Here is a 1,137,666-nt window from a genome sequence, read left to right as displayed (position 1 = left end):
GTGCGGACACTGAAGGAACTGTATGGTTTTAACCGCGGGGCCCTCGTGCGGCCCGTAGCCATAATCCCTCCAGTGACCTGGGAATAAGGAGTATAAAAGCCTGATTCGATGTGAGCGTCAGGCGAGTGACAAAGTGGCCGCTGGAAATGGCGCTCTGTGCGTGTCAGCCGGTGGCGTTGGACTGCCCTGGCCACCCGGCGTTCCCATCATGAGCATTGTCCAGGAGTGGTTACACAGCTCATTTTGATACAGTTCCAAACTGGTAGCAAGTGACTTTGCTGTTCCCCACTCGTCCTAAAGTAATAAGTACATTGTCACTTGTATCCTGTGGAAACCTGTATCAAAATCCTTTACCTGTTTTTGGTAACTGCTGGGCTAGTGCTACTGACTACTATCTCAGGTCCCCCAGCCTGGTGGCCTGCCAGAACTGTGCTTACCAAAGCAGAATTACGTGGAAGATTGCTGTAGTTCAAGCGGAGTATATGTTCACAACACCCTATGAAATGAAGCTTTTTGGAGGTAGTAACTATCAAATCCAGAGCAGGTTAAATTTTCTACTATTACAGAATTGGAATAATTTATTTGCAATGACTGGATCTACAAATAGTTATGCCTGGTGAGTGTATTTTTGAAACTTGTCCTGACAAGCAGTGGAAAAAGGCTGTATTTGCAGTCCGGCTTTGTTGCAATCCTGTTAGGTATCATAAACTGAGCAGGTTGGTTGGTACTTCGTTGGGATAGCTGCTAGGAAAACTTCAATTGCTCCAGGAATCAGTGTTGATTATTTACTTTGCTGTAGTCTTCCATGTGAGTCAGGGTTCGTACTATACCTTAAAAAAACCTGTCTGTTGTCTAGATGACTTCTGACCATTTTATAACCTCCATACATTTTGTAAGAGTTTCTCCCCTCTTTCCTGCGAGATGGACATGGACATTTTTTCTTCTGTTGTGTTCAAATAAGGTGATGGTGAATGACGGGTCCTTTCTGAGATGAGAACCCTTTTGCAGTCTGGTAACCTTTGGCACAAAACATACACTAGTGAATGGTGCAGCACTTGAGAGTGATTCCCTGCCAAGAACTATAGAAAATAGGTTTACCAGCTGAAAATTTCCAAGTTCTTCCTCAGTGTAGTCTGCATACAGTACTCTCGAATTTTTTCTATTGTGTGGTTAAGACAGGAGGTAATGAGAGCTTCTTAAGGTATACTGTAGGGCACAAAAACCTGCACTAGTTCTAGTGGTTTTATGAGGGAGTATGAGAACTGCCAAAGAGATCAGCTCAAAGGAACTATTTTCAGATGTGTTGTACACTAGGCTATATTCTGCCCTCAGTGTGTGCACCTGTTTCCCATTGGCCTTTATGGAAGTCTGTGTACTCATCAAAAGAGGAGAATACATTTGAATATTGGTTAAGATCATAATGGATTCCTTTTGTATGGATTATGTTAGCATTACTAGCCAAAAATATCATAGGGTAAATAAGGAGACAGAAAGTGTGCACTTTTTTCCTGCTGCAACTGTTAGCTCTAACAGTTAAATTTTAATATTTTCACATTGTTATGAGATTAGTAGAGTCACTGAATCACAGCATCAGTCAGATCTATTTCATAAAGACTGGTGCCATGGAGTCATTTTACTGAAAACAGAAATGGATAGAATTTGTTTCTTTTCTGGTTCCTTAATAAGAAACTTGCTGATATGATGGAAGAAGCTCTGAAAAATTACTTGCATTCAGAGCGCAGTTAAACTATAAAGCAAACACATAAGCATCAATTTTTCATATAAAAATTTTCTCCGTATACCTCCTACTTCTTAGCTTAAATCTTTACTTTTAACATGAGTTGCAAGGCAGTAGATAGTTGAAAATGCATTTATTACTAGCAGAAGCCAAGCTCTGTATTTACACCATATTTACGAAACACTTGAGCAGAAAGGAGATGGCAAAGTGAATCACCTGTAGCAATTACTGTTACAGTAACAGTGATGTTTAAACTTTACATAATTTGGAATGTTTGTAAGGGGTAGTTCGGTGCATCTTGCAATACCTTTTATGCAAGCAAACTTATATTTTGAAAGTCTGGTTGTCTGTCAGTGAAGACTGTTGCAACTAAACTGTATTTGAATTTGATTCAGATTTTTGTTCCATTTCAAATATGTTAAAATCAATCAATGAGAACCTGCAAAATTACTGTGCATTGCTATGAAAAAAAATAACAGAAAAAGTTTTAAATTCAAACCATGTAAATAAACATGATTTGAATAGCTAAACTCATGTACTTGTTAATTTAAGACTAGTTTAATGCTTTATACTCCAAACAAACAATATCTCCTCTTACTTATTTATGGATAGGTTTTCTAGGCAAACACATTATATGGTGTTAACCTGTTTGTTGATTGTTTTTTAAAACAGGATTAATTTTTTTCTTTCTGCTTTGCTTGAACTAAATTTGGCCACATTAATATCCCATTTGACAAATGTTTATGTTTTCTTGTGAAATAGTTTGACCTATGCAAGTAGTTTATTTTTAAAAATAACACATTTTGAACAAAAGTAATCTGTTTAGGTTTGAATGGTACATTCATGGTACATAATTCAATGCCCTCGACTACATTAGTGCATATGTATTGAAACAGAAAAAGAGACAAAACTGCAAAAGGCCTTGTAAATGGAATATATATATGTGTGTGTGTGTGAATTTGTATAGACCTAAGTAAGTGTACATGTTTGCCATGACACATGGTTTTGAGAATCAAGAAATCCAAACTTTTCTTCAATAAATGCTTTTAACCATAGGTGTCATCACCACAGGTCTTGATGGCTGTTGGTGTTCACCTTTCCATTGAGTCAAATCTGTCATTTCTGTCAAAAAAAGTTTTACGAGGTATGAGCCTACTTGTCTTAGAGACAACAGTTTGTGGTTTTGTTTAGTTAGATTTGCTACTGGAATCTCTTCTATCTGGGTATTTTTAACCAGAGATTAGATAGAAAGCAGATTGGACTAGATCTCTGATATCCTTCCCAAGTCTGTTCCTAGAGTGCTTTGACCAACAGATGTAAATCTTCTCATGGAACACCTTGTTGAATAGCAATCTGGACTCTTAGACAGCTCTAGTATTTTATAATTGAAGTTTGACACTCTGCAAAAAATAATTTCAAAAAAATTCAATCCTTCTTCCAGGAAAAACTCATAAAATTTAAATTTAATTTCATTAGAATATTAACTATAGTTTTATAGTTGGGACTTGCATTTATTTTACAGTAAATAGAACATGTTCAGATATTCTTCTGGAACAAATCTACACATACAATTTGGTAGTTTTTGCTCTGCATTACATATACAAAGCACAGTCTAATCTGTTAAATTTAATTTTTTTACAGCAATATTGCAAGAAATAAACGGCATTATTTTTGTTAGTATTGTGTATGCTGTTAATGCTTGCAAGCTCCAACACATTCACAGATCTGTTTGTAGGAGCAAAATGTATTTACAGTTGGTTTTAAAGTCAGTGGAAGTATGTTATATTTAAGGAATACTGTCATTAATCAGGAAAATTATTTTTAATTTCATATAGTTATATAGAATTGTATCTTTTCTTGCTATTCATTCTAGTAAAGATGGTTGCAATTCAGGAATGAGGTAAAACATCCATTCTATATGCTTAATTCATTGTATGTGTCCACAGACAATTACTGCTCAGCTGTTGTGATATATTTTTGTCAACAATTAAGAGTCCAAGAGGAAGTAAAAAATGTGGATCAATGCGATTTTATAGTTTTCTGGTTTTCATTTTTATATTTAGTAATAAATCTTGCATTTTGTAGCATTTTTTTCTCTGAGAGAAAAAAGCTTGTGGCTAGTACATAAAACAATTCATCTTAAAAGGACTGTTTCTTCACCCCTTGTCCTTGCTCTGAATTGTGGGGTCAAGTGACTTAAGTCATATCTTTTTCACCTTGTTGTCATCGGAGGAAAAGTGGTGTTTTGCCCTGGGTAGTTTGTGTCTCTGGTTACTAGGTTACAAACATATCTTTATTTTTTCTTAGTCTCAGTTGCTTAATGTGTCAAATTAACCATCCTGATTTCAACAGCACTATTCCTTACTGCTAAAGCTATGTGATTTGATATTTGAAAGGAAGCCTTTTGAATGGAAGGCACCATATATAATTTGGAGTGTTATTAAAATCATAGCTGCGTGAAATAGTTCATAACTTCCTTCCCAGAAAGGAAATCAACATCTGAATCATACCAAATTGTGATTTCTGGGCTCTTCTTCCTGCCACATTTCAGAAGCTGACAGAGTTACCCTTCTGACATAGGTATAAAGTAAAGGTGGCAAATACTATGCAGAGTTTTACAGGAGTTAACCCAAAATCAGTCACAGATATTCAATTGCTGGTTAAAAATTGCCCTTCCATCTCTTAGTCCATCTCTGATTGATTCAGAAGAATATACAAGTTTTCTTAAATATCAAACAGTATGTAGAAGTAAGCATTTTAAACGACTGCAAACTAAATTTGTGAAGTTAAAACATGACCTCCATAGAGTGGAAATTTTTATGGGCCATTGTTTGAACTCCTGATATGTACTAAAGCAAATTTCATATTTATTTCCATTGAGAAGGCAAATTACTTTTCATAGAAAAGGATCAAAAGCATCAGAGTGGATATGGTATGTTAATAATAGGAGGTAGGACAGTGAGGGTAGAAGAACTGATGCGACACTTATGGTTCAAAGAATTCAGCACTTTTCATTTATGCTGGAAAAAATGTAAATTATGTCACCCTCGCCTCCTAGTGCAAAGTTATCAGACAGACAATCACTAAGTGACATTAAAATGGCTGGAATGTTATTTACTTCTATTTATTTCTTTTGGAAATCTTGCAATATCTTACTGCAAATGAAACAAAAATCCACAAAAATGAAATAAAGATTTGTCTGTAGTTACAATGCTGGATTACTGTTCTATCTCAAAGCTAATTGAAATCCAAGATGTTTGTATCAAAGCTGTAATGAGACACTGACAAATACCTTTCTGCCCCAGTGGAAATGTAATCTTTCTATTGAACATTTTGTCCTGGTAAATTCCATCTGCACTAGGCACAGGCATTTTGCATTTGAATCAAGAAGGTCACTCCTTTGGATCAGATGATATAGTGTACACTCCACTTGCCTTTAGATGAAATTGATCCTTTACTGCATTGAACATAAGACTGTGCATTTTTTACACCTAGTTATCTTATTGTTTCATCTAAATGAATTTGGGATGCTAACACTACCACCCCTTTTTGATCTTTGCACGTATCAGTGAGACAATTCTCTGAAAAGCCTTATTCCTTAGACAGGAATACTTTGAAAATATTCAGTTGCCTTTCTTTGCTAAATAAACCAGAATAAAATCACAGTGTTTCATTTATTGATAGAATTGACTATTTCATAACATTTTCCTCACTTTTGCAGCAGTAAAACAATAGTTCTATGTATAATTACTCAAGTTTGAGTAATCTTAGTATCGAGTAACTGAACTACGTATTCAACATTGTGGTTGTTTTACTCATAAATAATGCCATTGACTTCAGTGAAGAGAGGCACCATAAAACTGAATGGCAGTTGCACTGTGTTCACTCTTCAGTGTTAAAACTTTCATTACCTTTGGAAATGTGACCTTTTTTTTTTTTAATATAAAAGAAATGGTACTGAGTGTAGGTACAAAAGTGTGTAGATTATTTGTACAAAAACAAAGGGAAGAAATCTCTAGCTATGGAAGGAATAATGTAAAATGCATAAATAGCAGCTAGGTCTCTGCAGATATGAACCTGTTCTTATTTAAATCAATGGAAATGTCACTGCTGACTGCAGTAAAGGCTGCATCAAGACCTCAGCTCTTTCTGAAAATCAATTAGATGCGTTTCATGCCTTTGAAAATCTTTCTCTAAATTACAGATGGAAACCAATCAATTAGGTCTTAGAGTTCATTTTATTAAAATAAATCCCACAATATTTTGTAAAATGAAAGGAAATGCTTAAATTTACTGGCTTTTTATTTATCCAGAAAGATTAAGTAATATCTCTGATTGTCAAACCACCTTGTTTTATTTGCTAGAACATGTAGAACTCAGCAGAATGCTAATGTGACTCTGTGTATTTTGAATTGTTTCTGCACTGTGAAGAACAGTGCTGGTACTAGGAAGTTGAGCAATGAGAAATTGCTGTCAGGGCTTTGACTAAAATTCATTTTAAACAGACTTTTTGTGTGATACTGTAGCAATTGAAAATTCTGATTCAGTATCTGCTAAGAAAATGTTGGAAATGCTTTTAGAATTTTCTTAACCAACTAAAGTTCAGTAATAGTAGATACCAAAAATATAATTATTAAGGAAGATTAAGCAGTATTTAGTATAAGAAGACTGTGGCTTGTTCTGATTTGCATTTATTTTGAATCTTTCATTGTTCACAGGAGGTCCAGTGATGGCTGAACAGTGCATGACACAAGGTGGCAGGTGGTACAGCATAAGGTTTGCATAAAGCTAACTTTTCTACCATCTTCCTCTGCTGTCTTTCAGATGCAATAACCTGTTTCCTTAACTGCATTATTGTTATATGTATATGTATCTATATGACCATGAGGTCATAAAATGTTGTGTGCTTCACTGTGCTCTATTTACCTAGAGAACAGCATATTCTTTTGAATCTTAGCTAGTTAGACTGCTTTTATAGATTCAAAATTACAACATTAACATCTGTTTTGTGTTTTGTAAGTTGTAACTTAGCTGTATTTTACTTGAGATATTAGACAATATATTTATTATTATAATTATTACATTAACTAAAACTATGTAATGTAGGTAATATATCAATACATGCATGTAGTATGTGTGTTAACTTATGCGTAGTTCTTATAGTAAGGGTATTGAGGTTATTATTAATTTTATTTAATAAATTCAGGTAGCGAGTCAAGTCAAAAGATGCTCCAAATACCTTATAGCTGTTATAAAACCAGAGAGAAGATATTCAAAACAAAAAAAAAATTGAAAGTGGTGTTTGAGGTGCTATTATATCTTATGTACTTATAATTAGGAGGGAAAAATTAAAAAAAAAAAAAGAATGAAAATAAGGTGTTACTGTGTTTGGTAAGTATTTAGTAAAACCAACTGTATCTGTATATACTTGAAAGTCTGATCCCCAAAAACTGCTGAGTGGTTCTCTTCAAACTAAAAATGGAAAAAATGTGACTTGTTAGCCTGACAACAAGCATGATAAGCATTGGCCTAGAGATAATGGCTTTGAAAATTTCATTTAACCTAATGAGAAGAAGGTCATAAAAGAAAATTGCCATTTCAACCAAATAAGTGTAATAATATCAGCTAATGCAGAAACACATTCTGGGAAGAAAGAATAAGCATTGCAAAGCCTGGTATGGCCAGTATGGAATACAGAAATGTATGCAAGTGAGTAAGCATCAAATGAAGGATTATCCCTACTTGTGGAGAATCCATTCCAGCAAGAAATTGAACCATGGGCTGCTGCATCTGAAATTTGTAGGACTCCCTAGAGAGCTAAAAGGGACTCTGCAGGTTCTGTCATCAGTATGCCAAAGATCTGCACTGTACTGTAGTGCACAAAGGTAAGTGTTCCCCAGATTTCCATTTTTAAGGGACTTCTTTCAGAATACAAATCAAACCTTGGTGTTCTGAGTTTTTAAAGGCACAGCAAGGTTCTGTTTGCTGTTGTTTTGCATGTGAATGCAAGAAAGTTCTCATTAAGGTTCTAAAATTGGAGCAAAAATGTTGTTACCTTCTAAAATAGCTTGAAAGGTAAATAGAATGCTACCAGATGTGCAGGCTAACCACAGAAAAAGAGAAAGGATAAGCATTTAAAGAGAAATATTTTATTCATATTTAGCTTGAAGTGGAAAGAGACTGTGCCAAGCAAATAACACAAAGACAACCAGATGTGCAGAACTAGGTGACAGGAGACTGGAGAAGTGTGCAGGATGAAACTTCTGAGGCTGCTGAATAAAGATGTTAGGTATGAATTAGAACTGGTTTTCTACTGACGGATCTGCCAAAATGATGATGCTAGAATATACTGATGCAGGAACATCCTACATATATTGCATATATCAAACAACTTCCAGAACACTGTGCTAGACCACACGACTATCTTTTACTTGGATGCCTGTTTTGCTTGGAAAAGGATTACATTATGAGACTCTGTCTCCGACCTCGAGAGGTAATGCGATCTGTAGAATCAATACTACAAAAGACTTCACAATTTTACTGGATTTTTTAAACTTTGTGTTTTGTATTTTTCCTGCCATGCATTCAGATGGAGGGCTTACTACAGTGTGTTAGACTTCTCATATCGTAAGGAAACCTGTGATACAATTTTTTTATTTTATTTTAGAAACACAGTGACTCTGTTCTCTCTTAAAGAAACACTGTTCACTGATTCATTCTGCAAGCTTTCTTAACTCGATTTTGATTTGATCCTGTGTACAGCTGCATAAAGACAGTGGATTAGGGTTTATCATACACAAAACTATTCTGAAGAATCAAGAGATTTTAGCAAAATATGCCAGCAACCAGAACTGTGCAGCCAAGTCCAGTTAAGAAATGGTTAAATACCTTTTGTTACCCTTGAATAAAAAATACTGTTGTAAAACTGACAACGACAGCTAAGAAACATAAGCATATATTGAAGTCAATGAAAACTAATTGGATGAGCTCTCTGACATCAAATCCAGTGTGGTTTGGTTGTATATCTGGAAAGGAAGCTTCATGTTTATGAAAACTAGATTTCAAGGGACATTGTAACAAATTGAAGCACAGCTCTGCCAGTGCTTCTTGACCCAGCGAAACATAAGAGATTTTTAATTTTGTTTATTCTGTAATGAATGGCTGCAGGTATGTAATAACACTGTAATAAACAGCATTGACTTGTGGAATGTTAAGCACACTTTGTAGGTAAGATTTTTCATTATTTCAAGCAAAGAAGAAGTATTCATAATTTTATCTTTTGGTGGATTTACAAATACTTCTACTGCAGAAATGTAGGCTTTCCTCTTAGACCTTCAGTGATAGAGCTCAGCTGAAGTCAATACTTTGGATGTTTTCTGCTGTCCTCTCTTCTCATTATGTTTGTATTACTGACATAAATAGGGGCTCTAGTAAGGAACAAGGAATTTGCTGTACAATGAACTATACAAATAAAAAAGAAAAAAAAGATTGTTCTTCGCTGGCACATCCTATAATCCAAGTATAAAATAGGTTGGACAGAGGTAGACAGCTTAGTCTCAAGCTTAGTATTTAAAAAATCCAAGATGGTATTGGCTGGTATGATAGACAGTGAATTCAGTGTATCAGTGAAGCACTGTCAGATTTTGGTAAGCATGCATCATAGAACAAGACAGTTTTAAGGGAACAGCTCTGGAGAGCTGGCAAGACTGGATCCTAATAGCTTAGACAGCTAAGAAGACTTCTGTTTTTCTGCATGAAATCCAGTTTGCACATATATTTTTTTTTCAGATTTTATAGAAAAGCACTATGTTTGTAGCTAGTTTTCACTGATAGGGTGTATGTATAGTTGCATACACTGTTGCCTTTTCTTTGGCACTTTCTCCTTTCCTCTCAGAAGGTCTCTTCTGGTTATATTGCTGTTAATCATGGCCAGTTGGTTGCTTTTAAAAAATCTTATTGGACAGGTTTCTGTGTTGGGTCAAAATAGGATATGATGTTTTGTCTTTCTAATCAATCTGATGAACCATGTTCATAATGTCACCTCCCTGACTTGTGGTACAAGTGTGGAAAAGAATTGAGGTAAAGAAGTGCTGTTAGCTGCTGGTAGTTTTGTCCCACTCCTGTGCTTAACCGTACAAATGAATGAAATGACCAAAAGAACTACTGGAAAGAAGGTGACCTGTTACTCTGTTGGGACAGTCAGTTTTATTCCAAATCTTTACAAAACTAGAAATACTTTATTCTTCAGATGAAATGATGGAAATTTATCGGAGCACATATATTCCAAAGAAGTCCTAAAGCCACCTTTATCATGTATTGGAGAGTTTTATATTGTATTCTGTAGGAATAAATGTGAACTTGCTCTGTCTCTGCATTGAGCCTGCTGACCCTGTTGGAACACAATGAACATAGTAACAGTTTGAGCTAGCAGTGACAAGCCCAAGGTTGGGCTATTAAAGTTGATTATAGCTCCGTGTAAGGGTGTAAAGTGATGCTCTGTCTAGTCAACTTTGTGGGGTAGGTTCTTTCATTTTGGGTGGAAGGATGAACAGTCTACCTGCTTGATATGCAGACTCCACATTTAGCTTCATAGAAAAGATAACGAGTCATAATTATGAATATCTATATAGAAGGAAAACATCTAGTAGTAGAGGATCCTTTAGTTACTAGATAAAAGCATAAAATCCAATGATCAAAAGTCGAAGGTAGAGAAATTTAATATATTAATTATGTACTTCAAAAAATTTATTAATTATAGTTTGGAACAGTGTATCTAGGGTAAGAGGAATATTCTATCTATTCTATCTAAATTCTTTAATTGTCATTTTTTCTGTATGCTTATGCACAATTTCTGAACTGCTATGGGAGTTACTGACTGAGACCTACAACTTTTTATTTGTAGGAGATCAGAATAGTTCACAGAGGCTGGACTTTACACTCTCTGATCTTCCTGGTAAGACTTCTCGCCCTGAATTTCATCATTAGAAATCTCATTAGCCAACTGTAGGAAATAGAGAGGGGAGAAATAACAATAACTTCTTGTTCCCCACATGCTCTCCTCCCCATGTAAGAGAAATTAATGTCAAATGCAACATAGCAGGAGATAGTAAAAAAATTAGAGGTTTTGAAACAAGGAAACTCTATGTCAACACTCCACTCTAAAAGCAGGGGAGCAAAATGTAAAACCCTAAACCAAGTCTCAATTTGCCATGATTTGCAAAGGAAATAAATTCTTCTCGAAGGTAGATAATGAGTACACCATAGCCCTCATGGTAATACTGGAGTTATGAATCAGGTTATTAGGTTTATCTTCCAATTAATTCTGTGTTCAGGGGAGTTGCAATAGAATGGTGGATTCACTGAGACTTTGGGTGCTCAAATAAACTTCTAAACTCCAGGAAGCTTGTCCATATACTCCAAATTTAAGGCTTTGCTAGAACTCCTATTCAAGTAACACTGATATTAGAGGTAATCTTTAGCAAATGAGAACATACTGAGCAATTATTATCAGTGGCCCTAAGATGACACTTTTTTTCAAGAAATGCCATTTGAGGATTTGCAGATGATAATTGAGTATCTCAAATATTTTCTAGCAGCAAAACCAGCACTGCAAGAGGCATGACTTAATTTAAAGGATCAGTTATTCTTAATAATTGAATTTCATGAGATAATCATAAATGTATAATCAACAAAATGCAAAACCATAAAATCTGTCATTGTAGTTAGAAAATCTGATTTAAATGTCAGAATAAATGTTGCTTGTGTAACTGATCAAATGAAAAGGGAATAAAATTAATTCTTACCCTTTTTTCTGTTAGATACATCTAGTTCAGGAACTCCAGAATATTTACCTCAATAATATTTTGCTATCTTCCAGTTATTGAATTTAAACTTTTATACCAAGTAGATAATATTTATATTTTGTTCAATTATGGTATTTAATTTTATTTATTAGGTATCTAGTATTAGAAAAAATACTAAAATAAATTAAATCACCTGTTAATAATTACATTTGAAAACCTACACCCTCTCAGTGCCAAAATCCCATTAATTGCCTTCTGCCCTCAGGATTTATTGTGTGCTTACTGTGGAGTCTTGCCTGGCTTGTGAAGTTCCCTACATTTTGATGCAAACTTTTTGCAGTATCTCAAAAAATTGCATTTTCCATCAGCACTGTAGGTTAACAGAAGTCAGTTGTTGGCCAACTGGCTGTAAATTATTTCAAGTTGCACAAGTCTGCCTTATAAGCAAAAATCTTTACCTATTTAAATGTTCAGAGAATGTAATTAAAAACTGAAGAATGTGCAAAAGACTATACAGACAATGAATTGCTAAAATAATTGTAATGATGCACAGTTCTACAGTCACCCTTTTTTTCTCTCTGCTGAAGGACCCTGTGTAGAAGGCAAATCTCTGCCTGACAGATTCTGATAAGAGTTTTTGATAATTACACTTACGTCACAAGGTGCACTATGTCAGTTCTGCATAAAAACAGTACATTGCTTCCATTATAGTTGGACATTTGCATTAAACCACAAATAGTTTCCTTGCTTATCTTTGTTCCTGGCTTGAGACCAGTAGTTTTCTTGCCTTTTATTAGTTGCAGCATAATCTAAAATAGAGGATGAATAAAATAATTGACCAAGAATATAGCTTCCGATATTATTGTCTATGTGCCCCACTCTGTCTTTCCCTTTTCTGTCTCTCCCTAGGGGAAAGCAGTTTTCTTCCTTATGCTAAATCCAGTTCCTATCCACAGCAATCATGTAAATCTTGGCATCAGTCTCACAGCAGAATAGAAAGTCAAATCAGCAGGAAGCTTCCACATGAGAGCAACAGGCAGCTCCAGGAGAAAATAAAAAAACCTACAAGAAAAAAAATCTTTTCAAACTCTTCCATTTATTTTCTTTCAAAAATAAGAGTTCTACTCATTAGAAACCCTCAGGTTTTCTTGTATTTTTGAAGATAATATGCCTTCAAAGAATAACAATTCATTATTCAGCCAGCCTTTCAATGCCTTTTCTTTCAAAGCTTCTTTCTGAATAAACAGATCTATAAAGAGAACAAATTGAAGTTTTTCCTAGTGTTTTACATAGAGACTACACAAGCTGTCTTCTCTCAAAATGAGTCAGACCTGAAATTACAAAGTAACCAAAAATTGTTGGATGTAGCTGGTGGAATTAATTTTATGTATTTTACATACAGACTGGCTTTAAAGCCATAAAATATATTTAATTGAAAATTCAAAATGTTAGATCAAAACCCCAAGGTATTCTTTATTATTATTATTTGATTAGGGATGTTTCAGGTGTTTAGAGATAGGCAAAGGAAGACTAATTAAAATACAAATAACTATCATAAACATGGTGACAACATAATAAGGCTAAAAGTAGGGTTTGTGATATAATTTGCATTTGTACATATTGTACTGATGTACAAGATGTCTTTGTATCCAGTTATTACATTCCACAAGAGTTTACTTTAGAGTGAATTAGTCCTTTAAGGCATTAGGAGGAATTGTCTTACTCAGACTAAACTGAGTTACCCTCCCCAAGATGAGACATTGATTACCCAGGTTTTAAACCAGAGGAAACATACCCAGAAATATAAAGATTTTGTTGCTAGAGCAGAGATTCAGGGAATATGAAGATAGGAGTAAAATGTCCTCAGAAGAACTGGAGAAAGGAGTTTGGGATAAGAAGGAAATGTTAATTAGTGAATGGAGCACATGTAACTCAGTGGCTTGGAAAGAATAATGTTAGTAAGTGCAAATTAATACAGTTTGTAGGAAAATGTGGAGAAATGTCTGAACTGTCACAGGATTGTAGTCACCGCTTCACTTAGGAAGAAGACCAAGGCAGTGCTGTGGCAAGCTCAGACCATGTGTAGGTTCCTTGATAGAGTTTCCTATAGTTAGTACCTGAATAACAATTGAAAATAAAAAAAGAGGATCAAACATAGTACACAAGACTCCATGATGACTGACATAGGCTTACAAAGGAAGAAATCAAAAGAAGCACTCCGTGTGATTCTGTGCCAGAATATTTGACTTCATATTAAAAGCAGGTGCAAATGGAGTACAGATACAGTCAGAAACTGGAGTAACAGAGAACTCTCCTGTCCCTGAAGTCAACTAAAAGCTCTCGAAGCAATTCTTACTTAAAGATACTTTTTTTTCCAAGTGAAGTAACTGTGGAGGGGATTTGAACAGTTGTTGAATGTGGGAGTTGCTGACCACCTGTATTGCCTGTGAATTTTCTTTCATTTATTTGAGGAGAGCAGTGCTTAGGTCCATATGCAAACTTTTTCACTCAAATAGTACTTGTGGTTATACAGTTACAGTCCCATGAATAGACAAATTGGTCCTAGGCTTTTGCAGTGCCATCATCAGGGTTCCGCTGCTTGGTGGCAGGGAAGAGTTCATCCAAATCCATCTATAACAGTGCCTTCTTTTCAGAGCTGCAGTCTTTTACGCCAGCCACCAGCTGCATAATTGTCAGTACAGACCAAAGAGCTAGGAAAACTTCTACTGCAGCATTTTAAAATCTGCTGCAGTTCTGGTTTGCTAGGCCCTTGCAACTTCTGCTTACAGTATGCAATAAAGTGAGGACAAAATTTATCTCTGATTTTACATTGCTGCAGATTTTAAAAAAAGCATACCTTTCTACATGGAAATGGATATTTCCTGCTGCTAGTCTTACTAGGTATGGAGACTTGTGAAATGATGGTATCATTCAGTATAATTGTAAATGCAGAAAAAAAAAGTGCTTTATTGTTGTTGAGTAACTGTCTGGCAAATATCATTGTTCACTCCAGGCACTCATCTGTTATTTGTAGATTATAGCTAAAATGTAATTTTTAGGCTTTTTAAGCAAGGTATTTCCATAAAACAATATGAACAGAAGAAGTAGTTATAAATGGAGAAGCCACTGTCTGTCTACAGCAAATACTTCATGAAGACTGATCTATCCAGTTCAGAGTACAGGCAAGAAGATTGCTGTCAGGGTGCAATGAAGAATGGCCGGGAGCAGGGCAGGCACAAATTGCAGGAAATGGCAACCAGGTTCAGCTGCTGAGGCAGGTTGACAGATAGGCTGGAAAGTCATTCCACAGGTCTTAACCCGACCTACTGAGGGCCAGAGTCTTGTGGTCACTAGGCAGGTCCAGGGTGATGGGGTCAGGCAGAAATGAGGCTAGGAAGTCAGGTCCAAGAGGATGCAGGCAAGCACTGAGAACAGCCAGGTGGATCTGGATTAGAGCCCTTGGACTCAGGAGCAGGAGTATGGGGTTTGAAGCTCCCAGGTGAGGCTGGTCAGGGCCATTAAAAGCTATCTGTTACTGTGTTCAGGGTCATTATTATCCATTGGCAGTCTTGCATTTGGAACAGACTAAAATGATTAGAGAGGCTGTACCATACTGAACTTTTTTCCAAATTCCTCATTACAGATACAGTAATCACAGCAATGAACAGTCATGTAAATTTTCTTGTATTTTTAATCCCACTCTCTACATCTGATCAGAAACAGGAGCCAGACAGTATTAGTGCTCCCATTGCTGCAGTGATGTACGAGCTATTCCTTAACTGCAACAGCAATTGCTGTTTTTAACAAAAAGATCAAGCACTCAAGCTGAATTGCTAGGGTATTTTAAACTAGTATTTCTACCAGATTCAATAGTCATAACAATAATGAGAGTAATTAATGTTCAGAATTACATGAATTTTTCCACTTTGTTGACCTAAACATGAATAGCAAGCTTCGTGAAAAACCGCAGTGCCTTGTCTACATCAGTACTAGTTAGCCATAGGAGACAAAATTACTTCTAGTGTAGACTGAGAGAATGGGTAAGCAAGGAAGATCAAGCAGTATCACTAGCATACCATGTAAAAAATAGCTTTCAGTAGTACTGAAACTAGTCCGTTCAGTGGAATAGATCAGAAAACATCATCAGAAAACAAGCCAGTATCCACAAAGAGAGTAGATTAAGAACAGAAGCTGTTAGCATGTATCAGACAGCAGAAGTGTTCTTTTTCGTTATTTGAAATTGGCACTCATGTTCCCCTTTTCAGGATCAATTTTTAATTTTTTTAAGCTGCAAGGTCAAATGGTAAAAGTACTGGAAGTTCCTGGTTTTTTTCTGATTCTTGCTACTCTCATATCTTGTATATGAACTTATCCCTAAACTTTCGTGCTTTTCTGTTCTCGTTGTTGTGTCTTTTAACCAAGCTTGTATTTGCACAAAAGTTACAAACAGAAGTTTAAGAGCTCTGAGGTAGAGCACAATAAAGAACAATTTCCAACATCAGGAATGAAGAAATACTGTATTCCAAGTGGACCCTTTAAAAGAACAGAGAAGTGGATATATAAGTTCTGACATGACTGTGTGGTTTATGTCTACTAACCTTGTAATTTTGTTTTGAGGCAGACAACTCATCATATTTTATCATCTAAAAGCAAGGCTGGTCTAGCATCTGCTAAAGGCCGTTTTGGTAGTGCTTGCCACCTAGTGGATTACTGCTTGTACACACATATGAGAAGGATCATCTGCCACAAAAATATTTGACCATTACGCTATTAATCACACTAATATTTAATTATGTCCTGCAGAATTTGAGTACTACTCAATGGAATTTTCTTTTGTTGGAATGAAATGCTTGTGAAAATTGAACTAGAAATTGCAAACATTTTCAAAACTTCTATCCATTTTCTGATAGCTGTATTTGTGACTATGACATGACTTGGAGACCAGCAAAATATGGAATTTGAGAGCCAATGAGTAATGAGTGTACATGGCCATGGATTCACCTGTAAACTCAAGCCCCACGCTAACATATGTTGGCTGGTGCTCTATGATGAGAACATTTGGTGAACATAAATGAGCTCGCTGAAATTTATATCTATTGTTTCTGCTTCTTCTGTAAGAGTTAGCTGGGGCCCTGTCATTTTTTTAGGTTTCTGGTATGTATACAGTAGTAACTGGATTTTCTCAGCTTTACCTCTTCTGTTCTCTTACCTGAATTGCCTGGAATGGTTGTCATCCGTTTTGTTGACCTGGACCTGAATTTCTACCTGACTAATAGTTCACCCTTCATTACTGCCCACTAGTCTTAGAGAGGTCACAAGAGTTGTTCATACCATAACACAATGCAAAAATCTGTATTGTAAGTTACCAGGGTTCCATCAACCACTTACAAAAACCACTTTTCCACACAAATGTAGTCCTCATGCCAAAATTTTAGTCCCCTCTTTCAACTTTGAATACAATTGAGCTTTTACTGAATTTTTTAATAATCAAAATATTTTAAAAACATGGACTATTTTATCAGAATTTTCCCCAACACATCCAGCCTACAGGCAACAGTTAAGGGAAGTTATCAGTTAAGGGAATTGTCAGGTTTGAATGCAACAGTCTGCTACACTAATGTTTGTAATAGTATTTTTTCTTATTCCATGATGATGACAATGTTGGAAAATTTTAGCCAACAGCCATATGGTATTCACAAATAATCAATTTATGCTTTACACTTTCAGAAGAATTTCCAATTAAACTTACTAAACTCAAGAACATACCTTAATTCTTAGCTGTTACCGATACATTCATATAGATGATTTTACTTTTATAGCATTTTATGATCATTAACCTATTCATGGGTAACTTGATAGGCAGATGTTAAATTGGGTCAGAAGATTCCATGGGGTCTGTGCTTAGTCTGGCTGTTACTTATCTGAGGGTATATGGATCTCATAGTGCATTGTATTACCATTATATATCAGAATTCACGATCTTCCCGTATTTGCTACAGCATTCTTATGACAGGATAGTTTTGGTTTGTTTTTTTCCTCCCTCTAACAACTGCTATGAGGAATTTCTGTCATGATCAGAAGATGAAATACAAATTGTTTATACAGTGAATTCCTTCATTTTCCGCCGTATACTGATTATATTTCTAAGACTACAAAGGATATAAATGTCATCAAAAAGATCATAATAAATAGTTGAAATTAAGACATATTTTAAGAAACTTTGTACAACTGTCCTCCTGTTTTCAAAAAGTAATTTAGGAATAATTTGATCTTTATCCAAATTTAGAAAGTTATATTTTAGTACCATAAGAAAAATCTGTACTCAGTAGTATCATAAGCTCAAAAAATCATTTTTATTAACATATAAAAAAAGAATAAGGAAAACAGACATTGTAATTAAATATTCTCTCTCATCTACTAATAAGTACCTTGGATAATAAAATAATTTTTAAAATTCTTTTGAACAGTTAGAAACAGAGGAAGGAATTTTCTGAAATAAAAGCGAAAGAAAGAGACTTCTGAAATAGAAAATATTTGGCAATATCTTTTAGTCACTCAATAAAATATCCATGTAAACAAGTAATTCATATTTACAATATCATATGCAATATTCTTGGTTACATGTAGTAAGAAGTACACATGTAATTACATTCAATTTTAAAACCAAATTTGCACCATCATTTCTCAGTTTCATTAATGTTGGGAAAAAAAGTCTTCTGCTTCTGTGCATAGTACTGCATGACAGCATGTAAAGATAGTATTTTTTTTCCCAGGCCTCTTAAAAAGATAGCAGATTCAATGTTAGGTTTTGTAACTTCCTGTTTTTCTGTAAGAATCCAAACCTGGAATGTAAGTTCTACAATCATGTTCCTGTAAAAACGACCACGTAGATGATTTCCAAACATGCAGAAAAATACTGATGAAAAAGCTAGAGTTCTACCTCCCATTTGTATCTTTGAAAATACACTTTTTTATTTCCTATGTTACTATCGTATTTATGTTACTCATAAATACAGGTAAGAAAATTTGCATGAAAGGAAAGTTAACGGAAGGCCACTTTGAGAAGTAGGTTTAGGACTATTACTCTCCAAATACTTATGTATTTTTATTTAGCACTTGAACTAACCTCATTTTTTGCAAGGATACTTAGAGGTCTTTCTAGTCAGTTTAGAATTAAGCCAAAAGTCTACAGTATGTTTTGTCAGTTTTAAATTGCACTCACCAAGACTGATCAAGGTTCAGGAGCGCACAGCTACTGCATCTCATGGGGACCTTCCAAAGACCAGCAGCCAGAATCCCACCGTTCATGCACATGAGATAGCACTGATTATAAATTCCCCAAATGGAATCTTCCAGCTTCCACTGAGTTTCTACCATCATGTGTAACCTCTAAGTTTAAAAACAAAATTATGTTCTGTGAGGCTCCCCTCAAAAGGTTGCTAATCCTTGATTTTGAGAATAGAGAAGTAAAGAAATGCCATCATTCTTTTTTCAAGTATCATTCCCCTTGAACAGTACATGGAATACAATGGAAAACAGAGGGCATACTGGTTATTATAGCTTAACTTTAACAGTATATAGAACCAGTCACCTAGAAGCTGTTCATTTCAATACGTTCAACTCAGTGCTGTAACAAAAGAAGTCATAGATTTTGTGTTCTTTTCCAGTACACTGTACAGTTAGTTTCTTCCAGAACAATCCCTAGGCAACTGACTACCTTCCATACAAACATGTGCTTTTATTATGTGACCTAGTACTATGCAAGAATTGAGGGAGCTCATTTTCTCAGGTGGATGAGACAGAGTAACAGGCCAGTGCATAACAATTTCAAATGCTGTTGGCCTGTGTGAGTGCAGTATAGAAAGCTGCATAGTAAATTACTACAAGTGAGCTCATTTATTCACTTCCCCTGTCAGGCTTCACTGTTTGATTCACTGCATATAGTGGGACTGGAGGAATGCTCACACAATAGTTTAGTAGTTTAGTTTAGTATTCCTTCTGTCATACCTGAATTGTACATTAAACGTAGATAATTTTCTACAGTGAAAAAATATACCAATGTGAGGTTGGTCCCAGTCATCCTCAACAAGTGAAAACATAGAACTCTGGGATGTAGTCCTGGAGTCCCGAATGGTACAGCAGAAAAGTTTTTCAAGTATTTTACTATGCTAGCTTTCTGTACTGAATTCACCAAATAATAAAATATTATTACAAATCAAATCACAGGAACTGAGGTGCTTCTTGTCAGAGAAGACTTAGAGTAACTCTTGTCCAAAATAGTTTGTGAACTACAAAAATGGTGTATTTGTTGAAGGGTAATGTATTAAAATGTTTTTAAAAGCTGAAGAAGATAAAAATTTATGTAGTATTTAAAAAATAGGAAATTACATGCTGTCTGAAACTATGTATATTCCAACATGAACAGTGGTAAATTTAGATTTCTAGTGGGCTCTGAAGCTTTTACAAGAGATTATAATAGAATGGTTCATCGTTTTGGACATGTGCAGTCCAAATAATCTACTAAAATTATTCTTCTATAGTAGTAGAAGTATAAATATTGTTTGTATCTGTGAAATTAATGAATGAGCATAATACATTAATACTTTAATTATTAGAAAGAGCTATAAAAGTAAAGTGCCAGTAGGGACTCTTCGTTACTTAGAGAAAATGGCATTATTTAACACTGTAATTTCAAATTAAAAAGTCATAGAGTTTATATAGATTGCTTATAGACTAAAGCATGTCTTCATGCGTATGAAAATAATGCTTTTGATGTCAGGTGTGAAGATACCCAAACTGGCTTTCAGTTAACAGGTAGCATTTTATTAAAACAGCAAAGCTCACCTGTGTCTTAGAGAAAGCATTTCTCACTTCAAGCTTATTTTTTTTTCTGTGAGACTGATAGGAGATTTTTCTGGTTTCTAACCTCCTAATTTGTAGTCTAGTACCACAAATCAACAGAACTGTGCAATCAAATAAAGGTAGTAAAATGCTGCCTCTGGGATAAAAGGAAGACTTAAACTAAGTGTTAATTTTTTCTAAGTGTGTTTCTATAGCTTTTCAAATAAAACAAATTCTGCATTTGGATGTCGTTAAATTTCCTTAGATTTCAGTAATAATTGCACATAATTCAAAGCCAAATGTTGTCTGCATACAATATATTTGGTAGAATTTGTTAAAAAGTCAACAAATACATTCTGATTTTAAAAAAATAAAACCAAAAAACCCCAGAAGGTTCTAAGGGAAACATAACATTTTATGAAGATATCAAGCAAACATTTAATTTCCTTATTTTTTAATTAAAAATTTTAGAATAAACATTTTATGGAGCAACTCTGTAAAGTGCTGAATGACCTCAAATCCCATAGAACATAGCAGCTGGTGAGGGGGTTAATCAGCTAGAGAAATCAGAGCTTTAAAAAAGTGAAAACTACCAGGAAATTCATGTGTGACAAACTAAATTATTCTGTTTGGTATACTTCATGTCTGATTCATAACCTGAAAAATCACTCAAGAGCAAAATCTAGTTTGAATCTTGTTAAATTTTTCATGACTATTAGAGATATAAGCATTAAATTAAGAAGTGAGATGGAAAACAGTTTCCGATTATGTGATTTTCCCATTATGTGATGTCATTCATGCTCTTGTTTTTTAAATGAGGACTAGGCATGGACCAATATATGTTTGGGACTTAGAGGAATTTAAATCCCTATGCAGAAAACTTGAGTATTTTTCAGCAAGCCATACTAAAAATGAACCCCCAACCTACTTATATATCAATGTCACTAAATTAGAAGGACCCTCACCAGGGGAAATTTGGCAGTATAATAGTACTTTTATTCTGTGTATTTTCTTACATAGTTGATCTTTGTCCTGCTTCATCAAAATTGATGTTTTGTTTTCTGGCTGCTTCAGTATTGATCCTCAGATCAGATTTATCTGCATTACTACTGTTTGTCATTGTGGATTCCACTTGTGTGCCTTCAGGAGTCGCTACATTGAGCCTCAGAATTTTAGCATTCTCTGCTGGGGGGCGCTTCCAATGGGGCCTGCTTGCCATCCATAAAACAAGTGAACCAAATATGACAAGCAAAAGACCAAGACAGTTGACCAAAGTTGCTTCTGGTGGGGATGCACTGTATGCAGGATTTTTCCTTTGAAAGGGAAAAAGAAAGAAAAGGTCAGAAAAGATTGTTTTAAAAACAATCCTGGTCTAAAAGCAGCAGTCTCCTACTAGGTAGGTCATTTTAATACAAACAAAACAGTGTCCCAACACTGGATGCTTATTATTCTGGGCAAATGGAAGTATAGTTTACAATGAATAACCTTAATAAACAAGTGGAAACAAATACTTACAATGAAAATATAAGCTTTTCTGTGATTCCCATGAGAGCTGTTGCAATCACGGTTGCAAAGATGGTAAGACCCGAATAAATATGTATTGGCATGAGAACTACTCGAAGGTGAACTGGAGCAAAAGGGAGCAGAAACACAGCGAAACCCAAGAGAAGCTAAAACCAAAACAGATTTATAGTTAAAGCTAGATGGAAAACAAACTGCACTTCTCAAGCAGAATAAAAATAATCATAAAAATTCCATTCTGAGATATATTCAGGTAAAAATTTGAAAAGAATTGGCATTTCTATTTTTGAATGTGTTTCCTGTCAAAACCAAAACAAAATTCTGGATTAGCACTTGGGAAGCAGACATTCAATATTTTATAAATCATCCTACTTAATATCAGTGTCCAAACTTACTGATAATGCTAAAACTCCAGCCAAACTAAGTTTTCAGTGTCACTAATTCGCTAGTATAGTAAAGGTGTGAGGAGCTGCACTTTTACAGTCTCTTCAAGTCCTGTTCTCTGCTCCTGTTACAGATTTGCACATAAAGGAACATCAGAAGGCAGTCTAACCTTCTGACTTAAATGGATTAAATAATTTTACCTTGTAACAATTTCAGTTAAATTCAAGTGCCTATCTTTAGAAGGAGAATGGTCTCTCAAGATATCAATCACATGGCATTTACAGAGTGAAGACATGTATGGGTGGCATCAAGTTATTCAGGGGACATTAGTCCTCCCATTAGCACTAATTTTGTGATGGAAAATAACCCATCATGTCCCATGGTTGCAGTCACAGGCTTGCCCAGTCATATTGAGGTTGCATCCTGTCTTTAGTTTGTTCTACTGTTACTTGCCCCTGCTCATTTTACATTACAATAATGCTAATTCTCTGCCAAGAGGAGCAGTTTAAAGCATGCCCTGGAACATCTATCAGAGTTTTGCTGATTCAGGAAAACTGGTTAGCCAGTAGTAGCTCATTCAGATGTGTCAGATCCTTTACATCTCTACTGCTCCCTGATGCACTTGTTCTGCTGATTAACAAAAGTCTTGAGGCCAAGAAGTGACTACTTAAATTTATGATAGCTGGAAAAAGAAAAAAAAAAAAAGAAAAGCTGTTGCTTCATTGAAGACTTCCTTAATAAATGCTCTAACTATATTTAAATATGCTGCCAACAAACCAAATAACTTGCTGTAAGTTCAGGAGTTAACAGAGCTTAGAATCACACTATTGTGTAACTGTATTGTAAATTAATGGCCGTTATCCCAGCAAATAAATAAAATATGCTTAAAAATGCATTTTTCTTCAGAGTCAGTGATCCGGTATTTGTACGTTTACATGCTAATTTGCCAAATCAGAGTGTAAAATGGCTATCCCAGTAGTTACAATGTACTTGTGAGAGCCTATTGTGCCTGAATTACTCAAAACTTTCTTCAAATTTACAACCTGTTTATAAATACAGTTAGATTCTGACCTGGAGAGAATAAAATATAACAGCAGTCAGCCCAATCCAGCTGTGCAGACTGTACATGTTAGGAATGTTCTTGGCATTGTGGAATTCAAACACAGCTACCATAGAAACAATTGCAAGAATCATAGCTATGGTATTTAATCCAGCATGTATGAACTTCATTAAGAGTTTGCTGCACTTCCAGGTCCAGGGCAATCTGTACACAATAATAGCTGAAGAAAGAAGAGAAACAAAATTTTATGCCTTATAGGGTAACTTCTCTCAGATGTTAATAATTATGCATAATTCACATAGTTACATTGTAAATTACAGTAAAATCCAACCTTTAATCTTCTCAAAATGTCTATTGAAAGGCTTTTTCTCATACACATAGCATAGCACATTCTAAATATACAACTGAGGCTTAAATATAGCTTTTAAGGGATTTTTTCGTGATTAAAAAACACTCCCAGAAACTTAAATGTGTTTCAAAAAAAAAAACCAAAACAAACCAGTAAACAACTTGATATCATATTTTCCTCAGTCATTAAATTGATCTAACAGGGATTTGGCATAGGATTTTGATTTTTCTGCTACTAGTCAGATTGGAGCAATATAGCCTGATTCTTATGTTGAGAAGATAATTTGTTGAGAAAGTGTGTAGAATTATTTTATAATATTTATTGTCTTTGCCAACTTTGGATAATGCTATTCTCTAATTGCATAGATACTTATATGACTGTCTATTGCATTGATATCAATAGGAGTACTTGGAATGGGAAAATGCTCTTCAGCATAAGGGAATCATAATCTGACACTTAAGAGACAAAAGCATTTGACAAATACAAGTCTTCCACCACTGTTAGATGAATGTAGGGAAGTTTTGCCTATACTTGAATTAATAACTCTAGCAGACAGTATTTTGTCCAGTCTGAACAAAACAATAATATCCATTGATCTAACTGCGGATGGTCCATAAGAATAACTTAACCTAGAGCTGCTCCTTGCCAAGTTTTCTCCAAGATCCTCACTGCCCCTATCCTGCCACAACTGTCCCCTGTCTGTCATATGACCCAGGTGCTTTCCACAGGGGACACAAACAGACCAGATTAGATCACTGAAGCTCCAGGTACATCTGATTACAAACTAGGTAGTAATTCTGAATGTGTGACAGCACATAAGTATATTCAGATAACAGGGGACAAATATTTATGAGGACAACTGATAATTTAACCAATAAAGACTAATGCCCCCATCTATAATGTCTTGCCCAAGCAAAAAGTCTGAGCTCCACTCAGTGACTCATCACATCCTAATTTAAGGCTTCTGCTTATGAAATTACAGTGAAAATTTTATATATAATTAGGTATAATAAAACAAAGGAATAATAATTTATATAGGTTTTTTTAAAAAAAACCTGTTCCAACCATTAAGAAATAGAAAAGTATTATCTGATAAATGCAAAAATTAGAAATTTACTTAATTGATTCTCATGCGCCTTATTCATTACTTCTCCGTAACCCTTGCATTTTAGGCAAAAAGCATCGATTATGGAAAATAAATAAAATATTCTCTCTGCATGTTCTGATGAATAGTAGTAATAAATTACAAATTCTTTCCAAGTTCTGTTCACACTTTTTTTAAACTTGGATGCATTTCAATAAATACAGTACTACACTAAGTAATTCACAAAGAAAACAGTTTACAAGTCAGATTTCCATACTATGATCAGATTTTAAATCAATGTATGCTCTTACATACTGTGTGAAAATATAATACTGGAATGAAGGCGTTCCTTAGAATATTTAAATATATACAGCACTTCGGTTGTTCTTGCCTTTCTACTATAAAAAGCAACAGTAGTAAATCCTACAAAATCAGGAAGATAGAAACCTTGTTTTTAAAATGGTTTGACTGTCTTAAAGCAATCTATTACATAAATATGATTCAGCACACCAAGCTTATCACCTCCAACAGTTCCCCAAAGTGACATTACGTGATAATGTTGGAATCACAGAATCCTAGAATCACTGAGGTTAGAAAATACCTCTCAGATAATCGAGTTTGACCATTAACCTATCACTGCCACGTCCACACTAAACCATGTCTTGAGCACCACATTTACATGTTTTTTGAACACTTCCAGGGACAGTGATTCCATCACTTTTCTGTTTCAATACCTGACCACCGTTTCAGTGAAGAAATTTTTGCAAGTATCCAATCTTAACCTCCCCTGGTGCAACTGGAGGCCATTTCCTCTTGTTCTATCACTTATTACTTGGGAGATGAGATCAATCGCCACTTGCTACAACCTCCTTTCAGGCAGTTGTAGAGAATGATAAGGGCCCCCTGAGCCTCCTTTTCTCCCATCTAAACAACTCCAGCTCTCCCAGCTGCTCCTCACAGGACTTGTGCTCCACGCCCTTCACCAGCTTCGTTTCCCTTCTCTGGACACACTCCAGCACCTCAGTGTCTATTTTGTACTGAAGGACCGAGAACTGGACACAAAATTTGAAGTGCAGCCTCACCAGTACCAAGTACGGGGGAAGAATGACTTCCCTGGTCCTGCTGGCCACACTATTTCTGATACAGGCCAAGATTTTGTTGGTCTTGGCCACCTGGGCACACACCGGCTCATGTTCAGCTGTCTGCCAGTAATATCCTGCATGAGACTATTATTAATCAACTTGGTACTAATGATAATGACTCCTGATTTTGTAAAGCAGATGTATCAAAAGGCCCCAAACAGGCCACAACGTCCCATGAGGATATTCCAGTAAATCTTCCCTACCATATGTCCCACAGTACTGTCAATAACTTATTCAAAGTACAGCAGAGTACTGGACTCTGTATGAAGAAAACTTGATGAGCATAGGTCCTGGTCTCAGTTTTCAGTCTTTGATCTCAGAGGGTCAAGGGTTTTTTTCTTGTTATCTAGCTGATGTAACTTCCAAAATCACTATCAAAATCCTTAGTCACTTGTCCACAGTCTCAGATCTCTGGGCCTTGAACTTTCTAAACTGCTTCCCATAAACATTACAATCGGAAACCAAAGAATAACAGACTAATGGTTTGGCCAGTTGTTAATACCATCCATTACCATGTTACATGCCACAGCCCAGGACATATGCATGAGGTTACAGTTTGGTTTAATCCTCTTTCTTTTTTGTGTGAAGTTACACCTTGCAACTTCAGCAGAATTATTACTGTGAAAAGACAGTTCCATTTCCCTATCACCACTTCTGTGTGCTTCTCCCTGCCTTTCTCATAACTGGTGCTTTTCTGACCTGCAGGAAGAAAGAAGACAATCTGGGGAACAAAGGGGAGAGAAGGAAGATTCACCTTTCAGTGGTACAAACTCTTAAAAACTTACTCAGATGTGATGTTTAATTTCTTGTCAAGACTAAAACAGCCCGGGTTAAAAGCACATACCCAGTTAGAATGTTTAGCGGTGACATGGTAAAGCAGCCTTGTGAAGAATTTTATCAAGGTAGAGCGTCTCTAGTACTGTTAAGAGATTTCACAGCCTAGGCACCCTAGACTGAGCTTTTTGACTCAGATCTTACTCCGGTTTTGAACTATGATTTTAAAACACATCACATAAGGCACAGTTTTCTTGCAATATCTTTATATGGCATGGGACATCTGTCCTTTAACAAATGTACAGGGCAAAATTCTAGAGTTAGCTTCCTAGTATTTCTGGCATGCGCTTCACATGTTGTAGGGAAGTGTGATGGATTGCTTATGAGATGCCTTCCACCTTAGAAGGTACACAGAATGGCTCTGTGAGTGCACTGGGGCTGCACTGCACAGCACCTCACAGCTGTCAGAAAGGAACGTTCCTCTTCCCTCCTCCTGTTTTCCTCTTCTGTCCCTTCTTGGCTGATCCTGTTGTTTACTTCTGGGAAGTTCTGAATGCCCACAAGGTTCTTTGGAAATAACTTCAACACCAGAATGGAGAAATGCTGATTTATGATTTCAAAGGGACTCAATTAAGCGCATCAAGAGAGTGGCGTCTTCAAAAGTTGCCTGTGATGAGACCCTTACAGGTCACCAGTAATTTACCCTTCCAGTTCTTGAGAATTCTGCAGCTCCTTGGATGTTAGGAACTCCAGCATTTATCTGTTTTTCCTTTGAAGAAATATTTTATGTTTGAAGCAAAAGTAATCGCATGTCAGATAACTCAGAGAAAGCTTTATCTGTTATTTCAAGATGAAAGACTATGCTTACTTTAAAATAGATTTGCACTCCTTCTCTTTGCTCTTGCACATTGTCCATCATCTCCCTTCTCCCATCTGTGGTCGTTCAGAGACCCTTTGTGCAAGTGATTCAGCTTTCTATTTGAGAAAGAAAGGTACTTGGGGTGGGTGTGGGGGTGTATTTGATAATTTTCTGCTAGTTGAGTTAATTCAGTTTATGCATCTGACAGTGGCTGGAGCTGGCACAAACAAATGGGTAGGAAGGTGAAGTCTGAGTCAAGAAGAAAGCTGAAAGGAGAAGTAGAGGAAAAAAGTAGAAGTATTTGAAGTATTTCAGACATGGTGAGCTGTTAGACTGTCTCACCCACTTAGATAATTTAATCCAAACAAATGAAATTTAATTGATTCTGTAACACCACATGGTGATGTGGCTGACCTGGATTTTTTCTTCTCTTTTCTGTGTAATCTCTCTTAGTTAACATGCATGTCATATTCCTTTATTGATATACTGCTGCTGTTAGACTACAGCTTCATGTTTTAAGCCTGTTTAAAATACAGTTTATAGGATATTTATGAATCATATATGAGAGGAATATTAATTTTCCAAGCACCTTCCAAGATTTATAGTCAACTTACAACTTTATTGTATAGAACTTACATATGACTTCTAAGCAGTAGAAGTCTGATCTGAGGGTGGGAGACAAAGACTACCCCACCCTGCTTGTTCTGACTCACTCTTTATTCAATCTTCCACAACCCCAAAAGCCACCATGCTGCTCCTCAGTCTGCAACAGAGATTTTTACATCTCTGTAGAAAAAAAAATGTTCTTTTATTAGGTGAGTAATTGGAAATTCTTAAAAATAATTTATACCACATTATATCTTGATGGGTTTCTTAATTAGTCCTTTGAGAGAGAACCAAACATTATCATTTGCAGGTCAAACACAAACCATGATGAAAATACACCTTTGAAGCATGCCCTGAGTCTACAGACACTGCAACATTTGCACATGTAAATGAGACAGATTTCCTCATTTACTTATTTAACACATTTTATCACACTACTATTCCTTCAAGCTCTTCTTAAAACTCACTTTTTCCCCATGTTTTTTTCTTACTATTTTCCAAAATGCTGCTGTACTAATATACACACAGAGTTTTATTGCCTATGTTTTTCCTGCCTTAAGTATAGGAAATCTCGAGGACAATTACTGTGCACTGACAGTGTTTTGTCAGGTATAATTTACCAATAGATGCTGATCCACAAATAATAAGTATTAATATTAACATGCCTACAGCTTTGCCATTTGATTGACAAGATATATACAACACTTTTATTGGGGCACATCTACTTCCCAGTATGCTCATTGTATTATAGTCATCCCTTCTACTCCCTACAGACCAACAACACAACATTTCCATCCTTTGTATAGGCTAATAAACTCAAGAAACAACTGGTTTAGTTATTATTTAAAGTCCTCTACAAAAATTTAACCAAGCTTTTTTAGGTACACCTTTCTACTTTCAACTACTTAAAGACTGATTTTTCTTGTATGTGTCCAAAGAGATATCTGATTTCCCAGTCTCATCCAATTTGCTTTGAATTCAGTGGCAGACTTCTGTCAGCCAAATTTGAATCAGGTTCACAGTGGTATCTTATGTGTTGATATTTCATCTGATTTACTACAATGCTCATTCAGTCTCCAACTGTGCTTTTCCTATTATGTAATAGGATTTCCTGCCTAAATGATGCTCTCTTTTTAGTGAATTCCTTGTATATGTGTGGTTTCTTAGCGATGGTAAACTTCCATTTACTTTACTTATGTCCTTACCTATACAGGGCTTGAGGCAACCTCCTTTCTCTATGACACAGGTAAAAAACTGAGTTTCAGAGGAAAAAAAAAAAAGAAAATACATAGGAAAAAGCTGCAGAAAACCTCTCCCTATTTTCTTTGTAAGTTCTATGCATGTATAAAAAACCAGTATGTTGAGCACATTAAGTAGTATTGATCTTAGTGAAGTCAACAGGTGGTTTTCATTGCTTATTTATAGCATGGAATTACACTTCCTATTGAGCAATATTATGTAAAACAACTTCAAAATGTGGTTTATTGCTCAATAGTAGTTTGCAGCTTGAAGCTACAAGAAGGCTGAGAACAGCCCCACTCCCACTGGAAAACAAAATCTTACAGTGTATGTTCAAATCACAACATTCCCTTCACAGCCAGAACTAGACAGCCTTCGGCATCTTCCAGCCTTTTGACTGGTTGGAAGTGTAATGGGAAAATGTTAGTCCACAGCTGAATTCTGTGGAATCCAAAGTTCATACACTCTTAAAAAAAATCACTTTAAAAAAAAAAAAGGAAATAAAAAGAAGCAACCCTGTATCTTAGTATTTGTATGTTATTATGTTATTTAAGCAACAGAACAAATGATTAATTTAAGAGATATACTTTACAAAACAATTAATGCTAAGTCTAGGCTGAAGAACTGCATTTTAATAGTGCTTATGGTGCTACATTTTCTCTGGCAAAAACCCCGTTCCTGGATCAGGCTTCTGTGGTACTGAATTTCCTTTCTCCTCTTGGGACATGGAAGAGAGCCAAAAGAAAAACTTTCCTAGGGCAGCATTTCTGGCATTTCGATTTTCAACTTGCATAAATTCCAGCTGCGTAGGAAAAACACACCTCGCAAGCCTTACTCAAAATCCACGGCAATCCCCAGGCCAGAATAAACAAGTGCTTGCAGAAAAAACCCCGAAAAAACCCAAACCCCATATGTAGCAATTTTGGCTTATTACAAGGAACTCTTTGTCCCTTTTCCGGGAGTGCTGGCTTTCCTAAACCGCGGACCGACTGCTGCGCTCCCGCTGTCACCCGCTACCGGCCGCGGGCCGCGCCGGCGGCTCCGCCCGGAGCCTCCCGCGCCCCGCCGCCCCGGCCCCAGGCAGCCCCGGCTCCCCCGCAGCCCCGCGCCACCCGCTCCGTGCCGACCCGGGCCCCCGACGCACCGATGCCCTGGATGAAGACGAAGCCCGTGATGACGAGGACGGGGTGCCAGTTGAATTCCCCCTGGCTGCCGTCCCAGCTCAACCCCTCGCGGTAGTGGAAAACCCAGACGAGGGAGAGGATGACCGACACGAACCCAACCAGCAGCGTCGAGGCGAGCAGCGCCAAGAATCGCCCGTAGTCCTCCATCTTTCGAGCCCCGTGCGCGGCAGCGAGCGCCGCGAAGGAGGGGCGAGCCGGCGGCCGGGCGGGGTCGGGCTCGGGCGCGGGCTCGGGCCCGGCGGGGACGGGACGGGCGCAGCAGGGGCGGGAGCAGGGCGGCAGCGGGGCGGCACTCCGTGCCCCTCACCCTGCGGTCTCCGAGCGTCCCGTCGCCTTCAGAACTCCGCTTTAGGAAAGAATTTTCTGTGGCAGCCTGTCCCCTGCCATGGTGGCAGCCCCAATGCGCTCTCCCCCCGGCAGCCGAGGAAGGGAGCTGATGGTCGCGGGCTTTGTGCGAGAGGCTCTTGTGGAGGTTGGGGAGTTCACAGACCCGACATAAAGATAAGCCACCACAGCCATAAGCACTTAGAGATAACGCAGGAGCGCTGCTATGGTGAAACGCATACAGAAAATGCAGAGAAGGAGGAGCGCGCTTAAAGACACTGATGTACTGTACCTGGAGCATAGTCCTGCCATCATGATCTCCCCCTTCCCACTGGTTTAATTGAGTGCTGCAAATATAGAACAGATACTAACCAGTTTCATATGTGGAGTCTGGCCTAAGTAGGCAGGAGGATGTGGACTTTGTTCTGTTGAATAGCACAAATGTATCAAATATCCACTAGCAAAGAAAGGGAATGCGTTAAAATTTAGACAATTCCAATAGGTATGGAAAGGCCCATTGCAGGGAAGTTAGAGAGGAAAACAGAGGGAAATAAAAGAGAATTGCAAAAGAGACAATAGGCAACCTGCCAAAAATATAACATGATAGATTAGACCAGTTTGGTCAAATAATGCAGTTACTTTTTGCTTTGGTGTCATTCACCTGGCTCTGAAGCCTGTCAGATGTAGTAGGAGGATATGTCCAAACATATATTCAACACTACTTTTCTGGTATTTGATTAGCTTATTTTTAAAATATATGTAGTGTTGAATTGCATATGAATTAGAAGTTCATTAACTGATTGAGTGAAAAAAATACTATTTACTCTGGCTAACATTTGAGCTCTCTGGTATCTCACACTTGTATTGAGGCCTAGAAAGTGAAAGGAAATAGTTTTATGAAACTTAAAATAGTTCCAGCAGAATACTGCCGATTCAAACACCATACTGACTAAAGTGTTGGAAATATCTACATAGACACAGGAAGACCAAGCCAGATTAGAGAGGGATGCAAATATATTTCTTCATTATTCTCTTTAATCTCCTAAAAATAGATGCTGACATTTTAAAGAAAAGCTTGACTTGAACATCACTTGTATAAAGATATTTAACTTTAATTTGCATGGATTTGTTGTGACCTGCCCTCAGGATTTAACTGGTTGCTCATTCTACTCACAATGGTAACTAGAACACTGAAATAGTTAAATTTCACGAGTCACAGCATCTAACAGAAGATCTAAGCCTTGAATCATCTGATGAATGCACTTGTGCATAAACTTGCAAGGGTGCCAGGTTGTCATTAGCTTATGAGGCACACAGGTCATCTCAATATTATGGTCATTAAAATTTTACTAAGTTTTCTATTGATTCTTAAATGAAAGTTTTCTGTGCAAACCAGCATATAATAAAGCCGTAGATCTGCCTGCTTATGCACAAAAAATATCATGTGCGTTAAACAGAATAGTGTTTCTACTTGATCAAATTGGGGATATTTTTACCTGTAAAAATATCTTTTCCTCTACTCATCCAGAATCCTTTCTTCATTGTCTTTTAAACAACCTTATAATCTTTGATGTCTTTAAAAAAAACTTAGTATTTCCTTAAAGAGTATTGTAAAACCTTCATATTTATGTTGAAATGTTACAGATTCCAAAGCATCAGTTTCATGGTACATATTAGTTCCATATGGGGAATTTCAAAATTTTTACATGAAATTCCATAAGAAAGGATTCACAGGCCCCAAAATGTGTCCATTCTTTCCAGTTACATGGGGTGGTCTAATAAAATTGCTTTTGTCTCTGTAAAGCCTAAAAACTGACATAAATACTTATTTTAGTTTACCTCCTATGAACTTAAATTTCCCAATTGCAAAATGCTTCCAGTTCCCACTGATTTTAACAAGCTTTGATTACATCCAGTATCCCAACAGCCCCATTTAGGAATCTTCTACTCAAGCAGATTTTACTTAACCTAAAACTATATCTCTTGGAAGACTTTCATGAATTCCTATAGCTCAAACTGGTTTACCCTGTTAAAGCAGCAAATAACAAGAGCAAACACAAAATTTTATTGAACTGAAAAGGAAGCCTAGTTTTACCAAATAATCGATGAACAATTTTTTTAAAAAAAATAGAATGAAGACATTCTAAAGCTTAGAGATTGTTAAATAAACCAAACCAGAGCAAAGTGCAAAATAAATTGTTAGACAAAGTGAAATGTTCTGTATGGAACATCTGTAAAGCAGAAGAGATTTCAGGCAGCACCATTAGTAACTCTGGCCTGTACTTCTCCACGTTTCCTGTTCTTCCACCTCTTCTTGCCCACCTGCTGCAAATGTCAGATTGGTACAGAATCAGAAGCAATCCTTAGCACAGCTATGATGTCCGAGTGGATTTCATGTTTACCTGGGGGTGGGAACTCAACATGATACAGCTGACTGCTGAGGGCTGAATGACGCACTTTATAATTTGTTTGGAAAATAAACTTCCACTGGCATAAAAATGAACTATCCTGTATGGGGCTTTCAAGTCTCTTGGATCAATGAACACCTGCTTTTGTTAACCATTACTGTGGATAGCTTCTACAGCAGTTCATAATCTCTATTCTTTTCCAGAGCCTCTGTCTCCTAGAGACAATGGTATTTTTCCATACATTACCAACTCTATCAGTGTGTGTTCCCTCTTAGCAGTTCTGTTGGGACATGATCTAACATGCACTTCTTTCTTTGGTTTGCTGCATTGTCAGATGTAGGATAATATGACAGCTGGTGAGGGGTCAGTAGCTCTGACCGAGGAAGCTGTGACCGGTCCGGAGAGATGGTCCCAAAAAGAGACTGTCTTCCCGAGGCCGGTGTCTTCCCTCAGCTGCTGGGCTAGGAGGGCCCGTGCAGAAGCTGGTCAGCTCTTTAGTGATTGTCAGCTCGTGATTCCAGCTCAGCTCTGCAGGGCAGCCTCCAGGCCAGACCAGGGAGAGAGATGAGAGGCTCGTGTAGCTGTTCCACATGAGGCAGCTTTGTTAGTTCGGCAAAGGGGAGGCCAGGGACGAGCTGCTCTCTGCCCTCACAGGGGCAGGGCGCTGGCTCTTACAGGGATGCAGGGGGTGGGTGTCAGAGGGTAAAGGCCAATGGGCTACAAAGGATCTGCATAGGGTCTCCCAGAGGATTCTGGGTTTGTCTTCTTCTCGCCTTAACTGCAAAGTGGTTGCCTTTCCAGGGGAGTTCTGCTGGGATGTTTGCTCAATCTCCTTATCTCAGCAGACGTCCCTCCAGGGCGGGGGCTGGGCATACCCCACAACAACCTATCAGTAAAATGGGTTTCCTGATAAAAAAGGAGCTAGGTACTGCCTATAAGAAGTGAAGAAAAGTTTTATCTTCTCTGTCTTACTTTAATTAATCTAATGCATTAATTCACATTTAATATCAATTTGATACTACACAACAGTACACCCCTACCAGCAACAGTGACTAAAAATGCTTGCATATAAAATCTCCTGGAGAAGTAAAGTACTATCTTTTTTTCTGGGGGATGAGTTTTGTTTAGAAATTTAACTTGAAGTAAAAGCAGTTGATTCAGATGGGCTGCCACCAAGCATGCAGGTATTTGTATTTGGTTTAGATACAGTTATTTTAAATAGTGTAAAAACTACTGGTTTGTGGTCAGCATCTTCCTCCTATTTAAACAGAAGTTTATTTTTAGAATTTTCTGGGTCTCTGCATAGGTACAGAAGGCAACTCACAGCTTGAAAAGCACAAACCATAAGCATTTAATAATTCTGATTCTTTGGTGTGTTCCAGGCTGTAAGTAGGGTGCCAAGACACTCAGAAGTGTTCAGGGCTAGTCATTTGGGATTCTCTATTCTTAAGTAGCTTTCAAGGTGTTTTAAAGTCAATAGAAACCTCTTTGTTTCTGAATGAAAATGTCTACGTGGGACCTGCCAGGATGGAACATCTGCCCTTATATGTAATGCAGCAACACAGTGTGCATTTAGAGTGATAGAACTTCTTGCACAAGACTCAATCTTCATCAAAGTTTGGGCTGCCTTTTGGTCATTAAAAATTACTGCATTTTTGTTTTTTAAAAAGATACTAATGTACATTTATAGATTTAACAGACTATCACTTCATAAGTCTGCCATAGCTTAAAAATAAGCCACGAGGAAGCACAGTAAACTCCTGAAAGCTATGGCTTGTCTTGATGAACAATACTTGCATTATTTAATAAAAGATGAAGTTTAAATATCTTTCTCTGAGAGGAACTACTTCAAAAAGCAAACAGCAATGAGAGAAAAAATTATCATAAGTATCTGCTTAAAAGTTGGGTCTTCTGTCTTAAGAATACAGCTTCATATTAGTTTTTATCTTCATATATTACTTACATAGTTATAAAATAGCAGGTAATGGACAGATGTTCTTTCCTGGACCCAGAGTGATAACTTACAGAAGATAGGGTGGAAGTTGGGTGTTGCTGCAACCCTTTTTTTCTACTGTTGTTTCATTATCTTCTTAAATGTCCTTATTGTGTTGTTTTTTTCTTTCCACAATTGTAATTAACTTTTTCTTTTGCATTACACTTTCTTTAAAAACTCACAATAGAAAAATTTTATCATTCTTCTAGAGCTCTTCTCTATTGCATCACTAGAATGATCCATACTTAATTAGTAAAGCCTGGAGCAAAAAGAAGTATTTGCATTTAGAATTGCCATGCTTATGATGACAGTGATAGCAGTGAGTTCTGTTTTGATGAGCTATTCTCCTGAGCCCAGCTTTGGCTTGCATTTGAAAAAACTTTATCACTGTGAAGTCTAGAGCCTGTGTTTTGTTGTTGTGAGTGTTTTTTAATTTAAAATGAAAGCTTTCATTCTGCAGATTCTGAATATACCACATAGCATTCCAATGTATCTGCACACAAGTTGTAAGGGTGAACAGCTGGGAGCTTTGGCTCACACTGCACAACTCCTGATCCTTAACAGAGTCAGGCAGAGAACTGCTTGGTTATCTATCTATCTGTAAAAACATATAAAAAGATATATTAAAAAGACAGTAAAATACATAATTTATTAATATTTCTCTTTAAACCAAAACATACACAACCAGAAAACCTGAGTGATTTTATTTCTCACACAAAACCAAGAGAAGGATTTTGTCTAAGTGGTTTAATGGGAACACTACAATTTTCATACTACATACAAAATTTATCCTAGATAGTTTTACATACTTGGATTAATTAACAGTTTGTATTAGAGTTGCATAGGTAAAACTATGTAAGACAGATCACAGCAAATGGTAGATAATAAGTAAGTCCACATCTTTCTTCTTGATATCCAGTATTTCAATCCTATTGCTGAAGAGAAGCAATAAATGCTGCATCTAGCATTAATGATGAACTGGTAAATACATGAAAAGCCATGAGGAACTACAGGCAAGTGTACAGTGTCACAAAGAAAAAAAGAAACAAAACCTTATGTAGTAGTATAAAATGTTAAGATTAAATCCAGCAAGAAAAACAGGAGTTGACTACTTCATATGTATGGAGTCCTTAAATAGCATCCAAAAGTTTGTAGCTGGTGTTTATGGCTTAAATATATACAAAAGTTCTCCCTCCTTTTTTTACAAAACACTTTCTGTTTTTTTTCATAGCGTTAAGGATCATCATCTTTTGCAGTATCATTAAATAGCATCCAAAAGTCTCTGTAGCTGGTGCTTATGGCTTAAATATATACAAAAGTTCTCCCTCCTTTTTTTTTCAAAACACTTTCTGTTTTTTTTCATAGCATTAAGGATCATCATCTTTTGCAGTATTACAGACCATTTGATAAACATGACAACTGAATCTCCTGTTAGGCTTCTGTTCTATATGTAATACGAGGTCTTTGTCAAAGTAAACTTCATGACTGTAAGTCTGAAATGAGAAAAAAAAAAAAAGGATTGCAGTCTCTATTTCCACAACTTGCTAAGATCCATATCATTTTCCGCAAGGAACAAAAAATATTTAACACCAGTGAACTCCATGATCAGGCAGAAATTTTGTGTGGATACACAGAGATTACTCTTCCAGATAAAGGACAGAATTTTAAAACTTTGAGAGGTTTCTCACATCCCTATTTCAGGAATCTAATTTCAGAGCATCCGATTTAAAGATCACAAGTTGCCTATGCAGTCAATGATAAAAGAGGTGCGAAGGTGCTGAAAATTTCAGACCATATTAGTTGGATGTCCACCTAAACTTGGACTGTATGAACAGCCCATTCCATCTTCCCAAATATATACATAGTGAGGTCCATGCTTCATTCAATGCATGAGTAGTTCAAGTTAAACTAGGGAGACTATTTACAAGTTGCAAAGTTAATCTGATGTAAATAGCCACAGAATGAGTATTTAAGTTGATAAATACTTCAGAAATACATTAAGGACAACCCTTACCCCCAAACAAATCAACCAATGAAAAAAAACCACAATTTCAAATAAAGGAGATTTGCAGGTAAATTAACTACTGTCTGATGGAGCAGTTACAATTTTAGAGTTGTGATTATTATTTTATACAAATCTCATCCCTTCGCAACACTACTTCTATATCTGCTTGAAATGTGAAAAGTGGTACGTAAATGAGTGTGGGGAAGAGACAGTGGGAACAAAAGACAAGAATTTTCCTCACCACATCCCAGGACTCCTTTAATGGAATACTCTTAAGTAGAATCCCATGTTCATTACAATGAAAGTCAAGGTGAGCTCTTCCATCAGCTCCTATCTGAGTAACTGCCACAGTGGATAATAAATCCAATTCATCTTCATAGTCCACAATTTTGAATGTCTTAGGAAAAACAAAACCTCAAGATTACAAATCAAACATAAATTCACATTCCTCTCTACCTAAATTGTAGAGCTCTTTTTTCTTTCAGGTGAAAGCAGAATTGGGCAAATTCTAGTACTTATCTTCTGAAAGAAAACTTTGGGAGCTCGATACCCAACAGGCATTTTTCCCAACATGAGCTGTCAGGGTATTTCAGCAAAATTCCTTAAGTAGGAGAAAAGAAGTGATGTTCAGAAAAATCCTAATGTGCAAGTACATGTATTTAATATGTAACATACAGGAAATACAAAATAAGTACTTCTGGAGAGGCTGAAGAAATGTATTTATTTATATGTATTTATTGAAGCAGAGTCATTAAGAGACAGTGTAGCTGTAAACCATCATTGGTTTTGAGTGAACGGGTACATTAGAGTAATTCCATTTACCTGAATATCTCTATGTTCTATTCAGATCTCTCTCTTGCTCCACAGATTATATGTCATTGAAGAACTGAGACCCAAACGGGAAGATTGTGAACTATCTTAATTGCCTTTATCTCACTGTGACATGCTCTTTAAATTCAAGCCAGTCTTTCTTCCATAATGTAAAAACATTTACTGGAATCACAAGTAAAGTGTAACAGCAGGAAAGAAAAATAGTGTGCAATTATTTTTATTATGGTTAAAAGAAAAAGTGAATGGAGATATACTGCAGACCCTTATGGGTTATACTGGACTGTGCTGTATTTTTACCATAGTAAAATCTATTTCCTCAGAATAAAGAATAGGAGAGACTGCCAGAAACTGATGAATTTTACCTGTTGTGCTTATGTCAATTACAGATCCAGCTCTAGATGGAGCTAAAAAATATTTTTCATAACCTTTTAAGACTCAAGGGGTGTTTTCATTCTCAAGAAGCAGTTACTTAAAGGAAAAGTGTTAAATACCTTATCCTACAATCCAATCAAAGTAACTGGGAGAGAAAAAGAAAGTTTAGAGATACTATAAAAAAGACAAGAGGATCCTAAAGCAGAGGAAAAGAAGAAGTTCCTTTCATTTCGTAAAATGCTTTATAAGGAACGTTCAAAGTAGACATTTAAATAAAGAAAAGAGTAATGGTTTGACACATTCACGTATCTTTTCTGTGCCACTGAAGGCACATGGAGTTATGGTATCATGGGGCATAATATCAGTTCTTGAAAGAAAAAGAAAATTCAAAGCTCAAATGTCAACCAAGGAGAAAAGATGATAAACAGCATGTGAAGCAATTAGAAGAAGACAAAGAGAAGAAGAATAAAGAACTCAAAGATACACACAGCTAATGGTTACACCCACCGCACCTGAAACAAGAAGGGCTTTTGGCTAGCTAAACAGTGAAATAATCCATGAAGTGCTCTTACTACATCAGTTACCTCTTGTTCTGGGTCATCATCCAGCGAGGTAAAACGCTTTTTCACCACTCGACCAGAAGCTGTTACAGTAACAGTGTTGTTCACCTTTGGAGAAACATACAAAAAGTGTCTCTAGACTTCAGAACAATTTAGTTTCTATTGATTTGACAACGTATCTGTTTCATATATTTTGTTTTCTGACCTTGTTTTACTCAATAGCTATGCATAGCCCTGGTGCTGCTGTTTTCCTTAGGAGTTCATGAACTTGGTGACTTTAGTTGAGATATTATTGCTGTTTACTCATATTTAGAGGTGTCCCACAGAGGTGGCAAAGGTTCTCAGCTACCATAATTTTTTGAACAGAAGTGACTAGAACCAAGATGCTAGAATGAGAATTATGACTGCTAAATCACCACCAATTTTTTTCCTAAACTCTTACTTCCAGAAGATGGGGAAAGTAGCATCTTAAACCACCATGGGTGCTTCCACTGGGCTTCATTAACACCGAAAATATTTAAAAAAAAGGTTATCAGTGTCTTAATAGAAGTCAAAAGGAATAAGCACAGCACAGGCAGCAGTAGAACTCGGTATGTCAAGTTATTAGATGACTTGGTGTTTAGTTTTTTAATTCAATGCAAGTTTTGTTCTTGAGTTTGTGTAGATTTTTAATACACAAACCTTTTTTCCTGCAAAAGCTTCAAAATTAGTATCACAGATTCGCAGACATTTTACAGTATTCAAATTATAAAAATTTGCTTTTAGATAAGACATAACTTGTCTGCTCAATCAAAATGACAGTTCCAGGCACTACCTAGAATTGTTTTCATGTGTGCTCTTTAACCTTTTTGACATTAGATTGTCTTTGTGATTCTGTATCGTAAAGGACTTTGTGAAACAACTGAGGTGATTTAAGAGCTCAGTTCTACCAGTAGTTTTAAACATCCTCTCACGCTTGATTCCACCTTTCTGCACTCTTCTGATTCACTGATGATTCAATCCTGTTCTGCTCCAGTTCAGCAAAACAAGCAAGCAGGAAAGTACTCACGTTTTCTGTCAGGTTATTATTCTGTTATTTTAGTGCCAAGGGTTAGATGAATGCCAGACTTGTCACGAGAGAGTGACAGGTGTGGATGGCCAGGAAAAGGAATGGACTTTTGGAAGCAGTGTATTGTCTTTGTTGGCTTATGAAGACTTACCCCTAAGTTATGAGAGACTTGAAACATTTCTAGCATTTGTATGCTCTACTTACCTGAGCACCAGAGATGCACACAATTATCACTTGGTGGCACCTTCATTTGAAGGAAATCTGTCACCATCTTTTAAGTATGTTTTATATCCATGATACATGTTTACACTGCACACCATAAAGAATGCTGAAAACTAAAGAAAAGACTGGAGGTTTCAGAAATCTATCCTGAAAGTGTTAATTGTTTTCAAAATTCTTTTCATACTACTTAAAGTCCAATGAAGACAGAGAAATGTCTTTCAATAAACCTTGAATAAAGCCCATCAAACACAGTGATTACTCAGATATGCAAACCCCCTGTGTATAGCTCAAAACTACACATTGTGGTCTCAGACACTAAACTCACACAGTTTTCTCTGTTGGCTACAATTGTAAAATCTTCTGCAATCTCCATTTGATCTGCATGATTTTTAACTTCCTTAAGCTTTAAGACTCTACAAAAGAAACAGAAATTATAAAGTAAGTAAATGTCTTGGGGTGACTTTATGACTTACTGACTTTATTTAGTCAATGTATTCTAATCTGCTTACTGCAACATTTCTATATAATTTTTAAAAATCTATATTAAAACATTGTAAATAAATAAAATGAAAATTAATTATTTTTGTAATTTATGGTTACCAGTGAAATCTTGACACAGTGGTCCTTGAATATTTTTCATATCAAAATCTAAACTGTGGCCTCTAGTGCCCACATTCATCACACAGAAGTCTTCAGATGTTTCTAGAAGAACTTTTGATTCTGACAAATTAATAGATTTTACAATTTCTATGGTCTGATGAGTTTTTGGGCCTGCAAATTGTCAAAGTACTGAATTTATTGCAGTTATGCAACTTCTTCTGTAATGAAAACAAGATTTGAGTAAAAAAGGCTCATACTTTATCAAGTTTGGTCCCACGTGGATTATTCTACCTGACATATCTGGATGGAAATATATCCAGTCAGGTTCAAGTGAACAGCATTTCATATCCTGTATGCCATTTTTTGCCTGAAGAAGAAAAAGAAAGCTTAGAATATTAGTATTTTGAAAGTCTCACAGATCTAATTAAAGAGGAAATACTGAGCTCCTCACTATATACCTCTGGAGGTTTTTAAGTATTGCTCCTAACCATGACCAGAAAGGATGGCGGTGGAACAATAATAAAAACAACAACAATAATAATAAAAAGACTCAGTTCCAATTCTCAAGATATTCGGTGGAGCAGTTTCGAGATTTTTAATATGCAATAAGCAATAACCTTGTACCTTAGCTATGTATCATCCTATCTCTCCTGAAACTAAGCAAAATGAAGATTTAACTGAAACTGTGCAAACGCTTCAATAATTCCCACTATTCGAGTATCCAAGACATGGGACGTGTCAACATATGTGACAAACATTAGCACAGAGTTCTACTTCAGCTTCACACCTCAGGCTTAGCCTCTTTTGTGCAAATTATTTGTGGAGCATGTAAGCCTGGAATACCTTGTGATTTCAGCAATCAAATGCAAGCCAGTCAAAATCTCGGGATTTTGGCAGTGGCTTTCTGTTGTTAAATTTAGCTGACATCGATCATTCAAATTGCCAAATATATGAACCCACATAGAAAAAAACAGATGAGAAAGGATTCTACAAGTCCATTTGAATCAAAATTGATCTTCAGCTACAGTTGTGAAACATCAGTTTTGAAAATAAGACAGGAGGGAAATAACTGGTTTGATCAGGCAAGCAAAAGAGATAAGGACATTTACAAATGAGACTTATTTAGTCAAGAAACTCTGAACAGACCTAGAAGTTGCTTGAAATACAGAATGATCTTCAGGTCAATTCCAGATTCAAAATAAAAGCTGAGAGGGAGAGCTCACACAAAATAGTATTCATATGATGAATAGTACATAAACAAAAATAATTAGGAACAGATTAAACTAAGTAATAAAACCTTTCTAGGGACAAAAAGGGATTAAACTGAGCAATCAAATCTTTTTAAGGAGAGAGAGAAGGTACAAGTCAAAGATAAACTACAAACATCAAGGACATTTACTCTGCAATTTCTTAAAATTTAAAATAATTCTTTAGTCAGCATTTAGTAGGCTGACTAGTCAGAAGTGTTAGGATGTTACCATGTAACCAAGGAAACAGGTAATGAGACTTAACTTTTAAGTCATGAATACAGTGCTGTGTAGCTCTGACAGCGCTACTGTTTGTATTGGAATGAAAGAAATATGAGAAGCAGTACTAATTCAGAAGAAACTATTTTACACATGACTCCATGGGATAGCTAATTTGATACTGGAGTGATCCCTGTGTAAGCTCTACACTGCTAAACAAAGGTATTATTACCTACTCAGAATAAGAGATGAAGACAAACATAATACACATTAATTTCAGAGAAGCTGCTTTCTGAATATATTACCAAAGCATTGTCTTTCAGAGAACAAATATGGAAGACTCCTTTATGTTTTTTCTTGTTAGGTGTGATGATATAATGCCAAGGGTAACCTCCAATTTGAAATGCATTCTCCAGAGAAGATGCTTCAAATAGCAAAGGTGGGGTATCTGCAAATATTCGGTAATGTTAACACCATTAGTAGCAGAACAGTCATAATTCCATTGATCCTTACAATTCTAAATTCCAATAAAGCTACAAATTCTTCAGAACTTTTGAAGATTGGTGGAAACACATTGGCTGTGAACTCTTTTCCAGCACCAGCTATGCTACCTCACCTAGCATCCGGGTGCACATCTGCACTGTTCCCTCTGGAGGGTTACTGCCTTCTTAGATCTTGATGCTGAACTACTTTTCTAGTACCTTTGATTTACAAGCAAAGACACAGCAAATAATTAAAATTATCTGACTGAGAAAGGATGTACACATGAACAGATCGAAGACCATATCAAAATGGTCACTATTGTCTTGGGAAAAACAGTGATAAATAACTGGAAACAGCAAGCAGCAATCTCAACTGAATTAAATGCAGGAGGATAGAATACGCAGATTCTGCTTTCTCCTTTTGTGTAATACAACAAAATAGTGTGGACCACAATGGATGCAATCTGTAGCTGAGTTCATAAAAATCAATCAAAATATAAAAATTTTTGCAATTAATGGCAAAAGGTATCTAGTTTTCCTTTCAGTTCAGTTGGGATAAATTATAGAGATGTACTAGGCCATTCTTACAAGTCTTCTGTTTACTAAATGAGAGGCATTTTGAATGAAATGGACTGCACAGAACTTTACAACTTCTGCCAACTAGGTAAATCAAAGCAATTTCTACAGCTGCTATAACTGAATCAACTTTAGAGTGAAGATCAGCTCTTTCTAACAGAGAAAAGCTGGGAAAAAATTGACAAAATGTGGAGAAAATCTGCAGTTACAAGGGGAATTTAGACAGGCAGAACACAAAAACCCAAACTGAACTAGTGCAAGGAGAACAAGGTTCTTATTTGGACTTTGGGTCCCAAACGTCTTATCCAAATTTTGACTTGTTCTTATCCTGCTTAGTGTAGATAATTATCCTAGCTGCCAATGGTGCTGTCACATGACATCAGATACTATGTGCTTCTCTCCTCTTCCTTTGTTCATGTTTCCATCTACTTAGCCATTTAGATTGAATGGAATTAGTTCAATGCCAATGGAAATGAAGTCTTTCCTAAGCTGGAAAGTGACTATGTTCTATTTGCCTTTTGGAGTGACGCATAGGAAATGGGTGATTCTGTGCAAGATATAACAAACTACAGGTTATAAAAAACTCATGGATCTGCTGGAAATGTAGAGAATGTTGAAGATGGAAGCATAAGCAAAGGACCTACTGATACTAAAATCAGTCAGAAAATGAAAAATGACTTAAGAAAGTTTGCTAACATTTTACCCAAACAACTTTTTAAATAAAGCATATATATCAAGGTCCCTCAAAAATTCTGGTAGATGAACTAAATGATACAATTAAATGTATCTCAATAGTATATCAATACTGAGTAGTAGAGCCTACTTATAAAATACGCCTTTCCTTTTATGTTCATTTGGCAAAGATTTGCAAGATCATAGCCACCTAAACCACTGTGATAATGTGATTCTGCTGCCTCAACTCCCTCTTTCCTGCTGTATGTCACTTGCTCTGGTTGCTTAACACCTCCTGTTTTATTGTTTGCAAGTCCTTTCCCAAGTCTTGCCAGTTTTCAATCTCCAATTGAGCTTCTTTGTTCACTTACTTTAAACTCTGCAGACTCATCTAAACTCATCATAAGTTGTTCCTGGCAGCACTAACAAGTGTTTGTTCTAAATGCAAATAAAACCAAAGAAACAAGAACAGGAAAAGGTTTCTACAAGGTATCCTTCTCCTTGCTTTTTTCCTGAAATTACTATATCATCTAACAATAAATCAAACTACAGTTTTAAGTTCTGGACCGTTCAGAAAATCACACACTGTGACCAAAATCAATTCCTCACCAGTTAAGAGCTGTAGCATAGTACATAGTAGCCTGTATGTTTCGATCTCTCTACACTTCCTTTCGGGTACCTCACACCATGGAAACAGTACTGTAATAATGGCCATCCCTTCAGGCAATTTCTGTAGGGAGGCTAGGACTAAGTAAGAAGGAAAACGACACAGTTCAATTATAGTAAATACAAGCCTGCACTCTGAAACTGTTAGGATCTTGCTCACTGAAGCATTTGCCCGTCTCATTCTTGAAAGAAAACAACTCAGAAATGCAACTATTCTTTCAAGAAGGAAACCACAGGAATGCAACTATTTGCAAAAAGCAACCACGAAAAATGTATGTCATGGGTTCAAAACTTCCTAACCACAAATTCCTGAATGTGATTAAAGATCAAAAATGTTTTCTCCAGTCCACGGTTTTAAATCTCAAAACTAAAAACTACAATGATCTATAAGCCATGAGATCAAATTGTCCTATTAAAGTTCCCACAGCAGGCTTTCCACAGGTCCCTGACGTTAAATGGTGGTTTCACAGATCGAGATGGAGAGAAAAATGGGGAAAGAACCTGAGAGATCAAATATAGCAGCCTATTACTTTGTTTTGCTAAAATATTGCATTATAACTTCACTATGTAAGTCTGTATTTTATCTTTGTGTACTCCCTCATTTTTATATAAATATGGATTGATGTGTCACTTGTTATCTGACACTGAAAAAAAAAAAGCATATTTTATGTGGACAATCACCTGTAAAAAACGTTTAATACAGAAGCATTTTAAATTAAATAAATAAATACATGCATTCTTTGATATTTGTGAAACCAACCTTTTAAATTTTTTTTTTAGATGCCTCAAGTGTGAACTTGTGAGAATGTATTTTTAAAGTAAGAAAAGAAATTTCGAAGAAAGTCTCAGGCTTTGCTCATTCATTAAGATTCTTAGCACCAAATTCTAATCTCAAGTATACCAACAGAAGCCACTGTTTCATTTTAGAGAAAGAAGTCATTAAGTAACACAGAACATTTATAAGTTAATGATTTGAGGCATTAGAATTGTTTTTAATAATTTGTTCTCTTCTCAGGAATTCATTTTACTGAAACTGGCACATTTCTGACAACCTAGAATATCAAAATGCAAGTCAGACAAATTTTATTCAGTCTCTTTGAATTTCCTCTGCAAGCTGGAGTAAATGTTCTCACATCTTCTGCTTACATACCATATACTGTTTCTGGGTGCTACTAACAGCTATCCTAGTCCTTCCTGTTTCTTAAGAACAGTTGCATCTCAGAAATAAAGAAAGGGGCTTCCATTTCATGCACTGCTTATAAAGTTTTTCAGATAGCTTAGTTGCTCTAATAGTTTTCTTGGTGTGTCTTATATAATTATTACTGTAATTAGAAGTAAAGCAAAGCGCATTTTACTATAATGTAAATCCAGAAATACAGCTACAGCACAACATGAGCACAGTAATTTTAGTATTTTTCCTTAGTGTGAAATAAGTCACAATTAATCCATAAAAGCCACCAGTCAAGCCAATACAAAGATCATAATTACCTGTTATTTTAATGTTACATGGAAGACCAAATGGATACTTTCCTACAACTCCCACCTGACCATTCCAGTTGAATTCTTGTCCCAAATCAAATGGTTGTTCCATGAACTAAAATAACACAGAACAATTTAGCTTTACAGATGCATATTTATTTGCTTTGTAGTTTTACTGCTCTATTACTACTGCATTCTTTATCTTTGTTAGATACTGCTTGAGGTCTTATTTTTGAATTAGTTTGATTTTTGACTGGAAGGATATAAACTCACAAGTCTCACTGCAGTTCTGTTTGAGATCAAACTTCCCCATGCCCACCAGTTCCTGGCCTTAACAATCATCTATAACTACAGTATACGTGTGTAAAGAGGAGCACATCTGGTCTAACATTTACATAACTCCTCAGAAGTGCCTGTCTGACCCTGTATCTCTTATGTTTTGCCAACTGTAACTGTTGCAAGTAATTTTTCTAATAGTGTATCCATTTGTATCTTCTGACCATAAATTCGGGCAGGAACCTATCCTTTGACCCATGCCCCATGTACTTATGTAGCATACACAAATATTTATGACTTTTTACCCAAAAATAGCATGGACTGTATGAAAACTCTTTTGTTTCATTACCTGTTCCAAAATGGCCTTGAAGTTATAGAGCCTGACCAGACCCATGCTATACATTACAATCAGGATTCCATTAGAAACAGCAACATCTGTCACACTATTACCAAAAATCTGGAATAAAATAAAGCAAAAAATATTCTATTAGAGAAGAAATAATTGAGAGAAAACACAAATAACTGACATTATGTCCTTGATTTTGCAATTGCTTTATTTTTTTTTATTCTGACCAATCTCTACGATCAGTCTTTAAATTCATGAAGTTTTCTGTAACTCATCTCTTCTGCTGAGTTTCTTTAATCCGTTGCACTGCAGTAACACCTGAGGTTAGATTAGTCATATTCTGCAAGCAGATTCATGCTCTAATACATTCTCAGTTTATCTTCATATCATGCTACCCAGTTATTATCATACATGAATAGATTATATTATCCAGCATCCCACAGGAATGTTAGCAAAACTAGCAACTCAATCCAAAAGTCCTGATTTCAGATCTTCTGTTCTTTCTTCACCACCAGGGTAAAATACTAGTCTAATCACAACTCTATGGCTGCGTACAGCTGTACTAAAACTTCATTATCCAGCTGTCACAGAGTACAGGATTCTCTCTGAATCCAAATTAGACATATACATGAGAAGCTGACTTTTCCTTTTTAATAATTATGCACTATTCATTTGTGCTACTGCTTAACACATCACTGAGCAAACCCCACAAATGAATTCTTCATATTTAATTAATAGCAACATGTGAAGTTCATTGGGTTTTTTTAATAGATATGCTTGGAAATGTAGTTTTCTTTAATCTGACTTACTATGTAAAAAAGCAATTAAACCAGTTAAAACAGGCTCAAAACCAATAAAAAATAAAGAAACCCAGAAACTGTAAGACACCTACACCTTAACACTACCTACAATTTTGTGATCTGTTCAGTTATGAAAGATACATTCACTTCTGAGACTTCACCTTTTACTTCATTTTACAGCTCTTTCTCAATACATTTGTTAGCTTAGGTCTCTGTGTCTTTCAGACACAAACTCTAATAATCTTCCAACCCTCAAGTCTCCTTTCTATCCTTAAGACCTCAGCGACTCTGAACTCAGAATTTATTGTGGTACACCATCTCAGTAAAGCTGATGCATGAGGTGCATTCTGCAGTCTTAAACAGTAACACTAACCCTAACTCCAATCTAACAGTCACATTCCTCTGATCTGCGGCAGGTCTGGCATTGCCTTCACTGGTTGCATCTCCTGCTGGGTGATTCTCACATCTAAAATGCTGCCCTTCCATTATAGTTTAACAATTTCTCTGATGAGTACTTGGTACAGACCCAGCTGAAGAAGTGCTCTTTCAGATGTTCCGCCTACTATGACCATGATGAATTTGGCATGCCATTCCTAACCAAACTGAGAATACCTTTGATACTGGTAACATTTTTTCCAGTCCCAAATACTAATTTTGAACAGAACAATACACAGTACCCCCAAACTTTCATGGGCCCAAATGAAAAAGTTTAACCCCATGCCTTCACTTGTCAGGCCCAATTTCAATTATAGCCTCAACCCAACCTAGCACCAGCTAAAACTCCAGCTTATAGCTCTGGACCTTAAAAGACACTGTACCTCACAGAACCTAAAAGACAGAGTTTGCATGTTTGTACTCTTTCATGTGTAAGTTGTATCCAGAGCTTTCTTGACTTAAAATCAAACAGTAATAATTGCAATCTGGCTCAAAGTTTCTTCCTAAGTATATGCACTTACTTACAGGTCAGAAACTGAACTCAGGTTGTTTGTTCTTGACTGGTAAAGCAAGACATATTTACTTCTGTCATTCAATAACAGTGATAATAAAAGTTTGAAACATTTGTAACTGCATATAGACTTGATAGACAGTTACTAGGACTGGGTCAGAGGCACATCTATCTTTCTTTAAGGAGGTGAAAAGAAGTGTACAAACACTTTAGGATTTCCTAATTCTTATGATTGTTCTAAGAAAAGGCTAAAGTCCTTCCACATGTCAAAGAGCAACCCAGTAACAGAATCTATTTGTATCTTCTCTTCTGGTCATTAGAATTAAGAATATTTGCCCCAATGCCCCTATCAGACACAAGAACACTGCTGCTAATTAATGTTTCAATTGCTTTTACAAGCTGTAAGTATGACTTCTGAAATTCTGAAATAAGTGTCTAAACTACAGCTGTCATAGAACTACATTACAGATCACATGTTATTAGAAAAATTAACTTACCTTTTTGTTTATTTCCAGCATTCCAATGAATGAAAGAGGCAAAACTTGGAATACAGCAAGATAAAACAATACAGTCTGCTGGATTCCTGCCTGGGAAGGAACAATACTGAATATAGTTATTAAAGGTAAGACAACTTTTATCTTCTACCATAATAACAAAGTATAATGTCCCCATCTTTGTGCTTGTAAATTTTTTTGATCAATGTTGTAAAAATGACAGTTTTTTGACAAACTTACCTGCCGTGCTGCTGCAGGGAGCTTATTCTGAGCTGACTTTACAATCATTACCTCTTGAGGAGTATCCCAGCTCAGATACCTATTTGTGACAAGAAAGGCCTATCTTAATGACATAAAAACTATTTATTAATAAATATATTATTTCACATAAGATATAGTCAACCATAACTAAGCCAATGCCTGTGCCCAGGCAAACTTCAGTATTTGATTTGGAAGAGGTGCTCAAGATGTTTGCTCTTTGCAATGATGTAAAATCCATGGAACTAGGAATGGCTTATTTCATACAGGATTGTGAGAAATAGTTGGAAAGCATGAACATTCACTATCTTAATTTTTCTCCTTCCCTTCATAATCACACTTTCTTATCCTTCAGCCTAAAGAAAATAATTTCTTCTGAAAACTGAAAAAAAGAAGCAGTTTACCAGAAAAGTAACTGCTCTGCTTTAAAATCTACCCTATGGAGAAGAATCTTTGCAAATTAAAAACATCTCAGACTTTGAGCATATTGTTTGTATGTTTGATCAGGTTTGTTTTTCAGCTTTTAAAGTCCTCTCTTGGTATGTTGCTATTGCAATACTAAAGGCTGTAAAGTTGTCAGAGAAAAGCAAATAGTACGCTAGGTTTTGTGGAACTTGATACCAAATTTGACCCCATAATACTTAAGTTGGTGAAATTCTTCTACAGGTAAGAGCATGCAGGAACACTACTCCAGGTAATGTTCTAGATTAACAAATCTGTTGTCAGCCATAGGATAGTACTAAAATAAACACAATTCCCCTTCTCCTCTATAGTACTAATCACTGTTAATTATATAAAGCTCTCCTTCTCCACTATACTACTAATGACTGCTAATGATATAAAGCCTAGTTGTTGTGTAATACCTGAAGAATTTACAACAGGAACCAGCAAGATATACTTTTTCCAGTACTTCTCCACTATCAGCAGAGAGACGTAGAAGCCAGTTCTGCACTGTCAAGACTATCAGGGAAGCTTTGTAATCTGATGGACTCGGTAGCATTTCCCCCTACATAAAAAAAGGCTATTAGAAAAAAGTTTGTATCAGGAGGATACATAACATTTTGACACAGTCAGAAGAACACAAAAGTAAATACACATTCCTCAAAAACTGAAGGAGGAAAGCTGCCTGCTAATCAGATCAGTATCTCTAAGCTCATGTCCATGCCAAATAATCACCTATCACATAAATAGTCTGCTGTCACATTTTTTGCAAGACAGTTACCTTTTCTAGAAAAGACAGCCTTTAAAACATCCTTGCCTTGTGAAAAATTAACTGCTTATTGATCTAATTGATACCAATCTTGAAGATAAAGTTCTTTAAGTATTTCAAAATGAGACATTCAGTAGTAACTGCTACAAATGGCATTTACACTGCTTTATTTTTAGGTACCTCATGGATAGGGCTATATTTCTAAGCTCTGTGGACACTGGGTGAAGGAGAGAAATTATGTAATTATTAGTTAGAAACAATAGAACAGTTTTTGGGCATGGTTGCTTCAATAGGCCTCCAGTGTATCTGCTTTTTGGTTTTTTTAATGTCAACAGATCTGGAGAAAACTAAAACTCCCAGCTACTGTCCTAGAATTTATTTTGTAAGGAATTAAGAATTAATTGCATAAGCATAAAAGCACTGGTTTTAAAATTTTCCATGAAAGCTTACAAAAAAAGCATTTGAATGCACTACTGAGAAATACAGAGAAGTATACCTCTAAATGTTCAGTTAATATAAATAAGGCACATGTTGCAAACCTTTAATGACTTAACTCCCTAAAAACATTGAGAAAATGGTTTGGAAGGAAAGAGCACTCCATTCTAAATGTTTCACCAAAATATATTAATTTAGTATTTTGCATAACAATGCTCCAGTAAAAAGCAATCTTACCAGTGGGCATTCCAATAATAAAGCATCTTCTATTTTTTCAGACTTGGCACACTTTGACTTTTGATAAAGTATTCTTGGCTCTTGTGCAATGCTAGAGGAAAATGATTGCTAATCATTAGTCTATTTTATAGACCACTTTCTATCCACAAGTCATTTCATACAGTTTTATAAATCCTGCCTTCTCCTTAGGCCGGTCAGAAAAATTTGTAAATATACCTTTGTAAATATACCTGAAATTGCTCTCAAAATAAGGCCTAATAAGCAATAGTTAATATAATGTAATATTTAAAAGCTAAACTTCTCTAAATCTTTTGGTCTGGTTGCTTTTTTTTTGTTTGTTTTTAGTTTTGGGTTTACTTTTAGTTTGGTTTATTTTTCTTTTAAGTAACAATAGTAACATTCTTGCGCTAGTGATATACATTAAGAAGAAAGCACATTTCAAAAACTAATGATCATCCTGGAACCTTCCCCTCAAGTTCTTCCAATGTTGCCGTTCATAACAAAGGTGTGGCGTCATGTTCAGATACTTTAAAAAAAACCTCTACTAACTAAAAGAAAAGCTTTGTACTGTGCACAGTTTTGCCCTCTGGGAGAAGATGAGACAAAGAAAAACCTGAAAGATGTTAGACAGGTTAACCCAGTACTGAAAACATTCATACAATGTAGGAAAAAAAGCAGATTTAGATCTCAGCTGTGGGTTATAGATTAATTTAATTAACTCTTAGTGGTTTACACTGACAGAGTAGTTTGTCTTTTATGTATCATATGACACTATCTCAAAACTGCTCTGCCCACAACTTCCTCAGCAATGCAGTTCTCCAAGTCCATGCTACTTCCCTCACAGTAGGGACAGGCAAGGACAAGGGCTGGTGGACACAGATTTCCTGTCCTCTACCCTACCATGTCCTGCCTCCTAACCTGTGTATCTGCAACTGGTCATGGAACAGGAGAATACATTAGATCAGAGAACTAATCTGCAAAATACATTAGCAAAAACTAGCACATACTGCGGGCTGTACTTTTACATGAAGAATAATTTACCTATTTTATACAGAATTTACGTAGTACCAAGCTTGTTACATAGGCTGATTCTGTGACACACTCTTTAGTACAGTGCTAGTTACCAGACTACAAAGAACTACTATTCATTTGGCTTTTTAGTGCAAGACTAGAAAACGGTGGTAATCTTCCATTCCTGCTCTGAAAGCTGAGGTTATACAGCACCAGAAAGATCAGGCTTTCTTTTACCAAAGTAGGTGTCACATTAAGATACAGCGACATCTAAATGTAATTCAAAGACTGTAAACCAAAGATTTATGCACCTGGGTTTTTTTTTGTTCCTAAGAAAACTCCACTCAATTCATGGCAGCTATTTGTATGAGTAAAGTTAGCAATGTAACACAGAATCAGTCTCAAAACTGTAAGTCAGTACCTTACAATTGTAAATTTATTACCTGGTAATACAGCATTGGTAATTGTCCATGTAAATTCTTCCTCTTTCATACGCAATAGGAGATGCAGAATGAGTTGTCCAGACATTCTTGAATTTAGTACTTTCCTGAAACAGAATCGTTTTAACAGTGATGGCTGTTTGTAACAAACTTTGCTTCTGAAAAATATTTTATTTGGCTCCTGCAACTTAATAATTCACATTAATTGAAACTTTACAGCCAAATACACAAGGAAGAATCTTATTTGGTTTTTATAAATAAAATTACCAGACCTTTTTAAAGAAAATTTTGTCTTGTTTAAAAACCAAGTTAAAAGATTTTTAATTAGCTATAATGGACAGCAGGGGTAAGGAATATTTTGTCATTAACTTGCCTGCATTAAAACTGGCTACTAACCTTCCATGGTGACTTTTGAAATCAAGGACTCAACTCCCCAGAATATAAATATGCACAGAATTCTTTTATATGTAATTAATTGGATTTATTAAATACGTAATTCCATTCTGCTGGTGGTGTTCGGTGTGAAAGACAGAAAAATGTATTTACTGTTATTTGCAATAAGCACCCAAAACGTTGATGAAATAGACTGCTCACATTAAAGTTTCTTCCATGCATTTAAGATATCAGGAGCTCTATACCATTAACAAAGGTACCAGTATTAGAAAAAAAAAGTGTAAGTCAGACATACTTATTTTCATTTCAGTAAACCTTGCATGCCTATTGATCTAGTTACATAAGCAAATACTTCAGATGACTTCCAATAAATGTATTTTCAGTGTAAGATAATTGCCAATTCACTTCCACAGTCTTTTCCAATGTATTTCTATCAACTACTGTATGGAAGCAGTAATTGTTTTAAAACTGTTTTTAAAAAAGGGTTCAGTTTATAATTGGTTTAATTCCTATTTATTCTGTAACATTAGTTTCACTAAGAACTGGGGTTACATTTACCTGAAAATCTCTGCTGATTATCTTATTGTGCAAAATTCCTTTCAAATTTAACATGAAACACTAAGACTTTAACATTAGTATTAAATATGAAGCCATCTTAGGGAAATAGGTGATATAGAATCTCATAAAAGCTTATTTCTAACACAATTATTAGATATACAAGTGCCTCTGCAGTTTTTGCCCAGCACAATCCTCTCTACATTTCTAGGCCCGAGCCTTGTGAAATAAATTTAACTATTACTAACTGTCTTCGTCAAAACTGCACCTTTTTTTCCCCCAAACTTGTTCTCCAGCGTGACCGGGGACTTCTCGAACACCAGAGGACTGATACTCAGCCCCCTCGACTGAGAGCCCGTACCCTCAGGGATGCAGCCAGCGCCGAAACGCAGCCCATTACCTGACACATTATCTTTCTGAGGAGTCCCAGGTTCTTCCTGTGGGCGACACCAGCATCCCTGGCATAGAAGCCGTGGGCCCTGCGGCTGAGGAGGCGGCACACGTTGTGCACCCCGCACGCCCGGGGGGCGGCCTTGCCCCCGCCGGCGGCCGCCTGCGGGCATATTCCCGGCCCGCGGGCCGGGATCGCCTTTCTCCCTCGCTCCAGGCTCGCTCTCGGCGGGGCGTGCAGCCTTGCAGGGCCAGGCCCGCGCCGGCTTTCTCTCAAACCCCCGCCCTGCCCGGCGAGAGGTGAAGCGAAGCGGGTAAAGGCCCGAACGGCCCCTTGCTCCTTGACTGCCGAGCGAGGCAAACCGAGGCCTGCCGACGGTACTCCACGCCTGCACTTCCCCCGCCACCACAGCGCCGGTTTCCGCAGACGCCAGGCGGGGACAGCCCTGCGCCCGCCGCCTCCCCCGCGGCTCGCCGGGTACTGTAGTTTTTCGCGAGAGGAATCGCGCGGCGCGCCCGGACTTCACCTCCCGCCGCGCTCCGCGGAGGGCCGCCGCCGCTCCCGGGCGGGCCGGGCCGGCTGAGGCGGCCGCGTGGTGCCCGCGGGTGGCGGGCGGAGCGGGGTCGCTCTCCTCCGGGGGAGGGCTGCGGCGTTGGGGCTGATAAGGCGCTGCTCGGAGGACCGGGCAGGAGCAGGCGCTACGCAGGGGCTTGGTGAGAACCGCCGGCAGCGGCCGCCCGCCGGTACCCGCGGAGCCGCCGGCGCACCGGGAGTTCTGCCCCCGCCGGGCTCCCCGCCGACCCTGCTCTGAAGGATGCGGGCGCTCGGCATGTGGGACGTGCAGATGGAAGCATTTTACCGGTTGTTTTTTAAAATAATGGCAGGAAAGTTTTTTTAGTGGTAACTAGTTAAGGAGAAGTGGGAACTAGTATATTCTTTCTTTTAAAATGTTCCTGCTGTAGAGCACAGTCCTCGGGGTTGGGCGCGGGGCACTCCCGGGGGTGAACGCCCGAGCTGGCACCTGCGAGCCTGGGGCACCGGCCGCGAGCCTTTTTGGGTACGGCCGTGTGGGATTGAGTGTACCTGGATCTGGGGGGACGGTTAAGGGATTTGTTGAAAGCTTTTTAAAACTCCAAGGTCAACAGAAACTTTTTAAAACGTGTAACACTTCATTTTTGTATTTTTAGAGCTACCTCCCAAATGTTGTCGCAGTCATCAATCGCTACTTGCCGGCAGAGCAACTGAAGGCTGTAGACAGATTTGTTTCTCTTCCTTGCCAGAAACCAAGCGACCAAATGGGGTAATCAAAAGTTGCTGATCTTTTGTGTGCCCATATCTGTTCTTCAGGATCTGAGCGGAACCTTGAATCATCACTAATACTTTAAGAATAGAGAAAGTCCTTTAAGTTTCTGCTGCTTTGCAGCTATTTCGTGAAGGTAGCTAAACACAAACTCGATTGTTGCAGTTGCTCCTTCAAAGAGCTGATTAGAGGAGTAAGTGGAGCTTACTGTGCGGTGGATTAGCAACATCGCCAGTGACTTCAGAGCTGGTAAGGCAAAGTCCACGTGGACATCCAGAGTCCTGCAAGAATGTAAATGGATGAGGTTCTTGAATATAAATTGTAGACAAGTAGTAAAACTCATGTTGCCCTATGCCAATTCTCATAATCTTTAATAAAAAAACCCATAGTTTGTGTTGAGACAAATCATCTTTTGTTAGGCAATACAGTTAAATATTCAGCATTTTGTAGTTAATCTGGTTAAAAACAGTTTAAGTGAATGCATTTGGAGGTTTAGATGTATCTTCACTGGGCAAGTATATATGTATGCATACACGTAAAGTCTCAACAGCTCTTTTTTTTCCTTTCCCTCCTTCCTGTGTAAGTAGCAGCCAGCAGAGGGTGTGCAGGGTAACGAGGAACCCTTCTTTGATTATTCAAGTAAATATTTCCAGTAAATCAGCAGGGTTTATCTCCCCTTCTCTCCCTCTACCATTGCATAAACTCTTTCCTCTTTGCTCGACTATTTTTAACAGGCTACCTCGCAGCTTGTGGAAGAACAGGCACTTCTCTCTCAGCACGTCTATGTGATTAAAATTATATCTGGTGGGGCAGGTTTGTTTGTTTTTATCTGCTTTGCTTTTCAACTAATTTTAACTTTGTTGTCTCTATAGGAATCAGAATAAATCAAAATAATTTTTCTTTTGTTTTTCTTTTCCCCTGGGAGGCAGTGCTCTGCAGCAGTTTTACTGAGGTTGCTGTATGCTCACAGGGAGGTCTGCATCATTCCCAGTGCACGAGAAAGAAAAGCAGTTGAAATTTTTATATCTGCTGAGTTTGAAAAATTGTGAAATACCCTGTTGTTTCAAATGTGCAAAATTTTTTGGATGTATATAATTGAAAAACTAATTATGAAGCCCCAAGAGGGCATGATTAGTCATTTGGCCAAATAGAATAAAGCACTCAGTTAATGAATGAGTCTGGTTGACAGTGAAGTCACCCCCACCTCCACCCAGATTGGAAATATTAAGAAATATTAATATGTATGTAGTTTAAAAATAACCACTGGTAATTTGTAGTTATATCTTCTGTGTCACCATTATCTTGAAATTTTTTTTCCTTTATGTCCCTGATTGCCACTTGCATCTGTTTTGTGTAAGGTGTTTTGAGTTTTGGTAGTGTTTGGTGGTGATAATACAGATTAGGAAGGCTTTACAGGAGAGCATTGGGAATTAATGGTCAAATATTGTCTAGATAAGCTTCTAGGTACCAAGCAGAAGTAATTGTATGAAGTTAATAGTTTTCAAAATACTTTTCTGTCTAGGAGTGTCACAAAAACTGCACATACTATTCCTAATATAGGCTATATTTTTCTTTATAAGAGAGACTCTACAAGTAGGTTTAATGATTGGAGATGGAAGAAGTTGTTAGATTTGTAGTTGGAGATCAGTCAAATGTCAAAATATTTTCATCCAGTAAATACATAAAATTAGGTTCTTGGACAAAAGTAACAGGTTATTTCTATTCTTTTTGTTTTGTTTTTTTTTCCTCTGACATCCCTCTCAGAACTGATGCTTTTAAAGAATTTTACTCATCAGTTAAGTGGTTTACATATGTTTTGGGGTGTAATTCACTGTTAGAAATCTTAGAGCAGTTCTTTTCTCCTGTATCTAATTTTTCTTCTGTGGGTGTGACTGCTCAGGGTTTTAAAGCCTACATCAATTAATTTAATGCCAACATCAGGTCTGGCTAGCAGTGGATGTATGTACGTTCTTCTGCATATTCACCTGCATAAAGCTGTACTAAAGATGCTGTGTTAGCTTGTTTGCGGAGGGAAGGGGTTTTAAGGCTGTTTCTTAAAATTTCTCAATTAAACTGAGGACCTGATCTGTACTTGTAACAGTGACAAAATTGTAAAGTGTAAAAGGCAGTGCTCCACAGAGAAATTAAGACTTCCATGTTGCTCTTCAACATGGTTATCAAGTGCATTGTTTCTTTGAAAGTTTTTTTCTGAAAAATAGTTATGCTGCCACAAAATTTAGTAATTTTTAATGTAATTCAGTTTTATGTTAATTTCCTTAAAGATGAAAGTTGAATTGTTTTGATTAATAATCAAACTTAAAATATTCCTGACTGTGACTCTGAACAAGGAAAGAACTCCTAATTCTTTTAGACAACATTTCTTGCTGTCATAACTTCAGGGTATGATCATCTTACCTGATAACAAGAAAGGGTGTTTGCCTGTTTCATTAACAAACTTCAGCTGAACAATTGAGCAATGACTCGCTTCAGAAAATCTGATTTAGGCTTACAAGTGATCTAATGCTTTTTGAACTTTTAGTAGCCCTGTTGCCCACTAATCTCGTGATCTGTGGATCACGTTTAACTCTCAGGGATATACATGCATGTCTCAAGGGAGTTCCTTCACATTTAGCATTGAATGCAGCAGTAAACTTCCTCACCTACCCTACTTACTTTGCATTTTCAGAATTTATCCACTGAAATTGTTCAATTATCACTCAAAGGCTCACTTTTTCAAAGAAGGAGTTGCATATCTGGATTTTACTGATGTAAGATCATCTTAGTCATCTGACTATAGTTCCCATCTGCGCATCTTTTCATGTTCTTATTGAGATATTTAGAAAGCCAAGAAAAATTATGTGACTAGCCTAGCAGCTGAATCATTGTGTTTTATGGTGAATATCAATGCTGGCACAGGAAATGCAAGATACTAACTCAGGTCTTTTCAAATGACAGAGGGAGGAAGAGGATTTGTAAACAGTTTGCAATGTAATAATGGAATCTTTGTCCAAGCATTTCTGTAATTTAGTAATAATAATTTTCGATTGTGGTTTGGGGTTTTGGAGGACTTTCTATTTGTTTTTATTTTCAAGAATTTTATTTTTCATTGCCTTTATGTAAATTACACGTTTTGCAGAAATTGTCATGATATCTTAATTTTCATGTCTCATAATTATTATTTCATTATATCCCATATATGTTAATAATTATAGATTATATTATGAAAAATGCATACATATTTTCAAATAAAAACCATGAACAACTTGTAGTAATTGAAGTATAAATTGGAATTGTTTTAGCTGCTGAGCCACATTTTTTTAAAAAAGCCATAATAAACTCATTAACATTAGAAGAAGTTTTGATTTCTTTAATAGGCCTAAATGTTACATTTTCACTGTATGGCAGTGCTTCCATGTCTCGGTAACATTGCAGTCTCAACAGCCAAAATTAACAGTGGTTTTATTTGGCATTGTCAGCCATAAGGCAAGCTCCATTTTATTTAATCTTTGACAAATAAAAAGAAATTTTAATCTTTTTTCCTTTTTTTTCTCCTTTAGGCTTCAAATGAATAAACAATGCCTTTTTTAAAGCATGACTCATTCAAAAGTACATGTTAAATGAGGAATTGTTCATTTAATTAAAGTGATTCCTTTGCCAGTCTTTGTATTGATGTGTACAGATTAACAATTTTCAATTCACAGTACAAGACTTGTCAACTAGTACTGTTTTCCTTGAGATAAAAATCTTTGTTTTGCAATCAATTTGCACAGAATGTTTTCTAGTAGTGTTTTGTGCCTGTTCTTTTGTAACTACGTTTTGTGTTTCCAGTGCATTAAATTTGTCTGTGTGGTTTTTACAGAAGCAGCATTGGGGAAAAAAAAAAAAAAGAGGAAAAAGGCGGGAAAAATAGGACTTAGAATAATTTTTAAAGTCATGCAGAGCATTTAAGGAAAAAAGAACAAAAGCCCATTAGGATAAAAGTAGCAGGAAGGGTATTTCATTTTACTCGTCTCATAGAAAGCCTACATAAACAATATGCAAAAAACCCCACCAAAAATGCTGGCACTAGCTGCACACACTTGTTAACTTTTATAGATCCTTTATGAAGATATTCCAAATAAGGTAAAATATAGCAATATAAGACAAAATAATACATGTAATAGAAAAATCTGAATCACTTTATGATTTGCATTAGTAGAAGTTAACATGTATAACCATTAGATTTCAAAGACAGCATTGAACAGGGATCTGGAGAATACATGGCAGAAATTTTGGAAAGCTTTATGTGCATTATGTTTACACTTAAAGAAAGATAATATAATTTCCTATTTAAAAGCATAAAACCACAGTCACAGTTCCATTTGAAGAAAATGAGTGGGGTGAAAAATGTCAATTTTGCTGACAGTATGTCCCCACTAGAAGAAGTGGTTTCTTTACTGATCATTTCTTGCTTGCGTTCATACAATATCAAACTTGGGTTATTGTTTTACTGCGTACTTCTTTTCTTTTGCCTGCCTGATAGGACTTTGAAATGATACCAAATAATTTACCTTTCAACTGGTTTCATTCCAGTAGCCTACTTTGGGATTATTTGGGCTTTCAGCACACTGAAGGGGTGTTGGCATTTTCTAAAAAGCATTTGAATTGATATTTTAGTAAATCATTTTGGTAAATCTGATACCAGTTCTTGATTATTTGACCAGTCTCTCATGTAAGTGACATAAATAATTAGGTTACTACAAAACTGTAATTTGAGTTAAATGTGTTTTCAGGTCTCTCAACACAATAAACTTCCTTACAAGGCTTTCTGCTTTATATCTGAGGAAAAGCAAGATGCAACACAGGCACCAAAGTAGTAGACGACCAGCGGTTCCACTTGGATCACGGATTTTAACTGATCCTTCTAAGGTCTTTGAGCATAACATGTGGTAAGATGTTTCTTCAAGGCTGATTTTCATATAATTTTGTATACTGTTTACTCCGACGAATGATGGTGTGGGTGTATAAAACAAGGTACTGCCAGAACAGACACGTGAAGGTAGCACTAGAGGAAACTTGAGACTGTCAGAAGTAATCTGACAGTTACGAGCTCTCAGTGATTCGCGTTAAAAGCTGCCAAGCAAATAGTTAGTCAAGGAGTGAAAGGCAAAATATTGTTATAGATCAGTAATCAATTAGGAGATAGAAAATGTAGAGATAAGATAGTTCATGTTATTTATAACAGCAGAAAGTTGCTAGTTACGTACAATAACATTGCATGCTGGCACCCTAGTCTAAAACTGACATCATTTTGGAAGGTACGTGTAAATTACTCATATTCTTCTAAAGGTGTACTGAAGATGTTACAGATAATTCAACAGAAATTTTCACACACTGTGCAATTATCAAAAAAAGTAAATTGAATTTTAACATAAAGATGTAATAGCAGAGAAAACATCAATGTGTACATGCTGACAAGAATAAGAATTGCCCTGATTTGCAACATCTCCATCTCTAAAAGGTATTTTTGTGGTTAATGGATACTCAGAAAAGAGTGAGATTCAACACAGTGGGAAAAATTATATTGAAAAGCCTAAGATTTTTGACTGTGGAATGGAGATGAACACAAAACAGCAAGTGATATAGGAAGTGTTAGAAGGATAGAAGAATATCTAAATTTGTTTAGGAAGTAGAATATCTGGTCTCCCAAATATCTATCTACCTGAGATATTTGGGAGACCAGAAATTTCTATTCCTATAGTTCATAATAAACCCAAGGAATATTTGTTGAGAAGTGGTAAATTTAGAAGCTATACAAAAAATTACTTCTTACAAAATGTTAAATGTATTTTTGAATTCTGTCACCATTTTTGAAAGCAAAGGTTTAACAAAATTAGGAAAAGGATTGGATGTGGCTAACAATAACCAATGGGTAACATAACATAGGAGTAACATGACGCATTTCAGGACTTAAGCTTGCTTCATAGAAGTAATCTGCAATTTTACTTTTACTTTCCTCAGAGGTGTCCTCTGCTGTCAGCTGTCAGAGAAGCTACAAGACAAGCATTTGTTCTGAAATGAAGTTTCAGCTTGCCAGGGCTTTTAAAATTACTAATTTTTTTATAATCTGTTTTATTGGTCCACTTTGCTTTTTAATCTAAATTATTTCAAAATATTCTCTATATCAAATTCTGATGAAGAAAATGTCTTAAGAATATGATACAGAAGATTGTCTTCTGGTTAATAAAGTAGTATATTTGTTACTCTTTTTAGTCTCTAAATTTGGGCTTAACTCATTAGTTAAGATACACAACCAGATCTGTCAGCTGTTAGTGTTTTCTAAACTAGATGTCCCCAAGCTGTGGTCTCCAGCACTTATCACTTTAAGGCCAAATTTGGAGTTAGCTATTCTTCTTGGTCAAAAAAGCTGGAAGGTGGCTGATTATTGTGTTAAGAGTGTAAAGTTTGTCTCTGTATTTCATAAATCTATATGCAGTGTAGTTCTGGAGCATCTTCCAGGCTCAGTGCTTCCTGCTATGTGGATGAATCCTTTACATGTGTAAATGCTGATTCAAATGTAGGCTATATAAGCAAGGTAGGCAAAGATTTTAAGAAAAAGGCCACCCTTTTTCTGTAACATTTTTTCTTGATGAAACTCAGTTAATTCATTTGTTTTATAATTTCCTTCAAAAAATTGATCATGTGTAGCTTCAGTTTTTCCTGCTAGCCTTTGAAGACAGTCTAATACAAAGTTATCAAACTTTGATGCAGGTGGTTGGGATGGATTGTGAAGATGGAAGTGAAAGAAACAGGGTTGTTCAGGAAGTGGATCTTCAGATGAATCCATGTAGCTCAGATGGGAAAACAGGTGAAATTGAATTGAAGCAGAAGTCCATGGATGTTGTGATGGTCTTGATAAATCAAGAACCTGGCTATGATGTGGGGTAGGTCCTTGTTTCTGAATCTCACTGAACTGGCAGGGTTCTCATTAGGGACATAAGGAGAATTAGGATGAGTGGTGGTAGTGCTAAATAGATTATACAGGGTGACCATAAGATACTCATCTCCTCTAGCACTGATGTATGATGTCCTTTTGTTTTCCACTCATCATCTTTGGTAGTTCATACAGTGGCATTCTTTTTGTGTGAATTGGCAGAGAGACAAGAGCTACTACCATTGCTGCTAGAAATACTAAGTAAATTAAATTTGGGAACTAATGCTTTAGATGTTTGTTGTGGTGCTTTTCTGTCGTTTTGGGAGAGAAATAATGAATGATGCTAGACATTGGAGCAAAAAATGCCTGCTTCTATTCAGGTCAGTAATTGACAGAGTTTTCACATTATCCCAGAGATAATTAAACCCTGTGTTAGCAAACAAGTTAGTGGAAAAGGACTAAGTTGAATAAGCAGAACTGAAAGCAGCATTGTTTGATCTCATATCAGGCCTGCTCATGTTAACAGTTCCTGGTGTGGTTAAAATGGATAGCTTGCTTTGCTGCTCTAAGTGTTCAGCTTAAAACAATTCTGTATTTAAACACTTCTGTGCTTAGAATTCTTATGTGTCTTGTGTTCCTACCAGCTTGTATTGCTGAAGGAGCTGCCTCATTTGAAGCATCCAAACTATGTAAATAGTTTGTGGGAGAGCTACACAATGTCCCTTCTTTTGTAGATTTTGATCAAGAAGTGCTGCAGCAGTATTGTTACTTGGGATCTACCATATAGAAATTTCTACAAAAGTGCCAAAAGGTGCTCTATGACTTTCCAAGGAGGGGAAAAAAAAGGCGTTTAATGAAGATGGAGGGCTTCAGGCACCTTTAGTATTGTGTGTTGAGCCCCTAAGGGCTCTGACAGACATGCAATGATGGATTAAAATTGATCAGCTAAAGATTACACCGCAGCAAGTCATCTGTCAGAAGGGCTGCCTGTGTATTATTGCCATCTGAATAGTCCTTGGTTTCAGCTTGCTGGAATAGGCAAGGTCAATACTGGTGATAGCGGTGAGGGAAGCAAGTCTTTCCAAGAGGATGTCTGCCTAGTAATGCTTCGGTCATTTGGTTTTATTCTGCTGCAGTGTGTCTGTCAGAGCCATGACACTGCACAGGAACATTTGGTATATGAACAAATACAGGAAGGGGAGAGGCAACCTGCTGGGGACAATAATGAGAAATATTTCAGTAGAGAGGCGGAAATCAAGTCTGAGGCAAGCAGACAAATATATACCAATTAGTCTCCCACAATTAACAAAAGAGGAACAGTGAAGGTCTAAGAATTAAATTACCTATATGTCACCATGTACGGAAAAGGAAGATGCTCATTAGCTTTTAGAGACAATCAACTCTTTTCAAGTTGGCACCTTCTTCCTTTTCCCATAGTAACCAACGGAATTTTAGTAATGGGCTTTCAGTTAGTCGATTTCAGTAGGATTAGGATCTAATAGATGACTTGAATTATATTATCTAATTTAATCTGTTCAGACCGGAGAATTTGGAGGGACAGCTGACTGGCTTTTGAAAACATCCTGCAGCACATTTTTGGGCACCCCCCATTGTCTGATCCAAACCCAGAATCTGCAGGGAAGGCAGTTTAGTCATCAGGGTCAGATCTGGGCTTGGTTCTGTGACCATGGATTAACATAACATTTAGGTAACCACACAAATATAGATGGCATTGACTTTGGAAACATTGCAGCACTGCTTGACTTTTCTTACAAATGTCTCATTCAGGTTTTTTTAAAATGTTACCTATCTCTATTCCTCAGAAAAGTAAAATCCTGTTAATCAATTCCACCTGTTCCAGTTGAATAGGTGGATTATGCTTCCTGTTTCAGAAACAGCTGATTTCTTTGCTAGTCCTTAGTTCCCATCATAAGCACTATTAATGTGAGATGTTTCTTGCATTAGGGTGTTTGTTGGTAGGTCTGTTATTGTATTCAGCTAAATACAGTTCTAATGGGATACTCAAAATACATGCCTGTAAACACACTGAATTTGCAAGATATATGTAATCCAGTTATTAAGAAAAGAAATACATTCTACTTCAGTCTCTTTGCAGTTGGGACATCTTAATCACTTGACTTTTACCTAATTAGTAATTAATTTTCATCTATCATACACTGAAACTTAGGTTTTAACTGTCAGTCTCGTTGTGGTCATTTGCTTGCACTCAAAATATAAAAAAAAAGTATTTGAGACAGTGTCGCTAATTCATGACTGTTTTTCCTGGGAAAAAAATATTGTGAAAAACCCTACTGAAAAGCTGGGTCTTCAACTGCCTTCTGCAGGGACCACATGCAATGGTCACAAGAAGAAGAGGAGAATGCCAAGAAAAAAGCAACAGAGAACTCCCTTGTGAAAGTTCAATCAGAAGACCAAGGTAACAAATATTGAATGGTATAAAAATTCTTGTTTTAATGCTCTTTATTAAAACATTTGAAGATGCTGTAGAATTCAGGAAGACCCTTCTTATTTCTTTCTCTTGTCTAAATTTTTTGATTAGTTTTTGGGGTTTTTTTCCCTTTGTTGCCTCAAAAGATCTCAAAGTGTGTTTTTCTAACAATATAGTTACTTATTTGAACAATTTTGCAGTTGGAGTGGCAGTAGGCTCTATGTAAACAAGTACATCAGTATGGTGCAGTTGTTCTGAACCCTTTCACAGTCCTTCAGAATACAACTCCTACTACACAAGGCTTTTACAGGATCAAAGGGAATGAGTTTGCATTCAGCTAGGGTACTAGGGATGAAGATTCCCATGTACAATATTCAAATGCTTTTTAGGGATTTGTGGACTATTTAGAGAGCTTGTGTTTGTACATTGCACCATATTTCAGTTAACTGCCATGAAAGTTGCAGTGGTCCCAGCTGGTCCCAGCTTGCTGTCTGCCAGGCTGAACTGGGAGTGCTTCAGCAATCAATGTGTTCACTTTGTGTGGAGGGTGTTCCAATACATCCTGCACAGTCTGCTCTGTATGGGATTAAGGAGTTTTGTGCCTGTCTTCAGAAAGGAAATTTAGTGTGTTCTGGATTTCTGAAGAGTGATAGCTCTAGGTTCAAACTGGCAAACTAAACCATAGACTAAACTCTAGGATAGTTATGAATGCTAAAGCTGGAATATCAACTTGATAGTAGCATAGAAGACTGGATTCTTAATTTGTTGTTCTGTTTGAAAGATATTCTGAAAGGAGTTACTTGGATGTCCTGTGCCTCAGTTTACGTAGCCTGTTGTGAATCTGTCAGATAATGTCATTGTGATCCTACGCCTTGATGTAATTAAGGTACCTGTTGGCGTTTATTTGAATTACTTGAGAACGTGCCTTGCATTGTGTGCCCTTCACCACTTTGAATACTCTGGGATTGTCAGCCTGCCTTTCTCTGTTACCTCTCACACATTCTTTATCTACATGCAGGAGTACAATGTTTGTTTTTCAAAAATTACATCTAATATCTTCATTTGATCTGTATAAAAAGCTGAAAAAGAGCTCGTAATTGAAAAGTAAGCTGTGTGACCATGTGGCTCATGGAACCTTTCATTCTTTCTCTACAATCAATTACAAGTTAGTTTGTGTTGGTGAGAAATGGAATAATCAGTCATTTGTCTATTGCCAAGAAATGCAAGAATCCAAGGACATCTCCTATGAATGCCCCTCTGTTTAGAACTTGAATAGGTGAGCATTGGTGATAGTGCTCCTTCAGAAAGCTTCAGCTTCATTCTGCAAGTGGAAGTACATTTTGGCCTATTTGTGTAAACAATGAACTAGACCAAGGCTAATGAGCAGATTATACTGGGGCCTTGAAAAATACAGTAAGGAGAAAAAAGACAAGACAGACTTCAACAATACTATTATATTACTAAAGTAGAATAGTCCTGGTGAGCCTTTTTAAAGCAAGAGAAGTTAAACCGAATGAACTCATGATACTACCTTTAGGAATTTGATTTACTTATTAGCATGTGCAATTTTGTCTCAGGCATGCTTGCTAGCATTGGAAGATTCTGTTATGGAGAAAAATTGATTGATAAAGTAAAGTTGTTTTGGCGGGGGAGGGCTGGGGTTTTTTTTGTCTTGGAAGTTTATCTGTTTTTTAGTTATGTAATTTTTACATGCTTTGGCAAATTTAGTGGGTAGGCTAATTAAATACACAAAATGAAACAAAAATTTGATAATACTGCATACATGTTATTACACAGAGGTGCAGGAATGACCACTGCAACAATGCAGAGTAAAGTGTTCCTTCATTTGAACCCGTGTCATTCCTTACTAATACAATTTGAAAGGCTGACTTTAGGTACTGCTTTCCTTCAGAAAACTGGATGTGAATTTAAGTACAAGGGTTCTGAGCAGACTTGTAGGAAAGTGGTGGCTACAGCAAGGGGTGATAATAATTTGAGAACCTTTTGAGTAGAAGGGTTTCTGTTTTTTATACTGAAACTGAGCAGTCTATAAATGTGCAACTTAAACTATTGAAATCTGATATATATATGACCTCAATCAACTCTGAACTTATAAAACAGGTCTGTACAATTACAATTACATGGCTGGGTCTTGCCCTTTAATAATACAACTGGATATATTAAATGTTAATTTTAAAACATTATGCAGATTTCTAGGACAAGGCATTCTGCCACCTCCTTACCACTTCCCACTGCCTGTCTGTGCCTCTAATGATAATTCTCAGCCTTGTTTATCTCTGAAAAGCTGTAGTGATTTAGGAAATAATATGTTAAGATTTAAAGAGAGTAGTAGGAGAAGTGCACCATGCATTTACTCTGTGCATTTATATTAAAAGAATTAATGTGTTGGTGTGAGTGAGAACAAAATAAGAAAGGCAACACATTATATGAGGTACACTTTTGCAGCAAGAGATGTCAGGGGTAGCAAGATAATTCTGCAAATGCTTTGGAAATAAGGGGGGAAAAGCAAGAAAAAAGGTTTGGTTTGGTACTTAGGAGGGATAAGGAAGGGAAAACCATCAACAAAAGAGACATTGAAAAGCTGTAATTCTTATCTTTTTATCAGCCTTCCTTTGAAAGGGTTAGCTAGCTCCAGTCCAGTGGCTAGCACACTTAGTGCTAGTGAGAAGGAGGAAAGATTTTGTTCTTGAACTGAGAAAGAACAGGTTACAAAGTACATCCATAGAGTACATGGATGACTGGAAAAGCAGAAAAGAGAATATTTGCTTTTTTAAAAAGGGAGGTGGGAAAAAAGAAGAGTCAGATAATTAATTTCAGTTCCTGGGAAAATACTGGAAGAGTACATCCAGAACTTGCAGACATTGGGTTCAGAAGAACAAAGGAGATGAATACTGGCCAACAATCATTTTTTTCAAGAATAAATCATGTAAAATCAAGCTAATTTCCTTATTGGAGAAGGTTACAAGCCCTGGGGATAAGGGAAAAGCAGCAGATGTCCTGAAGTTTATCCTTAGTCAGGCTTCTGACTTGCTTTACTTGACATTTTCATAAGCAAGTTAGGCAAGCAAGAGCTAATGAAACTGCTTTTGGGTGAATGAATGCCTACAGAGATCCTTTCAGAAGGGAAAGGATTTGTGCTGGGCAGAGGAGTGTTTTATTCTGTGTCCAGTTCTGCTTGGTATTTTCATTAGTGACCTCAGGAAACAGGAGACTTGAAGATGATGTTAAGGGAAGAGATGTTTCAAGTATGATGAAGGACAGAATTAAGATTTGGAAAGATCTGGACAAACAGTGGAAAAAAATAATCTGAAATATATAAATTTGCTAAAAATAAGTGCAGATTTCTTTGCTTCAGAAGAATCCATTGAAAAAACCTAGATTCTGGAACAATTGGTTTGGTAGTCATTTTGCAGAGGAAGATTGGAGAGTTGTGGTGAATCACTAGCTGAATCAGCAGTGTCATACTGTTGCAAAATGGCAAGCTGGGAGTTATAAACAGGATTACAACCTGTAAGCCTCATAAAATACTCCTTTTGCTCTGCACTGATAATGCCTTTGCCAGAATACAGCACCCAAAAGTAGTAAATCAATTGGAGAGAATCTAGAGAAGAAAAATTGAAATTATCAGAAGTCTAAAAATCAAAAAGAATAGAGTTAGGTTTAGACAATCTAGAAAAGAGGTTGTTTATGGAGACATAGTAAAATACTTCAAATATGTAAATAGGTGTTGCAAAGAGAAAAGAGAGTAGTAATCTTTGCTTTATCTGCTTGGTCCCTAGCTGGGACAAGAATTGCTGGACCTAATTGCAAGATGGAAGTTTCTAGTTAGGTAGTGGAAAAGGTTTCCAACTGCATTGAAAATTAAGGACTGTGATATATTACTGAAGAAAGTTGTATGTGCAAAGTGGTATTTTAAGAATAAGTTGGACAGATCTTTGTGGAGAAGGGGTATGAACTCCCTGACTGCGTGAAATCCCTTTCAGTCCCACTCTTTGACATTCTAACACTCAGTTAGAATGTTTTGTGAATTAGAAGTTAACACAAAGGTCTACTGTAAGACTCTGACGTGTTTTGAAAGTAAGAAAGCCAGTATGTTCCTTCTGCATTGGTGAATGGTTAAGCGTGAATTACTGTCTATTTGCTATGCAGTAGCGTTTGTCAGTCCAGTTCACAGAACTGGAATTTTGTTTTAAGAGGTGATGAGGTACCAACAAATTTGCAGTTGGTTATGGAATTTCATAAAGCATGACATAATTTCAATTTAATATTTCTTAAATAAGTGAAAAGATGCATTGCTTTTTTTATTTGAGCCATGAAAGCTTGTCTAAGGAACTTCAGATTGCTTATTTTGGTGGTGCTGTTCTATGATGTCACTAAATTTTTTTAAAAATGCAGTAAGCCTGTCTACCTCTTCCTAAGCGACATAAAATCTGATTAAACCTTCATAGGAGTTATTTTGAGCACAAGTTAAGACAAGACAGAAAATCCATATGTTTTAATTTAAATGTACAATGTGTGGAATTATGGATTTTTAAACTGTATATTGAGGTCCAAATTATATGTTGCTTTAGAGTATATTCTAGCTGAGCTCATATTCACCAAGGTTTTGTTCTGTTTTAATTTCAGATAAATATGAGAAAGAAGCCAGTAAATATTGGAATGAATTTTACAAGACCCATAAAAATAGCTTTTTCAAGGATCGCAATTGGCTGTTTCTGGAGTTTCCAGAAATTCTTCCAGAAAAAAGGAGACATGAGTTCAAAATAGAAAAAATATCTTCAGAACACACAAAAATAAATAATAACAACAGTTTTTCATTTGAAAATGAAATGCTTAAAGAAGGAGAGAAATACTGGAGGAAAAATTATGGAGGTGGTTCTACTGCTGGACAAGGATGTGTATATAATGAAAATCAAGCAAAGGCTCTTACAGACAATCCTCAAGGTAAAAACTGTGGAGAAGAACTTGGCAAGCTAGAATCCTTCCCTGGTTGTGATGCCACGTACCGAATATTAGAGGTAATGCACTGCAAATGTTCTACCCATCATATACAGCTCCACTTAATTGCTCAAAAATCTGATAAAGACCCTTACTAAGTATCAAGAAAGGAAGCCTTTGGAATTTTACATACTACATTCATTTATGGCAGAAACTTTCAGAGAAACCTAGGATCTGTACTTGGTTTTCCCTTTAAAGTTTCTCCCAAATCAGAATAGGGCTAGATTGTCAGATTCCATTTTCATTGAAAGTCAGGTTTCTCATTTCCTAAGGAAAGGTGTGTGTTTAAGTGCTTTGTCTAAAAGTGCAAGTACTTGCTGCATTCCTGCCAAATGGACAAGAATATTGCATTTTCTTATGCAGTTTGAGAGATGGATTTTCTCTTAATTTTAGAAGGACATTGGGGAGAAATGGGATGATATAAATGAATCGTGAATGAGCTCGTGGTATGAGCTGTTTATACCTTTTCTGTCCAACATAGACTTGAAGTCTAATGGGTCCTACCTGCCAACTAATTTAAGACAAAAAAAAACAAAAAAAGGTTTTATTTGCTCATTTATTTCAACTTTATCTTTCTCTTCTGATTTTAGGTTGGTTGTGGAGCTGGAAACAGTGTCTTTCCTATTTTGAAAGTTTTATGGTATGTAATGTTGGATTTCCAAATATGAATGTTGTATTCACATCTTCATTTTCACCAAATGTTGGTGCTGGATCAGTGCTGCAGGAAGTGTTGAGTGAACCATTTTACAGCCCTAAAATTTTTACTGTGTCAGACCACAGATAATGTTGGCAGCATCAGTATAGGATACTCCTCAAATTGCTCCACCCTGGTCTTGGGGGGTCATATTTGCTGACAAAGTTTGTCTTCAGGTGCATTCAGGCTTATTTTTTTGTAGTTAATCTCAGGCAGATGAAAGAGTCTCTTGTTTTATGTATCACAGTAAAGCAACCAGGTATCTCTTCAAAAGGCTAAAATCAGAGACCATAGATAATGGCATGTGATCTACTGGAAAAAAGTTCTGTTGTTTCTGAATTGGCTGGTATATTTGTCACATTACTTCAGGTTTTAGTGTCAAGGCACAAGTCCTGTATCACATTACTTAATTCATTGAAACATCTTAATCCATTTAGCTTCCAGTTTTAGAAAAATCTGTTATGACAGCTTGTCCTCCCATCCATGTAGGCAGGAAGGTTTTATAGAAAAGGCTATGTATGTATCAAGGGTTGAAATAGATTTATTTTTATTCATGCCTTTAAGAGCTTGAGAACAACACAATTCATTATTCTATCAATGAATTTTGATTGCTAGTATCACACCTATACAAAAATACTCCATTTTGCAGATATGGAAACGCAGCAGGAGGAATTGAGTGATGCACCAGGGTCATACATGAAACCTCTAAGTGTTAGCAATGCATCTTCATCCCACAGCAAATGCTTTGCTTTAGACAGCATGTAGTGAAAGGAGAGCCTGGTTTCATATGAAAACTTTGAAAGGAACACTATATAGAAAAAGATACCATGTGGCTGTATTGAAAAGGATGAGACAAACTTCTGTGTTTTCCTCACAGGAGGCATTAGTCATAGATTGGCATTTCTGATAATTAAGACTCTACTCATAAGGTATTTTTCCTGGAGATCTCTATTCTTATGTAAATCCTTCACTCAATCATGTTGGTTGATACATTGAACAGCTTGCTGGTTTGTCTTGTATATGACCTAATGGAAAGATCTCTTATCTCTTAGCAGGCTTGGCTTTATATAACAGTTGGTTTTACTCTGAATTCAGTAATATAAAATTTTCCATTTTGGCAATTATATGCATATAAAATAATATATTTATATGCATATAATTATATGCATGTAAAAACAAGCCAGTGTTAAGCAAGGGTACCCTGGCTACAAAAGAAAATTTCACTTAGCTTAATAATGTAACTTTTAAACCTCTTCCCCCTCCCTCCCTTAAAATTTAAGTTAGTGCTTTTGAATACAGCATGTCATGAAAACACCATCCACATCAAGCCATGTCTTTGTCTTAAGTGGATTTTCTACATATTCTGCTCTAAAAAAATAAAAAAACCCCAATATTCTAACAAGTCTATTAGGTAATCAGCTTAACCTTTCCCAAGGGACTGGCTGGGTCCGAAGCCTGGCTGCTTGTCCTCGTTCATAATAAATATGTAAATTCATCAATTCTCATGGTGGGCACAGAGCTGATAAAAGTTTTACTCAGCAGCAAGTATGGAATATATTTTGTTCCAGAAGCATTCTCCTGTTGAGCCCTCAGAAGTCACTAACTTAGATGTGTGTGTATACTGTGAGATGTTATAGGCACTGGCAGAGTTTATTGATTCCCTTCTAAAGAAGCCATCTATGCAAAATCACAAATATATTTTTAATTAATTAAATTTATCATGAGTTGATCATGAGGTCATCTCTCAGTGGATTTTGAGTAGCTTTCTCAGTTTATCTTAAATGAATTTTTCAGAGGTGAAAAAACTTCTCCCTAGAATTACTAGTATCTGATGAATGGTACAAGGAAATTCGCAGGCTTAGTCTTGGATAGGGAGGGAAGACGAAGAGGGGAGTGCTAGAAGAAATTCTTCATTCTATCTAGAAAACAGGAGATAATGGAGGACAATAACCAATAATGCTTAATCAAATGAAAAGAACAGCAAGGTGATACATGGAAACCGAAACTTCTACAGAACTGGATGACTTTTGCAACACCCCATCCCTGCCCAAATCATATTGCTAATTAAAGTGCATGCATGGGCTAATAATGCAGTGCTCCTGTAAGAAAATGCGACCTATTAATGTGCATTTATGCATTACAGCACCAGGACATTGTCATCAGTTCTGACAGCCCTCTGTGACCTTTTTTTTTTCCTTTTGCCTCCTCCCTGACAAGGCTATAATTCTTTTTATACTAACTGCCTGTTGGTGTTCTTATTAATTTGTCTGCCCTATTGGTTCATTACAACCTATGTGGCTTTCCATGTGCTAGACATCAATAAAGCATGCTTGATCAAACCTGTGGTGAACCCCAGAGGACCCTCTGAAGTTTCATGAACACTGATGTAGACTTTCATCTTTTACATTAATAATTTTTTAACTGATGTTGGTTTTGTTTTCTTAGCAATACACCTGGAACCTTTCTATACTGTTGTGATTTTGCTTCAGGAGCAGTGGAGCTGGTAAAGGTAATTCATGCACTCGCTTTAGAGTACCTTACAAGCCGGTAATTCAGGAGGCTGCCAGGAAGCCATCTTCATGAAAAAGAATGTGATGGCTTTGACAACTTTTAACTGAAGTTTTCAGTATTCCAAAGAACAAAGTCATACTGTATGCAGAGTGGAATGAATACCATCAGTGAGCTTGCTGCTCAGCTTGAGTAAGATACCGGACAGAATAGGCTTTTATATGAGATGTTTTACAATGCAGAATAATTGAAGAAAAAATGTTTCTTGAGTCAGAGTAAACGTATTAACTACTACTGTTCTCTCTGTGCCTCTTTTCATCTTTTTCCTGACAGTCACATTCGTCCTACAATTCAGCCTGGTGTTCTGCCTTTGTTCATGATGTGTGTGATGATGCTTTACCCTATCCTTTTCCAGATGAGATCCTGGATGTCATTCTCCTTGTCTTTGTGCTCTCTACTATTCATCCTGACAGGTAAATGAAGACTAAAGGGCAAAGAAAACGGGTTAAATCTCTTTTTTAACTGGAGATTTTCAATAAAAGCAAAAGAAGATGATGAATCTTTGTTATTTAATAAGCTACAATATATATAAACCAAGGTATTTTAAATGCTGTTTACCCTTTTCAGGCTTCAGGAGAAAAGCTGGTCAGGCTAATTATAATTAGTGAGTCTCCAGCCTCCATCAAAATACAAGGGGTATATTGTAACTAAGTACACCTCTATTAGAAGTGACAGATTCAAAAAAAAATTGCAAATTAAAAAACCAGACTGACACTCATGATTTAACACCTTACAGTATGTTGATATAGACTTAGATTGCTGATTTAGCCACATTCAAATGCTTACATGCAGGCCTTTTAAACTAGAATGCGTCCAGAATTTTGTAACTTGTTTGGATTAAGAACATTTGATCTAATTTTCATGTATGGTGTTATGCTGAGTACTGTTAGCCTTTGCTAATGCCTCTCAATGTCTGATGAACCAAATTTTATGACTGTTAAGGTTGGCTCATTGTGAAAATGCCCTTTTTTAATGGGAAAAATGTAAAACAGGGCATGTAAGTTTAACTTCTTGGCTCTAACTAGGTTATATGAAGGGCAAGACATGCTGTTTGTGTGATAATACATTTATAACTTTAAGAATGTCATTAAAATGGGCTTGACATACAGAACAGTATTTGCCCAAGTCTGAGAACTGTTTTCCTGCTACTAGTGATTAGCTTCATACAGAAAAACCTTCCCTGTAAAGGATATTTCTCCTTTCTTTTTATTCAGAGATGAGCACAAGTCACAAAAAGCCAGGGTCCAGGTTTCAAAAACAATTCAAGCAGGAGACTTCAGATCTCCATAACTCTCGTGATGCTGCCAGAAAGAAATTGGACAATAGTGGTTCATTCAATCACTTTGCCTGTAGAAGCAGTAATCAGATGTTCTGTCAGAATTCCTGTGTATCTTTTCCTATTAGTCTTTTAAGAATACATTTGAGGGCCTTTGTGGTTGGTTTTCTTTTTTGTTGTTTGTTTGTTTGTGGGGTCTTTCTGTCATTGTTGGTTTTTGGTTTTCTGTTTGGGTTGTTTTTTTCTTCCCCCAGGGCTGACATGGATGCTTTTGTGTACATGTGTGTGTATACACACATGAGGATTTTCATGTAATTATCTGTGTTGTGAGACCTGCTTTCCAAAGATGTGTTAGTCATCACTGCTATCTCATAGAATTAAAATGACTGCATAAAAGAAAATGTGATCCAGATTCATCTTACTCAGTATACATTTTTCCTGGAAACTTTGAAAGTGGGAAATGAAAAAGAAAACCAAGGGAATCATGATGCAGAACTTACGTGCTTTGAAAAGATGGAAAATATATGTGAGAGGGACACATTTATATTCAGAAAATTGTTACTTAGTAATTTCTCTCTAGGCTGTTGTGTTTAGTTTTTGATAATTGCTACTCTGGTAGTCAGTTTTTAACACGGTTCAATTTTGCTGGAAGGCACCTCTAAAATTTGGTTGCAGAATTCAAAGTATTAAACTTTCTTCAAGCTGTGTAATTAATGTCTTCTAGTTTGCTGGATGGGATTTCTCAAAGCAGTTTCACTTTTTGTGCGCATACACTTCTTCTGTGTGTGCAAAACTTCTGTTTATATAGGCAGAGTGTGTAATTCTGTGCACAACTACCTGTATTGAAGAGTCTCTTATTCTTGGGTGGCGCTGCCTTTTTGGTCTGTGGCACCAAATTGCTTGCTTATGTTTGCAAACTTCACCAGTATCCCATCTATTTTCTAAGGATGCAAGGGGTTGTAAATAGGTTGGCTAAGCTACTGAAACCTGGAGGAATGTTGTTATTTCGAGACTATGGAAGATACGATACAGCTCAACTTCGCTTTAAAAAAGGTAATTTCTGGATGTTTTTGTTGTTCACTGTTCATTTAGCTCTTTCTGGGAAAAAAAGTGACATGTCCTTTTTCGTTACTGCTCTAATTTCTTAGGTCATTGCTTGTCAGAAAATTTTTATGTAAGAGGAGATGGAACCAGAGTATATTTCTTTACCAAAGGTATGGAATGTTTTAGTTTCATAGAAAGGGTTGAGTGTTTTTCAATGTGTTTTGGATTGTGAAAGCTCATCTTAAAACATAAATTTAAAGAAGGTTTTATTGGCTTTTTTTAATTCTCTGCTTTTAAAAAGCCCAAAGCTAACTGTTGTAAGGAAATAATTTCCTTTGTGTGCACACTTGTTGCATTTGGGGTCCTGCAAGATTGCTTACAGACATCACTGGAAATTTCTCTTTAAGTATCCGGTGTCTAATTGTATGCTCAAATTTTATTATTTAAACATGCACATGATTTCTCTCTTAAAATTGAGATAAACATGCTTGGAAGGAGAGTCTGTAGCTATATATGGCATAAGAGTCTGGATTGTCATTTGTCAGGTGAAATAGCTTTATCTTGATAACACAGGAACAGTGACCAAATGGCATGCATTTGTTTACTCAACTATGGCATATTGAACACTGTAAAGAAAGGGTATCTATGGATCCTATGAGTAATGACTAATGTGGTTTGAGCCTCAACATAACCATTTTTACTGCAATGTAAATCAAGAGCTGTAAAAATGAATTTCTAAAAAAAGCCTTCTTACAGGCAGTGTCCTTTATCTTTCAAATTGCAAAACAGATTTACTTCCATCTTTGGTTGAACTACAGGTTGGCAATTATTACATTCTACAAATGACTTTTTTTTTTTTATTTGCAATAATTCTTCATATGAAAAAATAGATGAGGTATGGAACATGTTCAACTTGGCTGGATTAACTGAAGTACAGAATTTAGTTGATCGGCGATTACAAGTAAACAGAAAGAAAAAAGTGAAAATGCAGCGAGTTTGGATACAGAGCAAGTTCCAGAAGCCGTTGCTATCTCTGCATTATCCTGAAGAAACCACCTAAAGGCACCCTTGTAAATAATTGTACTCCAGAAATGTGGTACAGAAATGAACTCCAGAAACTGAAGCAAATTTAAGTACGTATATTTCCCGTAAATGTTGTCTTAGCCACTGAAAAGTATAAAAAAGTTCAATAAATATATTGAACTGAAAACATTTTTCTGACTTTCTTTGTAAATATGTGTGAGAAAAATCTCCAGGGGAAAAGGCCATTTCTGACTTCTGCTTTATTTGTAATAATCTTTCATAACTGTGACCAGGCACTGTTTTACTCCTTTGAATATGAATAGTCAGTAAGTACCAAGTATATACCTCATTCCTGTTGAAATTCACAGTATGTAAAAAGTTTTAGTCTGGAGCATAGTTGTTTCAGAGATTTAGAATATCTGTTCTCACTATTACTACACTGTGTTAATTTCTGAGTCATGTCCTTTTCAACCACTGTGGGTCTTGCAACTGTATTTCCTCTTTGGAGGGAAATTTCTTGATGTGTAAATAATGAAGACAAAAATCTTTTTCTGATTTGCATGTAAGCTAATGTTTCACACTAGCTGCATGTGCTATATATACATATCAGATTACTCAGTGATTGGTGTCCTCCACTGTGACTGACTTACTATGCTGAAGTCTCCACATTTCATCTACATGCTCATAAGGAACATGCCAAATTCACGTACAATACATTATATTTAAAGTGCTCTAGGTTATAAGCTGAACATGTTTCTTGTAGAAAAGAATTAATGAAATGCCAAAACAGTGCCGAAACCAAATAGTTAATACTTGTCTGGATAAATACAAACATTATTTTTATGGTATGTTAGATATGCTAGAGGGAGGAGCAAAAACAGTAGTCCAGAGTACATTTTATTAGTATTGTTATGGGGTAATATAATCACACTAGAATGGTAATCTACCTGGCAGCTGAGATATTTTTGTTATTTACAGAAATAAGTTGCTTTCTTAGGGATTGGATATTAGAAAGAAAATGCAATGTTTTTTATTGGCTGGGTGGGGATACAGTAAAGGACAGGAGTACACTAGTACTTCAAGTTCTTTTAAGAAGGAAACTGAAATGCAAACATTGTTTTCAAATGTAGAACATGATCCTGAGGCTGTTGAGCTGGGATTTAAAGATACCACTATGCCACTTTGCTATTTAAATATAATTTTAAATCACTTAGCTACAAGGAGGAGAGATCAAGAAACAGGTGAATGAATAAAATAAATCTCTTATTTCAACAACGGTAGGGGATGCATGTAGTCCATAGCATGTAGTTTTGAGTGTCATTAATACAGTGACACTCAAAGTCTCTTTTCTTGCTTTTGTTTTGGTCTGAAGGGTAAATGTGTCCCAGCTGACAGCCCAGCCTGTTGGGTTTTTTTGCAATCTGTTAGTTGCCAAGCTAAGGAAGACTGATGGTCTTCTAGGAAGAAAACCCATGAATGAGTGATCTAAATTGGGATGCCAAGTAGCTTCATTCCCTTTAACCCAGATGTGTTTCAAGAATGAGGTGTAATAAGGGGTCTGATCCTGCATTTTTGATATATTTGAAACTCCCATTACAGGAAGATACTGTTAATGAATTAAGAGGCTTAGGAACCTTTGGTTAGCAATGGCATTATTGTAACCTGCAATAAAACTCTTGTGGTATAAATCAAAATTTAAAACACAGCTGTGTTTCTTAAAACTGTAAGAGATTGTAGCATCCTCATGAAAAATATAAATAAATATCTCCTTATATTTTAAATATGTTGCTACTCTGTTTTATTAATTGTGACTTTTGAATATACATAGCTCTTAGCTAGCACAAATCATTTTCACTTGTAGAATTTTCCAGGGGAGTGATGATGATAAGTTCTTGAGCGTCATGCAGTGTTATTCATGTGTGTGACATAAAATTTTCCATATGTAGAGGCTAATGTAATGTTTGCTTTGGCACTCACAAAGATCTATTGATTCTGGCAGGATATGAATGTGCTATGTTGTTTGTTTAACAAAAGTGTGACATCACAAAAAAACAAACCCTGAATTTTGAATGGCCTTAAGCAAAATCGGCTGTTTCTCTTCCACAATTTGCAGCATAAGTATTGACTGCCTCTTTTAGAATAATGGTGCCTGACTTAGAGGTAATAAGATCAGTTACTATTTTAAGTGTAGAATATCCACTGTCTGAACAGTTGTAAGATTCAAAGAAGGGGATATGGAAAAAGGCATCATTCCCATTAAGAACTTTTGAGTCTGAGTAGCACTTTCTGTATTTTGACTTCATGACATTTCAGTTTTCAAAAAGCTTAATCAAAGACGTATTTTTAAAATGCTTCCAAATTATCTGCATTAGGCAAGTAGGACTACTGAAATAAAAGAAGAAAAAGAGATGGAGACATATATAGGAAAGGCAGTTTAAAACTGCTTATTGTTAATTAATTTCTGGATGAAATAAAAATTAGTTTATTAATATAGAAAAAGGCATTTAAGTTTCACTTTTGACATATGAAGTTAATTCTTTAATCAGATGTATACGTAAAATTAATTTATACACATTCTACAAATACAAAACATTTTAATTTGTAATTGCAAATTTTCTTTAAGTTTTTGTGGAGTCTTTTTGATTGTTTCAGCGTGCCTTCCTAATGGCAATTAGAGAAAGGTAGTCTTGTTAGAATTGAGCTTTGGCTTCATTGGCTTTGGCTTGCTTTATGAGTACTGTGTATTTTTTGCCCAGCTCCACTGGTATTGCATGACGTTTATGTACAGGGACACTTGACCATGGTACTTACTGGTTTAGACCTTCCTTAGTTTTTAAGCAAATGTGAGACAGTTAAAAAGTAAAGAAAGTGACCAAGCTTTTTTCCAACACTAATTTTGAGGTATCTAGTCAATAACAATTGGCTCATATTAAAAAAATGTTGTCTTTTTCCCAGCAGAACCAAGGCAGGTGCTTGTGTGGTATTCACAAATCCACCAAATGTGAAGAGGACAGTCAAAATGCAGGCCTGATGAGGAGTGTCATCATACTGAGTAGGAACTCTCACAACACTAGGGAAAAGTTTATTGTCTTGGAAACTGTGCAGCTAATCTCCTGATTCTGCTGGTTAATAATGAATAAAAATTTATAACAAACAACCCCAGAATTTGTATTAAACACTGGTGGAAATCACTTAACATAAATTTTGCTACTTCGTTTTCATTTGTGGTGTAAACTTTATTCACTGTTCCAGTGTGCTCTTTGATCTGTTGACCTATGGTTTGCTTCCTCTTTTTCCTGTGTGTAGTGGACAACTAAGCAGTTTCCCCAGGAGCTATATATACATATATTTGCAGTAAAGTTTGCTGGCTGAGTTATTGTTAGGATCGAAAAAAGAGTTTTATTTCCTTCTGTACACATTGCTTTTTCTTTTTGTGTGAATGCAGTGAGTTGTATAGATGCTAAATTACAGTGGTATTGGCTTTAATTTTAAATCATTTTAAGTCAAGTGTCAGAGAATCATAGAATGGTTTGGGTTGGAAGGAACCTTAAAGATCATCTAGTTTCAAGCCATCTGCTGCAGGCAGGGACACCTTCCACTAGACCAGGTTGCTCAAAGCACCATCCAGCCTGTCCTTGAATATGGGTATGATGTCTATGATATATGACATCATTTATAAACCATTTCTTCTCCATAGAGCATCTTCATAATGGGTGGTTGAACAACCTTGAAAATAAAACATGTATACATATTGCAAAAATATTAAACACTGCTATTGTTAATAATACAGGTCACTTTGCCTTTCAGTGTATGTAAACTTCTCTCCACATTTGGAACAGTGATTGGACATGAAGATTTTTTTACCTCAGTTATATACCAGTTCCCCTTCTCTTAAGAATCATCCAGAATCTGGACAAGCGTTAAGTCTCCTCTATGCAGTTACGCTTTTTATGTAGTCAGTAAGAACTACATGAGTTGCCATGGGCATCTTAGCAGGTTCCTTGTTTTAGCTGTGTCTCCTGGCATACAGGAGGCCTGGACTGGGCTTTGAGCTGAGAAGGAAACTTCTCCATTGAGAGACCATCCTTCACCCTTGGCTAGTACTGAACAACTAAAAGGAGAACTTGCCTGATTTGAAAGGAAGAGCCATCCATGCAGGAGAGGAGAAAAATGAAGATGCATCTCAAAGGCAGGTGAGAGAGGGAGTGACTGTTTCCTCTGGAAACTAGGGTAAGAAGGAAGCTTGGATAAACTGACCAAGAAAAATGAGATGCGGAACAGGCAACTGAGGAACAGAACACTGTGGGCATGGTTTATAGAGAAGATTTGTCACAGGATACAGTGTGGCAGGGTGAGGACCTTGGGCCTAGAAATGAATGAGATGAAGTAGTGGAGGCGGGAAGAGAAAGGGGACTGTTCATCACAAAAATAGGGTGAAATCTGGGTAAACAAAGATGTCGGTATAAGGTTTGGAGGCAGAAAGACCTATCATCGAAGTTTTCATTCTCCCAAGTGGTAATGTATTTTCACGTCTTAGCAGAATATTACAGTATTTCTTTCATCCATATGTGCACAATGTATTTCAATATATTAAAAAGATGGAATGTTTAATTTGTTGTAGTTTGTGTGTGCTATGCACATGTTTTCAACAGTGCAGGCAAGTGTACGATACACCTGCTTTTGCTTTCTCCTTAGGGAACAATGTTTTTACCTTCTTTCAAGTAGAACCCTATTGTGACAGAAGCTACATTCCTAACCTCCTGGGAAGCAAATACCAGAGAATAACAGAAGTGTCTGTATCCTGATTGTGTTCAATCAAGGTAGAACAATTAAATTTACTTCATGTGTTCTGATGATGTCCCATTTAAATCTGGACGATATATGCAGATTATCACCACGAAGAGCCTCTGAATATCAGTTTCTGTTATGCTTGCATCTGTTCAACAGAACTTAAATGAATTTATATAAACTAGAAATAAAGCTTAAAGAAAAATAGCATAATAGGCTTCATCTGGGATTACAGCAATTTAGAGAAGGAATATGTTTTGTTATTTTAAAACACTTATGGTTGCAAAGGAGCTCTTATCCAAGAAGCTGAAAACTTAGCTTATTTGAGGTATAATGTATGTCAAGAATATTAAAGCTAATATCCATGTTCTGAAGCTTTGTATACTTAATGTTAGCCAAAGATACCTTATCAATTGTTGCTGTGAAAAAGGAGTTAGCAACAAGATAGTCTCATTTTCAGAGGGCATTTTATTGATCAGGTTGCTACAATTTTGAAGGGAGCTTGAAAGATTAAGAAAGCAAGTGAATTAGCTTAATAAGGCTAAAAGCCACAGATGACATATAGAATTTAATAAATAATTAGATTAAGAATAATCTAGGCATTCCTGTGTTTTGATACTAAACTAAATTTTAAGTTCATTTAAAAAACAGACTTGATGTATGCTGCTATACAACAATTATAAAAACAACCAAAATGTTAAAATTTTTAAGCATGATGTAAAAATAGAATGCTCTACAGCTACTGCATAAATCCAGTCTAGTGTTCTCTGTAGTGTGTCCTGTTCAGCTAGAAGAAAAAGATGCAGTAAAAATAGTGACATTTTTTCATGTCTCTAGGAATTTTCATATGAAGACAGCTCAGGGAATTGAATGATAGACAATGAGAGAATGGCATATAATGTTATGTTTTAGTATTTAGAGGGTCTGATTTATATCTTTACATGATACAAAAAGCAAGGTAAATTAGTCAAGTTGGCAGGCAGCAAACCTTCATTGTATATATTTATGACCATGACCTATAAAAACAAGGAATCACAATGTTCACAAGGCTAAAATGTTGGTGAGTTACCAAAAACTGATTGTGTTAGATTTTTCCATTTTCATTTTTATATGTGTGAAAGGGGAATTTTGCATATTTACTGTTCAAGATTTTTTAATGCTTCCAATTTAAAAAAAACAAAGAAACAACAATCCTAAAACCTTTCTCATTACCTTTTGTAAGATCCTAACATTGCTCAACATTCAGCTCAACAGTAGAGCTGAAGAATATGCCTGAATACAAAATGGGTCTAGTAGACACAGTTACCGAATTAAGAAAAGATAGTGGGGGAAAAGGTAGAAAAATAGAGAACATACTAATTGGCATGACAACATGTAGTCCTGTAGCAATCACACAGCACTTTGTATTTTATATAGCATGACAAATGCAGTACAGTTCCTGAGAGAGCGGGAGAGAGACAACCGTAAGACACTTCCCTGTCACTTACAACCGTAAACTGGCACGTGTACAAGCTAAAAGCCAAAGAATGAAAGCAATTGGTTTGCTATAAGAGTTACAATTGATTAATTATGCTTGGGTGAGACTGCCTCTTTTGGAGGGTTTCATTGCAAAGCCAACACTAATTTTTTCTTTCTTTAGTGGGCACACTATAGCTTCCATTTCCTTCTGAGGTAACAAGTGCTCTTTAATGGAGGAGTGCATCTTTGAACTTGAATAAAAGGGTTGTTGTGCAGCGTAGGATTTAGCAGATGGGCTTAGAGAACCCAAAGCTACCGCTAGACTTGTATTTTACATTAGGAAAAGCTTTGCCATTTTAAATGTCTCTGTTTGCTACGTTCCCTACTAAGCACAGTAGTCAGGTGTCGTTCTGAGGAATCGGGCAGCTTAGCTTCCAGTGACATTGATTACACTCAACAGGGAGAGCATGAGAAAGAGTAGTGGGTGAAGTGAAAAGGCAATGCGAGGCATTTCAGGGAAGAGATTTGCACTCTAGCACTTGCATGTGGGCGATAATCTCTCAGAGAAACAGTTCTTACTCTGAAGTGGAGCAGAGCTGAATCTTCTGTGCTCACTTCAGGTTTAATCTCCATCCCTGCAAACTACCAGTGCAGCCTGTAGTTAAACATGCATTTACTTAAAATGAGAGGAGAATAACAGTAGCGAGAAGCTGCATCTTTAGCATGGAGCTGTGATTTCGCAGAGAGACTCTGGCATGTTAATCCCTGGCATAAACGGGTGCAATTCTCAATGACAATGCTAAGCCTGTTTACACATGGGCTGAGCTAAACCCCAGGATGACAGACAATGCTGTTCAAAATCATTCATTTAATCCTTTTGAATTTTTGTGATCTAACAACCAGAGATGTTTGTATTAAGAAAAGATGATATGAAAAAGCCATGACAGTCACTGACCATTACTTTCTTGACATACAAATTATGACAAACATAGTCATTATCTTATTTTAGATAAACATTCTGTCTTTTTATTCAAGAGTGAATATTATAAAGAGTGAATTGAATAAATCCTCAGTGATAGTTACCAAACTCTGAAATAAGATCTGCTTTTAAAATCAGAAACAGTCTGAGCTAGCTTATACAAAGAAAGAAGAACAAAATCCTCCTGGTAGTAAGTCTGCATTTTGTTTTACTGAAGTTTATGAGGAATCAATATAATCAGCAAGAACCTTTGGTTTAGTTTCTGTTTCTTTTACATTATTTTAATAGCAAAAGAAAGCAGATGGAAAAGGAGGCTGCATGGTACACAGTCTACAAAACATGCAAGTATTATTATATCACAAGATATTTAAGCTTGTAAGATATACAAGATACTAAACCACTCTCTTTTTCTTGCATCAGTTGGCTTGAGGCAGAGTATCAGAAACAGTAAATATTTATTGTACTTTGAAACAATGTTAGTAAAAGGCCTCAGGGTTAAATCTGAAAGAAAAAACTAATCTTTGAATCTTTGATCCAAATTTTCTGACATCTTTTATGTCAGTTTAAATCCAGAAGACTCTTAAAGTCTATAGAGCTTCTTCAAGATACTGACTAGCTGCTCACAACTGGAATCCAAGTTAATTGGTGCCTGTTTTGGTTTTGGTTGGGGTAGAGTTAATTTTCTTCACAGTGGTTGGTATGGTGCTGTTTTAGATTTGTGCTAAAAACAGATTGGTAATATAGAGATGTTTTTGTTATTGCTGAGCTGTGCTTGCACAGTGTCAAGGAATTTTCTGCTTCTTGTACTGCTTTGCCAGTGAGAAGGCTGGGGTGGGGTTGCACAAGGATTTGGGAGGGGTCACAGGACAGCTGACACCAACTGACCAAAGGGATGTTACAGACCATACAGTGTCATGCTCAGCATATAAATCTGGGGAAAAAAGGAGGAAGGAGAGGACATTTGGAGATACGGTGTTTGTCTTCCCAAGTCACTGTTACGTGTGGTGGAGCCCTGGCTGTCCTGGAGATGGCTGAACACCTGCTGGGCCATGGGAGGTGGTGAATGAATTAATTTTTTAGCTTTGCCTGTGTGCACAGCTTTTGCTTTACCTATTGCACTGTCTTTATTTCAACCCATGAGTTCTCTTACCCTCCCGATTCTCTCCCCCACCCCACCAGAGGGAAGTGAGCGAGCGGCTTGGTGGTTCTTAGTTGCTGGCTGGGGTTAATCCATGACAGGGCCTAATACTAGTTGTAAAGATAAAATTGCAAACACCGAAGTACAAAAATACTTTGTTCACTACTCTTACTTTGTTTAAGGGCTGAAATTTGGTTTGCTCACATATGTGTTTATGTTTTTGTGTAGGATATTCAGAATATTTTGTCCTACAACATTCTGTAGTCGGTAATAAGTTTTATGAAACTTAATAACCAATCAGATAAGCATGATTGATTAAGATAAGTGATTTATAATAAAATCCTTAAGACACGTTTGTTGTTTTTCTCTCACATACTTGAGAAAGTTCCTGTAAGAAAGTATGCCTATTCTTAAACTTAAAAGACCTTTGAAGTCCAAAATAACAAAGTTTGTGAAGATAGGAAAAAAAACCAATAAGGGAAAAAATGTTTTTTTTTAATGCATTGTCAGAAAGTGAAAATGCATATTTATGTTTTCCTATGTTTTTACATTTCATAGACATTGTGTTATTTCATTACCAAAAGACTTTGCATAATGTGATTCTAAGGAAATACCAGTAAAGTAAATGCCAGTACAAAATATAATCTAAACTTATATATGCTTTGGGCTTCTATTTTTTTCCGATTGTTCATTCTCCTATTTCTAAATTAGTCAATCAGATTAAAAAAGAAAGCAAACATACACTCTTTGGAAGTCACAGATAGTTGAAGGTAATGCAGGCAAATATTAGCTAAGTGTTTTTTCCAGTGGATTTTCCTTTCTTATGTGAGATCAAGAATAAGGCAGTCTTATCTGGTGTGTTACCAGCAATTTTTTTTTAGTAGAGGTATGCTGTATGTATGCTTCTGATAATTCATGTAATTTTTATATTCTTGTTTCCAGCTACACTACTTTCTGATTTATCTTAATAAAGCTTTTAGGGATTCTCAAGTGGAGTGTAAGTAAGTATTACTTACATATTTTAAGTATATGTTATCTAAGTATTACTGTTTGTATTCATAAAGTGAATAAATAAGAAGTTTGACATAAACATGTATGTGTAACCATGTGTAACTACATGAACAATGACAACTTCATGCCCAGCTTGTGTGGTGAGATCAGCAATGAACGTGCAAACTTTCCCCTAGGTAGCCTAGAGCAACCTTTTCTATCTCTCGAGAGAGTTTCAGTACTTCTTCTTTTAAAAACAAAACAAAACCACAACAAAACAGTTATTGCCAAAGATAAGCCTAATGGGCTTAGATTATATATATACATACATGTACATTTGTATATGTGTATGTATAAAAATAAAATGAGAGCCTAGAGAACATCAGCAGGCTGGGAGGTAGAGAAATGGAAATTGGCTGGCATCCAATTAAAGAAAGGTCCAGGCATGAGAAAAAAGGAATTCTTTAAATAGGCATTTAACGTAAGGTAAGAGAGAAAGATTGTTTGCTTAGAAGTTTTTCCTAAAACAAATGGTAGTATGGAATGAGAAGTTAAAGAAAAGCTAATAAGGGTCTTTCTATTCTTAATCTGCAAAAGTATACAAGCCATAACTTTCATGTTTGGACTTTTTAGGCACTTTTATGCAAGGGGCCTGCTGGGGATCCACATTCTTCTGCAGTCAGTATGGATGCTGAGTCATCAGGAAAGCTGGCTATTTGGTTTTTGGTTTCTAAATATAGAGGTGAACATTTAAAGCCCTAATCTGGGAACAGTGGACACTCGTATGCAGCTTTGGTGACATGAATGATTTCATTCTTAATAGGCTTGTATCAGAACCAAAGCTGTGCTTGTATTACACATACTCCTGAAAAACTGTGGTTTCCATGACAAAAAATTAATTAAAATTTAAAAATTATTAAAAGAAATATAGAAGAACAACGAGTTTCAGTCTTTGATAATCATCAGAACCCTCTCATAAAAGCTTGTGTATCTTTGCTATATGCAGAGGAGGTGGAACAAGTAGACTTCGGGGGAGGGAACATAACAGCAACCTAAATTAAGGAAGGAAGCTTAGGTTAAGCCTTAGAAGGGGTGAATTTTGCCTCTTTGATTGGGTTTTAGCTATTGTGTTCAGGGAATAAGGAGTGTGAGTTTGTGGGGGTCTGCCTGAAAATTGTCAGTTCGATGAATTATATTATCAGAGATTTATACTAGCATCACCTTTGCAGTTGCTGTACTATACTAACATTAGTACATAGGTTGGTATGGAGTTTTTTATTTCTGATGAAGTTCTGCACACTTGGTTTTTTTATTTGTATGGAAACTTTGCTAAAGTAGGACCTTTGATATTCAAAGTGCTGTGACAGAATCAGAACAGGCATTTTCACTTTCACTTAAGACGAATTTGTATAATTCAGTATTATATAGTAGGACCTCATTCTTGTTAAAGCAAGGTTTTACACTGGTGGTTCAGTGGTTTATTTTGACAGCAATTTGTGCCTCCTGCATAGATCCTAGCTGAAGAGGTACTTGCTGAATGCTTTGCCACCTGAAAATGTGGGGCAGGGAGGGAGAAATCTTGCCTGGTCAGCAATAATGTCAGTTTGGCTAAGCACGTACACTGCCAGCAGCGGCGTCGCGCCTCTGGCAGGGCAGACCTCAGCCACTGACTCACCCCTGGCTCTCTCTGCACAAATCTCTGCTCTCTGCAGAGCATGTGCAGCACAGGTGCCATCTCCCCATCCAGCTACCAAGGTCTTCCAGGAAAGCGAGTTCTTGAACAAGCTGTGAGGTCCCATGGGTATTGTTCTGGCAGGCCAGGTATGGCCCAGGGGCACTCCAGTGCCTGGCTCTGCTTTGAGTAAAGCACATGCTTCATTATTTAGATTGCTTACAGTCAAGTAGGTAAAACTCCTTGTAACTCTGAATTAAGGCAAGAATATCTAATAAGTGGATGGCAGCAGAGGAAAGACTGTTTTGAGGAAAAATACTTTTTTTCTTTAAACCTTGTGTCAAACTTTCATCCTGAGTATGCACAGTATGTTTCAAGAGCCATTTTTTGTAGGTGAAATAGCTGGGAATGGAACTCTTTAACAGGATGTAAAAAACCTGTAGCTGTGTTAAGTGACAAAGCTCTGGCCATCGCATCCAACATGCAGTGCTTTTGTACAGTGGCAATTCAGGTGCAGCTGATTCATCCGTCAAAAAAACAACCGTTACCTTACTGTAAGATGTGAGCTTCAAAATGAGGCTGTGCCCTCATTTTCTGTGAGAACTTGAAACATGCAAAGTTTGAGGTTTTAAAAATGAGTCGGCCATGTGTGAGTTTTAAAGCCACAACAAATTAGGAGCTCATTAAAATTTGAAAATAGTTGAATTTTATCAGTTTCCTTCCAGCTGGTGTAAGACTAGGACAGATGATTTTACAAAAAAAGGCGGTTTCTTGACAATATTATAGCAGCATGATGAGAAGAATCTTTTTTTGATTGAACTAGGGCAGAGGACTCTTCTAACACTTGTGCTACAAGGTCTGGCCCTAGCCATAAACATCTTGTCTGTTGCTCTCATGGAGTTTCTCAGCAGCATGTAGGTGGAGTCAAGGTCTCTGGACTCCAGAAGATAAATGCCTAAGATGTGACCTACAAGTGTATTTCTGCTGCCTGTGGTAGATATAAAGAAACCACAAAAGTCCAAATTGATTTTTCCAATAGTAGAAAAATCAGGAAATGTTTATTATCCAACCCACTTCCTAACATGTTCTTTGGGGAACATTGAATCCTTCTTTCAATTATGCATGATATGCTGAAGGTATTAATTTGGGACTTAATTACTGGTTTTTATTATAATTATTTTGGGTGCTGTCTTTCCACAGACTGAAAACCATGATACATCTCTTTTTCATAATTTCACTTTTTGCTGTTACTTGTCTATTTTCTACCTACAACATTTGAAATACTAGTGATTTTTTGCGTGCTACCATTAATATATAACAGATGAGGCGTTGATACAATTGAAAAAATACAGAATACAGGTGAGATGAGACAGAGATATGGAATGAATTATTGATTGTCTAAAATATAGCCACAATTCCAGCTGAAACTCTTAACATTGTGTGACCAGATATTATGTCTCATTTGAATCTTATGTGAAAAAATTTCCATTTTGCATGGAAAATGCAAAATATTTACTGTATTTACAAAACTGCTCGTGCTTCTTTCTCCAGTTTCACTCATCCCTGTTAATTCTGACAATGCTGCCATATGACTTGTGGTGAAATTAAATTAAAAAAATAAAAAAAAGCAAGTTGGGCGTAGAAAATACACTTGTGAATTTCTCAAATGAATGTGCCTTGCCACAAAGGGCCCACAGCAGCTTATTGGCCCGTGACTATCATTATACACAAATATTGTCCCTCTTGTGAGAACACTTCTAGTATGACACTTACGGTATAATATGACATGTTTTCTTTCATGTGATTCCTAGGGTGACTCTGCCTCAAATTTGATACAACAAATATTGTTCTGACCCTCAGGAACCAAGTAAAAGTTCCACCACAGAGTTCACTTCAGACAAGCTCTCATTGTAAAGAAATTTCATAGTCAGATCTAGAACTACTTTGCATACCTATTCAGGGATCTGTTGACACTTTGATGAGTGTAATATCAAGAGTTGTTCTGGGATATTCTTGATATTTTTGATTTTATACTTCCAGATAGAAAAATGTAGAATCTTTTCCCAAAATGAAAAGGAAAGAAAAAATGCTGCAATTTGAGTATATCTGTACATTGCTGTGTTGTCAGACCTGTTTTTTAAATTAGTTTTTAAGTTTTTCTAAGAAGTGCTTTAAAAAAATACTGATACTGGTGTTCAGCAGTCACAAAACAGAAGCAGTCCCATACAGAAAAGGCCCATAACAGAAGCAGCAGAATGACTTAATATGAAAAATTTTTTAAAAGGAAACTAAGGTATTCTGCATTCTCATTTATTAGACAGGGAGAGAGAACTGAAGAGTAACCTTTAAGGAACTCAAATTGCACCTGAATAATTTGCATTTAGAAAGGATGTTCCTTTCGTGTTCAATTGGTTTATTGAATCTGTGCTAGATTCCTGTAAATGCTACGCAGGTTTTGCATCTCCAGTATTTTGCCTAAATGAAAGACTAACCTTTGGAATCTGGCTTGCCTATATTACATTTATGTTTAGTCTAATAGAGGTGAAGAAAGCCATTGAACTGAGTGGCACAAATTCTCTTGGTCCTTTAGAAGCAGCTTTAACAACAATCTCACTTGGATGTTCAGTGACAGGAATTAACATTATTCCTATACATAGGAACATCCTTCTACTTGAAACAGCCTTCACAAATTCATGTTTCAGTAATCTACAAGGGCAGAGTGTGGTGCTGAAGGAGGAAAAGCTGAATATACTTTTCATTCCTGTGAGGAATTAAAAAGAAGGCAAGTGCTTTGAGTGGTGAGCAAGTCTGCCTTCATTTTGATTCTACTGGTCTGCCATAAAGAAACTTGAAACAATGCTTATTTTACTGAAGAAAAATATTTTGAAAATTATTATCTTAAGGAGCTGTGGGGTTGGTGTGAATGTGGACCGAGGTAATTTTGTTCCTTTAGTATGCAGTATATGTTGACAGTAAATTTTTCCTGCATACAGTGGTTATAAGAAGCTTTGCCTTGGGGGTTACACAAAAAACTGTATTAGAAGTATAAGAGAAATCTTGCCTTGTATGTGGAACTTCTTAGTAATACACTTATTTCAGTCTCCTTCTGTTTCAGCATTTGTGTGTAGATCTCTCAGGTATCTTGTACAGTCTTTATGGACAAGGTAGTATATTTAACAAGGTGCCTGAGACTTGTAATATTTTGGAATTTGTTTGTGATTTTTATGCAAAAGCAAAATCATCTTGAAATCAGACAGGAATCTAATTAGAGAATTGCACTCAGGAAGTGCTTTGTGGAAAAATACCCAAATTGGTAATGGGGATTAGGTATTTCATATTCTATCTAAGATACCCAGCATTAGACACATCAGATTGTAAATAGCATTTTTGAGTTTATTCCTAGCAATAAGTACTTCTTTGTATTAACGCAGGGTGATAGTTTGGTTCTGACCCTAAAAAGCAAGAAAAAGCTAGTATCTTTGTGGCATTGCACTCACACTCTGTTTAGGGGAACTTAGCAGTAACAGTGCAATTGCTCTTTCACCTGGAGTCTGGGATGTCCTGAGTTATTCTGAATGTGTGCTAGCCTCAGTTATTGGTGCCCTGGTCCCCAGATGGATTTTTTTCTTTCACTTCTCTGCACCATTCCTTGTCAAAAAGGTTACTCTTACCCTTTACCACATGAAGGTAGAAGGGCTAGAGTTTGGAATGAGAGTACTGAAAAGTGAAAGCTTCTATAAAAGAGGAATCATAACTTTTTTCAAAAAAATCCCTATGTAATCTTTGCTTTCATATTGTTGAATCCCACGGCAAGAAACTATCCAGTAAACAGTTTGCCATTGCTAAACATCAGGACCAAATAACAAGATCCATGGATAAGATAACCACCATAATAAAGGTTGACTAAAGCTGTATATAAACAAAGGCTTCTCAGACAACCTGGATATTTTGTATGTGTCCCATCAGCAAAAAAAGGCATGGCGTGGCTGCAATCCTTGAGTTCAGTACAGCTGCTAAGCTGTAATTGGTTATGAAGCTGTATGAGAAATTATCCCATCCTGGTGAATAATCATCTCATCTCACTCATTGTTAACTCATTGCTTGCTCATGGTTGGGTTAGAGTGAGAGTGATATGGTAGCATGCACAGCAGTAAGTTTGGCACCTAAGACTTGCAGCTAAGACAGAAGAGTGCTGTGTATTCTCAGAGATGGAGGATACAGCCCACCTGTCTTCTGTTCTTTGCTCTACCTGTTCAAAGAATAATAAATTGGTATCAGTATTCTGCTCTATTTTCTCTAGGCACTCCAAGAATGAGATTTGGCGTACTTAAGAGATATACTAAAGCTCAGAAATAAAACATAGGTCATCTAGAACAATGGATCCTTCCTCAGTAAGAGCAAAGCTTGACCATGACAGTTTTCTTTAGAAACAATTTACCTCTGTCTCAGAAACTACCAGTAAGGAACATAAGTATCCATATTTGTGTGCATGTGTGTGTAAAGCAAAATAAAAGTTCCAAAACAAAGCAAGTTGACTTGCTTCTTCCCATGTCCACATAGAATCAGAATCATAGAACTACATAGATAGCAATTGTGTTGCTTTATGCATGCCTGAGGTGTGATCAGGAAACTATAGAAATACACAAAAAATAGAATGAGAAAAAGAAACTAATGTGCAGAAATGTCTTGCTGCTATTTTGTTTGCCTCTAAATGCTGTTGTAAAATAAATAAGTATGTGCAATTGACCATCTATTATCCTTTATCCATAAGGATCTAAAACCTCAATTTGGAACAAGTTTTACAGCGCACTTCATAACTTCTTTGGATTTTTTAAAACTTTTTAATAACTTGGCATATGAATTTATGAGTGTACTGTGGTACCGTCATCAAAAAGAAGATCAAAATAGTGACTAGAATAAGTGAAAAGGAGATAGAACTGGCACAAAATCTGTATGGAACAAAGAAGTTACCTTTATTATTCAAAGTACAACTCCTGTTGGGAACTTGCGTAGATATCATATAAATCATGATGGAATAGGTCCTCTAATGAAGGACCATTATGATGGGAAGCAGGTAGTCTCCATTGGAAATGAAAAGCTAGGCACAATTATACTGGTTGTTAGCGTGCAAGCAGCTAAAAGAGCCCTGTATGTTATTAGGCACTTGCCCTTACTACCTGAAGTGGAATTGTCTGATAGGAAAATTGGGTGGGACTTTCCATGGAAAAAAATGCAAATTGTGTACGAAGTTGTCTGTATGAGTCTTATGACTGATTTTAGTGGCTTAAGGTAAAGTTTTCTTGGCAATGAAAGAAGTATTTTGGCTCTTCCTGAGGTCTGTAAGCTTTATTAAGCACATGCATGACAAGTAATCTGATAGCAAACTGTTTTCTTTGCCTCCCTAGGACCCTTAAACGTTGACTGAATCCCTTCATCTGAGACAGGCATTGCTTTCACTGTTGTTTCTATGACAGATGAATGTGAATGGTGAATCTATCTTTGGAAAGCAGATGATGAGATGCATTGTCTTTTAGTGGTCAAGTCTGATAGACATCCTTATTTATGTGTCAGTATTGAGTCTTATAAAAGATTTTTTCAAAAGTGAAAATAAGTTTTCCTGAGAGAGAAAGATAAGAAATAAAGGATTAGTATATCTCTCCATACAATAACTGCTACTGTGAAATTCTAGCCCTTTTTCTAATGCTAGGTTAAAAGTTGGAACTTGTTAAAGGCCTATGATTCTAATGAGAGATTTGCTCCTGACTTCGGGATGATCACAGTTTTACTCCTATGGTGCAGCTGGGCTTTCCTAGGAAAGCTAATGTATAAAATACAGCCTCTGCCAGCACATCATCAATGCAACATGATGGGAAGAAGGTAACACTGAATGACATCCATAGCCAATAATAGCTGCTGTGAGCATCCTGTCAATCAGTGTATTAATGTTAGTTACCAGCTTGATTAATGACATGGAAACACTTGCTCTTTCTCTGAATAGTGTCTGAGTGCCTCCTGCCAGAGCAATGGAGATCACCTTCTGCTGAGCTTATACATATATGCAGGAATAGAGCCATTATGGGTGTTTCAGTGCATTGTGTAATATCCTCTTCCAAATTAAGGAGGCTCTGAGATATCATTTAGTTTATCCCTGCCTGTATTTGTTTGCACACTTAAAATTGGCTGACTCTCAGACCAAGTGGTGCCTTGTAGCTTTAAACTCAGCAGTGGCTGTAGTCTGTGTTAGGGAATTTTTCTGTCTCTATAAAAGACAAACCAAGACTCATACTAAAGATGGCCCTGGAATTTCTTTGCAATGATCCTCCCTGAGAAACTTCAAGTCTCTTGATTGCAAATAGGAAATGCTTGAAGAAATGTGTGTATATGACAGAGTGAGCTTGAGAAGGCAAGAAAAGGATTTCATTGAATAATTTCCAAAAAATAAAGTGAAAAAGAATTATTTATATCAAACCAGAAGGAAACAGAGCAGTAGCATGCGGGGATAGAGTCCTTTTACTGTCTGAAAGTACTGAAAGTTTTACTCAAGGCTGGGCAAAGTTCTGCATTGTGGTATTAGATGTCAACATCCTGAGATACTCAGCTTGGCACAGTGACACCACTCCATTGCCTCATTTCATGCTAGTATGTTTCAGGCTGTGTGCTGAATATGTCCAGAACTTGGCTTTTTATTCTGTGTGCAATAGATTAAATTTTCCTATTTTGACAGGTAATATCTTTAGCAGTGTGCTCTGAAATGCCTTAGGAATTCAAGCTGTCCCTTAATCAATGCTGCAGACAATGCAGTTTTGTTTTTTTTTCTCTAATGTATGAACTATGACAGTAGATTCATCCTGGCATACATCTGTCAGACCAGACTGAAAGCATTCAGTTAGCATTACCAGCACAGGGCCAGCAAATAGGAGACAATCTAAAAAAGGGGGATTGAAATATAACATAGCTGGGAAATATAAGATATCTCAAAATAAGATCATAATGGAGGATATAAATTGCACAGGAATCCAGACAGCAACAGGACATCCTCAAAATATGCTACAGTATCTGCATACTGATACTGACTTTTACAAATATGCAACAAATTGGGATTGTTTGTGAAATGAACAGCTATGGGTCAAGATGTAACATAACAGAAAAAACAACTTTGCAAATATAAATATTTATTATTAGTGGACAGTAACTGCTTCCTACTAAAATTGGCAAGAATTATAAACCCTTTTAGTACTTATTGGAGGATTAGAAGGCTGATGAGAGAGTGTAGCAAAAAAAAATCTTGTGCCTTCTAGAAAAATCAGCAAAGCTAACATTGCCAGACCATAATGGAGAATACTCCAGTGTACTGAGAGCTACTGGGCTGCAGATCCACCACTAAAAATCTCCGGTGCTTGATGCTGAACCAAGAAAAGAAAAATACAAAATGAAAAATCCTGCATTGGCTGAAGGACATGCAGAATTCTTTCCCATCTGTACTTTTGGTGATTGTTAATACTTGTGTGAAACACTGCTGGACTGCCATAGAGCAAATTACAAGCAAGAGATGAATGTGTCTGGTTTGATCTTTGAGCTTCTTTGATATGATGCAGGTAAGAGTTAATGTCATCTCTACATATTGTGGCATGTTTAACATCTGCTGTTCCTTTCTGGGTTTGTTTGCAGTTTCAGTCCTTAGCTTATGACCTTTCCTTTTTTTAATTTAGCCATTGATTACAGCCCAGAACATGTGATTCATTTGAACTGCAAAATCCCTGTTTCTTATGGTACTAATAAGCATTGTGCCGACTGAAAGCTGTAGCAGAAGAGAAAGGGAGGAGGCCTAACAGGCTTGACACTGTCTTTTGTCGGTGTTGCAGCAAGGGGAGAAGGAAATATGTATAGGAATTGTCTTATCATCATGCACACATACACATGTACATAAGCTTTTTTTATTTGTTTATCTAATCTCTTGGATGCTTTTTCAATGCCTGTCTTAACCCTTTGTTCTTGAAGTAAGCAAGGAAAAACTATATGACAGGCATTTAATTTTTTTCTTTCTCAAGAGCAGCTAGTGTCCCTTGTGCTGAGAAGAAAATGGGACTGTGTGGAAAGCTAAATTTCAATTAACACATCAAAGGGCAGTTTGTGGTGTTTTGCCTATAGCTAGGGTTTAACTGAGTTGCAGGACTCTGGGAATTTTGTGTTTTCCTATAGGCTCACTTACTGCATTCTTACCTCTCCTACTTTTCTGCTCTTCCTCTGCTTCTCTGAAGGGGACAAATGAAAGCAGTATAATCTTGTTGAATATGGTTCTTGCTGATGAATTAGATGAACAGCTGCTGCGAACAGTCTAGGAATACAATTTGGTGAAAAAAAGAGATGAGATCCAAACAAATTCCCTTATTATGCCATTCATTCTATATGCAGAATTATACCAGATTGGTGGAAAAACGGGAGGGCCTAAAATTCAATTTCACTTGAAGCTGGTGTAAAAAGAAGCAATTCTACATACATTGCAGCCACAAAAACATATATTTATAAGCACAGGCTTTTGCTTTGTAGGTAGAAACTGCACAGCTGTATACATTTGATTTTCTACATGCATAAGAACTTATTTTACAGGCACAACTATTGTACTTTCTTCTCAGTATTTCCTGAACAGTTATGCTAATTCTTACATTATGTAGTTCATATCTTTTCTTTGTGCTTTAAACCAGGTTGGGAAGGGGGAGAAAACCCTACATTTTGGCATGCAGGACAATCAAAAATCCAATCCAGAAAATGGAGAAGTCATTGGTGTGTCAGTGTTCCTGCAATATCCTGAATGTGCACATTTTTGCATTGTAAAAATCCAGCATGCAATTGTGTGTTAAGATTGGAAATTAAAGCTAATCTCCTCAGTTGCCTTATGAATGTTATACACAAAATGAAGCAATAGCATTTTGCCTTTTTGTCTTGCTACTTTAGTGAATTCTTTCACAGTTGTTTTTCACCTAGCAGAGTCTGGGAAATACACAAAGAATTAAACACACCGTCTACAGAAATGGGAGAGCCAAATGGAAGAGAATTACATTGATCTTGGATCAATTAACATTTAGCGTAGTTCTAACAATTCACATATTTTGGAAAGGTTGATGGGGATCTTGGTAATCTAGGCCTGCTAAAGCCTTTGGCCACACATCCATATTTTGAACCAGATGTCTGTGGTTTACTGACTTGTTTCCTTTCATCCCACTGCAGGCCAGTAGTAGGAGCTGGATTCTTTTCTCGGTTGGTGGGTTTAAAACAAATTGAAAGCTTCTTATGCTACGTACATTTTGTAAACGAAAAGCTTGGTCTGAAAATATAACCATTTTAGAGTTTTAGGCAAGTAATTTTAAAGAATTTAAAATGTTATTCTGGAACAAAATTTTTTTCATGCTTAGAAAATTGGAAGAGGCCTTCCTGGTAGATACAAAAAATGGAAAAACAAATATGTAGTTTTTAAAATTGACTCTTAGAAATAATCTAAAAGTTTAACAGTACTCATGAAGACTTCAACATAAATGATATTTTGGTTTCTTTAAAAGGGATCACATTAGTTCTCAGGATGGAAGTGTCACGAGATCAATTGTAACTATACCTTGACACTCTGTGCCTCTATGCATGTGCATAGCTTGATATTATCTAAGTATCAGTAACAGTGATACCTAAAGCTACCGAGGGTAAACACAGGTTTCTGATGACAGCATCTTAAGTACAGGAGAAAAGCTCCTGTGTGGTTATGTTTATAATACCATCATATCCCCAATGCTGACAGAGCTTCATTGACAGTTCTCCTATGAGCTGTTTTTCTGTATTTCATGTATCACTTCTCTTTCTTGATGAAAATCATTGATATTTCTTCACTTTAAATAAAGACACCACGAATTAACATCATAATAACTTTTAGTAGCCTGGTTATTTTAAAGGAATTCAAAATCTCAGTTTGACTTCTTAATGGTTGTAAAAGGTATGTTTTGGACAATAGAACTGTATTTTAACAAATAATGTAATTAATAAAGTATAACTCTTTGATACATGTATGTTTAAAAAATGTTAAAGCTAGTTTGTTTTTTTGGGGTTTTGTTCTGAATGATTTTTTATTTTATGTGGAGGTTTGCTATACTTTACTAAGCCCTTGGGTCCCCAGTTGTAACAGTTGTACTGCTTAATCTGTAGCAGCCAAGTTAAATGAAACAGGTTCTCCAGTCATGAAATCATTACGGGGGGGAAAAAAAAGGAGGTCCAGTCCATCCCTGTTGTGGCAGGAAGTGGGTAACTAGGTCATCCCTGACAGATGTTTGTATAGGCTGCTGTTAAAAACCACAAATGAAGGGGATTCCACAACCTCATAAATTTATTCCACCTAATTTAGACTTTAGGTTGAAAGGATTTTTTTTGCTGTAGTTTCATTTTTTACATCTAGTCTACTCCGATGCAAATTAAGCAATTACTTGTTTTAATTCAGGTGTGTACAAAGATCTGTTGACCATGACTTTCTGTATGCAACCTTTTATGCATTTTCCTCCCAGTCTTCTTTTTCTGAGAAAGCCAAGCCTCATTTCTTCAACCTTTCCTTGTAAGTCATATTCTCAAAATATCATTCTTGTTGATTTCATTTCAACTTCATCCAAATTGTTGAAATTGTTCTTGGAGTGCATTGCCCAAAATTGCACAGAATGCTCCAGCTGAGACCTCAGCAGCACTGAAGATTGCAAGATAATTAGGTCCTGCATCTCACATGCTGCACACTTCCTACTACATCTTGGAATGTGAAATGCCTTTCTGCAACATCATCATGCTGACTCATATTTAGTTTGAAATCCACTTGAACCTTCCTAGCCTTCTTTGCAATCCTGTTGCCTTGTTAAAGCATCCTCAGGTTATATTAATATATGGTGTTTTATTTTTGTCAATTTCCCTCTGTCTAGTACGAGTTTATTGCAGTTGTACTGTTTCTCACATAATCTAAATATTTTGCATTCTGATCTGCTTTCCTGTGTTTGCAACCCCCTTCCAGACTTTTTGCAAATGATACAAGTTTACTCCCTTTCCTGTTTTCCAAACTGTTCAATGAAAAATTGAAGAGCATAGGACGGATGAGAAGTCCCTGAAGGATGTTGCTGCCATTCTGCCCTACTCTGTCAGGGAACCATTAAATAAATACTTTTTGGGAGAAATACTTCATAACTTGTGTATCAACAATTACTTGAATTTGTCTACACCATTTTTTGTATTGCAGGCAAAATTAGAGAGGACATAACTAAAGGCTTTTTTAAAGTACAGATACCCCATTTACTGCTTCCTTCTTGTTCAACAGGCCTGCTGCCCTTTCTAAGAAGGAAATTGGAGAGGTTTGACACAGTAATGATTCTAAGATTACATTTTAAAATCTTACTACATAATTGTTTTCTATCATATTGTTATCTTCATGCCTGTACACTAACTGCCTAATAACCTCTGACAGTAGCTCTCAGAGATGCATGGTTATTTATGAAAGTTAGGCCAATGCAATTTTTTTTCCTAAGACAGGCATTATTTTCCTCATTTCTAGTCTTCTAGGACCTCCCTTGCACTTCATGAATTTTCAAAAAAACCCAAACCAAAACAAAAACCTCTCCACAACACCCTCCCCTGCTCCCATCCCAGAATCATCATACAGAGATTATTTTATCTTTTAAGTGCTCCAGGGTAATTTTTAGCACATTTTCCTGTGGACACACAGTTTATATGATCCCACATATGACCAGTCAGAACACACCATGCCTTTTGAACTTGTTGCTCACTCTCCAACTGAACGGGACTGAGTAGTTGTGATCTCAGAGATACCACATTTCTACAGATTTTGTGAAAATAAGCAGGTAAATAGAGAGTTTTCCATGGCAACAAGGAATTCAGTGTAAATGAAACCCTGATATCAGGCATTGGAAAACTCACAGAAGAATGTTATGAATATTTCAGCTGTAAACTTCAGTCATACTTTTTCCTCTGGGCTAATGCAAACAGGAGACACAGGGCTACAGGGATGCTGGCTTTATCCACTGCTTTCTGAACTACATGTTTAAGTCAGCAGGATTGGAAACTGGCATTCCTTAATATTGCTTAACACATTCCTTCCCTTTTCTGGTCCATGTGTCTTAGACATTTCTTAAAATTAATTGCTTTGCATGTCTGACACTAAGATATTTTGTAGACACATTCGGCAAATAAGAGCACTGAATATACGTCTTCTCTGTGTCACATTATTTGCTATCTTTACTTAGATACTGGATTTGAACTTTTCTTTGTCTCCCTTAGTTTGTGTGTGTGTAACCTTTTATTGGCTTTTAGGTCCTTTCCTAGATTAACTCATTTATCCTCTTAGCCTTCACCGTTTGTTCCTTGTGTGAGTTTACTATTCCTTTAAACCCATTTTTAGTCATTGGTTCTCGTTTTCACTCTTTTGCATGATTGCTTCCTGTTTTTTAGTTAACCAAATAGCTCCTGGTGAAGCCTTGCTGCTCTCTTTCAGTGCTTACTTTACATCAGGGTAGTCTGCTCTTGTGCCTTTAATACACTTCTTTCAGTAACTGATGTATCTCCTATGCTCTATTTCCTTATTAATTTCTTCCGAAAGATCTACCCACCCATTCAATCCGTAAGCCAAGAAAAATCCACTTTTGGTAGCCCATACTCTTTCTGTCACTCTATGCTTTCTTTGGCATCATTAATTTTATTGTTTTGTGATCAGTTTCGTGTTTATATCTTCCACCTTTTTCTCATTAGGAAGTATTAACTGATGAGCTAACTATGCAAAATAGCCTTTTCTCTCTTATCCCCTCAACTGTCTGAAATCTCAGTACTCTGAAAGAAAGGTTGCTCCAAATCTGCTGACTATGGGGCTGTTATCTTTTTTTGGATCTATGCTTGGACAGAACAAGGGATAGGACACTGAACTGAGTGGCTGTCAGAACAGTTGGAGAAAAGCAGCTCCCCTATTCCCAGCACAGGGGGCATTGCAGAATGATGCAGCAGACCAGCTCACCTAGAGCTGGAAGGGAACAGAGGCAGAGAATTTGTAATTAGAATACTGTTATTTTAGTATATAATATTTAATCATCTTCCAGGCTTAATGTTGATGTTTTGTGGCCAAACAAAGAAGGCCTTATTCAACAATTACAAAAAACCCTGAACCCCTTAAACTGGTAAGACTCTTGCCTGAAAAAAACATCAAGACACGCCCCATTGCTATTGGAAACCACATACAGGCATGGCTCTCTGCAAACACTGTCTGCCTCTCATGGCTTAAAATCAAAGGCAACAAAATAAGCTCCAGGCAAGACAGATACTTCAGGAAAGAAGATATAAGGTGTAAAGAGTGAGACAGAACTATGAAAGATGTGTGGAAAAGCATGAGCTTAAAAAAAACATGGAGAGGAAGCCTGACAGATAAGAGGGGCCTGTTTACCTGAGAGCAGCATTGTAAAAGGAATAGTCTGAGTGTAGGAAAAATTGCAGGGAAGAGCAGACAAGTAGATTGCAAGGGACATGGGAAGAAAAGTAATATAATAAAATGAAAACAGACAGGTGGGGAAAAAAAGTGAGTGTAGCATCCATCAAGATGATTTCTTTTATTTCTTCATTGGGGAACATTTAAAACCAAATTATTTTTTATTAAAATGACTTAAACAAGAAGATTGTAAAACTCTCCTTGATTCTGACTAGAATGTAGCTAACAATCAAAGTAGCTAGAGTTGAAGTCAAAAGGAACATTTCTATGGCAAAAACCCCCCACAAATTCCATTAAATTTTTGTGTTTGGTTTGACAGGAAGCTGTTTGCGGGCTTCATGGAGATTTGGAGCAAAAATCATTACAGCAGAGGTGGATCACTGGATCAGACTAATGGTGATGATATTAAAGGTATAATAAATGCTGTTTATGACAATCACATAGATTATAAAAATAGATTTGTGTTTACATAGTGTTTGTGTCTATTTCTTAAATGTAAGCTTAATGTGATAACATTGTTTTCCTTTTAGCCTCTCTGCATCTTGATATGCTGGTAGGGAAGATACTCTTGTATATTATTTATGTAAGGTTTTGTTACCTTTCAACTCAGAGTTGCCAGCAATATTAATACCAATATTAAAAATATTATAAAGCATGTAGTGCAGTATATGGCTCAAGGAGACAGCTCTAATTCAGTGAGCCTCAAAATTGATTTAATGGAGATCAAAATCACGTTTTCCTATAAAAGTGTTATTGCACTAAACCAGTTTTAGAAAACTTTAACTAAACTTTAAAATTAATGTTAGTACAATTGCAACATTTCTATTTGCTCATAAATAGAAATGCTTTGTGAGAAACAGGTGCAGAAGCTGTTCCAATCTGAGACGGCGTTCTATCACAGCAATGCACTTGCTGTCACAGTCACATGGCATTTTACCTTGTGCCAAAACTGCATTCTGAGTCTTCTGACCTACAGAACACAGACTGGGAGATACTAGTCATTATTCCAACCCAGACTGGCCAGGAGCTTGTTGGTCTGATACAGGGAGGGTCCATACATGTGCTCAGTTGCGTTAGGAGAAGGAAGGACAGAGTGTTTGAGCTACAAACTTCCAGCATTCACCAAGACAGAAGACAGTACTTTTTTCTATTATGTTTTCACAGCATATTACATTACATCTAACCTAGAAATGTCATAAATACTTAATTTTGATGATGAAATAATTTAGGCATTTTCTACACAAGCTGCTGCACCAGTGTGTCTATTTAGTTGTAAGATTATTTTTCTACTATGTTAGTTAAATCAGATTGGCTGCTGGTGTTGGCATAGTTATAGGATGTGTGTAGGTCTTTCTACATATGGGATAGGTGAATACATGTGGATACATATTTTTATGTATAAAATTCATAAATATTGGCAAATATACAGTGAGGCATACTGTAATAGCTTATGCTTTAAGAAATACCAGTACGGGTCTATTACCCAGTGCCAGGCTGACAGGGAACTAACAAAGAATTTGAAATTTCTGTTTCACTGGCATTACAAATAATTGAGGGGATAAACCAAAGGATACTAAGTCTTGGTTGCTCTACTGTCTTGCACCAAGTCCAAGATGATGGAAGAAAGTTATAGGCAAAACAGATGCCAAAAGCATCAGAAGTAAAGACCCTAATGCTATCTGAGTCCTAACGTTTCCCTGATTTGTAGCTGATAGAGACTGATTTCAGTTTGGAAGCATATAGTTTACTACTTTTCCAAGGATATTGTAATTTCTCATAACTCTTGACTTTCATTCCTAAAAGTACCAGCCTGCTAAATCAAGTTCCTCTTCTATCTCTACTTCTTCCAATAATCTCGTGAATTTGAGGCCTTTCTTCTAATTACTGATTTAATTTTAAAACGGTCTTATTTGGGACCTATTTGTAAACATACATTATTCATATAATCAGTTACCTGGTGTGGTCAGTTGCTACGCCTTGGTATTGCAGTATCTGCTGCTTGCATGAAACCTAAGCCAGCTAATAGCAAATTGACTTTGGTGGGAAAAAGAGAAGTAAGATATATGCAGTTATTAAGAGCATGTATTATTTGATATTATTAGATACATATCTTTCATGAAGACACCAAACTGTATTTGGTGCCTGTGAACAGTGAAGGTGAAGGTCTCAGAATAGGGAAGAAACTGCCATGTCTCTGTAACTGGTCCCACAATCATAGCATATTCTTCCTTGAGAACATCTGGGATAAACTCTGGATTTTATGTGTCATGTTTGAAATTATGTCTCTTTGTTCTCTAAAGGATGTATGTGAAAAATTTTTAATTGACATTTGACCTGAGTGCACAGTAATCTTTATAGATGCAATGTAGATGTCTCAAAAACTCACTCCTGCTGTAGTCTTCCTTATTGTCGCTATTCAGACCGTTAATACTTTTCTTTAAGTACCTTCCTTTGCTATCTGCCAGTTAACTTCTCTTACTTCCTAGAGATTGGGAACTTACTGTGATAAAATTTTCTTGCACAGATAATTCCAGTGACAAAGTTGAAAGCTCTTACCGTTTTCAGGTTTTTCAGGATTTTTGTTGCTTTTTTATCTTTGGAATAAGTAAAATTCCTTATGCTTTTCTGTTCTTCAACCATCCTCAATGAGAGAGTTACTACTGTGATAAACCTTGCTAACTTTCATTTGACACATGAGAAAAACAGCACACAGGCTTTTCACTCCTCTCTGTTCTGATCTGAATTTTGAGGTCCTCTTCCTTAGGAATTAGCAAAACTAAACGAATTGTCTGGGGCTTCACCTGGAATCAAATTTTCCCATGTAGGTAGGTGTGTGGCACCTTATTCATTGTCATCCGGTACAATCCCACTGAAAGTTGATTTCTGTGTATCTACTATCTCAAGTTATGCCTGATGTTGATGGCATGCAGTGTTCACATAAGAAACCTTGATAGTTGGCTATCCTGTTCCTAAAAACTAGAAGGAAAGATTTAATATTTATTATATTTTTGAAAAAGAGTAATACTCAGTACTATTTGAGTTGGATTTAGTTTTTAACATTTTGGGCAGGTGATGCTGACTGCTCACGACTGTGAGAGAAAGACCATCTCTCTGGCCACTGGATCATAAAGTTTTATTGCAAAATAAAGACAGGAAATTCAAGGAAAAGCATTATGTACATTTACAATGTTATTTGATAAGTATTTTGAAATTTGAAATTTCTGAAAGGTACTAACGAAGGTGTTCTCTCCTGCCATGGTACTATTAAATTGGTAACACTGAAGCAATGTGGCTTTACAAATAAAGGGGTACATTAAAATCAGTGTCAGGTCTAACTCACTAAGAAGAAAGTAGGTTTTCTGTAAACTAAAGATGGGAAATATACCCAGCTCCATGTATTCTTGAAGTTATATAGGTTTGTCTCATCTGGAGATGACCTGTATAGTTCACACTCTGCTTTCAGTCTCTACATCAACAACTCATTAAACCAAGAGATACAGCTCTGCTATGCTACAAAATGCAGACTCAACCCATATTTTTCAGCAGCTACTGTGTGCTCTGCTGGGAAGTTCTGCAGTACATGCCCACTTACTCCTGGTCCCTCAATGAGGTGTTGTCACATTATGAGATGGCAAAGATATGATTATTTTTCATAGTGTTAATGTTTGAAAATAGACAAAAAAAAGACACTTCAGCATTTTTACAATAGTTAAACTGCATGTCTGATCGAAGTAATAAATGGGATCTTCTTCATTGTGTCCCGTTCCTCTAATCAAAGCAAGTAATGATTTATTTAAACAAGAAGTCTCAACTATGTCAGTGGAATGATTTGTAGGCAACAGTTTCAAAGCAAAACTGGCAGAAAGAATGCTTGCTTATGTATGGTTTTGTAAGGATAGCAGGGGTTAGTATTAAGTGGATGCAAAGGGCTATAAACAAAGAGACAATTTCTTTCACTTACTACTTTTTACTTGGCAGATTTTAAAAGCAGCATGCTGCAGCAGGATATATTCAACAGGAAACGAGGTGCATGTTCACTTATGCTATCATATGGATTGTGGAATTACGAATACTTTTTAGTTTTAACCTGGCAAGAATATTCTATGCCAGCTGCTAAGTATTAATATTGCAGTCAGAGTGAACTAGCACTGTTTTACTTCATGCCCCAGTACTGGAAATTTCCTGATGTGACTTGCTTAGGTAAAGTCAGAGAAGTCTTTAGGATCAAGTCCTTAGAAGCAAGTCCTTGTTGAAATATCAGATCACTTCTCTCTGAAAAAAAAAAGAAAAAAGAAAAAAGAAAAAAAAGAGTACAGCTGTTACTAAATATATGTCCTGGAACAGACTTGTTTAGCAAGTAAACATACTAATTTTTACTTTAAGTTAATACCAAATTGCAAGGAAATTTGCAGCTATGCTGTATACTTGTGGGAGGTGAAGATCTTAGATAATTTGACAGATGTCACTTTAAAAGGAAGAGACAGAATTAGTAATATGTGAGTTGTGCACAGAGCTGCAATCCAACATTAGTAATCTATTCCTGTCATTCTCAAATAGAGGGGAAAGTAGGTTAGTAGATGGCCAGGATGTCTCCACACTGCAACCACAAAATAAGCGCCATGCCTGAGTGGTGAATATATTCTTCATATACACAAAATGCAATATATCTGCAACCCGTGATTTTTTGTTAAGTAATCAAAGTCATCGTTATCCTTAAGTTGCATTGGTAAATTAAAAGGCTTTGAATGACTTTCCATATATCTCACATTCCCAGTCATGATTATGTTAATTTTAAAGAAGGAAAAACTGAAAAATTCGGCTAAGTTTGCACTTTAGTCTCTAAACTCAAGGCAATTTAGAAATTTGCCAGGTCGGCGTTGGTGCCCAGCTGGGAACCCCAGCCTGGTGGTTGAAGCGGGTGAGGTGGTGGGCCTGGTACATGGCTACTGCTCGACTTCCAGTTCATCCGATGGGAGCTCCCGCTCCGCAGCGAAGCAGGTTGCGACTAGCGGCCAAAACCTTCTCCCTCGGGGCATCAGCTTCTCCCGAGTAGCCCCGAGTCTCTGCTGCCACACAGTCCTGTCCGGGAAAAGAAGAACACTGAGAAGCAGCAGGCGCCCCAGAGCGCCCGGAGATGCTGCCAAAACAAGGTTCACCTGGACCGCGCCGGGAAGAGCCCGCTCAGCCCCACCGCTGCCGCCCGCATTCCCGCAGCAGCGGGCTGGGCTCGCCCCGCGCGGCCGCACGCCGGGGAGGTGCCGGGCGGCGCGGCTCCGGCCCCGGCCGCTGCAGCCGCGCGTACCGTCTCCGCCGCCGCTCCCGCCCCCGCCGCCCCGCCCCGACACCACCATGGCCGTGGCGGCGGGGCGCGGGGGAAGGCGCGGCGGTCGGTGCGGGGGCACGGGCGGACCGTGCCGCCGAGGAAACCGGGACGGAGGGGAGCGCCGCGGCCTCAGGGGAGCCCCCTCCGGCTGGGCCGGGGCGGCCAACGGAGGGCCGCCCGCGGCGCGGAAGGTGCGCGCTTGGGCAAGGGCGGGAGGCAGCGCCGCGGAACGGGCGTGCACGGGTAGGGAGGTCAGCCGGCGGGCGGCTGCGGGCCAGCCCGGGGCAGGAGGCGGGAGCGGCCGGCGCCCTCGGGCCGCGCGGCGCGGTGGGGCTGGGGGCAGGTGCGTGCGCGGCTGGCGCCGCTCCCGCTGGCCGCCCCTGGGCGGCTCCGGCTCGGCGGGGCTCGGCTGGGCGCCGGCGGAGCGCGGCGCTCGCTCGGCTCGCGATCGTGTTTGCGCATGACCCCTCCCCGCCTGCGCCCTCCCCTCCCCTCCCCGGCGGCAGCGGCGGCGGCAGCGGGGAAGGTTGGCCTCAGACACAGGCGGCTGCTCGGCGGCGGCGACGCAGTGCAGAGGTGCGGGCAGGTTGCGCTGGCCCCGCGCCCCGTCTCTCCCGCGCCCCGCCTGCCTCCGGAGCTCGCTCCCTGCCGGCGGCCTCCCCGCGCCGGTGTCGGGCCGGCCCCCCGGCCATGAGCGCGGCGCTGGGTGTCCCCCCGCCGCGCCGCCTTCCCCGCCGCCCCCGGCGGCTGCCGGGCTCCAGGAAAGTAGCTTGATGAGTGTCCAAAGTAGCAGTGGAAGTTTGGAGGGGCCGCCATCTTGGTCCCGGCTCTCCACGTCCCCACCGAGCCTGCAGGGCTGCTCCGCGGCGGCGGCGGCCTCCCAGCTGCACGGCGCGCCGCTCGGCAAGTCGCCCAAGGAAGGTAACCAGCGCGCCGCGGGGCTGCGCGGGGGGCCCGGCCCTTGGGGAGGGGCCCAACCGCCGCCGCCGGAGGCCGGTCCCGGGCTGCCGGGGAGCGGTGGCGGGAGAGGCCGGTGCCCCCGGCGGCGGCGCGGGGTCAGCGCTGGGCCCGGTGGCGGTGAGCGGAGCCTCGGGCGCTGGGCGAGAGGGGCCCCGCCGCCCCCGCCCGCTCGTCAGTGCGGCGGCGCCTCGTTGTTCCCCCCGCTCCGGGCCGCGGAGGGGGACCCTCCGTGCTCCCTCCGTCCCCGGGCCGTCCGCCTGCCGCAGCCGCTCGCGTCTCCTCGGGCGGCCGCTCGCTGCGTCCTCCCCGAAATAGGCTCCCCTCCGTCAGCGGCTAAGTAGAAGTGTTGCGCTGGAGGATGCAGCCGCTGTTGCTGGAGGGAGTTGGGCACTTTTGGCATCATGGAGGTGGGAAGGAGAGGGGCCGACACCGGAGGTTCGTCCCCGTGGGGAAAGCGCCCTCGGGGGCGGCCGGTTTTGCGGCCAGAAGTGACAGGGCGCCTTGCGGCCGCCACGGAATGACTGCAACTTTCTCCTGTCCTCCATCACGCCTTCGATGATAATATTTTTCTCCTCCCTCCCCTGCTCCTCCCCTCTTGTGTTACACCGACAGCGACAGCAGGGTGTTGTGGGTGTTTGCAGGGAATATCTGTATGAAGGTTATGAGCAAACAAGTCCCTTCGCTGTTCCCTTTCGGGTATTGTCTGCTTTTCCTCCTTGTGTTGAAATGTGTTGCCACAAGATGTAGCAGTTATACAGCAAGTGAGTTGCTCGGCGCTTTTAGCTAAAATAACTACTTGCTGAACGCCGGTTAGTGGCGGAGGAGAACTTTTATGCACAGATACTTGCATACCGAGCAGTTGTATAATTTTAATTGATTTGCCCCAGTTTAATGAATACTACGTAGCATTTCTTGTAGCATCTGCAAAACGTCATCGCCCAAACAGGAAACTTGCTAACTTAAAATAGAAATAGTTGCGAAGATGGGGACTCTTTGTTTTTTAGGTCTTCCTGTAGTTGCTTGCTTGCTTTTTGGGTTTTCTTGGTGTGTTTTTTTTTTTTTTTTTTTTTTTTTTTTTTTTTTTTTTTTTTTTTGGGTTGATAAGCAATGTTAGGGGCTTGGTAACAGGGATTCGACATCCTGAAAATGTATAACACAGTCCGGTTTCTCCATTTTCCACACCAGTAGTTGTCAGACTTGTATCACTCTGTGTCACTTTTGCACACGCTCCTGCAGGTAGATGGACGTGAAATGCTCTAGAAAATACCTGGGAAGGAATTACGGTACATGTTAAAGATGCTGAGTAAAGTGGCAGGCATTTTGTGCTCATCTTCTCTGGGAAGCCAAAGCTGTTAGAAAAATGACAATCACCAGCCAAATTCGTAGTTTTAAGTTTACTGAGAGTAGGTTTCTTCAGTGTTGCAACTCTTGTTACGAATATGCATGCATGTAATATCTATAGGCAGGATATTTTTGGGTGTATTTCAAATACCTGCTATACAAGCTTGAAATGATTATTGCAGCATAAATTATGTATCTTTATTTTAACAAAAAATGGTGGTCTTTGAGTACCTCCACTGAGACAAGAAAAATATTTTTTGTGAAACTCATTTTTAATATGATGATGATGCTTTTTACATTTTTTTCTTACAACTCATGCTGTTGGATTTTTCTGGATACTGTAATTTGCATCCTCTAATACAGATTATGGTGTTAAAAGTAATCAAAACCTTGGTGTTTGCCTGGTACTATAACGTATTGTATTTGCATGGTGTTCCCGGGTTGCATTTAATTGTATGTCCTCACTAGGTAGCTCTCTTTGAAAATGAGCATAAGCTGCCATGCTTGGGTTTATGTTTTGCATTCATGCTTATGAGATGTTATCAACACATCTTACTTTATGTATATACATTTTACAATGAAGTATTTTGCCGGAAATCAGTAGGCCCTGGAATATAAATACATCGGTATATTCATAGACATTGGCTTATATATGTGAAAGATTGATCCTAGATCGAACTAATAAGCATGCTGTATTTGCAGTGTAGTGTGTTTATAGGAGCCTGTGCCGTCATCAATTCTAAACTTGTGATACCTTGTGCTGTTAACGGAGGTTGTGAGTTTTGGAGCAATGCACAGGGCTGCTGGCCCATATACTGGATCACAGCTGCATCACTGCTGATGCCAATTTTGAGTGGGTAATATTTACCGATACAGCTCATTTGGCGCTTGTGCAGAGCTTCTTTCCCAGCCTGGCCTTCGTGTTTGTGGATTAAAATCCCTTTGGTTGGCTCCTGTGAGAGTTATGTCCCTGTTGCCTTTGGAAGTACAGGCCTTCACAGAGTGTACTGCATGTGCCGTGGTTGATCTGACCTCACCTCTGAAGGTCTGGTATCAGCTCTCATGTCTCACATGGGCATTTGAACATTCTCGTTTATTAAGAGCAGAAGCCTGCAACAACCTTTAGGAAGTTCTAAAAATATTTTCTGAATCTCTAATAGGAAAAAAGCAAAAAAGAAAAGCTCTGGTATATATAACTATTGCACAAACTCATTTTTAAAAAAATGGCAATACCTTGTCAGTATCAAAAGAGACTACTTGGAAAATACAGGTGAAAATAACATTTTTTAAAAAATTTTATTCTTTTAAAATGTGCTGCAACATTGCAGCAACATTTTCCATTGGATGTTATCTTCTGTATCTTGATCTGGAGTGGCCTCATGGCTTTGCTGTATTGATTTGAATTTATGTTTTGAGGTTTTGAAATGAAAAGACTGGGATGGACTTGAGTATGGTTGCACCTGCACATTTCTACTGTATAAGAACTATCTCTTGTTTGCATTTTAGTGTAGCTTGTAAATGTATTTAATTCTGTCCGTTGTTTTATATACCCATAACTTACATGTGGTATATGTGGTCACTTAAGAGCCTTGCAGTAGATGTTATCAGGAATTTAGGAGTACTGTTATGCGGTATTATTTTACATACTGTATGTGTGATTGTATGACTGAATCGTGTGCCACAGCTCACATAATTGCAGTCACACAATTTCCTGTTTGAAGTTTCTTGACTTCTTGACAGTTGCTTTATGTGCGTAACTAAAAATACTGAAGCGCATACCTGCAAAGTGCTGTTTGGTAAATGGAGAACGACAAGGCAGAGAGTCAGAAGAGATTCCATACATTGCCTTGGGTTGGAAGGGACTTTAAAGATCATCTAGTTCCAACCCCCTGCCATGGGCAAGGACACCTCCCACTAGACCAGGTTGCTCAAAGCCCCATTCAGCTTGGCCTTGAACACTTCCAGGGATACAGTAGGCCCAGCTCCACAACTGCAAGAGGGTCAACCTGTTCCAGAGTCTCACCACCCTCAAAATAAATCATTTATTCCTAATATCTAATCTAAGTCTACTTGGTATCAGTTTAAAGCCACTGTCCCTTGTCCTGTCCCTTCATGCCCTTGTAAAAAGTCTGTCTAGCTTTCTTATAGGGCCCCCTTTTAGGTACTGGAGGGTGCTGTATGGTCTGCCTGGAGCTTCGCCAGGCTGAACAACCCCAACTCTCTCAGCCTGTTTTCATAGCAGAGATGCTCCAGCCCTCTGATCATCTTTGTGGCCTTTGTCTGGGTTCTTGCAGCAGGTCCATGTCCTTATGTTGAGGCCCCTGAGCTGAACACTGCTCTCCAGGTGGGGTCTCAGCAGAGTGGAGTAGAGGGGCAGAATCCCCTCCTGTCACATTCTAGACACGCTGCTTTTGGTGCAGCCCAGGATATGGTTGGCTCACTGGGCAGTGCTATAGTGTCTGGTGATTAAGCATGATGCTTTGTAAGTTATTTTTTGTCTGTGCTGTTGGCTTTCAATACTCTGCTAAAAGCAAAATAGAATGCCAAATAGAGCTTTGAATTAACACCACGGGAATGCAAATTTCGGTTTTCAGATTTGAGTCCAAATTAATATATGATGGCAAAATAGTAAATAAACTTATGCCTTGTATTTGACAGTCTTTGAAAAGTTATGTTGTATGGGTAGCAAATTTTGTTGGTAACTTTTTTCCTAGAATTTGATAAATATGTATAATTTGTATTTATTGTTACCTAAAATGTGATGGTAGTTGTTGTATACCTTTGTAGCACAAAGGTACAGTTTATTTCTTCCTTAAGTTTCCAGTCTAGAAAATGCTTCTAGATGCCACGTTGTATCTGTATGCTACGTACAATATATTAGTCCATGAACACAAAAGCAACCTGAATCGTATTAAAACTTCCAGAGTTGTTGTTTTCTGTTGTTTGCTTGTAGTGTAAAACCTCAGCTACTTTATTTGCTTTTACAGTAAGTTCTCATTAAGTTTGTTGATTTTTATAATTCAACTGTAAAAATTTTATGGATTTGGGCAGTTTATATGGGGGCAGGGAAGAACAGGAACACTTTTTATATTTAAAAATGATGGCATATTTCTACTCAGAATGAGCACAGCAATCATAAGAGGTTATTTAGGCTGGCTGTAGCATGAGCAGGTGTTGTCTGATATTAATGTTGTGCCAGTGATACACACAAATTCTAGCTTGTGATATTATTGCTGGTTTTGTTGAAGATGTGATTCTCATAGTAATCTGATGCTTATGCCAAATGCTTAGGAGATCTTGTAGCATGTCCAAATGAGAAAGGGAAAAGGAAACCTTTTTTAGTACAGATCCTTGTTAGAATCTGGTTTTCTAAAAGGCGAGTGCTGTAGCAAATAGAGTAAATTAGTCCTTGGCCAACTGTTTTGTTTTAATTCTGTTTTATTCTGCCTGGAATGGAATTTCCTATTAACCTATTCCATTTTAAATGAAGAGAGAATCAATATAAGGACAGCATGTTTTTATTTATTATCTCTGTTCAAATAAAAAGCTTGTTATTTTTCTCATTCTTTTTTTTCCCTGTTTGTTTTTTTCTGGTTTGCTTTTTCTTTCAGCAGGTAATTTTTTTTCTCCACCAAGCTGAAGTAAACTTGCTTGTTAGTAATAACTGTGGTCTGCAGTTAGTCCTTACATTTCTTTGGGTTTTCTTAGAGCCTGATAATCCTAAATGGTTGCAAAATATTGTTGTGACTCCTGGGAAACACTACCATATATGTGTGCATCATGATCAAAGTTAGTTCTATAGAATTTTGCTACCTTAAGAATTGAGATTATGGAAATATGACAGTCTTAAATAATCCTTTATGCTTTTTGTATTCTTGGTATAAGGTTGCGTTTTGAAGTAGTACTTGCTCCCAATCCATTTACTCTCATACTAAATTTTTTGCTTCCATGCTGAGCTTTTTTACACAAGAAAAAAATGTTGAAGTTAGTAAACAGTGTTTATGCAGTAGAATATTTCCCGAGCTGTAGCTAAAAAGCGCAAAAGGACACAAGTGGGAGGAAGAAAAGCCTTATGAACTTCTTTCTGTTTGGCTTGGTGTGTTTCAGCTGTAAAAGAGGAAAAGGGAAATTTGGTTTGCCAAATTGCTCTGAGTGGATATATGAAGGTGGGTAGAGGAAGTAGAGTGGTCAGGGTTTCTGTTGAGAATGCCAGTACTTCAGTTGTGATCATTGGAGAGCAGTTAAACAGAAGCTGGCCACCATAATATAACCCAGTTTTTCAGGTGTTGCAAGTGGAAAACTTCTACTAGTTGCTGAAAATAACAAGGAACAAGTACTGCACTTCATGTGCAGTACTTAAGGACAAAGTTCACTAGCAGTAGGGAAGTGTTAGTGAGCATCAGAAGGTATTTTGGATCCTACATTTCCCGTCATCTTGACTCCATCCTTAGTGAGATGCTTTGTTTAGGATAGGAAGTAAGGGTCTGCTTCCTTCCCAGGCACCTTTCTTTCATTCCTGAGCAGAGTGCTGGGGTATAGCAGCAGAAAAATCTTGGCACCTAGGCTTTCCCTGGGGAGGATGTGGTAGGTGGCAGGAACATGACTGCTTGTAAGCCTTAATCCACCTCAATCTTAGTCCTGGAAGAAGGGAGCAGAAGGTCTTAAGTGAAGTTGGATGTGCTGAAGATGCTGGGGGAAGACTGGGACTCTGCAACCCTTTGGGATGGGTCCATGCTGGAGGGATTGACTGAAATCTGAGTGACTGTATTATTAATTTTAATCATGACTTAAATCAGTGAGCAGGAAACCCTGATTAAATAATTGTTTTTAATTTTATTTTGCATTTGTGCTTAATTATTTTTCCTAAAGAAAAGTTGATTCTAATTGGTCTAATTTGGTCATACCTCTTTTTAGGCAGGAGGGGACACATCTACATGCATTTATTTAAGGAGTTATGCAGCTTAGATTCTTAATGTTTAAGAAACATAATTCCCTGTGCTTTAGACAGCTTTTAGCTAACTTAGTTAAATAAAATGAATTCTAATTGTGCATGTACATAATAAGAAACAAATATATCCAAATGTGCTTTGCATTTAAAACAGATAAAGGAGAATTAGCTGTAGTTTGTGAAATGAGTCAATTACTTCTGGTCACCATGCCTTACGAGATTTGGAGTTAATAGATCAAATCTAGTCACCAGTCCTTCTTGTCCATCATTTGGAAGAGAAAGCCAGGCATTCCTGCTTTCCAACTTGTTGGTTGCTCTTTTGCAGTTCTGAGTGAACCAACTGTTGAAGTGGTTGAACAAATGAAAGTGGCCGAAGCAGTTGCTGGTGAGAGCTGATCAAGTGCTTCAAAACTCCAATTCAGGCAGCTCACCCACAGCTTCCAGTGATGTGATGGTCTAGCTGCCAGCAGAGCATTAAAGTTTATAATGTTTGAATCAATTTTTCTCTTTTATGAATTTAATAGATCATAAACTTATTGCTCCAAGCTTTGATTAAGCATTTGGTGCTGAAGCGTGTTTTTAAAATACACAAATAAGAAAAAATGCCTGCCTTGTGCTCAGTAGTTTTATCTGGAGAGACTCTGAAGCTGACAACTGTCCTCCAAGGATTTAGAGGGGAAACTAGGGATTGTTGAGTGACTACACAATTGTGACAGGAATCTGATCACTTTGGAGTGGGAAAGTTAATTTACTGGAGCCTTTATGTGAAATTGGAAGTCACGGAGAAGGTTGGTATTCCCTGGGTCCACCTCTGCTTGCTGAGAGGTGGCAGCAGGAGCATTAAGCAATGTATCTTGCCTCATCGTATCTGCAGTTTTAAATAGGTTGAAACTTAAGGCTGCAGTGCTTTCTTTATAATGCCCTTAAGAACAAAGGACTCTGAACTTCAGATTTTAGGAGATGGGGATGGTGGTAATAAACTCCAGAGTGCCTTTTACAGGAAGTGAAGCCTGACCATAATTATTTGGGGGATTGAGGAGTACTAGATTCTGTTTCTATGGACTTCTAATAGATCTATACCTGTAAGAGAAAAATAACAGGTTTTTTTGAGGAATAAAGGAAATCCTGCTGCTTTTAGAAAAATTACTGTATGATGTCACATACACCCAGCATTTTAGCTATTCACTTTTGTAACTACCTTGAACTGAAAGCATACAGATACTTCAAGCTCTGTCTTGCATCTGTAACTTTTGATGGCTTGCATTTTTTTTTTTCTTTGTAAGTAAACAAACTTCTGAACTATATGCTGAAGAGCGAGAAATTGGAAAGTAATCTTACAATAAATACACGAGTTTCATAAGTCGTGCAAGTCTGAAACAGTATAATTTAAATCCTGGTCTTCCCTCTGTGGGTCTGTGATGCTCTTGAGATGATGTAGATTGAACAACAGAGGTGTTTCCCATTTCCATTCTCCACCGTGGAACTCTTCGGCCTCTTGGTTCTATGGAGACAAACTCAGATGATGCTACAAGTAGGATTTGTAATACCGCTTTTTTTCACTCCTGTGACTTAGACAAATCCGACCTGTACACTGCATAGCTGTATTTGGTAAATATTGGGGTTTTTTTTCTAGTTAATGCTATGTTCTCATAGGTTCCACAGTTTTGTCCTAAATTTTGCAACAGTACTTTAGCCAATTTTTTTATTGTGTGTCCTAATACCCTCTTGCTAACTACTTTGCCCCTCAAGGATGTTACAGCCTTTGTTATTTCTTAGGTTATTCTTAGTAAAAGTGATGAGAAAAGTAGTGTCCTTTAAGAAGTTGGTATTTTCATTATAAAGCAATTGAAAATAAAATCCACACATTATTAATAATAATAATCCCTTTAACATCAGTAGAATACTCAAGAGTGGTGGTGGTCTAGGGGATGTGATTATCTTCATAAAGTAAGTTTTTACGTTTTAACTGTGATAGCAGTGATTATAAAGACTGGTTTTATCAGTATTACTAGGGGTTTTGGTTGGTTTTTTTCAGGGTTTTTTTGGCAATTCAGTTATTCCTTGAGCTGGCGGCTGTTTGGGAGTGGTTGGTGTGTCTTTGATACATGTTTTAGAAACTTCCTGACTATTACATTAATGTCATGATGTAGTTTCAGTAGTTTTATTCATGGTACTAAGCTTTGGTAAGACGCTCTCTTGTAAGCTTTCTACAAGCTTCAGCTTTGAATAAAGTGGAGTAATTCTTGTTATAGTACCTGTGTTCTTAGTCTTATGAAGGTTCACTATGAGGAGTGGGATTTTAATATTTTAAAGCTACTGTAGGATTCAATTAGAAGTAATTCTTGAAGATGCAGGTTTGGAATTTTTAAAGGAGATTAAAAAAGCACTTTTTGCTGTGTATGTTATGGCCTCAATATGTAGTTGTTTTTTTGAAGTTTATTGCTTATTTAATTTACTTATACAATCAGATTGCATATTGCCTCTTTGTAATTAAACTATATTATTAAATGATTGTGATACAAGTAATGCCTAAGAGGAGTTATACCAGTATTCAAACTGAAAAGCAAATATCATGTTGGTCTTCCTTGTTAGGTGGTACTTTGTATTCTGCATCCGTACATGATTTTTTCCACTTGCTTGCTTGATACATGCTGCCATATCCAGAACATGCAAGGGGTTACTATTAAGGAAGCGGCAGTTTTATATGTCCTGAATGTACACATTTTTCTATATACACAAACCACTGTCTCAGTGGAACTGTTTAATCATTAGGAATACTAATGTTTCTGTTAGGACCCTGAATTTCACAAAGCAGTCTCATAAACAAGCTAAACTTACATAAAGATTTCAGCTGCTTTTTAGTAAAAATGTTCTAAATTCCTGTTGTTTATTATTACATACCTCTTAAGAACTTGTGTCATTTTTTCAAATATGTAATTTTGTTAAACCCGATGATGGTTGCAGATGGTACAAAGTTTGGCATCCGGATTAATCATGCTAGTTTTGCCATATCATGAGTTTTAGTTTTTGGTATTGCTGTTTGCTTTCAAACAGAAGAACAGAAAGTGTAAAGTTCACAACAGCCTGGTTGTGCATTAGATGATACATTAATACTGTATTTCTTGTATTTGCTCCCTATTTGTTATACTTGCAACATATATCATAATCTGGGTATGACATACTGAAGCTATGACAATGAAATAATCTCCAGTAAATTACCTTAGTAGTGATAGGGTTTGGGTTTTTTCCCCCCCATGTTGTGTGATTGCTACTTGACCTGATTTGTTCTCTTGGCTAAATCACAACATGCTGTTCTCTGAGCCTTTCACTTGTTTTTTTTCTTCCAGAGAAGTGCAAACAACAGGCATCAGTCTCTGCCAGCGTCTGACACCACCTTCCTGCTGTTTCCTTTAAATCTTTCTCTTCGAGTTTGTTCAAAAAAAAAAAAGGGACATTTTTACTGCTATTTTGACTTTTTTTGTATATTGTTCTTGTGGCTTTGAAATCCCATCTTTCTAAGGGAAGCAAGCAAGCAATGAGGCAGTAATACCAGTGACTATCAGAAGTTGTAGAATTTGGCAGTGTGCCACCATCCCTGTTGACCCCGGGTGGGATGTGTGCTCTCTCCTACAGCACCAGGTCACTCAGCCTGCCTTCTCCCACTGCCAGTTTTGCTTCCTGACTGATGCTGGGCCGCAAGGCTCCAGTACCGTCCTGCTTCTCTGCTTTCCCTGTGCTTCTCTAAGCACTGGTCCTTCTCCTCAGTTTTTATTTGTGTGCACTGTTGATATTGCTGGCGGGAGGGCAGTCTTTAGATACAGGGAGTGGGGGTCAGTGCAGTAGGAGAGGAACCTTCTGGATGTTCAACCTCCCGTGCTCACCTGGAGGTGAGCTCAGTGACAAGGATGTACCCAGGAGTCTTCTCCCATGTCCCACAGCAGATCACCGTGCAGGAGCTCTCCTGCTCTAGTGCTGGCAGCGAGGGTGAGTGTTTTATGCAGTTAGGATTTCGCAGCCACGAGCACCTGTGTCTAGAAAGACTGGAGAGGAATGGTGGTTTATCTGAGGTGTCAAAGTTCTCACTGACCACCAGTTACCACTTGAGAAAAGATGGAATCCAGTTTTAAGGTTGTTGTGGATAACAGTTCAAATGAGAGTTTTTTTGGGAAGTAACAGATTCTGTTAGTATTTTTTCAGTCGTTAATGAAATTGCTCATGCTTTTTTAGGTTTAAGTTAAGGTGGGTTGTTACAAATGCATTTTGTTACATCCATTGAGTCATAGAATTTATTGGGTTTGTTGTATCAATGATCCAAAGATAGTGAGTGGAAGAGCTTATTTCTGAAAAATAACCCATTTTTAGTGGAGTTTTCTCATTTGGTAAATAATCTTGTTAGCACCTAGTACTCGCAGAACAGTATTTTGTTGTGTGAAAGCAGTAGATGAAAGCAGTGAATGAGTGTTTCAGGTAACTACCAAAATAGGTAGCATGACTAACTATTAGGGATGGAAAGGGCTTCATTAGAGACTAAAGTGATTTTATTTTAACAGTTAGACCCAAACCTGCCCAGTGTACTCAGTCATTTGTGTTGATATTTGCTACCTTGTATTTAGAAATTTTCCTGTGGTTAGACTTTATCACATGTTAATATTTACTGTGGCTATGCCGGAGCTGAAAGGGATGTGGCTGCCAGCTCTGGGAGCGTGTGGTGTGTGTTGGCCCTTCTGGCGGTGGTAGCTCCTGCTGGGCACAGGCAGGTCGAGGAAGGCAGCCTCCAGCTCAGCCTGTTTGTTCTTCGGGAAACTGCTGTTGGTGAAACTTTCTCCTTACTGATGGTTTTTTTTTCAGTTGGCTGTGACTACTGCTTAAGTTTCAGCCATGCTTTTGTCACTGAGATAGTGCTGAAGCAGCAGGCTGGGGTCAGGAATGAGGTGCATGTGGTAGATATCCCTGTGCACCTGGAGACTCGTCAGTGCCTTTACCGTGTTTAACTGTAAGGCACAGGACTCGTTTGTATTTTCTTACTGATGGAGGTAAGCCTCGTCTGGTTCTGGGTCCTCTCTAAGTCCATCATATGTTTGGTGATAGATGTATTCATTTTAAAGCATTTTCCATGAGGTTAGCTGGTGCTTAGTTACCCCAAAGTGGATCAGTTGTGTGATCTGTGCACCAGATAAAAGATATCCCGATTTGTCAGATGTTGGTAAGGTGTGCTGCTGCCTCCCGGTAGCGTGGTCTGTTCTATCTCTATCAAATTGGCTGCAGGAACTAGGCTCCACAAAGCCCACTTTAACCATCCAAGGGGTTTCATGGTACTCCCCTGCCTCTGGTGTGAGCTATTTTAAGGAGGAATCCTGCTTTATCTCCTGTCAGATGGGGAGGAGAGGTTGGATCACACTTGGTTTTGCTAAAATTATGCCTGCAGTGGTCCACAGAAGACAGTGTAACATCCTTAGCCCTTAAGAATAAAAGGGCAGTAGTACTATGAGTGTTCAGGTGCTTCTACGTGGTGCATGATGATAGTTACAGATAAGCATTTTTACTGGTATCTTGAATTATGTTTTGAACATATACCTGAAAATATTATTTTGTTTCTCAGGTTGTGATATCAAAGAATTATAACTCTGCTCTTTCCTAATTTCTGGTTGCCCCTAGGGATTTAACTGCATTTACGTTTTGAAGTTTTATTCATGTCATTGCAGACTGTTCGCTTAGCCAGCAAGATGGGCAGTTCTTAGGAAGGGACCGAGTTGAAAGGGATGAAAGTCCCTTCTTTTTTTTTTCTTCTAAAACTTGAATGAAAGTGATAGTATAGCAGAAAAGAAAGCTGGTTTAAAATTAGATGATGAGCTTTGGATAGGAGAAATGGCTGTAATGCAAATTTCTTTAATGATAATGCTGAGCAACACTAAAACTGAATTTTTGACAGATGATTACATAGGATGTTTCTTTGTGTGTGAACTGAGTTGGTTTTAAATTTTAAAAATGTTCAGTACTTGAAGTTGCAACTGAATTCAGAGTATACTCTTGGTATCAACAGGCTTTGTAGCTGTCCTGTAAGAAGAATGAGTAAAAAGCTTGAAATATTTCCCCCCGTAGCCTTAAACTTAATTTTTTTTATTGATCCGTGTGTCATTTCATATAAGTCTCTTTTTTTTTTTCTCTATCTGTAGAATGGGAACAATGCTGCAAGGTCCCAGAAAAATGTAGGTGTAGTCATTAACATGTCAGCTCTGTGTGTGTGTAATTTGTCAAGCCGTGTTCTGAGAGTCTCCTCCCTACAAGGGACTTTCAGGAAATGAGTTTTCCCCTGTTCAGTGAAACTTGGATTGGTTGAGATGTAAATTAAAACAAAACACCAACCAACCAAGGTTTGGTTCCAACCTGGAGGAACGGTAGGTAGTTGCCAAATTCTCTGAGCACCACCTAGAAAGGGTACCTCCAAGAGAAAACAGTGAGCCATCTCACAGGTAGCATAGCCTGCTCAGCAGAGGGGACAGGATCCCTGTTGCACGAGCTGTGTGGTGGTTTGTGGTGAATCTTGTGATTCTGCAGTCTAAATATATTAATACATGCTATGTTATTTTTGTTTCAGTTTTTTGTAGTTTCTATGCTGTGTGGGCCATACAGGTATTTTGAAAAAGGAGGAAATTGATGATGTTACTGGAGGTTAATACCTTTTTCTTAAAATGGTGTAGTACAAAAGCAAAAATATTTCATGTATCTTGTAATTACAGTTAGTAGTGAATTTACTGTCAAGTTTAATCTTAGAAGTGTAATGAACTTTTTTCATGTTGGATGTTAAAACTGTATGGAGGCTGATGTTCTAGTTGATCACATTGTAATAAGTGAAATAGATGAATATATTTGGAAAGACCTATGATTTTCTTTTTTAAAGTTTCTTATTTATAACATGTTCCTCGCCATGTAACAGCAAGAACAATATAGATTAAGAGTTACATACTGTGGTCAGTAGTTTGTCCTGTGTGCTCCAGGGAGCAGAGCACTTGCCCTGAGGGTCAGTGGGCTGCCTGTACTCGGGAGATTTTGAAGATCATGAGGGTAGAAATGGCAGTAGGAGCTACAGAAGTAAGGAGATTAGAAAGTTCAGGGAATTAACAACTGAAATACACTTCTATTGACACAAATGCAGCTTTCAAATACTAAATGACTGATATTGTAACTCAGAAAAATAAATTTGTTCCATTCAATTGTTGAGGGGTTTTGGCCTGCCTGTCTACCTTATGGGTAAGTTCAAAAAAATTTATTTGTGGAAAAGCTGCACATCTTGTATTTCTTCCTCCATAGTTTACTTTTTCTGAGGAGGGTGACAACCAAAAGCCCTATGGGAAAGAGACATTGCTTGCTCTGTTCCTGCTCGATAGGTGACCTCTGCTTTTAACTTCCTTTCCACTCCTCCTTCAGATAGCAGAAGCTACTGTTTATTTTTGATATGTACAAAAGGCCTGTGCCATTTTAAATTCTTGCAGAACAGCCATTTTGTGGACTAGTGTGTTTAGAGCTCTCGATTTGCTTCCTTATAACTGAATGCTGCAAATAAAATTTGCTGTACTTTCTGGTATTTCTCTAGGTAAATGTTTCTTCTTCAGGACTGCTCCTGGCTTTTAGTCCTTCTCAGCATAGAAATAAATGGAGGGATGAAATGTAGTGAGCCTTTTGTTCAGAGTGGGATGCATTTGAGACTATCACAAAACTGGTGTTATCTTGTGACCTGTTAGTCTGCATCTCCAACAAGTGACCCATGAACTTGCAGTGTGCTTCTCCTGCTTGCTGCCTCTTCCCCAAGGGGACAGGGAGCGTCTGGTTTTGCAGCAAATGAAGCTGAAATGGGCAAATTCTGCTGCTCTTTCTGTTTGGATACCTTTTACAGAGTTGCCTGGAAGCAAGAGTAATTGCTGCACATTTCTCTACATAGATGAAGAGGGAGATGTAGAGATAGGCAGGCAGCACGTCACCTGCATATGTGCAGCCCAGGCTGTTAGTTTTTATCTCTCTTGACATAATGTTGTGTTCGAGGCAGATGTTTGCTACGTAGACAGGCAGTCTTTTAGTGTTCTGCCACAGATGTCTTGTATAACTTTGGCCAAGACAGTAGGTACTTTCTGTAAAATAAATAGGTTTTTCTTACGTTATAGGGGGATTGTAAGCATAAACGTGTCTGTGTATTGTATATCTGTTTATTGTAGCATGAGTAGTACCGTGTAATACATCAACATTGATACTACTCTATAGGACAGTAGCAAGGAGTTGTTTTACTTTTGATTGACAAAGGCAACCCAAAGGGGTGCCATTATATTTTCTTTCAACTTCTAACTTTGTAGCATACAGTCATAAAGCAATGTATTTAGTGCCAGAACACTGATTTTAACTCTGAAGAAAGGTTACTGCTTTTGACCTTATAACTGTGTAATAAATCTTCCCTTTCCAGAAGAAAGCTACGTGGAACCTAGATAGGATTGTTTAAGGCTTTTTGAGAGATTTTAGAGATGTTAGGATCACATTTATGCATGCACAGTCTATTGTGGTCAGAGATGGCAAGAAACATGAGGTGGATGTGTTAGTTGGCTATCCAGTTGCTGCCAGAACTGACAGTTGTCTGGAGCAAAACTTTATTAAAAGCACTTTAAAAGAGGGCTTTGTATCTCTGATTATTCTGTCACTGTAGCAGACGTTCAAATCAGATGCTGTCATTAAAAGCAAGTTTTACTGAAGATGCATTTATTTTTTAGTATATATTTGTTCTAAATGCTTAGAGCAGTACTTTAGATGGTGAGAGTCAACTAGTCAATAAACCTGGTCTCTGGTATCACTTTCTTTAGCAGTGAAGAGTGCAAAATGGTCAGTGAGGACTGTGTTAACAAATCTGTTTGTTTTTTTGGAACATTCTGGCTCTGGCAGTTTGCTATTAAGTGGTAGAGGTAGGTGGTGTTGAAAAACCACCAGTATCCTTCTGCCAAATCAGAACGTGCTCCTCGCTTACTCTTGGCAGTTCAGGATAAGAGAACAGTTGCAAGTGAGGAATCCAGACCTTTTAAAAAAGCAAGTAAATGTGACACTTGGGATTATATAGCATCAAGTTTCAGAGGAATGAATACCATTTCTTGTAGTGAACATGTTCAGGATATCGCCTGTGTAGTTTGTATATGTTCAGAGTGTTGACTTGTCAGGCTCGTTCTGCATGTGGTATTCTAGCCAACAACTTGAAATATCTGGTTTTAGCAAATTTTTTATTATTTAAATTCCAAATTGTATGAGTTCAGAGTAAGTCTTATAAATTAGGGCATTTCCAGAAGGGATATTATTCACTGTTGTTACTTTCCCTTGGTGTATTTTTTGTAGTGGCTTTTCTGTGTTATTGATATAGGAGGGCTTTCGTGATGGGGAAAGATATTGCAGATTGGGATTTTGAGATAGGAAGTACACACTGATGTTGCCTAACTCAATTCTGTTTATAAGAGCCTAAAAGGGATTACTGGACATGGAGAGGGATTTTGGATGTGGGGAATTATTCTTCCAAGTGGGCTGTTCTTCAGTGGGGCATAGCATGTGTTTCTGTTACAGTGCCCATGAACTGATCTATTGAAGTCAGTAGTTAAGGTGTGCAAAGGAGAGGAGAGAATACAGTGATACCAGTCTTCAAAATGTAGCTTCCTAAGTGTCGTTGATCTATTAGTAATACAGAAATACAGAATCATCAAGGTTGGAAAAGACCTTCAAGGTCATCCAGTCCAACAATTAGCCTAGCACTATCATTGAAACCATTATATATCACCCAGATCCAGACACCTCTTAAACACCTCCAGGGCTGGTGCATCCACCACCTCCTTGTGCAAGTTATTCCAGTGCCTGACCACCCTAACAGTGAAAAAAACCTTTCTAATGTTTAATCTGAATTTCCCCTGTCTCAGCTTAAGGCCATTTCCTTGGGTCCTCTCACTGCAGGCACCGTCGAAGAGACCGGCCCACCTCACTACAGCCTCCCTTGAGGAGGTTGTAGAGAGCGATGAGGTCCCTCATGAGCTTCCTTGAGACTTAAACAACTCGCTCAGCCATTCCACATAGCACATGTTTTCTACACCTTTCCCAAGCCTTGGTGCCGTTACTGGATGTGCTCCAGCACCTCAATGTCCTTTTTAAAGTTAGGGGCCCAGAACTGAACACAGTATTCAAGGTGTGGCCTCACAATTGCTGAGTACCGGGGGAAATACACTACATGTTCTTTCAATTGTTCTTTTTCCCTTCATTCCCTTCATTCATCACATTAAGCATTATTCAACAGACTCAGGAAGGACCTTGTCGTGGTTCTGTTGCTCATAGCAGTATTTGCTATGCTAACGCTTCCTGTACACAATGAACATGGAGTTATAGTGAAAGTCTGGGAAATGGATAGATAGATACCACATTGAATGTTCTGTGCTATATCTTATCTTCTCTTTATTAGTTATTTCATACTTGCCAACTCCTATCACTAACACAAAAAACCCCCACACTGCAAAAATAATGGCATAATAATTTCTGGGACAAGATGAGAAAAGTTTGATTGCTGAAGAATTCCTTCAGGAAAAGCCAGCAAAATGAAAAATCTGGCTAAAAACTGACCTATTATATGTTTTTGCATGCCAAATAAAACTAAATGTTGATTCATTTTCTGAATAATGAACAAAATTGAAATGAGATAGCATACCATTGTTACAATGAGTATTGCAAGAAAACTTAAGTAGTTTTCAGGCCATCAGCACCGTTAATTTAGACTTCAGTCTTGAAAGCTGTTGTAGACATACAGGTTACCATTTTTTATGTTAGGATGTAATTTTTAAAGGTGCTCAGTCACTTGTTGCTTTTTTTTTTCCTTTTCAGGTCTTTCTATTACTTACATTACTGTTGGTCTTTCTTGGGTACTGTGCTGTACCTCAAACAGGTTGTATTTACACCTGTGCAGTTGTTCGTGGAACCGAAGGAAAGTGCAATTTCTTGTATGCAATGCAATAGGGGAAATACTGTCACTCAGAAATTTCTGAGAGTTCTGCATTGCTTCAGGAGGCCCAAGCATTACTCTTGAGCCAGGTGCGGCTTTCAGGCAATTCAGTTGTACTTTCAGGGGATAGGACTGGTAGAGGGACTAGTCAGAAACAAGGCATTGCTGGATTGCCTAGGACATAGTTGCATGTCCAGTTACAATAGAACAGACCCTGGGGATCTATTGTCCTCTCCGTTGTATGAATCACTTGCTCCCTGAGCTCTGAATGACCCACTCTGAGCTACCATCCTTGTGGCATATACCCACTTGCATGAGTATATGTTGTTGGTCTGTTGCCAAATTCAAGCATTGGTAGGCAACTTGTAAATTCATCTCTGCCTCTGCTGCCCACAGCCATCTGACGAGACACATAATCCTCAAGAGATCCCTAGAATACAGCACCTAGCTGAAGGCTGGGAGAATTAAACGTTCTTAAATTGTTACCCACAAATGTCTCCTAGCTGGTCTGGAGTTGGCCCAAGTGCTTTATTCATAAGTCTTTCTTCAAGGTGTTGGCAGGGGTTCCCTCAGGAACATATTTCTCCATAATTCACTTCTCTTTTCCAGGTTGTTGGCCACGAAATTGAAATCCAAAAACTGGCAGCACAGACATGAAGTCTAAAGATCATTACGATTTTTTTTAACGTTAAAGAATTGATTTCTGTTGTAGAATGATTTGCAGAAAATTACTTATCTATCCAGCAGCCAGAGTTTTCTTTATTTTAGATCAAATTTCTGGACTGTTGAACTGTTGGGACAAGTGAAATAAACAACATTCAAGAGCTACAGTAATTTAAAAAAATTTCCAAAAGGAAACAGACTGCTGCATCTTGGGGAGAGAAGGGACATGGAATATTTTCCTGTTCTTTGGGCACCAGAAGAATTAATTTTGATTAACCCAGCAATGTATCCAAAATGCATTTCATTGTCAACTTTTTAGTTAATGGGAAATTGCTTGGAAGTTATTGTGTTAGGGGTTTTTTTTCTCCACATCAGATAAACCTTTAATTCTCTGCTTAGTATTTTAATAAGTTTTCATCCAGCAATTATAAAACTGTAATCAGCAGATATAAATTTATAATATTTGTCAAAAACTGCTGTCTTTTTGGGTTCATAGTAAAGATCTTTATTTTTCTCATACTTTCAGTTTTACCACAGTTGTGCTTTTTCAGGCCAAAATTTGGCAGTTAGATTATTCCCCTCCCACAGGTTTTATGTCGACCAAAGCCTGATCTGTCCGCTAATTATCTGTCTTTACTCCTCAGCCTCCCATCAGCAGTAGTTACCTCTTGCATGCCCGCATTCCTCTGCCTGTTCTTTTGGACAGTCTTTCTCATTTTAAGAGGATCAGTTTGGGGAATAAAAACTCGCTTTAGATTAATAAGAAAAGCCTGTTAAGTTCACCTAGGCACCTTAGCAATGGTAGGGGGGTGTCTGCTGTGTTACGTGCTTCAGTCTTCACTGATGCTGAGAAATACTGCATTTTCACTGTGCTTTAAAATGACTCTTGATTAATTAAATGGATTCTGTTTTTTCCTTACTCTGGGCTTAGATATGTCTCTCTGTCATTAGGATTTTCTTACCTTTTACAATCTTTTTGAACAGCTAGTTTTGCTAGAACATCAGGATATATTTTTGTCCTTTCCTGTTTCATCTACTGCTACTGTTAGCTTCAGATACAGCGAAAGTTTTCAACTTGAATGTAGTACCCTGAAGTTTTTCATGTTACCTGTTGTTTGGAGGTAGTAGCTACACAGTCTTCCATAAAAGAAGTTAATCTTGTTCATTGGGAAGTCAGTGTTTTTAAGCATTTCTAAACTCCCAGTTAAACTTGGTCATGAGTGATCTGTGGCTGTTTGTTAAGTATTTTGGATGAGCTGTAACCTTGGGGCATTGGTAAGTAGTGTCCTCTAGGCTTTGGTTATGTAGCTATTGTCGGGACATAAATATAGTTCTGGGATTTTATTTTATTTGCTTCGCTTTAAATCTCAGAGATTGTCTGTTGCTCTCTGCCCTACTGACTGCTGATTTCGATTGAGTGGGACCTTCTTGACTTCAGGATTGTGATTCACTTTGGATGATGATGTACTTCAAAGCCTTCTGCTAAGAGTGGGCTGTATTTTTGCTGTTACCTTGAAATGGAACTCTTCTCAAATTAAAACTGCTTGGCTTTATGCCATTGTACTAGCATCTCAACTTGATTTCTTAGCACATTAGTCATTTTCAAGGCTGTTTTCAATTCTGTTCTCTGTGATTCCCAAAACACACAGTGGAAGAGAGACTATTCAAGACATGGTTTTGCAATACAGGTCAACTTTGTGACTTTTTGTATTTTGTTTTATTAATTTCTCAACCTCACTGCCCAAATGTTCTATTTTAAAGTGAACAGGTGTCATTTTTTCCAATTTAGAAATCAAGATTTGCATTCACTCCATACAGTTTGATATTGTAATGTATTCTGGTTTACCATGCTTTTTGCCTTGGTCAGACTTGTGTTTTAGTGCTTCCTCTATTCCTCGACTGACAACTTGTTCTGGGTTACTTTATTCTCTATTGGCATTTATAAGGCACTGAAAGTATAATCTGGAAGACACCTGGATCAATGTTTACCTAACTACATAATCGTTTATTATCAAATAGTTTGTTTTCTTGGAGGCAGAAATATTAACTTCATTACCATATTTTCCTGGAAATGAAAAAGTCCTTGCCAGTTGGTTCTGCAGTAAGGAAAACCCAGAATTTCAGAAAGCTAGGGAAGAAGAAAGAAGTTGCATAGTTCGGTTGGTTTGGTTTTGGTCTGGGTTGGTTTTTTTTCCCAAATGAAACAAGAGAAGAACTCAATTAAAAGGAAATACATGTGGATGCAGATACATATCTTCATGTGAAGAAAATGTGAAGAATGAAAAGTAGTTGTGTGGCCTCATTTTTGAGAGACTGCTTAAGGGTTTAAAAATCTGGGTTTAGTAATTTTCTGTAGTCTGTTCTGCATTTGGTATTTTAAAGCTTTCCTTTTACCTGCTGGTAAACGTGTATGCTAGAATGGCAACAGCTATCATACTCAATTGTTTTGAAGTTAAATTATTGGAGCATCAACATGGTAGGATAAATACATGTTTAGGATATTCCAAGTTGAAATTAACAGTTACTTAAGGACTTCAAGGATTGCATTGCAGTGCTGTTAAACAGTGGTTTCCATACTTGGAATGGTTACCATGTTTCAGGTCTGGTTTGATGCCTTTAATGGAATCTTGATGAAAAAACAGAAAAGGTTGTGGGGGCAAAAAGACCCCTACTTTCCAGGCTGCTTTTCCTGCTAGTGGAAATGTGTATACTGCCCCCCTGCCGCCTTTTTTGCCCCTTGCCCTTTTAGATGGATATTAGAATTACTGTTCTAAAGGATGCTACTGCCATTGAGGAAGACTACATGGTGCCAATATTATCAATGTTAATGTCAAATTTTCCTAAAAATATACTGGGCATAACTCTCATACTGTGTGTGTTGTCATAAAATCTGGGTGCCTACTAGGAGCACATCAGGAAATTCAATTTACATTTGGGCTATTGTTGAACTGTCTTTTTCTATTCAACAGATAAAGTCTCTGTGTTGAAGTATTTTGCTTTGGCATTAAAAGCTATATGCATATAAATGCCTTAAGGAAACCGGACCAAACTAGTTTGGCTTTCACTTAAGTGAAAGGTGGTTTGTGCTGGCCTTAAATCCAGGAGAAGGGGGCCTCCGTCTAATGTGGAGAGTTGTTCTAAGAAGAATCTGGCTTCTGCATAATGAACTTTATCTTCATTGTAGAAAGCTGACAATGTGTGAAGCTGTTGATCTTCATTTCAAAGCGGTAATTGATTGCCAGATAACAAGAGTCAATTCAGGGTAATAAGAGAGTCAAAGATAAATCCTGAGTTGTAGTACAAGAGTATCGAAGAAGATGCAGTTTTAGAAGGTAAAGAATAATTGCAGCTGCAATTCTCTGCTAAACTTTTTCTCCTAAAAGATCAGTTTTATTGAGACCTGAGAAGTATTTGGTTATACAAGTGGATCATTTACAAGTATTTTTGTATTTGGGGGTGTGGAGCCTTGGGGTAGAGGTATAGTTGGACTTCATTGTTTTTTGGTCACTGGTTCTGAAGTGTTCTAACTACCGTGGAGAATCCTTTGAATGTTTACATCTCTGTTTTGCTAAGGCAGACTACGGTATAATTGATCATACCAAATGCCATGAAAAAGCTTGCAGATTGCTTCTCTGACTTATAACTTTGAATTTCGACATACCCCATTGCTAAAGAAATTCTCAGAGGAATTTGGAGTACTTTTTAAAAAAGTTCCTGCTAAAAGTGTCCCTTTCAGGACAAGGTATCTATATATTTTATACTAGTTTTTAGAGGGGAGGCTCTCTATGGGTGTGATAAATTAATGTGGAGGATACCACCACTCTCCAAAAATACAAAAACGGGAAAGTGTTGGTAATTAAAAAAAAACCCAGAAAACTATCAGAAGAAGTATTCAGAGTCTGTAGTGGTTACAACAAATAAAGAAGCATAGTTTTTTAGGAATCCTCTGTGAATTTCAGGTAACCTTCCAAGGCCTTCTTTGGAAGGTAGTAGAAGTTTTCAATGGCAGTGCGTGGTAGCAATGCCAGTCTTTCCTTTAGCATCGTGGTAAATATGCTGTAAGTACTTGTGTAATGTGATTGAATGTCCCTTCAATTAGTGAGTTGGCTTTCAGGTGTGGGAATGACTTAGTTCAAATAAGAAGTCTGGGTATATTTTCAGGTCTGTAAGTTATATCAGTCTTGTTGGTAGCAAGGCATTCTGTGAGCAGGAGAATTTATAAAGTCTAATGTTTTAAAAAAATTGTATGTCCCTTACCTTTAATATGTAATTTCTATAATTAAAAAAAAATTGTCCCTCACATGAAATGCCTTAAAGCTGACAGTACCTTTAAAAGTAGGTACTTGTGCTGAGAATGGAAGGATTGTACAGAGCTACTTCTTTTTGATAAAACAGCTGTGTGTTTGGATGTGAATGGTGTATTTTAAATTACAACACGAATGAGGAAGGTAGTTTTTGGGATCCTTCCTGGGATTTCTCTCTGTTGAAAGAAGGTTTGAATCCAGCTTTTCTGTCTTGTCCTTCAAATCACAAAGTAGCGGAGTGCGTGTTGCTTTTTGGTTTTGAGTATTTAACAATAATAAAACCCAAACCAAAATAAAACCCCCTAATATAATAGCAAAAAACCACTTCAACAGAAATAGTGAAGAGAATGCAGTGCGTTCATTGGTGTGTGTAGGCTCCAAAATCTGAGCAGAAGAAAAAGGGGTGTATTTTATCTGTGCTGTGGATTGCCCCTTTACCTGCTATGTCAGCATTCTGACCAGTGACTTAACCCAGGGATGCTGCTCTTTTAGTGTGTTAGTATCTAGACACGGTACATGAGACCTGCAGTACTTCAGATGAGCCTTAGCTATATCCACAGTGATTATTGCTTTCCCACATTTCATAAAACAAACAGTCTAAGGTATGGTGGTATCTATTTCTGTAATGTACACGTGGCTTTACATCAGTAATTTTAAGTGATTGCTGAACTTTTGTGGGCAGTGACTATCAAATAGGCTAATAAATCAAAATACTGCTAGACCTGCTTCATTAAACGGTTTATTTGGTAAACTGAAATGCTTGTTTTTAGACTGACATACACTTTGAAACTTCTACTGTTACACAGCAAAATAATAATAAACTTTCCTGACAAATCTGTTGTGATTAATTTCTTACACTTTTTCAGAGCAATACTTTCCCATTAAGATATAGATTACATACATCATACATACTAGGAAAGAGTTGCTGAACAAATCTGCTTTAAAAAAAATACATATATATCTCCTTACTACACAGTCCATAAATGTAAGAAATATTTTTTGTGCATATGAGAAGTGTTCAATTTGTTACAGAAACCCTTGAAAGCAGTGTACAAGTACAACTTAGGAAGCAAGAGTTTAAAGAGGATTCCCAATTGTTCTGCACTCAGCATACAGTACATACACAAGCAGTTTTTAACCCAGAGAGTTTACAATCTAAAGGATGTAGAAATTGGAGAAATTTTTACTAGGCAAGTTCAGAGGCATCATTACAACTGCAGAGAAGGCAGCTGCAGTTTCAAGCTGTGTAATTCCCCAGCCTTGTTGGAAAAGAGTCCTTCAGCTGTATATATGGCTGTGTTTGGGTGTAGTAACAAAATGTGGTATCTCCAACCTGCCACTCGCTGTTTGATTTTTCAAAAGAAGACTCTGCCACACATTTCCTGAATGTTTCCTTATCAGCTGTTTATGTCTTGGTGTGATTTTCTTCCATCAGAGGAGGTCCGTTACCAGTTCCCATGGTAAATGAGAGCTGGCACCACACTTGCCATCATCTGCCTTCCTGTAGAAGCAGGAGCAACTTGAATTAGCCAAATAGCAGAAACAGTACTTCCCCTACCAGAGGGGCTAGCTCCATGGCCAGGAGTGGCCAAAATGTCAGGAACAGAAAGATCTGTCTAGGGCTTGAATGCTGAAGATTTTGAGATACTCAAGAGCCCTATAAGAAAGTGTCTTTTGACTTACTAATAGCGAGGGAAAAGCTATGTTGGTGAATTGGTTAGAATGTTTAGCTGATGGGTAGAGGTTTATAGCAGCAGTTAAACTTTGCAAACTAGTTTTCACAAAAACAGAATTCCAAAAGCTTTTTTTCATGGCACTATTCCTTTCTGAACTGCTGTGTTGTCCTGTGGGACTAAAAAGCACCAACTTGTTGTGTCTTAGTTGGAAAAAATTGAGGCTATTTTACTGTGTGGTACTTGGAGGATGTGCTATTACAATAGTGCATAAAGACTTCAACATGAAATATCTTATTTAAAATAAAGCAACTGAAATATTTCCAATTGAAGATAAACTGAATGTTCAAGTAGTTGAAAAGATAAAAATGCAGAATGCAGTTTGTGTAAATACGGAAGACTTATTTGTCTACATCATCTTTCAGACTCATTAAACAGCCGTAAGTGATTTAAATACAAATTAGGAAGCTGCACATCATGTTGCAGCCTACTCATGTAGGCTGAGCTCATCAGAAACTCCTTTTGTTCCTCCATTTCCTTCCACCTTATTTTCCTTGCCGATGCCAGCAGCACTGCTTAACCCTATTTACAGGGCTCTGTCAAAGCCATCACTTCTGCAAGGGTCTCTGTTAGTCTTGGTTCCCTTTTTATTGCTGATCCTGCTCCTTCTGTCTGATCTCTGGACCTCCATATAACACTGCATTCCTTTGCATGTGTTGAGGACTGTGATCTACCTTCTGATTTTCCTTTTGTTTCCCCCTGTAATTCCTGCTTGTTGATCTTTGACATTGATAGTCTAACATTTAAATAACACAGAAAACAAGAGCATTGCAGAATGCATTGCAGAATTGGGAGGTTTTATGCTGGAAAATACTTTCTTCCTGTCAGCTAGTTTTTAATCTATAAATAATTGCCTGGTTGGCGTATTGCATACTGCAGACTCTGTGTCTTACATGCCTCTAACAGGTTCTAGTTTTCAACCAGAGTTGACAAGGCTATTCTGATATGCAGAACTTTCCATGAAATTTTTGCAATTCCTTGAGTGCTTTGGTTATTAGGTAACAGATGGTGAGTCATTGTCAAGTTGAGGGTACAAATCTTTCCTTTGCATAGGCCAGCGGTATGTTTGGCTTGTTTGTAAAATATTCCACTGCAAATATTAGGAAATGTAATTAACTTACATCTGTATTTTTTAGGAGCAATGGATGAACTTCATAGCCTGGACCCAAGAAGACAAGAATTGTTAGAGGCAAGATTCACAGGAGTAGTAAGTGGCAGCACTGGGAGTACTGGAAGTGGCAGTGTTGGAGCTAAAGTAAGTCCTAAAAGCAGTCATTCAGATCTGCCATCTTTGACATACTAATTTATCTCACACCATCTCATTTTCATATTGTCCATGTGATTTACTTATAAAAGCATTGGGTTGAAAGAGGCTCTCAGAAAAATCCTTCTTAGTTTGTTATTTTGCTTTGAGATCGGGAACCTTTCTGTGACGTGGACATTGAGTTGTTCTTAAAAACACCGAAGAATGAGCTCATACAGGGTCTTCTGTGGTTTTGCTGTAGTGCGCATGTGATCAGAGATGGAAGATTTTCACAATATTTAGGTGGAGTTGTCCCTGCTGCAGATGAGCATCTACTTACAGTTCAGCTTGAAATAGACACAGAGAGATTGTTTTTAAGGTTAAACTTTTTTGAAGATTAATACCTATAGATAAACAAATTATTTCAACATTTTCAGACATTTATATCAATTTCTCTTACTTTCATTGTAGACTTCCTGTCCTTTAGTACCTAAGCCAGGATGCAACACTTGGGGAAGAACCTTATGAACACTGAATAATTACCTTCCATGTTTTGTGTATTACCCTTCAGTTAATACATCTGCAGTATAAATTTGTTGCGTATTCTATGTTGCATAGCTTCAGCTTCCAAGACTGATTTCTGCAATACTATTGCCTAGGCAGAAGTACTCCATTTTGTATTTGTGCATTTGAATGTTTGTTCTGCATCAAGTATAGTCCTTAATAACTGATACTAAAAAGGTGTAATACTAATTTTTTTAGGCACGTTTCCCTCATGACTAAATTACTTCTGAATTCTGTTTCCAAAGTGTTTGCAGTGTCCTCATATTTTAACTGCTTTACACAAACTTGTAGTATTTGTAGCTTCCTATGCTGTATTTTAGTTACTGGTATAGACAGAACAAAATACTTCCTGATAGCAGACATTGATGAAATTTCTGAAGACATGTGTGATATTGATGACTATTAACAAACTACACAGAATTGAAATTATTGTATAGTGATCTTGCATCATATCTTAATTGCTTTGGAAAGTGACATGAAGATAACTGTCAGAAAGCTGTAAAAAGGTGACATACTTGTTACTACCATTTAAACCAAGAAGTGAGTTAAATAGTCAGGGGAAGAAATGAGGTTGGACTGACACAGTGAAGTTGATTTACTGTTTAATTATCTTCTCATTATGATTGTTAAATTGTATATTTGCCATATTTATGCTTGAAATTAAACACAATAATTCTGGTCCATCTTTGTTTATTTATTCCTTGGGTTCTCTAGTACTGCTTACTTCCCTAATTAATTAACTCATTTTAATAGCTCAGGTAGCTGCTTATCATTAAAATTACTATTTATCCTTTTTTGTTACTAGATCTGTACTTTTAGCTTCGTTTAACTTTTAGCTTTTGATAAAACTGTTTTGGTCCCTTGCTTTATTGCAGATTTCCCTCCTCATAATCTGTCTACTGTTGTCTGTGTAATACATTTTTTTTTAAAGGCATTATCAAGTTTCTTGGGGTTCCTCTTCTTTAAACTTTGATTCTCTGTGAGTCACTGCTTACCATTTCCATACATCTGTTCAAATCTTTTTCTTGTTGTCTGTTGTTCAGCTGATTTCAGCTGTTAGCCAAATTACATTCCACTTTCACATTCTCAGTTTGTTCATCCAAGTTAGCCAGAAAAAGAAATTTAAAATAACTAATTTCCTTTTTCACTCTGTCATGGAAAAAATACGTTTCTTGTTCCTGATGCATTCCAAGATCTGTATCTCATCCAGTTGGTTTCCAAATGGATATCTAGGTGAAGTGGGTTTTTTGAATACTATCAAGATGCTTTGATAAATGTTTGCAGAAGGTACTATTACCACTGTTTTCTGATAGATGCAGCTCCTCATCTAAGACAATGTTGTTCTTACCTTCTAGTCCTGTGATTTGTTACACCATCAGTAAAATGACAATTATATCAGTTTTGTTTGTATTTCTTTTATCTGTAACCGTTCAGTATATCGATGCGGGTAACATAAAGTGTAGTAGCTGATCTGGGCTGTGTTTGGAGAAAAACACATTTTAAAAATACAGTCTTTAGTCTTGGTGGGAGATGTTCAGAAAGGCTTATCTGATTCTTGTTAAAAAAACTGATAAAACCTTTTTGGTCTGATGTACAGAGGTAACTGGGAAAATGTGAGGTATAAATATAATATCCCTTGGTCTGCCTTCACTTTGAAGGCCAAAATGAGAAACTTCTTTGTATACAAACCCAAATCCCCACGTGCCAGATTATCATTTTCCTAAACTAGCAAGACCATACAGAGCTTGCAACTGCACTTAATGCTTATTTTTTGAAATATTCTAGGTCATTATATTCTTCTAGTAATTAAATTGAAATGGACTCTTATTTATTTGGAATACTCTTTTGAAAGGTTACCCTTATCAACTGTTTTGCTGAAGAGTTTTGGAATTTCTGGGGGGAAAAAGCCCATCATGTTCAAGCATTTTTAGTAAGCAAGGTTGGAAATAACAAAAGTAGGTTATTGAGATTGTCTTAGCTGACTCCGATGACCAGATACTGACACAGTGCAAGGAAGAACTATATATGGGCATTTCTGTACTGGAGACTGCCCTGGGGGTGAAAATATGCATGGAAATTTTGTGTGTTTAATTAACATTTCTCTGGAAATTTTAATTCGGAGATGATCTAGTTATTCAGAAGATGTCACAGATGAGTATTGTCCTGCAAACTGATACAGGGCTGGAATTTAATGCTCGGGTGCAAACTGCTTTGGAACTAGTTTCACTTCAAAGTATTTGTTCTGCCTTCCTGTATAGAAGAGACCAGTCCATCAGTATAAGATTTTTGGTGGGTTTTTTTTTAATAAAGGGACACTCAGTTGATGATGACTTACTAAAATGTCCTTGTGCCATGCTGTGTTCAAAAGATCTCTGAATAAATCAGTCTTAGTAAATTTATTAATAAATTTTGTAATTTGGGACTATTTCACTATTTGGGTTTTTTTTGTTGATGGTGGTTTTTTTTCTTCCCTCACTCCTGTAAATTTATTGCTTTGTAGGAAATAATTTGTTTTAAGAAGGTAGAATAATACTGTCAATAGGTTTTAATTTTCTCCAAGACAGACTGGACTGTTGCAAAGATTATTTTTAAAATCTATTCCATGACAGAAAATTAAAACCTATTTTCATTAAAACCTCTTTTTCTTCCAAAATTGAAGAATTTTAGTAGTCCCCAGCACTTTCTTCATTGGTTTTGAATGTGCTAGGGTCTTACTTGGCTTAAAAGCAGTAGAAATTCAGAATTTACTGTGCCCTGTCAAAATACCTGCCTCTCAAGCTTCTTATCCCCCTTGCAAGTCACAAGTGCTCTCTAGTCAATCAGTTTTTCCATGTGAGCATGAAATGACTGTTACTTGTTGTAACTGAGAGTGATAATAGTGGATTATGTTTTATAATTCTGTGTGTAATGTTGGGTATTTTATTTGTCTTGGTAGGCCTCCACAAATAACGAGAGTTCAAATCACAGCTTTGGAAGCTTGGGATCTTTAAGTGATAAAGAATCAGAGGTAAGTATATGGGGCAGATTCATTATTACCTCAGAATTTTAATGCTAACAAGTAATTTTTTTTTATTCTACTTTGATACCTTATTTTGTATAGAAGGTTTTAAAGTAAAATGCAGACAACTCAGATAGATAGGGAAGAGCATAAATTACTGAAAGACATCATCTTGGAAGAGGAGCCATGACTGGAAGAAGCCAGTTTCTTTGGATTTTTGGTCATGAAACTAGCTGCTTCTCCTTCTCTATTTATGTAGTCATGGTCTGAGGATACATACAGCTTTTGGAGCTGAAAATGCTTAAATAGTTTGCTGTCTTTTGTTTCATAAGTGGTAAGTGTTTCATCAGCACAGATGACTTTGACTGGTCTTTGGATGAATCCCTGAAAGTACTCTAGAAACTCGTTTACCATGTTTTCTTCTAGAATACGGATTTATGCCAAGGACAGACAGTAGCCATCATCTTTATTTGTAAAAGCTGCAGTTGTCCCTGTGTATTTTTTTACCTGAATCCAGTTTGTAATCCAAAAAAAGGATTCATGCTTTTATTAGGTTTTAATGTGCAGAGCTCAGACTTCCCTTGAGTAGAATATTTTCCTCAGTGATGAGCACTGACATAGTTGCAGTAGTGCTACAGTTATATTGTAGTATAAATAAATACTCTTAGAATTTACTTATTTTGGAGTTGGTGAGTCCCTCTGACAGTTTTGCCTCTGTGTGTCGCAGACTGTGTGGACAAGGTTATACCCATTGTAACCAAGGGTGGATTTCTAGCCTGGGCTGGACCCTGTGTGACAGTGTGTCATGCTGGAGAGACAGTTGTTTGGAATGTGCTGTTGACGTTATTTTCACATGTCAGAGCTTTGCTTTGGGGCCTAATTGTTCATTTGCTCAGTCACTACAAGATGCTTTTTACTGGGCTGCCCAGCAAGTAAATTTAATTGGTTCCCAAAGCTGATACCTTACAAATAAAAGTTCTGTATGTGTGCTTTGTTTTTCTCGTTGAAAAAATCTCTGCTATGTTTTTTTTCCCCCCTCACCTTTTCCAGCTGGATTATGCATTCAGCTGCATAGACTATTTTCTTAACCAGAAGATTCTGTCTGTCTGTTGTTTTTATTCATGGCTTTCCCTAGAAATAATCGGGGCAGTGATGCAGTTCTGAAGTAGGTGTGGGAATAGAAATGTGCTGCAGTGGCCTGAAGGCTATGATGCATTATTGCACTTCCTTGACAGAAAAACATGTCTATGAGTAGTTGAGTGATCTCAGAACACTGACTATATGTGTAATAAGTTTCCAGTGTAGGAAAATGTTATGTTACAGTTGTATGCATGAGATACAGAGGCAAAGCTTTTCCAAGGTGTCAGAGTTTGAAAGTCTCTGCACAGTGTTTTAACCTCAAGCCATGCTTCTGGGTAGGGATAATATTTTTTCTTTTAAATATTCTAAGACTTGTATTCTAAAATAGAAATAGACTTATTTTTCAGAAATGTCCCTGCACAGAAGTCCAGCGCTCCGTTGCACAGTGAAAGATGAGTCTTAATGACATTGAGTAGTGAAATACAATTTCTGGACTCTTTTTCAGAAGTTGTTAGTAGTATTCACTTAAATTATAATTGTAATAGCAAGTATGTTAATAAATTTTTACAGTTCTTAAAACTACATCTGATTATTTATATGCTAAAGTACCATAAAAAGTAAGCTGTAGATCTTAGTATTGCAAAAAGGTTGTGGAATTGTTTTGTTAGTTTTTGTTTGTTTTAATAGTGTGACCTTGAAGGTTTCATAGTAATAGTGGTGGTAGTGTGGAAATAAGATGACTTGCTCATTGGGAAGCAGTGCCGTCATTTGATGTTGAGAGAGCACTGTTGTATTATAATAGGTTTTGGGAGTAAAAAAAAAAAGCAGACATGCCAATCTCAGAATCATTGAAATTAATTTCTAGCAAGAATGTAAATTTCTGATCAAACCGTGATGATACGTTCATGTCATTACTCTGTGCTTTCATCATGAAGTGGCACATTAAAAAACTATGAATGTGAAGAGAAGACTCAGGGGAAGCACAGTGAAATTGAGGGGAAAACTAGGATCAAGACCAAGATGTATGAGGCTGTGCTAATATGCCAGGCTGTGTGTGACTTTAATATAACTTTAAGGTTATCCAATGCTAGATTGTAAAACTTTTATCTTGCTTATGAAATAGTAAGATTTTAATCTAAATCTTGGCTATATGTAAATACTTTGGAAGCTACAGAAAATAGCTTCAGTCTTCATTTACCAGGAGGATACTCCCCAGCCCCATTAGTCTTCAGTTTCTTGTAATTCATATGACTCCATTCATTAGGAAGGATTTTGGAGTACATTTTCTAGTGATTGATGTGTGCTGTACATTATCATGTGAATTTTGTGCTTAGAAAAGGGGAACATGACCTTGTTGAGTAACCTCATTAATAACCTCATTAGTGTGCTAGTACTTTCTAGTTTGGAAGGTTAAATTAAACACTGAAAGAAATCAGAAGAGCTTAAGGAAATAGACACTTATGAATTATTTGAGTTTTAAAACTATAAACCTCTTTAAATGGCTGCTTTTTAAATACAAGCCACAGCAGCTGGGAACTAGTTTTGGTGGGGGAAATCTTATGTGTTTTGTCATTAATTAGCTTTTAAAAGGTGTTTTGGGTTTGTTTTTTTTGGTCTTTTGTTGGTTTGGTTTGGTTTTTTGGGGGTTTTTTTTGTTCAGTTTTGTTTGGGTTTTTTGTTGTTTTTGTCTTGGGGATTTTTTTTCCTTTTTGTTTTTTTTTGCTTGATATGGTAGGTAAAAATGATTGCATTAGAATTTAACTGCAAAATTAAAAGTTGGAAAACAAGAATAACTTGAAAATGTTTGGTTAAGTAGTTTCAATTTAGTTTGTGGAAAGATAGCTTAATGTTACCTATTTAACTGGCAATAATTCCAAATTATTAAAGTAAAACTTCTAAGCTATGTTTTCTGCTTTTAGAATCAATAGTCTTGAGATAACTTCATTTCCAGGAATCTGTGTTATGTAGTTTGCTAATGTATGATAGCACTGTAAAAGATGCAGATATCAGTTGGATGAGTTTATTTAAAATAAAATACATTTAATTTGAACTTAGTTTATAGCCTGGTAATACAACAGTTACAGTTGTAAAACTTCCAAAGATATTTTTGTGAAGCTCCACACAGTGTCAGAACACATAAAAAATACATGGTATCAGTAAGGAAGACCTTTCTTGTCTTGCTGGTTCTTTTTTAGACTAATAATTGTCTAGGGATCACAGGTAGCTTAAAGTGGTTCTTGCCAACATAAATACTGTTGGGTATTTGTAGTAAATTTATATTTGAGCATATCCACATAAAGATTTTGGAATTGAAATGTCCTTGAAATGATTTTTTGATGGTTGAAATTTGAATGTTGGTATAATATGCTGCATTAAGAAAGCATACTAGGAGCACCAAATGACAGATACAATAAAATGATAAAAAGATGGTATCATGAGAAAATGAAGCATCTTGTCACTGATCTCAAGTTTAGTCTAAGCAATTAGGGACCTTTGATTTATTGGTAAAATAGTACTGGTAGAATAGTTCATGTAATGTCTCCTATGCTTTCTCCAGTTATGTGTGAGGCACCACGAAGAATACCCAAAGAGCTGCAATGTGCTCTCCTTGAGCAAGAGCAACTTGTATCATTTAACTTTAATAGGGGAGACTTAACTGGTTTGAATCCTCAGATCAAAGAGGAGCAAATACAATTTAGAGATGCTTCTGATCACAGCCCTTTCTTGTTGTACATGCTGACTGTAATTTCTAGGTAACTGTATAGAAAAATTTATTCCAGAAATATTAACAGATTTGTATTTTTTCACTTACCATTGATGCTTTTCTTTTTTTTTCTTGAGATAAAAGTATATGAGGAGGACAACACTTTCCAAGTGGATAGATATTAACATTTTGAGCAATTTTTGCTTTTTTTTCCCTCTTTTTCTATCTTTTTAATTCTCAGCAGATTCTGGAAATCTGTACAGTTTTTATTAGTTTGGAAATATCTTTTGCACTTCTGAAAAAGTGTAACATTATTAGCTTCCTATTGAAGCACTAGTACTTTGTGTTTATGCTACAGCAGTTTGTAGAAAACACCATCAATAATCAGATTATTTCACTTAAGTATTAAGCTTTAAAACACCCACACTAAAATACAGAGATCTTGATAAAATACAGACATAAATGAAACAAAATTGGGTGTTCATAAACCCTGGAATGGATGAAAAGAAGTAATTGCTTAACAATTAATATGTAGAATTGCCTTTTGGGAACTAATTTAAGAACTACCTTCCTCTTTCTTAAATATCTCTTCTAGCTTACAGTTACCTGATTGACCAGAGATCATATTATCTAGTTTAACTATGATCTGAAATTACACCCCTGCTGAATTGTGAAATCATGTTTTATGGATGAGGATTTAAATTTATTTCACAATAATATAGCAATAATATAAATAAATAGAGCTTATGTTGCGTCATGTTCTTTTTGTTGTTTGTAGACTCCAGAGAAGAAACAGTCAGAACCTTCCAGAGGAAGAAAAAGAAAAGCAGACACTCAGAGTGAAAGCAGCCAAGGTAAACTAAAATATAAATTGACTAGGTAGTGATTGCATGTAACGCAGTTTTGACTGTTAGCCTTACAAATTCTCTAGTTTTGCTTATGTAAGATGGGTGTTACGTTTTGGATGATAGTTTCGTATTCTTCTCACCCTCCCATTTGTCACTGGAAGGGATGGGCAAGTAAAATGTGAACTGGACTGGTAATTACCCAAAAGAATCATTAGCTACTGCATGTGTAACTCACAGCTATGATACAACTCTGTAATCTTTTTAAGAATTACAGCAACTCTTCTCATGCAAAATACCTTGTGGTTTGAATTTCTTTTTAGTAGATAAGGGGAAAAAGGGATTACCAATTACAATATCTGATGCTTGTTTTACAGGTATATATAAAAATTGAGTTTTATTCTTCCTTTTCTATGAAAGATTGTAGTTGTCTAGAGGGGTGGGGAAATAATGACGAGACTGATTTCTAATTTAATATTTACAAAGTTTAGTTTTTGTCATTCCTCTCTTTAAGTGACTTTTGAGCAAGGACTGGTGGAAATTTAACCTCAAGACAAAAATTCGTCAGAAGGGGAGCGGAAATAGTTCTGATAACATCTGTATCAGCTTTATTTCTCATTCTAACTGAGCTAGAAAATGTCACTTCAGATATATATCAATGTGCTCAATATCTGGAAGTCTTCGTGATGCAGCATGCTATTAGTAGAAGAATTATGTAGTTTGACTAAAATTAATTTCTTTGTGTTACTTTGTAGACACCTGCTTTGTTCAAAGAACCTGAATGAAATTTCGCATTTTCATTGTTTTAGTAGCTTATCCTTCCTGTTACTAATGAGTGTTGAAATTAGAGATGATGGAAATTTTCGGAACTTTTTAATACAGAAAACACGATTATAATGTCTTATAATTACTGTTTTACTGTCAGCAGCAGTGAAACTGAATAGTCTGCACTGCAATATTCTCAAGGAGCTGGCCTAAGAAGCTGCAGCCTCTTGGAGTGGTACAGTATAGTCAAAGCACAGCAAATAATTCACTTCTATTGTATTGGAAAAAAGAAACAAGAAATCAATCTCTTGTATATTGCATACCCAGGATATTGACTATGTAAATTAATCTATAAATGTTGAAGAAAAGGATTGTTTAGAACATAGAAGTAATTGGAACGTGGGATAAATCAGTGTAAATCTATTCATAATTGGCTGTGCCAAAATAATTTGACATATTTCTTCAGTGCAGAGTTCTGTAACATGACATCAAATTGATTTTTCTATACTGAAAAGGAATGCAGTCTGTCTCATTTATCTGAATGAAAGCAGATTTTAATTTGATAAAGTGATATGTAAGAATTAAGCATGAAGACAAATCACTAGCAGAATTACTGGGTAGGTAAAGAATTGGCTGGAGGGAAGTAGCAGTGATACGTACTGGGTAACTACTGGAGAAGTTGGCTGTGTGCTGTTCTAGGTCTTGGAATTATTCTATCTAAAGTTTACTGTTAAAAGTCTTGACAAAAAAAGGGCTGCCAAATGTTTCTGGTTTTTTGTGTTACTTCTTAGTGACACAGCATTATGCAGCAGTGTCAGTACGGTGGAATATTGGGATAGAGAGAATTCATCAGGGCTGAAACAACAGAAAAGCTTGAAAATCTTTGCTAAAAAGTAGAAATTGAATTTATGGATCGATGCATAATGATCTCCTAATGTATTGCAAAAATTTCTTTCTATAAAGTAAAAAGCTTTGAAGAGTAGTCCGTTTCCAAGATGTCTCCTAACAGGTAGTCTGACTTACACAGGAGAAAAACAGTCTTAAGATTTATTGGTCATCTCAGGGCCGAACAGAAGAAAGCATTTGTGCATTGGATAAGGTATAGGTGCGATCTCTGGAATGCCACATACGGGGCAGGTCCTCGTGTTGAGGCAATACAATTCACGTTAGTTCTTCTAAAGTCTCAATACATTTGAGATGAATTCTAATCTCATTCGCTGGTGTTTTGTTTCCCTCATTAACACTGTGAGTTACCCAGTTCATAATCAGGTTAAGAGGACTGGAAATACTTGTCATCCTCTATGCTCTCACTGTTACTGGCATTTAGGAGAATCCTTGGGCAGAACATTTGGGCATAATAACTCACCCAGAGTATATAATGTTAGTAGACTTGGTTAATTTGATACTTCAGAAGTGGGTGAACTTTGAGATAGTGCTTGAAAAGGGGAGGGACTTAGAGCTAAAGGTTTGATCTGTAGGATGAGAGATGAGTTTCCTGTTATTTAGAAGAGATCTAGGGTTTCTTCTGAGTCTGCTCTAAACTGGTTTAGGAATTGAGGGTGACTTAATATCTGATTTCTCAATGAATAGAATATGAAAATCCCTTTGTTTTGGTCAATCCCTTAATTACCTACATAGGGACATCACGTATTGCCGCATGAAAGAAAACCAATTAACAAGTGGTAAGATTTCGCTATAATTATAGGTAAAAATGTAAGATACCTCTACAAGTAATTTATTTAACCAGTTCTAATGTATTACTGTGTTTATTGTAGGAAAGAATATTGGGGGACGTGGTCACAAGATTAGTGACTATTTTGAGGTAAGAATTTTGTAAATTTTACTTTGGTTTTAAAATTTCCTTTTAAAATATCCTTTTAGCTTTTTTTGCATGCTACAACATTTTTGGTTGTAATGGACAGGCCTCTTGAGAGATTACTTCTTTTTTCTCTACGTAAGCTTCTGACTATTAAACCTTGAAGTAGAGATGCAGTCATCTCTTGGTGGAACCTGAACTAAAATACAAAACCCATTATCTTTCACACTTTTCTTTAACAGCTAAAGGCTGCACTAATAAAAGTAATACAATCTGATTTACAAATCCTGTGTACAGATGAGCTGTATCATTCAGTAGATATATATATATATAATGTATTTTGAGAAGTTTGACTAATTGGATGGCCATATCTGCTCTACAGTACCAAGGTGGAAACGGCTCAAGTCCAGTGCGAGGCGTACCTCCTGCAATCCGCTCTCCTCAGAATTCACATTCCACTCCTTCTTCTGTAAGTCTGTCAACTTCCTAACTGCTGGAGATAGTTTTATAGTCTAAAAATAGCAAAATCAAAAATAATCTGTATTCAAGGGGAGAGTTTTGAAAGGAATGACTCCTGAGAAAGAGTTCATTCTTCCAACAGGAAAAAAAAAATCAAATTAAGTATTAAAACTAAATTTTTCTATTAACACTGGGTCATTTTTTCTTAAATCTCTTTTTATATACAAAGTAGTTACGTAAAATGTTCAATAAATATTAAAATGTTGTAATGACATGTATTCATAGGCCTCACACAAAAAAGGAGAGGTTTTTTGTTACTTATAAGGAAACTTGAACTCCTAACTTGGGACTTTAAAAGCTCAGTTTTTGATAAATAGTAATTTTTTTTTAATAGTTGATACCTAATCTGCCTTTAAAATTCTCTTTGTTGGTCGTGCTAATTCATTTTTTTCCTTCTCATAAACACAGTTTTGATGCTCAGCATACCAGCATGGTATTCTAAATGGCCAAACAACTTTTGCCAGTTACAGAAAGGATTTGTTTTCTTTGGTGGTAGACCTCAGCTTTTATTCCATGTGCATTTAACTTCAGGCATCCTCTTGGTCTTGCCAACAATATGGAGTGTAATACAGATTGTGGAATTTGTCTTGAGAAAGGTCTCATTCACACAAACCAGGTTCATTAACAGGATTTGTGTTCTGATCTGCACTAGCTTCCCCTCTCTGGTTCTCCCACGAGAGCTAAACACTCCAAAAATAACTCACATTATTCTTGAGTTGTGAAAGCTCAGAATCAGAAAAATAAGTCTATGTACGACTGACATGACCTTATGTCAGGCTTGTATTGTCTTAAATCTTTCAGTCTGTTTCCCAAAAGTGACAATCTTAGTTTTCTTAGAGAATATATTGCATCTTTCCTGAACTGCAAGTGATATGTAATGCCATACTGGTAGCTCTCAATGCAGTGCTCCAAGTAGTAGCCTGTGTAAGAAAAATACCTTGTTTCTCTATTCTTTGTGATGTTCCTGCCAAGAGTTGTAACAAGGCTATGCTCATAATTAAATATTACAGCTGTATCTAAAATACTTTGCTTTCATGCCTTTCAGGTTCGACAGAATAGTCCTTCTCCTACTTCATTAGCTTTCGGGGACCACCCTCTCACACAACCAAAGCAGTTATCTATTAAGATTACTCAGGTAACTTTTTGAGTAGAGCTATCCTATATCACTTCAGACTGCAGGAAAAAAAAAGGTAGTTATGTTTATTTCTTTCTCTTTTAACTTCTTCTAAACTCTTAAAGGCTTTCAAAAGCTTTGCTTTTTAAAATTGCCAAAGCATTTTTTCTGTTAAGTTCAGCAGCTCATAGTTTAAATATCTATGGTGAGTTTTGAATTCAGCAGTTGCTTGGCTCCCAGCATTGCACTTCATGGTTACATAGATGACCATGTCATTGGTAGGTTTTGCTCAAGATTTTAGCTGTTGTGTGATTTTAGAAGTAGAGGCTGCTCTTTCAGGCAGTATTTGAATTGACAGCTGCCATTGTCATACTGCATTTAAAATCCGACATTGAAGAAGAAAAATGAGATGGCAGTCAAAGTGATCAACACACAGCTCTGACGTGACTTTTAAAAGCTGAAAGCAACTGTTCCATTCTCTCTGCTGTTTCTGGCGTGATCTGTTCTCTTGCACGTGTTAGTCAGAAAAGGTTGCTTCATCTGTTGACCAATACTGAAAAATTAATTAGTTGACATTTACGTTCTTGCCCTGTTTTTTATGCTTTTTTATGAACAATAACTTCTCAGTTGGTGATGAAATATTTTAATATTGTTAATGGTTTGTCCCAACTGTTCACAGTTGTCCTCATGAAGAGGGAAAGCAGTTTTTCATTAGAACATGTCATGACACTTCCAAAACACCTGAAAATAAGATTTGCTGATCTTGTTGAATGTTTTAAAGTAGTTTATTTCTCTTCCTAACAAACATGAGAAGACTGATGCTGTAGTTGTTAAAGGAAAAAATAAATATTTCAAAATATTCTTTGTAGACTGATCTCACAATGCTGAAATTAGCTGCACTAGAAAGTAATAAAAATCAAGACTTGGAAAAGAAAGAAGGTCGTATAGATGACTTACTCAGGGTAAGTGTTGGACATGGGGTAAAGTTATTTATTCAGAACAACAGACTGAATATGAGGCAGATATTTTAGATTTTTTAAAAGTTACCTAAATTAAAAGGTATAACAAGTTTTTAATTTTTGTAGTTTTTTTCTTAAATTTAATAAGTCTATATAATGAAATGTATAAGGTGGTTTTTTCAGCTTCTGTACTACAACTTGTTAATGATTAAATATGTTAGTAGACTTACAAAGGTGCAAGGAAAGCTAATGCGGTTTGCAGGCAGTTGATTAATTCCTTGAATTCATATTATAATTCACCTGATGGGTGGTTTTGGGGGTTTTTTTGGTTCTAATTGTGAATAGCCCTTATCAGTGGAACAACTGTTGGTGTTTTCAGAATGGAGGTGATTGTGACAGAAATAATTACAGGCAATGAATAACTACTTTTAAAAAGAAAACTATGCTATACTGTGCTCTAAGACATGTTTTCAGAAAAAAATCTTAATGCTTATGCTCTTGAAGGAAGCATTGGAGAGGTGATAAGTAGAAATATGAAATATGAAACAAACTTGTATTTAGAAGTTTGTTTAGTGTTTGTATGTGTACATACATATGCACAATACATAAAAATATTAACCCATGCAGTCATATACTATGAAATTTTATATGTAGACTGTTTTAGCACATGTTCAACAGTATGGGATAGACAACCCTAAATTTTCTTTTAAAATTTTATTTTAATAAAAATAATATTGTTGTGGGATTTTTAAGGTAATAAGTTAAATATAATTGGAGCAAAGGAAATTTGTTAAACTTCCTACTCAGATAATTGAAACTTTTATCATTGTAAATTTTTGCTTTCTTTTAAATTGAAGATGTCAGGATTCACATGACTTCAGAAATCATATATAAAATTTAAACTTTCTCTTTAAATGAAAGTCAAGCCCTCAGTGGAGATCTGAACAAGAGATTGGTACAGAGCTTTTATATATTCTCTATATGCTGAATGCTCTGTAATACAGAATGCAGGACAATGTAAAGGAAATAAGAGAAGCTAGGCATGCTTCTGCAGATTGGGATAAATTTGTGAAATAAAATCTTTCTTTAGATAAATAGATGTGTTTATGTGTGTTCCTTACTTTAGTCATGTAAAAGTAGATGTACTTATTTTCTGTGACAGCTGATTTAAAAAACAGTGTTTCAGTGTACCTCTTCATATTTTGTGTGTATTTATTAGGCTAATTGTGATCTTAGAAGACAAATAGATGAACAACAAAAACTACTTGAAAAATACAAAGAAAGGTTAAACAAATGTATTTCAATGAGCAAGAAGCTTCTAATTGAAAAGGTACGTTTACTGATCTTAAAATCTATGTGATACAAGGTGGGACATTGCAGTAAAACTCCATTATGATTCCTCATTTTCACTTCAACTTTTTCACATTAGTTGCTTGAGATTGAAACTTCATATCCATGATCTCTATCTGGTGGTATTTTTATAAACCTGAATAAGCTACATAAAATGTTTAGCCTTTTTGAGATTTGTGGAAAACGTAGCTTTTTTAATTTAAGGATTTACCCATTGTAAGGAATTCAAGATATAGCAAAGCATAAAAGTTAAGAAATTAGTATATGGTGTATTTTCTGGACAAATTGTAAGATCACAGTGGATAAAAGAATTTTTAAACAATCTATTGTGGAGAGGAGATGGATAATATTTCTTTGTGAGACACTTAAGTGGCTAAGGTATTTTTTGATGTAAAATGATAAAATGCCATGTTAGCTCTGAATTATTGGAAAAAAGGAGATGAAGATGACTGCCTTCATACTATTAAATGAAAGATTTTTTTTTTTAATTTCATGCCCATTATATTTAAACTAGCAGTAATTTATTAGAAGACAAGGATACCCTGTTTCTCTCCCTCTTCTTTAAAATAGCCTCATCTAAAAAAAGAATCTTAAAAAGTTAATAGAAAATCATGTTATTACAAATCCGGATACAAAAAATTTTAAGATAAACAGCCCAAGTGCCTTCCCTAGTGCTAGCTGCTGGATGCTGCTGTCATATACAATGGCAAAAAGTGAGCCATTGGAGGATTAGGGGGAGTTTCCTCACTAGCATGTCATAAATAAATTATTGCAGATCTTTTTAAGTTCCAGCATGAGGGGTATGCCAGGAAAAGATGCATCAGATCTGTTTGGCATGATAGTAGATGGGTACCTTCAGACTGAGAATACCACAAGGGATGTTTCTTGTGAAAGGCCCTTCTTCAGTCTGTTTGCAAAAAGATCCTTAATTCTGACAACTTCTCATTCTGTGTGTGTGTGATTTTGGACCACAGACATTTCTTATGAAGCAAGCATTTGTAACAATTAAAGAGGTTTCCTTGCATTAGGTGTTCACAGTGCTCTTTCCTCTCTGAAGAGACTAGGCAGACTCAGTTGTCACATCCCAAGGATGCTTCTGGTAGCAGTGCTGGTTCTGAGAAGGGCATCTGCTTCTGTCACTGCAAGTGAATATCTGATTGCAGTTAAGCCTGCCCACAGTGTGTTCCCACATACAGGTCCCTGCCCCAAGTCACTTTGGTACACGTAGTAACACAGATGCTCTGTTTCCAGGAAATAAGTTTCCAGGCTAAGTATAGTAGGTGCATTCTTTATGATATCTAAGTTGGCTCCTGTGTTGTAGTAGACATGTACAGATAGAATCTTAATTATATCCTCTGTGATGCTGATACTCTTATCAGTTTTTCTGTATTTACAAATAAAGTGGTTTTTTAATGACGAAGAGTAGCAAACTTTGTGGGAAAACTGAGCCAAACTCAGGTTCTTTTTTTTCTGCATAAATCATCCTCTAGTACTCATTCTGACAACTGCAGATGCTTGAGTTCTGTAGAAATTAAAATAAATCGAGTAAATACTACAAGATATTTTCATTTACTCTACTCTTATCCTTGCCTTAAAAGGCTGTTGGAGGAAGAAAAACCCTGAGTGTTTTACTGACTTTTTGAACACTTTCGTGTTACTAAATATGAAATTTTTTTTGTTGTTTTCTTAGAGCACACAGGAGAAGCTGGCAAGCAGAGAGAAGAGCATGCAAGACAGATTACGCCTGGGGCATTTTACAACAGTTCGTCATGGTGCTTCATTTACTGAACAGTGGACAGATGGCTTTGCATTTCAAAATCTTGTGAAGTTAGTCAATGCTATGTTCTTAAAATTCTCACTAATTGTTACTTCCCTCTAGTGGATTTTTTTATTACTAATGTTCTAGGATTGAAGCAGGTTTTCATATGTTGTAGTTTGCTTTGCCTTTTGAAAACTGAGAATAGAGTATAGAACTCCATTAGTCAGCTGAGGGAATGTTAAGGTTTTGTGTCTTTAAAAACCAGTTTGGTTTCACTTTGTTGTAACTATCTTTCGAAAAGCATGAATATAGTAAATAAGCAGCACATAATTATTGAACTCAGCTGATGGAAAGAGCTATAAAACTAAATCAGTGATTTTTCAGGAAGCTAACCATGTATCATTGGTAGTCATTGGCACAGATGAGGTCTGTGAAGTTCTCACTGGTCACATAGGTGCTACCTGCACATCCTCATGGCAGCAGCTTTGTCAGGCATCCTGCTCTTTAGTGCTGTGAAGGAGCAGTGAAGAATCTGGCAGCCTCAGATGGAGTGTAGTGCAAGTGGATGGGGGAGAACAACCACCTGGAAAAGAGCTGCCATAGCAGTTCTTTCAGCAGAGACAGGGCCAAGGAAAAGGACTTCGCAAGACTGTCAGAGATGGTGGTAAAATAATTATGCAGTGCTTCCAAAGGTGTTCTTTGGTAATGAGTCTGATTCACTGGAGATACACGTATATAGATAGACGGATACATATATTTTTAAAAGTAATTCACCAAGATTGTGGTTTTTGAAGGGCAGTATTTAGTCTTAGCATTGTGGGATTGCCTAGGACACTGTTTTTCTCAACAGTCTTAAAAACAGGCTGTAGATATGCTTTGCATAAAAGCTGTAATTGTAATCCTTTGCCATATAACCAAACTGATGATTTATTTGGGAACGGCCAGATCACATTCCGTATTTGGCCTATTAAAAATCAGGTACTCTCTGTTGATGCTGTCAGGGGGCATTATTTATGGTATAAAAGAAGGTATCCACCGTCATCAGATTTTTTTTTCTTCTTTTTCTAGTGCAGAAGTCATGCATAACACTTTCAAAAACAAAACAAAAAACCCTAAAACAAACATGCACAAAACCCCAAAACAACAAAAACCATAAAACCCCAACCAAACAAAACACCCTGAAACGACCCTATATTTAAAAAGTAAATTGTGCCATAACTTGAGCAAAATTTTTCCACCTCATGAAGAACACTGGTATTCTTTCTCCTAGGAGCTATTTTCACATGTACAGTAAGTTTTCTAAAATTTCTAAATGCCTTAGCAGTTAAAAAGATAGTTCTTCAAAAAATGCAAATTGATGAAACTTTAATAAAGCTTTTTTTGGGGTTTGCAGGCAGCAAGAGTGGGTGAATCAACAAAGGGAAGACATTGAAAGGCAAAGAAAGCTCCTGGCCAAGCGAAAGCCTCCAACTACAAATAATTCTCAGGCACCATCTGCCAATTCTGAACCCAAGCAGAGGAAAAATAAAGCTGTGAATGGGGCAGAAAACGATCCCTTTGTTAGACCCAATTTACCACAGCTGTAAGTTTAACATTTCAATCAGTCTTTTACATAAATTCTCAGATATTGTCTCTGTGTGTTCTATTCAAATAACAGCATAAAAAGACACTCGGTATATTCAGCAGCTATATTCTCACTAACAACTTGCTGATGTTAGGGAAATTTGCACCACTGTCTATGAAGTTGTTGTACAATTGCACAATTTATTTTTGGTAAAGTCACCAGAGAAGGGCCCATTCTGGGGTTAGGCAATGTTCCTTACGTTATCCTGATCTAGAAGTGTTCTTATCCTGGCTTCTTAGTCTTGTAATGTCGCTGATACCAAGTGAACTTTTCTTTATCCACATTGGTTTAAGAGCTCCTCCTTTAGACAGAGATTTTTTTTTTCCATATAACAGTATTTAGTTGACAAAAAAGCTTCTTTCAGCCTTTAGTATTTGAAGACATGTCTTAAAACAAATGGAACGAATATCTTTTTCCCCTTCTGAATGCTACATCCCAAGATCAACTGTCAGAATTACTGATCTCATTTCACATATTGACAGTGTTGAAATTTTTTGTCATTGAAACATAAAAATTGTGATTTATTATAGAACTCTCTTTTTTTCTGGGGACATTTTTTTCCTGCAGACAGAAAGGCACACAAAGATGTGTTCTTGACATTTAATTTGAATATTTTATGAAATTGCTGCTTCATGGTATTAGTTACTGCCCTTGCTGCTAAGAGGCTGCAGCTGATAGTATATCTGTTCCTAGTTTATTTTTAAGCAAATAATTAGGGTTAAAAAGACTAGCAGATTAATCTGTGTTACTTTGCAGAAGTAAGCTACCTGTGTTGAGCATGGTCACCTGTCACTTCTCGTGTAGAGACAGTAATTTATACCTCTGGGGATGGAGGGTATATAAATTGCTCTGGTTAGATCTGCAAAATACATACATTTGGACCATCCCTTTGAAGACAGCTGCGTGTGTTTTGCATAATGCATCATTCTTAAAATTCACATTGTGAAGTTGTTGTGCTGTGACAAAAATATGAAAATACAGTAGTAAGGCAATGTAAGCAAATCTTGGTTAGCATTACTTGTGTTTTGGTAGAGAGCTGAAGAGTCATTGCTCATTGTGACTTTTTAGTAATGCTTAGTGCCTGTGTTTCTTCTCAGACCATAATTAATACTTCTGAATAGTACAGTAAATATTGCTGTGATGTTAAAAATACCTGTGTGTTTGAATGTAATCCCTCCTGTTACTAAAAGTAACATTTAAGTAATGGAAAATGTCTGAAAATTTACAGAAATTTTTATTTGCTAGCTTTTGGCTCGTTATATTCCCATTATCTTATTGCTGCTTTGAGAGATGACAAAATATAAATTTGGGGAAAAATACAGACAACGTTCTAATTTTTAAGTAGGACAAGATGAATTCCTGGTAATAAACTTCAGAATATTTTCTGGTGTTACATGGTGTAAAATAATTTCCAATTTACTAAAGACCACAAATTTTCATTTCATCTGACTTAACCAGTTACATGTTAAATGACACATGAAAATGCATGCTTGTTATGGAATCACCAGGAGAACAATCAAAATTGTCCTTTTGTATCTAACGCTAGCATGAATGTAAGCAGTTATTGAATCAAAACTGTTTTGCCTTTAAGTATCATAGTTTGATCATTGTATAATCTAGATATGAGATTACTTGCCTGTATCGTAAGCTTATAAATTTTGTTTCAGATCTTTGAGAAGATCTGTAATGCATCCTGAGATCACAGAATCATTTAGCCACATCATGCTTTTAGGCCTTTACTTGAAAGGGTTTTTTTGTATTTAGGATTTGCTATAACTTTGTCTAGTAGTAGTATGTGTTGACTCCTTTCTGCTTCTCAGTAGAGAATTAAATGTTTTGTGTATCTTGGGAAAACATTAATTGTGCACTTCCATTTTAGAGTAAATTTATCATGTGCTCTATGTGATTCTCTCCTATTAGATGATGCTTATCACTGTTTCTGCATTACTTTGGCAGTAATGATCTTAATTAGTGTAGTCAAATGGAAAAGGTTCTGTTTATATGAGGCATGAGGAAATGCAGAGCTGCTTGAGATTAGTGAACTAAACCAGTAGTGAATCAGTACAACATACATGCAAGTGATTGGGCAGGTCTATTTTAAACATGCAAACAACTTGCTAGGAGTTATTGCCAACAGCTGTCTTTACCACTTCATTGTTTGCTTTAAGAAATATCTCCAGCTTCTGCTATTGACAAGACAAAATGATCTGTAGCTTTGTAACAATCAGTAGTATTGAAGCTTTTTCTGCAAACAGGTGTCAACTATTTTGAAGCAGACTGAAGGTGTTGCCTGAGGCATTCTTAATAAGAGCATTATTTTAGTTTATCTGAATATACTATCGTCTCTGATAGGAATGTAAAAGCAGAATTTTGCTCAGAAGTTATTGGTATAAAAGTGGCCAGCTTGCCAGTGTCTTTTGAATGAATGGTGGCTTGGTGTTTCAAGTAACGTGGAACAGATGAGTCTAAACACTGTTCTGGTTTTCCATCATTCTTTCCCTTTTTGTGGCCTAAGCCAAAACTAAAAAGTAGTTACAATTTTGAGAGTTTTCTTTTGTACTGATGAAACTAATTTTATTAGTCTTATGTGAAACAAATAAATTGAAATGTATTTAAAGAAAAAATATTTATTTGAAGTAGAGGTTGCCGCCTTAGCCCTGGAAAAAAATCTGTTTGAAAACTCTATTCCAAGTTTTTTGGAGGCATGAGAGAGGATTCTGTGAGATTATAATGCTAGTTCCCACTTTTTGGAAGCAGCTCTTCTTTCACAAGACAATTACTTCTAGGAGCAATGTTTTATTTGGTTTAGATGGTGAAATCCTTCCTCTGCAGCTTCAGCCATTTCAGTTGTATTCACTTCCCAGTCACCTCTTCAAGTGCTTCCCAGTTCCTCCATGGTAGCCTGTATGCATCCTTGTCCCTGCATGCAATTTGGATTAGGATAGCAGAGAGAGCTGGCTGGGTTTGTTACTGTGGCTGAACAAATGCATCATTCAGTAGGAGCATTCTGTTCTGTATGGAACAAATAAAAATATTTTCAGGAACTTTTTCAGGCTGAAGTGCCAACACTGTGTCCAGGCATTACTGGATAAGTAAAGACAGCTCCTTTCCTGAGGCAATCTCTTTCTAAGGCAAACATGGAAACAATGGGTGAAAAGACGTCATGAAAGTTTTTTACTTGGTTGAAGTTTGTTTGTCCTTGTAGAAATTTGGGGAACTGGAGTGAGAATAAGCTTGGACCACAAGAGAAGAGCTTCAGAAATTGTAGCCAGAAAACTTGTATTGGATGTGTATATGACTGTCTGGAAGCATGGCTGCATTCTGTTGTGCCTGTATATCCAGGATGATTTTCCAGCTGGGAAGAGGTGGGAGGAGAGATGCTTATAAATGTACCAGGCGTTATCATGGTGAAAACCAAGGAACACATGGCTAGTTTGGGTTTTTTGTCTTGTCTGTACCCACTAGTAAAAGAATTTTGATCATAGAAACAGGTTTTGTCTGAACTTGTGGGGAAGAAGTAAAAAGAAGACTGGTTATGTCTACCCATGCATATTGTGTCAACAACCTTTGAAATTTGGTTGTGAAAACATAGGAGTCTGAAAGGCCTATTTTTGCTAATTAAAAAAAAAAAGTTTGAATTGGTAGTAGTCAAGCCTTTCGGGCCAGGAAAGCTATCCAGCAATAGGTAAAAGTAGCACATCCTGGTCCTACATGTCACAGGAGAATTAGGCTACATGCACAGAATATGTCCAGCGCATTTTGGGGAATTTCAGGAATCCTTTGCATGTGTTTCAGAGTTTATTTGGCTGCAGACAGTTAAAATACAGCATTCATTGTACAGTAATTTTGTGCAGAGATGATCATAGTCAGGAGCAGACTGTTGCCGCATTAATTCATGCAGCCTGTTCCCAGCTGCCCTTCTTCCCCAGTGCTCCTCAGATTAGCCCCACCCGGCCTGACTATCCAGCTTAAGATGGCAGCAGCTTTGTTCCTGGTTGACGTCCCTACCCTGTGCTCCTCAACCTTTCTCCTTCCATGTCTGCTGAGACCTGTGTGTCTCAGGTGATGGAGGAGCAACCCCTTCTGCAGGAAACCATGGTGTCTAGTAGGTGCTTTTGGTGGTGCTCTGAGCAACCAGATCAGTAGGTGGCATCCCTGCCCATGACAGGAGGGTTGGAGCTAGATGATCTTTAAGGTCCCTTCCAACCCAGACATTGTGTGATTCTGTAATTCTGTTTTCAGAAGGTGCCTCCAGCATGCCACTACCCTGCAAAAGGTGTGGTGGTGAGTGGATGCAGGTGGAAAGTGGTGGGCTGATGGGGAGCAGTCTCTAGGCTGGTAGGATGTTTTCAGACTGTGCAGTGGGCTGGTGGCCTACAGCCAGAAAACAGACAATATGCACGCTGTTATTGGCTTACTGCTGTTTGTGTGTGCTGTTTTAATACAGAGTACACTATATTTTTAGATAAAAACTAATAATCTCCTAAAAAAAGGTGTTACCAAGTATGAGAGAGTAAAGTTTTGTTTTTCAGAAGTAAATGAACAAAATCCAAAGTGACTATATCTGTATACAGCTCTGTGTTTTATATGCCTTCCTCCAAAATGTGGTGGTCAGTAATGACAGTTTTAGATTCCTGTGAAACATGCTGTGCTTCTAATAGAGTTAGATTTGTAAGGAAATAGAAAAATGGAAAACAATCATTTATTGGGTTATAGCACAGAAACATGGAAAGAGTGACTTTGAATGTTAATGTTTTCAGTATGACGTCCATGTTGTGCTCTGTGCCCAAGAGGGCTATTTCAGGACTTTTTGAAAGGCGATACTTACTAGAGCTGTCTAGGCACTTTGTTACAACTCCTTGTGGACACTTCGGGTTTTATAAAAAGGACCAGATTTTCTATATAATGTTAGTTTTTAAGGGGATCTGTGGTTTTAGGACTCTCAGTGTTCACTGAAAGTTCTGGTAGGTCATGTCATAAACTTCATATTTTGAGTGTGTTTTACTGGTGGTTCAGCTTTGCAAAGCCACCTAAATACTTACTCTTCTTCCTGAGAAAGACAGACTTTACTATCTGTATTTCTGGAAATGCACAAACCTGTGATTTCTACTGTAGACAAGAATCTGGAAACAATATTCAACCTTGTACACATTGGCATTGATCCTGTCTTTTTTTAACTGAGAACTTAATCCATATTAGAGTAGTTCTGTGTTTTAATAGAAGTATTGAAAAAGTATCAGGCATATTGTTGTGAGTTGTCTAGCATGGTCTTGTTGATCTCTTTGGTAGTGGTAGCAGATGTATTACAGCTGGAATTGGAGCATTTGTTTCTTACATTTCTTGATGTTGCTTGGACTGTACAAAGTCCAAGTGCATTGCCAGCTTTCCTAGCTATTGAGACACCCCATTTCACATTTGCTTTGATACCTCTTCTTTTAAGATGTAGCATACATTGTCTAAACCCAGAGGAGATTCTACTAGGAAAAGAATATAAATGTTAGGCCCCAAAATCTGGGGGTAAGAGACCTTTTGCCTTTCTTGGAGAGGCAAATTTCCTCCCTCCATTGCCTTCAGAGTGTTTGGGGATGTCTATTGACTGTAATACAAGAGTGCTCTGAATTCCAGTAAGGAAAAAAAGATGCAGGGTAACTCTGTATGACATGTCTTAAAAGAAGCGATTGCTTCCCTCTCAGATTCTGACAGGATGTGATGATGGGTGCTTTTGTCGCCTGAGTGTTTTCTATATGTTACAGACCCAGAAGGCTGATAAAATAACTATAGTCTTGTGAGGCTGTTTCCAATTTCTTGAAAATTTAGGTGCTCTGGTCAAAAAAACCCTCAGTAATTTCACTGAGATTTGGTTGAATCAGTTTTCTGTCCTGGTCAAATCAGAAAATGGGCCGGAAAATTCAGTGTTTAGGAATGGAAAGGGCTCTATGAAAGCTTCAGAACCACTAGATTTTATCTGAAAAAGATGCACTCCTTTATCAACAACTTTTAAGATGCAATAAAAATACAGGTGTTAGAACTCTGAAAAGTGTGGTGAACTTGAAGTTTAAAAGGGAGGAAGAAATCTTACAGTCTATTAGATTTCTGCAAGGCTTATTGAAATTGCTTGGCATTTGTTGTAAGAAAAATCTGAATTAGTGTCCCTCACCTCTGGGAAAAACTACTGGTGATTCTCAAGATATTCTAGTCTTCAGACTTGAAATATAAGCAGCATATATAGCCTTCTAACCACCTTGGTCTAACCACCACCTTCTAACCACTCTATCTTCCCAGCTGATAGTTGAACCCACAGAAATACGGACTTTGTGAGAACGTATTATACTATGAATTTTAGCTTTGTATCATGCAAGAAAGTATTAGGTCTAGGCAAAACAATAAAAAGTGTAATTTTTATTTCTTTTGTAGGGATTTGTGTGAACCCTTTCAAGGAGGCCATACCTCTTTCTCCTTCCCCATCCCCTATTTCTCTTCCTCATATGTGCATGATTCCTTATCTGGAACTTAATTGTCTTGGGTTTATTTTTTGGGTGGTTTGTCTTTTTTGTTTATCAGATGGATACTGCATGCAGCCAGTTTGCAGGTTTTTTGTTACTAATCTGTGCAAACAGTCTAGATTTTCTGGATGGTAACTGACTTTATGTCCAAGCAAGTCTATAGACAGTGAGGGACCACTGAATTATTTGTAGCCAGAAATTGTTGAGAAAACAAAGATGAAAAGAGAACAAGCAAGAGAGTCACGTGTGAATTCAAAGGTGAATTTGTGGTTTCATGCAAAATGTAGTGCTAGTGAACTTGAAATGTATGGTTTGCACTCCCTTCTGTAAATCACAGCTCAGAAATCCCATGTTATCAATCTTGTCTAATTTCTGAATGCGTTAGAGTTGAGAACCAAGCAGTGGAGTAGCATCAGCTAAGAACTGGGATGGTGATACGATTCAAGATGCAACTAGGTAATTAACAGGCTATCTGGAAGAACAGAAATGGCTCTGTGGGAGAGGCAGTTAATACTGCAGAATACCAGACACAGGCTATTCTGTAAGTATGTTTTGACCCTGAAATGACAAATCCAAAATGTTCAGATGGTTCAAAAATGTACTTCTAGTGGCAGTAAATAGATACTGGATATACTGTAGTTTTTAAGTAAAAATGCTATTGTTTTGTTTGCCACCGTATAAAAGCTATAATTACATGATTGTTTCATTTTTCAGTTTGACTCTAGCAGAGTACCATGAACAGGAAGAAATTTTCAAACTTCGATTAGGACATCTCAAAAAGGTATGTTTTTTCAATTACAACCAAACCCATAAAAGTGAGTACTATCAAAATAAACAGCTTGTTGAGAGCTGATTAAAAAACCTAATACTAAAATTGCTGTACTACTTAATGCCTAGTAGTGGCGCTCCTTTTGTTTCTGTTTGTGCAACTTTCCATAAACACTGGGATTACAGGGAAGCAGTAGTGAGTTCCTCCAGTGAAACACTGTACTAGTTCCTTAAATCCTTCTAAGAGTGCTAACAGTGATGATGCCATCAATCCTGCTCTTCCCCTTCTACTTTCTGAGCTCTCTCCTGAGAGCTCAGTGAGCCAACCAAGTTTGATGTATGGGCTTTTTATGTTTGTTTTTTGGCCTTTAAAAAGGTCCAATTCACAAGCATTGCATTTCTGAATTAATATAACATTTTCATCATCTGCAGTATTCACTTAAGTTGTTATCAGCGTATTACCTATCACAAGAGAATATAATTTTCCTACTTCTATGGAAAATCTTTTCTCTGTGTCTTAAATTATTTTGCAGTCAGATATCTTACTCTAGTCTCTGACTTTTGAAAAAAACTTCTTGCTTGAAGCCTATTATTCTAATAAATCTGTGTAGTGAGATAGTTATTACATGAAGAAACTATTGCTCATTTAAGCAAAGATTTTGAGGAGTAACCTCAAAAATAAAAAAGGAATGGCAGTTGATGCAGACAGAAATACCTCAACAAAATTTAAAGAAAAGTACTTCTGTCTACTGAGTAGTAGTTCCCAAGTTGAGTCAAAACAGGTCATAGTGTTTTTTCCCTTGAAATGTTGCAAGAGTCTTTTTCAGGCCTGTTCCCTTCAAATGTACAAGCCACCTGTTATAAATCCTGCTATAATAATCTGAACTGGGCCCCGTGAGAAAGCTGCAGCTGTTTCTAAAGAATATGACAGGAAAGTACTTGAATCTGTAGTAGGAAATCTGCATATAATTTGCTGGCACTAGTGAAGTAGACTGCCAACATAGTTCTTCATTGTTAATGGTTTAGAAGCTCCAGCTTCACATGAAATTCTATTGGGAAATTCTGTAGGGGTTTTTTCCATACTTTAACTTTATGGAAGTCTAATGGAAATTTCAAATGATGGATGAAATTATGTTACATGGTTATTTAATATTGGAATTTTGGTTTCACCTTGAGCATCAATGCTGGAGTACTTTGCAAAAGAAGGAAATTCCTTGACTAAATGCCAGAGAGGAAACAAATGTTATTCTTAGCAAATCATATTTGAGTATATCTGAAAAAAATAATAAAAATACATTCTTACATTATAATTCTTATGTCTGATACAAATTTTGTCATTAACTAGGAAAACCAATTTTGTTACCTTCATTTTACATGGTTGTATTTCTTCCCTGTGCTGCTTCTCCTTTTACTTTTTTTTTTTCTTCCTTCCTTCAGCATATGCTGTTTTGCTGACTGCTCCTCTTCCTTTTCACTCTTGAGATGCTTTCCTGGTGTTCTTATTTTTGGTGCCCTGTACATGCTGCCACCACCAGTTTTCTTTTCCTACTGCTACCCAGGAAATTCTTTTCCAGCTAGTTGCTTTGGTCCTGGAGAGAGGCTCTTGTTTTCTCACTTCCTTTTATATAGCAGTGACCTGAGGCAGCTAAGCTGGTTCATTCTTGCTTAAAGGTATTCACAGCCTGAGTGTCCTAAATAACAGCTGGAAACAATGCAACCAGCCAATTCTCTTTGGACTAACATTGGCCTATGAACCACATTTTGAGAACCACTGAATTGCATAATATATGAACAAAAAGGTCCAAAAGAGGCATAACTGATGATTTTTTTTTTTGTTAGCCTTTGGGAAGAACATCGACAATTGTGTGTATAAGTGTGTGGCCTTTTGTGAGGGCAGAAGGACTAAAATTCTTTATAAAGGACTACTGGGTTATGAGGAACTGCCTATCATTTCAGGGTATTTAACAGAAAACTGCAGGGATGCATCTAAATATAGAAAAAAGAGTTTAATATTATATAAACAGGAAAAAACCCAACTCTTGGCATTGTCTTTTAGGAAGAATAAATGGTCCACCCAGGTCTGCTCGCAGATTAGTGCTACTTAGTCCAGCTTTTAAATTACTAGGAATTTGATTTTCATTTTCTGGGTGGAGGTTCATCTCATGTTTTGGGATGAGAAGAGTCTTCCGTAGCTTATGGGGATGGTTCAGAATATCCACTGAAATCATCTAGTCCAGACTCCTCCATTCATTGGATATGTAGTCATTTAATATGTGTTTTAGATCATACAAATACAGTTGTTGTTTCAGGATACAGGTTTATGAAAATACTAACTTTATGGCATTTTCTCTCTACCTTGCTGACTTCTGCCTCCATCCCCTTGTGCCATGGCTTGATGCCCTGTTGCTTTTACCAGCACCACTAGGTTGTACAGTCAGAGAATAAACTGGAGAACTGATCTAGCTTCTTTCAAAAAACAAATACGTGTTTTTTTATGATGCTAGTTTCTTTTTTTCTTTTCTTTCTCCTGTTTGTTTTTTTTTTTTCTCTTCAAGAAAAGATTGATTAGTATACCAGTTTGATATACCATGTGGCTGTGCAAAAGGCTGTGCCAAGATAACAAGAGATGATGAGGGGTGCTGCTACTAAAAAAAAAAAAAGTATCAGATGCCAGGCCTGCTTTTTCTTTTTTAGCTAAAATAATTCCATAATTATGAGCTTTCTGATACGGACTAATTTTGTCTCCCCTTTCTTCAAATTTTCAAGCTCTAGAGGCACTAACTCTGAAATAATATAACCCTGTCTAGAGTATCTTTCAATGAGTATGTGTTTCAGTTTGAGTATAGATATATAGGTTTCCACAAATTAGGCATCATGAATTCTTCACAATTTTAGAGGACCTGAATAAATAATTATTTCATTGTTTCCTAATGCATAGCATAAAGATGAGATAAATTTAAGCGCTGAAATTAAAGAATGTGCTCCTACCTGACACGCTTCTTTTGAAGTTGCACTTAAAATCTTATGCAATACACATTCTTCATTTGTAATTTTAATAAGACACAAATGGAAAAATCTATTCAAATTAGATTGGTTTTGGTGGCTTGTATCAGCACCTTAAGAATGTTTCTGCTGTAATGATGTGCTCTTTTATTCTTTTACTTGATTTGCACTTCAGCCTTAAAATATTTTAAATGTCTTTTCATAATCTGTTGGTTTGTACAGAATCTATAATTGCCCATATCTCAGTTTTTTCTTTTTTTGTACATCAATTTCAGAGCGCTTCCCACATAATTTATCTCCTTGGCTGAGGTACAAAACCCAGCTGCCTCTCATTTCAAATAGCATCCCTACAGTGCAGAACAAAACCATGAACATCCCATTACCTGTGGGTTCGTGAACAGAAAAATTTCTTGAAACAGGCTTTTGCCTTATCCTTCTGAATTTTTCTGGCTTTAACAGAAAAGTAGTGCTTTCTTCTAGTTCAGCAGGGTTTTGTAATGTAATGTTCCTCCATCACCACTAGTATTGATGCAGGGGTAAAAATACCCTTTTCAAATGGGAAGTAAATGAGCTTTTATATTTCCTTCTTTTCATTTGCAGGAGGAAGCTGAAATACAAGCAGAACTTGAACGTTTGGAAAGAGTTAGAAATCTTCACATAAGAGAACTGAAAAGAATAAATAATGAAGATAATTCACAGTAAGAGTCTTTACTGTCTTAATTTTGCATGTCTGTTTTTAAAGCAATTCTCTAATACCACATTTTACCTGCAGAAGAGAGACTTGCTCATAATTTCTTTTTGGTTCTCTATGTTTATATATGTATTTTAAACACCAATTTATTTACAAGTTTCTTACAATTTGGTAAATTGATTAATTTTTTTGTTGAATATGCAAGAAATAACATACCTACACTGCTTATAGTGAAGAGCTGAAACTTGCTTGACCATATTACTAAGCTAAAAAAAATACTTGTGAGACAACTTAATGCAATTCACTTAGCTGACAATAATGCAAGAAAATGGCTGGGAGGTTTGATGCACCAGCAGCAATTTTGTGCTGCACTTAAAATTAGTTTTGTGTTTGCAGCACTGTGGTTTCATTCCTACTAGGTATAGGTACCTAGCAGGAAAAAGCCTTATGTTGCTACTTTGTATTTCACCTTGAATGGCAGTGTATCACAATGTTAAATTGCTAATAATATGAACTGTTACTGTGTAGTTTTGAAAGTAGTAATTACATAACTTTAAAAGCTAAATCTGTTTTCCATGATGACAAATACACTACAGTTTTACCAACGCTTCTAGCTGGCACTGTTGCTTGAAAGGAACTGGTTCTACCTCTCCCTGGCTACTTAGCCCTGTTTTCTTTCACATGCTTGCATTTCTTTCCTGAACTGTTGCTGGAAATTGATCCAAATTAAAACCAGCTACTGTGGTTTATTTTTCTGGATTAATTTTAATCCAGAATCAATTTCCTGGTCTAGTTCTTTGCCCCAGCTGCAAAAATGTCTATTCTGCCATGAGGGGAGAGGGCAGTGCAAGGGTGGAATGAGCCAGGGGGAAAGGACATGGTGGGACTGGACTTCTCGCTTTCTGCACTAGGAAATGTTCATGAAACAGTAGTCTTAAGCCTTCAGGACTTTATTTTTTACTTTTTAGATACAATAGAATTATGCATACACTACTAAGGGTTTTAAACATTAAAAGAAAAATATGTGAAATTGTGCCTAACTGTTCTGATGGTACCTACCATGCAGTAATACAGAAATTTTTTGTTACCATGTAGTTTTAGTGCTAATTGATATCTAAATTAGTGTCGTGGTTTGGATATGAAGAATAATGGGTGTTGATACTTACATACTGATGGCAGAGTATTTTCTTTTTAAAAATATATAATATGTTTTAAAATTAAAAAATATAATATTATTTTAAAATAAATGTCCTACAACAAATAAACAAGCAGGTTAAATGACAATCTTTTCTAATCTTCAGTTGTTTGCATTAGAACAGGTTTAGATTTTTTTTTAAAAAAGGATCCTTCAACAATAAGGAATAAATGGCACAAAAAATTGACAGGCTTTGACTGTGAAAATCCTACATATGTGGGGCAAAGAATGCCCAAATTACAGTCACAATTGAAAACAGTTACAGGACATGGACAAGCAGAATAGTGCAGCTTCACTACTCATTGTCTGCAGTCAATGCTGACACATTTTATGGTACAGAATGAAAAGCTTTAAACTGTATTCATGTTTTTGTGGTAGTTTAGACAAGTATTTACCAAGTGGCCAAGCCACAGCTTATAGTCATCATGTAGAAGAGAAAAGCAATGGAGAAGTGATTTAGGTCTGTAGCCCCTGCTATCTTTCCTAGCATGTCCTGGCAATGTAGCTGTTTGGTAAGGGAGGGGATTCTCAGGCAAAGCAGCTGTTGCATTCTGACTCAAATCCTGTTGGGATTTCCGCTTCCAGCTGTGGTGTAAAGCAAATCCATTTTCTAGCAACAAGTCCATCTACCCATGGGTAAACTTGTATGTCTACAACTGCACTGGAATAATGGGACAAGTTGAGAGTGCAGGTTAGGGCTTCCTTGTCTGGCTTTGGAGCCCATGTGATGTTGGGGTGCAGGTTCTGAGCCATGGAGAGCCACACAGGGTAGCAAAAGCAGTGAAGAGGGAAGGTGGTAAGATTCACAAGGTTGGCCCTACTGGAGGTACACACGTGAAAAATACGAATCTAAATTTGTTGAGTGTAGTTTTCAAGAATTGGGCTACTGGTCACATGACATCAACTGCCTAATGATTTTGCCTCTAAATTTGTTATTTGTTTTACACTGAATGTATTAATTACTGTTTATGGTTTCTTTAAAAAATATTTAGCATTGAAATATGTATCTTCTTAGTGAATGAAAAAGAAAGTTTTATTTCTAAAAGGGGCTTAGCAAGCAAGAAATAGGCATCTGCTCTTAAATACTTGACTACCTATGACCATACTTCCAGAACTCTAGAGAATATGGAAGGATGGGATGAGCTATTGGCAGACTGGCCCTGAACCCTTCTTTAAAGTTTTCTATGGAATATAAGTGGCAGCTTGCCTTAGATTCATGAATATAGCTGTCTCGTCATTTTACTAAAAATGTGATGAATATTCACATCCCTTCCCTCTGATTGTATGGAAGAATGTATTTTGTCTTCTGTATATTTCAGGAAAGAGAGCATGGTCCTTTTTCTTGGTCTGGCAGCATCATTTTGTATTAGGAAGAAGTGTTTTTGCTTTGCATTTGCTTAGAGTAAGCACAGATAGTTATTTCGTGTGTTTTCTTTCTATTTGTTTTAACTTAGTGTTATATAAAATCCATTTTGTTAAAAAGAGGCAGTAATATACAACATATCTGGTCATGTTTTGTGTGAATTAGAAGAATGTCCTTGTTGTTTGATCCAGAAAGATGAATTGTGAGACTTCTCTAAAATTTGGCACAACAAAGAGAGACGCATGTACCACATGTTTAAATTTAAGCATGCTTTTCTTATCCTCAAAAAAAATAGAGAAAAATAACTAAATGTTTGCCAGGATTGACTGTTTTGATGACAGTGTTGTGGTAGTATTTGTAAACAGTCAAAAGTTACTAAAATTGGTCATGTTGTACAGCTATGCCATAAGATCTCTTGTGGTGTAATGTTGTTCAGCATACTATATGTTGTTTCTAAAAAGAAAACTCCATTGGATGAGTAATACTAAGAGATTTACATTTTAGATGCTACTTGTATACGTTAAACAGAATAAACTTTTTTTCCTTTCAAGATTTAAAGATCACCCCACGTTGAATGAACGGTATTTGTTACTCCATTTACTTGGCCGAGGTGGCTTCAGTGAAGTATACAAGGTAGAGTTTGTTGAGTCTGATAAATCTGATTTTTGAGCCATGTACATTTAATTTTGGGGGACAAAAGTGGATCTAATTAAGTAGAAGGATTGCAATGGGTAGATCAAACTTCGATTAACCTGTGGAGGGGAGGTAGCATGACAGGAGCCTTGTCAATAGACTTGTGAATTACATGCCAGCTTCTTTTTTTCACTTTATTGGGTGTTATTTTTATCACCTTTGGTTATAACTTTCCCATATTCATGCATTTCTTTTTTAGGCTTTTGATCTTTATGAACAAAGATATGCTGCTGTGAAAATTCACCAGCTTAACAAAAGCTGGAGGGATGAAAAGAAAGAAAACTACCACAAGTAAATATTAATGACTTACGCTTCATATGTTAAGCTTAATAGCATTTTGTTGACTGTAGAAGGTTAACGTATCCATCTTCTTTTAGACATGCCTGCAGAGAGTATAGAATACACAAAGAACTGGATCACCCCCGGATAGTTAAACTATATGACTACTTCTCCCTGGATACAGATACGTAAGTAGAACTTGGCAAGGATTTTAGTGCTGTATAGTAGATAAATAGAAATGAAGAGTATTTGAACGAAAATAATGTATGTTCTTGCTTTCAGCCAAAACATTTTAAAAAACCCCACACTAGTTGCAGAATTCTGTCTGCTAAATATTACAGGCCTTCTATAAGGTGATGAAGAGAGTGTTTTGCAAAGCCTGACTAGCGTCAAAAGGCTGCCATACCTTAGACAAGTTTCCAAGACTAAATGACAGCAGGAGCATTACTAGCCTAGGTGTAGCCCCTGGTGACTGGGCTGCACCTCTTTGCATGAAATTGTGTCGCATCTTAAGGGATAGTTAAGGTATTTTGATTTTGAGAAATGTGTCTACTGTAAATAAAGAGGCTTTTTAAAATGTCTGATCAATATGGATGCAGTCTCTCTTTTAGTGAGTATGAATGTTCTAATTTATGTCAGTTTTCATAAGCTAATAGTTCCACCATGTGTTCTATTAACTATTTCGTTCATTTAGTTTGATATTCAAGCAAGCCATTCTTAAAACTTGTCAGAATGAAACTAGGTTGTAGTGTGTTTCTGCTTGTGCAGTATGATACATTCTTTAATTTTGCCTCTCTAAATTCTACCCTAGGTTTTGCACGGTGTTAGAATACTGTGAAGGCAATGACTTGGATTTCTATCTCAAGCAACATAAGTTGATGTCAGAGAAAGAAGCTAGGTCCATTGTAATGCAAATAGTAAATGCACTACGGTATCTCAATGAGATCAAGCCCCCTATTATACACTATGATCTTAAACCAGGTAAGTGAGAAATGTTACGACTGAAAATGTAATTTATTTTTTATCCTTTATTTTGTTTGTAATTCGTGCCTGAAAATGCCAGAATTATCTTCTGTGTGTTAGGATTATTGTAAACAACTGGAAAAAGTATGTACTTTCCTTTGGAATTCCATTGCCAGAATCATCTGCCTTTTCTGTGGAAAATCTTTGTTACAACTTTTCTATTTTGCATTATTTTGATTTGAATTTGTAGGAAAAAATCATATAGCTAATAGGTACATGCATTGGTAGTTAGCAGTATAAACAGATAAGATCATTAGTAGACTCAGTGTTTTCTGGTAATTGTGGAATGCCTATGTCTAAATAATTTTTCCCATATGTTTTTTTTAACCTGTAAATATGTAATCAATCACTTTCAGCATCTCAGCATAAGCACTCCAAAACAGGACTTTACAGAGAGTTTTCTTTATAATGAATAATAAATATTTTTAGAAACAATATTTGTCTTTATTCCACGTCCTTTGTTTTACCACCTTGCATGAATGATGCTTGTATTCTTCATGTGCTTTAATCTGCTACACTCCAAGTGTGGGTTTTATAAAGTAATTCTTGGTGCTAGGCTGTTTGCTTTCCACTCTGTAATAAACTATTCATATAGGTTTCTCTTGTCTTATGAAATTGTACAGAATGTATTCTTAGTCTCATTAGTTTTTGTTCTCAGAGGAACTTCATCAAATCATTTTTATATCAAGAAATTATTGTACAACTTTAACACATGGAGTAAGATTTGTAGGATTTCAGCAATTTCTTGGCACAATTTTGTGGCATATGCAAACCATGAAAACTGTAGTGTAGGATTTTTTCTGCCAGAAAAATAATGAAACTTCATTGTAACTAGTATACTGCTGCATTCTGGTGTTTCCTCTCTCCATGTTGGTGTTTCTTTGCTGACCAGCCAGCTCCCAGCTGAGAGAGCCATTTCAGATCATGATGGTAGCTGTGAGAGTTCCTGAAACTGCACAGAAACTTGTCATAGTCAAGTTACTCTAGACTTGAGGATGTAAAGATGATGTAAATGTATCTCTGTTGGTTTAAGCATGGTGGTAATAACACCAAGGTTGTGGGTTTGGTCATGGGTCCCTTTTAACCCAGACTGTTTTATGATTTTGGTTCTATAAAATTGTCACCCCTCATGAAGTTAGATGTTCTTGAAAATTGAACCTGGTTTTGAAAATCATGAATTCTGTTAGCTTTTTTTAAAGTAATTTTCTTTTTTTTTTCTTCTCTGAATAGGTAATATCCTTCTTGTAGATGGAACAGCATGTGGAGAAATAAAAATTACTGATTTTGGTCTGTCCAAAATAATGGATGATGATAGCTATGGGGTGGATGGAATGGATTTAACTTCACAGGGAGCAGGAACTTACTGGTAAGGCCTGGTTTGATTTTGCTGTTTAGACTTTGGATCATTGTTCAAATTTCGTAAATGCTGTCTTATAAAGCCAATTTGGAGAGACAACTAGGACTAAAAATATTAACATGGATTACAAACAAAGGTGTTTGTCCAGTACTGTGATGCTGGTATTCCCAAACATTAGAAGAATAACTTAGCAAGTAAAATAAGAGTGTGTGTGTTATTTATTTCTTTATCTCTTTCTTTATATGTGTATATATATATATATTTATAAATAAATAAATATGGAGGTGATCACTGCGATTTAGAAACATGGTTTCCTCTGAAGAAGCAGATATTTAATCTTTGGCTGCTGGTGGTTGAAGACATTTGACAGAGCTGTGATGATTAAGTGTGGGTGCTTAGTACTTGAAAATTGTAGGACAGGGATTACCAACAGGTAATGTCCTTAGGACAAAAGACTATTCACTCTTCCTTCCTAAAGGTTAATGACAGCTCAGCGGCTGTGATTTACTTTTTGTGTGCACTTGCATGCTTGTCCAAAACACTGGAGTTTTAGAGCTGCCAAAGCATAGGAATGACAATAAATATTTCATTGCTTACAGAAAATCTGTTTTTAGAATTTGGTCTCTAAAGATGCAGGTTCTTCATGGCACAGTAACTATTTGAGCCTGGGTATGTGCTGGCTTATGTCAGGGTGGGTGGATTAGAAATCCTGTGTTGGCCAGGTTGTTACAAGTCATTTCCTCACAGAGAAGCCAGTGTCATTCCCATTTGCTTTGCACCTCCTCCTGTATTCAGGAGTTGCATGTAATAAAGTTTTTGCCTTTTCCTTCAGAGATTTTAGAAAAGGAAGCACATCTACTTCCACAAATGCCACTGTGCACATGCTGTGAAAAAACGATTACTCAAGTTGAAACATTTTAGAAGTGTTAGGGTTTTGCTACCCTTTTTAATGCTTTACCTATTTAAATGTTTTCTTTTAGGAATATATATCAGAAAAATTTTGGCCTTTGGATTTCATCTGGAATGCCTCAGGCACTAGTGGTGCTGCAAACTTAAGAGTAAAAAAGGATCTGTAATCGTTACAGATTCATGATGAATCTCTGCATTTCTAATTTGTACTTTCTCTGAGCCCAAAATCTTCATTAGGGAGGGTAATACTTAGAGTGAGTTTGAGGTTGGGAATGAGTCTGTTCAAAGTACATTGCACAAACTGTCAGCAGCATAGCCCTGGAAGGGATTTCCTCAGTGACTGGGTCCAGTTACCTGCCTTCCCAGGCAGTTAGGTTATATAATCTCTTTTATAAACTTCTAGATGTTTATATTAAATTTAGTTAGTGTTTTGGCCCCAGTAATCTGATTTGAAGTGTCTTCTGTAACCTCAGTTCTCTGATCATTAGAAACTTAATCCTCTAATTTAGAGACTATATTTATTTGTGGCCAGTTTATACTTGTTTGTTCCTGTGCCAACATTGTCCTCCCTCAAGTAGGTTGTGGCCCCTTCCTAGTACTTGCTCCTTGGTGTTTTCAGAGCCTTCACTTTTTTTTCCCCTGAAATGTAGGCTCTTCATTCTTCAGATCATTTTAGTAACCTTCTTTGCATTTGTATCACTTTAAGATCACTTGTCTTGATTGTTGTAATCAGAATTGTAGACAAGTATTCCGGAAGAGAGTTTGTGATACTGTTTAAAATTATTTCATTTTCATCTCATTTTTCTGCCTATTTCCATTTCTACAAATATTTCTTCAAAGTTTCTACTTAAGTCTTACACACTGTTGACGAAAGAGTGCCTGTTCTTTAGTTGCCCTAATAGATTTTTTGCCTTTTTCAATTTTAAATATTACAGTCAATAATACTTGACTGCACTTAATACATTTGGAAGGTTTTGTTTGCTTTGTAAAGGAAGTTCCATTTCACCAGTTATTCTGTAATTCAGGAATGGCATGGGAACTTCCTCAACTTTCATTAAGTAAAGTTCTCTTTCTGCAGAATATAGGGACAGAAATAACAATCGCCTTTGTCTATCATATATACCCCTCTGGGTAATGTTGCCATTTTTATTAAAAATTTGGGTAAAGGGCCTGTAAGCCATATCTGCTTTTTTTTTTGATTTCTAACCAGGCCTTACTGAAAAATGCCCTATTTGGCTTTCATCTTTTCTTTTCTTTGATAGATGGCTATGGTTCATATTTAACCTGGGGTCCCAATTAAAAAAAAAAAAAAGTGATAATTGGCTGTTTCGGTAAAAAAAGTTTGTGTATGTGCTTGTGTGAACTAGGCCCCTCTATTTGACTAACTGTACAAAAGCTGCATTGTCAGTTTTGATGGGTTGCAGGATGTTGGAATGCAGATTGTAGGGCAGCTGTACAGTCGAAGCTCAGGGATGTGTAGCTGAAGTGTTTGTACAGTTTGACAATTGACCGCGTTCTAGTGATGCCATACTTAGAGAATGAAATATATGTTTTGTTTTCCAGGTACTTGCCTCCAGAGTGTTTTGTAGTTGGCAAAGAGCCACCAAAGATTTCTAATAAGGTTGACGTGTGGTCAGTTGGAGTAATCTTTTTCCAATGCCTTTATGGTAGAAAGGTAAGGAAAAGATTTGAGATCTAAAGAGTTTTAGTGCAGGTGCCTGTTCTCAGTAGACTGTGAATTGCATTTGTAAAAACATGAATCTGCATGGAAAATTACTTGTGTTACTTTTTTGTGGTGTACATTGATTTTTGCAAAAAAATTAGAAAATCTTGCCTGTAACTTTTTTATTTGCAGAAGGGTTGACAGTTTGTATTAACACTGCAACAACATACTGTAGCATAAATATTTATGAAATCAAAGTAGTTGGATAAATCTCCTGAAAAAAATAATGTGCTTATTTTGCAGCCATTTGGCCACAATCAATCACAGCAAGATATCTTACAAGAAAATACAATATTAAAAGCCACAGAAGTTCAATTCCCTGTCAAACCTGTTGTAAGCAATGAAGCCAAGGTAACTTTTAATATAATCTCTGAGTAAAACATTCATCTTAAAGGATTCAGCTGTAAAATTGTTGTTAAGCCAAGAGTGCTGTGGGACATAATAACCAAGTATGTAAAAAAACATAATTGAGAACTAATATTGGGATGTTTTTATTTAAGCAACCTTATTCTGGGGCTTCTCAAAATCATGTACTTCAAAGCAAAACTACATATATATATATATATATTCCAGAAATTTGCAAGTGGTTTTAAAGTAGGCCACCTCAAAAATTGTCTGCTTTGCTTTTTCCCAGAGGACCTTATGTGTCTCATTCAGGCTGTCTCAGTAGAAGTTCTTGTGAAGTGCTGCTGCTAACAGTAACAAGCTCTTTCTGAAAATAGTGAATGTTCTTCTCTGCAGCCTTATTGGCTGGAAGAACTATTTGACTACCAGGTACCTGAAGGATATGACCAGTAATACTCTGCCCCTTGAAAAGTCAAAGTCTGTGTGTATTAACTTAATGCTGAGTTTAGAAACATGAATTTTTAAGATTAAGAATCTAGAAGATATTTTGATGCTGATTCAGGAAATGAAACTGCCAAAATAGTTGATCTGCCACAAAGGGGTTGATGGCATTGTGTACTGTATTTAAAAATCTTAGTAATATCAAATTCCTCTACACAAACTGTCTATTCAGAAACAGATTAAGGTTGTTTCCCAAATGATTACTACTGTGAGCATCTGAAACACAAATCCAATTCTGTGAAAGTGGGAGAAAATGTTTCATGTTATTTGCTTGTAAAAACTCTCCCAACTTTTGAAAAATATATTCATGACCAGTAGAATGCTTATTGAAGTTCCAGCAACTAATTAAATATACTTAGATTTGGGACACAAGATGCCAAAAATTTAGGAATGTTAAGATTCAGCTTCTAAAGATTAAATGGAAAGGAAACCTATTTTTAGAGGCAGTAACTTCCCAAGAAAATAAGTCTTTTGGGCACATAAACCTGCTTTTACAAGTGGTGGTGTATTTCTGTTCATTAAAGTTTCTAAAAGTAGTGTTAGTGAGAGAGTTGCAGTTAAGGTTATGAAAAACTGGTTGAAGAATTGTAGTTAGTATTGGGGTTTTTTTTTGTGGTTGAGGTTTTTGTTTGCTGTTCTTTATTTTTTTCACCCTCATTTGAAAACACTATCCCTTGAAAGCAGTTGACAGATACCCATCATGTAACTGATAACATTACATACTAAGAGTTTATATCTGTGTCTTTTAACTTTGCATTTCTTTGTCATTAGTAGTTTGTATATAGAGGATGTTAGGAAAGAGTACATAGTTCAGCACAGAGAATTGGCAACTTCTTGCATTCTCTGTGTATTTGCATGCTCTGTTTGTTTGAAAGACTAAAATAAACTTCCAGTATTCTCCACTCATATTAACCATTGTCATGTTAGCTTTCAGAGAGAGGGAGAAATTATTCTCTGGTGGAAATGCTATAAAACAATTTTAGACTAACTTCTTAATGCAGACCATTTACAATGACTGTGTAGAATCCAAATTGTTTTTCAGATTTATAGGCTTGGCAGTTGGAAAAGAACAGCTTGTAAACTGAAATTCTGATTTGGAAAACACAGAGATTAAATAAATATGGAACCTCAAATGACATTGTTAGTTAGTTTTCAGACTGTAACTGTCCTTTGATTCTCCTCACTGTTTCCTGTTTTGTGCACTGGTCTCCTTTGCTTCACACTAGTGTGGCTACAGTGCCACAAAACTGTGAAGTATTTTAAAAACATTTTACACACAAAGTGTTACTCTGAGGTTCTTGCAAATAACTGTTTACAGTTCATTTGTTTTGAAGGCTTTATTGTGAAGAATTTTATTAAAATATGTAATATCCAAGAACATGTGAATATATACTAACATATGTGCATGATTATTATATTGTACCTTGTTAATGCTGGATATGTAAATGATAGAAGTAAATTCTAGCATGATTCTTTGGAACTTGTATCACAGATTTTCTCCTTTAATCTCCAGTTTTTAATTGGAGCAAAGAACAAACAGCTGAAGAGATTTATCAAAGGAGATATATGTAATTCTTTTAAATTAAGTTCTAAATTAAGTAATGATGTACTAATCAGTTCTGTAGCAATAATAGGGAATTTTTATCATTAAGTGTTGAAGCCCAGGCTCTCAGGAGACCAAATGTTCTGTGTGCTAGACATAAGACTTGACAGAAACTTTCAGCACAAAATGATTGGCATACACAGGATGGACCTAAACGTAGGGATGACATAGTGACTCAAGAACAGTTGTGAATTTAGCTACTGAGTTTTTCAATTGATTCAACAATTTTAAGCAGGTGTGATTGAGTTTTTCATGGGAAGAGAGTTTCAGCAAGGTAGTGGTTTCCTAAATATTCTCTTGCTTATTGAGCACAGCAACCATCATTGTCAATTTCATGGTTTGCTATACCCTGTCATGGCACATGTGGAAATGCCTGTTTTCAGAGTCAGCTAAAGCACTGAAATTCTGTCCCTACATCATCCACCTATTCTTCCCCACTGAACTCAATGGTTTTAGAAGCTCATTAGAGAAAGTAGAAAGGTCTTGTTTTTCAATCCTCTGACACTTCCTGCTGGTTTTTATTAGTCTGTTCAGGCATAACACATGCAGAAATCTAATTGGTTGAGGTGCTAATGTTTTACTTGTAAATATAGTTCCTAAACATGGAAATGCATATTTGAAGTATATTGAAGATATATATATATATTGAAGATAATTTGAAACCAATAAATTTGCTGATTTTTTTCTTTCTGCCATGATGTTACATTTTTTCAGTGGGCTCAGCAGTAAAATGTTACATTGTCATTTGAATTGAATTATTTAAGAACAAGAATTTATTTAAAAGCTAGTTTATTCAAGAGGCCTTGCCTATTTGCCTGAAAGCAGATGTAAGTATTTGGAATGTTATTGTAACTTCCTACATTTCTTTTCTAGGCCTTTATCAGACGCTGTTTAGCATACCGAAAAGAGGATAGATTTGATGTCCACCAGCTGGCTAATGATCCTTATCTTCTCCCTCATATGAGGAGATCAAATTCTTCAGGAAACTTGCATATGACTGGCCTAGCAGCATCCCCTACACCACCTACTTCAAGCATTATTTCGTACTGAAATTTCTCCAGCTGAGGAATGGGTTGATACCTTTGTTTAGTTTCCAGATACAGACTTGAGCTTGAAACCATTTGAGTGTTTTTACACAGGACAAGTTTGATAACTGTGTTTTCAGACTGAAGTCCTCCTACATAGTGTCATTTGTATGATTGGAATGGATCATGGACTGTGAATAAATGTACCCTTCTGAGAAACACCGTTAAAGTTTGAAGGATGAAGGATGACACTTCCTGTTACAAACTAGCAGGTATACTGTGTTTAAGACTGAAGAAAAGGTTTTTAGTTTTTTCTGGGGAACATTGTAAATAATCTTTTTAATACTTTAAAGTACATTGGTGGATACTGGAAAGTTCTAACATGAAGGGTAGTTTTTCATTATTTAAATAAAAAAGGGTAGTGAGCAAATTTGAAAACACAGGAAAAATTTTGTGCCTGGTTATAAACTAAATGAACTGCCATCTTTCCAAGACATTGATCTTTTGAAACCAAAGTAAGGAGTGTGAGACAGTGAAAGATAATGTTCAGCATCAGATTTCTCTAATAAAATTGGAGTATTTCATTTGGCTACTCAGGCTTGTACCTCCAAAATTGTGGTAGTGTTTCACTGAATTTAGATTGGAAGGGTGATATAGAATTCCTGGTACTTTTTTCTGAAATAGATTGCTAATTTTGAAATCCATTCAGTTTTTAAAAAATACTATACTTGCTGTGGTATTGAAACTTGTGAAACCTTCCAGGCTTCTAATAAAAGCAAGCAACAATATGAAACCAAATGCAAGCAGGTCATGTATAATGTTCTATGCAGGAATAATGATAAATTCCCTTCTAGCTCTATTGTAAATTGTTGTACAGATGTCACATTTTCAGTTAAATTTCAGCAATTTATTCCTGTACAAATGTTTAAAGTATGGCTTTTTCTAATTGGATATTGTATTTTTTTTAAGTCTCCCTCAAGGCGCTTTTAATTGTTGCTAAATGATGTTGCTTTTACTTTTACAAGAGTCAGATGACCTCCTTAAGGTGCGAGTCAACTGTACGAGAGATTGAGAATAGGCAATTTGTTAACAATCAAGGCATGTGAAGCAGATCTGTGTTGGCAATATACAGTACAGTTCTTTAAGTCAGTTTATTGCGTTCTCATCCTGCAGAGCGCATTGATAATAGATGTAGAAGTTGCTCATGGTTATTCTCCATTTCTGGAAGTTCCTATCAACAAGGAAATGTTTCTTGTGGCTTGTACAGGTATTTTAAAATGTGAAACATTTTCTAACTGCCTTGTATGGTAGAAACTTATTTTTCAGAACAGTGTATCTCTCTCCTGTTCACTATTCTTTTTAATATCCCATTCTTGATGCTGAATACCTATATGTAATTTTGTCCATGTTGCAGAAAGAGGAGGCTGTATTACCACAGGTTTTCATTTAGTATTGTACAGTTAAACTGTTGCTCTTGTTTCTGATGTTGCAAGCCATTTTGTTTTCATTGTATATAAAGAAATGTTAACTGTCTCTTTAAGATGCTGCTGAAATTGTAGAGAATGTAGCCAAAACAGTAATAAACAACGGCAGTTGAAATTTCAAGGTTTTCATTGTTTTTACATTTCAGCATAAGGCAAATCACATAACCATATCACTGATTAACATGAAAATATTTGAAGCAAACTCTTCTTAATTACAAACAAAAGGCCAGTAATACAATAATTAATTTAAGTAACATTGGAGTTGAAAGGGGAAGATTCCATGAAACTTAAAACATCTGTCATGATGAGGTAACCAAAACTTCATTTCATTGAACAGATGTCACAGAAAGAACTCGTAAGTGTTTCAGTGGTCCTTCTTTAAATATTGAGCTGTGGAATAAGATTAGCTCATAGAATTATTAGAAAACTAGACACAAACAGAATACTGGGACTCTGTCCTTTCCACTCTCTACAGCACAAGACCAAGTACAGAGTTCAAGAAGAATGTGCTATAGCTGTAAGTTCACATTAGATTTCATTCCTCCTTATTCTGCATGTTGATAATGGAAATTGAATTGATGGTTTTACCACACAAAAATATGTAGAATAATGTTAACTGTGTTTTTATTTATTTGAAATATGTTATGGTTACCCCTAGTAATGGTAAGTTAGGCAGTATATTAGAGATCTACTTAAGTACCTGAGAAATTTACAGCTACCTGAAAGAGGAGATCTATGTACAGACTTGTTTTTCCTATGGTTAGGATCTGGGAATAGACTGTTGTGGCTGAATACAGGACATTTAATTCAGCATTACAAGTATATGTTTCTGAAACTTAAACACTCACTTTAAAAGTGCTTCATACAGGAATTATTTGAAAGAAATAGCTTTCTCATCTCATCTTTTGAATCAAAGTTGCAAGATTTTTACCCAATAACACAGTTGTGTTTGTGTTAACATCTTGTAGTACTGTTAATGAAAACTTTGTATCCCCAAGTGGACTAATTCTGTGGTCACAAGAAGACTTCTGAGTTGTGTGTTTGGTGGCTGCTACTCAGCAGGTTTGTACTTTTGGGATAGAAGTACCCTTGAGGCTGAGTTTAGGTCCCTGAATTATGCTGCTGGTGGAGTGCTGATCTACTTCTAGGTAATTCATGTGTCAGGTGTGCAGTCTGTATTTCATACCCGTTTTACTAACTTCACCATGTGTCATCCATCACTCAGTCTCCCAAGCTTTCTCCTGATTTAACAGCAGGTAGACAAAAGAAATGAAGTTAAACATCATCATGCAGTTCTTAACAAATCTTGGAAATAAAAGGCTTCCTTTAAATTCATAAACACTTTAAATGTCTGCACTGGAAGATTGTAGAATACTACATTACTGTATAATAATAATAAAAAAAACCCCTTTACATATGAATTAAGTGAGTGTAAGAGAAGTTACGGACTTTTAACTGAATGTAGTGCTACATCCTTGCAGCCAGAGTTAACATTGGGTGGCTTGTTCCAGCAAAACAATCGTGTTTTGGCACTATTTCACTTATATTAGCACTGAATTTATCCAGATTTCACTCTGGAGCATTGGACACTTTGAACTTGGTCTACGCCAGTTGATAGATACAATTTCGTGGAGGCCGGTCAATATTTTGACTTTCTGAAAAGTGCTTTTGATGCTCGTGGAAAGTCGGGAAATGCATCATGGCAGTAGCAGGCACCAGAACGAGCGCGGCCCGGGGAGCTCCGCGCTGCTGCGACCCGCGTGGCAGCCTAGGCAGGTGACTGCGTGTTTTAAAATCAGCAACCCCGAAAAAGAAAGCATGTTTTGGAATTTAAAGCATCCTGCGTGTTCCTGCTCCAGCTTTGGTGTCTTCCCGAACGTGTGAAAACCACGGGTCTAAGGTGGGGCCACCAGCCCGGCCGGGCCTCTCTTTCCCCATCCCACAGCTCCCGCCCGTCAGGCAGGACACGGCACATCCAGCCTGGGGACGGGATGCAGGTCCCCCACAGCGCTGCTGCTTCGGCCTTGCTCCGGACTGCGGCCCAGCGGGGCCTCGGCTGGGCAGGTGCAGCACCGCCCCCGCAGCCACCTTGGGTAGGGGAGTGGTTCGGCGAGGGAAGGGAGCTGCTGGGGAGGTGAGAAGTGTCTCTGGATCGTTTTTTATTCTTCAAAGAGCCTCAGGACTTGGTGCTCTTCTCCAGAAGTGGGATAATGCATTGGGAAGGGAGACTGGGGAGCCTGGCCTGGTGGGGTAGGGACCTGGGCGGTGTATCAGGACAGGGAAGCCTCAAAATTTGGAGACACTGTGGTTAGAGTGTCTCGATATCAATGTCTAAAATACTTGAGTCTCATAATTGCTATTGCATTTTTTAAAAAAATATTTTTTCTCCATATCAGCCACAGCCAGAGTGAGGACTCTGGTTTCATAGCTGAGGGGCGCCAGGCAGCACAGACTGATGGTGTTTCCCCTGCACAGCCCCACACTCCCTGAGCCAGCCAGCGCAGCGTGTCCGTCTGCCGCCCCATCACGGGGACCAGGGCACAGTCGTGTCCCAGCATGAGCCTGCCATGGGCTTCAGGGTGTGAATACCCTTCCTGAGGCCTGCACCATACCTGGCTCCAGGTAGCCGTGGACTGTAGAGTTGAGGATGGTGTTGCCTTTGTAGGAAAGGTAAGACTGCACATTTTTCAGAGAAATAATGAATGATCCAGCAATCTCATGTCTTTGTGATCACAGATTGGTGAAAGGAGTCTAATGAGATACAAAGAGCTCCCTGGACCACCATTCTGGGGGTCTGGTGTTACATACCTGCCACCTGAGGCCAGTGTGTTTCCAAGCACCCCTTCCAAAAACAAAGCAGGTTTTACTTGGTCCTCAATGCTTACTAGGCAAGGATCCCTGAAAAACTCTCTAGCCTCTTCCAATACCAAGTTTGGCTCAAGTTTACTTATATCCTGACAAATTTATCCACCTTGTTCTTAAAGATGCCTATCAGTGGAGGCTGCATTACATATCCAAGTGATCTATTCTAGCTTTTCCTAGCATCCAGTCTTTCTTACTGCTCTTTAAGCCTATTATTTCCGGTCCTGTGGCATGAAAAAGTTTCCTGCCACGCATAATATGTGAGCCTTGCTTTCTGTATGGCCACCATGTATTTAATTTTGAACTTCATGCGTATCTTTTGGAATTAAGATTATTATCCTCTGAACAAGTGAGGTTCTTGCAATAATATTTTCAGATACTCAACTCAGAATGCTTGGGAAACTCTTGCAGTTGGAGAAATTAGATTTTTCTTTTTTGCTCTAAGTAACTGAGTCACCTTGCAATCTTTTCACTGTGCTATGTTTCCCAGGCCAGTAAAATTCTGGGTATAAGTCAAGGAAAAATGCTTTCCCTAGAAAGCTCCTTTTGTATCTAGTGCCTCAAGAGCTAATTGTGTGTCATTAAGAAATTACAGGATGTTTAAATTTCAGAATCCCCTGGTACAAATCTATGGCTATCTTTTTCTCTACACCATTAAAACACTTAAAGGGACTTTCTCTGTAAACAGTGGAGGAGATCAAAGCCACATTTGCTATGTCCTCTGAAGACGTGCTGCTATCAGACCTGCAGGTCAGCCAGCAAAGTGAAATGTTTTCTTGCTCTTTTGTGAAAGCTATGCCATGGTATTTATTTAGCAGAGCACAACTCTGCAGACCAGTGGAACAAGTGTTTCCTGGGAAGAGAATGCCATGGCCATGGCCCTGAGCCCCTGGCCCATTAGTGTTTCTGTAGTTTTGCAGTTGACAAGCAGTCCCTGGACATCACCCTTGTGTTTGCTGTTACTCTTGGGTAACCTGTTTACCCAGCAGGTATATGCAAGGTTTAAATCAGTTTTGCAGGTGGCCTGGAGTTGTGGCTTCCTGTTATTTGTACTATTGATGTCCAGGGAGGTTGTGCAATTGCACCCTTCTCTAAAACTAGAAGGACAGTTCTTAGCAGAGTTATTGTCTTCAGTAAGGTCTGGGAGCAGCTACAGCTCAAAGAGTCATAAGCAATATCCAGCATTTCAGTGCTTAGAAGTATCTGTCAGAACCTTACTGAATCAATATCCTAGTTTATTTTGATATTGGAATACTGAAATATTTATAGTTCAGGAGAGAAGACACTTTCAAACCAGCTTCTTCTAAATATTGTTCACTAATAGAGGACTAAGATAGTTTAAAGTATCAGTGGTATGTGGCTTTGTAAAAGGCAGTGTATTATGTTCAATACATTGGCTGTATGTACAACCATGGGGTTATTTTTTTATGGTTCTAGTTGAAGGGATAAAAGTGCCACACACATCTACAAGTCAATGGCTTTTATGTAATATATACAAATATTGTATTTCACTTTGTAGTACGCTTAGGTAGAATCTGGCAGTATGTGTCTCCTATTGCCCAAATGAATTTTAACTTAAATTTATATATTGTCTGCACACCTTTCACTGCAATGGAATAGTTGGAACTGGGGCTTGTAGAGAAAGAGATCCTGTGATAGTTTAATATGTATCTTCCAGCCCCCAGACACTGGCCTTGCAACTTCTAGAACAGCTGGTGGTGTGTCCAGCAGTGCTCCAGTATGTCACCATGCAGCCATGGTACATGATGTGTGGAGGATGCTCTCCTGAAATGTGCAGTGGTTAACAATTGGATGGATAGCAAAGATGCCTGTAAGAATCAGTGTAATAGCAGGGTGATGTGTGCAGGGCCTTGAAAAACACTATTTTAATACACAGAAATGTATTTTGCAGCATGAGCTCTTTCCTGTTCATATCCTACTAATGCTTCCAGAAAAGAGCTGTCAAAATACAAGACAAGGGAGAGACGATTTCTTGTGTTTTGTGTCTTAACTTGTTGGGACACTCATGGCTTTAGCAGGCCTGGAATGAAAGCTGGAAATGGGAACTGATTATCTGTTAGCATTGGCAAAAGCTTTGCAGGAAAGAACACCAAGAACTGCATTCCTTTGTGCATTTGTGAGCAGACCCAGTAGATCTTCACTTGCCTTTATTGGTAGAACAGCAGTTTCCACTAAAACTGATAGAACTAGCAAAGATTTAAAGGACTCAGAGAAGTAGAACATGCCCCATGCTCCCAGAATTCTGCCATTTACCCTCCTCTGCCTTTGGGCTGAGTATGGCAGAGGAACACGATTTGCCAAATAGCCACATACGGGGGCTGCCCTAGAGAGGTGGGGCAGCTTCTTTCATTCCCCTAGATTTGTCCCTATAAAAAGCCACATGAAGAGTTACTGCACAGCTTTGTATATTTGTATAATGTAAAACTTCCTTCATGACAGACGTAATCATCCTAACTGCTGCACAAATGGTTTGTTTCAGTCTTGCAGCTGTGGCTCACTGGCTGCTGGCAGAGCTCTCATCACTGATTTCAGCACCAGAATACCTTTCCTGCATGCCCTTCTATTGCAAAGACAGGTAAGTAACGTGTTACCTGCTGGGTAAACAGGTTACCCAAGAGTAACAGCAAACACAAGGGTGATGTCCAGGGACTGCTTGTCAACTGCAAAACTACAGAAACACTAATGGGCCAGGGGCTCAGGGCCATGGCCATGGCATTCTCTTCCCAGGAAACTACACTTGCCCATAGTGGATTTGGAGCATCTTGTTTCAGTGGTTAGATGTCAATTCATACACATTTATATGAGACCACAAAATCCTCATGCTGCTTGTAGGGTTACGTAAGGATGTATCAGGTGCTGAACTGATCTCATAGTCTTCTTAGAGCTGTCAGGATAGTTTTATTACTGAGACCAAACACATTCCAATCTAACAAATTAGCATATCCTAAAGGTTATTCTCCTATTACCCAATTAATAAAACCTTTACAGATAAAATAGAAGAATTACTCCTCTGTCATCCTTTATCATCTGTCAGGATTCCTGGGTTTTTAATGACCCTCATCCTTTTCCACTTATATTAATACTTTAATATATTGCTAAAATGAAAATCTTAATATGTAGGTAGTACATTCAACAAAACACGGTCCTAATGGTGAAAACTGTAGAGATTGGTGGTTTTTCTCCTTATCTCAGAGACCACTGAGAGGAGTTCAGCTGAATTACACTGAGATAGCTTTTTCTATTTGGGGGCATGTTTTGATGGGTTCTGTTAACATGAGGCAGCAATGTGAAGGTCTCTTTTCCTTTTCCTTTTTTTTTCTTTTTCTCCTTTCAGGTTTTGCAAAAGATTACTTAGGTTGCAAAGAATTTTGCTAGTTTTGTGCTAAGGAGCAGGACAGGTGAGCACAGAGATCATGGGGAAAAGCCAGTATGAGCCATTCCTATTTGAAACTGGGGAAAAACGACCAGGAGTCAGCTGGGCAAGGCTCCAGATGGATGGTGTGACTGAAATAACACTTCAGCTGTACTCATTTAGATAACTTGATGTGTGTCCAGAACACTTTCAGACTCAGCCACTATGCACTGGGGGGATAGAAGGTGAATTGCTATAATGGCTAGTGGCAAAGTTGTGTTTCATATTTAGATATCCAGAAAGCAAACCCAGGACACAAGGGGAAAATTAGTGCTGCCTGACCCATCACAACTTTATTAGCAGCACTTTGGTGCTTATAAATGAGCCTCTGTTTAAAATCAGGGAGGTACATCAAAACTCAGCTTGCCACTGGAGATGTGCCTCAGACATAGTGTCAGCAGCAGCCCAGGAAAGGAAGCACCCAGTTTCCCAGTGCTCACTAGATGGCAAAGCAAGGTGCTCTATTCAGACTGCTGAACATCTGCTTTACCTGTCTGCACCACATTGGCATGACACAGAGCATGGGCGTGGCAATATCAGAGCAGCAGATGCCTGTAACTGAACAGTCAAGACTGCCTGTCCCTCTGGGATGTTGGACCAAGGCTTCTCTGTCTTCAGCAGGCAGAGGATTTAAATACTAATGACACTAATTTTCCTAGAAACTGGCATGGGGTATTGGAATTCAGTAGCATTTGGCTGTATTTGGATAGCAATTGACTCAACAAATACTAAGAGAAATGTGTTTCTCTTATAGGTTATGTAAAACGGGAAGGAATACGTTGTAACAAACAGTGAAGGAAAACTTACTGCTTGTGCCGGTTTGGACAAACCTGGAGGAAAATATCCTCTGGCAGAAGGCAGGTTACAACCAGCCCTCCCCCACCAGGTTTGGGAAAAAAAAATTTTTCCTCGGAGGAAAGTGAAAGAGATAAAGACTATTTATTTAACAAACACAGAGGAAATGGATAATAATGCTAAACAATAAAACCTCTTGCTGTGGAGAGAAACCTGGGAAAATTTCAGAGTCCTTCTGTAGGTGTGGTCTCTCTCCTCCTCCTCGGAGCTGGGTCGGTGTGGGCCCACCTCCAGGGCCTCGGTGGAAAATTCTCCAGATGTGTTCTGATGTTGAAACAGTCCAGAAGAGAAGAAGGGAAAAAAATCCAAAGTCCCAGGAAAACAAAGTTCAACTTTCTGTCTCCTGACGAAAGCTGGCTGGAAAGCAAGCAGGGTGCTTCCTCTGCTCTTGCTACCGCAGCAGAGGAGTGTGTATCTGTGTCCTTGAACAACTGCTTTGAAAAGTTCACTCGGTTTTTTCCCTCTCCCCCCTCTCAGGTTCAGTTTAAAAGCACAGAAAAGGCACAAAATTAATTTCTGGGCATAGAGCAGCGATAGGGGATACAACATCATAAAGTCAGTCCAAGACACTAGACTAGACTTTGTAGAATCCATCTGACTTGAAGCAGGAGTCTTGAAATAAAAATCAAAGCCTCTGGAGTGAAGCTTTACTTCTGCTTGGAGTTCACAGTAGTATTGAGATGTGTCTAGGAAAAGGATCTCTGAAAAAACTTAACTCCAACAAGGCTAAATTTTGTCTTCTCAACTTTTGTATTAAGCCCTAGGCCCTTATTGGGAAACTTTGGACTTTTAGGTGCTCAAATACTAAAACGATGAATCTATGAAATGCATTGATTGATGTCCATAGTTGGAAGCGTGACTGACAAAATATATTTATAATTGCTGGAAATGTAATTCAGCTCTTCTCTTTGCTCTGGACTTCACTCTTATTACTGCCATTCTTGTAATTTGAAATGACACAATCTAAACTCAGAAGCCTTTAAAAGTATTACTTTGTAGTGTTCAAGTCACACATTTCCTTGTGATGGTCACTGCTTAAGATTTCTAACATTATTTATAGGATATTGTGCTGATAAAGGTGAATTAAGGATAGGAGGTAGATCTAAATTAATTTGGTGAAAGTAATTGTGGTAGCTACTACTACTGCAAGGGAATTTTTTCACGTAAGAAATTATAATGTAATAGTTACTAATCCAAATAGCATGGCACTTCTGTTTTAGGGCAATTAAATATCCTTTTACCATTGAAGATTTTGTTGTATTTTTGACCTGAAACAAATATTTAGTGTAAAAGTTATCTGAGTGCTTCACATAAATTGATTCCATTACAGTGTAGTTGTACATTAGAAGTTTCTTTCTTAATAACTAAAAATATTGTTTGGCATTCTTTTGTGTGTCTGGACAGCAAAATTCTATTTCATGGCTGCTAGACTAAAGTCACAAATATGGTGTGAGAGCTTTGGTGCTCTTGGTCCAGGGTTTAACACCACCCTGTTTAACTGGAGTTAACTAGCTGGAGATGCGGGTTGTGCAGTCAATGTAGGCAAGCCCAGGGTTCACCCCTGAGCCCTTTGCACCCACAGCCTCCCTCCTTCAGCTTCAGGCCAAGGAGCACCCAGCTGTGTGCTAGGTCTCCTCAGCTGGCAGGCATGGGGGAAAAGGCAGCCCTCTTTTTAGGCTGGGTTACCCCTCAGCCAGGACTGAGAGCTGACCCGGGCCGCAGGCAGCCACTCGAGCGCAGGCACAGTGCCAGGAAATGGGGGTGAGCACTGGGGGGCGTGGGGAGCAGGGGGAGGGACACTTCGCAAAATGGCAGCGTCTTAGCTTGGAGCAGGAAGAGTCTTCCCTTTCAAGTCAGGCTGTGCTCCTCTCAAGCCCCTGGAGGAGGAAGGGCTTCCCAAGAGGCAGGCTTACCCCCACAGCTGGGCTCTGGCTCGCTGGCTTTCCCTCAGGAGGAGCACCTCTCCTAATGGGGACAGTTGGCTCTCTATCCTAGCAGTATTCTCAAATTTTCAGTGTGTGGACATCTTGCCGGAGATGCACACATGACTTCCTTCTCCAGGCATGAGAGTCCAACCAAAATTTCCAAGAAATAACAATCACAGCAGTGACCAAAGAGATGTGGGTGCTTACCAGCATATAAGCCATCAGTGCCATTTCTGCCTCATTGTCTCCAGGGGGTAGGAGTTACAAAAACCTACCATCTTTTTTAAGCATTCCCTGACTAAACTAATGCAGGAAGAACTTGGTGTTCTAATTATTCCATATCGCTGAGTTACTAAAGTGTAGCTCCTCTACATCCTGCATGAATTCAAGCATCTTAAGTTCAAATCTAATACTCCATCTGTGTTCATTATCCTTTGGACACCCAAAGCTGAGGTGACACTGAGCATCAAATGCCTTTGCACTCTGTGACTAAGCAATGACATCTCTTCTTCGCAGATACATACCAATCCAGGATGCAAGTGTAAAATGCTTTCATAAGTGCAATAAACTTTAGTTTTGAGGGCAGTAAAATTCTCAATAGTTTTTATATGTGGTTCAGTTAAAAAATAGTATTTCTGAGTCAAACAAAACCACTGATAAAGGATTAGCAAATACTGAAGCCGTGGTAGGCAGCATGTTTGCACTCTGTGCTTTTAGAAATGCTGATGATGTTTTCAAATCTTTGTCTTTTTAGATGGAGCTTCTTAACACTGAATTTTTAACCAGACCTAAAAGGAAAACAGGTGTTTGCTTCTTTCCTCCCTGCCCCATTCCTTCGAGAATTGTCTGGTGCAGAAGTGCTTGTTTAAACCCCACCTTTCTCAAACTGAAGACATGCTCATTGATGTTTTGGACAGTTACTCTGCACATGGACTAAGAGTAGGCTTCTTCTCAGTGAGCCAAGATCTGTCTTTGGGGGCCTTTTCTTCAGGGAGTAAGGGAGTGGGTCTCCTCTCTTCCTCAGCTTGAGCCTCTTGGTAGAAGTCACAGATTTATGTTGCAATGCTAGGTTTAGTTTAGCAAGCTGCAGCTTTCCCGGAGAGCATAGCAGGGCTGCTTAGGGCAGGACAGCCATTCTCTGCCCTCCCATAGTCCTTTCGGACTTCCCTGAGCTCCTGCTCTGGTTAGCTGGGCTCTGAAACACAGTGAACAGCAAAGGAGGTGAGAAGGGTCCCTCCCTGAGGGTTTCAGAGGACCTTTAATGGTTACATCTTTTCCCGGCAACCCCCAAAGACAAAGCCCTTGTGCTCCGGGCACAGGGGGGTTTTGTCAGGGGCTCAGGGGCGGTACATGGGCGGAGTTGGGGTACAGGAACCAATAGGGAGAATCCGAGGGAGCGGCCAGGGCTAGGGGCAGGGGAAAGCAGGGGTGGGGGGCGGGAACAATATGGGATCAGAAAAGCCGGGGGTAAACGGATCACCACAGATTTAGGGTGGCTTTCTAGAATCTTGCTGAAATCTGCTAGTAATTGGACTGAGCCAAGTAGTTAGAAATAATATTTGTTACCAGGTTAGTAGTAATAAACTGGTCAAGCCATTAAAGTGAATCCCAGAGAGATATGGATTGGGTCAAGTGCTTGACCATGACTGGGAAGGTAAGACACAAATTCCTGCAAACTTGGTTTTGCATTTAAAGAGATAGACAGACAGAACATACACACATTAATGCATACACACAAGTTGTACAGGAGCAGACCTAAGCATGTTTTGTCTCAAACATTCTGAGTATTGCTACAGGAAAGGTGATAAGTGGTGATGGTCCTGCAGACCCCTGCAGAGGTGGGGCAGCACTGTTCTGAGCCAGCTCCCTGCCTGCCCTGAGACTTGTGCTCAGTGTCCTATCCCCCAGCTCACTTCCTGGAGAAGGGCTGACTCTGCATTTGCAAACAAAACAGTGCCGAAAACCTAGTTTACGTAAGAGTCATGCACCAGGTTAACTGTAAAAGGATTGGCCCCCACTCTCCCTCTTTTTCCTGGCTTCCTCTTTCACTCTCGACAATCCGTGCAGCAGGACCAACACGGGATCTAAGGACTGATGATATTCTTTGTTTTCTTCCGTTGCTTTTCCTGGGCAAAGCACAGCTATCACATTCTACTCTGTAATCTGTACTGGAGTTTATTGTGGGAGTGGGGAGCTTCTGGAGGTGTGTTGTGCCTTGTGTGACAACACCTGTGATGATTGCTGTGGGAATTGAGAACTTACTGAAGTGTACAAAACAAAGGGCTTGATAGCCAACACCTTTGGGGAAGTGTATTGTAAGAGTTTAAGGGGTTTTTAGCCAGTACCTTTTTAGTCTAAATAGGGGCTGGTTGCTACAGTTACGGCAACTGTACAATAAAACCATAAATGTTCCTGACACCTGGTATGGTGTCTTTGTTCAGCCTGATGAGAATTTATAACAAACATCATGATGGATCATGACAACAAGCATATGGAAAATATAGTGCCTCTGCTTTGTTGAGACTATAGAAACCCAGGCACTCACTTCACGTGTACACACAGCCCCAGTACAGGAAGCTGAGAAGTCATGAGACCTCTGGACTCTCACAGCAGTGTAAATATCAAACACAAGCCATTGCTTATCCAACATTTTTCACTTGTAAGTGGTGAAGTGTCAGCATCTTTTCTATTTATGACTCAAGCAGACAGGTCCTTAAAACTGTTGATCTCATAGGAGAGAGGAGTACTAGATATGAAGAGGATTACAACAGGGGAAGCAAACACTTGCCCTTGTGAATTTGTATGAACTATATTTAGAATTTAAATCCAAGCATAATTAAACAGTGCTAATGAGACAGAGGGACTTATCTTCATTTGGTGTATAATTGGTATCACTGATTTCCTCATTCAGTTTTTCCTAGTTTTAAAGCCTTCTTGTTCCAGTGAGATTGGATGGTAAAAGCTACCCTGTGGAGAGAAAGTATGTGGCCTGGAGTTAAATTCAGTTGGAAGCCTTTTAAGGGATGCTGCTTTCTTGATAGCATCGATAACTGACAGCAAAGACACCTGTGAATGTGTAGCCAACAGTCGAGCAAGGCAATCTTCTTGCGGTGTACCCTTGAAAAATGCACACAATTTTATAAAGACCATAATGGGGAAGAAAAGTTCACCCTTTCCAGCAAGGGAAACAAAATACAGTAAGAGTTTTAATAGTTGGAGGTATGTAACTCACCACTATTAACTGAAGTTTGACTTTCATCTCAGTAATATGCTCCAACTCATCCAGGAATGTGAAGCTTGCATAGAACTTTTGGTGACACTTTATGGTGGGCACACTGCAGCAGGTCTGGGTGGAAGATGGTAATGATCTTACCCAACTTAAGTAGCTCTGAGCCCATAACCAGAGCAGCAGCCTCTGTTACAGCTGTGTGCCAATAGCTGATTATATTGCTGAGCAAAGGACAACAGCTACCTGCAGCTGCAGGGACTGGACATTTTTTTTTACCTAGTCAAAGCCAGTGAAGAAGTGGCTGCAATAGGCAAAGTCAAGTTACCAAAGTTCCATTTTTGCTTTGCAGTTTTGTCTTTGGTTGGATTCAGGCTCCTTTTAATTATGCCTCAAATGGATACAATTTTTTTTTTTTTAGGGTTTAATCCACATCCATTGTTCCAAACTGCAGCAAAATCAGCTATTTCCTAAGGGATAGCACAAAAATGACTATGCCTGTACATTTCAGTGCTGCCATGCATACCAGGGTGCTTGTGCTTTATCGGCTGACAGGGGTGCTCAGAAGCACGGGACTTTGCTGTGCCTCACATCCTAGCGGGAGTGCTTGCAGCCAGCTGGAAACTGTTCTCAGTGACTGCCTGTAAAGAGTCTCCAAACCCTCTTCCCTCCAAAGTGACCACCACTAACCAAATGCCTGTTCACCCACTGAGCCAAACCAGTTCAAAGAGGAGCACTACAGTGTCTGTGAGTAAGCTCTGCTGGATAGGAAGAGGATAGAGTGAGATGAATCCCACAAAAACAGCAAATGTTTTTCATCATAGTCCAGTAATTCAGCACAGACTTATTCTTTGGGTTGCTGAACCCAAGACTTTGTTTTGTCCTTTTCTGGAAGGGGATTTGAACACTTCCCTGCTAAGACAGCTGTGCAGATTAATCTGAGACATAGGAATTGTTACGAGCATTTGGTCTCAATTTCCCTTTGCTCAGTTTCACTGGACCACTCTGACCATGTCACCCTCTGTAAATACCCCTCTCTCTTTTGGAGGCTGTCTCTTTTGACCACTTAGAGCCTTGTTGCTGTTCCGTAAGGTGTGATTTGCAGCTGTATTTCCTGTTCATCATTGCCTATCTAGGCTATTCAGTCAGCCCTCTGGCTACTTACTGATAGTCAACAATACTGTGTTTAACTTTCCAGGGGAACAGATCATTTTAGAAGTTGTTCTGCACCCCAAAAATACCTTCATCTACTTATATATTTCACAGAATGGCATGTCTGCTCTTGCTGCTTTTTCACAGTAACAGTCCAAGTGTTCAAGCTCTTAACACTGCCTTGTGGTTGAACAGCAATGAGAAACACCATTGGTAACCAGAACTGAGAGCAGCACCAAGTAGAACTGCTCCACTTGTGAGCAATCCAGAGCCACAAACACTTGTCCATCAAGTTCTGCTGAAAAGATGCCCTTTTTCAAAAGCAGGATTTCTTTCTGACTGAGCTGTGTAACAGAGATCCTGACTGTCTACAGCCATGAAAAATCCCATAACTCTCAAAGTGTCAGAGACTGGAGTCTTAAAAAAATTTAAAAGTCTTATCACTGCTTTCTGCTGCCTTAAACATAATTTGCAATTATATTCCTTTTTAACCATCTTAGCTTAACTGCTGGGAAGTCCCACTGTCAGGATTAAACAGATGTTTTATTTCCTGCCAAAGGTGGGTGAAATAATAATCACCAGCTCTGCCTCATTGGCTGCCAGGTGGTCTGGAAAGGCGCCATATGCCCAGCACTCAGACTGCTGCAGACAGGAGGCTGGGGGCACTATTTATTATTTGCCTAATCAATTTAAATACTGTCTTTCTTTCAGAAAGCACATTTCTAGTCTTTATAAGGAGATATGTACAGGACTCATCAAGCAACCTCTTCTAGTGAAGTGCATCTTCTATTTAAACGGCCAATATTCTGCTTGCACAGCATATGGGGCTAGAAGCAAAGACCTTGCACTTGGAGCTGCGCTGTGCTCATGAGCTGCTCTCAGCATCACAATCAGTTGTAGAGGTTGTTCAAGTTCAACCCAAATAACAACAGTTTTCTCTTAATACTTTTGAAGAATTCTCCTTGAAGAGAGCGTGGTGCCTCTCCTCCAGCACGCAGACAGTGTGGGTGGAGCAAGCTGCTTGTTGCTGACCTGCCTCTGGAAAACTGCTGCTGGGCCTTCACAGTGATGGCATGTGGTGTCTCAGGTGGCAGGCGCAGGGCAGTGTCTCTCTCCCACTGGCAGACTTGTGATCCTCTCTCAGGCCAGCCCACGTCTTCCACAGAAGCTGCAGGGCCCTGTGGTGAGCACAGGCTGGGGCTGGATGGGTGGTGACCAGAGCGTGCAGAGCATGCCAGGCATTGGATGTGGGTGGCAACTTCTGCTCCTTTCTTGGGAGGTCCAAGAAGAAGCAGCTGAAAATGCATGGGCACTCCTTGCATGAGGATGGGAAATGAGGAGTCCTCGGCAAGAGGCGACAGTAGGACCCCTCTGCTCCATGGAGGAGCCAAGCAGAGTTCCAAATGCAGTGAGTAGTGAGAAGACAGCCATCTGGCTTCTGTCCTTTAACAGCTCTCTTTCACCATCTCTCTTCCTGTACACCACAAGAAATCTCCGTGTTTTTGGCAACCCCTTGTAGCCTTTCTGAATCATACTGCAAGGTCCCATCTACAAATGACAGGTAGAGTAAGGTGAAGAGAGAAAAAGGGGAGGAAGATGATATAGTGGACAAGAATCTGAGAGGCCTTCAGGCCTTATCTTGAAATATTACCTCGGTAGCACTGGTTATGGCAGCAACCACCAAGGCAGCAAGTCCTTCAGAGCAGGAGCTAGCAATGTACTTATTGAAGGAGGGTGTTGCGTTGCCAGAGGCAGAAGTTTGTGGACTGACAAGTAGGCACTGTGAAGACAGGAGTAAAGGCTGACGTAAGTACTTCTGCAGATTGATGAGGGACTTGGGAGCAGACTATACTGACCTCCAGCAGTGCGTGTCTGCAGGTAAGGATGCACGAGCACGCTTCTGCATGAGTGACATATGGCAGTTTCCAAGGAGTGTTTGAAAAACATTTGGTTCAGTTCCTCGCAGTTCTTAATATTTTACCCTGAATTCCTCCAAGTCTTCCTGTTCCTTTATGATGTGTACTTTTAGGCTAAAAATATTCAGAAGCACAATGCAAATCCATAAGTACATTATTTTTGTTAGTTTTAGTAGTTAGGAATGAAAACAGTCAAGAACTGGGTTGGGAACAGTAAGTTCCTTTTCATTATTAAACAGTTAGTGCCCAGACTACAAGTGTGGTTTTGGGTTGTGGGGCTTTTTTGTGTACTCTCTGAAGAGGTGTTACTGGTAAGATGGGTAAGAAGCCTGTTTCAAATAAAAATGAAGCTTTGAAACAAAGGTAATTGTTTCACAAATTCAGTCATTTCTGGTACATGGCATGTTATTTGGCAATACAGAGACTTCCAATTGCTTTCTTTTTTTTAGAAGTTGTAGTTGCTCTCTTTAAGGATTTACCCAAGTACTGTTTGTATCTACAAAAACATCTCCTATTGTCAGACTTCTTAGTAAAGCAGTGTCACTGCCTGGGACCACACTTTTTCTGTTCCCTGTTTCACGTGAAGAGAGATTTACCTGAGGGCATGAGCAGTATTGTGAAGTAGCTTTTCATATCTTTTCTTACAGTTTTAGCTTTCAGCATCATAGTTGATAATACTTGACCGATCCCTAGTAACTTAGTTAACACTGAGCTGCTGTTTGCAAAAATTGCAACTTTTGTGTACAAGTTCTCATGTTTCTTAAAGAAGTTGCACTATTCCTCTGAGCCAGCTTCAGTTCCCAGATTCTTTCTTTCAGGTATGTAAGCACTGCTTGATGGTATGTGCACAGCTCCAAGCCCATGCAATGGGTATTTAGAAATGCCTGGATGAGATTTAAAATCTTCAGTTTAAGGGTGAGATGGCAGCAAAATGGTCACTGCTAAGTCTTAGCTATTGAAGTGGCTGTCTGCTCTCTCTGTACAGTACCAAGAACTGGAAACTCTTTCTATTATATCTGAGAATGTAGTGGGCTCTGCTGAAGATTGGCTATTTGTGTCTATAATTCATTTTAGGAGCAAGATCACTGAAATGAACTGTTTGTTCCTGAAAGCTGGCAGCAGAGGATGTTGGCAGATGAACTCTGAGGGCTGGAAAGAGATGTGTTCAGGAAGCAGGACCTGGGCAGCACTATAATGTCCTTTCTGCACATCAGAACATCCAGACGAATCGACCCTCAGTGAGTCCCATTTCATCCAGTGCCCCTCATCAAACACAAAGCTCACAGCTCTGCATTGCTTTTGTTAATACTATAGTCATCCACTGCAGGCTTTTCTTACATAACTAGCAAGCCTGTGTTGACTATGGGTTTTGCAGCCTGAGTTCACTCATGTTTCCTATGTTTTAGCTTCTGTTGGGGTTTCATAGCTCACCTAACCTGCAAGGGCCATGAACAAAGTATGTGAATATGCAACCACTTGCTGGCAGAGCAAATAGCTCTCAGACAAGAGGATTGTTACTAAAAGGTTGTTTTGTTGGCAGAATAGGCTTTCCTGGTTGCTCAAGATGAACCTGACCTCTGTGGCTGCTGAAGCTCTCTCTTGTGGGTGAGCTGAGCAACGCTGGAATGCAGCTTTTAAGATGGATTAACGGTGAACCTAACAAAGGAAACAGTTCAGAGAGAGTAAAATTTTACATGCACAGCTAAGGATGAAACCTGACTTTTGATCCTATAGGACAGAAGTTCCAAGGCTGAGAACATGATTATTTGATAGGGTCACAGTCATCTTGTCAGTGCAGAGTCATGTTTGCAGCCTCCTCCTAGGGCAGAATTCTTACTTTCCAGGTGCAAGAAGGGCAGTGGAGAGGCAGGTGTGTGGCCAGTGGACAGAGCCTGCACTCTCCTGCTGTGAGTAAAGTAAAAAAAATGTGTACACCACCTCACCCTTTCCTCCCAAAGCAGGTCCCCATGTGCCAGGTTCTGGTCTTTGAACTCGTAAGTCTTGATGCAGTTTTACAGGCACAAACCCAGAACTTTGTTACTAAACCTCCAGCTGAAATCATGTGCACAGGCTGTTCTAAGAAATACCAGTCATCCACCCAAGTAAAATTCTGAACTGCTAACTGCATGCTAGCCTAAGGATAAACATGAATTGAGGTTTCAGGAAAAGGATGTATTTGTTCCTGGCTCAGCTCACTAGCTCTCTAGCCACCATGTGCAAATCTCTTAGGTATTCCATAAAATGGCAGATTGCTGTCCTTTAACTCTTTTGCCACGGCTGCAGGGCAGAAGTGCTGGAGATTCACATGAGCTAAATGAAGTTTTCTGTTTGAGGCCATGGATTTGGTTTTGGTTTATTTTGAGATTAGTTCTTGCACTTTAAGTGTTTAGCTTTAAAACTGTGCTATGGCAGGTGTCAGCTCTGTTACACCACAGCTAAAAAAACCAGTTTCTCTGCAGCTATTACAGGGAAATCACTTTGAAGATTTTAGTTTTCTGACCTACACAGGTTTTTACTACAAGACACTGTGCTGGACTGCACAAATATACATTAAGCCTTGGTACTACCATGAAGAATGGTACAGAGGAGGATTACAAGCATGGATTATGAATTACAGACACTTAAAAATGAAGAAGCACTTCTGCAGTCTGATTCTTGCCTACCATGACAGGATTCAAATCTAAAATGAAACAGATTCTAGGTGTCTAAGTCCAAGTGAAGAACCAAAAAATCTGAGATTGGTGCCAGTGAGGCATCCCTGTTACAGAGTGATTGTGAACACTTATTTGACAAGTACAGACAAATCCTGTGTATAATCAAGGAAGACACAGTGCCATGATCCAACATCCCTGATTCTTATCCTGCCCCCTTCAACTTAATTCCATAATCAGCATTTACATCACGGAGAGGTTGGAACTATTATCCAGGCCTTTCCTTCAGCATTACAGTTTCTCAAACAAGTCCCTGCCTGTAAGGATCTGCTTTCTTCAAAACTTTCACCCAGTCCCATGGTTAGTTTAACTTAAGTCAGCAAACTGCCAACAAAACTCTGAAACTTAGAAATAGCTTAAGCTCAGCCCATTTCTGCCTTCAGATCACTTGGTTTTACAGTTCCCAAGCACCATCATTCTGCATCCAGCTGGCATCCATTTGACTACAGTTGCTGCTGGTGGGGGGGCAGGAACCAACCACCCTCGTAGCTGAGTCTAGCCTGTAAATTCAGCCAAAAGAAACTAGTGCACGCCATCTCGTGGCCCTGCACAGCTATTTCCCGGGAATGAATGGAGCTCCAATTGCGACAAGGTTTGATGTGGACAGGATTTAAAAGATGGCTGTCAGACGCTCAGACACAGCCCCACCATCTGACCCCCCCATAGCTATGAAACGTTCATCATTAGTGCTTTGTCCACACTCCTGCCCTGACCTTGCAGCCTGAGCAGCTGTTTCCTGGAGCAGCAGTAGCACAGCATTAAACTGCAAAAGGCGCATCTTCAGCACATGCTCACATGGCTGTTCAGGCAACCCTGCCCTTACAACAAATCCAGGGTGCCAGTGAACACAGCCCCCAGACCAGCCTTTGGTGGAGCAGGAAATTACCATATTCATTTTAGAGTAGGTCATACACATGTAAATCATTTTTAATTACATGCAAGGTTGGGGATGTTCATGGTACATCTGTCATCTGCCGTCAGGACTTGTTAAAGAACTCCATGTGTCAATGTTTTAAATAAAGCTAATGTGCCTGTTCATAACTGTTCATTAACGGCTGACTACATGAACTCATGAAAACAAGGTTACACCAAGGGATTGACAGCTGATGTATCTTAGGTTCCTATTCCTCCTTACTCTCTCTTTTTTTGGTGGGAAAACCAAATCATTACGAGACCCTTGCCAGAAGTGATTAAGGTACAATTTCATCCCATTGCGTTGAGGGAATTTAAAGAAGGGGGACAGAGTACTATAATATGACTTCAAGGCTTGTGTTTTCATTTTAAGTAGTAAGCATTCAACTTCACAATGTTTATGACTTCTCAGCCGAGAGATTATAGCTTAAATCTGCACCACTGAATCATCTCCAAATATGAAGTCGCATTATCTTCAGCAGAATTGCTGATGGTAACACTGCTTTACTTCCACTGCTCTCGTAGCTATCAAAAGGCTGGACATATAGTCAGCAACAAGGGACTTAAAATAGCTAACAGAGTGCAAAACTTCAGACTAAGCATCTTCTTTTGTTTGCTACTAGAGACAACTGCACAAGACCTATGAAAGTTTACAGCTTGCTGTTGGAAAGTATAGCATCATGCCAGAGAACACTGTGCCATACTGCAAGAACAAAAACATCGACCCAAGGACTCTAGTTCAAAACATCTGATTACAACCAGCAGTTGCTCTAAATGTGGTTTGTGACAAACATATCTTTACTCTTCTTGCATTGAAAGTGTGTAACAAAGTTGCAGGAAAGGCTGTTAGACCTGTGAAGCTCAATGAAGCTTGATACCAACATACTTTCTCTGTTAGAGGAAAGAAAAGAGGGAACATCCTTCTTCTCATGTCAAGGTTTAATTCTGAGGTATACGACACTGGATTTACAAAGGTAAATAAAAATACATTCTGAGAAACAGCAAGTGCCCTACTTAGCAAGGCAGAGGGATTTCACACTCCAAGTGGCTGAGAAAAGAAACCGCTCACAGTATGAAAAAGTATTGGGGGTCTGTCTTTGACACAGGCTTTTGCCATGACAGATGATGAGGAATGGGTGGCAGAGAAAAGACAAATACTTAGGTGATAAAGATGAGACAGGACAACAGGTACTAGATAAGGCTTCCACTTGAACAAATTATTTGAGACATTATTACTATGATCAGAAGTCAGATGCAACTACTATTCCAAACACCGATCAGGCAAACTACATTGCCAAAATTAATTACACAGCTGTTGAGACAGACTTCATCTTGAGCCTGCTGAAGATATGGGTAAGTTTGCATATGCTTGTAGCAACCACATATAAATGAAATCCCAGTAATACAGAAGGACTGGAGTGGTACAGAAGAGTTTTCCACATCAACTGTACCTGACACCAAGAGCAAAGGCTATCATCCAGAGTACAGTGTACATAAGAGTTTCTATAAGTGTATCATATACAGTTAATCTACAATTTTCATCCTAAATAAGAATTTAAAAAGCCAAGTATGAATCATATGCAGGCAGATTTAATGACTCATTGCTGCCATGGATTTAACCACGAGTGCTGATCCTGCCTGCCATTAAGATGTCTGGCGTTCCCACTTGGACCTATTCCTCTGGAAGGGAGCCCTTTCACAGATCTGTGCTAGAGGGAGCCGAGCTAAAACCAGCTAAATGAGACTTAAAGAATTAAACAAAAAAAAAAGTGCTATTTTGTCACACAAAGAATAAAATTCCAGGAATTTATTGCTATATGTATGCTTAATCCATTAATTCATCTTACAGTAGTCATGAAGTGCCAAATTGTGTGCTACATTTAACATTCCATGTATTCCCTTCCAAATGCCATTTTACAGTGGGCGCATGAAACAACGCAGCAGGGGTCACAAAACATGGCTTGAGCATCTCTCAAGAGCTTAAAGACAAAGATTCGTGTACAAGCTGAATAACAACATGTCAGTTAACAGGTCACTCAGCAATTTTAACAGAAATATCTTTAGGTGGAAGTTTTGCAGCGTTAAAATTCACAACTCAGACTAAACATTCTCATCCCCACTGTAGAAACAAGATACTTGCAAAGAACAAGAACTATGGTATGTAAATGTCACACGCAAGACCCGCTTCATTTCTATCAGAAGCAAAAACTGCTAATTATAAGCAAGGACAAGCCTAGCAGGGTAAGGCTGTCAGCCTATATTAAAAACATATACCTCAGAGTTTGGCAGTGGAACTCTATTTACCACCTTGACTTTTTTTTGGTAACATACAAGTTCTCCTCCTCCCCCCCACACTTTATAAATCCCCTGATATTTTTATTATACCTCCATATTATTTACAGGACTTCTAAAGATTAAGTACAAACTAGTATGAAATTAATGATAGCTTGCTTTTCAAATATGTATCCCATGGCTAAATAAATACCAAGCCAATCCAACAGAGTGATCCAACAGAGTTATGATTCAGAAGCTTGTGTATCTGTGATTCCAGTTGTTTTCTCATTAGCTGTGGAGGATTCATTTGATCTGTCAACAATAGTTGCCCTGGAAGCTGGAGTAGCACTATCCAAGGTGAGTGTAGAGGTCTCCTCTACATTTTCAGTAGTGCCAGGGTTGACAGAAAAGCTTCCAGCTTGAGTAATAGAGGGAAGCAAATCTGTAGGCACTGTAGATGCCTCTGTAACCAAAGGAAGCACAGGAACACATTTGGGTGGCATTGATAGAGGCGTTATTCCCATTAGATGCAGAGGCGGCAAGGGGGGAAGGGGTTGCAAACCTAAAAAGAAAAGAGGGGGAAAAAAAAGCAGTGAGCTGCTGCACACCACAGCTCAAATGGTAATTGTGCAGCAGGCTCATTTCAAGCCTGATACTTCTCAGATTTCAGAACTGAAGAATCAGAGTAAACTCAAGGTTGCTTGTACCTCCCCAGAGGACTAGGTATTTAATGCATTAATACTGATGATTAGGTTTTCTGGCCTTCACTGGAACTGCCAGAAACAAGAAGTAACAAAAACCACATTCCATATAAGCTTCCAATATCTTTTTGCTTGCTCCATGTACACCTTCAGCAGTTTTGTTGAATTCAAAACTGTAAATCTAATATTAGTTCATAATTCTGGCATTCAGTTCAGGGAGCTTCGATCTTCTCATCTAGCTTACAAGGAAACACTTCATATTTTCTTTTACCCATAAATAAAATACTTTGACTTTTGGCACAATCTCTTCTGAGCTATAAATCAGGTAATAGAAAATGAAACATCTAAATACAGACAAAGGTTTAGAATTAGTTTATTTAAAGCCATATTCCTTGTCTATCTGATCTGGGCACTAACATCCACTGCCATCTCAAGCAAACATTTATCCCCTTCAGGACTCCCCCATATAGGTGCCAATTAGAGTGTCAAGGTTAACTCTAATTACAGTGTTTCAGTTTGCAGAAGCACATACCAGGCTGTATGATTTCTGGAGCAATCTGTGGTGCAGGTAAATTAAGTTTGGACAGATCAGTCAGGTTAGGAAGCCCTGCTGGTAATGGCATCAGACCTAAGAGAAGAGTGGAAAAGTTACAGCTGAAAACTTAAAACTGTCTTTTTCTAACTGTTTCTTAGATCTTGTTGATATAAAGTAAGTTTTAAATTATCTTGATTATAATTTTTATATGGAAGTTGCACAGTGGGAACAGATACCTAGTGCAGGGAGTCTGGACTAACAAATACATAATCCCAAACCTTTCAGATTTTTCTGAGGAAAGAAGACTCTTATTTCAGGATTAGAAAGTTTACATTCCAAGTTCAGCTTTCAACAAAGGTAGTTGTTTCACCACAGCACTATACCATAATTTCTCCATTCCCAATTGGAGTGGCAAACAATAATAATAGGATTAAATACACAGTTTTCCCTGATCCCTAATATTGATTACTCTATTATTAGTCTTTTCTACTTAGTTCATGACTAGAGTTAAAAATGTATGTCAAAAGGCAGGACAAAGGAACTTTCAAAGTCAGGAAGGACTGAAAGTAGAAGAGAAACATACGATGAATGCAACACATGCCCTGCCATCATTGTTTGCTATGGAGCATCCTTCTGCTTCATTTCTGGGACAAGGGCTCTATTCTAAGTACTTTGTGTTTAGTTCAGAAAAGGCTAATTCAGAAATAAACTGTTGATACTACAGTATTAAGACAGAGGGGAGAAAAGTCTTAAAGCAAGGCCACTGCATAGAGATTTTGATTAAAACCCAGCCATCTTTACTTACCCATGAATTCATTAGCCACGAAGGCTGACATAATCTGACTCAAAGAGCTTTCAGGTAAGCTATATGCAACTTTGTTTTGAATTTTTTTTTATATCTGAAAGAAGCTGAACTTCATATAAATTCACTCAAATTTTAAATCTCCAGTATATTTAGTAAGAACAATTTCACTAGTATGTCCAAGCAAATTGCAAGAAATATTCTAATTTGCTTTCAAAAAAGCAATGATACTATTCAGAGAAAAAGCTGAATGGAAAACTTGTATTTGCAGAGTTTAGGGAAGGGGTGGATTAGGTGGCTGGGGAAGAAAAGGACAATAATATTTTTCTGCCTAGAGAAAATAGAAAACTACTAACAAGTTCAGTTTCTGTGAGAGTTCTCTGCCCTTATTTGCATGCACTGAGCTCTACTACACATCTCTCCCATGTTAGAGACCCTCCAAGCATTATGTAATGGACACATCTTTATCTACTTGTCTCATAACAAGCAAAACATAAAATACAACTCCTTCAGTGTTTTGGAAGGTACAACTGAGTCCTGTACCAGCATACCAATGCCAAAGCCAAATCCTATACAATCCTTATTTTACCCCCCATGACTACTTCTGTTTGAAATGATCATTATTAAAAGGAAACAACCACATTGCAGAAAGACTTTTACTTGTATTATACCAGTTTAAATTCCAATATAATTCAGAAACACTAACTGCAACATAAATTCTATATTGTTAGCCCTGTATTTATACTAGGAATAGTGATCAAGATGATCTATATCATTATGATGCCTGAAGTGGCCACCTAAAAACAGAGACTAGACAAAAATAAGGGAATAAAGGCAGGTATTTATTTGAAGGGCCTTCAGAGGTTCACCCTGGGGAGTCCAGAGGCTACTGCCAGGATGGACCCCAAGATGGACCGCAGGTCATGAGTTCTTCACACTTTTATGTTTGGTTCATTTGCATAGCAGGGTTAATTCTCCAAGTAAAGCTTCAATTAATGATGTAATTTCCCCAAGCTTGCCCCCCCTTTTAGAGGCTTTTGGTTTGTACTTTTGGGGCCTAGGATGGTCTGAGTGTCCTCGGAGAGGAGGCCTGGAGAGGCTTTGTTATGTGTAACCAGCACGAGAGAGCAGAAATTAACAGGCAACAAGGAACTTCAGAGTTACACACTAGGCAGTACAGGATTTGAAAAATATGAAAGTTGAAACCTAAGGCATCATTCCCTCGCTACGGGTTTCCTAAAATGTTGCAAGCAAAACCTTCCTGAGAAATCCTGAATACTGCATCCACTGTGCAGGGGGCCCTAAAAGGTAAACATTGTAAACTATGTTGCCACGTCACTCCTGTGTGCCACAGACATGCTGTGAACATGCTCCAAGAAAATAATTCTTCACATTGTATAGGCTGTATAGAGAGAGATCTTACATGAAATGCATAATGTATGAAGTATGAAATAATAAAATCAATGGAAAAACCAGCTCCCTTCTCTTGCTCCCCTAAGATTTTTGTTTCCGAAATGTTTTAAGAAATTTTACCGACTCACCTGGTAATGTAGTTGCTGGGTTAACTGGTGGCACAGAGGTAAGGGACTGACTGACTTGTGGTGGTAATAATGGAACTGTTGGAACACCTGGTGGAGTACACAGGGAAACAACATTGATTTTAAGCATACAACACTTCATCTTCTTTCCCTAAGCAGTACAAATAAATAATTGCTTACAGGAAAATTACTATTTGCCTTAACTATAAAATGCTGATAAGAAAAAATGGTATTCTAAGTAATACACATGGTATTTTTAACAGAAGTTGTTTGTAATTATTTTGTGAGCAAGTAAGGCACAAATCCAGTACTTTAGCCTTTGTTGTTGAGAAAGTTTAAAAGAAAATTTTATTTTCTCTTCTGCCTTCTATTAAATTAATTAGAAATATCTGTGAGAACAAAAAAGTCAGAAAAGCCATGCATTTCAGGTCAATTACTTGCCAATACCAACCTGTGCTGAGAACATTACTGACAGTAGTTGAAGGTGAGCTAATAGAAAGTCCTGAAAGACTCTGCTCAAGGCCTGCTGACCCAGGAGGGAGGGTGGCTGAGGGATTAACTGATGATAGCTGAACCTTATTGAAAGAGAAAGGAAAGTTACATCATTAGGATTTGTTTCCACATGAACCAATAGAAGCAGAAAAGCAATATATAACATCATCATCCATTTTTACGAAGCTGAAGGAGGGACCACAACTTACCTCTGTGAAACCGTCTTTGAGGGGACTGAGAGATGCACTAGGCAACTGTCCTGGGAGAGAAATTTTCTTTCCCTCTTCAAATGGGCGAGTAGGTATCCTGTGCAAATATCCATAACCAATGCCACATCCTAGGCTTTTAAAATACGAAGATTTATAAGTCAGACAAGTGCCTTTACAGCTACAGACTATAGCAAGCAACGCACGAACAACTCAAGACAGCAACAAGTTTCAAGGTAAATTCTGTACAACCTTCCTCTCCCGCCCCCATGTTGCCTCATTTTCTATGGAGAAATAAACAGTACAAAACAACTGAAAGGAAATTCTATAGCTTTAGCAATAAATATTCAGCACAAAATAAAATTCATTCTTATTTAAACCAAGCAGCTGTACCAGGTATACAGCTTGGAATTCAACTCAGTTGTTACTTGCAGTGCTGTGCTCTGGCTACTCACAGTATTTCAAGGATATACCACAAGCTAACAACGATTTGGAATTTAATGCAGAAAGCAACCATTGCACTTTATGCACTTCTGTAGTAGCTAATTTACTGATTTGCACCCCTCTCATTAGTAAGTGCATCTGAATTTCAAGTGAATATATAATTTATTAGAGCAGAAACACTTTTGATGTAACAACACTCTTTCCCTGTCTTTGTAGAAAACTTAAGCCCAGCAGCTTTCAGGCTGGTGCTACAAGAAAGTTGTCCCATTCCCCTGTAAAACATTATCTCCTTACCTGCCTTCTCCACCCCAGGCAGAATTTGGAGTAATCACCACTTCCCGACAATTATCTGTGTCTGTGTTGTACACATAAAGTTTTAATGGCTTTGCTTCGTGTGTTTCAATCAGGGAAAAGAGATCTTCAGACTGCAAAAAGACGAAAATGAGTAAGGGCCTTCTTGTCATTGGATCAGTCATTCTAGTCCTGACTTTCTGTAATAGACTCTGGTAACAGCCACATGTTGCAGTGCTGCTGTTTTATCACAAAGCCAACTTTAAAATGTGTTTTGCTAGCACAACTCAGAAGATGTGGCACAACCCAGATTTCAAATCTGCTATTCAAAATATTGATATTACAGTACAAAAAAGTTTGTATCTGACTTCATGAAGACATTTAAGAACCATTCTTATTTCCAGGATTGCATTTAAGAAAAGGCACCATGACAGAGCTCCTCCCTCTTTGTATCTGATTTCCATTCACACTGAACAGAAACAGAGCCAGGGATGTTTCAAACTGCCCTGGTACAATTGGGTTTTAGGTTTTTTTTAAAAAACCATTGTTTTTATATACTTACCTCATTCATGACAGTATCTGCTCCAATGATATAGTCACTGTGAGGTCTAAGTCCAGCTAATGCAGCAGGAGAATTTGGCTCCACTTCCTAGTTTTAAGATGGAAAGTTACAAACCACTATGTAACTATCAGGGTGTAGCAGAACAGATAGATAGGCACTTCACACAAGCTCTGAGTCAGACAAACTGGTCAAGTTTTCAACACAGTAGAGTAATGAACTAATTAAACAGTGGCTCTATGGCAGTCCCTTTCCATATGGTTCTGGTGTTGTACCAAATACAGTATCTGAGTATTGTACAAACCCATTCATTTAAATATAACACTTGATAATATACTCACAAATACACATTTCTAGTTCAAAAGTCTTCGCAAACCCAAAATCTATGAAAACCAGTTTGACCAATGAGACCAGTTTGATCTCATGACTTGTTAGCTACATCCTATGCAAGTTACTTTTCAACAGTAAGATAGAAATAGTAAGCAATAATCAGAATACTTCCAAGTCCATACGTACCAAGACGTGCCAGACATTTTCATTAGCCCCATCAAAGCTGCAGAAGCGAATGCTCACTCCCAGCAGGCCCTGCCCACCCCACATGTTGCTGGGGGTTACTGATGTTTCTCTCAGTTCCAGTGTTTTGCTGCTGTACACAAGCATTTTTACAGGTTTTTCAACATTTGCTTTCAACAGGTCCTTGAGAGTGTCATTGTCTTTATTCTGTGAATGTTTAAGCAAGAGCTTGGGTTAGTGTTTAACAGAACAAGCGTTCTGTTCTACAGCAACACTTGTATTTCAGAGGTGCTACAAACACCCTGCATTACCAGAACATGTATTAACAGCTGCTTTGTAACAAGTTTCCAGTCCCTTCACAATTCTAGAATACAACTCTTGCAAAACCCTGGGATTTCACAGTAACAGGTCATACTTTCCAAAAATGGAAACACTTCAATTGAATCTGTAGTAAGATGCACCTTGCAGCTTTTCAGTGGTTTTCTCAAATCCTGGCATACTGGTGGAAGAGCTTCCCACAGCTGGTTTTTTCCACTGCTATGATAGTCTGTTGTTTGACTACAGTTCTGCTTGAAAGCTCCCCCCATGCCTCCTGCCCAACTAACAGCTCTGACAGCAGCTTTTTCCCTCAGCCTGTTTTGACTGCATGAAGTTTGTGAGTTCTCATGGAAGCAGACAGAACCAGGAGGGCACCAGTATAAGCCATGAGGGGTGGATCAGCAGGCAATCCTGTATTGGTGCAGATGTCTGCAGAGAGCATGTCTGTCTGCATCCTGATCTCCAGCTAAACTCGATAGAATTGTAACTACAGAGTGAAGGAAATCAATTTCTGATGCAGTTTGCCTTGCTCATTTTAAACTAAGGAGCAATATTTTATATACATTTAAATAAAACAAACCCATCGGTTTGCCTATAAATATCAGATTCTCAGCACATTGTTTATATTAAAAGTTATAAAATAACAACACACTTACCAATCTTGAACCATTAATGGACACGATAAAATCAAAGAATGGCTCTAATCCAGCTCTATGCCCTGGTGAGTTTTCTTGTACCTAACAAAGTTAAACAAGAATTTAGTAAAAGTGTTCCAATGCTGATTCATAGATTAGAATTATATTTCTGCTTGTGCCAACTGTAGTTCTAGAAGCTATTAATGTTTGTATGTATTATTTTAAAATATTCAAATATAATCATATAATCTTTAGAACCAAAAAATCCCTCACTTAAACCCCCCCCCACCCCCCGAGATTTCAAAAGAATTAGTAATTTATAAATTGAGGAATGACACAGCAGTAGCCACTCCCTGGGAAAAGCACTGCTTAGCAGTTGCAGCAGGTAAATTGCAAGTATTTGTTTCAAGAAAGGAGATTATGGTGAAAGGACAAGGTTAATGAATTCTGACAAGGTGGGTTAAAAAGTACTACTTTTCCACAGTAGTACCAACATTGGACCTTACTTTTTATCTTATGCTTACTAAAGGAATAGAAAAGTCACATCTGTAAGCACAAGTTGTTATCTCATGATTAAACATCACCTGGTGACATTCTTGAGACACAGAGGGCATCTGTACAACCAGTGATTTCATTAACATAACTTCAAGTTGCAAGAAAAGAGACATGCAATTTTGCAGCCATGGCAGCTCAAATAATTCAACCACTCCATTAAGACAAGGCCTAAGTTTTGGATACGCACTACTCCCAGAAGCTAAAAGCATACTTTTAATTCCAAATGGAGTAACCGAGAGACATTTTGCCAATGTTTTTTCACTACTGCTTGGATTGCTGACAACAAAAAGTAACTCAAATATGGCTGTCAGATTTTTCCTACAGCTTTTTAGCAAAGACTATCTTTTTCTGTGTGGAAGCTGATTCATTCTACCCACTGGCTTTTTCTTTTATGTACTACAATCACCTTCCAAAAAGATCTAAAAAGCATTACCCTTTACAGTGTGGTTTCTTATATTACATGTTATTCCACCTGACAGAAGTGGGACAAATGTATTTAATTGTTCAATACTGGCCTGATTCTGCAGGAATTGAGTTTTCTTAGTATGACTTATCTAGAACAAAATATTGTAATATGGAATTTAAAAAGTGCTTGATTACTACTAAAACTGTTCCTCTGAAATTTTATTTATCTCTGCCCAACATGTTCACAAAATCAGATCTTGGAAAAAACTCAGATTACTTGTTCGTAGCTTTCTGTAACAGATGCCCAAACTGTAGAACATTAGTCACATAACCTGAATCTGGAATTAGTAATTCCAGAGTCACATCACACTCACATTTGTCCAAGATTTGTAAAGCAGCAAAGAAGTATGAAACCAACAATATCCCAAAGTAGTAAGAATCACTGAGGCAACAATAACATCTCCAAAGTCCACGTTTATAATTTCTAACTAGAACTTGAAGTGTGTCTGTAGAAGTGTCTCTTCAAGATGCCTGGATACTCCTTGGAAATAACTTTCTACAGCTGGGGTACATATATTCTCCCTCTTAGCCAAGTATTAAGTGTATGGAACCACATTTCCCAATCACCAAATATCCTGCAGTCCCTCTAACTAGATCCAAACTACAGCCCCCATGTTACTTAATCTGTCTGTTCAAGATGCCTCTCACTGAGAACAATCAGAGATCAGACACCAAACTGTGCACCAGGTAATAAGGTACAAGTACAAGCTAAGCTGTGTGGAGCAGACCCACTGACTCCAGCTGCACAGAAACTTCCAGGCACATTGTGGATGTGGATTTGGCATTTGTGGACTGTTTCTAGAGCTCATTTAACTGTAGATATTAAAACTTTCAATAAAGTAGGGCTATCTGAGAACAGCCTTCACAAACAGAAATTTTAGCTTAGGAGAAAAGCTGCAGAGAGGCTAAAATTCACTACATAACTTATTCTTCCCAAATGTAGAAAGCATTTACTACACAGAACACTTGAGACCTCCCTGCCAAAGAGAGGTTAAAGAGTTTCATGAAAGGAGAATTTAAAAACTCTGCTTTCCTATGGACGTGATCCATAATGGTATTCTCAGGCTTGCAGTTTCTCTTGTAATCAAGTTATTCAAAACATCCTTTCCTCTTACGTGCTTTTTTTGAGCAGCAAATGTAGGATGAGCTTACGCTGTTTGTTGTTCTTCCCTCAGTTTAGAGAAGTGACACAAAAATACTCTAATAGCCTCTCTCTCTCTCTTATTCCACCACCTATTGCATAGGTCATAGAGGAACTTACAGTTTGTGTTTTTAATGAACCTGACATACAGGCTTTATACCAAAATTAAATCTGCGGATGGTTTCAGAACTTACTAGAAACAACAGTTTTAAAGACGTGTTAGTTAAACCTCAGCATTAAAAATCAATAAATCCAGCAAAGTGGTACATTTATTCTGATAACACATCAGATTTTTGGGACTGGATGTATGTCATGGCCTTGAAATTATGAAAGGCCAGATTTCATCTCATTCAGAGATTTTCCTCCATTTCTAAATTAACTTCTTTGAAATAAAAAACCAAACCATACCAAAACCACAACAACCCTGAATCCTGACACAATAACCCTCCTCAATAACCTCCAAGAGATTATATCCTGAACACTGTGAGCCAAGAGTGGCCAGTATTCAATAGAGCAACTTTTTGAAATAAGATGGCATACCTACAATAAATGAGAATTACCTATCTTCAGCATCTATCAATGTCAAGCTTATTGACACCTGGGATGTATAAATAATTTACTTAGAATACCAAGTCTGTGTTCTGACTCCAACTGGTGAAGGGACTGAGAGAGTTTTCAAGTTCTAAACTTTTAGTTTGCAGAAAGTATCTGCAGATGTAGAACTCCTTGCCCCAAACCCATCACAATCCTGAACATCTCTGCATGGTTTGTTTCTAAGTGGGCATGTAAAAACCACCAGGAAGCTGTATGTAAAAGAAATCAAGCCCTTATAGTTGCATCAATCATACAAGCACCTCAGAAGCAAGTAGCTGCATCCCATTTTGTCATGCTGCCATGCACAGGTCGTCACAAAAAGTTTCCTATTTCCCTGGCCTAACTTCCATGGCATGTTTATACCTGGGAGTCCCAGAAATGCCAACCAGAAATTCTGAGTCCATGCCACATGAAAAGTCTCCTCCTTAAAGAAGTGATAAACTCAGCCCTGCACAACAATCGCACTGACCCCATACAGTTTTTGTCACACCATCTTACTTTCAGTCACTATGTGCCCAATTCATCACCACCACACAGTGCCAAATGCACAATACAGCTCTCTGCTCCAAGCTCTTTGGCCATGATTCTCTTCCAGGAGACACAGCAACAAAGGATAACCAGGGACCTTAGAAAATACAAGGACACAAATTATTCTACCACTATTAAGGATGGAAATAATAAAGATTCCTTGGATATGTACATAAGCTCTGTGCCTCCTGAGCAATCTGGCTTTATGCAGCTTTGCTGTGGGCCCCAAGTAGGTATTTAGTAACTTGCCTTTGTAATTGAATAATTGTTGAGAAATAATCAAGTAATATCATTTACAACAGATGCTACTGCAGGCAAGATACCTCTCAAAGATTCTCTCAAAGCCAGCTGTTATTTCAGACATAAAAGTTACAGACCCCTCTGGGTAAATGCCATGATTTTCTAACAACAAACAGTGGCACAGAAAATGCAAAGAAGCTGTGGAAATGCAAGGCCAGAGCTTTTTAAGAGCACATGAAGAAAACCTCTATCAAGAATGCTGAGTATCAGAGAGCAGAAAAGGGCCTTACACATTGCTGCAGGGTTTCAGTATCTCACCAAGATGTGAGCAGGGCTGCTGAGTACATAGATTACACATTGATTTCACTTTTAATTCACTGTCAAGAATTGAACAGGAAAAAGGATTCAAGGTCAATACACTAATTTTAATTTGCAGTACCGAAAAGACTTAACTGGTAAATGCATGAAGTTTTTCCTTGCTGAACACTGTTCCCAGCACTATCATTCTATGCCTGCACAGAATATATTGTACATTACACATTTTAAGAAGCCTGCTCAACAGCACAGTGGTCACAAATCGAAGACCCAAGAGAGCAGTGCAACTGCAAATGGAATTAGGCACTGAAACCTGGACTTTCAGAGGCAGATGAAGGCTCTGACCACTTCTGAAAGCCAGCTACCTTATACTCCTTTTTAAACTTTCAGAAGCTTAGCTTCAAGCATTAAATACACAACTTCCAAGGCCTTCTTTTTTCCCCACATAAGAAACACTTCCCAGTATTCTACTTTATTAGCAAAGAAATGTTGAAAGGTTTTTTCATAGTTCTTCCACCCACACCATAACTGGCAGTAAAATTTCATTATGTATCATGTACAAGCAATTCCTGTTAGATCTGACAGAATCTATTTTATTTCTGTCAGCTATTTTAACACATTACATTGTATAACTGAATTGAATTTCTTGATGAAACACCCAGTTTTCAAGAGAAAAAGCTTTGTAAGTTTTTGGTAAGAAAACAGATTCTATCTATGTAGCATAACCTTTTATTTTAGCACAGAGAATTTAACTCAAGCTTTTAAAATGTGAACCTCCCTTAAAAAGTAAGTCATCACTTCATGCAACACGTTTGTATCACTATTACAACAAACCAAAGCACTCAAACAAGAGTGAGAAAATCTAAACTTTGGGCACTGCTGCTCAGTATCTTTTAGGGAGAACACCACATAACATGGTAGCATACACATTTCTCACAGATAAGAATTCTTACGTAGAATCTCACAACAACTGACGTTGGAAAAGACCTCTATGATCATCAAATCCAACCACTAACCCAACACTGTCAAGTTCACCATTAAATCTAAGCCAAAGGCCACATCTATGTGTGTTTTGAATGCTTTCAGGGATGCTGATTAAACCACTTCCCTGGGCAGCCTATTACAATACCTGACCATCCTTTCGATGAAGAAAGTTTTCCTCAAATCCAGTCTCTGAATCTCTCCTGGTGCAACTTGAGGCTCTTTCCTCTTGTTCTGTCACTTGTTAATTGAAGAAGAGGCTGAGCCCCACTTCGCTACACCTTCCCCTCACGGAGTTGTAAGAGTGATGAGATCTCCCCTGAGCTCCTCTTCTCCAGGCTAAACACCCCCAGCTCCCTCAGCTGCTCCTCACAGGACTTGTGCTCCAGAGCTTCTCTGGACACAGTCCAGCACCTCAACGTTGCTCCTGAACTGAGGGGCCCAGAACTGGACACAGCACTCAAGGGGTGACCTCACCAGTGCTGAGTACAGGGGGACAGTCATTGCCCTTGTTCTGCTGGCCACACCATCCTGATACAGACCAGGATGCCACTGGCCTTCTTGGCTATCTGGGCACGTTGGCTTGTGTTCAGCTGCTGTCAACCAGCATCCCCCAGGACCTTTTCCACGGGGCCACTTTGCAGCCACTCTGCCCCCAGCCATGGGGATGTTGTGACATCATCTGTTAGCTGAAGAACTGTCACGTCATTACATCAGCCTGGGCACACCACAGCAGTTTCACACCGCTGAACAAGAAAATTACTCAGAATCTTCCTTCATTCTGTTTTGAAGAGGAGAAACAAATGCATACTGAGCAATACACAGAGTCAGCCAGTTGGTCTAATCAGCCACACACCTTATGTTAAAGGAAACTTATGGAGAAAAATTACTTCAAATGACTTATCACTAGGTCTACTTATGAGGAGATCTGGACAACAGAACACTTGGCAACCTTTTCTCCCTCTTACCAAAAATATAAAAAATCCCAACATTTTAATGTCTAGAACCCCAACAATGCAACGCAGTGAGCAACTTCTGCTGTCAATTATGCGCATGATTAAATTCTTTTCCTTTGACAGCACTTCAGTCCTGGAGTGTTCCTATTTCCTGTTACTACTGCACTGGTGATAAAGCTCACAATGCAAGCAATGTTGCACTGAGTATCAGCAGAAGCAGCCAAAAGAATTAAGTCATCTGCAAATACTACATCAAAAATTAATGATGGTAGTGCTCACTTTCTGCATATATTTCTGTTCCTGTTTGAAGTGAGCAAAGAAAGAGACTTTTTACTAGTTTTGTGGGGAGGCAGCATGTACAGTCTAAAAGTCTCACTGTGAAAAACCTGTAACTTGCAACAGTCTGCTTATCCCTCTGGCAACTTGTGCTTGGCTCCTGCAGTTACTCTGAACAGTGTAAACTCTTTGTTTCACGGCCATTTAACACATATTTTTCTTTTATCTGCCTTACCCAAACAAATTCTTCCAGTAATTGAAAAAAAATGCTGACATTTCTCTAATTTTCCCACATGTAATGAAATCTTTAAAACAACCACTTTACATTATTTACAGAAGTTTGGTGTTATCAAAGAAATCTGGTCTTACTCAGATCTGTAACATTGGAAGACTACTGCTGTTTTCCTTCTACCATTCTCATTTAGCTCATTAAAGTACTGAGCTCAGAAAAAAACATACTTGAGAGTAAATTAGAGCAAAACAGCAGTGTTGCTTGACCTCAAGTTCTACTAAAGGTCAATCCATGCACACAGAGCATTTATGCAGAGCTCCTCTAACAGTGCGAGCCCAAAGCTATCTGGAACAAACTTAATACAGAATAGCAACTGGAAAATTAAACTTGGAAAAACTACAGAGAGAAACTCTAGTCACATTCATGTATGCCGCATGCATTTCAATAAAAACATCCCAAATTATAACTGTTAGGCTGGGATCATGATGCAGTTTAAGATGCCTGTCCATAGACAGAGAATAATCACTCATTATTGTGGCATCTCAAGATATCAGTAAGAAGATAAGGCAGTGAAAATCAGATATATCAGTCTGTTTAAGACAGCAGGCAGGTCCTTTCCTGCATTATATAAATAAAAATATCCTCTTGGAAATCAACTTCTTTAATGTGCACCTCTCAATTACATTTACAAAGACTGGTAATCAAACACTGCCACTTCGGGTCATAGCAAAAACATTACAACAAAAAAGTGCCTAAATGAAAACATAAGGTGCCAGATCCAAGCCAGATTACAAGAAAAAATGAGTAGATTCTACTTCATAAAAGAGATGAATCTCAATTTATTAACATGCTTTAATCAAACAGTATGAACTCATAAATCTGATATAACTGATACTCTAACTGCAAAGTACATACTGGTTTTACAAGTCTCCAAAGTAAAAAGTTAATGAAATTTACACTGTACTATGATAAAAAAAAGAAAAAAAGTCTGCCAGTTTTACCAACCTGCAGAATAGTTTTTGTGAGGGAAAAGGAGAAGACAAAGTGGACTGACATAAACTAGTAACACTGGACTCTTATATACCATTGATATTAAAAGGGAGGAAAAAAAACCACTGTGACTTTAGTCTATATATAAATTTTAACAGAATGTTTGGATTTGATCAGAACATCAGTATTTGCTTCTCAAAAGCAGAGAACTGATCCAAAAGGATACGATTCCAACAAACACAGCGGCCCAGCACGGTACCCAGAGTGAAGGCACTCACACTCCGGCTACGAGGCAGAGGCACTGTGATGTGGGCAGGGCTATGAGTGACTCCAGCAATGTCCCTGTACCCCAGATTCCACAGCACGACCTGGGAACCATTCTGCTCACTGAAAACAAGACACATACTAAAGAAAGGCTTTCAAAAGGCTGGTCACAAAACCTAAAAAACGCAGCCTAATAAGGTATTTTGTATTTCGCATACAGAACCAAAGTTTAGTGGCCACAACGCGAACAAAACCAATGTAACCACGAAAAATAGTACTTTCACTGGAGTTGCAGTCCTCAGTTGTGCTGCCTGTCATGTGAACACCTTGATCCGACACCCCTGAGCTACTGCGGAGGGGCAGCAGCTACAGTCCAATCCATGATGCAGCGACCAAGACAAGCCCGACGCGTTATCCCGGGCGCACCTGAGCGCAGCCCAGACTCGCGCGGGCTGCGGTGTGAACAGCGTCTGCTGGAGGAGAGGCCGCCTCGCCCTCAAAGGCTGCCCAAACCCAGCATCGCCTCCCATGCGCCAGCCTGCCGGCCTGGTCATACTGAGGCACAACCCGGCGGCACGACCCGGCCCAGGGAATTGTCTATTCTGGACCAATTCTTCCTCCAGACTTCCCAAATCCGGCAGCGGCAGTGCGGGCCCGGCGCATCTCACCGCTCCCGCGAGCCGCGGCGGAGCCCCCGGCGGCCCCGCTGCCCGAGCGCCTCCCCGGGGCCGAGCGGGGAGCCCGGCGGGGCCGCCCCGGGAGCCCCCGGGCCGCTCCAGCGCCTCCCCACAGCGGGACAGGCCCCGGGCCCACGGGCCGCTGCCGGGCTAAGTCCCCGGGACGCCCGGACGGGCCGCGCCGCCCTTACCCGCAGGACGTGGTAGCCCTCGGTGCCGCCGCCGGGGATGTCGATGCTCTGCGAGGCGCCCATGGCCGCGAACGCGCCGCGACGGGGACGTGGCACCGCGCGCTGCCCCCGCCCGGCGCCAGGCGGGGCCCTACGGCGGCCGCGAGGGGCCACGGCCTCGGTCTCGTGTCTGGCGCCCTCTCGCCCCCTGGCGGCCGAGGGCGGCGGTGCCACTGCGGGGCGGGGGCGCCCGACGGTGCTAGACAGGAAGAGTTAATTAGTTTATTAGTGTTAGCTATATTAATGGGATATAGTAAGTATGCGCACAGAACATAAAGGTAGCAGGTCATATCTTATGCTGCCTTCTCTACTCCCACAGCTCTCTGGAGCTCCGAGCGCCACTCCCCCTGCGAGGCAGAGCCCGTAGCGGCTGCGGGGCGGCGCCGGGAGCGCCTGAAACCGTCTGGGAGCTGGAGCTGGAGCGGGAGGAGCAGTGCACTGGTACAGAACGGATCGGGGCGAGAAATGCTGCCCAGAGACCGGATTTTGGACTAACCCGGGCATGCACCGCCCGCAAACTTCAGCGCGACAGCGGCGCAGAGCTGGCTGCCGACGCTGTGGTGACACGGCGCGGCAGAGCCCCGCTCGTGCGGGGAGAGCCGCTGGCTGCTGGAACGCACCCCGCGGCCAGCAATAAAATCCTGCCCTGAGCCAGCGGGGTGCCTCGGTGCAGCTGGAGAAGGCGGACGGTGGGTTATCAGGAAGCACTATGGATCTCAGGCTCACATCATCCCTCTCCGAGAGTTCTTTGTTCCTGGAAGGCTTTTTCACAGCCCGTGCAAACCGGCGCGTCCTGGTTCCGATCCCGCAGACCTCCAGAGAGGTGACCTCTTTAAGGAATGATGCTGTCACCGGTCTTTTAGTGATGCAGAAATACTATTTATTAGTGAACTGCAACACAGTGTTAAAGAGCCTTAATGTTGCACGGAAAGGATATCCAGATTAGCATACTTCACTTCTTTCGGACTCATTTCCCTCTGTATTATCACAGTGCTATCTGTCATATTTTCTGCTTAGTATTATTAAAAGCCTCTATGCACTGTGCTTGGGATTTACCCCAGTGCTACCTGCAGAGACGACCAACCCCTTTCCACCCTTGACCACCTCACTGTGCTCAGCTGTTTCCACTGGAGCAGACAGACAGTGTTTCTCCGGGCACTCTAGTCAGGCATGGCCAGTTCTGGACTCCATCTGCACACCAGTTCAGGCGTGTTTACCTCCCTATATAGTGTCTCTCCTCATCAGTACAAGAAGAAATCAACTCTAGGATATTGAGGTTGCAATGTAAAGTACGAAGGCAAAATGAATAATACATAAATAAGCTATACCTTTCAAGATTTTCTGTGCTCTTAATACAGTATGAGAAATTTGTTACTGTGAGCTGCTAAAGTAAGTAAAAAAGCTATACCAGTTTAGGCAAATTTCATGCCACATTCTGCCAAATTTCTGTCAACATTCCATTTATATTCAGGAGGGAAATCCCAGCCATGTTCCTTTCTTTCTTGTTATCAGAGGTTCATATAGACAATAGTATAACACAGTGTGATCCAGGGACAGTCACTGTGATTCACCACCCTTTATCCAAAGCTTCCTAAAAGATCCATAGCTGATAGCAAACTACCATCCACTGTCATTCTTTTGCTCTCTTCTGGAGCATAGTGGCTCCTGTATGATACGTCTTTTTATGCTTCCAGGTAGGTGCTGTCAATTTTGTGGGTTGTTTGTAAGGTTTTGTGTGGCCATGAGGCAAATGCTAGCCCGATGTTGTCCTCCTGGCTGACTGGCTTTCTGATGCCAGCCCATCCTTTGTTGAAAACTGACCCATGGGTAAACATCTTCATCTGGTGAAGGCTTCTCTAGGGTATATTAAATTTCATTGCCTTGCCTTTGGTCTGGAAGACCTTTGAATGACTGTGTTAAGAAAAAACCCCACATCTCAAGCCACTCTCCAATGGTTTGCTTCCCTCCCTGGCCAAAGTCCCATAAATTCCAGAGCATTTTTAGACCACGCAGTAAATTACAGTGACAATTCTGTTTTCCGAGAAATTATGAAGAAGTAAGTTGCTTTGGTGCCAATAAACCTTCCATTATTGGCAGGCACTTTCTACTCAAAGTATATGTTGGGTCAGATATAATAATTGTTAATGTGCTTCATTGAAGGTATTAAAGCCTGGCTTCAGCATGTTGCACACCTTATCCTTAAAAAGCTATCTCTCAGTAGACACAGCAAAATAGACACTGCAAAATACTTATTAGAAGCCCCTTCCCATGTCATTAAAAACTGTAAAGAAGAGAACTGAACTTTGCTTTCTTTGAAAAATAAAAAAAAGGTGATTATCCCAAACTTTATGCTTCTGCCCACCAACACCAGGACCAAAAAGAGTAACAGTGTTTTGCCATTAAAAAGTTGCCGCTTTGATGAATATGCATTTGAAAATCTGTGATATGAATACTAGCCTTTCACACACTTCCATCTGGCCTTTAGACATGTAAACAACTTTAAAACTGGGATTGGCCAAATTACACAGTGCTGATTTTATGAACCTAACTTCTAATTATCCAGTTGCCAGCAGTAGCAAAGCCAAACCCACCACATAAAAACTTAAAAGTGAAAAACCCCCATGTCTTTGGCAGTAACACTTCTGTGGCTGAATTCTGCTCCTGTGACCATTGAGAGGTGTGTGAGGGGCTGAGGAAGAGCACTCTGGCAATTCGCAGCAGCTATTGCATCCAACTGTTTGTGAAAGGAAATACAAATTATATATATTCTGACTGCAATTGCAGGAGTGAAGTGTTATCAAAGGAGGAATGCCCTTCATATTTCCTAAGGGTGCTAGTGGTGAAACAAAGGAACAGATTTTGCAGCTCCTTGAGTATGCTCAGACATTACACCCTCTGAGACCCAGTCAGTACCATTGCACCAGTAGTCAGTCTGCCTTATTCTCACAGCAACAAAGAAATTCCATTTCCCTCTTCCTCAGGAGATCTGTAAAAGTTCCATGCCTGCATGTGATGAACTGAAAAATAGGCAGCCATATTTTGTTCTAACCATCCACTAAGAAAAAAATAACTCTATCCCAGCCAAATCAGGACAATTGCTCCAGTCAACCCCTCCGAGAAATCTGAACCTGGCCCCTCACTGCAGACATAAACTACATACATCACTGCATCACTGAAATTCTTTTTAAGAACTTTTGCCTTACCACAGTATCTCAGCTTTCCATCAAAGTGCTGTCACCCTTTCTGGGCTAGTTCCACCTCAGCAAAGAAAGATGTTATCTGCAGTTTTCCATCAATTCCCATTAAGGGCTGAACTGAAACACCAGGTTTATTTGAAGAAACATCTTTGAATTTGGTCCAATGTTCTATGGCAAAAGACTAGTCTGCAAAAAAACTCAAATGAACTTTAGAACCCTCTTAGATAAAAAAACCCCAAATCTTACCTAAGAAATAGGAAACAAGATTGCCTTAAAGTATCACTTAAGACCTAATGACAACAAACCCCATTTGCAGAAATTAACTAACAAATATAACCTACCTGTTCTTTTACGTTTGTATCTCAGCAGCTGCATTTCAAAAGTCATTAAAGTTAATGAGCTGTGCTTTATGGTAGAATCATGAAAACTTAATTGGAATAATTAGTTGTGAGATAGCAAGTGCACCTTCCTGGCTAACAACATGTCATTGTTTGATAAGAATAATAATGAATTTAATAAATAAAGCGGGGCCCTTCTAATATGTTAATAAAATAATGAAGTAGAAGCCACACGTGAAAATGATGAATTATTAGTTTGGAGACTGCACACAATTGTCTGAGGAAGATGGATGGGGAAGTGGCCTTCTTGAAACTGTCAGCTACATCTGCTGGCTAAAATCCAGCTTGCAATAGATGAAGCAGCCACGCTGACCTTTGCAGAGGATGTGGTGCAAATGCTTCCAGCGGGGCCAGCATCCTTCTGCAGAGCAGGGTGTGCAGTGGATGAAGAAAAGCAACTGCGCTTTCTTTTCCCCTCCTTTAACCCTTCTGTATTAATTGGTGCTGGGCAAACAGGAATGAAAATGGACAGAAACCCAGGCATGTGTGGAAGGAAGGGAGCTTCAGGGAACAAATCAGTCTATTTGACCCAAATCACTTAGAGGCTAAGACAGGCAGAAAATTATGATTTATTGCAGAAATGGTCTTAAGCTCAAACACAGACATGCACACCACAACAAAAGCTTCTGAGGCATTATTAAGAATCAGTAAATAGAATAATTTTAATTAATGGGTGCCTTTAAAATTAAGTGAATACTGCCGGAGTTATAGGAAGGCCTACAGTAATAAAAGGGATTGTCCCAGTAAGCAAACACTGAAGGAAGGCTATAGTTTCAGGTGGAAATAGAGCAGCAGTGTGCAGAGACTAAGAAGAAGATGGGTCATAAGATAGCTCTTAGTTTTATCCTCTAATCAATATATGACCTCATTCGTTTCTGCTCTTAATGTATTGCCCAATATGAGGAATTGCAGTTCAGAATATCTACTTGTTGACTTCAGTCCCAGCAGAGCAGGACTGGGGTTGGTAGGAGCCATAAAGAATCTGATGTATGTCTAAGATCAACTCATATGTTAGCAGTGCCCAAGGAGATTTTATCACCTTTGCAAGCACACAGAGAACAACCTCCGGCTATTTGGAAGGCATCCACCTGGCTGTGCACCCACAATACTTTGAACTTCTCATTAACAGAAGGCCTAAAGCACAGCGCCTTCAGCTCTACAAAAACAAAAAGGTAGCTCTAACTCGCACAAATGGCTGGTAAAAGCCTGCTGACACAGAGAAGCCATACACCCATCCGTTGGCTGCAGGAGTACTCACACACACTCTCCACAGTTTTAGACTGTGGAGACTAGGAGCTGTAGGTGCTTTGGAACTGAGGCAATCTAAGAAGAAATAAGTAAGGTAGCAATGGTCAGCATACGTGCAAATGTCAGGGGGTGTGAGACTGAACGTGTTCTTGACCTGCTGCTGGCAACAGCTGTGAAAAGATCAGACCATGTGTGAATGTAAAGAGAAATTAACAGCGAAGCACTTTGAATGGAAGCCAAGCATTAGTGAGCCTCCGACCAAACAAGCCCCTGAAACTCTGCAGGTTATGGTTAAACACTACGGTCTGATGCTCTAAAAGTTAAGTACAGAAATAATGTGGGGCTATTGTAAAGCTGGTTTCATGGTCATTAGTTGCTACGCAGCTAAACAGGGAATGAAATGCAAGGGAGGACGGCACTAACTGGACAAGTTGCTCTTAGGCATAATTTTCCCAGTGAGAATGCTGTGGGGCTGGTTCTTCCCTGGTGCTCCACAAGGCACCAAAGACCATGTCAATCTCCAGGAGCCTAGTCTTGACCACTTGACATTTTTTAACTATAAACATCTATCAATTTCCTTTGCATTGTGGCTGATTTACACTAATGCATAGGGGAGGGGAAGCAGTTTCACAGAGAATTAGGACTTGTATCCAGCAAGGAAGGAGCTGGAGCTCGTAAGCCTTCAGTTGAAAACTGTAAATGGTACTATTGCAACACACAGCAATTTCCTTCTGCAGTGGGAGGGAAGGGCCATAATGTCTCAGGACCAGCCCTAGAATACAGCATCTCTGTAAGGGGAGCGCTCTGTGGCAGATAGCTGCCAGAATTGCTCTCTGCTTTTTCCCCAGAGCTCCCAGCATGGGCACGTGTTAGAGCTGTAGTCAGTGTTGTCATGCTCTGGTTATTATCAGGAACAGCTCCTCTGGCTGCTGTAATTTGCACCGAGGACTGCAGATGCCATCAACGGATCAGAGAATTGTAAAGCTAATCTACAGCTCCCTTCTCCAAGTCAGTTGAGACCAGAATCAAGGCTTTTGTTTTAGAAACCAGAAACTCAGCAAAACTGATTTGTGGAGGTTCTATTAATAGGACACAGGAAATTACCTAAAGCCTTCATTCTTTAGGTCATAGAAGTGATTGACTTGAATGTAATGCAGTTAAACTCTGCCTGTCTTCCCCAAGCTGCTGAAGACCCAGTAGCTCTGAGTTAGACACTGGTAAGTAGTTTTCACACAAAGCTGAGAGGCACAGCTTTGACTATTACAGATATTACAGCCATAGGTTTCTGACAGAATGGCTTTTAATACAATTTTTACTTGCCACGGGGTTTTCATCTGAGACTTTAAGACTGATTAAGCTCAAAAACAGACATCATCTGCTTCTATAAAGCTTTGAAAATATGTGCCTGAATATTGGAATGAGCTTAGTAAAATCAATGTCCTCGCTTGTCTGCCTCCATAATTCCTTTAAACTTGCGGTCCTTACTCTAGTTTGTTGTCCCATTTCATATAGACTTCAGACCCCAAATTCTCGCCTTAAGCATAGCATTAAGAATTTTTACTGAGTGTACAATGAAGAGGCGGCATAATAGAGGAGAATAACCTTTAAATAGATGCAGTCACAGCAAAAGATGCATGGTTAGGAGAGAGAGAGAGAACAGAGTTTATGACAAATGCCAGAATGTTTCAAAGATTCACTTGATTATTAATCAGGAAATAACACAATGTACGTGAAATCACTGCTAAAAAAGAAAATAAATCTCTTTAAACTATATTGAGCTGAAAATAGGGTTCATGATAGAAACACAGATAGAATCTTAATTATAGAAGCAATTGCACAGACTAAGGTTCTGGCCACCCAATTTAGGAATTACAATGCAAGTATTTAAGAGGCTTAATATGCCTGCTACTATTCAGCTGCAGATAGCAGCTGGCTTTGGGAGTACTGCAGCGAGGGATGTTGCGAAGAAGGGTTCATAATGAAGGATTAATGAAGTAATTTCCAACCAATTCATTACATGATGCTTACATGCGTTGTCAGTCATTTTTGACCCAAGTAGTTAGCCTAAAATCTTATACTAAGAGATTTTGTTGATAGTCAAGGATTTGCTGCTGCACTCCTTTTTATTAACCAAGGGTGTGTTAAATCCTGTTTTTTAAAATTCAACAAATCAAATGAGAAATTTTTTTGCTCACAGAGTCCATTCTGCAGTGTCTTGCGTTTTCAGTACTTTGTATAGTGATGTGTGCTATTTCAGCTTTAGTTCTATAAAACTCTATCTCCATAAAGCTTTAAATTATTTTATCATGAATTTAAAAGCCAGCTCTACATTTTGCTTTATCTACAGTTTCTCTAGAACCCTTTATCTAAAGTTCAGACTGAAACATTAATGAGAGATGCTGATCTGTGTAAAAAAACCAAGCCAAAACAAAAAATTTACTTCAGAGTTTCCCAACTGAAATTTTACAGTTTAAGATAAAAGAGCAATAAGACAGGAAAGCAAATATACACCTTGACAGTACTATCAAACTGCCAGAGTCTGCTGAGGAATGTTTAGAACAGCTGTTGATGAAGACTCTTTTAGAAGAAAGCAATACTGGAGAAGGTCTTACACTAAAATCCTCCTGTATTTAAAAATGGGTCCTATATTAAATCCTTTAGTGTCCTTTCCTTAACAGTGTCCCATTTATTGAACCTGACACAAAGGTCCTTCTTGGAAAAAAGTCCAGACCTTTTCTATAGGCTCTACAGAGTTATTGCAAACACGTTGAACATTAAAAAGAGAAATTACTCTTGGCTTGACAGATTTGACCAGGCAGAAGTGCCAAATATAATTCTTGAATATCAGGGATAAAAGAAATCCATTATGGTTTCATCCACAGTATTTGATTTTATAGCCTTGGCCTTCGTAGATTTGGTTGTCAGAGTACAGGTGCAGTTCTAAAAGCTGTAAGAAACAGAAACCGCTTTCGGACCAAGGCACAGTTACAAGAGAGTTGCCTCTCCCAGAAGCCCTGTCATTATCTTCTGTACCCCTAAATCCAGAACAGGGACCTTCTGAAACCAGGCAGTCTATAAACACTGTCTTATGCTACACATGTGCTATTACTGGGCTACTACTCTTTTGGCTAACCTGCACCATGTGAAGAGGGTGAGAGAAGAAGAAATACAAAGGTCCCAGAAGGTTCCTCTTTACAGAAAGAAGGAATAAAACTATCAGAGGGAATTTGAGATGAACAGGACAAATACTGCACTCAGACTCTGACACAGGGATGATCTGACCCCACAGGCTATACACGTTCACAATACTCCTCTTTCCTGCCACAGAGCTCCAGCTCTCTGGACAGCCCTCCTAAGTGCATTCTTTAGTCACAGAAGGGCACATTCCTCCGTCTTCTGGACAGCTACAAACTAAACACCATTAGCCTCTTTCCAGCCATGCTCGAAACAATACATTGCTAGCTCAGAGAAAGCTCAATCTGCTTTAGCCTCAGGAAAAGACCTTTTAGTCTCTAGCTTTTATTTTTGAATTGTTTTCATCCTGACATGTTCTATGAAAGGTTCCACAATTATGCATTTCTTAAGTTATTTTTAATCCCCCCTTCAGAAAAAAACCCCAACAAAACCCCCCCAAAAAACCAACATTCAACTCCCTGTCCTTTATCTTTTCTTGCCCTGAGGAGTCTTTTGTGATTTATTTTCTTCTGCCTCCATAGCTGATAACTTCTTTTCCTGCAAGTCTTAAAGAGAAGGATTCTATCTTCCACAACAAGGGAATTTATTTTTTGAGCTTCTTCTGTTATTTATCACATCCCTGTGAAAGCAGGAGGCCTCTCCTGGGTCCTTGTGAACATTATTTATTTCAAGATTATGTTTGGGAGCTTGAATACGATAAAACAAACTGGTAATGTAATATATGCCATGGGAGTGGCAATCCTCAAATAATGACCTTAAAATCCTAGGAAGAATAATACTGGGTAGAATAATTCTGTAGGTGGAGTTTGTTAAAGCCAGATGACTGTTCTCTTAATGAGCTCTTGCAGGAGGGAGAAAATAAAATTGATTAAGAAGAGAGAAAAAACCTAGGATATAATCAGATCCTATAAGCCTAGTCAGAAAGCAGTGTCAACCCAATGCAGCAACCTACCTTTCTCCAAAAAAAAAACCTTGGCATTTCTGTCCTCCCACATGTACTAATGAGAGCAGCTAGAAGCTGGAGCTTAGGTTAATCCTTCCTTTACTGACTATATGAGTGCTCTTGGCACCATTCCAAAGAGAAAATGCTAAAGGACTTCCTGGGTGAATTAGTAAAACCAATGAGTTTTAGCAGGAGAAAAAGTGCCAGAAGTAATTTTCACAGCTACCTAGATATGTTAAACTAAGTTAAATAACAGTATATGACAAGAATAACTGTCCCTGGACTAGCATCTGTTTGACCCGGTATCCATTTCACTGCAGGCAGATGGAGCTTTTCCTGCTTTCTGCAGTGTCCCGAAGGCAGCAGCTGAGGATGTCACCCATGTGTTGAGCTTAAAAATCAAATGAGCGGTTTGTCATCTGAAATCACTGCACTGAAAGCCAAATGACACAGAACAGCAATGTTTTTCCTTGCTGCTGACAAGAAAGATTCAATGGCCCTTGCTAATGCCACCTGATCAGATTAATTTCTCAGCAAGCACAAAGTTTGGGAAACAAGAACTGGTGGGCCCAGCTGGATGCACTGGAATATCTTTTATTTATTTTGAGATGGGATTTGCAGTTGTCAGTGCAATTGACAGGACTGGTGATATAGTACCACTTGGAAAGGCTCAGCCAGTTTCTGGAGCTGCCCCTTTATTCCTGCTGTCACTGATGCCTCTTCTACCTGTTCTGGATAGACCACTACCAGAGCTAAGGGGTTTAAGTCCTGCAATACCGCCTTAAATGCATGCACCAGCTTTTATGCTATAATACACTGTGAAGAGTGTGGTGTTATTCACAAAAATGATTGAACCTTGCTTCCTTCTGACTTATGGGGTAGCGTTAGAGTGTGACATTAGAGAGAAGTGATGTACAAAGCATTAGCTAGGACTTCCAAGGATGTTTCTGGAAGGTTCTTTATTTGTTTTCAGGGACAGACATCACCTCCCAAGTGTATTTCTTTGAGCGTCTTTTCTTGGTATGGTGTCAGATTCGGTGAACTGTGGGATGTTATATGGGGCTTTTAACTCCCAGCACAAACCTGGCTGTTGTCCTGGGCCCAGACACTGCTGGAACAGGGATTTGGGCCAAGAAGCTGCTAAGGAAAACAACATCAAGGATAGGAAGAGTTAAACGGCTGAAGAAAATTTAGAACAGATGATCATATGAAATTTTTCCGATTAAGTCAGGATGAAGGGGAAAAATTGCAGTCACCATAAAGAGACTAACAAACAGAAGAACAGAGGAAATTGCTGCGGCCAAGAAACGAGCAGAGGAAAGGCAGTTTACCCACTGGTTTTGATGGAAGCCACAGAACTGCTTAGAAAAGGAACGTAAGATTGCTGCAAGAGCCAGAAATTGCAGGCTAAGGCCGAGATCCAGCAGGAGCTGGAAGAGGCACAGGCTCACAGCCAGAGGCCTACCTCCAGGCAATTCTCAGGTCCAGATCTTGAGGTGAGACCTGTCCTCACCTATACACCTGTGTGCTCAGTTTGGCTCCCCTGGCCTTCTCTCCAGCTACTGCTTCTCTTCAGTGACTACTAAAAGCCCAGTGGGAAACAGGAGATCTACTGGCTGGGGACAACTGACACAAGCTTTAGAGTGGTATTTTTTCATATATCAAAGGCAGTGGGTCTATTTCCAACGTCTCCATTTTGTGCAAGTCCATTTTGTCTTTTAAAATATACAAAGTAAGATTTTTAGGGAGTTTCTAGCTCGTTTCTTCTAGCTTGTTTTATCTCCTTGTACCCTCCCTGGTAAAACTGGCTACTCCCTTTTGCTCAATCTTTTAAATGTCCCTTACACAGAGACTTAGCTGGGAAAATGTGAACTGGAAAGTAGCAATTTTAAAGTCTGATGAGTGCAAAATGCAGCCAGAATGCAAAATTACACAGACATTTTGGAACGGTGATTCTTATTTGTTACAGTTGTTTCTTCCTTTTTTTTTTTTTTTTTTAAATACAAAACTCACTACCTAACTCTGTCATAATGGGAAACAGATATCGGAGTGCTTTTAAATTAATTACTGTAATATGGGTAACAGTTAAGATATCCCACTCAGTTAAAAAGCAAACAAACAAAAGAAAAACACATGTTAGTTTCTAGTTGCCTTAAAAAGCTAAGACTGCAAATTATTTAGTGCAAAGTGTTAGCAAAGCTGTTGAAACAGATCAAAACACAACTACTTTAAGAACACCAACACGATTTAAGAAGACTGTCTTAGTCAATACCAGTCATTCATGAAGAAGTCCAAGCACATCAGGCACAGAGGACCCCATCTCCTACCTCTTTAATATTTTCTCTGTTTTTAGGGAGATCCCTGACTCTGTATAATAGTTTTCTAATGGTTAACACTCATCAAAAAGATTAAGATGATTGTGGGGAATGATTTTATTTCTCCATTGCAAATACACAGTACAAGTCTATCACCTGTGAGACATTTCCGACGTTTAGTATTATACTTGTTGAGGCCAAATAAATATAAATGATGAATAGATCTAAATCTTGAAATTTGATTCTTCTATGTCTGGAAAGGAGATGAAAATAGTCTCCTTTTACACTGGATCTCTGCTTGTTGGTTAGGGTTGGGGGATTTTTGTTTGTTTGTTGGGTTTTGTTTTATTTTCTGTAGGTCTCTAGATTTGAAGGTAGTTTAGATTTTATGACTTTACTAGTCAGGTCTTCCTCCTAACTGCAAGTGGAATAATCTACTCCCACTTCCAGGTGTAGCAGGTTCGGTTTGTAACTGGGCAGAAACACCAATTTACTGTAGGGGTTTGATCCAAAATACTCATTACTATTTACCTTCTGTGAGATAAGAATTAGGAGAAAAACAAAGCAGGAACAAAACTTGAAAGAATATTAAGAAGTTTATTAACAGACCTAAAAGAGGGAAAAACAAACAAAAGAAATTGTACCACACCTTCAGAACTCTTCTCCTCCCCCCACCTTTCTCCCTTCTCCCACTGAAAACGTAAAAAGACAACCCTTGAGATGTTCAGTCTGTTTACCACTTCCATAATAACCTTGTTCAGTCCATTTAGGAAGAGGAGTCTCTCTTGCCCATGCTATGAAAACATCACAACGAGACAGCCGCCCAGGTTGGTTCTCTGCTCGCATGTGAGTCCCTTCCCCCCAGCTTGCAGCTTTTTCCACAACGGCTTTCGAGGGTCCACTCTTGAATTACTGGGGTACAATTTTAAGGTTGAGCCGTTCAGAAACAAAAGGTTCTCTTCACCCATCTCTGGGAGCATTTCATCTCTAAGAACAGAGGCCCTTTCCTTCCCTGGGAGCAAAGGGTCCTCCTCATATTCATCTCTAGGACTATCTCTGGGAGCATCTCTAGGAACTGAGGTCTTCCCATTTCCATGTGGAGTAAGAGTCCTCATCGCTTCCACCTCTCCCTGTTAAAACTTCTCATCAAATTACAGCTGCTTCAGCATCTGCCTATCTCAGCACAGGTGCTTTTGCTCACAAGTACAAGTTGAACACTCCACCCCCCATATCTTCGTGAAATTACAGCGGGTACTCTGATATATCATAGCTTTACAACAGAATTTCAGCTTTAAGCATCTCCTCTTTCTCCTCCCTCAGGTTTTCAGCTCTTCACAGCACTAAAAGGGTTAATCTCACCTCGGCCTTGCAGCTGGAATTTCGCTTATCACTGTTGGTCACATGATCTTTGCCGGACAGCAAGGCAGCTTCAGCTGAATCTTGGCCACAGTGGAGCAGGGGAGCCGGGCCGCTCCATCCGCACACAGCAGGGCTGTGGGGAGGTTCCGTGGGTGGAACAGGGCCCATCGGCTCCAGGATGGCCGTGGCTCCCGTACAGGGCCCTGCAGCCACCTGTCCCAGTGCCGGAAACAAGAGAGGGAGCTCTGATTGGGGTTTGTCTATTCTTAAGTGTGGATCACAGAGGTGGTCAGAATTTAAGTGGCTTAAAAAATTGTCCATATTCAAACTGGCCAGCTGATAGGTTCTGTCAGGTCATAGAGGAGCTGTAAGCACCCCTTTGCAAGAACATCACTTCCGAGACTGTGCTTGGCTAACCCATGACACCAGGTATGTGCTTAGGCTTCACCATCACATACAGAGGGAAAATAGGAGACACCAGATATCAGATTCATTCTCATTCTTCATCCTTAGAGATATTAAAAAGAAATCTGGACATGATCCTGAATAGGGGACTTGGACAAGATAACCAGAGTATTCACAGAGGAATTACAGTGCCCACCATTCTTATACCATTACGTGCAGTTGTGCAGCTGTACCACAACAGCAGCAAAGTTTGGCAGGTTAAAGTTGTTGGAGGTTCAGCCATGAAATATGACCCTGAAATTGTAGCTGGAAACCGAGGTGCAGGCTGACAAAAGGGATGTAGAGCATCTCTTTTGATCACCCTGATCTTATTTTTCCCTAAACTACTTTTTTCTTCTACTATAGTCACATCCCTTTTAGAACCAGGGCAGTACACCTGGTTCTAGTTCATTCAGTTTCACCTTAATTTTCCTTTGTGCAACTGCACTAAAATTCAGTAGCATTACACAAGGGTCAGTCACTTTTTTTTTATATTAAGTTCTAAACTACCTCCTTATTTATGCTGTTAGGTCTTGATCTGTTGAAGAGCCATCAAAACAGATTACAACATAACCACATAAATTAGGAATGTCATTTGCCAATGGTTTCCTGTTTTGTTGTTGTTGTTTTTAAATAGGAAACCAACTAAATCCTAGGAATTACAGTCAGCTGCAAAACAATTGCAACCATTACTGAACCAGCTAAAAGCAGTTCAACGCTGTATCTTATAAAATATTACCAAGTCCAGAGACCTACAAATAAAACAGGCTCATAAAACTAACTACAATTATAATGTGGCTTATAGAGCATGGATAAATACAAAAGAAATGATAAAAATCTTCAATTGATAAGGTAGTTTAAAAGCTATTTGTAGGATGTAGTGTATAACAAGAAAGCAAAACCAAAATATGCCAGGTAAAATATTTCTAACATTTTATATACTTTTATATGTATGTTTTAGATTTATTATTTTATATTGTTTTCTTTGTTTCTTATATAATAACTTATCAAGATATTTGGGTTGATGCAAAGATATACATCCAGTTCTCCATGAGAAGATTCTCCATAACTTGGTATATAAAAGCTTTTCAAACAGTAATTGATTTATTAAAAAAAATAGCCAAAGTCTGAGTGTGACTTGGTTTTAGTGGACAAGAACCTACCAGATCACACCTTTCATTCACAACTAGACATAAAAGCCTGATTTTACAGTAATAGGGAAATGGGCCTCAATTTCTCTAAATCCTTGGTATTCTTTGTTGTAATTGCTGAACAGCTGCTCAGATTGCTGAATCTGCATTTCAGAGAGCACATCACACTGAAAGCACATAGAGATAGAATAATCTGTTAGCTCAAATTACTTGCTTCTACAAGTCTGTTTCTATGCAGTCTATTTTTCACTGTGTAACTTTGCCCTTTGCCATTTCAAATTATTTTAGTAATGAAACTTGTGTTATTTAGCCTAGGAAACCAACATGTAATTTGACAGATATCAACACTTTTAGAAAATTACCCTGACTTAACATAGATAAATATAAGTAAACAAAGTGGGTAGAAGAAAGCTTTACCTCTCTACACAACTCCTATTAGTACCCTTTCCTGAGTGAAGTAAATGGTAAAAAAGGTTTCTAGTGCCTATGGACGTAATGAAAAAATACTACTGCCAGAAAAACCTTATGCATTTAAAATTATATAAGTAAGTATATACTAAGTATACCAGTTAGGACTGGTAGATATTCATCTATTTCTATGTATTCCTACAAAATAACATACTCTGTGCTGGTGTCTATTTCAAACCATATGCAATGGGCATCACTTAAGTGGTATCAAATTATTTCTTGGCTTCTTCTGATGTTTTACCACTTTGTAAATTATTCAGCCAGAAGTGTGCTCTACGTTTCCTTTTTGCCTGCAGGGCAACTTTACTATTTTGAAATTAGCCCTGTGTGACTGGTGTACTGGTCCTCTTTCCCTTTTCATTTGTACCCAAGAAACCCTGGTGTTTTGTTTTCTTGTGTTAGAACAACCTCACGATCTGGTCTTCCATTCAAAGATGGGCATGAAAGACTGGTTTGGCAGCCTGGCACGGGAGCTCTCCTTGTAAACTCTCTGTCCTCTATACACACGTTTGAAAGGATCTATTGATCCGTTCATTGGAAGGAAGAGAAATGCGGAATGCTGGGAAGACAGATAATATATAAAACATTATTTACTTCTAAAATTTTGTGGATGTCCTGTACTTGAAGAATAATTTGTTGTTACAAGCCTAGAGGTGTACGCTTTTATATGAATTGTGCCTTTTTAGAAATTATCTAGATAGATAGATGAATTAGTAGCTCACTACATAAACACTAAGCTGAGGACATGGTCCCAAGTAAGGGCCCTATGTTTGTTGAAGCTCTTTTAACTAAATGTATTTGCTAAAAGATGAGAGGGGAAGAGGCCATGCACATTTTTCTGAGAATCCAGCCAAGTCTCTCTAGTATAATCCAATGATTTCACTTCCTTCTTTTGACCACTTTGCCAACTTAATGGAGACAGCTCTGGTCTGAGCTACAGAATAAATGAGAGAGTATTCAAACTCCCCTGAGAACCTCTATTCCACCTCTGGCCTGCTTCCAGTACAGCAGTAATTGTACAATTATAGCAGCATTATATATAGAAAATTAACATGAGTTCTTAAGTCGTTCAACAACAGCTAAGCATAATTATTTACACTGCAGTCAGAATTTCTGAGAGGAAAAAAACTCCAGGCTTTTAGGGAAGGAAAATTGTACCAATTACTGGCCTAGTATCCCTTTTTAAAGTAATATTGATGTATTTGAAAAGAAGAATTTTTTTGGAACTTCTTTACCCTGCAACACGAGCTCTAGTGCTGCAATCATTCTGCACGCACTCACTTCAGGAAGCAGAGGGAGCTGTCTGATGGCAGTTACAGTTCTCACTGCCAGGGAGCCAGGTCACAATTACCAATCTGGGATTTAACATCCTATCTTCCAAAAAGACAGGCCTCTTGATATGCTTGGGAAGACAGAAGAAGACGCATTGCATTATACTGTAAGATAAAGCTGGTATTTAATTTATACCTACAGGATAATTACATTTGCTATGACTGTGTAAAAACAGTAACAGCTACTCACTGATATGGGGTATTTACAGCAGGGAAGCTAAACTTGATTCTTTTGTAGTGGGAAAAAACCCCACACCTCTTCTTGAAAAATATGTAGATTAATTGAAGAGCCACGATGATCAAAACAGTATGAAGAAATATAGTACCCCTGAAACATAACACAGTCAGGTACAAGTAATATACTTTTAAAGTGTAACCCAGGTAAGTGAACACACCAAATTATTGTAGCAGCATATCTACTTAAATTAAAATGATGAGTTATTAAGAGTCACGGTTACAATGAATTAATAAAAGTCTTTTTTTCCCACAAATAGGAAATCCTGCTGTAATCAAAACAACTGTGGTTCTTTGGTGCAACACGGTTAAACCCAGCATATGGAGATCTCATCCCACTGCCCAGTGAAGCTGTACTCCTTGAGATGATCAAGAGCTGTGCTAGTGTGTTTAGTGATGGCCAGTGCTGTGCATGTGGCAGGAGAGTGAATCACCTAAAGGAGACAGTCAATAACGGCCTTGTCTTCAGAGGGTGCTCACAGCCAGGCAATGCAACAAGGAACCATAAAAATCTTCAAACTAATGGAAATAAAGACTTTATCTAGTGGTAAGACTGGCTGTATGCCCACAAGAACAAATGTTAGTCTTACCCTGCAGGCAACCTTCCCAAAAGTAAAGGAAGAAGCTTAATTGAGATTAATGGCCTTTTTTGCTGAGGCCCACGGGAAGTCCTGACAAGGCAGTACATTAAACTGTGAATGTAATTTATAATATACGCAATCTTTAGAAGATATAAATAGCATATGACACTGAATGAGAAATGTCTTATGCCTTTCTCACTTCGCTTTTTCACCTTTTGAGTTTAAAGCTAGCATTCACGTTTCTATTTTTTGGAAGGCCAACATGCCTGCTTTATACACCAGCATAATTGTCACTTAATGATGTCACACCAAGCAGACACTGCTTCAAACCAGCTTACATTGTGGTCACAGATGATAGACTTCTGTAAATCTAAGCAAAAGTAATTGTACTTACATTTTTTGATTTTGCTTGTAGTGACTTTTTTTCTAGGTTTCTAGGTTAAACTTAAACTTAGTTTTTCTCTGTTTCCTATCACCTGCATTGATCTTATGTATTTGTGCTCACACAGTCATGACACAACACCTTTCCACAAAAAACAAGGCCAAAAATTTTCATACAGTAATTCCTGCATCAAACCAACTGTTCTTAGTTAAACCAGATTGGTATCCTGTTAAAAAGTATGTAATTTGAGAATTTCACATGATAGAGATTTAATCATTTATATAAATATCCAACACACACGCATACTTTCAAAAGTAAGGGAAAATAATTTACTATTTCCTTCCCTATACACTTGCTTAATATTATACTTCAACTGTCCTGAAAAGTCCTACACAAAACAGTCATTATCATGCAAAACCTGATTTTTTCTGATACTTACTGAGTATGTAAAGGCATGAACATGTTCTTCTCATTTATACCAAGAAATATAAATACACTCGCAAATATGCGTATCTATTATACAATCCGAAATAATTACATTCAGATGCTGAACAGAGTACCTTATAAATAGCAGAAATAACTCAAGATCTGTAATATTTTATCTTCAGATTTTTCTTTTGTCATCACTACTAAACAATGTTCCATTTTTCCTCAGTAGATAGATCTACTAAAGCAGAGAACCAGAACTTTTCTCTTTTTTAAACAGGTCTACTTAAAATCATCTCCTTCCATCTTACCTTCTCTTCTAACCAAAACTTTAATTGCAAAAGTCTGATTCTTTCAAATGTTCTAATGACGCACAAATCCTTCTGTGTTTTGCAGCCGTCCTTTCTTTTATTCTTTGTTTTTGGACAAAGCTTGCATCTTCTCATTTCCTCTTCACTTAGTTGCTATTCTTGAGTGAACAGTACTCTCAATTCATGTATCATCACCCTCAGCATAACTGGCACAACTTGCAAATCAGAAAATACTACAGAAGAAATTCAGGCAGGTGTAATTCTGTTGACCACAGAGAGCTGTACTAATTACAAACAGTCTTGTTGTGGTCCTAACATTTTACTGAAGAGTCTGTGCATAAGCTGAATATTCTTTAACACTCACACCATACAATCATCTTCCATAATTTTTATTGCTTTACATTATGGCATTTGTATGCTACACTAACTGACTTAATAAGTTTCTTTGCATGTATTTTTCTCATGACTAGTTTGCTTCATAAAATATTTAATTTGGAAATAAAACTGTTCTTAAAAAAACTCATCCTACTTGAAAGACGTTCATCCTACCCTAAAGCAATCAAAACCAAATTCCCTATATACTGTTAAAATCAATGACAGTTCTATGGATAATGCATAGAGCAGCAATTAATCAGAATTTGTCTAGATCATGAAAAAGAGAATTTTACACTTTTATGAATTCAAAATGTACTCTTATTTTTCAATATATTTGGTATTTAAAAAAACCCCTAAAATTATTTTATCCCCCACAAGAGAATGGTGGGTTACCCCAAAATATGGTCTAGAATCCAAGATTTTAAAGCACATTTTTCGTATTATACACAGTACTAATGTCTCCGCAATCTTGTCCAAACTGACCAAGGTTCTGTGCTTGTGGTTCTTCCTCAGTCTCGGTTGGTACAAGCTCACATTCAATCCACAATTAAAATTACATAGTTGCCTTAGCATTTGCCTTACTATTTTTAACGTGAGGGATAATGTTGCATGGGTTTTGTCTCGTATTCTTAGGAAAACAAAAGATCTCACAAAAATTATATAAGACAAATTAGGCATTTTAAAGACCAACTTTTATTGAAAAATTAAAACTGCATTGCGTAACTTCTTTATAACTTCAACATTTCTTAAACCACAAAACAGAGATTCTGTTTAGAAAATCTCTTCATATTTATCACCATTCAAAAAACAGATTATGAGCTAACTCCATGATGATTTTAAAATTCTGGATTATTCCCAAGGCCCCTGTTTCTGGCTGTCTGCCATGAATTGTATAATCCATGTTCTCTAAAAATTACCTTTAGTAACACAATCAGAATTTTTCTCGTTCAAAATCAACAGCTGCTCTTAATTTTTATCCAGTGGTCAGTCTTTTCCAAATAAATTATATCAGTTAATAAGCACTGCAGCTACCTGTTCAGCTAAGATCTTGCCTATTGTTTAATTGATTTGAATTCACCCATGCAAAGTTACAGCGATTGTCCATGTGATTTTAAAGGCAAAATTGCTACCTTAGACTATGTTTTAAACCTCAGAAAAACAAAGTTGCTCACCTGGAATTAAAACATTTTTCATTAGTCAATACTCCTGTATATCCATACATCCTAATCTCTCACAGTCAATAGTATATGGATTAAAAAGAATGAAAGTTCCAGATAAGCATTAGTCTGAGAAGCTGTGGCATATTTCTCAGATGGAAATGACCTAATAAGAAAATAGATGAATTTTCTCACGAATGACTATAACTGCTCAGTTAAAATCAGCTAACCAAGTCAGAAATTGATATGAGCATGGTGCCTGTTAAATGCAGTATATGTAATAGGAAAACACCCCAGAATCTGATATTAGAATTAAAAGCTTTGCAAAAATCTGATTGCGGTCATCTCTGTCAAGACACAACACTGCAGAAAAGCAAGATAAATGCAGAGGGTAGGAAGATAAATTTAAGCCCTCTGTCTTTAGAGACAATACCTATGCATTAACTGTCTCGCTTCCAAAACAAGTAGGAGGAGCTCCATTGTTCCCACCTAGCTGCAAACCATCAATGGCAATAGGAAGAACTTCTGATGCTTTTGACCTTCAAAACACAAGATACTCCATTAAATGAAGAAGCAGAAATTTTAGTGAGCAAAACATTGTATACGCACCGAAGAGCTCTAGATCTGTTTCTCACTACGCCACAGAACTGTCAGGGGCTTGCTGCACAAATGCCAGTAAGCTGTATTATGGTCTTTCCTACAGCTTCATGATCAGGATGAAGATGATTCTCCTCACCTAGTTTATATGCTTCAAGGAAATTTAACTTCTCTGATACATTATTATTAGAATATTGAGATGGAAATCTGGATACAAGGTTTACAAGGTTAAAGTACTAAGGTTAGAGGATTGAGGGATAGTTAGAGCTTTAGTAATACTGTTACTGACAAGGGAGGTGGAGGAAACCAGCAATTCCGACCTGAGAATTGGTGGAAATAAAAGAACCATGGTGCTTGGGTGAAAGACATAAAATCCTCTAGTGAAGCTAAGTCCCCAGTTATATACCTTTGGATTAATTATATTAGTTCATATTGTTTCTCATAAACAAAAGACTGACAGAAATTTTTCAGTCTTCCGTAGCTGCCCTCTGAATAAAGTAAAACTGACTGAGACCAGATTTCAGACAGAAGTCTGATATAAAAATGTGACATCTGCTTCTTCAAAACAAACTTCTTTCTGTACTCTTAGAACATCTATCAATGAGAGGTCTTCTAGTTTTGATGAATAGCTGGTATCTATAAAGAATGGCATTTAATATTACATAAGTTAGTACTGAAATCAATGTTCATGCCAACTACTTCTGTACTGCAGGCCTCAGGTCACACACCATGGATGTTTACATCAGGAAATTCAAGTATTGAATACATAGTAATACTATAGGGTTATAATTAAGGAAGACAGGTTTAAGATCAAGAAAGCAAGAAACCAACTAGACTGTTCTGAGGAAAAAAATCTAATGAAAGAAATACTGTATTGGTAAGATTACTAGGGGGTTTAATGATATAAAGTAACAATGCAGATCTATTTTGAAAGTCATACTCATGAATCTAAAGGTCAGTGACAAAGTTACAAAAATTTTTAGATTCAGCTCAACTTGAGGAAAATATTTTACAGAAGGTTATGAAAGAGGAATAAGCAAGAGTGCTATGAAAAGCTGGAAAGGCTGTGCTATACAATATAGCATTTACCGTAACTGCGTCTTTCTTTTCCCTGTACTAACACAGCCAAAAACGTGAGACATCATCCTCAAAAGACAACCAGTGGGACCTGCAGGATGGAAATCTCTCTTGCCTGTAGGTGTCCTTCCACACGACTGACAGGGGCCAGAGAGACTGCAAAAACTGCACAGCATGACTGTATTTCACTGAAAATGTCTAAAATAATTCAGTTTTATTACTGAGGTGGAGGGGCGGGAAAAAAAGCAATTAATTACTGACTTGCACAGAATCATGTATGAAAACACTTGAAATTAGCATATTTCATTTATCACCATGACACTAACTCAGTGAACAGAGGATTATTGAATCTCCATTTTGTTCCACTATTCTGTTTCCAGTATGGACTTTTCCACTCAGTAGTGTTGATTATCTAATGATTAAAATTGATCAAGCTGCAGATGAATCTGGTACCTATCCTCTGAAAAGCCTAACCAGTTGAAACTATTGGGACAAGCCAGCTGTATTAAAGGATACTGAGATTACTTTTGGTTTTATTTATTTTATAAGCTCCAAACAGATAGTGAATTCCATTTCACTAAAAGAATGATGCTGGTTAAAACTCCCACAGAATTTAGTTAAAATGGTCACAGAGGTCAGTCCTGAAATAAAACTCAAAACCAGGGGTCTTGGTTAGCAATTAATATTCACTAGAAAAGCATTCAGAATACTGAACAGACAGTCTGACATTACAACAAATAAAACTGAAACTTCTAATAATTCTAATAGATTAAAGGGATCTCATAATTTCATAGTCTATACACAATGTTAGAATTCCTTATCTTCAGTAAAATTATCTGTAAGTTATTACTTTAAGGGCACCAGGATTTAAATGAAAGTGTCAACTAATATTTTCATATTTTTTCTTTGGCTCACAAAGACACTAAAATACCATAAACATTATTTAGAACTTCAATAATATATAAATAGGTTACATTACAAACAGAAGAAAATACAAGACAACTCTTCAGCATGGTAAATCTCTGCATATAAATAAGCAAATATTTCAGATACCTACAATTCAACAGTTATCTTGCTGTAAAACTATTACATTAAATCCTTTTACACAAAGTCATTTAACAATAATATACACAATCTACACAAATTAACCTCTAAAAATACAGCAATAATATACCTGTTACAATGATTCTGCTACTGTCATCCCCTGATTTAACACTAAAGGGCAAGTACAACTATTTTACTCAAAGGTGCTCTTACAGATTTTTTTTGTATGTGAGAAAAGCACCAACAATAAGATCTAATACTGTTATACATTTTCTTTAGCTCCTAAGAATCTACATTTTAGAAATGTTTCTATATGTCTATTTCTGTCTGGCAGAAAAACTTGTAGCACATTATCCACATCAAAGTTGTTGAAAGAAAAGTTAATTTTCTTAAAGTGGAAAACATGCTGTGGCTTAGATCTAAGTTTATAACCACTTTATATATATATATGTATATATATATATATGTATGTATGTATATAATTATATATATTTATTTATACTGTACATATATACTGTGTAGAGTTCTTAATTTGCTATTTTAATACTTATTAATTTTCTGCTGTCTACAATAAACAAGGCCAATGTAAGAGTCAATAGTACTTCAAGATAATACATTTTCCCTCAATAATATGATCTACCAATACATATATATTTCAGTAGCCTATAGTTGTTTTGTTTAAGGATGTCTTAGGAGGTTGGAACTTACAGAAAGAGAATTTCCTTAAAATGTGTTCTGCAGAACTGGGTAAAAAAATAGCCAGTGCTGGAAAACAGTGAATTAGAGAAACAAATAATTCAATCACTACAGCTCCTGCCCCAATCTCTCAATTTCCTCAATGAGAAAGTCAATGTCAGACTTAGTAGCTGCTGGGTTTGAGATGACCATTCGGAAGAAGTTGACTTTATCACCCTGAGGCTGATATCCAACCATGGTGGTACCTGACTCCATCATCAATGCCTTGATTTTTGGTGCCACCTTTACCATTAGGAAAAAAAAAGAGAGAGAGAGAGAGAGAGAAAGAGAGAAGAAGAAATTATTCTTTCCTTGTATGCCACAGCATTTCTTAATTTGGAAAAAATAAATTGACAGGCACTTGTTTTTCCATAACAAGCAAAAGCTTGAAAAACTAAATATGTAGGATTGGCTGTTTAAAGGAAAATTGACAACAATAATATCCGTCTTTTTGATTTACAGATTAATAGCATCTTAGAGTATTCACTATGTAGTAGTTTTATATATTAAATGCATATCTCATTTCTTTGTGCTGAAGATTTTGTCACAATTAAACATTTTCTGCTTCTGTATAAAAGTCCACTCCAGACCTTTTTGTGGGTAATGGATGTTTTCCTTGAGAATATTACATATTCTCAAAGCAATTTGTATGTGGGGACAACAATGGAAATTTTTCAACAAGATCTGTGTCATAAAGAATATTTTTTGTTAGCATAAGCCATGGAAACCTTCCAGTGGTTTTGCAGTATTGTGCATTTATGACAGTCTCCCTTCCTTGGTTTAATTTACAAGGAATAATGTTCTGACAGTCTTAATCTTTGGTATTGACTAAGCCCAGTTTTTCCATTCAGACCTTCATCCTCCTGCTCTACTCTCTGCCAGGCAAGGTCAGATGTCTGGCTCTGTTACTGTTTCATAGAATGCTTTATGATGTCCTTTAACATTTAACAGGGTCAAATCAAATATTTCGTCCCTCTTGCTGTTTCTTACCTCTATCTTCCTCTATTCTCTCTTTTTTTGGCAATTTCTTTATTTAACATGGGACTGGCTTGACCCAGGAATTTCTATTCTCTTCTATTCTCTTTCTCCATTGTGATGCAGTCATAAAATCCTCTACAAAATCTCCCAAATTTGCCCATTCTTCTCCTTTCCCTAACACACACTCACACACACACAAAAGAGCAATTACTTTTGACACCTATAAAATCATTCTTTTGTCTCTTGAATTTATTTTGTTCCACTTCTGTCTAAAACACTACTACAAAATTGATGTATTTTTCTTCTCTCGAGTCCTAAGTAACATAATATCTTTTCTGGTGATGCTTCTATGATGTCTTAACTTCCCTCTTCCCACTTCAAATAAATTTATCCCAAAGTCCTCCAAAGGGTATTCATTTTCACTGAAATGCATTCATGCATTGGCATTTAAAATCAAAATAAATACCTGAGAAGGAACTTAGAGGTTTTCACATCCTTTACCTGTCCAAGCATTTTTAAATAATTACCCTTCTGTTTCTCTTGCTGATAAGCTGTCCTACCCAAAGAAGACTGCAAGTCTGTAGGCCTAGCTACTTTCTGAAGGCTTCTAACACTTGTAAGCACAAAAGTGATCCAAACCAAAGGATAACTGAATATGTTCTGAATCTGGTTCCATAGGGAAAACATTACTACAGCATCAATATAAATAGAAGACAAAAGTGAACAAATATCAAGGTCACAAAAAGCAATGGAGAACTGATGTCTCCGAATTTGGAATATGTGTCAACACATAGATATATTATTTTAATGAATAATAAATTTTGAGTTGGAAGAGTAGACTATCTTTTTACATTTAACCAAAAATACTTACCCTGTGCAACTTTTCTCTTCTCTCATCAGAGTCTGGCATGCCCCTGAGACTTGGAGGAATATACCAAAAACATACATTTGTATGCTCTGGCTGCAAAAAGAACCAAACATACACATCAATTAAAAAACCAATACAGATCAGTCCCACACTAAATACTAGTCTGTAACATATTTTATCACAGACATGAAAGACAAAATATAGTATTAACTTTCCTAGTCCTGCATGTTAAATAGAAAGAAATGGATTGCAGTACTGCTGCTTGCCTCTGCTGCCTTAGCTTCCCTATACATTGTCCCATTTACAATATTTAGGGCGTTAATGAAGTGCAAATGCTTGCACCTTTTTGCAGTTTCATGAGTAACGGTTTTTCAGGATCACAGCAAGGGCAACCCAATTTTCCTTTTCATAGTAAATGGAGAAATGAAGTTTATACTATCACCCAAATGTTTATGTAGTGGCACTAGCAACAGAATATGCAGCCAAAATAGCAGATTCTCAGTTATGTACGTAATAATCTCAGCATGAGTAGGTTGAGTTAAGGTAATCTTCATGCCCTAAACTGAGAAGGTCTCTGCAGAAGAGGAGGAGATAAATCTGACATTTATGGTACAAAACCACATGTATTTGACAAAAAAACTGCCCAGATGCCAATAGTCATGTAGTTCTTTAGAAAATCAGAGCAGTTTTGCATAGCTGTCTTGAAGAACTGTGACAAGCATGAAGACAGATTTGGGTCATACATATGTGAAATCAAACTTACCTCCCCTTCAAAAACCATCTCAAATTCTTCTCTGTTTTTTATTTTAGTATAGAGATATTCTGCCAGCTCCAGGCATTTATTGATCTGATTTTCAAATCCTACTGTACCCTGTTTTAATAAGAAAGTAAGTATTAATTAGATGGTAATTTTTTTCTGCTCCAATGCAATCACCTTTTCAGACAGGTTTCACTCTTAAATATTTTCAGGCAGAAAACATTTAGCGGTATTATTTCTTGCAACTTAAAAGTAGCATTAATCAACACTAAAAAAGTGGATAAAGATGGCTGAATTGTAAGTCACTATTTGGTTTTGTCTCATTTTAAGAGAACTTATTATGAAAATAACAAGCGCTTTCACTATTTTTAGTATATTATTTTAGGTCTATTGTGTTTTTTTCCAGTTTCCAAAAATATTATGGATATTAAGTCTTGGCTTCACAGCTGCTGCTGAAACACCAGAAACTTGGAATGGGAACTCACTTGAAAGGATAAGAATTGGGAAGTAAAAGCCTGCAATATGTTTACTAGAAGTCGCTTGCTTACCCACTGATATCTTGTCAAGATCATAATCCCAGAAAAAGTATATGAATGTTGATAATAAATAGCTGGGGTTTTTTTAAGTACACTTTGCACATGAATGAAAAAGCAAGTATTTTCTCCCAAAGTGAAAATTGTTTTATGATTTTGGAGTCTATCATTAGATTTAATATCAATTTTATATAAAAAATTAGGCTGTGGACGGGTTACCCAACTGAATTCCCATTTTGCCAGCAGAAGAGCAAGAATAATAGTAATGAGATGACTGCAGATAAAGCAATAAAAATGAAATGTGTTTTCTTGACTACATAAACCCTCATCTTGTGAACATGTAAGCCTGGACATAAACCCATGCTTAATTTCAGCCATTCAGGCATACCAGAGTAGTACCAGGCAATCAGCTGTGGAATTGTCACTTGGGCAAAGCTTCCTAGGAAAAGGCTTTGTTTTCCAAGTTACTTATAAAATCTATGCATTGAAATATAATGATCAAAGGACCCTTGTAAGTAATCAAGGCTACTCTGCTGCTACTAAAAGTAGCATACTTTTCATAAAATACATATGCAAGTGTAGAGCATCACAGCAAGAGACCATTTTGGTACCCTGCCCTCAATGGTTTTTCTTCAGGACTCATCTAGTGACTTAAACTTTTCTTCTAATTGGCATCTGAATTTACTGACAGTTAGCACTGTTCTACAATTCACATAGATCTTCTCTGAGTTAATACGTGGATACTTGTGTGTTTAGAGATTGTAATTACACAAACATTTATGTTAAAATATTCTATTACATGACACTTAGAAATTAAATAAATTAATTTCTGGTTTTTGAGCTAAACTCTTGTTATTTACCTTTGCTTTCCACATCAACCAGAATTTAAAAATGTCCACATGTCGACCACACTGTATTGCTTTATCTCCAGTGTCATAGGAGACATCATACTGTTTGTCTGGCTGGAAGAGATAGCCTGCACACATTTGATTGCAGCCTTGAAGGATACCCTATAATGAAAAACACATACACTTGTATGACTTACCTGGCATATGTGCATTGAGAAAATGTATACATTAATAATGTATAAAAATGTATTTCAAACATGTACAGAAGAAATGTTCTTTGATGGGACATGTTACACTGACCTTGTTTTGTAAACCTGAGCCACAAAATTAAGTTCATAACCTAAGGTGGTTCTCTTAGAAGTCTCTGAGTAGTCATATGGTCTTACAGACACAAACACACTCCCCCTGAGAAAACAGCCTCAGATTAATTTGGATACTTATTTTGTGATATTAGCTTTACCCACTTCAATTTGTAAGGCCCATGTTCTTAATGCTTAAATTTCTGATTTGTTAAATTACACACTAGAATGAAGCTGTGGTCTCTCAGTGCAACAGATGGCGACACAAAATGAAGTGAAAAAACTTAATTGAAGGTTTAAACTTTGTATGTTGTTCAGCTTTATGACACAACACTAGTGATAAGTGTAAGCACAAATGACATAAACTAGACATTTTTTGCTCATAAATAAATATGGTTTACAGACCAATAGAAATCTATGGACTACTGGTTAAAATGTCTGGTGGAAACACAGGAGAAAATTCCTGTATGTTACGCAGCAGTCTAACACATGACATTTCTAAAACAGTTTGCATTTCCTTTACAGCTTATTTGGGTTTTTTGCAAGAAACTTGAAGACACCAGTGTGTCTGATAAATACAAAAACACCTATCAAAGTTCTCATATAGAGATAAAAAAACTCTTGCCAAAATCCTGCGATAGTTGGCACAATAAGCATATATGCCACTAAACAAAGGCTCGTGCTTCCCTCCGATAGATGCATTTTACAAAGGGAAATAAATGCTGCAGTCCTAAATACAGAGATGGATCAACTGGAAGAGCAACGGCAGACCTAGGGCTGCAACTTACAACACTTCCATCCCAGTTCTATACACAGGGATTACTTCTTCAACTAAGCGCTTCTAGTAGCAATTGGCATACAAGAGATTAGTAGATGATATCATTAGTTCTATCCACAGATGATACGACTTTCATTTTTATAATTTAATAAAAATTTGTATTGCTTAGAAGAAACAAGACACTAGTTTTGCTTTCATTGATGACAACAAAGAATCTAGATGACAGCCCCAAAAATACAGAGTCATAATAAAAGCAGCATGTTTTCTTTTCAACAGAACTGAGAAACTTCTAAACCACTGTGTAAGGTGAAAAACTTGCTTCTTATTTAAGCAGTTTAGACTGTGACCAAGTACTAAGACTGAGGGTGTATGTTCGGTATATCATAGAAACAATGGGGCAGGTGCTCCAATGAAGTACATTAGCATGGCTCTATTGTTGTTATTAGAATATGCACAGATCCAACAGGTGAGGATCTCACCCGTGTTGTCTACAACTTTAACAAAAAATGCCAAAAACCCCAGGACAGATAAAACAACTTCCAAAACACAGTGTAAATCCACACAATTATTCCTTCCAAAAGAAGTTTTGAAATTAAACATATTTTGCATTACCCTCTTAAAATTAGGGCTTGATATTTACTATTTTTTTTAACGTTTAATTATTAAATATAAGGCAGACCTTCTCCCGGACAAGTATGGCAGAACATTGTAACAACACTCCCATCATCTTGTGTGGATTCCAAGTGACTGAGTTGGCTCTGCAAAAAAATTACACATTCAGATAGGTCTGGAAAACAGAAACTTAATCTGAAGCAGTCACCTTCATTTTCTGCTTTCAGCTGGAAATATATGGAGTTTTGACTATGATGATATCACTATGGATATTATTACTGTCTTAAGTGTCTTCTTTCCCAGCTATGCGGTCCAGGAAAGGAATGTTTTTCGTGTTAACATTGCAATGTCAGATTTGTGATTAGTTTATATTATTACTAATACCAGCTAATTAGTATCAGACTGATTAGCTGATACAGTAACATCATCCCCAGAAGAGTCCTCTTCTAGAAATAGCACTAATAAAAATAACAAAACCAGTTCGATATGTTCTATCAATTCAAGGTACTGACTGGGAAAGCAAATTTCAGAGAATTAAGGGACTAATGTGGGTTGTGGGAGAATAGAGTTCTTTACTAAACAGCTGCTGGAAAAATAGAAAGGAAATGAAGATCCTCTGCATGCTTACCTGCTTTCCCAGTTAGAGCCACAGCCCTTGCTTTTCAAGCCCATGGACTGTTAAAAGGCTCTAAAGCTTTACATCATATCCTACCATTCTGTCTGTAGAGCTTAAAACTTCTTACATATAAACACAAGTGAATGCACAAGATCACCTGATTTACAAGTCAAACAGATGTTCTGTATTTTAACATACTATCCTAGACAGTTTAATGGTGACAGTGAAATAAATGTGCCAACATTTCACATCCATTGACCTTTTCACCCTAAGTAATTAATTACCAAATGTCCCCTTGATTCACTGCGTGTTCCAGAGAAGCAAAGTGCATAATTGTATTTCACAGACTATGCATGTGTTTTTGCAATGTGGTTGAAAGAAAATTAAAAGATATTTCCTCCTCTTCTACACCCTGCTCTCAGAGGACACGGACACAGCCACAGTTTCTCTGTTCTGAGCAACACAGTGATGTCTTCACCCCAGTCTGAGGACCACTGATTTCTAGATACAATTCCTGTGTGTGCTAGGTTAGACTGTAGCAGCCCTCAGCCGAAAGAGAGCAGCCTGTGCTGTACCTGGGGAGCTAAAATCGGCTGCTTATGCAGTGGAAACCAGCAGATAAATAGTTCAGACTTAAGAGGCTTAGTTTTTCTTATAGAAAAACTGCACTAATAGTTCAGATGGAGCAGTCAGGAAAAAGGCATTTATATAACAACTTACTTCCTTTTTAAAACACCATGCCTTCAGTTAAGCACATTCATTTAACTTTCAGGGTTTCAAACAGAGGCAATTTAAAGTCATTCCTTACAAGGAGCATTGGGTTTATTTTAACATGAAGCTGTCACTCTCTCCTCAGTGCAGCCACCCAGCCAGAGGCTATCCTACCACAGGCAATCCCAGCTCTGTACCATGGCACCATGCCAGTCCTCCATGGCAGTGTCTCTGAGCAAGCCAAGTACGACCTGAGTGTTAGCAACAGACCCCAGCTGGGGCCGGTGACAGGCAATTACACAGTACACGTGGGCCTCATCCCATGTTTGAAGATCTGTATAGCTGACTAGGAAAGAAATAATTTCATGCTTCATGGCCTGTTGCTTTCTATATTTGCTTAAAATTGTGGCCTTAATTAGCACCTCTGGGTTGACCTCAGGTCAAAAGGGGTGTGCCAAACTCCTGTGACCAAACCTCTGTAGCTTAACAAAATTATTTTGCAATGCTGACTTAATACTAGATATGTTGCTATGAGTCACAAGCAACTTGGACTGGGCAAAGGTTGATAGCATTCTGCTACTTCAAAGTACCTCACGCCACACACTGACGTCCCTGTGACAGAAGGGTCCATGTGGTTTTGCTGCCAGTCCTTCCATACACTATCCTTGATCTTGTACTTATTCTTCACTTACTGTATGACATGACCAAACCTAGGATAGTTTGTTTTCCCTAAGGAAGAGCATTGCTTACTGTACTCATTTTACACCTTTACACGGTGCCCATATTCAGCATGGCTGATTCAAGGAAGCAATTTGGTGCTAATTTAAAAGCACATGGGTAGAGCTTGCTTCAAATATTTTTTGCTTCCCTGATGGCTGATATCCGCAATGATGGAGAAGATCTAAAGTTAAGTTTCTGATTCTTCATTGCTTTTCTGATTTGTTTCAGATGGGCACCATTTTATGGTAGAGCGCTCTCAGAGGACATCTAGAGACAAACACACCCATGGGATTATAAATATAGCATCTTGTACAGACTTGTCATCGTTGGATATGGGAACAACTGGGCCAAAGACTATGCCTGGAATGACTCCTGAGTCGAAATTGTAAGGACCAGTGGGAGGGTCACACTTTCACTCTGCCGTCACTACTAACACAAATGCTTTGCCTCTTTAAATTTGGCTGTATCAAAGGCTGGCTCCTGGTCTCAGTGGGCATCTTCGTAACCTGGCTTATGCACCTGGGGCCACACACATGCTCTTTTCTACAGACTTCACTCTGACCTCTACAAGAGCTTCCAGCTTGTTTCATGTTATCCCCACATGGCACCTACACACATGCCCCTGTGCCCTGAGACACCTCTGAGACAGATGAGCATCTGTGACCCTTTCTGGCCTCTCTGTAAATAACTTCACTCTTCTCCCTAGTACAGCAGAAGTGTAGCAGCTCTGTCTATCATAGTCCTTTCCAGACTTACAGGTACTGAAACTTGCCCCTGAAAATTGCTGCTAATTCAGCCTCTACCTCCTCTCTGTTCTATGCACCTATCTATTTTTGTGTGTGTGTTTATATATAAATAAGAGCAATATAAGACTAAGCATATATATATGTTCCATTTACAGAACACTCATGAACATGTACTCTTTATTTTCTGGAAGCACTGCATACGTTTTAGGAGAGAACCTCTACAAATTCCCACTGTGGGTATTCATGCTCACTTTCCCTGGATCCCTCATTTATCACTGCTATTCTCAAAGCCCTACATTTCAGAGATTGTCTAGCTCCCACACTTCATTTTTCTTCTTCAAATCCTTCTCCATCCATTCCCAGACTTATGATCCTTTCAAAGCTATGCATAGAACAATTTCCCTTCCTTTTTGCCGAGTAATATCCTTGTCTTTCTTCAAATTTCCTGAAAACTTCCTCTCACTCAATGGTACATCACTGATTTCTTCTGTAGTATTGTTTCGATCTCTCTAGTCTGAACCTTTACCATCTGTCTTGCTATTGTTTAATTTAGTGTTTAACCTCCTTAATGTAGCAAAGTAATATTTTCATAAATTTTTGAAGTGTCGTGTACCTTATGAAAGTACTTGAATAAAAGTATTACAAATAAGCACTGTGTAGTACCTTTCTATTCCATTCAATTTATGACGGTGCTTTCGGGACATTAAGAGTCCACCTCCCCAGGCAGCCTGGAGGAGACAGAAAAAAGAAAAGAGTCATTTCTTTGAAAAAGCTCAACAGATTTTAGTTAACTCAGGATCTAGTAATAAGTATTTTAATTCAAGGAAAAACGTGTGTAAACTAAGATCCTCTTTTGCCTGAATAGCAGCACTTTTTTAGTTACTTACATCTACATGGAGCCAGAGGTTGTATTTTTCACATATATCTGCAATCTCCTGTATTGGATCAAAGGCTCCATATACTGTCGTGCCTGCAGTTGCATTTACAAAAAGAGGAACGTATCCCTACAATAAAAATTAAAATATTAAATATAAATTGAAAACACTTTCAGAAAAAAAAAGGAAAAAAAAAGAAAAGTAAAATAATTCCAGAAACTTTATCTCATTTTCTAACCTAAAAATGCTTTTCTTCCCATGTGAAAGGCACACACAAGCAACATTAGAAACTAACTAATCATATACATGGTAAGAACAAACTCTTTTTATTTTCTTTATTTTCTTGTAACTTCACAAAATTAACTGGTTAGAAGAAAAATAATATTATTTTGTCTGATCTCTTTCAGTGAGGAGATTCAATGTAGTAGAGGATGAGCAATAGTCAAGTAAATTTGGGACTTTTACAGCAGTATAAACAAAAATTAATTAAATGTGATTTGTAAGCTGCAATTTGAAGGCTTGAAATTGTTCCTTTAGTCTTTACCTACAAATTAACAGAACAAAGTACAACAAAGCAGTCTAAAACAACAGCAATAAATGAGGAATTATCAGATCAAAGAGAGACAATTTTGAACTAGATGAAATACATGTGAACTGCTATTTCATAGAGTGCCCAAATATAAAGAAGTTAAGAAATTTTTTTTAAAAAAAATCTTGATTGCTCTTTGGTTGTTTTATACAAAATCCGTGGGTTTTTCCATTGCATTGATTCAAGAAATAGCAATTAATGCCTAAAAATTAAGCTTACTGCCTATATTTAACAAATATACATGCTACCTACATGAAATCTATAGGATTTTTTAAGGGTTCTATACAATTTTTTATGGCTTTGGCCAAACTTAAAAGTTTAGATAGAAGTAGCTTTGATTTTATGTTTTCATGCTTTTTTCCACGTATTTCCAAGCAGGAAGTTTTTTTAAAAGTTGTGCAGTACAATTGTCTTCAAGAGTTTAAAATATTTTTCTTTGAAACAGAAAATGGGAATCTTACCAATACATATAGATAATTCTGTAAACAATACATGAATGTATATTTAAGCATGTAAAAACACTGTTGTTATATTTATATCATTATAATGTTCTCTTTAATGTCAACACTCAGATTTCAAAGGAAGAATCAATTTTACTAAGCCAAGCATTTAAGCACTAATTCTTAAAACCACAAACCTTTTCTTTTGCTTCCAGAATTTTTGCCTCCAAATCAGCTGGTATTATTTTGCCTCTGTAATTATCGCAGAAACAGAAAGACAAAGCAAATTAAAGAATGTATATGGAAATAATAGCTGCAGTTGAAATAATTTAATAGGATTTTCTCAACAGGCCATTAGCAACTTGACACACTACATTGAATCAGTCCTTAAACACAATAAAACAAATTTAACAGATGAACACATTTAATCTATCAAAACTTTAGTATTCATCCTACCTTTCATTGCATTTTATCAAAATAACATTGTCTGTTCCAAATCCAAGCGCAGCTCCAGCTTTCTTTATTGAGTAGTGACTCTGCAGCAAACATATGAATGTGAAATGAAGTGGTTGTTTAATGAGGAAGCATTTTCACTACATATATCAGTAAATTAAGAATTAGCAGTGTATTAAGCTCACATGCTCTGAGGTAAAGAGAACCAGTTTAGGGATCGCAGCCATGCCTTTGGTTTTAACTTCAGGGAAATACTTGTAGCGTGCAGCCATTATGCTGTACATGTTGGAGATTGCTCCTCCTGTGAATGAATACATAAATGAATAATAAAATAGTGATAATGAAAAAAAATATGTATTATACCAAAGACATACAAGTTTCATTTGCATAATGCAGTGAAAGTGGCAGCGAACTATGAGAAAATATTTCTCTGAAATGCACAGGCATCTGTCTAAACAGCATAGGACAGACTCTCTAGAAAGCCAGAGTGATAACCAGAATTTCCTAAATGCCATCTCTTTCACTTTCTATCATTTTGTAACACATTCCTAAAAAGTTCAGCTTTCATTATGCTACTTTTCCATGGTAACCTCTTGTTAGCAAGAACAACAGGAATTTATTAACTTGTCTGAGACTGAAGAAATGTCACATATTGGGTGGATTTATCTCATCTTACTGTAGACATAGAAGTAGATGCTTAAGTGTAGATTTCTACATCTGAGCTACTTCTTCTAAACTCCCTCACAGTCAATTATGGGAAAGAGGAACTTCACAGGCTATGATTTAGCTAATCTATTTTGACACTTACTTTTGAAGAATTTGAATTGAGGGAAAGCACCTATTTCTCTTGGTTTGCTGCTAAAAAGACCCTGAGCTAAAAATTAACTCAGTTCTTTGGTGCAGACCTCAAGCTTTAATAAGATCAATCTCACCTGTCTAGGACAACCTCTTCCCCTAAAGTTTTTTCATTGACAAGAACACAGAAAGACCTGTATTTTTCTAGCAGATAGGACTTGAGAGCAAGCAAGTGTGCACTTTTTGTGGGCTGCTCCAAAAGGAGGTGGTGTTGTCCTTTATGGTCTGTAACAGGATGGTGTTCCCTCACGCCAAATCCAGAAGAGTTCTGCTGGGGACCCACATTGTCCACATGTTGGCCAAGGACCTTCACGTGGTTTATCATCAGTCATTTCTGTCACTGCTCATTGCCTTTATGTTACTTGCATGGGAAGACACTTTGTCTTGGTCTTTACACTGGAATCATACTTGTGAATCCAATCAGATTACATCCCAGATAATGTGTCCCAGAAAGTGACAGACAATCACAACCTTTTCCTGACAGTAAGCCCAAATCCTCACTGAGCACCAAAGAAATCAGTACATGATTTTCAACAACTTTTAGTCAACAGAAGCTGTAGTTGCTCAGCACCTCCAGAAATGAGCACAAATGAGGTGTTTAAATGCCTAACTATGCACCAGAGCCCGTAGTCAAGTTTTAAATGCTGACCAGCCACAGTACATAGCCATACACAAAGATAATTTTTCATCCCAGGTTTTCTGTGGGATGTTTAAACAAAGCATTCCTACTTCTAAATATCTGACTCCTTGCTTTGTGTTGCAGATAGTGTGAATATTTAGACACAGCCTATGTTTATTTTAACTTTTGAAGTTTTAGTCAAACCACCAAAACAGAGAAGAAAAACTCACCAGGTGAGAATATTCCATCACCATCTTTATTTGACCATCCAATAATCTCCCTCATCTTTCGGAGTGTTATTTGTTCCATGAGGACAAAAACAGGGGCAATTTCATAGGTAAACCTGCATGGATAAAGCAACGTAAAGAAACGAAATCAGATACAGATTCTAAAAACACATAAATTCCCAGTCTGTGATTCTTTGTTAAAATACTCAAGGTTTCTAGAAGTTTTCCTGTAAATTGAGGTTCTGATCCTGAACCTTTACCCAAGCAAAAATCCTTGGGAAGACAGTATTGGAAATATTGGTGAATAAACCCTGCAGTATTAGTTATTTTCAGCTTTCTATATAGTGGATGTAAGACATAATATTCACCATCATAGCACTGCTGACTTCTGCACAATATTGTCCTGTAAAACAATTGTTGCCGAAAGTGCCAATTCCACACTTGTGGAATAACATACTCCTAAATTCTTGTGAAAACAGTGAACTTCACTGAGCTAAACAAAACCATAATTAGAAGTATTGAGCTAGGGTTTCAAAGTCTAAATATAATTAATTATGTGGATTTATTCTGTTGAGGATCTCCAAGGACAACTTACTTCTACAATACAATGTGATCAATAACTGTCAAGAGTAATTACAAATGATGATTTCCTAATTACCAATTACCAAAACCAAGTCAGCAGTCAGCTATTGTATCCACTTCATGAGGGCAAAAAACATTGCATATCCTGGCATGCCCTGATGTCAGCGTCAGATACGTGGATGGAAACTGACAACCATACAACTATTTTTGGTGATCAAGGTACATGGATAAATTACTGCTGCTGTAAACAAACTCTGCTTGTTGTGCTTGGGGAGAAAAAATAAGTAAGGGGGAAAAGGAAGCAGAGAGAAATGAAAAATTCAACCTGTGATTTCCAAAGGAATCTATATGAGTATGACATTCTGACACTTTGGATTTGACTGATGTCCTCCACTTGAATAATTTCATTAAAACATATGTGTTGTCTCTCTAATACTAAAAGGATATTTTGAGAAGAGGTACAGCAAACTTGAACGAGACATGATACTAAGAAGGGAACAAGTGTCTGAAAAAACTTGTCTTTTATTTACAGCTACAGTGGTTACTTATGCTGTTAACATTTTCTTCAGACTTTTATGTGTCCTTAGTCCATCAGAGAAACACCACCATCATTTTTAAAACATTCCCTTAAGATTAAAAATTTGTAACTTGTTTAGTTACTGTGATTGATATTTTCAGAAGCCAAAATACTACTTATTTTGCTTTTATTATCATTTGAACTGCCAGAGACAGTTGAACACTGGTCTGTAGTTTGCTTGCTGCCAGTATTTACAAATAGACAAAATTAATACACCAGCATCTGCTAACAGTGTTTTGGGCTTGCTTTGTTTTTAAGCACGGCAAGTCTAGAATATATTCCAGTCTTTATTTAGGCAGAATGATCAACTGAAGTCAACAGAAACTCAGCAGTGTATAGATCACTGTAGCTCAATACCAGGTACATTGAAGTCAACGTGATTCTTTTTTCCCCACCAGCTTAGACACATTTTGAGTTTTGTCCTGAGACATTACACACTGAATTTTTAATATATTTAAACACAAAGAAAATAGTACTTATTTATTCTATTCTGAAGTTGTTTTCTGAGTCTCCAAAAACTGACAAGAAATAAAAGACAGCAGATGTTTATAAATTACAAAGCCAGTGCAGCTATATTAGATGATGGCTATGATTTTACAAATCATATCTTGCTAAAGGTCACTCCACCTTACTTGTTTTAAACTTAAATTATTTTGAAAAATTCAGTAAGACCAAAAAAATATGTTCGGCTTAAAAGGAACCATCCAACTTCAAATCAATCTCCTAATAAAAAAATTCTGATAAGATTTTTCCTATAGTTACAACCTTTACAGGCATTTCTGTGAATTAACTAGAACAGTCATGAGTATCAGCTCTTTACTAACAGAATTTACTAACAGGTCTTTTTGGTAGAAGTCAGTGCTGGCTTAATTCTGCTCTCACCTAAAGGACAAATCACTTTATCAAACCAAATCACTCTAGATACCTATTCTCCCTTTTGTCAGTATGTAAAAAGCAGTCTGAGAATAAACACAGAGCATTTTACAGCAATTTTCTATTCATAAGCGTATCTGCATAATGCTGAAAACACCAATATATTCTCTTGTCTCAGCTAACAGCAGGCATAAACAGAACTTCCAGATAATATTTATTTTTAAACTCAGTTGGCTGCTGCATGATGAGAGAATGCCCTGTACTACAGATCTCTAGAACTGGATGAATAATGAAATTCTGAAATTTCCATGCTGAAGGTCTCATGACTAGTGATTGAGCTATGAATAGCACATTGATACATTATTTCCAAGTCAATGTGGGAAGCTTATTATGTTTAATTTTATATATTATCTTCACAGTGACATTTAAGTAATATTTCCTAATGATAATTTAAAATTTTAAGAGAGTACAGATGTTTTGATTACTCAAAACTCATCTGCAAAAGAGAACACATATTTTTAATTGTTCATAAATATTTCAAGTATTGTTTATCTATAGAAAAGAAAAAATGGCAAATGGAAAACATTCCCTACCATGATCCAGTGTTACTGTTGCTTGTGTGTTATGTGCTTATGTAGCTGTAATAGGTTAGAACAGTTTCTAGGTAAAGGTCAAAACCTGTTCTTGTATGCTGGAACACTGCTCAAAACAAATAATATGTTCCCCAGATCTCGCAGAGGACATCTGGCTATTTTGAATAACCTTCTCTGACAGTCCTTTGAATCATATTTCACAAACATCTTGCTTTAACCTTACTTGCAATTACTGTGTTATTTGAAAGCACACTATGTTGATTTTGGTTTGCTGAAAAAAAAGCACATTAAGCCTCATACTAACAAATAGATGCTACATTTTCATGCTCACAGAGAAGTATTTTCAATATATGTTCTTTTTTAAAGCAAAAATGGATCAGAAACTAGCTATTTAACAACTTACTTTCAAAAACACCAAAGGAAAACATCAATTTAAAAGAGAGTTACTCTTTGAGGAGTGAATAAATGAGGACAATGTTATTAAGGAGGATGGCAATGTTTCTTAATCCTGCCACAGTCTGCCACAGAGCTGAATTCTTTTATGTCCTATCAGATATGTGTAATTTCACTGATTACAAAAGGATAGCTAAACTGGGATAACTAAGTTAGTCAAAAGGGCTTGGAAAAAGTGACACTGAAGTACTTGTTGCAGAGAAAAAACCTTAAAGCAAAGGTGTTTTTAGAAATGTGATCAGAACTGTTTTCACTTTTAATTGTGCTGCTAAAAAGGTACTTTGAAGCACTTTAAAGCACTTTAAAGCACTTTGCAATGCTTGTTTAACAATTAAAATATATATTGCTGCATTTTCTTCTCGATCAGCTTTTAAACCTAAATGCCTCCTACAAATTTTTAGCAAGCAGAGAATTAATTGAGATGATTATTACAAAGAAAAGGCTGGTTTTGGCTGGAGCACCTTAGGTATTTATTTTATTTTATTGCTAATGTCACAAAACAGGCACAGCTCCTAATCTACATAGAGCTGCTAGTAAGCAGCTATATTTAATGAACCATATACTCACAGATAGGCCAGAGAAAATATTGTTCATTTTCCAACCTGCAGATGCATTTCCTATGTCATGACAATTAGCAACTAACTACCCAAAAGAGAAGTAGCTTTACAGCTAAAACACATTCAGTACAGGACTAAAAGAGAGCAGTCCTCCTGCTGGATATTTGGACTCCGATCACATTTTTTAACATAGAGAAATCAAAATATTTTAAAAAACTGACTAGAAGGTTTGGGGGTTTTTGATGGTTTTTGTTGTTGTTGTTGGTTTGGGGTTTCTTGTTGTTTCTCTGTGTGTTTTTGTTTAGTGTTGTTGTTTTGGGGTTTTTTCACTAATTGCACTCTCTTGCAAAATTTCATTGTAATACCTTATGCTGACATTTAGCTTTCATTAACTTTAAGGTCAAGAAAAACTAGGAAAAGTTTCTTATTTGATGCATTCAGATATTAAATTTTACTTTTTTATACTTCAATTTATTTACTTACACACTTTATTCATCTTAGACTAATTCCTTCATTATCATAAAATTATTTTTCAGTGTTACATTTTTAATCATTTTGAAGCTACCCAGAAGCCACTTCTTTACTAGCACATGAACAGAAGGTATTGCCTCAAGCCTGCTATCTCTGAAGTCAACAGGAGAGAAGACAATAAATTTTTCCGTATCTTGTGTTCTAGTGTTAACCTGTGGCTAGCTGGAGAATTGCTCCGTCTAGAGACAAAGCTCTAAAAAAAAAGAAAAATATAAAGAAGATTGGTCCAAAAGAAGAAAAATAATTTCATGTTATTATATTAGAATAATTATGTTTTACTTACCATGTCCTCTCAGATATTTGCATTTCTATTTATAAGAAATGTAAAACTGTTCAGTTTTATGTAAGTATTTTCACTGTATTACTGACACATTAACAAAGACATGAGACACTTTTCTGGAAAATGTAGCATTCATCAGTTAAAAATGAAAATTATTCGTGTCTGTGACAATACAAATCTACCACGATACATGGCAGCCTGTATAAGCACCAGTCACAGACACTGGTGAAAGACACTGCTTACATGTTTGTATTAGCAGTCGATGTCAGCCACTCCCCAGCCAAGCCAATAATGTCCAGTCCTGTGGACAGCTGATTGAAAAAGCGAGGATGACCTGAAAAGAGAATTGAGAGCACCTTAGAACAAGCTTTACTGGTATCTCTCAGGTTTCAATTTTAAACCATCCACCTTTTCTGACACACATGACACATTTGCACTCAGAACACTTACAGCAAAGTTTTCAAAGCAAGTCCTTCTTGTGGGGAGACCGATAGCCAACATTCACGGATGTCTTATTACAAACTTGAAAAACTACTTTGGATGGGAGCTTCTGTATGGAATAATTTGCGTTTAAATTTAAAAGAGAACCTCAGAGCCAACTGAGCCTGTAAAACACCTCCGGGACCTGTTCAAGGGCTCGGGCTAGCCCATCTCCAGAGCCCCCTTCCGACTTCGGTCGTGCTGTAAACTCGGGCGAGGAGTACACGGTGGGGGACACAGCCTTGGCAGTAACAACCTCCAGGTACTGGGGCCATTTGCATTTGAAAGGAGAAAGAGGAAGGCTCAGGTGCTTGAACTGGAGCTGCAGGACCGATAGAGGGGTGCGGAGGAGCCAGTGTCTTCCCGAGCTACAAGGACGCGGGAGAGACGTTTCGCGTGGTCTCGCCGGGAATGTCCCAGCGCGGTACGACGCGCTGCAGCAGAGGGAGAGGCCCCCCACCCCCACTAGAGCGCCTCGGCTCGGGCCCTTTCCCCACTTGGTTTATAAGCTAGGATACACCTCCTTAAACAGAGTCTGCTATTGAACCGAAATAAATCACATTTCTGTATTTCAGCCGAAGTTGCTTTGACGACTTTCATAAGCAATAATCCCGTCTACTTTTCTAGCATGAAGAGAAGAAAACTGAGAGCAACTGATAACAGGCGTTGAGGGGAGGTGGGAGGTGTCATGATTTAGCCCTCTCTGGGAAAGGACACGCAGACAGCACGCTGGGGACAGCCCAGCCCTATACGGGAGGTCAGCTCTCAACGCCTGGGGGGACCCTGTCACGTCGGATTCTGTTCAACACTGGGAACATCAGCATATTTTGACATGAAGAAAGAAACGCGATTCTGCCCCGAGCGATGTCATCAGAAATCTTTCGGAGGCGTGAGCCTGCCGGCGTTGCCACATCGCGACACTTCCTGAGGAGGATGCGCCACACCCGGGCTGCTCCCGCCCGGGGAACCCACGGCTCGGGGCTAGAGCCCAGAAATACCACCATGGCTTAGCTGTTTGTTTTACGAATCAGCACTTCTGTCCCTTTCCAGGACACACGGACTGGGAAGTTATCTTAAGCGACATTTCACTGACCTCCCATCGCTGCTAATGAGCCCGCGGTCCCCTAAGGCTGGGCTGCAGATTCAGACCCAGTGACTTTGAAGGGAGCTTCGCCTTGAGAGAGAATGCGAGCCCCAGCAACCCGCAGGAGAATGCGTGTCCTAGGCAGTCAGACGATCCGAGCTTTATAGCTGCACCATATACCGCTTTGAACAGAGCTTGTGTCTAGTCAGATACCTGCCTCTCACGTCTCGGGGACAGGTCCTGCTGGTCCCACAGAAGCTCCAGGGGAGGTCGGGGTGAGGGGAGGAGATTGCTCGACGTACCGGCACGATGAATAGCGGAGTAATGGTGCAAGCACACAGAGCGCAGCCACTCTGACTTAGCTTCTGGCCAACAACCCATGCGTCTGGGAGTGAAACACGCTCCCCTTTGATTAAGAGTACAAAAATCAAAGTATGCTCCTGACTCCCCTGAATCAATCAAACCACCAAGCAAATGGGGAAAAGGACCAAACGCTACCGGCCACATCTGTTGTCAAGATTTCGCTCCTTGAATGCACTGTGTTGGGTCTTCACGGCTGCAAAACTAACCACAGCAGAAAGCTGCGGCCCGTCCTTGAGGAGCCATGGCTCGCAGCTGCCCAGCCAGAGACCGCCGGGAAACAGCCTCCCTATCTGAGCTCCCGCCGCTCCAGCTCTGCGGGGAGACCGCCGCCCGCTGCGGTGGAGCCGAGCCGAGCCGAGCCGAGCCGAGCCGAGCCGAGCCGAGCCGAGCCGAGCCGAGCCGAGCCGAGCCGAGCCGAAGAGGGCAGCCGGCCGAGCAGAGCTCGGCAGCCCTGAAACGCTGGAGCAAGGCCGGGGAGGGGAAACTCGGGGCGCTCCGTTAACCGCTCCAGTTCCTAACCTGCTTGGGTGTGTGCAGCAGTCAGGGCTAGTTGCCAGCCGAGATTTCCGTGGATACAACGTAAAACATTTCAGGCCAAATAGCCTGAAAAAGCATTGACCTTGCTCTAGAGCCTGGCTACAGCTCACCCAGTAAAAGAAGTGATTACAAACCGGGATTTCTGTCTGATTCAGAAGGATCTGGACGGGCAGGGCTCCTGGGTAATGGGCTGAAATCCACAGGGTTCCTTTATTGATGATTCCTAGGATTTCAGTCTCTTTTTCATTAAACGTTTGATGAACATAAAAAAGAAAAATTGCAAATTCTGTGTCATTTATGCCCTAATTTACCTAATGATATTGCTCCCCGGAGATACAGACAGCTCGCATTTCATCAAGTGAAAAAGATTACGTCTTAAAAACTTGTTTCTGTGCTCTATAAACAGCACTGAGCCCTACCCGGCGGGGACGGATGGTCATCAATAACTGAAGTTTCTGAGCAGAGACATTTCCAGCGCCCGAAGCCAGCCCTGGAGCCGAGCCTGCAGGGAGGCACAGGCACGGGCGTAGAGAGGGTGTGGGCTTGTCTCCGTGGGCTCTCTTCACCGTGAGTCTGAGAAAAGCCCCAGGAGGGACTCGCCACAGAGTAGTGTGCAAAAACCTACCTGTCCTCACTCCATATTTCAGTGTGTCCCGACAATCCACCAGAATCTGCTCCAGGGACTCAGGGTTGTCCGAAAGTTCCAGGTTGAAGCCCTCCATGCCCTCCAGGAGCTGGTGCGGGTGGTGGAAGTCCAGCACTTTGGTGGATCTGTCAAAAGTCTTCCTCACGTAGTTGAGGAGGATGTCCACAACCTCCAGCAGGAACTGCATGGTCTGCTCCTCACCATTCTTGGAGGGCAACAAATCTGTGGGGCAAACCAGCTGTCAGCGCTTGTTTTGGGAGAGAGAAGAGATGAACCAGCCTCGGCTGCCCGCAGCGCTCCAAGGACCTGGAAGCCGCGGCCCCAGTGCTGCCCGGTTGCAGCGGGGTAGGCTCCCGGTCCCCCTCGCCCCGTGGGGAAGGGCGAGCCTAGGTCGCCCACGGCAACAGCAGAGGTGCCTCCAACACGCCCCGGGCCCAGAGCACGCCCTGCAACGCTAAGGCTATGCGGTGCTAGGCACTTGCCTCCTGTGGGCCAAAAGTACCCGAAATCCGCACCTGCCCTTACCTTGCAACGTCCCCACCTCCGCCCCCCAAAGGGATTGATTTCCCTTTCCCACTCCTCTTGCAATGGCCCCGTACCAGCATCACAGGCTGCTTCATTACTATTTTACTAAGGAGGACAAAAATATAAAATTATTCTCCTCCCAGATGCTGGATCTGGAGTAACCCCTGGAACCGCTGAAGCTGAGCTGCAGAGGATCAGCCCAAAGTACATAAAACTGCATTTCAGGAAGCCTGCATACATCACCAGTGCAGCTCCCGAAAAGCACAGGCACGGAGCTACCTTCAAAAATAGCCAAGGAAAAGCACAGTCTGAACGTGGCTGCACTTCCAGGGGAGATGAGGGCAAGATTACTAAGGGACATGCCTGAGCTGGAGCAAGGAGAAACTGTAAAGTGTTTACCTCTGGCATACAAATTGGAAAAGTCTGTCTCGGTGCGCCGGAACCTGGATTCCTTCTCACTGTTCTCGCATGCCAGCAGGCTCTTGGAGGACTGCCTTTCCTTGAGAGAGCTGACGATCCGGCCTTTGTCTTCCAGGCTGTTGGTCCTTTGCAGGAACCCTACATTATTATTGCAAGGTGCACAGGTCAGAGTTTTCTCACTTCCCAACATGTTTAGAAATATCAAAAGCAGCTCCCTAGACAACAGTTAAAAGTGGTGTTGGCTCTAGATCTGACTAATGAGGTCGGGAATAAGGGTATTTATGGGGATTATTTGCCTCCAGGAGGGAGAGTTCAAAATGCCATCAACAGCAAAAACGCAGCCATGCAAAAAACAAAATTTCGTCATTTAGTGCAGTGGTAAATTCTTATTAAGTCGATCAGACAGATTCCACTTCAGTAATCAGCCACTGGAAGAGAGTTCAGGATGAGTCAATGCTATTTCAGCCTGCAGGCGAAGTTTATGGACCTAGCAGACAGGGGCAATGATGTATGATTAAAATCAGGGCCATTTTCAGTTCTCCTCGTGGTGCTCTCACACATGCACAAAAGGCATGAGAACAAGCAGCCATTCTGGAGCAGCCGTCCTGAGAGTGCTAGAGCTCTGAGTACACCAGTAGCACTCATATAACCCCACCTTCTATTACCAGCAAGTACTGATGCGGATTTTCCACCTGAAAAGATGCTTTGATGCTAACAGTAATCATCCCCGGAGGTTTTAGTAGCTCCGCTCTCACCAGAAACGCATCTTTGGCGCCCAGAACCCGAACACAACTGCCGCTGTTATATGCCGCGGCAATAATAAACCCACTCACCCCAAGAATTATGGGGGCGGGAGCCACGCAGAGACCGCGGCGAGTAATGAGATCTGTCTACTTTAACAAGGCAGGGAGAACAATTAATTTTCTGGATTCGATCTATTAAATCTATGATGCCCACTAAAACACGCATAGTGTTGGGCTTTTCGTCATTGAGGAAAGCATCGGAGTTTGACCTTCCAGGTTACAGCGAGCGTGCCTGTATGTTTGGAAGAGGCACTACGGCGGCGCCGGTCTCCTTTATTCTTTCTTTTCTTTTAAAGCAAGCAACAATCAAAACCGAGGCTCGTCGCGGCTGGGGATATCCGCCAGAAAGGAGGGCTTAGCAGGCAGGAAAAACAACGTCCTGAATTCGCTCACCCACGTCCCCCGATGCCGCTTCTGTCCGGCGCCTTCCGCTTTCCAGCCATGTGTCCCTGCTCCCCGGAGCCGTGACAGCGGACCGGGACTGTGGGCGACTCCCATCGGGCGCCCACCGCCGGCCCATAGGGGACCCCTGCACCTTGGGTAGGAGTAGGGGCTGAATCTCGGGGAGCAATAGGGAGCGACAGTGAGCTGCTGGGCCGATGGCTCCCTGTGCCTCGGACCTTGCTGCCAGCCAGGCAGTCAGGAAAGAGCTACCGAAACGGAGCACTCGGCTCTCAGCCCCTTCTGCATCAGTCGGGCACCCAATGCGAGTCTCCAGGAGGGTCGCTCACAGGTAAGTTCGTCGGAGCCATACTTTCAGTGAACACTTCACGTTTTGCCTTTTAATTCTGATCTTCTACTGATTAGTCTTTTTCTGTGATGCTTTTACGAATGAAACAAAGACTATTTAAGGGAAACTCTCTTCGTGCATAGGAGTAGCCGTCCACATACATATATATATATAGTTACGTTGTTACTGCTTCTAATGGCTCTTGCAGCGATCATTAGCTCCTGCAACAGCTAGTGCTATTAGGAGGAGCAGCTGATATCGAAGCAGGTGCAGTGTAAACTGAATTATGAATCCTCTTTTACAAGGTCCTGAGGCTTCATTTTGCCTTTTTTCCCTCCATCTGTCTTTTTTTTTTTAGGTTCTCAGTGGCAGTGCCACTTAGAGCCTAAAAAAGTGGGACGAGTTCCGTGAGAAGAGACGTCTGCTCCGCTTCCCTCAAGAGTCGTGCTCCTCGCACAACAGGCGCTCTCCTCGAGGTGCAGACACGCATTCCTTAGAGGCTGGGAAAGGAGGGAGCACAGCTTCAGCAGCAGAGAAAGGCTGCAGTTGCCTCCAGTTAACTCTTATCGGGCTCAGTGTGGCCGTGGCTTTGCTAAAGGGTCTGACCTAACTAGACGCTGCGGGCAGGGAGCTCAGCCCTTGCCCGAACGACTCCGCGGCTGTTCTTCCCCGCGGAGGCTCCCCGGCCCCTTTATCATGTCCCGAAGCCGGCGGCGGGGATCAGCTGGGGCTCGAAGCGACTGCGCATGGGGCCTGTCAGTCGGCGCCTCGTGGGGCTCGCGGGGCTGCGCGGCCGCGCTGGGGAGGCTCGAGGGCGGAGATTAGAGGACAAAAAAAGCCTGTAGGCAGGATCTCGCTGTCGCCCGACATCAGCTCATCCAGCTATAGATAACGTGCCCTTCGCCCAAGTCCCTCGGCCACGGCAGTGTCTCGTGGACCTGGAGACTCCGTATAAGGGGGAGCCTGGGGGGCAGGGACAGCCCGCGCTCTGGAGCCGCTGGACCGTCTCGTTTCCCGAGGGAGGGTATGGGACGTTCCCCAGCGCCGTCCCGGGCTACAGAGAAGCGTAACAGCCGGCCTTCGAGGACTCCTTCCGCGCCCGGGGAGTAGAGCATGACTGTAGCCGACCTTTCATCTGTGTCCTACGTGAAAATTGAGGCCGGTGTAGTAGAGTTCCAGCAAGTAGCAGAGAATGAAATAGCGTCCAGGCTGCTTCTCCTGGAGAAGCAGACAGAGCAGCCTTTCTCAGCAGTAGGTCCGTCCCGCAGGTGCATTTTCATCGATGCACTTTGAGACACCAAGTTTTCAAAAGCCGATTAACACCAGACTGGCGAGGGAGTCCCTCGGTGCGCAACGTGACCACAAATTCAGCGTGATTTCACATCAGGCCTCGCACAAAGGCAGGTGTGTGTGTCCCCCTCGGCCTCGCAGCCCTGGGGGGACACTCAGCTTCCGAGGCGGGGACAGACCTGCCGGGTCCCGGCGCGCACCGCAGCCGTCGGGGGATGCACGTCGGAGGCAGCTGCAGGAGATCCTGGTCCCTCCCCGCGGTCGGGGTGTTTAGCACCACCTACGTGACTTGGCAGCATAGATCCCACGGACTCCGGAGACGAGCCGAGTTTCTAACATACATGGGCTGCTTTTGAAACCTCACTCTTCCGCGTTGATCACTGGGCTTGGAATCATCATCTGGCGGCCAAACGGCTGAAGATTCACCTGAGCAATTTTACTACGTTGAGCACTTCCACTGATGCCAAGCAAATGTCCACAGGATCAGTCCCAGCAATAACAACTGCCAGGGTGGGAATGAAAGGTATAGCATACAAATCCAGACACAGGGGGAATCTGCCCGTATTTTGCCCGCTGTGACTGTTCATTAAACCGCTTTAAAATAGGGGTGTGGGGGTGTTTTTTTGTGTTTGGGTGGTTTTTTGTGGTTTGTTTTGTTTTGTTTTTGGGGTTTGGTTTTTTTTTTTTTTTTTTTTTTTTTTTTTTTTGGGTTTTTTAAGTGGATATGTGCAGAGACGAAGAGCGGGGGGGGGGGGAGGTGTGGGGTGGGGAGGGGGTAGTGGTGGTGGCAGCAGCAGCAGCTCCCTTTTCAGGCGGGGGCTTTCAACCAGAAAAGGAAACAAAGCTAATCCTTAAATCGGTCAGTTATTTGAGAAGAAATTACATACATCTTGGATACGTAATTATTATAAATGTCAAACACATAATATACAACCCAGATGGAAGAACCAACTCATTGTTCAAGACCTGCCTTTTCTCTGAGGTCAACCCTTATTTGAAGTTTGCATTCAAAATTAATCGACTTCAGTGTGATATGCACAGTAGGAACAATTCCAAGGCGCCTTTGTGACTATACAATATTTAGGGTCCAGAATAATGTCTTGCGAAAGGTAAGGACAAGGAGATATCATCTGCAACAGTCAAACGTCAACTCGTTTAGCATGTGTAATTAGAATTCTTGGCAACCTTAATACTCCATTCTGTTTACCATAGGCAACCTTCCCTGCATGTCTTTGTGAAGGTGTTCGATTCAAATAGGAGGGCTCATACAAGCAAAAACAGTGGTCGCGATCAAATCCGAGCATTCCAAACTGGCGTCACTCACTATTCAGAGTATATTTTTCATGTAAAACAGGAAAGAGCCAATCAAGGAAAACTGAGCACCAAACCACAATTAAAAATACAGCTTGTCTTGAACTCCCTTCACAAAGCCTTCACTAAGCTTTCTTATGCCTTTTTCAAATCCAAAATGGTGGGATATTTCATTTTCAGCGTATTTGATCTCATTGAGAGAAGCTGCACTGTCCCTCTCTAACCCCGGTAGTCTAGCAACACGGAACAAGCCTAACAGCGCGTTACTTTATCAGTTCTGCTTGCCGGGCTAAATTAAAATGATGGTGAAAATGTCCATCGCTCCAGCCACTGAGGGGACTGGTAGGGAAATGGTCCATTAAACCCAGATCAGGAGCTATTTATAGAACTAAGCGACTACTCGTTAATGTCGCCAGCGGCTACCAGTGAAATCTCTCACAGACACAGGGCTAAACATTTGCACCCTGATTCTTTTCCTGTTCAAACTTCCAGATGACAAAACGTTTAGTGAATGAACTTCGACTCAAGCAAGCAGGGAAAGAGGTTTAAATGTTCCTTTGCATTGAAAAAAAGGTTCGTTTCTCCCAAGACGTATATCCCATCTCCCCAAAAGAGACAGAGGGGAAAAGGGGAAATAATTTCTATGCGTAGGGGGTATGGGCTAAACTGAATGATTCTCTCCATCACAATATGAAGATTTGACTGTTAGTCTCTGAAAGCGAAGACGCTACTTAGAAATCTAGAGAAGGAAGACAGCTTGTTATCTGCAAATGAATCTCTTGCTATAACGTTGCGATCTGATTGTGCATTTGTTTCCCTTCTGCATTTCATGTGCCTGCGCGCTGACTGGCTGCCAGCGCTATCTTACCAGCACAGCAAGCTGACGAATTGCTCTTTAATAAGGCTCTCGTTAATCTTTTTTCCCCAGGAGATCCGTATTTTCTAGTCAGATAAGGTTGAAAAATTTCAGACAGTGAGAGGCGGCGAACTGGCCCCTCGCCCCCCGTTCTTCCTTCCCGCCGGCTCCTGCACTTTCTTCGCCCGGAGCGCCCGGCGCCTGCAACCCCCGTGTGTGGCAGGAGGGGCAGCGGGACCGCAGCCCTCCGCTCTCCGGCGGACAAAACCTCGGCCACCGCCAGCCCAAGGGAGGCACAGCGGCGGGGCCGGGGCCGCCGAGCCTCCCTGCGGCCGGCAGGGGGCGCCCGAGGCGGGGCCGGGCTCGGGGGCGCTCGGCCGGTGCTGCCCCGCCGGGGCGGCCGCGTAGTCACGCGTGGGTGTGTGGGGTGTCGTACGGGGAGGCACGGCCGCACTTACCGCATATCTTCAGCCCGATCTTCCTGGTGCACCCGTGAGCCACACCGCACCACGAGTCGTAAGCTGGAAGAGAGAGCAGATTTGTTCCCCTGGGGCGGCGGGGCTGTCCGGCCGCCGCGCCCCACCCCGGTCACCCCCGCACGGCTCCATCGCCGTGAGAAATGGCTGATTCCGAGCCCGGCGGCGCTGGGCGCGGGCAGCTGAGGCTCGGATGACACCGAGGTGACATGCTGGCCTGCCCAGAGGAGAGGGGAAGGCACCCGGGACCCGACATCTCATCGTTTACTGGCGGGGCTCCAGGGAAGTAGCAGCTTAAAATAAAGTGGCGTGAAATGGGGTCACAAAAGAGTTCAGGAATTAATTGGGTGAAAAATAGTATTTGACTAGATGATCGGACTCGCATCACCGAACCTCGGACGGATTGACGGGCTGCCGACGGCCCTCCTAGGACCGCACCCCAGAGGGAGCAGGCTGCTTCCCAGCCCCTGGAGTCGTGGCTCGGGAACGCCCCGGTCGGCCCGGACTGAGCCCACGGGAAGCGGGGAACGAAGCCCAGGACCGAGGTTGGAGGGTGCACCAACCGCGGCGCCGGGCACTGCCGGGCCTCTCCGGTCCGTCGCCCGCGGCAAGGGGCAGCCAGAAATCCGGCAGCGATGGACCCCGGAGGGCGACCGGGGGAGAGGGAGCGCTGACCTGGCGTTGGGGCATGAGGGGAGAAGATTTCAGAGGAACCGGGACGAGGACGGCTCACCCGAGCACGGAGGACAGCGGCCCGACTCTCGGGGAGGGGGAAGCGGCACGGTGCTCCCGACCGGGCGGAGGAGCCCTCTCGGCAGGGACGCTGAGAGTGCCCGGGGGCGGGGAGCCTGTGTGGGCAGGGCGGGGTGCTGCTGCCAGAGGTTATCTTAGTTTTAGCCGTGTTGCAAATTAATTCGATTTCTGCGTGTGACACCTCAGTCGAAGGCAGCAGTGCCTGTCACGCGCGCCTGAAACAAGACCCAGTGCTGCCGTTCGCCCCCTCCCCCGTTTTTTTTTTCCAGTTTCAGAATAATGACAATAATGACTCCGATGCTCATGCCTCGTAGCTCTTTCAGGGTAAAAGCTATTACCCGCTCTGCTGTCCCTGACAACCGTTCATTTCTTACTGTTATTCGCTCTTTGTCTCCCATCTTTATAGCATCTAGCCTCTTTTTAAAATTATTATTGTCTTTTTTTCTGTAGGCGACGGTCTGAACTGCCTGGGAGGGCTATAAACTGATTCTCTATCCACCTGCAGCAGCCTTTGCTTCCCACTCACACCTCAATAACTCAAGGCGAATTCAGAGCAATTAGGAATATAACGCTTTGAAAAGCTGCAATTAGCATCCAAATTTCGCTTGATTACAGGCTTCAGCGTAGGCTGAAAGGAAGCTGCAGCATTAGCATTTATAAAATGTAGCGGGGAGACATCCGCTTTAATATCCTGGTGTAACTTCGCCCTTTAACGGATTCATTTTCTCCACACCCCTTCCAACATCCCGATTTTTTATCCATCTGGGAGGTCAGTTTATTGTCTATATCTCTCAAAGGCGGCTGTAAGATAAAGACAGCGTTGGCCACTAAGGTGGGCTTTTCCTCACAGCGTTTTACTCGCCATGGACCGACCTCTCCTGTTCCCAGTACGAAGATGGTTTCTTTGTGTAGAGCACTTTCCGCACTTTGCTTAATGGCGCGGAACAGGGCTTCACAGATGCATAATTTCGTTTCGAAACTCGTTTTTTTGAGCCTAAGTGGAGAAAGCCTCCAAAACACTTAAAACGAAGAAAATATTAAAACCTACTTGTGGGTCGCAAATTAGGTGGGGTGGGGTCCGGAGCATCGTTGGAGGACGAGGGAGCGGAGGAAGCCATCCTTTCAGAAAAGCCCCGGTCCTCGGAGCTCGTATTTTCTCGATATTCCTCTGAGTGGTGGGCAGCAAGGAATTTGCTGGAAGGAAGAACAGGCGGGTTTAGTAGTCTAGTCTCCTGGAGCACCGCACCGGAGTCCCGTCCAGACGCCAGCGGGCGGCAGCCGCTCAGGTCCCGGGGCGGCGGGAGGACAGGCAGGAGCCAGCCGAACCGGGAAAATGCCTCAACACACTGAAGAGAAAAATCTTCCCTTCGCTAGATTCCAGGGCGCTACCCCCCGCGCCTGAATGACGGATTTAGCAGAGCATGAAGACTACAGCAATTATATCGGTGGCCACTGAGCAGGGCAGTTACACGTCTCGCATCAAATGGAGACCAGCGTGCAAAGCGGGCTTCGAAATCACCAGCCCGAATGACCTACAATCCCAAACAGAGCCCGCTTCTCGGCTTTACCACGTCAGGCTAAGCATTCAGGAAAGACTGACAGACAAAACCCCGCCACCACAAAGGTGCGTTTTGCCCAGGTCCAATGACAAGCGCCACATACATGTGTATTTGCACACACATGTTTCAGCAAATCTGGGCCAGTATGTGCTCCGGCACTAACCAGCGATCGCCCGTGCCCATGGTCGCTTTAGTGGTGCAAATGGCAGGAGAAGCATGTCTGTCTGGGGAAAGAAAGGTGTAGGAGCAGCCCTCGCTCCTCGCCAGATGTTCAGCTCTTTCCTGGCGGACACGGCGTTCCGATAAGCAATACAGGGTCGCTGATCGAGAATTGCCGGGTCAGTGCCCAGATCGTCTCTTTGCCCCCACGGCTACCTGCGATTTATTTTCTTCCCCTTGTAAAGAAAATGAAGGTCGCGGTAACGAAAGAACGCTTTCTTTGTTAGCGGCTTTTTTCAAAACGGTAGCTACCGATTCATTTCCACTGCTGAGTGGATTTACACCCGCGTGTAAACGCAACGGATTAACGATTTCAATGGAAAACAGGTATTTAATTTTTTTAAGACGAAAAAGAAAACAGACACAAGCAGAAGAGATTTTCTAGACAATGCCTGCAAGTGAAGTAACAGGTTAGCACTATGTCTAGGGCGCTAGCTGTATCAAAAATCCCATTATTTCTCCGTACGTACGACAGCGACCAAAACCGATTTTAGGGGGAAAAATTGCTCCAGAGGTTCCCAAAGGCTTGAAAAAATAGGATGCTGTTTAGAGGACACTTACCGAGGGGGCGAGCAGACACTCTTATTGCCGTAGTCCAGGCAGGCAGGGCGACTCTAGCCTGGGAGCGACCCGCCGCTTATAAACTCTGCCAGAAACGACGTCGGAATACCAATCGCGCAGCGGAATTTAATGCGAGATGACCTTTTTTTCCAGAAGTGCTCAGATTTGCTTTTTTAAAATCGTGAATCGCCGGTTGATCTGCTTCGACGCAGGCATGAGTCACAGGACTGCCGCCACCCCCTCCGCGCCGCTCCGCACGGGGGCTGGGGACCGCTGGGGCGGCCGGCTGGGGCGGGAAGGGCGGCCCACCGGCCCCGGCTGCCGCCGCTGGTCTGCTTCGTCCCGGGGCGGTGGGGCTGACTCCCGCGGCGGGCGGGGCTGTCCAGCCGCGGCAGGGGCGGCACCCCAGGCAGGCGGTTCTGCCGTGCGAGCCCCTCGTTGAGCCCCTCGTGCGGATGGAGCCAGAGGCTTTCCCTAGACAGCACCGGCCCGACCCGAGGTCGCCAGCTGTGCTAATAGGCACCGCACACATCGGCGCACCGTTGAGGGGACGGGGCCGAACTCCCGCCCCGGCCGTCCCTGCGGCCCCGGCCCTCCCCTGAGCATGGTGCGGGACACGAATGAGCCAGGCGGGGTCCGTGGAATTGTATATTAGCAACAACCCTTGTCCCCCCTCTTCGCCGTGCCGAAGGTCGGATGTGACCCACTGGCTCAGCCCGCGGTTCCCGCGGCTCGTCCCGCTCCTCCCCGCCAGAGGGTGGCAGAGGCACGGGTACCGCTGCAGGGAAACACCTGGATGCCTGTGACTTGCCCTCAGGGTTGCCATTAGATTACGATTTTATACCAGACATCCCTTTGCTAAAACCAGAAACATTAAGACAGCAGTTTTTTGTACCCCTGACAACCCCATGTCTGCGTTACTTGATCCCACACCCCGAGTATGCTTAGCCAACATTTTGTGGTGGCGACCGCGGTGCTGTATTTCAGCACACCACAGTAGCTACGCAGATGCCTAAACCAAACCCTTCTCAAAAAGATGTCACGTAAGGGGCTGGCAGGAATTCGCAATGAGATGAGAGGAGGGAGATCAGCCCGATGGAGCCAAAGAATTTCATCCTGTGCAGGATATGTTGGGCAGCGCAAGGAGCAGCAGGGCTGTGTCCTTTTTGAAGGACTCGAGGGAAAAGCAAAAACTTACAATCCCGTTTTGTAAAGGAAACCGGCCGACTGACAGCATTAAGTAGCCAAGACGATTGCTTTGTCGAGCACACCTCCTCTCTAGGAACTGGACGTGTAACGAAAACACCGACAGCACAAAGGCTAGTTTTTAAACACGCCTTTACAGACATTAATGGCCCTAGGTGACATGACCTTTTCTCATATCTAGGCTATCATTTTAAACGTGATTTCAACCAATCGAGCAAAACATTTGCTTAGTGCAGAGTGTGAGAAATAATAATATAACTGTAGCTATTTGTCTTTATAAACGTAAACAAACGTTCAAAGGAAGTCATGGCAGGATTGCAGTACAAAGAGTCAACGAAAGACCATGTGAAGAACCCTTAAGCCATCAGTCACTGTGAGGCGAGACCCGGGCAGGTGAATGCCCGGCAGCCACACAGCGTGTGCGCTTATCCTTCCCTGATGGCTTTCCAGAAGTGCGTGTGTCTGGAGTAAACAGACACGGTTTAACATAAATATTTACATCCTCGTAGAATCTGAGGCCCGCGAGGGGAAGGAGCCAGACAATGAAGGCCAGCGAGCCTTCCGCGGCACGTTGGAAATACGATTCTTTCCAGCACCTCGATGGCGCGGCGCTCCCGGCTCGCCATTCCGGTCAGCACCGCGGACAGCGCCCGCTCCGGCCCGGCCCGCGCTGCCCCGGGCAGGGTGAGCGGCACCGTCGGGGGGCGCGGGCAGCGGGTGTGCGGAGCCCCTCGCTCCCTCCCGGCCGTGCAAGAGGATGCCGAAGGCGAACCCCAGCGAGCCCGGCCCCGCTCCCCGCCTCACAGCCCCTCTGGGTGGCGCTGTCTCTCAAGCCCAGACGCTCCGCAAAGCCCTGCGCAGAGCCGCCCGGCCGCGGCTGCGGCTGCTCCGAGCCCGGGCTCACCACGATCTATTCGTCCCGGCCCCGGCGGCGACAAGGGGAAAGCAGCAAACCCTGGGGCTCTGCGGGTCCCCCGCTCGCTCATCTACAGCGTGGCTGCACAACACGCCTGGAAACGCTTGCTAACTCTCATTTGCAACGGACCTGCTTGAAAATGCGACCTAAACCCGAACCGCTCCAGCTCAGCGGCTTCATTCAGAACTCGCCACACCAACTGAAATCTTTGAAACACCTTTGCCAGGTGCACACGCCCAGGCCAGGGCACTCAGAGATGTGCCGCTCCCACCGAGAGAGTTCAAAGTCTTCCCCTCCAGCTGTCCTGTTCAACCAGTCTGCTATTTTCTCCTCGCATGTGACTTCCCTGAGGCTACTGCTCGAGTGCACCCTAGGCACAGGTTACAGAGAATCTCTTTGCAGTTGGGGACCCAGAAGACTTGGGTTTTGCTTTGAATCCAGATGTTTACTGAGGATGTGAAACACACAGGAAAAACCACTGATGCAAGGTATCAGCAAGGCAGTAGGATGAAGATACATAATTCCCTTAGCTGAAGCTTGTAAGCAGCACATCAGTTAGAACTCACTTTAAAAAGCCAAACCATGGAGTATTTATGGAATTCACTTCCATCCACAAAGACTACTCAATTATTACATAGTTTTTATAGCTGTGGACATAGAAACAATGACTGTCAAGCAGAAAAAGAATTTTTACTACTTGTGTTGCAGCCTGTAGGTTTGAAAAGTCACTGTGTTTGGAGCTGCATACAATATTTTAAGAGCTATGAGTGCCTCCTGCCTACACTGTGAGGAGGTCACAATGTAACTACATGCCAATAGAAAGGCAAATAGAAAAAAGTCCCTGCGCCGTAACGTTTTTGTTTCTTCATATTCTGAACTAAAGTCGCATTATATATGCATTTATCTGCAGGCAGGGCAGTAGATTTGACTTCTGGTGATTATTATTGTGGAGAGTTTCCTCCATTAATATTCCGTGTTGCCTTTTAATTGCCATTTTGTGTGGATTATGAATCTTTTAGCATGCTGGGATTAGGCAAACTCTTTCCTTGAAACTTCAATATAGTATACAATGCTAAGTACACAGAACACTTGTGATGTTTCTGAACTTGTGGGTTTGTCTTTTTGTCTTTGCAGTCTGTGATTTTTTTTTTTTAAGTAACACAGCTATAATAATTTTTAATCCAGTACATTATTACAAAATATATTTATTGCATCCAGTATCTCTTTTCCTACCATTTCTGGTATACAAATATGTCTCATTTACCTGTATCTTAGATCGAATGGAATAATTTAAATAAATTTCCTTAACTCTTGACACAGAAAAATGGGAAAATTGTTCAAAACTAAGTGTTTCAGAACTTTTCTGGCTATCATCTTCAGTGCTTAAAAACACAGATAAATAAATTACTGTATATCTGCAACAACAACAAAAAAAAATGAATATGCCAAGAGAAAAAAAAAAACCAAATTAGTGCTTTGATTATTTGGCCCTGTCCAGAAAATTCTACTAATAGAAATTTGGTGAAGACTGTGGATTTATACTCCTACTCTACAGATAACTTTGGCTGTTTTCTGTCACTTGACAAAAATTAATTGAAGAGGAATGATACATTTGCTTTGGGTTTTATGAACAGTCAATAACTGATGTACCCAACTGGCACATACTTAAGGATCATGTGCATCACTCAAATTTCAAAGACAGCTCAAGATGAACTGCCAGACAGAAAATTCAGCACTGCTGTGATGAAGGGCATTTAGAAAAGTCTAATCTGAAGCACACTGTTTTACATACTTGTGGCTTCTTGTTTCAGGATGTCCCCTCCCTGATCCATGCTGGCATGTCTTGTTGTCCGTTTTGATCTGCTTCATCTGAAAAACATTCCAAAGAACAACCCACAATCCCAAAACAATAGCAGTGGCAAATGCCAACTCTCAATACCCCCAAGTAAACATGGAAAGAAGCAAAGAATCCCCTTACTTTCAAACTGTAACAAAATATCTAGATGGATTTTTAAAAATTACTTAAGTTAGGTAACTGTGATTGTAGCCTGAAAAAAATAACAAAAGGGATAGTATAGCCAGTATGTCTACCAGTTTAAGAGATTGCAATTTTACCCTGCATCTGAAAGGAAATTTATTTCCCACCTCCCCCAGTAGCCCTGTAGAGCCAAGACAGCTAATGCCTGGATATAGTTCCCCTTATGATATGTTATTATAATTGTTGCATCTCACTGAATTATATCTTTTTATCCCATAGGAGGGCATCCGTTTACAATGAGAACCTTCAGCATTTTCAGCAATGCTGCTGCAGGAGATCATACAGTTTGACTCTTCAATCTTAGAACAAATTTGGAGAGCTGGACTCTGGGATTTTTTAACATATGATTGTTTAAATTAAGCATATTTCATAAATACTCCTCAGGAAACAAGAAGCATGGGCTTTTCTGCTACTTTTGAAAAAAAAGTTTAAAAAAGTAAAAAAACACTTCTCAAATCATAACTCAGTTTCAGGTATGGGCTTTTGAAAGTCTCAAAAGTTTTTGGGATCATTAAGAGTTGTGAGTTTAGCTAGGCGCTTTTTTGTTGTTGTTTTGGGTTTTCTTTGTTTTGTTTTTTGTTTGTTTAGTTTTGTTTTTTCCCCTTTTTCTCCTCTTTCCTCTGTACTGGATACGTAAGGTTTTGCCTTGACAAGTGTTAGTTTGCCCCGGATAGCTATCAGTACTAGCGAAGTAGCAGACTTTCTGCAGCACCACATTTGAAACCCTTCCTTCTTCTGGTTTCTTTTTAGCTAAAATATTACAGAAATGGAAATAAAAATCGTTTCCAAAATGAAAAGTTAAGGGCACCTGATTGAAATACAAGGGGTTTAAGCAAAACAGCAATACCTACATTTTTTAACACAGTGCAATCAAAGCACAGAAACACAAACAGGAAGGTATGAACAGCTACAAAGATGGACAATTGGCACATGGTACTCGGAAAAGTACAGTGATTGTGCTTGTCCACCAAGATATGAGTTTGTCCACCAGAGAAAACAGATGGGCAGGTAAGAAAAAAAAATCTCTTCTCTGTGTTAGACTGAGTAGTTCATATTCCCTATTCTGAGTGGATTTCATTAGCATTCTTAAAACTAACAGATTCCTATTTGGGGGTAACAGAAGAGTGCATGAGCTTTAAGAAAAGCCATCAGCTGTTACACAAGCTTCTCTATTCATTAGGAATATGGAAGATTATGAAAACATTGAGGGGCATTTTTAAGGAAAAAAAACACTTCTCCCAGATCAAGAGAGAGGTGATTCAAATTGAAGACATCTCCCAACCAGAAAAATCAGATTAGAGTTGACTTGTTACAGACACATATTCCAATCTATTTATATAATAAAATCTCATAGTTTACTTCGTCCCTTCAAAACTTCTCTGCAAGCACACACTTACCTAATGCTCTCGACTCCTCTTGATGGTATTCTGATAGTTGCACTTGAAGAAGACAACCACAGGAAAAAAGAGAGCTGCTGTCATCTGGGACAGCATTAGCAACTCAGCACTAGAACAGGAGACAGAACTTAGCCATGTTATCTTTAACAGTTCAGCCACAACAAAGATTTTTAAAGTTAAAACACATGAGATAAAGAGCAGCACTGCTCTGAGCAGTGAATCAAGCATAACCTCTCTCTTCATAGTCTTAAGGGATACTTAACGTTTGCTAGGGTTTAAGGGAACTGTCTGGGAAGGGATTCAAGAGAGTCCAATAGATAATGCTCTGGTTTCCAATAGCTCTGTTCTCCCCAGGACAGGTAACAAGGTTACTTACTTCCCTCTCCAGCTACAGAGAGAACACCAACTTGGGACTTCACTTCTCAGCACTCTTCTACCAGTCATCTTTTTTTCTTCAGAGATTAGTAATCTGTTTAAACAAATAACTCCACCGAAAGTAACATGAGCTAGCAAAAATGCTGAAAGATTTGTCAGATATCCACACTCAAGCTAGTCAGGAATGCCAGCCAATGTATATCCAAACTTCTAAAAATATTTTAATTTATTATCTATTTCTTTCAGCATTGTAACAGGGTTCACTTAGTCCTCACCATGTGGACACCAACTGATTTGAGGTAATACGTATGGCAGGCATCCCACATAGATGTCTGCATTAAAAATGACAAAGATATTAGTACAAAATGTAAACCATCTTGAGTTTATAGATATGATCTATTCTTGAGATACTCTACTAAAGGGGAATCTGACTCTCAAGAGCATATCTGAATCATTTTCAAGTTTTAATGCCAGTCCAGAAAAATAAGTATATTTATAAAGTAGGAAGGACTCCCAGCCTATGGTTTTTCCCTGTCACTATTTAAAAGCATTCATATGAATTCACTTAGTTCTTCAGCACATTGCTTTCTCTTAGAAAAAATTCAAATTCAAAAACAAGCAATAGGAGATGAATGATGTGGACACTAAAATGAATATTAGTAATTCAGGAATCACAGCCTCAAAGAGGTTGATCATTTTAATTCCTTTCAATTTAAGTGAGAAGGGAGGTGCTCCACTTCTCTCCGGAAAGCAGCTGGTTTACTTTTCTCTTATCCATGTCTAGAAAATAATCTTTTGTCCTTTCTACAGCCTTGATGTGTCCAGAGAAACAATTGAATATCTGTGGTAAATTTACTTAAGGAGTCTCAATCTTATAATCTCTTCATGCAGACCAGCTCCTCAGGAGTGTAAATTCAAACCTTCCCAGTTGATTATGAATATTTCACATCACAGTGGCAACTACTACTGTAGTTCTTGCCATCTCCGTCTGTAAATTTTATAAATGTTAACAATAAGTTAATGTTAAATTGGTACAAGTCACAATCTTATCAGTTATGTAGATTTTCTGATCAATTTTACAACTGGCACTTTTTCAACAGTGCTATTTGGTTTATCTCCAAACCTGGACAAGAGACTGTCATTGAAGCTATATATCTTTACAAAGATGTCAGGCAAGGCTTTTCAGCTAAAATACTCTTAAGAGCTGTATCATTAATGTCAAGACTATAAAAATCACAACAATTTTCAGCAAGCGGTGTTTTAATTTTAAGACAGCATTTCTGCCACTCAAAACTACATCATCGTTTTGCAGATTACAGAGTTTTATAAAATCATGCTGGTTTCCCTTGTTCAAGTGGTGCAAAGGAATGTATCAAGTCCAATACTAAAATATTGTTTTGCTCAAGTGATGATCTGTGTCACAGTTTCCATGTAACTTATTGCTCCAGCAGGAAAATACTATATCAATTACTTCTGCATACATCAAGTTTACATGTGTCATCAAGTTAGAAAACAAGGTAATTTTTACAGGTGTAAGTTCGAAAATATTGCAAGTACTACAAAAATTCTAAGATCTGATATTAATTTTAGTAAAGAATACTGAAATTTCTAATAATAATTATGATTAAACAGTGTACTTCAACACTTTATGTTGATCGTTGGAGAATCAAAATCATCAATTGAAATACCATACTATCTCCACACTAATTTTCTTCAGACTTTTCTTCATCATTACAATTTGGACAGCTAGGGTTTTATCTTTTTGTTTTATTATTGCTGCTTTCATCACTTGCTTCAGCATCATCTTCACTATCCCCACTGATGAATTTCTGTGCTGCTTCTGCCATAAAAACACACACAGCTCAACATAGCTCTTAAATCAGCACAGCTGGTCACCAGAAAATCACTCGTTTATGGGAGAAAGTTTGGATGAATTACGCCACCAAGCCACCTTGTTGTTCCTGTTTCCTGTAGCTACACAGTGGCAAGAGAATGGAAGGTTCCCTCTCTCTCTACCCCTTGCCCCACGTATCTTTATATCCTAAACTGATACAGGACTAGGAAGACTTGATCACAAATGAGCAGTGTAAGCTATAGTGAATATGTGAGAGAAGAAAATACACAACTAAGCCAGGTTTGGGAGTATCCAAAGATGGATCGAGCTGATATTTGTAATGTCTTCCTTCTCATTACTTCTTTCTCATATTACAGAAGTCAAAGGGACTTCTTGATGTTAACATCCTTCAGACTAACATCCCATTTCATAATAAACATGGCTAACATTTTGGCACAATTCAATTGCCATGATCACAGGTAGCATCTCAGAGCACCATCAGAGGTCATTTTGTGAGTAAGGACCAGTTTAAAATCGATTTACTTTACTAATTTTTACATATTTTCTGCTGAAAGTTTCCTGCTCAAGTGCTAAAAGAGTTTTCTTGAGCATTCCTCTTCCACGTCAGTGCAGGGTGAGCTTTTTTGAGGTGAGGTTTTTATTGATTATTTGGATTATGTTAGTTGATATTATATTGAGACAGTTGATGTGAACTCACATGGTCTACTTGTTCTGAATTTAGAAGACTGTTTCTAAATTTTTAGGATTTCTGACTTTTTTCTTTCTCTCTTAATATACTGTAAAATGAATACTTGCAATTGAACATTAACAAATGGAGAATGTTTACTTTGACATTTTATAGACCAAGGCAGAATATTTAAGACATAGAAACCTCAGACATTATAGAAGTATTTTCTCAGTTTCTGGCTTTCAAAATACAAAGTCAGGTTCCTGGTCATACAATAATTCTCAATGTGAAAAGCAAGACTGTCCATACAATAAATATTGTAGTTGCAATTCTCAAACTTACAGACCACCTTTCCTTCAAGAAGTGGAAAAAACCTGCTTGAGCTCAGTATTTTCTGGTTCATAGATCAGAACTGCAGGCTGACAACATAATATATTACAAACATGTATGACATGATGACAAAATAAACAGCAAAGAACACCCCAGAGATAAGTCTGCCTCTTCTGGTTCATGAAAGTGTAAGTCATGTAAAGCAATGAAAAACCTTACAAGTACACAGATCAGAAATGGATGTTCACCGCCTGAAGAACATCAAGCTTACTGTTACCACGCATACTCTTGCGTAGCACCATATTTTGAGTAATTGTCTGCAGTGCAAAAAAAAAAAAAACCAAGTTAATGGCATCAATAATTTTAGGATCAGGATAGAAAGCTGAAAAATTACATTTAAGAGCAATAAGATGATAAAGATCTTAAATAAAGATCACATTTATGATAGAATGATTACATCAATTAAGAAAAACAGACACAGAAAATTTAGACACCTGAATTTAAGGTTAAACCAGAGAGAAACCCCGAAATAGCAAAACATGAAAAACCTGTATTATTTTGCATACCACTTGCACATATGCACTATAAAGTGAGCAAAACCAAACTCAAAAATCTTACATAGAAGAATAATTCTGAAGGTGAAAACTGCTCTAATTGCACCCTTCAAGGTTCTGTTAGACAATGGCTGTGCAATTGTAATTTTTCACAAGCTAATACAAATTTCACTGGTTTTGTTATAGCAAAGTGCCAGTATTTTGGGTTTTGCCATTCTACCTCCCCTTATCCATCTTCCATCTCTACTGCATTTTCTACAAAAACCAACTGCAGTAGTTGAAATGGAGGTTTCCTTCCGCATCCTAAAAAGCAATGCATGCAGGAGCTTTTGACCAGATAATGAACAGGGAGCCAGGAGAAATCAGCTGAAGTCACTTGGAGGCAACAACAGCAACAGAGATCAAAGAATAAAAGCCAACTGCTCATTTAACTGACAGCAGTCAGGCAGGCAAGAGAGAAACCATTATAACACTAATAATCATGTATTTAGGGCCTCCAAAGTTGTGCTGCTTGGCAAACATAGCAAAATATATAAATATATTTCTTGTCAGGAGTTGTCACTGGGAAATCATAGGAGTAACTGACACAATGTAGCATGGATATTTTTCACCATAAGCCAAAATCACATGTAAATCTAGGTCTGGGAATGAAAGGCTGTCTAAACAACATGGTCTAGTGGAAGGTGTCCCTGCCCGTGGGGGGGGGGGTTGGAACTAGATGATCTTTAAGGTCCCTCCCAACCCAAACTATCCTATGATTCTATATTATTCCACAATTCATACACCTCTTTTCAAATTATCAAAATTTCAGTCAGCATTTACTATGCATACAAGTGCAGAAATTCTAGAAATTAGGTCTCAGTACACTGTCTGTATTGAAATTGCCCTTACACTGTGTCTCCCAAGGAGGAGCAGAACCTTGTAATGAAGCAGCATTCTGATGCACTGAAAAAAACAAGAGATACACATACATGACTTGAAGATCAGAAGAACAAAAAGCCACATAGTACCTGGTTTATATTTGACATGCCCATAGGTTTCTCTTAGCCTTATAAGAATTTTAGCTCTAGTGCTTAAATTTTCCAAGTTGTAAAGACAATATAATTCAGAAGTCCGCACACATTAATGCCCTTGATGTGCTTTCTGTTGTTGCTGGGGCACAGAATTATCTCTGGAGAAACACTTTCACAAAAGTTTTTTCAACTACTGTTTGTAATTGTCATGGATTTACACATTCTACACCAAACAAAACCATGTTACATTATTTATCTATACGTTCACCTATAATTAGAATAGAAATATAAAAAAAGATTAAAGGACAAGTTACAGAACATGAAGATGTTGAGTTCCCATAATGTAGCTTACCCACTACTATGTTTTATTTGATCTAAATTACAATGGTGCCAAGTGAACCACAGGTTAAACAGTTCATCCATGCATTTCCAGTCTTTCAAAATTAATTGGGTGACAAATCGTTGTATTATTGAGCTCTAATTGCTTAAAAAAGCATGTAATAGATCAGCTGCAAAACCAAAGACATTAACATGGTACTGCTTGAACTGCCACTTCCGAAAAGCAAATTCAAAACAGTTGTTTCACATTTTGGTTCACCTGATGCAATTTCATTCCTCAACTCAAATATTTCTTTGACTTGAAGCTCTATGGTGAAATTTTTTAAAGTTCCACTTCAAATATACACTATCAAATTGTTCAACCCCTTGCTTTGTTCAGTTTCCCCAATTAAGTAATGAGTATTTTAAAGCAAATAGTATTATAAAAATTAGCAATTGTTAAATAATTTACCTTTTGGCCCATAAATACATAATTCTTCATTTTGTTTGTCTGCTTCCAAAATAGAGACAGTAACTTTAAAAAGCATTAATTTTCTATTCATGGTATTAGTAAATTCCTGAGGTAATGAAAATTTTCACAAGTTTCAACACAAATCCACACAAGGATATAACCTGAAACTTTGGAATTACTTAATCTACTGCATGAATATGCAAAGCAATGGAATTGAAAACATCATTCAATTAATCTATTGCCACAAAGGAGGTGTATATTAGGTTCTGGACGGAGCTGAAGTTTACCTTCTTGGTCTCTGTCCTTTTTAAACAACTGTATCTAACAGAAAATGAAATGACAAAACAAAAGACCAACTATGTCTTTTTATTTACAGCAGACTATCAGAATTTGTCTGAACAGACATTCAACACCAGAACAAACAGAATACCCTTTTTCTTTTCTTTTTTAAAAGTCTTGGGACAGCACCTTTTTACTTCTCTTCAGTTACTGAAACAATTCATATTGATTTAAACAAAAAAAAAATTCAACAAACAAAAAACCAGTGAGGACTTTAATAGGGTTTCCTGCAAGTTCTATAGGTGGGCTCCTTCTCTGGGGTCTCCATCACTGTTAGAAGTCATCTATCCAGCACAGTACTGATATACAGCTCATGATCTACCTGATTATGTAAACACCCACAGTTTGTTCTTACATCCTTTTGAGATCACTAAAACTTACATGTGTTCTTAAATGAATTTCTCTGGGGATTCTTTAGTAAGCAAACCACATGAATACAACAATTATGCTCTTTAGCATTTAAGAGTTGCTAGAATTTATGATTATAATTTTTGACAGCCTTGATTTTCCACTGTTATTAAACCCTCATCACTACAGATTGATTTTGCAGTCCTAGTGGATCACCACAACAAAGCAATATGGAAGAAACATATAGAGATTTAAAAAATGTGTCTAATGTCTACTCTGTCATTAGAGAAACAAAAGATTAAGCTTCTATTTTTAATGACCACACATCTTACTCTAGAGTAATTTAAAAATCTTATTTGGTACATCTTATTAAAATAATGTTTAAAATTTACCAGCTATTCCACCACTTTCATACAACAGGTACCTTGGCCTATCCCTTGGATAACAGAAATTAAAAAACCTACCTGGGCGTGAACAAGCAGGATACAGCCCCTCCTGATTCACTGAGGTGTTGGTGGCATTCAAAGAGAGCAAGTGGGAATGAGATAGCGCTAGAAAAAGAGTGAAGCTGTAAGCCATGCAGCCCCTTTTCCTCTGTCTAGTAGATGCCAAACCATGTAATTAGGAAGGGTTATTTGACATTATATGACTGTACAATGGTGAAGTGCTTCAGCATGAGGAGCAGCAACAGTATCTAGAATTGTACATCCAGAAAGGAGTGTGAGTTCAGAGATGTATTGCACTTTCACAAGCACCTAACTAAAAGCTCCCTATAGTAGCTGCAAAAAACTACATTTTTTCGTCAACTGTCGCTACAGCATGACCTCCATAACTACCTAAAATCAAAGTACAAAATTTGAATGCAGAAGTTGAAATAAAAAAAGCTTAAAATTTGACACATCCCAAAAATTATGCCCAGTGCAGTAAGTACCATACTTAACCTACTTTGCCCTTCAGAATGTGCACTATTTATTATAATTCTAACTTAGTCCACTGGGTGGATTGCTCCTTTTTTATCCACTAGGCTCAATCAAATCAGTGCAATAGAAGAACTGCTGATGCATGAAATGATAGGTCAATGTAACCTTGTCATGGAGTAATAGCCCCCCAAATCACAGTAAACAAATACAACAATTCATTTTATTTCCTGTAGGTATTAGGCAAGGCATAAACTATCAAAATCTAAGGCAGGAACATTTTAACTGCAAATATAATATATTGCTCCATACTACTATACAAAAACCTCATTTAACTAACATCTTAACACACAAAATGGAGGAAAAGCTTTTACAACTAAATGGTTGTTGCAGTCACACTACCATCTACCACTGGACTTTCCCAAATCAGTATAACCAATGGCCTTCATACAATGAAGGCTTTCTAAAAAGTTTTGTCATCAGGAGGTGTCTTTCTTTTCTTGCTTTGTCAATTACAGATGTCCCTGGAGTAAGTTCATCAAAACAACTGGCACAGTACATTTAGCGTAATTTTTACACATAAACATTCTCGTTTGCTATTTTTATCTTTCATTTTAGTTAGTTTACCACACTAAAGTTAGCATTGCATTCTTGGAGATTCCATGTACTTAAAAAGAGATTTGTCTATGAGATGATTCATGATCATATAAGAAAATACTTTAGAAGGTAAGTGTAAAGGTAGCAAAAATTGAACTACGACTGTAGTAGTCAATTGCTAAGATATCATCCTATAAAACATATTGGAAACATTAATGCATGATATTATTCTTAAGAGCATAAGATGTTCTATACGGACCTCTGCTGTGCATTGCTATTAATACAAAATCTTTTTTTAGAATAAATTACATATATGTTTGTGTAAGCATATACACATTTATAGAGACTGTGATTGGTAAATACAACTTACAGAAGCTTACAAGGCTGGTGGTGTGTGTAATTTGCAGCGTACATGCTCATAATGGTTTTATGTAGCAACAGTAAAATGTAATGTAAACAAAATTTAAATGGTATTTAAACTGGAGTCTGCAATCTTGAACGGTTTGTTGTATGTGACAACTGTATAGAGAACAAATTACATGTACTACTGAGAATCTAATGTGTGCTGAACTTCTAAGATGGGTGAGTTTTATTTTCTTTCCTAAAACATCCTCAGGAAAAAGTGTTCAACTTTACAAACAAACACAGAGAAATTATTTTAAATGTTAGGGATCAGTGAATGGGAAGAAAAATACATTACTATTTTATGTGAGACAATAAATGTTTAAAATGCATGGTTTAACATTAAAAAATAGTGCAAAGTAATTTTAAAGTCTGAAATATAGTATTATTGTTATACATTTAACATGAGAACGAAGTGTTGGAATGAGGTCTTGAAAAGATGTAATTTTTTATTTGGGACATGAGTGGGAACATATGTGTTATCATGATAGATATCTCAAGTAGAGTACTCTTGTCAGAGCAATTTTCCAGCAAGGGGACATGTCAGCTACATTATAAACCCCACATACTACACTACAATGCCATTATTAATTTTAAGCAGGGTCTGCCTGGCCATACAAAAGACAAGTTACAAATATTAATAGTATTTCTTAAAAACCTGATTAAAAAGTCAAAATAAAATCATTAGATACTAAAATGCGTTACTGATGCTATCATAGCAAACACACTTTCCAACATTTTAATAATAGACTTGGAAATTAGAAACTTTTACTAAAAATACTGCAACATTACTTATAGTCACAGTTACTTCATAAGAAAATACAACTGGACTGATCACTTCTGGCATTCCAAAATCCTGAAAAATAAAATTAAACATAAAGAAATAATTTTAAAACAAGTTTCACAACCATATCCACATAAAAACTAGTAGAGATCTAAAGGCTCCTATAAACAGAATCAGCTGTTTTTCCTTTAATCTTAGGCTGAAAGGGTCTGTGACACAGTAGCCATATGCCAAAAAAACCCCCCTAAGAACATTAAACAAAAAGATCTGCAACTTCTCTGGTCAGTCTTAAGGATACATTCATTTTTTTGTATAGCATACAAATTAGAAGTTCAGAAGCTCAATAACAAAAAGCAGAATTCCTGAACACACAGTAGTTGTTCATCCTTAAAAGCAACAGACCAATGTCTCCCTGCTCTCCTTGCCAGTACTGGCATTTATAAATACTTTCCCTTTGCTGCTCTCTCACTTTGAAGCAGCTAAAGCAAGCTGTATTTTGTTGCTGGGTTTTGACCTCCCCTTACAGAAGGCACACAGCTGTCAGGAAAGCATGATGTTTTATGTTTGAATTCCACTGCAGGGCCAGACCCTGCTCCCTTAAAAGTCAGAGAAAATCATTCCTTTAAGTTAATGAGGAGCAGAAAGAGGTCTTGAGTAGCAAGTTTCTTCAGTACTGTGTGTATTTATAGAATCATAGAGAGGTTTGGATTGGAAGGAACATTAAAGATTATCTAGTTCCAAAACCTCTGCCATTAGCAGGGACACCTTCCCCTTGACCAGGTAGTTCAAAGCTCCCTCCCAGCCTGGCCTTGAACACTTCCAGGGATGGGGCATCCACAACTCCTCTGGGCAATCTCTTCCAGTGCCTGACCACCCTCACAGCAAAGAATATATACCTAATATCGGATCTAAACCTACCCTCTTTTAGTTTGAACCTATTACCCCTTGTCTTGTCCCTCCTTGCCCTTGCAAGAAGTCCCTCTTCAACTCTCTTGTAGGCCCCTTTGGGTACTGGAAGGTGCTCTGAGTTCTCCCTTGGAGCCTTCTCTTCTCCAGGCTGAACAGCCCCAACAGCAGTCTCAGCCTTTCCTCATGGGAGAGATGTTCCAGCCCTCTCATGGTCTTTGTGGCCTCCTCTGAACTCGCTCCAAAAGTTCACATCATTCTTATGTTGGAAGCCCACAGCTGGACACAGTGCTCCAGGCGGAGAGTAAAGGGGATTTCAGTGGGGTGAAATGACTTGCAGAAAACAATGCAACTACCTGGGGAAGCGGCTGAAATTCATATACCTCATCAACACCCCAGATGTGAGCCCACCTACTCTTCTGACAACAGAGAGAAGAGGCCAGAGAAATAACCATGGCAGCACTGCATAGGTGATTAGTAGACTTCTTTATGCAACTCTGCCTATACTTAAGAGTTGCTCCACATACTACAAGCCCCAAGAGCTGGCAGCAACACCACACAGCTGCTGCTTCTACCCTTGCCTTATTCTCACCTGCTTTTACTTCTTGTAACTTGGCCACTGATGAGATTCAGTGTTCCCTCCTGCTCCTCCAGATGGGTTATTTTACAGTCAACTCATACTAGCTAGATGGGCTAATTCAAGAGCAGGAACAAAAAAGTCAGATGAAGGGAAGAAAAAAAGATGACCAAGAACTATTTAAGCTCATCTAAGTAGCACAGAGTCCCAACACTGAACCATGCCTCTTGCAACAAATAATCATCATCTGAAACACTCAGGAAACTCGACAGATCTTGTTCATTGTATTGGGAAAAAAAAAAAAAAAAAAAGTATGTCAGACAACAATAATGTATTACAAAACTTATCCTGAGAAAAATAAAGTAGCAGAAGGGCTATCACCTTTAAGATGTTAACATCTTAAACACTTTCATCTTTTTGTATGATGTAATAAAGGGAAAAAATAGAAGTCAAGACTGCTTGTCTAATCACATTTTATATTTTAAATGAAATCAGGCTTCGTGTTATACAGGCATATAACAAAAAGGTTTGGAAAGCCATAAAACCATGTATTTCAACACACTCCTTTAACTCCAAAGTCCACTACTGAGAGGAAAGTTTCTCTGGACTTCACATAACCTGCTTCAGAGACAGGGACATTCTACAGCCCAGGGACAAGCTGTGAGGACAGAGCTCTGAGTGGAAATGCTGTTGCACATCTGACCCTCAGAAGAAATGAACTATAACAATGCCAAAGCTTATCCCACTGCAGTGAAAGATGAAAAGGACACATTACAGAAATAAAAGCTAGGAGTCTTGAGGGCCATGTACATTTAAAACAAAACAAAACAAAAAAAATCAAACAAAACCCAAACCGATCAACCAAACAAAACCCAAAAAATCCAAACCAAAAAGAAAAACAAGCCTAAAACACCAAAAGCCACTATAGCAAAACCTTTAGGTATTCTGGACCTACGATTCTGTGAAATTAGTTCCAAGTTCTCGCAAAAAAGCCTGAAATACGTTCAGTGTTCCAGTCGGGTTTATTTCCTCAAGTCCCCTCAGCTACCACGCGTCCCACAGCGGAACGGCACCCGCCCAGCAGGGCGGGCCCACCTGCTCAGCACCGGCGGCACCGCCGTCCTGACCCCAACCCCGTGCGCCGACAGCCTGCGGGAGCCGCCCCCCGCGGGGGCACAGCGCGGCCGGGCCCGGGCGCTGCCCTGCCGGCACTGCCGCCGTCCCGCCCCCGCCCCTGCCGGCATCTCCTGCAGCGAGGCCGCGGCTGCCGTCGCCTGGCGCGGGGAGCGGGCCGGGGGGGCCGGTGTCCCGCGGCTGCTCCGGGCGGGAAGGGCCCGCTGGGGTCAGAGGGGCGGCCCTGCGAGCCGCTGCAGCCCGCGGCTGCGACTGGGGCTATGCACCGAAGGAGCGCGATGCGAGACCGCGTGGGTGGGAACGGCCTGGAGAATGGGGTTCTGCGCCGTTCGTCAGTTTTAAGGGGCATTCAGGCAACATTGAAACGGTTATAAAGTCATCATGGCTGCTCAAACAACTCTCAGAGGATGTTGAGACCCACGAAGTGTAAATCCAGTCATAAAGGAATGGGACAAATCTGTGATGGATCGGCCTATCTGTGATTACTAAACACAACAAACAAAACGCGATTCCAGCTCAGGAAGTTTCTGAAGCACTGTTCCCCAGAAGCTGAGAGGCTGCGCCAAGGGGAATATCTGTTTTATATATGCCTTGTTTTTAATCCACTTTCCTTAAGCATCTGTTACTGGAAAACAGGCTCCTAGGTTAAACAGACCTTTGGTCTGGCTCATGATGGTTGTGCATCTCCATTATGTTTACCATTTCCCCTGAGAAAACCATTTCAAGCATCTCCATCACTGTTTGCCAAAGGAAGCTGCATGTAGCAGGGGCTCTTCCTGCATTCTGGGACTTTGTAATGATTATGTGGTTGGCTCCAGGGGCATGTGCAGTTCTGCAGCTTCCTTATGGCCTTAAACACATGCTCCCCCAAAGGCCCCAAAATGATTTTAAACAGATGTAGCTGAGATACTGTTAGGTCTTCCCTGAGAGCATTACAGAGGAGCAGGTAAAATACTCTGATCCCAGAAACGTGAATCAGAGCCCCTCAAAGAAGTTAGGAAAAAGCTGAGACTTGGTGGAGAGGTACTAATAAGAGCCTAATTACTGATGCCTGAGAGCTGAAGGTGAGAAGATGTGACCCTAACCACACTCTTCTGTTGTCACAAAAACTTAGGGGCATTAGCTGTGTCATCTGGCATGCCACCTATCCCTGGGCAGGTATTCAGGGCTGATTCAATCATTTTGTGAACCTTTTCAGCTGAAACGTTGCTTATTGCAGTCTAGTTCAAAGTGAATTTCTAATGAATTACTTTAATTGAAAATAAGCTTGGTAAAAGTCAAAATGTGAAAAAGTGTGACTTTACATACACAAATGTTAGAATTTATTTGTAGAATTCACATTGTAAAAATCCTTGGTATTAATCATCATTAATATAGCTCTAAATGCATCTCACACTAACAGGCATTAGCGATATATTCAGATTATTTGGTTAGGATTAATAGAGGATTGGCTTTCTGATCAGCAATCAAAAAGATGCTGCAGCTTTCTAAAAACAAGTACCCCTTTGTGTCAGCCAAGCTGCTGAAGACAAATATTTTGCTTTTAAAAATTCTTATTTTAAGTCTGGATTTTAACTGGTGCATGAGAAACCTCTATACATGGAAAGGGAGAAGAGAAAGTCAGGTCAGCCATAGTTTGTCTCTGACTGACATAAGACTTCATGGCTTAACCAATGAGAAGAACATCTCCTGCAGGCAAGAACTCAGATGGGACTATTTTATGCTTTTGATTTACCTTTTTGAATAAATGATGATAGAGAAAAGTGGTTATCACTACAAAAAAGTGCTGCGGAATCAGCAGCAAGTCAAGAGATTTGGCTGCTTTGCTTGAGGTTTTTCATGTGGCATTGAGATGGTAGGAACTTGGTCATTTCTGCAGCAAGATTTCATGAGAGACTGTGCTTACTGCTTTTGAGATCAAGAGCAAAACATTCAGGACATGTTAAGGATGGTATATTATATAGTCTATCAGTTTTAAAGGGGTGAGGCACACCTGTAATTGGAGGTAATCTTGGTTGAATCATTGGATCTTAGAGTCTGTTTTTGAAAATGTGCTTTGTTGTATGCTGTGCTTTTCTCTTACACCTTTTAAATAGGAAAGAATGTTTTCTGAACTGAAAGAACAAATAATTAACACATAGGTGGCATATGCTCCACAGGTAGAGGCTCTGCTGTGATCTAATGGTGTAGCCTTGGGAGCAGGATAAGGACTGCAGCATCCCAAGAAGGACTTGTTCAGAGAGGAACAACTCCTGACCCAGAGGCAATGGGTAATTGCAGCTGTCCCCATGAAGGGTAAAGCTCCTGTTGTCCAAGTACCCAGCCAGCTCAGGGAAAACCGCCATGTCCCTGTGCATCACACCTGCTCTGGGATGGCCCATGCCCCTGTAGGCCACACAAATACTGCAGGTCTTTCTGGACCTTGTGCAGAGAAAGTAAATTCCATGTGCTCACACTCTATGCTGTCTTGTAGATCTGTACAAGAACCACAGGGAATCTAAACCTACATCATCATTCTAATTGTTTTTACCATCATCTAAGTTTTTAATCTTTGATAGTGTGTGTATCTTAATTAGGAGCTGGTTCTCAAGTGTATTGAAAAGCAACCAAACAAACCAAATAATTGTGTAATTCTAATACATCATTCTGAGTATTCAAAACATCTAATTGCTGTAGCTAATTAAAAACAGGCTTGAACTTACCCTCCTCCTTGTCCTTTCTTGAACATGCTCTCTAAGCGTCAGAGGTTCTAACATGTAGATCAGAATCTAGATCTCAGTATTATATCTGATGCTTGACACCCATTTTAAATTAAGTCTGGGATGAATAAATGCATATAATAAAAAGACAAAGGAGATTCTATTGTACTTAGGCACTTTATAAGGAATTATTTTAATGTAACATACTATTCTGCTTTACTGGTTTAATATTTAATATTTCTTAGCAGATTAAAACTGTGGTTCTAATGAGAAAAATAATTGAATGATACATCTAGAAGGTAATTCCCACATTTAAGTCTCAGTGATTTCAGTACTTTGCAATCACTTTATTTAGCTTAGGAAACTTTCATCTTCCTGTGTAATGAGGCACAATGATTTAGGGTTTTGTGGACAGGGGAGAGAGCAAACCCCTTGAATGCAGTGTAACAGCTGCATGGTGAAACACCCTGCAGAAAACTTTGGGGCTGTACTACAAACTCTCCTGAGTTGTGTAAGGGAACTGGGGAAACTGAAGCAGCTAGAGGCTTCTAAAAATTCTTGGGCCTTATGCTTCCTCTCTTCATGCAGGATGTGAAGGGAACTAGGATTCCTTGCTAGTGTTGATAGTTGTGAGGGCAAGCAAAAGTAGCCCATGAAAAGGAAAGTTAGTCTGTCTGCTTTGTTTTCTCCCTCACCCTCCTCCTTGACAGAAGCATAATGATCTTCAGATCCTTGAAGGTCTTTTCCCCCTATTGTGGGAAAAAACGTTTAACAAGCCCTTCCTCTTATGAGAAAAAACCACTTCCCTGTAGACTGCCAGGATGTGCTGAGTATGTTTAGTGTTGCTTTTTATATATTCACGATCCCATTGGGGTAGCAGAGTTCCAGTTCCAGTGTTCACATGCAGTTCTAAAGTGTTACAGAGAACATACTTCCCCTAAAAAGATTGCTCACAGTTTTCTCTCTCAGTAACCTAAGTATTCAACCACCAAACATAGCTTTGATTACAGTACTTTGCAAGTAGCTTCTCAGTGTCATTCTACAATTTATGTAAGCATTTTATTAAGAAACTCAGACATAGCCTTAGGCCTCATGTAGGCTCATAAGAAGATTTGGTTAATATTTGGGAAAACATAAAAGTGTAATCTTTGCCTGCTTAAAACTCTTTCAGCTCTTTCAGAGCAAATTAATAGCAAGAAGTCAGTGGAGCCACACTGCTGAAGGGTCAGGTAATGCTGCAAAGAATGGGCTTCCTATGTTAGTCTACTAAGGTACACAAGCAATGTTTTAGAACATGTAAAGCAAGCAGATGTCAAGTGTTTGGCTGTTCTTTGAAGAATTAAACAAGGGTAAAGCACCATGACTATTCCTGCCCAGAAGAAAAGCTAATTATTTAGATGTGAGGGGAAGAAATGAAGCCATTTTCACCCTCCTTTGGGATTAACATATGATAGCTGAGACCACCTGATATTCTCAGGCTGTATTATCTTTCCTGTCTAATCTCTAATGAGTGAGCAGTGTGCATTTTCCTTTCTCTTCTTCACATGTGGATTCTAGACCCGTGGAAAGGGTGAATGTGGCAGTGTGACTGACATCTCCTTTCCATACAGATGAGAAATCTGCATGTGGAGATCACAGGCACACCATCTGATCCTGAAAAAAGCATGTGGGATATGACCCCAAGTGAAGATAGGGCTTTGGCTAATAAAGTTTCTTTTAACCTGCTTTATAATTAGAGCCTGTTTTGAAAATGTGCTCTGTGATGTCTGGTTCATGTTAAAAAGGAAAACGAAAAATGTTTTCAAGTAGTATACAGGGTGATACTGGAACATTTTTCAAACAGCCCAGTACTATTATAAGAACAGGGACTTGCAAATAATAGGAATATATTGTTTTTGCAGACAACCCTGCCTTTTAAAAATGCAAGAATATTTACACGAGTATACACTATTGCTTCTGATAAAGCTATTGACTTTGGTATTTGCAAACAGATACATTTAAATTGTGAAAAGTATCAGTTTAGGCATTTGAATATTATTTTTAATTTTTAATAGCAGTATCCTAAAAAACAAGTGGGTTTATTTTTCATTTTCCCCCTTGTGGTTCATCATTCCTTCATAGTAAATGCTATGGTGATGTAATACTCAGTTCAGGACATGTCAGTCACTGTCATGGTAAATGTCTATAATTCAGTGGCAACAGAAAACTATAAATGTAAAAAAGGTTGCATTTTGTGATGGGACAGGTTGACAGGAAGAAAAAATTAGGATGTTGCCTAAAGTGAGTTACTTGCTCAATATTGGCATTAATGGCCATAAAAGCCAAGACCAATACTCCAGAGAAGGTGGACTAAGATGAACTGCCTTAGTACAAGGCTCATTTAAAAGTGCCTTGATAACTATGTGCACAGAGATATAAATTTACTCTATTTATGAACTTCTGAGTTGTCTGCTAAAATCACTGAATATCACTGAACAGTAAAAGGTATCTTCCATCCAAGAGTTTCAAGACAGGAGCACTGTAGAATCTGAATCTATACAGACTGTAAAAGGCCTCTGCACCGTTAAAGAGTGCACTTAAATTGTTCAGTGGATAGCAAGTCAGTTCATACCTCAGTACAAACTTGCCACTTCTTCAAAAGGTCCTGGCCACTAACTTCAGTATATTGCAGCACAGGATGCACCCCACAGCCACCTGAAGAGGAGATGAAGACCTACTACATACCTACATGGTCCTACATGCCCTTGAGTGGTCATCCATAACCTTTCTCAGGAGCACACAGGCTTTGTATACAGCCCCAGGTCGGCTCCTGCTGACATGGCTAAGCAATGATGTAATCACCAGGCCTGGGTCAGGGACACGATGGGATTTTGTGTGTCCTTAAGTAAATGTGTAACACAAAAGATGTTAAGGGAAGATGAGAAGAAAAACAGCATCGATGCCCTCCAGGTTAAAGGCCAAATCTCACTATCCATAATCTTCCACTGACTTGTCACAGTCAGAAGGTCAAAATACATGCTTGTTTTCTTTGTTTTTCATTATCCATACTGAAACACCTACATGACTTCAAATCAGTTGGGAGTAAATATTAACAGGGAATAAAACCCATAAAGTTATTTAAAAGACCCTTTAAATTACATGCACTTCTGCTTTCTCTGCTCAAGACTATTGCTTCAATCAGCCTAGGGCCATGGATCCTTCTTCTCTACACTGCATATTAACACTTACCTGACAAGGGTGAGCCTTGCTGGTTGCTGTACATTTCCAGGTCCTCAGTGGCTTGGACAATATCTAAATGCAAAGTTATTGAAGATATCTGCTTGGCAAGCCCTTTGAAGGAAAAATCAGTAGCTTTGAAGATTTAGGGATCCTTTTGGTAAGTATTTTAAAAAAGTTTGGCAGGAAAATCTAATAGGTCTTTGAGCTGATTCTATCATGTGCCAGAGTGACAGACCCCACATCTTTACCACAGGATTCACAAGAATCTCGTAAAAAGTGTGAAATAACTCAAAAAAAGGTAACATAGAAAAAAAAGATTCTCTGGCAAACTGTAAAATCTGATAACAAAATGGACATTATACTTTTGTTTCTTACTGCTCAATATGAGAATAGGCTGACAAGATCTATGAAATATTACAGGCTAATTTAAAAGTGCCTCAGTAATTGTACAACTACTTGCACAGAGATATAAATTTGTCCGATTCATGAACCTGAGTGGTCTCCTGGGTCATTCAATATCACTGAATAGCAAAGGGTATCTTTCATCTAAGAGTTTCAAGACAGCAGCATTTTATATTCCCTATTTCTTCAGTATTCAGGACTAATACTAGATATGTGAATTTACAAACTGAAATAGTTAAGTTTTAGTTCCTTTAAAATGCAGTCTCTCAAAATCTGCAAAAAATTGAAGATTAAACATTTCTTTCAAAAATTGCACCCTTAATTTAATATGGAAGGAAGAATTACACTATGATAGTTTTAGGAAGGACATCTCCCAATATAGTTTTTAAAAAAACTTTATCTTACTTCTTCTATAATAGTAGTTGAGGAGGTAGGAAACATACTTTTATAAATTTGTTGGATCATTGCAATGAAAATCTGGTCAGTTGGGACCAAAAGGTCAATTCTGCAACCTTCTCCCAGGTGAAAGTCTTATTTTATTCGGCCTTTGACTAAAAATAATTTGATTAACAACACATAAAAAACCCCTAAACTGTCTGAAGAACAATGTTGATTACTTGTGGGGTTTTTTTTATGTTCTCTGCTTAAAGTTTGTCCAAGTGTGAAAATCACTTTTCAACACAGATAACAGACCAAATCCCAAGTTTTTTAACCATATCCCATTTTTTTTGTTGAGATGAATTTATTTGAATTAACTACCAGATGAATTGGTTTATATGATATGTCTATTATATCAATGACATTTAAATTTTTAAATTAGGAAATGAATTGACCTTGAGTAGCATATGTACTCAAAATTTATAATTAAGAAGAATATTAATCATTTAATTTTATAAAATGAACAGCTGTTCTAGTTGATTGGAAACAGCTAAAAGTATAAAATGTATTTTGTGAATGCAAAATTAAAAGTTAATTTTATTATGGAGTGCAATTTGCCAACTAGAAATAAATTCTTGAGATGTAAGCAATATATTTTTGTAATGCTCTACCTATACATCAGAAAGGTCACATGTATATTTAAATGCCATATTACTAAAAAAGTTTAATGATTTCAATTGACAAGCTATCATATGATTTAGCAATTTACAGATGCGTATGAAACAGCTATGATGCATATACACCTCCTTTTCCCTATGAACTACTTAAAAGCTTTACAGAGAAGTAGTTTTATTAGGTATCTTTTAATATTATAAACTGTTAGTTTCACTTACCTAAGTAAGTGTCCTAAGTCCCTAATTTTGTGCCTTTTTTTTTTGGTGTGTGTATGTGCTGTTCTTACAGATTAATATTTTCATTGGCATTTGATATTATGGGTTTTCACTTAAATACGTCTCTCTCTCATGACAGGCTTCTAACTAATTTTGACTTTGTGTATTTTAACCCATGCACTTTCAACCTTTAATGCAGACATTACACATATATACAAGGTGCACAGGCTACAACATGACACTTTTTTTTTTAATCAGATACCACCACCTCCTTGACATGGTGCTGACACTGCCTGGGGTGATGGTCTTTCGCTTAAAACCTGAATACTTGCAGGCTCATACTTAAGTGAGTGGTAAAACTTTCTGTATTTCAGTACAAGCTGTGTCTTGTGGAATGAATAAGAACCCAAAATAGTCTGCTAGACGAGACAACATAGATGCTTGGCAAATTCAGCATGTCTTCAAACTGGAGAAAAATCTTTCTGTAATGGTCCAGCTTAGAAATCACCACATCTACCATTATCGGGCTAATTTCTGCTAGTTACATCTGCTCTAAGAGGAGCGGGTCTCTAGTTCTTAGTCAGGCTAAACTTGCACCAGAAACCACCTAAGACATTGCTTCAGCTCACTCTAATACTTCATTTTGGCACTTACTCAGTGAAAGGCCTTGGCCATGTGGGAATTATTCTATCCTGTAAGAGACCTTTCCTACTCTGGGATACTGTTGTTTCTCCTGTACTGCTACCAACAAAAGCACTTCCCACGGCTCTCAATTTTAAGTAGTTTTGATCCATACACAGAATTGAAAGACTATGTAGTGAAACAAACTCTCTTTTAAAGCAATCTGAAATCCTCTAACTCTACATTCTTAACATAACTTAGTATCAAAGAAAGGAAGCAGATTGACACTGTGTGCCATGAAACATTTGAAAAAGCAGAAACCTTGTTATTCCTGATGAAATATTTAAATCCTACATCAGTAGTAAATGGGATGCACTTTTGTCTCAAAGACTTTTTTGAGACTTAAGGACTTCTGGATCAGGTCCACCAGTTATTTCCTGCCTTGCTGTCACTCAATCTGGAACACTAAAGATGTCTTCTACTTAGTATCATTCAAACACACACTTCTGATGTCTATATCTTTGGCAAAGGAATGCTAACTAATGAAGCTAAACATATTCCTCTCAAGGTTTTCTATAACAGGGCAGTTTATAGAAAATTCTTCAGTAGAAGACAACTGCTTGGTTATTAATTTAGTAACTTGACCCTAAGAATGTGGTGTGGGAAATTAATTCAGAATAATAAATACTAAAATATTGTTAAGGAGCTGTACCATGGTAACTGTCCATTAACTTCTCATTATTTCAGATATGAGGGCTCTCATGGTATTGTCTCATCTCATTATTCCCTGAGAGGATAGATTCTTGGCAGTATTTGACATACATACAAATACATTAGTTTTACATGTCCTGTCATTACAAACATTTATCGAGCTGTGTTTTTTGTTGATTCAGAAGTCCATGACAAAGTGTATCTCTATCAACATGGTTGTGCCAAAGCTTGCTTGACAACTGCCACCACAGGATCTCACCTGAAGCTGAACAGTTCCAGATTAATCCCTGGTGAAGTTTTGAAGGCACTTTTTATTTCACTGTCTCGTCATTAGGTAATCAGAAAATAAAGCTGATGTCATAAAAATATAAGGAGCAAATAACATATTCTCAGTGTTAGAATGCAAAATTCAGCAAATTATTGATCAGGTTGCTCAGTTTGTTTGGCTACATAGATTTCAATTTTAATAAAAGAGAACTTGCTGCAGTAACAAAGGTTATTATTTTAAAAGAAATATGCCTAAACTCATACTTACATGGTGCCCAGTGAGAGATAAGGAATCCTACAGGCTGTCACCATCTACCAGGTACTTTTAAACACAGTTTTGTGACAAGTATCTTCCCCTCTGCAGGACAGTGACTGCCACTTTGTTGTACTGGCAGGGTAACAAGGATCTCAGCCCCTAAATTCTGCAGTTTTACAGAAGGTTAACATACGGGAAGCACGTTTGGGCTCTGCTGTGCCAGAGACAACTTAAGCTGGGAACGGGTGTTTGTGGCTGGCCCTGTGGCCTGGACCTCTCTGAGCAGGGGCATCACTAACACTGACTGCTGCCCACTTCTGCACAAATACATATCCCAGTCTGTAGAACTTGACCTGTATGTTCATTCCCAGTATTGGCACCCTGCATTTATCTTTCTTCTCTCAGCTTAATGTGTAGGAAACAAAATATTGAAAATAATTTTAAAAACCCAACAACCCAAACCCAAGGCCAACCCACCAACCAAAGCCAACAGGCACACCCGTCTGCAGCAGCTCCCGGGATTTTAAAGGTGTTTACCATGAGCAGCTCTCAGGTCACCGTGCGCTGAGCTCCGCTCGGCCGCCGCGATGGAGCCGGACCCGGCCCGCCGCCTCAGCGGGAAATGGCGGGAAGGCGGCGGCCGCGCGCGGGGCACCCGGAGAAGGATCAAATGAGACCGACGCGGCGGGACCGTCCCTGCTGACCCCTTTGTGAACGTGTTTATTTCACGCTGCGGTCGCGGGTCGCTTTACAGAAACATCTCATGCTGGACCCCGCGCGGGGTCGAAGACGGAGGGAAACACGTGTATTCAAACGTACCTATTAAATAACCTGTACACAAAACTTCAGTCTGTTACCCTGAAAGCACCGAGGGCCGAGCCCCAGCACGGCCACACCGACGCTGCCACCTCACCCCCGGGTGTCTGTAAGCCTCGACCCCCGCGGCCGGACCGATCCGGCCCCGCTCTTGCCCCACCGCCCGGGGCCTCCCCTCAGCCACGCTCCAGGCCAGGCGCCTGCCCCGGGACGGCCCCGGAGCCCTATGAGCGTCCAGTCCCGGGCCTGGGGATCCGCGAAGGCCGCCCCCAGCCGGCATCTGCTCGCCGTGCCCGGCGAGTGTCCGAGAGCTGGCCGCCCTCTCCCCGCCGCCGCCGCCGCCCTGCCCCCGGCGGCGAAACGCCCCCAGCCCGGGTCCCGCCGCGGCGCGGCGCGGCTCGGCTCGGCCCGCGGAGGCAGCAGCCGCCGGCGGTCCCGGCGGTCACAGGTCGCGGCTGTCCTCCCGCTTGACGCCGTCCGCCGCCGCCTTCAGCTTCTTGTTCTGGTGGGTCTTGACATGCTTGGCCAGGTGGTCGCTGCGCATGAAGCGCTTCCCGCACTCAGGGCAGACGAAGCGCTTCTCGCCCGTGTGAGTCCGCAGGTGCCGCTGCAGCTCGTCGGAGCGGGTGAAGCTCTTTCCGCAGAAGAGCCAGTTGCAGACGAAGGGCCGCTCGCCCGTGTGCCAGCGCAGGTGCGCCTTCAGGTGCGAGGTCTTGCCGTACACCTTGCCGCAGCCGGGGATGTGGCAGATGTGCTGCTTCTTCTTGCCCGGCTCCGCCTCAGGGGCGCTGCCCGCGGCCGACTGGCAGTTGGGGCAGCGGCAGCGGCGGCACCTCCTGGCCGTGGCCGCCAGGGGAGACTTGGTCTGCAGCAGGGCGGCGATCTGTGTCTGGTACTGAGCGAAGTCCGAGTGCCCCAGCACCAAGCTCCGCGGCAGCGCCGCCGCCGCGGGGAAGCGGTGGCCGCAGCCTCCCGGAGCGCTGGCCTGCTGGATGCTCCACCAGGGGATGTCCTCGGGCGGCGGGTTGGGCGACAGCTGCCGGCAGGGCTGGGCGGGCGGAAGCAGGTTGGAGTAGCCGGGCGGCAGGGCGGCCTGGGCGGCGTAGGGGACGTAGGCGGGCGGGCAGCTGGACGGCAGGGCGGCCATGGAGGAGGGCAGCATCTTGACGGGGGAGAACTCGTAGGGGTAGGAGGGGTCCGCTGGTGGGGTGAGGGGCAGTTCGTGCGAACCCCCGAAGGAGGGCTGCAGGTGGTTCTTCTGAGGGGTCAGCCCCAAGCTGGGATGCGGCGGCGGCAGCCCTCCCGGGGAGTGCGCTGGCATCTCGCCGCTCCACGGGTGGAAGATCCTGGAGGGGGATCCCAGCGTCGGGTCGTAGGAGACCGGCAGGAAATCCGAGGGCGCTGCGCCCGGCTGCCCGATCCGGCTACAAGTAGCGGCCAGAAGAGCCAGGGGCGAGTGTTTGGCCAAGTCTGGGGAGGCGCTGGGGGTGCGGTCCTGCGCAGAAACGGGAGGGAGGGGAGGAGGGAAGAAAGCGCGTTACTCGCCGCTCGCCGACACCGGCCCGCGAGAAACTTCCCGCGCCGCTGCCCGTGCGCGGCCAGGGCCGCCCCGCCGCTCCCCGCACGGCCGGTAAACTTTCCGAAAACAATGCGCACCCAGGGGGCAGGACGGACCCGGCCCCCCCGCCCCGCCCAGAGACCGGTCCCGCCTGCGGCCAGCACCGCCGGCCCCGCCGCCGCTCCTGGGTCAGGGAAGCAGCCGCTGTGGGCAGGAGGGCATCCCCAGCGCCCCCCACACCTCTTGCCACGGAGCACTGCCTGGAGTTAGTGATGGGCTGCTGGCGGGAGACGGAAGTTACCGGCCCGAGAAGCCCGAGCCCGGCCTCCTACCACCGCGGGGGTCCCCACCTACCTCTCCGGGCTGCCCGCCGGGTAAAGCCCCGGGAGGGAGGCGGCTGACACCAGCTGCCCCCGCGCAATGCGGCTCACAGCCGCAGGACTCGGCGCATCCCGACCTACACCGGGCGGGGGTACTGACCTGGAGGAAAGCCTGGAGGGAGTCGTTCCGGAGGACAGCCACCGCGGCCATGACTACTGCGCCCAGGGCGAAGGGAAGGCGCCGGGGCACTGCCGAGGCATGAGGACGCCGAGGGGAAGACGAGAAGCTGCCCAGTTTCCTTCTCTCTCCCCCTCTCTCTCCCTTTCCTTCTGATCTCTTCGCCTCCGTGCGCGTCCCACCCCCCTCGCGCTGCGCGATCTCCGCGGACTGTCTGACTGCGCCAGGATCACCTCCAAGAATTTGATAAGGACTTTGCTGGGCCGCCAACCAGTCAGAGGGAAGATTTATGGCTTTGAAGTTTGCCGCTACCCAATCATCAAAGAATAGCGGCTCTTTCAGAAGCGAAAGCAAATCCTTTGAATCCACAAAGCTCCTATGGTGTGTTTGTTGGTCTGGATAAAAGAACTGATTATTAGGGGGGATGGGAAGGGAGGAGATAAAGGCGGGACAATTAATGAAGTAATCACTATGTGGGAAATGTATATACACAAATAATTGGATTTTCTTGATCAAAGGACCCCTTACCGCCTAGAGACCCTCGCGTTGGATGTGCAAGACACTGGATCCCCCCTCCTTTTTTTTTTTTTTTTTTGCAATTAAATTTGTGGCAGAGTCCTAAAGTGACAACGCGTCTTTGTTATCGCTCGAGAAATCTGCCTCCGGATTCCTCTGATAGTGTTTAATGACTCAAAGTAACAGAGCACAGCGAGTTCACCTGATCGGGGCTGGTCGATCCCAGCCGTAAAACTTCCCTGGAGTAATTGTCGGTGGTTCCTCCCCGCTCCCTCCCTCCGCCCGCCCTTCCCCCGAGGCTGAGGGGTATGCCCTCAATATGACTCCGCAAATAACCGTGCATTTTCTCTTCTGGTAGTTGGAGTTTCACATCGCTCAGCCGGCATTGCCCCCTTGTTACCGGGAGCCCCCGCCTGGCGCGGGGCCAGGCCAGGCGCCCAGCCGGGGCCGGGGAGGAGTGGCGGGCTGCCACCGGCAGCAAGCGCTCTCTCAGACAGACACACCGAGAAACCGGGTAGCCGGGAAGCAGGAGGGAAAAGTTTCCTTTTCCCTAGAGGGAGCCGGGTGTAAAAGACATAATTTCTTTAAATGAAGACCGGAGTCTCTCTTGGCGGGCCTGCCGAGCCGGCCTGTCTTGCGCAGGAGGGAGTGCAGGTCTGGGCGGCTCCTCGGGAGCACGAACGCTGCTACCGGGTCTCTGCCTCACCCGTTCACTCACCTCCTGCCCCAAAGCCAAGGTCGGCCCCGAGCGCTTTGTTACCTCACCCCGCACCTTTCGGCCTCTGTCTATACATGCCTATACCCGTGTGTGTATGAAGGATCTAACCTGCTTTGCGTTCGACCATGTGTGGCTATTGACCCTCTAACCAGCACCAGGCACATCTGGGTCACAGCTTGCCGCCATCGCCGGCTGCTGAGCTCAGTGGGCTGCAGAGCTGGCGGGACCCCTCGCATGTGCCGCCCAGCGAGGGGCAGGCGGGGCCCCGCGCTTCTCCGTGGGCCCGCTCAGCTCCGCGCTCCGCCGGGGGCCCTGGAAACGCTCTCCTCTCCTCCCCGCTTCCCCATCTGCTCCGAGGCCATCGCAAACGCCGGCCTGTTTGGCCAGGTACCAAACCAGGACGTTCATCTCCGTCTTGAGGAGGTGGGGGTGCTCTTTCGGGCAGATGCTGGCTGGCTCTGGTCCTCCGGAGCTGTTTGCACAGGTAACTCGATCCTCTCCGCAGTCGCTGGCTTCAATTGTATTCGCACCGCCACTGAAGTCTCTTTAAACGCCAGCACACAGAGATCTTTATCTGCCTTTCCTGTGGAAACAATCACTGTCCGCTCAAAGACTTTCAAGAGTTGTAGGGCTTGAATTAGATCGGTTTCTTTGAAGGGATTAAAGTGCCAAGTCCTCTCCCACGGCTCCATATTGAATCCTGGGGAGAAATAAAAGCTCGACCCCGTGTAACACTACGCAGCAGCCATATCAAGCTCTTCCCATGTGCCAGGTAACCGTTTCACCAGGTCGGCAACAGGGAGACAAGGGTCTCCCATCCAGCGCTTTTACCATGCCCTGATGCATCGAGGCAAGGCTCGCCGCTGCTGCAGGACCCCGCGGCCTGGCGGCAGCCCCCGCCAGGGCGTGAGGTTGTGGGCGATAGGATTCCCCATCCGCCTGCAAGGGTGCAAGGCTCACGGGGTCCGGCACCTCCATCCACCACACACGAACACCTCCCAGTACCGCCGATGCGCGATCCGCCGGGGGCCGCGCCGCGTCCACACGGGACATGGCGGCAAACAGGGAACCACAGCGAGCCCCGGCCGACAGCGCGGCCGGGAGGGCGCGCACACAGGCATAGCCCCGCACACCCCGCCCGCAGCCGTCGGGTGCCCCCCGCTCACTGCCAAGCTCCAGCCGCGCCACTAGAGCCGCATCGGGACAGGAGCGCACTTGTTGTCCCCTCGAGTCTAAGCTGTAGCCAGGGCAGCAGGAGCCGAGGCGGAACCCCGACGTGGGGAGCCCGACCCGCAACTCTGCTCCCTGGAGGAGCAATAACCCGCCAACCAAGCGAAACGGCGGCGCTCGCACTTGCGTTGTCCCTAAACCTCTGTATCCCCAAACTTATGTCAAACCTAGACACCAGCGAGATGCCCGATTTAACGCCTACCTCGATTTTTGTTAATTCGCTTAACCTACTAACTGCCAGAAGACTATTCAGAACAATGTTTCTAAACGAAATGAGAGCGGATAGGTAGCTCAGGAGACACTGAACACACCGAGGTTCCCTCCATTCTCTAAAGTACGGTATTTTCCCAGATATCTCGACGAACCAAAACGATTTGACAAGTTACAAAAGAGTTAGGGGAAAGCTGGATAAGTTTCTATACAGCTGCCACACTACAAATGCTATAAATCTGCATCCAAGAAAGCACATTACTTAAAAATCGAGAATAAATGCTCATTTCTGGAAGAAACCATGGGCTGAAAAATGAAACGTTGCAGTCATAATTTTCTGTACAAATAATTAGTGTTCAAACTTAGAGCACTTGAGTCTCCTGAAATGTATTCTTAATGAAGTGATGTTCAGAGCTATCATTAAAAATGCAGGGCTGGAAGATCAAAGTACAATATTTATTTTAGAAATTTGTTTCAGTTATCAGGAGATACAGGTATCAAGGCCAAGTGTCAATTCAGTTACACAAAGCACTATTTCCATGAGAAATGGGCTGCCGCTACATCCCAGTGTAAAGCAAAGGGACACCAGAGATGCGCCGCAGCGCGGGAGGCGGTGCGGCGCCGGCGGGGGGGCGCGGAGTGCTCCCGGCGGCGCAGCCGGGCCAGGGGCCACTCGGAGAGCAGCGCTGAAGAGCACAGCCCTGCGGAGAGCTTTGGCCCGCAGACCAAGGGGGCCGGTCCCGACCGGCGGGGCTATAGGGGCCGGAGAGGCACTTGGGCGTACTGAGGAGGCAGCGGCAGCGCCATCAGCGCCGGGGGCAGCACGGCGGCCGGGATACAAAGAGCCGGAGCCTGAATTGCTGCAGCCACAGGGCTGAGGAGCAAGGGGCACGGTTCTCACAGCCCCGCTGTCTCCATGGGACCCTGCCTGCTACGGCGGGCGGCGAGACTCCTACCACCCCCGGGGTCAGAGGGGCTCAGCCTGCGCTGGGCTGGATGGCTACTGTCGATTTAAACACAGTGAATGTAAATAACAATCACCATTTCTGAGATAGGTGTTTTAAAATTCAGGATTTTTCAAATTCAGGTATCACAGAGTGGCTGTGCCACCTTGTAGGGCTCTGCGGACCTTGGTTTGAATGCAGGTAGCAGAGAAAAAAAATACTTGGGAATAGCAGCTGCTTGCATACCAGTGGTACCCTCCATGGTTTCTGCTGTGCCTCTGACTTCTGGGCCTCAAGTACCTCATCCTGGAGCCCACTCCAAAACCTGTCCCAGTGACGGCTCACACTGCCACAGCCAAGTCCTCTCATGACATTCACAGTCCCGCCAAAGACATTTGCAGTCACCTGCCATGACCCCCCCCAAGGCCTTCTTGTGATGACCCCAGTTCCTCAGCTCTTCCAGTGTAGCCATGAACAACCCTGAAAGCCTGGATGGGCTCTGGCCACCTGCCTGTCCATAACTTGGGATTCTTGGGTTGCTTTCAATGAAATACTGTTCTTTAGCAATTGTGACAAAGAATCAGAAATAGAATAATTTTTAAGTGAACAGCTGCATTAAGCAATTAATGCATTCAGCCAAGCCACCTAGTCAAGTTGCCCATGAAAGGTGACAAAATCTAAACCTGAAAAGGATTTAATAAACTTGCTCCAGAAGGCAGTGTCTTCACACCATCCATCATTCTGTCTGGTTTAAAGATGTACTAACAGAAACCACCCATTCACAACAGCAAGAAGTTTCACCAGAAGGTAAATGACCCTACGTATACAGCTTCAAGCACGTGTGGATACACTACCAACAGTTCTGAGTTATATCCCATTAATACCATTTTTATTTACTTCAGCATATTCACATTTTTACAGTAGGCAACATGACTGGCATAAGAAGAGGAATCACCAGTTCACACAGCATAATTTGAACATCAGTAGATGAAAATAAAAAGAAACATTAAAAACTGCTATGGTATCTCCTGCTTTTTTCTGTGCATAAGGGAAAAACACAAAATCCCAGACAAGATCAGCACATGTAAAGGCATATTTAGGATTTAAAGTCTTGTCTCAACATTTCCCAGTCTAGGTGTGGATTTGACGAAGATTGATAGAGGATTTCTGAAAGCTGAGCTGCCCTTTATGAAAAGTAGAACAGGTTTTATGCCTCACAAAGTTTTACTACCTGTTTTCAAAGGTTTAAATATCTTAATGTATTCATCTTCTGCTCTGTTCTTGGCTGGCCCTTTGTGACTCTTCCTCCTGTCTTGGGGAACATTGGTGAACATTTTTGGATATACTTCCTTCCCTTGCTTCCATCCTTTAAAAAAGAATCAGACTCTTAATCATAACAATATTGAAAGTGTTATTCTTGGCTCTACTCGGAATGCCTGGGACACTTTAGTTCAAAATGATAATTTCAAATTCTCTGGGAATGCCTTTCTGCCTCAGGCACACATGGCTGCATTTTTGTCACAACTCTAATAGCTAGAAATGGACTTCTACAAAACGGAAAGCAAGCCAAGACTTGGGTGAGCAGCTGAAAAGGATCTGCAGCCTGCTTGTCCTCTCATTTGGGGAAACGTTAGGTAAAAAAAGCCTCTGTATTTTTGATGGAATGCATTTGTTTGGGGAAGACAGGATGGGAACTTTTAATTTTATGACCACAGATACATATAGCTATTCATGTTTTTTGCATTGCAATTATTCAGCATAGAATGAAAAGGTAATTAAATTATTTGCTTCCTCTTAACTACAGAGAGCATATTATCTAAAAATTGGGTCTCATGATAATTAATTTTAGTTACTTAGTGTATTTATTGACAAATTAAACAGCTGTGTTTATACTGTGTTAGAACTGGAAACAGTGCAAAGTTTATCCAGAAAGATCATTGTTTAATCTACACATAAATATTGGATGATCATATGCCTGCCACATTGCTATTGATTTGGCTGAATGGATTAATCCAACACTGTAAAAATACACCTGTTACTTAATGAACTCATGCTGTAATTCTAGAACATTTTGGTACAGAAAATATTAAGTATTTTCCAATGGCAGTATTTTTCAATATTTCAAGAATCACTTTTGAAATAACCCATTCTTCAAGGACTACTGAACAAGAATGTACAATAATGTGCATAATCTTAATTATAAAAGCAAGAGCTCTATACAAACTCTTCAGCAACTCCCCTTTAGTTGGGGATAAAAACAGAGATATGAAGAAAAAGCCCAATAATTGGATTGTGAGGGTCAAAACAGGGACACAGATATGGTACATGACTGGCATTGGAGGTGTCTCAGGTAAGAGATACTGTCTTCACACTGTGGGAGAGAATCTGAAGACCCTCTCTGTATAAAGCTTTTAAGGTAGGTTTTTCCAGTAATACACACATATTAGTGAAAGGCAGTCTATAAACTATGACATAGGTGAATGTCCTCAACAGGGGGAGAATTTTTGAAAGGGACCTAGAAAAACTAAATTTCTAAATTGAGAGGTTTTTTTTAAATGCCACTCTTCTTAACTGCCACCAGAGGCTCAGTATCCCATGAAAGATTGGGGAAGACTTCAATTGCAATTCTTATTTCTCCCTAGCTGAACACTGCTCTCATAGATGGGCAGAAAAGTCTTTTCAGGAAAGCAGTGTACAGTATGTTTCAGTGTCATTTCATAAATTGATGCCTTAAGTGGTGCAGAATAATACATAAATAGTCAAATGCATAAATTACATTAACTACCCAAATATAAATTTGCCTCCCTCAAATTCTGAAAATAAAAACACCATCAATAAAATTATTTCAAATGTAAATACACAATATTTGTATTATGCTTTCCATCCTCACAGAACTATAAAAAGGTGAAGTCGTTCTCAGCATATCCTTACACACTAGAGTCAGCTTCCTTCCCCTTCTTTACAAGAGGAATAACCCTTGCCATACACACAACTGCTCCAGGCTTGAAAAGAGGAGCTCCTTACCTCAGTTCTGCACATAGATTACCAGGCTGCTCCTCACCAAACACTTAAACAACTTACCCTAGCTCAGCTGAAACTTCAGGAGTACTGGTTGAGGTATGTATCTCCTGCTGGCCAGCTGGCCATGCCAAATCAAAGCAAACAACCCTAATCTGGGAATAAATCACATTTCACTTCACTCTTCAATCAGCCCCTATTGCTCAGGGACAAACAACTTGACCAGCTGTTTGAGAACCCAGGATGAGAAGAGGAGAAAGGATATTCTCCTCAAAGACGAGGGTGTCAGCATGGCCATGACTAGTGAACCAGTCTAATGAACAGTATAGTTTTTCTCACACTTCTGGAACCTCTGAGACAGAGGGAGAAAAAGAGAAGATCTTCAAATGGTTAAGTTTTTTGGCTTCTCTCTCTTAGTAAATCTCACATTCCTATTTCCTATATATGAAGAAAGCTTGCATATTCTACTAGCACTGAGCTGAGAGAATCACATATTACATATGAAAGAGAGAAGAGTCCATGGCAAAGGACAGATACTGCAACCAAGTTGAAATGTATTAGTCTAAATTACCTAATTCTTATGCTTGGAAATAAGAACAAGACTATGATGGCATTGGAGTGCTGGCACTCCAATGCCCAAATGATATAGAAATCTGTGACTAAAAACTGAGTGCTTCTTAGGAGGTCACACTAAAGCACAAAGAACTATTTTCCAAATGTTTTGTCTTAAAAAAGAAAGCTTGGAGAAAAATCCAAATGCCAAGTCATGCAATTTCGTCGGTGTCATCAGACTAACGTTATAAAATGCTGTGATTCTTATCAATGCACAAGAGTATGGGGCTGAAAAATAATAGTCTATCAAGATTCTTACAGAAGGGAGTGGAATAGATGCCCAGAAAAACTAAACTGGGCTCATGATTTACTACTTTTTTCTACTTCCATTGCTACACATGCTAAGTGTACTTGGCACATGGAGTGATTCAGAAAGAAGCTGCTCTATAATGCCAGTGATTCTCTTTAATGAGATACAGTTATCAGTTGAATTATGAATTTTTGCTGCCTGTTCTTATTAAGGGTAAGGTAATTTGCATTCTAGAAGTAAGACTGTTTACAAGAGAACATAGTAATCAAAATCCCTCTAAATCAAGTTTTACAAATGTACACAGTGAAGCTAGAGGTAGTTCTATCAATGTGCATAGCTTTATTCATTAAACTCTACTGCAAAGACTCAAGAGAAAGTGTTACATCTCCAGTTTTATCTAGTCTTCCAAATTAGTATCGCATTCCTGTATCTCAGGAATTTAATATGGGAAGAGACAAAATGAACTTTCTGCTTGAGCCTTCTGATACCCTGGTGACCTCCTCCTCCTGGGAGATCCTATGCTGTTAATTTAGATACCATATGCCTCACTGGTCATCAATTCAATTGCTGCTCTCTGTGTTATAGCCTTCACAGGGATTTTATCACACTGCCCATAAAATGAATCACTTCCTCTGCCTACTGTTGTTCTACCAGTCAGACAAGCCCCAGATGATCAGTATTTTCTTATAAATATAAATAGCACAATCTAGTCAGCTTTGTTCTTTCTTTTGGTATATACTTCTCAGCTATCATTTATACACTATTTGCAGTGCTCCAAGTAAAGCATCAACAACTGGAAAACAGCAGAGGAGGAATGCAGGAAAACGGAAACAGAGCTATACAGACTCTGAATTAACACTACTGGTCAGGTGTCTGAATGTAAGCCAGCATTTTGGGAGGGGTCTGAAGCAAAAGCCTAACCATCCAGGTGGACAGAAAAGGTAATCTCCAAGCAGACAGCACGCCAGCACCAAGACTGACTGGAGGAGCTAAGAATGAGCATGGAATTACACATGTTAATTCTGGGGACACTGATTAGGAGAATACCAAGATGAATGGAGCAGCTCAGCCTGAGCAATTGATTGAAGCTGTTTTCATCTCTGTGGGGTGTTCTTTAACATTTCACTCTATGCAGCCATATACAGCCACCTCTGACACTCAACTCATACATACATTCAACCTAGATAAGGCATGGAAACTTTGTTTCCACTTCCCCGTTCTCTCCTGACACTAGCCAGAAAAGCAATTATTCTTCATGGTTTCCCTTTCTTCTTTTTGTAAACTTCTGTCAACTTACCAAGTTTACCAGTGACAGGATATGTAAGAATACACCAGACAGATGTGGGAGGAATATTCAGGATATTTTTCTGAGTAACAGGAGTGCAGCTGCAGAGATGGGTGGAAATACAGAAATGGGATCAACAAGCAAAATCTTGTGACAGTCCTGAGTAAGAAGGTGGTAAAACTGCAGTGAGTGTACTGGGAGGAACTTTAGTCACATTGAGCACATCATCTTTAAAGCATTTATCTTCACAACTCCTCTATAAAGAAGTACTATGTTATTATTGCTTTTTAATCAAAGGCGACACAGGTGATCACGTACCTTGTTCTATGTCATATATTAACCCTACTGAAGAGCAGGGAGTTGGACTGATGAGCAGAGGCACACAACTTGGGACCAAACAATATGATGTTCCACCTAATTTCCCTTGCAAAATCCAAACTCTTTTCTACAGCCCTCCCATCCCCCTGATTTCATGTCAGTCTCTTCTGACACTTGCACACTCTTTTAGCGACTTCTGAATTATGAGCCATTGTTGATCTTTCAGACAGAGTAAAGACAGAGTAAAACCCAGATAATCTTGGGCATGCAGAGGGGCAGCAATGAGACTGTGGAGGCAATGAGGAGACAAACATAAAGCCTATGCAAATAAAGCAATAAGCCAGTGCCTATATTTTTACTCCTCCTGCTGGACAGTGATTAGAGCATATGATAAGTAAAAAAGCAGAGCCCAACACACTTGCTTTACAAAGACAAAATACACATTAGGTGGGCTGTACTTAATAACCAGATGTGCTTCTGTAACTCTAACACTGAACATACTGAGCAGAAATAAATAGATACTTGCTTACTTTTACAGCCCATCCTTTCTCTGTTTTAGCAAACTCTTCACTACAGGATTCTGTCCAAGCCGCTAGTTTCCCTTGCCAATTCATCAAAACAACCACTCTCAGTGGTGATGACCTCCCTGCAGACAGATCTGCAAGCTTTGCTCCTGAAACAGCTTTGGGAATTAAGTAACGCTATCATCTGTATTTCCTTGAGCTCACACATGGGAATAGTTAGAAGAGCCAATTTTCCTCCACCTCAAGTAGACCCTCTTTCTATGCCAGTTTTCTCCTCCCCTCAGTCAGTGTTCCACCAGCTTTTTCCAGTGAATACTTCTACAGCTGTATATGATCCAACATAGTGAATCTGATGCTCTGCAAATACATGAGGCACAAACACACTATATTGCTGGATCAGCTAAGTTTTGGGACACTGTTTTTTTCCCTTACCAGCATCTTGTTGATCCATGTTTGGCTGGTTCCCTCTAACAATCTTACAGGCATTATTTATGAGGTAACTGGCATGTTCACATAACAGAAGTCTGGAGGGTACAAAAGAGGAATAGAAGTTTGGGGTATTTTTCGTTCTTGACCATTCAGAAGAATTTAGAGGATGTGGACAATTATTTCTGTCTAACCCTTGTTCAGCACCCTTCCTTGATGTCCTAAGTTTCAATCCAGGTTTTGCTGTTGTCCTTTATCAATATACACTCATATATAAAGAGCTAAATGAAGACTTACAGGATATTGAGAACAAGTTTGTATTCCTGCCTCTCAAGAGTGTATGTGAGCTATTGGTAAACACATTTTCCAGCTACTGATTAATTATTTTGTCAAAACGAAAAGCAGTGTGATTTTAATGAAAGTACCCAGGTTTAGTCTGGCTGGGCAGGCAGATTACGTATTTAATTGTAAATGGGCTGTAAACATCTGAGATCTTTACATACGGAGAAAATAATAGTATCTATATTTAGATATTTGAGAGAAGCAAGGGTTTTTACACGATTGATCTGGAAAAATCAAAGTGATATGTTTTGATCTCTGGGTATTTTTCTGATATCTCTTGCTCTGTTTAATTTGAAGGTGAAAACTTAAATATATTTTAGAGATATCCATCTCTGTGCAGTTTGTCTAAAGAAGGAAATAATTTCTTGCAATGTAATGAACCCCAGCGAAAGGGGAAAGGTTCTTTTTAGACTACATCATTCCCACAATGAAGAAAAGATAGAAAACGATCTCCTCAGATGAAGGATTATCACTATTTTTGCTTCAATATGCTTATAAAAATGATGGATAAATCAAAGAAAAGATATTTACATCACACCATCTAGTAGCATATTTATAAAGAGACACCTGGAGAAACTTTTGCTAATAATATATACTATATATCACCTACTTATGATTTTTATCACCTGCTTCTTAGTCTAACTTTTTGAAGTTAAAACTGCTAAATTTCTAGCATGCTGAACAATTACTCTTTTTGAAAATTATTAATTCCAGAATTTTTTTTTCTTGTGCTGATATTTTCTGTAAACTTATGACAGGGAAGACTTTTTCCAAAGCTTACAGTAAGATGTAAGACAATGATTATAAAATAATAATTTAAAAACCTGAGACTGATGAAGTACTGCAGGCCTAGAAAAAACAAGAAAAAAGATGTTTTACTTCGAACCATCAAAAATTGAAGATTTTTTTTTTTTGGTGATCTTTGAATGGGGAACCAGATCTCAAGATACAGATTGTATTACAGAAACTTCCTATTGTAGAAAAGGTAGGAATTTTACACCTGGAACATTTTATTTGCCTTTACTTTTGTAATTCAAATTACTAGCCATTTGTAATTTTGTTCTAAACAAATCTATTCGTAGTTGCAGTAATTATAACAACTTGCCTTCTCAAGAAGCTTCCAAAGGATCTTAAAGTGGTTTTCTACTATAGATGTTACATACATTTTAAGACAGTCTGCAAGATGATTTAATGCTTTATTACTGTATATGATGAGAATAATCTTCAAAATTTACTAAAGGTTGCCTCTACCATGAGGCCTCTATCATGCCTTTTTTCTTCCTGTCTCAAGTAGCTTCCTCTCTTTTCTTCTAAGTCTCTCTCATAGAAGTTTTCTACTCCATTGTCCCCAAGTCCATTAATTCCCTTATGAAAGACCATTAATACTTCTCTCTTCTTGTCCATCCTTTGAAAGTCCTCTTCCAAGTGTCACCCAGAAATTGGATACAACAGAGATTAGCACTGTAGGAAGCCACAGGATGAAACAAGAAAGCTTTGCCCTCTCAGAAATAACAAATTATGTGCTCTCCATTTGGTTCTGTGCAGCAGTTGGAAGAAGCAGTGAAGCTGGCACCCTGTCACTGCACTGTGGCAAAGACAATGAAGAATCTGCCTCTAATTCTTTTAACACAAAGGAAGACAGAGAGAAAAACCATGACCATGTTTCCTGCATGTTGTGGCTGAGCAGAAGAAATGGCAACAGAAATTTCAGTAGGAAATACTGAAATTTCCCAAGAAAATACCTAATAGTCCTCAGAGTATTGTCCATAGCTCAAAAATACCTTAAAAGAAAGAAAATAGCCTTTAATTCAGTGAAATCAATATCTGTCATAAACACTATATTTCCTTTGAAAGTTTTTATCACTTCTAGCCTGTCAGCAACATTTTCAAGTACTGTGTGTATGTACTTCTCTTAGAATCAAAGGAAAGAAATTCTTATATTCTCAGAACTTCCATGTGCAAATTAAAAAAAGAATTTTAAAAAGTAAGCTATAAATGGAACAGTGATTGGAATTTCTTTCTGAAAGCACTGTATTGAGTTACTAATGAGTTTCTAAATAGAGAAAACTCTTTCAAATTGCTTATATCCAGTGATTTGATGACAGGTGTGCTCACCTTCTTCAATTGTACTGTTGCACAGGGAGCACAGAATGCTGTCCTTTTTGCCTCCTGTTTTCTCCATTATTTGCAGATATACTCTAAAAATCATTGGGAGTTTCCAGCTTAAGTGTAAAAAACATGCAGATCTAGGTTCAACAGAGGTAATCATCTCTAACAATCTCAGCAAACACAACACAGCTGACAGCTGAATGTTACCAATAGGGCCTCAGAAGCAGGGCTTAACAATCTTGTTTAAGATCACACGTTCTCCACCAACACTTGAGCCACTGAAGAATGCCCATTAGCTCCTATAAAAGCAAAATTGGTAGGGCTTTGTGTTTCGGTGGAGAGCCTGAAAGGCACACACAAGCAGACACACACCAACACATTGGAGAATAGTATAAATTCGTCCATTTAAATAATTTGCACTCTTTTCTTCCTCTTGATAATATGAAATCATGCTTTGTTTCAGTTAAAAACGTATTTTTTCTCTACATTTAATCATGTTCATATTTCTTTTTGTTTAGTTCCCACTAGTCTCTTTACATAGGATTCAGTATGATTTTATATTGTGAAGAAAAAAATATTCTGTAGCTAGAGTTGTTTTGTCCCACTCTTGTTTAATCTTTTGTTTGATGCATGGAAAGATGCTAACCTTTTTGTACTATCTTAACCGTAGTGATCCAGGAGTAAAGCAAATGAGATTTAGTAGATATGTTTCTGTTGTCATTATTAAACTTCATATGCTTTGCTATGTAGGCAACATGTTTTATTTCTCTTAACCTGAAAGAGGTTTCTGTCTTATTGTTGCAATTTATTAAGGGCAAACAATCTAGGGCTTATAATAGGCCTGTAGGCAGAACAAAGCCCTTGTCAAATGGAAGGGTTGGCTGCTCAGCTGGGTAGCATGTAAATGTGCAAAAAGAACTGTTCTGCTCAAAGACACTAGACATGCTTTTTAAATAAAACATCTCATATAATTGAGAGTTGCCATTTAAGTGTTGTGTTGGAAATGTTAATTAAAAAAAATTAATTTAACTGAAGAAATACAGTTGCAGTGAATTTTTTTTTAAACTTTCTCAATAAATAAAATCCCACATATCACTAAGGCTTTTATTAGAGGCTCAACATAGTATGTTTCTCAAAGAGCAGTTTATTGTCATTTTATAACACTGTGTTATTCAAGTTCAATCACTGCTGTACTCACCTAGGCAGACTGTGTAAACCTAATCTTATCCAAAAGGTCTTTTTTGTTTTAAATATAGGAGATCACCCTGCCTGTTTCTTTAACATAGTATCATGTCTCAAAAAGTAAGACAGTCTCTCATTCTACAGTTCATTTAAAATTTCTCATTATGTGCCTCTTTGTAAGAGTTGAAATTAAAATGACAGATAAAGATAACAACATAATAGGCATTTTTTTAATGCACTGGTCCACTTGGGCACAGGCAGTTCTTTTTTTCTCTTCTGCTGAAATATATAATCAGGACAGTATCATCAATTAGCTTTTTCACTTTAACTTTTCATAATGTTTCCAGACTTCTCTATTTGGCAAAGACAATTGGGACAGATTTCTTTATTTTTTCCTCTGGCCTAAAACTCAAAACCCCCCACTTCCCAAACTGTTACCACTGAAGAGTTTATTAAATGGCTGAAAAAGACAGCTGGTCCCACCATCTGTTAAAAATTTTCAGGGGCCAAATGAAACAGGTTACACCTTTAGCCATGCCAAGTCTTCCGATACCCCCTCCCTCTCACAGCCTGTGGAGGGCTAATCTGAATTTCACGCTCTGATTTTGCTATTGCTAATGTCTGAGCTTCTTATGTGTGCTTCTTGTAGTTGCTTATATTAGTTCTCTAGCAGTATCAAAAGCTCCCCTCTCCTTTCAACCTAGCTCATTTGCAATCAACGGAATCCTGGGTCTATAGTCTCCTTTACAATAAGATACTGTACCTTGAAGGAAACCCACAGAGAACCTAATATCTGACTTTTTTGGAGTAACAGAGAAAACCAGGAGTATGTTTCTGTTGTTTTGCAGCCACTTTTCTATAAATGCTAATGGAAGTAATTCAGATGTGCCAACAAAGACAGAATCTGCAACACACTGCAGGTGTGAAGGGGCTGAAACAAAAGGGATGCTAACCCTAATGGTATTTCTTGTCATTAACAATTCTTTGATGTTCATACTCGAGGCTCTCTTTTATCTTGCAGTTTTTCAGCCATCTTTGTTAACATGCAGTGCAACTAAATCTTTTTTTCCTTAACCTTTAAAGACATCTGCAAAATGTTTATGCTAAGTTAGTTTCCATAGCATCTATCTGTAACACACATTGAAGTAAAACGAGATAAAGCATGCAAGGTTATTATTAAAACATCAGTAAGTTCCTATCATTAAGTGAAAGGAGCAGATCAATAAAAAGAAGCTCTTAATGTTACTTTAATAAGGATGAGTTTCTTGTAACAGGACTGGGGATTAACTTCAGTGTAACAGAAGCAGTGTTTATAATATAGTGGCTATGTTGATAAGAACCAGTTTGTTTTATTTCTACTCATTAAAAAAAGAATTAAAAAAATCTGTAAGTTCCCACATTAAAAAAACATTTAAAAAACCAATATAATATATTTTAAAACATTCTAATTTTCCAGAAGGGATTTCTCTACCACTAAGTGCGCAGTGGCATTCAGTCAAGGAGCTGTAGGTGGAGATTGTCCACATCCATCTGTCTTTCCATAAGTTACAGATGGAAAAACACCGTTGTCTTTTAAAATGTTCAACTCAGTAGGATGACAGTAAAATGAAATGAATAACCAAAGCACACAAGATGCCAATCTGAGCTACTGCACAGCACTACTAACAAACCCAGCGTTTTGCTCTCATCCCATCGGTCACGTCCTGTTAGATCACATCCCATTTTATCACAGTCTGTTGCATGATCGTTGCTGCATGCTGGAATGTTAAATGAGCAACATAATCAATCAATACCAATTTCAAATTGGAACTCAGCTGTAAATCTGTACTGAGTTGAAGATGCTAGAGATTGTAATACAAGTTATCAAAAGTTACAGTTTTACGAAACCTCCCATTCTGTTTTTCTTTCAAAACTTCATTTCTAACAGGTCAATTTAATAAAATAAATGAAGTCTGTGCCTGCATTATGTACAGCACTTACCTTTGAATTCGGATGTAAACTTCCATCAAACTAATCCTACAGAACAAGAACTGAGTGCTCATTCATAGGGTAATAGGAATTACAAAACGACAAGTTTCTGTTTCAAAGATTTTGCGATCTCACTAAGTGCCATTTTGTCATAGAAGTCTTTACATAATCTCTCCAGTTGCATAACTGTGCTACTTTGTTGCTTATAACAGGGAGCAGCAGCAAAACCAAAAATCACTAAACCATGTCACACAATTTTGTGGAAGTACCTCCTTTCCTTACCCATTGCTAAGGGCCCCAATGTAGCCGTTCCATCTCACCATTTCTCAGCTGTACTGTGAAGCTATACTCCAGCACCCAGCTTTCTGAGGATCACTTCCACCAGAACCTCAAGATTCTACTATCTCTGTCCTGGCCTCAGCCATCTCCACCAGCGCATTAGACAGCATGGGGCTCCCAGTCCTACTATTCCAGTTTTAGATAGGTCTTCATCAGAGACTTGCCATGATCAGTAGCACAACAATTTTTGGAAACAGCTGTGACAGGCCGGCCTGCCTCCCAGCACTGAACTCCAGCCCAGTGGATGACATCCAATCTTTGTTGTAGTGATATTACTTTCACTTAGAGATTGAAATGAGATTCTCACTGGTAATGGGTCAGAAACTGAGGTTTGGATCTTTTGCAGAAAAAAGCACACAAGTTGATCTACCTATTTGCCATCTCCAATTGGCAACTGTATTAAAAAATCCTAGTTAAATTATTGAAAAAATAATATCTCTCTGCAATTTAATTAAAAAATAAGCCTGCCAAACAAAAGCAAGAGATTTATCTATTACTGGTGTGATCAATAATATGTAATCTGGTTTCTGGAAACATTACTCCAAGATATGCTTTTCACTTATCTGCTCCTATGTCCTTCAGCATCACAGTATGAGTACTACAATAAACAGTTCCATGATAACACAATGTATATATTTACTGTTCTGGCTGACCTTGGATTTATACATGTAATAAAATAATATCAAATAATTCTTGACAAATCTATTAAGATGAGTTAGGCATCAGCCTGTGCATTTAAAGACACAGTGCTCTATTATTATGAATTGTCAATGTTCTCCCTTCTCTGTTCCAGTGCCCATCACAAATGAGACACAAAGCCTCTCACTTTCTGTAATCTTTAGCCCTGACCTAGAGGGCTGCTCCCCAGCCTTTGGTTTTCACAGCATCCTGTGTTACTTTTGTCAGTTTGGGAGTACTGCTTTGTTGTCAAGCAGAAACAGTTTCTGTTAAGTATGCATTCTGCTACAACTCCTCCTAGGGTGAGTACTGTTACAGAAAAGGTGTGTTATCAAAATGTATTTCTAGTGTTAACAACAAAACTGACATTACTTCTCATATTTTGTTGTCAGAGCTAAAAGCAGGATGGATAAGTTTAGTATGTGCCATGTCTCGTGCATATATTGGTACTAAAACCACTTACCCATGTCTCATAGGAGGATACTTTTGTGCCATATGGCTTTATTTTCAATTGTATGCACTATATTTATCTGGTTAACCTGAAGACATTTAAAAATTTCAGAGTTTGGCTGTCTCTCAAAACTCCCCTTCTGTTTTGAGACAATCAAAAAAGGAATGAGAAATAAGAGTATGGTAGCTTGAGTTATTTATTTCATTGGTAACTATTTTACAACAAAAAAGCAATATTCCTATATAATTACAAATCTTAGAACAGGCAGGTATAAACATTAAATTATAATGTTTTTTAAAGGTGAAATTTTAAAATTTGGACTTAAATCTTATTTTCACATCAATTTTTATATGGTGTAAAATAGGTAGTAGTACCACCCCGTTTTATATCATTTATAGCCACATTTTCTAAGCTTCTAAGTAACAACAAATCCTTGGATAGCCTGATAGGGGCCACTTAAAAGACCTTCAGTGCACAAAAGCCCTTTCCACAACTCTTACAGTGTATGGGTGAGGAAGGTCACATTGAGGGCAAATTTAAGATGGCTGCAATTTACTCCTGTTCTAAGGCCCCTTTATGTTACTAAAGTGATGTAAATGTTTAAGTCAGAAGCACATTTAAAATTACCAAATGAAAGGGGCTAATCTCCAAAAGCTCCCTGCCCGATTTTTTTTTTTGGCACAGAGACAAGTTTTTAAGCTGTCATAACCAAAAGGCAGAAATCGTCCTTAGCAAGAACCAGTTTCTAGTGCCATTAAGGTCTACAGAAGAAATCTGCTAAAATCCCTTGTTGAGCTTCATCCTTTTCTCTTCTATCAGCTGAAAACTGTTTAATATATTACACACTGTCTAAGAAATTTTCTTCTACCTAACAGGATTTAAACTCTTTACTTTTATAAAATATTAAGAATAGGATACGTTATGAACTATTAAGCAAAATACATTAACATTTCAGGATAATATACATGAAAGGAAATAAATCAGAACAATGCCTCAATGGTATCAAAGCCAAATGAGAAAATCTAAGCAATTCACACTGATACGCTTCCACTGACCAGGATCATCACACTGACATGCCTCCTGTACTCCTTTTCACACACGAATCAATCAACCCAAACACACACTTCTACCAATATGATAACAGAATTTCAACTCTTTGGTCAGTCATAATGTGACTACATGGCTCTACAGCAAGACTTTTAATAATTGAAAAGCATATATGTGCTCTAAAATCAGGATGAGAGAAGACTACCTCACAGGGTCATCTGCTGAGGATGAAGTGAAAACAAACAAGGAAAGGGGGTAAGTTAGGAAAGAATAAAATATACAGACTGACTTTGTGCACAGTGTTTAGCTAAGAAGCAGCAAGAATGAAACCATACTACTCAACAGCAGCTTTTAGGTAGTAAATTCAGTATTAAAGTATTAGTGACACTAACTAATTTGAAAAAATATAGTAGATGTAGATAGTGGCATTGCATATAACAAGGAAAATATTGTATTCTACCCTTTCCATGCAATTAAAGACTGCTTAAAATCTCTTTGAAGTCCATTTCTGATGGCTGAGATTGATATGAGCTTAACAATTGGAAGAAGTGAAAGGAAGAAACCTAAGGGATGTACTTAGAGAGTTTTTGCATTTTGCCTGTGCTTTATTCTTTATTGCTCTGAAGCTGCTCTTGTTAACTTGGGCCCCCATTCAGCAAAGCACTTAATCACGTGCCAAAATTTCATTGATTTCAATGGGACTAGGCTTTGGCTTAAGTGCCTCACTGAATTATATATTATTTTTCACTTTCCCTTACTTCTTTATGAACTTAACTACTGAGAGTAATGTATCACTCAGTGCAAGGTAAACTGCTGGTTTTTAGGCAGGTGACATAATACCTATCTGGAAACCCCACCGCCATTTAACTAAAACAAATTATAAACTCTTAACTATGAATAATGGTGTGAATTGCAGTAACAATAAAACTTTATTTTCCCAAACAGTTTTCAAAAAGGAAGGAACCAGAAAGAATCAATATTGCTAGGACTCTGTGTGATCTATGCCAATAGAAGAGTAGAGCAAGTAATTTGACTGTTTAAAAATACTGTTATTTTCCATCCAGATATGTTACAAATTAACATATATAACAAATTTATACATTGCATAGGAAAAGTGACATAATTTTGATGAGTTATCATAACAAATACTCACTCTTGTTGCATTTTGACAAAATGTAAAGAAACTGATCTGTACCCATGCATTCATATTAGTTGCCATTTCTATTTGTGCTGCATTTTTTAATGCCATTAATTCATCTGCAGCTATTCACCAAATCTCTGTTGTTTAAGGAGTTCCTAAATTTCAAAGGCTCTTAAGTGCCTGTAAAGTACACCTACCCAAATGTACATCACAGGAGAATGAGGAGTGAACTGAAAGACTTCAGTGTCTGTCAGGATTACAGCTTCCAGTTTCAACCTTCTCTCACATTTTGGGTGAAGAATGACTGAAGAATTTTTCTTCCTGGAATCCTTCACTCATCCTCATCTGCCCAGCCTAACAATTTCTGTGTTTGTTAGGAGAAACAAAGCTTTTGTGGAACTATCTATTTCATTACTTTTTCTTCTTTTGAACCCTATTCTGGTTTACGGTTATCCTGACTGCACTTGGGTTTCATTTCTCATGCCATCTTTCCTTGTCCTGTGGTCAAAAAACCGATGCCAGGGAACATTGATAGTAAGAAATTATGTAGCTTAAGAAACAGGTGTGAGATGCATCTCCAGTAGGAAGAAGATCTATCAGCACAGATCAGGGTAAACTCATTGGAGCAGAGATAAAAACAAGGATCATAACTAGGTCTGTAAAATACATGGTCAGATTTAATCACTATGGTTTTTCAAAAAAGAAAAAATGAATCATTTTGAGCAAATGTGTAAGGCAGTAAATGAAAAAATTTTATTTCCAAAAGTTTTTGACAAGAGCTTGTCTGGAAAAGAAGCAAAGAATGGTCACAGATCAAAATTGTGTCTCTGAACCAGAAATAAAAAAGTAAGGTGAAATAGTTTGTTTCTGCCATGGAAACAGTAAGTGGCAAAGAATCTCAGTATTCCATAGAAAGTCACGCACAGTTTCATTAAGGATTTTCAAAGAAAGTGAAAAGCAAGTAGAGAAATTTGCAGGTGACTTTTTTCCCCTCTGCCACGTACAAGAGGGCTGTGGAAATGCAGGAGTCACTGGAGCCCAGAGATACAGTTTAAGGAATAAATTAAATATTTGCATGGATAACAAGAATAACTAGTCATAATGATGGTTTCAGTCACAAGGACTATATGAAGCAGTGTGTGAAACGTTAGCCTTAAAACTGTTTTACTTCTTACATTTGAAGTAATTCCTCAAGTTAGACTTACAGTAAACTAATACTTTGTAAGAAAACTACTTGCAAGGTGAACTGAGACACAATTATATTTTAGATTATTTTACTCTGTACATTTTTCTAGTGTTAAAAGTCATACACAGCAGAGAATGTTATAAAGGACAATGTTTAATATCAGTCTAATGAAATACAAACCATTTTCACTATGACCCCAAATTAAAATTTTTAGTACAGTGTTCTTTTAATCTAGTTCAGTTTCTTGATCTTACTTTTCACACAGCTCTACCACCGGTTGTGCCAGCACAACAGAAGGAATGGCACAGGGTGGGAACAGCAGCCAGGGGAGGGGGAAGCAGGAAAGAAGGGGTCAGAATTGGATAAACTAATCTTGCTGCTAAAGAAATGTGTCCATTATCAACATCAACACATCCAGGTAGTGCTGCTCCCCTTTACTGGAATTGTTTATAGAAATACAGCTAAATGTGACAGTGTACAGCTGCCAACCCAGGTCCAAATCAGTGAACTAAAGTAACTAGCTAACATGGTATTTTTAACATATTATATAAACACACAGTAACAAAGTTAACTGGAAGAGATCATCAGCAGAAAAATACTCTTACCAGTATTAGTCAATAGAATAAGTGAGGTTCAGCTTTGAGCAAAAGACACATCTCTTGAAGAAGGAGGAGATGGTGAGCTGAGAAAATCATCATCTTCAGGGGTAGATTCAACAGCTGACAATGATTCGTAATACTCATCCTCTCCATCCAGTACTTTGATTTGGCTTAAAAGTAAACAAACAACACTCCTTAAGTTAAAATTTAACTCTGTCAATATCTTCAGAAATAGAAACTATTCTGTGGATGTAAAAATGCAAATCCCTAGTATAAGAATGGAAAAAAAAAAAAGATAGGATGATTTGATGAGCAAGATACAGCTTTTATACATATTTCAAGTGCTATTACATTTTATGATTATATTCTGAATGGTTCTGAGGATCAGTGAAATGCAATCTCACTTTTCAGTTTGGGAGTATAGAATGATAGAAAAACTATTTGCATCAAATAGGCATTTAATTTGAGCAATATGGCTTTTTTGTCTGTATATGTTCCACAACTAGGATATGATTTTGGTATCATATTTCAGATGATGGCTTGCTGTGAATGTGAGCCAAAGACTACATCATCAATTTTTGGGAAAAGCCCTATTGACAGCAAGGGGCTTTCATTTTTTTGCGATGTATGATGAGCAGTCCCATGTTAGTGTTTTTATTCCCAGAATACAAACTTTTTTAAACTAGGAGAGGGAGAGAAAAAAACCCCAAATCTTGCACAGTCATGCAAAATTTTGGGCTTTAACCTTGACTCAAAGACGTTCTGTTCATACAGTTGCACTCAGAAGATTAATAAAAAGCAGAGGAAACAATACAGAAAGTCCTGGTAAATTTTTGGACTAAATGTGTCTGCAAGAACAAGCATCCATCAGTTCTCTCCAGTCTATGTGATCAGGCAGGGAAATATTTTGGCAATTGTATAGGAGCCAGCCTAGTTTTTTCTACCTATACCAGGTGGTAACTGCTCATGTAACAATGAGAATTGACTCAGTTCAACAGAGAAGGTGCAACTCCCTTTTGTGCCGAGTGGCCTCTCTGTCAGCTCCTCACGTGTGCTCCCCCAGGAAGGCAGAGGCCCATTGCAAGTGTGCTGCTGCGGCGATGGCAGGGCTTCTGGACAGGTTCTAGGTCACACACCTTCAGTACCAACACTCTTCACTTGGCACATTTCACTAGTGGTAAACACACTTAAAAATATGAAGAATGCTGGTGTTTTGTTTGGTAGTAATAGTACACAGAGAGACCTGGGGAGCATTTTTTGTAAGAATCAGTTCTAGTGTCTGCAGACAGCAGTACATGCAAGTTTTACATTTGCTTCTGCAGAAAATGTCCAATATCAATGCACAGAAATATGTTAGTTGTTTATTTTTAGAAACCTCTCTAGAAAGTTTTGCATATTCTGTAATATCACAAAGGACTTCTTCTGTTTACAGTTGCTTAGAACTAAGAAGATAGATATTTACCCAAGTTTTCTTGGCTTCCTCTTGCTCCCTTGATATTCTAGAGTTCCCTGTGGAGAGGGCCAAGAACACACAGTCAAAGCAAAGCAGCAAGTCGTTAATTTTTAATTCAAAGTGATTTTGTGTTGAATGCAAGCAGATGCTGATAATATCAGAAGTCACAGCATAATTTTTTTGATCAAAGGGCTCAAGTGAGCCTGATGAAGCATGCATCTTGCTCGTCTTTGATAAACCACATCAATTATTCACCGTGAAGGCAGACATCCTGACATGAAAGCAACAGATAAAGAGCATAAGCACATGTTCAAGACGAGAGCAGAAGAACGTGGGGGTGGGGCTGGAGGGGCTGAAACAGGTATTAATAACAGAATTATTAACTGGAAACAAAGCCAGTAAAACAGCTTTATTGCCACTTTGAACTCACATTTAACTGGTTATAGTACATGTTGTCCTCAGGGCTATTCAGCATTTTGGGCTGCTGACATCGTCGACGAGGTGTTCTCAGCTTCTGTTCAAGACAGTTTTCTGAACCTACAGTAAGATAACACAATTTAGTTTTAAGCTGTGCCAGGTGCTGTGAATGTCTTAACACATTTTAGTCTCTAAACAGTCTTTTCTTCTGTCCTATTTGGTCCTGGATTTATTAGCAAGTCTGTTCTATCCAAAGTAAGCAAACAGAAATTTGGGAGTCTTTGTTTTCTCTTTTGAACTTAGTTCAAATGCAAGTTTTTATGCAGAACTTGATTTTCACTTTTAAACATTTTTTATTCTTCCATATATCTATATCACACAGTTCCTTATTCCTTTCACACTTTATCTTAATATCTTCTGTTATCTAAGCAGGAAATGAGGTATATTGTGACTAGCTAAGGACGTATAATTCAGCAGCAACAAAATAGTTTTTCTACAGTAGACAGTAATAAAGTCTCTTGACTGATGAGACTTAGTCTATTATCATCATTTTCATTATATAAAAAGGCTACCTTCTTGACATGGCTCTCTGTTTAATCAGATTAACCAAACGAGTTTGGAATTACACTTTCTTCATATAATTTGTGATGTGCTGTAAAGTAACAGTTGCTTAAAGTCATCTGGAAAGCAGAATTTAAAGATGAAGGAAATATTTCAGATGGGTTTCTGAAAAGAACTAACAGCTTGCTAATTTTTTTTTTTTTTTTTTTTTTTTTTTTTTTTTTTAGTATTAAGGAGAAAAGACATTATGGTGTGCCGTACTCTATTTTACCAGGTATTTTCCATGGTACATACTTTGGATTACAGGATAACTATTTTCAGGATACATAAATTACTAAAAAATTACTGTAGGGGGTAACGAAAGGTAATTTACTTTTCAAATGATTCTTCCAATGCCTTTGACTTTTCTCATATCTCCCTGTTGAAAATTATTTTAGTGACAGTATGAATAAAAACAGGGTTTGGCAGCACCAAAGGAAAAATATACATCTTACACATTTGCATTCCATACTGCACAAGGAAATAGCTCCTATACAAAAGGCCAGCACAAAGATCAAGTAGCATGAGTTCCTTCAAACACTTCAAAACTCCAGTTAATATGGCTTTTGCAGATGCAGGGTTCTAATCTCACAAATCCATTGACAAGATCTAGCCTTAAGGAGCAGGTAACATTACAAAGGAAGTTTATTATGCACTCAGGCTTACAGTTTGTACCTGCAGTCTGGATGAGGTAGAGGAGATGTTTGAACTTTGGCCTTTTCAGCCAAAAGACTGACTTTTTCTAAGAGATTTTCTTCCTTTCACTGTCTTTCTCCCTCTCAACAATAAAATTTTAAAGATAATAATTTCCTCTCAGTGTGCAACTGCAATGTCTGCATGGGAGAGGAGCACTTGTTCATTCCATCACAACACCTGGGAGGGATGGTGGTTAAATGACCACCAGGGAATTGACTGCAGAGCTGGGTCTAAAATTCAAACTCGATTTTATAGAGAAAGGTTATATTTATCCATTAAAACAAAAAAAGTGTAAAATAATACACTCATGCTGCCTGCTAATTTAATACCCAATGCTTCAATACTTCATACTTTCAAGTTAAGTAAACCTTTATATTTTTGCTAAAGAGATTGTGATGGCTGAGCCAGAATCTTTGCTACTTGGGTGTATTGTATACAACCAGACAAGGCAGAAGCTGTACCAGAAAACAATTCTGAGGAAATTGGGTGCCCAAATAATATCTGTTTCTTTGAAAATTTTTTTCACTATGATTTAGATAGGATGTAAGTGCAATTTTGTTCTCTCTGAAGTCTGAAAATGTTGTGGAAGACCTGTCATAACTACATTCTAGCTTCTCTCTGCTCTGAAAGTTACTCAAATTGATCTTAGAGCTTTCTTTCTCAGGACAGCAGGGTCTGCAATTATTGCAAGCAATGTTTTCAGTTGCAAGGCCATTTGAGCTTTTTCTTACAGCAAGATAGTTTTTGAATACCTTTCAATGAAGTTTTCTTTATGCTAGAAAGAGGCTGGTACGAAATCAGGTCCTCACTGTTTTGCGTCATTTCACATATCTCTCTGCAGCTTGTAAAAATACAGCACACAAATACTTAGAAATTTTTAAACAGTACAATAATGTGATGGAGTGTTCTTTTTTCCTTTCCCCTAAGTGCTCTTGAGGCCTTCACATTTTTTTTTTCAAAACACACATATATATAGGTTGGTTTTTTTTAATGTCTTTTATTCATTAGGATTCTGAGTCACTAATATTTTGCTCTACCTTTTTATCCTGACACTTAATTATTTCTGTGTATCCTACGGGTGGTCTGCAGCTTGTATTCTCCAAAGGAAATACCCTTTCAGTGGGCCCATTTGTCTTAGTTGCACACTACATGAACAGTACAAAATCTGGTAACATTTATCATAAACTACCATATCTGGAGAAAATGGTATTAACATGTGCTCAACACTCAGCAGTTGCATAGGCATTTTAAATGCTGTTCTAAAATATTTTGCTTTGATGACAAACTTAAAGCCACCAATAAGAAAAAAGTCACTTGTAATTTAATAGCAATAGTAGCAGCACCAGTATCATTAACAAGGTATTGTCTATACTGCACAGAAATTGTGCCAAGTGCCTCTGGCACATCCAGGCTCCTTAGTTTGCTACAAATTTAGAGACCAGATGAGCGAGTGTGAGCACATGCACTTTCTTCAGGTTGTCCTTCAGCATCACTTTTTAAGAAAGAGATATGACCCCCTTTTGTCTGCAAGAAAACCTTTTCTTGTAACTGAGCAGAGAAACTCGTGAAGCTACAATTTCTTATTTGATAAATCCTTTACTGCAGTGCAGAAATAACAGAGAGTAGGCACAATGCTTTCTGCGAAGTGCACTATGTCAGCTGATCGAAGTGTAGAGTAGCTGAGGTTCTGGGCATCCTCCTCTCGCTTGAGCCCAGAGCGGCTGACACACGTGCGTGAGCAGGCTCATGTGGATGTTTCCCTAAAGACACCACTAAATTGATGTTGCTTACAGTGAAGGGAAATAGAAACTGGCTAATGGATCAAGCGGTTGGAATAGGAAGTATTTGTAAGTAAAGAAATGGATGGAGTTTCTGTTTAGTCCTCTATTACCACTACTGGTTTTCCTTTTTATTTCTCTGATACATAAGAGCCCAAGCCAGAAAACCAGAACCTTGCAGAGCTTGGACAGATTAAAAAGATATCTTTTTTCAACTAAATGCAAAGTCGAACATCTGAGATACATTTTTATGAACTGGGAATTGTATAGTTGGAAAGCAGTGTCTCCAGGAGAGACTTGGAAACTACAGATATTCAGCTGAATATGAAATAGACTGGATGCAAAGAAGAGAGGACTACTCAACAGAAACAGGAAAACAGTTTTATTGTTGTGTACAGAATTGTTTTAAAGTGGATGCAATAAAGGGCAGAATGTTTTGAGAACAGGAACGATTTGAAATCTGGAAAATCTGCCATATGGTGAGAAATATATGAAAACTGTTCTACTTCATTTTTTCAAAAGAAGGTTAAGAGGTTATTTGAAGCAAGTGTAAACCCCTATATAGAAAGTGGAGGGTTTTTCACATTTGAAAACAAAAGTCTAGACTAACTAATGGTCAGAAGCAGAAGAAAATTCTAGACCAGAAATACAGCACATACTGAAAGTAATCAATCAGGAGAAAAAATATTTAGCAGTATGATGGAAACTCGGGTTGAGATTAGAAGCTTTTAGAAAAGGCATGTTTTGACTTAAGCTAAAAACCATTGAAGATGTGACACAGATCACGTCTAGCTTAACAGGAATTAATTTCTCTAATGTAATTTTTTATCAGAACTCTCAGTCTGCAGAAGATCTGTATTGATCTTTTAAATTCTGGGATATAGTTTCTGAATTTCCACATGATTCTTCTTTGTTTTCTTATGGCTGAAATGGAAATATTTTTCTTCAATTAGCCATCATACTCATTATACTGACACTTTTAACAATATCTCTTGGCTTGGGGATGATTAGCAGATTTCTTATGCCTTATCTTATTTAGAAGATTTTTCTGTTTAAAAATCCATCATTTCCATAAATTGCAAAGGACTCTTTCAGAAATGTACAAACTGCCAAGCCATAAGATTTAACAAAAGACTTCAAAGTGCTCTTTAGCACTGACGCAAGTACTTTTGCATCTAAGATTTGGGCCCTGACCAATACTTTCAAAACAGTAGTGGCCAAAATGTATTTTTTTAGTGACTTCCCATGGGGCAGATGACTTCACTTGATATTCAGTGAAAATCTCATCTTAGATGTCCTTATTGTCTTGATTATCTTAGTATTGAAAGCATGGGTACCAGGCGCTGGGCAGGCATGTCAGAGGAACAGAATCATCAGATTTTGCTAGCTGAAATGAAATTAGGGTCTCCATAAACTCCTCATCTAAACTCTTGCTTCAAAAACCTCTTGATGCTGATAATCTTGCTAATTTTTCCAATATGGAGAATTCTGCACGGAAATGGTGAGGAAGCAGCTTAACTGCATTTGGAACTTGTAAAATAAACTGACGTGAATCAGATTGTTTTAAGGGTGGTGCAGCACACGTGGGGCTCTAAAAACTGGTTGACATCTTACTTTTTCTGCAAGGAATGCACACAAAGGTTCTTTGCCAGTGTGGCAATGCCCCAAAGAGGCTGTGTTGCCAATTCCCTTGCTGAGGGGACTTCATCCATCACAACTGATCGAAGAGTGGAGCTGAGTACACTCATTTTCCTTCTGAAGCCATTTACCCAAAGAAGGTTTGGGAGGGGTTAGTCTTGGCTCTTTTACTGCTATAGGTGAACACAAACTGAGTATCACAGGAAGGCTAGCTTTTTCCTAATTACTCAAACAAGGAGATTTAGAGGACGAGAAGGGGCAGTTTGTTAAAGGAAAGGTAATGGGGCCATTTAGGGGATCATATATATTATTAACGGAGTAAGCAAATAAAGTAGAGAAATCAGTACGACCAAGAAAAATAGTAAGCATGCAGCTGATTTCCAATCTATAATATCAGATGAAACATGAAAGTGCAACCCTTAATTATAAGCAAATATTAGCACAGACTCATGGGATCTCATCATAACATCTCAAGGTCTACATTCATGAAAATTTAAGCAATGTTTAAAATCATGTTAATTTGTTCTTTGTTTGTTTCTTTTCCTGCCAGTCTAATTTATTCCAAAAGACTTTGGTTCTCAAGCCTGGATATATTGATCATGCCTATGTAAAGCATTGTAATAGCCTGGGGAGAAGACTTTTGTGGAAAAAATTGTCTTTGTTCTCCTTTGATAATTTATATGTATTTTGATGTTTTCAAGTTTCCAGTTTTGAATCATTGTTCAAGGCATCAAGTTAACTTCACTTTTCCTCTTGAAGTCTTAGGCAAATGCAGAAATGACCTCACAGACAATGATAATATACTTCCTCCTCCTGGACTGGATGCTAGTGGATAATTACGTGCAGCATGTTGACTTCAAGGAACAACTACATTTTCTTGTGTGCTTTGCAAGTCTGTTCAAGGAGAGGACTCAAGGGGCTAATGATTGTGGTCCCACTCATATCAGTGTTAAATGGGACTGACTGAACATCACTTACACAGTAAATACTACTGCAAATTAACTAGACTTCATGATTTTCATTATTTCAGCTTTATTTTAAATAAGAGCCATCTACAAAGGGCACACAATGCTGTTTGGCTATGATTATTCATACAAATGTATTTTCCTTCCTTTTCCATTCCCATGATTCTCCACCATATGCACAAATTTGTATCATACCTTAAGTATAAAGCAGGAGTAAAGTGCAAAATGGGAGTAAAATGAAAAATGTGCCTGGAAAGCAGAGTGAATACTCAAGCAGTTAGTCCCCACTGAGCTCCTGCTGCGTCTGCCTGCCATACTCAATCTGGTTAGTGCAGAACTATCCTGCATATCCCTGTACTAAACTGCAGTCAGTGTGACTTTAGTATGAGTACACATGAAGAGATACCTGGCCCACATCACAGGGTATTTGTACACTGCTTGTTAATGCTACCGACTATAAAAGTATCAGAAACAAGGACAGGATAGCAGGTCTAATAGGCTTCACTGAACACATACTGTAGAATAATCTGTAGCTTCATTTGGAAATAATGAAGTTATTGTGTCTATGCTACATACTATAAATTCAATTATATTATGGTAGTTCTGCAAAAATGCTGGAGGCTGATAGAAAATAAACACACTGTCTCTGTAAAATTTTAATCTCAGTACAGGCAAAACCACACCAAGAGACAACAACACAGGGTAGGAGAGAATAAAGAGCAAGACTCCTTGGTGACTTGAGTAATAAGGTATGTCTTCATTATGTTCTTTTCCCTTCTAAGGTTAGTAAGAGAGAAAAGAGAAAACCATAGGAAGGAGGAAAAAGGAAAAAAAATAAACTATTAAGTAAGGTACTGAGAAACTAAGGAAAAGAAGAAAAGGGAATAAAAACCATTAATAGTGAAGCATTTGAACCTATGTTCTGGCATCAGAGGATTAAATTAATCTAGTAACATAAGGAGCCTGGAGGCATATTGACATAATACTATTAACAATTGTAATTGTCTCCAGAATACTTCATGCTTACCTACCAGTAGCTTCAGACCTCTGCAAATGTTCAATAATGCCATCTATTCTGTTGATATAATGAGATCTAGTGTGATGGGAACCATTCCTGCCACCAAATTCCCTTGGTGCCTTTCTGTACATAAGAGTGTCCAGGAATATTTATAGGAGCTGGCACTCTTCATGCTGCTAGTGACAAGCAAGCATGGAAAGAACAATAAATCAGATGTGCTTTGAGGAGTTACAAGACCTCAGCCCTTGCTAACTCACAAAATACCTTACTGAATCTTCACGTAAGTGTTGCTAATGGAAAGTAGATGCTAACTACTTAAAAAAAAATATTAATGCTTAGGAAGAGTGATTAATCCTTAGCAACTCCAGTGTACTTAAAGCTCTTACCTGGATTCATTACGTAAAAATAATATATTAGATTGAATCATTTTCAGTGTCAAGTGCTTTGTAGTTGTCATGGGTTAGCAAAGCATAGTCGCGGAAGTGTTCTATAGCTCAAATGCAGTTACCAGACTGACTAAACACACAGAATCTGAAGTAAAAAATCCTATAGAAAGATATAAAATAAAACAAAACCAAGCTTCATGATCACCTTGGATCCCCCACACAACTGTGGTGAAGTAGAATTCTGTTTATTCAGATGGAGTGTGCTCATAGTGCCAAGAGCCATAGACTGCTAGGGAAATTAATGTAGCCTCTTTGATGTCATGTGCATCCCAGAATCTGTAACACACTGCTGAAACTGTGAGGATAGCCTTTTGTTTATAACCCTAAACAGAACCATTTGAATACACACACTGAAAGTGCTTGTAACAGAAGCAATGCATTTTCTTCTACCCAGTGATTCATTACGTACAGCTTCATTTTGGATACTGCAGTTTTATGCAAAGCCATATGCTTTAGATTATAAAGCACACTAAGCAAATCATAAGTTTTTCAAGATGGTATGTAAAGGCTGGTTTTGCATCTGTTTGTTGCCAACGACCCAGATGACACTGTAATTAGAACAACAAATATTTTATGTGAAATCAATCATTTAGCTGTCTCTGAACCCTAAGACAATGGCTTTTAGATACACTTTGTTGGGAAACAAGATCCATAAATAGTTAGAATCTTGGCTTTTGCCATTTTTTTCTTTCCAACACAGTTCTGATCCTTCAGTATTTGTCAGTTCTTTCAGTTTCTGTTGTGAGTGATTTGACTGCAGAGGAAAAAGGCAGAGATTAAACAAAGCATACCAAAGAACTAAACTGTCAGTGGCTAACATGGGTAAGATTCAAACCTGTCAACAAACAGCACGCTTCTACAAGTATGGTCCTTAGGATATCTTCCCATATGTTAAATATACAGGAGCCCTTATATGCCCTGCACATAATAACATCTAATAGTGGGTTCCAAAGGTGTGGCAATTAGTCAAAGTCCAAGAGGTTTACACAGATACAACTGTAACTTCAGGGAAAAAATAATTCATGCTAAACTATCTGAATGGCAGAAACCACTTCTGAACAATGCAGAAAACTTAACTGATCATTATTTTTCTTTCCCTCCCACCCATGGTGGTTGTGGAAGATGCTTTTTGGTTAATTCATAAAATCATAGAATGGCCTGGGTAGAAAGGAACATTAAAGATCATCTACTTTCAACCCCCCTGACATGGGCAGGGACATCTACCACTAGACTAGGTTGCTCAGAGCTCCATCCAACCTGGCCTTCAACACTTCCAGGGATGGGGCATCTACAACTTCTCTGGGTAACCTATTCCAGTGCTGCACCAGCCTCAGAGTAAAGAATTTCTTCCTAGTATCTAATCTAAATCTACTTTCTTTCAGTTTGAAGACATTCCCTTTGTCCTGACACTACAATCCCTGGTGAAAAGTTTCTCTCCATCTTTCCTTTGAGCCCCTTTTTTAGGTACTGGAAGGCTGCAATTAGCTCATCCTGAAGCTGCTTCTTCTCCAGGCTGAACAATCCCAATTGTCTCATCCTTTCTTAATTGGAGTGGTGCTCCATCCCTATAATCAACTTGGTGGCCCTCATCTGAACTTGCTCCAACAAGTGCTTTCCCGTGCTTGGAAACCCAGAGCTGGAGGCAGCACTCTAGGTGGGGTCTCACCAGAGCAGAGTAGAGGGGCAGAATCACCTCCCATGATCTGCTGGCCACTGCTTAGGATGCATGATACAGTTGGCTTGTGATGTTTTCAGAAGAGACAGTTACTGATGAAAACCAGGTCATCTCAGGTATGCTGGAATTACTACATCCCACAGCCTATTTCCTAGTTCTAGACAAGCTGGTTAATACAATAGCCACCAGGTGATAAAAAATATCTATCTCACATTATCATGTGACATAAGTGATGTCTCTCTCACTGAGCAATGCTGTATGATCAATACAAGTTAATGAAGAACTTCACAGAAGAAAAGCCTACCGAGAGCAATTAAATATGAAGAGATCACTTCCAGATTGAGACATCCCTGAGCCACAAACCATGTTTGGCTGGAGAGTGTTCTGGGCAAATATCTCTGCTTGCCCTACTTTTTTACTATACCCTAGGCTTTTCCTCTTGGTTACTGTGAGAGAGAGAGAATTAGGATAAATAGATTTGGATGGGACTGGAAATGTTTTTTTTATGTGTGGGTGGGTTTTTCTGTTTGTGTGTTGTTGTTGTTCTTGGTTGGTTGGTTGGTGGTTTTTTTTGGTGTAAGGTTGCTAATATTCAAACAACCAGGAAAGAGATCAACTTTAAATAAATAAATTCAAGCAGAACAAATCCCTAAGAGGCACCTGAAATGGAGGCTGAGGTAACTTCTCACAAGGCAAATATCAGTATCTTCACTGTAGATATTTCAAAATCAACTTTACCTGTTTATGGCAGGAAGGTTGTATTACACTTGCCTCTTTGTTAGCAGTGCACCAGATCAACCTGAGCTTCTGGAAGGCTGAAGTTGAAATTCCATGCAAAGATGAATACAAAGGAGAGCTAGTCATTCTTCAGTTTTCTGGACATGCCCCATTTTCCCTTCTCCATGAGTTTTTATCTGAGGTACTAGCCCTAAAGTAGAAACACTGGGACACCTACACAGGCATCATGCACTTAGAGGCTTGCCATGATGCAAGCTTGTCTCATCAGCATTATGCCATGGTTGGGACTCAGACTGCTGCTGCTGTTTATTTATTTAGTGAAGTTAAGGAAAAGAGGATTAGAAAGGATCTCGAGTGAATATTTTGTCCTTCCCTGTCTTCCAAAGTAAAACCATGCACCATGTTGGAGGTATGAGAAATTTTCAAAAAGGCTCAGAAACAAAAGATATCAAAAAAATTCTCGCAAACACAACATCAACAATGGAGCAACTCATGATACTTCTGCACAGTAAGATGGCAGCTATTCCTTCAAAGAATTAGGATGATGATTTAGTCAATATGATTAAATAAATAGCTTTGGCAATTTTAAAGTACAAATCCTAAATAACATGACAGTATCATCAATTTTAGAGAGAGTCTCCAAAACACATTTGGAGCTATTAATACACAAGTTTTCAAACTGCAGATTGTGGATCCTAAGAGCTACATCTTGTGCTAATATGCTTCAGAAAATTCACTGGACACTTGGCACTAGTTCATCTTGTGGATGCTAGCTATGAAAAGCAAAGCATATGGGGAAAAAGATGAAACAAACATGAAAAGTAAACAGTGAGATTAACTTTTAAAAACAGTCAAAACATTCAGTGCATTAAAGAAGAGTAACAAATCACAAATACCTTTCTAATACTGCTTCTCTGCAGAGCCAACTACTGAATTTGCCAAAAATGCATCATACAACTGTGGAGAGTTAGTCTGTGCGATCAAAAGTAGGGCAGGAGGCAATCTGTAAGTTCACACTCTATTAAGATGTGGTTCATAATGGCCTGTGTTTCAGAGTTGCTGTTGTAGCATATAGCCTGGATACATTTAAAGGTAATCCCTCACCTTCTTCCAAACTGTAATAATAGCATTTTTATCCCATGCCCTCAGAGATTAAGCCACTTGATTGACTTTGAATTCTGGACACACAGGAAATTTGTATTAATTTAGCATAATGATGAAGCGCAATAAAGGCTCTGTGGAACCACAACAGCATGGTCTCTAAGGTTTTGTTCATTACAGAAACACAATTTGCATATCTAAAGGCTTGAAACCATGGGTCCATATTGATACAACTAGTATCTCAAATTTGAGTGTAGCAGATTCAGCATGTATTTCAAAGAATAAACGGTAGAAGCCCAAGATAAAACTCTCAGTAGATTTCTTCATTAAGAAAGAAGGTCTTTTTCTGAATTCAAGGTAGTTGGTAGCAGTAACTTTTAAAGGACGTATTAAAGAAAGCTTGACCGAAGCTTGTAAAAATACCACTAGTTAGATATTTGCTTCCTGGTGTTGCTACAGTACTTCGGTCTGACACTGGTAAATATTGCAAGTAAAGGAGGTATCCTGGCTAGATAAAGGAAACTAATGCTGCTGACCTATGTTCTACAGCAATCCATTTCTTTAAGGGGTTGTTAAGTGCTACTGGGACCCACAGTGATAGTCCGGAAGTGATCTACAGATCAGATTCAGGCCCCTAAATTCTGGAGGAACATTTTGAAAGAGAAACTGAAGAAGCATAAGCAAACTATTCAGTCAGTGACAGATTTTGAAAAATAAGCAGGAGTAGAAAAAACCTTCAGGCTTTAAAGATGTCTGTTAACCTGTGAAAGAGCATCTAGGTTTGTTTTTTGTACTCCTTCCAAATCCAAATCACAACCTTTTATTGACAACTTACACTATGAATCTAGTGGAAGAATGCTAGACAAAAATAAGGGCTCATCACTTTCAGTGGTGCAGCTCCTTGTCTTTCACCCTGAAGTAGTAGATGGGAGTGTCCAGTAACAGCAAAGTAAATTCAGAAAATGTAGAAGAGACGTTTAAAGAAAAGTGAGGGAGGTCTGCAAAGAATTCCAGCCCTGGGATCTCAGTAATAATATAGAAATTTTAAGCTCTGTATTTCATGGTACTTAGCAACACCACATGCAGTAAGAGTTTGGGGAGTGCAAAGCACACAGAATATGTTAAATTTTCATCCAGCCTTTCCTAAATGATTCTAAAGAAAATTTTGGTGAAGATTTCAGCTCATGGGGGCAGAAGAAGATATACACATATGTGCATATATATAAATAAAGTAAGTTGACCTTCTGGTATTATAGTGACTTGCTTATGTGACAGTATTTTACTTTGTTCTAAAATCACTGTTCTTGACAGGGCACAGCTTGCACTAGTATATCAGCTCACTGTATTATATTCCCCTCAGATCACAATCTTTTTACTTTGAGGGTCACTTATTTTAAAGTGGTAAATGCTACAGAATTAGTTAGGTTCTTTATTTCTCTCATAAATTCATGACTAATTCAAGCGACTTTCATGACATTTTATTCCTCAGAACTTGATAAACCCTTCTTTACCAAAATGAGCATTGATTTCTGGGTTCAAACTGAGGCACTGGAAAGGCTGATTTTTAAACCATTACAGCTTACCCCTTCTGGAAAATCAGGCTCCTCCATTGTGTGCTACTGCAGGTATGCAGAATTTCTTGTCACTCCAGAAAATACAGGTTAAGTGATTTCTGGAATTTCTTTGTGGAGTTGGATATGTTTTCCACCTCCTAATTACTACAGCTATTTGAATTTTTTTCAACCCCTTTCTTACAAGTCTATACTAGATTCTTGGCTGGTATTGAATAGTGCATCCCTACAGAATAGCTTGTGATTTAACAACATCAAAATCTATTTGTGTCCTAATTCTGTACTTGGGTCTGTGGGTATTGCAGAGTATGCAAAGTCTGAATTAACACTTTATTAATTACCGTGCACTAATCCCTTGTGTGAATGACCTACAAAGGACCCCACAGAGCTACAACATGAACAAACCGGTGCATTGCAAGTGAACCTCTTGCCACAGAATGCCACTTTTGATTTCTCTCTTTTGGACAGCCAGGAAGTATGGCCATATTAACATAACTCTCTTCCATAACATATCCTACTTCTCAGTAGGACTAATTAGCTTAGGCACAGCACTGCACTCATCCAGCTATATTGCCTCTGGGGTCTGATTCACATCTAGCTTGAGTAGCTTTGCAAAGCCCTGGCATGCATTGAGTTGCTATATCATAAATTTCTATTATGGCTTATTCTACACTAACTTTCCCATGGAGACAAACCCTAAAAATCAGCTTTACTGCTGTGAACAGATTCATCAAAGTCTCTTACTGAAGCAATGCCATAATAACAATAATGAAAATATCCTGGCCCCAGTAGGAAGGCTCATACCCTGAAAACGCTAACATGGGTGCACACCTTCCCTACTAGAACTAGCTCCTCTGAAGCCAGCCCCAACACTAAGCATATGAATAAAAGGGAAAAATTGGAAAATATCAGAAAAACACATGATATTAACATGGCTTAGAGAAATAAGATTAAAATGAAAATGTGTAACAGAATTTTAACTCCTCTGTTTTGAAAGGACTATCTTAATTATTCCCATTAATAAAGGGCACTGTGAAGTAAAAGGCTATGAGCAGAGAGAAATATGCATTTCTCTTCACTTGTATAAGATAAAATAAATTTTTAAAGTTCATCACTCAGTCTATCTACACAATACTCAAATTAATTCACGAAGCAGTTATAATTCAGAGATAATTGAGAGGCATATACTTTCTACCAACACACAGTAATATGTTAAGAGTACTCAAAGCTAACCTTTGATGAAAAATTCTTATGCTAGATTCTTCAATAAAATAAACATAAGAATAACTTGTGCTTTCATGGAGAGTATCAATCAACATGTAGCTGCTCATCATTGTCTAAGTTAAATGAATATGAGACTGTTGGATGACAAAAGCAAATTGAAGATAATTAGCAAGATTTATATTTTCAAATAATGTACAAACCACATCAATTACTTCAAAGAGACCCATAAGACCATGAGTTTTGAAAAATATTTAAATTATAATATATAAAAAAGGAAAGAAACATGACTTGTGGACCCTAAGTTACAGTTCACTGTTTGCTTTCACAAGGTAGAGCAGCAAAAAATTATCTCCCTCTTGTCACACATTTCATTTTTGATTAGGTTATTTTGCATTACTAGTAACTTCAAAATGAAGACACAAAAATATGAGGTGCCAAAGGTATTTTTTCTTCTCTGAAGATGAAAATTAATAGAAGAAAACTATCTACAACACCACATACAGGAAAACAAGATTTTCAGTTTTTACTGCAAACACTCGTTCATGCCAGCAGTCTACATGAAGTCAATGTGTTATCCCACTGCATAATGATGGATCATGTGAGGCCTTATAAGATGGGACCAGTAGTCTTTAAAATATGGTATTTTTAGTGTTTTATCCCTTTTACTTACTCCCAACCAATAACACATATTTGTCTAAAACAAATTACTGTTCTTTCACCATTTTGTCAGCATTGTTCACAATATTATATATACAGAACTGTAAATCCTTATTTTTATTCGTAAAATACATAGGAGAGGTCAACTACACTTTTTTGCATTCTGAAATTCAATCCCTGCTACTAGGACTTGATCTGGAAAGTTTGTGCAGAGATACAAAATATATTAGATAGCTGCTTTGGCATGTGAAGTCTTAGCTTTACATATCTTGGGTATTTATTTTTCAGAGAAAAAGGACCCCAGTTACTAGGTTTCAACATAAAGCCTTGCAGAGTAGGATGTGGCAGGTTGGCTACACAGCTGCTGTGTGGCCTGTGATGAGGAGGTGCCTGTACTATCTGACAGTGCCAGCAAAGAGCTAATGTCTTCATTACACTCGTCCTTTTTTATCTTTCCTCCATGGCTGCAGACAGCCAGGACTAGGATAACAGTTTGAACATACACAGAATGTGAGGGATGAATTTTCCAGTTATCTCTGCTGAAGTATTAAATTCAGACGTCTTATGATGACATTCTAAACATTATCATTATTTATTTCACTGCAGCTCAACACACAGAAAGGAAGAGATAGTAAATCATACTATGAAGAGCTCCATGATATATTGCTCCTCTTATACAAGAAACAGCAGTAGCTTGTGCCACTATTCAAGAAAGACTTGAGTGCCCAAACACTGGCTGTGAACCTGGGGTCACCAAAAGAAGGCTGAGCTCATCAGAGTTCATCCTTGCAATGACACATCAAGATAGCAGAGGGTCCAAGGGGACCAAGGAGCTGAGAGAGCACAGCTGATTTACCTTTTCTAGTTTTGCTTCTGGAATGAAAATACTCAGAAGCAAATGTTTCATGTCCTGTCATGTATCACACCACAAAAGAGGCAGCAAAGTTTGTCCTTCATGTAGAAACAAAAGGACAAAACCAAAAATCCTGCCTGCAACTGTGTTTTTCTTATCCTTTTAAAGAATTTATGGCAAACCTGTGAATAAGAAGTGCTCTGCAGCTGCCAAGTGTAATGGCACCCAGATATATTTCTAACATCTAACAAAAACAGAACTATGGCAATTGAACTTAGAACATCAGAAAAACATGCTTATTGTCCATACTCAATGAGGGAAAAAGTCAATGACATCACAAGAACCGCCTATGTTTTGGATTCTGTTTGTTTCTTTTGATGGTATCAAAAAGTCTGTTCTAGATTACTGGCATTTGCAGATGAGAAACTACAGAAGTAGCACACAAAATCAATAAAATGATCTCACTACACTTGCCAATGTACATAAGGGGTTTTACCTTTAAAAATAGCCTAGTATTTAGTTGTGTAAGTTCCAAATGGTGTTTAATGGGTGAAAAAGCCTAAAGATTTCTGAAAGGTGCTCCTACTTTTTGGCCATTAGCATTCTGCAGCTGGATAATTTAAATCTTCTTTCAGTTCTGGGTACTCAAGATCACAGTCCTCTTTACTTCTAAAGGGCAGGAACTTCCACCAATGTGGAAGAGAAGAATCCCAATAAAACCCATAAAGCACAGCCATTGATGAGCCCAATTCAGAAAGTGCCATGATCAGACAACTGTAGAGTGTCTAACCTGAGTTAGAAGTTAATGAGGCTTCTTTTTTATCAATTTGTTCCCTCATTAATACTGGAATTTTAGGGCAACAGAAACTTTCATTTTTTGAATTCAGGTCATATTAACTAACAGTTTCAGCTAAAATAACATGAAAAAACTTCAGAGATGTTGAAAGAATTCATTCTGGCATCTCAAAAAACAAAACATTTTGATTTTGTCACAAGGGGACTCCTTTCCCAAAAACAGAGGAGGTAGTGCTGCCACCCCTGATATCCAAAAACTCAGTGATTAGGCCATGTTCTTAGGTTGTGAAAGATGTAGCTTCAAGCACCTCCTTTAAGTGATTTGGTACAGGGACCTGAACCCAAACATCGTGCTTCTCAGGAGAGTTGCCTAACTGCTGGGTTAGAAAATATTCTTAGGTAGGTTTCTCTCAGCCTCATGTGTTGAAAGTGTCCCACTTTACATAAAGTAGTTAAATATTCATTGAAACAGAGATTGAAAGCCAGGTGCCGGCCCCCTTTTTCTCTGACTGCTCAAATTACCAGGATCTCAAGTCATTCACATGCTCTCTGTTTCTGTGGCCTACTTACTATTTAACGTACATTCCACTGATGGGAGAAAGGGGAGGAGAAAACGCTTTCTTCTCTGAAATTCTGTATCGGCCTTGGGCATAGCCCAGACCAGTGAGAATATGGGTCAGTGAAAATTTTGAGCCCTACCTTTGGAAGGACAGTAGTATGGAAGGTAAGGAATGATCACTTTCTAACACATAGAGTAGATAAAAATAAAGTAGTTTAATGACAAGAAATAGTATTATTTAAAGGAGAAAGAAGTGAGACATCTGCATCTATTTGTATCCAATGTTTATCCCTATTGGCACAATTAATAAAAGCTATGCATAAATCACACAAAGTTCATTAAACTCACTGGCTCAGGCTGCTGACTAATTGGTAAATACACACTCAATAAAAATGTAAAATGTATGCCAACTCCACATTGTAAAACTGTTTTCTAGTTAAGAAGTCTCTGCTTCTCTGTGGCTTTTCTAACAGAGCTTGATTTTCACAGTTATTGATCTTAGGGAAACAATAATGCCCAGAACAGTGCACAAAGGCCCTAAAACAGGAAAACAAAAAGCACCTCTATCATGCTTACAGAGATCAAGGAGTTTACTGTCTTATGCCTAGGGCAATCTTCTAACACACCCATGAATCTAAGGTCTGCTAATGCCTGCTCTGTACAATTCAACAGACTATTTTAGGCACTTCAGCTCTTTTATGAATGTGGCCTTCAGCACTTTCTTCTGCAATGTTGCCTTCAAGTAGTCCAACTTGAAGGTATCACTGCCCAGCAAAACTTTGAATCTTCTAAATCTATCAATTCTGATAAATTAAAGGTCTGGGAACTATCTAGGCCTGCGCAGACAAGCAACTGGACACTACCAGAATTAGACACAAACAAAAATTAGGTATAAAAACCAGGAGAAGTGTGAGAGTGGCTGAGGCTGGAGAAGGTCACAGATGACCATCTCCATCATTTGGACAGGATAAAGAAATTCTGCTACACAGAACATCCTCCTTTTCAGAAGAGGCCTGCATCCAGCCAACCACAGATTTTTATAGATAGGGAGCTCATCAAAAGGCTTTAATGCTTACAATACCTGTGCAAAAATCCACAGAAAGCCCTATTTGAAGAGTCTCTTGCTGCCACCACTGAAGACTCTGATTGTGGACAGCCTTCCTGACATCAAACAAACCCAGATGTTGAGAGGCCTTGGGAGCTAGCCCACTGCTTTGTCTGGGTCTGACCTCAAGTTTTCTGTATTTACATTTTTTCAAAAACATGATTTAGAACAGATGTCACTGGACACCAGAGCTCTTCTCCAAGGCTGGAGTAGAAAATCACAGGAAAAGAAGGAGATACAGACCAGCTCAATTTACATTACATGAGCATATTGATCTGCATAGCAAAGAGAGGGCAGAATCCACACATCTCTAATTTTAGTTTAATTAGACTCACAATCAAACATCAGTGCTGGTTTCCCTCTATTAAGGGTCAAGCAAAATGCTTGGTTTGATTTTGGACATCTTTATAAACAAGTGGAATACTTTGGTTTAGGGGTGGTTTAGGACCACCTCTGCTTGTATTCTCTATTTTCTTCCATTGACTTTGGCAGTGCCTGAACAACATATTAAAAGCACTTGCCTCAAACCACACTTGTGGTGTGCATGTTTGAAACAAAGCATGAAATAATGTTGAAAAACAGTATTATGAAACTGATACAGATTTAATAGTGGCTAAATGAAAGAAATGGGAAAATGAAACCCCCTTCTTCTCCAGACAATGTGTGGTGAAATAATCTGTTTGCAATGGAGGGAAAAAGCTCAAAAAGAAACATTTGGAAACAATACAATGACATATGGTCCCATATGTTGGATCTATAATGCTTCCTAATTCCTCCAGGGTAAAATTCACCCTTCTCCTGAACAAATTCCAAGTAACTGAGATTTGCCTGTGTGGACTGAAGGAAGAACTAGAATCTTCCCTCCATACACAGACAAGAGAAGACTATGAAGCAGCTTCACTGCAGTTGCCATTGTACCTGTGGCTTGAATCAGCACTACTAATGTTTTTTGATCCTTTTCTTGGTAATCATAATTGCTGATCCATAGGCTCATCCTCATCTCTTCTCCTTGGTTGAGTCTGCTCAGGGCATGCTTTCCCTGTAGGGTCCTCCATGGTAAAGAAGGCATGTGCTCAGCTTTCTGAATCATACTAGGACAGCAGTATAGCTGGAGTTGCTTTAAAGTTCTAGATATAGCAAGCTGCGTGTTGGTGTTGATAAGGCATCCTCAGGCCACTTATGCTCTACAGCAATTTTTGGCGATGCCTTTACAGCCCTTAGGTTTTTGAGATACAGGATTTCCACTCATAATTCCTGGTCCTATGCTGTTCACCAGTCCCTGGATGCAGGAGTGAAAGAGGAAAAAGCCTGGAAAATCTGGCAGTAGGTTTTATCCTCTTAGTGAGCAGATTTTGTAAGTGTGCTGAACACAAGTGGTGAAACATCTATCCAGCAATGAAAGCATCTCATATCCAAATGCTCTAAATTAAACTGTGATATAATAATTATTATTGGAATTTTGTAATATTTTGGGTGGCTGCATTACTTGGGATTGAAGCACAGGTAACTGCCTAGGTGAACAAATTACTGGAGGTAGTTAAGCAGTCACAGTTCTGTTGACCCCTCACAGGTCTAGAAAGCCGGGCTACCTAGAGCTAAGGTACTCAGTCAGTTTTCATCACTGACCCACATGGATGTAACATTGCACAACAATACCTCTGCACATGAAAGGAAAACTTTTCTCACAACCCTTATTCTTATACTCCTTATTGATGGGTTGTTCCAAACTTCAGATGCTCCAAAGATGGAATATCAATATATCTATTTGCCTGGTCATTAAAGTGAAGCTCCATACCCATTTTATAGGTCATTTAAGCTGTTTATTAATTAGCTTAACTTTTGCCATCTCTAGTCTGCTTCAGGTGCTAGTAAGTAGCTGTTTTTGTTGATCTATTTTGTTTGTATACAAATAGTTTTGAAATTATATGTTATTAAATGTTATGCATTAGTATTCTTGTTCATATTTTTTAAAAATTTGTGTTGAATACCACACCACCCCCAGCCTGCTAGGAAGAGACATCTTTGCATTTTGTTTTTTTGTTTTACCCAGTTGTGTTGGTAATAACAGGAATTACCTGTGAACATTGGAGGGAGTAACACTGCAGCAATTGGCATTCATTTCCACTGAAAAATGCCCCATGAAATGATCTCTAGATTTTTCAGTTCAGCTGAAGTCCATCAACAGAGAGGGGTACTCAAAAGGTATATTCATGACTGGTATCAGAGAAAGATAAAAAATTGTAGCAGATATGAAACGAGATCAATCAAGTCACTAAAAAAAGTTCATTTAGCAGAAATCCTGCTGTGAAATGGGAATAAAGGCAGAAAAGCCTTTGTCCCTGTATTGGCTTTGCACTACCTGTTTTTTTGTACCAGGGAGGCCACAGAGGTGGCTCCTGTGAGAAACTCCTGGAAGCTTCTACCATGTTCAGCAGAGCCAATCTCTGATGGCTCTGAAGGTGGTCATGCTGCTGGAACACAGTTTTGGCTTCTACTCAGAGAAGAGAAGGAGGTGAGAACATGTGAGGAAAAACAACATGGTGACTCCAAGGTCAGTGGAAAAGGAGAGAGAGGAGGTGCCAGGTGCCAGAGCCAAGATGCCTTTGCAGGCTGTGGTGAAGACCATGGTGAAGCAGGTTGTCCCTCTGCAGCCCATGGGTCCACAGGGGATGCAGAGATCCACCCACAGCCCGTGGGGGAGGTGCCCATGCTGGAGCAGGTGGATGCCTGGAGGAGGCTGTGATCCAGTGGAAGACCCAGTGGAGAGAGAGGACCCCTGCTTCCAGGCCGGAGCAGCCTGTCCTTGGAGGACTGCACCCTGTGGAAGAGAGACCCATGGCACAGACTGTGTGCCCATGGGTTGTGTGTTGTGTTGCACAGGTGCAGTGTGGAGAGTGGGCCCACACCGGCAAAGTTCACGGAGAACTGTCTCCCATGGGAGGGACCCCACAGCCTCACAGGGGAAGGACTCCTCTCCTGGAGCAGTGGAAGAGAATCTTGGTGATGAACTGACCAAACCCCCGCGCCCAGTCTCCCTGTGCTGTTGGTGGGAAGGAGGGAGGGGCTGGGGAGAAAAGGTGTTTTAAGGGCTTATTTTACTTCTCATTATCCTCCTCTGATTCTGTTACCAGTAAATTCACTTTGTAACTTTAAGTTAAGTCTGTTTTGCCCTTGAAGTGTTTCTCCCAGTCCTTATTTCAACTTATGAAGCCTTCGCTAATTTTTTTTTCTTTCTCTCCTCTGCTCAGCTGTGGCAGGGGATGGTGAGCAAGTGACTCTCATGGGTGCCTGGCACTGGGCCAGTGTCAAACCACGACAGTCCCCAGTTTGGTTGGTCAAGGGAATTAGGCAATATGCTAAAATAAGATCAAAATTTTTTATTTAATTTCTCTTTAACTATGATTAAATAAAGCACAGGCTTATTATTTCCTGCATTCCTCAAAGATACCTTTGTTCTTCACTTTGTAAGTCAAAGCTTGCATTAAGAAAATTTTCTAGGGAATCATAGCATAGTTAGGGTTGGAAGCGACCTTGTAGATTATCTAGTTCTAACCCCTCTGCCATGGGCAGTGACACCTTCCTCTATATCAGGTTGCTCAAAGCCCCATCCAACCTGGCCTTGACCAGTTCCATGGATATGGCATCCACAGCTTCTCTGGGAATGCTGATATTCTTAAGCATTTCATCCCCCACAAACCAATAAACCTAAACATACACAGAGGCATCTGGCAGTGCCTAGGCACAAGATGAGGAGACTGAAGAAATTGCAGGCTGCTTCTCTGACCTGCTCTGTAAACTGGCAGCATGAGACATCTAGGAAAGACATCTTCCAGCATCAGACACCAGCTGCAATATCCTGTCCATGTAGCAGGATAGCACCTGAACCGCAGGAACACTTCAATACTTCAACATTCAAAACCTCTTTTATGCTCAGAGATTTGTGAAAAGTGTCTCAGACTATGGTTTGCACCCATTGACTTCTACAAAAGATGAGTAATACTTGTATCGCACACATAGCTACCATTTAGATGTCACAGTCTTCTGGAAGTCTTTTTTCTCAAAGGCAGAAAAATCCACATGTGTCTGTACTGAAAACCCTGGCTTCAGGAAAGGTGCAAAAATGGCCAATAAAATGACAGTGTGTCCTGCAAACGATCTGGCTGAGTACGGAAAAAATGCCTGTGTCAAGTACGGCTTTGAATGAGTTTCTGTTCTTGAGTATTATCTGAGTTGACTGAGATGCTGCTTTGCTACCTTAGCGACCCAGCTGCCCAGCTCAATAGTGCTGTTCCAATGACACTGATCCACAGCAAATACTAGAGCCTAGCATTCACACCTGTAAACATGAGGTGTTACGCAACCCAGGCTGACAGAAGGAATTTTTACTACACAGAGGTGTTGGAGCTGTTGGGAGACTGTCCTTGTCTTGCAATTAGATTGGAAACCATAGACCTAAGGAAAGACAGGCACCATCCTAGGGAAGTAGTATGTGCTCTAGGATTAGAGCACATACTACTATCTTTTCAATCCAGCTCTACTTATTTGGGCTCATCTCTAAGTAGAAGTCCACCAGAATATATTTTTTTTCTGGAATACAGCTGTAAAGCTATCATAAACACAGAGGGGGATATGATGAGGATGAGGGCTTCAGATCTCTTGAGTCCCCCCACTAAAAGAAGCAGAGACCTTTTAAATTCATAGGCAGGGATTAGGAAGTACTTGACTTTGTTTCTCCAGCTGGAGGACAGGAATAAGAATTATCCAGACAAAAACTACAAAAGACAAGGAAGGATGTAAAGAAATCATTTAGGTTCAGAACCACAATAAACTCCAAGAATAAACTTCTGCCCAGTAGATTTCTAGAGGGCACTAAGCTAACCTTAATGCTGATCCAAGATGAGTTTTATTATTTGATAGATACAGAGCCAACAGTACATCCTAAAGATATATACACAGGTACTACACACACTACAGGAATGAAAAGTCTTCCCTCTTTGGGAAATCATCCTGTCTTGAAGGGAAAAGATGATTATCCCTCTTCCAATCACCACTACTTGCTCTTCCCCAGCTTTCAAAAGGGCATGGCTACTAGAAACCATTTCAAAAACTAAACCAAGATGGGGCTGAGGAGGGAATGGTATGGGGAGAGAAGGATATACCTACCTGTATATTTATTTCCAAAACTATTCATTGTGCCACTTGTTTACTTCTCTTTGGTTCTTGTCTCTGCATGTCAAAGTGCTTACCAAAAAACTCGGTTTATTTGGTGTCTACAACACCTCTGTCAGAATGTGAATTGGCATCAGCAGTGTGTCAGCCTGTGCCAGTGACGAGTGATGCCAGTCAGTCTCCCCCCACTGTAATGCTTGCATTACATTTTTGTTTAAAAAAATGGGAACTTGACACTATCTGCATTAGCCCATCACCAATACTCGGATAGTCATCTCTCTTCTCCTTTAATATTTGGAAATACTTAAAGAGTTTCAGGAAAATATTTTCATGGAATGTTTGATGTAAAAAATGCTCCAAGGCAGATAGATTTTTCCAGTTAACATTTCAAAATTGCTTCAAGACTGAATGAACCATGTGATGATATACTTCTATGTTTTAATTTTCCAGCTGGAAAATTAAAATTTATTCAATATTTAAAAGGCCTTTTACAAAATACACAGAAACTATTAAAAACAGTACCTGGGCTATTCTGCAGGAAAGGGAACAGAAAAAAAACGCACCTGGGATACAAGGCTCTGTAGCCACTCAGCAGTCCACAAAACAACTTCAGTGAGTTTAACCACATCCTTCCTTCCCAGGGAGGCCATGACTCAGAAGGCACAGAGCCAATGCACTCTTGCCAGATATTTGAAATGACAAATGGGAAAAAAAGCATTAACTCACCCAAGACAAAACTCAGCTTCTTCTAGATGGACTGGGGCTGGTACTTTTGTGAAATCATTCTTAGACTGACTGCAAAGAAGTGGCACAGTGTGCAATTACTGCATCTACCTACTATTTCCTGGAAGAGGACAAGTATATGGGTCTATATCCCCACTCATCATCTGTTGGACTGGCTAAACTGGCTTTACACACATGCAGCTGGGAATGTTTTACAGCACTCTCCTTCACATTCTTTCTCTAGTGACTGCATTTTTCCTTTTACATCAAATTGCCTCTTGCACTGAGTGGGCAGTTCCTTGACAACTTTGCTCCATGCAACAACTGGTACTTGCTTGATGTACCATTTTCTTTAGAATGGAGTAGCACTTTCAAAGTGGACAAAAGGTTGCAGAAGAGTTGTGATTTGTTGATCTGCTGACAAAAAAATTTTGTCCTGACCACTCTGATCTGGCCAAAGGGAACAGCAGCCACAGTGGAGGTTTATGCAATCTGCAGAGTATCTTACTGCCTTCTACAGTAGAATTACTGCCATCTTTAAGCAGAAAATAGTCCACTGATCAGAGCCCATTTTCTCAGCCCATGGAGGGCAAGATTTGCTGGATAGTGATGACTACTTGCTGTAGTTACTACAGAAACACGTAAGAACCATAGACCTAGAGGAAAGAATTACAGTTTGAACAGTGCACAAGACTAAAAAAGATTCACCATTTTAGACTTTTCTCTCCACTCTGGCAGGCTTAGCTGTGTCACAGACAGCTTTGGTGTACACATATTCTTCAAGGCACAAATGAAGAAAAATCACTCCAGTTATTCACAGGTCTTTTTCAGCCTGCTACAGCAAATGATGAAATTTATTTTTTCACTTACTAGACTCTGCAGTACCAGCAAAACTTGTTATAAGCTCTCTCTGTTTATTTTTTTCAGATTTCAAAGGAAACTTTTCACTGCAAGCTAACTAACTCCTCTGTTAAAAGTGTATCCTCTATCTTTTAATATTTATAATGAAGACTTAATGGAGAACAGTCTTAGAAATAACAAAGATCTAAATGTATCTCCATAATACATACACAGGTCTAGCTATGGCTGACTTGTCTGTGTGGAGTGTTGGCACTGCACTAAAGCTTCTGATTCTAGTGGAACCAGAGCCAGTTCTTCTGAGTACTTGCTACTCTGCCAGGAGCACAGATCCCAAGGTACTTTCACCTACAAATTCCGTAACAGTGAAAGACAAGTTTAGTCTAGCCCAAAGACATGGCAAACTTATGACTCATCTTGACCACTCTTGTCTAAAGGTTTCTTCAAAGAAGATGACATTTTCTTCACCACTGCTACAATCTGCACAGAAGACCTGATCAAAATCCAACAGGGTTCCCATGAATTAGCTATTTTACAGCCTAGACATGTATGCTTAGGCAAGTTAGAAAACACTGGTATTTCAGCTTCTTGGATAATGAAAGGGAATTTCCATAGTAAAAGCTGGTAGTAAAGCTGACGGTAGTTTTCAGTTTTAGAATCACATGAGATACTTGGAAAGAAAGGGACACTCCAGTGATACTGTGAAGTGCCATGCAAACAAAATTTGGCCTAGCACATGAACTCAGTCTCAGTTAGAATCTGGGCTAGAAAAAAAATTCTTAATTTCTTTAAGAATCAGATCTTAACTTTGCAGTGACTTCTTTTTCATCTGCATGCAAGATTTTAAAAATAGGACTGGTGTTTCCTTTAATTAGTATTTGATACAGTATTAATATTCCTATTTATCTTTTACATGCCATATGGATTAAATTCTCATTACTTTTGATCTTAATACTTTTAAAATATGTAAATCAGCAGACAGACACCCTCTTTAAAGCAGTGTTTGCACACCACATCTATTATTGCCTTGGGCAAAAGGAAAATATCTGCATTGCTAAAATTCCAGAATTGTAAGGAAATCTTGAAATATCAGATATTAAACTGATCAATCTAGATGAATTATATAATGACCACGTAAACTGCAGTTGTTTAGATTCAGCTGTACCTAAAATTGACATTAAAAGTGGCCAAAAGCCATTAAAGAACATGCACTTAAAAGGGATCAATTAAGTTAATTTCTGGAAGGAGAACAATGTTTTCACAGGTTGAACTAATTTCAGATGCAGTGCCTTAGAAGAACACTATAGTTTTTTTAAAAACTCACCTTTAATGTCAGATATTAAAAACACAATTATTTGTTTTCAAGTTTACAGAAGATACTGTTATCTTAATTAATCTACTCGTTTTCCAACACCATAGCACACTGCTGACGAATAGAATTGCATTTGCATGTATTTCAACTTGTCTGAACGTTATGGTTAAGCAGAAAGGAGAAACCTACGGGACTTATCAATACAGGAAAAGGGCAAAGAGGATACATGGGACTGGCATCTGCCCACACTGTATTTAATCTCCGATGACATGGGAAGCATTTGGATTTAGTGTTGAATGAATATGGTTCATGAATGTATTAGTCTGAAAACAAAAGTCTATCCAATCCTTTTACATTTGATCTTCCTATAATATGTAATATTTTTAGCTAGCCCTGTCAAATTTCTCTGCCTACATTATACTGCTAAGTGTATGCCGAGAGTTAGCAGAATAAATTAAGCAAATGTAGTTGTGGAAACCAGTACTCAGTACTACCATGCTCTGACTGAGAGGTGGAGGGAGGATGCTGTGCAGCTGCAACCACATTGCATGCCCCAGAGCATGTGTGCAGTGCTTGCGTAAGCTATCCATTTCCTACCTTTCAGCCCTGAAAAATCTGTGCCTGTTGAGAAATACATGAAAATTACTGTTCTGGTTGGAAAAAAAAATATTGCTCCTCAGTATCACAAAAGCCATTTTTGGGGAAATTGGGCACAGCAGGGTCCATTTATTTCCTCTTATTTTTATTTATTTCTTATCTCATCCAAAATCCACTGGGACCTTCTCCACTGTCTTGACTAAGTTCTGAGTACAGACCAGAAACCTGACAGCATGATGTATTTTCAGCACTTCACCTTTATTTTGGTTATTTTAGGAATCTACAGGACAAAATACTGGTGTTTATTCAAATGCATCTAAGAGCATACATCACTCCTCCTTAAACTGAACCATGAGACCTTGTTTGGCAGGGTTCATTCCAAACGAAAACCTGAGCCTGAGCTCTTTAATCCTATGGTACAATGGTTGTGTATAAACCATGACTTCCCTGCATGCACACCAAGCAGAAGGTCCATCGCAGTGAAGGCAATGAAAGTTACAAAAAAAAAAAAAAAAAATTTGGCCCTTGTTCTGAACAACAGTTTAGGGTAAGGCATAGTCTATACCAGCAAATGCTACTAACACAGTTATTTCTTGACATCACTGGGATTGGTAAAAGTCCTCAGCCAGAAATACTGTTGGCTTTTTGACCAGAGCAACCCAATCCATTTGGCAAACTGCTTTAAGAACTTCTTTCTTTGATGATGTGTCTCTCCAGAAGGGAAGTTTGTTGTCATACATCTGCAGTACAGTTACAGTTTCAAAGTCTTCTAACTACAGATACAGTCTAACTTGCCAGTTCAGTGCAGGCTTTTTTTTCAGACGCCATCTTGCATAAGACCACACTAAAAATACAACATTCTTCACATAAATCTGCAGGCCATAGTCATACACATACACCAAAAAGAAGGCACACCAGTGTCCTTAAATTTGCAGGAATCTGATAAGTACCACAAATATTATTTTGAAATTCTGGTGCAACTAAATTAAAATGTTTTCTCACAGTTACTTGCAAAGGCATAATTAGTAAGGTATTAGTAATCTAAGCAGCCACTGTATATCCCCAACTGTGTTTAGAGTAACTAGGTAACAGAATGTCTTAGAAGCAATTTAAATTTCCCCTTTAAGTGTCTTAATGACACTGTAGGGGACAATGCAGCAGTAAGTTATTGCAGTTTAAATGCTTTATGTACTTAAATCACAATTATTGCTCATTACTATTTCACAACAGAGATGTATCTTATCTTTGTCTTAAACAAGAAACATATCAAACAGGAAAGTCTGTTCACAGCCATGCTATACTGTCTATACTGTTCAACACATTTACTTTTCAAGTTGCACTATAAATATCTAATTCTAAGCAGTTACTTAGAATTCAGATTTCCATCTGTTTTTTTGAAATTGAATAGTCTTACTTAGGCAATGATTGCCACAATGCTTAACAAGATGTGTGGATAACCACTGCTACACCTTGAAGTATTGGGACCTTTGTAATCAACCTCTGCTTCTGACTGCTGCATTTGTTATATGCAGAACAAGGAGATGGTGCACACAAGCCTGTGAAATTCTATGTTAATAAAGCAAGGATCTCTTGGCTACTGAACTCACAGCTCTGTTCTCTAGTTAGTTCACAAGTATTTCATATCAAAGGGATGCAAATGTGAAGGTTTAGAAATAAAGGAGTAGCTCTTTCAAATTTGAAGCTAAATAAAAAATCTGACAAGCAATACCATTAGCAATCTGTATCACTTTTACTTTCTTGAAACTTAAGCACAACACTACACAGTGGGACTCAACTTCACTTTCACCTCTGCTCCAGGTAGCAGACTTACTTTGCTCAATGATATAGCATCTACAGAAACTGTATTACAGTATTTCTCAGAAGTGACCCTATTAAAATAAATTCAAACAGCTATTACAAGCAAAACTTTCCTCACCTTCCATTTTTTTTCATCACTAGGATGTGGAAACCTTCTGCCTCCTTCACTGCAATCCCATGATACGTGGCACATTCACATGAATATAACCTTGGAATTCCATTGGAAACAGATTCACGCTGAAGCCAACCACTTCCTCATCTCCTTTGTAAAATTATATATACCCACACTGAACCAGAGGGTATAGTGATAGAATATAAATTACTTTCATGGGCCATACAAGAGAGAGGATAGTTCTCAAAAGTGCTCAACCTCCTAAAACAGGCCACACATTCACATGACAATAAGCCACAATCAGGATATTGTGTTAACCAAATCTATTGTTTTCAAACAGCCAAATTGTTTTCCACTAATGATGACTTCTTTTGCTGCGCCCCAGTAAAAGATTCTTGTTTCAGTTCTAGATCACTCCTGACAAGTCAGCTGGGAACATGCAGAACACAATGTACAACAGATTCCAGCACACTGCTGCCTTCCTGCTCTGAGCTTTGTCATCAGCTCACATGAAAACAGGCACAGGCCCATACCACCAAAGCTTGTTTTGCTCAGTTTGTTTTTGTTTCAAAAGATCCTTCAGGGGAAACAATCTGGTCAAAAATCCAGCCCCAATTCAAAATGTTTATATAAAACACACTTAGGGCTCAAATCTGTGGGAGCAATACTTTAAAAAGCTTGTGTTTTTTGTTTCTGATTTGCTGTTCTTACTCAATGTTCTGGTATTGGTATGAACAAAGCCAGACAAAACCCCAAGCATTAGTTTAACAAATGTAATCCAGATACAATGGGCTAGATTTACAGACCAGCCATGCTTATTCATGGTGTAGCATAAAGATGCATGATGATGCTGAGCATAATAGGCCCAATTTACAGTTGCCCTGAGGTCTCTTTACAGAAGAACACCCCTAGCATAGAGGGCCTGTTCACTGAATGCAGAGCCAGCTGTTTCTTTGTTCCTACTTGTTCCAGGATAGGAATCATTGCAAGGCAGGGCAGCACAAACCTGAACAAAAGCCACTAAGATAAAGGGCTGCAGTTCTCGAGAAATAATCTTTCTCCCATACTTTCTAATCTTTCCCATTTTCAGCTGATGGTGAACTGGAGCAACCTCTGCAGATATGGGGACGTCTTCCTCTGCTATACCTTTTCAGAGGTTATGAGAGGCATTTGTCCTGCATCAACCCAGAACCCGCAATTTTCCAGTTGGCTTGCAAAGGAAATGGTAGACACAACTCTAACTCTTTTACAGTTAGACTCTGCTTTCTTATAGATCATATGTACCTTCTGAGTTTGGCTTTTTCTGACTACAGTGAATGCAACTACAAATCTAAAGGCAGATAATGGTGTTCTTATCACTGGGATTTCTTATTTGGAGAATTTATTTGACAATATTGAGGGAATATGTATGTCATCTGCCACTAATTTTATTTTTTAACAGAGCATAAGCAAGAACACAAAGTAAGTTTTTTTCCCAGTAAGTTTTTTTTGGTATTCTTTCTTCACTAGCAACAGGTTTTAACCAGAGACCAGTCTGGGATACACTTACTCATTCAGCAAAAAGGGATAAAAGATCTTGATAACACAACTGGTGAAGGCTGACCTTAAATATTGATCCTAAATTGTGTGTCAACTTGAAGAATAAATCTGGTCCTGGTTCTCAGAAGCAACTATCAATACAGCTGAAAGCTGTTACTTTTAAAGAATTATGTCCAGAAAGCAAGGCACATCTTGTTCTGCTGTGGATGACTCTGCATAATCATAAGGCCTCAAGAAGCCAACACAAGAAGCTCTAGAAAACTGTGAACTTGATTTACAGCTCTTGCCAAGATTCCAGTACATTGGAAAAGTGGATAAGATGCAGAAAGCCATAGAATCATAGAAAGGCTTGGGCTGGAAGGGATCTTAAAGATCACCTAGTTACAATCCCCTGCCATGGGCAGGGATGTCACCCACTAGACCAGATTGCTCAGGGCCCCATGCAACCTGATCTTGAACACTTCCAGAGATGGGACACCCAAAACTTCTCTGGGCAGACTGTTCAGTGCCTCACCACACTGTGAGTAAAGAACTTCTTCCTAACTTCTAATCCAAATCTGTCCTCTTTTAGTTTAAAATGGTTCCCCCTTATCCTGTTGCTACCTGCCTGTGCAAAAAGTCACTCTCCCTCTTTTTCACAAGCCCCCTTAAAGTACTGGAAGGCTGAAATGAGGTTTCCCTGAAGCCTTCTCTTTTCAGGATGAATAACTCCAGCTCTCTCAGACTGTCTTAACAGAAGAGGCGCTCCAGCCTTCTCACCATCTTTATGGCCACCTATGGACCCACTCCAGCATGTCCACGTCTTTCTTGTGCTGAGGACCCCAGAGCTGAACACAGCACCCCAAGTGGGGTCTCATGAGAGCAGAGTAGAAGAGGAAAATCCCCTCTCTTGACCTGCTGGCCACTCCTCTTCTGATGGAGTCATGCCTTCTGGGCTGCAAGCACACACTGTTGGCTGACGTCCAACTCTTCATCCATGAGAACCCTCAAGTTCTTCTCATAGTTTAAGAGTCATAAAGTCATAGATTAATGAATTTAGGCCTGACATTAAACATCACTAAATTTAAAAATGTAAAGCTTTTGCTTAGGTCCAACATTGAATATGGAGATGGACACAAACTGAGGAAGAAAAATTAACATTAGGAAATAAAACTGAAAATGTCTTCAGGTCTTTTCTGCAAAGACAAAAACATCATGGTTGTATGGCTGAAAGGGATGGGATAGTGAAATACAGAAAGTAAGACTGTAAGTCCTAGAAATCCAGGGGGGTAATCTCAATTCCTCCTGTCTCAGTTAACTTCTGGAATCTTGTTTTAAAGCTGAATGAATTGTGTAACTCACTGTGCTATCTGGAGTATTGTGTTTTACCTTGTCTCTTCTCCTGATGTGACATTAGGTATTTACATCCTTTGTTATCTTTTTTTGTTTGGTTGGTTGGTTTGTTTGGTTTGGATAGCTTCCAAAGTTCACAAATAGAAAATAAAAAAGGGTCACTGAAGAAAAGGTTGTTATTATGCAGGGGAAAATTTCCCTTATTTCATTTGGTCTCTTCTTTATTTTCAAAGATTTTGGACCAATTAATGCTCTACCCTTTCAGAGACACAGGCTTCCTAAGCATAACAAAAAAGTATGTTGCAAATAATGATATAAAGTGTTGCAAACTAAGGATACACTACTATGGGCACTACTGCAAAGGAAATTGTTCAGTAAGTATCGCTGTTCAAAAAGATTTTACCTATTAAAACAGAGCATGAACTATAACTCTCCTTTCAAATGCTCTAAAGCAAGAATTACACTTTTCCCTGAAAAATCTGAACAACTAGATATGAGCAAAGCAATGCTACAGAAAGCAGCAGGACATTTCACTGCTATGGCTATCAAGCCTTCTGTTGTTATTGACATGGAATAGCATCTTTTTTGTTTTTCAGCTCATCCACTTCATTCTCCTTTCTCTATCATGCTTGTCTGCACAGGTTTTCTTCTTTGATGGCATATTCCTTCTGCACTCCACTTCCAGCTTGTTTTTAATTCCATGATGTTTGTCCATGTCTGTCACACATTTTCCCTACATGTGAAGTTCTGCATGGTTTAATCTACCATGGTCAGCATTTTCTGCCTTACTGTTAAAATCTCTTTCAAAAAAAGATTAGGTTGTTTCCTCTTTTTCTCCTTTTTTTCTTTTTCTTGCAAGTCACAACACAAATTACTACAATTCCACAAACAAATTACAGAATTTAAGCAGAAAACTGGCAGATACTTTCTGACTCTGTATGTTTATTTTGTGGGTGGGACAAGAAGAGGGAGTTCTGTGAATTAACAGTGATTTTCTTCAATACATGTCAATGATTAGCTTGTGTGGCATACTACTACCATGTAGGCAATCTCTGATTTTGAAAGTTTTAGGTTGTAAGTTGTTTATGATGATGAAAGACAATAATGAAAATCCTACTTCATTTACAATGCCCTAAGACATGTCTGCCTGTGGCTGTCTGATGACTATGTTCTTCCCAGGGAATGTTTTAAAGTAGACTATGGTTTACAAATAAGAGTATCTAAATATAGTCACGCAAAATTTCATTTTTCTAAAGCAGTTAAGCTCCTTTGGATATGAAGCTGAGGAATTCACCCTTCTTGGGCCCTAAATCAATGATCAAAAGGCACAAAGCATGAGCCTGAATACGCAGACAGAAAACTGATATATACTATAGACTTGAACTAACAGCTGCTCTGAATACCATTGCAAGGGGCAAATCTTTGTGAGGAGATTAAGAACTTCCAATTTATCAGTTTCTTATGAATGAAAAATTAATTGGAAGCACATGGACAACAAGAGATGAAAGAAATTGATATCACTTTTACTCAAAGTCTGATGAGCAAAAGATGAGGGGTTAGCCCAAACTGGAATCTTGTTCCTGTGCCCTTTTGGGACATTAGGCAAGACAATATGCAGACCTGGACTTCATATATATTTACCTGTCTCTGAAAACAAATCAACAGGTCAAAGATTTTTGCTACACAAGTATCTCTTTTACCAATTTTTAACTACAGCACCTAGCTGTTCTTAATTTTTGAAACTACACCCATCTATGCTGCTACTAAAATTAGCTCAATTTTTTTTTAGAGCTTCAGCAAACTTGGTTGTTGTTTTTTTTCAAATAAGCCCCTTAAAACCGACAAGCTTGCTGTTATTCATTTGATAGTCATGCTCTTTATTGTAACTAAGAATATGCTGTAAAGAACAGCATTAAAAGAATGTAGAAAAAACAATTGCACCACTTTGCTGCAGGGCATTTTTGGTGTTTGCAAATCCCAGTACTCCAAAAGGAGGCTGGAACAATGTAATATTTTTTCCTTATTTTGAATGTAACTTTTGTGTGTGTGCAGGAGGCAACATAAGCACACTGGTGAGACAGAGTCCCAAGAATAGCACTACACTCACAAAGCCACAAAGAATCGAAGACGTTCCTCCTAGCTGATAAGGACAAAAACAAGCTGCAAATGAAGGTAAAGAGCTGGTATAGCTTTCCAACTTTTTAATACTAGGCAACCACATTGTCTATATTTGATTCCCAACAAAATGTAAGACAGTCAGATGAAGACAGACAGTCAGACACGTTAAAAATGACCAAGTCTTTAGGGGTATTCCTGCTGCTATTCAGCTTGTTAGTTATGTCTGCATTCTCCCTCTCAGACTTAGCCTGGTAGGGCAGACCAACCTGACAAGCGAGAGGCAATAGTGATTACATAGTTGTGCTTATTGCCTTCTCACACTGTTCGTTACCTATGTATAAGGCAGGACAAACCTTTAAGACAAAGAACAGGTACTAAGATATTTTTAGGAAAAGAAATATTAGAATTCATAAGACTCTTCTTTTATATATGTTGTGTTACGACTAAGATATGCTTGTTGCCTGTCGGACCACAGAGGAAAGCAGCTTCTCTTTTTCCCACTGGCAGCAGTAACAATACTTCCTGTGGTTTTGGTACTCTGACCTCCCCTTGGGGGAAAGGTGTTATAAGCAGGGAAGGTGTGGGTGTGGCATTATTGTTCTGCTGTACTGCTAACACTTGAGCACAACAACTTCTTCCAGTAATTCTCTCCATAGGCAAGGAAGATCCTCAAGAAAGATTATCCTTTCCTGGGGTCAGAAGGGAGCTCTGCAAGCTTAAAATTACCACAACAAGCTAGTATTGGCTATCGCTATATTCAACCTAATCATTAGAATCATCTGAGGTTATCCATGAGAGAACTGAAATATAAAATACTTCTAGTGAATAGAGAGAAGTAATGATAGACAGCCAAGTAATACAATCATTGTCATGAGCAGGGCTAATGAATAAGTCATGTAAGGCAATTTCTTTTCACCCAAATACCTCATATTCAGTTCATGATTTAGTGAATGGAATACCTATTTATCAAACTGTATCTATTAGTAACTTGTAGTATCTACATTTTTACATATGTGGTTGCAAACACATTTTGTCCTCAGTATCTATCCTTTACTTGTCAGAGATATTTTGATTTTTTTTTTTTGTTTGCATTGATCAACCATGAAAATTATATACCATGGCTTAGGTTTCTATTAAGCTGTATATGATTTTTGGTAGCTAATCACAATCCACTAGAATAATAACTCAAACTTAGAACAGACAAAAAAAATCCAAACCCATACAAAGTACATAAGAAATTAATTTGTTATGGTACTTTCTGAACTATCCCACATAACTCATAGAACATTCCACAACATCACATTAATTGTTACTGCTTTTACCAGCATGTTAACTCTTCACAGAATCTATGAAGAACTGTAAAAATAATTTGTGAAAGCATACAGCATCTTCTAGAAAGAAAGACCTGAAATCCAGCTATTACTACTCAGCTGTGGGGAATTCATCAGAGTGAATTCAGATTTTTAAATACCAGCAAAAAAAGAAAAATTATTTGGTAACATACAGTTAGCAGATTAAATCATAGCTCTATAAAAGCAAACTATTAACTGTCTTAGCCTTTTTCTTACAAAATAACCAGAAATAAAGAAATGATCTAAAGTTTTCTGATGTGAGACAAAGTTAAAAAATTCTGCAATTTGAAAAAAAAAATTGTGAAAATATTATTAGAGTTATTTTCGCTTTGTATGCACTCTCAAAGCTCTGTACCTACTGTACTTTAACAAAGTTTACTTAGATAAAATGGTGCATTTTTTTTAGAAGCAGAAGAGTAATGAATTAGGAACCACACTATATGCCAGAGTACATCAGTCATCTGAGATATGCTGCTGGTTCAGAGCACCAGTAACTGGAAAAATGACAAAAATAAGGCTGATACAGAATACTTGAAAGAATTTTCAAACAATAACACCAGGACAGTGAAGTGCTGCATGATGAAAACTTAACTACCAACAAAGATCTAGCAAAAAGAAGTGTTCAAACAAACCTGTATGTTGTGGATAGAAAATGAAGACAAAGAGCAGGTGAGTAGCAGCTTGGATAAGAAAGACAGGGAGGAGAAACTGAACTCCTATTAAAATCTGCAGGCTTTTGGCACAGCATTATCATATATTTATTATTCAACTTCATTAAATTTCTTGGATTTCTTACTATGTTTTTTGATATTTCAATGAGAGAGTTCTGCAGTCTATTTTTATTGCAGTGCAGTCATTACAAGCTGAATTGTGACTTGTTTTATATAGAACAAGTACTAGGTTGCCTCTGGAGAACCCTACTGCAATTTATCTGTGCAGTTTACTTGCATCTTATTTTATCTCTCACCTCTGATACTAATCAGTCATGGCTGCAGGTCAAATCTTTTTGCATTGGAAGTAATCACAATAACCAATCCAGAAGTAAACCAGCCTATAATGAAATTCACTGCCTAGGGCTAAACATAGAGCTAACATGTGTTTAACAAATCAAAGCTTGTATTTATCACTTGCCACTGTTTGTGTCTTTGACTGTTGGAGGGAAAAAAAACAATTAAGAAGCTGTGCAGCAAAGAAAAATTTATGAGCAGTCCAATTTCTTTTCAGATTTGTTGGTCTGATACTTCGGCAAAATGCAGTCTGCCACTACAGAGTAGCAAAAGATTTAACAGAAACCATCGACGGGTGAATCAGTTCAGAACGCAAACATCATCACTGCAAGTCTCAGCTGAAAAATTTACATAAGGCTGAGAGAAGTGCAACCAATGTCACTTCTGTTTGCAGTTATTTTCCAAATTCACACTGAATTATATGGTAAAGAACTGAAATCCTTAAAATGAGGTACTGTTTCTCACCCTAATGGCTAGTGAAGCTAAAAGGCTTCTGTACAGTTCCAGAAAGCAAAAATTCAGGTTTTCCATAGGATGGGAGGCAATATTTCCTCCTGGGGGCTCCTGCAGGGTCCCACCACATGCAATGCAGTGCTCAGTACCAGGCTTACCAAATGCATCCATCTGCGTAAGTATGCAGCCTTGCAAACCTAGAAAGGTGATTATCCTTTCCTATAATGATAGAAACAGAATCAACTAGGTTGGAAAAAACCTCTGAGATCATTGAGTCCAACCTATGACTGAATACCACCTTGTCAACTAGACCATGGTACTGAGTGTCACGTTCAGTCTTTCCTTAAACACCTCCAGGGACTGTGACTCCACCACCTCCCTGGGCAGTCCACTCCAATGTTTAATCACCCTTTCTGTGAAGAAATTCTTCTTAATGTCCAACCTAAACCTTCCCTGACACAGCTTAAAACTATGACCTCTTGTCCTGTTGCTGGTTGCCTGTGAGAAGAGGCTGACCACCACCCAGCTAAAACCTCCCTCCAGAGAGTTGTAGAGAACAATAAGGTCCCCCCGAGCCTCCTCTTCTCCAGGCTAAACACCCCCAGCTCCCTCAGCTGCTCCTCACAGGACTTGTGCTCCACACCCTTCACCAGCTTCCTTGCCCTTCTCTGGACACAGTCCAGCACCTCAACATCCCTCCTGAACTGAGGGGCCCACAACTGGACACAGCACTCAAGGGGTGACCTCACTGGTGCTGAGTACAGGGGGACAGTCATTGTCCTGGCCCTGCTGGCCACACTATTCCTGATACAGACCAGGATGCCACTGGCCTTCTTGGCTATCTGGGCACACACTGGCTCATGTTCAGTTGCTGTTGACCTGCACCACCAGGTCCTTTCCCACTGGGCCACTTTCCAGCCACTCTGCCCCCAGCCTGTAGCACTGCATGGGGCTGTTGTGGCCAACATGCAGGATCCAGCACTTGGTTATGTTGAACCTTGTGCTGTTGGTCTGGCTCACTGATCCAACCTGTCCAGGTCCCTCTGCAGGGCTTTCCTACCCTCCAACAGATCAACACTCTGACTAAACTTGGTGTTGTCTGCAAATTTGCTCATGGTAGACTCCATCCCCTCATCTTGATCACCAATAATGATATTAAGCAGGACTGGACCCAACACTGATCCCTGGGGGACACCACTAGTGATGGACACAAACTGGATGCAGCACCATTCTCCACCACTCTCTGAGCCTGGCCATCTAGACAGTTCTTAACAACAATGATTGCTTTGAGACATAGCTTTATTACCAGCTTATTTTCTCAAGAGACATCCTAAAAAATAATTTTCTTATGGTGATTTCTACTTATACATTTGCAAGATAAAATGAATGATCTGGAAACATGATTTCCATTTACTGAGCCCAAAGCATTTATGACAGGTGTGATCAGTAATCCAGTGATACTCTTTTAGGAAAAAATAAAAAGAAGCTACTCTTTCTCCTGCACATGCCCAGTCAGATTTTGGTTCAAAAGCCACAGAACACTAGCAGGATCTTTTCACTGGAAATTCATTATACAACATCCCACATCAGCAAGTCCTCTGCTGGAGCCTCCAGCTGCAACATGGCTAACAGTAATTAGTCTGTTAAAGTGTGGTATTGAGTAGGAGAATACTATGGAGATCTCACAGGCCTCACACACAGCTACAGCATGCTCAGTACAATCAGATCATACTATGTAACACTATCTTGGTCCTTTTAGAGTTTCTTGTAACAGTCAAACTGTCCTGTGATCATGCTATTTTATTTGCAGAACCAACTCAAACCTGCCCCACTCAAGAAAATCCCCTGAAACAAACCCAAATCTTCTGCCCCAACCCCTCCCCAGCCCCATATATGTAGAAAATTTTTCATGTCCATTTTTTATACCCAAGAGACCAAATTCTGCTTGCTGTTATGATTTTACTGACTACAGTCAAATTTTTCATGATTTATATTCCCTCAGTGTAAGATTAGTCTCAGTGGAGGGCTTAAAAATGATGAAATGAAACTCCTGTTTAAACAACCAAAAATTATTCTTAATAGGTTACAAATTCTTTGCCTTAAATTCCTGAATGATAGGATTCTGAAATTAATGGCATTCATGTGTCAGTGACACCTGCCAGTGACAATTAGTCTAAAGTCCATGTGATATTTCACACTACATCATGTAGCAGAGGTTTTGCTTTTACTTAGAAAAGGCAGTTTGTTATAATGAAATCGAACAGGAAGCTGAGTTACACAAACAGCTGAACGGCTTGGATTGATCTCTCTCTACTTGCAGAAAGTGAAATGACATCTTTGGTTACAAGGCACCCAGATCTTGATACCATGTTTTGTGTGAGATACTGCCTGTTCTTTACTATAACACCTATTACAGTCATGCTGGGATATTGACTTTCTGTGAATCCAAGAATAAAAAGTGCCCCCATTTCCAAATCACTACTTATTATTGCTTTGCCATAGCTGTTAACTTTTTCAAAAAATGTAAAAATAGGAATTAAATGAGAACAAAGTTAAAACTACTACAATGTTAAACTACCATGTAGTGTAACATACTTCTCTGTATTTAAGCACCTTTCACTTGCAAGTGGCAAGACATTGAGTCAAGACTGTACTCTAGATCGAGGCAGTTTAAAGTATTTTCAATAACAAAGTCTGGCCCAAAGAAAATTGTACTCTGAAGCAAAGATCAAACATCCAAGCCACCTATTCTCTTTGGCTTGGGTATTTTAACATGATTATGCTTGTTAGCATTAAAATTGGACCACTTCTTTAAAACTGGAGTTAAGTACTAACTTCTAATGAAGTCATCATTATTTTAAATTTCCTGTTTATGGTGATGAACTTGTAAATATCATCTGTGTGATGATAACCACAGAGTAACATTTTGGAAATAATATCTCCCATGCCCACGATGCCCCTACTAAAACTTGCCCAGGTGGGCAGTAGCCTTCCTCCCCATCAAGCAGTAACTTCACATATTTAATTATCTACTTGTCCTTCATCAGTACAAAACCCCATGACTTCATATGTTTCTCCAAACCCAATACAGCTACATTTACCAAATCCCATTTTTTGATTGGTTTACCAGAAAAGAAGAGAAAAAATGATCAACATAAAAAAATACATATTGCAAGAAAAACATTAAAAATGGGTCAGTGACTAATAGGACTCCAGCTTGAAACATGCCAAGCCCTAATTTCCACTAGTTTTGAGAATATAGAAGACTAAGAATCTAAAATTAAAAGTTATACTGAAAAGGACTATTCAGAACCTCAGACTGTGGCTACAGACACTGAAGACTGTATACTTCCAGATCTCACAGAATCCTGGCAAATTTCTGTACCTCTTACAAAGTTTCAGCATTGCAGTGTGAGGTGCAAGGCATAAACTGAACATATCCATAAGTCATATTATTCTCCCATAAGAGAATCTCCACAGCCAGAGACTCTCTATGTATTTTCTCACTTGTTCAAAATGTCTGTGCTAAGCATAAAAAATTATGTCATAGTTTGGCCAATGAAGAGATGCTATTAGCTTTCCTTTTGCAAACATATTTCCTTTGCATCTCAGAAAATTTGTCACATTTACCTTTGAAGCAAACTTACATTGGTCAATTCCCTATGAAGCACTCACTTTTCATTAATAATTTCAAACATTCTCACTATCTATCTCACCTAAGGGAATACCACTACTTGGTCTCTGGAGATTATATTATTTTGATTCCTTCAGTACTACTTTATTGTGACTAGAATAATTAACTTCTGGCTTAATTGTTAGTAATGATGGGACTCTGCCCAGGCACTGTGTCACAGCAGAGACACTGGAGGGAATTCTTGGCATTGTTACTGGTCCTGCCCCACTGCTCTGGCAGAGTGCAGGGCAATGTCTGTGCAGCATAAAACCAGCCCCTGTGACTCTATACAACCATAGCACATGCATGCACTTGCTGTGCACGCAATTTGGCCATACTGCTCAGTCTTTCTATGACCCAGTGACAAGGCTTGGGATGTGAAAAAGAGGCTTTTGTTTCTGTATTAATTACCGAGTACAGTCTTCGCATGATTTTTGTAGAAATTTCCTTGTCTATTCTTCCTTTGCCAATCTGCTATTAAGAACAGGCAGCCTGTGCTATTAGACACCTGGATAACAAGATGTGAGTGAATAGTCTGCTTGATTAATACAAAAATATGCAAACTCATATCAACCATTTTTCCCTTTTGTGCTCTGTCTCCTCTTGACTGCACCAGAGCCTCACCTACCAAGGCCTCAAGACAAATAAGCAGCCTGTCCATCCTTTTGTGCTTAAGCATGCACACAGACTTGCTCCTTAAGCAAACAGCAACACTGCTTCACAGCTGGGCCATGGACCAGTGCAGAAACCTGTCACATTCCCTTCCCCATTGGCCTCTGTATTTCAGGTCCAAGCACCACCAAGATGATAGACTACTGCTGTCTGTAATGTAACTTACAGAGAATTAAAAATCAGTCTTTAACATTGCAGAATAATGTTTCACTATGAAAAATAAGTCTTTGCATTGTTTGGACCACCCAGTAGGCAGCTTTTTTAGTGTGAGTAACAGCTTATGTAGTATCACCTTGCATTGTAAAGCACACATTTTTATATAGGCTTTCTTATTCCAAAAATGTATTTCCTATTTCACTTGGTTTTCAAAATAGGTGTAAGAATACCATCTGCTTAAAAGTACATTTCCTACATTAAGGCTGAATACAGACTGAGCACCAGGTGAAAGCATCTGCATCTCTGAATGCAAGCCGTGCTTTTAAAAGCACCCAAAGAAATTATTATTCTTCGCCAGGTTTACTTCCTTAATAGTTACTCATTGAAGTGTGATTTATATGATCATCTATCTGAGTATTTTCATGCTTAACTAGGAAATTCCTTACTTCTTTGCATTTGCATGCTTATTCATTTAAACATAGATGTTTCTTCAGTAGTTCAGATCCATGTTGCATTAATCTCCTCTTCAAATTTTATTCTTCTATCATTTCACATTTTTTGAAGACTCTCTAAATTACTGGGTAATGGCTCTAAATCATACTTGCTAAGGGTGTAATTCTGCCAGTTTTACTCTAATTGTTTTACCTCAGACACAAGGTCTTTGATTTTAAGGAGACCAGTTGCAGGTAACATACAATATCCAGTGAGAGTAAAGAAGATGGATTTGGGCCCTGACTGCTTCCCTCAAGAGGATTTACTGCAATGAAGATATTTTTGTTTGACAGGTTTATTGTTTAACATGTAATAATTTAAGATAGTAATGCAAACTTCCCCTGCAGTCCCACACTATAGATTCGAAACCCATATGGACTGAAATGCATGAAGAGGGAATAATGGATTTCTCAATCTGCTCTGTTTACATACTATTCCTTTTAGCATGGAAAGCACATTATGCCTGTGGAAAAGAGGAAGAACATTGAATTTGCATTATTTGCCGCAGCAAAATGATCTCCCTATAAATATCTATCTTCTTACCTTTCATTGTAAATTGTTTTACTGAACTCTGTAAAATTTAAACACATAAATTGCAGGATTAGGGCTTAATTATTCAGGTAAATGTTTGTAGATTTATGAGATGAAAAGTGTCCCATTAAATAACTAAACAGTAATGTTAATTAACAGCACAACATCATAAACAACTAATTTTCAGCATTAACCTGGAAATTAATTTAATATCATATACATTTTGGCTCTGGTTACAGATATCACATTATCAACCTACTTAGTTTTAAATTGTGAAAGTTATTTTCCAGTACAGTAATAAAATCTGTATTCATGGATTTGCAAAGACAGGATGATTATAATACTAGAGAAAAGTATTCTAATAGGTAATGATTCCTGGAATATCCAAAGATAAACCAGGTAAAACTCAAAAAATGTCAAAATGTTTTACTTCAGGTTTTTAAACTCTTGCTGAACATGGCAAAAATAACATAACAGCAAATAAAATTTAAAAATGCACTGCATAGATTGTAGAATTATTGTAGACGTTCCTGTGTTGCTGACTGAATCTTTGCGTGTGTGAACAAACTAGTTGCCTTTCATTCTGCCAAAAATGAGAGATTTCATTACTGTGTTTGACTTCTGAGGTTGGAAGGCAAAGGAAAACTGAAGCTCTTGAAGGCAGATTTGATTTAATTAAAAGGGTATTTCAAGATTAGTAATGACATTTTTAATAGAAGGTGTATTTTTAAAATAATTTTATTTTTGCCTCTGTAATACAGATACTTAAGGGTTTTTTCATATTTCCAGGGTGAAAATGTGTAGAAGAAAGTTTTTCCTTTATGTTTCCTGCCTTTCAAGGGATTGTGAAAAGATCTCATCAATATATAAAGCAAGTTACATGCTGACAACGTAGCTTATATCAGTAAACAAAATATCTCTGCTACTTTACTATATTTCTTACCTCCTTTTTTATGGGATCTCAAGAGACTTGACAACTGATGGTCTGCAACTGTCTGGGATTGGCTAACTGATTGTGAATCGCTCATTTCAAATGAACATTTTAGAATAAACGGAGAAGCAGAAATCTCATCCAAATTACTCTGGAATAAAGAATGCTGGTTTAGGCACATAAGAAATGTATTGATTCCACTTGGTCATGATAACTTACAGCTGTGATCTCATAGAGAGCAACTTGTTATTTTCCAAGACTCTCTGAAACATCTAATGCTAGATTTAACTTACACAAGACTCTTGTGGCTTTCAGCAACACCAACTTAGCACCCATGTCACAAACATTTGTTTACTTTTTCCCATTTAACTTATTCATCCCCTTTCCTCATGCAGTTAAATCATAGCATGCACTGTATGCTGATTTCCTCTCATAGTTAATTTGTATCTTTAGAAAAAAGCTATAGGAAGGTATTAATCTGCTTAACATTTCTAAGTACATCATCCAAGGGATTTTGTTTTTTTAATCTTACATATGCTCAGCAGAGTTACTGGCAAAAACTGTACATTTTCTCCATTTCATCCTTTCAACATCAAATGGTAAGCAGCAAAAATTGGATCAGACTTCAAAGACTATGCTGTGCTCCAAGTCACAGAGCGACTCCTCCATTTCACATATTGAATTCGAGCAGGATATCAAAGTGCTACCAAAGAACCTCAGGTCCTTACTAAAAAAGAGTCTCTAACAGCTGTAGAAAGTGAAGTGCACAGACAAATCACCTCAGGGAGCAGCTAGCATTTATTCTCAGCAGCAAATTTCCAGCCTTTTGATTCTCTTATTCACTGTACCTCCCTGTCTCTCTACAGAACTAAAGTTCTTAGCAAGCAGGCTTTTGTCTCAAAGACTTCAAAACATCACTAACGGTTTCATGTTCAGGTGACTATGCCAAGCAGCCACAAACACATTGCAGAACTGTGGACTCAGGAATTTGAAGTTATAATGTGATGTTGTTTTAGAATATAAACTTAGTAGTACCTTTTTAGTTTGTTTGTCAAGAAAATCAGGCACCACGGGAGAAGACTGGTTACTGGTTTGCTGCCTAAAAGCAAAGAAAAATAAAAAATTTATCTTAAATATTGTAATTTCTTCACCCTTATAAAACGTTTACTGGCATACACACTTCTTTTGTTGATTTTCCCTTTTCCCCCTCCCCCAATTTCTAAATATGCACATACAATCAATTCAGAAAAACCAGACCAGTCCCATTTCCTCTTATAAGAAAGTGCATGCTGTTAAACACAGCAACAGGTTATGAGCAATGAATTTTTCATTAAAAAGTTGTGGGTCTGTGCAGATGTGTAAAATGAGTTTATCAGAATTCAATGAAATTGAAATAATGTATTAATTTGCTAAGATTTTACATTAAAATTTTTTCCCAGGGCTATGAAAAGCTGTTTCCACAGAATTCATACTTAGACACTCAAAATTTGACGAATGAGGAAGAAGTGAAACATGTGTTCTCCTAAAGCCATTTGGGTTAAGCACAGAGCAAGAAGTAAGATGTCTTAGATTCTTTGTCTAGATCTGTTACTATTTCACCATCACACTATGTCACCATAAAAATATTAAAGGCCAACTCCTACTTCGTTAATGCTGATTAAAGCAACATAAAAACCTTCTGCAGGCCATGATCCTTGTTGTCAGGCCTTTGAAGTCAACGGATTTCTTCCACAGTAAAGTCCACCCAGAGAGAACTTGTTTCAGAATCTTCAGCTATGCAATACCAAAAAAAATGCTACCAATTTAATTTAGTAGATTAAAAAAAATGAGGTTCACAGATATTATGTGGTATGCTCATAGTCCTCAAATTGGAATTAAACCCAAAACTTTCTGATTGTCAGAACAGAATGAAGCTTTCAGGAACATGGTAAACATTCATCTTTTTTGTAACATTGCAATTTCATGACTGAACTTTGGATTTGCACATCAGATAAGAGGAATTTAAGTTTCCCTTTATTCTTTGACATGAAGAAAGAGAAGAAAAACATTCTGCTAAGTTGAATTTAAACTTGTGTTTTCCTTGGAGGAAATGAAGGGATTAATTTCAGAAACGCATTATCATTTAGTACTGGCATACTTCTTAAACTGAAAAGTATAACATATGTCTAGGACTGTATTTGACACTGCATTTGTGCATATACCATATTATCTGTAAAGTTCTTTATTACTATTTATCTTGTATATATATTATTTAGATAATCATTTATTCGGTGGGACTGTTAGATAACTCGCCACTTTTCCCCAAAATTTCCTCAAGCATTTGTTGAGATAATGCATTCCCCCTTTCCCCAGTATTTCTGAAAAGAAATCAAATACAAGGTAAAAATTATGAATAACCCTCAAATATCACTGTGGTGGATGTCAAAATCAAAATTTGCTGTCAGATCAGTATGTTGCAAATGGCCTACAATGACAAAACCAGACTGAATCATCACATACATTTAAATATTCAGATTTTGCAGTGGTTTGGATTTGGATCTAAATTTGCAGCAGGAAAATAATCTCTATCTTCTACTAAAAAAATACAGAACTTTGCCACTATACAAGGCTAGAACCTTGTATAATTCTTTAAAGCACAAAGGTAAAAATCAGCAACTTGCCTTTTGTACAGCTTAAGCTAGCAAAAATCAGCCTCTGGAATTTGGAAGCCCTTCAACTCTATGTCAGGATCCCAGTGATGCCGTGGTTATGATTAAAACAATCCTAAATTGTGTTTTTGCTGCAAGGGAGTCCATCCTTGCACAGAATGTACTGTTGCTACTAGAATTATGTACTTGATTACTAGCTGTTACTCATTAGCTTTTCATTGCATTTTCTTGCCCCATCCTGTTAAGAAGGGGAATGACAGAATGGCTTGGTGGCCACCTGGCAGCCAGCCAAGGTCAACCCACCATGATGTCAAACTGGCAGGGAAAACACTTCTGAAAACATGGTATCAACTGCAGATCTGGGTTCATGTGCCTGGTTTCAGTCAGGCAACTCAACAATTTGCTGCTGGCTGTTCAGCTACTGAGCTATAATGCGCCTCAGTCTTCACATACAGGCTGTCTATAAATCACTCAATTAGCAAGAAACATTGGAAAAAAGAGAGAAACATTGATTCTTAAGGTCTGTCTGCACATCTGTATAGTGTATAGACTCACTATACTTAGCATTGAAAGCAGTTGAACCATAGCAACATAAATCTAGTAATGGAGATTATCTTATGCTGGAGAAAAAATATCTAGTTTTGGAGTTACTCTGGCCATTATAAGTAATGGCACTTTTACTTTCATTATTTAAATGCTTTTGAAAATGTTAGAAACACTACTAGATGTTCTTCTAGAAATAATACAGCTCATTTTGCAAAAGTAATATTTTACAGAACAGAACAAATTCAATCCTTCCAGTGTGGGTAGATGAAAAATGCCAAAGGGGTGGGAAGGAGGGAAAAACCAGATGACGCTGGAAAACTGTGCCCAAATTCCCATTTACACCTTTAAAAATCTTGAGTATTTAAACTTATGAACTGTAAAGCAATTAGAAGCTCACATGACACCAGAATCAGGCCCATGGATTCTACTGCATGCCACAAGGATTGCAGGCTTCCTATTTCCATCACAAGCAATAATCTTAATGTTTGCTATGATTAAAAATAGGAAAGTGAAGCTATTAAAGGAAACCAGAATGTCTTTATACCAGCTTTTCTTTTGGAAAGAAATGAAAATTCATATTCAAAAGATGACTTATACAAGAAATTGCAATGTGATCTTGACAGAAACTGAAATCATCCAAGGAGAAGGTATGGGAAAGGTGTAGGGAATAAATCACCAGGACCCAATGGCATTCTTCTGAAGATCCTGAAAAAAATAGGTTTAAAATGTAGAGATGTGACCCCTTCAATCAGCTCTCCATGAAGAATAGAAATGCATTCACTTAGTTATTATTTTTCTTTTCCTTTTAATCAAAAGAATTCATGGAGGGTTTTGTTATTGATTGAGAGTAAACCTCACTTTAGTGAGAGGTGGGCTGCAGATCAAGTCAAAGAAACCAGAGCAAAAATAGAAGAGCTTTTATACAGAAGAGGAGAATTCACATGAAACCAATTTCTGAGTGAATTTGTGCTCATGTGACTGAAATCATGTTTAATTTCTACTCTCAGTGATACACAGGATGCTGTGGTTATGTGCTAATCCACCAGTGCCCATATAGGTAAATCCACTTTGCATGCTATTTCAGTGGACTTCCAGCTGTAGCAAACCATTGAGAAATGAACCTCATTCATTTTTCAGGCACAGCAATGCCATTGCAAGTAAAGCAGACACATGGAGAATTCCTCTAGATTGATTTCTATACTTACTCCCCATACTGATGCAGCAATAGCTGGTGGCACTACGATGCTATAAAAGCTCACTTGCAATGCCAAACCCACTGGCACAGATATGTTACAGTTCAAGAAGTCACTGTGCATTTGAAAATCATTAAAAAAACCTTGACAATTCATCTAAGTCAATCCAATTTTCAGACAAAAATCAGCTACACCTACTTTTCCTCCCCCCCCCCCCCCCCCCCATATATTTGCTTGACCTGATTTTTAAAACCTACAGTGATGGAGCTGTCAAAACTTCCCAAGGTAGCCTACACAGGGTTTAATTCAGCTTACCATCAATTAGCTTGATGTCTAACCTAACATTGTTGTGCTGCAATGCAAGCCCATTATTTCTCTCTTGATTCTCAACAGAGAACAGTTTGTTCATTTTCTCTTCACATCAGCCTTTCATGATAGGAGAAATGATACCATATGACCCTTAGTTTTCATCTCCCTTAGAGGTCTTCCTTTATCATGGTTTATAAAGATATGCGATCATTTTTGTTGCCAAAGAACCTGCTAATTTTCTTCAAGGGCAGTCTCCAATATACTACCTTAAGTCTTGACAGTGATGAGAAAATGTTATGATGCACATGTGAGTTGAATGTATCCTCACTGCTGGTACCCAATGTAAACTTTGGAGCATTACTGAATTTCATATTGTGGTTCATTACATTTCATGTAACTGTTTCTAATTCAAATCCTACCCTCTCAAGCTCTTGTACCATCACTCACTTAGTACTGATACAAATTGAGTAATCAGATCCTGTTTCATCAGTTGAGCCATTAGTGAGCAGAAACAGACCCATTTCTAGAATTTGACTTTCACATGCACACTTCCTGTAGAACAAAGAAATGCTGATAATTATTCTTTGTCTATAATTTTTCAAACATCTAAGTTGGTGTGCCTGTGTAGCTTTGTACAGACTCTATTATACAATCTTGATTATGTAAGGCTCATGTGAATGTCAAGAATTTTACTAAAAAGAATGTTCCTTGACAACCTAAGCTGACCAAAGCCTGAACATGATACCAAATAGCTAAAAAGAGAAAGATATAAGGAAAAAAAATTCCAATGAACTCAGTTCAAGAGTGTGAACAGGTGTGATGTCAGGTATCTTCTACCATGCATCCTTAACACACAGAGCTCCAACGGAGCTCTGGGATACTGACTGACACACAGTTATAGTCACAGACCTAACTGATGTGTAACAAAGTCACTGTGTGGAAACAATGCTTTCTGCTATACAACACAGTATAAAGGCACTGATCATATACATGTAGCTAACTTGTATTGTGGTATTTAGCAGTCAGTGAGCTACAGTACAGTGAGATAGAGGAAAAAAATTAACAATACAGTAATTATTTTCCAGGGGAAGTATCAGATCAGTATTACTTAACACAATTTTCATTTGGGAAGGAAATGGAAAAGGAGACGATGGTGGAACATGCAGGCTACAGATACTTCAGTGGTGCTCTAAAGGGATTTGAAGATATTTGAGAATGACAGCTCTGTCTGAACAAGAAGATGAACAAGGCAGCGTAGATTAAGGTCCTTAGTCATAGAACTGTAGATTATCCTGCTAAGCAAGAACATTTATGAAAAATACATTCACTAGATATCTGTCAATCTAACAAATTCAAATCACATTATGTTTTAGAAAATTACTTCTCCCTTCTCCATAAATTGTTCCTAATTAGCTCAAAAGATTCCTAATACTAACTTGGAATTTTATCTATGCTATTGCAAAATGCAGCATTTTTTGTTTCTGCAGTGATCAACTGCAAAATGGAAGCAGATGTTAAGGTTGGTGTCTTTGCTCTCCTTGTGAGAGAGGAGACCCCATCATACTCCTCCCTGCTCTGCTGCCTATTCAACTCTATACGGAATGGTAAATCTGCTATTCAGCTGTTGTAAAAATGGCTCAGAAAGGTTTTCACTTTCCTCATTTGAACCATGTTTAACTCAGGTGTTGATCATGTTTGCCTTTAAAATAACTGCCCCTTTTAAGGTTTGATTGTGATTCAGTTCCCTAATGCCACACAGGCCTGCAGGTTCCTCTCAGTGGCTGATGACGTCAAGAAAAAGCTTGGCAAGTGTCTCATACACACATGGGTTTTGGAGAATAATTCAAACTTAGTGTCAGCTTCCCAGGTGCACAATTATTCCCAGGATCCTGTTTCAGTAGGAGTCACAGACATTTCCACAGCTTTGTGGAACTGAATAGAAAAACATTTTTTCAACGAGACAAAGCCACTTCCCTGCTAATATTTACATAATCTATTTCTATTCCAATCAGAGATATTTGCCAACTGTCAATGCATCCGTAGTTACCTGTGACATCAGCTTTGCATTTGACTTGATTACCAAGTCAAGCATATAAATGCATGAAACATTTTAACATGTAATGCTAAATGAACAACTGTGTGCATGTAATTAGTAACCCATGTAATTTATTAGCTTCAGTTCACTTATGTCCTGCATTCACTGACTGAAGAGTATGAACTAGGTGTAGAGATTCAATTTCTTCTACGGAATTATTTTTTTTTAAAGTGCTCATTTCTTATGAACACTTCAAAATTCATGACTTCGTAAAACTGAGTACTTTATATATAACACCATAATGTAGCTTTTAAACAGATCTTTTAAAAAGCATCAGGTTGTCATACATTTAAATGCAAAGTTATAGTCCTCTGCATACAACAGAACTGTGTGTAATTTTGCCTTCTGATCCCAAGTACCTTTACGCTCATTTCTCATTTTTCAAAACTACCAGTTAGGAAAAAAAAGAAAAAAAAAGAAACAAAAATAAAAGAAATTACAAGAAATGAAAGAAAATGAAGAGAAAATAGTATTTTATTATTCTATACTTTAGTTCCATAATGTGTGAAGCCACAGAGAGGCTGCCTTCACTAGGGTCAGATTACCAGCTACTATGTCAAGCATCTGCACTATTATTCAGCAACCTTTCTGTTTCCTGCAAGTTTCCTCTATGACTGCAACAGCCATGTGCTTAAAACAACAGTACACCTACATGAAAAAGTGATGCTTGATTTATGGGAACTAAGTTACCGGATTAAGCCCCATTACCTGTGAAATGCTTACATTTTCAAGTCTTGCTGAAACTACTGGAACCTGAGGCCATTGCTGTGAAATTTATGGGATTAGGCAAATAATCTGCAGTATTTGTTTGGGTTAAATTGAGAGCTGCCAGCAGTAATGGCAGTTTCCCAACTCCAGGCAAAAGAAGAACTCATTTATGTATCTGACTGTACACTGCAACCAGGACTGGGTGCAAGACTTGAGTTGCCAATGTATTTTACATGGGCATCTTCAGGTCAGATATCTAAATGCATTTAGACAATGATTTCAGTGTAAGTTTGGTGGCTAAATATATTTAAAGGTTGTATATATGTGCTTCATAGAGCCCAAATTCAGCTCAACAGTAACTGAACCATAAAATTTTTGTGAGCCTCAAGAGATGTACAATTAGGCCAAGTTGTACCAAATCCAAATATATTTGTTTGGTGAGGAACAAAGAATTTCAGAGATAGTTTAATGCAAAAATGGAAGAAAACCATTCCTATATATGAAATAAATGACCAAAAAAGTTTAAAGAGGCTCTGTGCCTCCAAATAAGTCCAGATGAAAAAGTCTATTTACATTGTAAGTAATTATAATTCTGGATGCCAAAGAAAACTGACAGTAGAGATCTTACTAGCTCTTGCTTTCAACCATCACTGCAGACTGGAGAACAAATGAACACATGATCACCAATAGTCTTAATGAGATCACAAGATATCCACCCCTTAAAGACTGAAGAAACAGAAGGCGCTGCATGCACATGAAGGGAATCATAAATAAGGATTCTCATTCCCCAGTGAGCAGTCAAGCAACCCCAAATCAGATCTATGATGGTAAAATGCAGTGGGCTTGCTTTTTACCCTGAAAATCATCACCAAAACCGTTTATTTACTTATTTATTTAGTCCTTGTCCAATGGCCTGAACCTTTTTTTTTGCTAAAACAGAATACTTTATTCAAGGAAAATATTCTGGAGCACTATTAACCTGCAAGAATGTAGGTGGTTACACCTGAACGAAGTCCTATAATAATGCTCTAGAGCATGTAGCAGAGTTAGCATGGAAGTTAACAAAACCCAATGCTATGAGCATACACGGAAAAAGAAATCATCATTAACTTCTCCATAATGGTTTCAGCAGGAAAGATCTCATAACTCTCCATCACTGTAACTAATAAAAGGGATTAGTCCTGCAAATGCAGCCACCTGTCCTAGAACACTGTTGGTGACTCAGACATAACAGATCCTTTTTGCCTCTCATACCCAGGGAAGTGTCAGGGGAAGATCTGTCTGGAGTGAATCCATTGCTTAAAGGGATAAAATACCTTTTCTCTTCAAAAAGGAGAGCATCACTATGGTTTACAGCATTCCTTGGCTTTCTGTCAGTGACTTGTCCATCTGCTCTTGACAGCTCTTTTCCCTGTCTCATTGCTGGTCTACATGGAGCTTTACAGGCACAGAAGGGTAACTTTCTACTCTTGGACATTTAATAACATACACTGCACTCAATTCTGAAATGATGAGCACTTGCAATTCTGTCTGCAATCTACAGTATTCTGGGTACCTACACGAAGTACACAAAAACAGGACAGCAACCCAGAGCAAACAGCACCTTTCCACTAACTGGGAGATTACTGAGATGACTAAGCTGGAGGGGGAACTTGCTTGACTAAAGGTGGTCATCCTCAGAATGCAGCAGATTTTCTAAGAGCTGGCTGAATCATGATGACAAACCTGCTCCTTTCAGATCTTACTGTGGTGGAAACCACTTTTATTAAAGAATAGATAGCAAAGGATTCAACTTACCAGTCTTCTTCACAGCCAAAATCTGAAGTAGAGCAGCTGCTTGTAAGCTGAGCATCTGCGACACGCTCAGTGCTGTTTTTCAATCTTGTGTAGTTTTTACGAACAATATATCCCCTAAAAGCTAAAAAACATAGTTATGAATCAGAAAGACTCTGCAGAAACTGAAATGCAGACTGGCATCTGGCACTGCAGCACAGACCTGAATGTCCCCATCTTTTACTGAATTAGTGCACAAGAACACTTAGCACCTCACACGAGAAACTCAAATGTTGCAATGTTACCAACACCTGGAAATTCTACAGGACCTTAAACTCTCACTGTTGATCACTTGGCACAGCCCAGGCAAGGAAAACAGGCCTCAAAAACATGCCTAATTTAAAGAGGAAACCAACTCAGAATGTATTAAAATAAAATCACTCCCAAAACAACTTCTTTGATCACAACTTCCCTTTGAGCCAGTCATGTTTTACAGAATCAGAAGCTTTACTTTCTTTTATTGTGGGATAGTGGGGTGAAGAGCCAGATATATTCCGTTACAGCTAGAAAAATTCTTAATGTCTTCTCCTATTTTTTCAATTAACTGTAACCATAATAAAACATTTAAAACACCTCTCATAAAAACAGGAGGAATTTAGAGAGATTAGAATTTATACCATTCCTAAAAAAAAAGCAGAACAAAATAATCACAAAAAATACTACATTAAGTAGGAAGCATATAGTAGAATGAAATGGTAAAGAAAATTATGATTAGTAATTATGATTAGTATGGATTTATTTCCATCAACTGTCTTTGGGTTTGGGTACCTGAATACCATAATTATTTCCATAGTTTTATCTTGAATTTTTTACACCTGTGAGCAGTAAGAAAGCTCAAGCACAAACCACAGATAGCAATACATACTGCACTTAGGACAAAGGACTAAAAAGGTTGCAATATACACTTAAACTCACAAAATTTTAAATTTTATTTTTGTAGCATTTATTTCAAGCATTATTTTAGGTAGAAATACCCATGGAGAGAAAGAACTGAATAATGAAAAAAGTAAATACAGTATCAGTGCCATTGTTTCAGTGTCCAATAAGCAGTTGCTGAATAAGAAGACTGAGGGTTGTGAGAGAAAGGAGCTGTTTTCTAGTTCAGCAGGACTGCAGTTTAAGCAGTGAGACAGTATGTAAAAGAATATTGGAACTAAGCTGAGGAAATATGATTTTTGAAAAAATAAGTTTCATGTCTAGGAAAAGCTTTCAAGTACGTGAAATGCATACAAACCAGAGTAATTCTGAAGACTAAATACCCAAAGGAGAAGAGCAGCCCCTCCCATTGGGGTCCAGGTTTACACACTACAATGGAAAATAGGATAGACACAGAAATAAGGTCTAGGGCAACTTCATGTAGGATCAGGGTCATGATAACATCGTAGATTACCAAAAGAAGTCAGGAGGTAGGATAAATAATGAACAAATTGAGGAACAGAGAAATTGATCAGAAGATTGACAAGATTCCTCTGTATCTCACACTTCTGATTTTTATGAAAGCACTGAGGTTTCTGGGATAAGAAGCAACAAAAATTGCCTTTTAATGAGAGGTTATGAAAATAAACAACCATTCACTTTACAGAATGCATGACAGAAGTTTGACCTGCTGAGGTGTTGAACCAAATACAGAGCTCAGGTATCGTGAGGCCTGAGGAACTTTCCTCCCTTAATAATCAGACTAGGAAAGTCTGCCTGTCTGGCAGAGATGAGGCAAGCTCTCACTTGTCCCATGTGAAGCTTCCAACCCTTAACTATCCCCTAACTGACCAGACAAGGATCCTACTCTGCTATCTGCAGCAGAGACAGCTGGCCAGCAGTCACCTCTCTGCAGCTGAAACATGCTGAGTGTCAGTCGGTGGACTACTATAAAGAAGCACTGAAACAAATGAACTAATAAGATAAACTTCAGTTTTATCCTTAGTAGTTTCTCAGCTTTTAATAATTCTTTGCACGCGTGTGTCTATAAAATTAACCCTGATACATGCTGTGATTTTATATTTAAAAATTGTTTTTCTTTTTCTCGGAGACTCTTATTAATGTCAGTACAACCATTTTGGTCTTTCCCCCATTCACTACGTAAAAACCTGATACATCTGATTTAACAAACACAGTTTTTGCCCTATCTTCTGTTTTCATAGGTACTTTCAAAATCAACTCCTCTTCAACACAACCTTCCCACAAGATGGTTTCTAACTTTCTTCTAAATTACCTTGCATCTGAAAGGTAAATTGTTGTATGTTTCCTACTTTTGACTCCTGGGACAACTGAAGTGCAGGATAAACAAACTTCTTTAAGTCTCTGGAAGCTTCATCAAGCACTAGTAGGACTGCATCTTTTCAACATTTATTAACAGGATCTACAATGTTTCAAAAGAAATGCATATGCAGAGAATTCTACTGGGGGAGTCTGAGAGGCTGGGAAGCTGCTCCATCACAGCAATTTGCATTACTGACTGGTGCTGGTTTTGACACTAAGCACTTGGCTCAAAGAGTGTGAAATTAGCAGACTCATGTTGCTACTGCTCCACGAACAATCACTGCATCATTGAAGAAGAATGATTACCAGCTGTCACCTCATTTTCACCTTATTCAGTCTATATTCCAAACTTTTCAGCAACAGTAGCTTTAACCCTCATCTTTACACAGCCAAAGATGACAGGATCTGAAAAGCAACATAGGAACTGAACTTAATTTTAACACTTCTATTAGTAACTTCGTGTTAAATGCTTTATGTGCCACAAATTAGGAAATGAATTTTTACTTCTTTTACTGATAATTTCTCACACAAAGAGAGTTTTCTGTCAGCTTCAGCACCTAGAAAACCAAGAATCTATTTACCTCAGGGAGTCTGAAATTCGGCATCTTGCAGTTATAAACTTTTAAGGTCTAAATATAAGGCAGTATACATTACACACAATACTGCACAATTCCAGATAGGAAAAGTCCAGGCATTTTCCTTCTGATTCCCACAGGAAATATATAATTACAGAGCAAATTGTGAAGCACAGTGTAAAAAGATCAAAGCTAAACAATCACAGGTCTATAAGAGAACTATAAAGAAAGGAGATAAAGTAGTTTTAAAACAGTAGAAGGATTAATTCTCAGTCATTAAAAAAAAATCATGTGAAGCAGACTTTTACCACACAGACACAATTTTATTCTATAACATCACCTAAAATAGCTTATAACAGCAACTCAGAAGAGAAAGCTCCTGCTTGCTTAAGAGAAGGCAGTTGATTTGCTAGGAACAGCACATCACTTTCTTAATTTGTCTAGTTAAAAGAGCATTCAGCAGCTTAACAGCATCTGAGAGAAATTAGAACCCATGAATCTGATTATTCATTCCATGCCAAATTAATTCTAATGAGCAGTAGAAGGCACAGAGTCACATCCTTTGCTGGGTGCCATGAACACATCCCCTCTTTCACCTCTCTACATGGGTATTGGGTGATGCCTGTTTAATAGCAGAAAAAAACTCTTAAGTTCTCCAGCAGAAGCATTATGAGAAGGAAGTAATGATTTCCCTTGTACAAGCAGTAACTATCAGCAACAAACAGTGACTATTAGCAAGACTCACTAAGGCTGTCATCAGGTCTGGTGTTACTGATGCAAATCAACACCTGGACATAGAGCTCACAGAATCACAGAATATGTTGACTTGGAAGGGACCAACAAGGATCATCCAGTCCAACTCCCAGGACCATCCCCAAGAGTCACATCATGTGCCTGAGAGCATTGCCCAAACACTTCTTTAACTATGTCAGGCTTGGTGCTGTAACCACCACATATCAGAGTCTCTGATCTTGAGATTTGGTCAAATAAAAAGGTGAATATGACTATGAAACTCTGGCAATATCAGCAAGGAAAAGGAAGATATTTTATCGTACATTGTCCCTTCCTGATTTTAGCATCAAATCTAGTAATAACAGTCTCCATTTATTCTCCTCAAATTCAGAAGAGAAAACCAGACATTTGAACATTGACGGAGTTTAGCTCAGAGACAGGGACAGAATATAAATCCCCATGCTTTAATACTGTAAGGCCTTCTCACTTTTCTAAAATGCTCCCTGCATATGAGCATGGTTACTAGAGACATACTAAACATGAATTACTGGATGTGCTAAGCTAGTACAGAACACAGTGAGATGGGAGAATAAAGTTAACCAAAGCTGTGCAGCCTATTCAAACTAGTCTGGTTTACCCTGACTGTGAAATTAAGATAATATGATAAATCAGATCAGCTGTCACTAGGAGAAACATGTCCTCAATTTTTTTTACACTGATAATGTAGTTAAAAGAAAGAGAACTACTAAAATAAAAAAGGAAAATGGATCTGCTATTTAGGTGTCATTTTCAAGAAAATTTTTAAGACTACACTTTTAGATATATTTATCAAGTGCTTAGAAGTTTTTGGAACATTTAACTCATGTAATTCTTAGACCTATACAATGGTATTAGCTGAGAACATGTACACATACACATACATAGTGATACAAATAGATGAATAAATATAGGAATAAATATTCAAAAAATACTTCCTTGTCTTCTACTGAAATAAACATTCTATTTTTGCTGCTAAAGTCCCAAATGTAACACTTTTATTAAAAGCTTACATTCATATAAATGTAAACCAGTAAATTGCAGCTGTTCTCTGTCCCTCTTTTTTTTAATTAAAATGGAGTAAATTTTGCCAGAAGCACATGTCAGAGATATGTGAGCAACACTGCACCAGCAGAAGTTATAGAGAGAAAGCAATTTACAAGGGGATGCTTCCTTCTGAACATCCATCACTTTTTATTTAAGGAAAAGAGCCCAAATCTTGAGTTCTTGATAAAGAATTTTCTAATACAATATGACATATGGTGAGTGTGCGAGCACGTGTTGGAGGAGGAGATATGTGGCTCAATGGATTAGTCATTTGCCTTTCACCTCTGGAAGCATAGTTAAACTCAGTCTTGACCAGAGCTGCACAGTATATTCCAGATGGCTAAAGTGGGCCTAATTAAAATGAATTCAGTGATGTCACCTCAGATCTAAATGAATTGCATGCACCACTCATTTGGCATTTTGGCAACGTCAGTTCACAAATAAAATAACCAGATTTAAATCCTCCCTTAAGCCTTTTGGGACAAGTCACATTGCATGGAAATACATGCTATCATAACTAGAAAACATATTTTCATAATTGTATTATCTGTTGCTTTAAATTCTAATTAATTCATTATTCTAAAACAAATAAACATTTAATGAGACTTTCATGTGAGGTAAATCAATGAAGCAACATTTCAGCCAGATGATTCAATGGATATACACTGATTTAAACCAGCTGTGAATCTGGCAAAATAATTTTTAAAAGTCTTTGACAATATATTTTCCTCTTATGTAGATGTGAATCAAAACACTATAAATTCCAATTACAAAGAAATACTCAGAAGTGCAAAGTATTGTCAACTCAAACACTTAACACAAAATCTTCCTTTACAATTTGTCTCTGAGTTAAAAATTAGCATTTTCTAACCTTCACAGCTTGAGAAAGCGCGACTGGAAGTAGGAGGAAAGACCTTGTGTACCCTGTGTACCATTTTAGCCATGAGTCTAATAACAACTCTGTCTTTTGAGAACATGAGATGTAGATATGCTGAAGTAGGGTAGCTTTTTCTTCCCCATTTAATTTAAATTCACTAATACTTTCTTTCCTAGCGAGCATTTACCCCCATCTGAAATAATGACTTTTTTCTTGTAATATAATACACTCAGGAATTTTATCTTCATGTATATTGTGAGGGTTGGTTTTTTTCTAAGTTTGTTTTTTCTTCCAACATTTCTTCAATGGATAGTGAACTGCTGGGCCCACAGAGATCTCCAGACCACCAGCTCATGTATTTGAAAGGCATCTGTTTATTTTTAAAATGCAAATGCAGCCTACCTCAAAGACTGACTCGCAAGAAATGAACAATCTGAACAAGTCAAGAGGTTTCCAATCAGGAGCTGTGTTCCTCCTTTATATCAGGCTATGATCACTTGCTGTCAAAACCACTTAAACAATATCCTGGAACCTGAATGAAGTCCCCCCACAATTAAAATGAGCAAGATAATCCTGCAAGAATTATTCAGGCAAATCATTTTTCACACAGTTTAAAGTAATGATAAGGTCATTTACAAAAGAAATCAGCGCCTTTGAAATGCTGACTTGTAGACAGAGGACTGCCTGGAGGAGGGCCATAGATAACAGTGAAGACTGGCCTCCTAGCACTACCCTTGCAGTCTTTGGAACTGATTCTGATGAGGAGAAGGCCCAATAAGGTTAATACCCCTACTTTGATCTCTGTCAAAGCGTACCAGCAAGAATTAATTTACATTTCAGATGAAAAAGGTTGACAGCATGAAAAGGCATCTTGTTTCTGGTATGTGAATGTGCTGTAATAGATCGGGAATTCTGAAAGGAAGTTCTGAGGAAGCTAAAGGGATAAGCTGAGCGGCTGCTTTTATTGGGAAAGAGATGAAAGGAAAACAAATTTCAATATGTGCTGTTCTGTAGAAACATGTAAGCCAAATGCTTCCTAAATTCCAAGGCCTGCTTGAGCGGGGCAGGGGGGAGGGAAAAGAGAGGGAAGTACATAGAGTTTAATTATATGGTTTTCCTAATGTGAGTGACGAATGCAAACAATTTATCTCACTGCCTGAAATGGCTGATTTAAAAAAAAATACAAAGGTGATCATACTCCATTTTACTAGAAAGCTGCCTTGAACTACCTTCACACTGTAAGATGTGCAGTGAAGGGAGAGATTTAGAGTAGCTTTTGTCTCCGTGTCACTAGGCACTTGGACTGTGTAATGTAATGTAAACAACACAAAGACTGTCAGTGTATTTTAAAACCTGGAAAATGGCCATGATTAGCAAGCATAAGTTTTGATTTGAAACACAGAATAATTAGCACATTGAGAAGAGAAAACCTACACATGAAATATTTTCAAATAAGAAGTCCTAGATATAGGTTTCCAAAGGTAAACAGAAAAGTGTTGAGGATTATTATTATTATATTATTATTAGTCCCATTCTACTAGAGTACCAAAGACAGGAGGAGTAGCCAGCCTAATTAATACTAAGGTTTACTGTGTCACCCTTAACCCTGTAGTCCTAATGTTTATCCACCCAGGCTGATCACTGTAACAGTCAAGTGCCAGGTTACAAAGGAAAACACTGTGTGTGTTGGAGGGAAGAGTACTAACAACATTCCTCCAGCATTAGGTCCAGAGGGCTCAACAGTGTCCAAATTCACTCCCACTGCCTCTGCTGTGCCATGCTCTACACAGCATCTAAAAGATGTCAGGAAACAACAGAGCTCTGAATCTCTCCCATGTGTGCTAACAGCAGAATAGATCAGTAGCTTTCTCTAAAGAGGTAAAAATCTGTCGGGATAAAACTCTAAGGCAGAACGTCCCCTGCAGTCTCCAAGTGATAATGCTACACACAAGCTTCCTACTGCACCTGAGATAACTCTCACCTTAAGGAGCTGATAATAGTGAGACTGTCATGGGTTAAGTTTCCTTTCTTCAGCAAAAGGCTGTTGTAATCAAAGACCAGGTATGTATATACCTTTAAAGGTAGCAAATACTCCAGGAAATAGTGGCAGGGGGATATGTTAAGACCTACTCTCTGTGCTATCATGAAAACAACCGAAAATGACAACACAAAGGAGAGGAAGAATGGGAGAGAGTACTTGTGCAATCCTTCAGTGCTTGGTGCTAACGGGAGAAAAATTTCTTCCATTTATTAAAATATACAGCATTTAACCCTAGAGCTTCATGATTTTACATAACAGTATGCATGCAAAGCTACAAATTATTATTTGATCCTACTGATATTCTGTTCCTTTCTGTAACTAAAATGGTATTCTGTTTTCTGTTGAAAGTCAGAGCGATGCTTAATTTCAGAGTAGCAAACTTAGACAACATGAATGAATTTACTGGGAATGGTTTGAGAACAAGTAAAAGAATATCACAACAGATATTTTTCATTCTGATTTCAGACTATAAGATACAGAACAAGGGGTGACAAATATTAAGGAATTGTAGCAGGGGAAGCTGGTAGAGGCGGTATCTTGGTTTATCTGTAAACACATTTTCTACAACTCATTTTTTATCAGTCACAGTCTTTGAACCTGGAGTTGGACAGAGAAGGTGTACTGCACTGCATCATACAGAGGCTGCTTCATTATTGGCAGCATCTGAAAACGCCATTGAGTTCACAGCATTCACAGCACTGGTTCTTAGATTTCTGTGCCATATGGTACTCTGCTCTCTACTAGAGACCTACGAAGCCCTATGGGCCTGTTCCTCCAATAATCTCTTTAAAGTTTATTCAAATTCATATTGATATGGCTGCATAGGAGTCTGGCAGAGTGTCAAAAGATTGGTCAAAGCTGGTAAACCCAGCAAGCAGTCAAAACAAAAACCTGGCCGCCTGCCATGATCAGTGCTCAACACAAAGACAGAGAAATGCATGTCCAGTGTCTCCCATCCACAGTTTTAGCCAAGAATTAACTTAACAGCTTTTAATTATTATATTTTGCTTTCAGAGAAGTGCTTATAAAAGGTCCAAAGTGCCTGATACCTGTCACGGATGTCATTTGACACTGAAGCAAAAATAATCAGAAATAATGTTTTTGATAGCTTTTGTTTGGACTTTACTGTTTTGGGGTTTTTTGGCTATAAACACTGACACACACAAAATCACCCACAGAAAAATAGGTGTTGGCAACTGAAATACTGTTTTAATTACCTGCTTGAATATGTATAGCAGCATCAGTTCTTCTGTTCCTTATTTCCTTATACTTCCTGCGAGCTTCATATCCTCTCCAGGCTAAAAATACAAAACCATGTGCTGGAAATCACATCTATTTAAGGAAGTGCTACAGAGTCTACAGAGTCAGAGATGTGCTGAAACTTTCATTTCTCCTGCCATAACTACTTCAGCCCCCACCCCCAATAGCTCTTCCCCACCCACCCACATGTTGAACTCTGGGTTCATGACTGCAATATTCACATCCTCACAACTTCAAACACCACTTCACTCATTCAAATTTTAATTGTTGCCATGTGCTCACTGATGTCCTAACCCAAAAGACAAAGGTGCGTGATCATTCTTGCTCACACAGTTCCCCAAATCACTACAAGGAAACCTGCTAAATTACTGATAATCAGCCTCTCAGGCCCATCTTATGATGTATGTCTGGAATTCTGATATACGGGCAGGGACATGTGCTACTGCATTTCAATTATGTGCTGCATGTTATTATAGACATACCTAACAATATTTTCATTTTGTGCACAGGCATCACATTCAAAATGCTAAAATATTTAAATAAAGACATTATCAAATACTAAGATGACACTTTGGAAGTAAATCAGTAATATCTGCATCAATGAGCTGAAGAGAAAACACCTCCAGTCATTCAGATTTCATAATAAACCATAATGAATGAATAAACAATGTACATGCAATTTAAGTGATTGAAAATACAAAGACACTCAGTGAAATAGGGAATATGAGCATTTACCTGACTGTATAGTAATAGCACTATTTTCTCTTTTATCTTTGACTTTCTTGTACCTCCTTGCTCCGAGCCATCCCTTGATATAGGCTTGCATGACCACCACCCTTCCTATAACTTCTCGCAGGAACAAATTTAACTGCTCTATATGGTAATACTTTAGAAAAACCTGTAACGGAACAACAACAAAACAAAAAAATCTGTATTACAATCAGTATTATAACCTCTTGTATTCTGCCTTTTCATTAGTCTTACAGCAGCCTATTCAAGAGTATCATTGCTGAGAAAACTAGAAAAATACTTGATTGTAGATATCATAATCTTGTGAATTAACTATAAGCTCTCAGTGTGCTTCTGGAACTTTGATCCACTGATTATAATCATCCCATTGCTAACTCTGACATTAACTTAGTTGGTTAGAACATGTTGCTAATAACACCAAGGTTGGGGTTCAATCCCTGTATGGCCCATTCACTTAGGAGTTGGACTTGATGATCCTTGTGAGTCCCCTCCAACTCAGAATATTCTGTGATCCTGTGAAAATGAATCCCATATTAACCCCCTTTACAAAGCAAATTGGACGGTGGGATATTTTCAACAATTCTGAAAGACAACCTTTCTTGTCAGCGGAAAGACAAATCCTAGGTTGAATTTGGTTTTAGACATAATATTATCTAAAAGCATTCTCCCTCAGGAGGCAAATGCTATGGGTGCTCACATACATTTTATCTGGGTCTTGGGCAAGAAAATTCTTGCTGGTTTTCTTTTGTGTAATGTAAAACAACTCAAAGTACTGTGCAACATCCTTTCTAAAGAAGTCTTCACTCCATTTTAAACCATCAACAAAGGCTTTTGACAGAGCGAGAAGGAGCTTACCTGAAACTCCATGAATGGATAATGGTACCAACCAGGCTCACAGGATGGGCCAAATTGTGACATTTCAGCCATGTCATTATTAAGAGCATGGGGAACTTCAGGTAGTCACTGCAACAGCAGGAACTGACAGATGCAGTGTCCTTATCACGGCAGCCACAAGCTGAATGCACTTTCGGGAGGTACCCAATGCACCCCCTCCTCTTGCAGCACTAACTCAGCTGACTTGGGAGGGCACCTCCATAACCTGGGAAGCTAACTGGAGCCAATTCCTTGCTCTTTTGTTCATTCATATAGTACTTTTTGAACCACTATTAGGCATGATTTGTAGAAGTATACTATCCTTGAGAAAATGTTAGCACCCTCTACCTTGGTTTTCCCAAGAATCCAGTTGTCTAGTTTAGATTTCTCCAAAATGGCAAGACAGTTTTCTCTGCTACCAAGGGGAGTCTCGTGTGCCTTGAACGCAAGGTAGTAATACCTGTAGAATGACAAAGAAAGAATTGAATTGACAATCAATATGTATTTCCACTGTTTTTCTCTATCTCTGAGCTTTATCTCTATAATTAATAGGTCAAATTCTCCCATAAATCATGACACAGATGTCATGAACAGATATTTGAACATATAAATGATTAGGATAAACAATTAACTGGAATGATTTTATTTTATAAATTTTGTAAGTCTGGAGCAGACCCATACTTAAACAAATTGTCTTTTATTTTGTCCATGTTCCCTTGCAAAGAACAGCTCCTAACACTTACATTAAATAACATATTGCTAATGAAAAAGGAATGCAAACATGTTTCAACTGAATTAAGAACCAATCCCTTCCTACCTGTAAAGCCATTATGCATTAATGAAGACTGGTTTTGCAGTATTTAAGCAAACCTACTTGCAATTCTGTTAAGTAATAGCAAGAACATGTGCCAGTTAGTTTATAAATTTAAGGTTATTTTAGCACAAGTACACTGTTAGATGGTAGCAACTGTCACCTCAGCTCTCATTTACTAACTGCCATGTGTTGTCTTGGTATTAAGTTATACTTCTAAAAGTGCTGCTCTTACATTGTGATTGAGAGGAAGCGGCAGGTTGAGCAAACCACTGTACTAATTATTAGCATGGGGAAGCAAACCATCAGATATTCTTCAAAACATGAAGAAAAGAACGTGATCAGTGAATCTCAAAGACAGATTCCTCTGTAGCCACATAGAGTCAAGAAAATACCCCAACTTATACTGAAGAAAACATGGAGAAGCAATTAGAAAATTTAGAATTCTGCAAGACTTTCCTTTTTTTTTTTTTAAATCAGGAGAATATGATTTTTAAATATCCAGTTAATCTCTAGATATTAGCTCCAGTTGTCACAAGAAAGAAAAAAGAACCACTAAAATAGTCAACAATGATCAAACAGGAACAAAATGACATCTGAAGTGAGAAGCACTGGACTAAGTTCTGGACCAGACACAGATATTCACCAACTGGAGACATTGCTGACTGAATAATGATAGGAGATTATGTATTACTGAGTTATTTTTAATGCAGTGACTTTCTCAACAATGTGATACTGCAAATTCTTTAGCCCAGTCTTTCAAAACACCAACTCATGCCTTTTAGTAGGTTTGAAGACACACCGTGTATTTAAAAGAAAAAAGTACATTTCCTCCACCTTATTACTGAAGTTAATTATGTCAGTTTTTACAAAACAAACTGCACTGAGTTGCACTAAAGAAACTCAGATTTAAAATATAGGTATCACAAATGATTTGTGACAGCATACAATTTCAACAGGTAGTTGACAGAGACATGGGGGAAGTTACACTAATAGTAAATTGCTGTTCAGATAGGTTAGTTACATATATATGGAAGGCAGGAAGGCAGGCAGGAAGGAAGGAAGGAAGGAAGGAAGGAAGGAAGAATTCAAATGAGTGACACTGGTTGTTCATGTATCTTTTAAGGTATGTTATTGATGGGAATTTTAAAACCACAAAACAGTTTTTAGATAGCACTGATGCAATAAAATATTCAAGGGAAATCTCATAATTTTTTAATCTATCTCATCATTGACATTCCACTTACTGAAAAATTGACTTATTTGTGACAAATATCTGAGTAAAAAGTATTTTGAGCTGTGTGGTTTACCTGCCTGACTGTACCATTTTGTTTATGACAAACAAGTCAAGTGTAGTATTATTTATCAAGTGTAGTACCCTCTCCAACAGCTTCTCTTTCATGATCTAGAATGTAGTTGCCTTGGTGCTCCGAAAAAACCCATAAATAAAACAATGGTTATTTTTTATAAAAAATCCTACTTTAACCAATGTTTTTATAAATTTAAATTTATCTATAGTCTAAGAAAGCAAGCTATTCAGAACAACAAGAACTTTACAAAGCATAGGAATACCTACAGTTTCTGTATGTAAACATATTGTCTCCCAATATTTATTAAAAACTTCCTCTAAATGGCGATTTTCCAAACATTTTGATTGAACTAACCAATGCACGGAAGACACCTGTACCCAGTTAAATATACTTGCTGTTGCTTTTTTTTTGTGTCTTTAAATCACAGAATATTATGAATTGGAAGGGACCCACAGGGATCATCAAGTCCAACTTGTGGCCTTGCACAGGACATCCCCAAGAGTCAGACCATGTGCCCAAAACCATTGGCAAATACTTCCTGAACTCTGTCCAGTTTGGTGCTGTGACTACTTTCATGGGGAGCCTCTTCCAGTGCCCAGCCACCCTCTGGGTAAAGAACCTTTTCTTGATATCCAACCTAAACCTCCCCTGACACAACTTTAGGCCATTCCCTCATCAAAAGTAAGGCAAAAATTACTGTACTCATCAGAAATAAGGACTACCAATATGAGACTGGCTATTTATTTTTGATTATTTCTTCTCCAGAACTCCTTTTGTAGTGTGCATTCTGCACTGTAAAAGGTCTCTAGATTTGTGTTCCAAAGCTCAAATCCATGTGTTTTGTGGGTATATTCAAGTAAACACTTTGGTTTAGTTTTCATGACTGAATCACTTAACTACAGATGCCCAAGTAGTTTGACATGATGTGCTCAGGATAATTGTACGGCAGCACAGCATGTGCCACACAGAGTCATCCAATTGTTCTATCTAATTTTAAATCTTTGTACAGCAATGGACCCTATGGAAAATTTTGGAGGAAGGTAAAATGTTCCACCTTAATGTATCTGGTGAAATCATAAAAACATTGTACATGGTGAAATGGTAGAGAATATGCCTGAAAACAAGCTTTAGGGTATATACAACTACAACTGTTCATTTTGATTTACTGGTCTAATTTCATGTCTGTCCTACTTATGTAAATCTATTGTGCAGACATAGGTCACAGAGTTACCTCTACTTGCGACGCATCACCAAAAAACCTGAAACTTATTTTCTGAAAAGTAGGGCTAGAAATCACATTTTCTTTCATATGAGATAAAAATTTCACAACTCTACCCTTTTATTTCCATATTTGCACTTGTTATTTCAGCATGAAATGTGGCAGTCAGGAATATTTCAGTGTTCTTCTACATTAAAACAATACTTCTATTGCTATTTTTAAAAATATAGTTTATGGTGCTTCCTGTGCTATTTCATAAACATGCACATATTTGTGCAAAAGTATATTATTTTCCTGGGTTATACATCCTGCTTGAAAATTTCCTACACATGGCACACATTCATCTACATGTTTCCTAAAAATACTTGACTAATCACATTTCAGTAGCAGTAAGACTAAGTAAGAGAAAAGTAATTTCCCCTCAGAAGAACTGATTTCTCAAACCTGATGAAAGTCTGGAATTCTGTATTTCTTAACTAGTGGTTTTTACTCTGCAATACATACTATCCTTCATGGATGTGAATACTATTTCAGAAAAAAATACATTAAAATGGGGATTAACTGTACTTACTAGTCATTAGAAATAAACCAACATTTTTTAGAAGTTGAATTTAACCTCAGACTGCAAAGCTAGGACATGGAGAAGTACGGTTAAATGCTAAAGACATCAAAGTATCCTAAGATACGGAAAACTTCAGAGAGATGCTATACATTAACTATCTGTTTAGAGACCAGGCATCTTAGTGTTGGTGGTTTCAGATTAAATAGACTGATTGTAAACAAATGGTTCAATTTCCCACCCCTCCCTAAAGGCTAAACGCTTGAACTATTCAATAAAATGCATTTAAACAGCACCATTAACTACTATACCAGTGTCTCTTACTGAAGTTCCCTTCACATTCCAGAGTTAAAGGCTGCATCAATTCTACATAACTAACTCAAAACAGTAATGGTTAACCCTTTTTCTCTTTAAAACAAATCTTTGTACTAAAATATAATGGCCTGAGGTGGATAATGATAATGATACGTGAAAAGCATGAGGTGCAAAATCCCTTTCTAGCCAGACCACAAGCAATAGTAGGAAGATTCTCAACATCACAAAACCATTTGTTCCTTCTCAGCCCTGGAACTGGAAAGTTTTAAAAAATTACACTTTTTTAAGGACTAGAAGAGTTGTAAAATAACTTCTAAAAATCTGTAACTTGTATTGGTTGTATTTCACCTCTTTCAGAAACTTTCAAATCTGAATTCACAAAAATAATTACATTTGACTCTATATTAAGAGTATAAATTAAAAAAAGTAAATAAAAATTATACAACATCTAACATACTCTTGAAACTCAGTAACAGATACCTAGCACTTACACTGTAAATCATCAGACAAATATAGAATCACAGAAATACTCTCAGAAAAGCACAATTTGGTCCAGTCTGCATATATTATCCATAAGCAGCTAGCAGACTTTCCACTCCTAAACTTTTCCTATCATCTCCATCCTGCAACCATTTACCAGTGTTCTGTGAATGAGAAAAGTCTAGGAAGTGTATATGGAAGGTACAGTGGTTTGCCATATTTTAAGTGTATGGGAACATTCTACAGATCTGGTGAAATCTTAAAACCACTGAAACAAATAAACATTTCCATGGATAACAGTAAAATCAAGGTATCATGCAATGTTAAAATTTTATTTCCAGAAATCACTTATGAACTCTGGTATAGTGCAGGTTTACTGTTAAAAGTAGGCTTGCATTAAAAATGCATCATTTAAAAAGAAAGAATTCTTTCTATATAGCAAATCTCTTGACTTCTAATTTAATTCAGTGCTTCCCTGATTTTGCATAATAAGCAAGTGTATCACAACTGAATTAAAAAGAAGAAAGCTCTTACTAGTTTATATGTTTTACAGGATTTTGTAATGCTTGACCAGTTTTTATTCTTAGCTCCACTCAATGCAAAATGTGACGTATTAAGGTCAATGAGGCTTTATATGATCATGAGAAACGTAACACTGGTGGTTCAGAAACTGTGTATACCAGGTGTACTAACAGTGACCTTATGCAAATTTGCCCTGTGAGATTGAAAAAGCAGAACCAGCCTCACTGGGATCACTGTTACAGTAATAGCACTCATGAGTGCATGATCTGAGTAACATCATCTGACTACTGTGGAATAGGTGATGCTTATAGTAAAAGTTTATCCCGCATCTTAATGCAGTACAAGAAACTGTAATGCCTACCATAAACAGGCAGGGAAGAAAAAAGACAATCCTTAAATGAAACTTATGTAAAAGTTCCCAACACATTCCTATGAGCCTATGAGTTGTTACAAGTATGACAGCATTTAGTACCATTAGCCTACCAAGTCCCTTATCCTTCAACTCACTGTACAGTATATGCCCATCAAAGAAGGGTATGTGGTGAGGACACACCTGCATACCACATCATGTCATGTGAAGCTCCAAGGGCCCAGGCACTCAGCAAGTGTTCCATCCAGTGGGACCTTCAGTGCAGGTCCCCACTAGAAAGCACACCTCCCTTACCTGGCATGCAGTGCATGGTCATCGCGTGACCCCACATTCCAGGCACACCTGGTTGACTGATCGAGTTAATAACCTGCATCTAAAATCTGAGATTCCAGCCTGAAAGGGGGGCCATGTTGCTTCACAGCAAACCTAAGACAGATGCATGATGTCATGGGATGCAAGACAGGGTGAAGGGAGACAAACTGTCTAAGACCTGGCAGGGATACAGTGTTTACGGGGACTGCAGATTACATTTTCCCACTTTAACTAAAAGAATATGTATATTTAGATACATAAAACAGATGATAACACATGTGGCTGAAGAAACATTGTGTGAATGAGTCCTCTCCTCACCATCTGTTTTTTAACCCAATAAACTACATCCAGGTTTGCAAATAATCTGCTCTACATGAAAACAGAAGACAGTAAAGAGTAACATTAGACAGAGCTTTATCTTTTGTTTACCTCCCACCTGATAAACTCTGAATGGGTCTGTTCCCTGCCTTTGATTGTTTTGTCCTCATATTTCCTGCTAAGAGTTTACAAAACAGCATTATTGAACAGGCAGATAAGAAGCACACCTATTTGTTTAATAACATCAAGGGAGAAAAAATGCTGGCTCATCCATTTTGTTGTTCAGTTGCTCAAAAGGATCAAAATACCAATTAACTTGCTGGCTTAAAAAATCTTTGATATCCTTACATTTACTGACATTTTGAAACTCTGCTTCATACTTGCCTAATGTCTTTTTGATTATGAACAAAGAAGTGCCAATCTGTTTAGCATTTGACCTGTTTTCTCAAACATTTTTATGTATTCAACTACTTAGCTCCTAAAAACACTTGACTAGTCGTAGCTGTAGGTTGAAGAAAAATGTTTCTTGTTTCACTGATAGCTTTTTAAAGCATTGTTTGATTTCATTTGCAAGCGCAAAAGAGAATAGAATTTTTTTTTAAATAAAGCATGAGCTGAACAAAGGAGCAAGAACATCCCCTTTCCTGCCCCCACTTATATTCTGAACTCAAAGAATTCTTCTTTGCTGTTATGGAAATTGCTAAATCTACTCCCCTCTCCTTTCCTTTTTGAGTTGACTTTCTTTCCTTAACAAATTACATCAAGTTAGACTAAAAACTTGGGGAGTAATTGACAAGATGTTAACCACAACTTGCTCTTATCTGCAGGAATGGAAAATTACAGTCAGTGCTGTTTTTATTACCATTACTTTTCAAGTTTGTACTCAAATTCAGCGTATTTTTGAACAAAAAGGATCTCCTGATAAGAGAAGGCTTAATTTCCTCTCAATTTACACTAATTTCCATGGAGCTAATCTTAGTTCACTTACGTGTAAATTGAATAAAACTTAAGGTTAATAATTCTGCTTTCAGCCTCTTCAGGATGTTGCAAAGATATGTTTATGATCACAAAAATTAATCTGTTAAATGTGCTTTAGAATGGTGTGACCTTACTAAAATTAGTCATATAACACAAAAAAAAGTCAGTAAAGATCATGTCTGAAAATTAAATTGCCTTGATGGACAAACAAACACATTAGTTATCCTTCCTGGGTTATATAATCTGTAGTGTTTTCCTATTACATATTCATTTGGTGTACTAATATATTATAAATCAGAAAAGTTAACAATTTTTCAGAATTAATTGATTAAGCTCTGGTTTATCATTCAAGATGTCTAAATGCATGGACTGCAGATTTCCAAGCCCAAGGGACTGGTTTACAAGCATAAACCTATGCCATCTCTGCATTTTAGAAAGGACTGTGAAACTGTTTTCCCTTTAGCATCATATTACAGAATCATAGAATATGCTGAGTTGGAAGGGACCCACAAGGATCATAAGGTCCAGCTCATGGCCCTCCTGAGCACCATCCCCAAGAGTCACACCATGTGCCTGAGAGCATTGTCCAAGTGCTTCTTGAACTCGGTCAGGCTTGGTGCTGTGACCACTTCCATGGGGAGCCTGTCCCAGTACCTGACCACCCTCTGGGTAAAGAACCTTTTCCTGATACCCAACTTCAGCTTCCCCTGGCACAACTTCAGGCCGTTCCCTCGGGTCCTGTCACTGGTCACCACAGAGAAGAGATCAGTGCTGCTCCTCCTCTTCCCCTCACAAGGAAGCTGTAACTGCAGTGAGGTCTCCCCTCGGTCTCCTCTTCTCCAGGCTGAAAGACCAAGCGGCCTCAGCCGCTCCTCATACGGCTCCCCCTCAAGGCCCTTCACCATCTTCGTTGTGATTCTTTGGACGCTTCTCTATAGTTTATTACCTTACACTGTGGTACCCAAAAGTGCCCCCAGCACTCGAGGTGAGGCCGCCCCAGTGCAGAGCAGAGCAGGACAACCCCTCCCTTGCCTGGCTGGCGATGCTGTGCCTGGTGCCCCCAGGACACGGCTGACCCTCCTGGCTGCCAGGGCACTGCTGACTCATGTCCAACTCACCACTGACCAGGACCCCCAGGTCCCTCTCTGTGGCACTGCTCTCCAGCATTCCCCATACATTCTGTCTGTACATGCAGGGGTGCCCAATCCCAGGTGCAGAACCTGGCACTTCCCTTGCTGAACTTTACACGGTTGGTGGCTGCCCAGCCCTCTAATCTGCTGAGGTCTCTCTGCAGGGTCTCCCTGCCTTTGAGGGAGTCAACAGCTCCTCCCAGTTTTGCATCATCTGTGAACTTGCTTAGTATCACTTCCAGCCTGCATCCAAGCCATTTATGAGGACGTTGAGGAGCACAGGGCTGAGGATGGAACCCTGTGGAACCCTATTAGTGACTGGACACCAGTCTGAGGTCACCCCATTCATTATAACCTTTTGTGCCCAAATTGTGAACCAGTTACTCACCCACTGCATGACGTGTTTATCCAGCTGTGTACTGGACATTTTGTCCAGAAGGATACTGTGAGAGACAGTATCAACAACTTCACTGAAATCCAAAAAGATTACATCAACTGGCTTCCCTTGGTCAGGTAGGTGGGTTACTTTGTCATAAAAGGAAATCAGGTTTGATAAGCAGGACTTTCCTCTCATGAAGCTGTGCTGGCTGTGACCAATGACTGCATTGTCTTTCAGGTGTTTTTCAGTACATTCCAGAATAATCTTGTCCCTAACTTTACCAGGCACTGAAGTGAGACTAATGACTTGCTTTCAGTAGATTCATTAATTCTATATTGTCTGGATGAGCCACCTCCAGTTCAAAAAATATCACAACATGGTTGCTTTAACTATTCACTACTTGTTTGTACTATTACCTAAATGGTTAATGGTAGTGCTTCTGCTCATTGTTGAATTACCAATCCTACACACTGAAAACCAGTAAATACTACACAAGCCCACATTTAAAATATAGAGAAAACCATAATTATCATATAGTCATATTGCCATCATAAAGATGATAGCATTTCCTGAATCAGATTTATAACTTTTTAAGATTGAGAATATGTATTAAAGCCAGTAAGAGTAGCTATGAGAAGGGTTAGGGTGAACAGAGATCTGATTATAATTCATGACATCTATAGATAAATGACTCTGCAAAGCTAAATCTGAAGCTTTTATATCAGTTCATTCTTAAACATGTGCACATTCTTCATATGATGGCTGAAGGTTACTGACCTTCCAAAATCCTTGAATTATCTGAGGAGGATGCATAATTTCCACTTGTTGCCTCTAAAGAGGGAACTACGGGGACAGGCTTGCTACTTGTGCTCTCTCTTGGTTTCACACTGACTGGTCTCCATTAGAGATCAGATATTGTCTGTAGTTTTTATCTCTGGAAGTCTCTGCCCTCATTAGAGATTCAGACCACACACCTATGAACAATGTTTGTAGGACTTTCTGTACCTAAAGATAGTATATACCTTACTGAATGGAATATTAGCAAAACAGCCCTATTACACAAGTCTTACCTTTTTACAAACTCTTCAAAAAGGATGCGATGAGAATACCCTTTCTGACGTATTTTGACAGTTTCCAGAATTCCAGTATATCGTAGCTGCAGCAGAACTCTCTCATGAGAAAACATCAGTGCTTCACGATCATCATTAGGTTTAATGCAGCGGATAAAGTGAGGCTGTCCAACAACCATTTTGGATAAAAGATCCATGAGGGAATACTAGTGAGGAAAATTAAAAAGATGCACACACTTGACAAAAAACTGCAATGTAAATACTTAAGCAGGAGATACATATTTGTAAACAGTTTGTAATGCTTGATTATATTTTAATCTGTAATGTTAATCTCCATTGCCTTTTTATTAATTTTTAAGATTTCAGCTGAAATGTGGAACCTATTAAAAATTTTTAGTTGGAAAAAAAAATTTAAATATTCTGAATCTTCTTACACCTTTCTCTTCATATCTCCTTTTATCACATTTCCATAGTTGAGCAAGGTCCATTAAAAAAAAAAAAAAAGTCCTAACTATAGTTCTACTGTAGACAGATTTGACTGATCAAACATCCCCAATAGAAACACAAACTTTACTGTGAAACAATTACTGAAATTCACAGCAAATCATGGGGAAAAGGTTGCAAGAAGTCGTAAGTTCAGTGCTCTGTCCACAGAGAACACTAGATGTATCTTTCACATTTCAAGTACATCTCTGTTACATTCACTTTTCACTGAGAATATAAACTGCACAGTCTCCCCAGAAATCTGTTGAACTGCTATATTATTATGACTATTCATAAAGTTCTTAGCATCTAACATAAATCTTCCCACTGAAATGTAGGTCCATTACTTTGTTTCCTATCCACCCTGGATACAGAAAACAATTTACTCCATTGCATTTTAAACTAAAATGAAAAATGTTTGATCAGATCATATGTATCTTTTTTTCCATTGATTCCTCCAAATACTGGTACTTCTGCTCTATACTCACATCATTAAGCTGTTGTATGATAAGTATGTGTTACCAACTATGTTCAATCTCATATACCCATATGTGTGTCAAAACCACGTACAATTCCAAGCTGATTATCATCACCTTGCTGCAGGTTGCATGTGTATTATGGTGTACTTCCACATTCACTCCCCCATTACTTTTTTTTTCCTTTTTACAGTTCCTACTGAGCTGGCATTTGTGTGCAAGAACACTCTAAGTGCACACCTGCATGACAAGTCTGAATGTGTGTCCTTGTACTCTCCGCACTGGGGCAACATCTCAGTATACACCAGCTTCCTCTATGCCCTTCCTTACACTATTTTACAAAACAAATTGAACAGGTACTCCTACATAGCAGGAAGCTTTGACTCACACTGGCTAGCACAACTTCGTGAACTTCCCTATTCTGATGGCACAAGTGCAGCCCAAGAGCCAGCTGCTGAAAACTTTTCCACTTTGCAATGACTGCAAGAAAAAACCAGTAACCAAGAGTCTTGGACAATGCTGCACTGCTTGGACTAGCACTTTTTTAACTCCCAAGCTTCCAGTTCCAACGTTCTCGATGCCCTTTCCTTGCCTGTTTGATTTAAACACACATGCAGAATATGCATTACCTCTGACAGGATTGCTACCAATAAAACGTCAATCCGTATGATTTATAACAGCACTTCCAAAAGATGGATTTACTTATTAGCACAAATGAAAAATCTTAATCTTTAAAGGTATGTATGCCTCAGCTTGCGAAAAAATATGAAGACCTTAGTGATAACATCTATTTTATTTGCACAAAATTAGTGTTCTGTTTATAACAAGACCTGTTCTAGACCTCTAGCATTGTAGATGGAAAATAGTCTAGGATCTAGATTCTGTTATCAACATACTCTGTGAAATTGTAAAAATACAAGTATGAGAAAACAAAGAGATAAGAAGCAAAAAGAAGTTTATGAATCTACAAAAGCCTCGTGACAGAATAAAAAAATTCTCCTATATTTCTCTTTGATCTAACAACCCCACAAATATTTTAGCTATATCTATTGTTCTTATTATCAAAATGCTTCTTTTCATTTTAATTTTTGTACCCTAAAATAGGAAGCCATAGTTTGCCGCTTCATGTTAGTTGTTTCCTCAGGATGCCGCATAACTTCCATTGTGTCAACCTGGAAGACAAAACTCTGATGTTAGGATTGTTCCAGAAACACTGCAGACCCACCCCACCTTGCCCATGAAAGCTGGGTTCAGTTTTTGTTACAGTCATTCCTTCAGGCGTGAGTACTTCAGAATAGTTTGTGAGAGATAGCAAGGCCAGCTTCCAACAGATACAGGACACACACTGATTTTGGAGAGATGTGTAAGCATTCTGAATTTTTTTTGATAGTGCAAGAGCGCTCCAGACTTATGACAGTATAACACTCAGCCAATGAAACAGCTGTCAGGTTGCAATACCTTAGGAACTGATTTCTAAAAAGTTTTCCTATTATTGCCACTACAATGAACTCCAACAGGCCAGGAAATAAATTGAACAGCCTCATTTTGCTCACATATGGAAAAATTATTGTAGGATAATGAGTGGCAAACAAAGTCGGTAGTCTCACAACGTATAAGTCTGCTCCTTTCTCCTGCTATGGTTACTATTAATTATTTTGTATTGCCATTTTGATGCCAAGAATTTCAGCAATCCTGTTGAACTGCCATAGCCTACCACTTTTTCAGCATTGCAGGAGAGTTATTTTTAGAGGACATACATGGACAATGAACATACTGCTCCTTGCAGGTTTTAGTTATATTGTTAGTACAGCTGTTCTTATCAAAATGAAACCAGAATTTATGAATGAGTGTAACTGTGGTTACCCATAACAAGCAGATTGTGTTGCTGCATTACAGCTCAACAAAATTAAAGAAAATTAACCAGCATCCTGTTTTCATGGAGCATTAACAGCATTTTAGCATTCACTTGCTTTGTGGCAGTTTACCATCTGCTCTGACCAGGTGGCATTTGTATAAACCAGATAATGCTCTTGTCAGCACCTGTGCTACACTTCCCAGACTTTGCTCCATACAATCACTTCCAACACTCACTGACTTAAGAACACACTTCTGAACACTAAAATAATTGCTGAAAGATTACAGTTCTCAAGAAAGTAACTAAGCCTCTTACCTTCAGGAGATATTTAGGAGACTGCATGCAAAATATAAAGGAAATGAAGCACTAAGTAATAATAGATCAAAAAAATGGATTTCATGTTGGGGAAGAAATCAAAAGAAAACTAGTGAGGTCAAGATTCAGAACACAGATGGCACCAATGCAGACAGAGCTCAATAAAGGTGACCATAAAAATTTTAGTATGCTTTTGTAATCTGTGATGTTCTGGCCCAGAGTGGTATACATGCATTGGTACACATCTCAAACAAACACACGAAAAAAAGAAATAAAAAATAATAAAAAAAGAGAGATGCAGTTTGTTAACAGAACACTCTATAATATATTCCAGGAAAAACGCCTTATCAGCCCAGGTAACATCAAACATCTTATGAAGTTATCTGACAAAGTAAATATCAATGACCTAATCAAAACAGCAGGCATGTCCATGGGGAAGGATATGGGAATATTTCAAGATTATCTTGGCAAGACACCTAGTTTCTGAGGATTGTTATCTAAATCTCTAGTAAATGTCAGGTAGAAGACAAAAGCCGTAACAGCGAACACTGACAGTAAGTTCAGAATAACTGGTATATTTAATACTAAAAGACACACAATTTAATTATAAATGACATCAAATCAAGAACAAAAGCAAATAGTTTGAGGACTGATCTGAGCCCAAACGCCAATGAATTTGAGGTTCTAAATAGGAGTCTTCTGTGTCTAGAAAAGCAGAGACACAGTGATATTGTTGTTGGAGATTGAGCACTCACAACCTCTCATATCTCAAATATCTGCTGGTCAATAAAGGGCGTGTCATCTCCTTTTTACAGCTACTTATTTCCACCAGACCTGTAGAATCTTACCATCTTGGGACTGCCACAGTATCAAACAGGGTTTACAACAGGCTGCTGAATTCAAAAGAGTTTTCTTTTAGTTTGAGTTTTTTTCATGGGGGGAAAGGGAATGAATGCACAGAAAGACTCACAGAGGAGATGTAAAACACTTTTTCTCAGAAAACTAGGCTAAAAGCAGTATTGTTAGATTTCTTTTCCTATGAATGAAGTTGTAAATTCAGATCTGTGCAATATGTAAGAACTAGAATTAGTTTCCAAATCTTTTTGACAAGAAATATTTGAAGTTTTCATTAGAAAAATTCTGATAGACCCTGCAGCTAGGGTGATTTTCTTGTAAGACTTTTTAGAAGTTTTGTCTCTCATAAATTTACAACATCGCTTGTCTATGAAGCCACAAAATGTTATAGTAGGGCAACAACCTCATGTACAACAGACAAAAGTCTTTCTCACAACTGGCTTGCTAGAAAATGACCGAACATAATAAGAATGTCATGATATAAGAATAAGAATGCCATGATATCTTGTATTTTAAATCACTAGCTACTCTTTTTAAACAAAAATGAAGATATTTCAACTGTTAAGTCACACTTTTACATGACAGCTGTAGTGATTTACAATGTGAATTTATATAATTACAACTGTAATGGAAAACAGCCTGACCTACAAAAGTCAAACTGTTTCATCACTAAAAAGATCATTTCTAATAGTTTTGAAACAATATTAAAAGAACAATTTATGACATCATGTCGCCTTATGAAGTCACTCAAAATGATGACTTTCCACATATTGACCTGCTGCTGGCATGGTATGAAATACTGTAAAAACAAAAATATGTTAAGCAAAAAACCCTCTTAAATTAAATAATGATAAAAAATTTCCAAACTTCCAAACAAAATCATTACATTTGGATTTTTTAAAACAAATTTTAAAATAATTTAAAATACGTTTCCTGAAGTTCTTTTAATTAGGTGCTTTATAAAAGTCTAAGAAATAGTGATTTATCTAGAAAGTATTTAAATTAACATTTTCTGAATAGTGTTGCACTTACACGTCTTTTCTTTCAGCTCCTTTTAAAATGTACTCCTTTTAAAGAGTACTTATTAACTTATTCTGTTTAGTAAAGCTCTAGAAGCAAACTGCTTTATTACATTCCTGCTGTATCAATAAAATGCGTGCTTAGAAAGCTTGGGCTGAATACAGCTGGATGTGGAAGAAAATGTGTATGTAACACAAGAAAATTGGAAAGGCCAGCCTTCAGCACCAAAAGTATTTACACCAGACAGGAAATAATAGTCTGAAATCCACATCTGTATTTGCAGGTACAGTGAAGGATACAGACATCTGGATGACATAAATAACCACACTGATGTTTGAGCATGAGCTCCAAATACCAGAAGATAATAAGAAGAAATAGAAAACCCAGAACATAAAATTTTGTAGACTTTCGAACAGTTGCTGTTACCACACTTGTTTTTAAAATTTATTACTGTTTGCTTTGAAGGCAAAAAACCCAAAACCCCAAACCTTAAATACGCTAATTCTAACAAGCACTACTTAGGAAGTAGGGAAGGGGTGTTCATGCCATCAGCTTCAAGGGACAAGAGGCTTCCTCACAAATTAAGTGTACTCAGTTGTAATCCTACTAATTGCCATAAAATTATCCCATCTTGCAGTTAGGCCACATACTTTCATGGCAAAATTCAGCAGCATTTAAATTCTACAGTTCTTTTTAGAGAATAGTGATTTTGATGAGTCATTCTTTTCCAGTTATCTACCAGTCACAAATATTTCCTGTTTTTTCACTTCAAAGTTAAATAAAAAAAAAATAGATTTTTTTTTGTAAATTTTATTTTGCCTTTTATACTGTTAAATACACTATTGAAATTTTACCAAGTAAGACCTCTTTCTAGGTCAAAATTGTCAGAGGAAAACCTTGACCCCATTGAAACAAAGAGGACTATTGACATCAATGTAACTGAGATTTCAGTCCAAAGGTTTAAAGATTAATCAGTAGTAAATTGATTCTTCACTGAATTCTGTAATAAGTTCATCATTAAAACTGGAAACCATACTCCAAGACAAGGTGTATGTTACTGATAGTAAAAGAAGGCTCTTACTTGGTAAGAACCTTGCTATATACCCACATCAGCTAAGTATTGTGTACACAGTCTCACTAATATCTTATAAACAACTGCCTGTCTTCAAAGGGAACACTACTAACCTTGATACGCCCAGCACTGAGCTGCGGAGGCAAAGACCGAGATGCTGCTGTCACTCTGGCTCTTGCTTGTGCCAAATTACCTGTTCAAAAAGAAAGAAATTTATACTGCACAAACTATTCAAAAAGCTTAGAAGGGAAAAATTTGTATGGTGTAAAATCAGTCTGTACAATAGTACTAAAAATAGCAGACACCATCACACTTCTTCCACACCCCTCTCATTACCAATTGTGCCTGCAGAGCATTCAGCACGGGCATGACAGAGTGCAGTGTTGATTTAGAGGGGAGGAAAAAGTCAGTGATAAGGTGGTATGCCACTGACCTTAGCTACTGAGCTGATGAAAACAACGACAGCACAGAGGCATACAGCTCAATCACTAGTAATCAATTTCTCTGTGACCCATTGAGAGATTTCAGAGAGCAAAAAGACTACAGAAACAATCCTGTTTCTATGAAATCACGTGGATACTCAAGCATTAAGACAGTATCTTAAACTCAAAAACAAATGAGAGAGATGAGAAAATGATAAGACTGCATCATTTTTTGAACTTTTGACATACAATCCTCAATCTTATAGTAACTCAGGGTTTTTAAAGACTGACTCAATTTCGCAGGCAAAAATACATTGTGGTGTCAAGCAAAAGACTGGTGCCTTTTTTAAAATGTAAAGTATGATGTGTCCTAAACTTTTTCTTCTGTACTTGTAGAAAGCCAAAGTCATCACAAAATAGCTTTTCAAAATAAAGGCTAGGAGAAGAGAGAGGAAGTGATATCGGACTTGCATATGCAAGACACTCTGTATATTTCAAGTTTTAGCAAGTCTAGCACAAGATGTCCAAATGTTTTCTCTGGCTATATCTTCAGAGGCTAAACTGTGATTAATAGCATTGAAAGAACCCTTTGAAGCAGGATTGGTGACATCAAAGCCCTAATCCATGGGTGGCAGGATTTTTATAATGAGTGGGAAGCATTTTAACACATTTCAAAGGATTTACAGCATGAATAAACAATAGGCCTCTGCAGATGTACCACACACCTTTCAGAACCAGAACACATAAATAAGTGTCTATTTTAATTTAAATGTAAATAAAGTGTTAACACTTCTTTCAGATGCTAAATGACTTGTTTGCATCAACTCCAATGTTTAGCTGTTTGCTTTACAGAAAGGGAATAACTCTAAACAGTCTTCAGAGTTTTGCTAAACTATGTATTACATAACTAGTAAGGAGGCATGATTGGAAAAACGAAAACCAAGAACATGAAATCGCTGGTAAAGAAAACCAATCACTGGTAATAATTCCCTAAGAGAGCAGAGAAAACCCAGTGTCCACTGTAACACTGAAAGGAACTTTTGCTCTTACCTTCCTCTGAAAAAGAAAAATACGAAACCCCTGAAAACAACCTGTGGGCCAGCACTCAAACACAGCTTTCTTCATTTGAACATTGTGAATTAATTTAAAGAAGTATTTATCTTTTAAGCTGCTGGCACTGGTATTGACACAATGCTGCAAAACTGGCATGTCATTTGCAGATCTAACATCATATGTTACCTGCCAGTCTAAATCACGGTCCAGAACAAGCAGTTTCCACTATTCTGGAAACTGCTTTGGCTGTTATACTGTGTGTGTTAATGAGAACCACAACTGTTTGGGAAATCTTGAATATCTATGTACATACATGGCACATATTGTAAATACATGTATCTCTCCAAGTTAAAACGAGGACTTTAATGAACAAGTAGATGGTGAAATAATTTTTCTCCTAGTTGCAATTTTGCTATTTTTGTATGTTAGAAATTACTCTTATGGGCCTTTTTTGGCTAAAATAGCTTGGAAAGGTTGGTTTTGGCTAGGTTTCAGATTAGCAAGTCTAAAGCTTGAAAGCCTTGCACTGAAGAACTGGCAACACAACATGTGATAAAAGAGGGGAGTTGGGAGAAGAAATGACTTTGAATCAGACTGTTTAAAATTACTAAAATTTTGTTGTATTTTTTAACAACTTAAAAAACTGTAATAATCAAATAAAATTTAGAATGGTTCTACAGCTGCTCAAGGTTCACCACACTCACTGCTGGCATTAGGTTTCTAGGGTTCATCATTAATACCCTGGAGGTTTCCTTTAGTTTTCACGCAAAACTAAAACTAAACATTTCTGATCTGGTAAGCCAAGCAAATAAACAAACCTTTCCATTAATCAAAAATCTTTAATGATTTCACAAACAAAAAAACCACCAAGGTGTTCAGGTCCCACTTAAAAAAAGAAACACTTTACCTATCATGCCTTTGTTCAGCAATTACTTCCTTCTAGGAATGGATTCTTACCAGAGCTTATTTCATGTGTCAGATGAATTCCTATGTAATTACTTGTAGCGTTAGATTGAATCCATGGAAAAAATATTACTAGGATTTTCTTTTTCAGCTGAAACACAAAATGATGCTTCAACAAAAGTTTCTGAATTACTCATCTCATGTAGCTCATGCTGAGGAAAAATAACTATCAATCTTTAACATGTCTCAGCCATTAAAATTAATGAACAGAATAAATGTGGTTTGAAAGTTAGTCTATGTAATAAGGAATGTTTCACCCAGGGTTAGCATGGTGTTCACAGGCAGTAAAATTTGGTACCTATCCCTGCATTTGATTTTCATTTACAAGGTAACTTACACCTTAACACATCAAAAATAATTAAATGTTATTCCACTTTGTGAAAAGCATCAATATTTGAAGAACAAATGCTTTCAGATAATAACATCACCAGCTTGAACTGCCATGGGTTCCTTGAAAGGTTAAACTGGTTAAAGGTTGAAAGATTGCATTGCACCTTTCAGAAGTCTAGCTTCATGCTAATTATATGGTCAAAACTTTAGAGAAAATACAAATGATATCCCTGTAGACCAAATGCTACCTACATTTAATCCAAGTCCATAAAATGGACCAATTAAGTGATACTAAACCCTCTCAAAATTGTCTTAGGTTTTGGGGTTTTTTCTGAGGGAGGGGAGAGAAGCTAATGGTTAAAGTTAGGACTAATCTTTTAAACATGTACATGTTTAATTTTACTCACATGCACTTCAGTTCAATGGGATTGCTCATCTGAACAATTAAGGCTCCTACCTATGCGTCTGGATCAGAGACTAAGGTCTCTGGGATTCATTGTGCCAGTGAAGGAGTCAGTCAGAGCTAATGTTTCTCTTTTTTTCCTCAGTTCAATGAAGTTGAGAATGACTTTAATGCTTTGAGAAGTTTCAGTCATTAAAGTTTGTGAAATTCTCTTAGAATTTCCAATGGAAAAAGAAGTAGCAGCACAAAATTATGCACTCACTGGCTAAGCTCAGGGTCAGTGCTCAGCAAACCTCCCTTTGACTTGAATCTGTTTAGAAGATCTCACATCTCTGCAAACATATTCTTCACTGATGCCTCATTTCAGCTAGGTGAGAAAGACCACATTATCAAAGAACTGCATCTCATCTATTATGCAAAGCCAGGCAGGAGAAGTTTTGTAAGTATTTACATCACACACGAAGAAGAAATGTGGTTTTGTTTTTTCAAGCTGGACTTAGGAAGTGGTCTCCAGATCTCAAAAAGGACTAGTCAGCATTCCTGGCTTCTCATTTGCATCCCTGGTAGTTACTCACTGTGTGATCTGGCTGAATTAATTATTTGTCCAGCTGTTGACTTTATGTACTAATTAGGAAAAGTACACTCTCTGGCTGGATGTTCTGACGTTAACTATGGTTTGTCTGTGCTTCATTTATTCTTAGGTGATGGGTTCTGTAAGGAGTATCAAGCAAATATTAGCAATATCAGCACTGTATTTATAACCTCATTTTGGTTATGTCTGCAATAGATCATTCCTCCCAAAGTAAGAGCATGCCAGGTAAGAAATACATTAAGCTTTGATAGAACATCCAGTTTGTGAAGAGCAAATGACTTACAGAGAAAAAGCCTAATGACAATGTCACCTTACTGTACATGTCGTACCAGGGATATTACTATTATATAGAGGGTAAATACAGGCTCTTTCCTTATCCTCATATGTTTTATTAATTTCTTTCATGCTTCTGGTTCAGATAAAGAGGGGTTACTTCAAACACCATGTAGATACAGTATAATATGGTCAGAAATGCTACAATGCATTCACATTTCATTGACATGACTTCTAATCACAGCTAAGCACTCACACTCCAGAAGAGGTACAGGGCCAGACAATGTCTTTGACATGCACAGATTCTTCTCTGTCTTTCCTTTCAGTACATTTTATCGAGCCGAAGGAAGTCGACTGCTTATCTCTGTAATGCATTTTCATCTACTGTAAGACTAAGCTTTTAGCTCAACTACAAATGAATACATGTACTTTTTTTATTGGGTACTAATTTGAATCTGGTCACTGACTATCAAAACTCTATTCTTTTGAGTTATTGAAGTCCTTTAAGCTAATCTTGTGCAATAAAAAAGCTAAGAATCCAATTTTATCACATACTACACATTTTACACAAGAATGTATTTATAAAAATACTGTCTGTTGAGCACAACTATCAATACAGATAGACCTCAACTACTGCTTCTTCTGGAAGGAGAATTACTTTACTTTCTATTAAAAATAAAACCAAGAAATAGTATTTCCAAAATCAGATACATATTACCAAACAGAATCTGATCAACATAAAACCTTAGTAATAGTGAAGCCCACCTGGGAATAATCTAATTATGAATATTTGCTTCAGAAGCAAAAATATGCATGTTTTTGGCCCAGATTATTTTAAATGAAAAATTCATGCCATAGTGAACTGAGGAATTCTGACACTGACTCTCTATTAGATTAAGGATTTCTTTAGTCTTTTTGGCCTGAAGTAGACATCAATCATATTTACAGATACTTAAAAGCTTTACATTGCTAGACTGGGATTGGAGAACCTGAGTATAAGTTCAGTGCTGTTATGCTTTCTACTGCACACATTGCAGACACTTCAGTGGTCACTTCCTGCATTAGAAGGCACACACTGGCAAACACACAGCATCACGTCTACAGCAACAAATAAAACTTCACTTGTAAGCATCATCACTGCTATGTTTAAGTATTGTTTTAACACAGTAGGTTAGTTGGCTTCTTGTAGAATGGAAGGCAACTAAGACACTGACAGCAGCTGAGATGAAATGAAGGTCAAACTGCCTACAGTACTCTACACATATCTATGATGAATGCATGATGACAGTAAGAAAAATCTTAACTTTTATCCTTACCTACTAAAGAAGAACAAATTATGGTACTAATTAAGCTAGTTAGTGGTAGTGCCCAAGATATTTTTCTAACACAATCTCAAGTACTAATTGCTGCTTTAAGCAACATGCCCAACTTTCAAGCTAAATTGAATCAAATGTATAGTCATCTACTCGATTGGGAGTATGTTCACTGAAACACAGACCTTTCCTGAAGTATCATGGGCACAGTATGTGGTCACAGGATATACAAGCAAACCTTATGTGATTCTCATAGTCCTGTGACATGAGCAAACTTACAGACAGTAGGCAAAACACATATGGTATAGCCTGATAACATGATAAAGAGGTTCCTGGGCACAGGCCAAGGGATGATCACGTGGTTCTGGAAAACAGAGTGGCAGAGCAGGGAGTAGATTGCTATCTGGCCACAGCCAGGAGGGCATAGGTTGGGCATCTCTGTCCAAACACAGGATTAATGATAGGAGTGGCACACTAAGTGCAGTGAGTGCTGACTACCTGAAGCTGCATCTAGACAAAAATGAAATACATTTTAAAAGTTTGGAAAAAACAAAGTTCTTGTATAAACAATACTGCAATTTTCTGCTGCTTGATGTTCACCATTTTCTTTAGTCAGGTCTAGTTGCAGTTTAGCCTGACTAGTTGGAGACCTGACCAACTGGCTGGCTGAAGAGAGGCTGGTCACAGCCTGATCCAGTCAGGCTTTCAGCTGCTGTATTACAGAACAAATTGGCTTGGCTTTTTATGATTTATATGTTGTCAGAAGACATGGGCCATTTCTTTCAGATATGGTCCTTAGTAATTTCCTTCCACATCTCTTGCAATGCATGGTTTGATGCTGTTGTATGTAATCAGCTCAGTACAACAAAAATTGAATTCTTGGCGGAACAGCAGACAGGACAGAACACTGCTGCTGTCAGGAGAGTACCTCACCATCAGTACAAGGTTTTCTGCTGCCCCAGCAGATTGCCCTGGTACCTGTACCACACCGGTAACTGAGATTAGAAGAAAACTACAGAGGTGAATTTTCTTTGAAACTTCATTATTGAGGAATTCTTCACTGATTTTAAGCATTGGTCAAAATAACCTTGTTTTACTTACATCTACTCAGGCTGGACAAGTTTATTTCTTCTTCCAGAGGTATGTGGAAGAATAGTTCTAAAAGCATACACAGGTTGGATATATGGTTATCCTACATTCTCATTCAGCTCTAGTCTCCCTCATTGTTTTATGTAATTGACATACTTTCTCTTGCATGTTATGTAAGAAATTTTTTCCCCCAAAATGTATATCCTTTATCCAGAAAAGTAAAAGTATGATTATAAAGAACATGGTAGCTATCTCATTGTTCTATCTATTAAGCTTCATAGTGCTCAGTTAAGCTTGAGGCCAAAGTAAGTTTCTACAACAGTGAATAAACAGGAAATCAGGAGAAGTCAAGAACTGTGATTTCTAGCCCTTTGCTTGTATTTCCAGAGTATGTTCATTCTGCATACAATGTTTAAAAATTTTATAGTATATATTCCATCACTCAGGACCTGCTGCTGAAGCTGCTCCATACATACACAGTCAAAATCCCACTAAAGCCAGTGAAGACTCCCAATGAATTCAGTGGCAAAAATTCAGGTATAAAGATGCAACTGAAAGCACATGGAAAAAAATGATGGAACATTTTCTCTGACCTCACTATGACTATCACTCTCCCCAGTCATCAAGAACCTAAGGCTAGACAGGCTGAAAAACGGTACCAAAACCAAGTTTCGAAAGTTTGAAGTTTTGAAACTTCAAGGCAAGAACTGACTTTTAAAAGTCTTAATTTAAGATGAAACAAGGTTACAGAACTTTATGAAAGTCCCAGACCTTACCATTTTTGAAATCTAGGCATTAATGATTTTGACAACTAATTTAATCAAGTCTCAAAGGCTTCTCAACTGAACCATTGCTCCCCTGGATGTCAGCACTTCTGTATATAATCACAGTTGGCATAAAATCAGTTACTTTTGTAGTAAAGCAAATCATTAATTATATTTTTATCTCCACTTCTAATGAAATAAATACCCATTCATACAAATACCCACAAACACATTTTCTGTCTTTGTCACACACTGTAACCTGCTATCCAGGCAGCTCAATTAACTACTCTTGCATCAAGACAAGTCAGGCTGGAATAAGGAAGACAAAGTCAAATAATAATAAATAATGTTGGTTCAGTAAAGTACTGGCCTTTGCAGCTTGTTGTAAGGCGAAGGAATAAAAAAAAAGATAAAAGTACAAAATCTTAGTAAGACTGTACAAAATACTCTGAAATTAATATACAAAATCTAGCATAGACTCAGAGATTTATTTTCCACCCACTACATTCATCCTTTAGATATATTAATCCCTTAATGCAATTATTTTGAAAGAGAGGGAAATATAAGCACGTTTTTGCAAAGGACACACCAAAAAACATTATGGATGTTCATATGAGTAAGATTATCTGAATATTCAACAAAGTTATCTGCTCTCAAAACTCACTAGCAAATTTAAGAATAATTGCTCTTCTAGGATTTAATCTTGAGAGCTACTGAATGCTTCCAATGACATACTGAGCATCTTTGACACAGTTTGACCTTACAGCACAGAGTGCCTGTAGAAACTGTCAAGTAAACTACTCATTAAAACAACAGTATAATGTTCTCTGAATATTTCTCTATTTAAATTCTGTATATGGTGCACAGTGAAATCCCACAGGCTTCTAGTTGATATTAAAAACTAGCATCTTTTATGTGACGTTTCTTTTGTTTCCTCAATATGAATTTAATTAGTTTACAGTGCAGTGTTAAGATTAATTACTATTCACTACTGTGAAATCATGCTCATTATAGGATTGAGAAGTTAGGCCAGAAACATGAAAATTGGGAAAGGTATCTGCTCTCTTCTGATAAAAAGGCAAAGAAAAATTATTCTCAAGATTTGTTCTAAAGAGAATGGTCTATTATAAATCAAATCAGTAAATTAATAAAGATCTATTCTTGAACTTGTCCACTTCTACTTTTATTAGAGTTCAATTTGCAAGCACTTGGAGACAAAAACAATCTATGTCCTGTTATTCATTTTCAGTACAATATAATCTGTAAAGTCTCAGATTAAAAGCAGTGTAATTCTGTTTGGGCAACACCCTTTACCAAACATAATTGTGGTAAATGTAACTTGACAACACTCAGCTGTTGTGCTTACTGCCATGTGCAATTCCAGAGATTCATTGACACTATTTATAGGGAGTTATTCTCAACAGCAAATAATTGTTATACTTTATATAAAGCTTTAGCAAGACTGAGACCTTAACTTTGATCTGATAGATGGTTCTGTTTCTAGATGAGTTCCATTTTTAGGACTATTTTAGAGCATTTTTTGGATCCTACTGCTAGCAAGCATTATAATACAAGTATCCGTACTGCATTTGTCCTATGATGCAAAACCTTAGGGTATGAAGAAAAATAAACACTGAACTGTAAAATGCTCAAGTGAGAAGCTCAAAAAAGTAATCCATCACTCTACCTCCCAAGCTCAGTTAAGCTACAATTAATTTAGTTTACTGATGTCCCACATCTGCAACCCAGTAAAGTTCATGACTGTTGCGGTGCACAGCTGTGGTTTAAAGCCTCTCTTTGCATACAACTCACTGGCAGCAGAGCAAAAACTATTTTTGTGTGTTTAATATACAGCTTCCATTAACTTTACTGAAAGTCTTACACAACATAATTTTGATTCATTTTTAAGCAAAGATACTGTAATTACAATGACTTTGTTTCCAATTCATTTGACTTAAGAGCGCCTGATCTCCTAAAGGTGAAAATACTAACACAAAAGTACCATTACAAAAAGATTTTATTGTGGAATAAATCAGTAAAATTAAAATGTATTTGAACCTTTGGTTCTATTGTGATGTATGGAATTAAGAGGAAAAAACCACACTAAACCCAAATGGAAACATGTTATATTTCAGTGAATGAAACACACCAAACCAAGAGACCTACCACTACTTATTGCTAGAGTAAGGGCCTGTGCTCAATAGGAGTGCACAGTGACAGACATGACAGCTCAAACCACGGTTCTACTGAAAACAATGGCAAAGCACCTATGATTTTGACTTGCCAAGATTACACTCCATGTATGCCCAGCAGTACCTGTTCATGGGACTGAAATGCAGGAAAATCTCTTTCCTTTGGTTTCTGACTCATCATGAGGAATCACATGCTATCACAGTTACAGACAAGTTAATACTGGTGATAGTAATCTTGTCGCCAAGAAGTGGTGAAAAGCAGTTCTCTGAAGCGATATTGCAAAAGGTCCTAGTTCTTTTGTTCTTTTGTGTGTATAAAGGTAGCTTGAAACATTTTTTTCACATTCTCTCTTAGTTGTTTGTTTTGGTATGGTAAACAGACATACACTGTTTATAATTACTTTTCATCTGAGGGCCATAAGCAAGGTTAGAGACTCAAAGGCAGAAAGAACACAGACTAAAACTCAATACTGAGGAGGGGAAATGACCTTTAGACAGATGAATTATAAATAACTGGTGTCTGGAAAAAAATTCTACTTTGGACAAAAAAAATTACCTTGTTAAAACATGACTAACCAAAACCTTCATCCCAGTTGTGAACACTTTCACTCCAACTCTCTTTGACAGATTATGCTTAAATATATAGGCACCACAAACAAGGAGTGCTTATTAGCAATGATATATTGATACTCCATTGCCCTAATGCGTGAGCAATACCCAACGCTACTAAAATTACTAGACATGATGTTGCTGTAGTGGTACTCAGATTTGTACTTCTTCTATGTAGCCAAGCACAGCCCCTATTGATCCTCAGAGCAAGGATAAGGATGTGTCTCAGCATCTCTACTCTTCTGGTGGGAAGGCTGGAGGATTTCCCTTTCCCTCCCTGCAGGAGACAACTCTCTCCCCTATCTCAAGTAAGGACCTAAGGCAGAGCAGAGAGACCCTGATAGAAGTTCTGAAGGTCTGTGAGTCATGGCAAGGGCAAAAGTCTGCAAAGACTGTGTTTCAAGAGTAGAAAACCTTGTTGTGATGCAGCTTTCCTAAGAAGATAAAAACCCTGCAGTCTCAAAAACCCCCAGGGGTGCTTTGCTCAAGCAATCCAACAGTACCACCCCTTATAGGTGAGGCTGCAAAAAATTCTTGAATATCAGGACAGTGAGTCAAGTGCTCTGACTCCTCAGTGGTGAATGTATCAAGGCTGTCCTGATTTTTCCAACCAAAATCCTCTATTCTTACAAGGGGACTCCATTTTCCAGATCACATGATTCCTTTTCTCTCTGATGCTTTAGCAGCAACAGTGATAAACTAAGACCAGAGACAACCAGGAATACATTCTATCTAAACGGGAACATGTATATGCAACTAAAGTAGTGGCAGTACAAGAAGCTGCGTCTTTAGAAAAAAAGTGACAGATATGGAAGCAACTGGGAGAACTGTTAGATTAAATCAGAGTACATTCATACAATTTTGAACTTAAAGGTCCCTAGAAAGTGCAGATTTCAAAACACGCCGAATGTGACTAAGTTTCCACTGAAAGATGACAAAACAAGCTGTATTATATAAAACAATTATATAAACAATTTGTTCCAGAATGTTTAAGTTCCAATGTCTCATATGAGTAGTTGCATACTCTACTAATGATAATTTACTATTACAAATGTATATTTAATGTCCTGCTGTTAATTTCTGGCCCTTTAAATTGCATGGACCGCTACCGTGAAATAGAAGCATTTGTTAAGAGGGGATAAGTGTATTTGATAAATTACAGGGATTAACATGATCTTAAATTAGTAAAAGTATTTAGCTTTTTAGTATTTATTTTCTTGATGCTGCTCAGTTTTGGACAGTGGAAGATATGACAGTTATATAAATATACTTCAAACAGAGGATCATCTCAGGGTGGGAAAGGCATCTTTTTGTTCTTTTTGGTATTTAAAGAACTACATTTTCAGTCTCGTCAGACACACGATTACAGTCTCGCATTCCCTCTCGCTTCTGGGATAGCACCACCCAGTGGCTGCAACGCGTATGGGAGAGCGCTGCTTGGCAAAACCCACCTACACTGCACATTCCAGAGATAGTTGCAAGCAGATGTGAGAATGTGCTGTCACTCATTTTCAAACAAAACACCACACACAGAAGGCCCATTTCAAGTCAGGGTTACCTGGAAAGATGCAATATGTCTCCCATGTAAATTATTAACTTTTGCACCAGTCAGTAACTGACCAAAAGCTGGAGAAAATTGTACTCAGATCATGAATCTTAATCTGTATTTTTTCTGGTTTGCTTTAGGAATGAAGCACATGTTGAGTGGAGGGAAGAAGGCTAAGAAACAGGGACAGAGTACAATGGGACGTATACACACTCACTATTCTTTTGTTTACAAAGGCATCTTTGTAGAAAGTTAAGAGAATAGCATTATCTTTCTTCACTGAGCAGAGATGAAGCAGCATTGCCAGCAGTGCCTTCTGTTCTCAGCCAAACCTTTCATTTATCTTGCAAGCTGCCAAAACTAAACCTGGCAACAATCTGAGTTTAGAACACAGAGGCCCCAACACAGGATGTGAATGCCAATTATATCAGACAGCTGGAAAAAAAGAGCAAAATCACAAAGGCTTTTCAAAAATAAAAATGACATAAGGGCTTTAAGCTATTCTTACAACACCATGCACAGATGCATATGCACAATAATTTTTTTTATCAGGATGTCCTGTACCAACTTGACAAATACAGACAAGTTGTGTGCTCTTCACAGAAAGGTAAATGGAGGGAGAAAGCATTCAATTAATGTAAATAGGAAACAAGGAAGGAATGTAAGAGACCTAAAAAAATAGGTAAAATATACCAGCACGGTAACTATACATTAACTGCAATGAGAAGTATCTCTTACTGAACCTTCTATGCATCTTAGGCAAAATACTCAAGTTGAGTGCTGCTGCTACTGAAAATATCTCTGTAAGGCCAGAAAAAGATGAGTTTGCATGAAGGCATCAGCCTTCTGACTTAAAAATAGCAATTAAAAAAAAGTATAATATTTACAATAATTTGGCCTGATAAGTGGAACAAAGCACCTAATCGGTTTCGTTCTGACAATAGCTCCAAGGTATAAAACAGCTTATAAAGAGGGTGTGGAGGTACATTTGACCATGTGTGAGCTTTCTTGCTTGCTTTTCTTGATCATAATCTCTTTCATCAATTTAACACAGACTCAAATGTAGAGTAGTAGTAAACAGAAAGATTCGTTCCTGACTTGGGCACAAACCAATCCTCCATCATAAACTATATTCCCCTCCATCTAAACTCATTATAGCTGAATGGAGAAGCAGATTCCTCATTGGATCCTCACCTCTCAGGGACCTCTAAAAGTGTAATTTGAAGGGGGGTAGTCAAAAGCCTTCCAATTACATGAAAAATTGCACTGTAACAGGAATCTATCCTCTGTAGTATATAAACAGATATTATGATATCAATTTTACATGTGCAAAAAAAGCTCCGATATAATTTTTTCTCCAGATGTTCTTTTTCTACACAGAAATATCAAGAGAGGTTAAATGCATAACCAGATGCTACAACTGGGATACTGACAGTCCAGAAATTCAAGGCAGAGAGCTGCTACACAGGCACAGAATTGCATCTACAGCCTATGTACAATAAGCCTACACAGCACTATCTAATGCATCTACCAAGTATTTCCACCCAAACATACAAACTCATCTGCATATGTCAGCTCACAATAATTTTTCAATCTAGTACAATCCATTGTATTTACATTTGGTATTACATATTTTTCTTATTCATTACAAAATAATGCTTCAAGAGTGTAGAAAGTATTGAGAGAAGTACTCATCTGCTGGCTTGTTTGCATGGATACTGCAGAACTATCATTTGCATATGGCACTGGCATTCTGGCATCTATCCATGGAGTAATCAAACTTCATCTTGCTGTTTTATTTAGCTACAGATCTGGCAGTTTCATGTAAGTCAAAGTCAACAAGCTTTAAGTCAGCCTTAAGTTAGCCTATTAGTATATGGCTTTTACAATTTGTAAGAAACTATGTATTACATCAGTGCCTCTAAATAGATGGATATTACCTGCGAAACACCTTGATCTACCATCACATGATTTATGAACTGTAAGCCATGGTACACAAGAATATCAACTGTGTACTGATCTTAGCAAAGCACTAAGAACTAGAAACTCCCGTATTTTTATCCTGCCCTGAGAATGAACTCTTGCCCTACCCATCTGATAATCTCCCTTTCTCTGCAGTCAGGGAAGAATCTTGCTGCACAAGATTCATGAAAGGAAATGAAATCTTGAAATCAAAGAATAAAGTGTAACAAACATTCTGGAAAGGAAATATGATAAAAACAAATGCAACTGAAAAAAAAAAAAGAGAATTTGGAAATGGAGTGAATACAACGAAATGGATTGGGATTAAATGAGGTGCAATGAATAGGACTGAAACTTGCCTAAATTATACTTATTGAAATCCTGAAATCAGGGAACAAAGTTCCCTGAAATTGATGAAATGAAATGCTAAAAAAAAAAGGAGAGAATTCTGAAGCAAAGTGAAAACAATAAAATGGCATGGGATGACATGAAGTGCAGGGAAATGAACCAAACCTTGCCAAATTGATCTTTATTGAAATCGCAAGATTTCATTTCCTTTTGAAAGGAAATGAAATCTTGAAATCAGAGAATAAAGTATAACAAACACTCTGGAAAGGAGATGTGACAAAATCCTTGAAAAACAAATTGTTCAGAATCAAGTAAGAGTTTGAGAAGAACAGGTAGCTGAAGAAGTTACAATGTTAGCAAAGCTGTGCAGAAAGTACCTGTTTTTGTTAATGGGCTAGAGAACAGCTGCTGAAGAAGTTTGTTCTCTGAAGTTCGCAACACCACCACTATGTCAGCAGGAAGAGTGTCTCTGTTCTTCTCAAGGAATGCAGAGGCATCATATAATACCTAGTGTGGGAAAGCAGAATGAGAAAATTTTGACGCAATGGATTACCCAAAAGCTACTATGTTCTTTAAAATGTGAACAGTCAGGATTGACCAAGCAGACCAGCTAGGGTCTACATGCAAATGAATTATCTGCAAAAGACTTAAAAGTGAACTACAACAGTGTGTTCAGAATGTAAATTGGCTATACAGAGTACCTATATTCATAGAATGCCATTGTATATCAAACTGGGTTAAATGGCTTAAATCCTGTTGTGCTATGGTTTGCCATGTCAAACTATTCTATGCATGACGCAACATAACAGAGATATTTCATTAAAGCTTAAGTTGATTATTTACGTGCAGTGTAAGAAATGGTTCTCAGGTGGTCACTTTCTATTGGTTGTCTGCATCAAACCTGTGATCTATAAACAGACCTGCTGGAGGAACAGGAGTAAGTTGGACACATTGTAGTACATTAAAACAGCTTCTCATGGCACTGAAAATCATATTAGGAAAACAAAACATTCCTCTATTTCAATTATCCTGTTTTGATTAGAAATTAATGCCTGGGTATTTGTATTAATATAATAATCAGTTATTTTTGCCTTTTGCTTAATTGCAATAATTTTCTAGAGCTGTTTTATTATCACTAGCAATATTCCTCTCTAGCCCAATTTCCCTGGAGTACATTCATTTACACAGAAACTGAATGTTCTCCTACAATAGAGAACTGGCCAGTAGTGTTTTTATTATTTTGCCATGTGGGTACAAAGAACTAACTAAACCTGTGTGCATTTTAATAGTTATCCTTAACAAGACAGAAAACCTGACAGAATTTACTAGAATATATCTTAAAATTTTGGAGTCTTATAATGATCCAGAGATGAGACTTCATCGATAACTATATAAAACATGGCTATTTTGATTTTGTCTATAAACAAATATTTGGGCCTGAAATTGCAAGCAAAGCTCACGTGATGGTGAAAGCCAGACTGTTACTCCCCATATAAAACAATACGTGAATGTGAACCTCTGAGAACAAAAGAAGTTAGGTGTTAAAAAGTACAAGAAAACATCTCTACTAGCAAGTCCCAGTCTTTCCAATGCACTCTATAGGATTTTAAGTTCTGTTACAGATACTGGTTTACATTGCTTTCTATGCATATACTTTACATAACATTCTCACACAGAACTACTGGGGCATTCATGTGCTGTTACCAAGCATGTAGCCTGCTCTGGCTCCAGAGAGTTGCTCCTTTGAAATGACTGTAGTACTGGCATCTCTGAGGCCAGATTTCTTGCAGGCAAAAGATGCTTACTGTCTACACTATTTGTGTAAGAGCCCTAAGGATAGGCTCCAAAATGGACTGCTACACATGAAAATTTCATTGCAGAGTGTATGGTGTATGTTTGCATAAACTTTATCATTTTTTCTATTAAAATGAGGATAAAACCCATAAAGCAGAAACTCTGGCTAAAAGCAAATAATGACCATGCCACTGTTATTTGAACCAAATAAAAATCACATGACCTTACCTTTCCAGCATAGTGCTGAATACCAAATGACAGTTCCACTCCTTTTGGTCTCCAAAAGTATTTGCATCGTAAGTTATCTTCAAATTTATCTAGACATTGAGAAAAGACATTGATTTAAGTGACAGAGGGATAACTATAATCCTCATCCTAATCAGTTTGCTAAATTGCTGCTCAAGAAGTCAGAACTGCTACAAACACATACTATCAGATTGCTCAGAAATACCAAGCTGTCACACCTGAATGGAACAGTTCATTTTAAACTAGTCCAGTAAGACTCTCTTTCAAACACCACTGTTTGTGGATGCCTTTGTCCATGGAAAAATTTTAAGTAAGAAGATCCAATGAGAAGATGTGAGAAGATTTCTCATATTTTCCAACTAATTTACTTATGTATATGCAAGGTTTGCAAGGTATTTTAGCTACGTACACTCAGAACTGTGCATATATCACACTCACTTAAATGCCTATTATTGGTATTTTCTCTATTTCTCTTATTTGCATTTTTCTTCCTTTCTGCATTCATTTAGCTTTGTGCATCACGTTTTAAGGATATGTTACTGTGTTCAGTCTGGAACTGTCTCTCATATACCTTTGTACTGCTACAGAAAAGAAGAAGCTTCTCTATAAAACCTCTTCTGAGGAGACTTTCTGTTTCCTGTGATTACCCCTAAAGAGCTGTCAGAAAAAGAAACACCAGTTTCTAAGAAAAATGTCTTCTATGCCCTGTGGTATTTAATATTTTGTAATGAAATTAGTGCTATGTGTCCAACACTGAGGGCCCAGGTAGCAATTCCTGCCTGCTGAGCCAAGGAAACAGCCCTGGAAGGGAGCAGGATCCAAAGGAACCCATGTTAATGAGAATTAGTGTTTATACTGTAAAACTTGCTATTATACTAATTTACCTGAACAAGCAACTAGAGACCTGAGACCAGAAACAATTGATAAAATTCTCTGTCATGCTGTGTACATCAGAAAATAATATCAAAATGCTTTTTTTAAATGTTAGAATCCATTAATATTTTGTGTTAGGTTTTTCTTTCTATTACCACTTAATTGAGCTTGTATTTAAAGCAACAATAACTAAATTTGGAATTTCTGGGGGCTGGGACAGAGTGGAATTAATGACTGTCTGGCACACCTGAACAGGGCAAAATACGCCACTTTGCTGTTTGCTTGAGGGATCTTGCTGTGCTGTGTACAGATCAGCAGTAAGGCCAATCAGCACTGGACCAGGGAAAGTGCCTCTGGAAGTAGAAGTTCAATATTCAGTATTTACTGATTTATGCAACCCACAGGGAGGCAGACAACTTTAGTGCACAAAGGAGGAGTGTTGGAGGTTAGTATTTTTCCTTTTTTTTTTTTACTTTCTCTCAGGGAATTTTGTCCCATCTGTGACCTAGGAGATAATAAGGACTGGTACTTAAGAGATACAAAAGAAGTGGCCAAGGTAGGGGGAAGGGTGCAGTGGGCTACTCTCTTACCTGAGGGGTTTTCTATTGGGAAGGGCAAAGATACCACGAGACTTTAGTTGGGGGCTGAGGGGCTCGGCTCAGCTCCTAGCTCTCTCTCGCTCCTGGGATCAGAGGGAGAGACCACCAGTCTGTAGTTGCTGTGAGAAAAATTCGCTGCCACCGTGGAGCTCCATCTTTTTACTGTGTTTTTTACTGCGTCTACTGTGAGTGAGGCTTTGCTCATAGGAGCAGCTGGTGAACTGACACCTTATGGAACACCCTGCCTCACTGGAAAAGGCCCTCACCATCAACTCCGGTGCCTCAGGGGAAAACTCGGGACCCCAACCTCCCTCCCCCTTCCTGGAGGGCGTGTCTCCCTGGCTGCGTGCTGCAGTGACCCAGCCCTGCTGTTGTCTGCCACTGCCTTGGGCTTTTTCACTACACTCTAACCCAAAACCCTGTGTCTGCCCGGCCACCCCTGGCTCCTGCTAAGGCTGTGAAGTTTTCTGTTACATTGTGTTTGCTGCCCCAGAGTGTGCCTGCCTCTGCCATTCCAGCCGCTGCTCCGAGGTCCCTGCTGCAGCCCATTTCACCACCCAGCCCGCCCGCCATTACCACGTGAGGGAGACGCGGCACCACAGCGCCCCCTGCCGGCGCGGGGGAACCATGGCAGGCGCCCTGCCCGGCCGGGAGCCAGCAGCGCCCCTGCCGGCTGTGAGCGGAACTGCCTGAAGGGGACCGGGCCCGCGGCCCAGGGAGGCTGGCACTGGGTTTGTGGTTCTGCTTGTTCTTGCTGCCGTTGTTGTTGTGTGTTTGCCTTGTTACACATATATATGTATGTATACATTTACATGTGTATATATACATAAATAAAGAACTGTTAATTCTTTTCCCATATCTTTGCCTGAAGCCCTTAATTTCAAAGTTATAATAATAATTCAGAGAGAAAGAGGTAATATTTTCCATTTCAAAGGAGGTTCCTGCCTTCCGTGGCAGACACCTGTCTTTCAAACCAAGACAAGGAGCAGAATGAAACTATAGTACTCATTCTATCTGTGACGTGAATTCCAGTTTCAGCTCAACCTAGCAGTAGTGAAAAACCTTGTACATGCATTGTGCAATTTAACTGGAAACTGTTATTTTTCTCTAACAGTTTGAGTCTCTGCGGCACATTCCACTGAAGGAAATGGAACTCTGTTTCATATCACAGGGAAAAATGCAGCTCTAGTAAATAAACGCAAGACAACAGCTTTAAATGTGGCATGCGCTGCATATTTTAAGATTGGCACCAAGATTTGTTAAAATGTATGTAAAATATGTATGAAGACAGGGAAATACTCAGCCAGATGGCACACCAGAAATAACACACACTTCCTATTTATGACGAGATAATCTGAAGTGAAGCAGTATTTTCTAATTAGATAAACGTGGGCCTAGGAACCTGGGAGATCTAAATTTTACTTTCAACACTAATGCTACCCATGGGGTGGTCCTAGATACAAGATTCTACCATGTCTCAGCCTTCCCTTCAGTAAATGGGGATAAGTACTGCCTGGTCTATCCCACATACATGTACAAGACACAGGATATTTCCTTGTAATCTTGGAAAAACAATAAGCCCTTGCCACCTGATACTTAAGACAACTTTTCCAATTTGAAAAGGATAGAAAACACGTAAGCAGAGAAAAATGATGAAGCACAATGAAAAATATACTTGAATGTCAAATGAAATGACACAAACTCAGGACAACTGTGCTAGGAAAACTTGAATAAAGATGACATTGCATCCTCTTACAATATATTTGTCATTTCCCAGACCTTTCCCAGAGTTTTGCTTGCACATACCAACTAAAGTTAGGTCTGTTGCCTGAGGAAATCGACTTTCTTCATCTAGCAGAGAGAGGAGACCCATGGGTTTCTGAAGGAACATATCTAAAAGTGGACGGTTGTCCTCATACTCCACTGTAGCAGCATCAATTCCCTCACTCTGATATTCCATCTACAAAAGTCACCAGCACAGTTTTAATATTGAACCAGTAAAAGCAACATCATCATTAGGGCATTTATGGTGCACACCAATGCTCTATAGGCCCCAACAAAATCATTTACAAAACTTCAACAGAAAGATGTAATTATCTCACATTTAAATCACATACCCATTTTATAGAGTACTCCTGAATATGATTATGGTGTAGGATGGTTAATTCAGCTAGACCTTAACAGAGCTGAATTTACCTGCTCCAGTGCAAAGATATGTTGATTGAAATAAAACTGGATCTGTTCATTAGCAATATTTATGCACAGCTGTTCAAAAGAATTTCTTGCGAAGTTCTCAAATCCAAATATGTCTAGTATCCCAACATTCATCCCACTTTCAGCATTGCTGCATGTGAAAATACAAACAAAATTCATTATGGGCAACACCAAGTTAAAATAAAAATAAACATGGTAACTAAGATTGCATAACTGATTCACTCTGCTACAAAAAAAAAGGAGGAAAAGTATGTCTGAACCTAAGACAACTTGTGCATTTGTTTAGCATTGTTAAGACTTTTGTTTTCCATTTGCTTACCAATTTTCACAAAGAAGGCAGGAAAACCATAGGTACAAAGTAACAGACACATAGTGCTAGTGAAACAAGGGGTTTCAGTAGGCAGATCCCAAATAAAATCTACTGTCTGCTCCTCCAGGCAGACAAAAGGTGTCAAGGTTTAATGGTATGTTTTTGCTACACTCATTCAGAAGGGTAATTACCAAGTCTGCAGCTGCTACAAGCTGGACTGTTAGAAGTCCATGGGCTAACTCAAGTACACTCATACCACAGTCACCACCAGAACTGCATGAAATGGATGAGAATATGTCTATATGACATAGCAAAGTAGCAAGTAGACATCTCAGATCAGAGGCATTTTCACAGCACCTGAGAGGTTCTCTTGTTTCTAAAATCTCTACAGCTTCTTCAAAAGATCAAACCAGCCAGATCAGTGCCTGGCAATGAAATCATAAGGATGCACAGTATAATGTTTCTGTAGTTATTAAAAAAAAAAAATCACATCTCAAGTAGCAGCACAATAATAATAATCTGAAGTCTGCATTTATTACTTCCTTACAAACGCAGGGGGACTGTTAACGACTGTGAATACATACTGAAGTTTTTCAGCGTCCTTCTGTATGATTTCATGTTCACTACATAGGAAGCATCTTTTAAAAAAAATTGTACAGCACTTCAACCACCCAATTTCCATTGACTTCAGTAGCTAAATTCTATTCAGCTCTTCGAAAATGATGGGGTTAATGTCCTGGAAACAGGATTCAGTATCACAGCATGAAAGCCATTTTGAAGCCTTAGCCAAAATAAACACAGCACTCTTTCTGCAAAATCACAATATACAAATGGATGAGCCCATCAGACATATGCACAGTAAGTACACGATTCAGTGATGTGTAACTTGCCATATATTTTTATCTGGCTGAAGCAGTGTATTAATACGATTTACAATCCAGCTGAAGAGCCGCCCATAAAGTGCTTTAGACATGGCATCTCGCACGTCCGCTGCTTTGTCCACGGTGTTTGTTCGGATAATAGTCTCCCCCCGTGTTACAACACAGTGGGAGGTTAGGGCCTCTTGAAGTTCTTCTGACCCAATGCTTAGTAATGCAGCAGCTAAAAGACAGTGGAAAAAGGCACACAACTGTGATTATGCAGTGGAAATCACCAGCATTGACCAACTGCTACCATGAGCTAGAGACTACCACAAATAGAGCCAAATTGCATTTACAGAACTGACAATGTTAAAGAGTATATACCATTATCTAAGGCTTCTGGGTCAGGAACCTCACTTTTATCTGTTTGGTGTTGTGAAGAAATAGCAGCAAACTCAATATTTCCAGTATTTAAGATTCCAGTCAGTATTCTGTACACTGAGTACACTTCCTGTAAAAGAAGACAAGAAGCACTTTGAAGGAATTCAGTTAGATACATCATATTTAGGCTATGAAAGAAAAACATGGGCATTGGAATTGCTATTAAAGCTTGTAGCTTTCTCTGAGACCAAGTTCTACAAGTTCAAGTAAGCTTCTATTTACACAAGAAATGGTGCAACAGAATTGCCTGAGTACTAACTGGGACCTCAGGCTGGTCTTGCCTTCTGAGTGTGTGGTTACGCTTTCACAGTTCAATTCTGTCATAACAAGAGATTTTGTGGCTTACAAAATTTTGTACATCCACAAAGCCAAAGGGTAGTACTTGGAGCTGGTTTTCATAAAGAAGGTCAATAATGGTTTAGCAACTGAATATCTTACCTCATCAGTAAATCCTATAATTCTAAAACAATGCTGAATCGCTTCAAATTGTCTTCCATAGGAATCTTTAGTAACAATATCATGCATTACTCTTCCAGTTTCATTATCAATATATCTAAATAGAGTGGGAGAAAGAAAGCATCACACTACCACATGTCAATACAAGCTCCAGTGACTTAAATGCAAATACCTCAGTAACTGGACGGAACATTTATCTCAATAACTTCCAATTATATAGTTTGATGCTAATTCATAAGAAGTTTTTGTTTCTGTTGCATTAACATCTGCTTATTCTTTGTTAATGTCTATTAATGTTACCAACATTTCATACACATCCCCTCACCCAGCAGAGATCAGATGCACCCAAAGCACAAACACCAATTAAAAACCTCCAAAGCATATTCTGGGTTCTTCCTGAACCTGAAATAGTATGGTAAGAAATCATAAGGTGGGTTGCCTGCATTTGGAAGTATGACAAAACATCAACATAATGAGCTTGGTTCTTCCTCTTACTCTTTTAATAGTTCACCTTTTCAAGCAAATACAAATAATATAATGCCTTAGTGTCCACCTTCTTCTCACCTTGGGAGGATTAAAATAGATCCTTAAGGGATGGAGAAGGATTAAGAGAGATTTTAAGGCATCATACTGAAAGCAAGTGCTGATCAATAGCTAATTTCAATGAGCAGTTAAAACAAGTGAGTGATAGTTACCTAGGAGGCTTTTTATCAGGAAGTCTATATTCAGAAAGTTTCTTCTGATGATAAAGGCCCGCATAAATATAATAAAATATATGGAAATTTTTTTCTCCCCTGGAAAAAAAAAAGTATCCTTTTAAAGCGCCTGTGTTTATTCTTGTGGCATCTTGTACAATGCATGTAAAAGTAGTTCTTATAATGAGCTCACTGAAGCAAGGTAGCAAATCTCCCACTTGTTTTAGTAGTGTAGGATCAACAGCTGTGCAACACAGAAAACCCAGTGAACACAACATTTCTCCAAAGAATGAAGTGACTCTGGCTTCTACTCCAAAAGAACCTGACTATTCTTGTTGTCATAGCACTGTACAAAGGATTATTTTTTTAACAAAAGACAGAAAAGTACCTAAACCAAAGAATTTTTGATAATTAATTCAAACACTATATAAATGCCATAGGACAGACAATTAATATACCTACACAGCCTGTTTTATGACCCTTGATTTTTCAAGTAGATATTCAGAAATCTTTGCCCCCATTACAGCTCCTGTAGGTGTAAACATCATTTCCAGATATTTTCCAAAGCGACTTGAGTTGTCATTGATGGCAGTGCAGGCATTTCCAAATGCTTCAACCAGAGGATTCACCTGAAGAATTTTCTCACGCAAAGCACGGTTATTGGCCTTGACAGTAGAGATACAAATCAGAAGGATAATTAAAAGAATATCATGCTTACCCACAATCCAGTTCTTGCTTCAGAAGCAAAGAATCCCCTTCTCATGCTTGTATGGAATTAGGTACTGTGCTAACCTTTATATTTATACACCAAGAGGTCCAACAAACTGATAAGAAAATCTCCCACAGGTAGAAAAATACAGATTCTTCTTTCTCTGCAATTGTTCCATCTCTGACTTGTTTTATAATTAGTTAAGAGTACCAAAACCACAGTAGACTAAAGATGTTTACTTCACGTTAACCTGACATGGTTAATTTTCCCATTATTTTGTGCTAATAGCATTACTCATTACATTTAAATGTGTAAGATCTTCTAAGATTAGAGCCACAGCAATATTTGTCATTCTTTATTGTATAAATAAACAATGTTATATGTGATAAACACTGTACATAACTACAGGTACTGAACACTGAGAATCTGGCACCTTCTCTTTAAAAAAACTATTGACTGGCTTGGTGTGAATCATACTCTTGCATCTTAATTCAATAATCTCACATGCATGATTACTAAGTCCCTAAATCAAGTGTGACAATTCACATGAACAGCTTTAAGTATTAAAGATTAAATAAAGTGAACATTGGGGTAGGGTTGGGAAGATTTCTTCATAATTTTACATAATTGGCTGGGAAATACCTTTCCCAAGAAGGTCAAATGTTGGACGATCAGATGGGCACTTTCTGTCTTTCCAGCACCACTTTCCCCACTGATGATAATGCACTAAACACACACACACAAAAGAAAAATTAAGTGCATAGCTCACCACATGGTCAATTTCTTCTATTACCACTCCTACCTGTTATTTCATGTTTAGTGCCAAAAGTACAGAATACTTTAGGAGTCAACTCCCTTCTGAAAGGAGAGATAAGCAAAGGCTCAGTGTAATAATTTATTCCCTAGATTACTAAAACGCATCTCGCAACGCCTGATCACAAGGTGCATGTCTGAAGCAGTGACTGAATTTCGAAGGCCTAGAACACATAAACAAGTGACTATGTCTGAGCTCACTGCATTGACTTCATGTGAATTAACATGAATCACAGGGTACAGCTCTTTTTAACACACTGACCAAGAGTTTGCTCTGAAAAATAATCTTAAATAATAGGTCCTTTGTAAAGTGGCTATTCTGTAGGTGATGCTGATATTCAAGCTAGAACAGCAAACTAGCACCTAAACATTTCAGAAAAATGTGCATCTGTTCACTGGATGATTCTGAGAGGACATATCCACCTCCTTCCTGCATGAGCAGTCCTTAACACATGGTATTTTATAGGCTTCAAAAGGCTTCCAGACTCAAGAGACTAGCTAGAATGGTCTAAATCACTTTCCTTCTCTCTGCTCTTATGCTTCATGGGCAAAATGGAAGTTGAAAGCCAGTTCTCACCGGAACACAGAAAAATGCAGATCATAGAAAGTTTGAATTCTAACAGCATTTATTATTTGCCCATTTTTTCCCATGTATTCTACAGACCATCAGTACAAATATTATTCTACTTAAGGTAAAGTATCAACTGACATATAATTAAAATGTTAACACTGAGCAGTTGCATAGGTTCACATGTTTTTATGCAAACATCTGAGAACTATTGGCATGATACCATGAATACACAAGATTCTTGGCTGGGAAAAGATACAAGGTTCTAAAATACTTGCTGCAATGGCACTTCATATGGAACTGAGACTTGTGAAAAGGTTTGAAAGATGCAGCAGTTATCTGGTGGTACCTTGTGGTGCCTGACAGCAGGTGCAGGGACCAACTTTACATAATGTGTGCAATATGACATTTGCAGCTCATTTATTTGCTTTCTGTCAGTTATTTTTGCTCCTGGAAATAGGTAGCACATCAATTACACTACCCAACTTAATTGCTTTTGTGTGACTAGGGAAGTCATGCACAACAGTTTACACAGTTAAGGCCCATAAGACCTTATAGAATTGGTCAGAACTTGACTATTGCTTCAGGAGAAATACTAGACTGAATTTTCAAGCTTCACAGGAAAAAAAACAGGAGAAAGCTCAATGGATAAAACAAACAGAATCAATACATTTTCAGTCTGGCTATAGTGCTTATCTGGTGCACCTTTATATGAAGAACCAACATAACACTGGCCAGGTAATGGAGATAAACAAGCTCCTGTAATACTTTGCAAACAGGAAACAGGAAAATGATTTAGAGCTGAATGAAGATTATTTTCTAAAGATGTACAAAACATATAAAGATGCACAAAGTTAGCCTGATGAGCCGATGTAATTACCAATCTTTTTCCTCAGATAACAAGTTCTCACATAAGTTACTCTACATGAGTACTTGTTTTCTTTAATGCCTCCATCAAAGAACATGTAAGTCATTAAAGAAGTATTAATCATCTCTCAGGCCAGTGTACTTCCACATAATCAGTAAAATTCCTGTTTTCTTCATCTTTAATGTTTCTTTTATGTGTCTCCTTTTCTTGGCATTTTCCGATTTCAGGCTTTTCATTATTTTATTTCATTTTTGTGACTTTAAGAAAACATTTTCTATGAATTATTGTGTGATGTGAAGAGTAAAATCATGAGGATTTTATAAATAAAAATAATTATCAGCCTTCAATATTCATGTACACACAGCACATCAAATTAGAAAGAGTATGAAGTTATAATCTTAAGAATGTGGTAAAATCTTCTACAGCATGGTATTTTATTCTCATTAAAATCACTGCAATATAATTGGATTTGTGTCCTTATTACATTTACAGTAGACCCATCTTTAATTTATTTTACTAAAAAATTCATTAATGGTTCCTATTTTTTGGACTTAGCATCTTTTTGCAATAGAAAAGTGGTTGAAACTGTGTTAACCTGCTATGGCATTGAGAACCTCCTATTTTACACAAATGTAAATTACTGAAATACCTAAGTCAAGACAGGCCTAGAAACAGTGTGCAGCAATACTTTGCTGCTGGAGTCAACTGCCAGGACTTCATGGGTGTCCAGGAAACTATATTGATTAGGTACCTCCATCATCTTATTTGACCTTTCAGTCTCTTTTACATCACTGTATCCTCTTCAGAACTCCCAGATCTGACCAGATTTCTACTCTCGTTTTGCTGATATACGAATAAAAGGCTTAAAGAAAAAATTTACCAAAATACAACATAACAGAACATTGTTCTGCCCTGTAGCACAGTGGCAGTCAGATTAATATAAAACCTTAACCAAAATGAACAGATTCTTACCTGATCTTTGCTGAATGTAACCATGCTTTGGTAGGCAGCATCTGCAGAGGCAAATATGTGGGGGGGATTTGATGAACGCTTCACACCATGGTAAAGCTTGGAGAACTAAATTTAAAGAAATATACACAGTAGTCAAAATACGCAACTTAGCTACATAAATCAGAACTGAAAAGAGGACAGTGACTATTATCTGCCTGTTCAACAGAAGGTAGTTGCCTGTTATACCACAGAACTTCCACTGAATCACCTGGAAGAGGAGTGGTAATTCTCGGCACTGCCCAATTTCCAGAATACAAATTACAACACCTAGAACGTACTCTGATGTTTCCTGCACAAGACAATGAAGAGGATTCTACCACAGGGAGGAGAATTTCAAACACAAGCCTTCAATCAAGGAAATAACCAGTTTATACAAAAGAAACTTACAGTGACTCTGAAATCTGGCCTCCTATCTGATTTAGGCATCCATGGAGACTAATTTATTTCTATCTCCACCTCTCTTCATATTTGTAGGGAACTAAACTGCCTTTATGTTTACAGAATTTGATTAATTTGTTTCTTTTTAGCCAGAGCTGATGGCACAGGACATGTAATAATCCATAGTCAGAGCAATTCTTCAGCAAGCAAAAACCTCAGCATGAGGAGGTTCATATAACCATCTTCTGGCTCCCAGAAAGAAGACCTAAATGCTAGACAAGAGTCACAGCTGTACCTGGGGTAATCTCTATCCCTCCTGTGGAATTTGTGCCTCCAAGAAGTGAATGAAATTAAATGAAACTGAATTTAACAAACAAAACAAAACAAAAGAAATATTTAGCCACACCGTTCTGGAAGAAGAAAAAGCTGAAGTTCAGTCTGTGCTCCTAACTTCCAGCATCACTTAAGTATTTTAGCTAGTGGTGTTAATACAAGATGTAAAGCAAGTACCATCCTCAGCTTGGAATCTCTCTTACCTGGGGAGAATAAATGCTGAGATTCTGGAAGGGGTTCAAGGCTATTAAAATGTCTCCAACATAAGTATAAATCTGTAAGTCAGCATAACGTTTTTGCAGCTGATGGATAATTGTATCCTGAGAAGATGACAAAAAGTTTGATAGTTATACAGTATTTTCCCATTTAGAAAGATTTTTGTAAATATACTGAGAACACTGTTTAAGAAATACTTATTGTAATTGTTACTAATTATTTTTTAAATGCCAAACCCACAAAATCAAATATTTTCAAAATTCTTGCCAATGTCATAAAACTAAGTTAAACAGCAATTCCTAATTGCAAATTAGAATATTTTCTTATATCAGCCTGAGAAGCAAATCTTCTGAAGAGAAAATGGTGGTACATGTTATTGCTGCACTTCATAGTACATGTCCATTTAGTTTTTTTTATTTGGCCATGAAACAAGGATAATAATTTTTCAAGGATTAAATTTTAAGTAGTGGTAAAAGACTGTTTAAACAGGACACTAGCACAATTGATTACAATGTCTTTTCCTTGCTGGCATGTAATTTAAGGATTATCAACACAAAAATGTAGAGATACTCTGCAAATAGGGGATATTGTGAAATATGAAATTGATAGTTTTACCACTTTTTATCCAGAAGCTGCAGGTAATATATTATTCTATATAAATAAATTATTTTAGAAAAAAAAAATCACTTAAATCCAGATCTTTATGACTAAACTTCACATTTTAGGAAACTCACAAAAATAATTTAAACTAGCATCACTCATAATTAAGTTTTTCCACATAATAGGGTTCACTGCTACTACTTTTATGCCACTACATAGATTAACGAAGTGAGGGCAGCAAATCAGTCATGTGAGAATTCCTTTGCCTTGATGAGACAAAAGATTGCAAGAAGGAACTATTTTTGTTCTTCTAAGAGAGGCCTAAAAAGCAGAAATAGGCAAGAATGTGAGGTACAATTGTCAGAAACTGCTACTCAGACAGTACAGTACCTCATCGAGAACTTCTAGGTTTACCAGATCATCATCTAGAGAGTACTTGTCAGCTCTGTCCACATGGTAAGGTCCTCTAGTATGTATCTGTTCATGCCTGGAAGTTGTTAGTAGAGCACCAGTGTTATAAAAGTGTATTAGAGACAGCAAACATTAAGATGCAAGGGGGAGTCACGGGTGAATGTTTTTGTCATGCAGAAACTCAGACATGCTCTCTGAAATGTGTAATTTTGCTTGCAATGTCCTTTTATAAAAGCAATAGATCAGCTTGCTGTCCAGTGTACTACCTGTTTTCTCTTTCACAATATATAACCCCATCTATTTATCAATGTTCAGCAAGGATTTAGTTATTCCTCACTCACACTCAGGAAACAATAAAAAAATTCTTCCTCTTTTCCCTTCCCTCCTTGCTTTAAGTTAATAAACTACCACTCAGTTTAATTAAATGTTATCCCCACGTGCCCAGCCATAGTACTGTCATCTAAAGAAGTTATAAGAAGCAGTAAGTAGTATAAAATCCTATTGTTACCTTGATGTATGCCAAAGTGCCTCCTCAGATGACCCTAGACGTGGCCCAAAACAACATTTTTGAACCACAGCTGCCATCAGACTTTAAATTGTATGGATGTTCAGTCAGCTTGTCTCCAGAGATTTAACCCACACAATAAGCAGCAGAGACAAACTGTCACATAACCCCTTTATAATCAGATTATACTGAAGGAATCTTTGAAAATGTGGTGTATATGTTTTTAAACAACACATCATGTTGAAACGGGAGCAAATTAAGAGGCTGTAACATGTCTTCCACAGAGGGTGTGAAATATGAATGCTGTAAGTGCAACTAGGCTTTTCTTTACAACAAACATAATCAAAGCATAGTAGAAGGACACCCACCGAGATACAGTCTGCATCCTGCTGAGTAACACTTAGCATTGATCCTCAATGACAGTCCTTGACAGATTGTTTTTGCATTGGTTGCCATGTAGAAAGTAAGAATCACATGATCAAGCATCCCAAAACATGGCTAAACATTATCTCAAGCACTAACAGAACAGTAACCTGGCAGGAAACACTTGTTTATATATAATGTTCAAGGTTAATATGAAGATTTAGTGGGTCTTTTTTCTTTAATCATATCTTCATATGCTCTTGGAATCCTTTTTCAAAAATTAGCAATGAGGCATTTGCATTTTCCCCCGTTATGTACACTTCTACATTTCAAGCTGATCAGCTTTTATTCAGTAAAGAGAATTTTTTCATATCCAAGAGATATTACATCACCAGAAGAATTATTGCATGGAAAGCCTCTAACAAAGAGGAAGGAGTGCTAGCCACGAGTACAGCTTCCCTGATAATTGTGAATCACATTTAAAGATCATATTTTTCTTATGTCTATTTTTATTCATTTTCCTCATTTCCTTTTGGCTACTCAGTGAGCTCTAGAAAACTATTCTGTAATGGTTTATTTGAATTATAACTAAATAAAACTGTGCAAACTGTTTTGTCAGCTAGGAAATAAAACAGTGGGAAGACAGCAGGTTTTGCTGACAGTCCCACTACTTTCCCACAGATGGTGGTTTGCTTGATGTTGTACATATGAAGCAATGAAAGGAGGACATACGAACACAAATACAAAGCTATGAAAGAAAAATTGTTATAGTGGGTATTATTTCCCGTGGGCAGCACAGTGATCATTTGAATTTGTTCAAAATTCCATTCAATTAAATCTTCCATTTCCTGGTCTTCAATTAGGTATTGGGTTGTGGGTTCTTTTAGGCTTTTTTTTTTGAGTCACTGTATGCAAAAACATTACACTTTGCTGACAAGCCAGATCCTCAAAGGAGTAAGAATGCACGATGTACTACTAGGGTTTTTAAGTGTTGTTTCCCTTTCAAACCAGAATTCAACCTCTATTTTATCTTATTACTGCACAGAAAAATGCTGTTGTAAATAATGTAAATCATTTCGAGATGGGAGCACCCCTCGGTCTACAAATGAAGGAAATATTTTAACAGTTGTTTTACTCCATGAAGATGTAAATAGCAAAGCAACAGCTCAACATTACAGCTAACATAACTCATCTGTGAAGCTTTTTCTTCCTGGAGCAAAACATCATAGCCACAATACTGAATTGCAACAAACTGCAAGCAGGGACGCATCTACCAGAGGTGCAAGGAGGAGGGGGAAGAGGGCACATTCAAACCTAAGCATGTCTAATTGCAGAATGGCTTTGTAAACTAATCTGTTATCTGATTGTGTATTAAACTCCTGCTGTTTGTTCACCTTAAGTGATAAACCAATCAATTTTTTTTTATTGGAAAGAGTTCCTCTCAAACCAATGTAAATAAATAGGGAAACTGGTCTTAGTTAATGGAAGTAAAACATATATACCTTTGTGCACATATTTTCTGGCACTTAACTCAATTTCCTAAGTACATGATTAAGAAGAGGATATTAGGAGCATAACATCACATTAGCTTCAAATCTCCTGCTGGCCTCATCAGTTTTCTACTGACCCCTATGTCCTCCAGTGCATTGACAGAGTGGGAAGGAAAAATACAGGCAGTAACCTTTAATTATTTCCACAATTTTACATCAGAAATACAATCTGCTTTTAAAACACATTTTTAAAATTCTTAAAAAGCAGAAGGAAACATTCTTAATTGGGGAAATAACTGTCAGTACATATTTTGCATAAAAAGTAGAATTATCAGTCATTTTTTCAATTACCCTTCCTTTCAGGCAACGTATAAAAAGTACAAACTCTAAGCAAAAGGAAAATCAAAGATGTTATTTCCTCCTGAAGCAATCCCTGCAAGATGTAGTCTCTTCACAAAACAAAAGAACTGCCGTAAAGGGTGCAAAGGGCGTCACTCAAGGTACCTAACTTTGTTATAGAACCACAGGATGGTTTGGGTTAGAAGAGACCTGAAGAGCACCATTAGATTGATTCCAGAAATCTAGTGATGACCACTGTCTATTGAAAAAGGCCCTATGCTCCAAAGCACCCACCCATTACCATTTTATCATGCAGGAATAGCTGGAAGGGACAGTTTTCTTGGATTTTGGAGGGGGCGCAAAAGGCAAGAAGCATTTCTCCCTTGGGAGAACCATTTCATGAAAAGTCAGGAAGCATTCATTTGTTCTACTTTTGGTAGAGATAGTCTGAAAGAAGGTAACCAGTTACAGTAATAGAAATGCACTGTAAATAGCTATACACTCATATATCCTGCTATCAAGGGATGGGGAAAGAAAAGCTAGATGGACCACACAGACTTCTAGATCAAAAAGTCATTTTGCTGGCAGGTCCAACCTGAGCAATAAAGCAACACAGACCAAGAATTTTTGCCTTCATTGGGAAGCCTCTTTAATCTCTCTCCCCTCCACCCCTAGCATCCTTAGGGCCTTTCAAGAGGCCTTTACTGTGGCCTCCTGGTGCAGTTAAGCATTTATGTTTACTGTTTATTTGTTTATTTCTAGGATTTACAAAGGTACAATGGTTTCTGTATCTGGTCTTCTTTACATTATTGCCAATTTAAAAATTAATTCCTGAGATTTACAAGAAAAATACTCAACACAATGAGAAAGAAAAAAGGAGAGAGTGTGATACTGCCACGCAGAGATACACAGCCTATTTCCCATGCATTGCAAAGACTTAATTTTGCTCGTTTACATCAAGTTTCAGCCTTAAGTAATTTGTTGAAGCAAGGTCATAACAGAGGCACTGACACAGCCTTAATTACAATATAAATGCTACAGCTATAGTTTACAACCTCCAGTAAAAACACATACATCATACTCAGAACAGGATCACTTTCAGGGGCCACAGCAGCTTTGAGATTTAAAAATATATATTAAAAAGGGGAAAAAAGAATTTTAAACTCATTTGCCTAATATTCATATAGAAGAAGACTGGAAGAATTGCATTAAATTACATTGTGTATAGCATCAGAGAAATATTTCTGGTTCTGTTTCTGTTACTATCTCTGAGTCCAAAGCAAATGACTGGCTGGATGCAATCAAGTTCCTTGTGGTTAATTGCTTTCAAATCTAAATGTGAGCTGGCAGAGAAGCTTGATATCTGGTAGTAAGAATTACTTCCTTGGATGGACTGCTGCTGTAATCCAGCTGGTTCATAAGAAGGGGGAAGCTGCCAAGACACTGTAGCGTCATTCTAATACCTGACAAGGTAGACTGAACATACCTGCCCTTCTCAAACTATTAAATGCTCCTTTCTTTTTTTTTTCCCCTTTTCTATTTTTTCCCCAGGCTTCTTCAAGTTTGATTCTTCCTGATGTACTGATTTGCATTTTATCCTTCAAGATGCAAGGTTTCACAAGTGTCTGTTCCCCATTACAGAAACAAACTTCTCAATGGTGACCAGCAGTAGCACACTGACCCAGCATCACCCAAAACTGCAAGCACCAAACTCTTTATTGTCTACCTTAAACTTGTTTAAAACCATATTCATGCAAATGCTGAAGTTTCTTCATTCTTTTAAAAACTGAAACTAGAGATTAGCAGATCTTTTCTGATTCCTATGAAGAACCATATTTACATACAGGAACACAAGATACCTAGTTTGTAGGCAAACATCCAAGAGAAGTATGAGCCATGTCTGGAGTTGGCCTCTTCAAACATGCTATAATTGGGAAGCTGCCACTTTGAACCACATAACCCAAACCACTCAATGCTTGATCAACATTAACTTTCAAACATAACATCACTATATAACTTTTACATCAGGAGTTATTAGATTATTGAGGAAATACAGAAGACCATGGTTTTTCTCAACTTCACCTCCAGTGACATTTGATGGACAGGGCTACCAAAATAAATGTAGATGACAACTGGTGATTATTCAATATTTTTGTTACTTTAAAATTAATATAGATTTATCTACTGCATTTCATATAGGTGCTCCACATTATCTCGTCCAAAAGAACAGCCAAATGCCACACAGAAACCCACAGTATCTAAACTTTTGAAAGACAGCTTCAAAGAATATTACCAAGAGCAAAATTTTTAGAACGCATTCTGTGAAGACTCTTCTTCCCTGTCTGCAGTTCTAAGCTTTTAATCAGGTATTCTCCTCCTTGATGTTCTGCTTCTCCACCACAGTGAAAAGGCAGTTAATAGATCTGTTACTACATTTGAATTTCCCCATCTCACGTTCTGTAATGACATTTCTTTTTTAGATTTTCTCCCACATGCTATTCTGGATAGAGCAATCTGTTATTTTAAGACTGAGCATAAGTAGATAATGTCTTAATTGTTGTACATTTAAATGGGAAAAGAAAAAAACTGAACATTTTAATTTTGTTCCTTTTTGCTGATGGTCAGTACTTTTCAAGGCCTTCAGTTAAAGATTTAAAATTCTACAGTTTTCCATTTGTTCTACTCACAAGCCATGAAACATTTTTTGTTTTGTTTTGTTTTAATGGAATAAAATGGAGAGGTTACTTTTTTTGAGAAAGTCTTCCTAAAGGATGCAAGATTTTATCATCATATTTTATGCAAGGAAGGGCTGGGACAATTGACAGAATACTGGGGTACCACATGACTTTCCCTTTTAAATGTCTCCATGACAAGCTCTGTTGTATTTTTAAACATTATTTACGGAACTTGGTATAATTCCTAGCTTAAAAGGCTTTGAAAGTTTTTACATCTGTTTTTCAACTTTTTCAACACTGAACCAGCTGCCAGCTTTGCCAGCTTGAGATAAAGTCCTGACAAGCGCAAAAAACCTGGGATAATATTTGATGTTTATAAACAAACACCAGAGAATATACCCACTTTTCACAGTGCATTTTGCCAGTGTAGACAGCATGAAGTCATTTAAAATTTAGCAATATTAGGAAACAGACTAAATCTCTTCTAACTTTCTCCTTAAGCAGGCTGGCAATTGGCCTGTATGTTGGAATCACTTGTACTATGAACCAAAAAAGCAACCGACCACATGAATAAGTTCAAGACATCAAAAAGCACATTTGGAAAGTGAGCAGCTCTCTCACATCCTCTCTTAATGGATTATCAAACACACTTAAACATTATTTAACAAAAATATAATCTCCACAAACAAAGCAAATGTTTACTGCTAAGGAGAATTTATAATATCCATAATTTGTAACATATCTTTGCCTAGAGCCTTCCCAGAGCCTTCTCCAGACTCTTGGGCAGGAAGAATGAAAATAGAAATGGCTGGAGCTCCAGGCATCATACATGTTTCTCTTCATTAAAAGGTTTACAGTGACCACAGGTACAGTAGAGCTTTATAGAACAAGATTAAGTTCTTTCCTCAGACAAACGGCTACCTCTTTTTCATAGGTGTAATATATTAAGTAAAGCTGTTAATAGCCATTTCTTAAGTGAAAGGAACAGAGAAATATTGAGGGCAAGTGATAGAACACAGATTACACAGCAAATTAGAGCGAGAATGAGGAACAGAACATAAACCTCTACTATGTTTTTGCATTATAATTCGGGGGGTGCCTAAACATTCTTGGTATTATACTGACAAGCAATCATATGAATCTTTATCTTGAAGAACCTGTCCCTGAAATACAGCAAGTTTATGGTAAGCTTGTGTACCCTTTTTTACTTAGAAAATACAGTATTTATCACACTCAGACACACTGAGTCTATCAAGACTCAGTTATTACTATTGTAAAAAAAATGTTTTTATAGTTCTGCTTTTCATTCCTGACCAATGTTTGCTTGTTCTGTTGTCCACACCTTGCTGTAACTTAGATTCCTTCTTTTTTCCTCCATTGTCCAATTTTATGCTACATGAGGTATGATTCTTTATGAATGAATGACATTTCTTGTTCTCACAATTTTACTATGTGTAAGGACACCATTTGAACAACCATCGTACAGTATTTGTGTGAATACAGAAATGGGAAAGTAAAAAAAAAAAGGAAAAATAGGAAAAAACTATGAGTGAGAGCCTGTGAAAGCATCCTCTCTGATTTTAAGGAATGCTTCCTGCCTAGAGGCAGCTATATATTGATAGAAATAAGACTGCTGTGACTCCCAAGATGATCTAGAAATTAGTATCCATGTGTTAGAAAGGAATTCTGTATTTGACTTTAGAAGAGATGGGGAAGAATAATTCAGCATGGCTGGAATGAAAACACGTGAAGCAACGTTCTGATGTACTTGTGGGGTATGCCCAGCCCCCGCCCTGGAGGGACGTCTGCTGAGATAAGGAGAGTGCCTAAACCTCCCACCAGAACTCCCCTGGAAAGGGAATTACTCTCTAGTTAAGGCGAGAAGAAGACAAACCCAGAATCCTCTGGGAGACCCTATGCAGATCCTTTGTAGCCCATTGGCCTTTACCCTCTGACACCCACCCCCTGTGTATCCCTGTAAGAGCCAGCCCCCTGCCCCTGTGAGGGCAGAGAGCAGCTCGTCCCTGGCCTCCCCTTTGCCGAGCTAATAAAGCTGCCTCATGTGGAACAGCTACATGAGCCTCTCGTCTCTCTCCCTGGTCTGGCCTGGAGGCTGCCCTGCAGAGCTGAGCTGGAATCACGAGCTGACAATCACTAAAGAGCTGACAGCTTCTGCACGGGCCCTCCTAGCCAGCAGCTGAGGGAAGACACCGGGCCTCGGGAAGACAGTCTCTTTTTGGGACCATCTCTCCGGACCGGTCACAGCTTCGTTGGTCAGAGCTACTGACCCCTCACCAGCTGTCATATGTACTAACCTCTATTTTTCAAGGACTGAAGAACTTTTATAAAAATAGAACTAGTGGAATACTTAACACTGAATAAATTTCTTAGAATTAAACTTCATACAATTGTTATTATGTCAAAGCTGTTAATGAAAGTGTATTGATGCTAATTAGCCATTATGCTTTGGTATTGTTAGAAAACACACACAGTTAACTGACAGCTTATAAAAGGGATATTGATAACAAAGATAATAGCCAGAGCTCATCCTTACACAGCTGTGACATTGGACTTTCTCACCAAGTTTTTCCCCACAAGAGTATAAGACATAAGCAATGTAGGAGTGGAGTGCTAATGCTGAAATGGCAAAACACAAGAATTTCAATCTAAAAGATGCCAACAGATGAAGAATCTTTTTCCTCTTTACAAGTGTGGAAATTCTGGCTGGGTTTTCAGAAAACACCTATTTGCATAAGGATAGAAGATATCTGCATCTCACCAATTGCCGCTGTTATCCCCAGAGAACGGTGAAAATCACGACATAAAACCAGGTCAGATGATATGGCCGAAGCAAGAGCTCCGCTCCATTTAATGAAAAACTCATCTTATATAATGCGTTTCGCAATAAAGAAATTCCATGATTGGCCCTTGGCTAGCCACCCACCACAGTAAGCGGCTGAGTGGTATAACCACCCACTTCAAAATATTATTCTCACAATTCCATTGTTCTCACAACAGCTTGCAGGTGTAGAAATGGTTTCCATTCTCTCAAACTGCTGTCCATCCAGTTTGCATGAGAATGAAAGCTTTCACAGAGAAGCTGTGAGAAGCTGGATTTCTCTGTTTCTCAGCTAAAGCATGAGAAAGGAAAAACTTCACAAATGCTTCAGCAGCTGGAAAATTCCTCTGCTCCTGTCTTTTAGCATCCACAACCAATGAAAATAATTTAGGGAAACTGGTAGAAAAGTTTCAAAGAGTACCTTTTTCATAAAAGAAGCAGGATGAATTGTTAATGTCATTTTAAACGTGGTCTTTTACTAGCATAAACATTTTATTTTTATTATTAATTTTTAACCTAAAGGAAATCAGAGAATATAAAATTCTCTAGTAAGTTGCTTCATGGAAAACTAACAACAATGATGTTTCAGTCAGTGGCTCCAGAGGCCAACCCAAATAATCCTGCCAAAAGGGGCCAGCTTGTTTCTTTCTACAACTCTCCTGCTTATTCCTGGTCATGTGAAGCATTCCCTCCTTCACTTCAGCTATATCACCTGAGGCACCTCTCTGCAATCACTAACAGAGTAGAAAATTATCTGTGTGTTTCTATTGGCTTAGTTTTTTTCTCTCACTGTAGAAGTCCAACCTCAGGAGGCTTCTGACAATCACTGAAGCTGAAATTAAAATGACATCAAGAGTTTGCTCCTGGGAATTGAGGGAAAATGAGAGAAAGAAGCCAGTTCTCTCCTTTTCACTAGCAGTGCACTGCTAGGTAAGCTCTCCATGTCTCTCTTTCACATGCTCTAAGTCATTACTACTGACTTTCAAGTCTGCAGGCTTGTTCTCAAGCATAGTAACCTGAAGTGATGCACCAAAATAGGCAAAACTGGCATGGCTCCATCGGAAAGAGAATCCTATTAAAAACCCCACAGGTGCTGAGTCAGTGCAGAGTCAAAAGACACAAATCCAAAGCACCACCCTGGAAGACTTTCATATGAAGACAAAACTTAGATACCTCCCGATCAGTTGTCATCACCAGTGACTCCCTGGGCTACCTCAAAGAAGAAGTGCTGTTAACCCAAGCATACTGAGATTTTCTAGTTTCTGGAAATTTTCAGCCTGTGGTCTGAGAACATTTTCTCTTACTTATCTTTTAAATGATTGATCTGTAGTGTTGCTCTACTCCTAAATTTGGGTGTCTGTTTTTCTTTATTTCTGAACACCAGGAAATTAATGTACATTTAATTGTACCTGTCATGAGCGCATCAATAAACAGAAAAAGCATGCGCTATATTCAATGTTGTAATAGAAAGGTTTTGCTTAACATGGGTTTGAATTGGCCTTATTTACTTTGATGTGGTCACTATACACTCAGATGACTTCATTACAAATGAATCATTACAGATGATCATTACAAATGAATGTCCGTAAATTTTCTACTGTTGCGGTGGCTAAGTCCACTTTACACCCCCCAAGTTGCCCTAAAAGTGGTCTCTCCTTACAACACTGTGCTAGAAGATTCTCCCTTTGTCTAGATTCTGCTGGCCACTGGTCCTCTCCCCCCTCCCATCCCTTTTCCCATTGGCCCCTGTTACATCATTCAACCTTGTCTCTGCCCCCTAGCCCTCAGACTACTGGTTTTGGATACTCTGCCCGCCTCTGGGAGTTTTCAGGATAAAACCAGCGCGGGCTTTTGGTTCTGGGTTCCTCTTGCCTCTGTTCCCTTCGGGGTGCTGCCATTAAACACCTCGGAATTGCACGCAGAGAACCCCTCTCGCCTCTGTCTCTGGTTCATGCACGGCCTGTGGGTGTGAGCGGCTGTTCGCGACCACCTGTGAGGGTGAGGTTGTGTGCACACGTGGGTGCTGCCAGAGCACCGCCTGAGCATCTCCACGAGGGACCCAGTAGGAATAAACATGGCATTGATCCACCGAAGCCCTCCACAATATTCTACAGTATCATCTGGTCATATGTTCTTCTGCATGTCAAATTTTGTATTGAAAATTATGTTGTAGATGCATTACAGAGGTTTTAAAGGCTTTTAACTGGTAACAATTTTCCTAGAGGGTACAATAGCCCTATTACAGAGCCAAGTCTTTTACTATTATGAGGCGATGTCAATCCTCTGGGGAAAATTACAATTAGATGTACTTGGTGGTTGGTTCTTCTGTAATAATCTTATGTTCCTATTCCAGTATTAACTGTCTGGCCCACAGACTTAGTATTTTGCAGGGATATGCTCTTGCTATCTCATTGAACTTTGTACCAATTTGATCAAGTTCAAAATCTTTAGAATATCATTCTGAACAATATGTTGTAGATTTCAGTGGTAAACAATAACTAGATTTCTGTCCTCACTAAGCATGCTCTCAACCCTGATCACAGTGGGCTGGTGCTTCACAGAACAAGCAAGGATACCACAGTATAATGCTAAAACAATCAGAAAGATTTTTGTTTGAAAATAAAATATTTAAGCTGGGTTAGGTGGTGATGGGACAGACAAGGAGTTAAACTCCCTCAGATGAGCACTGATTCATACTAGGGTGCTGGGAAGCAAAATCCTTCCTACATTCTAGTCATGTGTAAGGTGCAGAAGCTTGTCTGTTGCAGCACACCCAGTTAATACATCAAAAGGCTTGAGAAAAGAAATGCTGTCTTGGTCTTGGTTCTTCGTCATTCCACAATATGGAGCTCAATCCCAGAAGAATGTATTGGAATACCATGACAAATCCATTCCAGAGCTCCTCTTAGCACAAGGATCATTCCACTCTGTCTATATGTGCAATCAGGTCAACAGCTGGAAAAATTCTTATACCTCTTGGACCAGCCATGCAATAGTTGCAGGCAATGTGATCTGTGAGGTGCTATATGGGGAAGGAATCTTAGGAAACTAGAAAAAGCAGAAACTTCTATTGTAATGCTGGCATAACTCCCTCGCCCACAGTGAGCATTTCCAGGTATGTTTCCCCAGAAAACAAAGAAAACAACAAGAACAAACACACACACCTCACAAAAACAAACAAACAAAAACCCACCACCCACAGAAGTCAACTTCACCTTGAAACTGTACTTAACAGCCATTCCTTTATTTTAACTTATACATTTTTGTTTGGGCCTTTAGCATTTAAGCCACAGAGTTTTATGGCATGTAAGTATATACATGTTTATGACTTATGAATCATAACATCTAATTTACTTAATCAACATTAGTAAGTAGTTATTTATAATAATGGGCCAGAGCTTATCTAACTCTAGAATTTCATATTACAGAATGATTGCTGAGCTTGGGACAGTGTGTTCATTTGCATTTAATTCTCTTTTGAAATAGTGAAATTCTGCCACCCTCTGGACAACAACTAAACTAAGACATATTTACAAGCAGCCTCAAAAGATGCCACTTCTGCTGATAAACGTGCATTGCTTTTTAAGCACATTTATAATTAATTACTGGGCTGAATGAAAAAAATAGAAGTTGTTATTAAACTACAGACAAAACAACTACTTCCAGTACTTATCAAACAGCAAACTTCAAAATTTTCTGTTCTTAACTTTTTCTAGTAGACACTTGAATGCTCACAGTTGTATTTTTAAAGATCTGTTACCAAAGCATGATATAATTTTTCATGCCAACGTGTATTTCCACAAATCAGAACATTCTGGAATTATCAACATCTTTCCGACCAAGCCAAATGAGAACAAGTATAGAACAGAGTTCAGTGGGAGAAAAAAAGGCAAAGAAGGTTGCATTACAGCAGATCAAAATAGCTTTAAAAATTATTAAAAGGAAAACACGTCTCTTACATTCACATGGCAAGCAGCACTTATTGCTAAAAATACTGCCAAACAACACATTGATATGATCATTCAAAACAGTAAAAGCCTCATGCGAAATTTCAATTTGTGCTTCCAGTGTAAGTGTGGGGAAGGAGGGCTGTAGCATATATGTTGCTACTGTAGCTGGTACAGTACCTTGTTTTGGCTACGGAGCCTAGCTGCTGTTGTTCTTGGATGAGCTCAGCCAGCTGTTTTTGCAGAGACATATCTTTACCATGTACTTGTTTAATAAACGGATGTTCCAAAAGATGGGTGACTGAAGGACGCTTTTCAAAATCTTTGATTAGACACCTGTGACAGACAAGTAGGGGTCTCAGACAATGATCTTATTTCGTTACAGCATGAACTGAGTCAGCTTACTGTGTGGCTGTTACTCTGGTTTTTTTTCCACTTATTTGAGTTCCTCATTATGTAACAAGACTCTTCCACACTGCAATAAATCTGGCATAAAATACTTAGCTAAGTGAATGCACTCCACAAGTATACAAGTATAAAGGCTACAAATTTGAGCTTCTTTAATCTCTCTTTTAACTGTAACTAGATAAAAGGAAAAAATGACATTGTATCCTGTAAGAGCTGTACAGTTAATACACATAAAAATTAAGATGAATAGACAATACTTCATTCACTTTAGTTTTCTACCTACTCTCTGATGAGAGTTTGACTATGAACTATAGGACATAGCCTATTAAAACCACTACTGAAACCTGTGGTACAACACTAATCAGAATGACTTCATATAGAGCTTTGTTTTTAAAATGAATGTTACGGGTAGATATTCTATATCGCCATGATGACTGTCAGCATAAGAATTATAAAAAAAACTGCCAACCTGTATAATTCAGTCTGGAAGAGAAAGGAATGAGTCAGAATTAAATGCTAGCCAGGGTACCAAAGTTCTTTCTGTGATAGAAACAGGTGAACTAGTAATGAGTAAAGAAATACGTCCTATTAAATCAGCGTAAAATAAAGTACCATGCTAATTTATATAATCAAGATTTAAATTTGGAGAAGCCATCACTCAAGTTGAATTATTTTCTGCATAATAAAGCTGAAATAATACCGTTCAAACAGAAGAATGGTCCAACAGGATAACACTGCTTTCAAGTATCCTCTAATTAATAATATTAAAACATTCTGTTCATCTTGCTCAAATAATAATGATATTGAAATTATTTGAGAATGTGAAAAAGAAGTGCTGCAATTCAGTATATACCTCCCTTCTAGTATTTATAATTTTAGCAAATTATAGCTCAAGATGAATTTATTTGATGAGATGCATTCATATTACATACTTCACAATTTCATTTCATATTTGCTGAATAATTACCTAAAGTACTTCCCTTGTAGGGCCAAATATCACAAATAAAGACTATCATTTTAGCCAAAAGTTCAATGAAACTTTAATTATATTTTATATTCTAGTAATAAAAGTAACAATGTACAAAATTTAAACTACATTACGAAAAATCATACACATTAATTGATTTAAAATACTACCAAACACATTAGCAAGTTATTAAAGTTTAGCCTCACCTCAAAGACTTTACTGAAGACTAAAGTCTGGTCTTAAAATGATCCTGAAATATCTTTGAACATAACTTTAATAGTTTAGGTTCCCAAAAACCATTTTGCAAACCTCTTCTGTACATCTAGTCCAGAAAAGAAAGTCTGTAAAATGTGTTACCAGTTTTGGAACTATTCTGGTGGATTTTTGCTACAGGCTAGAACTGTAGTCTCCTGATAGAAACACTAAAGCAACACAACCTGCTTTATCTCCATCCCTCTGAGTGCAAGGCTATAAATACCAGTCCTTCCCCTCCATGAAAAGATCCATCATTAGCCTTGAACAGGTTCTGACAACCCCCCCTACCCCTTTTCTTTTTTGTAATCTGCAAATTTTAAAAGCCAATACACCCACACAGACAATATGGTCCATGCCAATCCTTTTTAAATTCATGTTTCCTGAGAAAAAGGAAAAAAGCATTTGAAAAGAAAGACAACATTAATCAGGAAGACAGAGGAAAACAGAACAAAACAACAAATGCTACGCGTTACACAAATTCACAGATTGATGGCAAGTATCTGAAGTGGAGATTTCAGTCTGAAAAGCCCATGCACTCAGGATTTTTACCATTCTATCAATAATTCCAAATTTACAGTATTTGTTTTATTGTTAATATATAAATGTTCTTATTAAATTTGACTTCATCTGAAGTTTTTCAGTACTATAACTGAATCCAAGTGAATCTATGTCATAGGGTCATGAATAGTTTGTGTTGGAAGGGACCTTTCAAGGTCATCTAGTCCAAACCCCCTGCAATGCACAGGGACATCAACTATATCATGTTGCTCAGACCCCTGTTCAACTTGACCTTGAGTGTTTCCAGGGATGGGGCATCTACCAACCTGTGTCAGTGTTTCACCTCAACGTAAAAAATGTCCTCCTGACATCTAGTCTGAATCTACTCTATTTTAGTTTAAAAGCATTATCTCTTGTCCTATCACAAAAGGCACTTGCTTTTCAGATAATAACACTAGAGTTTAAATGGATTCTCTTCAAAAAATTACACAGTTCCAGAGAGGATATCTTGTGTTTATCAAAGTGGGAAGAACATACAAACCTTTGACCTGGTAGCATGCAGTTATTAATATGAATTCTCTGAGCTCTGAACAATGCACCCACAGAGACACTCAACAGACAGGATACAGAAGTTGCGTGAGAGTTTTTCTGTATAGATAGCCCCTAGGCGAAACATCCAAATGTCCAGGATACTGCACTCATAGTGGAAGCCCAACAAGAAGAGACATTTCGGAGAAAAAATTTCTTAGCTTCTCTATTGCACACCTGAAATTGGAGTTTTTTAGGTCTGGCAGATGTTTTAATGAGCACAGGTAAGTTCTGTGAAGGATGTGATCTTGGAGATCTTTAGGATTATCTTTGCTTCTGTTGCATAATCCTGCCAATCCCCCACTGACTATTTACTTTGTGTGCATGCTTCACCTTTGCAACAATTGATGTTTTTCTACTGTCTCATATAAATGCAGCCTTCATTCTCTGGTAGTAGGATATTGCTGCAGTCTGTGTTCATGTAGGATATTGCTTGAAACACAACCAAAACTTTGCTAAATCTCAGGATGACTAAGTTAATGAGACAAGGCACATCAACATGATTCTGTGATCAAACTCTGTTCCAAGCTGAGACAGAGCACACCTCCTATTGTGCCAAATTTGTGCCTGCATCAGAAGAACAGAGTCCTTTCAGACGGTTAATGAGATGACACAACAAAGCAGAGAGCAAGTAACTAACAGCTGTGCAAGGGTGAGGGAGAGCTGCTTAAATTCATGTCTGTAACTTTCTATGTCAGTACTTCAGGGAAGAGACTGACTGGAATGAACATTTCCACTGGAGTTGGTTTAATTCATCAAGTCAAATGGCAAGTTCCTGGCACTTTAAAAACACAGCATCAGACAGACCAGGCAGGCCACAGGGAACTCAAGTGTGTATGGCACACACTTCTTTAAATAGCAGAAGTTTTGACACAGTCACTTCTAGAAACTACTCCTTACAAGGCTTCAAATGCAGTAAACAGCTTGCAGCTTAGTCACTGTAAGTATTGTGGGCTCACTGTGTACTCAAATACTCTGTGCCAATTTGATGTCTCACCAGGCTTGCTGTGATGGAATGTCATGGTAAGCTGTCATGTGACACTGAAAACACAGCCCTTATGTTTCTCAGTGCATATTCCTTTGTCTTTATTCCTCTCTATGTAGGAAAGACCTATTAATACTCTGCTTCTACACACTGTCAGTTCAACTGTGTTGCTTTTAGTGCAGCATGAATGCCTGCTGCTGCTGCTGTTCTTGATCAACATCATCTGTAAAATAACAATTCTTGGGCCACCATCTAAGTGCTAATGAAAAATGATGCATCAGACTGCCAGTGTCACTGCAGGTGTTCAATAAGGTGTCATCGTCATCCTCCTGGAAGCAGTATTGACACTCTAATGCTCTTCAAAAAAATAAAATTAATATAGAATATCAGCTCTTGAAATGCTAAATCCTGCACAAAGGTGAGAACTATCACAAAGTTTTCTACTGACCTGCACTCTGATGGAATTAGAATGTGTGGAAATGTTAATTATATGGGTGTCTGAGTTCATCGTTGCCAGTAAATTCAGTGAGGAGATGTATCTAACATATAGGCCAGAAAAAAAGAAATCAAGAAGTAATTAACAAAAATTCAGTAATATTAACATTTGAAGGAGTACAGTAACAAAACAGCTTTCACAATTTCACTCATCACAAAATACTCTGAAATCAGCATGTGCACTGTACAAGTGAAAAACAACATTTAAAAGCCCTATTAAGGAAGGATTTGCTTCTGAGGAAAAGAGAAAACTAAAATATCTTCAGCTTCTCATCTGAGCGTTCATTTAAGACCAGTTTGGAATAGTTAGCTCAGGCACTGTCAAACATCAACCATGCTGCAATTATTCATAAAACCAGTAAATGTGCTGCACCCGCAAATTCAGCCAATTTGTTTGGCTTGTGGAAATTAAAAAAAAAAAAAAGAAAAAAGAAAAAGGTAGTGCATTAGTTTGAACTGAGAAAATTGACTAGCAAATCTACTACAAGATGGGTTCCAAATAAGGTATGATGAAAGTATCACATTTGGTCTGCTATTTTTTGGATCTAAAGTAACAGAAAGGCTAAGTAAGTAGAGATAAAAAAAAATGTATGTTTGCCTTGACAAAAGTCAATCCATTATCTAATTTGAAATTCTAGTATCTTCCATCATGCTTTCTTAGCTGAAAATTAATTCTCAGAATTCATTAGCGTCACTACATTAAACATAGGTTGCAGCCATTTGCTGCAATCTCACAGCCAGGCTCCTAAGCACCATTTCCATTCTGCCACAATAACAAGCAAAGATGAAGCATTTATTAGCAGAGGATAAGAGCAGCCTCCCATCCACATAGGCCCATCTGAGACAGCCTCTAAAAATTCACTGGCTGCTTGCACTCGGATGATAACATTGTTGGAATTGCTGGGTCTCGACAATGTAAACAGCCATTTCAAAAACAGCGAATCAGATGGCTGAAATGGAGAGATATTTATCAGCATTCATCAGCTAATATTTACTAATGAATAAACGGAAAGAAACATTTCATAAGAACTGCAGTGGTGGTCTAAGTCTCCTGTGTGTTCAGAAATAGAAAAATAATTACAACGTCACTCACTATTGCAGCCAAACCTAAGTAGAGCAGCAGCAGTTCTTTCTTTCAAAAATTCTCTTTCATCAGATCTATTATGATCTATTTGACCCCAAGTACTTTCTTTAAAAAGAAAGAAACCAAGCAGCTGTAACTCTCATAGCTTAGTTACATTATGATTTATCACCAGTATTTTTTTTTCAATTATTACATTTTATAAATGCCACATTTTCTGATGATTTCTTATCTGCTAGAAGTGTATTGCTAGAACTCATTTTGTCTCATAACCCAAATATCCAACCAGACATCAAGCAACTATTTAACATCTACATGCACAGAAGATCCATAGGTTAATATTCGGAAGGAATTATGACTGTCCATCAGACTCTGTATTAGAGCTGGGGAATTCACACAACAGCCTCTGGGTGACAGTGATATAAAGTCCCTGTGCTGTTCAACTGTTATCTGTTAGCTAAAGTCCTCATTGCCACTCCTCTGGTCCCTATCTCCCTGCCACTCCCTGGCTCATCAGGGTGCTTTCCCCATCACCTGCTCCTCTCACAGCTCTAGACCATTCTCCCCTGCCTGCCACATATTTCACTCCTTGCACAAGTACCTGCTGTCTAGCAGTGAGAAATCTTTCCAGGACTCTGTTATTAGGATAAAAGAGCTTTCCAGGGTCTTGAATCAGACTTCAGGCCATCCTGAGGTGCTAAGATCCTCTCCTCCCAATCCCAGAAAATACAGTTACCAGATTACCCCCAAAGATAGAGATGGCTCCACTAAGGTTCTAGAGTGGAAATTTCCCAGAGGAAGAAGAGTAAGGTCGTATCTACTTGAAAGGAGGGAGCATTCACTCCTAAGCAGGGAGAATGAGGTCTCTAGGTTCTGAGACTTTTTTTCACTCCACATACTTGCCTGATTACTTACATCACAAGGTTGCTTCATGATGCAAGATTAATGAAATCAAGACCATGACCTCAACTGGGTTGACTCCCCCTGCTTAGAGAAATGGAAGGACAGACACTGACAAGCAAGATCATCTAGGCCAGGTACATTAGGTCAGAAACTTTCCAGTCAAAGAAGGAAAAATAACAATCTCTGAGATTTTTTTAGCTGGTTAAAATGCTCAGTAACTGAGTGTTCCTTCTACCTCTGTACCACATGTAGCTGTGGCAGGCACTGGTCAGTTACATGCAGCAGAGAGGTGGAGAAGACATTTCATGAATTACGTTTGCAGTAAGATGCAAGAATGTGCCTGCTTCTCTGACATTTCCCTGCTTTCCACTTCCAGGCTTGCCCAACCCCCACTGCTGCAGGTCACTAATTTGCAAAAGTGAACTAAAAAACTGTGACAGCTTTGCCAACACCATTTCTGTTTTCAGTCCTAATTCAGCAGGACTCACAGGATAGAAATAACCTTATCTTCAGGACTATAAATAGCTGTCCCTTTGCAAAAAGTAAATGCTGGGGACTAGGGATAGGTTAAATAGGTCTCCTGTCTTGCACAGCATCCCATGCTAAATAGTAAGGATTTTACTGTTCATTCTGCTACAATCAGATATCAGGATGAAAGACTGAATTTATGACAAAGAATTCAATCATCACATGCATGGTATAAATTCTGATGGTCAGAACATATTTATAACATTATTGATCTGCCTTTTGGTAGCAAATGCTGTAAATTACTAATCTTCCCCAAGAATGAGACAAATACTCAAACAATGAAATGTCACCATCACCTCTTTTCTTAATAAATCTTATTCCAGTTTAATGTTTAACATCAAGCACCATATAGTATAATTCAGAGCACACATCTGAAACATAACAAAGATTCTATCGCACTGAAATTGTAAAATTAGGTGTGGTAAATACCTTTACCTCTTCTAAATCTTCAAAAATTACAACAGGTTTCCCAGCCTTATTTGAGCTGAGTAAGCATTACAATGTATTTTGGCTCATATACATGGTTTAGAGAACAAACAACAAAAACTCTATGGAGTGGCACCTCTTGTAGCTCTTTAGCATGGGTCCAACAGTTGCTCATGTTGAAATCTTTGAAATTTTACCAGTGACAACAGAAATACAACCAGAACAACTCTAGGGAGCATCTCAAAACCACAAAATACATTTATTTATTGTATGATTAAATTGATGAATAGCCTTTCATCAGCGATTGGTCTGCTCTGTTTCTTTGGTCTGTCCTTGAAGGCCCAGAAAAACAAAAACCCTTCAGAACCTTGTACAACTGAAGCTTTTTATTAGACACACTATGTTTTGCATGTGTACCAGATATTCTCCCTTACGTACCTATCCCACTTTGACACTATAGCATGCAGCTGATTTGAGGCAGGCTTTTTACTACAACAGCTCATTAGAAAGTAGAAGATAACTGTATTCTTTCTGTATGTCCATTCCTCTGTATAAATATATATGTTCCATGAAATGTTCGAAAGTGGTGGAGATCTTTTGTCAGGTACTAAAATTCAGTATTTCAAGAGCTTGCATCAATGAACGAAATGCAAAAATATACAGATTTGGTGGTAACCTTACACATCGCAATCTGTATCTTTCTGGCATTTGCAAACCTCTGCCTTCCCAGACACTGAAATTAATAAGTTACCTCAAATGCATATCATGCTCTCAGTGAAAAACACAGTAAAATGTTCTTCATGTAATATAAACAGAATGTCACTGAACAATTGCTTAGATTGTGAAAAAACTTTATCTGCATTCAGGGAAGTTAAATATAAATGGACCACTTAAAACCCATATAATCTAGATGATCTATTAACTGAATAACTCTGAATGTAGACTAATCAATATGAAATTCAGCTTGCTAAGCCATGTTTAAATTGAGTACAAAAAAGGGAGTTTATCAGGACAAAAAAACTTATATTTGTACTGTATTTGCAATGTCATTGCTAAAAGTTACATTCTGATGATAAATGTGACCATAATTCCTTAAGTTCACATTTTGACTTTATTACTTCCTGAATTTCTTAATTCTTTAATTCCCTCCAGCTCAAGAATGACTAATTAATTCAAAGACCCATAATAGCTAATCATTGGTTAAATAAATTTAGAAGAAGAATGTCTGTCTCTGGAGATACCACTTCTAGTTCTAATTAAAATTACCATTTTGTGATGTAATGTAAATAAAAGTTATTGCATTCTTCTGCTACAAGAACATATTAACTCTTTTATTTATCCCTAGAGATCAGTCAAGCTTTGAAGTGCCAATAAAATTATTTGCCACTGCTGTGGTAGTTTACATGATCTTACAGAAATGGTAAAAATGCTATTGATATGTAGATAAAATAAAGATAAATAATTATTTATCAGATTACAATGGGAGAGACAAATTTTTATGCACAATCACAGTAGTACAGAAAAATACACATACATAAAACTTTATTGACCTTTTAGAAGTATGTATGTGCTGCCTGTATCTTAGTAGATACCAAATACAAAATTGGGCTGGTATCAAGAGATGAGAGCTGAAATTGTGTCTTCTCTTTATTTTTTTAAAACAAAATATCTAACTCAGATTCACTATCTTCATTGTAAAAATCCTTATGAGAACACTACATTACAGTCTTCATCTCAAGTCAAGGTCAACAGAGCTGGGAATAGAAACATATATTCACCAATCTAAAAACTATCTTGACACTCTCCATTCAGATTTTGTAAATATTTCATCTTACTAAAATGCTGCTGCAAAATCATCATCTCTTGGGGCAGTAGTATCATAATTAAAAATAGAGACTTCATTTCTGAAAAATATATGATCACAATTTTAACAGCTTAAAGAGTTACCAAAAATGAAACTTCCAGCTCAGGCATGTTGTAAATCACTGTAATATGTTAGAGACCACTTATAAAAAAATGCCTCTTGAGACGATGGCATTTCAAGGAACGGCAAAGTGGGGTGAAAAAAAGCTACAGTGACAAGGTTTGGCAATCTTGGCATAAACAAAATTATCGCATAAACCAAACTGAAATCAAAAGCTTAGCCAAAGCTACATGCTCAGCTTTGGTCAGTACACAGGTCTGGCCCTCAACTTGAATAGATAAGCTTGTTATGCAAATGATGTTAGCATCAAGAAGGAGGTAGATAATGAAATTATTCAAAAGCTGATCACTCATCACAAGGGTGACAGAAACATCAGGCAAGGTCCTAACATATGGATAAAAGGCAGTATGGAATTTATACAATCACTACTTTTAATTTATCATAACTAGGCTGTCACAAGGCGGGCATAAACAAATACATAACTAATGCATATAAATGAGCCAATTATCAGTAATGGCTAAAAGGTTTGCAGTTGTATGATCCAATGTTTCATGATCTAAATTTTTCTAGAAAATCAACTAATGTAAATCTAAGCCCCCATAAAAACATTTTGTAACCTCTGTATCGTAACAACTTTACAAATACATGCCCAAGAATACAACAATGTCAGAGAGAATTCAATTTCAGTATTCTCTTAAAGGCAGCTATAACATAGGGTATTTATTACAATTGTTGCACTTCTCCATGTTAAGAGAACCGTGTATGAGCATATTTCCTTAGTTCATTGTGCATATCACTGTAAAAATGAAAAGCAAGAATTGAGAACCTGCAAAAGTTGATGGTGAGGAAGTAATTAAGCAAAAGTAAGTAATAATCCATGTGATTAAAAAGATACAATTTGAAGATATAGAAAACTCAAAGGACAAGATTAAAAACAAATTTAGCCAAAAAGTATTAACATCTGACTTGTGAACAGTGCACACTGAACTAAAGGACTGAACAAATGCTAAGAAATGTTTAACTGAGTTTTTGTGTTGTTCTCAAGCTCAGTGGGGACTTCTAAAAGGGAAGATACCAAGAAAGAAAAACTTATATAACAATGCTGAAGGTTAATGCACAATGTTCCTGAGACAGGAATGTAATCTTATTTACCAGGTGCAGTAACTTTCTAAAGCACAAGTGGAATATAATCCACCAGTGGTAGTCCCCCAGAATACAGCCTTTAAATACAACACAATCAATGGTTTCTTATAATAGAATGAAATTCATCTATCACTTGGTGACCCCTGTACTTAAACACTGAATCTGCCATAGATCCCAATGTACACTGCTGTGTAAACAAGGACAGGCATTATGGAGAACCAGAACTTGGAGCAATCTGCTCTAGAGGAATGTACTTCTACCTGCACGGAAGAGATTCTGAGTTACATTGCAGCAATAATAGCAATGGCCTTCCTCTGTAGGTCAAACATTACACTGTATCTCACCTTCCTGTCTGGTTAAAGATCAGCATAGTAAATACCGATATTTGTCACAGATTACTGGTAAAATTTGCACCAGTGTTTTTATTTTTAACTTCTGAAATGGAAAGGCACTACTATGCAACAAGCTGAAAAAAAGTATCAGGTAGGATATTGTACTCTACAAGTAGTTGGATACACCAAGGAATAGAACAGATTCAAAAGGCAGATGTGCATATTTACAAACCTATCTTGAAAAGTCTGTACTGACAAGTGGTGTTATAATAGTATTCCCCACGTTACACCATTTGGGCTGTAATAGGTTCCAATGAAATACTGAAGAATACTAAGAATCACTCATAAAAGTTGCAGTAAGACTTTTGAATATAATGCTAACAACTACTAAACTGTGATTTCCTAGTTTCACTGTAAAAAGAAAAAAGTAAAGAAAAAGCTTATTTTAGTTTGGTGACAGCTGCATTCATTATGCTCTTTGTACTACTGGTGCTCAATTACATAGTGGATACACAACCTACTGAACCTTAGTAAAGTTCTTTCTTATCTTTCAAATTCTTATTTTAAATTGACCAGCAGTCATTTTCACTAATCCTTTTTTCTGCTCAACACAAAATTTCACTGGAAAACCATCAAGGAAATCAGGTATATTTTATAAACTTGTTCCAGGTCCACAAAAATCAAAAGACACTCAAATGAAGAAAATTACGTAAGAAGATCAAATTGCACTGTAAAGCTTCCAAAAAGTTAGGCATGGTCTAGAGTCTGTGAAAAGAAAACTGTAGTGAAAAACCTGCAAAAGCAAAAACTCCATAAGAAAATTCTGTTTTCAGATTGGCACACATAGGTCTTGCTGAATAAGCTGTTTTTAAAAGAAAATAAAACTCACTGTGAAATGAAATGGTTGAATCCTCTGCACCATTTTTCAGGATGTAGCAAAGTAGGTGGAGGGTTTCTGAAAAACAAGTATTTGAGATTTCAAATGTTAATGTTATCTCACAGATAGTCGTCAAAGATGTTACTGGTTCCACCAAGGAGAAAATGATAATTGAGAAAATAATAGTCAAATTGTCTATGTGTCACCTTTGGATGCCTGTTGTTTTTTTCTTGCTGTTGCTTATTCACTGACAGCTCTCTTTTCATGTCCTTCTCCTTTTATGTCAATACCTGTGAAGTTGGTAGTCAGTATAGCTCACAGTGTACTTCCCAACACTTCCCTTTCAATTCAGCCTGACTGAAAATGCAATACTAATCTAGCCATGAAACCACTTTAACCCTTTGCCCAAGATCACTTATTCTGATCAAAACTTTTGAAGTTTGAATAAGAACAACCTGTAGCATTTTCAGTCTGGGTTTCAATCTGTATTCAGTTTGGATGACACTGTACGCTCTAAAACTGTTAAAAATAGATGTTATTTTTAAACTGACATCTAGCAGACAGTATTTTTACATTACATAGTAAGATGGCCTTTGTAAAAATAATTTTTTCAACTCTGATAAGTTTCATATTTGACATATAATTACTTTCCTTCCTGATTTTTACTGTTACAGTTTAGTTACATAAACATACAAAGCAAGACCTATAGGTCACATTAAAGGAACCAAATTTTAAGAGGCTCAAATTTAAGTGGACCAACTTACAGCAGGAATTGTTTGTAAAATCATATATTATATTATACTGCGTTATCCTCCAGAGGTTTCTTTTGAAGCTTAAAATTTGCGAAGTACTGAAGCCTAATTTAACTTTTTAAGATTAAACTTGTGGTTTATGAAACCTTAATGATTTATCTTTTGCTGTATTTGAGGGTCATGTATTACTGAACCGGCAGGGAAAAACAATCACAGTAAGGCTTATTCTACAACAGAAACACACAGTAATATTCTGGATTGTATCATCACAAATCATGTCATTTATACTGTGGCCACATTCCACAGAATAACACTCCTAGGAAACATCTCACAAAACAAAAAGGAAAACAGCATAAGCAACATAAGTTAGTGCTGATTTGCTCAATAGGCATGAGTTTTTCATGCATATTCATTGAAAAATGCATTCTATTTAACAATTACTCTAAAAAATACAAGCAAGTGGGTTTGAAAAAAAATTGCAATGTGGATTTGTAATAGATGGGCCACTTTTGCTCATTTTCAAAACAAATGCAGCCATCAAATTACACTGCAGGATGACAAGTTTGCTGAGATTACTATCTTACTACCTTTCTCTTTTGCTTCAGAAGACTAAGGGAATACAATTTTCTTCACGAAGTGAAGAAATCCAGAATGTTTGAGACGTGCATTATTTAGCAAATTTATCATTAGGAAAAAAAATATATGATTGGTTATTTTCAATGACAATAACATTTCATGGTTGTCTCTCCTTTACCAGGCTCATACATTCATGCACATCACAGAATCTGATTTTTTACAAGCATTAAAAAAAAAGACGACTATTTCCAGGAATACTTGTAGAAAAAAAAAAAAATCCTATATCAAAGAAAGACAAACTTTAAAAATATCTTTGTCTATAATAAAAATGGTTATCAGTCCAGACATCCCACATATGTGACCTCTGAAAACAGCTTTGAGAAACAGCCAGCTGGGGTTAGTGTATGTTTCAGTCTTTATACTGCAGGAATGGTACTCTATCTGACATTTTGGATTCTGATGAACAACTAGCTTCTATTGTACTGTGAAGTACAGTGTATTTCCTTTTATAATTATACCAGTACTGTCTACTGAATATTTACTGTGAAGTTTTGAATTTCATAGCAAAGTAATTTGGTTTTTCAAAAGCTCAATTACTATTAATGAAATATGCAGTTTTGTCTTTTCTGTTTACAATGTTTCAAAAGGCTTCCCAGATGGTAACAATGTTGCTGACAAAAAGCATATGGTTTGGAGGCTTTGTTAACAATCTCACAAGGAACTTTCTGAAAAAAGACACAGAGATACTTTCCATTAGTTGCAGATGTTATGATGGAAACAGGTGGTATTTCATCATGGAAGAACAGATCAGTAGAGTAGATGTCATTCAGGAAATACAGTTTGTCATTTGCAGGTTAATGATTAATGAAGAAAGCCATCTTTTTAACCATACAGAACATGTTTTGTCTAAGAAATTACTAAGCTACTAAGGTCTCACTGACAGCTACTCTCTTTGGCTGACCCAAATCAACACAACCAAGGAAGTACTAACTGCACAGATGTTATCTTGAGCCTGATACTTTTGTATTTGTTGATAGAAGATACTATGTTGTTCTTAGTGCTTTTGTAGCAAAACCATTCAACTCTGTACTTACACGACTATAAACTGATGTTTCTGGTATCCCATCTGTAAAATTGAGCTGATAAACAAAATCAGAACCTTAATTCATTAGCATCTGTAAATTACCTTTGTTCCCCTTGATGAAAAACATTACCTTAACTGCAAAGTAAAAAATCAGCCCATCCTTTTCTGACATCATGTGAATAAATGATTTCCAGAAAGAGGCATAAGAGCATCAGTTTCCTACCTTCACTTTGCCTAAGACACTAGAAACTGTTTCATGGTGATAGCAGAAGACACGACTGCTTCCATGGCACCTTGGAGGTGGATTTCTGCAGTAAAGGCTCTAAGTTCTAGGGTAATAGGAAAAGGAAGATACGCAAAGGTAACTCTAAATTGTTTTCGTAAGCACACCTAGTCTTTTGCAGTTTGAAATTAATAGTCCATTAAGATACCTGTAAGTCATATCCCGATTCATATCTCATTAAAGAGAAAAGGTAAAACAACTCACATGCATCATCAGATGCTAAACCACAGAGAAACAACACTTGCCTGACCACTTCAGCTCAAGGATGAAACTAGGACCATTTTGGATTCCAGATAATGTTAATTCCATTAAGGAGTTCTGTTGCTTTTGTGTACTTGTGCCAGCCAACATCATTGCATTTCGCCAACACCTGGCTATTTCTACAGCACTCAAAACACACTCATAGAAAAACTAAAAAGCTACCTCTCATTAACTTGCTGACATAACTTATTCTACTTTTTTCACATAAAATTAGAACACTCCACATGCTATCTTTCAATCATCTTTGCCACATGTATAAGAAGCTGAGGCACAATATAGTCTCATTTTCTATTATATGTGATGGAAATTTTGAGAAGTAGATAGGAACATTATTGGAAAAAACAGCTATAATTGGGTTTGTCTTTTGAAAATGTCCTCTTTTGATGCAGGATGAGTAATCAACCATTTATTTCCCAACTTTGCCTTTTTTCCTTTAGTTCATTCTATAATTCATAATTAGTCACAGAACTACATGCTCTATTTCCTTAGGCAGATGCATTGCCCTTGTGAGTAGTTTTTCTATCCTTGCATTCAGTGCTTTCCACGGTCATACTAATGCTGTTTTTCACTGGGAGTTTTGCTTCAGCAAAGAATGCAGGGTCGAGACTGTACAAGACACCCACACAGGGGGACAATGTTCTTTCTAAGGACAAGAAGACATTAGCAAGCTTATCAAGCAAGAACTGCTGCTGAATTCTGACTGATACACACACAGCTGTATGCTGGAAATATTTTAATCTGTAGAGCTTTATGTGTTCCCATCATTCAAGCTGCCTCCAAAGTCACAGCTGGTGAGACAAAATTGGTCATTTTACCACAGTAAGGCCAATGATGCAGTCCAGTGAGTACCACTCACCCTCTACATTAAACTGGGAACCTAATTACAGATCATGGATAATAGACATTTGTTGGTAATGAGAAAACAAATATTTTCATTTATGACAGAATTTTAAAAACTGAAAACACATCTACTATTTTTTAAACTACTTCAGTAAACATAGCCATACATTTTATCAACAGAAATCACGACGGTGCTTCCAATGACCAAACTGCAGCTGATCAACCTACCACATTGTTTCTAGTGAGAAATTAGCAGATGAACAACCAACACCTGTCACCATGTACAGGCTCTGACAATCACAGCCCCACACAAGCATGTTGAGATCTATTCTTCTAGCAGACTGAAGAGACTATAACTCTGTTGACAGTTTCCTAGGTTTATACACAGCTAGATTTTACATGAAAATACACTTTTCATGCATATTTCAAGTGAAACAGCCAAAGAAAAAAGACAAATTCAACCATGCATAATAGTATTTCCTTACAAAGGGTTACAGGAAAAGAATTATTTTTACTAAAATACATTAATAATTGACAATAATTAATACCTCATAAATTCTCATACAAGTTTAAAGTCCTGCTGCTCCAGTGCAGGACTCTCCACCTCTCCAGTAATCCCCCCAAAATAACCAGGTAATTCTCAAAAGGGCTCAGAAGATTCCCTGATACACTTGGTTTGTGGCCCATTCAAATCAATAAGAGGTGTTCACTGATCTGAAAGAAAAATTCAGACCCTAAACACTCTCCTATTCATCTGTCTCCTACTAAAGTCCACTGAAGTTCAACTGACTTCCAGTAATATATTTCACCAAAGTCCACTCATCAGGAAGCAGTGTACTGTTATCAGCTCTGTGAAGTTAAAATAAAAACTGTAGAAACCTGCAGAAGTGGAGAATCAGTACAAAATCCTCTGTGTATATGGAGGCAGGCCTTTGAAGATGCTTTTTAGGTCAGGAAAGATATCACCAATCTGAATGCTGTTACATGGAACCTCCATGGTTGGGAACCACCACTGTAATTTGCTCAAGAGACCAGGAGATCAGAAAGAATACAGGATTTACAACAAAACTGGAAGCAATATCAGAAGCATGGGATTGGGGCAAAAACAGCTCCAGGCCTAACGCAATTGTCTGCCTATTGAGTTGATCTATGGGACTCCAAAGGCAATTGAACATCCTCAAAATGCCAAGAATTGTGCAAGTCTTGACAGTATCAGGCACCAATTTCCCTTAAGTCTTCTCAATCAGATCTGTAAGCATGGCATTCCGATATCCAGACAACAAGGCGTAAACAATATCTTATGACTGTACATAACAAATCACAGCATATGAGACAACTGGAAAAGGTAGCAGCTACTTACAGGATCCTTAGTTTCTTAGGACTCAGCACAATTACATAAAACTTTCTTGGGCAAGAGAACAGACTAATGCTAAATCACAGTACTCTAACTATATATAATCACAGAATATACTGAGTTGGAAGGAACCCATCAGGATCATTGAGTCCAGCTCCTGGCCCTACACAGGACGTCCCCAAGAATCACACCATGTGCCTGAAAGTATTGTCCAGCTTCTTGAACTCTGTCAGGTTTGCTGCTGTGACCACTTCCCTGGGGAGCCTGTTCCACTGTTCAATCACCCTCTGGGTGAAAAACCTTTTTCTGATATCCAACCTAAACCTCTCCTAACTCAGCTTCATGTCATTTCCTCTGGTCCTGTCACTGGCCATGAGAGTAAAGAGATTGCCCCTCCGAAACCCCTCGCACCAATGTTGAAGGCTGCAGTGAGGCCTCCCTTCAGTCTCCTCTTCAGGCTGAACAGACCAAGTGACACCTCAGCCACTCCTCATATGGCTTCCCCTCCAGACCTTTCACCACTCCTCTGGACACTCTCCAATACTTTAATATCTTTTTCATATTGTGGTGCCCAAAACTGCACGTAATATTCAAGGTGAGGCTGCACCAGTGCAGAGCAGAGTGAGACAATCATCTTCTTTGCCCAGCTGGTGATGCTGTGCCTGATGCTCCCCAGGATGTGGTTGGCCCTCCTGGCTGCCAAGGCACTGATGACTCATATTCAACTTAACCAGGACCCCCAGGTTCCTCTCCTCAGTGCTGCTCTCCAGCCTCTCAGTCCCCAGTCTATACATATAACCAGGGTTGCTCCATACCAGGTGCACAGTCTGGAACTTGGCCCTGCTAAACTTCACACAGTTGGTGATTGCCCATCTCTCTGATTTGTCAAGGTCTCTCTGCAGAGCTTCCCTGCCCTCAACAGTCATCAGCTCCTCTGAATTTGGTGTTGCTGGCAAACTTACTTAGTATCCCTTCAAGTTGTGCACCCGGTCATTAATGAAGATGCTGAACAGAACAGGGCCAAGGATGAAGACTTGCAGGACCCCACTAGTGATCAGACGCCAGCCTGATGTTACTCCATTCACTATAACCCTTTGTGCCTGACCTGTGAGCCAGGTATTCACCCACCACATAACCAGGTTATTCAGCTGTATGCTGGACATATTGTCCAGAAGGATATCGGGAGAAACAGCATCAAAAGCTTTGCTGAAGTCCAAAATTATTATATCTACTGGCTTTCCTAGATCATCTAGGTGGGTTACCCTGCCATAGAAGGAAATCAGGTTTGACAAGCAGGACTTTCCCCTCAGGAAGCTGTGCTGGTTGTGATTGATGTCTGCATCATCCTCCAGGTACTTTTCAATACCTCCCAGAATAATCTGTTCCATGATTTTACTGGGCACTGAAGTGAGACTGACAGTCCTGTAGTTTCCAGGGTCCTCCTTCTTGCCCTCCTTGAAAATCAGGACAGTCAGATGGGACCTCTCTGGATTCTCAAGACTGTTCAAAAATCATTGAGAGAGGTTTTGCAATGACATCAGCTAGCTCCTTGAGGATTCTTGGACGAATCCCATCAGGCCCCATAGATTTGTAGAGATCCAGCTGGAGCATCAAATCCCACATAATTTCAGGGTTGACTGGGAGTTAGTTGATCATTCTCACAGTCATGGCTCTCCAGCTCAGGACACTGAGACTCCCTTGGTCTGTCATCCATGTTGAAGACAGAAGCAAAGAATGCATTAAATACCTCTGCCTTGTCCCTGTCCCTGCCTGTGAGCTGACCATCCTCATCCTGTACTGGGATGATGTTGTTTCTACACTGCCTTTTGTCATTGGTATATTTGAAAAAAACTCTTCTTATTGTCCCCCACACTTCTGGCCAGCTTTAGCTGGAGCTGAGCTATGGCCACACAAATTTTTTCCCAACAGTGGCAAGCAGCATCTCTGTACTCTTCCTGTGTCACCTGATCTTGCTTCCACTGGGCATGCACTTCCCTTTTAAGTCTTATTTCTAAGAGAAGATCCCTGCTCAGGCAAGCTGGCCTTCTGCCTCATCTGCTTGAGCTGCAACATTTGGGAATTGCCTGCTCCTGTGCCCTTAGGAGGGGATGTTTAAAAAGTGACCAGCACCGATGAACCCCAGCACCAGCAAAAACACTTTCCTGGGGGATTTTACATAGTAATTCCCTGAGAAGCCTGAAATTTGTTCTCCTCATGTCCAGAGCTGAGGTTTTGCTGGCACTTTTCCTCCTGTCAACAGAGATTTTAAACTTGTTCACTTTGTGATCACTGTGGCCAAGACAGCTGCCAATCTCCACTTTGCTCATGAGATGCTCTCTGTTGATCAAGGAGAGCATCCTTCTGAGTCCACTCCTTTAGGACCTGTTTCATAAAGTTGTCATCTAGGTTTTTTAGGAATCTTCTGGTGTGGTTTGTACCAGCTGTGTGATACTCCCAGTTGCTTTCTGGAAAGTTGAAGTCCCCCACAAGGACAAGGGCAGTTGACTTGGAAGTGTCCCTTCCTCAAAGAAAAATTCATTAGCATCATTGTCCTGGCTAGGAGGTTTACAAAAGACTCTCATGATGGCATCCGCATTTGTTTGTCCCTTGATTCTTATCTAGAGGCTCTCAACTGCGCCATTGCCAACTGTGAGCTCCATTCATTCTAGCCTTTCCATTACATACAATGCCAGCCCAATCCCCATCTGTTCCAACTTGCCTATTCCTCCTTAAGAGCCTGTAACCATCAAACAGGGCACTCCAGTCAGAAGACTCATCCCACCAGGTTTCAATTATGCCAGTGATGTCAAATCTCTAGGACTGGGCCAAAGCTTTGAGCTCCTCTTGTTTGTTCCTTCTGCTGTGTGCACTAGTCTAGAAACATGTCAGGTGTTGTACTCTGTAGCCAACATCTCATGAAGCAGATTGAGGGATCCCATTAGTTTTCATTTTCTCAAGTTTTGGCACACCATCCCATTACTCATCACTACTAAGCTTGGTATTTTCCCTCTTTCAAGCTGAAGTTCAATCAATGAGCTCTTGCTAGCTCCTGTGCTGGAGCTCTTTTTCCCCTTTGAGAAAGGCACATCCCCTCAGGTGACAGTAGACCAGGTGTTGAACAGATCATCCCATGGTCAAAAACCTCACATTTTTTCCAATTACACCAGCCTCAGAGCCAAGCATTGACCTGATGGATCTGTCTACTCTTATCAGTATTATTCCTTGCTACTGGAAGGATTGATGAAATCACTACCGGTGCTCCTGATCCTTCAACCAATTGTCCCAAGGCCCTGAAGTCTCTTTTGATTGCCCTCAGAGTTCTATTTGTTATTTCATCGCTGGCAGCTTGAACAACCAATAACAGACAGCAATCAGAGGTCCTTACTGTGACCTGGAAAGTTTTCCATTTATGTCCCTTGCCTGAGCCCCTAGGGAGCACTGGTAAAATGACCTTTATTCTGTGAAAATGAAAGATACAGTACATCCTAGGAAAAGATTTGAGGAAAGGGGGAAGAAGGAGTATGCTCCTGCCGAGTTTGCTCTCCAGACACCTTTGCACTAGCAACTGATTCACTTCTACACAGTGTCATCTCCTTCCCTACTCTCCCCCTCCCTTTTCTCTGAGGACTCGTGTTCTTCTGTAAATATCTAATTCAAAACTGTTAATATACAACTTCAATAACTTCTCTTCCAGAATTATCAAAGGCATATATCTATTCAAATAATGTGTAAGCACCTTACTTCTAACAAGGCTATGCTGCTTTAAACCGAGACCAAAATCTACTGAGGGAAAAGAATTCGGTTAAAAGCAAGCAGAACACAAGATATTGCTGCCTCATTACTGAAAGAAAAATATTCTTCTTGCTTAAGAATTTTACTATCTTTTAATTACAGAAGCAGAGTTATCTGATATTCCCTCTTCACTGGAATTTTCCATAGGCTATACACAGTTACAGAAGTCTGGACTCAATCCAACAGCATATGATAAATTTATATTGAATTGAAATTCAAACAGACTACAGAATTCTAATTACCTGGAAAGGTCAAGGGTAGTAATCCACTTCTTAGGGTTTGGGGTTTTTTTTTGTAATATAGGCTCTTGATCTAGTAAAAAACAAATTGGTTACCTGTTTTCCCTCTTTCTCAGAAGAGAATGATGGATATGTATTCTATAACACATTTGCCTCTTTTTGCTTATGTTTTTACATGACTATTAATTCTGCTGCCACTAAGTAGGTGACTTAGCAGGTTAACAATGAAATATGGGCTCAGCTGCAAAACAAATGCAAACCCACCAATAAACAAAATATCAACTAGGTCTTTAAAGCACACTTAAATCAAGATTTATTCACAAGTCTCCTGCTTATAATAGTTCATCAGGCAGAAAAATAATAAGCAAAAATAAATGGTAGAAGGTAGTCAGTTCCACAATTATGCACAAATCTCCTTTTGATTGTCAAGATTCACTTTATGCATTGCCAAAAGAGAAGTGCTTCACGAAGACTATAAAGAGGCTGTCAAAAGAAACTTTCTAAGAAACCTCCATCACATGAACCATCTGTGATTCAAAATGGTATGTATCTGATAAATGCCACCTTTAAAGTAACGAGTACGGACAGAAATAATGTGGTAAGCACATTAAACTATCTTGAAGGTCAAATAAAAACCTTCAGAAAATGTATTAAACCAAATCTCAGTTATGTAATTTTTTTAGTCCATACAAAAAGAAAGAAAATGGAGGAAAAAGTATTGCAAAGTGTTCTGCTTGGGAACATCTGGATTATCTTTTGACTTTTTCCCTTGAATATTGCAATTCACAGGCCACTGGTTTCAGTCAGATTTGGCAGCCACAAGGTTTCATTAGCCTTTTTCAGAACCTGACAAGGCATCATTTATTTCTGTCATTTATTCTTCAGTTTCCAGTTTCAGTTTCTGGCTTCACTGAGACAGAAACAAGTGTTTCATTTCAGAAATAGTTTTGGATGGAGGCGAAAACATACAGCTTTGCATTCCAGTGGTCAAGCTTCCAACCAAAAATTCAGCATAATTGACTTATAATTATGCTTTGTTATCTTATATATTCACAGAAGTTTTGGAGAGTTAAAGAGGCTCAAGCAAATTAACAGCAATTGAAACAGGAAGTAATAGCAACAATTTTTATTTATAACCAGTTCTCATCTTTAGTGCAATGTAGTATTTTGCTTTTCTATTAAAATCATTGCTCTCTGAATTAGCAAATCAGTAGAATGTCAGTTGCCAAAGAAATGAAAATGGGACAGCAATACTTCTGTGCCTGACTGAAATACATATGGTGGTGTCTAGACACTACACTTCTGTAGCTGGAATATTAAAATACTGCAATTACACAGCATATTTGTAGAAATTTATGGGAAAGTAAAATATCTTTTTATATCTGAAAGTGAAAATACCACAGATAAATTTCTAACGACAATTCTTGAATTGTACATGTTTCAAACTCCCACTGTACATTAGCCAGTTTAAGAGGCCTGAGTAGGTTACCTGCCTGGAGGCACTGCCCAGTGAAGCAGATCCACTCATGGAAAGCTAAAATTTGGCTCAAGAAAGACACAGAGGGATGCTACAAACTGTTTATTTTAAGCATAGGAAGATTGCCAAGGGAAGAACTAGACCATTTGGAGTCTAACATGGAACAGTGTACCACAGTTCTGTGCCCCTGCTGAGATCTCCCTCTGCCCAGGAGGGCAAAGCAGAGCAAAGGCCCTGCCATACCATGGTGACTCTGCCATTAGGCTCCATATCAACCCGGACACAAGGTAACACAGAGTATCTGTGATTTTTCAACTCACAGGTTGAAAACATGCTTTTTGGGGCCCTCTTTCCATCAACAATAAAACGTTTTCACTACATTGCTTCTATGAAAAGGGGGACTTGCTTCACAAAACCACACAAGTGGTTTTTCCACTTTCGCGTCTTTAATTTGTCTAATTTAGCTCTTACTTTCAAAGAGGAAGACACCTTCTTATCCTTCTATTTCATGAAGGTGTCTTCTTAGTTGAGGCTCTACAGAAATACAAATAAACCTAACAGTAACCCCATAAAAGAAGTTTATTACCACATGATTGATGTGGCTGGTACTGAACATGCAATTCAATCATTACACTCAGCAAAAGCAAGCACTTAAACCCTGCATTTGCAAAGGAAGTAAGGATTACACCTTCTTTGTATTTTATGACTCAAACTTAACTTATGCTTTTCAGTTTAGTATTGTATGAACTGATATTATTCTGACAGCTCTACCAGTCTAGTTCAGAATTAAACACTTGCAGAGGGAATACATTAGTTAATGGTGGTATATTTCCAATGGACCATTAGGAGGATCATATTCTGAAGCAATAGACTGAATAAATGCTGAAACATAAAGAAATGTACAAGATGTATAAGAGTACCATTTTTTGAAAAAGGAATTATCATTTAAGGTAATACACCTTCTGAGCAAGAGGACTGTATGTGGAATGAAATTTATTTGTTCCCTCTCCTATTCCATCCAATAAGCTTTATTCTAAAATACTTAAAATTTTGTCTGGTATTTTTTTTTAATTGTATGGCTTCTGAATCCCTGTAGATTATAACTGGAGTGAAGACTAATAAACACAGTATGATAAACATGAAAAATTTATTCATTACCAAAAAAAGTCCCATGACAACAATTCAAATAAACCCTCTCTTATGCAGAACTAAATGACAATAATACAGTAAGACCATATCCCAATAAACCTGTAAAGATGCTAATTTAAAACTCGTGTTCCTTGAAACAGTTGGACAGGCTGTGGAAAATACTTTGGGAAAAATATTGACTCAATAAGCTAGGGTATCTAAGAAAGGATAAAGGTAGCTAAAACACATTTAAGGTAAGAACCGCTAATGATGCATGTAATGTGTAGCAAAGCAATTAGTGATGCAGTACGAAACAAAAAAAACCCTACAGAGCTGATATATTAGAATGTCATGGAACACATGAAAATCAAGAGGGATGCTTTTTTTTTAAATGCAAGATTTAACCCACACCTCATGCTGAATATTCTATGGTAAGCTATGAAAAGAAGTTTAAAAATCCAGAGAAAATGAAGAATTGAAAGAAGCAATGGGAAATGACAGACACAGGACAAGGGAACATTTTGAAGATGGGAAGCAACATCTTGGCAAAAGGAAAGACAAGACAATGCCAGGATTGGGAAAAATATCAAAGTACTAACAAGGTGAGAAGAGCAAAAAGTAAAAACAAGAGAAAAAAAGGATGATGAAGACAAACAAACCAAAATCCCCAAAGGCAAAACTAGGATAAAGAAGTAAATATACATCTACAATAAAAATAGAGGGTATAATATGGAACACAATTCTTCCTTCCTTCCTGAATTTCCTCTCAGCAATTAATTATGAGTAACTAAGGTCATTACGTACTTGTTAACAGGACATGAGCACTCCATTTTAAATAAAACATAGAATGGCTAAACAAAGAAGAAAATTACACTTTTATCAAGTCAGATCTCTGGTTTTGTTGTAACATAAGATGTTTTCTGTTCTTTTTGCATCCCCAGACAGTTCAAGCAGATGCTGCCTGCTCTAAAAGTCTGACATGCTTGCGAGCTGGCAACAGATCATGGATCATCAACTTGCCCAATGAATCCATCTTACTGTAATTCAAAACATCTTTATCCAGCACTTGTACTAATATGTGAACAGTCTGATAAGAGGGAATCTGATATAACTATACTGAGAATGAAGAAACCTAGCAGTTACATTTTAGCTAATTTAATCAAACTAAACTGCATAAAGTCAATCACTTTAGTCAGCCAGGTAGAAAGATGAAAGCTCTTACTACTATTTATTTCCCAATGCTCTCAGAGACTGTGGTGCTGGATGCCAAAGCAGAGATACCAACTCCCTCAAAAGCAGAAATGTTCCTTTGCCCTGTCACTCTCCAAGCTACCGAAGAAAGGTTTGCTCAGAAAAAGAAGTGCTCTCTTTCCAAGAGCACAAGATTTGCTTCCTCTGTTCTCACAGACATATCTTTTATTTTTTTTGTAAATACAGCTTTCACTCATTGGATCTCAACATTCATTTGCCAAGTAGATTAAAATGCCAGTCTCAAAGATGTTATACCTTAGAGATCTTATATCTTAGAGATAAGCAGGGCTATGTTCAAGTTGCCCTTAACTTATTTTGGATACACTATAAAAATTTTGACACTTTTTCAATGAAACAAATATAGACCTCTGTAAAAATAATTGCACCTGCCCTGGAAAATTCACTTGGTTTTGGTAAGTTTTACCAGGTTTTTTTTCAGTCTTTAAACCTAGTTTTATACCTTTATACCTGTATTCAATGCTAATTTTTAAGGGTTACTAACAACACTGGACAAATTAGTCCAGTGATTGTTTATTCAGACTGGCTAAGTAAGTAAACTATCCTGTTTACTATTTGAATTCCTCCTAAAACACCTATATGGATGAAGTGAACATTTTTCCCACAGCACAGACTAATACAAGCTGGAAAGGACCTCAGAAGGTCTCTCCGCCAAGCTCCTGCTCAAAGCAAGATCATCTACGAGCTCAGCTCAGGTTTCTCAAGGCTTTATTGTCTCAGGTCTTCAAATTCATTTTCATTCAATTTCTGGTAAGGACTCTTTAGTTATCATGAAAGTCAGCACTTTGAAACCCAGCTATTGAACACGGCCATTGCTTTGTATCCCCACACTCCCAAGATCACAGTTAGCCACATACAAATACTGAACCTTAGCACAGAACCAACTTACAGGCCATTTCACCAGGCCTTCATCATTATTTACCACTTCCCCTCTCTTTTTCCTTTCTCCATTTCCTGCTTGCTATTTCTTCAAACAACACTCTAACATCTGGGAACCTAGCAGTTCCAAGTCATTTAATCTGACTACATTCCAGTTTGTTCATATGCAAAATGTGGTCTCTCTGCAGAGAATGCACTATCTAGCGTTTTGCCTGGGAGTTTTTCCTTGGCCTAATGATAGTTGTGAAAACTTGCACCTCCTGTAGGAACTCCTGGGAGAAGTTGCCATACAACAGAAATCTAAATGGCCTTTCATTATCATGAAATAAACCCACTGAAATCATTATTAACTCTCTGAATACTGTAGTTATAAAGATTTATAACCAATGCCTACTCCAATAAATATTTCTTTAAAAATTTTATGAGTTCTAACTTATGACTACATCTGTGATAGGAAAGAAATATAAGCCACTAATTGTTAATAGCAAATGTGCAGATATGTGTAGTGCATTATTACTGCACTAATCATGAGTAATGATTAAATACACTGCATAAAATCTTAACATTAATCAAACTGGTAACTGCAACAAGCAAATCAATACCTTTCAAAGCATAGCTCCTTTTCACAAAATATGTTTGCAAATAGTGTGATTGCTTTTTATTGCATATTTCTGAAAATTACTTTAGAGAGCAAAGCACATAGGCATTTTGTGACTTTTTATTACAAAAAAATAACCAACACACGTTCATTATGATCCTAAGGATAATTACAATCTTGCTAGAATGTGGCTAGTATCTAAAAAGTTCACTTTCTTTTTCTTCTGCTTCAGTCAGTCAGTGAATTAATTCCTTTATAAATATGAACATCAATATTCTATTTCTCAGAAAGGCGTCTGTTTTTTGATTATACCCCATGAAAGTTTCTGGAACTGTGAAAGGTACAAGGTGTCTTATTCACTCTGCAATACCAAACTATGTGATGAGATTATCTTTTTTTCATGCAAAAGTCTAATTTAATTTATTTGGCTCAATTCATTGTAAGTGATGCGGGCTACTGAACTCCAATAGTAACCATAGGCTATGAAGTTTATTTTGGAATCCCACAAGGCTAATGGTGTATAATGAAGTTTCAGTTCTTTAGGACTGCACTACAAACCAGAACAGAATTTTGTTACTTTCCTTCAAACATTAAGTTCTAACTTGTATTTCTAAGGCACAAGTACGGGCAGTTGCCTGCACACCAACAGCCCTGCAAAACCATATGTTAAATGCACCATAACTCAACAGAGCACAAGTGTGTACCTTGCATGTGCAGCAATCCAGGGATAAAGACGTATGCAAAAAAAGGAAATGTTTGACAAAGTAAGACATCATAGGCAAAATATTAAAGTTTTATGAATGAAAATTTATAGCACTGATATGGCTTTCACCCAAGAAAGTGTTCCAGACTTCAAAAAAAGTGACTTTTTTGCAGTCTCCTCTTTCTCCTCCATGACTGACAGAAAAGCTTTACCACTATTTCATATAAAATACCTCTCACTAAAATTTAGTCATGCACACATGAGGGACTGTATGGTCTCAGTAACCTGCCTGTCGGCATTACGGCTCTGACACCACATAACTTTCCACTTAAAGAGCAATTAAAAAGGGGACTACAAGTTTTTCTACCATGCAACAAAACTTTAATTCAAACATCACCTTCTTCAAATCCACTGCAAAAAACCAAACACCTCTCTGGACTAAGCATGAAGATGGTTATCATGTGGCACAATTACAAGATAAGGTAGACTGACTAAGGATGTTTGATAGACAGGAAATCTAAGGGAATTACTCATCCAGTATTTTCCTCTGGCAGCACTGAATACAAGTCTCTTGGGAAATTATTTAATGCAGAGCTCCCCTCAAGGAAGTTAGGTGTGGAAACATCACGTGTCCTCTATTGTGGGTAAATCCCATGCCCAAAAACAACATCGTGCTATTTGCAGCCTTTGTGTGCAGTTGCAATACTTGGTATTTGGGGCCCACAAAAAGAAATCAATAAGGAAATAGATTTTCCTTCTTGCCAGTATTTAGAGAATTTAGCACAGTAACTAAGGCTTTATTTGCCTGTAGCTGTTCCATAGAAAAAAAGGGAAAAAAAATAAAAAACCCCCAAACAAACACAGGAGTTTACACAATTTAAATCCTGAAGGATCATTTTAAAAGGGAAGCAGAATCCAATTTTAACAGACCCTAAGTAGTCTGTCTTGTGAATGTTCACTTAATACCAGACCATGACATTCTTAAAATTTCAAGCAGGGAAACCTGCTCTGGTTACCTTGGTGATACATTGAAGACAAAATAGCACATAATTGTTGCTGATGTCACTGCTCCCAATTGTTTCCAAGGTTACAGAGTACCTCAAATAATTGTGATGTTTCATTTCTAGACTGTATTGGAAGCCCATTTTCTGTTCCCAGTAAATTGTTTAGTACTGCAGGTAATCCCTCTAAACCTTATCTATTAAGGCATCAGCAGCCTCTCAGCAACCTCTGGTAATGATGTAGGCTTATATGTTGAAAATGTAGCTACCCAGTTCTTTACTGAGCAACTTGACTCCTAGATTATCTTAATTATTTTTATCCTAAGAATCTATCTCTATAACAAAGTATATTAATCAATCATATTAAAAGATCTGAACATTTAATGTCTTAGGGCAAAGCAATATTACATGTGAGCTATCTACCTGAAAGGAAGCTGTTCTCTGCAGTAAATGGTGGAAAATTGGCTGTTAACTATTGTGAGATTTTCTCACAATCTTCAAACTCATTTTAAATGCAGAGCATAAGTATTTTGCTGCACTAGAAACAAAAACCAGCCATGCTACATCTTCTCCATTGCAATGCCTGTGCACCTTAGCATGAACCTCCTTAAAAATCAGTATGTACTCTATGTAAGGATTACGCTGACAGTATTACTGCCAAAAGACAACTACAGACAATGCTGTTAACTACTGTAGTCCTGTCAAGAAAGAAGGGAGCAGTTTTGAAAATACACTAAAACCAACATATTTTTAGTCTACAATAATAAAAACAAGGCTTGGTAGGTCAACTCTATCCCCTAAATCTAACTAAACCACATTTCAAATCCTCACTTCTGAAGGAGACAACAGTAGATGTCCATCTTCCACCTCTCCTCCCCGTGGATATGCCTTTCATCACATGACTGCTCTCAGACTGCAGGGCTTGACCTTGTCAGCAAGAAATTTTCCACTAGAGCAAAACAAAATGGCATTCACAGTATCTTAGCAGTCTGTTATTACTTATGCAATGGATTTTGAAAAGTAATAATTTACTTTAGAAACTGGATGACTAAAACAGTATATGTGCATTTAATGCACAAAATTTACTGCATATGGAGTCACAAAAAACATCTGTCTGGCATCTCAGCTTCCACCTAGGGTTCAGAGGCAGTTGAGTGCAGCATGGAGAGTAACACAGAGCATCAGAAGTGATTCTTTTTTATTTGCTCAGAAAATGGTTGAGAGCTGAGCATGTTTATTTTCATGATTATTCGAGTTTCCTGATGAATTCATTTCAGCTGCATGCATTTTAGCTCTTCTGTGTTATAGCAACAACTATACTGGCAGGAAACATTTGGTGAAACAGTCTGTTTTAAATAAGCACCAAAGAATATACCTATAAAACAACACCCTTCTATTCATGAGAAAGCCAGTTGGAGGAGAGACCCTTAATGAATCAAAAATCAGAAACATACTGTGCAGGCAAACTCCTCCTTAACAGCTGAAACAGTAAATGCTTACAACAGACTATTCAACAGCAAGCCACAGAGCACAAATTACAATTACTTGCTGAAATTAGGCTATGAATACACATGAATGAGGAGTGCATTTGCAAAATCAAATTCTATCTGTACATGACTTACAAAAAGGAAGAGAAAGACAAAATCAATGAGAAACAGGCAGATGTAGATAAGTTATGTGATAACTGAACAGTTAAGGAAGGAAAGGAGGGAAATTGCACCAAGATGATTTAATTTTAGGGCTGATTCCCTATTGTCTTATGTAATATATAAAAATACTTATAATATTCTACTACTTTCTCAAATATATTAAAATGTCATAAGGTAAATGAAAAACAGACCCCATTTTGCTATGATATGCTGCCAACTGCATACACTTCAATTTCTAGATCTACCGCCAGACTTAAAAGACCAGTTATATATGTGTACTTGGTACAGTCTTAGGCAGAAATAGCTCTCTGCTTTTTAAATAAAGATGATGTAATGAAGGTAACAATACCATCAGCCACTCATCACTTTGTTAAACCCTGGCACAAATCTAATTAAATCTGATATTCAAACCCAAGGATGAATTTGACTTTTTATGAATTCGTATACTCATTAGGAATTAATTAGTAACTAATAAGCCCTATACATCCTCATAAGGGCAGAGCCCTTGCCCTAAAGCCTTTTGGCACTTGTGTACTCTGAGACAATGTGACAGTAACATTACTAAAATACCTTGTCCTCATAGCACAGAACTCTTTCCCCGTGGACTTAACACATGTACTGTCAAATCATACAAACACCTACATCCACCACTAGAGGTGTACTGCAGGGGTCAAAATGGTCCAGTCCCATTCAACATCTTCATTAATGATGAGGCAGAGCGCACCCTCGGCAAGTGTGCTCTTATTCCAACCTGTGAGGAATGGCTGGTACACCACAGGGTTGTGCTGCCATCCAAAGGGAAGGAACCTCAACAAGATGGAGATACAGCCAACAGGAACCTCAGAAGTTCAGCAAAAGCAGTGCAGAGTCCTGCACCAGTATTTGCTGGGGGCTGACCATCAGGAAAGCTGCCTTGCACCACAGGAACTGAGGGTTCCAGTGGGCACCAAGGTGAACGTGAGCCTGGCACTGTGCCCTCATGGTAGCAAAGGCTGGTGGTATCCTGGGCTGCATTAGGAGGGGTGATCCTTCCTTTCTACCAGCCCTGGTGAGGCCACATGTAGAGCACTGTGCCCAGTTCTGGCCTCCCCAGCACCAGAGAGACACAAAGCTACTGGAGACAGTCCAGAAAATAGTCACCAAGATTGATTATGGGACTGGAGCACCTCTCATATGAGGAAAGGCTGAGACAGGCAGGACTGTTTAGCACAGGAAAGAGAAAGCTCAAAACAGGTATTAATAATATAGAAATACACGAAGGGAGAATAAACAAAACTGAGCCAGGTTCTTTTCAGTGGTGCCCAGTGACAGTGCAAGAGTTGATGCGCACACACTGTAACACAGAAGGTTCAACCTGAACATCAGGAAGCACTCTTTCACTGTAAGGGTGACTGAGAACTGGCACAGGTTGCCCAAACAAGTTGTGGAATTTCCATCCTTGCAGATACTTAAAAGCTGTATGGACACTGTCCTGGGCAGTCTGCTACAGATGACTCAGGTCGGACAAAATAACCTCCAGAGGTCTCTTCCAACCTCAACTACTCTGCGATTCGCTGGAAGATAATACAGCCAAGCACACACACTTACCGACATTTTCAAAAACATATCAGTGCTTCACTTGCTGTGAAATCAGTGATCCTGAACTCTTTGGAAAAAATCAAACACAGAATGGAGATTTAAAGCATTGTAACAGAAATAAACTACAAAGTGACAAAGTGCTTCTTGGAAATTCCACTAGCTATCGAACGACATATTTGGGGACTTAAATAATTTTGAAAATCTAGTCATATTTCACTTGTTCAAGATTGTATGACAAGTCTGTAACCTCCTGAAGAATTAGACATGGTCTTCCCAATGCCTAGTCAAAGACCCATCTCTTTTTCCACCTAGAGATAGACTCTATTCTTGAGTCTATTCTATTCATACACCAACTAAAAAGAATCACAAGGACATTTAGTTCTGCTCACTAAATGTAACATCACATTGCATTTTTAGTATTTGGAATTTTCTATAAAAATACAATCACAAAATAATGGAGATCCAGTGTCTCAGACAATAAAAGATTATATAAAAGCCAACTTACTCCTCAGACAATTACGCACTGCTTTTACAGATACCATGATGCCCTACCTATAACCACAGGCAGTAGTTTAGTCACACTGCTGTAACTGCACTTCACATTCCTATTCAGACAGAAGCAACATTATGCTCTGAAACTTCTATTCCTAATGCCAAATTATTTACTGTAAGACTATTTTCAGCATATTCCTTTAATTACCTTAAACACTTCATATTAAGTAACTACAATTGCATTAATTCTTTTGGCTTTTGTTTTACAAAAGCAATCAACTCTCAGCTTTATTGTCCTACAACACATACTCGTGTTTCTTTACTGTTCCAAGAAACAGCAGTAAAAGTGTATGCTACATGATATATTACAATCATGTCAATACCAATGCAGATGGCAAAATTACAGAAAAGTTGGAATATGAGAGGCTGCAGTATGAAAGGCTCTGTTAGAAAATGTTAATATTTAAAATGTCCCTGCAATGGATCTTACCTGTTCAGATGGATGAAACTACTTGCAGGTGCTTCACATGTATACAACAAAGCAAAGTGAAGGTGCAATGGGCTGTTCCACAGTCACAATATCTACTGAAGTTAGATTCTATATCTATTCTCTCTCGACATGATCATACCTTAAAAATTACAATAATGGAGTACTCTTGAAGAACTTCTACAGAGTTTATTTACCAACATAAAAGGTGAGTGTATGGTGGCACAGAAAGTACAAAGATACTGCCTATGTACAAATTATTATGAAGCTGAAGTTGTGATGGGGCAGGAAGTGGTTTGATCCTGCTGGATGCAGGTCAGCTGCTGAAGCAATCAAGCATCACTAAATTCAAGCTAATAAGTACTCCCAAGAGCTGTAAGTCTCAATACAGAACAACACAGGTGAAGAACTGCACCATTCAACGAGTACTCACAAGCTCAATTCCATTCTGCTCCTGGTTATTTAACATGAATTAATGAAGCATAATAATTTTAAATGAAATTTCACTTAATTCTCAGATTCTGTGAGTTAGAAAATTAAATAGCCATTTGTTATCACCAATCAATTTTAAAACAGGTGCCTTCCACTGCTCTCAGAAGAACACTTGACTGATAAATACATGAGTGGAGAATTCAGTTTAGTTTCTGTTAGTGTCAGCTGTCAGTGTAACCTAGAAAAATTGCTCTTTACCATGTCCCTGTAAAAAAGACTATATATAAAGAGACAAATCCTGAAACACAGGATCTTTGCAACATGATCTGAAATCCTCACTTTACACTAGTACATACACCCCACCCACCCTTTCCACACTATAACATACCATCTTTCTTTCCTCTTTACCACACAATTTTTATAGTCGTTACTTTTCAAAATTTCAAAACATTGCCAGTGATTTGTCATGATACCTCAAGAGATAGCGCTGATATGATGTAACATTTCTCACAAGATAACATAGTTTGAAGAATTTATGGACCTATTTTACTTTAAAAAGCTTAGGTGTAATGGTATTTGAGAATCTTTCACTTTGTAATATTTTGCCAAAACAGACACACCTAAGTAGTGACAGCAGATGGAAGAGGTTAAAAGTATCAACTCCCAAATTACCAACTTTGCTAGGCCACCTTCCTTTCATAATTTAGACCCTTCTGTTGGAGATTTGAAAATATATTCTAGGCAGATGACATGTTAACAGAATAATTTCATGGTTCAGTGTGTTCGCAGTATGATTTATCTCTTATCTCTAGGCACTGGAGGTCCCTTTTGAGGAGATTTATTAGTTAGATCCAAGAATCCATTTTGATGAGAGAGAATATGTGCATGACCACAAAACAGAGCATTAACATTTGCTCTGAGATAATGCTTCCTTCTCATTAGCAGTTTTAAGAAAAGTCTCATGGACGTGCTATCACAACTGTTTCCAAAATACAGCACCTTCATACAACAAAATGTTCATGAATGAAAGAGGTTTTTAAAATTTGCATTAGTCCAGGAACTCATATCCCCTTCTCTTCTAAATCTACATAATATACTCAGAAATAAGGTCCAGAGTCTAATGAAACATCTAACTTAAAAATTAACTAGCATTTTCTTTTTCACTCCATTTTTGCTATTAGATATTTGCTGCAGGCACTACATTTTCTGTAGGACAAGGAACATTTAACTGTTTAACCACTGGAAGATGCTTAAACATCTGGCTCACAGCTCAGGCCATATTATCGACAGTATGAAGTTAATACTTAGACACCTTTAAAAAAAACACTGTGTTTTCAAAAACACTTAGCGTCCAGCATCTCCTGTTGTGAAGCACTAGTCAGGCTTTGAGAGAAGTGCAGCACAGTGGGATCTTTTTTTTTCATGCCCAAGTTCAAGTACTCTGTGATTTCTGAGGGTTCACCTGCCCTCTAGAAATAAGCTATTTTGTTGAGATAAACTCAGTCTCTAATCACGTTTTATGTTGCTTGACCCAATGATAGAAAATCTGAATTTAAACAGGCATAAGAGGCCTCCTCTTCCCACAATGCCACAACCCATCTTGGGATCCTATGATGCATCCATAGACGCGCTCCTTTGCAGACCTCTGAGCTATTCAATCTGGAGATTAGTCCATCCCTGGTCCAAGTTACATAATACAGACATGAATCTATGTTAGCTGGAGGTAGTAAGTATACCAGAAGTCCTTGAGTTCTACACAAGAAGGTATCTCCAGACATCTTGGGGGTATGCAACTGCTCTGACTGCCTGTACAAAATTATTCATCTAATGGTTGATTCAAATCCTATAAAGTCGAAGTAAGGACTCATTGATTTAAATTATACTCATTTAAGACTAAGGCCTAGCTCTGCTGCTCATTATGTTGAAACTCAATGCAATGGCTAAAAGCACAACTGGCTCTCTCTAGAAAAAAAGCCAATGACTAAACTGACATAGAAACTTCTTGAGAAAGGAAAAAGTCTACAGAAACACACATTGAGATTTCTGCATCTAGTTTTGGCAATTCTGCAATTACTAACATTTAAAAATATTCATGAGAACAGATTATTAAACAGTGCTTGATAGCAAAACTTGAAAACCATTGCTAAGTTTTCTGCTAATGTAAAGCAACCAGCATCACAGAAAACAGACCAGTCTAGTACACAGAAGGCAGTATAAATAGAAAGATATGGATCAACTGGAGTCAAGAATGTAAGCAAACGAGGAACTAATTCTTGATAACTCTTTGAGTGAGTGATGTCTAAGTGTCTTTTACTGTAAAGAGCAATGTCACCTCTTCTCCAAACTACAGTCAAATCAGCCCAGTCAACAAAAAATTATCCTGGGAGAACACATACAGAAATCCCATACAAAAATCAAAGAATCAATAGTCCATTACATTTATTGCTTGTTATTACCCATTACATTTATTGTTTGTTATTTGCAGAAGCTTTTTGCACTTCCAGATAAAATGGAGCTTGACTGTAGGGAACCATAGTCACACCCGAACTGTGCTCAGAGGATTTTGGATTGAACAGTCTCAGAAGGTGAGCTCCAATGCTTCTATACTTCACTGCTTGACACTCAACATCCAGTGCTCAGAGAAACCACTTTCAGTCTGAGAAGAGCCTCACTGCTCATGTTGAAAAGGCTGTTAAAAACGTGTGCATTTCAGCACAGTTATCAGGAACTTCTCTGAGAATACTTCCGAACTGTCAAGCTACTCTAAGAGGGGAACACACCTTTTTGTCATATTTGCTATCCCTCTGAATTGATTTCAGACAAGTACCAGGAGAGAAGTTCCATCTCCTATAGCCCAGGCGCTTATGCCAGCCAGCACTCATCATGGTCCACTTCATCTAATAAGAATGCATAGTTAGAAGCAGCAGGGCTATAGCTCATATAATGCACAGCAGAGGAAAATATCTTGACTTAAAAATTGATACTATTTGGTAAATGTATACATTATTTGATTAATCAAATAGATAATTCACCTTTGTTTTGCTAAGTCATACAGAGATGCAACAGCACATAGAAAAAGAGCCAAACTGTAGACAGAAATCAAAGACTCTACATGCCCTACTTCATGTATATTCCTATTGCTTGCCCTTACTTTTGGTAAGATTTCTGTTGTTTTAAACTGTTTTCACCACTGATAAAATTTATAGATATTGTTTTAGTAATTTGAAGCCTCCCTTGCCTTAACTGCCCGGACCTGTTTTACACTCATGTAAAGGCAAAAAGATCAACTGCTGCTTCAGCATGAATAATTTTGGAAAGAGCGGTGGTAGTTCATGTCTGAGCTGGGGAGAAGGAGATAACTGTATGAGCCAGAACCCAGCACAACTGCATCTGCATATAAATAGACTTAATCAGAAATGCAAATTGCAATCAGAAGAAATTTTAAAAGCCTATGACAACTGTGTAGATAACAAAAGGTCAAACACTTGTATTGCTGAAGGTTTTAAACTGTTAAGTCAGTGGTGATTCTTCATGAGCCAAAATGTGGAAAAGAGAAGTACTTGCCAGTCTAATCAATGAAGGACAATTTCTGTATTTCTTCTATTACTACAACTGTTCTGTTGCTAAACTCTATTTTACACTGTCAATCTCAGCTTATTCAGGAAGACTCAATGAAATGAAAACAAATGAAATCAAAACTAGACAGTATGAAATAATACAGCTAATTTACATGACTATATATAGAAGGAAATTTATATCCCTTTTTCATAACCAATCCAGTATCATTCATATTGGATTGTCCATGGATGACAATCCAAATCTTCACATTTTAACATCCTTATGTAAATAAAAAATAAATTATGACTACAGTTTGCTGAAACTGCCAGACTGCTTCATAGCACTGTCAAAATTGTATGTTTTACTTTTACAGTAAAACAATCCTAAGACTCTAGGGGAATAACATTTGAAAATGTTGTTTAACAGTTACAAATGTTGGCTTCTCCTTTTGAAATAAACGTTTTCATCAATAGAAGCTAAGAAAAGTTCTATTCGAAGGAAGGTACCTGGATATTATATGATTTTATATTCTAAAGTAAGAATAAAATAAATAAGTCTTCATCATTTCAAGGAATTCTAAATATAAATTATCATAGAAGCCAGGCTGAAAAAAAAGTCTTTGACATTACAGCTTTTTATTGTCTTTCTGCAGAAGAGATTCTTAGGATTTGAAGCACAAATATTTACCAAATATTTCTCCTTTGACTAGACTGCCTTTGAACAAACTAGTGAGTGAAGAGAGCCATCTAGTGCCATACCTTGGAATTTTAAAAAGGGTTTTCACCGGATGCATGTCAAATAAAGGAGGGTCTCCATCCCCCAGTTCAATAGCTGTTATTCCCAAGGACCACACGTCACATCGAGCATCATATGAGTAGTCATACTGTTGTTCACAAGCAATGACCTACAAGAAGAGAAGCAGAGAAACCAACGCTTTAACCTAATGTACAATTCATGTCATCCAATATAACATTTTTGAGTCATGTCTAAAATGCTATGTAATCAAATCCATGTCATTTTTGCCTGTATATACAAGACAGAAGAAACACCACAAAAAGGTAACAGTAAATTAGAACTTCTCTTAGGTTTGTTTTCTTTAAAAGCAATCTGTTTCTTTTTTTAAAATACATTAAGCTCCATGGGATGCTTCAAACATCTATACATAGAACATCAACACTAAATTCTGTTTTTGAAAGAACTACTTTCAGAAACCTATTAATAGCAGAGAACCCTAATGATGTTATTCTTATTAACTTCTATGACAATTCATGAGGATAGACCGATTTGCGCAGCTGGTTTTTAGATAAGGATGCTCCATCAGTAGTTTCTGCCTTTTTTTGTTGTTGTTCAGTTTTTGTTGTTGTTGTTGTTTTGTTTTGTATTTATTGAATTTGAGTAGTTTTAAAAAAATCTTAGGTAACATACCACATACCTTGTCTAAGAAAAATGGACGTGAACGGGAATCTCTCCTTGGATATCAGAACTGTTTTACATCACAAACTTAATACACACTTCCACCCAACCCAATGATCACATTCTAATATGCTAACTATTAGTGTAACCTGAATCTAAATGTGAGATTCAAACCAAAGTTTAAATTTAGCTCTTATCTTTGCAAAGGGATGAGACAAAAATTGCAGCTTCACTGCATTTTATTATGATTTGGAATTCAGGCTCAAGTTTGTCTTCCCAAGTCTCATCAATTAAACAATTACTTTGAAATCTTGTTGGATCCCTGCATATTGCTAGTATCAACTTCCATGATTTTTCTCATGGTTTTTAAAGTATCTTTAATAATTTGTATTTAAGATAAAAAGAATATGTCCTAGGGTGGCTGTACCTGCTCTAGAAGGTACTGTATTTTTTTTTAACTTCTGTATTACTTCTGAGTTCCTGTGTTAGGGCTTCAGTTTGGAACACCACTTTGCAAAGATCGCAACATGCAAGTCAGCAATGCGAGTAGCTGCTGGCAGAGAGAGTCACCTGTTAGAAAAAAACCTTTCCTGGAGAAGCTGCTGATTCCAGCTTAACATCTTAGTTGCTTTCTCCATAAACTCCACATAACAAAGGCACTCCTGACTCTGGTAGTGATTCTGTCCAACAGGCCCACAGAACCTGTCCATCTCTTATTTGGGACTCATGACCCCACTGTAGTGCATTCATCATTTATTTTATCAGAAATCAGGGATGCTGAACACAGTTAAAATAATACTGAAATGTTCATGGGGGGAGGTTTGCATTAAAGTTGCACATTAGTTAATTCCTTTTCTTTTCCTAGAGCAAATCAGTCCAGAAAAATTAAGACCTTTCCAAATTTTTTTATCTATGTTTTGACAAGTGTTGAGATCACTCTATCTCCTCAGTTTTTCCAATTATTATGCCAGAGAAACAAGAAAAATGAAAGTAAGCACTGCAAAAGAGGATTCAAAGATTTTTTTTCCTTCAACTTGAAGAGGCACAGCTTTGTTAGTTAAGCTGGTGTTTTTCAAAGTTGTCACACAAAGATAATTTCTTCACCTCCCTTCTGTTCAACAGAATGTCTTAAATGAAAGTTCTGGAATAATTTTTAGTTCTTCAAAATGTTTGCTATAGCCTTGATCTCATCACAGAGATCACTCTATCTCTTAAAACATGCATAACTACATAGCTCAAGCAGAGTGCTTTAGCAGGCTCTGTTTAGAGGCCTGTTTGTTTAGAAGCTCTGTTTCAGAGGCCTTCATGATAATTTCATATTCTTATATCATTTGTGAGAGAGAAAAGATCAAATGCAAAAATTTGGAAAGTTGGTATAGAGATGCATCAGAGATACTTAAATAATATATTCTAAAGAGGCTATCATTGAAATTTTGCTCAGAGATTGAAGAGGAAGCTTATACTTCTTGATTATTTTGGGGTTTTCTATACAGTTCCCCAAATAATCTGTATACTCAATCACCCTTCCTCAAAAAAATCATCCAAGTTGGCTTCCAAGGCCATGGCTTGGAAGCTTATCCATATGTGGCTAATTTTATGCACTGTGCTCTCCTTCCTTTTTTAACACATGAAAAATATTTATCTGCTTAGTACAAAATCTGCTAGAAACCATTTCCTGGAGGTGAATACCTTTGAAGTTGCCTGGATTCTCATCGGTGTGCTGAGTCCTTTGCAAATACTTGTCTATTTGTTCTAAAACTTTATGATGCAGAGGAATATATTTTCATTTTCAAGAGAAGGAAAAGAAGGACCTGTTCAAGGTCACACTGGACTTCATCAGCAATGCCACACACATAGCTGGTCTCCCACATTCAAAGGTACCATGATTTTTTCCCTACAAGCACATCACAATTGCTTCTAACTACAGGATGATGACAAACTTTGCTCTATATCTTGGTCTTACAAAGTTTAACAAACTACACTAAAATTATTAGCATCAGACCTCATTGTGTTCATAGTGGGTGGGCAAAAGAAAATATACTGCAACTGTTGTTTTTAAAAACAAAAAATAAGTCTTAGAACTTTTTTCACCTTCACAGTATATTACCTACCAAAGAGAAAAGAATGTATAAGGCATCTTTGTGTCTTCTGCTCCACAGCTAACAGCTACACCTCCAATACATATATAATGACAGTATAAAGACACTAGGGCAAAATACTGCCGTTCTAACCAAGGCGAATTAGACACCATTAGATTTTCCTCCATTCTGTTATAGACGTTATAGTGACTATTTCAGAAAAAAAATTCCGCTTAATATATATTCTTTTTTTAAAAGAAAATAAGCCAGTGGACCATACAAACCAGTATGTTTTATACCATTAGCTTGACAATAGTGAGATTAGCCTCACAGAAAAGATACAAAATGAACTACTCTTCATTCAGTACGCAGAACGTACGCGAACTTAACAATCACTTTGATTTGAAACAAGTGTTTTCTGTGGAACATATTGAATCTTACCAAGTTATGCACCCCTTGGAGAAACACAGATACCACTAATTTAGATTTTTAAAGCAAGAATCAAATGTTACCTTTTTTCCTTGATGAAAGGTGCACATCAACAGTTTGCTTTATGTGTTGGCTAGCAGAGAACACTCTCTCTTGCAATGTGAAGAAGAAAGTGTTCTCTAAGTCACAGTTTACAAGCCAGCCAAGTCCTTGGGAATGCCCCAGTCCTGTTTTGCCTTAAAAACTATTGCTACTCCCTGCAGAGCAAAAATCTCTAAAAGCCAAATACAAAAGAGGAATATGCTATTGACTTATCTTTCATTATATTCCTGTCTCTAATCTGGAATTCAGAGACACTTTTTTTTTTTTTGAAACATCTCTACTTTTTGTTGGAGTTTTGGAGCTGAGAGTATTGCTCAGCATTGCTGATGCCTGCTCTGCCCAGTGGGGCATGAAGACAGAGAGCCCAGAAGAAATGATCTGAAACTGAAGAACATGCTACTCCCTTTCTCTTCCTTGTGGAAAGACATCACATTTGTACAAATTTCATATCCAGCAAAATCCTCCCCTGCTTGTAAAAGTGAAACAGAAGAAGTTGTTTGCTTTGCTGCAAACATTATGTTCATGGCAAAGCCTCAGGGGGTGATGTAGCTAATCTTGAGATTTGCTAGTAAACATCATGGGAACAAGCACCAAGTCTCTCACTTCAGCATAGGCTGACTGCATGCACACAGCAGCCCTGGTTGCTAAGGAGACAGGCTGTCACCTTTTGTTTCAGTTGTAATTTCATCATGATTTCATGTCCAGTCATACTGCTGTAGGTTGAAAAGCATTCAAACACCAGACAGAGAAACAGAAAGTGTGATGCTAGTTGTCAACACTAATTGTGCTGAGGGTCACACCAGTACAGAATGAGGGGATGGGGAATTCACAGGTCTGGAAAAATGGTACATAAACAAATCATTCACACTAATTGGAGGGAATTTAGAGAAGCCAGTGCCTAGGCATTCTGTGTGCTTTATAACTCATACAGAAACACAAAAATTCACAGAGATACACAAGATGACTCACACCTTGACAAGAAAACTTTATATTCAAGGATATAATTCTGCTTGTTCTGAAATCAATACAAATACTCCTCTGAACTTCAGCAAGCCCAGTAGCAGATCAAAGGTGGATTTAAAAGAAGCAAAACAGGTAATACAGAGAACTACCTATTATTTGGACAGTGGTCATACTGACTTGTGCAGAGAGAGGAAGCTGTAATATGTTTAGGTAAAGTAAAATACATCAAACCCTTTAAAGTTTACCCAGAATTATTATAAGTGAACTTACTTTCACTTTGCCTCAGTATATACAGTGCCTGTACAAAACAGAGCTGCAAGCATATGCTGATAATAGCAGCAGAGATGTGCTACCTGGAGACAACTGCTGCACAACGAGCGCTGCTGATCCACCCGCAGGAAGGAGCCTGGAGTTAGCAGGGTTGCTGCTGCTGGAGTGAGGCAGTGCCAGGCTCAGCTGATGGAGCCAACTAAGCAGCTTATGTGGCGTGTGAGCACTGCTGAGAAGCACTGCGCACGGAAAATGAATGTGGCACAAAGTTGTTACCCTTGCTGCAAGGAAAACAAGATTGCTAGCTGTGCCAGTCAAGTGAAATAAACCAACTGAACTTCTGGGCTCCATCTGACACTATAAAACCCAGCTTCATTTGTTTACATTGGAAATACAATATTAAATGTTCTTCTAATTCCTATGCACCAAAACCAAAAAAGTCTTTCATGATAGCATTTAGCAGCACTAGGGATACTGAATTAGACAAATCAAAGTGATACTTATCTATATCTATCTGTCCATCACTTCCTCTTTCCCTCTTTTCAATCCACTCTTCAAGCACATTCATAAATTAAAAAAAGCAATTTTGTGTTTGAAATTGGTTCCCTATTCCTGCATTTTCTTATTTGGATTTCAGTTCCTTATTTTGTACCATCATACAAATTTTTCCATAGTATATCAGAAAATTATTACATTGTTATAAACGTTACCAAAATAAGTAGTAAATAAGATTTAAAATAAGTCCTATAAGTAATTATAACAATTAATACTGATTCATTGTAAATTAATTATATGTCAAGTAGTCAAACTTTAACAGCTGTGAGTAATCAATTTTTATTTTTATTTTTAACTCACCCAAGGGAGATATTCCTGAGACCATTAGACTGCTCTGGCAACAGGCTACATTTGTAGGGGAGCGTAATACCTTTTATTGGACCAAATGATACAGGAAGGAAAAGGAAAAGGAAAAACAGACAGGCTTTCAAGCACACAAATCTTGCTTTTACACCATGAGACCATCACAAACTCAATACTGCTCATAATAATAGAATTGACACATTTTGCTTCTGATCCACACATTTACTCCAGAGCAGTAGTACATATACTACACACCGCACACAGATTTTCAAACCGTCTTTCACAAAGAAAGCAAAAACTAAGAGCCAACTCCAGCCTCCTAAGTAAACATACTTCATGTAGGCAACTCAGTGCAGACCCACGTGGTCTTGAACTGATTTTCTCTGATGTTTTGGGCTTGTTGTTTTGATTTGTCTTTTAAATCTTTAAACACCCTACACGAAAGCTTTACAACCCCTCCATAGCTGTTAAAACAAAACAGAAGCAACTCCTCCGCATCCCTTCACAAGACTACGGCTATGTCATCAACGTTACTGGCAATGTTCCCGGAGATTTTCTCCAGCTGCCATGTACTTTTCAACTCCTTCCTGCCATGCTAGCCCAGGTGGAGATCAGTTCTCCGGGGATCAAAGGAGGAGGTGATGCATTCTGCCAGACATCGCTTTTGAAGGAGAGCTTGCTGGCGCTGTCCTGTTGTGCTCTCTGCCTCTCTTGTACGTAATGTCCTTTAAAGAAACCTCTGTATTCCAATTCAGCTTTCTACATCCACTGCTTTCATTCTGGACTTTACTCAACTTCAATATAACTCCTTACTACAGCAGTTTGTTAAAGCTTCGGTTTCAGAGTCACAGAAAAAGAAGAAAGTAGGGGAAAAACCAGGACAGAAACAGCAATTTCCTTTATTTCTTTAAAGAAAAAAAAAATCTGTATTCACAAAAAAATCTTTTAAAAATCATCTGTCAGCTCTCAGAAGGTGGCATCTCAGAGTCACAGGCATTTCAGTCATGTGCAGCCATTTAGAGACTTAATTCTACCCCACATTCTGCCACTGATCTGCTGTAAGTTCTTAAGCAAATCACTTCACTTCTATGTCCCTCAGTCGTTCCATGCAGTCTTGCCCTATCTATTTAGAGCAATTGTTCCCACTCTTCCCCCCATGCCTTCCCACACTTACACTTCAGTAGTTCCTCTCTGGCATGCCTATACCTAGTTCCACATGAACCACAGCACTGCACTCAAACCCAGTGCTGCATTTCGAGAAGACAGCTAATATTCCCTAAAAATAATTCCCAGTACACTGCAGTGTCCCAGCACCTTAACCTCCTGAAAAACAGGATGTAATTTCATAATGTATGTCAAGTGGGAAATTCCTTTTCACCCTAGGCTTAATATAGTATCACCTATGTGACAAATTATTTAATGCTACTTATCTTTATCTTTGACATTTATCTATTGCATTTATTATTTTTACCTCTTAAATGCATGGAATTTTCAAATATTTCACTGTTAATTAATCAAGATGCCAGATACACACAAGGTCCATAAAAGCAGCAGCAGATTTGTCTATTTCCATCTGTAAAGGTTTTTTCTAAGGACAGTTGTTTGGGCGTTTGGTTTTTTTTTTTTTTGCAAATTATCCTTTCACTCTTTTCTCATTTATTGTAATTTACAAGGTAAAAAGACCACAAAACTGAAAAACTGTAATAAGAGCTAATTTAATAACCTATCTCTTATCATTATCTGTAAGAGAATTGTTAGTATACTTTCACGGAAGATGCTAAAATATTTTCAAAACTTTCCTTAATAGAGAAGGTATAATATTATTTATCACAAAATAAGCATACTTTTCCACTGTAAAACTGTTTTCAAATGGCTTTCAGGCAGAAAAGTAAGTGTATATACTTTCTTTAAAGCTATACCCTATTTATACTAACTAGCAGATTCTTACAGTTCATTATAAACCAGCATGTACAAAATTCCTTGCTTAGCTGGCAATTAAAAGTATAGTGAAAATGTGCATATGCGAAAAGCTAATTTTAGCAAATTGACCTTGAATCTCTTGATGTAAGCAAAGGGCTGGCAAATAGAAAAGGTTGAAATATGACAAGATGAGACTATACTAAATTGTTTCACGGGAATGTATCACTGTACCTGTTAAGAGTTAATTAAAAACATGAAAGGAAAGATGGAGAGGGACTTTTTACAAGAACATGTAGTGACAGAATAAGAGGGAGTGGATTCAAACTGAGAGAGTAGGTTTAGATGAGATATTAGGAAAAAATTCTTTACTGTGAGGATGGTGAGGCACTGGAACAGGTTGCCCACAGAAGCTGTGGATGCCCCATCCCTGGAAGTGTCTAAGGTCAGGTTGGATGGGGCTCTGAGCAACCTGGTCAAGTGGAAGGAGTCCCTTCCCAGGCAGGGGACCTGGAAACAGATGAACTTTAAGGTCCCTTCCAACCCAAACCTATGATTCTATGATTCAATAAGCCCAGGTTAGTGATGGGCTTATCTTTCCTATGCTGTTTTCCCAATTCAGTATTTAACTACACATTAAATGTATTTACAATTAAATGAATTTTTTCCCAAATTCTAAGACCTGAATACAGCCCTTACTATAATAAATACTGACTTCAGCAGAAAAGTTGCTGTGAAGTTTTTGCAAAATTATATTTTTCTCTGTGTATATTTTTAAACTATATTAATGCAAGTTATTTGTTGGGGTGCCTTCTTACCACCTAGTTTTGTTAATTTTTCATTAGATATGCAAAGACACAGCTTCATACTGAAACAATGCAAATATTATTCATTGTTTCAGGATTAGACTTACTTCACATACACATGATCAGATTTAAAGTTTAAAAAGAACACAAAGGAACATTGGGAAAATAAAGACAATTTAAGCTAGTCACCTACTGTTCTAACACTTTGGAAATTTATTCTGATCCTCAGATGTACTGAATTTTATCCTAGTAGAATGCCTTGATTCAGCAGGACAAAGGAAAACTGTCTGGGGCAGTCTTACTGATCATTACTTCCTCCTGGCAGGACGGCAACAAATATTCAAAACACAGAATTGAGACAGCTTTAAATAATACTGTGACATCTGAATATCTCTGAAAATAGGAAAACAGACCCAAGATTTTACCTCTGGTTAACTCATTATTACAGAATTCATATACCTTTACCACAATGTCACATCTTTCCTACTCATGTGTCATATGTCATATTTCAACACCTAATCCTTCAAAGGATCAACTATGTTTTAATTATGTTCTTTTTAAAATGTAAGTATACAGTCACCAGTAACATTTTTTTAGCAGTTATCAGTAAAATATAACAGCATATTCCCTGCAGTTTTAAATTATCTTCAGCATCTCTCCAGTTCTTTCTGACTTCAAGTATCTTTTTCTATTTCCATTCTTAAAACTAAATTTGGGCCAAACATGTACATATATCTGTACATGGAGCAGATCATCTTGAGTGTGATCACATGGCATACATAGGACAACCAAGAGATCAGACCCAGCCAGCAGGAAGGGCAGGTCCTGCCCAATAAACTTGACCCCCTTTTATGGCCAGGTGACCTACCTAGTAGATGAGGGAAAGGCTGTGGATGTTGTTTATCTGGACGTGATGGTCCTTTGACACAATCTCCTACAGCATACTCCTGGAAAAGCTGGCAGCACGTGGCTTGGAGAGGTGCACTCTTCACTGAGTTAAAACTGGCTGGATGGCCAGGCTCAGAGAACGGTGGAGGACGGTGCTGCATCCAGTGGGTGTTTTGTCACCAGTGGTGTCCCCCAGGGATCAGTGTTGGGCCTAGTCCTGTTTAATATCTTCACTGATGATCTGGATGAGGAGATCAAGCATACAGCACTACAGGCTGGGGGCAGAGTGGCTGGAAAGTGGCCCAGTGGGAAAGGACTTGGTGGTGCAGGTCAACAGCAGCTGAACACGAGCCAGTGTGTGCCCAGATAGCCAAGAAGGCCAGTGGCATCCTGGTCTGTATCAGGAATAGTGTGGCCAGCAGGGCCAGGACAATGACTGTCCCCCTGTACTCAGCACTGGTGAGGTCACCCCTCGAGTGCTGTGTCCAGTTGTGGGCCCCTCAGTTCAGGAAGGACGTTGAGGTGCTGGACTGTGTCCAGAGAAGGGCAAGGAAGCTGGTGAAGGGTGTGGAGCACAAGTTCTGTGAGGAGCAGCTGAGGGAGCTGGGGGTGTTTAGCCTGGAGAAGAGGAGGCTCGGGGGGACCTTATTGCCCTCTACAACTCCCTGGAAGGAGCGTGTAGCCACGCAGGGGTCAGCCTCTTTTCAAAGACAACATGAGCCAGGACAAGGGGTCATAGTTTTAAGCTGTGTCAGGGAAGGTTTAGGTTGAACATTAAGAAGAATTTCTTCAGAGAAAGGGTGATTAAATATTGGAATGGGCTGCCCAGGGAGATCATGTAGTCAAAATCCCCAGAGGTGCTTAAGGAAAGACTGGATGTGCCACTCAGTGCCACGGTCTAGTTGACATGATGGCTGGTCATAGGTTGGACTCAGTGATTTCAGAGGTCTTTTCCACCTACTTGACTCTGTGATTCTGTTATTTTGTGATCTTCTAACTGAGCATGTTTCAAGAGTCAAGTTTTCAGCTCGATCATGATAATGTAATCATATGTGTGGAAAAAAATCTGCAATTCTATTTAAACTAGATTTTGTTCAGTTATGCACTGGAAGTTAAAAACAAGACTAATGTTACTGCTTAGAACCACAGATGTAAAGGCAGTTCAGTACAAAAGCTTCAAATCTGATTTATCCTGCTAGCATACAGCACAGTTTATTTCAGCACAACAGAAGCAGATTCTAGGTAACTTGTTTGCTAACAGGCAGCTTTAAACATACTAACACTATCCTGACTTATCTTTTATTGGTATGCTTCTACTCAGTGTTTCAGTTTCTGAAAGTCTATGTCTGTAACCATAAAACAATATTAATTAGGTTAAACTATTATTAATTTTCAGTGAGTCTACTTTAAAGCTGCTCTCAAACTGACTTACCCTTGTCATGTTCCTCTGTTGCTTCCTCAAAACCTAATTTTTACCTGTATTTTCATTTTTCAGCAAAATTTTTGTTAATCACAAGCTCTGCTCAAAACAAATGCTCAGACAGATCTTTTTTGTCCTGACACTGCTACACAAGCCTCAGAGTCATCAGAAAAAAAGGAGCCAAGGTGCTTGAGTCACTCAAAAATGTTCAGCTGCTGCTTTGAGTACTGCCAGTAAGAACACTGAACCTTCCTTATGCCACCCTCAATCACTGCTGTTTTCCTATGAACTTTTGCTATTTCAAGCACCATGCCATATTTCAAGTAACCATGCCTTTGATATGTTTTGCAAACTTAAAATACGGTTTGCTTCGTTTTACAGACTGTTTGTGACCCAGGCTGATCTAGTGATTCCAGTTTCCAGTGTGTTTGTCTCCTGCTTATATCTAATTATTCCTGTCATCTTAAAACATTCTCCAACATTCTTCTCCAGATTTTATTTTCCTGGGGTTTACATTGGAAAATATTTCCGGTCAGCTTTATTCTACTCTGAAACACTACTGTAGTCTCTTCCTGCAAGGCAAACTTTTTCATCTCCCCTCTTCATTCCCGCTTCAGATTAAATCCATCTTTCTCACTGCCAGATGAGATCCCATGATTGCCTGCATTGACCAAGGCACCTGTGTTTCACATGTAGATAAAGTCCAATTTAAAAAAAAAAAAAAAGTCTTCATTCTATTTCTCTGATTAGTAACACTTCATTCCTGTTCAGTTATTTTATGATATTTTGGGGTTTGACATAAATTCTATTCTATCCTAAAGGTCAAAAACCTTTAGGCAGGATGTTTTTTCACAAATGAGTGCAAAAAACTGAGTTAAGTCTTTCTAGTGTTTACTGATCTCACCAGAATCTCATCTAGAACACTCTTCCTAATAAACTGTTACCCATGCACACCTTTTCATCTTATTGCAGTCCTAATATTCCATCTTTCACATAAAAATTTGGATGCATATTTTAAAAATACCAGAAAGATCTCCCCAGAAATAAAAGTAAATTGCATCTTGCACATCACTTGAAACCTGTCATTTATATGAGCAACTGCAGTGACTTGAGCAAGTATGTTATACAACCTGTTATTTAAAAGCCATTTCAACAACAGCATAATGGATATCTAAGCATCTTACAGCTGTTTTGCAGATTGGTACACCTATGAAACCTGGCACATCTCACACAGGCATACAAATGTGATATGGGTTACTATGTATATGGTACTGGGTTGGTTCTTTCAACAGATTATTTTCAAAACAGTAAGTATTCAAAGCTACTCCTGTTCCTGTTTGATGTGCTATGTACGTAACACACCTTGGTTACATGTGTGTTGTATTTTTAGGTCAAAATTTTTCAGATCATAACATCTGCTATCTCTGGCTTTTTGCCATGAGAATAATTATTTTCAACACAGAAGGGAAAATAAATTTGGTATTATTACTGCCCTTGATGGGAATTATTCAAGCAAAACAGTATCATAAAAATAACCTATAATAATCCACATTCAATAAAATCCTCCATAATATGTCCATTATTATCTAGAGAAGTGTTTTATAGAGGTCTCATTTTAGAAATGTCTCCACCCAAGGTGATTCCATAAATAATGCTTGCACAGTGGTTTCTAAGGTATCTTGTGTCTCCTTTGTGACGTAAACTGGTTGTTATGGAGATGGTGAAATATCAACCATTCTTTGTGAGACTGTGCAAGATCAATTTTAGACCCTTTACAGCAGCGTCTTTTCTGTGCTCAGCTGTAATCAGCCTTCCTTAGCAATAAAAACAAATCCATAAAATGTATGAAATGCTTTAAAACAAATGTTTGCACAATACTTTTAACTCTGACATACAGAAATAGACCTGTGTGTATTTGTAATGGATATAAATTCCATCCTAAATTCCCCAAACTTCATATGGCCTTCAACAGAAAAGAGGCTTGTACTGTTACAAAGGCTGAACATCTTACAAATAAACAGACCACTCCTGTTTCAATACTTGTTTTTAGATTTCATAATCTGTATCTTTCAGAAGTACTTTGTGTTCCTTAAAGCAGTGAGGGCAAAGATTGATATCTTTCACCCCAAAATTTGGTAAAGTACAAATGGGACTTCTGTTCAACAATGTGTTAAAACTTTTTAGAGCTTCATGAAATAGAAGACAAAGGGTTACATCTGGGTAGCAGTACGTAAAAATAGGGTCTAAGATACTCAAATATGGGCTAAGCTACCTGTATATTATTTTTCTCCATTTTTTAATCTACATTAGCCCATGTGTCTGAGTTTAAAGGTCCCCAGTCAATAATTAAGGTTAAAGAACACATAGGTCAGTCAGGGGTTTGCAGTGTGCAAGACTATAGCAAGACTGGAAAGAAGGGAAAGAAGGAATTCCTCCTTCTCGCCCCAGTCCGTATTTACACAATGGACGAGCATCCCAAAACAAACAATATTTGACTGGAAAGTCATAACATTGTCAGGACCCTCAGTTACTTGTAGATCTTCTGTACTTTTATGGAAACACTACAGAGAAGAAAACGATTATTAGAAATCCAAAATAATATACTCTAATAGTATATTATTTTTACTGAACAGAGGACAAGATGTAAAGCAGAAAGACAGCCATAAGGGAGGCAAGAAAAGACCCCCTCCTACTATGGGGAAGTGGCAACCAAGTGTGTATTGCAATGAACGGAGACAACCCAGACAGGCACATCTGCCTACCTCAGGTGCCATCCAAAAGGGTGTACCCACTGAGGTGTTTCTACGCAGCCGTGTGCTGGTGAGCTGGGCTGAAACACCTGCAACAAAACAGATCAAAGAAACTTGGCTTCAAATTAATTGTCATTTTGGTAAGTTTATTTCAAGTATCTTGAAAACAAAACCCAAACGTGTGAGCACAGCTGCAGAATGCCTGGCCAAAATAGGGGCAAATTATTTGTTTGATCAATTTCAGCTTGTTGTTTTCTTCAGAGTTTCTGAGAGATTTTTTTTTGTGAATGACTCTCAGTTTGAAGCCCTTTCATTCAAAATCAAAAATTCCATTGTCACATAAATATCCCAGGTTTCTTTCTGCTATTTTCATATGTATAAATGGTAACTATTAAAATTACAACTTGACTTTAAAACTTCTGTTTCACAAATTTACTGCCCGAACTGGCTGGAGATTTGTTCACTAGCATACTTGCAGAGGCTCCTGTTCAACAAAACAAAAACACTTATGCACTTGCTTAAATCTTTCCCTAATGAGGAAAGCTCAGAAGCTCAAGCTCACACTGCAGCTTGTATTTAGGGAATTAAGCACATAAAACAAAACATTAGCTTCAGAGCTTTGCTGACTGGCGCTGGACTACTGACGTATAACTGAAAAAAACCAAAAGAATGAACTAGAGTGCAATCAAACACTCTGATTTAACAAATCAGAACGAACTTTGACAGCAAATCATCTCTGCTCTGGTCGACACATAATTGAATGAGTTCAGATCAGTAGCATTCCAATGAGGTGACACAAAGCCAATATTGATTTAGAAATATCTTTTGCTTTTACATTTTTTAAAAACAAAAGCCACAGTGGTTTGCTCTTTTGGCATTACCCAGAGACAAAAATGAGCAGAAACACATAATACACCTTGACTGCTGCCAATAAATTTAAAAAATTAGATTCATAAGTTAAATTATTTGATTTCTGATTCCAACATTAAATTCTATATTTGTTTTTAATTTTTCAGTGTAATTGCAAGTCTTCAGTGATTTCCTGAATACTGCCGTGAAACAGTTAATGGCTAGGACATACAACAAGCCTCTGTCCATTTCACTGTGATCTCTCTTCAGCCAGCTTAATTCATAGCTGCTATGTAGGGATATTCCAAAACAGTGCAGAATACCAAAGAACTGAGAGAGGGAGAGCGGGAGCATAAATTAATGATAAGTTGCAGACATTTTGGGTCAATTTACTGTGACCATCATTTATTCAAATATATAATGCTGTCGACAGAAATTGAGGGAAGAAACATGTGTTACATTGAAAAAACAAGCTGTAAAGTCATGCAGTAAAGGAAAGTAAAGCCTCAAAGATATCTGTGTAACCCTCTCTTGTGACCTAATATCCATATGTACAGCCTTGAATATGAAGCACCTTTTTTTTCATCCAGATTCTGTCTTATTCTCTGGATAGAATGGATAGTATTCACTGAATAAGTCATAATTTAATTTTTTTAACCCCACTGATTTGAATTCTCATTACTTATTTAATATATCCAATCCCAAACTAAATTTAAAATTATTATTTTCTTTTTCTTTTGACATATTTCCTTCCCCACTCATCAAACAATAAATCTGCTTAACATTCCCACAAAATGGCAGAGGATTCTTAGTTCCAGGGATTAACCTAAAAATATCCAAAGCATCCACTGTGTTTGGGTACTTAATCTGAGATCTTTCAGTTTTCAGGCACTCCACATGCCTCTAGTAGAGCTATAATAGATCTCAGCTGCAGTTAAGAACACACAGTTCTTCTGCAAAGGAGGACAAGATGTTTCAAACTGGCTATTGGGAAAATGAGAAACAGAGCTTGATGTAAGTGACCCTCCAGCATCACAGAGAAACACTGGCAGAAGCAAGAATAATCTCCAATTTGATGCCATTAACTGTCTCAACTGTGAGTCCCTGCTCTTCCTGAACTCCTTGCAATTTTACTATTTGTCTTCCACTTTCTGTAAAAAAATGAGACAAAACAGTTCTACAAACAATATCACCTGTGACTCAGTCCTAAATCATTCCCAGAGACCCTTCTGTGGCTACAGCAGTGGACAAGACAGGAAAAACAGGGATGCCTTAGGTTTCAACTTTTTTATTTGTCAAATTCTCTACTGCTTAGTGTGCAACTCTGAAAGCTTCTTGTAGCCTGTTAATTTCTGCTCTCCTGCTAAGTAGACATAACAAAGCCTCTCTGGGTCTGCTCTTCAAGGACACTTAGGCTGTCCTAGGCCCAAAAGTATAAACCAAAGAGCCGCTAAGGTGGGTTAAGCTGAGGGGAAAACTGAAGATTTAATTGGAGAATTAACCCTGCTATGCAAATGAATCAAAGCTATAAAAGAGTGAAGAACTCATGACCTGTCGTCCATCTTGGGGGTCCATCTTGGCAGTAGCCTCTGGCTCCCCAGGGGGTACCTTTGAAGGCCCTTCAAATAAATACCTACTTTTATTCCCTTACTCCCGTCTAGTCTTTGTTTCTAGGAGGCCTCTTAAGGCGTCAATAGTAACTTAATAATAGGTTGGCACCTGATACTTCTTTAGTCAGAAAGCCCATAGATATGTGGGCATTTCTTGGCATTTCCTAACTGTTAAGCAGTAGGGAACACTCAAGATTTAAGTCTCATTTTTTTCTCAACCTGTCATATTTGTTGTGATTTTCTAGTGCTACTGTCATAACTTAAAAAGTAGGAGAAAACCCCTGAAACCTAAATGTGGAATCAGAGAGATTGGGAATCTCAGTTTCCTTGAATGTGCTACTTGGGGTTGCAGCACACTGATCTATCTCTAAAGCCTTTAAAACATCTGATAATAACATTTTGCTTTGGCAAGAAAAAACAACTTTTCCCATAATGGAGTAAAAACAAAGATCAGACTGCCAAAATCCCCCCAAATGTGAAGGGATCTTCCTCTCTTGTACTAGGTCAGGGACTCACTCCAAATTTTGCTTCAGGTAATATGTTTCTCCTAGCACTATTTTAATTGCTGCCTTTACAATTCAAAATAATGAATTTCTGTCCCTAGAAGATACTAATGCATCTCCGGTGTGCCAGCTTACTTTAGCATCTCCACTATATATGTGCGTTAAATTTGTAATACCGTGCCATCATCAGTACACAATTTTCTTTTCACTGCATAAATTTAATATTTTAGGATTTTTTAAGAATATTATTATTTGCAGAATTTTTTTACATACCATTTTACCCTACTCTCATTTTGTGAACATTTTTCTTTACCTTCATGCACTGCTAAACAAACATATTATTCACACAACACTATTTTCAATGGTGATTACCTTATGCATTATATGGTTTCATTAATAAATCATACTACCAATAATCTGCTTCTGTTACCTTTAATAAAATTGTCCACTCCCTTGCATACATATCTGAGGGACTAAAGCATTTATTTATTTTTCTATGTGCGTGCTCAAAGGGAAAAAAATTGAACTGACTTTAAATCTATTGCCAAGTCCCTTTCTATCACCCTCCCTCCCTTTCTCCTTCTTGTTTCTTATGATGCTCCCAGACTGGCAATGCTCAAATCTAAGAGCAATAATCACAAATTAAATGGATGTTGGTTTTGGACCCAAGGGACTATTTTACCTTCTGCTCAGAGGGGAAAAAACATGCTTAAGGCTATCAAAAGCCATTACAGAAACAATGTTTCCTTTTCATATGCAAAAGATAGAATATCTAAATTTAAAGTAGGAGGACAACTCCTGAAACTGACATTTCTTCTGAAATGCAAAAGAACTTTGTAAATAAAACGTTACCTTCAGAACTTTTAAAAATTATTAAATTATGTTTAAGCTTTTGAAAGTTAAAGCTCTCTTACTGATTTTTAGCCAGATTTTTATTCCTGCTGTAATCGGTTTCCTTTTGCATTTTTCCTTCTTAAAATAGTTCTGAGTATGCTTCTGAAAACGTCTCTCGCTGTGACATTCTGCCTTCCCAGGGGAAAGTAAACAGACGCCTTTGGCTAAACTGCATGTATCAAGAAAACAAAGGGGAAGTGGTCATTACCAAAGTCAACGAGCTTGACTCCACCTTCTGTTGTCAGGAGAATGTTGTTGCCTTTCACATCACGATGAATGATCCGGTTATTGTGTAAATGCTGAAGGCCCTATATACCAGCAGTAACAAAAATAAGTTTACTCCCTTATTTAAAAACAATTACCCTACTATTAGGGAATGTAATGAAGAAAATCTGTACATACTCTACAGAAACGCCTGTCCACTGGATTACATGCCTTTATACAACCCCTGCTGCTATAATAGCCCATGTAATATTGTTAACATTACCATACTTTATAAATGGAAAATGCATGTATGTGATAAGTAAATTGCACCCTCTGCTGTCATTACAAGCCCAATGAACATCCTTACCAAGAGAGCACCATATAAGATGTATGAGATTATAGCTTCATCCAACCTTTGGCCACACTTCAGCAGGCCTTTGACAAGCTCTGTGACAGAACCTCCATTGCACAGCTGGAAAGGGGGGAATTGTGAGGAGGGAAAAAAAAGCAAGACAAGTCCTCAGTTACTCACTATACTTGTTTAGGCTATAAACACCTACCATGCAAAACTGTACTACAACACAGGTCTGGGAAAAAAATAACTCCTTTTATTAGTGATGTTAATAATAAATCACAGCAGCCTGAGTGTGGGGAGGTAAGCAAAAACTGAAAATTATAAAGTGTAATTTATAAAATGCAACTAAAAAAAATACTAGGAACAGGACTGTATTTCAGGGTTAAAAGAGGATTTATAAATCCAATTTACATTATTTGAGTATTTTCACAACAGCACATGCATTGTCTTTTTGAAAAAATCCTTTTGTGCAAAGGCCAGACAGCAAAGATTGATGCTCTTGATAACTGGGAAGCAACATATTAGTCATTTTAAACTTTCACTCCATCAGTGCTCCTGATGGCAGGCAATATAAAATAGACAGAAGCCATATTTTATACTAAGATTTGATGCCATGTGCTGTCAACAACAGAGAAACATTCTAATCCAGAAAAGAACCTTCTTCCGAGCATTTTCTACTAATGGGCTGCCAAATATCAAAAGAGAAGGGGACAAAGTAAAATTAGAATCTTAGTAAATATGTTCTCATCCACACCTTTAGTTTACTGTCCATGCCATTCTCAGCAGGCACTGTTATCTATCCTTTCTCCTCTCTCTTTCCTTTTATTACGTTGATATTCATAATTGTTTGACCAAAAAAAAAAAGATGGGAGAACTGATTGCTTTTCTTTCACTGAATTTTCTCCTCTATGCCTTTGTGGCCAGCACTCTTACCAACGTTTCTGCCGGAGAATCACATGCATTTCAACACAAGTTCATTTACATTATCAGTTTAAAAAACTGCAGCATAAATCAGGAGAACAGTACAAAGTTATACAAACTCTCAAGATCTGCATCTATCAAACAGCTTATATGAACTGTGCATCAGTTCAACCACTGATTTCTGTTATATGCTAATACTTTCCTTAACTTGCTACTAATTCCCCTTGCATCAAAAAAATTTCACTAGACTAGAAGTTTTAGCTCATGGCAAGGACCTTGAAGCAAAACTTCATCACTTAAAACATTGATTAGCTCTGCAGGAATTTGACTTTATTTTTTAGTTCATTAGTAGGGAATTTTTTTCTTATCTTTAATTAATTTGTGGAAGCATTCAGGTCAATATCAACCCTTGTATGTATTTACATGAAAGTGCATGTTTTTTTTCCCATGGTTAACCATTTGCTGAGAAGTCATTAAGTTAAAGTTTTCTTCTTATTGCTTTCATTGCGTTAAATGTTCTGTTTAGACAGGCTATATTAAACTTATCTCTAGCCTGCAAATAAAATATATAAGAGTATGCCCTAACTTCAAAAAAACCCCAAGCTGGTTGCGACTGAAAAATAACACAGACTGACAGCTGGCTGGTAGGATATGTTAAATGAATGACTGACTCAAAAATAAATCCCACAAACACTACTGCAGCTGTCTGTGGCACTATTCTTGATACTCCAGCAAAGAGCTAGAACAAAATGAATTTGAAAACTTCATTACCACTTTATACCTAATGTTAATACTTTAAAAGGTGGAGAGATGCACATTTGAATGGAAAAGTAGAGAAGTTTGCTTTACAGTTGTCCAAGACTTCCATCATCATAAAAACACTTGAAGTGTCCACTTTTGCCACCTTCCTCATCACAAGCATTTATCAAAGTAAGGTCCTGCTTGTGAGTAAACAAGGCAAAATTGTCCTAAAGGAAAAAAAAATCCACCTTTTTATTACAAATTTTGGAAGTCACACATCAAATGAATGTATTTCATCAAAGACTCAGGGATCAAAGTCTCAATACTTTGTATATTCCCTTTTACTGAAAATGCGTCATTAATTTATAATAACATGAGTCACTGCTATGCATACATAAATCTGCTGTAAATTCCAAGGCAAGGAATAGTTTGGCTTGTCTGGTAAATTTTTCCATGTAAGGAAAATACCATTTTAATAACATCAAATTTCTTCCAAACTTTGGATTGTGCGCACCAAAAACCACTTGAAATGCACATACTTAATTTATAAAGTTTATGCACACATACAACTTGCTCAAATTCTACATTCAATTTTATTAAATATTTTGCTCTATAAAATTTTGTCATTTGGCACTTGGTGGATCTTTAGAGACAAGACTCTTTTATTAAAAAAGAAAACACATAGGAAACCAAGCCCATACTCAACACAAAGCCAGCATGCATACAAAAAACCCAACGCCAAATCAAAAATACTAAGGTCTCTTTTTAATCTTTACTGAAATTTAAAAGGAAAACATATTCAAAAGTTCTCATTCAAGCTACATACTGCTCCAGTCGATAAAAGTTAGATGGTTTGTTGGGATTCCACAACTTGTAGTGGAAATAAAGATTCCTTATTCTGATTCTAGTCATCATTCAAGGACAGGGAGTGGAATTTCTAGAACAATAATTAAAAAGTGAATCCTAGCTTCTACCAGTCTAGTTGTGAAAGAAAGAAAGGTTGGAATGGCTTGTTACTGCTCATCAGAGCAGTAACTGCCTGTGCAGAGGTCTGCGTCAATGAAGCCTAGAATGAAATCCTCATTTCACAACCACCTTTGGCAGTCACTTAACTGGAAACAAGACCACCAAAATACATTTGACATTGTAAGAATACTGATTGCCACTGAACACAAAGAGTTAATAGAAGGCATTTCTGTTGCTAGATTTCCAACAACAACTAGCTCCTAGTTTAAAATTACCATAAAACACTTTCCCATTACTCTTTCTCTGTTCACTTTTGCAGTAGGCAGCTTATTTGTTAACTACCCTCCATGCCACTATTTCATCATTGTTTGCATTCCCCTCAAATGCCCAAGTTCCCCAAAAGTTTAGATAAAGGTCTTATCTAATGCTTCCTCTAACAAGAAAAAACCAAAAGGATTTGCTTATTTTAGAGGCAGAATGTAGCAATTCAAACAGAAATTAAATGCAAGACCATTCCCTAGTAAACAAAATTTTAAGTTTGGATGTGATTTTCAACAGTAGGCTACCACACATCATCTATCAGAAAATCATGAAAGACTGTGACTCCTTTAGCAATAACAAACAAAAACCCAACCACATTTGCAAAGGTAAGACATAATATTGTCAAAACGTTTTTACCTCAAGTACTAGCCAGAGCTGTCCTCCCACATATTGATCTGCTTTGTAAAACATCCCATAAAATCTAACAACATTAGGATGATTGGGAAGAAACTGCAAAATATTATATTCAGCTTCAATTTCTTCATCTACATCCTAAATAAAAAACACAAACATACAGAAGATATAAAGACAGTGACTCCCAATAAAGCAAGAACAAATTCTCATGGATAAAAAGAACTATTTTTTAATTACTTTGTACTTTTAAATAGTTTTACTTTAATGCAGCTTGAAGTACACTATACAGGACATTTAATGCACACAGAATTGCACCACTTGTGCTTTTCTTACATACAAAAAAGTTAAGGCTGTAAATCAAGCAGCTGTTCTTCAAGAATTCTTTCAGTGCATAATATACTCAACAAGTAAATTAAAAATTATACTTAACTCTGCTCAGTTGTCTAAGAAATTTACACATGTATGACTTCTAATGTGTTTTAAATCAAGCATGTTTTTAACATGTGAGCTAAAGGTAAATACATGAACCCTTGATTTATTCTTTTTTCTATGGTCATCAGATAGGACTAAACAGAGAACAATTTCACAAAACCTCAAACAGGCCATCAATAAAACCAAATACATTCTTCTAATGAAAGACATACACCAGAAATAATGAAAGAGAGACAAAACAACCACCCATGAAATAAGAAAAGGTTAGTAGGTATTTATTAATGGAAGAATTCTGTGACAATTACAAAATACTGTTCATACCAGCATACAGGCCACAACTCAGTGCTTAAGCACTGAAACTTTATTTCTGCACAGACTTGACTATTAGAAAATTTAAGCTTGGGCCTTCCTCAGATTTATACAAGAGAAAACCACCATGAATTTCAGTAGTGGCTGATGACAGAAATATAACATTTTTTAGTAAATATTTTAGCCCAGCTGTCATGATCAAACTCCAGCTTGATCCAACCTGAACAGCTGCCAGTTAAATCTTCTATTGAAAACTAAGGCCTTGGTTCTCATGGGAAGCTAGGCATTTAATACCCACTAAAACCAGATCTGGCACAGAACTACCTCTGAGGATCTGGGATGTGCTCTTCTCTTTCTATCTCAACTACTGCCTCATACTATTACCTGCTTATAAAAGGTAACTCTAAAATATCATAAAGATCACAGTGTTTCTATGATGGGAAAAGTAATTCTTTTAGGGAGTACACAGAACAGAACAAGAACATTATGGTTAACAGCATCTTGTATTTTCCCTGCTACAGTAGGCCCTATAAGGAATGCCTCTGTGCCTTCTCATAATTTGCATGCTCCAAGCAAAGATAACTAAATTTGTAGCAAAAGAATTACACAGATCTAAAATAGAAACAAGGCAAATGCTGTCCTCAAATAAGATGATGAAATTTTGTGTGGTTCAGTTGCTGGTACTAAACTCCTTCTGTTAATGCATTCTGTAAAATTGTTCCCTTCTGGATTTCCTCAATATCTTACACATTTGATTTACATTTCAACTCTGAGAATTCTTTTAAATTAACATTGAAGTTACAATTTAATATTTTTTACTTACACTGACCGGATCCAGAATCTTTACTGCTGCCAAGCTTCCATCTTTCTTATTAGCAACCTTATAGACTTTACCATAAGTGCCTTTCCCAATAGTCTCTATAATTTCCCAGGTATCTGAGGGATCGGCTAATGATTCTAGTCCAATCATACTGGAATTATATTGAAACAATCCATACAATGGCTTCCTGGAAAATAAAGCAGACATACATGCAGTGGGAAGCCCTAAGTAACTCTTCTAGAGAAGGCATCTTATGATAAAGAAATCAAATATTGTCCTAATTTAAGAAGAAATACAGATAGAATCACAAATGAAAACAAACAAAAAAGTAAGATCACTCAGTGAAAAGAATGGAAAGAAAACTCTGGAGACCACTTCTCTTTCCTTACTTTAGTGCATTATTTGCCCATATGCAGCACCATTCTAAGCACATTTTAACAAGTTCTGACAAAATATACTCCTCCCTCTACTGCACACTCTTCTATTGGACATTTTACACAACTGAATTAACACAGCTCATGAAATGAGGCCCTATTTCTGATGCTTTAAAGAGCCATGCCAGGGTTTTTACATAAATTTGTGTAATTCTCCCTGGAGATTGCCAGACAGGCATTCAGTAGGTATAGCCTCATTATATTTGACATATATACAACAGGGCTACATATAAGTAACAAAAGTTAAGACTGGACTGGCTGGTATCATAAAATACAAGTCAACTTGAAAATAGGCAACAGGTACATCACTGGGGTGATCCATCACTGTTGAGATGTTTCTCAACAATTGCACTTGTCTCTCTCTCTGTGTGCCAGTCAGAGTTTGTTATGGTCTGTTACACTGGCTGAACACCTCCAGAAGATCTCCAGGTCAGGGGACTTGTTTCCCCAAACACTCCTGAGTGTATCCTGCTGCAAATGGATCACTGCAGCCTACGCAAAGGGCTCCTTCCCACCCTGGGATTATATACATGGTAAATTCTGGTGATTAGGAAAATGACAATACCATTTTAGGATTTCATTTCAAGTATTGAGAAGATATGTCTTGTCCCTGAACTGGAATTATAGAAAGGAAAGATGAAGTTTAAGATGGGATTAACTTAACCTTCCTATATTAATCACCATTAGGGAAGCTCACTGGTTGATGGTTTCCCTAAGAAAGAAAATTGTTTGCCCATTTGGTGGCTGTCAGTAGGTATATTAGCTATCTGTATGCTTAACCAGGAGATGTAAAGTCCAAGTGTATCCAATCATAAGAGTGTGACTGTGACAAAAGGAACTGAAGGCAACATTAAAAATTTTTGGAGAGGGATCAACAAGCACCTCAAACATACACTTAAAACTTTAAGGTTTGAGCCACTTCTTTCTAAGCATACCTGATATCTGCAAATCTGCCTGAAATAATTTTTAAAACTTGCTGTCTTACCTCTTCACCATTTCTAGCATCAGTGACAACTGAATAGAGAAAACCTCTATTTCCCTCCTTGGTAAAACTGTATTTGCACCAAAGCTGGTGCCAAATAATGTATTAAATTGCTTTGGTCTCTTCACCAAAAGAAGGCCAAAAAAAAAAAAGAAGGAAAAAAAAAAAAGGGAGTGAGTTTAAAAAAAAAAAAGCTAGAATCAATATCATTTATCTGTTATAATAATGTAAGTTATTAGGACAGCTTCTCAATATTTGATCCAATACGCTGCAAATAAAGCACAGCATTCTGAACACACATACTTAGTACGTCATCAGAGAAGCAGGTCAGGTGAAAGACTTCTCTGAAATCAGTGAACAGACCGTAGTACTGCACACACTGAAACAGCAGCCACAGATATGGAGCTCCTGATAAACCAACCTTAAGAACAAGGTTTGCTTGCGGGGGGGGGGGGGTGGTGGAGAATCCAAACAAGGGAACAGTTGCACCTCACAAAAAAACCCCAACACAACAATGTATTGAACACATGGTTTTAATGCTTTAGGTGAAATGCTTCAGACATTCATGTGCACAGAAACAGAGGAGAATAGACTGGAATAGCTTTGATACAACCTTACAAGGTAAACAGAGACAGACTAATATTTAGTTCTCTGTCACTAAAACAAGTACCCTATCACACAGATTTGCCAGAAGATGAGGCATGGCACTCTTTGTAGCAACATAATATTATGATGTGTCCCTCCAAGCAGCTGTTGTGGATAAATAAGTTTTTTCCTTCGAAAAAAAAAATCAAATGTCATTTCCTGCTCTTGTTCTGAATAACAAAACCCTTAAAATGGTATATCCAAATTTTCAAAACACATTGACATTTCTTTATACCAGAAGACAGTGCTGGCAAAATAAAGTCTAATGCACAATTTTTACAGATGGAGTCATGATGGAGGACCAAAGAAAAATTTTAGTGAGCATTCTTATGCATTGTGATAACACGACAGCACTTACAGATAGCATATGCATTACATGGAATCAGAGATGTGAAATATGTGCCACAAACCTCTTCTGTTTAAACCAAAACAGTCTCTTCTTGAACTAAAGCAATACCTGTCTAAGTAAGGTTCTACACCTGTCATCAGTGAAAGCACCTTTTGCCTCTATGATATTATTGCATTCCTACTACAGAAGTCAGTGTTTTACAGTACAAAAAAGCAAAAAAACCAGTATCTGCTATTATCTTCAATAATGTAAAATCTGGATTTAAAAAACCTGAAACCACCACAAAATGTAAACATTATGGGGAAAGGCTGAAGTTGTAAAGTAAGTTTGTGCTTTTCTTTTTCTATTTCCTGATTTGTTGAGCTTCAGAAAATAAAACACCCTTGTTTTAACAAAGGCTTCCATTCACTTTTTTTTAATACAGTGAAAAGTTGTGTATGAACACAGCCACTTCTGCAACAACGACACATTCAGAAGATCTTAACACTAAAATACTGCAGCTGAAATTTATTTAGGAAGAAATTTCTCCTTTTACTCCCCTCACATCAGGCCTCACACATCTCTGGGTTTTGAAATGATGTACCAAGAGTGGCTTCTAGCTGTAAAAAACTTAGCAACATTCTCCCCAGAGGAAGCCTCAACATACTAGGGACTTACCAATTAAAAGTATTTCTGCCATCAGTTGGAGAAAACTTCTCAGTGGTTAAATTTGTTCCTTGAAGGCAAGCAAAATAGCCCACACCAGATGTTGAAAAATTACACTTTGGCAATTAACTCTACTGGATAGGGAACTTATTACACAAAGCTATTTGGGACTGCACGTGTTTACGCAATGTGAGGCATGACTACATGGCATCAACAAGCCCCTAGCACTCTAACCTGTTTTGCATACTTGGGAAAAGACAGAATGAAAGCACAAGGAAGGACAACCTGATGGAGTCTACTCAAGCTGCTCTGAGGCTTGAATACGGACAAATACCATGATTTTTTTCTTTTAAGCAGAGATAGTAACTTAAAATAAATCTTGAAAAAGCTGACCAACCAAGACAAACAATAAGATAAGACACATATTTATTAACAGGCTTCAGACACTGACACTGTTTCTTTCTTTTATTCATGAAAAGAGATATTCCCCATCAAAGTAAATTTCATGATTCTCTCATAACACCTGACTTCTTCTATTTTGTAAACCTGTACCATCAGAACAAATTAAATCAGACCAGGCATGACAGACTAACTTAAATGGCAGTCAGACAAATGTGCATGCAACGTTTTTCTACCTTTAAAGAAAATATTTCTCTCTAAGATCAACATTAGAATCAATGACTGCATGTTATCATCCCTTAGCAGTATCCCCATGATAAAGAGGCTACATGTATTATGTGTCTCATGTAAGACGTAAGATATCATAAAAGAAGTATAGGTTACAGACAGTGCACAAATCAATTTTCCATCTGTGAACCACAGCCTTTTGATTGTATTCCATGGCTCTAAACAGCCTCAGAAAAGCCATCTGGAAAAATGTGTGGTGTCCCAGAAGTTCTACTGTGATATTCACCTAGGTTGTGAAAACAACACAAAAAAATCAAAACTTTATAGAGAACATGCAGATTTTGTTAATGAAATAATTACATCTGGAATAAAATCAGCAACTTTTTCTCACAAATCTATTATCACAGCTCTCTTTCTGAAAAATTATAGGAACAAAAGCGACTCATAAGCCAGAGAAATAGCTTTACAATCATTGTTCTATTTTCACTACCACCTCGCTCACAACAGTGACTGCATTCTGCATTCCAACATATACCCTCTTCTAGCTTACAGCAAGATGCACCATCTGTAGAGATTTTAGAATTAGTAAGAGCCTCACTTCAGCCTGGTGCTTTCTAACCATCATGATACACAGTACTAGGCAGTTTTGAATTCTCTTACAGCTGGTAGGGACATGATAGCAATACCAGCCAATACTAGTGAAAGTAGTGAAAATACTCTTTCCATACAAATAATTCATGGACATAGCTCCTTTTTGCAATGTTCCATTTGCCTTAGCCCTCTTGTGTCTCTCATGCAACAGCTGGGTTGTGCACTTCTGGCATTTACAAATACTGTGGAAAAGTAAGAATGACATATTCAAAAGTAAGGTATTTCACTATTTGTAGGGAACTCACTGTTGGTTCCACACTAAATGATAACTCCTTGATAGAAAAATTCAGAAGGTAGAGTTGACATTATCAGCTACGGCCTCACCTCACCATGACAGACCCTATTCTGCTGGCTAGTAGTGGTCACACACAGACAGCTACCTCAGAAGCAATTGTTAAAGGAAGTAATGAACCAACAAAAGGCACAAGAAAATCAATAGTCGGAACAGCTTCCTCTGCTATTCTCGTCCTGCTGTTTCTCACTGACTAGGTTAAAACAAAGAGGATGTCAATATCTTGAAATGAAGCATACCAAAAAAAAAATCCATCAAGATACCATCCTGTAACTGCTGTCAGCTGGACTCAGAAAGAGGGACTGCAGAATGTGCTGTGGATAGTTCTTTTTGGGATAAAAAGATGGAAGTGATGGAAGAAGATGAAGGAGAAGGATAAAAATATGTTCAAAAGCTGTTATTGATGCTATACAACTTACAAAAAAAAAGGCCTATACTTCAGCTGATCACATATTTTCACTAAGCAAACATAAGGGACAAAACAAGACAACCAAGAATAGAACTGCTGTTATCTATAGATGAAAGGTAGATCCCTGAGAAGGCTCCAGCTAAATTCAATTCATAGAACAAGTCTCACTTGAATATATAAACCATGAAATCAACTCTGAGTACTCAAAATTGGAAACAGAGAGGACATAAGTGGGAAACATGTTCTCCCTTTCCACATATTCTAACTTAAACTTCTTAAAGTTTTTATTATTTGTGCTTACATACATTCTCATTGTCTACGTAAAGTCCTTTAAATTCAGGAGTATCTTTGTTATTTTATGTTCTTTTGCTTCCTTTGTATGGATGGACTAGATACTCTAAGCTTTTAGACTTGCAGTATTAGCCACAGGGCCAGAACTGAGTGATAACCAGTGGCAATGGATTGTGTCTGGACAGTACCTCTGATGAAAGCATTGGGATTATTTGCTCCCTTGTCTTGTCTATGCTTCCAGTTCATTACAGTATGAATCACAACCACATTCCTAGTATCAACTACAACAAACTGACCCCAAAACTGGCTACTAACAACATGGCACAGATATGTAAATGTCACCTATTTCTCTAGAAATAAAGAGAACAAAGAACTTGATTTCTGAACACTCTAGTCAAATGGTAAAAATTTCACACCACCACTCCTAAATCAGTTCTGAACTGAAGGCACTTGTAAGATCATAACCTTAACTCAAATTCTTGGACCAAGTCTTTGAATCTAAACCAGAAAACTCTCCATTAGTACCCTGGAACATGTATGGTAGGAAAGATGCCTGTGCCTAGTCCAGACAATCCAGTACATGTTTTCATTTAGATTCATTGCATCATAATGTGTTGCATTACAAATGTTTGTAAGTAAACTCTTATTGGACCCTTATATTTATGAGAACAACATAGCCTTAGTCCAATAGTGTTTGATCATTTTTGTATTGTCCATATAAATCAAACTACTCAGGGCAGGGGGTGAATACATCATCCTGATCAACCAGTTTCATTGACAGATCCAGGATGAATGAAGGCAAAGGTAAAGTACAGCTTGGCCTCTGACCAGCTCCCCTGCATTCTTCTAATTGGTTGTGCATTTTCAGTCTTTTCAGCAGGACTGTGTCAGATCAGGAGGCACTGCTGACTTCACTGCTGAGTGACAAAGTTATTTTACTCCAGAACTACTTAGCACCTCATCCTGTGACTCCCAAGTAAGTGCCACAACACTCTTGATGAACTTCCATCTTTCATGGGGTCCAGTTAACATTGCATCTTGGATCCTTAATAACTGCATCTCCCATGAAAGTCAGATTTCTTCTGCTTCCCAGAAGTTAATTCTGAAGTTGCTGCCCTTTTACCACAGACCCATGGCTCCATGTCATCTGCATATGAATACAACAGTCATACCAGGTTGCTTCATCTCAAGCTATTTGCTAGATGAATGGTTCTTGCAAGCAGTGTAGTACTGGTCTTAAAGAGATCTGCTTAACATGCACAGAATGGGGTCACTCACGATAAGATAAATTAAACACTGCCTCAATCTACTGCAGAATCAAGAACAGAACAAGCAGCCACCGGGATTTTCTAGAGTAGGAAGGTCTTAAAGGTGAGGGTAAAGTCTAGTCACTCCATCTTTTTTACTGTAAATATTCCTTAATACTTCAGAAAGTTTCTTGGTGCTTTGATTCTTCTATCTAATTTTTGCTAATGTCAATGCTATTATATTCACAATCAAATCTCTTTCTGTTAGAATTATCCAATCCCACTCATTTCCATAGGATTTTATAGATAGAATATGCTTTATTCTGGTCTCCATAGTGGAATTTCTTTAATTGAATATGCACAACAGCTGAAATCTAAGTAGGATGAAAAGATTTGTAAACAGTAATTCACAAAACTTAAGAAAACTAAAAAGCAACTTGGTTGATGAAGTTAAACTAATGAATTTGAACAGTCTGCATCTTTTACCCAAGACACCATCATAATAACTTTCATTCTTTCTTTTCTCTGATATCTCCAAAAGAAAGTATCTGCTTTAGCTGGCACTTTTAGCACACAGGTAAAACAACCAAATTAGAATGTATCAAGAACAAAATACAACCTATACCACCCCTCAGAGGGGACTGTGTTTATGGCTGATTCCTCTAGCCTGACAAAGATTTTTATGAAAACTGTAGGAACTTTTTTATTTGGGGGATTTCTACTTCTCTGTCAAATCTGGATACAATCTTCTGTGAGAAAGGATTTTCTCAAAAAACTTCAAGACTGTTTTACTAAGGTTCAACGTAAATCTCCTAACATCACTACTGACATTGAAAGTTATGCAAAAAAATGGTCAAAGCATATGCAGACTGCATAATTCAGAGATGACTAGCGTAGCAAATCTGCACTTCTTGCCAATATGCAAAAAATATGTTTTTCTTTTATTTTCACAAAATTAGCAAAATGTATTATTAATGGAAAATGACACTTCCAAGGTTTTCTGGTAGGCACGGTGTATTTAAGAAACTAACCGGGGCTAACACAGAAAATTATATTCAGTGATGAAAGACTGAATGCTTTGCTGAGAATCAAATTATTGCAAAACATCACTTCCTGCACATGGTAAACCAAGTATTTTTGACAGTCATCTTACCCTGTGAGGTAAAGAGTACCTTGCTACTAAAACAGAAATCAACAAAAACTTCTATTGAAGTTTTGAGTACCACTGAAAATAAAGCCCCTGATCATTCACATGGAGCTATAACACATTTCATTTATTTGACTGCTAATTAATCGTTTCCATATCTTCAACTCCAAGGACCAAATGCTGAATAAAATTATGTACCTAGTCAGTTACCATGATTATTAAATTAATTAAACATTATTAAGCAGAAATTATTTTCCAAGACCAAATCCAAATATCTGAAAGCCTGTTAAGAACTCAAACAATAGGTTCTGATCAGCAGCATTCCTATTGCACAAATGCTATTTATATAAGCTATTTAAATAGAACTCCAACAAGCAAAATGCACTAAAGCAGTTACAAATGACTAACAGCTAACACATCAGTTTCACCTCAGGCTCTGAACTCAGCACTAAAATGAAGCTTATAATCTCATGAGCCATTCAGTTATAAACTGTGACTTCCAGGTATACTCCCCATGTGTGAAAAATCAATACCTGAGAAGGTTTTCTCTGCCTCCTTCAGTAGCAATTTAACAGGGCAAACAAAATGCATGTGTTAGTGCTAAAATGGATGGATGAAATGCTGCAACAGAATGATGACACGTACACCAAAACCAGGCTCTTCACTACAGTCGTACTCAGAAAGTTTGATATGCTTTGTGGACAGACGAGGAAAAAGAAATCTAAGACAGAGGTAGGATAAACTTTGGAAGAAAATAACTACAACCTTACATTAGTGACCTATTTTCTGAAGCCAGCTTATCTTATATTGGATTTCTATCCTGCTAAGCGTATCAGAATTCTTCAGCACCAAGATAGCTTCGTCACAAGGAGAGCTTGTATCAGCCAGTGCTGCAAAGAACTGTGTGTTCCATGTACTGGTTCTCATGCCCAGTATTAGACAACAGTAGTGTGTGTAGTGTGTGTTAGCTTAAGATGCTGTCGTGGAACTACAAATAAATTGCTTCAATCCTAGCAGCTTCACTTCATTAATGCTAAAGATCATTGTGACACTAATTGATAGTGAGCTTGATCTATTTATCAAGTCTTTTACAAGCAGGAGCTGAAGAATTAAAGCCACTTTGTCATTCACAGAGAGTGAGCAACAACTACTTAATATTTTGAAGGGATCTTCCTATTGTTTCACAATATACCTTAATTGTATAATGCAATCAATCATAATTCATTACCATAATTCTCCAGTATTTATTTTACAGCAGTTTTATTCTAATGAGGATTTTTAATAAGAAGAGATACTCTCTTTTATCCATAAGAAAAATAATAAACTGTTAATCATGATACAAAGAATCTTAGTGCTGACAATGACTCTTGCTTAAGATGAAGCATTTTCATCAGTGAGCTAGTTGTTATGCATTACCAGCATGTGTGCAGTAGCCTAGCGTGACACCAATTTGCATAATTTCTCTCCTCTAACAGGCTTCAAAAATAATAATAGGCATACAAGATAGAATCCACTGATTTTAAACCTCCTTCAGCAGCTATCTTCAAGGAGCAGTTATCAAAAGAACTTCTAAAGAACTAAATTTAATAAATTATAAATGTATTATTTGGGTTATCCTTTCCAGGCCTATAGCCATCTAAGTTAAATTCTGTAACAAAGACCAAGGCAAACCACAAGCAATTGCCTTGACATATTCCCAGACAAGAGGCAGGACTGGGATACTAAGCAAGTTCACAGATGATGCAAAACTGGGAGGAGCTGTTGACTCCCTCAAAGGCAGGGAGACCCTGCAGAGAGACCTCAGCAGATTAGAGGGCTGGGCAGCCACCAACCGTGTAAAGTTCAGCATGGGAAGTGCCAGGTTCTGCACCTGGGATTGGGCACCCCTGCATGTACAGACAGAATGTATGGGGAATGCTGGAGAGCAGTGCCACAGAGAGGGACCTGGGGGTCCCTGGTCAATGGTGAGTTGGACATGAGTCAGCAGTGCCCTGGCAGCCAGGAGGGTCAGCCGTGTCCTGGGGGCACCAGGCACAGCATCGCCAGCCAGGCAAGGGAGGGGTTGTCCCGCTCTGCTCTGCACTGGGGCGGCCTCACCTCGAGTGCTGGGGCACTTTTTGGGTACCACAGTGTAAGGTAATAAACTATAGAGAAGCGTCCAAAGAATCACAACGAAGATGGTGAAGGCCTTGAGGGGGAGCCGTATGAGGAGCGGCTGAGGCCGCTTGGTCTTTCAGCCTGGAGAAGAGGAGACCGAGGGGAGACCTCACTGCAGTTACAGCTTCCTTGTGAGGGGAAGAGGAGGAGCAGCACTGATCTCTTCTCTGTGGTGACCAGTGACAGGACCCGAGGGAACGGCCTGAAGTTGTGCCAGGGGAAGCTGAAGTTGGGTATCAGGAAAAGGTTCTTTACCCAGAGGGTGGTCAGGTACTGGGACAGGCTCCCCATGGAAGTGGTCACAGCACCAAGCCTGACCAAGTTCAAGAAGCATTTGGACAATGCTCTCAGGCACATGGTGTGATTCTTGGGGGTCCAGGAGATGGACTCAATGATCCTTGTGGGTGCCTTCCAACTCAACATATTCTGTGATCCTGTGACTGTCTAAAGGTGGCTGGACAATGCCCAATATCCACTGCTGCTCACAGTGAACTTGAAAATCAGTAAAGGTTTTGGGGGTACAGATAAAAAAGGACAGATAGTCATAAACACATAAGCTGCTCAAAGCTGTTATACCTGTGTATGTTATTTAATAATGCCTTAATCTACAGGGAGTAACAAAAACAACTTTGGTTTTTTGCTGATCTGAACCCAAAAGAGACCTTACCATTTGTTAATATTAAGAGGAAGCAAAAAGAATAATGTGTTAGCAAACTGGTATAACTACTGTTGGACCTTTTCTTCTAGGCTTACACATTTCTATATCGTGAATAGCAAACAACATTGCTGCGATATTCCAATTCTCTCAGATATTCATTCAGTAAAATGTCTGGCCTTATAAATATGAAAAGTAATTTAGACCTTGGTCCACTCTACAACACATTTTGATATATGGTCATCAATAAGAAAGATCTGATTTATCTTTATCACACAAGGGAAGATGCCATAAAGCCTACAAATTGACATTTAGGCCTAATGTCCACTAAAACAAAAACACATCACCAAAATACTCAGCTATCCCACTAAGTGAAAAGATACAAGCACCCCAGGAGAAAAAATAGATGCCAATAGCAGCAAGAGCAAAAATTCTCAGAGCTTGCTCCTGTCAGCTATTTCACACTAAGAAGCACTAATCAATTTCAATTCCTACTGATTCAGGGGATTTGAAGGAGAATAATGCCTCCAAGAATTGTGATCTTGAAGAGAAACAATTTCATAACAACAACAAAATTGCCCATGAACTTTCAGAATAGAATTTAAACAAAGAATAAAGTACCAAACTGGCCTTTCTCCCAGATTAACTCTTGGGCTGCTGCAGATGGTCTGGAAGAAACTTAAGAGAATGCCTGAACTTAATTTACAAAGAGAAAATATGACAGGTAAGAATGCTGTATCACACACTGGGTACAGTAAATATGACCTGGAATAATCAGCCTTTAGCAGTTCATTAGCAGCTGTTTAGTTTTTTTAATACCTATTGTTCAGTTTATGGAACAGTTCTGTGTTCAATACTGTGGTTTCAGAACTCAAAAGAGGAAAACATTCGTGACACCGCTTGAAAAAACAGAAAGAGAGAATAGATAAAATAGTTGTATGTCACCACAAGCAGCACTGAACCGAGATATCAGTTAAGGTACACTATAAGTAGATTAGATTGTACAGACTATATGAAACAGGATCTACTGTATTACATTTTAAACTCTGCTTCACCTTCAGCCATTATGTTCTATCACTTCATATGACAGTGGGCCATTTCCCCTTTAATAAGGATACCCTTTGCAAATAGCCCCAGTTCCCAACTTACTGCTTACGCAGAGAGTACCTGCTAAAAGAATGAAGTTTGAAGCACAATAAAAGCATGCTGAGCAAAACAGAAACTGACCTTATCCATTCAAGAAGGGTATCTTTATATGGTATGAGGGATGTGGTGTAATTAGGATGCTCCTTTTACAAGATAGCATTACAAATAGAGTCTACATTTCAAATACAGTCCTAGGAGTTCAGAGAACTCAAGAGATACTCTTGACGAGAACACACCTCCTGTACTGCAAAAATCATATTTTATATATGCTTCAGGTTCTATTTACAAATTGGACAAACTGGTACCTTTCAACAATACCTTGTATTCAAAGGTGTCTCCTACACAGACATCCTAAGCTATACTTCCCTAAACACTACAGCAATGTCCCATTGCATCACCCCTGTCAGAAGTCTCATCAGCTGTTGCCAGGTAACAGTGCCGAGGCAGCCCCATGGTTTGCTCTAAGTGTTCCTTGAAGCTCAAAGCATGTACATTGTGGCTTCTCTCATCAGACACGTGACTTTGTGGATGATCTCAGCCACAAAAGCATGCTGGCAGCTAGTTCTCCCATGCCTTGAAGCCCTCTCTCAGCTCCACAGCAAGGGTATTTTTAAAGATATGTGTGAGGTGAAATAAATATATGCACAGACTTAACAGGGTTTCTGAAAACCCCTTTACTTTAGCTGTTGCAGTGAACATAAATAAACAGTAAAACCAACAGACATCTTGTTTTGACTTACCTGTCTCAGCTTCCTGGCATCTTGAACTCTTTCACCTTTTCACTATAACCAGGAGTCCCCAGTCTCTTCCTTCAAGCTTGTGCCATTTACTCTGAAACACATTTACTCTTCTTTTCTAAGTCTCTCCTCTTGATCGCTGCAGCATGCTGCCTTTTTGTGAAAAGAGAGGCTGATTTTCCTTCAAAATGGCTGATAAGAATCCCTCTCCTTTAATCTTCTAGCCTGCCTTGCTAGGTCATTCCTCTTCAAACACACGATGTGACCAAAGTCCCCCACCAAAGTCTAGCCTCCCACTTAAAGTTTAAAGTTTGATAATTGATTTGTCACACTGAGTATTCATTAGTGTCACTCAGTCATCAAAATTTAATTTTTCCTCTTTCTTAGCTTTTGGCAGGTGCAGTTTATTTCAACCAATCTATAGAAGCAGAAGCATAACAGATAAGCAAATGAAACCACGTTTAAAATGATGCTTATAGTCTGATAGATTTACACAAAAACCATCCCAATGTGAAACAGAAATTACATATTGTATATAGATTCCTTGAATTGTCCCAGCTGTCAATATACTTTTACTACATGCACATTTCTGTAAATAGACTTTCTTCACTACTCTTCACATAATGGAAGGTTTGTTACTCAGCTTAGAAAAGCAATGGTTACATCAACAAGATACTCACTTGAGGGTGTTTCAGCAAAAACAATATATTGTGTTGCGTTTTTGGAAACTGCCATATCTGATTTATATCCTTGTGGTATCAGTTGTACAAAGGTAATTCTCTATAATGAATTATTTATTTCCTGTTGTAATAGACATCTGAGATAGTCATAAATATTTATATGTTCAGTTAATTCACTAATGAAAACTGAAGTAATTCTAAAATAGGATGTTATCTCAGAGGCATGGTGACCTAACAGTCTGTTCAACTTTTACATTGGTGAAGACAACTTCTATACGGGAAGCAAGAGCAGGTGGAAGAAAACTTCTCCTGAAAGCGTGGTACAGCAATGGGCTAAGCATCAAGATAGAGTATTTTTGTGTGTATCACAGAAAAAAAATTCTCACTTCTATCTCTGTTTTTCCAATTTGTAAAATGTGTGGTAACATCCCCTAATCATACTCCTTTGCAACCCCTGGCCTTCTGACTAGCATTCCAGAGAGATTCCTCTTCAGCAGTGCAAATATCTCTTCTTAGACAATGAGTTATTGGTTTGTGCATTGACCTGTGCAACTCCACTATCTTTACAGCACCTAAGAAATATTTTGGGCTGCTGGTTGCCTGAAATGGTTTCAGAACCACCTATGTATTGCATACATAGGCTACAGGCAAAAATTTCTTCAAGTTAGTGGGCTGTACTGATATCAACCCACACCTAAACCAGGTCAACGTAAACAGCTAGGTAAAGGATTTATTTACAGAATTCATAATAAGACAATTTGGTTTACCAAGGTTTGTAAAGTCAAAAGAGAATAGAAATTTTAAAAAGAAGTCTGCATCCATTTAGGCTCAGATCAGCCCTTAAAGGTCTGATCAAATAAACTCACAGCTCTTTTTCAGCTCATATCCCACTTCATAATCCATCCCTGTCTCTGGGGCAATTCACCTCTAAACACAAACTGCAACTCCTTTATCTAAGAAGGCAGTAATATGTTCCTCCATCAAACAATTGCTTTTCACCTTCTGGAGAGGCTGACTGATTTAGGTCTCATGTGAAAAGTCTCACCTACCCCATAACACACTTGATTATTCACATTTGGCTCAACTTTTCACAATCTGTTAGTCCTTTGTGAAGCATAAAATTAGCTGGAAAATGGTCAAACCTCAGGAAAAAAAGCCTCTCTAAATGGAAACATTTCCTTTTTATGTATTTGTCATGTTGTAAAATCACAATCATCCTTTAAGCAGACACATAAATGGGATTGAGATGTGACTCATAGTTAAATGAGTCTTTTAAAAGAAGCTGCATGTGTTAGTAATGAATGCTGCTGAAGTTAGATAGTGGTTTAGTGGTAAGACTACAGATCCCTTGCCTAATTCAGTCCAGAACACAGGGGACACACTACTCTCATGAGTCTGGCAGCAAAGATATTACTGCAAACATTAGGAAAGAACATTACAGACTACACATGCTGCTTTCCTCTCATCACTACTGAGAAAGGTCAGCCACAAACGAATAATGATTCTGAAACTGCAAATATCTTACCTATAGGGGGAAAAAACAACCCATCTTACTGAGACAGGTTAGGGAAAACCATGTTCTGCTGGTCTTGTTCACTGAATAATAACTCTTTCAAGGACCTCAAATCTACAGTGATTTCAGAAATTATTCACAGGCCTCTGGGACTCCCGGAGTAAAAAGGGAGGAGAAAAAATGAGGGGATATAAACCACAGTTCATTCTGTACCTTCAACTACTGATTGTCAGTGAAAAAAGAAGAAAAATCTTTTAGATGACAGATTCTGAAGCAGTTGATGTATTTGCTAATTCAGAGGTAGAAAGGAAGTGCAGTGCAATGTGACAAAATCAGAAGCTATATGGTACTCCACATAAAAATGGAATCCATTAGAGGTTTGAGTATAAAAAAACCACTTCAAAAGATGAAGAGACGATCACGCAAGTTTAAAAGTTAAATAGGTCACTGGTAGAGATCTTAAGGAAAATACTGCAAAATCCAGAATTAATCCTTGACAAGGCAATTAGATTGTGTCAGCAACTGAAGCCATCCATGCCAGAACGACTCCAGTCTTGAGTGGGCTGTACTCTGACATAATGAAGGTGTTCATGAATCCAAAACATTAGGAGAAAACAGACCTGCAGCAGACAGGCATGTGAGCTCTGACTGAAGCAAGATCAGCATGTAAAACTGCCTATCAACTACAACAATGAGTCCAGGATAATGCCCAGCACAAGCAGCACAATGGATTACATTATTTTGCAAAAGGTTGCAGTGTCAGGGCATTTACTTCTCTTGGAAGCTGCATTTAACCAGAGGCTATTGTCCTTGGTCCCTGTCCAGGCTATCCTTTAGCCATGTCTCTGCCTAAGCAGGTACCCCACTCATCCAGACCCAAGCACTACCCCATGGACTTGATTTTAAGAGACCTTGAGTCTGCCTTGTTCCTCCAGACTCACCTGGCAGTCGCTGCACTGTCAGCTGACTGGCTGCCATCCCTGGGCCTGCCCCCATGCCTGCCTGGGGTCCTGACAGGATGCCCCATGCTCAGTGTGGCCACTGGCCCTGCTGCCTCACCAGCACCCATGACTCCTGGCCCCTCTGCCCTCACAGGGCAGCCCAGCCCACGCTGCACAGTGCCTACTGGTATTTTACTCAAGCCTTTTTTCTGCTAGCCTCCCTCAGAACATGCAAAAGCTTGCACACTTTTCAAACCAAAGAGTAGTGAGATCTACAGATCTGTGAGTGTATATCAAGACACAAAACCAGTGAAATCAAACAGTCTGATTAACACAAGCCAGATACATTTTTCTCATTATCACTCTTTTCACCTTCTGAAAGGAAGACGAATGAAGAGACACATGTACAGCATTACCTGGTTATAACTGTTAAGGTTCACAGACTCTTAAACTAATGTTTAATGTCCATTTCTTATGTTAACACTATTTATATAGAAAATGTTCATTGAAATACAAAGGAATGTAGTGTGGAACTTGTTAGGCAAATATTTTAAGGCAAACTCCTTTTTGTATTTTCTTTTTTTCTTTTTCTTTTCCTCCTTCACACAGGATAAGCAAGCATTTGAGGCCATAAGGACATTCTGTTCTTAGTTAAGTAATAATTTAGAAAGACAATATTTAATTACACAAAAAAGCCACACTGTAAAGCAGAACCTTATTTCAGGGACAGCTTCTAAAAAAATCCTCTCTCCCAAAACCTATTTTCAAATTTAATTATTTTCTTCCTTCTATTAAATAAACAGCTCCTGCAAAATTCTGGCAATTCAGTATGTATTATTTTACAGAATTAGTCTTCTGATTTGTATGTCTCTGGAATTCATGCAAGAGTAAGACCAAGTCTGAATGCTAACAAAGTATTCTTCTGCCTAATGAAATATTCATACTCATTTGTCATCAAGACTTTAATAAGGAGGTATACAGCCTTCTCACTTCTGTCAGTAAGGGACCGGCAAAAACCTTTCCTTCATTTAATTCTGAATGTCTCCTGAACCACTTCTTATAATTTCCTTTTCCTGTACAACACAAGAGATATTTAAAATTTACTTAGGAAGATGACTCCATATTTCAGATAGACAAATAAAGTTTATATACTTGCACCATCCAAAACTTACAGAACTTTTCACCATTAAAACTTCACACTACTACTATGCTTTCCACATCTCTCCAGACGTATCATTAAGATCAGAAAAATCAGATTAAATAAAGAAGGAAAGCTACACTACGGCATATGGAGGCAAATACAACAAAACTTTAAGACAGCTTTATCAAGAGCCATACCTTGAGGAAATGGCATCATTGCAACATTCTTGTCCACAGTACAGCCCTGAAGGCTAAAATGCTGTTTTCTCCATTTCAGTTCTTGTGGAACTAGTCAGATTGCAAAAGATGTGCCCCTGGACACAGACTTTTACATGTGGAAAAATCACCCTAATATAAGACAGGGGAAGTGGGGTGTGGATTCTTCACCACAACTGTTTGCAGAGAAAGCACATTATCTGATTTAACAAGTACACAAAATTGCATTCTTAGGTGTTCCTTATACATGTTTTATCCTCAGTCTTTCAGCCAGTCACAAAGAGCAATCACCTTCCAGCTCAGACAGTGGATGAATTTTCTATTCCAAAGGCCTTTCGGCAGATTGGTCAAAAGGTGTTTTCACAGCAGCCAGTTTGCTGCTATGAGGGAACATGAAACCAAGCACATTTTCTCAGGAGTGCTGCTGAATTCTGTGAAGTTCTCAGCTGAGCAACCTTAAGCCATTAGAAATCACCTTACTACAACCTTTTGCCCAGCTATTAAATCAGTTGGTTTCTCTGCATTACAGTATCTATTATTACAGTCAGTCACCATAGTCCTTCACTCTTGAAACTGGAAAGAGGCTGAACTATCACTAGTGAGAAGCAACTTAGCCTTACATGAATCACCCATGTATTCCTTTAGTTTACTGTTAGCTGACTTCTGTAGAGCCTCCAAACCTTCTGCCAGCATATAAATTGCTTCTGAAGCTGTGAAACAAACATCAGTAAGGGAGTTGCACTAACATCACTTTCCTACATATTAGCAGTTGTTAAGTCACATACTCTAACACCAGTCCTTCCTCTTCATTTGATGACAATTTGTACAGTTTTCAATAGAGCAAGCAGTTTAGTTTTATAATCATTTTTCACTAAGACAGTGTCTCACCACAAACCATTAGGCATCATATCAGCTTATAAGCAAATTCCTTACATTTTGGAATATTCAAAATTTTCATTACAAAATAATGTAAGATCAACAGCTGAAAAATATCCTTTTGATTAAACTCATGGGGAATTTTCCCCATAAACATAGCTGTAAATTATTTTTAACACTTTTCCAAACATACAAAAGATAAAGTGATTTTAAAATGCTCTTAACTTTTGAAGATATACTCTTTTTCCTTGAATTCATTTTTAATCACAGGAAACTTTTTGAATTATGTACTACATCTACCATATTTATCTCATAATCTCTCCTGCCTTGCCTCTCAGGACCATTAATTCAATGCTCCATCTGCTACAGTTGCTCATACCACAAGTGACATTTATGTTAGGTTTGTTTCCTCAGAAGAAAATGTATTAGAAAAGGTACTCTGACAGGTCTTTATATCCATTTCACAGGCTAAACACAAGTTATAAAGATCATCCATGTAACTACTGACAGAAATGATGAGAGAACAACTGGAGACAACAAGATGTGCACTGAACATGCCCTCTTCTTTCAAGTGAGCTGGAATTAATCACACCTATCTTTCATCCCTCCAGTAGGTTTAAAATACAGTGTAAAAAATATACCAGGAGACATGAAAACTGCCATCCCACTCTACACGTTGTACAACTCCTCCTGCTTTACGCACTCAGACTAAGTTAATTTCCCATGTATGCAGGAAAACTGCTATCAAAGGCAATATTGCATTCTTTCAATACCAGAAATAAGGCTTTAAATTTTTTTTTCTTTCAGAACAGATTTTATACCAAGTCTGTAGAGCAAATACAATGATGTATCAAATAGCTCAGTGACAAATTGTATGGACGTACTACAACATGACAGGATTGTCCCATGGCAGAGAGGAGGTCAGTTACATCCAGACTGCTCAGGAACATATTCAGAGATCAGAAACCTGAAGAACCCTGAAGAAGAACAGCTTCTGCTCTCCCTATAACTCCAGGTTTTAACGCTTTTTAAGATATTAAAAAGTATGCAGTAACTCAGGGAACTTTGCAACTTTCTCCTTTTTCTAAGTAAAAAACCTCACCTATATGGAATAACAGCTGTTAAAAATGGTTTTTAAAATAAATGCCTCAGTAAGATCACAGATTTTGCAAAATCTGCAGTGAGCTGATAAGCATTTGCAGGAAAATAATTTTCTACCACCAGCCAAAGTCTTGGTATGTTCAGGGGACTGACCTTCAGGCCGCCTTAATCCTACAGGCAACCTTTTCTCTGAAAAATCACTGCACCACACTAAGCTACTTCTCCATTTCCATTTTGTCTTGTTCATAGTAACTCTTACTTTGTATTAAAATTCTGTATATATTTTGTACATACTTACTAACAATAAAAAATGGAGAGAGAGAGGGAAAGAGAGAGATTTACTGAAAATACTTGTCCTGTCTGTCTTTCAGGCCCAAATTAACCACAGTTCATTTCCACCCTTCAGTTCATGCTAGGCTGGGTAACAGAGAATAGTAGAAGTAGGAAGACCATGGAAGAGATGAGAACTGTCAACAGCACTGATCATCAAAGACTAATAGAACAAATTATTCTTACAGCTGAACTACCATGAACCATTTCCCTCTTTCTGTCACATTTGCACTAAGGGTAGAATTAGCAGAACACACTGCTAGAAATCGGGAAACTTTCCACTTGGAAGAGTTCAGTAAATTCTGCTTGTGCAGGAAAGTATTTATGAAACAAAACTATGGATGGGATTTTTCTTTTTCCAAGAAGTAATCAAATGTAATTGAGATCCCCTTTGAGATCAGGACCACTCTTCTAGTCCTATACCTACCAAGGAAATCACAAAGAGCAGAGACAGCACTCTTTCAAACTGTTTTAAGCAGCCTTTTCTGTTGTTTCAGGTTTCAGTGCCAGGAAAAAGTGTTCCTTCTGGTTTTTTTATATTTTCTTTTACTATCCGCAAAAAATTGCCAGAGATGCCTCTACCTTCTTATACCTATTTTTACATACAACACATCATTTCCATACGAATCTCAAATCTCTATTTAGTGTCTGCCTTACAGCTGTACTTATTAAGCAGCCCATAGTAAAACAAGTGCCCTCTCCCTTTGCAGGACACCCACCCCCTCAGCCCCCCACTCTGGGATGTTATAAAGTCTTTACCAAAACATTTACAATATGCTACTTATTAATGACACAGAGTCCTCCTAAAAAACTGTTCTGCAAAAAACTTCTCTCTCTTGACAGCTACAGGTAGAAAATAGAACACCTGGAACAAGGAGACGCAGGACTATAGTTAAAAAGCTCTACTTGAGACCCGCACACCCGGGTCCAAATGTAAGAAAGACGAAAGACTGGGAAGGCAGCAAAGGTAGGGCACAACTGCTTATCTAGGAGTTCACTACAGCCTCCATCATAGAGCTGGAACTGTGTCAAGGACAGAGTAGAAGGTTTACTTGGTCCTATGACAATCTGATATACCTTGGGCTTAGGGCAGCCTTACCAGTAAAGGTATCATCACTACACTCCACAATATCCTCCATGTAGTCCCCAACATATTTGCATGTTTTCATGTCACAAAGCACTTTGGAGAAGAAGCTGTGGCATATACTACAAATCACTGTGAATTCCATAGATATATCTATCTTGCAAAAACAGCTTTGTCAAGGACACAGGCATCTGCTGGCTAACAGAAGTCAAATCTTTTATACACATGAATAACTGCATATCTCTGCAAAAATTGTGCTAATCTAACTATATTTTGTCTTGCAAGGGTGAAGATCACCTTAGCGCGGCAGTGCCAACTGTCTTGTCATTAGCTCCATTATCACAATGACTTAAAAAGAGCTATTCTTGTTACTATACACATATATAAGTATTCCATGCAAGAATTTTTGGGCTTTTTTAAAAAGAGCTAACACTTAATATGCAAATCCTCAGCTGGAAATTGTTACCTACAGCATTATTATTTTCAGGGAATTGATTTTTCTTTTTAAAATTTTTGATAATGAAATCCCCAGGTTTCATTTCACAATAGGTTGACACTGACAGTGCCATGATTCCTGATGAGAAAGAAAGCTACCATTTTATTTTTTTGGCAAAGAACCCAAGCAGAAAAAGGTATACCATGAGTCAATTCTTCAGACAGGAGTTATAATGAAAGCAGTACAGGCTGCACTCTTCACAATCCATCCTTTCTTATTGTATCAAGGTTGTAAAAGCTTACTCCTCCTCCAATACTCTAGGCACTGCCCTACATCATAACTATCAACACTACAAACTCGTAAGTCAAGACTAACAGCCTTTAAGGTACGGTTTATAACAATCACTCTTTTGAAGGAGGCCAACAGGTAAGGCCTGTAGAAACTAAGCACTGAATTTTCTTTCAGAGGTGAGACTAAAGAGTTACCTAAAAAATATACCTAAGAATTTCACCAGTCACAGACATTTGTATTTCATCATGCCACACACCTCTCAGTTCAAAAGTCTCTCACCAGCAAGCAGTTTTTGAACTGCAGTAGAAAGAGAAGGGGCTGAAAAAGCCCAAAATCACAAGGGCAGTTCTACCCTTAGGGAATTTTATGAATGGAATTACACCTCTAATGCAACCTATCAAGTATAGCTGCGCTGTTACAGAAACGTATGAAGGCCACATTGCAAAGCAACAACTGTCAGTAACTGTTACATTTAATTACATGCTCTCCGTAACTTTCACAGTGTTCTTGGCATTAAGACGAAATCAGGAATCAGCTATTTTGCCCGGCTGAATAGCTTAATTTCATTACATGAGAAAGAAAAAAATAAAAAGGTTAATAAATACAGCTCCAAGCAGAGGAGCAGTCCCCAGCTACCAGCTGACATCTGTAGAACAATTATGACACGTTAGCAGAATGAGACAAGGACTTGTCTATTTTGTGGAAGGGAGTCAAAACAACACATTTAGTTTTTCTCCAGGGTGTAAAAGATGACAACATTTAAAAACTCTTTCTTACCTAATCCAGTTTGCTTCAGGACTTGCTCTGTTCTCATCTGTTGCAACAAGAAACAGAAAAAGCAAAAGGTTGACAGTCTTCAAGACACTTGAGATCTTTGGCATTTTTCCAGCTATATCAAAGTAACAGGCTACCCAAGCTAACAGTTGTAACAAACCTGACTGCATTATAGTTCTATTCCAAAGCTGACTAACAACAAAAGAGAATAAGGTGAAAAACTACAGGTTGCATTCTTTACCTGACATAGCTCCTGTTAGCCATATGCTCAACTCAGCAAAAGGTACTGTCTCTCTGAGCAATAAACCTAGAATAGGAAAGCCTGAATTATTAACAGGAACATGAGGAGGCCTCAAAAGCACACGATGAATGAAACAAATACAAAGCTTACAGTCTGATTTAGTTTGTAAAGGCAACTTAGCTCACTTGATCTATTTTGAACACTAAATGGCATATGGAAAGAAACAGGATGATGCTTTATTGCAGTGCAGGGGAATGGTGAACAACGTCCCTTAAACTGTCTTCATACCAGTCTCTCACAATGTAGAATTTTACTAAACTGGAAAAAATCTGGTTTTTGTTATATGGTTATTGTATACATTCCCATTCCACTGGTCACCTCTATTTTCAGTCATTAACTGCTAATATGCTTCCAACACTCTTGTTTTAGCCTCCAGCTTTTTGTACCAAACATTGTAGATGTTTGCTCTTCAAGCAACTTACAACTGCACTGATACAGTCTCTAGGTTCATACTGTACTTCAGGTTTAAAACTGGATCATCCAATTAACTTTGAATATGGCATAGCACAGCAGGAATGAAAGCTATAGATACCTGGGTAAAGGCTGGAACTTCTTTTACATTACTTTGTGTCCTTTGATACTGCTGATAGCAACTAGAGTGTATCAACCAACAGAAGACACCTTGCCAGGACGAAAGGAGTTATTGACACCAATTTCTCCTCTCAAGAGAGAATTTTCTAGTTCCTCTGTATTCTGTTCTGCAGAACTCTTATTACTTTCAATGCCATGAAGCAGACACTAATGATTAGGACAGCATTCAGAAAATTATGTTATCTGTTCAGGCACTTCATACTCTTCTGTCTAGATGTTAGGCTCCTAATTCTAGGAGTGGGAGACACAAGACTCATCTTAAGCATTCAAATGTGAATATCCACATGGAAGTTGGACATTTAAACTTGACATTCACAACAATGAGAAAATAGGACCAGCATATGGAGTCTGGAAGGGAGCATCACTCAGGAAAAGTACATATCAGAAACTCTTTGTCTGCATGGTGCCTCTGGGAAACTGGGACCAAGAGATACACATTGCTTACTCAAATGCCTCCCCTTACTTGGAACTCACCTTTCTTTCTTATACCTTAATCTCAACACCCTCCATGTTTGACTCTCAGGCAGCCAAAAGTAAAGTGGCTGGTTCCCACCTTTAGACACAAAGGAAGATGGATACTTAGTTCCTGAATTACAAGGATTAATATTAGTTCCAAGTAAATACAAGGCAGGAAGTATGTATTTATTAACAGAGATACTATCTGCTTTACAGAGTTGACCTTGCTATTTAATACACTATTTTCAGTCATTGCACACAATGTGGCAATAGTAATTCAGTTCAGATTAAATATAAGCAAATTTTTTTTTTCTTCACCAAAATGCCCAGCTTAATATATTGTTTAAGCTCTCAGACATGAACACTGACCCCTCTGGAAACTATATCCCTTTCAAGTGTTTCAGGTTGCTTACTACAGAAATCTCCAGGGGTTACTGCAAGCATTGCTCTGTGAATTGGAGGGGTAAATGAATCCCTATTGTTTCTGATGCAGTAGCATGAGACTGAAGGAGATGAAATTTTCTTGTAAATTGTGGAAAGTGTGTGTAAAGTGAGAAAGGTCGAAGCAAAACCAAACAAAAAAGGTGTCCATGCATAGTATTAGACAAACAGCTGCCTGAATAGACTGATAGCAGTAATTATGCCATTATTTCAAGTAGGCTGAACATGTTCCACACTCTCCAGTGTACTGAATGCACCTCGCTCCACAGTCAGTATGCTACGATGCTTCAGAAGATTAATTAATTTTCCTGAATTTTCGTCTCTTTCCTAAGAAATACTGTAAAATCAGCTTAGTCCACTGTTTTCATACGTGTAGTTCTGCAAATGCCTCCTTTTTCGATACACAATATCAGTACTCCCTCTCCACACAGCAGGGTAGAGGCCATGTCTGAGGAAGAAACAACTAGATGAGGGGTGGAGAAAAAGAGGACCAGCTAGGAAGAAGCTACTGACATGACTTGTTCTTTACAAAGCAGCAGCAGCGAATAAAAAATGTGCTTCCTCCCCCCTCACCACAGGCCAATTCTCAGCTGTGTTCAGCAGAGCTTTTCCCCACTGTGCAGGACTCAGATGGAAAAGCTCAGCCTTATACTGTCAGACATTTATCCCAGAGCAGTGCCATTCTAGCTACAGCCATAAAGCTTTTCAGCTTTGGCAAAAGGAAAGCATGTATGGACTTATACAATGCATTATTCAGAGAAGTTCTCTTTCCCAGAGAGGGAAAAATTCCTTGCAGCTATTTTGCACAAATAGACAACAAAAGTTTCTCAAATTATTTTACAGATTTCTGATGTAGCACTGTGTGTCCTCACTATTTACGTCACATGCTCAACTCCCAAAACAAGAGCTGTGCAGAGACGTGAAAGGTGCACGAAAAGCAGAACAAGTTAGGAAGGAACTAGCAGGAGATTGATTTAATGCATTTTATTTATCCATCTCCATTTCTACCTGCAGAGCAGTCGCCCTACTGTCCACAAACAGAGGAATGAATGCTTCCCTCAGCTGCACGCTGTAACCCCCCAGGCGACATCACCCTCACTGTGCACTCTTCTGTCCTTCTAGATTCTCCTGCTGCAGCTCCCTTACCTTCTTCCTATCATCCCTCTCCATTTTAGAAGCTACATGGCTTTATCAAACAGCAGAGACATAATCCATCACAGCAAATGAGTCCTCAGGTTAGCACTATGAGGAATATGCCTCCATATTTTCACCTGTAATACAGGAGTCTTTACCAAAAATGTCACTTTGAACTTGTGTCCTGGATGATTGCCAGCCCCATTGCAGCTTGTTTATTCTGCTGCAGTACAGTTCAGTTTAAACTCATGAAAAGGAGTTAAACAGTTACAACAAAAGAAAAATTCCTACTGAATTACGTGCTGATTGTTCCTGCAGGTGCAGAGCGTTCCCAACTTCCCTATAGTAATCAAGCCCAAGACATCTTTCTGTTCCCTGGCTCTACGTTATTGAAGTTAAGCTGCATAGTAGATTGGAAAAAGTTTAGTGCTCACCTGTTCAGTTATGTTCAGGGTTTGTTATGAGGCTTTTTTCTCCCCTTCTCCTTTTCTGTTACTGATCCATAGGCCCTCTTCCCTTGTTATTTCCTTGGATCACGAGAAGTCACTTCTAGGGGGGGTAAGTTTGTAAGAACTAATGACAGAGAAGCTACAGGTACAGAATGTATCTCACTAAGTGTGCTCAGATGACAACTTAAAACTAGGGCTAGGTTAAAAAAAACCTAAACAACAAAAAACACCAACCAAACTTTTAAGCAGAACAAAAGCAAACCATTACGATAACTTTCAGGACTTCAAAGCCCCTTCCTGTACACAAATGTTCTTTGATTACGCTCACAGCACCGCACACGGTATTAGCACTTTATTCATTACTCCCCTCTTCTCCAGTCCCACAGTGGCCAGAAGGCTGGTAACGACAGTAACTTCTGTCTTTGTAACACAAGATGTTTCTATTCCCCAGACAAGCCTGCACTCAGGAGGCCCTTGTTAGTGAGCCTCTCCAGGCATTACCACAGCAAGAATCATTGTCTTTGTCCAATGAACTTTTTATCGTGAAAGCATTTGGCAAAAACACTGCAAAACCCGTCCTGGAAGCTCTTAAAGCACACAAATAGCCACTGCACTGCTCACTAAATCCCTCTTCTCTGTAGTCAGAAAGTCAGTAATAGAGATACAATATTTCTTCTAATCAAAGATTTTGGATGGTACTGGGTAATTCACTTACTGTGCACATACATCAACAGGGCAGCACATAATGCTGAGGAAGGAATCACCCAGTGGCCCTCTCTCCAGTGCACACAAACATAGGGCTGCAGATAATGTTCCTACAGCTTCCTAACCATGGAACACCGTGGAGCAGCACATATCAGCACAGAAGTTCATATTTTCCCTGTTTCTAAAACAATCCATTTGCACTTAAACTGACTTTCCATTTTTAAAAGGGTCAGAAATGGCTTTTAGAAAGCTATATTCACCTTGACTCCTAGCCAGATTATGATATGAAAATCTTAGCCCAAGGGAAAAATACCTCTGCTTGGTTCAAGCCACATTTTTATTGTTTGAATAAAACTTGGGTGAACTCTATTTTTATTTTTGTGCTACAATGTCAATAATTAACACCAACTTGGATTAACATTTGAAGGATTAAAGTATATAAGGCTGGATTATTAACTGCATTACAGTTTGAATTTGACATTAAGCTGGACTTCAATTTGGGAATATAAAAAGGGTCTTGAAAAAGGATTCTATGTATTTTCAGAACACATTCTATAAGACTCCACAGTAGGTTAAGATACAATTTACTGCTTTTTACAGAAAAAAAGCTCAGTAACTGCATCTAACTTGCTGACAGTGACCTCTATTATTATACTATGCATCATGCTAACTGAAATTTCTGTACAAGAACATAGTTTCCTACCTAATAACTTCACAAAACCTCAAAACACTGATCCTTGGTTTTCAGTGCAATGAAACTGAAATTCCAGAGTGCAGCTTTTAAAGTGGCAAGTGAAGTGAGAAAACCTAGCATTAAAAATGAAAACTAAAAACCATTTTGTATTCATAAAAATAAATGCACCACTTCAGAGAAATAAAGAGGAAGACATTTTAAGTTAGTCTTACCTCAATTTGCATGCAGCACTGTCTACAGATAACAGTACCTTTCCTTTCTTTTGCTAGTAACTGCATACGTGTATGTACCCAGGAGGAAGATTTGCTTGAAGGAATTTATGAAGTTTACCATAGTATTTGCAATGTATATTATGGTCCACTAGTTACTATAGGTCGCTTAAGGAAACACTATACACTAGAGCTAGATCTACTTAGGGAACTTACAGAAACTTTTCTTCAGTTATTCATGGCCTTGTCCCGATGGGCCTGAATTCCGTATCACGCCTACTTACTTCTTGCCTTGTAGTATCTTCTGCCATCTTTAATCATGGAGATTTTTTTCCTGAGCATTCCTTACCTATGATTTTGGAAAAACAGGTACAGCTGGTCGCCCCCTCGGAGGCGGGGTACCCGCACAGCCTCAGTAGCAGCGCTTCTACGGCGCTGCCACCCGTGCCCCCAGGCAGCCCAGGACCACCTCAGCGGCGCTCAGGCCACCTCCCTTCCCCGCCTAAGTCCGCGGGGCTGAGCGCAGACTTCGCTGGGGCCAAGACAAGCTCCCGGCGGCAGTGACAAGCCCTGCCAGCACCGACTCGCTAGAGAGGTGACAACCCCTGCCCGGCTCTAAGCGCCAGAGGACTGCAAGGCAAACGGCGAACGCCATTTCAAAGCCCTTCTCAGTTGAGGTGCGACCCCCACCCCAGCCGTCTGCGGGCGGCCCCGCAGGGCCGGAGACCTGGCGGGAGCTGGGCACACCTGAGAGACAGTGTTCTCCCTGTCTCTGCACGGCTGAGGAGCCGGGATTTGCCACTCGCCTGCTCGGACCGAGCGCTGAGGAGCCCCGCACTCGGCGGCAGCGGGGGCGGCGCTCGGCCCCGTGAGGCGGCGCGTGCCGGCCCCTCAGGGCGGGCGCGGTTCGGGGATTCCCGGCGAGGAGCCCGGGAGGAGGGCCGGAGGCTCTCGGGAAAAAGTCCATTGAACGCCGTGTAGGAAAGATAATGTTTAGTGAGCTTTTACAGAAATAAAACCGATGCGTAGAGGTGCACATCTAGCAGAATCGCTGGAACTAAACGCCTCAGTCCCCTTCTGTGCATTTAGTTAATTATGGAAAACAATGAATTGCGAGCGCAGCTCCGTCTGTGCTCTGAGACATGGGTCCTGGTGAAGGAAAGGATTTTATAAAGTATTTCTTCCCCTTTGACTGTGAGTGTGGGGGAGAGCTCCCGTCTTTGGGCTTCTCCTTTTGTACCTATTTGTCTTAATTGAGTTCTGTCATAACCGTTTTTCAGGTTGATTCAGGAGAAGAAATTCAGGTATTTATTTCTCTTAGACACTTCTGTTTGTTTACAAAAAGTCTTAGAAAAACGGGAGGTTGTTCTTTTGATCAATATGCCGATGCTTTTTCCAAGTGAACACATCACGGGGGCTCCCTCCCACTCAGTTTTCTGCACCACTTCTCTCTTTGCGTTTTGCCAGCCCATCGTGACCCCCTTTGGTTCTTCCTCCGCGGCTGTAACTGTACCTGCCTCATACAGTGTTACAAAGAGTGCTGTATTCATCAGCTTCAACAAGGGCTGACTCATTCCACAGTTCCAGTACCACTTCAAGCATGGTATTCATTCTCATGTGTATTTAACTGTAAGTAATCTTTATAATTTAAAAAAAAAAAAAAAAGTATGAGAGCTTTATAGCGTGTATCTTTTCGTATTTATATAAGATGCAAACTTTAAAGACCAAGGAGCAGTGGATTTCTCTACAACACTCCTTCAGCACTACCTTTACCAATTGCTGTACCAGTGTTAACAAGTTTCTAACTATCATCATTATGACCAAGGTAATTTTTTTTACCTTTGATTAGTGAATTCTGTGCTTTGTAATCTTACAGACACACTTTTTCCCCTGCCATCCACATTCTAGTAAATTATGTCAAGATAATCCTTTATCAAAACTAGCTGATGCCAACCTTGATTCAGATAGTCAGTAGAAAATGGAAATCCTAAGCATTTTCTCTGAGTTTAGCCCATCACAGCATTAAAATGAATTTGAGGTGATACAAGAGTCTCCAGAAGTTTTGCTGGGCAGTGCTCCATTTCACACTATTGTTTTGTTGAAATTTTGTACACTGTAGAATACAAAGTCTTCATCATAAGTCATTATTTTCTCTTTTTGTCAGCAACTGTAAAATCACAGAACCACCAAGTTGGAAGGGACCTGGCAGGATCATTGAGACGAACTCTTAAGTGAATGGCCCTGTTGTACACAGAATTATATAAACAGTGTGACAACAAATTGTAATATAGACAGCAAATAGTAATATTAGACACACATCTGACCATCAACAGGCTTGTCCAAGGTGGATCCAAATGTTTAATCCTACATGCCCTCAGTTTATGAAAGTTATATAACATACTTTAGAACATCAGTTCTGCATAAAGTTCTGAAATGTGAATATTCCTTACCATGTAAGAAGCACCAAGATTCAGCAAAATTAACATCTTCATGCAGTATTCTGCATGTATGCCTTGCATGTTCCTCATTATTCTCAAGAATTCTTTGATAATTAAATCTAGAAGTTCTAGATATTCCCACATTTCTCCCAGATTCTTATGTTAGTTTTTGAAACATAGGAATTTCCTCATTTATTGCTACGTAATTTTGGCTCATACAATCTAGACCTTTGTGAGTTCTGTTACAAAACTCATTTGTTTCTTAATTTTATTTCTCTTCCTGTACCTACTTTTGTTCTTATGCTGATGGTTTTTTAATCCCTTTTCACTAGATAACTTGCTGTCCAGCTAGAATCCAAACAATGTTTTCTGAACATTGCCAGCCTGTTGAACATACCTGTTTACAGTCAGGGTACAGTTGCAATGGGTAACTACACTGGGTTGGAGCTACACAGGTGGTATGCTTATATCCCACACTGGATTTCCAAACACACAGCAGTCTTCCATGATGAAGCAATTTTCAGTGCAGTGGTTTTGTAAGTATAACAACTTCACAACTCGTCAGTAGTCATCCATGTATCACCAAAATACCATAATGCAGAATTTGAAAAGGCAGCTAATTTATTGCAATTTAAGATTAAAAAACCCCAAAAAACTCCCCAAACCCAGCCCAATCCCCCTTTATCTTAATCCTAACTTCTGCATTTCAGCAGGAATAAATATTGGATCTCATAACCCTTTCATTTTTGTAATGCTATACAGGTTAATGTTAGTGTTTGCAGTAATGGGAAGACTTGTCCATCCTAAACTCCAGTTTACAGGAATGTTGCTTATTCTGAAGCCAGACAGAAACAAGCCATATTAAAGCACAGCTGTTACTTTTTGTTGTCGCTTGCAAATCTCAGGTAGAAAAAGAATAGCTCTTAATTGTTGTAGTACTTCTGATTACAAGTGCAATAATGATAGACTTGTTATACAATGGCTGCACTAATGCAAGCCATTCCTAGCCTTGCTTTAGACTGCATTAGAAAATTAAATAATTCATCATTGATATGGTCATGGCTGGATGCCAGCTATTGTTAAATGAAATGTTATAAAATGCTATACCCTCAAGAATTGAATGGAAACAAAATATTTCATAGGCAGTAATCTACAGAATTTAACTGATGAGGTTGTCCAAAGTGTAGTCCACAGAAGCTTTCAGTTGCTATATGTTAACTAGAGTTTTTTTGGCAATCTGTTAATGTTTAAATTGTCATACAACACTGACTTGTAAAATAACATGTAACCAACAAATTATAAATGGAAACATATCATTATAATGGAACCTACTCCTTCTGTAAGTAAAAGGTTGAGATGCATTGTCTTACTCTGATTTATAATCTTAAAATCTCGTTATCTAAATGGATATGCACAACCATTATTCACTACAGTAAATCCCTTTTTAAGTTAGGAGGACTTCTTGCTTTTTAAATACCTGTTCATCTCTGTGTACACTTTTCTTTGCCCAGAGATGGACTTGTGATTACAAAGAGAATGCATGATTGCATTAAGCTACACACATCATAAACACTGGTGAATCAGAATTGAATGTAATAATAGTAAACAGGTTTGCTGGAAGGGGAAAAACAGTGGTTAAGACTTTAAGGACACTGCTGAAATGCATACTGCTTTCATGAAAATCTTAAGGCAGTTTTGAATTTTGGGTATGCAGATACAGCACTGTGAAGTCTTAAGTATCCAAGTTACTGTGTATTATGTTTTATTGTCTTGTCCTACCAAGTCACACAGGTGCTGCTCTAGTTTTCCTTTTTTAGCTTTTAAATAAATGCAAATGCACTTTGTTTAAGGGTTGCTACCATTTTGAAAAAAACAAACTGTGCAAGAGGTTTGGTAGCCAAGATCTTGTGGCAGTTATGTTTTTAAACTGACATCTGAAATGGCAGTATCTGCATTTAATGTGTCTGTGCATACTTGCATACAAAGATTGTTGCTCCAGCTGAGACATCTAGTTTTCTTCTTTTGAACTAGTAGAAGAAAAATCCTGAATAGGAAACTACTGCATTACCTGAATACTGAGGACAGAAAGGGCAAAGCAACTGAGTTTTACTGCATGGATCAAAGCAAAAAACAGCAAAGGAGACTGAAAAGGAGAAAACCTCCATTCAAAAATTCTTCAGTAGTGAAGGAAATTACATACCAGCAATGTTAATGTAAGAGTGGATTCCACTGTCTCTGAAATCAATGGAAGTAGTGAGAAAAACTTTAGAGCTTTATGCATGTATTTGAAGATGATTTAAAGAAACCAACAGCTGCAGAGTATTCAGCTAAGGACTACAGAAGTGCAGCAAAACTACGTAGGTAGCAGCACAGCATTAAAGAGTAATTACACCTGCATCAGGAAAAAGCAGAAAAGCAGGTCAATAATATAACAATTCTAGCCAAGACTGAAGTGCAAGGTACATAACCATAGTCAAGCCCTTACAAATCATAAGCACAAACTGCAGACCTCAGGCAGACACGTGGAAACAGAAGCGGGGAGGAGATGGAATGCCTGGTGTAGGGATAGCACTGAAATGTAAATAGCACTGCTGAACTACAGTGAGTTGGAATTATACTGGATTCATTTCTGACTCTGAACTCCAGAGGAAGGTGACTTAAAGGACTTTTTTAAAAGCCAACAACAAAAATATACATAGAAGAGCCCACACACTGTATACTCTAGATACCAATTAGCCACAGAGTCTAGCTGGCAATGTGTACCACAGTTAGTGGTACCTACTCTGTTCTGTAACCTAAGTCCCATTACCCAAATACTATAAAACACTCTTTATTCTGCAAGCTGGAGTGTGATGCTCCCAAGAGTAATCCTTACTCTTGCTTTGTGAAGCCTTCGTCACAGAGGCAGCAGTAGTGTAACTGGGAGTGCCATTACAACATCTCATAGCTAATTATTATTTTAAAATTATTATCACAGAATATCCTGACTTGCAAGGGACCCACAAAGATCTCAGAGTCCAACTCTTATCTCTGCATGGACCATCCCCAAGAGTCACACCATGTGCCTGTTATGTTTAAATCTATGCATTTACCCTTAGTGGATGAACATCTGAGCTACTGAGTGTCCTGTATCACTCAATGCTACCTATGAGCACATAGGACATTAATAATAAAGTTTGGAAGATGAACTTATCCAAAGTGCCTTCTCCTTACATCTTCCCACAGGCAACATTTTATCCCTCTATAGTACAGAAAATTAAAAGCTGCAGAGGAAAGAGTAAAATGAGATGGTATTTCACATTAAGAATATCTTATGCAAATTCCCAATTAAGATGTACACAATAGCAGTGCTGGGTAAGACGTATCTACAGTTCTTTATTTGCTGTTTTTCTTCTTCCAGCTAGTGAGTTCCCTTAGTATTCAAAATCCATCTTTGCTGCCTCACACTTACTAAGGCAAATCACTTGAATGGGCTGAGCTTTCTTCTATTTATTGTTGCTAGGGAACCACCTTGGTATTCACACACATAACATGTATTTTGACATATGTTTCGGAGGATGAGATGCAACACAGCTCTGCAATATACAGTGAAAAATGTACTCCAGCGTTCTTAGAAACATTCTCCCACAGAAGAGCAGTGTTACTGTAGTACCTTAGCTTCAGATTGCTCTGGATTTCTTACTTGTTTAGACAGATTGGAATTGTAAAATTACATGCAGTAATCTGATTAATAGCCCCTAATTTTGCCCAGGATTAAAACAGAAAGAACACCAGTCTGTGAAATAAGTGCTGCTAAAATAGCATCCTTCTAATTTATTTTTTTTAAATACTCTCGTGTAAGGGAAATGTTCTGTAAGAAGTCTTAGTTATGTAACTATTTTAGTTATGTAACTAAAAATCCAGTCCACGTAGGGAGAGAGTGGAAGTATGAACCTTTTCTGAATAGCCAGGTATCTGAAGGTTATTTCAATTACATTAGTCACCTGCTGGAAAGTATCAGTCCTACAAATACTGCACTAAGTATTGAAAGGCAATAAGCTTCTTTAACTCTCAGAAAGTATTTCTTGAGATAGCAGCTTCTGGCTGGACAAAAAAGATGACATAGAGATATTGAAGAGGTATTATTTTGTCCAGTCATGTCTGAGTATGGGAAACAATCCCATTTTAATTTCCTGTTTTGATTACTACCAGCATATCTGTGTGAGGAGGGACAATTGAGGTTGAAGGAAGCAAAGTTTGAAAAAATGCAAAAAGCATGAAAATGAAACATGAAAGGGCCATATCTCACTTAAGTCCTGTGTGCATATATATATTTACTGATGATGGAAGATCATACTACCTGGACTTGCTCCAATACCAGTTGATCTAACATTATAGAGCAGCACTTATTTACTTAGTGATGTAAACAGGAGGTGTTCCCTGTCTTAAAGGAGCTTACAAGTTGAGAAAAAACAAGCAGGATAAAGGAGACTGCTAGAGAACCTAAATGAAACAATACTTAACAGTCCCTTCAGCTGCCCTGAAGATCTTAGTTTAACAAAACCTTCATGTCTATATTTTATATGATGTGTATGTTTACACCAGCATTGTCACCAAGTACCTTGTTGCAGAGCTGAGATTAAAACACCAGCTCCATACTAAACTCTCTTGAGAACAATGGGAAATTGTTCTCAGTTTCTTTTAGGGCCTGTGGAGATACCTGGGAAAAATGCAAAGTTAGTTTTAAATTTTCAAAGCTGATGTGTAACAAACCTAAAATGACCAGCACCATAGAGCAAGAAAGCACCCAGAGTCTCTAGAAACTAATTTTCAAGCTGCACTCCCCTGACTATCTCTGCATTAATTACCCTGAGAAAATGCTATCTTATTCACAAAGTATTGCTGTACAGTTGCAGAGGCTCTCCAGCTGGTTTAGGCTTCTTTTGTTGTGCAATACTACACAAACAAAGCAGTTGCATATACAACATGGAGACAACAAAGGCACAAAAGAAAGGAGAGCTCCAGTTCTTCAAAGAAACAGAAGGAAAGTAACACTTTTCACAGCAAACTATTAGTGGCTTCAATAGCCACGTGCAAAGGATATTCCTTGACACCTGAAAGAGAGACAAAGGCTCATTATCTACTTTAGGTATTTGCCAGAATTATAAGTAATCCCTGAGAACATGTTGTTCTGGTTTGTCAAGTGCTTCAGTACACAGTTGTGTTCTACATTAAAATGTGACACATACACATCTGGTCACCAGATTTAAGGCCAAAATGTAGGGACAGTAAATACTTCAACTATTTTTTTTCAGTATTGGGCATGAAGAATACTTGCTTTTCTCCAGCTTTAAGCTCTGAAGATTATCTTGCTTTGTTTTGTTGTAACATTAAAAAAAATAATCCAACCATGAGGAATAAACCCAGTGTAATTGTTTTCAATCAAAATTATTAGAAAATTTAGTAGTAATGAGTCAAAGGTAACCTATAATGGGAAATGTATTAGACACTGCAGTAGGAGAAGAGGCAGGGTAAGTCACAAGGCTGAACTCACAGCAGTTGGGACTCTTCTGAGTGTAAGAGAATTTGCAGGGAAACTACTGCCCATGTGAGAAAACATGCAAGTATGGACTTAGGGCACTGTGCCCTACCAAAAGGAGGCATTCATCAGCCCAGCAGTACAGATCTCACTGACTGCAGTGAGCAACCTCACTCAAACGAAAACAAACTCAACACAGATTGTCACCCAGAGCCAGCCTCCTCTGATTACGTGCACTTCCTTATATCCTGTGGTTGATAATTAAGAGCTGTGAACCTCCACACACTGGCTCAGGTCATTCCTGTGGGTTTCTTTGCAAACAGCATAGTTTCATTCTCATCTATGCTAACAGTCAGACAGGCTCCATTCATCACTGCCCCCACCTCTGAGAAAAGAAAGTGTAAAGCAGGACTGCAGAATCTGGGTTAGATGAAAATTACACTGAAATCGTATCAAGATCACCACAAAACTCAAGTCTCCTCTGGCAGCTGTGCACACACCATGAACTGATCTCACGGGATTCTGAAGTAAAGAATAACATTTGTTGGATACTGTAGGAAAAAATCCTGTTTTTAAAGGAAAAATGTAATTTCCTTGTGAAATACCGTGAGTTATAGAAGATTCCTATTGCAGGGGTGATGAAAATATTCATTAAAAATTTCAGGCCACCACTGAAAAAGGAAAGATGCTGTTATCCAAAGGTCAAGGTCAAAAGAAGACTGTTCCACCTAATCTCTCAAAGGTCAAAAGAAAAAACTTAGTACATAAATATTACATTCATCAAATTGAAGTAATAGTTATTCCAGAAACAGACTTGACAGAAAAGATCAAGCAGTTTTCTCGAAGTAGTTTCTCAGCTCAGCAATTTAACTTTAGCAGTGTGCAGCAGCAATGCTGTAATAGCTGGAATAAACTTTAAGCACTACTTTAAGTGCTATAATTATGAGTAAAATAATCCAAGTTAGTATTACAAAATACATGACTGTAAGTAACAAAATACATACCAGGCTTACTCTCTATGCAAAGTACTTTGCATGCATAAGATTTTAACATTTGAAGAACGGCCTGGCTATTGGGTGGAATTCAGTGTCATTTTACATTATTGGGGTAGAGAGAAAAAATTTCATGAACACACAGATTGACAGTAGACTTTTATTAACATATCTTACAATGGCAATTACTGTATTCCTAGTTTTGTACTCTTCTGATGTGTGATAAAGATTGATTTAGAGTCTACAGTAATGTACTGTACTTAAATGATCATTCATACAGGATATCACACCAGAACATTTGAGTAATACACACACACCACTCTAGTTTGGATCTGTTATTTTTCAAGGTTAGCTTAATAAAGTAGGATTTAAAAAGTTACGGGGGAAATAAAAATTCTTGTTTAGCAGCATGCAAGGATATTCAAGTACAATTTTTCAACCCAGTAATTTTTTGTTGTTTTTAAATCAACTGGTGACTAATTCACCAGTACTACAATAACCACTATGAAATACCCAAATGTTAAAGTTAAGGCTAATAGTTTTACTTCACATCCATATGCACAATCAGAGAACATTCTGTTTTAAATAAAACACAGTAATCAAATTCTGGACACATTATCTCTTGTAAATATAGCATTGGAGCTTCAAACTACAGATCACTCGAGTTCATGAGCCCTGTAATAATGTTATGCTGGCAATGTAAAGAATCTTTTTGCTCTTTAACCACACTTACAAAATGGCCTGATATTCTTAATGAGCAATGCAAAAATATCACAGGCAGAACTTATAATACAGTATCAAAAAAGTAATATTTTGGAAAAAACACAGCCATTTAGTTGGTGAAACAGAGTAATTCTAATCTTACAGGAAGTACTGTAATACTTCTGAAATATATATATATATATATATATATTTATATGTATTTATAAAAACCAGTATCCTTTATTGTAGGGTTTTTCAAATTGCAGGTATCCAGAAAAAGTCATTGTATTTACTTACTTTTCCATTGGTCTGTTCTTGATTGCTATACAGTCATTTTATTTCCCCTATACACTTTTCACTATATAATTATTTCCACTGGGGAACTGTTTTCTTTGTATATGTGGCTTTATCATAAGATGTTTTTATTTTACACATATAAATTTTATTTTACACACAAGCTGTGGATGTCAAAACTACCAGGAACTGCTTGGTAGTACTGTATGAAATAGCCAACAAATGTCCAACACTTGTGAAAAACAAGAGTAGCAATATATTACATACCAGTATTTTGACTATCATCTTTCCTATCTACTTACACTATGGGTTTTAGCCCAGTCATGCCTGTTCTCATGAATTTTTTAGTCCTCTAAGCATAAACTGTTTTGGCATTCATCCAGCGAGGCTGCACATGCACTGGTAGTTCATCTTGGCTACCTCAGTTGAATTTTCTTTATTTTCCTTTTTTAGGAAACCAATCAGAAAGAACAGTGATTACTTTAAACAAATACAATATTGAGGAACCTCCTGAAAAGACAGTAAAGATACAAAATTGTGTTTGATTTTTAGAATAGCCTGCACATTCCCAATCCAATAATTCTGAAACATACATCTGGTTTGGAATGATAGGCAGGCTTGTGGTTGTTATGCTTGTAACTGGGATCTGCTATGTTGGGCACCATACAAATTCTCTATATACAGCAATTTCTGTATGTTATCACTAACAATTTATTCAATTGATATGAAAAAAAGAAAAGCTCCTTCCTGGAAAAAAAAATGAAGACAGAATGTGTGTTCTGGATTACATGAAGAGCAGTAAGATACATAATTTACAGCTATTTCACTTACTTATGGAGAAAAAAAATGAAGTTCCTGAGAACATGTAAGTTTTCAGTAATGCCTGAAATATTTCAATAGACCTCTATAAGTGAAATACTCTTTAAAATTCAACTTCCAGACCAATTATTACCATGCAGTCTCACAGTCATTTTACAGACCTAATTACAGATGCCTATCAAGTAAAAACCTCAAGCCAACACAAAAAAGGCAAAGAAATTTTATCCAACATACTTCATAGATGTACTAGACATATACACCGTTTCAGCAAAAGTTGCTAAAAACTCAACTCCATGCAAAGAAAAATAAAAACCAGACACCTACCCCTGGAGCCTGTAAACAACTCCAAGTAAAATTTGTGCTTCTTAACAATAATGGGATTTAAAAACACAACAAAAATAGACTACTGAGTGCAATAAGATTGCTCACACCATTTTGAGGATTTAATTTCAATTATTGTATCATTCTTTAGTAGCAACAACAGCTCATTTTGCACAGATTTCACATGTTGACAAAGTTCCATTTCCCTTTTATGCCCATACCCAATTCCAGCCCGAGCCAAAGAGCTAAACTCCCATTCAGTTAAAGCTATTGTCAGTCAAGATGCATTCATTCATGGTAACAGCAGTTATATGGTGTGCAGATGATGATGATTTACAAGCCATTGTAATGTGGCCCCCATCTTTTATTGATATGATCAAAAGTATGAGACACCCACTGCTGTTCAAGCACTTTGTATCTTTCCTTGCATATGTATAGGGGTTTACCACGCCTGTGGAGGGAAAAAAAAGAGAACAAGAAGAAAATAAATGGTTAAAATGCCAAATAAATGGAAAGATGCTTCATTATACAATCAATACATGATACTCATACAACTTTTTTTGCAGGGTAAACATGCATTTTTATTGCATTTTTTGTTGGTGAGGGGTTTTCAGTTTTGCTTCTGGTAGGGTAATTGCTGGGACTTCCCTTCCTTACACTGGATAGCAGAATCCAGAAACCATCACTTGTTTTCTCAGTAATGTGTAGCTTGGAAGTTATGCTCCTTCCCTACACTTGAATCCAACTGCATTGTCCAATTAAAGGCCAAACAACAACACTGGGAGATAAGTGTTTCCTAAAACAATACTCAGAATTAACTGTCTTGAGAATGGCAACATAGGAATCTGTCAGCTGGGTGCCTGGTGAAACTCAATGATCATGATTACACCACCTTTGGGCCAAAAAACTCTCAAAAACCCAAGAGAATAAAAGTCAGTCCAAGTTGCAATAAATGAGGATTTTCCATTTTTCCACACAAGAAAGGTAGAGATCTATTATTATCTGTTATTGCATGTCACAAGACAAAGCTGATCTACACAGAGGCACCAACTATGAAACACACTTGTAATGAAAACATTACCTAAGATCTCTGTCTTCTTCACCGTGTGCATCGAGATAAACAGAGCCCCAAAGGCAGAAACGATGGCCTCGTATGATGATGATTACAGATGCGTTAATCAAAAGGAATATTCCTGTCCCAGCTCCACAGTTTTGAGAATGCTGTAATGTTATGGGTGTATAAAGGCAAGAGTGCAAAGATTGTTAATGTCTGTCAACTTTGTAACAGAAGAAATTTAAAAAATAGTACTTTGTTTTGCTTCAAATAACATGCACACATTATTTACTAAGAAACAGTTTGCCAAATAACAGCCTGGCCCAAAATCCTCAATCCAAACTAGAATTCAGTGTCTTGTGCTGCCATAACAACACCTGTGTTTCCCTACTCAGAAAGGGAGGATATTTGTTATGTAAAAACTGAGTAACAAAAAATAAGCAAAAATATTCTGTATGCTATTTTGAATTTTTTGCTGTACAGCAAATCGTATAGGATTACCAAATATTTTCCATAGATGGCAAGAAAAGGAGAAAATATTCAGAAAAATTTAGTATTACCTCTTTTACAATAGTCTGTATTGTTAAACATTTGCTTTCTCTATCCATGCTCACACATCTAGTCTACAGCTCTACAAATCTAGTAAGAATGTTTTTTTAGTAATTCTTGCTTTGTTCAGTATGTCATTCTTCTCTATGAATAGCACTATCTATATTTATCCATTCATTTTAGCAATTAAGACTTTTACGAAAAGGTGAAATAGGTTGCTATGCAAGTAAATTGTCCTCAGAATCCAGTCTAGGTCTATCCCTCAGAAATAAGCACTAAAGTTTATCACAGGGGGTTAGACTAGATGAGCCTTCAGGGTGCCTTCCAACCCAAACTGTTCTATGATTATATAAACACCTTTTGAAAAGAAAATCATCAAAACTGAGCAATGGAGTTAACAACTATTAATGAGTGTGAGAATCAATTACAGAATTTTAATTAACTCTCTCTTACCAGTACACATTCACAGTAACTCTGTTGTTTACAGCATAGTCCTTTCAAGCATACAAAAGTACCACAAACTAAGCAAACAGCAGGATCTTTAGGAACCTTGGTACAAACAGAACAAGTTTTTCTGTGATAATACTGAAAAATGGTATTGTAATTCTCAGGCAACTGAAGGAGGCGTGGCAAGTCCCACTTAGGTTCCTGGATAAGCAAAGCCTGCAAATAAGGTAAGAATATATATCAGTTCTGTGCATTTGTTTAAGCATTTGTATTTTCTAAAAAAAGAGAATACCAATTATAAGAAACATGCAGTTTAAAAATCTCTCATTTCTTTTGCATTTCACGAATTTAGAAGTCAAATGTCACCTCCTAGTAGTCACCTGCTCCTGGCTGATCACCCTCCCCCAACTGCAGTCGTATTTCATCCTTTGTAACAGGTACAAAATGGGCACTAGCCTTTTCCCAAGGACGTTTTCTAAATGTGACATATTTTAAGTGCAAAAACCTTCACAGCTAGAACAAGAGGATTAAGAGTGATCTCCAGGAAAGACTCTCACTCCCTGCACTAAGTTTGCTTGGCAATATCAGTGTGCTATTCCCAAACCCTGGCATCAACTATGAAAGCTGCCTCCCAGCTAAAATTTAGACTCAAACTTTCAAAAACAGAACTAGTTCTGAAGTTAGGCTCTGTAAATGATATTTGAAGACATCTGCCTGTTTTTCAAAACTCTATTGAACACAAGCCATTAAGAAGTTACCAGAACTCACAATTTTTGGTAAGACATTAAACATTGCTTTGAAAAGCCTAACTCTACACATCTGCTCTTAAAAACACTGTCCAATTTTATGTTGGAGTTTTTTTGGTTGGTTGGTTGTTGCGGGGGGGGTTTTAAACAGTAATATGTTTTCCTTCAATGTAGTAATTTTTTTCTGTGTTTATAATTGACGGGCATAGTGGTCAGATAGGATCTTCTTTGCAAGGTTCAAATTTTTTTTTAGGAGTGCATGACCTTGAAACCTAAATTGCGAAGAAAGAAAGAAAAAGAAACCATTCGTACCTGGTTACTTTCCAATCATGGGAAGAATGCTATCAGTTTCACTGCAATCTATAATGTCTATCAGATTAGCAGCAACTGTATTTTGAGATTAATCTGAGTATTCAAATTTTCACAGGAACATCATGGTGCAGTGAGGAATGCATCTGGCCTTCTCCTGACACCACAGATTTAGGGGAGGGTGACTTGAATTGTTGAGATGCAGCTTTGTCATAAAAACAATGCACTCATGTTGAAACATTTCCATTTCACAACTGATTATTTCAGTTGCCCTAACTCAGGTCTTGGTATTATTTCTTTAACCTTCAGAGAAAATGTATCATCTTTTATCAGTAACTATTAAACAGCTTTTATCCTTTTCATCTTTTTCAGTACTGCAACTGAAGATGCTCAAAAATATCAGTAATGTAAAATAGGCAAGAAAAAGTTCTGATACATATTTTCTTGAAGTTTCTATTACCTGCCCTTTACTGGCTACAGGTGCAGAAGATATGGGCACTCTTAGAATCATCTAAGGATAGTGTTTCTACATGCTGTCTCCAGCAATCATAAAAACCACACAGGTCTTCTTATTCCTGTTTTTAGACAATTCAACCCACATCCACGAACTAATATTTCCAATTACAATTTCTCTGTCACTTACAAGTTATATTCTCAGATCCAAAACAACAGCATATGTGCATAATGAATCACGCAATAAATAGCTGCTTCCATATCATGACTATTTTGGAAAAAATAATTTTGCTACATACCTTTACTTGATCTGGATGTCTATCTGCAAATGAAGCCAGTTCTGAGCACCACTGTGATATCATGTCAAATGCTGGCATGGGCCAGTCAAGACAAGAGGCACTGGTGAACTGATGAGCTGACTGAAAAGATGGTAACAGACCCAGGCAGCTTGCAAGAACACTGAATTCTTCATCTTCCTTTTTAGGCATGGAATCAGAGAGGTTTAGATTAATACCTAGACTCTTAATTTTTAAATAGTTTATTAGAAAGGTACCTACTTCAAAAAAAAGCTATTCTAGTACTAAGATGCTAATAGTCATGCTTAGAGACACAGGAAGGTTCAATTTTTCCAGATCACTTCAAACTGGACTCTTGAAACAAAACAAAAAGCCAGAAAAAAACCCCCAGAACCATCAACCGAACAAATTAAAAACCTCAAACCAAACCAAACTCCACAAACAAAACACAAACCCCCCACAAAACCACAAATCCAAAAAACACAAACAAAACAAGAAAGCCCCAAACTCCACAATAATTTTTTTTCTGTTTAGCACCCGAAACTAGCTAATAGCTGTTTTACAAAGGAGATGATGTTGAGGCAAGCAAAAGAGGGAGCTGACTCGCAGTAAAGTCTACTTAAATTAGTCATGGAACTTAAACATAATTGTCTGCTGATGCAATGTCTCTGAGAATGAAGTATTAAGAGGCACTAAGAAAATTAGTACTGAATTCCATTCTGTGTGGAATTATACCGTCTCTGCAAATGCTGGACAAGTTTTAAAAGTATGTTGGTATTTTACGAGACAAGCACCTATGACCTAATTAAATAAGCATGAATTTGCTGAAGTTTAAGAATACCATTTTTTTGAAAACTGTAGTGCTATAAAATATGATTTTAAAAAGCATCTTAGAATAGAAAATATATACAGTGAAAAAGACACCTTAAAGTTCTAAGTTTTGATCTCTAGCTTTTATGTGGAAACATTTGAGTGTGCCCTTCTCATTCTGTACCTGACAACTAGGCAAATCCCCTCCAAAAAGATGGTGTTGAAGAAGGCTTGTGATCCTGAGGAAAGGCAGGCAGAACTGCTGCAGATAGCACTCTACAGAATCTGGATTTACCTAGATGGGAGGAAGCAATTACTAAATTCTGTCCCAGGTATGTTATCCCCTAGGTATGGAAACTCCAAGATGAACCAAGTATTTTTTAAAGCATATTATATAAACGATTGCATCAAACATCCATTCCAAAGGCCAGCATTTCATAAATAATCTGAAATACCTCTGTAGGTTTTCTTTCCCCCTTGGCAAATGGGTTTTCTACTTAAATATTCACTTTTCCAAGTTTCTGAAAGGTCTTTCACACATATGATTAAAACCAATATATATGATTAAAACCCATATATATGGTTAAACCCCATAATTATAATAAGTATTTTTCAATAACTTTCTCAACACAGCACTGACCACATCTGCTATTATTACAAGAAAGATTTGCACAGGCAAACTGTCCCCAAGGGATATGCTTTGATCTAGAAAATAAAGAATTGTACTGCAAGTCTTTAGCAAGATCACAGAAAAATCATTATAACAATGAGGCAAAAAAACTTCAAGGGGACATGCTGGATAAATTCTCCAGAAATTTGCCAATACCACTGCTAATTCTTCAGTCTCTCCTTCTTCATATATCTTCCCCTTAGACAGTTCACTAATCACATGACCCAGCAATACTTCCCAAGATTTTTCTCCACTGGATGTATCCTGCAAATGAGAAGAAAAGAAATCCAAAAAGCACTGGTCATGAAAAGGAGAAAATGCTTCTGTAATAGCAACAGCAATTAAATATATTTCCTTTTGATAAACACATGAATATTGACCTACAAAGATACACAATGCTAAAAAACCCCCCAAATATATAATTTTACAGAAAGGGAGTGCATTTAGCTCAAGAGTGAAATGTGAATTGCCACTGCAGGGGTCCCCTACCCCATCTTCTTGTACGGCAGGCAGGAAATTGCTACTTGAATTACATATGCACTGAACTGAGTGTTTTACAACAACACTTTTATAATGTTTGCATTTCACATGTTTTCTCTGTGAGTATGTAAATGCTTACTTTAAAACTAGAAAGAATCACTTTATGGATACATCTTGTTTTTACAGAATTTGAATTCTAATACACGTTTTGTTTTTTTTTTTTAAGTAATTTTCTAAAATGTACCAACGCGGATGAATGACAAAACACTTGCTATGTATTTGAAATGAAGATGAATCTATCAGAAAGTACAAAATTGTGTTTGGAATGAACAGTGTCTACTACAGATGGAAAATATATTTAGTGTAAAGAATAAATAGCCACTTAGTTTTGGCACTTTTATTTTGCCATAGCAATTACATTTAAAGGCAACAATTTTATAGAAAGCCTTAAGAAATAGAAAGCAGTATTCTCATAAATATTTTCTTCTAAGTCAGAATAAATTCTGCCCAGGAAAAACATGACTGGATATGAATTTTGAGTTCTGTTAGTACATTATCAACACAACAAACAACAACAGAGTGGAACATTACTGTGATTCTTTAAAGACACCAAATACTTCAGTACATAATGATGTATGTAATTCATCAGTTGGTTTCTTTTGTGCATTTTGACATCAACTTTCATTCTCCATTTTAGATGGGGTCTTCACCTTTCATATTGGGACAGCACACTTGCTGTTTATGCTCATAGTCAAAGAACCAGAAGGCAACACACACTTAAATCAGCAGTTAAGACAAATCTTCTTTCTATGTTATTCCTGGAAGTTTACTCCACAGGCATTTACAGTGTGCTTCCTATGACACCATAACACACCTTGCAAAGATAATGAGAGTGAACTGGGATTCCAAAAATACAATATCCACCTCACCCTGCTGAGAAATTAAACTCTTCATGTTGCTTGATCATTTGGCATAAATATACAGCAGAGTCTTCAGCCGATGTTTAATGTCTGGAATACCAAACTGAAATAGATTCATTTGGCATTATCCACAGACAAAAGTGAGGTGTGATCTGTGTAGTCATCCCAGGATTAAAATGTCAATCTTACCAGCAGAGAAGAAAAAGCCAACGTGAACCATATGTTTTTAACCACTGTGGCTTAAGGAAACTTTAAAGAAAGAACTTGGATTTCTAAATTAAAAACCAGCTTCCCCCATGACATGCATGAGGACAAGGGATAGGCTCAAGAAGAGAAGGACAGCCAAAGGGCTGGGAGAGTGGAACAGGGAGCTGTGTGATTACCACTGGCCAGTCCTCAGTGCTTTAAAGTGAAAAATACTGTATCACTTGAGAATCACTTAAGTAAACGATGAAAAAAAAGTTATCACTAGCAACAACCTCAAGCAAATGTCTTTGTATTTCTAAGAAAATTACAATGTATTGAAAGAAGGGGTGGATAGGGAGCTAACAAAATTAAGTACTGTCCAGTGATTCCAGTGCAAAAAAAAAAAAAAATTCTCATAGTAGCAGGCCAGCAGATAATTTGTCCTTAAGACCTTGGAATTCTGATTGACCAGGATGACAAATTTAAGTTACATGTGAAAACGCAGGTCATGCTTCTCAGTGTGCATTTCATTTTACATCTAAGGCCCAGCTGCTGTCTAGAGGGGTAATACCCCTATTTTCTCCTGGTCCCAACACTTCTATCCTTTCCTTCGGTCTGACATTGGCATTCTTCTGACCTTCTGGGAAAATCAATCTGTGGAGTAGAAAGTTAACTGAAGGATTAAATGAATGCTGGTGCGAGTGCAGGGAACTTTGTCTTTGGTGGCAACTGGCATTCAATCAGCTGAACTGAAACAGAAAGATGCATGGTCACTTTACTTGTAAATACTACCAAAAGGCAAGGAAACAATAGTGATAAATTTCCTTCTCTGTCTCTTCATCACATGAGCACTCTAGACCACATAGTGAGAGAAATTTATATAGCTAGCCACAAATAGCACAAGCAAGTTGGAAAAGTCAAGAGAGTTTTTTCTCCGACAAGGTTGCCTGCTTTTCCTGTAAAGAAATGCATCAGATCAATGCCCATGCTTTATCTAGGAAGGCTTCAATTTCACCGGAAGGAAAGCTGCATTTACTGATTACAACCACTGCAACAAAGTAGAGACTGAAACTATAAAGATACAGACTCAAATTTGAAACTCAGTTTTGGAACTAGTTATTAATTGTGAAACTTTTAAGTCTCATCATGTACCAAACCATGCAGAAATTATACACACAGAAACAAAATACTGGATTTCTGTGAAGCAGAAGCAAATTATTACATGCAAAACAGAAGTATCTACATTCCTACCAGAAATACTTAAGCATAATTTCATAAATGTTTTAATAAACTAACCAACCTTTTTGAGAGCTCCTGATTCTTTCCATGCCATCCTATCTTCAACACTGCATTTAACAGAAAGTGCTGCCAAGGCTTGAGTATATAATAAAGTGAACAGCACTTTTATAATGCAGGTGAAGTGTTCTGTAAAACAAGGAAAGTAATTTTTAAACACTTGGTATTTTTAGCAAATATAATGATTACAGAGTCTCTAGTTACGGAAATGATGATTCTGAAATGAAAAGCCAGTGCTGTACAAAAAGAACAACCCCTCAAAACAATGTATAACTATATTTACTGGCTTTCAGAAATGACTTAGTGAACAGAACATATGGAAGCCATATTGAACAGAACAAGTACAGGGCAAGAAATTTTCCACTGCTCCTTATGTTCATCTTAATCCTGATTAGCAGTGACTTCATCCTAGTGACTTGGTGATAATACAAAATTGTATTTTGCCCAAGGGTTACACCAAGTTAAGCTAGTGATTACTGTACATGTAAGCAAATGCATACCCTACCTCTTCTGGCTCCAGTCGGGGGTAAGTGACATTGATACAAATACTGGAAGAATTAAATTCCAAAAAAAATCACTACAAGGACATTTAGCATACTTCAGTTTCTAGCCCTTCACTTCCAGATATGGATCCAGCCACAGAAGACTTGCTGCAAAACACTCTTGAGTGAGTACCTATTTACTGGACCTCATGTGCATACAGAAGGAAAACAAAAGGCAGACTGGCATTTACTGTATTTTCAAAGATCTTTACAATTTTTTTTTTTAATATTTAAAGGACTATTATTTCCTACGCTTGGCTGCAGGAGAAAGGTTCTGAAATCTTTTTGGGGAAGCTAGCAACAGAAGCAAAAGAAGACTTCCTAAAATGGAAACAGAAAAAATAATTATTCTCTGAAATGAAGATATTCAAACAGTCCTTTTTTATCTTTCTACTTTAGGTCCTATTTCCAGTTCCAAATTATCTAGTTTGTTTTTAAATCTAGGCAGATCAAAGAAGTTTCTATCATCACTCACACCACTCCTTAAGCATAAACATAACTAATATATACCTAAAAAATGTAGACAAAAATGAGGGGTTTAGGAAGTCCTCTCAGGCTTTGAAGTCAAGCAAAACAATTTTATTCTCATAAGCACCTCACAAAAACTGGGTTAAATTCATTCTTTCTTCCCAAAGGATTTAAACAAGCTTCATATGTGAAAATGAGGAGGCCAAGAAAATGAAATACCTTCCTTCTCCTTTCCTGCATCTATTATCAAAACCCACTACTGGATTTTAAAACACACACAGTTAAGACTTGAGTACATAATTAAATTTGTGAAATAACAATTGTTTGTTTATGTAACAAGTGTTTGCAAATCAATGCAGACATGGATTTTGAAATCTGTTAATGTCTCGGGGTATAAGCTTATGTGAGTGTAAGCTATAAGTACAATTTAAGCATCTAAAAGATCATTTGTTATTACATAATTAAAAATAGACTTTTCTGTATTATCTTCCTATCGAACTTGTGTTAAACATGACAATGAATGGTCCTATATTTCATGCCCCCCATTCTAGAGCAGGCAGCATTATAATCACACTTCCTCCTCACATCTTCCCAGGAGGAGAATTCACCAGATCCCACTAGATCTCGAGGCCATATTTTTTATCTCTGCTGAAACCTCCATTTTCTTAGCAATCCTACTCCTGAGGAATAACAGCAGGCAAGCTTTCAGGAAATTTTCTGGGACTGAAATCTACAAGATGAAACCACACACACTCAGAGAACTGTAAAAATTGCTTCTTTGGCCTGAGTTACAGTTTCTAATCGTAGCTATAACTGAACTCAGGTACTGAGCTCTAACCCCTCAACAGCAGATACAAGCAATGCAAATCAATTTCACACTGTGAAAGCACGAAGGAAATCCACTGCATGTAGAGCCGCAAAGGCAGACTGCTGGGCAACAGGAACCAACCTGCCACAGCCTGCTCCATCTTGTAGTTCTGCTCAGGGAATTGCAGTGCTCAACACTGGGTGTCTTTGTCACATTTTAAAAATTCTGGGTTTTGCTAAATACAGTTACTCCTTGTCCCCATTCCCCCCCCTTAATACTAATTGTTCAATTCACCAGAAGTAAGTCCATATTATGTTTTTACAACTAAATGAATGTTCTTGTATTTACTTACATGTATGTGACTCACAAATGACTATGAATTACATTTTTGGAGAATCCAGAATTGGACAAAAACTGCACACTCCCACATCTGGGTCACCCTTAAGAAGTTCTGAATTCTGCACAAACTTTATCTTTTTTTTTTCCCTTAGGAAAATACCTCAGAAGCAGCTCAGAGTCAGCATGCTGCGTAATGAGCACCAAGCCTTTTTATAGTCATAGAAACATCCCATGGGAGACATACTGAAAACATCAGTCACTGCATCAATTATCATTTCATTGCTACGTTATCTCTTAAAATGCCAAGTATTTGACAGCTGTAGGTATCTGTAATGCTAGAGCTATTACATTCTTGTCTACTGGAAGAGCAATTTTGACTTTCCACAGCATGCATGTGGGGGCTCTGTGCTGCTTTCCTGCTGCCCCCTGGGGCAGGCTGTGCTTTTGCTACATCATCTTTTCAATTTAATAATTCTATAGCTTGCAAGTATGGCCATATGAGAAGTAAACCACTGAGCAAAGTTCTGCACTAAAATGCATTTAGGACTCCTGTCCCTAATCTGATAGTCTGACAGTCTGAAAGTATTATTACTATGGCTAGGCCAATCTAATCAAAACAGGCTAATCCAGAACTTCTGTACTTATTTTTGAATAACTTTGAGAAATGCTCTTATGTTCCTATTTTTAAAACTTTTTGGAATCAAGTAATTTCAAAGCATCTCATCCCATTATATGCATCAACCAACACCCTTAAAAATTAAATTTAAATAGGGAACACTTCTACAACTCTAATTTTAACATTAGTGCAAAAAATGTGCAGATAAATGAGCATATTACCAACAATACACATCTTTTAATTTCAGTATCAAGTTAGATGATATACCCTGGCATGCAATGATGACAGAAGGAATCCACAAAGAGAACCAGATGCAAAATTAAGGACATCGGGCCTTTTTTACTAAATTTAGAAGGAGATCTTTGTATAAATAACCTTTGAAAAATATTCTTCTTGATCTAAAGCTTGAACCCTTCTTTGAAAAAACAACTTCAGAACAACAGGAGAGAGCACTGAACTTCAGATAATCCATGAAAGGTATATTAAAGTTCCAGGATACAGATAAATATTTGAACTTCCACATTGAAACTGAATACTATTCAAGCAGTTTACATCCATACTATATTTAGTCAAGATCCTTATCCAATCATTAAAGAGAAGTGTTAGTGTTCGTCTGAAAGCTGCTTGCTGTACTTCTGTTGCACGTCATTAAAACTTTATAGAAAAAGAATCTGTCAGAACATCCAGGTCAGACTCTTCAGCAACTGAGTCTACCCAGTATTACAGGAAAAGGTGCTGAATTTAGGTTTTACACACCACGGAAGAAACCCTTTCCCAGAGTCCATAGAGTATGGTCTCAACTCCCAAAAGGAGCTTTCAAGTTGGAACACACCCAGCACTCCTAAATGGCAGCTGTCTCCCAGCAGCCCTGCAGACCATGTCACAGCAGCGCCAGGCCGTGTAACAAGAGCCTCCTGGCAAGCGCTGCTCGGCCCTCCCGGTATGTGGCACCACGCACAGCGCCAGGCCACTGCTGGCCCACTGACCACCACTTCTATGCACCTCCTAGCCTCAGGCTCACTCCCGTTCACACAGACCCTGGTTTTTAAATACTCTGTATCAGTATGCTGTTTTTCACATGCAGTGCAATGCAGAAACTGAAATCACTAAAAGCTACACTTTGTACTTGTAGAAATCTGTACACCAGGTTCCCAAGTCAGGTGTTGGGAAAATAAAACTTTTTACAATTGATGGTAACAAGGAAGAATGTCCATTTCAATTAAATTACTCCAATATCCAAAAACTGTGTTGCAGAAAGGATGGGGGGGGGGTACTGAATTCAATTTACAAAGACAGATTTTAGTTTTGATAACCACCAAGCCACTCTCTCAATTTCTGTACATACACCATCATTTGCTATTTCTGCAAGAAAGGAGCTGGAAGCAAAGTCTTTGTTTTGTATGGAGTCCCTATTCACAACACCATGAACACTCCATCCTCTGCACAACAACTGCCACAGAATTGAACCAGAACCTCCTATGTGGATTTTTATGTATTTAGCCCTGTACAGTTTCAAACATTTCAAACAAAATGCTGAACATTTGAAGTCTATAAATGCTCTGTCCTAGTTTGAAACTCAAAAGAAAAAAGTTTCACAAATGGTTTTAGTATTTTAAATGCAATGTTTATTTTGCTTGCTACACTACACAGAGGTACACTTTTCAGCCTCATTCCCTTCTCTGTAAATTGGTTAATGCTTGTAAATGCTCTGACCTCCACCACAAGGTTTTTTCTGTAGCAGTCTTCTTTCTTTCTGATAGGCTCAGATCAATTTTCTCCTCTGAATGAAGAGGCTGAACAGTAATGACATTTTTATTGCTTTAATCGATGTCAGATTGAAAAAGATACCAACACCCATCCAACAGTTAATAGGGTAGTTAATGCAATTCCCAGTCTGAATTCAAAATTAACAGTTAATAGGGAAGTTAATACAATTCCCTTTTGAAGGGCAAGAGATGAGATTTTGAGTCCTCCTTACAGAGCACTCTATTTTAAAAAAAAACATGTAAACAAAAAGGATTTTAAGTACGAAGTTGAAAAGATGTCATATTTGATGAAGGACACAATGCAACTTACTTAAGTCTACTGTTAAAGGAATATACTGGAAATATCTGTCAACACACATAGGCATCAACCTCCTGCATGTATCCCACTGTGCATCCAAGTCCACAGCTCCTGCACCCCATGACAACGGCAAAGCAGCACAGACAATTCAGGAAGCTGTAGGGTCAGAGATTTTGTTCACCCCTATCACTGATCTTGTGCTTACCATGAGATACTTCACAAGCCATTTTACCTTAGTTATACCTCAGCCCTCTACAAAGAATTAGTAATATTGAATTTAACTCTGTGACCTACACACCCATTGTAAAAGTTCTAAACAAACTTGTTATGACTTATTTTTGTGAACACCATTCTACACCTCCAAACAAAGAATTATGAAAGACTTTCTTTTCATTCTGCCATTTTGATGAAACAAAAATTAGGAAGATAAATGGCAATTTATTTCCCATTTAATGCTTCATAGATTTGAAGTGGTTACATTTATTTTCTTTCTGCCACTTGCCATTTCCCTTTCAACTGCAACATACAATAAACCTAAGAGCAAAGACAAAACATGCTGCTGATATGAGGCATTTCACAGAATTCTCCACAGAATGCCTTACTATTAATTGAATGTTGTCTTTTCTAGGATAAAATATACTTTCTTAAATCGTGGTATTCAATGATTGGATATTGACTACAAAGACATCACTGGTTTGTACTCTGGCTTCAACACTTCCTTCCCTGAATTTCAGATGTTAGTCTCATTAAACTTTTATTTACTGATTTTATACTGGTTTGATTGAGTCCTTCCAGCAGAGTTAATTCATGTTAAACTGTAGTTAAAAAAAAAAAAAAAGTACATTTTTGACAATAACCTTCCTATGCAAAAATATTTTATTCTTTTAATATTTTCCTATTCTAATAATCTTTTATATATACTTAATCCATAAGCATGTACTTAACAATTGGGCTTGCTGATCTTAAAAGTCTTTTCCTACCTAAGTGATTCTATTATTTTAATTATATTGAATTGAAAAAACAAACCCACAATGTTAATGGATACACAGAGCATCACTTCAGCTGAATTTGAACATTCAGTTGTAAGGACTGAACACCTCTTAAGGGAAGACAGTTTTTACTAAGGTGTATGCATCAAGAACAGAGCAGTTCCTGAATTTACCTTTTCAAAAACTACCAAAACTCAGCAGATATCAAAACTGCCACACAGATCCCATGGGAGAGATTCTGTTCATTGTCAGTGAAATAGTAAAGTGATACTTGCTTTGTTTGTCCTCGTTTTCAAATAAAGGTACATTTATAAATAATCAAGCCAGAGACCAGAGGGTCTGAACCCCTATTCTGGAACACACATTATCTATTAGCAAGATGAACCAGGTTCAGCTGTTTCTTTTACAAAGAAAAAGAAATTTAGGTTTTAAGACAGTTTTGATTTTAGTAATGAAAGATTTCATTTTTAAATATCTCTTTAATATTTATTCATAATTATACTACATGCTGTCTCTATTGAAGTTGCTGCATTACAGCAATTATTATCTTCATAGATGAACTCTTACATAAGATTGCTGCAACTTAAACTCTGAAATTCAAATTAAATTACAATCTTACAAGTTTTTCACCCTTAGGCACTCAGTTCAACTTGCAGTATTGAACTGTCCCTCTAAGCAAAAGATGAAGGTCAAACAAAGGACACTTCTCTTTCAGTAGAAATACTTAAAGAGTTTCTGCTCAGCTCTTGTATCTTTAATGAATAGCTGACTGATAAGGTAAAAAGACAGGGAACACAGATAAACCTGTCAACTCAGAACAAAAATTTCTGTTCAATGCCACCTTTTGTAGATAAGGCAGAAACATTATTTTAGAATACACAGTAGATCAGCTATGATTGACCTTCCTGTGAATCATCATGAAAGCAGCCTCATCTACATAATCACTTAAATATACGTATTCTTGTAACATACCTCTGTGCAATGGCTGCGGCATGGTTAAAATCTGGATAAGCAAAAGGGATGAGACATCTCTGTAAAGCACAGGAACTTCTGGCAGTTCTTCACTTACCAGCCTGAAAATAAAACCAAAAGAAAATCACTTCTGATAATATAAACTCATTTCCATATTTTATTTTGTATTTATTTTAAATAGGATTACATTTGACATCAAGCTTACAGAAGCCTACTACCTGAGAATTTGCTAATTGATCTCAATTTTAAAACTGATCTCAATTAAAATATTTAATGTTACTCATGTAATAATTCATGAGGAAATTACCATTTGGGTACCTGATTCTGTTGTAGTGTTTTAATACATTCAAAACTGCCTGAACTCACTGTATTTATGTAGAGAGTCAAGGAATATTCAAATGACTGAACTGGTTTCCAAAGCATGCATTTCACAAGTATACATATATCCACACTGTAACAGTAACAAATCCTCAAATTACATTTAATGTTACAGGGAATGCTCCCATTGGAAAACAGAGACCTTAGAAAAGCTACTACTTTCCTTCATGTAAAGAAATGAAGGCTCAAGCAGCCATGACAGGTGGGATTATGCAATCTTACACACAGTCTTTATTAACCCCCTGGATGTCTAGAAGGACAGCAAACGAGCACAAAGATACAGCAAACTTTTCAACTATCCAGATTTACTGACATAACATCATCTTGTAGTCCTGTACTTAAAAGCAGAAAATGCTTGCAGATAGGAGGTTGTTTCTAGCTTTGTGTAGCAATATTCAACAAAATTCCAACCAACAGTATTCTTCAGGTTCAACAGTTGAGTCAAATAGCAAAAAAATCAAATGGTGAAAAATCATTCTTCCCTCTTTTAACTGATATGGAGCGTGATGGAGATCTCAGGCAGGAGCCTGAGCTAAAATGCAACACACACCCTCCCCTGTCAGTCTTCCCCTTCTGCAACACATGCAGATGCAAAGAGCTGTGTGGGTTCTTACTACCCTTGGCAAGCAGTGGTGGTGCTGCTGATCTGTGCTGCAGGAGCCACACTGTGAAGTCCTGGTGTCACTGACCCTGAATCTCCCATGCAAAACAGAGTTCTCTATGAATGGACACCTGTGTTGCAAATGAACAAACTGAGCCCTTGCAGACCGTGTATAGGAAGAGGTTGCCCACGTGATGGGATGTGAATGCAGGCACAGGATCTTTAGTGTCCTCTAACAGCTTTGGGGATTCAACCAGTTTATCATCTCTGAGGCCAATAAACATGATCTTGCTTTTGGAAGGAGACTACATAGCTACTGATTTCCTGAAAACTCAGGCATCTCTCTACAGAAGGCACTGCCAGAAGTCATCTGTGACATGAATTTTAACACACAGAAGCAGTCATACAAAAGGAGGATTAAAAGAACACTTATGGTCACATGGAGATCGGTCTTGTAAAATGAAGTGAGAGAAAACATGGTCTAACTGGTCCTTTTGAATTAATGAACCCAGACAGCTACAGAATAAACACCATCTATAACCCTTTTGATATAATCAATCATCTAATAAAATTATTGTTTGAAAGAACTGTAATATATATAAAAATAAATATAAATACATGTATTTATATATGTGAGCCTCCTAAACAAAACCCAAATATTCTAAAAATCAGTATATTAAATTCTAAAGAAGACAAAGGCAGCAATAATTTTTATCACACTACCAAGCTTCATTTTCAAAATTATACAGGCCATGAAGATACTCATTTCACTACGTCTCAAATTCTACTTTTACCTACAGGTAGTTCTACTTTATAATCGATGACACTGAATTTTAAAATAACTCTCATTGTGTAATGACTTTAAAACCATGGACAACCCTTAAATTACTTCTCATCTTTAATTCTTAATTTATATATAAATTTGGGAAAAATTTCATTTGGAATAACATTAAAAAAAACTTACTCCCTCTGGTCAGATTTAGCTGAACACCTCCGACAGAGGTATCAATGTTGTTTAATAGTCATGTAACAATTAGGTCAAATACCAGTTCTGTCAAAACGACTAAATATATGATATTTATATATATATGATGATTGACAGGCAACATCACACATAAATGAACTCATTTGCACATGCAGGACCAACTGAATTACTTTTCTAATTTATTCAGTTCTTAAGAATTGAGAAGCAAAGCTACATTAAATGTCAGGGGTTTAGATAAGCTGCTTTTGCTTACATCAAGTGCTGCAGCACATGAAGCACTTAAAAACTGCTTTGTCATTTGTTAAGAGCCTCAGCAACTTCTTCATTATGACAATGAAACTGAATTTACAAAATGTGTTCAGAGATGTGTTTTATGGAAATTGTCCATTCTGTTAATCCCCAATGCATACACGAAAGCTTGCTAAATCTGACTACAAAAACTTGTGCCACAGAAGCACTTAATAAAAAAAAGAAAGTACAACTGCAAATGGGACCAAGGTAACACAAAATAATTCAAATGTGTAACAGTTGTATGCTGTATCAATTTTTAAAAGGGAGGTGGTGTTGAAAATAAACTACACAGTGCAATACGAACACGTCCTAAAATGAAAAATGCTAAGCTCAGCTTTCTCTATGGAACTGACCTCTCCTCCAGCCCAAGGTAACTGGGCTGCACCTTTCTCTGTGCTGCACTGGGGCTGCCTGTCACCTGACAGCTGAAAAACTCTGCCTCTGTATTCTGCATCCTCCTCCTGAGAGATGTCATGCATTGTACTCTGAAATAAGCGGCATTTTGCTTATGGTGGTTCCTTGTATTTATGCTCCCCATTCCCTCTTCTCTCAACCAGAGACACTTAGAAGTTTTTGCTTGATGCTAACTCCAACTAATTATAAAGGTAGAAATTCAATAAGTAAAGTAAATTTTGAGCCTCACACCTCTTTAAACTGTCAGACACAGAAAATTTGGGACACAGGGATATAGGTACACCTGAACAAAGGCTTCATCTACTAAGGCAAACTTTTATTTTCTTCAGAATTTGGAGGATAAGAAGTAAAGCCCACAAATCCCAGACGTCAGAAAGGTCAAACTAATACACAGCTTCATGTTCACTGAAAGAAAGCAGAATTCTACTATTTTTTCTGGCTGGACTTTAGGACATAATCACAATTTCGTATTTGCTCTTCACTGTGTCACAGCAGATTTTACAGCAGGTCAGTTGCTCATTATACATGCACTGACAGTACTAACATTGGGCATCTCCCATTCTCCTCTACCACAGTGCCCCCAGTGGTCCCTTGTCACCCATTCTCAAACCTATTCAATTTAACCTTTTTAAAACATGGATTCATTGCTTGACTTTGCTCATGCAGCCTGCCCAAGTTACATCAGCACAGCCAAAGAAGATGGTGAGCTGTAGTGCAGGGAAAGGAAGAAACAGCCATGAGCAAATACTCCCAAAGCTGCCACTACTGTCAAAACCTATGTACTATACCATATATCCCGAGAGACATCTGTTTCAGGCAGGATTTTGTTGTACAGAATAGATCACGTAAGTTGCACCACGTGTATGTATAGACCAACCTCTTGCATAAACCTTAACTAAACCCCACTATCTCACCATCCTACTCTCTCTGTCTCAGAGTATCTTCATAAAAACTGTGTGTTTTTTCCCCATTTCACAACAGTTTCTGTGATGCAGATGTGACTTAAGAGTCACAACCTATGCACAGTTGCTCAATCCTATCCCTGAGTTGCAGTTTGTTGCCCCAGTATGACACTATAAACAATCTCTGAAGCGATCTAGCTTAGAATGAAACATCAGCAAAACATGGTAGTAAAAATAACCCAGCATTTCAGTTTATCATGCAGTTCCTCCCCTGAGTGCTTCTAATGCAAAGATCCTTAATGTTTTACCAATTCATTCTTCGCTGACTTATTCTGTCTGTCAAAACAGACACAAAAATTTCAGCCTTCATAGAGATTTAAATTTTTAAAAAATGTATATCCTTTCATTTCATGTTTGTTGTTTCTGTGGCTATTTGGACTAGTCCATTAAATTCACATCTGGGTTCAGTAATTATTGCCTCCAGCTGCTCCTTGCCTGCCCCCTGCCAGAAGCTTTTATTCCCCCTTTGCACCACAATAATTGTTTATTTGATCACCATTGAAACCAGAGCTGTCCCTAGATGAATTTGCTTAAGTACAGCCTGTGGGACCAAGCATACATTGAATTTTGCAACATAAACTGCACAGGAGAAATAATCCACTAAACCATTCACAGTTCATCAAACTTAAGTTTTTTCTTTTTCCCCCTCAACTTCCAAACAGCTCACATTATTTAAACCCTTTCTGATAGGGTATCTTCTTGCTCAGGATTTCCTTATTTCTACTTTACCTTGCTGCGGCTGCATGAGCTTCTTCCTATCTTTCCTTTCAGTTGCCATTTTCAGCTACAAGGAGAACTAAATACAATTGTAGAAGACACGACAAAACCAGTGGTTTTGGGAAGTATAGTGAAGCAATTGTGTGAGACTCTTTACAAATTATTTTGATCAGTGCTCCCAGACATAGTAAATCTAAGGCATTATTTATGAAGAATGACAGCTGAATTGTAGAAAACGAAGATAAAATTGTGGGTTCTACATCTGGGTAGTTTTACTTGTAAATATTTATGTATATTTAAAGAAAATAGCTATAATTAAATGAGGGTGAGAAGATAATGTAATGGCACTTGCATTCCACAGATTTTTCCATGTGTGGGGGATTTTTTTCTTTCCATTTTCAAAATCATCCTTTTAAATTAAACTAGCTTCTCTGGAAAACTGCTTTCAACTCAAATAATAATTTAAAGTGAAGATTAAATAGAAAAAGATGGCATATTGGTTTGAAGTTATTTTGCTTCTGTGACTTCCCTAAAGTTAAATTGTTTGGAATCACAGTAATACAGTCAGACAATATAGATCTTTTCCTCTCACTGACATTTTTTTCTCTACAAGTCTTTGCTTGAAGTCTCATGTGCAGGTCAGGCTGCTGATTAGATGACTTGCTTAACTTCAAAGTGGCAGAATGCCGTTCACATCTAAAATCTGCAGTGATTATTTCTCCACCATCCTCTTAAGCTTCTTCAGTTTTCAGCAGTGTGTCACCTTCTAATTGCTCTGAGCACTCCTCCCTGTACCTGAAAAAATTTGCTATTCTGTATTTCTCAAAAGGCTGTGTGACTCTAAGAAGTGTGCAATCAGATCATACCCACCAATCCTATGAATGCCATTTTCAAGTGAAACTACCACTTCAAATTTCTGCAATATAATTACAGATACTCATTTTATGCTATAATTTATACATGAAAAACATGTCCTCAAATTGCCCCCTCTTGTAGCCTCCTGGTGACTGCAGACTAAGGTATAGGAAAAACATTCCAAGGAGTGAGCAAAAATACTCCAGCTCGAAAGCATCTGGGCATCTCAACAGTAAATTATTTCATGGCAAAATGGATGCTATCTCAGTTGTAGCTTCCTACAAACCATTTAGGACTCTGTGCCAAAACAATATCATCAAGTCTACAAAGAAATATTGAAAACCAGTCCAGAAAACACGAGAACTGCTAAAATGCATTCTCAGCATGCAACCCTTTCTGCAAAGCAAGGCATTAACAGTCCTACAGCACCATTCATTTCTAAGTGATTCAAAGTATTGCCTAATGAAATCTAACTTGCTGCACTTGAGCCTTGACATGACCAATGCATGGTGAATTCCATCAGGTCTGGAAGACCCCTCTGCTAACAGCTGCTTCCAAAGCCAGCAAGCTCTTCAAAAGCCAAAACAAGAAGTGCATGATCTGTCCCACAGCCATTCTGGTCAAATGATCTTAATTTTGCCTCATATAAACTCAGCCAACCATACACCAAATTTATTAACCTTGTCCCACTGCTTAGTCTAGGTCAGATCTCAATCAGAACCACATGAAAAGAGACCCCCAAAGCAGTCTGAATGCATGCTGAACAGCATAGGTTTTCTGGTTATAAAATGCTTGATGCTTTGTTCTGCTAATGGTTTCTAAACTAATCTGTTAATATAGTTTAATTACTCCAATAATCTCATGTTCATTGCCAAAAGCAGCCTGGTTCCAAGAGGACAAACAATAAAATCTTAAACTAGAAATGAGAACAATTGTTTTAATAGTTTTCCCTCATTTGCAGTTAGCATTGTGGCATCACTATTCTAGATCAGTTTTTGAAATTGAATGATGCTTTCTACCTCAGGCTCCTAGAAACACTGACAAACACAGAGCTGGATAGGCACTAAAAGGACAGTCTTTTGATGTAATTGCAAGCTACAAAGTGTAGAGCTTAGAATGAAGAAGATGCTTAAGGTGCTAAGAGAAAAAAAATCTACTGTTTTCCTCTTGTGAGGAAAAATAATCTGGTTTTAGGCAAGAAACCTTTCTTGTCATCAAGGTAGAATCTGAAAAGTGATGGGTCTTAAGTAAGGAGATGAATCCTTGTGGAACGAAGTACATGGTTCAATTTATTATATTGTCAGTCCTTGTACAACTGTGTATGTAAGGCTAATGTTTTAGAAGCAAACTCAGGTAAGTAACTTGCTTAAAAAAATAAGCTTGATGAAAATTTTTAGCTTAAAATATAATTATTTCTCACATATATTAGGCCTATTCACAGCTATTAATCATTACTCAACTTCCAATAAAGTATTTATCAACTTATCTCAATGTAAATTTTGTTGAGCATCCACAGCAGTGCCCTATCCACTTACCAAGTACTATTCAATTTGCATGTGCTTAAGCCAGCAAGAGGTGTATTTAAACTTTAGCTCAAAACTGGTATTTATCAGATTTTTATGTAAAAGAAAGTGGAAAACGTAAGTTTCACAAGTTCATACATACAATTTTTAGATGTTAAGTCCATCAGCATATCTCACAGAGAATTTAAATTAAGACAGACAGTTACCCGAAGTCCCTCTGTAAGGATGTTTCTTTCACAAGGTAAAACTGATATCGGGTAAATTAAAATACTTGCTCTGAATTTTTATCCTGCGACGGCTGGGTTAGTTTTCTCCAGGGATTGTATGCGGAGTCTATACTGTAGAGGCGCATGTGCATGGCCAACACGTGAAACAGCTGATCTGAAAGGTGAAGAAGACAGATTGCTGAATATTATATCCAGTGATATGAACTATTTCACATTAAATTGCCATCACGTATTTTACAAGATTCTGAGAAGTCTGTCATGTCATTCCAAATAAGCTGGTACCCCTAACAAGCACATTTTTATTAAGTATTTATTTACTTTCAAAAAAAGGATTTGAAGAGAAATAAGATTTCAATAGGAGGCAGTGCACGTATGCATGTATACAGAAAAATGTTTCCAAGAAAGGCTGTTTGGAAAGCTTTGACCAGATCTCAGTTGGTTTGGTGCTCCACGTACTTAATTACAGGTGTTTTTTAAAAAAATCCTGTTTCATATGCCGTTATGTTGCTAAGGTTCCATGCTCACTTCACTTGCCTCTCCAGTTTATGCCGGAAGTGGTGATTTCCTAAACAATTCTTCTTAACAAGGACTGATATACTTTTAACTGATACACTTTTAGCTTTTATTCCTCTCTCTCACAGTTAAGTTCTGTGCACAACATATTTGAAATTTAACTTAAAATTGCTACCAATTCTGGCCCATGGCAGGATCACTTCAGCTTTTCAGCTTTAAAAGGTTTATTATTCCTTCTGCCTTCATATGGTTATTTTGCAAGTAACTTTTGGACAAAAACAATCCTCAAGCCAACACACTTCTGACTATACATCAATGACACTAAAGTAGCAACAGTCTTTATAATGTCAGAAATTTGTCTGTACAACCTGCAGGCAGAGTTTGCTGATACCCATCACTTCAAAACCCTCTGTACTTCCACTGTATCAAAAACATCATTTGCAAAACACTTGCAGAATTTTTCAAACAGAGAACGCATAATTACCCTTGGAGATTTACTGCAGTATTTTATATTAAAATGAACATTTTTATTTATCTATGAATCATATGATCAACACAAATGAAGACATCATCTATCCCTTCATCCCATTAAGCGACCCAAGAAAGCAAGCACCATTTAGGTTGACAGCATTTTCAGAGATGTACATGCAATAAAAAGCACAGAATAGTTTGAGTTGGAAGGACTAACTTTAAAGGTCATCTAGCCCAAGCACCCCGCAATGCACAGGAATATCTTCAACTAGATAATGGACTACTAGGGATTCAGACTTCACCTTTTTTTCAATGAATCTTTTTTTATCTTCATAGATTTATACCTAATAAAATAATTAAAGCATCATTTCCCACAATTTTGCTTGCTTCTTTCTTCCTGTCACACTGTATCTTGCTATTTGGTGTCATGCTTTTCTCCTGTTCAGTTTTCTAGGACCCTGCTTCCTTACTCCCTTTCATTTTAACTTTTCTTCATTTAACTTTTCCCTGTAGCATCCTGACATCATCTTTCCCCTCCACCCCTTGTACTGATCCCTTTGCATCTTTCTCTCTAAATCTATCTCCCTCTCTTTACGACCCACTTGCTCAACCTACACACTCACAGGTCCTCTTTTTCAAGTAGAAATAGCAGCTATTAATTTATTTTCCATAAATAGACAATTATTCAGAGGTACGCAAGGGCCAAAAGAGCTGCATGACGAAATCGGCTGACTGCCAGAGCCTGAGGGCTGTAATTAGCTCCTGGGGTTTGTAAAATAATTGGAGCTGTAGATGGCATCGGAATTGATAGCTGCCACCTGCTTTCTGAATAAAAACAGTCAATGAGGACAAAATAAGTCATCTTTTCTCCTGGCAACAGATTCCTAGCAAAACACTGCTTTGCTGATAAAGTTCAAAATTCTGAAAATGTACTTATATTTCATCAAAATAATAAAAAACCCCCTCAAGCATGGTTTTATTGGAATGAAACCCATGAAAATATCCGTTCCGTCCCTCCTGCCTGTTCGCTAAAATGAATGCTGTTTTTTCCCCCCAACTGCTCCTTGCTTTAAACAGAAATGGGCAACTATGCAAAATTAAATAATAAATTGAAAATTGTTCAGAGTAATTGATTCATCCCCTGTTCCTTTAACAGCTATTCTCCCGAGCTTTTACTAATACAAAATTAATTGCAATTTATTTGTAATCTCCACGTGTGTAACATTTATGGAATCGAAGCACCTTCTGACAGGGACTCAATCTGCCCAGGAAAATGCAGTTCAGCTGCCGTGTAAGACAGCAGATTTTGTCTGCGATGAAGGCCGTGCGGCTGCTCTGCAGGGAAGCCCGTTCACCGCCCAGAGGCAGAGCCTGGCCCCAGGTAAGAGCCCGCGGGCACCCCGGCCCCGCCGCGCCCGGAGCTAGAGGCACACAGCCAGCTTTATTTCTGTTTCACACCACAGTCACTCCAATGGCTTTATTTACCACTTACTATGAAGTACTGGAGAAAGCCAAGGAAAACAGCAGAGCAGTGGAAAGCAAGAACTGGCAACTTGTTTGTGCACCAAGTGCTTGGTGCTGCACCACGTCCTTATGCCTGAGGGACTGGCAGAAACCTGCCTCGGGCCAAAGGAATACCAAGGGCTTTTCCTGTGTGTTTGTGGAATGCATAATTCCAAAACACAAGCATAAAAAGACAGACTGTCTTCCCATTTTCTTTTACCCTACTTGGAACCTTTAAAATACACATAATTATTGTTTGTAAAAAAGAAGCAGCAAAACATTACCATGACAATGGCCCACAAACATCAATCTTGCCCAGACTTGTGAAGAGTGGGAAGGAAGGCCATTAGCTCACCAGGTATCCCAAAACCCTCTGTCCCTCACAGTCCATCTAACAGCCGATTCCCTCCAGGAGAGTCCATCCACCCTGTAAGGGGGAAAGGCAGGACCTGCTTGTAGCTCAGACTCACCAAAGATCATTCTTAACCAAATTTTGTAGAAAGAACATTAATTTTAGAAAGCCCAGCAGCAATAAAACTGGAAAAAATTTGAATATGATCCTCCTCTTCTAATAACTTTGTAATATTTCAGACAGGCTGCATCCAGACAATTTGAATAAATATAAAAATCACACAATTTGGATGCACAATATAATGTCTTGCTGCAAGTCATCAGGGGTTTGGCAGGATTCCAAAGTTTAGACATTTGAGTGAGCAAGGTTACTACTGTTTTAAAACATGTTCACAGACTCATTATCTACATTGATGCACTCATCGTCACAACTCTCTCAACATATGTCTGTATTTTCATAGAATAATGTAAAGCTTAAATAACACTTCATAGAATCATCTAGATTAGCAGTTAGAATTAGCTTTCAGTCATGTTAGTGTTCCTAAATCCATTTCTAAAAATGATGAAACTAACTCTATTGTTACTTTGTTATTTTCACTGCTGTTCTTGATAGATTGTTTTCAACTCTTCCTATATTAACTCTACTTCTTGGACTTAACCTATTGTGAGAGGGGAGCAATAAACTCAGCTGGAATCTGTACTTTCAAAAGAGCAGCTCAGTAGTTAGACACTGCCTTTGCCCTGGGACTGAAGCTCTAAGAGGAAGCATTATAATATTGCTCCTCTCACAAACCTCAAAGATAATGGGTATTTTATCTATATATCCACACTGCACCAGCACCTGCAGCTGCATTCCTTACTGTTTTTAATATTAAAGTACACTCATTTTACAGATGTTGACAAAGCTCTTAAAAATATTCTGCTATGTCACAGTCCAAAAAGCAGGAGCCTACAAAGGCAATTTCACAGCCCTTTTCAGGTTTAGTGTGATATGCACAGCACAAAAGAAGACTAAATTCAAGACATGAAAAGATAGCGAATTGATAGATGAATAGTAGAAATTCTAAAAATGCTGTGCTCAATTGACAAAAATGAGTGATTCAGGAAGTTGCATGCAGATGTAAGTTTTGGTCCCACTCATACTCTTGGTTTGCTCTTTGCCAAAGTGATCCCAAATTTCTATGTAACTTTTGCTGCCTTTTTTTCTACTTGTTTTTTTTTCTGGTCTCTTGACTGTAAACACTCAAATTACCAGAGTTCAAATCAAATTATGTTTTCTGTTATTAATTCCAATTCCACAATGTATAGAAATGTGCTGTCATAATGAAAACAAAGAAAACTAAGGGATTACCTGACTTTGTATTGCTTGCAACAGTCTAGATAATGTGTTTATACCCCAGTTTCTCTTTATTTTAGGACATATACTGCTGTCATGGAATTTTCTGTCTTGATCCAGATTTCTCTTTTCACATTCCCTAAATTCCCTACATTAGTATTCATATTTACAATGTGAAAACATCACACAGTGACCCAGCAGTTCACTGCAGGTGGAATTGAAAACATCCTTGTCTCAACTGTGAAGATCCTATCAGACCAGGAATGCTTCTCCCAAAGTTTCCTGGGACTATCAAGAAGAATGTAGATTATAACAAAAACCACTTGATACAACCAGATGGGACTTGACTGTCAATAAGGATATTGAGAAATATTTTTTCTCCTGGTAGAGATTTACTCAGTCCACTTAGCAACAGAAGTTGCAAAGACCTGCTGACAACATCTTCCCATTCATCACTGATCCAGTAGACTTGAATCAGTAAAATAAATGTGAAGGTCAGGAAAAGCCTATTAAGGCATTAAGACTGGATAGTCTTTACAAAATCTCTTACATCTTTACTAAGTCTTAATTGCTGATGAAGCAGCTAATTATCCTCAACACCAAACACACCAGTGTATGAAATCAACTTTAGCAAAAGAATTTTAAAAGTACCTATCTTTGCTTCTTCCACACTAGATATTACTGGCATAACAAGTGTTTTAGAAAATACTTAGGATCACCTGCTGTTGAGAAAAACTGCTTTTTCCAAGTTAGCATGAATGGGCATCAAGGAACTGCAGACTGACAGCTCCTAACTGAAAAAAACTCCAAACCAAGCAAACAAATCCAAACCCAAATCCTGCAACACCAAAAAGCCCAATCAACCACAGAAACCCTCTGTAGCAAGGCATTCCTGAAAACTTCTTTTATTCTTTTTATTTTCAGTGGCTACAGAGAGCTCCATAGGACTCTTTGCAACCATATCCACATTAACAATTACAGGAAAGAGACAGCTGCAACTCAATCTTTCAAATCATAAAAGAATTAGGGTTTTCTCCTTACAGGAATGACCAATACTAAGTGGCTCCAAGTGTCACTGTCCGTACTGGTAAAATGGAGACAGCCATTACCTTCAACATGGTTGAAAAATTTGACACAGAAGGATCATGAAGAGAAACAATGAGTTTCTATGCTCACAAAACCCCTAAAAGCACTGATTAAGCCAACATCATAATGAAGATAAAGGCTTCAAATGAATGAGAAAAAGAAAACCAAAACAAACCAACCAACCAACTAACAAAAACAACTCCTGTGGAGCAATACTGTTTCTCAATGTTTAGAGCCATAGCAGAAGTTACAAAGGTCCTGGACATTCTATTTAAGAAGAGTTTAAGTAACTCTTAAGTAATTTTTTGATGTCCAGTTGTAAATAATGTTCCTTCCAATTATTGCAGCTGATGCTGCAATGCCAGACTGCTATTCGTGGGAAGCATAAGGATAAGGAGCTCATTTAAAGAGATGCTGAAGCCAGAGGACAAGAGGATAAAATATTTAGTCGTTCCCCAAAACCCTAATCTTATCCTTCTCACAAAGGGGAAGAAGGAAAAAAAAAACCAACCAACCAAAAAAAGACAGACAGAAAGAAGGAAAATTACTATTTAAAAGTTAAAAAAGGAAGATAATACATTCATTTATAGGTAACTTCTAAATTTTGTGGAACTGTCCATCAACTACTGCAAGATTACCAGAGTATGAATAGCAAAGAAAAACACATCTACACAAGCTAAAGAGAGGTCACAGAATCAGAGAATGTTTAGGGTTGGAATGGTCTTTAAAGATCATCTAGTCCCAACCCCCCAGACCCCTGCCATGGACAGGGACCCCCCCTTCCATTACACCAGGTTGCACAAGGCCTTAAATAAAAATCATACAGAGAAATCATAATTATTCAGCCTTCATGCTGTGTTTTGACCCTGTTCTACAAATCTGGAGCAATGAAAACAAAGAGCTACACAAATCTATTACACTTTATAAAACAGAGAAATAAGATCTGTACAGTTGTTATATATCATAATTTTCCCTAAACCCAAGAGAATTTGCAAGGCCATAGACTCTAAAACTGTAATTCAGTCCTTCAAATAGGACTTGATTTTTAACTAATAAGTAATAGGATCCTATTTGCATTTTTTGGTTGCACATGCATACAAAACTTTAAGCTTTAAAATGGCAATTTTGCAGCCAAATTTTCTTCTCACCATTCTTCTCACACAGACTTGGTCACTGATACTAAGAGCTACATTAATCATTCTTTATTTTAGTTCCCAAGAGCAGCTGCCCTCATGGTGCAATCCACTAAAACAGTTCTTGACCTATTTGTTCCCACCATCGTCCCTGATGTTTGCTGCTGTAACAGGTCACCTGGGACAACATATTTTGTTTTCCACAATATCTAATCACCAGATTTCACAGTTGTTACAAGACTACTGCAGAGTGGTATGCTTAATCACAAAAGAAACCCCTCAGTATCTCACACACAGAAAAAGCAAAACCAGGTTATGTTTTAGATTACTTCTGCTGAACCTGACATGAATGACGTTTAAAAACAAAACCAGTTTCAATACTGTGCAAGGAAGACTTTAACAGAACAGTACTCAAGTTCTAGATAGGGTATGGATTTTTGTTGGGGTTTTATGAGTTCTCCTTCAGTTTTCTTTTTCTCTTAAAGAATTTTCCTCATACATGTTGCCAGGGGGACAAACTACTGGCTGCTTAAGAAAAACAAAAGACCTGGCCACAGGAGTAGGGGTCCATCTGGCCACTCTCTTTCACCTGGACTTGTGGGCTGCTAGTTCTCAGAGTTTGGAGGGAGAGAGAGGCTGGAAGGAATTCAGCAGGAAGGAATTCATCAGCATGGTAGGCTTCTGCTTTTTTGGCAGAAACCCCGGTATTCCCAAGCCCGCCTTCCCTGCCTCGCTGGGAGCCGTGCTGCGGCCGCCCTGCCCCCGCTGTTGCTTAGAGCCTTCGCTACTCTGCAGCCTCGCACATCCTGCCTACCGAGACCTCCAGGGGTTCCCACCGCAGCTCCGGAGTTTGATACATCTCGTCTGCCACCCGGGTTGGCTGCCCAGGGGTTTGTGAAGCCTTTGTTCCATCTCCTCCCGGGATCCCAGTGCCGCGTGCTCCCCGAGCTCGCTCCGGAGCGCCCCCTGCAGCCGCGGGGGAACCATCGCACCTGCCCTGCTCACCGGGAGCCGCCAGCGCCCCTGCCGGCTGCGAGCGGAACTGCACCCGAGGGGAAAGGGCCTGACAGCCGAGAGAGGGTAGCACTGGGTTTGCGGCTCTGTTTGCTGTTACTGCCATAGTTATTGCTGTTTGTTTGACTGGTTATACACGTATATATATAAAATAGTAAAAAACTGTTATTCCTATTCCTCATATCTTTGCCTGAAAGCCCCTTAATTTCAAAATTATAATAATTCGGAGGGAAGGGGGTTGCATTTTTTTTTTTTCATTTCAAGGGAGACTCCTGCCTTCCTTGGCAGACACCTGTCTTTTAAACCAAGACAATTTTAAAAATTTAAAAATTCTTTCCTCACTGGATAAGACAATGAAGAAGTTGAAGGTACATTTTAAATGAAACTTCAAAAACAGGATTACTCTTGGAAAAATAAATGACTATGGAAGGATGATAAAATATACTTCAGAACATGAATCTACAGAACTGCAATTTTTCATAATTTAAACACAGGGATATGGAAGGGGCAATGAAGGAAACACACAGTTATATTCGCCTGGCTTTTTCTTTCTCTCAGACCCAGTTTTAAGGGCACAGAAAGGCACAGGATTCATGTCTGGGCATAGAGCAGGTGATACAGGATACACATCATAAAGTCACCCCAAGACAAATGGTTTAGTGAAAACAACCCTTCCTATATATATAAAGCTAACTCTGCTTCCACTAGTCATATTTAACCTATTTTCCAAACCTAAATATAATAATAATAATAAATGGAAATACTGTACAGGTCTGTTCTAGGAAAACCACATTACCTTGCATTAAAAAACAAGTCCATTTTAATGCAGGATTAAATATGACTAGCTTGCTAACAATTTCACAAAGTACCAATACAGAACATAGACAACATGCAAACATTTTAACAATGAATAGATGACATTCACCTCTCTGTGCTGTGTAACGCAACAACACATTCATATACATAGTGCCTTTACCTGGAAGGCCTTGAATGGTTCTGGAGTGCAAGATAAATATTAAAAATACCAATATGACTGACTTAGATGTAAATAATCTACCCAAAAGTGTGGAAAAAACCACGTGCATGGCGGTAAGATGCTGTCCATACCCTTTTATCAGAAATATGACTATAATCCTTCTAGCAACTGCTAAAGGAAAAAGCACTAGTACAACACACTTGAAATTACACAACAGTTTAAGAAAGGAACAGAAAAATATTATTGTAAACAAAGTGCAATGTATTGTAAGTAGAAACAGGAAAAAAAATCAAGATATGTTATCAGGTTTAAAAAAATCATCAATATGCTTTTAAGTCACTATTCTAGCAATTTCAGATTAAACCCCTGTGTGCAAGTCGAATCATATCATGGGGGAAAAAAATTTCTTCTCCCTAAATACATACACAATTCTGAATACAAAGGGGATAATCTTTAAGGTCCCTTCCAACCCAAGCCTCTCTGAGATTCTATGAAAACAAAGTTTTCCTTACTTTGCATATAGACAATTAATGCACAGTTTCACAGTGGATTTGCAACCAAGAAAGATGTATTTTAGGAACATTTTAGATTTTGTCAACTAGCACATATTTTTAAAAGCAACAGTTGATGTAATCTTAAAGCTTCTCTTTGACAAGACAACTTCTGTACTTCTTATGTGTGAAAAGGATCTCTAACTTTTGGTAAGTTTAGTAAGTTTAGTTTGTTCCAGTAATCTATTTTGATGAACAGGAAAACTGGTTCACTTCCTGACACATACAGAGTCAATGGCAAGGTACTAAAAAGGCTGGAAAAATAGGTAAGGATGATATATGAATTTAAACAGGACTTAAAATTGTCATGCCTAGTTGAAGTATCCATCCAGCATAAGACAATTCTCCAGTGGAAATACATCCTCCATGTATCATTTCCAATTTTGTAATTCTCCAAAAAGAATTACAATCTCCAGTGATTAAAGTATTTTCCATGCATTTCAAGGCTTGAGAAATATGTATTAAAATTCCTGACAAATCTTTTCACAGACTGTCAGCAAAAGGTATGCTTTCTTGCAAAGTCAGGTCCTAAGTATGTAAGAGTCCTTCTTTATGCAAGAGGATGTTGAAGGGATGGTGTGGTAAGAATTAAGAAAAAAATTAAATAATGTATTATACAAACCACCTAGTGTCAGCTACCAGGCCTTAAGCTTGTTGGCATTTTTTTCTTTCATTTTTCTTCAAATAACCCCAAAGGAAAACAAAATCACTTTGAGGTGGTTTCTCCTTTTGTATCAACTGATGTAGTTCAAACAGCAACAGTGAAGCTACACAGACATACACAAAGGAAGCTGCCCACCAATCCAGTGGTTCAAGCACTCTCTGCAAAATCATAATCTTCCAGCACTTAATGACATTAATTGGTGATGAAGCACCATCACCAATTGGTGATGAAAGCCCATTATCTTTTAGATCCATTTACCTATTTAGCTACATTTTGAATACGTACATGTAACAAAAATTTGATGTGACATCAAACATTTCACAGTGTTTTAATGAATGTGTTTCATTCCACTTTTATCTTAAAAAAGTAAATCACATAAAAACTGAGATCTCCTGATTTTGCAAAACTATCAGTGAGATAAAAATATGACCTTGCAGATTACCAGCCACTTCCCTCCATACATTCTTCTAAACTCTAAAATGTCAAGAAATTTTATGACCAGTAAAGCCATGTGAAAACAAGGATACACTATCATTTTCTGTAACATCATTGTAAATTTTTTCACTTTCAAAAATTTTTTTATTTTAAGCTGAAATCTCCACCCTAACCTGCTCATCATGTCCTTCCAAATACATGCCTGTGAAATGAGTAACACATTAGTAAGAAACTAAAATTCAGGGAGAAAGTGTCCACCTTACTAGGTGAGCACACAATTAAAAATACATTGTAATCTAAGTATAAATTATCTGCAGAACCTTGGTTCACTAAATGCTTCAAATTTGCACACAGTGATCTAGAGATGTTCTTTTAACACATGCACTTTTCAGGTGCTTTGGTCTGCTGAGAAAGGGGGGTAATGGTGGTGGGGAAAGACAATGTGCAGTATGGTTTAAAACCACTTTTCAAAATAACAACACATGAATGAAATTAGTTGAACTACATTTCCTGGCAGTAACAAAAGGCTTTTGTCCTAGAGGGAATATGGACAGCATAGCACTTGGTGAGATTTCTTTGGGGACTTGTCACATCAAATGATGAGGAAAGCATCCCCCACAAATTGTGTACCAGAAGGCAGAGGTGGGCCTAAGCTTTCTTTTTTCCTACAGAATCTGCTGCTATTGCTACATAAGCTTGACTTAAATAAGCATTATTAGTAGTAGCAGTATTCTGGCAGGATTTCCAATTTTTCCTGACAAAAGAAAATGTCCATTTGTAACTGTTTATATTCCAGCAAAAGATTAAAATATTTTCTTTTAAAGAAAAAAACCTCTCTTGGCAGCAAGAAGTTGCTTTATTGGACAATTATTAAAGGTTTCAGAACAACAAAAATTTGAAGATTTCTATGGAAGAAAATTTGCAAAACTCTGTGTAAGAACTAGGCAAATTAAAGACACTGGACATTATAGCTGCATATTTCTGAGACCAAGTCATGAGCTATATTAGCATTCAGAAAACAAACTGCTTTCTTATTGCTAGCAACAACCAGGGTGAAACAAAGCTTTCCTGCTTCACCCATAAACACTTCTAGTGTTACTCATAAAAATGCAAACTTATTAAAAATATTACATGGATAGTATGACAATTGATTTCTAAAGAATTGTATTCATAAGACATGAACAGCTATAATGAAGAATTTGTGCAAATTAGTTTTCAGATTTCTCTAACAGAAACAAAAAAAACAAAGACTCTGGGCAGAAATAAAAAGGCTTTAAAAGGAAAAAGTTGATGTAATTCAGAAAATACCAGAAAGAACCAGACGTCTTTATTCAATATTCTAATAATTTATACTGCATTTAATAACATGGAACTTACTTAAACATGATCTTTTCCCAGCTGTGCTTGCACCTCCTGAACACAAATTTCCTCCTCGATGGACCAGCTCAAGTTCCAAGTTTGTTCTGTAAGAAAAACATAACAGTATTGAACGGAACATTATTCAAGCTTCTACAGGCACAAATGAGTCATGACAAACTCCCAGCATACACTAAATAAAAGAATACTGTGAACTAATCCTTAGTGTGAAATACTGCCAAAATACACCTCAGAACCAAACAAACTTTATCAAGATATTGCCATATATGATTTTAAGTACTAAATTAACATAGTACTGTATTGAGCTGTGAAAGAAGAATTTAAAAAATGTTAATTCTGATGCTTTCTTCTGTATGCACACACAGCTCAATAATAAGGGAATTTCTGCGCAAATCTGAAAAGGCAATACACAGATTGGCTAACTTTCAGTCAATCATATACATCTAAAAAGTGTTCTCTTTATTTTCAGGGCTTTTGTTTCACTTTAAACAACCAGAGAGTGCAATGGATATGGCACCAACTAAATATGAATGCAGTCTAAATTATAATTAAAGCACTGCCCTTTATAGATAAGTTAGTTAATAAAAGCCTTGGAGGTTAATTCTGAATGAAGTGCTATTCACTGCAGCTCATTAGTATGAAACAGGAGTTGTGTCACTAAACCTCTGCATGTCACACTGATGCTATCTTTCTTAGTATTATTGTAATCTGATACTTAGGCACCAATTGTTTAGGCCAAATGCGATAATTTTGTTTAATTTTGGAATTGGATGTTTAAGTACTGCATTATCTTTCACTCTCAAGATTTGGAGCAAACAATTTATGTTATATTTTCTGAGAGCCTGTTTTAGTAAGTCAACATACATTTTTAATTAAAATAAAGACTATAATTCTATTATTCTGAAGTGTTGTTTTCCTAATTCAATTCAAACTGCAAATCTAATTCCAAACATATTTTGTCCTTTAATGAAAAAAGACACAATTTTAGGTCCGATATAATGTGACTGAATCCATACTAAAATCTGTTCTAGAATTTTAGGCACATAATGTATCCAAGCTAAGAACACACCTCCCCCTCCCCCCCATACATTTAAGAAGAAACTACAGGATTACTTTTATTCAAAACAAATTATTTTTAAGAATTTCAGCTTCATCAACTTGAAAGAATAATACACTTTGATATGCAGTGTTTGTCCAGATACTTTCCTATGTTTTTAAAATAGAAACATTTCTGAATATTCCTATCCCTAAGTTTGCAGCTTATGCCATCCATTTCTGAAGGAATGCTTTAATCCTCTCTACTCAGAAAAGGCAATTTAACACTGATAATGTGCCTGCTCAGAGCTCCATCTGGTTGCTGCTGATAAGGGCATCTGTGTGACAGGGGAATTTTCCACTCTTCAGGCGATTTGCAGCGCTCACTGAACTTCTGAAAATCTACCAGCAAGGAACCAGGGACAGGGATTTCATATTAGTGGACAAAATAACAACTGTAGATCAGCATGTGCTAGTTCATCATGGGAATATGAAGGAAACCAGTATATTTTACTTCTACAAACCTTCTGATAACTAATTTGTAGAACAAAATTAATGACAGTCTTCCATTAAAACCCAGATAATTAAGATTTAAATCAAAAATACTACCTGAATATTTAAGAATAGTTTTCTAGATCTACAGTTTTGAATTTGCCTTTCACCAAGCCGTATGTGCCATTTCACAAAAGAAACCTCAGAGACAATTCTGAATACTTCTTGCTGGTACATGTGAGGTGTCATACAGTATTTTTGCCATAAGGAATGTAAGAAAAGTTATTTCTGTGAACATATTCTTTGTTCACATATATGATACCAACTCTCACCTCCCACACCTCTTCATGGTCCTCAGCTCCCCAAAGGCAGCACCTTATAGCTCAGCTTTCTTGGAAATGTAAATATTAACCCTTTTCTTCAATATGTGTCTTTCAAAACATACCTGTACCTTGGCATAAAAATGCACAGTAGAGAAAGCATCTTCTGTGAAAATGAACACTTATCCTTCATAAAATATCCCACATCAGGTACAGACCTCAATCTGAAGGAGACCAGTGTATCTCCTCCCTAATTTGAGGTCCCTTCTGCCTTGAGGATCTGAGTACCCTTTGCCCTTTACTGAAGAAAAGTAGTGAAGAAAAATTGGGAGCATCTGATAGAAGCGTGGAACACAGAGTGGTCTCTGAAAGAATCCTTTGCTATCTCAGACTCCTCAACATGAAGGAAAGGGAATGAGAAAGAAAATCTATACAAGTGTCTTTTTTTTTCCTATCTAGAAATCTTAGCGTCATTCATTGGAGCAAAAAAATTTGTAGAACACTGCCTTTATCTTCCTCACTCACAGAAAAAACCCTGAGAAAATGGATTTTGCTCAGCTGTCCAGACTCCTGATTAGAAACAGACCTACTTCATCCCTTCTTGTGAGTTTTTATTAAAGGAACATATTGGGGGTGAGAAGGGTGATCTCCTATTTCTCAGAATTCATACCAGGACAGAGTAGGGGGAAGTAAAAATGCAATGTCCTTTCCAGAAAGGGAATATATTTGGATGGACTTGCTCTTCCTATTGAGACAGAAGAAGCATACTAATAAGCACTATAATTTTTCTCACTTCAATTTGCAAACACAACACATAAATGGAAAAACCCCAGATAGAGACAGACTCAGAAGGAAAGAACACATGGCTCTTATATGTCCTCCAGACATAGCTGACAGAAAAACCAAAAGGTTTGTTTGCACAGCCAACAAAAGCATGAAACCTACTGCTATGCAATACAGGAACAGTCCTCCAAGATATCACCACAAATGACAGTCTTCAGTGCTATGAATGTGGCACTGTTAAAACTGAAGCTAGGCACATATGATTTGGGAATGACACACTACACTAATCTCATAAATGTCAGCAAAGACCAGGAGGAATGCATATCAAAAGGGTACAAATTTAACAAGATACGAGTGTTGGAAAAGCAGGAGGTAGCCAAGGAGCTGCTCTTCCAGCTGTGCATGCAGATCAGGATGCCAAGACCCAGAACGCCTCTCTCGCTAGGAGAACAGACAGCGGCTAGCCCTCCCACTAGGTGGTAAAGAGTCTTTTGTAATTTCTTCTCTCTGCTACCAGTGACATATGCCTGGGTAAGCAAAAATGAAGAAAAGCAAGTCCCTTTTTTCCTGAAGAAGAAAGAATAACCTGAAGCAACTGGCTACGTATTGTTTCACCAGTAACATTCTCATTCCAGCATGCAGTTAAGTAATCCACTTCAAAGCCAGCATTCAGCTGTAAATTAGCATGTTTTAGGACAGGAGATGATGTCATTTTCTGACTGAAAATGGAACATGACTTTTAGGAAGATTTAAGAGTGTTTCATTTACATGCAAATATATGGAGTTAATAAAAATATCATTGCATCCAAATGCTCATCTAAACAGGGGTTAAATACCAGGAAAAACTGTGTAACAGCTGTAGATGGTCTGACCAAAAACAATTAAATGCTTCAGAACACCTGGAACTAGAAGCGCTCAAAGGTTACTGGTTGGTAAGGAACACAAGGGTATCACTACCTCAAAAACAACTGCATGGAAATAAGGAAGAAACAGGTCAAATGACAGGAGTAACTTACAGAATGTAAATTACTTCAGTATGTCATTTTAATTATGGATAGTCCATTGTTTGATTACTTAAAATTAAATATATAATAAAATCATACAAAGAAAACTCTTTCCGTTTGGAAGATTACCAGCTGATTTACATACTTCCATAAATACAAACTGTAAAGTTACATTAAAATGTCTATTTAGAAGTTTATTTTTTTTAACCTATAGTTCTGATGCAATCATCAAGTAGTAGAAGCATGTAAATCTGAATTGCTGCACTAAAAGGCAAGAGACGTTAACCACCTTGAAGCTGATCTGCCAGGCTCCCTCCTAAGTGATCTTATGAGTTACAGTGACAATGCAGAAGGCTGGATCCAACATCTGAAATTCTTCAGTCATGGAAAAATAGGAAATTGCTGACACCAGTCTAACCATTATAAGAGGAAGAGGCTGCAAGGAGTACAAGTGACATATCCTAATCTTAGTGCTCAACCACACTTTCTCTCTCCAGCAGTGCAAGCAGCAATGAAATGCTGTTCTGGTTTGAGGAATTTTGTAACTCTTTGAATGAAAACAAATCTTGGGCTCTGAGTGTAAATATAAAAGTAATATATAGATACATTTGAAATATGTTTAGCTAGCCTTTTTAAAATTATATAACATTGCACCCAGAAATCTATTTTAACACCATTTTTGTATCTTAAATCGCATGTCAAGTTATGGTTACAAGTAATCATACTTTTATATGTGAAATATTAATTTTGAGTCCTTTGTATTTTTGGAAGGGTATTAAATTGTATTGATCAAACATGTAATTGCTAAAAAGCTTAACATTACTTATCCTCGTATAGCATATACCACTTAAAAATATAGAATAATCCTTTAGCTTCCTATGTATAAAATTTCATTGCTCTTCTTTATCAGTTAAAATACTCTGAAAGAATACAGATAGTATTTCTTTTAATAGAATTATACAATAATCTAAGTTGGAAAAGAATTCTGGAGATTAGATGGTCTAACCTTCTGTGAAAAGCAGAATCTTAGATTTGATTACCCAGAGTCCTGCCGAGCCAAGCCTTGAATATTTCCACTGCTTATATACTAAAGACACTCAACAATCAGAGTTTATGAAACTGCAATAAAAAAATGCTACTCAGTGGCATCACTTCTTTGCTTGCAGTTTCTCTGCAGTCAGCATCTTCCCTGCAGGCCTCAGTAAGTCAGAGTTTAGAAAATTATTTGCTTAATGAGTATTTCAACTTCTTATGGGAAAACCTTGTATTACAGTAACTCTGAATACATTAACTATTCAGAGTACCTTAACATTAATGGTACAGATGGAAGGAGGGACTGATTTTCTTGGAGACTGTATATGACACTAACAGGTCTAAAACAGGTCTAAAACTGTGGTCAAATACCACAAAGAAAATGCTGCTGGTTTTGACAGTTTTTCAGAAGTCTAAAGACTACACAAAGAGAAATTCCTGGTTGCTGATGTAAAAAAAAAGCTCCTTCTGTGATTCTCATTTAAGTAAATAGAACTAATGTCTGGCACAGAGATTAAAAACACTTTGTGATTTAAAGACTAACAATATGGCAGCAATATAGAAAAAGGTCTCATTCTGCTGAAGAGAGATAGAGAAGATTTGACAATTTGGGAAAGCAAAGTAAAAAAAGAAATGCAACATAAAATTTTGCTATATGCAAAGCAAAACCTTGAATTAAGAAGAAAACCAAACAAGCATACAACACAGTGTTCTCCAGGTTCTGTGCCACTGCTGCACATAACAAAAATTAACTGAGATGCACATCTTTTCATCTCGCATAATGCCTGTACATGAAAATCAGAAAATGTAACTTTGATGTACTGAGTACTCAAATAGTCCTTTTTGGAGAGGATGAAATATTTTTTTAATGCTTTTTTTTGTAAAGAAGAAAGCTATCTAGTGACTAATACCATTAGTGAGAAATATAAAAGAAAAAATATAAAAAAACCCCCATACCCACCTGGCTACAGAATACATGAACAGGAAATCATTGTCAGGTGATCCAGGAGTCTTACTATAATCTGTATACTTCTTCTGTGTGGTACTTTTTATATCTTTCATTACAGATTCCATTTCTTTACTGAGGTTGGTTTCAGACTATGAACAAAGACACGAAAAAATATTAGTTAATTTTACCTGAAGAGATGCAGTAGCTGATTGTAAAGCATATCACTTTCATATTTGTAAAACACATTTGCAGGTTATGAAAAAATATGCATTAAAAGTCAGTATTCTGTCTCACAGAAGTGTCAGAATATTTTGGAAAGTTATTCTGATTTGTTCTGAATGTGAAAACATTACTGTTTTGTCCATCTCCTAAGTTTAAGAATCTCACTGCTTGCACAAGTACATTTGCACTGCACAAGTACACAAAGACACAAAGCATCTCCATCAAGACTGGAAGGTAATAAAATTTAATAGAATTTATTCTGCCATTCAGAGGACCTCAGGAAACATAGTAACATCTGCAAACCGCTTGTTTTGTGAAACAAATGGTCCATATCATATGAAGTTCTTAACAGACATTGTTTAATTTGCTTCCAGTTACAAGAATATTGTTGCTTTTTTCATTGCATGGAAATTATAAATATATTTTATATTACATGACTTTGGTCTATGTAAATTACTATGGAGAAACTGAAAATGTACTCAATAAAAAATTGTATCAATCACATTTTGTCACAGCTTTCAACTGTTTATTCTTAGCAGGCAATGCAGTAAATCTCTAAATATTTAAAATTTCTTGATAAGAAAACTATAGTATGTTGTCTTCCATAACAGAAGAAAACAACCTTTTCCAGGTTGCCAGGTTTCTAAGAGATCACAAATGCAATATAATGTAAAAACTGAAAGGTAGAGGCAAATTAACAAGGATCTTTCTGCCTTACACTGATGCTTACTGGGAAAGTTCCCAGCTGTTCTTGAAGATCTTCCACCTCTTGCACAAGATCTTGCATACACTTGTTACTATGACTTTGCCAAACGCTTCTTTCCATGTTGTTTCCAGGATAACAAGGAAGAACACTGTTGGCAAACTGCCTACACAGGGGACAGGTAAATTCTCCTTTGTCCACTGAAAAACCCTGGAGGACTTGGTCATTCTAAAAGAAAATAAAGAAGATGTAGCTGAAATTTGCAAACTATTATAGTTTTCTTAGTTTGATATTTCAGTTGTATAGCTAAAAAAACTGAGTCTAAAACCTAAAACTGTAAAGAAAGAATAATTAGAATAGTTCCCCCTTTTACTGACAAAGGTCTTAGCTACTAGAGACTGTCTTATAATCCTCCAACTCAATTAATTTTCCTGATTTTTAGGTATTCTCCATTGTCAACAATATCCCCATTATAAAGTAGAAAGACTTCAATGCACTATTTCCAACATTTCATGCGTGTTGTCTCTTTCTGACAATTCCCATAAAGTTTGAGACTCCAAGTACAGCTGAAAAAACCTAATCACGTAGCCATTGGTGGGCAGCATGAGAAGAACCCTGATTATTTCTTGTATCACATGAAGGATCAAAAATGGACACAGAAGTACATGTTTGGGAAATGAGGACGTGTCCTCAGTATTCCTCTTAACTGGCAAGCAACCTTGCTTCAGCTTTATGAATGGCCTCCATGGTTTCCCATGTTGGTATCTGACTGTATTATGTAAAAATAAATGTTTTATCCAGATGAACATAGGTCTATATGAACTATTTTGGTTCTAAAAATGGTAGTAAATAGTCAACACTATCATGTGCTCATCTAGGTACCAGTAAAATGTGCTAGGATCAGAAGTTCACTTAAATAATCTAGAAATCTTCAAGAATACAATTACGTGGAATAAAGTTTATTTCAAGTTTAATAGAGAATCCACCAGAAAAATTACTTCAGAATTTAAATGATGCAAAGCATTACTTTTCCAAAATTCTGTAAAGTGAGATTCTACCATGAAAGTTCAGATTTTGCTGCTATATTACTTTATATTTTTTTATATTATTTTATATTTATCTTGATGACACAATTACTGCTGCAAGCAAATTTAAATTAATATGGACAAGAACAATTAATCATGGGATCCATGAAAGGTTGCACACCTAGTTTGTTTAGAGGTTAAGTTTCACAGTATGAGCAATGCTGATACTAAAAATACAAGGAATTGCTCACAGGTTTTCTCAAAATGGGAAGAAATCAACAAAAATTACAACCCCCCCCCACCAAACAAAAAACAAAAGCCCCCCCCAAACACACACACAAAAAAAAAACCCACCAAAAAACCCACCAAACCAAAAACCTGAAGATATATCCTGCAAAGTAATCTTGAACAAAATGCTAGTTCATGTAAAACAAGAAGTCATCACTTAGTCTTTATTTTTTTGTGCTGGTTAATTTTGTAAAGTATTTTTTCTGATATATCAGAATAACTGAAAACAAAGTACTTTTGTTAATAATGAGAGATTAAGTTATCAAGTTCTTGAAACATAATAAAACCATTGTGTACATTCATACATAACATGTGATTGATCTGATTTGAACAGCATAAATCTAATTGATTTCAGTAAGAGCAGTTCAGATCCAAATAAACAAATATGATCTTCAGTTTTACTTACTCGTAAGGATTCCATGTAAGATTTGTGACAATCTATGTGTAAAGTGTGACCACAAGTTTGTACATAAACACCTCCTTCCCAGCCTATTGACACTGCTTGTAGGCAGGAACTCTAAAACAAAGCACAGACAGTAAGAAAAAAACCAACAATTATATATAAAGCTATAAAATTATTTGCCAAAACTTCAAGATTTACAAGATACACAGATTTTTATTTGCATGCTATCTATTTAAAAGATATCCTGAGGAAATAAATAAAAAAATCCATTTTATAAAGTGTTTACTTATGCTAACTGACATGGCTGCCATTATGCCATTCTTTCCAACAAAGAGCCAAATAGTTAAATTAAACTTCTGCAGTTCTTGTCACTTAAGATAACGACTTCTTTAAGGAACCTCTTGTATTACAGCATGAAGGTGCATCTAACTCCAACAGCTGTTCCAAGAGCAGAAGTTATCTCATTTACTAGGGCAATATACTGTTCCAACACATTTCATTCTGTTTTGTAGATAACCAAAATAACAATACCACAGTTATATAATTAAACCCCACTCTGTTATTAAAATTTAGTGTAAACACTTATGGGTTTTAATGAGTTTTTGACCAGCATCATATATAACTCACCATAATTGGAAAAGAGAACAAATACTTGTTTAGTGAGCTCAGTTTTATACTATGTTTGTTTTGAAAACATCGGCCTTATTTGAAGACTGCACTTACAGCCTACAAGTCCAAGAAAGTTACCCCACTGGTATCTTTTATTCAGGAATTAATGAACTGAAGAAAATCACCTCTGTCACACTTACCAGGAATTCTAGAAAATTCTCTTGCAGAATATCTAACTATAGTCAGTCTAAGTATTAAATCTCCATTTCTCAAAGATTTCATACACAGAGTGAAATGTACATTTAAAGAACAGAGAAAGATTTATGGCTACCAGAATTGGAAAACAATTTTTAGTGCAGACTCACCCTAAAATGGTCTTAAGGTATGATATAAAGTCAGGGTACCATGAATAACTCTAATACTTGCATTTTCTAAGGGTGTCCTAGCATCTCTTTTCTTTTTTTTTTTCCCCTGCATATGAGCAGGAAATCAAAGCAAAATTACAAATTTTATCTATGGGACATGTTCCTGTTTACCGTGGCTCAACCTGCCCTTCATAATGTGCTGTGAGCCTCTCAGACCATAATATAAGAAAGACTTTCTCCTGCTGGTTCCTGCATGATTTAGTAGACTGCAGCATTAAAAAGGTTGTATGATATATCTGGCTAAGCCCTGCAGGACCCATGGCTCATTCAGAAAATCATTACTTACTGCAGGTATCTAATGAGGCTATTGAGTAGCAGTTGCAAAAAGAAGAAAAAACAACCCCAAACAACAAAACAACCCCAAAGTCTTAGCCAGAAAGACTTTACTCTTTTACTCTTGAGCTCAGAAATAAAGGAGATTCCGAAGCAAGCCATAGGCTTGGGACGGAGCACACCTATATCAAACTATTGGTTACAGAGTACTGTGTGATTCTGAAAATAGTCCTATCAATGCAGTGTATGAAATTTTATCTCCTAATCCTTAGTCATACCTCTCCATATTAAAAATAATAACTTCCAGTGATTTTTCCTTTAATGGGTGAGAACTCTACTCCCTGACAGAAAGCATCAAATTCCAGGCAAGAAAAGTGCATAAAGGAATCTCTACGGAGAGAAGTGATCTGGTTTGCCCAACCTCTATGCAGCATGCAGCTTCTGAATGGCACTTCTTGTCGTTTTTTTTTTTCTTCTAGCAGAATAAGCTAGATCGTATTTCATAACTTAAAATGTTTACATCTAAGTGAAATTATTCACTTGCCTCCTGAAATCCATTAGAGGACGGACACTTGTTGGAGAGGATACAGTTGATAAACAAAGGGACTTCTTATTGCTTAGCTCAGCTGAACAAGACACTCAAGATACCAGCAATGTTTCCATTTTTATGTCAAAAGCAATTTAAGGATTAGTTCTTTCATGCAGAGACTTTTTTTTAGCACAGTAGTGACCTGAAAACATGCAAGCAAATATAGCTAATTCGACTAATGTTTGAATCAGGACTGGAATTTTTGACAGCAGGATGCATTTGCTCATTGCATTACAGTGTATGTTAGACTAATCTGCTGATAGTGTTACTGCACAGAAAGGGAAACACACACTTTAGTAAGATCAAGTTCTTGGTAACATTCTACTTGGAACTCCTTCCACTTGTAGTATGCAAACATGCAAAAGTAAAGCTCCACTTCAGCATTACTTCAATGGTTTTTATCACTTCAGCAGGAAAAAATATTAATTAACTATCTGAACCTAAACCAGTATCATCAATGTCAAAAGAAGAAAAGCTTGTCCTCAGATTCTTTCTTAGCTAAAAAATCCTTTGTTAAAAAATAATTTTTTGCTTAGGTCTTTAAGAGTTTCACTTTCTAGCAAGGAAATGCATGATATTTGCCTTTGAATAAGTTGCTTTCTGAAAAGATTGACCAATTTTTAAGACTGTATCAAAACAATTATGAATTTTACTCTACATTAATCTACATAAGCAAGCTTGGCTGCAGTTGGCAAATTTTAGTTATCTGCGGATGTCATTATGAAAAAGCTAGCAACTGTGCTAGAATAAAAATTGCCAGTTTTTCCAATTTAAAGCCAATATTTAAGCTTCTAAAGGCTCATTGCTTAGAGATGCTGAAAAGCTGGCATCTCACCTAGGACTAGTCTACAGAAGCTAATTTAGGGTCACAGGTTCCGCATTATTCTCCCCAAGAATGATTTCTCAGAACAGTTGCGTATTATCTTACATAGCTCTTTTAGGCACTAGCAAGGGAAGTCAAAGGCAGTACTTCCACAAAGGTCTACAATTTAACATGTCCTCTTAAGCAACAAGAATTGGCTCTCAAAATTAAACGTGAAAAGCTGTAATTTGGCTTTGTGAAGTAATGTAAAACTCTGTTTGGAACAGCTAACCGAACTGCAAAGCAGACATTTACTACCAATTAATGTAAAATTGAACTTCAGATGTTGCACAGAGTAGAGGATTCAGTAGAAGAGGGTGCGTTGTACTGGTTTCTCCTTCCCATCCACTCATATTCCCCTTCTCTGTAGTGGCTCAGGAAACTGTTACAGATTAAAACAACTCTTTCCACTTACTCTGTGCTGCCAAAATACTTTTACCTGATTAAGAGCAGTTCCTTGACTGGGTTCTCTGAATGGCTACAAGAGAACTGATGTTTGCTTAGACAGCAAACCTACATTTCAATTGTGTGGTCACACTGGACTGTGAAATACCTTCTTCTAGAGAATATCTGTGCGGGTATTTAATGACTATGTAGAGCCTGTAGATATACTAGATGCCTACTGCCAAAAATATAACTGGGGAAAGCCAGACACTATTTAAAAATAAGGACCCTATCAAATGTAAACCCTTCAGAACGACTGCAACATGAAAAAGCATTCACTAAATGTAGAAATGAAATTAGAAGAAAACTCTTAAGTTGTAATTTCATGTATCTTTTTATACACAATTTTTCCTTAAGTGGTAGTCTTGCTCCCATGAAATCCTTACATCTTTGAAGTATCGCTGTAGAGTTGTCAGCCTCACGTCGTGCAGTGCAGCACAGGTATCCCAGGGATAGATCTGCTCCTCTTCAGTAGTTGGGAGTCTCTTTGGCTCAGTGCTATTGCGGCATTGCCCCAACACTGTGCGAAGAAAAGCAGCAATACACAATGCAACGGGTAACAACTGGCTAAACAATTAAGAAAACAATCAGGCAATTTTGGTTTGTAACTATAATGTGCTTTGTTAATGTTAAAAAGTCAAAACTTACTGAACAATCCAAATACTGGAAGTTGCGCTTTTGCACTTGTACATGAAATACATATATATAAACACACACCTATATCCACAAACACTCAGGTCTACATGCAGACACACTGATAGCTGTTTAATTTTCTTTTCCTTTCAGTACGGATTATTCCTGCAGGTCTGTAATGCACTGCTGCATTTGCAAAAGCTATACGAAGTAGGAGGGAATTAAACTGTTTGCTCTTTCCCCAAACATTTAAAAAGTCCCTAATGTGTCTCATAGAGGACCATCCACAAAAAAAATAGGAAACCCTGTGGCTCCAGACTTCACAAGACACAACAGGATTTGTGCACAAATGCTAAAAGCTGCAGAAACACTGCTTTTCCTACAAGCCACATATTTATACCTGAGGACGCTTGTAATAGTACAACTAGCCCTGTAGGTCTGTCTTCAGTAGAAGGGCCACTTTGTCCACAAATAACACAATCATATATTGCCTCAGAAATATGCTGTTCTGATGTAGCTACCTCCATGGCAATATCAGCATCCGGCGATTCTAAAAACAAGTAAGAAAATTTACATTAAACAGAAGTAAAGAAATCCACTTGCATCTGCATTGAGGTAGGGATGAAAAAACTGCAGAGTAATTTCTCTAGTTTATCTACAACTAAAACATTGTCAGTTGCTTGAAACGAACATTTCTGCTTCCAAGAAAGACACCTACAACGAAGAACATGTTTTTCCATAGGCAAAATTACTCCCTGTGGAATTAAACAATTCATTCAAGTTTTGTATTAAACTTGATCTCCTTAAAACTTCTATAAAACAGAGATCTAACTTCTATTTCATTAGATATTATACTGAAAACTTTGAACATAGAGAGACAAGGGGCAACGTGTAGGAATCTCTAGCAAAACCAGATTTGCTCATAGCTGACAGAAACAACCACTAGAAGAAAAAAGTTAACCTCGACGACTTAGAAATAATTTTAAGATGCTTAGACATGGTGAATGAAATGTGCAACTAAAACAGTATTTTTTTCAATATGAAACTTGGACAATCTTTAAGAATTTGGGGTGCATTAAGAAAGCAACCAGCTGTGATGCAGCAGATGTTTAGCTTAACATTTACTGTACACAAGATGTGTCAGAGATCTGTTTTCTTTAAGGGCCACATTACTCCTTCCTAGGTGCACAGAAATGTTCAAGGCTAAGGTCCAGCTCTGAATTATCAAAGCCATTGCACTTGATATAGCTTCGATCACATGACAGTTGGTGGTGCTGATTTCAGGGCAAGCCATTTTATGTTACCTTACAATCAAAGATAAGAATTCTTTATTGGCTTGAAAGAAAAGCACCTTAGGACTAAATAAGCCACTCCTGACTGCTCAGGAACATATACAGTCAGCCTGTTGATCTAGAATATGTGGGTTCTTTGTGTCTTTCCTAGAACATGATTTTTCTGAAGGAAAACACTTCCTCCCTACCTTCGACCATATCCTTTATCTCTCTGATTAGGTAGCCTGAGGTACTGGATAGAGAACCCAAAAACCTTGAGTACAGCAACAGTCCTCATGCAGAATTGCTTTTAGGAGAACTGCTGTCTTCTGAAAGTCTACTACAGGTTTGGCACAGGAGGCTGCTGCCATAAGGAGAGGTGCGTTGGGTGCCACACAGAATATTTCTTTGCTGTAAAAAGCTCCATGCAATGCTCTTGCTCACAGGGCTGAATCAAAATTACACTGTTTTAGTAACTACTGATTTCCCAGCCAGTTATTGAGGGTCATATGAAAATGAACCATGATCTTCACTGACGTGCAGTTGTTAATATTGTACACATGTCTATCACCATCTAGTGGCAGCCAGATGCACAATGAAAGAAAAAGCACGATGCATTGACTGCCAATGTCCAAAACATCCAGCAAACCTAGAAGCAAACTGTAGCACAGAAGGGAGGAAGTAAACACTAAATTCTACTTTTTATATTTGACATCACCTCATAACTGTGTAATGCACACTCATGTACACCTATATATCAAATGCAAGAAATGACAAGGACTAGAGTTTTAGCTAGCTTTCCTTTTTCTCTCTTTCTAAAATACTGTCAATGCAACAGAAAATCTGCATCCATTAAGTATTTTTCAGAAGTGTAGAAAGAGAATACAGTGTATCAATCTGATTTGGAACAATTCAATGGAAGTCATCAAAATCTGTCAATATTTAATTTACAAAATACCATTCATTCATCATAAATTGCCTATTTTTAACCTGAAGGAAAAAAAAAAAACAAACCAGAACTTAGGATTTTAAATGTGTTTAAAACCAGTTCAATATATGCAATTTATAGTTTTATTGCCTGTGGGGGACAGGCACATAAAAATCAGGCTAATTTAATTTTAGAACTCCATGATCAAGTGCATGCTTCCTTCACAACTACTTAGATGCAGATACAGCTAGGCTACTCTGGCGAACAATAAAATTTCAAGGAAAGTAAGCTACTAGCAGTAAGGAAGACTTCCTAATAAAATAATTTGTGCCAGAGCTAGTAAAAGAAAACAAAGGGATATTGGCAAGAAATTAAAATCTCAAATAAGTAAGCATACCAGAAAAACTGTAACCAAACAAAACTCCTTGATTCTTTTTGAATGGACTCTGATAAACCTCAATTACTCACTTAAACTAGCTCCAAAGGTTTAACCCAATTGATTTCACAGAGACTTGTCCTAATGATGTCAATGTGTGTGAAGAAGGAGCCAATGAAAACTACAAGGTAAGACATGGTACTGGTATCAGTTCACCAAGTTTCTCTCATAGGATTCGCCTAATGTTGTAGTACACCTCATCCCCTTACAGTGGGTTCTGGAACTTTTCTTTGTCCTTGTGAATGATTTCACAAATCTGAATAAACATGAACCTTAAAACACAGAAGGAGGATGAAAAAGCTTAAAACTGTGACAGAAATCCAAGGAAGAGGCAAACCCTACAGTTCCCAAGAGTTTTTTAAAAATTAATTATTTAGCTCTTTGTTTAGTTTTGTACCAATAGAAGCAGAGACACAAAGTTACAAAAACCTAGCACTTCCTACTTCCTAAGAAATTACTGATCAATCTGCTAAAATCTAGCACACTGATGTACTGCAGAACGGGTTGCTACCTAGATTTAATTTCACTTCTACTCTACAGAGCTAAGCATGCATTCCATTATTTTTCCTACCCAGCAAAACCCCAAAACCAAAAGGGCTTTGTAAACACAGTAAATATAGTTCACAATCTCCACTGACTGTAGTCAACATTTGTCCTGCTGTACACATTGTGTCAAAGCGGCCCCTTGGTATCAAAGCAACCATTAGTATGCTAATATTCTGTGCCCTGACCCAGCATACATATTCTCAAGAGATCAGTACCTAATTTATTTTTCTATCTGGGTTCAGAAGATTGAGTGTTAGGAAATACATATCGCCTTGCATTAAAACTCTGTGCTTCTTTTCAAGTCTAACTAAGGAATGTTGCATGAAGGACAAAAAGACATCCTGCTAAGACACACATGGTAAGAAAGACATAAAACATCATCTGCATACTTATCAGGATGCATTAAAAAAGTCTAAAAATCCCACTGGCCACTTCAGAGACAAGAAAACTATTGAAGAAATGAAAGATATCTTAATATTTATAATTAACAACGTAACCAATTCACAAATTTTCAATAGGGTAAGTAGTTTGGCAGCTTGCCTGGAATGGATCATATTTTGTTTTTATAAAATTCAGATAAGACAGATCTTTACAAGTATCACCGTAATTTTTTAAAGGCTACTATTAACCTAGAACTGGGTGGTTTAGTTTTGTTCTTATCAAGTCCCTCCTGAAGGTTATGAAGGTTCAAAAATCTATTGCACAGAGTCCCACATCACAAGATAAAGCATGGTCTCACCCTGAGGCAGTGCCCTCAAAGAGCTCAGAAGAGCTGTAACCAGGAGCTGTAACCAGGAGCTGGAAAGGCCTCTGGAGCTGAAACTTGAGTCCACATTTTGGACTCTCTGGACAGTCTCCTCAGACATTTCAAGAGCTCTATTTGCTTTCCTTAGAGCACTTTTCTTGTTTTATTTTTCTCCTTTTTTTGTTTATCCTGCAGTCAAATAGCTAAAGACAGCACAGTGGATGCTGTTCTATCCTAGTTCATTAACATAACTGTTTCTAAATTTCACCTAATTACTTCCAGGCAAGCTTGAATGGCAATGCAGTTCTGCAGATGTCACAGAATATAAATAGAAAGTAACAGGGGGCACAAATGGGAAGTGCTACATAATTGGAATTTTTTCTACAGTAACCATGTGAAAGAAAATGCCAACCTTTATTTTCAGAATCTCAAATGAATTTGTGTATTTCAATCCAAATAAATAAATTCTGCTGGTAAAATAAGACCCATTTAATAGTGAATAATTAACATGTAATTAGGTAACTTCCTTTTAAGCCACGTTTCATTACAGCATCCCAACAATCAAAGAGGAGTATCTCAGGGCATTAACAGTGCCTCTGTCCACTTTATTAAACACTTTAGAAATATATGACGTATATGGGTTTTAATAAAATAACCTTTAAACTTTGGCTAGTCTCCAGTATTCCTATCTCTTCCTACACACATTTATTTTTAGACTATTTCCAATATTCTACAACTGTCAATAGAAAGGCATTATGAAGTTTTTAAATGCTATACCCAAAACCAATTACAGCAGTTCTCACATTTTACCATTGAATCACATCTACTTTTCATAGTTAAAGTTTTAATAGATGATGATAATAATATAAACTTGCCCAAATGACACCAACTAAAACAGTGACAAAACAAGGGAGCTGAGGCCTCACCATCCCTGCATTTTTGACAGTATTATACTGTTAAAATAAGTGAACAAAATTAAGAAATAAACCTACTGCTGACCTTCAATCTATAATAAAAGTAACAGGTAACAGACTTTGTGTGAGAGGGGAATGAATTCTTACTGATTTTAGTAAGAAAGGATTTTTTTATTTTCAAACAGCTATTTCAGCACTGCTATGATACAATTCAGGGTAAACCTATTAATTACATAAGAGTAGTTTTAAATTGAATCACTCCAGAAAGACTAGTCTCAGAATTCTAACTGGGTCATGTGCTTTAAAATTAGAGTAACAATAGTTTCTGCAACATTTTCAGTAATTTTCTGTAACACAGAGAGACTGAATTCACAGCTAAACAAACCACTTAGATTCAACAAACTGAAGAAAATATTCCTGGCAAAAATCAATCTAAATTTTAAAACAAACCCCATGCACTATAATGGTATATGAACTTACTCTCAGCAAGCTATTTTAATGCCAGTCAGAACATAAAAGCTAGTTAATACTGGACTATATTCAGTGTATTTTCATAACAAAGTCAGAAAATAGAATGTCAACATACAAGACACTGAAAACAGTTAGTGAAAAGGCAGAGTAACACAATGCCTGGAATTGTATTAAGTTGTTGCCAAATGTCTTTATGTAGAATAACTTCATGAAAATGTAGTTCATCAAGTTGGTTCTATCTAGTGCTGTGCACAACCTGGTACAATTGACAACAAACACTACACTTTACTTTGAGGCACCTGAAGTTATTAAGTCTTTAAATACTAAGAAGCAAGCGATTTAAATCTTGCATGCCCAAGAACTTTTTAATGCACAATCATAAACACAAAGGCCCAGGTCTGCCTAGCTGAGAATTTAGTATTAATTAACTAAAAGCTAAGTGTTCCCAGTCCTTCACAAAAATAAATGCTGTGTAATTTACTGATTTAGCTACTATGATTCATCCACAAATCAAAGCAGTTATCTTAAATATAGCTTATAAAGCTTATGCATGGAAGTACTTATGCACATTTATGTATATATACAAATTAGCTATATAGCTATTGACAGGAATATCTTATATCCATGTCTATATATATACACATAAATCTGATTTCATAAATAAACCCCATCAAAGTTGCAATACGAAGAATTCAAAATATAGGTGACTGAAGAATCAAAGTTTCCCAGTTACTTTCAATTAGCCATGACTGTATAAAAACTTAATTTTTAATAAGAAGAACTGCAAGGTTCTTCCTCCCTTCTTCCTTACTTCAACAAACAGATTACAAAGAAATAGCTACCCATTTAATGATGCTGACTTACAATACGAAGTTCAGAGATAAAAATTATGTGTATTGCACACCCTCCAAATGTAACATCATATATACAGTGATTAATTTCATAGAATCTTAGAAAGTCTGGGTTGGATGGGATCTTGAAGATCATCAAGTTCCAACCCTCCTGCTGTGGGCAGGGACATGTTCTGCTAGATCAGGTTGCTCAGAGCCCCATCCAAGATTCCTGTATCCAAAACCTTAGTAAGTATAAATGAATAAATCTCAGCAACCTATGAACTGGAGGGAATTAACAATTTCAAAAGACAAACTTTTTCAGCAAATACAGTTGTCAAAATATTTCTAACCAATGCTTAAACCCAAACCAAAACTTCATAGCACATGGTACTTGATGGAAGAGGGGGGGAAGATCCCTGCATTTTCTTATTTTTCAGAAGGGCTAATTTTCAATGAAGTGGCTCAAAAGACGAAAGTATTTTCCATTCTTCAGTTAAACACAAACTAATCAGGATTATGCACTTCTACACAGCAGAATCTGAAAGAACTCATCCTCAAGAAAAAACAAGAACTGATTGTGCTGTAAAGCCAGTATTTGAAGTAGAATACGTTACCACTTACAGTAAGTGAGGTGATCCAAAAACTATGTTTTCCTTAGATCCATAACTACATTTAAAAGGAAAAACTTTTAACCTTATTAAAATTTGAGACTCTATGGAGAAATAATCTTAAATTGTATTATTACAGATTAAAGAAAACACAGTCTTAAAAAGACAGATTAATTTGGGGACATTTTATATTAAAGGTAAATACTTTAAAACATACCACATATTTAATCATTTCACCTACTGTATATTAAGAAAAACTAGGAATAAATTTATGTCCTACAAATTTAATCTATTATTTAGCAATTATGTATTCAGTAGTATCTGTCCTATAAAACAAAGTTCAGCTTCTTAAGAAGTATAAAGTTAACAAATGGATACAAAAGTGGAATCTGAGGGGAGAATCTTTTTGTTTGGGTAGTTGATGGTTGAGGGTTTTTTGTGTGTGCCTTTGTTTTTTAAACTGAGTAAAAATCTTTATACTAACATGTGGGAAAATACATAAAAGCAAGCAGTCAACAACACAAAAACTTACCAACATCCATGGCAGTTTCCATGAAGCTTTTCTGCCTTGAGGCAAATTCAGCCAACAATTTCTGTTGCCTTTCTCTAGCCTTCTGTCGTCTAAGTGAAAGAAGGGGGAAGAAGAAAAAATAAGCATACATAATGGAGCAAAAAAAATACTTTATAATGTTAAGCTGATTAGGTTTACCACCTTAAACAGTATCACTCCAAATTAAGGTTAACATAAAGGAATAATTTCCAAACCTAAAAAAGGAATCTCTTGCTTTAGAAGTGGAGTTTTTTAAGAAATTAGTGTTACTTTCTTTTGAGTCTGAAAAAAATGAATAAAATTCTGTCCTAAAACACCCTTCAAAGGTGTTCACCAAAAGATCTTTTAACAGATTAGGCCAAAACATTGCAAGAAAAGGAACCCAAGAGCTTAGTCTTGAAACTTTTTTCTCTTTTACACATGGGCAGAAAAAGAGAGCGCAATGTCATTTGTACAAAAATGAGTACTCCTGTGAGAAACCAACATTTGAAAGTTAATAATAACAATAATAATAAAAGCCTACCTCACTCCCTTTCAATATCAAGATTGATGGCAAGGGAAACAATTACGAGTAATTTATTTTCCAGCTAAGGCTGCTCACAGTGGTTCCTTCTCCCCCACTTCCACCCAAGATTCTGGCCACCAACAGCTTTATACTGGGATTTAAAGTACCTTGAGATTACGTCCAGATTAAAAGCCCATATCTCCCTGAAGCCAAGCTGACTTCACTAACTTTTTCCTCATTGTTTGTCACAGCTCTGGATTTACAAATGGAAGACATTAGAGACTTATTCTTGTCTATCCTTCTATTTAAACTGTATCAGTGACCTGTACAAGGCTGTATGACCAGCTATACAACTCCCTATATAAATATATACTGCAGTGGGTAGAGGAATATTGACGGATGTAAAAAGATAAAGAAAATAAACATTAATTTTCCTTACTTTGACATGAGTTTACAAATAGAGGAAATGGGACACTGAAAGTGGGAAAACCAAACAAAAGCCCTACACCACAGCTGCACACCACACAGAACATACCCTCAGCTGAGGGGTTTACACAGCACCTCCCCACAGAGTTCCCTCTGTGCAGCTACAGAAGCTCTATCATAGCTACAAATTCTGTGCATCAGCATTTACAATGCATTTTTTACACTGCTCAGAGATGATTTAGATAACTAACATGAGCTTTAAAAACATCACTTGGTGTCTGATACCCTGATGGGTGAGTCATTTAGTCTCAAGCACCATCTGATTATCAGTGTCCTGGCACAGGAACTGGCATGCACAAGCCCAAAGCAGCTCGTATAATGTAACCTGTCATCCTGAGGTGACCTGGTTGTAAGTCAAAGCTTCTAACTTGTTTTCTTAAAGACAACTGAAAGACCCAAATATCTCTGCCCATATATCTGCTACATTGTACAGTCACCATTTCTCAAAATAACTTCTATTTACAATATCACTAAGATTCATTATTCTGAGGATCAGACCAGGGCATTCATTAGACTTGGTTTTATTTATTTCTCCCTGGAAATTTCTCAATAAACACCTTGACTAAAAGCAGAGTGACTGTAAATAGATGCATTTAATAAGAAGATATAAACAAACTCTGACAGATTCAGTACAGCTCAGTAATTTTCCATGATGGCCCATGGGAATATGACACTGCAATTGAAAAAGTACTGCAAGCAGCTCAAGCTTGCTTCTAGTTCTGTATTTCAGTTTCTATGGCAACAATCCATTGCCTGAGTGATGCCATTATATATTGAAATAAGCTAAAAAACTAATTGCTTAATGTGCACAGTCTGCTCAGTCTTCATGGATACAAAATCAGAATTGGGGGGAAAAAGAAAACAAAACAATCAAAACAGTAAAAATTGCAGCCTGGCTTTATGAACACTCTATGAATTTAGTAATTTCAGTTATCACACTGTCCTTTAATAAACTTCATGGGTCCTCCAATATCATTATAAATTTGAGAAGAAAATAATAATCACTCAGAACAACAAAGAATGGGAAACATTCACTTTCACCACTGCTTAAGCCCACAAACTTAACTGAAAATTTAGTGTGCCTCCAATAGACCCTTAAAAACACCACATCCTTTTAATGGGGAAAAGGAATGACCTTACCCTTTACTATATGAAAAGTTACTTGTTTCATTGATGCCTGTGCTCCCCCTGTACATAACTCTAGCACTATTGAGTACCACAATAATGATTAGGTGCCCAAAATGTAGCTGTCTTTTATCTAAAGCAGCTATTCATTCTGACTTTTCTGATTAGCAATTTTACATGCTAAACCTTGGCTATTTCTCTCATTGAACGAACCATTACAAGCAATGTTGAAAATTAAACTATTAAACACTAGCGAGACAAAAATAATTTTACTTTGTAAAGTATGTAACATATGAATATACTAAATCTATTTGCCATATTCTTATGTGTAACTTTCCAGTACAGTGTAGGCCTTGGATATATCACAGAGAATTTAATGAAAAATTTATTTTCAAACAAATAAAAATAGTAGAAAAATAAAGGTAATCCAGAAACCAACTGGATCAGACGACTGCACTTTTCTACCCAAATTTCTAGAACCATAACTACATAGTCTGGTTACATAAACCCTTCAAAATACTGCATGAACAAGCACTCCATTGTCTTCTTGTCCATTCCAGCCTATGCTCTCTATTTCAGCTACTGTAGCAAGTACTCTGACCTGAGCTCCCCACTTTCTGTGCCCCAACCTTCTAACACTCTCCACCGTCCTCTCCCTTCAAATACCATGTTCCAGTCTTTTGCACCAGCCAAGTGTCAGTCTCTTCCCACTCCAGCCAACTCTTCTTTCCAGCTGAGTTTATGACATCCCCCAAATGTCAAACTGTCTCATTCAAAGCCTCCAGACATTTGCATTCCTATTCCACATTCTCTTCTCCTACTAACTCTCAAGACCACATTCTTCCCCACTGAGATTTTAACTAAAAATTGGTGGTTTTTTTCATTTGCTACTCTTCTCTGAGTACTTTTGTCCCAACAACCCAATTCTTCATATATCTTCATAATATTCCCACTTGCCAGCTTGAGTCTTCCCACATCAACTAATCATTTGCTCTGGCATCTTCTCTTTTTTTCACAGGTACGCTGACCACAAGATTTCTCCTTCCAGGCCCAGTTTCACTACTATCCCTGTCATTTCCAGCTTTCACCTCTCTTCTCAGCTCTAGCTGCTCTCCCCTAGCTGATTCCTCTTCCATAGGACTCTCACGCCAACACAACATCTGCTGAAAGCAGAACCGAAGCAGGGTCTCTGCATTTAGTCTCAAAACTGCTAGTATTCTGGGGGCTCTCAGGACTCATTATGTCCCAAATTAAAATCAAAACTGTCCAAGCTTTTTCCAAAAAAAAATTTCAGCCCAAGACAGACATCTGGCACACAAGTTTTCAGGCCACATAATATGAAAATACAAACTTTGTTTTTTTTAAAGTAAGAATTATAAAAAAAGTTAAAAACATACTTTTAAAATTGAATGGGTAAGACAAGCAGAAAAGGTAGAATTATTAAACCCATATATAGTAAACAAAACCCCCAAACAATCATGGTGCAATGTGTGCATGTGAATGAACAGACAGCACAAATAAAAATTCTAACTTATCTTCAGGTTAAGCCACAAAAGCTAACACAATGTTAATTCTACACCTTTGTATGTATGAGTTTTATAAATGGCAACATAAAGGATGAGTATATATATCACATAAAATTATTATTAAAATCTTCTGATTTAAAGATCTAAAATAGCAAGGTGCATATTCTTCCTCAGTAAATCATGTATATTCAATTCAGATAAAGGGAACTGTAGAATTAAGACATTCTTTTAGTATGTAATTGATACAAAACCCTAAAGATCAATCAATAGATGCACAACATACACTGTCCTTCTACTGCCCCTTTATCTTGTTATTAATGTTACCTTTCTTCTTTATCCAGAGTTTTCTTCTCTGCAGAACTAATCTTTTTTGGTGGTACAGGAGGTGTCACCTTCCTGCAAATCTCTTCAATTATACGTTTATTCAATCTGCTCTGTACAGCAGCTTTCAGTAAAATTCTTTCTACTGCCGTCATCCCATCTCCATGAGAGTATCTTGGAATTTCTGGGTGGATTAAAACATCCACATCATCGAGCCATGGGGGGTAGTAAGAGTTTTGTTTTCCTGAGAGTTTGTGATGCAATTTAATCAGCAAAGACAGTATGCTTTCCTTGACTTCTAGAATGGCTGTGGTTAACTGTGGAGTTGCACCAGGTGCTGACCATTTCATTGATGTTTTGGGCCGCACCACCTGATTTGCCTCGCTGGTGTTCCGATTGATGATCTCCTGAAATTTCTTTCTACGTTCTGCGACCAAACTGAACACTTGAGCTGTCCCTGAGTTCTTAGGGAAAAAATTATCATGATTAATTTGCAAAAATACAAGTATAAACAACACACATTTCTAAAACTATAGAAAATATTTGAAGCTAGGAAGAAAAGCATAAAACTTAAAGATTCTTCTCTGCTCCCAAAATGTACTGAAAATCAGGATAGCAAAATACTAAGCCTGCATACTGTATTTTTGTACAAGTCTGTTATATGAGACTGCATAAAAAACCAAGTACCAAAGGAAAATATCCATACCAAAACAAGTAACAACTGGTTTTACTCCAGTCTAACTTACAATTTTGTTATCCAAGTAATATTTCCTTAGTTTTTCTACAACAGTAATAATTCCAGTATCTTTATGTCATTTAAATACCTTTATTCAAGTCTACTGAGCACTGTTGCACAATATAACTCATGATGTCACACAGATGAATACAGGTAAGCCCACACATCCCCATGGACATTGTCCATTTTGTCTGGGTTTATCAGGTAAGATCCAGAAGCCCCATACCCCTATTGCTGGCAGAATTCGCTATCCAGGGCATGTGAGCATATGAGTGCAGTTACATTAATGACAGAGCCCATTTAGATCTCTCTATCTTATACTACTCTTGCTTGCAGTACCAGATACATCATACACTGAATCCAGGTATTTCTTCAATGTTTTGAACACAAAATTCAGCACACTAACATCTTACCCCCTCCTCCTCAGAAGGCTGGGCAATTAAGAGATAACAAATATAAAGATGGGATTCTGACCAACATCTCACCTACCTTCTTTATGTTTTAACCTATTTCATGCCATCTTCCTACTTTAGATTTTGTCTATTTTTCTGACATGAACATGCAAAAGAAATATCCATTGTATTTTGCCACATCTGGCACATAGTAATCTGAAGTGCTGTATACAATAGACACAAAAGCAACACTGACATACAGATTATATAATCTACTGGCTATCGATCTTTCAGGATCCCACCACTTACACACTCCTTTGTTTTCACAACAACAACAAAAAATTGCTATTAATCATTTCAAATGCACTTTCAATGTAAGGTTAAACTTACCTAGACTCAAGAAAGCTAAGACTATTCTACATTATTAAATGTTAGTAGTATCTTGGCAAGATCAAACAGGCCTAAACACAAAGCTCAAGCAGTAAGCTATCAATGACGTTTTATATTTGATAGGAAGCTTTTATTTCCAAATACGTATTAAAAATGTGAAGGCATTTTATTGCTTAAAAGTCTACTGCCTAAGATTACCATCAAGAACATGAAAAAAGCATGACTCCTTGCAATATGAATTAAAAGGAAATTCAGGAAAATTAGAAGATTCCACTGAATGTTAAGGTGAGCACAATTAAAGCCATGTTGCTAGTTAATTGCTTAGAACAAACTGCACACAGATCTACCTCTCTCTGGAGGCTCTTCCGCCTTGAACTCTGGTAGATTGAGGACAAAAAAAGTCATTAAATACATCATTTGGAAGGAGGGACCTTTTGAAATAACTTCAATTTCTGCTATCACTACATATAGGAAAAATAACTGAAGGAAAACTACCCTAAGAAATTCATAAAAACAGTAACAAAACTAACAAAAATGCCAACGCAGCCAATAACTTAAACTAACCTAGAGAATCAAGTATTTTTATCTACTTACTTGTGATGAAGCTAAACCGTCAGAACTCGTACTTGCAGGTGGTTCCCTCTTCACCTCAGGAGCAGTTTCTGGTACTCTTACTCGGACATAGTTAATGAAGTGACGCATGTTAGAAACCAAGTTACTACCTGGAAACCAACTATCATGGCAACGCTCTTGTCTACCTGCAGATTCCTAAAACAATTAAGAAAACTCTGGTATATTTTCTCTTATGTATTAAAATAATTTGTGCTGCTTTTATAACTGTATTACAGAGGCCATAATGTCTCCATGAGATAGGAACAGTGTGTTGAACATTATGTACCTCAACAAAACTAATATACCTCTTAAAAATTTTGATGACTGACGTGAGGCCCGTGAGGACCCCAGGGCTGATAAATACATAAGTCTAAATATTTTATTTTAATATAATCAAATACAGCCATTAGTGATAGCTAGCAGAAGTAAAAAGAACTCCATCGAGTAATCCAAAGCTGTACAATCTAAGATCAATAAAAAAATTCAGAACTATAGAGGAGTCAGTCTCTGGAAAAAAATGTGGCAAATTCTTAGTCCAAAAGCACTGTTGATCAGTAAAAAAAGCCTAAGCTAATATAAGGGAATCTGGAATCACAAAAATAATGGTTCTTTATATTCAAATGTCATCAAAAGTACAATTAAAATTCTGACTAATTCACATATTTTAGAAGATCCAGATCTTTCACAATAAAATGCTCAGTGATAACAGTTTCAGCTGAAAATTTAGAGAATTTTAGACTCGATGATTTAAAATGTCTTTGCACAATTTCTAGAGCTATTTTACAATGCAGTAAAGATCTAATCAATCTGCATTGCTGGATTACAAACAGAGGAACTGCTGAAAAGCATAACAAGGTACCATACTCTTCCTCAAAACACTTTGTTTTTGTTTATTGTTTTTATTAGTTGTTCCCTATATAAGTTAATAAAGATTTATTCTGACTTCTATGGTAAAATCTAATTTTAAAGAATACTGTATCATTTAAAAAAACCTTTGTATTTTGAAGAATAAGATGGTATTTGTTCTTACCTCTTCATCTGATTCTTGTTCAGGAGAATTTTCCAACCCCAGCTCAATCAAATATAAAACCATGCAAAGCACATGCTCTGATAAATTCTGATGATCCATTAATATCTAGGTAGGAAAAGAAACACATCATAGAAGATTAAGGCTTCAGTACATCTAAACTTAAAGAAGAGTGTTCTGGATAATACATTATGGACTCTTCAGTTTTTGTGGGTGTTTTTTGGTTTTTTGCTTTTTAATTTGATGAAAAATTATTTTAAGGTTTAGAAAAAGCCTAACCATTGATCATCACCACAAAAGCAAAATTTAATTTTACATCTTTCCCGTCAAACAAATTTGTACATTAAAGCTATTACTAGTTCAAGCTGTGATTTACTTTAACACCAGAGTGGCAGTAAAGTTGCACAGACACCACTCCTGCCAGTTACATGCAAAGAGCTGCTCCAAGCCTTCCCTCCCCTTTTCATGTGATCAATCACCAAAGGTCTCAAGAAGTCCTAGTCCTTTGAGTGGTGCTGGCATAACTGGGAACACCAGAAGGGTTAAAATTAATTTAGTTCACAACCGCCTTCACATCATCTTTTTTATTACAAATAATAAACAACCTCATCTTTAAATTAATAAATGTCCATATCTTTTTTCTAGCACAGCTTTCAATGCCTTGAGAGGAAGAACCAGTACTGCTAAAATTAAAAACCGGGACAACTTTCCTCTTGAGAATATTCTGAATTAAAGGAAAGAAGATTGAAAAAAAATGCAAGTTACCAAAAAAAGTGGGTGAGAAAATGTGTTTAAAATTTCACTGTAGACAGATTACTATACAAATTAGTATATTTAGACTGTAACCTAGTAAAGTTTGAAATACGACTTGGTTTCAAATGGATGAATTTTCTAAGTAGATAAAGCCATTAGAAATGTCAGAGAGATAAAGTTCTTAAAAAACCATTGTTTTACAACAGCTTTTCTAAAAAATGACTGAGCAGATGATTTAATCAAACCCAACCAAATCTGAGATGATAGAGGTTATTTAACTAAAAAGGGGACTCAGTATTATGCTAATATGAAGAGCATGTGCAATTGTACCAGTCAGAATCAAAAGTCGTATTGACCAACGCTTCCGAAAAGTAACATCACCGGATATATTTTACTGTTCTTCCACAGGAAGTCCCAAAAGCCAAGAGATATAATAAAGGCTGTCATGAATTGGCAAAATTTCACAGAGTATGCATTATTTAAGCCAACCCACAGAATCAACCACTATATATTTTCCACCATCCATAAATCTGGTGGAAAAGTTGGTTGCTAAAACAGCAACCCAGTAATGGTTAAGATTCTCAAAACTTAAGCCTTTGAAGGTTCTTAATGGAGTAAGAGAAAAAGTGGCCAAAGACCCCCAAGCAAGACAGTAAAAGATGATGCATTGCTTCCCTATATTCGCCATTTTTGTTCCATGTCAAAATATTATTTGATCTTCTATGTAGTCCCAAGCTCTCCTTTCCTTCACCAGCCTTCCTGCAGTACAACAAATCTTTTTCTATTCAACAAAAATTTAACAGTGAAACAAAATATGAGTTTTAGGTAAGCTGGGAGCCCTTAAAAGAGCACAAAAGGAAAAGTCTGCCCAGGATGAGCACTACTCAAACGAACCACTTTTTGTAGTCCCTCATCTGCCTCTGCAACACACTGCTTTGAAAACACTTTCTAAGTACAAAGTCCATTTTCTGATGAATAGACTTTTCAAAAAGGATGTGCTTCTCTTAAAGACAGCAGCCAGCTATCAAAGATAAAACCAAACATAACTTAAAAGCACCAACTACCCCAAAACAACAATTGCTATAACATTATTAAAAGCCAGAATGTATTTGGGAAGTGATGTTAGAAACAATTGCAGTTATGAGACTTATTTGATGCTGAGGATCTAAAGCCATCTAAGTGGTACATTTTTGAATTTCAAATTCTGCAATAGGAGCCAAAGGAACTCCACTCATGCCATTGTGCTCCCCGAAACTAACACAGAAGAACAAGGTGAATGGCAACTCTGATGGTTAATATAGTGTTCCTCAAAGCAGAACATCATCATTCATCCACTTGGGCACTGACTTAGTGTGTATATATATGAAACAATCATTCATGAAATAATCAAAGTGGTAGGAAAAAAACCTCACACTAGACTTAAAAAATAAAACCAAAACCAAAAATATTACATAAAATTGAACCTGACTACTCCAAATAAACTTTAAAAAAATCATGCTTCCAAGAACTTTTGTAAAAAATGTGGAAGCAGACCAATGCACTTAATGCAAATCATGACTATACCTTGTAAAGAAGTGTGAAGAGCACAATGTGCAGGGTTTTACAGTGCAAAAGCTTTATGAGACCTCTGTAACTTGGGTGTAGTGGTGTTCTCTTCTTGTAAGGAGGCCATGGGTTTCCAGGGAATTTGCCACTTTGCTTCAAGCTGTTGAAACAAATGTTAAACGTTGAAATACTATTAAACACTGCAACAATGTAGAAACCTGCCATTGCTATAGATAAGCTTCGCTTTGCGTACCTAAGAGTAAACTAACTAAAAATAGATGACTCCTTCAAGTAAGTTGTAACTGATTTTAAACACTGTATTTGGTGAAATATTTTATCTGTGATGACACCGTTACCTTGTCTGTGGCCCTTCAGATGTATTTTTAAACATTTACGGAAGAGTAACAGACTAAGATAACCAAAACCCTGATATTGCTTGTAAATTTATAGACAATTTACTCAAGAACAAATCTGGGGCTTCAAAACACTGATAAAGTGATTAGCATTACCAGGCAGTGAAAACAAAAGGTTTGTTGTGGAATGAGCAACAATATGATGCATTTCTAAAAATGATCCAACTTACAATGCTGTGTATCTGTCCATTGCAGACTGCACATCTCTACGGTAAACTGTTCGAAGTATTACCATGACAGGGTCAAATTCCTTATCCCAAACTTGAGCTGTTGTTCAAAAGAAATTACATGTTAACATTCTCTTTAAAAACCTTACCACTTATTCTAGATTCTCTTCATAACTAGCTTTAATTATGTCACTTCTATTATATAAACTTTTCCTGGCAAACTGCAGCCATTTATAATAATTCTTACTAGTAATACTTTCTATACTAATAATTACCACTATTTATCAAAATAGAAAAATATATTTTTGCAAAATTTTGACTGGTTTCACAACAAAAATATAACAGTCTACTAAGCAACCCCCAAAACATCATTTCTGGAGGCATCTTGTTTTGCTCTCTTTCCTTTCCAAGTACATGTAAGAAATGGTTTACATTATTTTTCACTTGGTACAGGAAAAGCACAAGCCCTCCTGAAAGTAGGAAGTAGACTGTGGAGCAGTTAGCAGGTAGATGATATTTTACCATTAAGTATAGTGAACAGTATTGCTACAACACCACAATTTCTTGTTCAGTATCAAAAATGATCAAGCTTAGTATCAAATAATATTTGTGATCAATCCTTTACATATATGCCTTTGTTTTATAACTAATATCTATGCATCATTTTAGCATTGAAATCTTAGTTACATCTGTTTAATTTAGTAGCTCTAAAGTGACATCCAGAGTGGCTTTTCAGAGCAATCACAAACAGAAAAGTCTAAACAGTCTATAAAATACCCCATTTGGTGGTCTTTTTTTTTGTTTTTTTTAATTTACAAGTTATTAAAAAACAAAACTAAGTTCCAATCTAAAGCCAAATGAAGACACTAATTCTGTGAAACGTTTTGAAGTGTTTAGCTCTCATAACACAAAAAAATGAAGGCAAGATCAAATGACCCTAAAACAAGGAAGGAAGCCAGTGGATACGGAATTTTAGCTCCACCAGCAGGCGTAACCCAACACAAGTGCTTACAGCATTCTTCAAAGTTTCCACAGGCAGAAATAAGCAGCTTTACCACACTTCAGAGATTAATTTTCCCCAGGGAGGAAGACAAGTGTCTATACTCCTACACAGTGGTCTATCCTTTATATATTAACCCCTGCTAAGGCTAACAGTTCTACAGATATCCTCACAGACTGCTGAGAGAGAACACTGAGCAAAGTTTCCATTATGTATGAAATATGATCAAATTTAGCTTGAGAAAAAGAAAACATTTTTTCTGAACAGAATTTAGTACTGAAGTCTGAAACACACACCAAGCTTTTTTGGGCTGCTAATGCATAATGAGAAAAAAGGACTGAGTGAGCCATACAGTGAATATTGGAAATGCACACAACACACAGTTCATCTTCAGCACACAAATCTACAGTGTGTAGAAAGAACCTAGCTTTGGAAGTCGGTTTGGGTTGATTGTGGTTTATTTAATGGTTAGTGGCAGCAAAATCTAGGGATCTGGGAACATAAAGTAGATTCCATCCCCCTAAAATTTAGGGAAATAAGGTATTAGAGGATTAGAGGGAATGGATCTGACCATGACTTGCTTTAACTGTGACAGGCCACAAACTACAATTCTTAAAAGCAAAGGGTTTGAGAACCTATACAGTCTTACGGAGAATATGAACACTTAAGAGGGTAAAGAAAGCCATATCAGCTTTTATTCATGCAGAAGATTTTTCAACTTTTATTACTTTAAGAAAAAGGGGATCTGTACAGTGTTACAAATCACTTCAGTATTCACTGCTACAGATGAGATACTTAACACAGTTTGCCTCTGGAATAAATTGTTTACCTAAGTTAAAAAAAAAAACCAAAAACCCTAGATACAAAAAAAACCCCAGAAACTGTAATCTAGCACTAGATTCCCTAAATATAAAGTGCTAGAATTAAAAACAGCATAATCCATCTCTTTTTCCTTCATATTGTGTTATGAAAAAGACCAGCATGTCATTAGCTCCAGAAACTGGAGAGGACACAAGGAAATGCAATTTACATAACATTAAAATAACACCTATGTATCTAAAATAACTTTAAGCTGCCTAATTACACATCATGGAACCAAGATGAATCAATTCCAAAAACTTTGGTTTTACAAAATTACTTCACTAGTTGTTAATTTGTATAAAAGAGCTTTACTGACACTTCAACCTCCCAGTACAAAACCTGGCAAACAAGTTATTACAATATTAGTACCTACATTAACCACAACTCCCCTCAAAAAATCCACAAAATATTATAAACCAGATGGTTTCAACACTGTCAGACCCTAACCTTCCCAGTTCTCATAGAAGCTGTGCAGGGGAAGAAGGAGTTAATCCCTCTTCAGCTTTGCCATTAGCCTGAAGCACAACCAGAGCACATGGAGCATTTCAGATTTCTACAGGCTTATCTGCTCAGTGACAGGACACAGTAATGGAACACTGAGTTCTTAAATTCTTTCTCTCCTTTGATATACCAATGCTGTGTTGAGTCCCATTTAGATGACAAGCTGGTCAGGGAAAGAAACTTGTCATTTTTGCACTGTATGCATTGTAGACTTCTAGAACAATATTCTGTAACAAGTCTAGCCTGAACTTTTTTCTAGACCCTCACTACTGACTGGAAAAATGTTACAGGATACTAATATAGTTAAGCAACATAAAATAAAGAACCATGTATCATGGTATCTTTAATAATGAAAAGGTGGAGAAGTTCAAAGAAAGTATCTTTACAATTGACATTTCACTAGTGCAAACAGTTCTAAATGCTACTAAATATACATCAGATTTATTTAAATCACATGAAGAATTAAGTATGCAGATCAGTAAAATGCAAGTAAGATAATTTTTCATTCCTCCATTTTCCTTTGCTTTCTGAGAGTACCTGATTAATACGAGAAGCTCATTTTCACTCTAGATCAAAATCAATTTATTAAAGACTATTCACAGTTTCTGGCAATGCTCTTAAATACAAGCAATAGACAATAATGAAAAAGTAAGTTTTGTGGGGTTTTGGTGGTGGTGGTAGGTTTGGCTTCTTCGTGGGGAGGATGGAGTGGGGTTTTCAACACTGGTAGGCTGGGTTTGCTTTTTGGGTTTTTTTAAGGAAAAAAAACCCACTACAACAAAACCAAACAAACCATGGTTAGGCATCTTCTCACTGAGTATGTTACAAGAGAACACTGATTACCATACCTTTAGGTGTATACATTCCTTGTTGCATAGAACCTCCAGGTTCAAAAACAGGGGCTTTAAAGTCAGCAACTGCTGACAGGACTGATTCAAAGCTTAAGCTTCCTGGAATAATACCACTTTTAGGATTGGGGTTTTCTGGAATGTAATGTTTGGGTTAAGGAGAGCAAAGTTAATTTAGTTGCAGGCACAGCATTTCACTCCCCTCTTGACATTTTCAGTCAGTCATTTCAGACCACATCTCAGCAGTGCTCTGCGCTTACCACAAGAGGTCTGTATGCTCCAGCTGCTGAACAGTAGCTACTGCTGAAGAGAATCTAAGCCTCTCAGCCAGGATATTAAACACTTTAATGCAAGACTTCCTACATGCTTGGCTCAAGATGTTAGTACTTAATGAGAAATAAAAAACACTGCCTGTAATGTATATAAAGTTTCTGTAATTGCCTCTATTTACAAACACTTTGTCTCTCTTCATAAGGAGAATATTTTGCATTTACAGCTAAGTGCAGAAAAAGCAAGCAAATAGCTCAGGATCCGTAAACATAGTAAGTAATTCTGCATCTCAGATTGGACAGCTCTCATTTTTGGTAGCAATACTTAACTGACCTACTGACAATACCCTAAAACACAAGCAGCACTTACAAGTAAGTGAACTTCTGCTTAGTGATAAGTGATTGCTTATATAAATGATTCACTTATTTTACATAGCTGTCATTCACTTAAGTGAATTGTTCTAAGTAATCACTTATTTTACATACTTAAGTGACTAAATTACTAGACCATAATAATTCTTATTATGTATTTATTAGTCTCAATCTCATCCCTTCCTATCTTTGTATTCCTATTCTTTTTGCTCAATGCCTATCCCTGGATTGCAAGCTCTTCTATGCAACCACGACAAGCTATTTAATTTGCTTACACAACCTAAGAGTGATAGCAGGAAAACCTGTGTATTTGTAGCCAGCTGTCTGGGACACGAACTGTACGGCTGTGCAGAGGGACTTCTTAAGAGTTTGCTATTCTTTGCCCCATAACACATGCACTTCACTCTAACGCCAAAGCATGCAGGATTGCTATTACTGGCATTTTCAGCTATTGATAGCAAAGGCATATAATGTAGAATGGCTTCTTTTTATACTGGCATAAACTTAGCAAAAATCAAAGGCTCAAATCCAGACAAATGTGATGCTTGGCTAAACCTTCCACAATGTCATTGGAAAACACACATTTTACCTCACACCTAAAACACTGACTTTTGCAGTATTAGAAAAATAATAAAAAGACCAGTACGGCATTTTGTAACAAAACTAATTTAAACTATTAAAAAGTATTGCATTTATTGCAAGAAAAACCAAAATTGGAGCAAATGCCTTTGCAAGTAAGTACATGCAAACACACCTTCACACAGTTTTTTAATTTGTAAGCTAAAACCATGTTGTTTAGGTCTCACTACTATCCAGGCACCTGTCATTCTCATTCATGCACATCAGTTAATATATTCCAAGGATATGAGATCCAATAATGAACTGTGTGTCCTGTCATTCATACAGAGCTGGGCTACCATCTCCGCTCTGAGGATCTCATCATCTGTCATTCCTGAAACAAAGAAACGTAAAAAGCTGTTAAAATAGCATGATTTTAAAACACACATTCAGTTTTCATTTGACATTAAAAGCATGTCAAATATGATACAAATTAAGTAATGTTACAGTGCTATAAAAATACAGGAGGAAAAAAAGGGGGGCGTGCAAATGTTATGAAAGGCACAATCTCAATCAGAAAATACAAGTACAAACTCAAACTGCTGCCTTTCTGGAAAAGATATAGAATCTTCATGTGATCACCTACACTAATCAGCCACTTCCATTAAAGCCATTTTTCTCCATTTCTACGTATTACATCTATTTCTAATTCAAAAGGGATTAGAATTCAGTAACTGGCAAAGATGAAACCAAGTGGTGAATGCTTTACGTTACTATATGGTTAAACAGCTTTAAGGCAGCTACTAAGTGCTGAATATAAATGGAGGTGTAATAATGTTACTTACATACAAGTATTCCTAAAGCAGTGACTCTTACCTAAATGTAAACGAAGACTTAACAAAAGGACCAAAAATGTTAAGGCTCCTTCCAGCATGGACCTTTCGTGCTCTGAGTCAAGAACTGTATTTTGATGCTGTGATGCCATCGTTAACAGATCTACCACCTTAAATCTACATAGCGAACAGTAAAGTCATAAACATCATTCTCCACCATTAAGACACCAATGTGAAATATACTCATAAACTCAGGATAGCACTCACAACATAAAATGAAATACAAAAGCCCAGATGAAAACCCTAAGTGCAAACAGACATACATGAAAACCCTCTTCTTAAATTTCAATTTTTATTTAACTATATATGGAATGTGCTACAGTGATATTCACTCCACATGAAAACACCTTATATTTATCAACATAAAAAAACTAATGCATATTAATCGGTTTTCAAACCCTGATTTTTTTTCCAGGAAAGTAAACATCCTGTATCTCTTACTACTGCAGCTCTAGCTACCTACTTCTTCAGGAGAGAATATCCTAGTATATGAACATGTATGAAACTTAAAAAACCCTAAAGAGGCTCAGGAAACAAATATCTAAAGCTTCACTACTGCACTGCAAATCAAAAGCCAATGCTGTTTAAAATCAAGAGATACCTCTTTCAGTAGAGCCCTCAGGTAAGTGTTAGTGCTGGCTAGGGAGAGGTGTACCACTGAAGAGAAGTACCGGATATGCAATTTTTCTATTACATGCTATAAATTAACACAACACCTAGCACAACATTGAACAAGAGCATTCATCTTTTAGTCCTACCTTTCAAAAACAGATGAAATAAAATAATCTGGGTCCAGCCTAGAGGCACAGACCTGTAGAAAGAAAGTAAATTAATTTTATTAAATTAATTCTATTCAATAGTTTGTGGGTAAATAATATTGGCTTGGCTTCTCAGAAAACGTAACTTACTTGCAGCAGATAAATGTCAGGATCAATCATTGAATTGCAGAAATGAGACTGCACATAAGTCATGGCCTGTCCTTTAATTTGTAGACCATTTCTAACCCACATATTGCTGTGAATTTCAGAAAGACTTGCCTGTTCAAGGAAAATAAAAAGTTACAAACATTTCAGGGATGTCAGCTACTTGGTTCAATGTTAGCAGATCATCAGTATATTATTACAGAAATATAGAAATCATAGAACAGTTTGGATTGGAAGGGACCTTAAAGATTTCCAACCCCTGTGCCATGGGCAGGGACACCTTCCACTAGACAGGTTGCTTAAAGCCCCAATCACTCTGGCCTTGAACACTTCCAGGGATGGGGTATCCATGACTTTTCTGGGCAACCTGTTCAAGTGTCTCACCACCTACACAGTAAAAAATGTCTCTGTGATACCTAATCTAAACTACTCTTTTTCAGTTTAAAGCTGTTGTCCCTTGTCCTGTCACTACATGTCATTATAAGAAGTCCCTCTGTGGCTTTCTTGGAGAGTCATAGAATGGTTTGGGTTGGAAGGGACCTTTAAAGGTCATCTAGCCCAACCCACCCTACAATAATCAAGGACATCTTCAACTAGGTCAGGCTGCTCAGAGACCCATCCAGTCTAACCTTGGATGCTCCCAGGGATGGGGCATCTACCACTTCCATGGGTAACCTGCACCAGTGTTTTACCACCCTCATAGTAAAAAAGCTACTATAGGTAATCTAAATCAACCCTACTTCAGTTTAAACCCATTACCTTTGTTCTATTGCAACAGGCCCTGATAAAAAGTTTGCCCCTAGCTCTCTTGTAGACCCCTTTAGAAGGCTACTCTAAGGTTGCCCCAGAGTCTTCTCCAGGCTGCACAACACCAATTCTCTCAGTCTGTCTTCATAGCAGAGGTGCTCTAGCCCTCTCATCATTTTATTCATTATTATTACACATATACATACATACTACAACTTCATAGATTTTTTAATACTAATTTACTTTTCCTGGAGAGTGAGAGATTAAAAGAACCACTGCAAGTTTATGAAATAGATACCATACTTTCATATGAGAGCATATTTCAGACAATGAAAGTAATCAAAGACAAATGAAGCGATTTATATATGTAGTTGTTCATTAAAATCTTGAAATGTACTCAAAATGAAGGCATCATGGAACCAAAATGAACCAAAAATTAAGGCATCACAGTTAGCTTAGATCTAAAAGCAGTGATTACAAATACTACTCACTGCCACTTATGTACAAGTAAGTCCAAATTTGCAAATAAAAATGTTGTGCATCCATTCCTGAACTCATTTCTCAATTTAAAATACAAAATTTCCAGATTCGGGTTTCTTGTGAGCCTGCACTTCATTCTAGTCACATTACAATTCTATGTTTTCAAAGGATTGGTTCTTGCTACCATTTTGTAAGTGCTATAGTAAATATGATTATCATATGTTTCTCAGAGTATGATAACTAATACACTTTTTAAATTTTGGAAATAGGAAGAAAAAAAAAAAAGACATTACCCTAACTACTCAGTATATTCCAGTTAGTATTGTCATATACGGCTTATTTTTATATTCCACAATTAAGATATACTTCCTATTGTTAAGTCAGAAGTCTGCCCATACCTGAATCTGAAGTGGGTGAATCATTAGTTTCATCAGCATCTCCTGATCTGGCAAGATAGTATCCAGATCTAGTTCTTGGCATTTAACAGCCTAGAAACAAAAGTAAGCACATGCTGTGCTGAATGATCACATTCAATAGGGAATTTCCATCTTCTGTAAAACTACAACATGTGCTTACCTTACTTAAAAACATGGCAAAGTAACGGTGCAGTGGCAAATGAAAAGTAACTTGGTTAGGTGCTGGCTGAAAGTAAAATAAAGGTATTTAATATAATATATGGAAAAAAACAAATATACAAATATCTTTGGCACAACCACCAAGGACAGTATCTTGTATGTCTTCATTTGATGGGCTCACTTTCCACTAAGCTATCAGTAGTACTTCATTCCCTGTCTTTCTGATTTTTCAGAAGTTTCCCTCAGACAGTTGTAGTTCATCTCTTATTGAGTCCCCAGAAGCTAATGGCACTCGGAGTTGACTGAAATATTGCTTGCCAAGTGGCAAAGTGGCTCCCCATTACCACAGCAGAAGTAGACTTCTGTTTTGCCATTGCTTCATTCAGCTCTTCATTCAGCACAACAGTAGTGTGTTGACAACACCGCCTTTAAAACTCACACAGCTTAAGCTTGCACCCGCAAATCTAAATCACCAAGACTCTACAGGAAGAAAAGGATCCTACAACATAGCATTGTAAGTATTAACTACAAACTCTAATTTCAACAAGGCAATCCTTTTTTGATCACTACCTTGTACAGTTACTTAAATTAAGGGGAGGGGGTTGGGCATAGAGAGTGTATCACCTTTGAAATTTAATCAAATTTTCACAGTACTTTCCTTAAATTCACTAAGGATATTTACCTCATCTACGAAGTTGATAGCATCAAACCAGTCCTGAAGCGCTTCAAGGCAGTATCTGACAACATTGCGTGTGTATTCTTGTGTTTCCTGCAGTTAAGAGAAACCGGCATACTACATGGGCCAAAACAGTTTTAAGTGCCATTGTTTTCCTACTAAAAATAAATACAATTATTTCAAGAATATTTTTATGGTACACAGAAACACTGAGGTTGGAAAAGACCTCCAAGATCATTGACTGAACAATACGTTGTCAACTAAACCACAGCACTAAGTGCCAGGTCCAGTTGTTTCTTGAACACTTCCAGGGATTGAGACTCCACTACTTCCCTGGGTAGTGGAGTCCAATGCTTAACCACCCTTTCCATAAAGAAATTCTTCCTGTTGTCTAACCTGAACCTCCTCTACTGCAGCTTGATGCCATTTTCTCTTGTCCTGTTACTGGTTACTTGTGAGAAGAGGCCAACTCCCACCTGGAAACACCCTCCATCCAGGGAGTTGTAGAGAGCAGTAAGGTGACCTCTGAGCCTCATCTCCTCCAGGGTAAACACCCCCAGCTCCCTCAGCTGCTCCTCACAGGACTCACTCTCTAGACCTTCACCAGCTTCACTGCCCTTCTCTGGACACACTCCAGCACCTCAATGCCTTTCTTCTACTGAGGGGCCCAGAACTGGACACAGGATTTGAGGTGTGGCCTCACCAGTGCCAAGTACAGAGGGACAATCCCTGCCCCGGTCCTGCTGGCCACAATATTTCTGATAGAGGCCAGAATGCCCCAGCCTTCCTAGCAACCTGGGCACACACTGGCTCATGTTGGGGACACACTGTCAAACAGGTCCTCTTTTGCTAGACTGCTTTGCAGCGACTCTGCCCCCAGCCTGTGGGGCTGCCTGAGGTTGTTCTGACCAGAGTGCACCACCCTGCACTTCACCTTGCTGAACCTCAGGCAATTGGCCTTAACCCATCAATCCAACCTGTCCAGATCCCTCTGCAGAGCCTTCCTACCCTCCAGCAGATCAACACTCCTGCCCTACTTAGTGTTACCTGCAAATTGATTGAGGGACCACTCAATCCCCTCATCCAGATCATCAACGAAGATACTAAACAGAACTGACTCAAATACTGAGCCTTGGGGAACCCCACAAGTGACTGGCCACCAATACAACTTTGAGCCCTCCTGATATGGAAACTAGTAAGTACTAGGACTGTTTCATTGTTTCTCTAAAGGATGACCATTCCAGTGGTGAAAATTAGGGCACCTTCAGAACAGTCAGCTGGTTCCAGTGCCTGCTGTTGTTTAATTTGTCCATTTACTTTTACCCAGAATTCAGAGCTGTAAGCATAAAAAATAGTCTTTCCACGCAACCAAAAGGAATAGCTAATGGCCTGCAAGTTTTGTCTACTTAAAAGGTCCTTACAGCTGGCTAACACAAAACACCTTAAATGATATGATACCACAATACTGCATACATTTTAACAGTAAGCAAACCTTGTTATGATTGAATGATATTAACTCTGTAACAATGCCATAGAACTGTACTATATTTCAGGTTAATTCAGGACTAGAGCTGTACATTGCCCTTCAGGAGAGAAGCAGTCATGTGCAAGAAGGGAAGGTAGAAGGGGAGCTAAATCAAATTGCTCTGTGATCAGCAGAACTTGCAAAGCCTCTTTTCTTAACAGATTTTTCCTTTAATCTTCCCTTCCACCTAAACATAGGCTCCAGACTTGCCTCACACTCTCAGGATATCAAATGACACACTTCTCATGCAAGAGCCAGCAGTGCTTAGGCCAGCCAAAAGTTGTGCAAGTGGCCACTACCTCTGTCAGGCACCTTTTCTCATCAGGAAATAAAACAGCCATGCTCCCATCCTGTTGCTCCACTTTCCATGATGGCCAGGCTCTGCTGGCTTTTCCTATCCTGTGAGACGTGAGCTGGAATCTCTTCCTACCCATCAGGTTCCACTAAGTACAACAATTAAGTTGTGAAATTTCTTGAACACTTTCAGATTTATTGAGAATGATCAAAAGTTTCAAACATGTGACTGAACATAACTGACAAGACAACTGGCGGAGGAGCATGGCCCTAAAAAAAAGAACATCCCATTCCGTCCCTAGACAAAAATGAAAGGAACACTTCGAACAGCCAGAAGTTGTAATTCCATTTTCAAAAACTAATGTAGACTCATAAATTGACAAATTAATAATGTATCAGTGTAAATTACATCACTGAAAAGCTTTTGCAACTGCCTGATTCAAACTGTTCTGAAATGGCATGGACTGCTTGCGCAGTTTTTCAGTGTGCAGTTCAATTCGGGCAGTACTGTCTCATTGTCACTATTAGGTATCTTAACAAGCTAATTTCGAATGTAAGTATTTCATAGTAGAACAGTAAAAAGTTTTTTTCATATGTTAAGTATTCCTAAAAGCTGATTGGTTCTGCTTTTGCTATAACTTAATATACTTTACAGTCTAGTGAATAGCAACAAGGCTTTGCTCTAGTTTGGAGACTATGACATGTCAGAACCTAAGAGGTTTTCGCCTCAAGTTCATTGGGGAACCACACAAACCCATCAATTACTCCATCCCCCATCATAATGAAGTGTCTATTCGCAGACACGGCCAACATTAGAATCACATTAGGATGACTTATGTATCTCGGTTCCCACTGAACAAAGGCAGAATGACTCAGAGACATTTCTCAAGTTCTTCACTGGATTAGAAGTTATTCCATATGTACAGTCATATTAAATGACTGCACACATCCTGAAATTGTAGTCCCAGTACTGGAAACAGTAAATTATGTACAAGCATGAATTCTACACTCATTATACAGAGAATCTGAGTTGGTTGGAGTTTTATGTTATTCAAATAGACAAAGACAGCAAAACCAAAGTCTTTTCAAACACAAAGGACAGACCTTTCAGGTTTGAGAATTCTAGAATAAGTCATAAATAAAACCAGGAATGATGACAGGGTAATGTTAGCCTTACCCTAACTTTGCAGTGTGACAGAAGACCCCACATTGGCTGGGCACAGGCTTCCAGCTCAGCAGCAAAGGCAGCATAGTATGTCTGCGATTCAAACTCCACATGCTCATTTAATTCTCGTTTATTTAAATTCATACCTTCAAAGATTTAAGCAGAGTTATACAATTGAAGATTTAACTAGGGCTAAATGGAATGCAGTATTTTTAGTATTATGCATTTAGACACCTCTAAAAACAACTCCACAAAGTGTAATACTCTATTTTATTTAGCAGCAGAGTGTTTGATAAAACACTGGAACAAGCAACAAAGTTTAAACAGAAATAAACCAGAAAAGATAAAAGACTGGCTAATAACTGCAGTCCTTGCTGTTCAGGGGACATTAACTTCTACTTTGAATGCCACTTAGTCAATCAGAACATCTGAATGCTGGTCCTCTTTCTAAGCAGAACATTAATCAGTATTGAGATGCTCACCATTCTAACATTTTTTAATATAATCAAAAAAATTTCTTCACAGCAACACTGAAGATCCAGAAAAATCTTAGAAAAAGATCCAGATTCATCAGATTAATTTCCCATATATTTAAATTTAGAACTTCACCACTAAAACAGTTTGTTTTACAGTTATGATCTCGTACAACCTCAGAATTCTTGCAGCATGGATCTCAGTCAACTAAGAGTGATGACTGCTCTTCAACTACTTCACACAAGAAAAAGATCCATTAGATAATTCTTGTAAACTGTTTTCTAGAATATACTGTTCTCTTCAAGAAATACAGTTTTAGGTGAATACTAATAAATTAAGTATTTACATACAGCATTGTAGGGATTTTGCTACTGTGAGCATTAACCATCTTAATGTCCTTGTATTAGTACTGATTATAAAAGTCACATACCTTGAAAAAATGATACAAAATTCATCCATGTTACCAAAAGACCATGATCTTCCAAAAATTTCTTTGCCACACTTTGGTGTGAAAGTATGTTTATAAAATCACTAACCAGGGGCCAGTAAGTATTATTCTTCAGTAGTGCTTCCCCGCAATTCACCACAACATGTAAACTATTCTCTTCATCTAGATTTAAAAAAGAAAAAAACAAAACTAAAGGAGAAGACAAAGTAATTTTTTTATTCATTAATAAAGTTACAAAGAATGTAAAAATAACAATTAGGATGTACTGTAATGCTGTGGTCAGACACACACAGAGAAAACTGCAGAAAAGAAAAATGGTTCTTTTGTGATACCTGAGGCTGTTTTTTCATCATAGACTGACCACCAGAGATCCCACTCAGTAGGAGTCACTTAAACTTTGAACAGTATCACAACCTTTGGAAAGCAGCACATTAGTAAAATGATCCCAACTATGGCTCTTCCAATATTTTTAAGAAGTTTAAAAAGACCAAACAATACAATCCCTCTTACAAACACCTGAATTCTACTTTGAATTTGACATACCCCAGTGAGCAAGGTACCTCACAGCATTCAAGAAGAAATCTGGTGATTGAAACCTACACTGGCATGTTGAGTCTGAGAAGAGCAGAGCAAAGCATTTCCACTCTGAATTTGGGACAGAGAGAGGGTTTATGCAGCCTGTCCAAGACTAGGGCAGGAGAAGGTTCCTAGAAGAGGAGGATAAGAAACTGGGGAAGGGGGGGTTCTTTCCCTCCCACCCCGAATCACAGAAGCTCATCCTCATAAATCTCTTCGTTTCCTTTTCATAAGAGGGACTCCTGGAAAGATCACAAGGGAAACAGAATTGGTTCTGGATTCACAATCCAAGCAAAACAACTTCCAGCACCCGTATGTCAGTTAATATTCTGTTTCAACAGAAAGAAGAACAGAGGAAAAAAATCTTACATCTGATGAGCAGCCTTGGGGATGGCTCTATTCCAGTTCAAATGCACTGAAGGACCCCTGTAATTACCCTTTACACAGTGAAGGAGTCATAAGCAGCACAGCACAGCTGCACTAAAAAGACACTTTGGAGACTCCAGTCTCTGGCTGATGAAAGTGTATGTAGAGTATATAGAGTGGTTCTCTTTGGCCTCTCCAAGAACAGGGTAACATCTCTGCCTGAATCTGCTGAAGGATTTTGCAAAGAACCTACAGTTACATCTATCCCAGTAGAGATTAGACAAATCCAAAGTTACTTCAAATGGGCAGTGGCATTGCCTCAATGCAAAGTCATTTTAGACAGGTTGGTTTTTCAGATAAACCATTACCAGAACTTTTTCCTTGGGGCTATAAAGAAAATTCTTCTCCCATATAAAGTTTATTAGGAGGAAAGCGCTGATAGAGAAGAAAAAATTCTCTAGGAATATATGGACGTAAATCTTCTTAGGAAGCCAATTTTATCATCTGCATCTCTATTTCTACCCCTCATCTTTTGCACGTGACAGAGGTAAGCTGAGTTAGTAACACTTACAAAGTTGGTATCAACACAGGCCAACTCTGTTTCATTAAAACAGTTTGTCCACAAATATCCTCAGTGAACTGCACATTTTAAACAGGTGTCAGCTGTTCAAAAGACAATTAGGATCTGTGAGCAATGCAAATTAAACATGTTGTAGCACACACAAGTACTGCTCCATGTTTTCCTTGCTCCTCTTAAACATGCTTTCTCCCCATATCCATTGGTTGGATTTGTAAATTCTGTCTCATTCAGCGTATTGTTTACAGTAGCTGCACAAACAGAATTCTTCTAAATTTATCTCACCAACACAGACTTCTCACAATTTCCAGCATTATAAGAGATAACTTGAACTAAACACAAGATACAAGCTCAAAGAACTGCAAAAGAAGGCCACTGAGAATATGAGAGGGCAAAACCCCAATAACATATTTTATGATTTCTTTTCTGCCCATTTACATTATGCCCAAACCCTCATATATAAAGCAGTGAGGGGAAAATGTTGTGAGAACACTGAAAAGTACCAGACATATCCCAGTGGTAGACTTGGCAGTACGAGATTTACTGTTGGACTCGATGACCAGCCTAAAAGATTCTATACTTCTATAACAGTATTTTAGCTAAGAGAAATGACTGGTGCTGGGAAAAGAGAAAAGGAAACAGTGGAATAGCTGCTCCAAAGGTACTTTTTTTTCTCACACATCTATCACAAATATATGCAACAAAACTTACCAGCTCCAGTTTACATCCATTAATTAACAGGAAGATTCTTCAGAAAATTGCTAATCACAGTCAAAGCCTTTTTCTGCTTGACTGCAATTCTGACCCATTACAGAACCTTACCACCATGCTAGCAACATCCCATATTGACCAAAAAGTAACATTCAGAAGATGCTTAGAAGTAATTTTAAATTACATTCCACCAATATGGCATTGATTTAGCAAAAATCACTTGATATACAAACTGTTAAATATTCAGCATTTTCCTTTTAATACTGTAAAGCAATGTAGGACAACAGAAAAATTCTTCATATTGAAGTCCTGCTGAATGAGGGCACTCTTGATAGCTTGATAGCTAGATAAGTGAGGATTTCCCATTTCTGCACAGTCGTTTTGGTTTAGGCTATACATAGAGTGGACTCTGACACAAAGGATACTTTGGGCAAAAAAAAATACAATTTCATGCAGAAGTTCATGATACTTGTTTAGCAGCAGCACCCAGCCTGTCTAGAGAGGACTTTCAGATTCAAACTAGGATAAAGAGGCCTGAGAGGTCTCCAGTCTGTTAGGCACATAAAAGAGTGAATGACAGAAGTCAGCAAGATTTAATTATGCCATTTTCACATAAGGACAGGTAAAACAAGGCAGATGAAAATAGGACAGCTGTTTTCACTAAAGAAGTTACACAGTCTACAATACCTCAAATTCAAACTGCTTCTCTGTCAAACAAAAGGTTGATCAAATTACTATATTTACAAAGTATTAAATTATTCTCCTCTAATGATATCAAATTTTATTAAGTCAATCACAGGTTTAAAAAATTAAAACAGTTTTAAATACTGCAAATAGCAGTAATCTTTGAAAATATTTTTTAAATTCATAAGGATCGCAATTGGCATATATAATTTTTTGTTCAAATAGTTGTTTAGGCACTTTAAACAACAAATTAAGTACTTGCAAGGTAATAATCTGCATTCTGAACTATATAACATTCCTACCAAAAAAAACCCCTACAAACCAAAGGATAAAATATTAGTATCACTCTTGATAACTACCTTTATATTTCCAGGGAATTTCGAGACTCAACCTCTATCATATATTGCTAGATCCTGTACATTTTATAAAGGCATCAGAGGGGTGGATTGACCACCAAAGAAAGATTAAATTTCCTCTATAATCAATTTATTATCAATGGAAAGAAACAACTGAACAACTCAACCTACCTTGCAATTCACTTTTAATAAGGCAACTTTCCATCATGTACAACAGAACAGTAACCATAATATCCAGCAGCTGGCATTCTTCTGTTACTTGGCGTGCTAATTCTTCATTGCTGAACAACTGAACACTGATATGCACAATTCTATTAGACATGGTGTCTGATTCATGGCTTTTCTTCAGTGTTTTCATAATAAAAGCATAATGCTGAACAAACGTTTTTGTAAAAGCAATCTGCAAATTATAAAGAAATATTGACGTTAATAGGCATCATACAAAAATTATAGCTTTCTTTCATTATAAAATATTCCTTTACAAATGTACAATCAACATACCCTGTGAAACATCAGTTGCTGTGACAAACCAAAACTGATGGCTGTTTTCTAGAAACAGACCAAATGAAAAGACCTATTTATAGGGAGGGGGATCTTAGGCTTCTAATTTTATTACCTTTTCCCAGAATCTAATCTTCTCATTCTATACTTTCCACACTAAAAAAAACAACCCAGAAATGTTCAAACAAGGAATATAAGGTCTCAGCATGCCTGTGAAAGTAGTTAAGTTCTAATAATTAATTTATCCTAAATGTGAACATCCTAGAACAGTATGTCCTAAAATGATACACTATGAACAATGAGCTTAGTAGTGCCTTAAAAAGCTGCCTTATCACTCGCAGCCATCTATCCATGAAGAAAGGTTTTCATTTCTTTTTCAAGCAAGACATTTCTACACTGATTTTCATTTCTACTATCATAGCATCCTATACCTTTTTAAATAAACCTTTAGTGCTTTTCCCTCAATAACTAAATTAATTATCCAGCTTTGTTATTATTAACTGAACTGTTTGTTTTTTTTAAACCAGATCAGTATTTAAATGTATTGTACATATATACATATATCTTAGTACAGTTCTGTGTTCCACTCCATTAGCCTCAAAATGCATTATAAATCAAACTTCTGCACTGCATTTACATGAACATATCTGCTAGCTTTGAAATCACTTCTTACTTAGTACTTTAGGCTCTGAATTAACACCATCTGGACTTGCTTGGCTTAGTAAGAAGACAAGCTGTGTAGTGATAAAAACCTAAAGTCGAAAAATCCCTTGCCTATTCCTTCTGGAAGTATTAACCTTTCATAAGCATAGAATTAGACATTTTAAAACCACCCCCAGGCAGCCGTGTTTTCACCAGGCCATACACAGATCACTACTTGATTTTACCTGCCTTAGATTCAGTGCGTCCCATTGATATGTGCGATGATAAATTGCCTACACTCCCACTCTCCCATAGTTTCATTATGGAACTACCATATAATTACCACTTAAAAAATACTTCTAAAAATATGACATAATTCTGCTGTTGAGCACAGAAACTGCTTCTCCCAGCAAATACCCCCAAAGGCAAAGTTGATAATGGAAAAAAAATGACCAGCACGAGAATGGAGATATCACTGCAGGAAACACTGCAAGAATACTTAACTTGCCTTTCTTTGCCTGGTCCACAGTGATGGAAACCTGTATAATAACTGAAAGTGTGTTCCACATACAGCACCCAGCACAATGGTAACTGTTTTCAGCTAAAGCCTTTTTGGCACAACGCATTCACAATAATTGAGCAAAGTTAATATGGTATCATTCTGGTATTACAAATATTCCCATCATATAAATTTGTTTAAGTTAAAAGCTTGAAACAATTTTTCATCACCAGCATTAGCACTTATCATCAAGACATTCACACAATTAATGTTAAGCCTAAGACAGAAATTATGTACCAGGTATTTTAAGAAGTTAGTATATTAATGCTCCTAGTAAAAAAGTATACTTTTATATATTACTTCTTCACACTGTATTATGTTTAAATAGGATTTTTGAGTTTTGTGATGTAGAAACCACGTTTTACTTGTTTTACACAGCACGCTCACTTCAAATTAACTGCAAAAACAAGGTCCTTCTCTAAGGACAAATTTTGGATTTTTTTTATATTGGCATGCATCAAAATTTTTTGTGCCTCACTCATTTACAATAATGAACTTCTGAAAATACTATAAATTTGGTCTCACTACAGTATAATGGTAGAGACTCTGTAAAACACTTAACTAAAGGAAAGACAGATGCTTTACTCCTACATTCACTTGCAAGTTAAACAAACAAATACAATCCTTTCCAATTTTTAGAGGAAGAAACTAAACTCATTCCAGAAGTTAAAAAGTTGAAATACTGTGGTAAACTGCAGTCAGTACATAAAACCAGCCACAGGAGGCCAAATCAGTCCATCCACATATCCTCTCTTTTGGTGGCCAAAGCTATATACACAACTAAGGAAAAATAGAGAACGGAGCAAGAACGCAATCTTTGTCATAACGGGTTTCCAAATACTCAGCTTCCAACCTTTTGCAAGAAATGGTTCCTAAGACAGACATGCTTTCTGTATATCTAATTATCTTCACTGACTTACTCTCTGTGATCTTGAGCAGCTTCTAAATTTCTACCTATGGAAAAACAAAGTTAGTTTTTTCAGCTAGCCTTTCCTCTTGGTGACCACTCAACTTCAATCCCAGAATTTTTTGGAGACTAACATCAACCCCATGCTTCAGTTAGAACTTACATCTCCCATGTTTATATTCTCGATGCTAAAATGGAAAGTATTTATGCCAGCTGAATGCTGCACTAAAATTAAGGTTCCAGTAGAAAAACTGTTCCACAAAATTTGTAGAACAACATATCCAGGGTTTAGTGAAGTCCTACTGCTGTAATAGCTGCCTCAAGGGTCACTATGGGAAGTGCATGACAAGGCACAGCATTTCTGGTAATGATGTTTGTTGATTCATTATGTCTACCAGATGCTTTTGCATTTTTGTATTTCCAGTATTCCAGATTTCAGCAAGGCTCTGCTCTTGGATGATTTACACTCTTCCACCATCTTCCTGTTTACTGCCAACACATTCTTTGCTTCTCCTTGGTTACATGAAGGTCTGTTTCTCTGGCCTTTTGCTTTTCCTCTTGTCCACACCGTAACACCTTCAATTTCTTGGAAGCTTCAATAAATTTCTCTTCTGCTTTCTTTTTCTTCATTTGTAAAGTCTTCCAAGCTTCAAGTGTCAGAGAGTGCTGGAAGGGATGCCTCAAGCACAAATCTGTAAGGCAAAGACCACACTTTTTGTTGTGCTATCTCTCTCATATGCCAAAGTGGGGAGAGAGAGAAGAGCTAGTTAACCCAGGGTTTTAGCCCACCCCTTTCAACGCCTCTTTTCAGTACTGGGAATCCTAAAAAGGAAGTTTGTTTTCCTATTTCAAAAAAAATCTGTGTAACTGAGATTGCTAGTGGCTCAGTGACTGCTACACAGGGCAGTGATGAATTCTAATATGTTTACGCTGGAGGTCCGAGATTTCAGCAATTTCAAAGCATACACTGATAGCCAGCTCTGTTCTGTGTCTGGCTAGCTCCCTCAGTTTATCAGAAATCCAACCTAGCAAAATTCTGCTGATTTAATGAGCTAAATCGCCTCACGAAGAATCAGATAAACTGCACAGCAGCAGATACAGAAAAAATTAGAACAGTACATGTGGTGCAGATGGGATGAGAGAAAGTAGCAGAAAGCTGAATGATCACTTGGAACAGTTTATATCCCTAGAGGTATTCCTGTTGTTTGAGAATGCAATACGATTAATCAGCAAACAAGCTTTTCTTTCAAAAAAGCTAAATGGAAGCATATACGATAAAACATTCTTCTAATTCATCCCAAAATGTTATGTTCTCTCTTTTACACGTAAAAGGCAGAGCCACTCCTTGTAAATTAACCACAAGCCTCATAAACATGTTTAAAATTCATGCAGCACTGACAGTTTTGCAACAAAGCATAGGTATCTTGCAAAAAACATAGTCTACTGCCTCCCTAGTACTGCTGTGTGACACATTTCCTGCTCTGAGTTTCCTCACTACTTAAAAATGCCATTTAGACAATCACAGCAATTAAACAAGAGATTCTAAAAAAATTTCAAATGCTTGGTATTTGTGCTTCTAATAAAGCTTTAACATAGGAATTAACTGTTTAATGAAAAACAATATGAAATTGGTAACAAAACCCCCAAACAAAGTTTATAAAAAACCTTTCGATCTGAGCATGTAGTATGGGTGGATAGAAAATGGACTATTTCCAGTTAAAGGTGGCAATCAGTAGAGAGACCAAATATTCCATGATCTCCATTCTGAGTGAAGAAAGACAATGAACAGAACAAAGAAAGTCACTGAAGACTGTGGCTCATTGTCAAAGGAAGAAAGATCCCACAATCATTAGAAGCTATTGTTATTACACGGTACAGTAAAAAGGGAAACACAGCAACACTTACCAGATTCTTCTGCATGCTGCTACCAGCTGGGTGTTTTTACAGGCAGGAATTTAGCTGGCAATGGATCAGGAGAACTGGATGTCCATGTGGGTGTCCAAATATCATGAAGAATTCAAGCTTCATAGCAATGGGTCATCAGTTAAGAAGTCCTAATGTCTCCTCATGTATTAGCTGAATCTAAGACCAAGACGAATCTATGCGGACATCCCAAATCAAAAGGGTGTCTTGACATTGACACAGTGGTGCTGAAGGCCCGTATCTTATCTTTTTCTTCCTTGCAAGTTATCTTCATGTCCTTTGTTTTGACACAGCAAGGTTTTAAGGGGGCACAAATACAGAGTCGTCCCATTATAAACAGACATTTTTGAAGAAATCTGCATGCCTGGACTTCAGAATTTCTTGATCTTTGCCTCCCAGCAGGGATTGAGAAGGTCCAAAATATTTGCATGGCTCAAGGGCATGACATGATCAGAGCAAAATGTTAAGCCTGATTGCTATGTACACTAGGTCTTGGGAACATGTGGAGCAAACAACCAAACCTGGCTGCACACCAAGATTTAAAACAGGAAGATGACATCCAGTCTCCACAACTCCAGGCCAGGAGATACTTGGTATGGACAACTGCAAAACTCTGTAAGGAAGCACCTGGAAGGCTGCCAAAATCACCTAGGGCATAGCTGCAGCAAGAACACTCACACTGTAATGGCCTGTACGGAGAAACCACTGCCTACTACAATAATTGAAACAGGAGCGAAGTCACTGCAATTATACACTAGTCAAACCACGCTACAGAATCATACACTGCTGATCCACGTGTTTTAAGTGATAAAAAACAATTTACAAAGTAAAATAAAACAAAATCCAACACATGCAAATATGCACTAACAGACAAAAAGAAAAATAAACCATGGAATCAGAATTAATAGTGCTGCTCCAGATTTATCCATCTTGTTCTGTCCATATTGCTTTTCAAATACTAAACACTTTAGAACTTCTAACAAAACACTCAACACCAAGGTAAAAAAATCTTCATTCTTTTACTGCTTATTTCAAACATAAGCATACACGGTGTCATGCAAGGCATAATATACACTAAGTATGTGAATAAGAAAAGATACTTAGGTTTGAATGAAGTAAGGCCAAGTACCTTATAATCTTGATCTGGTAGCATGTTGAGTAAGAAAGTCACCATCTTCTGTGGAAACTCGTATTTTATTGTCCAAAATAATAATTCTTCTAGAAAACATTTATGCTTCAAAACATCCATGATAGACTGATCTGCATAAAAGGTTGAAGCAGGGCATGTGTAATGCAATACATATTAAAACTAAGAACACTGATAGTGCAGTTGCACTCATAAAAATTCAGGAACAAAAATTTAAGAACATCTTAGTGCATTCTGTAAATAATTTCTTTTTAAACACTGGGCAAATGAACATGACTAACACTGCACAGTGTCAGGGCCTATAACTATAAAAAGACCTCCCAGAGAAGCTAGTGAAAGTTTTCAGTACTATTCTACCAGAGTCCAATCTTCATTGATTGCATTGAATCATATCACCTCACTGTAATAGCTGCACTGATTATAATGCATCACAGCAAACTGCACAATATTTACACAACCATTTAACCAGGGGGAACAATGTAGAGCACTACATACAATTTATGATTAAGTGATGAATTCTATTATCTAAACAACACTTTACAAAGCTCTAAACAAAATAAATAGAAGTAATAGTGTATCCTTTATTCTTACTTTCAAAGCAATATATACACCGCTTGACCAACCACTAAGTTGTTTGTTGGGGCTTTTTCATATAAAAATTACCATAACCAGATAATCAGGAGGCACTTGCTCCTGATGGTAGCAGGAGAGACAGTCTCATCTTTCCCCTTTCAACTCCTGTCCATTCACTCTGCCCCTTTACTCATGCTGACAGTAGATCCCTGTGGGGGACCTACAGAGGATCTTTCCATTTTGTCAGCTGTGTTTTCAAGCAGATCAGTTTCCTGACTGCAAAGCTGCAAACTGACCTTTGCTAGAATAAGCTGTTCATGAAACTATCACTTGACAGAGCATAAATCATATTAACTCTGTTTTTAAAAATACTAAAATATAAAGTCATCATCATTTTTCAAGAGGTTATTTATGCTTTACAACTACAACATGTGGTGTTCACTCCAGTAACATATGAGAACTAAAGAAGAAAGTAGTAATACTACTACTTCTCTATACCTAGAAATCAACTACACCTGAGGATATGTAACTCCACACAAAATCACATATTCCAATACGAGTGTATGAAGTGCTCCCACCAGCACACATCCAAAAACATTTGCACTGAACATTGTCCGGCCTTGAGGACTCACATCTTCACTGAAGTGTGACATCTTTAGAGACTGCACTGGGTAGCTTTGTGTCTATTCTAAGCAAGATAGGCATTTGTGCTCTTCCTAAGCAGGAATTACATCCATTTTCCACCATTACCAAATGTCAGAGTTCCCCAGGCCAGTAACCAATTTGCCCAGACTTAAATTTTAGGATTCTCCTCAAGACTCTAGCAAGCCACAAAAAAAGCAAGAATATGTTTTATTCAATATATTCTACAAGCATTGATATAAAAACATTACCTTCACAGAATCATGAAAGATATTAAAATATTATAATATTTTGTAATATTAATTAATATTAAACTATTTTGTAAGGTATTACACATCACCTACTGCAACAAACATATGATGCTCATTTATGTTCTTTTCTTGTTATGAAATTGCACGTGTGATTTGACTGCCCATGAAAGCTTGGTAACCATGCAAGACTGAAGTCCTCTGTCCACAGAACAGAGAGCACAAGTTTCGGTACATGCCAAATGCTTCTCTGAGTGAGAACACCAGGCATGGAGACAAGTGACACAACACTGTATCTGTCACTGATGTGCAGCATTCTGACATATATCACAGCTGAACAGTGCATATCCAGTACTTTATGCAGCAGCTTCAGGCAGGGACAGAACAATACATATCCACTTACACCTGCTATATAATTTAAGTAGGCAGAGTGCTCTTACCAAACTTGGAAAATGTGTCAAGAACACCGGGACTAATGTTCCCACTCTTCTGAAAAGCATCGCTAGATTTTAAATTTCTTTTAAAAAAAAGTGCCTCTGGGTTTAAAATTGCCTTAAACATCTGGTATTTCAGATGGATGCAGGATGAGGTTTTAAAACAGAGTTAAAAAAAAAAAATTTCTCAGTACTCAGTCCCATACCTGTATGAGAGAACCTCAACATAAAAACTGTACTTTCTTTAAAAAAACATTTTATTCTTTCTTAGTGCCACTGAAGACCTCAGAGTGTTGTAAGTATCTCTCTGGAACATGAGACTTAGCATTCCAAGATATCCCCAGTATATAAATAACCCTGGATGAAGACAGTGCCACCGAAGAGCTAGGATGGGAGTCTGCTTATACGGAAGAGGTAAATCTGTTTTTATTCAATACTCAGTTTTCCAAAATTTTCTTTTCATACTCTTATTTTATACCCTATTGGACATAAAATAGGAATACTGAAAACTTCAGAAAAGGATTCGATATTTAATAAAAACAGACACTTACCCCTCCCCCATTGGCAGACTCCCTCCTCTGGGGCAGATATTAGGAGCTAACATCATGACCACAGTCCATGTTGGGATGCCTCAGAGGGGGAAGACTACCCTGGGGGAAAATGAAATGTTGAATTCAAGTATCACTTTTCCTGAAATGCCACTGCTGATACTGGTGTTCTGATCAGGCAGCTTTCTAAATCTGGGCTTCCTCCACGTCTCGCTCCCTAATTATTTATTATGCATCAGAACAACAGCATTTTTTTCTTGTGTTACCTGACTAACTCATCTTTTAGACAAGCTAACAGCCTTCTATATCCAAGTAAGAGATCCTTCCTTGTATGTCTCTACATCTCCTGCATTTCTCCAAAACTACTGCCTCTTCCACATTATTATTTTTCACCACAATCTTTCTCATACCATTTTTAAGATCATCCCTAAACAATACTGTTGCCAAAACATTTAGTTCTCTGCTTTTTCAGCTTCCTCATCTCTTCTTCCTTCTGAAAACACTAGAAACAATCAATCTTACTTTCCCATACTCCTCACGACATCACACTATTTTGTTGATTCATGAACCTTTGCATTTAAAACTCAAGCTCCAAACCTTCACTCCAGAGACCTTCCAGAAATTTTATTTCAACTTTCACCACAATTTTTCTACCCAAACATTCTTTTCTCAAGGCCTGTAATTCTTTGTTTTTCCTATGTCAGTCTCCTCGTATTCATATTAAAAAAACCACAACCAAAAAGGTCTTCTTTATTTAACAATAGCATTTAAATATTATTAAACACTTTTTTAGCACAGAAACATGTTAAACACAAGATAGAACTACCTTGTCTCTAGCCTACGGTTATTCTTGAATGAAAACTTGCCCTGACCTCAATGTGAGTGCTGCTCATGTTGGACTAGAAACTGCACAAGGGACTAATTTCAAGCTAGGAAAATAGTGGAGTGGTTTCAAGGGAGACTTCATTCACATATTTTATCTTAAACATTACTCAAACAGTACAGAAAGACCAACCAGAACCAGAGAACCATTCTTGCCTGGTTGAAAACACAATCATACAGTGGCACAATCAAAAAAATTTGTTAAGAACAACTACATCAAACACTTGTTTCGTAAAGCAATATTTGCAGCCTTGATAGCCACACAGTGAAAACTGAATGAATTTTTGGAGGTCAGCTTACAACACAGAAGTGACAAAATGGTCAAACAGAGCCCCAGACAGTGGTACTCACTCAAGGGAAATCTAACTTGCCAATTACCACATTTTCACTTGCTATTCCTTTTTAGACTTTGCTATGTTTAATACCTGTCACATGCAGCACTACAGTGCTCGGGAAGTGAATTGAGTATCCCTGGATATTTTTAAGACAGACATAAAGCAAACATGATAACCTGAGATCAGTATTTTATAAATACCTTTGGTGGTGCTGCTTAGCTTCACCCTCTTGCGCTTTCCCACACCTTGGCTACCATCCTGGTCCTCCTGGGGTAGGGGAAGAGTTTTAATAATTGATTATCGTATACTTAGAATCTTATTGCCAAGAGATGGTATGCTCTAAAAATTCTGGTTTAACTACCAAACTAAATCAGAGAAGCCTTCAATATATTCTTACAAGAAAAATATTTTTACCGTTTACAGGAACCACGTACGGTGCGCAACTCTTTAGAGAAAAACATAATTTTTTTAATTGCCTTTTTTCCCTCTATAGGCAACACTATCATCCACATTTATTTCATTAATTTTGTAACTTTACTTGCTTTGTTTTCTAAAACTGATTGCTACAAAAGTTTAACACTACAAAATTTCTAACCTTTGCATGTCTAAGATTTTACCTTATCCACTTTGTAGAGTTTTGTTTCAGAGAAAAAAATATCAACCAACATATTGTATATCAAAGTTGGCAACACATACAATTAGCTAGATACCTTCTAATCAATATAAACTTTTGATGTAAGAACAAAGTATTTTTGACGCTTTCAAGAGGCCAATTCTAACTGCTTGTTCCCTACAGAATAATGGAAACATTTTACACAGGCACTTGTCATCTGAAGCCTTCAAGGCAATCCACAAACTAAACAGCAAAGGTTCCAAAATGAAATACAGGTTAAAAACATTTTCACCACCACTTCACAAAATCTAACACTGGATGTTAAAAAAAATGTGACATTACAGGAGTATATTAAATGTTGCATGGATCTTTACCAACACGGGCAGTTCTAATGAAACTAGAAATAAAGATTCTTACTGGAACTAATCAAAAGAGATAAAATTAATGCAGATTAAAAAGAAGCAATCAGTATCCTTCTCCCCTAAGCAAAAGCCATGTTTTACTTCGAAACTTCTCTGGAATGATAAAGAACCTGAATCTCAAGAAATTACTATTCTGCCTTGAGGAAGAAGATTGTTCATACTTTAAATCTAAGGACTGACCACAAGAATGGTGTAAATGAAAGGTCTGATTTTTCCTATCCTTTCATTACCTCCATCTGAAAATTTGTTTTAAGACAGACACACATTTGAACACTTAGGCATCCTGTGGTCTTTGTGAACACAGGGTACTTTGGTACTTCAATCAGGAATGAGTCAGTAAGTTCTCAGGATGTTGCCACTGCCCAGTCCCCTATCAGAGGGGCCAAGTATTCTCAAGAAAAAAATCAGACTTCCTGAGATATTACTATGAACTGCAGGACCCTGCACTTTAAGTTTCTTTCTCTGAAAAATGCATCAGTGAAGAAAGTTAATTTTTTATTTTGTAATCTTTTTCTTAATCATGATCTGCTTGACAAACGCGAATTACTGAAAAGGAAGTCCACTCCTTTCACTCAAAAGTCAAAATAGACTGTACAGGTGGATAGATGAAATGCTTATTAGAAAAATGTTCCTCTCCGCTGTACTCCCATGTGAGCTACAAAGGGCTTTTACAGGTTTTTTTTAATACCTTATTATATTCTCTTAGAGCAGAGTAATATTATGTTATAATTTAGAAATGTGGCAAAAGTACACTTTTAACTGGATTTTCTTCCTCCGGTATTTAAAATTAATCTAGAAAGGTTAAAAATGTTCTTTCTTACCAAGATCTAATTAGTAGCATTGTTTCACAGTTGGAACACTAGATTACAAAATTTACATAGACTACAAATCAGAGCAGTGCTTCTGCAGGGAACTAAACACCTTGAAAAGTTTTGCAGAGTTCAGTATTTAGTTTTACTTCTACAGTAGTAGATGGTTCCAAGCAAAAAACTAATCTGAAGGATGGCTGTTATTTCTCATGTTTTCCTTTCTGCAAAAGGAGAAAAAAGGCCCGCTCTAAACCTGTCCAGCAATTTAAGAAGATTTTATGTTCCAAGGAATCAAATAAAACACAGTCCATGAACACTTTTGCCACACTGAGGAATAAAAGTTTTTATATTGGATAACTCTTTACATTATTTAAAGTTTGTTATGTTACCCTACCAGAGCTTCTGCTAAGGCTTACTGGTTGAAATTAGGTTTTAAAAAATTGAGAAAAAAAGATGAGAATAAATTGATAACGTTACTCTACCAGAATTTAACTTTCCTCATTAAATTCCACTTATTTATTAAAGCTCAACCTAAAATGAGATTCTCTCCTTTCTACTCCCACTCCATGTGTTTGGTAAGTAAGGTCAAGTCTACACATGGGAATTTATCTACAAAGAAATTCTCACTGCTGCTATCACCAGTTCAGCTGGATTCTCAAGTGCCAAAACCTGCTAACACCACTCACAGCATTACATGCTCTAAGTTTGTTTTAATCAAGTCCAATTTACTTGATAGTGACTTCTGGAATACCTACACAGGTTTCTTCTCCATTACATACATAAATTAAACTGGAACAGCATTAGCAAAAACCAAGAAGTTATTTCAAGAGGTCCCTACCAAATCAAAGGCATGAGATCTGTTCCTTTAAACCTCCATTATTCCTAATTACTAAAATGGGGATAACGTATGGCAGATAGAAGACTGAAGTTTTGTGGGATTTGGCTGCAAGCATTCTCTCCCTTTGATATTCTGTTGCAGTTCATTACAGTCTTTAAAAAGTCTCACCTCATCTGAAGAATCCCCTTGTCCCGATGTTGCCGTAGCACCTGTCAAACCTTTTGAAATAAAGAAGTTCAGAGATTCTTTTCATAAGTCTTATACTGAAAAGACTGTATTTTAAGATACTTAATGAGCCAGTATGAGATGGAACACTACATTAATTTACTTTAAAAGATACACAGCAGTTAACTGAGAAATTAAGAGTAAGATTTCTAAGCAATACAAAATCAGAGATTTGCAAGTACATTCCTTTGTAGAACTTCAATGCACTGCGTTAACAAAGGAGCGTTCTTTCAGAAATTGAAAAAAACCCTGATGGACTTCAGTGATCCAAAAAAAAAAAAAAAAAATCTACAGAACCTTTATAAGAAGAGGTGCTGAGGATTGATAATCACTTCATTGCAGTGGCAAAATTCCACTATGAGCAATTTCATCTTGCCTACTCAAATTCCACTAATATTACGACTGGAAAAATGGCGCTTAGCAGATCAGCAACAGAAAGTTAACATGTTTAGCTTTGCTGATAGAAGTAAGAGTCCTGCAGTATGGTAGTGCAATAAATTACAGGTAATTCCCTACGTTTCATTAAGATTAGCTTTTTTTTAAAAATAAACCTAAAGCAGGTCATATAAAACCCATCAGTAATCAAGTCTTCTCTTAAAATATTTTTCTGCACAAACCTTGAACAGATAATGTGCTAGTTCCAGCTCCTTGTTCCTGCATACCACACGCAATTTTATCCTCAGGAAATGCCAGTCCAGAGCCTTTCAAAGCAATGAGGTACTTCTCATGACTTTTCTTTGCACATGTATTCTCTCCAACACCTTGAATACATACACAAAACAGTATTAAACCACAAAAGCAGCTCCTTGGCTCGTATACTTCATACTCTATGCAAGCAATCTAAAAAATGGTCCACAATGTTTTAATTTAATAACACATATTCTCCATTCCAAGAGTGCAGATAAGCATGTCTTACTTTCAATTTCCTTTCCATATTTCTGTATCAGGAAATCCATCACATATAGGAAAGAGAAGTAATTACATTACTCCCATTCAAATATTATAACAGGAGAGAAAAAGGAAGGAAAGAATAAAGAGAACTGTACCTGAGGCAACTTTACTAAGTGTTTCTCCTTTCAAATAAAGATTTGGAGATTGCCTGTTCTTTAACTAGCCGCTGCCCAAGCCAGTTATGGCAACTTAAAACTACAGTAATTACTGTTTGCTCTATATCTATGCAAAGGACTCTTAATCACAAGAAAATAACATGGAGCTAATTTATGCTAGGGATTTGGGGTTAGTTGTGACTGGCCAACATTTTCAGATTCATTGTGATTTGGTACAAGATGGAATAAATAAAGAAGCAGGGGGTAATGTTTAAGAAAAAAAGATGAAAAAGGCTTTGCACAGAAATGCAGGACAGACAATGGCCTTTTGCCATTCAGGTCTCCTCCAGGAACCTCTGTGAGAGCAGATCCCAAAATAAGTTTGAATAACCTTGTTATGCCTAACTTGGAAGTACTTGTTTCACATCACCATGTTCATGTCACTTTGAAGAGAATGGGTTTCTTATAAAAGCTTTTCTGAAAGGATGTTCTTTATACATTTATTTGGGACACAGATCAGATGTTTGCTCTCACGGGTCTTAATAACAAATGTTTCTAGTCACTCCTGAAGCTCACCTTCCTATCAACATAATATCCTTAAAAATATGGATTTTTTCTGTGTTTTGAGATGCCAAATAAAAACATGAAGAAACTGAAGTTATAAACAAAACTTATGCCCTTAATTCTTCACAGTTTGAAAATTTAATTATTAGAAATAACACAAACATACCAGAGCTAAGATCTTTGTAGAACTGCTGGCTAGTTAAAACCTGGGTAAGAACTGATCTCATTGCACCTCCCATTTTGGTCAAGTCTTCTAGGAAGGAAACATGAGGCTCCAAAACCTGGAGGATTTTATGAAGGTCTTTCTCTGATGGCAGATCAAGAGCTGAAAACCACAATAAAACAACTTTTGGTGTAGATGTAATACAATTTACCCAAGACCATCACAAGCAGAACAGTTAAGACCACCACAAACGAAAATAATTTTTATATTCATAATGCTCTAAAGCTCACACATACAAATTTCAAACTATACCTGATTTCATTTTCTGGAGGAGTTCAGCACAATGCTAGGTAACCCTTAAAACATACTTAAGCATGCCGACACCTAGTCAGGCTGTAATTTTGTTAGGAAGAGAGGCACAAAACACAATGACATAAACTATGGATAGCATACATGTACTGTGTCTTCATAGACTGCAAAGCAAGAGATAACAGCATGGTAAGATATGCTAGGTACATGCAAATTCAAAACATACCAGGCTCATTATATCCCTCTCTTAAGTGCTGAATCAGACTAAAGATGAACTGTGGAAGAACTAATTCTGACATCATCAACAAGTCTTTCGGGACACATGGAACATTTGAATTTGATTTAATACGGTGTCTTTTACAAAACCTGTAACAGATGAGAAAAATGTTAGCCAAGCAGAGCTCAGCAGTGTCAACATATACTAAGAATACCATTACTTTTTCCATTTTTCAGAGAGTATATGCTTTTACATTAAAGGTGGTATAGAAATGGTATTCTGAAATTCCAGCTACTATATTCAAGCCCATTCTGATTCTGAGGCCAGAGAATTATAAAGGTGCCAATTTTTTTTCTGCTGCTCAAAGTTCACATATCTAACATCCCAGCTTCCCCATACATATCAGATGCATCTTCCATTGAACAATTAGAAGAACATTAACTTTCCTCTCCTTTCTGTGACATAATCAGAGGTTGGACTGATTTTTTCAAGTCCTCATTCAGACAACGACTTTTTAAAATGCCTTTTGACAATAAAAACAACCTAGAAAGGCACAAGACTTTGCAGGATCAGTGTGTATTTCAAATGTACAGCAACTAAGATTAACAAAATCCGTACAAAATAGTTTCATTTAAAAAGAAAAGAAAACATTTATTCTTTGGAAAATTCCTGCATGGTATTAGCTGAGGCTTGGCTAACGCACAGTGATACGACGTTGAGCCAAACCCCATTAGAGCAGACAGAATGATTTCCCACTCACTTAACATGAGCCTGACTCAAGAGACACTGAATACTTTTCAGCTCCCAAGCTATTTTTAGAAAGGACATATACCAACATCAAAGAGTTATTTACCCACATCAAAAACAACAGTAACAAAGAATAGTCTAAAAATATACCACACAAGAATAAACTTTACTGGAAAGATTCACTAGATTTTACCAATAATTTTTCAACACAAAAATTCAGAAAAAAATACAGCTTTGTTTCAACGTGAAAATTGTTTTCCAAATTTATGCCATAGTTTCCAGAAGCAGCCTCCTACTTTCTAAAACTTAAGCCTTTCTTCTTTGAGGACCATTGAAGAATCACCTTCAAGAGAAGAAGGAAATAGAAGAAAGCCACAAAGCAAGTATCTGAATCAAGAAAAAAAGCCAAAAATAAAAAAAGAGGATTAAAGTCCAACAGTTAAAATGGCAATTCACAACAATGGCTAGCAAATTCACAAGATTAAAGATTAAGAGCATCTCCTTTGCTTTTACACATTAGAAATGAGACTTTTTATTAAGAAAAGGTATAGAAGGACAGTATTAGCCAGTCGATCTGCAATTTGTATATACAACCAATATATCCCTGGGAGGGAAAGGGCCTGACAGAAAGAGCTATGTGATGACTGACAACTTTCTGTTAATAATGTGCAAATAAATACTGTTTACTTTTGCCTCCCACTTCTCATACTACATTCACAGAAGTTAAGAAAAGTCATTCCATGTTCCTTGTTCAAGTACGAATAAACAGCACAATTTGCAACTGCAGGGAATTCAAAGGAGCTTGTAAAAGTCATTCACTTCTCTTTGGTCATCCACTTTTATCTTTTCCAGATACAGAAACGTGAACTGCTATAAACCACAAATGTGGCTTCATCTATGCTGAAAGATGATACTTCATATTTTAAAAGTAATTGGTTTCCCTTTCACCACTGTCCTTATAAGAAGGGATCAAAAGTAAATAAAGACCTAAAAGACACAAAAGAAAGGAATTACTGTGCAGTGTGTTCTAAAATCTTTTACAGCCCACCACCTCCCTACCCCCCCATATATTTTCCATTCTATCAAAAGATGTTTTCTCTGGTTATGATTGCAAGCTAAGGAAGCCACTGTAACAAAACACACAGGTAAATTCATTTTGAATCCCAGCTTCTACTAAGCACAAGGCTTCCTTCCACAGAAAAAAAGCTCTGCTCCCCCTGAAGCCTGTGCCAACATGCCAGTTCTGAATCCATCACGACAGAATCACATAATGAGTTAGGAGGGACCTAGAAGGATCATCGAGTCCAACTCTAAAGTGAATGGCACATATGGGAACCGAACCCATGACTCTGGCATTACTAACACCATGCTCTAACCAACTGTGCTAATCTCAGGGTTTAATGGATTAATGATCCCAAATTTTACATATCCTGAAAATGAAAGTTATGAATATGTCTTGTCTTGAGATTCTCAAGAAAGCACTATTGAATTATAAAGTGTGTTTTTATTGCTATGTTAACATGGATCTTGGAAGACCAATAAAGAATCCAAATTCAATTCCCTGTAAGGAAAAGTTCTTTCACTGTTCCATGCATAAACCACAGCAGGTTCAAACAGGAAACAATTTCTAGATACCAGGCCCTAAACCTTAAAGAAGGAATACCAACATAATTTTACAAGAGGCACCATACTCTGTATTTATGGTTCAAATGCTACAGTATTTAAGTAGTACAGTCCAGAGTTCTATTGCAGTGTTATACAATTCTTCTAGAAATATTAATAAAAATGCCAGACAATGACTTGGGAGGTCTTCAGAGTCAGGACAACAGCTGTTTTAACTAAAGAAGAGACTGAACCCCAAGCTGAGATTTCATACAAGCCGTAAGAGACACCTGGACAAACTTCTCAATGGGTTACATGGTTACTGGACAAACAGCAGCCAAAGCTATTCCGTAGTCAGTTCCTTATACACTTCTGAAAGAACTTCCTTACCACAGCACCAGCTAAAGAACTGTACATCTACATAAATGTACATTTCAAAACACTTCTGAGACTATCAAAATAGGCTTTAATAGGCAACTAAAAGGAATGTTTCCCAGATCTCTCCTGGTACCATCAAGCTTCAGAAATCCACCACTTGCAGCAGGTAGAAATCCCTAACAGGGGGCAATGAAAGATGGGTATAATCTAGACAAGAATTACATTTTTTCTGAAGAAGCTCAAAAATAGTGACGGAGAGGAAGACTGACTAGGTAACTGACAGATCACCTTGATGTAAGATTTCTAACTTGATTTCAACATTGCAAAATACTTCTTCCAACAGGCCTGTAGTTCTTATTCACTCTTTTAGCAGCTCATATTTCTTGTACTATATACTCTTCATTGTAGATATTTTTACTACTATACTAGAATGATGTTTAAGAATGAGTGTATCAGTGAGAATGACAATTCAATAGACAGAAATATTCAAGCCCTATGTATCTGAAGGTCTAGCATGGAAGTACTAAAATACAGGTCCACGTGAAGACAAAAAACAATAATCTTTTTTCCTTATTCTTCTCCAATTCAAAAGTATATTCTGGTTTTGATTTTCTAGGCATTTTCCTACCCTTGAAATCACTTCTTCATAAAAAGATAAGGGTAATGTTAGTAAAAGGAGAGAATAAACAGTGAACTTTTAATTAAATAAATACTTAGGTTTAACAAAGAATCTTGTCCACATGACTTCAAATGAAATTCTGACATTTCTTATGCTGCATTAATATCTTATTTGTGAAATGCAGAACATTGCTGACATCTACATGAGTAAGGAACACCATTTGTTATAAACATAAGCAGCATTAGTATCTTCTGAACAACTTACATGTCAAACTTTCCAGATTCATTTTTAGTAATTCTACTGTGAATTTCTGAAATGCATTTTAGAAGTGGCTTCAGGCAAGATTACTCCTTCCCTTTAGGCTACAGTTTGATAGCCTAGTCAAACTAGGTCAGTCCTGCCACAACTCTGTCTTCAGCCCTCTTATTAGTTCTAGCACTAGCACTTGATTGGTCCTGTGTTAAACCAGCTCAGAAGCTAAGCCAGCAGAAGTTATTTACTTACATGAATATATAAAAAGTTTCACTGGGCTGGTTTAAATCCACCAACTCTCAAACACCAGTCTCCTTGGAAATCACACTGAAATCTCTGAATCATTTTGCCATCATCCCTTTCCTTGCTCACTTGACAGGGAGCAAAACACAGAGAACAAAATAAACCAAAACCCCAAACAAAGACATGCAGGAAAATGCCATCCTGGCCAACCAGCACAACAAGTAGATACAATGCTCACTGTGGAGGCAGTTCCATCACTTCAAAGGAGAGTTTTTAAACTCCACAGTTATCACAGCAGCTGATAAAAGCCTTCAGTACCAGCCAGACCACACCTTTACAGCTTCTGAACATTTGATCAGTCCTTCATCCACTACATCCTACAGTGTCTCAAGTTTCAGCTGCATTCCAGAAACTTGACATAAGTTCATGCATACACGGATGGACTATTTTTACCCTCACTTTTCTCTATTTTGTCCCCTGCCTCCCCATGTTTAAAAGTCATTTGTTTTTAAACTGGATCATAAGACTGCCAAAAAAAACCATCCTAATTTCACAGTCTTAATAGTACTACAGCACTAAGAGTACCTGACTCTGAGAGAAGCTTTTAGGGATAGGGATCTGGGAGCCAAGCAGCAGAATCCAAATGAAAACTGCTGGAAATCAATTCTTAAGCAAAGAAAGTAAAGACTTGAGTCTTCAATGCAGTCATACCTAAACTGAGCTCTTATTTAAAACATAATATACGTTTCATATATACATATATGGTATAATATACATTCATACTCTATACCTCATGACTGACATCATGTAATGTTTCATAAAGTATTCAAATGAAGTTTTATAAATAAGAATTCAACACAAAGTTTTTAAAAAGCATGTATTCTGTCTCCACTGTAAAACTAACATACAAATACCATTCTTACACATTCTGAGTCTACAAAATAGATGGAAGATACAAGATACTTTTTGAGTGCTACAATTGTTTCTCAAGTCTTACAAACCTGTTTCATAATTTTTTATGTCCTGGCAGAGTGTTTAAATGTTTTTTCCTGCTTTTGCAGTTCAAATATCAAACCAAATCTTAATTCAGAATAAAATAAAACTTGCATGATCAGGATTAGAAAATTATCTTGATGAAAAAGGACTTTGATATACTGTAGCCTTGCTTTATGTAAATCCCCTGTCCCTAACAATAACAAACACAATGGTAACTGAAGAAATGCAAAGAAATAAACCTACCATTCCTAAAAATCAAGTTTAGCATGTTTCCCCCATACACTCTAATAACTACATTTCATTAGTTAAATTCCTTTCACTTGCAAAACAGGCTGCTGAAAGTGAATCAATGTGGTACTGACTTCAAGGCCCAAGGAATGAGTGCTCCTCTGCTCTTTACAAAAACTGCAAGCTACAGAGTTCACAGATGGAACTGAATACTTGCATTTCTGCTATTATGGACAAAGCCAACTGAAAAGATGTCAGTCTAACTTTTCTAACCAGAAAAATCTCCAAAGTAGAGACAATAGCGTCAATAGTGGAGGACAATGAAACACAGCAGAGTAATTAATGGCTTCTCAAGAAAAACAAAAAACCCCCCACCTTTAAAGGACATCTTTTGAGGCCTTAAGCTTTCATGACAAAGCTGTTTGGTCAGATTAGGAAGCTAGAAATCACAGATTGGACACTAAGAAGTTATTCCAATCCTTGCAGAACAGCAAGGCAATAACTCACTAGAAGCTCTCTTGGCGCTCAGTGCTACATTAAGTGAAGAAGCACACCAGTTCAAAGAAAAATCAGACAAAGCTGCTCTGCAGAGCATTTCTATTATTCTCTGTTAGTCCTCAGACATGAACATCCTGTACAGTAGACAAAACCCCAATGAGTTTCATTAGTATACAAGTACCCATTATCAATCAGAAACAGTAGATTTGGCAATTATGATTTTTTAATCATAAGGCCTTTTTCAAGGAAAAATTGAGTAAGAATGAGAAGGAATGGACTTCTGAGAGCTGAAGCTGAGCTATGTTTGAATGGAACCAGAAAGTTGTTTAATTTGATCATTTTGACGGCCAAGAGAGCAACTCCAGAGAGTAACACAATCCGCTGCTGCAAAAATATTCTTTAGAGAAAGGATGGGTGCTCTGGAATAAAACTACTGCACTGTAATTTTACCTAAGTACAACTTACTTTTACCTAGTTTGACTGAAAAGCCTCAATCTACAAAGAATTTGAAATATATTTGTACAATAACAGACACACAGCTAGATAGCTTACAAATTTAATACTCAATCTCATTGGTGCAGCTTCTTCAAACATCACAGAGATTGTAAAGTGAAGCTCTTACAAATTAAAAGGGCTTCAGTTACGCTATTAATGGAAATATTGAGATTCTTTAAATTATCTTAATTCATCTATTTGCATGTATGAATACAGTCTTCAACAGGAACTGCAGCCTTTTCAGTTGAGAAAAGAAACATACTTCTTAAAGGACCAGTTAAATTTAGTATTTCACTGTATTAAAGAAGGCATTGATGAGAACACTTCAAATTCAACTCTTAAAAGCAATCTTCATCAAGGTTAACATGAAAAAAGCACACAAGAAAAATATTCACATTCAAAATTCTTTCACAGCATGGAGTCTAAAGGTATCATCTTTTTTTCTTCCCTTCAACTATGGACCTAAAGATAGAGGAATTAAGATATAATGTATATGCTAATTCTGGATGCTTAACTTAATAATACTTAGAATCTGATTTTGTAGCCTTCTTAGTCTTACATAGCATTCACAAGCAGAATTACCAGCTGACTTCAGAAGTAGACCTGAAATACAAGCAGATCAGCAATTAAAATATCTGGTTCTGAGCCCTCATCAGAACCATGTCAGCCTCGCCCTCAATCTCCCCAAACCATTGTAAGTTCATGTGCAGTCTCCCTGACCAGTTGCTTTTGGAGTCACATCAGTTATCTACCCAGAAGTACATGGACAGTACATCCATTCAAAAGAACAAAAATCAAGTTTTCAAAATAGAGTTAAAATATTTTCTGGCTAACAGAATTTTCCCATGAGAATTTAAACAGGTCAAACATACAGCATGTAGGATTTTGACCCAAATACTTCATCTGATAAAGTTCTAAGCGACTACACAGTGCTAGACAAATGCAAAAACAACCTTCATTTCTTCAGGATTTGAGTAAGATGTGTGAATTTTAATAATAGGTATCAACTTAAGTTTAGTCCAGGTCTCCAACGGACAAGGTGCCTATATAAGTAATTAGCAGTTTTCTTACAAAGTATCTATGTGTGTCATGCCAGAGCTATTATTAGTGCAGGCACTGTGCAGAAACAAAGAGGTGCATCCTGGTGAAGGCAACAGAGTTCATTTAGTCCTAGATACTGTAATAGCTATTTGGGTATCTCTATTAATTCAATTCAATGAAAATTAATTGTTTTCAAAGCTCACTACCAGAATCCTCTACAGAGGAAGGCACCTAAGATACTATTATTTAAAATCATCTGCAGCTGTCAGATACCATTCCAGGACTTTTTTAAAAATAAAAAATTCCTGATATTCTACAAGTGATAAGGAAGTATGGCCTGAAATCTGAATCAGCCTATATGGTCATTAAGAAAGATGTAAGAGATGACAGTTCTTTAGGAACATGTTCCCTAAACATACTCCCAAAATCACGTTTGTTCCATTGCCAACAGATCCATTGACAGCTCCATGTAGATCAGATATGTACCACACAAATAACACTTCACACTGACACTGTGAACTTAGAATCCTGGGAAGATGATAGGTCCATAAAAGGTATAAAAGCAGCTTTAGAATTTGGTGGGATCAAAGTAAAGGAACTGAAAATCAACACTGGTTAGCCCAAATCTAAACAAGACTGTTTCAGAGACCTCCAAAACACAGCTCTTCTTAAACTGAATAAATACCAAGGCCAGTTACAAAGCAATAGACAAGTCATACAATAAATAAGCCAAATTTCAGGCAAGACAAGCTATAGAGCAGTCATATCTTGTGAGCTCAACCTTCACAGTACTGCTGTGTTCTTCACACCAGACTGGCCCTATCAGCAAAACCTTTGGGGTAAAGCCATCATTTAAGTTTGCTCAGTAACTAACACAGCAATAGTTCAGGCTTCTAAATATTTATAGTTCTGTATATTGATATATTTCAACATCTTACTGATGACTTTGAAACAGCTATACATTATTCCAGACATGTATAAAGTAACAATGCATCTAGTCAGGTCACAGCTCTAAAGGCAGCAATACAAAACTAGCACTTGCCTGTTAACTATTTGGAATACATCTCAGCAACTAATTAAGAGGCTGATGTAGTCCTAATTAGAGACATTCTTAAAAGAAATCAAGTCAGGCAGGTTTGAGAGCTGACTGTATGACATAATAGACTTAATCAGCATGTTGATCTGCAATGTCTTTTGCTTTCCAAGGATAAGGCCTAACATGAAGCTCTATGTAAACTACTCAGTGTTACTGTGGAATCCTATGAAGCAATACATTATACTGAGCTTTATGTCTGGGGGAGGCATGAAGGAGGACAGAGGGAATCAATTATTTATAAATGCATGGTAACGTCAAATTCTGTGGTCATTGTAAATCCCAGTAGGAATGAATAGCTGTACTTTGAATGTGGATGAACATGGTGGAGTTCTTGTTCTGCAGAGTCACATCCGTCAGATATAGGTGACCATGGATTTATCCAGACTCTCATGCTAAGCTAGCAGCCACTACAGCTCGGACTTCTCTTCAGTCCCTCCTTGGTAGCCCAAAGGACTTCGAAGGCAGAAAAGATGCATGGAGCTGACAGAGATCCTAAAAAACACCATTTGTACCAGCTCAACAATCCTGAACACATATTTTTACATGGTTTCATAAAACTCACAGACTAAACTAAAGTTGGCTACTTGTAGGTTCTCAGCCTGTTGATAAAGCATCTGTTTCACCAACCTCCTGAAGAAAGCGCCAAAAGAGCACCCTTACCTTTTTGGGGCTGCATTACCAAACCTAGCCTAAGTCCTGGAGAACTGAAAACTTCTTGGTAATTGTCAAAAAAGACAAGTTTAGATAGAGTCACACTGGAAGAAACAACCTTGAAGCAGCAACATGCTATATGTATGCTAAGCAGGTGATTTGCTGTTGCAAGACTCTCCATAAAATAACCACGTAATCCACTTGGTGCCAGTAAAATAATAATTGCCTGTATGTCCCTAAACACAGCCACAAGCAGATCTGACTTTTTTGATCTTAAGTGGATCCCAGCATTACAACCCAAGAAGGTAAAAGAGACCTTTCCTGATGAACATGCACAGAATGTATCCCAAGATAACTAGTAATAATAGCTTTCTCAAGAGCAAGCTTCCTTTTTTATGGTTACTCTATTTGTTAAAGTTTTCACAAGTCTAGAATATGAAAAAGTTCCTTTACTCTTACTTACTACAGATTGCAAAAGAAATAGAACATAATCTTCCATAGCTCCCAATCTCTGAAGCATCTCTGAAAAGGAATAAAAGAAAATGAAAGAATAGAATTTTATGCGGACAGAATACCCAAGGTCATCAATATTAAGTATCTACCCTCCAAAATTTAACTAAAACATTCACTAATCCTTACTGGATGTAAACATTTTAAAACACTGAAAAAACCAGAGCTGTTTATAAATAAATTAAAGCGGAAAATACCAAGCAGTTTAGAAACTAAGAATATACTTCTCGTACTTGGCAGCAAGAGGAGGCAAAGAGAATAGTCCAGCCTTTTTGTAAGGGGATCACGGCAGACCCAACAGATACATCTGTCTCCAAGAGAGACGTAATGATGAAAAAAAGAAAAGAGAGAGAAGTCTGATACTACTATGTAGCTCAGACAGGATCTCTGTGAAACCTACACTGACTCAAACTTTAAGACACATAGCTAAATGAAAAGATAAGCAGGGATCAGTAAAGACAGAACTGCAGAAAGTTTAGAGCTAGGTGCCTGAATCTGTGAGTTACCTTTCTTATACCTATGGGATTTTTTACTCGATAAAGAAACAGCCACAGCTGCAAGTGGAAATGGGTAACACCTTAGTCCCTTTCATGTAAGTCATAAGAGAAGGCAACACTCTAATGTCAGTGGAGCCATTGGTTGCCATAACTACCAAGAAATACACAGGCAACATCACTGCAAAAGCCTATTAAACGAAAATTTTAACCTGGCTTTTTGCCTTCCAGGATATGCAACCCTTGATGGTGGTATTATTCTTGTTGTACTGTAATGCAGCACTAAAACATCTGCTTCCCACATGATTAATTTAACAAATAAGTCAACACATGGTGAGACATGCTCTGAAACAGGACACGGTGGAACATAACAGCCAAAGTGCTGAGGCTCTCTATTATATCAGGTAATCGTCTACAGACTTAGAGGGGAATCAGAACAAGACAGCCATAGAAACAAGACGGTACTCATCAGTAACAGATTATTGACTAGTTATACTCTTACAATAACCATAAGGCATGTTGCTTTCCTCAAGCTTATTTCATAAACTATCCGTTTCATTATAATACAAGACCATCTACCAACCAAAAAACACTCCAGTCTGAATTTTCCCCTGTCCAACCGCATGGGAGTTTTTTTTAATCCAACAGATGAACTCATTTGAACTATGAGCATGTCTACTCAAAATGCTTCAGAACTGAAGATTTTGCCTTCTTCAGAACATTATTAATTACCTCTGAAGGACTCGCTAAATTTCATTTGCGAATAGCTAGATACCATATGGGAGACAACTACAAACTATTTCCACCTCCTGACATATCCGTGGATTTTAAAACCTATTCAACCTTGCCACAGGTAGAATTTTTAATACTCCCACAATCAGCTACACTTACAAACTTGAATATTTTCTAAAGTCTACACTACATTCTAGTAGATCAAACCAACTGCAATTAACTTAAACATTAAAACCACTGAAATCTACATGGAAATCAAAAGGTTCAAAAATGTGTCAATCTGATTTTTCTAAAACAAATGAGAATTATAAAAGGTACCTAAAGCAAATCAAGGTACCTAAGGCAAATCAGCATCCATCTATTATGCTATATTCCAGCTTCTTTTTATAAAGACAGAAGAAATAAAAAAAACTAATACTCAGGTATCCATATAAAGCAAATTATATATTTAATTAGTACTACAAGATTAATACACACCCATACTCATATTCCAGAGCAAACCATCTCTTGATCTACATTAGCCATCCTAAAGGCAATGAAAAGATATTCCAGGTTCCAAACTGGAGAGATTTCCCTTATAGCAGGTCAGTTAACTAAGACTTCATGAGAAGTATTTCTTCAGCTGCATCAAAAAAATAAACTCTGAATATGGAGACCAGATAACAAGAACAGACACAAAAGAATGTTACTACAATATTCATATACAGCATCTACACAAAATTTTATCTGAGCAGACAGATGGTAGATAAAGTTTGTAAGTAGGCTCCACATTTGATTCCCTTGCTATTAATAGAAGCCTAGGCTGTAGTGGCCAAGGTTATATCGGGCTAGACACACTCCAGTTTCCTAAGTCCACCATGAAGGCCTCCTAACTTTAACATGAAAAGCATTACCTTCCTAACTGTGCAGTTGATTTGTACACACAAAACACTATCTAAACATGCTGCATTGTAGCAATTCAAGTCAACAGGTAAAACTCTCTGTGTGTTTGCACACATTAACGTTTTTACATTGGTTTAAGCTTAATTTACTTTGTCTTGCACAGCAAGCAAAGTTTCTAGTTCACTTAATTACAATGGCTTAACATCAGTTCTCATCTACATAAGCAGAAGTGACCTTATGTTAAATGCAGACACCCCATATGCTGTCATGTACTGTCCTCCTTGTATGTCCAAGAGGACTGGAAAATCTACTGCTCAACACTGAGTGCTGCTTCTGAACCAATCATATGTAATTCTTTATCTTTAGTGAGCAAAACTCCAGAAGGGACCTACCTCACACACAAGACAATTTACTCTCAAATTCTACCATTAAAGGTAATAAGTAGGATACATAGAAATGCGAAGATTGTTACTCTCTTGGGGTTTGCATCTGTTTACACTGCAAATTTAACAGCGTTTTTTATTTCTTCTTTATTAAAACAGCTTTCTTCAAGAAGAAAACTCTTTAAAATAAGAAAAGACAACTGGGAAAGCTATACACTCTGGGATGAGAGCAGCATCACAAGTCATTACAATATTCAGCCTAAAGTAGTTCAATTTGTGTGCGCTCTGTTAAAATCTTGCCACTAAGAGGAGCCCTAAGTCTATTCCAAAATGAACAGTGGAAGAAGTAGCACTAATTTTTTTTCCTACTTCTCAAGATCAGGGAAGCTCTTACTTCAGTGATGCTGAGGAAAGCAGAATCATCACAGGTTGAAGAAAAACCAATAAAGAAAGAATCACTTCAGCAGTAGCCAGTTGAAACCACTGAAGATTACTGAAAACAAAAGGAGGAAAAAAATCTGCCATTGGAGGAAGTCTATCAATAAGAAAAGATTCCACCAAAAAAGAATGAATAAATGATGAAGGCAAATAGCAAGAGAAAGAAAAGGTGAGAAAAGCATAAGAAGCAAAAACTGAAGCCACCTCAAGGCCTACAGCAGAACAGTGATTACAGATGCAAAGAATCGGAGTCAAGGCAACAACATTCAAGAAACAGAAAAAGCAGAATTAATGACATCTCTTAGAAGAAGTGCAAAAAGAGAAGGAATCTTAAGATGAGTATCACTCTTAAGTGAGTGATACAGAATTACAGACTAAATTTACAAATCCAAGAAGAGAACCAAGGAAAATATTTTAAAATTTCTGTATGTTCGTAGTGTTTTCTGCTAGGTATGCCACAACTTATGATTCAACAGCATACCATCTCACCCAGGCTAACACAGTCAAGACAGACTATTCCAGAAAGCTTGTCAGAAGAGAATCCTCATTCAAGCACTCCAAAGGGTTATCTAGTGAAGTGTTTAGCTTGCTAGTGAATCAATAGGCACACAAGGAGCTCCAAAAGACACTCAACTGTATAATTTGAAGTTTACTGGCTAGGTATCACCTTCCTCCAGTAACTGGTTGACTGCTCTTTCCTTTCACCATTGAGTACAGATGGGAACAAAGGAGGGTTTAATGAGGTACCCGATTCCTCTTCTTCTTACCAGGCACTTCAGTCTACTCCAGTAGGTCAGAATACAAAAGACCTTTGACTTCCACAAAACCCTGCCCTGTTGTATTCATCCAAGCGTTACTGCATTCCTTGATTTAAAGCTAAGGTGGCAAAATGAACTGCAGACCAGGAAATCACACAAAAATGGCTCCCTCTTACTCAATCTGTTCACTTTGGCTTATCTGCTCACATGCTGTCCCAAAGTATTTTGACTTCACGGCTAGCTGTGTTAGGCCAAGGCTGCTAGCTGGAAGCTGACAGGTACTGCCTCCCATGCACTCTGCCTTATCAACTTCCCTGAAGGCTGGCACTCGGTGCAAGGGCAACAAGATTCGCATGAGCGTCCTAAAAAAACGGCACGCACACATCAACAAAGCCCCTTGCCGAACCCCGGCGGACTCCTCGCTCTCAGCCCGTGGTCCGACCCGCAGCCAGGGATGGAGGGAGGCGGCCCAAGGCAGCAGGGGCCTCACTTACTGTCCTCCCGCAGGGCGGCTGCGGGCCGGGGCCGCGCTCCTGGCACAGCCCGGGCACAGCTCTGCCGCCCGCGGGGCCGCCGCCGCCGGCAGGTGCCCGCCCGCCCCGCCGCGGCCGCCCCGCGCTCACCCGGCCTCCCGCATGACGTTGCTGTCGCCGCAGTCGCAGGCGCCCCCCGCCTGGCTCCGGAACATGTTGTAGTCGTGCCCGGCGTGCTCGCCCTGGTGGAAGCACTCAGCGCACAGGCTCATGCAGGGCGAGATCCCGCACGTCCGGCACCGGTAGGCCACGAAGTTGGCGGTCCAAACCAGGCCGCACAGCGTGGCCGGGTCGTAGGCCCGCACGGCTTGCACGAAGCTGTCCCAGGGCTCCCCGCCCGACAGCAGACAGCGGCACCACTCCAGCGCCTCGCCCGCCGCCTCGCCGCCGCCCGGGCCCGCCACCGGGGCCAGCACCCCGCTCCAGCAGCGCCCGCAGCTCCGCCGCCGCCGCCGCACCGCTCTCGCCGCCCAGCGCCGTCTTCAGCCGCGCCGCCGTCGCCCGCTTGTCCCTGCTGCCGGCGCCGGCCCCCGCCATGACGGGACACCAAGGGGCCGTTACGGCCGCGCCGAGCTCCGGATCCGCGATCCCTCCGCCGCCCTCGCTCCCCGCCCCGCGGCGCCGCCCTCTCGCGATAGCCGCGGCACCGGCGCCCTGCCCGCCGCCCGCGCCCCCCTCCCGACACCGCCTCTCCCCTCCCCTGACACCACCCCTCCTCTTCCTCCGCCCCTGCCCTCCCGCCGCCCTCCCAGCGCGCAGGTGCGCGCCCCGCGCTGCTGACACGCAAAATGTCGCCGCCCGCCGGCCTGAAACTTTACGTCCGTACCGGGGTCCCGGCGGCCGCGGGGAGGGCGCACCTGGGCCGGCCGGCGGCCCCGATGGCAGCGGAGCCCGTTTGTTACTAAGCCGTGCCTGCAGCGAGGCGGCTGCCGTGAGACACCTTGCTGCCGCCGGTGTGTCCTGGCCACAGGGGTCCCACTGGGCTCAGGTGGTGACGGCTTTGAAGGCAGAAGCAACTGCGGGGAATGTGGGAGGCACCTCTGAGGCTTCGGGCTGGCGGTTCTGCGCTAGCTGCCATCAAGCGGCCCCACTGGGGGTGCAGGGCAGCGCCGGGCTCTGGCAAGCAGCACCCCGCACCCCGGGGTGTCCGCATAGCCGCGCCCCCAGGTACCAGCGGGTGGCTGCCTGGGCGCTCCCACGAGGAGAGAACGCATTTGGATGCGAGTTACCGTGTTTCACACCCCGATCGGCGGTTCTAAACCTCGATAAATAGATTTTCAACTGTGCAATGGAAAACCTTGTAGGAAAAAAATCTATTCCTAAACGAGAGTAACCTTCCACCCGACAGCTACGGGCCCCAAGGCAGCTGCCTCTCTTCTGGCTTTGCCTGTGTTTTCAGTGGCTGCCTGTCTGCTGGCGGCTTGTCGCGGTTTCAGGTGAAAGTTACTCTTCTCTTAACGACCGCTTTTCCCACCGCACCGGCAGAAATCCAGTTCCTTGCTCTGTCCCTAAGGGCACTCAGGAGCCGGACCACCGAGAAAGCCCGGTCTGCCAGGTGTGTCCTCCGGCGCTTTCTCAGGCACCGCGCAGCGGTAACACGTAAGGCTGCAATAAAATGTCTCGTGCTTATAATACGAGACCAAAGCTCACACTTGTTAACGGAACACGGAGAAGTTCCCTTGCGTTTCATTCCCGCAGGCGCCCGTAAGCCCGGGAAGGGGCGGGAAGGGGGCGGGCAGTGCGCGCCGGGGGCGGGCGGCGCGTCGGAAGTGCGCGGCGGCGCTCGAGCGGCCCGGCCCGGCCCGGCCCGGCCGAGCTGCGGTGAGTGGGCGCGGTATCGAGCGCGTACGGCGCTGCGGGGGCGAGCGGGACAGGGTAGCTGGTGGCGGTCCCTGGGCTCGGTTCCTGCCCCGGTTAGGGCTGGGCGCTGGGCGGGCCCGGGCGGTAGAAGAGGGGCCCAGGGCCTGAACTCCGGGAGCCGGTGAGGACAGGGGCTGCCGCCGCCCGGGTCCGCGCTCGGTCCCCGTCATCGGTGCGCCGCCAGCTGCGTCCTGGGAAACGGCAGCGTGAAAACACCCGGGAGATGCTGAAGAGGACCAGGGGATTTAAGTATGAAATAAATTAATATTTATTTATATTGTTGTAACTGATTACACATTATTTTCTTTAGTTAAACCATAAACATGAAGAAATTAAAGCTTAAAGAACTGGAAAGCTGTCTTCAACAAGTTGATACTTTTGAAAGTCCAAAACTACTCCTGGAACAGTATCCAACAAGACCTCATATTGCAGGTAGAGGGGACCCACACCACTGTTTTCTCTTTTACTAGTCCTTCATCAGCACTTTTAATTCAAAAAGTTTTTTCTACTGCATTGTCTCCTTTGAAGGCTTTACGCTAAAAGAAGTTAAGAAAGTATATCCAACGTGAATGTGTTTAGTAGTACACTGGTAAATCCAAAAATCAAAAAATTAATTTGAAAGATAATGTTGTGGCAGAAGCAATCTTAATCTGTAACTGTAGAAGCTGAAATAGAGGTATGTCATGACCCACAAAACCAGTGAAAGTGTACACTTATTCATAGCTTAATTATGCTCTTTTCCATTTTTTTAATCTTTCTGCTGTTTTCCCCCCAAAAAAGTTTAGAGCCATACTTTTTCGACAAGCAATACTCAGAGCTCTATGTGTAATCTCTCCACCAAAGATCCACAGTTTGTAACTCGTGAAAATGTTTTTGACTCTTCACATATAAACGAGAAAGAATTACAGGCAGTGAGAACATCAGTTTAACTAAAGGATTTCCTAATGTAAAATTAAGTTTTCTGAAGGCAGAAACAGCTTTTCTTGATTAATCATGTGCATATTTGATATTATTGACCTGTTTTGTTTGGGTTTTTTTCCCCCAGCATGTATGCTTTATACAATTCACAATACTTTTGATGATATTGAAAACAAAACAATTGCAGATTTAGGATGTGGTTGTGGCATGCTCAGCATTGGAAGTGCAATGTTAGGAGCAGGGTAAGTATTTAATATTAAGTTCTGGTTATATTTTTTCCTGGCATAGAAGAGTAGAAAGTAAGATTAAAACATAGCAATGCTGAACTAAACCATTTCAGGTATATAATCTGGTGTATAATCAGGCTATTTACCAAGTTTTGACTGTCAGTAACCATTCATATTGTTAAAGTTGTCATGAATTTGGAAGTCATTTGCTTTCCCCTGTAGCATGAAATGAACACATGAAACTTCCTTAACAGAATTTAGATTTATACTTGAGAAAGGGTAACAGAAGTACTTGAATTTTTATCAGCTCTGAATTTATAGTGTATGCTTGTTACATTTCCTAGGTAAAACAAGTTGTGTACACAGATCCCTTACTGTAGAATTTAAACACCATTTTAGTTTGGAGGAGACTAATATGTGACACTTTTCTTTTTTTAATAGATTCTGTGTGGGGCTTGACATAGATGCAGATGCATTGGAAATATTTAATAGCAATATTGAAGACTTTGAGCTCACGAATGTCAACATGGTTCAGTGTGATATCTGTTCTTTATCTGACAGCATGTCCGATACATTTGACACAGTTATTATGAACCCTCCGTTTGGTACCAAGCATAACAAAGGTTGGTAATTGTGACATTTGGTTAGAAATTATTACCAACAAAACAGCAAGGGAAATGCTTTTAATGAAACATCTCCCTTCTTTATTAGTTAGGTATTCTAATTACTTAGTGTTTTGTTCAGCTGGAGTCAGCTTCCTAAGATTAACAACTTCAACACTAACTAACAGTCACTGGGATTTGAAATAAACAATACTAGCTATTTCACATCCCTATCATTTTTATTTTATTAAAAGCAATTATGTTTTAGAAATACTTTCTGTACCTTAATGTATTCAGTGCTGTTTCTCAAGTACCTATTATTCCAGAAAAAATTAAGCAGATGTTTGAGCTTCCATTTAACAATTCTAATAATTTCATCTTTCTTTTAGGAATTGATATGATTTTTCTGAAAACTGCTCTACAAATGGCAAAAACAGCTGTATATTCCCTTCACAAAACTTCAACACGGCAGGTAAGTTCTTCATTTTAGTAGGGCAAGAATTAACCAGACAACAAAATCGTTGGCTATATAGATGGCTATAGCTTTACTGATTTGCTGACTACTTTGTGAGGTATGTTTGGGGTAAATACTAATTACATCAAATAACTGCAATCTCACATCAAGAGAACTATATGATCTAATGCTTCAACTTGAAAATCAAAAGCACACGAAACTTATTAAGTACAGGGGTGTAGATGTTTATAAAACAGGTAACTGAAAGCTCATTTCTGTACTATTATTGCAGCACATTCAAAAGAAAGCAGCAGAATGGGAAGTGAAGATGGAAGTCTTAGCAGGTAATATTTATTTATTGTTAACAGAAAAAAACCTAAACAAAACCCTTTTGTTTTGGGATACTATCTGTAACACTACTAGCCAGTCATAACAGCCTGAGATAAATTTAAGTGTAATTTAACACAGAAATGATACAAGTTTTTTTCTTTTTAGCAGACTTTTTTTTAATTTTTAAAAATTTTTTGCTACCTGCCTAGAATTCAAACAGGCACTTAATAAAGCTCTGAGGAATATATATTGTGTGTAGAATTAGGTTTGTTCCTGGACTAGATTTTGTCTTCAAGCAGAAGGTGGTTCTGCTTCAAAGGGAGTGTTGCTGAAAAAGAAAAGTGAAGCACAGGTCAGTTCTCACACACAAAACAGACATCCTGTCTTTAGTCACCTAAATATTTTTGACAGTTAAGTATCTTCCCAGTTTTCAGTATCACTAACTAGATGCTTTTTACAGTCATAGAACTTGAGATGCGAAGTTGCTCAAGTGCTTGAAACACAACTGTATTTCAGCTATCCACTTAACTGTCTGATGGGGACAGCTTCAATGTTTAGTCATCATGTAGTGCAAAGATAAAACAAGTATGAGAGGCCACAACAGATGCAGACATTAGAAACAGAAGTACATGGCTGTAGGGTTTAAGTGGCTGGTAATCATCCTAGTCTAACACATATTCTTTATACTGTTCACAGAACTTAGGTTTGACTTACCAGCATCATACAAGTTCCATAAGAAGAAATCAGTAAGTATAAAACCTAACATTACTGAGAAAATATTGAGGTAAAGAAATTCTCCTTAATGAAATTTAAGTTTTAGGGCCATAGGTAGTGGATGAAGAACACTCACAGCATTCAGTCACATCATTCCTGTTACTACATGTTGTAGCTGAACAGGGAAAAGAATCATAATGGCAGTCAAAGCTATACACAGATTAAAGCCAGCACTGCAATTAGATGTGATAAAGCTAAGGGTAGCCTCCTTGACTCAATTCCTAATAGCTCTTTGCTCAATCCTGTCTGCAGCTGGGACTTCAACTGAACGAAGTGGTGAAGGCCACAGTAACAAGGATGGTACAGCAGTAGCGTTATTTCAGTGATCCGTGCTCTCCTGCAAACAGCTACAGCCAGCTACAGAGCCAGCCTGGGGGCAGCAGGAGGAACTTGGGCACTTGATCCCACTGTTAAAAGATACAGTGGGGACACTAGAGTATGGCAGCCGAAGCCCACAGCAAGTTCCTGGCTACTGCATGCTGGCCTGGAAGCCATGTATTCCCATCCCTTACCATAAGGGAAATGGAGAGGAGACTGAGCAATAGTTGAAGACTGTTAGGTATGTTGAGCAGCAAAGAACAGAAGCTTTAATCAGCTGTTCCTATGCTCTTGGTGACTTGAACTTAAAATTATTTAAGTCTGTCCTTATCTTTGCTACTTCACAATTGAAACATACTACATTAACCAGGCTTCAGTAGAAAGCAGTTTTAAGTTCTGAATTTATTACCAGCTGCTATTAAACATAACCACAAGATTACAAAGTCCAAAACCTTTTACATATGAAGGAGATGCCAGAAAAAATGAGAAGATCTGACAGTATAAACAAAACTATAAATAGAAAAGTTTTCCAGGGTTTTGTGTTAGAAGTAAGCATGCTTCTTAAACAAACAAAAAAAAGCTGTAACCCAGTAAAATGAAGCTTTTCTCTATTTATAGGTTGACATTGAAGTGGATTTCATTAGATTTTCTGCCAAGAAAGTCTTGACTGAGGCATGTCTTTAAAACCTATTGAAAATGGAACAATAAAACCACTAATTTTTAAAATTATTTTATTTATTTGAGTATTACTGATTGCCATCTCCATTTTCTGTTTTCAATTGTTTTGGTGCAGGTTCTTCCTTTTCTGTTTCCTCTAGTGGTCTCTTCTTGGGACTTGCTGGTTCTGCAAGATTGAATATGTAGTCATGTAGGGTAAAGGAAAGCTTTACCTGAAATCTTCTGAAAAAACCCAAACTCTTCCCACCATGTAAGTTTGAGTCCCAGTTATCTACAGCCACAGCTAGAGGGTTTGCTTATTACTGTGACTAAAGCTTTTAGATGTTCTAAAATACCACATTTAAAGAGCTTCATCCCTCCACAGCAAGAGGGCAGGTAAGAAAATGAAGGAGTCGAATATATGAGGAATAGGGTTCACTGGCTAAGCAGGTGCTACATATAATGAACAGAAGCTTAGCTCTTCCTCTGCTCCAAGCTAAAAACTGACACAGGCAGAACTATTAAGTCTTCTCATATCTTTAAGGGGGGAAGAAAAGCACCACTCAAGAGCCTGGGTCTGTACAGTTGTGTAATGTTGCTGACAAGCATCATCTCTCAATGCATAATGTTTTAAACAGCCGTGCAGTCTAGCCTTACCTATCTAGTAATTACCTTAATATGCTTTTTGGACAGTTGTGGAAGGAATCAAGCACAAGTCTCTTAAACTTACTGATACTGACAGGAGGGCAGAAATGCTACAATGCAGAGCCAAATCTGAAACACTTGTAAGAAACATGAGCACATGGAGCTACTTTCTGTGAAAGTACTGAATAAGCTGCATCAAGTGCACAGAATGACATACCTGGTTTAGTATCATTGTCACCATCTTCTTCGTCATTCTCAAACTTTATTTTCTTGCCCTGAAACTGTATTTTTCCTTTTTGTGCACCCTGAGGTATCTTTCCCCCTCTTCCTTTTCCTTTAACTTTGCGCCCTGCGGAGATACAATATCAGCACTTTGTATCATGTATCGTTTAATCAGCAAGCTTCAGGGACTGCTTTACAGTTAACATCAGTATGTATGATATATTCACTACTTAAGAGTCAATTTCACACATCAATTCTAGGACACTATAAAGGCTTAAAATAATAAAAGGAGAGGGAACCTTTTGTTTTCTGTTTCAGCAATTCCTGCTGATCTTCCAGTATTTTTTTCAGAGCTTCTTTCTCTGCATCTCCTTCTAGCACTTCCCATGAAACATCCTTGTTCCGGAGCTGCAAGTTTCCATCATGTGCTGCTTTGGCTTTTTCCAGAGCTTCTTTGGCAATATCCTTAAACAGGATAATTCCCTAAAAAATAAGAGTGGCATTTGCATCTTAATCTTACTGCCAAAACATTCAGCTAGAATGATGAACAACATACCCTGCTAAGTGCCTCAGCAAATTCATTACTCTTGTATGATTGTAAAACATGTCTAAACTGAAGCAAAGCCCTCAGACTGTCCTAATGAACATTCTCAGTTTTGACCTTATCAACAAACAAGGCTGGAACCTTTATCTGTTCTTTTGAAGAAAGTTAAGGGAATAATTTAATTTTCTAAATATTCTGCAATTTCACAAGACAGTAACTTACTTGATAACATAAAAGCACAAACATTTAATCATTCATTTTCAAACTTCAATACAGAGAGCGTAAGTCCTTGTCTAAGATTACTCACCTCCTTTGCACCTCTGACAAAGTGTATCCACTTGATTTCTCCATGACCAGAAAATACCTCATGGAGATCTTCTCTGCATGTCTGGTCATCTAGATCACCAGAAAACTTCAAAAGACATCCTGTCTTTTCTTCCAGAGACTTCTAAATTAAATTTTAAAAACCCACATTTTCATTGAAGAGTCAAGCTTGAATATTCATATTCCCCCCTCAATCCTATTAACAGGACAGTGATAAATAAGCTATTGAAGTTACAGTAATTCGAGCATTTTTCCTACATAACCTAGTTCTGCTGATGTCCAAGTCTTGTACAGTGTGTCCCCCCTCCTTTTTTGACGTTTTCTTTGCTTACTATGATAAACTTATGTGGAACTTAAGACTCCTTTCACATAGGAATTACACTCAAAATTTTACAAAACAGCTTTCTGATGGCTGATACCTCAGGTTGAAAATTTATATAATACTAATTAAATCCTTAACAGATCCTTTAAATACCACAGAAGAAAAATCATCTTAATGGTGCATTCAGGATCACTCTGAACAGGCAAACATGCCTAATAATGTAATTTCAGGACATGAGCCTTTAAACAAAATTAGTCTATTGAAAATAAGATTAAAACACCAGGACAAAACAGTCTTACTGTAAGTTAGTTGGAAAAGCTGAAGTTACTTTCTAGAAGGTGCTCTATATTACAGCATTTCAAACAGAATATTCCACATTAGCTCTACAAAATGTAGGTGATTTAAGAAACCCATACCATTTCAGCATCTGCTGCTTGTTTCTGCTTTTCTTCTTTTTCCCTGTAGAGAAGTTAAATTAGTTATAAGTCAGTTCAAGCATGGTCAGGCAAGCAAAACACACGCTTCGATTGACAATGACTTACTGTTTAGCTCTTGCTTTCGCTTCTACTTTGTTTTGTTTCCTTTCTTCATTCTTCTTTGTACAATACTCCTCCCTTCAACAGAATATAAGCTAAGTTAATATAATTTAAAATATTCTGTTATAATTAGTTTGCAAAACTGCAGTAGACATGAAACAGTTGAAAATAACTTTTCCAAGTTGAGATGCTAAGTCTCCAAAAGGTACAGCTGTCGATGCCTGTACAACAGTGTAGAAACTCACAATTCTCAGGTCAAGCCAGCTTCTTGTGTAAATCCACCCCTGACCACCATTAGTTCATATATCAGTTGACTTACTTGAAAAGTACTATCAGCTCCGTGTCTTTGTACTTTTGATTTGGTATCTCCGTGAACTTCTTAGCAGATTCAACACTATCAAAAACTGCAAATATTGAGCCCTGTTAAATGATAAGAGATATTGTTATGGTAATTGAACAAAATTCCAGGAGGGATCCCTGGTCCAAATGTTCATCATTACCTTAAACGTTCTCTGCAATGTTCTCCTCATTTGAATATTTTCAACTGGACCTTTATCTTCAAGCCATTCTTTGATATCATCAAGAGTAGCATCTAGTGGAAAGCCTTTCTGCAAGATAGCAATGAGCTTCAATTATATGCCACAAACTCTTAAAAATTATGATCTCTACAGTATGAGTTAATTCAAGCTTTACTCAGCTGGTTATCAGTCAAAGTCATGCAGGACAGCACAAAGTAAAGAAAAATTTACTTACAACATATACAGATCTGTTTTTAATTGCAGCCTTATACTGGTCATTTAATTCAGGAAGGGGTTTATTTGGAGATCTTCTGATTTTAGTTTTGTCTTCATTTATTTCCATTAAACCAGTCTTGGATTTTCTTAGTGCTTCTACAATAACCCCAAAATCTTTTGAAAGGCGACTTAACCTATTGAGTAGGCAGACACAGGTTATTACAAATACCCAGGCAAAGCTGAAGCCAGATGTTAAAACAGCGATGGGAATTGTACATGCACATCAGGAACACTTGGCCCCAAATAGACAGAGGTAGCTGAAAGTTACTCTTTTATCCACATTAACTGTACTTTGTTTTACCTGTTGAATTTGATCATTACTTCTAACGGTACCCAGCCATCATCTAGTTTGATCTGTTCCTTTAGAAACTTGTCTCTTGGTAGATTGTGATTGCCAAAATAGTACTGCAAAAACGAGGAGAGGGGAGAAACGTGTCTTTTAATTTTCAGTCTTAAAAGCTCATTTTCATCTAACAGCTTACTGCGGTAGATTGAGACATACCAAAATTAATTAATCTGAACAATTATGAATTCTGAAATTATTACTTCCTGCTTTAATGTCATACTTTGGCAAAAGTTAGCTGCAATGTGTAAGCTGTAAAAACAAACAAAACCACCAGAAACAAATCCCACAAAACCCCAAACAAACAACCCCACACCGCGCAGTGCTTCATCCAATGGAATTAAAAAGGCAAAGATAGATTACAATTTTATTTACGAAAGGAGGAAAGCTTATTCTGTTAACATGATAAGCATTCATCACCCTGGTCAAGCTCTGCACAGTCAAAAGTCAAATTTGTCAGCAACAGATCCAGGTTGTATTCCTTACTTAATAGATATGTATGCAAGAATATTATATTTGCACACTGAAAAATCATACACATAGACTAGAATTTCTAGGTCTCATCCAAGAAAACACCATAAGATAAATCATTATTTTATACTTAATCTTTAATTTTATTTAATTATTATGTTCTTATTTCAGTCTTGTCCAGCATGGGAAGACAATTCAGTTCAAGACAAGTTAATCAGATTCTTTCCCTGACTAGCAGTCATCTACCAAAGGTAAAATACTTGAAACCGTAAGTTGGAATATTCTCACCAGTATTGTGGTGCTTTAAAAAGTCAGTGCAAGTTTTACAACAGTACCTCTTCCTCTAGTACATCTCAAACTCACATTACCAAAACTCTAGTTTTGTCAACTGTTTATATATAACAAACAAACAAACCATAGAGATTGAGGAATGTCTGTGGTTTGTTTGTTATATATAAAAAACGGCTCCATATGGTAATGGGCATTCACGTGCAGCTACATTTTTGTCCTTCAGGAAAGCAGTTTTGTTCTAGATGCCCTTTAAAGCAATGGGCTCAGGTTTTTTGTTGTAGGGTAACCCTTCAAGCCTCTAGAGAGACAGAGTTAATCCAAAGTAGGTATATGAATTTAGTTGTAATTTATAGCAATAAATTACAAAGCAATAAATCACAATAGCAAGTTATGCAATGTGCTAGTATTTTGACCAGCAGAGATTCCCAAGTAGGAAGATTTTTTTTCCCCCACAAAAAGTAAGGCACATAGAATTAAAATGCACTCTCCTCCTATTTGCACAGGTAGAATAACCCCAGCAAACATGGTAGTAAATTGTTTAATGATGCATTCACTTGCTATAGCACCTAAAATGCTAACAAATTAAACTTTTCTGTTTTTAAATGGTGTTCTTACAAGCAACTCTAGACAAGTATAACTTCCAACTTGAACTACAATTGTGACTATCTTAAAGTATTAAATACCTGTTACAGACTTGTGACATTTTTTAAAGAGCTGAAGATTCAAGTCTAACTCCCCATAAAGTTAACTTCCCATTAGCCAAGCCTCTGCCAATGAATGCCCCCAAAACACCTCAGTCCAGATCCCAAACTATAAATTGAACTTACCTCAATTTGCTGACAGATTTTGCTTTCCAAGATAGACATATTTTCACCATTTCCATTTTCAGCCATTTTCACCAGCTGTTTTGAAGAGAATACAGAACAAAAGCACTAAGTTTTGAATAGTACTTTCTATACTTTTATATTCATACTAGTACTTTTATATTCATTGCATTTCACTGCAGCCTCATCTAAGGGTAACAGCCAAGTTCATTAGCCATACATTACACCTGTGAAGCAACTATTAACATGACTGCAGAACTCCAACAGGAATCTATGAAACAACTGGGGGAAAAAACCACCTCACTTCGGTTATTAAGGCAGTGTTTGGCATTCAGCAGTCAAGATAAATTTAAAAAATGCTGGCACTTCACAGCCTTGTTATTTGTCTTTTTCTAGGCACAGATCCTCAGTTCATAACAGCAACAAAACTGAGAGCAAACAACATTTGTTCATTAAGTCAAATCCAGCCTCTCATCACTAAGCAAAACATCAATAACAAAAATGTTCAATTCCTACAGAGGTATAATGAGAAACATTTCTGAAGTTTCTGTCTCATGCTTAGTCTTTGAAAGTTCACAGAACTTACTGGAGGAAGGAATGAAAATATCTGCATTTACTGATACATCCTAAAGATGTCTAGTTCTCTCCTTTACAAATGTCTCTTCATTGCAGTTCTGACTGAACAGTGAATCAAGTATCTTTGATAACACATAAGACATTTTAACTTGGAAGTAACTTTACTTAACTGGCAGCAAGTATATAATCCCAGTACATCGGATGCAGTCACTAAGAAGCAGCTACTGGCCAGAAAATTAACTGGGATCAGACAATTTCTATCTAGTTGCTCTTAAGATAGCGTGTGAAGATTAATCCTTGAGAAAAAAATGTAGCTTTATGAAGCTGTCAGAAATTAGTTTGAATTCAGTTTTGAACTATGAAGCACAGATTTCTTCTTTCTCCCTTTGCACACTAACACACTCGTTAAATCCGGCTACAGAACATAAACAAGTTTCTTGGTCCCGTTACCGCAGTTCATAGATCTGTGATCACAAAGGCTGCTGGTGAAGATGGTTTTGCACTCATGTCTTGCATGGTTTATTGGGAGATGTAACCATATACACTTTCTGCTCTTCTGCCACTTGCAGGGCAGTTACATATTTCAGAGCATCAAGATGACTGGCAACACTAAAGCAGGGAAAACTCCCCCGGGGTGCCCTTGTTACAGGAAATTATGTTCTTCATCAGAATACTCAGTTGGCAGCCTCACCTTCTTATTTTAGTAGTTTAATTCCCCAGTAATTGTTCAACCTACTGCAGTCTGCAGTATTCCCATTTCCTCCTCTTCCTGATCTCAAAGCCGTATTCAATCCTTGGACCTACATGTAGTTCTTTGGCACTCACAGCCTTGAAATATGCATCCTGGTCTCTCTACTGCTGTGCTTGCACCTGTACCTAACACTGTAACACTCTTTAAAGCATGACTGCAGCAAGTGTTAGTTGCCAGCTATGCTGAGTATGATCTGTTTGTCTAAAAAGCACTTTAGAAAACCCAGGCCAGAGCACCCAAGCTGAGAGTTGCAGTTACTTCAGAGATGTCCCACATGAGCCACCCTGACTACAGGAGACTGACACTTCACCACCATTCAGGTGCTGGTACTGTCATAACACCCAACTTGTGAGAGCAATTAAGTGTTCTATTTTACATTATACCCAGTTTGGTCTAATTTAATGGCAAACTATAGAGCAGTCTCGGTTTTTTCCATGGGATCAGCTAACTGACCACTATCCCAGTCTGCCTCTGCCCAGGTACCAAAATACCCAGAACCAGCAACTCAGTTTCCACATAAGGCTCAGCTCCACTGTTAAGAAGAGAAGAAAACAAAGTCTACTTCCTTAGCAGTGTTTTCAACGTTAATACCAAAAAGCATGAACCAACACAAGCCTTAGGGACACATCCTTTAGAGTAAGTCTTCCACGTGGAACTTTTTCTAAAAAGCATCCTTTCAGCTGCAAGTAACAAACTGTAGGCAAGACTAAGAAAGACTCAAGCTTGCCATGCATGGAATTCAGTTCAGCGATTGAGCTCTAACCTATTTAGAACAAAAGCAGAAGCAGCCTTCTAATGTAAGAGAAATTCTAGCCTTCTCTGCACATGCTCACTTAAGACTCTTTAGCTCAGTCATTTGGCACAGGACAACTTCCAGATCAATAGTTTTCAGTTGCTGTGCAGCAGTGAAGACTCCAATGAACAGCAATCACAGTCTGAACTGCATACAAAATTCTACAGAAGATTTTAAGGGCTTCCTTAATAAACTACATTAACTTATTCCTTTCATATGCCAGAAGTCTGTATCAGTACCACACAAAACAAAAACAGGTTAAAATAAAGCAAGGAGTCATTGAATTTTAAGTGGAAAAATGACAGTCAAGCCCCTTAACTAGCACAATTAGATACCACACTGTATTAGCTAGATCATCCCAAAAGAACTCTGAAGTAGGTTTTCCTCTTACCAGCCATTTAGTTTCAAGCTCTGGACAAAATTTACTTGCAGGCTGATTCTACCATTAGTGTAATAGAGTAAAAGGCTTTTTTTAAATAAGAAAGCTTCCCCAATAAAGTAACATGGAACTGTTACTCATATTATGCCTTGTTCAGGAGCCCCTGCATAAGAGGTCTGAGCCTGGTTATTATTCAAGGGTAAGGATTAACTACAACCACACATTTTCACAGATGTTACTTAACAGTTGTTTTTTGAGTAGAATCAGTGCAATATAGGAAAAAAATTCTTACAAGAATTATTTAAGTAATTGACATGTCGGTCCCTGAACTGTGCTAGGAGACCATCAGCTTGCTGTTGACACTTTTACACGCCTGCAGCGGCAACATACCCCTCTTCAGATACCTAAGGCGCCGCGGCCAAGGCTCCCGCCCGGCGGACACCTCTGCCCGGCAGGAGAGGGAGCGCAGCCCTCGGGCTGGGCCCGGGCCCCGGCGGCGGGAGCGGTGCCGCCGGCTCCTCTTCCCCGGCAGCGCCCGAGCCCCGCAGCGCAGCACACACCGAACGCCGCGGGAAGCGCTGCCGGCGGGAAGTGACCGCAGTGGTGGCGGAGGCACGGCCGGGCCCGCTCCGCGGCTCCGCCGGGGCAGAGGCGGCACGTGCTCCCCCGCTCCGGGAACCCTCCCTGCCTCCCGCCCGGCCCGGCCGCCGCGCCTCGCCGCCAGCCCTGCCCCGGCGCTCCTCGGCAGGGCCGATCCCGTCGGGACACGCCCGAGCAGCGGCGCCGCCCGGGAGCCGCCGAGGCCGGGAGCGGCCCCACACGAACCTGCGCGCTCAGGCCCCGCTCCGCCGCTCCAGAGACCGCGAGTGGGCGCCGCGCGGCCCAGCAACCCCAGCGGCCCGCCCGCCCCTCACGTGGGCGCCACTTCCGGGGCGGGGCGGGGCCCTGGAGCGGCGGGAGCGGCCGTGGGGCCCGGCCCCATCCAAGGGCACCTCTCCGCATCCTGTTCACACTTTGTGTTCACAGCTTTTGCGCACTGAACAGAAAAAGTAACTTTAACAACTTGAATTTGTACAGGGGTGGTATATTTACATTTATTAAGGATTCCAAGCATTCAGTTAATTACTACAGATGTACTGTGGGCATCTATAGCGCTACAAACACGGGGATTGCACAAGTGAAAATTTTAAGAAATAGTGTTGACTTTACAACTGATTTGACTTCCAAATTACTTAATTTTCTACTTTACAAGTGAAACAGTAAAACAGTGTCTACCATAATACAAGTCCAATAGGACAATAATTCAGTGTTTACATTCAACTATTTTTTTAAACATATCACACAGATGGCTAAGAGATTCCCTGCTCTGACCTTCCCACCTCCTGTAGGTTTCTGACCGGAGATCAGAATCCCTTTTCCTCATGCTGAATTCATTTTCTTGCCTGTGCCCAAGACCTGATTGCAACACACTTTCTTGGGATGTGCTACAGACACAAGTTAATTTAAAAGAGCATTGTAGGTTATTGTGAAAAATAGCACCAGTTGAAATTTAACCATGAGTCTGAACTTAATCTTCTCTCCATTTATTCTTATGCATTGAAAATATCTGAAAAACTAGGATTTAAATGAAGCATAAGCAGTATGCTTATGCCAGACCAACAAACACTCTCCTGATATGGGAGAACTAAAGGCTTTTTTCCACTTTGCACTTAACACTGAGGCCAAAAAGCAGCATTCACTCTCCTGCAGGTTGCCCAGAGGGACAAAGCAGAGTCCAGCTTCCAGTGCCTGTGCTCCAGCCCTGGAACAGCACTGTCTTTCACCAACATCAAGCACCTAGTTTGGCAGCAGTTGACAAGTGGATGCTGAGGGGTTTGGTTTTGTTAGTCCTCACCTTGTTCTTAGATCCTTTCACTGACCTGTGACTGTTGATGACAGGATACAGGCCAGAATGAATCTCAAGGCCAACCACAAGCAGCTGTTCTGTGTTCGTGTTTTTCAACAAAAATGAAGCTTCATGGCTACATAATTTGCACTGAAAAATTACGTACACATGTTGAGTTCACTGTGGTTTCATTCAATACAAAGATCACTTTCATGTTCTTGTGATGTTGTCCTTTAAATCTCTACCTGCCCTTGAGCAATTCTAAGCTGTGGAGATTTCCAGGAGAAACAAATTCACTTTATTTCTTTTGCCCACCTGTTTGGCCCATGCATTTCAAACAGCCTTGGGGTTCAATTCTCCACACCTCTTTAGAGTTTGGAGTTTTTAAACAAATTACATTAGATCCTTAAATAGCTCTCAGTGGGATGGGTAACAAAGCAAAACACTGAACACACACACGAGCTTCTGACATAGTGAGGTGACATACAAAAACATCAAAAAAAGAACGGTACATATACACCACAGAACTTCACATCAAAGCTCAGAGTTGAGTGCCACCTGCTGCCAGCAGTCAAATGCAAGTCAGAAATAGCATAAAAATGTGAAAGAGTTTTTTAAAAATTTTGAAAATGTTTATGATCAAGCAAAAGAAATATTATAAACTCAGAGCTTACTGCTTGGAAAAATCCTTTCTTTGTATCTGAGAAATCCAATAAAACCAAAATTTCATTTTAGGTGGCAGTGCTGGTGTGGGAAGTTCCCATCACACCCTACAGCAGCCCTGTGTTGTCCCTACCTCTCACACCAATGTCTAACAGCTGTTTCTGCAGTCATTTTATGAACTGGATTGGGGGATCAGTGCTAAAAGAGCCTCTATGTTCCTCAAAGTGTTTCTTCATTTGGATCACTGCTATCAGGCCACTCCAAGCGTGATCTTTAAATCACAGTTTGTCTGTAAATCACTTTACAAAAATCCACTTTCTACACAGAATTTGAAGATCTTGTATTAAGTTTCAAGAGAAATAATAAATAAATCTATCCTATAGATGATTTTTTTCTTCATCCATAACATACTTTGACAAGTTTCTTTAGCTGTTACCTTTGCTCAAGTCACAGTTTAGAAAAGGTCAAATGGTATTAAACAAAATTGAGAAGTTTGAATTTTAGGGGGATTTTAATTTTCCCATCTCTCTCATGTCCTCCTTCCATTCCACATAGGCACACATCTTGAATTGATACTAAAAAAGAGTTAACACATTAAGGCTTTTCTCTGAACACTCCTCCCCCCAAAAAAACCCAAACTACAAACATCTGTGCATCAGCCAAAGATCCCATTGCAAAGCCTTGCAGAGTCTTTTTTCATTTCTCATTGGCAATGTCGAAGTGGGTGTGAGAATGGCAAAGAGAGTACTTTTCTCAAATGCCCTTGTACTTCTGGAAAACTAGTGGAGGTTTTTGGCTTGTGCTCTGGGGCTACTACCAACATTTCTTCCCTCACTCCTAGCACAAGCTCTTCTTTGCTCTGGCACTTGAAGGTAGAGTTGGAGGCATCCTGTAAATGTCCATTTCTGAATCTGGTAACTTAGTTATCCAAGTGATATTGCTCTGTATATACCATACACTTAGCTTGTGTCAATGATCCATTTTTACAGCTACCTTCAGAATACAAAGATTTCATCCTAAGGCCAGTAGTCCTTAGAACTGGATTTTGTTTGGCTTTACTCATCTTAGCACCAAGTCATAGTTTCACCCAGTGATTAACAAAAACAAGTCCATTTTTCACAGTAATTTCTATGTAGCTGCACGAAGTATTATAAGACAGTAATTTTAGAACTTCCATGATAAAGAATGATTGGACTGAAAAATATATGGAAATCTTGTTACCACATTTGTATTTCTGAATTATTTAAAATGAGAACAAATTATATCAAGTTATTAACAATGTGTGCTAAGAGATTGTATTAGACAACTCATCATGAGGTAATCAGTACTGTTATGAATACTGCATCTACTGTTTTCTGTAACATCAAGATGAAAATTAAATGCTTACACATTATACACACAGACACAGCCATGTGACCGCATAGCGCTGGGAAGATTACCTACTGCTTCCCATTTATTCAGTTCAGGGTCGTATTTCTCAATGCTCTGCAGGTATGTTCCTTTTGAATAGGAATATCCTCCTGTTACATAGATGCATCCATTCATAACCACCGTGCCACACTCCATCCTTCTCTCCATCATGTGAGCCATCTGCTTCCACTCGTTTTGCTCTGGGTCGTAGCGGTCCGTGATCGTGGTCTGTCCACCCACAAAATAGATCTTGTTTTGTAATGTAATTGAACATAATCCGTATTCTTCAGAAAGAAAGGAATACAGTACAACTCAGCATGATAACATTAACTTAAGCTGCAAGTACATGACAAACATTGGGCACCACTGAGGGCAGCTGAGTGCCCTCATTGAGCTTAGGAGACACCTCAGGATTTTCTGCTACACAACAGCACCAGTACTCAGTGAAAATTGCTTTAAAAACTTACTGTTACCAGATGTTAAAATGAATATAAATTATTTTTGCCAAATGCCAATGAATAGTTAGATTTTACAGAAAGTTACAATATTTAATAGAAAGTGGACATTCCTTAATTCAGTATTTATATAGTGATTTCTGTAGAGTAGATGCTTGAAGAAGGCCTTCCCTTCCATTTTCAGAGTCTGGAAACAGCCCTTACTGCCCTACAGGCATTTCTTTTTTTAATTAGGAATATGCCAAAAACCCCTAACTGGGCTTAAGGACTCCCAGATACAAGTAATCAAATCAAGCTCTACGTTTGTCAGAGAAATTACTTACCTGGATGTGGACTTGTGGTGACTATACTCCACTCATTGCTACCTGAATGATATCTCTGGATTTTATCATAGGTGCAGCTTCCCCTGTACCCATAGTGACCTCCAGCGACATAGATGACTTCATGCAGGACACAGGCAGTGGCATTTCCAACACCTGTACACAGTGTGAAAGTCAAACATGAGTTCAGACTGCGTGTAACGGTCTCTTTCATCCATAATTCCATTTCAAATGATTTGTTAATATTTTAGAGTGAAATTATGCTTGCAAGTATTTAACTGAACATGAATAAAATAGATTTATCAAGATATCAGCATAAGTCAAGAGCGACTAAATAAAACTGCAATAACCAATACATATTGCACATAATACAGCCACACAATAGTTCATGGGATTTTTTAGGCAGTAATTAAAGTCACATTGTCTCACTGGTTTTGGAATAGGGAATTAGTTTCATTATTTCACTAAGTTAAAGAGATGGTAAAAATATCACTTAGATGACAAGAGCAAAGACAATGGGAGTTGAGATTGTTCAGTGTCTCGGGGTATCTTTTCTGACACTTTTAGTCATTCTTATGGTATTACTAATTAAGCTATTGCATAACCAAGGACACAAACAGAATGAAGCCATGTTAACGCTGTCTTTAGGACAACAAAATGAAATAAAGCAAAGTGGGATCTGAGCACCTAAGTAGTTTCACACTTATGAAAACTGGGCAAAACAACTGCATAGAATATGTAGCTCACAGTATTAGCATGGCATTTCTACTTTTGAAGGAAATAAAAAGAAAATAGTAGCAATGTCTGAGAAAAAGATACAAACAATGGAGAAAGTTACAAAAGTCTGCTTTTTTTCTTTTACATATACGTCCAAAAATTCTCTTGTACATAGAAAAATACTATGTTGCATCAACTTACAGTATACTTTTATAATTAAATATAAATATTTGCATTCATTTATTTAACATTTATTCATTTATAAAAACATATGATAAAATGTGTAATTGTAGTGTTGCCATTACTGTTACAAAATAATCACTTACAAAATAAGTCTGAGTTGGAAGGGACCCAGAAAGATCAAGTCCAACTCTTAAGTGAATGGCACATACAGGGATCAAACCTGTGACCTTGGCATTATTTAGCACCGTGCTCTGACCAACTGAGCTCATCTCAGAGTCAACACCCTTTGGTTAGGCTGGGATTCGTACATTTTAGTAGATCACTGCCTTGGCTACTAGGAACAGGTATTAGTGCTTTTCATTATCCTCACACTAAAGATTAAACAAAGGATCCTGAACAGATGATAGACAGAAATAGGAGGGAACTCCATGCAAGAAGTTTTAAATTATGATACCTTTATAAATTACTTCATGGAAAATCTTATATAAATATAACACAGTCCCTTTATTGGAGCTTGTTCTTTGATCATCTACTGAATGGACTCTAATCCTGGGTAGTTTTCTGATTTCTCTCTTATTTGAACAGAAATTTTACTCTTGAAAGAAGGCGAAATGAAACTGAGACTACCACTGATTTCTCTACGCACTGTTCTATGGCACAACCCAGCACAGCATTTGGATGTTTGCAGTCATTTGGCTAGGGAAGACCTGAACCAAAGCCCACTAACATTAACAGGAGATTTCCATGGACTTCTCTAGAACTTGGATCAAACCCTAAATGTTTCCATGGCACTTAAAAATGGCAAATACAAAAGAATCAACATTGGAGGCAGACACCATACAAAAGTTTACCTACCTTTGATCATGTTTGCAATGGGAAGCCATTTCTGTATCAAAGGATCATAGAACTCAGCTTCTTGGACTGGAGCTCCCTTTCGGTACCCTCCCAATGCATAAATGCAGCCACTCAAGGAAACTGCGCAGTGGTAATACCTTGCATCAAGCATGGGGCAGCCTTCTGTCCACTCATCTTTCTCGCTGTTATATATCCACACGGTGTCAAGAGCTTCAATACTCTCTGTTCTGTAACCTCCTGTCACATATATGTCTGGTCCCAAGCTAGTGACCCCATAGCTCTCTCTGGTGTGATCTGGCATCTCTGTTCCCTGGACCCATGCATTGGTTAAAGGATCCCAAACATGCACTTCTGATAAGGGATGCCAATAATATCCTCCAATCACATACATGGCTGCTGTGGATCTTCTGGAAAGACCTTTGGGATTAAGGTTCAGGGCATTGTATACGAGTGACCTTATCTTACTGTCATTGAGTCGGCATTTTTTTTGCAGGCTTAAAGCTGACCTCAAATACACATTATCTAAGTCTACTTTGATGCAGCTCAGCACTTCACAGATGTCTTCAATTCTTCCTTCCACATTGTGTGCAACCCACTTAATGACAGCTTCAATGGCTGCCTCTTCTTTCTGAACATTGAGATTCTCTCTGGAGAGAATATAAGAGAGCTTCTCCTTGCCAATGTCCAGAAACTCTTCCTGCTTCCACACTTCTTCAAACTGCCATAACAATATCCTTCTGGACTCTTTCTCTAGCTCTGAGCAGTCGTGGTATTCAGCAAAGGAGTGCATCCCAATGCAGTTGTCAGTATCTAAATGCCTTACCAGAAACTGCTCACAGGCTTTCTTTACTGACACGAACTGGAGCAGGTCTGCAGCCTGGAGTAGGCTTTGGACATTTCTCTTTGTTATATGGATCTGTGATGTGTATGCGTAATTCACGAGAGCTTCCAGTACTGCATGGCTGAGTCCGGGAAGGCTGATCTGGTTTTTTGATTTCTCTTTCATATCAGCTGTGAACATGGCTTTAAAATAACAGCTGCAGGCTGCCAGGGCAGCTCTGTGGCAGTGGAAGATGACCCCCGAAGCGCACTGCAGGGTGATGTCGGTGAACAGTCCGTCCAGGTAAAACGCCCGGAACGCCTCCAGGAAGCCGGCGGGGTGCGCGGAGTCCTTGTAGAGGTACGCGTACTCCTCCTGCGCGGCCGCGGCCATCGCCGTGCCCCGCAGCTCTCGCCCCTTTGTCCGCGCCGCTCCCCGCAGCCCGGCCGCCCTCCGGCTGCGGACCCGCCCGGGCTGCCCGGCGCGACGCTTACGCCCGTGCGGAGCGCGCCCGCGGCCAGCGGGGCTCCCAGCCCGCGGCGGCCCGTGACCGATTTTGGAAGAGCCACTGCGGGGGGGGAGCAGCGGGGCCGCAGCGACAGCTCCTATTTTGGTGCCCCGGCCGGCCCCCCCGCGCACCCCTCCGCGAGGCCGGCGGGCCCGGCGCCCGGCCCCGGCTCCCAACCCGTCCCCCGCCCGCCCGCTCGCCTTGGGAGGGTCCGGCCCGAAGCGCTGCCGCTGCCGCCCAGGCGCTCCCCACAGGGCAGGGGTTAAGGCTGTCTGCGTTGGTGACAGAAGGCCGGCCGTATTAGGGACAGGAGCAGATGCCTGGGGAGCGTCACCAGCTCGGTGTCACTCAGCCACACAACAAAGCGAGGGGCCTCGGCTGCCGCTGTCAGCGACCTGAAGCCGCCTCTCGCAGGGGCGCCCCGCGCTCCCAGGGCGCTTGGAGGAGCAATACTGGCAAGAGCAGCAAGCTCCAAGGGCTCCCGCATTACTGGCGAGCAGGAGTCGAAAGGGAACACCCAGAGCTCTCCCCAAACTCCTGAACCTGGCAAGATGCAAAGGACAGTCACAAATTATGCCCACAAACAGATTCCAACTATAAGTAAATTTTTCAGGAAGAAGGCTATATTAGCTTTTAAAACTTCTGAAAATGTGATTCACAATTTAAGAAGTAATTTTCTTCTCTGCTAGCAACACCTTTTCTTTATTTGAAACACAGCATCCTCTGGGTTCAAGCAGCTGTGGGGTCTCCTTCATCTGCAGTGGGGTTTGGATCCTTTAGATCCAGCAGCCAGGCTCTCCCTGCCCTGCCACAGCTTTCTTTCCTTGATTGAAAGAACTGCCAGTAATTTCTCCTACCAAAAGGAGGTGAATATTATTATTAGCTAAGTGCCAGCAATACCCAAAAGGAGAAATTTTGAGAGTTCCCACTCAACACAGATGAAAAAGCATCATATTTTTCTTTTAATTACTGGTGGTATTTCCGCCACAATGCCCAGCAGAAGTATGAACTAAGGAAATCCAAACAGGAAAGGGTATATGGTCATACCCCTCTGCCATCCTTCCTGCCATGCTAACCCTGCAACAGGATTCAAACTGGCCCTTGGCCTTTACACAGTAACATGAGACAAAAAAATAGTGATCCAAACTAACAAAAAACGTCCCCCCCCCCCCCAAAACCAAAATTTCCCCACACCTTCACACACCTTTGGCTTCCTTTTTTTCAACCCCTCTTGATGCATTGTTAGCCCAGAGAACTGGAGTTTCATAGTGTAACCCAGGAATTACAGCAGCCCTGCTGTCTGACATGGGCCTGTCCCTCACCTATATTACTCCATTTCTTTCTCTAGAAAATTCCCTTGTACAACCCTAAGTCTTTATACATCCCCATGCCAACAGCTTTGTTTTGGTTGCATTTTCCATTTCATCAGCTTCCTATGGACAAGCAGGAACTTCTTCCAAGTCTTGGGTATCCTACTAGCACACAATACTAAGTACTCTTATAGTAGTGGTGTACAACAGCATACCTGTTACCATACCGAAAGTTTGCCATACATATATGACTTTTGTTATGCATTTTTTTCCATAACATTTTTACCTAAGTCATCTCTCTCCCAGAGAGCAAGGAGGTCAGCAACACTTAGTACTGAACATGCATGCCCTTCAAGGAGCTTCTCCCTTTCTTTTGATTGGGTTACCAGCTTAAACCAGCTTCACTCTTTGGAGATACTCATTTCCCCTCCATTGCAACCAAACATGGAAAAATTTGGTAATTGTGATGCTTCAGAAAAGTCTTCTCTTTTCTAAGTGGGGAAAAAACCCCCAAACAACATCTGATTAATAGCTTAATGGTCTGCCTACTGGAATTGAAAATTTTCTTCTGTCTCCAATATGCACTTTGTATAGCAAATATCATCAGCTCTACTCTCTACTTTAAGTGATTAGAACATAATAGCTAATATTTCAGGTAATCTACTTTGCTTAATCTACTCTCAATTCCTGCTTCAGCACTTCCATCAAAACTGCAGAAAGAACCCTTTTTTTGAGCATGAAGAACAATTTCTTACTCTCACACCAACTTACAAGGTAGGTCCCTTAAGGCTAACAAAACAATAGTTAGTGTCAGTGGAAGAAAAAGCTGAGTAATCATTGATATAGTACTTTTTGTTTGTTTTTAAGTAAGCAGTAACTGACATCTGTGGACAAACTGAAAACAAGTTATTCCGTAACTAAATTCTGAAAAACACAGACGAGACCAGCACAGAATCTGGAACATTCAGCAGCACATTTAGAATTAAGGAAACACACAACTGTCTTGGTTTTGGCTGGGATAGAGTTAATTTCCTTCTTAGTAGCTGGTTCAGTGCTGTGTTTAGGATTTGCTATGGGAATCATGTTGACAACACACTGATGTTTTGGTTGTTGCTAAGTGGTGCTTACCCATAGCCAAGGACTTTTCGGTTTCCCATGCTCCATCAGTGAGAAGCTGCACAAGGAGCTGGGGGGAGCATGGCCAGGACGGCTGACCCGGACCGGCCAAAGGGATATTCCATAGCGTGGGAGGTGACACTCAGTGCAGAAACTGGGGGGAGTTGGCCGGGAGGGGCCGATCACTGCTCAGGGATGGGCTGGGCATTGATCAGCAGGTGGTGAGCAGTGTACTGTACATCACTTGTTTCTCCTGGACTTCATTCCTTTCTCTCTCCTTTTCAATACAATTATCATAATCATTTAGTACTACTATATTTTATTTTGTTTCAATTATTAAACTGTTCTCCTCTCAACCCACGAGGTTTAATTTTTTTTCCCCAATTCTCCTCCCCACTGAGCAGGGGGGATAGAGTGCGCAAGCAGCTCTACTTAGTTGCCAGCTGGGGTTAAACAGTGGCAACAACTTAAACCCCAAAGTAACATATGAAATTGCCCTGTGCAAGAGACATAACCATTCTTTTGTATGACCTGTAAACCAGACAATTTAAACCTGCCACAACCTGAGACCCACCAGTCCTTAGATATCTTTATGCCCTTGCACAAGACAACAGGGCAAGATCCCAAATATGAACATCTCAGACAGCTATCAAATATCCATCACTAAAGCAAGGCTCCTGAGAACTCTATCACTTTGGACATCTTAGGCAACAGACTGCTCAACGCAACCATCTAAAATACAGTAAAACATGTGAGGCAAGGAAGGAAGTACACAAAGGAAATTTATATAAACTATCAGCCTGAAAACAGGCAAGACCACTCAAAAATCTTCAATTAAGGAAAAAGAAAGTAGTGACATCATTAAATGTCTGTGAGAAAATGAGAATAATGTTGCACGGAAAACAAAGGAAGACAGATACGGCAACTGCAGGCTGCTCAGCTACACCTCAGTCATCTACAGCTGAGGTGCTGTGAAAGTTGGACTGATCTCTGTTATTAAAGCACTTAAGCTAAAAGTGACCTCAGTTTAATAGCAGACTACATCATCATTTTGAACCTTTTCTGGGATATAAGAACTCAAAACATTTGGCATGAAAACACATTAACTTTAATGTGACTTATTTTTAATGCCTTTATATGCACAGTCCAACACTTGGGGCTCATTGTCAGTGGTAAAGAGAAAGACTGCATGTTCATAAACGATTCTTTAAAACTACTTCGACAGAACAATTCTGTTTAAAAGTTAAAATGGACATAGACGTTTCCTTGCAGCCTGTAAGAGATCGTACTATAGATATAGATGAGAATGAATAGGTAAAATCAGTGTAAACATGTATATATATGTACCATTCTATGGGCCTCTGCACTGCAGCAGAAACCAAGGAGGAAAAAGGCATTTGGCTGACTCAGAGCTGTCAGCATGGAAGATCAAACCAGTGTCAGCTCTGTACAGAGTGGCAGCAGCACATTGTCAGGGCAGTAGTCAGAATGGGAGAGAGACTTCAAATAAAAGAGCAACATCCTTACAGCTTTCCAGAAGAGAAAGGGTCTGACAGGCCAAAGGCTGACACCTACACTTGTGTCTACTCTCTCCAGGCCCTTACAACAACAGGTGCCTAAAGACACACAGGCCCAGCAGAATACATGACACAAACTAGTTGTTTTGCATTTGTCAGTGACAGCAACTTTTATTGTCTTTACAATACAAGATAATACAAACTGTTAAAAAGTAATTTTGTTTGGTAAAATATTTAGTGGATTGAAAATATAAATGCATCTTTGGATTAAACAAGATTACAAGCAAATAATTTGCCATCAGATCAAAGAAGTATAAAAGCCAACAGCTCCAGAACCATGCTCCTGGCACCTAATGTTTTCCAAGTAAATAATTTCATTCTTTTGAGCAGTAATCCTACTCCTTCCCCTAAGTGTGTGGGACTGCAAAGGTCAGTTATAAAGTTGGTAAAGGGTTGGAGGGGAGGGACTAGACTAAAAATAGTGACAAGTCCTGTCCTAACCCCTCTTCTCCACTTATGCTGGAATCTGTACTATGTTAGAAGGCTGTTTTTACTTCACTTTCCCATTATTACCAGGATTGAACATGAACAGTTTTATGTTGTATTTAAAAAAAAATTCTTTCAGATAATACCCCAATTTTACAATTTTGAGCTGTTACATGCATGCAGTTTTTCTGTCCCAGGAAGTTAAAATGTAACTGCATCAGTTGTCTGTTATAATTTGAATCATTTCTTTATAAGTAGTTTCAGGTAAGACATAATGTCAGTTGCAGATGACCAAACCAGAACAGAACACTGTACAGGACTGAGACTTTGGGCCAGTTGAGAAATCTTTTTCTCCAAGGTATACCCCTGCCTGGGCATAGCAATGTCATTCTTCTTCAAAAACATTACTGGACATAAGTCATTCCCACCATCACCTATATATACAATTTGTGTATAACTTACTCCTCGCTCCAACTGTTTATCTAGAAATTCTTTTAAAACTTTCCTTTTGCAAAGGTTTTTAGGGCACTTTGCACAATGATGAGCATGGAAGTGCTGTACAGTAAGATAGCCAGTACTGCTGAATGCTGCAGGGTTTGTAAACACTTCATCAAACACTTTATGGAAGTCAGAAGCTTTCAAAATCCAGTCAATAAATACTGTATTAGAATCTGAAACAATTATACAATCAAACAACTCTTTGTTCTCGCCAATAAATCCCAGAAGATCTATCATTCCCGCAGTGAAAGGAATTGTTGTCATAGTTCTTTTCATCTCATCTTCTTTGACACCATTGTCTCCCAAGTAGACAAAGACTCTGCCCATATATTCTGTCCAGTGTCCTGGTTGGTAAGAGTTTCTTAATCCATTAGGAAGTTTTCTCTCAGGAGCACATCTCACAATCCAGGTGTCACTATTTTCATCTATGATTGTATGGTCAAAATCAAAAACCAACAGAAATTTCATAGCTGTGAGAAAATAGTTTCCAAAACAGACAAAAAAGAAAATTATTTATATAAAGACGAGTACTATATTCCTACCCTGAACTTGTGCTCAGAAGAGAAAAATTCTGGAAGAAAATATCTGAACAAAATAAACTATTTATAACCACTACCATGATGGGAAGTTATGCTGCAGCTAAAAATGCAGTCTGTAAAAGCCAAAGTTCAGTGTCCAACTTCTGTTTAAAATAATTACTGTGACAGTAGCTAAATTCATGCTCCAGTTACTAATACTTGCTAACACAGCACCAATCTTCCGGTACTCACGCCATCAGTTTGAGCAGATACTAATTTCTCCATCAGCATTTGCCAATGCAACCAAACTGGGATTCTCCTGGCAAAACGTCTCAATAGGTATTTCAAAAGGAAACGTCCACCGAACAGATGGAGCCTGCTCCTCCAAGGAGGCCGCACTAATCAAAGCAGCCAACGAAACGAAATGCAGCCATTTGCGAAGCTAAATCTGCCGACCCGTGACGAGCAGGCCAGCGCAGCCCCGGGCCCGCAGCCAGTGCCCCCACAGCAGAGCAGCCGCGCCGGCGGGGCCGTACCCGCGGGGCAGCCCCCGAGGGGCCGGGGCCGGGCCCGTGAGGGGAAGGGGCAGCGCCCGCGCGCTCCGCCCGCGCCGTCACGTGACCGCGCGCGGCCCGGTCGCCCGGCAACGGCCCCGCGGCCCGGGAAGATGGCGGCGGCAGCTGCGCGGCGGCAGCGGCGGCGCGGCGCCCGTGAGTGTGGCTGCCCCGCGGGCAGCGGGACCCGGCGGGAGGGCAGCGCCGAGCCCGCGGCCGCACGGCTCCGGGGGGCCCTACGGGTGCCCAGCGTGACTCCCCCAAAGCTCCCCCAGCTGCAGACGGCGAGAGGGGCTGTTTCTCCCTAGGAACTGAGTGGAGAGAACTGACCTGAACGCAGCGCAGGTCCGGTAACCTCCAAGGGCAGCAGCTGGGCAAGAACGAGGGGCTTGGCAGTTTCCTGCCTGCAGGGCGCCGCGGCATCAGTGCGCCTTTACTTCTGGCAAGGCTGTCTTCACCTAGGACAGAGGGAGAGGATCAGGTCTGGTCCCTGTCGGGAGACTGGTCAGCAACGGCATCTGGAAAACAGACTTTGACACCGGTGTCACGCTAAGAGAAAGCCTCCTTACCTTTCAGACACGGCGTGTCATTCTACTGCAAATCACACAAACAGACAACTTCTACAGGACGCCACTCTGTACAGAGTGCCATTCCCTTCAAAAATGGTGGTGACACTTGAAAGAGCTTTTCACAAAACCTAGACATCACCTAGAAAAGCTGCATTTATGCCTGCACACGTGTATGTAAGCCTAATGCAACACAGAAATGCTAGTCTTGCCAACAAATCAAGAAACTGTTCAACAACAGATTGATTTCAGTAAATATGATGAGTATGCAGGACAAGGGTAGTAAAGCACAGTCTGTGCCCAAATTGCTGCCTCATCCAGCCAGTAGAATGGCTTTACCAATATTCTCCCTTTCATTTTGGGAATGGTCCCTGCTCCCTGCTGTTCTAAGAATCATGCCCAAGTCCTGCCTGGGAAGTGTGTTACTACAAGCCAAACCCACACATACACACAAACAGGCAAGGGGACATACAAACAGTCCAATCAGTCAGTGCCACCGTCCACGGATATCCACTGGTCACAGGTAGACTACAGATACAGATACCCTATCTTAGCTCTGGGGTTTGGGGATGGGGGACTAACTAATCCTAAGGATAACTTAGTATTGTTACCATGAGAGAATTCAAATCCTGATAGACATTTGATTATTGGATTTTCTGATATCAAGTAACCTTTTATTTTTTCTTCCCTCTGCACAGCACATCATTTGAAAGAAAATAATGTTCTAGATGAGTATTTCCTTCCAAATGAAGCAGATCTTCGTCAGGTAATTGTATTCCCAAAAGCAGAATGGGAAAGGATTCAGGGCAGCACTAGAGAAGCAGCACACATTGATGAGAAGAAAGAACAGGAAGAAGTGCACTGGGACTCCAAAGCTGCTGGAAAAGACCCACCCAATGCCACTGTGGTAAGTACATTTGTAAACAAGGGTAGTCACTTTTATATATACAAAACCACTCATAGTAACATTTCTTGGTGTACTCCCTTTGTTTAACATTTGCTTTTGAATATGTATTTTAACTAAATGCCATTTAAATGCATTTAATATCTAACATAAACATTTACTTTTTTTACTTAAAGCTAAAATGCAAAATAAAAAACCAATCCAAAAATTTAAATGTGATTTCTAATTTTGTCTGCACTGTAGAGCCTGATACAACAGAAACTTCAAGCCAAAAAATTACGTGAAGAAAAGGAAGAGGAAGAAAGAAAGTTACTTGATTTAGAAGAAGCACAGTTTCAAGCAGCAAAACGGAAGGAGGTTATCGATCGTGTAAAAACCTACCTAGGTTATCAAGACGACAGAATGAGACAGTTCCATGTTTGTTGACAACTTATATTTTTAAAATTGAAATTGTACTGAATGTCTTTAAAGACTTCTGAACATGAAAATGACTTTAAATGTTCTCTTGCAGAGTGCACTTCTACTTACTAAGGTCCTAAAAGAAAGAGATGCTCAAGTTGAATTTCAAAAGTCCAGATTAGCTGACAGCAAAAAGAAGGATTATGAAGAAGGGCAACGTCAATTTAAAGAATACATTCTCAGCGAGCAAGAAAAAGCACATCAGCATTATATGAATCAACAGGCACTACGCAAAGATCAGCTAGAACAGTAAGTAATAATTAAAAACAACCCTACTTCATTATTTACTTAAACTCTTCTAAAAATACATTCTATGAGGTTTTTACAGAAACTTACTAATAATTTGATTCACAAATGCCACTCTTTTAAAGGAAGATCACAGGAGATCTTGCCCAAAATGGAAAAGCTATATGCCTTTTTAGTTGCCAACAATCTGCATGCAAAATCACCTCTGGCAAACATCAGCAGGTTTTAGTCAATTCACTATCCATATGTTGTTAATGAATTTTAGGTGTATTTCTTAGTTTTTGTTCCAGACAAGGAAAAGGTTAAATTAGATTTTCCATTTACCCATAACAAGCTTCCAGACTGCACAACAAGAGAAGGCATTACTGTCACTTCTATTCCTTCTCTCAGCTCTTCTGTAAATCTTACAGAGGGGTCCCTGGTGGTATTTATAGGACTGGCCCTGGTGGTCTGATAGAGGAATCAAATTTCCCGAGGCAGAGGAAGGGTTCACAGTCTGGTCTTACATAATCCAGGCACAACACATGAATCCTTGCAGAAGTTAGTATAGAACACTACCAGCTTAAGCTGCTGTCTGCATGCCTGGAAGGAACACAGGTATGGTGGGTCATACTGGGAAATCTTGTTCTCCAAGGATGCTGCAGATATAGGCCAGAGTGTTACCAATGCAGTGGTGCTAATGAGTCATCCAGCTAAAAATTGTCACCACGAGACTGCTAACTGTGAGCATACCATGTAACTCATTTCTACCAGGGCTACCATTACCAACAGTCATGCTGTTATTCACCTCTGATATTCTACATACCTTCAACTCAAAGTATCATATTCCTTACTGCAAGGTACCTATGGTTATGCAGTTCATTACTTCATGCAGTTCCTAGACCATTTATTCACCTTTTTCCAATTCAGAATAAAAGAGCGTGAGCATCAGGCAGATCTGGCCAAACAAGAAAACAAAAGAGAAGAAGAAGAAATACAGAGATCGATCCAATTGTACCAACTGGAAATTCAGAGAAAAGAAGAAAAGAAACACGAGGAAAAAGTTGAACGCAGGAGGCTGTATCACGTAAGTAGCAGCAAAGCAGACAGTTCAAAATGCTTGTTTCATCTCGGCTGTGATGGTTGGACTCAGCCCACAAATACAGGGGTCTACTGGCAACAGGGGGTTTGCTGAGAGCTTTAGTAGCATGGATCAAATGCCTACCCTGCCAGTTGCAGGCCATGTCTTTCCTCTGTGCTTTTGAGAAAGACCTCTTGGAGGCCACTCCTGTTGTCTGAAGAGATGTTGGCACTTGATGCTTTGACTGGTTTATGGTTAAAGATTTGGCTGTAGACATCATGGAATATCTCCTTGACTTGAGAACTGGATTTAAGTTTCACATTCCTGCTGTTTGAAGCCCATTTTTCTTTGTTAGAAAGAGGGACTAGACAGAGACAGAATGTATCTGTTGAACTTCACTTTATGATTGGAGAGGTTTAGGAATTTAGCCAAGACCTGCTGCCATCTCATTTCATCTTTAAAGGCATCCTACTAAGTACAAACAAGAAGTGCCTCAGAACAGTTCTGGCTAGCATGCAAAAGACAGTTGGTTTTTTACATAGAGGTATAGAAACCTCCTCTTCAGCTGTGTTTTGGATTAAGCTCTTAGACTGGGATAGTTTTGGATGAGGTGGGGCCAGGAGCTGAATGATCTGTGTGTGGTGGTTGGACAGTCCCCTGCCACTCACCGTCCCTGTTGCCCACGTGTGTCAGTGGGAGGAGCATGGAATAATGTTCTCTGCATCTCACAGCAATTTTTTTGTGCAATGGACCTGAGAAGCAGCTGTTTGATGCTCAATTCCTTTTCCCCATCCTCACATCTACCTCCTCTTGATGCATGTCTGAATAGGGAGGCAGAAGTAAGTGGAAGCATCCCTTTCCTGTCTTCTCTCTCCTTTCCTGAGAATCCCTTTCCTCTCTTCTGTTTTTGAAAGAAACTTGAGGGGGGGGAATAGGGTGTGATTCCTGTAAGCTGCTACCCCAGGTCCAGATATTCTACATGTCATCTGTTACATCAGGACAATTTTGCCCATACAGGAGTATGTAAATGACCAGAAAATAATCAAAGCAATAGAGGAACAAAAACAAATGGAAGAAGATGATCGGATCAAAGCTCATTTTAAAGCAAAGGAAATTATTGCCAATATGAGAAAAAAGAAAGAAGCTGAAATGCGTAGGTAGGTACAATGCTAGGGTATAAATTATAAATAATCTAAAAATTATACTGTAGTTGTTCTCAGATCATTCAGACTAATGATGTGACACAATCAACAGTTGTTCTAAAAAGTTATTCTAAATTCTACTAATAGGGAAAGCAGGGAATTCAGGAGAAAAAGGAAATTTTTTCACAGGTTCCTTAGTAAGAGTGTGAGGGAGCAATCTCTCCACCCTTCAAAGTACAGAGGCTTATGAAAGTGCAAAGCTTTGCACCAGTGTATTGGGAAAAGTGATTTTCCATATGGCCTGCCCAACCTCCAACTCCTCAACAATTAAAGACAATTAAGATCCTTGATGAAAATATTTATGACAATAGCTGTATTTCTCTGAGACAGATCAAGAAAAATTATTTGACTTCTTAACAAGGCACATACATGAATTAACTACCTCATGGTCTTATTAAGGGGAGATATTTTATCAATTTAACATTGAGGGTACAACATGATGATACCACTGAGTCAATCTAAGAGTTTTCTTCCCTTCCAGCTTCTGGCCAATACTTCCAACATTCCTCTCCTGATGGCAAGATGCTAGGTGGAATCCTTACTGAGTGATCCAGCTCATTATTGCAACAGAAACTAGTGATACAAGAATACGGGGAACATTTATTTGCTAAATCAGATTATATAAAAATAAACAAAACAGGAGGAACAGGAGATCATAAGTTGGGTGGGTGGGCCAGCCTGTGTGGCAAGAGGAGGGAACTCTAGAAGCAGGATTGCTGAGTTTGGTACCTTCAGGTAGACCCAGGTGTGTTGCCCTGGTATGTTACGGAAGCTCATGTTCTTCTGCAGACTAGCACAGGAACGACAAGACAAAATGATTCATCGATTAGCTGAACACATGGGTGAGGGATTAAAGATGGAAGGTGTTCGACTGGCTAGAGATGTTGCAAGAATAGAAGCTGAACAAGAAAAAAACCGCAAAGAGAAAGAAGCAAAACAAAAGGCTGCCCTTGAATCTATTGCTGAACACAGAGCCACTGTGGTAAGAAATTTGGGCTGATCTTACTTCTGCTTACTCCAGCCAAGGAGCCTGACCCAGATCACAGTTGGTGACTCTGGTGCCATGCATCAGCAGGCTTCAGCAAGTCTGCTGACACCTTCCTGGAGCCCCCTCTCCCTTTCCCCCTTCCGTGTTGGGCACACATCTGCCAGGGCTGCTGAAAACCCTGGGCTTGGACACTGGCCAGCCACAGTGACCGTGCTTATCAGAGCGCTGATACAGGGCTGCTTCTGCAGAGAGATACCACTTCCAGCTTAGCAGGCCAGCTCCTTGGTTAACTTTTTTGTGTGTTTTGTAAACTACAGATGAAGATGAAGGAGGAAAAGGAGAGACAGGAAAAAGAAGAGGCTGAAAAAGAACGTGATGTGTTAATGGAAAATGCTCGCATCTACCAGGAAATGGAAAACACCAAAAAACATGGACGACACGAGGCAAACAGAGAAGTACAGAAAATTCAGATCCAGCAAATGGTAAATAGAAGAGCTGTACCCTGTTAATCCCTTCAGAAAGAAGCATGCATCTAAACCAATAGCACTAGCTCCTGCTAAGAGAAAGAGAGGAAGTTTGCTGTTTTGTTTGGATTTTTTGTGTTTGTTGGGTTGTTTTTAATCACGTGTACTTGGCATATGCTGGTGTTGGGGACCAGCCTCTTCAGAGTATTGGTGCCAATCAAGGCTGGTTTGCAAGGATAGATCACGTCCTGTTCTGTGCTAAATGTTCTACTGCTACTTTCCTGTATCTTCTGGGCAGGTCATCAAAGAGCAGCAGCTAATGCTGATGTTCACTCAGCTATTTAATGTACCCTTTCTGGGGCCATATGGCAGGGGAGAGAGATGTGGGGAGGGATGGTAAGTGCCAAGTATCAACTAAGAATGCTGCAGACCTTCTGTAAGCTTTTATCCTCTCTCAGCTTTAGATGATGGTGATGTTGAGAACAAAATAGTAAGCTTTATTATTCCCTTTTCTTCATCAGGCTGAAAAGCAGGCAAGAAAAGAGCAGGAAAAGCAAGCAGAATTGGACTATGATGCTCAGAGAGAGGCTATTGCACTTTCTAAAAAGCATGAATTTCAGAAATATGCAAAGCAAGTAATCGAAACAGAGTCCAAGACTACACATCATCTTTATCCTCTTCTCAAAGCATGCAAAGGTGAAAGAGGACTTGGACATGGGCCATTTTTCTGAGAAGATAAGAAATAAATACTAGTTTCCAAACATATAATTCCAGGTTGGGACCCAGTTACCTTGTTGTAGCTGTAATGCTGCTCAAGAAGCAAAACCATGAAATAACGTTTAAACTATCCACCAAGGAAAGGCAGAAGTTGTTTTCAAGTTAAAAAAATATGCTTTTGAACCTTACAGGCAGAGTTACACTGTAAATGATTTATATCAAATATATACCATGAATCTGGAGCCCATTTGAAAAAATAAAAGATTGCCATATAAGGGGTTATATTCTCAAAAATCCCCAGCTTGTGTTTCATGAATGTTAGTTTATTTGAGACAGGAATTCATGTTATATAATTGACTGTCACTGTAACCTATTCCAGCCAAAAGTGCACTATTTCTTTTATATTTTTAATATTCATTGTTCTAAAAATTCACTGTCCCAGGTTTTTCAGGTCTACACTATGAATTCCCACGGCAAATAGTCACATTTCTCACTAGTCTACTTGCAGTTAATTATTCCCCATAATTGAAAAGACCAAACCAAAACAACAACAGTGGAAGAAAAAAAGAGAACATATGTGAAAGTTAGAATAGTTATGGTGTGCTGTTTTGGTAGCATTTTGCAACTATGTCTGAAAAACGAATGTCATTATATAAATTAGTTTTATTACTTGAAAATATTAATGTGATTTTATCACAGCCCTTAAAAGGTCACCAAAGAGTCAAATAGGTCCTGATATAGCTGTAAATAGGGCCTACAAAATCAGCACATCAACAGGATACAACATGGTTGGGCTGTTCTTTTAAAAAGACTAACAGCAATTCAGTCTGTGGTAAATAGATGTGATCTAAAATTGTATCTCAGATTTCTCAGCAGATTTACTCAGCAACACCCAAGCCACAGACTCAACTCCCTCCTTAAGCTTAGGTTTCTTTGGTGAAATGTTGACATCATCTCCTTGCCTTGGACTGTTGGGGTTCCTGCAATGACTTCCTCCACCAGTACCGTGGGCTTTAAACAGGGTATCCCTCTATCCAGGTGCCCACTGGAAACAAAGTCCAAGAAACCTGAAGCTTTGTTTTGTTGTGCTCTACAGCTGCCAGTCTCTGCTGGGCAAACTAGAAAATAATACAAGCCCTTAAATAAAAAGGATGGTTGCCAATATTTTAGTTTTGAAAGTGAGTCTTTGGTGTATCCTCAAATTCCTCAGCCTAGCTACCGAAAGCAGCAGGCCTTGGAGAAAGACAGGACTTCGAGGAAGATGTGAGGCTACCCCGGAAGCAAGGTACCTCTAGCAAGGTGAGGGCCAAGCAGAACTGGCTTTACTTCTCCTACACTAAAAACGCTGGGTGTAAGGTGGATGTTGTCCTTCCCAGGTGCAGCAATCACCTTCTCGAGGAGTCTCTTCCAGGCAAGGCAAGGGATGAATTCCTGGAAGGAGAGGGAGGCCCAACCTCCTCATCCAGCTCCCAGGGCCGCCAAGGGCTCTAGGCCCCCGCAACAGGCAGGCCTGGAGGGGCGAAGGTTCGTGTGAGGCGCGGCAGCGCACAGAGCCAGGCCGAGCTGCACGGCGCCGGCGAACCGGCGGGAGCGGATCGCGGCCGGAGCAGAAGGACACAGGCGGAGGGGCCATTTCAGCCTCTTACCAGGTACAGGCGCGCCGCGGGGAAAGGAGTTGTTCACGAACTGGCTGCGGAGAAGGGCCTGGTCTCCCGGTCAGACTGGCTTCCTTGCTTCCCCTCGTGAGTGACACAGAGGGCAGTGCCCGCCCGCAGCTCCCGGGGGCGGGGCTGGGCAGGGCGCGGTGCCGCTCCAGCACTCGCGACGCGGCACCCGCCGCCCACTCCGGTGCCATTCTCCCGCCTCGGCGCCGGGGCGTTCCCGCGGACGCTGCTCGCTGTGGCCACCGCCTTTGAGCGGGGCGGCGGAAGAAGCCCCGATTTCCCGGGAGAAGCGGGCCGTCGGCGAGGATCCCTCCTTCTCTCTCGGCAGACGTTCCGTCTCCGCAGAAGCGGCGAAGAAGGGCCGACGATGGACCGCGATGGGCCGGACGCCGCCCGCCAGGACGCAGAGAGGGAGCATGGCCGCTACTTGAGCCGCCGGGCCGTGGCCCAGGAGCAGCTGGCGCAGTGAGTCAGGCGGCGGGGCCCCGGGAGTGGGGCGGGGGACGGTTTGGGTTAGAAACCTTCCCGTGGCCAGCCCGGCCCGGGCGGGACCCGGCTGCACGGCCCGCGGGAAGGGCGGCTCTCTGGCGCTAACCCGCGTGCCATGCCCGGGGCTGCGTGGCTCACTGCTTTTGAACGAGGCTTTCAGAACATCCTCACGTCGTGGATGGAAAACCTGTCACCTTTCCTCACTCTGTGGTTCCTCCATAACTGTTCTCCAGCTTCAGAAACGTCTCTTGCTGTCAGGGGCTATGTGTATCCTAATACATCCAACAAGACTGGCTCAACTCTGGCACTGAGAGCATGTGGCTTGTCTCATTATTGCTGCTTCCCCAGCCTAGAAGCCTTCACACTTCCAGCTAGCATGGGCATCGTAGCCTTGTCTTGCACAGTGCTGTGTGTACTGCTTAGAAGACTGCTTGCTGGCAAGGGCCCAGGTTGTACAGGGAGTGGGATAACAATTAAACTGGCTAATCAAATTCAGTCTAATATTTGAGTCCATACACTGGTCATATTCGCTTTTGCTAGTACAGACTTCCCTAGCACCCTCAGACGAACTGACCTTTGGCCAGAGAATTTGGAGCTAGCTTATAGAAACTGATTCTGGTTTTGATCTCTGATATTTTACTTCAAAGTGTCAGGAATTTTTACTGTTAAGGTGCCTGTAGATGTGCATAATCTGTATCTGTTCATTATTACTTCATGTTGTCCCTAGATCATTTATTCACTTCCCTTTTCTGATTCAGAATAAAGGAGCACAAGGATCAGGCAGATTTGGCCAAACAAGAAAAGCAAAGAGAAGGGGAACAAATACAGCGATCACACGACTTGTACCAACTGGAAATTCAGAGAGAAAAAGAAAAGGAACAGGAGAAAAAAGTTGAATGCCAGAGGCTGCATCATGTAAGTAGCAGGAAAGCAGACAGTTCAAAATGCGTATTTCACCTTGGCTGTGATGGCTGGACTTGGCCAACAAATAAAGAGGCCTGTGGGCAACAGGGTCTTTGCTGACAGTTTTAGCAGCATGGGATCAAATGCCTACCCTGTCAGTTGCAGACCATGTCTTTCCTCTGTGCTTTTGAGAAAGGCCTCTTGGCAGTTGCAATGTGGCACCTGAGCTTTGACTGGTCTACAGTGGACAAAGTCTGCTAGAGTCAGCAAGGAGATTGTCCTTGACTTGAGAACTGGATTTAGGTTTCATGTACTTGCTCTAAGTCCATTTTTCTTTGTTAGAGAGAGGGAATAGCCTGAGGATGACAATATCTTTTAAACTTGGTGATGACCTACTTACCACATGTACTGTTTCCCTGCCAATGCCTGCTTGAGCAGGGAAACTGAAGTAGAGGTTCTGTGATGAGTCATTTGCCATGTAAGGGAGTAAAAGGAGAGAATTCCCGCTAAAACCCTACTTGCTTTTTTTCCTTCCATACTCCTCACCCCAAATATACAAATTTTCCCCCATTTCCCCCCAACCTTGTATATGCAACAAAAGCTATACATACTGCCAAGCTATACAAGTGCCATTTCTGAGTCATTACAAAATGCCTTATGCTTTACATTTTGATGGTTCTACAGACTTAGTGTTTGAGCCCTTCAGAGCCTGCACCATATGAATGATATACAGGATGGGAACAGTACAGTTGGAGACACTGGGAAGGTAGAGCAGAGAATATAAAGATATTCTAAGCCTGGGGCTGCAACCACATACTAGTTTTACTTTTGTTGTAGTTTGTGATAAGTAGATCATGAGAATTTTATCTCTGGGTTTCTATCTTCTATAGCTTCTCTACTGATATAAAGAACTCCTTATTATAGGCTAGGCCTGAAGTATTTGCTAGAATTTGGTTTTAGTTCATGTTTCCAAAATCTCATTCTACATGAAAATAAAAGTAGTTTTCCATTTAAACAGGAATATGTAGCTGAACAGAAAATATTTAAAGCTGAAGAGAAACAAAAAGAAGACAAAGATGATGATCGGATTAAGGCTTATATTAAAGGAAAAGAAATGATGGCTGATCTGACAAGAGAAAAACATGCAGAGACTAACAGGTGGGTCCAGGGATAATTTTCAGTGTTAAGATTCAAACTTGCAATTTCATTTTGTGACAAACATTATTCTCAGCAAAACTTCGATGCAAGCAAGTTTTCTGTAATTAAAATTTGAAGTAGAAAGTGCAGAAAAAATGCCTGCCGGTTCCAGTAGTAATTGGTGCTGTTGGGGGTGGAAGTAGGATTGCTGGTGTTAGAAGCAACAGTTACCAGTTGCCTCTGGTAATCTGAGCAGATGTCCTGGTATGTTACAGTAGCTCATGTTCTCCTGCAGGATGATACAGAAGCATAAGGACAAAGCTTTTGAACAATTAACTGCACAGATGAATGAGGCATTTAAGGTTGAAGATGATCGTCTTGCTAGAGGAGCTGCAGAGGTAGAAGTTGAGTACCAAATGAAAAACAAAGAGAAAGAAAGAAAAAAAAAGGCTGCCATTGAATCTATTGAAGAACACAGAGCCACTGTGGTAAGAAGTGTGGGCTATTCTTGCTCTTCTGTCATATACTTGTATGCAAGAATAGTGTTTGGAAATGCCATAGTTTCTAGTTCAGTCATCTGGAGTAAGACACACATGCAGGTTCTCACCAGGTGCTTCTCATTTATCATCTACAGTTTTAGAACTAAATCCTTAAGAAAGGTGCAAGCAGTGTATGTGGTGATCCTCTCGTCAAAAAAAATTAGACTTGGAAGGCTCTGTAATTCTTCATAATTTGTGCAAACTCTGCACTGCTTAGTCCAGCTGAGGAGCCTGACCCAGATCACAGTTGGTGACTCTGGTGCCATGCATCAGCAGGCTTCAGCAAGTCTGCTGACACCTTCCTGGAGCCCCCTCTCCCTTTTCCCTTCTGTGTTGGGCACACATCTGCCAGGGCTGCTGAAAACCCTGGGCTTGGACACTGGCCAGCCACAGTGACCGTGCTTATCAGAGCGCTGATACAGGGCTGCTTCTGCAGAGAGATACCACTTCCAGCTTAGCAGGCCAGCTCCTTGGTTAACTTTTTTGTGTGTTTTGTAAACTACAGATGAAGATGAAGGAGGAAAATGAGAGACAGGAAAAAGAAGAGGGTGAGAAGGATCGTAATCAGTGGATGACAGAAGATGGCATCTACCTGGAAATGGAAAAAGCCAAGAAACAGAGACAACGTGATGCAAACATGGAAGTACAGAAAATTCAGATCCAGCAAATGGTAAACAGAAAAGCTGTACCCTGTCAGCCCCTTCAGAAAGGAGCACACTTCTAAACCCATAGTACTAGACATCTTGGCTAGAAGAGAAAGAGGAAGGCTGCTGTGGGTGTGATGGACGTGTTTTTTGTTTGGTTTTTACCTGTATGCACTACAGCTGCTGATTTTGGAGAGGTGACTGACTGTACCCATGGACCAAAAGCAGCTTGTTTGTGGAGTGAGAAGGTTACTGCTGAAAAGTTGATAGTGCATGATACACGTTTCAGAGGTTTATGGACCTCCTCTTAGAGCAGTAGAACAGAAGCCTCTTCCAGGCTGACTTGGCCCATGTGAGTCAGGGAGGATTACTGTGAGGGCTGGTAATAAGAGATCAACAATGACAGATCAGATCCTGTTCTGTGCCATTATGACATTTTTTCAACCATGCACTGCTGTCCTCCTGTATCTTCTGGGTAGGTCACCAACGAGCAGCAGCTAATGCTGATGTTCACTCAGCTATTTAATGTACCCTTTCTGGGGCCATATGGCAGGGGAGAGAGATGTGGGGAGGAATGATAAGTGCCAAGTATCAACTAAGAATGCTGCAGACCTTCTGTAAGCTTTTATCCTCTCTCAGCTTTAGATGATGGTGATGTTGAGAACAAAATAGTAAGCTTTATTATTCCCTTTTCTTCATCAGGCTGAAAAGCAGGCAAGAAAAGAGCAGGAAAAGCAAGCAGAATTGGACTATGATGCTCAGAGAGAGGCTGCTTTTCATCAGGATCGAGCATATCGGAGATAAAGACAGTGAGTAACTGAATCAGTGCCATTACTGGATGTCACTTCTATTCTCTCCAAACATTCAAGGAAGGAACAAGATGTGGGCTTCCTAATTAGGACAACTGCAAGAATGGTGGAGTGGATATATCTGCAGTATTAAATCCAGTAAAAATTGGGGGGTGGGTGAAGATGGTTGATGCAATTCTGTCCATGTTCTTCCTGCCACATGTACATGAGCCCCCAGCTTGCTCAGGACTGACCAAACACTTGGCATTTTTCTAGGACTATTAGACCCTGCTTTGGCCCTCAAAGCTCTGCCTGAGGGCAGGGCAAAGAACTCTCCCAAGGGCCAGCACAGACTCAGTTATTGTCTTAGTCAGTCCTGCTGTGGTCTGGGATTAGTCACTCTTTTTGGATGGAAGAACATGGCTGGGTGGAGCTGACTGACTGTACCCATGTCAGTTAGCAGGGCCCATTATTCTGTAATGTGAACCAAAGCACAGTAAGTAGGAACAATGAAGACTTGTTTCAAAACCTCACTTCTGACCTAAAATAAAAGGCTAACATTGCTGCACTATCAACTAAAAGTCACAGAGTTCTCTCCAATTATCTTGGAGTAATTAATTTTGGAAATTATATATTACAAAAAGCAACATAGCAATTAACTTGTGAAATTGTCCCTCAATACTTTTTTCCTTAGTTCACTAGTGAAAAATTTATTTCCTTCTCTCTGAGCCAGTGCTCATTTTATTACACCAAGCTTTTTTTCAGCAAGCAGAAATGGAAACTTTTATTAAAGCCTTTTGATGGCAGAAGCTGGAGCCTTAAGAAGTATTGACTACAGCAGGAGTGGTGCTGAAATCTGCAGAGCTCGATAATGCTCCAAATGCATCGCTAAGTGCAAATTTCCACATGCTCACTACTATGCAATTGGTGAGTTAAATGGATTTTTAGTCTACCTCCACAGCAGCAAGAAACAAAGTGGATTGCAGCCTCATTTCCTACTCAGCTTCCAGAAATGTCCTGTTCTGCAGATTACATATGTCTGCATTTGAAGTCTACAGCCTTCTTCCATCGGGTTTATACTCCTTTTACTTTGAACATCTACAGAAAAACCATCGAACTAAAGTACCAGAAAACAACTCTTCATTTCAGTACACCTAGAGTAAAGTGGTAAAATTTTACCTAGAGTAAAATTACACCCGTGTAATTTTAAAGCATGTTGGCTAAATACAGATCTAGTTACCCAAATTCAGCATGAAAAAAATACAGCAGCAATCATTATCTCAGTTTATTCTATTGACTTTGAGATGCACATGCTTTGTATGCTTGTTTTAAATAACTAATTCTAGTTAGTAATTTTCTGTAAAACCTCTATAAAGCATAGTGTGGTGACACTAGATCAGAATGGCTAGAGGTGGTGGAATGTTGCTGGTGAAAGGAGTCCTCTGTAAGGCAGGAGGCTGTTCTAGCTGCTCACCAGAGTCCTTTGCAGCTGCCATTCGAAGATAGTAACAAAATATAGGGAGATCAACTGCAGGTGATAGAAGGGAAGTTGTTGACCTGGAAGAATCCACTAATTGAGAGGTATCTCTCATTTAATGCCTAGGGCCGCTCTTGTATTAGCTATTAGCTAGAGTCACCATTCCTGAAGGTATTTAGATGTGTAAATGGTGCTTAGGGACATGGATAATTACTGTTGGACTTCAGTACTAGGTTAACAGCTAGACTTGATCTTAAAGGTCTCATCCAATCTAAATGATTCTATAAAGTTTTAATTAATAGCTAGAAAATCAGAAAATGCTTTGAAAAATAACTTGACTAGTAAACTTTAATTACTGGTTTTGCTCAAAAAAACATTCTCTCAGATATTGTTCTGCTTCAGGACGTTGTAGCAGGTGAGAGTCATAATAGGTATTAGCCTTATTTGAAAGCCAAAACCTTAGAAAGGCAATGCTCAGAGTGACTGAAACAGAGACCTCAAATCTAACTGCATTTTTTCCACACCTGTGATCCAACCCTAGAAGTAGAACAGCAACTTCAGTTTGAACATGTGGGCTTCCAGTGTCCAACATGGTATTCTCCCAACAGTATTTCATCTCATACCTGTGTGGCTCTGGTACACATGTTAAGAGTACTGTTTTCATGGATCTAATACAACTCCTACCTAGGAAATGGAAGAGAACAGCCTTACATCCTAAGGGAATTTGAATTAGTTAACTGTGCGGCTCATTACTGTTAGGTAGTGTTCCAGGTTGGAGTTACTAGATCTATGCAAGTTCTTTTAGCATTACAGTCTTTGCTACCAATCAGCTCTGAGGAAGTTTGAAGAGGATACCTACCTGGAAACAAACTGCCCATGAACAGAAGAGCTGGCACCATGGGACTATTAAGGATGAACATTTTCATGTCCCAATACAGACTTGCTCTATAATTCTGAAAAAGAAAAAAAAAAAATCTTTTTAAAGCTTTCCAGTCATGTTAGGTCAAATAATTTACTCTGTTTCAACAGCTAAATTCTTTCAAATGTCTGTTATTAACTTAGGCCTTTCTGTTATCTCTTGAATGGAAGAGTGCTGTAACTAGTCTCTAATTTTCCTCCTTGTTCTGGCAGTACATCCTTGTCTCTGATACTGAATCATCCTTCCTGTTCTGGCAGCATATTTTTGAGAGACAAAAAAGTCACTACCTCTAAACAGCATGCAAAAATCCCCATAATCAGTGAAGGCTAAGACTGTAGAGGGAGGTGAAGGTGAGAGATGTGAGAAGACCATATGAGATGTCTTCTTTGGAATTATCTTAATTTCTTTCTATTTAAAATCAGTTGTGGTATAGGCTTTGATAAGCTTGTAATGTGTGAAGCCATTGCTTTCACGCTACTGCACTGCCACCACTTCAACCTAAGCTTCTTTTTGTTTTGGTATATCACGGCTTTGATATTACTAGATATTTAAGTGAATACATTTATGATTCAATTCTATCCTCTGATCTTGTAAACCAATCTCTAGTAAGCAGTCTTAAAGCATAAATGTTTGTAGCTTGTTGACACTGTCTTGGATAAACCAGAATGGCACTTCGCTTTTCTGTGGATTCCCTCAGCTCCAATACATTATCCAAAAGTAACAATTGTTAGGTACTGAAGGGCTTGAACATCAGCACTGCAGGTCCAGGAAAATTCAACACTGCATCTCTGTTAACATAATAGTAATTGCCCCCCCACCCCCCAAATGAGTAGCATCTGGTCTGATTTCTTTTCTATGTAAAGGAAAAATAAGCAAAGGTTAGAAAAAAAAAGCAGCATGTACTGGAAGAAGGAAGTGTTACTGAGCAGACCAGGAAAAATCTAACAGCTGGCACAGTGGAAAAGGGCAAAGTTTGGATCTTTGGTAAAGCTTTTAAGTATTTCTGCATTAGTATCATCTACAATCAGTGCATATACAATTAACAGAAGCTACTAATTATACACTTAAACAGTTTCTTTTTTCTTTAGAAATACATCTGACCACTATAGAAGCATCTACAAAGGAATAAGAAGCTAGCTACTCTCTCCTTCCAAGTTCTATGTGCCTGCAAAACCAATCAGTGCCCAACAGCAGAAGCTAACTGTGGACCAAGTTACAAGACATGCTATTTGCCAGAACCTGCCTATACTGAAGCTCAAGAAATAAGTGCCATAGCTTGCAACTGTACTGTAACTAGTCTAATTTTATTATGGAACAAAGCAGTAGATTCTTTTCAGAAAGTCAAGAGGTAACAACCAAAGGTAAACTATCAGTTCACCTGTACTGTACTCCTTGAATATTGCTGGGCCTCCAGGTTTAATTCAAACCTATTTTGACTTCAAAAATATCTTACTGAACAAATAAAATGGAGTACATCTGCCTGTAACAATAAAATCCATGTTGACTGTACCTTTTATTTTTGACTGTTTTCTACTTACTTTTACTTTGGAGAGTGCAATAGAAGGTAGAAATAGTATCTTGAGAAGTTGTGGCATTGGCCGAGTCTTCTAGTCCTTTATGGGAAAGAGATGTCTGCAGCAAGACTGTGTACCTAGCACTCCAGCTAACCTAACTACAGGAAATGGGAAAAACACTTTCTTGTTTTCTCCTAAGCACTCTGCTGCCCAACAGCCAGGCTGTGATATGGCTATAGGCGAGTTTTTGATTGAAAGTTGTTCTTTCACTCAGTTCTATACTGACTGTAGGCTGTGTTACCACCCCATTTACATTCATATTGAACAGATAGTTCTTCTGTAACTAGTGAAAACTACTCTGCTTCACATTCAGACACACACACATGAAGACTTGTATCTTTTCAAGTAAAAGATCATAGTTGGCAACAAGCAGAGTTTGCAATTAAGATAAGACACAAGGTCAGCTTCATTACATGGCTGCATTTTTATGTTACAATATAGACATAATAGACTGTCATTTGCATTGTCATAGCAATTCTTAATTAATCTACTATTTAACACTATCTAACTGGAATAAAAATCTAACTTCACATCTTCAGTAAAAATTTATCGATCATGTCCTGACATCAAATCACTGTGCCTTGTAAATCTGTACACTAAGTATCAGCACTTCAGAAGGCTGGAGGCTGGCCAAGCACATTTACCCTGAGATGAGCTCAGCTGGTCAGAGCATGGTGCTAACAATGCTGAGCTCCTGGGTTTGGTCCCTGTATGGCCCATTCACCTAAGAGCTGACCTTGTAGGACCCTTCCAACTTGGAATATTCCGTGAATTTACAAGCGCAGGTTGCACAGTATGACTTAGAAGTGATTATTTCTCTAAATGCAGAAGATGCTAATACTGCAAGAAGCACATGTGGCAGACATGGAATACACTAACAAATATGCAAAAAAAGCATTTATTTCTGAGAAGTACTTTAGTACACAAGTTATACACTTCAAATCAAGAACTCATTCTCCCAGCTTACAACTGGATCATCTTCCCTGTTATGAACTGTAAATTTCAAAGTATCCAAAACACTAAGATTTATTACAAAATACTCTGCTAAATGCTACATGCACAATACTGCCGGAATAATTAACAATTCTTTTAGCTGAAGGAACCCAATTATCAGCTAGTTCCTCTTACCATTGTTCACAATTTAATATGCCTAAATTCTTTCCAATCCTTTCAACCATTCTTTTCAATAGCAGCTGTGGCTAAATCCACATACAGCCTACCTTTTATAATGGGGATATGTAGCAATGTCTAACTTCCTGCCAAAAATAGCAAGTTTCCTTAAGTACTTTACATGTTGCAAAATTTAAATTCAAAATCAGGGTGCTGCATTAATTCAGTTTATTTAGTCCTTTATATATCTTAGAACTTCCATGAATACAAATATAAGTTTAAAACCAATCATATGCATATTCAGCAGTTCAAGACTTCTCCTCTGAACTTATGCATGTTAACTGCCCTACTAGTTTTATGTGAATAATGACTTTATGATTAAGGAAAGATACTAATTTACTAATTCTTTTACAAAATGTACCTTTACTTTTACGTAGTTGTACTATCTAAACTCATAATTATTTTATATTTTATTACTGCTATTCCTTTTGTAAAATTCCATACTAAAACTAGAAAACTTATTTTCATATGGTATTTTTAAAAAATACCCAAACAAGTGAACATTACTTTTGGCCTTTATACAACAAAGTTTTGTTTAAACAGTGTTCCTAATGACATGAATTGTTCAAGGGTGAGAAGTAAGAGTTAAACTAGAAGTACATAAGCACCAAAATAGAAAGCTAAAGTTTTATGCTAGGTAACTGCAGAACTGTACCAATTAAAATTTTGCAAGATGCAGTTCAAAGACTTTTCAATGTGCATTTTCTTTAATAATTTAGTTAAATACTCCATTAGGAAAATTACTATTTTCAGCAAAAGGAAGGTATGTAACAGTTCTTTACATTTCCATTACACTGACTAGAAGTGTGGCTGACCACCCGCCCCCCCGTAAAAAAAAACCCCAACAAAACCTTCAAAACACCAAAACAAAACCAACAACCCCACAAAAAGAACACTTTCATGGCTGCTGCTTTGATAAAGTATAGTATGTATCTCTTTAGGTTTTCTATTACAAGGGAAGTCCTAAGAGCAGGAATATACATTTTTGCCTGTCAGAAAAGCAGTGAGTCTACTATGCCCCTAGAGGTGTGTCCAAAAATACTTTATTTGCTTCAATAAATCAACAGTTCCAGAAAAGGCAGCTAAACGACTGCTGCTTTTGTTTACATTAACCTAAAATCCATTTGCCAGACTGACACTATTACAAATCAGACATTATTGGGGATCACTGCAAATTCTTCAAGGCATCTGACAAAGAACACTGCAAGAAAAACCTGTAGTCTGGGATTTCAAGTACAAAGTGCAAAGTTTCAGGCTAAAATTCTAATAACCAAATAGAACAAAGGGTTAAAAGGTAACGATTGCTTTTTTCTTTCTTAAAAACAACCAACTGAAACAAACAGAACAACAACTGAAACACTATGGCTGTGTTAAAGAACTAGCAGACAGCAACACATTTTTTACAGGTCATAGTGTCTACATAACTTTACATTCTATCTACCCACACTCAGCAAGAATTTCTGCTTCTGAGTTGATGGCAGTACCCAGAAAATCCAGCATAAAGTAATAGTCTCTTTCTAATAAAGTTTGGAAAGCCACTGCCAGTTATAAATTCAGCATTCCAGGTATTTATATGCTGCACAGTACTAGTAAAATGTCAGCATCTATTGTCAATACAACAGAGAATGCATGTCTAACCTTTGGAAGTTATTTCAAGCCTGTATGGACACTTAAACATACGCTGACAAAGCTAGTCCAATAATCCCTGCCCTCATTTTACATTGGGTCTTGGGGTTCATTAATTCCCTGGAGTAAGATCAGTTCTGGGGTAGCAGCAGAAAAAGCTGTACTCTACTACTTGTTTTCGCATTCACAAGGAAAGACCATGAACATTGTTTTTACTACCGCTGGCATACTTAAATTCTTCCAGATCAGTCCTCTGAGCAAAAGCCAATGAACGACCTGTGACACTGAGCTATACTGTGACTATAGCACAAGGTGGCTGGTGAGGCTGGAAACAGGAAAGCTCTGTTATTGAGCGAAGAAACAGTTCCAGGACTGCAAGAGCAGTAGTCAGTACCTCCTCACAAAGGCAGCAAGAACTGAGTAGTGCTTGGCGACATCTTGCTGTCCCTGGGATTGTGCTTTAGTCCAACCAAGGTCTTAATCAACATTCTCAATTTCCAGTTTGATAAAAGAAAAGCACAAATCTGGTAAACCCTCCCTTGTACAAGACTGCAATTGTGTTTCTGTCTAAACAAAGTGCTCTGCACTAAACCAATGTACCACCAAATATAAATACAGGCAACTGTATCCCACCACCTGCAATTTAGTGTAACCAGCTTTTAAACAAAACCAAAGTACATTAAAACCAAGAAAATGGGCTTTGTGCCACCAACTCAGATGAATTTTTAACGTGCTATGAAAGAATTAAAAGTTCATTTAACTTGTACAAATGATTTTCTGAACTGTAACAAAGTCCATACAAAAGGGTATGCAAGTGCATCTTTTGAAATAAGTAGTTGCAACTGCAAATTACAAGTGGATATAATCTCCATCTTGAGAATTTAAATAAAGACAATTAAAAAAAAATTCTATGGATTGCTGTATTGCTGGACTGCCTGCATTTTCTCCCCTTCTATAGTGACTATAGCAGAGTCACTATAGTTGTGGATTGTTTTGTTTGCATGCTTATACAAGCTTCAGTGATACCGGCAAGAATATTCCCAGTAGTGCAAATAAACTTCTTCAGCAATAGCTTGCTCGTGTGTCAGCCCCATTAAAAATAATGAAACAACATTGCAAACAGTTTTTAAATGAGACTCTGAAGCACATGGCATGCATAGCATAAATGCACGGTTAAGCTGCAACACAATTTTCTGAAGCCTAACTTCCTACCTTTATCTTACTACAGTCCCCCAAAATAGGACTACAACTTCTCCAAAGTCCTACAGAGTTCAGACAGAAGAGATCCACTATACAGGTCTTTGGTTCACTCCTCTAAGTTCTCTTAAATAACAACTGTGTCATCCACCCACATGTGGACCTGGGAACATTTTTAAACATTCTGCATAAAATGACCACTGAAATGCAAAATCCACAGAAGTTTCTAAAACACAAGTAAAAAAGCACTTGACAGCCAAAGCAGCTCCACTTATTATTCTGCTAAAAAGTAACTCTACAAAGTTCTAGTTTTCTTCCTTTAAAAACATTGCTTATGTTGTTCACAATCCTTGGTTTTGTTTTGCTTTCAAGACACAGCTATTTTTCTTTAGAATAACAACTGTCTGGATTACAATGTCAAGCAAGTTTCAGCATTTCTCCTAATCTGCTGTAAACACACACTGATCACAAACTGGATTATAAAGTGAAGACGTTGACAAGCTCGTTACAGTCAAAGCAAGTTGTGTCATCCAGTGAAAGATTTGGCAAAAAAATTCAACTATTACAATATTGTTTTGCTTTGACACAGTGTAAGATTAATGCTTGTCACTTCCCCTCAGGACTTTCAAGATTTGCCAGTCTTAGGTGTGAATAGTTTCTCAAGGACTGGAAGGAGTGTTGGGGTTTGTACCAAATCTATCCTCTATCGGATCACTGCACTGAGTTACCACGAACTGGCTGCTCTTTGGGGATTGCACATACGGGGGCACTGCTGCAGCAACACAAGCCAACCTCCTTCTCTTTCACATGAGGGCGTGGTGGTGAAATACAAACTGGGATGGGACCTAGAGGCAGAAGAGGAAAGCAGAAAAGGGAGGGAATTGGTTTGAGGGACACGCATAGTAGAGAATGAGAAGGAATTCACAGTACGGTCTTCAGAATGAGGGGAAACAGGGAAGAAAGCAAATTTAAGTTAAAAAAAAATATTTAAGAGCATGTCTTAAAGCATGACTTGAAATTGTTTCAACTATTCCAAAAACCAGTACTGGAGCACCGCAAGAGTTTTCTCACGGACTTGTTAAAAACCAAGAGTCGAAAGGATTTCCTGGTTCCTTATTCCGACCCCACTGTAAATTCTGGTAATCTGTTTCATCTCTGTGCATCCACTAATTAAGCGACTGAGGCAGGGTAGTCTGAAGCGTCCATTTCTGCAGCAGACAAACATGAAAGCATGGAATGGAAAAAGGTTACAGGGGAAAAATGTTACACTGATGAGCACTTAAAAATTTTTTTTAGGACAAGGAGTAACTCCCAGACACACACTTACAACATGAAAGAATTCTACTGCTGGCAGAGACAGAAGCACAAACAATAAAGACTTACTTAAATTAATTCACTTTGTGATTACAATAAAAACTAACATAATTTACCTCTATAAATAAATTTCCTTAGGATTTATACCTACTGAAATACAGATGTAGCAAGACTGGAGTAATGGACACCTCGCAATATTCTCCTAGCTTTAAGATGACATGTAGTATATCTGCAGCTTTCTTCTTCATATATGGAACAAGCCTCTTCGCAGGCAGCCATTGCTTGCACTGAACTATGTTCATCAGGTAAAAAATAAAAGTGGCATGGAAGTTCCCTTTCTAGCTGACAACACACAAGAAGGATACATAATCCAATGAAATATTTAAAACACAGCACACTGTATTACACACAATTTGTTTTTCATTTCAAGTTTATTAAAACTTTAGCAGTACAAATGATCCAGGTTTTAGATTATCAAAAGACCAAACTGAAGTCCGCATCTTTAAAAAAGGCGTTCCCCAAAATGTCTCTAAAACTTTGAGACAATGGAAACATTAAGTCCACAAACTCATCCATGCCTGTCATCATCTGTTCCAGGACTTGTTTCACGATCAGACTTTTTATCCTTACTGGGGGCATGATCTCTTTCCTGACTCTTTGATTTTTGGTTTATTTCTTTTTCTGCTGAGGATCTGGTCTTTTCCTTTTCTTTACTGCTGCGTGAATATGATTTTTTTGATTCTCTCTCTTTGCTACTTGGTCTCTTTTTTGAGTCTGGACTTCTATCCTGATCTCTGCTAGACTTCTTATCTCTGCTAGATTCAGGACTACTACTTTCACGGCTTTTTGAACGCCTCTTCCTTTGGCTTTCACTATCATTCCTCTTATATGAGCTTCTACTTTCCCTATTTGAATATCTCTCTCTGTTTCTGCTTTGACTTTCATCCCTCTCTGAACTCCTCGATTCTCTCCTCCTCCTATTTTCTCTTCCTCTGTATTTATCTGGTGTACCTCTCCTTTCTCTGCTTCTTGATCTTCCCCTTCTTCTTGTTTCTCTATCTCTATTCCTTGAATAGTCTTTACTTCTACTGCGATCCCTGTCCCTGCTTCTTGATCTTCCTCTCCTACCCCTATCTCTGCTTTTGCTTCGATCCCGTGTTCTGCTGCTGGAACTGTGTTTTCCTCTAGCATGCTCACGCTCTTTGCTTCTTGACTTGCGTTTCTCCCTGTCTTTGCTCTTCCTATGCTCTTGTTCATTACTTCTTGAGCCTGCTCTTTTACTTCTCTCCTTGCTCCTGCTTCTTTCTTTCTCTCTCCCCCTAGAATCATAGCGCTTTTCTTTTTCTCTACCTTTCTCATGGTCTCTCTCTTTGCTTCTTGATCTTAGTCTCTTTTCATCATGTCTGCTGTGCCTGGAGTCTCTTTCTTTACTTTTTGATTTCTCTCTGCTTTTACTATGGCTTCTAGATTTAGCTCTCTTCTTGGCCTTGCTTTTGTTATGCTTGTCATCTTTTTCTGAATTTCTTCTTGTCTCCCTGTCTTTACTGCTGGATTTGTGATCTTTTTTCTTCTCTTTTTCCCCTCTTCGGCTTGGACTTTCAGAAACTTGCCTGTGGTCTGATATTTTTCTCTCTCTTCCTCTTCCTGGGCTCTTTTGATTATCTTTCTTGGTTTCATTTATTTCACTCCTTGGAGAGAAAAAGATACAATCTTTTAAATGTTTTCAATTGCCTCTATGCTGAAAATTAAGCCAGAAGTAAGACAGCTTCACAACTAAAACTTCACATCAGGTCATTTATATTAATAATTATCTATTTACAGTAGTATGGGTAAAGTCAGACACAATTTAATAACGGAATAACCAAGTCAGCCCCCTGTTTTTTTGAAAGCAAATTGTAATTGAAAATCCCAGTTGACAGGTATTACTTCTAAATAAACAACCAAACAAAAAGAAATTAAAAAACAACAGAAAGCAAAACAAAACAAACCAATACATACGCAGATGTTCCAGAAAGAAATAATCTTACTTGTCTCCTTTTATCCATCTTTCTCCACTAGACACTCTCATTCTTTGAGCTCTTTGCATTTCTTGCCTCCAATGTGGAGGAGTTTCACTGCGCCGGAATCGATCTCTTGACCTGGATCTGGAAGGCGTCCGGTAACGCTAGGAGGCAAAAAGAGAAAATTGTGCCTAAGCTTGAATTTGATGTGTTGTGATACTTAAGAAAGATTTTCACCCCTGGCAGTCAGTTCTACACAGCACCTAACATGACATTTCACATGTATATACCAAGTTTCCACTGACAAGTTAATAACTTACTGAAAAATGTATCAGACACACTCAACTAAAATAGGAATACAAAGTGTTTGATCAAATAACTGATTTTAAGGTAACTTCTACTTCAGGATTTTTGTTGTCTGATGAGAAGTTTTCTGCCACTTTTAATTAGAACAAATGCTAATGCTGTTTACTACCAATGAAAATTCTTATCTTTGACAGGCAATGCAAAAACAATACTTCACACTTGTTAAGGATTTTACTGAAAATTTGAGGGACAGACAGTTCAGTTATTAAAAATATTTGCTACATGCAGCACATAGCTTACGGCTTCACAGTATTAAAAGTGTCAATTTGACAGCTCCCCCGGCAAAAAAGGGGAGAAGTCTTCCCCACATTCCTGGAACTGATTTCTTACTGATTCTGTGTTCACTAGAACCCTTTTAGAGCTAATTTCATTCACTACTTTAAATATTACCACATTAACTTAAATAAAGCATTTTTATGTTTTTTTCTCACCCCCTTCTTCAAACAGACCCAGAATTCAAACAGATAACTTAATTTTCTTTTCTGTCCTCCTTCAAGCCTCAGTATCCAAATCAATTATGATGCACTTTTCTTTTTAAAATCAACTGTCCCAATGAATACAGTTAGTAACACCAGCAGTGAGACTGTGCTACCACCTTGTTTATTTTGAAGAACAGATTATAAACATTTACCCTTGGTCCTCTTCCTTTTATTTTCCTTCCAGATCTGGTGACCAACAGCCTCCTCTGGTACGTTGACTGTGAATTCGATAGATTACTAAAAATAATTTTAAAAGAGTGATATTGTTTGTACAATTAAAAAAGAAGGAAAATCAATATTAAAACCTTTTCAGAAAGTAAATGAAAACACACAATTTTATTTTACTGCAGATAGTAACATCTACACTTCAGATCTATGACTGCAATAATTTACAAGATTTCCAGGCTTTTCCATGAAAACAGAATAAATTATAGATTCAGCTTGGACAGTTTCAATGCACTCTAAATGAAACTGAGCCAGTCATTACACATTTTTTATTCACTAAAACCATTTTCAAAGACTAAGCCTTTGTTCTAGGACCAAGACAATAGTTTCCAATAAAGGGAGAAATCTTATTTTTCATCCAGCAGTGCTTACAACATGGAACTGTTTAATATGAAAAAAGATTCAATATTAGAGTTCTAAAACAGTAATGTGACCATACCATTGCCAGCACATAGCCAGACTTAAACCAGATATACTACCTTTCTCTTTCCTTCTCTCTGCTTTTTCTCTCTTTTTCTTTCTCATCTACTTTAGGAGGACTTTTCCTCATCAGGAACCGGTTTTCAGGTACAGGAGGAATTTCTTCAGGACGGACAGTAGATAATGGCTGTGCTTCAGTGTTTTCATCTTCACTTTCACTGGATGAGCTTTATTTTTGTGTAGAAAACATGCATAATGAGTTATTTGGATGAGGGAAGACCTTTCGTTCTATTTAAATAATTCAGAAATTCTTTTAATTCAATATACCATGATACTGCAAGAATCTCAGAAAACAGAGCTATTTCAGATGCAATTTTTTTCCCCTCATGATATCTTTGATCCAAAATATACAACTGCAGTAGATTTCTGACCAACATTTTTAATCTACTAATTCCAATGGTGCAACACTGAACACACACATGCTCTCCATTTAGATACAACTTTTTGGTTTCATTTATTTTCTTTTAAAAACACTATGAGGAGACTAAAATTCAGATTTTACACTAGCATATATAACTGTCCACAGACTACAATAATTCCAAGCAATTTACAAACTTCTGTGAAATGGGCTTAGGTGCACAGAAACAGTGTTTAGGCAGCACTGCCCTAAGTGAACGTTTCTTAAATTGCACTGCTAGCTTAGAAAAATGTGACTTGCACTGACAACTTCTATTCACATTGAACTATAACAAAACTATTAGAGCCAAAATAACATTCACAAGAGCAAGAGTGCTTTCTAAATTTTATTATCTTCCAGTGAAACGGCAAGAGTTTTGGCATATCAGACAAAAAAATTGTTAAGTATGTTAATTTATTAATTTTATGTTTAATTTTGCTGTATCCCTGCATACTACATTTTTGTAAGTTCCACTGCATATGATTCAAACTGAATTGTACAGAAGTTACAGTGACAAGTCATCCCAACCCATTTCAAACCTACCACTGCTTCAACTTCCCAAGCCAACTGAAGTCTTAGTCCATTCCTTTACTCCCTTACAAGATGCACTACATATGCACACAAACACTACCCTTTCATATCAGAAAATTCATTCTTGTGTATGGAAACCAACTATCTCCCAGACTGTGAAACCTGCTTTGCTAATTTACAGAAATGCAGTCTGTAGTTGAAAGACAAGAGAATGGTATGGTGTACATGTAACAGAAAACAAATCACAAAACTGACCTTTTCTTGCTTTTCTTTCTCTTTTTCTTTTCTTTCTTATGTTTCTTGGAATTTTTTTTGTGTTTCTTTTTTCGTTTTTTAGATTTCTCTTCTGAAGCACTCTCAGAATCCGATGATGAATCAGAAGATGATTCTGAATCGCTTGAACTTTCCGAGTCACTGGATGAGGAAGATGACTTGTGTCTCTTCTTTTCTTCTTTCTTGGCTTTAAATCAGAATAGCAAAGACACATTTTAATATCAAACACTTTTAAACCAATCTCAGAAAAATCATCTCATGCAGTATCTGCCTCAGATTCTTAAAATTGACTCATGAGATTACTCATCAAAATCCTCAAGAACAAATTGAAATTTTGGCGAAAACACTGCTTCTCCACAGCGCAATAAAGGATGCGTCTGGAAAAAGAAGACATTTTCAGAATTTGGATTGATGAAACTTTAAGTCTAAAATTTATACTGATAAGAACTTGTAGAACCATATAAGTTTTCAGATGATGTTTTATACAACATAAGCTACATACAAAGAACTATTTAAAATTTATTTACAGAGTGTTTACAAAAAAATTTCTTTAGCTTCAGGTTTCACCTGACTTCATCAAATCACTAACAAGAGAAATTTTGAAACAGAAAATAAGAGGCACAGACTAAACCAAGTACTCACTGAACTTAGTTCACTATCCTATTCTGTCAGGTCTTACATTCAGAAAGCAGTGATACAGAGTGGTGAAAGATTTCCTCTTCACAGTGATGCAGCACACTTGCTTCCAATCAAACAGGCTGAGATAGCACTTCTGGGTGACAACAAGCTAGGTGGAGCTTAATTCACGGAACTGTATCAGATACATGGTGCACATCCCAACAGAAACAATCTTTGCCTCTGTCTTTATGCTTATACTCTTTATGGATACTTTCTTCCACCTTACATCGTTACCAAATCCCCACACTGTTACAGTGGATGAAATTCAATCTCATTGCAGTAAATCTCATTCATTTTTCAGCTTAGCACCACCGTCACAAGTCACAGCTGCGTGACAACTGAGATGAGCTCAGTTGGTCAGAGCACAGTGTTAACACCAAGGTCATGGGTTTGACCCCCAAATGGGCCATTCACTTAAGAGCTGGACTTGATCCTTGTGGGCCCCTTCCAACTCAAAATATTCTGTAGTTCTGCAACTTATACATGGTGCTTTCTATGTGTTTATTCACAAGCCTCACTTGATACAGACTAACAAAAGACTGACAACCAACTAAAAAACTTCCATCCTTCACAGAGCATATTGGTCTTCCAGTCATTTCCAGGTGCAGTATAAACTAGCAAGTAGTCTTACCAGCTTAGGGCAGCCTGCTGATTGAAATCAGCTTGTTCTCATCAGATGTTTTAAGGACTTCTTGCAAAATGCTTCCAAAAGACGCATCTCACTATATTTCTGACTTTTCTTGTAGGTCCAGACCAAGAGACCTGCTCTCTGTTCTCTCCAGCTTTTGCTCAACATCCTTCTTTTAGCACTATATTTAAAAAATGTCTCTGTAATATTTTGTATCAGTTTTAGATAGTCTAAATACATATATATTTACAGAACATAACAAGTACATATTTATAAAAGAAAACGGAACATTTTTCTATAGTTTTAATTGAAGGAGCCTGGTGTAGGCCAAGTGACAATGAAACAAAAAGAAGAATCTCACCTCACCGCTAAATACTAAGAATACAAAAAGATAAATGTTTCTGATCTATTACACCCTCGGTTTTGGTCCATTCAAAGGAAAAAAATCCTTACATTGCACTACAATGTTTCCTACATGCCTTCAGGCAAAACAAGGTATCTCCAAGCTCAATTTCAGAAATGCCTGAACAAGGCATTAATAAATGCAGTGATTTCCTGTATTTTCTTCCTCCTGCATATGTTTTAAGTGTGTCAATATGTGCGACAGTTTTATCTGCATTCTTGTAACTAGCTCAGGTATGTTAAAGTTATTACTTTAAAGTGAGTAAGTAATAGATAGAACTGGAGGCAAGTTAGTGAGCAACTACCTCAACAAATATGATGTGATTCTTACCACGCAGCAAGCAGGCAAGGGCAGATGTATTTGGGAAATCACACAGCAGGTAGGGAGTGAAATGACATGGGGAAAAAAAACCCCAAACAACAAACAAAACGAAAAAGGCCAGAACTAGTTACATAACAAAGGCAGAGTATCTGACAAGAGGGTTTGGATATACTTTCTGGTGACATCTAACTATCTCTTATCCAGCAGCAAATGTTATTTTGAATACTGAACCAACCTGGTACCGTCCAACTACAAATTACAACAAATGAGACCAATCCTGGGACATGAAGGTCATCAAGAAACAGACATGTACAGTCCAAATGTTCCAGCTCATTACCTTCAGGATCAGCTTTCAACTTATGACCACATCTGAAATAGATACATCACTTCCTACTCCATTCACGGTGACCTACAGTATTTGCCAGACTTTGTGAACTACCTGACCATGCTGCATGACACAGACAAGTACTCTTTGTGTCTCAGCAGGTTAGGGACTGTAGCAAGTCTTACATTAGCCCCATAGTGCAAAATTAAGAAACGACCTGGCCAGAAAACATTTGGGATTAGGCATAAAATTTAGAACAAATTGTATCATCTTTTAATTCACAGCAGTGACAAGCAAATAGTTACTTTACAGCAAATCAAATAACCTGATAAATTATGAATGCAGCCATAATCTACATTAATTGCAGAAAGCACACTTATACAAGCAGTGATTCCACAGGGACATCTGTAACATCAATGAAGGTCATGAATCAAGCCTAGCACTGCTCTGTGCAGAATTCCCTAGAATCTCACTTTTCATGAGGAATCTTCACTAGAGGTTCTCATTAAAAACTGCCCACTGCCCAAAGCCATTTAATTTTTTTTGGTTTTGAATTAGAATGTCAGTGTTTTACAGTCTTGATATGTGACCCAGATGACTTTGTTTCAGCAAAGGTGTATGACCACACACAGTGCAGCCAGGCTTGTTGATTAGGACCTCTTCTACAAAACTGGTACCAAACTCCCACCTGTCCTTAAGAAAATTAACATTACAGTTTTTGTTCCACAGTTTTTCTTGTGAACTATATTAGCTTAGCTAGTCAGTAATAACCTTTCTAAATACCGGGTTAATACTTTGCTTTTTTCCTTTTTTTTCTTCCCCAGATCTTAAGATTTTCCCTAGAACTTTAAGATCTTCTAAAAATTATACCACTTGGCCAGAGAAATTATTTTTTATAATTTTTTTAATCTTCCCATTTTCACTTATTCCTCCAACTTTAAGGAGCTAAAAAAAAAGAAAAACAAAGGAAAATGTGACAAACACTCCACTTTCCTAGGTGATCATCCTCCCAAATCCCATATTAAAAGCTTCTTATCTAGGCCTCTGCAATACTGTGATTGTGATCATTTTATCATTCAATTTATAGCATCCAGCAACATAGCCCAGTCATCACCCACTCATCCCTAAATAAATCCAATTCTTCTACATAAGGAGATAATTTACATAGTTCATAAAGCACTTCATCTGGCTATTCATCATGATACCCAAAAATCAGATCATCTTTCCTCAACTTTAACCTACGATAAAAGTATTCACACCAAGCACCTTGCTTTTACTGTGAATCCTTCTGCTAGTGCCATCTTAGCTTCCCTGTTAAACCCAAGTATGAGTTCTATTTTCATCCCATAAAGACCTAATCCCTTTCTTTGTGTTGCCTACCAGACAAACGCATACAATAAATATTTAAGACTCCCTTGCTATCCTAATGTACCCTCCCACAGAAATTCATCACTGTAGTTCCCTCACAGGCAATATCCTTATTCCTTTGTCTTAAAATCAAGCTCTTAGAAGCAATCTTCTGGTAATTGCCTCATAATTCACAAAACCAGTTCCATTTTGCCTTTCATAGTACTGTACTACAAATAGTTCTCCTGTTAGATGACTCTCTGTTGATGATCTTGTGTCCCAAAAACTGCTCCTTCTATCTGGATTCCCCTTCCATTAACTGACAAGTCCAAGGGCCTCTCCTGCTCCACTTGTGACCTTTGGACAGCAGCTTGGCAAATTTACTTCAGCTGATGTGTTGTCACACTGTTCCTCCTATTTCCACTGCTTCAGGCCGGCACAGCTCATCAGTGGTTCCATGCTGGGCATTTAGCAAACAGTTCCAGCCATGCTGCCATCTCACAGTAGCGGCCCATTTCCCACTGGAGGTCCCACACAGAGCCTTCCCCTTTCCAAAGCAGGATTCTCCACACATGAGAACTTCCACCGTGGTCTGTCATGCAGCATCTTTATCAGGCTGGCTGTGCATTAGTAACCATCAGAGCCATCGTCTTCACCCACACTCAGCTCTGCCCTTCACGTGCCTGATCCTGGTGCATAAGGCTTCTTGTTCTCCAAACATTCCTACTGCCCATTGCTATCTAGAACTGAGCTTTATACCTTTATAGAGTGGGCTATCCCATCACCCTGGCATCAATTTCCCTCCATGGCACACCAGGCCAGCTACAGGAATCAGAGCTGCCAGGAATACAGTAGTACTGAGTCAGAGGTACAAGGACACAGACAAATGCGTAAGGCAAGGCAAGGCAAGTCAAATCCTTCCAGAAGCCTGTTCTCTTTCAAGAGAAGTTAGAGAGAAAACCAATTATTTTGTATTTATTTCTTTCACTCTTTGGATGACAAACACTTTAAAGCCCTGCCTAGAGGCTGTAACTCATCAGACTGCTCAGTGCCAAAAATTTCATTTAGTTATTCAAGTGTTCTAGAGTGGACTTCAAAGGGAATGTGGCAATCTGATGAAGACATCTATGGAAGTGGGTTTCTCATCCCCTAGCTTCACCCATCCTGCATCTGTACTGTTTTACTTTCTAGTTACACCACCTGTGCCTTTCCTAAGAGATGCCATGCTCCTAAGTACTGTTGAAAAAAACCGTAATTGTATCTTAACAAACAGCACAACTTAGAACCTTTCAGAAGTCAGGAGCCAAAAGACAACTTTGGTTGGAATTCTGTGATACTGGAAAGATCACTTCAGATGCCAAAGTCATTCTGCCAAATATCCCAACATGTGAACAAAAGGAGGTGAAAAACCAAGAAGCTGAAGTTCAAATGCCTGTATTTTCCTTTGTCCAAACAAACCATTATTCTTGTGTTGTGCTTCAATATCCTTGGTGCAATCCTTCACAGTACATATCAACAGAACATGCTACAAATGAAATAGCAGGATGATCCTCTATCACAGTTACTACAAAACAAGCATCCTGAATGATGCTTCCACCAGCGAGATTCTCCATGGTGACAGGAAGATCTCAGATTCTGCTTCTCTTAGAAAATAAGGCTTCATCCAAGCTCTCATACTATGTTCAGTTCTGAAATGGCAGAGCAGGACATCCCTTCCAGAAAGAAAGACAGGTTCTGTCATATTCCTCTTTAAGAATAGTTCACAGTAACTTATAAAGTGTATGAGCTAAAGGGCCAATTCCAGGCTTTTCTAATCTAAGTGCCTCTTTTGAAGAGTTGCCTTAAAGCAACTTGAAACAAGTTCAATACCTTCCAAGAAGTAGAAGTTAGCAAATGAAGTCAGACTGCCACCAATCTTCTTAACATAGCACTCTACTTGATGTGTCAAGTGCTTGCCAGCTTTGTACTAAAACTTAGCTAGTATAAGAAAATTCAAGACAGGACAAGCTTTGAAAAAAAGCATGTATGACTGTTATTTAATGTCTTTTGCATCAACAACTCAAGTTCTTTAGAAGACAAATTGCTCTGCAACGTTATTCACCTTTTCACCAATTGTGCCATCATCTATCACAAGTAAGTTCCTAAATATTTTTGTAAGCAACCAACATGGAAGAAAACAAGCAAAATTACCTCATGTACAGTTCAACTTTACCTTTGGATTTTGGAATTAACTCTCCACAACTCAGTATGCGTACTTCAGCATACGGTTTACTAGATGCATCTGTTTTCTGGTTTTCTATTTCTCTCACAACTTCCTGACCTGAGATGACTTGTCCAAAAACAACATGATGCCTGAAGAATGCAAATAAAAGTAAGTATTCTAGCACTTCATCTTCTCGAGGCGGTCCCCAAACAAATGTAAGAGGAAAATAAGAGATACTTACCCATCTAAATGAGGTGTAGGTTTAGTTGTTCTGTTGTTTCCAGATTTTAATTTAAAGAGAAAAATAGAATCAGTATTAGTGAAAAGCAGCCAGCATTTGAAGCATGTCATCTACACATAGGAAGGTGAACATTATTTTGAGTGCACTAAAAAAATTGAACAAAACCAATATGTATCATTCTAAGTTTGTGTGCAGTTAAAAATATTTAATATTTTACATGTTAAACTACCTATTCAATGAAACACTTTTATTATATCCTATATGAAGATTCTGGCTAAAAATTTATGTGCTATTTCGGGGTTTTTTCAGTAAAATATAATCATCAGTTTCTACTTGTTAAATTATACAAATACTACCACGAACAGATACAAAAATCTGCAGGAAAAATGCAAATAATCTTCTGTACATTAGAAAATAACCAGAAAACACTGGAAGAAAAAGTATCTGCATGTACAGATTATTTGACACAGAAGAGAACTGACTCTCTCTCAGCTTTCCCCTGTACTAGCATTACTAAGGCATACACGTTAGTTATGGCAGAGTAGAAAACTAGGATGATTGGAGCAATGATCATTTAGAAACCCCAAAATAAGGTTTTAATGCTGACATCCACAACTTGTTATGTTAACTAAGGCCATGAAACATGGCTAAGAGTGATGTATTTTGAGAATGTTTTCTGTAGATAATTTAGATTTTAAAAGAGTCTACTGCAATGTGTTTTAAGTTTTAGCTATAAATAAGACTGTATTGGAAAGCTATTTTGTGATTAAAAAAAGCTCTCTACTACTTTTTAGAGCCCACAGAGCTGTTTTGCTTCCTTCCAGAAAACACTTCATTAGAGTACTAAGAATTCTACAAGGAACTAACAGTTTTGCTTTATTGCCCAAGTTAGAACACAGCTACTGAAAACTACCAAAAGCCCTTTTGCACAGAAAATTAACACTAAACACAGACAGGGTAAAAATAAGCACATTAGGAAAACGGCGACTTCCAGGCAACTTTGTAAAAAACCACCAATTTTGGCTTTGCACAGGAGCTAGTCTTCAATATTTAAAAGGATTCCCTTTACAGCTTACAAATAGCAAACCATATACACATTTCAAGACATTTCAATACTTACATAAAGAACTGTGAACCATTTGTATCTTTCCCTCGGTTGGCCATTGAAAGAAGAAATTCTTTGTTGTGCTTTACAGCAAAACTTTCATCTAAAGAAAGTGTTTTCAGTTACTTTAAGCATACCATATATGCTTAGGTAAATGCTATCGTCTAAGTAAATTCATCCTAATTAAATAAATGTACTAGGCACTTGAATGAGAAGTTGTATTAAAAATAGACTAAAAATAACAGCTATTTAAAAAACATGTTATTCTGTTCATTCTATATAACAAGGAGAAATATGAATCAATGGTTTATAGCCTGAGGGGAAAAAAATTAAAATTTAGTATTCTTGCACAAAAGATTTGTCTCCTACCAACATTAGCAGAGATGTTTAAGTTGTTGCTCTTTCTATTTTTCCTTGGAACAGAAGCTGTGTATTAACTATTAATAAATCTCTAATTTTCAGGCATTTTGTTGTTTTTTATTTTTTAGTACACATGGATATCCAGTTTGATAGCAACCCCAAACAACGAATTTATCAAGTTGCCCATTAAGAAAATTAGTTTAATGAATCCTACTTCTTATGAGGAAATAATTGATAATAGTTCAAACTAAATCCCAATGAAACTATGAAATGAAAAAAGTGTAAAATGTAATCACTATTGTTCATTTAAGACACCTGTAAGAGATAATCCTCTCCCTTCTTTTCCAAAGCAGCAAAAAGGCTTTTGGGGGAAGGAAATTCTTCAGACGAGGACATTTGTTCAATACTGTTCAGATACAGGTGGCAGGAACAAGCATTAACAAAGAAAAATGTACAATTATCTGTAATGCTACTTTCACTAGCCATGAAAGGGACGATCCCAGTCACTCTCCAATCACTTGTACAATAGCATCAAATGTCAATCTAATCCTATGGTGAGTGGGCTAATTGATCCACAAAAGCAAAACTTTCCACAAGTTCAGTTTCATACTGTGGCCAGCCAAATTGAACAGCCAGCTTGCAACTGCCAGAAGATAAGTGGAGGTTGTGCTCATCTTTCCATCTCTCCCAGCCATTATTTCCTCAAACCTAGCTACTCATTTGTGTTGGTTCTGATGCTTGCCAAATTATTTAATTGGATCCACTCACTAAAATGGAAGTATGTAATTTTTTTGCTGCAATAACCTTTAGGCATTCTAGCAAACTGGATCAGATTAAAGCTTGATCAGAGACTCAGCGCAAGGTAAGGCTTCCTCTCTCTTTTGGCAGTTGCAAACTTTTGGTTCCACTCAAGGTCTGATATAAAATTGCAGCCTGGCCCTACTACAGCAGTGAATAATTCTTTTGATTGTGTGCTGCAAGCCTGGACAACGATCAGTGGTAAAGAAAGTGTCTGGGAGGGGAAAGGCGCTTGACCTCGCCTGCTGGTGGTAGCTACCCATCACATGGGCTTGGGTGTAATACAACAACCACTCCAAGAAACAGAGATGCTTCGCTACATCCTGGACAAACACAGGCTGAGAAATGCAGCAACTATAACTTCTTCTGCAACACCGGCTGAGAAAGAACCACGACGGCGAGGAAACTGAAAGCTCATTAACTCATCTTGGGTTCAGGAAAGCACGGCTTTATGCATTCTTTTAAATAAAAATTTGCAAGGAAACCCAACCCCATCACACCTTTCTCCTCTTCCCTCAAAGAGAAGACTGGCCAACTTTTAGCTAGCTGATCAAGCCAAAAGTAAATGTCTAAAATCAGCAATAAAAATGTCAATCTGGTAAAAGGGACAAATACAAAGGAGTTCAGTTTTAGTTTTCCATTCATTAAAATGGTTCGTATCTTAAAAGTAAAATAACTTAAACAGGACAAAGGCCTCCAAGACCAGACAAAATCTTTAAAAAAATGGCATTCAGGTTTACAGAACAGAGACTACAGAATGTAAAGGTGATTTATTTTAACACCAAAATAGAGCAGACTGATAAAACTCTTACCTTCAAAAAAGCCGCCATAAATGGATTCTCCTCCTCTGCCATTTCCTTAAAAGAAGAAAAGTAACAGTTTAAAGTAATGATTAAAAGAGTCACATTATGTGAAAGGTGCTTCATAATACTGATATACCTGCATCCAAGTCACTGACATTATTCTTCAAGATATGCAACACAATCAAGATGCATCTTTGTAATCTAAAAGCAAAAAACTTGGAAAAAAAGAAAGTATTCTCCCATGTATTCAGCAACAGTCTTCATTGTTTCTTTATTTCCCAGCAGCAGGTACAATAGGAGGTATTTAGTTTTATGAATACTTGAGATAACAGAGCAAAAGTGCATGTGTGTGCATGCATGTATAGAAGTTTATGATACAAGTTTTCATGGAAAGGTTCTCAGAAGAAAGGGAAAAAACAGGGATATCTGTCAGACAATAGAAATATAAGTAAATGGCTCTATACAGAACTTCTGCTATGTTTTATTGCATAAGCATTAAAGTTTTCTTTAAAGGTTCACATCATACCTTCACTGAAGTCACCTCCTTGGATCATAAAATCTTTCACAACCCTGTGAAACAGACAACTTTTGTAATGCAATGGCTTTTGGGTGGACTTTCCTGTACCCTTTTCACCTAAAGAAAAGAATGAACAAAACCAAAAATTACTCTCTGCATCTGTAGAATCCTCATTGCAAAAAAAGTGCTATATAAGCACTTAACCAAAATCATCTACTATGCTCTGAAAAACTGGTTTGTGAGGCGGACACCTACCTGTAATACCAGTAAGAAACTGCCATTTAAGAAAGCACTGCAGAAACTACACTGTCTCTACAGTTATACCAGAAGAACTCCTTACTGACATTAGTATACAACTCTGGTCTCTTCCATGCAGTTTGACTGAAATTAAACATTCAGTTTACATTTATAACTGGTATTGCTCAGAAACATGCAAGAAACACTCAGATCTGTAGTTAAAACACAGCAAGGTTAAGGTATCATTAAAGCTTGTAAGAAAGCCAAAGAGGCAGGGGGAAGGAGAAGGACTCTCATTCCGTTCCCTGCTCATGATGACAACTGCCATCTTTCTCCCTTACACGAGATTATGCTTCAGCTACAACATAATGGCCTTTCCCTGCTACCCTCAAAAGAGATAAGTTTTCTGCTGAGTTAGCAAGATGAATGGCTCATGGTGGGTCCTGTGAACAGCAGAGACAGCCTCAAGGTAACAGTCAGGTAATCAGTGGGACTTCTCAGGGAAGATCACTTCCTCTCTGTGCTGGCAAACTGTTAGCCAGTATCTTCCTATAATCTTATCCTGAGCCATTAAACTGGCATCTTTTGTCAAGGGCAGTTGCCTGTGAACTTAATCTGTAACAGACTGGTCTCCATACGGATTTGAATAGCTAGAAAAAAACCCCACTTTTGATAGGAACTCTGATAAATGTGAAGCTGCGTATGTTCCACTAACTTGGCGTATACCAGGAAAACATGCAGCTGATCCCTGTTTCACAGAGACAGCACACACTTTTCAAAACTGCCAGAAAAAAGGATGAGTAAGGAAAACAAATAAAAATTAAAAGTTTGAATTCGTTTGCTGATGACCAATATCATAAACTTCCTGCATATTTTTCTCACTATTCTTATATGTGTTAAGGCAGCAAAATAGCTCAGGATCTGAATTTGATTATGGATGTCAGCAACAAAGGATGAACTTAGTCATACTTGTTGCTGACCTGAAATGCTGTTCAAAGACTTCAATTCACAAATTTAAGGCAGTAGCAGGGAGTAACATCTTTATTCAATAATCTGACTTCTGGGCAGCTGACAGCAGATCAAGAATGCCATGGTCATGTATTAACATAGTCACAGCCTTTAAAAATCATTAAAGTTCAAATTTGTTAATAAATTTTGATAATCTGATTTTGTGCCAGTAAACCTAATGTCAGATCAGGTAAAATCTACATTCCTGCAGACATCCTGAATGGCGTACTACATGTTCTAGTTAACATTAATGTAATTATGTATCCACACCTGAATCAGATCGTATTAGTACTGCTGAGGGATTCGCTATTAACAGCCACAGACCCTTGACCTGAAACACAACCAAGCTGGAAGAAAAGGACACAGAAAAAGCTGAAGACAGAAAGTATGTATACTATTTATGCATTCACGAAATTATTCTTCTGACAATAAGCTCAAGTTTTAATAAGCTGTCAGCGTGTGCAACAAAAGTCTGCAGTCCACAGGAAAATAGTTCTGTTTTGTAAATGTTTCCAAGAGAGAACCTTCTGAGTATTTTCCTCAAGAAATAAACTTTCAATAGGAGTAGAAAACACCAGTCTCCATCAAGAAATTAAAATAACAGAAAAAACAACTGATGAATACTAGCACTACCTTTCAAGTTCCTCAAAGTATCATAAGACTGAAAAGTAAGTCTGCATGGTTGACCTCTTGCTGGTTATCTTTCAAGACTGGATGAAGTTATATAATGTGAACAGTACTATCTGCTAGTAACAGAAAATCAGCTTACTGTGCCTGTATTTAAAGTTGGTTAGTATATAGTCCCAGCAACATACTGAGGCAAAACTACAACTGCTTTGACTCTGCATCATGTGTATGATCGTATGTAAAATCAGCCAAATCTTCGGAGGTGTCAAGAACCAATGTTGAACTTATTTTCATATTTAAGAAAATGTCAGGAAAAATAACAGACATCAAGCTAGTTAACATGGTATTACAATAAAAATTATAGATTAAACAGTAAAATCTACGAACCTGTGCAAAGGCAGCGAAAATTCTCACATGTCTTTGGACACACATCTGAAAACAATTCAAAGACCACTCTTCCAGCTAGGAGAAAAAAGCACCATATTTATTGTGAAGTTAAACGGCGTTTGTATTATTCTTATACATATCTCATATGAGTATCATGCCACTGAATCAATATTTTCATTTTCTTACCGGGTACATTGTTGATGGCTATGTCAAAAAAGCAACGAGGTCTCTGGACCTTTACTCCCATGGCTTCAGAAGTCTAAATACTGTAAGTAATAAAAAAAAAATTTATTTTTCTTCTGTGTACTGAAATAATGTGTAAGTCAATACAAAAGTCAATAAAAACTGCAAAAAAGCAAACAAAAAACCCCAGACAGCAAACGTAAGCATGTTAAAGAAGTTGAGACAACTTTAGAAGTTCAGAAGTACTTTAGGTAATTTTCATGCATTGTAGTCCCAAATGAGTGATTTTCCTCATGTTTGCTGAAATAATATTAAACTTGAGTGCCATATTTCAGATGGGGAAATACAAAAGGAAAAGATACTGTAAGGTATGGGCAAGACTTTAGCATCCAATTTTCCAATTTTGAAATTCAGTATTTCCTGGATTCCTGTCATGGCAGTTACCACGCATTGCATCAATTAGAATCTAAACCATTCTGGACAAAAAAAATACAACGGTGTAGCTGTTCCACAACTCTTCTGCTAAATTAAATTATTTTGGCTCTTTATTGTTTCTTTTCCTTTTATGTCATTGTCTATCTCTTGAGACACCATCACTGGTAACATTTAAAAATGTATAGATGCATAGTGCTGCTTAAGGACATGGTTTAGTGGTGGACTTGGTACTGTTAGATTTACTATTTGACTCAGTGGTCTTAAGAGGTTTTTCAAACCTAAATGATTCTGTGATTCCTTATAGAGAATTTTAATGCAAATTTTCCCTTAGATTATACAAATCCTTTTATTTTTGTGTAACAAGCTATGTCTTAATTCCATTTGCATCTCCAACTTTATGTACAACCATATTCTTTTGTTTTCTAAATCCCTATCCTCTTGGAGTTACTTCAGACTGAGGAAATAAAAAAAACAAACAGTGACAGAAAAAGGATCTGTAAGATAGGAGTTCCTTTTCCAGAATTTGGAATATAATCCATACATTTTCAGTCCTAATTATTTATTGCCAGAAAACATGGCTCAAATGTAGCTGACATACTGCACACATCTCTCCTAAAGCTTCACTTATAGCTGTACCACAGAACATCCTTGAAAAATTCAATTGTCACCATCTGTCACCCTCAGCATATGAACAAGAGGCAGTAAGAAATCAAGACAGCAGTGTAATCATGTGAGCCTATATCTTCTCTACTTGTGCTGTCACTCCTAACATCTTGGTAAGATTACACAGCAAAAATCACAAGATCAATGCAGGACTGGTTTAAATTAAACACCACTCGGTAGTTAATTATTCATGTAATTTTTAGCATGTGAAGACTTTAAAAAATGCAGAATCTCATCAGATATTCTCCAGGTGTGTAACAAATATATTCATACACACAAGCCAGACACTGGTCAAAAGCAGCAGGCTTATCTCAGTCTGCTTGAATTGAATTAGCATTTCTCTCCTATTAGTACAACCAATTTTGCACAGAAACAAATAGAGAAAATGTCCATAGCTGAAAACGTCAATGCCATCAGGTTAGCAGGAGGCTGCCCAGGTCACCACACTGCTGCCCAGACTTTGAGCAGTGCAAGGAAGGCAGTGGCGTGGCCAAGGGAGGGGATGAGATAGGTGGGAGTGGACAGACTGCTTTCAGAACTGAGACCAGGCAAAGGACAGCCAGCAGCTCACTGTCAGCAGCAGAACAGACTACACAGCTGCACGGGGGTACTTTTTTCAAGGAAACCTTTCACAATAAATGTTATAATAAATATTGTTTGGTGCTAGAACTGACAGTTTTAACTGAACTGAGACCTCTAAGGAGCATCAGTACCACAACTGATTGACTGCTTGTACCCAAACTTTAAGCATTTAATTCTAGTGCTTAAGTGAGAAGGAATTTCCTGCTTTACAAGCAATTTGCTTGAGATGTAGAGGTATGCCTTAACATTCATATACAGTATTTTAGCCAAATTAAATTACAACTATCTAAATTTGTGACACAATTTTTATTTCAAACACTGATGATGACTAAAACTGAATTGTGAAATAAACATAAATATACCTGTGTCAATCAATTTTTAGCTGTTTTGCAGAGGATGGGAAAGAGAAAGTGGGAATAAAGAATTAACCCGACTCCATATTCCCACCAAGTTTTCTCAATTTGATGTTCTTCTACCTCTACATTGTTTCATGAACAAAGTTAGTCCATATTCTAACCATTACCTCCAACGCACCTTGCACTTTCCCTAAATCCTCCAATAATATCCCCTAAACACCAGCTGCATTTGATTCTAAATGACAGGTATGGCAATGGGTGAGTATAAACCCCCTGAACAGACAAAAACCAAGCCAAGCAAATGTATCTCACTCTCGAGCTCATGGTGCCTAGAAAAGCAGGCTAAGATATCAGTGACATTTATCCTACCTACCTCACAAGTCAAGTGAGTGTTTCTTCTCCAATACACTTAAGTATCCTTTGCACTGTTATTTTAGCCAGACCTTTTCCTGATGCGCTACAGGGAAAACTACAAAGTTACAAATATTTGAGCCTTAAAGTAATAATTTCTATTGATGTAGTATGTAACACCAAACACAAGCTTCTACATACTGATCACTTAAAACCTGTCTGTATTAAAAGCAAGTACAAGGGGTCTGAATGCTAAATACAGAACCAACAAAGAAAAACACCATAAATATGCCAAGAACAAAGTCAGAAAATACCAAGAATGAAGTCAGAAAATTACAAGTAAAGCTCAGTAGGCACTACATGTCTGATAACAATAGGGCTTAAATCACTTGTGCTACTTCTCTCTCAAAATTTATTTTCAGTAAGAATGTGGATATTCTTAACCCTCAATACCTTGCATTTTTAAATTGTGACCTTGATCGAATTTCATTATTGAAAGGAATATGAATTTGATGTCAACCCACAAGATGCTCACTATACATACATTAAAAAAATGTGCTATGCAGGAGGACAATCTCGGTAAGTCAGCTCACTTTTTCCTCCCAATACTCTAAGAAAGGACAAAATAACAGCCCAAGTACTATCCTGACATTTTCAAGCCATTCATCATTCTCAACCACCTTCTGTTTGAAGAAGCTCTTACTAAGTCTAAGTAGAATCTATGACCAAGAAAACCCCAAAGCCAACCAAGCACCTAGAACATCACTTCACCATATCTAAAAAAAAAGGGGCTTGTTTCTTTTATGTCTGAAAGTAGAATTACAGTTCAGCTTACAGCATATTGGTATTTGTTGACAAATACACCGAAAGTACTTAGTCTTGTCAGAACAGCTGCATCCACAACCAACATTTCACCAACTGTGCCCCTCAGGGTGCACATTACTTCACAACTCCATCAGCCTCATTATTTTGTTTAAATATTTGCAGGATAAAGCTGGCCAGCTCAAGGCCAGGCTGCCAGCAGCTCTTCTCCTTCAAAATGATCTGTGCCAACGGAAAATGATAACTATCCCAAACTGTTCACAAGTGTCTTTCTGCCAGGGGTTATTCACTGATATTTGTTGATACGCTTAAAAAACACATCTTGGGGAATTTCGTTTCCAAAATCACCTGTGCTATCAGGGATCTGGTAATAATACTTTTTAACACGTACTAGAACCTTTTGATTGAACAGGCTAGAAAGCACTCACAGATGCACATCAACTGAAGGATCAGTGTGTCATGCATCCCAAAGAAGCTGACAGCAAGCAGCTGTAGTATTTCCACTAGTATTTCCTAGTTTTATAGGAGGGAAAAAACAACTTTATTTAAAACTGCGCTGAACAGGTCATGGGACTACTGATTTGTTTCAGTCCCAGTACAGGACAGAATAGTATGCAAAGACATATTTAGTAGGAAAAAGATATAGTTTCGTTCACTTCTTTCCCTGTCATCACCAATTCTTCCAGAGTTTGAATTTCTCCTTTGTCTGGCCTTTGTATGGGCTTCCTTGCATCAACTTACAATTATCTGCACTGATCTTCATTCAATGTCCAAATGACGTGAACAATAAAGTACATAAATTCACATTCCTACCATTTTGTTTCACACCATCTACAAATGCAGGAAGACTAAACTACATTGATACATATTTCAAAGACAGGCATCTAGAATCTCCAGGAATGCATTTTAAAGCAAAACTTTGCATTCAGAAAATGCAAATGCACAAAGTGAATACTGAACATATATTCTTTAAGGCTGCGGCTGCCGTCACTTGAAGACAATATAAATGTGGGCTGACACTACAACTGAGGGTTCCCACACCCACATGTTTAGCACGCATACAAGTGGATACCTGGCTGCATAAAAGCAACCCCTTCCTCCTTCCCCCAAGGAAAGATACAGCAGCAGCACATATCAGCTTAAAGTGAAGACAGAAACACAGACTAAAAATGTTACATGTTCATTCCAGTACGGATTAAACTAGAAGTGAATTTATGACTGTGAAATAGGAGACATGGAAATTTGTTCATACTTCCATTCCTGTGACGGAGCTTGCAGCTGGGTTAGCATGATACCAAAGATGTGAACAACAAAAACCTAAACAGACCAACCCTCAATCCCCATAATTTCCTCAGCATTTTTTCCCAAATGCCACCATCTTTTCCTCTGTACTTCACGATCTGAAAACTCTGAATTAGCAGCAGTGACATCTAAGGAAATGAATTTTTTTTCATTTCACTAATCAGCAACACAGGACTTTTGTTGTCAGATTCAGGAATAAGGTACTACACTAGAATACATTTCAGATTTAGGATGATGTCTTTGCAATCACATGAATTTAACACACCTATAAGAAAAGAAGAAAATGTTTGCTTTCTACACAGGTCTATAAAATTTATGCAGGAAGACTTTCTAGCCATCATTAAAAATCACGCATTAAAAGCTTTCAATCTGACTGCCCTTTCCAAAAAAAAAGCCAACCATAAAATAAAACTTTCAACATTTTTGCAGGCAAAAAGGGATTGACACCGCTTTCCACCAGGCCTCCTCCTCTACAGTAATGTCAGAAGTCTTTACTGGACTACTGACATAGGATTTGTTTCCACCTAAAAAAGGGAATCAGACACCTGGCAATATCAACTGTTGTCTTCCATGGACATGAGGCAAGGGAGACTTAAACAAATATCACCCTTAGATAGGTCCTGACTAAATATGCAGGACATACACCTAACCCTACCACTCCGGTAGTTCACTTACCTCACTTTCAGTACGATTTTTTGAAATTATGAACATGAATTTAGTCTTCTTGTACTACAGTATAAGGAATGCACACCCACTTATAACCCCTCAGCTGGGAGAGCATAAGATTCAGCTGAGAAGATAGTAGTATTCTGAAACTGTTTAAACAGAAATACATGTTCCTACTGGCTCATCCTCATTATTTTTCTAGAAAAGGGATACTTACAATGAAAAATGTTAAAATATCTAACCACATTCTTGTCACTTGCAAGTAAAAATCTTTGTTGTCAAGTCTTAGTCATGATTTTCCATTATCTAATTTATGCAGAAAGTACTTTTTTTCCTGTGTTACAGTTTGTGAAAAAATAGAGGTGTTTTTTCTGTCAGGTCTGTGCACAAATAAGCGCACTTGTTGGTGTGAATTTGCATAGGCCTGAATCCATGAACTTTTATTTTAAAGCTTAAAAAGTGCTAAGAAAAGACAAGTTTATGCTTTGTATGAAAGGGGAAAAAAACCTTTTATGGGGTGTAATCTCCAAGTCATGTAAATCCCAAACTGAATTTCAGTAGTGGAATCCTCTCCTACCTGTTATGAAAGACAAGCGTAAGCAATGCAAGACAACCTTGCAGCAGTAGGAGACAGCTCTGAATGCTGACCTGTATTTGTCAACCATAACCAAAAAAACCTTGTTGTAGCATCTTTTATTCTCATGTTCTACTCCTTTCTCTACTCCTCTAGATCCTTTCTATGCCTCATCCCAGCCTCTGACCTAAACCTCACTGCATTAGAAGATGGCCAGATTTTTCCCCTGGCACCCACTGACTCTACTTCCAAATGGAAGATGGCTCCTAAATTACCATCACATGGAAAATTGTCCACTCCATTACATATTCTTCACTCTAAATTCCCTCATAATCCCCAGATTTTCTGAGATCCTATGAGGGGAAAAAACCCAAATCTTCTCTTGATAACAGCTTGATGACTTCTAGCTAATTAAAAAAATTACGTTTGTTTCACAGAAGAGGATGGAAAGAATGGGAAGTCTTAATAAGAAATACAGTCCCAAAGGGTGCTCTCAGAGTACTGATGCTGCTATCCTTTTTATACTCCCCTTCAGATCTACTTCACATACAGAAAACTACATTATTTCTGAAATATTTATAAATAACTTTTACAAACTGATAAAGCAAGCTCTGTGAGTTTAGACAAACTAATACTTCATAAATCATGTCTAACTTCCAAATTCTTACCATATTTTTATCATGGTAGCACCCAAAAATTTGAGCCACACTGGACCCCAATGCAATGGGAAACAAACGGCGGGAAAAAGATAAAAGAAGAAAAAAAAACAACATAAAACCACACCAACCTAAAAAAAACCTAGGAATATTTATCCTTGCCCAAAAAACAGTCTCTTCTGCAGGCAATATAGAAAAAAACCATGAAATCCCCAAAACACTCTCTCAAAAAATATACATCTTAGAAAATAGACTATATGTAAGATAATGGTCTGATGCTTCTCTTAAAACAGGTCTCAGATGATTGCTAAATATAATTAACTTAACCAGACAAACATTAGGAAACTACTGGCGAAAGTGACTTTATAATTACTGATAAATTTTCTAATTGTGACTGAACTGAAAGGCAATGTTTAGCACTACAACAGATATTCTGTCCACCGTTTCAAGTAAACTACTTTTTCTCTTAAGTCTCTCTCTTTCAAAGCCTCTTCAGGGCCTCAAAGTACAGCCATATATACGAAGTACTTATAGTTTCATCATGGCTGCAAACAAAATTCAAATACTCATAAAAGTCGTAGGAACGCCTTAGGAAACCCCTAAAAGGGAGAGGCAGAGGAGTTTCCTACCACACACGGTAGCTCCTGCAGGCTCCACTTCCCTAGGAGAGGCCTGCAAGGGGAGAACATGTGGCACGCAGACAGCCCTGTTCCTTCCCCGTCTAGGGGAGGAGGGAAGACTCATTCAAACTCCCCAGCAGCACCCAAGCCCGACCAGAGCGCTCGCTGCGGGCACAGACCCGCGTCTCGCCAGGTTGCGGAGAGATACAGCCGGCCTGGCAGACCCGACCCCCGGCGCGATCTGCGCCAGGCCCCTGCGCTGCTTCACCCACCCCTGCTGCTCCCGCCCGCCTCGGGCCGCGCTCGCAGCTCCTCACACCCCTTCCCTCTCAGGGGCCGCCCTCACCCGGGATGCGCCGAGAGCCGCGGCCCTCCCGCCCGCCGCACACGGGCCACCGGGCCTTGCGAGGGGCATGTGCGCGGGGGCAGTGCGGGGCGGCCGCCCCAGGCCCGCTCCGAAGCGGCGGCCGGGCCGGCCGGGAGGGGCCGGAGCTCCTAACCCGCGCCGTGACCGAGGCTCAAGCGCCGCGGTGCTGCGACCTCCTCCTCCACCGTCCGCCCAGCCCCCGGCGCGGCCCGGGCGATGGCCCTCACTCGGCCACGCCGGCGCCCGGCGCTGCCCGGCGGCCTGGCCGCCACTCACCCGCTGGCGGCCCTCGTCGCCCCGCGCTGCTCACCGCCGCGCCGCCGCCATGTTGGAGCTGGTGCGGCACGGACTGCGTCAGTGGCGGACAGGGCGGGAGCGGCGACCCGGGGGCGGCGCGCCGGGGGCAGGCGGGGGAGTGTGGCGGTGGGAGCAGCGTCGCCCCAGCCCGGGCAGGGTGTGAGGGGTCGCGGGCAGCGACACAGCCCAGCGCGGCAGCGCGGGCCGCTCGCGAGGAGCCCGAGCGCCTGGGGGAGGGGCGTCCGCCTCCTCGAGCTCGTCAGCGGCGCTCCGCCCCTCGCGCTGCCCCAGGCCCGGGCGGGTGCGGCGCGGGAAGGGGCCGGTGTGGCTCAAGTGCGGCAGGTACACGGGCCCTTTCTAGCCAAGCGTGCTCGAGGATAGTGCTGGTCTTCCCCGCCGGCGCGACAGCGGCGAGTGCATTAACGACGGGCTCGCCAAACGGCCAAGGGTCTGTAAATAAACCGTCCTGCACGGTGCTGGAAGCGCTCAGGGTTCCTCCAGCAGTACACCTCGCTAGGGCTTGGAAAGAATTAAAACGGGAATTTAGGCCAACTGTGCAAAAAAAAGTATCTCATAATAGTATCCCATATGTGTGTATTGCAATTCAAAGTTAATTTGTCTTAAAACTAAGACATGAAAGTTTATGACAATGCATAAAGTTGTGAGCACCTTCAAAATTAACTAAGACTGGCACTGAAGTATGTACCTCCTCTGATGGGTTTTAATTCAAACCAGTAGGCATTTGGGTCAGTAATCACATACATAATGGAAATAATGGAAGTTCCATGACCGGCTCTTGAGAAGTTTGTTAGAAGCAGAAAACCCAATGATCTCCTTAGGGTTTTCTGGAAAAAAAATTTTAGAATGTGAAACTGACACCTGTGAGTTCTGAAATCTTGAAGAAGCTGGTGAGTGAACATCTGTTCAGTAAATCAGCACTGGCTTCAGCACAGCATGCTTTGTTAAGTCTTGCTTTTCCCCCCCATGTGTCCAATTTAAAATTTAACATAATTTTATCTAGCATTTAAATTTGGTTTAGGCATTGTTTTATTTTATCCAAATGTACTTCACAAGTCAAAAGTGAAAAGTTCAGCATCTTGTAAATGAAAAATCTGTATGATTTACAGAAGTCTCCTTCATATAAATATGGAATTCTTTTTGTCTACAGTTTTCCTCTCAGATGCCTTGGAATTGTTATGTGAATTTGCACAAGGCCTAACATTCTTGAAAGAGGTACTTAAGTGCCACCCTTTGGGGGTTTGGGTCTTGCTCTGGTACTTGCATGCCTGTGTAAACTGTAACTGGGGTGATCTGGAATTTGTTATCAGGAGGATACAGAACCTGTTCCAATTACAAAAATTGTAACTAATCCAGTTAAAAAAAATACATGCTCTTTTCCTAAAACACCACAGACCTGTAATAAATAACATAGGGTCTGTTCTATTAGTTTGAGTGAGTTCCGTATGCATAGGCATCCAGTATATTAGGAGGTGACAGACAAAAAGTAAAAACCCCAAACATTTGATAGATAACTGCAACACAGTTGGTCAGAATTGGTCACGGTAATAGTCCTGGTTCTGGCTTTCGGATAGAATGTAGAGCAATCTGAGATTGTTATCATTCTTTCTAAATGTCTTTGCTGCTATCAGTGGTGGTGAGAAAAGGTCCAGAAAGATGACTTGGAGCTATGCATATTCAACATAAGCAACGTGCTTGTTGCAACATCTATTAGTCTCCCAAAACTCATTCATTTAAAATTTATTTTTGTTGCAAAGCATAAAAAAAATTGTAAAATAAAATAACATGAATTCCAGTACAACAAAGCCTAACTCTTCAACTTCACCCTTCCGACTTCAGTCCCCTTGTGCTTTTCCTAGGCAGGGAAGACTTTTCCCTTCCCTCAGAATAAATTATAAAAACGTTGCTTTATTTAATGTGCAATAATCAGTATGACTTTGGACCTTTTTAATTATTATTTTTATTTCCTCTGGAAAGTCTTAACTGGCTAGACTTTTCCCCTTCTCCCTACGCTTCCTGACGCCTCAGCTCATGGGAAATGCTCCGCCTCGGGGCATGCGCACCGCGAACGACAGTGCAGAGGCACGTGGAGCGCTGCGGCTGCAGCCGGGCGCGTTTGGAGTGAGCAGTCTCCGTCCGTGGCTCGAATGCAGGAAGGGTCCTGTGCAAAGGTAAACTGAGAGCTTCTCGGATTGTGTTCTCCGGAGCTGACACGGGCTCCTTTGCTTTCTTGTTTAACCCCGCCGGGTGGTGGAGTTTGCCGTGTGACGAGCCCTCCCTGAAGCCAGCCCTCGCAGCCGCTGCCGCCCCGCGCCCGGCCAGCAGCTGGGCCGTGTCCGCCCGCTCGGTGCCTCCCGGCCGCTCGGTGCCTCCCGGCCGCTCGGTGCCTTTCGGCCGCTCGGTGCCTTCCGCCCGCTCGGTGCCTTTCGGCCGCTCGGTGCCTCCCGGCCGCTCGGTGCCGGAGGCGCGCAGGGAGCGCCCCTCAGCGGTGCCCGCGGCCCCCCGGAGGCGGGAATCGAGTCTGTGGCGGCGCGGGTCTCGCCCCTCCTGCGGAGGCTCCGCCCTTTCCCACGCTTTTTCTGGGGCACTTCTGGGTCAGAGCCCCCCGCGGTGACGGAGCAGGCGGGCTGCCGGCGGTGCGGGGCGCAGGACCGCAGCGCGGCCAGCTCTGGTACCCGGGGACAGGTACCAGCATACCTGGGGACAGGTCCGCGGCTGTGCTTACGGGAGCCGAGGCGACTCTGGCAGGCAGGGCAGAAACACCCTGTACTGCATAAGCAGCTCTCTTAAGGCTTAGTTACTTAAATCTCTAATAGTTCTTGTACTTGGGGAGTAGTGAGTGTCCACATTTTCTCCTTTTTGGGAGACTTCCTGGCTCACTGTGTTTTTTAATACAGCCTTGAAAGTGCTTATGTGTTCCAATCGATAGAAAATAATTTTAAAGACTTTTCTTGTCCTTCTAGTGTGTATTTTGCATGGCAAGTAGAACACCTTAGAAACAGTTCTTTAAGTTGATCCAAATTCCCTGGCTTTATGTATTTGGATGCTTGAAAATATCGAATGTTTTCTATTGATGAACTTTTTGAAAGATGTTGGAATTAACTATGATTTAAAATTGCATAAAAGTTTGTGGTAAATCTGCTCAATGGAATAGAGAAATATTTGAAAGCTTTCCACAAGCTGTTTCAGGTAGAGATCCTGGTTCCTCATCAGTAGGATAGGGGGTACAAGGTCCATTGCAGCATGAGAAGGGGAAAGGATGTGTCACCTGGATTTACAGGAAATTGCTTGAGCCTGAAGGTTTTTATATTTTCTTCAAGTATCTACTTTATCCTGACTTCTTGCAGCTTAGCTTGCCGTTACTGTGGGAAGTAAATTCTTTCTAAAGACAACTACCACATAGAACAAATAAAAGCAGTATCTGAAAAGGTAGTATAAAGCAAATCATTATTATAAAAAGTTACTTAACATATGTGAAAAATTTGTGCCTTTTTTTGTATTCTTTCATTTTTCATAGGAAAGAAAACATTTCTTATTCTAGCAGATTATAAATTAAAATGATTTCCTTGTTAGCTTTCCTTGTTAGCTTTCCTTGTTTAGCTGCCCCAGTGTTAGTGACAGCAGTGTAGTACAATATACTATATGGCTTTTTATTCTCTGAAGAGGATTGTATAGACATCAGAAGAAATCCACCTATATCCAGCTTTCTGGAATGATTTCAGTACCTTGCACAGGCTGCACAAATAAGGTTTTTTTCTTCCTTAACAGATCTGCTGCCATCACCTTGATAATGTTGGAATCATGTGTACAGTTGAAGAGCATTCAAGTTTGCTGAACATATTGATAATTTTAGCTGATGATTATCTCTTCTAAAGCAAGACTTCTAGACTTTTCCACGATCTCTGAGTTGAGGGAATTTGATGAGGCTTTTTTGGTGTACTATGACCTGTATCACTAGTGGTTTGTGTTCTCTAGCTTGGAACCAATTGTGTAGGTCGTATATACATAGTTGTTAGCACTGTGTACAAATTGGGGCATATTCTAAGAAAACAAATGAATACTTAATAAATTTCATTAGATCAGGCTCTGGCTTCCATTATAATTTGGGATTTAGGTTGCTTTTCTTTAGTGCAATGGCAATTTCAGCTGATGTCATGTGACTGATCAATATCCTGTAATACAAAGGTGATAAACCTTCTCAACTAGAAGCCATCTCACTTCATTTTACCACCAATAGTTGTATTTTCTGGCAGTTCCTGGACCCCAGTTTGGGATTATGGCCTAGTGAGAGTAAGCCTCACTTAGTCATGCAGTGCTGGCATGTTAAAAAGTTCAGCTTTTCCTTCTCAGTAGTAGCATGATAGTACATGTGCTCTTTAAAGGCAGTTTTCTAAATCTGGAAACTTACCAAGTGGACTAACTTCATAGTACTTCCTAATACCATGTCAGTGTTTGTTGTCAGGAGCTTTTCTGTGAGAAGAGTCCAGGCTGTAGATTCTTCTTAAGTTTACCTTACTTAGAACATCATAATGTAGAAACACTGATTTTTACCTAGTTGTTGTGACTGAAATTAAGTGCTTTGATACTGTCTCATTACAGGTACCTCAGAATCGACTTCTTAATACAGTGACCATACAGGATCAAAGAAAAATGATCTTCTGTTTTTCAAGTATTTGAGTTTCTTGTTTGTAACAGCATGGTTTACTGTGAAAAGAGAGAGAAGAATCTTTCTGGACACTTTGAAGATAGCTGGTAGGCATAGCAAAATGCTTTGTTTGAGGCAGGTTTGCTTGTTTACACTGAGATGTTACCAAGCTCGGACTCTGTGTAGTGATCTGCTTCTGAGCCAGATAAATGGCTGCACCCATGAAGATGAAGTGTTCAGCCTTGTTGGAAGGAACAAGGCCAGACTTTCTGAAAAGCATGTGGGAGTTGCATTGAACATGCTGTGGCAATTGCAAAAGAAGAGGCCTTTTCTCTTAAGGACTAGTGACTATGTAAGAAATCACTCCCAGTTTCTTACCCTTTGCATTTTGGCAGAGAGCAAGGTGGAACGCATGGAAGATGAGGTCATAGTGGACACCTTATATAGTATCCTGAGGTAAAGAGCATTAAATACATTTTCTGTTTCGTAATAAAAAGAGAAGGAATTTTGACTACTTTTGACTAGGAATTTAGAGCTATCCTGTAAGGAGACTGTGATGAGACTGCCCTGCCGCAGCTTCTGTACTCTTGACTATGTGACAGATATGGCGTAATGTCCTGTGGCTCAGTTTTGGAGATGCAGGCAGAATGGATATGTTTTGCAGTCCCAGTAAATATGTTTTATGATTATTATGAATTTTGATTATTCACTCACAAATGTTTATAATCTGTTTGAATGGAGGGAGTGATAGAAAAGTAAAACATTATGATAAATAATGAAAGGACATATGTCTCATTTCTTTATAACTTTTGAAGCAAACTTCAAAGTATTGTCTTTCTTTTGAAGGCTTAATGTTGAAGACCACATTTCTCTAGCAAAAGTGCTTGTTACAGAAGCATGGAAAAGATTAGAAAGGCAAGTATTGTAATGCTGTGCTTTGTGAAAGGTATAAGTTGCAAACATTGTTTGCTTCATGAGAGGTTATGCAAGAGTTCTCAAAGAGTAGTTATGTTTAAAACACAATATGAGTATTTTAAATGTTTTATATTTGAAGGTTTTGAAAATTATATATACAGACTTTGGTACACAAATGCTTGAGAGATTCAGATACTGCAACAGGGTCCAACATTTGAGATTTTGAAATACGTTGTCTGTGTAGATTTTTATTTGAAGGAAATTGTAGGTTTTCATATTTATAATTTTATCTCAGTGCTTGCTGTCCAGGTCTTAAATGGTTATTAGAACCATGCTTATCTCAATGTTAGTAAAAACATTTTGTATTTAAACAGCAACATTTTCCCTTTGTGTATTTTGTTATTGTGTTTTGTGGTCTTCTTTTGATTTTTTTTTTTTTTTGGGATATTGTAGTTTTCATTCTTTAATCTTGGGATAATGGCAGAACCTAGTGTCAGTCTTGGCACCAGCACAGATTTGCCTCTTCTTATGTGGAGTATCTTGACAAATAAATAAATACAGTGTATCTTGAAAAAAAAAAAGTAATAAATCACTCACCATCATTTTATCTATTTGACATCATTGCTTGAGAATATACTCTTATAATATAGATTTCTTAGGCTGATTTGGTTAAGTGAAGGACAACTAATTGTTGCAGAACTCATATACACAACATGCTTTAATACTGAGCACCTAGGTGTTTTGCTTAGATACTTTGTTTCCTTGTTTTTAATTTGGCTATAACCTTGTTTTTTATGTAATTAAAATAAACTGACTGCCTTTAATGTCTTGACAGGCTTAGTTTGCCAGCTCTGTCTAAATTTGCTCTGTGCTTATACAAGCAACACAGGCACTTCAGTCCCATAATTGGCCAAGTAGCTCATATTGTGGACTTGAAACTGGATTCTATACAGGATATAAGGTAAGTGTCAGAGTGCAGCTAAGAAGCAGAAGAAGCAATATGTTGCAATAACTGGTCTGTCTTTGCTGAATATTTTCCCTTTTTCTCAACTGGATGTTGCTTTCTTCAGTTGGGGGGTTGTGGGAAAGAAATGTTTTGTATTTGTGCATTGATTGACAAGTGAATGCATTTTCCCAATGACTTTATGAAGAATTTCCTTATAACCAATCTAAATAATTAAAACTGCTGCTTGATTGCTTAGATGGGTTATAAAAATTTAATTAATTTCCACTGTTCTACTTAGAGTAAAGCAAATATTTAGCATCAGCTTTATCCTGATTCTGAACATGGACATTTTGATAATTAAGAGGCTGTTGACTCACCAGAAGATGCTTTTCTCCCTTTTTTCTCTCTTGACATTGATAGTTTCTCTACTATGACATGGCTTTGTTAGCAGCAATAAGGGGTTTTAAAGCAATGTTGTGTGTATTTATCTTCAGAGCATTGTTTTTCCGGTCAAATTGAATTAATAAATTCTCTTGCTAGCATGTCTAGCACATTACCCTCATGTTTAAACTACTTAAGACATAGCCCTAGTCAAAAGAAGACCAAGCTCCTTTTTTCTTTCTTCTGTTGCCCTGGAGCTGTTACAGCAAAAGCTTCTCTTTCTTTTTTCTTCTTTATATAGCACCAGCAGTCCCAACACTTATTTTTGCAGATGTGAGGAGCTTGCTTATGAAACTCCTTGAATAGGACTGCATTTCTTTACTGAAATCACTTTCTCTGGGATCATAAGTTTTATTCCCTTAGGAAGGGATTCTTTCTTTAGGAGTGACAATGACTCTTCTCCCCCTTATGTCACTGGTGAATTGTTTGGGTTTCTTTAGTGTCTGTTGAACATAAAAGATATTTTTGCAAATACAAATCAGGCAAATCAGGGTCTCACCGTAGGCAAATGCTTTTATCATGCATAACTTTGTAAGGGATGGCTGAAAAATCCGAATCATTTTGGAAGTTCACTGAAAGCAGAGTTTTTACTTTAGTAGGCTAAATAGTTTTTGCTCATCCATTTTTTCTGCATTAGATTTAAAATTCTTTTTTGCAGAGAAACAACACCTCGACTACCGTTCCTTTCTTTGTGCACTTCATTTAAGAAATCTAAAATGTATTGCTTACTGTGTTCAATGTGTCAGTGTAAAATCTTTTGAATTTCTTAGGATTTTGTCAGTTTTGATGATCAGCATATCTGATGTTATCACTGAGAGTTTTCGAGATCGATTACTACACAAGGCTCAACAGCTCTTAGAAGAAAAGAATGAAGTCCACTTCAACTATGCCAGAAGAATACTACAGTTTCTCCAAAATGTTAGACTGAGATATCATCCCTTGCTAGAAAAATGCAACAGGATTTTCCTTGAAAGTGCCTCCCATCTTGATATACACAGTATTAGTCATATTTTTGGACTGTATGAGCAGCTGGGTTTTGACAATGCTGAATTCCGCTTGATTGCTAAACAGCTGCTGTCTGAAACTATAGATGATTATTATGATCCTGAAACCTTTGCAAAATTGTTTTTTGCTCTTGGGCCTATGGCAGGATCCAAGGTTAGAGAAAGGTAAGTTTATTCATGATTTTGTCTTATTTATGACATATGTATTCTTGCACAGAAATTAAAAATTTACTGGTGTTTGGAGGAATTTCTGAGTCCATCTGTGAGCTGAGCCTTAGGTTTCCTGGTTGTAATGTTGTAGCAGTGGATCATTTCATAATGGAAACAGTGTCAAAGCAGTTTGTTTTTTTATAAAGCTGAATCAGATCCATCAATCAAGGGCTGTGTGAATGCTGTTATGCAAGGCCATCCTGTAGCTCAGGTCTGTTAGACTACAGCCTTCCTTTCACACGGGATGGTAGGTAAAAACCTTTCTGTCTTTCTCCTGAGAAATATATGCAGTGATATTTGTTGCTTTTTCCTTTTTAAGACTGTCAGTAGCTGTAAAAGCCTGAGTCTTGTCCTATACCAGATTGATGACATCCTATTTTTTATGAAAGATCATCATCAGGGAACACTTCAGCATTTATTTAGAGCATAGTATTGTGTGACAGATTTTTTTTTTCTCTGCTTGTTTTTCTTGTGCCACAAAATCCTGTTTGGGGGTGGTATTACTCATGGGTCTCTCAAAGCCTGCAATTTTAGGCAGAATTTTCTGTATTAATTACAACGAGTCATATTTTCATACTTCTCTTCATGAACATTTCCTTTATTCAGATATTTGGATATGCTGCAAGCCTGTGTTGGTTTTGCCATAGCTGATTTAGTTACAAAAGCTTTTCCTAGATTTAAAAAAAAATTATTTTGTTTGTGATAAACATTGGCTTTAATTACCGCAGAACCAGTTCAGTTCAAGTTTGATTCTGCTATCTGTAGCTTGTTGATTGATCATTAATTGTTTAGTGTCTTAGATTACCTTCTCTGCTTCTTGTCTACTTTTAGAATTGTTGGACTCGCTGGTTTCTAACATCAGAACAATATGCACTGATCCAACACACTCACACCCCTTCATCTGTGCTATACACACCAACTGTTCAGAAGAAAAGTCCACAGAATGAAAGTCTCTAGTTTGGGAGAACTTTTTTGTCCAGAAGTAGTCTTTGGTTCTTTTCCTCATATATAAAGAAAATGGCTGCAATCTTTGCCAGAGATTTTCAATTGTTTTTCATTGGAAAATGTCTTTTCCTCTTTAGGTTGCTAGAAACTGCAGCACACATGGCAGAGGAATTTAGCAGTCACCAAGTACTGATGATACTGAGGACGATGCAGAAAATGAAATGCAGAAATTCTCATCTACTCAAAAAGTAATTTTTTTTATACTACTAAGAAGTTGTATTCTCTAGGTAAACTTCCATTTAGTGTGGAAAACTATGACATATCCAGTAAGTTAGGGGTGGCAGGTGCATCTCTTGTACACAAATGCTATACACCATAAATAATTGGCTATTACAGATTTTAGAATATTGCAGCTTGACCCAGAAGTAATTGAGGCAATTTAGGAATTTCAAAGAAAGGCATTTCACCCTTACCAAGTTACTGTCAGAGAGTATCTGTCTAATTTACAAATATGTGATCCTATTGCAGTAAACTTAGCCTTTAGCAATTACTGTAAACTCATGAGACTGCAAATGAAATGTAGTAAGTTGCAGAGAACATGTCCTGTCTTGGACATCCTGTTACTTTGGTGAATTGTTTGTTCAAAAGTCATTGCGTCCTATTTTGGACTACTAAAGCTTGTGTTTTTAAGAACCTGGGCCACATTTTCTGCAGTTTTGAACTGAACACTGTTTGTAGGGAGAGGTAGTACCTGTCATACAGTGAATGGAAAAGAAGTTGATGTTTTGGGCACAGAAGATGTAGCATTAGATATGTCAGAGGTGCAGCAGAGTTAAGTGCAGGTCGTGAGCAATTACTGGATTGAAGGTAGTTGTATGAATCAAATAGATCCTTGAAAGAAAAAGGACATACTGGTTTCCTGTGTAGCAAAGGGATACTAAAAGGAAGATCAGGTGAATTAATGTCTTTTCTTCTTGAGTCTCAAGAAGAGTCACTGTCATAAGTGTCTCTGTCCTAAGACCTTAAGAAGGTCTTAAGGTGTTATCTTTCCCTACAGATCTATCCCCCTCTTTGCAGCTTTAGACCAACATAGCTGTAGCTACCATTGTTTCGTAAGTGAGTGTGGTGGTGTGGAAGCTGGTGATGCTGTTCTAGTTTATTGTGTTCTTGGTCCCCTCTAAATTTAACTGATTGTGAAATCTGCAACCGAAGTTAGTAGTGTGAATTAGCTGATTTGTTGTGATGAGGGCTTTAATTTTGTAATTTTGGTCAGTAAGTGGAGAGAGGCTGCTCTGTCTTAAGTGGAATAGTGTCAAAATCGGTGTGGAGAGGAGTGCATGTGTGTGAAACCCTTCACATAGGTACTGTGCACCACAGGACCCCCCTTTTCATGCGGGATGTTGGGGTTTGCATTATCCTTTGTATTAGCTTAATACCATGTAATCTTTTCCTCTTTGTATTCAGAATGGCTTCTGTTCTGCACAAACACTTGGATAGCTATCATGTATTACAGTTGGTAAAGTTAACACAGTACTTGGTGGTGTTGTGCTGCCAGGATCTGGAGCTGTTTGCCAAATTAAAAACGTTACTATTAGGGTAAGTGTGTATTCTTGGAAATGTAGCTATTTAGGTTTTAAACAGTTCTCTACTTAAGATATTAATTAGCAAGCTGTTAGTGTTTTGTTTCCATAAATATGAAGAAGTAACAAACTGTTACAATTATTTGTCTATTAAACATGTAAATCAGAGGATAGCAAATAGATGTTGTCTTGACTATAGACCCAACAGTATCTGCTAATAGATATGATATCTTCTAAAAGTATTTTTTTGCCCCTTTTTCCTTAGACCACTGTACTATAATGATGTTGAAATGACAATAAATTTTGATTGGTATTTGATAGGATGGATAGGTGTTAATATTGTATTTGATGTTTGACAGAAGAAGTAATGAAAAAGAGACAGTAAGAATGCCTTGGTTGGGACAAGCAAAAGTGTGACACAGAAGTACTCTTTTGATTGAAGAACTGTCCAGTTAGTTCTTAAGCTTGTACTGTTGCAACAGAAAGTTGCCAGAGAAGAGATCTTGCTTCCCTTGCTCGGCCTCTATAGGAATGTAGTGCTTTGGCTGTACGTTTATTTTTGTGAATGATGTCTTCATGTTCCTCAGGCACCTCAAAACCTGCTGCTCGACAGAAATCACAGAAATTAACGAGGCCCATAAACCCACAGATACCCTTGACAAATGTGGACCTTCTGACCTTACTAAGAACTTCTGTGTTTATCAGTAACAGTTGGGAGTCCCACCAGCTGACTGAGCTGCTCATTGTCTTCTTCCCTTTCTTCAGTTTTGAATAAATTAAAAGGAAGAAGTTAATCTCACTGAAAAAAAGATGTGTGGATTTCTGCCAAGTCATTTAATATTCTGCTCATTTTATATTTGTGCAGCTTTTGACTTCTAAATTAGAATTTTCAAGCATGTAATTTTTTTGTTTTGCTTGAACATTTGCACTTTGTCACTACTGATGGACTATTTATTTCTATCTCTCTTCCAGTTGTTTAAAATCTACAGTGATACCTGCTGATACTGCAGCCATAATTCGTGTTCTGGCCATGCTTCCTTCTTTTCATGTGGAGGAAATTATTATAAACAAAGCAGCAGCAGTTCTGCCTCAATGCAGGCTCCATCATTTGAGTTGCATTGCTACAGCTCTTGTCAAATGGAATCATCATGGCCAGCTGCACTGGCAAAACAGTTCTGAGCTATGTGCCAAGCTTCTGCAGAAACTAAATGACTGTGGATTTCAGAGGCTTCAGAAAGCCAACAACTTAAATCTTCTGTTGGAAGAACTTACACATGTGAATGGAGAGTGGTTTGAAGAAGTCCTGAATGAGGAAACTATGGCCACGTGTAAACACTTGATAGATCAAATAACATGGGCAAATGTATTACCCTTGTCTTTTTTTCTCATAAAATCAGACCACCGTTGTCCTGCATTATTTGACAGAATAGCTTCTGTGACTGTTGCAAATATAGACAAGGTATCACACTTCTTCTTTCTATCTACTATGAGTTATTCAGTAAGAAAGGACAGGTTAGTAGTTGATGTGTTTCAGAGCACAATTCACACGTGCTTTTAAGAGTTTTCTTCAGTGTACCTGATTTGGAGATCATCTTTTTTGTGCTCACTTAAAGCTGTTTTACTTCTGTGTATATAAATTTGCACTTCTCATTAATTTTCATTTCTTTTTTATTGTTCACTCAGTGTTAGGTCAGCCATAATCCTTTACATTCAACTTTACATTTGACCATCTTAATTTTTTTTAAACTTGTTTATAAATAGTCACATCAATATCCATATGATGGATATTTTAACATTACTCATTGTGGGGATTTCCCCAATAGCCTGTCTATTTGGTCAAAATTACTTTTTTTTTTTCTTACTATCTGTTTTCCCATTCTCAATCTGGTGTTCATATAAATCTTCAATTTTATTCTGCTGCGGTCTAGTTTCTTTAAGAACATTAAATGCAAAACCTTCTTAAAAGGTTCTTTAAGTGTATAGAAACACTTGGATCACCTACATGAAATAAATTCTAAGTTTTAGCTGTGTCTGCAATTTCACCTATTACTGCATTTTATTTTTTTATTATTTCTCCAGGAAAAGTTGACCAAAGAAAAAAATCAGAAAATAGTTCATCTAGTCTTAAATCTCCAAATTCTGAATTAATTGTAAAAATTTTCTTTATTTTAAAGCAATATTAGGATATTTTGCAGTGACTTGATTTAGGATGTCTTTTTTTTTCAGGTTCCCCCATCTGAAATCTATTTTATTCTCTTCCTTTTCTCTTCTTTGAATTATGACCCTCCTGACGATGAAGAATTCTTTAAGAGTTGTATCCATCATCTTACTTCTAACTTGAGTAAGTGCAATAGACAAAGATTATTACTGAATGAAAATGGGAATAGAATGGCACTTTTGTTAAGCAAAGAAAAAGTGAGTATTTTACTACTAATACTCTGCCTACTGGGGTTAAACCGTGACAAATATTCAATTTTGGGTTTTGTTTCACCTGTTAAAAATGACTGTTGATAAGGGACTAGCAAAGAATTTTTGGCACAGTAAAATGTAAGTGAAAATTTTGATTAATTCACTGTGCTGTTACTGGATAGAATTGTCATGGTGTTCCCCAAGGAATCATCATTTGGGAACAGGATACATTTTGTGATTCATCACAAAGAAAGAGTTAAAATTGTAGAGGAAGTGTGTAGAGATTTGTGTAGTACATTAAGAGAGAAAATCAGACGATTTGGGAGGCCAGGGAAAGGGCATTGCAAATCCTTTCAGCTTTGTCCTATGTTAATACAGATTTCTCTCTGGTTTTTCAAGGTCATCTTGAAACTTATCACTTGGTGCTGCTAGGTCATGTTTTGGCAATGGCTGGGTATTTTCCTCCACTTCTGATAACGACGATATTTAATGTTTCTTTCCTAAGCAAATTGGATGCTCAACTTGAAGGTAGCTATCTAGCTCTTTGACAAATTTGATTGTGTAACATTTGGCACAAAATGCAATTGTGGGCTTACATATGACTTGAGATGTAGAATTACTCTTTAAATGATCCTCTTTTCAGGAAAGACACCCTGTATATAATACAGTCATAATTTGAGTGCTAAAAGGGAAGTAATGAACAAAAATCTGTTCTTTGTTTTAAAAGTACAGACCTGTATTGCAGATGAGAGAAAATAATAGAAAACAATATTGCACTCAGTATTAGTAATTCTTCAATTTTATTAGGAATAAAATTACCTGACTGTGGTGTTTATTACTAGAAGTAGTCACAAAGCTGAAGGAATTTCTTGTCTGCAAGAAATGTGTCCTACCTGTCTCTTCTCTAAAAAAGACTGACTGTTTCATTCCTCTCTACCTGTAAGTTTTTCATTATCAATGTACTCTTGCCATTTTGCCCTCAACTACTTCATTAAATTTACACGATAGAAGCAATTTCTATCTTCTGTCTTGCTGTTGTTCTTAATACTGAGCAGAACTGGGCTTTTTACATTTATTTTCTCAGGGATTTTGAGAATTTGAGATTTTGATTCTGCAGCATGAATTTTATAAATGCCATAGTACACAGATATTTGCATTTCTAGTAAAAAATTCAGAGGTTACCATTTAGTTCAATTTGTTGGATTTTTTCACATTTCAGTTCACACATTTCTATGTTGTTATTTTTTTTAAATCAGTCCTGCCTGATACGGTGAAGCAGAGGGTCCACTCAAGCCTCATGAAATTGAACAGAGCAGTCTGTCTGGAATGCCCAGAGTTTCACATCCCTTGGTTTCATGAGCCATACTGCCAACGTGTCTTTCATAACAGTAAGTAATTTAGGAGAGGGAAAACTGCCTTCATTACTAGTAATAGTCTATTTTTGTAACAATATACTAGATCCTTCTAAAACCGTCATGCCGACAGTAGCACACAATATAAGGCACACCCCTCTCTGCTGAGCATGCATTCTTGAAAAGTGCAACTGCTTAGTAGTGCAACTGGGAGCAAACTAGTTTTCCTTGTGAGAATTAATGTAATAGAGATGGTATATTTCTTCATAAGAATGAAAAATTAAATACACAGAAACTGCGTATATGATGTGAAGGATAGAAAGGCAGGAAGAGGATCATTCTGTACTGGAGGAGATGGGACATTTTGCTCCCTGCTTCACTTACAAGACTGAACATTTGACTTAAATTTTTCAAGGTAAACATTTTTACTGCCTGCTTTTGAGCTTCATCCTCCCTTCTTCCTCACAAGAATCGAGACCCATCAGGGATGAGAGATCGAGAAGTAGGCTAGGGATCAAGTGTAGCAGCTGAGATCTTTCAGAATAGTGATCAATTCAGAAAATCCATCTAATGCAAACACATTATCTCCTCCACTAATTCTCATGGGGAGATCTGCTGTGCTATCCATAGAACTCAGCTACTTCGTCTCTTAGACTAAAGATGTTTAATGGAGCAAGGTGTTAATATGCAATGGACAAAGAAGTGGCAGATAGTGTGGTGTGCCTGTAATAAACACAAGATGAGTAAATATGTGTCTAAACATGATTAAAAGCAAACAAAATCCAACAGGTGAAACCTAAAACTGAAGTTTTGTAGTATGTAAATATAAAAATCCTGGGATCTAAAGTCTGGATTTGAAATTTACTTAATAGCATGCACCTGCCACTTTGTATCTAAAATATGATCACTTTGTCTCCGAATTATGATGGAATAACACTCAGGATCTGTGGAAAAGATTTAATTCAGTAACCTGGCTGTCAAAAATGCAATTTCTCAAAGCAGTATTTTCAAAATTTTGGCTGTGGAAGTTTTGATGTATGAATTCTTTTGTCTTTGCAGGCACGAGCCGAATAAATCCACAGCGACAGTATATTCACAGAATGCTGATAGAGATCTTAGGAGGGAGCAATTACTCAAGAATATCTGTTCTCACACCATACTACTACGAAATAGGTGAGAAGTTAATACTCTAAAATAGAGTCTTCTCATATTACTGTTATCACTCAGATTAAGAAGCTCCTGGTCATATGGCCACAAGATAACACAAGGTATTGCAAAGAAGAAATTTTTGTATAAAATACAGTTTCTAAAAATGTCTTCATAATTTAAATAATGTTGGGTATCTCTAATTATGGCTATCACTTAGTTTTGGTAGAAGTAAACATTGTACAGATCAAATTCTTTCACTTTTATTTTGTCAGTAAACAGGTTTGTTGTGTTTTCTGGCAGATTTTGAGTGTGTCCTGGATGTAAATAAAAAGCCTCTTTCCTATATGGTTCAGAATATACTTTTGGATGGTGTGGGGGCAATACACTTGAGACATGACATCAAGGATGAAGGGAGAAAGGCTCTGCCACCAGGAGCTCAAAGGTTAGTATGCTGAATTCTTGCACATTAGCTCTTCCAGGTTTACATCCAGTTTAGACCCAGTTTTTGATGCTCATGTCCTAATGTTCTGTTCCTTTTCCAAAGTCTAATGAGGTTTAGCCTTCTGAGGTGTGGTGGGTTAGCTGCAGCTGCTCCCACTCATTTGCATGGCATGGCTTATTCCCGGGCAGTGTGATGGGGGAGAGAACTGGTATAAAGAAAAGTACCTCCATCCCAACCAAACCCAATACAGGTTCTTGAAATGTGTTTCCTGAGATCGGAATACTGTTTTCCTCCCACCTCTTCAAATGTCAGCCTTGAAAATGCTGGTTAGCTGTTTTTACCATTTGAACAAAAACAGATGCAGGGTGAAAATGCTTCTTCTGAATTCAAGTATCTCTAGATAAAGAGGAGGAAAATGTTTTTTTTTCTAATTTCAGGGAGTTGTTTAATTTTCGTTTTCTGAGAATTGTCAGGTTTATCTAGTCTTGCTGCAACTATCAATACTGAACTAGAAATAGCACTTCTTGCTATTCAGGTAGGACCTGAAAGTAAGTGCACATTTTTACTGTTTGCAGAATTGCTTTGGAATTTCTTGACTCAAAAGCCTTTAGCAAAGATTATTCACGTCATCTGAAAGGAGAACCTGCAGTGAAAAAGCGACACCTGGAAATGCTGGGGTACCGGGTAGTTCAGGTGAGCAGTCCACAATACTTTGGGTCCTTTCTGCATTGTATCAGCAGTGCAAAATGATCCATTTTCCTTGCAACAGATTTAGAGACACTTCTATTGTTAAAAGCACCTACTGGGAGAGAGCAATTTTTGTATTTAGGGGGGAAATTCCAAGCTGTTCTCAAAATGGTGTAAGGACTTCATAGAACTCACACCTTCTCTGAAAGAGGGTGAAGCAAAACTGAAGTCAAAAGGTCCTGGTCTGACCTTACTGCAGGTAAACTAGCAATCTCAATGTAGCCTGCATAAAGGAGAAAAAGTGAAATCAGAGTTTTAGTTCAATTCATTAAGATTTCTATGGTAGAAAAAGATTGAACGTACCCTTCTTGAGTGATAAGACAGTTTTGGCAGCTTCCAGATGGGATATGGATGCTGTTTGTCTGTTGCAATGATAGTGCTGTGACAGGGAACACTAGAGGCCAGAAATAATTCACCACCAGCACTGAAACATTTGGGAAATGGAGACTTGTGAATGCAGAGGCTCCTGTATATTTACTCACCACCCTAATTTTAGCTAGAATCCTTCTTTAAGCTTAAATTTTGTTGGTTGGGGTTTTTTAAACAGAATAATCATCCTTTCTGATGTTATACTACTGATACACCATTGCAGTCTGATACAGTAACATTACAAACTACAGTGACCTGGCATTTTTCTGTCAATTTGGGTTTTAAAAGATGGGAGGGTGTAACGGAATTGTCACAGCCTGTATTGTGTGGGCATCTGTTTTATATCTCTGCAACTATGCTGCTTTTTGGAAGCAGACTGACTGTACTTACGTAGAGGAGAATCTTACAATAAGAAATGGAACTTTCAGTGTTAGAGTAAGCAGGCTTTTGGAAGGTAAATATCTTCAAGTGAAGAGCAACAGGAATCGGAGAGCATTTTCTTTGCTCTTAGATGGTATATGGCTTATACCAATGTTAAAAGTCAGTTTGTACCATTCTGTTCCACAGATTCCTCACTTCGAATGGAATTCTATGGTTCTGTCAACAAAAGGTGAACAGCTGGAATACCTGAGAAAACAGCTGTATACGGAATACAGTGATGTGAGACATGCAGTCTGAAGTACTTTTATAAAAACAGTTTACATACCATCAACTGTCTCGTAATCCTGGAATACTTAAGTTTCAAAAATCTGTTTATCAGCTGGACCAAGGCTTGCCAAGGTCATCAGATGTAAAGAGATTTGATCCTCAGTTTGTTAGGAATTGCAAAAGGCAGGTCACAGTGGGCCGTGAAGATGTGATAGGGATGCTTAAAATTTCCCATTATCTGGAAGTTATTATGAGCACATGAATCTGGCAGTTTTGCCATAAAGTTACGTTATTATCTCCTAAATAAATAACACAGAGACTTAGCCAGACATAAAACTCTCCACAGAAGAAGTTGGAAATACTATTGACTAGGAGACTGGAGTAAGCAATCTACTGGAAACTATGTCTGTCCTCCAGCATGTGACAGAATGAGCAGTTAGGAATCAAACAGTATCTGTACACTGAACCCAAGAAACTGAAATGCAGATTTGCTATGAATAGGCCTGCTTTTAGAGCCATTCAGTTTCCATTCTCAGAACAGAGGTACTGTGGGGGACTGTGCTGGGGGAGTGTTGCGTGGTGAGGAACCTCCAGCTGCTTCTCCTACCCTGTGATGTGCTGTGTGCAGAAGAGTGGCTGAGCCTTCTGGAACACCTTCACACACTTAAAAACCCTGCCAGGGTTTGTGCAGGAGGCATAAGACACTGAGATGTAGACGGAAGAAGTGGAATAGCCAGGAGAATGTTCATTGTAGAGCAGTAACTGTAGGGTGGTCATGCTTGGCAAATCATCCCATTTTCAGAGGCAGCCATGTTGTGCCTACAGCTGCCATCACCTTAGGACGACTGTGAGCTGTGCCTGTTTTCTCACATGTGCAAGGAGGATATGTGTTCTGGCTTATTTAGTAGAAGCAGGACACCTTTTACCACTTCACTTGAAACCTGGCAGAGAGAAGCCACTGCATATCTGAATTGGCCATTATGCATCTGGCTGTCACATTTTTTTTACTATTCAGTAGCAGAGGAAAAATTTTTTATTAACTGAATACAAATCAGGACAGGAATGGAAAGTCAGGAAAAACCAACAGAACTGATCTAAGCTGCAAGGTACTCTCCTCCTGGGGCAGCCCTCATTTTTGTGGGATGACTGCCAAAACTAATAGATGGTAGTCTAGACATCTAGGGTTATCAAATGGACAAGGGCTCCAAGATGTAATGACTGCTTTGAGGAAATGTCATTGAAGGCACAGTGCAGAGAAAGATTCTGTGTGCATTATATTTGGTATAAAATGGAGAAGACAATCATAAATATAATTTAGTATTTCAGAAGGTGGGCTACATGTTGAAGAGATATTGCATGACTCTGCTGCTGTACAGATCACCCTCAAGCAGCAGCCTTGGAGTGTTAAGAAAGGTGGCAGTGGCTGAAGTCATGAGTCAGGGTGGTCATGTGTTTAATGCTGATTTTCAGGGTGGTCCCTGTACCAAGCCAGTTTTCTTCAAATTATGTATGGATAAAGTTATGAGTATGCACAATGAGAAGAGGATTAAAACTTGTTATGAATGGTCCAGAAAGGGCATTGAAGAAAAGCAAAAAAAAAAAAGCAATTCAGTAAAATGCATTTTCCTTGATTCTTTGCACTCATTCTTTCTATATTAAATCAGCAAGTGCTATGGCAGATGGGTAGTGTAAACCAGTGACCTAACTGGAGCCAATAAAAAGGTGCTAAACACAGCTGCAGATCTGGGTACTAAAAGGGAAAAACAGAAAAAATGTTCTGCAGGTGAAGTACTAGTGGACAATAACATACTGAAATGAACTATGATGGCTTTGCCTTTGCCTATTGTTTACCTTTGCCTCATAGGAGGGCAATGCAAGAGATCATTTGATAGTTGGCATTGCTATTCAGTCAGGTGTGGTGGGCTTCTTTTCCAGTTATCCTGCTACATCAGATGCAATTAGATTTAGATTTATGAAATCTTTTAGATTTCTGACACCCTCTTTATGCAATGGAGAAATCCTTTGAAGAGATACGCTACAAAAAAAGGTAAGCATGCTCTGAAGAAAACTGAGTGCTCTGTTTTGGGCAAAGGCCAAAGAGATCTGTGTCCTGTCAATATGATAGTGAAGATGAGCTAATCACTAAAAAAAGACACCATCAAGTGATATTTTTATAGTTTTAAAAACAAAGTTTAATTGTTAAAAGTTTCAACGTCAAAATGCATCAACTATATAGTAAATGAAAAAGTCCTCTCTGTCACAGGTATTTGCTGATGATAATTGTTTTAGCACTTTTTCATGAATGCTTGTTATTGGCCTCAGATCTCTGAGAAAAACTTCCATAAAATATTTGCTTTGGAAATAAATATAAAAGCATACAAAAAGTGGAAAATCCTTATTATCAGAAGTCTAAACATAGTAGGTGAAACAGTAGAGCTACTAACCTTGTGAACTTCTCTCTTTCCTCTCTCTGTCTACTAGTAGAGCTTTGGCTGAGACTGGCATTTATTAGGTCACATACTATTAAGCCACTTTTGTTTTCAACATTCATTTCAAGTCCAAGCTAAATTATTTTTTGAGATCTGTGATGAAAATATTTCCAAGATTTCGCTGAAGAGTGCAGGATTTACATACATTACTAAGAGGGGAAATCCAGCCATACAAACAGTAGTTAGAATAAAATTTGCTACCTATTAGTTGTATTTAACTTAACAATTAATTCATGGGCATTGTTTGGAGGATAAGCCACCAATACCTGGATTGTATTGAGTGCAAGGAAGTTTAACTAGTGTTGTTTGTAATTTCACAGAGCGAAAAATTGAGTTCTTGCCAAAATCTTAATCTATTCAACATTAATTTATAGTTCTTCAGAAATTTAAATGCTGGCAAAAATCCAGTGGTTGCTGGTTAGCTAGGAAGTATCTTAAGAAGTGGCCAGACAAATGAACTATTTAACAGTTACCAGTATGACTAGTATGCTGCTACAAAACTGTACAATTTGGGGACATTTTCATGCAACAAAACCAGAAGAGCCTATCAAAACTCCCTCACCATATCACATCTTCCAGCATTTTGTTTACAGTTTTGATAACTTGAAGAGGTTTAAGCGTGTGGCCAGGCAGGAGGCTCCAGTAGCATATCGGATCTCTTTCAGTATGCCAACCCATTCCTTCTTCTCATCATCATACCTGCATTTAAAAAAATGTTAGAAAATAGCTTCTTTAAATTTGAGTTTGATGCTTCAGCACACATACATGAAAAGGAGGACAGTCCACCTGTTGTAAAGGCTTGTAGCAACCATGTGCTGAAGGGTGCTGTGAAAGGCTGCTTTTGTCCTCTACTCCAGAACAGAAAGATGTTTTTGCATGCAAGTTATTCTTTTCCTGGTCCCTAAAGCTTGTTGTTGGCCTGTGTCATGCTTTAATTACCATCTAAAAACTTCCTCCTTAAGCATCCCTTCTGAATTTCTTCAGATTCTTGCATATAAAATTGGAGGGTTCTCGTTCCTACTGACAACTGAAACTTCTGAATTTACACTAGCAACCAAGAGTCACAGCAGAGATATGATGTGTCATCACTGCTGCTGTGATTAGCTCAAAAAAATCTAGGAGACAGGGACTTGTGATTCTCTTGGAACAGTTACTCATTTGACTATCGGCACATCAGTATGTACAGGCCTTTGTGTATATACATGCTTTTCTGCATCACAGTGTCACAAGAGAATGTTTTTATTGGCAAGGCTAAACCTGCCAAGAGATGGCAATTTACTCTTCTAAAGAAGCTGAAGATCGTGACTCGGACTGGTCAAATAATTAGTAGGTGGAAGTAGTCATTAGATCCAAGTCTCATGTTCATTTGTTACTTTCTGACAAACTTTTTTATCTGTCAACAAGTGCTTTAAAACTTGTGCTATGGATCATTTTCAGAGTTAAACAGAAAAATAGTGTAAGCCTCCAGTGTCTACAAACATCAGTTTTATATGAGGCTTTTGACCAGGAAAGAGTGACTAAAATTAAACTTACTTCCATATGTCAGTGACTTCACTAGGTGCAAATTCTTTAGATTCAAGTTGAATCATTGCAAAGCCTCCAATAGCATACAAAGCTCCACTTAAAGTGACTAAACTGATGGAACTTCTCTCTTGGGGAAATTCAGACATAATCTCCCATCTAAGGATGAAAAGAAAAAGTCAAGTTGAACACATGAGAAATATTGTAAACTAAATGCACTAAAATACTTGTCTGGGCAACAAATTCAGGTACCAAGACGATGGTTTAGTAAAAGAAAAAAATTCTGAGATTTATCAGCAGTAAGTTCCAGTGTCTCTATCCCCTCAGGGACTTCTGCAACTCTTAAGTGACACTACTACACTGTTATGACATCTCTTCACAGGGACTACTTCTTACAGATTCCCTGATTCTTCAGTAATACGCTTCATATGGACATATTGTTCCCCAGTTATTCTCATTTTTCCCTCTAGCTTCCAAAACACATATTTATTTCAAGTGGCATTGGCATAATAATGTGAGTGTGTGCGGGTGCAGGAAAAATGTCTAGAGACAGGCTCTGTAAACTGCTGCTCTTGTTGCAAATGTCTCAGTGGGAGTGTAGGTACCTAAACAGCTTTGTGACTCTTACCTCAGAGTTCCTAAAACCCTAGATGATAAAACACTTGCTTAAAATAGCTTGAATATTGCACTCACTTATTGGTGGTCAGATCAAAAGCTTCAACAGATGCAGTAAGGCCTTCCTCAGTGACACCACCTGCAATGACAATCTTGCCCTTATGGATGGCTGTTCCAAACATCGAGCGAGGCACTTTCATTGGAGCCAGGTCTCTCCAGTCTCCTTTCTTGGGATTGTACACAAATAGTCTATTAGTGCATTTCCTGGGGAGGAAAAAGAAAACCAGTGATCATTTCTAATGAACTTTTGACTTGTTCTAATCGGGGTAGACTGTATGGGTTTATCTATACCGCCTCTCTCCTCTCCTGGAGATCCTTTCTTGTATCTAATCTGAGAATCCTTGCAATGTCTACAAAGCACTAATCACATCCATAGGACTAAATCACATGCTAAATGCAGTTTATATTACACCAGCAATTTCACTGTACCTTTGAGGAGAAAGACAACATCCTTTCCCAGCATACTGTATTCAGATGGATTTGTGGAGGAATATAGAGCAAAGGTTATGTAAAGGTAAGATTATGATGGTGTTTTGGCTGATATGACAAACTTTTATCTTAAATATCCCCTAAACAAACACTTAAAAATTACCACCACGTGTTCAGTGTGAGTGAAAACATTTATTTTCCTAATGTTATACCCATTAAGGTATAACAGGTATCACAGGTCAGAAAATTGGAAAAACTGAGACAGTAATTCCAGGGCACCTAGGTATTTCTACCTGAAAGGAAAGAATACTTTCAGTGAAGGTCCTCATAGCTATGTATTACTAATTTGTCTGCAGCGTAAGTAAAATTTGCCTTGGAAGTAAGTATGGTTATTAAAATAACAAGTTGGATTACAATTTATATGTAATTTACCTTATCACGAAAAAATATATCCTACACACCATAATGTGTTCCCCTGTGCCAGACTCTTACCAACCTTAATCCAGAGATACAGAAAAGATGCAGGAAACACTCATTTCTGAGTGTGAGGACATATTATCTGTTAAGGACCAAGAAGATAATGTTATTAATTGGCATGAAAAGATAGAAACTCACTTATCATCAGTTTTTCCACCAAGACAATATATCAGTCCATTGTTTGAGATAGTTGCATGGCCATATACTTTGATGGGTAGTTTTTTGATCTCACCCCATTTCATTGCCCTGGAACAAGAAGATCACCGTTAGTTGACAAAACCTAACAATGGGCCATCTACATGTCCTCAGTGGGCATAATTAAATTTGAAACATACACAGGGTCATAGCACAATACTGAATCTAGCGACTCCTCAGTGCGAAGGTCCTTGCCTGCTATCACATAGATCTTGTTGTCTGACTCTCCCAGGCCGAAGAGACACCTGGCTGATGGCAGTGGAGGAAGGGCAACCCACTCACCAGCAATGCTATCCAGCTGAAAGAGCATCAGAACAGAAAGGATTAGGAAAGGCAAAGAGTAAAAATCCACACAATGAATATTGTTCCACAGAATTTATTTTTTGGCACTCAGTACCTCTCAACAGCAAATCTCCTTGCTTGAACAACCCACCCTTCCTTCAGTGCAGCTAATGAATGATGTCTTCTACCCACCCATGTTTCATAGTGCTGAGATGTAGCAGAGTCAATGCCATAAAACTCTTTGTGTCTGCTCACCCTCACTGTTTCCTTGCCTCTTTATTAAGCTCTTCTTCCTTACATAAAGGTCCCTCACTCTTGGTTCCCTATCATGTAGGAAAGAACAAGTGGTTCTTCTTCCTGCCCAAGGGAGCAGACACGCCTGCACTTCCACACTTGTATGTTTACCTGGTTGTGCTCATCACTACAGTGAGATGCCAGACATGTTTACACAGTTGTTCTTACTGATCAGGAACCATCACATGGCAAATGGCACAGATGTTTCTTTTGCAATCCCTAGAGCAACAGATATGTGTTTCATCACAAATACCCTCAAAAGTTTGTGAGGTCTCTGAAGACACAATGAATAAAAGACTTCACTCTTATGCAAAATAGGTAATCACTGCAGCTCTCTTGGCAATAATATTGATGTAATTTCTACTGCAGGACTCTCAGGGCTGTCTCAATTCACATTCAGTATGCTGAAAACACCTAAGGAAAAGCAGCAGCAGGAGGACAGAAGAAAAAAAAAAATATTTTCCTAGAACTCTGGTGCTTATTTTTTATTTTGATCTGAGAATGTACAATTGAACCTGAATTATCTCTGATGTTCAAAATGAATTATTTTCTCACACCTACTGCATATAGATTTGCTTGACATTGGTACAGGAAGGGAGGGCAAGGTAAGAGTTTGTGTGGGTACAAAGGCATTTGACAGAAAGCAAAAGAAAGTTCAGTCAATCAGGGTTTAGCTTGGTGACGTTCTTCTTCCAGAAGTACATTCCACAGTCAAGGTTTCCTTGCTAAATGCATCTCCCAAACTTGACAGACCACCCCTGTTGGACAGAAAGTTTTATTTCAACAGTGAAATGTAGTTCCTGGGCATGGATCTCCCCAGTAGCTGGATCTGGGTGGGGTAATGAGAGGATGTGCCCCTCAGAGATCACAGCTCACTTAGTACTATCAGTCTTCACGATGACATGCAGACAGGGCATCAACTTGTCATGCATTTTCAAGCCAGTGGCAGCCTTGTTTCCTCCCAGGTTGCAAGCTACCAAATACAATGCTTCACTGGTGGGGAAAGGAAGATCAGCAAGTGAATACTGGTTTGGTACCACATTAATATTTTAGAGGAAACAACAGTCACATGGGTAATGCAGACAAGTATTTTAACTATAGGGAATAGCAGCAGCAAGCAAGCTTAAAGACGACAAGCAAACAAAATGATTTCAGGAAACGGATGTTGACATATAAAGTAGAATTCTGAAAACTTCATCAATTCTTAGTATTAGTCTTGAGGTTTAGTTTCTCAGAGGCCTCTTTCTAGTAGCCTGAGACTTACTTAGTTCTGGACTAAATACACATTACGACATCAACATGTTATTTCTATTGGAAGAATATTTCTGTAACCAGTCTTTCACTTCAGTGATTAGTGTTTTACACCTACATAAGGAAATGAAAGTGTTAATCCCTCCTCTACAAACTAAGACTTCCCTCTCAACAGATGTTACCAATGTCTGAAACCAAGTCTTTTCTTGTGTGTGAAATCAGTGAGCCATACTCCTATAAACAATATTTGCATTTTTAAATATCTGAAGGCCTAAAAATTCTATCACTGCTTATTACTGTGCTTTATTTCATATTGAAACAGGACTTAACTTTTACTCTTTCAGGCCAGTGTGTCTAAAGAGAGGACATGGCCAGCAGCATATTGCATAATTCATCACAAAATAGTTTAAATATACACCAAAGCACATAGCTAAAAACACAACAGATTTAGTTCATGGTATAAGCATGCCAAGCTCCATTTTTGCTAATCTTCCTGAAATATATTGTGGAGTTACAGTTAGTATTAATCAGCCTTATGCAGATTTACAAAGATATAAAATTATACTCAGTTGAAACATGTAGTGTACTGACGCTGACAGTTTGCCGAGAAAAAAACCTTCTGCCTCTATTGTATGGCCCTTAGGCTTTCAAATGTAGATATGACAAGAAGGACTTCTGCAATTTTAGTAAAAGAAATCACACTTACAATACACACATTACTGCTGTCATGAAAGTATTTCAGATGCAAAAGAAGACATCTCATTAGCTCTAAACCAGCTAAAGCACTCCCAACTTTCATCGAAGTTAACAGAAATACATGAAAAGTATTTTACAAAAATTATTAGACTTAGACATCTGTACCATGAAAAATTTGGGCCTTAATGAAAGCCAGTGCCTACACTGAATATATTAATCCTTTTAATATTTTCTGAGATCTCACCAGGGGTTAATCTTGAAAAAGAAGATGCAAGTCCCTCAAGTTTCATTTCTCTCTCTGAGACAAAAATAACTCTCTCTAGATACTTCTCTCCATCACCATACAAAGAGACTAGACAACCCACTTGCAGAGACTCAGAACACTTTTCAATAACCCTTATAAGCACCTATTATTATACCAACAATTATAAAGCTTGTACCTGGAAGAAGTATGACTGGAAAGGCTGATCCTTGTTCTCCTCTTCCACATACAGTCCTCCAACAACATAGACCTGATTTTGTTTGGTGACTATACTGGAATGATTTCTGGGAATCTGTTCTGCGAGGGCTGCTAAGTAGCATTCATTTTCAAGAGGATCATAGGCTACTGCAGCAGTGTCATTAACCAGAAGAATCAGGTCTTTGACGAACATGCCATGCCTGGGAAGGTCATTTAGGTAGCCAGGCAATAAATCTTCATCTCCTACATCGCCATTCACCTCCCCTTTGGCTGACTTTTCTGTGCTTTTGCTAGAGTCAGGCAGTTTCCCAGCAAAAGCATCCTTAATAATCTTTACTTTTTTCTGAAGGTCAGAGTTGCTTTTAATTATATCATCCTTCTCAACCTGTTCTTTGAAATATTTTTCTGGCATAAGACGAAAACGTATGCAGTCAAAAATTTCCCCCAGGCTCTTTACTCTGTTCTCCTTGTCTGTTCGGACCCATCTCATTACTGCTTCGAATACCAGTTCTTCCTTCTCTACATTTAAACTGTCAGGTGAAATAACTGAGATAAGTTCATGTGGGGCAAGCTGCATGAAGTCCTCTTCTTTGCAGATCTGCACAAAATGATCTGAAACAAAATCACGGGCAGAAAATGCAAGTCTTGGGCAATCAAGCAGGACACCTAATCGAAGGATGGCCAGACAGTTACCAACAGCAAGCCTCTTCTGAAGATAGGAGACGCACACAGTGAATACAGAAGGGATCTGAAAGCGGCTGGCCAAAGCAAAAATATCTTGCACGTTAGAATCATTGAGATCAATACTTGCTGAATAAAGGTATTTGACAATCATATCCAGGATGTTGGGGTCAACATTATCTAGAACTACCTCCTTCTTTTTCTCTTCATTTTGCTCAGATAAGAAATACTCACGAAAATAAGGGCTACATGCCGACAGAATCAATCTGTGGCAAGGCAGGCTTCTGTCACCAGCTTTTAGAGAGCAATCTACAAACTTTTTCTCTTCAAGGAGTTCCTTGAGGCCATCCTGAAGGAGGGTGGATTGGTAAAGTCTGAGCTCTTCAGTGAGTTCCCTTTGGGAATCCATTTCGCAAACACTTGGGAAAGGGGAGGGAGTAGAAACCTTTAGCTGTTGTCTGCCCAAAGGTTTGTCTGTAAAAAAGACAGACCAATGTGCTTTTTGCCCTGTGTGAAGCCTCTGCAACTTAATCTTGCTAGCTAAATATAGGTACATACTCTTACAGGTCGGAATTTGGAAAAACAGAGCTGCTCTTGCAGCTGTCAAAGACTGAAAGAAGCAACTGTTGCTCTTAGTCACTATGGTCATGTTTTGCCATCATTCTCCACATTGAATCAGTAAGATTACATGCAATGTAATAAATTGACATGAGTAAGGACAGCAGAATCTGACCCTCAGTGAGACAGCTATGAGCAAGATTTCACAGATACATGTTACTAAATATTCTGAAATAGAAATATTATTGATCAAGTTGTCATTTGTAGCTACTGTTCACTTTTTCATTGCTTAATACATTCATTGCTGCAGTCATAAAGATACTAAAAAACTCCAGAAATTTGCATCAATTTCCTTTGTTCCAAGATTATTTTTATACGTAACTATATCACATACACAATTTCTTCAGATATTAAGACCTTGAAATTTTGGGCTGCTTCTTAATATCCATTTTGTTATAAACCAAACTATGCTGTTTAGACATAAAATATATGTTATTTCAGGTAAAGTTTTGCTTTACAAAATAATTCAAATTGAAGTCTCCACTCATATGGTAAAAAGTTCCTTGAATGTAATGGAAACAGGATCAAAATACAACTACTTGAATGCAAGATCTACAACAATATATAGTATTATCAAAGTTTATTGAAATAACGACTGCTTTTCAATATAGGTAGTATTTCATTAAAACATATACCTTGAAAGGTTTTCTACAAACACCAGTATTACATTCACACCACAGTTACTTTAACAGTCAGCTGCTGAAATAACAGCTGAGAGGAGAGCTCATTTGACTTTTTCCATTTATAGAAAACAGCACAGAGGTTTTATCTCACTAGAAAACGTAACAGCTGTGTCTTCCTTTAAACAATAAATGACTCATTCCTCTATAACACATAACATCATAAAAGGTCTAATGACTCACACACAGAAGCTATTTGCATGTGCATTTTTTTCTAGATCATTGCTTAAAAAAGTGCTCTAGCAAAAACAAACGAACAAACAACAACTGTATGAGCATATCTGGATTATAATTAAATACTTGGAATGATAAGTGCTGAATATTTAGCAAAATTATGAGACATGAAAGCTATTATTTGGAACAGAACTGCTTTTTCTTAAAGCTATCAATAACACAGCCAATATGCCTACGTACAAAACGTTTCTGTGTTGCAAATCATTAAACAAGTTATGGAAATTTAATTCAAACATAATCATTATGGGAAAGTACATCACTCTGTATAAATACATGAATACTTGAAATTGAGCGTCAAACTGCATACCTCACACTGCCCTGTCTCAAACAGTGGTCTCCATGTGCAGAAAAAGAGGAGGCTTCCTTTTCTGACATAGTGCTATGTAAAATGGCAATCAGTGCCTGGTCCTGGCAGCCAAAGCGCAATACAAAAACACAGGAGCCATGAAGTTGTATAAAATGGGGTCTGAAACACCACGGCCAACTCTCGTGTTGTCAGGGGAGGGAGAAAAAGGACAATCTTGAAAACAGCGGAGGTTACAAGTGTGTCAAATGGCACTGCCATGCCGTTGTGCAGAGGGACTCCAAGGTGCTCCCAGTCTGACAGGCAGAGGGAATTCACAGGTCCTTACAGCCGTGACCGAGGGGGGCCTGCAGGGGGCAGCGCTTCCCCCAGCAGCTGCACCCCGCCCTGCCTGCCTTACAGAGTGGCTGTCCTCCCACTGCTTAGAGGCAGCAGAAGAAATGCAAAGCCTTTAAGCATACAAGGTTTTGGAATAATCTTTCTTTTATGACATAGCCTGGGGCTTATTATATAATATTTTCCTGCTCTTTAGCTTTGGCATGTTCTTTCTCTGCTATTCCGATATTTCTAAATTATCTTCTACAGATCTAAATCCAACAAGAACCAAGAGTTTCTCCTTGCTTAGGAAACAAACGTGCCAATCTAAATCAGGTCATTACTTCCCAGAGTCCCTGGAGTGTGAATCCGTCCTTTAGCTTCTCTATTGCAAGTCCCAGTTCTTCTGAAAAAACAGGCTCCCGATCGTGTTGCTTTTTTGAATGCATGAGATACGAGAGAAAATAAAGCAGAAAGCACTTTTTAATTTCATTATCCCATTTTAACAACCTGAATGTGATAGTATGAAAAAAATCTCCTTACCTTGTTTTCATCAGCAAAGTAAGCCTGCAAAGGAAAACAAAAAAGAACCTTGAAAAAAGAAGTCTAAAATTCACATCTGCTCATAATTCCTTGGGGTCAAAACTGTATTGGGTAGGTCTTCCACAACAATCCAGTCTATAAGGGTTTTACATCTATGTTAAAATAATTTACAAAAGAGTTCTAGCAGGAGTTTCTGCTTTGGATTACAGATTACATACCACTGGATTATGGTATTTTTCATTAAATACCAATCTTAGAATTTTCCATCATAATAAAGATTTTTTAAATGGTAACATTTTCATATTACATTTGTTACACCGACAAACACTTTACAGGGAATGTTGGTATGAAGACAAACCGACAGCATCCTGATATTTTTTTGCCTTATGTGCAGCAGCATTTACTATTCAACATCAAAAACTTGCTTAAAATGTATAATATAAAAATTCAGTTAACATCATATTCAGTCTAAGAAATGAACATGGAGTAATAGAACACCTCAACAAGTAAGAGACGTGGGAAGAGATATCATCTTTCCCATTCTGTGTGTGCGGTAATGAAGGCTCAAACTCATCAGATATCAGAAAATATTCACAGCTCTGGAAATCTCTGGACCAGCAGATTCTAGATCTTATTTACCAAAAAGAGCCCAATCTTGCTTCAGCTGCCAGTGTGGACTGGTGAGAGGCAGCAAAGAAAGCGCTTTCCTGCAGTGTCAAGTGCTGTGGAATACTGGTGTGTAGCCACTCCTTCCTGGGCAACCTCTGTCTCTTACAGCAACCTTCTAACCATATTCAGCTTCCAGTTTTAGTTTGAGAATATAAAAAGCTCAGTTATTTAATTCAGGTGAAAAAGGCACCAACAGAGCAAACAGATCTCCATTTAAGGAAAAGGTATGTCTTCAAATATGCTGCAGATTGAATAAAAATGTGCAAAAATGAAAAGAAAAAAGGCAAAATGCTAGGAAAGAGGGAAAGGAGAAGACAAGAGTTTATCTGTGTTAGTAAAAGACTGCAAAATTAAAAGGAGTGGAAATAACACCGGTGTTAGCCCTGCTAATTTACCAAATTTCAGAGACTGGTAAGAAAGTATGTCAATTGTCAATGCACCATGGCTAACATTTGAAAACACGTGCCATCTACCCTTGCAGTGAATAATGGAGCCAGGTGTTACTGAGCTGCACGCTAAGTTTGGAAATTCGTGGAAAGAGGGTCATCAAGCAACCTAAGGCATTTTAAAGTAAGCTTTCCTGAAATACTGGGAGACATAGTAATACAAAATTATTGCTGCCTTTCTAAAAAACTTTCAAGTTTGAATCTTAGATAAACGTTGAGCATATAGATCTCACCATCTATTTGTCTGTTCCAAGAGAAGGAAGACTTGCTTTAAGATATTATATCTGATTATATTATACTGCTGATTTTCAAGCTATTCCTAATTTTAATGTATTGAGAAATTACATGCCACTATTATTCTAAATATCTACTACTATTCATTTTGAATAAGTTTGCTCTTAAATTAAAAATTCATACACAGAATAAATTCCTGTAATAATCAGGATGTTTAATAAAAGGCATGTAGATGTGTTTTAAATATAGAAAGTACAGTTGCAGCTTATCTTTAATAGAGGATTACAGGTGTATGTTGCTTAAATCTGAACAATCAAACAAGAATGATTCTATTTTTCTGGTTTTTGTGGAGCCACTTACCACAAAAGCATCTGTATGTTCATCAGATTCTATTTCCACATCATCTGGAACCTGCTCCACTGTTAGGTCTTCAAGGGGTTGAGGCTGTAAATTAAAACACTCTAGTAAGTAAAGGCACATATCTAATATGTTTAATATATTTTTATTACTGCTAACAGTATTGTATCTAATTTAAAATAAATAAATGGAGTACCTTTTCTTCCATTTCATAATCCACTCCAAATATAGGATTAGCTGAATAAACTTTGTGAAGTGAATTAATCTCTTTCACTGCCTCCTGTAGTTTCTCTACAGGGTCTATTTTAAAACCAAGTACATATCCTCCACTCTATATAACAGAAAAAAGACAACATCTGTTTATTCGTCTTATTTTTAAACAGTTTTTTTCTCCTTGATAGTGATTTCCAGTTTAATGATAGCAATTTTCAGCTTGCTGAGAAAACATTATCTTTGATATTATCTTTTTTCATTCTGCCACTTGAATCATGGGTGAAATAAAAACAATGACAATGCTTCTCTATGAGGTAGATAAGCTTTTAACTGTTAGCCCATTATATACACGGGGAACAAACTCCTTTTACAAAAAACCACAAGCAAACAAGAGCAGGATAAATTCAGAAGTGATATTAACAATTGATTCCCAGCAAATGTTTAGTCTGTTAGGTCTTGATGTTGTTACTAAAGCAGCTTTCAGATTTAAAAGAGTGGTCTTAATTAAGTACAGATCCCAAAGATAATTAGTTAGATCCCAAAGATAATCTGTCAGAAGACAGTGTATTTGACAGTTATAAGCTAGTCATGCTGGCCTATTGTTGCTTTGCTTAGAGAAACTGTAACTCCCAATAGCCATATTGACCCTAACATACACTTGAAGAAGTGCAAAGAGAATTTTTTTAAAGTTTTCAAAAGGCCACACAGAAGGAATGCTCTTATGTACCTTAAAAGTATACCCATAACATTTCAAAATTAGAGAAATATTGTATATAAAAATGTAATCAATATAAAAAGGCTACTAAAGCTTCTTACCTGCTGAGAACTCTCTATCACAAGTGCCAAACCAAACTTGGAGTCTCTCATTTTTATTGAACGCTAATGATGAAGAGGTATAACACTGTTAAAAATTTTGTAAGTACTGGATGAAAATCTCTTTGTTGCAGTTTGGTTTTTTACACTGTAATAATTACAGTTACTGGCTCTGGAAGCTTGGCTACCAGCATTCCCTCCCATTTACCATTACAAATCGGAACCCCTGAAAACTCAAGAAAAAGTGTTTTATTAGAAGTGGTAACAGTAAATTTCTGAATATCAGGTTCACAGATCATTATTCCCAGTGTATGTAGGTGGCATGAAGCATCAGAATAAATACTTAAAAAATTTGAAATACAAGCCATTTTCAACACCTGTACCTGTCCATGAAATTCCCCAACTAATCTGGACAGAAAAGAAAATGTACCCTGCGGTTGATGCTGGTAAGGCTAAATTCCTCCCTGAATGTGGGATACGAAATAAAATTTTGGTGAGCTGGGAGTTTTAACTAAAGACCTGAGCATATGCTGTTTAATTTTGAAAATGGTGGTTGTAAGATACTTACAATTTGTAGATATGGTATGCTGACATTAAAGCTGTCGTTCATATTTGCATGCCAAACTATTCTCACATTAGTAATAAAAAATGTTCCCAAATTTCCCTATTAAAGAAAAGGCATGTTAGCATTGCTTTTAAGTACAGAGTTTTTTTTCCCAAATGTGATGATTATTGCTATCCATTTACACATAAGCAAGGTACAGCTTCATATTTAATTCACTAAAAGCCTGATTCTTCCCTACCAAACCCAGTCGAAATGTTTCTATTGATTGCAAGGAAGCAGGATCCAATCTTTAAAGGCTACAGAACCTGAGTAATGAAAACAGCTGGGAGTTCCTACTACTGCAGCAAGGCTGGATCAAGTCACAGCCCAGCCAACCTCATGGGAATACATGAAGCCATCTGAGAGCGTTATTAACTGTACAGATCTGGAATTGGCATAAAGTGTAAGTATAATGGCATGTGGGTTAAACTTAGGTAATTGAGGAGATGTGTGCCAAGGGATGTAGAGGAAAGAACTTTTTAGCTTGTGAGGGTGGATCATATTTCTATTCTGGACTAAAATTGCACAGACAGAAATATCAGCTCCTGTTTTGTTTCACTGCTCCGGGATATGCTTGCAACTAATGCCCTGTAAAATAATAAATGTTTTCTATTTTTATCTTAAAGTCTTTTATCTTTTCTTGTTTTAAGACACAGATTCCTTTCCAATATTTTCGATTTCCACTAAACAAAAGACAATATAATCTTAATACTGTTTAGTCAAAGCTGTATGTAAACATACAAACATTCAGCAGAGCACTTCAGAAAGGTGATTTTCCTTCAGAATCATACAAAGCTTTAGACTCATAAATATATCTTTTTAACAGAAACTGTGTATTTAGTTCCTTGCATATTAGCCAGGTCATGTAGACTTCAGGTTGCAAAAGGAGATTTTGTTGTAGCGAGTAGCAAATGGCATCAGTTTCTCTGCATGCATCAGCTGATGAACAGCACTAAGGGTAATCCCTTGGAGGTTACAAAACTATGTTAGTACAATTGCTACATGGAAGCTGAAACATTTTAACTTTTCTGTAGTCAATGCACTCTGATTCTTCACTATACCTGGTCACTTGATAAATTCCAAACTCCATTGACTTTATCATATATTTGTTCCTGTGGTAACAATCTCAGTTGCTTGTTTTGAATCAATGCACTTCTCAGCTTCAGATCACGATACATTTTGGAAGTTTCATAAGCTCTGCAAAAAATAAAAGATACACACTAGTTCATACATAGTTCAGTTTTTCTATTATCTTTACTTTTTGTTTTAATGCAGATACAAAATGTGTATTTTCAGCTTTTCTTATCACCACATTGCCCAAAAGTGAGAGTACTACCAAAACTTTTTCAACATACTAAATTATATTCTAGTTTTCCTTAATGAAATTATCTTTAAACTTAAAAGGGGTTTTTAACAACTTTTTGATCTCTTGTATTGTTCATGTCTATACTATTTCTTCCTTTTCCTTAAGACAGCCATCACCCAGCCTCTGTTGCAAAGCCTAAGTTTCCTGGGTCCCATGCTATACATAGCATGGACATTAACAATCCTTTATTTCTCAGTGCCAGTTAAGTCACAAACATCCAGTATATATGTCAGTATTCCATAGCTCTTAGACACCTATGGTAATGTATTATGCACACATTCATTCAGATGACTTGTCCTTAGGTGGGAAGCATACACTGTTTTATAGTTGACTAAGAGTTCTGACCAGGATTTAACTCTTCATTTCCTTTACATGGTCTGAAATTACAGGGAATTATTACTGACAGAAATCGTATCTTGAAAATGCACACTGAAATTAGCTCCTCTGTGCTTTTATTTGTTCAGATAGTTTATACACACAAGGTGTATGAATTGTGTTCAATAACTAGTATAAATACAGATTAGTTGTCATTATGTGCAGTTGTCTACTAAAATTTGTGATCATTCTCCCCTCTCCTTCCAGACATTGTTCTCTTTTGGGAAAGTTTTCTGAATGTTGAATATGGACAGTCATATACTGTGTCTATCAGCAGTTGTAACCCCCCATATTTGAGTCATTGATCAAACACTGTTTTAAGTACACTACCTGTGCACAGCAATAACTGAAGTGAAGAGTCTGGGACTTCCAGGAACAACATTGGTAAATATGAACTCAAACCGAGTATTGTTACATTTAGTCAATATATACAGAGCTTCTGTCTGCCCTCGTAATTTCTGTAAGGGAAAAATGAAATTTTACATTTTGTCAGTATAGTAGCTTGATTGTACAAATAATAAATATTCTTCAGATATTGTCTAAGTTATTGTTTTAAATAGAGTATATGGAGGTGTAATCCTGATTCTACCACTGATCTACTGCTGTCTTCAACTGAACTTATTTTTCTTTTCGATAAACTAGCAGTTCCACCAACAGTAAAACTAATGAAGCCTGCCTGCTATACATTTGCAATATCATGACTGAACCAGTATTTTTGGTTTTGTTATCATGTGGTTGCCCAGGAAATCTACAGCACCTTGCTGCTAGTTCTTTGCAGCAAGTCAAACAAATAGCTTCACAGTTGCATGTAATTCCATTCAAGCTATGTATTTGAGAGCTCTACACTTTTAAGATTAAACTTTTGTTACTATTCTATTACTGATCTTGCAAGTAAACTTTCAGATTATTGTTGATATAGTGCAGTAAGTATAAACAACTAATTACAACTTATTTTATTATTTTTAAAAGTATTTTTTGGAACTTACTGAGTTGGCAGTTCTTGTAGTTATATTTATAACACAGTTGTAACCGACAGCTTAAAAGTCAGGGGAGAAAAAAAACATTGTTTTGAAAACAAGAAAAATAAGAGTCAAAATTACAAAGGACATTACTGAATTTTATAGCACAGCTTTGGATGCTATTTGTGAGAATTACACCTTGTGGTTAATCCTCTGGGTTCTTATCACAACACTGAAGACTAATTTAAGCTGGAAAGGATCTTGGGAGGTGGTTTGGTCAAGCGCTGTTCTCAAACCTGGACCAACCCTGTCTGTCTGCTCAGTGTACAGTCCAATCCAATAAATATTTCCACAGAAGGGGATTCCCCACTGAGTACTGGAAATAACTGGGGTACAAAGTAACTGCATCCTGCCCCTGTTTCAGCACATTAAATTAAATATGAGCAGACCTCTAGCTACTCATACAGTTAAAGTGAGACACTTATTCAGAGTTTACAACACTAAAATTGGAAAGGCAGGTACTTGTGGAGAGTAAATAGAAAAATGCAGAAGGCGAATAAACAGGTGGCAACAAGAGGTACAATTAAAGCAATGTATGATGAAGCTGAAACTTCTGTTTCTTTCTAAAAAATCAAATGAATCCCACATCAGCCAAATGAAAAATACATCTGAAGAACTCTACAGCTTATTTTCCAAGACATTAACATCGAATATTGAATATTACTATTTTTCTATGAATTATCACCTCAGTTCCTATATTATAAATAGATTCATTAGTAACAGAGCAACACAATTATACTTCAGTATTCTGTACTGAAATCAATACTTTGTGAAGGAATAGCATGCCACCACAAAAGAAAACAAAAGGTAATACTTACAGAGATTGACTCTGGGCAACGACAGTGAGCGCCAAATGATCCGCAAATTTGTCACAAGCAGTCGGCCTGGAGATAAAGAGTATAGATATTTTAAATCTAAATAAATTCCATTAATTGGAATGTTCTGTTCTGTTACATATATTTACCTTTAGTTTTGAAACAACAGAATATTCCTTCCCCTTGACAGGAAAAAGACAAAAAGCACAGGACACCCCACCAGAAAAATCACTAAACCACTAAACACATTTTTTTCTTAAATGCTGGGAGAGAAAATCCAACAAGGAACAAATGAAACAACCTCTAATATATACCAGCATTCCTCAAAATCAAACCAAGAACAGTTATTGATTTCAATCCAGATGCTTATAGTAAAAATGTAGACACAATCAGTGCAGAACTGCTCTGGGGAGAAGGGGAAGGCAGTGAGTTAACTATCACAGCTGTCTTCATGAATAACCTCACCCCTTTGTCATATGCAAATTTATTCCATTCTGTACCCTGTAGAGCAGCACATCCAAGCCCCAGAAGGGTCATCTCAGCATGCTGGCAGCTTTAGCCCCTGCCACTACATATTCCTTACTAATTCAGTTAAAAACAGCCTGGGAAAAATTGAGCATTAAAGAGGATTACGGCAGAACTGCATCACACTGTTTATAAATGGATTATTCTTGCAAGGCTTTCAATTCTAAACAAATTCTGAGACAAGAATCACTTTCCTACAACTTTAGGAGATCCTGTCTGAAAACACTCTGAGGCAGATCTATGAAACAAGCAGGATCTCTTCTGTGCAACAGAGCACTGATACTGAGTTCAATGGAAACCTGACCAGGCTTTCATGAACCTACACAGGTTAAATAGTAGAAAATTTACAATTTCCCTGAGTATGCAGTTACCTCTGTCTCCATTGTTTCCTTTGGTATCTTCAACAGACTCTAAGCAGTCTATAAGGACCTCTCCAGGTCTCATTTTCATTTGTCTAAAAAAAAAAAGGAAAAATAATCTGATTTATCTTGCAAAAATAAGGCCATTTCTATTTCCCTACTTCACTTTCCTCTGTTTTCTGCTCAGTACGTCATGCAGTGAAAAATCCACATATGCATACATACATACAAATCAACTTTACATACCTGAAATTAGCACTACATCTCAGAGATTAAAAATATTAATATCATTATCATTAAATCATAACAATAAATAAATATGTAGCAAGTGTGGCCAAGAAAACTATACTCCAAAATAAGGAGAAAGTGTGTGGAAATTGGAGGGAAAAGAAAAAAACCACCTGCATTCACATAATTTTTAGAGGATAGAATTTATTGCCTCTTGTACTTTCAGGTCACAAGGAGTGGAAGTAGGCTCAGGAAAGAAGAAATGCCAGCAAAAGAAATATCTTATGTATAAGGACATATGAAACGCTCAGCTAAATTTTCCACAAAGGGTGTGGTTTGCTCTTTGGTTTGGTTTTTTTGTGAGGTCTTCTATTTATTTGTTTATATTATTATTTTGCTTCATTTAACTGTTCTAACCGCTTAATTACATAACAACAAATGTAGTATGAATTTTTGCTGTATTTTAATCGTATTGTCAAAAGCAGCCAAAGCTCTTCATGCATGACATGACAGAAACAAAATGTATTATAAGACAGAGTTTCGTGAAATACTGCACAGCCACCGCCCTGTTCCCTGAGGAGGATGCTAACTCCACGGCAGGGACGCCAAGTCCCTGGTAACCATGAGTGCCACCGTCCCCGCAGACACACGCCTTCAGTTTGGCTATACTTCTCAGTGCAAGAAAAACTGAGCTGGAAAAAATATATACCCTTCCCTCACTCTTCCAGCGTCCAACCTTTTATTTTGTGTTCTTTTTATAGATTGGAAACGGTGAGTGGGCCCCACCCATCAAGCCGTGCCCGCCCTCTCGCGCCCCGCTCCGCCAGGTGAACTCGCTCTTCCCCCGCCGCCACACCGGGGCGCTCCCGGCATGCACCGCGCCGATAATGGCGGTCGGCCTCCACCTGCAGAGGGAGTGTTCAGCCCGCAGCCTCTCGGCGCCGGGCGGGCCCGAGAGCGCCGCTGTGAGGGCAGGGCCGGGACACGGACACTCACTGCGGGGAGATGTCGAAGCGGACATCCCGGTCCTCCCACAGCACGTCCAGTACCCCGCTCATAGCCGCCACCCGCCCCGACGAGTCCGCGCGCCGCCCTGGCAACGGGCTGTGGGAGGGGGGGCGGTCTCGCGCTCCCGCGGCGGCCGGGATTGGCTGCGGTGCTGCACGTGGGGAGCGCGCGCGCACTCCCGCCCGCCCTGGCTCCTCCCCCGGCTCCTCTGAGGCGCTGAAACCCAAAACCTGAGAGAGGCTCGCGTTCTCGCTAATGCAGCCTTCAGCCCTGGCGGTTTCCGGGGTGGGTGTTTGTTTGGTGGTTTTGGGTTTATTTTAAAATAGATGGGATGTGTCATTTTTAATTTGAAATTACTTGAAAACTGTATCCAAATTTTAATTGCAGTGCCGTACCACTTTCAAATTTAAAAAATAATACTCCGAAAAAGAATCCTAAGAAGAAACTTGTCCTTTGATAGTTCTTTCCCTAAAGCTTGTCCCTGGGTTGGAGAGGACCCCGTTGCACCCATCTGGAAACTGACACAAACTGTACGAAATCAGAAAGCAGCAGGTGGGAAGTGCCTCGTCCTCTCTGGACGTGTCAGGAGAGGGGCTGAGGGTTCTGCAAGCAGAAAGGGTGGAGGGTGTTTTGGTTGAGGCCAAACTCTGTTTTTTGTTGATGTGCTTGATGTTACCATTTGCTCAGGAAAAAAACCCAAACCGCCCAAATCCAACCAAAAATGACCATCGAGTTTCATGTACAGGAGTGGGTAATCTCAGATGTTTGGCCTTGTTAAGGGCTGTGGCAGAAATCCAGTTGCATTATCTGAAACATATGACGCAGTAAGTGTGATTCAGCTGTGAGGTAAGTTTTTAGTCCAGTAAAGGTACCATTATCCATTTTCTGTCCTGGCAGTAAAACCAGAAATGTTTTATTAGAAACAAGCTTTAAGGTATATTATAGAAAATGCAACATATACAGGCAGACATAAACGTAAAAAGCAGTATCACAGTGGCAGACAGTGTTTAATGTTTTGAACGTAAGTTTAAATAGTTAACTAAGGAAGATGAAAATATTAAAATACATTTAAAAATTAGGCTTGGCTTTCAGAAGAGGAACACATAACAAGGACTACTTTAGACATGAACTAACCCAATGCAGTGGTGCCAGTTATTGGTATATCATTCACAGAAGTCTGTGGATGTGTTTTAACTGTAATTGTCATGGATCTTGGCTAGTTAATAAAAACTGAGGCGAGTTTACAGGAAAAAAAAGGACTAAATGTATCTGTGATATGTTTAGGAAAGGTGGGGAAGGAACTGAACCACCTTCCTGTCCTGTGACCCAGTGAGCACATAGGCCAAAAGTTGATGCATTTGTTGTATTTATCTGTACTCAGTAGTACTCTGCATGTAATTTGGAAATGGATATCTTATGCTTTAAATAGTGAAATACTATTTGTGAGAACAGTTTCACTTATAAGATGTGAAGTTTTCATTGCAGAATCCATGCCAAAGATCAGATTTCTGTAACAAAGGGAGAAGAAATTGCCTAATGACTAAGGATTGGTTTCCAGAGCCATATAAGTAGTTTAAAATAAGGTCTAGTTAGTGACTGTACAATGGTAGTATTTTAAGATTTAGGTGAAGGAAGGGCAACTGCTATGGCAAATGCTCCACTGGTCTTACTATAACTGAGTAAAAAAGGAAATGTTGTACTCTAACTGAGTAAAAAAGGAAATGTTTTACTCTTGATACTGCTGAAAATTTGCTATTTTGTTATAATCACAATGTCATATAATAAATGCTAAAAGTATTAAAGTATGCTTGCATAGGTAGACTTGTTTTAGTTAGTGGGCATATGCCTTCATAAAGTTAACATTCCATAAATTAATTGGTTTGATTTTAGATATCATGCTAGATACTTGATAAAAAAGCCAAATAATCAATAGCTTCAACCTGCTCATTTTTAATGTAGAGACTAATTCCTACCTCCAGAAAAAAATACACAAGCCTGTCTACATTCCTCTTCAGTCTCAAAACGGTTTGCATTTCCACCGCAGCCACCATACCAAAACTGAGCGCAGGCATTGGCTTTTTTATCATAATACCATCTTATTGTATAAACGCGGCATGGCCCTTGATCTAACCTTAGCTTGCACTGGAGGTCCACATCACTTTCTAAAATAAAAAGAAAAAAGAGGAATAGAAACAATTCAGTTTGTAAAAGTCAATTGTATTCCATAGACTTTACCTTTAAAACTCTGATTTTGTTGTATTTTTTTCTGCTAATCTTATACGATAGTTTAAGATTCTCTTTTAGTTCTAAAGATGTTAGTATTGAAGGCAAGTTATAAGTGCATCTTAGTAGTCAATAAACTGTTCCCCTTTACTGGCATGATTCTAGTAATTCCAGAAATAATAGTATTATAGCTCCACATACAAAAAGAGCAAACAATGTGAATATGATAATTTTGAAATATATTTTTTTGAAATCTGATTAAGTGCAGCCAGTCTTGTGAGCAACCTGAAATTGTAAGCCAAAGAGCTGTAAGCTAGGTGCATCTGCTGTTTTTGCATCTGCTGCATCCTTCTGCTGTATATCAGTTCTTGTGGTATGGAAGAAGAGAGGTTAAAATACTGAGAAGAATATAAAACTTTTGCCTTGCTTTTGTAAGATATTTGTGCTACTAATCTAATAAAATGATAGTAATTATGTATGTAAGTTTGAATGTAAAGCTTGTTGGTCTGGTGACTGCTACAGATATGGATTAGAGGACTGTGAGATACTAATCTAGTCTCACTTTAATAATACCATGAGATAGAAAACAGTTTTTTGTGAAGTTTAATGTTGTGACTAATATTTTGTCTTTTGCAACTGGTATCTTGTTACTTTTTTGAAAAAAAGTTAGTGCCAGAGACCAAATAAGTTATGCCACTGTTCCCAGGAAATATGAGAACATGTTTCTATTGCTGTCTTCTGTTGCTCCCATCATAATACACTATTACTGGAACTGAAAACCCCCAAATGATGACCAAAATACATTTGAACATTTCACATGAAAAGAACCAACACTTTAAGCAGTCAGCTAATTATTATACTTCAAATGACTAAACACTGTTTTTTCCTATTGCTCCTCTGAAACAGAAATATATTCTTTCAGTCCAATTCTGAAATCACTATCTGTGTCTTTAATGAAGTCTCCCACCTCTGCAGACTGCCCCTCCTTGGCTGATGAATGACCTGCTGACTGGCCCACCTTCAATGAGCATTATTCTGTTTTTAGATGCCCCTTATAAGCTCCCTCTCAGGTTATAGATAACCTTGCTTTTGCTTTAAGGGGAGCGGTGGGATCCAGAACTTGGGAAGACAAGAACTGCAACTATAAAATCCTGAAATGACTTTTCTTCTACATCACAGATTCACAAAATCTGCAGAGAATGGAACAAAGGTACTCTGATTTAAAGCCTTATTAAAAGTTCGTACCAGGAGAAGAGGGAAAAAAATGAAAAACTGGCTATGGTCTTTAACCCACCGGGTCTTGGTGTGGGGCCTATAGTTGAAAGAGATGATGTCATCACTTTATCAGATAATGGTTGTTTAGATGACAGTAATGGTACCACAGCTGCAGGTGAAAATAAACAGAATGAGATGTTGATTTTTCATCACCAAAAATTAAAATGAAGAAATCAATGACAATAAAAATACCTCTAGTGTCTACTGTTAGGAAGGTTGGCTGTTTTTCTTCATCTTGTTCCTCTTCATAGGCTTCATATACTACAGGAGGTACTTTGGTCTGAAATAAGCATTTGATTTTTTTTCTTTCCGGATACTCTGAAGTGTTTCAAAATGAACAAGCCTTCCATGACTTACAGATTTTCTAATGTTTTTTCTTTCTGTTTAGCGTGACTTCAGTGTTAAGAACCAGAATTTTTACTTCACCTGGTTGGTTTACCAGGAAAGTTGTCATATCTAAATGTGGGATATATATGGTGGTTTTTTTAGTTGAGCTTTACAGAACTTTATAAATAAAGTTAAAATTATAATCTACAATTGAGTTCAATTGCTATTCTTAGACTTAATTATAACAGTGTAATTGTTTTTAATATTATGATTCACATTGTGGCACAAATATTACTGTGTTAAACGAAGGAATCCTTGTAACAGTATCAGGAATAAGTTATAGCTATTAGTTAATGGCCTGCATGCAACATCAGAGCTCTTACTCAGAACAATCAGCTCTATGCATGCCAAGTTCAAGTACCTGTCCTGTAGAAAATTAAGGGAAATGGTATATATTACATTAGGTGGCACAGAAAGATACATATTTTAAAGTTCTGCTCATTAAAGCCTGCTGAATTTTCATACCGGAGCTAATGGTTGAGGAAGATGGCCAAGACTCAGAGGACTTTCTACTGTAGATACTCCAGGTGTCTGTGCTGAAAGTGATTGTCTGTTAACATTGTTGTAATGTAAAGAACTTGGAGATACTGAATGGAAGGATCCTCCATTTATAGTTGCACTGTTTTCATTATGATTGTATATTAAGGTGCCATGCTCATCTTCACAAAATTGATTGACTAATTTGGACTCCAGAGCTGTTTAAAAAAAAAAAAAAAGTAGAAAACTTATCATACTGAGGAATTCAATGTATTTTTAGAATTTTGATTACTTATATATGTCTGTAATACACATGTTATCATTGTTTACATGCATCTAAGAAAATTATTCCAGACTCTTTGGACTATCGATTATTTTGGTCACAAATTTGCCAGCAAGTATGTCCTCTGTGTGGTAGAAAATACAATGAACTTATGTAAGGGTGTTCATTTAAGCTTAGTAACAACTACTAGCTGATAATGGGAAAATAACTGCTTCTCTTGCTGACGTGAATAACCAAGTGAAAATGGGTTATTTCCCAGGGGAAGTGAGCAAGTAGAATTTATGACAATGGGTTTCATTCTGATTTACAGTCCAGCAGATTTTCAGTGCGTGAGCACTTACTCATCTTAGAAAGCTTGTTTAAGCAGCTGTTTTCCTAGACTGGGTGACATCCCCCCCTGCTGGCATGTTGCCTCATAATGTGACACTGTAAAAGAAGGGGATCTGTATCTCTAGATTCCTATTACTCTGCACCTTGTAACTAATCCTGATCAGCATCAAAACATATTCACAAAGATAATACTTCTCCCCCACCCTGCCCCTTTGTGAGAAGCATCAGATACAAGACTGAATAAAACTCGAATGAACGCACCTGAGAGGGTGTTAAAGTCATCAATGAGATACATGTGTTCTCTGTCTGGGTCTGAAGCAATCAGATTTAGCTCATGCACAAACTCAACCTGTGTTGGATCTGAAGTATTTACGATTCCTATTGCATACATTTCGATGTTTGCTGCATGAGCCTCTCGAACAACAAGATCTAGTTTTACAGCTTCTCTCCTGTCTGTTTGGCCATCTGTTAGCACAATAGCTACTTTCCGCACCCCTGCTCGAGCACCAGAAAATCCTTCCTGGGTTGCTTTGTGGATAGCAGTTCCTGTGTAAGTGCCTTCTCCCATGTATTGCATTTTTCTGATTGCTCGTTTAACATCCTGCCGGGTTGGATACTTGTTGAGACCGAATTCTAGCCGAACTTCTAAACTGTATAACACAAGGCCAATTCTGGTAGCATTTCTGCCTACAGTTACTCTGTCTACTAAAGCAATTACAAAGTCTTTGATAATCTCAAAATTTTCTGGTCCCACACTCTCAGAACTGTCAATCACAAATACAAGCTCCATAGGAATTTCCTTACATTTAACACTGCAACCTACAAAGGAAAAGTAAAAAAAAAAAACCAGGTCACAATGACTTGATTTGGCGTCCTTTTGGAAAAGAGAAGAATGCAAATGTAATGAACGAAATATAGAATCTGAACATAAAGATTTCCTGAGTACTTACCACATATCTCTTTAATTAATTTAATTATGTCTTCTCTCTGGATATGAAAAACATTAAATATTAAAATATTTTATGACTTGCCTCTTTCAAATGAGGTATAATATTGACACTAACAAGATTTTGTTTATAATTAATATTTGTGTCCTACAGTGACTTAGAAATATCTTACTGTTTAACTTCCAAACCTTTCCTTCAAAACTGGGAATGAGTTCCACATTTTACAATGAACTATTTCATATGCATACAAGAATCAATAACTTGATGACACGTTAACATCTCTATCTGAAACAATTAACTACTGTTATTTTAAAAAATGTTTTGTGGTAACTTTGTTCTATTTAAAACTGAAAGGCACAAATATTTTAGCATCTGAATAATATGATATACCTTTTAAATGCACTGGGAGCAGACAAATAGACCCAACCTTAGGAAGCGTAGGACTGCTTGTAGTGAGCTGACATATGCCACAGCACCAATACAGAATGGAATTGGGAGTTGTCAGCCTTGATGTACCTGGCCCTCTCTATTACCCAGCCTTCATCAGCAAAATACCCCAAAACTGCTGTCTTCAGAGCTGTCTGTTCAGAAAAATGATAGCTTCTGTGACATGTGAACAGAGTGTTTTTAATATTAGAGCAATAATTTGTTATATTTTTTGAAGTGCATGACAGGACTCATCTGGCATTGAGTCAGTCTTTCAAATAAAATCTTTTGCTACTGCTGCTCAGCTTCCATCATAAACTGTACTAGTATTTATATACTTGCTGACATACTTTACTGAATTTGGGTCAAATGTGGTTCAGGCTTAGCAGAAATATAATTAAGTTCATAGCATGATAGACCATGATAAGTTTGAAGATCTTTGCTCTTTATTCTCTTAAATACTTGCAAAGAAACCTTCCTGCAGCAAGTACACACATGGGTGATCTAACACTAGCTATAAAAGAACATGTAGCAGAAAAGTGCCTAAAATCATCAGGGACTTTTAATTCTATTTCAGCATAAACAAGATGAGAAAAAGGCAGAAATCTTTGAGTTGGTTTCTTTCTATATTGTTACTGAGACCACTTCTAATCAGAAAACTCTTTCCAAAATAATTAACTGGCTGCATTTTATCTGATAGTATCTAGTGTTGTTTGTATTTTGCTGTAATGGGATTTAAATAATTGAATTTGCTTACTGTTAGGCCTTGGTCTCCCTTTGGTCCAGTTTTGCCCTGTAACAGTGATTGCTAATTAAGCTATTGCAATTAGATAGTAACATTGTAATTCAGAATACAACTTCATCAATTCCATCATTAGAATAGTATTTGGCCAATAGGAACTTAAGCTAGAAAAAGTGTGCTTGTGGTAACACCTTGTCCATGTAGTATCTGCAATCTCCTAAGGTGGTTTATGGGAATTGAATGACCTCAAGTCTCCCACTGGATCACTGATTGTCAGTTGTCTTTCACTGCTGTCCTGCTTTTGGCTGGGATAGAGTTAATTTCCTTCTTAGTAGCTGGTTCAGTGCTGTGTTTAGGATTTGCTATGGGAATCATGTTGACAACACACTGATGTTTTGGTTGTTGCTAAGTGGTGCTTACCCATAGCCAAGGACTTTTCAGTTTCCCATGCTCCATCAGTGAGAAGCTGCACAAGGAGCTGGGGGGAGCATGGCCAGGACGGCTGACCCGGACCGGCCAAAGGGATATTCCATAGCGTGGGAGGTGACACTCAGTGCAGAAACTGGGGGGAGTTGGCCGGGAGGGGCCGATCACTGCTCAGGGATGGGCTGGGCATTGATCAGCAGGTGGTGAGCAATCTTATTGGGCATCACCTGGCTTTTTTATGATTATGGTTATCCTTGGTTCAGTTATTAGACTGGTTTATATACGCCCATGAGTCTTGTGCTTGTTTAGGGTTTTTTCACTTTTTTTTCTGATTCTCCTCCCCATCACACCAGCGCTGTGGGGGTAGATGATTGAGTGGCTCTGTAGTATTTATTTAGTTGCTGGCTAAATTAAACCATGACAACTGCCTTAAGGAAGAAACCACATCCATGTGGGAAGTAATGTCAAGTAAATCAAGTAAATGTCTTTGTGCTTTTAAAGTGGTTAATAGTTTCAGTTTCTTAAGTTTTTTGGATTATATGTAATTAAATAGAAAGAAGAACACACAACCCAACTTTGTTTTTAAGTGGTTTAAGAAAACATCTGTGATAAACCTGAGTTACTCACAGGTTCTCCAGATAAACCAGGTTCACCCACATGACCTTTTTCTCCTTTTTTCCCCTTGTCACCTGTAGCTCCTCGATCTCCCTTTAAAACCACAGTGGTAAGCAGACAGAAAGTATAAGTCAGTTTTTGTTACACTTTTCAAATTTCTCTGTAGTAGCCTTTGTTAAATGCACATTAAGCTTCTGACATGAGTTAGAAATCTTTGTTAGAGATCATTTAAATAAATTGGTGTTTTGTAAATTTTGTTAATAACTTGTAGTATTGGCTAAGCATTTTTTATGGGAAAAAATACCTGAAGCGGTTTGAACAATGAAGCATCTCAAACAACTACATGCAGACGGAGGGGTTTCATGGGATATTGCATGATGGAAATTATTATCTGTGTCTTAGAAAAATAAGATAACAGTAGCGAAATAGAAAAGAAATCCCAGGGTGTCATTGGAATGAATAATGGGAATATCACTTTGAGAACCTTTTGGCCCAGAAAAGGTGTTTGGCCTAGCAAACAGATGTATTAGTGCTTCTTGGTTTGATTTTTAGTAGACTATGGGACTTTGTACAGGCTTTCTGAGCCATTGTGATCACATCTAAAAATTGATTCCAACCTACAGTTCTCTTTTTCTTAACACTGATGTAGTCCCAAAATTTTGCATAGCACATGGGTGAAAGGCAGTGATATTAAATTTAATAATTATATTTATTCTAATAATAAAACTTCTATAACATCTAATATCTATATTTATGCTAATAATAAAATAATAGTATAACCTCTAACAACAATATAACTTCTAATAATAATATAATCTTCTAGTGTCTGGGGTTCTCTTTACACAGAATTCACATGCCTTCAATGAGAACTGACTGTAAAAGAGCATTTTGAGTGTGTTGGCTTCCATCTAGGGCATTATCTCACTATTATCTCTGATTTAGATATCATACCTTCTCTCCCAGAAGCCCATCTCCAGGGGGACCTCGTAGTCCTGGCATTCCTTGAATACCTTGTTCCCCCTAATGATAATCCAGGTAGTGAAATTAACCCTTTGTAATCATTCATCACACAGCAATTTAAAATGTTCAAAGAGAAAGTTTCTCAAACTGCATTTTAACAAGGATTTTGAGGCACTTGAGACAATTTAGTAGCTAACTTGTATGTCTCAAATACTTCTTCAGTATAAAGATAAACAATATTGAAAAAGTGCATGATCATTATTGGATTTAATTTTAATTTGCTTGTAATTTTAATTTTTTTCCTCTTTCCATCCCATTTTATTCCTTCTCATTCTGCCTTTCTTATTACTATCTTTTGAGTCTGTCTCATCTGACTGTGCATATTACAAGGGAAAATTAATAGTACACACAGATTCAGGATGGAGGCTTTTTCTCTACTGAATAGAGTGGTAGTAGACATAACTAATTCAGACTGTCTCCTTAGGCATGAGAATTGAGGGAGTGGTATTTTTAATTTTGTAAAGGTATTTTTAACTGATGAAAGTTCATTCTTCTTTCCTCAGCGCACACATGCTTGGACTAGTTTGCAGCAGTAGACAAAACATACTTTACAGGTGCTCACATTATCCTTCTCATTTTCTAGCCTAAGGCTCTGTTCATGTAAGAAACAATGTGAAATCTCCTTAACACTGTGGTGGTCAGATTGACCACTCAGCTCAGGTTAGATACTGAAGACACTGAGTCTTTTTACCTTAGCTCCTTGAATACCTTCTCCAGGAGGTCCCAGAGAGCCAGGTGGCCCTGGGCGTCCTATGGTTCCCTAGAGAATGTTCATAATAAAAATACACAATAAATTGTTATACCGCCATGTAATTTCTTGTCCTTGCTTTACCAAACAAGTCTTTTTATAAGTAGTGAGAATAAGATTGCTTTAGCTGAAAAAGACTCTTTTTGGTCTTTATCATATTATTAAAATCCAGATTATCCTTCAAAGGAGTCACTTGGCTTAATACTTAGAGAACATGAATCACCTTGCTGATAGAGATATATGCTGCATTGAAGGATGGATTGTATTGGTGGGACATTGGGGACTGAATTAAAATTTAAGAGAAGATTATTATTGGTTTTTTATCTTTTGCTGTCATTACACAGTAAGACCTATAGGCATACATACTAATCTGGCATTGCAAATAAACATTTGTTGCTAATTTATAAGCTAGTTTTCAAAAGAATGCTAGAGAAGATGTTCCCATTCCATGTTATTCACAGGAAGCAATCAAAAGCCACATAGTACATATTAATTTTATGCCTATACTGCTATTCTAGTAACCGTGCATGAAATTCTCAGTCTCCTCATTTGTAAGGATCTTGTGCACATGCCAGTCCTTGGGACTAATACGGCCTGAGGAGGTGCTTCACCACTGCTTTTCTCTGGACCCAGCCTTCCTGCCAATGGGAACTGAATCTCAGGGACCAATAAGCCACAGTGTGCAGGTAACACATTATTATGTTGCATAATCTTTGCATTTGACGTTGTTGGGTTCCTTTATATTTACATTCTAAACCAGTTCTTTTGTATTCACTGGATTTCTAAAACTGAGCTGTAGGAGCATAAGAGTTTCCAATTATGGAGGCTTTTTATAGTTACAATTATTTTCGGGCCTTTGTCATGGTTACAAAATAATTACAAAAATAATCCTTTTTGCAGGGATTGATCCTCATACTGGTTATTAGATGATTATTGTATTTATACAGTAAAAAAGAGGAATTAACCCCAGAAGAACTTAACAGTAATGCCTATAGCTGTAACAATAGTATAGGCAAGACATACTAAGTCCTTGCTCAGCCATTAATTCTGACCAATGCTAGGTCTGAAGACATTTTTGCCACTCAGTTGCAGCTAATGCCTGCAGGAGCTAAATGTCTTGTCACTGATCTTCACTGCAAGGTTATCACTTTATCATTTATCATATGCAACCACAAGGAGGCTATGGTTTAGGGCTAGTCACCAGAAATATTTTTGATTTTCTACAAAATAAAGACTATTTGTTGGATTAGTTGTTTTCAGTGAAGACAGAAAACATGTAGATGTCTATGCATGACACACATTTTTATAGTATACTTTCCCCCCCTATTTTAGAAATTAGACAAAGAGAGATGTAATTGTTTAAATATCTTACTTTTGGTCCTGGCAGGCCTTTTCCTGGGGAACCGGGGGGGCCAGCTGGTCCTCTACTACCAGGATCACCCTGAAAACCGATACTTTAAGAAGTAAGTAGTGAATACCAAAGTTTAATTAATCTCTGGAATTCCCAGTGTCTGTTATACTCAAATGGGACAATGAGAAGAGAACTATTGAACCACACTGTGCAAGTCCAAATAATGCTAACCCAAGAGTATTGGTGGCAGGACAAGCAAGTTATTGGGGATAAACAGCGGCTAGTTGTCTGAACATACTCAAGACAGGCGCAGTTGATTATGCACAGTTACAGAGGAATTAAAAGTCCCATATTGTAAAATGAACTCCAGATTCCCCAAACCAAAAAAACCTGAACAAACCTAAGCCAAAAAAGATCTGCCTTTTATATACCGAGAACAAATTTAAAGCTGGATTAAACAAGTATTCTGACTATGACCTATAGGTAGGAATTGTATCTCCATGAAGTAGAGTACACACAAGCATTTGCTTTTCTAGAAGTTAAGGTCTATACCTTAGGTCCTGGTAGTCCAACTCCATCTGGGCCTTGTTCACCAGGAATCCCAGGGAGACCTGGCAAGCCCTGAAATTATATACACAGACAGGATATAAATTTAATTTACAGCTACATTGACTTCGTGCATTTGTTAATATTTATATGGTAGTATCTTGACTATATTTATTTCTTAATGGGATCACTGTGGTCTACAACTGGTTAGACTTTACTCTGATATGCCAGAAGTTGTGTCAGTAGCATTTGCATGTGTAGTGCATGTCATCCAGGGGCTTGAATGTGTTTGAAGATAGAGGAGTCTAATCTGGAGAGGCAGTTGCAGAAGCAGTTCTTCATTGGGTTGCACAAAAATATCAGAAAGCAGTACAAATCAATTTCCAATTTCCATGTTGGTATTTGTTAATTTTTTGTTCCTCACTTTTCCTGTTGTCTTTAGCATAGGCAAATGCAAGCATGTATGATCCAAAGTCCTGGACTGCAGCCAGCAGTCTTTCTGAGACTTCCTCACTGCACAGGCAGGTAACTGCCAGGGCTGGTGGAGCACGCTGATGAGCAGACTGGATATGTGACGCCAGCATTGCATACGTGTGCAGGGAAGGGAGAGGATGGAGCCTTTTCTCTTTGCATACTTTTTGAAGGGATTGGTTATATCTACCAATAAAGGCCTCTTTGAAGGGTAGTTCTGGCTCTTTGCACAGTAATTGCTTTTTCAGTGGTTCTGGGATGTATATGGGCCCAGCTGCTTAGCTACACTGTATTTTCCTGTTTGGGAATAAGTTTTGTACGGTTGGGCAGAAGACAGGACCCTACATGAAGATTTTGAGGGAACTGATTGAAAGATCAGTGATACTTTGGGGAAAAACAACCCACTTGGAATATGTTACAGTGTGTAATCAAGAGAAGTGGGGGAACGGATGATCTTGTACTATTTCAGGGGGAGATTTCTTTTTCTTTTGTGCTGAAGTACCTTTCAACAGTTGAGGAGTTTTAGGCTTTCTAGGCTTTTAGACCAGCAAATCTTTCCTAGCATGTCAGACATGGAGGCTAATCCCTTAGGTGTAGCACTTACTTCTTCCCAATGTACATAAAAAAAAAAAATCGATAAACTTACAGGTGGGCCAGCATAACCATCTCCTTTTTGCCCCAAGGGCCCAGGGGGTCCTGGAAGGCCTCGGTCACCCTGATGCAGGCAGGAAAAACAGCTGAGTAAATGCCAAGACAATTGCTAGCAGGAAATTTTCCGTGAAAGTTACGTGGCAAATATACTGTAATTTGATTTTATCTGTTTGTCTGCTAATGTATTTTACTGTGTGAATTTTTTTAGTTTTATTTAATCCTGGACTAAACCAGTGACATTTAATAGTGCTCATGATTTACAGGACCTTTTGCTTCTAAGTCACTAATTTTAATATTTTTTGAGGGCTCTGTCTGTTGTCTTTTGTGGCCTATATATAAAAAGAAATTACTTTAGTTGTATTCCTGTGGAACATTTGGCCATCCTAGGAGATTTGTTATTGCTTCACTGAAATCCTCCTGCCTCATTTTACAGTTCTATCAGAAATTAGGTTAACAATTTAGCAGCTACCTTTGCCCCAGGAAGCCCAAAACCTGGTTCTCCAATTGGTCCAGCAAGACCAGGTAACCCAATGTCACCCTGCAGTGAAGAAAATAAATCCTCTGATTACATATCTTATTAAACAGCACGGGCTGTGGGTTTCTTTTATATCGATTTATATATAATGAACATAATAGCTGATTTTATTTATTGCAGTTGCAAGCATTAAACACCAAAAGCATAAATTAAAATGAAAGAATAAATAGAAAATATACAAAGAATAAGCAAAATTGTTTTGATATCCAAGGTTATTCAAAATAAAGAAATGAGCAAAGGTGGGCCACACCTCAAGCTGCCATACAGTTAATACCAAGGCACAGTAGTAACTAGACTGGATACAATCCACAATGCTGTTCATAGGAAAGAAGAAGTTTTAGTTGACCACATAAGGCTGAAATTATTTACACAAATATTATTAACATAGCCTACTTCAGTTTTCACCCAGTTTTCTAAGCACTAGGAGATGGAGTGTGGATGGTACCTTTGGTCCAGGCACAGATCTTCCAGGAGGGCCTGGCATTCCAAGACGTCCTGGTGCACCAGGCTCTCCCTGCAGTGAAGGTAGGAGAGAAAAAACAATGGATTTTGCTGAAATTGAGCATGACCATCTCATAGAGAAAACATTTATGCAATGATTTATGTTTAATTCCATTAAAATTCTATTAGAATTTCTTATAAGCTATTCTATGCAAAGTGAAATCTAGCTATTTGGAGCACCGATAACAACCATACTTCTGTTTTCTCCATGGAAATGAGATTCTTCCCAGTCACTGAAAAAACATATCTTTAGAAGTCACTTTCTTAGTGTATTCAAGACTTGGTCCAGCATATACAGTGCTCAAGACTTCCTGCTCAGCTGTATAGGTATACATTTCTGTTAGAATGTTTTTTTTTTTTTAATGTTTCTTTCACTTTTTTACCTCTTTTTCCTTCTTTTGTGGAAATACTCTTGTGTGTATTAATAGTGAAAGAATAAGAAACTGGGGGAGAAACCTGGAGTAGCTCTTCTCTTACTTTCAGTAACTACTGAGTATTTTAAAAAACTCCGAATCAATCAAAGAGTATCAGCCATGAGTCAGTGTAAGGGAAAATGAAGTCCTGTCATATATTTATATGCCATACACTATACTATCTTCCCAAATATTTAAGTATAAAATACCAGTATATACCCTGACTTTTTCCAAACCAACAGGAAACAATATGGTAAATGCAAAGGTTTTTAGAAAACACTTCTAGATGTTTATAGGGATCATGGTCAGTCTTGCTAAGAGAAGCCTTTGCTGATCTTTTTTGAAATTACTTTTTTTGAAGTGAGGTCATTCTGGAGGAGTTGTTTCTGAGTTCTGGAACAATGTACAGCTTTGGGAAGCTATTTTACACATGTAACGTGGTAATAAACTCACTTTAGCTCCAACAGGTCCAGGCACTCCTGCTGGTCCTGTTAATCCACGTATTCCTCTCTGTCCTTGATCTCCCTACAAAAATGGAGAAGACATCACACATGCCAAATAATTTAAGAATGTGTTAACTGAAATCAATTGTAAATGTTAGTGAAAGACAGCAAACTTCTGCTTGTAGGTAGTGCATGTGAGCTGTTCCTATTGCCTTCATTGGCAAGTCAGTTAATTCTGGTCAGTACTTGTCCAGTTTTGGATTTGTACAATTAAAACGACATGGATTTCATCTGAAATTAAGTAAACCAGTTTACCACAGAATACTGTGACAAAAATAAAAGCCAAAAGGAATTTAAAAATTGAATAATTGCAGCTGAAAAGTAAGTTATTACATTAAAAAGATACTATCTAAGAAAAATAATCAAAACAGAAAAATATAATTCACTTGCTAGTACTTTTGTTTTTAATTTGAAGACAAATAGGGCCAATCAATTCATCACAATGCCCTGTCTGATTGACCAGAAAAAGCTAAGAATAGTGTAAATTTGTAAAGGGAAAACTGCTGTTCAAGCAGATTACTAGGCTGTAGTAATTACAGCAAAAATGAATCTATGAGTCCAGAGTAGTATTTTTTTGTTACTTATATTAGACAAAAAAAAAAGAGAAGTCTTTGACAAACCTATTCCTGGAACATTACAATTTTGAGTGACACCTTTAGTAAGAAATCCTCACCTTTTCCCCCTGTATTCCAATCCCTGGAGCACCTTCAGGACCTCTAAGACCAGGTAACCCTGGTTCACCCTGGAATAGAAAAATCAAAGGAGCATTTCAGTGCACTACATGGACATGGTGCAAGACCAACTTTGTATTCCCTTGAATAAGTTCATTAAAACCATAGACCATTTAGAATCAGTGACAAAACTTCCACTGATGTCAGGTGTGTCTGGGGTTTTTTTCCCATATTCAGAAGCAAGCATTGTAAAACTCCGCATGGAATGTGTGAAGTAGCACGTTTCCTTAGTGACGTCTGAACACTCTGAGTATATAACCTTAAATAATGGGGTTTCTGATTCTAGAAAAAAACATGGTCAGAAGGCCATGAAAGGTTGCCCATAGCCATTTTAGTGGTTTCCCTTCTGAGTTGCAGGGCATTTAATGAATTCCAAAAAGCACACAATAGTAAACAAGATAAGACAATGCCCCACCCCAAAAAATTAGAAAAAGTGGAGCTTTTCCTAAAAAAGTATATTTGAAAGAGAATTTTTTTTGCTGAAAAAAATGTGATACTTTTCCCCTTGTCCATGAACACTCTCTCTTCTAGTTTTGGGTGTCAGCACAGGGAGAACAGTAGGAATGCTTGGAGTGAAGCAGGTAGACTGCAGAGAGAAATGAACCAACCTTTTGTCCAGGGGCCCCATCTTCTCCTGGAAGACCAGGCAGACCTGCGAGTCCTGAAGGCCCTGGATCACCCTGACATCAGTAAAAAGTAAGTTCTTCTATTAAATGCAGACTTGGTACAATTCCTTCCCTGAATTAAGGAAATATATTTAGGTTTTTTTTCCTAAACTTTGAATATATTTGTAGAAAAGATTTATGCATATAAGCCCAAGTCTTGGCTTTTTTTATAAAGACAGCTCTCATTACTTGGTACTATCCTACTGTCTGATTGTTTGAACTGTGCATTTTAGCTGTGCAGTTAAAATTATTAGCTACTAATGATTCAGTTCATTCTTGAAAAATAATGCCATCTTTTCCTTAAGTGGCAGCATTTGAAGTAGATATCAGAGCTGACTGTGGCAGGATGATTGACATCTTGCCGATGAATATCAATGTAAATCTATTAATGTCAGTGGAATTGTCTTGGCCCTATTTATGTAAGATTCAAGAGCCTGGCTTGGTTTTAGATGAAATGGGATCATTTGGGGTCAAATGGATTCAATCAGCATTACTGTATTTTGTGAAATTAAAGAAAGAAATTGAATAATTTATTTTCTTTTCCAACCCCCGTCCCAAATCCCTAACAAACAAGAGCAAAACCAGGACAGCCTTGTGCCTTTCCACTGTCACAAAAGTACTTTTTCATCTATTCCCATATTCTATGTTAATCTGGCAGTTAATTACATAGGGACTGGTTACTATCTTGGGCACTTCAACACTAAAATAATCTGGTTACAGCTTCCTCTCTTCTTAGCAACTCAACTGTTCTTTCTGTCCACCAGCACAGCTTGTTTCTCATATGAAGGTGTGAGAATGTAGCTGCTCTGTTTCCATCATATTCTGTGTGAAATGGGAAGGAGCAGCACAATAACCACTGTTCAGTGCTTTTTTTCACCTCTCTGGCTATAGTGTAGCTTACACGTGGGACTGCGAGTTCTGGCAGCTGTTCAATATCCTGGATGGTTTTCTGACAGAGCTGTAGGTGAGCTGTATGCAACAATGACTTGGCATGAGCCAGGCAGGTGGAAATTTCCAGTCACTATAAATCTTACTACGTTTTTACAGAACGGGGTATTTAAAATGCTGCCATATCTGGAGGTTATTTAAAGTCTGTGTTAAAAATTTAAAAGACTAAGAACCTAAATTTTATTTCTAAACCTGTTTTTATGTGTCTGCAGAAAGGATACTCAGAAAACATAAATTTAGAATACAAATAAATAAATAGATTAAATAATTCCTCTATTAACAATGTACCTTAGAACCAGGTTCTCCAATACCTCTTTCTCCTGGCACTCCAGTCTCTCCTGGCAAGCCTTGTTCACCCTTAAGCAGATATTAGTTTTTAACAGCATTATTATGAAAAATATAAAAGCATATGCTTCATTACTTAAATTTAAAGAAAGACTAGTGTGATATTGTCTGTAGTATGATGTATCAAACCCTTGGTCACAAAGATTTGGAATTTGTCACATGTTTTGAGTTGTCACCAAAGATCTGTTAGTGGAAATTATTAATGCTGTAAATCTATACTTGTATGTCCCCGGGAATCCTTCCTGCCAAAGAGCTGATATTTCAGGAGCATATATGACATCCACAGACAATTAATTATTCTTTTTTACTTTTTATCAGTGGTTAACATATCCCTGCTCAATCACTTAAGGGGTGATGTGATATCTGATGCTGCAAAATTCTTTACCTGTTATGGACACTTGACCCACTTACACCTGTAGTTCCTTTATACCATGCTTTAATAGCCTTCAATCATTCAGAACTCTGTCACATCTTTTAGGAAATGACTTAAAATCTCCATTCCAAACACCTCTGGGGTGATGCATTTCATTAACAGTTCTGTATTTTATGAATCAGTTAAGGCTAAATTATTCTGACAGTTTTCCTTCAGAAAAAGGAATCTTCATTACACCTTGGACCACTTTTAATGTCTAGATACAGTAAATACACAAATTCAGGTGAGGCAATAGGCAGCAGAAGTTACAAGAAAGGCAGTCAATCTCTAATGTATCTATGTATATATTTTTTGGAATGGAAACAGTACAGTGAGAATAAAAGATGACATTGAAATTTGGATGGTCCTGTCTTTTAAGTGCAACTAGTTTTTGGAACAGATTTACTGTACCTCCACGTGATATGATGAAAGCACAAGTTCAAGACAGGCAACCCTCTCAGGGGAAGTGTATCAGAAAAAGTGCAGCTCACTGTCTGGTATGTGCTACCTGAAAGGTTTTGTGTGAGTCAAGCAAAAAACTAAATAAATAGCCATGGCATTAGTTTGCCAAGGCTTTTCAGTGGAGTAGAATCTGCTGTACAGTTTTGTAATATTAATAAAGAAAATATTTTCCTGCATCTCTGTCAGTACTTAGATTGGTGTTCAGCAATCCAGTTTAAACATGAATAAGGATAGAGACAGAGCACTTCTTGATCATGAAATGTAAGAGTAAGAACAGCACAGTAGCTTTTACTTCAGAAAATTCCCTGACCTTTGGTCCAGGTATCCCCTGTCCTGGTAGCCCTCTAGAGCCAGGTGGTCCTTTTGGGCCCTCCACTCCCTGAGAAGAGTAGGTAAGTAATTATTAAAAATAAAATAGTCTCTGTTACTATACATTGAAGTGTGGGGTGAGGGGGAAGTGAAAATTGTACCTTTTCTCCTTGAATTCCAATTCCAGGTAATCCAACTGATCCCGGTAAACCAGGAGGACCACACTCACCCTGGCAAACACAGTACAGTTGCTTAGTTGTATAAAGATACAGAAACAATGTGGGACAACTCCCATGCTAGCACATGTTGACTTAACATCTCTTGAAGTCAGTGAAGCTGGGGATCTGATCTTTTACCTTTCACACATGCATTTATTCCCTACTGGTTCAGTTGCAAACAACTGCTAGTTTCTTTTTCCTTTTCTAAACCTTAACCTTCACACAGAATCAGATGCTTTTTCTAACATCTCCTATTTTAACATGAGGAGATGTTAAAATGGGTTGGGAGAATTTATTGGGCATAAATCTCAGCTAAATACCACATTATTCAGGTCTTTTATGGGTTCCTTGCCTCATTACACCTTCTGTAGTCAGTATCAACCCTGTATTCCCTGTGTTAGATTTATTTGCACTCCATTAATCCCCTAGTGTATTTATTGCTCACCTTTTCACCTTTTATGCTGATGCCTGGAAGTCCACGAGGGCCTTTTGGTCCATCATAGCCACGGTCTCCCTACATAGAAAAATAATGAGTTGGTAGCTGTGGAAACACACAGCTGTTCTCTCTGAAGTAGCTAGAGACAGTGTTTGCTCTGTCATGAAAACCAAAATGAGAAGAACCAGAAAACAGCTCCTGGATCTGTGTTCCAGGATACCAAAAAGATTATCTTTTCAAAAGAGTTTGCTCTGCAATTTGAAATTGCTGATGAAAGAGCTGAACAAGCTTCTTTTTATCTTTCTGCCCACCTCAATTACTTATGGTCCTATTCTGCTGCTTCTCGAATCAATGGCAAAACCACAACTGATTTAAATGGCTGCAGGGCTGAGTATTGAGACTAACTAAAAACTGAATTCTGCTTATTTTTCTCATGGGTTAATCTCATAAAAGTGTGAGTTAATCTCATTGAAGAGTGGTAATGAGGATCTAGGTCCCACTAAGAATTTCACCAGAGTGAAGACCAGGTTGACTGTATTGGTGTAGAAGTTTATTTGTAAATGTCATTGTCTTTCTAAATGTTCATTTACAAAACAGTGGTCCTGGGGGAAGTGCCAGTTACTAATAAAGGTACAAATATTGTGCTTTCCTGTACTTCTCTTAATAAAACCTGTAGAGGCAGATGGCAGCTTGTATAAATTGTCAAAGAATCACCCAAGACAATAAAATTACGCCCCAGACAGATGTTCTCTATCCTTAGTAACCAATTCCATCATTTTAACTTTGACAGAAATACATTACGAGGATCTGTTTAAAATAACATTCTTTACTCTTGATGCTTTAGAACATCTGCCTTCATTATCCTTTTTACTAAACTGTGAGCTTGTAGTAAAAAGTTGTGAAGAAAGCAACTGTAAAATTTGCTTAGATTAACAAATTGCCTGTTTAAAATATGTTTACAACCAGAGAGCTGACATGCTTGGCAGCCATAAGCAGGATCAGAGAGATACATATGGACTCTCTTGATACATGCTTGGCTCCAGGTCAGACTTGGCAGTAAAAAGTAGTACATTTTTTATAGAATGAAGAGTTCCAATAATGCTGACAGTATTTCACTTCGATTATTTTATTCTGTCTGTCCATCTCAATTGTTTAATAGTTTTGGTTAGATTATGCATTCATCTGTACTTGTTCCCACTGTGCCTTGTTGCTGTGTTTTAGTTATTAGTTGTAGTGTTTCTTCCCACATGAATTGGTGTTTCAGTGGCAATGGAGCGATTTTGAAATGCATTTGCTTCAAATTGTATTTTTCTTAGTTTTCATTCATGAGATCTGCTAAGCAAATACAATCCATCAACAATGAGGTTAAATAATTTATATAAGTCATCATCATAAAATACACACTGGATGTTTGAAGATATTATGTTGCTAGCAGCAATTAAATTTCAGCCTAGCTGACAACAGTATTGTGTTTAGCAGGAATCCTAAGATTTTTAGTAAAGGGGCAGTTGGGCTCTGCATCTGCAAAACAATTTTTTATTGTTTTCTCAAGCAGAATTGGTGCTTGCATAAAAATGAGCAAACTGTTTAGTTGCTTATTTAGTTCATGTACAAGCTGTGTCACTTCGTTACTGTAACCAAAGGCCAAAGTGACAACTCAGCCTAGGAACTGGTTTCCAGTGGGCAGCTATAGAATCTTCTAGTGAGTCCAGCTGTGTCGGTACAACTACTACTGTCATTATTTCCACTGGATCTGCAAATTAGTAACAGCAGCTTTCCTTTCCCACAAACTGAATTCAGTCTTCTGCTAAAATGCATAAGCCAGTGGCTGAGGTATGTAAGAAGCTTAGAAGCCTGTCTTTAGTGACAGCAAAGATCTCTCTATACAAGGATTTAGAAAAAAACCCAACAACAAAATGCTAAATTTTTCATCTAGGAACCATTTAATAGTATTTTATTTAAAGTCAAATGCTTGAGGCTGTTTTAAAATCATAGCTGAAATTCATTCCAGGCTCAGATCCCACAAATGAAGCATCAGGTGTCTTAAATATTGGCTTTACAGGCCCCAAAGGCTAGCCGTGCCTACAAGTCATGTTTGGACCAAATGAATTCCATGGAAATATATTGGATTGTTTGATGGCAAATTGTCATATTAATTTACGAGGTACTTTCTCAGATTCCTGTGCATTCTATGGACTTGTTTTGGCATGCACTCATTTAATGGTGCTGCTCTGGTCTTAGAACCCTTTGACTGCCATACCTTTGCTCCTGGAAGCCCTTCTCCTGGCGAACCTCTTTCTCCTTGAATGCCTTGTGGTCCTTGAGGCCCCTGTTAACATGAGTTTAAAATAACCTAGAATATGTGTTAATCACTCAGACAAACATCAGTGTGTTCTATGTCATCATCTGTTATAAGCATGTCGTCAGATGTTTCTGTAGTTATAATCAGTTGCAAATAAAACAGTAACACAGCAATCCCAGTGAGTAAGTGATGAGCATTCTGGCCTGCAGCAGTAACAGTACCCTTCTGGTTACCAAGGAATCACAGATTATATAGCGACACTTCTGTTCCTTACATTTTTGAAATCTTCACTCCCTAAACTTCTGTTTTACAAATTCTTGCTAATCCTTATTAATGTATCAGTATAATTACGAGAGACAGGGAAACAGATTAAAGCCCACACAGAGTAATGCTGAAAAAGACACAGCCGGAGAGAGATTTGACTGTAATTGGCAGAGTAATAGCATGCCCTTCTCTTTTTGAAAGCAGATCTAATACAAGCACAAGGGGCAAATAATCTAAAAAATGCATGTTCAAAACCTGTGCATATTGAACCTGCTTCACAGTGTTTTCTCACATCTGTTTCTTGGGGTTTTTTCTCTGATTTATTGCTTGAGGTTACACATACGTTACAGAATGCTGGTAGATTTGGCTCTGCATAGCCTAAATATGCTTCTCTTTCTGCAGAGCTTTAGAATTATTCCTAGTTCTTAGGTAAAGATATTAACACTCTATGAAGCCGTTAAAAGGAACCTCTTTTGAAGCAAATAAAGTTTAAAATAAACTAAAGAAACATATTTAGTATATTTTTAAAAAATTAGAATCTCTTGTTATAGCAGTACTTTTGTGGCTAGCAAAGATTCACATCCCATGCACCTTTTCCCCCACAAAGAGGGTCTTTGCTCTATAGTGTTATTGAAGACTCCGGAAACATTACTGCCCCACTTGGACTGACTGTCATGACCAGCCTTATTTGCAATGCTCTTTTCTTTGGGCACTTCAGCAAGAACTCACTCCTCTCCAGTAGTGTATTTTCAAGCAGGTTTGAAATCAGTCAGTTCCCCTACCAAACGATCTTTCTCTTTTTCATGGGAGCACCTCTCATGAAATGTTTATTAGAAATCTTGCCTTGTCAATGGGGAAGAGGTACTTGTGAAAAAACAGAACAAAATTTCCCTTGTGATTGCACTAAAAGTCTTTCATCCAGGTGAAGAGAAATTAATTTAAGTCTGCTCTATTTTAAATAGCTCAGTAAAAGGTGCTGCCTGATATTTAGAATAAAAAGGACCATAAAATTGACATGCTGATTTTCTGAATTACCACAAAGAGGTTGAGTTTAGAACTGCCAGGAAGAGGAAGGGAAGGAAGAGAAGGAAGAGACTCCAGAGCCAAATCTATTATAAATTCTGAAAGTCTCCTCCTCAAAGCCATGCTGATGTTAATGTTCTAGTGATACTGAAAAGCAGTCAACTTCAAAGTTACCACATAGGGATTTGACTCTATCAAATCTATCAGAGGATAGATTTATTTAGATATTTATGTGGTTTTTGAATCAGATGTTATATTTTCATACCTGTTTTGGAGATATGATAATTAGAAAGGTTAAGAAATTGGAAACATTTCCAGTTTATTGAGGGAAATGAGAGTCACACAACGTAATATGTATAAGAGTGAGAAATAGAAGAAAGAAAAGAGGTGGTATCATTTAGCACACATTTTTACAGGGAAGCATGGAGAATTTTTCCTTTCTGTCCTGCTTTCACCAAATAAAAGAATGGACATACCGTAAGTCCTGGCTCACCAACTCCAGGTGGGCCAACAGGGCCCGGTCTTCCTGTCAAACCGATGTCACCCTTCAAACAAAGATGTACTTTGAATATGCCTGATTTAGGTGTTTTTATGTGTGCAGCATATAACAACTCATCAGACATTCTGTGCTTGAAATATTAGATGTAGGAGAATACAGGAACAGCAAAGAAAATCTGACTGTCCTCAGAGTCCTACACCACACAAGGCCCAACAGGCATTGAACTGGTGCAGTTTCACAGCTTTAGTGGACAGCCTCAATTCTGCTTTTAAGAGAAGACAATCTTGAGTCTAAATGATTAATTATTCCCTTCATATGACCAGTCATGTATCACTTATTGCCCTTTCCCAAGGGCAATAAGTATTTCTATCATAGAGTTTCTGTTCTCTTTATGCCAGCCATCTAAACCAACAAGCCTGTTTTGCACAGATTAATTTTTGTTTAAGACTATGAATGTGTTTTTACTTAGCCATACTCTGCTTGGATTGAGTTTATGCCAAGCATAACAACTACTGTAAAAAAATCCTTTTAAGTATATACTTAAAATGTACTTTTTGTTTGCAGTTGTTTGCAAATAGTTTTGATAAACATGCAAAATACTTTTCCAGCACCACAAAACCAGCATTTACAGTCTTGAAGTTTCTCGTGAATCAGCAAGTCTATTATCTCAGCTGTCTTGGTCCTGATCCTACAATACATGCAGTACAGATTATGATATTTTTGTACCTTTGGGCCTGGCAGTCCTATTCCAGTGTCTCCAGGCAAGCCAGGTGGCCCAGGGAGACCTCTTTCACCCTTTCAAAGAATGAAAAGGAAACAACTCTGCTTATAAATTGGTGTCTAGGAAAATCAGTTTAATTTATGTTGTAGATTAATTTTTAGTGTATCCTGAATTTCAGCCCACTGGAATTGTCTTACACAGTACTTCATCTGTTCATCCTTTCAATGCTTCAAAAGTCCCGTATAATTATTTATCTTGTACAAAGATAACAGATTAAACAAAAGGAAAAATGTTTCATATCACGTAGGATATGAAAGTTTTGACACCCAACTGTTCTGTGTACCACTGTTGCCCAGCAGGTGCCCTAAATATGGTGCAAAGAAGATATCAAGAGAGATAACAAATAATGTCCTTTATACACTTATTTTCAAGTTTTTCTTCACGACAATATTCCTTTTGAGCTATAGAATTCTTCTTGAGAATGTTCAGTTTCAAGAGAAGACTTGATTTGAGATGCCAAACAGAATTCCTGTTTGGCACTTATGGGAAAAAAGTTTTAAATTGAAAACTGAAAACATGCAATGCTAAGTAGTATTCTGTGACACTACCATATTTTAACTGTTCATTAATAAAGATGGGAGTGTGATTTGGACCTAAATTTCGTACAAAGATCAAAGTAGCACCTTTCTTAAGAACCTTGTAGATTACAAAAAGTACACAATTTGCTATCTGTGCCACATTAAACTTCATCCACTACAAGAAGGGTATAGAAAAAAAGGATAAAATCATTATTGTTGTCTGGCTATATTAATACCTTTTAACATCAATAAAGAGAAATAAAGTAATTCTTACCTTTGATCCTTGCAGGCCTTCAGGCCCTTGATCTCCAGATTGTCCTTGCGGACCCTATTAAAACAGGAGTGGTTTCAATGAGGTTTTTCAAGCTTTTGTAACAATGGTGGCTTGAAAAACAATCTATAATTTGCTGAATTCTGCATGAAGATAAGAGTTTCAAACATTCCAGAACTGAAGCTTTGCTTTGTGATGCATGTATAGATTCAGTTATTCAACTCAGTTGGAGCTAGTTCTGGTATTTGGGGAGAGAATTTGGCTCTTCCTTTATTTGAATAAAATTAAAGGTAATCTACAGTCAAGATCAACTGAAACATCTATGATGGGCTAAGCTTCTTGGCCTTCAGTCTGAGAGTATTGGAATGATGAGAGACTAAAGAATTTCCATGTACTTCTTGAGATAATTAAATAGTTAAGACACTGAAAGAGAAATGAGTGATTTTGGTTTTTATGGAACTGTATTTACTGTGGTCTTTGAGACCAAATGAATTATAAAGATGACTTGTCTAGACTGCTTCTCCAAATTCTTGTTAATTTTGCTGTTAAAGAAGATAGATTTTGAGTGCCTTGAACTCAGAAACTCAAAGACTCCATGTTGGTTGTGGTATGATATTATTTCGGATCTTTGAATCACAGGGAACCACAAATTGTTGTTTTCATAGTTGGTTTTGCTATTTTTTTTTTCTTTTACCTGTATCCCTCTTACTCCTCTGAGGCCTGCTGGACCTTCAGGGCCCTGAAAAATAAGTGAAAAAAATGATTTGTTTCTGTATATTTAGATTTTGCCAAAACCATTTGTAGGGAACTTTTTACTAAGATGTCTTATTTAGATATCTTTACATTAAAATAAAAACTAAATTTAAGAGAAGCTCAGCAGCCAGGAAGTATTACATAAATATTTTTTAATGGACTGCTAATCAAAATACAGCATAATGATGAACAGAGTTCATTATCAAGGACCAGTAATCCAGGATTAAATTCTACTTGCTCTATTCGAAATATTTACAGCAATTTTGCACCAAATCTTAAAGACTGGAGTTAGAAACCTTGATTTCATTTTTCTTTCTCATTCCCTTTGCTTACTATTTCAAGCCTTCTGCCTCTGTAGAGTTTTACCATTGTTTTAAACAAGCTCAGCCTTTGGCCATAAAAGGAATCATATGAAAATGTAGAAAGAGCTCAGAAAGTTAGTAAAAACGGTGTCCTTGCTCACTACATATTTTAAAACTGTCAGCTGTCAATTTCCCTCAGCCTTAGAACTAATATATGCCTTAAATCTATCATCATCATTGTTATTCAGGAAATTGTTTCTTTTTTGTGTTTTAATTGTGTTTGCTGGAAGCTTGACAATTTTGTGGCTACTTACTCTGTCTCCTTTTATTCCTGGGATTCCACATTCACCTCTTTCACCCTAGTAAGGAATAGGAATAAATATTTATGAGTTATATTGGCATATCATCCTTATTTTCTGGGTGCTTTAGTTGAAAACCTAAATATTATTCTATTCATGACATATTACAGCAATTGTGCTGCAAGTTCATTGAGGAACAGTCACATCTTCTATTACAGCTTGTGCAGCAGATGCTAAGCTGATGTTACTGTTTATTACTAGTATTTAAAAGAAATATGGCGCTATATGTAATAAATAACATCAAAAATGTAGGCATCAATTCTGACTAAAAGAAGTACCTTCTCTCCTTTATATCCAGATTTCCCCTGGGAAAACAAAAAAGCAAAGCAGGTTGTGACAATATATAACCCAAAAGTAGGAACATGAGTGTTGTCTTCATTAACATTCTACTCTCTTCAGAAAAATAGCATTTCAAATAGAAAAGATGACTCTGATAAATATGGCAATATGATTCAAAATACTCTGCCTTCTAGTCATGGCAGATGCTGTTGTATGAGTGAATAAATTTTATGAACCTATCATTTTAGACTGGGATTTTGATGATGTGAAAGCAGATCAATTAGAGTTCATATTTCCATCTTAGTGAAAAACATGCAAAATAAGAAAGCAAGAAAAGGTCACTAGTTAAAAAGGATGTACTGAATAAATAAGAAAGCATAAAGTAGAGTGATTCATATGTGAATGAATTCAGAATTAAGCACTAAGAGACTGGTCCTACGCTTACTTTCTATACGTATTTCATTCAAAATTTTCACTGCTATTATACACTGGGTCCTTTATTTGTCAAATTTAAATGAACCCAGACTGATGCAGGCAGATTGTCAATTTCTGTAATATTCTAAGATTATCATATCAGAGCACTTCAATGTTTTGGAGGTACTATGTATTTTTAGAGAGTATTTTCTCGATCACACATATAAGAAGGAATTATTCCTTTTCATTAAGCAATGAGAATGTTTTCAATTCTTCTTATGTTACTGAATCATTAGATGGTAAGCCAGAACTGAAAGTTGCTCTTATAACAATGAAAAAAAAAAAAGGTGCTCTTTTACCTTAAAGGAACACTGCTCACTGGAGAAGAAGGGGCAAAAAAATTATTTTTTTACCTCTATTCCGTCTCGTCCTGGGATTCCATTAAGACCTGGGTCCCCCTGTGAATAATTCAACATCAAGATCAGTGAAATAAGGACAAGACAGATCTTTCTTCTAAATCTGAAAAACCAATCACCTTTGCTCCTTTCAGGCCTGGAGCTCCATCATCCCCAGTGCGACCCTTTTTACCCTGGAAACAACAAAATACAATTCTTATTATATATGTTAGTAAAAATAATTTTGTTTTACAATATTTACAATATATATGGTATTTTTCTCATACTTAGGATATTTGCTTCCTATACATTTATTTTTCAAAATCTCTGCATTTACTATAACATTGAAATTGAATATCTGGGAACAGCAGAACCAACTCAATAGGCGGTCATTTTTCTCTTTTGTCTTTGTTATAAACAAAAATTGTTCAGTTCTCCTCTGAAGAAAAGAGGCGATCAGCTGTTTTCTTAACTACTCAGCTTGCTAAGTGGGTGTTTTGTTTTCTTCTGAACTCTTTGGGGTGTATGCTTCTGTGTAAGAAATACCTGTACTTTCCAAGTAAAGACAGCAAATATTAACCAATACAAACGTACAGTAGAGGGTACATTTTCAATTAAAGTGCATTGTACTGTGCAGCATAAACCCAGTGTGTCTTTCTGTTTATGTATGTGTAGGATATTCAGGTCAAAATCAAGAGGATGAGGATGGGCAAATCTAGAGTCTCTTTTAAACTCTGACACTGTCCCTTCACCTTGATCCAGGGCTATAAGGTACTGTAGTGCTTTAGTTCAATGTCAGGGATATAATACCCGATCATTCCGTTCTTTTTGAAATGTAAGCCCTGCAGTTTAGATCACCAAGCCTTGTATGAAGCAACCCCCTAGATTTGCTAAGGGGTTCTATTTGTAAGACTATTCTGAAAGAAGTCCAGTCCATTTTATTCTTGTCTCAGTTGTTCTTAATGCTTCAGTGCTTTGCTCTCACTCTTGCTTTCAGAGAGCTTTTTGGATATTAATGTTTGATTTGAGGCTAGTTAGATCCAGCTGGCCTTGTCTGATTGCAACAAGAAAGTTGTTTCTTTCTGCCTTTTATACTGCTGTGGCTAAAAGGAGAGCCTCACCACACCATACTGTTCTCCCTTCTGTCTGTTCACACACAGGAAGTGTCTCATGGCATTATCAGGTCTCCCCATGCACTTCCTGCTGCTGTGGCATCTCCATGTAATGTAACTATGGAGGAGTATGTATTGAACCTTGAACTTCTGTTGTCTCAGGATTTGGGCTCAAATAATTTCTTTTAAAAATTTCAACAATGAATTACATTTTAAGTTATACTGTATATCAGTTATTTGAGAAATGACAGCTACTTACAGCAGGACCAGGAAGACCTCTTTCACCCTTCTTACAGTTACATGTGTCAACCTGGGGACACTTTGAATGAAAATAATACAAATCAGCACATTTTAATGGAAGAGATAGAAAACACAGAGACATTTCCTTTAAGCTACTGTATGGCTAGTTTGAATACACCAGTAATGACCAGAAATTATATTTACGTGTTTTACAGGAATCTTTTAAATATCGATTTACCACTCATCCAGAACATGGCCTCTACATTCCATCCAAAAATTTATATCATTCCTACTCCTGAAATTTCAATCATCTTGATAATGGCTTTACCTCCAAACTCTTCACAAGGTCAGTTTATGTGTATGCTGTGTCTGTCATTATATATTTGTTTTCATTACTAGGCACTGTAGAGATAGCCAAGAAGATGGGGTAAAAAAGCATCTTACATCCTTTTTCTACTTAACTTCATTACAGTTTAGCTCTAGGTTGATCTATAAACAAAATATGTGTGGATATGTACTTTTATTTAGTTAATGCAATTAATTATAACACTTCATAATCTTTCTTTCTCTTCCGTCATCTCTACCATTCAAATGTCCCAGTCAAATATCATTATGGTATGTATTTATGTGATTTTTAAGATCTTTTTGAAACTTTAAGATCATTATGTAAATACAGAGTTATTGCAGATACTGGAGTTATTTTTGAAAGAGGGATAAGGAATGTAATTTTTATTTTTGGTTTAGTTATTTATTAAACCTCCGCTCATCTTGAAGATGTCTAGAAGTGAAGGGTTTAAATATCGTTCTTATCTGAATATCCCTATTAGTAACAATATGTTTTCCAGGGCTAACACTGAATGTCTTACTACTTCTATATTGATGGAGAAAAATCAACATGTCATTGGGAATGAGTGAAAAACAAAATGTTTCAAAGTTTTGTGAACACTCATAATATTTAGCAGTGTGCTTGAGCTGCTTATGAGAACATTTTTTGTCTGAGATAACTGTACTTAAATGGCACTAACATCCTTAAAAGGAAAACTAACTTTATTCCCCACAAAATGCCAGCCAGACCTATCAATGCCTGCAGTCAGGGTGACACAGTGTGGACAAACTGGAAAAACACAGTGGTGAAGCTTTGAGCTCTTACCCTTTCTTAAACCCTCTCACACAGGAAGAGGATTAAGGGTTAGAACTGCCCTGTCTTCAGCTCTGCACCATGTATTCTTTTCCACTGAGTCTGTTAGAGGACACGTCAAGATGTATCAGCAAATTCTTGCTAACCTGAATACTCACAGATTGTTTCTTTTTATTTATTGAAATTTTTTGAAAATACAGAGGTTAGCAAATTACATTAGTAGTTAGTAAATTAATAAATTACTAATTAGTAAATAGATTAGTAAATTACATTAGGATAGCAAATTAAAGCTCTATCCTGCAAATTCAAAAACATGTTTAACTTAAACACAATCCCACTAGACTCAGAATTTAACCAACTTCCTGAGCTATCAGTTTTCCTGAATTATGTTTCCATATAATTGTAAATATCTATATTAAGCAGTAGCTCTGCACAGGAAAAAAACCCTTAAAATATTTACCTCTTCCTCAGACAGGTCTTTCTGTAAAAGACAGATATTGAAAACAACATTAGAAACTTAAAGTCTTAATTCAACTGTACAAAAACGACACTGAAATATGTGAAAATAAATAGATTCAACAACTAGCTAATTAAATTATACCGTTAATATATTGACTAACATTAATTAAATTTTAATTTCTGAGCAATCTCTCTGTTCTAAAAAATAATTCAAATATTTACAATTCTTGTTATAGATTGTTGACTGAAATCACTGACTCTTCTTGTCCAGCCATAATTTGCTAAAATTACATTAATCAAATTAAATGGTAAACAGGTTAGCTAGATATATAGGAACAATGCACCCACAAACTCCATTGTTTACAAACTGCTGAATAACAGCAGCTCTCTAGTAGGAGTGAAGAATAAGTGTTCTACACTTGGAAAATCAGAAGCTCTCCTATTCGTACTGTTAGGAGCACACAAAATGAGAACAGTAAGAATACCTTAGAAAAGATTTGACTTTGACAGTGATCACATAAAGTTATCATCTTTGATTTAGCTGTTATTTTTCAGAGTTCTCTGGAGCTGAGACACCCACATACACTGCATTCCTCCCTCTTTCCGCAACGAATGTAGTCTCTTGAGAGGACATAAATGTGTTGATGAGCAGCAATGCAATACAGATCTCTAAAATTCTCATATATGCATGTATAATTATGACAAAGCCATTATTTAAACCAAACAGCAGCCATGTTATCAAAAGAAGGCACCTGAGGATGCCTGCCTATTTGGAACTGGTAAAATAAAGTGTGTTTTGTCACTTGAGAGGTGGTTACTGTGACATAGGAAGAAGGATAGTAGCAGAGAAGACGGGAGGGGTGCTGTTCAGGGATACCAACGCAAAGTAGCAGGCTGTCAAAGTGAAGGACAGGAAAACAGGAAAGCCAACATAGATGCACGTTCCAGGCCTGTATGAGATCACTTTGGTGTCCATTTCACTGCAGAAGTCTCCTGGTTGTTATTCATAATTCTAGTTTATATCTCTGTGCATGCTCAGATAAGGACTCCATCCACAGCTTGTGTCACCAGGGTTATAGGCTAGAGTATTGCTCTCTTCTCCATACTTGGCAGGGAACGTTTTTTCTAGATAAGGTTTAAATAGAGAAGAAAGGCATCCAAACAAAATTTTAAGCTCAATTTATGTATCTACTCTTGATTATGTGATATATTTTCCATGGAAATTTAAAGATGTCTATCACCAAGTTCAGATTTTATCTAAATTGAGCTATCTCCATGGTCTGCAAATTTATTTTCACTTCGGCAAGAGCTGCATCTTTTTCTGATACAAAAGGCAACTTCACTTTCCTGCTTTCTACAGAAAAAGCACTAGGATCTAAAAAAAAAAAAATCATTTTTTTTAAGAAAGGAGATTTGAAATTCCTTTCTTAGGAGGAAAAACAAAGATAAAAATAATATTTAATTCAGTTTGCAGCATCAAATATGTTGGATGACAAGATCTGAATGGGGGGAAGAGAAAGGAAACCTGTATTTTGGCACAGTGATCTCATTAATAATTGGGTCACTTTAGCGTGTGAAAAGTACAACTTTCTTCAATGGTATGTTGAAGAAATATATTTTCAAAATATTTGAAATAAGAAAAGATTTACATATTTCAAATTCTTTCTCATACATACCATTTCCTTGAGAACCTTCTCCACAGTTTCTTTCTCCTGGAGGTTGAAAACGAACCTGGATGCTGGGACACTGGCCAGGCGCCGGAGCTTGGCAGCATTGCTAACCTCCTCAGCCACTCTGGTCATTCCCATTGTGAAAAATACAATTCCTTGGTGTTTAGCATCAGCTGTGGCTGCAAAAATATCTGGGTTTCTTGGATGATCCACTCCATCAGTGAAAAGCACGGCTACTTTTACACTACCCCAAGTCCCTTCAGTCATGTAGAGCTGTGTAAGATTAGTTATAGCATAAGTTGTGTAGGTGCCATGACCTATGTGGGTGATGGGAGCAATGTGGGATTTGAATGCTTCAGGACCTTTCCAGTCGTGGAAAGTTTGCTCTATGAAAACAGTGCTGCTGTACTGAAGTAAGGCCATCCTCCAGCGAAGGGTACGTCCAGAACTAAGCTGCAGACTTTTCATTCTGTCTACTGTTTGCAGTACAAATTTCTTCTGCTGTTCATGATTATAGTCCTTAGCACTTTCAGAGCTGTCCAGTAAAAAAGCAATTTCCAGAATGCAGTCTTCGTCTAGAATAAACAGGTGTGTAGGTGAGTGGAGTGACTTCATCCTAAATCTCATTCTACCCTTACATGCATTTTAGTATTCAAGAGTGGGATTGGAATAATGGAAACTTTTGAAAAAATCTGTGGTCACAAGTGTGAGTCCTTCCTGAAGATAGAAGGGATAGAGGCTGAGGAATTTGCTCCAGAACAGATGCGCAAAGGAAGAAAAAACTGAAGGTGTGTTGATGTCATGTAGTAAGAAATGAGAAATGTTGTCGTGTTTTTTTAATTTCACTCTGTCATCTTGCCTGGTATTTCACTGTATATCCTACCAGCACAGGTGGAAGTCATGTACAAGAAAATGAGGCTTACTGAACAAGACACTGGAATGTGATTTGACAGAGCTGGATTTTGTCCCTAGTACTGCCACTCACATCTGGCAGCATAAAGATTTCCAAAAGCAGGATCTGTAGAGTATTAATTTTCTGAACTACTGATGACATTACTTCTATGAAAATTCAGTTATATGAGCTATTCTTTTTGTGACAATAAGAGGCTCTCAGCCATATCATAAAAAAATACAGATGCTGTTTCCTTTTCTGAAATACACAAAAAGGGATGGAAAAGATGGGAGTAAAGAGATAAAAGTGCAAAAATAAAGCATGTGCAAATGTATGATGAGGTAAACCTGGCTGATTATAAGCATCTTAGAAGGCAAGTTAACCATATAGTCCAGAATCCAAAAAAATTAGGATGTTTTAAATCACACCTGTTTTAAAATTACAATATTCACCTTGATCACTTGGGCTGGGATATTCTTCTACAGTATTTGACAGAATGTGTTTAGGTTTTGATCTCCTCAATCCATATCTCTTTTCTTCCCTGAGATTTTCTGCTAAAAACTCATGGTGTTCAAGTATCCACAAAAGCCACCAGTATCTGAGGAACATCGTATGTTTGTTTCCTAAACAACACAAATATAGAAGCACAGCAGTGCAAAGACAATGAAACATTATTCAGTTTTGCTTCAACAGGTTGCTTAGCAGTCTGTATTTTAAACTATAGTCCCTAAAAACAAGCTGATTTTGCTTTCTTTGGGTAAAATATTCTCAAAACCACATAATAAATAATAAACAGAGACATACTGGAATGATTTTCAAGCATAGTGCATATAGTTCTAGCATGTGACAAACTGGAGACAGACGCTTTACAACCACACTTCAGTTCTCTCTCACTGTGTGGTAGTGTTTGTACAACCAGTAGCTCTCCGAAACCTTAGCCGTGGCTGTACCTGTGTGGATGCACTGAACCCCAAGAGTAATTCACCGAGGTGTTTTTTCCTAAACCTGCTTTTCCCAGAGCTGACATGGACAGAAGGAGGTACTGAGGCAAACCTCAGTTTTTCCCTGTTCTGTTTACTGAAGAACTGGCGGTCATGCACATTTCTCCTTGCTATCGGAATCCCCTGTCCTCAACAGTCCTACAGAGGAAGTCATGGCCTGAGGGTGCTGTCAAGGCATGAATATACCTGCTGTGCAGTCCTGGGGACGTGGGCTCAGAGTGCTGAGCCTAGGCTCAAAAGCTACCTACTGATAGGACTTTTTCTTTCTGAAGTGATCAGAACTATTTGTTCTGGGCTCACGGACACACCCAGAGCAGCTCACAGGCTGCTCAGGGTCTGATAAATCAGTCCCGCTGCACTTCGGTTTCATTGCCATCTCCCTGCAAACTCTCCCCAGGTAGCTACAGTGCATACCAAAAGGACAGTTTGGTGGCAAGAATGAACCTCCCAGGACTGAGCATAAGCCATCTGGATCACAAAATTCCCTAACACAGCCTTGTCTGCAGGGTTTCTTGGCTCCTGATAGTTTGGGGTGGGAATTCCTGTGCCCACAGACAGAGAGAGAGCAGGGGGTCCTTACCTCAATGCCCCTAAGCAAAAGGCTGTGCAGAGATGCAGGAGGCTGCTCTGGACTCGCTGGCCGTTGCGTTGCCCTCCCTGTGATGGGTGCTCTGTGGGGAAAGGAGGGAGAATTCGGGCTGCAAGCTCTTGTGAGAATCGGTGTCATATGTCAGGAGGGGCCAGCAGAAAGGAGAAAGGCAAAGAACAGCAATCCTGGCTCCCCCTTCTCCGCACCCAGCCACTCCTCTCCTGCCCCCGAGGCTATGCATAGGCATTCTGGGTTTAGACCCCCACAGCCGTTTACACACGAAAATCCTCATCCTTAACCTGGACATGTATGAAAGAGGGCTGTTCTTACCCCAACACACTTCCCTAAACATCAGCCCAGCTGTGTTCACTCTCTTTTCCCATTGCTACCACACTCGCTTTACCCTCATACTTTTGCACATCTCTCATGCTTGACAAGGAAGCTTTTTGTACTGGGCATCATGTTGTCAACATCATCTTAGCAGTTGATGTCTGTAGGATCCCTTTCAAACCTGAAAGAATCTCCTCATAATGAGGGATTACTGTTAACTGCTGAACTCGAGAGCTATTTACTGTCTCATGGACTTGTAATGGCCAACTGAAATTTCAGTTCCTGGTGAAACTCTCTGGCGTGAGGTGGTCAAAAAAGGCAGGCCATTCTAAAAGCCAGTTTCAGTTTCTGCAGGTTTGTCTGTGACACATATCCTTTCAAAGACTGTAACAGAGAACAATGACTGACACACAGTATGATGCCTTCAAAATCTAAGGTGGGTGGCTGAGGATCCTGAAGGCTGTCTCTTTTACCAGTGATTGCAGCTTGCCACCTAATTCTTCAAATATCCTCAGAAAACTTTGCATTCCAAATTAACATATTAAACAAGTAGCTCTTTTTCACAGACATACCTTTTTTCTTTTCCTGTGGACTCATCATTTTCCACTGACAGGCACACAAAGAGGACCCAATGCTAACTGCTGTTCTCCTTTCCATCTTCAGTGTCCACCAGCTCAGCCCACTTATCACAGGAACAGCCAAGGCAGCTGAGGAGATTGTAGGGAAAGGATGCAGCTTTGGTTCCAGTTTAGATAGGTGGGAGAGACTGGTAGGGCAATGCAGCTGGATGCTGAAGCCATTTGCTATGGTTCCAACCCTGTTTTCTATTTTCTGTATTTGCCAGTAATTAGTCCAAAACTGGTGAACTAGAATGGCTGAATGCAACTCTACATATTGTATGGCTGCTTATCCATACCTGAGCTGAAACTAACTCAGCTACAACTATTTGTTCCAGAGTGACAGCTAAGAAAGAATTTTCTTTCAGGGCTGGAAAGAATTGATGTTTATTTCTCTTCAGCCGCTTTGATTTTTCTGTGCTTAGACTGTCATATTCAGATTTTGATTAAGGCAAGGAATGAAAAGGCAATACCTTGCCACTTAGGAACACAAATAATATGGTGTTTAACTGAAATAGGTATAATAAATCTCCCATAGCCCCTAAATCTTACTGAGAAAAAAATCTAATTTTAGCAAGAAAAAACATGTTATTTATGGTTGGGATTGTATGCCTCCCATAAGCAAAACATTGCCATTCTTTTGTTTTCACTGCTAATTCCTACCTCAAAACATAGCTGGCAAATATTCTCTTAATAAAGTAACTATTCTGCTTGCATATTTAGTAGCAAGTTCCTAGCTTCAGGCTATTTCCTTTTATTGATGAATAATGTTTACCTTCAGGACAAATATTTTGCTTTTTTTTCTTGGCCAGGTGCAACTTTAAAAGCTTAGTGAGGCCTCCACATTTTTATGCCTGTTTGCGTGGGATGCATGGTGTTATTCTGTCCAGAATTCCAGGTTTGTGACATAACACAGTACACTTCTAGACTTGCAGTCTTCTGAACTTGTGATAGTCTAAATACCTGCACTATTCTGATAGTGACAGCTTATCAAAACCTGAATGATACCAATGTAAAATATGTATGCCCTGATACATCCGAGATAACTCTTAAAAATGAAAATTAACAGCAATTGTTGCCTCATTTACCAAAAGCTTTCCTAAGTGCTTATTTAATATTTTAATGGCATTATACTGTATATATTTTTAAAATAAAATAAATGCCTTAAAACCTATGCCTAGCAACATTCATGTTGTCATTTAAGTGTTACAAATTTACTGCTGAAATTTAATTTTTTTGTAGAGGAGTAAAAAAGTATTGTATTTTTCTTAAGGAATCTAGACATTGGATGTGTCAGCACACAGTTAATTGCATTTCCATTCCACTAATATGTAAACATATTTAATTATCTTTTACATCTCTGGGAGATGACACTACAGACTTCTGTACTTAGTTGACTAAGTTGGGCCCAGCGATCCTACCTCATATATGCTTCCAACACTACGACTGATAATCTTTGCAGGAGTCAAAGACCGACATGAATATAAGGCTATGTTATGATTGCACTAACTGAAGCTGAGATCACAGATAGAGCTGCATATTCAGATCTTTGGATTTTTTCCATCACTGTTTGAAATCCAAGAGTTCTCAGCTGTCTGATCTCAGTATTTCAAATCTTTAAAATGAGGTCTAATACTTTTTTTCAAAGAATAAAGGGGTGTATGAGAGCTATTTAAAATCACATCTAAATTGGTTATACTCAATCAAAGGGAATTCCTTATCATTTTAGAACCATGAGGAAAGGCATCATGAAGAAAGACCTGCAAGATCTTTTTGCAGTTGAGTGTGTTTAAGCACTTTTAGGAAAGGAAAAATAAGTGATATTTATACGCCTTTGTTGGTGGCATTACCATTGCATAAGTGGTGACAGCTTCAGAGCTACATGAGATGAGGCTGCAAGGGCACTACTTTGAAGGGACACTGAGTGAAGAACTGGGGCTTAGATGCCACTTGCTGTGGTGTAGCATGACCTCTTGTGTCAGCAACAGCTCTCACTATTGCTTCCTAATGGGCAAAAGTAGCAGCAAGCCTGACAGTTCCAAACTTCTTTCCCAGAGCTCTCTTCTTCATCTGTCCCTCCCATCTGTGTATGGGTACCCCCTTTACACAAACTCTTGTGCCTGGTCTGGCTCAACTGTGATCCCTTCATCCACTGTTTAACAAAATTCAATACCTAATTGAGAAGCCTTGAGTAATTTCTCTTAAGATGGAGTAACTAATGTCTCTAGCATGATATCATGTCACTAGAATGTGATAGAGTCATGACTAGCCATTCAGCTGTCCTACAAGCCTGAAACATCACTGGATATGGAGTATTCATCAGCCAGCATATCTGGCAAAACACCATCTGAATATTTCTATATGCTAAAGGAATACTGAACCACCAGGGAAGCCCGTTTTGGGAGCAGCAAGAAGCAGACAGACCATGCCTTCAATTTTCCTCTGCTCTGATGGTAATTTTTTTGGTCCCAAAGAGCTTGACAGGATGCTCCTGAAGTATGTTTGCATTTTTTACCACCTCAGTGTGAATAATTCACATATCAAGTCTGCTGTGAACTGTTAAAAATACACTCATTTCACACAAACTTCTGGTGTTTCATGGCCTCAAGATAGTCTTGACCATTTAACCTGGCTGCATCATGGTGTGATGGTATTTTGAGAGGATTTACTTCATTATACTATACGTGTCAGTACATGACCTAAGTGCCCAGAAGAAACAAAAACCTACCTGACTTGAACTTGTAAAATAATGAAAGCACACCATTTACAATATTTTGAATCCTGATACTAAAGAGCAATGTTATATGATGTAAAGAATGTGGTTCACAGTCCCATAAGTTGTATCACATATGTGAATTTTGGGAAAAACAGTTCAAAAGTTCAAATAATTAAAGTAATTGAACAAGAAAATTCAAAAAAATCAGAACTTTACTGAGGATTGTATCTCAAGAAAGAAAAAATGAAAACCTGTATTTCACTATTTCACCTTGTGACTGCAAAATGTGTTTAGTGAATTTGACAGCTCAGGATTCAACTGAGCAGTCAGTTAAGTATGGTTAAGTAGTCTTGACAAATTGACTTCTGTTTGTCAACTTTTGAGGTACAGTTTAAATTTTTTTTTAATATGGACTTACGTTCTGCAACATCTCCTGATTGTTCTATATGAAAAATTATTGTCTAATAGCACAGCCTTATAAAAAATAATATTGGAACCTTGGTGTACCTGAAGGTAGTTGCAGAACTATTGATTCCAGCAAAATTAGAATTTTGTCTTTGCTTTTTGGTACAAATCTTGAGCATGTAGTCTGAAAGAGCTGATCAAAGCAAATCAACTGTTTTCATCTAAACCCACTGTCACAGAAAATGCTGTAAGCTAAGGCTTTGATGGCAAGGACTTACTCTTTGTGTAGTTCCCAACAGATTTTAATGATTCTTTGAGACTGGAGTAGTAAACATGTCTTTTTCTTTTGCAGCTGGTATGAGTGTGGCTCTCCATTTCCCTCTTTTTTAATACTGCTCTTCTGCAATGTTTTTCAGGAGGTGCGGCAAGAAAAAACTCTAACAAGGCATAAAAGGGAGGAGGCTGTCTTCAGTACTTTCCTATTTTATCTCGAGACAATGCAGCCAAAAACTCACTCTGAGCATTTTGGTGGTAAGCGAATACTCATAATCTGCATGCAATATCAATCAGTATCAAAGCTTTTGTTTAGTTTTTAAGGTATTTGCTTATTTCTACTTTTATTCTAATAGTTCTTTTTTCATTTTCAGTTTCCCTCACCGAGAGATATTTTCCATCTTACAGTCTAAGTGTGTTAACATATCTATACATAAGTAAGTTATTTTCAAAAGTATTTGTAGCATTTAGCCTAACAAGAGAATGAAAGCATGCTAATAAAATAGTACAGCTACAGTTTTAACATACTAAATATTTGACTTAACATTTGATGCTATTGAACATTTAACTAGATCAAGAATACTTTTAAAATTAATTATTTCTTGAAGATTTAATTTGATTTGCTGTGTTGGTGCCAATGAAAATGTATTTGACAAGTAATTATTTTAAATTTGTTGTTACACGTCAGTTGGTTCTGATTGTACAGTACACCTTGCATAATTATTTTCTTCCACCTGCCTGATTTTCATGTTGATAACTGTAGTTAACAATACAAAACTTTTTTAAAAATACAGTAATTACGTTTTTAATGAGTGGAAGCACATGCATTTTTACGGAAGGTACAATAAATAGCAAATGCATGAATCTCACCTAGCACATTTTGAGAAGATATTTTCTAATAATTTTAAGAGGAATAACTCTGCTGGAAATATAATCAGCTAGTTAAAGCATGTTGCTGTATGTAGTACATACACCGTATTTAGCAAATGACAGAGATTTAGTAGGAAAAGGCATGTTCTATACAGTTCTAAAGTTGTGATCCTTGTCATGCTGGGAATAGATTTTGTTTTTCAGAGAGGCAATTACTTATAGTGCTGTAAAGAGGCACGCATTTATCTTACAGCTACTGTTGTCAATGTAACTCTAAACTTGCATAAATGTTAGAATTTTATCTTTTGACCTGTTTTTAAACTGTTTGTAATATGCATGAGCTCAGAGCAGTAATTGTGCTTGTAAACTAGCTCTCTGAACCTTTAATGATCCTGACCAGCCTCAGCTGACACCCCCACCCATACCCCTGGCACCTGAGGGCTCTGTTTCATCTCAAACTGAGGCCATCAGCCTTACCCCTACTGGTGCAAGAGCAGATCATTGGCTCTACCACAGCCCTGTCTGGGTATACTGGTGTCCCATACTGTCCTGTCCCATACTGGTGCCTGATACCCTGGGCAAGGGGCTGCTCCCAGCCTGTCTCCCTTGCTGTGGGCAATGGGAGGAGAGGCCCAGCTCTGCTATCCCATCTGGGACTCCCTGTTCCCCCTGCCCTGGGGATGCAGCTGGTCAAAGCTGCTCCTGACAGAATTGGTGCCATTATTTACAGCTTGGCATGAATGCTGGTAGGCATCTCGATGTCAGTGGGTATTTGTAGCTCTTCACAAACCCCTCAGTGAGCCCTCAGTGAAATATCAGCCCTATCACATAGCATTTGCTTGTGGTTAAATGCTGTGCTAGTGTAGTCAGGGGCAGGTCTTCATGCTCATAAACTAGTAAAACTCTACCTCATTCAGAGGTTTTAAAAAAGGTATGTGTAAGCATATGTTTAAAGGCTGAGAGAGTTGAGGTTGTTTGGCCTGGAGAAGAGCAGGCTCAAGGGAGATTTCATGATGGCCTTTCAGTATTTGAAGAGGGCCTATGAGAAAGATGGGCACAGAATTTTTAGCAGGGCCTGTTGGAATAGGACAAGGGGTAATGGTTTTAGACTGAAAGAGGGTAGATTACGTATATGGAAGATGTTCTTTACAATGAGGATGATAAAACACTTGAACAGGTTGTTCAGAGAGGTGGTAGATGTATCATCTGTGGAAACATTCAAGGTCAGGTTGGATGAAGCTTTGAGCAACCTGATCTGGTTGAAGACGTCCCTGTGCATTGCAGGGGGTTGGACTAGGTGACTTTTAAAGGTCCCTTCCAATGCAAACTATTCTATGATGTCTAAATGAAAACTTGTAGAATGTCGTGTCCAGGGATAGGAGACAGATCTGAGGCCTGACATGTTTGGTCCGCAGCTGTGCACATTGACAAGATAATGCAGAAGATGACTCTATTGTTAGTTAGCGGGACTAACTTCTAGAAATGAAACTAGGTATCGGTCACCTGGTGGAATTCATCCTGGGAAAGGAGAAACAATACATAATAGAGCCATTGTTGGCATGGAGTGTGATCATGGGCCAATGTGACTTCATCTCGTAAGTTGGCCCTGGACGAAATGATGTTGAAACTGGCCACTCCTGAGGAGGAGATATAAGGTGTGTTCCTGGGGTGGAGGGGAGAGGACGACATCATGCACGCCATTTTTATCCAGGGGACGCCCTGAAGGAGTCCTGCCCTTCTGCCCCTCCCACTCAGGAACCATGCTCTATCTCCTTCTCCTGCTCGGTGGCTTTTCCAGCATCCAGGGGTCGGTATGTATTTATTGCTAATGCAACTAATAAAATTGACTTGCTTTGCAATTCTAACTTTGTCTTGAGTTTTCTGTGTGTGGGCATCCTCCCGAACCCGTAACAAACATGAACAGCATTTTTGTGGAGTCATGTTAGGAGGAACTCTATCTATTAATTTTTATGGTGTTCAAACAGCTCTTTCCTTTTGGTGTTCCTGTAGCACAGTGCATAGATACATTTTTATGTGTAGGCACACATTAGCTGCAGGATTCTGTAATATGGCTTGGTGAGTTAAAAGCTTAAAGGTATGCAATTATTATTGAATGTCATTGCACAGATACAACTGATGGCAGTAGGCAGTGTTTAATCATCTTTATTCTTAAATATGTGGAGCACCAAGTCTCTGCTGAATTTTGCTTTTTTGCCTTAAAAAATGTCTTTAAGCTTAGTACCAGATTTTGTATCCAACTCTTGCAGGACTTGAGTAGAGGCATTACAGAAGGTGGTTAAGAAGGTGCTTTAAGATAGGTGGGTGATAAAATGACGCTTGGTGGCAGCTGAATCGCAGTAGACCTCCCAAGCAAAGTGAGCAGGCAGGCCCGAGGGGGGTACTCGCCCTGTCGGTGCAGGCTGTGTTGGCCTTGCCTCGCCAGCTCCATGCCAGGGCTTGGCACCTGCAGCTTTTCAATGGCAGCATTTGATTGCCAGTTGTTACTGAGCTGGTACACAGAGCTGAAACTGCTGCAGCACCTCTGCGTACAACCAGTAAACTCCTCTTCTCAGGGCTACCAGCTTGGTTCTTATTGGCATCTCCTGTAAAGGTTTCCTGAACTCGAAAGGCCGAAGTCCATTTAACCTGAGAGGAATACTTCCCCAGGACAGGAGACAATAAATAGTGTGAAGGACAAAATGGCTAGTGGCTTTCTGAAGTACAGACTTGGTTCCTACTGCAGCTGACTTACAAAATTGCTTAAGCATCTGACATAGCCATAAAATACTCTGCAGGAGTGAGGGGATACAGTCTGCAGCATGAAGCTGAGGGAAGGAGGCTGTGTCTTTAAGTATTCACAACAGTGATGTGACACATTCAGTGCAGTATAACATGTTTTTGTAGTGAAGACAAATATTGGTTCCTTTAGGAACCATGCATGGACAAAATCATAATAGCTGATGTCTTTGAGGAAGAATAATGTGAACTTTTCTGTTTTGCAGTATTTCACCAACATGTGCCTGACTTACTTATCTCTTGGTTAAATTTAGTGATACTCCCCCAATCAAAATCGACTTGTCATAGTATTGATGCTTTTGAAATAAATGAAGCAAGAGACATAGTGTTATTTTTAAAATGTATGGGGGTCATTTTACATGTATTGTGTATTCTACTTCCACAAAAAATTATTTCCCTTGGTGTTAGATTGAAAGTTAATGGCTAGAAGTGTGTATTAATACTTCAGTTTCTAAATAATCACTAATACTTGAATCTAATACCATACTTACAGTTTGTAATCCTTGTAAACAGGATTATGTGGAAATACAGAAAATAGATGTCCATTTCTGAAGTAGTTTACCTACCACAGAGCTTTAATATCAAAGTGTCTTTCTACTCTACTTCTGATATTATCATCTATTAACTGTAACTATTAGAGAGGTAGGACTAGATTGTCTAAATTTTTTAAAGCTTCCAGGATTCTTAATTTGTTAAATGCTTGTGTGTAGTGCTACAAAACATCTGACTTGTCAGAGGTTTTTAAGAAAACAAGTAATTTTATACATAATGTGAGTTTTCAGCTGATTTATTTTTGTCTTATATATGTTCCTGAACAATTGAATCTTTTCAGATGTTTTTCAGAAGGGTCCTGCAGAGGTCTGGAGTAGAATCTCAGTGTGGCATCTCAGTTCTTAGAAAATCAGGTGGGGAAAAAAAAATCAGTTACAAGGTATGTCCACGGGGTGTCAGCCTTGACTCAAGTATGGAGGTTGCGCGGTCGCTGCAGAGCTGCGGAGGTTTGCTGAGAGATGACTGATAGAGCAAGGCTATTAATATCAGTACTACAGCTAACAGCTTCTTTTAAAACCTCAGGAAATTGATGTTATGTAGGAGTAACAGTGCTATCACTATAGCCACTTTGGTTCAAAAAGAGACCAAAACATGTAATATGGTAGGTGTTTTTGTAGTTTTCTTTTTCTTTTGAATGGTCTATTTGGGCATTGGGCATTACCTATGGATCAGAAATGTCGAGATGGAAATAGCTGATTTATCCTCCTACCTGGCCTGTAATGTGGTATGGGCTGCCAGAGGTGTCCTTGAAGTAGAGCAAAAGGGGAAACGAAAAAGATCTCTTGTATGAATAGCCTCGCCTATTGGAACGACTGAGAGAGAGAGTTTGTTAGGTGTCCTTGTCTGCTTAGAATATGGGTGCCCTTTGCATGTACTTCTTCTTTTTATAAGATCTTAGACCTTTTTAGAGTTACTGTCATATGACAGACCTTTTCTGAAAACCTCTTGAAAATCTTCAGTTTTTCTGCAGTGTGGAAAATAAAGTGGGTTTTTGAACAATAGATTTCTACACTCTCTTTACAAAGGTATTTTTAACTGAGCTTTGGATACTGCATACACAGTAAATGTCTAAGGCTGTATTGCATTTCATTATGTTAACCATATCTTCACCTGATGGAAAGGGGAAGTAAAAACATTACTTAGAGAGCATCAAATAGTAGTAAATTAGTTTTTCTATGCTCTGTTAGTGACTATTAATATTCTGTAATATTTTCATGGTTAAAATGAATTCTGTTTTGGATCATTTCAGAGTACAAAGACCTTCAGAAAAGAATAATCAAATTCAAAGGAATGTGTAAAGATAGAATACTAGTTAAACAAAATTCATTTAAGAACCTTTCCAACGTGAGCAAATCACAAGCTCATCTTTTCTGTCTTTTTCTGGATCCAAAGGTAGCTTAACTCCTCCTTCTCCGCTTCTTTAATTAACTGCATTTATTGCTCACATTTTCAGAAAATCCTTTTTTCCCTGATAAAACTGCTTTTCAAGAGTGAGGTGGTAGTGCTGATGAAGGTGTCATAACTGGGAAAGAATGTTCTTTCATTTCAAAAAGTTAAAGTTAAGAAACTTCTTGGTTTTGTATTTATTATATTCTTGAGATGGCATGTTGAGCTGAGAACTTCAAATACATGCTAGCTGAATATGAGAACATTGAAACATCTATTACCTGTGAGCACAACCCTGAAGCATCTTCATTGCATTTTTTTTTGTTCTAGGCAGTTTTTTATGTGGACATGTCAACTGAAGACATTTATTTTATATTATTAGTGATTTTTTAATGTGGAGCATCTTTAATTGTTTCACAGTGGTTTGTAGACATTAGAGATGCTGGGCGGGCTGAGGGACAGGACTGCTCAAAATATGGTTCAAATCTCACTTCCATGAGTCGTATAACAACTACCACATACCTGTAGAGGTTGCTGGGATGATGGTTCTAAGCTGTAACTGGGAAATGGGAGATGATGGATGATGCAGTAAGGTTAGCAAACAGCAATACTTTTTTTTTCTGCATGCTCATGGAGCCTGACCTAGACAAAGCAGCAACCACTTACATGAACAACCTGCCTGTTACTTGTGCTGTGGTGCAAAACAGTGGATCTTAGACCTTTTTGTGTTTTTGGCTTGAGAACCTCTTGAGAACTCTAGCCTGGAGTTGAACTTCTTACCCCACTCTAAATATATGGAGTTCTGGTGGAAGGAGTTTAAAATAATTTTTGGGGGAAAAAAGTGATGTTGCCTGAAGTGTAAGTGCTTGCTCCTGGTTCTGATCGTTGTATATTATGAAGCATGCTGTGCATGGTTCAGAGTTACTCTGTCAAATGCAAGCAGGAGGAATTTGTAGTTTACAAGGATTTTGAAGTAGCATTCTTTGAGTATTGTGTTTCTTTGCTACAGTCTTCACTGTGTCAAGTATTTGGTCCGTCTCAGCCCTGTTAGTAACAGTTACTATCAAGAAGAAGATAAAGTCAAGAAGGAAGAAGTCCTTTGTCAAAGAATGAGATGTTAAATGTACTGAATGCATTACTATTTTATTTGCTTTTAGAAGTCACTCATGCCATAGCCCTTCCTGAGCAGTCCAGCACAGCTAATGTCTGTTTCCCAGGTCTGTTAAATGTCACCTCAGAGATGAAGAAAAATTTCACCTCCTCCCCTTAAACTCTTTTAACGAGGGGCAGCACGAGTAAAGGTCACTTCAAAGAGAAAGCATGGCTTTTATTTTTTTTTTTACATGGCGTTGCAGTGGCAGTAGATGGTAGCCTTAATTTTACTGTCACAGTTAAATGTTATGACTGTGCCTGGTTCTCTTCCTATTTGTGCATATCAGGAACATCTCCTGTAAAGATGTGCTGGAATTGAAGTAGCTTAAAATTGGTGTTACAGAAATGGGATCATTCCCCATATACAATACAAAGTCTTAAGGGAAAAAAGGCATGTGGCTCGACGTCCCTTATCTTCAGCTGCAACTCCTTCCAGGACTGCTTAGATAAGATTAAAAGAACCAGGCTTCCTTCCAACCATCTCCCACTTTTTCACCTGAAGAAATTTTCTGAGGAAAGGAGCAGACTCTAGCTGCAGAATTTGAGTCTGCTTCTAACATGTCACAAAACAAATGCAAATTTAAAGAAAATAGGGCTCATTTTGGCAAATGTGTGTGTGAAACTAAGCTCTTTTTTGATGTTGCATTTGAGTTGATAGAAAAGACTGTTGATTCCTTTTTGTCATCCATCCTCTGTGGAAAATTGTGTAAATCAAATACGAAAAGAGCTGCAAACCAGAATCTGAGAGAATTCTTCCAGATAGTTTAAATAAACCTAAACTAAATTCTACAGATTATTAGACTTGCAAACTTAAGTAGTCTGAAAATGTAAATTATAATGTTCTCTGGAAAACTTTACCTCTAATCCTCCTCACTAATGATGGGGCTGTTTTATTATTTTAGTTTAAGAAAACAAGTGACAGGAGTTATGAACTCTGCTTTGTTTGGCAGATAGGGGAATGCAGACATAAAGGTCAAAATGGCATTAAAACTAAGAGGGAATATTTTATTATCTTTTAGGGTAAACCCACTAAACCAATATTTAGTGTATTCAAATTGCTTATAGAAATTTGCCTTTATTTTTGGCCTCTCTGTTCTGTGACTGGATTCTAAAATGAGCAATGAGTTACATGTCCCTAAAAATATTTTTTGTACAGAAGGCTCAATACCTACTGTCAACTGATTGATTCTGCAATCATGTTTGCCAGAAATGTATCAAAAATCTATCAAATGCATTATTCCTGTAGGTGTTTAAATCAAGGGCAAAACTTCTGTTTGGGAATCTGACATGGGAGTCTCTGTGCTATATATAGCACATTCGGACTGACCGTATCTGGGAGAGTAGGTTGTGTTGGAGACACTGGAAGATGCACCCACATTTTTTTCTTCTTCCTTACTCTTCTCTCCAAATCACTGGATTAGTTCTATGCTCTTTTCTGTAAAATTTACTGGTATAATTGAACTTGTATTCTGAACCAACATCTTACTTGTCTGCTCTTGTTCTTTACAAATACACAATGAATCAAACCCAATAAAGATATTTTCAGTTAAACTGCATGAAATACAGTTGTGTTCCTGGGTTGTCTGTAGCCATAAAGCACATTTTAAGAGCTGCTTACAGTTGAGCCCTGCTCAGTAGTTGGGAGGGGAATGCCATGGAAGAGAGGTAGCAAGAGGAAGGAAGGGCTGAAGGGTTTCCAATTCCCATAGTCCCTGTAAATCATACCAGTCATCTTGTATCTTGTAACCTAGTTCTCTATTAGTGATTTGGTACCAGAATTAAATCTTAGTGTGTGAACTGAGTTTCCCTACCCTAGAGATGCTTATCTGGTTTTTAGATATCACTAATAGTTATTTAAAATGTATTACTGGCTTTTGAAATTTTGAAAACAATAGATGGAACTTAGCTAGGTAGCAATTGCTATGATAGTGGAATGGTTTTATCATAGATCTGTGTAAGTAGGTTGCAAGCATCAGTTAATGTATTACTGTGTTTCCCGCATAGAGAGATAACTTTTAAAGTTTGTATTTAGAATCTGTGCATGTCCATACATAAAAATCAAAGTTTAAATTAATATCTAGACTACATAAAAATACTGGAATTTCTGGCTTCCAGTGCAGTTATTATTCAGGTCTTAGTAATAAAAACAATTACAAGAATAACTTTACATGCTCACTGGATAGTGGCACACAAAAGTTCAATTAGAATGAAGAGTTAATTGGATGGAACATTGTAAAAATATGATTAGGCTCCTAGATGGTATGTTTTAATGAAAAACTTTACTTGAAATAGCCTTATGCCTTCTATATTTAGAAACAGTGAAACATCAGCAGGGATGATAGATTCCTTAGCATTGTTTTGGAAATGTGACCCAGGAGAAACTACCTTTTGCTATGGGGGAAAAAAAAGGCACCTCCTGCAGCACAGGATTGAGGGCATGGAGTGCAATTGCGTCCCTGTGAAAATCAGTCATTTGTGACATCTTTTATATTCTCAAAAATAATAATGGTTCTCTTTGGTATTCCAGAATATGGAAAATCCTTTATTCTTTTATTCTAGCCCTTAGCTGAATCCCAGAGAGAATGATATTTTGAATAGCTTTCTTCTAATATAACCTTATACTGGTAAAACCTTAAGGTCAAACTAAAATGGAAAACTGCCCAGAAGTCCGTAGGCTTTCACTGTTTAACTCAGGATGAGCGTGAGATAATGACAGGTGTCTTTAAAGTACCTTTTGTCCTTTCCTAATACTGGTTTATGGGGATTTAAACATTACAGTCATAGTAAGTAGTCAATGAAATGCTCTATCTCACACATAATTTCCAGGGATCCCTGTGAAGTAGGAAAATATAGGGGTTATAGTGTTGTACCTTCATCTCTTTGTGATATGTACTCTAGTTGTGTGCTGAAGATTTGCTCTGGTGATCTTAAACCATATTCAGTTTGTATGGTTTTTCTTATACTGGTAGGTTAGTTCAAATCAGCAGTTTCATAGTTGTGAATCTGACCTTGTATCTGCTACTGCAACTTGATCAATATGTCTGTTTACATAAAAAGCAATTGTTTTGCTTGTAAGTGGAGTAGTAAGGACTTCTGCATATATTGATTATATTGGTTTTGCTTGCATTCCTCTTTGCTGTCTCTTGTAATTTAATCTTTAAAGAAGCAGATTAATGCCTGCAATGAAATATTAGGAAGAACAGAATATACTGTGAAGGAAGGAAAAAGAAACAGCAATGTAGAAGAATATGTGATCCATACTGGGGTAAGTGCAAGTATAGCAACAGAAATAAAGGGAAGACCATGACGTCCATTAAGAGAACAGTAAATGGTTCTTGGTGCTGTAGCTCTAAGAGTAAAATTCGGGTTTAATATTCTCTTTTATCAAAAAGACTTTGGTGCAGAAATGGAAGAGTGCTGACACTAACACTGTATATTATTTGAATCTCTGCTGATTGTAGTCAGTGCTTCAGTATTTGAAGCAGTTGTAGTCTGATGACATGGAAAAGTTGAATGACAGTAAAACGTGAGAAGAGTTTCACATATTTTGAATGTATTCTGTAAGTTTCATTGAAGCTCACTTATCTGAGTTGATTTAAAATATGAAAAAGCTCATCTAAAGATAATGTATTGTCACACTCATGAGACTCGTCAAGGCCCAAGCAAGATGGAATCCACAGTGACTATTGGCAATGAGGTTCATAAAGGAACAGTTATGACCAAATCATACTACAGGGATGGTATGGGATGCCCATTTTGACTACAGAGGGTGTAAATCTTTGTCTGGAATTTTCACTACATTTCTTTGATTGCTGCATATAAAGAGAGAGAGAGAGATACTTCTGCTGGAAAAGGTAAACATTGATCAGCAGACTTTCTATTCACTAATCTTTACTTCAGTATTTCTTAATATCACTATCTGCCTGTTGGATGATGACAGATTTTTAACAACTTTTTTTTGAGAACGTCACCATTCATATGTGTGTGCCTTTGCACTTCCCGTTGAATCATTTCATTACACTCAAAAGGTATCAAACCTTGAACACCACTCAAACAACAGCTAATAAAAATTCAGGGGACTGATTATTTGGAAGGTTGACTGAAAGAACTGACTGTTGACTACAATGAGTTCCAGCTTATATCTAGAAAAACTAGAAACCTAATTTCTAAAGTCAGGCATAGGTTTTATTTGAAAAATACTCTTTTTTGTTCCTGTAGTAGATCCAGGCATCTTGTGGTTCATTTGAATAGCTATGGGTAGCTGTTCACTGACTGCTGATGAATCTTAGCTGAAACTACTGAACTTTGGACTTTTGCCCCCAAAGTCTAATGGAGCCTGAATTTAACCTAATGTCTATATATATTTTTTTTAATTTAGAAGGAAGGTTTTTCACTGTGATCTGTGTAAATAATTGGAATGTTTGTGGAATTGAAGACATATTTATTGATATATATTTGATTACCCATCAGCTTTTCACATGGACATGGCAATAGTAATATATCAGGACTGCTGGCTCCCTACTCCCCTTTTTTCATCGTGCAATAATTAACTGCGTATCCAGCTTCATAAATCAAAGGTCTAAGGTTTGAGGCTTGTCCTTTCAATTATTTCTGGAGTTTTGACTACAACACTACAATATGAATAAAACATTGCTTTCAGGTCAATATGAGGGCTCAAGCTAATGGCCTTCAAATTAATGAAACAACTTCTTCTACTGTACCTAATCAGCCACAGAGGATTATGGGGGCCGAGGGCATTTTCATTAGTATCTCTTGAAGTGTCTGACACAAAGTGACATAGCTCCAGTTTACCTAGAAGGCTAAGTATTAAAGTCATTCTTAAGGAACAAAGAAGTTTTAGTACTAGGGGATGTGGTGTGTAACCTCCTGTTTCCTTTTAATAGCTTGTGGCTCTGGCTTACAATGATACTTTAGCACAATTATTTATCTTAAAGAAAAAAAAAAGCAATAAACAACCCCTCCAAAGCCTTTTAAGACATCAGTAATTACAGTGAGTATATTGCTTAGCTGTTATCATACATATTTTTAGAACTCACAAACTACTGTTCCAGTGAAAACTTAGGCAAAAGGAGTCAAGAATGTGTTTCAGTTTCTTGAACATGCTCTTCAGCTTATGGTACTGTGCAGCTGCACTAGAAGCTCAAGTGTTGCATATCTGAAATTTCTTGAAGTTCCTTTTCTTACTAGAAAAGTAACTTCCATGTGGCTTTTAATTTGAGATCTCATACTTCATAATGCTGATCACCATGTATTCAATACAGTAAAGCAACAGGAGGTAGCCTTTGCTGTGCCGAGGTCTTTAGAAGTATGCTAATTAGGAAAAATCTTAAATTTTGGAACTGGATTATACAATAATAACTTCTGAATGCAAAAATTAATGCTGAGAGGAAGGGGGAATTCAGTTAGCATCTTGCAAGGTACAAATCATGCCATCAAGCAATTTTTTGATGGCAAACTTCTACCTCACAATTTTGTATTCTGTGAAGTGACTATAAAAATAACATTATATACTCTCTTCATGATAGCTCAGGTGGAGGTAGTTTCTCCAGGCATGCTATCTTGTTCCTCCTGGCTAGTAAGGTACAATCTGTTGAGACGCTGGCATGAACAGGTTTGAGGTGTTGTGTCCCCACTGCCAGTTGTGGCTCTATGGTGTGCTTGTGGGACTGTGCTGTGAAGTGGGCACAGTGGCCAGTGCTCTCCTAGGGGCCTGCTGACTGAGGGGACAAAAAGGACTGTGAATGGCTGTGCTGCAGCTCTGAGGGAAAGTGGGTAAAGGGGGAAGGGTGGACTACTCAAACCAGTCACCCTCCTTACCAAAGTTTGTGCTCACTGAACTGTCCTATATCTCATTCCTGTGAACAAGTCCCCCAAGGAGGAGAGAGGTTGGTTTTTTTAATTGTTGTAATCCTTTTGACCTCATGCATTCAGGAGTTTGGTCTCTTCTTGTCAAAGTAGTTTTGCAGGTTGACTGAATCAGGTGCTATTTTCTAACCAAATATTTTGAGTATTGTTCCTTAGCAATCAGTTAAGAATTGCTACTGTGTGGCTTATCTTGAGCTATAATTTTCTTTGTGTTTTTCCATTTAGTTTAACATAAAAAATATATTTATACTATCCCTGTATACAAACCAGTGGTTGTCATTCACAGGGTGTTGCAGGGTAGCTATACTTTCACCATGCACTGAGTAACTTTGTTCTTAAAAAGATGGTGTTTAATAGGCCTATTGATGTCTTGTTGTCTTTTTCAATAAGTGTGGAGGCTTGTTCAAAAATTCAGTTAGGCCATATTTTCAACTTTTTTTATTAAGTAAGCAGTGGTTAATCACTGATGTTCTGTAATACATATCAAAACTGTGAGAATCTGTCAACTGCAATCCCTATACTGTTAAACCATGTTCTCATTTTTTACTGTTATTACCCTGAATTTGGTCTGGAATTCTAATTAATACTCTTGAAGTCTTATTATTTATCTTTTCTCAGGTCTTTTGACTGACTGCTCTTGTGATCTCTCAAGTGTTTCATCCTAGCTGTTGGAGGAATGAGACCTAACCATTTTTATTGTGAGTCCCACTTACGCATGTGTTTTTCCTGAACAGACCTCATATCTGATATTAATAGGAAAGTAAACCAATGAAAAGAGTAAAGGGGATTCAGAGTTATTCCAGCCTGTCCTATTTTCCTTGTTAATACCCTAAAAAGTTTTTAGATCATAAGTAATTTGAAAATGCTTCTTTACCTCCCATTCCTTTTCAAGTACAAGTTCCATCTCTTGCTTGCAGGGCACAATGGCACTGAAGGGCCAGTGAATTGGAGCAAAAATGAGGACTTTTGTTCCTCGGAGACAGAGAAAGTGCCAAAGAAATCTGTTTGCAAGTAAGGCAGCTAGCAAGATCTTTGGTAGTTAGAGATACAGCTGATGTAGAGCATGCTTGCCCTTACTTTGTGACTGTGTCTCCAGGATGGGGCACAGGGAATTCCAGGGACAGTGCTGACCAAAGGACAACTGGAGAGGACAACTGGAATCTGTTTAATCTTTCTCCACTTTTTTCCTGCCTTCCAGGTAAATAAACTCTCTCATCTCTAAGTGGTTACTCTTAAACTCCACCACAGGCCCATTTCTGCAGATGAAATACACCTGGGGTGTTTTGGAAGCTCCTTTACTGACTCTACTAGTCTCACTTGTTCAGTGGCAGCTACCAAAAAAGCACATGGTTCCCATGTTCCTGCTTCTTGTTCCAGGACCCAGTAATATAATTCCAGGTTGAAAGAGCGAAGGTGTAATATGTCACTAACTAGAAGACCTTGAGGAAACTTTTGACCACAGTGCCAGCTGCACTGTGCAATTCTAACTCTGTGATTTCTGTTCTGGACCAATTCACATCTCCTCAGCTTAATGTTTCTCACATTCATGTGGTCTGGAGACCCACCTTTGATCCAGTCTTCTGAAAATCTCTGCTTTAGCTACGAATATGCATTAGATGTTTAGGAATTATATCAACTAAGGCTCTCTTTTTCTTAGTTTGAGATTAGGTGAATTTTTTTTGTTGTTATTTAAATCCTTGGAAGAAAATACCTCTCTGGCAAATAATTTCCATTGTTTTAGATACTGTGAAATGTGATGTGGCTTATATGAGTAACTTGGTGAACTTGGGGCTGTTGTCTGTTTTGTTTTTTTTTCATGTGTTGTAGAGTTGAAATTAATACTGGTTCTTTTGTATAAGATGCATGTTCCCTAAAATGTGACCTTTTAAGGCAAATTCCGCTCACAACATATGAATTTGGAAAAAATAAGTGGTGAAGTCCCGATACACATTGCTACTGTGGGTCCCCATGAAGACAGCTAAATCTACTCTCTCTGAAGTATGATGGCTTTGATGCAAACTGAAGTGGGCCCTAGGTGAAGGAAATATCTCAAAAATAGTATCTCTGAAGAGACCCTCCTGCCATTAATAGCCTGTTAAGAAAGGAAGCCTCTAACGTACACACCCACACCCCCCCACACCCACACCCCCATTGTTGCTTGCTGTAAAACTAAAGTTCAGTTAAAGAAATGGGACACTTTAGATTGTAGAATAGGAAAGATGGATGAAATCTGAAGAGTTAATTGCTGCTGTTGGGTACTTACATTATTACCCAGGCAGAGAGATGGTCTTTAGTTTAGATTTGTATGACTTGTTATTACCAGTGTTCTCTCAAAAAACGAGCACGGCTTTAGTATGTTTAAAATATAGCCTTGCTTTAGTATGATTACACAAAAATAACGAAAAAGCTTGTCATGATAAAGGCATAGGATTTAATGATTAAACTTTAAATGTGAAATTGGAAACACAGCTTGTAACTTAAAATGTTTTGTGTGTGGAAACACCTGGGTTTATCCAAGGACAGACTGACTGCAAGATTACTGAGTGCCAATGGCAATTACAGCTTTATTGGATAATGCACTGGGCAGATCCTTAGCCTCTGTACACTGTCCTAGCTCCAAGAATTTCAGAAGAGACAAACTTACAGGTGCAGATCTGACCCACATTTCCTTCTAGTGAGTGTATATATGTTTTTTTACTTCTTTTAACCATCAGCTTTCTGTCTTTATCTAGTCATACATCAACCCTGATGTTTCTGTCTGTGAAGAACTGCATGAGTTTGGACACCAATTTAGACTGAACCTTGGTCAAAAATGAAGCCTTTTAATTTTTAACTTCCTTGCTTAGCGGGTATCTTTAATATGTAAGCGGCATAGTTGTTAGTTCTGAATTACACCTTTAACTGCTTTTCTGAGTGCTTGCTTACACTAAAAACCAGGCAAGCAAAGACATCCCTAACTGTATCTTGAATTGAAAGTACAGTTCAATGGACAACAGCATTTCCTATGTTTTCTCCCTCTAACCTTCTAACAGACTTAGTCTGCATCTTCTTAAACATGCAATAATCAACTAAAAATCCCTAGGTCTAGTTCAGTCAGAAATAATGAGCTGCCAACAGGAACAGTCAACAGGAAGATGAGAGAAAGAGATGTTTTACACCCACATGGGCGATTTTGGGTGTAGTTACAGGAAAGCCTTGAAGAGTTTTGATTCTGATCTTGAAGCCTCTAGTCTCTAAGAAGTCCCATTTAATGGTGTCCAGCAGGGCAGGGTCCCTGTAGTTGGATGATGACATGCCACAGTAAACTGAGAAGAGAAAATTTTAGATGAAGTAAACAGAGGATAGCATTGTCCTGTGCTGGCTCCTTTATTACTATCATTCAGCAGTAAAATATCTGGGCTTATCAGTTCATCTGTCTCTGAATGTAGATTTTGTCTTGTGAGTGTAAAGAATAATGAGTGAGAAGGGCATGACCCACCATCTCAGCTCACATCAACAGCATCTCCACCATTCCTGTTGGAGAATTCCTCTAGTATCTCACCTGTGGGAGGTACAGATGTGTAGATGTAGGTGAATGGGGTAGGAGCTCACCTGGCTGCCAGCTATGTGGGAGTGAAACAGGTAAGTGCCTCCCAAAGCTTGCATCCAGGTCACTTCAAACATACAGTGACAGAAGGCTTCACACAGCTCCCAACCTGGAATGCAGCTCCCAAGCACTGTTTGCCCTCTCTGCGTGTTGCTGAGGTGTGAACTGCTTTAAACAGGTCCTCTTCTAATTAAGTACGCTCAGTCTGTGTGTTAGCTTTGCAGGCACCCATCTGTAGAGAGGAGATCTGCTTGCTCCCCTCTGAGGATCCTGCCTTCCCTCCCCATCAGCCTTGTTGGGAGATTAAAGCAGCAGCGGCCCCATACACAAACGCAGCTGGTTCCGTTTGGTCAGCCTGAGCCTTGCTGTGAAACCACGACAAGAATTCCAGTAAGTTGGCAACACTGAAACACAAAGAAAACAACAATAGGAAAAGACCTTCCGTGCAGAAAGGAATGTTTCAGGCACTATTCCCCTACAGTGAAAGGAGAGAGGGTGGGAGGGAGGAGGGAGATTTGAAGAGGGCATGTCTCCCCCTCCCCCGGCAGCTCTGGATCTTGTGATGGAGAGATCTTATCCTCTCTTTGTGATTCAGAGGTGCCAGGAAGCTAATTGAATATTCTGATCTGCCCCCAGTGTTTCTTGTGGCTTGACCCCGGTGCTGTGTCGTACCACTACACCAAACAGCCCTGAACCTGCATAAATCACAACCTTGCAAAAGCCTATGCTCCACATCTTCTCTCCCCACCCCCCCTCTTTACTATCTTGATAGATAGAAAGCCTTTACGGAAAGGTTTAGAGGGATTAGCGTCCTACAGGACCTGGAAAGATATCACAGTCTGCTAATAAGCGGCAACATGTTCCTGTGCAACTTCTGCAGGAACAATACAGGCACCTCTACTCCTTTATTGCAATTGCAGTCCATGGCAAAAAGAAGAAGAGTTAAGGTTTCAAAGATTGCTTAAGTTCTGTTGCAGCATCAGCAAACAGCTATTGCAGTATAATGAGCATGGCATGATGCTAATGCAAAAGATATGTGGTATTTATAAAGGTGGTGTCATTAAAATTAATCTGACAGAGCCTCTTGGAAGACAAATAGGCCTATCCTTCTCCCATGGTTTGTATGCACAGTAGTCCTTGTTGATATGCACGTGTACGTGTGCACACAAATGAAGAAAGGACAGCTTGGCATAACTAAATTTTCTACATGAAAGACTATTTTTCGCTAATATAAAACAAAATAATGATTTAACTTCACACATTTTATATATGATGTTTCTGATCCTGCAAGCAATGCCTCCAAAATGTTTGTCCTTTTTACCAAGGTTGCATTCCAGCCTGAAGTATTAGGGTATCTTTATCTTTCTCCTGTGATCCTACATACTGCTCTTCCCTTGTTAGTGGGTATATGGTTCCTGAAATGGCAGCAGTAAAACACAGGGAGATATTTCTTTGTGTGTTGCACACACTGTTGGAGAGTTAGAACTAAAGGAGAGTGTCTCCAGCTGACATATTTAGAATTCACAGCCAAAGCACTTTACCAAACTGATTTTATCTGCTGAGAAAGTGCAAAAGTAAGTTTCATCCCTACAGTTTTCCTTTCATAGGTTTTATGTGAGGAGTACTAAGTTTTAAGCTTTACCTCTGCATTGGTGAGTAGATGTTAGATTTTTTTCCAGAGTTATCAAAAAAACTTTTTCTCATTTGGAGCATGCCTTTGGGGCACTAAAACTTGTGACACATTTCACTTGCCACCTGCAATTCTAGGAACTACTCAAAATACACGAGCACATTAAATACAGCGCCAGTGGACTCTGAAACAAAGTCTGCAAAGTGTAGAGTCTTGGAAGCATCTTGGCTATCCTGCGAAGTGTGGAAGGAGGGGCAGAGGCAGCCTGTGGCTGCAGGGCCTGGAGCAGTGCCTGATTCCCTCATGCTAGTTCCGGGGCCGCCGGGTATAAAGAGCTTTATGCAATGTCTGGAGGGTGGGAGTTTATAGAAAACGCGATGTCTCAACAGGCGAACACGCCTTTCTTCTGCAACTAGCAGGATAAGAAAAAGACACCAGGGTCCTTGTGCTGCTGCTGTGCAGATCAGCACCCCGGAGTCCAGGAGCCAGCTTCTGAGGAAGCTGGAGCATCCCAGCCCAAATGGGACCTCACCATCGGATGGATGGAAGAGCAGCAACTGCTTGCAAACTGCTCATATTATTCGCTGCATACATAATGCAGGGCAGTTGCCAAGGTAAGCGCTATGCTCCAGCCTCTCCGGAATGGGACTTGCACCGCAAGGAGCACATCCCTACTCCGGGGACTTCTATAAGAAAAAGACCGAAGTTCCTGAAAGTAGAGGGTTAACGGGCGCTGATTCAAGGAGGTCTTTCTAATAGCTAGGGGAGACAGCTGGCTCTTTCCAGGAGTCATTTGGTGGAGTCGGTTTCTGTTGTGGAAAAGGAATAGTGCCTTAAAAGCACTGCAAACACCATCGGCTCTTTAGCTTCACTTCATCTTGGTTTTAAATTATCCTAGTATGCTTCCTTTGATTGTTTTTCTGGTTTGTACAAACTTTTTTTTTTTTTTTCTATTTGTGTAAGACAGCAACACACAAATGTGGCTAAATTTTGAGGGACATCTCAGACTTTGCAACTCCGCGGTCTAAACTCACGGTTTTACAGAAATGCAAGCAGGCAGTTTTTTCTGTGATTGAGTCCTGATTACTGACTGTGAGTAAGGCAAAAAAAAAAAAAAAAAAAAAAAAAAAAAAAAAAATCACCCCAGACGTTTTACATTTTTTCCTTGCGATCTTTGTGCCTTTCTTGCGACTGAAATACGGGTGATTTTGCAGAGCAGAGTTCACCTGCATTCCAAGAGCTGGTTTGGTGACCACTAAAATTGTACCTAGAGTTGTTTTTGGTGAGGCGTGCACAGGCTGCAGCACTTGCACGTAGACAGGTTGGGCCGGGGGATGGGGGTTATGCGTGGACATGCTTGCGTACGTGTGGTATATGCAGTCATTTACAGAAGGCTATAAGAAAGAAACAGATGCTTAGTCTAGAGCACAATAAGCTCCCCTCAGTCCGTCTCAGACGCAGATTTGAAGTTGAGAGAGGGAGAACTTTTTCTCTGGGCTTTACTGTTGCTAGGCGACATCTAGGAGCATGTGACTGGCAGAGCAGGCTGAGTGCCTCTCCTCCGGTACTAATCTGGCTGCTGGGGATGGAGTAGCCGTGTGCCCAAGTCCTCTCCCGGCCTGTGACTGCAGACTCTCTTCTTGCCTTCTCCTTCTTCACGCTGTTTATTTGCCTTGCATTGAAAATCAAGCCTGTCTTGTTGGAGCAAGAGTGGCTGAAGTGCATTTCCTCCACCCCGTGTATTGACCTGCAGTCCTGCTGGTTCTGTGTGTGCCTGTGTATTACGTGTGTGTTCAAATTGTTAATCTGCTTTCTTTGCTCAACTCTTAGTTTAAGCTCCTTAGACAGAATCAACTAAGTAATTATACAGCAACTGCTGCTAGCAGCTCCCACTTACGAACAGGGAAATAAGAGACAGCTAATGTGCAGCAGGAGACCTGCAAAAAACTCCAGCCAAGGAGATCACACTGGTCAGAATTAATGCTATGCACTATTATTTTACATTGGACAGAATGGAAGCTGCAGTGCAGATCAAAAATTTATTTTTTTTGTTCTACAGCTGCTTGTGATTGTCCAGAAAGTATCTGATAAATTCCATGACAGAATAAGCAGAGAGAAGCTTTGAACTAGTATCCATAGGTAGTGGAAGTACAGAAGTTTTTTACTTTTATGGTGTTCCTCCCCCTCTTTCTCCCATTCTTCCCTCCCCCGCTGCATCCACAGTAGAATAACTGTGGAAATCAAGCAGTATACTTTTGGTAATGGGTGTCTGATACTAGCAAAATACCTGGATAGCAATTTTGCCTGCATTGTGATTATGATAGTGAAGTATTTGGTAAGCTTAAGTTCCAGTTCCTTGAATGTTGAGATCATGTCAGACACTTATTTTAAAAAGAAAATTTGGAGAACCATGAAAGCAATCCCAAGCCTTAGAAGGAAAATGGTGAAAACCTATTATCTTGCCTAATCCTCAGTATTTTCAAAGGTGCTTCACTGATGTTTTTTGAGATTTTTGTTGGCAATATCTGAGTGTTCCCAATATAAGATGGATGTTTCTAGGAATATTTCACCTAAGCACTTGCTCAAATGATAGTACTCTTCCTTGATTTACCTAATTCTAGTTTTACTGGGAGTAAACATAGTGCTCATAAATGGAATAAAAATGCTGTATTTTGTAATTGCCCGCAGTACAGGGCCTGTTTCTCCAACCTTTACTCTGTAAGTCTTGTTGCGTGTGGAGTAATTGTTGTCAGAAAAAAGTGTAACTGGATTCTAAAAAAGTTGTTAAATGAAGGTAGTGTCAAGCAGGAGCATCACAGGACTATTGTCCGTGTTTGTTTTGAGGAATATCGAAGTGCTTCACACTCAGTCATAAACTAGAGACAATGGATGGATGTTAGTTCACCAAATTTGATTTGTTATCCTAAGTCTCTGCAATGATGAATCATCACCTTGATACATCCCAGGCAAATATGACTACCTTTATGAGGTCTCTATTAGTCTGAGAATGAAGGCTATTCTAAGAATGAATGCATATGGTGTGATAAGATATATCAAAAATCTGAAACATTAGCATGCAGTGTGGCAGGCCATTAAGAAATTGGTATGGTAAGACCAAGTAGAGAAGAGGTACAGCAGCTCTTTCTAGAAGTCAAGGAGAAACATGCTTTTCCAGCAGGCATTGTAATAGTTCAATCTCCAAATCAATAATTCAGTGTTTTTTAGACATTTTCTTCACTCAAAGCTATTTAATTTGTCTGTAGGATGATGTACAGTGACATTGCTAGAGGCGACAGGCCAGAGTCACTATTCATACTTCCTTGTACAGAACTGTGCACTTTTAAATGACAGAGAAGCCTGGCTGTAAGATTCCACTCCTGCCAAGACCTAGTGTTTGAAGACTTGAGTGACTGGGAACTGAGGATTTGGAAGTAACGAGAAGGGAAAAAGGATGGCAAGAAATATGAATATACCAATGCAATCCTGACATACAATTTACTGGGTTTTCTGCATGACCTTTGGGCTTCAGTGTTCATAATCCTGCGCTGGTACAATTTTCTTGGTTTCTCTTGGAGAAGTACTCACACAAAATCAAGAGCAAAAATTGCACTGAGTGTCCATCTACCTGGCTTCTAAACTGGTTTACTTCCTGAGGCCTGACAATTCAGAAGTACCTGTCAGTGAAACATGTTATATAGTCTTCTCACATTTTAATGAGTTTTTCTGTGCACTAACAGGGGTTTTGGTTTTTTTTTCTTTGTTCTTTTTAATGAATAGCCCACTTCTAGTACATCTCTTGAATTTTCTTAATAATTCACTCTTCTTCTGTATTCTGTTCAGTAAAGCGTATCAGGTATTTGCAGAGTAATCAGCTAAAGCAAAGAATGGGTCAAACCCTAGAATTTTAGTTAAAAATTGAAAGCAGTAATTGGATGACACCTGGTTAGATTTAGGTTCTATGCCAAGTGCTAGAATTACAGTAAATAATTAAGCTACAAGAGTGAAGACAAACAGACACAGAGCATCCAAGGAGATTTCAACTAAGATAAATGTGTGATGTGTATGACGCTTCTATTTCCCTGTAAGACAAACCAAAACCTTCTTTCATATATTGAGCTGATTGGAAATTTGAGCTATGAAATCCTACTTTAATCCAGATTTACTTGCCATGTGTTTTGCAGGAAATAGCAAAGATTCATTTGGGGGAAAGGTAGACTGCAATTTCATTACAGCCTTTTAATTCTTTTCCTTTTGGGCTTCCTGGATTGACTTGAAATCAGCTGCACTGTTTGAAGCCTTTCCCCTCCATACGCCTTCTTGCACTCTTAACTTCTCATTCTTTAACACTGAACCTGGTGATTCTTCCAGCAAGAACTGTTTTTTAAAATCTGAATACTCTTCTTTTTAATTGAGCAGTAAGCAGGCACATTGTAGGCATAGTTTATTTTATCTATGTATACTGAAGCCATTCAGTCTTCTGCAATACTTATTTTTAGATCTGAGGGGTTGTGATAACTTTTCAGATAGACAAATATGTAACTTGAATTACACTGTACTATCACTTTTTAAAGCAGTAATTGTATCTCCTCTTCCAGAGCTCTACTTAAACCATACTGGAACCATATAGTACTTTGGATGTTTCAAAGGAAGTTACACTTTCTAGAGGTTGTCATTGTTGAAAAACATTAAATGTTCCTTCTAATTAAGGATCTATTGTCTATTTAAAGAGAAGTGGATGTTTTTATTCCACTGTGACTAATTAGTGATGATAATCATAAGTTTTCAGTTTCTTTTTAATAGCTTACACTGATTGTGGCAGATAAAAGAGCTGTTTTTAAAATATTTAAAACTGAAGTGCTTCTTTACATAATTTGATCGTAATACACAATTCTTAAAAATACCTTGAGCTGTTTCTAGATGAAAGAATAACAAGGTTTCTTCTGAGAAACCCAGTGCTATTCCTTTAATTTTAAAGAAATTAGCCTGAGTTGTACTGATCTAAGACAGAAAATATGATTCAGTGAAGAGCAAACATCTCTTTAAATAGCTTTTTGTTGTTTGAGGTTAATTTTGAAGTCCATTTTGTTATGATGACATTAATTTTTTAAACAACTTTTTGCTCCCTCAACTCAGTACACATATAGAGCAGTTTAAAAAATGAAGTTTAATAAGTAAGCATAGAACTGTTGAATGAAATGGATAGCCTTTAGTGTATTCCTTAAGCTTTTACTGTTGGTTTCAAGGGTTTTAATGTTTTCTTTGTTTTGCAATGCTTAAAGTGGATTAGAGATCTAAGGATCACTGTTAAAAGTTTTGTTTTGGATTAATGAAACGACATATAAAAGTTGACTGAAATGGTTCTATGACCTGTTCTATTTTATAATTTAAACATGAATAAGTTGCCTTCATTTTACAATTAAGAAGTCAGATCTTCAGCAAAAGGGCACTGTTTACAGCAGCAGTGTGTCTGCCCAATTATTTTTCTGCACAGGCAGGTCATGATACTACACCCTGCTGAGTCAAGTCAGAGAATGGGGGGCCATTCCAACTGGGACTCCCTTTAACAGGGATTGCAGAGTCATGCTTTTGTGGAGCAAGAAGGCCGGGGGTTTAGTTTTGCGCTGTGGCATCTCTTAAAAAAAACCAGAAGGCGTAGTCCACAAGATATCCCAGGAACTGATACATTCACTGATGTATTTAGAACCTAGGTAATGTTTTTTATCTTCAGAAACCATGGTACACATTATCAACTCTTATACCATAGAAAGTTCAGTTTACATTGAGGAAGTATAAGGTCTGCAGAACTGGAATACAGCCATGTATAAATAACCCTTCCCAGATTTGTCCCAAAGAAGGAAATCTACTATGTAAAGTTCATATCATTCAATACCCATTTTGATCTGATCAAGCCCTTGTCACACCTTGTCATCTGAGGGTACAGTTTCATGAGAAGTGATGAGCCATGTGAATGGTTAGTTCACCGCTCCTGGAAGCAGGATGCCCCCACTCATCTTCCCTCTCTTTTCCAATGTCCCATGCCCGTGTTGCTGACAACCTTGAGTTGTTGGTACTTGCTTTGTGCCACTGCTCATTGGACCTTCTCTGAGCTGTTTTCACTGTGGGAGAATTAAACCAGGCCTATGGAATTATAGCTTAGTGATTTTTGAGCAGCATGCAGAAGGGCCTGGTAGTTACTGGAGTTTGGAAAAGAAAGGGAACCTTGGCAGCAAGTACGAGGAGAGGTGTTTGAAGGAGGGTGAGAAAGACACACTCTGTTTTCCTATGGTAAGTCAGGGCTGGCCATGCAACCACTGTCTAATGCTACTGCTAAAAACCTTACCATGCTGGTAACAAGAGTAGTCCTATGAGGGCTAGGGTGAACAAGTGTTAGCGCTGCTGGAAACCCTTTTGTAAAGGTGTCTTGTGTAAACAGATGGCTTGACTTGAATGAGGCTGCTCACATGTTCACTTTTGAGCAGAGTTGTAGGGCTGTTCTCAACCTGCAATGTAATAAGTGCATTGGATGATAACCAATCAGATGGAATGTTGCTGCAGTTCTTGTTGGCCTTCTAGCTGTATTAATAAAAATTACTTTTACTACTGCAAGGTCTAATACTTTTAAAAACCATTTCATGTGAAACAAACTCCAGTTTGTCTGAAATGAGTGACAAAGTCTGTGGTGTCTTCCATAAGAATATTTGAGCTGTGTTTGTTAGCTCTGCAGTTACTAATTTTCTGTATGAAGTCAGACACAGAATGCACTTTAAAGCCCCACTGAAAATAAGTGCAAAACTTTTTAATTCTTGGCCTATGCAACTTTTTCTAATAGGAGTTAAGAATTCTCAGAGACTTAAATCCTGCAAGGCAGTTCAGGAAGGGAGAGGCCCAAATGATCACCCTTTTAAAGGAAAAATCTTGTCTTTAAACAACCTATGTGGAGGTACTGACTCTAAACAGCAATATAACAGTTGTGGTTGCAATTATCTCCTAGCAGACCTTGTGAAAGACTGATGGAAAAGTATTGCTATGAGGAGGGGATTACAAGTTAAAGATTGCAGGCCTGCAGACAAATGCCTGCAGTCCTCTGAGCAATGTTATTTGTATATTGTGTGTTACCATTGAGATCCTTGGGAGACAGTGTATGGCTTTCCTGTAGTTTTTTGTGCTTGTTTCTGGATGTAAGGATATAGTGTGGAGTACGTGCATGCTTTTGTGTTTCCAACGATGTAGCAACTGTGGGCTTATGCAGCTATACAGGCTAGAGAAGTTCATCCTTACTGTTAACCTCTGTGTCTGACACGCTGCTTAGACTAGCTAGCTAATGTAATGTAAAGAATTACTTACAATATTGTGCCCAGCAGCCACCAATGAAGAGAAGTCACAGTAGAATCAAGCATCCTTAAAAAGTCAAAGTGGATGAATAAATCTGAGAGTTATAGAATTTGGATGCTTAGGGAAAATAAAAGTAAAATGCTTCCACTGGGGTTGACAGGAAGAGTAATGTTTCAGGAGAAGATGGTATTTCTTGTATTTATCTTCTTCTGATGAATTCAAGGACTGTCTTTTTAATATGGCACACTTATTAGTATTGCTATTGCATAAAAGGATTTTTAAAATTATTTTTTAAACTAAAAACTATAACGAAAATATGCTACACTTAGAAATGAAACAGCCAAAGGATGATTTCATTCTTATTGTTCATTTCCAAGTCCTTTAAGATAGAACTGCATTTTGTGTGAGCACATCGGACCACGTTGTTGCTTCAGTTCAGGTGATCCTGGCAGGGGATTTGGAACTAGATGATCTTTAAGGCCCCTTCCAACCCAAACCGTTCTATGATTCTATGATCCTTCATTTACTCAGGCTGGCCTTGACATACAGAATTTCCTTTTCAGGAAGCTTGATAAGGAATGACCAGCCACTAGCTACTAACTGAAAAAGGGTCACTACTGAATAAGGGAGAAATGTGATGTGTCAATGCATCCGAAGGAATATATGTAGTTCCCAGTGTCATGGGCAGTAGTAAGCAGCATTAGAATGTCTGTCTAGACACACTGGGTGCTTGTAGCATGTGGTCTATCTATTCTGTACTGACACGTCAGTTCTGCTTTTCTGACAATGTTCCCACAGTTTTGGTTTGCAGTGAGTAACTATTGCAATTTTTGAAATTTGTGCAAAATGACTAGTGGCCTGTGAAGCTTTGGGTGGATATGGGTTCTGTGGTGGGAAGATAGAAACAGCTTTTATTTTTTGCACTTACCGTGTTTATTATCTGTAAGGCAAAGTGGTTTATTTTTTGCACAGCACGTTTCATTTTTCATTTAACAACTTGTAATATAAAATTATGGTACGGTTTATAATTTAGCAAAATGTTACATGTTGCACAGCCATTTCCATTCTAGCAATGATACAGAAAAGAAATACAAAAATGACACGATTTCACTGTCACGAACTGCGCAGGAAGGCTCTTACTGAGGCCAGTTCCTAGCGCTGCAATGACGCATCAGCTTTTAGGAGAGCATGACAAAATTGAATGCAGGTCATCATCTCAGCATACGATCTAATTTTGAGAAAGAACTGCACATTGGTTGGAAAATTTATTTAAAAAACTGTACAGCTCTCAAAATGAGAAAAGCTTCCTGAGAGGTTGTTTTATCATCTGCTACTGCATCTGTCTGACTTTCGAAGTGATATATGTATTGTACCTGTTCTCTCTAAGTTGTTTAAGCACTTTTTTTTTTCACTTTCCACACACTGTGTAGTTGTAAATACTTCCTAGTCTTGAAGACTTTCCTCTTTTGCTCATATTTTCCCCCACCTTCTGCTACCCAGTTGCTATTCTACAGCAGCCTTGGGGCCATTAGCAAGGTTCATTCTTATGAAAATGCTTGGGATGCTTCCTTCTGTGAGTAACTGAGGGTGTCTTCTTTTCTACTGTGTTTGCCTGTTCTTCTTCCTCTTTTTGTCATATGGTCAATTAGAACAGATTTTTGCATACTTAATGTTCCATTCATGAAAAAGAAGCTACTGAGATTTAGGAGAGCTGGGGTATGTATGCTTCCCTAGAGATCCACAGTGCTTGCTTCACTTCCCCAGCTAACACAATCACAACAGATTTATGTGGATTAAGACACCTAATGTCAAGACAACTGGTCGGGGTTATCCAATTTAAGGCAGAACATGTTCTTTACATATAATGTCTGAAAGATTTTTATGTTGAGAAGGCTAATCTTTCAGCTGCACTGCAAGTACTGGTTCTCATGAATTTGGCCATACAGATAATAATTTTACTAAAATCTTTAAGGAGTACAAATAGTTTTTGTTAGTGTCCTCCTGGAAAATACTTTATATACAGTTTAGATTAAAGAAAGTGTCTAAGAAAAATTAATGGCTGACCCTCAGTTATCACTGAAGTACAAGAAATTTGTCAGTGACTTAAATGAAAGAAGGAACCTGGTCTGTTCAATATAAAGAATATTTACTTTATCAGTAGAAAGGAGTATCACCTCCTGTCTATTAGAATTAGCCCTTGCTTAAAAGGATTATTTCTTATTCCTGCCTTGTTATAGGACTAAAAAGATAGTAAAAGTTTATTTGTTGCATTAAAAAAGTGTGTGAGTTGAAGCAAGATTGTAAAGGAACTTAATTTTTATTATTTTGTTTGTAGTACTGTATGATGGAAAAGGTACATAGTATGGATATGTACTGTTTATGAGCATGTATGATAAATAAACTGTCATGGTTTTAAATTTAGAAGGTTTTTTACAATTAAGATCAGCGTGGATAACTTAAAAAGACTGAATATCTTGATTTTTTTTTTTCTTTTTTTTTACTTTTCCCAGAATAATTGATTTGGAAGTGGTAATGTAGAAACCATTGTTATTTTTTTCTGAATACAAGAGCTTTAAGAAAAAAATTAAAACTGGGACTTTTTTTTTTTCCTGGGAGGTCCATATTTGGTATATCAAAAAATTAGGATCTTGTTCTCTTTATTATTGGTTCAGGCTTATACTTGAAAAAAATAAAATTGAATAGATTTGTTAAGAACTAATTAATAAACCATTTCTATTTTTATAAGGCTGTTTGCATTTGCTGCTTTTTCAATTAATAAAGCTGAAGTAAGGTAATGAGGATGAGGATTATGAATATCTTTAATGTTGCTAGGAAGCATTTACAGTGTCATTCCTTTGAACTTGTCTGCAGGAGACTTGAACCATTTTTTCTTTGCAGGAAAGCTTTCCTGCTTAGTTTCAGTAGATTAAAATCCTTAATTTCTTTAATTCTTGGATTTATGTTGAGGCATTAGCAGAAATTAATCTATAGTCCTTTTGTAACTATTAACTGAAAACAAATAGTTTAACTTTGAATACAATTATTTAAAGTATTTTTATCAAAGATTTTGCATGTGAGCATTATTAAAATGATATTTGATGCTTTAGTTTTAACAATTGCTTTAGTTGAGAAGTATTTGTATGTGCAAGAACATGCAGATACAAAGCACATAATATAATGTAGATTTTGCTGGGTGTTTTTCCTGCTTGGCAAGTAAAGGCAAACCATAAAAATCTGCTGATGCTGCAGAGAAACATGGTATTTCCAAGTCCATAATGAAAGACAATAGTTTCACTTTTGGTCTTGAATTTTAAAATGCTTTTAAAAAAAAAATCAGTTGAGTAAAAATTTCAAATATTGATTTTGGATCTTACCTGTCAGAGTAGAACCCACTTATTACAGCTTCTGATACCTGTCATTCTGCTGAACACAGAATGTGGTTTACTCAAAAATAAGTCCAGCTAGTACTGGTGAAGAACAGGATCAGTTGCTCCAAGTTCAGTCTTTTATCACTTCCACCAATGTCCCCTGCCTCCCACCCTCAAATAATCAAAATGTTTCTTGTACTGTCTGATAAACATACCAGCAAAGCAGTGTGCCTCTCATGTATGGTGACTTTGAGTGCTAACAGATTGAAAATAGAATGTGAATGTGTGTTGGTGAAGGGAAGAACAGGGCCATTTGGCCTCTTGGCATCGGGGCACCCCTGGGAGTTCAAGAGCATGTCATCTTTATGCTGCAAACTACCTAGGGCATGGTCCTTTTTGTTACATGATTGTATGGTGCAAGGCACAAGGAGTTCTTGATCAGCTGCTGAGTCTGTAGATGCTATTTTACTAATAATAATCTTGTTATATGCAATCGGATGATAATTCAGTAAAAGAAATACTACACTTCCCTACTGACAATGTATTGCTGTCTCTCTGGCACTTCAGCTTTTCTGCATCAGATTGTCCCTTGACTAGTCCTCTGTTTTCTTATCAATCTGTCTACAAAGGTCTTGCAGGCATGTGAAGTGGGTGCAGATGTACATTTGTACTGTCTTTTTGTTGATATTGTCAGTAAAAATTATTTCTTTAATCTAATTTAGAGACACATAGGTACAAAAGATGGTTTGTGTTGCAAGGGCTTGAAAACTGCAGGTAAATCTTTTACTGCTTTGTGTAATACTGTGGGACAGTAATACCTATAAATGTTTGTGTGATCTATGTTGTTTTTTTTTTTTTAAATCTGCACAGTTTGTATTAAATATAATGAAGTTTAAAGACTGTAGATAGACTGAAGGTTAAATATCATCTTGAGGTATATGGAAGTTAGCATAATTTCATCAGACTCTATTTTTCTTATATATTAAATAATATTTGTTCATTCTGCTGTTATAATTGCTAGCTGACTACTGCTCCTCAGTGTCATAGGGCATTATATGAAAATAAGCTAAGGTTTTTCCTAAACTTTGGATTTCACTTCTTTCTACATTAGTGAGGGGGAACAGAGATGGAATTCTCAGGGGTTCAGCCTTCCCTCCTTGAGCATGCCAAAACCTCAGGCTGTTTGACATGTAATTAAGCTCGGCAAAAATCTGACATCAAAGTGTATGGAAGGCGATTCTCCAGGATTCTTTTACCTGCAAGGCCCCTAGAATGGGCTGCTCTGTTTGGGGCCAAATGGGAAAGAAAGTACCCTTTTTTGGAAGGCAGGGAGAAAGAGAGCTTGTCACTTATTTTTCTATTTGTAAATTTTATGTCGAAGACATTTGTAATGCTCAGTGTGTTTGCATTTACTTGTTGAAAGCCTGGAGATGTATTACAAGTGGAACTATTCAGCTGAAAAAATATTGCCTTGAAGAACATTACTCTTTTAAATGCAAATAAATCTGTTGAGGGATTTGATTCCTGAAGTGTAAAGTAATTGCAGCAGTGTAAGTTTGATTTTTGAGTGGACAGTTTGAGAGTGGTACAATCTACCCTGGACTTAATACACTCCTCATTACTTTAAATTCTTCATTCAGGCTTAGCTGCTAAAGAAGTGTTAGCAGCTCTCAAAGGCATTGTGGGTACAAGGAAGGAAGAACGAATTTTGGCCTATTCTGTATAATCAGAATGAACAGTCATGGCCCTTAATCTGTGGATGACAAATGTAATTCAGAAGATTTGTTGTCAGAGTTAAACGTGTGAGGGACTTCAAGGTTAAATGACCAGGTGGAAAATGTGTGAAAAGAACACAAAAGACTAGAACTGTTCTGGGAGGAACTGCAAGGAGTCAAAAGTAATGCAGAGGGGTGGAGAGTAAGGCTGATTTGATTCTATTATAAGCCAAACATAACCTTCTGGTTTGAATTTTAGCTTTAATTCTGAAGCTAAATGTTCCTACACAAACCTGGGGACAAGTGAAGCCCAGTGGAGGTAGAGAGGGTGTAATGGACTGCCTTCCTGTTGAAGACTGTAGCCCTAGGGGTTAAAGCACTGTGCTGTGAAATTCGTGATGCTATTAACCTCTCACTCTTCTGCTGGAATTCCCTGTCACTTAATGTGACATTGAGTAACATTCATTAGTGGTGTGAAGGTTGTCGACCATCCTCTAGTAGCAGTGGGGTTTGTCTTTGACAGTGGTTTACCATAGGGTACTTCATTCATATACAGGCAACAATTGTTGCAGAAAATAAGGTGAATAGTGGTAGAAGATGCGCTTATTTTGAATAAATTAAAAGTGAAAGAAAGTATTTTGTTTAGTTAGCAATTTGCTCAATCTTTACTCTGATAAAACCACTACTATGTTGATCTATTCCAGTGGAAAACGACTACCTGACATAACCTTTCTGCAAGCAGCTTTCCCAGAGCTAGTAATGTAAGCCTTCTTGTTTTACCTGAGCAAATTCTGAATCTTAAACATCCACTGAGAGTCTCTTACAAGAGAATCCCAGACACAGAGAACAATGTAAAGTCCAGTGACAAAGTTAGGATGAAGCCCCAAGATAGTAAGTCTAACAAGAACAACAAGAACTTTAGAAATAGCACTTTGGTCTACATTTTTTCCAGTGATGCTTCTGATCTTTGCTTTGCATTCAGTATTAGACTGGTTTATATTAAAGACAATATAATATATTTGTTATTTCTTTGGTGTTTTCGTGAATATCAAGCATTAGAAGCAGATTTTACCTTTCAAAATTATTTTTGTTAATGCCCAGAGATTCTTTTTTTTATATATATGTTCTGTTGTGATTCCTAAGGTCTGCTGTGCATTTTTTTAGCCCATAATTTAGTAGTGCTTCAATCACAGTCAGAAGACTAAAACTGAATTATAGTAATGGTAGAGCAACACCAAAAATTCAATCTTTTCTGAAAACTGAACTTTCAGAAGTCACCCAAATTCTGTTCTATTAACAAATTTTAAGCATGAAGTTAAGGCTGATTACTTTATTGTTTGTTTTTAAACTCAGTGGTTATTTCCTTCAGGAATCTTGCTAATAGGATTCTGTTTACCTCAAAAAAGTGCCTGGTTTTATCAGTATTTGTCAGAGTAAATCTGAATTTCTACGGAAATTAGCTTATTAGTATTAATGATTATTGAGCCACCTTACCATTAAAAAAACCCCACAAAAATTTATTGAAAGGAAAACCTTCCGTAAAATTACTAATGACTAATTCTTCAGTGAATTGAGGCTTCAAATAGTATCAATAAACAAGCTTATACTCCTTGTTTTCTGACAGTTCCTGCTCTTGCTGAAGCCCAGGTGCTGCAGGCTCACATTGCATAGAATATACCAAATCTGGTTATTGCTGACATGGTTATTTTTCTTTCATTCTGGATATTTCTCCTGGGTATTTGTAGCAGTAACTTTGTAATCATGCATTTTTCCCCTGATTACTTTCTCCTTTATCAAAGTTAGAATTGTTTTTGCTCACAGAAGAAACACAAGCTTCTTAGAATCTTTGTGAGAAGTGCCTTTGATACTGCAGATCACTTTTACTTCTTTCATATTACTGATTTTCGAAGATTGTTTTTTTAATGAATTTACACAATTATCAGCTAGGTGATTTTCTTTGTTCTAAAGAAGATATAGAACAGTGATAATTGAAGTATTAGTCTTTCATAATACTTGTAGGTGTTTCAGAGCTCTTTGCCTTCAGTTGTAAATAAGCACGGCAGATAACATTGTAAAGCTTAATGCCATAATTAAATGAACGATAACAGGTCTGCTGAAGAATTGTATAAATGGACATTGATACGGTGCTTACTGTATGTAGGTGTGAGCATCTTAAATTATAATTCTGAAAAGTATTATAGAGTGTAGCAGAACTGTGTGGCTTGCAGGTTCTCTGTTAACATTCAGTTACCATTTCTGATACTGTACAAAGACTGCTGTGTTTATACTGTTTTTTAAAAAGTTAATCAGTGTTATCACCTCATTTTAATCACTATAAGGGTACATTTTAATGATAAGAACTTAGTACAAGATCGCCAAAATAAATTGTTGTACATAGTGCTTGAATTTTTTTTAGCTAGTTATTATTTAGAAATAATATACAAATTGCTCATATTGCCTGTTTATAAGCATGTTTCATTAAAAATCCTAATCATGTGGATGCAGATTTAATCCTATATTGTAACTTCTTTTTTTAAGTAAGTGACTGAATATTTTTGAATAGCAATAATGTACTAAATACACAAGGAGATTCAGTTTTTGTTTTGCATAGTAATTGCAATTGATAAATGGTGGGTTATATGTTGTGTTTTTAGAGCTTTAACTGCTAATCTCATATGAAAATGTTGCTTTGTAGGGCAAAATTCAGGGAGAGGGCCTGGGATTCCAGAGTGAACTTGTACATTCCTTCAGGGCATTTTTGCAAGGGAGGTTGTTGTGTTTTAAAGGTAGTTGATAAGAGACCTGCACCACCAACCCCAGACCTGCACCACCAACCACCATCATGCATTAGTCTATAGAAGGTATTTGGGTGAACATACTCCTGTACCACTCCGTACCACCATTTATCCAAGTGAAATTTTTGACCATTTGCAGGATACATTATAAATCAGGGTGTCACTACCAGACAATCAGATTTGAACATTCCTTGCATAAAGTAGCTTGCCTATATCCCTAAGGAATACATCACTTAACTGTGTTTATGTGACAGTGTTGATATGCCTGGTTTTACATGAAAGTTAGGTAGCATGTTATTTATGTCATTATGAATTCACGAAGTAGGTGGTTGTGCTTTATGTATACTGAGGTTATCTTCTCTGGACAAATCATTCAGAATAATTGAAAGATGCAATTTTATCATATGGTTATTAATTAAATCAAGAAACAGGATTTTCTTTCCTTCAGAGTTGGACTTTGCTACTACCTCACGTTTTTTCAGTGTTCCCCTCTCTGAGGTGCTGACAACAGATTAACATGAAACAGAGCTCTGTTGAACCTAATTATGTTGTAGCTCATTGTTTTGAGGATCTATAAAACTGTTCACTCCCTTTTTATGAGGCTGTAGTCACAACGAAAGGCCATAAACAGTGCCTTTTCTCTTTCCTACGGACGGGGGATTTCATTAGTTGACTCTAATAAAGGCCTGATCCAGCTGTATTTACACCTGGGAATGAATGCTTCTTTATCAGGTCTTAATCCTTAGTAGATCAAGCAGGAGAGAATGACAGCAGGATAGCTTTTGATCAGCCATAAATATCTGAAAGCTTAATTTCTTTTAAAATTATTTGCTATTCAAATCTTGACTCAAGACATGCTTTCCTGTACTTCAGAGGAAATATTTTAAGTATGAGGGCATTATTAAAAAACAAAACAAAACTGAGATCTTTCTATACTTTCAAGCAGTTACCACTGAAACAAGATTTCTGCATCAGCTAAGGAGATTATTATTGTATGTTTTTAAATCCTCATAGACTTTGGAGAGTACTAATGTTTAGCACGCTAAGCCCCTGGAAATAATGTGGAAAGTGATGGCCTACCTTTATTTAAAATCTATACTGCTTGGGAATTTACAATTGATACATTCCTGCTAAATAGGTTTCTGTAGTGTATGTACTCTAGACTTGTTTGTGTTATTTTTCCTTTTTTATAATTCTTTTTGTTTTGTTTGTATAATAGTACAAATACTAAAATTATTGGAATTTTCTAGCAATTTATTTGGAAATGTCCTGTAATATTTGAAGGTGGTTCTTCGCTTTTTTTTTTATTTGTTTGACTGGGTATAGAGAGCTCTTTATATATATATACTTTTTAATGTTTTTTGTATTATCTTTTGTATTATTTTTTGTATTATTTTCTCTCCATGCTGCAAGGTGATGGATAAACTAGAGTTGTTGATGAATTTCACTGTCTGTTTTTATGTGCTTGCACTGCTAAGCTGCTTGTTTCCCTGTTTTACCACAGGATGTGAGCGGGGACAGTTTCGCTGTGGCAATGGTCGCTGTATTCCTGCAGACTGGAGGTGTGATGGGGCAAGAGACTGCTCAGATGATACAGATGAAGCTGGCTGCCGTAAGTGAAACAAATAAAGAGCAACTCCTTTGTAATACAAGAAATTAGGAGATTCCAATATGCACCACTGTACCTATGGTACAAGAATGAGTATTGAATTGGGAGAAAACTATTAGTAGTCATGACATACTGCAGAATCTATTTGAGTCATATTCCATGAGCTCATTTGCTTTGGTAGATGGAAAATCAAGTAGAGCTCAGCTTCTAACATGACTTTAAACTTTTCTTAAAAATCTGACTGTCCAATAATGCAGTTTCATATTATGACTAATGTTCTAAGTACATGTAAAAATGTATTGTATTCTATTACTGCAGTAATCCTGAACATTGGATGTATATACAGCTGCCACTAGTATCACCTGTGCTCCAAATCTTTGGATTTTTCAGACCCTGGACAACTAACTGTATCTAATGTGCCCAAAGTAGGGTCATGCTTAATTGTCTAGAGTTGATTTTAATTGTCTAGAGTTGATTGTGCTGTGTCAGCAGCTGACGAACAACCATTTTATTCATATGAACTGTAATATCCATGCACAAAGATTTTCTCAAGCTGAATGGAAAAGATGTGAAAATGAAGAATTTCTCTCCACAGTCTGTTTTCAGGAACTTGCCTGTATTTTACCTTCTTAGTTCTAGTGTTCTTTGAGGTCTTGTGGATTGGTGCAATTATCAGCCCACTTACAGGTTAGGCCAATTTTTGCCCCTCAGCTGATAGGTAGTGAGAAAGAATAATTTATATCTGTTCTTTTCACACTGTATTATTTCTTTGCTGCTTTACCCATGTAATAACTGGAGGCCATTGACATAGCTTGACAGTCTGATTTGTTGCTTGGCACTTTAGTTAGCTCCAAAAACTAGTGTAGTGCTGGGTGAAGAATGTCTTTAAATGGGCAAAACAAAATGGTGTTGTCCCATTGCAATAATGAAAATTAAGCTTCATTTTTTTGAGTTAATTGTCCTTTGAAAACAATATGTTAATATGCTATAGGTAGTGGAGCACATCAGTGCCTAGCAAGATAGTTTTAAACAGTATAAAACTGGTCTGAGGTTAAAATCATGCTAAAGAATTATTCTTTGGATCTTGAAGCAGGACTTAAAAGAGTATGCATGAAATACATGTCTGTAGTATGTGATCAATTTTATCTCTCTGATTAGTTTACTACTGATGTTATTTTGTACTTTTCAACTCTAAATCTACAAATTGTTTTAATTTTCTCCCTCAATGCTTTGGTTACATTGGTAGCTGTGCTTGCATATCATCCTGTGAGCACAAAGTGTTTCAAGTTAACCTTGTATTTCTGCAACGACATAATCCTGAGAACAGAGATGGTCAAGACCAGGGTCCTGTTTAGTGGGCTGTGTTGTACTAGTGGTTCTTCCAGGGGTATTAACTGTGGATGGAGTAAGCTGTGACACAGTTTCAGACAATTATTTTGATCTTTCTCTTTGACGGCTCCCTGTTTGTCTATTTGAAGAGTACAGAGTGGATCTGGAACAATATTCAGATTGTTCTGATCTGACCCTCACTTTTGCCTCATGAATTCACAGGTAAAAATTATGAGCTTGTTTTGGGAGACCATGTTCTTACAAGGGATAAAGCACCTGAGGTGGATTGAGAGCAATTGAACAGACCCCCTGTGAGACTAGGGAAGCTAGTGTGACTCTACACATAAGTGAAAAAAAGGGGCTCTGCCAGCGGGCAGTTCAGAACCTGAAAATTTCTTGGGATCTGCCTTCTAGAGGACCTTGTGTCTCCAGGGGAGGATATAAAGCTGAAGATTCTATGCAGGAGTTTACTAAGCTGAATTTTGCCTTTAAGCATCCTTTTGCTGGTCCAATTTCCCCTCTGTTAAATGCTTCATATGCTTCATGGAAGTTACAATTCATTAACACATGAACCTTAGACCTTCTTTTCCCTTATGCAATTATTTTCTTTGAAAACACTTTCACAGATGTCTGTGAAATGACAATCTTTTTTCATTGCTTACACTAGCACAACCTACCTGTGAGGGAAATCAGTTTCAGTGTCAGACTGATGGTGAATGTATTCCACAGTCATGGGTTTGTGATGATGAAGAGGACTGCGAAGATGGCTCAGATGAGCATCAACAATGTCGTAAGTATTTTAACTTGCAGTGTTATACCAGCTTTTTGAAATAACATAATTTACATAACAGCATATTGAGAACATACAGAAACAAGCCTGTAAGTACTGAGGTCTCTCAAAAGTGTTTCTAGAAATGAAATAATCTGAAGTCTGAAGTAGATAAAATACAGAAAATACGTCTAAAAAGATATCTCCGGGTCTTGAAATTTGAAAATTATTCATGTTTCCTTTAATTAAAAAGAGAAAAATATAAAGTGTGTACTAGTTTTATACTTGATACAAAATCTAGTAATTTCAAAAATGGTGAAGTTGACATAATACTATATCGGCTTTATTCATTGGCTAACAAAATTCACAGTGGCATCTCAGAACCATATATAACAAAATTTATTTCTTTCTAGATAACTCTGAAATTTGTTTGTATGAAAAACAGGAGGACTTATCAATGATCAGCAACCATTGATAAATATTCTTGTATGATTTTCATCAGTGTTATTTAGTAGCATTATTATTTAGAATTACCAGAGCTGTTCTTTCTCACATTCAGAGAGGAGAAATACCTATGGTCTTGCTATATGGTAAAAGTCTAGTCTTTAATTATCATTTGGACAACTTAAACTTAGAATATAATTCTGATTAGTGTTTCACTTTAAACATGCTAAACAGTGTATTATTCATGTTTGAGTTGCTGTTTTCAAACAAAGTGCTTAGTGTTCTCTCTACAGTTTAGATCAAGAAAATAATTTAACAGCCTAACTGCTACAGCCACGGGCTTTGCTCTTTTTTTAGTATTAATAGAGAAATAAAATATGTTACTCTGGCTTAGAATTTCATGACTAAGCATTTGAAGGGCTATAAGTACATGTCAGTGTTGAACAGTGAACTGAATGATTACTGCACCTAATTACATTCTCTGCATTATTGCATTAGACAGGAGAACAACTCTAGTGTTCTGAAGGATGTTTTTTCTGCCATTTCTAGTATTAAAATTTACTTTAAGTGATGAGGATAAGATCAATCTATTTTCATGTTGATTGTGTGTATAATTTTTTGATAACTTCTTTAAACTGAACAGCTCTGGAGCTACTCACCAATCCCTGGGGAGGTTAAAATATTTGTTTTGGAAAGATTTTGCTCACAGACTTGGTTTTTGTTTTTGTATCTTGATTCCATCCTCATCTACTGAGGATGGATAATTCTGAATGATGTTAACTGGCTTTTGCTCCCCTCGTCCTCTGAGAAGGTGTCAGCACAGCTGCTGGTTATATTTTAACTAAGGAATCTGTGAATACAAAATGCAAAATGAGCAACAGCTCTGGGTTTGACTTTTGAACTGGGTCACTGTAACATTGTTCACCATGTACTGGTTAATCATGAGTGTTAGTATCTACACAGTGGCACTGTGCTGCTGCCATTTTTGAGTCATCTCCTGGTATTTGTTCTTGTTCTTCTAAAAGGACTTTTTATCTCAGTGTTTGGGAAAGCTAGAGATTTTCCTCCTTGAAACGTTAAAAATTTTTCTTGGAAAAACTGGCTGACAGCTCTGGAAGTCATACATGCAGAAAGTTGATTTACTTTACTGTGTTGCTCTTGTTTTTCCTCATGACACTAATATCCCAGTAGCTGATCTTATTTTGGGAACACTGCTGACAGAAGAAGGCGTAGAGAGCCCCTGTAGAGCAGCAGATGACAAGATGCCAGTGTATAGACTGGGATGATGTTGAGATATAACATGCATTTGAAAGAAACAAATGTGCAGGTGGCAGAGGGAAGGAGAAGTTAGTCAGCTTGCCCTTCAGCCATATCTTCACAGATTCATATTAGTTTGCCTAAGAACTGAAAGTGTAATTTAGCTGTAGTGGAATCAAAGTGGAATTGAACAGTGGAATTGATGTGGTTGCTTTTTACTGACAGCTGTCAAGAGAAGAGACATAATCATTCTCAATCCTCCATATATAAAGTTATATATGCAAACTATTCCTGACACTTGAGGCCCTGGCTGTATTGGAAAGCAGTGCCTTGCCTCCAAATCTCTTGTGTTTACATTGTAACATTCTGGTTGACTGAATAACTTACAGTTACTGACAGATTTTGACCCAGTAAATAAAATAACAGAGAAAACTTTAAATCAGTGAGAATTGGTAATTTAATGTTTTAGGCAGAATAATTATAGGGAGGTAATGTTTAACCTAGAGGTCAATTCTTCTGTGGAGAAAAGCAGTGACCTTGCAGGCTACGGGAGCCCCCACAGAGCTATGCTATCTGCCGTGTGCTTGTCAAGTGTTCTTTAACCCCCTTGAGTACACCAAGATACAGGGGGAGAATGTGTTATACTGATATTTATGAGAAAGATGAAGTAGTTAAAGAGGAAGGAAAATATTTTTCCTCAAAAAAAGTGTTGGTTGGTAGGAAAGACTGATTGTGTGCCTGTTTGTTGCAGCGGGAAGGACATGCTCAAGCCAGCAGTTCACGTGTTCCAATGGACAGTGCATCCCAAGCGCGTACTGGTGCGATCGAGTGGAGGACTGCACTGATGGAACAGATGAAAGAGTCTGCCGTGAGTCTTAACTCCTAGCACGAGATCTGGTTTCATCTCAGCTCTCTGTGGCATTTTAATACATTTGTAAGATTAAAGGGCTTCTTGATAGACAGGATGACCACAATATGCTTTTTGTTGCAAGAGTTTAATTTCAGATTCTTCTGTGTATTAGAGCTGAAGTTCTGATACAGATCTGTTATCACAGCACTCGAGTGCAAACTGCCACTACAGGAACAGGTCATACTGTTTCTTGTTGTCTGAAAGATAATTAATATTGCACAGTAAAGAAGCAACCATGTTTAATTGGCTTATAGCTTTGGGACACTTGGAGCTAACTGCCAAATTCTTTCATATTCTTTTTGCATACTCCATATGAAATCAGTAGTAGTTATAACCTGTACAGAAAAGCAAAATTTTACTCCAGGTGACTTATTTGAGGAGATTTGGTCCTCTCAAAAGCATTTGTATTCTAGACTGCAGCTTCCTGTGGAGATGATTTAGTCATATTGTATTCAGACAAGTTGTTTACATTGTGCCAAAAAAATGCAGATGGACAAGTAGTTTTTTTCACTCTAACTTCCCCAGAGTTGAGGCTGCCTGTCTGGTGACAGTCTCCCTAGATTCTGGCCTAGGTTGAATACTGATGGAAAGGAAAGTTGGCCACAGAACAGAGGCCATGTTTTTCAGAAATATTTTTGTCTAATACCTACACAACAGTGTGTAACAGGCATGTCTGTTCATTGTTAGCCTTAAGGAAAAGCTTCACACATCCTGAGTGACATCTAACATAAAAGATGTTATTCCAGCTGTTAGAACATAGTGTGCCTTTGGGAAAAAGATCTAGCTGCAAACTTCACTTAGAACCAGACCCAAGGTGGGAGGTGGGGGAAGAGGCTAGGGTGGTAATGGATGGACGAAGAAGCAAGAAATAAAATATTGGTAATGGCTGCCCTTAGGGGAAAAAAGGGCATGTGCTGTGTAAAGGAAGACTACATGGTCAGCTGGCAGTGGAGTCCTAAGGATTATACTTAAAGCTCCTTTTTCAAGCTAGAAGCTGCTGTGATGTTTGAAAATTGAAGTACACATTTTATTTCAAGTTTAATATTTTCAGCTAGGTAAATTAAAAAGGCAGTTAGGAAAGGGCCCTCTAGATTCATTAACTGTAGCACTCTACTACTGTGGGGGAAACCCAGTCACTGCTGCATCAGCAAATAGGCTCCATGATTGTTGTGGGGGCAGCATGTTTAGCCCCAAGGAGAGGGACTGCCTCCTATCATTCAACAGCCTCTACTCTAGTTTATTAGAATAAGTGTTGACAGTCCCTCTAAGACAGAAGAATGACTGTGACTTGGAACCTTGAAAGTAGGTTGGACTAGTTTAAAGAAATGTGGCAGTGCTGAAGACAAGAGGATCCAAGAAAAATGTAATAACAAGACTCTTGAGGAAGGCTGGTTAATTTTATTGCCTTTTTGTCTTTGCAAGGCCTGGAACTTTCAACAGAAGCCATAAAATAAAATTTAAAGTTTGGTGATTTTATGTTTAACTGTATAGTACAGATTAGTGTAGGCAATTTTTGTAGCAGATTCTAAGACTTGCTTTGAATGTTCATTTTTCCCATGGTTTAGTGTATTACCTTTTCCACATTGTCTGATATAAATGTAAGAGGAATAGCACTATTTTGGCCTTTTCCCTTGTCACTAAGTTTCCCTTATTTAATTTGAACTGAAAGTTTTCATAAATAACAATGAAACATCCGTGAACAACCAAAGAATAAAACTATAATTGATTCTGGTGTTTCACGGAGCATAACAAAATGCAAATTTAGGTCCCTTTACTTATGCTTTGTGCTCACTCATCTTCCTGGAAACAGATTCAGATTGTAAAGAAGATAAAGTTTTATTTCCAAATAAGCTGCATTATTTAAGAGAGTAGTCAAATGCAAAATGTCACCATTATAAAGTAACTGTCTAATTAAACATGTAAAAAACCACAACAAAAGAATTCAGAGCCTTAGTCAATTTTATTGCTAATGGGATTAACAGCAAGGGAAAACTACCCATGCAAAGGCTAAGATAAACATCAGAACAATGTTTCAGCTACAGGTTATACAATTAGTGCACTGAAGCTGTTTCGATTTCATAAAATTGTGGCTTTTAATTTTCTTTAAATACACATATTGGACTGTTTTCTAGCTTTTTTTTTGAATAGTCAGCAGCTAGCAAATACTTTAAAACTTCAGAAACATAGAATGAAATGGCAGACCATTTGGCATAGCAAATGCTTTTTGGGAGTAGGTAGCCAACACTGGTGTAATTTTTCTGTGTTACATACTTTATTTCTTTCAGTTAAAGGTAGAATTCTCTCTTCTGCCTCAGCTTCATAGTTGAAAAATGAAAATCCCAGCCACGTCCATTTTGCTTTGCTGTGACAGAATAACCTTTCTGGATATTGCTCTGGCAGCTGAGTGCTACATGGAGGCTGTGAGGGAGAAAGGGGCAGTACTATATAAAGAAATGTTGTTTAAAGCTAGTGGACTGAGTGTGGGCCAAGAGACACTGTATTTTTGATTCTAATTTTGGTGTTGAGTTGCTGCCATAGGTCAGCTGCCTAACCTGTAAATTCCTGCCTCTTGTTTGCTATGCTCAATAGCTGCTGTGGTCAGGAAGTGGGCAGCCAGCTCTGGGATTAATTTGCGGAGACCAGGGTGAAAGTGAACAGAGATCAAGAACTGAAGAGATCATGAGGGAAGTAGTCCAAGAAAGAAGAAAAATACTGTAGTCAGAGACTAATATTCTGGATGTTGGACAAATGACATGTAGCAGCTATAGGACAAGGGAGAACTTCAGGCTGAGGAAATATCTCCACCAGGAAGAGTTTGGGACAAGGAAGTAGCAAAACTGGAGCAGTCTAAGGCAAGCAGCCAAAGACTAGAGTCTCAGGGATAAAAATCAGGAATTAAGGCCAGGAATGAGAGTCTGGTCTGTCTGCCAGATCTGAAAGCATCTCTGCTATGAACACTGCCTGGTATCATGTAGCTCAGAGAACTCTTGGGCTTGGAGTAAGTCTCCCTCCTGGTGTCGCTGGTAGGATGTGAGCTGTCTGGGCAATGGTCTGACCACTGTGAGGTGGTGACTCATGGCAGTGAGTCAAACACGTTTAATTAACTTTATTTCGTAAAATGTTTTCAAATGTTGCAATAAAAGACACTTGTTAGTAGGAAATTGCCTTTTTTTTTTCTTTTTTTTATTTCTCCTTCTTGTAACATGGGTGAGGGTTATGGAAGCTTATACGGCTGACCGTGTGACAGAAATCAGCTTGTGCCAAATCAAGTAGTAGTTGCAACTTTTTCCTGTTGCTGTTTTTGTATGGATTTATTTCCAGCTTGCAGAACAGAAGTGTTAGGCAGAGCACAAAATGATGTAGATTTCGCAATTCCTGTGACATAGATTTTAAGCATCTTCCACCTGTCCATTGAAAGAAGCCATTTAAATATATTTGCAACTGTTGCCCCAAAACAGTTACAAGGAGCAGGGTGCTTCATCTGTCATTTGTGCTGGTGTTTGCCAGTTATTTATATTTTGCAACTGAAGTGTTGGCATGCATCAGGAAGACAGATTGTGTAAAAGTATTTTGGCTAAGAAAATGCCTATGGGGAGGGGAGAGAAAGAAGAGCTCCCTTTCTTCCTGAGCATTGGAATGAACATAGGTGAAAAACATTCCCTGTTTTCACAAAGCTCATCTTATAGGAATTGTCATGACTATGGAAAAATTTCTTCTTTTTCGTTTTCTGTAAAATTAGCTACAGGTTCTTGGGAGGAAAAGGTAAAGGAAACAGTATTTATGTTGGAGGCTATTGACCATTCAAAACAAGGTGAAAGAAAACAGTATTTCTATTTTTTTCTGTCCCTTCACTTTTCTCTTAATGCTGTATTCATATTGTCTCCTTTCACTCTCTCTTGTACAGCAGTATTCCCAAACCTCCTTAGGTGTAAACTACCTACCTAGTTGTCCTTTTAACTGAGAACCTTATCCTTCCTTTTTTGCTCTTTCTAGTCCATTTATCACCAACCTGGAAAGAAAAAAAATTTCATTGCCTGGAAGAGAACCCCGGCAAGTCATTCACAGAGTACTGACACTTTTTCCATATGCCCCCTACAACAGAGGCAGTACGATCAATTTCTCTGATTGGTATCAGTTCTTGCACAGCTATGGGGTTTCATACTCAAATGCACTAACCTTGGATCTGGTGTGTACAGAGAAATCTTAGTTTAAATGAAAATTCAAATAAAAGCTAGGAAATGTTTATTTTACAAGCCCCAAATACAGTGACTGATGTAAGACCTTCCCACTTTTATTTAAAAATGTTGAGATACTTTGCAACTTTTTTTGCTGAAGAGCTTTTAATTAAGCTAGATTGTGCAGGTCTTTCAGTTTCGTGAGTTTATCCCATTCCTACTCTCTCACTACCAAGGTTCAGATTCTTCTTTTCCTTTTAAGAACTCCCCATTTGGTGATAGGAGTAGAAGAACTAACCTCATGGTTAATGTTTTCTAAATTTTGGAGAGAAAGAAAGGGAGTTTAAGTCCTGGGGTTTTTGCAATTGCAAGGATAGGCATTCCTTTGTTTTCAGATATCCTAGTATTGTTATGAAGTTCTGTTTTGGCTTCCTTCATGCTCTTAGCATTGAGCTTTCACAGAAGCCAGCGTTTCTTCCTTGGTTCTTTTACCTTTTCTAATTCTCCTCACATAAAACTAACCCAGCTACTGTGGAACTGTCCTGATGGCACAGATGCACCTGAACCATGCAGTTCATTGGTTGCAGCCTTTGGTGTAGCTCACAGCTTTGCCATTTTTCATGAGGCTCAGTTCTTAATGCCCCAAATAATTAAAACCAATTTATTAAAATAATGTGCTATAAGGTGCAAAGAGTACAATGTGCAATGCATAATGCAGTGAAAAATATCTTTCAGATCAGTGAGCAGGCTGCGATCAGAACTATAATTTACTAACTTCAAGGGATTGGAAATGAGATTACCTGTACAGAGTTAAAAAATTAAATTAATCTCCATCAGGCTTTTCAAAGAATGTTCTTACTTGTGCATGTACAATTAAAATAAAGAATCTGTACACCAGTTCTGAAAAAAGAATAAGAAAAAAAAAGTATTTGTTCACATTCTAGCAAAACACCAACTTAATCAGAATGTATATTTTGAAGTATCTTCAAAACATCTTTACTTATGGCTCTTCTTGGTATTTTTTTATAGTGATTTATATTTATACAAGACACTAGGCTTCATAATATAATAAAGATTTTGCTAGGCTGAGGGTATTTCCGGGCCTGCTGCTGGAGAGAAGACTTTGACAAAGTTTCCCTTTTTGTAAAGGGAGTTTAATATAAGCTTGAGAAAATCTTATTACTGGCTAGATCCTTAGTCTGCCTGGGCATTCTTGAAGAAACAGGCAGTACAAGGCAAAGGGTTCAATTGTTTATTTGTTTGACATCAGTCCACTGAAAACACTTTGGAACATCAATGGAGGTATTTCTGTGGGATATGAAGAAAAGTGAGGGAAATTACTAAATTGGAAATTTAATTAGGAAATTTCCAAATTAGGAAATTAATTAGGAAATTACTAAATTTACTACTTAAAATGGATAAAAACTATCCATTATAAATCCCATGGAAGCTTTTCTACTTCAGTGCATTTACAAGCACATATCTTGTATTCTTCTTTTTCTTCCATCTGCCCTACAATATTCATGGTATTCTTGTACTGCCATAGCTGTTTCTGCTGGGCCATAGAACTCCTGATGGCTCCTCCCTGTGATGCCTTCTCTGTTTTCAGACAGGGAAGAAGCATAATTCCAGAGTGAACATAAAACATGGCCCCAGGTCAGGCCTTTCTTTAGTCCTTTCTGTAGGCAGAGCTAACACTTCAGAAACAATGTTGTTTCCAGAGCATTATGAATTTTCTCTAAGCCTAACCAAAGCAAGAAAAGGGTGAGAAGCCTGCATTAGAAAGGTGTTTGTCTTGTTGAGAAGTGGGGCCAATGCTTAGGGCACGTGTTGGCATTGTCAGACTTTTGGAATGGAAGATGGGGAACTATGACTAAAAGCCACAAGTAGTAATGCTGTAGCTGGAACCCTGCTAATCTGCAACTGCTGTTCTTTGATTAGGCACACACTGTTCCTACGTGCAGGATACCACCTTATATTAACTGCAGTGAAAACAAATGAAATGGAAATGAATCAGCTGGGGAGATAATCTGGCTAGACTTGTGGTGGACATGAACACAGCTGCTTATCCTCTCATATTAATGATTTAACAGTTAAAATCATGTAAGCCTATTCCATGGATAATGGAAGTTTTGTGAGAATGTGATAATACACGGAACCGCAGAAACAAGGAAAACTGTTTGCCAGTGTCTGGGAAAATTGCAGGTTTCTGAGGTCTACTTGAAGCAATTTTATAACCCAAGTTTTGAATTCCAAGAGTATGAATGAAAATGTGCCTGAGACCCTTCTCTGTCTGTTTTATTAACTCCTAGAGAAGAAAAATGGGATAAGAATTCAAACTGAAAATCGAAAAGGTGCAAAATGTAACTTGGCTCTTCTGTGTCTTGAGTTCATTTATCTTCTATATAGAGACAAAGTTTCAATAAATCTCATTTCTAAAATTAACAATTATTTGCTTTCTTACTTGCCATTTGACTGAAAGGTGTAATTTTTGTCTACATGCCAATGAACTAAACTAGGAGCTCATGTTCTCCTACTCAACTCTAGCATGTGCGTATGCTTAATTTGTTGGATACTTCCACTGACCTCACTGACTGCTTGTATGCATAAGTATTCTCAGACTTCAATTTAAGTTGTTTGAAATAATCCCTTATATTTGCCTATATATTCATCTATATATGTAGAATATGCAAAACCTGAAAAATCATTACTTCTGCAGAATCTGTTTTCCTTCATGAAGGGGGGAGCAAGAAATAAAAACCAGAGGTTCTAACGCTGTTCATGGAACCTGGAAGTTTAATATTCTTGGCTTAATTGGAGCAAAACCATAAAAGCCTGATGTGTCTGAGTTTGAGAACTCATGGCATTTTAAGAGGACCTCGGAACTGTAAATTTCAGGAACTCCTTTGCTAACGAAACATTTTTATTAAGATCAGGGTACTTTAAAACTGAGGTACAAATAAATAAAACAAATATTCACTGCTTGCTCTCTTTTTGTGTTCCATTGTTTTCTATGATACTGTAAACTGTTTGGGTTGCAAATCTTTTTGGGGTGTGGGAAGGCATTTAATTTTTCTCTTGTTGCTCACAAGGTTTTGTAGCATCCATCTAGAGAATATTCTTGAATATTTGTTGGAGAATACAGTATACTGTATAAATGGATTACTAGTATAGGACTACTAGTAATGGAGTTTTTCCCTTTTTCCTTTAAATCAAGATATTCTGTTGACATTTGTGCTAATACTAAAGGATTTTTTATTTCAGACTACCCAAGATGTGAACAGTTATCATGTGCAAATGGAGCATGTTTTAATGCCAGCCAGCGATGTGATGGCAAAGTTGATTGCAGAGATTCTTCTGATGAAGCTAATTGCAGTAAGTCCCATGTGTGGAGTGATCCTAAACAAATTTGCTTTATAGAGCCTCTTTTGGAGTAAAACACTGTAGTTTTCTGACAGATTTTCTGTATGTGTTTCTGTGCTACAATCTCTTTCAGCACGTGGATGTACCAGTACGCAGTTTCAGTGTGCTAATGGAGAGTGCATCCCACGAGCCTTTATCTGTGACCATGATGATGACTGTGGAGATAGGAGTGATGAAAATTCTTGCAGTATGATGTTTCTCTTTTTTCCCCACCTTCTTTAACTGTTTTACTAAGACTTAGCTTAAGCAGATAGAAGGAAGCAGATTGTTTAGCTATACAGACATCAAAAGCTAATCATTGTTCTACAAGTACTCCTTTGTATAGAAAGATGAAAATTGCTATGCTACTTTGATAGACTTTTTTTTTGCTGCTAAGTTCCTGGGTACATGGTTACTATTCGAATTTGCTGGATTGAGTGACAGTTTGGTTCTTTATACATATAGATACACTTATGTTTTTGTCATCGTCTTAATTTCAGCATGAACCAAAGGTAATTCATATCTAAATGAGAAGAAACCAGCAGTGTTTGCAATATATACAAGACATGGAACTCCCTCAGTTTTTTAGGAGATGTAATAAATTATCATTTCTGAGACAATATTGCTATTTTTAACCTTTTAGCTGCTCAGAGCAATTAGATGTTCTCATGTTTCTTTCCATAGCTTATGCAACTTGCAGAGGCAACTTCTTCACTTGCCCGAGTGGCCGTTGCATTCATCAGAGCTGGATTTGCGATGGAGACGATGATTGTGAAGACAATGAAGATGAAAGAGGATGTGGTAAATACTACTGCTAACTTCCAATAGTATTTTCAGAGAAAGATGACACTAAGCTACATCTATGAAATTTAGACCAGTAAAGATACTCTGAATACATTTCATTTCTTTTAAAACCTTAGAATTCCAGCTTCAATTTATTTATCTTTTTCACTTTGGCAATATTTTCCTGTTGTGTATGTGAGAATTATTGTGATACTGAGTATGATGCAAACTAAGTTTAGCATATAGCAATAGCTTTTTTTTTTTTCTTTTATATGTTCTCTTTTATATTTTTTTTGGTTCTTCTGCCTGTGCAGATTTTTCAGGTCATCTGTTAAGAGACATGAGGCTTCTAATAACCAAAACCCATTGATTCAAAATGAAATTAACTCAGATCCTGCCAAGATTTGTTATGTGAGAAAGAGAAATTTTAATGAATGAAAGTGTGGATGAGAGTTCTTTTTCATTGTCCTTTTCTATGATGAACATTATTCTCTTTATCCAGACAGCATTTATGTGTTTTGAAACCACAAAACTATAGTTCCATTTCTGGTGCACCAGTTAGTTTAAAGCTAAATGGTGTTACCATTTCTAACAAAACAGAAAGCTAAAGGGATTCACGTGTTGTCTACTCAAGTATCGCTGGCATTGTAGTTTGAACGTAAAAGAAAGCATGACAAGTAAGTATATATAATGTTTCTTCATAGTCTTTTCCAACTGTGTGCAAGAAAAAAACCTGAATATCGAAGGATAGAGATGCTGTGGGAAGCTGTTAGAGAAGAAATTTTAAGTAATATTTGAAACAGACTCTTTATTATTCTTGTTTTTCATTTCCCTAGAAAGTGGTCGCCATGAATGCTACCCAGGAGAGTGGGCTTGCCCTGGATCAGGGCATTGCATTCCAATTGGGAAAGTGTGTGATGGAGCTGTAGACTGCCCTGAAGGAGAAGATGAAACTAACATCACTGCAGGCAGACAGTGCAGTATGTATTAGAATAAAAAACAAACACAGAATAGCAGAAATATCAGTACTGATATCTTTTTACATTCACCTTTTGTCTCCTAAACAATACTGAAATTTCGGAAGCTCACTATTTTCATTGGCACTGTTTTGACTGGATGATCTGAAAGAGACATATATGCTGCAAAAGACCATTTCTTTTGTAAAATTTTTACATGAAATTTTCGAATAAGGATTTTAACTTGCTCTCCGTACCCTATAATATGTTCACAAAGTCAGGGAAAGGTGTGCTATATCCCTTCTGTATTTAAATGTCTATTTGTCCCTTTGTGTAAGAAGTAACGTTTTGTACTGATCAGAACACAGCATTGCATCAGTATATCCTAAGCTTTGACTAATTCACTTTAAAGACTAGAATTTCAAAAAATATATTTGACCTGGGATGTATGTTTACGCCATTAGTGGTACACTGTTTTTTTCTGTTGGATGCAAATGAGCATGCATAGTTCCTGTTAATTTCACTCTAATCCTACGAATATTGAATCCTTCTGAGGACAAGGACTGATGTATTTTAATTTCTAGGAAGATAAAAATTCCTATGAACAAAATCATGCCTTTTTGGGATAAGAGGGCAGAAAAAATAAGAGGAAATGAAACCTTATTGTAAAAAAGCACGTCTTGTTTTGCTGAGTGGTTTGGTAGTTACAGAAGAAATGAACTGCAAAGCAAGGCATTTAACAGAAGAAATTGAGGAAAAGGAAAATGCTGACTTCCACTTCCTACTTTTTCAAATGTATTATAATCATAACTTATTTGCCTATCACTGAATTATTAAATAGCAGTACAAGGAAAAGGAGAAGTAGTGAAGGAAAAAGAGAGAGAAAAAGGAGAGAGAGAAAGAGAGAGAGGAGGAAAGGATAAAGAAGTGTTTTTCTATGAACACAATGCAAACAGTATATTCTAATATATTGGAGTAATATATATTTTCTTCTTAATATAACGTAGTAGAGGTTTTACGCATAGAAGAGTAAATGATGAGGCTACATGCCAATAGATGGAGCTCAAGGATATGTTGCTCACAAGTAGATCTTGTGAGTTCTGGTGCATTGCAGATGGCTTCCTCTGTTCACCTTTATACACAGCACTTACCATTGGTGGTTCATATAAGATTGATGCTTATCCTTTAACTCTGTTCTAAAAACCTATTAAAAACAGTACCTTATCTTCTGTGTTCCATGCCCTTGCTTGCATGTATGTAAATATGTGTGATTTTGTGGAACTTTGCACATAATTTTCTCTGTTGGTTAGTTTTAAGAGTCTGTACTTGAAATCGACGGCTCATCATCGAAATGTTTTCATTTTGTAACTCTTACTAAGTCAGAAAGCTGTTCTACTGGTAATAGGTGTGTTTCTGAAATATTTTATTTCCCTTTCAGATGTGTCACGCTGCGCTGCGCTGAGTTGCCAGTATCGCTGTCATTCCTCTCCATTAGGAGGGATGTGCTATTGCCCTGCAGGATATACAATAAGTAGCAATGACAGTCGTACTTGTATTGGTGAGTAAAGTCCAGTGATTAGAGATATCTAGTACCTTCTCACAACTCATTGGGAAAGTTTGGATTCCAGGAAGGCAAGTAAATTTGAATTGGGTGGACGTACTAGCAAATAGAAAATCTCAGGAGTCAGCAAATGTATGAAAATTTTTAGTAGCACAATGGCAGCATGGTGACACAGAAACAAACTGGAGAGATATCATAAAGACCTTTTTCACTTACACCTAAAGACATAGTGACGGCATGATTAGGTTTAAAAATATGTACTATTGGATTGCTGGTTTATTATCAAAATTTTTTCTGGTCTTTAAGTGTTTACATAGAGAGAGTTTGTTTCTGCCTCAGCGATGTGTGTTGTATGCCTGGAAAAACAGTTAAGGGTGTTAAATTGTTTGTTACTTTTGGAAAGTGGCTGTATATGAAGACAGCAGAACATTAGACTTGAAAATAAAAAGGGTGCTTTGTATTTGCACTATGGAAAGGCTGTGTCTTCTGTGGGATTCCAGTATATACATAATTTACATGAAAAAGAAGAATATTTACAAGAATGTAAAGGTAATTGTAAAGCTGCTGTAACTTGGTAGCTCAAATGATTTATCTCAGTAGCTGGAAATAGAGTAACTTCAGTATCATGAAAGTTAGCACTGCCTAATAAAGTAAACAGGGTAAATATCTGTTATGAGTTTTCAACCCCAGCTATGGTGGTTTTTTTATTAAAAGTATTTCAGATGCTCAGTCTTTAATGAGATTTTTGTATTTTTGAGACTACTGAGTGGCCTAAGGCTGTATAAGCTGCAATGGCAGAATGGTTGCTCTTTGTAGAGACAGAGAAATAAGGCACAAAATTTCCTCCATTTTTGCACACTTTTGTGGGAAATACATGAAGGATACATTCCCAAACCCAGTGCAGTCTCAGTGAGCCTTCTGTTGTTTTTTAACTGCCCTGTAAACCTAGTTATCTGACTCTGGCTTGTAAATCTGAGTCAATGTATTCTGGTTTGCTGAAATCTAGGCATATATTTGTCATCGGAGCAAAACTTATGATGAAGGAATGGCTGACAGTCAGTACTGTATAGTTCCAGATCTTAGTACTCTCTGTATATGGTATTTTGCATGCCAAAAGGAACTTTTGCTTGCTGGTTCTGGTACACAGACAGCTTTTAATTGTAAATCAGATACCTGTTAGCATGGTACTAAACCTGAACTAATAAGCACTGCCTTCTAGTAGGACTTAAAGACTTGAGCTCTGCACTGACATAAAGATGGTGCTCACCTTCAAAGTGGGCTTAAATCCAGCCAAGTCTTGGTGTGTGCCAAGTGTATAAATGTGTTGCAGGAAAAATACTGTGTAGACATATTCTGCATTGTGGAAAGTAGACAATTACATCCCTTCAAACAATTTTTCCTTTTCTCCTGAAAGGTGTGGTTTAGATTTTTTTTGATTGGTTAGCTAGGTTTTTTGGGGGGGATGGGGAGGCAGAAGTGCAGGTAGTTCCCTGGGCAGGAAACACAGGTTTTTTGTTATCCAGAAATACAAAACTGAAACATTGTGGGAAAAACATGCAAACCCTCTCTCTTCATGCTGTAGTTTTGCAAGTAGATATAAAGCAAGCAGAGAGGACAAACTTGCAGCTTCTTAATTATGACATCAGTTTTATACACAAAATTTTTTATAAATATGCCTTATTCACTTGACAGATTTTGATGACTGTCAGATGTGGGGTGTCTGTGACCAGCTGTGTGAGGATCGTGTGGGACATCACCAGTGCCACTGTGTAGAAGGTTATTTCCTAGAGCATCACCGGCACTGTCGGGCCAACACTTCAGGTTAGTGCACTTCAAGTGTCTTGCTGAGCAAATAGACAGAGCTAGGTAAAATGGGGTAGTTTCCATGTCTGTGCCATACAGCTCTCTTTGATTTTAACTCTGCCCCTAAGGACCTATGATCAGGACAGCTTCGAGAATATGGGCAAATATCAGAACTCTGCATCTGACGTGTAGGTCAGCGTTGATTGCCTCATCAGGGCTGCTTCTCCTCTAATCAACAAGTGTCTTCTAGGCTCCATTGCTTTTTCATCACTCCTGACTTCTGCAGAGTTTGGAGGTTATTGCCAGAGCACTCCCAAACAAAAAGAATTCTTGTTTCTGTGGGAGGCAGTTTTCTGTCATGCTCTCTATGGAACGTAGTGCGATCAAGAAATCACGAAACCTCTTTTTTCTAGAACTGTGCCAGAAGATGGTTTTGCTGAATGGTGAGATCGAACACTTGCCTGTGAGAGAAGCCATGCTCTTGGCTTCAAGTGACCCTGAGTCTGAACTCTGCAAGAGTACTTGCCTCTCAAGAGTATAGTTCCTCATCAGCTGTAGGCTGCTGCTCCTGACCTCCTGGTCTGTTCTGAAAGCAGGCCCTGGGAAACTCTTCTTTGTGGAGATGTAATGTCATAACAGGCTTTTGTGTAAGGCAGGTGTCCCTGCCTGCAGAAAATCAGTGGGAATGGAAGTTCCTGCTTGCATAGCTGATTAGCAGTCTTCTTTCCTAGAAAAGCAAGAACTGCTCAGTTCCCTCCCCTTCCTTCTTTCTTCAGCCACATCTATGGACCAGTCTTCATCTCACAATTTTCTAAGTATTTCTCTCTTATAAATGGGAGAATTTAGTACCTGCTATAAGTCACTTTAGCTTTAATAGAAATCGTCTTTTGGTGTTTAGATGCACAGGGGTTTTATAAAAGTTTTATCTGGTAGGGCTTTAAATAGCTGTTCCTGCCTGATTTGCTCTGAGTGTACAAACCAAAGGCAAATCACAGAAAGTTAGTACTCACATAGAAACATTTATACAGATAGTAGTCTGAGCACCTATTTAAAACCTTCTGTCCAGTGTGTATGAACCAGTATGTATGTATTGCAATGCCCCTTTGCAAAATATCTTGCCTGCAGAGTAATCGTATCTTTGTCACCCCTGCTTTCAGCTGGTGTTGCATCAATTATTTTTTCCAATGGCCGTGATTTACTGATTGGAGATCTTTATGGAAGAAATTTTCGTACTTTGGTGCAGTCACAGAATCGTGGGATTGCAGTTGGAGTGGACTTTCACTTTTACCTGCACAGAATCTTTTGGACCGATACAGTGCAAGATAAGGTTGGTAGAAATTTCAAGAAGAATATATTTCTGTGTATCTGGAAGTAGAGAACTGCAAGAGGTGGAATGTGTTGATAGGCCCTCATTTTTGAGAGCCAAAGCTGGCTGTGTTTTTGTTTTCTAACAAAAAAGCTCCTTGAAATGTTTTATGTTAATGACTGCATTTTTTCAACTATACTATTACATGTGACATATTAAACAAAGAATCCTATTATATGGGAATGTCTTGAGCAACTTTTAATTTTACATGAGACTCAGTCCAAAAAACTAATTAAGAGAAATAGTAGACATTCTTTCAAAACGAAGCAAATTTTTCTTGGTAATTTTTGAAACATGATAATTTAAAATGTAAAAGCTGTGTGCCTTCCAAGATGATAAAAATCAGATTTCTTCATATACTTCAAATGGCACTGTAATTGAGCTTGAATAACAAATATTGACAGTATTTTGTGTAATGAGCTAATATTGTGTTACCTTTTTCTTTCTTTTTTTTTTTTTTTTTTGAAGAGAGATTATTTTAGCTTCAAGATACAGTAGAGCAGAGTAATTTAAAAAAACAGTCTGGAGACTCTCGTGGAAGTTGGATGGCACCCTTGTTCTTTTTCTCTGTGCATAACTTATGGAAACCAAAAAAGTCTTAGGTCAAATGCTGAAACTCCACAATATTTGTCCTCACATTGATTGTTATGCAGTGTGAAGGAGAATCTGTGACCCGGCTCTTGCTGACACCACTAAATGGATCAATTTGGTCTCATTGTCATTATTCTGAATCTACACATAAGACATGTAATAAAAAATATAGTTCTCACTACAATTCCATGCTGGTTCTGTGGGAAAGAACATTCACTGCATGGCTGTCAAGTAGGACAAGATTTGTATGCACAATTTTTGACTTGTTCACAATTCTGGCATTTTTATTGAGGCTGTAGTAGGTTCCCATTGCTTCCCATTGTCAATGGCTGAATTTAGTCACAGTCAAATCTGCACTTTTATGAGACAGGAGATTTATTCTGTCTTTATAATAGGTATAAATAAAAGATAATATGGGGTTTTTCACTGCACACCCCAGGTGGTCAGGACTGCCTTTTTATCTGCCCCAATATAGTTTAATCCTAATTAATTAATTAAGATTAATTAATCTAATTAAATCCTAGCTAGAATATCCAGATGAAGACAATCACATTTAGAATTTCCTTAAATGAGGAATATTTCCACCTGATGTCTTAAAATAATGATATTACTAGGCATGTTTTTGTCTTTTTTTTCCCTAGGCTTAAGATGTAAAGTAAACCAGAAAATTGTGGGTTGTGTTTTGCATCATCTTTATCTCATTTAGTGTACTGCGTGATAACCTAATGCCCATAAGCTCTTTTATCAACAGGGTTGCCAAAGAACAGAGTAGACAGTTACGTGGTTATCTTGATTATCGTTACCTGGAACTGAAGTATCTTTGAAATGATACAACTCTTTCAGCTCTTATTTTTCTTGTGCATATTTGCTTGGTAGTCTGTATTTTCATTTAAATGCATTCCAAATCTCATGCTCTTGTTCAAAAAAAAAAAATCTACATTTTCATATTACCCAGTGTTATAATCACACAATTACTATATATGTAAAATTACCGTGTTTGGACTGTTTGCTTCATGTAGCTCTGAGCTTCCTTGTAAAATAACACCACCATTCCTCTGGGCAGGACGCTGTTAAAATTAGCCTTAGATAAAGGAGACCACAAGGAGACCTCCTTTCTGTGAGGATGGAGAGCTTTCCCTTTCTTTCTTCATTTTGCCATTTCCCCTTAGTGGTTGCTGTAGTAAGAGCTCCTCCTCTTGTTTCTGGCCACTGTTGAGAGCTTTACCAAAGCATTTTCATTTGTTTTCAATCAATGGAAATACTGGGTTTTTCTAGATTCCTGGAAAGCAAATGCACTTCCCTCATTTTTTTTTTTTTAACCAGCAATTAGTCATGTTTGCTAAAGGACAAGGCTATTTCACTTGGTTATCTTGTCCATTTTGCAGAAATGCTAGTTGAAGGCAAGCTTCCTGCAATTCTTGCATTGCTTTCCAGATTTTTGCAAAAATCCTAACCTAAGGCATAACATAGAGGGTAACTTGGTTGTATCTGGTGGCCAATTGTGGATTTGTGCTCAATGTGATGATAAAAGACAAATACCATGTGTCTTGTGATTACCAAAACATCATGTGGGCACTGACAATGTATGTATTGTTTTCAGGTTTTTTCTATTAATATTGATGGCTCTGATTTCCAAGAAGTTTTGAATGTTTCAGTTGACACACCTGAAAATCTAGCAGTGGATTGGGTTAACAATAAGCTATATGTGGTTGAAACCAGTGTGAACAGAATAGATATGGTTAACTTGGATGGAACAAACCGTGTGACTCTTATTGCTGAAAATCTTGGAAATCCTAGAGGAATAGCACTTGATCCAACTGTTGGGTAAGTGATACTTATCAGATAATGGTAAAAGATGTCAGAAATTCCTTTATCCCCATGTAAAAGGAAGACAAGTAAGAAACAGCAAGAGTGATCATTTTAGAACCAGATATAAAATATTTTAAACATTTGCATTCTATCCTAACCTATTCTGCACCTTAAATTATGAGAGAGCTCTACAATGCCTTTATTGCTAATGTGTGGGATCTGTTTCATGGCTGGAGTTGTGTGTGCATGAGCAGCACTGAAAATGGGACCTGTGGAATTGCCCTGCAGAGGAGCATTATCCTTAAAGATTCCAATTGTGATACCATCCACAGATGTCCTACTATCTGAAATAAAGAGATGGAATGAAGCTAAGAAAGTTAGTGTCTTCTAACCCATATGCTTCAGAAGTATATGTGAGCCATGAAAACATGGATCTTCAGAGAACAGGAAGAGGAATTTCATGCAACTTGTTTTCATGGCTGCTGCTTTCATGATATGACTATTTGTCACTGGCTTATTTCTGGCAGTAAACTTAAGTCTGTGATTTAATAAGGAATATCAGTATTAATGAGGTCTTTTGGGTGAAAGCATGCTTCTTTATGGATTTATTCTATAAAAGAAAATGCAAATTACTTCTTGTGTAAAAAGTGTAAAGTATGTTTTCATAGTATGCCAGCTGAGAAACAAACTCTGTTCTGAAAGAGTGCTGGTTTTAAATTCCATGTAAAACACTGGGTTTCTTATAAAATCTCAAGGAAATGTGACCTTTTTGCTTTTTTATCTCTTTATAGTTATTTGTTTTTCTCAGACTGGGACAGTCTGTCTGGTGATCCTAAAGTGGAAAGGGCCTTCATGGATGGCACAAATCGTCAGGATTTGATAAAAACAAAATTAGGCTGGCCTGCTGGAATAACTCTGGATATTGTGTCAAAGAGACTTTACTGGGTTGACAGCCGGTTTGATTACATTGAGACTGTAACTTATGATGGACTTCAAAGGTAGGCGAAACATTATTCCTTGGAGGCTACAGATACACTGATTATTTTGAATCTAGTTCAAAAAAGGATTGTCTAACAAGACGAGATACACAAAGGATGAAAATTACAACATAATGAATGTGATGCACTTTTGTCTCTATTGTGTCATGCTACTTCTAGACAGTCTTTAATTCATCATTCTTTGCTATTTTTTGACCTTGAATACCTCTTGCCCTTATTATATAATGTACATTTTATAGTCCACCAGTACAGTACATATTTTTAAAGCATTTGCTTTTAAAGCATTTATTTCAATGATATTCATTATCTTCCATCATAATCTCTGCATTTTTTTTGCTGAATGAATTTATAGGAAATACTCCACTTCAAAACACTAATTTGTGTGATAGGTATTAAATGCTTTTCTTACATTTTATGTCTTTGCTGTCAAAAATTAAGTCAACATTCACCCTGTTATGATGCTGGGGAGACTAAATGACAGCATGCAAGAAGGGAGTCCTTGAGTTTTTATGGGACTGTGTCTTACAGCATAGTGTTGTTTAGAAGCCTGCTTATCTCTGCTTCTGTGATTAGTATCACTTACTCAAACACAAGAAAAAAAAGTCCCCTTTAGTATACCTTCTATGTATTGACTTGAAAAACAGTCTTCTGCTCATTTGACATGTTTATTGTTCAAGGTATTTTTTCATTTATTAAATTATAACATTAATGTCGGTATCTTCTCTCATCCTCGCTCATTGTGTTTCTTGGAATTTTCTAACCCTTTTGGTCTATTTTTACTGCTGTATCCTTTAGGTTGATGAACTGTGTATGTTTAGCTTTATCTCTTCAGTTCATTTGGTCGTTTTCATTTGTACTTTAGTAGCTTCTCTGTTGAAGCAAAAGCTAGTGAATGAATTAAAAATACTGTATCCCTTCTTCTGTTAATAATGTTATTTTCTAGGTAATATTTCATAAATAATTTTAAATCATCTTTATAACAGGAGAACAGTAGCTCATGGAGGCTCACTGATTCCTCATCCGTATGGAATCACTTTGTTTGAACACAATGTTTATTTCACTGATTGGACCAAAATGGCAGTGGTGAAAGCTAACAAATTTTCAGAGTCTAACCCTCAAGTGATCTACCAGTCTTCACTGAGACCTTATGGAGTGACAGTTTACCATGCTGCCAGGCAGCCATTTGGTAAGACCATTAGTAAGATTATGAAGGGAGGTTTAGGAACTATGTTACCAAAAACTGGTAAAAATTATGAGACTTTTACTTTGCTGTAAGGAACTATAATTATGATATATAAATTTGTATTGTAAAACTGGGCTGATTTTTATCACACAGTTGTTTCATCCAACTCTTGTAGCTAATGAACGGTCAAATGCAACATTTAAGAGTAGGGGGAGCTTTATAAATAGACTGATACTTGGTGGAGTCAAACCTGTAGGTTTGAGCAGTATTAGTGTTTGGAAATTTTTCCCTCAACACTGCAATGAATGCAATGAAAATGCTACCAGTATTCAATGAATCCTGCGAGATACAATTCTGAAGTAGGTTTATGTGCAGAAGACTATAGCCCAAATTATGTCCTTAATGCTGTGTGCTGAGTGTCTCTGTACAGAGCAGAATTCCTTGAATCATGGTTACCTCTGATGGGATTTCAGTGCATTTCAGGGTAGAACTGGTGGGGTATGTTTTCTGTGTGATGTAACTCTCACATAGTCCACATGATTTATTGTGGATGTTGAAAAAAATCCTGAAAAATCAAGATAATTATGTCATTAGGTTAATAGAAGAAGTTTTAATTCTATCTGTATTATTTTCCAGTAAGAAATCCTTGTGGAAGTAATAATGGGGGATGTGAACAGATCTGCGTTCTCAGCCACAAAACAGATAACGATGGCCTAGGTTATCGGTGTAGGTGTATTCTGGGCTTTGACCTACATGTGGATGGACGACATTGTGTTGGTGAGAAAATGCCTTGGAAATAATGCTACTCCATTAGCTCTAGAGCTACTTCTAGAACATCCTTCCTCTCTTCAATAGCTTCAATATATTGAGGATTTCACGTCTTTTCACAACTGTTTCTGACAGCTTTAACTGTAGTCATTTCTGCTGATGTTCATTTCAAGCCACAACTTAAACTCGCCTCCTTTAATGAGGATTTTAAGAGAGTTAGATGTGGAATACATGTAGACAGCTGTATGATTAAGCTCTTAATCCTGAAATCAAGCATGAATACTTGCTAATATGCAGATTTTGTGCTATTTTGAGCACATAAGCCTGCTTTCCTGTGCAGTAATGTGCAGATTAGGTTGGTCTTCTCCCTTTGAACACATATGGCAAGAATATGAGATTCAGTTTTGGAGCTGTAGGTTTCCATCAGCAATTTTCTGCTTCCTATCTGAGTGCAGAATTGTCACAGATGCAGGTCTACTATGACTGTCTACTGACAAATTAAGTCATATATGTTGTCTCTAATTTTACTATTTGGCTATGCATTTATCTGGCTAGCCTTGTTTTATGGAGGCTCCACAGAGCCTGTGAGTTATTTTTTTATAGATGATTGTAAAGAGGGAAGTACAGAAGATGATTTCTGCTTTCATAGGGATAATGCTTGCTTTAAAAGTGTATAGTACCACAGTATCAATGAGAGGAATACTTGACCACATCACCTAATATTCTGGATTGGATTTTGTTTTTCTTCTTCAGTTTTTAGGTCTGTGAGTATTTAAATCCCTATTTTCTCATTCTTCTTTTTTCCACTTCCAGGCTATTAGTGTTGTCAAATTAAAATCTTTTCTTAATGCTCAGGTGTCTCTCTTTGTGAATAAGTAAAGTCTGTGTCTGATTTTTCCTTTCACAGCTGTGCGGCAGTTTCTGCTGTTTTCATCCCAGATGGCAGTGCGGGGAATCCCATTCAATCTCTCCACCCAGGAAGATGTGATCATCCCTGTAACAGGGAGCCCTTCATACTTTGTTGGAATTGACTTCTGTGCTCAGGATGACACAATTTTTTTTTCAGACACAAGTAGAGACATGATCTATAAACAGAAAACTGATGGTTCAGGTGAGAATCATGCTTGGGAATTGTAGAGTAATTATGGTAAGGAGACTGTAATGTATATTTTTCTAAAAAAACCCGTGAAAAGTCACATTGTGAGATACACAGATAAATCTCAGTGTAACCCCAGTAATGTGGAAAATGTTTCTCAAAAATATTTGTTCAACTAATATTAAACTTGTTGAAGTCTCTTGTTTGACAAACTTTCTGAATGTATTTGGGAAGTAACTATTTGTGGTACTTCTCACAACTACTATTTGCCTTCACCAGTCTGTTTATGCAGACAAGTATTCATTTCAGTAGTAGGAAACTGTGTTTCTATTTTAATTTCCCTATCTGGAGAGCAGGATATTTGCTATGATACTGTAATACAGAAAAAGAACATTTAGTTTGTGAGATTTTTGGAAATCCTATTTTGCTAATGTACAGAATGTTTCTCTCCAATTTATAATGATCAAATGTCAGCATATAATCTTCTGCACTTGTTTGCTGCCTTGGGTCAGGTTAATGGTAGACTGCAGCTGACCATTACTATGCAAAGAGTAAAGTCTGGCTGTTGAGCAAGACGTCCTTACTGCACTGGCCTTACTGACCTTCACTGGTAAAACTCTCAGTGTAAACTTAGTGACAGATTTTTCTCTGACCTTTGGCTAGTCTTTATTTCTCCTCTTTTGCAGCTGAGCTCCTGGACATACACCTTCTTTGTCTAGAGCAAAGGGCACCCCTCCTTCCCCTTGGTTATTGGTCTTTATATGAAGTAGCACAGAGGTAGCACTTTTACTGAGGGGAACCACAAGTTTTGTCAATAGAATACTGCACTCATGTTATTTCCCCAGTTCCTAAACCTTCCCAATCATTATGTGTGTTATAAATTCTAGGAAGAGAGATCTTGACTGCTAATAGAGTGGAAAGTGTTGAGGATTTGGCCTTTGACTGGATCTCAAAGAACCTATACTGGACAGATCCTCGATACAGAAGCATTAGTGTGATGAGGCTGGCAGATAAATCCAGGAGAGCAATTGTTCAGAATTTAAATAATCCTCGCTCAATAGTGGTTCATCCTGTTATTGGGTAAGTTTAGATTCTCATTTTAAACTGTATGTACAAACTTATGGTTTAAACATAACTGATGAGGTTAGACTTACATCTGGTTCTGGATTTCTGTTCTTTTCAAAATACCATCCCTTTTCAGTTGTCTTGTCTTTATTTTGTTTGTTTTATTCCAGCCTAGGATTCAGCATCCAGAGGAAAGGGCAAGGTGAGAGAGAATCCATGTGACAGAAGCACTCGAAAGAATTATCTTTAAAAGCACCATGTATTTTTTCTTTTACTTCTGTTCATTGATAAAAAGGCAAAAGAACTTGGTTTCTTTGTGTCACTCAGCTTAGAAAGCTATTTCTCACAGTTGAAAGATGAAGTTTGCTAAATTGTTTTTTAATATCCTTTCAATTCCCAGACTGCTGACATTGGTTCCATCATTTTATCTCTCTGAATTTCTTTATTTGAACCATATTGGATACTACTGTCTGTATTTCATAAAGACTTTACAATATGTGACTCCATACATAAAATAAAGCCCTGGTTTTCTTTGATGGAAATGCTTACTTTCAAGTTCCATACTCTGTGTTCTTTGCCAATGACAAAACAGTGTTTCTTTCGCAGCATAGTTTGGCTTTGTAATGTCGTACTACTGAATTTCCTAATTCTTGGATATTGATTTTTCATGAGTAACCAAATAAACTATTTTTGAAAGTAATCTCCTAAGAATAATGTTGAACCTGGATCCTTGGATATCCCAACATTTTTTGTTTGCTGCTTCATAAAATTATTTAACATTAACTTCAACTCTTTGCCTGTAAGCATAAGTCAAATGGATCAGGAGAAAATTCTTTTTAATATTCATGCTTGCTTGTAAGTTTTACCTGGAAGATGCATTTTTGATTGATTCTATTTCTCTGTCAGTAATTACATGAGAACCTTAACAATTTTAACCAAGTTATGGATATTTTATATCTAAAGGGCCAAAACACTTCAAAAGGTTCTGGAAATTGTATACAGGATAAATATTAATTGTCGGTATTACTGCCAATTCAGAAGAGGGACAACATGAAATTGTATTTGTTGAAGTTATGTGAAGGATGTGGTACAAAGAAAAATGTTAACGCTGTTTCAAATATTTGCTCTGTTTAATCACATTAGATTATTTAGTTTATGTGTCTTCTGACATGTGTCCTTTCAGGTATATATTCTGGACAGATTGGTTCCGTCCGGCAAAAATCATGAGGGCCTGGAGCGATGGATCCCATGCCTTGCCAATTGTCAATACAACGCTAGGCTGGCCTAATGGCCTCGCCATTGACTGGAGGTAAGGGCAACGCAGGAGACAAGGAAGGTTTTTTTGAGCCAACATGTTTCTTCCTTTAAACTCTTAGGGATTAAAAACAAAGGAATGATGTCAGATTGCTTGCACTGGCACTCTTATTGAAGACCTTATCTTTCAGTTGGTTGAAAAGCCTTAAAATGTAAGGTTTTCTCAGAATCCCTCCCCACACACCCCAACAGCTTCTTGTAGGTTTAAGATTATTATTTAAGAAAATGCTAGTGCTTCCTAATGGACATAATGTCACTTAAAGAGCTATGATGTTTTCCTTATTTCTAGTTCTCTGAGGTTGTACTGGGTGGATGCTTTTTTTGATAAAATTGAGCACAGCACCTTTGATGGGCTGGACAGACGGACTCTTGAACATATTACTCAGATGACTCACCCATTTGGCCTTACTATTTTTGGAGGTAAGTCTGGCATTGAAAAATATTATCTATTATTATCACCGATTTTTCTTTTCATATGGTGATCTGTGAGTTTGCGACACAAAATGACAGAGATTTTTTAATACTGGTTTTCCCAAAAAAGCACTCCTGGAAATTTCTACTAAAAATATGTATTCAGTACTTCTTGCTCGTTTCTATGTATATTTGGTTTTAATTAATTTTAGACAGATTGGGTGGGTCATGTAATGCAACAAGTCAGATATGCTGTACTAATTATAGCTTTCAAGGTGGGCTATTCATACTGAACAGACAAAGTGAATCACCATTCCAGGGATGGTCAGCATTTCAGGATTTTAATAATTATATGTATTTTTAATAATTCTATGTTTATAAATAATTATATGTAGATTTTATTACTGGATTTATGTTGTCTGTGAAGAAAGATGTCAATATATGACCCCTTTTGATTTTTATTTTGATAAGAATATCTTCAAAAATACTCTAAAGTTTTCTGGAAAGTAGTCTTTATGAATGACTTAAAATTGCCTTGGAATTTGAAATGCTGGTTGGGTTTGTTATATGTCAATTTCAGTAAAATCTGAGAAGGCTTTCCTATGTTATGTCTGCCTGTGACTGAAGCACTTTGACAGCATTATAAGTGGTGAAGGTTCTTTTGTCTTTTCATGAAACAATTATGAAAAATGGTTAAATTTACATGAAAAGTCTTCTACGGTTTTTTTATTATGCTTGATCTTTTATGTCATATTGCTCTATAATATGTTAAATATTTTTCAAAATAGGTTATGCCTATTTCACTGATTGGAGACTTGGTGGAATAGTCCGAGTGAGGAAGTCTGATGGAGGAGAAATGACTATCATTAGGAGGGGCATTAGTAACATTATGCATGTTAAAGCATACGATGCTCATTCCCAAATAGGTGAGCCCTTTTCTTGTACAGAGGAAAGATGTGAAATAGGGAATAAGACACAAAATGTCAGGACAGCAGATTTCCAGTTTCAGTTCTATAAATGGCTTCACTGAATCATAACTGATATGCAAGGGAGGCAGCACAGGCACTTGCAATCACATGTTGTATCTTTCATTGCTTTGTGACTGGGTGCAATTTCCCTCTACCCTTTCTGTTACTGTACTTAATAACCAAGCAAAATGAACTTATGATTCCATTGTGGTTTGTGTAATTGTATCAGCAACTACAACTTTGTATTTCTCCTCTTCTGGTAGAAGTTTTAGTTAAACTAAACTATTTATTTTGATGAATTGGGTAAATGTTTATTAATCAAATTACTATTCTTCAAGTAATTAGTATTTATAAATCACTAATTTTTCTTATTTTCTGACTTTCCTATTTCCTTAAATTCTATGCAATTCTATGATCTAAGCCAAGGATTTGGTATTGTAGTTAATTTAGTGAAACACCCAATGCTCTCATCAAACATATGATTAAACCTAAGGTTCACTGACTACTTGGTATCCAAAGATTGGATTGGGTCTCCCAGCCTTGGCCAGACAGAGAGTTCTCATTTGTGGTAGTATACTTGTTTCCAGACAGTTGCTGAAAAATTCCAGAAAATAGTATGAAATTTAATAGTATGGTTTTGGCTTCCATGAACATTTCTGTCAAGGAAGAGTATATGGAATGCGACACATATATTACTGCTACTATTGCTGTTGATGAACTTGACCTTGTTTTGCAGTGTATGCAAAACCAGGACTTGCTACAGCACCTTTTTTTATACTTACTATGTACTTTTAATAGTTCCCAAGATGTCATCAGTAGTGTGTATGTTGATCTTCTCTATCACTTTTTAAGGCTCTAACTACTGTAATAGAGGAACAAATCCTAATGGAGACTGCAGCCATTTCTGCTTCCCAGTACCAAACTTCCAGAGAGTTTGTGGGTGTCCTTACGGCATGAAGCTGGCTCCAAATCAACTGACATGTGTTGAAGATCCATCCAATGAGCCACCCACTTTGCAGTGTGGCTCCTATTCATTTTCCTGTGGTAATGGAAGATGTGTGCCTCGACACTATCAGTGTGATGGTGTTGATGATTGTCATGATAACAGTGATGAACGAAATTGTGGTTCTTTAAGTAAGTAATCCTTGTAATCTGCAGTTAGTATTCCTTGTTTGCAGTTCAGGAAATTTAATGAGTCGGTATGGCTTCACTGGAATAAACTCCAGTTTTTTAGGGTTGCATCTGTGAATAAATCCTGAAATCTTCCTGGGAGATTAGTTACTTTGGAAATAACTTGGAATAATTAGTTACTTCAGAAATTATATCATAGTAATACAGGATTCAGTATCAGCCACCTAAACAATGCATGAAAATATTCATATCCCACTATTCTCAAAATTAAAATATACAGAGTAACAAAAATTTATTTTCTAAAGAAAAAGGTTGTCTTTATTCTTAAGTTTTTGTAAATTTTGAAAGATACTGGAATAGCAATAGCTTGCCTAATTTGGATGCACGGAGAGGAACAAGCCATCTTATGAAAGACGAAGACACTTAAAAAATAGCACCATAAGAAAAATAACAAAACCATATACATTGCCTAACCTTCCTCTAAGATTAAAGCAGCACCTTTTATTTCACTTAACATCAGAATAAAAAATTTGGTTTTGATAATATTTGGGCAATGCTGATCTATTTGTTACATCTGGATTTTAACAGTGAAGTAAATTAAAAGCACATTGGACCATTTCCTGGTTTTACAGTAAAATGTCTCACACAAACTATTTTGTTGTTCAAGTAAATTGAGAGAACAGTGGGATAACCATGGCTGATAAGGCATTGAAGAGATGATAAGATACTAAATATATTGAAGAGGCTTTTATGACATATCTGGTGCTTCTTCAGAGTTAATTCTTTCGAATCATGAACAAGAAAATAGGACACAGTAATAAAATGTGTTCCTAATGCATAGGACTAACTAGTATGACTAAGGTATAAACTGTTTCTTATTAATGGACTGTTTTATAATAACTAGAATATCTTTTGGGGAAAAGTATAAAGCAAATGGTTACTAGAAGGAGTTACTGTTCTTGTTCTTTAGATAGTTTTGGAGTGCTTAACTGTTTAATTTTTTATTGTTTCCTGCAGTTTAAAAAAAGTTTGTAAGTATTCTGTTCAGTTCTGCAGCATGTTGCATAACAGACATTTTAATTCTAAGCAATGCGCATTTTAGAATTTGATGCATATTTTAGGCATTCTGAAAGTGTAATGACTGTACTGATTACTGTTGCAGGAAAGGCAAGTTTTGGAGATATTTATAAAGATTTTTTTCTTTTCTTTTATTCAGACAATACTTGTGCTTCTTCAGCTTTTACCTGTGCCAGTGGACAGTGTATTCCGGGTCGCTGGCATTGTGATAAACATAATGACTGTTTTGATGGCAGCGATGAATTGCATTGTCCCACACAAGGACCCTCTTCATGCGCTGCAACCCAGTTCACCTGTGATAATAGAAGATGTATTCCAAGAATCTGGCTATGTGATACTGATAATGACTGTGGTGATGGCTCAGATGAAAAAAACTGCAGTGAGTATCATGACTGCCTGTTGTTTTCATAATCAACTGTGCATATCTACATATATGTATCTGTTGGTATAAGGAGGATAAATGAAATTGGGAAAAAAGGACTAGTATCTAAGACTGATATTTTGTAGTCCTTATGATGTGGAAAACTCATCTAATTTGAAGTAGAATGGGCCAAGTAGAATGCAGAGAAATAATTAAAAAAAAAAAAAAAGGAGCAAATGTGATAGTCATAATCATGGTGCTGCATAATCATCATCCACTGTAATTAGCAAAAAGCAGTTAGAGCTGAGATGTCCTAAACACATACTTCACAAGTGATCTCAGTGATGGCTAATGGTGTAGTCAGCTAATCTAGGCTGGAAGTTTTTACCAGAAGTAAGAGAGTAGCTTTTTCATATACTTTCTTTAGAGTTATTATCCACTACCTGGAACCTTCTGTTTATTTTCCATGAGCCCAAGCCTACATATAAATGAAAAATTACCGGATATTGATTTATTAGTGCTTGTAATTTATATGATTGCTAGTTGCTGCATTATATGCTGCAAGTTAGGGATAATGTTTTTCTACTTTCTCAGCAATGTGCTGATTTCAAAAGAGAGGAAAGCAGCACATTTGCATTTATTGTCATTCTTAATAGCTTTCACAGGTACTTGTGAACCTGGGCAATTTCAATGTCCAGACCATCGCTGTATTGACCTATTCTATGTCTGTGATGGAGACAAAGATTGTATAGATGGTGCTGATGAGCATGACTGCAGTAAGTGTAACTTTCTTTATTCAATGCCTCTTTATTGTTTCCTCATACTTGCCCCCAAAGCAGTCTTTGGTGATCTCATATTACCAGCCCCAAGACAGCAGAATGCATAATAAACCTTTCCATAAATTAACCCTGATTGTGATGCTTTTGATCTCTCAGCTGCTTATGGAGGGCTGAAATCTGTTTCCTCTGTTTTCTGTGAATTCCAAAGTCACTGCATTTTCTGTGTCTCCGGGAAATTATGGTCTTCAGGGGAATTGATACCATATCAGACTTAAGCACCTGTAGGGTAAATTTGGTGCAGTCCAGCTCTGTAAAGTAAATAAATAACATTCAATATTTTTTAATTTTGTAGTATATAACTGCAGTGCCACAGAGTTTAAGTGTCTAAGTGGAGACCAGTGTATCAGCACCTACTACCAGTGTGATGGTGTTTTTGACTGTAATGATCACTCAGATGAGGCTGATTGCCGTAAGTATACTGATGCTGAAAGAAAGATTTCCATTATTAAGTGATGCTTCTGGAAATTTCCTTTATCTGCTATGTCAAATACTGTCCTTGAAACCTTTATATTCTTTTCAGGCAAACTTGTCTTTACATCATTTTCCTGAGCAGGAATTTCAAACACAGGGTCCAGCTCAAGAGAATCTATGATTGGGTTGAAAGGGACCTTAAAGATCATCTAGTTTTAACCCCCCTGCCATGGGCAGGGACACATTTCACTAGACCAGGCTGCTCAAAGCCCCATCCCACTGGGCCTTGAAAACTTCCAGGGATAGGGCATCCACAACTTCTCTGGAAAACCTGTTCCAGTGCCTCACCATCCTCACAGTAAAGAATTTGTCCTAATATCTAATCTAAAGCTACTTTCTTTCAGTTTGAAGCCATTCCTCTTTGTCCTGTAACTACATGCCCTTGTAAAAAGTCTTTCCTCATCTTTCAGTACCTGAAGGGAGCCTACAAGAAAGGCCACAACTAGGTCATCCCTAAGCTTACTCTTTTCCAGGCTGAAAAATCTCAGATTTTTTAGTCTTTTCTCATAGGAGACGTGCTCCATGCCTCTAATCATCTTGGACTAGACTAAGCAGATTGTGCTGGCAAGACTAGATTGTTCAAGCAAAGAGGAGAGTTTGCATTCCTTTTGGCTATAACTTTTTTTTTTTTTTTACTTGGCATTTCAGACTCAGGATTTTAAAGTAAAATTAAGTCTATTACTCTAGAAAACAGAAAACCTGGTATATATGAGAGTTAGATTGAAACTTTTTTCTTGAGTAATTTTTTACACTTAAATTAGTTAAAATGTTACCACTCGGGGTGGTGGAAATTTCCGACCTGATTTCATGTAGCTTTGGACAGGTACATAGGTATCAATATGTGCTTGCTCAAAGTATAACAAGAGTTGAATAGCCTTGTTGATCACATTATGAAATAAGAGCTGAATTGGTCACATTTTGAAATGTCATGTAGATTGATTGACTGACTGTGATTCTATGGCCTGATCTAAAAGCAACACAGTTCTTAATAGCATTTTAAGTAGTTATTACAATGTTAAGAGATGAACTGAACATAGTGGTTTTGCTTCTCAATCTAAAATTGAAACAGCTTCTGAACTGTTGAATGTCACTGTTCCAGCTACAAGACCACCAGGGATGTGCCACCAGAATGAATTCCAATGTCAATCAGATGGCAATTGTGTTCCTGATAACTGGGAATGTGATGGCCATCTTGATTGTGCAGATGGCTCAGATGAACATCATAGATGCCCTGCCAGAACGTGTCCTCCATCGCTTTTCCGCTGTGATAATGGCAACTGTGTATATCGAGCATGGATCTGTGATGGTGATAATGACTGCAGGGATATGAGCGATGAGAGAGATTGTCCGACTCAACCTTTCCGGTGCCCCAGCTGGCAGTGGCAGTGTCCAGGTCACAGTATCTGTGTGAATCTCAGCAAAGTATGTGATAATACTGCTGATTGTCCTAATGGAGCTGATGAATCCCCATTGTGCAGTAAGTTACTGTTCATGCATCTACTACAGACTATGTGTTATGTCTGCTGAAAGAAATGGAATATTCAGCGTGCTCTATTTAGTGTCATAATGTTTCTAGCAGATATGTAAGCACAGCGTAATTAGAGCTCTAATTTCTAAGTGGAACTTACTTGCAGTGAAAAGAGACTACAATGATGACTGAGGAATTCATTATCTGTGTCCAATCTTGTGCTCTGAATTTCAATAGGACTTTCACTGACTTTAAATATAGATTTTTATACAACTACATGGGAATGAACTTTGTGTTCCTGAACACATTCACTAAAGCATAGTATGCTTTAAATTCAGATGATTCAGTCCTTAATATTCTATTTTAAATTTCTAACTTTAAGAATCATGATTAGAATCAAGAAGTTCATGTGCAGCCAGAATTTGTATTTATGTTGATTATGAATTGATTTAAATATAATCTTTTTCTTTCCTTCTTTCCTCCTTCTTCCCTTTAATCAATGCACATTCTCAGATGAACCCCAGCCAGGTACGATTATAAACAATTTTAAATTATTATTTATACAGTTTTAGGTTTGCAGTGGTAAATTTTTGTTTATTTCTAGCTATTTTTGAAAAAGTTGTTGTACATGCTTAGACAGCCTTCTGTTTGGCATTAGTTTGATGGGATTCAGTACATGCAATGTTGTTACCTGTCTTTATGTGCACTGTGTATATTTTGCATAAGGACCACAGTCCAGTCTCACACTGCATGACTGATGATTCTGCAGTCATTTTAGCAGCAGTCTTAGGCTAAGAATGCAATTGTAAAGACTTAAATTTATCATAGGAAGCCTTTGTTGACTGTTTGCTTTTTTCTTTCCCCAACTCAACTTCAGATCAGGAGAGCTGCTCTGACAATAATGCTGGCTGCACTCATGAGTGTATTCAAGGACCTTTTGGAGCTCAGTGTACCTGTCCTATTGGATACCAGCTTGCAAATGACTCCAAGACCTGTGAAGATATTAATGAATGTGATCCTCCAGGCTTTTGTAGTCAGCACTGTTACAATGAGAGAGGGTCTTTTAGGTGTTATTGTGATGAAGGATACATTCTAGAAGCCAATGGGAGGACTTGTAAAGCAGCAGGTGAGAAACATTGATGTCAGTCTAAAGAATGACAGCAGTGTCTGAAAACTGTCCATCTTTGTGTCTTGGTTTGAAAGAGAGGTGTCTGCCAAGGAAGGCGGGAACATCCCCTGGAGTAGAAAATATGTCCCACTTCCCTCCAAATTATTATAGCTTTGAAATTAAGGGGCTTTCAGGCAAAGATATGGGAAAAGGAATAACAGTTATTTACTAGTATGTATATGTATAACAAGGCAAACATACAACGACAACGGCAGCAAGAACAAGCAGAACCACAAACCCAGTGCCAGCCTCCCTGGGCCGCGGGCCCGGTCCCCTTCAGGCAGTTCCGCTCACAGCCGGCAGGGGCGCTGCTGGCTCCCGGCCGGGCAGGGCGCCTGCCATGGTTCCCCCGCGCCGGCAGGGGGCGCTGTGGTGCCGCGTCTCCCTCACGTGGTAATGGCGGGCGGGCTGGGTGGTGAAATGGGCTGCAGCAGGGACCTCGGAGCAGCGGCTGGAATGGCAGGGACAAGCAGACCCTGGAGTAGCAAATAAAATGTATCAGAAACTCTGCAGCTGTAGCAGGAGCTGTGGGGTGTCCTGGCAGGCAGAGGGTGCAGGGTTAGAGTGTAGCGAAAACCCAGAGCAGTGGCAGTGAAATGGTGGGGCTGGGCAGTGGTAGCCCTCCTCCCGAATGCAGCCAGGAGAAGCTTCCTTGGAGGTGGCTCAGGGGGCTCTGGGTCCTGGGTTTTCCCATGAGGTACCCGAGCAGATGGTGAGGGTCTTTTCTAGTGAGGTAGGGTGTTAATAAGGTCCCAGTCCAATGGCTGCTCTTATGAACAGAGGCTCACCCACAGTAAGGAAGAAGCAGTGGCTGGGCTGGGCTCTGGCAATGGCCGTGAATTCACCTTGCAGTAAGCAACAGCTCAACTATTCTCCTCTGATGGAGAGCAAGAAGAACCAAGCCTAGCCCCTCACCCCCAGCCAAAATCTCATGGTATCTCTGCCCTTCCCAAGAGAATGCCCCTCAGCTACGATAGTGCAGCCAGCTGCACTCATCCCCCTTCTCCTTGGCTATACCCTTTGTCTTTCTTAAGTACTAGTTGTTATTGTCTCGTAGCAACAAATGGGAGAAAATTCCCTGAGAGAAAGAAACAAAAGGAAAAATCCTAACCCCCAACAGTTTGCCATTTTAATATTGTTCTCTTTTAAAAGAGCTGACCTAAACAGCCACTTAGAGTTGTTCATGGCAGATGACCTTGAGAATTAAAACTGTCTGCTGAGGGGTTAAATAGAAACCAATATTTCATTGAAATAATATATTTAAATGAACACTTATTTTTAGCCCTGGAATGGTCAAAAGTAGTGTTTTGAAGAAAAGCAGTGTCAGAGACTTGTAAGCCATAGGCCAAAATTAGCTATTCATGAAGTTCAATGCTCACAAAGTATTTAAATCCCAGCCTTTCATAAGATTTACCTACTGCCTATATTGTACGTTGCTGATTTGTAAGGAGGAAACATCACTGATACAGCCTAGCTGCCAGTTGTTCTCTATCTCTTATGTGGTACGCTGACAGTGTGGAGGAGCCACATACCCAGTGGAATTTGTCTGTACAGGTTTCCTGGTTTAAGGATATACTCAGGTTGTAGAAGACACTTGCATTTTACCTGCACATAAGTTTGGCCCTTACCAATAGGGAGTTTCTTGTACTTGCTGTCTTTATGGTTGCTACTCTTGTTTTTCGGTGTCTTATCTGTGCAACCTAATTACAGCAATCTATGGCTTTCCTGTAATATGTTTCTTGTCCATTGTTCCCACATAGTCTCAAGGGGGAAAAAAGAGAAGGTGGATTGCAAAGGAGGAAGACCAGGCTGAGTAGTTTAATTTGAGATGGCAAAAACTTTGGGGATTGAATCAGGAGTGGGAGATGAGAGAGATTTATGGAGGAATGAGTGTTGGATGTCAGCAGCAATCTAACCTTTGTTGGTTAGACAGTGGGGAAGAGGACCTAAGGTCCAGGTAGGAGCCTGGAAGGGAAGTATGTAGAAAGAGTGATGGAGAAAAGCCAAGGTAGATTTAAAAGTCAAGATGGACAGGCTGGATATGATAATATATCTTGGCCTAAGAATTGATTTGAATTTGTCAATACATATATTTAGATACAACAGCTTTGATGCTATAAAGTCATGTTAAATTACTCATGTTTCTTTTTCTCCCAGTTACTGTTGAATTGCCCATGGGTTTATTTTAATTTCTATTCCTCTGACAGAATCTGGGAATCTTCTTTTGCTGGTGGCAAGTCGTAACCAAATCGTTGTGGATAACATCACTTCTCAGTCACACAGTATTTATTCTCTGGTTCGGGATGGGACAAATATTGTGGCTATTGATTTTGATTCAATTACAGATCGTATCTTTTGGTCTGATACAACACAGGATAAAATTTGGAGTGCTTATCAAAATGGGACTGACCGAAAAATAGTAAGTTTTGCTGAGTAAGTTTTTCTTGTCTTTTGTCAAAAGAAAATGGAAGATGCTGTGTCTTCAATTAACAAAGAGGAAGAGGGAAATCCGAATATAGTAAGAAGGGAGAGAACAGGGACAAAGTGAAACAACTTTGTAGGTGCTAAGCTAACATTTCATATAGCTGTTTGAAAAAAAACCTGAATGCTTTCAAGAAGCCCTTTTTTAAACATCAAACTGTAAGCTGGTTTTCCTATAAGAAAATTCTAACTTCTTCAACAGACCTACTGAAGTTAGTAGGATTGTTTGGGTTTATGCTTTGCCATCACTTTGAATATGTGCACGCTGTGATTCCTTCTGCATAATAGACCTAGAAGATATGGAAACTTGGTTCGCCATTTTCCATATCAGTAGAAATGCAAAGGGTAAAATTTAATATAAACTTTTTTGTTACTAAACAGGTGTTTGACAGTGGTGTCACCGTGACTGAAAGCATAGCGGTAGATTGGGTGGGTCGTAACCTTTACTGGACAGACTTTGTTCTGGAAACGATTGAAGTCTCCAAAATGGACGGGAGCCACAGGACTGTGCTGATTAGTGAAAATATAACAAACCCAAGAGGACTAGTGTTAGATCCCAGAACTGAGTAAGATTTTTAAATTTTTTTTTAAACATGCCTATTTTATGATGTAACTATTAAAATTTGGGACATGGCCAAATTGTATTGAAATTGTAAATTACAAAATTTAGTGTGTTTGCAGAGCTGATTAATATTTAAAGTCATGAGGTAATTACTGGTGATCTGTTGCTCTGTTTCAGTGTAACAAGATGACTTTTTAGCTATAAAAGATTTTTATACATTTGCTTCCTAGTTAAGAAATACTAATTCAAAATGATGATGTATCACTTCAGTTGGTGATATACCACAAGCTTATATGTGATTTAATGTCATACGCCTACCTTCATAGCCCCAAGTCTAAAGTAATTATTTAGATTGTATTGTTATCACAAAAGCACCTTCCCATTTCAGACAGCAAGTGGCATAGAGTAAATGAAATATGATTATTTGAATTGTTCATGTACAAACTTTTACTTGTTTTTGAGGTCTTCAATGCCTTGAACTCTGTTTACTGCTAGTTTTAGTGCTGTTAACATTATCAATGCATACCTGTATTAAATTCTTATGTAGCAACTGGAGAATCAGATTATAATCAACATTAAAAACCAGTGATACCAGTAGCTCCTATGTGCTGCTATTATCGACAAATAGAAACAGCAGTAGAAGTACTAAAAGTATTTTTATAACAGAAATTACTGTAATATCTTATGTAAGCATATTGCTAAAATAAATAATTTCAGTATCATTGTGTAGGACTGTTCTTAGAAAGATTGCTTCTATTTTTTGGGTTATGAGTCTTCATGTAATGTTTCTCAATAGGCAGCTAGGTTTTTTTCCCAGATTGGTAACCAGAAGTTACTTTTTTCAGTGCTCATGTAATGTTCTGGACTGACTGGGGCCAAAACCCTCGAATTGAAAAAGCCAGCATGGATGGCAAAATGCGCACAGTGATTATCAATAATAAAATCTACTGGCCCAATGGACTTTCCATTGATTATCCAAATAAACTTCTCTATTTTGCTGATGCTTATCTTGATTATATCGATTTCTGTGATTACAATGGAAACAACAGACGACAGGTGGTTGCAAGTGATCTGGTAAGACTTTAATGAGGAACTGTTATTTTTGCATGTCCCTGCTGATAGTACATAAAAATATATTTTCATTGTCGTAGACTTGGGTGTATTTTTCTTCAAAATATTTAAGTGAAGCAGATGTGAAATATTTTAGCTTCTTCTTGCTGCTGTAAAAAGAGGAATTGCATATCCTATTCAGTCTCTCAGGAGATCTTCAGCAGAGCCTGGAGCTCCATGTAGACTTAGTGCTTTAGATCATTCTCATCTTTTCTGTCTGCATGTATGAAATCTGAAGGTGACATCTGACATTGCTGCTATTAGGTGGTGCATTTTCTGTAGGCAAATATAGTACAAAAAGCCTGGAGAAACTTTTTCTGGTCTTTTGTGGGTGACTATTGCTACTATTGTTGACAGCAGTGAAGGGTTTTGTGCTACTGGAACTTGGTGTGTGCAGCAACTCCATCAGGACCATCCCTCTTACAGGCTATCTCCCAGGGAAGTGCTCCTGGCAGCTTGTAGCACTGTCCTTGCATGAAAACAATAGTTCAGATGTTCAGTTGGTACACAGAAACTGGTATCAATAACCACCTGAATGTTTTCAAGAATTGACTCTTGGGGCTTTTACTTTTGGCTGGAGAGACAATTAGTGTGAAATAGGAGCCAAGGCAATCTTTCCACTCCTGGTTATCTGAAATCTAGATAAGCTACCTTCTTTGAACCCTGGTAAATTTTAGGGGAGCTTATCAGGAATGCAAGTTCTTGACAGGTCTGTAATTCTCATTAGACATTTTCCCGATGTGCTCTTGAAAATCTACTATTGGGTTTTCATCTGTTGGTTCTGCCCTGTAGTTAGACTGCTTTGTTAATTCCTCATTTGCTTCATCTCACAGAGTCTAGATAGCATTTTAGTTTTTTAAAAAATATATTTTCCTCATAATTTATGTCTTGTTTTTAGACAATAGATGATATTTCTTTTTTTCTTTCTGGAAAATACCTTTTGAGACATGGTTACTTCCTTATTTATTTATCTAAAAATTATGCTCAGCTCTGTTGTTACTTCATTGCAAGCTTTACATATACAAATCTCCAGAACTAAATTGATACTCAACCTTGCCTGTTTAGATATTGCAGCATCCACATGCTCTAACCGTCTTTGAAGATTTTGTGTACTGGAGTGACCGCTATACTAATCGAGTAATTCGGGCCAATAAATGGCATGGAGGAAACCAGACAGTTATGATTTATAATATTCACCAGCCATTGGGTCTTGTGGCAGTCCATCCTGTAAAGCAGCCTAATGGTAAGTTCATCAAAACAACTTTGGTAATTGCAGAAATAAGCATGCAGTAATGTCATGCATTGGAACACCAGGCATCAAGTCTTTTCAGCAAATGGATTGGGTTAAAACAAGCAAGTAATTAATACTATAATAGACTTACAACTGTTCAATCTGGTGTTAGGGAAAGTAACCATCTAGGCAGCATTTCAGGATAATGACTAACCAGAAAGAATAATAAGGAGGTGGGTAAGTGCCATTTTCTTGCACTTCTGAATATTTGTATAAGACAATTGAAGCATTTTTGGAAAGCATTTTAATTAAAAAAATTTCTCTCTGCAGTATACCAGATTCAATTTCTTGTGCATTAATAATTCTTTTTGAAAAGATTACTGTCATCAACCTTCTCTGAAAGTACTTCTACATCATTTTAGTCAATGAAACAATAATGATAAATAGACCCCTTCATTGCATTAAATATTCTCCCTGAGGTCTTCTGCAGGTGATCTCTTGTAGCTGAAAGACTGTAAAAAAAATTCTTTCTGTTAGGTAGACATCTTTCATATCAGACATTTTGTTATTTCATGGCATGACTTGAAGAGTGGGAAGTATATTGATAAGAATATTATCTTTCAGCTTTAGTTGTATTTCTTGTGTATGGAGTGTTTCCAAGTAATAAATATTAAAAAGACCTTTTGTTTTTGTTCCTTGAAAGACACCCCCATGCCAGGGAGGGTGGAGACTTGCATCTGAGTTAGGCACACTAGTACTTTCAGTGCTGCATTTGTTTCGGAACAAAACCTTCCTCAGTCATGTTCAGAACTAAACTCATCTAGCATTCTCCCAGCAAATTGATCAGTTAGAAGAGTGTAGCATTAATTTATGCATCATAATTATGGTTTGAGAGGTTTTATTTTACAACCCAAGGTTTAAAAAACTTTGTATCACTGGTTGAGAAATTTTTTTCTTTTTCTTCATTGTATTTAGTACATTCATAATTTTTCATTTTGAATTATTCTATTGTACTTTATGTGGCCAGATGGAAAAGGAGGAATAGAGCACTAGCAGAGTAGCAAAACATATTGATGTTGACTAATGAAGAAATAATTACTTGCTGATTGAAATTTCAGATGCAGTCATCTACTGTCATCCCCTCTCCTTTTTTTGTAAATCATTAGATCTTACACTAACCAGAGTTTAGATTCTTTTTACTGATGACATGAACAATTTTCTTAGAGTTTGAGTTCTGAGTTTATGCCATTATTTAATTGTTATGTTAGTTTGTTTCCAGTTCTTGTTAGTTTTTATCTTGGTAACAATTGTGTAAATTCCTGGAACTTCCAAGCTTTTTAGAATTAGGTCTTCTGCAATTGCTAAGGATATACTCAAAACCTGATTTTTGTTTTCTATGAAGATTACTCATTCTGAAAAATCTTCTTTAGCAGCAATTTTGTGGAAGTGATCTAGGTTGAATTTTCATGTATAGTAATAATAGCAGTCGGGAGAGACCTTCAATGTCTGTTTTTTTACATTTTACAACTTTAGATTGACAGTTGCAAAATGATCTAAGAAATTTGGCATTGAACTCCCACTATCTTTGAAAAAGACATTGCAACTATTTTCTCTTTAGTTTCTCCAAGAAATTTCAGCAAATAATTTAAATCCCTGATCTCGAAGGATTATTGCAATCAAGGACTGCAAATGCCACATGTTTCCTCATGTAGTTAAGAAAAGTGTGAAATGGCGTTTGAAAGATTTTGTTATGATGCATAAAAGTTGAAAAGATCACTATGATAATGATACTGGGTTTGCATGGAAAACTGTATCCTGTTACAAGTGTATTGTATTGCTTGCAGTTCTTAGAAATAAGAAATAAGAAATATTTTAATTTTAAAGAAATAGCAAAGCTGTCTTGATTCCGGGTTGATGTTATCAGTAGCAATGAGACAGAATATTCTCTCTAGTTGCTCATATTGTTATAGTTGCTAATAGTTCCTTTTTATTTTCAGGTGTTAACTCCTGTGCATCATCCCCCTGTAGCCACCTCTGCTTACTTTCTTCATCTGGACCACTTTTTTTTTCCTGTGCTTGCCCTTCAGGATGGATCCTCTCTCCTGATAACAGGAACTGCATGAGAGGTAGGGCAGTAATAATGTGATGATAAAAAAGAACTGATATTGTCAAATCCATCCCTCTCCCAGGCAAAAAGCATACTTCTGTGGGCTGCTGCTCATGAAATCAGTTTGGGCCACTCCAGACAGACTTCATTTAGGACACATGGAATATACTTGGCCTAATGGTTTGGAGACAGGTTTGGGAAAGAACTGAATCAGAGATTCAGATGCTTCATTTGGAGAAAATGGGTGAAATCAATTTTCTTACAAGCATTTTAAAGAAGCCACATTTTAAAATTTCTCACCACATGGAATGTTTGGCTGTTGGAATGCGTATGGAAGGAGCTTAGTATCAGTTAAAAATGAAAACAGTCTGGCAGATTCTTGTGTTCATTATAAGTATTCAGCTTGGAAACAGGGATTCTAATTGTAAGAATGTCAGGATGCAGGACTGGAAGGGACTTACTTGGTCACTGAAGTTTGTTTCTTTGTTGCCCTCGACTGCACATCATATGTAACCTTTTACCAGTCAAGCTCCAGTTCTAGATTAATCTGGGTTCTTGCGCCTAAAATGACTGAACCTCACAATTTTGATATTTGAAAACCTAATTTTCTGTTCAGATATAGTCCTTCCCCATTTTATGCCCATTTCTGATGACATTTTTGTCCATCAGGATAAATAGCATCAGTAGTTCTCCTTTAGCACTGGTATGTTTTGTTTTGTCTATATTTGAGGTGACTATCACACTCTTTCTCAGCCTGTATTTTGCTAAGAAGTAATTAATGATCTTTTGATTTCCTCTAATGAGGCAAGATGTTCTTCCTCTTACTTATCACTCTCTTCAGCCTATCAGAACTAATGCACTTTAGAATTCAGATCAAGATTTCTCATCTTCAGCTTTTTCCCTCTCCAGTGTAAAAAAGCAGAAGGTGCCAAATGCAGAAGGTCTGGAAACACGGCATAAAATTACATGTGATTATATGTGATGCAGCTGTAATAGAACTAACTTTTGTAAACAACTTCATATCAAAAAATACCACTGAATTTTCTTTGGATAGTCCACAGATCTCAGTGATTTGTACAAGTCATTTAGCCCATTCATTTAAAAAGAAGTCACAAAAATTCAAATTAGTGGTAGGCAATTTGTGACTAGAAATTTGACCACATTGCTTTTTTCAGATGAAGCATTCATCATTAATTTTTCCATCAATTGTACAGATATTAAGTGTGCTTTGGTGCCTGCCTATACAGGAAGCTTCAAATCACTGAAATTTAAGTAGAAATTATCTTTGGGATGAGCTAACACTAGAAATCTGTCAGTCAAAAAATCCTTTTCTTTTAAGACTTTTAAAACTGTCTAAATGTTAAAGGCCAGTATCACGTTCTTTTCCTGCTTGATACTTAGCAGTGTGCTATTTAAAGGGCTGTATTGCATTCACATTTTTCTTAGTCAGCAGCAAGGGAATTACCAATTTATATAATCTGAAATGAAGTGTGAATTTATTTAAGCTATTACAAAAAAGAGGGATTCTTTTAGAAATCTGCACTTGTTAGATTATGTGCAGGTTTATAGAGGGATCATGATGGAAGAAATGGAGCATGCCAGTGATGAAGCACATGCACATGTAGAGGTTGACCCAATTCTGTCCCTGAATTGAGCTCTTGACTTTTCTTATCTTTTCTTTTCACGTGTTGCAAATTTCCCTGTGTCTGCTTAGGTACAACTGTGGCCCTTTTATTGACATAATTGAGAGAGAAGTAGAAATATCTTTCTGTGAAGCCCAATTCTTTTGAACTATATGGACTTATTTTTTTCTATTTAGATGTACTACATACAGTTAAAACAGTATGTAGAAAACATCTACAGATTTGGGTAATTTAAAAAGATGTGTTTGCTGAAGGTCAGCACACCAGAAAAAGTTATAAAAAATATACTTATTCTTTTCACTGTAAAATATTTTAATAATTGCTAATGATTAATGTTGCTGCCAATGGCAGAAAGGTTGGAACTAGGTTGGAATTGGATCTTTAAGGACCCTTCCAACCCAGGCCATTTTATGATTCCATGATTACACATGAATAGGCATTTGCCGTTTCCGTGCTAATCTTTACTGTTATCCTTGCTGTCACTGTTTACTTTAATAGGCCAGCACAATCTTTCAGAAGTAAGATTAAACTGAGCTGCATGCATTTGATTGCCCAGTGTCTCTACAAACAACAATATTGCTGATCTCTGCCTACTTTGTTTGCATGTTAAATACCACCAACTTCATGTGGATGGAAAGGCATTGATTCTAGGACTGCACCAATTTTAGCTTTATATAAGATGAAGAAAGCTTGCCTTTGTGCTTATTTTATTTTAAGTTGCATTTCAGGTTGATATAAAAGATGGTAATGTAGCAAGCTGGCTTGGAAACAACAGAATTTGTGTATATTAAAATATTGTATTAACATGGCACATGTGCGTATTTAATATAACAATACATTAATTTTATATTGATTATTATTTGTCATGTAAATTGTATGAAGTTTAAGAATTGCAGAAGTTATATTAATGCCAATCTGATGAACCTACACAGCTTTTTATATCTCTATAGCCCAGCAAATTTGCTCTGTTTTCTGTCATAAGAATGAGGAGTAATCAGGCTGTGTAGACTTGCATAGGTGTAAAACTTGAAGTAGCGAGTTAAATTTGACAAATACTTCTAGCAGCCAGAGAGAAGTATGGAGAATACCTTTTGAGAGGTGCAGTGATGCTGTGTTTAGTGGCTTTTTATGTCAAAATTTTTACTGCAAAATTTATATAAATGTATTAAGCAGCCAGTAAAGAAAATCAAAACTAAACCAACCAAGTCTTTGATCTATTATAAAAGAGGAAATGGGTTACTGCTACAACAGCCCAGTTCCCTGTTCAGTGGTAGCTTGTGCCTATGGGAAGAAGAGGCTAGAATTTGTTCTCCAAAGAGCAAAGCACAAGGGAGAGGGGAATCCCTGTTCAGGAGATTCTCTTCCCCTGCTCCCTAGCAGATGAGAAATGTAGTTGCTGACCCTCACTCTGCAGCTCTCTGATGCATTTTCTCAGATCACCTGATGAGCTGCCCTTTGTTAATAAGATTTAAGCATACGGGCACAAGTTTACCTAAAAGTAAATATACCATAAGGGAGTATGTCTGCTCCCTTAGGGATAAAACAAGAAACAAGTGCTGCAGTTACATTTAATAATAACGATCAGCAGTTGCTGCTGTGACATTGTTCTTTGCTTGTGAGTCCTGCTTAACAGGCAATAGAACCCATTACAGGCAGGTCCTGCAGAATCCTCAGAGCTTTGCCTGGTTCCCCTTCTCAGAGATTTGAAAAAACAGCTTAGAGCAGCTGCACAAATATCCTTTTTCTCTTGTCTAGCAGTGAGTGATCCTGCCTTATTTACTTCCTTCTGCTCAGAATTTGTATTGTGATTGCATGCTGCTGAAACTTAAAATGTTACAACAGTTTCAATAACTGATTACATCATTCCTAGTGAGGGAAAAAACTTCTTTGTAACTGGTTTCAAAACATCGCTGGTAGTACTGAACCATTCTCAGCATCAGGGAACTTTTGGGTGGGAGGGGAAAACATATCATAATGCCATTTTCTTGACCAGAAGCAACTCTGAATTACTCTCTGTTTTCACAGTTGAACACCCTTTCCTTATTGCTGTAAGAGATAATATAATTTACGGAATTTCTCTGAACCCTGAGGAAAAGACAAATGATGCTATGGTTCCAATAGCAGGAGTTCAAAATGGTGTTGATGTTGACTTCGATGACTCTGAACAGATGATTTATTGGGTTGAAAATCCAGTAAGTTAGTATTTGTGTTCAAAATGTGCACTAAATTAAAAAAAAAGTTTTCTTTATTTTTAAGGAGTGTTTAAGACTGAAATATATTAGAGAGCTTGCTGATAAGAATTTTGATAAATAGAAAGGAATGAAGTGGTGGGTTTTTTGTTGTTGTGGGTTGGTTTTTTTGGGGTTTTTTTTTGATTGGTTTTTCTCCTAGGACAAGTAAGGAAGCTTCATCTCTTTTGTAAGGTAGTTCTTATTTTTGTCAGCAGAAACATTTGATTAATTTTTTTCTGCCTCAGAGATGTGAACAGGAAATATTGGAGAGCACTGACAGACCCATACTCTCAGCCCCGCTGTGCTATACTCTACTCTCTGTCCTCTGTCGACTTAAGACTCAATTCTGCAAACACAGCCAGAACACTTCTCCATGGGAGCAGTACATTGGACACAGTGACACTTAACATTAGTTTGAATGTATGTGCCTCTAATCTAAGCACTTAATGAAGTAACATCATAGAGCGAGACATCTTTTTCTTTAAACAGAAAATGGTTGCAAACTCACAGTAATTTCCAGGTAGTACATATGAGGCTTATAGATTTAAAAACTAATTTGAACTAATTTTTAATAGGTAATTATAATTGTTTAAGTGCTTTTATTGCTGGTCATGAACTAAGAAATGATATGTGTTCCATAAGGCTAGCTTGTCACAAAAAAAACCCCAAACCAACAAAAAAACGCCATAATTTTTGCAGGATGGACACTTCAAAAGAAAAAATCTATGGCAGTGTGTGAGACAGATGTGATAGGAAACTTCTGATTCTGCAATATCTCTTCACTCTTGGAAACTTAAAAGCAGTTCTTTTTGTCAAGAAAAGCAGTAATTAGGTCTCGGAGAAGTATGATGGTAGATAAGGAGATTTCCGTAATTATGTTTTGACAGAAACAATTCACACAAACTTGTTATGTTTCATCCACACAAGATTTTTGCTTTTTTCCCCAACCTGCTTTCTTTACTTTTTGCAGCTTTGAAGTAAATACAATTTTTAAAATGACTAATTTTATATTGTATTCTGTGCCGCTCATAAAGAAATTACAATTTGTTTAATTATTTGTTCTTTTAAAGTTAGAATGTTTAGTTCAATGAAGTATTTAAATAGACCTTTTTAAGGTAACCTTTGCCCAAGAAGCTACTTACATACTTGATAATCTGTTTCATCTTCCCTGCAGTCTGAGAAAATATTCTTGACAGATCTCAGCCAGCAGATACAGCTGGCATATACAATAATGGTGGAGGTCAGGGGCTGATACATACATTAACAGCAAGTTAAATCCTGACAAGTGAAATGCAGGTGCCTTCACAGGCCAAGGGTTAGGTGTTAGCTCTACTTTAGGTGGGTCTTGACAAAGCCTGACAAATGTGTGACTATAGGCTGTGCCCTCTAACTGTATCCCTGACCTGCACGCCTCAGGCTTCTGTTTCTCCTAAACAGGGCTGAGACACCTGTGTCAGTCATGGATTGCTCTCTGAAAAAAAGATATTTCCCTGGTTTCTAATGACAGAAGCATATTTGCCTACTTTCTTAATTGTAGTGCTTGTCTATTACCTCAAGGCCTCTTCCTTAACACCACATTTTGCCTCCATCCATCCTCCTCCATCCTTGCATGTTTGGCTTTTCTTGGGATTTGTCTACACTTTCATAGTTGCTGTAATCTCACTTCCAGTGGTAGCATCATTTGAAGCTGTAGAGTTCAAGTGTACATGCATCAGCTTGTTCACCCGGTCTGAAGCAAAGTCAGGAAAGAGAGATAAAAATCCCCCCGTATTCTACTTGAAAAACACTTCCAACATTTTATTATCTTTAACTGTCCTGTTCCATAGGTTATTAATTGTAAATTTCAATGATAGGCAATACCCTCTCAAAGTAGGGTAAAAAGAGTACCAAAAATTATCCTGTTTTCCTACTTTTTTTTCTGAAGGCCTGGGGATTCAAGGACAGGTTAATTTGCAAATAGCACCATGTTGTTAGGATTCAGCAAGAAGCACTCTACTTCTGTCTAAGAAATTTTAGTTATTTGAGACAGCAGTAAGCTTTGTCTGGAGTTCTTGTTCAGATTTTTGCTGAGATGCTGATTGCTTTTTGAAGCATGATTTTCAATTCTGTACTGAGATATTTAGACGGCATACTGATATCATGGTAACAAAGGAATTAAGAATATACATGGAATGATCACTGCATCCTTTTCTAAAAGTTGACTCTACCTTGTTCCTTCTCTTAGATGGCAACTGCAACATGTGCTCCACTTTTTACTCCTGGTTCTGCTCTATCTCTGCCTCTGCCTTCTCCCTCCTTGAACTGGGCTAGTGTTAGAAAAGATTGCAGTATAAAAGTGTTCATGTAGTTGGAATAGAAGAGTGTTTTCTGCTCTTGACATTTTTTTCACTTTTGTTATTTTTTTTCCAAGGGTGAAATTCACAGAGTGAGGTCAGATGGAGCCAACAGGACAGTTTTTGCTCCAGCAGCTGTTATTGGTGCTCCTACTGGTCTAGCATTGGACTGGATGTCTGCAAATCTGTATTACAGTAACCCGGGGACACAATCAATTGAGGTAATTATTTGAGAGGGACAATTGGAAAATAAGAGCCTAGATTTTTCAATGCTATGTATACAGATTGAAATTAGTAATATTTATTTGGTGAAAAACTTAAATTAGATTTATTTTAAAGTGCAATCTGTCTGTAGAAAAATACTTTACAAACTTGAACAGAAACTTAAATTTGAACATAGCTAAAAAGATTGAAAGCAATATATTCTGCAAACTTTATTTTTGTATAAATCTCTATTTTTTTTCCCCCTAAAACTCATTTGGCTTCCAGTATTTAACGCCCAACATCTCTAATGACTAGAGTTGCTATTGTTACTATCCTCACTTCAAATCAATGATCCCAATGCCTGTGATAATAAAGGAATGTTGCCATTGAATGCAGTGAGATCCATTCCCAAATGCTTTGATAACATATTATGTAGCTTTCTGGAGGCAAGAAGTCTCATGGTATGTGAAGGATAAAATTGTCATTCAGTGTAGGGAATTGGAGGATTAGTAATATATAATACAGTAATGATTGTGAATAAGCCCAGTCATTAGTGTTCTTGTTCCAAAATAGAAATGCCAACTATTAAATTAAAAGGCAGCTAATTTGAGCAAATGAAATGGTATCCTTCCTAAATCAGAATGTCATCAACCCATTCAGGCCTTGAACATATTATGGAGACTGAGAGATTAACTATTTTTATAGCTAGGATCCTTTCTTGTAGGCAGGTTCTGAGCTGCAAGCAGCTCCTTCAAGGGGTGCATGTTAGAGAACGGCGATGGTTAGAGTACAGAACAATGTGCTTTTTCTTCATGGTATTTGAGAAAGTCTTCTGAATTTCAATTCCCTGTTGATTTAGGCTTCATTCCTGTAAATTGAAAATGTACCATAAGTTCTACATTGCATGGTCTGATCACTTCAGTGTTTGCATAGGTCCTGAAGCTGCATGGTGACATAATGTACAGGAAAACACTGATTACCAATGATGGCACCTCTCTGGGAGCTGGCACACCAATTGGTTTGGCAGTTGATCCAGCAAGAGGGTAAGTTTCCAAAACTGCTGTTGTATTTGCTCATGAGTGTATTCTCCGTATTTTTCTTAATTTTTCAGGGTTTTCAAATTTCATCCTGGATTTGACATTGTTTTGTTTGTTTCATATTGGTGCAGAATTTATTTACTCTTTTTAAGCGGTAAAAAATAATTGCATAGCTTCCTAAATTATTGTATAGATGTTCATTCTCCTTAGTTTACTATATCCTTGTATAGTACCATTTTTTAATCAAAAAGAATCTCAGAATATTATGATTGTGAAAAAATGCCTGAGAAATGGGAACCCAGAATAAAGGGAACTCCAAAGTCTTTCTGTAAAATATCTTGTGATGTCTGACTTGAGCCTATCTATAGTAGAAACACACATTACATGGGAAAAATGTCACATGATAAAAAGAACTAAATATAATTTTGCTGCTTGCTCCTAAAAACAATTTGCCTTTTTTCTGTTTCATATAGATTTTTTTCTGATTTCGTAGTTTTAATTGAAAATTGAAACCACACCCACTCTGAAATGTTGCAGCCATCTGTGAAACAGAATTATTATTCTCCTCCTTTTTTGTTATAGTCATAATACTCTAGTGTGTTTACCTGCTGATGTTATAGTGGGACGATATAGGTGAGGTTATGGGCTTCTAAAAATTATTTAAGAGGCATTCTTCTCTTGACAGAACAAGCATTTTTCTCTTTTTCAAATAAGTTCTTTTTCACTGTGGTTTGATTCAACATGAGCTCTGTTCAGCATGGGCTGAAGTATTTGTCTGACAAAGGAATTGGTTTTAAGCATATGCTCAAGTGACTCTGGTCCGCTGATTTCTCTTGGCAGTTTTGCTAACATATCTGATGTCTGTTACAGGAAGTTGTACTGGACAGACCAGGGAACTGACAGTGGAGTCCCAGCAAAGATTGCCAGTGCAAACATGGATGGCTCAGGCATACAAACCCTCTTCACTGGCAACCTGGACCATGTAGAGTTCCTTACCATTGACATTAAGGAACAAAAATTGTACTGGGCTGTCACAAGCACAGGAATGGTAGGAGGCTTTTTTTAATAATTGCTTCTTTACCTGTTTCTGCATCTATGGTTCACATGAGTGATTCTATTACTTCAGTTTTCTCTTGTAATTGGGAGTTACAGGACTAAGCAAAATCTGGATAGCTGTTGTTATTAAATACCGTCAAAAGTACAAGATCAGAAATCATACGCTGCCTGCCCTTTCCTTCCTACCTTGTACATAAAGATTTCATGCACAAAAGAGATTTTAGTAGCGTGTGTTGGATTTTAGTTTTGTATTATAACATTGAACTGTTATTATAAGAAATGTAATCATATTCTTTAAACTGATTTCTTAGATTGAGAGAGGCAATGTGGATGGTACAAATCGTGTGACTCTGGTGGTTCATCTTTCTCATCCCTGGGGAGTTGCTGTGTATGGTACCTTTCTGTACTATACTGATCGAGATTATGAAGTGATTGAACGGGTTGACAAGGCCACCGGCGCAAACAAAGTAGTACTGAGAGATAACGTCCCAAGATTGAAGAGCCTACGTGTGTATTATAGAGACAGTGAGTATTTGCTAGAGAGATGTTTCAGGATATTCACCTTGCAAAAACTTGAACTTCCCTTAGACATAGAATGTATACTCTTTCAAAGGAAATGCTTTGGTTTGGCTTTCAGGAAAAGTGTCAGAAGCATTTTGCCTGGTTTTGGTAAAGAGATGCTCCACCATCTAATTAAGGCATCTATTGGCTCATGTAGTTTTACTAAAGTAGTGTTGACTAAGAAAATTTGTTACTTTAGCTTCAAGTTTTATCTGATTCGTGGCCCCATTGATCTTCAATGACAAGAGACCAGCAGACCCATTGCTAATACATCTGTGCTAAAATGTATAATGATTAGGTGCCCCTGCGTCCCCTTGGAGCGGATCCCACTCAGCCCGGTCAGCTCTGGACGCAGCAGGCTGCGGGGGCCAGCCTCCGGACTCCGGGAGACCAGAGGTCTGGCTCATGGGTCCTTCCACAGGACCGCTGTGATGGAGGCAGGCGGTGGAGGGAGGAGGCAGACTCAGATCTGGGTGGAATCTGGAAGTTTATTGAGCCCCTGGACACGAGATCCCACCTCCCAGGAATGCCCAGCTCTGAGCGAGCTCAGAAGGCACTTGCAGGAGGTTTTATGGGAGGGTGGTAACAAGGGAGGGATCAAAGGAATAACCAATTGGAGGAGGGGAGGGTGTGGTGAACAGGATGAAAGGCGCATAAGGGAACCAACCATGGGAGAAGAAGGGAGGGACCTTGTTCCCCTGGCCAATCACACGATGCCCCAGCCAGAGCTTTCTAGAAGCCTGGGAGGGGTGCCAGCACGATTGGCAAGGGCTAGGGAGGAGATAAAGGAGGGAATTAGGGTAATTGACAGAGAACTGGGAGGGTACAAACTGGGTAAATACAAAAGTACAAAACCTGAGGGGAGACCCAGACTAAACCAAACAAAAACACACTCCCACAATTAGGATCTTTATTTTTTCACCTGATTGTTAAGACTATACAAGTGTATGAATGTGGGTATATGTCCATGGGTGTTTGTGATGATACAGTTGAGATTTTTGTTTTACAATGTATGTCTTTTGCAGATTCTGCTGGTTCCTCAAATGGCTGCAGTAATAATATTGGAGTTTGCCAGCAGCTTTGCCTGCCTATGACTGGTGGATTATTCTCCTGTGCCTGTGCTACTGGCTTTCAGCTAAATCCTGATAACAGAACCTGTTCCCCATACAGTTCATTTGTAATTGTTTCTATGCTCTCTGCAATTAAAGGATTTAGTTTAGAGACATCAGATCACTCTGAAGCCATGGTACCACTAGCAGGAAGAGGTATGTGAGTATTATAATAGGAAAAAATCTTGTCATGCCTAGTATTTTGGCATTCCTTTCTGGCACAGCACAGGTTTTAAGCAAGTTTGTTTATATAAAAAATCATTAATTCATACTTTTCAAAATATTTCAGGACGAAATGCACTTCATGTGGATGTTCACATGCCTTCTGGTTTCATCTACTGGTGTGACTTCAGTAGCACAGTTTCTTCTCAGAATGCAATACGTAAAATTAAACCTGATGGTTCTTATTTTAGAAATGTTGTTACAAATGGAATAGGACGAAATGGGATTCGTGGCATTGCAATTGACTGGGTAGCAGGTAAGCACAGCTGAATTTAGGAGAATGTTATTCTTTACATATTATAAAATTTTTAGGCTAACATAAACAGATTCTAATGGAACTCTTTTGAATGGAAGTACTAATTAACTTGTGGTTTAATGCACTGATTTTAAAATAAGAGGAAGTAATGAATGGCTCTTACGTTTTATATATATGTGTAAAGATGAAAGTTTATCAGAGTAGATGTATAGAGCCTTTTCTCTCCTGATGCTTTAATATTTGTCTTAGACCTCTCTTGTCTGTACATTTCTAAGTAGATGTGTACTACCATTGTGAAAACATGAACAAGAGAAGAATGCACAAAACCTGTCTCATGACATCATAAATAAGAAAATTATCTACCCTCAGATTTCTATGTATGAATATTATAATGAAAAGTAAAAAAAGCAGGAGAAATATTTTATCTTTGAACTGTAATTTCCACATGTGCACTTCCTGGTCCTATTTAAACATATTAGAGATTAATTCAAATATTAACTCTTCAGAAAGTATTCCTCAACAATTGCCGTTAATACTTTAGTTTTGTGTGTATATATATATATGTGTGTACTGTATATATGCTTTGCAAAAGTTCTTCAGTTGATTGATAGGCTTGTTGGGATGAGTTTTAGGATAATCATCTGCTGTAAACATTTAATTTAGTTACTGTATACAGTCCTGTGTCTTAACATGGATTTCATAGTTGAGTGTTTTAAAAGGCAACTATACTACTGATAACCATAACAATCCATGAGGATTTAGGAATTAATTGACTACTGTCAGTTTGGCTGTCTTCTTTCTAATTCATCAGATTGTAGGCAAGTACCTTTTGCTTCCAACTACTAACATATTTATGATGGCTATTCGTTTTGTGGTTTGGTATTTTAGCAGCTTGTGTTTCTCAGATATTGATGCTGATATTAACTTTCTCTTTTGCTTTTCTGATTTGATTTGTTTTGGGGTTTTTTATATACAGGTAATCTTTATTTTACAAATGCATTCCTGACAGAGACTTTTATAGAAGTTTTGCGTTTGAACACAACTTATCGCCGTGTGCTTCTGAAAACTACCATAGATATGCCAAGGCACATAGTAGTTGACCCAAAAAACAGATATCTCTTCTGGGCAGATTATGGGCAAAATCCAAAGATCGAACGTGCATTTCTTGACTGCACCAACAGAACAGTTCTTGTGTCTGAGGGCATTGTCACACCTCGTGGGTTGGCCATAGATCACAGCAATGGCTACGTTTACTGGGTGGATGATTCCTTAGATATGATTGCAAGAATTCAGCCTGATGGTGGTGATGTTGAAATTGTACGTTATGGCAGTCGCTATCCAACTCCATATGGTATCACTATCTTCGGCAATTCCATGATCTGGGTGGATCGAAACCTGAAAAAAGTCTTCCAAGCCAGCAAGCAGCCAGGCAACACTGATCAGCCAACAGTAATAAGAGATAATATCAATTGGCTAAGGGATGTTACAATTTACAACAGTAATTTCCAGTCACGTTCACCGCTTGATGTCAACAACAATCCTTGTTTGGACAACAATGGAGGTTGTTCTCACCTCTGTTTTGCCCTCCCTGACATTCAGACACCAAAATGTGGTTGTGCCTTTGGAACACTAGGCAGCGATGGCAAGAGATGTTCCATTTCAACAGATGATTACCTAATTTTTGCTCTTGAGAATGCCCTCAGAAGTATTCACCTAGATCCTGAAAATCACAGTCCTCCCTTCCGCACAGTCAATGTGTTAAGGACTGCTGTGGCCCTGGATTTTGACAGCATAAACAACCGAATATATTTTACACAAAGTTATCCTTCAGGAACTGGAAGAATAAGTTATGTTAGTATTTACTCAGGAATTGGCTCTCCAACTGTAATTGCATCTGGTAAGTGCACTGAATTATCGTATGAAGTAATCAGATATTAAAAAAAATGGACTGCAGCACCTCACACTAGCTCAACTTGGATTTTTATGCTAAAGGTCAAATTGACCACTTAGTTAAGCTGTCTAATAAAATGCTCCTTTTGCTTCCTCATTTTTTCCTTTTCTGAGATTCTTATATCATCTTGATCACAATGAAATGGAAATATAAAACTGGATAGGTATTATTCTGTATATAAAATGATACATGATAAATTAAAATTATGTGTAGTAAATTAATATTATGGAGTGAGGGAGGATTCCTGCTACTTGAAGAACAGCAACCAGAACTTCAGTCTGTGTGAGGAAAAGGTCTTTGTAACACTATTGTATACCTAAGACTGCCCGAGTCCCAAGTATTAGTACTCCAGGTTTTTAAATGGATGTATTTGCAGCGGTACCAATGGCATTTCAAAGAAGTCTTTGATGTAGCCAAATTATAATGAAGAATGTTGCAGTATCTCAGGAAACCGTGCTGAGCCTGTGTGTGTTTGCTTGCATGTGTCTAAGACCTGGGAACTCCAGATGGCATAGCCTTTGACTGGATCAACAACAGAGTTTACTACAGTGACTACCTCAATCAGACCATCAGCTCGATGGCTGTGGATGGATCAAACCGCACAGTGATCGCCCGGGTGCCACGGCCAAGAGCCATTGTATTAGATCCCTGCAGAGGGTATGTGCTGCACTTTGTTTTGACTGCAGGTGAAACTACAATTTAGACTGACAGAGACTGCCAGACATTTCCTGTAACCCTAACCCTTTTCCTGTTGTATTCCTTGAATGCTTCAGAAGAATCCTTGTTTCAGTATCAAAACACTTCCTGAGAGGATGGGGGCATTACTGTATTATATTGTGCTTTTAATTTCATTACTGGTTATACTGTGTTATAATTAAGAAAGAGATTAATTGACTTTAGCAGATTCACATAGGAGCTGGAAGAAGTTTTCCGAAGTTCCCTCCAGTGGACCCCAGTGATCCCTCTAGAAGATTCCCTTGTCAGTGTGAGCCAAAATAGAGGAAGAAGATCTTTTCCTGTAGTTTTGCACTGCACACCTCAGTGAGGGACACCAGGGTGGAAATACCACCAAAAGCAAATGAGCTTTGTGAGTTATATTTCATGAAAATGTAATCATGTTATTGACAGGTATATGTACTGGACTGACTGGAGTTCAAATGCAAAGATTGAACGAGCTACTCTTGGAGGAAACTTCAGAACACCTGTTGTGAGCACAAACTTGGTATGGCCAAATGGACTTACCCTGGACTATGAAGAACAGCAGCTGTACTGGGCTGATGCAAATCTGTATGTATTGACAAGACACTTGTTTGTTTACATTTGGTTAATATTTTAATAGCTCTATTATTTATTTTTCCTAATTTCTAAACTGGTTTTCAGTATTTCAGTTGAATTGGGTACTTGGCATAATAGGATGTTAGAGTTACTTAATAGCAGTGCAATGTCAAGTTTTAATATTGATGTGAAACTACTCTGCAATAAGAAGTTATATTATGTCACAGGGTAGATTTTGTTCTCTGCTTTATGCACTTGTACCCACTGTCAGTTTGTTTATCTTACATGCAATTCAGGACTTCAGTAACTGTCTTCGTTAAAAAGTACAATCCCATTACACATTTTACACTATTCATTGCTCATGGTTAATGCCTGTCACCTGTGAAATTTGGCCTGATATTCTTGCTGTTGCCTACCAGACAGAGCTCTAGCCTTGAATTTATGCCACAGTACTTCTTCCACCACAAGGAAAGTTTTAAAAAATAGTTTAGTTTTCTAAACATTCAAATTCACCCATGGTCTCAGAGAAACCACTGCAGCAATCAGACCTTTCGCTTCTGGTTCCTTCAGCATAGAAGTTCTTTTTCAGACTTCTTTGCTCTATCAGAAGAGTGTTGTCTGTAATGTAATAAATCCTGCGGCCTCTTCCTCTATGAAATCTTCTGTGAAGAAGGTGGTTTTCAGGATTTATCTGCATGCAGGAGGGAAAGACACTTGTAGTGGGATGTCTATTTTAAGAGGAATTCAGGATGTCAAATGAAACATACACTTTTCTGTTTCAAACTATAGTTAATGGAGGTGAGGGAGCATAGCAGCATCCTAGATATTTCAGCAGTGAGCACTGTTGAAATGCTGGATATCAGTTGCCAGACTAATTAGGGCATGGTTTTACACCTAAGTTAGAAGACTTCTTTCTTTTAAAATGTAATAATTTCTTTGTTATTGTAGGCAGAAGATTGAGAGATGCACTCTCTCTGGTACAAATCGTGAGGTAATTGTTAGCACTGCTCTGCATCCATTTGCAATGACACTGTTTGATCAGCACATATATTGGACAGACTGGAACACACGAAGCATTTATAGAGCTAATAAGTATGATGGTTCAGATCAGATTGTAATGATCATGAATCTTCCACAAAGACCAATGGATATTCATGTCTGGGCAAAAAGTAAGCAGCAGCAGTGTATCAACCCTTGCAACCAGTTCAATGGTGGCTGCAGTCACATCTGTGCACCAGGTAAGCTGTTATGCTTGATGACTGTAAGCTATTACTGTTTCCTGTATTAGAGTTTAGACTATAACAATTCTAGGCACATGGGGACAGCTGAAATATTTCTTAGTGTTCCCAAATTTTTAATATCTATTTTATTTAAAAATGCAATCACAATGATTGCCATTTAAGATCATGGTATTTCACCAACACACCTAAGGGTTGTATCTGAGAATTCTCACAACTAAAAATTATGGGTTTCTGTAACTTAAACCAAAGCATTGTTTTCTGGAGTTTAAACTTTTCTTGGATGAGACATGAAGTGAGTGCTGCAGGATATGCTTACCTTAGGAGTATATACTCTTACTGTATCAGGTGTTTCCTACAATGTATTTTAAAAACCTGTATGGTTGCTATTTCTTTATTACATAAGTGTTATAGAGCTGTTTCATGTGTTACAGATTTTTGGACGTTATGGTCCTTGACTTTGGAAAACTCATTCAGTGCCTGTTTTCATTTGTAGCGTCTTAAATACCATTAAAAATCTGTCTTGCCTGAAAACAACTCAAACTTCTCATTAATTTTGAGAAGAGCAGTTTGTCAATTGAAAGAAATTTTGAACACCTGTTTTGATTTTGAGGAATAAAGTCTCAGTGGGTATAGCTGTGATATTTGAAAGCATCACATACCATCTTGCTGCCACTAAAAAGCTATTTGGACAACAAGCAAATACTAAGATACTCCAAATTCTGACCTCAGTTCCTCTAAGGAACTCTGAAGTAACTTTTGTGGATTTTAATGGGTTTGCATATGCTTAACTGAGATAAAAGTCTGGCTAAGTCACCATACTACCATCTAAGTAAATAGATCATACAGGAATTATGAAAATTTCTTTGCCTTTTCCAGTGTTACAACTATGAAAACTTTCATGGAACCCTATATAAAACATCAGTATTAAATTTGTTTCCTTTTCTTTGTGTCCTTTTTTATTTTTTTAAACTGTCAAACATAAATTTAGGTCCAGCTGGTGCAGAATGTCAGTGCCCTTCTGAAGGACACTGGTATTTAGCCAATAACAACAAGCACTGTATTGTGGATAATGGTACCAGGTGTGATACTGGTTTCTTCACATGCCTTAATGGGCACTGTATCTCTGAGCGGTGGAAATGCGACAATGACAATGATTGTGGTGATGGCAGTGATGAGTTGGAAAGTGTGTGTGGTAAGCATTTGAAGTAACTGCTTTGGAGAGTATACTGTCTTGCCTGTTCTGTATTCTCTGTCACATTTATGCCTTTATGATCATGGATCTTATGGCTGTAGTTTGGAAATGATCCCTTGCTTGCCCACAGATTTGAGGTCTGAATCACTAGTGGTTTGCTTTAGAATCCAGAAGCACTATAGTATTGAATTTTTGTCATGTATAGCCAATTTCTAATTTTTTAATTCAAATATGTATTTTACTTTTCATGCAGTCCGTTTTGCAGCTGTGTTTGCCCTGGCAGGTAAAAATATTGTGATTTTACTTGTTACTTTGTCAGAGAACTTCAATTATATTTTATCCACATTTTTTTTTCTTTTTAACTTTCTGCAGCTTTCCATACTTGTCAGCCAACAGCTTTCACCTGTGGCAATGGGCGATGCGTACCCTATCATTACCGCTGCGATCATTACAACGACTGTGGAGATAACAGTGATGAGCTTGGCTGCTTGTTCCGAACCTGTGACTCCCACACAGAATTTACTTGCAATAATGGAAGGTGTATAGCCCTTCAGTATGTCTGCAATGGAGTAAACAACTGTTATGATAATGGCACCTCAGATGAGAGGAATTGTCGTAAGTTGAGCCTTAGTACCTAGTGCCTATTTGAGTCTGACTCTCTAGATACTAAAGGAAGAGGGAAGTGTGGTTTTGTGTGAAGAAATCTGACAAAATCAGCAAAAAGGACAAAAGTTTTTTCAATTTACATTACAGGTATTGTTAGTGTTATTTGAAGCAAATAGAATTGCTAAATCATGTTCTGGAACATCCTAAGATACTACATAATAAATGTTGCTTTAAGTAGTCTGCCTTGATGCAACAAATGCTCATGCAGTATGTAATGTTAATTCTTGTGAGTAAACCTATGGATTTCAAAAAGATTATTTCAGATAAATTGGATGTAAGGTTTATATTTTTGCCGGATCAGCTTGGAATTTGGCAATGGCTTTTTACTTTGTGTCGTGCTATATTAGTTATACTAGATTTAATCCTCAGGATGTATATTGTGATCCTATAATGGCACAGTTTAAAATTATATGCCTTATAAAATTATCAGTTATGTTTGTTTTAGTTAAGATGTAAACTGTGATTAGTTCAATATTGACTGCTTATGCAGTTCATGAAAATAATAACATCTATGCACTAAGATTAAAATCTTCAGTGAAAATTTATATCTGGAGTTTAAGAAATTGATGAAATTTTATTTAGATTTTTTTTCCATTTTGTGTGCCCACTGAATTTTTTTTAAAACATTGTTTAAAACATCTTGGTTTTTTTTTTGTTCTCAGAGAAATCTGACTATTTGCAATTCCTCATCTGTTAGCCATTTGTATTTGGTCTCACGGTCATACCCTACCAGCTGGTTGCAAATGTAGGCATTACAGTGTGAATACATGTCAATTTTCATTCCCTCATCTTCAAGTATTGGCATGTGGGTGTTTTGATCATGTTTTTGTCAGGACTTCCATCAATAAAAGCAATGGTTTAACTGCTCCCATATAGCATGAGCAGTATGAGTGAATCACTTCAGCAAATGAGTGACATGGGACTCTTTTCAACAATGTTACATATCAAATAGCTCTACAGCACTTTTGCTTTTTTTCTCCCTCCTTATAGCGGAGCGTACATGCCAGTCTGGTTTTACAAAATGTCAAAGCACAAATATTTGCATTCCTCGAACGTATTTGTGTGATGGTGATAACGACTGTGGAGATATGAGTGATGAGAGTTCGACTCACTGTGGTAAGTTAATAGGGCCTTTGTTACTTCTCTGATACTTCTGCAATTTGTTCCACTGCTCTTTACTTTTAATATAACTCCAACTGTTCTCAAAACATCTACTTTTTAAATACTGAAGTTATATATGCATGGTACTATTAGCTCCTAATTATCTAAATTATTCTTTTATCTAATATAAAGGATGATAAATTTTTGCAGCGTTTTAATACAGCATTTGAGGATTGTTCCTTTTGCTTATTCTGGTCTGTATTTCTTATTTTTTTTGCAAGGTGTTTGGCACTTAAATATTATAGAGAGCTGTCTTTTTCCATAACTTTAACATTAGAATATTCTTCCTTCTAACCGAATGAAATTGTATATGGTCTCAAATTTATTTTAGCTCTTTCATGTGGTTATGTATGCTTTAGCATATGATTTGTTGTTCATTGTAGCTTCCAGTTAGGGTATTGAAGTGCATTACAAACCAGATTAACTTTTCTAGGACATTTTTATTAGGTAGAAGTTAGGTAGTACTTTTCCCATATAAAATATTAGGGATCAGTTTATAAAACATAATGGATGTTTTCAGATGATGATTTGGTTTTAGTATTGGCTGAGCAGATTATTTTTGCTTTCACTATTTTTCCTAAAGGTACATGCCTTTAGGAAACTAACTATGCCACAGTTTTTCTAAAATATAAATTCAATTTTTGTGACCAGAATGTGGCCACTTTTATTATGGACACCAATGTGTCTAGAATATGTGGCTATAGTGAGCCTTGTTCTGCTTGTGAAAGGTGTGCTTTGTCCCTTCTACTGTTTATGTCCCTGCTGAATTACTTAAATTGAGAAGTGGTGAAGGACAAGGAAGACGGAGAGAAAAAGAGAATGAGAGATGAAAGAAACTCAAGACATTAATGAGCAATAGTTAACTTTGATTTCCATCATTAAAGGCACAGGGAAGAGCAAGTTAAAAGGCCAGACTGAATCCTTCTGGTATTTTGAAACCATCAGAGGGTACAGCAAAGTATTGGTAACTACTGAAGAAATTGTCAAAATCACTATACATGCCAGGATCAAGGGGCTCAGCTGAAGTGCAGACAGTACTTGCAGCATGCTGAGCTGCAACTATTCAGTGTTATGGTTTGTTCTTCACTGCCATTAAGAAAAGATTTCTACTAGCAAATGAAGAAAAAATTGGTATGAGGAAAACTATCTACCATGAGATATTACTTCCTTAGTGCACATTTTTATTTCCTGTAAAGCACTGAGTCTGCTATGCCTGGTTTGGGCACTGGAGAAATGAGTATATTGGACTGTGGTCATTTTCCTATGCGTACATCTCAAGTATAAATGTAGAACATATGTACAGTTGCTGCAAGCAATCCTATTTCCAGAGCAAATTCTGTCTACTTAGTAGCTGATACGTATGCCCTGGGAGAAAATTAAGCCCATTTCTTTGCATACAAATATCAAGCTAGTTTGTACCATGAACTCTTTCCAGAGAGGCTGAGAAAAGACTTCTTTCCTAGCATAATTTTTTCTCTTTCTTTTTTGGGGACTGTAATAATTTTTGCATAACATGGACTCAAAAGCAACTTAAAACAAGTTGGAAAGGTAGCAGAAAGAAAAGAAGTCATACATAGGTTTTTTCTTCCAGTGTCTCTTACTTGCACAAATAGTGAGTTTCGTTGTACATCGGGACGTTGTATTCCTGCTCATTGGTACTGTGATCAAGGAATAGACTGTGCTGATGGCTCTGATGAACCTGCCTCTTGTGGTAAGTCTGCACTCAGAAGATACAACATGGTGGATTACGGCAAATCAGTAGTTTGTCTTGCAGGCAGAAGCTTAATTCCCGACTAAGTGGAAAATAAGTATCTTTTGGGTTTTATTCAGTGTCTCTAATATGAGTCACTGAGTAATCTGAGTCTTAAATACTTAAAGCTGCGTATGGAGTATGAAGGCTTTAATTGCAACAACTGAATGCTTGTAATGGGATTACTCTTAATGTATAACTTCCTATCTCTATAAGACTATGATAGTAGTGAATCAAATGGCAAAAAATAGCCAGTGTTTTGATATTGCTTTGGATGTAAAAGCAGATTTCATGCTATACGGAAAGTATGCATGCAGTACTACATTTGGGGAAAAAGGGAATGTGGGATGCAGAGGGGAAGAGTGTTGACACAGTATATGGGTATCATAGTATTACAGTAAACAAATCCTGTATGTACAATAGAAACTGACAGGAATAAGCAGAGGAGTAGGGTAGGAGGTAAAAAAAAAGGACAGTAATTTCCAGGGAAGAAGAGAAGGAGCTAACTGAAGTCACTGACAATTGATATTATAACATAGTTATTATTCTCACTGTAAAAGTAAGAATAACACAAGGCAAGATTCTTCTATGGTTTCAGCAGGGCTGGTAGGTCACTTTGCATATTATTGGAGTTACACCTTTAGCCTAAGAAAATGTTTTGCAGCTTATACATTAACTATTTACATTTAAGCTTTGATTTTAAATTTCACTGTCATAAGCTTCTCCCTGAAATACAGTTCTCAGCAGATTTCATGGCAGTGCAGGTTATTTTAACAAGCAAAGTGATTGTGTTCATTTTTAAGTGCCCCAAATGCGGACTTGTTCGAGTGACCAGTTCAGATGTGATGATGGCAGATGTATCCCAGCAACATGGATCTGTGATGGTGATAATGACTGTGGGGATATGAGTGATGAGGATCAAAGACATAATTGTGGTAGGTGGTTAATGCAAATAGATACTACACTTTGTCCTGCGGGTATTTTTTAGAAAACAACCAACCCTCAAACTCTCACCCACTGCCAATTTTTCTACCCCATAAAGGTGCACATTAAGTGTGAGGTACAATCCTTCTGTACCTTCATTTTCATGATATTGAATCAAAATTAAATACTTTGTTGGTAGTAAAACCCAACAAAACATTGTTCTAATTTCGCAATTACTCTTCTTTGAATTGTTGAGTTGAAATGGAGATATAATTAACCTGGATTGTGTGTATGATCTGGGCAGCCAGAGCAGCTTCCGTGGAGATACTCCCTGGTGATCATGCACTGCATCAATATGTGCCATATTAATAACCACATTTGTGGCTTAATATCTGAACAAAATAAGCCTGTCTGTTCAGAGAGTGAACAAAGGGAAGGAGGTTCACCAAACCTAGTCCCACTTCTTGATTTTTTTGAGAACAGCTGATTATACTTGTAGTCCTTGGCTGTACTAACTATAATGGTGCTACCTCTGTTTGCTCTCTGGAGCACAGAACACCTTGAACAAAATAGGGAATCGAGACTGTCCAGCTCTCAGAAAATCTGGCTCAGCTCCCTGAAATTCTGGCTGAAAAAGCTTATATTGAGAATCCAGTGATTTCCGCACATATCAGCATTGCCTAAGGAATTCTTTGGCTCCCAGTCAGCCCCTATGAAGAGTAATGTGCAGTTTTGTACATGAGAAGGTACCTATCTCTGGTATCTATCTCTGCATGTGCAGTAGGGCTTGGCTCTGTTACGGATTATGGGTGGATATCCAGGCTGTTGGTGTGTGTGGTGGAGGAGGGTGTCACATACACAGAGTATAACTTGGTTAGTGAACATGGTTTTCCTTCAGCAAACCGCAACTGCACAGCGGCAGAGTTCATGTGTGCCAACAATCAACCCCCACTCAGGAGGTGCATTCCTCGGGCATGGGTCTGTGATGGTGATGCTGACTGCAGTGATGCTCTTGATGAACACCAGAACTGCACACGAAGATCTTGCACAGAAAATGAGTTTACCTGTAGTAATGGCTTGTGCATCCGTAACACATACAGGTTTGTAACTACTGAAGCAGCTGTAGAAATTCTCAAAATTGCTTGTAGTGAAGGAGCTAATTCAACCTTTTTTCCTCACCATTAGTTGTAAGTAGATCTACATATTGTAATGAAACTATTTATCTGCTCTGCATTTGTGCATTAGCTTTGACTCAAAAATGCTCTAGAATTTTCTATGTTAATATCCCCATTGCTCACCATTAGCATTTAATCCTTCTTATTGTCATTAGTAACCTCTCCTAGAGTGATTCTGTCCAGCCTGTAATGCACATGGAGAATATAGAGGACCCACAGGATCAGAATATATAATATGACCCCAGTTTCTGAAAGTCTCTTCTATCGGAGCCAGTAATACCGGCCTTCTTTGGAAATTGGGAGAGTGTATCTATCCCTCTGCCCTGGAGACAGTGATTGCCTTCTTATATTTGAAGAGTGTTCATTCTTCTTCAGGTGTGATAGGCGGAATGACTGTGGTGACAGCAGTGATGAAAGAGGATGCATCTATGAACCGTGTCAACAGCACCAGTTTACTTGTCAGAATGGGCGCTGCATTTCCAAAGCCTACATCTGTGATGGGGATAATGACTGTGGTGATGAATCTGATGAGCTGGAACGTCTCTGTAGTACACCAGAAGCAACCTGCTCTCCCCATCATTTTAAATGTGACAATGGAAACTGCATTGAGCTGGTTAAAGTCTGCAATCGGTTGGATGATTGCTTAGATAACAGTGATGAAAAAGGATGTGGTATGTATAGATTTATTTGTACTGTCTAGTTAAAAAAGCTTAGGCACCTTTGAAAAAATTAAAATTATAAGAAAGGTATCTTTTAAATTTTTTTGCTGTAATTAAATCATACTTATTATGTGCTGTTTTAACTGACTGTGACAATGAGCTAATGATATAAACAAAATATATTTCATACACTGTTATGTATTGCCCTTGCATTTCCAAAATATGCTATAGTCCATAGTTTGCACTTAGGGTGTTTTGTGACAGACTTCAGAGGTGGTAGAATAATTTAATATTGGATTAGGTTGTTTTCTTTTTTTCCTTTTTTATGGCAGCCCACATCCACAATCAGCATTTTCAGAGGGTAGCAGGGAGAGAGAGAAAGTGCATTGGAAAGTGACTGCACTATTACTCTGCTAGCTGGTTCCTTGAATAGAACTCCTTTCCTTCCCCAGGTGTAAATGAATGCAGTGACCCTTCAATCAGTGGATGTGATCATGACTGTACAGACACACAGACAAGTTTCTACTGTTCTTGTCATCCCGGATACAAACTTATGTCTGATAAACGGACTTGTGATGATATTGATGAGTGCAATGAAACTCCATCAGTATGTAGCCAGATTTGTGAGAACACAGCTGGCTCCTACATCTGTAAGTGTGCCCCAGGCTATATCCGGGAGCCTGATGGAAAAAGTTGCCGACAAAATAGTAATATCTCCCCATACCTTATTTTTAGCAACCGTTACTATCTGAGAAATCTCACAGCAGATGGCCAGTCTTACTCTCTCATTTTGCAAGGACTGAGAAATGTGGTGGCACTGGACTTTGACAGGGTGGAAAAGAGGTTGTACTGGATTGATGTGGGGAGGAATGTCATTGAACGAATGTTCCTAAATGGAACAAATAAGGAGGCAGTGATAAGTGATGATGTGCCCAACGGGGAAGGTATCGCTGTTGACTGGGTTGGCAGGTAAGAAAATATGTTTTTTGTCTTTCTGGGCTACTGAAGAAATGATGTGTGAAGGAGTTTATCTGAAGGGTTTTTCCTCACTTCATATGAAATTCCTGATGAGTACTGAAATAGTTTGGAATGTGGATGCAGCGTTATACAACTGCTCTGAAACTATTTATCAGCATCTAATACGTAACACTGTTCTTTACTCTCATATGTAGTATACTGAGGTTATGTCAGACTTGCTCTCTCATCAATCAGTCATTTGCTAGCAGTTGTTGGGATTGGGATGCAGGCTTCACTGCATAAACAAAATACTGTAACAGGTAACTAGATTCCAGTGAAGTAAGTAATAGTAAGCCTTAATTAAATTTAGCTCCTGTACCAATGTGAAGGGCATGTGTCTTTTGCTCTTGAAAAATGCACCTGACACACTCAAACAACATGATCCATATAATTTTCTGCCAGGAGGCCAGCATATGAGTGAGGTAATTGGAAAACACATCTCATCATGGTAAATTTTTAATTGCCTGCTCTGTTTCAAAAAGTAGTCTGATTTACTGCCACAGAACCTCTGTCCTTATGTGGTGCCCACTCTGACAGTGTTCTTGTTCCTGCTTTCCAAGTGCAGTAATATAAGTATGAAAAGTCTAAAGAACATGGATCAGACTGTAAACTAAGAAGAATTGTTCAAGAAGTCACTTTGGGAACTTCCATGAGAGTGTTTATATGAATATGTCCATATAAAAGTTTTTATGTTTAAACCACTTTGTCTCTAAACCTAATGATAATTAATGTTGCTCGCACCCCCAAATGCTTTATGATTCATGGAAAGGTGAGGAAGCAAAAGACAAATTTTAGCTGAAATGGTCCTACTGCTTCGTTTCTAATACAGCTTTTGAATTATTTCAGCTACCATTAGTTATGTCTTCAGTCAGTTCTTGTTTAGATGTTTCAGACAGGCTGAAGGACAGTACAATGGTTGAATTTGTCTGTTTGATTTCAGTGCAGGGAGAGGATTGGAGGATGCTGCAAGGTGCAGGTTGGAGAAGACTACCTTCTCCTCCTTCCTGGTGGGAATGGTACTGCTTAGGGTGGTGTGGGCAGAAATTATATCTGTCAGGCTCTTTCTGGAATGACACTGTGGATGCTGGAGCTGACCAGCTCTGCAGAGAATTTCAAAGTACCCTGCTGTAGTTCTAATTGAATTTAATGCTTCGTTTTGATGGAGGCATTTAAAAAATCATTCCTACTGCTTGTATGATTTCTTTGCTTACAGCTGTGTGTAATTCTCAGGGAAGGTAATAGAAGTGTTAGAAAATTCTAGGTGAAGTTTAAATTAGGGTGTCAAACTGCTTAGGACTTTTCTACCTGTTTGATGAGAGCAGAGGTGGCAGCATGGAACAGTTCATGATTCTCTACAGTATCTTACAGCCCTGGTCACAGTCCATTGCACTGCATGTCTGTTTTCCTGCTCCTGGCCATTGTTGGTAGGACAGGAAGGGGAGAGGGGTTTAGGAATTTGTAGGTGAATGGCATATTAGTACTCAACTGGGCACCTGCAAGTTTGAATTTGGCACCACTGATTGGGCTTACAGGAACAATAGGAGAGAAAAGGACAGCCTGGAGCATGGTGTAGAAGAGATGTCAATGAAGCACATATTCCTTTACAGTAGATACATTGCTTCTAGGAGAAAAAAAATTTAAAGATGCTGTGAAGCAAAATAAGGGAAAAAATTAAATAATGTTAAATAAATTAAAATATTTCAGAAAATTGTACTGGGTGGATGCCTACCGAGATTGTCTCTACGTCTCTGAACTTGATGGAAGATTCCGGAAAAAACTGGTGGATCGGTGTGTGGATGCCAACAATACTTTCTGCTTTCAGTATCCCAGAGCAATTGTTGTTCATCCAAAATATGGGTATGACATTTCAAGAGTCCTTTTCCTTTGTTTTGCAAATAATCTTGCACTATTCTGAAAATCTGAAGTAAATTTTTCTGCTTACATTTAGATTTCTGTGGTGTTAGTACTTAGTTGCAGCTTAGGAAAAATAGTAGCTTGCCTGTTGTAGGTGTATATGCATGGCTGTCAGCTACCATTGAAAGTGGAATTTGCTTTCCTGTGGACTAGAAAGTTCTGATTGCAAGGGTAAAAAGGTTGATAGAAATGAGTGTAGTTTGGTAGCTGTTGGGGCTGGCATTTTGAAGGCAATTGTGACTGCACAGTTGTCTGCTGTAGCAGTTAAACTAAGAAATACATTATCTTTCTTCTTCATCAATCTCTGCTTTAGTCCTGTGGCAGAAAATACTGTATTTGAGGCATAGCTTCTAATATTTACTTCAACAATCCTAACTATAAGTATTCCTTTGAACAGACAGATTTACTGGACAGACTGGGCAGATCGAGCCTATATTGGACGAGCAGGCATGGATGGCAAGGAGAAGACTGTGATCATCTCTACAAAGTTAGAGTGGCCCAATGGACTTACCATAGATTACACCAATGACAAGCTCTACTGGACAGATGCCCATCTAAATTATATTGAGTATGTACACAGAAAATATTGAAACAACTGAATAATTGCTCATATCAGATTGTGGTGGGAGAATTTATGGGTGCTGTAAAAATAATACATATTTCTGCCCACTGACTATAGAAAACGAGTCAAAATGTCTGGAGTAGTAGATGATATGGATCGTTAGATTACACAATAACTGAGTTTCACATTCTAGGTTCCACTGAAAGTTGTCCAAAAGTTACAGTGAAAAGGTTCACACTCTGTACTAAAATATACAACTTCTCTATATCTAGTTATACAACTTGAACCAAAGCAATATTGACTATAAAATCCCTGTTTTTTGATCCTCTTGTTTCTGCTTATAGATAAGAATTGAGCTGTAACTAAACTAGTTATGTGCTAATAAGTTGTATACATACCATTAGAAGATGTCTGAGTGTCTATAAGTATGATATGGAATTTCCTGTTGGCAAATGGGATTATTTTGTCAACTAAGAAAAATCTATTTATTGCTTCTAGTACTAGAAAATTTCCACCTAAATAGCAGTAAAGAGGATAGTACTCTATTTCAGTGATTTTGAAATACATGATACTGAAATACTTTGAAAGCAAAAATTTGTATTTATGTTAGTGTTCATATTTGTATTCATATTTACATCCACATTTAAATTTGTATTTGTATTTACTTCTATTCTTCTCTACATTAATTCTTCTGCCAGCCTTTTCTATGATAAAGTGTTAAAAATGTCTTTTAAAAAATTTGTATTAATTATATGTAAGTTTCTTCTCTCTTGTATTTCATAATTTCCCCATATAGCAAGGTAATAGTAAAAATGTGAAATCTTGTCAAAGATAGCTCACCAGAGGAATCTCTAAATCAGAAAGACATGCAAAATTTAGGAATATAGGAAGCCTATTATTGTCTTAAGTGTTCCGTTATTAGCAGTCTGAATCATCTAGGCAAGCTAGACTCTTTTGTGACAAAAATAACTTGCTGTTAAGGCAAAAAATGTGCAGAATTTTCATTGTTCTAGCTAATGTGCTTCTGTGGGAAGACTATACATTTCAGTGGATGTTACTCTATTCCATTTATTTCCCTGAAATAGCCTGTTTTACTTTCCTCCATATACTAAAATGAATTTGCTGAGGATGGTGATCTGTCTTTAGGGCACAACGAAGCCTCAGTTCTACATTGCATGTTTCTGGTCACCAATAATGAAGTGCCATAAGCATACATAATATGTGGAAAGATGAAAAGAAGTTTTAGCATTTATCTGAATGTTTTGCACAAATTTTTCTTTGTGGAGGTACTCTGACCTGGATGGACATCATCGTCACACAGTATATGATGGGACTCTACCTCATCCATTTGCAATAACAATTTTTGAAGACACAATATATTGGACTGACTGGAACACAAGGACAGTTGAAAAAGGAAATAAATATGATGGATCAGAAAGGACTGTTCTTGTGAATACCACACACAGACCATTTGACATCCATGTTTACCATCCATACAGACAACCATTTGGTGAGGAAACAGAATTAGATTTGCGTTTAGAGGGTCAGCTGTTATGTGGGGACTAGTTGCAAAGTGTCATGAATGCACTCAGCTTTTGCCTTTGCCGAGGGGAATAAAATGCACAGAGTAAGTGTAGGCATCTACTTTACATTTATAAATTGCCCTTCTTTGAAAAGCAATGACTGGTAATGCATAATTTTAAATTAGCTTCTAAAACATCATGGCTTAATAGCATACATTTTGTGTATATGAAATCACATATATTTTCCTCATGAAATGCCTACTTACCTAGGTTTTGTTTTTCAACATCTTATATTTAAGGTTTCAAAGCAGTACTAGAGGAATCTATTGTAGATTGAAACCTTTGTGTTCTGGAATTTATAAAGTATGGTTTATTTATTCTTCTGTTTTACCAGTTAATAATCCTTGTGGCACCAATAATGGTGGTTGTTCCCATCTTTGCCTAATAAAAGCTGGTGGTCAGGGGTTTTCCTGTGAATGTCCTGATAACTTCATGGTCATACAGTTTGGCAATACAGCCCACTGCCTTCCAATGTGCTCTAGCACCCAGTTTCTCTGTGCAGACACTGAGAGGTAAGTCCACTGCTCACCATTGCTTTTTCACCATGTGTTTTTAAGGATATATTTTACAGTTTAGTTTGTTTAAAGGGGCATGAAATTAGGAATTCATTCTGCTCTCACGATGAGTTTGTGACCTGCTTGCAAAGAGAAAACCAGGAAAAATAGGAAGACAGGCTTCCATTTTGGAAAAGTACTTCTAGACTGGTTGCTTAAGTAGTACTTTTTTTCTTTATGTTATATGGCATTGCTAATGTAGCAAAGTTTGGGTTGTTAGAAACATGAACCTACAGAAACTGTTTCTTGTTGAATTCTCAGACCTGGAACCTTCTCTTATTTTTAAACATCTTTTACAATGTATCTGTTTCTGCCAAATATATGCTGTCTGCCAGTGGCCCAGGAAAGGCCTTTAGCTGATGCGAGGGCACATTTATAACCCCTATTACTGAGACAGCAGTGGAGGGAGAGGAATGGTGATGTAAGAGTTCTTCTACTGATGTATCACTCTGGAGCCTATGAGGCGGGTGTGCTTATTGGGTTGCCTTTTGAAGCAGTGTTATAACAATAATCCCTAGTGAAATTATTGTGCTAAAGTTTGGGTGAACTATTGAAATGTTACCTCATTAAAAAGCCAGTTGGAGATTGATCTAAAAAACATGAGAGAGGATTACCACAAATAAACATAAAAATGAAATAGTTATTATTTTCTGTGAACTTCCTTCTAGAGTCCACCAATATCATCTGTTTATCATCTGTTTCTGGTGACAGTATTCTGGCATATTTTGTTAGCATTTGACATCTGAAATAGAAGACATAAAATTCAAGATGTTTTGGGTGTTTCAAGAATAACACTACGACATGACTGTCTTTTGTGCTGTAAAAGGATAGTTGTACATCTGTAAAGCCATATCCTCAACACAGAACACCCCGTTTTCTCTTTGTAGGTGTATTCCCATCTGGTGGAAATGTGACGGACAGAGGGACTGTCGAGATGGCTCCGATGAGCCCCCAACCTGTCCGCAGCGGTACTGTCCTGTGGGGCAGTTCCAGTGTAATGATGGGAACTGCACAAGTTCACATTTCTTGTGCAATACCCAGCCAGATTGCCATGACAGATCAGACGAAGATCCTGTACTTTGTGGTATGTTCCAACAAATAAATTAAAGTATTTTGCCAGTATAAAACATGTAATCAACATACAAATTTCATAATCAATATCTCTTTTTCAAAGATGAAAAGGTGAGATAGACAGATGCAGTCTTGCACCTGCTGGAGCACTTCACCTCAGTGCAAGCAGGGTAAAGGAGAGCAAAAATGTATTATATCAAAACATAAACAGTTTCTGTACCTTTGAGACAGATTTGCACTGAGATAAATTACCATCTGAGGTATAAAATATTAGAAACAGGACTCACTTTGTTTTGCTCTGAGTAAAGCCATGGTGATTTTGAAGAATCTAAGGCTTCCTAATGCCCAGGTCAGTCTAACTGGTGGGCTAATTTTCCCTCTATTCTACTTTGCATGATGGGACAAAATTATTACATCCTCTGCATTGCACAAAATCCAATTCATGTGGGAAGATTTTTTTTGGAGAGCTGTATGTGAAAGCAGTCTTATAGAAATGCAGCATTATTATGCTTTTGGAATAATGTTATCTCCTTTAAAACCTATGCTATTCCACATACTTATGCCTAATTTAAAACAGCATATCCTTAGTTCTCTTTTTGTAAATAACATAGTTCTAGCAGTTGCAAGCTTAGTAATATAAAGCGAAGGGGAAAGCAGTGTAGTTACATAAGTGATAGTTTCATTGCCTTCCATTCCAAAGTGTTTCTAACAGTGACAGAATTAAATGAAATGTTAATTTTAGCTGAGTTTCAAATAGCTAAGATCTTAAGTGTGCCACAGGGGAATTTAAAAAGAGGAAATACAGCAGCTGTGTAATGCGCTGATTTTAACACACTGGGTACAATAAAAATCAGTCTAGGTCTATGTAATTCCTTTTACTCATTATCTCGTGCATGGGAACAGAATCCTTTGGTCTGGGACATGTATGGAAATTATGATACACTGCTTTCTCTTGAACAGTTTGGCAGTGTATGTAAAAGAAAGTAGTAGAGTGGGGTATGGTGAGACACAGAAATTCTGGAAGTAGAGATAAGTGTTGATTCCTGTTTTCAGAGCTACCCCAATTTGCTAGCACTGCTGATACCAGCTTTTTGTGCTTTCCCCTTTCGGAATAGAGGGTATATATTTGTAGGTTGTGCAGCTAATACTAGCATAGTCTTCTGCTATGTTTTCTGTCATGTTCATTCATAGAGAAACAGGCCCATCAGGCAATACACACCTAAGCTGATAGCATGGCCAAAGTGCCACTTAGCTCCTCTGTGAAGTGACTGGGAGACCCTGCCTCAATCATGTTGAATGCTGGGTTTACTTCCCTCTGCTTTAGGAGAAGGTAGTGTATGTCTTGCTCCTAGAAAAACGTAGAGCCTTAGTGAGCTTGTCTGAAGATGCCTGGGGAAAATATGACATGGGATGTTAGAAATGTGTACCTTAATTGCTTTAACTGGGCGAGTATATGTGATGTTTTAAATTTTTTCTGGCTTTGTTTTTAACTGTTGGTGTAAACATAAGGACTCAATTGATATAACAGCAGCAGACCATTTCTGTAAGTTTCAATATCCTAACAGCTAATCTGTATTCTTTCAGCTAATCATCAGTGTGAAACTCATCAGTGGCAGTGTGCCAATAAACGATGTATCCCAGAAGCCTGGCAGTGTGATAGAGAGGATGACTGTGGTGATAATTCGGATGAAGATAGCACTCACTGTGCCAGTAGAACCTGTCCCCCAGGCCAATTTAAATGTGACAATGGCCGCTGCATTCCACAGTCCTGGAAGTGTGATGTGGATGATGATTGTGGTGATAACTCTGATGAGCCATTCCACGAATGCAGTAAGCATACAGCTGTAGTAAGATGCCTATATTAGAGTGCACCAAAAGCAGAGTGAACCACAGTACTTAATTTGCCTGAGATTGAAAGTTTATTGGAAAGGGGCATTTTCTGCAAGCTAATTACATTTGTGTAGTAAAGAGCGTTAGAAAACATAGGGACTATGTGATAATTTACTACCTCCTTATTTTTGAAGGGGAGAAGGCTTATTTTTGCTGGCCAGATTGTCAGAAACTGGCAGCATCTCACTCTGACTTTCTTGATGCTAGGATTTTCCTATATGCTTTAGCATGTCTTTCTGAACCAATGGGTGTCTTGAAGAACTTGTGACCAAGATTTGCCATCTGAGGACAAGCTGCCTCCTCTGGTTCCCAGGTTTGGGGCTATTGCCAGTGTTACCAGCTCTAAATAGTTTGGTGAAAAACACAATGAGTGTGATTTGAACATCTGATGGGTTTATAGTATATGCAGAATGCAAGCAGCATAGATTGGAAAAGATAGTTAAATCAGATACATTTGATACTTTCTCTTTTACAACACTGAAGTTAGCAGATAAATCTTTTTAGTTGAAATAATTGAACGTAAGTTATAAAAGGTTAGGAGAGGCAGAATAGCAAGGAGGACAGTTAATGGCTAAGTAACACAACTAATTTTGACAACTGCCTCTTTCAGTGGGACCTGCTTATCGATGTGACAATCACACACAGTTCAGCTGCAGAACCAACTACCGTTGCATACCATTGTGGGCAGTATGCAATGGGAATGATGACTGTAGAGACAACAGTGATGAACAAGGCTGTGGTAAGTTTGGAGGAGGTCATTTCAGCATGACTGTGCCTAAAATATTTCTCCAATTTGCAAACACACAGATTTTCTGAAAGCCTTCAGTAATAATGTACCTGGGCAAAGACTATGCTAATGTGTGCTGTTTTGTTGGCAAACTGTCTACACTGCAGAGGAGATGACTTGCAGTCCTTTTGGAGATTTCCGTTGTGACAATCATCGATGCATCCCGCTGCGCTGGAAGTGTGATGGAGATGATGACTGTGGCGATAACTCTGATGAGCACAACTGCAGTGAGTTCTTGTTTTGTCTGTAATGATATAGTCCCACTTATGACTTAAATATCCTTCTATTTCTTATGAGAACAAGGCAGACAGCTCTCAAATGCAACCATACTTTGCTTTATACAGTCTGTCTTTTATTTGCTGAAATACCACACTGATGTCACAAGGATGCATTCTGGTTACATAAAACCACTGATAAATCCCGTCATCACAATAACACAAATTCCAGTTTTCCACTAAGAAGTGACATTTGAATTTTGTCCTGTGTGCAAATGTAGTATTATCTAGTTTCTTAAACAATAATAGTGGATCTTTATTTTCTGATTTGAGTTAAAAGCTTCTGTATAATTCTGTGTTGAAACAAAGTCTGCAATGATTTTCCTTTTTTCTATATCAAGAGGGACATAGAATGTCTACCATGTTTAAAGAGTACTTGGGGGGAATGATGCTTTAACATCATTTAATTTTAAAGATTTTACCTCATTATCTGCTCACATTAGTTTTGTCTGGTTCAATGAGACAGGTGTGGATGTTTAACTCTACATCTGGGGAACTTTTCATATTTGTACATTCATTTTAAACAAAGGTCCTCGTGAGTGCACAGAAAGTGAATACCGTTGTGACAATCTGCATTGCATTCCTTCACGATGGATCTGCGATCACGATGATGACTGTGAAGACAATTCAGATGAACGTGACTGTGGTGTGTATTATCTGAATGCTAACTCTTACATGTTCTCGCTGTTGTTTCTAATGTGATAAATTATTCTGCAAAATGATCTTTTATGGGAAGCATCTTTAAAGAAGTAATGTTCACCCTGTCACTTTAGTCATTCCACCAAAAGTAGAGAGTACCACAGTTTTAATAGTCTTGGATTTTCCAACTTTTTTTAGAAGATTGTTCTCTAAAAGTAAGTAGTTTATCTATTTTTGAACAAAAAGGCATTTCAGTTACCTCTGAATCTTTTCAGAGTTGAGGACCTGCCACCCAGGTTATTTCCAGTGTGATAGTGGACATTGTGTTGCAGAGCGCTTCAGATGTGATGGAAATGGAGACTGCCTTGATTTCTCTGATGAAGCAACTTGTCGTGAGTTTCAAGCTTTGCAATTGGTGCTCATTGTGCTCACTTTCGGAAAGATTTGCACTTTTCCCTATTTTTAAGTGAGATGACTCCTTAGAGATATAGAATTTTGCAACACGCAGTGGTATCAGAAAAAATTCAGGATAAGCATAATATTTTCAATCTGCTTTTTAATATAACAATGGGTTGCCATCTCTTACACTGATTGTAAATACATTCTGAATGGTAGGAAATGAATGTGTTTACCAAGTCCAGGAGAAGATACACATGGAATGTACATCACAGCAGTTGTCTTTTAGAACCTGAATTATACAACATTTGGCTGTTCTTAAATGGAGGAGAAAAGTGTATGAGAAGCCATTGAAAGGGCAAGGGTGTGGTTTATTTATATAGGGTGGTAGAATAATATTTTTGGTTTTTCTTTGATTTAGTTCAGTTCTTTTCACAGCTTTTACAGAATATGAGTGGGGTTTTTTTTCTATATCAGCATGAGTACTTTTGGAATTAGATATCTTATGTGCTTCTTCAATCATTCACTTTTGGTGCCAGTGTGGTTAATTATCTTTATTATTGAACTAGATTTGTCAATAACAAATTCAAGTAGCATTTGCTAAATTAATTTCTTTATTTTCAAAACTTGTTTAACTTATGTTGTTCCACTATTCATTTAAACCTGAATTAATTACATTGTAGCTGCCAAGAAGTCCTCAGTCCTTGCAGCACCTCATATAGTATCTCCTATTATGGAGAGAAGTGTTTTTAAAAATAGTGTGGGGTTGGGCTGAATATTTTTCATGAGAACATAAAATTTTTGTTGTAAATGAAAATGTCTTAATAATTTTCTTTTCTTCAGCTACACGGTATCCTAATGGTACATACTGTCCACCCATGCTGTTTGAGTGCAAAAACCATGTCTGTATTCAGCCATACTGGAAATGTGATGGTGATAATGACTGTGGAGATGACTCTGATGAAGAACTTCACCTTTGCTGTAAGAGAGAGGAATTATACTAAAATGAACAGTATGCTTAATCTCTACGTATGCTAGATCAATTAGAGAACAAACTGTAATTATTCGGGATGAGTGCTAAGAATTTTGCTTTATATGCAAGTTCACTTCATTCTCTGACAATGTTTCTCACTGCTTTGCAGCTGCTTGTATACATGGTTACAAAAGTAGGGAGAAGCATATCAGAGAGAGAAGGACACTATTTCATGTTTTCAAGTTGGTTATCTAAAATAAGAATGTCAGTTTGAAATTAAAGATCAGTTCAGATAACGTATATTGTCAAAGGTGCTGAACTTTCAAAGCAATTAATGTTGTCAGGACATCTTTGTGAATATGGCTGAGAAGCTCTAATAATTAGGTGTTGGAGGTACTACTTAAACTGGTTTTGTTATGCACTTAAATAACATGTTTGATTTCCAGTCAATTTACTTCATAAGCAAACCTAGAAACCTCAGTGTTATATGTAGTTAGAGAAATTGCCTTTGGCTAAAATGAGGAACTGTCTTCTGATAAAAAAAATTTGTAATGTCGTAACATATAATCACCAAAATGTGCAGAAAATATTTTTTTGTGTCTGAATGCCTCCTCATCTTTTGAAGTATACAAAACATATAAATGTTTCAAGATAAAGTGATATGAATAATTTTCAATCCAATGGCCTGAAGTATCAAAGTGTGACTGATTTGACCTCTGTGCTTTCAGTGGATATTGCCTGTGACTCTCCATTCCGTTTCCGATGTGAAAACAATCGCTGTATATACAGTCATGAGCTATGCAACCAGGAGGATGACTGTGGAGATGGAAGTGACGAGAAAGAAGAACACTGTATGTTTACACAAAATTGAGCATCAAATTCAGTAATTTTGATGTGCTTAACATTTAATAATACCAAAGAGATGTCAAAGTTTACCATAAATTATGAAAAGAAGATCTCTCTATGAAATAATTTGAACTACGGTTATTGGTACTTGTTATGATCCAGTTTTAAGGTTCTTAGAAATGCCTCTGCCTGAATTAAGGTGCAAACAAGACCATATGCCAGTGACAATAGTAAGGGTTTTATTTGATGCTAAATATGAGAGAGAGAGAGAAAGAAAGAAGTAGAAAATGGGGGGGGGGGAGGGAGAAAGAGTGACAGGGACAGAATAAGGAAAATATCACCACTCCATGGATCCCAAGATGTTCCGTTGATCCTCTCCAGCTGGTCCTCTTGGTGGTAAAGACCCCCCCCCCCCCAGAAGGCACAGAGTCCCATGGGAGTACATGCTCAGGCTAGGTAGGCATGTCCTGGCGTGTCCCCCTGGGGTGGGGGTCAGTCTCTCACGGCAGACTCTGGGTCTGTTCCATCATGTGCAGCCCTGTGGGGCCGAGCCTCTCACGTGAAAGTCCCGTGGAGGTGCCCTGTGGGGCTGGGGGTTCCACAGCTGGGCCGGTTTGTGTAATCAGAGGATGGGTGTTTAGTGCCTCTCACCAGAGGTTGCACCATGCACCCAAAACCTCGTCCTCCCATGTCAGCTGGGGGGAGTCTGTGTAAACCTGGCTTCTGTCAGCTGTGCTCTTCCCCCCACCCCAAACTCAGCTGGGGATAGTTGCAGCTGGTGGCTTTGGCCGTTTGCGGATGCATACCTTTCCCCAGCCTGAGATGATTGAACAATGCATTTCCCTTTATCTAATCAACAGTTTGACTTTCAGTTCAAAGTCCCACTCTTCAGGGAAGCTTCTTTGACTGTAGCTTCTTTATAATGAGCAAAACTTCATACCAATGTTTGAGGCATGAACTATTTTCAGTCTCTGACAGTACTATGTATTTATAGCTCTCTATGCAAGTAGTAAAATCAGCAAACATTTGTCTGAAAGTATAGAGTGTGATTTTCAAAACAATATTGTATTTTATTATGTGCACCAGCTACATTTTTTCATTTTATTATGAACCCCACTTAAAAGGAGGAAGAAGAAAGAATTCGGCTGTATTGTAAAATTGGGATGGGATGGCTAGCCAGGACTTTTAAAATACAGAGATGGATACTTCCTGAAGTTGTGGCACTGTTAAGCACATATTAACAATCTTGATATTTAGGCCCTGACCCTGAGGAAGCTCTGTTAATGTTCAATATGGTTTTTGCTCTCTGATATCTTAAGTAGTTCTCACTGACTGTGTTGTATATTTTCAAGTTTAATAATATTTTTGGTTGCTTAATAATATTATTTGCTGGCTTTATTGTACAATTTTTAAAGTTAATAGTTTACTAATATCTCCATAATTTCCTGAAGTCTGCAGTAGATGTATGAAGTATATCATTAAAGGATATTAATAAGCTTGCACTATTAAAAAGAAAGTTCAATCAACTATTAATAGGAAGAATTTTCCTTTTGTCTTTTCAATAAAATAGCAGGATGTCTTTCAGTTCATGGAGATGTGACTAGAAGTCAGGATGTTACATCCTGGTTGTGGTTTTAACTTTATATAGACTTCCAAAGTACTCTTGTCATTGTTTTACCAGATGGCATCAGCTTCCTCATTAGCAATGGGGAATAGTGCTGTCTATTGGTACTTTGTAGTTTAAACTGTGACAGAGGAATGTTTCTCTTCTTCATTGTAGGTAGAGAGCCAACACCAAGACCTTGTAAAACAGAAGAATTCAAGTGCAGTAATGGAAATTGCATTCCCCTACATTATGTCTGTGACAACTATGATGACTGTGGAGACCATTTTGATGAAATGGGCTGCAGTAAGTAATAATATCAATAAAATACAAAATTACAATGCTGTTGAAATAGAATTTTCTGAAACTAAAAACAATGCATGTTTTTTCTTGAATAGCATACTAAGGATTATTGGTTTTTGATTAGCATGTGTGAATTATTTTATTGTTTTTTACTAAGCCTGTTCTAGGATTATCCAATTAGTGATGACAATATTTTCTGTTTTCATTCTTTCATTATTTTCATTCATTTTATTTTCTCTTCTGTTTTCATTCTTCTGTACATGTCTTTCAAGAACATGTAGATGAGGTATTTAGAGACATGGCTTAGTGGGTCTTGGCAGTGGTTAGGTTTACAGTACAACCTGATGATCTTAAAGATCTTTTTCAACTTGAATGATTCCATGATTCTATGAAATTCAGTGCTCTGAACACAGTCTTTTTTAGGCTTAGAGTATTTGTGCATCACAAAAAAAAAGTAGGTTTGACCTTTGTTTTGATCTTGTTTTGAAATGGGTTGCATTACAGAGGCAAGAACATCCATTTATTTCAACCATAGTTGCAATAGACCAACCCTATGGCGTTATTCACAGGCAGACTCTGAATTGATATACATTGCTCTAGCCCTGTTAAAAATAAAAGTATATTGAGATGCTTCTATTTTCCTTTTTATGGACATGACCACAGAATTCTTTAAGGACCACCAGTCCTTTGCTTGATGGCCCTCTTAGATCCTCTGTACAGCTTTTATTAACTATTTATTATAAATTTACTAGCATCCATTTAAATACAAAAGTTTTGACTTAAACTTTGAGATGAGAGGGTATTCCATGGAATCTCAAAAAGAAAAAAAAAATCCTAACTGTTTATGTCAATATATAGACAGCTGCAGAGTGGTAATATGAGCATAAACTTGTAATTTCAATTTGTCAGGCTGTGATGGCTTCAAGTGAAAGTGTGACAAATGCTACACTGGTAATTTGCAATCCAGCAGACTTGCAAAATACAAATAACATGGAAGCCTATAGTGCAGTCCATTTTGAAGCAGCTGATTTCTCTGTTTTAATTACCATCCCGATGGTCTTTAGGTAATATAGCTTAATGCAATGACTTGATGAAAATATAGAAGTATAAAAAGGCTATGAAATTGTGAAACAGACACGTTCTGATGTCTGCATTCTGCTCTTTGGGGATAAATGTGAATACACATCAGATGGTAACATTTGGAGCCTTTCCAACATCAAATACCCGCTATAATGAAAATAGAATATTTATGTGTGTGTGTGTGTGTGTGTGTACAATGAATTTATGCTTCTTACATGTATGCTAAATTGAGCTGTTTAAACTTAATTTAATCAGCACTGGAATGTCTATGTAAAAAGGAGATAATCAGCTTAATGTAAAGTTTTTGCTATACATCTGTATCTTTTCCTCACGATCTGCCAATAATGATATTATTTATCTTTTCTGCTTATATAACGCATTTGAGTTTGTACTCAAGTATTTTGTGCATCTATGGAGTATGTCAGAACCAATATAATTCTATATGTACTTTCAGAGGAGTATAATTTTTGTGATCTGTTAGAGACTGACTATTATCCCTGGCTTGGCTTTTCCATTATAGGAATGTTTTAAAGGGCAGTGCATTCTGTGCAATGACCTGTACTGACTTCAGTAGGCTTTAGATTAGGTTTGGCATGAACTACATGTCATCTTCTCTCTAGTTTCCAGATATTAATAATGTAGAGCCTGTGTTATGCATGATATTAATTGAGAATATTTCTTGTTCAGCTGATAAGAAAGCACTGGATAAGAAAGAGGTATGTTGGCAAAGTTAAGAGTTAGAGTCAAATATCTTAAATTCTGCAGTTGCTGCAGATTGATGGTAATGTAGAATGTAATTTCTCTTAAGCAAGGTGAGCTTTTGTGGATACAAAAATGCTGTTAGCAAGGAATTTTCCTGCTTCTTCCAAGCCCGTGGGATACTTTTCTCTCTCATGAAGAGATTAGCAGAAGTTCTGTAAACCATGAACACCTGCGACCTTGTAGAACTTTGTTTATGGTACAGTAGGAAAATATTTTGACAATGGAGGTTTTAGGATTTTAGCCAGTCACCCCAAGGGGTGGCTGATCCTTTGTCCAATTAGACTATGAAGAAAAAAGTCCAAAAAAGAGTTTGTAAAATAATTAAATGAATCAATCTTGCTGCACAATTCCTGCCTGTTGGATCTTCCTCTCCTCCTCCCTACGGCTGCGGGACATGGTAATATCGACAGCGGAAATAAGCTTTAATGGTTATGGCTCTTATCCTGACCCTGTTCTCTTGTTTTCAGTTGACAACTCTCTTGGCCAGTGGTTATCATTGTCTTCTAATTTTTGTTAGAAAAAAAGGAAAGGAAACTAACTTTATCTACCTGAAAACTGTTTTCAATTGTATGACCAAATGACCAAATTTTTATGCCTCCCACTTATCACTTAGTTTTCTGGTTATAATTGTATCATTTGCTTTCTTTCATTTCCTTTTTTTTTTTCCTTCAGATCCTGGAACAGAGCGAACTTGTGCAGAAAATATCTGTGAACATAACTGTACCAACCTGAATGAAGGAGGCTTTATCTGTTCCTGTAGGCCAGGGTACAAGGCCAGTGAAACTAACCGCAACTCCTGTGAAGGTATTTTTAATCTTGTAAATATCTTCTCACTGATAAGTGTTCAGTGACCTGTCACTTCATCATTCAAATGTGACCACTCATTTTCACGTTCTAACAGGACTTTTATACATTTAGCAGATGCTTCCTAAAAAGTTTTGCTGCTGAGCCATGTTTTCTATCATGTATTCATCATTCAACAAAAAATTGTCTCCCCAGTTCAGACTTCTTTTAAGCTTTTGGTGGCTGTAGATATGTTTTTGCATATAGGTTTTGTCATATCTTTGCAATCTGAGGGATAGAAATTTGATGGGTTTTTTTTTCTTATTGAAAATAAACTTACTGGAGATTATACTCTCCTTCTGTTCTGCTCCCAAACAGACCTACCGAAAAGGTGTGTTGTGCCATATTTTTGCCCTGGGTTTTATGCAGATAAAATGTGGTGAGGAGTCTACTCAAAGGCCATATTTGTGGTCATGCAGTATAATACCTTACCAGTTGCTATTTCAGTATGTTTAGATGAGAACATTTCTGCTTGTTTCTCCCAGCTCTTGTGGACAATTTGTGTAATTTTATTAAACATGATCCAAGGCCACCCCTCCCTTTCCTTCCTGCTGATACAGTTTCTGAGGACTATGTGTCTTTGCTTCAGCATTTCAAGACAACTTTGCTCTTGCATCTCATTTTAGTCATACCTTATCTTTTGTCTTGCCTTATTCATTTCACACAAAAATAAATCTAAAAATAAATTTGTTAAGCATGAATGCAGTAAGGCAGTTATTGGCAATCTGTATTTAAGACATCGTAAAAAGTAGATGAGTGATGAAGAGTTCTGTGTGATAACAGATGGTGATTTTAAGGATTGCTTATCAGGTCACTGATCTTTTAGAGTATGTGAGGAAGGCACAAACCTACCACTTCATGGAATAAAGATGACCAGCATAGAATCATCAAGGTTGGAAGAGGCCTTTAAGGATATCCAGTCCAACCGTCAACCCAGCACCACCACTGTAACCCCTAAACCACTAAACCATCACCCAGCACCAGATGCAGATGCCTCTGAAACACCTCCAGGGATGGTGACCACTGCCTCCCTGGGCAACCTTCTCTGATACCTGACCACCCTAAGAGTGAAAGGGTTTTTTTCTACTATCTAACCTGAATTTCCCCAGTCTCATCTTAAGACCATCTCCTCAGCTCCTCTCACTGCAGGCACCGTAGAAGAGACTGGCTCCCACCTCAGTACAGCCCCCCTTGAGGGGGTTGTAGAGAGCAATGAGGTCAGCCTTGAGACTCCTAAAGACTAAACAAGAAAGAGATCAAGTTCTAGCAATATTTTCTCTTCTTGTGTCTAGATATCAATGAGTGTGAGATCTTTGGAACATGCACCCAGGACTGCAGGAATTCCAAAGGAAGCTATGAATGTTTCTGTGCAGATGGCTTCAGGTCTGTGGGTGATCAACAAGGCAAACAGTGTGCAGCTGATGGTATGTTAACTGATAGTGAGATTGATTGCCACATGTAAAGAGCAAGTGCAATATAGCAACTTATTGAATGTAATACTCTCTTTTATAAGAAGGGAATAATGAAAACCAAACCTTATTTTGTAAGATAATATTATCTGTGTATTCCACCTATTCTATAACCAGGAATAAAAGCACTCAGCTCTGCTTCCAATTGTAAACATTAGAAATAATACCTTGATTTGGATGCCTGCCTTCATTTCTCCTGAAATTTTCTGCAAACATAAACATGGTATCCTGTGGTTGTCATCAGAAGGAAATTAATGTTGCTGATTGCTGAAGTTTAGATTTTTTCGACAAAATAATGCACCAGAAAAAAGTTTCATTAAACTAGCATAAATCAAAGGCAGTTTGATGACAGGTTGCCATTCATTGTTCATGGACTGATGCACACATACAGAAGGACTTTGGCCAGTGTTTCAGATCAGTCACTGACTTTTTATCATACCTCAGTGCAGTGACTACAGTGTGTGGGAGTCCTTGAATAGGTAGAGTTGATTCAGAAAATAATAGTAATAGATCAGTAATAATAAAAGAAAAGAGGTGAAGAAAATAGAAAAAAGTGACAGTGGAGCAGTGTTATATAAAAAACAAAAACAGTACTGCGTTTAGAAAAGTAGTTACACTTTAATAGCTGTAACAGATAAATGATAGAAATATGGTGTGCCTAGTCAAATAGTCGAACAGAATGCCTCTGACCAAACCTACATGCTACTGGAGGCTTTGAAACCTAAAAATTATTTGTAATATGGCATCTCCAGGTTACCAGTCCAGGGGCCTAGTTCAGCAAATATTTACTGCTGAGTGTTTGGCTGGAAATGCAAAAGGACGTTTACACCTCAGTTTCTGCCTGGCTGCCTCTTTGTGCATGTGTCAGAAATCCAGTTCTTTTTGATACCCTTCTTCACAGGCTTTATTCAGGAAGCATCTAGACACACAAAGTGTTCAAGGCTAAGTGATAGAATATAATATAACTGTAGCTGGTAACATAATGAAATTTGTTGTGCCTAAAGTTCTATTTCTATGTATGCCCAGAATTCTGCCATGCTTTATAGTACAATCTCACAGCCCTCATAAATGACGGCCAAATGGGATGTTATTAGGCTAACCCAAAATTAAACTGTGGTCAGGAGAACATTCATCTGAATATGGAGATATTAGAATTTAAAAACAATAAGGTAGAACTTTGACATGTCACGGCTTAAGGGACTGGCAATTTATTTGTACTTTCAAAATTGCTAGCTGTACTTGGAGAGGGAAAGTGGAATTGTGTAGTGTGTAGTGGCATTCTGTTTTTGAGATGTGGTGATACGCCAACAATGTAATGTTTAAGCATTTTTAAGGAATTATCTCTGCACGAGATCTATGGTGAGAGCAATAATAATATCCTCAGTGGTAAGCATTTAAATTTTTATGAATTTTGCAAAACCATGAAGTTTGAATATCTCTGAAGCTTTAGAAGTGTCTCTACATTCCCTTTGCTTCTTGTACAGATACAACTTGTGAAAATCCCATTTAGTTTAGAAGTGATTTTCATCTGTTTTTTCTAAAATGAGAAAGACATGAAAGTAAATTCATTATTATTTCCCAGGTAATCCTCCATTGTTACTGCTGCCAGATAATGTGAGGATTCGAAGGTACAATATCTCATCAGAACAATACTCCGACTATATCGATAATCAGGAGCGCATCCAAGCTCTGGATTATGACTGGGACCCTGAAGGGATAGGCCTGAGTGAGTATGCTAGTACTCAACCATGCAATGGTTGGTTAAAAAAGGTGCATTTCTGTATCATAGGTGTTTAATTTACACTGGAAAGCAAAATCAAATTAGATCAACTGGCCAGGTCTCAGTTGAATGTGCCCCTCACCTCTACTCATTCTCCAGTATCAGTGTGGTTTCTTTTAATGCTTTAATTTAGTTTATCTAGATTTTGATCTGGTTTTCCTTTCATTTCAGTGTGAATTTAGCTGTAGAATTGTAGCTCTTTAGGATTATGCTGCAGTAGAGGACTGTTATTAATTAACCCTTTCCTTTTTCTTCTGCCTCTGCCAATTCCCAAACCTGGCACAAGTCTTGCAAGAACTAATCCTTATACTAAGCAGGAATAGCCAATAGATCCCTGTATTAACTTACATTTTTGCTGCTTCTTCAGGTTCCCTATTTTTGCCATTTCCACAGGCCACTGTCCTGGGCCATACTTGCTCCTTAGGGTTATAAGTGTCTAAATGACTCTTAAAGTCATGTGTAAAGGTTTCAGAGCTAAGATCCTCTACTCTTGAAAAATGTGATATATATTTCTTGATAATACAGCTCAAGATCACTTTAGATGTGTATCTTGACTATGATGGATGACTTTAAAATTTACATACTAACACAATGTAATTTAGTTGAACAGACAACTTTTACCTTATTCACAGATAAATGCAGCTGGTAACTTCACACAATAACCTCAGAAAGATTAGAATTTTCAACAAATATGTAATTAACTCGACATTTGTCGTCTTTTTTTTTTTAAGGTATTGTGTACTTCAGTATTCTGGGACAGGGTTCTGAGTTTGGAGCCATCAAACGTGCTTATCTCCCCACGTTTGACAGCAGTAGGAACAATCCAACAAAGGAAGTTGACTTGAATCTCAAATACATAGTTAAGCCCGATGGGTTAGCTGTTGACTGGGTTGGAAGGTAAGTACACTGAAAAGCTAGAAAAATGCTGTACCTTGAATGTGTCAAGTATTTGATCAGGCTGTGCAAAATCCACTTTTTTCTTCCTTATGAATTGTCTCTGAATATGTCTAGTCTGAAGGTAGTTCAGGACAATGTAGTCATCTGTCCTTGCCCAGACAGCAGGTTAGTAGATAAAATGCATGAGGCTGACTGCATCACATATTCTCTGAGGAAGGTGGCATTACTCTGCAACTGGCAGATCAATTGTGCTTCAGTGAAGTGATAGATAATACATTAGCCTTCATGTCAGATGGATTCTTCTTCAATGACTTAGGTAGGCTCCAGGGAACAAGCTTTCTTTGCTGTGGGAAGGAAAGCTCCCCAGTCCAAAATGGAATTTTGTCTTTTATCTTTGCTCATTCCTTGCCAACCCTGTGCTATATGAGCAATTCCAAACCAGAAGTAGCTATGAAGTTTGACGAATAGATGTGTTTTCTCAGAAAATGGTTACATTTTTGTAATTGTATTTCACAGTTTTTCCTCCCTTTTATTGGCTGTGGATTTTTTTAGCCTTAAACATGGTAATTTTTTTTTACTTAATCATAGAAATCATGAGATCACTCCTTATGTTTACTACCTTTGAGAAGAGCTGGGACAAAGCTGGGCCTGACTCTTGGGAGTTTGACTCTGATGTTTATGGTGTCATTTCATTTTGCAATATAACTGTTAAAGGATGTGGTGAACAGACATAGCTGTGATTCATTTAGTATAATGTTGAGAGGAACGTGATGTTTGTAGATGAACACTATGAAACGTAGTCAGAATTCTGTTTGAAGCTGAATGGACAGAGGTTATGGAGATTAGTCAAACTTCTGAATGCTGTTGCCAGATTTTGGATACAAAATCCTGAGAAAAAGTGAAAAAATTTATCTTTTCTTCCAGTAGTTTAGAGATAGAGTCGTTTAGAAATAGGGTCTGGGCTAGCCCTTGGGTTATTTTGCTGTTTGCTTCATGAACTGAAGGCACCTAGAAAACAAAATATCTCTGATGGCAGAAGGGAGTGTCTGAATCTCTAGTCACAAATCCCTATGGTCATGAGAGCAAGCATCAAGGATATATATCATAAGCATTCTGGTGAGGCTTCAGCTTCATCTTGGTGAGCATCTCCAGCACTCCAAACAGAGTGCTGCACTGATTTCAGTACAATGTTGAAATGTATTTTGAAAAACCACATTTAATTACCTGCACATTATATAAAATGTTACACATGGTTTGAGACACTTAGTCTTGCTGCTCATCTGCTAAATAGGAATTACAGTATTTTTTCACATTCCCAGCCCAATTAGGAGATAATTTATTCAATCAGAAGGCACTGCATAATTAGTGAGCGCATAATAATGAGTCTGTTTATTATCTAAAGCCAAAAAAATAATAAAGGCATGATGAAAAAGAGAAACAAAATCCAAGGAAAACTAGAGTGAGTGCCCTATTTATTAGGACTAAAAGCATTTGCATCTGATGTGGCAACAATTTATTCATTAGTATGTCTGTCAGAAGAAAAAAGTCTAGAGGGGAGCTGTGAACTAATAAGCTGTGTATCTCCAGAGCTGCTGCATAAATTACATGGTAAATCAATTTTTCTTGTAATGAACCTTATCATCTCCTGGAAAACATAGTCTTTAAAGATGCTTATTAGCTACCTCTGCTTCTTAAAATTAACAATGAAAGTTTTCAGTAGCCCTTCAATGAAGATTATTTGACAGGGACCAGAGGTAGCTGCAGAAACATTTTTAGAGGAAAAAAACTAGTGAGCCAACAGATCACATTTTCTAAACTTACCTATATTTAGGGTCTGTATATTCTATACAAGTTCAGTAATCCATGCAGGTTCATTATATTCATTTTGTTCAAGTCTGATAGAGAGTTTCTTCTTAATTTTTTTAAATTCCTCTTCCAAGTGTAAACTATTCACTTTTGGAATGTTTTGTGTTTTATGTAATTCAGACATCTTTACTGGACTGATGCAGGGACTAACCGCATAGAGGTGGCAAAATTAGATGGACGATATAGAAAATGGCTTGTTTTTTCTCAACTGGATCAACCAGCAGCTATTGCTGTCAATCCAAAACGTGGGTGAGTACTGCAGGACTTACCAGAATTATTTCAAATGCTTTTCAAAACCAAAAAACCCCACAGTGGTAATTTTTTCAGGAAAGACTAAGGGAATGTTTTCCGTAACTTCCCTTTACTAACATTGCAAAGTTTGTGAGCATGGGAAAGCATTTTAAGATTAGATTTAATGTGGATGCTTGTGTTGGTGACAAGGCCAGATGGTTCAAATAAAAATCTCTTTTCTACATTATTATGTGCCCACCAAATTTCTCTGTTACTACTGAAACAGGGAAATAGATGGGAATGTCTCTTCACCAGCTCCAAGCAGGACAGTGATAGCCTCTTCCACAGGAAAAAGCAATGTAAATGCACTTGTACATTCAACAGCTGGGCTTGCTGCAACTTGGATTAAATGGTAAATCATCAGATACTGTGATATGTGCTTCCCTCAGTTGGAGTACAGCAGCATGGCTCCCTGAAGTGACCTGGATGCTACAGCTTTACTGTGACTGATGGATGTTCTTTTGATATTTATTTTTTGTGCTTGTTCAATAGGTTGCTGAACAGCTTTTTTTTCCCATTACTGACCTTTTCCATGAAACTCCAAAGGATAATCACAGTGACCAAGTTCTGAACCTTATCCATTTCTCATTCTGTCCTTTCAGGCTCATGTATTGGACTGACTGGGGAAGGCAGCCAAAGATTGAATGTGCCTGGATGGATGGACAACAAAGACAGACTCTGGTCTCCGAAGACCTTGGCTGGCCAACTGGTCTTTCTATTGATTATTTGAACAATGATAGGATCTATTGGAGTGATTCTAAAGAAAATATAATTGAATCCATGAGACCTGATGGAACAGATAGAACCATTGTACTACATGGAGGTAAGAACGTATTATGCAATTAATAGTAACCAAGAGGTGTGCTAACAAGCACTTGGGCTTCACAAGTGGGGCTACATTTGGGAGCTTTTCAGACATTAAGTCTTGGTAGTGTTTTCTCCTTTATACAGTGATCAATGGCATACCAGGCTCAGCGATGCCTGTAACTGGACTCCCTGAGCGGAGTTTATGACCCAAATAGGGGACAATGTGGAAAATTGGATTCTTGCTTTTTTACGTATACTATTAATCGGTATTAATCAGTGTGGGCACTGTGATATGAAGAGGTCAGGCACCTTACATATTATATGAGGGCATAAATGTATGACTGCATATGTCTTAAAATGAAAGTAATAAATAATATATTTAAGCTGAAGAACAGCAGTTTTGTTACTTCTTCTGGAGATTTGCTTGCTGATAGTCTCTTATTTGGTTCCTTTGAGAAGCAGGCAGTCCATACAGCCTTGATGTCTTTGAAGGCCATTTATATTGGATGGCTAAAGAACGAGGAGAAGTCTGGAAGAAGGATAAATTTGGAAGTGGAGAAAAAGTGAAAGTGCTTACTGTAAATCCGTGGCTTACCCAAGTGTGCATCTATCACCAGCACAGATACAATCAATCAGGTGGGTAATCAGGATCCCAGTGAGCCGTTTCTTGCTAAGAAATCGAAGTTGGTATTGATGTCTTCAAAGAGCTTAGTAACCTTTTGATAATGTGTCTATCAGTAAATGGTAGTATTAGTTTCTGAAGACCTAAAAATGAAATAGAGGCTGACAAGTGTTTTCTGCACACACAGAATGAAATCAACAGTGGAACACCACACACTGGTCTTTTGAGTCTCTAAGTTATGGCCCTGTCCTTTCTCTTTTTCCCCTGCATCATGAGGACAAGCATAATATGTATTTATCCTGGCAAAGTGCTGATCATTTAATACTTCAAGAAGTTTGTTCATGGTGCTATGTGAGCTCTCAGTAGCCATTGTCTCTCCCTTAAGAATATAGAAAAGGCAGAGGGAAGGTTTTGGTATAAATGTGATGTGTTGACAAGATACACCACTGACTATGGAATTGCCCTACCTTACCTCAGAAATACTGCTTCTTAAAATCCTCATCACTTTATCACTTTTTCAGTGCCTAATCCTTGTAAAGATGTCTGCAGCCACCTCTGTTTGCTGAGACCAGGAGGATACACGTGCTCATGTCCTCAAGGGACTCGGTTCCTAGAAGGCAGCAGTACGGAATGTGATGCAGGTAGAATAATTTGTCAAACTGGAAATGAAAGCAACAGAAGCTTTTCTTTAGGAATACAAATGCATTACTGAATTAGAAGTATGGAGGGATAAGCTAACTGATGTAATAGATATTGGTAGACTCAGAACATCTGGCTTTTATTCTCAGTCATCACTGATTTGTGGTCACCTTGTACATTTTCTTTAATCTCTTTGCATGTCATTTGTAAAATGGATATAGGTCTGTCACTCCAACTAGACTAGTGGTCGCACTTTCTGATTTTTGTTTTGAAATTCCAAAATATTTTTTTTCAGAATGTGCTGATTTCAGAACTAAGAATTTCTGACATATTATTGTTAATAATTTTGCTTACAATTCTGTAAAAGCTCTTGCTTAATCAGTATCATAGAAACTTAAACCAAAACTTACAGAACTCAAGAGTGTGGACAGAGAGAACTTCTAGATAATTATCATACTCTGGAAAGCCTTTCAGGCACTAGAATTTCATGCTTGATTGTTGCATTGCAGCAAAACCCTCACAGTGCTTCCAGGAGGACAAATAAAATAGAACTGCTCAGCCTTTACTGAGAAGAACGAAAATACCACTGCAGGATTTCTATTTCTCTCTAGCCAAGAGTCTGCATTCTTAGCTTATAGTGGTGTGGGTGGTAGCTGTAGATGTCCTTGTGCTTGTCCTTGGAATATATCTTTAATGTATTACGATTTTTAACATTATGTCTGGCATCTTTCCTATGGTTAATCTTCTCTGAATTATATTATTTTTGCACTTAAAGGGAAAATGTCATAACTTTTTACACCGCCTTACCTCTAAGTTACATTTTCTTAATAATTATTAGTGATTATTCCTATTGCCACATGGTGTGAGCTGCAGAAAGAGGTGCTAGTAATATGTAATAGTCAGTGAATGTATACAATATTGTTTAAGTTAGGGATCAATCACAGTGTTGATTGCATTTGCTAATTGCTGCTTATTGCACTGGGGACACTGAATTTGATATTTGCTGAAACTGCTTTACATAAAATGTTTGGGAATTAAGAAAACTGTGTAGTCACTTGTGCAGTGACCAAACATAGCCTTTGTACGTACATTTAGTTTATTTGGCCCTTTGCTCATATTGCAGCTACTGAGAAACGGCCTGTAGAACCTCTGCATTTCCTGTTTTTGTACCCCATTGACTTGAAGGGAGTTTTACCTGTAAGAAACATTGTAGCTACACACTTCCTGTACCTCTGGGTGATTACAATTTTGTGACAAAAGTACTATGATCTGACTCATCTGCGTAAGATGGACTGTCAAAGTCCATCCTCAATCTATAGCCTATAATAATGACTCAGGTCCAGGGCTTTTCCTAGGTTAAGTACACTTTTCTGACAGCATATCCTGAGCTCTTACTGAGGGCTAGTATGATTTTTTTTTCCCCACTTGATTCAGCATTCAAATAATGCTCCTCCTGTATGTGCATTTCCATGCATTGCTTTTCTTCATAAGTGAATGCACTCCAGTTTGGCCTTCTCCGTGCAACTTCCTGCTGCTAGAATGGAAGAGTCTGGGCAAAAGAGAGAAGGCATTGCTGCTTTCTGAATGGAGAGGTTTGAAGGGTGGTGTTGGTCTGTATTGCATGAACAAAAGAGAGTGAGCATACATACAGCTCTTGAGCTGACTATGCCCACACTCTACTAAGTCATTATGTTCTGAGAACAGGTTTTGCTTCAATTAATTTAAGCTGATTTGGCAGAAAAAAATTGACACAAGAGCAACAAGCACATGTGCTATCAAAACCAAAAATTCTGAAAAGTAGCCTGTGAGTTTGCATATGCAAGATCTATAGAGACAAAGAAAATGCGTTATTGGTATTATTTAGTTTGTTGAGGATGTCTTGATAATGGCTATATGGCTTTTGAATTTTGCAGCTATTGAATCCCCTCCCACAATGCCACCAGCTTGCAGGTGCATGAATGGAGGAACATGCTATATAGATGAAAGCAGTCTTCCCAAATGCAAGTAAGTCAGTATGTTTTTAGGGTAATTCTGGCTCAGACTGTGCTGATTTAGTCTCACGAAACAATTAAACTCTTTGAAATCTGTTGGAAACACTTCAGAAGGTGTCATACATCTGCAGTAGCATTTTTACAACAACTATGGAAAAACACATGCATAAAAATATCAGCAAATAAGTAATGTAAATGCATCAGTTTGGGGAAGAAAAACCCCAAGCAAGCACCAAAACCAAAAACCCAGAAAGGCAAACCTCTGAAGAGTCTAATAAAATGCTATACCCAAAAATTGTAACAATGGAAAAGTAACTCTCAATAAATGTTGCTTGGAACAGCCAACAGGTGTCACCAATGCTCCACTGAAAACAGACCTTCTGACTCAGCAATTTTGATTTTCACTTTTAATTCTCTGAATATAGCAGACACACTATATTTACATACAGTCAGTGAAATATATAATTACTGTTCATGGAGTTAAAATGTATGGGTTTTAGGTAAACACTGCAGAATATAATAATACAGCTGAGATCCTAAACTTCCTAAAAGCCGTTCAGTGAGCTGTCCTTCTTACATTTACAGATGTTCTTATGGATACACTGGGAATTATTGTGAAATAGGATTGTCAAAAGGAGTCCCTCCTGGAACAAGTAAGCTTCAAGTATATATTGCACTTGACATTTGAGCTAAAGAACATGTAATACCTCACCATGACACCTGTTCAGGGTCAGGCTTCTAATTCTCTGGGCTCTTTTTTGCACTGAACTATGCTTGCTTGAACGTTTTCTTATTCTTCTGTCTTTGGCAGCAGCAGTAGCAGTGTTGCTGACAGTCATACTAATCATAATAATTGGAGTGTTAGTGGTTGGAGGCTTTTTTAACTACAGACGAACAGGCTCCCTTCTACCAGCGCTTCCCAAGCTACCAAGGTATGTTTTGAAGGCTTTCAGAGCGGGAATGTAATGAACTGCAAATGCGTAATTGTTTCTAAATATTTCTGGAAAATCAATTTTTTTTTTTTTTGTGTGCCCGTTCTGGTGGAATATGGAAAGTGAAGTGTTGCAGCAGCTCCAGTGAATTTTTCATTCCAAGCAATACCATGGCTGATCATTATTGTGTAGCAAAGGATGATTGTAAAACCCTTTGACATTCTAAATTAGCTTTTAAATAATGAGCAATATAGAAGACTGTTTACCAGATCTGAAGCTGCATATTCAGTTCAAAAAGATACAAAAGATCATAGTTAAATGTTTTAGTTTTTTATAAAACTTTGACATGAGATGATTTGAAGAGATCTTTTAACATGGAAAGGCTGAGCTCATCTGCAATGCTGTATTCATCTGCTAATAAATATGGCATGTATGTAGTGAACTTCTGGTTCCAATGCTGGAGACAATGACTACACTGCTGACAGTCATACTGTCCAGTGAAAACCAGCTTTGTGGAATGTCATCAAAAATATTTGGTGTCTTAAATCAAGGGAAGATGAAGAAAATATATTTGAAATTATTTAAATTAATTTTTTTAAAAGGATATCAGAATATGATGCTTTGAATTTTTTTTAGCTTTAAGCAAATTATGTGTTTTAAAAGGCATAAAGGCACATCTTCATAGTCCTTGCACCAGTTTCCCAGTAATGGCTCTTAAATCAATGTAATTAAACCACTGTAATCAGTAATGTGGATGAAGCTATAACTGCTTCCTCACTGGAGGATTACACTGAGCTAATGACACTGAGTGAGCCCAGATGAAGACCACCAAGATGATTAGAGGGAGGGAGCAACTCTCCTGCATAGAAAGGCTGAGAGAATTGGGTTTGTTCAGCCTGGAAAAGAGAAGGTTTAGGGGTGACCTAATGGCGGTTTTCCAGTAGGTGAAGGGAGTCTACAAGGAAGATGGGGAGAGACTTTTTACAAGGGCACATAATGGCAGAACAGGGGGAGAACGGATTCAAACTGAAAGAGAGTAAGTTTAGATTAGATATTAAGAATTAATACTTTGTGAGTCTGGTGAGACAGTAGAACAGGTTGCCCAGTAAAATCGTGGATGCCCCATCCTGGCATTGTTCAAGGCTGGGTTGGAAGGAGCTCTGAGCAACCTGGTCACCTGGAAGGTGTCCTTGCCAATGGCAGGGAGGTTGAAACTAGATGATCTTTAAGGTCCCTTCCAGCCCAAACCATTCTATGATGCTATGATTCTAATCCCATTTATTCATGAGTTGATGTCGTCAAATTGGGGCAAAATATTTTTGCAGGTAAATTCTGAAGGACAGAGAGATTTTAAGAGATCTCCAAGCTACTCACTGAAATTCCATGTTTCCTGCTTTTTTGAATGGAAACTTTCTGCATTGTCAGATAGTGAATAAGCTGCAATTTTAATGTATTGACTTGATCTTTACTGTTCAACAATGCTTCCCACATAAATTATGAGACTATGTGAAAAGGAGATGTCAGTTTTTTGTCTGTGAGGCTTGATTTTCATTTATTTCTGCCATGAATATGTCTTAGTGCTGTCATTGCTCAGTCCCTCTTTAAACAGTGAACTCCTACCTTTGCAGTGGAGTTATCTCAAGCTATAGCTTAGCTTTTGCCTGTAATATGGGACTTGTCCATGTACAGGAATCATAACTAAGATTTACCTTTTTAAAATTGAATCAGGTGGTGCCTACAGGGCCGACTGGTAATGTGTGTACACAACGCACCAGCCATAGGAAAGAATTCCAGCACAAGCCAGCTCCAGTGAGGACATACAAATGGCAGTGCTTCTGCCTTCCTTCACGTTAGGCAAATTTGACAAAATGAAACCAGAGGTTAACTGTGGAGCATTTTGGAGTTAGATGCTTTGGGGGGGGGGGTGGGCGGGGGGAGGGAGGAGTTACATGCTCAGATTTCTGTGTGGGAATGTCCTGTATTTGGTTACTGATTTCTATCTTTCACTCCTCTTATTATTTTGAGCCCAACAGTGTGCTTTCAGACCATTTCCAATATTTTTCATGAATATCTAGTGTGCACTTGTGGTTGTCATAAATCTATACACAGATTGAACATTTGCTTGTATGAAAACAGTGTCTTGTAGGTATCTTCGTGATTTGCATGCATAAATCTTCAGTATAGGTGTTGGTGGAATTATATTGTCAATTTCAGATGCGTGTTTTAAAAATCAGTTTCAATGAATTTGAAAAAATGAGTGGATTCATGCATTTGTCTTTAAATCAACACTGAAGAGTGGTCAAAATGCAGATAAATTTTGGGGAATTGTAATTCACTGAAATAATTTGACATCATCATGAGCACACAAAGGTAGTTGAGATGATTCTGAATGGGCTAACTTAGGTTAAAAAACTTGCTGAACTAATAAAGAAATACAACTTCTGGTGCCCTCACTAGCTTGCAAAAAATCAAAGTGATAATTATGCTTAGAAGAACAAGTGAAAAAACCTGTATTATAAACTCTCTGTATAATCTCTTCTACTTTATATTTCTTTTTGTTTGTTTGTTTGTTTGGGGTTTTTTGTAGTTTAAGCAGTCTTGTAAAATCTAGTGAAAATGGCAATGGAGTAACTTTCCGATCTGGAGCAGATGTGACTATGGACATAGGAGTCTCCGGCTTTGGAGGAGATTCTGCTATAGACAGAGCAATGCAAATGGTAAGACTTGGTTCTCAAAACAATTTTTAAAATTGTGTTCTTTTAATGTAATTGTTAGCTGATAGAAGGGAGCCTTTTATCTACAAAATTATAGTGAGATGATAAATGTGTTCTAGAAAAAGAAGTGAACAATGATTGATAGTTTCCTGAAATAGCTTTTTGTAATTTGAAGGTAAGGACAAATATGGGATGTTCTTTAAAATAATGTGACTTTTTACAAGATTTATATAGTAGAAATTAAGTCAATTACCCCCTTTCCTCTTTCAGCATATTCATGAAATATAAAGGGAATGAGTTGACAAATAACAGCATTGTAACAGGGAATTTTTTTAGGACCTTTGTGTTCCATAGAACAATTTAAAATGTGTGGTTTTCAAAACCAGATGGTATGTTAGAGAATTCAGAGGTAAAACTCAAGCCTAACCACAGGATTCACTATTTTGCGCAACACAGTATAGATTTGACAATTTCTTAATTTATCTTAAAAAGTCATGTTTTAATAGTTATGGGGACATCATAAAGCTAACTCTACTTCATCCATGTTTTGTTATGCACATCTGAGAAATAGCAGATCCCTGTGTTTTCTATACTATATAGATGTTCCATGGGAAATATATTCCCGTTTACCCCAAGAAGTACAATGTACAAATTATTTTTACTTGTAGGAAGCAGATCATGGGTACGTTTGAATAGTAAGCACTTGCTGCCCAGTATAAAGTGGAAACTCCCTAAACTGATGGTGAATGGATATGAAATGAAATAGCTAGAGAAGATAAGCTCCTAATATAAATAAATGGCCTTTGCCTAGATGAAGAAACACAGTCTTTGTTAAAACTAGGCAGCTTGTGTAACAAAACACCCATATGAACATTTCGGTAAATACTGGGAAAATAGCTTTAGGCTTGTATATTACCCCAAATCTTTTTCATGCACAAAGAACTTGACTGTACTTGGCATTTTCTGGCCTAACACTGACATGCTGAGGTTCAAGCAATGCAGTTTATACATTGCGAATAGCAGACCTGGATCCAGGCTATTTTTACTTATGTGGTGTTAGTTTTCCCTATGTTTTCAGAGTATAAACAAAAAATAGTTATATTCACTTGGAAAGAATTCAAAGGGTTTGGAGTACAGCAGTGAAGAACTGTGGGATGTGCCTCCTAAAATTTTAACATCATATATGCATGAGTAGATGTTAGAGGGATATTTTTCAATGGGGCTATTCTTAGCCAAGCTAGTCTGAGGGAGCTGACAAGAGTTTCCTGTGTTATAAAAAGCTGTGTTCTGGTAGCACAAAGCATGAATCCATGTGGTATGGAGTGGTTTGTGAAAATGAGGCAGGTTTAAGGAACTAGCTGCTGTACTATTCCTGTGCTATTCCCTGCTAGTTCTGTGATGAGGCTGTGTCAAAGAGAAGGACAAGTGAGTCTGGGTGGGGTTTTGTTTTCATTATCCTTCTACCTGATGTAACTCATCTCACATAAGTAAGGGGACATACTGCACTTCCTACTTTGTCTCAAAAAACATAGCAATCTCCTTGCTGGGACAAAATGAGTGAATCCCATTCTTTTATGTATCAGCTACTGCTTATTAAGTTGTATGTCATTTTGAGGTCTCTAAATTAAAATATTTATTTGGAGATTATTCTTCCTTTGATATCTCTTGCCTGTTGAAGATATGATTTGTGAAAGTTGTCTTTCCTCATCATAAAATACTTTGGATCAAGTATTGAAATGTGTGTGAGGGTTTTTGTCCTGCTAGGAAATGGGGTAATATTGGAACAATCAGTAGTCCAGGCTGCTAAGTCAGGGAGTAAAAGTAAACTGATGTTAAAATTTTAACATACACTAGGTTTTGTCTAAGCCTGTGTGAAAGTAAACGTGTTGTTCCCCAAGATGAAGAGTTTGACTACATGTAATTCCTAGGAGTATGGAGGTGTTTATTGCACTACAATTATTGTTGGTTTTTTTTTCCCCCATAGAATGAAAACTTTGCAGTGGAGTCAGGGAAACAGCCAATCACATTTGAAAACCCAATGTATACAACCAGAGATGGTGGAACCAGCACAGCTGGTGCAGTTACAGTCGTTCGGCCAACACTTGTAAGATAAATTTAAGCTTGACTTTCACCTTTCGTTTTCCCTTTTGACCACCTTTTCTTGTTTGAAGAATGTTGATTTTCTTTCTTCTCCTACAGGTAGCAGCAGCTGGCAGTGAGGAAAATGAAAATTTTGAAAATCCTGTGTATTCCTCTGGCATATCTACTAGCCCAAAGGAAACCCCTCAGAGTACAGATGTACCTCAGGTAGGAAACAGAAATGTTCTAAGGCTGCTTGTTTTCTGCTCCAGATCAGAAAAATGGAATTGTTAGGGAAGCTGCAGTACAGTTTCAATTCTCTTTAAATAATGCCATGGACTTGGCACTTCACCTGCATCAAGTCCAGCTAACTGGACCATATTTACAAGATTTACTGTAGCCAGTCAGCAACAGTTTGATAAGAGAAAAGCAGCACAAGCACGGAGTTACTTAAGGCACACAATAAGGATCTATTTGGATTAAACCCCCTCTTCTTCCTGGCCCACCTAGTTATTTTGAAGTGAACAGAGTTTCTTTTCACTGGTTGTTGTACTTCATTTTGAGGGCAGGTACTAATCTGAAAATTGTCATGTAACTGCTGTAAATTATCACTGCTCCCCAGCAGAAATTATTATAACTAAGGCTTTGCTTCAGACTTTTAACAATTATTTGTAAACCCTTAATGAATTATACCTTGATAGAAGCAGCAGTGTGGGGGGTTTTTTAGTTTGCTTTCCCCCCTATGAAATAGGAGAAGAAAACACAAGAAACACAAGAAGTTTTGTTTAAAACAGTGAAAGCCCAGGGGGTTGTGATATGAAAGATTGAAATAAGACCTTTAGTCTGTGTACTGTCCTGACTTTTTCCTCATTTATTTGTAATTTTATCCATATTTAAAAGAACTAGCAAAGATCTTTAAGACATTTAAGACCTTTAAGACATTGTTCTCTATGTTCTTGCAGAACATTTTAACAATCAAGATCAAAATATTGCCTCATCTAGATTACTAATGATTCATGGAAGACACATTTTTATATCTTAAAATTCATCTGAATGAGCTGATGGTGGCTTATGTACAGGACTGTTTTCATACATTTTTCACTAAAAGTGCCTCTGATGGGCTTTGAAATGACAGCTCTGTCAACCTACTGTAGTTTCATGTCCCTCAATAATTTCTCTTGTGTTGTTTTCGAGTTTTTTACTTGAAGAGAAGGAGTAATTGTTTACTAGAGAATAGAACTGTAAAAAACTGTTTTTTACAGTTTTTTACTCTTTCATGTACTTGTCTGGAATGACAGGCTTCCATGAAGTAATTTAGTAATTTTGATTGCCTAGCCTTGTATGAGTACTTCTTTAGGTGAAATAACTTGGTTATCTAGCAAAAAAGAAATTTGGGTTCCATGCTTAGAATTGCAACATAGTGATCTAAGAACACCCATCTAAAATCACTGCAGTAGCAGTCAATGCAAGACATTGTAATGGCCGTTTCCAGAGAAGTTTTGAGAAAAATGTATAGAGTTCTAATAATTTTTATGTTTCAGGAATCAAAGTGGAGTTTCTTCAAGAGAAAAAAGAAACAAAACACTAATTTTGAAAACCCAATATATGCCGAGGTATTGTTTATATTATATAATTCTATTTTTTAGCTAATGTACTACTGGACTTTGTTCTTGCTTTCATAGGATAAAGATTATTAGTAGATTATGCTGCTATGTGAAACAGCACAGAAATTCCAGTCCAGGTTAGGAAGTGGTTGTGAGAGGTTACCAAAAGTCATGCACACTGAGGTGTTGAGCAGACTCAGCTCAGGCGGCACAGCTCCTCCTGACATTAAGTATTAAAGTAGAAGTTCCAGTATATGGAGTAAGTTTCTAGTATTGTTTTTACTCAGCTGTACAATCTGAAGTGAAATTAGGTGTTTAATTTTGTTACAGGTGGTGATTTGCAGAAATAATTTACACCATGACATTTCACTTTAGGAATATTTTTTCGATGTTTCTGAAAGTTAATGTTGGATGTATGGCGCGTTAGAATGTAAGGTTTGATTTTACGACTATTGTTTCAGATGGAAAAGGAACAGCAACAGGACGCAGAAAATGTCCCTACCCGTTCTCCTTCACTGCCTCCCAAGATTATTCTGAAGAGAGACCAACCACTAGCTTACACGGCAACAGAGGATACATTTAAAGACACTGCCAATCTTGTTAAAGAGGACTCTGTGGTATAACTAGGTAACTCATTTAGGGAAAATTAGACACATCCATTTGCACATATATTTTTTATAAACAGAAGAGTAAGGTTCACATTCAAATGCTTTATAAAAATATATACATTTCTAAGCCAGTGGCTGGAGATGTACATTGAAACTATGCCTTGTTTTTTGACAAATGCCAATTTCTATTTTTATGAACAAATATCGTGATGTACTATATGTATATCTTTGCACTGAAGCTGTCTGAAAGTAATGTTATAAATATATTGTACATTTGTAAATTTTTCTAAGATTATCTTGTTCAGTGATGTTGCTAGTAGAAAATTGTATGGAATTTGCCATATATTTAGGGCTAAGTTAATTCTATAAATGCCTAAAACTAAAAAAAAGAACCAAACAAGGCAAATATAGGAACTTTACTGATTTACAGGGTCTTTAGAGTATCTCTTTTATAACAGCACCTTTTAAAACTTCTACTGGTGCTCTGGGCATATTTGCCACCTATTTTATATACTACTGTATATAAAAATGGGTGCCTCTTTATCTTGTGTTAAACAAAACGTGAAAGAGTCAGTGCAGGGTTATTATGCTGAATAGTTACCTGTACAAAATGCTGTTCTTACAATATTTTAACTGCCTGAGACAATTTCCTCTCAATCTATAAGATACATACTTTTCCTCTAGGTTCCAATTTACACAATTCCATTAATAGTGTTTCTATAAAGACTGGATATATTTAGATTTTAGTGCCACAGCTACTTAATGAGCTTTTCTCTTGCTCATCAATAGAATACCTCTCTTCTTGGCTAGAGTCTCTGGAAGTAATTTGTACTATGAAGTAGCTATGTTTCTATAAGAGCTTATTTTCAAACAGCAAAATATGAAAGATATTGGTTCATTTCAGAAATTCTTCAGGTTTTTTTTAATGTGAAAATTTAATTTTATTTACTATTTATTTCCTGAGGTGGATATTAATAGAAAGGGAAACAATTTCTACTAACGAAGTCTTTGTAGTTATCTGGTTGTTCCTATAACCTTCCATCAGAATGTACTGTTGATCTTTTTAGCTCCTCTATTAACTAGCCAAGATAGTTTCCACAACATGAACTGTTTGAGAAAACTTTGATTACAGGAACATGTTCTTCAGGATTTCTGGCTTAGCTACTCATATAAAAGATTCCTGAAGTTATAATCATTGAGACTTTTGCTATTTGATTGTTTTATATCTAAATTCTCAAAATATATACTATTTCTAATTAGAATGCTTGTAATTACTTTGTAACAGACTGATTAGAAAAGACTACTGGAAAATGATGCTGCTGAATAAGTCTAATAAACATATTATTTTATCACATTCCTATTCCATATTTTGTGTCAAGACTCTATGTACTTTTTTCAGTTGTGGAGATTTCAGTGCACTCTGAGATGAAAACAGCAGTGCTTTAGATAAAGTCAAATAATAGTGCTTACTGCTTCACACAACTGTCTAAAGTTCTTCATGTAAGATGTTGTCTTGATACTGATGATGTATCTCTGTAAGTGTGAAAATTGCCCCACTATACACATTCAATAAACTGGCCCTTGGATCAGGAAATTCTTACTATTGAGAGACTGATAATCAAGGTAGTATGGACATAAGTGATTAAAACATTATTTCAATTAACTTTCATATCTGATATCAGAATTTGATGCTTTTATTTTTTTTAATTTAAGCTCATATTGTGTTTTTTTAAAAGCATTTTTTTCTGAGTGCATTAATTTAAAAGCATTTTCTCTGAGTGCAGAAAATTCCTTAGAGTCTGCAACACAGCAGACACATCTGTAAGGATTTCTTTGAGATACAGGGCGCGGTTCTTAAGGAAGGGTTTCCAAGGTTTTTTAAAGGGAGAAGGCAGATCTGACACTTCCAAAAGACTTGCCTGCAGTTGCATACCACGAGAAAAAGTAGCATCAGTTTTGGGAATAGTCTTTGTCAACTAAAAGATTTGGAACCAGTGTTGGAAGAAACTGCTAATATGTCAGCCATGTATCAGAAATGCATATTTTTCCCCCTGTAATAATTTTAACTTTTAAGATATGGAAGAAAAAAGTCCCTGGGTTACGCTGTAGATAGGTAGTATGTAGCTTTGGTTGCTTAGCGTATCTGATGGTGAAGGATTCCTAAGCTTCAACTGGGACTTCTCCTCTCAGTAGCACAGTGTACCCTTCTGAGTATGTAAAATTTAGGTTTTGGTACTTTATACAACATAGGTTTTAGATTATACTCCTAACTTCATTTTTCACTTGTATTCTTTTTTCCTTATCAGGACAGTCCCTGCTTGGTTTCTTAAATTTTGGACTCATTCTATTTCAAAGAAAGCTGATTTTTAGAGATCTTAGCAACTGTCTGTAACCTGCAACTATAGGGCTGAGAAATTATACCATTAAGTTTTTCATGTACGTTCTCTTTAGAGCTGTCAGGCCAGATAGAAAGATTTCTCTCTCTGCAGGTATTTGCTGTGAAATGTAGTAAAATAAATTTATTCTTGAAGCCATTTACTAGAGAATAGAACTTCAACTAAATACTTAAAGGTTACTAATGCTGTTTACATTCTGTCCTTTTTTCGCACATTACAAACACGCACACGCCCTCTCACATACAGTGGTGAAACTTCTTACGTTTGGAGTTCTGACCTGCACATGGTATCTTTTTAAGCTTAATTGAATTGAACATTAATGATTAATCACCAGCATAGTACTTTAGCAAATAAAACCTTTACCCCTTCAATTTTAATATCTCTCGGAACACCAGTTTGTGAGCCTCTCGCCAACAGCCTAAGAGATAGAAATAGTGTACAAGAGGCACGGTAACCTCAAGTAATGTTTTACCATTCTGAACACACTCTGTACAACTGGAAGAATTTACTATAGCATACACTAATGACCTACTCCATCTGATAAGTGAAATAATAATCCTTTTAACTTGCAAAACACACTGAGGATGAAAGAAATGTAAATGCATATTGGTTTTAGTATTTTCCCCATAAACTATACTAATATTAGAAAGAAAGTTAAAATGTGCATTTCAATACTCTGTTTGCATAGTACAGTGGAGTTTTGATTTTCCCTAGAATTGCATATCTGTAAAATTGCTTGTGTTTTTTTTTTTCTGCTGAGTTGAATAATCAGGTGGTCAGATACTATGATTGTAATTTCTGGAATATGCTGCAATAGTTGGACTTTTATTATTTGAATTCATGTCTTGTGTGAATAGTATTAACTAGCTTTTTAGCTGAATATTTTATGAATACAGATCCTATAGAGGTATCATTTCTGAGCAGCAGCCTTCAAAAACATGCTGGATTTACAAGCCTACCTGCGAACTCAGAATTTCAGGTACGGTGGGGTGAGGGATGGAGAAGGTGTCTTCTGAAAAGAATTTAAACAGTTTAGTAACTGGTAAAGAAGAGGACATCTAGTTTTGATAGGATAAATATTTATTTCAGCAGAGCTGATACTGTTTCAATACTAGACATTAATTAGAACTCCATGAGCTGATCTCCTGCTGTCTGCTGGAACTGGAAATGTAATATGCAACAGCATGTCAGACAAACAGCTTGGGGCATAGGAGAGAAACAGCCAGAAGAACTTTGCATCCCATCCAGCTCTGTATCGTGTCCTGGGGTACTTTGCTATCAGGGCATGTTCCATACATTTTATGACATTAGAAATATCATAGTCACGCAGTCTTTCCACTGATGATCTTTGGGCTTTTATATCTGTAAACAAAAAAATAAACCTGAAAGCATTTATATGCAACATCTCTGTGAGAGTGTTCTTTATATCCAAAGGTTTGGCTGCAGCTTCAGGCTTGCTTTAAACTACTGTCTCAAATGCTGAGAGCAGTATAGCTACAGCAAAGCAGAGACCATAAAGACTGCAACACACCCAGAATACAAGCCCAATAAGCAAAAACCTCCCCGGCCCATGTTGTGAGCCAGATATTCTGTACAGTATAGGTTGTGTCATACTGCACTAACTTTTCAGATATCACTAAGCCATAAATGTAGCATATGGTCATAGCAGCTCATTCCCACTGGGTATTGTACCTCTAAGTATTGAGGGGCTAAGAAAGGTAGCATGACCTCATATCTCACCAATCTCATGTGTGAACTAATAGCTCAGGCATCATCTAACAGACACGTAGTTAAGAACAGTCAGTGATGGGTCCTTAATGAGCATTAATGATGTCCAGTAAATGTTCACAGAATCACCGATAGGTTGAGGTTGAAAGGGACCTCTGGCACCAAGTCCCGCTACTTAAGCTGGGTCACCTAGACCAGGTTGCCCAGGACATGTGGCTTTTGAATATCCCCAAAGATGGGGATTCCACAACCACCCTGGGCAACCTGTGCCAGTCCTCACTCACCCTCACACTGAAGTGTTCAGCAGGAACATCCTGCGCTTCAGTGTGTACCCATTGCCTTGAATCCTATCCCTGGACAACACTAAAACCAGCTGGGCTCTGTTGTCTTTACAGCCTCAATTCAAGTATTTATATATGCTGATAATATCCCCCATGAGCTTTCATACAGTCATTTTCTACTTACATTCAACTAAGTATTTTTCTCCATAGGAGTCCCTGATCTCAGGAGTCAGTCTGTTCCAAAGTTTGAAGACGTATTTCTCAATGATATCTGAATTAACTACTTCTGCCTTAAAGAAACCATGCTCAACAGTGCTTACTTTCACTCCAAAATGCTGCATCTCTATCCTAGAAGACAAAAAACCCAATAATCTCCTTGACCATCCAGTAATGGCATAACTATGAATCATAAGTAAGTTGAAAATCTGTCACACAAATATTTGAGACTTAGATTCTTATATTCATATATCAGAATTATTTTGAGATGTTCAAATTAGCTTCATAGCAGTGTATGTGTAGTGTAAAAGCAGAGCAGACAACTGAGGAAAAAAAAGCAGTGTCAAGTAGATTCACAGCTCTCTGTGTGGTTTATGTTGGACTCATGAAAAGGATGCAACAGCCAGGTGCATCTTAGTCATGCATTATCATAATAAAACTTCTGACTATTTCATATACTGTTGCATCATTTTAGTTCACAACAAGAGCAGATCATTAAAGTGTCTGAGAAAAAGTAAAAGTGAAAAAAAAATTTCATTTGGATTAGAACTTTTTTCTTTATCCTATGGTTAAATGATTAAATGTTAATGCAGTAAAGGTTAGTGTGTTTCTTCTTGGTGTATGTACTCTATGTACTTTCGAGTTGAGTACAACTCCTTTGGGGTAAAAATGGCATCTTTGTTTTGCTGGACAGCTCAAGAGACTCAGGCAGGTATGTTCTACAGTGTGCAAAGGAATGGACCACATGTACGTTAGCCATTAATTTCTATTTCTTTGGGGTATAGGCTTTCTTTAAATAAGTACTCATAACTGTTTAAAACCAGCTTTCCTAGCCATTCTGACTTGTGAAGACTTGACTCACTGGGCTGGGCCTTAGCTTTCTAGAAGCAGTACAGTACAACTGGTTTCAGCAAAGGGTGCTCAGCTTTATTTTCTGAAGTTACAAGTACCTCTGGTAATGTGGTTGCTGTCTGGAATTACCCAGCTCAGATTGTTGTGGAGAATTAGAGCAAAATATTCAGGCAAGTACAACTTGCCCAAGAAACTGGATGTCTGGCCAGGCTATATTGTTGATTTGCTTTCATGTATGCAGTTTATTCACATGCCTGAAATCTGCACACTAACAACTTGTCTAGGATATGAAAATTTTCAAAGTGCAGGTCCTTGCTGGGTCTGTCCATAGTACTGGAGACTGAAATCCTAAAAAAGTGACCAGTCCTCTTATTTTCCTTTTCCCCTTTAGGCAAGATTTCCAGAGAGGAATCAAGATGGGCAAACATACAGTCACCCTTCCTCAGCACGTCTGGAATCTGTTCTTGGATTCATGCATGTATTTCTGGCTACTCACCGTAAGGTGTCAGAAAAAGCTTCCATGCCCCATTTGGACAGACTGTAGCCACCCCCTACAAAAGCCATGAGGCCTTTGGCATTAATTAGATTGATGACTCTTCCCTCAGCTTTTTTCAGAAGTGGCAGAAGCTTGAGTGTGATTTCAATCAATCCCAGCAGGCTAACATCCAGGACTGAATGGAAGTCTTCAATCCTCAGCCAATCGGTGGGTCCTACAGGTGCTGTTCCTTCAGCATTGCTCACCAAGCCAAAAAGCCCTAGGAGGATTGCAAAACCATTTATTTCAGTATATGGCAATATCTTATCCTGGAGTATCATGTGTGCATTGGGAACCAAGGACACAGTCTGCAAAAACTTCAAGGAGATGAATACAGTTATCTGGTATTTGTTTGGATGATCTACATTGTACACCTGGTATAATTTGCTGAAGAGCATGGGTAAAGTATTAATGGAAAACTATTTTGTTTGGAGATGTGGGCCACCATGCTGGGCTTTATTATTCAGATCTGCTCAAGTATGTAGGCTCCTAATATGCACTTGTATTCTCGTGAAAATCAGATAGTCTGCATAGAAGCGGAGAGACTGATTTTTCTGGTTTTGGGTCTAAAGGTCTAAACCAAATGTGTGGCATTAGTCAATGCTTCTAAAGATACTAGCCTAGTCCTGTGTATTGATAATACCACTTTACTACCTTTATAATTTACTTGAGGAACTTTAGATAAATAGTGACGTTTCCAACAGTTTGCTGAGGACAGCCTGTGCCTGAGGGGAGAGGCTGAAAGTCCAGCACTCAGCCTCCATAAAGAGTCTCACACACTGAGGTGAAAGCATTACTAGTGGTTATCCTGGCTGAGAATGTGTGGCCTTCTACAAGCTGGGAGCAAGAGCCTGCTGGAGGAGGTAAGTCATAATAATTTTTTTAAACTTGCTCTCAATCTCTGCATTGGTCTGGAATACTCATGATGGTCTGGAAGAATGATCTGGAATACTCATGATGAGGCCAAAGGCTTTTACAAGCTTTGAGGAGAAAGTCCTACTGGTAGAAGATACATGTTTTACTGTTTTAGGTACTGAATTAATTAATAAGCCTGTTGGATATTTGGTATAACTGTGTTTTACAACTGGTAGTTACAGTGCTGTGGTGCCCTTTGGTAGCCTTTAGTCTGAGCTATCAGTGCTGATACACGTGTATTGCCACAGTTGAAATACATTTACCATGCAGATCTTTTTAGCACCCTTTGCCAAACCCATCACTGAAGTCTCATAGGTATCCAAGGGTAGCCTCTTTTTTACAGGAGTGCTCAGAGGGGTATGACAGTGGGTAGTGAGAGCTACCTATGCAACAACTCCAAGAAAACTGGCTGAAATTGCAGGTGTTTAACTGTTACAGTCAGTGCAATTGTTGTATACAATGCAAATGTCAGACTTATTCAGGCATACAAAAATATAATCTTCTGTTTACTAGAGGAGGGCTGCAGAGGCCCTGAATTAACTATTTTTAATTGAGTGGGCTGAATTTGTCAAGAGAATTTTCTGGTACCAGCTAGTACCTTCCTTCCACTGACATTCTTCAACTACACCAAAAAGAGTTTAAAAAAAACACCTGGGAATGATCTGGTTTTTAACAGAGTGAGCAAGTGGAGTTTTAGGCACCTTTCACCCGTTGGTGAAAGCAATGGAAAGCATTGCTGGAGAGAATATCTTTGAACTGAGAAATGACAGAACTGAAGAGTGAATGTTTCATCAGTAACATTGAAAATGCCTCTGCAGTAAGTGGAGAGGCAATGGAACTTTTAGCTAGACCAAATTTGGTTAAATTGAATCATCTTTCTGAGAAGCTGCCTTGTCACTTACCCTTGCCAGCTGTCTGTTCAGTCACAAACTCCACAGCCCTGGCAATGCTGTTGGAGTCTGCTAAGTTCAGATTCACTGTCTTCAGTGAGAGTGAAGAGCAGGACTGTAGCTGTTGGCTTCCTTTTTCTGTGGTACATGCAGCAATGACACAAAATCCCTTTTTGTCAAGCCATTTAGCCAGTGAGTTTCCAAGTCCAGTGTCACAGCCTGTTATGAAGACATGCTTTCCATTCAGGTTTCTTGCTCTGTATCTGTCTCTGATGAGCCAGTAAATGATAAGAGGAAGTATGGAAGCCAAAATTGCTATGTGCAGTAAGTCTGAAAGTGAGAGCTACAAGCAAGTAAGTTAATGATGTAGAAGTGCAATGAAACAAATGTGCTCAGCCAACCCTCCAAATTCCTGAGACACAACTCCTGTAAGGGGCTTTGTTTCTGGTTGCAGCCCTTCCAGACCACTGTATGTTAGGGGAGAGCAGGAATAGGAGCTTTGGCACAATGCGATTGGGATCCATGAATAATACGTGCCTTGACAAAACCTTCCCTATCTTACTTTTCAATAGATTGTCACTGTTTTCAAGCTTTACTGATCAAACTTTCTAGTCAGCCCTGAACTTTAAGGACATTTCAGACTGAAAGGAATGACCTCATCAGTTCTGAAAGTTCTTTTTTGTGGATGTTGGTCATTATTTGTGTTGATACTGGAGAAAGAAATTCCCCTGGGAAAAAGGATGATTCTCTTTGACCACTTGTATGATTCTACCCAGGCTGCTTTTCTAATCTTTAACATGGAAGCAGAGTGACCCCAAGAACAACCCCAGAGAAGTGCAAGCTGTAGCGGTGGATCTGATGATTAATTTGTTACGTCACTCATGTTGCGTGACAGTGAGTGATTTGCTCTCTGCCCCTTAGACGAGGTAGACTTTGGGGCAGTACCTGAGTCTTCTGTTACTTGTTGCCTGTTTAGCAGAAAAACACAGCACAGCAGAACACACTATATAGGAAGTGTGTTTGTATAAAGAAATGTGGAAATGCATGGAGATGTTGCCCTCAAAAACATTTAAAAAAACCAAAAACCACCGAGGAAACTCAAGGTTTCCTAACTCTGTTGGGGAGGCTACTGTTTGCTTATTACAAGATGTTTTGATAAACGTAGAATACAGTTCTTGCATCTAAATTCTTGATAATTGATTACTAGTTTTCTATTTGTATTTTGGTTTTTACAACCCGACTTCTGTAAGAAAAACACCTGGGATTGCTCTGGTTAGTATTAGCCACTGTGTTTATGTAGCAATAATTGGCACAGAAGTTCTGTAAGACAGAAGGCTCTAGGGGATACAGCTGAGAGGGCAGCACTGTCTGTGAAGCCTCCACTGCTCTTCTTTTCCCTGTCAGACCCAGGCCAGTGTTACTAAGTCTGTAATTCCTAACTGCCTAATTCTTCCCATGTACTAGTGCACCTTCTCTGGTAACACAGTGACCTGAACATCACAGTAGGTTTTGCCCTGCTGGAGCTTTCTGCCACTACGTATTCTGCTAGGTGATGTCATTACTGCTGGAAGGAGCCTGGGGTCGGGACCAAGAGAAACAGTCACAGGTAGTTTTCTTTCAAGAAAATCCCTGATTCTCTGAATGTACAATGTTATCCAAAATATCTCGTTTGATAATTGTGAAGTTCTACAAAAGCCAAAAAAAGCCACCTAGCTTCAATGATCATATTGATTTTGAAATAGCTGCATGGAGTGGCAAACAGTGTGTTTCCAGAGGAAATATCAGCATGATATTTCAAGAGTATTGATATATCTTCCTAAATATTGAATTTGGATTAATAATGCAGCCAGTAAATAGCTTAAGGCAAATTCTACTTTCCATCAAAACTTTTATATTTGCCTGGCAAATTGAGAACTCGTGTGATAGAGCTTGGCTTCTCATGCCTAGACAAGTGCCATTATAAAAGCAACTGATTTTAGAGAAAAGCAGCATGACTGCATTGATAGCCCTCTAGGATCCTTAGATGACTGCAAAGTATAGCATCCCTCTGCTTCTCTGCGCTAAAGGAAGCACATAGACCCCATATTGAAGGAGGATGTTACTGATTTACTCCCACAGCAAGTTTGCTTATGCCAAAGAATTTCAGGCTGGGGTGAAGTCTGGGGTCTGTGTGTGCTTTGGATTCCTTCACTCACAACTGTGCAGGCAGTGCAAAACCCCAGAAGTCAGTGCTCTGCAATGGGTAGATTTACCTGCCAGGCATGCTGAGGAAGAACTGCCAATGGGAAATTTAGGCACTTTGGCTCTTCAGAATGAGCACTCATGTAGCACTCAGTGGAAGGTTTAGATATATCAGGCAGTGCACTGAAAGATCATCCAACATCTCTCCAAAGTCACCCTGCCATAGCTACAAGCCCCCTAGTTTTCAGTTAATTGAACAAATAGGCAGGCACAGAACATCAGCTCTCTCACTCTTAGCTATTCCTGCATGTGCAGAGCTTTGCACTTTTGTTTCATGGAAAAGGAATGCTTTTTTGTATGCTGTGTAAATATATCAATGTGATAATTTGGTTTGGTGGTCAACAGATAACTTAAGATCTTTATTAATATGTCATCTGAAAAGAAGCATCCCTCCAAACTCTCCTACACAGCATTTTGTAGAGAGATGAATGTAGCCTGGTGCAGTACATTTTCAGCATGATTGTATCTTCTTTGTATGTCTTGCACTTCATATTTTTACTACAGCATCGTAAAAGCCCCAGGGAAACAAAATCCTTTAAAATCTTAGGTCACTGACCAAGTAATTGAAAATTGAAGTAAGGAAAGATTCTACATGTTGGGAAGAGCATTTCTGAGTTAGCATTTTATTCAGACCCTGTAGGTGCTAAGATAAGCAACAATTGTTAAAATTACTCTAGAAGGGAAGGGACTGCATGTTCTCTTGTCTGTGCACTACAAAACAAATGCTTAGCTCTCTTAGATATCCTGCAAATGCATATAATAGGTACTGCTCACTATAACAATAGATACGAGTTCTACTCACATTCTGGAGAGACATCTGTAAGCTCAGTCTGTACCTTCAGGTGCTCATGAGTTGCCTTTACCAGTTGTTTCCAGTGTCAGAACATAGAAACAGCCCAATTTGCTCATAAACTTGTGCACCAAGACTCACATTTTGGTTAAAAAAAAAAAATCTTGTAAATTCTGTGTCTGATGGTACTTTCCTGATTGATGCACATCAGCAGGGCCCCTCTCCCTGCTATTGCTAATGATTCGTGCTCTGATCTGTCTATTTTAGGAATGTACTTGGTATTAATCTTCTGACTATGCTCTATGCCTGCCTCGCCTACCTATGTTGTTTAAGCATTGCTGGCTATATATAGTGATTTAAAGAGCCTGGGGGGCTGTCAGGACTCATTAAGGAGAAGTAATCTACTGATCTGTGCTTTGTCTTGAAACCAGCAGGAGTCTTTCTGCTGATTTAATAGAGCTTGCTTCATACCTCCCTCTTTTCTCTCGCATGTGAGCGAGTTATTGTTGATGTGACTTAATCTTTTAAGATACCTCTTCATGTATGAAAACTTTCAGGGATGAAGTTATTTTAACTAGTCCAGGGGCAGTTTTTTGATACTAGGAACAAAACAATTTCAACGTTTCTCAAATAAAAGCTCAAATACTACAAACCGTACAAATGGAATCTCTACAGTTTAAATGGGCACAGATGCTAACATATGATTGGTGGGTGGCTTGTTTGCTCAGTCTTTGGCCCAAAGTCTGGTGGACACTTCTGATCCAGCTTTGAGTACTACTGCATAAACATGGCAGCAGAATTTCTTTTCCCCATTCTTCATATCTCTTCACTCACAGTGCTGTGCAGTGCCAGGTGCTGCGGTAAGCAAGGAGGCTTGGGCAAAGACTGTTCTCAACAGCAAAATGAATGAATAAGCTTTTTTGTTAAAATTGATATGAAACTGAATGAGTAGGAAATTAAAACTGGGGAAAACAAGTAGAGTGGTAGGATGGAGCTGGAAATGATCTTGCCTACACAGTTGAGTGGATGATGGCAATGGCAGCCTTTCCCAGACTGGCTGGTGACACCTGGTCTGGCTGGTCCCTGACAAGAGCAGTAGAGTTGTTAGTTCATCCTCTGCATGGTGGGCAGCTCTTCCCAACCAGTTTCTCTCCCTGCTCCCTTTGGCTTGGGCCTGTGCATTTTTGCTTCTTTTGCCACTCATGAGTTGCCACAAGCTGCAGTATTGGTTGTTACTGTACTTTCAGCACTCTTGGGGCAGCCAGGAGGTGCGTGCAGCTTGCTGGAGACATGGGGTTTCAACAGGTGGCTGGCAAAGATTTCCGCTCCAGGACAAGCCTGGCAGAAGCACCTGTGTAGCCCTGCCTGGCCTAATTCTAATGATAGCCTCTACAGTGTGGTTGAAATGACCACAGAACAGCACTCCACCAGCATGCAAAGCCTGTTGCAGGGAAACATTGCTCAATCAGTGTCAGGTCAGGGGTCCTGCTGTTGTGGGTAGCAATCCTTTGCCATGCAAATGTAGGAGAGGAAAACATAAAACAAGTTTCTCCTTCTCTACCATTGTTTTTTTTTTTTTTCTCAGCAAACTGCTTTTGAACTTGCTTTTGAACTGCAGAAAGTAATTTCAGAAAGCTGAATAGAACCTGCTTAGCATCTCAGAAAACATTAAATGGGGAATTTTCCCAATAAGTTCCCTCTTTCACAGAGGATCCTCCAACTCTCTCAGAACACAGTGAGGGAGCTTACTGGAAAAGAAATCACATAAGCAAAATGTGAGCTCTATACATAGTTTTCTGGTAGCTTGGCGTGAGACAGGCTTTCCTTTGCAGAGAGCAGACCTTGATCAGGTCTGTCTGATTTCCTATTGATCCCTTAAGTATATTTTGTAATGAAATCCTTGACTCCTAGAAAGGAAAAATGGCCGCACTTGAACCATAACATTGGGAAAGGAAATTTGATTCTCCAGGGAAAAGCAAGAAGCTAGAGTTATTCCTGCTGGACAGGCAAAGGTGTTGAAGCGCACATTGTGCTGACTCTAACAAGCAAACCAAATCCAGGTTCTAGGGATGCAATCCCCCAGGACGTTCTGACCTTGTGGATGTTATGGGTCTCCCCCCATGAGGAGTCCCTTCTAGTCCTTAAAAACATATGTCTAAATATGTTTTCACCTGCCTCACACAGCCTTGTGAGCAGGTCATATTTTGCTACTCAGAGCAGAGCACACCATGGTTTGCTTCTTTTCAGAAGTCACTGGCTTCTCTTGCTGGCATTGAGAAGATGAGGCATCTGGTCCCAGGAGAGCAAATGTCAGCAGTATCTGGTCCTCCATACAGCAAGAAGTAATATGTTAGGCAACTGGTATTTTTTCCTGCATTTCTAATTTAAATAATGTGTGTGCTAGTGTACCCTGTCTCAAATCCTGTTTGTATTTTCTTAAAAATGTTAACATTTGTAGTGATAGTGTCTCACAGCAGCTGATGGTATACTTGTGGTCTGACAGGGACTGAATTAAGCCAGACAAACTTTAATTTCTAAAGATAAAGATCAGAGTAGGTGGTGTCATTTCACTTCACAGTTTCTTTGTTTCCCTAATCAATCCTCTTGATTGAATAATCTTGGTGGAGAAAAGATAAAAGATTTTAGCTTTTAAAAAGCCTCTATGTGAAACAAGAAACTCTAAGGATCAAAAGACAAACAGCCCCTGTTCCGACAGGCTTGGCAACTGTCTATTAGACAGGTCCTGAATGGCTGCTTCATCACTGAGGCTAGTAGAGGAAAGGGACTTGATTTCTAAATAAATAAACAAACAGTAATGACAGAAAAACCACATTGAGCACATTGATTACTATCGGCAGATAGAAATTTTTCTGTTTGGGAGTTCACTCAGAAACTACATGCCGACATGAATAATTAATATTTAATAGAGATTTGAATAAATCTTCCTAAACCAAATATGTGTGGATAGTCATATTGTAGTGCAGGTGCATTTAAGATTAGCTTTTCATATCACAGTATTTCCAAAAAGTCAGAATGATGAGGAGATGTAATGCTACTTTGCAAGGCTTTCTCAGTGAGAAATGTATTGCTTCTTTTGACAAAAATGTCTGGAAATTGCCTCACGTTTTTGAAAATACTCCTTTCCATATTGTATTTTAATATCAGGGAGAAACTTGCTCCAAATAACTTGTTTCTCTTTCATAATCTTTGCTGGATTACATAATGCTGTTCTGAACAGTCTGGGTTGAATGCAGCAACCTTTGCTCCAAAAGCTTTCATATCTCTTCTGAAAAGGTAGCCCAATTATTTAATTGCTTTAGACATTATTATGATTTATACTGTTGGATTTTTTGCTGTGCTAACACTTTTATTTCTGTCTTTATATGGCACTCAGCACACAAATACTCCAAGGTTTATTCATGGTTGTGAACTTTCAGCTTGTTATCTATAAATAAAAGAAGGGTGAGCTATCTAACCTGTTTCCCAGATTGAGAATGTGCATGTACACTGCTGACAGTGTATTTCAGATCCTAGTTCTCAGTGCAGTAGATCATTAGTTATCTGACTTGTCTGAAAGCCTGGCTGGCTGACAAAATGCAAGTATGTAGAGCCGATTTACGTATCTCAGGAAATCCCTTCTTTAGGGAAGACCTCTGGCTGGTGTTAGGTGGGTGGGTAGACCTCTTCTGGCCCCATCTGGTATCCATCAGTCCTGTGTAAGTGTCCTGGTATCTAAAATGGCACTATAGATTTTTAGGCACACAAATTGCTCCTTGCCTGTGCTACAAGAAGCCACCATAGTAGTCCCCAGAATTGATTTGCTGTGTTTTCTAGATCTTTTTAACAATTGTGATAATTAAGAGAAAACACTTCACAGAAGAAAGCTTAGACAGAGGTTACTATCATGCAATAAGTCATGGTATGTATCTTTTTCTGTATGTGTGAGAAATTTCTAGGTGCACTTTTCATGTTGTGAAGACATCTCAGTTCCCTTGAGTAGAGCTTCCTCTGCAATAAGGCCTCTGTGCACACTAAGATGGGTTAACAGTGAGTCTGTAAGAGTACCAATTACACTGCAATAATATTTGAGGAAAGCTGGTGTGACCAACAAGCTTTGTCCCATTTCAAAGTGGCAGAAAAAGAATTAGTCTAAAGTGGATAATATTTTCCAAATTTATGCCAAGTGCCAGGATTATAAATCAGCTGTTATTCTGCATGTACCAATTTTTAGTTAGTACATGAGCCTTAGGAAAGAAAGAGTGGTCTTTTCTCATAGTGAGTGTTATACCTTAAGCTGTCATTAAATCCTTTTGAAGGAAATTAGCCTCCACTACTAAGTGCTAGGTGACTTAGAACACTGCATACATTTACTATCCTTCCCTTTGAAATTATTTTTTTTGGGGGGGGGAAGGGAAGCATTTTTATTGTAACGTTTGTGAGTCTTATTAACTTCAGTTGGTTCTCTAAATGCTCAGTATCCATCCAGTCTGCAAGCACTGATGGCCCCATAATCCCGGCACTACTGACAAGTCCCCAGAGACCTGCAGGGAAACTGAGAGGCAAGTGAGGAAGCAAATTTTAACCTAATGTGTTAGATTAACTGACCTGGGAGAGACTTCACAGAAAGTCAGTGTGGAACCAAGAAGGCAGTGATGTGAAGGAATTGCTTTAAAATGTCCCTAGTATTCAGCTTTATTCTCAGTGTCCAGGTTTTATTACCATGCTTTCCATCGCCCTTTGCATAGTCTTCACCCTGCTACAGCATTTTGGGCTGGGGATGGTGTTGGCTTTTTGTGGAAGAAAGGACAGTAGAGGAAGACCAGGTACAGCAAAGAGCAACTATACTGGGTGATAGAAAATGTGTAAGCAATGAAATGAAGGTAGGAGAAAAACTACTGAATTGATTTGAAAAACATTTCTGAGCCCTCAGAAACTGGGGGGAAGGGGGAAATGAAAAAAAATGTAAACCAGCTTGTATCAGCTCTTAGAGTTCAGTGAATGAATACTTCTGCTGGTCTGACTTTACTCACAGTTTTTTGAGAGGAAAAAAACCCACTTTTGGCCTGAAAGCAAGCACAGTTCAAATAAAAGCAATTTGTCAAGTTATAAGCAATCTTATGAAGAGGTGAAAGGTCAAATGGAGATTGGAATTTAGCAATAAGTATAAATGCTATTATGGCACATCATAATAGACTGGATTTAAGATTCAAATTTAGTAGAATCCACCCAGTTGGATCTTAGGCCTTTGCAAGCTCTACTGCACCACTGCTCCTACTGAAATCAGTTAGCACTGGGAACAGCAGCAGCATCTTGTCTTGCACAGCTTGTTGGGTCAGACATACGGGATTTTTCTATTTTTCAGATGGTTCGTAGGCAGTATTCCAAAACAGTTACATTCGGATTTGTTCAGTAGCAGGCATATGCAATTTTTGCTTTTGGTAGATTGAGTGATAACTTAGAAGTGATTTATTACATGTATTCAAATTTTAAAACAAAACCACACTTACTAAGTGGAATTTATTTTATTCCCAAACTGGGTAACACAGCATGGGAGATGCTGAGCACTTGTGCCATAACCCAGATAAGCATGTGAGTGCAAACAGTCCTAACAAAGATTCCAGGAACTGGATTTCTGTTCTGACAATGATGTATTGATAACCCTGACTTTTTCAGCATATTCCCAAATATTTATCTACCACTAACTAGATGTATAAAACACCCCTCTAGAGAGATCTTCTTCCATGAAAGGTAACAAACACACGCTTGTCAAATGTCAAGTAAAATAAGCTGTGAATGTGGCATGGTATTTTGAGGAAAACTCTCCTGTCTTTTTTTTCCCTTTCTTGAGCAGAAATTAGAATTGGTGATATAAGAGTGAGACTGAAGCCAACAGGCAACATAATGTCAGGCGAAGCAAGCAGGACCCAGAACCTTTCTCATTACTGTGGATACTGAAGTAATGATACCCAGAAAAATGCTTTATTTTATTAAAACCTTTGGTTGTCAGTGCCAAACTCTCAGGAAAGAAGGGAGCAAGTACTGCCTCTTTGCCTCCGAAGCAATAAATTTGCACCAGTAGGCTATGGGAGTTTGCCTGCGGTCTCTGAGCACAGGAAGGAGGATGCAGGTTGGAGCACCTCACCTGCCAAAGCTCAGGCTGTGTGAAAACATCAGTACTTCAAAATATGTTTGGGAAGAGCCTGCATATCTGGCATTATATTCCAATTGACTTAGTAGTGAGTTTATATGTAATTATTGATGATGGATGAAGTTATGCTTAGAGAAAAAAGTTCAGTTATACTTCTCCATGAGTGCTCTTGGTGGGAAACCAGGAGATGCCTAATGCAATCAAGTAAAAAAAGTAATTCTAAATAGATTTAAGGGAGTACAGAACTTTTTAGAGATTACTTACGGACAGTCTATCTCTTGGAGGGCAAGATGCAATGAAGTTGCACTTACTATGGTCAAATTCTTGTCTGGCTAAGCTTAATTTAAAAGGAAATTGCAATCACTTGACAGTTTTAAAGCATAATAATAGGAACAGGATCACTGCTTTTATTTTCTGCTTGTACATCTACATTCTGCTCTGACATGGGAGGTTCAACATACCTCCATTTTTACTGCAAGCTGTATGGCTGCTCACTGTGCTTTATGTAAATACGTGTGCTGGTGAAATGCAGCTTCTTGTGCTGGCTGGAAGTTACCCAGCATGTTGCAAAAGTTGCAGTTGAGAGATGCTAGTTTTTATTGCTTAACTTCCTTGGCAGCATCAGTAGTGAAGAAAGTATGAAGAAGTGATTAGGTAACTGCCTTCCCTGTATAGTATTTCAGAGTACCTTTATGTCAAGGAAATTTTTCTCTTGGCATACGTATGCATGCAGAACAGACCCAGCACAGAGGCTGGCTTTCCTTCTTTTGCAAAGCTTATTAAAATTACCATTTTCTTTATAATATCCCTTACCCTGCTTGGAGTTGCCATATTCCTTTGCTGAAGCCTTCGTTTGCCTGCAGCTGACTTGCAGTCTGGATAGTCCTTGGCTGTTGCTCATCAGAGCCAGGGCCAGGCTTTCTTTGGAGGCTGTGTAGAGACCTACCCTCCTTGGCACAGAGGTACTGTTTTCCTGCCACTCCTACCTGCCCACACCTACATGTCCTGGCACTTCAGCCATTCCAGAGAACTACACCTCTGCTAAAGCTTGTGCAGGACCATGGCAGCCACCCAAGGGCCCAGGGTCAGAGACACTTTGAGAATAGTCCCTCTAGATAAGGAGGCAGAACTGTGTTTCATCACACCCTACTTGAGCTATAATGTATATTAATAAATCAATATAAACAAAACAGAGTTTTGGCTTGATCTGTAATCTGGTCAATAAACAAAAATAAAAGCCAATTTAGCTGGACTGAAGGAAAAGGCCTGTTTTTGCCACGACAACAGACATGTCTGCAAACATGGGACTTAAACTGATCTCTGTGAACTTTAATCAGTGAGTGGGACTTTATATCAAATTAATAAAAGTGCTGTAATTACAAGGTTTTCAGTTAGAGTGCTTTTCATAGTCTGTTTCTATCTCCAGCCTGCCAGGGAGACTGACAGGTCCAGTCTGTCCACAGTGGTCCAACTTTGCAATGTAAAGATCTACCTACACTTTTTAAAGGGGCCACAAACCCAAAATAAAAGAAAAACAAAAAACCAAAGGGCTCATCAAGAAAAAATATATTTTTCTGTAGTTTCCGGGAGGGAGAGTGATAAGAGGCATTCTGTGAGAAGCCCCAAAGGCATTTGTCTGGTGGCATTCAAGAGTGATTGGGAAAGCTGAGGCACAGGGGAGAGGCAGGCTCACATGGACATGCCAGCTTCTGACAGGAACAGGTCAGGTGGCCTGTGGGGCTGGTTGCCTGGAGCATGGGGCAGACACTCTGAAAGATGTCTTTTTGAAAGAATTTTTTATTTTAACATGTTGAGTTACCTAATTTTGATATAACAGTTTTAGTTTGTTTTTAAAATTAATAGTGTTGTTTTGTTTTGTTTGTTTGGGGTTTTTTTAGAAATGTTGCTATCTCTGCTATTTTTGTTTTCACAAGTATTTGGAATGGAGAAAAAATCCTTACAGCTTGCCAGACTTGGATAGGATCAATGCAATAAGTACGTGCATGTCCTGCTTCTGGTAATTTCCAAGAGCAGATGGGGAGAGGCTAACTATAGAAAAAGGCTAGTCACTGGAGGTAAGTCAGTCCCTGCTGCCTTCCTCCTGGACTCTCTGCTGCACCCACTCCAGACAGTATTTTCTAGTTTCAGTATAGTATATCTTTGTGACCAATAAATTATGACTTAGTGTCTCTGATCATGATTTAGACTGCAAAAGAAATAAATTTGTTTTTTTATTTGAGCTAGTCTCTCACCTGGAGGTTTCTGCTCCCAGCAAACAACTTGGACTTTTTACTTTTCGTAACAAGATAAACTCACCTTCACAGAAACATTCCATTTATGCCCCTAGGTAGTTTCCTGATTTCACTGTAAGGAAAGTGTCTGCTATTCCCCATTTCAATATTAAGAAATTTAGCTTGATTGGAGGAAAAAAAAAAAAAAAAGAGGAAATGGATTTCTTATCGATATACAGATTTTTGCTTGCAGTAAAAATTATACATCCAGCTATCAAAAGAGAAAGTCTTGCTCCTAAGTGTAAAAAACAAGGACACTTGCTAAAGATCTTTGGATAGGATAGTACATTTTTTTTGTAAAAGTTATGCTGTGTTGAAGGAAATAATATACATAAGCATCTCATGAGATTGACATAATCCCATTTTTAACAGCATAAATCACAGTCTCTTTGATGTACTGAAGTTCCCCACTCCCTGTTGGTTTAGTTCAATAGCTAATTATTCATTTTCTGAAGGGCTGACTAGCAAAAAAACTGAGTTTTCCCTTCCCAGAACATCCAAAGGAAATAAAGTACAAGAGTACTTGAGGAGATGGAGTGGATTTGGCTAGTTTTTCCACTAGCAGCTGTAAAAAAGGGAAGGTGACTCTGTGGGCTTTATATTCTCCCCTTTGCTCTGCACAGATGGATGATTTTTCAGCATAGATTCATTTTTATGGCTGATGTCATAAAGTCAGGTCATAATTTATTAATCTCCAGGATTTTTGTAAGGATGATTTGAGAAAAGCAGAGATTTACAAGGGAGCAGAGCTCTTCAAAAGGGTTGGGGTAGCCTATGGTCTCAGCTCCAATTCATCACTGCCTTAATCTGCTTCCTTAGCAGTTTGAAATAGGCTCTATGCACACTTTCTGAATGCTTAAATGAGCAATGTCTTTAAGTGAGAGTAATGAAGTAATTTCTGTAAAGCTAAAATTGTATCGTCTTTGTCAAGCCAAGTCTTGTCTGAAGATACTGGGTGGCTTTGTGTGCAAGTGCAAACTTTGCTCAAGTACCTTGAAAAATCAAAGGCATTGCATTGTCTTTGGCCACAGTTCCTGAAAAAGCTGTCGGAGGGGAATGAAATAAAGCAGAGTTCTGCTTTTCATACAAGTTTTCTTCCAGCCTTTCTACTACCATGAAGGTAACTGTAACTCCCTGCACTTCAAGTAACTTTGTTTTTCTCTGACTCTGTGCTGGGGTAGACTAAATTATCACTGAGATGTTCTCTCAAAGCTGTGCTGTGTACAGCGGTATAGATGGAGACTTCTTTTAGTTAAAACAGTGGGAAAAGACAGCAGGTTTGCACTTAGTTATGCTATCAGTGTGAACACAGTAATGATGCTAAACAAGGAAAATTGGATTTCTGATTAGTTACATTTAATTGTGACACACTTTTGGGCATGAGGTTTCATCATGGAAAGTTTGAGAGCACAGACGACTTGAGAGCTGACAGTCACTATGATTAAGACATTGTCTTTCTATCTTGTCCTATCAGTCAGGGCCCTCTGTAGTGAGAACTGATTTCAGAGAGGGACTAAACCCTCTTTGCCATTTCCCTCTAAGGTATGTGGTGATACTGTCTGAGGTCATAGCATTGTCCTCATCAATGTCCCTTATTGAAAAATCTATGGAGGGCTTGTCTCCAACAAGAATTCACTACTACTCAGGAGCTTCCAGGCTGTAAAATCTTAATTTCAAAGGAAAAATTGTAGAAAGTTAGAAGCCGTGTGGAGAGGGGCAAGCTTACTCAAAGCTTTTGAGCAAGTTTTTAATCTGCATTTAGCTTAATCTCTGAACCAATTATCATGTTATTCAGCTGATGTTGCTATGTACAGCAGGGACAAGAGTACACAATTACTGTCTGGCAAATTAAGTTGCTGATAAAATAATGCTATAATAATTCTTCCTGTACATTCACAGTTGACACTGAACTGTGCCGTGAATCACATCTCTCCTAATGGGAGAGAATTTGCTGAAAGTCCTTGCAAGGAGTTTCAAAGATAAACTGAGACTTTTCCTTGAGTTTCAATGCTTCCAGATAGCTGTTTATTAAGTCTTATCAGAGGAACAGAGCCACTAGCATGACCCAGGTACAGCATAGAGCACACAAAAGCAGGAGTGAGGCCTCTCTATCAAGATTTACACAGCCTTTTAAAGATAATTTAACCAATAGTTACTAAAAATGTACATTATTTTCACTTTCCTACCAATTATTCAATAACACGACTAGGAACTGTGGAATTCTCTATCCAGTCATTCCAAACTACTTTTACTGCAGAACATGGAGTAGTAAAAGAAGGAGAAGAAGGTTTAGAGAACAACAACAATCCTCCATTTTGGTATTTTTTACTCTTATCTATTTACTTCAAAGAGAAGCCCAAAACCTCTAAATTTTTCACTCTGTGACAATCTTACATAGTAGTCTATCACCTAATTCACACCACTGTATTTTCTAGTTCTTGTCTGACTGTTGGTAATTTTTTCCAAGGTTGGAGGCTAAAACAGTGTTGTTCAGGAGGGTAAGAACCCTTAAAAACAGGCAGAGAAATATTCTCGGCACTCTGGGTTCCTACAACAGTGAACTGTTTTCCAGAGAACTGCCTGGTCTCCTCATGTTTAACTGTTTTCAAAGTGCCCTGACTTTGTTGTGAGATTGCATTAGTCCAATTTAAACACTCCATTAGATGTCAATGAACTGAAAACATTGTGGCCACATGGTTATTGACCCGGGTGCAAATACCCAATGCCCAATTGAAAGATTCAGTTCTGACAAATGGGTTAAAATAATTAAAATATGCTGGGAAAGGGTTGGGTGCCCCACTGACTAATTGAACAGGGTCCTTACAATTTGTCTATGATTCTAGGATTTTTCACAGCCACGGGTGAGTAACAAATTTATCCTATTTCATATTTCAGAGTTAACTGATGACACTTCCTTAACTAAAAGGTACTTGTATTTTTTCCTTTGGGACAATTTAGGCTAAATGCTGATTTTCTGTGCACAGTTAGTGTTGTTTTGGGCTTTTTTTTTTTTTTTTTAATGGGACAGTTCAAAGAACAAGACATTCAAGTTCTATTTTGAAGCAATATATGTGTTTCTGCATAAATGCTATCATTTATATGTGAGGAACCTAACTTTAAAGAAACATGAAGAATAGTGCTTTCAGGGCCAATTTTAATTGGTTTTTTTTTTTCTCCCCCCCTCTGCTCCCCTTTATGTTAAATAAAGATCTGATCTGCATAAAGACATGATTTGAAATAGATTTCAGAGGGCTTTGGATCAGGTCCTAATGTTACTTCATTTACAGGATGTGTTCCTTTGTTAACAGTTTTCAAATGTTACTTATTTAAGTCTGGATTTTGAATTCCTCAAAGATTTTTGTTCCCCCAAAATTGAGCAACCATACTGTAACTGGCTAGAGTAATATGCTATTTCACTTGAGTGCAGTTTTTGAGGTATTCTCTGCTACTACATCCCATCTACCCATGCACACACATGGGTAGATGGGATGATCTACTGTCTCTTATTTTCTCTGATTTCTATTATCTCAATTTTAAATGCAGATGTCAGCAACAGTATTTTTCAAGATGTTCTAAGTGATCCCCCCTAAACATTCAGACCCTGAAGAAGGTTATTTTAACAATCTAATACAGCATGCTAATCTGCTATACTAATCTCTCTAATAAGATAATGAATAATGCCTATGGGACAGGACAGTATTTGATGTGTTGAGCTTTAGAAAAAATAGGAAAAATGTTTCCTTTCAGAAATGTGGGACAGTCATAATTTTATTGGAAAAGTAACATTATTCCAGAAAATTTAGCTCTAGCAAATCTTGGCAGCTAGAATTCTTATTCTAGTCTATCAATCACTGGGGTTTTTTCCACTCGTCCTGTTACTTAAGACTGTATCAGCATTCAGGCTTTAAAAAATCAATTAAAAAATTGATAAGCATTTGTTAAAATGAAATAAGAATAATTGAACTATGCTATCTAAATGCTTAATATGCTTAAAATAAGAGGCTGTAAGAGGTTTATTCAGAAGTATAATCACGCAAATGTTGATAGTTAAAGACTGGAAGAAGGTGTAGTAACTGTGCCTTGGGATACATTACATTAAACAAAGGTGTGGAGGAGATGACGATGGTTATGAAAGGGCGTATTTTGGGGATGACTTCTGCAGCACTTTCCCCTGGGTGCATCTTGGATGCCAGGCTTACCTGGCAGATTTTGCCTCACAAAAGCACTTCTTTAACAAAAAGGTATTAATTTTGTCTTCTTATTTCTTTTTATGCATGATGTCTGCTCAGCATGTCAGTGTGACTAGTTAGGAATAAAACTGTCCAGAGGAGCAGCTCAGGTAGCCGAGAGCTGTGGGAGTGCAGTTGGTGGTGGTGATAATGCAGATGTCATTGTGGCCCTGGGGCTCCCACCATTCTCCCTCCTTGTTCCCCAGTTGTCCCCTGTCATGGTCCTCCCAGCTGTTGCCAGCTGGGACAGCACAAGGCAGGGGCAGGTCCTGCTGCTCCCTTGTAACTGAGGCAGGATCTGTCCTGTTAATGTCTCAGCCTCTAACCTGCTCTCACAGATGCCACCCTCACAGAGGCAGTAGTTCACTTCAGCAGAGCTGTCCCTGGGGACAGGGCTGTTTTCTGGGAGCTGCCAAACCCCACAGAGTGGCCTCCACTCGAGGCAGGAGGCACTGAAGCCTCAGAGGCCTTGTGCTCAGGGTGAGTTGCACACTCTCTGAGGTGTTTTCCTGCTCTATTTTCACTGAGTCAGTGACATCTGTCCTGTTATAACTTGTGCTGTAATCAGTGATATTGTCCTGGGATCATGAGGGCAAAGCAGGAGTTTAGCATAACACTGTTTTATGTTCACAGATGGATGTATGCTGATACTCTTTCTCTCCCCCTCCCCACACCCCATCTCTTTACAGGACTTTTGATTGAAGTAAATAACCATCATGTCTGACCCAGTTGTTCTGCGTAGCATCAAGAAAGTGGGAGAGGATAACTATGCTTTTGACTCGGATGGCAAATGTAAGAAGTCTGTATGTTATAAAGCATGTAAAATAGGTGGTGGGTGGCCTAAGTGAAGCAAGTAGTCTACAGAACACAAAGCAAATAGTCTGTGGAATAAATAGTGTTATGTGGTACCTGCTGTCATAGGTATCTTGCCCCCGAAACAACTTTTCTGTAAAAAACTACATATAACAATCCCTACCCATGGACTATCTTTACAGTTTAACTAACAAGTTCAAGGTATCTATATAGGTTTTTACACCCAGTACTTTGTTGTACAAGTAAAAGGCTTTTATCGAAGAAAAAGAAGTACAAAGTGCTGTCTTCCATAGTTTCTTCCAGCAAACACTAATATTTGCAGTCATACATATATTAGGCAGAATTCTTATGAGCTAATTCTAAGTGAAGATCTGCATTGCCTCTTCTTATCAGAGCTTGTCCTCCTTTCTTCCATTTTTCCTTTTCAATGTGCATTTTTCCATTTTGTCAGTCCAAATGCAGCAAGAGCCAAGGAGAAACATGAAGAGAAACTGCTAAATATTTTGACTTCTGTTTATAAGACCTGAGAAAAGCCAAAAGAAAATAAGGATGTTAAATATTTATACAGATCATAAAGTACCAAGGAAAGCAAACCAGTAGCTCATAATGGAATCTAAATTGCAATAGAAATTAAGGGGATATGTCCAACTTCTGGGACAGAAAACTGTTCATCTCTTCCAGACACTTACTTTGACCTCCCAAGTTGTTTAGACTTAACTTGCTGGTTTGAGGAGTTGGTTTTTTGTCTGCTAGTTTGTTTTACACACTTGTTGCTTTTACTTGTTATGAGATTTTGGCAAAAGACTATCTTCTGGCAAAAGACTATTCTTCTTTTGACAGTTGGGGTTTTTTTGGCCTATCAGGTGAGTTTGCCTCCGGTTTCTCAGTTTCCTTGGAAATACACTCTGTTTTCTGCTTAATCTAAGGAGCAGGTTGTTGAACTGCTAGAACACCTTTCCCAAAGCAGATAAAGCTTTAAAACATCGTTGGGATTCTACTGATTGGCCTCATCTCCAGTGGGGTTTGTTTCAATAACCACCTTTTGTACAAATTAGTTAGGATGAGCTCTCTCTGGGTCAACCCTTGAGCACCACACCTGTAAGTGTAGTTAAGAGACAGATTTATTTGGGAACTTTTTGAGTACAATTTTTCATCATTTGACTCTCACAGATATTCTTCCTTGTGTGTTCTCATAATAGCAGTAAACACTCAAATTCTTGCCAATGTTTTTCAGCTTTTCATTGAGTCTCTGCTTCCTTCTTCTTTTTCTTTTTTTTTCCAAATTATAAAATTGCTTTCTTAAATACCTTAATTCGTCTTTCAAAATTTTTTATGGCACTCAAAGATAACTATAGCTTTTTTCCTTCTGGGTTAATAAATTCTTTTATCTTCCCTGTATTATTTTATTTTCTATGAAATCATATTTTATCCTCTTATTCTACTTTGTCAGTTCTCACAGTGTGAACTGTTACTAATCTATTTTTTCCTTTCAAATTAACATCCTTCCAAATTCTTCTCCGGCTTAAAAACTGCTGGCCCACAGGACCTGGCCTGCAATTCCTTACACTCTTGAATCTCTTGAATAGCATTGGTAAGCTCTTGTTTCCCTCTTCAAGTTCATAGATTAGGGGTTTTTCACACTTGGAGAGTGCTTGTTTTGCTCTCTAAATTCATGACTCAGAGAACTTTTTCACTGGGCTCTTGTTTCTCCCATTTTCCTCCCACTAGCCTTTTCTTTAAGTTCTTGCAAAACACTTTGCATTACCAGACTATAGAGGAAGCTTTGTCTAAACCTTATCTTTTCTGATAAACCTTAAAGAATCTTTCAGAAAAGGTTTCAAACCACTACTGTTGTTACCTGCTGCCAAACTTCAAAAACCCAGATGTTTATTCTTTCTTCACAAAAGAAAGGTTTTCTAACACCAAATGATCCTTTGTAATAATAGTTTTACAAATTAGAACTTTCCTGGAAAATGTCTGGGCTTCTTGGGATACATGTGCCCTTATTGAAATAATATTTTTTTTACCATCCCCAAGTAACAGAGAGCAAAATACAACCACTAGAGTAATTGTTAACTAAAGCCAAATAAAGTTATCTTATTAACCCCAAAAAGGAGATGTCATCAGCTGTTCCTTCAGTCCCAAACTCAGACTGTTTCCATCTAACATTGTGTTCTTGAGAAATACAAAACCTTGGAGGTGATGGAAAAGCCGCCTTTCCCTGGGTAGAAAAGTGGTAAGAGGAAAAATTTGTGATTGCAGTGACTTCTTTGTACCCTCTGTGAATTGTGATGCAAACTACCTCTGTGTCTGCTCTGTGAAACGGCGCATGTGTGCATGCTCAGTGATGTGAAGAAAGGAAGGCACTGCTTGAAATGCAAACCATGGTTCTGAACTTAATGTTGAACTGGAAAATGCATCGTAATTGAGCAAAGTGCATATGCTCAATGCCCTTAGGTTATCCAAATTGTGATGTATGTATAAAACTAACTCTTCATTCATTGTCATCTCAAGTGATGTACAGCAAGAATTTTCTAATCAGACATTCTGATGACACTCCTTTGGGGCCCCTGACAACACAAGCTGTGCTTATTATGTCTTTCACAACATCTTTCGAAAGGAGGCTAAATCCAGACCTGTTCTGGGGACTAAGGAATTGTCCTACAAACTAGTTATGTCTTGTAGTATGATTCCATTTCTCTAAGCTATGGTTCCTTAGACAATGTCCCAAGAGTAGACACCAGCATGACAAGCTCATCCTACCCTCCAAGACCACAACTGCCCCTCTTCCACAGGATTTGCAGTCTCTTAAGTTGTTGGCAGGCAAGAGTGAAGAGCTACCATTCCTCCTTTCAGCGAGCGAGCATTAGCGTAGTATCCTCAATGGGACAGTGTCCAAGACAACGAGTTGAATGTTAGCAAACAGGTTGCAATGAAAATGAGTTTTGGCAAATGTCCTGAATAATGTTTTTAGTGTAAACCATGGCCTGGCTATATGTATTAGTGGGAATACGATGTTTAGAACTCAGGAATGGTCAGGTGCCATGGAGTTCTAGAGTTTATGTTTCACATGTCTACAGAAGATTATGTACTTTAACAATAATCATTAACTAGACTGTGCATTTATTTTCCCTAACAGGTAACAGCTTCAAGACATCAGAGTAAGTCATGTACATGATTGGCACAATCAATATTTCTAGGAATATTCAAAGAACTTAATGTCATTGGATCAAATTGATGGAATTTTTTTTTTTAAAAAAGCTGTTCTCTAGCAGCTGAACTGCCTTATTTGATACAACTGAAACAGATAGACCAAAGCAGTCCTAGAAACCTTTATAAGCAGAAATGGCAGCAATATGATCTTCCTTCTGAAAATGTTTTTGATATTCCATTTTATCTTTCTTCACTGCTTTTAGTTTGAGAAATTACTTTTTAAGGAATTTTAAAAAATCTATTAATTTCTCTTAAAACTTAACTGTGATATTTTAAAACAAAAGGGATTATCTCATATTAAGATTTAAATGTAGAATTCTGAATAGTTGAAAGTGGGGATGATTTAGAGAATTTGACCTTCAGCGGTTATCAGAGATCTGATTGGGATTAAGAGCCTCCTCCTTCCTAGACCTTTGGACAACTCTGTAGCAGGCTGGACAACCTAATGCTACAATTTGAGCCAGCTCTTTCTGACACAGTGTACCCAGTCTGGGAGCTACCCCTAGAACAGAGAAACTAGAGCATCTCTTAATTTTTCTCATTGTCGGGTTGCCTGCCTAAGAGAACACCAGCCCAGTATTAAAAGTCTACCACGTCTTTCACCCTTAAAACCCAAGTTCTGTTGGACTTTCACATGTAACACACATATGATCTACACATACCTGAGGGAAAGCTTACTTTAGGCTTTCTAGGATCTGGTTTATGAAAACAATTTATGACAAATATAGCTTGAATTAGTTTGCTTCATTAAAAACCAAACCAAAACAACCCACTGCAAATAGAATATCCCTACTCATTCATCACTGAATGTACACAGCTGATGATTCCTTGCTATGGGAACAAGACCTTACTCTGTCTTAAAGAAAGGATTAACCAACAATTTGGGCAGTAGGTTTTTCTTTACCTGACCTTAACCCACAATCCACATTGTAGAAAGAGTGTTTTGAGGAGCTGCTTATGGAACAAAGTATAAACCTTTTGAGAATTTTAACCTAACCTTCATTCTAATTCCTGTCTAAAATTTAAAAGAACCATCAAATCACTGGTTCCAAAGAAATCTGAAGGAAACAGCTTGTCTCTTAAAATCCTGGGCAAAATGTCTCAAATAAAATGTAATTTCAGAGAAGTAACCAAGTGAGTAAAAATAATAATGCAAAATCTTATCCTTTTTGCCAGAAATTTCTATGCATATGAAGAACCATTTATACAGAAGGAAAGTGAAAAGTGAGTTCAGTTCTTTATACTTTGCATATAAAACAAAGTAAGTACTAAAATACAAATTTATAATTTTATGTTTTCTGTTGTTGAAGGTCGTCAGAGAAGAAAGAAAACAGTGCTCATATTGGCTTCTTTCAGCTGGTAATGAAAGCAATACCTATAAATATTTGATGTGTATTGTATTGGGCTGCAGAATAAGTGACAATAACCAATAAGGTTGTTTTGGGATAGCTGCGACTAAGCCAAACTTTTAAGGATTAAATCTTTTGGCCTGAAATCCTACCAATAAAATTCAGAGGGATTTCAATAGAACCCCTTGTCATCTTGTCAATTTGGTGTCAAAATTGTCTGTTAACACATTATATTTAACCTACAGGTAGATATGTGGAAATGAGGTAAGATGCACAGCAGGGATCTAGGTGACCTTGGTTCATTCTTTTTTCTGCCAAAAATTTGCTGTGTGATATTTGGCAGATAATTTAGCTCCCTCATAATTGCCCCAAGGGTTTTAGAAGATTTGGTTGCAATGGAAACTTATAGATGCACAATACCATATGGTATGAGTTACATCTAGCCTTTGATGTAATTCCATAGGGTGCCTCTAAATTTTAAAATGAATGTAGTCAGGAGTTGTCCAACCCAGCAGCATGCAGCTAAGAGGTCTCATTACTTCTATTTTACACATAGTCCGGGCAGTTAGCCAGTACTATATCCAAGCTAGTATGGTCCTGACTGCAGTACTGGGCTAGTGCAATAACATCCCTGGTGCTGTACCTGGCTAAGTATCTCAGCTCCTGGTTGGGTTGAGAGAACAGTCTGTCCCCACAGAGGGCAAGCAGAGAGGTTTGAATTCTGTAGCCTTTAACTCCTAAAGTGCAGTTGGTAAACACAGTTTGCCTCATGTGCTGAGAGATCAGATATCACATATCTGTGCAATTTCTGTGTGCTTTTTTTTAAATCAAGGGAATTCCTAGACTTCTTATGAGCAAGGTTTGTAAGACAGTGGTAGTGTTACAGTTTTCTTCTGACTTTTTTCTTTTCTTTTTTGTAGAAGAACCTTTTATTTATTTCTCTTTTGTGTTAACTGGTTTCCCCTTTATTTTGTCTTTGCCCTAGTGTCCCTTTCCGTATGTGCTATAAATTTCCACTCTTTCTTCTCTTAAGCACATTATAGCACATACAGAACCTGGACAGGTTCTTCAGCAGGCTATGATTCCTCTTGACACTCCTATTTCAAAATGTATAGCATTTGATACTGATATTCTATATGGACAGTTTAATCTATATATTTGTACCTGACTTCACCCTGAGAATCAGAGTTCATACAGTCATGCAAAGGTAACTTAAATCACTGTATCTTTGCCGAGTTACCAGTGTGAAAGCTCTTTTCTATACATTGCTCCCAGATTAAAAGTCGATGCACAACTGCCTGGCTCAGCCAGTGCATTTTAGAATATTATCTATGAGAAGCTGCTCTGAGATGTTTAATTGGTTTTCTACCACAGCACCTCAGACTTTTGAGAAATTGGCTAACTCTATTCAGAGGCTCTGCATAATGCCCTAAGGCTTTTTCCTCCCTTTGCTCTCTCTCCATCCCCACAGGAAATCTGCAAAGCAGACTATATGTATGAATTATAGTTACTATTCTTAATCTCTTAGCTAGTTTCTGGAATGATGATAATGTGGAATGATATTGAGCTATTAATGTTGTATGAAAATATGTTCATTCACATGTTAAAAGGAAGCTCATAATTTATGAGGCTGTAATCACAAATGTAATTAGATTAGATTGGACAGAGAGATTTGTCTTCTTTCTGTATTGAAGATAATTCTGAGATTTAAAGAGAATGTTTTTTTATTTGATCCACCTAATTAATGATTTATCATTATACAACCAATATGAAGACTGCCTCTCAGCAGAGACCATATTTTTTTCTTCCCTCTTTAGTTTCGATTTTCATCATCTACAGAGATTTTAATGATGGTTGCTGGTAGTATATGTGCTATTGTTCATGGAGTAGCCCAACCAGCTGTGTTGCTTGTGTTTGGTGCAATGGCAGACACATTTATTGAATATGACATTGAAATGCAAGAGCTTAAAGACCCAAACAAGACATGTATAAATAACACCATAGCGTGGATTAATGGTACTATTTATCAGAATGAAAAGAATGCTACAATAAGATGTGGGTAAGTAATGGATGTATTTGTTTCTTTCCCATTGTTATCATAGCTTGTCAGAGAATGCATTGCTATTGAAGGTCTTGTTCAGCCTCTAAATCTTACATTTTCTATTCATGAGGTAGGAAAGAGGCATGGTTCTTGTTACATAGTCCTGTTTCTGACCTGGAGATATTATCTGGAGGGACAGAAGGTCAGCTTGGACCTTGGTCTTTCAGTTGTAGTTGTCAGCAAGAATATTCTTTGATTATCATTGTTCTGATAACAGACATGTATGTTATATATATGAGCTCATTAATCTATTTTCTCAGATTACACTTAGGTAATAATGACATCTAGTCATTCTGGTTAGCGCTTAGTTACCTATAGGTGCCTGCTGACTTCTGAGCAAGTTAGCTAAACTATTGTCACTGAGAGAATTGAGCATTTATAGAATGCAATTCATCTCAGCTTATGGGGGATGTCTGAGACAGGTCAAAAGAACTGCCCCATAAGATTGCCTGTTTCTTTCCATTAAATATAATAAATGGAGTCTAGATAATACATTCAGATACAGATATCTGTTAAGGCCAGATTTGAACCTGTAACCTTTCCTAAGAATAATTTTTTGGTGCATCATTACAAGGGTTTTCTAATCTCTGAGTGGCATTTCATTACATACTTAATTGCAGTTAAAAGTTACTTGTGTAAAGGTCTCTGAAATTCAGAGCACATGGGAAGAAATTCACATCCTTAGATGTAGGTGACTGGGGCCAAATTATTTTGCTCCAGGCTGTCCAAGCCAGCCTTCAGAGATGGGCTGGCAGTTAGAATACAGGATTTACTACTGACATCTGTACCTCTTAAGCAGCAACCACACACCAGGCAGGACACATTCATAGAACCATAGAATGCATTGGGTTAGAAGGGACTTTAAGGATCATCTAGTTTCAATCCCCTTGCTATGGACAGGGACACCTTCCGCTACATCTGGTTGCTCAAAACCTCATTCAAACTGGCCTTGAACACTTCCAGATGAAGAATCCACAACTTCTCTGGGTAACCTGTTTCAGTGTCTCACCATCCTCACCAGTGAAGAATTTCTTTCTAACCTAAAGCTGCCCTTTTTCAGTTTAAAGCCATTGCCCCTTGTCCTATCCCTCCATGTCCTTGTAAAACATCTCTCTCCTGCTTTCTTGTAGACTCCCTTAGTGTACTGGAAGGTGTTCTAAGCTCTCCCCACAGCTTTCTCTTCTCCAGTCTGAACAATCCCAACTCTCTCAGCCTGCTCCAGCCCTCTCATCTTCATGGCCTTCCTCTGGACTCACTCCAGCAGGTCCATGTCCTCCTTATGTTGGGGCCCCCAGAGCTGGATGCAGCTCTCCAGGCGGGGTCTCACCAGAGCAGAATAGAGAGGCAGAGTCCCCTCCCTTGATCTGCAGGCCACAATGCTCTGGATGCAGCCCAGGACATGGCTAGCTTTCTGGGCTGAGAGCACACATGCCTAAGTCACGCCAAACTTTGTCCACCAACATCCCCCAGTCCTTCTCCCCAGGGCTGCTCTCAATCCATTCTTCACTCAGTCTGTGTCTATTCTTGGAATTGCCCCAGCTCAGGTGCAGCACCTTGCACTTGGCCTTGTGTGAACTTCATGAGGTTCACAGAGTCCCACCTCTCAAGTGTGTCAAAATCCCTCTGGATGGCATCCCTTCTCTCCAGCACATCAACTGCACCACACAGCTTGGTGTCATCAGCAAACCTGCTGAGAGTGCACTCAAGCCCACTGGCCATGCCATTGACAAAGATGTGAAACCGCTCTGGTCCCAACCTTTGAGAAACCCTTGAGAAACACCTTCTGTCACTGGTCTCCACTTGGACATCGAGCCCTTGACTGCAACTCTTTGAGTGCAGCCATCCAATCAATTCCTTATCCACCAAGTGGTCCATCCACCATGTCTCTCCAGTTTAGAGACAAGGATGTCATGCAGGATAGAATCAAATGGTTTGCACAAATCCAGGTAGATGATGTCAGTTGCTCTTCCTTCATCCATCAATGCTGTAGCCCTGTGATAGAAGGCCACCAAATTTGTCAGGCATGAGTTGCCCTTAGTGAAGTCACACTGGCTGTCACCAGTCACCTCCTTGTTTATCAAGTGCTTTGGCACACTTTCTAGGATGATCTGCTCCATGATCTTAATTATCATGAAAAATTGTACTAGATACCTTTCAGGCACCTGAGTTGTTTCCATGATATGCTGTTTCCATGAAATTCTGTTTCCACGTTTTTTGTCAGAGATCAAGTAAGGTGCGTAGGGTTCCCTTTTGGCTTAAAAATTCAGTGTAAAAAATTTTGGGTAAATTAAATAAAATTTTCTGTCTGCAGGATGTTTTTTAAAAGTTGTCTAAAGGCAGAACCTATAACAACCTATTTCAAAGTAGATGAAATGCAAAAGCAGCAATTCAGTGCCCTTCACTGATATTAAGAGTAATTTAGCACTCCTACCTGAGTAAAAAAACAAATTATCTTTTCAGATTAGCAAATTTATGGTACAAAGTAATATTTGAATTGACTTTAGCAGCCCTCACTTCTCCCCATAAAATGCAGTTGAAATCTGAATGTTATTAGTTGCCATAATGGCACAAAGCACGCACATTCAACATCTAATGAAAACTTATTGGGCAGCTCTTTTCTGAAACACCCTCTCACCTGTGCTGTTTCAGGGCATGCAGTCTGGGGGGGTTTCCCGGAGACTACAGGGCTGCTCCAGGATGGAGGAGCATTTCTTGGTACCTGCCAGCTCCCTACCCCTGTGCAACAGGCAGAATAAGGAAACCAGCTACTAGCAATAGCCTCAGTATTGGGAGAGAATGCCTCTGTTGGCAAAACAAGCTGACTTCCACCTAGCCTGACTCTAACTTGAGGAAACACCAGATTAGAATTCTGTGAGAAATTAAAACTATATTAATTGCTCTTTTTTTTTTTCCTTTTTTTTCCCCTTTTTTCTTTTTTCAGGCTGCTGGACATTGAACACGAAATGACCAAGTTTGCAGGATACTATGCAGGAATTGGTTGTGCCATACTTGTGTTAGGATACCTCCAAGTTAGTATTTTGGTTTCTGTTTTGATTTCAAAGTTTAAATCACTAAACAATTAAGTTCATAATAATAATTATGTTAGTTTTAACTGCTTAGCTACTTATTTGAGCAGAACAGATGCTTTCAGTTCTCATTCTATTGCTGAAATATGTTAGCTCTGGCAATCTGAGAGCTCCTTGGATTTGTGCATGCATATCTTTGTAAAAGGATGAATTTTACCCACAGCACAAGCAATACTTGCTCAAGTGTGGCTACTATGGAATCCACATGTCCTCCAAAAATAGCAGCCAAAGGGCATGCAGATTCCCAGTAGGCATCTCAGCTGGGTTGAGCGCTGTTTGTATTACAGAGATATTACAGAGCAATACTAATGTGAAACTAATGTTGAAGAATCGTACCCTACGTATTCTGTAGTAATTGTTCAGTCCTATGACTGAAGTGAGTCAAAAGCTTGGACAATTCCTGCATAGTCTGTTGAAGGGTCCATGGCTTTTGAAGCTGTTTTTAATCGCAAAAATCACTTGTCAATCTCCTTCCTGAAAACTATCCAAGAATTTTGCTGAGGTAGGATGGCTGCCATCCCTGTATTACTTACAGTTGTAGATGGAAAAAGCTTTGTCCATATGGCATTCATGTAGCTGCATACGTAATTTAACTTGTCTCTTCTCTCATCCTATCAGAACTGAGACAAATGCTTGATCCAGAGGCTATATAAAATTGTTGGATTATTTAAAGATCAAAACAACTGTTATGTCTGTGTAGCTGGAATATATTTTACCTGAATAGTAATTTTATCAATAGCCTTTCCCATTCTAGTCAAATCGTTTTTTCTAATTTGTTGGGAGTAGAAAGACTTTTTACTGCAATTTATCAGCTGTTTTGTGCTTTTCCCAGATCTGCTTTTGGGTTATGTCTGCAGCTCGTCAGATACAGAAAATCAGGAAAGCTTATTTCAGGAAAATAATGCGAATGGATATAGGCTGGTTTGACTGTACATCTGTAGGAGAACTGAACACCCGAATTTCTGAGTGAGTAATCTAAAAAACCCGTATGCTACAGAAAACATTTCGCAGTTCCTTCCAAACACTGCAGAGTGCCAATAATCAGGCATTTGGCAAACACCTTTTAGTAGAAATACAGCTATGTTCGTGGGAGCAGCAACCAGACTGATTAGCTCCCCCATCTCTGAACTAAGTACCATAACTGTTAAACCACAATTATTTCCCTTTCATGCCTTGTCTGTCAGTAAATACGTGTGTGTGGGAGTTGGATTGGTTTTGGGGTGGGGTTTTTTTTCCAGTTTGTCTTCTCTTCTCCTTTTGTGCCCAGTCCCTTCAGAGTGATCTATAATTTGGCTGCCGGTGCATGCTCCCTGAGTCTGGAGATGCTGATTTGAACCCTCTCTTAATTCCCAGAAAGGAAAATTACATTAGGGGCACATTTTGCTTTTGTTAGCTTTTAGAAGGAAAGAGTGAGCCTTGCTTAATCTTCTGTTAAAAAAGATACAAGCAGGCAGCTGTGGGGTGAATATGCTGACTGTAGATGGCTTCCTGTTCTCAGTTGTGCCTGTGTAATAGTATGTAATAGTCACATATGCTGAAGATTTTTCTGTCGTTGGAAGGAATTTTATTTTACTCATTGGTTTCTATTGCTTTCTGTGGTGTTCTTTTTATGAAGAATAAATGGCAAGCTTTAGTCACTGGGAAGAATTTCTTAGGAAAAAGTAGGAATTAATAATGTATTTGTCTAATAAATAACGTTTCCCTTGTTTTTGAACAAGATTGTCCTGCACCTACAAAAGCTCCCTGACTGTGAAAAACATTCGCCAGAAGAAATATAAACATGTTCTTTTACTCAACACTCTTACAACAGAGGACTGTAATTTCACTTGACTTATCAATAAGCTTCCAACTTTGCACTTTAAATCTCAAGGCCACTTGCTACAAGTTATTCCAGGAGTTCTCAGTAGTTCTAATCTCAGAGGTGAGGTAGTAGCCAAGAGTGACAGAAGTATAATGATTATACTTAAGACAGTTTTTGATGATTATAATTGATGATTATATTTAAGACAGTTTTTCTGTGCTGGCAATGCCTAAGAGAGAACAAATGAACTCTGAAGCTGCCCTGGGGCCAAATGGTGTCAACTGCTGCACCATTGTCCTCCATACAATAGAACTGTCATGTTTTCTCACTGTCTCCGGTCATAAAGTAGCCCTCCATCTTCCCACTCTCCCTCTCATTTAGAGAACAAAGTACCTGGTAGAGAGGAGAGAGGAACTGGGAGCTCGTGGAAGGTGGAACTAGAAGAGAGTTAGAGACCTCCTCCCTTTTCCTGTCCCTTCAGCAGGCCAGTATGGTGCATTCTCAATGCCCCATGATGTAAGGAATGCTATATGAGCTATGCTGTTTTTCCTTTATCACATAGCTGCATCCTGCTAAGATGTCTCTGCCCCATCCTCTGAATCAGCTGGGGCATGGTAGTAAGAGCCAGCTAGTGAATGAGTCTGCTGCCAGGACAACTTTTCTTGGGAAAGGACAGTACTTCCTCTGTAGTATTCGTGCCTAAAAGCCTTCTCCATTGCAAAGGCATCAGATTTTCTCACTGTAGGGTCTTTGTACGGGGTGATGGTGAAAGAATAGGGATGAAGGAAGGGCCCTCTCCAGTGAAAAGCAACTAACCCAGATGTGGCCAAGACCTGCAACACAAACAAAAGTAATACTCACCAGTCTTCTGTTGATTTTTGTTGTTGTTGTTTTCCAGTGATGTTAACAAAATTAATGAGGCTATTGCTGACCAAGTAGCAATCTTCATCCAACGCATAACCACCTTTGTGTGTGGATTTCTACTGGGATTTGTCAGTGGCTGGAAATTGACCTTGGTTATCATTGCAGTCAGCCCTCTGCTTGGGGTTGGAGCAGCTCTCTATGGCTTGGTAAGTGAATTGTGAAAGGTTCGTGTTGAGCAATGATGAGCAGGAAAGATCATGCCAGAAATCTGTGAGGATTGGTGAAGTTGATTACACCCCTTTAAAGTCAAGAGAGGCAAATTACAGTCTCAGTAGTACTGAGTGAGGGGGGAGGGATGGAGGGAGAGGTGTGGTAGAAGGGAAGTGGGCTTTGCTCCCACTTTGTTTATTCTGATTCCCAGAATAATAAATCCTCCTTCTAAGATGGTAGTGTAAGCATACCTTCTTATGGGTCCTGTGGATGGGCAATGTTGCTGAGATCAGAAGCTGGCTTTTACCTTCTCTCTTACTACACACCTGGTTTAGATGGTTAGAAGATACAGGACTTGATTTCTCTATGTAAATTAGTGACTTTTCTGGGTGATAAGTTTCAGAGACATAAAATGGTTGAAAACAACTACTCAAACTTGCCTCAAACTGTCCCTGGTCCCAGAAGCTGCTGCACCTTCTCCTAGTTTTTCCTGTTCTGTGTCTCCATCCACTTCCTACAGACTTCCTGTCACTGTACACAGGAAGGACAGTGAAAAGGGAAACTGCAGGATCCTCTGCCCTCTCACCTCCTCTCCCATGCTCAGCAGGGCTGGGTGGTTCCTGCTCATCCTCTGCATTCTTGTTTGGTTCAGCCCTCTGGCAATCTCATTTCTTTCACATCAGGGACAGCTTGCTGTCATTTTCCTATCCAACCTCTAATGTAACTGTGATTAATTTCTTGTCTTCCAGCTCTCCTTTAGCACCTTGTGCTGGCTGCAAGTAGATGACATGAATAATGACTCATGTGAAGGGGGAGAGCAGAAACTTGGCAGGGAATGAAATCAAACCCAAAATGCTTTTCCTTCATTTGTGATTTCTTTCTGACCTTATTCCCCTTTATGTTTGTAATTTTCTCCCTTTCCATTCTTATTTCTCTGTACCCATCTCTTTCCAGTCACAATACCTACTGTTAAGTGTTTCCTCATTATGAGCCTTTCCAGCCCTAGTCTTTGTTTTACACCATGAAGAAAATAGACCCAAGGTCAATCTAGCCTGGCTTCCTGTCTTCAAAAGGGGCTAGTACATTCATGGGGTAAGGTATTTGAAAAGAGAAAGCAAAGACTGACACATTAGACTTTCTAATGATAGCTTATTCCCAAGTCAATGTGGTATCTCTGTGTAGAATTGTAAATGACTACATTTTCTTTCATTAATTTGAGCACTTTTTGGAGTCTAAGTAAGCTTTTGGCATCCAGTGTGTGCTCTGGGCTGCTGTGTAAGGACCTGTTTGCTATCAGCCCAAAGCACAGTGGTGGGCAACATCTGTTTTTATCCTCCCCCACCACTACAGTTACCTCTTCTTCCTGACATTGGGGTCTGCCACAGTAGCTAAAGGTCTGCTCTTGGCACTTAAAGATCCCCCTTGCTCCCACTGTGCACAAACCCTCAGTCTGCAATCTGCTTCAGCCCAGTCAGAGCAGATAGAGGGAGGGTGGGAGGCAGGGAAAGCAGGAGTTGTCAGCTGCTCTTTCTAGCTACTTGGAGCAGAGAGCTGTTGCAAAACATACGTTACAAAGGTATGCCCTGGCACTAGAAGACCTAAGTGTTCGACTGTGCAGCATGCCTAATAAAAGCCTGCTTGGAGTGCAGGAGGTGACCCAGTGCAGAGCAGCCAGCACAGAGTGACAGCCAACATTGCTTATCACTGTCCTTTTCTGCACCTGCAGTTCAGGTGTAACCAGCACTGCTTATGCTTTTGTAGGCTGTGGCAAAACTAACGGGCCGAGAATTAAAGGCTTATGCAAAAGCTGGAGCTGTGGCTGATGAAGTGCTCTCATCCATCAGAACAGTGGCTGCTTTTGGTGGGGAGAAGAAGGAAGTTGAAAGGTTTGTTTGAACAAACTGTAAGGTCTCTGATTTCTTTTTCCTGAAGCAATATAATGCTGTAATGCACATCAGATTCATGGCAATTAATCTCTATATTCTACAATTATGACTACCTATTAGCTTTGAGACTTTTATGCATGTATGTTTCAGAAATCTAGGTTTCAAGTAATGGATGCAAAACTAGTTTTATAATTTAGTCTATCAGCGAAATAAAGCATCAGCAATAGTATCTTCAATTCATGTTTACTTGTAGGAACATTCTGTCAAGTTTTTCCCTAAACACTGTCTGATATATCACTTTTGCAGAAAACCTGAAAACTTTGAGTACTTTCAAGCTAAGTAGGAGAATTAGGTTTATCAAGACAGGGTTTGATGATGTTTCTGCAAATTTCTTTTAAATTCTATGAAAACATAACTTGGCTGTAGGATGTGCTCTGGAGTGTTGGCCAAATTCTCAAATCCTGTGTTACTCTGTTAAAACTCCAAGCCCCATGATGAGGTACCTGTGATGAGTGTGGCTTTTCTTGTGCTTATTACACTAGAACATACAAGGATTTCATGTTCTGGAAGCATTGCTGGTTTCAGCAGTGATCTCACTTCAGAGTGATTCTGTATTGACCCTTTGTACGGACATTCTGCCGAGTCATCAATGGTGCCTCATTTTGTTGGTCTTTTCTCATTTTGAAATTTATGTCAAATTGATTTAACTCCCTTTTATTTTTCTCTCTTTCTACAGATATGATAAGAACCTGGTGTTTGCTCAGCACTGGGGGATTCGAAAAGGAATAATAATGGGATTGTTCACTGGTTACATGTGGTTTATAATTTTTCTAAGTTATGCATTAGCCTTTTGGTATGGCTCTAAACTTGTCCTTGAAGAAGAAGAGTATTCACCTGGCACTCTTCTGCAGGTACTCATTTTAGCTTGATGCAACTTTTTCAGACTGTTCTTTGAAATAATAATTCTGGAACACATATCTGTTCTGGTATCTGGTGGCTCACTGGTTACAAATACTATGTATGTCTTTTAAAGATCATTACTCAGTATATGTATGAGACAACTGGATAAGATTGAAAAAAAATCCATGTTTATTTTAAAGATTTTGAATATTACCTACTGTGATCAGAATAATGCTTTCATTTGACAGCCCACTACACAATTATCAGAGGCCTGGAACTAGCTTTCCCGTTTTGTGGGTCAGCATGGTGCTTCTGGGATGTTGGCTTCTCTGAAGAACTTTATGATGAAAAACATTGTGGTAAAGAGACACCTAACCAAAGAAAGTGTTGTCATATCTAATCGCTCATGAACACTTTCTCTTCCTTTGAGAAACTATTTCTGGTTGTTTTGTTTTTACAAAGCCCATGTAAACATGTATGCAGGTAAAAACACACCTGGCTGTGGCTCCTGCAGTGTGTACAAAAACTATGCTCACCTGAATGGCACTCGTGCATCCACTTCTGCACAGTAGGTGCTTTAGCCACTGATGGCCTCAGTGCTACAAAGCCAACATCTACAGATATTTTGGTTAGTTACTTGAGCAAGGACTGCCCAAATGGCAGACTCCAGTTCAAACCCAGAACAACTTTTCCTGAACCTTAGTAAGTTCTGGGTATTCTCATGAGACATCTAGTTTTGCTCCTTCTCTGCCTGTTGCACACCATGAGAGTTCCCAGCCACCTGCGGCATGCAGTGCAAAGCTTCCTGCTAAATGGAACTTGGCAAATTACCCTGAGAACATTGTAAACCTGACTCATTCTGTTCAAGGAGGAAATAATTTGTACCTGCTCTCAACACCAGTATGAGAGGTGCTGTGAGGTATATGATGTAGTGCTGTGAAAAACAAAGTGAGCAATTTCCTTGCCTTGCACATGGTAAGTATAGTCCAGTGGTTCCAAATGACAAATGGCAAACAGTGGGGAGCTACCCTGTAGCTGAAAAACTGTACCTGTCAATGGAGATACTCTCCCTCATGCTTCCCTTACTCACAGTTTCCAGTCATCTTTCTTCTACTTTCTATTTTCTACCATACACTCCTAGTTTGGCAGGGGGCAGGAAGGGGGATTTGTAGATACAAAACATTGAAATATGCTTTTCCTGCTCTCTCAAAAAGTCATGCACCAGCCATACTGCATTGATATATACTAAGTATTGCGTTCCCTTCCTCTTCTGCCAGGTGTACAGAACATGCTCCTTCATGTTCATGATGGATTCTGACAGGCATAGAACCTCCTTGCTTTGAGACTCACTCACGTGAGAAAATTAGTTAGTAGTAAAGCTGAGTATAAATGTATGCCATGATCTCTACATCCCAGTGTAGACATTTGCAGTGCACAGTATGTGTTCAGTAGATTCCTCCACTTTAACTATAGAGATAGTCCCAGGAAACATCACTCTGGTGCAAAGGAGAACTAAGTCCTGTGTAACTTGATTGCTTCTTAGCAGAATTTTCAGGCCAAAATAGAGCAAAGGGTTACATACCAGACATAACATTCCATGTCTCCTCATGTGAATGTCCAAACTATCACCCACAACAAAGCAGCAAAATGGACCAAAAGCCTACACCAAAGACATTATCCAACCCTTATAACCTGTTCTGCCAAAATACCTCTGTAACTGAAACTAAGGAGAAGTAAAACAGAGTAAATTCTGGGAAAAAAACTGTCAAAAAGTGTTCAAAAGCACACCCCAGTACAGTAGCACTGAGAAGTATAAGCTATACTTACAATACAATGCAGCTTGCTCCTTGTTGTAGAAACAGACAATGAAATAATTTGCATCTGTGTGGTATGTAAATGCTAAATAAGCCTCTACCTTCTTTATATTCACCACCTTCTAGTGTCCTGTTCTTTGAAGCCCCTGCCAGCATTTTCAGTCTTAGAAGGTATATTTAAGAGCCTTCATAAAAACTTTTCATAAAAATGAAGCATTGGCAGCTCTTAAGAAATTTTGAGCAAACACTTTTGGTATTTTAGTTGATATGCTACAGCTTCACTTGCTTCTGATCCACAAGGCCACACACCAAGGCTGAATTCCTGGGCTCAAGCATCCTCTGATATTCAGTACTGTATCCAGCTGCCTTTATTGTCTGTCAGTCTTCCCAGGAAGAGCAGATGCTGTGGTGCATTTTCTCTCATGTTGTCCTAGGCTTAGGGAAAAAGGGGATCCTCGGACTTTCAGAAGAGGGTCATTAGTGAGCAACTATTCATTTTGGTTCTCAGAAAAGAACTTGAAACAGTGAGCACATTGGGTATTTGCTACCTGTAGAATCTGTCCATCCACATGATGGAATTACCTCACCTCAAAAAGTGCCTTATCCAGTGTTGGTAGCAACCCTTACAGTTCATTTCTCTGGGAGACAGAGAAAAAATATTCTCTATAGCTGGTACCTCCCCAAAATTAAGTTTTGTGAGTATTGGATGAGACAGGAACTGCAATAGACAAAGGTTGTAATACAGGGTTTTAAGCTTCTTTCTATTTTTGCTTACTGGTAAAAAGCATCCTCAAAATAATCTACTTCCCACCAATGTTCTGTTCCAGACCTTGTTTCAAGGAAGAGGTACCCAGTCAAACTGAGATAGCTTAAAAATACATCAGTGGTATCTCAGTAAATACCTAGATGCTTACTTTTTTAGGCCAAGGCAAATACAAGTTGATTTACTTCAGCCTCAAGGAGAGCTGTGAAAGACAGTGAAAGTATCTTCTAAAATGCATTTGTTTGCTTTCTTGTTGGCTAATAATGCTCATATAGTGAACCACTGCAGTTCAGCAGATGCATGAGAAGTCATTATGATGCTGTAGTTTGGCTTGCCTGTCTAAGCTGTAAACTGTAATAAAAAAGTGATGTCATATTTTGTTAACTTCTTTTTCCACTTCTTCAGGTTTTCTTTGGTGTTTTAATAGGAGCGTTAAATCTTGGCCAGGCATCTCCCTGTCTGGAAGCCTTTGCTACTGGTCGTGGAGCTGCAACAAACATTTTTGAGACAATAGATAAAGTAAGTAATGCATTTCTAAGCCATGTTACTTTGTAGTGTAAAAATAATTAAATAAGCCCCAAGTGGTACTGGTTTTATCTACCTTGTAAATAAGGAAAAATGAGTCCAATTAAAGAAAAATTGACTATGCAATAGAGAAATCTATTGCATAGACTCAAAGACTCAAAGTCTATTGCAACGCTCAAACAACATGTTGAACAGATTTCTTAAGTGGCCTGGTTCTGAGCTATGAAGCTTTACCTCAGCTACTGCTGTTCCTTGTTCCCACTTCTCCTTACATGCAATTACTTATCAGTGCTGGCCCATGGAAGGTGTACTGGCACGCAGTAATAGCCACCCTGCAACCAAGCTTGCAGCCGCCATCCCATAGCTCCCAGCCTCCAGATGGCATCAAAAGGTGTGGCTCCATTGGCATTACTGGTGAAGGTGGCCTCTGTCACCCAGAGCTACCCTGAGATAAAATGGGACCAAATGAGCACAGGCACTGGTCATATAGCAGTCATAAATGTTAATCACAATATTATCTAGACAGATAGATACTTGAAATAAGGTTGTATGAGAGACCCTGAGATGCCACTGGCATTTATTGATGAGGTTTCCTTTCTATAGTTTTATAAATTTAGTGGTTGGAAAAGTACTGTTGATTTCTTAAAGTATGTGTTATCTCTGTTCGTTGACAAGCTTTACTGTGCTAAAAGCTGTGTAAACACATTAAAATGCTGCTTGTCCTCTACAGAGCACATAAGGCTGTGGTAATGCTAGCAGAGTTTTTAGTAACCCTTCAAACTTCTGTAATAACGATAAAACATATACACTTCATAAGCTAAAGCTCTAAAATAAACTGAAAATAGAGATGAATTAGGGACATGTTTTTCTGAGAAAAAATTTTAAATCATAAAGAGTTGCAACAGAATCACAAAATTCAAGATAAGGCTGAGTCACATAACCTTAGGGTAGAAAAAGCAAACCAACGTCCAATTTCATCTGTCTAGAGAAAGAGTGACAAAATTAGATCCCTCTGCTTGCCACATTTGTAGATTTGTGATTAGACAGTACAAGCACAGCTCTGCCCTGGCACTAAATGTAGTCATGTTGAGGTTCCCATTTGCAGGATCAGTGAAACTTCTTCACAGATCATAGTATCTGAATTTAAGTAAGTCATATTCCTAAAGAGGAACCAATCTTGCAGCTGTTCTTAACATCTTAGAACATACTCATTTCTCACTTTACCTTTCCTTTCAATCTGTTAGGCTATATAAAGAAATCATGCACGTTTCAATTATCAAATATATTGGTTGCAATTGTTTTAATTTATTGTCTGTATTCCATGCTTCAGAAATCTGTCCTTAAAAATTTTTATTTCCTTGTCATTCCTCAAACTTCTCTTAGTTTTCTGCTTATGTCTAGCATAATACCCTCAATACCCAACACCTGTCCAAAAGTATGCAAGACCCAAAGCTCTTCATAGGAAAACTTCAGTATTTCAGCTCTGAGGACTGGGTGTGCAAGGAGGGATGTTTTAATTGCCAAGTGGCAAGGCCTGCAGATTTTCAGCAATGAATTCGTTGTTCAGTGCTGTGAGAGAATGTTTATGAGTGAGATTTTATCTCTGAGGAGCTGGCTAAATTAGCTTAGTCAAAATGCCTCAGTCAGTCAGCTACTCAGTTCCAGCAAAAACTGCCTGACTGGTTGGCTGTGGTATTTGCAGTAAGCCTACTATGAGAAGAGGGTGCGTCCTTTTTGTCTGTGCTACCCACCAGGGACAGCTTCCCCATCGCTGTGGCCCTCAATTCCATGTCCCTTGCCTGCTATCCCTGGGGCAGAGCCTGCAGCTGGCTCCATGTAGCCAAGTGCTGTTCAAACAGAAGTGCCATGGCTTTGTATGGTGTTGGGAATATTTATCTACTGCAGGACTGTTGACTGTTTAACAGCAAATAAATAACCCAATAAATTTCATCCTAGAAACCCACCATTGACTGCATGTCAGAAGATGGCTACAAGCTGGATAAAGTACGAGGTGAAATTGAATTTCATAATGTAACATTTAATTATCCATCCAGACCAGATGTAAAGGTAATAATTCATCACCCATCCTGTGAACACAGTTATTGTAAACAAGCAAAATATCCTGGTTCTGCCAGCAATTTCTAGATTTTCAGTAGAGGTTGTTTTCCAGAAGCCCAGACCCTTTGTTTAAAAGTAGACTCAATAATTCTTCTATTAAAGGGTTCTTCTGCTTACCATTCTGCTTATTTCACCATTCTGACATATCCATTGCCACATCAGCATATTCCTTGCTGATGAACATAAACTCCCAGTAATTTCAGGCAAATTCATCTGCATATAGCTTCTCTTACAATCAATGATGTCCTTGTATCAATGTGTACAAGATAGAACACAAAGTAATAAACTGAATGGTGCAAGGAGATTTTGTAAAACTCTTCCATTACCTTGGGGATGCACCATGTGACCCATTAAAATGCTAGGAAAAAGACAGGAGTGTAGGCTGTATATCCCACTATTTCTCTACTTGTGTGTTTGAATTGACAAATTCTCCTTGGAAAAGCATATTATTGGACAAACAAATTAGTTCTATTACTTGTAAAGATGGAAACACGTTGTATCAGATTTTTCTACAGAATTTCACTGTTACATTCTTAATATTTATGCTTTAACATACATTTACAATACATGCAGAGTGTTCTTTAAAGCGAATATAATTTAATAAGTTCTCTAGTGTTATTAACTTGACTAATTCTTAATGATGAACAACAGGAACAATGAAAGGTCAGTATCTGCCTGCCTGTTGTGGAAATGAGTGCTCTGCATCTACAAAGTCTTCAAACAGTGTAAAAATATGTGGCTTGCTTTATCTTCTTTCTTCATAATACTTTTCCGAATTTTGTAGAATTGCTTTGAATCTTTAAGATACAGAATATACTCACTTGGTTGTATGACTGTGGGGGAATTAAAATAGATAGATTCTGTTTCTTTTTTTTCCCTCTCCAGATCTTGGATAACCTTAATGTGGTGATTAAAGCAGGAGAGACAACAGCTTTTGTTGGAGCTAGTGGAGCTGGAAAAAGTACAACCATACAGCTCATCCAGCGTTTCTATGACCCCACTGATGGCATGGTGAGTGTCCCAGCCTAGAATGTGTTTCTCTGGCCCCAGAAACTTGAAAAAATGGCATGGTTTCTTCTCCAACGTAGGAAGGAAGACTACTAACTCCCTTTCCGTTTCTTTCTTCTTTTTTTTTTCCCCAATTATTTTTTAAATGAGCGAAATATCTTCCTGCACATTTCTTTTATAAGACTGTGCTTAATAGTATTAAAAAACAATTGTGTGAAAGAACAAACTGTTAGGAAAAAATAAAAATTCAGTGCTAAATCTGTGTAAAAACAATCCCTATAGAAATGATAATTCAAGAGTGACAAATGTTTTCTGGAAAACCCAGTATTGAACCCATAATATCACTTAGGTATATGCAATTACCATTTAGTAATGGCTTGGCTAAGAATATGAATTACATCTATTCAAAATCTCATTCCATAGGAGACATCTATTCAAAATCTCATTCCATAGGAACACATAATCACATACATGTTGACCTGTATTTGAATATATAAAATACAAAGAAACAAATTACTGTGAACATACAATAATCACTTTCATGATTACTTTTCACCTGGTTTTATTTCTGATGCCAAGCAGAAATGGGAAGTGAAATCAAAGAGCACAACTCCAAGAACCAATACTACTGCCATTGCTTTGCCACCTTCTATGTCTGAAAGCTGATTTTTATGCTGGCCATGGGCACACAGCATCACAGGCCCTTCACTTCCATTGTGTCTTTCTTTGTCTCTGAACCGGAGGGAATAATGTCCCTGACTTTTTTCCTGATTTTGTGTCCATGTTCTAATTGTAGATTACCCTGGATGGCCATGACATTCGTTCCCTGAATATCCAGTGGCTGCGCTCACAGATTGGCATTGTTGAACAAGAGCCAGTGCTCTTTGCCACCACGATTGCAGAGAACATTCGCTACGGGCGGGATGAGGCTACCATGGAAGACATAATCAAAGCAGCCAAACAGGCCAACGCTTACAATTTCATCATGGACTTACCACAGGTATGCTCTGCCTTGGAAAGTGTTTGGCAGAATTTGATAAGAAAAAAGATAATCCTTTTGTCCTTTTGTCCCTCCTAGCCTGCAGCAATTTGTGCTCAAGTGGAAGGGCAGAAGATTAATTCAGATAGGAAGCAACAACCTTTCCTTTGACTACAGTTATTTAGGTCTTACTACACGTATGCCACCAAGTTACAAAAACAAACAAAAAACCCCCAAAATACAACCTCAAGAAGAATTAGTTCCTCAGGAATCATTTACACAACATTCAATGTCATGGTAATAATCATAGCATGATTTAAAAATTTGTATTTTTCATGCTATGAAGATCTGTTTCTGCTCAGGCCAAAAGTAATGTAGATCTCAGCCTCTCACTAGCCAGCATATGTTACTTGAGCTGTCTGTACTAATGCACACAAGCTCACCTTCTTGTACAAGCTCTGTAAGCCAGCTGGGGGTTCCTTCTTCTCCAGTTTCTTCCCGAATGATGACAGGGCTTCAGTCATTCCTCCTTACAAAGCCCAAATTGGATACTAGCAAGCTATCTACTTTTCTAAAATGTTATTTTGCCAAGTAGCTTCTGAAAATGACAGGTTACAACAGTGAATGTTATTGACAGGATTCAAGTACCATTAACTAATGTTAGTATATTGTCTTTATCCTCCATCTATGCATTTCCAGGCTTCCAGGAAACTATTCACTGAAAGGCTGTTTAAAGGCCCCTATTTATTTCATGGAAATGGAGGAATAAAAAAGATTTAGCTCTAAGTGAATATAATTATCTTGTCTCTCAATATGCCAGGCTTTATGTGTTTATTTAATTCTCTACCTTAACCCGATGCCACCAGGGTATGGTATCCATGAATCACAGACACAGTGTTCGTGAGTCACAGGTCATCAGCAGACAAGTCCAGCTCTGTGAAAAGTTAGCTTGTGAGTCATCTGATGGAGAGTGGGTGGGTGATTCCTCTGCATTTCAGCTTTTGCTGATATAGTTGTTTTGAGCTGAACCAGAACATCTCACCTTTTTAACCAGAGAGTACTTTTTGGTGTGGGGAAAAATGATCATGTACATTATGAAGAAAGTTATTTCACCTGTGGCTCTTTGAATCTGCTGCACTAACAATGTTTTTCCTTAAAGTCTACTCCAAGGACAAATCTGAAAGACACTTTACCAATACCTTCACCAGAAGCTTAACAGGCTTCTTTCTTATCTGTTTAATTTTCACTTTTTTTTCCTTTGCACAGCAATTTGACACTCATGTTGGAGAGGGTGGAAGCCAGATGAGTGGAGGTCAAAAACAGAGGATAGCCATTGCTCGAGCTTTGGTGCGAAACCCCAAAATCCTGCTCCTGGATATGGCCACATCAGCACTGGATAATGAAAGTGAAGCGATTGTCCAAGAAGCGCTTCATAAGGTTTGCTATAGTATAGCAAAAATCAGACTTGAAAGGGCAGAAATTATTTGTAATGCACTCTGCAGAGGGTGCTACTGAATTGCAACAAATCTGTGAGAAGCATTTCTTAATAACTGTTTCACATGTACCAGTAGAACCTTAGTATTATGGACTGAGAATAATTTTTTCTTATGTTTGGACATCAACAGAAATCTATCACTCCCTTTGCCCTGAAACACATGCTCCTCTGTGGGTTGTGGATGGAGCTAAAGTCAGTCAGCTGAACCCATTAGAAAAACTCCTGTTAATTTGAGGAGCCTTTAGGTTGCACGGCTGGTTCCCAGCATTTCAGTGCGCTGTGCTGGGAGTGGGGCTGTTGTTGTCTCCTTCAGGCTCGCCTCGGCCGCACCGCGATCTCCATCGCTCACCGCCTGTCAGCCGTCAAAGCCGCCGACGTCATTGTCGGGTTTGAGCACGGCAGGGCTGTCGAGAGAGGAACTCACGAGGAGCTCTTGAAGAGGAAAGGGGTTTATTTCATGTTGGTGACCTTGCAAAGCAAAGGAGACACAACACCTAACAGAGAAGAAACAGAAAGTAAGCATTTTGTTTTCTTTTATAAAATCATGTAAAATCCCACAGAATGCAGATTTTATTTTTTTTTTCTTTTAATGAGGGCTATTAGCTTCTTTTTCTCTTCTGCTTTTATGGCTGAATTTTATCATTCATAGAAATAGTACATTGGTAGCCAAAGTGGTTTTGCTGCATATGCACTGAAAGACCTTCCTAATATGTCTGCCCTGAAATATTAGTTCTGACCTGCAATATCCATCATTTTATAGCTCCACTGAGTGCCAAAAGTCCAGCTCTGCTGCATTTGGAATTCAGGCACATTACAGAGTATGCTGAAACCACCCTATTTATTTTTCTAGAGGCAGATTTGAATCAAAGCTTCTGGAAATTAAGGTCTAATAGAATGATCTGTTGTATTTTTGTGCGGCATACATTGGATATGATTATCTTGAAATAAGAGAGCAATTGCAGAGCTAAAATAGGTAAAAAGTCTTTAGCAGTCACATCTGAGGTGAGATTGTCCTTGGGCTAATATTCAGTTAACTTCATCGTGTCAAATACAAATATAAAACTTGTGAAACATGTAGGTTGAATAGCAAGGTTGTATTACACCCCTTGCCTTCTACAAAGTATTCCATTTATGACTTGGAGACTATGCACTTTTTTGCAGAGCCACAGTGTACTTAGGTTGTATTCAATTTTAGCACTAACTGAAGAGCTCTATATACTGTATTTTGCATCAGCAGAGAATAATGTGGTTGAGCCAAATCTCGAGAATGTCCAGTCATTCAGAAGGGGAAGCTATCAGGCCAGTTTGCGGTGAGTCTTAAAAATGGTTGTAAATCTCAATGTTTTCAGACTACTCTCAATGTTTCTACTTCATCTCCCAATTCCAAAATCCCAATAGTGCTAATAAATCATTTTTCTGTGTGCTGTGTAAAAGAGGGTTGAAGGGCTGCAAGCATTTTACTGAGATAGAGTTCACTTGGAAAGAAATAGCTTAAGTAATAATGTTACTGATTGAAGTCCATGGATAAATAGCAAGGCTCTTAATTTTGCTCCTTTCTATCCATAGTACCTTTTCTCCAATTTTGATCTCCTCTGGTAATCTTCTGGTTTTGATATTACTAACATATAGCCATATTTGTAATATCTAATGCACTTTCAGTCCAGTCATTTGAAAAATTACTTGCTGTGCAATTACTTGAGAAATCAATGCAATCTACAATGACATTTTTATTATGTCTTCTACTTGATGAAATTGAAAGCATTTTATAGCCAGACTGTCTTGTAGCTAGACACTTACGATTTCTTTCAGGCAAGCCCATGTCAGTCATGTGCAAATGAATACATCTCCTACATCACAGAGTTATGTTTTGCCAGAGAGAGAGATGGTTTGTTTCAGCATCCTGTTTTGCTGGACTGGATTACTGGTAGTGGTAACAGTGATTTGACTTGATGTCTTAATAACTTCTGCAAATGTAGTAGGACACACCACAGTTTTACTTAACAAATACACAGTACATGGTACATCTAAGACAATGTCTGAGTGGTGTGAGTGGAGTATGATTTTGAAAATTATTTGTCCCTGTTAGTGAGATATTTTCTTCCCAAGAAGTTGCGAGAACATATTAAAGAAAGAAAAAGTCTGTGGGATTCCTATGAATTGCTTCAGTGGATTTAAATTGATATGAAAACTGTACTTGCTTTGCAAGCAATTCTTGTTTTTACTAAGCTGTGAAGAACAGGCCCTTTCTGTCCTCTGTGCAGAGCTTCACTTCGGCAGCGCTCAAGATCCCAGCTCTCTAATGTGGTCCCTGACCCTCCATTGTCTATTGGAGGAGATCCTGCAGAGTCTACCTATCTTATGCCTTCCTATGGAGAAGATGATGGAAAAGCAAAAAAGGTCAGGTCCAAGAGTTTGTTACGAAATTTTCAACTGAAGAGGTTATATTATTTGTTAATGGTCACCTGCAGCTATGTGCTTGTATCTTAGGAGTTATTGGCAGGTACATCTTCTTGGCTTGATCCTTTTCTCTACTTAAACAAAACCACAGCTTCAATTCTTATCTCTGTGTAAATCCTAGGCTGGATTTTGATGGCTGTTATGATTATTGGTCCATATAAAATTTCTAGCACAGAAATTTTGCTATTTGCTATCTACCTGTTGGTAAATTGATATATGTTGTAGATTTAGTTGAAAAACACATATTCATAAAAGCTGAATTAAGTGACAAAAGGCAAACTGCTCAGCCTGTGAAATGTAATTAATCAGTGATACAAATGGCACTGCTTCTTGTTCAGTAAAGGATAAATTCACTTTCATCTAAAAATCGTCTGGAGACTTGAGCAGAAAGACACCCTCACTGCAACCTAGCCCAGAATCCTTTCACTGTCAGTGTCCTCATGCAATCAGCTGGCATAGAAAATAAAGGCCAACATGCCTTAAAGTTACAGAGAATACATAGGAATATGCACGGTGGGTTTCCAAAGTGCTGCACCAGTTTGCATGGCTGCAGTTGTTCAGTGCAGAGAGCAGCAGTTAGAAGTTACTCCTCATGCTATTGCTAAACCTATTCTGTGGATAAATAGAGGGCTTGAGTGCTGTCACTCTGGCACCAGCTCAGGGGAAAGAGAAAATACAAGATGTTTCCACCCACTCCTCCCTGCATATTTCCAAAAGATAGGTCTTCACAGTGTCTTTTCTGTCTGGGCATTTCTAGTCATACTAATTGAGGGAAATAAGCAGGGCTGAGCATGCTGTTACAAAAATTCTGCACAAATCAAACTGCAGGATAAGTTATAATTTGATGATGAATATTCTGCCCTTACTGGGCACATAGTCTGAGGATATTTCAGAGAAGGGAGGCATAATTCCTATGTAGAAAGCCTGGATCCAACTATCACTCTGAGATCTCTCTTGTTTTAATTATATCACATACCTGTTAATTTGATGCAGTCTGATCAGTGTGGTCACTCACAATACTTAAAAATAATATTTAAAATATTGATTGAGTGACACAAAAAGCTGCTTGTGAGGAGGGAGTTTAAGTTTTGGCACTGGGTATTGCATCACATCTCGTCTGGAGACAGCTGAAAGGGAATAGGCTGAGTTTCAGTGGCAGAAAAACTGGTTGTAAATAACCTCTGCAGCTGGAATAATGAGAGCTGCAAAAGGTATGAATCTCTCCCTTTTTCCCCAGGGATGGTAAAAGTTGTTTATTTAACCCTCTTGTTAAATAAACTTTTCTCATTAGGGCCACAAAAGAGCTCCAGACAGAAGCCATCTCTGCTCCTCCTGTCCAAAGCTAGAGCAACTGTTTGGGCACAAAATTTTAACCAACTATTTTATCTCGCTGTCAAAGGGAGAGCATCACTGGGGGAATGCATTCCCTTCATAAATCTAACCATTTTTTTAGGAATCTTTTGTGGAGGAAGATGCCAAGCCCGTCTCATTTACCAGAATTTTGAAATACAATGCTTCTGAATGGCCATACCTGGTGCTTGGATCTCTGGCAGCAGCTGTGAATGGAGCCGTCAATCCACTCTATGCTTTGCTATTCAGTCAGATTCTTGGGGTATGTTATGATAACATTTTAAAGTGTATTAGCTCTGTTTTAGCTCTGAAACAGAGGAGACTGAATGTATGATGCACAGCTTGACATGTTTTGGCAAATCTTTAGATCTCATCAAGTAAATGGGGTTAACCTTCTTGCCTATAAACAATTATTCAGTAGAGCTATTTATATCACTGTCATCACACTTATCATTAGAGCTCTTTGAAGGGGTAGGCTTATCAGTATTTGTCATGTGCTCTTCATTATCTCTTTTGTTCATTTTCCAGGAACTGTTGGGAATTGGTTTCTGTACTTGCATACAGTTTATTTTAGACGAGACAAAATGTACCTTACATGCAGATACAGTGGAGAGAGACACATGCAAAGTCCTTCTCTGCAAAATTTTATTGTACAGACTTGGGCAAGCCTTTGAGAAAGCTTTGGATCAAATCTAAAAATTACTTCACTTTTTTGTTTATGTATTTCCGGCACCTCTTTGCTGCCTGCTCCCTGCGGAATGCCCAGGGAGAGAGAGAGAATTGTAACTGGGTTCACAGCCACCAGCAAAGAGTAGGCTTGCATCAACAGATTTGGAAGCAGGATGTAGAGATATGCTTTAAACCTTAACATTCACTAAAGGATGCAGTATTATCAAAATCCACAGCCTCTCTTGAAACTTGTTGAGTTCAGCCATGAGTGTTTATTTCTTCAAAAACTTGCTGTGATAGAAAGAGGATGCTTCCCCTTTTGTATAAAAGCTTTCTGGGGAAATAATTGCCAAGTTGGTGGGAAACTGGAGGGCTGCCTGAAGATACTCAGTGCTGCTCTAACTAGTGCCTAGGAAAGTGTCCTAAATTTTCAAGAATTAGGCTAGAGAAAACCCATCTGTTCATGCTGTATCCCATTAAGTAAAGTAATGACACATTCATTGGAAATAAAATGGGAAGGCCACTGGTTTTTTGTGGTTTTGGTACCCATCTGAGGTAGGATAAAACTTGTGCTTTGCACTCACTTGCTTAGGTCAGGGTAGGTACGCGTGTGCCAAAATATATGTCCTAAAGAGTAGACAGATATTGGAGGTTGAAAACCTTACAGGCAGGAAAAAGTGAATGAATGAATGAATCAATGAATGAATGAATGAATGAATGCCCCAGCATTTGAGCTACTGGTAGAAAAGGATTCTAAGAGCAGTGCCAGCAATCTAACAAAAGAAAGGTTGACCTTTTGCTGTTTTTTTTTTGGGGGAACTGCTTTGGCTTAGACATTTCTCTCTGGAAAGCTGCTCAGGTCTTTGAATCACATTTACTTGCAGTTTGACATTTGCTAAGTAAGATCCTGCAAGCAGAAGAATAAAGGATGTTCCAGGCCCTGTTGATGCACTTAGCACTTCTGCCCAATGTGCTTGGCCTTTAGGCATAGGTGTGCCACCTCCAAACAATTCTTGAGTGTCTAGGCTCATATTAAGGACTGTGGCTTTCACTAGACAGCAGGTGAGACACTTCTATACACACTCCACAGTGAATCTAACATTTGATTCCTGTAGAGAAGGGTCTTCTAGACCCTGGGAGGTCTGGGGCTGATGTCATCCTGCAAGATGCTAAATACCTTCATCAACAAGGATGGATTCCTACCCTTGAAGGCCTCAGTCTATCAAAGGAAAGAGGCTGCAAGGAAAAGCAAGCCATAATGAACATGAGGAAAGTCCAATATGCGTTTTTCGTTAATTTAAAATATTTCTACCTGGTGCCAAGGCAGTCAGGCAGATGGAACATACATCTGCTTTCAGATCTGTCCAAATATCTGCAATGTTGTTGTGTCAGACATGTGGGCTTGTACTCTGGGACAAATATGCTGGGGAGTGAGGGAAAAATCCCCACACCTATGAGGGGAAAGGATAAATTTAGCTAAGTCTGCCCTGAAGGTTTTCAGAAATCAGTCCCAAAAAGTCAGTGAAGAACTGGATAATACTGTGTATATACCTTTTGAACAAAGTTTTCAGTAGTTTCTTTTACTTATGCTTTGGTTCTCCCTGTGGAATTGTCTCAGAGTATGGATCCTTTCCAGTGAAACTCAACTGAAAGATGTGCTCTTACTGCTATTGGGCATGGAGTCCTCGGCTCCAGATAAATTATAGTCCACACTAAAACTGCTGAGACTTATATGATCTGAACATGGACATCTCAGCAATAAATCTTTCTGTTTATAAACCTGATACTATTGTCCATGCTGCATGTTGACATGATTGGTGTTATTTTTTTAATAAAGATCACAGATTAAAAACATAACTGAGCATGTTAGGATGGTTGCAGAATGGGGTAGTTCAATTTTACAGGACAGACTTATAAGGGGGGGAAAAATCCTCTGTTTGCAATACCAAGATCTCCTCCTGATGATTGTTATCCAAATTTCCTTCTGCAGGACTATAAATTGGTTTTGCTCTCAGTTTAGGGAGAGTGTAAGAACGTACTTCCTCCCATCCTTTTCTTAAGCACATTCTTCCTTGAATTTAAAGCTTGCAAGGGGACTCCCATGCTGACCAATAACTGTCTTTATCAGAAATGCTCAAGGTGTGTTGCAGACATTGTAGTTCTGTCAGCCTTTATCTAGGTGCAATGGAGAGCCGGGGTACAGGAACTGGGAAGGCCTTTCATAACATATTTCTTGCATAAGAAAAAGCAGGGGAACCACTTTGAATGTGGGTGACGTGGATAGAATATTAACACAAAGGCTCTCAGCATTCTCCCTTTTCATGAACACCTTTCATGGTGCGTGGATATGAATCCAGCCTCTTGAAATCAGAAACTGTGTTGCCTTCGACTTTCTTGAAATGAGGAATCCTACTTAATCTTGCCGACCATCCAGCCATAAAGAAGCAGTGGACAAAATTTTCTTTATAACAAGCATAAATACTTACTGGAACTCACTGTAGGGTCCTAGGGAAAGCATTTATATCTGTTTGCAATGCTCGGTCTTGTGTTTGACATTTATTTGTTTGACTAGATAGAAAAATTTCAAAGTGTGAAAAGAAGAAATATTAAGTTTGACCAGTGTATGTATGGGGCCATCCCAGTGTTTCTGGATGACTGTGCAGACACAACACTCAGGACACTTGTGAAAAAGCCATCAGTATCTCTGGAGAGGAGTGTTTTTCATCCCAGTTCACAACTACATATTTACCATGATCCATCACATACTGTGTTTATCCTACTGTTTGCTAGTTGTATTCATTAGAACTCCAGTTAATTTCAACAGAGATCTTGTTGATATTTTTTCATACAAAAAAGTACCACAGCACTGCAATTGCATGACATCAACATGAACAAATACTCGCAATGAGGAGTTGTTAGTTATTCCCCTGATTATGTTTTAGGCCAGTTCTGCTTCTGGCATGTCCACTACTATGAACTGCACTTTCCCATTCATGTCTAGATATTGCACACCATGATGACACAGAAAATACCATCACAATACCACAGCAATTCTAAAATCTGGAATCCTCATAGGACACAGTTTATGAGTGCACCTTGTATCTCGTTCTGTCAAAGTATTTAAGTAGAATATTTCCCACAGAAAAAAACCCCAACAAATTCAAAACAATGCAAACAAAAACCCAACAAACAAAACCGAAACAGTGGTATCTCTCCTAGACACATAACTTACAAAGATAGATTAAATCTGCTCAACAGCCTGTTCAGTTTGCGATCAAACACGAGTTACTGAATGTACAGTGGATTTCATGAAGGGGATAGGAGCAGCCACAGATCATTGTATATTTTATTCTTACTATGACAGATTAAAACATACCTGGTGATTTTTTTTCTTTAAAACAAAGATTCATCTAAGACAGTAATATACTTGCTAAAGATAAGACAGCGTGGTTTCAAGATAGCTTGAAACACTAAGGGCTGTTATGCTATTATCAGTTTGGAATCTGCAGGATTTATTTTGTTGCCAGGGCACTGGCGTACAAAGTTAAAATACTTGAAGTGAAATTCCCACTAGAGAACAGCTATTTCTTTTTCTCAGATTCATTCTCTAATTCCTCTCTGTTACTTTGAGGTACGGCTCATTTCAAACAAAAAATAGCATGGGTTGACCTTTTAAGACTAGTAATTAAGTTTATTTTCACGTAATTTTTATATTTTGTAGCTGTAATGAAAATTCCTTCTCTTTCTACTGTTAAATAGTCACCTAGAAGAATTTAGGCTGGTTTTGATAAAGGCAGACGTTGAATGCGTCAGTTATGTTTAATTACACCTTGCCGATAAGACTGAGAGATTGGACAATTTATAGTAATTTTACCTGTGAAATCCAGTGAGAATTAATTTAAGATTAGTGGAGAAGTACAAATGTGAGCTTTGACCTCTATCTGGAAGCAGCAGAAATAGTTCAGATAAAGAACTTCAGATAGGTAAACTCTGATTGAAAGGAATTGCTAAAGGACGAATTTGGACCATTTCTTCAGCAGCAGCCAGTAACATTGGCGAGTGTTGAAAAAGACCAGATATTAAAAAATGAAAATGCCATGGTACTGAGTGGGGTGGAGGGGCTCCCCTTTAAGCACTAATGCTTTTTCTCAGGTGCCCAGCAGTAAGTTAATGGCTTGTATCCACACTCCTTCAGGAAAACAGTAGGTTCCTCTTGGAGCCTACCTATGGCAATCACAGCATCTCTAAGTGTTGTGCAGGGAGTCACACTGGGGTATAATTATTTAGAGACTTTATTTTGTACAGCCTAATAAAGTTGCAATTGGTGCAGAGCAGAGAGGAGATAGGATGCTGCCGCATTGCTGCTTTGTTGCTATGCTGTTTATTACATTGCTGTTCTCTGGTTATCATTGTTTACAGTGGGGGATGTGTGATTAATTATAACCAGGGATGGGCCACAAATAGGAGTAGTGTGTGCAGACACTGAGTATACTGAACTTTTTGTTTATAAGGAGTAAAACCCATTACATTTTAATCCAGGCTCACCTTAGGAAAAATAAGGAATCAGACCTTTGCAGGGGGTGAGAGTGGGAGAGCTCTGTGTTCTGGCTTTGGTTCTAGGGTGGGTTTCTGCACTTGGCAATTGGGAGTCAAGAAGAAACTTCACACACAGCAAAACTGACATTTCTATTTATTTCTTTTCAAAGACCTTCTCCATTCTTGAAGAAGAAAACCAAAAAAACCAGATCAATGGCGTCTGTGTGCTCTTTGTCTTAGTCGGAGTTCTTTCATTTTTCACACAGTTTCTACAGGTAATAGCAGTCCAATTTAGCAATACGTATTTTTGGTTTTGCACCCTTTCTTGGAGGGTATCTCTCTCTGTACAATCTTTATTTATTCTCATGCCCCCCAGGGATACACCTTTGCCAAGTCTGGTGAGCTGCTTACAAGGCGGTTAAGGAAAATTGGTTTCCAGGCTATGCTGGGGCAAGACATTGGTTGGTTTGATGACCGGAAGAACAGCCCCGGTGCTTTGACTACAAGACTTGCAACAGATGCCTCACAGGTCCAAGGGGTAAGACCTGGCACCTCATGAATCATTTTACTATAAGCACTGATTGAAGGTCTATTTTGGCATGTTGTAACAGAGATTAGCTACCGTGCAATCAGCCAGGTCAGTGTAGTTCTGTTCTTGGTAAGCCAATTAAGCTACTTCTATTCATCACAGACTGCTACCATGGAACAAATAATAGTATGTGGTATATCCTAAAAGTACAAATAGGGTCAAACAAAACACAATAATCAATAAAATACCAACCAACAATGGAATGGGAAGGAACACCCAGTGCAGAAGTTTGATCTTTTTTTCTGGAGATGAATTAGCTTTTTTGCCACAATGCTTAAGTGTTTATTTCAAAAACATGTTTAAATAGTATGTTACTGACAGTCATTAATAACTATGTTTTCCAGTTTTCAGCATGGTATTGTGCATGTTGTGGCAATTTTGATCTAAACTGACAACCCACTTGAAAAACCAATCTGCAGTACTGGCTGGTGCTCCAACTGGGAATCCTGCAGCCAGTTTCAGTATTTGGGAAAGTGAGACACTAACTGCATGTGTTGTGTTCCTTAGTGGCTGAGGGTTAAATCGTGCTGAGCTGTATCTGTTACCTATCTGAACTGATCCTTTGGTAGAAGTGAGTCAGATGCCATTTTGCTGGGCTCCAATGCAAGCAATTTTCTAGAAACTAGGAAGGAGATGCACAGATTTCTTTTGTTGCAAAATTTGTCATGTTTCAGCTTCACTGAAGATTGTAAGTTAGTTTAAAAAAACTATTGACAGGGATTTTAGGGAAGAGCTTTCCAAAACCCCTATCAGCAGAAATTTCTACAGAATCAGAGAAACCAGCTGCAAACCTCACAGGCACTTACAGAGCATCTTTTAATTGAAATACATAAACTTGTAAACCTCTGACTGAACCATTTAATAGCCTTCTAAGGGACATCTTTGTTCAAAGCACAGGCAGAGCAGTGGGGCACAGCCATCCAACCCACAGCTTGCAGAAGATGAGGGAGACCAGAGCTGCCTGAGCAGCAGTGCCCTGCACCTTTCACTGCCTGACACAGACCTTGCTGCAGATCAGAGGAGGAGTAGATGATGAGCATTTTGTGCTGCCAAGTTCATACCCTGCAAATAAGTTTGACTAAAAATCATCAAGGATATCAAATGTACTATTTTATTCTAATACATAGCAATATAAGTCCTATTTAGGGTGCTGTTTACTGCTATGGAAGAAAATGACTTTTGAGTAAATAAGTCTATTAAAAAGCATTGTTGAAGTACATAAGAAGCAGACAAATGCATTTAATACGGATGATGTCAAAGCTGTATTTAAGTTTTTTCCTTAATAAAGGGATAGGCAGAAATACAACTTTGTTTCATCCCTTTCCAGTGATGTTGCTTACTGATTTTAGCACAGCTGAGGCTTTGTTGTTAATAGCTAAGTTACAAAAGGGTCCAGTTGATTATTTGTATCTAGATGGATAAATGTAGAGGCTAAACAATGTATTCAGATGAATTTTCTCCAGAGACCCAAGGCAATTGATTTCAATAGATCATCTTTCTCACAATCACTAGAAACAATCTGAATTATCAATGGAAGATTTGGTTGATCAAAGGAATGTTGGACATTTGCAGTCCTCCTGTTGATACAATTACTTGGAAACAGTATATCCAAACTGGCTAAATTCCAGTGCAGTTAGTAGCTGTTAGTGCCTTATGTTGCTTTAATATAGAGTTTTCTAAAGTTTTATAGGAAGATTTGTTCAATTTGTTTTTGAAGTATAAGTCAGTCATGTCTGTTTCTTTTCTTCAAAGGCAACTGGATCACAGATAGGAATGATTGTCAATTCCTTTACTAACATTGGGGTGGCCATGATCATTGCCTTCTACTTCAGCTGGAAACTGAGTTTGGTAATAATGTGTTTCCTGCCATTTTTGGCTTTATCTGGAGCTGTGCAGGCTAAAATGCTGACAGGATTTGCCTCACAGGACAAGAAAGCGTTGGAAGCTACTGGCCGGGTAATGCTGTTTAAAGACTAATTTATATTTGCAGTCACGGGTAGATGAAAAATCAGTCATTGGGGACCATGAGTAATTCAAATGTCATGAAACTGGAAATGCTTTGTGACTCAGTTGCAATATTTCAGCTTGTCAAACCATTGAAACACCATTGGGAACTCCCTAACTGCAGAAGCATTCGCTGCATGGAACGTGAGTGACCTTTCGAAAGTTATTGCACTGAAGTGGTAGACACTGATCTCTCAGCAGGCCAGTTCACCTTTGCTGGGTTTTATTTAAACACCCTTTTGTTGATGCCCCGGGATTATGCTGTCCTCAGAAAGCAGTGATACTTTTTCACCTAGAAATGCTCACACCTGAGAGTCTGGCACTGAACCACAAATCAGTATGTGGATTTTAGAGAGGACAGTTGTTCCTTTGGTGAGTCATACCAGCTTAAGAATTAAGCTCTTGGCCCTTCACATCTTAATAATTAGGACTTGACCAGTTGCCTGCACCCAGAATGGTTAATTATTTACAAAAGTCATTAATCAAAATACTTCTTAACAAGGAGAGAAACTTCACTAATGAGTCAAGGCATCAGCTCTTACTCAATAAAACAACCCAGAGCCTGTGATGAAGAAGACACTGCTTCAGCAGTTTTGGTGATGACTGTTTGTGTCTGGTGTCATTTTCTAATTTATTTGCCAGCACTGCATCCAAATGCTAAAAACACTGAGTTCTTCCAAAGTGATTGCTCATCAGCCATGCTAAACATGGAAAAGCCCAGTCTGCACAATCCAATTCACAGTACCTACTTACCTGCTCCATCACATTGAATGATAATGCAAGACACTGACTCTTAATTTTAGCCAGGAAAAAAAAACCCTGAAATTGGATTTCTGATTGTCTATATTGTCTACATTCCGATCTTTTCCTACGTGCTGAAAATAATTCATAAGCTATATACCACACTTGCTTCCCAAAGGAATGTGTTACATTATGAATCTACTATCAAAGTCCAAGCAAACTACAGCATTTTAAAACAATTTCTTAATAAAATTACTTGAGGTTAAAAAGGTGAAATTAGGACCAAACAAGCTGTCAATTTACTTCTGTAGATGAAATTGTGGTACTATTTTCTTTGGGACATAAACCGAAATTCTGACTGGCAATAAATTACACTATGAAGCCTACAATTAATTAAAGTTCCACACAAGTTTCTGTGGGGATTATCTCATCATTTCCTGTGTTGCATTGTTCTATGTGCATAGACAAGCATTTGCTTACTCTTTGCCTATGTACAAAGGTAAAAATCTTGGAAATGTGTCACTGATGATTTATATGTTCCATCTCATCAGCCTTTTGGACATCAGAGAGGGAGGGAGGGTAAGCAGGTGAGGAAACTTACTTAATTCAAGTGGGTTTAATTTATGAAGCAAGTTGGGGAGAGCATCCCTTTTAACTCTTTCTCTGACTATTGCTAAAAGTAACACAAAGCAATTAAAACAAACATATTTAATTAATAAATCCATGCAATCAAAGAAGTTCCTAAAACCATCTTTCCTTTTGTGGACATCACATTTATTCATATTATGTGGAATAAATCACAAGCAAGAGCATGTGCCTGATTGCCTAAGCGTGCTTGCAGTAACAGCTCCAGTGGAGCAGGCAGAGCATTGCTCTTGAGGATCTCAATAGGTAATTGCTTGTAGGAAAGGTTCTCTTTAGGCTGGCTGATTTTTGGGCCAGTCTGTATCATGTCTGAATGAATTTATATATTGCATCAGTGTCCTGAGTTCATGAAAGAATCATGCATTTGTGAGAGCACACTCTACTTTTTCAAGTAAAAATTAGGAGCTTTTACCCATTTTTATTTTTTTCTCTTCCAGATTGCCAGTGAAGCTCTCTCTAACATCAGAACGGTAGCTGGGATAGGAAAAGAGAAAATGTTTATTGACAATTTTGAGAAGCACCTGGATATGCCCTACAAAGCTGCAATCAAAAAAGCACATGTGTATGGACTCTGCTTTGGCTTTGCCCAGAGCATTGTGTTCATTGCCAACGCCGTCTCTTACCGATACGGGGGCTTTCTTGTTGACACTGAAGGACTCCATTACAGCTTTGTGTTCAGGTGAGAGCCTGCCCAGCCACAAACAGGTTTCTAGAAGTTCTAGACTCGGTGTGGTGTTCAGTTTCCTGATGGCTTCCCAAGAATGACTGTGTCCCCCTTCCCCCCAGGGTGATTTCTGCTATTGTCACCAGTGGAACTGCTTTGGGAAAAGCTTCTTCCTATACCCCAAACTATGCCAAAGCCAAAACATCTGCTGCACGCTTTTTTCAACTGGTTGATCGTCTTCCTACAATCAGTGTTTACAGTGAAAAAGGGGAAAAATGGGTAAGAGTGGAGATGAGTAATTTGTGATGTCAGGCAGCTCACTACAGGCATGGAAGTTGCACTAATGATTTAGGAGTCAACGAGGATCAGTGCTTTACAAGAAGGTTATGCTGATTGTAAAATTTTTATTTGTCTTTGCTCTTTTGGAAGCAAACTTTGTACTAGACAGCAAGAGTGGTACAAAGTCAGCCAGTAGGAATTTGTTAGTGTAAAACTCCTGTAAATTGGAATGGAACTGATTTGGATGACTCACAGAATCACAAGTTCTTATTTCCTGCTTTACAGTTCATGACAAACCTGACTATTGCTGGTTTATAATGGAGGTTTTTCCATTCACATCAAATGGATGGGGGGTGTTCATGAAGAGACAAAGAATTGTTGAGTCAGACAAAATGAAAATGCTCAGTTTCTGGTGAATTGAAAAGTCACACCCAGAAAATTGAAATTCTTTATTTTATACACAGTGTCTATATTAAAATTAAAAACTTACCCATTTGCAAGACAATACCATTTCCAATTGATGCCTCTGACCACTGCCATGCAGAGAAGTGTAAGCAGAGAAATAGTGTTATGACTAATAGCTTCACCTCTAGGACAGCCACTCCAGTATGGTTTTTTCCCTTTTACTGAGATAATTTCATAAGCACAAATGTCATATTTTAAGCAAAAGATGCAAGAATGAATCTGAGGAAGAGCTGTTTTGTACTTTACAATTCAGTGTTGAGCTCGAGCTCACAGGAACATCTTTCTCCTTTTTTTTTTGTTTTCACCAGGATGATTTCAAGGGAAGCATTGAATTTCTTAACTGTAAATTCACATACCCTTCTCGGCCTGATATTCAGGTTCTGAAAGGACTCTCTATATCTGTTAAGCCTGGACAGACTTTGGCATTTGTTGGAAGTAGTGGCTGTGGTAAGAGCACCAGTGTCCAGCTTCTGGAGCGTTTCTATGACCCTGAGAAAGGAAGCGTGGTAAGCAGAGAAAATGTGATTTCTGTGCTCCAAGGGCCTTCTGCCTGTGTCCTACTGTGCAGCCTAGCAGTGGCGGCATGTACATGTGCAGCCTGAGGCTTCAGCTCCTTCTCAAAAGGACAGATGTGGATTATTTGGACAATTCCCAAGTATTATCTCAGACATATTCAGACAAGATCGGAATTGTGCATTATGTGCAAGATCATGCATTATGTAGGCCATAGGCATTTGCCTTGGTAGCTTCTGAATGAAATATACAAATGTGTGCTGTACATTGTGAGAGCGCAAGCAAAATCAAGTCTGAATGGAGCAACAAAGAGCCTGGAATTTGTCTAGATTTAACTTCCAGTTACTCAGTTACTGACAGCTTAAAAAGCTTTTATATGTTTTCCTAATGTAAATACTTACCCATCTAGATTTATTTCTCTTTCTCTGGAAAAAATCTGTGTGGTGATTACTATGTCAGGAAGGCAATAAAGCATGTGCCTAACCTCAAGCAATTAAATAGTTCACTAGGACTTAAAATTGAGCAATTGGTCTAGTGTATTTTGTGGTATGGATCAAAGCCATACCACAAAATACACATCATGCACAAAGGAGTCAAATATAAGCAATTCAACCAATCACTTTAAATCAGTTGTGTTTGTGCTTTAATGATATGGTTAAATAATTTCGTTTTGCTATAAACTATTTGGGTGTTGCAAGCTGGTGTTTTGTATAGATGTTTCAAGTTTTCTCCCATTTCTTCATAGTTAATAGATGGACATGACTCTAAGAACATAAATGTGCAGTTTCTTAGATCAAAAATTGGAATAGTGTCACAGGAACCTGTGCTATTTGACTGCAGCATTGCTGATAATATCAAATATGGCAGTAACACAAAAGAGGCGACAATGGAAAAAGTCATAGAAGCGGCCCAGAAGGCTCAACTGCATGATTTCGTCATGTCTCTGCCTAATGTAAGTACCTGCGAGGCCTTGGCTGCTCAGTGTTCATTGCAGCTGGAGTTGCTCTGAAACCAGTTCAAGTTGCTACACACGTGCATCTTTTATGTCCTTTTACAGCTGTGACAGTAGAATCAAAGAAGGTGCTGTGACCATTTGTTGTGCTCCTGAGCGTTTGGGTGTGAGTTGCTACTGAATTCTTACACAGTAGGCAAATACATAAATCCTGTTCCCAGCTGTGTGAGATTTGCCTTGTGAGTAGGAAATGATACCTAGACAAAACTATTTGAAGCTGGCTGCTTATGTACACTTAAGAAGTATTTAAATGCACTGAAAAAATATAAATGTAAAAAGAACATATAAGGTATGGGTACAATTTAGGCACCCAAATAAAGCACTTTTCTAGAAAGCCCTTAAATCACTTTGAGCCTCTTCTCCCAAATCTAGGGTAGGGAGAATTCTTTCTGCCTCAGACAAATCAGCCAACACCTTGCTATCACATTTTTCTTCCAGGCCCATCATTGTGCTGTCTGGGCCTCAGAGTCATGTGCAGACAAGGCATGGCTTGAAAACCTCTCCCCAAACATGTGTACTGCTGTATTGTGTTTCTGCATTCCCAGGTTCTGCAAGGAGGCAGCGGTGGTTAGCATTCTTGCCTCTCTCCTGCTCTTCCTTTAGGCTGCATATTTGTGTGTTTAACTTACATCTGAATAAAATACTCCTTTTTTAAAATTTTCAGAAATACGAAACTAATGTTGGGGCTCAAGGATCCCAGCTGTCTCGTGGGCAAAAGCAACGCATTGCCATAGCAAGGGCCATCATACGAGACCCTAAAATTTTATTACTGGATGAAGCGACATCTGCCTTAGACACCGAAAGTGAAAAGGTAAATATGTAGTGATAAGCAATAGGGGAAAGTTAACACAATGGCTTAAAACATACAATACCTTTTGTGTTCTATAGCTATGCCAACGTACTCCACTACATGATTGCATTATGAATTCAACACTTTCACCTGTAATGATCTTTCCAAAAAGTGCAAGAGGTACAGCTGTAAGAAAAAGTAGCCAGCTCCAAGTGCTCTTAAACTGCCCATGAGAGGCAGCACTTTTTCAGAAATGAGGATACTAATTGCCTGGATTTCAAAGCATTCCATTGACATTTAGCATGTCAGCAGAGTAAAGGCCTTCCTTAATTTCTACTGCTGTCTATGTTTAGCTGTCCCTTGTTTGTACTGCTGGTACACGGAGTTCATGACCCAGATAAGCACATCAATATCAGACCCTCTGATTTAGTCTCATTGTCCTTTTACAAGTGTTGCACAATACAGTTAATTAATCTAAAGCAATTGGGTTCCTCCAGCTCTGAGCCCTGTTCAGTTTGCACATTTTCACTCTGACATTTTGTCTGTTGCCTTTAGACTGTGCAGGCAGCGCTGGATAAAGCCAGAGAAGGGCGCACCTGCATCGTCATTGCCCACCGCTTGTCCACCATCCAGAACGCCGACATCATCGCTGTGATGTCACAAGGACTTGTCATTGAAAGGGGCACTCATGATGAACTGATGGCCATGGAAGGAGCCTACTGGAAGCTTGTTACTACTGGAGCCCCAATTAGCTGAATTACTGTGATTCTAAATTTGAATGATTTCTGTAAGCCAATACTTTGTGGTAGGTATGTGTGTGTTGGTGCTCCATTGTGCTACAGAGTGCTCTACGATACTGTGAGATCTGTGGAACCCTGAATGTATGTAGCTGTCTGCATCGAACACGCTTGTCCAACACATGCAAGGGACTAAGCACAGCCTGATGCATTCAGGAAGTAGCTTGGCCCACTGATAAGCGAAAAAAATCCTGAAAATGGGAAAGATTGTTTCTGGGGAGTTGTCACTACCTGCAGTCAGACTGTTCAGTCCTGTCATGCCTCAGCTAGCAATCAAGGAAGACTCTGCTCTGGTGTTCTGGAAACTGCCCTTTCTCTCGGTAAGCTGAATGAGTGAAAACAACTCCACAAGTGATGCTGTACATCTGAAGGGATCAAATCTGTCCTAATGTTTGGTCTGCAGACCAGACAGCAGAGGCCCTTCCTCTGCATGCAGAAGCCCCACTCTTTCACCCCCTTGTACCACACATGTCAGCGGTGCTGTTGGGGGAGGCTGGGCTTCCCTTGTGTGCACCTGCAGCACCGACACAGCCATGCCCCTTCAACAAACTAGTCAGTACTTACAAAGAAGGCAGCTCCCCAAAAGTAAGGAAAGCAACCAAAGTAAGGAACAGAAGCTGGTGAGGATCATTTCCTAGCCCACAACTCTCCAGCTAACACTCATCACTCTAATCAGCTGTCAAAAAGATTTTTGAATAGGAATAAATGCCTTGGTTAAATTAATGTAAAAATCTACAGTTAATCATCAGTTATTTAAACCACTTCTATTGAAATGGTGATGGATATGTTCTTTTTTTCAGAAGGTAAGACAATGATGAGTAAAGGTGGAAAAAATAGGCATAATTAGCTCTTTGCATTAAGTACGGTTTATAAACAAAGCAACAACGTGTTCATAAATGACAAAGGTCAGGAAGGAGCCTCTTCTGGGAGAAGCTTGTATCTGTCACAGTTTATTATAAGATCTACTGCAAATACTGGAACATGTTATCAGCTATTGTCTGCAGCATAACAGGACTCTTTCCTTTAGTGACTGGGATCTTGGAGACAAAGCAGATAGAAAGTACAGATTACAGTTTCAATATTTCAATATTGATTTTAAACAATAGAGTATTAAGTGGAAAAGTTATTATCCATGTCTTAAAATCTGCACCTGGGCTGGGTGGGTGGGCAGGTTTCCACTCGCTTTATAAGAAGTCACACCACTTCTTATAAAATATTGCAACAGTATCAGTACTTAAATAGAGCTGTAAGGGTAAAAAGTTTATTATTTATCCCTTAATTCCAGGCAGCAAAAGCCAATTTCATCTTTTGTACAAAACTATTAACAGAGTTACTGTCACATACCCTACTGAACTCACACAGCCAGCACTGAAATGGCTATTTCTCCAAGGGAGTCTGTATTTTAAACCTTAACTGAAAATTAAAAGATAAAAGCTGCATTATTGGCTTTAATCTTTTTAGCCTTTTTATGTTTCAGAGCAATAAGTAGTTTGATGCCTCAGGACTGAAACTATTGACAGAGTGACTATCAATAACCTGCAGACATACGTATATGGTATTTAATTAATGTTAGCATTTAAGGCCATAGAAAATGACTCTTTATTAAAAATTACAGTGACTATGTATACTTATTTCATAATTCTTTTTCCTAAAGAACAATAGTTTTGTGACCCAATTTAAACCAATAAATTGTATTTTTTTACTGGCTCTCGTGCTCTAGCATTTCTTCTCTTACCCTTCAGCTAAGCACATGAGTATCTTGCAGCAGCCAGCAAGTATTTCTGTGTAATTGGATCATGTCTGTGACAAGGGTTTGCTGTTCAGGATGGAGCTGTTGAGAAGGCCAACTCAAGGACATTTGCCCCTGCCAGCACAGGAGCCTGCTGTCTCCCTGCAGGAGCACAGGGCCACAGCCCAAGCTGGGTGATAGGGCTACTGCTCCTCAGTTTAGCACGATCCTGTTTTCAGGCAGCTAGGAAATACCGAGAGCTAAGTGTTGGGAAGTGTGCTGCTCCAACAGAATGCACTTACCATGTACACAAACAGTTGCACATTCATGGGTGCCACCTCCTGCCTCTTTATTCCTACGTGCTGTTGACAAGAGCTTGATTATAGACCTCTGGTACCTGTGCATGATACGTTTGGGCATGAGCAACAAGCCTTGATGGAATGCTCAGTACAGAGCTGGGCTGGTCTTGCTGCTGCAGCTGCCTCACAGGTAAAATGTCCCAGCCCTGGGGCTTGGTGACAGTAATCCCGAACCATTCCAAAGGCATTTGCTTACATCTTTCAAGCCAGACCTGAGTTGTTTGTCTTGCCAGTAGATGGTGTCATTTGATGTCTCCTGCTGTATGCTTCTCTGTATGGTCTATGGCAGCTGCATTTTCCAACCACCCTACTCCTCTGGATAGATATAGCCACGACAGTGTTTTGGGATAGCACCTAAGTAACTGCTCTGCAAATACAGCCCCTGCTTCAACTGGACTGCTCTGGGTAGAAACGGTGTGTCTGTGCCCAGAGTCCTTCCACCAAGAAAGCTAAACAGGGAATCGGGAGGATAAAAAGGAAAGCTGCAGAGCAGCAAGAGTGTTGTGAACTGAATGTAAAGACAACTTGTCAGCTAGTTTGTACGAGGAGCAAGGGACACCTTCACTTCATATAACTCCTGGGTCATGAGAATCTTTCTGCAGAGAGATGGAAGTACTTTTGGAATAGCATTATCCCAGTACTATTACAGGCATCTCTAAGTCAAGAATTATTTGGACATATCTAAGTCAAGAATAAAAGATTAAATTTCTCCTAGGATCCTACTAGTGGGAGCAAGGGGATCTGTCACACACTTTCCACCCTCTTTATTACATAGGAAAACCTTAATTCAAAAAGGTTTGTGGCCCAAATGAGGCTAATTAGCTCATCCTGTAAGTGTGTATGTGCTGTATCTGTTCCAAATATTAACAATATAAAGGGCTGCAAAGGCCTGGTGAAATTACAGCCTAAATGTTTAACGATTTGAGCTCTCAGTAAGGTCACACAGTCTATTTAAATAAGGTTTGAACTGTAATTTTCAACTGCAATAAATTTACTAAAGCCTGAGTAAGGGACATGCAGGTTTATTTCACTGCACCAACTAAATGCCTGCCTCCTGATTTTCAATTCTAATTCTATCAAAATATCAAGATTATATCTTGACACTTTATCCCACCACTCTGGAAAAGACTCTCTTTGCAAGTTTGGGAACCCTCATTTGAGATTCTTCAAGCAGTTGCACAAAAGTCTATACCACAATACAGTTGGCTGCTCAGAAGGTGTCTTATGGCCATTGCATTAGCAGTCAGTTAATTTCTGAAGTTACTCGTGAAATTACACTAGATTTATTCAGATTTCCCACCAATCTATTTTTAGTAATGTTATCATAGTTGCAGAAAAAATAAGAGATGGTTCAGACAGGAAGCTGTTCTGTGTCCTTTTCCCTGAAGCACTGAAATTACAGAGTGAATTAATAGAACAAGAAAATGAGTGAGAGCCCATGTCTTCCTACATGTCTGTACAGAGCTTAGAAGAATACTGCAGAAATGCCAACTCTCATTCTACATTATGGTTGTGCCTACCCTAACAGAGGCACCAAGATTCTTTCTCAGTGCTGGGAAACAGAGACTCTCATGTGATTAGAAGCCTAGAAATGTGATATGTACCCATAACTCCCAGCTTAAAATTACCACTAAATCCAAATGCTGCTTGCAGAGAACCTTGGACAGCTGCGCACGAAGAATCCCCTACTCCTAGCTAGGAGGAACCAGGAACTGAACAACAGCTCAACCAACCTGCTACTGTTCTGCAATGCCTCTGTAGTTCATCTCACTGGTAGGGAATAACAAAGCACACAGCAACGTGAACACAGCTGAAATGTGTGTTTGTCATAGCTGTCTTTGTTCTTCATGATTTGTGTCTAGTCCCATTAGTTTAGTAATTTTGCTTAAGGACTCACAATTATAGAAAAGACTGGTTTCAGGTCAGCTGCTGTGGGGAAAAAAAGTTCAGAGAACCATTATAGAAGATATCAGGAGATGCACACAGCAGAACAGTCCTCAGACTGTTAAAAGCAGATGTTTAATTTTCTTAAGTCAAGGTAGTCTTACTAGGCTCTTAACTAAGGATGCCTGTTTCAGATTTGCTTCTTTAATTTGTGTCTTGTTCATTCCCAAAGGCCAACACCAAACTATTCACCTTGTTTACCCAATTAAATAAGATTCTTTCCATTTCAATTATCTCCTACCTATTTGGAAGTCTAGAAGCAATATCATGTTTGCATCTTTTAAGCCTTATTGCTTTCAGATCGTACATATGCAGCCCTCATTCCACCCATATTATAGCCTTGCATACTAAGCCTATGTATACATATAGCTTGTGTATTAAGTATTACAGGATGGTATCAGCAAAACATTGCTTAAAGATTATGCACTGAAAGGGAATATACAACAATAGACGCCAAATAATGAATAAAAATGGAAAGTACCCCCCTGTTTGCCTATTTAGAACATCCATTTTATATAGTAAACATATATTCAACATATTAGTTACTTATGTGCTCAGTTAAACAAAGCTGACAAGAATATAAACTTGAAGTGACAGTCTGCAACCATATTTTCAAGATTTACACAACTGCTAACAGTGATTCAGGCTTGTGACTGTTGATCTGAGAGAATTAGCAGAGAATTACCTTTGCAATACAGGAGCATGAACAAATTCTTGAGGTCATATACTGAGATAATTTCATTATTGACAACTTTTTTCATTTGTTGCTCTGTGTAGATGTACAGAACCCAAAGATTTTTATACCATATTTATGCATTTTCTCTATCGTAGGTGTGATCTGTATCACTCATGATTCATGTGACCACTTTCAAAAAGTAAAAATGACAAAAACCACACAGTAATGCAAAAATATATCCTACAGAGTCTAATGGAAATAAACTTTTTTTTCTTATCTGACTTAATCAGAAGCTGGTTTGCTCAGGAAGCTCAATAAGTTAAATCTGAAACCTTGTTTATAACTATGCTGGCCTTTTTCACAGTGCCTGGGTACAGCTGTACAGTCGTAGGTGGTGTGATACTGTCACACCATTATGTAGCAGTTTAACACACAGTATCTATATATAAAAAAATGAAATATCGAGTATTACTATGTACAAGTCATGCTTGAAGCATCATCTAGCTAGAGATGGACAGAAATAAAAGACCACCATATAGCTAAATAAAGCTGGTTGATTATACTTTAAAACTTTGTTATGACCCAGAGTATTGGGCCATTTCTAACCATACTGCAGTGCGCTTGCAATATTTCTAGGAACAAAATCAGCGACTAATACTTCTGAGCTGCCAAAGTCATTCTTGAGTGTACTGATTTTGGATGTACTGGTTACTTACCAGGAGTACATCAAAGATGCAGTGGCATCCCCTTGGTTAAAATGAGTAAGCAAAAATGCCTTTGCAGAGGGTTCTTAAACAGTTCACATCCATCCCCACATCGCTAACCATTTTGAAACTTTACCTAATTAAGTTTCTTTTCAGTTGTCCTCATGAACAAGTGGACACAGTATGGAACCAAGGCAACTACAGTCAGAGGCATAGCTGCGCTCTTACAAAAAGAGAGAATGTAGAACAAATACTCAGTATGAGTAGGTATCTTAACAAAATTATACAGCTGCAGCGTAGCTAAAGAAGCAGCTATACACAATATGCGGAAACTTATCTTGCAGCTATTTTTACCTTTGCAGCTTGTGATGAACATTTCAGAATTAATTCCAAGACCTAAACCAAAGAGTGCACCTAAGTTCCTCACCAATCCAGCAAATGGAGTTGTGTCAATGTTTATCCAGTCTGGGTTGGCACACCACTTCTTGGCCTTTGGAACAGACCATAGCAAGTCAATATCAAGAAGCTTGAGGGATAGATAAAAGCCAAGGGCAAAGATGAAAAGAAACAAGTTTGTCTTGATGTACATTCTCAAGCTTGCAGTCTGAATAGCAGGGGTATGCTCAAATGCTTCTGCCACAAGAATGCCTGTGGATTAGAAACTCAGTGTTACAGGGAACAACACACTTGTACTTGGAAGCAGCATTTTCTACAGCATCCCTGTAGAATTTGACTTTTGAAGACAGAAGAATATACATATGTAATAAATACCTATGTGTGTATATATATACATATACACACACAATTTAACACTTCTGCAGTACATTACAAGACCTTTCCTCCCACTCAAAACTGCCACTTTGGAAAAAAAAATTAAATACCAAGGACTACATGGTTTTGATATGAGGCATACCTTAAGGCCTGACTGCATCTCCCAGATGACAACCTATCAAATATTAGATGTAAACTGGAACATTCCTTTTCCAAAAGAGTCCCTCACTCAAAGACTGGCTCCAGCAATGCAGAATTCAACACCAGTTCCCACACAGGCTTTGAGTGTTGAAGGAAAAGACACAGAACACACTTATCTTCTCTTGTACTCATTTTATCCTGGTTGTGAAGAGGGAAAGCTGTTAGCCAGGGCTGCCCAGGCTGCACTGCACCCATGAAAGAGAACATGAGCAGGAAGCCCCTGCTCAGTGCACTGGTCACCTTCCTTAAAATCAGATCGATACTAGAGATACTGCTCATAGTTTGGACTCTCTGAATACCAATTTGAAATATGCTTAAGTAACTCTGAAAAATGTGCTTTAGCACCTTAAATTACCCAGGGGAGTTTGTCCTGCTATTTAATTTTTCTTTATTGTCCCCAGGTCTCTGTGTTTGCCCACACTGCACACATGCTAGTTTGCACCTGGACACCATTTGAAGTGACCCAAATAGCTTCCTCCTCAGAGGAAAGGTCAGAGCCATGTAGGAGCAACTTCCTCTCTTATCTCTTCCACACAGGCAGCACAGTTAAAGATTGGATGCAGCCAGTACAAAGCAGTCAGAGCTATTCTGAGGCAGTGTGGACACAATACAGTCAGCATCAACTGGCAGGTGGACAAGTGCTCACTCCCTTTGCTGTTTGAATTACACAGGCAGCAGGTACGTTCTACCTCACAAATTTTACCTTTAGACTATTATCAAATCCCTGATTTTCCAGAGAGCCGAGAGCACCACTGGGGCTGCAAGATGAGTAGAACTACTAAAAATCTCTTCCCTCAATTTGCATATGGGTTAAAAAGAAAAGAAAAAATAGCAGTATTACCAGCAAATACTCCAAGAACAACTTGATGAGGGAAATGTGTTGCTATGAATACTCTTGAGATGCACACACTGATCTGGATAATCCAAAAAATACTCCAGAGGAATGACCATGTTAGTCTAAGAGGGAAAAGGAAGATACTTAAAAATTAAGACAAGCTATTTCATCTACTTACTTACCCCAAGCCTCATCATGTAAGGCTCATACTTTTACCCAGGCAGAGGTTTACTAAGGAGCACAGTTTGGAATCAGATGATAAAAAACTAGCAGTTAGTACTAAAACATCAAGAGTGGTTACAGGAACAGACCTCAGAAGTTTCAGGTCCAAGACACCTCCGTGGTTTAAACGATGAAAGTCATCAATGGCAGGTTAAATTAGCACTAGTACCTTAAACATATTTCTCATTATGAAGTCATACCTATATGCAAAAGTTCAATTATTTCATGACAAAATTCAGGTTGTGGGAACAACCTTGTCAGCCTTGGAAAGAACAACCACCAGAGCAATTGCAGGACTTTCCCACAGAGCTGAGCAACACATTACAGTGAATTTCGCCAACATTATGTGCACTTGTTTTAAAAGGGGCTAAGAAGGATGACCATCAAAGAAAAACATTTATTTACTAACCAAAAAAACCCAATACATAATGACAATTAATAGAATTAAAAATTTCCAGCACTGAAGATTTGACACAACTTTTAATAGAACTGCTTCCAAGATACTGTATGCAAGGCCTGTAAGTTGATAAATACCAGCCTATACAAACAGATAAATCCTCTTAATATACTTTTTCTTCATCTGAAGTAGACCATAATAAAGGGTTTCTGTTTTTTTTTTTTACGATAGAACAGACTGTGAATATTTGTTTAAATTAAGTCCATTAAAAACATAGCACAAATATAAAGAAATATCTGAATATAATGAGTTGGAATCATGGAAAGACACTGACCTGTGAAGGGTAACAGCTGATTTATCTTTCCATCTAACTGTGTAGCTAAGTGCTGCTGTGACCATTACATACCAGACGCAAGATGATCCCATGGCATGTCCAGATGGGCTTCCTAGTAAAAACAAGAAGAAAATATTCAACTTAAGGATGATGACTGTGACATTTGTCATACAGAAAATGTCTACTGGCATTTACTCAGGCACCTAATAATTTAGAAAGGAAATGGCTAACAAAGGCTGAAAGAATGTCAACTGCTTCTCAAAAGTTAATTTTTGCCATATGAATTTTTAAGAAGGTTCATCTACAGAGAATCCATACTTGTTTGAAATCAAAAGGTAACAGCTTAATAATCTTATATTGGTTTGAGGTGGAATCTTGATTGGAAAACATAATATTTTCCCATTACTTGGACTTAAAAATAAAAAAAGGCACCTAGGGGTGTCTTAGAGCTGTAGCATGGAATGTAGAAGTTATATATGAGTATCACATGAGATAAGTTTTGAATGAGCATCCCCATAATTAAGGGGAGCAACAGAGATTTAGCTCTTTGTAACATTCTACAGCAAAGTAACAGTATAACTTTAGATAGCACTTCCAAACTGCCTTTTATCTGCTTCTGCAATTACCATGGTGTTAACGATCGTGAGCTGTGTCTCATTAGCAATATTACAATCCAGGTAATTACCATTTTGGGTAGTCTCGTTATAAATTTAGAAATGTGTCTGAAGCACAGAAAAACTGTGTCTTTATGCTTTACTTTGATTAATTTCATAAATTTTAAGGTGCTGTACAATATCAACTGGATTAAAAACAGATTGTCAGTGAAACTGGCACATGAAATGATGCTCTAATTGCTGTACCCACAGTAGTCTGTAACAGGGAACACTCTCTCATAGAGAACAACAGTGACTTCTTTTTAGTCCAGGTTACAATAATATATGTGTAATTTGTTTTAATTTAAAAAAAAAAAACTTTAATTTTACTGGAAGCAATATGAAACCACAGAGAAGTTCCTGCAACTGTGAAAATCATCAAAAAAACAAGGTATGCTGGCGTGATGCAAGGGAAGTGATTCCTAAAATTACTCTGTCACTTCCTTTCCACTGTTCACCAGATTTACATTCAATGAATCAAAATGGAGAAAAAGAAAATCAGGTCATTGGAATCTGTAAATCCTGGGCCTTTACATCTTGGCTTTCTGTGGAGACAAAAGAGAATTGACAGCATTATTTCATTGTCAGAAGAAATAATTTTGGCTCAAGAATGTGTTATGATCCAGCACTATCTGGTAGTGTGTAGAGTAAAAGAGTATTTCAGTGAAGTAGCAAAGCAAAATGTCTAGGCAGGACAAGCACAACGATTTCTGACTCCCTGGATTCATTTTTTGCTATTCTGCTTGGCAGTACATTTAGAGTCACTCTACCAGCTCTTGTTAATTTCCTAACCAATGTGCACTCCTAAACCTCAGAACAAATGTCACTGAAGGAAACAGTAATGTTGTATGTCAGCATTGGAAAAGCTTCTCTTTGTTGTCATCTAGGAAAACGTCATCTAGGAATAATATTTCATAGCTCACCAGTAAATTACCTACTAGAAACAGCATAAATTCCACATTAAGGTTTATGTTGTTAAAGCCTTAAAAATACCAGAAAAAAAATGGCTGCAGTTCAGTTAATTCCAGAAGTACTAACCGAATTCAGGTCCTAAGATGTTTGACTAAACTGTAGTCATATGAACAGTTCCCTCTGCTTTCCCTTTTGCTGAGACACAGAGTTTGGGGTTCAGGCTATCCTAGCAGTATTTGGATCTGCTTTCCTCATGTCTGTGGCTGCTTCTCTAATCTTTTAATATAAATTGCTATCTAAAAGGCACGTGAAGGACCACGTAAGCTCACACAATGCTTAACAGCTGCACTGACTGCACCTCCTCTTGCTAATGAGAAACAGGTCAGTGACAGTGTTAATGGTCCAGGGTAAGTCTGGAGGTGGGAGAAAACGTGGTCATTTTAAGTGCAAAGAAGGAATCAATATGGCAGTTTTACCCACTGGACAGAAATAGGAATGACCTTTCAGAAAGACAGTAACAAGAAGAAACGCTTTCTGGTTCAATGAATCAAAATGAAACACATTGTCTCCTGAGCCAGGGCTTGGATCTACACAGCACTGAATGGGCTCCGTTCTGAAGGCTTTTGATAAGATCTGAAGGACTTTAACACTTTGTGTTAGGTACCAAATGAATTAACGTGAAAGAGACTGCAGGTCACATACAGACCAGGCATTATTAAACCCTGCCTCATACAAGGGCTTAAGCTTCTTGTTCACAATTACAACGGGATGTAATGCAGGATATTGTTAACAAAATATAGCTATGCAAACTGCTTAAAAGCTTTCAGTGGCATTGACAAGATGCAAAGCTCATCATTTCCACAGTCAGTATTTTATTGCACAATGCATTAAACTAAATTCAGTTAGCTCAAAGCAAGTTCATCTTATTTCACATATTAGGGTTTTACAAGTTCATTTAACTTCAGCAGTGTTGCATTTGAGTTCCACAGAGAAGATAATGAGACATAGAAAGTCAAAATACATTGAAAAGGTACCATTTCAAAAATAATTCTTCCCCATATATTTGTACACATACTCCCACACACACATTCAGTGCCAGTTTCTGGTTCTGGGAATAGGGGGTTCCCTTTTCCACTTGTGTTACATTATGTTAATCAATTACTGAGACTATTGTTATTTACACTGAACTACCTACTCAGTTTTTGGGGTTTGAACATTTCTGCTGACAGTGAACAAGCCCCCAAACTCAACAGCCCCATGCTCAGTCTTGGAACACATTAAACAATGTATTTCACAAGTTTTGTGAAAATTTCTTTCCAATATGCCAGCTCATTCTGGTAGTAATTATTTTTAAAGCAAATCCCCCTCCCCCGCATCTTTTAAAGGCAATGAAGTAAAAATTCTTGTCATAACAGCAAATACCTAGCTATTGTATTTCTTCCTTTTCCTCTACATGGTTTTTTGTGCTATTTTATGCATGAGCTCTGAGATTTGTGTATCATATAAGACCATCATAAGTAACATTCTCTCCCCCTTGAAGCCACTATCCCTATTAAATGTACCAAGGTAATCTCCAACATTTCTTACCTGGTCCAGTTTCACATGTTATAGGAAACTGTTCAAGGCATGGGCTTGACTGATTAGGATAAATCATTGTTTCTTGCACCCACCAGTATGGGCGATGGCCAAACAAAATCCTGACAAAAAATAAAATAAAATGAAGCAGAAATTCAATGAAAAGATTTTTACATAAGAAGGCCTCAGCAAAGCATCATAAATAATCTTACAAGAATATGAAGAGCTATATTTCCAAAGCTACTCTATAATAGTTCTACAGGTTCTTCTTATCACAATGCCATTTCAAACATATCTTAAATATCTTCATTGTGAATTCCTATTTTTTAATTACCGGGGAAAGCCTACTAGTAGATTATTCACAGAAAGTTTTCTAAACTTGAGGTACATACAGAAACTGTTATTAAAAATACCAAATTTTAAAACAAATCCGACTTCTTACCATTTAAATATGAGGTTGAACCAATCACCAATGACTGCCACCCATATCATTTTAGTACCAACCACTTGGTTGAGCTGAAACCAAAGAGGAAAATAAACTGAAAATATATTCCGGGGATCGCCAACATGTGACATAAAATTAAGGAAATCCTGGTAAGCCCTGTAGTCCCTCTGTAAATGCTGAATGATAAGCACGCCATTGCTATGAAGGAGATCCATCTTAGTGGATTAAACTGTACTTGAAATATAGTAAAGTTCTTTTAATCTTAAGTTTCTAGTGACGGAGAATAAGAATCATGGAGGGGATCTATTAAAAAGTGAGAGAAGGTGATTGACGTTGCCTTTATATTATATTGGTGTGGTGTACCCAGCCATTCCCGAAACACGTGGCTCCAAGTCTCTGGGAAAGCACATGAGTCTGTTAGCACTGGAAAGCTTTTTTGTTTGCAGATTTTAATTGTAGGAAGCTAAATGAAATACATGCTGAGCAGCAGCAAATTGTGGGGAAAGTTTTGTGGAAACACAATGTGTGACTTGTGCAATCCTTTGTATGAACAGTTGGAACCTGTTTACTTAAGTTTTTTCACAGTTCATTTCTCTGCAGGATGGACATTAGTAATGTGTGTACTTCATTAAGTGCTGCCTGTATAAAGGATAGAAAGAATACACAAATTACTGATCTTTACAGAACTGTCACTGAAGCTATACATTTCACTTTGACATAGAACTTGGCTACCATGCTGCAACTAATACTTTGCACAACACATTTTTTCGGTCAGGAAAATACAACCAGCATCCATGCATCGACAATGCTGCTGAGCTCTAGATTTATTTTTAAAGCAACAATATTCTTAAAATACTGAAAAGCAATTGTTTTCTTCCTACAAGAGGCCTGTTAATCCAGGGCACAATGCAGATGATGCTCAGTCTCTGAGTCATCTCTCGGTACCGCCATTCTTGTGCATTGCTTACATGACGCCAGTCCTACGTCCCTCTGCCAGAAGGAGCTGCAGCCCCCACTTCTTGCTGCCCAGCCTGACAGAAATGAGACCTGCTTTACACACCACAGCAAGGTTGGGAAGAGATAATCAGGAGTGTTTCCCTGAACTATTCCCAAGTGAAGCACAGCAGTTCTCCAGAGCAAACAGCCAAGAGAAAACAGATTCTGCCACACAGCAGGAGTTTAAAAGATCATAGCAGATAATGTATTAGCATATCAGATTTGCCAATATTAGTACTAATAACTGTAGCATAGAAGATTATGTTCATTTAAGGTGGCTTCATGAAAAGAACTTTTTCTACAAGCGATTAAATGGATACTAAAAGCTTGATGATACCAACTTCTGATATTATTAGAGCAGCAAGAAGAAAACTTCAAGCTATTTATCAGGCTCTAATATTCTGATGTATTCACATCCTCTATCAAATTATTATCTGTGTATCTGAAACACTGTGAGTCAGAAGACAAAAGCAGCTCTATATATGTACTGCACACTTCCCTAATACTCTTTCCATGCACTTCAAGCTATACTGCACAAGCTGTGGAGACAAAGATATGAACTACTTAACTCTTTTTGCTGAAGACGGGCTTAATGGCTTAAGAGGGCTTTATGATCTGTGGTCAGGGAAGTCACATGGAAACATTAAATAAATTCAACAAATAAGGCATGACAATTAAATGGATGTAGAAGATTTCTCTTCCTGACAATCTCACATTTACTTTAATTACTCCCATTTACTCTAGCTATTAATAGTCTGGTTTCAGAAATTTTTTAGCAGATTTAAATCCTATATGTTTATTGCTACCAATTGCATTAAGCCATATAGAAAAGCTTAAAGTTTCTATGCACTGTTTCGGAATAACTACAATATTTTTCTATATATTGACTGAATTATTCACTTCAACTGGTGTTATCTGATTTCAAGGGAAATCCTTCCAAATGCAAAATTTCAGGATATTTCAACAAAAAATACTTCCTATCTATTTAGCTGAAAGTATTTGAGGAGGTTTGTTTCTTGCTAAGCTGTGTACCTTATTGTTTTTCAGAGTGTGCAGCAAGGCAACTGTCATATAAATGAATGGATGGAAACAATTTTCCCTCTCCCAGTACTTACCCAAGACCATACGTGTTAAAAAATCTCTCTCTAATAACTCTTTATACTTTATTGCTAAAGAAAATGTTCTTTTGCAACATTTTTTTACTGCAAAAGTATCTCGCCTTTAAACTTAAGTAAGACTTACAATAACAACAATAAAAAATCACTCGTTTAGACATGTCTGGGTTTACTATACAAAAATGTGGAAAATTTAAGTCTGTTTTTCAATCTAGTTTAGCAAGAATAGTTAGCTTCAAACATGAGTGCAAACATGTCAGTTGGTGTCTGAATAACAGACATCTTACTTCTAGTACTTGGTTAAAAGAGCAACAACTATAATGAGGTTAAGTCTAAATAACTATTGTTCTATTAGGAAAAAATATTTTACAGTACATAAGTTTCCATCAAGATACAATTTAATGTCCTCAAGAGAGTCTACCAAGTAATAAAATAGATCATTTTACAGTCCCTCTTTAATGGCACCACTGTTACCCAATGGTATCCGAAAATTTGCCTCTGAAGCAGGATGTGCAGAACCACTGCAATAACTTTTTGCATGTTTGTTTTATTTATAAATTCAAATCCACCCACCCATATTATCTATGCACTAGGACAGTGATGCATCTGCTCAGGCTGAACTCTCCTTCAGACAGAACCCCTCACACTTTGGTTCTCCAGAAACTTTGTAAATATAACGTTTGGAGATAGATCTTGGCAACGTTTCAGTAAAGTAACCTCTTATAGTACAAACGCTGAAGATCTCCTGATACTAATTGTCAGGAGTTTTTTGCTGATTCTTATGCTTAGATAGAAAGATAAGCACCTTAAGACATAAAGACTAACAGTAAGCAAAAAGGCTTTCCTTTTCTCCTACACTCTTTCTGAGTGTTTGAGAAGCTCCTACATCCCCCCCTTAGAAATAGCAGAGGAGTCATGTTTATAAAGGATGTTTAAAAAACCTCAACAAACCCACACTCTACAAAACAGACACCATGGAGGTTTTGGAACATGTAAGCATATTTCTGTGGGAGAGGCAGTTTTCACTGTGCCTGGAACCTCTCATGATCCTGCTCCATCCAAGAGGAAGTCAATAACTGACATGCTAGTAGTCTCTTCTCCTGCTTGTCATATTACACAACCAACAAAAGTCTGAGACACTGAAGACTTTCCAAGCTGTAATAACTAGCAAAGATGGTGAAACATATCTTGAAGTACTATATTTAATAACTTGTTTGACAAAGGAGAAATTTGTCAAACAAAATCAAAGGAGAAGCTCTCAATAGAGCTTCCCTCACTCCTTCTCTATGCAAAGCATGACAAAATGCTTCTGTAATGCACTTAGCACTTCAAAGTCATGCGAGATAATAAATAAAATAAAACTATTTGCCGTATTTTAGTACTGGAATTTCAAGGAAAAGTAGTGGTCTATACAAAATGGTCAGAAAGTGTAGGCAATTACGTTTTTAAATCAAAACTTTCTCTTGTTTTGACATTGGAGAGCCAAGGTTTGGCCTTCACATAATCAAATCAGTTCTTAGTTCAAAGCAAAAAACCTGTCAAATGCTATATGTTCATATAGTTTTTAATTTATTGATAATTTCTTGATTTATTATGTTTTCCAAGACATACAAAATCAGAGACTTTACATATGTGTGTGTGAGTGTGTATGCACACACACATAAAATGTAAAAACAAGAGTCATGCTGATGATCCACTGAAGGAAGGATAAAACATTTACAGCTCCCTTGCATCTACATGTTAGAGCAAATATTACATAACAGTCAACAGATGTTGTTAAGCAAATGTTTGCAAGGGAGGGAAAAGCCATCAAAGCAAACATTTTTTGAAACACTGTTAATGGAGGCCTATGTACTGGGCCTAACTTTCTGGTACATTATGCTTAGTTAATCAAACAATAACATTAATTTCCACACCAGTATTTCCATTGGCACTGGACCAACTACAAGGATTAACAAGCAATTTACTAAGTTCACCAGCAGACTCTGTACACAACAGCTGACAGGTATTTTCTCAGGTGTGAATATTTTCAAAGTGGAACACTGAGAAGATACACCTTAATTTTTGAATTAGGAAGAGAAGAATATTTCAAGAAGCTTGCTCTCTCTCTTTTTCTCTCTCTTTCTTTTTATTTTCTTTCTTATCCCATGCCCTCGTGTATTCCTCATTGGACCCAGGCTTTTTTAGGGTTGGACTGACCAGTAGAGGTTTAGCAATAGCTGACATGATCCAGTCTCCTTCTCTTCATTCTGCCACCTTAATCTGATCTTTCCTAGTTAGTATAGTCATTAGACTTTGCTATAAAATTAACTATGCAAGCACATTAAACCAACAAAACTAATCTGTGCACTGTAACAGTAACTGCCAGAGCTTAATACTTGTTTACATTAGTTTGTGTTTGTATGTAAAGCAGTATAAATGATACAAACAATGCAGGGAATACAATTCTGGCATGCCCATGAAAAAGACACATCTAAGGAATTTTACTTATTTTAAGTATGAAGAGCTACCTTTTAGAAATTAGAAGCAACCTAGAGAGGATAAAATTCCTTCAAGTTCCATGAACTGCAGGAAGAAATGAAACTGAACCCACTAGGGCAACAATCTCCGACACATTTTTTTAGTTCCATTTCCAATAAGATCCCTGTCTTACTGTCATTCTCTAATCCCTGAAACTACCCTGCTCTAATTCTTAAAACTTGCCCTATGCCAACCATGGCCCAGGCAGTCAGAAGCCTGCCACAAGAAGTAGCTGAGTCTGTTTATTAGCACCAGCTCTTCAATTTTGTGTTCCTTTAGAATGTCCTCCTAAGCTGCAGTAGCTTTCCAACCCTGAGCTAGACTTTTCAGCTGCCTCTTAATCCACACTGGAACAGCCCAGGATGGACTTTCTGTTAGCAATAAAAGAAAGCAACAGATTTTTGTTGGCAACATTCTGCCCTTCAGTTTGCCTGCAGGGAACTGTCACCCTGCTGCTACTGTGTCCCTTTGAACCTTGAGTTTAACCAAGTAACCTGGGGTTAAAACGACACCCATGAAGAGCTGAAAAATGCAGAAAAGGGGTACATAGCAAAATTAATTGTCTCCATTCAAGGTCATAGTGCTAAAAATAGGGTAAATCACTGCTGAAACTTTTTTCCATCCATGACTACTCTGTGGCTTGCTACGACAGACATTTAGAAAAAACATTTCAGAACAAGTGTCTGGACTAAAGTTACGGTGGGGTGGCTGCCAGCATTTCTGTCTATGGAGTCTCTTGAATCAGACCTAGTAGAGGACTGAAGAAGCACCTGACCTGCACTGATTTAGGTCATGAGGCCACATTCCTGTTTGTAGCTGGCAAGAGCCATCAGTTTGAACAGAAGACTTGCCAAAAATCACGGCGCTTCCCTGAAACACACGCTTGGAAAAATGATGGTGGACAGTAGCGGGAATGGTTGAAGATAAGTTACAGTATAGTTTATGTCTCTCAAAACCTCTAAATCAATCAGAAAAGAGATCAATTAAGGTACGGATTCTGCCAGTAAATGTCACAGGCTATATTTAGCCTTTGGTGGGTGAAAGTGTAAAACAAAGGAATAGGACTAATGAAATCTAGAAAAACTTCACTGACGAAAAAAGATATCTAACATTTTTGAGCTAGTGCCAGCTACTGTGGGGTGAACCCATTATCTGTGATAACAAAAGGATTCGGAAGAGACCAAGCTGTAGAACCCACCAAAAGTTTATGGATTAGAAAACAGGACTTGTTTAGATTAGTTTAACTTGTATTTACTAAACTTCAGGAGCTGGGAAGTTTGTATATTCAGAAAGTTTCAAGCTCAAATGATAAAGGCTAATGATGTGAGGGGCAACACTAAAACTTTATACTAACAGCATGCACTTGGCTAGGAGAGAAATGCTTCTAAATAAAAAAAGCCATAAGGTATAGGTCCATAATGTCCAAATTCATACATGGCTAGGTTATCATCCTTGGACCAGCACAACTTCAGTACATTTAAGAGTGAGGCAGGTAAGAAACAGGGGTCTATTAGCTTTAGGAACAATGCTGAGGAAACTGAAATCTGGAGAACAGCATGTCCAAGTCAAAGACGACGGGAATACAGTGGGGTAGAAGTGTTTATACAAGAAGTTTGTAAAAGAGTAATGCAACTAGTAGTTGGTGGTCTCAGCTCAGCCTTTACTATGCATCCAGTGGGTGGAAGCTAGTAATTAATACTTTTAGACAGCAATCCTTGTAGCCATGCTAAATATATGGTATTCTGGGATTAACTAAATAGCACTGGCAATAAACTAAAATTAGGAGCAATTCTTTAGTTATGGTAACAAAAATATTAAAAGTAGCATTCATAATAAACTGAAGGCTGCTACCTTGGATCACAAACTAGTACTTATCAAGAGCTAGAAGGGAATATAAGCAACAGGAGAAAAAACAGCCACACTGTCATAAAGAGCAAACTCACTATGACAGAGGTTTATGGCAAATGTTTGACTGGGTCCAGGCACAGCTACTGTATGGTGGATTTGTTCACACTAAAAAGGACTGAAATTACCCCTGCAGGTCAGTCTCCTGTAAGAACGAGCTTCATCCACACTCTTGAAAGAATTCAGGCCGGACGACTTAAAAGGCAATTCGGAACCTCACAAAATTTAAGACCGGTTACCGCAAGCGTGTTCCGTGAGTAAACCAGACACTGGAAACAAGCTGTGCCTTCAGAGAAGCGTAAGTGAGCCGGGCTGTTCGATTCAGCACGGAGCAGGCTGTTTGCCTACACTGGCCCTGCAGGCAACCCCACACCCACCCCACCAGCAGCCCCGGAGAAAGCATTTCAACACCAAACAAGCATCTCCGAGGGGAAGGGGCGGGACTCACGGCTACCGCTCCCTCACGGCACCGGCCCCGCCCGCCCCGCCCCATCATGGCGGCCACGCCCCTCACCGCGGCCACGCCTCGCGCTCGTTACCGCAGCAACGGCCCGGCGGCCCCCGGGGTAGGGCTCAGCCAATCAGCGGCGCGCTTGCTGCGGGGCGGGCGGGAGCGGCCGTTGGTGGCGGGAAGCTGCGCGGGTCGGACGCGGTGGGTGCGGGCTCGGGCCCGGGGCGCAGCGCGGGGGCGGCTCCCGGGGCGGCGGGAGGCGACAGGGAGGTGAGGGGGAGGTGAGGGGGCGGCGCTGCCCCGGCAGCGCCCCGGCAGCGGCCGTCGGTGCCTCCCCTGGCGCAGTAGCCGAGCGCTGGGAGAGTTGCAAGGGGAAACGCGGCTCCCACTGAGCCAATGGTAACAACAAAAGTAGCTTGCGCGAAGAGGTTTGAACAACAACGCGGGGCGGTAAAACCAGCCCTGAGCGTTTGTCCTGTGAGTTAGACCTGCTGCCATTGCCTCCTGTGTCCTGACGCTGCATCTGTTTGCTTACAGGTTTGGTGCGGCACTATGAGTAGTGCACAGACAGAAGATGAAATAACACTCTTTGAAAGAGATATGAAAGAGTTTTGGATCCAGTTTAAAATCAGTTATAGCACTGAACAGATCAATCAGACTTCAGCACTGAGAGATCTGTGCAAGGAGACTATAGAAGCTCTTTCAGGTAAAAAGGCTGTATGCTCCTATTAACTCTACTTTTTGCAGGTTATCATAAAAATTCTTCAGATAACTGAAGTAACTTTGCCTTACAGAGAAATGGTCAAAGAAGCTGAAAGAAGAGGACTTGATGATTGACAAAATTCAGGAGTATAACAATGGTACAGTATGGTGTTTTATTTATTGTGTCAAACCTTTATAAAATTAGCTTAATACAGCTGAATAGTATGTTTAACTTCACATTTAAAAATTTAAGTAATAACATCAGAATGAAGATAGAATGAAAACCAAACATATTTGGTTGGTTACAATGTAAATTTCAAGTCAAAAGCAGTGTGTTGAAAAACTTCACTGATGATGCAAAAATATAAAAGTCTGGCAAAAGTTCTCTGCATAGAGCTTAAGTATTTAAAACAATGAAGTATCAGAATTTTCTGACGGCAGTAGGAAAAGTAAATTAAATTGCTTAGTAAAGCTACATATTGTGAGCTTATTTATGCCTTTTCCGTATTAGTAAGAGAATATTGTCAGCTCATCAGTCTAGGGTTAACTTTGAATTTTGTAAACTTCAGAATATCAGGTAAAAATTACTGCAACTCTCATATCAGTCAGCGTTTCCATTCTTGGCTTTCTGTCATTATTTGTGGGCAGGAGCCACCATCTTCAGGCTTTGAAGATGTATACGGTGCTGGCACCAGAAACAAATTTCATCTGATTAAAATATCAGAGCAGCTCCATAGTTTGTAGTTTCTCTTAGGATTAACTTTCACTTTAAGCTTTCATATGATGCTCTTGGTATAGTTAAGCTGATTTCTCTCTGCAGCTAAGGTAGCATGCATTCCACTGTGTTCTATTCACATAAATTATTTCAAACTACTTAAGTTTTAAATATCAGCAACATACTTAATCAACTGTTTATATTCATATTTTCTTGCCTCCTTTCAGAGATTGTCCAGCAGAGCAAATATGTAGCAGAAAAAGAAGAGCAGTTGACAGAAATAAAATCGAAGCTAAATGAAGAAGAAGAGCAGCAGAAAAACTTGACTGACAGCATCCAAGAGCTTAAAGAAGAGTTGATGAAGAAAATGGAAAGTAAGTAAGAAAAGGATAATGAGTAAATTTTCTTAATTGAAGGAAGGATTGTTTTCAACACTTGCTCTTTATGGCTTTTTTGCCGTTCTAAATGGGTTTTTTTATGTGCTTGTTTTGCCTTTGATACTTATGATGGATTTTAAAATTCTAGTAAAATCTTCTAAAAAGGAAGCCGCCAAGGAGAAAGTGGAACGAGTGAGCAAGATTAAAGCATTGTTTAAAGAGCGTCTTGGATTGGAGATGCGTAGAATTCACGGTAGGTTTCTGTAATTTCCGTAGTTTCTGCGTGCACTGATACAATGTGGTTCACATTGGATTGTGCAGTGAGAACACACGAGCTTACACACCTGATCAGTTGGCTTAGCCCAGCTACTACAGTTGTCTCTGAAATGGCAAAATATGTTAAAATGCATTTGTCTTGCAAAGAGACCACCAGGGTTGCTTAATTTGTCAGCATTCTAAGAATATTAAACTAACTTTGTATTGTGATTTTTAGTCATCATTGTGACTCTGTGGCGGAGGTTAATGGTGTTAATTAATTCTGTTTGTGTTTATTTTAGACGAGCAATTACAGTTTATATTCAGACACATTGACCACAAAGATCCTGACAAGCCATACATGTTTACTCTTTCCATAAATGACCAAGGGGACTATGAAGGTATGTGAATTTTCAACACTTAAATAAGAGGACTGAATCTGATGCCTCTATTTGAAAAAAAGGAGGAGAGGAGTAAAGTGCAGTTTAGTTGTAATCTTTTATCTTCCAATTTCTGAATGAAAAATCTTGCAATGGTAACGTTTCTTTAATTATGTTAATGTAATTATAAGGATGCTTCATTTTATAGTTTTTTTGTGCTACAGTGGGTGTGTATGCTGACAGGCATATTTCGACGTCTTCCAGAAGCCTAGAGGGTAGAAAAAGGGTGACATAGGTGAAAGAATAAAACTTGAAATCCAGCATTTCCCTTCTGTAAGGGCACAGCCTTTTGAATCTTAAAGCTGGTTTTGCTATATGGATCTTACTTCAGTTATGGAATTCGAGTGCTGGATAGCTTCTAGACAGATGCTACTGGGGCTGTGCCATGCCTCTAGGTAGGAACTGAACAGATTTCTGTTTTTACTAATTCAGATTTAAACTGTTGAAGTTAAAAGTCTGTCACATGCTGGGCTACATCAGTTTACAGTCTGCCTGCCTGCAGAGCAACAAAACAGTTTAGGGATGTGTTTGGGTTTTTGAGAAGGCTGTGGGTTCCTGGGAATTGCTGTAACAGCTGAGGTAGGAGCACAGCACTGATTGGGAGGTCAGGAAATCAAAAAACCTGTTATGTTCTTTGAGGCTTTCTCTTTGCTGAAAGAAAATGAGGCTATTCAAAAATAACACAGGTGGAAGCTAAAACATGAAAAGATAACAAGCTACATTAGTATTTGAGAAGCATGGAAAAACACTAATACTGTTTGTTTTTTTTTTAATAGTAGTTTAATCTTTTGCAAATTTGTGTCATTTTAGTGACTTCCTGTACTCCTCCTCTGGATTGTATTGCAGAGTTACAGCTCAAACTGAGAGAAACTAACAATTTTTCTGCATTTGTTGCCAACATCAGAAAAGCTTTCACTGCCTTATCATATAAACAGTCTGCATGAAACTAGTTTGTACCTCTCTTTCTGGCTGTAGAGCCCTCTTATTTCCTTCCTGTTAGTGAAAATATGTATTTATCCATGTCTGACTCTTAATTTCTAAATAAAGATAATGAAAGCAGTATTTTAGTCCACTGTTACCTAGGCACATTTTGGATCATTCTTCGAAGAACACTATCACCAATTACTGCCTTAACTGAATGTCTCTGGACATGTAAGTTTTGCTCCATTACATCCATTAATGATGAAATGATTTTTATTCAGCTATCCCAGGGAGATAACCAAAATAAAGTACCTTCTGTAGTTTGTGTCTCTTTACCAAAAGCACTGATATGTCTTTCAGGTTTCTGTGTGGTTGAAATAGGCCTGAAACCTATTAAAAAAATAGGTGTGCTGAAGCTTAGCAGTTACCTCAGTTACCTGTGTCACAGGTCATGGTCTTAATTTTTACCCTAACTTGTAATCTAGAGTGTTAGCGTTTCTATTCATGCATCTAAATGGTTGTTTTTCTTCTGGTCTGTTAAACTTTGTCATTGGAAATTTTTTGACATAGCAAAGCCTGAAGTATAATGTATTAAAGTATGAAATATAGTGATGACAGATAAATCATGTGTGTATTTTGCATCTTATCAAGAAGACTATTACTGTCACAGTGCTCAGCTTTGATTTAAAATATTCTTGTTCTGTCTTGTAAAGTGTTTTCGTTTTTACAGAATATTTAAATGGACAGTTGCAACAAGAAAGAAAATGCTTCATTTGATAATATACCATAGTTCAAATAAAATCTTAACTAAGTTCAGTCGTAGAAGTTCTAGTGAATCAGAAACTAATATGTAAGACCCAGTCATTTAGGCATGTTTAAATCTGGTGATTAGATCTTATCTGATCTGATAAAGTATTCTTAGTACAGTTGAAAATATTTCCCAGTCAGATGTGAACTGTATTTTAAATCACTTGGTTTGTCTAAACTCTTGATGGATGCACCACAGACTACACCCTAATCTTCTAAGAGTGCAGCTTAACAATAAAAAGTAAAAGAGATAATATAATCTGCCATTTCTTCTTCCCTATAGAGCATAGTTTGCTGTTCTCTAAATAATGCATCATTTTCCTTGGTATGCCCTATTGATTTTTTTTCTTGTATTACAGCCAGTTATACACAAAGAGCAGTAAGAAGGGTAAAGGTGCCAAATGATTACACTGCAGTTTTGGAACAGAATGGCAGCAGAGAATTACTAAGCACTTCTATAATGACATCTCAGATCAAACAAATCCTCAATTTCTGCTTTGTCCATAAACCCTGTGTCCTCTCTGAGAATTCTGTAACTGACAATGGGACAAAGAGGTAAGGGATGGGAACCCGACTTCAAGGGTCTCATTGTTCATTAGTGGATTTGCCTCCTTTTCAATCATATTAACAGGAGTATTTAAGTTGCAGGTATTTCTTTCAACTAATTGCTTGTACCACTAAAGAATGCTGTAGGCACTTTTATGTAGGTCAGTGGGCTAGCCAGGAGTTAAAAAAAATTTATTGAGCCAGCTCTGCACTTCCCACTTGTATCATCTCTCCGAGGCATTACAGCTGCTGTTGGCATCTCTTCCTTCCTTGTATAGAAGCCCTTACCTTCCATGTGAGAAAGCCTATCCCTTCTGGCTTCTCACTAATGGCATTGCCCTCATATCCAGCATGACTATTCATTTTGAAGCATACCCTTGCCCTACCTCACCTGTCTGTGCCAAGCACCTCTGAGCTGCTCTGAATGTAAGAACTCCAGCATGCTCAACCAAATATTTTACTGCTGTTGTATGAAAGCAAACAGAGAGGCAGAACACAACCACCTCATTTCCATGATTTCCAATGGAGCTGTTTATTCAGTAAGGGTGTACCTATTGCTCGGACACCCTCTGTACCGTATGTGATTTGATCATCACAGGAGAAAGAAACTGAACTGCCTTGAGTAATGAAGACAAATGTTCAAACTTAGTGCTATTTTCTTTTCTTGTTAATCCCAGGCATGAGTAATTGGTGACAAAATGAATTTGTCAAGATTGCTGTGCACAGAACATAAAATATGTGACAACTACTTTATTGGAATATACATTCTTAGAAATTATTTGCTAGAGAATATGATGTACCTGGTTGTAAATGTCCTGTGCCTATGCCTAAAGCAAAAGTTTGAAATATTTATTGTGTGTAATTTAAACCTTTTGGAGCTAGAATAATGTACCTGCTTGTATTTGCCAAAGCAAATCAGAGAGAGATCTTACTTCCACTAAAACAGAGCCAGGCATTCCAAAAATGGGTTAAAGTTAGGAAAGTGTATACAATAGATTTGCTTTTTTACTTACTCTAAAATACGAGTAAAACTGGCCTGTGACTTCCATTAAAGAGCCTCGTGCTAGTGAAAGATCTGTCTTGACATTTTAAAACCTTTGTGCCTTTAACAAATGCACTTAGTAGTTCTAGAATGTCACACACCTGGATCTGTGGTAATTTGGAATTTTCTATTATGAAGCTGCACAATACAGTGATATCAAATAATAGTAAAGACAATGAGGATAACACAATAGACTGACCCAACAGATACAGCTATTGGGACCCCAGTGTGCTGGATAGTACACAAATACAGACCGAAATGTCCCAAAGAGCAGATGGGAAAGCACTTGAGCTCAAAAGCAATATGCGACTTAGGGACTATAACAACACAATCAGCTAGTGCTGGTGCTTCTTTTATTAGCAGGATCTTAAGGCAGACATAGATTCTAATGAAGGTCAGTAAAGGCTTTTTTCATAAATCAGTTTGCCCAATGCTGAACATCACTTCCCCTTTCAAAGTGCTGACCCATAATTTGCTACCAAGGGTCAAGTCTGAAATGTGTGGGCCAGGAACTAATGCTGACAATACAGCAAACTGCTGATGTTTTGGTGCTCAGCACCTCATCAAATTTATCTCATAGCATGTTTTAAAAAATCTGGGGGGAAAGTGTTGAATTTATGAGATTTTGGAAATACACTGTGAATTTAAAGGCTGCTAGGAAGACAAAAGAATACTAAATGTTAATAGCATATGTATCAAATGCATTTTATCACTATTGTTTGTATGCTAGCAGGAGGTCAAATTACTGTGAGAGTCCTTCTGGCTAACAGAACAGTTTTTTTACACACCTATTCAAACAAGAGTTGGAGGTGGTTACTCTTGGACATTGTTAGATGTATTCTGAAAAGCAGACAAGTATGGGCCACACTTGTGAAAATCAAAACAGACATGGAAGTTATGCTGTGCTTGTGTCATACTGTCTTCTCTAATGCTTCAATAAACTGAATTTATTCAGTACCTTAAAATTGTCTAAATTAGTTCTGTCACTGTAATACTGTAACATTGCTGTGAATTCATTTGTGATTTATAACTTTTTAGAAGCTCTGCTGAGCTTGACATAACAAACATATACACACATAAATCAGCCCCACAAGCAGAGTATGTATTTTAACTGTTTGAATAAGCTATACTAAATAATTGTGGTAATAGTCTTACCTTTTTGAAAGCAATAGTTGCACTTCAGTTATATGAAGCATTACTGCTAAAATAGGATTGTGTGCCTGAAGGGCTGGGAGGAATGGCTCTAAGTGCCAGACAGTGACACTCCATTCTTTTTATCCATATTATCCCTAATCACTCTGGCAGCTCCACACACAGAGTAGACCCTTTAGAGTCTTGAGCTTATAAACAAGCTGTTGCAGCAGAAGCAGAGGCACTGAAGCCTGATTTCCTACAGATCTCTGGTTTCATCCTTAAACAGTGCCATTCTCTTCATTGTAGTATCTCAACTCTTTACAGTCTAAGGATCAGAGCCATAGAACCACTGCTGAATTATGCCAGTTTGGCCCTTGCTTGGCTGCTGCTAAAGGTGCTGGACACCAGTTGTGCCCTGCCTACCCTTCTTCCAGTGCACTGATTTGTGGTTCTCCTCTTTACCTGACTGCTGACTTTAAGTACATTATAAGAACAGGGATAACTGCAACACAATCTCCTTTTCAGATTTGGACTAATTGAGCAACATGTTTGAAAGTTGTTGGGGAGACTGACAGAAGCTAAAAATAGAGTTTAGTCATGCAAGTGTGTGGTGGTTTTTCATATGACCTTTTATATATATAAGTAATTATACACTGGAATTATTAATTGAAAGAAGATACAATTAGCATCAGTTTGATTTTCTTCCTCCAGTCACAGCATGTTGAACAATGCTAATTGCTACTGACTCACCTGTTTTGAGACTGATGGGTAACTCTCTACATGGGAACATGCTCTTTGACTGACTTGCCTCAATGGATTATTTTGCACTGGCTACTGGATCAGTTCTTCATTATGTTATCTTCTACACCACAGCTTCAGCTGGAATAACTGCCTGGGCAGAGAAACAGGTCTGTTGAACACCAGCTGTGTATCATTATTTTGATTTAGAAGCATGCTACACCTCATACTGATGGCAATTGCAATTATCATAAAGGAATCCAGGCTTTTAAGAGAAGACTGCATACATTAACCTTTTGGCTAAGTGAGGAGTAGGTCAAAGTCATAGGTGACCTCGTGGGTGGCTGAGTAGCTAAGTTACAGCACAATACATTAATGTAAATGCTTACCTCATAGGTTAAAAACAGGCAGACAACTAATACTTAGCTTCCCATGCAGAGCTAATGAGAGAAATTTGCTTGTCTAACTCCATGTATGACAACCTCATAATGGAAAGACAATGCAGAAAATTGGTAGTTTTGTTTTTTTAGTATTAGTTGTATCAGCATGACTTACTGGCCTGTATTTTCTTACGCTTATTGCAAAGGTAGATAAGCCATCTGATCTTTCTAAAGGAAACAGGGAAATCCTCTTCTGACATGCAATTCTCAATGCTGTCAACTGCAACTCTGCAGCAATTACCTGTCATTTTAGGCTCCAGCCTTCTCTAAGGTTAGTCCACAATTCTGACAGTCTACTTGGGACTCTAGTGCACTACTGATCACCTTTACTAAATGTTGTGCTAATGGCATCCCAGCGAATCCAAATATGAAATTCAGAGTTGATGTGAATGCAATTTACATGAGAAAGATGGTTTACTGCTTCCAATTGCTCCTGCTGTTTCCCTTTGCTGTTAGCAACCCATTTTTCTTCTCCCAAATAATACAGTTAGCAGTCTATAATAGTTACCTGTCAAATCTTATAGAGGATTTCTTCTATGAGAATTCTCCCATGCAGAACAGCTCTGTTTGTGCTGGATGCTTGGACAAGTTGCAAGAGTAGCACAGACCATCACAGATTAACTATATGTAATCTCAATGGTTCATACACTCTTTGACAAAAAGTCTTTGAAAAAATAAGATTCAGTTAGTAGGAAATTGGTATTATAATGGAACAGTTATTAAAAAAAAAAAGGCAGCTGCTTCTAGTCTGGACAGCAGTCCTGGCTGTTGTTTACATCCACCCAGTCCAGGGGGTACCAGAGCTTGGGTCATCACTTCCTCGACATTGCTGAAGGACCAAATGTTGGACCTTTAAGTGAGCTATTTACATGCAAATCCTTTTCTGGAACTGAAATATGATGAGACTGTCCCATAAAGTAACAGCTGTGGGCAGTGATCTCACTTGGCAGATAGTTCAGTGAGAAACCACATACAAAAATGAGATCCAGGAACACCTAAATGCTTTGGATGAATTAAGTTTAATTTAAGCTTAAATGAGAGACTAAACAAAAATAAATGTGAAATAGCAAGCCTTTCTGGTAGGAAGCAGCTCTTTCAAAGATACCTTAGGAGAGCAACAGTAATTAAAATTACTATTACTGGGAGTTAAAAGGTGAGGTTATCTTCATAATCTCAGAAACAGGACATAAAATTGCTAGTTAGATTAAAGTGAGAAAGCGGATGCAAATTTAATTAAAGAAGGATCACATTTCATCTTTGGATTTCAGAACTTTTTTTGTGAGGGGAGATTGCAAAAAGTTGTGTAAACATGCAAGAAGTATGGCAGTTGTACAGGGACTTTGCTTTGTTGTTCTGGAAAGAGTGAGAAATAACCTGCACAGTATTTTCTAGGGAGAGGACCTTGCACTTTGAAGTGTTTAAAAAGTATAAAACCCCCACCCACTATGGTGTTTTTCAGATGTCTGTGAAAAAGCATTAATTTGGGAATATAAGTATATGTTGCCAGCCAGTAGCTTAACAAAGTATGTTACCTTTTCATCTAATCAGTGATCTATAGCACTAACATTACAAGTAGGTCATGCTGCTCTTACAGACAAAACCCACAATACTAAACTTCTAATTACTTCATTTTATATTGCACTTTCCAGTGACTAAAAGCTAACAGTTGTGTGTCACATGTAAACAATTACCTTTAAAAGTCAGAACTTCAGAAACATGTCAGTGTTGCACACAACTCTGCATTTAAGAAATCCCTCTACAAGAATCATCATTGGTTTGGCAGACTTGGGGCTGGAGAAGGTGGGTATAAAATACAAATCATCATCCTGTTCTGTGAAACCCACTTAAGCCACTTAAGAAGGCAATTAGCTGACAAGAGTAGACAGTGTAAAATCTGTCCAGGGGCAGGACTAACTGCAGCAGAATGGATCACCAAAAAGACCAAAAACCCCAGCATGATTTAGGGAAACAAGAACCCTCCACCCACACTAGCAGAGCTGGGACTAACATCCCTCCACACAAGCTCCCAACTTCCTGTCCATCACAGCATGAGCTACTGAGTCATGCAAAAATTTGCTCATCTGGCCCAGTTACACATTTGGATTCCTTCCACTCACCTTCTAAATCTACAGGAAATTGTGTCACTGACTTCTGACTCTTCTGAACCAGCAGATGTCCTGTTGTCATTTGAGAGCTGCTGTGTTTCTTGCTGTCATCTGAGAGCCACTGTGTTTCCTGTAAAGGGACCTTTACAGACTTACAGGCAGAACATAAAAAAGTCTTGCTCTTTATCACATTATCCTGAGCTGCGTTCTGTACACATTGGCTCTCCCTTGTGCTATGTAAGTTGAGGGGTATACATGGCATAGGGAGCAAAAGACGTTAGACATACAGCTGAACAATATTCCACCTAAGTAAATCTCTTCATAAATATCTTCAATGAACATGAACTGAAATGCTGTATTAAATGTAACACCAGAGTCTCTATTTATTATCACAGAGACATATTAACAACTACAATTCTAAAGAACTACAGTTCTTTAAACACAATGCAAATCCCCAGGTTTACTTCTCTTCCAGTGGCAAAATTTCAACTGGTGTGTGAAGATATGATTGGTGCCTGTGTTATGAGAACTGTTGCCCCAATTTCCTGTTGAAGTTATCAGAATGTTTTCGAGCATCCCATTTCTAAGTACTTCCTCATCATCTTTTAATGCTGCACCAGAGCCTGCCTGATAATGGTATTTTGTAGGCTTTACTTTGGTGAGCTGCAGCTTTTCCTTTGGAGAACCACGTGCAAGAGTGGCTCTCCTCTCACTTCCACAAGAGGCTAGTAGGTGGTGCTTTGCTGAGTGACAGTTTTGCCTCAATGAAAACATCTGAATGTCTTTCTAAGAAACTCTGCTCACGTAGACTGAAAAAAGACAGCTTTTCCAAAGTGGGCCCAGCTGGACATTCAGGAGTTATTACCATGCAAAATTTTAATTTTGAAATCCTAGAAGAATGTCCTTTTTTGATAATAAAAATATTTTAATTTGTATAGAGAAAACTTGTCCTTCCAACACTTCCTGTTACAAATAGTTTCATACAAGAAATAACATAAAATACTGCAGTGATGAACACAGAAAAGACATACTTGGATCTGTCCAAAGAGTGCTGGAGTCTACAGTGTGGGTAACAATCTTTGAGCTAAAACAAAGGAAAACACTGTCTGCATCTCATAGAAAAAATAAGAAAACCAGCACTACATTTCTAATACTTACGTTTATTATGAAAGTGTCTCCAAATTTAAATAGCCCACAATACTGGTTGGTTCCCGAGATTTTATGAGGAATAATTATTTTCCGTATTAGAAAAAACCCCAAACCCAGTCAAATAAAAGACAGAATAACTCCCAAAGTTCCACACAGTAGCTATACATGAAAGGACTTCTAGCTAGTGCATCTCTGTATCCAAGACACAAGTTCCTACACATCACTGCATTTCTGAAAGAGTTGCTCAAGCACAGGATTGTCATGAAAACACAGGTGAAAATGTGTCATCCGCCTCACCCTGACTTGCAACAGTCAACATGCACAGTATGGTATGAGAGCTTGTGTGAAGTTAAACCCCAGAACAGCAAAAAGCTGAAGCTCAGCAGAAGCCAGAAAATGTGTAAAATTTTGTTGCACCCATTTTCAGTCATGTAAGATGATCATTTTTGCTTTTTGTCTGACACATGTGATCACTGACATAACTCCAAATGGTATTTCCTTCAGGTTTTTAATTGAAAGCAATTTCAAAGATTGAGAATTCTGTAGAGACACACTCAAACACTGTGTTTTCATTGCAACTACAATCAGAAATCTTTACAATTAAAGGCTATACATGTACACTACCTTTCCAAACTTCCACTAGAGCTTTTTAAAAGAAAAGAGAAAAAAGAATAACGTCGTCTTACTGAAGTTCCCATTAGGTCTCTGTTCCAAATCAAAACCAGTCAAAACAAGTAATACAAACTGGTTTTACTTCATGGTTTAAAGGCAACTGTAGTTTGCAGAACATTGAAGTTAGGCCTAAGGGGTTCTACACTACAGGAAGGGTAAAAATTATTCAATACTTCTCTCCCACAAATGTCATAGGAAGTAGACAATAGGGGACATACAAAAATGAATTGTAGCAAAGAGATTAAAAAAATACCAAAGCATCAACTGTATAAAACCAATGGTAGCCCATATTTCTCTGAGATACAGAAGGCTGTGGTAATGAGAAAATGAATTAAATGGGCATTAGGCTTCCTACTAGAGCACTCTGTGCAAAACACAGAGTGTCTCAATCAACCAGCATTCATCTTCAGTGACATGTGCTGCAGGGTCATGGCTTTTGCCCTCATGTCCTGTTCAGAACCAGAAAGTGATTTTCACCTGAATCAGATACAGATTTAAGACAAGAATCACTTCACTGTAAGCAACGCTTTAGTGCATGTACTTGGGTCTCAGAAAAAGCATTTGGCATTGGCAATCACACAGTCACAGAATGGTCACAGGCTGAGGCAGGAAATTTGAAGCTGGGACACCTGTACCAATTCTGCTGGAATCATTAAATAAATAACAGATAGAAAAAACTACAAAAGGGCAACAAGGAAACAGCATGGGACACTTTGGTATTTTAAAACTAGCACTACTTAACATTGATCAAGACCCAAAAGACTCCAATGTCCACCCTTGTTGTTTGATCAGGTATTTTTACTGTTTTCTACTATGTTTTTCTTTAAGAAAAACAACCAAACAAAGCCACCAACCCACCATATATTTTTCTTTCAATATAAAATAAGCCAATATGGGAAAGAGTAGGTAACCTGAATCTTATTTTACTATAACCTGGGCTGTCTAGGAGAGAAGACAAATTCTTACTATTTACTAATAAACTCTAATTTCCTCATTTTTCTACTTTGACATCTCAACCACTGTGTCATGTACTGTACTATAACAAAGGAGCATAGAACTCAAAGACAGAGAGGTTATAGAGTACAAACTCTCATTTCTAGAATTACTAAATGACAATTCTACAAAAAATGTGAATATACAGAACCTTTTAAGGTCTCAGGTTTACCATGAACCATGCGAATAATTTCAGTCAATTTTCTGAAATATGTGCAATTAACCTCTAAATACTTGATGGCCTCCAAATACACCTTGCAAAGCTCTTCATCAGAAAAGCAAACAAATTCAAATGAAAAAGGAAACAATTGCATGGCATTTTCTCTGCAGAGTGGAAGATGAAGCCGAAGTTTTTGCACCCAATAGTTAGAACAATTAATTAAAGCACACTGCCATGTCTGATCACTAAAACATTTGGTCCTTCCCGTTAGAGATGGAAAAAAGTGTCAATTCATAATTTTAATGATAAACCTCTAGCTTGAAGGATCAGTCATTGTTTAGCAAAGGTTGGTGAAGTTCTCAAGGCTTCCTCTTACACTATCTCCCCAAATGTGTCATTTGAATCTCTCACCTCACTTACTTTCCAGACATATCTGTATGAAGTTTATCCTAGACTGCTAAGAACAGACTTCAAAAAGCCAGGATTACAGGGGATAAGTATGTCACTGGGTGTTAGCTGAACCAAGGTAACTGCACACATGCTTTAGCATACTACAGATGCAACTGAATTTAAACCTCAAAGGAAGAGTTTCAATCCCAGATGCCCTACTTAACAGTGGGGATCGAGGGACCTTGACAGGCTTGAGAGGGGGGCTGATGGAAACCTCATGAAATTCAGTAAAGCCAAGTGCAAGGTCCTACACCTGGGTTATGGCAATCCCAGGCACTCCTACAGGTTGAGTGGAGAAGGGATTGAGAGCAGGCCTGTGGAGAGACTTGGGGGTGATGGTTGATGAAAAACTCAATGTGAGCCATCAGTGTGTGCTCACAGCCCAGAAAGCCAAATGGATCCTGGGCTGCACCCACAGGAGTGTGGGCAAGGGAGGGGATTCTGCCCCTCTGCTCTCGTGAGACCCCACCCAGAGTACTGCAGCCAGGAGCCAGGTGTCCCCAACATAAGGAGCAAGTCCAGAGAAGGGCCACGAAGTTGATAAGAGGATTGGAGAAAAGAGGAGAAAAGTTAGAAATTAGAAAGAAATTCTTTACTTCAGGGGTGGTGAGATACTGAAAAACTTGCCCAGGGAAGTTGTGGATGCCCCCAGCCCTGGCAGTGTTCAAGGCCTGGTTGGATAAGGTCTTGAATAACCTGGTCTAGTGTAAGGTGTCCCTGCTCATGGCAGGGGGGTTGCGACTGGATGATCTTCAAGCTCCCTTCCAACCCTTAACATTCCATGATTCTATGATACCCTAACAGCATATGTACTGATGGTAAATCATCTCAAGGGTTGTAGTCTTGACTCTACATCTGAATCAATGTTACAGAGCACTGATGAAGAGGACCAACAAGGACTAAAGGCCTCTGGCACAGGGATTGTTGTTGGGGACTGCTCTATGCCCTAGTTTCACCAACACTGCAGCATGTTGTCTATGTCGTGCATGTTGACAGCTCAGAGCAACATTCTGTTCTCATGTAAGACAAAGTATTTTGCCAGAATGCCATTTTTGTAACCATCTTTACAGAGGGGAAATGGTTCAGTGGAGGTAGTAATCAACACCATGAAAGAGGTGTGTTTAAACTGATATTCTCCATTACCATTTTAGCAGGTCAAATTTCACAAATTATAATCTTAATTTAATATATCCCAGGATGGTTTTATTTTGAAATCCTGGCACCATCTTTACAGTAATTACTACACAGCTGCAACTTCAAACACCATGGATAGGATACCTTCCATTGCAATCAGTGTATTTTCACATGTATAACCTGCCCTGCAGATAAATATATGAAATCAAATGCACAGGAGACAGATCAAAAAAAGTAGAGGCAGACAAACTTTCTGGGGAGAAGGAGATTTAAGTAAGGCTCCCTTGCTCCCTCAGATGTACTCATGGACATATAAGCTATGCAGCTGCTAAATTACAAGGTTATCTGCCTTACTCTAAAGATGCTCTGTGGGTAGTAGAACTGACAGATCTTTTGTGATTTACAATTTCTGAGTTTTCTTACCTTTATTGTTTACTAAGTTGAGGTACTATTTCCATTCATGCCATTCCAACCTTGCTTTTAGCACACCTTGTTCCTAACACACAGGAGTTTCTATGGATAATAAAGGTTTTAGAAGTTTTCAAGAGTGACCAGTAGAATAGGACAAATCTCAGTTTCCAAAAGAAAGAAGTGACAACACAACTTTCTTAAATGAAGTCTGTATAAAATAGTGTCTTTAAACATGTTTCATAGCATCAGAAACCATCTATATTTTACTATTTGCATAGGTGGAAGGAACCAGAAATTACTTCATGGCTCAGGTTTCCAGCTGAACACAGCACTCCAACCCCTCTGTATATAGAAGACACACTTAAGATTTTTTCCTGGTTTGTTCCTTCCTTTTTATTAAAAACTTTTTCTTTTAAATATATATATACACACACACACACACACACACATACCGATGTATGTGTGTGCATGTATATATGTGTATATATATATATATGTGAGTCTTTGGTCTATAAGCACATTGTTTCTGTGTGCACACAATACTGTTGAACAGCAGGTTGCATAGTGTTACCCAAGAACCCTGCCTACTTTTGGCAGTGCTGTCACAGATCACAGAAGAGTGTCCTGCAAGAACTGTATGATCCTTAGCATCCTACATCAAACTTTGATCTAGAGACTGGAAGAAGTATGTATATAATGTTTAAGAAGATGTTTACTTAGGGTGTTGCTTTGTCTTCTTTTGGACACTATTTGTAAATCTTGGATGAAGAAGGAATACAAAATTATTTTACAGATGACCTTAGTTTTATTTGTAGAGGTGATGAAATACTGCTAAGCATTCAAAGGTTGCTATGAATTATACTAAGTGAATTTTGCTCAAGTTCTCACACATTTAAAATTAACTAATTCTAGTAATGTATGACATTCTGCCTTCTCCCTCTTCACCCTGCCAAGGAAGTGGCAATAATTTTGAGAACAATACCTAGACTGAGCTGTGTCCGAGGAAGCAATGAACTTTTCATCTGTTGTTTTTTTCCATTACACCCCTGCTCTCAATCAGGTGAACGTGCAAGAACAATTTCAGGAGTTAATGGTGCATTTGAAGAAACACGTTTTTACATGGAATCTCTGCAAAAAGCTAAAATCTGTAGAGGTCAAAAATTGAAAGGCCAAAAAAAAAAGATAAGAATGAATTTATCCTAAGTGCTGACAACAATGCTTTTGGGTATTTGCACAACAAATCAAATCTACTTCTAATGCAGTTAACCACCAAACTGAATTTTAAATTACACTAAAATAATATCCCACAATTACCACATTTTTTCCCAAATTGTGTTGGAGGATCAGTAAGTGTGATTTGATATGTGATTTCAAAACCAGTACTTTAAAACACAAAGATAGCAAAAGTATCTGAAGCAGATCTAAAATCTATAAAGCTATGTTCTATCTTACTGTAAGTAACAAATCGAGCAACTATTACTTATAGCAGATTCAGCAAAAGCAACAGGGATGGACAGAAGAGATCTGAGCATGATGCTCTCCATCACCAAGAATCCAAGACACGAAGTTTGAGAATGGATATTCCCTTTTGTCCAGAAATTCCCAAAAGAATAAAAAATAAATAATATTTCAGACAGTACAAGTGAAAATACTGCTCCCATTGTGTCAGTTACATACACATACAGCATGCCTACGTATACAGAATGGTGTGCTGTCTTCATTCACAAACAGGAAGTATGGCAGTGCGCTATCAGAATGCTTTGATACTCCTAATTTTTTCTGATGCTGAAATACATGAATAAACCGCATTCACAACTTATAATTTACTTTCAGTAGCAAACAGTTCATTCTGTTCGTGTCTCATGATTGAACTGAAGGATTAATGCTCCTCTGAGCAAGTGGCACCAGTAAGATACCCATTTGTCCCATTGGCACCGCTGGTCCCATTTGTGGCGATAGCGCTGTGTGGGGCCTTTGAGCGAGGTACTGTTTCTTCCTCATCTGAGCTTGACTCAACATCACTTCGGGCATCCTTTGCTACCTGTAGAATGTGCAAAAGAAGTAAGCAGTAGGTGACTGTAAGGAAACAACGCAGCTTTTTGGTTCAAGAGAATCAGAGAATCAACATTTTTTCAATCTGAGCTTTGAAGGCAATCTCAGCTCTGGCACACTTCTCTGCCTTTGCCTGCCTGCACTCACTTCAAACACAGATGTCTGTGCGTACATATGCCATGTGCAAAGGCAGGGTGAGAACTCAGCACTGGTGCACTGAAGGTAGCATGGCCAAGTGCGCAAGGCAAAGGGTTTTGCACAGACTGAAGTAAACAACAATCCAAGTTCCCAAGTTCATCCTAGGCTAAGTCCCTCTGCTCTCCTACTAACTACAACTTTATTTCCTGTCCTTCATTTAGAGTGCTGCTCTTTGACCTGGTAATACAAAATGTTCAACTTCCTGCCCCTTATCTCCCAACTCACTGGAGACCACATGGCTCCAGGGGACAGTGCTGTGTGCTCGCAGGAGGAGACAGGAGTACTGCTTGTAGCATAACTCACCACACCAGGTAACTCCAGTCTCTGACTTCACACAAGTGGTGAGAATGGCGCTTGCAAAATGTGGACATAGCCCAGTTCAGTCCCTAACATAGGAATCACAGTTGAACTGTGTGCCCCATTGTGTCACTGCAAAGTTGTTTCAGAAACAGATGGACCTTAGTTGCTAGGGATTTCCTGCTAATTTTCAGCTGACTTCTTTGAAAAATCTTGAAAATCTCCAAAACTATCAAGAGTCCACCAGATGTAGTACAAAAAAAAAGCATCAACAGAACAAGGTCTGAAGTTTAACCTGCATGCAGCTCTATGGATGCCATTTTCATGCCTGCTTCTACTCCTGTTTGTACAGCTGAGCATCCCAGTTTCTTCAAGATTGATCCATGGTGTGCTGGTTGCCACAATCGGGCAATTACAGCTGACTTTACTACAGCAAATGGATATAAAAGGGGGCAAAATGCATGGTGAGTCTTTTCCCTGAAGAACTAAAAACACTTAAAGAACAGGGTCACTGTGTGTAATTTTTTGCTTACAGCAATCCTTCTCTCCTCTGGAAAGTCTTCATGACAATTCCACTCTCATCTCAGAAAGAGCCATTTGCCTTTGGGGCTCCCAGTGTTGCCCTTGCAGTATCACAGTACCTGAGTGACACTGTTCTGCTTGGAACCAGTGAAAAAAAAGAACAGTTCCCATATAGCTCCCAATAAGTAAAGTTTTTAATGTCAGTGTCTAGCAAGCCCACAATTCTGACACCTGTGAAACTGGACTTCAGCTGAGGTCAGAAATTTGATTCCATACTTACACAGCTTCAATTAATAGGTTACTCCAGTGTCTTTCATATAAAGGGACTTTTATATTACAGCTGGTGGGGGTACAGAAATACACGTAGAATTACACTCTCATCAGACAGAAGAGAATGGCATCAGCACAGGGTACTAAGTATCTGGGATCAATGTGATGGCAGACCAGATAACTGAAAAATTCTGCATCATCTTAAATTCTCTTAATAGAGTCACTGCCAATTCTTTTGCTAGGGTCCTGCCCCAAAGCCAAAAAATTAAAAGAAGATTCTGTGCTGTAGCCAGTTCTGTTAAACATGTCATCTGCTCTCTTTATTTTTAAAATGCAGCAACATAGCAGAATCTTTGCACTTAAAACCCAATATGAATGCAACACATCTTGCAGTATTTTGTTTCTTTGGTTTATACCCAAAAGAACACACTGGAGTAATTTCCACAGAAGGAGTCTAGAATATAAATATATATATATACATACACACACATAGGTTTAGAACACTCCTAAGCACAGAAGTGAGTAAGAAATAGATGACCAGGATTACATTAAAAATTTAATGATAATCGATTGCTGTATCAGCTGAGCTGTTCCAAAGGTGGATATTAATACTACAAAAATAAAATAACAATTAAGGATGAAGATCTTCTGTAAGATATCTGTAATGTGTTGTGAAAATAGTTCTAATTTTTATTGCAGAAATAGAAAGAAAGGCATTGCAAGTGAGGAAGTAAGCTAAGATTTGAAGGAAGATGAATCCTCTGTATTGTGTCATACATATCCATCTCTAACCTGGTCACTGTGTTACTGCAAGTGTCTAACTCTGCTCTTGTACAATCTCAGCTTTCTCCTGCGCAATTGTTAGAACTACAAGGCGAAGGATTTACAGTCTCAAGTGTGTGTCCTGAATGCTGACAGAACAGCTGCTTATCCTGCTGAGATGTATGTATGTGTGTATATATATACACACACATACATACATATGTATATGTATGTGTGTAAAAAAGGTTGCAGCATAATAGCACCCAGATACTACAGATAGTAGTGGAATTGAATGGTTTTAGATGATGCACAGCCAAGAAGTAAAAATGGCCTTTAAAGATAGTCTTTACTTAAATATATAAATACAAACAATGGATAAATACCAAGCAGAAACTACAAATTAAAACAAACCAACCCAAAACACAAACACCAGTGTTGTCAGAATACATGTTTTGCATAGTAAACTTAAAGAAACTTACCTGCAAGGGGTTCCACTTCCCAGCCTTCCAGCACAGCACAAGAAGAAGGATAAACAAGCAGAGTAAGAAAGAGTAGGAAGCACTCTTTGAAGTCACTGGTATAATACAGACAGGACAGCTGAGGCTAGTAATTGCTAAAAGCAGAGGAGACTAAAGCGTGGCTTCCAGGCAAAATACAGCTCGTGAATGCACTGTCTTTCACAGAGTGAGTGGCAGATTCTGGGCTCTGCCAGTGCATGGCTGAGCTCTCCAGTACATTCATAGAAAGCAATTTTCTGGAGAACAATCTCATTCACTTTGGGGTCAGTCACATCAATGCGCTGTGCTCTTTAAGGGCAAAGTGCCCTGACTTTACATGACCTGTAAGCATTAGTTCTGCCATCTACACGTGAGCACTGCATCTGCACAGCAACTGTAATGAAGTGGGCATTTCTGGGAGTGACATCTTCCTGTCAAATGTACCAGTGGCAGCAAGACACTCAATTTTAGCCCCAACAGTCTTGCTCTGGGAATACTAGAAAGAAAATATATAGCTCTTTGCAATTCCTCATTAACACCAAAACCCAGAAGATATGTAACTTTGCCACTAGCAAAAGCAGCAGAATTTCATTCTGCATTATTATTGCTATCACTTCCAGCTGTGAAATGAACATTTTGCTAACAACTACTATAATGAAGAAAAACAGAACTGGAGGCCCCAAGAAAGCAGTTTATTTGTTGGGGTTTTTTAATCTGATTTCCCTAATGTAGCTTAGTGCAGTGTACCATGTTGTAAAAAAGAAGTGTGGAAGCACATATAAATACAATCACTATACAGAGTATTATTCCTTATCTGACAATCATTAGAAGTGGGAAAAGGTTTCCAGGAAAGGAGAGTTTACCTAAAACAAGATGTGTCTTCAGTAGTGTGTTATGGATTAGGGGGAAAAAAAACCCAAACAAACATAAAATGACCTCTATTGATATTGAAAAACTTAAAATCATGAAACTGTGTTGTCTTACCTTGCCCTTTGAAATAGCTTTGTAGGCTGCCTTTATGATTAGGTAAGACCAGAAACAGTGCAGAATTTGAAGAACTATAAGCAGCACATTGAAGACCCACAAGGCAGGAAAATTGCCCAGAGCTTCATACAGTTCAAACAACGTTGTATTTAATATCCTAGAAGAAAAAAAAAATAATAACACTTTCCTTAAGCCAACAATCTCAAAGAAGTTATTTTTAAATCAAGATGACAAGTACTTGATTAGATGGGATCCACAAGGGCAGTTGGTTTCCAAAGTAATAGTGACTTGGACTGAATCACACAGGTGTCTCCAGAGAGAAACAACATCAAAATGTTGCTTTCAATATTTAACTTAATTTGTAAACACTGCATATAGAAAACAAAGATCCTCAGTGTGCATTTCTTTTCTTCATCTATCCAGCTAGCAGGTGCTGGTTGACTCAAACAACTCCTTCCCTGATTGAAAACAAAAATTACTGTATTACATGTTTTTTAAATAAAGTTATTCCATCTCAACTGCCTCCATATTGTGCCCCCATATTAGCCAATTTTTGCACAAAATCCAATTTGCATGCCACTTATGTACAACCAAGAGTGAGACTTTGCAGTTACATACAGGACAGGTGAACAATGGGGCAGTGAGGGACAGGAGACCTTATTGCAGCCTTTTGATAATTAAAGGGGGCTTATAGGGCCTGTTGAGATAAAACAATGGCTAATGGTTTTAAGCTAAAAGAGGGTAGATTCAGACTAGATATAGAGAAAAGGATTTTTAGAATGAGGGTGGTAAAACACTGGAACAGATTGCTCAGAGAGGTTGTAGACTCCCCATCCCTGGAAACATTCAAGGTCAGGTTGGAGCAACCTGATCTGGATGAAGATGTCTCTGATCATTGCAGGGGGGTTGGGCTAGATGACATTTAAAGATCCTCTGCAACCCATATCATTCTATGATTCTAAGAAATTCAGGCAATTCTAGACATTTGAACCAAATTTTTGTGAATCAGCATTTCAGATGCAGGCAGTGAACTGATGTTATAATGCTTTCTGAAGCTTTGTGAATACAGCACTAACTTTCTGCCCAAATACTCTGCCACAGCAGATAATTTCAATCTGTATCTTAGCAAACAGCCTGAGAGCAGAGTGGAGAACACACAATAGAAACAATGGCATTTTTAAAAACAAATAATGATCTAGGAATGGCTGTTATGGAACGGGAGAAAAATAAGGCAATATAAGGGTTTGTCAACCTTCATCCATTTTCCCTGCTGATGCAGAAATTCATTTAAAACTCCACTGGCTTTCTGTTCTTCTGTCCTTGGTTTACATAAACCCTCCCTGCTAGTCACTAGATGGCGCGTTTAGCCCGGCCAACACCGCAGGCTCGGGGCGCCAGCCGGGAAGGGGAGGCACCGGGACCCTGCACCGGCTCCAGAGCAGCACAGAACTCAGTGGAGAAGTTATGCATACTGGTCTCAGCTTTTTAACAAACAATCACACTTGCTACAATCCTTTCCAGCAACATAAAACCAGTTCAAGTAGTACTAACATGAAATATGTACAGACAACAAATCCAGAATACAACATTTAGTGGTAATGATTTATGTGTGTAATGCCACTGGTCAAAAATCAACCAGTGATTTCTAATACACTGGCCTTAATACTGTAGGGGTATTTCATAGTACTTCTACCTTTTTATTTTTGCCGTCTTACACTGAAATGCACATATGCTTCATAATTTATTGAGAACTTGATGTTTTATAACCTTCCTATACAGCTGTGTTTTTACACTGTCTTCTGTTTATGGTGTGAACACCAGAAAACGTTTTCCAGTTTGCAAAAACACCATTATATTATCGCTTCTGTCAGATAGAACTCTTCAGTCTCAGCTTTGTACAATTTGTTTTACCAGTGGTAGCTCTATGTGTCACAGCAACACCCCACTTTACAGTTCAAGGGGACACTCGCATCATATCAAAACAGAGGTGGAGTCAGCACTGTTCTACTTCACCAGTGCTTACTGCAGTTCTAATCATTATATCAAATTCAAACTTGAAATCAACAACTCCTGTATATAAAGTTACCATTGTTTATACTCACCTGTGTTTATGTCTAAAATTTTATATGCTAGAGAATTGTAAATGAAGCTTCTGCAGGTTTCTGTTTATATTTTAATTAACTGGACCAAATTCATCTCTGGTGACTTCCACAGAAATCAAGTAAAAAAAAAAGCAGCATTAGAGATGCAGTTGGCCCACTGTTGCAGAAGTCAGGAAGACAGCAAGGCCAAAATGAATGCTTTTGGTACCAAAAGCAGTTGCATGTGCAAATGACTCACATAATGTGTATCAGACGGGGAAATAAGCCTCAATGAAAAAGCAGGCTTCCTTCTAATTTGCTCATGTCTGGCAAACTAAGGACAGGACTGGAATTCTCCATTAAATCTGCATAAAGGATCTCATTAATTGCTCAGCAAAGCTAAGAGGGTTCAGTAGTCTAATGTGCAGGCTAGGTGTGCACATGGAGCTAAGGCTATGTCTAAACACCTACAGAGCAGAAGATGAGTGGAAAATACAGAAAAATGCAGAGAAAAATGGAGGTAAGAAAACAAACTCTCAAATAAATAAATTATTTCATATTAAAAGTTTGAAATGGGGAGAAAAATTGTAAGGTTATTAGTCAGAATACACAGAGAAATTCTATTTGTAGAGACTGAGGAAGGAGGGGAGGGAAGACAGGTTAGATCACTTTCCATCATTTTCACTGCTACAAGTATTCAATGGAAACATTTTAATCAACTACACAAATAATAGGGACTGGAAAAAGCAGCATGAGAATGGATTACATGGAGGAGGAAGTGCCTATAAGATGTATATACAAATAAATCCTAGATTAAAATACTCAGAAAAGCACTTCAATCTGTAAACATGCTTGCTGGAACTTTTCAAAGCTCTCCAGTAGTTAAATCCCAGCTTTTCATAATGAATGGTGGAAACTTTGATTCTTGGGTATCTGACTTGAAGCAGCTGGACTTGATCTCACAGGGGAAAATCACTTTAAGCTGCAAGTGCTCTACCTTTCTGCTAACTTTTGTCAGCATTTCTCAGATCTTTGCAATTTGAAACTAAATGTTCACTTCTGCTTTTGAAAATAATTTCTGGACTGGTTTTTTTCTGAGCCCCTGGAAGATTTTGATAGCTGGAGAACACAACACAATCTCGTGGAAGGTATTCTTCCCTTGTTAAATGCATCTCAAGGAGGGTTGTGCACCTGGCTGTGAGAAGCACTCAGTTTAGAATATTGAATTAAGCAGTATGGCTGATGAAAGCAAATAAAAATAAATTCACCACTTAAGATCCAATCTACTCTTACAGAAATCTGTGGTATTTATTTAGGAATGCTGCCACAATATCTGAGCCACTGGGAGAGAAAATCCTGTACTTACTGTACTACCACTCTAATTAAACACTCAGAACAAAATGAACACATTTTCAACAACTACTGAACAATCACCTGCAACACATCAACAGTAACACAGGCTTTTCCTCTACTCTGTAACTCTTTATCTAGCCAGCAAAGCAGTACTTGGGAGACTAGAGGTAAAAGACCCACATTTTGACTCATCAAGGTAACACTCCCATCCCACAACTTAGTGGGCCCAAGTCCAGGCTCTTGGGTTTCAGCTACTAATTCTCGGCAAGTCGATCCCTTATCTTGCACCAAGGATGAAAGGAAAACCTGGAGATGAAGGAAGAGATATAAAGAAAGAGAGGAATGGGTGGAAGAGCAAAATGCTTATTTATATTTGTGTGAGAACTGACAAAAATGTGCTGTTTGCTTCTGAAAGGGCCCAGAGAAGGATGAAAAGAGGTGAAAAGGAGGATCATGTGAAAGGAGTAGGTATTCTTCCAGACAAGCAAGAAATTAGATCAGAATGATCATAGCAGGATGATGGGCACTATTTTCACATCCAATGGGAGCAGAAACTGCAGCTGAAATTAGTGCTACTGCAAGTTGCCTTAGCTTCTGCAGCACTGTCCAGTGACCAGCACACTGTGCATGCAACATGCTGAATTAAAGTCACTTCGTTAACACAGCACAATAGACAGAAGTCTCAAAATATGACCAAGGACAGCACAATATGATACCAGCTTGTCTAAATAACTCAGAATTAATGTCTTTATCTCCTTTAAGTGTGTATTAGACAACAGTATTCTATATTGCACCATAACCACCTGTATTGGGCCACCTTTCAATACTGCATACATTACCGAGAAAGTAGGTAATTACATTTATGTAATTACGTAGTTACATTAATTATCCCATTTAGTGCAAGTAACTCAACAATACTCCTACCAGCAATGCTTCAAAGCTTCTGCCTTTTTTGTAATTTTTCCTTTAAAAACCCAAACAATTGCACTTACTTCTGCCCCCAAAAGAGTAGTCTATTCTTCATTATATGTGGTAAAAAGTGACTACGACCAAACAACAAAGAGTCAGCAGTTCTAAACTGTGGATTTAGCTGTTGTATTAACTTATGTGATCTAAGAAATTTTCAAATTTCTTTACACAGTTCATTTTCTGTTAAAGATGGACACAAAGTATTGGCACACCTTGCTGGCCACATATAGATGCTGTAAGAATTAGCTTGTTTATAAAACACTGTGGACTACTTCCTTAACAGATGCCATAAAACTGACAGGTAGAAAAAAATAAAACTGAGATTCACAGATAAATGAAGAGCAGTGGAGTGTGAGAGCACATGTATGTGCACATGTTGATCAGCCACAGGATGATAAATCGGATACATTTCATCAGTGGTCAAGATTTATCTCTGAGATTCAGACCTTGATTGAAACCTAATAGGACTTCTTATCCCAGGCTGTCCTAGTTACTTTTAATGACAGTGCTACACAACAGACTTTACACACAGATATTTCTGCATGAGACTTCAAATGAGTTAAACAGCTTTTTACCTGAGAAGTGTATGGAATGATACACAAAACAGTCATCAAATTGAGGACACTTTGGTCTATAGCACTCTATGTACTGGAGTCTTCAAGCTGCAGTGCAGCTAAATATTTAATTCTAGCAAATCCAGTACATAAAGGGCTATACTGCCAGGTGTTTCATCTAAGTTTCAGCTTGGCCAGCTGCTGTGTCTATATCACTGTTCTGCTTCTTGGATCTTGCTGAGTGGGAGAACAAGCTTGTTTCCCTTTTCAGATCCTGCTGTTTTACATTTTCAGCCCTCCAGAGTATCAGTGCATGGCAATATAATGAGACCCACTATGAACCAAGAAGAGTCAGATGAACCAGTCACCCACATGCAAGCAATGAAGCAGGGAAAGCAGGACTGGGAGAGAGAGAGAGAGAGAGAGATGATCTTTCAACAGCATCTCAGACTGATTCATCAGATTGTTTGGTTGGTGGTGCTCATTACCCTCCTTCTTTTAGACAACTGACGAAAGATCTCTGCAAAATGCAGTGACAGAAAGAACATAAACTACTGAGTCAGTATTCAGAGCAACGTTAAATCCACACACTTCATTTTTATCAGTGAGGTTGCCATCACATGGCATTCTCCTCACCCACAGCAGCCCCACATCAGAGGATTTCCTGACATGGTACTAATACATGCTCAGCTGCTGTGGAGATGGGTGGCTCCTGTCCTAACACTCATCAGGAACAATACATTTTTGCAGAAATTACAGACCTGCCACTGATTCTGTGTTATTTTAAGCCCTTTGCAGATCAATAGGATTTCCAATTACTTAACTAAAATGATGGGAGCAGGCAGGAAATTATTCATGTTTGATGTACTGTAGAAGAGACCATTCTGATCAAGCTGTCACTGTCCTGGTTTCAGCTGTGCTTTTCACTCAATTCCTTCTCATCAGCAGTTACTGCTCCTGAGCTGATTCTGCAGACACTGGTATGAATAGTAGCATTTACACTCTTGTGGATAGAAAAAAGATACAAGGTCATAGACACCTTCACAATCCAAGCTCAAACCTCAGAAGAGTCCTTCAATAGATGCCAGGATATGGAGACAACTCAAATTTCCTAGCAGAGTGTAATTATACTCAGCAAGATGTTTTATCAGTAATGTGTTATGGCAAAATGTTTGTGTAAAGGCCCATGATAATAACTCAGAGCTACTGAGGAACTATGTTATGCTAAGAATGACACTTCCAAATCTGAAGATTTTCAGGGACATATAAAACTTTTATATGAGCAACAGAGAACACATATCAAGATCCATTTGCCTGGAGTTCATGTTATTCTCCAAAGAGGAAAAGCATTTGTTGTAAACTATAGTTTCCAGTCTTGGCTAAACAGAGTATCAGTATAAGAAAGCCTTCCTCATGCCCCTTTCTGTTGACTAAAAATAAGTGCAGTTGTGTTTAACTATATGCCACATCAATGTCTGTGAAATCATCCCTAAACAGTTTTCAGTTTAATCCAATTTTCTTAATAGTTATCTATACTTTCAGAGATATTATGGGTCAAACTCTGCCACTGTACAACACTGATGAAACCTACAGAATGTGCTCACTTACATGGGGGCTGGGTTTCTCCCAAGGTGCTCAGCCACAGTGACCTCGTTCTAGCTGAACACAAATGAGATGCCAGCTCCACCACGGCTGTTGATCATGGTGTTCAAAAGTAATTTACTATTTCAAGCTGTAAGTTAACTTACTCACGGGCTTTTGTAGAGCTATGATTTTTGCATCCTACATACAGCAGAAACTTGCAGTGAACCAGTAGCATTGTTCTGCTTTTGTATTGACTCTGTAGCACCACAAAATACATGCCAGTAACAGCAAACCCTGGTGCTAAAGATACCTCTAAGAGAAAAGGGGCTGAGAAGAGGCAGAACGTTTGCACAAGTTCAAACTACCTACCTGAGCTGATTTAAAAGTGGCTAAGATGTCTGGCCACAAGAAAAATGCCCATGCTGCTTCCCTTGCCCTGACACATTTACACTTGGCAGAATAATTCTGAGCAAGAGAAGTGCCACTGCACAGGTATCTGTCCTGTTTCCAATTGGAGCACAGGTTTTAGACAGGACATTTTCTTAATAAAAGGAGAAGTGAGAAGACCAACTGAATAGGCTATCCTTGAAAACAGAAAGCATTATTATAGCCACAGAGTACAGTCTGTAGAAACTAAAAATGAGGATAAGAATCAGATTTAGAAGTCTGATGAAATAATTTTTTTCCTGCTGTGATCACATGAAAATTTTAAAAATGGAAACACTGAGCAAATGCCACTTTTTGTTATTTACACTGCAAGCCCACAATGCTGAATGACACCTCTAACCTTTCCATTTCTTATAGCTTCCCTGTAAATAGCTGGAACAGTATTAACCTGGTACTCCAAAGATTTCATCTTTGCTTCTTGTAAAACTCCAGAGGCCTGAGTTCACAAATGCTGTAAACAATTTGAGGAAATAAAATAACTAGGCCTTAGAAAGGATAACATCTGATAACCTTTTGTCAGAAGCAGATGGGATGACAACATTATATATGCTCTGCTAAAGAGTAAGACAAGAGTTGTGAGTAAATTTATAGAGACTTCGTTAATTAAACCTTCTTTTTAATCCATAAATTGAAGTCTATGAGTTCTTCGAATATACTACTGTTATTTTGCCAAAACCTTGTTATTAAATGCTCTTGATAAACTGATTGATTATAAGTTGCCTGCTGAAGCTACAAACAGATTGAAATGTAAGCACATCAGATAGATAATTTTTGCTAGTTCTACAGCATCCACTTAATGACAGCATGAATAGCATCAGGAATCAAGTATCAAAATCATAATTTATACCTTCAGTATCTGCTACAAGCAACTTATGATTGTGCTCTGGTTTAGACAATATTCTGAGCAAAATGAGGTTGAGACAGTGTCAGAAGAGAATTAATTAATTAATTAGAACGTTATTTTATTATACCAGCTGGGCTAGGAAGGTTTACAGTCCAACAAGAGTGTAACTAACACCATCACAAAACAACTGTGTTCATTCAGAGTCCAGACAAGGTCTGGACAGCTGGGATTCATCTGGCTACTTGAATTCTTACTATGTCAAGTAACTGACCAGGACTCTTGCTTAACTACTGCCTACGTACTGCTTTGGCACAGTAGGGTGCTTTTAAGGGTAAGTTGGAGCTTTCTGTTTTACCAGTATGTTCAGAGGAGTGAAGCAGGGTGACTCTGCTGGGGTCCACATGCTGTCTTCCCACACAATTATACATCCTCCAAGGGCCAATCAGGAGAAAACATCCCAGGAAAGAAAACTAGCATGAAGGAGGACAATTCAACTTCACTGCTTGTTAAAAGCTGCACAAACCCAGTCAAAGAACAGCTAAAGAACAAAGCTAGGAAAAAGAGAGGATCAGCAAATTTTTGCAGCAGCTGCTACTTATAGGGGTTCTGCACTGCCCTATTTGCTCAAAAAGAAGCTGCTTCCAGGATAAAAGAAAGAACAGTGCAAACTGGCAATACTGTATCACTACTTGGAAACACAGCGTGTACATTAACAACATGGCTATGGCCCACACTAGTGCTCAACCAATGATGGAACTCAGGAGGAGCTACTCGGCCAGTCATGCCGAGATGACGGAAAGTCTGGTAATAAGTGACTAGAGTTCATTACAGCTCACCATGTGAACAGAAGTTAGTTGTAACTCCTGAAGAATCACACCAGGCTTTTCTGGTTCATGCAGATACTCACTGCCATGTAAAGGCAACTAGAAATCAGCTATGAGCCAGACTGTGTGTACAGTCATGAATGAGTTTTTAAAATGAAAGGATAGCAAGGAACAAAGTTGTTCTTCTGAGGATTGGCTGACCCATACTTATACGAGGTACATTGGCACCAAAATCTCATTTAGCAGCCATACACTGCAGCTGATGTGGAGACATACACCTGAAACAGCTTTGAATTTTAACAGTGAAAGTTATTTTTTTCCATTTTTCCCCCAGCATATTTCCAAACAGACTAACAAACAGAAGATCCAGTTAAGATGCACCTACTGACATCAAACAAGACTATACCAACTAATCAAAGTAGTTGACTGTCCATCCACACAGCTTTTAATGTGATATAATACTCTGGACACTGACAGTGTATGAAGAGATCAAGAACAGAACAGCGTAATACGGACTACCTGGATTATACCAAATTTGCCTAGATGAGAATTTGGGGGACAGCATATGCAGAACATGACCTCTGCTCTTTATAACCCGCTTAAATCAGGCTTTCATTTAAATCTGCAATGTTAAGGCACTATTTTACATTTCTCAGTGCATGTATGCAATATGTGCATGCTGAGACCTCACAGATCACATGAACTCCAAGGCTGTTTGCTTGTGTCCTTGCCTTTTGAGAGCAGTACTTGTCAGCAACACTTCCCTGAAACAGTTTTTTACCTCCCAGACAATATAACTCATTATAAAAGTAATCAAAAGAAGCGAAAAACTCAGGAAAATTGCATCCTAGTAACTAGTTAGAGCAATTTGGAAGAACCTGAATTTACCTGGCTTGGTGCCTTAACCTGGTAAATATAAACCCAGCTTCCCTTACAGCTTGAGGTAACTGCTTCACCCAGCCTGATTAGATTAGCCAAGGCCTTGCACAATTTATATTGATTTTTTGGTTTGAGATTGCTTTCCTTCTCCTTACAATTCTGTATCCCCTGAGAAGGCATCATGTTCCCCCTGACTCATGGGGAGTTGTGTTCTATGTTGTAATTTGCTAGAACAGTGATTATGTACAAGTGGGAGAATTTCACAAGCAAAATGTCTTGTCAGTGAAAATAGCAGCTTTACTCCTACATTCACTTAGCAGCAGGAGGCAGAAAGTATCCTGGTGTTTTTGAATTATTGCTGAAATGAACTCCAGATGCCTGCAGAAAGACTGCTAAATATATACCTAATTGCCAGTTTCTTTTGTCTTAGCCCTGCTGTTAAACACCCTTCAAACAACAGCATTTGATACATTCTGAATTCTTTATGAGCACCTTTATGCAAAATTAAAAGGCACTTATGCAAAGCGGCAGCACAACAGCACACCAGTGCTTCGGAAGTGACGTCTCTGGAAGCCTGTCTTGGGTATTCACCTTCCTGTGTGGGGGAAGTTTTCTTATAAATTACAGTCTTCCTTTTACATTACATGCACACTGATTTTATACCTCTCAGCTTTTACGCTAGAAAAATTTGCATATTTATGTAATATTAATCAGGCACCAAATTTTGCTATTTTGAATTTTCAGCAAAGGAGAGCAAAACTATGCTTCCTGGCCTGCTGCCGCTCCAGTGAGTCATCTTTGCTGACATGCAAACTAATAGGGGTGAAGATTTAGAATTGCTGTTTCATAGAGGAAAAGGATTTGGGAGAGACAAGCTCATGCATCCCATGGTTCATCCCTGCTTAACTCTGACTCCCACAAGTGTTGCCTACAGTACAGCTGAGAACAATGAAACTGCCTTTGGCTGTATCTAAGGGTAGCCATTAGGAATACATACATCAAGGCTTTGGTCTGGAAATAAAATGGTCTTAAAAAATCAAAGATCATACATACACACTAAACTATCTGCATGCTCAAATAAATAAATGTATTTTTCATTGATTAAGGGATTTCCTGGTTCGGGCTGGCATAGACTTAGTTTTCTTTATGGTAGGGAGTACAGGGCTATATTCTGGATTTGTGCTGGAAACAGTGTTGGTAATTCCAAGATGTTTTTGCCATTGCTGAGCAGTGCTCCCACAGAGCAAAGGCATTTTCTGCTCCTCACACGTCCCACCAGTGAGGAGAATGGAGGTGCACAAGGAGTTAGAAGGGGACACAGCCAAGACAGCTGCCCCCAGCTGACAACAGGGATATCCCCACACCATATGGTGTCATGCTTAGCATACAAACTTGGGGGAAGAAGGAGGAAGGGGATCATATTTAGAGTGTCAGTGTTTGCATTCCCAGGTCACCAATACCCATAGAGCCCTGGCTGTCCTGGAGATGGCTGAACACCTGCCAGCCTGTGGGAAGTGGTGGATGAAAGCCTTGTTTGGCTTTGCTTGTGTGCACAGCTCTTGCCTTACCTATTGAACTGTTTTTAGCTCATGAGTTGTCTCACTTTTACCCTCCTGATTCTCTCCCTCATCTCACTGGTGGGAAGTGAGTGAGCAGCTTCATGGGGCTTTTTTGGCAGCTGGGGCTAAACCATGACAAGGCAGAGGGATCACCAGGGTAACCACTCTGGTTGTGACAGGGAGTGCACAGCACACTGTCAGCTGCTGCATTCCTGTCAGTGGACAATCCCTGGCTCAGTTTTGTTTATTCTCCCTTCATGTATTTCTATATTAATAATACCTGTTTTGAGCTTTCTCTTTCCTGTGCTAAACAGTCCTGCCTGTCTCAGCCTTTCCTCATGTGAGAGGTGCTCCAGTTCCCTAATCAATCTTGGTGACTATTTTCTGGACTGTCTCCAGTAGCTTTGTGTCTCTCTGGTGCTGGGGAGGCCAGAACTGGGCACAGTGCTCTACATGTGGCCTCACCAGGGCTGGTAGAAAGGAAGGATCACCCCTCCTAATGCAGCCCAGGATACCACCAACCTTTGCTACCATGAGGGCACAGTGCCAGGCTCACGTTCACCTTGGTGCCCACTGGAACCCTCAGTTCCTGTGGTGCAAGGCAGCTTTCCTGATGGTCAGCCCCCAGCAAATACTGGTGCAGGACTCTGCACTGCTTTTGCTGAACTTCTGAGGTTCCTGTTGGCTGTATCTCCAGCTTGTTGAGGTTCCTTCCCTTTGGATGGCAGCACAACCCTGTGGTGTACCAGCCATTCCTCACAGGTTGGAATATGAGCACACTTGCCGAGGGTGCACTCTGCCTCACCATCCAGTAATTATTGGATTATGTAATTACAAGACAGTTATTTCATCATAGAAGGTTATCAGGTTGGCCAAGTGTGATTTCCCCTTTGCAAACCCATCCAGCCCTCATCTGACTGAGCCTTCCCTTAAGCACAGTCATGTACTGCAGTCTCCAGTGGCAGAAATGCACTGGTGAAATTGGGTCCTCTCTCCATTCCTCAATATAAAACAGAATGCAAGGGACAGGTGAAATCCTATGAGCAGGAATGTCACCATTTTTCCTATCTGAGATAATGGAAACAGAAAAACGAGCTTATTTCATTTACAGAAATTCAGTGAATTGGCTTCAGGGAAGGACTGCAGAAGGGAAGCAAAACTGTTTAAGAAAGAAATAATTGCTCCTTGAAGAAAATAACAAGTGTTTCTAAAAATGCAGTTTGTGTGTCTATTCATTTTCATGTTTCATCATGGTTGTTCAACAACTCACAGCACAGTAGGGACCAGGCATTATGACATTATCTTTGGAGTCATCAAATGCTAAATGAGACTTCCACATTGTAGTGTTAAGGAGAGCTGAAGACACAGCTCCCTAAGGGCACCTCGGTCTTACCCTGTTTGCATTAACAAAATCTCAAAGAGATATCATTATAGAGGTTTGGAGAGGAAATTGTGGCAGGGAGGTTGACATTGGCATCTGTAAATTCTCTGCATATCTGAATAAGAACTCGTTGGTAATCTAAATAAACTCTGCAAAGGGTACAATTTCTGGCATTCTTGGTGCTTCCCAAGAACAAAACTGTCACTGTTATTTTCTGATGCAACGAAAGACCTCTCTTACTTTCCTAGAAATACAGGTATCTGTGCTAGTTCTGTTTATAAGAAAGAAAGGATTGAGAATAGAAAAGAGCCCTCCTCAGATATAATGCACAGGTTGCAGAAAAACTTCAATGCATTTTTACAGTGAAGTACACCCGTGTGTTTCCTAACTAGCCATCTGCCCTCTGGATGCAGAAGATCCTACCTAAAGAATCAAACATCTATGTTCAGTCTGTGTGCATGCTTGTCTGTGTACCTAGAAGAGAATATGTGCACATGCCAGCAGCAGACTGTCTGGGAAGACGTGAGATTACTATCGTGTAACTACCTTCTAGACATATGTGTTACACAGCTGCCCCAGGAACCCCAATTCAAAGGAGAGGTGGAAAAGGAGTAGCCTGCAGTGTTGCAATCTGCATGGCAATAACATCCTTATACCAATTTCAGCAGGTCAGACTTTACTTATTCCACTGTGTTCTTCTTCAAGCTGAAAATGTTCATGAAACTATTGAGAATATCCTAGCTTCAAGCTTAGCCTCTGGTTGGTTTTTTTTGAGACTAAAATTTTCATTTTCCTCTCACTTCTTGCCAACACAGCTAGCCACCTGCTTGCCTGAAGCTATGCTGTCTCCAACCCACTTCTACCTTAAAACCAGCAGAAGCCCCAGATGTTTCTCATCTAGCACATAGTAAACACAATGGCACTCTAGCAAATAAGCTATTTCAGCACCTGGTTGTGTCTGAAACTCTCCCTGGTGCTTTGGGAAATAAAGTAATGGCAGTGAATCATGTTCAATTACAACATAATTATTTCCAAGCTTGTTTGGTGCTTAACATTAGAGGAAAACAATGTCCTTACTCACCATAAGGGATATATGCCAAGCCTACTGACAATGAAGACAACAGCAAAAGTAAGGAACAGAAGGTCACTCAGTTTTTGACACTTGCAATAATTTGCCATTTTGGCAGCCTGCAAAAGAAAAAGATGTCTTTTTACTTCCATGAGGGCAACTGAGTTCTCTTGTACTGTGTACAAGCCGTAAGAAAAAGAAGAAATCAAATTTTTATGAAATCACTAACATTTTCACTGGGCCAGCTCACAGTGATCTTGGAACTCCTCTCCACCAAGGAACTGGAAAATACTTTTTTTGAAAAAAAAAAACCCAACCAGACTTCATAAAACTAGAGTATGTATTTAATTTCTTTATTCCCCATTCAATTTCATTTTTGAGATTCTGCAATTTCAGATTCACAAAACTCTTCTAAACCTTTTATTGAACCCTAGTGTGTTTATGGTGTCCTTGTCCCCAGCCTTTTTACTACCTATCTCTCACCTTTCCAGTATGCTCCACTGGCATTTTCAGCAGCCATCCACCTTCCATGTGCCCCATGCTCTCTGACCTTCTAGAGGCTGCTATATATAAACTTTGTCTCAATTCCCCCACTACACCCCATATCCTCAATTCTCCTAAAGCATCTCTTCTTCCTGTTCTGCCTATGCAGAATAGTTTCCACCTCAAAGATTATGCTCCTCCCCTTCAAGTGTTTTTCCAAGGCTCTCTTTTCAACTTCTGCTTCCTATCTTGTTGCCTTATGCTTATATTTACATGCTTCTCTCATTTGTCTTCATGCAGTCTTCTGACTCTTTCCCAGTGAAGGACTCATTAATTCATTACTCTTCTCTGAAACTGCTCATTAAAACACTGATCTTCCCTGAAGTTTCTTTAACCTTTTCTCCCTGAAGAAAATGGTATGTAGGGAAGGAAGTTTGTTTTAAGATGTCTGTGCTGCTTCCACAATGTTAATGTGCGTAAGCAGATAATTATTTTAAAATAACATCTGCTTCAAGATAGGGACAGTCTTTCTTCATGTTTTCTGTCGTGTATCCAGAGAATCCACTTAAGTCACTGGGAACCCTTTTGCGTCCACTTAAGTTACTGGGAACCCTTTCAAAGCTCCTCTCTGAGGGGACCTGCATTCAGCCCCCATATTGAGAAGATACTTGTGCAGACTTTCCAGAGTGCTAAAAGGGAGCAAAATTACCACAACCATGCATACAGAATACTATTCTGAATGCAGAATTCATTCTCTGAATGCAGAGAAACAGATAATGTGGATGACAAAACCAAACCTGCACTTTTGGATATTACCCAGTTTCTGCAATGTTCCCACTAAAAACCTGGACATGAAGAATATTCCTCACTAAAACCAAGTTGGGAAGCTCACAGAACGTGATGAAAGCCACCAGTCCTGCAAAGAAAACATAACTTCTGAATCAGCCCTATTTTCTAGAGGACACAAATGAATTTCCTAGCATTTTGTACTCACAGCCTAGTTTGAAGGAAAAGAGAACACTATGGTGCCAACATGCAAAGCAGAAGCGTTACCAACTTCCTTGATTTTCAGATGATGGAAAATTCAGTCCAGGAATTCTGGATGTATTGCCATGGTGGCAGTCTAAAAAACTGGTTTCATAGTGCATGAAGCTGATATTACTATAGCAACTTGTAGTAGTATCATGTCATTTCTCAGAAACAGTACAGCTATTGGGACATCAGTTCTCAAATAACAAATTATAATAATTCTACAAATTATAGTGATAAAAAAGACTACAAAAAAGGGAAAGAATATGCAGTTGTTGGATGGAATTTGGCCATCTAAGACAATATAACACCATTTTCTGAGTTTAAAAACCATGACTACAACTGAGTACCACAGCTCTACATATTCCTGAAAATCCTACCACGGTTCTTCCATACTTGCAGATACCTTAAGACCTGTGGAAAAAATCTCACCTCCATTATTTCGACCAATGCACACTACCCTTTGCAATGAGAACAGCAAAAAATGGTGAATTCCAGCTTTCCACTGGACATGTTTCATTATGAAATCATAGATGGAAAGAGTCTAGTGGCATCCAGAAAAAGCTTTTCAATTTTACAAATATGTAATGGGTAACACAGGTCAGGTGCACAACTGACCCATCATGGCAAGATATTTAACCAACTTCTTTTGCAGTTTGATAGTTTTTTTCCTCTGCACTGACTTTCCCCTCAGTAATACCAGCAGTGTGCAAGAGTCTATCTCCTCTCATATGGCACCAAGGCTGTGACCTACTGCCCTAGCAGAATTTCCAGTCAAACCAAACTGCAAGAATTGACTAGAAAGACCACTTAAGTATGTGCCTCATGAGGAAGCATATTTGCTCAAAGTTTGCAACTCAGGTGAGAATACCAGCAATTCCTCTTTGTCTTAGTCAGTGAATGAATAGAGGGTAAGGTTTTAGCTAGCCTATTACAGCTGCTCTCCAGTGTTTTTATAGTTCCACAGACACTGGTCTATCAAGAATAAACATCTTTAAGTACTTCTTTCTGGTGGTGAGAAGAGGAATGAAGAAAGCTTAGGTGAAGTCACAGCTAGCTATACACATTGCTAAAACAGAAAAATAAAACTTGCAAAGATGTAATTATTTTTATCTGGAGAAATCCACATTTTCATTTTGCTTTCTATCTCAGGCAGTCATGTACCTTCTAGATTAAAAAAGATTTAAAAATAATACAATATTTACAGCACTACTGAATCAGAATGGCAGGATCTTGATTTTGCAATAGGTGACTCATGCAGTGAGTCTATATTCTTGCATAACAGGTATCCTTGCAGGTACTTGAATAAAAAATAATTTCAGACAAAATAGTTATTAACTTTAGAGGAGAGTTCACAGACAGCCAAATTCCAGCGTGACCCAGAGCTGTCTGTAACTGATGCAGATACAGGATGACATTTCTAAATTGCCACTATGGAAGTTAACAGACTATCTTGAATTTAAAGAATTTCAATCATCCCTTCTTCTCCAAATACAACTGCTTAATGCTGGTACTGGGATCCAGAGGCATGGGAACCTGGAAAACCAGAGGTCAGCTCACTGGCCATGCCCAAGTAAGCCGCTAAATTGTCCAACACCTTCTGTTCAGCAAAGCAGAGCAGAAAAACACCATGACACCTCAATTCTTTTGGAGACAGGGTGATTGCTCCACACACCATGTCAGAGGGGTTAAGAACCAGGTGACCCACTATCACCACTTTGCAGATTTTGCAACTTTAGCTTTTGATTTTACCATGTTGTATTTAAAATCTGCGTGTAACCCTCCCTGGCATGCAATGCATTACCAGTCTCTGCTCTGTACAAGCAACTTATCAAGGGATAAACCAGTCTGAAATCAGAAACTTGCGCTGCTACAAGCGCAATGTATTTAAGCAAGGAAATACACTACATTAATCACCATTATCATCTTGAACTGGCCTAGAAAATACTTGTTCTGCATAGCAAAAAGATTCTACCTACTGACAGGATGACACATGAATTATCTCACCTCTAGGACAATATCAGCCGCATCATGGAGACATAAGATCAAGGTTCCCACTCGTGTCAAATTGGTTACATATGAGAAGGTAATCAGGGTGACTGTAACAATGTGATGTGTAAACATGATTCCAAAATCCTAGAGCAGCAGAAGCAAGGAAAAGAAACAAAAACCAAAAAACAATGAAGCAAACACTGATATTCAGTACTCATATACAAAAATGGATGGGTGTTTCTTAAATCCAGCATTATGTTAAAGTTATAAAAAGATCTACTATATAAGTGCATTATATACCCTGCTCTGTATTGCATTTAGACTGAATAAAATAATCACTGTATGTTAACAAAATGCAAAAATAAAGGAAACATTTGCAGTTGAAGTTACTTTGAAAAGGCGTATGTACATACAAATCAAATTCCACCATACTTTTTACGCACCGAGTCACACATGAATATAACGATATGCATAACCAAGTGTCAAATAATGCACCACTCAGAAGAGAGAAAATAGCTACAAAGGAAGGCTAAACACATTTCCAGTGCACTAGGACAACAGGCACCTGCCAAGGACAACTGAGAGAATTCCAGATCCAAGCTTTTACTTGTTTGTTTTTAATCAAGGTGCTTTGTCTTCATATCGTAACAGGGTCAGAAAAGTCTTCAAATGAGCTGGTGTGCCTCCTCTTAATTGGTTCCAATCTACTGCCTCCCAAATGATGCAGGCTAGCTGGTCTCCAGATCAGCAACTCTCAGTTACTTGGCCAGACAGTAACTGTTACTATTGAAAAATCTGGGAGCAGTGAAGCTCCCAGAAGTAACATGCCCAGATTCTTCCCAAGGGGCAGTTAGATAAAGCAGAGGGAACAACCTGCCTGCCTGGACTAGACTCCCAGAGGGATTAATGAGAGAACAGGACCTGCAGAGATGAGACTCTTCTCAGCAAGGCACCGAATCTGTCAAAAACAAGTCTTGTTGGCATTTGCTGAACTACCTGCACAGCTTTGAGAAAGTGATATAAAAACCCTTAAGAAAAGATCACAGGCAGCATTTAACTGGGAAGTTTCTCTGTGCACCAGATGCAAAGTTTGTACCACAGCTCCCAGCAGATCTAGTGGTTCTCACGCAGAGCTGTCTAAAGGGAGATAGATCCAGGCAGTCAAAAGGAGCAGTTCCTTCAGGCACCCTGCTTATCAAGTGTATTGGGAGGTGGAATTTGGCTTTCTGATAGCTTACGTGGGCCACTCCTGCTGAGCTGTGGTAGTCTTCAGCTAAGTGGCCCACAGCAGAGAAACCAAAACTGAGAGCCTTTAGACAGGCAGCACCTGGTTTGCAAAGGAACTGAAGGTACATGTGTTGAGCAGGAGGGCCCTATGGAAAGTGCCATGAGCTCCAACTAACACAGGGTCAGCTCTGGAAAAGCAGCAGCTACAGCCCCTGAGTGCACTGTCTCTTCAGTACTGAGAGGAGTAACTGCACAGCGTTCCCATAGCTCTCTTTGGGAATGTAGCATGCACCACTGTTTTTAAGGACGTGCAGTGCCACTGCCTCTCAGTACCAGCACTTGCCTTCCCTGCAATGAACACCTGGAGTCCATGGAAAAACCTGCAGCTTGAGCAGTCTCACTAAGTGAAGACAGACAGGAGCTGCTCCCAGCCTATCACTTTATGTTTCATGCTATCAGGTGCTACAATATCCTATTTCCTACTCCTCAGTAGGCACTGCCTTGACAGAGGCCAGAGAGCAACGAGAGCTGATAGCTGTGCAGATATTCTAGCCTTAGTGCTGCGAAAACCACGGGACAGATAAAAACTCAGATAAAACTGCCAGTATCTCCAACACAAAACTGAGGAAGGGTAGGAGGGCAGGGTAGGGGAGAAAAGATAAAAAGACTAAAAGCAGAGACTCATATGCCAGTTTAGTATACACCCAACATTTCTCAGCCAGGTTATCTGGCCCCCAGAAGCATGGAACACAATAAAATACATTCAGCAGTCTTATCAAGCCATTGCTTTAAATCCATATTCTTCAAACAGACAGAAGAAAAAGACAGTTAAAGGCTGTTTCTCTTTCTGAGTGTCCTAAAGGGAAGCAAGGCTATGGCATCTTAGTCATTTCTGTAACTACAAACCCCCACATGGAGACCATTTCACCATTTCACAATAACAAGAACAGCAAAGCACCTACCTTATTCCCTGTAAGCTACTAGCATTGCCCTATGGCCACACTGCAGCCTAGCTCTTTACCTCCTTCACCTGCAAGTACTATGGCACTGTTCTTAACTTTCCTTCCAAATGCAATTATGTTAGCACATAGGCAGTCCAAATGGGGCAAAAAGTCAAGCAGAAAATCTCCTCTGTTTTCACAGCTGACACATTCATGTTCTACAAATACAAGATTTCTAGTCCCTCTTGGATGTTCTTCAAGGCATTCCTGACAATATGAATCCTAATGTTTGTGGGCAGCAGTCTTCTGCATTTTTGCATAAGTCTTCCTAAAGAAATGCTGTCCAGGGAACTCCTTCTGTAATACGTTTCTTAAAAGAGACAGTTACTTGACTCTGCCACCTCTGAAACAGAAGTGCTGGACTGATCTATGGAAAACTGTTGGAAAAAAGTAGCAATGACATAAATACGACTGCTTTGTTATTGGGTTTCTTTCCTGTTTGTGACATTTCTTTAAGTCATTAATTAATACTATGCTCTGAAGATACTACCTGTTAGATTTTAGTTACACAAAAGGGTAATGAACACATAGATACTAATGGTACAAGTCTCCATAAAGCCAAATGGTCCTTGTGTTCCCAGCTTACTCCAGCACTTTCACCCATATATAGTGGAAGAGCAGCTGTACAGGAATAGGCTTTTTAATTTCTGGGTTTTTTTAGTTAATATATTTCAAATCATATGTATGTTTGTGGAAGATGTATTTTTTTACAGAAGATTTGTAGCCTCCAGTTTTAACTGCTAGAAGATAATCATTTGCCTATGTCATGAAAATCTGTGGCTAAGAATAGGAGAAAGAGCCTATTCTAGACACCATCAGTGGGAAGAACACAGGGCAGACAGCAGAAAAACCCCATGGGTCTCAACTTGTAGACAAGCCCTCTGGAATTAAGGCTTCTGCCACCCACATTTGTTTTACATGTCACACTCACTGACTGAACTGCCAAGTGGCCATGGAGCATTAGTGCCACTGAAGGGCAAAGCATCATCTTCATGGCTTATATTACAGACCAACAAGGAAAGGGAAAGGTCTGCAAAACATACGCACTCTTAATTGCTTCCACTGAAACAAAAGAAATCAATTCTGTGATTCTGTGATTCTGTAATTCCGTCTCTCTTTCTTTACCAAGAGAATTCTCTTAGAAGAAAGAGATCTAGTATCCAAATTTAGCAAAATATAGTAAAAATTTTCTAGAATCAAAATTTAATATTCAAGACAATTAGCAGCTACAGATCATTGTGTTCTTGGAATGAGTGAATCTGTCAAATATTTTTCTGTTAAACAATATTTCAGGTATCCAGAAAGCATGTAAATAAGCCTCACTGCTTTTTAGGTTTATCAGGTACTTGTGAAACTAACAAACTTCCCTAACATTTTTTCAATGTTTTACAAAACAGGAGTATAGGAAGCTGGACAAAGATGACAAAACACCGATTCATACTAGGTTTCATCTTGGAAAATGCACACCCTTAAGGGAGAATATCATTACAGCAACACAGGAGATATTTATGAAGCTAACAACATGTCATTATAAAACTGTAGAAGCTGACACACACAGCTGACTGACTTAATGCCAATAGTAGGTATGTGCAAAGGCCTAGTTTGCTCACACCTCCAGTCAGGCAAAGACAAATCTGCTGGAATTTGTAACACCTAAATAAAGATAAACAAGTATTTGAAAGACAGAAAAACCCCTGGAAGTAATTTTTGAAGTCATCAATTTGCTATCAGAGAAGAATAAAATGGAGATGGAAAACAGCAAGGACATTTCTCTTGATCTACAGTAAGTAAAAGACCAGCATTGGAGTTAGGCCAGTGCTGGGTGCTGCTGCTTCCAGCAAGGGCACACTGCACCTCTCCTTCAGAGAAACCTTACATGAATAAAAGCATTTGGCTGAATTCCTGCAGTGCTCAAGACTGACTGGGCACTTCTGACCATCCCGGGATATAGCACAACCACTGCTACTGAATTTAAAGTATCTAAAATGATAACCAAGACTTAGATAAAAGTATTCATTGCACTGTAACATGAAAACATCGACAGCTTACTCGGGTTGAGAACTGTTAATCTGCTCCATACAAGCCAATTGTGAAATATTACAATAACATCCGATATTAGCTGGAAAATTTCCTGCTTCCTGTTAAACAGATCCCTATTTCATATGGGCACCGTTCCACACATTGCATATGGGGTGCATTACAAGGTTTCCACATTTTTTTAAACTAAACCTTCTTATAAAAGAGAACTACTATGGTGTTGCAAGAGCTGGTGTCTCTGTCTCTTGTACTCCTTTTTGTCAACTCTTGTAAGTCTTTAGAACTAACATTTTTCAACTCAGTGGGTTTCCTTGGCAGCTTGCACTCACAAGCAGTTTTACTGTGACAGCAGGGCACAGCTGCCTTTCTCCAATCTGATCTTCCTCGTTATCAAATTCACTTGCACTACAAAAAGAGCTGTCTCCACAGTCCAAACTGGTGAGTGATCTAATAGGTTTTTTATAAATACAGCATCTCCACTGTTCCCTGCTGGGTGCTGATAATGAAAGGCTTTTGACTTGCTATCATTGCACTGCAGATGTTGTGCTCCTGCTCTCTGCTGGACACTGCACGTTCTCAGACACAGCAGGTGTTTGGGACACTACTTGGATCTGGTGCTCTAGGTTCAAGCATTGCAAATCTGTGGCTGCGGTGTTACTTGGCTGTTAGCGATCCACTTCCCCACCTCCATGTCTCATCCTATTTCCACAGCAGGTTGCTCTGAAGTTTTTCTGATAACAAGAACAAGTCATTTATATGTAACTAAGAAACAGACTTGGCCCCTGCAGCTTACTGTATTAGTCAATATTACTCTTGATTTAAATTCAAGTCCTCTATCAGACAGCTCCCTTGAGCATTGTTTCTCTCTGGTTTGTGAAACAGTGAAGGTATACTCATTTCAAGCTCATGATTAACAGGAATCTTTAGCATCTACAGACAAGGTAAGCAAGGGATTTATATGTATTCATCATAAATTGGTTGTTTTATTTAAAATTTATCCTCCAATATGGATTTAAATTTTGTTGATGCTTTCTTGAGATTTCTACTTCTGGAATAATCTGGAAATCCAAATAGAGGAGTGTGTTTCTATATAGGTAGCTCTGGCATAGGACTCCCAGGAATACACTGTGGTTCTAAATGGCAGATAAGTTTATTCAGGTCATACAGCATCCTTCATTTACTCTCTTCAGAGTTATGCTCCTGCTAAAATTCTATTAAATAGGGATTTTTCCATTAGCATAGCCTACAATCATTTATTTAAATGACAGCTGAAGGAGGGACATAAAGGTATTATAAAATCCTTTCAAATGCTTAAAAAATTAATTTTGAAACATAAAAGCCCCTGCAAGAATAGCTCTACAGACTGTTACTATAGAGTAACTGTTGTGCTGCTTGTTCTGCTATGGACTAGGATTCTCCTCAGAGAGAGAACTTGGAATATGGAACAGGTTGCTATTGATTGTGGAAAAAATATTTCTGTTTGGACAGAGCCTTATTTTTTTCATTAACAGCCTTCTAACAGAAATGCTCAGCTACATGATTGTAAGGGTAAAATTAAATAGATCATCATTTTTCAATATTAAATGTTTTCACTGTCCTTTTGTAGAAAAAACTGAAAGCCCTCTTAGATCTTATCCTACAAAGTAATACTGTGAATTTATGAGGCAGTCTTGCTCTTTTCTCGGTATTTCATCGTTTAACTCTTAGAAGAAACTGTACATCTACCAGATACTACTTGTTCAATTCCATTCAAGCCACTGTATGAAAGCAGAAGGTTCTTTTGGCTTCTGCTATTTGTCCTTCAATATTTGCTCCAGGCTCTTCTTCCCATGTGCAGAAAATGCCCACACTATAGTAACAAGGAACAGAATAAGACAGGAACAGTTTCTCAGTGATTAATATCTGCAAGAGTTGAATACTAGAAAGAACTGTATTTCCAGTTCACTGCCCATGTAATACAGGTATTCCTCAAGTCAAAAACAATATGTTAAACCTTAAAGCTTTTGGTGTTTTTAGTCTCATTGTTCTTACCTTTCTTTTGACGTCAATGAATTGAGAAAACATTAAGGACCAGTAGAAGGACAATTCAACTATGTAGTAATAATGAAGGTCAGGCATCAGTGGCTGAAAGATGGAGATGAGAAAAGGTTAATAGAGTCTAACTGACATTACAGACAGCTGTGGTCTATAGGAGACATGTTTAATCACAGGGTATTATTGTATTATACATAAGCATCCTATGTAAAAAAAAAGGTGATGGTTGCCTCTTTCAAGCTTTGATGGCTCTGGAAAATAAAGCTCCCCAATGTACTCTTTTCTAATGTTTTAGTCCTGACAATATTGTAATGCCAAAAATTATGATGCTGTCCATTTGGAACCCAGAGCAAACTAAATTTGGAGTATTCCTAAGTCTGTTTTGAAAGTTTACTTGAAACATCTTGCTGTATAACAGTCATGTGGGTTTAAAGCATAGCAAAAAAACAATGCTAGATTAACTAGAAAAAAAGTAATGCTAGTATATAATCTCATCTACTCATGATGAAAATGTGGGCTTTGAGCAGGGCTCTTTATAATAGAAATGCCTACTTTTGAAGAATGTAACCATTTTCTGGGGACATAGCATTTGGAAAGAAGAAAATAAAATAAATTTATCCAAGCATCTTGTCTGATATACAAAATGGTTACAGAGTTGTTTCAAAGTAAAAGAAATAAAAATTATAATGCACAACCAAATTTGGGGTAATTTCAGAGAAGGTAACTGGTGGCACACATAAACTGTTTGACAGTCAGCCTAAGAGAGCCAGTCCTAGGAGCTGCTCTAATTTCCACGCAAATGTGCCTCCATGATAGTCATTTTTTCCATGGCAGCGATAGAGAGGGACACTGGCAAAGGAGAAGCTCCTGAGGGCATCTCTCAAGGGATTAGATAAACCATCTCTACAGCAGCTTGCACTGGCACAACTATGCACCCAAGCAGGGTATGAGCTGTTTCCTTTGGCAAGAGGTATTTCGGTTGCACCTTTTATTCCCATTTCCTTTTGCAGACAAGTTCTTTGCAGCTGAGAGCCAGTCCTTGGATTCCCAGGAAATGCTCTGTGGGTGTTATTTTAATATAGACATATGCTTATGCTTTACAAAAAATGTGTACATTCAAAATCCATCCTTTTCTTGGGCCAATATAAGCCTTTTCTGAGTTAGAGAGACTGCCAATAGACTTTTAATCACGTGTAATGAAAAAAAAGGAAAGAAAGTAAGAGCTTACAATGAACTGCAACTATTATACTCATTATTGCAAGGGAACTCACTGGGGAAAATTTTTAGTAAAAGATGAAGACTGTTAGCTGCTTTATTAACAACAGCATTAATATTTCTAAAGCCATACACAGTGATAGTGTAGGGCAGTTCTGAAGATGTCACAGATTCCTTCTGGTATCAATAGTGTGCTTAACTTAGTTCAAATGTTAGGTTTCAGTTCTCCATAGACTTAACCTCAATAGGTTAACCTGTGCTTATGGCTGTGTTGTCACCCAAATGATCCATTTGACTGTATCTACAATAAAGTCCAGCTGGATTTCTGCAGTGCATTGTTGAGTAATTTATAAAGGAGTTGTAGCAAAAAAAGATTAGAAATTTTATATAGTTATGGAAAAAAACCAACAAAACAAATTGAAAACTCAGTACTTAGCCCTGATTAGCACCCAGTAGACATTTTTATCTTCAAGACAATGATTTTCATAATGACTTTATTTGACAATTTGCTCTTTTTTGGACCCTCACCACTACTAGAATGGTATTAGATATAGCAATTTTAGCTCCCACACTCTAGAAGTTGTAACCAACTTTCTAAATGACCTTGGTCTTCTGATAAGTCCAGTAAACTTATATTCTTCAATCAGTAAGATTCATGGTCTTTTGTTTTAAGTCAACCTCTTATTGCACGTAGTAACACAAAATAGTAGGAAACAGGGCTGAGAGGCACCAGTGACGGTAGCTATATCAACCTAAGAAACAATTGTATCTAAAGTTTCTGAGGGATTAAGTTTCAGCACTTCCCCCAATCTATTTCCGCTGCTGCTTCCCTCGTGTTGCTCAGTTCACCCTTCAGTCTCTGGGTGGAATTGAAGTCGTTATTTCTTCTGAGGCTACATGACCAAATTCCTTCAACATTTCTCAGATCAAGACTTCTGCTGAACTGTCGCCACTGAACTTTTTCCAACAGCTACATAACCTTCAAAACCAGTAGCATCCAAACACAGTTCTCCTGTTCCAAGGACTGTTCACTGTCACAGGGATTCATGTGTCTCTTGGACAATACTCTTCTTCACATTTTCCAGTCTGGCAGTTGCCTTTTTCCCCCTTCCCTGCTCTTCAGAGGAAAAAAAAAATAAAAAAGAAAATACACCCTAGACAGGTTAAATTCCTTAAATTGCAAACTCTTCTCTGTAGCTTTTGGAATTCAATGCATGGAATTCAGGTGTGACAGCTATGTTCATTTTTCCCATCTTAAACTCAAGCAAGATGGGAAGTATCTCCTAGCAATGTTCTGAAATGCTGAGTAGCCCATTCACACAAACATATGGGCACAAAACTCCACCGTAATAAAAACAGAGCTCTGCAGAAGTGTCATGACAGTGTTCAGACAGCACTGTAACTTTTACCTGATATGGATACCCGCTCCAGCACTGCCTGGTATTCCAGAGCCAGGGTGTCTGAAAGAAAGAAAAAACAAAACGAAGGTCTGTACACACCACTTTGTACAATGTTAAGTGTATATGTTTAATACAAATGAAGGACAAAAATACAAGAACAGCTTAAAATTTGCATTTTTTGATAGAGGCTATGAAAGCTGAATAGAACAAGGAGACTTCTCAGAGTTTCACAGCATTTTTGTTGGTACCCCATGACCTCACTTTTGCAGGAGTGCAGACTGAATGCAACCAGCTCATGCTTGGATGGTCAGATCTCACACTACATTCTCAATAGCACAGGAAATTTTGACCTCAGGCTGCTCAAATATTTTAAAGAAGGTTCCTTGCACGTGCCATTATATATAAGCATCCTTCCAGATAGGATCCATCCTTCATCCCTGCCACATTAGCTTGAAACAGCCAATCGTACCTTTTGCTTTCCTGGCTGAAGACATGACCAGCTAGAGATGATAGATTTTGCTATCACATGGAAAATATTCTCATATCTTAGGGCAACATGGAAGATGACAGAGACGAATTTACTGAAGCATGCATCCACAGACTCTTGCATTGCAAAAAGGTGGGCAAACTAAAAGACTTGAGAAGATTAAGCTCTGTTATTCTTCCTGTTTCTTTGCTGTTTTCATGAGATTTATGTGATTATTTCTCTTTCAATGCCACAAGAGAGCCTTTTAAATCTTTTACTGTAAGCAGGTTGTTTCTTTCAGAGTTCTTTAGTTTTTACCGCCTTTTCTGAGCAACTAAGTGGATTTGAGACAGAAAATACCATATGGGCAAGGTCTTCTATGCAACATAATCAACCATGAAGTATTTCCACATTGGGTAGTAAGAACATGACCAAATCCACAGATACCAAGCAGTAGCAATTCCCTTTCTGTGCATGAGCAGGAACTCCTTTCAGACATGCATCTCTTGCAAATCACAGCTGCATCTCAGGTTGTGGCAGCATCTGGACCTTGAGAAGCACTTGTCTATGCTACAAGTAACCACCCCAGGGCATCTCACTATAATCATGAAAGAAAACTGTGGATTCAAGATCTTTGTGCAACTTGTTTACATAACCTTATCTGTTTTACATTCGAGTATAAAGGGGACAGAACATCATTAGTAAGTCTTCTTAAGGCAGCACACAGCATACACTTACAGCATTAAATGCTTCCCCTAGGTCACAGTTTTTCAAATAAAACCTCATTGCACGAGAGAAGGCATGTTCTTGTTTTCACCATCAGGTGGAGCAGCTCAGCTCAGGCAAACCATAATAACAAACTCATCCAAAATACAATGGGTGAGTGTCAAAGCAAGAAAATGGACACTAGGCAGAATGTTAAAGCCCCAGGCTGACAATGAGGCTAGGTAGGAAGGATTTTTGAATGTGCACTTTAATAAAAAAGAAGATAAACTAAAATTTGCACACCCATACCCCCAGTGCTCCTGAAATGGTGAAGAATAATTCCCTACAGTAACCTGAAAGGTATACCAACATAAGAAGTAACAGACCTCGTAAAGTTTCTGGTATGCCTCTCTCAAGGATGCTGTAAGAATGATTAAAGTCCATCCAAACTTATCCTTCCCTCTATTAGAAATAACCTCATGGAACCAATTAATTGGTTCAAACATCTCCACAGTGTTTACTGTGCTATACAAGTTCCCCTCATTTCATACAATAAAAGAAGTCTTTGGAAACAGCCACAGTCCCTCTGCAAGACAATACACAGAATCTCAAATATTTCTGTCTGACAGCTGCCTGAATTAGATCCATACAAATATTCTAGGATAATTCATAGTTTTAGCCAGGTTTGAAAAGCTGTAACTGTCTTTCATATCATATTCAACAAGAGACAAGAGATGCTTCCTACCCAATTATTTTGCTACTTAAATTACAGGGCCTAGCAAAAAATGCCTATTTTTCTCTTTCAAATATTATGACATCTTAAGGCTTCTTCATAGAGATGCCTGCTGCAGGAGCTACAAATACAGAGATTTATGTGCAATTAAAGTGCTGATTGCTAAATAAAATAGGCCTCACTTGATGAACCTATAACCACAAAGCCCTAAAGGGTATCACAGTCTGACAAGTAATGTATGCATTATGCCTCAAAGACCAATACAGCAGAGCATATGCCCCTTATGAGTCACGTAAGGCTCAGAAAGCCATGCTGCCATCTCAGACAAAATGCTTCTGAGTAGCTGTTTCGAAACCTAATGGATCCTCTGTGGAAAAGAGTGCTTGAAATAGCAGGGCTCTTACATCACCTTCTTACCCCTCTTTCCTCCTTAGTCTCCCCTCCCCTTGACTTGCCTTGGTGTCTCTGAGTTGGCTCTTAACAGCTTTGGCAGCAGAACACTTGAGTTATGCTTGTCCTGGAGGGTTTTAGGGACAAGGCAGAGGAAGAGCTTGATTTAAGCACAGCCTTCCTCTCTGACCTCCACAATGAGCCCCCTGCCCTAGACTGCACCCAACACCTACATGTAAACCACGGTTCTAGTTGGACCAAGAAGCATCTTGTTTAGTCCTCTGTGAACCCCACAACTGTGGAATACTCTGTAGAGGCTTCAGTAGGAAGGAGAGAATCTTAAAAAAGCTCATACAGTCTGCAGTGTGAGACCTAGACCCACTGGTGAAAGGTGGATTAATCACAAAGGACCCAAGGGCTCAAGTGAGTCCTGTGTGTGCTCACAGGACATGTCTGCAAACTTCCTTGCAACAGGCAAGTTCACCATGAAGCAGAGCACAGCTCTCCCTGAAAGTCCCATGAGGGATGAGAAGAAAAGGTCAGTGACTTGGCTCCACAACAGACCCTTTTTGATGAACATAAAAGCATGCTTCTGTTTTTACTGCCTGCTGAATACCCAGTTTTTCATTTTATTTCTTATTCTTGGTATATCATCTCTGAGGAAGGGAGGGACACAAGGGGCCTGGAGAAGAGAGGAAATGCAAAGATCCTGATAACAAAAATGCCCCCCTTAAGCTGGAAACAGAATACTAAAAACTTCAGTAACAATTACGCCAGGCACAAAGCACCAGCCCTACAATGCTGACACCCTGCCTTACCGAACATAAAGGAGCTCAGATGGAAACTGAAGTTTTACTACACTTTGGTGCAGTGCCAAATAAATGCAGTATCAACGACAGAGGAGGTTAACAGCTGTTCAATGTGTTGAGATTTACAGTAGTAAGGAACAAATGACTCTAATTCCCTTACAGGAATATCTGCTAAAAAACTCCATCAAACCTCTCTCCAACTCTGTGATTAAATAGACTAATTTTAAAGAATTCCTTCAGAAATAAAACTTCTCTTGAGACAAGGGAATGACTGAGGATTTTGGAAAAAAAACACAAAATCCCCTCCCAAATTATCTGTGATGTTTGCATGCTTAGCCAGAAGCCTTGGGTTGTTTTGTATCCATTGCCTCATTCACTTATCTCTAGAGAAAGCCTCTAATTGGCCCCTGGCTTTCAGAAAGCACTCAGAAGTGAAAATTTCCAGGTCTCGCTCAAAATGCTGGTAGTATCTAGTATGTGAAAGGTCAGTTTTGATAGTAAATGGAGGGGGGAAGAAAAGCAGTACAATAAAGAACTTCCCATTTACGAAGATCACGAAGAGCTGTTATGCACCTGATTTACTCATGACAGTACAGTCAGGTACGTAAGAAAAATCTTCTGACTTTTCCATCAAATAAAGAAATATAATCTGCCTGCTGTTTTTATCAGAATCCAGCATGTAAAAATCCAGGAACATGATGACAGAATCCCCCCACTTCACTAGAGCCAATTTATGTTCAAAACACATTTCAAATCAAAATAAGACATCTTAGTCCACAAAGAAAAGATTTTAAGTTGCTTTTGAAATTAGAGAACTTTTGAACCTGTACAACAAAACCAGCACAATACAGAACATTCACTGTGTACATGTGCACTACTCTGCAAATTCAAAAGGCCAAGATTTTTATCTGGCTTGCTTAATGTGTTGGAATACAATTTTGTATTATTTGTCTCTGACAGTTGCAAACAATATTAAGTGGAACAGAAATTAGCACTATTAATTACAGCCGAGATAATATGTACCCTTAGCAAAGCTCTACCACTCTCATTTTTTGGGGGCTGATACAGGCAAAGATGTCAAGGATGTCTCACGGCATTCATACCTACATTCATCAAGTTAGAGCAGGTCCTTGCTCTTCACAGAAACAAGTGGTACGAAGTAAGGCCAGAAGATTTCCTCTTCACTAGCGTTCACCTAGCCCCAAAAATGCTGTATGCAATTTGCTCTTACCCCTGGAGCAAACATTCAGTGTCTGATTCACATACACAATTCATGACACAGCCATACTCGTTTCCTCAACAGCAGCTGCCTTCTCCCAGTGCAGGCAGAACAGCGGCTCCTGCTCACATGGGCAGACCCCCTGCCGTATCCTAAGCTTACACCTCATCTACCCAAGAGTGCAACTGCAACAGCAGAGGAGGAGACTACGAGCTTTCTGTTCACTGCAAAATACAGTAACATTTAACACTTTTCACACATTTTTTATTATCCAGGAACTGAAACTGATAAGACTTTTAGTCAACAGCAGCTTTCATAACATTAGCAGAAGGACAATTATTCATAATTAACAGTTGTTTTGGGGTGTTGGGTTGTAGTTTTTTAGTTTTTTTGGTTAGGGTTCTTTTTTGTTTCATTGGTTCGTTGGTTGGTTGGTTGGTTTTGTTTTTGCACATTTCTACTTGCTTAAATTGAATAGTTATCTCAATGCTCATTTTTCCCCAATTATGGTTAGGGATTACAACAATTTTTTTCATTTTCAATATATTAGTAAACATTCCTCTTGCACATCACTTGTTTGAATAAGCACTTGCTTAGAAGTGAATTAAATTGCTTGATTTCTTTTTTTTTCTGCAACACCTGCATCCTCTTGGCATCGTATGCTAGATGGCTGCTGACCTTAGAAAGAAAATCAGATTACCAAGCGGCACAAAAAGTGCCCTTCCTTAGTTTCCCCTGCCAGGGGCTCGATGTTCTACTATTAAAATTACTCCACCCATGTATGGTAAACCCAAGAGATTCTTCAATAAATTAGTGTCTTAGATACAAATTCCACAATGATCCTAGGCTTCCTTCTCCTTCTTCTTACTTGCCTCAATGAGGATCAGCATAACTGTAGACTACTTCATCTTTCACTCTTAAGGGAGCATTTATATCCATGAAAATATTTGCTTCTGCATATAATGTACAAACAAATACACTCTTTTTCTTCTTAACTACAGAAAAACTCCTTGGTATTAATTGTTATAAAACAAGCCACCATTTTACAAGTTACAGAAAGTGACCTCTTTTTTTTCAACAAGTATCAATATTTTGCAGCTTATTTCTCTCCAGCAGAAAGAAAATTAAACTCTTCCTCATTTTTCTTTCTGATTTTCAAAAGTTTCTATCATCTTCCACTAAGTCTGCCTGGCCTCTAAGGACTTCAGACTTATGATGTCTTGGAAACTCTCTGATTTCCTAAAGATGTGTGCTTTTTCTTACTATCCTCTGAAAAACTGCCCTTGATATAGCAACATCCCTCACTACTGTTGTATTTGTTTTGCTACTACTTAAGAATTTCTCATACTAAAGTTTCACTGATTTAAAAAATACTTTTTTTTTTTTTAAAAAAGTTTCCAGTCTCTACTGGCCACACATGGCAGGCTCTGAGGGCACAACCTTAGCAGCCAGCAATGCCAAGAGCACGGGCTGAACTGCGAGATAAACTGACACTCTGCAAGCACCAGTGTAAGTCACCTACACATCAAAATTATGTATACCTCCCTCTAGCCACAAAATCACCGAGTTCTGACAGAACACCATGCTGGGAACAAAGAGAACTCAGCAAAACAACAAAATCCATGGCTACTATTTGGCATCAATTTGTGCATGTTCCTCCTTCCAGTGACTGTTAATTTGGTTTAGGATGCAGTTGCTTCTCACACCAGGAATAGCATTTTCATAAATCCTTCACAGATCCAAGCAGTCATTCGTATTTCTTGGCAGAGCTAACTACAGCAGTGAAGACAATACAACACATTGTTGATGAACCTCCCGAGGTTCTCTTTTCATATACTGTGACTAAGCAAGCTGTTTTAAGTTTCTGCAGAATTGCCTTTTTTTTTTTTTCTCTAGAGTTTAGTGCTTTGTGTCTGTAGAAAAAAGGTTTTAGGGGGGAAAAATGCTTCTGCAATGAAAAGTGCTCAGTCTTTCCTCTCAGCAATCTGCACTGCTGATTTCCAAACATAATTAAAAATTATACTTCTACTAATGGGAAACCATGAAATATGGAAGAACTTATAAAGGCCAAGATTAATAACAATCATTGGAAGATGCACTTGACATTCAAAGGCAAATATATGTGTGCCCAAAAAAAAGCTTTTAGAAAAAATATGAATTCAAGTTTTGATGTATTTACATAAAATGATATCTGGAAAGTCAGAGTAAGCTCCACGCAGACATCCACTTTTCCCTTTAAAAATATTATGTACAGAGATCTGGAGCTTATGTCTTGTGTTGATAAAAGTTTACTTACAACTTACATGGAAAATGAAGCTGGCAAAAGGAACTAATAACTAGAATCTGGAAGGGTCCTAATATTGATTAAGGCAATGCACTGAACAGAACTGAAGAACACGCCAGCCAGGGAAACTGGTGACTGTAGCATCTCCTCCCTCTTCTCTCCCAAGCACCTACCAGTCCCCTTACCAAGCCCAGCCATCAAAATATTTGCTCTCTTTTGTGTACCTTCTTCCTCTGACACTTTCTCTGCTAGTTGCTTTGTAGCAAATAAAACTTCTAAAAACTTTTGCCTTCATGTGTAATGGCAACATTTTCAAGGACTGTTTGGTCATGAGCAGGCTGAGTGGCCAGGGGTTGCTACGACATTTTAGAGCAGCTGAAGGTCTATATAAATATTACAGGAGCTGGGCTAAGTTCCCAGCAACACCGTTCAATGTATTTTGTAGTTCCTCAATCTGCACTGTAAGAACAGTGCATAAAAAGTAACGGGCACATTCACCCAAGCATTCCAGATGCCTGATAACCCTTTGATGAAGCAAAGCAGCTGTACACTCGTTAGCTTTACAGCTGCCTTCTATTTTTGATCACAATGCCAGACCACATCAATTACCATAGTATTTGCATCTAAAAGGATATTTATGGATTTACTTTATTTAAAAAGACAACACATAACTGCATGCCTGGAATTAGTTTGTTAAGAGAGAGTACTGAAGTTCACACTTGGAAAACCATACGTTGGTAGGAGGGAGGCCTGCATAAAATTAAACTTTTAAGAGACCAGGAAAAATCCCAAGAGCAAATCATTAAAAAATAAAATAGGGCACTTCAACCCTTATTGACCATTGCAGAGTAGCGTGATTTCAGACTACTCCTAATTTTCCTACAGGATGCAGCTTCAACAAAGCTCCAGGGTTTTCAGTGCTCTGATACTATGGTTACTCAAAGCCATACAGGAAAGTGGTTAATAATTAAACTCATCATTACATAGCTAATTTCTGTAATTATAGTTCCTATCTGTGGCTGCTCTGCCGGAAGAGTGCACGTATCTGATTCTGCCCAGCCACTGCCTTCCAATACCATATGTTGATGGGTGGGAAGTGTTTACCAGACTCCTCATTGTACTGATGCTGAGTTTTGGAAATCCTCAGGCAGCTGCATTCCTTTGCAGGATGCACCGTGGCTTGCTTCACTGACAAATAACGTGTTCCACCACTCCATGCAGTCCATGAAGGGAGACGGAGCCAATTCTTAATAATAAGAGCAACTCCATACCAAGGTAAGCACCAAGATCAAATTTCATGCCTAAACACAGATGTTTAAGATTGTGGTATTTATGAACCTACACTGCCTACTGGAAAAACACCACATAGAGAGAAGCCAAACAAAAGCCCCAAGTGGTGTGTTTTGCTGTACTTTCATATAGGCACATTGTAGCAAGGTCTCAGAATCATCCCTGACAGTCTGAAAATTAGAAAGTCACTGCAACTGCAGAACTTTAAATAGGAAATACAGGTTTTTCTCTAGTTCACAGGCCAATATTTATCCCTAGAGAGGCAAGAACATACTTGAATCACATGATGCCATTTTGGGCAGATGGTGAAGAACGCCTTTCATTAGTGAACTCCCCGCTTTCAAGCACTGCCACTGAAACCCTGGCAGGAGCTGATGGCTTCTTAACACAGAGACACCACCAAGTCCCACCTGATGACTGAGAGAGCAGAACTCCTTCAGAGCAGACTCTTTCAGCCTGTTGCTGGAGCAGGCAGGCCAAAAGCCCCACACCAGTGTGTGGTCACTAGACAGGAGCCCATTTCTAAACACTTCAGTCACTGAGCACAGCTAAAATGAGGCACAACCCGAAGCAACAATGAGTAAGGACACACTGAAGTAGCTTCGTCCCCTTCCACTCCTGTAATCACTGCATTTTTTTGAGGTGCATATCTACTGTATCAGGGCAATTCACCCGTGGGGCTGCAGGTGTCTTTATGACTGGAATACTTAGAATCAGAGAATCACAGAATATGCTGAGTTGGAAGGAACTCATCAGGATCACCAGGTCCAACTCCTGGCCCTGCAGAGAACATCCCAAGAATCACATTCCTTGGTGTATTTAACAATGCCACAAGGACTAAGTACTGAATGAAAAAATCCCAGTGAGAGAATCTCTCTCATATTGTATTTTCCTGTAACAGAAAGACAGAAGGGGGAAATGTTAATTAAATATAAAAACACAGTTTGCAAGGAATTTTTTCCTTCTCAGTTCTGAGTCAATGACCATGACAACATTTACTTCTCTAAAGCAAAGGAAGACAGCCAAAATAATTTCCCAAAATGTCTAAACCAACATAAAATGTTACATTCATTTTCCCTCTGTTTTTAACCTTCCCCTCCTGCTGAGCAAGGGCAAAAACACAAGCCTTTTGTTGTTTCCATTTGTCATCTGCTGGTGGATCTATTCTGACGTAACTTGCAGTTTTCTGCAATTGATCTGTTAAAACAACCAGCAATAAGACTGGCTGGTAGGGATTAGAACAGGGGGACTATCATAAACTGCATATGATTTTGTTTCATAAATTGCAAATTTGTTTTAAGTTTTAGTATAAAACCATAAACACTAAATTTGTGCCACAGCAAAAAACCTAAAGTAACTGGGCAAGACGAAATTATTTTTTTTCCCTCATCTTCTTGAGCCTACAAATCCTGGGGACAGGACGAAAGTACCTGGTGAAACTCCTTAAGTCACCTGTGAGATAACAGCAGTTAAAAAATAGAAGCAAAACTGAATTAGATTCAAATTTACAGCAGTACTTCCCCATGCTAGCCTGGCATTGTTCAATAGCCATCAGTAGGCAGAAGAAATGAGAAAGCCCTGAGAGGTGCGACAGGGTAACATTGGAAGGGAATATAATAGGAAAAAACCCAAGAGAACACCAATAATATATTTAATTATTGCCAAGGTTTTTTTTCCCCTACTACTTTAAAGATACAATGAAGCAGCTTAATGACTTGAAGAGCTTATAGTATAAAAATACATATGGTTCTACAGATTTTACTAGTTTAATTGAGAATACAGCTATCCTGCTCTGAGTCATTCCCTCAGTAGTGAGTTCAACTCAACAAGGGCAACTCAAAGCACCAGTTACATTACTAATAATCTGTTCTTATATCCAAACATGTATTCTTTGCTCAGGTTTAATTAGCTGTGGAAAACAGGACTGCTTCATTAATTTGAATAGCAAAACACGAAAAGCAATAGAGTGCTGAGCTAATACTTTGCTACAGGTGTGAATGAACCACCTTAGTGTATAAATGAATTAAAACTATTTTTATCATAAAATTGCCCAAATATAACATTTTGAGAAGTATTTCCTCTAGATCTGACATTTTTATGATATGACCCTGAAAAAATTTCAATCTTTCAGAAAGCTGGGCTGTCAAAAAGGAAAGAATACTGTGCTGAAGTCAAAATTAGTCAAAATAACCAGTCCACAGGGGGACATGAGGTGTGGCAGCCCCTCCACTGCCCTGAACAACAGCATAATGCACTAACAGTAGAGATGCTGTAGATGGCTCAATACCAGCTTAACTTGCCAAATTGATGGTTACATAGCATTTACTCAGTACTCTGACGTTATTAAATACCCCCAGCTGGATTCAAAACAGATAAAGTGAAGTTCAATTCTAGATGTATTTTTTAAATTAGTGTGTTGCGTTTCCTTCCCATGAATATGTAAAATTAGTCCCAATTGTCTACATTTCAAAACCCTAAAGTTGCCATCAGTGTCCTATTACTGAATTAGGGTATCACTGATATTCTCCTTTTGCTTTTTCTTTCAAAAACCTTCAGTTTCATTTCAGCCACAAATAAATTCTGCCAGCTTGCTTAGCTTTGTCCTCTTTTGCCTGATCCAGTTATTATCTTAACTTCCAACAGCTTACATAGTAAATTACTTCCTATGCTGACTCGCCTTCTCTTACAAAGCCTCATTGTCCAAAATGCATTCATTTTCCTTGTTGATGTAAACTGAGGTGCTGCAGTCATTTAAAACTACGTTTCTCCAGTAACTTTGATCTTTCTCACAGCATGACTCATGATTTATACCTCAAGCATCCAAAACACTGTATGAATTTCTCCTAAATGCCCTCAACAATTTTTATGCCCTTTTGAAGATATATCTGAAACAAATTCCTTTTCCATGAGATGGCATCTAACGATGGTCTTCCTGGAAACCTTTTCCATTCGTGATGCTTATTTAAAAATGTAATATGGTATTTCCCCTTTCTCACAATAGCATTCTTCAAAAGACTCTGGAGCACAGGTATTCTTTCCTGCTCACTTAGTGAATGAGAAATTGTTTTATTTATCACCTAATGCTCAGCCCTGCTTTCATAGAAAGGAATAAGATTATAATTCAATTTTAACATCCAAAATGATTTTAGCTTAAAAATTTTCATCAGTTACAGAAACTCAACAATTGGTTTTACAAGTAAAAAAAAAAAAAAGGTAATAAAACCCTCCAGAGAATCCAAATCAATTTTAAAGCAAGAACAATCTGCCAAAGGCAGGCTTCATTTCCTTCCTCAGTGGCCTACGTATCGCATTATCCCTCTGTTAATAGCACAGTAAAATATCAAGTATCAGCATTGTGTTAAAAGAGCTCCACAGTGGCCTCTGACATTCTTCATTTAAATGAGAATATTTATCCAGCATCAGGCAAATAAGCTCACTGAACAAAAGGAATTACAAGGCTTCAGTAATAGATAATATAACAACCTTTCGAGCAGAACATGGGAAGGAAACATCACAACAGATGCAGACTAGAAAAAGTGCCCAACAGAATGCCTGCTTCAATTGATTCAAGAATGAAGGAGACATCAAGGGCTTGGGAGGTAAACCCCCTGCTTCCAAGCTTTTGCCATGGTGTTGTTTTCTAGAGTCAGTTCTGATTTAAACCAAGGTGGTAGATATTTCCCACACTCATGCTTTGGTATTTCAGCATTAAAACCAGAAAAAATCAGCCTGCTTTAAGGAGTCTTATTCTATGAATCAGATGATCAGACATAATCCAAATAGTGGTGTGAATTTTTCCAAGATGTTGCATTTCTTGTATTGTTCTGTTCTGCAAAATATCCAGCAGCATTATTTTCATGAAAAAGTAGAAGCACCAGGCATGGCAAGACAAAATGGAAACAATAAATGAAGTACTGAATATTCTGATGCAGGTCATTTTTTTCTGCTCCAAATGATGTAATATGCAATGTGTGCTGCAAATAGCTTTCCAATAGCTGAGGAACTTTTATGTCAAAATCAAGTCTGTCCTACTGCTACAAAGACTGAAAACTGTCTAGAGCATTGGACATTTTGAATACAGCAACTTATTTTTCAGTTTGACAGCTGCTGGTTTTTTGCAGTACCTTTTTTTCAGTTTAGTTCAGATCTACCAAAATTGATTCCTACCCATGTTGAATCTTTATGGCATTAAATCAGAAAGTTTAAAAAGCCACAGCTATCAATTGCTGCCTTGGGGAACCCAGGTATTACAGGTGATTCCAGTGGGAAGAGATGTTGTCAGTACTGTAAGCATGAATGATGTCCTCTTGATTCCCATATAATATTGAGGAAAAAGAAATTTATTCTGTATTTCTAATGACAGTAGTGGCTGAGAGCCCCCATGAAGGATGTTTTCAGTGCATTGCAGAGAACTTGTATGAAGAATTTGAAACTATTAATTTCTGCATTCAAACTCTTCTGTTATTTTTCCCCAGAATAGTATCATTAATACACTAACTATAACCCCACTTAAACTGTAGCATGACCTTTGATTTGAAAACTGTCCCAATCTTATTTCCCACATGATACAAACTTACCATCTTCATTACAGAAATGCTTGTTTCCACAAATATGACAATTTTATTAAGTGGTTGTGCATAATAAACACTACTTACTTAGTCTAAGGTTAACAATCTCAATAATAGGTGAACTGTAATACAGAAACAATGTCAATAATCAGCCACCAATTTATTGACAAATTCTTTTTTTGTATTTCAAATGAAGGTGTCTGACTTTAGGCTCTAAAATTCTGGAGTACAAGCAATCCGAAATGGCATTTACAAATTCTACACTACTCTCTCAGGGCTGTAACATGTGCATGTATTGCTGCTGCTATTTTATTCCAAAAAGAGGCAAAGAATAAGCCAACTCAGCTGAGCAGCAGAATGCAACACTCTCACAAAAAAGCATGAAGCCAGTTTCTTTCTATGTGCACACAGAAACTGCAGGCCACTAACAGAACATCTCCAGCTGTCACACACAAACTTGCTGGCTCAGTGGTTAGTGCACACAGGAGGATAAGCACTTCATTTTCCTCGTTTGAAACATACTATAGTTTCAAGAAAGAGGAACTTCGGCAACAGCAGAAGCGGAGCTCTACCTGTCAGGGTTTTTTTTTTTCTTCATACTACCCTGCTATTTGCTATTTGCCTCCCGTACATTTATGTCACTTGAGTAGGCTTTTGGAGTCAAATTTACACTTCAACATGGCTTTCCCTCTTCTTTTGCAAGCTACATGTACCGCTAGAAATTGTAACTACCCACCAGACAGTTCTTAGCAGACAGTTCCCAGTTCTTCAGTAGGGGATGACTCATTAGGAAGGACACTCAATGAGCTGCATACATACAGAAGCTTGTTGCACACAGCATTTTTTAAATATAGCCACAGCATACTCGTATCATCTGCCTTACTTCAACACTAAATTTGAAAAATAGCAAAATTTGTTTATCCAGGCAGATAATCCCTTTCACCAGTAGAATATGTACATGCAACTTCAGGTTTACAAGTCTCCATATAGACTTCAAAAGACTCGCAGAAAATTCATCCTTTTTTGTGAATTCATAATTCTCATGGGCAATTAAAGGAAGGAAATTAAATGTGAAAAGTCTGTAAGCCACCTGGAAGCTCTGCTTCTGTATGTTTGTAAAGATTTCATTTTACAGCTTTATACAGGCGCTGCTTAGCACCAAGGATGAGCAAGCAAGAAACAAGCCAATCCTGAACTCTTCACTCTGTTCCTTTATCACCAAAGATAATGATATTTTTTCCATTTAATTGGAGCACAGTCAGACCATTAACTCTTAACGATCAAAGCCACCATTTATTTAACTACAAATATTACTGACGAAAACAAAAACATTATTTCATTCATATGTTAATGATAAGCAAAGCAGTCAGTTCAATGCCACTGGAACTTAATGTCTTGTTGGTGTCACTACAGGTGTGGTGCTCTGCAAGGAAGTGTTTTGTAGACATGCAAAGAAAACAAATGGTAGAGCTGAAAACCTCAGTTTCATTCAGAAAGGGAAGAATTTGCATACACATGATCAGAGTGGAAATATAATTGGTTACTTATCTTTTATGCTTAGTGATTTATAAAGATACAAAGAATGCTGTAGTGAATGCTGGGTTCAGTCCTTCAGTGCCAAAACATCTCATTCAGAAGCCTGAAAATTAAGATGGGATGGTCACATCTAGCATTTGCCATTTTACCAAGAATGGGGGCAACGAGGATTAGATGGAAAGGTGAATGTTTCACATTAAATTATTTTGTGGGACACCCACTCTTTAGTCGCAAATAATTTAAATCTGCTCTAGAAAATAGTGAAGACTGGAGCTGGCAGCTAATAACAAAGAAAGCTTCACCTTCTCTTTCAAAGTTGGTACCTTGGTCCATTTTCCTCACACAGAAGAATACTCATTACCAAATCTGCTCTTGAAAACAGTATATTGAAATAGTATCTTGAATAGTATATATTACTTGAAAATAGGATATTGAAAATAGTATTTGAGGTAGAAGGTGGACAACTTGAACTCTTAATCTACATTTACATTGATTTCCTCTTCCCTTAAAGTATCAGAAATGACAGTGGTCACTTCAAATCCTAATTATGATGACCTATTTCATCCCCTCAGTGCACTATACATCACACTCCAGGGCATGTCCTGAAACACACAGTGCTAAAGGATCAAGTGACAAACCCATCAAACTCCCAACACCTACTTTATGTTCATTACCTAACAAGTTTACAGTTCATTTTCATCAAATTGAAAGTTCTGGTTTGAAAGAACAAACACATGTTTCACTTCAGCAACAAGAGACCCTTTGGGAAGCATTATTACACCACCTGGTAATAATAAATAAGCTACAACTGATAGCATTAAGGTAGAAAGGACTTGGAAGAAGCAGCAAAACTTTATGAGGAGCATTTGAAAAAGAAGCCAAGACCAAGAAAACAATTTCATCTTTGAGATGCTTTAACACTGAAATGTCATTAACAACTTCACTAGTTACAGACAATGACAGCAAACCCCACAATAAAATTAAGCCTTGCAGCCTGAAAAGGCTGAAGGCACGCACGAGGTGGGGAAGGAAGGAATGTCTAATATGATAATTAAATACTAGTAACTCCGTAATAAATTTTTTTCTCCTCTGTCTACATAAGTCACAATTTATAGGTAATGGAGCGGTTTGGCTGAGTATGTGTAAGGCTGCAAGTCACTCCTCTTCACGTGCTTCATTTGTGAGCAATCAAGCAACTGCCTTGGCTTCTCTACTCTCTGATCCAAGACTTACGCTTCTCACTTCACAGTAACTCTTGAACGGGGCACGCGTTCACATGGTATCACAAACATTTGTAAGATTTACCAATCATACAGCTGCACCCTAGAGTTAAAGTCAACTCTTAACTGAAAAAGGCAGACACCAATGGTAGAAGCTGCCCTTATTCACTTCATGTTGCTTCATGAGCAATGTATTATTGCAACAAAGAAAAGTCGGCACCATGTGCCCATTTGAGGTCGGAGGCACTGAGGACAAGACCAGTGCAAAATCCGTACGGTCTCCTGCCTTCGGAGTTCAGTGGTGGGGTTGGCAGGGGGTTGGAGAGAGTTCCATGAATAAGCTATTGTATGACACAGAGGCTGTGGAAAGCAGATGTCCATATGGATAGAGCGAGGGAGACTGGGTGGTAGCATGAGTTTTTGTGCATTTCACATTGCTAAACCCATCATACAAAGTATCAGCACCTGATCATGGCCTACAGAAAAGAGGTACACACAGGACACTTTACTGTCAATCCTCAGCCTTCCCAAACTGGAGGATATTCCTGAATTCACGGCAAATTTTATTCAGCAAAATGACCCAGTCTAAGTGTCCGGCAGACACTACTAAGAAAAAAATTTGTTTAAAATGTATCGGTTGATAGGTTTTGTTGCAACAGACCAAACTTTGGTGACAAAGCTTTATATCAGAAATTTCTTCCCTGTGTATTGAGATTTTTTTAAATTTCAGCAGAAGTAACATTATTTATTCAATTAATAACTTAAAAACATATACTTTCCCCTGGAAAAAGAGAAAACCCAAGAGAAGAACTCAATAAAGAGACATAGCTTTCAGCAGGAAGAAAGTTTTAAATCTCTAGTAATGTACTCAGCAAATACAGCATGTCAAAGAAATTGATATTTCATGTGCAGCTGTTACCAAAAATAATGCACAGGTTGCTTTATTTGGTGCACAAATTTTGTCTGTCTAGATCAGCCATTAACTGCAGTCATGGACATTAACAAAGACAAGCTTGCCATGGCATTTCAGAGGGTTTTATGAGTGCTCTGACTGACAGCTTTGTTGTTATTCCATGCAAACACAGATCCTGCACTTAAAGAGACTCAGCAAAATCTTGGGTGTTTGATGAACAGCAAAAGCCTTTGTCTTTGAGTTACACAATGTTACTAGGAATATAGTGCAAATATAAATACAATCACAATCATAATTTTGTTAATTTACATGTATTTTCATGTGAAAAACCTGGGTATACAAAGCAGAACATTGGAATAATGACAATCGCCTAAAACATTACAAGACTCATCTTTAACACTGTGTACAAATTAGTAATTATAAATAGACACACAATTACATAGTGAATAATTTCTCTTTGTAAAAATGAAATATTTTGAAAGTTAAAATTACAGCAAAAGTATGCAACCAATCCTTGTTAAGCCAGCGGTTGTACACCTTGCTGTGTCAGCCAGCCCTCCTCAAACTGCAGTGATATGCTCAACTGGAAGACATCCTCCACTCTGCATGTCAACTCAGCCTTTAACAAGAGATCACAATGGCTTGGAATGAAGCACACGTTTACTGTATTCTTCTTAGTCTATAGAAATGCTGGTATTCAGAATTTTTCCTAGAACAGACACTCTATTTGTGCTGAGAGAGATTTGCTGTCTTAATCATAAATATGTTTTCTAGTAGTGATTTTGTGACACTTGCTAATGGTGATTTTTGTGGCATTTGCTGTAATGATGTAGAAAAATTCAGACGATGAAGCCTCTGTTCCCTTGTCTGTTACAGGATCCTATGAACCCACAGCCATGACCTCTCCACACTCACAGGCTAAGTAACCTTTTGGGTAGTGACAACTGCTCATTAAAACTATTCTCGTATTTCATACCACAGACATTTGTGAAATCAAACACAGAAAACAGAGTATCAGATCATGACCATACAGCATGTTAATAGATGAGGTACACATAAAATAGAAGTGTTTTAGGAGGCACGGAGAGAATGCAATTGCACGCTGCTCTGGCCCACACTTCTCCCGGGGCTGACTACTGCTAAACAGCTGAGAACGGCTCTGATGTGCCCTCCCCACACAGGACACATCATTAGTCCTGCCCACACCAAGTTGCCTTGCACCTGGGACAGCCTCAAGAACTACAGACATAAAAAAGATTAGTACAACCTCTTTTACTTACAGGAACCAGAAACATTCAGGATACATTTTCTTGTGTCAAGTTTTTCACCAAAACAAAGATTACGTAAACACACTGAGTGCACACATTCCCCTAATTTCACCTCCTAGAATTACACAAATATGGACAGACTTGCACAGAAGCTCTGAGAACTAGTCACACTGTAAAAACAATTTGCACCATAAATCTGTATTACTGTCTATCGCAGGGTTAATAGACTTATGCCATAGTGTTTAGAAGCTATCAGTACCCTTCTCTTTTTAAATCACCTGAAACACAGCATTGATGGGAAACCACAGAAATTTCCTTCCACAGTACATCAGACAAAGAATAGGCAAAAAAAATATTTTTTTTCTAAAACACTAATGCATTTTGTTTGTTAGTAAAAAGTAACCTCTGTCAGAGGCATTTAAGCAAGGATGATGGAGAAATTAATACTTTGGTAAGCCTTACTGCCAGCTAAATGACTATAATGAAAAGTAATGAAGTGCACTAGGTATGTTGCTATGCCTTTTTTTCCTTTAAAACACCATTAAATATTGATAAGAACTTACATTCCTTACCAATGAGGGTAAGCATTTTATGAGTGCAAATTCAATTTTAGTTTTTACTCCTCACAAACATAGACTTTATTCCTGTGTTTTATATTACGCCTGCACAAGACTTCAAGTCTGTGATGTGTCGTAAAAGCATAATAATATAAGTGCCTACCTTTTTCAGGAACCGTACTCCATAGGTAAATATATAAAGGTAAAATGTAAATCTCCACCTGCAAAAGGTACAAGAGGTTAACTCTAAGATACCAGCTTTACATATTTTACAGTTCAACACATGATTTCTTATAGCACTGCCAAACCACCACACCCTGGTTACACTAACAGAAGTTGAAGCAAAATTTTAGTTTGGTTTTCTACAACTTTTGTTATCAAGCATTGTGCTCATTTGCCTGTTTTTCCTGGCCTCTCATTAGCTCTCTAATACCGGCTAATTTCATCTAAACAGGGCAAAAAAACCTCACACATTTTCAAGGATAATTATGTTTTTAAAAGTTTCATGAAAACTAGCAGGCCAGTGGAGGAGAGAGGACAATTTGCCCATCTGTTGCAGGAAAGTTCACTACTTATTAGACACCAGGAAAGAGATAATAAGAAATTTTGTTAAGACTTCAACAGGTGACTGGGGAGTACTGCATGTCAAATAGACTTTAGTAATGAAAAGCACCATTCACAATGAGCTGGAAATTCACTTGGCAGATTCCAGCACTTCACATTTGGTTTTCAGGAGTGCATTTGCATCAGACAGATATGCTGGATACAGATACACATCCATAATTTACATCCACTTTCCATGCATCCCTTGATAAAAATGATCTACATTTTCCCAAATGCACATGGAATAATTGCTGGGCTTCTGGTTTTTCTTTTCAGACAGAGGCAAATTAGAAACTAAGAACAGGATGCCATGGAAAATAAGAGAAACCACTGAGATTTAATACAAAATCATCCTCTCCTCTATGTCTTTCTCCTGGCTTCAAGAAAAGAAGACAGAGTAACTTCCGATCTTTTGGATCCATTACTCACTTAAGAAAGAACTACTGGAAGTCTAAGGAAATAAAATCATAACCTTGTGCAGTATAAATTCTTAGAGGAATTCCTGTTGGGTTTTTTTTCCCCAAGGGTGGAACTGACTACACACACATGCTTAATATAAACACCAGCGAAGTAATATTCGTAACATGTACAGAAGGATGAGATTTAGCTGCCTTAGTGTGAAGCAATGCTGCAACGTGAATCATCTTCAATGACATATTTAACAGCACTTACAACTTTCTTTCCACTGGCAAAACTATTAGCTTCCAGTTAATTGCCACTGGAGCACTTTGAAACATTACTGGAATAGTTACAAAACTGAAAATGTTCCCATGTAAAACAAGGTTAATCCAAACCTTTCTCTTCAAGGCTACTTTTACAGGTATTTAGAAAGACAGTTGTGTCGTACATAAATAACCCTCTGACAATTTCAGGAGAGTATGAGAGTATAAGAACATCAATGAAATTTAAAGTATAAAACTTCAGTTGAATAGAAACTATCTTTTACACTGCAGTCTCCATAGCATGACAGAAATTAATTTATTAAACTCATATGGTAGAAATAGCAAACCCTTCAAGGGTTTGGTCACTGAACTAACGTTGCTCACCGTTTTCATACTGGCAATTTCAAGATACTGTAAAAATAGAGTACTTGGAGGCAAAATGTTAGTTGTGTTGGCAGAAACCTTCAGATCATGCACATGAAAGAAACAGCAAGGATAGTATTATGAAGGAAGGATTTATTTGGGTGGCAAATTTCTCGTTAGGCCAGTCCTACAGCCAAAAACCTTGCCAGTTAATTTCAAGGTTACATATATCATCCAGTGGAAGTTTGAAGGCTGTCACTGAAAATAAAAATATTAGGAGGAAAAACCTGTCTAACCTATTCACTGATGAGCACTTACAATGCCCTTCTTTCACTCCTAAGTGTGAGCAGCTATGATAAATTCCTTGCAAAGAGTTTTATCACCTTTTACATTTCTCCAAGCAAAATTCGTAACATGCTCAAGGGCTTTTCTAGCTTGCTGTTGGGAGATGCAATATTGCACACAGGAGTTCAAAGGCAGTCCGACATATTTGAAATACATTAATAGCTGAGTTTTAGCTGGTGGGTGTCAAGAACTTTCCAGTCTGCATGGACATTGGGAAGACTCTGATTTCAGCATTTCCTGCAGCTATCACCCCTCAAAAAATAAAAAGACCCTTTCCCAAAACAAGCAAATTAAGAAACATTGATATCTCCATCTAACTTTCCACCTACCTCCCAAAGCACGGACACTGCTATAGATTTGCGCTAAAGCCTTGGATTGCCCTGGAAGGGACTTTCTGGAGCTTCAGAAAACTCTCAGAGCCAAGATCCACTGGGTATTACCTGAGTCTGCCAAAACCAGTTAACTTGCTTCAACCATTCCACTGCTACAAAGATGATAGATGCACACCAGGATATGATAGTATGTGTTCTTTTTCCCTAACTTGCTGAACAAGTGTACCTGGATTGAGCACCAGAAGATGAAGCAAGGCTAAGAATTGAGTGATATACCAAGCTGGTCAAAGTGCTAACTTCTTAAAGAAAAAAAAAAAATATTGATAGAAAAAAACCCTCATTCCTGCTGAACAACAAGCACAAAAGCTATTCTACAAACTTCTGGCTTGGTCAAACTCCAATAAACAAAAATTCCAACCAAAACAAAGTCAGGATTGGCCCCCGCCATGTTTATCATCATGAAGCAGCTAACTGATGGTAGCAGAGCAACAAAGGACTTCCCATTGCTCTGTAGCTGGCAGCTAGCTGCTTTTTCCGCAGACTTTAAAGGGCAATTCTCCCAGCTCAATACCCCAACTGGAATCTCAATCTCATACAAGGAAGTCCAAGGAGTTTCCCACATTGTTTTACTGGTAGATGGAAATCTACTTGTAGATGGTTTATTGCTGCACTTAACAGTAACACATCCAGAGGCCAAAGTAAAATAGATAAATGCATACTCAATAACTTGGGATTAAAGACAGGGAAAAAAGGGACAGGAACCAGGTTATGAAGCTGCATTATTCACTTAAAATCATGCAGACAAGGACAAAATGTATGTGAAAAATACATTTCATACAGTGCACATATGTCCAAGCAAGACTCCTCCAAATGTGAGTTCTCAAATCAATTCTCTTGAAACAAGTACTCTAATGTGAATGATGGATTTCAATCTACAAAACATACTTCTTTATCCCTCTATTTGGGTCTCATTGAAGCCCACAGATGAGGAAATGCAAATAAAGGGGAACAGTTATGTGCAGTCATCACACCCATTCACAGTATAGCCCAGTGTTCAAACCACCTCTGCATTTTGGGAACTTGGGCTAAATGTTCTTTCTGTCTGAACAGGACATCATAGAAGAGAAGGACATCTTTCTTAAGTGTGAAGTTATCAAGTCTTACTCCAACTGAATTCACAAAGCGGTAGTTGATAAAATGCTGTCTTGAATTTGTACTAGATAATAGTCCCAAATCTAACGCTAGAAAATGCCCTCAGCCTAAGCACAGTCTGAATAGTTACAGACCCCACGGAAGGGAAGATGCCTGGCCGGTGGTATAAACCCTCCTAGTACCCTTTCTAATAGCCTGCTTAAGGTCCTCGTTAAGCATCAGCAGCTCATGCTGAGTGTCCACAGGTCACTGGGTACTGTTGTTGTTTGGTCACAGCTGGTTGTCTTCAACAGGGAAAGCAACAACTTCTAAAGCAGCAGGAGCAGAGCCCAAGAGACTAGGAAAAGCAAGGCAAGATCTGTACTAAGATATCTCTTGCTCCCCTTTTCCCCCAGCAATACTCTCTGCCCCATCAAAACCATACAAAGGAGGCCACAAGGTGAAGCACTCCATCATGGGTGACTGCCACATCAATTCACACTTAACTGAAAGATGAAGACAACTGAAGCTTCTCTGTTTTGTGAGAATTTACTCTGTCCTTCAGACTTCAAACATACCTTTGGTCAGTTGTATAGAGACACAAAATTTGAATTACTCACATACAAAGTGTACTGCTCGAAAGACTTTTAAGTTAGTTTAAATCCAGCAAACCTGGATGACAGCACTCAAGGCACAAGTGTTCTGGAAGATCTGATCTATCTGCTCGCAATAAGGTTTATGACATTCACTTTAGTCCCCCACTAAAGACTTCCAAACTGAACCAGGCTTGCATCTGGTCTGCTCAAACTAAATAAGGGAGATCAAATGGTTTACATATGGAACTTCTGGGAAATTCTTCAGGTTGTGCTGTTGCTTACCAGGCCAGTGTTTCCAATGTGAATGTGACACACTGCAGCAAAAAGTCAACCTAAAAAGTGACTCTTCCATAACAGAAAAATTATTTTCTAATGTAGTCTTAAAAAGAATGCTGTAGAGTCCCTCAAAGGTGCAGAAGCAGATCTGGCTGCTCTTTTTCTATATTTGAATGCATTCCCAATCCAGAGAACAGTCAGTTTCTTACCCTCTCAACCCTTTTAACTTTGAGCTGCTAATGAAATTTTAAAGATGCTTCAGCATGATACAGAACATCACCTAAAATGATGGAAAAGATGGAAAAGTTGGAGAGCTTCCACCAACTAACCTGCTATACCCCACGGTATGCTCAATTCAGCAAAAACTATTTATGTGCCCACTTGATCAAGCACTTCACTGATTTCATGCATATGTCTAGTCAGGTTCCCTTCATCATACTGATGAAATTTTGTCCTTCAAATTTTCCTCTGAATTTTTGCTCTGAAATGTGAAATTAAACTTCAGCTAATAAAAAAAAAAATTGTTCAAGCAGTGCTCAAGCAAAGCAGCCCCGTACTATTTACTTTTTGCAGAGCTCAGCACATGGGGTTCATGCTCTGTCAGGAAGATGCCATCCTCCCCATGCACCTGCTGTCCAGCTGAGTGAGCTCAGCATGGCTGCTCTCCTAGGAAAAATGGACACTTCTTCCTAGGGTAAGGGTGAAGAGGCACAAGGCCTCTCTGCTCCTGCAGTTTTCCCCTTCTTCTATTTCTTTTGCAGGAGGACTGAGCAGCCGGGCTGTGAATACCAGCACTCCTACAGAACTTTGCAGCACCCACCTTGCAGAGCACAGTGCTTATGGCTTTGATGCCAAACCAGTGTCTGCTCTCAGCAATGGTGTGCAAGGACCCAAAGCTATCCAACTTCTCACAACCAAACATCAAACACAGTAAATGCATAATGTTAAAAACATAAAGGCCATTGTGTTTCCGGAGTTGTAGCTGTTATTTACAGAGATGCCTTCGCCATTGGTTTGCTACAGTCAGGGCCACAGCAATGTAAGAATGCCACACTTAAAAACAGTTAACATTAAAAAAAAAAACCTCATCATATTTAGCTACTAGTCATAGGCTCACCACACTGCCTGCAGTTGAAGAAACTGGCTCTCTGGCTCTGAAAACTATTTTCAGAGAAACTGCAGATGCCTGAAGTTTTTCCATGGAAATACACTTCAGTAAAATGTCAGATTTGCTGTTCTCCATCATCCACTGCTCAGCTTCTGGCAGTGGCTGACAGACCTCTGGGCTCAGGCTTTGGGCTGAAAGTCAGACTGAGCCAAATGCAAACTCCACATTTGCAGGTCTTGGTTCTGGAGATGAGAAGGCTTGAACTGCCATTACATAGCTTGTTGTCCATTTTAATCCCCACAATCTGAATGGACTGCACAAACATAGAGCTGGGCTATGGAATTATCAGCTGGGACTGAAAACTACTTTTAGTTGCAATGCTTTCCTTGGGCTGTGAAAAGTATATTCACTGTGAGAGTGCTCAAAGGAGCATTTCTGAGGCTGAGTTTAAACAATATTCAATGTTTATTTCTTTTAAATGGGAAGCATCACTAAGTTCCACACATGCTCACTGTGACTTAAAGCAGTCTATGTTTTATCCTCAAATTGCATTTTTCTGCTCCCCCAAATATAGTACAACAGCCTTCAACTTTCTGGTTCACTCATGAGGACTTAATCCAATTAACGTTGCCTCTGACATAGCCAGAGGTATACATTCCTTCTAGATGACTACATCTAAAGACAAATATTTAGAGGATGTTCCTAAAAAAACAATGGACTCTGAACTTCTGGATCAACTTCTTAATATTTGTGACACTATCTACCAACCTATTATACTCCAATTATTAAGTTAAAACCAAACTAAACACAACAAAGAGCAACGCTTCTCCTCTAAACCAACAAAAAATTACCCTAAAGATACTATTTTTAGGCAATAAATAATGTAAAAATACAAGACAGAGCACTGAAAAATAATGCTTAATCCATCCAATAAATAGCAGCTCAAACAGCACACTCCACTAAATCTTTACTAGTCTCATACAAAGCTGCAAGTATGACTGTATGGTTGATGGAAGTAGCTCCACTGTTCCAATTTGCTGCCTCTCCCCAGATTTCTGTAATGATAATTTGCTGCATTTCCACAAAGCCTGGCAGGTGCAGGCAGATATAAAAAATGTTAATTAAAAATAATACATAGGTAAATAAATGAATAAATAAAATCTTCTTGCCTCTTTTGGCCATGGTATTGCTGTTGAGTCAGTCTGGACCATGAAAATGGTAAACAGTTCCTGCACTATGGTTAAGCAGATGTTATATGAGGAAGAAGGCAGTTATGCACAACTCACTAAGATGTGCAAAATAGCAGGTATGATAAATTGAGAAAACTGTATTGCTTTTCTCTTCAATCTTCTGGATTAAGACTTGACTGTCATCTGATTTTCCTCTTGGTTGCAGTTTGAATCAGTTATTTAATATTTAGTATTACAGTGCCACTTGAGACTAGTCCTGTCCTAAATCTGTATGCTCAAAATGCAGCTCTGAAAGTCTTAAGAACAAAATTTAGTAGTGCAGAAAAGGGGAAAGGAAACACAGTACTAAATTTTGAAGTGATGGAGTTTTATAAATAATAAAGTGTGTTTATATAATTAGGCCAGAAAATATGCATAATAGAAAAGGTGTTTTGGTAACTCATTCTAGGTTACACAGTTTCTGTTTAATGGTTATGCAACTGTTCTCTTCTGAGTATTTTGAGGGCTACATAAAATAAAGGACTGATAAGACCTCAGAGATCTATTAGCATAGCCAAATCCTGCTCTACAAAGAGATACTACCTGGAAAGCTCATGGGAAGCACACATAGAAAAACCAGATGTCACCGTGTAAGAGACGGTCTGAAGATCCCCATGCACTTTCCCTTGTGGTCTGAGCAGCAGACCTGTTTTCTCATCAGTGATGTTCAATGCAAACAGCTGATGAGTCTTGGAGTGAAAAAACAACTCAAAAGTCTTTCTAATAGGGACCTCTACTCTCCATTCTCACTAGTGATCTCACAAGTCACCTGTTTTCAGACACAAGAGCTGCTCACTGCCCCACTCTTTTACAGTTCTAGAGGAATGAAAACTAGAATCTTCCAGACTGCGTTTGAATTTCACCTAGCAATGTTGTCCTACCCACGATGGCCAACGTATTTGTATGCATAGTGCACCTTTGTGACAGGTAACCACCTTCTTAGACCAACTAGTATTAGCTGTTTTCTTTTGTTCCCATGCGGAATGTTACTTTCCTGTAGCATTATGTGTGCCCCAGATGGGTTTTTAGCCTGCTAAAGCAGATGTTGAACTCTTAGGAGTACTGATCTTTGAGGAGGTAGGCTAGGTGTCAGTGCTGTTTCCCCACTTCCCTGAGGAAGCCACGTGGCTGTGCTTCGATCCATGCAGCACATCCCAAGTTTGTGCACAGCAACCACATACCCTCTTATTACACAGGTAGAGATCAGTCTGAGTGGGTCTGCTGTGCCTTCACATTGTGTACTTCCATTTCAGAAGATAAGCCTCCTCAACTTCTAAGTGGGAGCTGCAGTGCTATCAAAGCTAAGACTGGAGGAAAAGCAACATTTTCAGCAGTATTTTAAAACCTTGTCTTGTCAATTTCGTTTTCCCTTTTACATGCCAAAGAAGTATATTTACTTTGTCATTTAGGTTCCTTCCCCTTCCTTGCCTCCCATTCATTGCTTGTTGAATCACTGAAAACTTTAGAAAAACCTCTACTTACAGTGAAGGCTTTTTTTTGGTCCACTTTTCATTTGTAAAGATTTATTACCCTTCAGTATTCCAAGCACTGCACAAAGAAACAGGGACAGGAAATTTTTGTAGTACTTGTCTTGAAAAAGTGGTGTTATCAGAGCAGCGCAAATGAAACTAAAGAAGCCAGAAACCCAAATTTACCAAGAAGCACCATCTAACCAAACTATACTCATTAGTCTTGAAAGTATTTAAATATATAAGCACAAGGCATAGCATTAAGAATTTCAAAGCACACTTTCTGCAGTACCTTTCACTGAATATTTCCAGTCTGACAGTCACAATTTCAGGCTGTTTCATTGCCTGATCTCAGATTTAACTTGCAAGTAACCAGGACTACATGAGCTGCTGCACTACTTGAATCCTCCTGAAAAATTAGTGAAAAATTTAACTCTCACATACCCTTTTTTTAATCTGCTAGTTTCTTGAACTTCAGGAAAGTGAAAAAAACCCATGCCTGTACGAGCAAATCCTGGTCACCAGTCAATACAAGCAGAAAGGCCTGTCACATTAATGGTACCAGTAAAATGTAATGAGTTCATGGATTTACATAAAATGCAAAACAGTATCATAGAGATGAAGTTACCAGAAAGGTCCCCATTGCAGCCTGGGCTCTGTGTGCTGTCACAGCAGGTCTATGTATGCCTATCCTGGTGAGACACCGAAGGAGGAGAAGACAGAAGCTGTATCAAACACTAGGTTACTGCATGCCTGCAGCTACATTACCCACCACAGCATCATCCCAAAAAGCATTAGAGGAACTAGCAACTTTCTCACCTCCATCAGCATTGTGTACATGTTCTTGCAGAGACCACTACTAGCACTACACATATTCAAGCTACAGGCCACTACAAGCCCCTTTCCATTGGCGGGAAACTTACTAACACAGAAAACAGTGTAGTTATATGCCTAGTTACATGTAAGTGAAAAATGCTGAACAATGTGGAAGTTAATTCTCCTCTTAACTCTGTCTCTGTGAAGAGGCACAGTCCATGTATCTATAAAATGAAAGGCAATCTAATATGAAAAAAAAACTGTAACAACATAAATACAAGAGAGAAGAGAGAAGTAAGGATTTGCATGCCCATTCATTCATTGCTGTGCATAAAATAAAATCTTACTGCCACTTAACTCTTCAGGGACCAAAGTATTTTCATAGAGCCTGACTGCGACTAGCAACCTGTAGAGGACAAATCATATTCAAGTTTCTTTCTTTTGGTATAGACTGGAAATAGGAAAAGATACCAAATAATTTTGGACTACTCAGTCTGTGCAGTTTGCAGTCTCCTGTGGAAGAGAACAACCTACTGCAAAAGGCAGTCTTGTTGGACCAAATCTGTATGGATTCAGTGTGAATTTTGCAAACACCATTTTCTAGTGCTACACATACAGAACAACTCTGAAGACAGGAGAAATGGGAGTAAGAATGGTATCCATCTAAAGTAGCATTTTGTTCATGTTTCTCTTTTTTAAATGAAAATAAGAATAGAAGTTGGTTGATATCTGCACTTAAAGAAGACTCCAAAATTCATCCATGTGAATGAAGAATTTGTTCTGAATTCGAATGTAACACTTCAAGAATAAATATAATGTGTTTCATAAAGTTACTACAGCCTAAGCAAACATTGCTCATGTCCCTTTCATACTAAAAATACATAACAGGTCAAACAGAAGTTTAGTTTGGATTAGCAACAAAATTAACATCTGGGAAACAGAAAAAGACAAAGCTGTAGGGAGGTAAAAAGTACAAGGTAAAAAATTGCACAAGTAAGCACCAAGACATATACAGGAAGCAAATACCAAACATGCAGGATAAAACCAATGAATAGGGCAGAAAGTGGTGTGAAAGCGAGGAAGAGAAATGTTTTGCTGTCTTATCCCTCTTCTGCCCAGCTTTTAAATCCAACATCATGGATGAAATAAGGAACTGCCAAGCACCATTATAGATCTGAGAAATAAACGCAACCTTCACTTTTAATAGATAAGAACTATTTTACACTATTTGCTATTCTGCTTGGGCAAGAATGATTTTATTATTGGAAAGTTTAATTACAGAGAAATTAATAAGGCTGTTAAATTTTGGCAGCAATGAAATATTTTTAAACAAGAGAACAAGACATCAGTACCTGAAACACACTAACAAATGGTAAAAACACAGCCCAATGCCTCAGCGAGAACAAGAGTGATAAAGCTGAAGAAATTCCTGTGCTACATTCACAAAATATCCTCCCCAAACTATCAAGAGTCAGTTTTTAAGCCCTGTGAATGCCATCTACTAAGCTTAAAAAGCAGTCTTCAAGTCCATTACATTTCAAGAGGAAATGGCCTCAAGATGTGCCAGAAGAGGTTCAGGTTGTCCACTGGGAACAATTTCTTCATGGAAAGGGTTGTTAAGCATTGGAATGGACTGCCCAGGGGAGCGGTGGAGTCAGCATCCCTGGAAGTGTTCAAGAAACAAGTGGACCTGGCACTTAGTGCCATGTTCTAGTTGACAAGGTGATGCCTGGTCCAAGGTTGGACTCAATAGTCTTGGAGGTCTTTTCCAACCTAAATTATTCTGCGCCCAGTCCAAACTCTTGCTTTCTTGGCCATACATCTCTTGTGGCTCTTTCGAAAAACCACAGCTCTGTCTCCATATTCCTTCCCTTTCAAGACATTTGTCTCCAGTGTTTGTCAACCTCATTTAAAGCTGAAGCTGACTGAAGGCGGCAGCTCGTCTCTTCCACAATCAAGAACTAGACAATTTAAGGTGCATGGAACACAAGAATGAAGCTACTGCAGCCTTTGCGTTTTTCCTTTAGTTGTCTTAAATTGTTATATTGTGACTGTAATTTTGGATTTACGTTCACATTAGGGAGGAATTACTTAATTTCCATAATATAACATAATGGTGAGCACATACAACCCACAAGAGAATGGAAAATTAGTTAATTATAACCTTGCTTAATGCACAGTGATAATGTTAAGTGATGGTGTCTTTGCAGGATGAGCACATGAGTTAATTTAAATTTATTAATTGTGTTAAAAACTGTGTCACAGAAGGCAGTAAGGGCAGGGAATTCAGAGCTTTAAGTAATCCAATTTGAGGGAAGAGGGAATTTCCTAAGATGCAAAATAGTAAGTGCTTAAAGCACTAAAGTCTAAAAATATGATGAGCATATTATGAGGACATGGCATGGACAGCTTTGCCTGTCTGCTCCTGCAGAACAGCATGGAAAGAGGGCTGGCAACTCCTGACACTTAACCAATGTTGCAATTTCCCCTTAATACCATGTTTGGGCAGTGAGAAGTCCTGAGGCCCAACTTAAAAAGACAAAGCAGTGATCACAGATTCATACATGGGTACGGCAGATACGGTAGGAAAGGGATCACGAGGGAAACTGCCAACCTTGCCCAATGCTGAGGTCTGTTTGCTACCAGTCCTGAGCTAGCTGGAGCCTCTTGAGCAGCATACTGTGGAGCTGCAAGAAGGCTACCACCATCTTCGCCTTCTCCAGATGATTCAGCTTTCTAATGCAGCATGATAGCAGGGCAATGATAGCAGGGCAACAAGAGCAGGCCCAGACCCAGTGTTTTACTATTCAACATTAAAAAAACAATGACAGGAAGAATGAGATAAAGGGTATAAACAGAGCCACAGGTGTAGCTGCTCGGTAGAAAAGTATTCATTCACTCAGCCTGTGTTAATCTAAGCCCTTGTATTAGAGCTGGCAGAAGGAAGAGGTGCACTCAGAGGACCCATGGCACACCACACCCTGCTCCACCACATATTGTCCTCCCACCCTGTCACATCAGGAGGGGCAAGATGGCTGTAGCTACTTCCCCTGCTTCTCTCCTCCATCACATCAACATCTAAGCTTTCACCATGGATACAAGTACTGCCCATGCTTCCCTGGTTTCCCTTCTGTTACTTGACTGCATACACACTCTCCACAACCACAAGAAACAGAACTCCAGCAAGCTTATGACCCACAACAAGAAAATCTGACTGATGAGCACCCTATGTTTGCAAGCACAGTAACCTTTAACCCCAGAGAGTATAGTGGGTTGCCCTACAAAACAGCTGTACAGCCAGCTGTCTGGCAGGGCAAATCAGAGAGCAAGGATGCAGAGCTCAGGGAGGTGGCCTTTACTGCTTATTAGCTCTGCAATGGTAGCCTGTGCTGCTGAACTACAGCTTGAGCCAGCCTGTGCAAGCATGCCTAATATAGATGTTCCAAGAGGCAAAGCTGAAGGCATAAACCCACAGCAAACCACACTGCAGCAGCTAGGCTTGATTGCTGAGAGTCTGCCTTTGGAAGTGTGAGTGCTGGGCAAGCTGTGTGTTGGAGAGGAGGTACATGGAAGATGTTTACTCTTGATTTAGCAGAGAACAAGTGTTACAGAAGAATTAAAATTGCTGTAAGTGGCTGTACTGTGTTCTCACAACTTTAAAATTAGGACAACTTGCCAGCCATTGACTTATTTGTGTGTCCACGGACTCAAGCCACAAATTACAATGTATTATGTAACTCAAGGCAACCAGTACTACCCTCTTCCTCTTGGAGCAGGGAAGCCATCAGTGAACCAGCGCTGAATGACATCATACAAAACCATGTATTTACACAAAATAAAAAGCTTCAACTGTACGTTTCTGCAATGACTTCATATATGGATTAGAGAGTAGCAGACAAAAGAATTAGTAAAATACAGAGCTATTGAGTGCTACCTTTGTGGAGTGACATTTCACCCTGATGTAAAACAGATCACGATTTCTGTCTTGGTTTCTACATACTCAAATATGACTCCAGGCCTTTTTGCATAGCTGTAGTTTCCCTGACATGAGTCTCAGTACAAATGCCTCATTCATTTTTACCTTCTATAGAGACCTTGCATTCAAGCACATCTCCCTTCCTTTTCAGTGATGTTACTAGACATAATACTCTCAAGAGAGTAACAGGTCCTTGAATGTATTAACTCTAGAGTGTAGATGGAACTCTTACAGTACTATGGTAAAACTGCAGTATTTTACATGCTTAGTATAATAATATCTGCCAGATCATCTTTGTTACTCTGCACTTCAGTTACCGCTTGCGAGCAATTAGAGTCTGCTTTCTCAACCTCCCTACCACCTGACGCTGTAATAAACACTTCTTGCACTCAGCAAAGTCACATCTTCCCTGCTCTGGAACAATTTCACAGACTCCTAACGCCCTTCACACTTCATTGAACATCTATGTCCTCCCTCTATAAGCTGCCTCACAAATCTGACTCTACCAACACCTGAGCCCCTATTCCCTACTTGCCCTTCATGTCACAAAATACCATTTGTTTGCAAGGCTCTTGTCTTCCTTACCTCTGTGCTCCAGTTTCAGCACGTGATATGTCAAAGGCTTTACATTAGTCTTCACAACAGTCTTCTAAGCAAACTATGGACACAATTCACTTATCAACACAATATCAGATACCTGATTGCCCAAGTAACTGAAACAATCTCTTTAATTACAAATTACTGCTGACATACTGCCTCAGGAAAGGAATGAATTCCATGAAACAAACATGAAATCCTGTTTAATTACTCTGAGTGTGAAAACCTGCTTTCACTACTCAATTTTGAATGTGCTCCTTTTTTCTTTTTAATTAAAACTCCCGGTTCTTGCACAACAAAACAGGCATTGCTGTTTTCCATCTTCCTTTATCCATTCCATCATTTCCATATGCTTGTACTAAGGTGACCCTCTCTCCTCTTCCATTGTCTTTCTAATTTCCTGCACAACCCTTGTAGTATCTACAGTCACCAGTTTTGCATCTGCAAAGTACCAAAGCTTCAATTAAATTGAATAATTATTTTAATTAAAAATGGCAATGGGACAGTTTGTCCTGCTCACACCAGCCTAGCAGCAAAATGGGAAATAGTGTCAAGACAACCCAGCTTTATAGGATTGACCAAGGAAGAGCCCTTCTCCCTCCAAAGACAGCATTCCCTGAGTAGCGTAAGAGCCAGCCTATTTTGTTCCCCTTGTCTTACACTAACATTATCATTAAATCTGTATCACCTGATAGATGAATCCTTACCCAGACATTCATAGAGTCAAGGTTGCAAGAACCCAACTAGTTTGGGTAGGGTTGTATCCACATTGTTCAGGGCTGGAATACTGGCTAGCATACGCCCAGGGTCTACTCTGCATTCGTACAAAATACAGCTCTGAAACATCACAAGAATTTGTGGGTTTGTAGTTTTTTGGTTTCATTGCAGACACAGAGAGGTGTACACAAATATCCACTTCCTAGTCCTCAATTATATCACAAAATACCATGTCCTTCAGAAACCAACACCAGAAATAAAAATTAACTGTTGCAGTATTGTAAAAGTTTCTCTGAAGCACCAATGAGTTATTTCATTCGAGGTCACAGAAAGTTAACTGAAATACTGAAAGTAGTAAAGAAGTTAAGTATCAGCAAGAAAAAAATGCAAATTACTCCGTTTTTTCATCTGTACAGAAGTGTTTCAGTCCTATTAACTGTTTCAGTACAAAGTGTGTCAGAAGAAAGAAACCAGTAATTACATAGAGGTTTTCAATACTATGCCACATTTCCAAGTTTGCTGCTATTTCACAGTCACTTCCAGAAATTTTTGGTTTTCCTTGATACTATCTCTTTCAGGTGAAACTCCTGTCCTATGATCATTTGTCAACAGAAGCACCTGCCCCAGGAACTCCTGGGCATAGCACGCAGCCCACAGGAGGACACAGCCCACTGCAGCAGGTTACAATGAGAAGGAGCAACAGAACTAAGTATCCGCCCATTTAAAAAAAAAAAGGAAAAAAGGGAAGGGAAGGGAAGGGAAGGGAAGGGATTCAGAATTACAATAGCAAGGAGAACCACTAGCTGTTTATCAGCACATTAGTCGGGTGTGCAGTTTCTCTTTCACCTAGCATCTGATTGAGTTATCAGTGCTTTAGATCTGAACAGACCAGATAACCAAGGAACAGAATATGCCTCATAACTGGTTAGAGGGTGAGGAGGAGCAGCCATTCCTGTTCCATGGAAAACAGCAAAGGAAAACAAGGGAGATAGTGTAATTCTGTGGCCATTGAAGAGTAACTACCACACTTGCTGCAGAGCATGTAGCATGACTTCACAGACCCATCCCCCTGTTCGCTTTTCTGGTCATGAAACACTGGTTAGTCCTTCATTCTATGTAGCACTGGAGCAGTTGACAAATCATAAATAAATGGACCCAAAATACCATCTACCACATATTTTTGCTCAGATCAGAAGTGTGTTAGAAGCTGATTTAGGAGAGCCTGATGCTATTAGAAATTTAGAGCTAAAAGCCTATTTATTTTCTAGTGCTTTACTGCTCAACACAAAGCACAGACTGATGAATTCTTTCATGCATTTTGTTAAGATTTGTATCAGCACAGTTCAGAATTTCAACAACCAAACAGCTGTCTTCATCTCTTTCCCTTGCAGTTATTTTTGCAGTAAAATTTTGTAGGAGAGAATTACTCTGCTAGTTGAGGAAAGCAGTATGCCCAAGAAGTTGCAAACAGCCCACAAAATTTTCACACAAATGTGCATAACAAGCAAAAGACCCCCAATCTGTATTTCTCTGTATCTATACATGTACATGTGCACACACACACATATACAGTCATAGATGGATAAAATCTTCCTCCAAAGCAACATGCACAAACAAAATTTCAATTCCTTAGGAAAAAGAATGTCTAGCTAGGATATGAGACAGAGGGTCTTCTCTCCCTTACATCAAAACTAAAACACACCCTTCTTTCAGACACTTTAGTATCCAAGCTTCTTCTAGAGAATAAAGAGGGGGGAAAAAATAGATCTTTGGCTCTTAAGTCTGCACATTTCCATGTTTTCGCATTCAGAATGTTGTATAAACTCAAAACATCTCTCTTGGCCATATGTCTCTTCCAGCCACTCCTTAGAAACCATGTTAAGTGTCTCTAATAAACAGCTTGCTTAAATGTACATAGCTGTAGGAGAGACAAGTCATCAGCCTGGATGACATTCCAAAATCTCAGGCTAGCAACTTATGGCATCACAGTCTTTCCCTTTGCTCCAGCCAACAAGGGGGGAGTACAGAATGCTGTCTCTTTCTATACTACTAAGTCTTTGAGAAAACCAGACATGCCTACACACTGAGCAGAAACACAATGCATGGAAACTGGAAAGAAACTGGAAGTGGTTTGGGAATTACTACTGCATTGGCTTTCTGATACATCAAAACAAACATGTCAACAAAGACATTCTTGACTCCTGTATTCTGTCTGGCAATAAGCGAAGTAATTTTCTTGATGTTAGGCTGCGCCATAGGGACAGAGAGAAAAGAATAATAAAAACCCAACAGAAATACATCGAAGTAGAAAAGTCCACTGTGCACACTCAGTTGACCACTTTGTTTCCTCCTTTATGCATCTTGGATCTGTCAAGTTGAGGAAAGGAGCGAAAATGGTCTAAATTCACACAATAGAAAAGAAAGCTACGGACAGACTATCCCCCACAGCTAATATAGTAGGCTAAGTGGCTGAGGTTTGAAGCCTGAGGTTATACTAGGTGTATACCTTTCCTAGTGACTACAAACTGTGACTAACTCCAGGTTTCATGCCAGAATCACCAAATCCTTGGGATACAAGGATTGACTTGCTAGTAAAATAATACTCAGTGCTGCATTTATCACTGTCCTTCTGACTGGATCATTAATCACCACCTGGTGATTATATACATCAATCACCACTGAGTGAAATTATCTATTTCATATTTCATATAAATACTTATCACCATAACATCTGAAAGCTTAAGCAGGTATGTAATACCACTGAAGTCTCACCACTAGGGTCTCTATGGTTCCAAGAATCAAATTATACCTTCTCTTTCCAACTGATACACTCTATGGCAAGAATACTGGTTAGGGTTCCTGAAAAAGTAATTTATTTTCACTATAATGCTGTGACACAAACAGTATCTTTTGTCTAAAGATTTTATTACTGCTTTTTCTTCATATAACCATCTGGTAGCAAAGGAATTATTTCATCTGGAAAAAAACCAAACCAAACCAAACCAAAAACCCCCCACAAACTAAAAAAAAAACCCAAACAAAAAAAACCCCACAAAAAAAAACAAAAACAAGCAAACAAAACCACAAAAAAACCAACAAAAACCCCCCCACAAAAACCAAACCAAACAAACCCAAACACCTACTCCCCCCACAAGAAACAGTGTAGGTTTTAGAGTTTCTCTGCACTCTGTTTATGGCCAGAATTGTAATTGCTTGAAAAGAAAAAGAAGGGAAGGGGTAGAGAAAGTGAGAAATCTGGGACAGTAAGAATCTAGTAATGAAGTTACTGGCATGGTGTGTTTGGGGCTGGATCTTGGGTGTCACTCATCTCAGGCAAGTGTGTTTATTGCTAAATTTCACTCATTTCACTCTCAGCCTTTGTCATATTAAAGCTACTCTACCTTAGATAGTGCCTACGCTATTCATTTGCAAGAAAGATAAGGCAGTCAAAAATGGCCTGCAGCCCTTCTGGCACAGCTCCTTTTCCCTTCCATCATGGAAAAGCCACTCTGGGCCCAAGGAACACTTTGTCTAGCAGTAAATTGAATCGTCTCCATGTAAAAAGCGTTGGAGCTCTTTTTAAGCAGATCCACATTTGCTGTGGGTTCTGTCACTTTTATTCCCAAGCACAGTCAATCAGTGCTGTTGCCAGCAAAACTGAAGCCTTCTCTGGAGGGACAACAGCAGCTCAGCAGTAGGTGTAGGCAGAGATCACTGTCATTTTGCTTGCTCTGTTCTTGCTTATTACATAAGGGCACATTTTGTTCTGTCGAAATTCTCCACTGGCACCCGAGTTACTGCAGACTTGAGTGGTCCCCTTCCCATGACTGTTGTGGGAACACATACTTTAGGTGGCTCAGAGCTTCAAAGCACCCGCCACACACAGTCACTACATCTGAAAAGCCACCCTATTAACTCAATAGCTATGAAAAGGCTATGGACCTCATACCAAGGGATTTTTTCAGTTCAAAATAAACTGAAGTACCTTGCTTAGTGCCCTGACGGACAGGTTTAACTAAACAACACGTTAACATCCATACTGAAGTGATAAAAGGGTAACCCTGGGTTCCCAGTGGTAGGCTAACTACATACCAGCCACTTTGTCCAAGATGTGTCAGGACAGCTGGTGGCACACACTCCATCACTGGAAATGCTCCCAGGGCAAGGCACACACAATTGGTTGGAAAACACCACATTCCCACAGCGCTACATACATGTAGAAATGGAGAGGCAACTCCCATTGCACCTCCTGCAAACCATGAGCAAATAGAACCTGATGTATCCACCTATTATTTGTGCCATCTTGCCTCTTTTTGGTCTGTCAGCAGTTCACTACAGCTTGACTTTACCTTCCAGTCTGCATTCATAGCATCCTATTTTAATAATGTACACCACAAAAGAGCAAATTCAGTACCTATTATGAGCCTATCCATGCCAGTATTTCATGGTATGCTTAAATTTTTCTACCTCTTGGTATGCCCAAATGTGCTGGCACCAGTGCAAGGGAGCAAGGTCTTTGAGCTGAGTTACAGAGGCAGCAAAATATACCACCCAAATACGCTAGCTCTAAGGCTAATACAGCTGTAACTCTTCCCAAGATTCCATAGCCTTTCTTACAAGTTAAGAAGACAAGTTAACAGCAACAACCCTTGCAGAAACAAAGGTTGTTCTTCACTGATCTCAAAAAATGAGTAACTCTAAGGCCACTGGCTGCTGGCAACAGGATGACTAGGTCTATCCATAATCTCACCATGCCTTGATTTATTAAATATTCAGTAAGGAGGATTTTAGCTGTAAATACCACAGAAAGGACTTAAGCATTCTGACACTTAAGTTCTTCTGATTAAAGGGCAATCATCTTTAGACAATTTATCTTTTGTCTTCTTTTTATTTAACAACCCAACTGCCTTTCATCTTTACTCCTCCATCTCAGATCTCCATCAGGGTGTATTAGCAAAAGGCAGTGCTGTAAGGACAGCACACTAACACCAGGTAACTTGTCCTAAAGGATCAGGCTGGTGCCCTGATAGTATAGAATCACAACTACATGATTTCTACTGAAAATACACAAAAAGTACTATCTGACTCCTTCAAGAGAATGAAGATTGTTTTTTAAGGAAGTTATATTCTACCAGTTTGTATAATATTCTACCTGCCTACAAAAATACCTGTGAAAAACAAAGAGGAAAACCTATGAGAACACAGGCTCAACAAGACTCAAGAAGAGAACATGCATCCTTACATGCTCTCACAGAACTTCCTAAGGGTGCTGGGTTTTTCCTGGTTGCGTCTTTGTCGAAACCAACGTTGAATGCTGCGTACATCCCAGTCCAGTTGCTTGGAGAGGCCTTCCAGCCTCTTCTCATCTGGATGCTACAAAACAGAGAAGCACAATAATTATTTTCTTGCCCAACTGCATTAACACTTTAAATTCAGAACAACTGTAATGGACTCTTGCCTTCTCATCAAGCCTGCCTGTCAGACACTTGGATACACAGAAATATATTCACAGAAATCTCAATTGGCACACTCCTGTCTGAATACATTTACAATGACAATTAGTAATCTAGGACAGATGCTGTAATATGACATGCAGGTTCATTACTAATAAGAAACTTTAAAGGGACAATGCGACTGAAACTTCCTTGAAATTTGGAAGTGAAGTTTAGTAGGCATCAAATGCCATGCATTTCTGGAGCAGTGGTGCTTACAAACACTTCACTGCCTGCCACACACTTTACCTGTTCCATCCTCCTAAATCAGGATCTTTGTCCTATCCACTGTTGCACTAGGGAAGATGGTTTGACTGACACAGAAAGATGATACATCCCATGTTTGTGCATGATAATGTTAAAAAATGAGGTCAATAAACAAAGTGACAACTTCAAAAGGAAAATAACCTTGACAACAGGGAGAGAGAACTGTTTTCTGTAAAACTAAGTACACACAAATATTCTCCACAGCAGAAAATGTGGAAGTCCCATACCATTAATGTGGCTGCAATCCAGAGCAGAGGTAAGGCAAAAGAAATTGAGTTTGTCCTTAATTTGAAGAGCAATATAGGATGAATCTCCAATCATACAGCAATTCTACATGTACAGTAAAGCAGGTGTACTACTTATATATTCCTCCTGATCACATAGTTTTTTTAAGAAACAGAAAAAGTTTTTGGACAATCTGTTTTCTGGAACTTTAGCTTTATTTCTGCAAGCCAGTTACATACATTGAATGAGATACAAGAGCTCTTACAACAAAGAGTTTTAAATTTTTAAATGTTGCAAGACATAAACCAGGAAAACTTTTGTTAGGCTGAAGTTTTGTCTATCAGCCTCCAAGAAAACATAGGAAAGAGAGGGAAATTAAAGGATAAGACGAGAAGGGTGAAGCATTTGCCATTCATTTCAATGAAGGTTTTTAGTTAACCAAGTTATCTACTAGTTTTTCAATGGAAGGTTAAGAAAAGCAATTTCTGTCACCTTAGAAAAATGAACTGTTTGATGCAGTTCTTGGGAGTTTTGACTAGAGAGAACTGCTGTACAGGATTCAAAAAAGGCAGTTAGCTAAATTGGACAGTTTCTCTGAGAGCAGCTACCAGATTCTTGCAGGAAAGCAGATGCTTTCCTTTGGAGCTCTTCACACACAGCTATTTCAGGCCCTGTGTCAGACTACCAGATTCTACAAGGAAATATTAAAAACAAACAAACAACCCCACAACAAACAAAACCTAACCATTCTTCCTTCAGCTGAGTCTGTGCAAGAGCATATCCTGCAGCTTTCAGGAACAAGGCATATGCAATTCCCTCCCTGAAAACAGGACAAAAGTCACACCAAGTACCATGGTGATCTCTGGGTAGTGTAGGACACACAGGCAAGACAGATCCACAGCATATTTCACTCTCTGTGACACTGAACCCAATTTTGCCCTTTATGACTTTAATACTCTGAAGTTTACACTGGTGCCCAGCTGCAGCCTGGAGCTAAGGTGGGATTGGAAAGCTCCTGCAGGAAAATTTGGCATGCTTGAAAAGCATGGACAGAACAACATACAGGTTTAGTTGAGATGTCATATGGTGAGAGATGTAGAGACAGATAGGTAAGTTGTGGGGGAAAAACTTGTACAAAAAGATATGCAAACTCTAAATAAAACATTTTTCAATCAGTTTCTTCCACCTTTCTATCTCGTTCTCCTGTAGCTGGGACACCAGCAAGACAGGCAGTTCCCCTAGAAGGAGTAGATTTGAAGTTTGATGGAAAACTCAGTATCAATATTACTGGCTAACAATGAGCTCTTTCTTTTTTTTCAAAAAGCCCCGACAATTTTGCAAGAACTTCTAACAGATAAGAAGCAAAAAAAAGTTGGTGGCCATATGGCATCTACAAAGTGTTTCTGTGACAATTTTTTTGATTGAAAGCTTACAGGAGACGTTACAAAGGGATACACAACTGGTCAAGTTGGCATACTAATGACATCCCCAACATTTGCATTTCTGATTTTAGGTGTAAAAATGCAGCACTGCATTTATCTGTTAGCTTTGCTTTGTTCAGACATAGTTTACAGTGCCACATCCCACTTCATAAGGTAAATATTTTAGTTAGACACTCTACCTTTGTAATAGCTGTGAAAACCTTTTCCAGGATAGCATTAGGTTGAGCTTTCTGTGGTCCATTGGCTTGGACTTTAAGGCCTAAGGCACATGGTTTAGCAATGAACCTGTGAGAAACAGAAAAATGAAAGAAGAAAACAGGTGAAATCCTTCAGTTATTTACTTCATTACTGTTATCAATCAGCGACGTGGGAAATGAGCAAACACTATAACCTGCCAACAAAAACAATACTTAGTTTAACAGCTCAAAAGCAAGCTCATGTAGGCAATTACATCGCGAAGTAAGTAACATCATTTTGAAGGATGAAAGGAACTCCGCAGAACACATGAAACAGCGGATTTCCTTTCATATTGTGAAGAAAGAGATTAGAACAAAAGCATGAGAGGAATGCCTCCTAGAGAAGCACCAACTAATGAAAAGAGCAGGGCAGCTTGTAGAGATGAGAAGCATCTAATAATATCCTCCAAACACAGCTGTTTTTGTAAATCAGTTTCCAAAGTAGCTACTGCCTCAGGACTCCTTTGGCACAATGGAATTTCAGAATCCTGAAAGGCAGCAAGCACTTAAGCTGCCCAGTCAATACAATTTTCTAAAAGCATAAAATTTACATGGTACAGAGACACAAGCAATGCTCTGCCCTCCAAACTCTTCTGCGAAAATAGGAGGCCATCCCAAATCCTAACACTAATCCATAAATTCTCTGATACATTTTAGGGTTGTATTGCATAGTTTACATTACGTTACTCTAAGACCACTACTCTACTCATGAAAAATTAAATTATTTGTAACTATGAGCCCAAATCTGGAATTCCCATGAAAGCTACAAACTATGTATAGGTATCACATTCATATATGAACACTATGAACTTCTGCCATCTTTGAACTATAAAACTTGATTTGACTTAAAAGGCTTCTGTTTCCTAAAACTTCATTTGTCAACAAGGACCAAAACAACACTTGGTACTTAAGTAGTTCCACATTTATCCAGCTGAATGACCACAAGTTATTAAAAATCACTGAATTCCAACCTGCACACGAGCCCCATTATAAGCACTGTTATGAGCTACAACTGCTGTTTCTGCCATTTTTAAGACAGCACAGCTAATTAAAGGGAATTAATTCCTAGGCAATGTTACAGTGGTTACAGCAATAGCATTTGGTAAAGAAAGATGGGTGATGCCAGACCACCTTGTTGTCCTAGAGAAAACTTCTTGATACACTGACTCTATTCCCTTATGAAAGGCAATTCTACAGCCCGAAATAATGTTGATGACAGTTTGAGAGTGAGAAGACAAATATCCAAAAAGACATGCAATGTATCAATGATCTTACTATTTGTTCCTAGCGTGTTACAGAAGACAAACCCCCTTACATTCTGCAAAATTTTGGTGGCAATCTAAATTGATTGCAGATTGCAACCATCACACTATCTCTATAGCATCACCTCAATTAAAGGCACTGCATCAGGTGTAAATCCCCTGGTTTAGAGTTAAGACATTTGACGAAATCAATTTCACTGCTAAGCTCAAGAAGGCAGTTCAGCCTTCTGCTCATGAAAGAGAAGCATGTAAGCTTTGTGCATGTTAGATTTAAATACAGTATAATTGAGCCACACTGGAAAGTTGTACATTAGTTAAAGTATAAGCTGACAGAGGAAGTGAGAATTGTATTCTTTAGTTCAACACAGACATAACCAAACCAGTCCGGGCCATCGCTGTTAGCTGATAACCAAAAATATAGATGAAGAAGCCAACAGAGTTTGATTTCAGAAGTTTAGTTTACAACTCTAAGAGAGTTCTAAAACACTTCATCATGTAACAGCGGGGCTCAGAATATTAGCATCTATGTCCTTCTTTTGTATCAAAGAGCTGAAAAACACCCAGAAGTTCAAGTCTTCATTATTAAAGACAATTTAAAGACAATAAAAACAATTTCCTGAAGAGCAAGCAATAAAGCCAGACAAGAGTCAATCCTTAAGGAGACAATAAAGGCGATGTCAATCAGTGTAAAAGCTAATTTTACAAAGCAATAAAAGGAAACATTTAAAAGTAGAGGAGCAGAGGAATGCTGTAGGCAGAGTGAAAACAAAAGAAAGAGAAGACAACTGCAGCAGCAGCAGTTTCATGCATTCACAGAGGAACCCAGGCTCAGCCTCCACCATCAACAGCAAGATCAAGAAACAGTCATAAAATAAACACAAAAATCAAAATAAAAATTGTTTCAGATGGATTTTCTGTGCACTTGTTAAGTCAGTCTCCTCTGAAGTAACACATGATTCGGGAGTTTTGTGTTTATTTGGAGGGTATGGGTTTTTTTTGTTTAGTTGGGGGGGGGGGGTGTTTGTATTGGTGGGGGGTTTGTTTGTTTGCTTGGGGTTTTTGCTGTTGTTTTGTTTGCTTATTATTTTAATAAAATACATCTTTCGACTTCTGTTTTGCTTTTCTCCTTCTCCTTCTCCTGCGTGAAGGATTGTGATAGCCATAATATAACTCCAATAGAAAGGCAGTTCCCTAAACATGCTAATTTAAAAGAAAAAAAAACAGATAAAAAGTCCCAGTTAGAAAAAAAAAAATCAACAAGAAGCAATTCCAACAAGTTTCATGCTGAGCCGATCCTCATTTAAATCTAAGCAAACCATCTGGGTTTGCTTAAATTACATTCTTAAAATTACGTGCCATGTTAATGAACAGCCTAGATAAATCCAGAACAAAGCACAGCCCCAGTGTTCCTTTTTTAAAAAAATTGTAATATTGATGTTATAGTCATTACCTAAAACAAAACACATTTTCTAAACACAAACCTGAGCTTTTCTGCCTTTGCTGCTTATGTTTTTCACATGCATGGGAGGAATGGGCATGTGACTTAAAGCAGAGCTGGTCCACAAGGACAGCAAAGAACAGCCAGGACATGTACAGGGTACACAGCTGCAAGACACAGGATTATCTTGGCCAGCTATGTCTGCGATGAAGGGACAGGGAAAGCTAAAAAAAACCCACAAAGGTCCTACTAGGATACTCAAGAGAAACAAAGTAGTTTTAAGCGAAACATTTTATATACCTGCAATACTGAGCAGGTTTGACCACTGATTCAAGTATGTATGAGCCAAGCCTCGTCCACATGATTACTTCTGATGAAACTTGTAAAATACGAGGTGTTTTTTATTTTTCATTTAAAAACGTAATCAATTCAAGCTATACTTTACAGTATAAGAATTATTTTTCAAGGCTACAATAAAATTTTAAAGTAGAATTCATTTAGTAGGATCACAAATGTCACACTAGGTGTCATAAAAAACATAATTAACATGCAATTTTCTGTAATAATTTAAATTGATTCATAAGTAAAAAACCAGAATTAATGTTTGATACATGTACAAACTATGAGTGTTTTGCCAAATGCTGCATTTCTTGAAAGCACTACTCATTTTTTCCATTTCTGCTAACACTGTGGTATTCAATTCCCTAAACAGTCTTAGTGAAACCCATGGGACTCTTTATTGCATAAGGTACTGCAATTAAGAGGGAGTAACTATTGTGGAAGAGTAAGGACAGCAGAATTGAGTATATTGCCAGCTTTTCTCGTTAAAACATGGAAATCTGAACAAACACCACACTAAAATCTCTTTTTCAATGGATTTCAGTACTGCTGAATTGAAAGCTGCTATTTGATTACACAGAAATTAAAGGACAAACACATTTTTGCTGAATGCAGTCCCATCTATTCTGGATCTGGAAATGAAAGACTAACACAAACAAGGGAATTAAAATCAGAATTCAAGAACCTTTTAAAAGGCAGGTTCCTCATTCACAGCTGAAAGCCACATTTAAAAACCAAACCAAACCAAAAAGCCCACAGTCAGGCGGTTCAGATAAGGTGCGTTACTGCAGAGCACTGGTGTGGAAAGCACTGAGCCTTTGCAGGCCCACACAGCCCAGCGTGTGCCCGAAGGCCATATCTGAGTGCCCCGTACCCCCTCAAAGCAGGCACTGCTCGGCATTTTCAATCCTGTCCTTCTCAATTCACTTATTTACAACAGTGAGGCCTCCTACTCCAGCCCAAACTCAGAGATCAGTTTGTCTCTAGAAGGGGGTCAGAAAACCCTTTGCAAAATGATCCCCCACCTCTTCCAGGGTATAAAAAGAAACATCATTTTCACCACAAGTATATCAATTTAATCAAGTACCATTTGGGGTTTCCCCAGGCAGGTGCAGTACTTCATGAGGGAAGCAATCCCACCTGACCACCAACACTGGGGAAAACAAACCCCCATCCTTTCAGAATTAATTTGAAATGTTACCCCTCACAATCCCTGGAGGATGATCATTTGCACTTGCAAAGTCTGCGTTAAATAAGTAGGATTTTTTAAGTATCACATGAAGGATGAGAAGAAAAGTAAAATCATCTTTTTTTTTCTTACTACAGATCAAACAGCCCTACTTGTAACATGTAATCTTTGCCCTGCATCTGGCCAGACACAGATAGTAAGTCTTAGTCATCTGGGGCGCTGGGAATGTGCCTGTAGGGCCCTCTGATAGCATGAGAATGTAGTGTTTTCACACCAGCAGGACATCTGCCATTTTTGCCCTTTAGCAAATTCATGTCTGACAGTTTCTCAGCAGCTCTGAAGATATTTATACCACCACAGAGCCCACAGCAGGTAATTAGGGATTACGGGCTTGGGATTTTTTAAACAGCCTAAAAAGTCTGCAAGAATTAACAAGGCTTTCCAAAGAGGGCCAAAAAAACCCAACCAAACAAACAAAAATTAAGCTAACAGGGCTAATCTTAATAGTCCTAGAACAAATAGTAGATAATCGGGGCTGTCAATTCAGTATACCTATCCCAGCACTGGTTTTGGCTTTATGTTTCCCAACAACTTACGCTACAGAAGACCCAATGGGATATGATGTCTGTAGCACAAGCAGGGGTCTTAATGCACGTAATCTCATCCAAAACGTATGTACACAGGAAAGTTAACTTCACTGAATATGAATTATTCATGTAATTCACGCTCTTTATAACATATGGGGAGACACAACGAAAATAATGGCTTCTTCTAAACCATCAATTTAAGAAACACCAGTCTTCAAATAATTGACAGTCTTAGCTAAGTGATATATGTTAATCAATTATTTTTGCAAAAGGATAAGATTATCCATTCAACAGAACCTAAATCAAAACAAGGGTGATTGATACAAAGGAAAAAGGGTGTTTTACACTTCTGCACTTAAAACGGGCATATCTAAAATAAGTTACCATCAGAGGGAAGGACCTGCAAGAGTCTTACCAGGTCTCAAACTCAGCAATAACTGGCAAAGTAAGTTTAGATTTTTTTTTTTCCATTTAGGTACATTATATCACACAACTTAGTAAACCCTTTTTTTTATCCTTGCAGTATTTTAAGCACAGAAAGTTTCTTCCCTCACTTAAGCAACTTTATTTTGTGACTGACTTTAATACAGAAGCCCACTCAGAAATTTTCATTAGTGCAAGTAAGAAAAGCTAAGCCAGTACATATTTCACACTTTCCTAAAAAATCTTGGTTAATCACAGCTTAAATCAGTCCCTTTTGTCACTCATTTTTATCAAAAGTAGGTCACATTATGGACCAACAGACATGACTAATGGCCTGTTATTACATACCAGCCATCCCCTAACTAACAATCCATTTTCTGAGAAGATAACTCAGCATGGCACAAAGGATCTGCACAAAATCTCCCTGGAGACCGCTCCTACATGACTTCTGCTAACAGATAAAAAATACCATGAAGCAAACAGGCAGGACCTTGGCTATGAAGTCCTCATGTACCCCAAGAATATGCAGTTCTGTTTTAGCCCTTCATGTCCACAAAATATTTGAGTTAATTGCTTGTCAATGCACAATGAGAGTTGAGTCTCCTTTTCGTGTGCTGAGTACATGTGGAGTAATTTGAGAAAACTGTGGTGAATGTTAAAATGTGCAGCGCATCTCTGAGTCATCCCAAGTATAACTAGGTGATCTCTAGAGGTCCCATCCAACATCAACCATTCTGTGATAACAAACTCTAGTTAAATGGTAGGCTCTGATTGCATGCATACAGTATCTCTGTGAAACTGCTAAAAACTCTCGCTCAGACACTGGCATAGTTCAAGTGGTGCTTGCATAAAAGGCTGCTCATGTTGCTAACACCAGACAGCTGTGAGCTCAAAAAACAAAAAACCTAACAAGCAAACTATTCCTTGCCAATCAAGGATGTTCATAAAACCTCATAGTTTCCTATCAGTATATCTGTACAAATATCAGGGAAGGCAGTTAAACCAGCAAAAATTTGTGCTGACAATGTACACAAATCTGTTTTGAAGACTCTGGCTCCTTTTTTTGAAAGAGTGATGCAGAGCAAATTTTCCCTGCTCATCTACTTTATGCTCACTAAACACACATTTTTGCAGGGATTTATGATTACAATTGTCTAACTTGTTGGACATTGCTTGCTGGTTTTAAACAGAAACAGTCTAAATTTGCTCTAAGGATGAGTAAAAGCAGAAGAGGCTTGTTTCTGAGCAGATGCTCAACCAATTTACTGCCACAAAACTCAAAAACAATTACTGAATTTGTTTTGTTATTTTGGTATAGCTGACCTACTTAACTCAGAAGTTACTCGTATTAGCAATAATTAAAATAAAACAAACAAAACCCCCCACAAACCCCAGAAAAATCTTAATAGTCCTAGGACAAATAGTAGATAATCAGGGCTGTCAATTCAGTATACCTATCCCAGCACTGGTTTTGGCTTTATGTTTCCCAACAACTTACGCTACAGAAGACCCAATGGGATACAATGTCTGAAGCACAAGCAGGGGTCTTAATGCACGTAATCTCATCCAAAACGTATGTACACAGGAAAGTTAACTTCACTGAAATTTTTTGGATGTCCTGAGAAATGGGTCAAAACTCCCACAGTTAAACCTTTTCAAAGGAAAGAACCTGTCTGTCCAAGCAAAAAGCCAAGCACACAACTCCGTATGTCAGCAAGAGCCTTCTCCTGCCAAGCATCCCAAGCAGCGCCTCAGAGGGCAGTGGCAAGGACAGCACAGAGCCAACCCTTCCAGGGGGACCTATTCCCAACCCTCCTGAAATGACTTCAGAAAAGCACGCGTACACATCTGCCTTTCATCTGAGACGTTCAGTGCTTTTCCTTCTCTTCCCATAGAGATGCATTAGCTGTTATTCCCACTCCAGCATCATCATCCCATACCTCACATTAAATTATACAAACTAAACACTATATGGTACAATCCACACGTGTTTCCAAAAAACGACAGCTAAGCAGCTTGCAAGAGAATTCAGCTTATAAAATTAGTGAGGTTTTGTCTTTCTTTGTCTCAAATTATTAGACAGCAGTCATGCTCACTGGACAGGAAAAAAAAAAAAAGCAGAAAAATCACTGCTTTGGAGTTTGGTTTTTTTTTCCTGAGATTTTAAAAGCTTTTTGTTAGTTTTGACCCAACAGACCCTTCTAACAAGCAGACATGTCTTTGACCTCAGCATTTCTACAAAGTATTCTAAGTTTCATTAGAAGGCTTAAAAAAACCAACCACAAAAGCAACCAACCAATAAAAAACTCAAAAAAAACCCCAAACAAACAAACAACCCTCCAAAACCAACCAAACAAAAAAAACCCCACCAAAACCAACAACAATCACCCATATCCTGCTACTTCTTAAACACAGAGCTGGAAACTTCTTTGAAGAAGAGGTTGACTTGAAAAAGAAGATTTGAAATCTTTCCTAACAAAGGGTATTGCTCATCTTTCCTAACAAAATTCAAATTACATGTCAGGCTGGCAGTAGAAAATTCATCAATTCCAATACTTGGACCTCGCAGAGCAGACAGGGCTGGCAGAAGCCTGCAGTGCCACTGAAGGCCAGTGGAACTGATGGTCTGGAATGAGAAACTGCTCATCTATAAAAAGAAGTGCAATGCAATACTTTACTGAGTGCAGGTGTGTGCTAGGATCTAGCATGGGCAGGGTCCTAGAAGGCAGAGGTGGCAGAAGCCAACTCACTGCTGCACATGGGCTCTGTCAGGTTTGCTCCATGGGCCAGATGGACCTGCCAGCTGCACTCAAGTACTGCCACAGCCCCTGAAATGCTACAGCACCACTCCCACGCATTTTTCAGCCTTTTAACAAAAATTATTCTTTCCTGTAATATATCGAAGATGGATATAGAAGGCAGGCTAAAGAAAAGCCCTACACCTGTAACACTTGATTCAATAGGAATTCTGACATTTACACATATTAGCTGTATAAAACCACTCCATTGCTGCTTCCAAGAGCAATGCTTTATCTTTGAAAAGGTTTACGTAATTTTACATCTGGAAAACAGAGTGCCCTATAAATTCACATATTGTCTTAGCAAAACAGCATTCAGCATCAAGTGTTTTCTTGCCATGCAAGTGAGATTTGGTTTTACACAGATCAACGTCAGGGAAGAAAATCTGGTCACAGTAATCTGCATCAGGGCAATAAGACTCAAGAACTTCCTCCCAGAAGTATTTTCACATAATAGCAAGTTCTACTTTATCCAACAGTCTACGAAAGGTAGCTGTATAAAAAACCAGATTTGGTATCTGTATTTCAGCTTTCAGACTTATTGATTAGTACAGCGTAAACACACATAATTTTAAGTAAATAAAACAAATTATCCTTATCATTCAACAGCAGTGTTAGGAAATGCTTTGTCCTAACAGAGTTATTCTTAAGAAACACAACCGATATGACTGACCCATACCTTTCTTTCTACCACCGTAAAACTGTTTAATCTTCGCAGTGGATTTCTCACATTTATATTATCCTGCCTTTTTGACTGAACATACACATCTCCTCATGGTGCAAAGTTAAAAATACTCCCATTTTCCTGAGATTTTGATCAATAACAAAAACCATGACCAGTAGCGTGTTTGGCTTGAGCTACCTTTGCATACTTGCTAGCTCCCATCACAAGCTGCAAGCCAGACCCCACTGATCACAGACTCAGTACCAGACCGTGTTCACACACCCTGCTAAACCTTTTTGCCCCACTGAGTTGGAAAATCTATTTAACCCTTTCTCCAGGTTAGTTCATAACAGGACTAACTCACTGCAGAAGGTGTTCAGCCACCAATATGGGACCACCCCAGCCCAGACTCTACCAGTTGCTTTTCCAGTCAACATGTTACTACAAAAATGGGGCACAAATAAGGCCAGCATTTGACAAACAGAAGTAGTCTTGTTTTCCAAATATGGAAGCAATTTTTTTAAAAAGTATATATGCATAAAGTTATAAGCATTTCAGTTTCTCCTTAAACTCTTAAGACTGAAGTCAGGAGGAACTACATGCTCCAGAATAGCAACAAGCACTACACAAATGTAGACGAAGGTCACAAATAAATATTTTTGCAGCCAGCTGTCTAATGCTTTCTTTCTTTGTAATCCCTAAAAATAAAGTTTAGTCACTCTGTAACTTTCCAAGCACAGTCAGGCAGAGGGAGAAGGAACGGAAGGGGAGATACACTCCAGTCCCCCCACTTCTCACACATTATGCCTTCTCTCAGCTGCCCTCCTCCAGAATCACCAAGGCTGTAGAATGTCTGGACAATACAATTCTGAAGGTATCACTGTCACCCTTTTTGCACTAAAATCAGGACACACAAGTCAAGGTCAATGGTAAAATTCAGTCTCCAAAATTGTAGCCCACTGCTAAAGGTCAGTGAAGACAAAAATATTCTCCCAACTTCTAGAAAGTTGTGGCTTAGGGACTTTCTAGACCAAAAAAGGCATCTTTGCACATAGCAGTCCCCAAAGAGCTGACAGTCCCTCCCCAAGCTGCACTAGTAGCTCACTGAGCCTGTGAAAATTTTCCAGTCTGTGGCAGAGCTCCCTGGTGTAAATTCAGACTCTGTAAGGATAGAACCATCCCACTTCATTTTGAACTCATTACTGGCCAGTTTCATTTTTGCTTCTTTATTTCTTCCACTGGGTAAAAATGAACAGTCAATCCCAAAGCATCCTTTGTCACTCCTGACACTATAGATTTCCTACCCGTCTCTGCCACCTTCTAGAATACAGAGCTGACATGTCCCTTCATTTCAGCAAGTGGGGGACAACCAAAGCAAAAAACCAACCATAAAACACCTACATATGAAAAGACACATGGTCCAAATGGGGTTCAACACTGGACAGGGAAAAGGGCAGGAAGACAGCACAGAAAGAAACGAAATCTGACCATTTTTAAATCACAGTAGGTTACCCGAATACAACGATACTGTTCTAATCCTCCAGGCCCTGCAGCATTACTTTATCTTTTACCTTGGTCACATCTTTACCATGTGAGCAAAAAAATTTTTAAATTGTGAGCAATACCTGTGTCTACAGTCAAGGTATGCCATCCACTGGCCTCTTGACATGTACACATACTTTTAGTGCAGTTCTCCTTCATCTACCAAAGCAAATTTCAAGGTGCAAAAGAAACTGCAGTTACCTGCCACTTGGGCAGACCCAAAGGTTGCTAAGTGACTTATAGAAACTGTCTAAAGAAGCAAAAGTCTCAGCAATCATTTTGATAAATAACATAGCTCTGCCCACTAGAAAGTCAGTGCTACTCCTCCAGGTTCCTCCATGGTAGTTCTCAGCCTGATCAGCACATGGTAACTTGTCTCATCAACGTCCTCTTAAATTCTAATGTATTTGCCTTATTCTGATCTATTTACTACCAGAAGGCCAAATAATGAAAGATGTTGTTAAAAATCCCTAGCAATCACTAACAACGAACAGTCTATCTGATATTATTACTAAAGACCTTATCAAGTAACAGAATAGAACTTGAAGAGTTCAGCAGCACCTTCCTGGAAAATACTAAAAGGCATCTGAAATGTTGGGAAATTATATGGCTCACCAAGAACAGAAACTCATTAAGTTATATCGGGTTAGAAAACATTTTTTGAAAGCAGAGACGAGAAATGATGCTTTATATTCAATGGGACATTTAAAAAAATAATTTAAGTCCTTAAAATATTTCAGTGCTTGAGGGGCACAAGGATTCTACCTCCTGCCCTGCTCCATGGGTTGTGCAACCAGGCCCTGAGCAAAGGCAGGTGCTGCAAGAAAGGTAAAGCCCAAACCTCTGTCTGTCTGCTCCAAGTGTGCATTTGTGTCTGAGCCAATGACCCAGCCTGCCTGCATGACTTGTAGGCATGCTCTGCTGTCATCTGTCATCACACTACCCAGGAGTGGCAACAACTTCATGTCTTGAAAGGACACACCATAAAGTATTCAAATATTTGTAAGCTTTGTCTTTGTCCTCTTGTGAGTTCAGCTTCTGTACTGAACTCACAGCTGATGGGCTGCCACGGCATATGACAGAGAGAATTTCAATATGTGCCTCAATCTTACGGGCAAACCACTACCTCTGGTGCAAATTCTATTTCTCCCTACCTAAGGAGGTAGGACATGTTTCAGGAACCTCCCTGCTCTGAGTAGAGTTTTCACACTAAATCTTCATTCTGTTCCCTTTGAAGAGGGAATAGGTCATGGATACCTCACTGCAGGATGGTTGTAGTTCTGTAAGTACTTGAAATAGGGATGGTTGGTTTGGCTTGGAGGTTAAGCTTTGATTCCAAGAGCTAGGTCACAAAATCATCAAACCTTTTTCAGGAGCTTCAAGAGGAACCAATTTTCATTCTGGCTGGCAGGTATTAATCACAAAGAATTATCACAGTGGTACTCATTCACTGTATTTCATATATGAACACATATATAAGTACACTGAAAAAAGCATACATATATAAAGCATATGTAATGGCATATATTTTATATATTTGTGTATGTGTACATTTTATACATTTGTATGTATATACAATCAAACTTCACCATAGTATCTGACTACTCAAATACAAGAATTAGAGTCATATTTCTTTCCAGACACTTTACACAAACTCAGAACAAAATCCAGTTCCTAATTGGTACAAAAATCTGGTTCCTCAGTTTATTTCTAATTAGCTACCAATACAAAAAGATAAGAGATACATGTAGATATTCAGGAAACCTATTCCTAAAGAAGCATGCAGCCAAACAACACAATAAATTATTTTCCCTGTTTTATCCTTAAATTCGTATTACTTAAAAAAATAAGGACTGTTAAAATTCGCAGACAGAATGAGGCAGGCTGGTCCAAGCCATTCCTACCTGCCCAGGCACAGCACCCTAAGCAAGGGCAGCCACCTGAAGTGATTGGGCTTCCTCTCCCACACTTGTCCCTCTCTGCCACTTTTACTGAAGCCACAGAAGAAGCAGATTAGGGCTTCAAGAAACTGGAGACTATCACTGCACACCACCCCAGATGAGCATGGACCTTTCGGATGGATCAGTGATTTGATCCGATTCATTCCATCAACACAGCATCCCTAAACGGAGACATTGGCAAACCTGAAGGTGAACTCTCTAGATGCTCAAGCCAAGCCATCACAGGACCATATTCAGATTCTGCTTTGGAACTCTGATTTTGTATTTCTTAAAAAGTATTCTCTTCTGAGAAAAAGGATTAAAAAAACATATTACCATACTTATAATTCAAAAGATTTATTAGAAATTGCTTTTTGCAAAAGATTTATTAAAATACCTATACGAATGCTCACACCTGAAATCTCAAAAACCAGCTCAGATGGACTCCTTTTGAGAAGTAGTTTCCACCTGCATTGTATGATCATTAAATATCATATGGACTGATCAAAACATTCAACAAAGACAAAAAGCAACTAGGTCTCACTAGCTTCCAAGTCTTCCTTTATGTTTTCACCTTTCTATTCTATTGCTGAATTTTCTTAATGCTTCCTTGTTTGATTGGCAGCTCAGCAGGACACTCTTGCAGAAAGGCAGAGAAGCAATCGGGAAGGCAGCTGCAGACTGTATGCCGAAGTGCAGAACACCCAGCCCTTCAAATGAGTTTACTGATCCTCTGACCCTATTTTGGGGAGCCAGGGAAACTAGTGCCCACCAGAGACCAGGATTTACTACACTGCAGTGTTTGAAATGCAGAGCCCTACGTCTTCTGCCTTCTGCACTAAGGCTGTCCCGAAGCAAAACCTGCCATCACAGGCAAACAATGAGTCTTGCACACAAAAAGCTCAAAACACAGCTGACAGGCATCTCATTGTACCCCTAATGCATGATAAACAATTAGTGATCGGACAAAACAGTGCAAGAACAAATCCTATTAACTAATAATAGAATTTGTTAGCGGATCACCCAAACGACACTTTGGAAACAACTCCCTGAGCTGCTGCAGCCAAAAACCTCAGCCAGGGAAGGGAGACATGCCACAGGATGCACTGGTGAGCTGCACGCACAGCTACCAGGCATCCAGAGGAGCTCACCGTGCAACAACAACGCTGGCCCACCACTTTTGACAGCATTTGAACATGTGGCAGCGTATGTCAAACAAAAGAAAAGAAGTAATCTCTTACCTTGGGTATTTCTGAATGACTTACACTTTGGATTCATAAGCAAGTGTATTTTCTACATCAATACACACAAGAAACTGCTGCAAATATAGCTTATTTTAGCTCATTACAAGATTTTTGTCAGCAACTTTGCACACTACAACTTCAAATGATACCTGACTAAAGGACAGCTGATTAAAATGTGATTCCCTAATAGTACTGCAATATAAATGCCCACCTCTACTAGCAGAAGGTGGAAAAAAAAAAAAAATTGGGCATGTGGGTACTTGAGGGAGCCTGCCACTGTAATGTTGTCCCCCAGTGGTTGCTATTCGATGCCACAAATAAGTGATGCTAAGATAGTAACACAAAAGGTGGCTTTTCACTATTAAGAGTTTGAAAAAAAAGGAGATGAAGGATGTCTCATGCTGAAAACTAGACAGAGAACTTATCTGCCCTGGCTGATCACAAATTACTTGTAAGAGAACAGTTATTTAAACTCTTCAAGTGGCAAGTATTTGCTACTCTGTTTATTCCTGTTCAGGGTGGTGCCATAAGCCTTTCCATCTCCTTTGGATCATTAGAACTGTCTTGCTTATTTATTTAAAACACACCGCAGAGCATGCTGCTTGGGATGAAAACCAAAACTGGGAACCCACATGAGTTATACTATTATAGAAGATTTTTACACAATTGTAGATCATCAGTTTAATATTTTTAATGGCAAGAAACATAATTTCTAAGATTAGTCATTGAATAATTCTTGTTTAAGAGTACAGCTAAAAAGACAAAAGGAAAAAAAAATTGCCTTTGAAACAAGCTGTGACAGCAATGTCAGGGTGCAGTTTGAGCAAAGCAGCAGTGTACATGCTTCTGAAGGCACAGGCTAAGCTCACCCAACCACCAAAACCCTCCCAGCAGAACTTAAAACACAAACACACTGCCTTGCTGGGGATCAACTCTTCCACAGATCTTCAGAGCTCTTCCCATTGCTCTGGGTACTGCAGTAAATTGAGCATTCTGGTGCGCACGGACGATCATGAGGCAGCTTGGCCAAAAAAGCACAAAGTCTATCCAGAATGTTATCTAGTTTGTTCATCTGACAACTGAAATGGAAGCGACAGGCAGTGTTTCACCCAGCTGGGTTAGAGATTAGCCATGTGTAATATTGCTGCACTTGAATTGTGGAGTGCTGTACACTTGGCAAGAGGACAAAGAAAGGAGGAGATGGAATAGGGAGGGGAAATACCAAGGCAGGAATTACTGCAGGACTCAATTTGAAGCCTTGCCCATAGCAGTCCACTTGCCCAGGCAAACGCAAACGTTATAAACTCATAGCCCACCATATGCACTTGGCCAGTGTGCTGCCAAGACCCTCATACTTCCCTGTTGCATACATTCCAAAAAACTGAACATGCACATCAGTTAAGTATCTGCACAGTGCCTGAACTGCAGCAAGGCTTTGCAAGCACTGAGCACATGGTAATTACCGACTTTACAGAGAATCATAGATCAAACTCTGCCTTCCCTTGAGAACAAATTAGACATGACGTCTACATCCAAGATACATGACAAAGTATCTCAGCCCAAGACCATAACTCACTCACACCATAGCTCTGTCAGGCCAGAAGATACAATGCCTCAGAAGGATATTTAGAGCAGCTCCTGTGAGCAGGCACCTTCTTTCAGCTCCTAGGGCTGACAGTCACTTTCTTGACATGCATGTCAGTCATCATCCCCTAGAGAAATGTTACTCACACAGTCTGGCTCCCAAAGAGCATGACTGCTGACTCCACCAGCTACAGCCAGGCACACAAAGAAAAGCAAAAGTCTTCAGAATACCCTGGACTATGGCATAATCCCAAATTTTGCTTCAGAATAGGAAACAGTGATGAATTTCTTCCATTGCAAGATCAGCTTCTACCTACAGGGGTATCTTTCTAGCTTTGGAGAGAAGCACTTGCAAACCGAAGGGGGGTGGAAGAAGGAGGGCTGGTGACTGATGTTACACCAAGGTTACAGCAGCATGCATCCATTTCCAAGCCTAAGGCAGGGGAATATTGTTGACTGACCCATCAGGCTGGCTAAGGAGAGAGAAACCCTGAGGAGCTCCCATGAAGCCTACAGAACTTCCCCTGGTTCAAGCACCACCTTTGCTTTGCTCTTTCCCCATCACTGAGGTCCTCTCCTTGCCAGCTGAGAGCTGCAGACTCTTGCCCTCTTCAAGAGCCTCTCCAGCTGGCACAAACCAACCCTGCAGCCACAGCCAGTGCCATAAGGGAGTGAGAGCACAAGCAACCAGTGAGAAATTGCAAAGCTGCATAAAGCTATATTCCAGAGCCATTGCCTACAGCACAATGAAAAAAAGCCTCCGGACAGAAATAGGAAGCCAGGCTGTAACAGGAGGATGGGTTTACGCAATCTCCTGATACAGTTTCAGCTGTATCTCACAGCAGCTTCAGGAACAGAAGTCAGTTTCCTGGTTTTCAGTTGGGTATGGTTTTCCTGTAGCAGATGCAAGTGGTTCAAGAACCAAACCAGTTATTAAAAAATGCAGAACAGGTAAAAAATCTCTTGTTGGCCAACACCAGACCCATGTGTTCAGTTAAGAAAGTGCTCTAGAAGAAATCTGTGATCAAAAGGAAGAAAAACATTATACATAAACCTCTTCAGCAACTGAATATCCCCCTGCAAATGTCTGTTGCAATGTTTATTCAGAGCATCTGGAGGATCAAAGCTCTGGTCAAAGCCTGTCATGAATCCCCATGCAGCTGCAAAATTTAGTACTAATCCCTGGTGCTTCACTGCTAAATAAGGGAAGAAAAATAAACAAACAAGCAAACCAAGCAAAGGCCAGGGCAAGTGGTATAAATAGATATAAGAAGGCCAAATGATACAGAGATGTTATCAAAAGCTTTAAAAAAAAAAAAGTCTTTCAGCCTCCTTTAGCTTTATGTGCAAAGCAGTACCACATACACTCACTCTACTTTGTGTAGGAGTTATTTCACAGGCAGGACAAAAAACCAAGCATGTAATGTCACACAGGAGAAGATAGAGCAGCAGGGCAGAACGCAGCAAACCCCACAGCAATCCAAGGGAAGTAGGTGCCTTCCCTTACTTCCTCACCACACGTACCTATTTCATGACACTATATACAATGATGACAAAATTTTACATTTTAACACACCAAATTTGAACATTCAAAATCAGTGCAGCTGTTCGCACAGGGGAAAAAAAAATAAAAGCTCTTCTAAAGCAGCAGACTTATAATTGAGTCTGTCTGCACAGCCATGCAGATTGAAAAAACTAGGTCAAATCTTTTGCTAGTCAGCCTCACTGCTATTCCTCCCCAGCCCTCCTCCCCTTTAGATTTCAGTAGTTATTGAAGGAATCAATTAACAGACCTGTCATGCAGGTCTCAAACTGCTTCTGCCTGGTACACATCAGGGGGGTCATCTATGCCAAGTACAGATGGAAGGAGGAAAAATTAAATCAATATAGTCTTTCCTATTCACAAATCCCAATCCTAGAGCACATGTACTCAATGCTACTAGGGTCCATTAGCAAGCAAATAAATGATGCATGTCTGAAAATAGAAGTAGAAAGAAAGGGGCAAGAGGCAGACAAATACAGGCTAGAAAAAGGCAAAAAATAGAGGAATTGCTGTGCTTTCACTTTTGCTGTGCTTGCAGCAAAACCATAATAGCATCTGCTGCTTTTAATGACATCTTGCTAGTGTATTTTATACAGCTTCATGGTGAACAGTTTAAGAAATCTCATAAACATCTCCATTTTGACACTAGATTTCAAAGAGAAACTGTAATACTAGGTTTATATCTACTCATCATCCGCTGTATGTTTAAACAATTCTCTTCTGGAAAAAAGGACTCACACACTGGAATTCATATATTCACTGTCACAAAAGCATTAAGGGGGTTTTTAAATCTTCACAACATGTAGGGACCAAGTCAGTCCAATTGCAGCTTACTCATTTTTATTCATTTCTCTCCTTCTGCTGCAGAGACAGAAGGCACTCTATTTCATCATCATTAAAAAAAAAAAAAAAAAAGATATGCCATTTTGTATCAGGCAAGTACTAAAACAAATCACTCTTGAACCGTATTTCCACCACATGCAATATGCTACCTGACAAGTTCCTGCAAGAAGGCAAAGAAATCAACTTCCTGACTTATTGCAGTGATGGCCAACCTAACTGGTTTGGCAAGCCACATACCACAACCTTTATATGGTTCAATGCCACAGGACGTTGGCTGACAGCTGAAGGCTGGGGGCCCAGTCCCAACTCTTATTGGCAAGCATCTCCTCCAACCATGTGGTAACAGCAGCCCCGTGTGCTGCTGCTGTTGCTGCCTTCCCTAAGAGGAGGATGGGGACAGCAGCCAAGGGACTCCAGTGGTGGGAAAGCAGTGGTGGGGGCAGAGGGGATCAGCACTGCTGCTGACAGGCAGGAGTGCCTTGCTCATTTGTTTTGATGGAAAATAATGACCATTGTGGAATATGACAAGTTCAGATCTGGCTGGCAAAATTCACAGCCAGTCTTGAGCCATCTTAGTCCAAATCAATGGAAATCATCATAATTTTGCTTTCCACACAGGTGCTATGGAGAGTTTCTACTGTGCTGCTAAAGCCTTTTTCTCTCACCAGCAAACCCAGGACTATCACAGACCACCCAGAAAAGCCATTTGGAGCACAGTATACAGCTGAGTAGCAGACTATACAGACTGCATCCTAAATTCTAGAATGTGCACAGGGAGCCGTTGTCTTTGATGTTTTTTTTATTTTTACTCTTCCTGCCTTTGGCTATATTCCTTTGAAGGTAAGGCTATGCTACACATAACTCATCTAAATCAGTCCCATTTAGCCTTTGTTTCTGAGTAGTATCTTATCTCTAGCAGTTACAGTTGAACTTTCATTGTCTTGAATAATTTTTCACCCTTAACTCAGCAAGCCATAAACAATTATTGCCTCAGTACCTCAGATAAACAACTATGGAAATCCTAAGGAAAAGGTTTGGGCTTTCTTCTTGGCTGGTTGGTTCATGTTTGTTTCATTAGGTTTTTTGACAGTGACACGTTTAGAGGGGGAGAAGCATCTTGGACCTGAACCCAGGAAGTCATTTGGAATTTGAGCGCTCTGTTGAATGTATACTGGATCAGAAAGTAAGCAAAGAAATGGCAGTGATTAAATTCTTGAGGTAGATATGAGGAGCTGGCAAAGCAAGGTAGGGAAAAACAAGCATTTGTAAGAGAATTGCCAAAGTAAAAACATTCTGGAATCACTACATTGTCAGGTAGCAACATTCAGCATACTTACTCTGTTTTGAAGCCTGTACCCTAATGCTCAGTATTTCTCCTTGAGCTGTGCTCATGCATGATGGTCTAAAACAGATCTTTTGCTTCTAGAAAAATGCAAAACTCACTTTGTGTTAATCCTTTGAATAGTGGTGAGATAGTATGTCTGTATTTACCTAAATGATACTTCCTTCTTTAATCTTTCATTTCTAAATCCTGCCCCAAAACGAGAAACATGGTCTGAGATTCAAAAAGTTGTTTTTTCACCATTGTATTCAACAGATAAATTGTACAATAACTTGAGAAACTTCATTTCCGTTAGTATGGTTTCTTGTTCCACAATTCAACCAGAAATGGGTGCCGTTCTTTAACAATGTCTAGCAGAACAACATTGTCAACGAGGTTTGCTTCCTATATGATGCAAATTTTATTTTTACTTCTAAAATACCAGCTGAAATTACATAAATCAAGCTGGAAATTACTTTTTCCTTCATTTATTAAAAAAGCTACTCAAACGAATGTTTTATACAATTTAACAATAGCTCTCAAGAACATTCAAACTGTATTAAGTAAATAAAGTGATTTTTTTCAATTGTTTAAATTCCTTCTGTTAGATCATCAATCGTATCTTATGACTGATAGTCTAATGACAAACTTAACAGAATATCTCCCTTATGAAAGAGGTGTTTCTCAATAAGGAAATAAAATATGCAGATTTTTTTTCCTAAGCCTCAGTTATTGGGAAAATACCTATGAGTCTTTCAGGGAACAGGTCTTGTCCTTTATTGGGTTCTTGCCATAATGAACATCTGCTCAGTCTATAAATTAATTGCTGAAAACATCTTGTGCTTCTAGATGATCCAGGCAATCATAACTGCTCTGGTTTACTAGAGAACATTACCATTTCTCTCACACACAAGGTACACATCCCTCCTTACAATACAGCATAAAACAAGAGCAATTATTTGGCATTATTCTTAATGCCATAAAAGAAACTTCTAGCGCTAATCAAGTCATAAGAGTAGCACACTATTAGGTTCCCTAGATGATTTAAGCAGTACTTTTGTATTGTGATAGCTTAAGAATATGAAGGATGCCTAGCTGATTTGAAATGTTTTTTACCTTAAAATCAATAATCCTTTTATCAGTCTTGGTTTGCCAACAGCAGAGTTTGTCAGGCAGTTGCAATGGGCAAAGAAAATTCCACTTTAGACAACTCACTGCAAATAATAATATTTTTCTTTCCTGCAAAAGGCCCACAAGACTCAAATTTCAACTGTTTGCTCCATGCTCAAGGTCTCCCATTGTTCTTGGCTATACTGAGGTTTGTCACCTCAGCTATAATTCCTCTGTTCTTGGAACTCTCAGCTCACCAAACAGAAATTGGCTCATTTTAATATTACTTTTAACCTCTACAGATGCAAATCACTTTCCCTAATGACATTTAACAAAAATCTCCTGTATTTCCTTTCAGTTACCTTTCATACCAGTTCCTGGTCTCATTGACCATCCAGGGTCATGGTGAATGATAAGGATCCGATCTATCACTAAGATCTTCCAGAAGTAACAGCACCTGCATTTTCCAACCAAACCTGGAAGGTTATTATTGACTTAATTTGGAAAGACAAGAAATGGTGCTATCCCTCCCAAATAACAGATTTCTAGATGTCATCAGCAGAGATAAACAGACACCAGTCCATAATCACTTTGGGTCACATTAGCCAGCTGGCACCTCTTAGCTGTCATCTGCCTTCATAAAAGATTCTGCAAGAAGATGGGGGTGGTGCCTGGGCATGCTACACCCTTTCATGTGGGACAGGACTGCAATGACACAAACACTATGGCTTTCTTACTGCCAAAAAAAAAAAAAAAGAGTAAAATTTGAATTCTTCTTAAGAATTTTCAGGTCTGTTCCATGAACAACTTGAGGAAGACAAAACATACACACATCAAGCCTCTTCCTTGCCTTTGAATTTAGAAGTGTATCTGAAGGAAACAGTTGCAAACATATTGTTTCTGGTGACACAAACAAACAGGCATGCCTGGTTACACCACATTCCACCCAGGTGCACAGACTTACATCATGGTCATGTTTTCCCCCCACACACTGCATCTTTAGTCCCACTCCCCTCTCCCACACTCCAGAATACACCTGTGTGCTCCTTCCTATTCTACTTCTCTGCCCCATTCCCCCCTCTGGTCCTCAACCTCTCCATTAATGATTTTTATATAGCAAGTACAGGAAGAATTTAGCGAGTAATTAGTTCTCTAAACTTTAAATTCCAAGTAAGCAACAGAAGTGTCAAGATACTGAAAAGCAGCAGATTGTCACACCACAAGTCATGTGGTTGCTGCACTGCATCTCCACAAAAATTATCTACATTACTCACACTCATGAGGGGGTTGACTTGTCGTGATCTGTCATTCGAGATGCAAATATTTATTGATGGCACAGAAGTATTCCAACTTCTGCTTTTATTACTCATTATTTTAGCACTGTTAAGTGGCTTTGGAATGACAAATTCACTCAGCCTGTTCTACAGTAGGATCAAAAGAACTTACATTTTATCACTATTTTGTTTATACCATAAATAATCCAGCTGCAGGACAAAGATCTAAATCTAGAACTATAAACTGAGAGCTGAAGCACATTCCACTAGTGTGCTACTGTCATAAATAAAGCCTAAGAGGAAAAAGCCCTTCATTAAAATTGCAACTATTACAAGAGAATAACTTTGTAAGTAATTTTAATTTTGTGTCCTTAATACCATTCAGGTGTCCAAAAGCATTATTAAAATACAGATTTTTAATGAGCTCCAAAATTTATTTCTTTTTAGCCAAATAAAGAGGACACATCCCTTTGGTATAGAGCACTGCCACACACAGCAGCCCTCCTCCACTCACAGGTCCTCATGCGAAGCATTATACCATGCTTAGTGTAGAATACCATCAGCATTTCCTTCTGCTGGTTTTTCACCTTTACACAGTCTTACTACATGCAGCCAGTGACCCAGCCATCCTATTATTTATTGCTCAGACCTTTCTCAACTTAATACGCATTAAGTTCACTTTATAAACCTGTGTCTGAAAACACCCTTTCAAAACAGGCAAATAATCCCCTTTACTATTATTGTTACTATGCTTTCAATACAATTTCAGAGGTAAGGAACAAGAAAGTAAAAACCCCTGACTGTGTATGACTCTCTGAGCACCCTGTAAATGGATGGTAAAGCAAGGTGATACCATTAAAATTAAGACAGTATGACAGCTTACATTTCGCTATCACAAAGAGTAGTTTTTGTTTCTTTTAACTAATAAGCTAGAAAATTTCCAGGTGAGACAATATTTAAGAAGGTGTTAAGAAGCAAAAAAAGCTAACTCTCCAGTGGCTGCTAGAGCTTGGAGCTGGAAAGTGCCTTTTTTCAAGATTTGAGTTCTCCAAAACAGATTTCTGGTAAGGATTCCCACAAGCCCTGCATGTTTTGTAGTTAATTTCATCTTCTTCCAGGTCTGTCCTTGTCAAACTAGGAATGGGACTGATTAATGGTGCTCCTTCAGAAGTGGATGCTTCATACAGTTGATGGCCACTGCCAATCACTGAGACCTTATAATTTAAGAGAGGGGGAAAAAATATCCCATAAAACTCCAGTGTGAAGGTGAAATTTTCCATCTTCCTCCTTCTGCTCTATCCTCACATACCCCAGACACATTCTGAAATTATTCCAGGACAGAAGCAACTGCACCTATAAAATTGGACTAAACAGTCCAAGAGGAAAGGAGCTTAGGAGCTCAGCAGAACTGCATTAAGTTCTAAAACCTTCTTGCTATCTGTGATAGGTCTCACTAAACAATATGAAAACTCTTTGGAACCAATAAGCAGTTACTGTAGTTATGCTCATATTATAAATAAAAGATGCCAGGCCCTACAATAGATTACTCAAAATAATCAGCAGAAAACACAAGCACACTAATTTTTAGTCCTCTGCTTGACTGTAATACTCAAATATAGACCTTCTGAGGTCAGGAGCCTCACTCTTTCAATGTCAACAGCAAAACCAGACCAATATACTTTTCATTACTTTCCCATGGGCCGGAAGTGTGGAGGATCAAGAGGACGCAAGGCCCACTCCTGTGATTAAGCTTTCTGGTTGATAACTGCTCTTCTGTAGGCAAAGCTGAGAGGGAACATTGGCCAAGCCTTCAGTTGAAGAGAGCTCAGTGAAAGGAAGCTGAAAGAAAATACAGGGTGGATCCAATGAATGTGTTCATTATGCAAGTGTACTCATTCAGAGGCCTCTTTATGTCATTCAATATAAACAAGTATTTGCAGCACTACCAGGCAAGGCAAAAATGCCTTGTTGTGAAGCAGAGTGGAAGACTAGTTGAGACAGTAATGGAGGTCACCACTACAGCCTGTTTTAATATCAACATATATATATACCCAGTTACACTCTCTAAATCACAAAATCATCACATGTGGAACAAACATGATGATGATCATCATCATGACACTTTTCTTTTTGTTTGTACTCAGAGCTCTTAATAGCTGCTTATATTTTTACTCTGGCAGTGACTACAGTTTACATAGAACGCCTGGGTTCACATTAAGCTACCTGTCACATGGACTGACAGCAATGCAGTTGCCGCACACTGCCTACTAGGCCAACACCTGAATACTACTTCCAAGCCACCCTACACGTGTAGACAGGAGCTACAACCACTGCACAGATGTATCAGATTTTCTTCTCCACCATAAAGTAGCTTTGTGCAAGAGTAGAACTGAGGCAGGACACAGGAAGGTCCACAAGGTGCTTACCAGCAGCTTGTCACTGAGCAGCAGGCTCAGTCTTTACTCACTATTAGAGATGTTCTTGTTAAAGGCACCGAGGGAAGGAGCAGCAAGGCTAGCACATTGTCCCTTCCACCATCACCCTACAGTTCCATCACCCTACAGCATACAGGAGCACTTCTTACTCTGTGAAGAAAAGAGCAAGTCATTCTTGTTAACATCAGATGTTAACTAACCTTCTGTGTGCGAGATTTCCTGACAAAATGAATACTTTACAGCTGCATATATATTACTAGTCCTGAAAAAATTGGAAGGGGGGGGCAAACGTGGCACTTAGTCAAGCAAAGAAAAATGCAATGCAAAATAAAAATATATTATTTAATGTATTTATATATATGTTTATATATGTATAGAGATAGAATTGTTTCTGCTTCCTAATTACTAAAACAGCAACCTAAATACTAGATTAGATCACTACATTACTAAAACTCCATGGCTACACATGAACATACAAAATGTCATAAAATTTCTGGTCTTTCACAGAAGTTACATGCTGATAAAACACCAGAACTCAGCAAAAGCTGATTTCTGATTTATATTGACAGAAGATCAGACTCAGGACGTTTGAGTAAATAAATTATATTTAAGTGTTAATACTTAAATACTCAAACCAGTTTGACCACCCTCAAAGAAACTAATTTACACCACCAGCAGACCTCACTGTATGCAAATAATCCAATAAAACTGTGTGACAAAACTCTCTTCATGCATGTAATACAGTTTCATAAAATCAATGCCCTTTTTACATTAAAAATCATCTCGGAAAACAAATGCTAATGTTGGAAGAACAACAACTACAGTCTGATGTATGGATTCCAGGACGTTTCACAGGAAACTCTATGAGTCACTGGGCAGGGAGCATGAAAATCTCTGACCCTTATTTTATCATGTATGACTTAAGATTTACCAGTCCATGTGCACCAGGCAGACCTAAAGCTTTGCAAGAGGTTCACAGTAGCCCCAAGTGAAGTTAATATAAGTCAGAAAAAGAAGACAAGATGCAATTGGTAATACCTGGATTCCAAAGACTGTTATTATATATGAAAATGAACCAATCTAGCTTTTTATATGAAATTTCTACATGAGAACAAGAAAAGGTAACATGCTGGATACTACTGCCTTGGCTCTTCATTCCAACAAGCCTTCCCCAAGAGAGAAACCCACCACCACAAATAAAAGAAAAAAGTCAAACAAGATCCATAGTAACACCTTCTTATTGTGGTCAAGGTCTCAAGTCAGCCACAGGTACGCAAGGAAAGCAGAAGTCCTTTGCATATTGTACACAAAACACTGGATATGGAGGACTGAAATCAAAGAATCACTTTATGGACCACATGGTTGGCAATATCCTTGCTTTGACAGCTACCTCCTTCTCCGTATATAGTCTCTCAATGTTCTGTGCTCTAGTCTGAGAGCTGGAAGAGGATGGCAGATTATTTAGCAGATGTCATTTTCTTAGTCAATGCACTTGGGTTATTTTCAAACCATTTAAAAAAAATATTTCCTGGTATAGATACAGGACTTTACAGAAAGAAAATGTGAAGGAAGCTATAGTTTGTTCCTGATAAACATGTGAAGGGTTTTGACCAATACATTGTTTTTCACCAAACTGAGAAAGATTCTTGATAAAATTAGGATCAGCTTGAAACCCCTGAGAACCCTTAAAAATAAGTGTAAAAGCAGATGCTTCAAGGTAAATTTGACATTTTCCTTCCTTTGAGACAACTTACTTAGGAGATTTGTTATTAGTATTTAAAGCTCTAAACCACAGTGGTGTTACACCTGAATATTCCCACTGGGAAACAAGGCAAAACACAAGTAATTCTTATGTGATGGATACAAACTGCTAGGTTCTCTTCAAACCTTGGAGTCAGCTCTCAACAGAAGAGTAAGCAAGAAGTGTTCTATTTCTGCTAGTGCACTTTTCATCTTGACAACTGAAGGTAAATGTCAGCCTAGAGTTTCACACTCTTGCCATGACTCTAACAAGAGGTAATTTTTTCCTCCAATAAAACACAAAACAAATAAACAGAAAAACACAATGAAACTTCCTGTGCATCATGCATATAGATACAAACTAGTTAACTCTGGTGAAGAATGTATGCTTCTGGAGGCTGGCAATGCTATGGAGATCTAATTTCTATCTCTACATCCTTGTCTTGGTAACCAAACCCATTTATCAGAGTTGGCTGAAAGTCAGGACATCTGTTCCTGATGAAATTTTGATATTTCTAACTTTCCATTTCATTCCAAACTGGAAGAAAACCAAGTATTTTTCATGTTTCCTATAAATGCTCTAGAAAATAACAATTCCAGATTAGCATACAACAGTACCTCCAATTAGGAGATAGGATGTGTTGTGTCAAATATCAAACTGTTTCATTATCGCCCCAACCAGTGACATTTTGAAATATCTCATTTTTTAGACCAGTCAATATTTTTCATTCACTCCTTATGACTATTTTTAATGTAATGATATTTAAAAAAAAAAAAAATAGAAAAAAGCACATTGTATCAGAGTGATATGATGCCACTGTGGTATATAAATTATCCTCTGTCACACACACATACAAATAAACTATGCATTTTATTACCAATATAAAGAATTAGTGAATGTGAAACTAAAGACTGGCTTCTCTCTTTTTTTCCCGTAAGTCTGATTTACTCTTATTATCTTGAACACAACGGGAATAAAATCTTTTCCAGTAAGGCATGTGATTTCTGTTTTCTATTGTCTAAGTACCACTTCCTGTGAATTTTTTCAGAACCAAAATTATCTTAAAGATATTGCAGCATTGAGAAGAAACAACTTAAGGGGAACAAAACTAAAATTATCCTCAAAATGGCCTGTTAAAATCAAATTTTATGCTGTAGGAGACTCAAAGCATCAATCCTAGAAAAGAACAGAATGTGTTTATTTCAAAGCAACTCAGACTTCATTTTGGGTACCCATAAGGTAATTCCTGTCTTAGATAGAGGAGGTCCACATCTATTTCTCAATTTGCATTCCATCTGCTCACACATCAGACTACAGTAAAATCAAAAGACCCATCCCACAGAAAATAGAAAATCCAGATGTCCATTCAATCAAAAGTTACACGCTCTGCCCTAATTTTTTTCCGTAGGCTTTCAGTGAACTTCAACTTAATCCTCTCCTATTCAATTTTCCAACACTGTTTACAAACTTCATCCAGACATAGTTCTCAGGAGAGCCCTGCACTGATGTCATTCAGTGAGGTTTATGATTTCACACAAACGCCAAGGTTAGAAGAGACCTCTGGAGATCACCAAGTCTGCTGGATGGTCCATTAGTACAGGACCATGCTCATGCTTTTTGAGTACATCCACAACTGGAGACTCCACAGCCTCTCTGGCTAACCTGTCACAGTGTTTCACCACCATCCCAAGAAAAAGTTTGTTATGTTTAAACAGAATTTCCTGCATATCAAATGCTTCTTGCCTCTTGTCCTTTCACTGTACACCACTAAGAAGAATCTTTGTCCACCAGAACTCCCTGGACTCCATCTACAGTTCAATTTGTCATCATCACAGCAATGCAATCACTGTTAATTTAGTACAAGTGTTGTAATACTGGGAAATGTTTGGCACTGGAACTGATCATATTTTCAGGCTACTCTCTTACCATATCAGTTCTCACCCTTCTCTCATACTACTGTGTGGGAAAACTTGACAGATAAGAATCAACCACTCAATTACCACTCAATTATTGCTTCAATATATACACAACACGTTTCTGCTCGTGGTCTAACCACCTGCTTTTCTTTTTCTCAACAGTTTTTTTTCCAACATGATGCCCATAACAGGAATTAATTATACCCAACTGGACCTGATCATCTCATCCAGAAGTATGCTTTGGACAACCACAAGTATTGAAGTAGGAAGTTTAAGAAAATCTAATGGACAAATGCAGAAAAGCTTGTCAACAAGCACACGTTCATGACCCACTCATTTCCTAGACTTTGTTTTCAACAGAAGCAACTGGTCTTACCAGTTGCAAGGGGGATTCTGGTCTTGACAAAGCACTGGTCTCATTTGCTATAGCAGAGCTCAGGAGAGCCACAGCCCTGACAGTCAACTTCTGAGAGGCTGAGTTCACCCACCACCCCAAAAATTTCTGAACTCACTTTCATTTCATGTAGATTTAATTTTGTCTGCTTTGTCACACTGTAATGCCCACTGGTTTAGACTAGCATTTTACATTTATGCTGCCCACTTACAAAGTTTCAGCAGTTGCCATCTCAAGGCTATTTTCTGTGCATCTTAAGGAACATACCCTGTTCAAGCAGTCCCATTAATAAAAGTACGCCAAGCAGTCTATCTCCAACTACGGAGGCAACTGCGTCTCAGCAATAGATACATCACACAGTCACAACAGACATGATGAACAGCGAACACAAGGGATATTACAACATAACACTCTGATCTTCCTTCACATTACTTCTGTGTTCAGGAACTGCTTTTGAGTAGGCTCTTTATTTTGAGCTATAGAGCACAGTCTTATTTCCAAATAAGCAATTCCCTGCCAGTGCAGGAAAGCATCTCTCATTAGCCTAGGCAGTTTAGCTTGTTTGTACCATGTCAAGGTAGACAGTATTGGTACAAAAGCAGTTTTCATAGTTTAAAGTTCTGTCAAACACCACAGGAGAGTATAAACAGAGTAGTCTCCGCTTCCACTCCCTTCTCAGTGAAAAGATGGGAGTCCCACAGACATGGTAAACAACAGTTTGGAAGCGGAAGTTCAGGTATCTATACAATATCATATAGAACTGAATTCAGTCAGGAACAGAGGTGAAAAGGAAGTGAAGAAATCCCAATGTTGAAGCGAGGGTTTCAGCAACATTTCTATTAAGCCTTTTTCTCTTTCTGCTTGTGGAACTAAAAAATACTAACTTTATCTCAAAGGATGACAAATGGGCAGTGAGTAGATGTGATGACACCATATGTAATGTTATTTCACTACTGATAAAAATAGAGCTACCAGCTTTTGCAAATGATGGACAAACATTACTGCATGCACAAATACTCAAACAGCCTCAAGTAAGATTTTATGCCAATGAACACATTCCAAGCTCTAACCTCTGTTTGTGCACCAGTGTGCACTATGTCAGCTAGATTTATTTTTTTTAATATAGTACTATAGGTTATAGCCCTCATCCATACAGGAGAAACCAATACAACAAAGATATTACTAAAAGGAAACTTCTACTGCACTTGCACTGAGAAAAAATGCAAGTGATTTAGGTATTTTAACTATCTTAGTGTGACCTGTGAGTGCAAAGAAGGCTTTTCAACATTTCAGATCAAACTTTAAAGTGCATCATTTACAACATTAAAATGAATTTTAGGTTAGTGAACCTGAAAGATACTTCATAATACAAGGTAGTCTGAAGAACCTTAGCATTTCATTCTTCCCTGTGCAAAAAATAACTTGGATTAATAGCCAATATACAAATATATAGGTATCTTACATATTAAAAAACACATAACATCGTTAACTGGATGTTAAACTCCTTCACAATTCTGAAACTTTCTTAGTAATTGTACAATTACCTTGAGAGTTAAAATTTGATTGTGCTACATCAGTAATAGTTACATGAAGCTTTACAACTGCTCAGAAACATTAAAGCTTAACAACAGCAGAATTTGCTATTAAGAGAGGTAGTAACTACATAGGGAAAAAAAATTACAGTTTAGTCTCTGGTTTTTGTGCAGAAGTCACAGCTTGTGTTACAGGTCCACCTGAAAACCATCCCTAAGATTACAACTGACTGTGCTAGACTCCAGTTCTCCCATTCTCCCACCCTGGCTGCAATTTGACTACTTCAGAATAACCAGAAAGGAATTTCCAGAAACTGGTGGATGCCATATGGTGTAGAGTTAGTCTTCCATAAGGACTATGTGCTAAAAGCACTTCCTCACAGAGGACAGAAGTTCTCAGCCGATCTGATTGTCAGAAACTGCTCACCTTAAAGCAAGACATTAGTGATTCCTCCTGTTTCAAATGACCAGAGACTCGCACGTTTCCCTTCCTTTCCCTTGACCTGGATCTCCCCCAAAATCTGTAAGTGTTCAGTGAGTGAAGAAAGTCACTCTGGTGGGAGACACCAAGCAATCAAGCTGTTAGATGAACAACTCCAAGAACTGTTCATACACATCATATGCACCTGATTGTCCATAAGGCGTCAACTACAGTCTTAAGTGTACTACTGGATATTATATAAGGTTACATCACTTACGAACGCTATATACTTTAATGCTGTAATTTTAACTTTCTTCTGAAAACTCCAAGACCACCTCAAGACAGGCATAGAAACACCAAATGCTAATAAACTGTCAACCAACTGCAGGCATGGGATATTTAACAAATTGAAAAAAAAGAACAAACCTCCCCCCTCCTCCGCCCCCAAATATGGTCAAATAAACACTGTTCAGCTCAGGTGTCAACCCTGTTGACAGAAACAAAGACAGATTTAAGGGAACACAGTATCCCAAATGTTCATTTACTAAATATTTTGGATGGACTAATAAGACACTGGTCTGCAGATGCAGCATACCAGAAGCTCTTATTTTTCCAAGAACAAATCCTTAGCAAATGCCTGTTAATCAGGGACAGAGGCAGAAGTAGGAGCAGCAAAAAGATACACAGGTAATTTGGATCCAATTGCGCAGTTACAAGAATCCAGGCAGGAACCAAATTGGAGTTCCTACCAGTAACTGGAACCCGCACTCAGACAAAACCCCTCTAACAGTGGCTCTGCCTCAGTAATAGGCTCCCAGCACCCACTAGTGACCTGCCATTGAAACCTTTCCATTGGCAGAGCTGTGGTTTAGCTGTCATACTTCTCTCACATGGATATTTTAGGAATTAGTTTAATGGCATTCTCTTCTGGAGCTCAGCATGCATTCCCCATTTAACTCCTAATTTTAAGATTGACACTAATGCACATCTGTAAATGGCCCTACACGAAGGACATTCAAACTGTTTGCATTTTATCTACTCCACCTTCTTTTAAAAGAACACGCTAAGCTGATATGTGAACACACAACCACATTACACAACAGAGACGTGCACCAGCCGGACTGGCAGGACTAGCGTGCATGAGCATACCCTGCACTGGTCTGAGCTGGTAAGACAGAGGCCAAGACAGACAACAGCTCTCCAGGTAAAACAATAATTTTTTTGGGAAGTATCTGCATGTGTGGCTGAAGCTCAACCCTGCAACCCTAGGAAACAAAACCTGGTTATATAAAGAAAAAGATAAATGACAGAAGAGTAGTAACTTAAAGAATTACAGAGAAATGGATAGTACAACCAGCAAGATATAAATGCATTTTACAGCTACTTACTGCTAATGCTCTATTGTTAGTTTTTAAAAAGAAATTGGTTTAGAGTTGAAAAGAAACAGTTTTTTAAGTTATTTTCTTTCCAGTGTCTGTCTTTTCACAGAAGTTAGCAATTTCAATATCCTATTCAATTTCAATGGAATTAAGCACTTAGTAAGTAGTAATCCCACAATAAGGAAAAGCCCTACAGGTCATCTTATGAAAAAAATAAATTACAAAAAAAACCAGAGAAAGAACTGAGAAAGTTATTGTCAGTGAACATATACATCCACTTACACACAAGTGAATTACACCTGAATGATCAGATTTTGCCTAACACACAAGGAGGTAAGCAAAAAATCTATAAATATTACCGCCTACAAAAAGTTGTTGACAGAAATAACCATCAGTGCCCCACCCAGCCTCCCCAGATGGGGTTTTGGGCTGCTGGAAGTACAGCACGTTTGTACGCTCTCTTCCAAAATTTGTCTAGCCTCCTTTCTGTTGTAAAAACCCACTGATACTAGATGTCCTAGGGAGTACAAAAATCCAATCTGTATGTGTTCACTACACACCAGAAACACTTGTAAGACTGTAGGTATTGTCATCGGAATGCATTTTTATAGTTAGCAAAAAATATATATACATGCCCATACAGTCCTTGTATCATGTCACCCAGACCCACTAGGAATTCTACTGTGTCATATTAAATGAGAGTCAGCTGAGGTTACCTTTGAGGCTGAATTATCATTATAAAAGCAAAGTTTCATATAAAAGCCTCAATGTCTACAGCATCTTGACTGGAGTAATAGTAAATGATGTGGCTGGTTCAGTTCAACTCAATGCAGTGGAGGGCTGTTGCCACATATAGTCAAGCTATCTCTGACCTTATGAGCCATTCCATCAACTGCAGAATATCAGCATCACCTTTGAGAACTGCTACCCATCAAGGCCAGATGACAATAAAAGCAGTATAAGCCTAGTTTGCTGATTCATGGAGTGATCTCATTAGATCTGATCCCAAACTGCTGCTCACAAGATGCGGGAAATAAAATATAGTGCAACTACAGTGCAAAGAAGAAATGAGTAACTTGAATAGATGAGCCAAGTGTGAAGAAAGCAGTAATATCAGAGTACTTGACTCAGAAGATTGCTGGACCACATCAGAAATCTGCTTAGTCAGAACTCCTTTTGGATTATTCAGTCAACTTCTCCCTTGAGAGAAGTCTCTGAAACAGAAGTGTTACCCTCTTTGTGTCCAACAAGCATGCCGATTGCTGAGTGAATGTTGCTTTTGTATAAGCGCATACTCCTCACAGAAGACGTGCTTAGCAGTTTAGGAAAGGATGCTGCTTCTGAGCAGTGACGTCTAGTGCAGAGGGAGAAGAGCCATGTTATCCCACAAGCAAAAGAAGAAAAATTGTATTTGCCCAGAATAACAAGTGTTCTTTATCTTCTTTAGGGCAATCAAAACTACAACACCCTGCTGTTAGTAAGACCAGTTTCACTTCAGCTTTAACCTGTCTTTCCCACACTAGGAAAGGATCCAGGGAGACAGAGACTTACTACTGAGCACTTATATTATCTGAAGGCATTGTATAGTACAGGGGGTATCCTTAATTGCTTACATGCCTTTAAAAAACATAGTAAGACACACAAAATGGATACATACTATGGTGAAATATGTTCCCACATTACCACTGCATTGCTAAACTCCTGCCGTCTTCCAAATTACTAGGTAATACTATCTTTATGCTTAGCTATTATAGTTTTCTAAAATGTACTTTGTGCTTAAAGAAAGAGATGAATGAGAAGGAAGGAAAAAGAGAAAAGGCTATTAAAGTATTTTAACACCTCATCCATAACTATGATAACCTTGACTCAGATATATCGACTAAATCTCATGTCTCTGAGATTATACCTCACACCAAAGTTTATTTCAGGAGCACTCATCATCATCAGATCCACTTGCTGAAGCTATTGGGCATACAATTAATGTTCTAATCTACACTTTCATCCAAGAGGGCTGGTCAGGGATAGCAGGACAAGGCAATCAATAAAAAGTAGCTCATTTGAAAGGAGAAAAAAAAATTAGGAAGTGTCTAGATTATTTTCTTGTCTTGGTTAGCTGATTCACCAAACCAGTAACAAAACAACTACAACAAAGATCCCCACAGGATTTGTAATATAATCCGTAAATAATACATGTATATGTATAGAACAAAATTTCCAGGTTCTATCATTTCAATTCCACCTACAAATATGTACACACAAATACATATGTATATAAACAGGTATGTCAACTTTTAGCATTGCAAGTTGCATTCCCCAAACATGTCAAGAACTTTGTAAGCAAAGACATGTAAAGTCCAACTCCCCCAAACCGTATTTCTTACTAGTGTGAGGATTCATGAAGTTAGTGACCGTTTCTGTGAAGCACAGGAAGTAAACCACACTACTCCAGCAGCCATTATTTTCAGCTGCTATGAAGCAGTCTGAAAATAATGGATATGAAACATGTAATCAGATTCTTAACACCTTGTGTCTGCTTACCTACCAGTATACAGAATTACAAGAGCACCTGTATTAGAGTTAGGGTATCTTACAAAACAAAAATAGAGAATACATCGATGTTACAAATACTACAGTATAGACATAGATCTAAAATACATCTCCAAGTTTTTTAAAATGTATTACAGAATCTATTTTTATTTTTTCTTCAGTTGCTACCATTGCAACTGCTAAACATTTGCAAGAGCATGTTGCAGGATGCAGCATGTACATCAGTCACCCACAACTCCAGTTTTGAAAGAAAAACATTTTCATACACAGAAGAAAGAAAAAAAAAATCAATTTTAAAGATATTTGCCTCTTCCCCCTTCTAAATCTTGTATAATTGTAGATCTTTAATTCATGATATGCATGAAGCATTTCTGTAGCTCCCAACAACCAAAGCACAGAAATCTGAAAAAACCAATTAACAATAAGCAATAATAAGGTTTGATCATTCCCCCATTCGAAGTCATATACAATCCCCTTGCTTTCATCAGTGGAAACAGGTCCAGTTGCTTTTGCTCGGCCTGCTTTAATAAAATGCTCTACATGAAAAATCACTACCGTACCATGCCATGTAGATTAATCCCACACAAAACTGCCTGATCCTACTCTCACAGTGGAGTCTTGAAATATATTTTAATTTTAAAAGGAAAAAATACATACCTAAGTAATTGTTAATAAAACATCTTTGGTAGTCTCTCACCTACAATCAGGCTAGCAGAACATATTTCTAGATATAAATTTCAAAATCAGTCTAATGAGTACAAGAGAATTTTAAAAAGTACTGATTTTCTCATCTGTATATATAACACTTAAAAATATAATGCATTGCAAAATTAAAAATTACTTTAAATGAATTAAGAAAAATAACCAGAGTAAGTGGATACAAACTACTACATAATCAGAGTACCTTCTACAATGCTAACAACAGCCACATGAGAATTAGCAGAAATGTGAATTTAACTTGAGGCTGAAACTGTCTTTCTGACTAACTGTTCCTCCATCAAAACACAGTCCTGCTGTGATGCATATTGCAGTTCAGATGGCAAGAGGTGCAATATCACGCACTCACTTTCAACACTCAAACGTACACATCATACAGATTGCAAAGAAAAAATTTAATTATTTGACATCATCTAAATACTCGTAATTGTACTCATTACTCCAGTTGTAACTATATTGCAGTATTTAACTCAACTGTTCCAATTAACTTTTCACAACCTCAGATTTTCAGGCAGATGACAACTTCTGCTGTCTTGTTCAGTAAATCTGTAAAGCAACACAGAAGTTAACAACAGCCCGTGACAGCTTGTTTTGCAAAACAAATATGGTCCTCTCAACCAAGCTAGGAACACAGGCAAGTTCTAACCAGGGAGAGGGAATTCTTAGGAAACGTGAAGTGGTACCTGGCAGATCAGCTGTTTTATCATTTTTAAAGCATCTTTACAGCCCTTCTCTGGCATGTAGCAACTACCGGTTTTCCTTTATCTTCCTTGACTACCCTAATAGCATGCCTAGGAAGACAACACTGAAAACACGTAGGTGTTGGCATAAGGAATCGTTCTTTTGTTCTCTGCTGTTGAGGGAACACCACCTTTGTCAGGCGGCGCAGCAGCGTGCGCAAGTGAGCACCCACTTGGCTTCAGCTGCCTCCCCGTGACAGGCGGCCCCTGCTCAGCACCCGCACGGAAACACTCACCGAAAATACAGTCACTGCTGACCGATCGCTAGTCTGACGTCTTGTGTTTAAGTATACGTATATACGTATTTATGTGTTTGTGAGACGTGGGGTTTGAGTTCAGCAACCTCGAAGAGTGGTGACTTTGGTTCAGAGATTAACAGTGTCTGGCGCGTTTCATCACAGAGCTCTCACATCCTGACGGCCCCGGGAGTGTTCCGATACTCGACACGGACCGCTCACTGACACCATTTGCACTGGCCACACACAACTCTGCTCAGCCCCGCTGCCCCGGGCTGCTCTCACCAAGAACCGCCCCTTCCCACCTGAGGCTCACGCTGACCAGCCGCCGCCGGCCCCCAGCCCCCCGCCGCGCAGGGGACGCAGCGCGGGCTTCGCCCGGGGTAACTCTCTGGAAAGCGGCCCTGCGGGGGGGGCACGGGCAAACTCTCCTGCCGGGACCGCTTCCCGCCGCGGCCCGTCGCCACCGCGCTTCTTGCGGAGCTTCCCTGAGAGGGGCGGACAGAACTCCGCCACAGCCCGTGGGTCGCGAGCAGACGCCCCGATCCGCGCAGGTGGCGCAGGGCCCTTCTACCCCCGCCCGCCGCGGCCAGCGCAGGTGGCGGGAGGGCTGCGCCCATTCCCGGGCAGACCTCGCCTCCTAGCGCCCGCGCCGGGCCGCGCTGCAGGCAGTGGGAACGGCGCGCCGGCTGCCTCCCGAACCTCCCACCTTCCTGCATCGAGCCCGCTACGTGACCGACCGAGGGGGCAGGGAGAACGTAAGGGCCCGGTAAGGCCGGCAGAGAAGCAGCGGCGGGGGAAGACGCTGGGCTGACAAGGCTCCTCAGCTGCCCTTGGGCCCGCCCAGCCCAGCCCGGAGCGGCGCGGGGGGCTCGGCGTTACCTTTCGAAGAGCAGCCGGATCATGAAGATGCAGAAGGCCAGGGGGAAGGCGAGGTAGAGGTCCTCCGCCTGCGGGAAGGCGGCTTCCTCCGTGCTCTGCAGGTCCGCCCAGGTGACGTTGTGCGGCAGCCAGAACCGCTCGTTCCAGAACCAGGCAAGGATCCCTGCCATCTTTGCTTTGTCTGCCGCGGCGCCCCTCGCTCCGCTCCGCTCCGCCCGCGGCGAGGCGCGTGTGAGCGGCTGCCGGGAGAGAGGAGGATGGAGGCGTGTGTCAGCCCCGCACCCGCGGATGATGCTGCGAAGCGCCGCCGTGCAGGTTCCCCGCCCGGCGGGGGCAGCGGCCGCCCCGCCTGTCACACGGCCGCGCCGGCCCCCATTGGCTCCCGCCCGCGCCCGCCGCTGCTCGAGGCCCCGCCGGGCGGTCTGGAGCCGCCTTCCCCCGCCCCTTTCCCGTGCCAAAAGACCGCACCGAAGCTCGAAACTGAAGAGACGGGGCCCGAGGGAGCGGGAGCCCCGTCCCAGGGGCGGTCACCGCGGCCGAGGCTGCCGAGGCAGCACCGCTGTACCCACCGGGCATAGCCTTCGCCTCAGCGCCGGCCCGGGGCCCCGCCGGCCTGGCGGCTTCGTGTCGTGTCACCCACCGGCCCCTTCACCACCCAGCTGGGCTCACGGCGAGCCTGGAAAGGCTGTCGCCCGATTGGAATAGGCAGGTGGCAGCAGTGAAAAGCTCCCTATGAACTCTGCACAGCCACACGGACCGGGGTCGGCTGCCACAGTCCGGGTCCCGCGAGTGACCCCTGCCCGGATCGCTGCTCCCGGCCCTCCCGGCTGAGGTGTTTAACCGGGAGCGGGACTGTCCCGGGTGAAAGGACCCTCAAACATTCAATGACTTTACTCTGAATGTGGGTACAGCAAACAGGCGTAAATGTGGCATGGAAAAGCGTCAGAAAGCACACGACTCATCAGCAACAAGATTGAGGTTAGGACTGTGGCTTTGCATTCCTGCCTGAAGAAAACCTTTTTGGTTTTACGTAGGTTTTTACTTCTGATTCCTTATGTCATTGCTGTGTCTTGCTAGAGATACACTATAAGAGGAAAACTACAATTGATTCCACTAAACTTTACAGCAGACTTTAGTATAGCTATAGCCACAGGACTGTATGCATGGTGGTCTAGGCGCACACAGAATTACTTCAAATAGTAGGTATACTGCTCCTGTAACATCACTATTTTGTCTGCCCTGCCGCAGTTTATTTTAGATGGCTTCCATTTTCTTCCCTGTATCATCATACTTTCCATCAGGCTATTGAATACTGAGACACAGACTTCTGCCCATGCCATACTTCAGAGTTTTGTCATCCTGCTTTTATGTGTTATGCTAACTTGCTCTTTTCACCTCACTGGCTATATTTGCCCTTCCTGAAAAATTAATTGCACAGCTTCTCATGTTTGTGCTGACATTTCTTTACTGAATAAAATCGTAAGTCAAACATAATGCTGTGGAAAACGCCACATCAATTTAAAGGAAGCAAACAACTTGGCAGCATCATATAGGGAGGTAATTTCCATCTAGGACATTTCAGGGAAGTTTCAGGAAATGCTTTGTCAGGATGGCTGATAAGCCATGCAGGTAAATCTGCCAGTGAATGTTTCTGTTTTATTGATGAGACAGTTTCCTAAGTGTCTGTATTATTATTCCAATTCAGTTCTTGTGGTTGCTTCTTGGGGAGAGAGTACAGACACCTAGTCCTTCAAATCGTCTGGGAAAAAGTGTGAATTCTAGCACCACTGCCAGATCTGCCTGCCCCCATCTCTTCCTTCACTTTGTCTCAGGATTCGTCTCTGACATGAGCTGTCAAAATCCAGGGCTTTGCTGTAATTTCAGTTCAGAGGGAAAGCAGACCATGAGTTCCACACCGCTAATGAAGCTTTACTCACATAAAAATAAGATTTTTTGAGCATAAGAAAACATTTCTTTGCTCAAATCAGCAAGACTACTTTTATCCAGTACCAAAAAAATTGCCTATCCTTCTTCCTTCCAACTTCTCTTCCTTGTTCTCACAGTCAGATTTCACCCCTCTTCCAGCTGACCTAGAACTCCCCTAGAATTTCCCCTAGGAGCTTATCTTGCCGCACACTCTCACAAACACCTGAGCTGGCTCCTGCGCATACACATATGCCTCTCAAATCGTCCAGATCACTCCATTTTCTGAATTGATGTGCATAAGTGAGTTTTAAATGGAGATACGAGGGCATATCCTCAGAATGACCTCAGAGGCATCAACTTTGAAATCTGATGAAAAGTTCTTTAGATGTCATTTTAATATCTGTCAATACACAGATAACCATTCACTTCAGTAATAATTGTGTTTAAGGCAAAGGTATTTTTAATCAGAAAATCCCACAGGTGAAGGTGACCTGTCTTTTTGCAGCCTATTTCAATATTCTAAGTTTAGCAGTACATTCAATGTTTATGTCTGTTTTCATTCCAATAAAGTAGTTATTTCCCAGTCAGTACTGAGACTCACAAGTGCTGGTGCTTAGCTTTGCTTATGTACAGATAAAGGAAAGGAGCAGATCTTTGCAAAATGAACCTAGCTACAGTAATAATCTGATGATGCATAAGAGGTTAATTCCTACTGAACAATTAGTGTAATTGACTTTTGTGTCAGACTAAAATTATGTTAGGACAATAGATCTCTAGGCGTATCAGAAAATGAATAACAGTTCTGAAATGTTTGGAAGGATGACCAATTAAAAGCTTTTAATTGAATACAAACTGTAGATGTAGCCAAGATATGACTATGGAATGAGGGTGCCTGAATACTGTGCTTTGAAGGGAGATATTACCATGGTGGGTTTTTTCCTGCCCCCTAAAGTTGTAATATCACAAAATGGAGCCAAACAGAACTTTAAAAACGGTGGTTTCATATGTGGTCTCATATCTTGAAGGAACTTACTCCATGATAGTGCTAAAACTTGGCTGTCCTGAAAGAAGGCAATGGGCTGAACCTGAGTCTGGTTCCTCAAAAACCCAGCCTGGGGACTTTGTAATCACTAACAAGAGTTAGTAATAACTAAACAAAAACAGATACACAGATTCCCCAGAAGTTACTGAGCTTATGTTATTATTCCAAAAAGGAAAAGAGAAAACTGACAGACTACACATTGCTAGTTCAAGACCTCCTCCTGGAGGATGTTTTCCACCAAAACAGGAAAAGCTGCAGAAAAACCTCTTGATTTTTAAGGATTGCTGAAGAATTGAAAGCAATCAGCCAATTTTTGTTTACTCTCATTTAGTCTACTGTATTTCTGGAGTAGCATCAGGCTTGCACGTAGGCAACTGTGATAAGACTCTGGACCAGTCCCTTTAATTAACTGGGTAGTACAGGTGCCAATAACACAATCCACTGAGACTTCTTGTTATCCAAATCTGAACTGGATTGTTCCTAAGCAGAAGAGATGGCTATGGTTGATCTTTATAAAAGCATTGGTGCCAGTCCCATTTCCATAGGTCAGTATCATTAGACTGCTAATGATGTGCCGAGCAGAAGGGCCAAGAACTGCCTGGGTGTTGTGTGACTGCTCCTCCTGACTTCCCTCCTGAGGAAGATGAAGGACCATGG

The 1,137,666-nt window shown here is 38.4% G+C and overlaps 26 protein-coding genes and 3 long non-coding RNA genes across 70 annotated transcripts; 12 read left to right on the top strand and 17 right to left on the bottom strand.

The window, feature by feature from the left end:
* Window positions 1-18,072: 18,072 nt before the first annotated feature.
* LOC104694167 (cytochrome b reductase 1) lies at window positions 18,073-30,799 on the bottom strand. Its single transcript, XM_039555228.1, has 4 exons — window positions 30,545-30,799; window positions 23,359-23,567; window positions 21,898-22,052; window positions 18,073-21,695 (listed from the first exon to the last, which is right to left on the bottom strand). The coding sequence occupies exons 1-4, from the start codon at window positions 30,729-30,731 to the stop codon at window positions 21,395-21,397; spliced, it is 852 nt and encodes a 283-aa protein (XP_039411162.1). The 5' UTR covers window positions 30,732-30,799; the 3' UTR covers window positions 18,073-21,394.
* A 5,133-nt stretch (window positions 30,800-35,932) lies between these two features.
* DCAF17 (DDB1 and CUL4 associated factor 17) lies at window positions 35,933-54,602 on the bottom strand (the record flags this gene model as incomplete). Its single annotated transcript, XM_010407300.3, has 14 exons — window positions 35,933-36,802; window positions 37,556-37,711; window positions 39,102-39,185; window positions 40,673-40,760; window positions 41,205-41,314; window positions 42,719-42,861; window positions 46,298-46,403; window positions 46,914-47,021; window positions 49,154-49,243; window positions 49,391-49,469; window positions 50,272-50,414; window positions 51,291-51,381; window positions 52,745-52,848; window positions 54,090-54,602. Coding segments are annotated over 14 exons (1,941 nt in total), but the record flags the coding sequence as incomplete, so codon positions are not given.
* METTL8 (methyltransferase like 8) lies at window positions 54,479-78,367 on the top strand. Its single transcript, XM_039554983.1, is given in 12 exon segments — window positions 54,479-54,557; window positions 55,268-55,380; window positions 60,153-60,308; window positions 64,639-64,730; window positions 69,390-69,781; window positions 70,352-70,401; window positions 72,901-72,964; window positions 73,297-73,436; window positions 75,246-75,352; window positions 75,448-75,513; window positions 76,234-76,388; window positions 76,390-78,367. Coding segments are annotated over 11 exon segments (1,314 nt in total). The 5' UTR covers window positions 54,479-54,557; window positions 55,268-55,375; the 3' UTR covers window positions 76,477-78,367.
* Window positions 78,368-79,953: 1,586 nt separating this feature from the next.
* Window positions 79,954-101,354, top strand: LOC120410280. The gene is made up of 2 exons (XR_005602329.1): window positions 79,954-80,559; window positions 81,062-101,354. It is a non-coding gene; the product is annotated as an uncharacterized LOC120410280 (long non-coding RNA).
* Window positions 101,355-106,274: 4,920 nt separating this feature from the next.
* Window positions 106,275-175,080, top strand: TLK1 (tousled like kinase 1). Of its 2 annotated transcripts, none has more exons than XM_039554982.1 (21): window positions 106,275-106,400; window positions 132,291-132,409; window positions 135,897-135,968; window positions 140,522-140,597; window positions 143,129-143,175; window positions 143,552-143,638; window positions 144,734-144,823; window positions 145,672-145,764; window positions 146,981-147,091; window positions 148,802-148,938; window positions 150,264-150,452; window positions 157,712-157,778; window positions 161,369-161,466; window positions 164,569-164,650; window positions 164,910-165,001; window positions 165,088-165,177; window positions 165,801-165,970; window positions 167,243-167,378; window positions 169,842-169,953; window positions 170,245-170,352; window positions 173,324-175,080. In XM_039554982.1, exons 2-21 carry the CDS (start codon window positions 132,296-132,298, stop codon window positions 173,498-173,500), a joined length of 2,148 nt encoding a protein of 715 aa, XP_039410916.1. In that variant the 5' UTR covers window positions 106,275-106,400; window positions 132,291-132,295; the 3' UTR covers window positions 173,501-175,080. The 2 variants fall into 2 exon arrangements, with proteins under 2 accessions (XP_039410916.1, XP_039410915.1); XM_039554981.1 differs by lacking the exon at window positions 106,275-106,400 and adding an exon at window positions 106,851-107,130.
* Window positions 175,081-194,875: 19,795 nt separating this feature from the next.
* Window positions 194,876-211,788, bottom strand: GORASP2 (golgi reassembly stacking protein 2). The gene is made up of 10 exons (XM_039555153.1): window positions 211,665-211,788; window positions 203,281-203,361; window positions 202,310-202,513; window positions 201,797-201,883; window positions 201,238-201,368; window positions 200,503-200,635; window positions 200,253-200,376; window positions 199,805-199,891; window positions 197,459-197,554; window positions 194,876-196,787 (listed from the first exon to the last, which is right to left on the bottom strand). The coding sequence occupies exons 1-10, from the start codon at window positions 211,725-211,727 to the stop codon at window positions 196,468-196,470; spliced, it is 1,326 nt and encodes a 441-aa protein (XP_039411087.1). The 5' UTR covers window positions 211,728-211,788; the 3' UTR covers window positions 194,876-196,467.
* Window positions 211,789-230,731: 18,943 nt separating this feature from the next.
* GAD1 (glutamate decarboxylase 1) lies at window positions 230,732-270,359 on the bottom strand. 2 transcript variants are annotated; one of them, XM_039554766.1, is made up of 18 exons: window positions 269,812-270,359; window positions 268,169-268,245; window positions 262,964-263,109; window positions 261,145-261,207; window positions 255,676-255,834; window positions 254,731-254,973; window positions 251,885-251,975; window positions 247,199-247,311; window positions 245,680-245,795; window positions 245,498-245,577; window positions 245,239-245,293; window positions 244,025-244,141; window positions 243,801-243,865; window positions 240,412-240,490; window positions 238,668-238,817; window positions 237,281-237,388; window positions 236,521-236,610; window positions 230,732-234,914 (listed from the first exon to the last, which is right to left on the bottom strand). In XM_039554766.1, the coding sequence occupies exons 2-18, from the start codon at window positions 268,243-268,245 to the stop codon at window positions 234,741-234,743; spliced, it is 1,926 nt and encodes a 641-aa protein (XP_039410700.1). In that variant the 5' UTR covers window positions 269,812-270,359; the 3' UTR covers window positions 230,732-234,740. The 2 variants fall into 2 exon arrangements, with proteins under 2 accessions (XP_039410700.1, XP_039410701.1); XM_039554767.1 differs by lacking the exons at window positions 268,169-268,245; window positions 269,812-270,359 and adding an exon at window positions 264,255-264,592.
* On the top strand, window positions 256,255-259,125 carry LOC109145644. Its single transcript, XR_005602307.1, has 2 exons — window positions 256,255-257,232; window positions 257,588-259,125. It is a non-coding gene; the product is annotated as an uncharacterized LOC109145644 (long non-coding RNA).
* Window positions 270,360-272,845: 2,486 nt separating the features above from the next.
* On the bottom strand, window positions 272,846-521,614 carry MYO3B (myosin IIIB). Of its 22 annotated transcripts, XR_002047282.3 has the most exons (43): window positions 521,520-521,614; window positions 520,989-521,121; window positions 519,150-519,264; window positions 517,159-517,237; window positions 516,034-516,099; window positions 515,796-515,832; window positions 494,000-494,183; window positions 492,439-492,573; window positions 489,145-489,249; window positions 488,782-488,881; window positions 484,730-484,806; window positions 471,582-471,727; window positions 446,404-446,469; window positions 435,162-435,317; window positions 422,803-422,899; window positions 421,800-421,916; window positions 420,847-420,951; window positions 418,268-418,351; window positions 417,379-417,581; window positions 416,917-417,015; window positions 416,204-416,318; window positions 415,709-415,835; window positions 415,355-415,565; window positions 414,137-414,284; window positions 413,747-413,900; window positions 410,451-410,539; window positions 408,806-408,935; window positions 394,683-394,762; window positions 391,623-391,643; window positions 390,547-390,624; window positions 388,494-388,699; window positions 379,069-379,180; window positions 377,833-377,995; window positions 377,055-377,135; window positions 368,238-368,358; window positions 359,977-360,040; window positions 358,954-359,092; window positions 316,691-316,797; window positions 316,270-316,316; window positions 314,814-314,977; window positions 276,547-276,633; window positions 274,484-274,537; window positions 272,846-273,355 (listed from the first exon to the last, which is right to left on the bottom strand). XR_002047282.3 is itself a non-coding variant. In XM_039554756.1 (42 exons), exons 8-41 carry the CDS (start codon window positions 494,144-494,146, stop codon window positions 314,842-314,844), a joined length of 3,966 nt encoding a protein of 1,321 aa, XP_039410690.1. In that variant the 5' UTR covers window positions 494,147-494,183; window positions 506,414-506,563; window positions 515,796-515,832; window positions 516,034-516,099; window positions 517,159-517,237; window positions 519,150-519,264; window positions 520,989-521,121; window positions 521,520-521,614; the 3' UTR covers window positions 295,448-295,531; window positions 314,814-314,841. The 22 variants fall into 22 exon arrangements, 21 of the variants coding, with proteins under 21 accessions (XP_019146056.1, XP_039410690.1, XP_019146055.1 ...); XM_039554756.1 differs by lacking the exons at window positions 272,846-273,355; window positions 274,484-274,537; window positions 276,547-276,633 and adding exons at window positions 295,448-295,531; window positions 506,414-506,563; XM_019290511.3 differs by having other exon boundaries at window positions 272,846-276,633.
* SP5 (Sp5 transcription factor) lies at window positions 292,032-295,143 on the bottom strand. The gene is made up of 3 exons (XM_039554768.1): window positions 295,057-295,143; window positions 293,697-294,109; window positions 292,032-293,153 (listed from the first exon to the last, which is right to left on the bottom strand). Exons 1-3 carry the CDS (start codon window positions 295,073-295,075, stop codon window positions 292,101-292,103), a joined length of 1,485 nt encoding a protein of 494 aa, XP_039410702.1. The 5' UTR covers window positions 295,076-295,143; the 3' UTR covers window positions 292,032-292,100.
* Window positions 521,615-529,866: 8,252 nt separating the features above from the next.
* On the bottom strand, window positions 529,867-639,229 carry UBR3 (ubiquitin protein ligase E3 component n-recognin 3). Its single transcript, XM_039554793.1, is given in 41 exon segments — window positions 529,867-532,307; window positions 532,938-533,077; window positions 533,913-534,122; window positions 535,714-535,890; window positions 536,705-536,815; window positions 537,347-537,454; window positions 540,077-540,201; window positions 546,871-546,971; window positions 553,872-553,977; window positions 565,234-565,319; window positions 570,861-570,997; window positions 571,789-572,001; window positions 573,493-573,603; window positions 577,078-577,211; window positions 577,725-577,874; window positions 584,609-584,697; window positions 588,593-589,053; window positions 590,455-590,484; window positions 590,702-590,875; window positions 591,750-591,854; window positions 594,063-594,204; window positions 594,628-594,724; window positions 597,835-597,976; window positions 599,342-599,427; window positions 599,910-600,043; window positions 600,685-600,737; window positions 600,835-600,963; window positions 602,475-602,564; window positions 602,653-602,718; window positions 603,334-603,420; window positions 606,324-606,457; window positions 607,216-607,395; window positions 610,675-610,903; window positions 616,165-616,295; window positions 620,045-620,111; window positions 622,695-622,744; window positions 623,369-623,512; window positions 624,528-624,686; window positions 625,060-625,199; window positions 638,717-639,042; window positions 639,044-639,229. Coding segments are annotated over 41 exon segments (5,592 nt in total). The 5' UTR covers window positions 639,164-639,229; the 3' UTR covers window positions 529,867-532,189.
* A 1,156-nt stretch (window positions 639,230-640,385) lies between these two features.
* On the top strand, window positions 640,386-644,838 carry METTL5 (methyltransferase like 5). 4 transcript variants are annotated; one of them, XM_039554787.1, is made up of 8 exons: window positions 640,386-640,447; window positions 640,797-640,918; window positions 641,532-641,646; window positions 642,193-642,254; window positions 642,623-642,705; window positions 642,980-643,031; window positions 643,714-643,763; window positions 644,728-644,838. In XM_039554787.1, the coding sequence occupies exons 2-8, from the start codon at window positions 640,810-640,812 to the stop codon at window positions 644,791-644,793; spliced, it is 537 nt and encodes a 178-aa protein (XP_039410721.1). In that variant the 5' UTR covers window positions 640,386-640,447; window positions 640,797-640,809; the 3' UTR covers window positions 644,794-644,838. The 4 variants fall into 4 exon arrangements, with proteins under 4 accessions (XP_039410721.1, XP_039410719.1, XP_039410720.1 ...); XM_039554785.1 differs by having other exon boundaries at window positions 642,073-642,254; XM_039554786.1 differs by lacking the exon at window positions 644,728-644,838 and adding an exon at window positions 644,044-644,614 and having other exon boundaries at window positions 642,073-642,254.
* On the bottom strand, window positions 644,493-653,506 carry SSB (small RNA binding exonuclease protection factor La). Its single transcript, XM_039554782.1, has 12 exons — window positions 653,407-653,506; window positions 650,086-650,160; window positions 648,455-648,558; window positions 648,113-648,287; window positions 647,860-647,967; window positions 647,679-647,779; window positions 647,366-647,437; window positions 647,240-647,282; window positions 646,485-646,625; window positions 645,933-646,116; window positions 645,629-645,760; window positions 644,493-644,953 (listed from the first exon to the last, which is right to left on the bottom strand). The coding sequence occupies exons 2-12, from the start codon at window positions 650,149-650,151 to the stop codon at window positions 644,856-644,858; spliced, it is 1,224 nt and encodes a 407-aa protein (XP_039410716.1). The 5' UTR covers window positions 650,152-650,160; window positions 653,407-653,506; the 3' UTR covers window positions 644,493-644,855.
* Window positions 653,507-653,644: 138 nt separating this feature from the next.
* On the bottom strand, window positions 653,645-660,348 carry KLHL23 (kelch like family member 23). Of its 2 annotated transcripts, none has more exons than XM_010406814.3 (3): window positions 659,070-660,348; window positions 657,318-657,470; window positions 653,645-656,823 (listed from the first exon to the last, which is right to left on the bottom strand). In XM_010406814.3, exons 1-3 carry the CDS (start codon window positions 660,280-660,282, stop codon window positions 656,513-656,515), a joined length of 1,677 nt encoding a protein of 558 aa, XP_010405116.1. In that variant the 5' UTR covers window positions 660,283-660,348; the 3' UTR covers window positions 653,645-656,512. The 2 variants fall into 2 exon arrangements, with proteins under 2 accessions (XP_010405116.1, XP_039410715.1); XM_039554781.1 differs by having other exon boundaries at window positions 656,551-656,767.
* LOC109145656 lies at window positions 660,161-663,179 on the top strand. Its single transcript, XR_002047196.1, has 2 exons — window positions 660,161-660,249; window positions 662,404-663,179. It is a non-coding gene; the product is annotated as an uncharacterized LOC109145656 (long non-coding RNA).
* A 1,299-nt stretch (window positions 663,180-664,478) lies between these two features.
* On the bottom strand, window positions 664,479-674,797 carry PHOSPHO2 (phosphatase, orphan 2). Of its 4 annotated transcripts, XM_019290262.2 has the most exons (4): window positions 674,649-674,797; window positions 674,392-674,433; window positions 666,727-666,854; window positions 664,479-665,794 (listed from the first exon to the last, which is right to left on the bottom strand). In XM_019290262.2, exon 4 carries the CDS (start codon window positions 665,790-665,792, stop codon window positions 665,067-665,069), a length of 726 nt encoding a protein of 241 aa, XP_019145807.1. In that variant the 5' UTR covers window positions 665,793-665,794; window positions 666,727-666,854; window positions 674,392-674,433; window positions 674,649-674,797; the 3' UTR covers window positions 664,479-665,066. The 4 variants fall into 4 exon arrangements, with proteins under 4 accessions (XP_019145807.1, XP_010405112.1, XP_019145808.1 ...); XM_010406810.3 differs by lacking the exon at window positions 674,392-674,433; XM_019290263.2 differs by lacking the exons at window positions 674,392-674,433; window positions 674,649-674,797 and adding an exon at window positions 674,292-674,349.
* LOC104694170 (coiled-coil domain-containing protein 173) lies at window positions 667,220-674,166 on the top strand. Its single transcript, XM_039555075.1, has 10 exons — window positions 667,220-667,241; window positions 667,354-667,485; window positions 667,661-667,869; window positions 668,110-668,283; window positions 668,378-668,574; window positions 669,481-669,637; window positions 670,649-670,788; window positions 671,623-671,815; window positions 672,139-672,303; window positions 672,807-674,166. Exons 1-10 carry the CDS (start codon window positions 667,220-667,222, stop codon window positions 673,014-673,016), a joined length of 1,599 nt encoding a protein of 532 aa, XP_039411009.1. The 3' UTR covers window positions 673,017-674,166.
* Window positions 674,781-683,071, top strand: LOC120410272 (coiled-coil domain-containing protein 173-like). Its single transcript, XM_039554783.1, has 6 exons — window positions 674,781-675,131; window positions 675,914-676,070; window positions 677,077-677,216; window positions 677,491-677,683; window positions 678,240-678,404; window positions 679,081-683,071. Exons 1-6 carry the CDS (start codon window positions 675,034-675,036, stop codon window positions 679,180-679,182), a joined length of 855 nt encoding a protein of 284 aa, XP_039410717.1. The 5' UTR covers window positions 674,781-675,033; the 3' UTR covers window positions 679,183-683,071.
* Window positions 683,072-684,018: 947 nt separating this feature from the next.
* PPIG (peptidylprolyl isomerase G) lies at window positions 684,019-713,284 on the bottom strand. 3 transcript variants are annotated; one of them, XM_039554779.1, is made up of 13 exons: window positions 713,036-713,284; window positions 705,369-705,448; window positions 705,183-705,257; window positions 702,933-703,040; window positions 702,416-702,460; window positions 700,461-700,548; window positions 699,341-699,370; window positions 699,109-699,248; window positions 693,177-693,381; window positions 691,993-692,160; window positions 691,441-691,525; window positions 690,471-690,607; window positions 684,019-690,131 (listed from the first exon to the last, which is right to left on the bottom strand). In XM_039554779.1, the coding sequence occupies exons 2-13, from the start codon at window positions 705,427-705,429 to the stop codon at window positions 689,012-689,014; spliced, it is 2,262 nt and encodes a 753-aa protein (XP_039410713.1). In that variant the 5' UTR covers window positions 705,430-705,448; window positions 713,036-713,284; the 3' UTR covers window positions 684,019-689,011. The 3 variants fall into 3 exon arrangements, with proteins under 3 accessions (XP_039410713.1, XP_039410714.1, XP_010405111.1); XM_039554780.1 differs by lacking the exon at window positions 713,036-713,284 and adding an exon at window positions 712,739-712,759; XM_010406809.4 differs by lacking the exon at window positions 713,036-713,284 and adding an exon at window positions 707,775-707,794.
* Window positions 713,285-715,056: 1,772 nt separating this feature from the next.
* FASTKD1 (FAST kinase domains 1) lies at window positions 715,057-732,507 on the top strand. Its single transcript, XM_019290543.3, has 15 exons — window positions 715,057-715,245; window positions 717,674-718,175; window positions 718,566-718,634; window positions 719,470-719,595; window positions 720,792-721,190; window positions 722,318-722,428; window positions 723,645-723,776; window positions 724,733-725,219; window positions 725,987-726,101; window positions 726,569-726,697; window positions 727,426-727,557; window positions 728,581-728,694; window positions 728,971-729,112; window positions 729,688-729,805; window positions 730,796-732,507. Exons 2-15 carry the CDS (start codon window positions 717,841-717,843, stop codon window positions 730,904-730,906), a joined length of 2,520 nt encoding a protein of 839 aa, XP_019146088.1. The 5' UTR covers window positions 715,057-715,245; window positions 717,674-717,840; the 3' UTR covers window positions 730,907-732,507.
* A 539-nt stretch (window positions 732,508-733,046) lies between these two features.
* On the bottom strand, window positions 733,047-741,397 carry KLHL41 (kelch like family member 41). The gene is made up of 6 exons (XM_010406825.4): window positions 739,626-741,397; window positions 736,803-736,960; window positions 736,606-736,713; window positions 735,580-735,765; window positions 734,899-735,045; window positions 733,047-734,064 (listed from the first exon to the last, which is right to left on the bottom strand). Exons 1-6 carry the CDS (start codon window positions 740,973-740,975, stop codon window positions 733,953-733,955), a joined length of 2,061 nt encoding a protein of 686 aa, XP_010405127.1. The 5' UTR covers window positions 740,976-741,397; the 3' UTR covers window positions 733,047-733,952.
* A 110-nt stretch (window positions 741,398-741,507) lies between these two features.
* On the bottom strand, window positions 741,508-752,164 carry BBS5 (Bardet-Biedl syndrome 5). 2 transcript variants are annotated; one of them, XM_010406823.3, is made up of 12 exons: window positions 752,040-752,164; window positions 750,828-750,910; window positions 749,935-750,000; window positions 749,084-749,133; window positions 748,428-748,555; window positions 747,418-747,553; window positions 746,321-746,416; window positions 745,756-745,818; window positions 744,923-745,057; window positions 744,730-744,813; window positions 743,021-743,044; window positions 741,508-742,911 (listed from the first exon to the last, which is right to left on the bottom strand). In XM_010406823.3, the coding sequence occupies exons 1-12, from the start codon at window positions 752,099-752,101 to the stop codon at window positions 742,810-742,812; spliced, it is 1,029 nt and encodes a 342-aa protein (XP_010405125.1). In that variant the 5' UTR covers window positions 752,102-752,164; the 3' UTR covers window positions 741,508-742,809. The 2 variants fall into 2 exon arrangements, with proteins under 2 accessions (XP_010405125.1, XP_010405126.1); XM_010406824.3 differs by lacking the exon at window positions 744,923-745,057.
* A 1,849-nt stretch (window positions 752,165-754,013) lies between these two features.
* Window positions 754,014-785,728, bottom strand: LOC104694171 (collagen alpha-1(XXVIII) chain-like). The gene is made up of 35 exons (XM_019290157.3): window positions 785,571-785,728; window positions 784,233-784,801; window positions 782,558-782,578; window positions 780,979-781,038; window positions 779,748-779,801; window positions 779,626-779,670; window positions 778,798-778,824; window positions 778,475-778,519; window positions 777,800-777,844; window positions 777,109-777,162; window positions 776,262-776,330; window positions 775,513-775,581; window positions 773,708-773,776; window positions 771,457-771,525; window positions 770,955-771,023; window positions 770,795-770,863; window positions 769,554-769,622; window positions 768,261-768,332; window positions 767,595-767,663; window positions 766,872-766,943; window positions 765,950-766,018; window positions 765,439-765,507; window positions 764,965-765,033; window positions 763,854-763,922; window positions 763,323-763,391; window positions 761,894-761,962; window positions 761,134-761,202; window positions 760,195-760,275; window positions 759,157-759,192; window positions 757,977-758,013; window positions 757,288-757,845; window positions 756,402-756,631; window positions 755,742-755,829; window positions 755,569-755,658; window positions 754,014-754,213 (listed from the first exon to the last, which is right to left on the bottom strand). The coding sequence occupies exons 1-35, from the start codon at window positions 785,725-785,727 to the stop codon at window positions 754,014-754,016; spliced, it is 3,576 nt and encodes a 1,191-aa protein (XP_019145702.3). The 5' UTR covers window position 785,728.
* A 23,563-nt stretch (window positions 785,729-809,291) lies between these two features.
* LRP2 (LDL receptor related protein 2) lies at window positions 809,292-928,098 on the top strand. Of its 4 annotated transcripts, none has more exons than XM_019290235.3 (81): window positions 809,292-809,521; window positions 825,622-825,729; window positions 827,723-827,845; window positions 830,277-830,393; window positions 837,875-837,985; window positions 838,107-838,220; window positions 838,697-838,813; window positions 839,632-839,775; window positions 841,190-841,309; window positions 843,005-843,133; window positions 844,273-844,442; window positions 846,673-846,896; window positions 847,673-847,879; window positions 848,863-849,065; window positions 849,699-849,839; window positions 850,738-850,941; window positions 851,814-852,006; window positions 853,175-853,300; window positions 853,595-853,725; window positions 854,505-854,642; window positions 855,537-855,818; window positions 857,032-857,271; window positions 857,910-858,029; window positions 858,385-858,501; window positions 859,663-860,040; window positions 860,545-860,559; window positions 860,909-861,157; window positions 863,407-863,618; window positions 864,062-864,246; window positions 865,088-865,316; window positions 866,418-866,595; window positions 868,581-868,709; window positions 872,359-872,525; window positions 874,975-875,118; window positions 876,035-876,144; window positions 877,009-877,186; window positions 877,506-877,719; window positions 878,781-879,020; window positions 879,154-879,342; window positions 880,319-881,239; window positions 881,785-881,950; window positions 882,422-882,580; window positions 883,517-883,806; window positions 884,798-885,001; window positions 885,255-885,284; window positions 885,374-885,616; window positions 886,658-886,783; window positions 888,420-888,539; window positions 889,382-889,513; window positions 890,401-890,602; window positions 891,053-891,348; window positions 891,789-892,305; window positions 894,058-894,210; window positions 894,665-894,835; window positions 896,116-896,339; window positions 896,747-896,924; window positions 897,854-898,050; window positions 899,622-899,867; window positions 900,538-900,666; window positions 900,822-900,941; window positions 901,519-901,635; window positions 901,904-902,020; window positions 902,868-903,005; window positions 903,726-903,848; window positions 905,624-905,752; window positions 908,264-908,395; window positions 909,727-909,858; window positions 911,486-911,629; window positions 912,415-912,580; window positions 914,567-914,695; window positions 915,340-915,560; window positions 916,007-916,180; window positions 916,688-916,807; window positions 918,719-918,809; window positions 919,382-919,449; window positions 919,608-919,728; window positions 922,316-922,445; window positions 924,427-924,546; window positions 924,642-924,749; window positions 926,063-926,134; window positions 926,587-928,098. In XM_019290235.3, exons 1-81 carry the CDS (start codon window positions 809,428-809,430, stop codon window positions 926,746-926,748), a joined length of 14,028 nt encoding a protein of 4,675 aa, XP_019145780.3. In that variant the 5' UTR covers window positions 809,292-809,427; the 3' UTR covers window positions 926,749-928,098. The 4 variants fall into 4 exon arrangements, with proteins under 4 accessions (XP_019145780.3, XP_019145779.3, XP_019145778.3 ...); XM_019290234.3 differs by having other exon boundaries at window positions 916,004-916,180; window positions 919,611-919,728; XM_019290233.3 differs by having other exon boundaries at window positions 916,004-916,180.
* Window positions 928,099-930,191: 2,093 nt separating this feature from the next.
* On the bottom strand, window positions 930,192-937,821 carry DHRS9 (dehydrogenase/reductase 9). The gene is made up of 5 exons (XM_019290243.1): window positions 937,590-937,821; window positions 934,559-934,889; window positions 932,703-932,961; window positions 931,323-931,486; window positions 930,192-930,491 (listed from the first exon to the last, which is right to left on the bottom strand). Exons 1-5 carry the CDS (start codon window positions 937,602-937,604, stop codon window positions 930,241-930,243), a joined length of 1,020 nt encoding a protein of 339 aa, XP_019145788.1. The 5' UTR covers window positions 937,605-937,821; the 3' UTR covers window positions 930,192-930,240.
* A 13,119-nt stretch (window positions 937,822-950,940) lies between these two features.
* Window positions 950,941-994,388, top strand: ABCB11 (ATP binding cassette subfamily B member 11). 3 transcript variants are annotated; one of them, XM_019290237.3, is made up of 28 exons: window positions 950,941-951,037; window positions 954,198-954,219; window positions 955,448-955,495; window positions 955,582-955,630; window positions 957,438-957,679; window positions 960,663-960,750; window positions 961,640-961,773; window positions 963,507-963,678; window positions 965,444-965,568; window positions 966,305-966,479; window positions 969,451-969,564; window positions 971,527-971,637; window positions 972,574-972,699; window positions 973,493-973,696; window positions 974,942-975,112; window positions 975,484-975,685; window positions 976,408-976,480; window positions 977,432-977,567; window positions 979,081-979,239; window positions 984,353-984,457; window positions 984,559-984,720; window positions 986,524-986,727; window positions 988,599-988,840; window positions 988,948-989,104; window positions 989,878-990,075; window positions 990,828-991,034; window positions 991,759-991,905; window positions 992,440-994,388. In XM_019290237.3, exons 1-28 carry the CDS (start codon window positions 950,962-950,964, stop codon window positions 992,638-992,640), a joined length of 4,050 nt encoding a protein of 1,349 aa, XP_019145782.1. In that variant the 5' UTR covers window positions 950,941-950,961; the 3' UTR covers window positions 992,641-994,388. The 3 variants fall into 3 exon arrangements, with proteins under 3 accessions (XP_019145782.1, XP_010405130.1, XP_019145783.1); XM_010406828.4 differs by having other exon boundaries at window positions 976,405-976,480; XM_019290238.2 differs by lacking the exon at window positions 954,198-954,219 and having other exon boundaries at window positions 950,950-951,037; window positions 976,405-976,480.
* Window positions 994,383-1,005,282, bottom strand: G6PC2 (glucose-6-phosphatase catalytic subunit 2). The gene is made up of 5 exons (XM_010406830.4): window positions 1,004,436-1,005,282; window positions 1,004,006-1,004,115; window positions 1,000,854-1,000,965; window positions 999,907-1,000,022; window positions 994,383-998,741 (listed from the first exon to the last, which is right to left on the bottom strand). Exons 1-5 carry the CDS (start codon window positions 1,004,651-1,004,653, stop codon window positions 998,230-998,232), a joined length of 1,068 nt encoding a protein of 355 aa, XP_010405132.3. The 5' UTR covers window positions 1,004,654-1,005,282; the 3' UTR covers window positions 994,383-998,229.
* A 6,287-nt stretch (window positions 1,005,283-1,011,569) lies between these two features.
* Window positions 1,011,570-1,018,187, top strand: SPC25 (SPC25 component of NDC80 kinetochore complex). Of its 3 annotated transcripts, XM_039554617.1 has the most exons (7): window positions 1,011,570-1,011,626; window positions 1,011,963-1,012,131; window positions 1,012,220-1,012,285; window positions 1,013,070-1,013,216; window positions 1,013,368-1,013,472; window positions 1,013,777-1,013,875; window positions 1,016,002-1,018,187. In XM_039554617.1, the coding sequence occupies exons 2-7, from the start codon at window positions 1,011,978-1,011,980 to the stop codon at window positions 1,016,199-1,016,201; spliced, it is 771 nt and encodes a 256-aa protein (XP_039410551.1). In that variant the 5' UTR covers window positions 1,011,570-1,011,626; window positions 1,011,963-1,011,977; the 3' UTR covers window positions 1,016,202-1,018,187. The 3 variants fall into 3 exon arrangements, with proteins under 3 accessions (XP_039410551.1, XP_010405131.1, XP_019145790.1); XM_010406829.3 differs by lacking the exons at window positions 1,011,570-1,011,626; window positions 1,016,002-1,018,187 and adding an exon at window positions 1,014,725-1,015,458; XM_019290245.3 differs by lacking the exons at window positions 1,011,570-1,011,626; window positions 1,016,002-1,018,187 and adding an exon at window positions 1,014,691-1,014,713.
* Window positions 1,018,188-1,022,787: 4,600 nt separating this feature from the next.
* Window positions 1,022,788-1,134,366, bottom strand: CERS6 (ceramide synthase 6). Of its 2 annotated transcripts, XM_039554615.1 has the most exons (11): window positions 1,134,042-1,134,366; window positions 1,097,944-1,098,049; window positions 1,095,581-1,095,711; window positions 1,076,282-1,076,339; window positions 1,058,170-1,058,220; window positions 1,055,543-1,055,635; window positions 1,049,262-1,049,390; window positions 1,045,755-1,045,861; window positions 1,032,199-1,032,355; window positions 1,031,197-1,031,220; window positions 1,022,788-1,028,657 (listed from the first exon to the last, which is right to left on the bottom strand). In XM_039554615.1, exons 1-11 carry the CDS (start codon window positions 1,134,209-1,134,211, stop codon window positions 1,028,496-1,028,498), a joined length of 1,188 nt encoding a protein of 395 aa, XP_039410549.1. In that variant the 5' UTR covers window positions 1,134,212-1,134,366; the 3' UTR covers window positions 1,022,788-1,028,495. The 2 variants fall into 2 exon arrangements, with proteins under 2 accessions (XP_039410549.1, XP_039410550.1); XM_039554616.1 differs by lacking the exon at window positions 1,031,197-1,031,220 and having other exon boundaries at window positions 1,134,042-1,134,365.
* Between the last annotated feature and the right edge of the window lie 3,300 nt (window positions 1,134,367-1,137,666).

Source organism: Corvus cornix, chromosome 7 (assembly GCF_000738735.6).
Source record: "Corvus cornix cornix isolate S_Up_H32 chromosome 7, ASM73873v5, whole genome shotgun sequence".
Classification (NCBI taxonomy): domain Eukaryota; kingdom Metazoa; phylum Chordata; class Aves; order Passeriformes; family Corvidae; genus Corvus; species Corvus cornix.
Note: the sequence above shows the minus strand (reverse complement) of the source record. Positions and strands in the feature narration are given on the sequence as shown.

Bases quoted from the DNA above. Each gene is read 5' to 3' on its own strand.
- BBS5 (XM_010406823.3), bottom strand. From the start codon at position 752,101: ATGAGCGGGGTACTGGACGTGCTGTGGGAGGACCGGGATGTCCGCTTC. The intron at 745,819-746,320 runs GTAAGTATCTTA...CTTCATCATTAG, and splicing joins GCATACCATATCTACAAATT to CGTTCAATAAAAATGAGAGA. The intron at 743,045-744,729 runs GTAAGTGGCTCC...TTTCCTTTGCAG, and splicing joins AACATACAGATGCTTTTGTG to GCTTACTTTGCTGATGAAAA.
- PHOSPHO2 (XM_019290262.2), bottom strand. From the start codon at position 665,792: ATGAAATTTCTGTTGGTTTTTGATTTTGACCATACAATCATAGATGAA.
- LOC104694167 (XM_039555228.1), bottom strand. From the start codon at position 30,731: ATGGAGGACTACGGGCGATTCTTGGCGCTGCTCGCCTCGACGCTGCTG. The intron at 23,568-30,544 runs GTGCGTCGGGGG...TTCTTTCTTCAG, and splicing joins CGTCTTCATCCAGGGCATCG to CTATTATTGTGTACAGATTG. The intron at 21,696-21,897 runs GTAAGTATTTGT...TCCCTTTCAAAG, and splicing joins GAAAAGCTTATATTTTCATT to GAAAAATCCTGCATACAGTG.
- PPIG (XM_039554779.1), bottom strand. From the start codon at position 705,429: ATGGGAGTAAAGGTCCAGAGACCTCGTTGCTTTTTTGACATAGCCATC. The intron at 705,258-705,368 runs GTAAGAAAATGA...TTTTTCTCCTAG, and splicing joins AGCCATCAACAATGTACCCG to CTGGAAGAGTGGTCTTTGAA. The intron at 690,608-691,440 runs GTAAATGTTTAT...TTTGCCTCCTAG, and splicing joins TAAAAGGAAGAGGACCAAGG to CGTTACCGGACGCCTTCCAG.
- LRP2 (XM_019290233.3), top strand. From the start codon at position 809,428: ATGGGACCTCACCATCGGATGGATGGAAGAGCAGCAACTGCTTGCAAA. The intron at 866,596-868,580 runs GTAAGTTCATCA...TTTTATTTTCAG, and splicing joins TCCTGTAAAGCAGCCTAATG to GTGTTAACTCCTGTGCATCA. The intron at 926,135-926,586 runs GTATTGTTTATA...CTATTGTTTCAG, and splicing joins AAAACCCAATATATGCCGAG to ATGGAAAAGGAACAGCAACA.
- G6PC2 (XM_010406830.4), bottom strand. From the start codon at position 1,004,653: ATGGATCTCCTTCATAGCAATGGCGTGCTTATCATTCAGCATTTACAG. The intron at 1,004,116-1,004,435 runs GTAAGAAGTCGG...ATTTTTTGTCAG, and splicing joins TTCAACCTCATATTTAAATG to GATTTTGTTTGGCCATCGCC. The intron at 998,742-999,906 runs GTAATACTGCTA...TCTAATCCACAG, and splicing joins TGTTCTTGGAGTATTTGCTG to GCATTCTTGTGGCAGAAGCA.
- DHRS9 (XM_019290243.1), bottom strand. The intron at 932,962-934,558 runs GTAAGTGACAAG...CAATCCTCCTAG, and splicing joins TGAACAGACAGCTGGCAAGG to GGCTTTTTGGCTTGGTGAGC. The intron at 930,492-931,322 runs GTAAGTAGAAAA...TTTTGTTTACAG, and splicing joins AGAAAAATACTTAGTTGAAT to ATATAAAAGCCCAAAGATCA.
- TLK1 (XM_039554981.1), top strand. From the start codon at position 106,983: ATGAGTGTCCAAAGTAGCAGTGGAAGTTTGGAGGGGCCGCCATCTTGG. The intron at 143,639-144,733 runs GTAAGTCTGTCA...CATGCCTTTCAG, and splicing joins CACATTCCACTCCTTCTTCT to GTTCGACAGAATAGTCCTTC. The intron at 170,353-173,323 runs GTAACTTTTAAT...TTTCTTTTCTAG, and splicing joins TTGTAAGCAATGAAGCCAAG to GCCTTTATCAGACGCTGTTT.
- GORASP2 (XM_039555153.1), bottom strand. From the start codon at position 211,727: ATGGGCGCCTCGCAGAGCATCGACATCCCCGGCGGCGGCACCGAGGGC. The intron at 201,369-201,796 runs GTAAGTATATAA...GTCTTTTTGCAG, and splicing joins CAGATACTGTCATGAATGAG to TCTGAAGATCTCTTTTCCCT. The intron at 196,788-197,458 runs GTATGTGCTTCT...TTTTCTTTTTAG, and splicing joins TCCAGAAATCATACAGCCTG to GTTTGCAACCCCTTCCCCCC.
- ABCB11 (XM_010406828.4), top strand. From the start codon at position 950,962: ATGTCTGACCCAGTTGTTCTGCGTAGCATCAAGAAAGTGGGAGAGGAT. The intron at 965,569-966,304 runs GTTTGTTTGAAC...CTCTTTCTACAG, and splicing joins GAGAAGAAGGAAGTTGAAAG to ATATGATAAGAACCTGGTGT. The intron at 988,841-988,947 runs GTGAGAGCCTGC...CCTTCCCCCCAG, and splicing joins CATTACAGCTTTGTGTTCAG to GGTGATTTCTGCTATTGTCA.
- METTL5 (XM_039554785.1), top strand. From the start codon at position 640,810: ATGAAGAAATTAAAGCTTAAAGAACTGGAAAGCTGTCTTCAACAAGTT. The intron at 642,706-642,979 runs GTAAGTTCTTCA...CTATTATTGCAG, and splicing joins ACAAAACTTCAACACGGCAG to CACATTCAAAAGAAAGCAGC. The intron at 643,764-644,727 runs GTAAGTATAAAA...CTCTATTTATAG, and splicing joins AGTTCCATAAGAAGAAATCA to GTTGACATTGAAGTGGATTT.
- GAD1 (XM_039554766.1), bottom strand. From the start codon at position 268,245: ATGAAGCAGATCAAAACGGACAACAAGACATGCCAGCATGGATCAGGG. The intron at 254,974-255,675 runs GTAAACACTTTA...TTTGCCCCACAG, and splicing joins TTCCAATTTGTATGCCAGAG to ATTTGTTGCCCTCCAAGAAT. The intron at 245,578-245,679 runs GTGAGCTTAATA...TGTTTGCTGCAG, and splicing joins TTCTCTTTACCTCAGAGCAT to AGTCACTACTCAATAAAGAA.
- FASTKD1 (XM_019290543.3), top strand. From the start codon at position 717,841: ATGCTTTGTTTGAGGCAGGTTTGCTTGTTTACACTGAGATGTTACCAA. The intron at 725,220-725,986 runs GTATCACACTTC...TTTTTTTTTCAG, and splicing joins CTGTTGCAAATATAGACAAG to GTTCCCCCATCTGAAATCTA. The intron at 726,698-727,425 runs GTAGCTATCTAG...TTTTTAAATCAG, and splicing joins ATTGGATGCTCAACTTGAAG to TCCTGCCTGATACGGTGAAG.
- KLHL23 (XM_010406814.3), bottom strand. From the start codon at position 660,282: ATGGCCGCGGCCGCGCAGGAGGAGTACGCGTACCTCTACAAGGACTCC. The intron at 657,471-659,069 runs GTAGGTAAACTT...CACTGTGTACAG, and splicing joins CATTGCAAACATGATCAAAG to GTGTTGGAAATGCCACTGCC. The intron at 656,824-657,317 runs GTAAGTAATTTC...TTCTTTCTGAAG, and splicing joins CACCACAAGTCCACATCCAG to AATACGGATTATGTTCAATT.
- KLHL41 (XM_010406825.4), bottom strand. From the start codon at position 740,975: ATGACCATAGTGACTAAGAGCAACAGTTGCTTCTTTCAGTCTTTGACA. The intron at 736,714-736,802 runs GTATGTTTCAAA...TTCTTGTTCCAG, and splicing joins GTATTGTGCTATGACCCTGT to GGCAATGAAATGGGGTGAGA. The intron at 734,065-734,898 runs GTAAGTTTAATT...TTTTAAATGCAG, and splicing joins GAAGTCACTGACATATGGAA to GTATGATGATGAGAAGAAGG.
- SPC25 (XM_039554617.1), top strand. From the start codon at position 1,011,978: ATGAGTAGTGCACAGACAGAAGATGAAATAACACTCTTTGAAAGAGAT. The intron at 1,013,473-1,013,776 runs GTAGGTTTCTGT...TGTTTATTTTAG, and splicing joins GGAGATGCGTAGAATTCACG to ACGAGCAATTACAGTTTATA. The intron at 1,013,876-1,016,001 runs GTATGTGAATTT...CTTGTATTACAG, and splicing joins TGACCAAGGGGACTATGAAG to CCAGTTATACACAAAGAGCA.
- LOC104694171 (XM_019290157.3), bottom strand. From the start codon at position 785,727: ATGTTCCTCAGATACTGGTGGCTTTTGTGGATACTTGAACACCATGAG. The intron at 763,392-763,853 runs GTATAGACCTTA...ATCGGTTTTCAG, and splicing joins TTGGACTACCAGGACCTAAG to GGTGATCCTGGTAGTAGAGG. The intron at 759,193-760,194 runs GTGAGTAACTCA...TCACTGTTACAG, and splicing joins CTGGTTTATCTGGAGAACCT to GGCAAAACTGGACCAAAGGG.
- CERS6 (XM_039554615.1), bottom strand. From the start codon at position 1,134,211: ATGGCAGGGATCCTTGCCTGGTTCTGGAACGAGCGGTTCTGGCTGCCG. The intron at 1,095,712-1,097,943 runs GTAGAGTGTCTA...TCTGTTTTGTAG, and splicing joins TTTTCACAGCTATTACAAAG to CATCCAGATGAGAAGAGGCT. The intron at 1,076,340-1,095,580 runs GTAAGGATGCAT...TACCTTTTGCAG, and splicing joins AGGAAGTTCTGTGAGAGCAT to GTGGAGATTTACATTTTACC.
- LOC120410272 (XM_039554783.1), top strand. From the start codon at position 675,034: ATGGACCGCGATGGGCCGGACGCCGCCCGCCAGGACGCAGAGAGGGAG. The intron at 676,071-677,076 runs GTAAGTAGCAGG...CCATTTAAACAG, and splicing joins AATGCCAGAGGCTGCATCAT to GAATATGTAGCTGAACAGAA. The intron at 678,405-679,080 runs GTAAACAGAAAA...TTTCTTCATCAG, and splicing joins AAATTCAGATCCAGCAAATG to GCTGAAAAGCAGGCAAGAAA.
- SSB (XM_039554782.1), bottom strand. From the start codon at position 650,151: ATGGCTGAAAATGGAAATGGTGAAAATATGTCTATCTTGGAAAGCAAA. The intron at 648,559-650,085 runs GTAAGTTCAATT...TCGTTTTTGCAG, and splicing joins AAATCTGTCAGCAAATTGAG to TACTATTTTGGCAATCACAA. The intron at 647,780-647,859 runs GTAATGATGAAC...ATCATTTAACAG, and splicing joins CATTGCAGAGAACGTTTAAG to GGCTCAATATTTGCAGTTTT.
- SP5 (XM_039554768.1), bottom strand. The intron at 293,154-293,696 runs GTCAGTACCCCC...GTTTCTGCGCAG, and splicing joins CCCTCCAGGCTTTCCTCCAG to GACCGCACCCCCAGCGCCTC.
- MYO3B (XM_019290511.3), bottom strand. The intron at 420,952-421,799 runs GTAAGAGAGATT...CTTTAAATTTAG, and splicing joins TCAGCATTTATTCTCCCCAG to TTCTCCAAGCTTTACCATGG. The intron at 377,136-377,832 runs GTAAATGCTCAT...TTGTATTTTTAG, and splicing joins TGCTATTACTATACAGTCAG to CCTGGAGAGGATATGAAGCT.
- LOC104694170 (XM_039555075.1), top strand. From the start codon at position 667,220: ATGATGAGTATGCAGGACAAGG. The intron at 668,575-669,480 runs GTAAGTAATAAT...TTTCCAATTCAG, and splicing joins CGCAAAGATCAGCTAGAACA to AATAAAAGAGCGTGAGCATC. The intron at 670,789-671,622 runs GTAGGTACAATG...GTTCTTCTGCAG, and splicing joins AAAGAAGCTGAAATGCGTAG to ACTAGCACAGGAACGACAAG.